The sequence below is a fragment of the Canis lupus genome, chromosome 16, assembly GCF_048164855.1.
Source record: "Canis lupus baileyi chromosome 16, mCanLup2.hap1, whole genome shotgun sequence".
Taxonomy (NCBI): Eukaryota; Metazoa; Chordata; class Mammalia; order Carnivora; family Canidae; genus Canis; species Canis lupus.
In genome coordinates, this window is record NC_132853.1 from 27297368 (window position 1) to 28365916 (window position 1068549).

Consider the following 1068549-nt stretch of genomic DNA (forward strand, 5'->3'; position numbering starts at 1 on the left):
CATGCAACATAGGGCTCAGACTTACAACTCTGAGATCAAGAATTACATGCTCTACTGAATGAGCCAGCCAAGTGCCCCTAATTAGGTTCATTTTACCACACTCTTCCTATGGTCATATTTAAGAAATTCAGTGACTTATGGTTAGGGAGAAAGAGCCAGCCTCTGAAGAGCTTTGAACCTCGTCTCTTAAGAACTAGGTTTGCATATCAGATTTGTTCTTTCACTTCACTAGCTGTGCAATCTTATGTGAGCCACTCAACCCATCAGAGGTTCAATTTCCTCATTTATAAATCAAAAATGGTATCACTTACTTCACAGGACTGTGGTAAAGAATAAATAAGATGATAGGTGTGAAATATACTGGATAAATGTTCACTTCATTCCTTTTTCCAAAGGGGGGTCAGAGGTGTCTAGCTATGTTGTATAACTTAAAGGGTGCCATACCTGGGCTTTGGATAGTGTTTTTCAAAGTCATTTACTTTTTACTTCAAAAAGTCACAGAACTTTTCATATTCCCTCCAGAAATATGTTTCTTTCCCATTTTAGTAAACAGCTCTGCCATCCAACTATTCCAGTTATATAAGCAAAGCTTACCAATCAACCTAGAGTTTTTCCCTTTTCTCCGCTATTGGTTCTACCTCCAAAATAGATCTGAAATCCAGCCACATCTCACCATCTCCACTCCCACTGCTGTATTTCTGCTTCTTTTCCAGTATATTTCTACTCAGAAGTAAGAATAATCTTTACAAATGTACTACATCACTCCTCTGCTTAAAATCCTTCAGTGGCTCCTGATTGCATTTAGAATAAAATGCAAATTTTTTTACCAGGACCTATGGGGAAAGCCCTACACATCTCATTCCTACCTAGGTCTCTAGTCTTACACTGCATCCCCAGCTCACTTTGCTCTGGTTTCCCTTCCGCTCCTTGAAAACATCAAGCACTTTCCCACTGATTGCACTTCTTCTGCCTTAATCACTCTTCCCTCATGTTTTATCTCATACTTTAGGCTGAAATATCACCTCAGAGAGGCCTTCCCTGGCCACTTAATCTAAAATTGCTGCTGCCCCCTTAACCCTCTATTATATCATAACTAGCCATATGTAAGTTGCTTTTTTATTGTAAGTCTTCTTCCAAACACAGGAACTGTATCTATCTTTTTCTTTTTCTTTTTCTTTCTTTCTTTCTTTCTTTCTTTCTTTCTTTCTTTCTTTCTTTCTTTCAGAGAGAGAGAGAGAGAGAAAGCATGAGTGTGCAGAGGGAGAGAGAGAGAATCTCAAGCAGGCTCCCTGCTGAGCACAGATCCCAACACAGGGCTTGATCCCAGGACCCTGAGATCATGACCTCAGCAGAAATCAAGAGTCAGTCACTCAACTGACTTAGCCACCATAGCACCTTGCCCAGTGCCTGGCACTTGGGGCATTCAAATACTTATGGGGTTTTTTTGAAATATTTGTTAAATGAATGAATGAATAATTAAGTGAATTAATTTGGGGAAAAAAAGGTTTAAAAATTTGTATTTTGATAAATTAAAAAAAAAAAAAGGGATCCCTGGGTGGCGCAGCGGTTTAGCGCCTGTCTTTGGCCCAGGGCACGATCCTGAAGACCCGGGATCTAATCCCACGTCGGGCTCCTGGTACATGGAGCCTGCTTCTCCCTCTGCCTGTGTCTCTGCCTCTCTCTCTTTCTCTCTCTGTGACTATCATAAATAAATAAAAATTAAAAAAAAATAAAAATTTGTATTTTGGCTAGCTTCCTATGTGAATCGGTCAAGGAACAAGCAGGAAACAGATGCACACTCAAATTAGAATAATTTGAATATTGCTTAATAAGAGATTATTTATAAAGGTATGAGGAAACAAGGATAGTAAAATGGCCAAGACTCTTCAACTCTTCAACTCACAAAATGTAGAAAGACTGGGAGCTGTTACTGGAACCTAAAAGAGAGTCCTGGAAATACAGCCAACTTGAAATAAGCTTGCCTTTCAATCAAGGAACTTAGTTGGAACTAAGTTGGAACTTAGTTTTATAGAGAGAATCAATACCAATCTCGCTCTTCTCCCTCTTTCTGATCTCATACTAGGGTCCCCATTAGCCAAACTGGAAGGAGAATAGGACTGGTGATAGGACTTAGATAACATTTGTCTGTAGGATTTTAGTTTTTTCCATTAGAGAAAACAAAGGCTCAGGGTGCCTGGCTGGTTTCATTGGTGGAATATGTGACTCTTGATCTTAGGGTTATAAGTTGGAGCCCCAGGCTGGGTGTAGAGATTACTTAAATAAAATCTTGGGGCACCTGGGTGGCTCAGTCAGTTGAGTGTCTGCCTTGGGTTCAGGTCATGATCCCAGGGTCCTGGAATCAAGCCCCATATCAGGCTCCCTGCTCGGCAGGGAGTCTACCTCTTTCTCTCCCATTACCCCTCCCCCCCAAGTTCATGCTCTCTCTCTCACTCTCTCTAATAATAAATAAAAGCTTTTTTTTAATTTAAAAAGTAAAAATAAAATCTTAAAGAGAAAAAAACCAAGGATCATATAATAATATATTAATAGTTGTCAGTTCTGGATGGTAGACTTAGAAATGTTTAATTTACTTTTCATTTTTATCTGAGATTCCTTCATTCCCAACAAAGCAGTGTTATGTTTTCCACCTGTTCTCACTGTCGATAGTTTTAGTTACTGATGGGAATATCAACCATTAATTTCCATCTCCATGGTGCTACCGATATTGTTGAAGCCATGTCAGAGAATAGTAATGCATTTGACATGTGGAGATTTTCTCCTTTGTAGCTTTTATTTAGAAAGTTCATTTTTCATAGTATTGAATGGTGAGTTGAAGACAAATTAGAAATAACAGAGTGAGTGGGAAGGTAAGAAGACCCAGCCATACCAGTTCTAGCCAGGTGACCATGTCAATTCCCTAATCTCAGTTTCATCTAAAAAATTAGAATGTTGTTATCAACCTACTCTACAGGTCGTTGTAAAAAATACATGAGAACATATGTAAAAATGAACAAAATCTAAATTCTTATATAAATGTAATTTATTGCTATTATTCAGCAATACCCAAACTTTCAAACTTAGGGGAAAGAAAGAAGGAGAAAGAAGAAAGAAAGAAAGAAAGAAAGAAAGAAAGAAAGAAAGAAAGAAAGAAAGAAAGAAAGAAAGAAAGGAAGGAAGGAAGGAAGGAAGGAAGGAAGGAAGGAAGGAAGGAAGGAAGGAAGGAAGGAAGGAAGAAAAGAAAAAGAAAGAAAGAGAAAGAAAGAAAGAAAGAAAGAAAGAAAGAAAGAAAGAAGCAAGCTGATGTTTATTTCTTAGTTTTCTAGGATAACTAGTTGGAGATTTACAAACAGCTGATACCAAACAAGCCCATAGACTGCTAGAGAAAACAATAACACCATTTTTTTTTAAAATGTCAGCTTCTAAAAAAAATTTAAAAAAAATAAATAAATGTCAGCTTCTTTTTTTTTTTTAATTTTATTTATTTATTCATGAGAGACACAGAGAGAGGCAGAGATGTAGGCAGAGGGAGAAGCAGGCTCCACGAAGAGAGCTCAATGTGGGACTCCCATCTCAGGACCACAGGATCACACCCTGAGCCAAAGCAGACGCTCAACTGCTGAGCCACCCAGGTGTCCTAACGTCAGCTTCTTTCTGATAATTCCGGGCCATACTAGATTTTCTGTCTAACCTAGCCCCACCATGGGTGGCCATAGTGTTTCCTTCTCTAAACCTCTCAGATTTCCTCCATTTATCCTTCTCATCTCTACTTTGTCCCACACATAATCAATCTCCAGCTCTTTCACTTTTCCCCATCCCCACGTTATGGACTCCTCTGAATTTTAGGGGGACTGAAATGTACCTCCAATATTCATATGTTGAAGCCCTAATCCTCAGTGTGACTATACTTGGCAGTAGAGCCTGTAAGGAAATAATTAAGGTTAAATGGGGCCCTAAAGTTAGGGCCCTACTCTGATAGGACTGATGTCCTTTTAATAAGAGACCTTTCTTAGGGCACCTGGGGGGCTCACTCAGTTAAGCATCTGACTCTTGATCCTCTTGATCTCAGGGTCGAGAGTTCAAACCCTGTGTTGGGTGTGGAGCCTACTTATAAAAACAAAACAAAACAAAACCCTCTCTGTGCATGCCTACAGAGAAAAGGCCATGTGAGGATACAGTAAGTGTGAGGATACAGCAAGAAGGTGCCATCTGCAAGCCAGGAAGAGAGATCTCATCAGACACCCATCCTGCTGACATCTTGATCTCAGACTTCCAGCATCCAGAACTTAGAAAATAAATCCCTGCTATTAAACCACGCAGTCTCTGGTATTTTTGTCATGGAAGCCTGAGAAGACTAATATACCACTATACCACCTTTAGCTCTTCTGTCCTTTTTTTTTTTTTTTTTACTTCCTCCTTTCATGGCTATTTGTGGAGGCAGCTCTACTATGTTACTGCTCTTCCTTATTTATAGAACTATCCTTCTACTGAAATCATTATAAAGTTTTTAAAAACAGAAATCAGAAATGAGGGGAGCAGTGGGTAGAGCATGACTCTTGATCTCAGGGTCATGAGGTCAAGCCCCATGTTGAGTGCAGAGTTTACTTTTTAAAAAAAAGACAGAAATGAAAACTTTCCATCTCTTGTGCTTATCCCATGACTGACACAAAATAGGTGCACTCTAAATATCATTCAAATGAATTTTTAAAAACAATTTTATATATTTATTTGACACACAGAGAGAGCACAGCAGGAGGAGTGGCAGGCAGAGGGATAGGGAGAAGCAGGCTCCTCATTGAACAGGAAGTCTGATGCAGGGCTCCATCCCAGGAATCTAGGGTCATGACCTGAGCTAAAGGCAGATGAAGGCAGACCCATAAGCCCTGCTTTTATTTGTACCTTGATTCTTTTCATTTACAATAGAGGAAAAGTCCTTCTTCCATGGAAAGCAAATATCTCCACTTGTGTTCTCTCTCTCCTCTTTGTTTTAGTCTTAGTATCTTCCAAGCTCTTTCCTGCCTTAGGGCCTTTGCACAAGCTCTTCCAGAGGCTTAAAGCACGTTTCCTCATTTTCTTTGCATGTTTCTTTCCTCTTGCTTTAGATCTGTGTAAATGCCACCTCCTCAAACAGGCCTACCTTGACTATTTACCTGAAATAAGCTTAACTTTATTATTTTTTCTCTCAATCCCCTATTTATGTCCTTCAGAATATTTGCTTCAACTTGAAGTTATCATATTTGTCAATTCTTTTTGTTTGTATTCTCAAATGGAATGTAAGATCCAAGAGCTTATATACCATGTCTCTCTTGCTTACCATTATACCATACCTCCAGATCTAATAAGTGACTAATTTACAGGAGGTGCTCAATAAATATTGACTGAATAAATGAATGATAACATCGATTTCCTATTTCCTCCAGAGAGGGAATTCAGTGATTGGAGGATAGAAAGAAAGAAAGATGTCACTGTCTACCCTTTTTGTACTCTATGAACCAGTAACTATATTACTTTTTCAAAAATAAATTACATTAAAATTAGAAAGAAGAAAGCAGTTGTACTGTTTCAGTCTAGAGATGATGGTGGCTTGTACTAGGATGGTAGGAGTGGGGTTGGAAAGAAGTAAATATATTCAATATCTAGGATTTCATGATTTGGTGTGAGGGAATAAGGTGTACCTAAGAATGTCCATCACAGCATTATTTATACTAATAAACAATTAGAAACAACTTAAATTTTTAATGACAGGGTAATAAGTAAATCATGGCACATCTACTTGATTAAATAGTATTCCATATTTTTTAAAAGATTTATTCATTTTACAGAGAGAGCATGCACTCTTGTGCCTGAGGCACAGTGTGTGGGGAAGGGCAGAGGAAGAGAATCTTCAAACAGACTCCCCACTGAGCTCAGAGCCCAACTAGACTGAAGGCTCCATCCCACGACCCATGAGATCACGACCTGAGCCTAAATCAAGAGTCAGCTATCAGGGACACCTGGGTGGCTCAGTGGCTGAGCATCTACCTTTGACTCAGGTCGTGATCCTGGGTTCCTGGGATCTAGTCCTGCGTCTGGTTCCCTGCAGGGAGCTTGCTTCTCTCTCTGCCTATGTCTCTGCCTTTCTCTCTCGGTCTCTCATAAATAAATAAATAAAATATTAAAAAAAAAAAAAGTCAGATGCCCAACCAGCTGAGCCACTCAGACAGCATTCCATATTTTTAAAAGAATATAAGATGGGAGACGCCTGGGTGGCTCAGCGGTTGAGCGTCTGCCTTTGGCCCAGGGTGTGATCCCAGGATCCGGGATTGAGTCCCGCGTCAGGATCCCCAGAAGGAGCCTGCTTCTCACTCTGCCTATGTCTCTGCCTCTCTCTGTATGTCTCTCAAAAATAAATAAATAAAATCTTTTTTAAAAATGGGAAACTGTTCATGTTAAATGGGAAAAAACATGATGTGAAAGTATTTATATAATGTCATAACCATGTTAAAACCTCAAAAACCATATACTATGAAAAATAATGGAATAGAGCAAAAAATTAATAACAAGTAAATCTCTTTGAGTTGTGGAATTATGAATTTCCAATCTCTGGATCACATCCAAAGAAAAGCCATAATTCCTCTTTCCTGCTTTGCTGACTAAACAGGAAACCTGGATTCTTCGATTAACTCCAAGTTGGCAGTTAAAGGCTAGTTTCTTTTTTTTTTTTTCCAAAGGAGATAGAAGTTTATTGAATTTATCATGAGGGAGTGGTGGGCAGGGCAGTAGACAGGCTGTCTGCTCAAAGGTTTCTTTCCTTAAGAAAGAACCCCAGATTTGGAGAAGAGTCACCTGCTAAGACCCTGGACACACACAATTCTATAGTAGCTGGACAGGTGTTTATTTATTTATTTATTTATTTATTTATTTATTTAATTTGTTTATTTATTTTTAAAGACTTATTTATTTATCCATGAGAGACACACAGAGAGAGAGGAAGAGACACAGGCAGAAGGAGAAGTAGATTCTCCACAGGGAGCCCGATGTGGGACACGATACTGGATCCTGAGATCACACCTTAAGCTGAAGGCAGACACCCAACCATTGAGCCACCCAGGTGTCCCCAGGTGTTTATTTTTAAGTGATTTTTCATTAATTTTGATTAATTAAAATTGATGTCTATTCATTGTAGACAAGTAAAAATAAGTCACTCATAATCCAATCATCATAAAAACCACAACTGAAAACTTGATATCATTTGTTTTAAAATGAATGTATATATTTTTGTGCACATAGTATATAGCTTTATGACTTAGTCTTTTCACTTAATATCTTTTATTAATATCTCATATTACTGTAATGAAAGTAATATGAGATCATTGTATGCATCTATAATTTAACTAGTTCCTTAATGTTGCATATTTAGATTGTTTCCAGTTTTTTACTCTGCATAGTTACCTTTGGAGCATTTATCTTATTATTTTCTTTTTTTAAATATTTTATTTATTTATTCATGAGAGACACAGATAGAGAGAGGCAGAGACACAGGCAGAGTGAGAAGCAGGCTCCACGCAGGAAGCCCGATTAGGGACTCGATCCCGGGACTCCAGGATCACGCCCTGGGCCAAAGGCAAGCGCTTCACCGCTGAGCCACCCAGGCATCCCTATCCTATTATTTTCTTAGGATGTTAATCCTAGCACTGGAATTTCTGAATGAAAGGATGTATTTAATGATAGTGTCAAGTCAATCAAAGTGTTCTGTCAATTTATATTCCCACCAACAACTCATGAGTGCCTGTTTCTCCATGCCTTTCACTCTTGCCCATCTAAGAGTTGGGAATTGGTATTTCACTCAATGTTGTTTTAATTGATAGTTCTTGACGACTAGGGAGATTAGACATTTTTTGTTTGTTGACTGTTTACATTTGTGGGTTACCTGTTCATGCCCTGTGCTTCTCCCCCACCCATTGATTTTCCTTGAGAAGTTTTTGACCAGGAAGAAGGACCATTGCAGCACCTGGGTGGCTCGGTCCATTAAGCGTCTGCCTTCGGCTCAGGTCATGATCTCAGGTCCTGAAATTGAGCCCCAAGTAGGGCTCCCTGCTCAGTGGGGAGTCTGCTTCTCCCTTTCCTTCTGCCCTTCCCCTCCCACCTTCACCCCTAACCCCTTGCTCCTGTGCCCATATTCACATTCTCTCAAATAAAATCTTAAAAAAAAACAAACAAACAGATTTCGGCTTAGTGTGGAGCCTACTTGAAGATTCTCTCCCTCTGCCCTGCTTCCCCTGCCCCCCCACCCTGTCCTTACACATATTCTCTCTTTCTCAAATAAAATCTTTTTTTTTTTTTGAGATTTTATTTATTTATTCATGAGAGACAGAGAGAGGGAGGGAGGGAGGGAGAGAGAGAGAGAGAGAGAGATAGAGAGGCAGAGAGAGAAGCAGGCTCCGTGCAGGGAGCCCGACGTGGGACTCGACCCCGGGTCTCCAGGATCACGCCCTGGGCTGAAGGCGGCGCTAAACCGCTGAGCCACCCGGGCTGCCCTAAAATCCTTTTTTAAAAAAGAGTTTTTAAAAATTTACTCATTCATGAGAGACAGAGAAAGAGAGGCAGAGATATAGGCAGAGGGAGAAGCAGGTTCCTCACAGGGAGCCTGATGTGGGACTCAATCCCTAGACCTGGAATCACACCCTGAGCCCAAGGCAGACATCTGCTCAACTGCTGAGCCAACCAGGTGACCCTCAAATAAATATTATATATATATATAAATATATATAATATATATATAAAAATATATATAATATATATATAAATATATATATTTATATATATATAAAATTTTTTTTCAATGAAAAAGACTTAGAGTGATTTAGGAAGTAAGGGAGGGAGGGAAGAAGGAAAGAGGTTCTACTCAAGCCTGAAAGGGAAAAAGATCTTAGATCAAAGATTATAAAGGCCAATTTTGTTTTCGCAGGAAACTCCTATTTTAAATCAAATCTTATGTGGAATTCCCATGTGAAATAAAAAAGTAAAGCCGTTCTGGTCAAATTGGGAATGGGTAATACAAAGCTATACCTGCTCAGCTTCCTCTTAGCATAATCATCCCCATTCACCCAGCGGAAGCTGTCCAGGCCCCATCCTGTTATCTTATAATAAAATCTAAATTTTTTAAAACTACTGGACAAGCAAGACCAACGTATGGCTACTCATAGGCACTTGGTGGCAGAGCAACCTATTCAAATTGCAAGCAGAATACTGAGAAGGAACTAACACCGCCTCTAAAGTACTAGCTTTGCAAAATCATACCTATTAAGCATATAAAACTCCTAAATCTATTTCTCCAACTATCCTTTCCTCCAAGGGCTAGTAACATACTTAAAGCACAGCCACTCAAATATCTGTTATTTCAAATCTTCTGTCATTTTAAAGAGCACAACACAGTCATCATTTTTATCACCAAACGGTTTCCCCTCTTCAAGTTCCCCATTTCTTGCAGCTTTGAGATGAGTGCCGACTTTCCCTTCTCCTTTTAAGCTCTAGTCGCTGGCTGAGCCTGATATGGGGCTCAATCCCAGGACTCTGGGATCATGACCTGAGCCAAAGGCAGATGCTTTAACTGACTAAGCCACCCAGGTGCCCTCAATTGGAGCTTTTATCTACAGCAAATTCACTATATATTTTTAAATGCACCTTTTTAGCACAACTCTAAGCAGAATCATTTGTTATGAATCATTCTAAGTTAATGGTTTCCCATACTACAACCTACCACAATTTAAGTTTTATGTTTTCCCCCAACCCATTGTAGCCACTTTCTTCACAGCTGTGGCTTCTGAATGCTCACCTGTTGTCAGGACCCCACTTCCATTTCTAGAACTAGTTCTGGCCAGAAATGAGAGGGTTAATAGTTCTGAAACTCAGTGCCAACTTACTCCTATAATTAATTAGTCCAGTGTTATCACTCCGCTCTTCAGTTCTATTACATGTCCAGGACTTTAGTCCAACAGGGAAGCTCTCACTTCCCTTTCAATATTAAAACTCCTTCAGGAATGCCTGGGCGGCCCTACTGTTGAGTGCCTGCCTTCGGCCCAGGGCATGATCCTGGAGTCCTGGGATTGAGTCCCACATCCCACATCAGGTTCCCCATGAGGAGCCTGCTTCTCTCTCTGCCTGTGTCTCTGCTCCTCTCTGTGTCTCTCACGAATAATAAAAAAAAAAAAAACCTCCCTCATGCCAATTGCTTACTAAAATGCCTGGCAACTGTTGCCTGTTGCCATACACTTGGGCCACTATTGGCATGCTGGATTAGACTTATAGCTGGGCCTGTCACATTTAGCGCCAGCCTCACCCAGTAGAAGGGTCTAATCACATCTTGTGACCACTTCTCTACCTTTCCCACCATGCTGTTCACTATGCCTAGCAATAGCTATCTCAAAATGAAAAAGTATTTAAGCTCTTTTAAATGTGATGCTCCAGGGGTGCCTGGATGGCTCAGTCAGTTAAACATCTGCCTTTGTCCCAGGTCATGATCCCAGGGTCCTGGGATTAAGTCCCACATTGGGCTCCCTGCTCAGCAGGGAGTCAGCTTCTCCCTCCTGCTCTGCCCTGTCCCGCTCCTGTGTGCACGTGCACACTCTCTTTCATAAATAAAATCTTTAAAAAAAATGATGTTCTGGCGGCACCTGGCTGACTCGGTAGAGTATGTGACTCTTGATCTTGGGATCTTGGAGTTGGAGCCCCACATTGGGCATAGAGATTACTTTAAATAAATAGAAAAAATGTGATGCTCCAATCAGAAAACCAGTATTGAGATGTTATCTGATCATGAATATCAACTCTCCTATTGAAAATACTATATATTTATATTAAGTGAATTAAAGTTACTTTGACTATATAAAATTGACAAATCTTTTTTTTTTTTTTTTTTAAGTAAACTATTCCCAGCATGGGGCTCAAATTAATGACCCTGACATCAGGAATTCTATGCTTTTCCAACTAAGCCAGCTAGGCACCCCAAAATTAGCAAACTTTTAAAACATGACTTTCTAAACATCTTTACCATATTGGTCACTTTATCTTCTACTGACTGACAGAAAAAATATGCTGACCCTGTAATATGAGCTGCTCTGAATAATAACAAAATAAAAGTCAAAAAGAAAAAATAAAAGAGTCATATCAAAGTGATCAAAATAATCCATAGCAACGGTATAATAAATTTTAGTAAGTGAAATTAAAAATGACTGATTTAATGGGTTACCTGCCCAAGTTATTTGTTCAAATGCCAAGAAGCAACTTCTGTTACCATAAGAGTGTTTCACATTTTTTTGTTTTCCTTACTCGAGAGAAAAATCTCAGGTGTGCTTACTCCTGTTATCAATTTATCACCTCATTAAATTCTTCACCCCCCAAAATCTATAAAGCATTTCTGGAATTACAATTGCAAAAAAGCAATGAAGAACACTTATTTTGTTCTTGTAAAACTTTATTTCAATTGAAACAAAAAAGCAAATGTTATTTATGTCGTCAAGGGACAGGTGGGAGTATGATCATCCTTCATAGTTGCTAGCTGGCAAATTCCAAGTGAGAGATGTAATCTAGGTAAGAGAGCCTTGTTCCAGAGTAGATTGACTTCCCAAAGAGATAATGAAAATTAGTGAAAAAGATTAGAAACAGATTTACAGGGAGTCACATCAGAAAAGCTGAGAAAGTGATACCTAATGCTTTGAGCAATTCTGCTTCCACTTAATATTCAGAAGAATTAATCCTTACAGGTCAGGAACAGGCGGTTTATAGTGTGAGTATTAGAAACAATGATATGTACTTTCGTCAGTTTCATATGATTACTAGGATTCAAGACGTTATTTAAAATCTAGTTATAGGCCCAGTTATTCATTGCCAAAAGTGGAAAATTTACATGTCTTTAGAGGAAACAAATATATGACTATTTGGATCTTGTCTTAATTCACATTTAATAAGTCCAATTTTAATGTTTATGAAAAAGAAAGGACATGGTAACACTGTTACACCTGAAGAAGATTCCAAATAGAATGTCCCCATTAACAACAGCAACCAAGAAATCTAAATGTCTACAGTTTTAATTTCTGATCAAGTAATAAAGTTTCAGTTTTTTTGAGTCTTCCCTTCTGTTAACAAGGTATAGCTTGTCAGATAACTATATCACTGATTTCTAAGATCTCCTCTCACTGTATTTTATTTCCTTTTAAACTAACATGTACTGAAATAACAAGGCAACTCAGAATAGCTGTAGTGGCCTTCAACAATTTTGCTTTACTAATTAGTTGATCTTATTCTAGTGAAGGCAAATGTCAAATTTATCCAAGAGTCTTTGATTTTACAATTACTTAGAATACTGCATCATATACAGAACTCTTGATCAATAATCTACTTCTCATAACCAGTTATCTTTCTAAACAAACTATTTAGAAATGTAAAATATGCAATATTGTTTAAAATAAATATACAATATATAGTCTCTACATTCTCAGACAAGCTTAAAAATGAGGTAATAAAAACTTAAATGATTAAACCTTTACCATTCTGGAAATGGCTTAGGAAAATGATGGCAAACTTGTTGTGGTTTTTTTTTTTCCTTAGGTCTTTTCATGTTTTCTTTGAGTGCTTCTGAGTATCTCCTTTTCTATGCTGAAAAATTATGTAAAAAATCCTTAAGCTTTGTTGGATAGTCTGTCATCACCCCAGTTGCTCCCAAATCAAAAGCTCGTTTGTATTCTTGTTCTTCATTCAATACCCAAATATACACCTGAAAATTAGAAGCATTAGAAATATAAGAAGAAATGTTAAAATAGAAAATAATTTTTTAAAATACTTTATTTATTTATTCATAGAGACACACAGAGAGAGAGGGAGGCAGAGACACAGGCAGAGGGAGAAACAGGCATCATGCAGAGAGCCTGATGTGGGACTTGATCCAGGGTCTCCAGGATCACGCCCTGGGCTGCAGATGGCGCTAAACCGCTGTGCCACCCGGGCTGGCGAAAATAATTTTTATAATAGCGTTTATATACTACAATCTCAGCATACCTAGAAACAGCCTTTTAAACCTGTAATGTTAAGAAATCACTGAACCCTTTAAAGAGATTTTAGTTTATTCATTAAATATACACTGTCCCACCCTCTGGCTTTAGGTACTCTCACCTACACAAGTGGACTCCAGTTACTAAAATGCCAATGCTTTCTTGTTAAATGTAAGGCAAAACTTAATATCTTCATTTGTGAACCAGTAAAGCAGCAGCATCAGAACTGGGACCAAATTAAGTTCCTGCCCTTTATACTAGTGTTAAACTGGTGAGCTATACTGTTCCCAAAATGCATCATTCCAGAAACTTACCTGAATGCCTCTGGCAGTGAGGTGGTCAAACAAGGCTTTTCTCATTAGTAAGCTAGAAAAAGAGAAGAACAAATTTAGATACTTCTTGGCTCTAACGAGGGACTAAAGTTAGTCCTTAGTCCTAATTTAGCCCATTTAGAGTTTATTATTCCTAGTTGAATTTAATCCTAATGCCTTAGCAATAAAACAATGACTTCAAGGAATGACTGCTATGGATGCATTGATGTTCTGAGTGCTGGGTTCTCCTTTCACTGCTGGCTGCTTGCTGGAAGACCAGCACCTCTTTTCTATTCCTTCTGTAACGAGGTCCTCAAGAGACCCATTCTTACTGAAGCCACTTGATGGATGACAAGAGGCTTCCTCACTTTCCCTGTTGACACTCTGACAAGTGAGAGAGAGCTGAGAAGCCTGTCTCTAACTTTCCAAGTTAAAATAAGGTAGTGGACTTGGGTCAAGTTCTATAATATCATAGTTCATTTACCTAATGTGTTAGTCTTTCATGTGCTGTCTTAGAAACCTAATGTCCTTTAACTACACTATAAATAGGAAAACTGCATTTTTAAAAGTTCTAAATAATTGACCTAAAAGTGAACTCTTAGAATACAAATCATTTGAGCACGATGGGAATGAACTGTACTGGAAAGTTATACATATTATTTCTATTTTGTTTATGTCTATTAAAATGATTAATAGAAACTAAAAATCATATGCATGTAACACCAAAAAAAAAGTGTCCCTGGAAACTAGAAATTAAATCAGGAATAAAACAAAAAAGAATAAACCCTGTGGCACAGAGAAAAGATAAAACTAGTTTTCCAACTCTTTGAAAGAGGAGCTAAGTAACTTAAAAGGTTGTGATTAAGACTATCATGTAAGCATTCCGGGTTCCATTTTAAAGCAAAATATAGCACAGTAACATTGTAGTATTTACCTAAAATTAAACTCAAATTAAAGTATTTTCTTTAAAGTAGATGCCCATCCTAAAGGTGGGGCTTCCTGTCTGCTATTAAGTCTTGGTGCAGATTTTTTTTTTTTTTTTTTTTTTTTGGTGCAGATTTTTCAGAGAAATGTGCTGCTAGTCAATACACACTTTTACATATGCTATATGCCATACACACTTCTTTCCATCATGAAAACAGCAAATAGGTAGAAGGGAATGGTTTTATATACCACCTCAGCTATTAACTAGCTAGATAACCCTAAGTCAATCATTTACCTTTAGGTAGGAGGGCACTCAGTTTTATCCTGAAGCTGGATGAGATTATCTCTCAAGATTCCTCTTCAGGTTTGTGACTAGTAATTAAAGTAGTTCTAAATGATTCATATACAACTACCAACATAGTAGGTGCTCAACATGTCCTTGTTACAAATCACATATAGGAAGCTTGCTTTAAATTATAAACATAGTACTTAATAGATACAGGTAAAACAATAACTCATATATAAAAAAAAACTAAAATTCTTACGTATCAGAAAGCCAGATGAGAAACTTTTGGCTTCTGGACATAGTGTGTGGTTCTTTTAGCCTGAGGCAAAATAAAATTTGAATCATAAATTAGAAACACAGGAAATTATCAGTGTGATAAAATAAAATGAACCTCAAACCAAAAACAGTTTCTTTGCACTTAGTATGTGCTCAAAATATTTGTAAAAAAACACAAAAGCAAATTAAAATAAAGCCCATTTGGGTTCTCTGTTTCTATTGATTTTGAGCTAACCTTTTGCTACCACTACTGAAAGGTAAAAAAAAAAATAATGAAAGTTATCTTTCCAGACCCTGGGTGACTGGGGCTCATGTCTCTTTTTCTGGGGGGAAGCCTCTTTCTCTTGCTTTGTCTGCTATAACTTAGTATATAGTAGACTTAGTATATGTGCTGCTGAAGTGAACACTGGTATACAGTACATTTAAACACAACCAAATTTTACTACAAATTAAAAGATATATGGGGTAAAAATGTGACTTAAAAAACCCTTAAAAAAAAAAAAAGCTAAAAGCATGTGTTTTTTCTTCCCCTTTCCATATTTCAAGATGTGGACCCTATTCTTTCTTCTTCTTCTTTTTTTTTTTTAGTTTTTATTTAAATTCCAGTTAGTTAATATACAGTGTAATATTAGTTTCAGGTGTACAATATAGTGATTCAACACTTCCATACATTACCCAGTGCTCATCAAGCAAGTGTACTCCTTAATCCCCATCTCCTCTCTCTCCCATCCCCCCTACCTTCTTCCTCCCTGGTAATCAACAGTTTGCTCTCTATAGTTGAGTGTGTTTCTTGGTTTGCCTCTCCTTTTTGTCCTTTGCTCATTTGTTTTCTTTCTGGAATTCCACATATGAGTGAAATCATGCAGTATGTCTTTCTTTGGCTTATTTTGCTTAGCATAGTACTCTCTAGCTCCATCCATGTCATTGCAAATGGCAAAACATCACGTTTTTATGTGAAAAAAAGATTATTCATGTTGGGGGTATTGAGTTTTATAGGTTCTTTATATTTTTTGGATATTAATCCTTTAACAGATATGTATGTCATTTGCAACTATCATCTCCCATTTTACAGGTTGCCTTTTAGTTTTGCTGATTGTTTCCTTTACTGTGAGGAAGTTTTGTTGTTGTTGTTGTGTGTTTTTTTTTTAAGATTTTATTTATTTATTCCTGAGAGATACAGAGAGAGACAGTGGCAGACTCCATGCAGGGAGCCTGACATGGGACTGGATCCCGGGTCTCCAGGATCAGGCCCTGGGGTGAAGGCAGCGCTAAACCGCTGAGCCACCCAGGCTGCCCTGTGAGGAAGTTTTTATTTTGATGTAGTCCCAATAGTTTATTTTGTATTTTGTTCCCCTTGCCTCAGAAGACATATCTAGAAAGAAGTTGCTAAGGCTGATGTCAAAGAAGTTATTGCTTGTGTTCTCTTTAAGCATTTTTATGGTTTCAGGTCTCACATTTAGGTCCTTAATCCATTTTTTAAAAAAATATTTTATTTATTTATTCATGAGACACAGAGAGAGAGAGAGAGAGAGAGAGAGGCAGAGACACAGGCAGAGGGAGAAGCAGGCTCCATGCGGGAAGCCCGCCATGGGACTCAATCCCTGGTCCCCAGGATCACGCCCTGGACTGAAGGTGGCGCTAAACCACTGAGCCACCAGGGCTGCCCCTTAATCCATTTTGAATCTATTTCTGTGTATGGTGTAAGAAAGTGGTCCAATTTCATTCTTTTGCATGTTGCTGTCCAATTCTTCCAACACCATTTGTTGAAGAGACATTCTTTTTCTCATTGGATATTCTTTCCTACTTTGTCAAAGATTAGTTGACTATATAGCTGTTGGTTCACTTCTGGATTTTCTATTCTGTGCCATTAATCTCTGTGTCTATTTTTGTGCCAGTACCACGCTGTTTTGATGACTACAGATTTATAATATAACTTGAACTTGAAGTCCAGAATTGTGATGCCTCCAGCTGTGGGTTTTTCTTTCTTTCTTTTTTTTTTTTTTTTTCAAGATTGCTTTGGCTATTTGGGGTCTTTGTGGTTCCACACAAAATTTAAGATTGTTTGTTCTAGCTCTGTGAAAAATGCTATTAGTGGGCAGCCTGGGTGGCTCAGCAGTTTAGCGCCGCCTTCAGCCCAGGGCGTGATCCTGGAGACCTGGGATCAAGTCCCACTTCAGGCTCCCTGCATGGAGCCTGCTTCTCCCTCTGCCTGTGTCTCTGCCCCTTCCCCCCTCCCCGCTCTCTGTCTCTCATGAATAAATAGTTTCTTCATAGGCAAGAAGTAATTTCTGTTTTGTCTAAGAAATAGCTACAAAGACTATCCATAAATATAATTGGGAATAGTTAAAATAAACATGTTCATCACAAAGAAACTCAAATTGGAAAACAAGCATGAAACATAAATGCTGAATACTAGGGTACCGACCAAATTGTTTTTCTTACCAATATTTCCTAATTACTTCTAATGTTCAGCTTGATCTTTTAAAGTTCTGTTTTGGGGGATCCCTGGGTGGCGCAGCGGTTCAGCACCTGCCTTTGGCCCAGGGCGCGATCCTGGAGACCCGGGATCGAATCCCACGTCGGGCTCCCTGCATGGAGCCTGCTTCTCCCTCTGCCTGTGTCTCTGCCTCTTTCTCTCTGTGTGACTATCATGAATAAATAAAATCTTTAAAAAAAAATAAAGTTCTGTTTTGGGATGAAAAAAGTTTCTATGTAGGTGAGATCCCATTTAATTTTTTTAACATAATCTCTACAATCTCTACACCCAATGTAGGGCTCGAAATCGCAACCCTGAGATCAAGAATTGCATGCTCTACCAACTGAGCTAGCCAGGTGCCCCTAGGTGAAATCACATTTAAATGATCTCCCTTGGGCAGCCCAAGTGGCTGAGCGGTTTAGCGCCGCCTTCAGCCCAGGGTGTGATCCTGGAGATCTGGGATAGAGTCCCACATCGGGATCCCTGCATGGAGCCTGCTTCTCCCTCTGCCTGTGTCTCTTCCTCTCTCTCTCTGTCTCTGTCTCTGTCTCTCTCTCTCTCATTAATAAATAAAATCTTTTAAATAAAGGAAAATAATAAATGATCTCCCTTGGAGTTCCAAATTCCTTTGTCATGACCGATTATTAGAAGTTCACAGCTAGAAATCACATTCTAAGAGTGCAGGATTGTGAGATGAAACTTTTTCTAATAATGATGATAAAGATAATTGAACAATAAAAGCTCTCATTTATTAACTGCCTATTATCTGCCAGGCAGTGGTAAGTGTTTTATATTTTTATGTTTGTAGTAAAGTAGTGTGTGAAAAGCAAGGCTTTGTACTCCGGAGAGAAGTTACATCAATATAGAAGTATCTTATTTAAATAAACTAACAATATCCCTTTCTTTTTCCTATTCTCCCAAAGCTTTTTTCTGGTTGTTGTTATGGTGGTAGTAGTTGTTTTTCTTCCTCAATGTATTACTACTTTTGGTGAATTTGGAGGTGGTTTTTTGTTGTTGTTGTTGTTTTGTTTTGTTCTGTTTTAAGTAATCTCTATACCCAACATGGGGCTCAAACTCAAAATAGCCCCCCTACCCAGATCAAGTCATATGCTTTTCTGACTGAGCCAGCCAGGTGCTCCATGAATTTGGAGTTTAATGGAATTTCAGCTGCATATTGTGATTGAAGTATAAATAAGTTAAGGAAGTTGGAAAGCAATTGCTATTACATGTTAGAATAAAAGAATTATTAAGCTTCAACAGTAAGCTCAATTCTTTGTACCTGACTTCTGAGTACACGGGCACAGAAAGTCACTGTTACCTGAAATGGGTCAAGATGAAATATTTATAATCCTATATTATTCATTTTAGAAAAATATGTCTTAATTATATCAAAAAGCATTATTAATATAGGTAGTTAATCCAACATGTAAATAACTTCAACAGTCTATTTTTTTTTAAGATTTTTTTTTAAGTAATCTCTATACCCAATGTGGGGCTCAAACTTACAACCCTGAGATCAAGAGTCACATGCTCTACCAACCAAGCCAGCCAGCCGCCTCTATAGCAATCTATTCTTTATTATTGGTATTGATATTAAGGAGCCTTGATCTTGGTCCCCCTATAATGATAACTGATGAAAACAGAGCAACCACTTACTTCAATATGATAGAAGGCATTGGGATTTCAAAAAACTGTTCTCGAATAGGCACAAAGGGCAAGAGGCCAGTGAAGAAAAGGCCAAGAATGAGCAGAACACGTTGCAGACTGAAGAGTATAGGAATATCTGAATTCTAAAAGACACAAGCAATATTATATTACTTTACAACTGGTCAAATAATGAGGATTATTTCACATCCTCAAAATTTCCAAGACTGTATGTGGACATTTGTTAAAAGTACTGAATTATCAATATCTATCCCCAAACACACCACACTTAAAAATGGCTAGTCCTTGCCAAATGGGTCAGGTTCCATCATGGAGCCCTAAGCTGTTAATTGATGATATTTAACTTTCTCTATTTCTTACTCTCTGCTTTTACAATATCATTTCTGTCTGTTGGTAATAGTGTTTATCACTAGAGATTAAAAATACTAAACCTGATGGAACAAGATAAAAAAATAAAGATATGAAATATTCAGTAACCTTATACCCACTTAAAAATATATAACTAAAGATCAATATATATTCATATATATCCATATATAGATATATGTGTTCCTATCTATATATAGTTACACAGAATGTAATATTGATACAACTATAGATGAAATATAAACACTGTTGCAAATATGTCACCTGTCAGATATGTTATGCATCAAATATAAATAGGATTTCATAAGCTAGTCGAAGGATCTAGCCACCATTTTGGGTTTCTATTGGAAAATGTGTTCAAGATCCCAAAACCCTTAAAATGCAAGCTTCATATATATATATGAAACTCTTTTCATTTTGTAAAAGTGAAATTCTATGCTCAGTAAACAGCCCCTCATATCCCCATCTCCCTAGTTCCTCCTATATTTGTCTTTAAAATAAACAGAAATTACAGTAAATTTGATTTTTTCCATACAAAATATTAAAAATATATAATATAATTAAAGAAGTATATTATATATTTAAAATAATATATTAAAAATTATAATATATTTAAAAATTAATGGGATCCCTGGGTGCTCAGCAGTTCAGCACCTGTCTTTGGCCCAGGGTGTGATCCTGGAGTCCCAGGATCGAGTCCTACATCGGGTTCCCTGCATGGACCCTGCTTCTCCCTCTGCCTATGTCTCTGCCTCTCTTTCTCTCTCTGTGTCTCTCATGAATAAATAAATAAAATCTTTAAAAAATAATAAAATAAAGATAAAAATTTCATGCCAAAAAGTAATTTATTTTAAATAGCATGTCTAAATTACCCACTTCTTTATCTAAAAAAAATTGAGTAAATAAGTTTGAGGATTTCTCTTGACCCTATGTTCACATGCCACTTTGTAATATTTTAGGCTTATTCATATACAAGTGTTTCAGCTATAACACAGTGTACAAGCCCCTGAAAAATTTAATTTCTGCAAATTCATACACTAAGAATAATAGAGCTTATGGGAAAAATAGGCTTGGGACTGAACCTCAAAACTCACACAACTTTAGACCCAGAGAACTAAAAACAATAACTGGTTCTTCTGGAAAACCATGCAAGGCTGCCCCTGGTGGGAGGGCAAAGTTTGGTATATTGGCACACCACTGACCTACAGACTGGCTGGTGCCACTCTGTATCTTCTAAATTAGAACATCTGGAAATCTTGCCATCTGCAACATGGTTGGACTGAGAGGGTGTTATGCTAAGGAAATAAGTCAGACAGAGAAAGACAAAGACCATATGATTTCTCTTATATGTGGAATTTAAAAACAAAATGAATAAACAAAAAGCAGAAACAGACCCATAAATACAAAGAATGATGGTTACCAGAGAGGAGGGGAGGGAGAGACACAGGCTTCCAGTTATGGAATGAATAGGTCATGGGGATAAAAGGCACAGCATAGGGAATATAGTCAATAGTATTGTAATGCTGTTGTATGGTTGACAGACGGTAGCTACACTTGTGCTGAGCATAGCACAATGTACAGATTTGTGGAGTCACTAATATAACATTGTGTTCAAGGGATCCCTGGGTGGCGCAGCGGTTTAGCGCCTGCCTTTGGCCCAGGGAGCGATCCTGGAGACCCGGGATCGAATCCCATATCGGGCTCCTGGTGCATGGAGCCTGCTTCTCTCTCTGCCTATGTCTCCGCCTCTCTCTCTCTCTCTGTGTGACTATCATAAATAAATAAAAATTAAAAAAAAAAAACATTGTGTTCAATTATACTTGAGTAAAATAAATAGAATTTATGGAATGGGATCCAGGCATTAGTGTTTTTTTGAGACTTTTCAGGTAATTTCAACATACAGCCAAGTTTAAGAACCACTGCAGTAAGAATGAATTAAAAGTCATTCAGTGGGAATAAGTGCCATGTTTGCCCCTCTACACTGTGTGCCCCATTTTTCTTTTATATTCTTAGTTTCTAGCATTTGAGAATTAAAGGGCTAATGTAGAATTCTCATAAATCATATTTGAAGAATAAAAGATACTTGACTTAATTATATGACATGTTCATTATATGACCAACAATTATTTTTTTAAAATATTTTATTTATTTATTCATAGACACAGAGAGAGAGAGGCAGAGACACAGGCAGAGGGAGAGGGAGAAGCAGGCTCCAGGTCTCCAGGATCACACCCCAGGCTGCAGGCGGTGCCAAACCGCTCCACCACCGGGGTTGCCCTATGACCAACAATTATTATTGAGACATTTTTACTATGATGCTTGAAAATGACTGCTGGAAGTTTTGGACCTTTTAAGTTCTAAAATAACAGAAAGCCAGAGGCTTCTAGAAAAATATGTGAATCAAGGGAAAAGTTCTGCAATTCTGGGTCAAAAGTGGACCTTTTATTTTGAAACAATTAGATTCACAAAAAGTTGTAAAAACAGAGTCCCATGTACCCTTAATTTAGCTTCCCCAAATAGTAATATTTTATGTAACTCTAGAACAATATAAAAACCAAGACTTGATACTGGTATATTCCTTCCTTCCTTCCTTCCTTCCTTCCTTCCTTCCTTCCTTCCTTCCTTCCCTCCCTCCCTCCCTCCCTCTCTCCCTCCCTCCCTCCCTCCCTCCCTCCTTCCCTCCCTCCCTCCCTCCCTTCCTCCTTCCCTCCCTCCCTCCCTCCCTTCCTCCTTCCCTCCCTCCCTCCCTCCCTCCCTCCTGGGCCGGTATATCACTGTTATCACCTTATTCAGTTGTCATCACTTTTAAAATCTGTATTCATTTGTGCATGTGTTTGGTTTAGTGCAGTTTTAACAATGTATCAGTTCATGTAACCTCCACCACCATCAAGCTACAGGACAGTTCCAGCACACATAACTCTTTCCTGTTAAATCTTTGTATTTTCCTGCACTCTACCCCACCCCCCTCTCTGTCCCCTGGCAGCCACTTATCTACTCTTCATGTCTATAGAAGAATAGAATTTGAGAACATTACATAAATGGAATCATACAGTATGTAATCTATTTGTTTTGTTTTATTTTTGGTTCCTTTAAGTTTCTTTTAAATTCAGTTAATTAACATACAGTATTATATTAGTTTCAGGGATACAATATAGTGATTCCAGGATGTAACCTTTTGAGGTTAATTTTTTTCACTAAGCAAAATGTCTTTGAGGATGAGGACAGTATCAGTAGTTCATTTCCTTTCATGGCTGAATAGTATTATATCATGTGGATGTATCAGTTTATTCAGTCATCTACCCACTGAAGGGCATTTTGGTTGGTTTCCAGTATTTTGCTATTATAAATAAAGCTGCTATAAATATTAATACACAGGTTTTTATGAGCATAAGTTCGTTTCATTTTATGAACATAATTCATTTTTCTAAGATAAATGCCCAAGAGCAAGATTGCTGGTTAATATGGTAAGTGTATGTTTAGCTTGATAAGAAACTAACCAACTAATGAAGAGAGTGGCTGTACTACTTTACATTCCCACCTGCTATATAGGAGAGATCTAGCTTCTCCAGTATTTACTGTTATCACTATTTTTTATTTTAGTTTAAAAAATATTTTATTTATTCATGAGAGACACACAGAGAGAGACAGAGACATAGGCAGAGGGAGAAGCAGGTTCTCTACAGGGAGCCTGATGAGGGACTCAATCCTAGGACCCTGGAGCCAAAGCAGATGCTCAACCACTGAGCCACCCAGGCGCCAGCTATTTTTTTTTTTTTTAACTCTTAAAAGTATTTGAATGATGTAAAAAAACAAAAACAAAAACAAAAACCCAAAACCGCTAGCAGGTTGTGAGGCATCCTATTACAGTCACTTTTAATGACATGTGAAAATACCATTAGACAACTATGATTAGTTTTAGAAAAGTCAGCCCTAAATTCTTAGCAATCTGAAGCCATTCATCCCAATGATTACTGTTTTCTCCTTTGGTACACAAGCTACCTTGGAATCTCAAAGAGCCTGTGGCATATAAATAAAACTTACTTGCTTTTTTTTTTTTTTAAGATTTTATTTATTTATTCATGACAGAGAGAGAGGCAGAGACACAGGCAGAGGGAAAAGCAGGCTCCATGCAGGGAGCCCGATGCGAGACCTGATCCCAGGACTCCAGGATCACGCCCTGGGCCAAAGGCAGGCGCCAAACCGCTAAGCCACCCAGGGATGCCCAAAACTTACTTGCTTTAAGGTACTTTGATGTACTAGTTAATGTACAACTCTACTTTTAATTATAATGGTGCCAATTCTAGATCTATGTTTTTGCCTTCTTTGATAGGAAAGGTAGACCTTCCCAAAAGAAATCTTTGTATTTTGAATTGCTACTTGTGTTGCAGTATTTATTCTGCACTATCACTTGTATTCTGAAAGAGTCTTCAATGCTTAAGGTTTTTTAACATTTTAAATTTCATATTCTCCTAGCTATATCTGCTATAGTATATAAGTATAGATGCTATATTTAGAATACCTATAGTATATAGCAAAACTTGCTTATAGAGGTATAGCATAGCATGTCAAAATATATCAAATTAACTTTTTATAGATATATTTTCTTCAAACAGAAAAATTTCAGATGGCCATACTTTTATATACCACCTGATAATTAGGATCCCGGATTAATTTGATTAGTTCTTCCTGGGAGGTAGGGAACCAAGAAGCTTCAACTAAAGAAGTGAAGGACTGAATACTTTCCTCAATTCAAAATTACACAAATAATTTCAATAACCTAACAAAAAGAACAGATATAAAAAGACAAGAATCATATTTTGTTTCATAATGTACATAATAAAATGTTGGCAAACAACTAACATTAGCATGTAAAAATAAGAATTCTATGAGCCAGCCCAAGTATATTATTTCTATTAAATCCATTACCTCTATCAGTAAACCTCTGGTTAGGTGCTTCTACCATCTGTCTTTGTATCAAGGCTTTGAAATAAGAATTTTTAAAAGTTATTACTGTGATAACATTTATAGATACACAACAGCAAGAAAGATCATTCTGTGTCATTTCTGAAGCTTACCTCTCTGTAGCACTTTTCTACAATTTCATAACTGGCATTACCCCAAACCGTTATGTGTTCTCGTCTGTACTGCTTCACCAACTCTGAAACCTACGTGTGAAAATGCAAAAGTTTATGTATGTGCACATTTGTAAATCCACTTACATTACTTCAGTTTAAAAATGGATTACCACTGACTTTCTGCCAGTAAATAGTATAAACTTTGGGAAGAACCAATATGTGAATTCAGATTAGTTATAAAACATAAGCAATTACTTATATTTTGCCATTCTATGATTTATCTAATAGAATATGACTGCCCAGTCACTTGATGTAAGCTAACTACAAATGAAACAAGTGAATTTGAAGAGGCTAATTGTATCGATGCCATAACAATTGGTTCACAGGAGCTCACTTTCTATCCACGATTGAGACAAGACAACTTACTCTGAAAATAGGCTTTTCTGTAAGTAGAGTGATCTCTTCTACCAGGGCATTATTTAAGACAATACTGATCCTTAGAGTATCACATTTCCTTGAACATTATCAATCTATGAAGTCACCTACTCTGGCCTTATTTAGTTTGTGAAATCTGACACAGCACACCCAGAAGAGGCACTGCCTGCCTACCTTCTTTATCAGCACGTTGTTGTTGACCTTGATATCGATGTTAATAGGAGTGTTAGGAAAGGCCTCGAAAACTTCCTTCAGTAATGGAATTCGGTTATCTTTTCCTTCACACTGGCATGCTGAGGAAGCAAGATTTTTGAAGGTATTTTTAAAAGATAACTTTTACTTTTTTGATGATCAGGGAGAAAAAAATTGATAAAGTTATTGTTTTCACAATAGTATGTATTCATATAGGACATTAGCAAAATTAAGAAAAGTATAAAGAAAAGGAAATTCATCTAAAATCCAACAACTTAGATTTAACCATTGTGACCATTTAGTATACTTGCTCTACTCTTTTCCTAGGCATAATTTAGTAGTTAGAATATAGTGTACCTACAGACCTTAACCTGATCTTTTTACATAAGTAAAAAATAAATGTTGCATGTTAAAACACTTAGAATTTAGAATTATGGGGATGCCTGGGTGGCTCAGTGGTTGAGCGTCTGCCTTTGGTGCAGGGCATGATCCCAGAGTCCTGGGATTGAGTCCCACTTCGAGCTTCCTGCATGGAGCCTGCTTCTCCCTCTGCCTAGGTCTCTGCCTCCCTCTCTCTCTCTCTCTCTCTCTCTGTGTGTGTGTGTGTCTCTCATGAATAAACAAATAAAATCTTTAAAAAAAAACTTATTATATAATTATTATTTTAAATGGTTTTAAAATGCTCCATTGAGTAGCTATGCAACAACTTCATTATTTTAATTTAACCATTCCCCCGAAAGGTAACAGAGTTTGCCATTCCACAGTATGCCACTTTGGCATAAGGATTATTTTGAACTGAAGGCAACTGAGATGAGGCAGATATAAGAAAAGTGTTCTGTCCTTTTCCATCTGCCTAGAAACAAGACTTAAATTCATACGAAACGTATCACTGACAATTTAGATCTACAGATAGTACCACAGAACTCTGCACAACAAAGTACTGACTAGCCTTTATTTTCCATTATTCACCCATCTACTTAAGTTCCCACAATTTGCCACCCTAGAAACTCAAAATCCTTTTTTTTGCCCCACCCCCTCAAAATCCTTTTTATTTGTCTTGTTACTTCTCTGAAAATGTATTGGATTTTCTTTGTTTGTTAAGATGCTAGATAAACTCAAGTTCTCACCAGCCTTTGAGTTACTCATCCTTGAGTTTCTCCAATGACACATATAAATTAATAAACTTCTGTTTGTTTTTCTCTTGGTAGTCTCTCTTTTGTTACAGATCCTTCCTGAGAACCAGGAGGTAGAAGGAAAAAAACAATAACCCTATACTCTACTAGTTGATACTGGTTGTTTGGAAAGTTTTGCTATGATATCACCATTGAAATTTTTGGAGATTGAGAATATATATGTTCAGGCAAGGGAAATACATGCTAATTCAGGAGTGTGTTAAAGAATTGTATCAATACAGCTACTCAAAGAAAACTTTTTTTATTCTTTTCCTAGGCAAAATTTAGTAGAAATTAGAGTCATAAAAAAATTAGATGAGGACTTTTCATCATTTTTTACCTTTCCTGAGGGTTAATTTTTTATTTTTCCTAATCTCTTTTGCCTTGAATCATTTACATAGTATGCTGTACACACTGCATAAGTATCATAAAATTCTCTCTCCCATCTGAAACTTCAATCCCACTACTATGTGAATAAAAAATAGTAAAAGATCCCTTATTTCATCTTTATTATACAAAGTGTATCAACACAGTAAATTAAAGCCATGTTAAAAAATATTTATAATACAGACTTATATGTAAAGACAGCATATAAATGAGAAAAGAAAAAAAAAAGGAAAAAAGTATTACTGTTTTGTCTGTTCTGTGTTCCATTCCTATTGCCTTTTTACTGCTTCTTGTAACTCGGATGGAGCTCTGGATCATTTTGACTGACTCTCAATCATTTGGCTCTGTCTCCTTGGCCACAGCACATGGACCATAACACTGTGAACATGAGGAGAGGTCTCCTGAAATCTTCAGCTGAATGGATGGTGTACTTTGATGTTGTCAGATGTTGTTTATGTGTAGAAGGTGTGTCTGAGAACAGAGCTAACATAAATGAAACTGGACCAAGAAAAAGAGATAGAGACTAATTACGGTGTAAGCAACTGAAATTAGTCATGTCTGAAGACCTAGAATCTCTAGACTTTTTTGTTAGAAGAACCAAATTCTTTTTTTTTTTTTAAGAACCAAAGTATCTAAAAAAATTTTTTTTAACTATCTTGAGATGGATTTCTAGCACTTATAACTGAGTTTAGACTTATTGTAGACTACTGAATTGAACAGTAAAAATTATGTAAATATCTAAAAATTTAACTTGTTTTTACCCATCCAGCACTCTTTCTTCCCTTGGAAGACTGCATCTCCCTTATTTTACATTGTTCTGACTGGGTTCTCAAAAACAGGACCCATTTCCCCTTTATTCTCATGGGGAGGTATATGCCCTAGGTCTGGCCCATTATAATAGCCCATCTCTTTGTCCACAGGGAATAGCTCAAGGATGGACACATGACCCATGCTGGGCCAATCAGTGTCTTTATCTAGAACTTTCCCTTGAAGCTTAAAGGGAAGATTGCTTTTTTTTTTTTTTTTTTTCTTTTTTTTTACCTTTGGGTCAATGTGCAGGCAGGATATGAATGAGTTGTCAGTGATCATGTTCCCTGCCATAAGGACAAAATCCATCTACACTGGAAGAGGGTAAGACCCAAAAGAAGCAGAACTATGGAATGAATAAAAAAGAGTCCCTTTTGTGCCCCTGGATCTAATAATGTTTAACCACAGATCCACCACTATTATAGACAGTTCATGATAAAATAAATCTGTTGTGGTTTTTTTTCCTCTTAAGCTAGTATAAACTAGTTTCTGTTACAATCTAAAAAGTCTGAACATGATATTCTAGTTCTGCACAGTTTAATATGGTAGCCACTAGCCACATAGAGCTATTAAAATTCAAATTAAATAAGACTAAAAATTCAGTCCCTGAGTTGGACGAGGCACATTTTCTAAGTGTTCAACAGTCACATGTGGTTATTGGCTATTGTAACTGACAGTGCAAATACAGAACATTTCTAGCACTACACTTCATTTAAACAGTGCTATTTTAGTTAAGTAAAAAAAATTGTTAGCTTGTTAAGTGTGGAAAAAATAATTTGGCAGTCAAAAGAATTGCTACAGACAAAGAATTACTCACACTCAGGTAAAATGTTTGCAAAAATCAACTTAGAAAAAAGTCAAACAGATAAAACTAACTTTGGAGCATTATACAATAAGGATAATACTGCATCTAATAGTGGGACAAACAAGGAAATTAAAGTTATACTAATAACTAAGAAAAAAAGCATGCTAAAGTAATGTGAAGATATTTACATTAGATGCCTCAGCCAGCATAGAATATAGAAAATCAGTTGAGGAAAGAAGTTTGTCCCCAGTATTGTTCTGGGCAGAAGTTAACCACCTGTGAAATACTACAAAAACGGAAATAGGAAAACAAGAGTGACAGGCAAGGAGTATGCCAGAGGATGTGTTAGGTAATAGAATGAGTGAAGTTACCTCTATAAATGTGCTAGAACTTGAAAACTGATCATTCTGATCAACTTTAGATTATCAGATTATGTATTTTCCATTTAAAGGCTACTTTTAAGTAAGCAGGATAGATAATAACCCTTTGGTTAATAAATTTTTATATTATTTCTTTATATTTATTTTTTAATGTAGCTTGTGGCACATCAAAGCACCTTAAAAAAAAACAATTATTTCAGTAAAATTATGAACCATAAAGCAAGAAGGGGCAGCCCCGGTGGCTCAGCGGTTTAGCGCAGCCTTCAGCCCAGGGTATGATCCTGGAGTCCTGGGACTGAGTCCCACATTGGGTTCCCAGCATGGAGCCTGCTTCTCCCTCTGCCTGTGTCTCTGCCTCTCTGTGTGTGTGTGTCTCTCATGAATAAATAAAAAGCAAGAGGGCTAAAATCTGTATTCCCCTGAAAGTTGGTAGTCTGTCTTTCTCTAGCATTTAAAGAAAAGTAAGCATGAGTTCTGAGCAGGGGAATTGGACACCCCCCCCCCCTATATATTAGCCTATAAACTTCACATTTAAGGTAAACTTCACATTTGAGGCAGAGTCTCAAGTTAATTGTGATATAAACTGAACACAGTGGCACCTAGGTGGCTCAGTGGTTGACCGTCTGCCTTTGGCTCTGGTTGTAATCTCGCTGTCCTGGTATGGAGTCCTGCATCAGGCTCCCTATAGAAGTCTGCTTCTCCCTCTGCCTATGTCTCTGCCTTTCCCTCTGTGTCTCTCCTGAATAAATAAATAAAATCTTAAAAAACAAACAAACAAACAAAAAACACCTATGGGCAGCCCCTGTGGTGCAGCGGTTTAGCGCCGCCTGCAGCCCAGGGTGCGATCCTGGAGACCCCGGATCAAGTCCCACATAAGGTTCCCTGCATGGAGCCTGCTTCTTCCTCTGCCTGTGTCTCTGCCTCTCTCTCTCTGTCTCTCATGAATAAATAAATAAAATATTAAAAAAAAAAACCTGAATGCAATATGAACAAAAATTATTTTTCTAGGTGTCTGAAACTTGAGAGTACATGGCATTGCTGTTAAGGCATTTGGAGAGGCTTGTTAGGGGTGCCTGGATAGCTCAGTCGGGAGAGCATGAGACTCTTGATCCCAGGGTCATGACTTCTAGTCCCATGTTGGGCATGGATCCTACTTAATTAAAAAAAAGAGAGAGAGACTCTTTAGATGGAGAGGCAGTAAGGTACAGCTGAACATTGGCCTGGTTAGAAGGAGACCTAGTTTCAAGTCCTAGCTCTGTCATTTATTTGTTGTATGACCTTAATCAAGTTAATTTACATCTGGGTGTAAAATGGGTGGTTCAGTGGGTTAGTGTCTGCCTTCAGCTTAGGTCACAATCTGAGGGTCTTGGGATCAAGCCCTGTGTTGGGCTCCCTGCACAGCAGGGAATCTGCTTCTTCCTTCCCTCTGCCCTTCCCCACTGCTTGTGCTCTGTCTTGTGTATACACTCTATTTCTCTCTCTCAAATAAATAAATAAAATCTTTTTAAAAGAAAGTTAATTTACATCCCTAGGCCTCAGTTTCCTTATCTAAAACACAAGGAGATATGGAATTACATGGCCTCAAAGGTCACTGCCTATTCAAAAGTTTTATGGCTTTATGACAAAGGTATATAAATAAAAACTTAAAAAAAAAAAAAAAAAGGGTGACCCCTGGGTGGCTCAGTGGTTGGGTGTCTGCCTTCGGCTCAGGTCTTGATCCCAGGATCTGGGATCAAGTCCCGCATCGAACTCCCTGTGAGGAGCCTGCTTCTCCCTCTGCCTATGTCTCTGCCTCTCTCTCAGTCTGTGTCTCTCATGAATAAATAAATAAAAATAAAAGAAATTAAATAAATTTTTAAAAAAGAAAGGAAGGTATAAACCTTAGAAAAAAATGAAAACATTTTATTCCTCCAAGGATCTTTTATTTTTTTGTGAGGCTTTGGCTTTGCTCTACAAGAGGAAAAATTAAACAAGAACAACAACAAAAAAATAAAACCCCCAAAGAACAACAACAACAAAAAACCCTTCACTTATGAAATGAAATATTTTTAATCTTCACAAATCTGCAATTGACACAAATATTATAATAGCTTGGCAAATATAATCCTGTTAATCATAAAAAATGAAAAAAATGTTTCTGCAAACCAATACAGCTTAATGATACTTACCTGGAAAGTAAAATCAAGAAAACTTCAGATCTAAACATCCTTTAGAAATAGCTAATTTAAACAATTTTCTGATTTTTATTTGGCTTTCTTAAGTCTTCCAGTCAAGGAGAAATTATATTGGCCGATTTTAAGTCTAGTTCACAGAGCAGTTACAGTTCTTTAGATCCTTGACATTTAACTAAGGTTTTAACTATATGCAAACCATACCACATCAAGGACCACACCATGTAGCATCTTGTAGTTCTACTGGGCTACGTTTGGATGATTCAAAACATGAGGCTGAATTGTGATTGTGGGACCCTATACTGGCTCAGCAACCTTTATCACCATGTTCCATTGTAACAAAGCTAACAAATGGGGCCAAGGAACACGTTCCTTTGTGAGAAATATTCCCTCAAAAGGGAGAAAACTGCTATGCTAGTGATTAAAAAGTGACAATGACCAGGAAATGGGTGGTTCATCTGAGTAACAGAATTCTCTCTAATAATTTAAGATAGGGAACAGTGAAATGATATAAACTCACGTGTTATAGAATCAGTAAGGATCTGAAAGGTGTCCTTCTAATGTCTTTTCATTTATTTTACTTATGATGGATTTTACTACAAGTTATAGTAATCTTCTAGAATTTGAAGCTTTAGAAATGCAAAGTAGCCCCAATAATGTCTAGGTTTCTTGTAATTAGTATTTAGGCTTAAATTAACTGTACATAAATTTAAATAGAATGAGCCAGTTAAATCTCTAGCCTTCATCTCAGGGTCAAGATTTCAGATTTGTAGGTCTGCGAGAGTAAGTATTGAGGGCAGTACTTTTAGCTGGAACTTCCTATCACATAAAAACACACATGTATATCTAATTCTCAGTGTAAATGAATACACTTTAATGTAAATGTATAAGCTGCAAATGGGAAATATTACCTCTTTGAAATGTGACATCCAGTTTGCCAAGGTAAGGTGGAAGTTCCTTTAAAAGATATGATTGAAAAAAGTTAACTCCCCAAAATTTAAAAGCATTTTAGTGTCTTACAGTAAGACAAAGATATGCTTCTTCAAAAAATAAAAGAATAAAAACATTAACTATGATTACCTATGTTTGCATAGGGCACTCTTTGGCAGAACATCCCAAACAGCAAATTAATTATATAACTACTTTCACATCTTACAAGAAAAAAAAATTTGCACTAATATGGACCTTTCTAATAATAATATATAAATACTTCCATAGACAAGCATCAAGAATAGACAATTTCTAAAAATGACTAACAATCATCCAGAAAAAAATCTTTAAACTCACAAATAATCAAATAAATGCTAACTAAAATTTAAATTTAGGGAATTTTTGTTTTAATACCCAATAATGGTAAGGGTATGGCAAAATGGGAATTCCTCAAATATCACATTTTAGAATTAAAAAAAATTTTACTATATTTTATTTTTTAATAATCTCTGTGAGCAACATGGGGCTTGAACTCATAACCCTGAGATCAAGAGTCACATGCTAAAAAAAATAAAATAAAATAAAATAAAAAAATAAAAAGAGTCACATGTTCTACCTACTGAGCCAGCCAGATGCCCCAGAGTTTTAGAACTCTTAAACACTTTTAGAAAGCAAGCTGGCAATTACAACTTTCAATGTATATTAAGATGCTATCATACTCCTAATCTTTTACCAAATAATTTCCCTGATGGGGGTTTACTTAGGGAAATAATTTTAAAAACAGAGATAACTTGCTTGCTTTGGTCACATATATATACTAAACTATGAGATAACTTTATTAGATACTTTTAATAAATATATTTATATGCGTGTCTTCATAAATATATGCTTATATCTTTTTTTTTATTTATGATAGGCACACAGTGAGAGAGAGAGGCACAGACACAGGCAGAGAGAGAAGCAGGCTCCATGCACCGGGAGCCCGATGTGGGATTCGATCCTGGGTCTCCAGGATCATGCCCTGGGCCAAAGGCAGGCGCCAAACCGCTGCGCCACCCAGGGATCCATATGCTTGTATCTTTTAAAAACTCTATATAAGGGATGCCCGGGGGTGGGGATGCCAGGGGGGCAATGCCTGGGGGGGATCCCTGGGTGGCTCCGCGGTTTAGCGCCTGCCTTTGGCCCAGGGCGTGATCCTGGAGTCCCGGGATCGAGTACCCCATCTGGCTTCCTGCATGGAGCCTGCTTCTCCCTCTGCCTGTGTCTCTGCCTCTGTCTCTGTCTCTCTCTCTCTGTGTCTCTCATGAATAAATTTCTTTTAAAACTATATATATATATATATATATATAAAAAAAAAAAAAAAGAATTTGGGGCAGCCCCGGTGGCCCAGCGGTTTAGCACCACCTTCAGCCCAGGGTGTGATCCTGGAGACACGGGATAGAGTCTCACACTGGGCTCCCTGCATGGAGCCTGCTTCTCCGTCTGCCTGTGTCTCTGCCTCTCTCTCTGTGTGTTTCTCGTGAATAAATAAATAAAATCTTTAAAAAAGAAAAGAAAAGAAAAATAAGCATGGAATCTGAAAAGGCTAAATCTCATACAATTCCAACTATAGACATTCTGGAAAAAGTAAAAGCGTGGAGAAAATAAAAAGATCAGTGGTTGCCAGGGGCTGGAGGGCAGCAAGGATGAAAAGGCAGAACACGGAGGGTTTTTAGGCAGTGAACCTATTATGCACAACACTATGACAGCTGATACCTCATTATACATTTTTTTTTCATCATTATACATTAAAAACAACATGCCATTATATGTTCAAGCCCATAGAATGTACAACATTAAGAATAAATTCTAATATCAGCTATGGATTTTGAGGTGATAATGATGTGTCAATATAGGTTCACAGATTTTATCAAATGCACCCCTCTGGTGCAGGATGTTGGTGGGGGAGGGGGCGGCTGTACCTGTGGAGGGTCAGAAGCTATGTGGAACTCTATACTTTCTGCTCAACTTTGCTATGACCTAGTAACCACTCTAAAAGTTGAAGTCTATTAAAAAAATTAAAAGCAGGGGCACCTGGGTGGCTCAGTTGGTCAAGGGTCTGATGCATGGTTTCAGCACAGGTCATGATCTCAGGGTCCTGGGATCAAGCCCCACATTGGGCTCTACAGGGAGTCTCCTTGAGGATTTTCTCTCTCTCTCCCTTTCTGCTCTCTCACTGTCTCTTGCATGCTCTCTCTCTTGTATGCTCTCTCTCACTGTCTCTCTCAAAAATAAATAAATCTTTAAAAAAAAAAAAAGCATGGAAAAATGTGTATCATGCCATAATGTTAAAGTGTTCAAAAACAATATATATATAATATCGAGTAGGATCACAACTATGCAAAAAACATACAGGGTACACATAAAGATAGAATTCTGTTAACATAGCTTTTCTTTAGGTGGTAAAGTAAAGCATTATTTTCCATCCATTTACCAGTCTTTACTATAATGGCAGTAAACCATTTAGTAAACTACTAAAATCAGGTTTCCTATACTTAAAGACTAAAATTAATTCATATATTTAATCTGAATCAAATAAATTGTAGCATACATCAAACAGGAAGCAAGTTGAACTCCAGTCATTTTATATTTGAAGACTTTGGTAATTTTGTTAAAATATTTATAAAAGTAAGTCTCCAAAGATGTATCCACAGATTTCTGTAGTGAGTATAAATCCTCACTGAAAGTTAGAATAGTTTTTAAAATTTTCTTTGGCATTCATTATTTTTAAAAATCTTATAGGCCCAAATATGTACTAGATATTAGTTTATTATACATTTTTACTTACACAGTACTTTAGATCAGAGATGTTTACATTGACCCCAGTTGATCTCTTTAGATTCTCATCATGTGACACTACAACTTGTTCATCTTTTGTGATATGGCAGTCCAGTTCCAGCATATCAGTTCCAATTGTAACTGCACTGAAGAAATGCAAGAAGAATAATGACATTCTGAAAGTTAAGTAAACTTAATTTACATTATATGCGTTAAATGTAAAAATCAGGAGTTACAAATAGCAAAAAATCTCATAACACTGATACTTCTCTATACTGTCATCTATTATAATATATTGATGTGAAAATATTCTAAACAGAATAAGAGAATCATGTTGCCCCTTTCCATAACCAGCTATCCATATTTCTGTCAACCCAATATAATAGAAAAAATACTGGATCAGAATTTAAAAAAGGTCTGGATACCAATTCCCACTTTGCTATGAACTTACTGTGTAACTATGGGCAAGTAAATGTCTTTCTCTAGGCCCACATTTTCACATCTAAAAAATGGTAGGATTAAAGAACAAGAAAATGGTGCCAATCTTTGTCACTTTAATTCAACATAGGATTAGAAATTCCAGCCAGAGCAGTTAAGCAAGAAAAAAAGGGAGCTGGGAATCCAAATTGGAAAAGAAGAAGTAAAATTCTCTCTGTTCACAGATGACATGATCTTGTATGTAGAAATCTTAAAGACTCTACCCACAAATAAAACTGCAAGAACTGGGATCCCTGGGTGGCTCAGCGGTTTGGCGCCTGCCTTTGGCTCAGGGCGCGATCCTGGAGACCCGGGATCAAGTCCCACGTCAGGCTCCCGGTGCATGGAGCCTGCTTCTCCCTCTGCCTGTGTCTCTGCCTCTCTCTCTCTGTGTGACTATCATAAATAAATAAAAAAAAAAAAAAAAAAAAAAACCTGGGATCCCTGGGTGGCGCAGCGGTTTAGCGCCTGCCTTTGGCCTGGGGCGCGATCCTGGAGACCCGGGATCGAATCCCACGTCAGGCTCCCGGTGCATGGAGCCTGCTTCTCCCTCTGCCTGTGTCTCTGCCTCTCTCCCTCTCTCACTGTGTGCCTATCATAAATAAATAAAAATTAAAAAAAAAAATAAAAAAAAAAACCTGCAAGAACTAATAAACTCACTAAAGCAGCAGAATATAAAAAATCAACACAGAAAAAAAAAAAATCAACACAGAGGGGCACCTGGATGGCTCAGTTGGCTGAGCTGGGTTCATGGTTTCGGGGTCCTGGGTTCAAGCCCTGCATTGGACTACCTGTTCAGTGGGGAGTCTGCTTCTCCCTGTCTCTCTACCCTGCTTGTGCTCTTTCTTTCTCAAATAAAATCTTAAAAAAGTCAACACACATAAATCAGTTACAATTCTATATATTACCAATGAATGATGTAAAAAGGGAAATAATAAAATCATAAAACAATCCACTTATAATAGCATCAAAAAGAATAAAAAATTGGGTGCCTGTATGGTTCAGTCAGTCAAGTGTCTGACTTTTGATTTTGGTTCAGGTCATGATCCCAGGGTGGTGAGATCAAGCTTCCTCTGCCCCTCCCCTCCCTAAAACAAAAACAAAAACAAAAACAAAATAACTTAGGAATTAACTTAGCCAAGGAAGTAACAAACTTGTACAATGAAAACTATAGAACATTGATGAAAGAAATTAAAGGAGACATACATAAATGGTCCCATGTTCATGGCTTACAACACTTAATATTATTAAGCTACACTGATCTACACATTCAATGCAATTCTTATCAAAATCCCAATGATTTTGCAAAATGTTTTTTACAAAAATAGAAAATTCCATCCTAGGAATGTCTGGGTGGCTCAGCGGTTGAGCATCTGCCTTTGGCTCAGGGTGTGATCCCAGGGTCCTGGGATCGAGTCCCACATTGGGCTCCCTGTGAGGAGCCTGCTTCTCCCTCTGCCTGTGTCTCTGCCTCTCTCTCTCTCCCTCTCTGTGTCTCTCATGAATAAATAAATAAAATCTTTAAAAATAAATAAATAACTAAATAAGAAAAGAAAAAGAAAATTCCATCCTAAAATGCCTGAAGGGCAGTTGGCTGGCTCATTCAGAAGACCATGTGACTTGAATTTGGGTTTGTGAGTTTGAGCCCCATATTGGGTATAGAGATTACTAAAAAAAAAAAAAAAAAAAAAAAAAAACTATAAAATGTATGTGAAATCTTAAGGAAACCCGAAGAGTCAAAACAATCTTGAAAAAGAACAACTAAGTAGGAAGATTCATACTTCCTAATTTCAATACTTACTATAAAGCTACCACAATCAAAAAAAAAAAAAAAAAAAAAAAAGCTACCACAATCAAAGAAATATGGTGTTGGCATAAAGACAGACATATAAATCAATGAAATAGAATATAAATCAATGAAATAGAATATAAATCAATGAAATAGAATAGAGAATCCAGAAATAAACCCTCTCATATACTATGTCAAATGATTTTCAACCATTCAATGGGGAAAGGACAATCTTTTCAACAAATGGTGCTGAGGAAACCAGATATCCAGATGTAGACGAATTAAGTTGGATTCTTACCTAACACCATATCAAAAAATAAACTAAAAATTGATCAAAGACCTAACCATAACATCTAAACTGAAAAAAAACTCTTAGAAGGCAACATATGAGAGAAGCTTCATCACACTGGATTTGGCAATTATTTCTTGGCTATGACACCAAAAACACAGGCAACAAAAGAAAAAAAAGACAAATTGTATTTCATCAAAATTAAAAGCTTTTGTGCATCAAGGGACATTAACAAAGTAAAAAGGCAATCCACAGAACGGGAGAAAATACATGCAAATCATCATGTGATAAAGGATTAATATCCACAGTATATAAAGAACCCCTAAAACTTAACAACAAAATAATCTGACAACAAAATAAGGAAACAAACAACAAAATAAGGAAAGGACTTGAATAGATGTTTCTCCGAAGAAGACATGACAAGAAGCACATGGAAAGATGATCAATATCACTAATCATTAGGGAAATCCAGTCAAACACAGTAAGAGGGGCACCTGACTGCTCAGCTGGAAGAGATGTGTGTGACTCTTGATCTTGGGGTTGTGAGTCTGAGCCCTACACTGGATATAGAGACTACAATAAATAAATAAATAAATAAATAAATAAATAAACAAACAAACAAACAAACAAACAAACAAATAAATAAATGGCAGCCTAGGTGGCTCAGTGGTTTGGCGCTGCCTTCAGCCCAGGGCCTGATCCTGGAGACCTGGGATCGAGTCTCACATCAGGCTCCCTGCATGGAGTCTACTTCTCCCTCTGCCTCTCTCTCTCTCTCTCTCTCTCTGTCTCTCATGAATAAATAAATAAAAATCTGGGCAGCCCTGGTGGCTCAGCGGTTTAGTGCCACCTTCGGTCCAGGGCATGATCCTGGAGACCCGGGATCAGGTCCCACGTTGGGCTCCCTGCATGGAGCCTGCTCCTCCCTCTGCCTGTGTGTCTGCCTCTCTCTCCCTCTGTATGTCTTTCATGAATGAATAAATAAAATCTTTATAAATAAATAAATATATACATCTTAAACAAATAAAAATAAATAAGTAAACAAACAAAGAAAACCACAGAAGACACTATTTCATACTCATTGGGGTGATTATTCTAAAAAAAACAAAAAGAAGAAGAAGAAGAAGGAAAGAAAAGAGAAAAAGAAAAAGTATTGGCCAGAATGTGGAGATACTGGAACCCTTGTGTATTGTTGGCAGGAATATAAAATGGCAGTTCCTCAAGAAAATTAAATATATGGGGCACCTGGGTGGCTCAGTGGTTGAGCATCTGCCTTTGGCTCAGGGTGTGATCCCAGGGGCCTGGGATGGAGTCCTATATCAGGCTCCCTGAGGAGTCTGCCTACGTCTCTGCCTATGTCTCTGCCTCTGTGTGTGTCTCTCATGAATAAATAAATATAATCTTAAAAAAAAAAAAAAAAAAAAAAAGAGGGCAGCCCGGGTGGCTCAGCGGTTTAGTGCCGCCTTCAGCTCAGGGTGTGTGATCCTGGAGACCCGGGATCAAGTCCCATGTCGGGCTCTCTGCGTGGAGCCTGTTTCTCCCTCTGCCTGTGTCTCTGCCTCTGTGTGTGTGTGTGTGTCTCTCTCTCATGAATAAATAAATAAAACCTTAAAAAAATAAAAATAAAATTAAACATAGATTTACCATATGACCCAGCAATTCCATTTCTGGGTACACACAGAAAAGATCCGAATGCAGAGACTTAAAGAAACATGTACACAAGAATGTTCATAGAAGCATTATTTATAACAGTCAAAAGTAGAAGCAACTTAATTGCCTATCAATTAATGAATGGATAAATAAAATGTGGCATATACCTACAAATATTATTCAGTCTTAAAAAGGAAGGGAATTCTGGGGAGCCTACATGGCTCAGTTGGTAAGAGTATGTGACTCTTGATCTCAGGGCTGTAAGTTCGAGGTCTACGTTCGGTGGAGAGATTACTTAAAAATAAAAAAATCTTGAGGCACCCCGGGGGCTCAGTCAGTTAAGTGTCTGCCTTCAGCTCAGGTCATGATCCCAGGATCCTGGTATCGGGCCCTGCATCGGGCTCCCTTGCTTTTTCCCTTTCCCATTTGTGCTCTGGCTCTCTGACTCTCTCTCTCAAATAAATAAATAAAATCTTTAAAAAAAAGGAAGGGAATTTTGATATATGCCATAACATAAATGAATGAATCTTTAAGATATTATGCAAGATGAAAAGAGGCGAAAACAAAAATACAAACATTTAATGATTCTACTTATATAAAGGTACCTAAAATAGTCAAATTAATAGAAATAGAAAGTAGAATGGTGGTCTGGGGAGAAGTGGTTAGGGAATAGATCCAGAGTTTTGGTACAGAAAGATGAAAAAGTTCTGGCGACGAATAGTGGTGATAGTTGCATAGCAATATGAATATATTTAATGACACTGAACTGCGCACTTAAAAATAGTTAAAGTGTAAAAAAAAAATAGTTAAAATGTTAACTTTAATGTTATGTGTATTTTACCATGATAAAATAAATGTTTTTAAATTAAAAAAAGGAAAAATTGAAAGGATTAGATCGATGAGACAATCTCTAAGGTTCCTTTCACATTCAAGAACCTATGACTTTTACAAAGGGAATATCACAGAGGTTAGGAGCACAAACACTGCTAAAAAAAAAAAGGTAAACATGAGGTGATGGATGTGTTAATTAACTTGATGGTAAGAATCCTTTCACAATGTATACATATATCAAATCATCACAGTGTAAAGTTGAAATATAATTTGCCAATTACACCTCAATAAAGTTGAGAGAAAAAGCATAGATTACTTACTTGGGCAAATTATTTAGCTTCTTTATGCTTCAGTTTCCTTATTTGCAAAGCAGTGATGATAATATTAGCTCTCTATACCTCCTCTCCACCTTGCACCTTACACTCCAAATAGCTCCACGGTCTTTCAATACTCTCTTAGCCTTAAATGTCTTTCGCAGAAAAACAATATACAATAAAATAATAAACACAAATTTGAACAGGCACATCACAGATGAAGAGTTCCTTTTTTTTTTTTTTTAGATGAAGAGTTCCAAAAGACCAGGGACGCCTGGGTAGCTGGTGGTTGAGCATCTGCCTTTGGCTCAGGGCGTGATCCTGTGGTCCCGGGATCGAGTCCCACATTGGGCTCTCTGAAATGGAGCCTGCTTCTCCTCCCTCTTCCTATGTCTCTGCCTCTCTCTGTTGTGTCTCTCATGAATAAATAAATAAAATATTAAAAAAAAAAGATTTCCAGAAGACCAATAAGTGTATGGATAGAGGGATCCCTGGGTGGCGCAGCAGTTTAACGCCTGCCTTTGGCCTGGGGCGTGATCCTGGAGTCCTGGGATCCAGTCCCACGTCAGTCTCCCTGCATGGAGCCTGCTTCTCCTTCTGCCTGTGTCTCTGCCTCTCTCTCTCTCTGTGTCTCTCATGAATAAATAAATAAAATCTTTAAAAAAAAGTGTATGGATAGATGTTTAACATAAAAATTCAACAGGGAAATGTAAGTTAAAACCATAATGAGATAGCACTACATATCCATTATACTGGCTAAATTAAAAGGACTGACAACAAATTAGCAAGACAGTGGAGCATTGGAACTCTACATTGCTGGTTTGAGTGTCAATTGGTATAATCACTTTGGAAGGTATAAATGTAGACCTACTCTATGATTCTGCAATTCCATTTCTGCTAAGTATCTATCAGAGAGGGATGAATGCATTTGGCTATTAAAAAACAGATAACGTTATTTCACACATCATGGATGAATCTTACAGATATAAACCGAAGAAAGAAAAGCCAAAAACAAAGTTTAAATACTGTACGATTACATTTATGTTATTGGGAATAAGCAAAATCAATTTATAATAGAAATTAGAATAATGGCTATCTAGGGACAAGTAGTGTGGACAGGGAAAGGTCTGGGCTGGGAAAGGTGGCAAGGACAGCTTCAAGGGTGCTAGAAATGTTCTATATCTTTAACTGGAGGTGGTTACAAAGGTATATATGTGTATATATATAAATACACACACACATATATATGTTAAAATTCACTGAGCTATACACTTTGTGCATTTTATGGAATGTATATTATATACATATTTTATTAAGTTTTTATTTTTCTCCTTATCTGCTAACTCTTAGTCACCCTTCAGTTCTGAGCTTAGAAACCACAATTTCGGGTGGTTTCTGAAGAAACCCAATCCCCACAGATTAGATTAGGTCACCAGTTTATATACTGTTAAATTGCCAGGATTTCCTGAAGCACCTCAGGTTTACTGTCATAGTATTTACTAACACTGTTTTGAATTTATCCATTTATCTCCTCCCTGCCCAAATGAGACAGTAGCTCTTTGAGTAAAAGTTTTGTGGACTATGTCTTGTTTATTGTTGTATTTCTAGTGCCTAGGCATAGGACCTTGAACAGCTGGTACTCCATTAAGTATTTGTTTTAAAAAAAACTCTGTATATGTAAAATGCCCACATAGCACTTTATGCACTAATCACCATGGTTACATTTCAAGATGAAGAAAAAGTAAACATGGATGAAGCAGGGAGAAAGTTTTACAAAGAAATATTTTTTCTTTTTAAAATTCAAGAATGGAAAGAGTAAGAGCTGTGTTGAGCCGAGTAGGATGAGACGATACAAAAGTAGATAAATTATGTTTGTGCAATATATTCCCATGCACTTAAATTGTTTACCAGTGGTTTTTTTTTTATCAAGTCAGGTCTCTATAACTAGATATTAAATTCCTAGAGAAGAAAGGCCTATGTCTGCTCCATGCTTTCTAATGTTCATAATGTTGGGCATATTGTAGGTATCAAACATTTCTAAATGACTGGAATGAAGCCATGTTTTACTTATCTATTAGATATCTATTCACATTTTATTTTTTTTCTATTCACATTTTAAATTTTAATTATTATCCAGCTAGCACCTAAATGATCATAAATGATGATCTACAGGCATAGTAAGTACTATACTTACAATAATAAAATAGTCACATGGAATGACATTTTTGAAGTATATCTAAATGAAAAAAGTAGGTGTGGTATGATCCCACTGATGTAAAATAAAGTTTAAATATAATTTTAATTTGGTGGGTGCCTGGGTGGCTCAGTTAGTTAAGTGGCCAGCTCTTAGTTTCAGCTCGGGTCATGATCTCAGGGTCCTGGGATCTGGCTATGTCTAGCTCCAATCTCAGTGGGGAGTCTGTTCTAGCATCCTCTCTCTCTCTTCTCTCTCACTTGCTCTCTCTCTCACATAAATAAAATCTTAAAAAACAAGAAGCAAATAAAAAGTTTTTAGGTTAGTAGAATTACTTTTCCATATTTCCATATTTTCCATATTTTTAAATTTCTGTAAATATTGTTGTTGAAAACAGTATTGTGTTCAATTTTTTAAAAAAGAAGAAATGTAGAAACTGTAAGCAATATATGTAGCCAGTAAACAGTCAGTTTTGAAATAAAATCCTAAAATCCTTCATATAGCTAAAAAAAAATTTGGTACTACTGATTTCTTTTCTTTTTTTTAAATGATTTTATTTATTTACTTGACAGAGTGAGGGAGTACAAGCAAGAAGAGCAGCAGAGGGAAAGGAAGAAGCAGACTTCTGGCTAAGCAGGGAACCTGATACAGGGCTCAGCCACCTAGGCACCCCAGTAATACTGATTTTTGGTCATGTGCATATTTTACTTTCTTTTTCTTTTGTTATTTTTTTTTACATAAGTATATGAATGGAAGGTAAGAGTAAGGGTTATCTATATTGTCCTGTATTAAAAAAAAACAAAAAAACCCACAACTCTGGGACACCTGGGTGGCTCAGCGGTTGAGGTCTACTTTTGGCTCAGGGCGTGATCCCAGAGTCTCAAGATCAAGTCCCGCATTGGGCTTCCTGCATGGAGCCTGCTTCTCCTCCCTCTTCCTATGTCTCTGCATCTCTCTGTGTATCTCTCATGAATAAATAAATAAAATCTTTAAAAAAATTCTGCTTTGGGTTCCACATTGGGCATGGAGCCTACCCAAAATAATAAACAAATAGGTCAGCCCAGGTGGCTCAGTGGTTTAGCGCTGCCTTCGGCCCAGGGTGTGATCCTGGAGACGCGGAATCGAGTCCCGCGTCGGGCTCCCTGCATGAAGCCTGCTTCTCCCTCTGCCTTGTGTCTCTGCCTCTCTTTCTGTGTGTGTCTCTCATGAATAAATAAAATCTTTTAAAAATTTTTTTAATCAATTTAAAAAAATAAAAAATTATACATTTTACCTAAGAAATCTAAGTTTGAAGTTTGCCTCAGCTGAAATGTTGGCTATTTTTAGAAATGTTTAGTAACTATATAAAAAATACTTTCTATTTATTGTGTATCTCTTATCAAGCTAATAAAAAATTAAAGCAAGGGTAAGTACATCCAGGACAATTTGTAAATTATCCCAGTAAAATTATCCCAAATTTGATACACAAATAGCTAGAAAAAGGGAATTTTTAAAATCACTTTGGCTTTCAAAATTTTCCATAAATAACAATATGCATCTAATTCAATTGAAGCACCAGATATTTTATAGCTGAATTTTTTTAATATAGCTGAATTTTTAAAGATTTTTTAAAAAGATTTTATTTATTTATTCATGAGAGACAGAGACACACAGGCAGAGGGAGAAGCAGCCTCCCCGCAGGGAGCCCCATGTGTGACTCAATCCCAGGACCCTGTGATCACGCCCTGAGCCGAAGGCAGATGCTTAACCGTTGAGCCACCCAGGTATCCCTATTTATTTATTTTAGAGAGAAGGAGCAAGCACAGTACATGTGGGGGGAGGTTAGAGGAGGGAAAGAGAGAGAGAGAGAGAATCTCAAGCAGATTGCTGAGTACAGAGCCTGCTGGCCTCTATCTCATAACCCTGAGATCATGACCTGAGTAGAAATCAAGAGTCTCAGCCTTAACCAACTGAGCCACTCACATGCCCCAATATAGCTGACTTTCTGACAAGTTGATTACAAACAGAAAAAAGGAACCAAAGCTTTGATATTACCAGAAGAAGAAATAAAAACTCTAGCTCTAAAAGATGTGAAATTACTTGAATTCCACAGAAACAATATATAATAATTTTAAAGAGACTCTATACACTATATGTTAACTAACTAGAATTTAAATAAAAATTTGGAAAAAATAAAATAAAAATAGTAAGTCCAAAAATAAATAAATATCATACCCTATATTAAGGAATTTATTTGAATCTCACTTATTCCTTGCATTACTTGGGTTTATTATTAGTCCCATTTCATAGATGAGAAATTAGTATTCTATTAATTAGATATTCTGAAAAATGTATCATGAGAACCAGGTCACTGATTAATTACTTTGACTGTCTGCCAACTTATACTTCCAGCTATTGCTAAAACAATTTGTTTCTTTTACCATTCATATTAATACCACGGGGATCAAATTGTCCTGTGGGTATTTACAAAGGCGGCCTGGTTTAATAACCTAGTTTTATTAGCTCTTAAGAGCCAGATTTTACATACTCAAGGGCTTAGGGACTCTGTGTGTGTGTGTGTGTGTGTGTGTGTGTGTGTGTGTAGTTCAATTCCTTAGTCTTTGGTTCTATGCTTTTTATGGATGGAGTTCGGTCTCCTCCATTTGTTTTCTGTTGATATTCTGATTTGTTCTTTTTTTTTAAAAAAAAGATTTTATTTATTTACTCATAGAGACACAGAGAGAGAGGCAGAGACACGGGCAGAGGGAGAAGCAGGCTCCCCACAAGGAGCTGGATATGGGACTCGATCCCAGGACCCCAGGATTATGCCCTGAGCCGAAGGCAGACGCTCAACCGCTGAGCCACCCAGGTGCCCCTGCTTTGTTCTTGAGTGCCCATTCCATTTCTCCTTCCATAAGTAACTAGTGAGAGTCTATTAGCATCAGAGCTAGGTATTAGGGATTGAGAGACCAATATGGAAGGATTCTTACTCTCAGAGGAATCACAGAAAGAAAGAAAGAAGAAAGAAGAGAGAGAATAAAAGGAAGAAATTGTGATATACAATTATTTTTTGTCACTCCTAATTAGTTCTTTAGCCCTGCCATAATGAATTAATTTTCCACACATTCCTAAAGTCCTTTCAGTTTCCTAGACATATCTCATCTACATACCCTTACATCTTAATCTCAGACATTTCATGTTCTTTTCCTTTTTTTTTTTTTTTTTAGTAATCTCTACACCCAACATAGTGATTGAACTCACAACCCCAAGATCAAGAATTGCATGCTATGCAGACTGAACCAGCCAGGCACCTCAAACATTTCACATTTTAAAAATAGTTTCTTGGTGTGCCTAGATGGCCCAGTCATTATGCATCAGCCTTTGGCTTGGGTCAGGATCTGGAGGCTCTGGGATATAGCCCTGCTGCAGGCTCCCTGCTCTGCCTATAGCGCTGCCTTCGGTCCAGGGTGTGATCCTGGAGACGCGGAATTGAGTCTGTTTCTCTCTTTCCCTCTACCTCTTCCCCCAACTTATGTTCACTCTTTCTTTTTCTCTCTCAAATAAATAAATGAAATCTTAAAATAATTTTTAAAATAAAAATAAAAATAGCTTCTTCCTCCATACCAAATGATAACTCTTCTAGTCCTGGTAGCTTTTCAATTTTCTGGTTAATCTTAACCAGGCTTCTGCCACCACCTATTTATGCATTTTCTAATATCCTCTTGTCTTCACCCCCATTTCATAATATGTATGCTTTGTGAAGTATATCTCTACACATGCACATAAATAAGATCTAAGTTTTAGCTGCTCATTATATTTTTACTATCTCTCCCTCATCTACTCTTCCTATCAAAGATACATCATACTTAAGCACAGTATCTGTCAGTTAAGCATCTGCCTTTGGCTCAGGTCATGATCCCAGAGTCCTGGGATAGAGCCCCACATTGAGCTCCCTGCTCAGTGGGGAGTCTGCTTCTCCATCTGTTCCTCCCCCTGCTCCTTCTCTCTCTTCCTCTCAAATAAATAAATGAAAACTTTATAAAGATAAAAATATTGGGATGCCTGGGTGGCTAAGCAGTTGAGTGTCTGCCTTCAGCTCAGGATGTGATCCTGGAGCTCCAGAATTGATTCCTGCATGAGGCTCCTGCAGGGATCCTGTTTCTCCCTCTGCCTGCATCTCTCTGCCTCTCTCTGTCTCTCATGAATAAATAAATAAATCTTTAAAGAAAAACAAGAGCTTTACAGGGCGACGTATATGCCATCTCTTAAAAAAAATAAAGATAAAAATATTTACATACCATCCTTAGAAATAATTTATTATACAAATGTACCATCCTTAGAAACAGTTTATTATATAATCGTGTATTTTAAATTCATAAATAAAGGTGGTTGATAAAAATTTAACAAAAAATATGGGGAAAAACTTACAAAATAATAGATCTTAAGTATAAAGAATGCTAAAATCAAAATTATAAGCATTTTTTCCCAGGTAATATATATCACTATATCCCAGGCAACAAATATTTGATAAATCTAGTATATGGCAGTGGTAGTAGGTGACATATGTGTATGTGTGTGTCTCAGTGTAAACTGTACAAATAAATTTTATATATATGCATTATGTATGTTATATATATCTAGTTATATTATCTAGGTTTATACTTTATGTAATATATAATATATATAGAGAGAGAAAGAAATGTTATATATATGATCTCAGAGAAGATTATTTATTTATTTATATATTTTTTAAAGATTTTATTTATTTATTCATGAGAGACACACACACACAGAGAGGCAGAGACACAGGCAGAGGGAGAAGCAGGCTCCATGCAGGGAGCCTGACGTGGGACTCGATCCTGGGTCTCCAGGATCAAGCCCTGGGCTGAAGGCGGTGCCAAACCACTGAGCCACCAGGGCTACCCAGAGAAGATAATTTAAAGTAACGTACTTTATCTTATTTTGACTTAATTTAAAATATTTTGTTTCAGAATCTGTAAAGTTCTTTCCACAGACAGGAAGAAAGTTTTGCATTTTTAGGGCTATAAGAGAATTTGGATATTATAGTCAAAGACATTTTTTTTTTAAAGATTTTATTTATTTATTTATTTGAGAAAGAGCACAAGCAGGGAGAGCAGGAGAGGGAGAAGCAGGCTCCCTGCTCAGTGGGGAGCCCCATGCAGGGCTTGATGCCAGGACCCTGGGATCATGACCTGATCCAAAGGCAGGCGTTTAACCGACTGAGCCATCCAGGCGCCTCAAAGGCATTGTATTATAGAACAGGAAGAGTGAGCAATGATGAGCACAGTAGAATAGGATTTAGATGAAACTAGAATATGGAGAAACAGTACATTTGGACCCGATAACAGGAAAAATAAACTCTCAGGTGTCTTTGTTATTTTTAAGTACTCTCCATGCCCAACATGGGGCTCGATCTTATAACCCCAAGATCAGGGATCCCTGGGTGGTGCAGCGGTTTGGCGCCTGCCTTTGGCCCAGGGTGCGATCCTGGAGACTCAGGATCGAATCCCACGTCGGGCTCCTGGTGCATGGAGCCTGCTTCTCCCTCTGCCTGTGTCTCTACCTCTCTCTCTCTCTGTGTGACTATCATAAATAAATAAAAATTAAAAAAAAAAAATAACCCCAAGATCAAGGGTCACATGCTCTACCAACTGAACCAGCCAGGTGCCCCCTAAATTTTAAGGTGTCTTTGAATGATGAGAAACAGAACAAAAACTCAAGCCAACTTCTGATTTCTCAGCCCCAATTGTATGCATAAAAATGGCTCAACAAATATATAAGAAAATACCTTTCTTACTAAATATGGAAAGGTAAGGTCTTCCATGGGGTTTAACTTTTCATATTCTCTGCTTTATTTTTCAGGGAAAAGAAAACAGTGTTCTCACCATTACCACAGACTAATGATGATCATTTACTCTAAGACAGAGAACAAAGTATCAGTCAGCTTTCATTTCTGTCTCTCCTGCTGCTTTTCTGTGAGGTATTCTAATAGAGATCTATATGAAATGTGAATAATTGAAACATTAGAGAAAATCTAATTTACCTTATTCAAAAAAAAAAAAAAGGATTAATACTCATAAGGCTTCAAACAAGAAAGACCAGATCACAGTTTCAGGTCTGTAGAAGAATTACAGGGCAGACACATAATCCTATTCATAAACAGCAACCAATGTTAACAGTTGTTTCATTTTCTCCTTTTCTCTTTCTCTCCAAGACTAATTAGCATTACACACAGTGTGTTCCTTGTTACAAATGCCTTCTTTCAGCTTTAGAACTATAGTATCTTTTGATTACCCACAACTCTGATCTAGTTTTTCAGTTATGCAGAAGCCAGTCTTTGTAACACTTCAGACTAGCTAAAAAATAAAAAATAAAAAAAGTGATTTTAATAAAATAGAAACAATTATCACAAGTGGATGTGACACGTATGCTATCCTCACTTTGTGAATCATCATCACATCATAGATAAACTATAAAGAATACCTTTTTGTATACTTACTGTTTAAAGGCTGCCATTGTATTCTCCAAATTTTCTCCAGCACCTGTGAAAACATTAAATTTAAACTTCATTTACTTGGCTAATTTGAACTTCTTAAATTTTTAATTTTGTTTAAATATTTTATTTATTTTAAGTACACTTGGGTGGCTTAGCAGTTTGGCACCTGCCTTGGGCCCAGGGCATGATCCTGGAGACCTGGGTTCCAGTCCCGAGTCAGGCTCCCTGCAGGGAGACTGTTTCTCCCTCTACCTGTGTCTCTGCCTCTCTCTGTGTCTCTCATGAATAAATAAATAAAATCTTAAAAAAAATTTTTTTAAATTTATTTTAAAGAGTGTGTAAGCACAAGCAGGGGGACGGGGGCAGAGGGAGAGGGAGAAGCAGGCTTCCCGCTGAGCAGGGCTCGATCTCAGGACCCCAGGGATCATGATCTGAGCCAAAGGCAGAGAAGCTTACCTGACTTAGCCACCCAGGCGCCCCTAATGTGAATTTTTTAATTTTTCCAGAAATTCACTTTAATAAGATACATCTAGTGGGAATCCCTGGGTGGCTCAGTGGTTTAGCACCTGCCTTCGGCCCAGGGCATGATCCTGGAGTCCCGGAATCGAATCCCACGTCGGGCTACCTGTATGGAGCTTGCTTCTCTGTCTGCCTGTGTCTCTGCCTCTCTCTCTCTGTCGCTGTGTCTCTCATGAATAAATAAATAAATCTTAAAAAAAAAAAAGATATATCTAGTGAATCTTGATGTTTATATGGCATGTAGACATTACAAGTGTTTTAAAGAATGTAATGGTATTTTGAATTGCTTTTTGGCTGCACCAGTAAGAATTAAAGATGACAACAAAGCCACAGCAACACAGAAAGGTTAGAACCTAAACATTTCTATAAAGCTACAATATTGGGACGCCTGGGTACCTCAGCAGTTGAATGTCTGCCTTCGGCTCAGGGCATGATCCCAGGCCCGAGATGGAGTCTCATATCGGGTTCCTCGCAGGGAGTCTGCTTCTCCCTCTGTGTCTCTACCTCTCTCTGTGTCTCTCATGAATAAATAAATAAAATCTTTAAAAATAAATAAATAAAGCTACAATAGCAGGGAGGTACCTAGGTGGCTCAATGGTTGAGCATCTGCCTTTGGTTCAGGTCGTGATCCTGGGGTCCTGGGATCCAGTCCCCAGTCGGGCTTACCACAGGGAGCTGCTTCTCCCTCTGCCTATGTCTCTGCCTCTCTGTGTCTCCCATGAATAAAGAAATAAAATCTTAAAAATAAAAAAAGAAAAGCTACAATATCAGCCTGTCATAGGAAAGAAAGAAGAGGACTTGGTACATATACACCTTCTCAGAAACTGTTAAACCATCTCCTCTACATCCCCATACTCTCTTATACATCTCTCTAATAAGGCATTTATCATATCATAAGTTATTAAACTGACTCCTCCTTTTCCTATAAATTACTAAAAAAAAAGTGAATCCTTTAATCACCTTGGCCGAAGGCAGTATAGTGTAGTAGTTGAAGGTGGAGTTAGGATCTTTGCTCTCAAATCTATCTGATACTTGCATGACCTTAAGGAAAGTTACATAACCTCTCTGGGACTGAGCTTCCTTATCTATAAGAATGAGAGATACCTGGCTGGCTCAGTCAATGGAGCGTGAGACTCTAGATCTCCGGGTTGTGAGTTCCAGGCCCACACTGGTGGTGGGGGAGGTGGGGGGGGGGCGGATTGGGGGGGAGATAGAGATTATTATTTTTTTAATTGGGGGGGGTGCCTGGGTGGCTCAGTGGTTGAGCGTCTGCCTTTGGCCCAGGGCATGATCTCAGAGTCCCAGGATTGAGTCCCACATCAGGCTTCCTGCATCGATCCTGCTTCTCCCTCTGCCTTATGTCTCTGCCTCTCTCTCTCTCTCTCTTTCTCTTTCATGAATAAATAAAATCTTTAAAAATTTTTTATTGTTGTTAAGTAAACTTTACCCCCAACGTGGGGCTCAAACTCATGACCCTGAGATCAAGAGCGACATGTTCTACTGACCGAGTCAGCCAGGTACTCCCCCACCCCCCAAATAAAATCTTTAAAAAGAAAAAAAAAGAATGAGGATGATGATAACACCTATCTCACAGGACTGATGTAATTAAATGGATTCACATGTCAGGTGCCTTATGTCATCAATTCAAAAAATGATAGTTTTTCCCTTTTTAACATCTTATAAGTTAGTGTGCATTTTACAACAGATGGTGTGTAATAGTTTATTTGGGCAAGATGTGCTCTCTCTTATCAGCATATTAAATATGTGCATTTTAGTGGTGCCTGGGTGGCTTAGTCAGTTAAACATCTAACTCTTTGCTTTTGGCCCTGATCATGATCTCAAGGTCATGAGATTGAGGCCCGAGATTGAGCCTTGCATTGGGTTCTACACTGAGCATGGAGTCTGCTTAAAATTCTCTCTCCTTCTATCCCTTCCCCACCGCAAAAAAGAAAAAAATGTGCATTTTATAACTACAGCATTAAATTCAATGAAATAATGAATATTCAGTAAAAGTAAAGGATTATTGCTATTATTATCATATTGCCACTATTATGGTAACTGGTGCTTGGTGACAGTCCACTGACTGATGAATGAGTAATAGAATAATACTGCAATGACAAAAATGACACAGATAAAAAGTATCTAATATTATATAGGGATGCCTATGTGGCTCAGCAGTGTAACGCCTGCCTTCAGCCCAGGGCGTGATCCTGGAGTCCCAGATTGAGTCCCAAGTCAGGCTCCTTCATGGAGCCTGCTTCTCCCTCTGCTTGTGCCTCTGCCTCTCTCTCTCTCTCTCTCTCTGTGTCTGTCATGAATAAATAAATAAAATCTTTTAAAAAATATTATATACACTGGTTGAATCAATTAACATAACATGCTAGCTATAAGTTTTAAAATATTTTAAAACTGAAAGATTTCAGTATTACAAAAATTAATGGAAGGCACAGGAAAAACACTCAGGAAATATTATTCCAAATACTTCAGAAAAATAGCCAATTTCTTTTAAGAAAAAGAAACACTTCAAGTTTGTGGTACTGTTCAAGTATTAGCATTAAAATGTTTCACATACAATACCATCTTGACATATTTGTGAGGGTATTAAAATTTTCTTCTTCTTTTATATTGTTAGATTGTGCTTTTATGGCAACTTAATAATCAATAGAAACACAAAACATGGGGATCCCTGGGTGGCTCAGTGGTTTAGTGCCTGCCTTCGGCCCATGGCGTGATCCTGGAGTCCTGGGATCAAGCCCCACAACAGGCTCCCTGCATGGAGCCTGCTTCTCCCTCTGCCTGTGTCTCTGCCTCTCTCTCTGTGTGTCTCTCACGAGTAAATAAATAAAATCTTAAAAAAAAAAAAAAACCACAAAGCATAAAGAAATGAATATATTAACTGAATGTTCTAGAGTTCCATAGTTTAGCAGAGAGAGTGGAATACCCATGTGAAAAAGGCTACTTTGATTTTAGGTTTACTTTAGTTACTAGAGTTGATGCCCAATAGAAATCAGATGAAGTAAATATGAAGACTATAGTTTTTGTCAAAAGTAAGTGCTCCTTTGAAGTTAAATAATTTTTTTATATGTTAAATGACTTTTAAAAAGCTAGTTGGTGTTGGGGCCCCTGGGAGGCTCAGTTGGTTAAACCTTTGACTTTGGCTCAGGTCATGATCTCAGGGTGGTGAGATCAAGTCCCATGTTGGGCTCCACCCTGGGCATGGAGCCTGCTTAAGAGTCTCTCTCCCTCTCCTTCTGCCCCTCCTCTCTCTTTCCTTCTCTCTCTCTTTCTCCCTCTCTAAATAATAATAATAATAATAAAAAATCTAGTTGGTATTTGTTTTAGTCAAAAACTATAGAAACGTGTTATATTCAAATAATCAATATTCAAGAACAAAACACTCTGGAATATGACCAAAAAAGACAAGAGTGCTACAAAAATGGTTATTAGCAGGTTAAATAAGTTAAGCTACTGACTGTTGTGCCAAAAAGCAAGGAAATCAAAAGGATACAGAAGCCATTTTAAATAAGCTCTCACTGGCCAAACCTGGGAAAATGTTAGCATCAAAATAATAACAGTAACGGATTGTTTTTTAGTTTGGCTTATCCACTGTTTTAAAAAAAAGATTTTATTTATTCATGAGAGACACACAGAGAGAAAGAGACAGAGACAGGCAGAGAGAGAAGCAGGCTCCCTGCAGGGAAGCCTGATGTAGGACTCATCCTGGGTCTCCAGGATCAAGCCCTGGGCTAAAGGTGGTGCTAAACCGCTGAGCCATCTGCGCTGCCTGGCTTATCCACTTAAAAAAAAAAAAAAGAAGATTTTATTTATTTATTTGAGAGAGAGAGAGCATGCACAAGTTCGGGGGGGGGGGGAAGGGGCAGAGGGAGAGGCATAAGCAGACTCCCCACTGAGCAGGGAGCCCAATGTGGCTAGATCCCAGGACCCCAAGATCATGACCTGAGCTGAAGGCAGACACTTAACTGAGTTACCCAGGCGCCCCAACAGTAATAGATTTTAAACCATTTTTCTTTTTTTTTTCTTTTTTTTTACCATTTTCAAATAAAACAGAAAATGTTGACTCCCCTGCTCCCAAAAAGAAAGAAAATATTGAGTCCATTTTAATAAATGGACTGAAAGATTGATGAGGAATGGGATATTTATGTAGTTTCAAAAAACCTCCCTACAGGGCACCTGGGTCCTGATCTCGGGGTCCTGGGATTGAGTCCCATATCAGGCTCTCCATGGGGAGCCTGCTTCTCCCTCTGCCTATGTCTCTGCCTCTCTGTGTCTCTCATGAATAAATAAATAAATCTTAAAAAAAAAAAAAGCCCCAAACACCTCCTTACAAAAGTAATTATTCAAAAAAAAAAAAGTAATTATTCATTACAAAGTAAAGAGTAGCTTCAGGGATGCCTGGGTGGCTCAGCGGTTGAGCATCTGCCTTTGGCTCAGGGCGTGATCCTGGAATCCGGGATCAAGGAGGAGGCTGCTTCTCCCTCTGACTGTGTCTCTGACTCTCTGTGTCTCTCATGAATAAATAAATCTTAAAAAAAAAAAAAAGTAGCTTCAAAATAAAAAAGCCTGGCAGATACTACCTTCCACCTTCACCAAGAGACCAAAGTCAATAAATATCATAGCTCCTTCAAGCTGACTTTTGTGTCTTTCCATTTTCTTTGCTTTTTTGACATAATAAAGCAGTCAGTAGTTTAACTTAATAAGTCAAATAAATAGCAGTTATCTCCAGGTGGCTGAAATACAAATTATTTCTAATACGCATTCTTCTATATCTTACAAACCCTCTACAATAAATATGCACTATTTTTAAGATAGAGAGGAGAATCAAAATCAAAACATGGCATATGCCTGCAACGTTCTCTTCACCACAGCCTCCCAATATTTTTTAATCTTAACACCAGAATGAATTCAATTCTCATCTCCTCCATGAAATACTTTCTTATCACTTTAGATTACAATTCTTTTCACAGTCAATGCTTTAAACTTTAGTTCCCAACTATTTTATTTAAAGATTTTATTTATTTGTTTGACAGAGTACAAGGAGGGGGAATGGCAGGCAGAGGGATGGGGAAAAGCAGGCTCCCGTTGAGCAAGGAAACTGATGCAGGGCTTGATCTCAAGACCTTGGGATCATGACCCAAGAGGAAGGCAGACACTTAACTGACTGAGCTACCCAGGTGCCCCAGTTCCCAGCCATTTTGGTCTCAGGATTCTTTTTCTGAGTACTCAAAGAGCTTTTGATGTGGGTTAAAGATTTATTTATTTATTTATTTATTTATTTATTTATTTATTTATTTGAGAGAGCACATGTGCATGAGCAGGGGGAGGAGCAGAGGGAGAAAGACAAGTGGACTCCACGATGAGCATGGAGCAGAAAGTGGGGCACACCCTGAGATTATGACCTGAGCTGAAATCAAGATGCTTAACTGACTGAGTCACCCAGGATCCCCTTGATTATGTGGGTTATATCATTAATAATTACATATTGAATATTGGGGAACCTGGGTGGCTCAGTGGTTCAGCATCTGTCTTTGGCTCAGATCATGATCCTGGGGTCCTGGGATTGAGTCCCTCATTGGGCTCCCCACAGGGAGCCTACTTCTCCCTCTGCCTATGTCTGTCTCTCTATGTCTCTCATGAATAAATAAAATCTTTTAAAAAATTCAATATTTAAAAAAAATTTTTTTTTAATTTTAAGTAATCTCTAGGCCCAACATGGAACTCAAATTCATAACCCTGAGAACAAGAGTTGTATGTTCCAGGGATCCCTGGGTGGCGCAGCGGTTTGGCGCCTGCCTTTGGCCCAGGGCGCGATCCTGGAGATCCGGGATCGAATCCCACGTCAGGCTCCCGGTGCATGGAGCCTGCTTCTCCCTCTGCCTGTGTCTCTGCCTCTCTCTCTCTCACTGTGTGCCTATCATGAATAAATAAAAATTAAAAAAAAAAAAAGAGTTGTATGTTCCACTGACTGAGCCAGCCAGGGACCCCCAATATTAAAAATGTTTGTTTGTTTACATATTTATTTATTTATAAAAGATTTTATATTTTATTCATGAGAGACAGAAACAGAGAGAGGCAGAGACATAGGCAGAGGGAGAAGCAGGTTCCCCTGCAAGGATCCCATGTGGGACTTGATCCCGGATTCTGGGATCAGGACCTGAGCCAAAGGCAGATACTCAACCACTGAGCCATCCAGGCATCCCCAAAATTTTTAATTTATTTATTTGAAATAGCAGTAATAAACCCATTACATGTTAACATAACTTTTTTTTGTTAACATATCATTTTATGAAAATAATTAACTATCTTCCCAAACTATTTAATAAAAAGTGGCATTATTTTACATTTTGCAAGTCACTTTACTGCTTTATAGAAGGTAGCTAGATTCTTATATCTGCTTCATACATGTATATCAACCCTCAGATAGGTAGTTGGAAAAGAAAGATTCTTTTTTGATACTGCACCAAATTTTAACAAGTAGTAGTTTCTTAAAAGTTAGTTTCGCTGTAGAATCTGAATCATACGAATGACTTTTTCATACTCTATTACATGAAAATCATCTTGAATGTAGTTTGTTTGTTTAAGCAGGCTCCATGCCCAACAGGACTTGAACTCACAACCCTGAAATCAAGAGTCCAGTTCTCAACCGACTGAGCCACCAAGGCACCCCTAAGTCCATCTTAAACTTTGAATGGATCTTTCAGTCATACATGGTTTTATACCACGCATTGTTCTTTTAGAAAATACTAATTCACTGAATCATGTGGATCTTCTAAATGTTGACACATTTCATTATAAAATATTTTTTATTTAATTTTTTAAAAAATATTTTATTTATTTATTCATGAAAGGCACAAAGAGAGAGGCAGAGACACAGGCAAAGGGAGAAGCAGGCTCCCTCCTCACAGGAAGCCTGATGCGGGATTTGATCCCAGGACCCTGGGACCACACCCTGAGCCAAAGGCGGACATTCAACCACTGAGCCACTCAGGTGTCCCTCATTATACAATATTTTTTAAAGTCATATATGGGAATGTCTGGGTGGCTCAGTGGTTGAACGTCTGTCTTTGGCTCAGGGCGTGATCCTGGAGTCCCGGGATTGAGTCCCACATCGGGCTTCCTGCATGGAGCCTGCTTCTCCCTCTGCCTGTGTCTCTGCCTCTCTCTCTCTGTATCTCTCATGAATAAATAAATAAAATCTTTACAAACAACAACAACAACAAAATAAAGTCACATTTGTTAATACCTTACCTCATCAGGAAAATCTTTAGAAAGCTATCAAGCTCACAGTGGAGGATATAAGTTTTCCAAATTTCTAATTTTTGCTTGAAAATTCAAATGTAACCATTGGTACTGCCTTAATAGAAGGCAGCTACCTTATTTTTCTTCTAATGACAGACATAATTTTCAAGAATATATCTGTTGAATAGTCTAGTTTTTTTTTTTTTTTTAAGTAAAAATGGCGTTCAGTGAGAAAAAAAAATAAAGGCTAATTCAGCTCACCATTCAAATGATTGCACAAGTGCTTTTCCTCAAGACAACCACCATTGTACTCTGATATGCAACAAAAATATTTTGTATGCACTTCCAATTTTGTCACACAAAATATTAAAAGGTATGTGTACTCAGGGTGCCTGGCTGGCTCAGTTTGTAGAGTATGTAACTCTTGATCTCAGGACCATGAGTTCAAGCCCCATGATGGGAATAAAGCTTATTTAAAATAAAAATTTTAAAAAGACATCTACTTAAAAAAAAAGTTATGTGTACTCAAGGGTTGAAATTAAATAATTTTTATTAATACATCAAATATATTCTTAAGTGAAACTGCCTTTTAAAAAAAAACTGTGAGTGCATGATGGTCAATGTTTGTATCCAGGTGATGGGTTCATGGAGTCTTAATACTTTTGCATATATTTGAATTGAAATGATCTTTTGGCTTGGGGAAATTGAGTTAGGCAAAAATAGGACAGAGATTCAGTACTCTGAAATAAACTCCCATAGTTAATACAATTTTCACTAATATTTACATTCCAAGTGTGCATATCTATTTTTTATGTCTGCTTTCCATATTGATTTTAATTATTATTCATTTAAACCTAACAGCTTGGGGCACCTGAGTGGCGCAGTCAGTTAAGCATCTGACTTGGTTTTTGCTCAAGTCATGATCTCAGGGTCCTGGGATCAAGCACCACATCAAGCTCCATGCTCAGCATGGAGTCTGCTTGACATTCTCTACTTCTCCCTTTGCCCCTCCCATTTGTGCTATCTCTCTCTCTCTCAAATAAATAAATAAATATATAAATAATCTTTAAGCCTAACAACTTAAGCATGAAAACATTATTACTTAAGATCTTTGATTTTATAAGTTTATGAAATTAATAGTATTAAATAAAACAATGAAAAGATAATTGAAATATTAAAAAATTAATAGAAGCTATACACTGTACTTAGTAATTTACATATCATTTTATTAAAACTCCCATAACCAGGGGCACCTGGGTGGCTCAGTGGTTGAGCATCTGCCTTTCACTCAGCTTGTGATCCTGGGGTCCTGAGATTGAGTCCCACATCAGGCTCCTCATGGGGAGCCTGCTTCTCCCTCCGCCTATGTCTCTGCCTCTTTCTCTGTGTCTCTCATGAACAAGAAAGAAAGAAAGAAAGAAAGAAAGAAAGAAAGAAAGAAAGAAAGAAAGAAAGAAAGAAAGAAAGAAGAAAGAAAGACTCACAATCAGAAAAAAAAAATGGGTACAGCCACATAGCTAACAAGGGGAACTATGATTCACGAATAAGCTATATGATTTCAGATCCCATCTTTTCCATCACTATGTAGCAGCTTTTATGCTGTCACTCATGGAATGCCTTTATTTCAGTTTTATATCTATACATATTGGTCCCTATTCCCATATTCTTCTATTTGTTTCTAAAGCTTGAAGATAAAGTCCATAATGATAATATAAATTACTTGTTAGATACATATGGTGAAAGCCTGGAGAGTAACTAAGGGACTAATTAAAAAGTATGCCATTCCTCTCCAAGGAATTATTTATTGGTATGTAGCTCTTGTCTCACGAAATTATTTGAATACCTTTTCTTTTTTTGTTTTTAAGATTACTTATTTATTTATTCATGAGAGACACAGAGAGGCAGAGACATAGGCCAAAGGAGGAGCAGGCTCCCCAAGGGGACTCAATTCCAGGACCCCAGGATCATGACCTATTGAATTCCTTTTTTTTCCAGTTATCATATCACTTATAGAAGCACACTTGCCACCAATTTTTCTTTTCCTTCAATAATCAGTTTAAAGAATGCCTGGCTTTGCAAATCACCATCTGATATATATAAACAAATGTTTAAATTTTAATTAGTTATTAAATTATGAAATGGGGAAGAGAATGAATGTCACAGATTTTACATGGTGCCCTAATATGTTTATAATTCTTCTGCTTACATCATACTGCCTCCCTCTACCAGTTCACATTTTTCACTTCATTGAGAAAATCTTCTCTGAAAAGTCCCAATTCACTTTATTCATAGCTTCACTATATACTTCCCGAGTTTTCTTTTTTTTTTTTTATGATAGTCACACAGAGAGAGAGAGAGAGAGAGAGAGGCAGAGACACAGGCAGAGGGAGAAGCAGGCTCCATGCAATGAGCCCAACATGGGACTCAATCCCAGGACTCCAGGATCACGCCCTGAGCCAAAAGCAGACGCTCACCATTGAGCCTCTTATATATAGTGCTTCATAATTACTTTGTGATCAGTTAATTCTTTCTTTTTTTAAGATTTATTTATTTATTTTAGAGAGAGAGCGGGGGGGGTGGCAAAGGGAGAGTTTCAAGCAGACACTGTGCTGAGCACAGAGCCTGACAGGGTGCTCAATCACACGACTCTGAGATCACAACCTGAGCTGAAACCAAGAACCAGATACTTAACCAACTGTGTCACCCAGGTACCCCGTGATCAGTTAATTTCTGATAGGACAGATAAAGTAAAGGAAACATTCTCTTCTGTATCTTTAATTAGATTTAGATGCTGTGAAGTAAAGAAATAACTGTTCAGTTTTCTTTTTACCTCTAAATGTTTTATAAACCAATAAACATTGTAGAGTTGTTTTAGTTATTTCCAACCACTATTATTAACATCTTTGTATACATTATATGTGTGTGTGATGTTTGCAAAAGCAATGACAAATATAACCATGTGCATCAGACACACATAAAAAACAACAAAAAGCCCTCCAAAATGAAATATTTTCTGATATTGGAAAAGATAGCTTAGTATAAATGAAACATATCCTAATGTTTGAGACATGATCCTATCTCAACTCAAAATGAAATTATTCAATAAGTCAAGCAAAAAAGTTAAGTTCCTTCTTCATTTTTTTCCTTTCCTTTCTTTCTTTTGTGTGAGAGTGGGAGCATGAAAGCGGGGGTTGGGGGGCACAGTGGGAGAGGGAGAGAGAATCTTAAGCAGGCTCCAAGCCAGCATGAGGCCCTACATGGGGCTTGATCTCATGACCCTGAGATAATGACCCGAGCTGAAATCAAGAGAGTCAGGCATTTAACCAACTGAGACACTCAAGTGCATCCCTTCTTCATTTCTAAATTCATTTGTTCGTTCAATATTTATAGCATGCCTTGGAAATAGTATATATGATTTACCTAAGAGAATAAAGAGCTTGTAAGGAGTAAAGATGGTGTATACTAAGAGCATTTCTCTTTTTTTAGTTTTTTAAATTATTTATTTATTTATTTATTTTTTTAAAGATTTTACTTATTTATTCATGAGAGACACAGAGAGAGGCAGAGACACAGGCAGAGGGAGAAGCAGGCTCCATGCAGGGAACCTGACTTGGGACTCGATCCCGAGTCTCCAGGATCACATCCTGGGCTGAAGGCAGCGCTAAACCGCTGAGCCACCCAGGCTGCTCTAAGAGCATTTCTCAATATGGGTTCCCTGGAACACTGCAGACTTGTTTCTGTATGTCAAGGGGAAAAAAACCAAAAAACTGGTGAAATCTGTATTTATAGGTATAAATAAACTAAACACATCAATAGTACAGAAGAATATGCAAACTGTATACTGATACTCAAACTTTATATTGATACACAGGCAGCATTTACCAACTACCACATGTATGCTCTCTTCAGTGATAAGTGGTTTTTGTTATGTATCCTGTAATTATTTCAATAATTTCTCTATAAAAATTGTCATTTCAGTATTTTCTATAATGATATTTTTATATTTAATTTTTCTAAATTTATATACAATTTAAGACATATATATTTCAGCCATTCCTGAAAATAAGTACATTTTAGTTTGCTTTCTTGAGCAGGAAATGATATTAACTTATCATTAAATAAATGATAAACAACTTCATTGCTAATAAGGTATCAGTAGGAGTGAGCCAGTTGAGGAAATGAATGAGGAAAAGTCCTTGTTGAAAGGGCACTTGGCTGGCTCAGCTGGAAGAGCATGCGACTCTTGATCTCAGGGTTGTGAGTTTGAGCCTCATGTTGGGTGCAGGGATTACTAAAAAATAAAAGGAAAAAAAAAAAAGTCCTCATTGAAAAGTGAGTAAGAGTTCCCTGAAAATAGAAATGAGGGAACAAGAAGAGAAAGAATTGATACCCTACATGGGATGTGTTTCAGGATGCAACTACAGAATACCACTTCCAGTGATACTTTTGAGACTCAAATTGATTTTTCAATTTCTTCCTTGGAAGTCCAATTAAAGTTTGGAACCCAGAAGCAGCCAGCGTCCAATAGTAAACTTACCCTCAAACGTATCACTGGCCAAATCATTCTGTGGCAGGATGCCCAGATTGTGACAATACTCTTTCTCAAGATCAAGGGTAAAAGATTAAGAGGGAAGGTGATTTTTTTTTTTTAATTCTTTGGCCACTGAACCCTTAATACATAGACTTAAAAAAAAAAAAAAGCCTGTTGCCGGACACCTGGCAGATGCCTGGTGGCTCACTGGTTGAGCCTCTGCCTTTGGCTCAGGGCGTGATCCCTGGATCGAGTCCCATATCGGGCTCCCTGCATGGAGCCTGCTTCTCCCTCTGCCTATATCTCTGCCTCTCTCTCTGTGTCTCTCATGAATAACTAAATAAAATCTTAAAAAAAAAAAAAGTCTGTTGCTTAATTCAACTGGCTTATAGAGATAGATAGAGGAATCTTAGACTAAGTTATTTCCCTATCTCCCTGCAATCATACCTCTAACCAGCTCAATTGGAATCTGAAAAAAAAAAGTATATACAGTATGATTACAAGTATCAGAAAATATGTATTTAAAGGATATACTTCAAAATGTTAATAGGGATTATATATGGATATACTTTCATAGAGAAATTAAGAAAATAGGCTTTGAGAGTATTGCTTGCTCTCCAGTTGATCCAAAAGGTGTATCTTTGATCTTATTGGTGTTTCATCAGTACACTGTAGTTATATAAGGTGTTCTTTGGTCAAATAAATTTAGGAGACACATAGGAGGGATCTAGCATGCAGTAGATAATTAGAAGACAATAATTTATTATTTTAAGGGCACCTGGGTGGCCCAGGTTAAGCATCTGCCTTTGGCTCAGGTCACGATCCCAGGGTCCTGGGATCAAGCCCCACATCGGACTCCATGCTCAATGGGGAACTTGCTTCTCCCTTTCCTATTCCCCTTGCTTGTGTGCTCCCTCTCTCTGTGTCAAATAAATAAAATCTAAAATAGTAGTAATAATAATTTATTATTTTAATTATATTAGGATCTGCACTAGAAGCTAGAGACAGAAGCATTAATAAAAGCTGAAACCTGCCCTTGAGGAACTCACAGTCTAGTGAGGGAGGCAGATGTATTAACATAGCCCATTACAATATAATGTAATACAATGTATATGCTCTAAAGAGGCAAGAACAAAATAAACCTACAGAATTTAATTTTTGAAACATTAGGATGCCTGGGTGGCTCAGAGGTTGAGCATCTGCCTTCAGCTCAGGGTGTGATCCTGGAGTTCTGGAATCAAGTTCCACATCGGGCTCTCTGCATGGAGCCTGCTTCTACCTCTGCCTATGTCTCTGCCTTCTCTCTGTGCCTCTCATGAATAAATAAATAGATAAAATCTTTAAAAATTAATAATAATAATTTTTTAAACATTAATTTCCTCTTTCAAGGATAATCTCAGTAAAAGGCAATATGTTCATTAAAATTTTGAAAACATAAGTATAGGTTGATCTTATTCTTTCTCATTCAATTCAAAGTTCTAATACATAATACATATATGGATCCCTATATCCATGCTTATATTTCAAAAACAATTTTACAGTCTTCAAAGTCCATTTTATATACCTAATCCTCTCAACCCAAAGAGAAACAAGGCAAAGAGTCCCCATTTACAAATAAGGAAACTAAGTCTTCTTCCCAAGGCTAACTAGTGGTCTAGAATCTGACCCGGGTGATAATACAGACACAATATAGTACACATTAAGGGTTTCGAGTTATAGCGATTCTGGTATATACTTTATAAGATATATTGATCAATGTTTCAGTCTTGGAACGGTCATAGATCTGAATTTACATGAAATAGCAGGTATTTGAAGTTTGGGCAATAGAGAATCAGCCCAAATGTTAGTAATAAGCACAGAGAGACTAGTGATTGTTGTTGGCAGTGTCCAAGACAAAAATAAAAAGTAGCAAGGAAGTGACTCCTTCCTCAACTATTATTTTCCAGAAACTTGGTATCTTGAGTTACAAAGTATTTTTTTTAGTAAATAGCTCCTCTATCACTCTGGATTCAATTGTATTATTTGGAGCACATACTCAACAAAAGCATATTAAGCACTAACAACATAGGGACTTACTACAGTGCATTAGGACCATCATATAAGTAAATAGATTCAAATCTGCAGATATTTAACAAGATTATCATGACAGTTTCAGTTATATATCTTTGAATATACAAATACTGATCCCATATTTGCAAATAATGAATGGAAATTTTTATGTAAGGGGTGAAACTGAAACAACTGAAAAGGACTTTATATCTAGGGAAAAATATTTTTAAAGTATTTCCAATAGTAAATAAGAATTGTAGATCTAGCTTATCCTGGTTTTAATACTGACTAAATTGATCTAGCACATATTTTTCTAACCTCTATGGAGTTCTGTTTTTTCACCTGTAGTGCATAGCAAAAATTCAAAAAATTAACATGCATTTTTTCTAAAATAAAATTTAGATTATCTACAATGACAGTTTAGATAGCTTTTTAGAGAATCTAGTTTTGTTTTGGTTTGGGTTTTTAGTAAGAACATTTTTCTTTTCTTTTTTTTTGTTTAATCATTAAACACAGAGCACCTGGCTGCTCAGTCAGAAGAATGTGCAACTCTTGATTTCAGGGTTGTGAGTTCAGACCCCACTGGGTGTAGAAGTTACTTACATAAACAACAACAACAACAACAAGTAAGTCTTTAAAAAAATAAAGTAGGTAAACACAACTGTAGTATGTATACTGCCTATCTCCAGAATAACAGGACTACTACCATCGAAAATTGCTTCTACAGCAACAATTTAAACACTAAAAGTTGGATTGGGGTTTTAATAGTTGAAGGCATATTAGCAGTCATGTCATCCTACGCTTTAACTATGTATCTAATTAAACCAAATAAGCAATAACAGGGCATTTAGCTGGTGACCCCTTGATGCTTTTCATGAGTAGAGGGACTAGCATAACTATTGAAGTCACTCTTCAGAACTATGCTTAACATAAAATTGTACAGGTTATACAGAAGAATGCCAAAGTATTTCTGTCATATTTAAAACTGTATTCCTGGCCAATTCTTGTTAGAAAATACAGTACTAAATCCATTTCAAGGATTGGCCTGTAAATTCCAAGCAGTTTTAACCTAATTTAACATTCACCTCTAAAGAACAGTTAAAATTGATCGACTAAATCAGATTTCACAACATTTTACACATCATACTTGAAATAAAGACTCATTATTTTGCGATATGAAGAGGCAAAGATTTGGTCTGCTGTTTGGGAAATTACAGGATGGACTATCTAGGCTCCTTTTAGTAAGATACTTTCCCAAGAAACACCTTCTTTGTTTTCTTTAAACAATATAGTCCTGTCATAAACTACATCATCTTTTTGTCTTTAGGAAACCCAGGTGTCATTGCTCAGGTGCTGGGTGGGGCTAAAAAAAAAAAAAAACCAAAGCAGGTGTAAGGTTTGCTCCCTTGGGAACGAGAACGCTCTAATTTCTGTCCCAGTCCCACCTAAGCTCTAATTGTGACCTTGGGAAGTGTCCCCAAGTCAGGGACTAGGTTTCCATCTCCTCTTAATCATCAGTGCTCAGAAGGGGAGGCTGGGGGTGGGGCGCCAGCCCCCAGGGACTGCAGACAACCAGGCTGCATCACGCTCCAGGTTCACGCAGTTCCTCAACCCTCGAAGCTCGTCGCCCCAGATCTTCCTACAAGCTCAGCCACCGGCTCCACTCCGGACAGTCGGTTCCGGTTCCCCGGCGGGGTACCCTGGCTCTGCTCGGCGCTCCCCCCCCACCCCCCTTGCAATCATCCTTCCATCTGCCGAGAAACGCTCCATCTACCCTTAATTCTCACACCCTCCTTCAGAGAACCTCTGACACCGCTGCACTTGAGAGATTCCCCCCACCATGGCTCGGTCTCAAGATCCCTTACCTCCTCCCTTCAAGAGACCTCCCCTTCACATCGCCTTCACCTCCAGGGAGCCCTCTTTCGCACACCCCATTCTTCCTCAAACTCTCAAGCATTTCCACCCGCCAGCCTTTTGCGGAGCTCTAAAGGGCGCTCAGCTCTAGTTGGAGGGGGAAGCCTCCCCCACCTCCGCCAACGAGATCTGGGGACCCCCCTCTCACCTCCGCGGTGAGAGATGTGTTTACTGAGGAATCGCTGCTTCTTTCTCGGGTGCAACAAGGTTGGGTATTTGAGCAACAAGAATGAAGTCACCAAGTACCCTCCCAGGGTGGAGAGAAGGTAAAAAGCCGCGGTGGACGACATCTCAGCCACCGTGTGGGAAGTCTCCCACCTCCGGGCCCTCTGAACTCCGCTGCGGCGGTCGCAACGGCTGCGGCGGCTGCGGCGGCGGCGGCGGCAGCTGCAGCTGCTCGAGGTCTGCTCGCCCCCAGCCGGTGCCAGCGGTGCAGCGCACTTGTAGGCGCCAGCCCTCCACGCAGGCGCAGCAGACCCCAGGCGTCTGAGCAACAAAGGAGCTGCGGTACGCAGGCGCGCTCTGGCTGCTGGGTAGGAACCTGCAGAGGTCCGGTAGTGAGCATTTGTCATCTAGCTCTGGGGTAGAACCCGCAGCTTCTCTGAAAATCTCCAAACAGGCGAAAGCTTGGAAACCTGCCAGTGTTTTCGCCATCACTCAGGCAGAAAAGGCTGCTCCAAGATAGCCTTCAGGGAAGGCCTGACAATTAGAAAATCCTCATCAAAAAAGGAGATTCCAGGGTCCCTGAGTGGCTCAGTGGTTGATGGTCTGCCTTTGGCTCAGGTCGGGATCCCAGGGCCCCTAGGATCCAGTCCGCATGAGGCTCCCTGCAGGGAGCCTGCCTCTCCCTCTGCCTTGGTCTCTGCCTCTCTTTCATGAATAAATAAAATCTTAAAAAAAAAGATTCCAGGGCACATCTTAGCCCTGACTCTAGCAAGTTGCAAAGAACTGTTACTAATGGAGTAGTTAAAGCTTGCTAAAACAAATAGTAAACTCATCCATTTGATGAAAATGGAGTTTTCCCTATCGTTACACATACCATAAGGGGTCCTAATTTATCAGCCAAAATTTGAGGCATTCTTCTCTCATTCCACTGTGATAATGCAATCCCCACGCTTTATACAGGATAGGCAGTCAAGATATATTTGTTGACTTGCAAGTCTACTTAAAATAAGAAAACATTCGCAAGGTTATAGGTTATTACTGAAAAGTCTTAGATAGGAAACTGAATCCCAGAAGACCCAACTAGTTTTCCTTTCATCCATACTTCCAGGTTTATAAAAAGAAAATATGGGACAAAGGTGGCTACATTTAGGAGGAGGGCAGTGAAAGTCAAGCTGATCACTATCTTAGAGTAAATCATGGGTGGGGCATTGCTGGCTCAGGGCAGTCCTTATTGCTTGAGGGAGTAGTTTCAGTTCCCATTGGGTTATGCTTTGCCTGCAGGATCTTTTGCCTGAGTTAAGAGATAAGCTGGAAGAAGGACTTAATTAGAAAGTTTGAGGTCAAAAATAGAGATAGTTGAAGTCCTTGCAAATTTAGAAGATTCTAGAAAACAGTGGCCTACATTAAAATTTAAAAAGTAGCTGTAAAAGGGGCTCCTGGGTCCACTGAATGTCAGACTCTTAGTTTTAGCTCAGGTCATGATCTCAGGGGAGTGGAACAGAGCCCAGCACTTGGGATTCTTTCCCCTCCTTGTCTCTCCTTCTGCTCCTCCCCCTGCTTGTGTGCTCTCTCTCTAAAATAAAAACAAATAAAATCTTTAAAATAAAAGGTAGCCGAAAAAGACTTTTGCATCAATTTACCACCATAGTAAGTCTATTTCTTGATCTAGTATCAAAATACCCAAAGAAATGGTAAATCCTTTATAGAAAAAAGCTCTAAGAATAAAAATTCCAAATATGACATTTATTAAACTAAAATATTTTTAAATTTTTATTTATTCATTAGAGACACAGAGAAAGAGGCAGAGGGAGAAGCAGGCTCCCTGTGAGGACCCTGATGGGGGACTTGATCCTAGGACCCTGGGTTCACGATGTGAGCCAAAGGCAGATGCTCAACCACTGCGCCATTCAGGCATCCCTTAACCAAAACATTTTTTAAAAGATTTTATTTATTTATTTATGAGAGAGAGAGAGAGAGAGAGGCAGAGACACAGGCAGAGGGAGAAGCAGGCTGCATGCAAGGAGCCTGATGTAGGACTCGATCCTGGATCTCCAGGATCACACCCTGGGATGAAGGTGGCACTAAACCGCTGAGCCACCCAGGCTGCCCTAATCAAAACATTTTAAAGCAACTCATAAGTTGAAGAATATTGCCTTATTAGGAATTAAGGAAAGTATCTGTTTAGGGCTGTCAGATCATATCCTATAGATCAGCTGATATGCATGATTCTGCTTCCCTTTACCAAAATCTAACCTGATAGCAACTTTTCTCTAAATTCAATGACTACTATTTATGATTGGAATACACACATGCATATGCTAAATATCACCTGGGGGGGCGGAATCTATGTAACTAAGAATATTTAACCCTCCTATATAGAGGTATCTGGTTTAGTAGATAGAGTTCTGAACTTCGAACCCATAGACATAGGCCATTTACAACCTAAGTGACTGGGCATATTATTTAGTTTAAGCCTCAGTTTCTACATTCTATAAAATGAAGATAATAGTAACTAATTTCATGGGGGCATTTTGAGGATCTAATGAAGTAAAATGAAAGCATTAAAAATATCCTATATAAGTAAAGCATTTTGTCAGAAGTTAAAATATTTTTCTTAGGCCACCTGGGTGGCTCAGTGGTTGAGCATTTGCCTTTGACTCAGGGTGTGATCCCAGAACTCTGGGATCCAGATCAAGTTCCACATTGGGCTCCCTACTCAGCAGGGAGCCTGTTTCTCCCTTGGCCTATGTCTCTGCCTCTCTCTCTTTGTGTCTCTCAATAAATAAATCTTTAAAAAAATTTTTTTCTCTAAAATATCAGCAACAAATTTGGGAAAAGTATACACAATTATGAATACAAATAACCAAGCAGGACCACATATACCTTATTGGAGGCCCAAGAAAATTAAAACTAATGAAAGAATAGGCAAGCAATGATAATAGAAAATCATTTTTTTTTTAAATTATACCAATATGACCAGAGATGTCTTCCAGGATGGAGTCAAATTTACAAGAGTCACCAAAGTTAATAAGACATTATTTAAACCAAGAATGGAACTTAGTACAATCAAGTATCATAGGGGAAAAATGTTAAAAAGAAAGTGTATCAGAAATCACTGGCTTGTTTCACTGTAAAGAAAAAAAACTGGGGATCCCTGGGTGGCACAGCGGTTTGGCGCCTGCCTTTGGCCCAGGGCGTGATCCCGGAGACCCGGGATCGAGTCCCACATCGGGCTCCCGGTGCATGGAGCCTGCTTCTCCCTCTGCCTGTGTCTCTGCCTCTCTCTCTCTCTCTCTCTGTGACTATCATAAATAAATAAAAAATTAAAAAAAATTAAAAAAAAAAAGAAAAAAAACTGATGTCTGTAGAAGTTAAGTAGTTTACCCAAGACCACTAAGCTAGTAGCTGATGTTATAACCAAGTCACCAATCTCAATTCAGTTCAAGGTGTTGGTTGGAGAAGATAGTATTGATCTTCTAAAAAATAAAAGATTAATGATTCCTTAGGCTGTCATTTAAATCCCATCCACAATTGCATTGCCCAAATCATAGGTGCTCTAATAACAGATGCAATTGCCTAGGAACATATATCATTGGGATCAGAAAATATTTACCCAAGAGTTCTGAAGGAACTCACAAATTAAATTGAGATACTATTCGAAATAAGAAAACTAGTGCTGATTGGATTGGACTGCCATCAGGATTCCCAACTATGATAATGGGAATCTGATACTAGGCTAGAGCATGGTTCAACTTTCTGTAGGGCAATTTAGCAATATGTATCAAAACACAAAATGCATATATCCCTTGTCCTGTCAATCCAAAGTCTAACAGTTTATCCTGCAAAGAAAACTTCACAAGTATTAATAAAAGACATATATGTATGTGCGGAACCTAGGTGTCTCAGTTGGCTAAACGTCTGACTTGGGCTCAGGTCATGATCTCAGGGTCATGGGATCAAGCCCCATATAGGGCTTCGCACTCAGTACGGAGTCTATCTGTCCCTTTCCCTTGGCCCCTACCCCTGCTTGTGTTCGCTGTCTCAGATAAATTTTTTAAATCTTTTAAAAAATTCTTAAAAAAAAAAAAGACATATGTATATATCATGGTGTTTCATCATTGTAGGAGCCCTAAATTGGAAAGAACCTAAATATCAAACAAAGACTGTGTAAATCATACGGGAAAATGATGCAGCCATTAATAACAGACTTCTGTTTACTGACAGGAAAAATGTCTACTACATGTTGAGGGAATAAAAAGTACAGTATAAAACAAGTGTATTTTCATATTCTTGTATTCTATGATTGCAATTATGTAAAATTGAGAACATATCTTCATGTGTATATATGCATAGAGATGTCTAGAAGGATATTCACTAAAATGTTGCAAGCAGAGTATTGGGAAAGCAGTGGATTATCAGGTAATTTATCTTAAAAAAGTTTTTAAGATTAATTTATTTGAGAAAGTGCTTGGATGCAAGTGAACAAGGGTAGGGTCAGAGGGAGGGGGAAAAGAGAGAAACCTAAGCACTCTGAGTGCAGAACACTACTCAGGGCTAGATCCCAGGACCCTGAAATCACAACCTGAACTGAAACCAAGTCAGCCGCTTGACAGACTGTACTACCAAGGCACCCCTCCACCAAAACAAATTCTTAATAACAGATATAGTGACTACACACTGGTTTTACAAAAACAACACAGGTATGTTCAAAAACAAAAACAATGGGATTTTAAGTGGGATTCTAAACTGGGTACTCATATTTATATTGAGAAAACACCTAGGATAAAATCAAAAATAAAAATCACTGGAAATTCAAGTACATATAACTCAGTAGGAGAAAGGAAGTAATAATCAACTGTTATAAGACAGTCCTCTAAGAAGAGTGTAATAAAAGGGAACCACAATATATAATTTATACTTTAGAAATTTGTCTTATTTCTATTCAAATAGAAAATGATTTCTAGGGGCACCTGGGTGGCTTAGTTGGTTGAGCTTCCAACTCTTGGTTTTGGCTCAAGTCATGATCTCATGGGTTGTGGAATCAAGTCCTGCATGGAGCCCAGAAATAGGCTCCGCACTCAGTGAAGAGTCTGCTTGAAGATTCTCTCCCTCTACCCCACCTGCCACACATGTACTCTCTCTCAAATAAATAAATAAATCTAAAGAAAGCAAGAAAGCAAGAAAGCAAGAAAGGAAGGAAGGAAGGAAGGAAGGAAGGAAGGAAGGAAGGGAGGGAGGGAGGGAGGGAGGAAGGAAAGAAAGAGAAGAAAGAAAGAAAGAAAGAAAGAAAGAAAGAAAGGAAGGAAGGAAGGAAGGAAGGAAGGAAGGAAGGAAGGAAGGAAGGAAGGAAGGAAGAAAGAAAGAAAGAAAGAAAGAAAGAAAGAAAGAAAGAAAGAAAGAAAGAAAGAAAGAAAGAAAATTATTTCTATTGCTATATCTACGGGCAGGACTATTTTTAGCATGGAAAGATTTGGGGAAAATAGTTACATTGTATTTAGAATATGATAGGATCTAAGTTCTGTTACAAACAGACAAAGAATAATAAGTATCCCTTCTATTTATAAGAGTTTGTAAAGGACTTCAATTAACAAGACTAAGAGTTTGAACCAAGGTTATCTTTTGAGGTAGATAAGAGAGTTATTATCCTCATTTTACAAGACCAATAAACTAAAGCTTTAGATGGTATCCAATATTTGGAAATGCAGTAAATTGGTTCCTTAAAACACTAAACCAGTGAGCTGCTGTGCCAACTTAGGCCAATAAAAATAATTCAGAGTATTGAAAATTAAACATAAACTACTAGCTGGCCTCTGTGCACAACTGTGCAGCATTCCAAAAACTGAGTACAATTCTGTTTGCTGCATCTTAGGACAGGCACAAACTTGTAGGAGACAGAAAGGAGACAGAAATGGCCAAAGGATTTAAGAGGCTATCATATCTGAAGCATAAACAAACTAACAAAAATTAAATCAGGTTTAAAAGACCCAAGATACAAGAGGAAAGGTACAAATTCAAGTCTATAAAACAGCTACATGTCATGGTGTTTTATTTACCACAGGATTTTGCATATACTAGGTACTGTTTACCTGATTATAAAAGATAGGACTAAAACCAAAATTTATTCACCATCTCCAAAACTATTAGACTTATGGGATACCTTAAAGGTAAAATAAATAAGAAAATTCAAGATAAATTGTAATTATTCTCAATAACTTATTTATGTGTCTGTTAGGAGCTTTATATATATACTTTTTAAAAAAGATTTTAATTATTTGATAGTGAGAGAGAGAGAGAGAGCACAAGCAGGAGGGAGCAGCAGGTTGGAGGGAGAGGGAAAAGCAGGCTCTCGGCTAAGCAGGGAGCCCAACATGGGGCTCCATCCTAGAACCCTGGGATCATGACCTGAGCCAAAGGCAAATGCTTAACTAACTGAGCCACCCAGGTGCCCCTATATATATACTCCTTTACTCCTTACAAACACCCTTTGTGATAAATAGCGATTATCATTACTATTTTATTAATTTATTCATTCATTTACTTAACCATTGCCATTTTAGAGAAAATAATATTCAAGAATTAAGTAAATTATCCAGGTTTCTTTTTCTTTTTTTAAAAGATTTATTTATTTGAGAGAGACAGTGAGTAGGAGAGGGTATGGACAGAGGAAAAATCCTCAAGCCAACTCTCCCTGACAACCACAGAGCCTGACCTGGGGCTGGATCCTAACAACCCATCAGTTCATGACCTGAGCCAAAACCAAGAGTTTGTATGCTCAATGGACTGAGCCACCTGACTTGCTGACTTGTCCAGGTTTCTTAAGCAAATAGAATCTTTTTTTTTTTTTTTTGGCTTCAATCTATGATAGTATTATTTTACACCGGAGAAAATCTGGAATGAGAGATGGTATAATATAAAGATTCAATACAGTTTGGAAACAATTAAGAAACTAAGACTTAAAAGAAACTAATACTTTTTGGGGTATCATGCCCAATTTTTCTGACATTAAAAACTCACCCATTCACATGTTTTAGATCAGAGTCAAATACGCAGTTGAAGGAACTGACATGCAATTTTCAATTTTATATTTTTTAAGAAGGCAGGACATAGGAAGAGTACAGCTTTAAAATCAGAGTACTAGGGGATCCCTGGGTGGCTCAGTGGTTTGGCGCCTGCCTTTGGCCCAGGACGTGATCCTGGAGTCCCGGGATCGAGTCCCCGGATTGAGTCCAGCGTCGGGCTCCCGGCATGGAGCTTGCTTCTCCCTCCCCCTGTGTCTCTGCCTCTCTCTCTCTCTATGTCTATCATAAATAAATAAATAAATCTTTAAAAAAATAAAATAAAATCAGAGTACTCAATTTAAATTACGACTTTGCTATTCCCTCTCTATGCAGCCTTGGACAAATAATTTAACCACTTGAAACTTTAATTTCTTGATCTACAAAATAGATTTATCTTGAAATGTTTTGAAGATTTGAGGCAATGTATCCAAAATGTTTAGTAAAGTACATAACAAGTGGACATTCATGAAATAGCTATTATTATCCTATGCTATTCAATAAAGGGTAGCTATTATTTTTGTGAATCAGTATTTCCCAGCCCCATTTTCCTACTTTCTTTGTTTAACTGTTTCTTGGAAGATTTTGTTTGTTTGTTTTTCTACTAAGATACAGATTCCCTGTTTAAGTAGTATAGGGCAACATGACTTTAAACCAACATGTGAAGCCATTTTAAAAAATCAGAATAATGTAATTTACATGACAGAAAGATTTATCATATTAGTCCTTTAAATAATAAGCACTCCTTGAATAAGATATAATTCACTTCCTAAAATTCTATACAACTTTTCATAGTTACAACAGACTTACCAACAGACTAAAGGATATCCTGTGAAGTCCCTTCTGACCTAGTGATTCTTTAAAAAAAATCATTTTGAATCATCTGCCTATATCTCAACAAAAAGAGAAGCATTTGCTAAGCAAAGGCAATGCAAGTGCTGCTACAGAACAAATATAACTTCTTTAATAAAATCACTTTTGAAATTGGCTGAATAAGGTTTATATTACTGATGTGAAAGGCAGTAAGCAATACAAATTGTATAGTCCATATTTCTCCAATGCAACACTCTATAAACCAATTTATGAATAAAAACATGAAGTTCTGCAATTGTCTTTTAAGCAGGCTATAAATACAAATAGCGTAAAACTTTGTATTTGAAAACTACAGAAGTTCAAATTAGGATGGCTTCTGTCAATAAAAGTAATGAAGGAAAATCACTTTCTCATTTTAGCAGGAATGTAAAATTGTTCCATGTAAGAATGACATCAAAAAAGAAACAAAAAAAAGTCACAAGTTTTCTCTTTCAACACCTTATCTGTTCTTACAAACTACTTTGTTACAGTTCCTTTAACTTGTAACAAGGGTTGTAATAAGGGTTTACCCAACCCTTATTCAAGTCTTATAGGCTATTAACAAAGCAAAACAAGGGTACCTAAGTATCTCAGCCAGTTAAGTGGCCAGTGGTCGGCTCTTAGTTTCAGCTCAGAACACAATCTCAGGGTCATAAGATCAAGCCCCAAATCAAGCTCTGGGCTCAGCAAGGAGTCAGCTTGTCTTCCTCTCTGACTCCCTCTGCCCCTTCCTCCTCTCCCTAAAATAAATAAATAAATCTTTTTTAAAAACCCTAAACAGTCTGCTCTCCTTCTCAGGCTCCCTCTGCCCCTACCACCTCCCTAAAATAAATAAGTTAGTCTTTATTTTATTTTTTTTATTATTTTTTTAATTTTTTATTTATTTATGATAGTCACGGAGAGAGAGAGAGAGAGAGGCAGAGACATAGGCAGAGGGAGAAGCAGGCTCCATGCACCAGGAGCCTGATGTGGGATTCGATCCCAGGTCTCCAGGATCGCGCCCTGGGCCAAAGGCAGGCGCCAAACCGCTGCGCCACCCAGGGATCCCAATAAGTTAGTCTTTAAAAGGAAAAAAACAATCAACTATTAATATATGTCCTACAGAGCAATCTAGTTGTATTTTCCAAATGCAGTGCAATACTTGATAAAACAAACTAAGAACCATGCTTAGTACAAAAAGTTAACAGTGATTGTTAAAAAATGATATACAAGGAATGAAAAATTAAAAAGGATGAAAAATAAGGATGGGATGCAAGAACATAGGTTAATTTCCAGAATTGGAGTCCCACGTTGGGTATAGAGATTACTTAAAAATAGGGGCACCCAGGTGGCTCAGGGGTTGAGCATCTGCCTATGGCTCAGGTCATGATCCCAGGGTCCTGGGATCGAGTCCCACATCAGGCTCCCTGTAGGGAACCTGCTTCTCCCTCTGCCTATGTCTCTGCCTCTCTCTCTGTGTCTCTCATGAATCAATAAATAAAATCTTAAAAAAAAAAAATCTTTAAAAAATTTTTTTAAAAAAGTTTTAGTTCAGATAGCATTCATTCAAAATATGGTATCTCTCAAATTTAAAAAATGAAATAAAATTAAATTAAAAAAATAAAACATGATATCTCATCAGTCCAGGAATAAAATAGTAAGAACAAAACAGTCTAACTTAGGTACCAGAATTGTGAGCCAAACAATAGGGTTTTTTTTGCAATTACATCCTCATACCATTACCAGATAATCCACTGGATGATCTTATTTTGAAGATAATTTCAGAAGTGGCATCTTAAGGAAAATCCCAGCTAAAATATCATTTTAACCAAAACAAAGTTTTGGCTCAACATGATTATGGAACATTCAGTTATGATAGAAACATGTTTTATCATGGACAGTGAAACAGAAACAAAATACAGGTATCAACCAGGCATTTTATGCCCTTTTCTAGAAGAACCAATGTTTATTAGCAAACTGTAGGCCCATTTACAATAAATATCAATAATATCATGAAATAATGGAACAACTACTGTCCTAATACTGAACTCCTGTAACCAAAACACATTTTGGATTCAAGAAAACACAGCATACATATACCAAAACAAAAACAAACCCATACACACCAAAACCAAACACCAGCTTTAAGATTGAACTGGCTGTAAAACACTCATTGGGTTACTGCTTTAAGAACTCCACGGAGCACCTTGTAACTCATTAACTGCACATTTTCCTTAGGAGGGAAACAAGGTCCTCTCTCAGTTACATATGCATAAGGAAATCTCAAAACCCAGAGGCCATCTGGTGGAAGAGTGATTTCTTGTTTTTCTGGGTAGAATACTGGACAAGGTGGTGGGCCTGGTTGAACCTGAAAAATAAAGATAATGTACTTATTTTGTTGAACCTGAAAAATAAAGATAATGTACTTATTTTTACATTTTTCAGTAAGAAACACCTAAAAGATAAATGCCTAAACAAGCAATAGGTTCAAAGACCATATAAGATTAAGAAGGTAATGTATACTCTTAACTCTAATGAATACTCAGTATTACATTATGTAGCCTCAAACAGTATCCTGCTTTTCTACAGATTTTTAACTTCAAATTCTGCCTTTGAACTAAACAACGTAAATTGATGGTGTAAACTAGTAAACACGTGATTTATTTTCAAAGAACTAGAATATTAGACATACAAGATATTTAAATTTTAGGCCTGTTTAATGAAATAATTATTTTGATATTATATTGTACTTTTAAAAAACAATCAAAACAAGCATCAACATTTTTGTTTAAGGATGGAAAAGGCTGTATTTCTTACCTGAGGCATTAGTATTATCTGCAAAGGAGCATCGGGAACTACAACAAAAAGCCTCATAAGTTGAGCATAATGTGGTTTTAGCCCTCTACCCTGAGATGATGACAGAATATATAAGGGCATATCACTATTCAGGGCTTTCAAAGCAGACTCCTTTGGCCCACTTCCCATTACTTTCATTACTTTGTCAGGCCCTGAGCACATAAACCTTCGACCTCTAGAGTCCTCATATTCAAAGCCCACAAATGCTCGAGCTATGTCATCTCTCCGTCTTCCTCTTCCTGTTACAACTGCACTTCTCTTTCCAGGAATAGCTTTATTTGGAGCAGGCCAAGAATTTGTGTCTAAGTCTCCTTCATCTTCGGCTCTAGTCCTGATGACAATGTCCCAAGGCATAAGATAATTTGTTCCTGGAATGAAGCCCTGTTGGTCTAAACCTGTATGAAAGTTATAAGACTTAGCAGGGCCTAATTTAACCAATGACCAGCTGGAGAATTTGGGTAGGAGACCTTTAGGGCAATTTGAATGCAGCATGCCTGGGAGATACTCAACTGTAGATGCCTGTCTATCAACCAAATTTGGTCTCTTCTCAGTTTTTACTTCTCCTTGACCATGAACTTCTGGATTATCTCCTCCTGCTTGTGGATCAGCTGGATAGGTACCTAAACTATCTGTGGATTGGCCTAAACTCAAAGCTAAACTCAGACTTGTGCTCTCTCCTTGGGTTTGAGGTTCTTTTTCTTTAAGTTTATCAGCATCTGCATCTGGAGGGGCAGGAGAAGATTCATTTTTGGCAGGAGCAGGATCTGGAGTACTTGGTTCAAATACTGGGAAATTGATATGATCCAATTTTCCACAACATTTTTCTTCCAGAAGCTATACAGGAAAAAAAACAAAGTAAACAAACTTGTGAACTTTTCATTTAAAATAACACATTCTTCACTCTAAAAAGCAAGGTTAACAATGAATGGGTAAGTAAATATATATAAAGAACCTTCCCTTATCTATATATCACATTCCAGTCTCATTTACTTTTCTACATATTTTGCATCTGAAAATATGTATTTTTACTTAAATTGTAGTTAACAAAAAAAAAGGGGGGGGTGGGAGGAGGAAAAAGAGGAAGAAAAAAATGTAGAGACTACCTGATAGAAGTCATAGTTAGCTGCCTTGATATCAAAGGGATCATCTCGAGGTGCTTGTTTCCTTCCACAGTTACAGGCACCAGTAGATCGAGCTCGGCTATTGTGATACAACACCGGAGGATTTCTATCGGCCTCTGGTTTTTCTCCTGGAAAATACAATTTCATACACACAACACAGAGTCAAATTTATTTTACATTCTATACATCTAACCCCCCAAATTTTCCAAACAGTTCTTTGGAAGGGAAAAGGGAAAAAAAACCCATCAAAAACACAAAACCTTGCCTAAATACACACACACAAGAAGCAACTGAAAATACATAAAATGATATATATTTTCAACCTAAAGTCTTAGGCTTTCTAAGTAAATTTTATTTTCATTATGGTGACCTTGCATTTCATTGTATTTTCTTTTTAGTTCAACAAAAACTCCAAGGTAAAAATGTGAATATGTAATTTCTGAACTTTATGTTAACAGTTTTCATTTACCAATTTCCTATGGTTCATCCTTCAAATACAAGAAAATAATTAGTAGTCATAGCTGTTATTTTCTTTTTACAGCAAGAGAGAAAACTTAAATTTGATGCAACTGAATTTCTGTAGGGCTCTTTAAAAAATATCAATACATAGTGAACAGCCTCTCTTAAAACAAAAATAAAGGGTTGCCTGGCTGGCTCAACCAGTGATGTATGCAACTCTTGATCTCAGGGTTATGAGTTTGAGTGCCTTTTTGGGCAAAGAGATTACTCAAAAATAATAATTTAAAAACCCCACAAGAATAGAAACACAGCTTAATTCTGATTTCAAAATGCTGAGAAAATTTTAGCTACCTGATTTAGGTAAGGAGTGAAATTTATGTACACAGTGCTGATCAGTTAAACTCCTCTCCTCACAGAGCTGATGGCCATTGCTCCAAAACTTGTAGCAGTCCTCATGTAACTGCATGGCATATTTGTGAAAGGCTGGACCCCTAGCATGTTGACTGTACACTCGAAGAGCCTGAGCAAGCTGATTCTTATGGACAGTCATTGTGTAATTATGAGGCAAATTTGACTGATAGGCACTATGGGCCATGGGTAAAGCTTTTTGGCACCGGTTTTCTGAGAATTTGGTGTCAATATCCAAAAACCCTTCCAAGACTTTAATACTGCTTAAAATCTTAGATGTTAGCTCCCCAGTGGGAGACCCTGGGTCTTCCTCTTTCCCATCAATAGCTACTTCATACAGTTTTGAAGCTGCTGAGATCCACTTCTGATAAGTGGGAAGTTCAAAATGGGAAGGCTGTGGGTTCCTGCCCACACTGTCATCAAAACCTTTCTTGCTTAGGACTAGCTCCACATGCTGCCACAGAAATTCCCGAAGAGTGAAATCCACTAGCTGCCCGGAAGAACTGGAACTGCTGCTGTCAATGTGGAAAGAAAGCTGTTGTCGGCTATGTTGCCTCATCACCTGGTATCGCCTGGGCCCAGAAAGGGGTGCAGGCACCAGCAAAGATTCTGGGTCCTTGACAGTACAATGACTCCTAAGTTGGTCCAGCAACATGCCTACTGGGTCCTCCTCTTGGCTTCCCGGAACTATGTACACAAAAGCCTGGTTGGCAGGCACAGTAAAGAGGCAATTGATACTCTGATTAGTCAAGACACGACTCTTCCTAAAGATTCTATAGATCTGGTCCTCCAGGGCATGCTGCAGTCTCCTTTTAGGAGAATGCTTCTTGGGCTTGTCTGGATGAGCTGGGTCTTGGCTCCGAGGGGGTTCCACCTTGAGGGCTCCATTGAGTTGAAAAAGGAAAAGGAGTCTAGGTGGGCAAGGTCGGCAATTTAGCTTCCAGTCTTTGCCAACTGGGCAATCCTTAATGGCCGTTTTCAGGAGGGGCAGTACTTTCTGTCTCAGTCCATCCAGGGCTCTGAATACTCGATCATAAGTGATGTCAAAGGAACAAGTGGGATGGACCAGAAGCAGGATGTGGCAGACGGAGAAAAGGTAAAGGAGACTGAGACACTGCAGTTTTTCCTGATGCTTCCAGAACTCGTGGGCTTCTGCATGAGGTAACGAGAGGCCACCTCCAGCTTCCCCGCTCTGAAGGGCACGACAAGCCCGCAGAAGCTGCGAATTGTCACAGATGGAAGTGAGAAGAAGATAAAGAACTTTGCTTTCCTGATTGTAATAGGCCTGCAGAAGGCTGTAGTCCTGGGAGCCCGGCTCAGTTCGGTTACCTTCAGCGCCCGCTACAGCTCCCCGAACCGACTCCCCGGTCCCCGCCCCAGCGTCTCCGGCTCCACCAGCCTCCCCCACGGCTCCAGCCTCGGTCTTGATTCCAGGCCCTGTGTCCCCAGGATCTTGGTGGCGAAAGAGGGGAAAGACCTGTCGGTCGCAAACCGTGTTCACTAGTGAGAACTTCTCGGAATTCAGGCGCAGGGCGGTCTTGCCGAAGATTCCCACCACGCAGATCTCATCCTCTCGCCAAGGAGGCTCCGGTCCGCCAGCCACGCTCCCTCCGCCCTCTGTAGGGGTTCCCTCCGGACTTTCAGAGCCGGTCCAGGATGAAGCTCCCATTAGAAGCTCTCGCAAGCTGACAGGACCCGCCATGGTGCAGAGACTTCTCTAGACTCTTTCCGGTCCGCCCAGAAAACCCAACCGGCTTTCGTCCAATTTCGAAATCCCTCCTCCGCTTCTTCAGTTCCTGGTTGCTTTCACTTTAGGTTCCGCCTCCCGCTCCTCCTAATTTTCCGCGGGTTCCCTACGGCGATACCGCCCCTTGTTTAGGTTTCTCCTTAGCCGGTGACTGTAGGAATTGAGAGATCAAAGAGACAATTGGAAACAGCTAGTTTGCAGTTCAAGGAATGCAAAAACACTGCCAAGGAAGCTGGTCAAACTCTTGGAAAAACAGAATAGTGGTTCAGTTTAAACTCTGGAACCTCGCTACAGAATGTGTAGTCTGCAGGTCCACGTGGGAGCTACTTAGAAATGCAGGATCTCGGGCCCTAACCTACACCTACTGAATCACTGCCTGCATTTCAACTAAATCCTAATGTACACAGTTCACAGTTTGAGAAACACAGCTCAAGAGATAATCTGGCAAAGCAAGGTAGGCGAACGGATTTCCTTTCTTGTGTACTTTCCATAAAAGATTTCATTCACTCACATCAGTGGGAAAGCAAGCCAGTGGTTTTGGAAAGTTTATGGAGTACAAGCTTTAAAAACATAATTTCTCAGTCTCGGAAGACTATATACCAAAATGTTAAAATATATATTACAATGTTTAAAACGTTTTAGAATTTATTCACTTTTATTTCTTTTTCCTCTTTTTTTTTTTTTTTTTTCGTTTTCTATTTCAGTAGACTTTTATTTTTAAAGTTTTAGGTTTATTTTAGGTTAAAAAGTTTTAGGTTTAGTTGTGCAGAAAGTTCCACGGTAACCTCTGCTCCACACACGAGCACATTCTCCCCGCCCCCCATCGCTATATCCTGTAGTAGAATGGTATATTTGTTGCAATCTATGAACCTACATTAATACATCATTATCTCCAACCTCCTGCAACCACCCATCTTTTTACTATCTCCATATTTTTGCCTTTTCCACACTATCCTATGGTTGGACTCATACAGTACATAGCTTTTTCAGGTTGGCTTCTTCACTTAGTAATATGCATTTAAGTTTTATCTATCTTTTCATGCTTTGATAGCTCATTTCTTTTTAGTGTTGAAGAATATTCTGTTATCTAGATGCACCATGGTTTATTTACCCATTTGCCTACTAGAATACATCTTAGTTGCTTTCAAGTATTGGAAATTATTAATAAAGCTGCTACAAACATCTGTATGCAGGTTTTGTGGTAGATGTCCTCTTTTTTATTATTATTTTTAAAGATTTTATTTATTCATGACAGAGAGAGAGAGGCAGAGACACAGGCAGTGGGAGAAGCAGGCTTCACGCATGGAGCCCAATGTGGGACTCTATCCAGGGCCCCGGGATCACACCCTGAGCTGAAGGCGGACCCTCAACCGCTGAGCCACCCAGACATCCCTCTTTATTATTTTTTAAAATTTATTTTATTGAAATAGAGTTGACATACAACATTACATTAGTTTCAGGTGTCCACCATAGTGATTAAAAAATTGTATACTTTATGAAATGCTCACCATAATAACTAGTTACCATCTGTCACCATAGTTATTACATTATTTTTAAATTTTATTTTATTTATTTATTCATGGGAGACACAGATAGAGAGGCAGAGACACAGACAGAGGAGAAGCAGGCTCCATGCAGGGAGCCTGATGTGGGACTTGATCCTCGGCCGAAGGCAGGTGCCAAACCGCTGAGCCACCCAGGGATCCCCAACATTATTATTTTTTTAAAGATTATATTTATTTATTCATGAGAGACACAGAGAGACAGAGATACAGGAAGAGAGAGAGGCAGGCTCTCCTCCAGGAGCCCGATGTGAGACTCTATCTTAGGACCTCGGGATCACTACTTCAACCACTGAGCCACTCAGGTGTCCCTATTACAACATTATTGACTGTCTTTCCTATGCTGTACTTTTCAATATCTTTTATTTTCATCTATTTTCTAATTTTTCTGCAATGAACACTTTCTCCAATTTCTAATATTGAACAATTCTTTCTTGAAATGTGGAAAGCCTTAACTCAATATTTGGTTTAGTTGATTGGAGTTTTGAATGGTTAGATTTTATTTTTAAATACTTTTGGCTTTAAGATAGAAATGGAGTAGGGGTGCCTGGGTGGCTCAGTGGTTGAGCGTCTGCTTTTGGTTCAGGTCACGATCCTGGGGTCCTGGGATCGAGTCCCACATTGGGCTCCTGGCAAGGAGGCTGCTTCTCTGTCTGCCTATGTCTGCCTCTCTCTCTGTTTCTCAGGAATAAATAAATAAAATCTTTTTTTTTTCCGGGGATCCCTGGGTGGCGCAGCGGTTTAGCGCCTGCCTTTGGCCCAGGGAGCGATCCTGGAGACCCGGGATCGAATCCCACGTTGGGCTCCCGGTGCATGGAGCCTGCTTCTCCCTCTGCCTACGTCTCTGCCTCTCTCTCTCTCTCTGTGTGTGTGACTATCATAAATAAATAAAAATTTAAAAAAATCTTTTTTTTTAAGATAGAAATGGAATTAGATAATTTATTTTTAATGAGTTCTTACTTGGGATATCAAATAATGACAAAATAATAATAAATACAGATAATTTACTTTGTAAGTTTGGCTCTGTGTTAAATCCGTATCAAGAATTGTCTCATTTAGGTATGATCTTACTTATATGTGGTATCTAAAAGAACCTAGGTCATAGAAATGGAGAAAAGCCTGGTGGTGGTTGCTGGGCCAGGGGGTAGAGGTACAGATATGGGTGAAGGTGGTCAAAAGGTCCATATTTCCAGTATTAAGTTCCAGTATTCAGGTATAGCATGGTGACTATACATATTAATACTGTCTTGTATATTTCAAAGTTGCTAAGAGAGGCGCCTGGGTGGCTCAGTTGAGTGATGGACTCTTGATTTTGGCTTAGGTCATGATCTCAGGGTTGTGAGACTGAGCCCCACATTGGGCTCTTTGCTGGGCATGGAGCCTGCTTAAGTCTCTCTCTGCCCCTCCTCAGAAAAAATAGTTGCTAAGAGAATACATCTTAAAAGTTCTCATCGGGGCACGTGGCTGGCTCAGATGGTAGAGCATGGCACTCTTGATCTCAGGATGGTGAGTTTGAGGAACACGTAGGAGGCCCAGTGGTTGTCTGCCTTTGGCTCAGGTTGTGATCCTGGGGTCCTGGGATCAAGTCCTGCATCAGGCTACCTGTGGGGAGCCTGCTTCTCTGTCTGCCTATGTCTCTGCCTCTCTCTCTGTCTCTCATGAATAAATAAAATCTTAAAAAAAAAAAAAAAAGGATGGTGAATTTGAGCACCACATTTGGGGTAGAGTTTACTTAAAAAAAAGTTCTCATCACAAAAAATTATAACTATACACGATAATGGATATTAACTAAATTTATTGTAGAAATAGTTTTTCAGCATATACATTTATCAAATCATTATGTTTGCCTTAAACCAATACAATGTTATATGTTAATTATGTCTCAATAAAAATGTAGGGGGGAAAGAGTCATTTCATATAATTCTCAAAGGAAGGATGGAGCCCTAAGTCATGGTGGTGATATTTTTAATAAATTAAGCTATATTTGGCTTCTCAACCAACTCTTAGTTACTAACAAGAATTCAGAAAGGAGTTGCAATAGGTTTTTAAACATATTTTAAAAAATTTTGTCTATTTGCTTTTTACTTGTTCCCTTCTCTGCTTTATGTGTTCAGATCCTAGTTTTTTTTTGAAAATCCAACTTAAATGAGGAATTCTTGGGATGCCTAGGTGGCTCAGCAGTTGAGCGCCTGCCTTCAGCTCAGGTCGTAATCCCAGAATCCGAAATCCAGTCCCGTATTGGGCTCCCTGCAAGGAGCCTGCTTCTCCCTCTGCCCATGTCTCTGCCTCTCTCAGCCTGTGTCTCTCATGAATAAATAAATTAAATATTAAAAAAAATAAAATGAGAAATTCTACATGTTTATCAATATAAATTATATTGTGATCCTCACCATGTATACTATTTGATATGTTTATTTTTATTTTTAATTTTTTAAAAAGATTTTTTTATTTATTCATGAGAGACACAGAGAGAGGCAGAGACATAGGCAAAAGGAGAAGTAGGCTCCCTGTGGGAAGCCCAATGCAGGACTCGATCCTGGACACCAGGATCACGCCCTGAGCTGAAGGCAGATGCTCAACCCCTGAACCACCCAGGTGCCCCAATTTGCTATGTTTAGTATGTGACTTTGCCGATATAAAATCATCTTAACAATTCTTTGATTTATAAATCCAGGCAAAAAAGTGTATATTAACGATAAACATTGTACAGATTTCCCAAATAAAATGTTGAAAAATCAAATAGAAAAGACTCTCTTGAAGAAAACAGGAGCAACAAGAACTCTCATACTTTGTTGAAGGGACTACGGATTGGTATAACTACTTGGAAAACCAGTTTGACAGTTTCTAGAAAATAGTATCTAGAGTGTTCATAATGGCATGCATGATTTATAAAAGCCAAAAACTATAAACAACCCTAAGTTCCATTAACAATGGAATGAATGGTAACTATATTCATCCAATAAAAAGTAAGTGATCTGTGGCGCTACACAATAACATGGTTAAATCTTAAAAATAAATGTTGATTGAAAGAAGGCAGAAGTAAGGTATATAATATATGATTCTATTTATATAGGTCAAAAGCAAGCAAAATAAGCCATAGCATTTAGGGATGTATACTTAGAGAATAAAAGCAAGGAAATATTTACTATAACAAGCAAATCAGTAGTTACTCGTGTTAGATAGTTAGGGAGATAGGGCTTCTAAAGACATTTATAATGTCTCTTTCTTTCTTGGTGGTTACATAAGCATTTGCTTTATGATTTATTAATTTATGTATTATGTACTTTTCTGTGTTACGTTTCTAGAAAAAAATTAAATGAGGAAAAATCAAAGGTTTTTTATTGCTTTATTTAAAAACATAACCAGATGTACTTTGGTGTTTATATTGCCTGGTTGTTATTCAGTCTGAAAATAAACATTGGAAGTTTATAATTAACAACAGTTAAATGAAGCCATAACATTTACAGGATTCTCAAATGGGTACAGTATAAAACCTGTCATAAAAATTAGTAAAAGACACAAGATAAAAAACATTTTAATACTGGTACAATGGCAATAGCAGCTTTATAAATGTTTATATATAGGATTTCTAGAGCATTTTTTAATGAACTTTTCAATGATCAAATCATCAAATCATTTAAATTGAGACAATACATGGTGATTTATTAATATAATAAGCATTATAAATGTCCCATAAAACATTGTTACAAATACTAAAATGTTTTATTTTCAGTGATCATTCCCTTTATTCTTTTTTTTTTTTCTTCTTTATCCTTATATAATATAAATGTAGCTAGGAAGGTGTTTTTTTTTTTTTTTTTTAACTAGAAGCAGGTATGTTTCTTAACTTTATTACCTATAATTTGCATGCATAAATGTGTCTATAAATATAAATGTGGGTCTCATAAAACAAAACATGGTCCCCAGGTCTGCTTTCCAGTCTGCTCACTTTCCACAACACTCTATTTGGCATCTCAAAGCAATATGTATCTGTGGAGATATAGGCACTTCTGGGAAATTACTAAAATATCTTTTTTAGCTTATGCTAAAATGATGCTATTTCAAGGATGTCATCTGTGTAGCTGCTTCCTATCAGGCTAGGAAGTTCAGTGACAATCTGAAACACCTTATTTCCTATCTATGTGCATCTGTGATCCTTATTCTTGGAACTGCAGGGAATCAAAGCTAATACTGCACCTCCAGTTACAGGAACTCACCCTAATCAGAGTTCCCCTTCCTCTATGATACTTAACACATTAGTAATGGAGATCCTGACTGAAGCTATAATTGTGTCTACCACTAAGTAGACATGTCTGACAAGCTGGGAGTTCCCATAAATACTTGGCAACTTTGTAGAGGACTGACTGATAGGGTAACCAGCCAAAATATAGGATGTCCTGTTAAATTTGAATTTTAGATAAATAATTTTTTAGTATAAATATATAACTCCCATGCAATATTTGGGACATACTTATACTAAAAAAACCCTATCTGTTTTTTTTTTTATCTGTTGTTTAATAGGACATATTTATATTTAAAAGTTATTTGTTTTTTATCTGAAATTCAAATTTGATCGTCATATGTTTATAATTGCTAAATCTGGCAAGTCTGGACTGGCAGGAAAGAACAAAGAACAAAAATTCAGTGAGGTATGCATTATTACAGTGATTGAAGCTACAGGCTGTTGAGGATAGGAATTAGGTCTCATAGAGGATTTGCTATGGACTTCAGAATTATCTGAATACCTGGCAGACCACTGTGGGAATTCAAGCTTCATGTTGAGATTCTCATAAAATTCATAGTTAGCTGCACAAATGTGGACAGCAAATATCAAAGAAAAAAATATATCAGACTTCAGAGAGCCAGATATGACTACCTGGATATCATTTCTAGCTGCTAGACATGATACATTCTAATTTTTATGGTTAAATTGGATATTTTACTTCAAATCCATCTGGAAAATAATTGGGTTGGGATGGGGGAGGGTCTTATCTTTTAACTGTTTACAGTAAACAAATCAAATCTAGAGGACCATTTTTACTGATCAAATCTACAGTACTTTTTTTTTTTTGTAAGATTTCATTTATTTATTCATGATAGACATAGAGAGGCAGAGACATAGGCAGAGGGAGAAGCAGGCTATCTATGAGGAGCCCACTGAGGGACTTGATCCCCGCACCGGGGATCACGCCCTGAGCCAAAGGCAGATGCTCAACCGCTAAGTCACCCAGGCATCCCAAGTCTACAGTACTTAGTGAATGTATTAGCTTGACAGGCTGAAATACTTTTCTTTTTAATTACCTGAGAATATGCAAGAATGGAAATCAGGTTATTTTATTTTATTTTACTTTTAAGGAAATCAGGTTATTTTCTTAATATCTTAAGTGTACCTATTGAATACAAATTTGTTATCTAGTTAAATTTGAACAAGCTTTCGAACCTAAATTGGGTAATTCCAGGATAAACATCACTCTGGGGATTGCATTTTCCCATCTGTTTTCTTATTGATCATGCCAACTAAAAAATACCCAATACCCACTTTATATCACAGTATGTATGGGGGGTTGCAATACTTTAATTCTTCAAATGAAATTATATATATTAGCATAATTATTTATACATACCCTACTATATTAAAAAAGGGTTGGGGTGGTTTTATCTGTATATTTTATGGATCATCACATGGAGTCAGGCAAGCTTGGCATCAGTTTTGTTCATCAAAGCTACTTGTAGAAAGTGGCAGAGTTTGAGTTGGGCTTCTAGGGTGAGCCATCTATGAAAAAAAAAAAGGGTCCCAGTTATAATATGAATTATGTTCCTATGGCCAACACAGATCTCCTTCCTCACTAACAGAATCCATATTTTGTGTAGGGCAGTAATGCAGCCAGACCACTAAAAACCACTTTCCCAGTTTCTCTGATATAATCAGAAGTTCCTAGATAGTACCTGTTTTAAGAGATGAGGGGTAGCTTAGCTATGATATCCTTTTGCACTTTGCCTTTTTCCTTATCTTGCCTAGAATGTGGACACCAGGCTTTAGGAGGTGTAGGCATTCTTTACCAGGAAGATAAAAGCCACACATTAAGGATGAAAGAACACTGAGGACTTGATGAAGCTGCTATACCAGTTATGGCCTACCTACTTCCCAAGGGAATATGCAGGTAAGAAAAGTAAGCCCCTACTTGGTTAAGCCATGGTGGTCAGATTTTTATTACCTAATGCAAAACCAAATTTTGTTACCAAATGCAAAACCTAACTAATACAATTGTTTCAGACTTAAAGGAAAAAGGAAACCTAAGGGCTAAGTAGGAAGGGTCATTCTATGTCTAACGACAGTTTTTTTTTTTTTTTTAAATTTTTGTTTATTAATTCATGAAAGACACAGAGAAACTGGCAGAGACATAGGCAGAGGGAGAAGCAGGCTCCCCGCAGGGAGCCTGATGTGGGATTCGATCCCAATCCCGGGGGACTCCAGGATCACAACCTGAGCTGAAGGCGTGCAAAACTGCTGAGCCACCCAGGCTATCCTAACAACAGTTTTTAAAAAACTTCCTCAGGCAGCCCAGGTGGCGCAGCGGTTTTGCGCCACCTACAGCTCAGGGTGTGATCCTGGAGACCCTGGATCGAGTCCCACATCGGGCTCCTTGCATGGAGCCTGCTTCTCCCTCTGCCTGTGTCTCTGCCTCTCTTTTTCTCTGTGTGTCTCTCATGAATAAATAAATAAAATCTTAAAAAAATAAATAAATAAAAATAAAAAACTTCCTCCTACTAAGTGGATTTTGGCAAATACCTCATATGACAGAGATCTTTTCTGTGATTTTTGATGTTGTAGCTCAATATGTCTGCTTATTATTGATCATATTTTCATTTATTTCCATGTTACTCAACTCATTACAGTAATTATGGGGTAGGACAGGAACAAAAAAGAATCCCAGAGCTGAGCAAAGAAAGGAAGGGGCTTAGTCCTTTAGTGAGGCCTCGGCCTTCTGTCCTTGACCTTCATAATTTGTGATATGACCAAAGAATGTGATCTAGGGGTAGACTCCTACTGGATGTTCCAAAAGGAGGAAAGAGGAATGTGGCCATACTTCCAAAGAAGGTGGTATAATGTCCAGGAGGACCAAGTTGATTGGCAAGAGGGATACCAAGCTGTCTGTAAAAGGTACTGATTCTTAATGAGCAAACAAATGGAGGACCGTGTTGGGGTGGCAAAGTGTCAGCAGTGAAGTCTCTGGTGTGTCTCTACTGCCAGAGGGAGATGGAGAAGAGTCCAGGAGCCTTGCGTCCCAGCACTCTAGTAGGAGTGGCAGAAGGATCGCTACTCCCCACAGATTCAGTAATAGAGGTGAATAGGGAGATGATGACAGAGTTTGGAAGAAATCACATCAGGCCCCACTGATAAACAAGATTTTGGTGTATGGATCCTACATGCAGGTGACAAAGAAGAAAGCTGCCAGGACCTTTTCCTATCAAGTGTGCATGATCTGATCCCTACATCACAAGACCCTTGCATATGCTCTTTTTTTTTTTTTTTGCCTGGAGCTCTTTCTGCCCTGACAGCCATGGTGGGTCCACCCCCTTATCCCACAGGTATGCTTCCCAGTTAATGCCTATTCATTCTTCAAGTCTCACTTCATTACTTCCTAAGGGAATCCTTCCTAAATCACCCAGGCTAGATGAAGTTCCTCTGTGGGTTCCCACAGACTCTGTCCCTTTCCTTTATAGTACTTACCTCAGTGTAGAATACCAATATGTGATTATTTGACTAATGTCTATTTTTCCCACTAGGCTGAAAGCTCTATGACAATAAAGCTAGGTCTGTTTTTGCTTACCACCATATCCCTGGTACTCCAGCACAGTGCCTGGCATTTAGGAAATGCTTAATAAATACTTACTAAAGGAATTAATAAAACTAGACATTCATAGTTAGAGATGATAATGCTAGCTATGTCACAGAATTTTATAAAGCCTAAATATGAAAGTGTTTTATAAAGCATAAGGTACCATTTATTATAAGAGGGTGGCTTAGGCAGTTAAGCATCTGCCTTCAGCTCAGATCATGATCTCCAGGTCCTGGGATCAAGCCCTGGGTTAGACTCCCTGCTGAGCAGGGAGTCTGCTTCTCCCTCTCCCTTTCCTTCTGTCCCTCAACCTCCTTCTGTCCCTGCTTGTACACTCTCTCTAAAATAAGTAAGTAAGTAAATAAATAAATAAATAAATAAATAAAATCTTAAAAAAAAAAATCATCTAAATAAATGATTTTGAAGAAAAAGAACCTACCTCTCCCCTCCCCCTCCCAAGCTTACCTGAAACTTTCTTCTCAAGGCCCGGGTCATTACTGGAGTCAGCCCAGTTCCTGTTTCCATATTTTCTTTATTGGTGAGGGGGGTTCCACCTGGGCTCCTACAAAGGTATTGGCAATATCAGAAGCTGTGTTTTATGCCAACTTTTCAAATGGATTTAGAAAGCATAGAGATAAAGTGTATTACCTCTCTACATCAACTTTTCTAAGTAGTTTCCGCAGATCTATCTGGCTTTTACCAGGGGTACTGATGAAATAAAGATATAAAAGTTAGAACTTGCCAGATTTTATCATTTTTCCCCAAGCAAAGTAGTCATTTCTAAAGGCAATGCCCTTGAAATTAGTTCTATTTGTTACATTAAAAAATAGCAGCAGAGGGGTGCCTGGCTGGCTCAGTCAGTAGAGATATGACTCTTGATCTCAGGATCATGAGTTCAAGCCCCACTTTTGTGTGGAGCGTACTTAAAATTAAAAAAAAAAGCAGTAGATCCGGATAGGAGCATAAGGTGATATAATCATCCTAATAAGTAATACTTCTTGACTCAGTAATTATCCATATAAGAATTCATCTTATGCACAAAAACTCAGTATGCACATAGATGATGGACAAGGGTGTGCACTGAAGAGTTAGAAATAAAAGATCATAAACAACCTAAATGTCTCAAAACAGGAGTTTATGAAGTTTACGTGTAATGAACTGTATATACTGAAGAAGTCAAAATGATGCTTTACACTGATTTTTGATAAGATGGGGAAAGGTCTTGACACATTAAATTGGAAAAGCCTTAACTATGTATGTGTACAATATGATCATATACAGGTACACAAACATGTATACATGCACACACATGCTATACACACACAAATTTCATCAATTCCAAGATATGTTAGGTTTTAAAAAAAAAATTTTTTTTAATATTTTATTTTATTTATTCACGAGAAACACCGAGAGGAGGGACAGAGGGACAAGCAGACTCCCTGCTGAGTGAGGAGCCAGACATGGGGCTCAATCCCAGGACCCCAAGATCATGACCTGAGCCAAGTCAGATGCTTAACTGACTGTGCCACCCACGTGCCCCTGTTTTCTTTAAATTTTTCTGTGGATTTCCAGTTTTCTACAATGAGCATATATAACTTTCAAAGTTAGAGATAAGCAAAAAAAAAATTCTTTTAAGTAACAGTAGAGCATAATACGGTGCAGTCCCTTACATTAAGACATTTGTAACTCGAGTTGATAGCATTTTGGAGTTGGGCTTCAGGGTGACGCGCTGGAGGTCAGAGACAGTAACTAGTGGATTCCGTGCTTTTGGTGATGGCGCAAACTTTAATCACAAAATGAGAAAGTATCAAAAGACACACTTAAAAATATCACTCAAAATGTAAACATGCTGAAACAATGAGTATTTTAAAGTATAAGATATATCCACTACTCAAGTTTTATTCCAGAGCTTCAAAGTATGTCTCTACCTCTTTAGACTAATGGTTGGTGGATACAATTGCCTAATTAAATAATTTTGGGATCTACATATTTTGTTGAGGAGATCTAAAACTACACAAATAAAACATCAAATACTTCAGTATGGCTTCTGTACATAAGACTCATGCTTGTTTTCCAGGAAGGGACGACCAGGTTAAAAGCTGAAAGACCATGTGTAGGGTCGGTAACATCTTACCTTCTTCTTTTCGTCAAAACACTGTGTCTTCTTTAATTTCACAGTGAGTAGATCTTCAACTGTTATCTGCATGGGTCCATCTTTTTTTAATGATCCAGCCTTAAAATACATGGAGAGGTTAGAATTCAAATTGTAACCAGGATATCTAGTCAAATGCAAATCCAGATATAGTTTTTAAAGACTCACTTAAAAACTAACTCTTATTTACCCTGGGAACCTGTCAAATCCTTTTCATTTAACCAAGAATGATTCTGTTTTCAGTACCCATGGATGCTAATGCTATTGCAAAGTATTCATCAAAATGTAAGGCTTTGAAAGTAAATGTGAGATAGGCTAGTTCCCTGCAACTATGCATTTTCCTAAGGAGTCATTATAATAAGACAAAAGTTGAAGGAGTTCCTCAAATCAAGGTGAACTTTTGCTTCAATTAACCTAAAAATTGCCTCAGTTCCCGTACAACAAGAATGTATAGCCAGAGAAGTATGCATTATGGCAAACATAATAGATTCTGGAATTAATTCAGTCATTTTAAACCAAATGTATCTGGAGTGAAAATTCAGCAGATTTTTAAAGAGAGTCATGCTTACCTTAGTGATTCACAAACATTCTGATCTCCTTGGTAGATAAGGAATTAATAGAGAGTGGTCCTCTAGCTTAATGACATTATACTTTAGTATCCACCAACTCTTTTTTTCTTTTTTTTTTTTTTTAAAGATTTTATTTATTTATTCATGATTGACAGAGAGAGAGAGGCAGAGACATAGGCAGAGAGAGAAGCAGGCTCCCTGCAGGGAGCCCAATGTGGGACTCTGATCCTGGGACTCCAGGATCACATCCTGGGTCAAAGGCAGGAGCTCAACTGCTAAGCCACCCAGGCATCCCAACTCTTTTTATTTTGACTTTACTCACTAAGCCATCTTCTGTTCTTAATTTGGTTTCCCAGGGAGGCTTTTCTTTTGGTAAAAGATATACTGGGAAGCCATTAAGAATATTCCAATCTACTGGCTTTCATTCATTTATCCTTTTAAAAAATCACTTTTATTTCTTTTTTTAAAGTATTTTTAAAAAGATTTTATTTATTCATAGAGACACAGAGAGAGAGGCAGAGACACAGGCAGAGGTAGAAGCAGGCTCCATGCAGAGAGCCTGACGTGGGACTCGATCCACGGTCTCCAGGTTCACGCCCTGGGCTGCAGGCGGCGCTAAACCGCTGCGCCACAGGGCTGCCCATAAAAAAAAAAAAAAAAAAAAAAAAAAACAAAACAAAAAAAATCACTTTTATTTCTAAATCCAGTTTTTGTGAGTTCCTAAAAGCTTGAGTTTTAAAAACATAAAAATTGACATAATTAAGATATGGAATCAGAAAAAAATGCAGCTTTCCTCTCAAAGCCCTTAGCCTAGTCTTAAAAGGCCACCTTACTTTACTATGCCATTATACACTGACCAAAACACATCATTACTAGATTTTTTTCCTACCTGAAGTGCTTTAGTGTGATCGAATTTTCTGAGCAGCAAAGGTGCCCTAGGTAGTGGAGGTGGAGGCAGAGGAGGAGGTGGAGGGGGTGGAGGCGGAGGTGGAAGAGGAGGAAGATGGGTGGCTGACTGTGGCAGCGAGGGAGGAAGTACAGCTTGAGATTCTCCCGGGGTGGTCAGAACACAGGCAGGCACATTTGTAAGTTTACCACTTATGTGACACATTTGACCACAGCTTGGGCAGGAAGAATTTTCTAAGACAGCCTGTAAGAAAACATTACATTTAGCAAATGAATAACAGATTAATTTGGTTCTTGTGGCTCAGAGTCATCAAGATAATAGCTACCATGTATTGAATGCTTTCTCAGTATACAATGCATTTTATAATATTTTCTCATTTATCACAAGTTAGTTCATTCATTCATATATTTGTTTTGTGTGTGCAATATGCCAGCACTATAGGTACAATGTGAACCTTGTCTATTACATCAGTCTGGTAAGGAAGGCAGACAGACATTAAACACACACACATACACACACATGCAGAACAAAACAAAAAAATGCTTCAGTGAAAATGATAAAGTGTGCTGTGAGCATGAATAGTGAGAAAACTGGAGGGTGATATTTATTTATTTATTAAAGATTTTATTTGTTTATTTGAGAGAGAGAGAGAAAATGAGTGGTGGGGAGGGCAGCAGGAGAAAGAGAGAGAGAAGCAGATTCCTTGCTGAGCAGGGAGCCCGATGTGGGGCTTGTTCCCAGAATCTGGAGATCATGACCTAAGCTGAAGCCAGACTCTTAACTGCCTGAGCTGTCCAGATGCCCTGGGGAGTGATACTTAGCCATAATCTCAAAGATGAATTGCAACTGATCAGATCTCAAGAGAGAAAGGGAGATAAGGTATAGGGAAAGAAAGTTCCTGACAGAGGAAAAAAACTTAATGCAGCCAAGAATGTAGTAGTATATTCAAGTACTGATAAAAAGGAATAAGAAATGTTATGGGTTTAATTGTGTCCCCCCTCAAACCCTCCCCCACAATTCCTATAAAAAGAAGGAATTTGAACCTACAGGAGGAACATCAGGGATGTGTATGCACAGAGAAAAGACCGTTTGAGAACACAGTGAGAAGACAAGCCAAAGGAGATAGGCCTAAGAAGAAACTAATTCTGCCAACACCTTGATCTTAGTCTTCTAGTCTCTAGAACTGTGGGAAATAAATTTCTGTTATATAAACCATCCAGTCCATGCTACTTCATGATGGCAGCCCTAGGAAATGAAAAATAACCCTATGAAGTAAGGTAGTGTATTCGTTTCCTATGGCTGCAGTCTCGAATTATCACAAATTTGATGGTTTAAAACAATTGAAATTCATTTTTTCACAGTGCTGGAGGCTAGAAGTCTAAAATCACGTTGACAGTTACCTTCCAATGCTCTAACCCTTGCCTTTTCCTTTTTGATAGCTAGGGCATTCCTAGGTTTGAGGCTCCGTCACTCCAGTCTCTGCCTGTAGTTCCACTGCTCCTCTTTTCCTCTGTTCATGTTCTGCTCTGTATCTCTCTTTTTCTCTCTCTCTTTTTTTTTTAAAGATTATTTATGAGAGAGAGAATGTATGCATAAGCAGGGGGGAGGGGCAGAGGGAGAAGCAGACTGAGCAGGGAGCCCAATGGGGGACTCGATCCCAGGACCCTGGGATTGTTACCCAAGCCTAAGGCAGATGCTTAACCACTGAGTCATCCAGGCGCTCTGCTCTGTATCTCTTTTATTTTTTTATTTTATTTTATTTTATTTTATTTTATTTTATTTTATTTTATTTATGTATTTTATTTTTTTCTGCATTGTTTTTTTCTCATAGATCTGACATTTTTTTTTTTTAAGATTTTATTTATTCATAGAGACACAGAGAGAGAGGCAGAGACACAGGCAGAGGGAGAAGCAGGCTCCATACAGGAAGCCTGACTTGGGACTTGATCCCCGGTCTCCAGGATCACACCCCAGGCTACAGGTGGCGCTAAACCGCTGTGCCACCGAGGCTGCCCTATTTTTATTTTATTTTATTTTATTTTATTTATTTTATTTTATTTATTTTATTTTATTTATTTTATTTTTTATTATTCATGAGAGACACACAGAGAGAGGCAGAGACATAGGCAGAGAGAGAAGCAGGCTCCATGCAGGGAGCCCAATGTGGGACTCAATCCCAGGATTTCAGGATCACGCCCTGGCTAAAGGCAGGAGCTCAACTGCTGAGCCACCCAGGCATCCCTCTGTATCTCTTTTATAAGGACATTTGTCATTGGATTTAGGGTTCACCCAGATAATAGAGTATTATCTCCTCATCTTAAAATCCTTAACTTAAGGGGGGCCTGGCTGGCTCAGTTAGTAGAGTATACAATACTTGATCTTGGGGTAGTAAGTTTAAGCCCCATTTTGGGTGTAGAGATTACTTTAATAATAACATATTTTTAAAAATTTTTTATTTATTTATGATGGTCACACACACAGAGAGAGAGGCAGAGACACAGGCAGAGGGAGAAGCAGGCTCCATGCACCGGGAGCCCGACGTGGGATTCAATCCCGGGTCTCCAGGATCGTGCCCTGGGCCAAAGGCAGGCGCCAAACCGCTGCGCCACCCAGGGATCCCCACTTTAATAATAATATTAAATAATATTTACAGGTTCTAGGGATTAGGACTTGGAGATATCTTTTGGAGGCAACTGATTCAGCTCACCACAGATGGTATCATCCTCATTTTTAGATGTGGAAACTCAGACCTAACGAATTAGGTGATTTGCCTTTCTTCCCATCTAATTCACCTTGAGGTACAAATTCTGGGAAAAGGGTTGTAATACCAAAAGCTTCACTACAATGTTTATTTTTTGAGATTTATTTATTTATTAAAAGATTTTATTTATTTATTCATGAGAGACACAGAGAGAGAGGCAGAGACACAGGCAGAGGGAGAAGGAGGCTCCCTGGGAGAAGCCCAATGTGGGACTCGAAGCCAGATCCTGGGATCACACCCAGAGCTGAAGGCAGATGCTCACCTGCTGAGCCACCCAGGCATCCCGCTTATGGGAGTTTAGAAAGAGTTGATATTTATAGCTTTTTTCTCCCTCTATCAGGCCAAAAAAATAGAAATCATCTTGAGTATTTAAAAGAGGTGGAATGTAACGTAGGGAGTTGGTTACTTTAATGATGAAAGAGCTGAAAAGGACACAGGGGACATTGAAGGAGCCCAGAGATTAGCAACTGCAGAAAGCCATGAATACCTTGAGGCTGGAAGGAAAAGGGAAGAGCAGTAAACCAGATCTCTAGAGGTGGGTTAACTCAGAGAATCAAGAAAAATGGTAGATTTACTTGGAGGGAGCTGGAGTGAGGGAGACAACAACCATCCTGGAGAAATTGCTCAATGGAGAGAACAAAGAGGAAAAATACACTCCCTCCACACCCCTGACAGTCTCTCATCAGCAACTCCCATTAACCAAGTACAACCAGAACCAGGTGATATGGAGCTTGGGACATACAGCCTTCATGGGTTAGCCCCAGTACAGTACAGAGCAGAGCCTTGAAGCCAAAGGAACAGATCTGAGGGCAAACAGGCCCCAGACTAGCACTTGGCCTGTACCTCTCCTTCCCTAATTCTGGATTTCTTTTTTTATTTAACAATACTAACCTTCATTGTTTCTTGGAGCTTGTGTAATTCACTTTCCAAAATGCAAAACTGTTGTCTTAGATTGTGAAGTTCTCGGTGGCAGAAATGGGATGGAAAGATGGTATCTTTCAATACTTCTAAACTCTGAAATTCAAAAATAAACAAGCCTTAATTCTATAAGCAACACAATAAGGACAAGGAAAAAAGAGAGAAGAAAGTGATTTGATGTATGTTTTACAGAAGCAAAGGCATACATAACTCCATAATTTCTTCTTACCTGAGCTTAGCCTGAGTGTTCTGCTGACCTGAGCACACACACGTGAACATACATACCAAGTATGTAGATAAACCATATTGCTGAAAACAAGTATGTCAAACACATACCAGTATGTAAAACACATACCTGGGCCATACAGTTCTGGCACCACTTGTATATAGACCACACTCTATTTGTCCAAAGTTTTACTGTATCTTTGATATTGGGAAATCTGAAATTCCAGGATGATCTAAGCAAGCTTCTGCTAAGGGCTGTATCTGCTGAAAGAATAATCACTCTGTAGGAAAAACAAAACCAAACAAATAAAAAACTCCTGAGTTGGAATAATAGCCTGTATTTAAAAACAAGCTAGTTGTGGGGTGCCTGGGTTGCTCAGTTGGTTGAGCATCAACTCATGATCTCAGGGTCATGAGAATGAGTACTGAGTCAGGCTCCATGCTCGGCAGCAGTCTGCTTTGGATTCTTTTTCTCCCTCTGCCCCTCTCCTCGCTCTGTCTCTCTCTCAAATAAATAAATCTTAAAAAAAAAAAAAAAAAACAAGCTAGTTTTATAGTATGACTCAGGAGCAGAGACTACATAATGCCAAATTCTTCATTAAATTCTAGAGTTCCGTGATGTACTTATGCAACAGTTTATTTTTTTTAGAGTAAGTAAATTGGAATATAAAGAGGCATCAGGGATTCAGTAATGAACAAAATACAGAAAAACCCTGCCCTCATTGAACTTACATGTCTTGGGAGAAAGGTAAAAGTAAGCAAATAAGTAACATATATGGATTGTTAGATAGTGAATAAATACTATGAGGAAAAGGATACAGCAGGAAAGAAATGTTGGGTGGAGGTGAAATTTTAGGTAGAGTAGCTAGGGAAGTCTCACTGAGAAGGCAACTTTTGAGAAAAGAAACCGAAACAAAGTAAAGAAGCTAGCAATACAGGGATGCCTGGCTGGCTCAGTCAGTAGAACATGTGACTCTTGATCAACAGTCATGAATTCAAGCCCCTGGTTGGGTGTGGAACCTACTTAAAAAAAAAAAAGATAAAAAGTGAAGAAGCCAGCAATACAAATATCTGGGAGAAGAGCATTTCAGGCAACAGTAATAGTAAGTGCAAAGGCCCTGAGATAGCAGCTTGTCTGAAGTGTCTAGGGAATAGCAAGGGGGCCAGGATGATTAGGGTGGAGAAACTGAAGGATAGAGGATTATGAGATAATGTCAAGTCAGACTGTGGGGTTGTACAAAGGATTTTAATTTTGACTCTGAGAGAGGATGCCATGGAGAGTTTTTATTTATTTTTATATAATCTCTTCACCCAACATGGAGTTCAAACTCACGACCCTGAGATCAAGAGTCACACACTCTTCCAGCTGAGCCAGTCAGGTACCCTAGAAAAGACATTGGAAAGTTTTAAACAGAGGGGCAATATGACATGATTTTTAGCTGGCTCACTCTGACTATTGCACTGAAATACACTGCAGAGGTTGGCAAAAGCAGAAGAAGGAAGACCAGTCAGGGGCCATTTCCAATATTCAAGACAGAGAAGCATTAAGGATAATATCATGGTTAATGCTTTTTGAGGCCCTGTTTATTTTAAATTTTTTTTCTGTAAAGAGAGCTATAATTACAAAAAGTATAAAGTATGTCATCGTGAACCAGTATCCTAGGGTTCCTATAACTTAGAGTCTCTTTCAGTAACTTGTTTAAACCTGCATCCCAGAGAATAACTGACCAAACTTACCAAAACTAAAACTGAAATTCCAATCCTATGCCCTTCTTTCATCACTTAGTTCCCAGATTTATACAATTAAATTGACTAGGGAAGGAGAAAATAATTACTGTGCATCTCCAGTACAATTTCTTGTGATTTTTACTTCATTTAAACTCTTGAACTATGGTCACTACATAAAATTTAGAATGCCCAGTCAAAATTTAATTTCTGATGAAGGATGAATAATTTTTAGTATATTATAAATGTTACAATTAAAAAAATGTTCATTTTTTAAATCTGAAATTTAAATTTAATTGGGCATTCTGTATTTTTATTTGCGAAATCTGGTAACCCTATCCTTAATGGATCAGATTTTCAATATTTTGTCTTTCCACACTTTCACCTTACCTTTCTGGTGAGGGTGGTGGAGGAGGAGGTATAATTAGCTTGGGCTGAGAGTTAGAGGCTTCTTTTTTTTTGAATAATCTTTTTGCTTTGGCTTTTAGCTTTCTTCTCCGTTGCTTGAACTTGGGCATGATTTCTGTAGAAAAAACTTTTTTTTACATTTTTATTTTAGAATAATATGTACATATAGAAAATGCAAAAATCTTAACTATACAGTTCAATGAATCATCACAAAGTGAGCACACCCTTATACCTACTGCTTTGGTTAGGAAATAGGTTGCTGCCAGCATCCCAGAAGTACCCTTAAGTAAAGAAAAATTTAAACCCAGATTTTTATTTATTTATTTATTTATTTAATGATAGTCACACACAGAGTGAGAAAGAGAGAGGCAGAGGGAGAAGCAGGCTCCATGCACCGGGAGCCCGACGTGGGATTCGATCCGGGGTCTCCAGGATCGCGCCCTGGGCCAAAGGCAGGCGCTAACCCGCTGCGCCACCCAGGGATCCCTAAACCCAGATTTATTTTTTATTTTTATTTTTATTATTTTTTTAAAGATTTATTTATTTATTCATGACAGACATAGAGAAAGAGAGAGAGGCAGAGACGCAGGCAGAGGGAGAAGCAGGCTCCATGCCGGGAGCCTGACGTGGGACTCGATCCCAGGACTCCATAATTGCGCCCTGGGCCAAAGGCAGGCGCCAAACTGCTGCGCCACCCAGTGATTCCCCCTAAACCCAGATTTAAAGTATCTTTAGAGAGACTTGCTTTGGCATTACATTATCTCTAATTTTGTTTTGCTTTTTGTCTTGCTTTTCTTCATTAAGTCAAGTGTATTTCCCTTTTTTCTAACAGAAAAAATGGCTATAGTTGGGTTATGGTTAGTTATTAAAAGAAATTAAAAAAAAAAAGAATTTTTTTTTCAGTAACATTTACTGGGCACCCACTGTGATAGGTGGAGTCGGTAGTGGAAGAAACAAATTTAACCACTAAATGTCCATTTGCTTTTAGGCAATTTCAAATACATTTTCTCAGTGAATCCTCACCACCTTGCAAGATTTTATCCCTGAAGAAGAGGATTTTTATTTCCATTTTTACATAAGCATAAACTGGGACATAGAAAGAGTATGGTTTGCCCAATGTAATTCAGTAAATAAATAAGTCTTCAAAGACCAGTTCTTTCTAACACTCTGTGGTGCAACAGTTAATTAAATAGGTGATATACAAGGTAATAACAGTTACCCCAAATCTAAGACATGGATGTTTCAAAACATTAGTTTTAAAGCTTTTAAAAACCCTGTCTAGTGTATTTAGAGTTTAGTGTAGATCTTTTTCTGAAGAAAATTAAGTCAGAGCTAGTTTGATATACAGAAGGGCTTTGCTGGTCTCAGCTGTTGCTACCTGAGCAACAAAGATGTTATTCAAGTAGCAGAACTAAAAATGGTCTCAAGGGCTGGGCCTCCTTCACTTCAAACTTTGATTTGAATAGGAACAATTGGCCTTTAAAATTCACACTCATTCCATTTTTGTTCACCCAGTAACCTTTCAATACTTGGTATGCAGCTCTATGCTTGCTCAGCTCTCAGATGGTACTGGCTGAAGAACCTCCTTTTACTCACTGTGGTTGTAAAAATTCAGAAGTGCCTGTGGTTCCAAGACTTTTGGTCTTGCAGAGGGCACCCCTAATGGCAATGGGTGACAGTGCATATATTAACAGCCCTTCTAGAAGGAGAGGTTCTTGATAGCATCTTATTGAACTGATGCCAAGTCTCAAACTAACAATGTTTTTCTTAATTGTTCTTAGAGACTTGGAGCAGACTTCACTTTTATTATATCACTTGTCTTTCCTGATGAAATAATGAAAGAAGGCTAAGCAGGGATTATTAAATACAAAGGATGTCTAAAGGATTGATTTTTTTTTTTTTTTTTTTTTAAACAAACTTAACACAAAACAATAATACTCTTGGGAAGCCTGGGTGGCTCAGTGGTTGAGCGCCTCCCTTCCACCCAGGGTGAGATCCTGGAGTCCTGGGGATCTAGTCCTACACATCAGGCTCCCTGCATGGAGTCTGCTTCTCTCTCTGCTTGTGTCTCCGCCTCTCTCTGTGTCTCTCATGAATAAATAAATAAAATCTTAAAAAAAAAAAAAAGACATTTCTTTAAAAAAAAACTCTGAATGAAGATGTTTAGGAAAACCTCAGAGGAAGACAGCAATCCTGTCATTGCCTAAAACATGATTAAACCTCACCACATCCATGCCAATGACTTTCTCTGGAGAAATATCATTAAGAACCTCTATCCAGGGTCCAGAGTTCACTGGCTGAAATCCCTAGAATTTGAGACTTCCATGGTAACCTCCTTTTCCTTGTCTTCCATCTGCCCCTCTGCAGCCCTCCCCACTTCTGTTCCCTCTTTCCCTTTTGATATCTTTTGTTAGACATCAAACTGACACAGAGAACTGGCCTCCTGCTTTTTTCTTTATATTCACCAACCCTTCAGTTATAAAAATAGATTTTAGAAAAGAGCTGGACATTCCAGTTTAAACTTGGTAGATTGGCTATACTTTTGTCTCTACTCCAATGGTGTATTGGGGTTGGCACTTGGTAGTTTGGCTATACCTTTGTCTCTACTCCAATGGTGTATTGGGGTTGGCACCAACTGTTACATTTTCAGGAAGTCTGTGAGTTAAGTTGTTAAACACATCCACCATTAAATTATGTAAACTTATAATTAGATAATTTATATTTAAAATGGTAATAAATATGATACAAAACTCATCACTTCCTAATTATTTTACTATTATCTATGCTCTTGAGGTTATCTTATTGTATCTATATAGTGAAAATGCTATAAAATGCTCATTTTTTTCCAATTCCACATTCAGTGACTTCACATTAAAAACTTGAAATTGTCTATGATGGGAGTATTTACACCTTGGATATTACAACACACTACAAATCAGAGCTTGATTCATTACATTGTTGATTGTTGAGTGACTGATAAAAAAAATGTTAATGATGCAGATTAAAAAGCATATTTTGGGTGGCCCAGTCAGTTAAGCATCAGCCTTCGGCTCAGGTCTTGATCCTAGGGTACTGGGATCAATCCCCAAGACCTGCTCCCTGCTAAGGAGGGAGTATGCTTCTCCCTCTCCCTCTGCCCCTCCCCCTTGCTTGTGCACAGGATCTCTCTCAAACAAATAAATAAAATCTTTTAAAAAAGTATCTTGTTTGTAGTTGTTACATTGTGAAAGCATAAAAAAATTGAGAACTATTCCAGTATTTTTTTTTTAAGATTTATTTATTTACTCATGAGAGACACAGAGAGAGAGGGGCAGAGACATAGGTAGAGGGAGCAGTCTCCTCACAGGGAGTCCGATGTGGGATTCCATCCCAGCTTCTGAGCTGAAGGCAGACGCTCAATCACTGAGCCACCCAGGTGTCCCACTATTCCAGTATTTGAAAACAATTGTTTTATTCACCAAAGAAGTTGCTTATTCTTACATAACTGAAGTTCCAATAAAAATCTTTATTGGAATTTTTCACTTTATCTTATTCCATAGAGTAAATGAAAAGATCAACTGACATTCCTATTAGAACTATACTTATTTATAAATTGGAACCATAGCAGGGCATCTGGGTGGTTCAGTCGATTAAGCGTCCAATTCTTGGTTTCAGCTTAGGTCATTATCTCTGGGTTCTGAGATCAAGCCCCAAGTGGGTTCCATGCCCAGCTCTGAGTTTGCTTGAGATTCTCTCCCTTTTTCTCTGCTCCTCCCCTTACTTGCTCTCTTTCTTTAAAATAAATAAATAGAATCTTAGAAAAAAAAAAAAATGGAACCGTAGCTTGGCTACAGATATGAGAAGTCTGTAAAAATCAACAATAGTACTCTTTAAGAATCAACTGTTTATGAAATTTATAAGAAAGAACATTATAGGAGTGCCTGGCTGGCTCAGTCGGTAGAGCATGTGATGCTTGATCTCAGGATTGTGAGTTCAAATCCCACGTTGGGTATAGAACTTACTTAATAAAAAAGAACAGTATAGGGGATCCCTGGGTGGTTCAGTGGTTTAGCTCCTGCCTTTGGCCCAAGGCGTGATCCTGGAGTCCCAGGATCGAGTCCCCGTCAGGCTCCCTGCATGGAACCTGCTTCTCCCTCTCCCTGTGTCTCTGCCGCCCCCCCATCGCACCCCCCCCACCACCCCGTGTCTCTCATGAATAAAGTCTTAAAAAAAAAACAGTATATATTTTATTATTGTTTATAATAAATGTATCATTACTAGATAGCAGTTAATTTATAATAAAATTATGCATATATATCTACTAAACATTTATTAGCACATATTAGTCCAATCCCTTCTGGAACATCACAAAAAAAGACAGTCAACAGTGTGATAGGCACTGAGGGGGGCACTTGGTGGGATGAGCACTGGGTGTTATGTTATATGTTGGCAAATTGAACTCCAATTTAAAAAAATAAAAATCTTAAAAAAAAAAAAAGACAGTCAAGGAGTGGTGAGTATATTTTTCTTTATTTTTAAAACAGTTTTACTTTTTTTTTTGTTAAGATTTTATTTATTTATTCATGAGAGACACACAGAGAGAGAGAGGCAGAGACACATGCAGAGGGAGAAGCAGGCTCCATGCAGGGAGCCCGACTTGGGACTCGATTCCGGGTCTCCAGGATCCCGGGCCGAAGGCGGCGCTAAACCGCCGAGCCACCCGGGCTGCCCAGTTTTTACTTTTTTTTTTTTTAAGATTTTATTTATTTATTTATTCATGAAAGACTGAGAGACAGAGAGAGCCAGAAACAAAGGCAGAGGGAGAAGCAGGCTCCATGCACCGGGAGCCTGATGTGGGATTCGATACCGGGTCTCCAGGATCGCGCCCTGGGCCAAAGGCAGGCGCTAAACCGCTGCGCCACCCAGGGATCCCCAGTTTTTACTTTTTTTAAAGTAATCTCTACACCCAAGTTGGGCCTGAATTTATAACCCCAAGATCAAGTGTCATACACTCTACTGACTGAGCCAGCCAGGTGTCCCAAGGAGTGGTGAATATAGCATAATGTATAGAGTTGTTGAATCACTATGTAGTATACCTGAAGCTAAGGTAACTTTGTGTGTCAGCTCCACTTCAATTAAATTTAAAAAGGTGGGGGTGCCTGTGTGGCTCAGTTGGTTAAGTATCTAACTCTTAACCCCAGGTTCAATTCAAGCCCTGCACTGGACTCCTTGCTGAACATGGAGCCTACAAAAGAAGGAAGGAAGAAAGAAAGAAAGAGAGAAAGAAGTAAAGGAAGGAAGGAAGGAAAAAAAGGAAGAAAGAAGAAAGGAAGGAAGAAGGGAAGGCAGAAAGAAGGAAAGAAAGGTAGGTCAGTAAAGGAATAAAAAAATCATAAACCCATAAAACAAAGAACGGGAGTAGACATAGGAGATGATGAATTTAGAATAAGTTATGGAAAATGGAACGTGGATGAGTAGTAAATGACTTGGCAGAGAAGAAGAAAGCAGAGGTTTGACTGCCTATAGGCAATCAACTGGAAGCAAGACAATTTTTAGAATCTTAAGATTCTGGACTTGAAAGCACTTAGTACCTTTCAAAGTTTGGGGTGGGGTAAAAATAGGATTAATTAAATCTTATTTTAAGATTTTATTTATTTATTCATGAGACACACACACACACAGAGGCAGAGACACAGGCAGAGGGAGAAGCAGGCTCCATGCAGGGAGCCCGAGGCGGGACTCAATCTCAGGTCTCCAGCATCGCCCTGGACTGAAGGCGGTGCTAAACCGCTGAGCCACCCGGGCTGCCCCTAATTAAATCGTTATAAGGATTAGATAGGCCTCTTGAGTCTGTCTTCCAGTCCTTAGCCAGGCAGCTCCTGGCAATCATGTCTTCTCCAGTAAAGATGGATAAGTCAAACCATAGAGGTGCTGAATTGTAGGCCATCAGGCATAGCAATAGCAGGGTCATATTTGTATCATCATTCGGAAGATAGGGGATGATCCTGAACTGAAAAGTAAGACTTCTCAATCCCTTTCCTCAGCTCAGTCCCAGAACACAGGCCACCAATTATATATATATATATTTTTTTCTTTATATATATATATTTATATATATATTTTTCTTTATATATATATATATATAAACTCTGGTATATATTATTAGCTAGAAAAACAGAATACTGTCATTCTGAAACTGGGCCTTCTCTTTCTATCCCTTTCCTGGACATGCCCATGCATTCGAATTTCTAAAGAGTCCTACACACAAGTTGATGTATGTCATTTTGGAGATTATTTTTCAATGAAAAAAAAGAACTAAATCATATTTTTTCATTTCTCTTCTCTCCGTGTGTAAATGTGTGTGTGTGTCCTTGACTCTGGGTCATTGTTACTCTACTAAACTTCTAATTAAATACAGTAATTGGCACAGGCAGAGAATTGATAGAACATGTCAAATCTATAAGGGTAAAAAGGTGCAACCTGAGATAATTCTTAGATTAGTGTTCCACTCAACAAGCTAAAGTCTGTTTTATTATCACTGTTGGGTTTTATTTTAAGATTTTATTTATTTATTCATGAGAGACACAGAGAGAGAGAGAGGCAGAAACACAGGCAGAGGGAGAAGCAGGCTCCATGCAGGGAGCCTGACGCGGGACTTGGTCCTGGGTCTCCAGCATCAGGCTGAAGGCAGTGCTAAACCGCTGAGCCACCCGGGCTGCCCTATTATCACTGTTTTATTAAAATCATTAAATATTACACAGAGGATGATTCTCTGAAAGGATATATAGCAGTCTTCCTCAAGGTTAAAACACATATCCTTGTCCCCTTTCCGTAAGAGTAATGAGACATACACATTCTTTTTGCTGGGCTAGGTGGGATTCCTACTATTAGCACTAGATAGAAGCTCTTTTTTTCATGTTTTCTTTTTTTAATTTAAAGATTAATTAATTTATTTGAAAAAGAGAGAGAGAGAGAAGGCACGAGAGGGGTCAGGGCAGAAGGAGAGAATATCCAAGCAGACTCCAGCTGAGCACTGAGCCAGATGCGGGGCTCCATCCCATAAGCCATGAGATCAGAACCTGAATCAAATACAAGAGTCAATGCTCAACCAACTGAGCCACGTAGGTGCCCCTTTTCTTTCATGATTACTCAAAGCATTTTTCCTTTTTTTTTAATTGAAAAGTACTTTTCCTTCCTTTGTACCTGCCTTGTTTTGAAAGGAATTTAAAGCCAATTAAAAACGATCTGTACTACCACACCCAAAAAAAGGTAGGTGAGGAAATTAGGATACTCCATTATAGAATATAAAATATATATTATATATATTCCACTTATATATATATATATTCATATACATGAATTAGAAATATTTATCTGATTAATTCACCCTATCTCTTCTCACCATCCCTCCCCTTTCTCTCCTAAATTCAGTTGCCTTTGCCATCTTTCCCCCTTTTTAGTTTTGCTATAGTCTATTTATCCCATTGTTTTTTGTTTTTTTTTTAAAGATTTATTTATTTATTCATGAGAGACAGAGAAAGAGAGAGGCAGAGACATAGGCAGAGGGAGAAGCAGGCTCCCTGCAGAGAGCCTGATGTGGGAACTCAATCTGGGGATCAGACCCTGAACCACCCAGGCGTCCCAATTTTTAAAAATTTCAAACTTTGAGAAAATTTATATTAGTATAATTAACACTCATATATCAGCATCTGAAACAAATGTAGCATTGTGTGCCAACTATACTTCAAGAAAAAACAAATAGGGGGCCTGGTGGCTCAGTGATTGAGCATCTGCCTTTGGCTCAGGTTGTGATCGCAGAGTCCTAGGATTGAGTCCCGCATCAGGCTCCTCCCAGGGAGGAGTGTATATGTATTATACACTATATGTTATCTGTATAAGTATATGTAATATATAAACTAATATTTTATATAATTTTATATATTATACATATATTATATATTACACACGCATACACACCCCTGAATAGAAAGACAGCAATTGATGAATCTAGGTAAATAATAGGAGTATCAGTTACACTATTTTTGTAAATTTTCACAAAGTTTGAAATTCTTCAGAATAAAAAAATATGATAGATATACATGCATTTATATATATAACATACATATATACACATACATGATAATAGTTTTTAGTTTTTGTCTGAGCAGAGTTAGTTGCAGACATCATACTTCACGTCTAGATACTTAAGTTTCCTAAGATGGATATGGACATGGACATTCTCCTACAAAGCCACAATCACAGTCAGGAAATTTAACCTTGATATTGTCTAATAAGCAGTCCATAATTACCTCAATAATCTCAATAATATCTTTTACAGCTACTCCCTTTCCCTTTCCACACAGCATTTAACTGTTGTGTCTTTTTGTTCTCCTTTAATTCACAACAGTTCCCTAGTCTCTTCATGTAAGTATCTGCCTTCCTTCCTATTTATATTTTTGAAAACTCCAGACCAGTTGTTTTGGAAAATGTTCCTTAGTTTGTGTTTTTCTGAATATTCCTCTAATGATCCTCTTGCCTTCAGTCTTTCTCCTTGCCAGTCATTTTCTACACAGCTGTTAGTTAAAAAAAAGAAAAAGATCCTGATATTCCCTTGCTTAATAATATTTGAAGATTCCTTTTTATGCCCTGGATAAACTAAATTCCTTACCATACATTTCATAGATTGTCACAATTTAGTCTGATGGCTCTTTGCAGTTTCATCCTTTCTAGCGATTGCGGTTTATACTTGAGATATACCAAACACCAAATTAATTATTTCTTTCTCTTTCTGTCTTTCAGATTTTATTTATTTCTTTGACAGAGAGAGCACAAGCAGAGAGGGAGAAGCCAGCTCCCTGCTGAGCAGGGAGCCCAATGTGGAGCTTGATATACCCCAGCCAAAGGCAGACACCTACCTGGCTAAGCCACCCAGGCGCCCCCACCAAAAACATTCTCTTGTATAGTTATCTATCAGCCTTTCCCTCTGCTTGGGGTATCCTCGTTCAGGTCAACTTATATAGCTCCAAGATGCTGTTACTTTTTCTCACAGGTATTTGTTGAGGGCTGATCATCCACCATGATAGGTAGAGGTGATAGGTTTTGGAATACAATTCTAAACAAGGCCAACATAGTCTCTGTTCTTATGGAATTTATACTGGTTGAAAATGTCATTCCTTTTGTGCCTCTATAGCACTTTATACATACTCTAATTATAACATTTATTGCATTGCATTGCAATTTTTTGCATGTTTGTCACCCAGCTGGACTGGGGGCTTTTCAAGATTAGGCCTCTATAGCACTTTATACATACTCTAATTATAACATTTATTGCATTGCATTGCAATTTTTTTTGCATGTTTGTCACCCAGCTGGACTGGGGGCTTTTCAAGATTAGGATAAATTTTATTCATCTTTGTTTCCTTGGGGCCAAGAGTGTAGCAGGCACTAAATAAATTTCTTTCAATAAATTAATGAAAAAATCATTCTTGCTAAGTGTTAGCTAGCAAGTGGTCTCCTAAGGAATATGCTTTACTACAAGTACATTTTGGAAAAATCTCTTAGTGAGGGAGGTTTTTAGTTCTTCAAATCATACTGCACCTTCACATGGTTAAAGGATGGCTCCAAAACTATGTCCTCTAGGAAAATGCAATAAATAATAGAGTAATAATAATTACAGTCTTCTGCAGGAGTTGGCACTGCTGCTTCTATTAAAACTCCTCTCTGTGATAAAAGTGCTTTTGGTCAGGGAATATTTTCAAAACCGTGACAGCAATGAAAATGACAATTGCATTTCATTACCCTCTTGTAAAACACATTTTTATGTAGGTTTCTTACACTTTCCCATAAACAGCTTCCAGTCAATTAATCAATTTCCATTACTAGTTCAATTCATTACTCTTGAACATTCATAGACTATTTCTGGAAATTGATTATATTTGCTTTTGTTCTACGCTGTGCAACATTGCTTTTTTAGTTCCTGTCTTATTCTCTAAATAGATTGCAGCTCCCTAAAACGTAGTCCAGCACAGTATTAGGCATAAGTAAACAGGGCACACTATTTGACACTCTTGTAAAACGTCAGCCGATATTAAAAGCATATCAAGGAATATAATAATATTGCATGTCAAGAAACGTATATTCGCAAACTTTAGCGTGCATAAGAATTATGGGGGTGGGGGCTCTTGTTAAAATTTATATTATGATTCAGTGGGTCTGGGTGGAGCCCGATAATTTGCATCGTTAATAAGTGCCCAAGTGATGCAGATGCTGCTGGTCCCCGGACAACGCCGAATAGCAAAGATAAAAAGGAATGTGCAAAAGAAGTTAGATGCTTCACTCCAGAACATATTTTGCAGAGTGTTAATTAAATACAAGTATGGTTAGGGTGGAGGCAGGCCGAGCACTTCTTACCCAACCTCAAGCCTCCTCTTCCCAATTCTATCTTGCCGAGTCCAGCCAAAGCCCCCACCTCCGTTAAATGTTAAGAACACAAGCAGCAACAGGCCGAGCTACTGAAGATGCGAGTCCAGATAACAAAGGGAGATCTCCCTGCACTTACAAGTCTAAGAGCCCGGGATTAGATGGAGTCCGGGTAGTGGCCTCTCCTTCGCCGTAAAGAAAGATTCAAAATTAAAACCTTATCACGGAGGGACCAATGGTAGCAGACGTCTCTCCACGATTCGCTCTCTGGGTAGAGTAGGGGCACAGCCTGGTTTGTGATTGGCTAAGAGGTCACCGGGCACTGGCCAATGAAAGCTGAGGCGCTTCTTGTATGAATAAGTGGAAGGCGGGAGCGAAGGGGAGGGGAAGTAGGAGACCTAAGAAGGTGTGTCACGTCCCCTATGCTGCCTGTGGAAGCTTCTGTGTCATTGGTTGGCTCTTCTTCCGGTTGTACCAATCGGAAGCTCTTCTCTGCGGAGCCCTAACTATGAAATTGAAAGTGGAGATGAGGGTGCAGCCAATGGAAAAGAAAAAGTATACAGCAGCCAATCCTCCTGCAGCGTTTTGTGTCTCTGCCCAACTGGAGAAGGTGTTTCATGTGGAGGGGCGTTACCCAGTCGCCAATGGGCGGGCGCCAGTGAAGCAGAGGAACCAATGAGTGCGAGACGTTGAGTGACAGCTGTCCAATAGGGACCCTCAGTGCTAGTACGGTTTGCGGCTTAAGCACCGCCGCGGTCTGAGGAATGTCAACTATTCAACATGGAGGCGGAGGTCGATAAGCTGGAACTGATGGTGAGTGGAAAGTGAAGGAGATCTACTGGGTAGTTTATTTCTCCCGATGGCCTCCAAGGTGGGAGGCAATTTTGCGTCGCCGGAAACCGTGGGCTGCAGAAGCTGGACCATATTCAAGTTCTTTCCTCCTGTATCAAAGGGAGTCACCGTTGCTCGGTCTCTTTTAACCGCCGCGGGGGAAGGGGTTACATCCGGGAAACTCGTGAGGGAAATGGCGGGAGATGCTGAGGTAGCCGGGCCTTTGGAATTCCTTGTTCCTTGTTCTTACCTTTCCGCGCGTCAAGGAGCTGTGGCTCGTGCAGGCAGTGTTCTATGCATTCCCCCCTCCCCCCAAAAAAAGACGTGACTGGAATGATCCCCGTGCGCTCCTAGAAGGGGAGAGGTTCACACTCCGAGGAAGGGGGATGGAGGGTGGGGTGGGGAATCAACGGAGGGGGGCGGAGAGAAATCCCATTAGGGCAGAGCGGTTCACGTTCTCCAAGGCGGGCTGAGAAAGTCTGAGAAAGGTTCTAGACTTGAGTGCATAACTTCCTAGCGGCCAAAGAAGCCCCAAGACCAATTTCTGTTCGGCTTGAAGGTGGCATTCCTTGGGTGGGGGAGAGATGTGAGCGACGGGGACCTGAATGAACCTCAGGCTCCTTTCTTGAAGCATGGGAGGAATTGGGACATGGAAGGCATCCTACCTTTGAGTTGTCGAATTTCATTCATTTATGAAAGTAGGGGGCGGAGGCGAATAATTGGAAAGGACTCCCGCTGCTTCTAGGCCTGCTTGGGGGCGCCAAGCTGAAGGCTGTCCTAGTTTTCTTCTATGGATCCTTCCGTTACTTGTCCTCTTTATTCCCTTCCTCCCATTCTTAGACTACCAGCTTGATCGCCCGCGCTTTTTTTCTTCTTAGTTCCCCTTGTTCTATCTTCAGCCCTTTGCCCCTTGCATTACGTTTGGATTGGGCTGGCTTTCTTTAAAATGTGGAATTTGGAGGACGCGCCCATCATTGAACACCTGTCGGGGTTTTTTTGTTTTGTTTTGTTTTGTTTTGTTGTTGTTAAAAATAACAAAGTTAAGTAAAAAAAGCCCAAATCTTTCTCCTCCATCGTAATCCGCTACCCCCCTACCTACCCCCTGGCATTACAGCTTAGGTATCATTTGTGGCCAGTGCTGTTCTCTCCAGGCTGAACCTTGGGTCACTTTAACCTCCACACTTGTGATCCTGGAAGAAATTGAGTATCACACTCACCCCCATTCCCACCTCTAGAAAATGTGAGAGCTTGATATATATGTTATTTTCTTCTGATGTATTCATGAATTGTAGTGCCTATCATATATAAATTTGATTTGAAGGCTTTCGGTTGATTATAACAATTTTGAGTTTTAATTTTCTTTGTGAGAGTCTGTGGGGGATGGCATGGAGGTGGGGATGGCAGTGAAGAAGGAAGAATTTTTTGCCCTTTTCCAAACCTGTAATAATGAACTTTTAGCTTAAAGTTTTGTTATTATTATTATTATTTTTTATAATTAACTGTCTTTAAACAAAGAAACAAAAGAACCAAAAACATGTCAAGTATCCTAGTTTGATTCTGTCAACAGGCATAAATGTTTAAGTGTCTTGCTCCTTTCCCCATTCTGAATTCCTCCCTTTGGATGGATATTTCTGCCTAATTGTAAGATGGTAAATGGTAGTAATTCAGTTACAGTTTTTCGCCCCCCTTCAAGTTGGCTGTTTATTTTTGAGGTACCAATTAAGAGTTTTTTGGACTTTGCATGAAAGTCAGTATTCTCACGGTACTTTTTTTTTTTTTTTTTAGATTGAACACATTTTAATTTAAGAAGAAAATGATTGAGTGTACATCCTGAAAAAAAGTTCTAGAAAATTATAAGATAGCCAGATTCTTAAGCTTTTAGGTGTTTGAATAATGGGGTAGTTTTAAAAATTCTTTTTAAGAGATGAGAAGAAAGCAAGTCTTAAATTATTTGCAGGTAACCTAATGGTAGCCTTCCCCCCCCCCTTAAAGTTATTAGTTTGTTTCCATAATCATCGGAGTTTAAAAAATGTATTTGAACTATTATAGTTTGTTGTTACTGCTTTCTCTTGACTGGATAGTAAAAGATGGTATGTCTCATCTTCAGATTTGCCATGTGCTTTAAAATGTCTTATCTATGAACTGGTTTATGGTTTAGTTTGTAAGATTGGAAAGAAATGATTTACTATACACTTCACTGAGTTTTGGTTCTACATTACTCGAATAAAGGATTTGTTGAAGAACTAATGTTAAAAGTTTAATAAATGAAAGAGAGTGGATACTATTTAACTTTGAAAAGAAAGTACTTATTCTAATTTTGTAGTCAGCCTGGTTCTCATTTTTAAAATATTTCATATTTTTCTTGTTTGAATTAACTTCTAGTCCAGAAAATTAAACATTTGTCTCTGAAGCACTTGTCTTTAAAACCTGATCCTTGGCTAGTAGAATTGAACTATTCTAATACCTGAGTTATGTGGCCTAGGATTTGAGGTCAAGTCACTTACTCATGTTCCAGCTATCCTTAATTTGAGTTTATTTTTTAGGGGGTTGAATCTAAGTAGCTGAACTAGACTATTTAGTTTAGTGAAAGTAATGGAGAGTATTTTTGCATCAATCAACATTATTAAGGGAGGAATAAGCTCATTTTAGTGTAATCTTTGTTGTCTTTTTTTCCGTTCACTTACTGGTTCAAGTGGTATTTGCCTAGTGTTCTTTTAAGGTACCACTAGTGATAGTGCACAAAAGTACAGTGGGATACTGTGATACTATTTCTATTTCTGGGTTTATATCTGACATTTAAATGGTTTCTTACCAGTTAAAAGGTTAGGATAATGATAGTTGGCTTGAATCCAAGAAAACCTTATTCATAAATCTCAGAACCTCCCTCTGTACCATTATTATTTCTTCCGTGATTTTTGTACATATGAGGAAATAGAGATGATTTCTTCCTATATTTCAGATCTTTAGGGGTTAATTGAAATCTTAAAATCCCCTTCCATAGTATTCCCTTAGGTAGCGTCTTATTTAGGACATTAATTTCCTGGGAGTCTGTAAACTTTTGAGGTAAGAAGCCATAAGATGGTTAAGAGCTTTTTAGTTTATTGTAGTTTAGATTCCAGAAAGATAGATTATTTAGAGATTGAGGAAACTTATTTTGCTTTTCATTTGTTTTCTCTGATATGCTTACTTAATCAGTCAGTTTCAATGGGGGAGCTGAACAACACATTTCAGCAAAACGTAGTTTTCACGACTTTGCCTTAGTAGTAATTATAACCGGTTTTGTTAATACTAGTCTTAAGGTAGTAACAATACCCATGTTAATAACTTCCAAAGCTTAGGACGTATTTACAAAATTCCTTTCTCTATGTTTCTGTTGAATATTAATCATAAGTTAGTCATCAGAAAACTATTATTTTGATATTTAAGTTCAGTTCTTTCTTTTTAACATTGATATACATGTTCTTAGGTTTTGGATGTCTTCTGTCCAAAATGGCAACCCTTCTTTAAATTCTTTTCACATTGAAGCTTCAACTGATGCAAGATGCTTTTGTGTTCCTTTCCTACCAATTTCTGCTAACGAATGCTCTGACTTTATTGCACTACTGTACTTTACAGCTAGCAGTGCAATAGTATCGTCAAAGCATCTGAAAGCAGAATGCACACCAGAATTTTGATTCTTGCTTTACATCTTTCTTCAGTATCTGTGAGTAATTTATGATAATCCTTGTTGCTGAAAAGTATATAATTTTATTACCCAAAGTATATGTTTTAGGAAGTCCTAATTTAAAAACAAAAACAAAAACAAAACCTTTTTTTTTCTTTTAACTAGTTAAAAACTCACTATCGTAATTAATGCTGAAATGCATTAAAATAACAATTTTTATAGTTGAAGTTGTTATGCCTTGTTTAAATGAGTAGTTGTATTTTTCTTCTTTCTGTAATAGATCTGGATAGATTCTGGCAAATCTTGAGTTTTTTTTGAGTTTTAAGATGAATTAGTAAGTAATGAAAACAATCTCTGCTGTATATTTCATAAGATAAATTGCTCCAAATCCTAATTGGTGTTAATTTTGTGTACAATATAGTTCATCCTTGAATTTCAAACTAAGAATGTTTGTTTTAAAGTTCTTTTTTTGTAATAATGAAACAGAATAAAATGTGAATCCGTTACTTTTTTTGTAATCAGTTTTGAGATATAATTTACATACAATAAACTTACAATTACTTAAAATAAAATTACAACAATTTTAGTTGCACGATTTGATGAATTTTGACAAATGTGGGCAGTGATGTAACCACCAATGATAGAACATTTCTATCACCTAAAGTCCCCTGTACCCCTTTGTAGTCAACCTCCTTTTCCCAAACTCCCTAACAGTCATTGATCTCTAGTTTTGCCATTTCTAGAAGTTAAGGTAAATGGGTTCATTTATGGCTTACAGTTTTTTATGCCTGGCTTCCTGCACTTAGTACAGGGCTTCTGAGATTCACCCACATTGTTGTGCATATTACTAGTTGGACCATTTGTATTGCTGAGTGGTATTTCATTGGTATAGACTATTACAAACTATCTATTTACCAGATTATGGACTTTGGGTTGTTTCCAGGTTTTACCTAGTATGAATAAAGTTGTTATAAACATTGTATTCTGTTTGTTTGGACATAATGTTTTTGTTTCTCTTGGTTAGTGTGATAAAAATACGTGTTTCATCTCATAAAAAATCACTAAAATCTTTACCAAAGCTATGATTTAGAGTTCCAGTTTCTCCACATTCTTACCAACATTCTGTATCTTAGTATTGTCAGTCTTTTTTTTTTTTTTTTTTAAGATTTTGTCTATTTATTCATGAGAGACATAAAGAGAGAGAGAGAGAGGCAGAGACACAGGCAGAGGGAGAAGCACGCCCCATACAGGAAGCTAGATGTGGGACTTGATCCCAGGACTCCAGGATCACGCCCTGGGCTGAAGGCAGGCGCCAAACTGTTGAGCAACCCAGGCATCCCTTTTTTTTTTTTTTTTTTAATTAATTTATCTTAGGGAGATTGAGCACCAGTGGGATGGGCAGAGGGAGAGGGAGAGAGAGAGAATCCCAAGCAGACTCCACAGCAAGTATAAAGCCCAATGTGGGATTCGATCCCATGACTCATGAGATCATGACTTGAGCCAAAATCAAGAGTCACTCAGTCACGTCAGACTTCATTTTAGCTATTCTAATAGTTGTATAGTGATATCTCCTTATAGTTTGAATTTGCATTTCTTTAGTGGTTAATGATATTGAATATCTTTTCATGTGCTTATTTGCTGTTGGAATATCTTCTTTAGTAAAATATCTGTTGAAATCTTTTGCCTATTTTTAAATTGAAATGTTTGTCTTTTTAACTATTACAAGAGTCTTTTAATTTTTTCTGTTATTTGCCCTCTCACATAAAAAATTTGGATGAAGTCTAATTTATACATCTATTCTGCTATGGATTATGCTTTTTGTGTTTTATCTCAGAAATCTTTGCCTAACTCAAGGTCCACAAATGTTTTCTTCTAGAAGGTTTATAGTTTTAGTTTTTACATTTATTATAAAAAATTATTTATTTATTTTAGAGAGAGATTGGATGAGCAGTGTGAGGGAGAGGGACAGGAGAAGAAGACTCCCTGCTGAGTGTGGAACCTAACATGGAGCTTAATCCCAGGACCCCAAGATTCTGGCCTGAGCTGACTCCAAGAGTTGGGCATCTAACCAACTCAGCCACCACACACCCTATTTTTTACATTTATATCTCTATTTATTTATTTAAAGATTTTATTTATTCATGAGAGACACAGAGAGAGAGGCAGAGACATAGGCAGTGGCTCCCTATGAGGATCTCAGTGTGGAACTGGACCCTGGGATCATGACCCGAGTCTGAAGGCAGACGCTCAAGCACTGAGCCTCCCCAGATGCCCGATCTCTGTCCATTTAGAGGTAATTTTTGTATGTGGTATAAGTGAGGGTAGAAAGTCTTTTTATTTATTTATTTGTTTTGCATATGGATATTCCTTTTTTCTGGTACCATTTGTTGAAAAGACTATCATTTTCCTGTTGAATTACCCTTAACTCCTTTTTTTCTTTTTTTAAGATTTTATTTATATATTCATGAGAGACCGAGAGAGAGGCAGAGACACAGGCAGAGAAGCAGGCTCCATGCAGGGAGCCAGATGTGGGACTTAATCCTGGGACTCCAGGATCATGCCCTTGGGCGGAAGGCAGGCACTCAGCTGCTGAGCCACCCAGGCATACCCCCTTAGTTCCTTTGTAACAAATCATTTGAACATGTATGTATGGGGTGGTTTGTTTGTTTAAAGATTTTATTTATTTGAAAAAGAGAGAAAGAGGGAGCATGAAAATGTGTGTGGGGGGAGGGGTAGGTAGAGAAAGAGGGAGAAAGAACCTCAAGCAGACTGTGCTGACAACCCTGAGATTGTGATCTGACCTGAAATCAAGAACCAGCCGAGCCACCCAGACACCCTTCCTTCTCCTCACCATCTGATACATTTTTTTATTCTTATTCTACTAATACATAATCTTTTACCCAGAAAACTTAATGGTTGTAAAGCTCTGGATTGAAAGAAAACTCAATGATATATCTAAAAAGAAATGCAGCCCTGCCGCCACCAACATGGAGATCTTGTACCGCGTTGCGTTCCTAGTGCTCGAATGCCCGAACCTGAAGCTGAAGAAGCCGCCCTGGGTGCACATGCGGTCGGCCATGACGGTGTATGCTGTGGTGGTGGTGTCTTACTTCCTCATCACCGGAGGAATAATTTATGATGTTATTGTTGAACCTCCAAGTGTTGGTACTATGACTGATGAACATGGACATCAGAGACCAGTAGCTTTCTTGGCCTCCAGAGTAAATGGACAATATATTATGGAAGGACTTGCATCCAGCTTCCTGTTTACAATGGGAGGTTTAGGTTTCATAATCCTGGACCGATCGAATGCACCAAATATTCCAAAACTCAATAGATTTCTTCTTCTATTCATTGGATTCGTCTGTGTCCTATTGAGTTTTTTCATGGCTAGAGTATTCATGAGAATGAAACTGCCGGGCTACCTGATGGGTTAAAAAATGCCTTTTGACAAGAAATCTGTGGATATTGGATTTGCTCCTGTTAATGAAGTTTTAAAGGCTGTACCAATCCTCTGATGTGAAATATGGAAAAAGAGTGAAGCAGCAGAAAAGAAGCATCTCGTGAGAAATAGGAATCATATTAAAGCTTGAACTAGAATGTCTTCTTGGTATCAAAGAGACAAACTTCTCACAGTATTTCTCCTGCTGGCCTGTACTGACACACCAATGATGTTTAGTGGCATTTTCTTCTTAGTTTTTCATTTCTTAAAGAAAATATACTCCCATTTCCACAACTATAATATTGAATAAAGTGATTATTTCTTACAGCCCCCTTAAAAAAATAAAATAAATAAAAATAAATAAGAAGAAATGCATTACATTGTTAACAATTAACCCTTTTTTTAAGTGACTCCATGCCCCATGTGGGGCTTGAATCAGGACCCTGAGATCAAAAGTCGCATGCTCTACTGAGTTTTGAGCTCAGTTTTATTTTATTTTTTTATTTTTTTAAATTTTTATTTATTTATGATAGTCACACAGAGAGAGAGAGGGAGGCAGAGACACAGGCAGAGGGAGAAGCAGGCTCCATGCACCGGGAGCCTGATGTGGGATTCGATCCCGGGTCTCCAGGATCGCGCCCTGGGCCAAAGGCAGGCGCCAAACCGCTGCGCCACCCAGGGATCCCTGAGCTCAGTTTTATTCCATTATGTCATATACACTGTCATGGTTGCTGTTGCTTTAGAGTAAGTCTTTTTTTTTTTTTTTTTTTTAATTATTGGCTTCAGAGGTAGAACTGATTCATCAGTTGCATATAACACTCAGTGTTCATTTTACTAAGTGCCCTTCTTAATGCCCATCATCCAATTACGGATGATAACTGGATATCCATCCCCTCCAGCAACCCTGAATCTGTTTACTAAAGTTAAGAGTCTCTTATGGTTTGTCTTTGTATGGTAAGTCTTGAAATCATCTAGTGTAAGGCCTCAAACTTTGCCCTTGTTTTCTGAAACTTTTAAATTATTTTGCATTTCCTTTTTAAATTTTTTTTAATTTTTTAATTTTATTTATTTTTTATTATTTTATTATTTTTATTTTTATTTTTTTTTAACATTTTGCATTTCCAAATAAGGTTTTGGTTTTGGTTTTGGTCAATTTCTACCAAAAAAAAAAAAAAAAAAAAAAGCCTTTTGAGATTTTGGGTGGGATTGATGTTGAATCTAGAGAATAATTTGGGGAATTGATAGTTTAATAATAATGAGTTTTCTAATGCTTGAACGTTATCTCTCCATTTGTTAGGTCTTTTTTTTTTTTTTTTTTTTTTATGATAGGCACACAGTGAGAGAGAGAGAGGCAGAGACACAGGCAGAGGGAGAAGCAGGCTCCATACACCGGGAGCCCGACGTGGGATTCGATCCCGGGTCTCCAGGATCGCGCCCTGGGCCAAAGGCAGGCGTCAAACCGCTGCACCACCCAGGGATCCCGATTTGTTAGGTCTTTTAAAGTTCCTTTCAATAGTGTTTTGTAGTTTTTAGTGTATAGGTCTTGTTTATAAATTTTTCATAACCTGCTTAGTGTGATTTCTATTTCTGCTCTATATCTTAACAGTAGAGCAAGAACTGTTATAACATATTCTAAATAAATTACAGAAATTTAAAAAAAAGTAAGCTATTTGTTAAGCAAATGTCCTTAAAAGCCAGGAGAATGGATACCAGAAGGAAAAAAGGATCTGAGATATTAGGCATGGACTCAAGGACATCATTTGGTAGGGAATGAAGAACATGACTGCTTGGGAGAAAACCATTTTGTTCCCAAATTTTATATATAAAGACATTCTGAGTTATCTCTCTTAGCTTAAATGTGGCTGTTTTCCTCTTTGACTTTTAATTTCCTACCATTCTCTCTTGGGCTATTTAAGCACTTGGGTAGAATTTTGTGTTTTTTAATAATATAGGATATTACATGGTGAGGGACTGAGGGAAGAAAACTGCTTAATTTGAGGACCTCATTTCTTTAAAGAAGTGAATTGAGGGGCACCTGGCTGGCTTAGTCAGTATAGCATGCAACTTTTTTTTTTTTTTTTTTTTTTAAGATTTATTTATTTATTCGTGAGAGACCCATATAGAGAGGCAGAGACACAGGCAGAGGGAGAAGCAGGCCCCATGCAGGGAGTGGGTGGGTCTCCAGGATCAGGCCCAGGCTGCCCCAGCATGAGACTTTTGATCTTAGGTCCTGAGTTCAAGCCCCACATTGGGCATGGAGTCACTTAAAAAAAAAAAAAGGTGAATTGTTAACAATGTAATGCATTTCTTTTTAGATGTATCACTTGAGTCTTCTTTCTTTTTTTTAATTTTTTTACTTATTTATGATAGTCATACAGAGAGAGAGAGAGAGGCAGAGACAGAGGCAGAGGGAGAAGCAGGCTCCATGCACAGGGAGCCCGACGTGGGATTTGATCCCGGGTCTCCAGGATCACGCCTTGGGCCAAAGGCAGGCGCCAAACTGCTGCGCCACCCAGGGATCCCCTTGAGTCTTCTTTCTATCCAGAGCTTTACAACCATTAAGTTTTCTGGGTAAAAGATTATATATTAGTAGAATAAGAATAAAAAAAAAAATGTACCAGATGGTGAGGAGAAGGAAGGTTTCTTCTGCCTTGAACTGTATTTTGATATGAACACATCTTCAATTTCAATAATAGTACATGAAAGACCATACATTTGAATTCATTTAAAGTCAATTGGGAAATTTTAGGTTTTGAAACAAAAAATATCTTACCTTTGTTACGCAAATATAGTACAAAGTAGGGACACCCAGGTAGGTGGCTCACTGGCTTAGCACCTGCCTTCAGCCGAGGGTGTGATCCTGGAGTCCCCAGATTGAGTCCCCGCATCAGGCTCCCCGCATGGAGCCTGCTTTTCCCTCTGCCTGTGTCTCTGCCTCTCTCTGTGTCTCTCATGAATAAATAAAATCTTTAAAAAATATATAAATATATAGTACAAAGTTTCAATATTAAGAATCCCTCTTATTTTTAAAATATTTTATTTATTTATTTGAGAGAGAGAGAGAGAGAGAAAGAGCACAAAAGCATGAGTAGGGGAGAGGGGCAGGGAGAGAGGCAGAAGCCCACTCAGGGACCTTGGGATCATGACCCCAGCTGAAGGCAGATGCTTAACTGACTGAGCCACTAAGGGGCCCCAGGAATATCTCTGATAAAATCTATTCTCAGACTTTAACAGGTTTTACTTCTATTTTATCTCAATATATAACATTTTAAAAGTTTGAGAAAGTCCATCCTTGATTCTTTGATTCAGTGTTTTTGTTCTCATTTTATAATTGAGGAAATCTAAGTTTTGACTAAGATTTTCATGTAGTGACAGTGATTGTAAAATACATTTAACTTTATAGAACAATTTATTTTTCTTAGGAAATGTGTAACTTTATAAATTCTTCCTTTCCCCATTCAATCTGCCTAATTGTAAATGACAGCACTTCAAACTTTCAGTGTTACTAGAGCAGGCTGGCACTAGAGGATAAATAAATAAATAAAAATAAATAAATAAATAAATAAATAAATAAATAAATAAATAAATAAATAAATAAATAACAGTGTCTGCCTTTTTTGTACCTAGCGATATGCTTAGCATTTGGGTTTCAAATCAATCACACTTTTTTTTTTGGATGACAAAAAAATCAGACTGTCTCTTGGTACTTATTGTACTTTCCATTTTTTTCCCCCTGCTCCATCTAGGAGTACAGACATTCATTTCATTTGCCAATGTTCATTAGCTTGTCATTGACACTAAGACAGAAGCTACATTTCTCTTAAAGTGATGGTTTTTAATCTTTTTTTTTTTTTTTCCTTTGTGCCATAGATCTTTAGTGGACCTCCACCTCACCAGAAAAATTTACAGAGATACATTAGCTTGCTAACTAGTAAGCAGGGATTTGTATACCTTTGCCCCCATGGGATCAGAGGCCCCTTAAGACTATGCTATCCAGGGGCACCTGGGTCACACAGTTGGTTAAGCATTCAACTGTTGGTTCCATCTCAGGGTCCTACGCTTGAACCCTGTGTTGGGGTCCCTACTTGGCCTGAAGCTTGCTTGAGTTTTCTCTCCCTCTGCTCCTTCCACTCGTGCTCTCTCTCTCTCTAAAATAAATCTTAAAAAGAAAAAAGAAAGAATATTCGCTATTTAGAGGTTGAAAGTATTTGAAATTAATACTTTTTCAGTATATATACATAAGTAAGAATTGCTGCCAAACATGTACTCCCTCAAGTTTATACTAAGTTTTTGTTTCAAGTATGTCCACTATTTGTGTTCTATAGTTTGGGAATGTACCTGTGTTGTCATATTGATGACATATTCTAACTTTATAATTTTAAGATGATTTATCATGAGTATTTTATACACACATTATAAATATTATCGATTTCACAATATTCTCTGTATTACACAATATAGTATTTGAACTGTGCTGTTTGCTAGGCACTATCAGAGATCAGTGATTTTAAAAATTAGCCTCGCATATTTGGAACAGTGAAATTCACTGGCTGAGGTATAAAATGTGAAGCTTGGTGGGGAGTATGTTAATGTCATCTTGTGAAGAATTATACTAAGAGTTGGAATTAATTCTATAGGTATTGGGGAACCCCAGTGATCTTTAAAAAATTTTTTTTAATAAAGATTTTATTTTTAAGTACGCTATAACCAGCATGAGTCCTGAAACTATAGCCCGGAGATCAAAAGACACATATCCCGCTGACTGAGCCAGCCAGGTGCCCAAACCTCAATGATCTTTAAGAGTGACTTAGTATATAGAATGTACTTATGCTTAAAAAATGTACTTTAAATAGTTATACATGTAATGCATATTCATTGTAATTTAATTAGAAGACAGGCAAAATGAAATAAAACCCTACAATTTTATGAGTATTAAGCCTATGTTGTAGATTTTTTATTTTTTTGCAGGTATGTATTTAACTTTTTTTTTAAAGATTTATTTACTAGGGCAGCCCCGGTGGCGCAGCAGTTTAGCGCCGCCTGCAGCCCAGGGTGTGATCCTGGAGACTCTGGATCGAGTTCCATGTCGGGCTCTCTGCATGGAGCCTGCTTCTCCCTCTGCCTATGTCTCTGCCTCTCATTCTCTCTCTGTGTTTCTATGAATAAATCTTAAAAAAAAAAAAGATTTATTTACTTATTTTAGAGAAAGAGATAAAGGTGTTTTAAAATCTGCACTGGAGAGAGGGGAATGAAAAGAAAGGAGTGTGTTTATTAAATACTAGTTTCTTTGTTTGATACTACTGCTAACCTAGATCTGGAAGTATTAAAATGCCTAATTCTCTCTTAGAATGATGTTTCTATGGAAAATGTATTTCTAAGCCTAATTACTGAGTCTAGAATGTACCTCTACCAACTTCTCTCATCTCATGTTTTAAATTGGTCTGGAGTTCTTTTCTCCTTGCTGCCAAATAGTTGAGTGGAGTTTATTATTTTTTTATAAACTTTTTAATTTTAAAAAATTTTTTAAAAGATTTTATTTATTTATTAATGAGAGCCACAGAGGGAGGCAGAGACATAGGCAGAGAAGCAGGCTCTATGCGAGAAGCCTGATGCCAGACTCAATCCCTGGACTCCAGGATCACGCCCTGAGCCAAACAAAGGCAGATGTTCAACCACTGAGTCACCTAGGTGCCCCTTGAATGGAGTTTAATATCTTTTGCCATTTACTTAAAGTGTTAAGCTAATTATATAATTCTAGTATATGTTTTGAAAATATGTAGCATATTCTAAAACTCAAAATTATTACCTAAACTATTCCTTTTCCTGTTTTTTTTTTTAATTTATTTATTTATTTATGATAGTCACAGAGAGAGAGAGAGAGGCAGAGACTCAGGCAGAGGGAGAAGCAGGCTCCATGCACCGGGAGCCTGATGTGGGATTCGATCCCGGGTCTTCAGGATCGCGCCCTGGGCCAAAGGCAGGCGCCAAACCACTGCACCACCCAGGGATCCCCCTTTTCCTGTTTATATAGTATCTTCCTTACAGTCCCAGTCTGTTTCCAGTGATGTCCAATTGGCGGGCACCTGGGTTGCTAAGTCAGTTAAGCATCTGCTTTAGGCTCAGGTCATGTTCCCAGGGTCCTGGGATTGAGACTTGCATTGGGCTCCCTGCTCAGTGGGGAGTCTGCTTCTCCCTCTGCCTCTCCCCTGGCTTGTGCTCTCTCACTTTCTTTCTCTGTCAAATAAATAAATAAAATCCTTAAAAAGGAGGGGGAGTGTTCAATTGGCAGAATGTAATTTGGCTGTTTTGGGGGCTTTAATGTTGATTTCAATGGACTTCACCCAGCTAAATTGCATATTTAATTTATCACTCATAAGATGGGTATAAAAGTTTCCATTTATTTTTATTACTGATTTAGAAGAAAACTGGTTTCTGAAATATGAATGTCTTGGGTTTTAAAAAATTCACCAATTTTGGGGGTGCCTGGGTGACTCAGCTGGTTAAGCATTTGATTCTTAATGTTGGCTCAGATCTTGATCTCAGAGTTGTGAGATCAAGAGCCATGTTGGGTTCCACACTGTGCGTGGAACCTGCTTAAGATTCTTTCTCTCCCTCTCCCTCAGCATTTCTGCCCCCCAATTTCACTAATTTTAAGTATTCTAATACTAAAAATAAGATAGGTAGCTAAAGTTAATTAAAGAGCAACCTCACTGTTAACAAGGCGTAAAGAGGCTAATTTATAACTGAGGAGGGCTGTGAATAATGTTTATCAGCATTAGTTTGTTCCCTTAGACCACTAATGAATTTTGGAGACTAATAATATTTGGTCAGCAAATTTCCTACCATGTGACTAAAAAATTTTCTGTTTATGACCAGATCCTAGAACCCTATCGATATTGTCTCTGCTGTGTAAATAGCTCTGAGTAGTGCAATATTGCTTATAGGGTTTTGGTGTTTGGGAAGAACGATGGGCAGGTTGCAGAAATTATATAGTTGAAACTGAAATGACAGTCAACTTTGTTTTGGAAGAAAACAGATAGTAGAAGCTAAATCTTAACTATAAACATTAAAATCTGAAACTCAAATGTCAAGTTTTAATATCTTAGAAGAAGGAAATTCGTCTTTTCTAAATTCTAATATTTTGATAAATTAAACTTGGATTTATTTTTAGTATTATGAAATAAAAGAATATTAGTGTTGGAAGGGACCTTAGATTTCCAACTCTTTTATTTAATAGAAGAGACCCAGAGAGATGGAAGACTAACCTAAGGCCACATAGCTTGTTAGTGATACCAGGGCTAGAACTTCTACCATATATTATATCTCAGTTCTTTTACTTTCTTTTTTCTGGACTATATTACCAGGTTATGCTCAGAGGGAATTTTTTAAAGGACTAACTTGTGATATTAGGTTTGAAACTTAAAAACAAAAAAACCTTTGGTAAAGTCTTAACACTGCCCCCCTTCCCCATCTCTGAGACTCTTACTGGCTTTAATGTCATGTATATTGTGTATAGACTTTGGTCTAACTGCATAAAAAACATAGTAATGAAAATAGAACTAGAGGCAAATCACTTAGTTTCTTTGTTTATATGAAAATGAAGGGTTCAAAGCAGAAAATCTTGTTTTTCTAATTTTCAGCATCACATTTGTATCCTTTTATCTTTTTCCCCCCTGCTTATTCCCTAGCCCATTGACTTCACTAATAAGTAAAAACTTCCCTTTGTATTTATCATGAAATGTTCTGTTCAGTTCTTCACAGGATTACATTCTACTTCCAAGCTGTTTTTCTCACATTGTTTTTTAAAATTTTTAATTGTGGTAAAATATACTTAACAAAATTTACCATTTTAAGTTTATAGTTTAGTGGTATTAAGTACATTCACATTGTTGTACAACTACAACCACCACCCATTTCCAGAACTTCTTCATCTTTCCAAACTCAAACTCTGGACCCATTAAATTAAATCCCTATAATTTAATTTTTAGTTATGCCTGTGTTTAACAACTGGTTTACAAACGTTTTTGAAAATTTAGCTGACTCCATCATATCATTGATTGAGAGCACACTCTTTGGTATCTTATTATAATAGAAGTTACTTAAAAAATTATGCTTAGGGGATCCCTGGGTGGCGCAGCGGTTTAGTGCCTGCCTTTGGCCCGGGGCGTGATCCTGGAGACCCGGGATCGAATCCCACGTTGGGCTCCCAGTGCATGGAGCCTGCTTCTCCCTCTGCCTATGTCTCTGCCTCTCTCTCTCTCTCTCTCTCTGTGTGACTATCATAAGTAAATAAAAAATTAAAAAAAAAGTTATGCTTAGATTGTTAAGTAATATCATCAATTATATATAAAGCTGTGGAACTGTAGTCTTTTTCAATAATTAAACAAATTAGGTCTTGAATGTGTAGTCTTTGTTTAATTTGTTTAATTTGGTTTGCCCTCTCCCTTGTCCCTTTCCTCATACTCTCCATCCAAATGTTATATAGGTTAGTACGTTTTTTTTAATGTAAAAGAAATGTTGTCCCTGAGCATATTCCAATATGGGAAATTAAGCCAATAGGAATTTTTTCTTTCTTTTTTTTTAATTAAAAAAAATTTTTTTTTAATTCGTGCCCAATGTGGCATGAATCCTGAGATCAAGAGTGGCATGCTCTATTGACTGAGCCAGCCAGGTACCCCAGGAATTTTCTTTATATACGTACATATACATGTGTAGTAATTATTAGTCTGCTTAACAAAGTCTGATTATTGGATAATTTAATCATAGCATTTAATCTAACAATTATATAAGTAAATATAAAGACTTCATTTTTGAAAAACATTTTTTTAAAAAGATTTTATTTATTTATTTTATTGGGAAGGAGAGGAGCAGAGGGAGAGGGAGAAAATAAATGCCAAATTCGGAGAGCCCCATGCAGGGCTGGATTCCCTGAGATCATGATCTGTGCCAAAACCAGGAGTCAAATGCTCAACTAACTGAGCCACTCAGGTGCCCCTTTCTGAAAGACATTTTAAGTGCCATTTTTTGTTTTATTTTGTTTTTAAGTACTTTTTTTAAAAAAGGATTTTATTTATTTATTCATGAGAGACACACAGAGAGAGAGGCAGAGACACAGGCAGAGGTAGAAGCAGGCTCCATGCAGGGAACCAGATGGGGGGATTCCAGGATCACACCCTGGGTGAAAGGCAGGCGCTAAACTGCTGAGCCACCCAGGCATCCCACAAAGTAGAACTCTTAATTTTGGCTCTAAATCTAAGAGAGATGTATAGAGAAACAACTTTTAAAATGTTAACTAGTTTTTAAATTTTTAATAGAGCATGGGTATTATAGATGATGGAGGTTTTATATGCTTTTCTATTTCCATATTTCCAAAATTTGTGTACTTCATGTGATCAAAATACTAAAAAATATAAGGAGAAAAGAAAGAATAATTAACAGTACATCATGTTTATTAATATATCTTTTGTTCACAAAATGTTATTTGTGCTGATCTTTAGTTCCAGAAAGCTGACTCTGATCTGGATTACATTCAATACAGGCTGGAATATGAAATCAAGACTAATCATCCTGATACAGCAAGCAAGGTAATCTGCAAAAGAAATATATTTTTAACAAATTATTTTATTAAAAGATTTTCTGATAGTATTTCTAATAGTATATTATGAGTTAAATTATTAAGTACTAAATTATGGAATCTTAAAATCTTTTTGTTTGGAAGCTTGGTCACAGCATGCTAGAGAGATTATACCCATAGTCAAGGAAATTTGTGACCACCTTTTTTTTTAACACTTAATCAGGAATTATTGAACCCAAAGGTACAAATCACTGGAAAACTCTGAAATTCTGAATGAGAATATAGATAACTGTAGAGCAGTTGTTAAATAAGGAGGGAGAAACCATGGCAGTCATGATACTCTCTGAGGAAGATGATGATATACTATAAATTTGTTATATGAACTGTGATTTTTGTATAAAATTATATACTTAGTTTTTCTAACTTTAGATTGATTAGAAATATTAACTCCATTTATATTCCATAAAATTATAACTATATGTACAGATGCCCATGGAGGTAAAGACAATTTTTTTTTTTACCGATTTCTTTGTTTATTTGAGAGAGAGAGAGAGAGCTGGGGAAGGGGGAGAGGGAGAGGGAGAGGAGAGAGAACCATATGCAGACTCCTTGCTGAGCACAGAGTCCCACATGGGGCTTGATCTCATGACCCCAAGAACATGACTAACCAAAATCAAGAGTCAGGTGCTTAACTGACTGAGCCACCCAGGCTCCCCAACAATTTTTTTAAGCAAACAATTTTTAAGCATTGTCTGTTAACATTAATTGACTACTTAATGTCATTAATGTTTATTTTTGACAGCATTTGCTAGCAGATAAGAAATACCATATAGTTTGAAAAAATTTTCATATAATTAAGAATTATTTTGGATTGGTAGAAGTACAAATTAAAATAATGTTCCCCCCCCCCACATCCCCATCCTCTTTTAATTGAAGAGAACATCCTCTTTTAATTGAAGTATAGTTGATACACACTGTTATATTAGTTTCAGGTATACAACATAGTGATTGGACAACTCTATACATTATGCTATGCTCACTACAGCAATAGCTACTACCATCTCTCACCCTAAAACACTATAACAATACAATTGACTGTATTCCCTATGCTGTACATTTCATCCCATGATATTTTCATTCCATAAATAGAAGCCTATACCATGTACCCCCTCATCCATTTTGCTCATCCCCTCATACCCCTGCCCTCTGGCAACTACCAGTTTGTTCTCATTCTGTTTCTGCTTTGTTTGTTCATTTGTTTTGTTTTTTAGGTTCTACGTCTGAGCAAAACCATGTGTCTGACTTTGTCTTTGTGTGTCTGACTTAGTTACTCTCTAGGTCTATCCATGTTGTTCCAAATGACAAGATTTCATTCTTTTTTTTGATTGAGTAACATTCCATTGTACATATATATCACATTTTCTTTATCCATTCATTTATCAATGGACATTTAGTTTGCTTCTATATCATGGCTATAATAATGTAAGTAATGCTGTAATAAGCATAGGTATGCATATACCTTTTCAAAGAGTGTTTTCTTTTGTATGTGTATGTGTTTGTTTTCTTTGGGTCAATGCACAGTAGTAGTGAAATTATTGGATCATAATGGCATTTCTATTTTCAGTTTTTTTTAGACTTTATTTATTAATTCATGAGACACACACAGAGAGAGGGAGATTGAGAGAGAGAGGCAGAGACACTGGCAGAGGGAGAAGCAGGCCCCATGCAGGGAGCCCGACATGGGACTCCATCTTGGGACTCTAGGATCACGCCTCGGGCCAAGGCAGCACTAAACCACTGAGCCATGCGGGCTGCCCTCTATTTTCAATTTTTTGAGGAATCTCCATACTGTTTTCCATAGTGGCCGCACCAATTTACATTTCTACCAATAATGCATGAAGGTTCCTTTTTCTCTACTTCCTCACCAATACTTGTTACCTGTCTGGGTTTTTTTTTCCTTTTTTTTAAGATCTTATTTATTTATTAGAGAGAGAGTGAGCACAGGTGGGAGGAGGGGCAGGAGAGGAAGAAGCAGGCTCCCCACTGAGCAGGGAGTCTGATGTGCGGCTCAATCCTAGGACTCTGGGATCATGACTTGAGCTAAAACCAGACACTTAACCAACTGAGCCACCCAGTGCCCCTCTTGTCTTTTTGATACTAGCCAATTTGACAGGTATAAGGTGTTGTCTTGTTGCAGTTTTGATTTGCATTTCCCTGATGATTAGTGATATTGAGCATCTTTTCATGTGTCTATTGGCCATTTGTATGTCTTCTTTGGAAAACTGTCTATTTAGGTTCATTGCCCATTTTAAAATTGGATTATTTGTGGGGGTTTTTTGGTGTGGAGTTGTATGAGTTCTTTTTATATTTTGGGTATTAACCCCTTATTGGATGTATCCTATGCAAATATCTTCTCCCATTGAGTAGATTGCCTTTTCATTTTGTTGACAGTTTCCTTCACCATGCAATTGGGTGTAGTCCCAGTAGTTTATTTTTACTTTAGCTTCCCTGTCTGAGGAGACATCACAAGAAAAATATTTCTACAGTCAGTGTCAAAGAAATTACAGCCTATACTTTCTTCTAGGAGTTTTATGGTTTTGGGGTTCACATTTAGGTCTTTAACCCATTTTGAGTTCATTTTTGTCTATGGTATAAAAAAGTGGTCCACTTTCATTCGTTTGTATGTGGCTGTTCAGTTTTCCTGGCACCATTTATTGAAGACACTGTCTTTTCCCCATTGTATATTCTTGAGTCCTCTGTCTTGGATTAACTGACCATATAAGTATGGATTTATTTCTGGGCTATTTTTTAAAAAGATTATTTATTTATTTATTCACGAGAGACACACAGAGAGAGAGAGAGTCAGAGACACAGGCAGAGGGAGAAGCAGGCTCCATGCAGGGAGCCTGATGTGGGACTCGATCCCGGGTCTCCAGGATCAGGCCCTGGGCTGAAGGCAGTGCCAAACCACTGAGCCACCTGGGCTTCCCTATTTTTTTACTATTTATCTGTATGTTTATTTTTGTGCCAGTACCATACTGTTTTACTAAAGCTTTGTAGTATATCTTGAAATCTGGAGTCATGATTCCTTCAGCTTTGTTCTTTCTCAAGATTGCTTTGGCTATTTGGAGTCTTTGTGGTTCCATACAAATTTTAGGATTATTTTGTTCTAGTTCTGTGAAAATGGCATTTTGATAGGGATTGCATTGAATCTATAGATTGCTTTGGGTAGTATGGACATTTTAACAATATTAATTCTTCCAATCCATGAGCATGGAATATATTCACATTTCTTTGTGTTATCTTCCATTTCTTTCATTAATGTTTTTTTTTTTTTTTAAGATTTTACTTATTTATTCAGAGAGAGAGAGAGAGAGAGAGAGAGAGGCAGGCAGAGACACAGGCAGAGAGAGAAGCAGGCTCCATGCAGGGAGCCTGATGTGGGACTCGATCCCAGTCTCCAGGATCACACCTTGGGCTGCAGGCAGCGCTTAACCGTGCTGCGCCACCGGGGCTACCCTCATTAATATTTTCTTAAAAAGCTGCTTTCTTGAGCTATAATTCACATACCATAAAATTCACCCTTTAAAAATGTACAGTTCAGTGGTTTTTAGATTCAGAGTTTTGCAGCTATAATGATAATCTACTTTCTGTCTGTATAGTCTCAATGGATTGGCTGTCTGAACGTGTCATATAAATGGAATCACAATATGTGGCCTTTTATGTCTTGGTTTTTTCACTTAGAATGTTTTATTTATTTATTTATTTATTTATTTATTTACTTACTTACTTACTTACTTAGAATGTTTTAAAGGTTTACTCATGTTCTAGCATGAATCAGTACTTCATTCCTTTTTTTTTTTTTTTTTTAGAGTAGATACATGCCCAGTGTGGAGCCCAACACGGGGCCTGAATTCATGACCCTCAGATCAACACCTGAGCTGAGATCAAGAGTCAGACACTTAACTAACTGAGCCACTCAGGCACCCTACTTCATTCCTTTGTAGAGCTGAAAAATATTGTATGGCTGTATCACATTTTCTTATTCATTCATCAGTTAATAGTTTGGTTGTTTTTTCCTTTGGCTATTTTGATAATGCTACTATAAACATTCATGTACAAGTTTCTGTGTGGACATTTCCTTTCATTTCTCTTGGGTTTATACCTAAGAGCGGAATTGGTGGCCATATAGTAACTCTATGTTTAATATTTTAAGAAACTGCCTAATTGTTTTCCAAAGCAGTTGTACCATTTTACATTCTTTTTTTTTTCCATATTACATTCTTAGTTTTTTTTTCATTGTGGTAAAATACATGTAACATAAAATTTATCATTGTAACCATTTTTGAGTGTACAGTTCAGTTCAATTAATTACATTTGCATTGTTATGCAACCATCATCACCATCTCCAGAACTGAAGATGTCATCATCTGTCCAAACTGAAATTCTGTACCTATTAAACAATAGCCTTCCATTCCCAACTTCTTTCAATCCCTGGCAACCATCATTCTACTCTCTTTTCTATGAATTTAAGTCTAGGTAGGTACTTCATGTAAGTGGAGCCATATATCTATGCTTTCGTGGCTAGGTTATTTATTATCTCACTTAGTGTAATGTCAGTGTTCATCCACAGTGTAGCATGTATAATATTTTCCTTTTTAAGGCTGACTAATATTCCATAATATATATATATATATACACACACATATATATATATATATACACCTCATATTTATTTATTTATTTTTAAAGATTTTATTATTTATTTATTCATGAGAGACACAGAGAGAGAGAGAGAGAGGCAGAGACATAGGCAGAGGGAGAAGCAGGGTCCATCCATGCAGGGAGCCAGATGCGGGACTTGGTCCCGGGACTCCAGGATCACGGCACAAGCTGAAGGCAGACACTAACCACAGAGCCACTCAGGTGTTCCTATATACGTCATTTAAAAAATCCATTTATTTGTCATTGAACACTGGATTGCTTTCATCTTTTGGGTATTATGCTGCTATGTATCTGGGTATACATATATCTTTTTGAGTCCTTGTTTTTAACTCTTTTGTCCACACACACGCGCACACACCCCCCTAACGGTGGAATTGCTGATCATATGGTAATTCTCTGCCAAGTTTTGAGGAACTATAACTTCAAACACTTATCATATTTATCCAGTAACTCCACCTCCCCCTTTTTTTTAAAAAAGATTTTATTTATTTATTTGAGAGAGTGACAGAGCAAGCATGAACAAGGTGGTGGGGGGGATGGGCAGAGGGAGAGGGAGAAGCAGACTCCCCTCTGAGCAGGGAGCTGATGCGGGGCTTGATCCCAGGACCCTGGGATCATGACCTGAGCCGAAGGCAGATGCTTAACCACCTGAGCCACCCAGGCGCCCCTAACTCACCCTTTTTTGTGTTACATTTGGGAAGAAAACTATGATCTTAATGTTCATAGATTTCACTGACATTAGTTCTAATGATTATATATATACCAAGGAACAGGAAAATAAAGAACCAGTTACACTAACTTCTAATAGCTCTACATTGTGATAGAGGCAATACATTTTCATTGAACATTACTATGTACCAACCACTATGATGTGTCTGTTTGTGTATGTTCATACTCACATACATACATAAAATTTTGTTTAGATGCTTTATCTTTATTCTATTCTACTATGATTTGGAGTCTTAATAATTCTGCATAAAAGTCAACATATTTATTTAAAAGATTTTATTTATTTATTTATTTATTCATGAGAGACACAGAGAGAGAAGCAGAGACATAGACAGAGGGAGAAGCAGGCTCCCTGCATGGAGCCTGATGTGGGACTTAATCCCAGGACTCTGGGATCATGACCTGAGCTGGAGACGCTCAACAGCTGAGCCCCCCAGGTGTCCCAAAGTCAACATTTTTTTTTTTTTAAAGTCAACATTTTTAAACAGAATCTACTTAGATATAAAGATACAATAAACTACAAGCTTCTATTATAATGTTTTTAACCTGTATTTGTTCAAGAAAGGTAATTTTGTTTTCTTTTATGAGCATTTTACCTGTAAGTCTTTTAAATTTGTAATACAACTAATGGCGTATTTCCTTTCGATTCTTTTAAAAGACTTAATGTGTTGAGCTTTTTGCTTATTGGATTTTCTTTTCCCTCGTCACTAGCAGGATCATTACCTAGCACATCTTGTTTTTGGTTTTTTTGTTTTTTAAGGATTTATTTGAGAGAGAGAGAGAGCAAGAGAGAGCTAGAGCAGGGGGCTGGGAGAGGGAAAAGCAGGCTCCTCGCTGAGCAGAGATCTGAATGTGGGGCTTGATCCCAGTACCCTGGGACTATGACTTGAGCCAAAGGCAGACACTTAACCGACTGAGCCATCTAGGTACCCCTGAGCACATCTTGTATACTTCTATGACCTGTCATAAATGATCACCCACTTAAAATAAACAAGAGCCCAAAGGAGTTGAAGTGTTACAGGCACAAAATTAAATAAAGTGCAACTAGTTTATAAACACTAATAAAAGAACACAGTGGCTCCCAAGAAGCTAATCACTCCAACAAAATAGGCTATGTGCACAATACTTTTTTTCCTCTGTTGTATGGTGCTAAGTTTTAAAAATCTACGTATCTTGATGCCTTGTTCACCAATTCTTTACCTGGATTGGTGGGTCATCAAGGATTAGTATACTGGCCACATTTTTCCCTCTATGAGTTTAGTTCTTGTCACATTTCTTTTTTCTGTGAATTTATGTTTGGAGAATTTATCATTCTTCTGATTTATATGAACAGGTCTCTGGGAAATTCACAACTGAGCTCCATTTCTAGTTACCTAAAGATCATTCATATTTATATAATCCACTATCATCTCACATTTGATCTCCTCTACCCTCATACCAATTTTTCTCCTAACTTTAAACTTTTATTCTTATCAAATTAGGTTTTGTAAATAATTTGAAAAGTCACAGAAGCACAAAGCATATAAGTACAAACAGTAATTCCTTGTTTCATACTTTACCACCCTCAAGCATGTCACCACTTTATTTCAGCATCTTCTTGTATTTACCTTTTTCTTTCTCTCTTTTTTTTAATTTTATTTATTTATTCATAAGAAACACACAGAGAGAAGCAGAGACATAGGCAGAGGGAGGAGAAGCAGGCTCAATGCAGGGAATCCAATATAGGACTCGATCCTGGTACTCCAGGATCACACCCTGAGCCAAAGGCAGATAGACGCTCAACCCCTGAGCCACCCAGGTGTCCCTACCTCCTTATTTCTAAATAATATGTTTGTGTTGCCATTTTTTTCCCCCAATCTGAAATTGATTTCCTGGATATAGGCTATTCTTGTTAAAATCCAAGATCTGTACTGTGATTTATGCAAATCAGTTAACTTCTGTGAACTTACTTACCTTGTCTATAAAATGGGGATATTACTATCTGCTCATAGGTTGAGAGAGGATAAAATAAGTAATATATATAATGTATTTAGAACAGTTTAGTCCAGAGTATGCACTATATCTTAGCTGCTGTTATTAATAATAACTTCTTGTTATGGAAGATAAAGATTAAATACTTTATAATTTCTTGCTCTATCCATATTCACTTCCACTTGGGCTGCTGCAACAAAATACCACAGACTTAGGACCTTATATACAACAGAAAGTTAGTTTCACAGTTCTGGAGGTGGAAGTCTGTGATCAAGGTGCCAGCATAGATAAGTTAGGGCCCTCTTTTGGGTCACAGACTTTTGGTTGTATGCTCAGAGCAGAGGGGATGATCTCTTGGGGCCTCTTCCATCAGAGTACTAATCTCATTTATGGTGGCTCTCCTCTCATGAAGTTATCACCTCCCAAATAACTCACCTCCAAATTACATCACCTTGGGGGTTAGGTACTTGAATGAATTTTGAGGGGTACTTGGTTGGCTCAGTCAGAAGAGCATATGACTCTTGATCTCAATGTCTTGAATTTAAGCCCCATGTTGGGTATAGAGATTACTAAAAAACAAACAACCAACCACAAAAAAAAACCCTAAAACAAAAGAAATAAACAAGTGAATTTTGGAGAGACATTCGGACCATAGCCATTAGGACTCTGCAAATACTGCTTTTATCAGTCATGTAATATACTATGTCTGCTTTTCCTGGAGCTTTTTTTAGTTTTTTTTTTTTTTTTTTCTGGAGCTAATAATTTTCTTTTTTCCCTTCAATTTACCTAATTTTTCTATGCATGTATCATTATTTCAGTCAGACTTTTTAAAGATTTATTTATTTATTTATTTAAAAGATTTTATTTATTCATGAGGCACACACAGAGAGAGAGGTAGAGACATAGACAGAGGGAGAAGCAGGCTCCTCATAGAGAGCCTGATGCAGTACTCGATCCCTGGACCCAGGATCATGCCCTGAGCTGAGCCACTCAGTCATCCCAGATTTATTTATTGAAGAAAGAGCGAGCTAGCCAGGGGTGGGGCAGAGGGAGAAAGGGAGAATCTCAAGCAGGCTCTGTGAGCCTGCCTCGGGGCTTAATCTCATGACCTTGAGATCATTACCTGAGCCAAAGTCAAAAGAGTTGGACACTCAACTGACTGAGCCATCCAGGCACCCTAGCCTCAGATGGTTCTATCAGAACGGTAAAACTCTTGTTGACATTGTCAGACACATCACATGATTCCTAAGTTTCATTTTTTTCCACATCCCTCCCAGTGCTATCTATCCTCCTGCTGTATAGACCTCCTGTGTACCTGTTTCTGGGACTTCTTTTATTTATTTTTTTAAAAAATTTTTAAAAAGATTTTATTTCTATTTATTTATTCATGAGAGATACAAAGAGAGAGGCAGAGACACAGGCAGAGGGAGAAGCAGGCTCCATGCAGGGAGCCCAATGTGGGACTTGATCCCAGGGCTCCGGGATCATGCCCCTAGCCAAAGGCAGGCACCCAATCACTGAGCCACCCAGGCATCCCTGTTTCTGGGATTTCTTTACCATCATTTCAGTAATTCTTTTTGCTTTATTTCTGGTTTGAATTATACATCTCATTCTTTCTTGGTTCATTTCCTTGATCAGGTGAAGCATATCCTTTAGAAGTTTCCTGAGGAAGAGTACATAAAAGGCCAACTTTCCGAGAAGTTGACTGTTTGGAAATGTCTTTATTTAATCTTTATTTAATCCTTTAGATGATGGATAGTTGGTTGAATAGGAAATACTAGACTGGAGATTATTTTCTCTTAACATAATTGTGTTATTTTAGCTTCCAGTGTTCTTGCTGAGAAACTCATGCCATACTAATTGTGTCTTCCTCCTTTTTTTTACCCTCCCCCTTCCTTAACCCTTTTCTCTTGGAACTTTCAGAATATTTTATCCATACTCTAAAAATTTTTTTGGTCATTTTATGGTTATGGATAGGCCTTCTCATTAATTGTGCTATCATTTGGTGGGGCCCTTTACATGTAAAAACACATGCATTTGAAATCTCATAACTTTACTTAGCTATTGTATTCATAAGAAAAGACTTCACAGAAAAACCTCTTTTATGCTTTATCCCATCAGTGATTTACTGAACATCCTGGATCTATTCTCCATTTTTCTAATTGTTTCTTTCCTATCTTTTAGTAGTTTTTTGAACTGTATTTTCCAGTTTTTCTACTGTATTTCTTTGATCCACTGCAGTCTCTACCATCTAGAAACATGATGGGAAATAATACCTCTGAGGGTCAGAGGACAGATCTCAATATTATTGGGGTATACACTGAGTAGATTCCCAAAAAGGCATCTTAATATACACATTCCTTTATATACCAGATGATGCATTTGATGTCATCTATTATTCCTTTGTTCCTAACAAACATACCACTAAGATCTCTTAAATGTTTTCATGAGGTCTCTATGTTGTCCGTTTCCTATTTCTATTTCTTATACCATAGGTCTTGATCACTCCTTGCAGAAATATTTTATTTTAAAATCTTTTAAAAATATTTTATTTATTTATTTATGAGAGACACATAGAGGCAGAGACATAGGCAGAGGGAGAAGCAGGCTCTCCTCAAAGAGCCCCATGTGGGACTTGATCCCGGATCCCGGGATCACGCCCTGAGCAGAAGGCAGACGCTCAACCACTGAGCCACCAGGCGTCCTTGCAGAAATATTTTAATAGTCTTTAAGTTAGATTTTCTCTTCTTTTCCCTTCCTATGAGAATCATCTTTATTTACTATTTCCATCATTAAAAACAGAAACATCTCTAAGGAAATAGAGAATACAGGGCCATAAAATGAGTCTCTGCCATAGCCATGAGATAGGGTCCCTGAAGGAAATATCTGTAGAGTAGGAAACTAACAAAGGTAGTATAGTTTTATAAAAATCAAGACTTCATTTTAAGGTAGGAACAAGAAGGAAATAAGGCCTAAGAAAGGGTATCAAAATTATATGATATTGGGCAAACCTAACTTTTGATTGTTTACAATAATTTGGCAAAGGATACTAGTCTATGGGATGTTAAATTGGGGAAGTGTATTAGACCTACAAGATTGGTGGAAACGGAATGAGAAGAATCAGATTAGTTTTTTTTTTAAATATTATATTTATTTATTCATGAGAGACACAGAGACAGAGAGAGGCAGAGAGAGAAGCCGGCTCCATGCAAGTAGCCCAATGTGGGACTTGATCCTGGGACCCCAAGATAATGCCTTGGGCCTAAGGCAGACACTCAACTGCTGAACCACCCAGGCGTCTCTGAAACTGGTTTTGAAGCAACAATAGAGTCAAGAGAAGGAGTGAATTTTGTTTTATTTACTTATTTTTTAATTTTATTTATTCATAGAGACACAGAGAGAGAGAGAGAGAGGCAAAGACACACGCAGAAGGAGAAGCAGGTCCCCTACAGGAAACCTGAGGTGGGACTCGATCCCGGGTCACCAGGATCACACCCCAGGCTGCAGGTGGCGCTAAACCGCCGCGCCACCGGGGCTGCCCTGAATTTCGTTTTAGAATAGGGAAGATCTATACATACTTGGAGTGTGTACAAAGGGAGATAATGCGGGGCACCTGGCTGGCTCAGTCAGAGGAGCACATGAGTCAGTTGTGAGTTTGAGCCCCACATTGAATGTAGGGATTTTTTTTTTTCTTTCAAAGATTTTATTTATTTATTCATGAGACACAGAGAGAGGCAGAGACATAGACAGAGGGAGAAGCAGGCTCCTTGCAGGAAGCCCGATGTGAGACTTGATCCCGGGACCGGGATCATACTCTGAGCCAAAGGCAGATGCTCAGCTGCTGAGCCACCCAGACATCCCAGATGTAGGGATTACTAAAAAAATAAATAAATAAACAAAAACTTCAAAACAAAACAAAAAGTAGAGAGATATTGATAAGTCATAGAAATATAGGAAATTAAAGGCTCTGGAGGATTTGGGTAGCAAACAACAGTAATACTGGCAGTGTGACAGGCTGAGCAGGGATGAGAATGTCCATAGATGTTTTCCTTTTTTTTTAAAGATTTCATTTATTTATTCATGAGCGACACACACAGAGAGAGAGGCAGAGACACAAGCAGAGGGAGAAGCCAGCTCCATGCAGGAGCCTGATACGGGACTCGATCCCGGGATGCCAGGATCACGCCCTGGGCCGAAGGCAGGCGCTAAACCACTGAGCCACCCAGGGATTCCCCTTATGTTTTCCTTTTTGGATGAAAAGGCAGGAAGATGGAACTTCTTTTTTTTTTTTGGAAGATGGAACTTCTACTAATGTTTTCTGTTTTCTTGGTGTAGTAGTTGGTGAGGTCATGTGCCAAGAAGGGAGTGCATGGGAATTGGAGGAAGTGGAGAAAGTTTAGAATAGTGAATATTATAGGGCTTGCTAAGGAACCATCAGGGAATGAAAATTACCAAGTGGTGGAAAGGACCTTTTACAAAGGTCTTTTATGGAATGGTGTTTACATTCTAAAATGAATTTGAAAAACCAATGTAACCTATAAATATAATTGCTTGAGTTGGCATGATTTTGTATGGTGAGGTCAGTTGTCACTTAATACATACTTTAACCCCATGATAGATGTTTAAGAATTTTATAAGTGGTTTTATTTTTAAATTCTCTTATTGTTTAAGAACAAATCAAAATAGTTCCTTTAGTCACCTTCTGAATAGTATTTATTATTGTATTGTTAAAATACCATGTAATTATCGTGAAATATGTATTAAATGTTATATATCTTATGGGAGTTTTTTTTTAATGTCACTTATTTGCTTATTTTAATATTCCTATTTTGTGTGCATGTGTAGGTTATTTCTGTACCTAAGCTTTAATTTCCTTGAGAATAGGATCTAGGTCTTATGCTTTTTTTTTCCCCTCCTCCCATCCTTTGTTACATAGTTACATAATTAATTATATACTGTTCAATTAAATTGATGGTAGAATTAAATGGATGGTGTTGTATATATTTTAATCCTTAAAAGAAGCTTAATTTTTCCTTTTCATGATTTAATATATATATTACTTTCTTCCTGATGTAGAAAAATCCAGTTACACTCTTAAAGGAATTGTCAGCAGTAAAGTCTCGATATCAAACTTTGCATGCACGCTTTAAACCAATAGCTGCAGAGCAGAAAGAAACTAAGAACCGCATTTGTGCTACTGTCAATAAGACTATGATCATGATACAAGAACTACAAAAGCAAACAGACCTGGAGGTAATGCTTTCAATTGACAAGTTGGATTTGTAGACTTTTAATTCTGAGTGTCTTTTTGAAAGATAAATCCCTGTTAACTTTCATTTTGAGATTCTGGAGTCTTAGTTTAACTGTTGATAAAAATGAGATTTTTTTGATTCCTGAAGTATAAAATAGCTCTTTTGTTTTAAAATAAGCATGTCTGGGCACCTGAGTGGCTTAGTCTGTTAAGCATCTGCTCAGGTCATGATCTCAGGGTCCTGGGATCGAACCCTGTAGAGAGCCCTGCTGAGCAGGGAGCCTGCTCGTGCTCTCTTTAATAAATAAATAAAATCTTTTTTAAAAGATTTAAAAAAAATAAGCAGGGATGACTGGCTGGCTCAGTGGTTGAGTGTCTGCCTTTGACTCAGGGCGTGATCCCAGGGTCCGGGCTTGAGTCCTGCATCAGGCTCTGTGCAGGGAGCCTGCTTCTCCCTCTGCCTATGTCTCTGCCTCTCTCTCTCTATCTCTCATGAATAAATAAATAAAATCTTAAAAAATAAAAAAATAAGCACATGGACTTGACGTGGTTAATAAAGAAGTGTGCTATCTTGAATTATATAGCCATGTTAGAAGAGAAAACTTGCTAATACTTATTAAATCTACCAATTTTGTAGTTCCTGTAAGAACTAGTGAAACTGAGAAATGTGGAAAGCATCTATACCAGTGACTTTTCAAATTCTCCTTTTCTTAAATTGGGTTGGTGAGCTTAGTAAGATGGACCTTCATTCTCTCCCTTCATTCCCTATACTCTTCTGATTTCATGTGAATATCCTTGAAATTATCAACTTCTATCACTGATTGTGTAAAACTCTTCAGATATAATGGAGTAAAAAAAAAAACAATATGAGCTGCTGACATAGGCACTATATCTCAAATAGCTGACTGAAGGATTTGTAAAATTTTCATTTATTATTAAGGCAAAGTTGAGGGCTTTCAAAAGAAAAGATAGCCTGTATGTAGTTGGAATCATAAAGCAGAACTTAATGATATGGACAAAAGATGGCCAACAGATTTTTATATCTGGTGTCAACTGTAATCATTTTTTTTAAAGATTTTATTTATTTATTCATGAGAGACACAGAGAGAGAGAGAGAGAGGCATAGACACAGCCCTAGGGAGAAGCAGGCTCCATGCAGAGAGCCCGACATGGGACTCGATCCTCCATCTCCAGGATCGCACCCTGGGCTGAAGGCGGCGCTAAAGCGCTGAGCCACCCAGGCTGCCCTCAACTGTAATCATTAACTGGTAATAGCTATTTAGAGGGCTGAATTGAGGAACTGTGTCTGGGCATTGCACAAAAGCTATCTGCTGTGGGCATGCAGCTAGGGGCAGCATACATGTTTGTTTGTTTGTTTTGCCAACCATGAGCTATATTTGGTTTAAGATATTTGAATTATGGGCTTGTAGTGAGAGAAATCTCAAAGGTTGATTACCGAGGTTAATTTGGTCAATAATTCTTTAATATTACAAATGGCAGAAAAGAGAACAATACTTGATTAAAATTATAAAATGATCTTAGATGTATCTCAGATGTTATATGCTTCATATATTACATCATTGGGAGATGAATAGTAGAGGAGGAAAGAGCAATTAAAAAGGGCACAGGGAATAGGAAGTAGGAAACTTAAAACATTAAAGGTGGTGACATATACTAATAATGCAAAAAAATATGTATATAACTGTTATAAATATGACTCAAGTTGCATACTCTTCATAGTATGCAATCAGAACTTGAAAATAGGGCAGCGCAGATGGCTCAGCGGTTTAGTGCCGCCTTCAGCCCAGGGTGTGATCCTGGAGACCTGGGATCGAGTCCCATGTCAGGCTCCCTGCATGGAGCCTGCTTCTCCTTCTGCCTGTTTCTCTGCCTCTCTCTCTCTCTTTCTGTTTCTCTCATGAATGAATAAATAAATAAGATCTTTATTAGAAAAAAATAAAAAAGGACTTGAAAATAGAGGCACATAAACTTGTTCTAAGGAAACAAATCTTGAGAAGAGATTAGGTATATATAGTTCTGGATGTACGTATCAACATATAAGTATAGAAATCCATAAATTTATTGAAGCACAGGATAAATTTAGGTGAGTGAAAAAAAAAGTGATATTTTGTTTTGTTTTTTAAAAGATTTTATTTATTCATGAGAGACACAGAGAGAGGCAGAGCCATAGGCAGAGAGAAGCAGACTCCATGCAGGGAGCCCAATGTGGGACTCGATCCCAGGACTCCAGGATCATGCCCTGAGCTGAAGGCAGACACCTAACTGCTGAGCCACCCAGGCGTCCCAGAAAAGTGATATTTTGGATATTAACTAAAAATTTTCCCCATTGGATACAATAAATAGTTGCTATATTTCTGACTGAGATTTAAAAATGGTGCAGAAAATAGTTATAATGATTTTTAATCATCTAAACATCTATAACGGTCTTCATTCAGTTAAAAGTAGTATCTGCAATGAACAATAATTATATTGAAGGTAGATAGCTTTCTACCTTAGCATAGGGAGCTTTTACTTTGAATCATATAATTACAAATAAGGAGAAATGACTGAAAGGTTGGTTATAAACCTTGAAAAAAAGAGATCATATTTTAGATTCAATGATGGCCATATTGCAATATGTTGGATATAGTGGATCTTGTATCTACTACTTTAAAAATGAGATAGTAGAAAGTTTAGAGAAAATTTTCATGATCAAAATGTGGAAGAAAAGGATGACATCTGTAGAGAGTTATAAAACCAGAAATAGTTCTATGAGCCCAGCGTTTAAAGGACATGTAAGGTAGACCTCATAAAGGAAATATTAAAAGAGGTATATCAGGGGTGCCTGGGTGGCTCAGTCAGTTAAGTATCTGCCTTTGGCTTAGTTCATTATCTTCGGGTCCTGGGATCAAGCCCTGCATCGCTGAGCAGGGAGCCTGCTTCTCCCTCTCTCTTTGACACCACCCTACTTGTGTGTCCATGCATGAGCATGCACTCTCTCTGTGTCTCAAAGAAATAAAATATTTAAAAGGGGGGGAGCATATCACTCATAGGGACAGTACTGTGAGGATACTTAAGAAAGTCAAATTAAGTCCAGGCTTCTGAAATATTCTAAAATCACCGAAAGGGCCTTTAAAATTATTTTGGGAACATGAAAAACAAGAAAGGGATAAGCCTACTTAGGGCAAATAGTGCTCTGTTTATGTATAGACAACAGAAAACAGATAGTAAAACTGTTCATATATTATTTTGCTATAATCTATCAAGATGCATAGTTTTTCATTTGCAAGGACAGAAAATATATTTGAATTGATAATACTAAAAAAAAAAGCACATGGATTGATAATACTAAAAAACAAATAGGGAAGTGAGGACAGAAAATGAGGTGAAAGGAAGGGAATATATAAATTTCTTCATCTGTTTAGTTAATATGAAGATGTTAAAGGTTTTTTTTTTTTTTTAAAAGATTATTTATTTTAGAAAGAAAGTAGGTGAGCAGGGAGAGAAGCAGAGAGAAAGCCGATTCCCTGCTGAGTGGGGAGACCCAAGTAGGGCCCTGTCTTCCCACCTACAGATCATGACCTGAGTCAAAACCAAGAGTTGGATGCTTAACTGACTGAGCCAAGCAGGTGCCCCAAGATATTAAGATTTAAATACACTTAATTATAAAGGTGACCACCAAAAGATCCAAAAAAAAAAAAAAAAGACTAGATTTATTCCAAAATAAAAATTAGCAAAACAAACCCCCAAAACAAATATAATTCAAAAGGTATTAAAAATAGAATGGAGCACCTGGGTGGTGTAGTCAGTTTAGTGTCCAGCTCTTAGCTTAGGCTCAGGTTGTAATCTCGGGGTCATGAGATCGAGCCCCCTCCCTCACATTGGGCTCTGCATTAGGCCTGGGGCCTGCTTAAGATTCTCTCTCTCTCTCTCCTGCCCACCTTGCTCTTTTGTACACACTCTCTAAAAAAAAAAAAAAAAAAGAAAAACACAAAACCTAAAAACCCAGAGTGTGTGGTATTTTACTGAAACATTTGTGTTAAGGAACAAAATTGTCTACGAGTTTTGGATTGGTTAATTCCTGGACAAATTATTTGAAAGTTTATGAAATAGGTGGTCTGAAATCTCTTGAATAGTTATCACAAAGAGAAACATGGACTCACAGAGAAAAGTCTCTCCAGAACCATTTCTATTTTTGAGATAGAAGAAGAAAATTCTGTAATTATTTGGATTGAACTAAGGCATATGATTGTTTTTCTTTTTAGCCATGTGAATATTTTTGGTAAATGTTGATCAGCCAAACCAACTAGGTAGCCCAATCCCCACATGTGGCTATGTAAATTAAAATGTAAAGAAATTAAATTTAAAAATTCAGTTTTTCATCTACTGATTGATTGGATAGCACAGATATAGGATATTTTCAGCACCACAGAAAGTTCTATCAGACAGCACTGCCCTAGAGATTATTCTGTAGGTATGGTGTTTTCCAGATTTGGTAGTCTCTAGAGATGACCTATATAGTTAGAACTATTTGATTCTTCATGCTGTACCTCCTATAATTTCCCCATTAATCCTTTGTTTTAGCTAGCCTGTTGGTTAGTACTCTGTGGAAGTCCTTTATAAACTTCCCTTTGTCTTTTCTTCATCCCTTTGCTTTTGTTCCTACCTGCTCTTGGTGGATACTGTTTGCTGGGTGGTTTTCTCAGCTTCTGTTCTCTCCCTTGCTGCCTAATAGAATACTGATTTTCTTGAGACATGTTCCATCCCTCACTTGTGCCTGAGGCAAAGTTGGTGCTTTCCTCAGCTTACTGGGGTTGTATCTGATTGGCAAGTGGAATGGATTTTCCTTTAACTAACATTAGTTCAGGAATGGGTTTGTAACCCATATGACATGTGAGGAGGAAACGTTTGGAAGTAGGAAATTGAGTTTTTTCACTGCTGAGAGACTCCTGGGAAGAGAAAACTTCTCCTAAACATTGTGTATAGATGTGATGCCTAGTACTGCTCAGGCCATTTTTTCCTATCATTCTGAGGATAAAGCCACCAGCAGGGTTATTAGAGAAGGTGAAAGAAACCAAATCTTACGTTGAGCTGAATAAACCAGACCTGAAGTCTGTCTGCCCTTTTTTTGTATTTAATGTGCAATGATAATGTTTTGTTATTTATCCATTTTGAAATGTGTTCCTGTTACTTGCAGCTAAAAACATCTCAATTATCCTTCAAAATTTAGTCACATCTCTACTTCTGAGGAATCTTCCAGACTATTTTGTTCATATTTTTTTCAAAATGCTTTTAGAATATGGCATTCAAACGTGACTTCTTTAGTTTTGTTAAATTACAGTCCTTAAACTGTTTGATTTATTGGTCGTGTTTCTTCAACTTAATTCCAAGTTCTTTGAAAGCTCAAACGTTAAAAATACCCAGTATGTATAGACAGCCAAAAATTTATCTTTTTCCTGCCTTCCTAAATTTGTGATCGTAGGCATAGTATGAGTTTATGGAAACCTAAAAAAGAAGTTAATTAAATGAAACAGATTTTAGAGATTTTGAAATAAAGATTTTTGTCATTTGTTTTCTAGCTGTCACCACTGACTAAAGAAGAAAAAACTGCAACAGAGCAATTAAAATCTTTCATGTCAGACTTATGAAGAAATTGACTTCAAATGGGAATTCCAATGGAGAAGAGATTAATTCCAGAAAGATTTAAGAAGATGTCTTGTTAGCACTTGATTGGGGGATGGTGAAGAAGATTTGTCTGGGGTGATTGGATAATGATGCCTTTCGTAAGAGAGGGACTATCACAAGGGCAGATAATATATGAATAAAGTTCAGCCAAAAGGATGGAATAGGAATAAAGGGATTTAAAAATATATATGCACACAAACTTAGTCTTATAATTTCAGGCAAGGAAGTCACATAACACTGTTTTGCATCTGTTTTTGTGTAATTGGGATAACACTGATGTCCTGGCCTATCATGAAAGGATATTTATGTACCATCAGTCAGTCAGATGTGAATTAGCATGCTTTGGAAATTAAAGGATAGAAAAAATATTTGTATTACATTATGTGTATGATTTTATATTTGAAAATTCTGATTATAGATAATAGTCACTTTATTGATGAGACTGCTAATATGTGATCTCTAGACCTCCACAAAAGCTAACTTTAGTAATAATAAATTGGATTTTCTGTGACATCCTCACTTTTTTTTTCCCTATTCCTTCTGCCTGCTAATGTTAAGCAATGTGAACTCTGCTTTCAAATGTTGTTTGAGATTGTCCCTGTTGTGTATCAAAGTACCTTTGTTCTCCTTCAGCCTGTATTAACTGTAATTGTTCATTCTGTATGAAAGCTAAGAAACTGAAATCAGAGGATCACTGGCAACTACTACTTGCCAGTTTGTGTATATATGTGTTTGTGTGTGAATTTCTCTATTTTTTTTTTTAATTTATTTATGATAGTCACACAGAGAGAGAGAGAGAGAGAGAGGCAGAGACATAGGCAGAGGGAGAAGCAGGCTCCATGCACCGGGAGCCTGACGTGGGATTCGATCCCGGGTCTCCAGGATCGCTCCCTGGGCCAAAGGCAGGCGCTAAACTGCTGCGCCACCCAGGGATCCCAAATTTCTCTATTTTTTTTTTGTTTGTTTTTTGTTTTTTGTTTTTAAATTTCTCTATTTTTAAATAACTATTGGTATTAAGGTCATCATAGGGATAGATCTGGATACAAAGATGTCAATCACAGGATTATTTATACTAGCAATACACACACATACCTGGCTAATGGCAGGTAAACAGGAAAATAAATCATGGTGTATCCATATATTAAGAAGTCAAGCTGCCCCAGTAACTTATTACTATTAATGTTCTGGGAAATGCTGAAGCTATATTAAATGGGGGAGGGGAAAGCAGAGATTGCAGTTTTATAATTAAGATTGTGCTAGTGGCTCAGCAGTGAGTGTCTGCCTTTGGCTCAGGGCATGATCCTAAGGTTTGGGATCGAGTCACACATTGGGCTCCTAGTGGTGAGCCTGCTTCTCCCTTTACCTATGTCTCTGCCTCTTTCTCTGTGTCTCTCATGAATAAATAAATACAATCTTAAAAAAAAAAAAAAAAGATTGGGCTTTGGAGTCTGAGATGTAAATAGCAGTTTTTAAATTCTAGCTATGTGATCCTGAGCAAATCACTTAACTTCTGGGTGTCACGATGGCTGGAAGCACAATGAGATGGTAAAGTGTTTGAGTTTGATAATTAGTTATCCTTCAGTGAATATTTCTGTGTATAGTAAAAATGAAGCATTGAAAAGACTAGGAAAAATGCATCAAATATTAGTTCTGCAGGTTATAGAATTATATTTTCATATAATTAAAAATTTGTTATGAACATCTTACTTTCCATTAACAAATTTGTAATACATGACAAGTGGCTGGGAGAGTAGCTTCAGTTAAAATTGTGCGGTGTAGTTTGAATATTTGAAGAACAGAAAACCCTCTTTTTAAAATTAGAAATAAGTCATACTTCAATAACATTTTCTTCAGTACTCAGTTAATATTAAGGGGAAGTTTTTGTCATGGAATGGCTCTGGGATGTGATATTGATTGGTAGAATTGAAAAATGTAGCATCATAAAGAAGTCACAACCAGTTTCTGGAATTTTTCCTCTGTAACTTCCTATACAGGTATCTTCTAAATGTTGGTTCTTTCCCTCAGCCCCTTTAAAATTGTTATCTGTGCACTTCTCTATATATTCTTTTGTTTCCCAAGCTTCGTTTATTGATTCTGTCAAATTCCCAAATATAACTTCTTCCATTAGATTTAGAATATTCACACTGATCATGTCCAGAGTACTTACTGATATATTTTGTCAATGACCACTGTTCTGTTACTGGAATTAAAAGTTTGCATCCACAATAGCCAAACTGTGGAAGGAGCCTCGGTGTCCATCGAAAGATGAATGGATAGAGAAGATGTGGTTTATGTATACAATGGAATATTACTCAGCCATTAGAAACGACAAATACCCACAATTTGCTTCAACGTGGATGGAACTGGAGGGTATTATGCTGAGTGAAGTAAGTCAATCGGAGAAGGACAAACAGTGTATGTTCTCATTCATTTGGGGAATATAAATAATAGTGAAAGGGAATATAAGAGAAGGGAGAAGAAATGTGTGGGAAATATCAGAAAGGGAGACAGAACATAGACTCCTCACTCTGGGAAACGAACTAGGGGTGGTGGAAGGAGAGGAGAGGGTGGGGGTGAATGGGTGACGGGCACTGAGGGGGACACTTGACAGGATGAGCACTGGGTGTTATTCTGTATGTTGGTAAATTGAACACCAATAAAAAATTAATTTATTAAAAAAAAAGTTTGCATCCCTAGATCTTTAGCTAATAAAATCTTTCTGAAATATTCATAGTATCCAACCTCCACTTTATCTTCACTCTTACTACCCTTAGATCCTTTACTTCTCATCGTAATTATTTTCTATGGGACTATAGTGTTTTTACGTCTTAAGTTATAAGTAATACAAATTAATTTTAATTTATACCTTAATACAAATTTAATGTTAGGTAGTTAAAAATATAAGTACTCCTACTCTCCAGAATTGATCTGCAATCTCTTCAGATGTTTCTACATATATGAAAATTAAAAATAATTTTTTTACAAAAATAAGATGATACTATACCTACTCTAGCTGCAGTTTTTTTTTCATTGTAAATATATTGTGGATATTTTCATGCCACGCATCTATTCTTTTGAACAGCTGTAATATATGGATATATCAGGATTCTTCCAGTTCCTTATTGATGCGCATTGATAAGACTATAATAGAGAGGTTAGATTTGCGGGGTTGGGGAAAGGCAGCCAAGTTCTGCCCTGAAGGAATTTTTTTTTTTTTTTTTTTTTTTTTAAGATTTTAGTTATTCGTTTGAGAGAAAGAGCTCAAGCAGGGGGAAAGAGGCAGATGGGGAGGCACACTGTTGCTGAGCAGGGAGCCCCAGGCTGGACTCAATCCCAGGACCCAGGGATCAGGGCCTGAGCCAAAGGCAGACCCTTAATCACTCAGTCACCCAGGCATCCTGGCCTTTAAGAGGGATTCGAAGGAGGCATATCACAGATTTCCCAACTCCCATGCCGTAGCTTAGCATCTTGCCAACTACTTTTTTGCTTAAGTTAGCCAGAATCTGACTTTGTGGTTGCAACTAATGACCCCTAACTAATTGTATAGGTTTTCCAATTTTTCACTATTAACGAACTACTCCAATAAATCTTTAAACATTTTTGGATTCTTGGGCAAATATATCTGTTAGTACAAGAATTTAATATTTATCATATGTAGTAATTTGTCTTATTTTTTTCACTTCTCATTACTCTTTGAATCCCAAGTACAATACTGTGTTCCACAAATAATTTAATTGAGGTGAAGTTCACGTACCAAAATTAAGTAAAACCATTATTAAAGTGTACAATTGAGGGTATTTTAGTACAAATGGTGACGTGCAAACACCACAACCATAAAAAATTTCTAAAGAACTTTTCAGTCACAAATTAATCCTACTAAATTATATCCCTGTCCATGGCTTACCTAGTAAAAAGGAAATCGTTGGGGATCCCTGGGTGGCTCAGTGGTTTGGCCCTGCCTTTGGCCCAGGGCGTGATCCTGGAGTCCCCAGATGGAGTCCCGCATCGCTCCCTGCATGGAGCCTGCTTCTCCCTCTGCCTGTGTCTCTGCCTCTCTCTCTCTCTGTGTCTCTCATGAATAAATAAATAAAATCTTTTTAAAAAAAATTGTTGCCCATTACAAGATCGTCCAAATCTCTTGATACTTAAGAACTTCTTTCAAGAATATTGCTGATTCTTTACATGTGCACTCTAGATTGGGATAAGTGTAAATAGTTCGCAGTATTTCAGAGGAAAATTTAAATTCAAATTAAGAATTTGATGTAAGCCCTTTGTCTCACACCTTCAATTCCTGCAATCTTAGACCTACATTGGCAGAAAATTGCATGAAGAAACATAGGAAAGCTGAACAGAGGCGACACTTGCATTTTCCGTAGTCCCAGTGCGACAGCTCACCTCAGGCGGCAAGAGATGCAGTGTGGAGTGGTGTGGATCTGATCTCTACAGTCTGGTCCCATTCTCCTAACCCTGAAATGAGAAACTACACCGCCCTAGGCTTCAAAATCTGGAGCTTTGCTGGAGTAGCCGGGGCGGAAGTCTCAATACCCGAGACTCTGGCCTTCTTTCCGGGGCAAGAACTACTAGCCACGAATCCTATACATCATGGTTTCTCAAAGGTGCGGGCCACACAGGCCACCTGCAGCCAAATCAGCGACCGCGGCTGTCGAGGACGTTGATTTCGTGGAGCCGCACCCGAGAATCACAGTCTGAATACCTAGGGGTGTGGCTTCGGAGTAAGTTTCCCACAGCACTCCAGGTGGTTCCGGTCTTTGGCGCGCTAACGTTTGAGACCGGTGGAGCGCCGCTCTTCCCGGGCAGCGGGGCTGAAGAGGCTGCGCAGAAACAAGCGCCAAGTTCTCAGCCGCCTGCGTTAGGCCGGCGCCAAAGGCACGCAGCGCTGCGCTCGCTAGCAGCCAAATCTCGTGTGCGCCCCCGCACCGCGGGAACTTAGTCGCCCGCCTCTCCACTCCGCTCCCCTAACGCAGCGTCCTGCGCGCATGCGCAGCGCGCCTTCCCTCACCGCCGCGCCTTCGGCTGCCCTGGTTACCGTTAGTGTTTGCGAATTCCCTGCGGCACCTTCTGAGCTGGAGACCGGCGCCGCCGGGCTCTAGCAGCAGTTCCGTACGCGCGCGCTCGCATCACGTGGCGCGTGGCTGCCTCGCGGTTGCTGGCGGGCGGCTGAGCCGTGAGGAAGGAGCTGCGGTCACCGCTCGCCCTCCCACTGCGCTCTAGGGCGGGTGCGCGGATAAATATGGCGAAGTGGGGGTAGCTGGCGCCGAACCCGACGCGATGGGGCGCGCAGGTGGGGCGGCCGTCAGAGCTCCCTGACTTGGACGCCGGGCTGTTCTCGTCGGCGACTTGACCTGGCGACCTCGGGCCGGCGCCCAGTAGGTCAGACCACGGACTCCGCGGGTCGCCGAGGGCCCCGCCGAGAACCGGAGGCAATGGATGAACAGAGCGTGGAGGTGAGGGGGTTGAGCAGGGTGGTGGTTAGTTTCCCCCCGCCACCCGCTGAGCGTTCTTTATTTGGGGCGCCCTGCTCCAGTCCTCCCTCTTAGTAGGGCACCCCCACCCGGACGCTGCCGCTGTGGTGAAGGCTGGCCCGATGCGAAGCACGTCGTGCTCGGTCTGCAGCCCTCCAGGTGCCTTGTGTTCTGACCGTTCCCGAAGTCAGGTGGTGCGTATCCTGGCGTTTTCTGGATGTGTTGGCACCGGTACTTATTTCCCAGAGGGTTTTTGCAAACTGGGTAGAGCAAAACTGCAAATTCATTAGACATGCCGTGCACTCGCTACCAGTTCTTGCGAGTTCATGCGCGGATCCCAAACTCCCTCCAAATGGAATCATTCCCTCCCACCGGTACGTTTTGAAGACTTCTGCCCTTACTAAATAGAAGGAAGATAGGCTTTTATGATTTTATTTGTGATTTTCCAGAACAACCTATTATTTTACATCTGCTCTTGTGAGTTCTGATTTCAGATGTTTGGGATATTTACGTAAAGGCCAGGAAAAAAAAAGATGGCTTATTGAACATAATTATTTAGTAGTTGTCAAATTTTGAATCTTAATACTAAATTCTTCTTAGTAAGCGGCAACTCTATTACTGGGCGCTTCACTTGAAAGTAGTTCACCCAGTGGTCTTAATGTCCATTCCCGGCCGGCGTCTGCATGTCACAGGTTCGTTCTTGTTCTGCAGAGTCATGATTAGACTCCAGAACAATTTTCTCCTTAATTCCCCATGCGAAAGTGTTACAAGGTTTTGTAACGTTTTCTTGGTTTAGGAGCGTTTAATTCTCTTGGGAGGCAGTATAAATAAATGTGAGTACTGTAAAAATAAACTTGAAATATACAACAACCTGCGTTTAATTCTGTTTTCTTGTCAGTTATTTCCTAAATCGATTCACCTGGGGCTTGCAAAGAACACTGTTTTTTGTATTTATCTAATTTTTTCTTTTTTTGCAAAGCCTTCATGGAGCTAACATTAAAATTCTCAGGAGCAGCTCAGGCTCAAGCTAATTGGTTGGAGCATCAGGGCAGAAACTTGGATCTCTGGAATCTGTTTTAGTTTCTTTTTTGGTCAGAGTATACTGCCATTAGGATATATATCTTTTCTAATTTTTTTTTTTTTTATTGTAAAGCAATCCAACTACCCCCGCCCCCGTTGTGGAAATAGCAGGAAAAGTTTTTATTCTCTGTCATACAGTCTGCGTTTTTTTCTTAATGTTATACATCATAAGCATTTTTCAATTTCATAATTCAAGAAGTATTTCTAGGGACTCATAATCTGTGTCGTCATAATTTTTTTTGTCAGCTGTTACAACTTTTATAATTGAAACATTCTTGCCATTATAATTTATGTTTTAGTAAAAATATTCATGCATAAGTCTGTGTTTGCATTTCGTGTCCTTTCCTTAGAATAGAACCATTGTGAAGCTTAGAAAAAATGCACTTTTTCCAGATGTTCTGAGGCACACTGGACCTTGACCAACCAGTACTGATGTGAAATTTATTAAAACAGATATCATTTCAAAATAAATGTAAATGTTGAGTGAATTACTTTAAATATGCTTTTTACTTTTGATTCAGTAGTCTAATCCTGGTGGACCTTACAAGATCTTTTATTTTTCAGAGCATTGCCGAAGTTTTCCGATGTTTCATTTGTATGGAGAAATTGCGGGATGCACGCCTGTGTCCTCATTGCTCTAAGCTTTGTTGTTTCAGCTGTATCAGAGTAAGTTGTATTTCTTTTTACATGCTCTTAGTGGATATAGGAGATGTTGTAAAAATTAACTATTTTTTATTTTTATTTTTATTTTTTTTAAGATTTTATTTATTTATTCATGAGAGAGACAGAGAGATGCAGGCAGAGACCTAGGCAGAGGGAGAAGCAGGCCCCATGCGGGGAGCCTGAGGTGGGACTCGATCCCAGGACTCCAGGATCACGCCCTGGGCCGAAGGCAGACACTCAACCGCTGAGCCACCCAGGCATCCCTAAAATTAACTATTTTTTAAAAAATTCTATATTTTGTGTAAAACGTTCCTTAATAGACCATTCATCAGTATACTGCTTAGTACTATGGAGGTGAATAGTCCAGTGATAACTGCCAGGAGATGTCTAGAAATCAAAACCCGCTATAATTTTAGTTTATTTATGTTATTAAATCATTTAACTAATACTTATAAAGTGGCTGCCTGCATAGTGTTTAGGCTTGAGGAATTCTAAGATAAATGGTGAAGTGCTTGCCCTGAAGGAGTGCATGCTGAGAGAATGGACTCTGTTTATATAGAAGAATGTATAGTGTCATGAAGAGGCAGTAACAGTGCTGTGAGACTCGAGGGAGAGCTTATTACTGTTGGATGAGAAAAAGCTAGTAATAGGTTCAGAGGCTAAGATTATTATTATTATTTTAAGATTCATTTATTCATGAAAGAGAGGCGGAGACATAGGCAGAGGGAGAGGCAGGCTCCCCATGGGGGAGCCCTATATGGGACTGGATCCCAGGACCTTGGGGCTATGACCTGAGCCAAAGGCAGATGCTAAACCCCTGAACCACCCAGGTGCCCCCAGAGGCTAAGATTAAAATCATATAATCTTACATGTACAAGAGATTTGAGAGAGTAATATGATCCATTGGCTTTAAAACTTGAATGTAGGTGAGCCCCTCAAAGTTGTGAGGAAGCCTAAGATGTGAAACAGAAGAATTTATTTTGGTGTGTGTGTGGTGATTCAGTAGCACATCTGCCAGATCATAGTTGAAAATTGCCCTGCTCACATTAGTCCTAGTAGATTATATCCTTTACAAGAAAATCAAAGCCATCCAACATGATTTTCACCTAAAAATTTTTCTGTGGTTCTTCATTCCTGCCTAAGGAAAATAAATATCCCTTTTTGGGAGTAATATCTGGAACACTTAAATCATTTGCTTCTAATCACACAGCTAGCAAATAATAGAGCTGGATTTGAATCCAGGAAGTCTGGCTTTGAAGCTTGTCTTTGACACTACACATGTGCAGACGACCTAGGTTTACATATCATCCTAGTTCTTCCACTCATAAACTGAGAAACTCAAAGACTGAGTTTCTAGTTTTGTTTCTCCAGCCATAGAATGAGATAGCAAGATTTGCCTTACAGGATAGGATGATGGTGGCTTTAAGTGAGATAAGTTAAAAGGTGATTTAGAAACTGCAGAGTACTATCCACTTGTATTAATATTTTACTGTTAAAATAGCAGCTAATTAACTATGTTTCATAGACCGGGAAACTGAAGCTAGAGAAATTAGGTAATTGTCTTCTATCACTGTAGTTAATTAAGTGGTAGAGTCTGTGTCTGAACTCAGTGGTGAAGGTCCAGCATACAGATGACCTGTGGGATTTCTTTAAATCTTGTTGAGCCTTTATTTCTCCACTGTTACTTCCTCCTGCTCCTTAAAGCAATACATTTAAAATATATTGCTGCTAGCATCCTATAGTTAGAAATGTTTGGGAAAATTTCATCTACTTTGGGAAATTTGGTTTACTCTTGCAGATTTAACTATGATCTCTGTGTATATGGCTTTTAAATCTATTCTTTCAGCATTGACTTAGCATCTTGAATGTTGTTCCAGATCAGATTTTAGTTTTTCAAATGGGCTTTTTGACTTCTTTTTCTTCTGTTTTGCCAAACTTGAATGAAACCTTTTACACCAATGATTTTTAAGTGTTTTCAGTTACTGTCTCCTGCTGTCACTTCTGTCTGTCCTACCTATTTCTGTAATTGCCATCTTAGGAGAGAAATATAGACATCTATTATCTCATGCTTAGATAATTAGTTATCTTTTAACTGATCTATGTTGAGTCTTTTCTTTGCTTCATTTTATATCCTGCTGCCATATTGGTGTTTTTCAGTAATTTTTTTTTTTTTCCTTCTCAGAAGCCTCAGATTCATTGCCTTAATCCCTTAGAATATTAGCTTTATGCTAATAAATTGGACAATCTGGTTCTAATCTTTCTTTCTAAAGCTGTCTTGGTTCCTGAATGTTCACTCACGTGTTTGTTCATTCAACAGATACTAAGTACATGCCTACTTGGAGTTAAGTGTTGACTTCCCAGGGAGTTGACTTATTTAATAATTGGTTTATAGACAAAAAAGGTAAATAGACATATGTTAGATACCAGTAAGTGCTGTGAAGAAAAATGCAACTGAGTAAGGTATAGCCTGGGGACTTGGAGGAGGGTACGGGCAGGTTGTTAGTTATTTTAGATGAATGGTCTTGGAAAGATCTCTGAAGAGATGACATTTGAGCAGAGACCAGAATAAAATGTGGGGATGATGTGAATATCTAGGGGAAGAAAGTCCCAGGCAGAGAAATCAGAAGGGGCAAAGTCCCTGTGAGAAATAGCAAAGAAGCCAACGTGGCTGGAGCAGAGTGGACAAAGGGAGAGAGGGAAAGGAGATAAGTTTGGAGATATAATGTGGAGCCTTGGTAAAGACTTTGAATTTTAACTGTGATGGTAACCATTGAAAGCTTTGGAATGATATGAAGTAATTAATGTTTAAAAACTATCACTTGGGGTGCCTGGGTGATCCATTTGGTTAAACATCTGCCTTCAGCTCAGGTCGCGATCCCTGAGTTCTGGGATTGAGTACTGCATCTGACTCCCTGCTCTGGGGAGTCTGCTTCTTCTGCCTGTCTCTCTCTGTCTCTCTCATAAATAAAGAGGTTCCTTTTTTTTTTTTTTTTTTTTTTTTAAGATTTTGTTTATTACTTTGCTATGTAGAAACTGGACTGTAGGCAGGTGGGAGAGGAAGTGAGGAGACCAGTTGGGATGTGAATGGTGGTTTAGACTAGAGTGTAACAGTGGAGGTGGTGAAAAATAGAGCTATTCTGGATATGTTTTGAAGGTAGAGGCAGTGGATTTGCTTATTGAAGGGATGTGAGGAAAGTTTTATATGGCATTTTTGTTTGTTTTTGTTTTTGTTTTAATTATAGGCTTTAGGACTTTTTTTTTTTTTTTTAAGATTTATTTATTTATTTATGATAGACAGAGAGAGAGAGAGAGAAAGAGGCAGAGACACAGGAGGAGGGAGAAGCAGGCTCCATGCCGGGAGCCCGACGTGGGACTTGATCCCGGGACTCCAGGATCGTGCCCTGGGCCAAAGGCAGGTGCTAAACCGCTGAGCCACCCAGGGATCCCCTTTATACGGCATTTGGATGAATTAATGGTTTTCTAATATTCTGAGATAGAAGAAATTTGGGGAAGAACAAGTTGGGTAGGCTATAGATGTACAATTTTTTTTTTTTTTTTTAAGATTTTATTTGAAGGAGAAGAAAGTATGTGCAGAGGGGAAGGGCAGAGGGAGAAGAAGCAGACTCCCTGCTCAGCAGGAAGCCTGACATGGGGCTGGATCACAGGACCCTAGGATCATGACCTGAGCTGAAGGTTACATACTTAACAACTGAACCACCAGTCACTCCCAAGTTATGTCAGGTTTGAGGGTTGTTTTTTGTTTTTGTGTTTTTAGATTTTTATTATACATCTAACTGGAGATGTAGGCAGTTGGAAATATGAATCTGGAGTGGAGAAAGGGGATTTAGAGACAATTACTAGTATGTAGATAGTTTTTTTTTTTTTTTAAGATTGTATTTATTCATGGGAGACACACACAGAGGCAGAGACATAGGCAGAGGGAGAGGCAGGGTCCCCACAGGGAGCCTGATGTGGGACTCGATCCTAGGATCCTGGGATCACACCCTGAGCCAAAGGCAGACACTCACCCACTGTGCCACCCAGGTACCCAGCATGTAGATAGTATTTAAGACACTTTTTTTTTTAAAAGACTATTTATTTATTTATTCATGAGAGAGAGAGAGAGAGAGAGAGGCAGAGACACAAGCAGGCTCCATGCAGGGAGCCCAATTTGGGACTTGATCCCAGGTCTCCAGGATCAGGCCCTGGGCTGAAGGTGGTGCTAAACCGCTGAGCCACCTGGGCTGCCCGTATTTAAGGCACTTGATGAGATCACCAGATTACCTCATGGGTGAAGATTTTTTAGGTCTGAACTCTGGGGCAGTCAACATTTAGAGATCAGGAGGAGGAGGAGGATTCAGCAATGAATAACAAAAAGGAGCCACAAGAGAGGCATCGTAGAGTTCAAGCGAAAATCATGTTTCAGAGAGGAGTAGGTTAACTGTATCTTGTGGTTCTGGCCTGGGAATTGACTCTTGTATTTGAGAATGTGTAGGTCATTGGTAATCTTGAGTAGTTTCAGTGGAACAATGCAGACAAAAACTTGATGGTAGTGAATGGAGGCAAATGAGACAGCAAGTATAAAAATTCTCAGAATTTTGTTGTAAAGGGAAAAAAAAGGCGGTGGGTTGAGAAGGTTTATGTCTCATTGGGATTGAACCAGTAAAGAGAAAACAAGGATGCTGGAGAGATGAGTGGGGAGAGGGGGGTGGTAATAAACAGGAGCAAAGTTCTTGTGATTGGGCACTCCCCCAACCAAATGGTAATATTGTTTATTGTATGCCTTTTCTTTCTCTTCCATCCCATTTCTGTTGACTATGGAAATTTAACTGTCTGTGACAGGCCAGATACTTGTGTCATTGGATAAAACAAAGTGGTGTAAACCCATGAATAGACTTGTCCAAAGTCCCATGGTAGCTGTTGACATACCAAGACTGGACTCACTCCCAGGCCATTGCTCTACCCATGACTGTCTAGTGCCTCCGTACACAATGATGGGAACCAAATGATGGGAACATTGGCTGTATTTTCAGGCTAGGTCTCCTTCATTCTTGCAGCTACTCTCAGTTGATTCTGTCATTATTTGTTCTTATTTTTGTATTTTCTCCCATTTTTTTGCTTCCATTTTTCTTACCCAGTATTTGTTGTTGTTGTTGTTTTGACTCTTGATTTTCAGCATCGGTAGCATTTTATGATTGCCTATAATTACTGATTCTTGTTTTTTTTTTTAACTTTGCAGTTTTTAAAAATTAGGTAAAATTAACATGTAGTAAACTGCACATATTTAAAGTGTACAGTTTGGTAAATGTTGACAAATGTATATACTTGAGAAACCATCACTACAATCAAGGTGGTGAACATATCTACAATCCCCCAATGTTTCTTTGTGCCTCTTGGTATTCATTCCCTCCCTCCACTTGTCTTGTTCCCAGGAAACCACTAAACTGCTGTCACTGTAGATAAGTTTGCATTTTTTTGGACTCTTATACAAATGGAATGTTACGTTCTCTCATGTCTGGCTTTTTTCACTCAGCAAAATTATTTAGAAATATATGTATGTTGTGTGGATCAATAGTATTCCTTCTTGTTGCTGAGTAGTAGTATCCCATTGTATGTGTATGCCATAATTTGTTTATCCAGTCACCTGTTGGTGGATATAGGGGTTGCTGATAATTTTTGTTATTTATATAGAAAAGTGCTATGAACTTTTTTTTAAATTGACTTTTAATAGAGGGTGTGTGAGTGAGTGGGGTGAAAGGGAGAAGGAGAAACAGAATCTCAAACATACTTCCTGCTGAGCATGGAGTGTGATGTGGGGTTGGATCTCATGACCCAAAATCATGATCTGGGAAGAGTCAGATGCTCAATTGACTGAGCCACTCAAGCACCCCAGTAACAAACTATTTTGATTACTGTAGCTTTGTAATAAATTTTCAAAGTAGGAAATGAGTCCTTTTTTTAAATTGAGATATAACTGACATAAAACATGTTTTAAGTGTACATGATCTTTTTTGGGATAGTTTTGGCTATTTGGGGGTCCCTTAAGTTTCTTTTTGAATTTTAGAATGGGTTTCTCTTCTTCTGTAAAAAGCACCATTTTTTTTTTTAATTTTTATTTATTTATGATAGTCACAGAGAGAGAGAGAGAGAGAGAGAGAGAGAGAGGCAGAGACACAGGCAGAGGGAGAAACAGGCTCCATGCACCGGGAGCCCGACGTGGGATTCAATCCCGGGTCTCCAGGATCACGCCCTGGGCCAAAGGCAGGCGCCAAATCACTGCGCCACCCAGGGATCCCCACCATTGGGATTTTGATAAGACATCTATTGATTCTGTAAATTGCTTTTTTTCTTTTTAAGATTTTATTTATTCATGAAAGACACACAAAGGCAGAGACATAGGCAGAGGGAGAAGCAGGCTCCCTGTGGGGAGCCTGATGCAGGACTCGATCCCAGGACCCCAGGATCGTGACCTGAGGCAAAGGCAGATGCTCAACGATTAAGCTACCCAGATGCCCTTATAGTTTGCTTTGGATGATATTGTCATTTTAGTAATAGTAAATCTTCAATCCATGAACATGGGATGTCTTTCCATTTATTTAGGGCTGCTTTCATTTCTTTTGTTGGTGTTTTCCATATATAAATTTTCCAGCTCTTTGGTTAAATTTGTTCCTAGGTATTTTACCTTTTTTTTTTTTTTTTTTAATGTTACAGATGTATTTTCTTAATTATTTGAATTCTTCATTGCTAACATATAGAAATGTAAGTGTTTTTAAGAATTGTGTTCTGCAGTTTTAGAGAATCTGCTTATTAGGTTTAACAGTTTTTGGTGGAATCTTTAGAGTTTTCTACTGACAAGATTATGTCATTCATTGCAAGCAAAGACTTACTTTTCTAGTTGGGATGCTTTCCATTTCTTCTAATGGCTTAATCGCACTTGTGAAATTTTCAGTACTATGTTAGAAAGAAGTGGTGAAATGGGCATCCTTGTCTTTTTCCTGATCTTAAGAAAAAAGTTATTATTCACCACTGAGTATGATATTCACTCTGGATTTTTTTTTATGTATGGACTTAAGTGAGGAAATTCTCTTTTTCATGTTTTGAGTGTTTTTATCATGAAAGGATATTGGATTTTGTCAGGTCTTTTTTTGTATCAGTTGAGATGATCGTGTGGGTTTCTTCCCTCATTTTAAGAATGTGGTGTATTGTATTGAATGATTTTTTATGTTAACTTTCCTTGTATTCCAGAAGTAACTCTCACTTGGTCATGCTGTCTAGTCCTTTTTTTTTTTTTTTTTTTTTTAAAGATTTTATTTCTTTATTCGTGAGAGAGACAGAGGGGCAGGGACATAGGCAGAGGGAGAAGCAGGCTCTCCATGAGGAGCCCAATGTGGGACTTGATCCCGGGACTCTGGGATCATGTGCCCTGAGTCCAAGAGAGATGCTGAACTGCTGTGCCACCCTGGCGTCCCTGCCTAGTCTTTTTTTTTCTTAAGATTTTATTTATTCATTCATGAGAGATAGAGGCAGAGACATAGGCAGAGAGAGAGGCTCAGAGAGAGAAGCAGGCTCCATGCAGGGAACCTGATGTGGGATTCGATCCTGGGTCTCCAGGATCATGCTGTGGGCTGAAGGCAGGTGCCAAACCGCTGAGCCACCTAGGCGTCCCTAGTCTTTTTAATATACTCTTGAATTCAGTGATGCCAGGGTGGCTTTGCAGTTCAGTATCTGCCATTGTCTCTTTTTTTTTTTTTTTTTTTGTAAGGTTTTTATTTATTTTAGAGAGTTCACAAATAAGCAAGGAGGAGGGATGAGGAGGGCAGAAACTCAAGCAGACTCCATGCTGAGCGCAGAACCTGACATGGGGCTCCATTTCACAACCTTGAGATCATAACCTGAGCTGAAATCAAGAGTTGGATCCCTAACCTGCAGCCACCCATGTGTCTTGTTTCCAACTTTATAGTGCTTATAGTCTAGCAGGGCAGAGAACACCAACAACTAAGTCAGTGAAATAAAGTATTACAGGCACAATGAAGTAGAAGTACAGGTTCCTATGGTAGTCTGTAGAGAATCAGGGTAAGCTTTCAGGAGGAAGTGACATATAAACAAATCTAAAGGATGAGTAGGAATAATATAGTTGAAGAATATCCTGGGTTTGGGGTACCTTGGGTGACTCAGTGGGTTAAGCTTCAGGTCATGATCTAGAGTCTTGAAAGCAAGACCCAAATTGATCAAGACTCACTGCTCAGTGGGGAGTCTGTTGCTCCCTCTCTCTTGCCCCCCCCCCCCCACTTGTTTCTCTCTCTCTCTCTCTCTAAAAGAATATCCTGGGCAAAGAGGAAATATGCCTAAAGATTTAACCTTGTTGGGTTCCTTAGAGTGACATAGAAAATGAGACTAGAGAGATGTGGGCTAAAGGCAGCCCTACAAGAGTGCTATGAATTTAGCAGAGCATTGTTGGAGAGGAAGAATACTGACCCAAATCTTACATTTGCAGAGGGACCAAAGAAATGATCTTCAAGGTTATTAAGAACAGAGGAATCCTTTTGTGTCTCTTTTTTCTTCCAGATTTATATTTTTTGCTGTGAGGTACCCTTTTCCTTATTTTATCTTTTGTTAATCTTTAAGGTTTCCTTGGAAGTTTCATTTCTGAGTCAATTATTTGACTTTTAAAGCTTATCTTCTTTTGTAGAAATAGAAATAACAGCTATAGGGAGTACATAGGTATGGGATTATAGTTACTTGCCTTGAAACGTTTACTGCTCAATTAAAACATTTAATATTTAACTGTGAAGCTATTGTTTTTGGAAGGGTATTCAGAAAACCTTAGCATCTCCTTTTTATATGATCTACAGCTGTTCCCTATCTAGTAATAAAGGGATTAAATTAATAAAATTTGAAGTTTTGTAGAAATATTGTTCTTTAAAAGCATTTTATAATTGTAAAGAAACCAAACAATGCAAATATTCCATTACTGAACTATAAAACTTTTAAGATATAAAGCTTTGTATTCTTATTCATATTTTAGGTCTAATTTATATATCCATATTATATTCTTCAAAATAAGTTCACTTTTCAGAAAGGAATTTAATAGTACCTTAGACTTTTTCAGATATTTTATGAGAGGTTAGTATATCATCACTGGTTTGTTTTTAGAAAACCGGTTTTACAGTGATGGTCACTGTATCATTGTTTTTGTCAAGATTATCAACATCTTCCTTGTGAGATCCAGATAGCCTTAGAATCACTTCTTTCCTATGGAGAATAGCTTCTTAACTTTGGAATGAGTTCTGTCCCTTTGAAAATTTGTCCCCGTCATGATGATAATGAGAAGGAGATAGTAGATTGATTGCCTGCTATTTCTATAAGTTCCTTATAATTAATACAGGCACTAGAGAGTTACACTCATTAAATTTGGTATGTAAGTATTCAGTATGTACAAATTAAAGTAATGATGTTTCTAAAATCAAAATCTAATTTTTTGCCTCCTTAGCGCTGGCTGACGGAGCAGAGAGCTCAATGTCCTCATTGCCGGTAAGGGTTTTGCTATGATTATTTGTGACTGGAAAATAGTAAAGCGATAGGGTTAGAGTATGCCCTAATAATCAGTTTTTCTGCAAACTGGTACATTTCTTCTCTTTGTGAATACAGTAAGCAATCTGTCCAGATAAAGAAATGCAAACTAATTTATCTGACTCAGAATTTTATAAGATACTTTGTTTACCTTCTTTTAGAGACTCATTCTGTAACTTTTTAGAGTTTAAAATGGTTTTTTTTTTTTTTTTTTGATTTGGTTTTTGTTTTTTTAAGAGAGAGGGAAGAGGATGAGCAAGAGGAGAGGGAGAGAGAATCTTTTTTTTTTTTTTAAAGATTTATTTGAAAGAGCCTGAACCTGCGTGGGTGGGGAGGGGCACAGGGAGAGGCAGAGAGAATCTTAAGCAGGCTTCAAGCCCAGTGTGAGCCCAACATGGGGCTCAAACCATGATCCTGATATCATGACCTTAACCAACATCAAGAGTTGGACGCTTAACCAACTGAGCCACCCAGTCACCCCTAAAATTGAAAAGTTTTCTAATTAATACAGATAAAATGAAAAGACCTTCTATTTCAGATACTTCATGTCTGATCTTTTCATTAAATAACACTTTCAAAAGAAATGTTTAGATTTCATATCTATTTTTCTAGACATTTTTCTAGGAGTATACTGATACATACAGTTTTTTTCTAGAAATATAACCAATGATATACTATTTTGGTTTTTTTAATATAAAATATGGTAGGACCTTCCTTGATAATGTGAACATATATGTCATTTTTAAAGAGTATGAATAATAATCCATTGTGTGACTATATGTTGATTTATTTATGCTTATATTCAGACATTTAGGTTGTTTCCAGTTTTGGTTTTTTCATAGAATGATGCCAGATTACATTGAAAGAAAGATTTTTACCATTTTACCTTCCTAATAATAGATCCAAAAGTCTTGCCAATACTGATTATTACCAATCTATTGTTTGTCATTCCATTAAATGAAAAACATCTTGTTTTTAATACACTTTTTTTTTTTAAGATTTTATTCATTCATGAGAGACACACAGAAGAGAGAGAGAGAGAGAGAGAGAGAGAGGCAGACACAGGCAAAGAGAGAAGCAGGCTTCATGCACGGAGCCCGATGTGGGACTCGATCCCTGGACTCCAAAATCACGCCCAGGGCCAAAGGCAAGCGCTTAACGGCTGAGCCACCCAGGCATCCCTTTAATACACTTTTGAAAAAATGATTGAGGGCAGCCTCTGTGGCTCAGCGGTTTGGCGCCGCCTGCAGCCCGGGGTGTGATCCTGGAGACCTGGGATCGAGTCCCGCATCGGGCTTTCTGCATGGAGCCTGCTTCTCCCTCTGCCTGTGTCTCTGCCTCTCTCTTGCTCTCTCTGAATGAATGAATGAATGAATGAATGAATGAATGAATAAATAAATAAATAAATAAATAAATAAATAAATGAAACTGAGCATCTTTTGAAACATATTTAGCTACTTATATTTCACTTTTGTTCACACTACCTCTTCATCTTATTTGATTGTCCATTTTCACTTTGTATTATTTTTTTTAATTAATTTTTAAGAAAACCACTATCACATAGAACTTTCTGTATTGATGAGATATTCCATAGCTTTGCTATCTAGTTCCACTAGGTATGTGGCAGTTGAGCACTTGAAATTTGTCTAGTGACTATGTAATGAAATTTTCTTATTTAATTTTAATTCGAATTTTACATAGTCACATGTGACTGGTGGCTATCATTTTGGACAGTGTAACTTTAGACTGAGGAATTGAGAATTCAGTCTATAATGTGAATTCTTTTTGTAATGACATTAAGGTAGGAATAAATTGCAAACCATACTTTTCATTGACTTATTATTTTAATAGTAATATGATATGAATATGATTGTGAGCTCGGTTTTGAGGAATGTGTTTATTTGATAATTTCTTTTTTTTTTGCAACTATCTTCCTTCACTCTATAGTGTCCTCAAGTTTTATGCATGTTGTAGCATATGTCAGAGTTTAATTCCTTCTTAAAGCTGATTTATATTCCATCACGTATATGTATCACATTTTGTTTATTTGTACATCTGTTGATGGACATTTGGATTGCTTCCACTTTGGGGCTTACTATGCATAATGTTTCTATGATCATGGGTGTGCATCTCTTCTAGACCTGCCTTCAGTTTTTTTGAATATATACCTTGGAAATGATATTGTTGGATTATATGGTAATTGTGTTTTTAATATTTTGGGGTATAGTTGGCAAATAAAATTGTAAGATACTTGAAGTGTACAGTGTGATGATAGACATATGTATGTATTGTGAAAAGATTCCATTGAGTTAATTAACACATTCATCATCTCACATGATTACCTTTGGAATATGTTTATGTTAAAAAATAGTCTTAAATTTCTGAATTAGAATATATATACATATTTTTTCTCCAGTGCTCCACTCCAGCTAAGAGAACTAGTGAACTGTCGTTGGGCAGAAGAAGTAACACAGCAACTTGATACTCTTCAACTCTGCAGTCTCACCAAACATGAAGAAAATGAAAAGGACAAGTATGCCCTCAGTTTTTTTGTTCAAATATTTCATAGATATTGCCATATGTTACTTTAATGATACTATTGAAAGTTTCTTTTTCAGTTTATAGATGAACATTTAAGTATTTTTCTTCTGGCATGGTATGGGTATCACTGTTTTGAAAGAAGCTTCTAATTCTTGATTGGCTGCTTTTATGAGAGCCTCTCATAAAAGGAGTGAAACTGCTAATGTTTGCTAATCTCTCTTTGCTCTTTTTTTTTTTTTTTAAGAATTTTATTATTCATAAGAGACATAGGCAGGGACATAGGCAGAGGGAGAAGCAGGCTCCCAGTAGGGAGCCCGATGTGGGACTTGATCCTAGTAGAAGCTCAACTGCTGAGCCACCCAGGCGTCCCTCTCTTTGTCTTGTTACCTCTTGGTCCCTTTTTCCTTGGTTTGCTGAAGGTGCATATATGCCATTGATAAAGAATTGTTCCGATAAATTTCCTATATTATAAAAGGAGTGTTCTAAATTTGGTAGTGTGGAATCATGCTAATTGAGCTTCCAGATAGTATCTAACATGCTGATTTTTTTTACACTTTTATTTCCATTTGGTATTCAGATTACTTGCAAATGAAAAATATAAAATGTAGACCTATTGATGCATTTAAGTTCAGGGTACTTTATTAGTGAGAAGCTTTTGTTTTATGATTTATTTGGGATAGAGGGAGCATGCAGGAGGAACAGCAGAGGGAGAGGGAAAAACAGAGAAGCAGACTCCCTGATAAGTGTGGAGCCTGACATGGGGCTCAATCTCTCACCCCTGAGATCATGACCTGAGCCAAAATCAAGAGTCAGATGCTCAACCAACTGAGCCAGAGGTGCCCCTAGTGAAAAGCTTTTTAGGAAATGCAACTATGGGGAAGCCTGCGTGGCTCAGTGGTTTAGTGTCTGCCTTTGGCTCAGGGCGTGATCCCGGGATCAAGTCCCACATCAGGCTCCCTAGGGAGCCTGCTTCACCCTTTGCTTGTGTCTCTGTCTCTCTCTGTGTCTCTCATGAGTAAGTAAATCAAATATATATTTTTTAAAGAAATGCAACAGTGTGTCTCTTTAATAGGCAACCAAAAACTTAAAAAATTTTTAACTATAGTAAAATACACTTTATATAAAATTTACTTCTTAACCATTTTTAAGGATACACTTTAGTAGTGTTAAATATATTCATATTGTATACCAATCTCCAGAACTTTTTCATCTTGCAAATCTGAAACTCTCTACCCATTAAACAATAATTACCCATTTCTCGGGATCCCTGGGTGGCGCAGCGGTTTGGCGCCTGCCTTTGGCGCAGGGCGCGATCCTGAAGACCCGGGATCGAATCCCACGTCGGGCTCCCGGTGCATGGAGCCTGCTTCTCCCTCTGCCTGTGTCTCTGCCTCTCTCTCTCTCTCTGTGACTATCATAAATAAATAAAAATTAAAAAAAAAAATAATTACCCATTTCTCCTTCTACCAACCTTGGCAGCCACCATTTTATTTCCTGCTTCTTCTATAAGTTTGACTGCTCTAGATTACTCATACAAGTGAAATCGTACAGTGTTTGTCTTTTTGCTACTATTCCTTGATTTTGCATAATGTAGTTTATATTAGAATTTTATTCCTTTTAAAGGATAATTAATTAATATTCCATTGTGTATGTGTATCACATTTTGTTTATCTGTTCATCTATTCATGGACATTTGGATTGCTTCCACTTTTGGGCTATTGTAAATAATGCTACTATGACCATAGGTATTCATCTTTTCTAGACCTTGCCTTCAATTTTTTCTTTTTAAGATTTTTAAGTGATCTCTACACCACAACATGGGGCTCAAGATCAAGACTTGTACGCTCTGCTCTATTGGTTAAGCCAGCCAGGCATCCATTTTTTTGGAAATACAACCAGCAGTGATATTGCTGAATTATATGGAATTCTGTTTTTAATATTTTGAAGAACTTCCATACTGTTTTCCATGGCAACTGCATCATGTTACATTCCCACCAACAGTGTACAGGATTCCAATTTCTCCATCTTTGCCCTAGGTAGCCATCCTAATGAGTATGAGGAAATATCTTGTGGTTTTGATTTACATTTATCTGATGATTAGGATGTTGAACATCTCTTTGTAATGCTTATTGATTATATGCACATCTTTGGGGAAAAATGTTAAGTCATTTGCCCATATATTTTTTTAAAAGATTTTATTTACTTATTCATGAGAGACACAGATAAGCAGAGACATAGAGGGAGAAGTAGGTTCCTCGCAGGGAGCCCAATGCAAGACTCTATCCCCAGACTGGGATCGCGCCCTGAGCTGAAGCCCACGCTCAACCACTGAGCCATCCAGGCATCCCAATTTGCCTGTATTTTAATCAAGTTTTTTTTTCTTTTGTTGAGTTGTAAGAGTTCTTTATTTTGGATATTAACTCTTTATCGATACATGCTTTGCAAATACAGTCTTTTTTTTTTTTTTTTTTTGCAAATACAGTCTTATTCCATAGATTGCCCTTCCAATCTGTTTATTGTGTCCTTTGATGTACAGAAGTTTTAATTTTTTTTTAAGATTTTATTTATTTATTCATGAGAGACACACAGAAAGGCAGAGACAGGCAGAAGGGGAAGCAGGCTCCATGCAGGGAGCCTGATGCAGGACTCGATCCCAGGACTCCAGGATCATGCCCTGGGCCAAAGGCAGGCGCTAAACCGCTGAGCCACCCAGGGATCCCCTCAGAAGTTTTAATTTTGTAAAAACTGTATTTTAGAGAGAGTGCACAAGTGAGGGGAGGCAGATGAGACAGACAGACAGACTCACTCTTATACAGACTTCACACTCCAGCATTGTGCTGGATCTCATGACAATGAGATCCCAAACTGAGCTGAAACCAAGAGTTGGATGCTTAACTGACCGTGCCACCCAGGCACCCTCAGTTTTAAATTTTGATGTAGTTCACTTTATTTATTTTTGTCTCTCTTGCAGGTGCTTTTGGTGTCAGTAAGAAGTAATTTTGAAATTCAGTATCATAAAGCTTTTCCTCTATGTTTTCTTCTAAGAGCTACATAGTTTTAGGTCTTTTATCTATTTTAAGTTAAATATTGCATGTTAAAAGCTAATGGTTTTTGTCTGCTAGGGCTGCCATAACAATATCACAGACTGGGTGGCTTACAGAATACATTTATTTTCTCATAATATTGGGCCTGGAAGTTTAAGGTCAAGGTATTAACGACTTGGTTTCTGGTGAGGCCTTTTTCTTTGACATTGTGGGGTTCCTCCTTGCTGTGTCTTCACAGGGCCTCTTCTCTGTGTGTGAAACTTCTGGTATCTTCCTCTTCTCGGACTGATACCAGTTTTGTTCGGTTAGGATTCCACCTTTAGGACCTCATTTAACCTTCTTTACCTCCTTAAAGACCCTATCTCCAAGTACATTTTTTTTTTTTTTTCTCCAAGTACATTTATATTGGGCTTCAACATAGGAATTTGGAGAGGATGCAATTCAGTTTATAACCAGGTCCAAATTAATGTTTTACACGTGGATATCCATTTTAAGGGGAAATTCATTTTTTAAAATTGAAGTGCTCATTTCTCATGGGAGTATGATATTATGTGTGTGTCTTGATTGTTAGCATTGGCCACATGTGGGACAAATATTTTTATATGTATATGTGTTCATGTAGGTATGGACTCGTGATTTGTTTATAAGATAGAACTTACAGTGATGCTAGGAAATGATGCTATATTTACACTTTATTTAGAAATTAATCTGGGCAGCCCCAGTGGCCCAGCGGTTTAGCACCGCCTTTGGCCCGAGGTGTGATCCTGGAGACCTGGGATCGAGTCCCACGTTGGCCTCCCTGCATGGAACCTGCTTCTCCCTCTGCCTGTGTCTCTGCCTCTCTCTCTCTCTCTCTGTATCTGTCATGAATAAATATTTTAAAAAATAAAAAAAATTAATCTGCATTTGTCACAATTGTATAGAGTCTTTATAAATTAATGAAAACAATAGTTTAAAAGATTTTGTGTTCACATATGATTTTTTTTAGCTTATAGAAGCATGGAATGCATTTTATATTGTTTCCTGAGTTATAATCTGTTTAAAATTAACTTGTTTTCTAAACTTAGGAATTTATTCAGTAATTATCATATAATTTTAATTAATTTAAGCTATATTTTCTTTTCATAATATATAGATGTGAAAATCACCATGAAAAGCTTAGTGTATTTTGCTGGACTTGTAAGAAGTGTATCTGCCATCAGTGTGCACTTTGGGGAGGAATGGTGAGCAGAAAAAATTTAGCATATTACTTTTAGCTAGAGACTGGAAAGCACCAAAATACTTGTTAGATTTAGATAGAAAATATTATTTTACTCTGCTTATAGATTGAAATTTAAATGCATCTGATTTGTAGCAGAAGGTATCACATACACCATAAACTTCTTTTGTGGGAGATATAGATTTGGAATGTGCATTGCTTACATAAATACATTATTTTAGTTGGAAAAATAGAAAATGTATATTTGTAAATCTTTTATTGTAGGATCAAAGTCTTATTTCTGATTAAAGGACAGTTGATCTGATGTCCTGGCCACAATTTCCAGATTCAGTTTCAAATGAAACAATTTTAGATATTTGTGAAACAATATGAACGCAAACATCTTGATCTTATGGGTTTTTTTTTTCTTTTTTCCAGTTTAATTCAAAAGTAGTTTTTAAGGCATTGTACCTTTTATCAAGTCTAAAACACTCAAGTCAGTTTTCCTGTAAACAGCCTTTGTTTCACAGTTTCACTGTTTAATTAATATTTAAATTGTATACCTATGTACTAGGTGCAATTCATGTAAATAGGCTTGAGAACAAACCCAATAGGTTTTTGGTGGGGAGAGTTAGTTGTAGTGGGAGCAGAAGTTGCTAGACAACTAGACATAGCTGTTAGCAATAAGAATTGATCATTCTTGGGGTACCTGGGTGGCTCAGTTGGTTAAGTGTCAGATTTCTGATCTTAGCTCAGGTCATGAGTTCAGACTGAGTTGGAACCTACTTAAAAAAAGAAAAGAATTGATCATTTTTTGGGTATCAGCATATTTCAGGGAGAGAATGACAGGCAACATGGTTCAGTAGAGCTCATTTTAGAGAGTTTTCTGCTAGGATTTGAGTACTAATGTTCTGAGTAGAAAAAACTGAATTCTTACAATTTAGTACTTAATTAAATATGTGGATTTAGTAAGAAGCAATGGGAACATTCTTTTCTATATGTTAAGTGGACATACAAAAATCTACATCTTTTTTATTTTAGAGACCATGGTTGGGTGCTTTTGTTAAACAAGACAATGCTAAGAACTTACCTGTTAATAGTAAGGTGTTGTGGGTTTTTTTGTTTTAGGCTTTATTCATTTTAGAGAGAGTGGGCACAAGTGGGAAGGGCAGAGGGAGTGGGAGAGACAATCCCAGGCAGACCCCACGCTGAGCACAGAACCCAGTGTGGGGCTCAATCTCGTGACCCCAAGATCATGATCTGTGCAGAAATCAAGAGTTGGACACTCAAACAACTGAGCTACCTAGACAGAAGGAGTTAATTTTGCAAAGGCCTAGTGAAAAGAAATTTGAAAACATGAAAAAGGGTAGTTAGTGCTGACCAAGAAGAGAGTGGCAAATAAAGTTGTGTCAGATGGTTTGAGCCATGGTTAAAGATTTTGGTTCTTTCTAAGGAATACAGATTTCTAGATGAGTGTAAATGTTTTCCTGAAATTCTTTATCTGTAATCATTAAGGATTTCCTATATGGGCCAAGTGATCTTGAGAAAGCTCTTGTGGATTTTAACAAAGTAGACAGCCAAAAAAAAATTCATTTGAAAATATTTACTAGTTTCTTAGTATCCACGAAGTGTTAATAAAGAAGTATGAGTGGTTGAGGTAAAAAAAAATGTTCTAAAACTATTCTTAATTTAAATAGCATGGTGGACATACCTTTAAACCTTTGGCAGAAATTTATGAACAGCATGTTACTAAAGTGAATGAAGAAGTGGCTAAACTTCGTCGGCGTCTCATGGAACTGATCAGCTTAGTTCAAGAAGTGGTAAGACTACGACTGAAAGATCATTATCCATTGTATAGTCTATCTTATGTAATATATGTATTTTTACAATACAAATTATGTTGAAATCGAGATTTAAAAATTTGAGAAGATATATTTATAGTCAGTTTCACCAACTTCAAACTAGCTGAGGAATTTGCATCCAAACCCCTGGCCTGTTCCACATTTGGAACCAGATAATTGCCTTTTCTTATGCAGAAACAGAAAATCTGTGAATGAGTTAAATAAGCCTGTTTGATATAGTCCGTAATCGACTTGTAAATAGTATTGACTTTTACAAAGTCATTGAGTCATTCTTTGGACCCTCAGCTTTTGGGAGAGTTTCTGCTACCAATGAATGAACTATTTCTGATGTCTTGAATTAGAACTCTACAGAATTGCAAGAGTGATATTTAACACTACTCTTCAGATACTTTATAGGTCAAACAGATTTGGTTGAGTTATTTACCACTTATTATTTATATGGGGAAATGTGACACAAGTTTCAAACATTTAAGTACTGAATATACTTTTTTTTTTTCTTTCTTTTAAGATTTTATTCATTTATTCATGAGAGACAGAGAGGCAGAGACATAGGCAAAGGGCGTAGCAGGTTCCCTACATGGAGCCCAAGGCAGGACTAGATCGCTGGATGGGGGATCATGCCCTGAGTCGAAGGCAGATGCTCAGCCACTGAGCCACCCAGGCGTCCCCTGAATATACTTTTGGAATTGCTGGAATGCCAGTTGTAGCTAGTGAGGTTTGGGGCCTTTTCTGATTTAAGATATCTTTACTTAACCCTTTCAGGAATCAAGATTCAAAGCATTATTTTATAACATTTTTTTTTATACAAAAAGTTTCTGAGTTGCATATATGCTACCTACAAAGTAATCTTGGAATATAAATAACTTGAATGTCTTCTCTTTGGACTTCATCTAACTCCTCTTTTTTTACTGTTATTTTCTCTTGGCAACTTAATTTGATCTTTAGGGAGCATGTCCTAACTTTGAAATTCTCACTGCTTATATTTCTAATAAGCATAGGAAAGATTACTTTTTATTTTTAGTGGTATGCTTTAAGAGTCTGCAATGTGTTCTGTAATCTTTGAAAATCCTGGTTTTTTTTTTTTTTTCTTTCTCTGTTCTAAAAAATGTTTTAAACTTTGTAAACTAGAGTACATACAGTGTTTGAAATTTTTCATTTGTTTTAGTTTTACATGATGTGAACCTGGCATCAGTATACTTTTTTCTTTTTGAATAGTGGTTTTTTTATCAGATATGATTGGGGCTTTGAGTATTTGTTTTGTATATGGTATTTGAACCAGAATTTTGTAATTACATATCTTTCACTGTTAAAAGAGCCTGTACTTTATTGTTTTGTTTACTTTTAAGAATTTTGTTCCTGCTTCATTTCAGTGCACGATTTTTTAAAGCAGTGAGTTGCCTATGATATATAAACAATTTAAAAGTATGATTGTATTACAATTTTTAAAGAGGAAATCAGCTTACTTTAAGAATAATTGCAGTGATTGTGTTATGTCTGCTTCTGTTTTAAAAATTCAATTTTTTTTTTACCTGTTTATCTTCTAGGAACGAAATGTAGAAGCTGTTAGAAATGCAAAAGATGAGCGTGTTCGGGAAATTAGGAATGCAGTGGAGATGATGATTGCACGATTAGACACACAGCTAAAGAATAAGCTCATAACACTAATGGGTGAGTGTTTTTCTATGCTGTTGTAATATGTGGTGCTTTGAGCCTCCTTGAAGTTCCATCTTGAAAGGGTAAAGGTTGGTGAGTTGTTATAGGCTAGGAAAAGATGGCCTTTGAAAGTAAAAGTTCCACCTGTTAAATGTCCCTCTGAATCAAATAACGTTACACATAATTAATATAACTCCCATTAACCCCATGGATATGTATGCTTCTAGTTCTTTAGGCTAGTGATTTACAATGAAAATGGCCTGGTTCAGCAGCCATGGCTTCCTTGTCATCATCTTTTTTTTTTTTTTTTTTCTCCCAACATCTAAAGCAGTTTCTTCCTTCTCTATAGTAATTCTGTACAGTAATACAGAATTACTAGTAATACAGAATTCTCTATAGTAATAATAAATTATTATTATGTTCTTTATTCTTGTGTGTTTCTAGTTTCTTGAGACTATTCCTGTTTGGGCTTTTTGTTTTGTTTTTGTCTTTGCCTTTTTTTTTTTTATACAGATTCTTATGTTTAAAGAACATACCATTTGTTGACATGTAGTGTAACATTTGGCCAACTTACTGTATTTCTTTTTAAGCCACATTTAAATTCTGGGAAAGAAGTACTTCAGAAGAGTTGATTTGAGTAAAAAATGTACTCTTTTATATATGTTTGTATTCTTTTAGAAAAAGCAGTAACAGTTTCCTTAGAGAATATATTGTCATTGTGTATTCCTAGATGAACTTAATAGATCTGAATTGCAATTTGTCTAAAACTGTAGTTAAGGTTGATTCTGAAATCCCCTTGTCAAAGCTACTGCAATATTAGATTAGGCCTTTTAAAGCTCTGGGGAAATTTTTTAGGGTAGCTTTAGTGACCTTTTATTTACTTGAAATCAATTCCTTGTTATTGACTATGTTCAGTGAAAGTTAATTTCATTTTTAAACCAGTAATGAGGCTGAGTGTTGGTGTTTTGCTGTCTTTTAAATAGGTCAGAAGACATCTCTAACACAGGAAACAGAGCTCTTGGAATCCTTACTTCAGGAGGTAGAGCACCAGGTAATGAAATAATAAATGTAATGAAATAAAAGTTTATCAACAGGCTTAAAAAAATTTGGGGAGGGGCAGGATTGTGTGAGACCAAAAGATTGGGAGATCTATGTTCTATATTAGGCATTTTTATGAATTAGGAATCAGCAGATTCTTCTCAAGTTTCTCCATCGTGTTTGGGATTTATTTATTTATTATTATATTTTATAATATATATAATATATGTAACATAAACTATATTATAAATTATATTATGTTATTTATTTAATAAACTTAATAAATTTTATTTAATAAGATTTATTCTGTTTTGTAAGAACGCTATTATTTTTGTAGGGAATAGCCTGTAGAAATCTGTGAATCTATAAAAGATGAAAATCTTCTGACATTGTGACTTTAAGTGGTGATTTTGAGATAAAATGTTGCCAATTATATGTAGTAATTCTTATGGTAAAATTAACATTTTTATTTATTAACGAAATTTTTTTAAAAGATTTTATTTATTTATTCATGAGAGATAGAAAGGCAGAGACATAAGCAAAGGGACAAGCAGGCTCCCCTAATGCAGAACTCAATCCCAGAACCCCTGGATCACAACCTGAGCCAAAGGCAGATGTTCAACCACTAAGCCACCCAGGCCTCCCTGTTAAGGAAATTTTTATTAAGTATCAAATAGGTAACAGGCATTTTTTAAAGATGTTCAGAACATAGCAGTGGACAAAATGGCAAAAATGTTGAAGATGAATGAATAAAGTGCATAGTGTTACATATTTGATATATTAGTCTGTGTTATATTCGGTTTTGGAATTCTTGAATTCCTCTGAGTGCCTGATACATAGATGTTTCCTCAGATTATTCTCTTAATTATCATCCTGGGGATTCCATTTACTACTTTGCATTTTTTAAAAAAGATTTTATTTCTTTATTAGCATGATATGGGGAGGAGGAGGGAGCAGAGGGAGAAGCAGACTCCCCACTGAGCAGGGAGCCTGACCGAGGGCCAATTCCAGGACCCTGAGATCATGACCCGAGCCAAAGGTAGATGCTTAACTGGCTAAGCCACCTGGACACCCCTTTTTACTTCTTTCTTGGGTTAAAGTCCATATTTCCTGATTTCCATGGCTTCTACTCTCTTGCTTTACTTGTTTTAGTATCACATATCATCCTTAGCTTTCCTGAAAGGTTAATTAGGATTGATCAATCTTTGCCTTTGCCACTCCCTCTCCCTTTCCCTTTCCTTTTTTTTTCTTTTTTTTTTTTTTTAAGATTTTATTTATTCATGAGAGGCAGAGAGAGAGAAAGTCAGAGACAGAGGCAGAGGGAGAAGCAGGCTGCATGCACGGAGCCTGATATCGGACTCGATCCCGGGTCTCCAGGACCAGGCCCTGGACCGAAGGCAGTGCTAAACCACTGAGCCACTCGACAGAGAGACAGCACAAATGAGGAGCATGGGGAGGAGGGAGCAGAGGGAACAAGACAATCCTAAGCAGGCTCCTGCCTAACAGTGATTCTGATGCTGGGCTCAGACTCACAACCCTGAGTTCCTGACCTGAGCCGAAATCAAGAGTCAGATGTTTCACTGATGGAGCCACCCAGGTGGCCCTTCAGAATAAATTTTTTAAGACTGGATGTCTGAAAGTATTTTTATTCAGTTTTTTTTTATTCAGTTTTTATACTTGATTGACAGTTTAATAAAATTTGGTACATAAATATTTATTGAAAGACTCTTGTTTTTCTCTTTAGTATTCCCATTCTTAATTGTGCGTGTGTCTCTAGTCCAGAGACTATTTTTTTCCCCTCCAGAGAATAAACTAGCACGTTTCTGCTAAGTGTTGGAACAAATTTAAATCATCTGTGGTAGAGTGGGGGCAGAGATCTGGGGATCTATGTGCTTTTATTTTAACAGCTTTATGGAAGAATAATTGACAAAAATAATTGGCATGTATTTAAAATATATAACTTGACAAATTTTGATAAAGTATATAGCTATAAAACTGTCACTGTAATCAAGATAGTAAGCATATTCATCATCCCTCGAAATTTCTTTGTGCCTCTTTGTAAGTTTTTCTCCTGCTTTTCCCCACAGTTCCTTCCCCAGGCAACCCCCTCATCTGCTTTCTATCATAGATAAATTTGCATTTTCTAGAATTGTATTTAATTGGAATTATATATATTATGTACTTAATTTATGTTGGGCTTCTTCCAGCAAAAATTTTTTGCAACTCCTTCATATATCAATTGTTTTACTTGTGGGTAGTATTCTTTTGTTGTATTTATTTATTATTTATTTATTTATTTATTATTTATTTATTTATTTATTATTTTAATTTTTATTTATTTATGATAGAGAGAGAGTGAGGCAGAGACATAGGCAGAGGGAGAAGCAGGCTCCCTGCAGGGAGCTGGATGTGGGACTTACTTCCCAGACCTGTGATCACAACCTGAGTCAAAGGCAGATGCTCAAGCACTGAGCTACCAGGTGCTCCTATAATTAATTTTTGTATTTTGATCTTGTATCCTTCAATCTTGCTAAATTTATTAGTTCTAGTAGCTATTTTGTAGATTTCTGGAATTGCCTGCAGATAGTCATGCTATCTTTGAATACAGACAGTTTTCTTTTTGCTTTTTATTTAGTTTCCTGTCAGGTTTTGCTGACCAGAACTTCTAGTATAATGTCAATTTATGATGATAGCAGTGGGTTTATTGTAGATATTCTCTCTCTCTCTCTCTCTCTCTTTCTTTTTTTTTAAGTAGGCTCCATGCCCAGCATGGAGCCTGTGGTGGGGCTCAAAGCCACTACTGTGAGATTGAGACCTGAGCTGAGATCAAGAGTTGTTCAACTGACTGAGCAACCCAGGCCGGCTCTCTTATAGATATTCTTCATCAGGTTTAGAAATTTTATTCCCATATAATGGGATTTTTCATCAGGAAGAAGTGTTGGATATTGTCATTTTTTTTTCTGCAAGTTTTGAGATTATCGTATGGCTTTCTTTTTTCATTCTTTAAATGAATTAACTTTTTTTAAAAATATTATACCAACTTTGTACTTCTGGGATAAAAACAGTGGTTTGGTCAATGTATTGTCCTTTTAACGCATTATTGGATTTGATTAAATCAGATTTTGTTTAGACTTTTTGCATTTTTGTACCTGAGGTATATTAGATGGTAGTTTATTTTTCTCGAAGTATCTTTGTCTGGCTTTGTTATTAGAATAATGATGGCCTCAAAGAATTGTAAAGTATGCCCTCTTCAGTTTTCTGGAAGAAGTTGAGTAGGATTGATATTATTTCTTTAGATGTTTGATAGAATTTACCAGTGAAGACATTGGGGCCTTGTTTTCTTTGTGGAATGATTTTCAACTACAAATTCAATTTCTTTAATTGATATATTCTTTTTTTTTTTTTTTTTTTTTTTTTTTAAGATTTATTTGTTTGTTTACGATAGACACAGAGAGAGAGCGAGGCAGAGACACAGGAGGAGGGAAAAGCAGGCTCCATGCCAGGAGCCGGACGCGAGACTCGATCTTGGGACTCCAGGATCGCGCCCTGGGCCAAAGGCAGGCGCCAAACCGCTGAGCCACCCAGGGATCCCCTAATTGATATATTCTTATTTTTTATTTCATTTAATTTTTTTAGAGTGAGCAAGTGCCATGGGTAGGGGCATAGGGAGAGGAAGAGAGAATCCTAAACAGGTTCCATATCTGGTGTGGAGCCCAATGCAGGGCTCAGTCTCACAACTCTGAGATCATGACCTGAGCCAAAAATCAAGGGTTGATTGCTTAACTGGGTGAGCTTTGGTAGTTGGTGTCTTCCAGGGAATTTTTTCATTTCATTTGAATTTGACAAAAATATTGGTGCAAAATTTATGATATTCTCTTCCTACTCTTTCAAAATTTGTAGAATGCAGTGTTATCATCTCTTTCTTTCCTTTTTTTTTTTTTTTTAATTTTTATTTATTTATGATAGTCACAGAGAGAGAGAGAGAGAGAGAGAGGCAGAGACATAGGCAGAGGGAGAAGCAGGCTCCATGCACCAGGAGCCCGATGTGGGATTTGATCCTGGGTCTCCAGGATCGCGCCCTGGGCCAAAGGCAGGCGCTAAACCGCTGCGCCACCCAGGGATCCCATCTCTTTCTTTCCTATATTGATAATTTGTGTCTTTTTCTCCTGATCAGTTGGCTAGAGGATATCTATTTTTGTTGATGTTTTCAAAGACTTAGCTTTTGGCTTTTCTCAGTTGTTTTTGTTTTTTTATTTCATTGATTTTTGTTTCGATCTCATTGTTTTGCTTAAGTTTGAATTTATTTTGCTCTTCTTTTTCTAAAATCTTAACACAGAAGCTGGCATTATTGATTTGAGAAATTGTGTTCAAAGTGCTTTTTTTCCTTTGTGATATCCTTTCAACATGAGTCCTTCAGAAATGTTACCTAGTTTCTGCATGATAGGAAGTTTTTCTAATAATATGTAATATGAAGTCCAGTTTTGTGGTAATGCTGTATAGGTCTACTACGTTGTAAATTTTCTGTCTACCTGTTTTATTATTGAGAGAGGGCTGTTGACATTTTCAACATAATTGTCTTTTCTTTTGTCAGTTCTATCAGTTTTTGCTTCATGTATTTTGAAGTCATACTGTTTGGGTCCTAAACATCTAGAATTGTGTTCTCTTGATTTACTGTTCACTGTGAAAAGACCTTTTTATCCTTATAACATTTTTTGCTTTGAAATTTATTTGGTTTCACAGAGCCACTTCATCTTTAACTAGTGTTACTGTGACATATCTTATTTTGTTATTTTATTTTTAATGCATTTGTTTCTAAATATTCAAAATCTGTGTCTTGTAGATAGCATATAATTGGATCTGGTCTTTCAAATCTGGTTGGACAATATTTTACTTGTAAATGCGTTGTATTTACTGATATAGTGAAGTTTGAGTCTAACATCTTGCTGTTTGTATTCTCTTTGTCCCATCAGTTTCTTGTTACTGTTCTGGTTATTTTTGAATTGAGTATTTTTTTTTAATTTTGAGTATTATTGTCAATGAATGACACTGCTATCAATAATAAGCAGATTAATTTGAACTTATAAAGATACCCCACAGTGATCTACTTGATAATACATAGATCTAGAGAATGATGAGGAATTTAAAGTGGGGGGAAAAACATTACTAGTGATGAAAAGGAACACTGACAAAAAGGGAACAGTCTACCTTAAGATTAAGAAGATAGGACAGGGGCAGCCCCGGTGGCGCAGCAGTTTAGCGCCACCTGCAGCCCAGGGCGTGATCTGGAGACCCTGGATCAAGTCCCATGTCAGGCTCTCTGCATGGAGCCTGCTTCTCCCTCTGCCTGTGTCTCTGCCTCTCTCTTTCTCTGCATCTCTATGAATAAATAAATAAAATCTTTAAAAAAAAAAAAAGAAGATAGGACAGTTATGATTTTCTATTCTAGGATAAAATCAGAATACCAAAAGCAGATGCTGACAGAATTATAAGGTTCTGATAAAATCACTCTAGTGATTAAATATTTAACAAAATGATCGCACCAACTAACAAGATGTAAGAATAGAGGATATTTGAAAAAAAATTAAGATGTTTTATCTAAAAGTTATGTGTGGAACTCTGAAACCTGGAATGGAGAATACATATTCTTTTTCAGTTCATATGAAACCATTTCAACACTTGATTGTGTACTAAGGTATTTAGAAATCTGAAGAAATTGGGATCCCTGGGTGGCTCAGCGGTTTGGCGCCTGCCTTTGGCCCAGGGCGCGATCCTGGAGTCCCGGGATCGAGTCCCACGTCGGGCTCCTGGCATGGAGCCTGCTTGTTCCTCTGCCTGTGTCTCTGCCTCTCTCTCTCTCTCTCTCTCTTTCTCTATCATAAATAAATAAATAAATCTTAAAAAAAAAAAGAAATCTGAAGAAATTTCACAAATTTGTATAAAGAACATGTTCTGTGACCACAATATAGTTAAGGTAGACATCAAAAATGAAAACATTATTTAAAAAATTTTATGTGGGGAAAAAAAACAAAAAAAAAATTTATGTAAGTATGCACTCAGTTAAATATACACATAGTTACCGAACTAAGGAGGACATTGCAATTGAAATGATAAATTATAAAAATACCAGTCATAGCTAAGGGATATTTAGGAGGAGAATTTTAGACTAAAATTCAGTTTAAGAAAATTATGAATAAATGAGGTTAAGTATTCAACTAAAGAAGCCTTTATAAAAGAACAATAGTGTAGAGGCATAAAATGGAAAAGAAATTGTGAAGATACTGATGAAATTCACAAAAGAGAGTGCCATGAAATAGTTGGAAGTATCAGTATACCCAATATTGGATCTTTGAAAAACATAAATAGATGATATTCTAGCAAGGTTATCAAGAAAAATGAAGTAAGTGTCTAATATTGGGAGGAAGAATTGGAGTATAAATACAGAAGAAATTTATTTTTCTTATTTTTATTTTTTATTTTTAAAAAGATTTTTATTTATTCATGAGAGAGACAGAGACAGAGACACAGGCAGAGAGAGAAGTAGGCTCCATGCAGGGAGCCCAATGTGGGACTTGATCCGGGGACTCTAGGATCACATCCTGGGCTGAAGGGAGGCACTCAACTGTTGAGCCACCCAGGTGTCCAATATAGTAGAAATTTAAATTTTTTTTGAAATTTAATTTTTAAAAGTAAATGTTTACATTGTGTTTATATATATATGTAAAACACAAATATGAGCAACTTTATTGAAGTAGAATCTATATGAAGAGGATAATTTTAAGGAAAAAATATTTATTTATTTATTTGGCTCCATGCCCTGTGTGAAGCCTAATACAGGACTTGAACTAATGGCCCTGATGTCAAAACCTGAGCTGAGATTGAGAGACACTTAACTGAATGAGCTACACAGGCACCCATAGAAAGTATATAATTTAAACAAGAAACATGAAGTAAATTTTATTGGTAATAAGTCTTCTTCAAAAGGCATTAAATTCAGACTAAGGTAAAATTTTTTTATCAGATCTTTAAATATCAGTCTCCTGCCTTAAGTAATTTTTTTTTTTTTAGCAAACACAGAAGTACTACCTATCATTCTTTGAGATGATGTAACATTAATAATCAGTTGTTATGGGCAGCCTGGGTGGCTCAGCAGTTTAGCGCTGCCTTCAGCCCAGGATGTGATCCTGGAGACCCAGGATCGAGTCCCACGTCAGGCTCCTTTCAGGGAGCCTGCTTCTCCCTCTGCCTGTGTCTCTGCCTCTCTCTCTCTCTCTCTCTCTCTCTCTGTGTCTTCCATGAATAAATAAATAAAATCTTTAAAAAAAAATCAGTTGTTATAAGAACAATATAAGGAAATTGAAGCTCAATTTTATTGTAAACATAAATGCCAAAATCTTAAATATATACTATCAGACAAATCAGTAGACTATTTATGAAAACAAGCAAGAACAGGGTGCCTGGCTGGTTCAGTTGGTGAAGTGACTCTTAATCTTAGGGTTGTGAGTTCAAGTCCTATGTTAGGTATAAAGATTACTTAAAAATAAAATCTTAAAAAAAAAAAAAAAAAAAAAAAGCAAGACCAGGCAGGGTTAATCAAAGGAATGTTTCATTATCAGAAAAATCTTCCTGATTATAACTTGAGATTAAAGGGAAAAACCAGGGGATCCCTGGGTGGCACAGCGGTTTAGCGCCTGCCTTTGGCCCAGGGCGCGATCCTGGAGACCCAGGATCAAGTCCCGCGTCAGGCTCCCGGTGCATGGAGCCTGCTTCTCCCTCTGCCTGTGTCTCTGCCTCTCTCTCTCTCTCTGTGTGACTATCATAAATAAATAAAAATTTAAAGGGTAAAACCGGGGCAGCCCGGGTGGCTCAGTGGCTTAGCGCCACCTTAGCCCAGGGCCTGACCTGGAGGCTCGAGATCAAGTCCCATGTCAGGGTCCCTGCATGGAGCCTGCTTCTCCCTCTGCCCCCCCCCATAAATAAATAAAATCTTAAAAAAAAAAAATAAATAAAGGGCAAAACCTTTATATATATATATATATGAGTATATGGGTAGAAATGAATAGGGTAATATTAAATTTTGGGGGGATAATATTAATTTTTAAAGCAACATTATTATATTTGACCCTCATTCATGGCCAAATTACTTAGCAAACTAGGAATAAAAGGGAACTACATTAACTTTATTTTAAAGGTCTATAGGAAATAATCTAAATGGTGTAAAATATGAGAAGCTCTCTGATATAGAATCCAGGTTTGTCTCCTTTTCGTTGCTTCACTTCTGAGTGTGCTGGTCCTGTGTATTTTTTTTTTTTTTTTTTTAAGATTTATTTACTTACTTTAGAGAGAGAATCTCAAGCAGACTACTCACTGAGCTCGGAGCCTGACATGGGCTCAATCCCATGACCCTGAGATCATGACCTGAGCCCAAACAATGAGTCGGACGTTTAACTGACTGAGCCACCCAGGCTCTGGTCCTCTGTATTAAGTATAAATGTAGTGTAAGTGGAGTATAAATATATTGAAAGGAAGAGATAAAATTTGTTATTTGCAGAGGATGTGGTTATCTATGTAGAAAGTATATAACTTACACCTTTTTAGTGAGTTTATCTTGGTTGCTGGATGTATATTTAAGACATAAAAATCAGTAGTGTTTTTGTATATCAGGAATAATCAGAAAATTGAAAAAAATCTTTCAAAAAAAAAATCTCTCTCATAGTAACAAAAACTAAGAATTTTGAATAAGTTTAATAAAAGATGTTGAAGACCTTTGTAGACACTATTATAAAACAAGAAAGAATTGAGTGAAGAAATATTCTATATTTCATTGGTTCTCAGTTGTATGTTATACTATCTCTGAAATGAGATGTGTTTTAACAGTAGATACAGCACAGCCATAATTGACTTTTTTTTTCCTTAATGGCAGGCATATCAAACAGTTATGTTTAATGATCTATGGTCTGTTATATTTTATGGACTACAATATATTCATCTAGAGGAAAATTCAGTATTACAAATGTACTAGACTCTTGAATCTTATAAGTGCAGTTCAGTCTTTATTTCAACATGAATTTTCTCAGAATTTGGTAAAATTCCCATATTAAAATGAAAAGAGCAGGGATCCCTGGGTGGCACAGCGGTTTGGCGCCTGCCTTTGGCCCAGGGCGCGATCCTGGAGACCCGGGATCGAGTCCCACGTCGGGCTCCCGGTGCATGGAGCCTGCTTCTCCCTCTGCCTGTGTCTCTGCCTTTCTCTCTCTCTCTCTCTCTCTGTGTGACTATCATAAATAGATAAAAACTAAAAAAAATAAATAAATAAAATAAAATGAAAAGAGCAAAGGGCCCCCAAATAGCCAACATACTCCTGAATTAAAAAAAAAAAAAAAGTTGTGTTTCTTGTCCTATATCAAGACATAATGTGAGAAAGTTGCATATGTGTACAAGGAACTATGCACAAGGGTCTTCGCTCCAGAGTTACATACATATATATATACCCATACATACATATATTTATTTATTATTAAATATTTTATTTATTTATTCATGAGAGACAGAGAGGCAGAGACATAAGCAGAGAGAGAAGCAGGCTCCATGCAGGGAGCCCAATATGAGACTCAGTCCTGGGATTTCAGGATTACGCCCTGGGCCGAAGGCAGGTGCTCAACTGCTGACCCACCCAGGTGTCCCCAGAGTTACTTTTAATAGTGAAGAATGGGAAGCAACCCATATGTCCGTTGATAGAGAAAAATAACTTATACTATATTCATGCAATGATGTTCTTTAAAACTGCTGAAATGAGTTAAAACTGCTTAAATATCAATAAACAAATCCCAGAAACACTAGTAAATAGAAGATGTAGGCTACGTACTAACATATCTTGATAGTATTTATGTAAAGTTTAGAAACATTCAGAACATCGCTAAACAATACATGTGGAAACACGTGAATAGCAATAATTAACTTCAGTTGAATGAATTACCTTTGGAGAAAGTGGGATCAAGGAAGGATATTCATAATATGCATTCAATAAATATTTGAACAAAAGCTATAAGTTTTGATATTTTTAATATACTGGTCATATCATTCTTCATGAGCTATATGCAACTATCATTTTAAAGATATAAGCCTAGTTATAGTGTCGTGGGATGAATATCATCTATATGAGATTTGATAGTGTATTAATTTGGTAGGGCATCCATAACAAAATACCACAGACTAGGAGGCTTAAACAACAGATTTATTTTCTTACGGTTCTGGAGGCTGGAAGTCCAAGATCAGTGACATCAGGTTTGCTTTACCCTGCGATGTCTCTTGCAGATGGCTATTTTCTCTGTCCTTCTCTGAAGACTTTATCTCCAAAAATAGTTACACTCTGAGCTATTAGGGGTTAGGACCTAACATAGGAGTTTGATGGAGACACAGTTTAATCTTTAACAGTTCATAAAGCTTTCTCACAAATGTCTTTGTGATTGTTATAACAATCCCAGTGAAGCAAGCAGCAGTAGATACTATTCCAGTTTTACAGATAAACAGACTCTGAAAGTCGTATAATGAGTGCTTGGCAGAATTAGGACTTCAAATTGATTGTCTTGAATTGAAAGTCTTTTTAGCGACCATGTTTATTTTACTAAAATTGAATTTCTCAGTTTTTATGTTTGGCACTAGATAAAGTAGTGTTTTCCAAATTGATATGGGTTAAGACTTCTTTGTGTCTGTTACTTTAAAAAAAAAAATTATTTATTCATGAGACACACAGAGAGAGAGGCAGAGATACAGGCAGAGGGAGAAGCAGGCTCCCTGTAAGGAGCCCAATGTGGGACTTGATCCTGGAACTCCAGGATCACGACCTTAGCCAAAGTCAGATGCTTAACCGCTGAGCCACCTGGGCGTCCCACATCTGTGGGACATCTTAACATCTCTTTCTCTCCTGGAATGCAGTTTGAGAAATCCTTGTTTGAGGGCTCTTGACTTATAGAGGTTTTCTCATTAATATATATAATAGCTTTACTATGCCAGGCTAAAATATATTTGTGGTTGCTGAAAGTTGGATTTATGCTAATATGTAAGGAGAAAAAAATGCATTAAAATCAAATATGCTTGTTCAATGACTTTATTATTAGAATGGAAATAACCTAGATTCTGTGTAGATTCTTAACTCTCAAAACCACTTTGAAAGTCATTCTGTTTTTCTTTATCTCATTTTTTCAATATATAGACCAAATAATTTTTTAAGATTTATTATTTTTAAAGATTTTATTTATTTATTTATGAGAGAGACACGGAGAGAGAGGCAGAGACGCAGGCAGAGGGAGAAGCAGGCTCCACGCAGGGAACCTGATGTGGGACTCGATCCCAGGACTCCAGGATCCTGGAGCAAGTGCTGGGCTGAAGGCAGGCATTAAACCGCTGAGCCACCCAGGCATCCCAAGATTCATTTTATTTTAGAGAGAGAAAGAGCACATGTGAGCAGGAGGAGAGACAGAGGGAGAGGGGGAGAGAGTCCTCAAGCAGACTCTCTGCTGAGCACAAAGCACTCTCTGCTGACTGATTCAAGGCTCCATCCCAAGACCTTGAGATTATGACCTGAGTCAAAATCGAGAGTCAGCTGCCTAACCAGCAGAGCCACTCAGTCCCTACTAACCAAAATAATTTGTTTTTATTCTTTATTAAGGATTTGAGATGCCATTAAATATTAATTTTGTTTATTCAGTTTTTTTTCTCACACAGCTGCGGTCTTGTAGTAAGAGTGAGTTGATATCTAAGAGCTCAGAGATCCTCATGATGTTTCAGCAAGTTCATCGAAAGCCCATGGCTTCCTTTGTTACCACTCCTGTTCCACCAGACTTTACCAGGTATGACAGTTATTTCATTTGAAGTTCATGTGCAAATACATATACTTGTTTCAAAACAATATTATTTTTCTTAACTCCATGGTTTTCAGGGTGTTACTTAAAATGATGTCATCTGGTGAACTTTAGTTATGCATGTAAATCTGGTTAAAAATAATTCTGGTGGACTTAGCTTTTGATTACAAAGAGCAGATCTTGAATTAGGAGTTCGTTCTTCCCAGAGTGTCACCTTCTATAGAAAAAGTAATTGATCCCAATTCAGTTTTATCAGTATCTGTTCATTCTTTTAAATTGAGATAAAATTGGCAGTAACCTCATACTAGTTCCAAGTGTACAACATAATGATTTGATCTTTGTAAATATTGCAAAATGATCACGACATTAAGTCTAGATAACATCTCTCACTATAAACAGTTATAAAATTTTTTTTTGGAATGAGAACTTTTAAGATGTACTCTCTTAGCAACCTTTGTGGGGTTTTTTTTTTTTTTTTTCTTAGCAACTTTTGGATATGCAGTACAGTGTTATTTACTATAGTCACCATGCTGTACACTGTGTTCCTGTGATTTATAGAATAACTGGAAGTTTATACCTCCTGTCCCCTTTTTTAGATAACACATATAAGTGAGATCATATGGTATTTGTCTTTCTCTTACTTATTTTACTTAGCATAGTACTCTCAAGGCCCGTCCGTGATGTAGTATGTTCATTCTTTTATTTACCTCTTGAGATTACTTCTGTCTCTGTAACACCTTGTTTTACATGTATGTTGCCAGAAACAAAACTCAGAAAATGGATGAAATGCCAAAAGATTCTGAAGGGGACATGATGTTACCTTCAGATCATAAAAGGTAGTGGGAGGAAATACTTGGTTGCATCCTATGCATAGTTTTAGTTTTTATTTTGAGCAGTCTTAGAATTCTCTTGAACAGCACATTCTTTCAAGCATGTGGTGTTAGAGCAGTTGTTCCTCACATTAGATGTAGTATGTTAGATTAAGTTGGATTCTTTTGAAAATTTTAAGTGCTAGCTCATACCTCTCAGGTTGCTTGAAATAAAATCCCTGGATGGATTAATCTGTTTGGACTGCCATAACAAAAATACCACAGACTGGATGGTTTCTACTGCATAAGTTTATTCTCTCACAATTCTGGAGGCAAGAAGTCCCAAGATGAAGGTGCTCAGAAATTAGATTTCTGATGAGGCCTCTTGCTGGCTTGCAGACAGCCACCTTCTCCCTGCATCCTCATAAGACCTTTTCTTTCAAGCACAGAGATTAGTGTCTGGTGTCTTTTCCTCTTCTAAGGACATGAACTTTATTGAGTTAGGCTCCCTCCCACCCTTATAACTTCCGTTAACTTTAATTGCCGCCCTAAAAGTCCTGTCTCCAAATATGTTGGGGGTTAGAGCCTTAATACACAAATTTTGGGGGACAAAATTCAGTCCATAACATTTGGTACAGTAAGGCATTTGTATTTTGTTCTTTTTAAAATCTCCATATTTCCTAAGATGAAAGGTTAATAAACCACTGTCTCAGAAGAAATCAGTACAACAGATTTTAGTCCATCTTAGACTTTAAAGATGGTTTATGGAATATTGCCATGTCTTTCTAGCATGTTGAGAGCTGTGTTACCTTTAGGAAATAGCCTTTGTTTTAAAAAGGTATATGTGTTTAACTGCTTTTTCTTTTTTCTTTAATATGTGATCTCCTCCGATGGGCATTGATGTTACTAGACGGTATAGTGCAAACCAGGGTTCTTCAACCTTGGCATTGTTGATCAGGATAATTCTTTGTGGGGTTGAGGAAACTTTGTTGTTTCTTGTAGGGTGTTTATCAGTATCCCAGTAGCACCTTTTCCTTTACAGTTGTGACAAAAATAGTTCCAGACATTGCCAAATGCTTCCTAGGAGCAAAACTGCCCCTGGTTTAGAATCACTGATGTAACTGGACCACCCACAGTCCTATAAGCAGAAGGGAAATTTCTTTTGACAACCAGAACTCAGGTAGTTCTCACTGACCAGTAAGTCTTCATTTCTCTCTGAATTAACAAACCAGGTATAATACTCCTATTTTAATCAAGTACTAAATGTTATTAAAAGGACTTGGTATTTACTATTGTTAAGTAGATTTGGGTGAACTAAGGATGTTCACCAGTATCTCAAGGCTGCCTCTTTGATAACACGGTCAGTCATTTCAGTTTTAAAAAATACCTTTTCTCAACCATTCCATCACTAGTGGAATGAAATATAAGTTTTGACATAAATACCATACATAAAGATAAATGTTTTTCATATCAAAGTATGGTGCATAGATCACTTATTTCAGAACCACCCGTGGTGTTTGTCGAAATACAAATTCGTAGGCCTCTTCCTTGATCATCTTTGATGATGATGTCTGAAAAATGAATCTTGGGCATCCTGAGTAATTCTGTTCTAAAGTTCGGGAACTGTAGATAGAGATAAACTCCTATGCTGATGCTGCTTGCAGCAGCTCATTAGGCAGGCACTTCTGCATTAGACTTCTTGTCAATCACTCTTATATCCTCTAATTGTTTTGCTTTCTGTTCCTAACTGCCCAAGTGGCTCAGAACCCCAGCAAGTCCCTTCCTTTTCATTACCTTCTTTTTTGGGTGTAGATGGAATGGACTGAAATTGGGGAGGCAGGGAGCAAGGGAGGAAAGTAGGAGGAACATCAATAAAGAGGAAACCACCAAAAATTTAAATTTTTTTTTTTAATTTTTATTTATTTATGATAGTCACAGAGAGAGAGAGAGAGAGAGAGAGGCAGAGACACAGGCAGAGGGAGAAGCAGGCTCCATGCACCGGGAGCCTGACGTGGGATTCGATCCCGGGTCTCCAGGATCGCGCCCTGGGCCAAAGGCAGGCGCTAAACCAGTGCGCCACCCAGGGATCCCCCACCAAAAATTTAAAAAACAAAAATGTATGACAATTAAGGAGCTTTTCATGGATAAAGTTCACCTTAAGACTCTCTCTCTCCCCAGTAATGCTTATTACTGCCTTACTGGAGAGTTTGGCTTGTAACTTAACTGTAGTTGTTAAAGAAACTCAGTTTATGGATTGCAAAATACAGGAAGCAGGTGTTCATCTGTTGATGCCTTGTATCAGCATAGTAGAGATCCAAATAAGAAAGGCCAACATTTATTGACATTAATTTACGGATCAAATATTAGTTGTGCAAAGGCAGTGGTGAATGTTCCTAAGGTTTGTGGTCCTGGATTCCCTTAAGTTCCATTATGGAGAATAAAAGTCACTGAACAAGTACACTGTTATTTACTTAAGACCATCTACATGTTCAGCACTGTTGTAGGTGCTACACAGGGGACACAGAGGAAGAACTAATAATCTTACTGCATATACATTACATATTAATATGTAATTAAATTCATAACATATTAAATAGTGGAGAGTTGTATTTAAAAATCCAATATTTGTTAATCGATTACAGTTGACCTTTGAACAATGTAGGAATGCTGGTTCCTGAGCATACAAAAATCCACATACAACTTTTTTTTTTAACGATTTTATTTATTTATTCGCAAGAGAGAAACAGGCAGAGACATAGGCAGAAGGCGGAAAAGCAGGCTCCATGTAGGGAGCCCGATGTGGGACGTGATCCCAGGACTCCAGAATCACGCCCTGAACTGAAGGCATATGCCCAACAACTGAGCCACCCAGGCATCCCAACACATACTTTTGATTCTCCAAAAAATTAACTGCTGATAGCTTACTGCTGACCAGAAGCCTTATCGATAACATAAAGTTGATTAAGACATATTTTGCATGGTGTATGTATTATATACTATATTCTTACTATAAAGTAAGCTAGAGAAAAGAAAATCATAAGAGAAAATACATTTGCTGTACCATGTTATATTGAAAAATATCTGATTATGAGTGAGCCTATACAATTCAAACTTACGTTGTTCAAGGGTCAGCTGTATAATGCATCCTGTTTAATGCTCCTGGGACTGGATCCTGGAACTCCAGGATCATGCCCTGGGCTGAAGGCAGGTGCTAAACCGCTGAGCCACCCAGGGATCCCCAAGAGGTGCTTGACAGTAGGATAGTAGCTATATAGTTAACTCTTGCAGGATAAACTTCATCTACTTACTATGAAAAAGATACAAGCTATTTATCTGTACATACTTACCATGAAATAAACATTATGTATTTTTAAAAATTTTATTTCTTTGTGAGAGAGAGAGAAGCACGCTTATAGGACCAGGACCAGGGGTAGGGACAAAGGGAGAGAGAGACAACTTCACATGGCCTTGAGATCATGACTTGGGCTGAAAATAAGAGGTGGACGCTCAACCGACTGAGCCACTTAGGCAGTGCCCTCCCTCCCCCACAAGTAATATATTTTTAAATCTGTGCTGTGTTTTTCTGGCAAATCACTGATTTTTTTTTTAGGCACTGTCACAGTATGAAAATGCTATAGATGTTATATCTTATTTTGGTAATAAATTTTCATGAATTAAACTTTAGAAGATATATCTGAAGATGTAGTGAGATGGCTTACAGTAGATCTTTTTGGTAAATTTATAATTCTATTTACTAAATATATAATACTATGTATATTATCTACAATAGTGTTTTTATCATAAATGTTTTACTGACTCTAACTTTTGAGGTGTTCAAATGACAATTTGAGAAAAAACTATTCACATGATCTAAGGGTATATCCTGTGGTTTTGTGTAGCTCAGTTCTCTTCGGAGAAGACTGTATGGAGCTTAAAGTTGCCTGCGGTAATCTTGCCGTGTCAAGAAACTGTTAATGTGCTTATCCACTCTGTTTGCCCCCATGTGATTATGTATTCTTACTCTACAAAATCGTATAGATTTATTTGCTAGTAAATATTTTTAATATAGTAAGGACTTAAAATATTTAAGAATGTCAATATTCCTCATAATTTGTTCTAGAGAAGGAAGTTTTCAGATTTATTGTGTTTCTTTTGACTTTTTTTAAACCTGTTTATATCTGTTTCATATTTTAGGTTTCCAGCCTAGGCACTCATTTTTTCCTTTCCCTGTTTCCTTGAATACTTTTGAAAGCTTCATATGCTTTTTTAATATTTAGTCATATATTGTTTCTAAAAAAAACCAACTATTTTATAAAGTATTTGTTGAGTCTCTAATTGTGAACTTTTGATGTCAGCTTTTGATGGTTTATGAATTCCACTGATTTAATGGTTTAAGGATTTAACACTGTTTCTTAGGGACTTAGTTTAACACCATTATAAAGATCTTACCAAGGGACTTAACTTTGGTTTTTAACTAAGTAAAACTTTAAACTTAATAAGCCAAATAATTTTTTTCCTTTTTGCTTTTTAGTGAATTAGTACCATCTTATGATTCAGCAACTTTTGTTCTAGAAAATTTCAGGTAAGAGTTTTTTTGACAACTCAAGTTTTATACAGGAAGGGTATCATTCCCGGGTAGGATGCAAACCTAATGAACTGTGTCACTCCATATGTAATCTTAGAAGAAAAAGTTTCATGTTAGAAACATATAGGTCATTTGTCTGAATTGTATTATACCTTCAGGACATATTGCTTCTCTGGTCTGGGAAAAGGAACCATTTCTTTAAAGCTGAGGATCCACTTAGCCTTTGCTAAGGTGGGGCAAAAGGGATTATTAAAGTCGTTGAGCCCTACCACCCATCCTCAGAAATAAGAGGGGTGGGAAGGAGCCCATTTATCTTAGCTGAAAGTGAGATATTATGGATGAGAGGACATTGTTGTAAGAAATTTGTAGGCATTGTAACTTGCAAGTTATTTTGTTAGCGTTTACTGCATTTTCTCTAAGATTAGAAGCAAGGATCTTAGAACACAAAGATCTTAAGGGACCTATCTTCAAAGACCGCTTTGAGTCCCACCTTGGGCTCCTTGCATGGAAATGGAGAACCAAGAAATAAAACACTTTTCCTTGGGGAGAGAAATTCCAGATGATGATAACCATCAATATAAGGCCAAACTGTGAGACTATTACCACTTCCCATTTGTCTTATGGGATAATTTTGTGACTAAAATATATAAACTTTCTGAGGATATCTCCACATATATTAAGAGTTAGCACATTTCTTAAGTTTTTCCATATAAGAAAAGGATAATTGTACTATAGGGATATGAAGAAGAGACATGTTTTTTTCTTTTCTTTAATGGTGAAAGATTGCTTGTTGAGGTGGTAATTAAATTCAGGACACTTGGTTTTATTTTTATATTCTCCTTTTCCTTTGAATGCCGCAGTTTTATTTATTTATTTTTTTTAAGGATTTTGTTAGAGAGTGCACACAAACTGGAAGGTGCAAAGGGAGAGGGAAAGGGACAAGCACACTCCCTGCTGAGCATGAAGCCCAAAGTGGGACTCGATCTCAAAGAGAGAGAGAGAGAGAAGCAAATTTCTCCACAGAGCAGGGAACCTGACACAAGTCTTTATCCAGAACCCTGAGATCATGACCTGAGCTGAAGTCAGACACTTAACTAACTGAGCCACCTAGGTGCCCCTTGAATGTTACAGTTTTGAGAATTTTTTTTAAACCTGAAACTGAAGATACTGCTGAATATTTCAGTATCATTACATTTTCTTTTGTTTCAGAATGTAAGTATATATAAATTTATACGGCAGAATCTCGATTTGTTCATTGACCTTCATTTACTTGTTTAAGGCTACAAATAAGTTAAAAAATGTGCTTGGAGTTTGGTTTTGCCTGCTGTTTTTTCACAACCGTTTTGATCTTGGGATTTGGTTGGTTTTCTTTTACTTCAGCACTTTGCGTCAGAGAGCAGACCCTGTTTACAGTCCACCTCTTCAAGTTTCAGGACTTTGTTGGAGGTTAAAAGTTTACCCAGTAAGTTTTTCATATTTCTAATAAATTTTGAAACCAAGGTCTTTCAGAGTTCTGTAGCATGCTGGTTCCCCCCCCCCCCTTTTTTTTTTTTTTGAGAGAGAGAGCAAGCAAGGGTTGAGGGGCAGAGGGAGAGAAAGAATCTCAAGCAGGCTCCACACCCACCTCAGAGCCCAACGTAGGGCTTGGTCTCATGACCTGAGCCAAAATCAAGAGTTGAATGCTTAACTGAATGAGCCACGCTGGAGCCCCCACTTTTTTTTTTTTAATTTGAACATCTATGTGGTTTTTTTTAAGCAATTCATGAATTAGGCAGTATTCCATATAGCAGAAGAGAGATGCTTCTTGGTTCACTTTTTTAGTGGAGTAACGGAAGTTAATGACATTATTTTTTTTTTAAGACATATTTATTAATTACTAAGGGTAACCAAAAAAATGAGTTAAATGTGAACAGTATGAATCTTGAACTTACTGAGTTCTATTTCTTGCTTCTAGGAAGATACTTCTCTTTAGAAGATGTTTAAAATACTTATTTTAAAAATCTTTTTTTAAAATAAAAATATAGATACAGAAAGCTATGAAAAAATACATGTTGTGCATTGCATACTTACGGTGCATTTCATTATGTTTCTTTGACCTAGGTATTTTCTGTAAAGTAGGAGCTAGATGCAGTGGCATGATGAGATGTATAATTGATTCTGATGACAAGAGTATTTTTAACCCATCATGTCTAGTTCCTTCTCTTTTTTTGTGATACTGGCCATTATCAATGCTCATTGCCTACATGTGTTGTAAAATAGAGATATTCCCATTTTATTGTTTTTCATTTATTGTAATACTTTTATAAAGATATTTTTCTTTTTTTTTTTAATTTTTATTTATTAATGATAGAGAGAGAGAAAGAGAGGCAGAGACATAGGCAGAGGGAGAAGCAGGCTCCATGCACCGGGAGCCCGATGTGGGACTCGATCCCGGGTCTCCAGAATCGCACCCTGGGCCAAAGGCAGGCGCCAAACCGCTGCGCCACCCAGGGATCCCTAAAGATATTTTTCTAGGAGAAGCTTCCCATTATCTATTATTTGGTTACCTACTATTATAGTTCATAAAGAAGAAACAGGATTTGTTCCTGTTATTTACCAATTTTCCTTATTATTTTCTGGAAGTGATCAACTGGGTTTTTTTTAAAAATGTCATTATGAACTCAGAGATTTATACATATATAAGCTCTTTAAGTTGACTACTTTGTTACTTTGCTCTGACCCTTAAAGTCCCTAATGGTGACTCTAGTAGTTTCCTTTTACTCTAACATGGCAAGATGCTCTAGGCTCATCTCATACATTTCCTACTCCATATCTGGAATTGGCCATTTTATTCAAAGAGTCCTGATTCCTTTCAGTGGGGAAATGGTATTTCAAAACCAAACTACGAGGGATGCTTATTTATACCAAGTTGGTGACAGTTTCTAGGCCTCCTTAGTGGACAGAGGTAGGAAATACATAGATAAATATATGTGAGTATTTGTAAACAGGGATATCTGCATTTATTTATCTTAAATTTATTTAATATACTTTTATTTCTTAGAGCAGTTTTAAGTTAAACATCAAATTGAGTGATAAAGGCAGCCCCCGTGGCTCAGCAGTTTAACGCCACCTTCAGCCCAGGGCGTGGTCCTGGAGACCCAGGATTGAGTCCCACCTTGGGCTCCTTGCATGGAGCCTGCTTCTCCTTCTGCCTATGTCTCTGCCTCTCCCTCTCTCTCTCTCAATCTCTGTCTCTCATGAATAAATAAATAAAATCTTTAAAAAAACAAAAACAAAAAAAAAATTCAGGATTATAGTTTTTTGGTTTTTTTTTACCTAATCTCCTATTACACCTGTGTTTCCTTCCACTCTAGAAATCCTACTTCTTTAATCTTTTGGAAGTTACAGAATTAGAATATCTCATATCCGCTCATATCAGTTACTCATTTGCTTTATTTTACCTGACAGACACAAATATCTCAGGATAGGAACTCTTAATTCTACTGTCAGTTTGATCATATACTACACTTTGTTTATCCCTTCATCTGTTGATTGACACTTGTGTTGCTTCTACCTCTTAGCCATAGTGAATAGTGCTGCTGTGAACAGACAGTGAGAGAAGCAGGCTCCATGCAGGGAGCCTGATGTGGGATTCGATCCTGGGACTCCGGGATCACGCCCTGAGCCAAAGGCAGACCTCAACTGCTGAGCTTCCCAGGCGTTCCTGTTCTCTGTTTCTTTGATAGTAGTCATTCTGATGGGCATGAGATGATAATTTGGTTTTGATTTATGCTTCCCTATTGATTAGTAATATTGAGCATGTTTTCATATGCTTGTTGACCATTTGTATATCCTGTTTGGAGAAATGTATACTCCAGTCCTTTGCCCATTTGAAAATTTAGTTGTTGTTGAGTTGTGGAAGTTCTTTATATATTCTGAATATTGACCCCTTATTAGATACATGAGTTACATATATTTTCTCCCATTTCGTAGGTTCCTTTTGACATTTGATGCACAGAAGTTTTAAATTTTGATGTAGTTCAATTTGTCTGGTTTTGGCTTCATAGCCAGGAAATCCTTATCTAATTAAGATTTTTTTTATTCATATGAGACATAGAAAGAGAGGCAGAGACACGGGCAGAGGGAGGAGAAGCAGGATCCCGATGCAAGGAGCCCGATGCGGGACTCAATCCCAAGAATCTGGGATCACACCCTGAGCCAAAGGCAGACGCTCAACTGCTGAGCCACCCAGGCATCCCCTCCTTATCAAATTTAATGTCCTAAAGTTTCTGTTTTCTTTTAAAAGCTTTATAGTTTTAGGACTTACATTTAGATCTTTGATCCATTTTGAGTTAATTTTGTACATGAACTAGGGACCCAATTTCGTTTGCATGGAGCTATCTATCCAGTGTGATAAGGCAATCAAAAATAACTACTGTGCCTTATTTTCTGAGAGATGTCCTAGCTTTGCCCTTCTTTGCTTTTATTATTTCTCTGCTATTTACTTTTTATTTCACTTTTAGCACTTTATTCATAATTTGAGACCTGTCTTTAAAGGTGCTTGTGTATTCATTTACAAGAGTTTAGAGTGACCTGACTGCATTTAATTCTCAGAGTTTTTAATGTAAGGCCTCCTTGTACTCCCATCGGTAATCCATTGAGCAGCCCATTCCATTTTCAGCTATTGTATTTGGTTTGGGAGGCTTTTCGGTGGCTAACTGCCATTTTGTGGTTTTCCTGTTATCTGGTTCATTAAATGCACCGTAGCATTAAGAAAGGAGAGGTCCTTTCTCCCATGCAGATGTTTATATCATACTAGTCTTAATGATTGTAATTGATGTATCTTTATCTGCTTGTATTTTGGGAATTGTAGAGATAATCTGTCATCTGGTTTGTTATAAATGTTCTTGGTGAGCTTTTGGGTTTTCTGTCCAATTACTTTTGTTTTTGTGTTTTCTGTTTGGATTTAGAGAGTTATGTAAACTATGTTGCCATTGCTGCAATATTTTTTAAATCCTCTGCCTTATGAAAAATCTTAAAGCTAGTTTTTTGTTGTTGGAGCTGGCATGTACATAAGATAGTAAAACATTTTCCTTAAAATTATGATCAATAAAAAAGAAATTTCTAATATGAGCTGATAAAGATAAGGAGTAAAAATGTTTATTCCTTTTTCTTTATTCCAGGGGAATTGTTCTAGTAATATAATTTAGAAGAAAAAAGTTCAGTCATTAGAACAAGGATATCAATTTTTTATTATTTATTTATTTATTTATTTATTTATTTATTTATTTATTTATTAGTAGGCTCCACACCCAGCATGGACTTGAACTTACAAATCTGAACTTCAGATGCTGAACTAACTGAGCCACCCAGGCACCCCAAATTATAACAACTTTTTTTTTACTGATTTTTAAAATGAGCATAATTTGTGATATAAATTATATTCCATAAAATTTACTAATTTTAGCAAGTTTTGACAAACAGTCATATGATGATTACCACAGTCAGGTTTTTATTACTCCCAAATGTTATCTGATTTGTCTTTTAAACTAATCCCTTCTTTCTCTCTTCCTAGCCCCTCTGTCAGTATAGTTTTGCTTTTCCAGAACATATAATGGGGTCATTGTGTGCAGTGTGTAATTTTTTATGTCATTTGATGATTCATTTATTTTTTAGTATTGAAGAATTACCTTGTCTAACCCTGAAAGCTTCCTCAAGACTTTTTGGAGCAAAGTAGCCTAGAAATGAAGGGGTTAATAAGTCATATCCCAAGAGATACTGGAGATAAATAATAAGAATCCTTTCCTCAGTCCTTACAGTCTGGTTGGTGAAACAAATGTTTATATATGTAGTTACAATGATGATAGTCATTAAAAAAGGTAGAAGTGGGCAAAGTACTGGAGAAACAGAGAAGGGAGTTAGTGTCTTTCTAAACATCTCTGTAATATAAATTTACACAGCTTAATCTTCATACAGACTTTTTATATGGAATCCTAACATAGAGACGTTATGTAGAAATTAGATTACTTTCAACATCAAGTGTTACCTTTTTTCTGTTTTACTCATTTTTTATCTTAAATATTGTTTTTTGTCTCCTACCTCGTAGGGGTTTTTTTTTCCGTATTTTTCTTTGGTGTTTCACTTTTCTTGGAGGCTGTATTGAAGAGTTTTGTATATGTTAGAACTCTTTTTTTTTTTTTTAAGATTTTATTTATTTATTCATGAGAGACACACAGAGAGAGAGGCAGAGACACAGGCAGAGGGAGAAGCAGGCTCCATGCAGGGAGCCTGATGTGGGACTTGATCCTGGGTCTCCAGGCTCAGGCCCTGGGCTGAAGGTGGCGCTAAACTGCTGAGCCACCAGGGCTGCCCGTATGTTAGAACTCTTAACTCTTATCATAGTTGTTGACAGTTTCCTTTGAAATGCCCTAATATTTTTGTGGGTTTTTTAATGTTGAAAATATTTAAATTGTTATAGACTCAAATCTGTTTTGTTTTTTTATTATCTCTGTCACTGCTTTTAAGCTTAGAAGTATTTCCCAGTCCAAATATGAGATATTAATCTGTGTTTGTTTCATTGTGGCTTAGTTTTTTACGTTTAAGTTGATCTAGAATTTGTATCTGTGTAACATCTCTCTCTTTTTTTATTTATTGAAGTATAGTTGACTCTTTCCTTTTTTTAAGGATGGAAATGGAGTTGTTCGTGGTTACTACTTGTCTGTGTTTCTGGAACTGTCAGCTGGCTTACCTGAAACTTCCAAGTAAGACATGTAATAAATAACAGTCTTAAGTGTGTCTTTACATACATTCCTCTTAGGATTTTTTATTAACTATTGTTAATTATTGTATGTCTGTTAAGATGTGTACTGATATTGAACCCCTGGCAGTTCTCAAACTCTATGCCTTTAAGGACTCTTGATACTCTTAAATTTTAATGTAAACCCCAAAGAGGGGTGTGTGTGTGTGTGTGTGTGTGCGCGCGCGCGCGTGCATGTGTGCATGTTTTAACAGATTCTATCTGTTGATATTTTCTGAGTTAGAGATTCAAACTGAGAAAACTTAAAAATTTTTTTGACTTTAAAAAATTTTATATGTTCACTTAAAAATAATAACCTATTGCATACTAACATAAATAACATTCTTGTGAAAGATACCTATTTTTCTAAAGCAAAATAATACTTGGCAAGAAAATGTATGGCATTAAGAAAGACAACTGGATCCTCACATTGGCTTCTATTCATTTTTGTTGCAATAAGTTATTTTGGTTGCAGCAAATGTTTAAAATCTAGCCTCACAGATTTTGAATATCATGGGTAGTTAGTTGGGAAAAGCGGTTTTTTGATGAGGTACAATTCATATACTATAATATTAACCTTACAAATAAGTGCATAGAGCAGCCCTGGTGGCGCAGCAGTTTAGCGCCACCTGCAGCCAAGGGCGTGATCCTGGAGACCCTGGATCGGGTCCCACGTCGGGCTCTCTGCGTGGAGCCTGCTTCTCCCTCTGCCTGTGTCTCTGTCCCTCTCTCTCTCTCTCTCTCTCTCTGCATCTCTATGAATAAATAAATAAAATCTTTAAAGAAAAAAAACAAAAAAGTGCATAATTCAGTAGATTTTAGTATATCCAGTGAGTGCTATAACTAACACTGATACTTAATTTCAGAACATTTTCATCACTCCATGAAGAGACCCATTAGCCGTCACATCCCATTTCCCCTTCTCCCCAGTTCTTGGAAACCTTTATAATCTACTTTTTGCTAAAGGAACATTTAGAAAAGCAGTTTTAGATAATTGTGAATTATTTTTGATATTACACAGAAGTTGAACAAATTGTATTCATTAAGTGTAATTTGTAATGTGGAATCTAGAGTCATGTCAGTGAATTTTATTTTACTCTATTGCACTAAAATGTGTTGGTTTGGTATGAGATGTCTGTTTCTAGCTATAATAGAGTGTAATGAAAGATAACCCTTTCTGCTGCAACAACCAAATAAAGAAGAAAAGCAACATTTTCTAGATAATGGACGTTAGGCAACAAATGAAAGTTACTTAGCGATAAGAAATAGACAAATAAGCTGTGTGATTGCCTCAGCTTACCACCTTGAAAGAGTTTTTATTAGGCCATAACATAGGGAGGGAGAACTGAGGTAGATTCCGACAGATTCCCTGAGTTTGAGGAGGTAGTGCTGAGTGTCCAGGAATACTAGTGCAACTAGAATGTATTGGATAGAATTCCAGAAAGAGATCTGCACAGAGAACTCCAGAGATGTGTGGAGGATTCCCTTAAGTATTCACAGAGTACTGATCAGAGCATATGTGTGAGGAAACTCCCTGAGGTTGGGGAAAGAACCATCTGAAAGATTAAAGGGAGTGGTGCCTGGTGCTCATAAAGGGCAATAACTATGTTGTTCTCACTACTGTAGTGGAGAAACTTATAATTCATGGGGCACTAAGTAAAGTATTCAGGAAATTTTTGCTTCAGTAGTGGAGAACAATTAGTCCTAGACTGAGCAGTGCTCCCAACCCATTAACAGATAAAAGAATAAAAGAAGGACCTGAAAGGATCAGATTGTTTCCAGGCAACGAATCTGCATCCCAGAGCAAAGCTCAAGAAAATTTATAAGGTCAAAATTTATCCTGCATCCATCAAAATCAGATTTACAATACCTTTTCAGTCAAGGATTAATTGACATGTAAAGAGACAGGAAAACATAATAATAATGGGGAGAATAATTATTCAAAATTGAGCAAGAACTATTTTTCTTCATTTGGGTTATTTCTATTGATGTTTTATGAATTAGAAATTAAAGCAAATTAATTTTTATTAGTTCCCTTAAAAATAAACCTTTTAATATATTTTATTCTAAAGCAAAATAATTGATGAGAAAACTTGTATTGTTTTGCTTTTTTTTTTTTTTTTTTTTTTTTATGATAGTCACAGAGAGAGAGAGAGAGGCAGAGACAGGCAGAGGGAGAAGCAGGCTCCATGCACCGGGAGCCCAACGTGGGATTCGATCCCGGCTCTCCAGAATCGCGCCCTGGGCCAAAGGCAGGCGCTAAACCACTGTGCCACCCAGGGATCCCTGTTTTGCATTTTTTGAAGTCTGTAGGTCTTAAAAAAGACAATTATATTCTTAGGAGAAAAACCATTTAAGACAATTTTTATAATTTTTCCATTTTTTCAAAAGTTGAGTAGAGATATGAAAGATGTAAAAGAGGGCAGCCCCAGTGGCTCAGCGGTTTAGCACCGCCTTCAGCCCAGGGCCTAATCCTGGAGACCCAGGATCGAGTTCCACGTCGGGCTCCCTGCATGGAGCCTGCTTCTCCCTCTGCCTGTGTCTCTACCTCTCGCGCTCTCTTTCTCTCTCTCTCTCTCTCTCTGAATAAATAAATAAATCTTAAAAAAAAGAAAGATGTAAAAGATTCAGATTGAACTTCTTGAAAATATCTGAGATAAAAAGAACACTGGGTAACATGAACCATAAATTACGTATTGCAAAAGAAAAGATTAATGAGCTTGAAGGCACAGCAGTAGAAACTGTCCGAAATGAATTTTAAAACAATAGAACATCTTAAAGCAGCTTAATGTGTAGATAATGAAAAGTCCTCAAACAAGGGGATGGGAAGAAAACAATGGTGAAAGTTTCCCAAACTTTTATTCTTTTTTAAGATTTATTTATTCATGAGACACAGAGGCAGGCAGAGGGAGAAGCAAGCTCCCCACGGGGAGCCCGATGTGGGACTCAATCCCAGATCCTGGGATCATGCCTTGAGCCAAAGGCAGACTAACTGCTGAGCCACCCAGGCATCCTAGTTTCCCAAACTTCATGAATACTTGAACATGCTCAGGAAGCTCAGTCAACTACAAGTACATGAAACATGAAGAAAACACCAAAGCACATCATATTCAAACTGCTCAAAACCAAAGATAAACAAAGAATCTTAAACTGATAGTGAAAAAAATATATAGAGGTACAAAGATAAGGATGAAATTCGATTTGTCACTGGAAAGAATACAAGTGAAATGATAGAGCAACATCTTGAAAGAGTTAAAGGAAAAATCTCAACCTAGAATTCTGTATTCAGCAAAAATATCTTTTTAAAAATAAAGGTGAAATAAAGGCATTTTCATGCCTAGACTATATGAAATATTTTTTGTATATATTTTTTATTCATGAGCGACAGAAAGAGAGAGAGGCAGAGACACAGGCAGAGGGAGAAGTAGGCTCCATGCAGGGAGCCCGACGCGGAACTCAATCCCAGGTCTCCAGGATCAGGCCCTGGGCCAAAGGTGGCGCTAAACCGCTGGGCCACCCAGGCTACCCTAGACTATATGAAATATTAAAGCACATGCTTTAGATAGAAGTAAAAATAATACCAGTTGGGACTTCTGAATCTAAACAAAGGAATAAAGACTACCAGAATTGGAAATTGCATGGGTAAATTAAAATATGTCCATTATGAAAATAACTTTAAATGACAATTGGCTGTTTAAACATGGATAACATTGTATTTTGAAATCTATAACATATGTAGAAGTACATAACAGAAGTATAAAGGCCAAAAGAATAGAGAATGGAAATAGAAGTTTCTGACATTCTATGTGAAGTGATACAGTAACAAATCTAGATTCTGATTATTTTAAAGATATATACTATTTTTTTTTAAGATTTTATTTATTTATGAGAGAGGCAGAGATACAGGCAGAGGATGAAGCAGGCTCCCCATGGAGAGCCCAGTTCAGGACTTGATCCCAGGTCTCTGAGATCACGACAACCAAAGGCAAATGCTCAACTACTGAGCCACCCAGGTGTCCCAAAGATATATACTGTTGTGCAATAAATTAGCACAAACATGGCAACTTAAAATAATAGACATTGTTTTCCATCATTCTTCTGGAGGCCAGAAATCTAAAACCTATTGTTAGCTCCAAATCAGGTTTTCAGTACTGTTGTAGTAGTTCCAGAGACATGAGGGGAAAATCCATTCCTTGACTTAGTTTCTGGGGTTGCCAGCATTCTTTGGCTTGTGACCATATCACTTCCATTTTTGCATTTGATCACAATGCCTTCTCTCTCTCCCTCTCTCCCTCTCTTTCTCTCTCCCTTCTCCCTCTCTTTCTCCTTTCTTTTTTTTTTTTTTTTTCTCTCTGTCAGGTCTTTCTCTGCTTTCCTTTTAAGATGACACTCATGATTACATATAGAGTCCATATGGATTATCTAGAGTAGTTCCGTTACCTGCAGATCCTTAGCTTAATCACAGCTTCATGCTCCCCTTTTTTTTTTTTTGTTATAAAAGGTAACAACAGCACATTCCAATGATTAGGATGTGACTGTCTTGGGGTGGAGGTTAATATTCAGCCTACCACAACTATAAACTGTAAAGTCACTACTAAAATGCAAAGACATATAACTAATAAAGCAACAAAGAGGATAAAATGGAATTATAAACAAATACTTAAAGAAGACAGAAAAAGTTAATAGGTAATAAAAGAACAGATGGGGCGAATACCAAAATGTATTCATGTAAATGGTCTAAACACCCAGTTAAAAGGTAGAGATTCTCCTATAGGCTAAAAAAGCAAAACTCAAGTTTATGTTACCCACAAGAAACACACTTTAAATATAAAGATATATCGTATTAGTACTAGTCAAACATAGATTAGATTTCAAAGCAAATATTACCAGAGATAAGGAGGTTTATTTCATAGTGATATAAAGTTCAGTTAATGAAGAAGACATATAAAAATTCTTAACATTTACTTATGTAATTATGCCCCAGAAACAGATCTTCAAAATACATGGAGCAAAACCTAATAGAAATACAAGGGGAGGGATCCCTGGGTGGGATAATAAATTTTAAAATAAATTAATATTTAAAATAAAATAAATAAATTTTAAAAAAATTAAAAAAATACAAGGGGAAATAGACAAAAGCTTTTCTCTTATTCAGTATTATAAGTGGGCAGAAAATCATCAGGAATGTGCATGTGAACAGTATCACCCACCCTGTCCTGTTTGACAATTATAGACTGTCCAAACAGTAGCAGAAGTGCACACAGATTATTTATCAAGATAGACCATATTCTGAGATATAAAACGTATCTCTGTAAATTCAAAAGGATTCAACACATTCAAATTATGTTCTCTTGCCATTGTGGAATCAATTTAGATATTAACATATTTTGAAAATCTGAAATATGTGGAAGTTAAGTAAAACATTTCTAAATAACTAGATCAAAGAGGCAATCAACAAGGGATGCCTGGATGGCTTACGGGTTGAGCATCTGCCTTTGGCTCAGGGCATGATCCCAGGGTCCTGGGATTGAGCCCCTCATCAGGCTCCCTGCAGGGAGCCTGCTTCTCCCTCTGCCTGTGTCTCTGCCTCTCTCTGTGTCTCTCATGAATAGATAAATAAACTCTTTTAAAAAAAAAAGAAAAATCATGAGGGATTTTTAAAAGATATTTTGAACTGAATGAAAATGAAAACATTAGAATATGTAGTATGCTGCTAAAGCAATAAGTAGAGGGAAACTTATAGCAATATATGCCAATATACTGTGACCCTTGCACAACATGGATTTGAAGTGCAGGTTCATTTATATGCAGATTTTTTTTATAAATACAGTATATTACTATAAATGTATTTTCTTTTCCTTATGATTTTACCATTTTTTTCTCTATTTATTGTAAGACTATAGTAGTTAACATACCAAATACATGTAAATCAACTTAATGTTATTGGTAAGACCTCTCATCGACGATGGTCTATTACGTTTTCAGGGAATCAGAAGTCATAGTTCACCTACTATTGCTGCATTAAACAGTTTTGACTATGTGGGGAACAGTGTCCCTAACCCCTGTACTGTTCGAGGATCAGCTGTTAAATGAGAAACAGAAAGGTCTCAAATCAGTGATCTACCTTAAAAAATTAAAGAAAAGAGGTGCTTGGGTGCCTCAGTCAGTTAGGTGTCCAACTTGATTTAAGCTCAGGTCATAATTTCAGGGTTGTAAGATCAAGGCTCACTTCGGGCTTGTGCTCTGGGTATGGAGTCTGCTTAAGATTTTCTACCTTCCTCTTAAAAAAAAAAAAAAAACTAGAGAAAACAAGTTAAATGGAAAGTAAGCTGGAAAAAAGAAATAATAAAGAACAAAGCAATGAAATAAAAATTGAAAGAGCAATAGAGAAAATCACTGAAATCAAAACAAAAGGGCAGTCTGGGTGGTTCAGTGGTTTAGCGCTACCTTCAGCCCACGGCATAATCCTGGAGACCTGGGATCGAGTCTCACGACGGGCTCCCTACAGGGAACCTGCTTCTCCCTCTGCATGTGTTTCTGCCCCCACCCCCTGCTTGCTCACTCTCTCTCTGCCTATCATGAATAAATAAATAAAATCTTAAAAAAAAAATCTAAATTTGATGACTAAACTTATATCATTGTAAGACTTATAATAAAGCTACATTACTAACTTAATATAGCATAGTATCAGCATAAGGATAGAAAAATTAATCAGTGGAATATACTTCGAGTCCAGAAATAAACCTACATTCATAAGAGCAGGTTTTTGATAAAGATGCAAAGGCTATGCTCTGGAGGGTGCATAATCTGATGCTTGGATATCTCTATGCAAAAAACATAAACTTGTATCCATACCTCATACTACATACATAAACTAACTGAAAATTGACTACAATCCTAGATTTAAATTCTAAAACAATAAAACTTATAGGAGAACATCTGTGACTTTGGGTTAGGCAATGATATTTTAGTTATAAACCAAAAGCACAATCTATAAAAGAACACATTTATTAGACTTCATGAAAACCATGAAGTTCTCTTCAAATTGCACAGACTTTTAGCCAGAATATATAAGGAACTCTCAAAACTCAACAATAAAAATAAACAAGCTCCCTTCCTCATGTGGTCAAAACATTTGTTATATACCTCACTAAGTAAGATATATTGATAGCAAAATAAGCCTATTTAGGATGATTAATAGCATTAGTCATTAGGGAAATGGAAATTTACAAGCAATCTGATATCAGTATATCCTCTTGCATTTTTTATTAGGGAACTGGAAACATAATATAGATACCTCTATATCCCATTGGAATGGCTAAAATTAAAAGCTCCTACCAAGTTTTGATAAGAATATATACAAATTTGAGTTCTTGTGCATTCCTCCTGGAAATGTAAAATGATAAAAACCACTTTTGTAAAATTTAGTGATTTGTTAACAAGTTAAACATAAGCTTACTATATGACTCAGCTAAACTACTCCTAGACATTTACCCAAGAGAAAAGGAACTATATGTCCATACAAAGACTTTTACACAAATATTCATAGCATCTTTGTTTGTAATAGCCAAATAGAATCAACCTAATTTCATCAACAGGTGAATGAATAAATACATTTTGGTGTGTCCATATAGTGGAATACGACTCAGCAATAAAAACCAATGGACTGTTGATACCTGCAGCAACATGAATGCCTTTTAAATTGATTATTCATGAAAGAATAGACAGAAAAAGAGCCATGTATATGAGTCCACCTAGGTAAAACTCTAGAAAAATGCAGACTAATCTGTAGTAACAATGCAGATATACTACCATTTTCATCAAGAGAGTCTTGAAGTATCAGAAAGCTTTTTTTTTTTTTTTAAGATTTTATTTATTTATTCATAGAGATGCAGAGAGAGAGAGAGGCAGAGACACAGGCAGAGGGAGAAGCAGGCTCCATGCAGAGAGCCCGACGTGGGACTCGATCCGGGGTCTCCAGGATCAAGCCCTGGGCTGCAGGCAGCGCTAAACTGCTGCGCCACCGGGGCTGCCCTATCAGAAAGCTTTTAAGCTCACATAGCACATACAGATTTTCCAGAACTTTATTATTATTATTTTAAAAGATTTTATTTATTCATGAGAGACACAGAGAAGCAGAGACAGGCAGAGGGAAAAGCAGACTCCCTGCAGGGAGCCTGATGTGGTAGTCAATCTGAGGACTCCGAGATCCTGAGCCAAAGGCAGATGCTTCTACCACCTGAACCACCCTGGCATCCCTTACTTACTTACTTACTTACTTATTTTTTATTTGAATCCTTGTGTTTTGTCATTGGCAACCAATCCTGGCAATTTTTTCCTTAGTTGACTTGGTTCAGAAAATGTCTGCCGGGTATCTACAACTGATTAATCATTGTTTGTTGTTTTTTCATTTGATGTTTGACCGAAAAATGTGGCTAATGAACTTGCAACTCAGTTAAAGTTATTTTTCCAAGACAACTATTGTACATCACTTTGCAGCACAAGTACATTATGTATGTGTTTCCCATATTGTGTTAACAAGAGTTAAGGTTTAATAACAGTTAACAATTTTACTACTTCATCAGAGTTCCTAAGAGATACTGGTATTTTTTTTTCCCTGTCTGAAAGTGTGTGGCACCAAGTAATATAATGACTACTGGTATATTTTTAACTACCATTCTTCTGTACCATTAGTGCATGTGTCCACTTGAAAGAGGCAAACAATATTATGATAATAGTTTTGACATTTTGGATCCCTAAAAGAATCATATGGGGACTGACCCCCAGGGACACACAGACTATACTTTAACAAGGACGACACAGACTGACCTTAATGCAGAATATTCTTGTTACTACTGGTGAGTTAAACTATGAATAATGTTAGTAATATGGAAAGGATTCTGGTCTTTGAATTGTAAGTATGTTTTAGTTACAGCTCAGCTCCAAATGTCCTGTGTGATCTGAAACCATGGACTCACCTGTATTGTTACTAGAACAGCTAACTCCTAAATATATACTTTGCGCCAAGCACTGTGCTTTACATAACCCATTTGCTTTACTACCATCTTATGAACTGTAGGTTATATTATTAGTCCTATTTCGCAGTTGGTAATACAGTGATGGCTTAGGTAAATTATTCACTCAAGATCAGCATTGTTTAACAGCAATCTGTTTTAAAACAGACTTTTATTCGGGGGGGGGGGTTGTCTCTGGTTTGTTCTTAACTACCAGGTTCTGTTTGATTCTCTGAAATCAGCCATTTTGGTTGGAACGTGGTTAATTGTGGGCAGAATCATAAGCAGCTCATACCATGAAATCTTGGGCCTCTCTTTGTCTCTTGAGTAAGGTATTTCTTGATCTACCTCTGTTTCTTGACTTGAGAAGTTTCTCCTTTTTCTCTCACTGATAGGTAGATTTTGTGACATTTCTATTGCCTGTGGTACTGATTTCATCTCTGTGCTTTTATTGTTGACCATATACACTTAAGGAATTTAAAGTTCACATTATGTTACAAACAGCATAATGTTATCAGTGAAAATGAAATATTACTCTGGATACTAAGGTTGAAAAAAGATTAGGATTTCTATAGCTGTTAGAGATTATCTAAATACTTCAGTGAGACCTTTCTATTCTGATAAAATGATATCTTATTACCTGTTGATTCTCTTAACACTTCAGTAAGCCTAGACAAGTGTTTTGAATACTTATCATTAATATTAAAATATCATTCAATTATGGAATTCAGAGTTGAACAGTAGTTTAACTGCCAAAATACAGACTAAGATCTTAAATCATTGTATCATTATCTAGTAGATTTTAGTATCACCTGGGACACTGCAGAGATACTTTCATAATTTCATTATGTTTAAGAATCTCTCTACAGATGTGTGTTAAACATACACAAGTATAGGCTTTTGGAGAGATTTGCATATGAATGACATCCTGGAATTGACTTTTAATATAGTGCCTTGTTTTAGAGAAAGGAATTTCTTTGAGTTGCTTAAGAAAAGAGTTGAATTTTCCCTGGGAGAGTAAATGTAGTAATACTAAAATTTTTAAGTTAGCAGCTGTCATACTTATTTGGATCTTCAGTTTGATAGAAGGAAAGAATTTGTTAAAATATTCAAATTTAAGGTTGAGATGCTTTGTAAGTAATTTAACTTGGATTAATTCCCACATTTATTAAAAACACAGATCTGTATCCCATGATTCTAAAAAAGTCATGCTAGTAAAAGAATGATTTTTTTTCAAACATATGGTTTTTCATACAGAGTTTTCACTTTTTTATATTGATTTTAAACTTTAATCTATTTTGATCCTGGATACATTTGACCATCTGCATTAATGTTCCCCTGCCACTCCCAGATTTTCAATATCCTTGATTGTTTCTCTGTGTGTTTCACTAATTTTAAAAATAGAAGTAGAAATTTCATTTTTTTAGAGGTGAAATTCATGTAATACATAGCTAACCATTTTAAAACATAACAGTTCAGGGGCACCTGTGTGGCTCAGTCAATTAAGTGTTCTGCCTTGGGCTCAGGTCATGATCCCAGGGTCCTGGGATCGAACCCTCCATCAGGCTACTTATTCAGTGGAGAGCCTGCTCCCTCTGCCCTCCCTCCAAACCCGCTTGTGTTTTGTGTGTGTGTGTGTGTGTGTGTACACACATATATAAGTATATATGTATATATACATAATATATATACACACACACGTGTATGTCTCAAAATCTTTTTAAAAATAAAATATATAGTTCAGTGGAATTTAGTACATTTTCATTACATGCACAGCCATCACCACCTCTAATTTCAGAATGTTTTCATCACCCCAGAACACACCATACCCATTAAGTAAATGCTCCCTATTCCTTTCTTCCTCTGTTTGTGGATAACTACAACTCTTCTTTTTCTCTGTGTATTTGCCTGTTCTAGATTTTTCATATAAAAGATCCTTAATGGGACTTTTATGTTTGGCTTCTATACTTTTGTGTTTGGTGTTTTCAAGGTTCTCCCATGTTGAAGCATATCAGAACTTCATTCCTTTATATGACTAAATATTATCCCATTTTATTTATTTATCCCATTTTATTTACACACACACACACACACACACACACACTTCAATATGTTTACCCATTCATCTGTAGATGGACATTTATTTGGGTTGTATCCAACTTTTGGTTATTATGAATAATCCTGTTGAGATATTCGTGTACAGGTTTCATATGGGACATAATATTGTTACTTTTGAATAGATACCTATTTGTGGAATTGCTGAGGTAAATGGTAATTCTGTGTTTATAATATTTTTGGGGAATTGCCAAGCTCTTCCATAGTGGCTGCACGAGAGTTCATATATCTTCACATCCTCATCAACTCTTAATAATTTTCCATTTTTTAAAAGATTTATTTATTTATTTATGAGAGGCACAGAGAGAGAGAGGCAGAGACATAGGCAGAGGGAGAAGCAGGCTCCCTGTAGGGAGCCCCATGTGGGACTTGATCCTGGATCCTGGGATCACACCCTCAGCCAAAGGCAGATATGCCCAACTGCGAGCCACCCAAGCGTCCCAAATAATTTTCCATTTTTAATTATGTTTTAGAGACATCCCAGTGAGTATGAAGTACTATCTCATTGTGATTTTGATTTGCATTTCCTTAATGACCAGTGAAGTTGAACATCTTTTCATGTGCTTGTTGACCATTATGTATGTCTGGAGAAATGTCTATTCAAGTCCATTGCCTATTTTTATTTTTTTAAAGATTTTATTTATTTATTTATTTGAAAGAGCGAGTGAGCACATGCCATAAGTGGGACGGAGGGACAGAGAGAAGCAGACTATCCTGAGACCCCTGGGATCATGACCCAGCTTGAAGGCAGACACTGAACCAACTGAGCCACCCAGGCGCCCCTCCACCTTGCCTATTATTAAATGGGGTGCTTGCTTTTTGTTGTTGAGTTATAGGAATTCTTTATATATTTTGAATGCCCCTTATCAGATTATTTGCATGATTTGACAGCAGTTTCTCCCGTTCTGTAGGTTTGTCCTTTTGTTACATGATTGGTGTGCCCTTGGCCCTTGGCTCTTGGTCCTGCCTTTTCGAAGAATGAAGAGGTAGGCCAGATGAAGAGTGATGGGCAGCAAAGCAAGTTTATTGAGTGATAGTACAAAGTTCCCAGAGAGGAAGGAAACCCAAGAGGGTTGCCATTTTGGCATTCAAATTTAGGGGTTTTTATAAGCTCTTTTGAGGAACACTTTTGAGTGTGGGCCCCTGTAGATTGGCCACTAAGGGGTGCCAGTCAGGGCTTGCATCATGCACCTGTCTACCTATCAGGTTACTGTTCATGTGTAGTGGTTGGGTATTTGGGCTGACATCTGAAGACTAACTGCCTCAACTTGTGATGGAGACCAGTGTTTTATGGTTAATTGTTTTTGTTTCAGGATGTTTTGCAAAAATCACTTCTACAGAGGCTGCAAGACAGGATTCTATTATGGCCTTGTCTAAGCCATAAAACAGGATGCTAGTGCGGTTTTCTCTTAGCAGTCCTGGCTTCCTGTTTTTGTTTGTTTGTTTGTTTTGGTTTTTGAGGACCCTAGCCCTGACTACCTAAGTGTCCAATTGATCTCTAACACTTCTGCTTTCTTGATGATGTCTTTTGATGTACAACATTTTAAATTTTGTGAAGTTCAAGTTAACTGTTTTTCCTTTTGTTGCTCATACTTTTAAAATCAAATCTAAGAATGTATTGCTAAATTTAGTCGATTCATGAAGATTTATCCCTGTGTTTTCTTTTAAGAGTTTTATAGTTTTAAGCCCTTATATTTAGGTCATTGCTCCATTTTGAGTTAATTTTTATATATGGAATTAGTTAAAGGTCCAGCTTCACTCTTTTGCAGGTATCTATTCACTTTTCTCAGCACCATTTTTGTTGAAGAGACTTTGTCTTCCCCATTGAATGATCTTGGGACCCTTGTTAGAAAAATGTGCATGGATATTTGGGTTTATTTCTGGACATTTAATGGTATCTTTTATACTATACAGCTTGGCTTCATTACTTAAAATCGAAGTGGACAAAATATCACAGCTTACATATTGATTAGTTCTTTGTACCACCAATATTCATAATGTATTTTGAATGATACGAATATAAAAACCATTTAACAATTCTTAAATTTTTACATCTGATATTTGTAGGTAAAGAGCTACAATCTTTTCCCCTTGCTTTTGCCAGCAAAAATAGCAGGTTGTAAGCAATTCTGTTTTTCTTTTTAAAATGTATCTCCACCAGGAAGGGAAACTTTATGGCTACTGTTGAGTGTTCCTTCTGGTTATCTTTATTTTTTCACTTTTCTCTCTTTAAAACACAGTATTTTTCTAGTAAAAATGAGTTTGAAGACTTTGGCGTTTAGTATAAGTTATGGAAGTCTGAGTGTATTAGATTTTTTAATGTATACTTATTTTCAGAAAATTTTGTAGGCTTGAATTTCTGAATACACAATTTATTCAAACTTGAATTGGAAAAATACAGTATTTAAAAATTTATTATTTATAATTTAATGGTTATGAACCTCAGTGGAAATGGCAGAATCTTTATATGTGAAGAAATATAAGTAATGAGTATATGGAAAAATATATAGCTTTGCTAAAACAAAAGTAACTTTGAAAGTACTGTTTTATGCAGAATTTGTTTTCTGATGCTATTTTATACCTGCTATATTGGTAAACATTTTTAAGAGGTAAAAAGAACATAGTGCCAATCATGTTGTGGTAGCCCATTCCCAAAACTAGGGCCTTTATAAATGATGCAGTCATTTCTGAAAGAAATGTAACTATACATGCCAGTTTCTTCACAGGTAATAACTTCATGACCTACTTAATGTTTTGATATGTCTGTCTTCTCTTCTTGTTTATTAACTCTGTATTAATAGTTTGCTCTTCAATTTTAGATATGAGTATCGTGTAGAGATGGTTCATCAGTCCTGCAATGATCCTACCAAGAATATCATTCGAGAATTTGCATCTGACTTTGAAGTTGGAGAATGCTGGGGTTATAATAGATTTTTCCGTTTGGATTTACTTGCAAATGAAGGATACTTGAATCGACAAAATGATACAGTGATTTTAAGGTAATAGGAAACATTTTAATATTGTTTTTATCATGAGGGAATAATGTTATCAAAACTTTATTTTAGAGTTCATTTATTTGGGGTGCCTTTATTTTAGAGTTCATTTACTTAGGGCTCGGTTAAGCGTCCAACTCTTGATTTTTGGCTCAGGTCATAATCTCAGGGTCGTGAGATCAAGCTTGCACAACGTGGAGCCTGTTTAGGATTTTCTCCCTCTTCTGCCCCTCCCCCACCACTTGCATATGTGTCCACAATCTTTCAAAAAAAAAAGTTTATTCATTTAACAAAGATGAATATTGAAATTCATACTATGATCTTATGTTTTTAACTGTTTTATTCCAAAAGTCCTGTGTAGTGAGTAATGTAACTTAGAAATGTGTTTGAGGGACGACTGGGTGGCTCAGCAGTTGAGCGTCTGCCTTTGGCTCGGGTCGTGATCCTGGAGTTCCAGGCATCAGGCTCCCGCATGGAGCCTGCTTCTCCCTCTTCCTGTGTCTCTGCCTCTCTCATGAATAAGTAAATCTTAAAAAAAAAAAAATGTTTTGAGATCTAGTTAGCAATTCCCTAAAAAGAAAACTACTACTTCCAATAAATAATGAAACATTTATTTACCTAGGGAACTTTTTGCAACCTCACCATTTGGAAATACAAAAATAGGGACCCCTGGGTGGCTCAATGGTTGAGGGTCTGCCTTTGGCTCAAGGCATGATCCTGGGAGTTCGGGATCGGGTCCTGTGTCGGGCTCCCTGCAGGGAGACTGCTTCTCCCTCTGCCTCTCTATGTCTTTCATGAATAAATAAATAAAATTTTTTTTTAAATTTATAAAAAAAAAAGAAAAATACAAAAATAGTGACAGATCAACTGCTTATTTTGTTCACTTACATTTGGGTGACTGATTTTACAAGCTTAAATTCACAAAATAATTTTCAGTTTCTTCTTGACAATAGCAAATTAAAAGTAAGGGAATAGAGATGAAAATTGATGAAAACTAAGTAATTGGTGTGTTATTTGCAAGAAAGGACAGTGTAAACACTATAAAACCACAGTGGTGGCCTTATTTAATGTTGGGGTATGCTTTACAAGTCAACATTTTGGAGCGTCATTACATGATGTTTTAATTTGATGATGAAAATTAGAACTTGAGTATTAAAAAAGTAGATTCAATTAATGGTTTGAACAGTGTCTAACAGTTTAAGAAGGTTCCATTAAAACAATTTTCAAAGCTATTCTTGGAAGTGATTTGGTAGACTCTTAAATTTCTCTTACTCTGAGCTTTTTGTTCTAGAGGATGCTATGTGATTTGATGTTCTATTAACCTTTACTAGTATGTGTTCTTCATAACGTTCTTGGGAGAATGAAGTAGTGAAAAGGGGTTATTGGATTTTCAGCATAGGAAAAAAGATTACTGTTTTTGTCATCTTTTGGGGAAATTATTTTAACTCCATTTTATAACCTTTCAGGGGTTTTGTATTTTTAAAAATTATTTGCCAAAAGAAATAATTTGTTGTTATTCCACACTTTAGCCATACAGAGGATTGCAAAATTACTCAACCATCAATTTGACCAACCTACAAAAGCCTTTTTCCTCTCCTTATTAGAGTCATAGTAATGTTGAATCTTCTGGTGGTAATCTGTGTGATAGAGTTTCCTTTTTTTAATGTATTGTAGCCCAACTTTTAGTCTTTATTTAAGCCATTCATGTAAACTTTTTCTCAGATTTCTGTTTTGATATTTTGTATCATTTATTCAGCAACATTTACTGAGTCTGTGCCTGGTTAATAATATTAAGAAGAATAAGACATGGATTTTGTTCTTGAAATTCAAGGTGAAATGGACAGATAAAAGCAGTTTATTCTATAAGATAGTGCTATAATAGCAGTATAAAACAGATTGCCGTAGGAATTGTGGGGAGTAGGCTTTGAATTATCTTATTACTCATAATATTTACTTAATGAGAGATTGCTGAAAATGTAAGCCTCAGTTCAAGATTCTGATGGAATTTTATATGTACTCATTAGAAAGTTAGTTAAGGGGCACCTTGGTGTCTCAGTCAGTTAAGTGTCAGATTCTTGATTTCAGCTCAAGTCTCCATCCTAAGATCAGAAGTTCAACCCTTGAGTTGGGCTCCACACTGGGTGTGGAGCCTACTTTAAAAAAAGTTATTTAAAGTTTTTCTATAACTACATATGAATAAGTATGTATTTTATTCTCCTTTTGTTAATTGAGAAACTTAAAGAATTTTACCTGCTGCTTAATGACATACCACCTGATAACATTCAGGATTGAGTATAGTTTATTAGTACTTCAAAGATGATAGTACCCTTTTGAAAGTCTTACCAAGGTATACTGACTGGGCAGTGTCCATTTAGGATAATGATTGAGTGAATAAATCTCTATCCTCTAAAGCATGAGCATGCTGCCTGAAAACCATTACCTGCTGCAGATAACTCTTAGATGGTCAGTGGATTCCTATACTAGCTGTAAAATCCTACGAAAAATGGAATAGTATTTAACATAAGGGTATCAAGACTGGAAGGGTGATTTAAAGGCTCCCAAGTTAGTCTTGCCTCTTGGGACTCTTCCACTCTTTACATATTGCTATAGGTTTTTTTTCACCATAAATAGGTTCAGGTTCACTTATTTGGTATAGTAGAGGTTTTTTGCATTAGTAAGTATTAGCGTTTTAAAAGTATAGTTAACTGAGTAGATTGAGATCCTGTAATTTATCCATTAAAATCCTTTAATATACTTGTTTTTTTTCCTAACCTTACCTGAAATATGCCATATTGTGATATATGGAGTTGGTTTTAAGCAGCTCTCTGGAGGAGTTAGGAATATTGGTTACTTAGAGCATGCAGTTCTTTGGGGACAGTAAAGCAGTCCCAAGTAGTTGACCCTTTAAGGGAATTTTTTACTGAGGAGTAAGAAATACAAGAACATGAGATGAAAAGGAGAAAGAAAAAGGGCAGTGTCTAAAACAAGCTTTGCTTGTTTTTATAAGGTCTGACCTAAGCAAGAAAGGGAAGAGAAGAAAGCATTAGCTTCCGCTTTTCCTGCATTGCATGGTCTTCTTCCCAACTCGTGATCAGCATTGTATTTGATCTAGATTATTATAATAAATATACTTTAGTAGTTTGGGAGCTTAACCTTGATGCATAATGTAATTGCTTTAGAAAAGTATAGTTTGAGTTTAGACAACTGACGTGAAGATAAATTTTCAGAATGTTATGTCATTATAATTTGTAAACTACACATATAAATGGTTAATGCCAGCACCTCTTGAATTCATTTTGAATTTTACCTAGAAATGTAATCAAATAATCTTAAATTATAGAATTTATAGTTACAAATTCAAGGCTTGGTTGATAATATTTTACTATTTGGATCCTGTTTCATGAGCAGCTCTTCTTTTAAGGTTTCAGGTTCGTTCACCAACTTTCTTTCAAAAATGCCGGGACCAGCATTGGTATATTACTCAATTGGAAGCTGCACAAACTAGCTATATCCAACAAATAAATAACCTTAAAGAGGTAAGAAAAAAACATATTTTGGGTTTAGTGTTTCATATTCATAGTTTTACTGGCCTGTTACATTTGCAATTAGATTTTGTATATTGCTCTTTTGTAATTTTATAGAAAAGTCCAATATTCTTATCCTCCATCTACTTAACACCTTTGAGTCTCAAATTTTGCCTCTTAGTTCGTTAGCCACTAGCAACATACGGCTGTGTGAACTTCATTAAAATTAAAAATTTAGTTCTTCATTTGCATTAGCCATATTTCAAGTACTTGTATTGGACATTGCTGATATAGAACATTTTTATTATATAAAACTGTATTGGACAGTGCTGCTCTCATTTGAGGTAAACTTTTTGAGTTTCTCTTAGTGAGTTCTTTTTCTTTTCCGTGCTATCTTGAATTTAAGTATTCAAGCTATAGAGTAGCTATAGAATAATTGAAAATTGCCCATCTTGAATTTTCACTATTGCTGAGTACTCTCAGTATACTAAGTACTAAGCTATAGAATTCTAAGTATTCTAAGCTATAGAATAATTGAAAATTGCCCCATCTTGAATTTTCACTATTTCTGAATTGAGCCGTGGGAAGGATCATTTAAGGAATTTTTATTTTATAGTGGTATAAACTAAATTGTATGAGGAATGTTTCTTTCAGCCAGTGGAAGTTGAGATGGGGTGAAAGGATTGAAGTGCTGAGAATGGTTAATAGATGAGGGAGGAAAGTATGAATGAATACATATGTGGAGAGACTTTCATGTTAAGTGTACTATTTAAAACCACTTGTATTGGGGATCCCTGGGTGGCTTAGCGGTTTAGCGCCTGCCTTTGGCCCAGGGAGTGATCCTGGAGTCCCGGGATCGAGTCCCGCGTTGGGCTCCCGGCATGGAGCCTGCTTCTCCCACTGCCTGTGTCTCTGCCCCTCTCTCTCTCTCTCTCTCTCTCTCTCTCTCTCTCTCGGTCTATCATAAATAAATAAATCTTTAAAAAAAAAAAAAAAACCCACTTGTATTGGGATGCCTGGGTAGCTCAGCGGTTGAGCGCCTGCTTTTGGCTCAGCTTGTGATCCTGGGATCCGGGATCAAGTCCCACATTGGCTCCCTGTGAGGAGCCTGCTTCTCCCTTTGCCTGTGTCTCTGTCTCTCTGTGTGTGTTTCTCATGAATAAATAAATAAATCTTTAAAAAATAAAAATAATTTTAAAAAACCATTTGTATTTACTATACAGTTTGCTAATTATTTATGTAACTTGGGTTGGATATGAGAAGAATGAGACTAAAGAGGGCAGAAGGGGTTTTTTTGCCATGGATTTTTCTATAAGCAAAAACAGGGGAGAGAGAGAGGGAGAGAGAGAGAGAGAGATGGTTCAAAAAAATGGTTTTAGAACATTTGGATAAATTTTTTTTTGCTGTACCAGTGAAGTACTGGTTGTGACTCACGTTTATTTGTGCTATTATTGTTTTAAAAGAGACTTACTATTGAGTTATCTCGAACTCAGAAATCAAGAGATTTGTCACCACCAGATAATCATCTTAGCCCCCAAAATGATGACACTTCTGAGATACGTGCTAAGAAGTCTGTATCATGCACCGATATGCTTCTCCAGGATGGTTCTACTACGGCTTCAGTAAGAGAGGTCAAAGAGGATGAAGAAGAAGAGGAGAAGATTCAGAATGAAGATTATCATGTAAGGGGCACCTGGATGTCTCAGTTGGCTAAGTGTCTAACTCTTGATTTGGGCTCAGGTCATGATCTCAGGGCATGAGGTAGAGCCCCATGGCCAGGTCTGTGCTCAGCAGGGAGTCTGCTTGATATTTATTACACACACACCCCCCCCATGCTCTCTGTCTCTCTGTAAAAATAGATAAACTCTTAAGTTTTAAAAAAGATTATCATGTAAGAATTAGACTTGTTTTAGATTCATTTTGTGTTTTATAAGAGAAATAAGATTATGGTTTCCAATATAGAGAATCTATATAAAAGTCTTGTCTATTTATTTTCATTACTAGTGTATGCCCATCTGTAAATATTAATAAGTCAGAAGTTGTTGAATCAAAATGTTGCAAAGTTCTAAAATTTATTGTAGAAAACTGTACATTTTACAAAACAAACTAATGCACTAGAAACTATAAATTGTGGAAATAAAAAATGCATTCTATTTTCACTCACTAAAACTAGTAAAGTACCTTATTTTTGCATATGTAGGTAGAATGATTTATGTTTTGGGAGATAGCCAGGTTTTATCCCAGCTAAACCACAATCAGAATAAGAATTTAAATAGTAATTGTTACTGTTTAAAGTGAGACAGTGATGCAGAGACAAGGTTTTTTGGGGTTTTTTTGTAACTGTTATTTTTAAGATGGGAGACTTCAAATATGTGTTAAAATGAAGGAGCCAGTGGTAAAAGAGGTAAGGTTAAGGTACTGACAAGACAAACTATTTAAGGACATAAGAGTGGAGTGTAGCACTCAAATGAAGCAGTTAACTTTTGATAGGATGAGGTTAAGGAAATGGTGGGATTTGCAGGTTGGGCAGTTTAAATTTGGGGATATTTACACTTAATGACCAGTGTATTTTTTGGTGCAGATAGGTGATGGTTTTATGAAGTCCTTGATATCAGAGGTTAGGTAAAACTAGAGAAGTGATGATTTGAAATGTTACCCTGTAAAGAGCTTTACTGGCAGTTGACATGAAGTATATGAAGCATTTCCAGAGGCATTGAAGGTCTAGCTGAAAATGGTGGCAATAAGTTATTAGTGGAACCAGATAATGTGGTTGTGCAGTTTTTCTATAAAGGGCTCAGCTGCCTCTGCACAGAAGCAGAGAATTCTGATGATGCATTCTTCTTTGGTGCTTGGTCAGTTGGCTGGATCAGATGATCAACTGAGTAAAAACATTTGAAATAGAAGTCTTATTTCTTTGTCTTGACCTAGCATGAACTTTCTGATGGAGATCTGGATCTGGATCTTGTTGGGGAAGATGAAGTGAATCACCTTGATGGCAGCAGTTCCTCTGCCAGTTCCACAGCAACAAGTAACACAGAAGAAAATGATATTGATGAAGAAACTATGTGAGTCTCTCACATTAACTACCAATAAAGCATCTAAGTGGTAACTCTTAGAAACATGTTAACTAATTTAGGCCTAAAAGTGGGAATATACAACATTTTTACATACTATAGAGTATCTTAGATAAAGAAGGAGCTTGAAGGAAAGATAATCAGTTTCCTCCCTCTCATCTCTGGGTTCCAAAATGAGATTTAATTTTTCATTTTATTTTTGATTTTGTAACTTTTTCATATTTAAGAAAAGTCACAAAAATATTAAATGACAGTTCCCTTGTTCCCTTTTCCCAAATTAATTCCCCAATGTTAATATTTTGCTGTGTTCCTCTATTCTGTTGTTTTTTCTTTTTTTTTTTTTTTGGTGTGATTTTCAAGATTAGGTGAATATATTTTTCATTATGCTTCCTAAAAACAACTGGGTTTCTTATGTAACTGCAGTAATCCAAAATCAGGATTAACATTGATGTAATACTATAATCTGTGACCATTTAAACATCTGCCATTGATGTCCTTTGTCTAGTCTAGGATCCAATCTGGTATCGTATGTTGCTTTTAGTTAAGTTTCTTTAGTCTTTAATCTGGGCCACTTAATCTTTCTTTAATTTTTTGTTTATGACTTTTACATTTCTTTTTTGAAGATTTTTATTTATTTTTTCATGAGAGACCGAGAGAGAGAGAGAGTGGCAGAGACACAGAGGGAGAAGTAGGCTTCCTGCAAGGAGCCCAGTATGGGACTTGGTCCTGGATCCCAGGATCACGCCCTGAGCTGAAGGCAGACACTCAACCCAGGTGTCCCATATGACTTTGACATTTCTGAGAAAGAGCAGTTAATGTTGTAGCAAGTCCCTCAATTTGGGAGTCCTCTGTATGTTTCCTCACAATGAAACTGAATTATGCACTTTAGGCAGGAGTAGTAGAGAAGTGATGTTAGAGCCTTTTTAGAGTATCATAGAGGAAATGGTGGAAAGACACGTCTTTTATCTGTCCCATTATAATTAAGCTGATATCTACCAGGTTTTTTCCACTCTAAAATTACTAATTTTTGCCTTTGTAATTAACAAATATCTTGTGGGAACTTATTTTGAGACTGTAAATATCTCCCTCCCATCACCTATTTCACCCATCCCCCAATTCCCCCCACCTGAACCCTTTCTGGTAACCATCAGTTCTTTGTCGTTAAGAGTCTGTTTCTTGGGTTGTCTTTTTCACTTTTTCCCTTTGCTCATTTGTTTTGTTTCTTAAATTCAATATATGAGTGAAATCATATATTTGTCTTTCTGACGGACTTAGCATTGTTCTCTCTACCTCCAACCATGTTGTTCAAAATTACAAAATTTCATTATTTTTTAATGACTTAATAATATCCATTGTATATGTAATATATACATACACACACACCACATCATCTTTATCTGTTCATCAATCAGTGGGCACTTGGGCTGCTTCCATATCTTGGCTATTATAAATAATGCTGCTATAAACATAGGGATGCATGTATCCTTTCGAATTTTTGTATTCTTTGGGTAAATACCCAGTAGCGCAGTTGCTGCTGGATCATAGGGTAGTTCTACTAATAACTTTTTGAAGAACCTCCATACTGTTTTCCACAGTGGCTGCACCAGTTTGCATTCCTACCAACAATGTATGAGGATTCCCCTTTCCTTACATCCTCACCAGTATCTGCTGTTTCTTGGGTTTTGATTTTAGCCATTCTGACAGGTGTGAAGTGATGTGATGTCTCATTGTGGTTTTGATTTCCATTTCCCTGATGAGTGATGTTGAGTATCTTTCCATGTGTCTCTTGGCCATGTGTATGTCTTCTTGGAGAAATATGTGTTCATGTCTTCTGCTTGTTTTTTTAATGGGATTATTTATCTTTTGGGTGTTAATTTTGATGAGTTCTCTATGGATTCTGGGTACTAGCCCTTTATCAGATATATCATTTGCAAATATCTTCTCCCATTCCATCAGTTATCTTTTAGTTTTGTTGTTTGCTTTGCTGTTTCTTCCAGAAGCTTTTTATTTTGCAATAGTCCCAGTAGTTTATCTTTGCTTTTGTTTCTCTTGCCTCAGGAGATATATCTAGAAAAAAGTTGCTATGGCTGATGTCAAAGAAGTTACTGTGTTCTCTTCTAGGATTCTCATGGTTTCAGGTCTCACATTTAGGGCTTTAATCCATTTTGAATTTGTTTTTTGTGTATGGTATAAGAAAGTGGTCCAATTTCATTCTTTTGAATGTTGCTATCCAGTTTTCCTAACAGCACCATTTGTTGAATAGACTTTTTCCTGTTGGGATATTCTTTCCTGCTTTGTTGAAGATTAATTGACCATATAATTGTGGGTTTATTTCTGGATTTTCTATTCTATTACATTGATCTGTGTGTCTATTTTTATGCAAGTACCATACTCTTTATTACTATAGCTTTGTAATATAACTTGAACTTTGAATATAACTTGAGGGATTTTTTTACCATGTTGTACTTGTCCAGTGTTTTTTTCTGTCTGTTGAAATGATTGTGTTTTTATCCTTTTTCTTATTGATATGATGTATCATGTTGATTGACTTGGGAATATTGAAACACCCTAACAGCCCAGTGGGGGGAAAAATCCCACGTGATTGTGGTAAATGATTTTTTAATGTATTGTTGGATTCAGTTTGCTAGTATTTTGTTGAGGATTTTTACATCTATGTTCATTATAAATACTAGCCTGTGGTTCTCTCTCTCTCTCTTTAAGATTTATTTCTTTTATTTTAGAGAGAGTGCAGTGGGGGAAGAGGGACAGAGGGAGAGAATTTTTAAGCAGACTTCCTGAGTGCAGAGCCCAACAAGGAGCTCCATCGTAGGACCCCTGAGATCATGGTTGGAGTTGAAACCATTACAGTTACACGCTTAACTGAATGAGCCACCCAGACAGCCCATGTGGTTCTTTTTTTTTTTTTTTTTTTTTTTTTTTTGTGGTGTCTTCATCTGGTTTTGATATCAGGGTAATCATAGCTTCCTAATGAATTTGGAAGTTTTCTTCCTTTCTGTTTTTGGAATAGTTTGAGAAGAATAGATGTATTAACTCTTTCTTAAGTGTTTAGTATTAAAAAAAGGTGGTATAATTCAGTTGTGAAGCCATTTGGTCCTGCACTTTTGTTTGTTGGGAGTTTTGTGTTTTTGGTTTTATAAAAATATTTATTTATTTATTCATGAGAGACAGAGAGGCAGAGACACAGGCAGAGGGAGAAGCAGGCTCCATGCAGGAAGCCCAATGTAGGACTCGATCCCAGGAATTTGAGATCATACCCTGAGCCAAAGGCAGACGCTTAACTGTTGAGCCACCCAGGCATCCTGGTTAGGAGTTTTTTGATTATGGATTCAATTTCTTTGCCCGGTAATCAGTCTGTTCAAATTTTCTGTTTCTTCTTGTTTCAATTTTGGAAGGTTATATGTTTCTAGGAATTTATCCATTTCTTCTTGGTTGCTCAATTTGTTGACATGTGATTTTTTTTATAATACTCTCCAAAAATTGTATTTATGTCACCTTTATTGTTATTTCTCTTCTCTCATTTCTGATTTTATTTTATGTATGTATTTATTTTAAGTTGGTTCTACACCCAAGCTGGGACTTGAACTCACAACCCTTGCATGGGCTCAATAGTCGCATTCACTACTGACTCAGCCAGCCAGGTGGCCTTTGTGATTTTATTTGGGATATTTTCTCTTATTTTCTTGATAAATCTGACTATAGGTTTATCAGTTTTACTGATTTTTTTTTTTCAGAGAATCCGCTCCTCATTTCATTGCTCTGTTCTATTCATTTTTAGTTTCTACATAATTTATTTCTGCTCTTATTTTTTATTATTTCCTTTCCTCTGCTGGTTTAAGTTTTGTTTGTTGTTCTTTTTCTGACCCCTTTAGGTGTAAGGTTAGGTTGTTCATTTAAGATTTTCCTTGCTTTTGGGATCCCTGGGTGGCGCAGCGGTTTGGCGCCTGCCTTTGGCCCAGGGCGCGATCCTGGAGACCCGGGATCGAATCCCACATAGGGCTCCCGGTGCATGGAGCCTGCTTCTCCCTCTGCCTATGTCTCTGCCTCTCTTTCTCTCTCTGTGTGACTATCATAAATAAATAAAAAAATTAAAAAAAAAAAAAGATTTTCCTTGCTTTTGAGGTAGATCTGAAGTGCTATAAACTTCCTTCTTAGAACTGCTTTTGCTATGTCCCAGAAGTTTTGAACTATTGTGTTTTCATGTTCATTTGTTTCTATAATTTCTTCTCTTATTTCCTGGTTGATCCATTCATTGTTTAGTAGCATGTTATTTAACCTCCATGTATTTGTGCTCTTTCCAGATTTTTTGGGGGGGTTGACTTCAAGTTTCATAGTGTTTTGGTCAGAAAAGATGCTTGCTGTGACTGATCTTTTGGAATTTGTTGAGGCTTGTTTTGTAGTCTAGTATGTGATCTATTCTGGAGAATGTGGACTTAAAAAGAATGTGTATTCTGTTTTAGGATGGAATGTTCTGAATATATCTGTTAAATTCCTCTCATCCAATGTGTCATTCAAGGCCATTGTTTCCTTGTTGATATTCTGTTTGGATGATTTTTCCATTGATGTAAGTGGGATGTTAAAGTCCTCTACTGTTCTGGTATTATTATCGATTAGTTCCTTTATTTCTGTTTATTAACTGTTTCATATGTTTAGGTGCTCTTATGTTGGGTGCACAAATATTCATTAATAGTTCTTTGCTCGTTGGCTTGTCCCTTTTATTACTATAACTGTTCTTCTTTGTCTTTTTGACAGTCTTTGTTTTGTTTTAAGAAAGAGCGAGACAGGGTGAGGGAGCAGAGAGAGAGAATCTTAAGCAAGCTGTACACCCATCATGGAGCCAGATATAGGACTCAATGAGTCAACCTGGAGCTCTGTCTCTTGATTCTGTTTCCTATGATCAGAGAGATCATGACCTGAGCTGAAATGAAGATTCGGATGCTTAACGAACTGAGCCATTAAGCACCCCTTACTGGGTGCTTTATATATCTTGTCTAAGTTCACTGGCTGGAGTGTCCAATAGAATGTTGAATAGAACTAGTGAGAGTGGACATCCTTATCTTATTCCTGATCTTAGAGGGAAACTACACCATTAAGTATGCTGTTAGATGTGAGTTTTTTATAGATGCTCTTCATCTGGTTGAGGAAGTTCCCTTCTATTCCTTGTTTGTTGAATGCTTTTATGGTGATGATTTGTTAGATTTTGTCAAATTCTTTTTGTGTTATCTATTCAGATGATTATAATTTTTTTTTATTCTGTTAGTATGATATTTAACTGATTTTTGGATTTTAATCCAACTTTGCATTCCTGAAGTAAATCCCATTCTGCAATGATGTGTAATTCTTTTTATCTTTTTTCTGGATTTTGTTTGAAAGTATTTTTTTTTTTATGCTGTATATTTCTCTGTGGCTATTTTTCAGCCTTTTTCCTCCCCCAGGGAAATATCTCAGAGCTCTAAACCTAGAGTGAGGACAAAAGTGTGATGATTTCTCCTGTTTTAGTAGAGAACCAGTAGGGGTGGACGAGTTAGGGATATACCCTGAGATCTTTTTAGCTTGTCTTCTCATACCTAGAACCTCTGTTTATGAATGACTTGGGACATAATGATTCAGGCCCCACTATTCTTATTATGCTGCGCTCAAGGTGGGGCCTTGGATCTGATTGGAAGAAAAGTATCCCCATACTTGACCACATTTATCCACTTTAGTCTCAGCAACTGTTAGCGAGGGGGAGGATGAGAAATGCTTGTGTTTTACCCCTCCTGGGAATGTAGCCTTCTATTGGAAGGCCTGTGTTCTTGGCTGCACTAGTCTGGAGTAGAATTTCTATATCCAGAAATTGGATACAGAATTGAGAGGGGAAGGAGCAAGTGGTCCTTTTGTTAAGTACCTCAAACTCAACTTTTTTTTTTTTACCAGATTTTAACACATTTTCTTGATGAGTTTTTTCATTTTCTATGTGCTCTTAGAACCATTTCCAGAGTCTGTAGATGATTGTTGTAAAAATAACTTTTACCAATGTCAGTGGAGCAGGTCTGCAGAGCTCATTAAGCTGGGAGTTGATCTTGTGACTTCTTTATATACCCCAAACTAGCACTCATTAGAGCTCTTCCATAATAGTACTTTGTCATTACAATAAGGTAATAGTGGATGTCTGACTGGGTCAGTTGGTAGAGCATGTGACTCTTGATCTTGGGGTTGTGAGTTCAAGCTCCACAATGGGCGTAGAACTTACTTTAAAAAAATAAGTAAATAAAAACTTTTTAAATTAAAAATTAAAGAAGGTAATAGTGTTTTTTGATAGGAGAGACTTTGTGAAGACTTTGGTAGGAAGCAACACCCTCTTTCTGAAATAACATTTTAAGATAATAGTAGGGTCTTTTTTTTTAAGGTTTTATTTATTCATTTGCAATAAAGTGAGTGCAAGCAGGGGTGGTCAGAGAGAGAGGAAGAAGACTCCCTGCTGGGCAGCGATCCTAACTTGCTCCATCCTGGGACCCTGAGATCATGACTTGAGTCCAAGGCAGACACTTAACTGACTGAGCTTCCCAGGTGCCCCAAGAAAATAGTATTTAATCGTATATAATAATTTGATCATCTTTTCTTTTTGAACCTTAAAATGTCATTTAAAGCCCAATTTCTTACGACTTAGATTTGTATTAATAGTTTGAAGCTATAGTTCTTTGAAGCTATAGTTTCTTCTGCTAACAATGATTCTCAGATTTTCTATTTTAAAAATTAAATGTTGCCAACGCGTCTTGGTATTTTTAAAAAGTAGTCTGAACATTAACACTACCAATACGTATGATAATGACAAAAGCCTCTTTCCTCATTTTTGTATTGAGAATTATATCCTAGTTTACAGGAGAAAGAAAGCTATGCACTACTGTTATGACATTCGTTCAGGTGTGACAAATAATGTTAATTGTCCCTACTCTGTAGGAATAATGAATTTTGTATATTCTTAGGTCTGGAGAAAATGATGTGGAATACAACAACATGGAATTAGAAGAGGGAGAACTTATGGAAGATGCAGCTGCTGCAGGACCATCAGGTACAGAGGCCAAGGAAGATGCACAAGCTGTTCTGTCTTCTCTTTTTTCTTCTCTGATTGTCTCATATTTTAATATATGTCAGCCACTGGTCTACATGGCTAGTGGTATTGGAAGTGCTATATTATAAATATATATATGTTAGAGTATATTTGAAACCTTTAATAACAGCAAACATTTGGTAAGTGTTCTTATGTACCAGGCATTGTGCAAGAACACTTCATGTATACCTTATCTCATTAACTTAAAACATTCTGTGAGATAGATTTTAATATTTTCTGCTTTTTATAGCTATACAAACTGATATGTAGAGAAATTTAAGCAATTTGCTGTCATTCACAATTTAGTAAATCAAAAAGAGGTATTAGTGTTTTGGGTTTGTCTGAATCCAAGGCTCATGGTTTTCTCTACAATGATATACTATCCCTTTTATGATGTATAAGTCCTGTTTGTATATCTAATTTGACTGTAGAATAATATGAATAGATTCATGGAATGTGGCTTACAAAGGACCTTTTTTTTTTTTTTAAGATTTATTTATTTATTTGACAGAGAGTGTGTGCACACACACACACACGGGGGAAGGGGTAGTTAGAGGGAGAGAATCCCAAGCGGACTCTCCACCAAGCACCGAGACTGACATAGGGCTCGATACCATGATCCTGAGATCATGATCCTAAGCCTAAACCATGTTTCAGACACTTAACTAAATCACCCAGGCACCTCACAAAGGACCTTTTGAGAGCTCATCTTATTCATGGAAAAACTTGGGGTTTAATTGCCTAGATCATATAAATAGTTGTTGGTAGAACCAGACTAGAACTTCACATCATCTTTTTCTTGGACTCCATTTTTTGCTAGTCCACACTGCTCCTCTTGGGATGAAGTGACTCAAATACTGCTTGTTTTTTTTGTGTGTGTTCTTAGACCTGTTTAATTAAGCGTGCAAATCTTGAGTAGAAGAATATAAGATGCTTTGTACTGCTTTATTGATGTTGCCCTTGGTACAAACACTGGCATATTTATAACATGTTTGGATCACTGAAGGCCTCAGCATTTCAACTTCCACCCATGCTTTTTATTCTTCCTACTTCTCACTTTATTCTAGGTGATCTCACTTATACCTGTATTTCAGTTCTGTCTATATACTGATTACTCTTCAAGTTCTATCTCTAGCCTTTATTTTTCACATGACTTCCAGACCCATGTACCAGTCTGGTTTTGATGTTACCAGACTCAGCATCTTGCAAACAGAAATCATTATCTTTTTATCTGTCTGCCTGCCTGTCAGTAATAGCTCATCATCTTAGTGATTGATCATGTTAATTATTCTTCATATTTTCCTCTAGCTCAAACTCTGCCTTTAATACATTACCCAGATCTGTTGATCCTGCCTCCTCAACAGTACATGAATTCGTTTATTACTTCCCATTCCTTTGCTGTTCCTACTCTAGGCCACTTTCTTTCAAAACAGCCTCCCCTCTGGGTTCCTTGTATTGTTCCTTTCCATTCTGTTTTCCCATAGCATGAGTTCAGAATGAGTTGTTTTTTCCCTTCAAATTTATATCTGATCATGTCACTTCTCTACTTTAAAACCCTTTATTGGATTCCATTAACTTACAGGATAAAGCCAAGTTTGCTAATGGTACAGAAGGCCTTTCATATGATGGCTCCTACTCACTTCTTTAGCCTTACCTCTCTCATACTTTCCTGTATCACTTTTCAGCCCAAAGGAACTTCTTTAATCTTCTCAAATGTGCTTCCCAACATGTTCCTTCTATCTTCTCATACCAGGCATAGTCAACTCCTATTCCTTTTTCATTTTAGCTTGCATTTATTCCTGGAAGCCCTCCTCAGCTGTGTGTCCTTGCTCTCTTTTTCTGCTCTCTCAAATTAACCTATTAGAATAAATATTAAACAATATTATAATTGCTTATTTAGCTACCTATTTTCCCCTTTATCTCTGAGCTTCATGAAGCTCTGGGCCAAGAAATAATGTACATCTTAATTTTGTATCCTGACATTTAACACAATATGGTAACGGATCATTTAATATTTTTCAGATAAATATTGAGTGAATACACTTTGTTTTACTAAGTGCTAAGTGTAATTTTCAAAGTTTGAAATGTATAGAAAAATTCAGAAGTTCTCTTGGTATAAAATGAAGATGGGTGGACTGAGTCAAGGTTACTGAATATTTTTCAACCTTGCAGGGTGTTTTTTCTTAGTTAAATCTATCATTTCCTCTCAAACCATATTATAGGGAAATTTGAAACATTTTTACACATACTGGGTAATGGGTAAATAAAAGATTATATTTTAATTTATTCATTCATCCACCAGACATTTATTGGATACTTACCTGGAACTGTGTCCTGTTTTACTATCTGGAAGACATCTCTGTTACACTTATGTTCTGCAATTCTGAAATTATTAATCCAATAAATAGTTTTAAAGACCTGTTATAATCCAGATGCTAAGTTGTGGGTGCTGAGGATATAATAGTGAAATATACCCAGTTAATTTTTATTTTGTGCTTTTGGGAATTTTAAATATTTGGTAGACATTTCTTAAATGCCTTCCCTATATCAAGATTTCTGGAAAATACAATGAAAAAGACTTAAGTAATTTATAATCTACCCGTGAATAAATACACGAACACATTGCTAAAAGGTGTAAGACAGTACACATACAAAAGAATTGCAAATTTCTTTAGATACTGCCTCTTCAGGAGGTGGAACATAACTCCCTACCCTTAAATGTGGGCTGTGCTTAGTGACTTGCTTTCATGATAATAGTCCAGAAAGGGAAAAAGTAACTTTATACCAGAGAAATCTGGCAAACTTTATTTTAGCCATTGTTGTCATATTTAACATCATCCATGTTGTCATGTTGATAGCATGTACCCTTGTTATGATTTGTTGAGGATGGTACTTTACACCTGTGATGTTGTCCTCCCCAAAACCCATAAACACAGTCTAACCATGAGAAAAACACCACGTGAACCCTAGTTGTAGGACATTTTACAAAATATGTCACTAATACTTTTTAAAACTGTCAGTATCATTACAAGCAAGAGAATTCTGAGGAACTGCCCCAGACCAGACGAACCTAAAGAGAAATGATCATCTAGATATAATTTGATGTTCTGGATGCCACCCTGGGACATAAGAAATACATTAGGGAAAGATGAATGAAATCTGAATTAAGTACAGAATTTATTAGTTAATATATCAGTATTAGTTCATTAGTTATGATAAATGTACCATAGTGATGAAAGCTGTTGACTGTGCAGAAAGTGTGTCGTGGAATTTACAGGCATGCTCTGGATTATCTTTGCACCTTTTGTAGAAACCTAAAACTACTATAAAATGAAAAGTTTTAATATATAAAAAAGATGATAAAAGCTAAATTAAGGGTGAAGTTGGGCTGAGTGTGGAATGAATTATTACATGTAAATTAGAGAGGGTCCATTTCAAGCCTGTTGTGGTTTATATTTCACAACCACACTATCATCTAAAGAATTATGTCAATGAAGATATTTAGTTGTCCATTATGTAGAAAATTTCTCTTATACAGAAGCTAGGTATGAAGTAAAATAATACATATATTTTTAAGATTTTATTTATTCATGAGAGAGAGAGACAGAGACATAGGCGGAGGGAAAAGCAGGTTCCCTGCAGGGAGCCTGATGTGGGACTCGATCCCAGGACCCCAGGATCACGACCTAGCCGAAGTGAAGGCAGATGCTCAACCACTGACTACCCAGGTGTCCCTGCAGTAAAGTAATATTTATTTAATTTCAATATATAGGTTATATTAAATAAGGCTATATAGCTTGAAGTAATTATTTAATGACTCAGGTGCCTCTTCAAGAATTGCTTTTAGTTTATTGAGTTATTTTCATTTAGTTACAAGAGAACACTTAAAATCATGTGTTGAAAAAGTATCATTCTGAATAAAAAGTATTCTAAAAATATCATTCTTAATCTATAACATTAGCTAGTATTCAAACAACACTAACTGATTAACTTTTCCTTTAAGTATAATTAAATTTGTGCAAATTTATAGGATGCATTTTTCTACATTTCGATTTCTTTTGCAGGTAGTAACCATGGGTATGTGGGTGCCAGTAGCAGAACGTCAAAGATATTAAATAGTAGAATTTGTAGGACTTAGGAGTCTGACTGGATGGGATGGATTTGGTGGGTGTGTGGGGATGATTCCTTAAGGCTTCTGGGTTAGGCTGGGCTCTTACAGAAGATAGTCCAGGAACAGAACATAATTTATTCAATTTGATCTGTGTTGATTGCAAGAAACCTGTAGGACTAATTAGAAGATCTCAGGTATGTAGTCTGGTCTAGAAAGATACATTGATTTTTTTTTTTCCAAACAACATGTCTTATTAATCAGAATAAATAAAAAATTCACAAAAGACTTTCTGTAGTATATAAAGAACTTCTGTAAATCAACAGGAAAAAGATAAGACTACCTTCTAGGAAAAAAAGGACAAAAGACTGGAATAAACACTTCATTGAGGAGGCTGTCCACATGGCCAGTGCACATTTTAAAAAGTACTTAGCCTCTTTCATCAGAGAAATACAAATTGATGATGTGTCCCACTGTGGACCTCTCAAGTTTATTTATCTTAAATAGAGTTTGTTGAGCTAAGCTTCTTGGATGTGTTAGATTAATATTTTTCTCATCATATGGTGGAAATTTTCAATCATTTTTCTTTCATTCATGTTCTTTCTCTTTGCTCTTCTGTGACTCCCATTATATATATGTTGGTACATTTGATGAGATCCCACAGATCTCGGAGACTCTTCATTTTTCTTTATTTTTTTTGGTAAGTGCCAAATAAAAGCCCAATAAGATACCATTGCACACACACTGTAGCAGCTAATATATAAAAATATTTTTTAAACTGGCAATACTAAATGTTGAAAACATGTAGAGAGACGAAAACTCTCATATCTTGCCAGTAGGAATGAAAATTGATACCACAACTTTGGAAAACTGTTGGGCAATATGTGTTTAAGATGAACATACACATACCTTTGTGTGAGCCAAGGCTAGTGAGTAGATTTTTTATAAGAGTATTTAGGGCAGCATCATTCTTTTTTAGGTATTGTCATTGTGTCTCTATGTGTATGTTTTTTAACTTAAGAAAAATAAATATAGGGATGCCTGGGTAGCTCAGCGGTTGAGTGTCTGCCTTTGGCTCCAGGTATGATCCTGGGGTCTGGGATTGGGTCCTGCATTGGGCTTCTTGTGGGGAGCCTTCTCACTCTGCCTGTGTCTCTGCCTCTGTCTCTCATGAATAAATAAATAAAATCTTTAAAAAAGAAAAAGAAATGCAGTTTATAACCAAGTAAAGGATGTGAGAAAGCTGGTTTAGAACTAGACTGTGTAGGACCTTGAATGTCATGCTCCTGCATACAGGCACTATGATAAAATGAGGAACTTCAGTAGATCAGTGTGACATTTTAGCAAGGGCATAGCTCAAGAGGTGGGGGACCTGTCATTGATACATTTACTTTTTTATGAGTTTTATATTTTTTTCATGTGACCTTCAAGAGCAGTTTATCTACTGAGAAATTCAGTAGCTTTATTCTTAGCAGCCAAAGACTGGAAGCAACCCAGATTCTTCACATATAGAATAAAGAAGGAAATTGGGATATATTAATATATGGGATGCCACCCAGCAATAATGTAAATGAATAAACTGCTACATACAGCAGTATAGATGAATCTCATGAATATAATGTTGAACAAACAAGCAGGATATTAGAGTACATACTATCATTTCATTTATATAAAGTTCAAAACCAGGCAAAATTTTTCTATGGTATTTAATTCAGGATGGTTACCTTTGGAGAGGAAAGTTAGCAATTTTAGGAGACATGGGATTTGGGGGTCACTGGTACTTTGTGAACATTTATTAGGCTGTATACTTTGTATTGAGACAGACCTATATATACAACATCCAGAACGATGGCAGTATCAGCTCTGAGAAAGGGAAACTGAAATAGATGCTCAAGTCTTTGATGCCTGTGGATAGTGAGTAGAAAGGATGGGAAGATGGGATGGAGGGAATAGCCAAAGGGCATAAACCACGAAAGAAAGGAGTTTTTGATCATTGATGAAGGCCTTGGAAGAGTATTGAGAAACAGGAATGTGCTAGTGTTAAATGGGTCCATGTAATGTGGAAAAATGAGCAACTTTTATTTTTAAAGAAGAACCAGATACCAGGGCAGTAGCTACAATACACAGGGCCACTGAATAACTATTATCCAGTCGGAACCGCCTGGGCAGCTTTTTAGAAAAAAATTCTCAATCCCACTCCAGCATATTTCTCAGACATTTGTGGTGGAGCTAGCAATCTGTAATTTTAAAAACTCCTCCCAAATGCAGTTTGATTTGGAAACTTCCTAGTAAAGGAAAAAGGGTTAAGATACAGTTTCAAGGTGGAGAGGGGATAGTGTTTTTTTTTTTTTTTTTTTTAAAGAGTTCAGCTTTTTCTTGAGCACATTACAAAGGTAATCAAAAAAGACCAAAGCGCATGTCATCATCAGATTCATCTGATTCTTCTTTCTTTGCTTCCACTTTCTTTTTTCGCCTTCTGTCCACAATTATATTTTATTCCTGTTGTGAATAGGGGTGTGTGTGTGTGTATGTGTGTGTGTGCGCGCGCGCGTGCGCGCTTGTTCCAGTTCCTTGCTTCCACTTTCTTTTCCTCAGCCAGGGCAGCAGTAATAGAGGGGCCACGACCTCCTGGTGTCCTAGTATCCACCAGCCTCTGCATTTCAAAAGAGGCTCCTGATGTTGACATAGGCCAGGGCCTTTGCAAACAACACTGGCCAGAAAGGTTCAACGTTTATACCAGATCCTTTATTTTTTGTATTTATTTATTTTAAAGATTTTATTTATTTATTCATGAGAGAGAGAGAGAGAGAAAGAGAGAGAGTGGCAGAGGGAGAAGCGGGCTCCATGCAGGGAGCCCGACATGGGACTCGATCCCAGGAATCCAGGATCACGCCCTGGGCCGAAGCAGGCGCTAAACCGCTGAGCCACACAGGGATTCCCATACCAGATCCTTTAATGAGGACATTGATCTTATCCTCCATGGATGTCACTTCATCATTGTTGCAGAATGAGGGCCAAGGTGCTGGTGAGCTCCTGGGTTGGAGGCTGTGGTGCAGGTGAATGCTGAGTGGCACTGTCAGACGTGGTGCTAGTCCCCAGATTAAGTGAGAGCCTCACTCCAGTGTGGCCTTTCTTGGATGCACTGAGCACCTTTGTAGAAGTTGAGGGAAAGAGGAGTTTTCTGCTATATTTTAATAGGACTTTCAGGGGGTACCAAGTCTGGGAAGAAAAATTTGCAGTGGGATGATATCCTCAGAAGAGGAAGTTGGAAAAGGTGAGGATGTGAATATCGATGAAACACATAGAAATAAATAATTGGCTTGAAGCTTCGGAATGATTGGAATTTTTCTTCTGAGTTACTTCGTTCCAGATCTCTCGGAGAAATACTCATGAATAGTTAGGACCTGATTATTTTGTGTTATTTTTATATTACTTATTTTAAGACGTTACATGTAATATTTTAAAATTTTGAGTTTCTTTAGAATACATTTAAATAGTTTTCTTGAAGGAGGTCAGTTTAACCACCATTTCCATACCTAATATTTGCTAGTTATTGTATTAGGCACTAGAGAAAAATCAAGTGGCTTCTTTAGCTTAAGGAGCTTAGTGCAATATAGGTGATGGAGATAGGACACTGCTCACAGGTGTCAATACTGTGCATCAGTCTGAAAACTTGAGAAGATTACTGTTTTGGTGTCTAGTTCCTTGGAATCTGTGATACTGTGGAGATATATGTCTTTTAAGACCACCGGATTATAGGACATACTCTCTTTCCTTCACCCTCATCCCCCTGATTATACATATTGTATATGCTACCACCTTTCTATTTCTAGGGCTGAGGATGGGATTGAAGGTTCTTCCTAAATTCTGGATAGTAATGAGTCCAGTGCTTAGTCACTGTGCTTATGTTCACCTCTCTGGCAATCTGGCTTCTCCTTTCTGCATCTCATCATGTTGTTACACCAACTCCTAAAAGATAGGTCCATAGACAAGTATTCAAACAACACTAATTGATTTACTTTTCCCTTAAGTATAACTAAATTTGTGCAAATTCATTGCATGCATTTTTCTACATCTCTGTTTCTTTTGCAGGTAGTAATCATGGCTATGTGGGTGCCAGTAGCAGAATGTCAAGAAGAGCACATTTATGTTCTGCTGCTACCAGTAGTTTATTAGACATTGATCCATTAATTTTAATACATTTGTTGGACCTTAAGGACCGAAGTAGTATGGAGAATTTGTGGGGCTTACAGCGTCGCCCACCTGCTTCACTTTTGCAGCCCACAGGTAAAGTATTAACAATAATTTCTCCTTTTTCTGTGATTCTTGAAAAAAACTCTTGATTTTAATCCAAGTGTCTCATTTAAGTCTTGGAACACAGTATCTTTCTATAGTAAAATGATTTTTCATTATATGTCATAAAAATGATATATCAATCAAATTAATTTTTTGGTTGCTATTGTTAAATGACGTTTGGTACAATAATGTCATAATGCCTGTTAGAATGTTTGTATATGATTTGGCATTGAGATTGTACCTGATTGACAGTTTGATTTATATAAAGTACTGTTGCTCTCTTTGTGAAGTTTTGCAGGACTCATGAATACCCTGACTTCTAAGTGGAACTGTGTCTAAACTGAATATAAAAAAATATGATTTCATGCTTTGATGTTCCATAGCCTAAAAATGTATACCAGTTAGCATCAGTGTTGTATCTGCAAAGGTTATTAAAGAGAAATTACATCTGTGTCACTGTAATGTGATGCACACACACAGACGATGTTTAGTCAAACCTGGACTTTTTTGAAACTCTTAGGCATAGTCATTTTGAACAGCTAAGAATTTATCTTTAAATGCCACATTTTAAAAACCATTTTTTAAGCTTTCTAAAATATACTCCATATTTTCCTACCCTCTTAAACAATAGTGTTACACAAATCAGATATCAGTGATTTAATACAGTGATCTTGATGCTGCTTTAAAGCAGCAAAACTCAAAAAAAAAAAAAAAACCCAGCAAAACTCAGTTTTCAAAGTCTGAGACAGAGCTTCAGTGTAGAAAACAGAGCTGCTCTAGTTGGGGTTGGGGGTTATCTTAGAGCCTGAACTATTTAGGCTTCTTTCTAACGTATACTTCCTGGAAGTCTGAGTCTTTAATTTGAAAGACTGTCTTCAATCATGTTATGAAATACTTGCCTTTTCTCTGTGATCCAAGTACATTTTATATTGTGCTTTTGTAAAAATTTATCACACTGTATATAATTTTATATTATTTTTCTGTGGTATTTTTATTATAAAAATTTGGAAAATAAAGAAAATTACAAAGAAAATAAAAATCAGGGCAGCCCAGGTGGCTCAGCGGTTTAGCGCTTCAGCCCAGGGCCTGATCCTGGAGACCCGGGATCGAGTCCCACGTCAGGCTCCCTGCATGGAACCTGCTTCTCCCTCTGCTTGTGTCTCTGCCTGTCTCTCTCTCTCTCTCTCTCTCTCTCTTTCTTTCTCAATGTGTCTCTCATGAATAAATAAATAAAATCTTTCAAAAAAAAAAAAGTCAACACTTAACCAACGGAGCTACTGAAGCGCCCCAAAGGAAATTTTTGCATTAGGTTTAAAACATCTCTATCCTTTAATCCTATAACTTCACTTCTAGGACTGTATCCCAAAGAGAAAACAGAGTTGTTTGAAAATATCCAACAATACGCTTAAGTTTGAAAAATTCTAGTTTAGCCATGTATATTTTTGTAGACAGGCAAAATCATGTTTTTGAAAAATATTCAATGTCATTAGAAAAATAAATGCAAACTGTTTACAGAATAAGATCTCAGTTATCTAAAAATTAGTTTTCTGTGTAAAATTAATATAAATGAAGTGACCTGAGTTTCAAATCCAAGTGTTCAGAATGCTGAACACAAGGAAGAGGGTAGTAGAGAGGAAGAGCAAGACTTTATAAACATCTTGAGTTTGACATGCCAGTGGGATATCAAAGAAGAGATGCTTAATAGACAGCTAAAAATTAAAAACTGGAATATAGGCAATTATTTGCCTAGGGAGTGAGGCAAAAGAGAGTTTTAAGAAAATTTTAACAAGAAAAGGGCTAGGGATATGATTTTGGTGAACATCTTTTTATTGTGTGTGTAGAAGATGAACAAGATCAAAGACCCTTTGGAAGGGAGAGAAACCAAGGAAATGGAGTCATGAAAACCAGTTGAAGATAACCAGAGGATATTAGAAGCTAATGTTGCAGAAAGATCCAGCCTTTTTATTAAAATATTTACTTGGATTTCAATGTTCATTTTGGTTCTTTGCTTATTCTTCTCAATCTGTATTGAGAAAGAAATTCTCTTTTTTTCTTTCTTACTGCATGCTCTTTTTCTTATCTTACTGCATTAGCTAAGACTTCCAGTACAGTGTTGAGAAGGATTGGTGAAAGGGGACATATTTGCCTTTTCTGATCTTGGTGGGAAAGTTTCAGGCTTTTCACCATTAAGTATGATGTTACCTGTAGGTTTTTCAAAGCTATTCTCGATCAAGTTGAGGATGTTTTCCTCTATTCCTAGTTTACTAAGAGCTGTTTGTTTTGTTTGTTTTTTAATTCATGAATAGATATTGGATTTTGTCAAATGCTTTTTCTGCATCTGTTGATACCATGTGAGGATTATATTTATTGATTTTCAAATGTCAAACCAGCCTTGCATACCTGGGATAAATCCCACTTAGTCGTGGTTTATAATTCTTTTTATACACTGTTACATTCAATTTGCTAATATTTTGTGGGAGGTTCTTGTATTTCTGTTCAGGAGAGATAGTGGTCTGTAGTTTTCTTGTGTTGTCTTTGGTTTTGATATGACAGCAGTATCTCATAGATTGAGTTTGAAGTATTCCTTCTACTTCTGTTCTTGGTGATAATGGAAAGTAGATATAGACCTCTTCATATTGTCTATTTCTTCGATTTTTGGCAGATTGACTTCTTATTTTTTTAATTTTTTAAAATTTATATTCAGTTAATTAACATATGATATATTTTTGGCTTCAGAGGTAGAGGTCAGTGATTCATCAGTCTTTCATAATACCCAAGTGCTCATTATGTCACATGCCCTCCTTAATGTTCATTACCCAATGACCTCATCACTCCTTGCCCTCCAGCAACCCTCAGTTTGTTTCCTATGATTAAGAGTCTCTTATGGTTTGTCTCCCCCTCTTATTTCATCTTGTTTTATTTTTCCCTCCTTTCCACTCTGCTCCTCTGTTTTGTTTCTTAAATTCCACATATGGGTGAAATCATACGATAATTGTCTTTCTCTGATTGGCTTAGTTCACTTAGCATAGTACCCTCTAGTTCCATCTACGTCATTGCAAATAGCAAGATTTCCAATGTGTGTATACACACACACACACACACACCCCACATCTTCTCTATCCATTCATCTGTCACTGGACATCTGGGCTCTTTCCATAGTTTGACTATTGTAGGAATTGCTGCTATAAACATTGGGATGCAGATGTCCCTTTGGACCACTACTGTTGTATCTTTGGGGTAAATCCCTGGTAGTTCAGTTGCTGAGTCATAGGATAGCTCTGTTTTCAACTTTTTGAGGAACCTCCATACTGTTTTCCAGAGTGGCTGTACCAGCTTGCATTCCCACTAAATATACAAAGGTTCCCCCTTTCTCTGCATCCCTGCCAACATTTGTTGTTTCCTAACTTGTTAATTTTAACCATTCTGATGGTGTGAGGTGGTGTGAGGGTCCAATATTAAATCATTGTGGTTTTGATATATATTTCTCTGATGCTGAGTGATGTTGAGTATTTTTTCATGTGTCGGCCATTTGTATATCATCTTTGGAGAAACGTCTGTTCATGTCATCTGCCCATTTCTTGACTGGATTTTTTTTCTTTGGGTGTTGAGTTTGATAAGTTCTTTGATAAGTATAGATTTTAGATACTAGTCCTTTATCTTCTCCCATTCTGTATGTTGTCTTTTGCTTTTGTTGACTGTTTCCTTTGCTGTGCTAAAGCTTTCTATCTTGAAGAAGTCCCAGTAGTTCATTTTTGCCTTTGTTACTATTGCCTTTGGAGATGTGTGTAGCAAGAAGTTGCTGCAGTCGGGGTCACAGAGGTTGCTGCCCCGGGTTCTCTAGGATTTTGATGGATTCCTGTCTGATAGTTAGGTCTTTCATCCATTTTGAGTCTATTTTTGTATATGGAGTGAAGAAATTGTCCCGTTTCATTCTTCTCTACGTGGTTGTCCAATTTTCCCATTGGTTGAAGAGACTGTCTTTTTTTCCATTGGATATTCTTCCTGTTTTGTCAAAAATTAGTTCACCATTGAGTTGAGGGTCCATTTCTGGGTTTTCTGTTCTTTCCAGGTAGATTGTCTTTCAAGGTATTGGTCCATTACATCTAGGTTGTCAAAAATTTGTTGGCCTAGAGTTGTTCATAGTTCCCTTTATTTTCTTATTCTTTCTTTTAGTACGTATTGAGTGAACCTATTATGTATCAGACTCACTGCAAGTTCATGTTCTTAACCACTATACTATAAAAGGAGCATTTTAAGAGGCATTGGGGTATGAATGATAGATAATATAATTGAATCAAGTTTTATGGTACATGTAATGGTAAATAGAAAGTTAGGTGGGGTTATTTTGTGAAAGGTGTTGCATGCTAGCCTAAGAAATGATGCATAGTGGGCATTGGGGAATCATTGTTGCAGTTTAGGAGTAGTTTGATTCAGGATGCTTTTAGAATGCTGCCAGTGCCCAGAAAACTATCAGAAATGGAAGTTAAATAAGGGTAGTACTATTGTAGAAATTTATTTCAGTGGTTCCTACTATGAGAGGGCAAATTAATACATTTCTGGCTATTTTCTCAATCATTATATGCTCTAAAAATATATGGATTTTGAGGTAAGGTCTTCAGAATCATCTGACATTATACGATTTATTTATTTATTCATGATAGACATAGAGAGAGAGAGAGAGAGGCAGAGACACAGGCAGAGGGAGAAGCAGGCTCCATGCCGGGAGCCCGACGCGGGACTCGATCCTGAGACTCCAGGATCGCGCCCTGGGCCAAAGGCCGGCGCCAAACTGCCGAGCCACCCAGGGATCCCCTCATCTGACATTATAAAAGTTCTACTTAACCTCTAAGGTATACACTAATCTGCTTTATATATAATTAAGATTTTAATTGTAGCATGGCAATAGTAATATGTGGAATCTCGTGAAGTTGGAGTTATAGGGTTTGGCAACCAGGTAGAATATGGTATAGAGGACTCTGAAGAAGTTTAGGTGACCAGGATGGTAGTAGCATTGATAGATATTGAAGTCTAGAGGAGAAGTTTTAGAGAATTGTCAATCTTGAAGGCTATAACTGAATGACAGGAAAGAATTATTACAGATGAAACTCACTCCTTTTTTTTCTTTTGAGAGAGAGGGAGAGAGCAAGAGAGTGAGCATTAGGGGCAGAGGGAGAAGCAATCTCCCTGCTGAGCAGGGAGCCTGATGCAGAGCTCAATCCTAGGACCCTGGGACCATGACCTGAGCCAAAGGCAGATGCTCAACCAACTGAGCCACCCAGGCAATTCTAATTAACTTCATAACCTGTCACATTCAGGAAGGTTTTGTATTTTCAGTTTCTTTAAATTGTCAAGTTCCTGTGGTAGAAGATCCCATTACGCTTTCCTGTCTTGGCAGTTATCGTATGGTACTGAAATTATTTTTCATTTTTCCAGTTGGATTGTGAGCTTTGTGAGGACAAAGACTGAGGTTTCATCTTGTTCACTGTCGTATTCCCTGACCAGCACAGTGCCTAACATTTGAAACAGGCTTGGTTGTCTGATTATCAAATGAAGGAGGTTTGTCTAAAAAATTTTTTTTTTTTTGTATTTTCCCATTTGGGATTTTCACTTTTTAAAATCCTTGTCAGTTTCTAGTAATAAACTGAACCATGTGACTTAATACAGATTTAAGTCCATGTAGATGTGGGGTGCAAGATTTAATCAGTAAAGACTATTTAGCGAAACATTTTGAATATTTTATGCCATAGGTTAGCCTGGAATACAAAGATCACTAAGATGTAATCGGCACCCTTAAGTTGTTCACAGTCTGTATGTTTGTCTTTCTTACTGTAAGGTGACAAGTGCTGCAATGGAAGTATATTCCAAGTACTATAGAAAATTAGGTAAGAATTGATTTGAAAGAAGAGAAGGCAGTTGGTGGTTTAAGTGCCTAAAGGAGTAGACATTTCAGATGTCCTCTGATGAGTGTGGGTTAACAGAGAAAGCAAAGGAAATAAGACATGTGTAAAGTATAGAAGTGGGATATAGCATTGCCTGTGGATTACAGAGTTTCAAGTAATATCAAAACATTGGGATATGTTTGGGGTAGAGGCAGAAGATAAAGCCACTAAAAATGAGATAATGGGCCTCAGATGCGAGGCTGGTGCTCTCACGAATGATTGTAAGCAGGAAAGTAATATCTGATTAGTGTTTTAGAAAACAATTTCTGACATCTTGGTGGAAAGAGTTTGGATGGGGACTATACCACAGAATGCTTTTTTTTTAATTTTTTTTTTAATTCATGAGAGACAGAGAGAGGCAGGGAGCCCAATGTGGGACTTGATCCTGGGACTCCAGGATCACACCCTGGCCAAAGGGAGGCACTCAGCTGCTGAGGCACCTAGGCGTCCCAGAATGCTTTTCATAAACATTGAGTCTTCTCAATGTTTATGAGCCTCATGACAGCCCTGTTAGGTATATATTATTATCTCCATTTTCCAAATAAATAATGGACTCAGAAGTTGGCAGGTTTCTATAAAGTTACAGCAACAAAATGGTAGATCTGAGACCAAATCCTGGGTTTCTAAAATCTCTCCTTACTTCATTTATAAAAATTCTTTCTAGGGGTGTCTGGGTGCATGGCTGTTTAAGCATCCAACTCTTAATTTTGGCTCAGGTCATGATCTCAGGGTTGTGGGATCAGGCCCCATGTTGGGCTGCGTGCTGAGTGTGGAGCCTCCTTAAGATTCTCCCTCTGCCTCTCCCCTACCACAGAATAAATAAAATGAAATGAAGATAAAAATAGAATTTAGTTATCTCAGAGAACTAATATGAGAGAATTAAATGAGATAATCTGACATTCAGTAAGTTCTGGATGTTTCTTAAATAAACAAAGGCAGTAAAATCTTCCTATCAAGATAGAAGAATCTTGCCCAGAAGACTTTTGGCTGAAAGTGAGTCATGAATCCACTTTAAACACTGTCAGACCCGGTGGCGCAGTGGTTTAGCGCTGCCCACAGCCCAGGTCGTGATCCTGGAGACCCTAGATCAAGTCCCACGTCAGGCTCCCTGCATGGTGCCTGCTGCTCCCTCTGCCCCCTCTGCCTGTGTCTCTGCCTCTCTTTTTCTGTGTGTCTCTATGAATAAATAAAGTCTTTAAAAAAAAAAATTAAACACTGTCAGAGGAATGAACTTACTAAACCATTCCTGAACCCATATGCCCTGGGGCCAAAGGAGGGAGCTCACCTACTTGAGCACCTGACCGCCTGATACCCAAACACAGTCTGAGTCCTTTTGAAAAGGCAGAAGTTGGGAGATGGCTGTAGACAAGGTCTACTTTTTCCTCTACTTCCTCTTCTGTGGTAGAAGGTTGCTGCAATGTGTAGGCAGGTTTAGGTGTCATTCCTGCTAATGAGGACTTGTTCTTTGTCTAATTAATGCGTATTAGTTCCCCGTTTTTTGTTTTTTGGGGGATAGTGCTTGGTTTCTTTTTGCTTTGAGTCCATCATAACGTTCTTTGATTTTCAAAATCTGCCTCTCCTTTTAATGTTTGCAGGGTGGGTGGGTGAGTTGAAAAATCTTTCTCTGGGAAGAGACTACAGAGACTCAGTGACAAGGAACTATTCCTTCATGATGTTCCATGGCACTTAATAGTAACTACATTTCACAACTTTTTAAAGTTAGTTGGAATGTATGTATTTGTATATACTATGTATAGCAGATTTGACTGTTTGGCTTCTAGGGTTTTTTTTTTTCTTCATTTTTTCAATTATGAAGATGAAAGCTCAGTGTAGGAATTTGAGAAAAATGGAGAAGTATAAAGAAGAAAGCACAGGCAGTAGGGCAGCTTTTTTAGACTTTTATAATTAAATAACTCAGATTTGAGTGGTTATAATGTGACCCAGATTCTGACTTTGAAGATCTGAATAGTTAGGATACTTAAATCTTTATTTTCATTAATGGAATTTAATGTATGCTTTTATTATTAATACCTTAGGTTTTTTTTTTTTTTAAAGATTTATTTATTCAGAGAGAGAGAGAGAGAGAGGCAGAGACACAGGCAGAGGGAGAAGCAGGCTCCGTGCAGGGAGCCCGACGTGGGACTCGATCCCGGGTCTCCAGGATCACAGCCCGGGCTGCAGGCGGCGCTAAACTGCTGCGCCACCGGGGCTGCCCAATACCTTAGTTTTTTTTACACATCATTTGTATATATTGACAGTATAGAATGATTTCATGAATGTTAAAGGCTGTATTTTTAAAAAAAATTTTTTTTAAGCCTGTATTAACATAGCTTGTAACTTTGTCTCTAAAGCATCATATTCTCGAAAAGATAAAGACCAAAGGAAACAGCAGGCAATGTGGAGAGTTCCCTCTGATTTAAAGATGCTGAAAAGACTCAAAACTCAAATGGCTGAAGTTCGATGTGTGAAAACTGATGTAAAGAATACACTTTCAGAAATCAAAAGCAATGCTGCTTCTGGAGACATGCAAGCAGGCCTTTTTTCTGCTGACCAGGCAGCTCTAGCTGCATGTGGAACCGAAAACTCCAGCAGATTACAGGATTTGGGAATGGAGCTCTTGGCAAAGTCATCAGTTGCTGGTTGTTACTTACGAAACTGTAAGTGGTAAAGATCCTATTATTAGTGTCATTTTCCCTGTGTCATTTAGGAAGCTAGAGAATGGGTTATTTTTGGAATAATATTATTTGTCTTTCATACAACAAATTAAGACTACAAATATATACAGCCTTTTCTCCCACTCAAAACTGACTGAATCACAGAGGGGAGACTGCTAGGAGATAAGTCATAGAGGAGACAGAGTCTCTATCAGGTATGGACTTGTAAGACCTAGATAAGGAGTTTGAGTTTTATTCTGATTTTAGGATGAAGTCTCTAGAGAATGAAAATGAGGGTAGGGGGCATTTATGATTTGATTTACCGTTTACAAAGATTACTTGTTATATGGAGAAGGGTCTGAAAGGGGTTGAGGAGGAGTTGTAAAACAGCCTATAACAATAGCGTGTGTGAAATATGGTGCCCTATTCTAGAGTTACTACAGTGAGTAGATAGACTTGCTCATAGTCTAGCAGCCCTTCTTGACTGAGGTTCCCATCTTTGTTAATTCCCTCAAGGATGGTATATAACTATTACTATTTTAGATACATGGGAGAGAAGTTGGTTCATTACTCAAAACCAATATTTTAGACCAAGAGGGTTCAGTTCTTTCCCACAACCCTGGCAAGAAAGGCTAGATAGTGTTGTGTAGGGCAAGAAAAAAAATAAGACTGATGTTTAAGTTTTTGTTCCAGCAACTTAGTGACTGGTACTACCATTAATTTGGATGCAAATCAAATAAGGAAAAGGCTAGTGTGGGGTTTGGGAGGGGTGGGGGCAAGAAATTAGGATTTCTTGTTGAAATATCTTAGGTTATTAGGTTTAAGATGTCTCCTAGTTATTCTGGTAAAAATATCTTCTAGGCAGGTGAATGGTACATAAATCTGAACCTTAGGAGGTCACAGCTGGATATAAATAGTGGGGGCAGCCTGGGTGGCTCAGCGGTTTAGCGCTGCCTTCAGCCCAGGGTATGATCCTAGAGACTGGGATCAAGTCCCATGTCGGGCTCCCTGCATGGACCCTGCTTCTCCCTCTGCCTGTGTCTCTGCCTCTCTCTCTCTCGAATAAATAAAATCTTGATTGATAGATAGATAGATAGATAGATGGATGGATGGATGGAAATCAACAGTATCAGATGCTGTTTAAAATCAGGGACTGGGGCAGCCCGGGTGGCTCAGCGGTTTAGTGCCACCTTCAACCCAGGGCCTGATCCTGGAGACCTGGGATCGAGTCCCGCGTTGGGCTCCCCTGCATGGAGCCTGCTATTCCTTCTGCTGTGTCTCTGCCTCTCTTTCTCTGTGTTTCTCATGAATAAATAAGTAAAATCTTAAAAAAAAAAAAACCACTAATTAATTAGAAAAAACTATAAGGGACAATATCTCCAGAAAGGAACAGTGGTCATGCCATTGAGAGGTGTCAAGTTGAAGTGTAGGTGGCTCCTTTAAGAATTTTAGATATTTTTAAATTCAGTAGCCACTGTCCATTCACAGAACTTTTTTCATCTTGTAAAACTGATATTCTGTACGCTTTAAGTAATAATTCCACCCCCACCCCTGTCAACCACTGTTCCACATTCTGTTTCTATGAACTTGACTTCTAGATATCTCACATAAGTGGAACCATACAGTATTTGTCTTTTAGTGTCTGGCTTATTTTTTTTTTCACATAATGTTTTCAAGGTTTATCCATATTGTATTATGTGTCAGAAATTCATTTCTTTTTAAGGCTCCATTGCATGTATATACCACATTTCATCTATCCATTCATACATTGATGGACATTTGGGTTGGTTCCATCTTTTGGCTATTGTGACTAATGCTGTTATGAATACCTGTGAGAGTCTCTACTTTCAGTTCTTTTGGGTATATACCCAAAATGGTATTGCTGAATCATAGGATAATTCTATCCTCAATTTTTTTTTTAAGATTTTATTGATTTATCTGACACAGAAGGAGAGTGGAAGGGAGAGGGAGAAGCTTGGCAGGGAGCCTGACATGGGGCTCAATCCCAGGACCCCAAAGTCAGACACTTAACTGACTGAGACACCCAGGCACCACTCTGTGTTCAATTTTTAAAAGAAAATTTACCACAATCTGTTAAACAAAATCTACTGTCTTAACCTCTTTAAGTAGTACTGTTCAATGGCATTGAGTATATATGCACATTGTGCTGCCATCACTACCATCTGCTGAACTCTTTTTATCTTGCACAACTGACTCTCTGTATCTGTTAAACAATAACTCTCTACTGTTCCTCCTTCCAGGCCTGGGAGCCACTATTTACTTCTTGTCTCTAAATTTTATTACTCTAGGTACCCTGTATAAGTGGAAACACACTTTTGTGTCTGGCTTATTTCACTTACTGTAATGTCCTCAGGGTTCATCCATGTTGTAGCATGTGTCAGAATTCTCTTCCTTTTTGTGGCTAGATAGTACTCCGTAGTGTGTTGGTATATATACCACTTTCTGTTTATCCATTCATCCTTTGATGGACACTAGATTGTCACCACTTTTTGGCTGTTGTGAATAATGCAGCTGTGAAGATGGGTGTTCATCTCTTCAAGACCTTGCTTTCCATTTTTCTGGACATACGTAAAAGAGTTGCTGGATCATATGTTAATTCATTTTTTAAGTTTTTTAGGAACTGCCATACTGTTTTCTATAGAGATTGCACCATTTTACATTCCTACCTAATAGTGCACAAGGGTTCCAGTTTGTCCACATCTTCCTTATCACTTACAATTTTACGGTTTGGTTTTGTTTTTGATAAAAGCCATACCAACGAGTGTGAAGTGGTATCTTAACTATCTTATTGTGCTTTTGATTCACATTTATCAGTGATGTTGAACATTTTATAGTGTTCATCAGACATTCGTATATATTTCCATTTCATTGGAGAAATGTCTATTCAGATCCTTTGCCCATTTTTGAAATGGGGTGCCCCCCCCCGAGATTTTATTTTTTTAAATGTGGGGCTTTAACTTACAACCCTGAAATCAAACAGAAACTTTTACCATCAAAAGATAGCATCAACAGAGTGAAAAGGCAACCCACAGAATAGGAAAAAGTATTTGCAAATCATATATTTGATAAGGGATTTTTTTTAAGGATATATTTATTTGAAGGAGAGAGAGTGCGCACACATACATGTGGTGGAAGGGGCAAAAGGGAGAAGGAGAGAAAGAGAATCTCAAGCAGTCTCCCCACTGAGCCAAGAGCCCTATACAGGGCTCAATCTCACAGTGCAGGGCTTGATCTCATGACCATGAGATCATGACCTGAGCCAAAATCAAGAGTCTGATGCTTAACCAACTTCACCACCCAGGCGTCCCAAGAGTTTTATAGCTTTAGATTCATGTATTTATAAATGTCCTGGATCTGTTTTTAGTTAATTTTGTATATTGTGTTAGGCCCAACTTCATTTCTTTGTGGATATCAGCTTTCCTGGCACCATTTGTTGAGAAGATTTTTCCTCTCATCATTGAATGAACTTGATACCCTTGTTAAAAATCATTAAAGGGATTCCTGGCTGGCTCAGTCAGTAGAGTGTGTGACTCTTCAATCTGAGGGTTGTGAATTCGAGCCCCTGTTGGAGATAGAGATTACTTTAAAAAAAAAAAAAAGAAATAATTTGAACATATAGGTAAACATTTATTTCTGAACCATGTGTGTTTATTAGCATTGGATATATTAATGCTTGATACTGGTGTAGTAATCCAGTAGAGATGAATGGAGGAGGGGATGATTGCCAAATACATAGAGTTCTAAAATAAGCCTGACAGTTCAGTAGAAAATGGAGTAAAGGTTATGATTAGGTAATTAATGTAAGAGGAAATACAAATGAACAGTATACATCTCAAAGGTTACTCAACTTCATCTAGTTATCAAGGAAATGACAATCTAAAACAAAAAAAATATTGCTCTTTGGATGGACTTTTGCAAAAAGCTTTTGTTACCTATTTTTGCAGGTACCTCCCTTCTGTTGTCACTTGCTTTTTTTTTTTTTTCCTGCTCCTCTCATTTATACTTCACAGTTTTAGTTATCTTCATAAAAGTTCTGTATATGTCTTGTTATATTCATTTCTGGATAGATTATAACTTAGGTTGCTATTGTGAATGGGATTTCTTCCCCCACCCCCATAATATTTTCTAATTATTTGTCACTAGTGGAAGACTGTTGGTTTTTACATGTTTGTCTTGTGTTCAGCCCATTCGGTGAAATTTCTAAATTCTATTTTTCAGTTAATTATCTTGAATTTTTAAGTAGATGATCAATCAGCAAATAATCATGGTTTGTTGTTTCCTTTCTTATTTACTTTTCATTTTTCATTGTTTAGGGGTTCTTTCAGTTTTTTTTCTCAAGTACAAAATTTGCTATATATTTTTTCAAGATTTATTTATTTATTTTAGAGAGAGAGAAGGGAGTGTGAGCTTATGAGCAGGAGGTGCAGAAGGAGGAAACAGAGAAAGAATCTCAAACCAGACATTGTGCAGAGCGCAAAAGCCTGAGGTGGGGCTCCATCTCATGATCCTGAAATCTCGACTTGAGCCGAAACCGAGTTGGACACACAACCAACTGTACCACCTAGGCGCCCCTGCTATATGTAGATAGTTTTTGCCAAGTTAAAAGATATATCCTTCTATTGCTAATAATTACTGTGTGCAACAATTGCTACTGTTTACTTTGTGTGGGATATCTTTCTAAGTCACAGTGCATTAACTCACTTACTCCCAGCAACTCTGAGACAAGTTTTTATCCCCAGTTTATAGATAGGTAAATGGAGGCACAGAGCATTAAACAGCATTCTCAGAGTTTCACCGTGGTAGTTGACAGAGCCAAGAACTTGAACCACAGAGCCTGTGGCTTTCACCATCATACCAAACTACCTCTTTCTACTTACTAAGAGGTTGTTGTTTGTTTTTTGAAGAAGTTGTGCAGAATTGGGGCACCTGGGTGGCTCAGTTGGTTTAAGCATCTGCCTTTAGCTCAGGTCATGATTCCAGGGTCCTGGGATCGAGCCCCATGTTGGGCTTCCTGCTCAGCAGAGAGCCTGTTTCTTCTCCCTCTCCCTCTCCCTTTGCTGCTCTCCCTGCTTGTGTGCTGTCAAATAAATAAATAAAATCTTCAGAAAAAAAAAGTACAGAATTGTGCTTTTTGGCATCTATCAAAATGATCATTATTTTGTCTGATTATTTTAACTTAGAGAAATATATATGTGTATATATATATATATATATATATATATATATATATATTAAATTTATTTATTCGAGAGAGGCAGAGACACAGGCAGAGGGAGAAGCAGGCTGCATCCTGGGAATCTGACATGGAACTTAATCCCAGGTCTCCAGGATCACACCCTGGGCTGAAGGCAGCGCTAAACTGCTGAGCCACCCAGGCTGCCCAAGAATTATATTTTTTAATGTTGACCATTTTCAAAATAGAATGAATTCTATTTGGTTTTGGTAATTTGTAATTTAAAAAAATTTTTTTTTCATTTATTTGTTTGAGGGCTGGGGAGAGTAAACAGGAGAGAACAACCAAGCACCAGCAGAGAGAGAGGCCCAGGGAGAGGAACAAGCAGGACTCCCCACTGAGCAGGGAGCCCAGTACAGGGCTTGATCCCAGGACCCTAGGATCATAACATGAGCCAAAGTCAGGCACTTAACTGACTGAGCCACCCAGCACCCCCCTTTAAAAATTTTTAAAAATTTATTTATTTGAGAGTAGAAGTGTAATTTTTTTTAATATATTGCCATATTCGGGTTGCTAACATTTTACTTAGTATTCTTGACTGTTGTAGTCATAAGTAAAATTGAAACATATTTTTGTTACGTTATCCTTAATCTATTTGAATTCCAATTTTATGCCAGCCTTATGGAATAAATTCAGAAGCTTTTATCCTATTCTGTGATGTGAAATTATTTAAAATCTTATCTGTTCCTTTATTTATGTGTATATATATATATATATATATATATATATTAAAATGTTTATTTATTCATGAGAGACAGAGAGAAAGAGAGGCAGAGACAGAGACACAGGCGAGGGAGAAGCAGGCTCCATGCAGGGAACCTGACATGGGACTCAATCTCAGGACTCCAGGATCACGCCCTGGGCCGAAGACAGGTGCTAAACCTCTGAGCCACCCAGGGATTCCATCTGTTCCTTTAAAGTTTAATGAAACTCGGGGATCCCTGGGTGGCGCAGCAGTTTGGCGCCTGCCTTTGGCCCAGGGCGCGATCCTGGAGACCCGGGATCGAATCCCACGTCGGGCTCCCGGTGCATGGAGCATGCTTCTCCCTCTGCCTATGTCTCTGCCTCTCTCTCTCTCTCTCTCTCTCTCTCTCTCTCTGTGTGACTATCATACATAAATAAAAATTTAAAAAAAAATTTAAAGTTTAATGAAACTCATTCATAAAGCCATTTAGTAGTTCTTTCAGGGACAGAACTTTAACAAACTGTTTAATTTCTTTGTGTTTCTTGGTCTCAGATTTCCCCTTAAACCAATTGCCATAATTAATTTTCCTTGAAAATTACTCGTTTTATTAGATATTTAAATGTATTGATATAAAGCCATTTATTCTGGTTTCTTAAATTTTAAAAAGTCCTCTGAGGAGCACCTGGGTGGTTCACTGGTTGGTTGAGCATCTGCCTTTGGCTCAGTTCGTGATCCCAGGTTCTGAGATCAAGTCCTACATCAGGCTGTCCATAGGGAGCCTGCTTCTCCCTCTGCCTATGTCTCTACTTCTCTCTCTGTCTCTTACGAATAAATAAATAAAATCTTAAAATTAAAAAAAAAGGCCTCTGAATATGGGCTATTAATTTTTCTCTTATTTTGCTTATAAGTGGTTTCTTGTTTTGTCCTTTAATTTGACTTGGAGACTTGTCCATTTAATTCATCTCTTCAAAGACCTATTTCTTGGATTTATTTTATCTACTCTCTTCTTTTTATTACATTAAATTCTGCCTTTGTTTCTATTTTAATTTAATGATATATTAGCAGAATGTATTATTGGTGAATGACCATATTATTTATATATATGTTGCAGTGGAAAAATTGCTCTTAATTTTTTCTCATATCTTTTTTTTTCAAGTGTACAGTTCAGCAGTTATTAATATGTTCACAAAGTAGTGTGATGATCACCATTATCTAGAATAGAACACTGTCTAGAACATTTTCATCATCTTCTATCCAAAAACTCCATACCCATGAACAGTCACTCTCCATTTTTCCCTCCTCCCTAGCTCCTGGTCACCTCTAGTCTATTTTCTCTGTATGGTTTTACTACTTCTGCATGTCTCATGTAAGTAGAATCATGCACTATGAGGCCTTTATGTCTGGCTTCTTTCATTTAGCATAACATTTTCAAGGGTCATTCAGGTTGTAGCATGTATTATTTCATTCCTTTTTATGGCTGAATCATTACTTCATTGTATATGTGTACCACGTTCTGTTGACCTACACATCATTTGGTAGGCATTATGTAGTGTTTTTTTTTGCTTTTTGGCTATTATGGACAATGCTGCTATGAACATTCATGTACATGTTTCTGTATTTATCTTGGGCATATGCTTAGAAGAAGAGTTGCGAGGTTATAGGAGAACTTCTTGAGGTATGGCCATCCATAACTATTTCCAGTAGAGCTGTAACATTTTGCTTTCCCATCCAATTCCTAATTAGAACCCAGTTGAGGGTTCCAGTTTCTCCATATCTTTGCCAACACTTGTCCATCTTTTTTTTTTCCTTTGTCCTTTGAATTGTCTTGGCCTCCTTGTCAAAAATGAATTGACCATAAATGTAAGGGTTTGTTTCTGGACTCTCACTCAATTCTGTTCCATTGATCTATATTTTTGTCTTTACACTAGTATGCCATACAATCTTGGCTAATAGTTTTACAGCAAGTTTTTAAAATCAGAAGTGTGAGTCTTCCATTGGAAGATGTTTTTGGGTATCTGGATCTTTTCATATGAATTTTAGAATCAGCATATCACTTTCTGCAATTACAAAGACCATTGGGGTTTTGGGTGGTTCAGTCAGTAAAGCATCTGACTTCTTGATTTTGGTTCAGGGTCATGATCTCAGGGTCATGGAGATGAGCCCCACACTGGGCTCCTCACTCACTCATCTGGGAGTCTCCTGGAAGAGTCTCTTTCCTTCTCCCTCTGCCCTGCCTCTCTTGCTTTCTTTATCTCTTTAAAAAAGTTAATAAAATTTAAAAGATAGTTGGACTTTTTATATGGATTGTTTTGAACTTGTAGATAAATTTTGGGAGTATCGCCATGTTAACAATATCAGGCCTTCTGATCAGTGAACACAGTATTTTTCTCATTTATTTTTTATTAAGCATTTATTGGAAGGATTAAAAAATTTCTTTATTTCAGCAGTGTGTGATAGTTTTCAATGTTAAGTCTTAAATTTTTCTTAAGTATTTTATTCTATTTGATGCTTTTGTAAATGGCATTTTTTACTTAATTTCATTTTTTGATTGTGCTTTGCTGGTCTATAAAAAGATAATCAGTAGACGGATGGGTGGCTCAGTCATTGAGCCTCTACCTTTGGCTCAGTTCATGATCCCAGGGTCCTGGGATTGAGTGCCACATCAGGCTCCCCGCAGAAAGCCTGCTTCTCCCTCTGCCTCTCTCTCATGAATAAATAAATAAAAATTAAAAGAAAAAATATATATATATATGTATATATGTATGTATATAAAATCAGTTCTTGGTCTAGTGTCCTACCTCCTAATCCTGTTTGTTATATTTAAATGCATGTCTTCTGCTTTCTCTTTATTCTTTTTCTAGCTCCTTAAGTCTGTGCATGCATTAGCCCACTTCATATTTTTTCTAATTCATTATAAGGCTATACATCTTTTTCCCAATTATTGTTTTAGCTCTAAATATCTTGAAGCATTATATTTGTGATTTGTTTCTAATTCAGTGATTTTCTTGATAATCCAATAATTTATCATTTTCAAGTGTTTGTTAATACTTTGGCATTGAAATTGGAGTTCATATCTGGTAGGATTTTTCTTTTGGAGTTTACTGATATTTTTCAGGTTAAGACTGTTCCACAAGTAGCAAAGTAGGAATACTTTTCACATAAAACCCCAAATAAACCATTTGGGACCAGAGTGTCTTGGGTTTTTTGGATGCAATAGATAGAAAACATTCTGTAAGATTAGCCTCCTTCTGACTACCTATGTGTAGTGAGTTTTATGCTATTTTATCTTATTCAGAAATATTTTTAAATGTCTTTGCAGCCACAAATAAGAAGAGTAATTCACCTAAGCCTCCTCGGTCCAGTATAGCAGGTAGTCTCTCACTTCGAAGAGCAATAGACTCTGGGGAAAATAGCCGTTCAAAGGGAGACTGTCAAACTCCATCTGAAGGTAAATTTGGAGAGTTTAGAATTTAATTTTGGTGGGTAGATGTCTGTTATTTAAAATTGATCTTAGGGTGCACATAGATTTAGATCTTTAAAGACACCAAAATGCTGAAACTTGATTTGAAAGTTCCTTGATCTCACAAGAGAAGAGGCCCATCAGTAAGAAAATGCAGCCATTAGACTGCATATTCTGGATTCGTATTTGGCATGAAAAAACTTAGTATATATTTTTAAATTGGTTCTGAGTTTTCCTGCAGTTTAAAAATGTGTATGTAGGAGATACTCTAAAGTGGAGACTAGAGAGCTTTTGTTTGCCTTCTTTCTGAATATCCCCCCTTTCTTTTCTATAGGCTCCTCAGGAAGCTCCCAGTCTGGGAGCAGGCACAGTTCTCCCAGAGCCTTATCACATGGAAGTATCAGTGATATTCTGCCAAAATCCGAAGACCGGCAGTGTCAAGCTTTGGATTCAGATGCTGTTGTCGTTGCTGTTTTCAGTGGTTTACCTGCTGTTGAGAAAAGGAGGAAAATGGTCACCTTGGGGTAAGTTCTTTTGTTTATATAATGGAATAATAGCTAATAGCTTTGTTTGAATTTTTTTTTTTTTTTTTTTTAGATTTTATTTATTTACTGATGAGAGACAGAGAGAGAGAGAGAGAGAGAGAGAGGCAGAGACCCAGGCAGAGGGAGAAGCAGGCTCCATGCAGGGAGCCTGACGTGAGACTCGATCCCAGGTCTCCAGGATCACGCCCTGGGCTGAAGGCGGCACTAAACCGCTGAGCCACCAGGGCTGCCCTTGTTTGAGCTTTTTAAATTCTACATCGTAATGAATAAATTTCCACATTGTTCGTTTTTTAGCAAAGTATTTGTTGTATTAAAATTTAACTAAAGTATCAGAGACCTTTTTTTTCTTAATGAAATGAAATGAGAGAAGTTATTATGTTAGAGATCATTTTTACTGAAGTGTGTGTAACCTTGTGTGAATTCTGCCTTGTGAGTTTTTGATGTATGTGTCAACTTTTTTTTTTTTTTTAATTTCCTCCACATTTTTTCAGAGACCTTTGTGCTGGGCTATATTATGTCATATCATAGGTCTTTTACACATATTTTGTATGGAACAAAGCACTTCTGGCCATTTTAACACTGCTGTTGTACTTTTATCTCACTTTTTTCCTCCATATGCAAATGTCTTCAAAACTCAATTTCTCAAAAGACTTCTACTATATGGTAGTCAATGCCTCTATCTTTCGCCCAGGAAACAAAAACTCAGATACCGTCAAAGTCCATTAAACTGCCATTCATTAAAAAGAATGATTATGGAATATGTTGTCTGTGAATGTGCTGATCTATTTTATGGATATTAGATACATTTCTAAATTTCAACAACGGCATAGTTCTACCTTGGAGACTTTGGAAAGAACTTTGAATTAAATTTAGAGATTAACATCCCTTAAGTTTACCTAATTTAATACAATTTTATACAATTTTTAAGCTGGTATGGCTTAGTTTTCTGTTTTAGCTCTAGTTTAAGCGGTGGAAAGGTGTTAGAATCATTAGAAATTGTCTTATCCTTCCCATAACCAACCCTAATTTTATACATATTCCTCTTAGGTTGAAACTACAACTAGCTTTTACATTTTCTTTATGGATATATTTATATCTGTCTTCAGTCATAACAATTAAATGTATATGAACAGACTATTTTTTCTAGACTGTAAAATCCTCTGTAAAAATCTGCAGCTCTTAGCGATAACCTTCATTTTACAGTTAATTGTATTGCCAGCCTGGCTTATGTGGTGTTTTCTAACTTGTGTCTTTTTTTCCTTGCCTGATTTAAAGTAGTTTGTAAGCAAAAACTTTAAGTACTAATAATAAGAGGCTCAAAAATGGAAGTAAAAAAAGAATATTAAGTAAAATTTCCCCAGTTTTGTCTCCCATCTGCTTAATTTTCCAACTTCCTGCCACACACATTTCTGCTGTGTTTAATTTTTTATATATGTTATGTCATCTCAGTTTTTATGCATATTTAGGCAACTGACTATATAGCTTTTTTAATACAAAAAGTACACCCTGTTTTCTCAGTAATATCCCTGAAGTCTTTCCATATTAATGAGAACATTAATTATTTAGGACTTCTATTTTTGTCTTTTAATCAGAATTTTTATTGAAATAATTACATGTTCACGTGCAGTTCTAAGAAATAATACAGAGAGATCTTTTGCACCTTATCCAGTTTCTCCTAATGATGACATTTTGCAAAACTGATAACAATATTGTAGCCAGGATATTGACATTGATACAGTCCATCATTTTCTAACCTTTTATTGTTAGTCTCTTGTAGTGAACTTAAAAAAAAGTACTTGAAATTTAGTATTAAACATCAATGCCATATACCCTACTTGGTTTCAGCCTCAGTTTCAGGACAAGAAGAAAATATGGATTATTGTATCACTGACTAGTTATACAAAAATATCAGGTGTTTTCTCCCTTCTTTGAGGGCTAATGCTAAAGGAGGCCGTCTGGAAGGAATGCAAAGGACTGATTTGGAAAATAATTCTGAAACTGGGGAATTACAGCCTGTGCTACCTGAAGGAGCTTCAGCTGCTCCTGAGGAAGGTATGGAATGATAAAGTCATAATTTGGTGGGAAGTGGGAATAATGATCTTTTTGTGTTGGTGTTGGGAGTAGTTAAAAAAGTAATTGAGACATTACTGTCCAACATTCTTGATCAGAATATAGCATTTATTGTGCCACTGGAGTTACTTAAGACATTGAGCACAAAGGAAAGCAAAATGGATAATTGACTACATAAAAGGACATGTCTTGCTTAGAAGGGAGGTTTACAGGGGTTGGGAGTAATCCACAGATAGTTCATCTACTCATTCAGTAAATGTGTTGTCACCTGTATGATAGGTATTGAATTTTGTTAGGTATGCAAAGATAAGATTAGATACGTTCATAGACTTTTAAGTGTTTAGTACTGTGTCTTTTAAAGTCAGTTGCCTTTTTTTAAAGATTTATTTATTTATTTATTTGAGAGAGAGAGAGCATGGGGGGGACAGAGGGAGAGGGACAAGTAGACTCCCCACTGAGCTCGATCCTAGCACCCTGAGATCATGATCTGAGCCGAAGTCAGATGTTTTACTGACTGAACCACCCAGGCACCCTAAAGTCAGTCTTGATTAATGTTTGTAAATTGCTTCATTCATATGGAAGTATTCCAAACTTTAATCATTTAAAAAAAATCCCTTATGGGATGCCTGGGTGGCTCAGGTCATGGTCCGAGGGTCCTAGGATCCAGTCCTACGTTGGGCTCTTTGCCTTTCTCTCCCTCCCTCTCTCTCTCTCTCTCTCTCTCAGGCAAATAAGTAAAATCTTAAAAAATAAATTAAAAAGCCTTTATGGTAACTGACTTCAACTCTACCAGTTCATTCTCCATTACATTTCCAGTATTCGTCCATGTGTTCTTCCAGAAGACATTTTGTAATTTTGAGTAACAGAAGATGTTGGTTGTTTTGTTGTTGTTGTTGTTTTTTGAGAGAGCGCATGTTTGTGAGAGCGGGGAGCAAGAGGGAACAGAGGGAAGAGAGACAAGCCAACTCAGTGCTGAGTGCAGGGCCTTAACACAGGGCTCAATCTCAATCTCAGGACCCTGAGATCATGACCTGAGCCGAAATCAAGAGTCAGATGCTTAACCAACTGAGCCACTCAGGTGTCCCAGAAGGTGTTTTGAAATAAGGCTATGTGTTTTGCCACTGTTGTGTCATTTATATGTTAGCAGAAAAGGAAGTCAACTTTGTTAATGATATTTGGCATTGAAATTTTTTCCCCATTTCTCTGAAACTGCAGCCTTCCACCTCTGCACTCATTTGAATTTCAGTGATTGATGAATTGTAGTTCAAAGCAAATATGCAGGTGCCACCATCTACCTCTGGCTGCCCTGTAAGAGAGTATGTGGGTGGTAGCATTTTCAGGTTTTTCAGTTAAAGAATACTAAACACTCCCTCTATGTAGGTGTGCCTGTGGCAGCTAGCATTACTTCAGTAGAAGAGATTAAATGAAAAGGATTTTTAAAGTGAAGTGTCAATTGTTAAAACACTAATATTTTTTATTAAAAATTAAATATTTTGATTAAGAATCTTTAAAGAAAAAAAATCTCTAAGGAAATGACCTGTAGGGATTGATTAGCTAGTTTTGATTTATTTGTATATATTGATTATAAATTGTAGTGGCTTAAATTTTATAGCATATAAAAAATTCACGCATTTAGGAAATGCTTCTAATTTCCCTGTCATTGTACTTGATGCTGGTTAAAAAGTAATTCCTGAGCTTATTGTTTACTTCAGGATTTCTTTAACTAGCACCATTGACATTTTGGGCCAGATGATTTCTTTGTGGTAGAGGGCTGCCCTGTGCATTGTAAGATGTTTAGCAGCATCCTTGGCTTTTAACCACTAGGTGCCAACAGTACTTCCTCTGAGTTACGGTAACCAAAAATGTCCCCTGGGAGGCAAAATCATCCCCAATTGAGAACCACTGGTTGAGATGAATGACTCAACCAGGGATGAGCATTCTCTAAGAATCACTTTCCAGGGTAGATCACAGTTTCACATGGGTACAAGGTGTAGTTCTCAGGGATGCTAGTGGATGTATGTGTCTGTCTCTCTCCCTCCTCCAAAAAAAAGAAAGATTTTAATGTAAGTTACAAAAACTGAAATCAGCTGGCTTAACCAAAAAAGATAATTTACACTCTTGTATTAACATGAAGTCTCACATAACTCTTATAGGGTACTTTCGGGGTTGGAAAACAGCTGCTTAATGTCCTCAAGAACTCCTCCTTCCCCCCCATCTTTCACACTGCCATTCTCAGTGAACTGGCAAGATGGTTGCTGCAATTTCAAACTTCATATAGAGTCAAAATAAAATTCTAGGAATACAAGAGGATTATTTTATTCTATATATCTTCTGTCAACAAGGAAAACCATTTTATCAGAGCACCTTAACAACTTCTAACATCCTCTTAGTATCTCATTAATCACTGGCAAAAAAAAAAAAAAAAAGGAAACTTGGCAGTCTAAACTTTTGGTTCCACTCCTTGACCCATTTCACATGGCCACATGGAAAAGGGGACATAGTTGAAGAGTATTGAGTTTCCATATTATAAAGGAGTAATGCAGGTGAAATAGTAGTGTCTGCTGCACCAGTGGTTCATGTATTTCCCAAGCATCTGAAATCTGAGCACTTGTGAATAAGGGAATTAGAAATAAGTACAGTATTAACAGTACCTAGCATATAGTGGATGCTCAAAAAATGTGGTAGATGATTGATGTAGAAATACCCTAGTTCAACTTTTGCTGTATGGTGCAGATTTGTTTTCCACATTAACATCTCTGTGGAATCTTATATTTAATAATATCTTATAATTTTTATCAATGATAGCCAGTTATATGAAAACCTACTGACACCCTCTGGTGAGATTAAGATCCTATATTCAGGCTTCTTGGAGTTGGTAAAATATCACTAGTTTGTTTTAGGTATCAGTTAATGTAGTGAGGAGACATTGCAATATATGGAGTAAGGCACAGCAAATTACTGTGGTCTGTTGATTTACATCGACTAGTTTCATTTCAGATACTTATGCTGTATTTGCTTCCTCTCACTTAATGAAGGCAGTGGGTTGTGCAGAACCTGTTGACTCAGTAGGCCAACTAATAGTTGGTATTAAGGTAGAGCTGAGGAGACTAATTTTTCTTTCTCATTACATTCACAATGCTAGGGAACTTCTCTAAATATGTGTTCATGGCCCTTTCTGCTACTGTGTAAATCAGTTTATAGTATATGAGTGGCATTCTAAGAAATAGGTTTGGGAAGCAAAATAATTCCGAAATTGACATTTTCTTTTCTTTCTTTTTTTTTTTTTAAGATTTTATTTATTCATGAGAGACACACACACACACACAGAGAGGCAGAGACACAGCCAGAGGGAGAAGCAGGCTCCATGCAGGGAGCCGGATGTGGGACTCGATCCCAGGTCTCCAGGATCACGCCCTGGGCTGAAGGCAGCGCTAAACCGCTGAGCCACCCGGGCTGCCCCTAAATTGACATTTTCAACATGTGATTGTATGTAGTGCTATAAACCTTGCTAAGAGTTCTTAATACTACGTTATTTGAATACCACCCAGTAATGTTCACAGCATTTTCTAGTGTTTGAATATTCACTGCAGGCTGCAGTTCTTTTAAATACTAGAAATTAAATAAGTTTTTAAAGACCTATAATGAGTAAAGAGTTTGTAAGTGAATTTAAAGAATAACTTAAGATTTTGGGAGTTTTTGAGCATCCAGAGAATTCCATTTCTTTGTTTGTGAATGTGTCAGGAATTCAGAAGCACTGCAGCCTGTTCCTAGAAATTTCAGTTCAAGTGGATTTTTGTATTTTTAGCAACAGTTCCATGACAGACCACAAGGTGGAGATGGTGCTTCACAGAAGTAGCTGGTGTACTCTAAACTAGAAGTACCACATTTAGCTTTTGACAGCAGGAAAGTGGGGGGAGTTTGGTTGGTGGTTGGGTGCGTGGGTGAACAAACAAGGAGGTTTCAGCCTCTATTAAATATTTAAGGGAGAATTAGTACTACACAAACACTTCTTGAAAACAGAAGAGGAAGAATTCGTCCAAAAAACCATCTGGGGCTACAGTTTTCTTTGTTAGAAGTTCTTTTAACTACAGGTTCTACTTCTTTAGTAGTTAAAATACCTATTCACATCTATTTTTACCTGAGTGACCTTTAGTTGTTTGTATCTATCAGAGAACTTGTTCATCTCATCTATGTTCTTGATTTTATGAGCATAAAGTTGTTTATACTGTTCCCTTATCATTTAAATGTCTGTAGAATCTGTTATGATGTCCCCTCTTTCATTCATGATATTAGTAATTTTGATCTCTTTTTCCTTAGTCTCCCTAGAAGTTTTTCAATTTTGTTTATCTTTTTAAAGAACTACCTTCTTGTGTCCGTGATTCTTTTTGTGTTGTTTTCCTGCTGACTTTATTTGTTCTTTATTCCTTTTATTTGCTTTGAGTTTACTTGCCCTTTTCTAGTTTCTTAAAGTAGATGCTTAGATCATTGAGACTTATTTTTCTAATGTAAGCATTTAATAAATTTATTTTTAAGAACTATATAGTCACATCTTCCAAATTTTGATGTTATATTTTTATTCAATTCAGAGTATGTTTCATAAATTCTGGAAAATTCTCAACCATTTTCTCTTAATGTATTGTCTCGTCTTTGTTATTTTTACTGTCTCTGTGGCAGTCTGTTGACACAATTGGAACTATTACCATTTATCCCTTTATATTTTCACTGCTTTCTTAGGATTTTCATCTCCTATTTCTTTAATATTCTGTTTAATATCCTTGGTTCTGTATTTAAATTTGTTAGCTTCTTTTTCAACTGTGCTTAAATCCATCTATTAATACTATAATTTTAATGACTATGTCTTTCATTTCTAAAAAGTCTGTGGTAATTTTTAAAAATTTTATCCTTCCCTTTTTCACATTAAACAAGTTACTCAATTTGTGAAAAATTCATGATGTTATACTTCTATTTGTGTATCTGTTTGACTCTTATTTCAGGTAGATTATCCACCTTGTTTGTTTTTTGTAAATTTTGATTGGAACACACCTTTCTGAGATTTTTTTTTCTGTCCCACCTACCCCCACCCCTAAAAAAATCCTCCCCCCGCCCCCGGTGATAATTCTTATGAGTTACCATAAGGATTGTGGAAGCTTCCTTCCAGAGAGGAGGTGTTTGGTTTTTTTAATATGCTTCAAGAGTGTTCACCGGTTGACATTTGTTGATTGTCTTTTCCTGGGTCTTCATATGCTGAAGTAATTTGGGATTGTATCCTGAATATTTTTAATATGATATTATGAGACTCTGGGTTTTATTTAAATCTGTCAGTTTGGTGGTACTTCAAGTTCTGGTCTACACCAAATATTCCTGTTCCTGTTTACTTTTCAGAGTCCTTAAATAACTGCTTCATGGAGTACCTGGGTGGCTTGGTTGGTTAAGCATCTGAGTCTTAATTTCAGCTTAGGTCATATCTTGAGGTCATGCAATCAAGCCTCTGTGTGGGGCTCTGTACTGGGCGTGAAGCCTGCTTGAGGAGTCTCTTCCTCTGCCTCTCCCCCTACTTGATGTTTGAGTGTGCACGTGCTTGCTCTCTCAAACCTTAAAAAAAAAAGACATTAAAATTAAATAGCTACTTCATGCATTCTATCCAGGTTTCATAGCTTTGTTCAGTGGGAAAGATGGGATGGAATGTGCTTATTCCATCTTGCCCAGAATGTTCCCTCCAGGGGATTTTACATTTGCTTTATTTAAATAATGCTAGCTCCTGACTAATTTTTATGATCATTTCCTGAGATTTGAACCTCAACTTTGAAGCCTAAATCTAAATTAGGCTCAGAGGCCTTAGTTTGAATTCTGAGATGAGCTGAGCCCAGCAGAAACAGACAAGAGACTATACTCAGCAGGCAAACTCTTTCTAGTATGGTTTTTCTTTTCTTTTCTTTTCTTTTCTTTTCTTTTCTTTTCTTTTCTTTTCTTTTCTTTTCTTTTCTTTTCTTTTCTTTTTTTTTGAAGATTTATTTATTTATCTATGATAGACATAGAGAGAGAGAGAGAGGCAGAGACACAGGCAGAGGGAGAAGCACGCTCCATGCCGGGAGCCCGACACGGGACTCGATCCCGGGACTCCAGGATCACGCCCCGGACCCAAGGCAGGCGCGAAACCGCTGAGCCACCCAGGGATCCCCTAGTATGGTTTTTCAATAAAAATTTTATCTTTATGCAGGGGGTAAAGATTTAGTCACTCAACTCCCTTTCTGTGAGGGTCCAAGGGAATATTAAAGATACATCAAATTCTCCAGGGCTACTGTAGCATCTGATTCATTGGTTTTCCTTATCTTTGTTTTGGCACCTGTGTTTTTTCTTGTTTTCTTTAAATGTGTCTCTTCGTTAAATTAATATTTTAAGTTAATACTTTCTCTAGCATTTAAAAGGGTTTGTAGCAAAAAGATTTTCAGAATTTCTTGATCACTGTCTTGTTGAAACAGAAGTACTTCTATAGATTTTTTTCTTTTAAAAATCAACTGATAGACATGAGAACAAAATTGGTGGCCCAAATGGGATAGTACCTCATTTATTGCTAGAATTACTGGAATTTTTTATACACACACATACATGTAAGTGTGTATTTATGTGACTTGTTTATATATGTTTTAGGCTAGGAACAATTACATTTATATTGAATCAGGATTAAAAGTCTCTAGAAAAAAACTGTATGCTTTGGAAAAAATATTCTCTGTATAATGAAATTAATACTGGTCTCTCAAATTACTACTTGTAGATATTTTGGAAAGGGCAGTTTTAATCTTTGAGAACAAAAATAAAACCACTGCTCTAAATAACTAAAGAGAACTGAGGTTTGTGTGGTTATTTCTTTGTTTGGTGTCTTATATTGTCCTGAGATCCAGTGTAAAATTCACTAGGAATCTCAGGTTAGTACATGAGATTTCTTTTTCCTATCACTTGCAATGGTTTCTTGTCAAAAACATGTTCTCCCCTTCTTTCCTGCCAGGAATGAGTAGTGACAGTGATATTGAATGTGACACTGAGAATGAGGAGCAGGAAGAGCACACCAGCATGGGAGGATTTGATGACTCTTTCATGGCGCAGCCCCCAGACGAAGGTGCAGCACATGGTGCTCTTTTACAGAGATTCATAAAATTAGCTCTGCTGCTGCTGCTGCTGTTGCTGCTACTGCTTCTTTTGCTTCTGCTTCTGCTTCTTCTCTGCTGTTTCTGCTTCTTTTTCTTTTTTAATTCCTATCATTTGTGAGACAACATTCTATGGGGTAAACTAAATGGTGAGTACTGAAAGAATTTGCTGAGTACTCTTTGGCTGGTCAGACACCTGCTGGATGCTACTTGGTGGAGCAGAGGTTAGCAACCTGCTTTAGTACAGCCTGTGACTGGAGAATAGCTTTTAGGTTGTACAGTTGTTTAGAACAAAAACAAAACTGAGAAGGCTTTTCGGCAGAGGCAATTTGTGGCCTATAATGCCTAAATATTTACTGTGTGCCCTTGTATAGAAAATGGTTGCCAACCCCTGGGGAGGGTTTAGATGTTATTAGCCTAGCTGATAAGGTAACTTTTAAAAAGATTATTCCTGATTTCTTAGAAATACATTTAGTTTATGGAAGCATTGTTTTTTTAAGTTTCTTTTTCCTCCCAAAATAGTTTTAGGAATAAAACTCACTGAAAGAAAGTCATTGTTAATAGTTTTGCTTTGTTTTTGGAGTACAACATGATGATTTGATATTATGTATACATTGTGAAATGATTAGCACAAGAAGTTTAGCTAACTTCCATCACCCATTATCAGTATTTTATCCAGAGACTTTAATGATCAGTCTAAGCATTCCTCTGCAAGATTTTCTGGAATGATAACATTGTCAGGCTTATGCTAGTTGTCAGCTATATAATTTACAGATTTCCCTGATGCTTTAGTGTCTTTTTCAAAATAGAGCTAAGCATTGGACGATTTTTAAGTATATGACACTTTTAGTAATTTTCTCTCTGTTAGAAGCAGCCAAATTTGGGGCAAGTTATTTTGAGTGCTGATGGGTTTGTAGTGATATTTGCATGTGCAGTTTAATTTGCTTTAAAACACATTTTATGTTTATAGAGTTAGTCTTCACAGAGTATATACAGCCTCATTTCCTCTTCCCTTCTTCAGCTGCTCCCACAGTGTCCCCAGGAGGACAAAGTTAGGCAGTGTCTTTCCTCTTCTAATTGTGGATATTTCACATTTTACTTTTTCTCATTTTTCCTTTGTGCTTGCTTATACTTGAATCAGATCACAAATTCCGTGAAGACAGGTTTTTCTATAACCTAGTACATCTTTACCAGTTAAGTAATATGCTTGGTAAGATCATTTACAGACAAAGAAAAGAAAATACTGGTCTTTAAAAACTGTTATCTGCTTTTAAATTTTTGTCTTAGATACGCATTCCAGTTTTCCTGATGGTGAACAAATAGACCCTGAAGACCTCAGCTTTAATACTGATGGAAACAGCGGAAGGTAATTTTCAAATCAAGAGAACTGACTTGCAAGCTACCTTGACTCTGACCCTGAGATTTGCTGTAGTTGGTGCTCAAATTTGTCATCAGTCAGATAATCAGATTTGTTTTTTTTTTTTTTTTTAATCATCTCTACCCAAAATAGAAATTCTGAAACTTTAGAAAGCACAACTGTAGTATATGACATTAGTATACAGGAAAAAACAGCATGGGAAGAATTCTGTGTAATGTAATGAATTAACAATGTAGTCCTCAATTCAGCAAATTAGTATATTTATAAAAGGCAGTTTGTCTACTACAATAAAAAGGTGATTAACTGCCACACAGTTCATTAGAGACCATGCATGCACTTGGCAACCTACTCAGCCTCGGTGTTGGTGTCCTTCTGTCTGTGGCTAGACGCTCAGTTGTGTTTATATGACCAACTTTATATTTCAGGTTTTGGTCATAGTTTATAGCTTCATTAATGCCTGTAAATTAAGAGAACAGAAAAATTACTTATGTTTAGATTCTGCCCTGTAGATACTTTATATGAAAAACTAAAGCAAAACTAGACTGAATCTCTCTGGAGTATGTTGGCTGACTAAAGTTCATTTATTTACCTTTTCTTGTTTGTTCAAGTGCAGGCACACTGGTTAATAGCACATAATCTCTCTGATGTAATGACTTTTACAAATAGAATTTTAAACGAATGACATTCATGTGAATTGGTTATGTTCCCAGTCATATGAACACATGGAAGATAATTTAAAGTTATTTTTTTCCCTGCCTTTTACTAAACATCTGTAGTGCAACAAGTGTTTTAAAGCCCTCTTTTCTCCTTTATTTTCATTAGTTGGACATTGGTTTCAGTGTCTGTACATTTAAAGATTCATACATATTGCACAGTGGTTAACATGAAACTGTGGTATATTTACTTTCATACTCAATTGGCCCAAAATAATTGCCAGACTTTCCACTGTGCTCCTGCATTTGTGTTTGAGCTGCTATACTCTTCTGAAAATTACACTGAAAGTTGATAAAACTATTGAAGAAGCAAGAATATAATACATGAGAGGCGCCTCATCTACTTCTATTTTACTTATTTTCCATGTCTGATGTCTTGCCAAATGCTATGATTCATGGTTTCCTTTTGTTCAAAACAGTTCGCACTCTTTGTTAATAAAATGAACTTGAGAAAATATTATGCCTCTGCAATTTATTAAAAGTGGGACAGGAAGCCCCAAGGGTTTTTTTTTTTCTATTCACATTTCCTGTGTATGATAGAGGCTGTTAAGGTATGTATACTATTAGTAATGCATGGGGAAATTAAGAGACTTACTTATAGTCTTGGTATCTATGGTTACTTTTTCTCCTTAAAAGTTAGTTGGAAATACTTAAGCCATGTAATCACATGAGAAGTAAAAATTTAGCATTCGCTTACTAACATGGTAAGTGTTGGCATGCTTTTGTGTAGTTACAGGTCGTTTATCATGCAGTACTCTAAGGCATTACTAATATGTTCTTTAACACATTTCCATGTCTGTTAGATGGAAATGTATTTATTTCTGTTCATTGTGTTTTGTTGAGATCATGTTTTTTTAGTCCCACTTTCTCTTACCTCTATACTCCGTTGTTAATAGATGAAGATACAACATAAGAATTTTACACCTTTAGTGTTGAGGGCAAACCATTTTAAGGATTGGTTGGTAGTTTGTCTTGTTTTTTGTTTTTTTAATAAGACTCCTCATTTGGAATCCACAAACACAAATATGATTGACTACTTTGAATCTCTCACTATTGCCAGCTCTTTAACTTGTATTTGATATAGAACTTGTTAGGTTTTTTCCAAAGTGAACGGGGAGAAATGAAAAAAAAACAAAAACAAAAAAAAAAAAAACAGAGCCAGGCAGTAGGTTCGAGAGTGCTTTTAATGGGGAGCACTCCCAGGCGAGATTCCGTGACTCGGAGAGGTGGCCCGAGTCAGGGAAGTCACGCCAGGGGCGCCAGGGAAGTCGCGCCGGGGTTGGGGAGTGTGGGGGTTTTTAAGCCTTATTGGATCTGGGTGGGTCCCGTGTCCCTAGGTGATTGGCTGGGGGTGGGGATAGTACAGACGATGGGGGTGGTCCCTGGATGGAAAGTTTCGGTTTCCTGTCTAGGCTTTGATTTACTGGAGATGATGTGGTGGTCATGGCTGCTTTGGCGGGAAGATCAGCCATTTTGACCCAATTTGAGATGTCCGCCATTTTGGGTGCCCCTGTCTCTTAGCCCAACAGAACTCACTGGTTCCCTGTGTATCTTTATAATTGTTTATCTTTAAAGTATGGAAAACTAAGAAAAGCCTGAGAAAAGACTATTCATTTGGGGAAATTTACTTGTAAAGGCTTTTAGCATGGGTGATTTAATCATGAGTCTCTTGGGTCATTAATCTACATACATAGTAGCATTTTGAGGTATCCCTTTGCCCTTTTTTAGGAGGAGGTATACTTTCTAAAAGCACGAATGTTCTTAACCTTTGCTCTTAATTTTTATGATCTTGAGGTTTTTTTAGTCAGTGGATTCCCTAGAATGGCATGGTGATACTTAGATTGTGGTACATTTGGATCTTGAGTGTTTTTCTGGCTTTTCTTATGCTTTCAGGTTATATATAAAAACAATCAGTGTGCTCCCCTTATTTTTAGATGAATTGAGAACTGGTTGAGACTCTTTTAATTTGGTAGAATTTGAATTCACTATGTCAGCAAGACTATTTTTGGTTGTTACAGCTATAGGAAAATTTGAAGGGATTTAGTTCTTTATACTTGCACAAAAACTTTGGAGGGAAAATAATTTGAGCTTAATTGGTATATTCTTGTGTATTAGAAATGTAACCTGTCTACCATATTCTCATTCCAGATTTAAGAATAAAGTCTATCTCTTGAAAAGCAAAAAAATGCAAGGTTCTAAAGAAATGATAGTGAACCTGCCCTACTGGTATAAAATCCTCTATTTTGTAATTAAAAGTGACAACAGATTTTACCAAAAATCAAAAACTGGTAGGTAGCTAAAGGGACAGAATGAATACTCAGAAACAGTTCTACTCTGTGAAGAAAATCGTATCTATTTTGCTGGGCACCAGCTCACTGCAAGTAAGGTTTGAAAATTATAAAATAGTAAGAAATATAAATTGTGGGATGCCTGGGTGGCTCAGCAGTTAAAGCATCTGCCTTCGGCCCAGGATGTGATCCTGGAATCCCGGGATCAAGTCCCACATCGTTCTTCCTGCATGGAGCCTACTTCTCCCTCTGCCTGTGTCTCTGTCCCTCTCTGTGTCTCTCATGTGTGTCTCTGTCCCTCTCTGTGTCTCTCATGAATAAATAAAATTTTTAAAAAAAGAAATATAAATTCTCACAATCCATTGAGGAAGACCTTTGGGATTCAATTAACAAGTGCCTGGCATTCTCACTAGGAAGACAAACTACTGTCCTTGAGCCAAATCCCTGCGGCTCTTATAGTTTTGTAAACAAAGTAGTTTTGTTTTGTTTTGTTTTTAAATCTACTCATTCATGAGAGACACAGAGAGAGGGAGAGGGAGAGATACAGTCAGAGGGAGAAGCAGGCTCCATGCAGGGAGCCTGATGTGGGACTGGATCTGGGGACTCCAGGACCACACCCTGGGCCGAAGGCAGGCGCCAAACCGCCGAGCCACCCAGGGATCCCAAACAAAGTAGTATTGAAGCACAGTTAACATCCATTCTCTTGTTGCTTGTGCCCTACAAATAGGGCTAAGGAAATCTATTGGCCCCAGAGCCTGAAATATTTCTCTCACACTCTTTACAGATAAAATTTTGCTGGCTTCTTCCCTATTGATATTAATGGAAACTTTGTGTGTTTTTAGTGTAGAAAGTTTAGGCTTTAAAAAGCATGATTTTTAACAAAAAGATAAAACATTTGATTAGTTCTTTTGTGCTTAGTTTTATTGTATGGGGTGATGAGCAGCTGCTGTCCCGTTATAGAATCATAAGAAGCCTGAAAGACCAAAAGTTTTCTTCAAAAATAAAGGATCTGTTAGGTTTTAGGAGCGGGATCTTTGAAAAATAGAATTCCTTTCCCAGTTTCTAGCCATGTTAAATATAAAGTCTGTACCAAATTCCTCATTTGGTGCCAGGAAGCCTCATGTTTTCCTCTTTCTTGATTTGGTGTGCCTGCTTTGGCTATGCTAGATTTTCGGCAGCTATGAGTGAGGGAACAAGGCATAAGAGAAGGTACCAATTCCTTTTTCCTCTCCCCATTGCTGGTTCATGATCTGGTCTACAAGAGATTTCGATCCCCCTCACCCTCCCGGTTCTGTCATCACCTGCAGTCTCTGCAAGTCATGAGTTCCTCTATTCTGCTTGTCCTACTTTCTAGCACTTTGTGTACAGTCCCCATCTTTTTTTTTTCTTTCCCCCTTTTTGCTGAAGAGCATAGTAGTTGTCAGTCTTTTCTTCCACCATTACCTTGTTTCAGTATTCAGTTTTTGTTTCTTTAAATAAACTCAGCCACCAACATAGGTTTGAACTCATGACCTTGAGATCAGGAGTCACATGACCTACTGACTGAGCCAGCCAGGTGCCCCCAGTATTAGTAGTTTTATCTCACATTTGTTCCTGGAAAATTTCTTTTTTAAGATTTTATTTCAGAGAGAGCAAGGCAGAGCACAAGGGGTGGGGAGGGGCAGACTCCCCACTGAGCAGAGAGCCCAGTGTGGGACTCTGGGGCTCCATTCCAGGACCCAGAGATCATGACCTGAGTTAAAGATAGACGCTTAACTGACTGAGCCACTCAGGCACCCCTGGAAAATTTCTTCTTAAGGTATTCTCTTAGACCTAAGGATATAGTAGTTAATGCTTATATTGTGCACAAACATTGTTTCTGGACATCTTTGTCATTGAATCCGTAAGTAAATTTTGAGGTCTATGATGTGTTGTACCCATTCGGCAGAGAAACATGCAGTTCAAGGAGGGTAGGTGATTTTCTCAAGGTTTAACACCACTGGAAAGGATGGGATGAATTGCTGGTTTAGTACTTCTTTCAATTCATCACATTTGAACCAGACCCAGCATTTTTAATACCTAATAATTAAAAAGCTAAAGATTGTCCTATTTTTTTTAACTTTAATTTTGAGATAATTTTAGAGTTACGAGAGAGACAAAAATCTTGAGATCCTGTATACCCATTACCCAGCTTACTCAGCTTCTGCTTTTGTTAATGCTTTGTGTAACTGTAGAACAGTAATCAAAACGAGGAAATTACTCTTGTTTACAGATTTTACCAGCTATTTCATTAATGTCCTTTTTCTGATCCAGGGTCTAGTCTAGCATCCCACAATGCATTTGGTTGTCACGTTTCCCTAGTATCCTCCCATCAGTTACAGTTCCTCAAGTCTTTCCTTGTCTTTCATGACCTTGACGTTTTTGCTTTTATTTTTATTTTTTTGTTTATTTAAGATTGTAATTATTCATTTGAGAGAGAGAGCATGCATGTGTGACAGCATCAGCAGGGAGGGAGGGGAGAGGAAGAAGCTGACTCCCTGCTGAGCAGAGAGCCCCATGTGGGGCTCAATCCCAGGACCCTGAGATCATGATCTGAACCAAAGGCAGGTGGTTGAGTTGAGCCCCCTGGGTGCCCAACCTTAACATTTTTAAAGAGGACTAATTTTATAGAATGTTGCCCTATTTGGATTTGATATTTTCTCATATTTAACTAAGATTAAGCATTATTGGAGAGGCCACCACAGAGATAGATATGCCCTTCTCAGTGCATTTAATTTTATCAGGGGCTATATAATGCAGATATTTATTATTGATAATGTTAATCTTGATTAGTTGGTCAAGGTGATATCTGCCAGGGTTCCCACTATTTATGATTTTTCCCTTTGTAGTTACTAAATATTCTGAGCTAATACTTTGAGATTATGCAAATACTCTGTTCCTCCTTTATCTCTTACTAACTTTAGCACCCACTCGTGGATCTCGCCCATGACAGTTATTACTGCAGTGTTCTTAAGGTTTTCTATTTCCCTAGTTTCTTTTACATGTTATTAGAATTCTATAAGGAAAAGTCCCTTCTTCCCCCACTTAGTTCTTTATTCAACTAATTTATATCAGTGTGGACTTGTAGATATTTATTTTTTATTCTTTATGATCCAGTATTATTTTACATTCAGTTTGTTCGAGTGTTGGCTATAGGAAATTTTTTCAGGTCAGCTTTTGTTTCTTTCTGGTATGTTCCATTCTTCTCTCTACTCTCCCTCCTTCTTTCCTTCCTATCCCCTCATCAGGTATTCCAGGCTTACCTTGTCTTTTCTCTCACCCTTTTTTGGGGACAGTGGTATTTAGAAAGGATTGGAGTGTAAAGGTGGGCATATTGTTGCTAGAGTGTCACTGCTTCTTAGCCCCTCTCCATGGATAGAATCGAAAACCACATACTTACTCATGCAAACACTTCTCTGTATATCTTTGTATGTATGTATATGTAAATATGTTTAAAGGAGACAAACCATGAATCTATATATTGATGCCTACAATACCAGTCCCAACTCCACAGCATTCATTTTTTTTAATAATAAATTTTTTATTGGTGTTCAATTTGCCAACATACAGAATAACACCCAGTGCTCATCCCGTCAAGTGCCCCCACTCAATGCCTGCCACCCAGTCACCCCCACCCCCCGCCCTCCTCCCCTTCCACCACCTCTAGTTCGTTTCCCAGAGTTAGGAGTCTTCCATGTTCTGTCTCCCTTTCTGATATTTCCTACCAATTTCTTCTCCCTTCCCCTCTATTCCCTTTCACTATTTATATTCCCCAAATGAATGAGGCCATATAATGTTTGTCCTTCTCTGATTGACTTATTTCACTCAGCAGAATACCCTCCAGTTCCATCCACGTCGAAGCAAATGGTGGGTATTTGTCGATTCTAGTGGCTGAGTAATATTCCGTTGTATACATAGACCACATCTTCTTTATCCACTCATCTTTCGATGGACACCGAGGCTCCTTCCACAGTTTGGCTATTGTGGACATCGCTGCTATAAACATCGGGGTGCAGGTGTCCCGGCGTTTCATTGCATCTGTATCTTTGGGGTAAATCCCCAGCAGTGCAATTGCTGGGTCATAAGGCAGATCTATTTTTAACTCTTTGAGGAACCTCCACACGGTTTTCCAGAGTGGCTGCACCAGTTCACATTCCCACCAACAGTGCAAGAGGGTTCCCCTTTCTCCGCATCCTCTCCAACATTTGTGGTTTCCTGCCTTGTTAATTTTCCCCATTCTCACTGGTGTGAGGTGGTATCTCATTGTGGTTTTGATTTGTATTTCCCTGATGGCAAGTGATGTGCAGCATTTTCTCATGTGCGTGTTGGCCATGTCTATGTCTTCCTCTGTGAGATTTCTCTTCATGTCTTTTGCCCATTTCATGATTGGATTGTTTGTTTCTTTGGTGTTGAGTTTAATAAGTTCTTTATAGATCTTGGAAACTAGCCCTTTATCTGATAACGTCATTTGCAAATATCTTCTCCCATTCTGTAGGTTGTCTTTTAGTTTTGTTGACTGTATCCTTTGCTGTGCAAAAGCTTCTTATCTTGATAAAGTCCCAGTAGTTCATTTTCACAGCATTCATTTTAAGCCTTCCCCTTTATTATATCTTAATCTAACAGCCTGGCTCGTAGGCTCTCTTACTTGTTCAACTGTAATATACAAACCAAGGAGTTTCAGAACTGTTGACCTATATACCCTTGTAAGGAACAAATCTACCAACTACAACACAGTGTTGGTATAGTTTTTTGGGGTTTGGTTTTGGGGGTTTTTTTGTCTTTTTTTTTTTTTTTTTTTTTTTTGCCTTCAGTATCATGTCAAATACTTCCCTAAAGTTAGCTAGGTCCTAGGATTCAGAATTCCATTAGTTCTTTCTGCACCATCCTCTTCAGTGTCATTGTATGATTCATTTGTAAAAAAGTAAGATTCATCTGTTACAATCTGCATTTTGTCCTCCCCACATATCCTGGTTGATCTTTAAATTTACATACATTAAAATTCAGTCTTTGAAGTATAATGCAGTTTCTGTGGGTTTTGCCAAATAGAGTCGTGTATCTACCACCACAATACTACATAGAATAATTCAGTCACCCTCAAAATTACCTCATGCTAGGTGAATACCTTCCAGTGTCCCCCATAACTGCTGGCAACCAAGATCTGTTCTCTGTCCTTTTAGTTTTCCTTTTTCCAGAGTGTCCTGTGAATAGAATCTGTACGTAACCTTTCACTTAACATGCAAATTTCATCCATCTTGTGTGAATCAGTACTTCACTATTTTATTGCTGAGGATTATTTTACTCTATGGGTGTACCACAGTATACCCTTTGAAAGACATTTGGGTTATTTCTAGTTTAGGGTGATTATGAATCTTCTAAGCATTTGTGTCTAGATTTTTGTGTGAACATGAGTTTTCATTCTCTAGAGGAATGTATGCCTTGGAATGAGATTGCTGGGTGTGTAATAAAGAATCTGGCCAGCCTTTGTCTCTGGTTCCTGGGATATAGCCTCTTAGTCCTTGGAATTTCTGGAATGATAGAAGTGTCTTTGTTATTATGGTGGGTCCTGAAAGTTTATGCTAATGAGATATAACTCAGGCCTATGGCCAGGGCTGGCATGCTAGAAAGAGTAATCATGCGATTAGAGGATTGGGGCTACAGTCACTTCACATCAGCCTGAATAGTTCAGCCTCATTGCCAGGGAGTCAGTCACGCTTACCTTGTGAAACTCCACTAAAGCCTCTAGATAATGAAGCCCAGATGAGCTTCCCTGGTAGGCAGTATCCTGTATTACCATCCATTGAGGTTTCCGGAGAATAAAATGCTCTGATCACAAGGAACCTTTGCACGGGTACTCTCCTAGACCACACTCTGTTTTATCTTTTGCATGGTTTTGATGTGTGTCCTTTTGTATAATAAAACTGTAATTGTAAGTAAAGTATTTTCCTGAGTTCTGTGAGTTGTTTCAGCAAATTTTCAAACCAATGGAGGGATGGTGAGAACCTCCAAACTTGGCAGCTGGTGTTTGAAGCGAGATGATGACTTTACCCTTTAACCGAAATGTGGCCTTAACTCCAGGTAGTTGATGTTAGAACACATCTCAGTGAGTTGTGTGGTAAGTACTGCTTAACTGTATAAGAAACTGCTGAACTTTTCAGAAGTGGCACTGTCATTTTATGTTACCAAGAGCAACATATGAGGGTTCTAGTTGCATCCTATAGACTTGGTACTGTCAACACTTCTATTTTAGTCATTCTAATAAGCGATACTGGTTTTGCCAATATTTTGCTGAGGATTTCTTCATCTGTATTCATGAGGGTTATTGATCTGTAGTTTTTCTAACTTCACCTGATTTAGTATCAGAGTAATGCTGACCTTACAAAATCTTTTCTGAAGAGAATGTATAGAATCGGTGTTATTTATTCTTTAAATATTTGGTAGCATTTACTGGAGAAACCTTCTGGAAGAGATTTCTTTTTTCCTAAGTGTGTGTTTTTGGTACTTCTGCTTGGTATTATCTGAGGTTCCTAGATCTGTAGTAATCATTAAATTTTCAGAAATTCTCAGCCATTCAGATATGTCACCTGCCTGTTACCTTTCTCTTCTGCTTCTAGGATTCCAATTATGCATATATTAGACTGATACTGTCCCACAGCTCTTACATGTTCTGTTCTGAGTTGATTATGTTTTCGTTTTCCTTTCACTCCATGCGTCTGTGTGCGCGCGCATACATGCGCGCATACCCGTGTTTTTCATTTAGGGTAATTTCTGTTGATTTATGTCTAAGTTTACCAGTTCTCTCCTCAGCGATGTGCAGTTCAGTGATTAGCGAATCCAAAGCATTCATCATCTGTTACTTTTCATTTCTGGCATTCCTATTTATAGTTTCTGTCACTTTACTGAAGTCACCCATAAGATCTTGCATATGTTGTCCACCATTTCCATAACATATTAACCATAGTTATTTTAAATTTTTGGTCCTCAGATCTTTGTTGTAACAGAGTCTGGTTCTTTTGTTGTTTTTTCCAGAGTTGTGTACTTTTTTATTTATAGTTGCTATACAACATAGTGATTCAACATCTGTATACATTATGCTGTGCTCACAAATGACAGCTACTGTCTATCACCATAAAACACTATTACAATCTGATTGTATTCCTTATGCTGTACCTTTTATCCCTGTGACTTACTCCTTAACTAGAAGCTGGTATCTCCCATTCCCCTTCATCCATGCCCACTACTTCTCCTCTGGCAACAGTTCTCTGTATTTTGGGTTTCTTTTTGTTTAGATTCCATATATAATTTTTGGTTTCAGGTCTCACATTTGGGTATTTCATCCACTTTGAGTATATTTCTGTGTATCATGTAAAGATTGTGATCCAACTTTTCTTTTCCTACCACCATTTATTGAAGAGACTGACTTCTCCCTCTTGTGTATTTATACCTCCTTTACCCTAGATTGACCTTGGGTTTCTGGGCTCTCTCTGTTCTGTTCCACTGGATCACTAGGTCTGCTTTTGTGCCAGTACCATATTGTTTTGATTACTACAGCTTTAGAGAATATTTTGAAATTTGGGATCATGATACTTCCAGCCTTGTTCTTTCTTAAGATTGCTTTGGTTATTAAGGGTCGGAGTCTGGTTCTGATGATTTCTTCACTCCAGAACACATTGTTTGTTTTCATATGGCTCTGTATATTTTGTTGAAAGTGACACATCTTATGTAGAGCAGTGGATCATTTGGTGAATTGTTTTTACACCTGAAAATGGGCAGGCTTTTTCTCCTTGTTTCCTTTTTCTTAATTCAGACTTGTATTGCAGAGTCTGAATTAATCTCAGGTGTTGTGCTTGGTTTGAGGTTCATCATTGCTATGATTAACCTTAGCACCAAATTCTCTTTCCTTTGAATAAAAAGACAAATGACTAGTGGTTTTAAATTGCTGGATTTTATTAAGGTATTGGCAAAATTTCAACATACATCTTACCTGAATGAACAGTTTTAATAAATAAAATATGAAGGATCACTCATGATTACAACTGAACTCAAAAGTGAGCTGTAGAGCAGGTTTGTAAATTGATACATTTACTTAGTAAGAAATGATTCACTTCATTCGCTTTACTCCATAGAGAATTCTTTGCAAAGAAATGTCATGAACAAGGGAACAAAGCCTTCTCTCACCAAAGAGCACCTAGAGTTAGAGTTAACAATGATGTATCTGTGGATTATCTAATACATCAGAGTTTATTAGAGTATTTCCTTTTCCAGAACAACTGCTGTGTCACTCTGGAGTTCCCTGTGTTATTTCCTTTTTTCTAATTAGTACAATAAATAGTTTTCAAAATAGAAGATAAAATGCTGTTAGATGAAATAACAATTATTTTTCAACACAGTACCATTTGTCTGGAAAATAGTCATGTGATAATACTGGTGGTATCTTACTTTGAAGAAAAACATTTAAGCTATTCACAGGTTAGAACAGAAGAGTGGGTAATTTGTCCTTTAATATGACATGATTTTAAAAGGTGAAAAAAGTGTTCTTTTTGCTAATTTGTGACTCAAAGAAAAACTGTCCAAAATTATGTGACCAAAGCTATAGTATCCCCCTTTATGGCCTTACATAGGCGAGAATGGTCATCAAGTGAATAAATTATGTTTAAACACTTAAGTAATTTACAAACCACTTTCTCACAGCCTTGGCAAGCCTTTGATGGGGGAAGGAAATACTTGAACTACAGTGGTTTTATCTGTAAACACTGAATTTCTTTATGCATCATTTTTATCTGCCCATTGGATGTTGCACTTCTTACTGGCACAGTGTTCCAACAATGGAGTATGGTTGTCATAAAGATGTGGCGTGACACTATATACCACTGTAAATGTGGTCAGAATCAGACTCAGTGTTGACATTGACATTGTTGACACTGTCCTTGGAAAAGGTGTTACTTTCAAGGATCCTCCTAGTTAAATGCAACAGAAACTTTATAATCTTACTAATTCAAGGACAGCGGATGGCACTTCTAGGTAAAGAAAAGGTATATATATACATATATGTTTCCACCATCTTTAGCACAGATTTAAGTGGGATTAATGGCCCCAGAGTTTGGTGCTGTAATGTTGCTAAACCTCAGATAACCCTCAAAAGTACACATCTAGAAAGTGAACAAAGGAAACCGTTAAGTTAGGGACTGATTCCCTTTGAAACTCACAGTGAATGTACAAGGAGTTTGTAATGACTTCATTTGGTAACTTGAAGTCTGTTTCCCTAAGGAGTACTACACTTTCTTGTTTATATTTGTTTTACTATTTCCTATTCTAACACTTTAGCAGGCAAACAAATTGATGCAGATCATGTTAAATTGGAAAAGGGATACCGTCACTCTTAAGGATTGAGTGTAGAATTTTCACCACCACTAAATTACACAGTTAGTAAAAGTACAAAACACATAATTCACAGACTATTACCTCAGCATTAACAGTTAATATATATAATATATACTTTTATACTGTCTAATATTTTTACAATCACCAGATACACCATCATTAAATACAAGTTACAGAATGTGTAGATACCATTAGTTAGAGGGGTACTTATTGCTTACATTAGCAAGCAGCAAATAAGGGCACAGGATTTGAACTGAGGGGGAACTACTTTCTATCACCAGTGGCATTAAGATATAACACTGTATTTCACAAAGCACTGCTTTTTACCTAGTTTATAGAACCAAGAGCAGCATATATCATACCAATAACCACTACTTTAATATTACAGAATTGTAAAGGACTTACCTTACAAATGGTACCTAACTACTCTAAATATGCATGTTGTGAACAAATGAATAGTTGCTATTTTTCACAATATTGGTTTATAACTTGACCACACTAGAACTACTTTATTTTCTAGAGGGCTACTGGTATGAAAAATGGAATTAACACTGCTTATATAGTTAGATCTACAAAATTCAGACCCTTAAGGATGTGGTCTGTGTTCATCTGAGTTTCATCCAACCATTTTTCCCCACTAAAAAAAACCTTTCATTTATATCTTCTTTCCTTTCACCTTCTTAATTTTGATCCAAAATAGTAGCAATGGACAACTATAGAAAATCTTAGAAAATTTTAATTTAGGTAAGTGCTTTGGATTATAATGTGTACCAATATTCTGCTGCCTCTTTTCTTGTTTCCTTAGATAATTTGATTTGAAACTGATACTGACCTGATGGGTTGTTAACAAGATCTAGGCTTCAGAAAATGACAGATGTGAGTGAGGTCCGTGTAATGGGGTCAAACATCAGGTTGGTGAAAAGATTCTGGTACTATAGCTGGAGCCATGTTTACTCCCTCCTTCTCAGCCATGTGTCACAAGACGAGAAAAAATAAATTTCTTCAAAATGAAGAGAAATACTGATAATCTCTACTGCATCCAAATTCTTAAAAAATAAAATCTATAGATGAACAATCTGATCATTGCTAAAGTGAAGTTTCTATGTATTTGATACAGCTATACTGGCACCCAAAATATGCTACAGTCCTTTGTTTTTAAAATCTACGAATTTGAGTTTTCACTATGGGTCTGGGGAACATAATTGTATTATGTAAAAACATAAGCTGTGGACATTTTTTAGCAAGAGCTTTTGGTGCCTCCCGGTGGGATGAGTGGGCAGCTCCTAGTTCTTGGCATGGCTGGTCCACAGTTGACTAGGGGATGGTAAAAAGGTCATGTGGTGATATTCATGATTCTTAAGAGAATCAGAGGCTGCTTCATTGAATGAATCTGATTATTAGTTTATTTGCTGTCTTTAGTTGAAGATACGTTTCTAGCTTAAAACTACAGAAATGGCAAAAAGCAGACAATTTCAAATTATAAGTCTTAAAATGAGAAAGATGTCCTCTTTGCAGTCTGAAGTTACATGTAGCAGGACTCAGGAGTGTTCTCCATTCATAATTAAATAGACCTCACTCTCCCTTTACCTGCCTTCTCCTTTGCACTTGGCCTCTGGGCTCGCTTTAGGCAGTACTTTCAATCTCTTTCACACTGGTTCATTCCCTTAGGGGAAACAATTTTAGGGAAGTTTAAACCAGTATTTTTCATTCTCATTCTCCAAAGCCACTTTTTATTTTGTAGTAGTATATGCCTTTGCTGTGAACTTACAGAAAAAAAGGCAGAAAAAATAGAAATATTCTTTTTTAAATGGCAACTTGATTCTAGTATATTTGTACCTAACATCATCTCCATTAAACCAGTTTATTCCTGAGATGAAGGTACACTGAAAAATATCATAGCATCATAGGTTAAAACCAGTTGACAGCGGTCTTCTAAAATGACAAATAATAAAAAATCCCGCTAAAAGCACCATAACAGGTTATGAAACTCCCAAATAGCTACACAGCCCTAGGAAGTACTTTTTAATTCAGAAAATTTTCATAATCGTTTTTGTTACAGGAAAAAAAATCCGTAAATCTTTTTGACTATGTACCACCTCACAAGTCAGAAAATAATGACACGCTTATTATACTAGTTTTCCACTTTCATCATAACTAATTAAAACCCATATGGCTTTTAGTCTTATCAACCAAAAAAAGAGGGGAGGGTTTCCCACATATTCCCCCAGGCTTTTGGGGAACATCCCCCAACTAAATCTGATTCTGTATTAAGTTTTCCATAGATACAGTAGGCACATCGAACCAGATTTCACCTGCATTGAGATTTCAACACTAGATATCCTGACTAAAACAACTAATTCACAAACTTCCACTAGTGATGTGAAGGGATAATAAACTGGGGGTCATATGTAGGTGTGGAGACACATCACAGGGACCAGTTGTATAATTTCGCTAGTGAAACCGCCAATACTTTTTTTTTTTTTGATTGAAAACACTACTTTGAGTTTTCTAGAGATCTATTTACATTTAAGAATTGAGCCACCCATGGTTTCATAATGAAGCACGTATGTTTCAGAAACATCTACCTTGTTCCTACTCTGATAGTGGTATCTTTATTGGGGAGAGCTAGCTAGCCTACTTTAAAGAGGAAGTATTATATTTTATAGCTCCAGGGGAGACCTGGGTCTGGAATGTCATTACTCTTTCTGAGCTTCCTCATCATGTTTGTACTGTATCCTTTCCAAATATTTTGCCTCCATGGCAGAAAACTTCTGAACATTCTGTTTCTCTTCCCACTCCGAATAAGTGAGGACAGACTAGTGCCTATTTTGTGGGAAGGCTCTTGACCAGACATAAATGAATACAGCTTTGGATTAAACCTGAATCCATGCCATCTCTTTGAATAATGATAGCGTAAATGAGACAATCTGGAAACTCTCTTTCCCAGGAATTTGAACTGTTCATCTTCCAACCTAGGACAGACAGGAGACAAGCTCTCCATTCTGTACATCTGCTGCCCTGTTGAACCCAAATTAAAAGAGGGAAACTCTCCAGCACCACCACTCTGTTCAGGCAATGATGATTGAACTGATTTTTTCTCCATTATTAGCTCATTAATAGGATTTGCTTTCTTTGGTGCACCAGGACCAAACATCTCAATTGGTGACAAAAACTGGGCACTGTGAGGTTTGCTTGCTTCTATTTGTGTGAGATCTAGGTAGCCCGGGTCTTCCAGCACGTTGATTTGGGACCCTGGGCTCAGGCTAGTTCTATCAGTGAATGAATCCACGCGCCCATCATAGCCTAGATCGGCTGGTGCTGAGCACTGGTGCTGAGGCCAAGGGCGTTTGCACTCTCCATGATTCTCCTTATCATCCCCACCATCTTCTTGCCCTCCTTGAAAAGAGTTCTCTGTCCAATCTGATTCCTCACTAACATTTACAGCTTTGTTCATGTCCCTCAGGAATACCACAATAACAGTGATGTTATCACTTGACCCAGCATCACGAGCTGATGCAACTAATTTGTGGGCAACCATGCTACTGTCTCCATTATTCTCCTTCAGATGGTCAGACACAACTTTCACTGCCTCATCAGGGTTCACGGTGTCATAGAAGCCATCACAGGCCAGAATGAGGTAGTCTTCAGTTCCATCCAAAACAGTAGAGGCAGAATCTGCATCCCCACAGATATATGGCTTATGTTCAGCGTCTCCTGTGGGAATTAGAAAGTAGGTCAGATTTTGGTTTACCTTGCACGAAAGAATGTTTATGGCCAGTGCTTTGATCACAATTTACTGGGTTGTGATCTGAATTTATCGAAAGAATTTATAAACTAGTGTCAGGTAAAATACTTGAATTCTTTGTTATTCACCTGCTGCTCACGCCTTACTCTCAACTAAGTAATTGCTTACACTCTGAATCTTGTGCCTCTAGCTATGATTTAGGTTTAGCTAAGCATGGCAACAAATGTCGAATCTAAATTTTTTGCTGCATTGAAAAATTCAGTGTTATATGGGAAATGTCTGATTAACAGGTATACTTTTTTATTAGTAGTTAAGTTTGATTTAATTGAGATTTGAGAACAAGTCCACATTGAAAAAAAAAACCCAAGTTGTGGTCATTCTTTTCATTAAATACTTACTTTTCTGTCCTTGTTTTCAAATTAGTAGCTTTATGCTGCTAGCACAGAGAAAGGTTTGAGTTACAAGGGATTTTAAAAAATCAAGTCCAACAAAAGTCATCCCAAGATTCAAACGAGAACTAGAATGTAAGTCTCTTGGTTCCCAGTCCAGTTTGCTTTCTACTTTTTAATGCTGCTTTACTTGTAACTTCTAGAGAACAACTGGAAAATGTATGACCACATTTCTCTCACCTTCAGGGACTACCATATTCTTGCCTTCTTCATTTGTCTCTGATCCAACCTCTGCTTCCCCCGCCGTCTTTATTGCTGTTGTTCATTCTTCACTTACGAACAATGGTGAGAACCCCCAAAGCCCTACTGGGGCATTGTTTCTCTTCTGTTTATTTTTATTTTTTATTTTTTTAATGATAGTCACAGAGAGAGAGAGAGGCAGAGACACAGGCAGAGGGAGAAGCAGGCTCCATGCACCGGGAGCCCGATGTGGGATTCGATCCCGGGTCTCCAGGATCGCGCCCTGGGCCAAAGGCAGGCGCCAAACCGCTGCGCCACCCAGGGATCCCTCTTCTGTTTATTTCATCCACTTACAGAATGACATTTGAGCTGGGCCTTGAAGGTTAAGTTAGTTATCACCAGGTAGAGAAGGGCTCTCAGTTGAAGGAATAGCATAAGCAAAGACACAGAGGCAACTGTTTACATATGGGGTGCTTGGGAGTGGAGACAGAAACCTAGCCTAATGTAGGCCCAAGGTCTCCAGGGTATCTATCACCAGACTACCGAGGAAATCATATGCAGTCCATTCTGGATCTTTCAGATCTAGAACACTTCCAGATCCATTCATTCTACATTCATTGTTTTCCTCTGTGTATTTGTAGAGAGCCTTGCCAGAGGGTACTTAACCTATTAAGTCACCATAGTTTATTAGTACAACTCGTTTATTACTTCTTTACATAGAAAATAGTGTATTTAGCAATAATTCCTAGATTAGGATCTCATACTTGGGAAACAGTAGTTATTATTATTATTATTTTTTTTTTTTTTTGGAAACAGTAGTTAAAATGTATAAAATGTTTTGTCATTTGTAAAGTAACAGCATGTAGCTTAGTGGTTAAGGATGCCAGCCCTGGAGTCAGATACCTGAATCCAGATCCTAGCATTTGTTACTTGCACACCCACATCAGTTACTGTCCTTTCTATGGAACTAAAAAATGAAGATAATTACATATAAGTTATCTGGCCATATAATCACTGTTTCTGGTATCTGTTCTAGGTTCTCTCCTATCCAAATAAGATTCTCTCCAACATTTCACATCCCTGTTTAATCCTCAAATAGGCCCAGAAAGCTCAATAGGAACCCTAGAGATAACTGCTAGAACCAGTATGGGCCACGTTCCCTATCCAGCAGGTTTAATGATTGGGGCACCCTGAACAACAGATACTACTAGATAAGAAACTAGTCTTTTTCATACAGTTGCCAGAACTATCTTCCCTCAAACATGGTTTTGACTCCATCAATTTCACTTTTATACTATATGATGTCTCCCTGTAGCCTGTGAGAGCTAATCAAAACTTCCAATCATGGGATTTAGTGTTCTTCACCAATCAATCCACTTTACTAAATTTCCCTGTCCCCTACTCCACCTGATTATTATTATCATCATTATTATTTTCTGAATTCCAGCTCTAAAAATAAATGTGATCTGAGTCATACTGTTCCCAAAAATCTTGTTTTAGTGCTTCAATTAAAAGGCTACTGCAACTGTTAGTTTGGAACAGAACATACAAAGATTTGCACAGGGAAGATGCTGCCAAAATTCTGGCTTTTCACCTGCTCTACTGTTGGATGTCAAATTCATGACATTTTGCCCCCAAATTTGGTAGGAGGGCATGATTATTATCCATTTCATGGTAGAAATGGCAACATCCTTTTATCTTCAACCTCCTCTCTCCATATGCTAGGAGAAACATATCATGCCTCTGTCAACTCTGGATCATAAATCTGAAGGGTTCACGAAGAGAAACAGTTGAAAAGCTTTTCTTTTTTTTCTTTTTTTTTTTTTTTTTAAGCTTTTCATTTTTAAAGCTTTAAGTGTCACTTATTTTCTAAGTAGAGTTGAACTCTGCTTAGGAGTCCTTTTTCTTGTCCCTGCTTAGCCCCTGATTTTATTCTCACATTCTTCACCTCTCTCTTCCAGTTAAGCTACTGGATTTTTGGTAGATGGCCTAGTTTCCTACTTCAAAGAAAATTAAGTTTATCAAGCCTGAATTCCCTCAATTCCTACCCTCCGCCCTTTTGTTTTAATCTAGAGAGACTCACCGACTGCACCAGCTACACCATTGTGCCAGGAGAAGAGGGCTCCACTTCCTTCTCAAAGCTAACCTATGCTCTGGGATCTAACTCTCTTAAGACTCTGGCTTCTCTCACTCTCATTTTCAATTTCTCTTCTACTTGCTTTCATCTTTTAACCTACAAACATACTCTGATCTAAACTCCTTTTCCTAAAAACAAAAACAATAAAAGCAACTCTTTCCCAGATCAGTTTTCCCTCAAGCCACCACACTATTTCCTTTATCACTAAATTGCCCAAGAAACTAAATCTACACATGTTCTTTTTGTTATTGCTCATTTTCCCCTCACCTGATTTTCTAGTTTTTTTTCCATCTACTAATCCAAAACATTGCTCTCATATGGTAGCAATTAGTTCCTATTTTCAAAATTCCATGTTTGGTTTTTTTTTTAAGATTTTATTTATTCATGAGAGAGACAGAGAGAGGGGCAAAGACATAGGCAGAGGGAGAAGTAGGCTCCCCATGGGGAGCCTGATAATGGGACTCGATCCCAGGACCCCAGGATCACAACCTGAGCCAAAGGCAATAACTCAACCACTAAGCCAACCAGGAGCCCCATGTTTTTTTTAATCCACATTCTCATTTGACTTCTGTAGCACTTGACCCTGTGACTACTTATTCCTAGAAATCCCCTTCTAGTATCTGTCATAGCTAGCTCACTTGTATATCCCTGATCCCTTCTTGATTTTCTTCAGCAGCTCCTTAATAATAGCACTAATCATTTGGTGCTAAAACTGTGCCAGGCAGGGCTCTATGTATGGTGCATTTATTATATCATTTAATACAAAAACTCCGTGAGCCATTTACTGTTACTATTCCTACTTTTACCCAGGAATAAATAAACACAAAAGTTAACTTCCCAAGGCCCACAGTTTGTAAAGTGACAGAGTGAAGATACAAGCCTAGAGAGCATGACTTCATTGTGTTAGTCTACCTTAAGTAAGAAGTCTTTATCCTTGGTCTCTCATCTCTACCAGTTCTTCCTGGGCAGGCAATGCCATCCATGCCTATAGTTTCAACTAACATAAAAAATATTACTTAACAGATTGCTAATATTATTTCCAAAATGAGATGAGTTCCTGCATCTCTATCTGGAACTCAGCTCCAGATCTGCATTTCTGACTATCAATTCTTTCTCCTAAAATATCACATAGGTATCTAGAATATAGAATATGTCCAAAATGAACTAATTATCTGCCCTCCTCCCCACCCCACAAACTGCTGCTGCTTTGTTTTTTTCTTTTTTCTTTTACAAATGCTTTATCATCTCAGTCACACAAGTCAAAAACCTGGAAGTTAGCTTTCCTCCACCCCCACAAGCTGTCACTTATGTCCAATTTCTACCTCCTGTTACCCCTTTTGAGCTGCCCTCATCTCTGTAACAAACTGAACCAACAGCCCCTGAATGATCTCATCTAGGCGCTCTAGTCTGTCTTCCATACCGTCATCACAAATACCTTATAAGCCTGATCATGTGGCCTCTCTGCTTATTCACCTGGTAAGAGTCTAGATTACTTAGCCTGGCATATACGCCCGCCCCTTCACAATCTGGCACCAACACTTATTTTTATCGTCATTCCTACCCTCTGTCTTAGCCTCTTGTACATACTGCTGTTCCTAAAACATGGCAGGCTCTTTCAGATGCTCCTGTATTTCTTACTCCCCTCCCCCTGGAATTTCCTTCCCTACACACTGTCCTCCACATCTAACTTAAAAGTCACTTCCTCTAATGGAGTCTGCCTTCTTCTCTCAGACCGTCTCTTATTCAAGGACATTCTTCCTTTGCTTTTAGTTTCCCCTTCTATTATATTTTTAGTAGCAAGAGAAGACAGGTATTCTCTAGTAAAGTTGGTTCTATGACAAGCATTAAAGATACCTTTCAATACTCTGACAAAGACCATAAGATCAAGGGGAATTGTCAGAAATAATTCTACATGGGGATGTGTTTCAGAAATGAGAAATTTCCCCTCTGGGGTCTTATTTCAGAGTTCCTAATAACTCTCTCAATCTGAGATAAAAACTAACCCTCATTTTTTCAGAAGTACTTGCAGGATCTTTCAGCTTTTGCTTTCTCTCTCAGCCTTCTGCTGCTCACATTTAGGCCACTTCACAGCTTGCCAGCACCTTCCCAAAGAGTGGGAGGAACTCATATATCACTGGTGAAACTGAATCAGTCCTTTGAGATTTTGTCAATGTTCTGGAATGTTTTGGTAATGATAAGCAAAATTGGCGGATTACATGTGAATTCCATTTATCCATATTATCCCTATGTTAAACTACCTCATTTAATTTCTTTAGGAGGCAGGAATGAAGAACTGCAGTATCCATGCCTATCACCCATAAAGACACACAGATACTGATGTATTCTTCTTAAAAAGCTACACCATGAAGCCTAAAATATAATAAACCCAGGCGCCAAAATGAAACAAAAATAGCAACAGGACTGTCTTTGAACTTACATCCTTGCATTTTGTCCAATCAGTTTTAGCTGTTTACTCTCTAAGTTTTAGACCGTTTCAGTGACTTTCCTTCTCTTGAAGAATTAAGGTTCCCAGGGAGACAGATTCTTTGAAGCCCTAGGGTTATCTGGCAAATCACTATATTCCACACACAAAAAAATTGTTTTCATCTAAAAAGTACAATGTTTATGTCCTTTTATAATTCAGTGAAAATAAGATATAAGCAAGGTAAAAATATAGGGAGGGAAGCCATCCATTCTCTTGGAGATACTGAGTTAAGCTAAATATGACCCAAATTGTAATGAAATGAGGATCACTGTAGTTTTAAGCAGATTTCTGTCCCAAAGACCAAAGGCTTCCATCAAAAAAACAAACAAACAAACAAACAAAAAACTATACTAAGTTCTACATTTCTTAATATAGTTCCCTTTCAGTAATGGAATTTAAGTATATAAATGAATAGGATAATTAATTAAAAGGCATTATCTAATTGTTACTTTAAACAATAATAATCACTCTGATAATATAAATCACCGTTTCAGGTTCCCTTATTGTAGCAGAATTAATATGAGACAATGAGCTAGAAGAGGACAGTTTGGAGAAACAAAAAGGAATCGGTTTTTCCTACCAATAGCTCTGGAGACCGACAGACTTCCATTCACCCTCCAGGCACCAAACCAGACTACACAACCTCCAAGAGCCTCAATTCGCTGCTTTTCATCCTAAAGAGCAATGCAATAGAAAGAAGCAAATATTGGATTCAGGATGTACTTATCTACCTTAACAGTAAACAACAGATATAATACTCATCAGCTTCCTGGAAAGGTTCTCTTTATTACTCCTATGTAAGATGGGCATGGTTGCTCCGATAATGGTGGTAGTCATAATAAGCAAGTAAATCTTAATTAAGCTAGAAACCTGCCTCTGGCATGTGCCCTCCCAGAACAGAGCACACTTACCTCCCTGTCCGGTTTGTGCGGCTTCATTAGCTCAACAGCTTGACCTTTTCTCACAAGCATGACCTGGGAATCCCCAACCCAGGCCACATGAAGCATGTTCCCTCTGATGAAAGTCACCACTCCTGTAGTCCCACATCTTAAACTCTGAAAGTAATTTAAATAAAACTAGAGTCAGTAAAAATAAATAGACTTCAGATTCTCATTGAGAAGCAATTTATAGTTAACACAAACTTTTAGTTGGGGGCTAGACTATTAATAACTTGATTTCACAATAAACAGCAATTCCTGTTTCTCAGTGCATTTTTATAGGCATGAATGTATGTGCACACATTGATTTTATCTACGATATGCAAGGCAGGATGATTTTTCATTTCATTTTATGTACAGGTACGAAAACTATGGCAGGTTATGTGACCTTTTCAAGAGTGGGTAACTCATTAGTACACAAAACAACTGAAATTCTTCTTCCTCCCAGTCCAGGGCTCAATCCACTACAGCAACCCTTAAAGGTTTCCATATGCTGGTTTCTGTTTTGTTATTGACCTATACAGTATGTGCAGGGGGAGGGTCCCAACAAAGTATCTGATTGGTACAAATGCTCCCATACTCTAAATATTAAGATAGGAACCAAGAGATAACATATATTCCCTGGCATGCTAAGTTGCTTATACTTTAAAAAAACAACAAACAAACCTGCAATCATTTTAGGGGCCTCTGCTTTTGGAACACTGCATAAAGAAGAGCTTGAAATTTCACTGCAATAGCTCAGTACCATTGTACTTAATGCTCCTGATACTACTACATGAAAATGACATCTCCATTTGACATGAGTCACCACTAAATAAGCATGACTTTCTGTTACCAAGGACTTGGCCTAAATTAGAACCAATGCGTCAAGGGTGGTAAAAGGCCCCTTGTATCCAATGAGAAAAACAACTTCTCATTTTCCCTATATAGGGAAAGTTTGTTACAAATCCTCACCCACCAATAAAATGTCTTCCCACACAGAATGTTCAAAGACTCAGCCCCCTGGAACACATGATAAAGACACTTCAGTGCATATGCCCTGGAGAGAACAGGAGGTAGGGCTGCTTCAGCAACAGGAATAGCTACTTTCTTTCCAGCAGTTAGCAGCACATGGAAGGAAGCAGGAGAAGGAGAAAAGTAACTGCTGAGACAAACCTAAATTATTCAAAAGAACTACTGGCAAGACTGAGAGACACTAGGATCACTGGCAAAGCAAATGAGGTGAACAGGGTCAGAAGGAAAAAAAAAACAATTTTGAGGACACAGAGGAAAAAGGACAGAACAGAAAAAGAGAACAAAGTGATTCTCTTAGTTTCACCTTGGCGATTACAGATCACCTCTCAGGGGCCAGGTCTTGTCCTCAGCCAAGGTGATGACAGCCAGTAGCTCCAAGGTAGGCAGACCTGAGCAGTGCCAGCCTTTGAGACTCTGGGATGTTCTGATGTTGACAACTGTATTTTGTTTTCTAGCCCCACCTCTATATGTAGACCCTAGTGGTCACTGTTGTTGGATTCACATAGTAATCTAAACTTGGGGTATAGGTTGGGAAATACAGAACGTTTTCCTTGTTTAATACCAAATAGTTCTGAATTATTGTTTCATTGATCCAAATACCACTATTGATGTGTAGCGTAACAGTGAGATCAAAGAAATGGAGTAAATGATGACCCTACTCTTTCCAAGTCCTTTTCTAAAAACAGTTAATGTTTCATTCATAGGGCAGGAGTCTTATTTTTTATATGTATAGTAATTCTGTAATTACTTTTAAAAATTAAAAACTATTATCTTACTGTTGGCCCCCAGTTAGAAATGAATATAGAGTACTGTATTCATATACCAATACCCAGAATGATAATTAGATTAAAATTTTTACATTTATTTTTTAATTTTAACTTTTAGATCTTAATATAGAGCCCCTATCATTCATTTGGAGGAAAAACCTTAGGTCTGTTTAACCTTAAGAAATTAGGACATGAGCTCTGATTTTTTTTCCTGTAAGAGAAAATCCGTTCAAGAATCATCTAAGGATTTGCTCTCTCCAAGTAAATTTTCCCTCAAGCATTACACAGTAAAGCACTGCCAACCCATTTAGAACCAAATGTATGGGAGTAATCCAGCTTCTGTTTCCTTTTTCGTCCATTGTTTTAATTACGGTATCCAGATCTTGTCAGCAAAAGTCTGCTTGGTCCTAGTGTGAAGCTGACAGGCACTGGTAAATAACAGATGAAACTCACCTGCTAAATCCAGCTTTCTAGAAAATTATAGCTTAGGAGTTTCTCTATAGTACATCATATCACCCTATTACAACCCCGATGAGAGAATTAGAACTACAGCAGAATCCAATAATGTGGGTCAAAAATACAGGTGGAAAGAACTTTAATGCCTGCCCCAAAAGAAAAAACCCAAAATAGCCCTTGAACTGCAGGCCTAGTTGAGCTCAGCTAGTGCATTCAAGGCTGGAATTAAGAGAAAATGGCATACCTCCCTGGCTGCTTTCTGCACAAACCGTTCATCAGTGACCCGAAAAGCTCGGCACAGAGCCTCAGCAGGATCATGGGGGAACATCTCCTGGCGTACTAAATTAACATGCAGGTGAATGGAGGCATAAATAGCAGCATCCACTCCCCCATGGCCATCAAACACTGCAAAGTAAGCTTGTTCTTCTTGGTCCTGTCAGTAGAAGAACAGACACAGGGAAGTTAGGTACAGCATGACTCAAATCAACAAACCCATTCTCCTCTGCAGCATTTGTCACCTAGACAGTAAGACTAAATGTTTCTCTTTTTGATATGCCTGATCGACTGCTAAAATACCTGCACTATTAGGGCATCTGTATTTACACACAGAACGCTGGAACACATGCTGGCCAATAAGCTCAGGCTGAAATGCCCTCTCAGTGAAAGTTGTTGTCTTATACCATGGAAACCGCCCACATGCAGTTGCTTCAAAACTGCTGTTACAAGTTGTGGGAAGGAGGAGGAAAGAGAAAGTATAAGGAGGAACTGAGCAAAAGCTGTTCTGGATTGAGTTTTTTTTTTTTTTTTTTTTTTTTTTCAGAATGAAAGTATCCTAATATAATTGGAAATTGAGAACAATAGGAAATAATTGGCTTTCAGCAAGCACAAGGCCAATTAGGTTGTTTAAAATACAGAGATAATGAAAGCATACATATACTTCTATAATATCAGGGGATCCCTGGGTGGCTCAGCGGTTTGACGCCTGCCTTCGGCCCAGGGTGTGATCCTGGAGTCCCAGGTTTGAGTCCCACATCAGGCTCCCTGCATGGAGCCTGCTTCTCCTTCTGGGTGTGTCTCTACCTCTCTCTCTCTCTCTCTCTCTCTCGAATAAGTAAAATATTAAAAAAATAAACTACAACATCTTCATAAATCATAGTCCTATTGAATACTTCCCATAAATAACAAGAGTCTCTAAGACTGGTTAGCCAGACTTAAACCACATCAGATGTCCAAATGCCCTGTAACCATTTTTGCCTTGTCCCCTAACCAAGATTTAGCTTCACCCTTCCTGGCCCATCCACTGCTTGAGGCACTAAGGCAACTGCCAGAGGAACTTCATCTAAACCAATGCTTTTTCTTAACAAAGGAAACCTATAATCATAATACTACATTTAAGCCAATAAGTAGTTTGCTTCTTTATCTTCAACTCCAGTGTTTACATCTCAGATCTAGCTCTCTTAGTAGAGAGCTGAACTGACTGAACTCTCACTTGAGTCCTCTTTGGCTCCGCTTAGACAGTAATAATCATTTTCATGTGCAAGCTTTGACTTAATCTTTTAGGCTCTAGGAACTCAGATGAGTCCAACCCCCTTCATTTAAAGGAAATCTAACATACAAAGTAAATCATATCATTTTCTCGTGCTTATTTTCTCATCTGTTAGGTAGAGATGAGTTGCTATTTCATGGGGATTTGGAAGAACTATTAAAACCACAGGTATATCACAGGTGTTTTGAAAAAATTCTTTTTAGGGGAACCTGGGTGGCTCAGTTGGTTAAGTGTCTGACTATTGATTCAGCTCAGGTCATGATCTCAGGGTCTTGAGATTGAGTTCTGTGTTAGGCTCTGCACTCCGCACAGTGTCTGCTTGTCCTTCTTCCTCTATTCCTCTCTCTCTCAAATAAAATGTTTAAAAGAAAGAAGAAAATTATTTTTAAAGGGCATACTACATTTACAAAAGTACCAAACTTAAATGTCCATAGAGTAAAAACACACAAATATTATGAAATCAATACCTAATACAGACATTACAACTAGTTAATTTAATAATACCATCTATAATGCCACTGAAAATTAACTGATTAAACAGAACTATCTTGAAAAAAAATGTCCAGACTATAGACTTTCTACCCATACTAAAGCAGTACTCATTTTTAAACAACTCAGTTGGGAAGATAAGAGTAAAATTGAAGAAATAGCATATCCAAGCAGTCGTTAAATGATGAGTGAGCTGATGTGGGATCATCATCACAAAGAGGGAGGGGACAATAGCCTTTTTGAGGCCATTAGAGTATATCTTTAAACAATGTGAGATTGGCAGGAGATTCTTAAACAATATAGCATCTAAAGAAATAGAAGAGACCCAACTGGATCTCTTAAAATTAGTATACCATTTTAAATTTAAAAACTATTTTTCAAAAAATATTTTTTCCCTGTTATAAAGATGATGTAGTATTTATTTGGACTAATAAAGAAGTATAAAGAAAGAAATCTATATTATCCCACCATTCACAGATAACCAGTCTTTCTTCTATATAAATTTTTTGGATACAATTAGGATACTATACATAAAATTTTATATCCTGCTTTTTGTCATTTATCATATGACAATAAGATTAGTATTTCCCCTGTCATTAAGTATTAATGAAAGACACTTGAAATGGATATGTGCTATACATCTCATGAGCATATCATAGTTACTCCCTATATATGACCTTGATCATTTCTAGTTTATTACTGAAAATGTTATGTGTAAGACATTTATGTCAAACAAAACATTAATGTAAGAATTTCCTGTATTTGTGTCCTTATAAAATTAAAAGTGAAATTACCAGATCAAAGATAGTGAAAATATACAAGGTTCTAAGCATGTGTTGCCAAACTGCCTTCAAAAACATTTCTCTAGGGGGTCCCTGGATGGCTCAGCGGTTGAGCATCTGCCTTTGGCCCAGGACGTGGTCCTGGAGTCCTGGGATCAAGTCCCACATCAGCTCCCTGCATGGAGCCTGCTGCTCTCTCTGCCTGGTCTCTGCCCCTCTCTCTCTGTGTCTCTCATGAATAAATAAAATCTTTATTAAAAAAAAAAAAACATTTCTCTATAGCAAAGTGTTCCTTTCTGAGGTAGGCTTTTGGGCTGATTTTGAGGCAAAATTGAAAACCAACCAGGTCAACAAATAGCAACAATGCCGTCAGACCTGGGTATAATCTTCAAGTGGGTGTAATGATAGAAGGATCATTTATCACATTAAAGTTAATATTTAAGGAACCCCTGGGTGGCTCAGTGGTTGGGTGTCTGCCTTCAGCTCAGGGCGTGATCCCAGGGTCCTCGGATCTAGTCCTGCATCAGGTTCCCCACAGGGAGCCTGCTTCTCTCTCTGCCTGTGTCTCTGCCTCTCTCTCTGGGTGTCTCATGAATAAATAAATAAAATCTTTTTAAAAAGTAAATATTTAAGGTTACATTTGCATGGGCATGGTAACATTTGGAAACAAGGATATTCAAATATTCTAAAGATATCTGGAAACAAAGCTGATCTATCTTTGTAACATAAGCACCAATTACCAACCTACTATCACTGCTCATCAGACCTTGACAGTCAGCTAAAATTTAAATTTAGCGGCTAAATAAAGGAAATATTGTGCTTTGTATAAATTACTACATGGTAATTTTTAAGTTACGAACTTGAGTGAAGAAAAGAGGCAAGTGACAGGCAGAGGAAACTTACCTCTATTGGCACTAACATATTTAATAGGAAAAGAAGAGGAAGATAACAAGAAAATGGTTATTAAGCTGACAAAGCTCATATGATCCAATTTGTCAGTCACAGAGATTCATGAAATGTAATTCCCATCTACTTTCCCATCTCAGAAACCAAGATTTAGAAAAGGAAATCACAGGAAATCAGAAAACAGTCTCGGTTTCAAATTCACCCTTTTATGTTGCTTCATCAACATAGTAATGTGGGAACTTAATAAACATCATCTGATTTTACTGTAGTTTCCTTTTAAACAGCTTTATTGAGATATGGCAGTTTTCTTTCACATTTGTATGTTTATAGAATAGCTCTGGAAGTTTATCCCACCAAAAAATTGGTAACTTCCCTTGCCTTCATGGAGGGGAATTGAGCATCTGAGAGACAAGAGAGAGATTTTTGTTTTTGAATTCTGAACCATGTGAATGCATTACCTATTCAAATAATATAAAATTGGGTGCCTCGCTGGCTCAGTTGGTAGAGCATGTGACTCTTCATTTTGGGGTATGAGTTCAAGCCCCACATTGAACATAAAGCTTACTTAAAAATAAACCAAAATAACATAAAACAGTTTTGTTTCTGCTGTCTAATACAAGCAAATTTGTGCCATTCTGCCTTTCATCCTACTCCGACCCATCAGAGATACTATCAGTATATTAGCAGTTCTCCTTTTAGAAAAATAGGACCATGAAGGTGTTTGTTTTGTTTTTAAAATTTCATTGATTGTTGAGAAGGGCCCTTTACCTCAAGATTGAAGAGCATATTAAAGTCAGGAATGCAGACATGTTTGTCTTCCATTTTCCTGCGCATGTTTTTGATGGCATGGATTGATGTCTCATAATAAAGCTGGGGTCTCCTGCGGAGAGGGAAGTCTTTCACCCAGCTGCAGCAAATCTCGTGTAGTTTGCTGAAGACCGAACGGGCCAATTTCATTGTCTCAATCTCTGAAAGAAACACAGACACTCCCAATGAAGAGCCTTGTAAAGCTGCTTTTCACTTGCCCACTTGGTACAGACAGAAGTAGGTCACCTTCGTCAGGCTCTTCCTTAATAGAAGAAATTCCTCAAGAAAAATGAAATGTTGCTTCTGAAGAGAAAAAATGACAACCAATCTAGTAGAAAATCATCAGCCAGCAGCTGCCACTATGAAATTCTTATGAGAAAACCTCTGATCAAGATTGGATCTATTCCTAGACTGGATTTCTTCCAACCCTCAAAGTGCTCTGGCCACTGCTATCAAGTTCAGAGCACTGGTTCGTTCCCTTTTGGTTGGTTGCCACAGTTATTATCTGGAGAGCCAAGCTCCCCATGCTTAGAAGAATGACTGAAATATGAACAGTAGTTATCCAGCTGATTGGAATATGAAATGCCCATGAAAACATCATCTATTTACCAACCACAGGAATGAGAGTTTACTTTGATTACCATTTATTTGTCTTTGTCTTTTTTTCCTGACCTCTTCCTTTTACCTCCCTCCAGTTCCTTAACTTCTCTCCTATAACTGATCATAATTTGGAACTAAATTACACATTTTTCTTATCTGATGAATTTTTTAATTAAAGTTTTTGGCAATAGCTTAAATAGTTTAGCTAAAAAATTAAATGAGGTAGAAGTTTTAAAAGTCTATAAGGAGGGGGATCCCCGAGTGATTCAGCGGTTTAGCGCCTGCCTTCCGCCCAGAGCCTGATCCTGGACTCCCAGGATGGAGTCCCACATCAGATTCCCTGCATGGAGCCTGCTTCTCCCTCTGCCTGTGTCTCTGCCTCAATCTCTCTCTCTGTGTCTCATGAATAAATAAATAAATTCTTTAAAAAAAGTCTATAAGGAAAAAAGTTTTTAAACTCCGTGTATATAACCCATAGCAGAGATAGCAACCTGAGGATTCTTCACACTAGACTGTTAAGTCTATTACTTGACCTGTCAAGTGGAGTAGATAACCTCACTTTGGAGGCTGATTTGCATCCCTCAATGGACAGATAGATGTGTAAACATTTTAGGCAATATAGAATAGTACTGAAGAGATTGTATCTCACATCATCCCAGCTCCAGTTGTCCTCTATTCATGCTGCAGTTATTAAATAACTAAGGGGAAATTAAGTTTCCTCAAGCCAGTATTTTAGAGATTCCTACATCTTAGGTAAAAACATTTAGAATTCTCCAAAAATTATTTTTTACTTTACTAAATCAGATATAGCTTGACAGCCTGAGAAAATGTGTACCAGATGGGCAATGGTTGCACGTGACTCCTCTGATCTAGAACACAGATCCCACAGGAGAGAGACTGTGTTCTAGCATGGCCTAGGAACTCAGGCTCCATTTTTCCATTCCTTTCCCTGCCTTACTTTAATCTGCAAGTACATTTACCTGTTTTTCTTATTCAAAATCCTTTCAACAATGACTATATTCAGAAAGCTTATCTCAAGATTTGCATTGCCTTTTTCCCCCTCATTAACATAGTACAGGGTGGTAAACAATGTTTTTTGACTATGTCGCCCCTTGATGTTTTTATATAACTGAAAATAAGGGTATGTTTGAAAGAGAAAGGAAATTCAGAGAACAAGTACAGCCTGATATGGCTGTATGGCTTAGAGAGGAACTGAAGCTGATAGACTAGCCAGTGTTTTGACAAACTCCAATTTTTTTTTTTAAGTACCAGTTGCCAGAGACTATCTCTTTCTGCCAGCAATTACCTATTTGTATCACTCCAACACATCTGGTCTTTGCAGCAGCATAGGTGTGAGTTTGACTCACAACAGTGGATTGCAAAACAGTAAGTGAATTTGGAAACATGGAGTGGGATGAAACAAATAACATACTATCAGGATAGTTCCCAGGTTCCCAAATAATAGAAACCATTATATCATTCTTTGGCTTGTATATTATTCTTATTATATAGATTTGCACCATCCAGTAAGGCTGCTTACTAATTAAATATGGCCATTTAACTAAAAGTCAGTTTTTGGGTCACATTGGCTATATTTCAAATGCCCAGTAAGTACATTTGGCCACTGGCTACTACACTGGACAATGCAATTAAAAAACATTTCCATCATCATGCTATTGGGCAGCACTGGTTAGATTACATTGTTTAGGGGAGGTGGGCAATACCAGCTTCCTCTAATTAGTAAACCAGTAGATCTGTTCCTATCCTCTCCCAGTTCCTTCTTCCCTGATGTTCCCATTACACCATTTACTATAGCTCTTGCTACATTTTGTAACAATATTCTTAAGTGTTGGTTATATCCTCTGTTTCTGGAACATTACACAAACAAGTAAAACCATTTTCTATCACAGGTCTATCTGACTCTGACATCCATGATCTACATTTCCCAAATAATACTGCAGATGCAGATTGTGTCTTATTTGTACTTGATTAGTCATAGTACAGTACCTAGCAGATAACAGGGACTCATTAGATGTTTATTAAATAAATGAATATGCAAGGTTATATTAAGTTACTAAAAAATTATGTTTTTTGAATGTCTATTCTGCTTTACTGATCTCTCCATCTATTTCTACAGTGGTGCCATTATTTTAGAATTACTATAACTTTATAACATGTTTTTGTATCAGGAGGATTAGTTATCCTACCTAATATAACTTTTAAAAGATGTCATTTGGTAGTTTGACATGTTTATTATTCTCAATGAATTTTCTAATTATTTTGCCAAGTTTGAGGGGAGAAATCTGTTGCCACTGCGTTTGGGGTCACCCTGAATTTATAGGGTAATTTGCAAAAAAAATTGATGTCTTTTGCATAGCAAGTCTTATCCGGGAATAGGCTGTATTGTTTTTTTGTTTTTTTTTTTTTTTGGCTGTATTGTTTCATTAATTGAAATCCTCTTTATGTTACTCAACAAGGTTTTAATATGGGATCTACAATCTTTTCTTTTTTTTAAGTAATCTCTACTCCCAATGTGGGGCTGGCTCTAAATCACAACCCAGAGATAAAGAGTTACAGGCTCCTACAACTGAGTCAGCCAGGTGCCCCAAGATCTTCATATTTCTTAAAAAATTTATTTCAGTTATTTTACTTTATTTCCTATTTTGAGTCAGAACTTTGTTTTACTGTGTTATTGGCTACTTCACAAACATTCCTCTTTCTCCCAGAGACATTTCCTTCTCTGCTCTTAGTTCATTTGCATCCAGGTTTCACCCCTAGATGCACATGAACTGAGAGTAGAGAAACATTCATTTCCAGCTGATTAGATACACATTCTTCTGGCCATAGTGATTGGCTCAGGAATTGGAAATAACCCAAGTTGGGCTGGTTAGAGTGAATCCTGTAATTTATGTAAGAGCAACTGAGTAAAGTTACTGCTACTTTCCTGCTTGATTTGAATGAACCTGGGCAGATGAAAGACCTTGTGCTTCTAGCAATCATCTTGCCACCACATGGAGCCTGAGAATAAAATAAAAATTAAAGTGGGGTGCCTGGCTGGCTCAGTTGGTAGAGCATCATGGGTCCAAGCCCCATATTGGATGTGGAGCCTATGAAAGAAAGAAGAGAAAGAAAAAGAAAAAAGGAAAGGAAAGGGAAAAAAAGGGAAAGGAGGAAGGAAGGAGGGAGGGAAGGAAGGAAGGAAAGAAGGAAAGAAAAAAGAGAAAAGAAAAGAAGAAGAATACAGCTGAGATTTGGAGAAATGCCAGGTTGGGAAGAATCATATGAAGCCTTGAATCTAGCTGTGTAGCTCATATGTTGAAGCGTAGCCAATCTATTCTGTTTTGCTGAAGCAGTTTGAGTTGTGTTCGTGGTCACTTGTAACCAAAAAAAATTCTTAAGTATATATTATGCGTAAATGCTAGATTTTGGTCTGAGCCAAATTTTGTCCTACAAAGTCCATGATGTATCATACAGTTCTACTTTATTAAGTTTATTTTTAAATTATGAATGGAGGGGTGCCTGGGTGGCTCAGTCAGTTAAGCGTCTACCTTAAGCTCATATCATGATCTCAGGGTCCTAGAATTGAGCCCTACATCTCAGAAGGGAGCCTGCTTCTCCCTCTCCCCTCTGCCTGTCACTCCCTCTGCTTGTGCGTGCTCTCTAATAGATAGATGAAATCTTTAAAAAAAAATTTCTTAAATAAAGTTAGGAATGGATAATTGAATTTTATCAGATGCTTCTTTGGGCATCTTTTGAGATTCTGGTGTTTTTCTTTTGACCTATTAATATATAAAATATGCTAATAGACTTCCTATAATTTTTGTTTGTTCATAAATGAACTGAATGAATGAATGAACTGTTGTACTCAATATACAAATATTTTACTTAAGATTTTTTTACATTGAATGAATGAATGAATGAACTGTTGTACTCAATATACAAATATTTTACTTAAGATTTTTTTTACATTGACTACTAAAACTGATATCTCATTTCCTTTTTTACTTTTGTTTCAGGCAGGTTTTGGTATCAGTGTTATGCTTTGCAAATGTCCTTCCTTATGCTATTGGAGATTTCATTTTACAAAACATTGGAATTGTCTGTCTTTGCTCATTTGAAAATGTCCCCCTGTAGAATCACCTATTTTTTGTTCTTTTTAGAAAATAGCTCCTTGACAATCTTAATCTCTTCTTCTTAGGTAAAGCTTATTAATTTGTATTTTGCTAGAAAACACCCAGGTTTTCAGATTCATTTGTATACACAAAGCTTTCATAATTTCTTCAGTGTTAGTGTTAATTTTCCCCTTCTTTTTAATTTTTACACTGGGATATTTCAAATTTATTTTAGGTTGTCTGGACAGGAGTTATATCTGCCAAACTAAATGTGTAACAACAGATACACAAGGTCGTTTAGCAAACATTCTGGTAGAGATGACAGAAACATGGAAAGAGCTTTAGGTTAATGATTTTTTTTTTTTTAGTCTGTTTTTGGAAACAACTAAGAGGAGACACAAAGGCATTTCAGTGGGGATCTAAGTGCCTTTAAGCCAGTGACAGCAGGCCTTATTCTGTAAGCTCATTTTACACTCTGATGTATGGATAAACACAATATACCCTGTAGAGATTCTCCTCACGGCAATTCATACTGAGTGACTTGGGTTAAATAGATTAAGGACTTGCAAATAGTTAGAATTACAATAGATCTTTCTGAATCACAGCCTTAGCAAGGAGACACTACTAGGTAATCTCTTGAAAAAATACAAAATCAGAATGACCAGTGATACCACCAAAAGACAAAGACCCCTTCATTTCAGTCTGCTATCTTATGGGGGTTCAGAAAATGCTTCCAAAACAGGCATGCAGGGCAACACTTCAGTCTTGCTACGTTAAGTATTCTCCTTCTGCAGGGAGTGTAGAACATCAGTATATAAATAATTGCTGCTTGAAATGGAAAAATAAAATAAAAACGGTGTGAAAAAGAGAAAATTGTCCCAAGTAGCAATCCGCCCCCTCGCAGCTGTAAATTACTCATTAGTCGTTAATGTCACTGTACTGAGCTGGAGCTGAGTCAGCCGCCACCCAGGCTGCAATGAAGCAGAATTCAATATCCCTCATCTTTTCGTTACAAGGCTTTGACTTCATGCATCAGTACCAGAGGAAAGACCAGTGCTGTGTAGCAGGAATTCCATCCAAGTTGACTCTGGAACAATTTGGTTCCAAGTGAATCAATTACTCTCAGTAAAAACAAAAGGAGGAATTCCTTTCTTGCCAATTTTCTGTCAGAAATGATCTAGAGAGATAAAGGAATAACAGAAATGTTTACTTTTATATCTGCTTCAAGTTCTCTGGGATCTAGCTACTCTGATTCATTAATATAGGCTTTGTTCTTTATGCACTGTGTTTAAAGGCAAATGCTTAAAATAGAACAAAGTGAAATATTAAAATTCCTTAATAATTTTGAATTGTAATTCCTAATTTTTACAAAAATTGGTATTTCTTCAGAGCCTGTCAAATATGTATAAGCCTAATATGTTTTTATAAGCCTAATATGTTAATCAATATGCCTTCATTAATAAATAATTTGCCTAGAAAAAAGATACACAGTGATCATGCAATTAAATCACATTTACATAGTTGTTATGGAGAACTCTACTTATATATTGGTAGAATAAAATTTAATATAATTAATGAGAAGTTTTGTTACAACTGATTTCTTGAATTTTTATATCATTTTTTACTTGGATTCTTTTTTTTTTTTACTTGGATTCTTATAGGTAAGCTAAATATTTTAAATAGGCCTTGCTCAAACTCTTCCCTCACTCATCTTTTCTGTTGTGTCTCCACACTTCTCACTTTACTCTTTCCACTTATCTAGGCATTATCTATGGTAATATTCTGTTATGATAATCTCTTGCTCCAGTTATTATCACGTTTTTAAAATATACCTGTATTTTTTCCTTTATCCCTCCTTTTATTGATAGTTTGAAATATACATATATATACTTTTTTTTTTTTTGCATTTTTTCTCTTACCACTACAAAATCAGTAAGTGGGTAAACATAATTAGGCTTTATATTGCGTATACACTTTCTGTGGATTACTACACATGAGAAGATTTTAATATTTTTAAACAAATAATGTAGAAAGGTACTCACCCACAGTCCCTTCTGTGCCATCTGTTTCCTTTGGGATATAATGTGCAGAAAGATCACTCTGAAGGACTTCATCTGATGTGGCTCTGGCTAAAGCAGCAGCCAGAAAGGAAGGGCAATTACTGAAAGAAAAAGGGCTACTTCAGTAAGAATTAGGAAGTGATAAATTTAACATTACTAATTATTAACATATCTGTCTCCAAAAAAAAAGTTTTTAAACACTATTCAACACATATTTATTGAGTGCATAGTATATGCTATGCACTCTGCCTTGTGACTGGGTTCACACTGAGGAATAACACAAACATGGCTTCTGACCCAATAAGGCTTATAATCTAGCTAAGGAGAAAGACAATAAATAAGTAAACAGGATACTATTTAAAATTGGGATAAGTTTTATAAAAGAAACAAACAGGATAAAATGAAAGAATAACAGAGGGGGGTACCTACTTAGAAGGGTCAGGAATCCATATCTTGAAGGATAAGAAGATTTGGTTCTGTGGGGGTGGGAAGTTGGGAGACAATATTCCAGACAGAGAAAACAGCATGTGTAAAGATCCTTTCTGAGAGCTTGGTATGTGTGAGGAACTGAAAAAAGCTCAGAAAAGATGAAGTATAGTGGATAACGAAGAAAGATGGCAGAGAATAAGGTCAGAGGGACAGGCAATAGTCAGTTATATGTACCTTTTAGATCACAGAAGGGAATTTGGATCTAACACAAAGTGCAGTGGGAAGTCATTGACGATTCTGAGCAAGAGGGGCGCATGGGTGGCTCAGGTCATGATCCCAGGGCCCTGGGATGGAGCCCTGTGTCGGGCTCTCTTCTCAGTGGGGAGTCTGCTTCTCCCTCTCCTTCTGCCCCTCCTCCCACTCATGTTCCCTCTTTCTAGCTCTACCTCAAATATATAAATATATATATGTATGTATATGTATATATATTATATATATTATATATATGTGTATATATATATATTCTGAGCAAGAGCATGCCATAACCAGACATATGAATTAAAATATGACTTTGCTGTGCCAAAGGAAATCAGAAAAGAGCAAGAATGAAGGAGGGTGGTCAATAAAGAGTTTGTTGTAAACCAGGTGAGACTGAAGAAAAAGTAAGAATGTTCTAGAGAAAGAAAATACAGAACTTACTGATTATTATTATATAGAGATGAGAGAAGCGAGTTAAGGCTGAGTTTTGCTTTGAGCAACTAGGTGAATGGTGGCATCATTCACCTAGATTGAGAAACCAAGAAAAGAACAAGTTTGTGGAAGCAAAGGGTAAAAAAGAAAACAAGAATTAATTTTAGCATATTAAATTGGAAGTATCTGTGAGATATCCTAGTGAAGGTATCAAATGAAGTGAAAGTTATTAGATACTCTACTGTGGAGCTCAGAGAGGTTAGAAAATTTGGAAGTCATTAATGTATGGATGATATTTAAAACTATGGAAAAAAGAATACATAGGAAGAAATTATAAAAAGAGAATTGCCTCATATTTTCCAAACCCTTTCAAAATAGGAAAGTTATCTCATGCCTCACCATTGCATGTTGAGGAGTTATGGGAAAGGTGTAGATAGTTTGCTTCTTTAGTCACCATGTTTTACATCAAGCAGCTTTCATCAAGAAATTGTACCCAAGGAATCTCACCTGCACCTGACCTCACTGAGTTCCTAAAGCTATGACCTGAGCCTGATGCCATTAAGGGATGGAACTTTGGGAAACTTTATGGGGTGGGGTGGGGGAGTGAGTATATTTTGCACGTGTGAAGGATGTGACCTGTGGGGCCAGAACAGACATGGCAGGTTGTTTTTCTAAAACAGACCACAACAATATTTCTGGTAGCTGGTATAGCTGCTTTGGCAGTTCCGTAAAATGGTGAAGTTATTCTATAGCCCAGCAATTCCACTTATAGGTATATATCCAAGAGAAATTAAAAGCATACATCGACGCAAAAATGTGTACATGAATGTTCATAGAAGCATTATTCATAATAGCCAAAAAGTAGAAACAACCAACTGTCCATAAACTGATTATGGATAAATAAAAGGCAATGTATTCATGCAATGGAATATTATTCAGCCATAAAAGGAGTAAAGTATTGATATATGCTACAATATGGATAAATCTTGAAAACATTATGGTGATATAGAAGTCAGTTACAAAAGACCACATACTTTTTGATTCCATTTATATAAAAGTCCAGAATAGGCAAATCTCAGAAACCGAGAGTACAGCAGCAGTAGCCTAGGCAGAGGGGTGAGGTGAATAGAGAGTAACTGTTGATGGGTAGGAGGCTGCTTTTTGGAGTGATGAAAACCTAAATCTTGGATTGCAGTGATGGTTAAACAATTATAAATGTACTAAAAGCAACAAATTGTACACTTTTAAAGGAGTAACTTTTATGCTATGTGAATTATATCTCAATAAAGATGTTTAAACCATTGAATAGAGGAGATGAAAGTAAGATTAGAATGGGTAAGTGGGAGGCAAGAGGGTGTGGCAGACACAGAAATGGGCAGTAACTGAAAGGGCATTTGAGGACAGGGACAGTTCTTATTTTAGAATGGTGTAGAATCTGACTGTATATTAAATGAAATAATCTAGTAGAGAAAGATTGATAGATAATGCAGGAGACGGGATGACCAAAGGAGAAAAGTTCCTGAGAAGGCAAGAGATGAGATCCAATCCATATGTGGAAACTGCTGACCTTTGATAGCATGAGGCACATTTCACCAGTTGGGAAAGGAAGAAAATAGGTACAGATGCAAATAGATTTCTAGATTTCCTAGTAGGAAAGTAAGAGAGTTCCCATCTAAAGTTTTGAGTCAACAATAACCTATTGAGTTACAGTGTTCCAGGCCTTGTTCTGGTACTTAGGATATAAATGACCAAAAAAGACAAAAACTCCTGCCTTTGGAACCCTCATACACTGTTGATGAGAATGTAAATTGGTGCAGCCACTACAGAATACAGCATGGAGGTTCCTCAAAAAATTAAAATAGAGATAGCATACAACCTAGTAATTTCACCTCTGGGTATTTACCCAAAGAAAACAAAAACACTAATTCAAAAGGATATGTGCACCTTTATGTTTGTTGCAGCACTGTTTATGACAGCCAAGATAAGGAAACAATCTAATGTCCATCCACAGATGAATGGATAAAGATGTGGTTTATATACAATGGAATATTAGCTTTAAAAAAGAATGAAATCTTGCCATTCATGATAACTTGGATGGACCTATGTCAAGTAAGTCAGAAAAAGGACCACATGATTTCACTTATACGTGGAATCCAAAAACAAATGAACAAACAACAGAAATAGACTCATAAATACAAAGAAACTAGTAGTTGCCAGTGGAGAGGGAGGTGGGGAAAATAGGTGAAGGTGATTAAGAGGTACAAACTCCCAGTTATAAAATAAGCCATGGGAATGAAAAAGTACAGCATAGGGAATACAATCAATAATACTGTAATAAATTTGTAAAGTGACAGATGGTTACTATATATATATATAGTGAGCATTTCATAATGTATAATTGTTGACTCACTGTGTGATTTATCTGAAACTAACATGGTATGTCAACTATACTTAAAGCAAAAACAAAAATAACCTCTGTCTCTGGAGCTTACATTCTAGAGAATGGCTTCTCAGTGAAGTATGGGGTTAGATCAGTAGTTTTTTTTTTTTTTTTAATTTATTCATGAGAGACAGAGAGAGAGGCAGAGACACAGGCAGAGGGAGAAGCAGGCTCCATGCAGGGAGCCTGATGCAGGACTCTATCCCGGAACCCCAGGATCATGCCCTAGGCTGAAGGCAGGCACCAAACTGCTGAGCCACCCCCGGCATCCCTAGATCAGTAGTTCTTAAACTTTTGCAGGCATCAGAATCGCTTTTCAAGGCTTATTAAAACACACATTGCTGGGTTCCATCTCCAGAGTTTTTGACTCAGTAGGTCTGAAGTAGGACTTGAGAATTTTCATTTCTAACAAGTTCCCAGATGAGGTTCATGCTGCTGATCTAGGGACCACACTTTGAAAGCCATTGGGTTAGGTTATCAACTGGGTGTTGAGGGTAGAAAGTATGTTGGGCAGGAGGGATGAAGAGAAAGTAAGTATGAAATAGTCATATCAGAGAGTAGGACTGTCAGTCCTAAGAGATTGTTGGAAATTTGAGAAAATTTTTAAATAAAACCAGTCTTTCTGGTTGTACGATTTTCTCCATCTGTGTTCATGTGCATCCATGCATCTATGTTCATCTGTAGTAAAAAGAATTGTCTAGTTCATCAAGATTTGGGATTTTACAAGGTGAACATTAAGTGAAGAAGAGACATCTAAATTTAATATCTTTTTAAGAATCTGATTACAATGTTAGACCATGGACTTTACATTGGCTAAGAAAGAATAGGCATGAATGGTAAATCAGTGTGGTCTAAATGTAATTAAAGAACTGTAGTAGGAGTACTTGGTCACATAAACTAGGACAAAATATTGTAGTCTGAGAACAGGATGCTTGTATATAAGATTTTAGAGCCAGTGCAGTATCTGTGATAAGGTTTAGGTGAGACCAAGAAAGTGAGTAGTTTAGTGGTTTAGAAACATAAAATAGCAATGTTTACATTCGAGGTCCTCAAGAGAAAAAAAAAGAAAATTATCTTTATTATCATTCATCAGTATTTGTAGGTTATGATCCATTATAGTTTAATGAATATATGAATTGTGACCAGCATTCTTTTTTAGAGATTTACTTACTTGAGAAAGTGAGCCCAAGTGAGGAGGGAGAGGGGTAAAAAGAGAGGGAGAAGCTGGCTCCCCACTGAGCAGGGAGCCCGATGCAGGGCTCGATCCCAGGACCCCAGAATCATGACCTGACCTGAAGGCAGATGCTTAATCAGCTGAGCCACCAGAGAGTCCCTGACCAGCATTTTTTAAAAAAGGAAATAAGGGGCAGCCTGGGTGGCTCAGCGGTTTAGCCCCGCCTTCAGCCCAGGGTGTGATCCTAGAGACCTGGGATCAGTCCCACGTTAGGCTCCCTGCATGGAGCCTGCTTCCCCTTCTGCCTGTGTCTCTGCCTCCCTCTCGCTCTCTCTCTCTCTGTGTCTCTCCTGAATAAATAAAATATTTAAAAAAATAAAAATAAAAAATAACTAAAAAGGAAATAAGGTACATGTAGTAAGGCTAAGTATTCTGTTGGATGGACCCTTAAATTATTATATAGTGTCCTTCCTCAGCTCTTATTAGTGTCTTTGGTCTAAAATTTAATTTGTCGGGACACTTGGGTGGCTCAGAGGGACTCCTGGGTGGCTCAGTGGTTGAGTGTCTGCCTTCAGCTCAGGTTGTGATCCCTGGGTCCTAGGATTGAGTCCCGCATCAGGCTCTCTGCATGGAGCCTGCTTTTCCCTCTCCCTCTCCCTCTGCTTCTCCTTCTCTGTGTCTCTCATGAATAAATAAATAAAATCTTTAAAAAATAAATAAAATCGAATTTGTTGAATATAAGGATCTCCACCCCCAGCTTTCTTTTGATGTCCATTAGCATGATAAATGGTTTTCCACCCCATCACTTAAAAAAATTTTTTTTTAAAGATTTTATTTTTTTATTCATCAGAAACACAGAGGGAGAGACAGAGACATAGGCAGAGGGAGAAGCAGCCTCCCTCTGGGGAGCCCAATGAGGGACTTGATCCCAGGACCCCAGGATCATGCCCTGAGCTGAAGGCAGATGCTCAACCACGAAGCCACCCAGGCATCCCACCCCAGCTTTCTTTTGATGTCCATTAGCACGATACTTTTCCACCACCTCACTTTAAATCTAGAGGTGCCTTTAGGTCTGAAATGAGGCTCTTGCAGACAGCATATTGATGGGTCTTACTTTTTTATCCAATCTGACACCCTGTGTCTTCTGATTGGGGCAGTTAGCCCATTTACATTCAGAGTAACTACTGAAAGATATGAATTCAGTGCCGTCGTATTACCTGTAAAGTCTCTGTTTCTGTATATTGTCTCTGTTCCTTTTGGTCTATGTTACTTTTGGGCTCTCTCTTCACTTAAAGGATCCCTTTTAATATTTCTTGTAGGGCTGGTGTGGTTATCACAAATTCTTTTAGTTTCTATTTCTCCTGAAGGCTAAGTATTCTGAATACACACATAAGTATATATATACTGAATCCTGATTGTGATAGAAAAAATTTTGAAAGCCACTGCCATTTAACAATTTTGAAATAAACTGACAGCATCCCTTGAAATCCAAATGCTTTATAAGCAATATTACCATTTCTCTTTTCATGCTAAGTTAACGGAGTTTTTCCTGAAAAGTCAAAATTTTTCATCATATACCTAAATAAACTCTTTGTCAACATTGCTTGTCTTTACCTTTCTATCATGTTTTACTTTGGCTAGCAGGACATATCCAAATATTTTGCATAAGTGGACTTTTAGTATATAATTACAAAATTTACTTGGTTCTTTGTTTCAAAATTTATTATTTTTTTAAAGATTTTATTTATCCATTCATGAGAGACACAGAGAGAGAGAGGCAGAGACACAGGCAGAGGGAGAAGCAGGCTCCATGCAGGGAGCCCGACATGGGACTCGATCCCGGGTCTCCAGGATCATGCCCCAGGCCAAAGGCAGGCGCTAAACCACTGGGCCACCTGGGCTGCCCCTGTTTCAAAATTTATATTAAAATTACCTAAACCCTTTATTGTAAGCTTATTCCCTAGAATTCCTCTACCCACCAAGAAAAAAGATATCTTTAGTGTGATTATTAAAATATCTAGGATCTAATGGCTCACGAAAGGTAAGAACATGAAAACTTCAGAGAATAAGGCAAGAACCATTAATCTAATTAGTGTGTCATCTGTGATACATTTTTAGTCACAGTTAATGTAATTTTTTACTTTTTGTCAGACAGAATGAAAATATTTTCAGTGAAGTAGGGAGGAGGATTAGCTGACTAATAGCTAGATATAAAACATCAAGCTAGACGTTTCACCCACATGAGCTATCTCTACCTGTCAGAAAGCTACAACACTTAGCATGAATTAGTTCTTATAATTTTGACTCTGAAAGTAAAATGATCATTTCTGAAAAATCAGAATTGCAAATATATTTTAAAACATAGTCACATCAGAGAATATTTGATACAAGTCAAATAAAAGCTTATCATTAGAGCTTGTCATTTTTAAGAGAATTACCAGGGATGATTAACATGATAACAACATACCAAACTGCTTTCCGTCATCATTTCTCATACAACCCTGGACAGAAGTATTTACAGTGCTGATATAGAAAGTCCAGAAGTTTGGCAGATGTACTGCAGAGCAAATAACAGAGGATGGCCAAAAACTCATGGCAGTTTGGAGATCGAGGTTACAAATGTTATTATCTTGAGAACACTGCTGAAGTAGAGTGGGATTCCGAATTTTTAAACTTTTGCAGAGTGTATCATTTTGGGAGACTGGATCTTTTAAAGTCAAATTAATCCCAATCATGAAATGGGCAAAAGACATGAAAAGAAATTTCACAGAAGACATAGACATGGCCAAAAAGCACATGAGAAAATGCTCCACATCACTTGCCATCAGGGAAATACAAATCAAAACCACAGTGAGATACCACCTCACACCAGTGAGAATGGGGAAAATTAACAATATAGGAAACAACAAATGTTGGAGAGAATGTGGAGAAAGGGGAACCCTCTTACACTGTTGGTGGGAATGTGAACTGGTGCAGCCACTCTGGAAAACTGTGTGGAGGTTCCTCAGAGAGTTAAAAATAGATCTGCCCTACGACCGAGCAATTGCACTGCTGGGGATTTACCCCAATGATACAGATGAGGTGAAACGCCGAGACACCTGTACCCCAATGTTTATAGCAGCAATGTCCACAATAGCCAAACTGTGGAAGGAGTCTCAGTGTCCACCAAAAGATGAATGGATAAAGATGTGGTATATGTATAAATGGAATATTACTCAGCCATAAGAAACGACAAATACCCACTATTTGCTTTGACATGGAGGGACCTGGAGGGTATTATGCTGAGTGAAATAAGTCAATCTGAAAAGGACAAACATTATATGGTCTCATTCATTTGGGGAATATAAAAATTAGTGAAAGGGAATAAAAGGAAAGGAGAGAAAAGGAGTGAAAATATCAGTGAGGGTGACAACGTGAGAGACACCTAACTCTGGGAAATGAACAAGGGGTAGTGGAAGGGGAAGTGGGTGGGGGGTTGGGGTGACTGGGTGATGGGCACTGAGGGGGGCACTTGGTGGGATGAGCACTGGGTGTTATGCTATATGTTGGCAAATTGAACTCCAATTAAAAAAAATTAAAAATAAATAAATAAAGTCAAATTAATCATGTCAGGGCCCTCAGATATAGTCCAAGAAAGATCCTTTGCTATTTATATATATTAACAGATATTTCTGAAGTGCTTACCATTCCTATCTTCAAGCAATTCACATCCTGAGAACAAAAGGAAATGTATTTTCATACATGCCAATTTATTACTTTCTTGTTTGTTTAGGCATCAAAGTACAGACTTTATATATTCATAGATAAAAATAAATCTTTGTCTAGTTTGTATCTAAGCCATATATAAACTATATGCATAGCCTTTATACAATGTTGAACTATCGTTAATTAGGGAGCCATTTAGTTTTAATTTTAAGTTTAGTCACATAATTGAATCATGCCACTTCATTAAAGTTATTTGTTAATGGATGCATACTTGAACTTCTGTGTATACGGACTTTCTCAATGTTATATATTGTAGAGCAGAAATCTGTACTCAATCAAGCTTCATAAATTGAATCCTTGTAGTGAATCCACTAGCTAGGAAAGAATCCTTCAGATTTGGTATAGCTTGTTTTCTTAGAGAGATACACCTATACCATAAACATAACATTGTCACCAACTGGTTATGAAGCTTAATATTTCATTTTTTAGAATTTTTATTTATTTATTCATGAGAGAAACAGAGAGAGAGAGAGGCACAGACAGAGGCAGAGGGAGAAGCAGGCTCCATGCGGAGCCTGATGTGGGACTCGATCCCAGGTCCCCAGGATCACGCCCTGGGCTGAAGGTGGTGCTAAACCGCTGAGCCACCCGGGTTGCCCCAAAGCTTAATATTTCAAACAAGAGAACACTATCTCCTACCTCTTAAAAAGTATTTACAAGAGGTTATTATTATAACTCCATTCTATAGGTTGATAAGAGTCCAGTCTACAGTTTCCAATAGAGAAAAGGAGTCAGATTGGAATTGAATCTGAAAGGCAGCTTTCTTCTAGTACTGTAGATTGCCATCTTGATATAGAACAGAAACCACAATAAATTATTCTGGCATAAAAACATTTACTTTGCATTCATTTTCAAATGTCATAAATATCAGGTAAGTCCTGTTAGATGGACATAATACTTTAGATAGTCATCTTTTTCTAAGCTGACCTGTTAGTATCTTCCACATGCATATTAAGACAATATACATTTTAAGGCGGCAAACTGAATTCTCATTATAAACCAGGCTAGGAAGCATTTTCATCACAATGCCAAACCTACACAAATCACTAAAGACATTATTAGATAAATTAGAGGTTTAAAAGTACATCCTTCCTGACACTGGCAATGTGGGCGTTGGCAAAGCATCCACAGCTGTGTTTCAGCAGTCTTGGCAGAGCACTGCTGAGGTAATAAAAATTTTTAAAGGTGGGAAGTTTCTATCAATTAACTTTGAGAGATTCGTCTATAGCAACCTCATCTCAGCCCACGTTATGATGATTCTGTCTACTTAGTACACCCTTGCTAGGGTGACAGCCACTTAAGTGTTGAATTTCTGATCACCAATCCCCCCACAAGAAGTTAATCATATGTATTTTAAACCTAGAATAACACATTAAACTAAAAATGAAAAAGGCAAAGTCTCCACCTGACTTGATATACTTTTTCTCAGTAGACTAAACAGAGTTAAAATCAGAGCTAGAGGGCGCCTCGGTGGCTCAGTTGGTGGAGTATCTGCCTTGGTTCAGGTCATGATCCCAGGGTTCTGGAATCAAGCCCCACATGGAGCTCCTCACCCTCTCCCTCTGCTGCTCCCCCTACTTGTGCTCTCTGGAGCATGATCTCTCTCTCTCTCAAGTAAATAAAACCTTTTTTAAAAAATCAGGGCTACATATTTTCTGCTTTAAGCTATTTTCTTTCTATAGCAACCTCTAGGGATGCCACCTGGAGTCATCAGATTTTAATGCCCACACATCACAGATTTTGTTAGTTAGCTCTTCTGAATCTGAATAATGTTACCTATCAAATGACTAGTTCCTACAGTACTGAGTTTGTGGTTCTGACAACAGAAATCTCATTCCCTATCACCGCTCTCAGTGTAATCTTCATAACCAGTTGGTTCACACCATTGGTTAACATTCAAGCAAAAACAATAGTATCCTAAGTTTTCTGTGACTAGCAGTCTAGAGGCAACACACTTACCTAAGGTCAAAATACTACTAGGGCCACAAGACCACAAAAAGAAGAGAGTTTAGCATAACTATCTTTCTTGTCATCCTTCCTGCATGACCAAAAGGAATTAAGCAGCACAAATTTACTAAAATTTGTATCTCCAATGTGACCTTCCTGTTGCTAAAACCTAGTCTCCTCTTGGATCTGACTCATTTAGGACCTAAGTGACTGCTGCTGACCATTCATCATTCTCCACTTTAACACACATTCTTCTCTAGGCTTCTAGATCATTACACTCTCTTCCTCTCCTTCCTGCACTTGTAATTCCTCTCACTATTGTAAATATTTTCCTTTTTGCATAGACTTTATACTTTTCTAGTACACTACATGTTCGTGTCTCCATTCCTTTTCCCATGGTGATTGATGTCTCATGCCCAGAACAGTGCCTGGCACACAGTGATCAATATTTGCTGAATGAATAAATTTCTGTTTTTCTGATGTCTATATCTTTAAACCATTCCCTAACTCCTTAAAATGAATGTTCCTTGGGACACCTGGGTGGCTCAGTGGTTGAGCATCTGCCTTCAGCTCAGGGTGTGATCACGGGATCCAGGATCCAGTCCTGTATCAGGCTCCTTGCAGGGAGCCTGCTTCTCCTTCTGCCTCTATCTCTGCCTCTGTCTGTGTCTCTCGTGAACAAATAAATGAAATCTTAAAAAAAAAAAAAAGAATGTTCCTTAATAGTAAAAAGTCAATAGATTTATGAAAGAGTATTCCACATAACAATGTTGAGGTCTGGGGATCCCTGGGTGGCTCAGTGGTTTGGCGCCTGCCTCCGGCCCAGGGCGTGATCCTGGAGTCCAGGGATCGAGTCCCACGTCGGACTCCCTGCATGGAGCCTGCTTCTCCCTCTGCCTTTGTCTCTGCCTCTCTCTCCCTCTCTGTGTATCTCGTGAATAAATAAATAAAATTAAAAAAAAAATAAAAAAACAATGAGGTCTTACATGTAGACTATAAAATGGCCTAGTATCAGTAAACAGGTGATAACCATTGGCAAAAGAAATCACGGTTATGTTTACACTTTTGTTGTCAACTCAAATGGTTTATGCGGACACCTCACTTACATTAGACTTTTGTCCCTCTCACTAAGAGATAATGTATTTAAATTTCAAAAGTTCTTCTCCCTCTGTGTATGTCTCTGCCTATGTCTCTCATGAATAAATAAAATCTTTAAAAACAAAAGAAAATTATATATGGCTTTTTTTTTTTTCTTAAGATTTTACTTATTTATGAGAGACACAGAGAAAGAGGCAGAGGGAGTAGTAGGCCCTTGCAGGGAGCCTGATGTGGGACTCGATCCCCTGACTGGGGTCAGGCCCTGAGCCAAAGGCAGATGCTCAATGGCTGAGCCACCCAGGCATCCCTCAGAAGTATGTATGGCTTTTTAATAGGAATTTAATAGTTTGAAACTGACCAGTCTTAGGAAAGCTGGGAATACCAGGGGGACTCTGGGCTTGCCTTGTCCCTCAAACACAGATCAACATCAAGTCATTCTGAACTGGGAAATTGATCTGAGGATTAAGAAAACAACCTGCATATTTGGAGGAAAAGAATGTGGTAGATGTGAGGTTGGGAGGCATAAATTGGGGGAGAGAAAAGACATGGTGCCAGTGCTGCAGAGAGGAGGAAGCCCTTTTCCTAGAGAGAAGTCAGGGAGAGAGTGGGAGATAATAGTGCATAAAACGCTGTGGTGGGGGGAATGTCCTGGGTCGCACTGGGAGAGAATGCACTCCTTCCTGCAGTACATTTGGAAGAGGGTATTTTGCCTCTCCATGGACAAAAGGCACACTGGGCATCACTGAACAGCTGTTCAACAGCAAGAGATAGAGGTGAGCACACAGGGCAAGTAACAGCTTTCTCTGCGCTTCATCATAGACTCCAGCCACCATGCACGTGCCATCCAATTTTCTGGGACAAAACAGAGCCAGGTGCAGCACTGCAGGGGTCTCGCCTGGGGGATGGGGGCAGGTACACACCTTGCCAGGCCCTTTAATAAGATTTAGAGGGTTTTTTTGTTTGTTTGTTTTTTAGATTTTTTTTAAAAAATTTAAATTTATTCATGCGAGAGAGAGAAGCAGAGCACAGGCAGAGGGAGAAGCAGGCCCCATGCAGGGAGCCCGATGTGGGACTCAATCCCCGGTCTCCAGGATCACACCCTGAGCTGCAGGCGGTACCAAACCGCTATGCCACCAGGGCTGTCCGGATTTAGAGTTTTGAATCCCAGCCCACAGCCAGAGATAAAACACAGAACTGTGGTGCCGGGCATGCCCATGGCTGAGCACAGACAGGTTGGGGGCAGGATCTGATGGAAGCCTGGGCCAGAGGAGGGGAGACTGTTTGCTTTTCTTGAGGGCCCCAAGTTCCCCTGACCAGGACGAGAAGGCAAGGTGACACCACCTTCCACTTCCCTGCCCCCTCAGTATGGATCAGACTTCAGAGAGAAACACAGCGCCTTCAGTAAATGCTGGAGTCATTTACACCAAACACCACCCGCCCCCAGTGCGAAGCAAGGCCGCTTTACTAGTGCAGTTCTGACTGTGAGCCACCATAGCAGGCCTTTCCCTCAGAAAACCAACACAGGCCCCTGAATGTACCAAGTCTACTGATCATAGAGTGCTCCAAAAGTGTCAGCTCCAGTTCTGGTGGAAATAAGACCAGGCTTTCTTTTTTTATTTTTTATTTTTATTTTTTTACTTTGTGTGTGTGTGTGTGTGTGTGTGTGTGTGTGTGTGTGTGTATTTGTATTTTTTTCCCTTTAATTTGGAATCAGGCTTATAGTTTTTTGTTCATTTTTTGGTTTGTTCCTTTTCTCATTTTTTGGATCAGGCTTCTTTTTTTCCTTCTTCTTTTCTTTTTTCCTTCTTTCTTTTTCTTTGGAATTAGGCTTATAGTTTTTTGTTTGTTTGCTTTTTTGTTCCTTTTTCTTTTTTACTGGATCAGGCTTTGTTTCTTTTCTGCTTTTTTTCTTTTTTTTAAATCAGGCTTAACAAATCCATCAAAGTGCACCTGGTAAAAGGTCCAAACCCTCCCACTGCAAGCAAGGAAGAACTCTGTAGAGGACTGACCTGTGGTAAAGGGCAACCAAAACACAACAGCAGAGTGCAGAGAGCATACACCAGAAACACTTCCAGAAGTGCCAGGCCCGGGGATCCCTGGGTGGCTCAGCGGTTTAGTACCTGCCTTTGGCCCAGCTTGCGATCCTGGGATCCCGGGACCGAGTCCCGTGTCGGGCTCCTGGCTTGGAGCCTGCTTCTCCCTCCTCCTGTGTCTCTGCCTCTCTTTCTCTCTAGGTCTATCATAAATAAATAAATCTAAAAAAAAAAAAAAAAAAGTGCCAGGCCCTGGAGAGTGTATGACCCCTCCCTAATATAGTATTACTCTCAGGAGCAGGAAACATAACAAGCTTTCATAAAAGCAAAAGACAGAAACCTAGACATAATGGCAAGATGGAGGAATTTTCCCCAAAAGAAGATCAAATAGAAATCAAACCCAGAGATTTGCTCAAAACAGATAAAAACAATATATCTGAACAAGATTTTAGAACAACAGTCATAAAAATATTAGTTGGGTTTGAAGGAAGCAAAGAAGACACCAGAGAAACTCTGGCTGCAGAGATAAAAGACCTAAAAACTAGTCAGGCCAAAATAAAAAATGATATTAAATTGAAATGCAAAGCCAAATGGATATAATCACAAGGGTGGAAGAAGCAGAGAATCAAATAGGTGATAATAGAAGATAAAATTATGGAAAATAATGAAGCTGAAAAGAAGACACAAAAAAAAACCTCTTAGATCGTGGATATAGACTTAGGGAACTCAGCAATTCTACAAAGTGCAATAAAACCCATATCACAGGAGTCCTAGAAGAAGAGCAGGAACAAGAAGGAGAAGGTTTATTTGAACAAATTTTGGCTGAGAACTTCCCTTATCTGGGGAAGGAAACAGGCATTCAAGTCCAACAGGCACAGAGAACTCCCCCTTAAAATCAACACAAAACACATTAACACCCAGACATACCACAGTGAAACTTGCAAAATACAAAGGTAAAGAGAGAATTCTCAAAGTAGCTAGGGACAAAAGATCCTTAACCTACAAGGGCAGACACATACAGTCAGCAGCAGATCTGTCCACAGAAACTTGGCAGGCCAGAAGAGAATGGCATGATACATTCAACATGCAAAAATATGCAGCCAAGAATACTCTACCCAGCAAGGCTGTCATTCAGAATAGAAAGAGAGATAGAGTTTCCAAGACAAGCCAAAACTAAAGGAGTTTGTGAACACTAAACCACCTCTACAAGAAATGTTAAAGAGGACCCTTTTAGTGGGTGAGAATCCAAAAGTAACAAAGACTAGAAAGGAACAGAGACAATCTGCAGGAACAGCAACTTTACAGATAATACAATGGCACTAAATTCATATTTATCAAATAATTGCTCTGAATGTAAATGGACTAAATGTTCCAATCAAAAGGCATCAGGTAACAGGATGGATTAAAAAACAAAACAAAACAAACCCACTGATATGCTGCTTACAAGAGACTCATTTTAGGGGCACCCGGGTGGCTGGGTCGGTTAAGCATCTGCCTTCAGCTCAGGTCACAATCCCAGCTTGGAATCCAGCCCCATGTTGGGTTCTCTGCTCAGCAGGGAGGCTGCTTCTCCTTCTCCCTCTGCCATTCCACTCCACCTACCCATGCTCTCTGTCAAATAAATAAATAAAATCTTAAAAAACAAAAACAAGAAACTCATTTTAGACCTAAAGACATTTCCAGATTAAAAATGAGGGGTGGAGAACTATCTATTATGCTAGTGAACATCAAAAGCAAGCTGAAGTAGCCATACTTATACCAGACAAACTAGATTTTATTTATTTTAAGGATTTTATTTATTTGTTTGAGAGAGAATGCATATGAGAAAGAGAGAGAGAGAGAGAGAATGAGCAGGGGGAGGGACAGAAGGAGAAGGAGAAGCAGACTCCCCACTGAGCAGGGAGCCTGACACCAAACTCGATCCCAGGACCCCAGGATCACAGCCTGAGCCAAAAGTAGATGCTTAACCAACTGAGCCACTCAAGTACCCCAAGACAAACTAGATTTTAAACCAAAGACCATAATAAGAGATGAAGAAGGGCACTGTATCATAATAAAGGAGTCTATCTAACAAGATCTAACAGTTATAAATATTTATGTGCTCAACTTGGGAGCAGCCAAATATATAAATCAATTAATAACAAACTTAAAAAACTCACTGATCATAATCCACTTCATCCTAAAGCAGAGTGTATATTCTGAGTGCACCCAGAACATTCTCCAGAATAGATTACATACTGTGTCATAAATCAGGTCTCAATCACTACAGAAAGATCATATTCCATGCATATTTTCAGACCACAACATTATGAAACTTGAAGTCAACCACAAAAAAAAAAAATTTGGAAAGACCATAAATACATGGAGGTTACAGAACATCCTACTAAAGAATGAATGGGTTAACCAGGAAATTAAAGAAGAAATTAAAACATACATGGGAGCAAATGAAAATGAAAACATGACAGTCTAAAACCTTTGGCATACAGCAAAGGTGGTCACAAGAGGGAAGTCATAGCAATATAGGCCTAACTTAAGAAGCAAGAAAAGTCGCAAATACACAACCTACCCTTACACCTAAACAAGCTGAAAAAAGAAAGGAAGTAAAGCCTACAACCAGCAGAAGAAGGAAAATAATTAAGATTAGAGCAGAAATAAATCATATAGAAATCAAAAAACAGTAGAAAAGATCAATGAAACTAGGAGCTGGTTCTTTGAAAGAATTAACAAAACTGATAAATCTCTGATAAGTCAGACTTATGAAAGAAGAAAGATCACAACCAACACAGCAGAAATACAAACAATTAAAAGAATACTATGAGCAATTATATGCTTAAAAACTGGGCAATTTGGAAGAAATAGATACATTTCTAGAAACATATAAACTACTGAAACTGAAACAGGAAGAAATAGAAAATCTGAACAGACAGATAACCAGCAAAGAAATTGAATCAGTAATCAAAAATCTCCCAACAAACAAGAGTCCAGGGCTGGATGGCTTCCCAGGATAATTCAACCAAATATTTAAATCTCTTTTTTTTTTTAAGATTTTATTTATTGATTGATGAAAGACAGAAAGAGAGGCAGAGACACAGGCTGAGGGAGAAGCAGGCTCCGTGCAGGAAACCCAATGTGGGACTTGATCCCAGTACTGAGCCAAAGGCAGACGCTCAACCACTGAGCCACCCAGGCATCCCTCTACCAAACATTTAAATAATGAATACCTATTCTTCTGAAGCTGTTCCAAAAAATAGAAATGGAAGAAAAACTTCCAAACTCATTCTATGATTCCAAAACCAGACAAAGACCCCACTAAAAAGGAGAATTATAGACCAATATTCCTGGTGAACATCAATGCAAAAATTTGCCACAAAATACTAGCTAACCGAATCCAACAGTACATTAAAGGATTATTCAGTATTAACAGTAGGATTTATTCCTGGACTGCAGGGGTGGGTGATTCATTATTTGCCAATCAACCACGTTAATAATTTTTTAAAAAGGATAAGAACCGTATGATCTTCTCAATAGATGCAGAAAAAGCATGTGACAAATACAACATCCTTTCTTGATTAAAAAAAAAAAAAAAACAACCCTCAAGGAAGTAGGGCTAGAAGGAACATACCTCAACATCATAAAGGCCATATATGAAAGACCCACAGCTAATATTGTCCTCAATGAGGAAAAACTGAGAGCTTTTCTTCTAAGTCAGGAACATGACAGGGATGTCCACTGTCACCACTGTTTTTCAACACAGTACTGGAAGTCCTAGCCTCAGCAAACAACAAAAAGAAATAAAAGGCATCCAAATCAGCAAGGAAGAAGTCAAACATTAACTCTTCACAGACAACATGATACTCTGTGTAGAAAACACAAAAGCTCCACCAAAAAATGCTAGAACTGATTCATGAATTCAGCAAAGTGACAGGATATAAAATCAATATACAGAAATCGGTTGCATTTCTATATACCAATAATGAAGCAACAAAAAGAGAAATTAAGGCATCTATCCCATTTACAATTGAACCAAAAACCTAAGATACTTTGGAATGAACCTAATCAAAGAGGTGAAAGATCTGTACTCTGACAACTGTAGAACACTTATGTAAGAAATTGAAGAAGACACAAAGAAATGGAAAAACATTCCATGCTCATGGATTGGAAGAATAAATATTGTTAAAATATCTATACTACCCAAAGCAAACTACACATTCAATACGATCCCTATCAAAATACCACCAGCATTTTTCACAGAGCTAGAACAAACAATACTAAAATTTGGAACCACAAAAGACCCCGAATAGCCAGAGCAATCTTGAAAAACAAAAGCAAAGCTGGAAGCATCACAATTCCAGATCGGATCTTACTATGTTTTCCAGAAGTGTATATTCTACTTTTTGCTGTTTCCAGTATACTGTGGGTAAAATGCTATTAAACAGTATCACATGCTATAAAGAAGTCATTTGTGAAAGGAAGAGTCAACTAATATGGCAAACTTCATTGTTGTCTTATTTTAAGAAATTTCCACAGCCACTCCAACCCTCAACAACCACACCCTAATCAGTCAACAGACATCAACATCAAGGCAAGACCTTCCACCAGCAAAAAGATGACAACTTGCTGAAAATTCAGATGATGGTTAGTATTTTTAGCAATAAAGTATTTTTATTAGGGTATATACCTAGGTGGTCTTTTAGACATAATGCTATTACACACTTAACAGAGTACAGTATATTTATTGTAAACATAATTTTATATGCACTGGGAATCAAAAAAATTTTTACTTTATTGTGATTCATGCTTTATTGTGGTGGTGTGGATCCAAACCCACAATTTCTCTATGGTATGCCTGTATTTTATTCTTAACGTCTTCCCCCAGCCAACAGATTCGCAACCACAAGTTGCTAATAATGCAGGGTCTCTTTCCTCACATTGCTTTTTCTTCACATTTAAAAAAACAGTATATTTCCAATTCCTCACTCAGTTTCTCCTCTCCTCTTTTTGTGGTACCAAACTAGGTATTGAGAACTTCCTGCTGGCAGCCTATGAATTTTTCCAAAATTGTTTATTTTTGCTCCTTAGGGCACACTACTTTCTTTGGAACATATATTCTTTTGGCTTTTATGGAGATCTGCAAATAAATTTAGGCAACCTATTTCATCATTTTCTCAAACTCATTTGGCCTTTGTCACATTTGACAGCTCTTACTCAGTTTTATGATTTGGTGTTAGAAATATTTCCTACTCTTACTAAGATGGAGTTTGCATTATTCTATCTTCATCCTCCTTTTTTCCCCTGGTGATTTTTGAGAGAAGTAGACAATGTCATTATTCTACTATTTAAAACTCTTTAGTGAGCCCTTATTTTTTTTTAATAGGGATTGCACTGCTTTTCAGAAAGCATGACAATTACTCTCCTAATACAGAGACACATGCATTAACCCTCTCTTAATTCTTGAGTAAACAAGATAAAATGATACTTTGTTGAAGGAGTGCATATTCAATGAGCTGAATCAAATACATTCAACTATGAAGCATAATAAATTAAGGAAAAAAGTGATTCCAGCAGAAAAACTGATGTGTGAGAAATCCATTCTAAACTCAGATTCTATGCTATTTATACTATGACCCTGTATTAGGCATTTTGCCCTCAGATTGTTCTCTGTAAACTTAAAATCTTTGTAGCATTGTATTTTGGGTAGAATTTAGAAATCCTATTTACATTTATAACAACTAAGTAATTTTGAGTTAATATCAATTCAACCAAAAATTTATGAAGTGTGTATAGTTCACCTCCCCAGCCTCCAAATTATTCCAATAAGCCTAAGGAAAATTTAAGCCATGCAAAATATACAGCAGGTTGTAGAGCCCTTTCTAGTCTATAAACGTAACGTATGTGCAAAACCAACTGCATTTGCCAAAATGTAAATAAGTTGCTGAGAAGAAAAATTTGTGATTTATTTTCCTACTTTATTATTTTTTTAATGTAATCTATACACCCAAAGTGGGGTGGGTACTCATGACCCCAAGATTAAGAGCTGAGCGCTCTACCAACTGAACCAGCCAGGCACCCCTCTCCTACTTTAATCATACGTGATGATTATATAGAAATTCTGACAAATGATACTTGTTTTTTATAAACTGTGATAAAACCTCAAGTAAATTCTCAGGACACAAATAGAAGGAAAAATGATATTGAAAATAATGACAGGGATGCCTGGGTGGCTCAGCAATTAAGCATCTGCCTTCAGCTCAGGGTGGGATCCTGGAGTCCTGGGATCTAGTCCCACATCAGGCTCCCTGCATGGAGCCTGCTTCTCCCTCTGCCTGTGTCTCTGCCTCTCTCTCTCTCTCTCTCTCTGTGTCTCTCATGAATAAAATCTTAAAAAAATAATAATAAAATAAAGCAACATACAGATATCAGTATACTTCCCTTTAAACACTTCAGGGATCCCTGGGTGGCACAGCGGTTTGGCGCCTGCCTTTGGCCCAGGGCGCGATCCTGGAGGCCCGGGATCGAATCCCACATCGGGCTCCCGGTGCATGGAGCCTGCTTCTCCCTCTGCCTATGTCTCTGCCTCTCTCTCTCTCTGTGACTATCATAAATAAATAAAAATTAAAAAAAAATAAACACTTCAGTATGCATATAATTAACTAGAATTCAATATTTACAAGTTTTAGTAAAATTCACATGTAATAACATATACAAATCTTATATGTACTTTCACTGAATTTCTTTTTTTAAAGATTTTAATTATTTATTCATGAGAGACACAGAGAGAAGGCAGAGACATAGGCAGAGGGAGAAGCAGGCTTCTTGCAGGGAGCCGGATGTGGGACTCAATCCCGGAACTCCAAAGGAAGATGCTCAACCACTGAGCCACCCAGGCGTCCCACTTGCACTGAATTTTGACAAGACCCTATCAAGATAAAGGATACCATCCTTTATCACCAAGATAGTTCCTTCATTCCTTTCTAGTCAATTAGCACTCCTAGCCTTCCACTGTTCTTACCTTTTTTTTTTTTTTGTTCTTACCTTTTTCTACCATAGATTAGTTGTACTTCTTCTTGAACATCATATAAACAGATTCATATAGCATATGCTCTTCTAAGGCTTTTAAAAAATTATTTACTTATTCATGAGAGACACATAGAGAGAGGCAGAGACATAGGCAGAGGGAGAAGCAGGCTCCCCATGGGACTTGATCCCAGGACCCCGGTAACACGACCTGAACCAAAGGCTGACAATCACTAAGCCACCCAGGCACCCCTCTTCAAAGGCTCTTTCACTCAGCAAAATGTTTTTGCAATTCAGCCATATTCCTGTACATCAAGAATCCATTCCTTTTTTATTACTGAGTGCTTTCCATTGTGTTAATATACTACAGTTTATTTATTCTCCTGTTGCTGGACATATGGGCTGTATCCAGTTTTGGGCTATGATGAATAAAGCTGCTATAAACATTCTTGTGTGAGTCATTTTGTAGACATATGTTTTCACTTCTCTTGGTAAACACCTAAAAAGAAGTGGAATTGCTAGGTCATAGGGTAGGTGTATGTTTAGTTTTATAAGAACTATAGACCTTTTCCCAAAGTGATTGTACCATTTTTATATGCCCACTGACAATGTATAGAGTTCTAGTTGTTCCACATCTTCATCAACATTTAGTGTTGTCAGTTCTTTTAATTTTAGTAATTCTGATGCCTATGTAGTGGTATCTTTAGATTTTACTTTGCAATCAAATCCTTTTTTAAGACTTAATATAATAAATAATAATACATAATCAGCATTCTGATACTCTTATCAGGACTTTGTGACATTTGAGAGAAATTATATTTATTATTATTATGTTTGTTTTTGCCAAGCAAAGCAATTCTATCTTACCTTTTTTTTTAAGATTTATTTATTTATTTTTATTTATGATAGACACAGAGAGAAAGAGAGAGGCAGAGACACAGGAGGAGGGAGAAGCAGGCTCCATGCCGGGAGCCCGACATGGGACTCGATCCCGGGACTCCAGGATTGCGCCCTGGGCCAAAGGCAGGCTCCAAACCGCTGAGCCACCCAGGGATCCCCTATCTTACTTTTTTTCTTAAGGATTTTATTTATTTGAGAGAGAGAGCACACAAGCTAGGGGGTGGGGGCAGGAGGGAGAAACAGACTCCCCACTGAGCAGGGAGCCCAACACGGGGCTCCATCCCAGGACCCTGGGCTCATGACCTGAGCCGAAGGCAACGCTTAACCAATCAAGCCACCCAGGCACCCTAAAGCTGTTCTACTTTATTTATTTTTAAAAGATTTTATTTATTTATTCATGAGAGACACACACATAGAGAGGCAGAGACACAGGCAGAGGGAGAAGCAGGCTCCATGCAGAGAGCCCAATGTGGGACTCGATCCCGGGGCTTCAGGATCACGCCCTGGCCTGAAGGCAGGCGCCTAAACCACTGAGCCACCCAGGGATCCCTGCAATTCTACTTTAAAAAGCAAAAACATAGTTAATGGACAATCTTTTATTACACCTATATTAATGGACATGGTCCTACAAATTTAATATTTCCAAGTAAGCAGAAAAACAAATGTCACACATTAAGTAATTAATATCTGATAACCCTGATAATACATTGACACTCAATACCCTAATAATCTCAGGATTAAACAGTCATTTAAGTCATGAATAGATGCTAAGGATAGAAAACAGAAAAGAGAATAGAGGATATCATTTCATGAAAACAAAATGCTTGAGGTGGTCATATGAGGGGAAAATATGACATAAACAAGGAAAGTGTTTGATCATGGAACTTAGCAACAGCAGTATGTGTCAAGAAATGTTATAGAATTGCAATCTATATAAACTACTGAATTAGTAAATTCATTATCAGACTAAAGATGTAGTAAAGGAAAAGTTATAAAGGTAAGTGAACTTAAAAAGTATAAATACCTAAAACTGTTTCCACCAAAAAGATGTAATATTTTTATCACCATAGCTTTACAAAGACAGCATACTTTATATGACCTTCTAGTAAAAGATAATCTTTTTTATTTTTAACAAACACAGGCTATTCTTTAAAACATTTTCTACAAGGTTGTATTCATGGTAAATCAATGCAAACAGCCCCAATACACCCTTAGAAATTTACACTTTTAGTTCCCTGAGCACAGCAAGGACTACATAATAGCTTAAAAATAAAACAAAGAAAAATGTGGGTCTCCAAATTTTACCTAATTAAAGAATTAGTATCGGGCAACCCAGGTGGCTCAGCGGTTTAGCACCTGCCTTCGGAACGGGGCATGATCCGGGAGACCCGGGTCGAGCCCCACATCAGGCTCCCTGCATGGAGCCTGCTTCTCCCTCTGCCTGTGACTCTGCCTCTCTCTCTGTGTCTTTCATGAATGGATGAATAAAATCTTTAAAAAAAAAAAAATTAGTATCAGTAGTAGTACATGTTATGGCCTGAACTGCGTTGCCCCAAAATTTGTATATTAAAATCCTAACTGCCAGTAGCTTATAATGTGACTGTATTTGGCAATAGGGTCTTTAAGGAGGTAATGACTTAGGGCACCTGAGTGGTTCAGTATTTGAACATCTGCCTTTAGCTCAGGTTGTGATCCTGGGGTCATGGGATAGAGTCCCCATGGGGAGCCTACTTCTCTCTCTGCCTAAGTCTCGGACTCTCTCTGTGTGTCTCTCATGAATAAATAAAATCTTTAAGAAAAAAAAAAAAAAGGTAATGACTTCCCTTTAACTTAAAGTGGACCTGATCCATTATGGCTTGTGTCCTTATAAGAAAGGACATTTGGATACATACAGGTACAGAGAGAACACAATGAGAAGACACAGAGAGATGATGGCCACCTATACAAACCAAGGAGGAAGGTCTCATAAAAACCAATTCTGCTGACATCTTGGACTTCTAGCCTACAGAACTATGAGAAAATAAATTTCCATTAATTGACCCACCAAATCTGTGATACTTGGTTATAGTAGCCTTGGAAAACTAAATACAGTAAAACACTAATGGTGTAAATATTTTCATATTAAAATCTGTATTTATCGCACTTTTTTCTTTTAGTTTCAGATTAATTTAAGATCCTGGCCTTTGCTAATTTAAATGGCAGCTCTAGCAAGAAAGCAATATGAAAGTAGGAATTATTCAGATTAGAAAGAATAGTGACCTATGACTCAAGAGAACAGGTCTTTTAATCATACTGTACTTCACTTATACATCCAATGAAGTATGGAATTATGGTACCCTTACCATTCCTTTCTAGCATCTATATATCTCTGTTCTATACTTTTAGCCTTAGCTATTTATCATCCACCTATAAAATGATCCTTCAAAATATAACTTTGATAAATGAGATACATGAAAGACTTCTAAAGATAGAGAAAAAAGTATTATTCAATGTTAAGCCAAGAAGTAAATGAATTTACTTGAGGTGGCAATGTTATAGTAACAAAGGCACTTGATTTATCTATTCTGGGAAACTAAGAACAGTGAAGAAACCGCAATTCAAAAACTTCACCGTAGACTCCATTACTTAACTATTTTTGTAAAGTAGCTACAGGAGGCCAAAAGACTGAAAATACTGTATAGCTGGTTTAAAAGCAAGTAAAACATCTCTATAGTATAAAAATAAATATATTTGAAAGCAAAGCTATTTATTACAAGTCCATAAATTCTGACAAATCTAGATCAGGTTAAAAAAACTAAATTGTGGGGACGCCTAGGTGGCTCAGGGGTTTGGCACCTGCCTTCAGCCCAGGGCGTGATCCTGAAGTCCCAGGACCAAGTCCCACGTTGGGCTCCCTGCATGGAGCCTGCTTCTCCCTCTGCCTGTGTGTCTCTGCCTCTCTCTCTCTCTCTCTCATGAATAAATAAAATCTTTAAAAAACAAACAACAAAGAAAACTAAATTGTGACTTAAGACCTCAAAAAGAAAGCACAAAAATCGAATTCAATGTTAATCAACATTTTTATTTTTTTTATTTTTTATTTTTTAATTTTTATTTATTTATGATAGTCACAGAGAGAGAGAGAGGCAGAGACACAGGCAGAGGGAGAAGCAGGCTCCATGCACCGGGAGCCCGACGTGGGATTCGATCCCGGGTCTCCAGGATCGCGCCCTGGGCCAAAGGCAGGCGCCAAACCGCTGCGCCACCCAGGGATCCCTTAATCAACATTTTTAAAATCAAGAGTTTCTTATTCATGTTATAAGTAAAATAACTTGCTTTTAAATATATACATTTTAGGGCAGCCCCAGTGGTGCAGTGGTTTAGCGCCGCCTGCAGCCCAGGGCGTGATCCTGGAGACCCTGGATCAAGTCCCACGTCAGGCTCTGCATGGTACCTGTTTCTCCCTCTGCCTGTGTCTCTGTCTCTCTGTCTCTCTCTCTCTCTCTCTGTGGGTCTCTATGAATAAATAAATAAAGTCTTTTAAAAAAAAGTATGTACATTTTATACATTTGAGTTGATAACATTTATATATTATAAAGTCAATTGTACTAGAAAATGAGGTTGTTTTAATTAAGGGTAAACACTTTAGATCTGAAGTTGTAGGTAGTATTGCAGTCTTTATCAGCCTTAACATCTAGTTGTTTTTCTCTATTTTGTTTGTGTCATGTTGTATTGAAGACAATCCAATTTCCAAATGATATGTAAACAGTAACAGACCCTAGGATCACAACCTGAGCCAAAGGCAAACGCTCAACCTCTGAGCCACCCAGGCGCCCCTGGTATTAGAATTTTTTTTTTTTTAAAGATTTTATTTATTTATTCATGAGAGACAGAGACAGAGAGAGAGAGAGAGGGAGGGAGGGAGACAGGCAGAGACAGGCAGAGGGAGAAGCAGGCTCCATGCAGGGAGCCCGATGTGGGACTCAATCCCAGGTCTCCAGGATCACACCCTGGGCCGAAGGTGGCGCTAAACTGCTGAGCCACCCAGGCTGCCCCTGGTATTAGAATTTTAAAAAGGGATCTAGATGTTAACACACACACACACACACACACACACACACACGGTTCTTTTTTTTTTTTTTTTTTTTTCCACACATAGTTCTAAGTAAGTGGACCATTACTTTTGGTTAGCAGGAATGAAAATTTAGGGGACTTTACACTTTTCACGTTCTCTATAGTTTGATTTTTAATTATAACATAGTATTACTTTTATAAATAAAATCAATCAATGGCATAACCCGGAAACCTGACAGCTTTTATTATAGGAGCTATTTAGAAATTCTAGATAACCATGTGGCTAGGGTTAAGAATCATCTGCTTTAAGAATCAATCCAATCAGGGCACCTGAGTGGCTCAGCTGGTTGAACGTATTTTGGATTTCAGATCAGGTTGTGGTCTTGGGTGGTGAGATCAAGTGCCACTTCAGGCTCCTCACTCAGCATGGAGTCTAGATGAGATTCTCTCTCTCCCTCTGCTTCTGCTCCTCCCGCTGGTTGCGCCCACAAAAGTGTACTCTCTCTCTCTCTCAAAATAAATATAAAATAAAAATAAAATCTTGAAAAAAAAGAATCAATCCAATCATATCCTATAGCTCAGTCACCACAAGCCAACATTTCTCATATAATCCCTTGTATCACAATCTCTCATCTCCATTAAACTCTAGAGTCCCTTAAAATGAACCAGACTCACATCCCTCCCTCTTCAATTTCCCCAGCCTTCCACTGTACTCTTTGGAACTCAAGGTATGTCATCAACAAATGTCCTATCTTCAGTCTCTTCCCTGAGCATTCTGTTCTTTTCACCTTTTTACACTAACCCAAACCTGACTCCCTTGAAGATATTGTTTTCCCTGGAGCCCTCTTAGGCAGTGCCAGTTTTTTCTTCAATCCCTCAAATAATCTGGCCTTGAAATAGGTTAAGGGACACCTGGGTGGCTCAGTGGTTGAGCATCTGCCTTCGGCTCAGGTCATGATCCCAGGGTCCTGGGATCGAATCCTGCATCAGGTTCTCTCCGCAGGGAGCCTACTTCTCCTTCTGCCTGTGTCTCTCCCTCTTTGTGTCTCTCATGAATAAATAAATAAAATCTTAAAAAAAAAAAAAAAAGAAACAGGTTGTCTTCTTTGTTCCTTATTGCCACCTACCTTCTCCCTAAAAACCCTTTATTATTTACGTTATCAGGCTATTTCATTCACTAGCCACTACCATTAGTTTTCAGTAGACCTCTCCATCACATGGCCTCATTATTTGAATATTTTAGCACATATCTTACTGTCACTCTTTCCGCCACAATGCTTATACATTTTTAGTGATTTCAATATAAACACAGATGATCCTTCCAACACTTAGACATCACAGTTTCTTGACCTCCTCACCACCAATGATCTTGTCCTTGTCTTCAACTCAGTCCCATGACCATCTCCTAGGCCATGTCATTACTAATAACTAAACCTTTATAATATCCATTTCAATCATCTTACTCTCTACCTACCACTTCCTATCTTTCCAAATCACTCCATATAGGACATGGACTTCAACAATCTTAACTCCACCAGGACCTTCAATCCATTTTCCCTACACTCTCCACTACTTTCCCCTGGCCCATCATTATAATCAAACTCTCAAATCTCTTATTCTTCTGCCAAACTTACTTTGTAAAATCCTGGTTAACTCCAATACTCTCATTACTGCAGCCATCATCCAAACAGCTGAACATGACCAAAATATAATTCAAACGTACTGACTTGTCTGCCTTTAATTCATGACCACTAACTTTAAGAGGGCCTTAGTGTTAACAACTTACTATTTATATATATATATAAATATATATATAGCATATTTATATATAAATATACTATATTTATGTTAGTATATATAAATATATATTAGTACTTATATTTATAAATATACTATATATTTATATATAAATATAAATAAATATATATATATGATTGTATTTATTTATTCATGAGAGACACAGAGAGAGAATGGCAGACATGGACAGAGAGAGAAGCAGGCTCCATGCAGGGAGCTCGATGTGGAACTCAATCCTGGGACTCCAGGATCACGCCCTGGGCTGAAGGCAGATGCTCAACCACTGAGCCACCCAGACATCCTACCATATTTTTTTTCTTAATCAATCCCTCTTTCCTCCTTCCCTCTCATTTTTGAGAAAACAAATGATTAGAACTCAAATAAGCTCCCACCACCAAATATGCTAAACCATGTGTACCTGTAGCCATAAACTCTTCCATTACAATGGTAAAAACTGTCCATGCTCCTAAGCCCATTTCTTCCACTTACCTAGTTAGATTGTACCCCCTATTAACAACCAAGGATATTACTCTTGAAATTGTCTTCTCTCTCACATTATCAACTTTCCCACTTTGAGTCATTCCCAACAGTATAAAATTATCCAATGTTAAAATATAAGTTTCTTGACCAACATCTCACCTCCCCAGCCAACATCCCATTTCTCTGCTGTTGATTACAACCAAACTTAAAGAGCAATGTTCTTGGAGCCTCTATTTTCACTACTCCCACTGTCTCTTTAAAAAATATTTTTTTTATCATGGTAAAAACACACAACATAAAATTTACCATCTTACTCATTTAAGTAAACCAGTGGTGTTAAATACATCACCACCATCCATCTCCAGGATTCTCCTCACCTTGTAAAACTGAAACTCTGTACTCATTAAACATTAAACAATAACTTCCTTCTCCCCTAGTCCTTGGCAACCACCATTCTACTTCCTGTCTTCTCATATAAGAGAAGTCATACAGTATTTGTCTCTTTGCAACTAGCTTATTTCACTTAGCATGATTTCCTCAAGGTTCACAAATGTTGTAGCATGTGTCAGAATTTCATTCATTTTTTTTTTCATTCATTTTTAAGGTTGAGCAATGTTCCAGTGTATGAATATACCACATTTTGCTTATCCATTCATTTGTCAATGGACACTTGGGTTACTTCCACATGAAAAATGGAACATAGGTGTACAAATATCTCTTTTGAGATTTTGCTTTTAATTATTTTGGGTATATACCCAGAGGTGGAATTGCTGGTTCATATTGGTAATTCTATTTTTAATTCTTTTGAGGAAATGCTACACTGTTTTTTGTTTGTTTGTTTGTTTGTTTGTTTTTTTGCTACACTGTTTTCAACAAGCGTACCATATTGCATTCCCATAAACAAGGCATAGGTTTCCAATTTCTCTATATCCTCAACCAATACTTGTTATTTTCTGTTTCTTTTTTGGCAGTAGAATGAATGTGAAGTGGTATCTTATGTAGTTATTATTTACATTTCCCTAATGACTAATGATGCTGAATATTTTAAATTTTTTAATTTAAATTCAATCTAGTTAATATATTCTGTGTTATACGTTTCAGGGAAAGAATTCAGTGATTCATCATTGATATAATACCCAGTGTTAACAAGTGCCCTCCTTAATGCCCATCACCTAATTAAACCATTCCCCCACCTACCTCCCCTCCAGCAACCTTCAGTTTGTTTCCTAGAGTTGTCTCTTATACTTTGCCTTCCTCTCTGTTTTCATCTTATTTTATTTCTCCTTCCCTTTCCCTATGTTCACCTATGTTTCTTAAATTCCAGATATGAGCAAAATCATGTTATCTGTCATTATCTGATTGACTTATTTCACTTAGCATAATACCTTCTAGTTCCATTCATGTTGTTGCAAATGGTAAGATTTGATGGCTGAGTAACATTCCATTGCATATATATACCATGCCCTCTTTATCCATTCATCTGTTGATGGACATTTGGACTCTTTTCATAGTTTGGCTAATTGTGGACATTGCTGCTATAAACACTGGGGTGCATGTGCCCCTTTGAATCACTATGTTTGTATGCTTTGGATAAATAAATTGCTAGTTGTAGGGTAGTTCTATATTTATTTATTTTAAGATTTTATTTATTTATTCATAAGAAACACACAGAGAGACAGAGAGAGGCAGAGACATAGGCAGAGGGAGAAGCAGGCTCCATGCAGGGAGCCTGATGCGGGACTCAATCCCAGGACTCCAGGATCACACCCTGAACTGAAGGCAGATACTCAACTGCTGAGCCACCCAGGCAACCCAGTAGTTCTATATTTAACTTTTTGAGGAACCTCCATATGATTTTTCAGAGTGTCTGCACTCTATTCCAGTTTACATTCCTACCAACAGCGTAAGGGGTTCTCCATATCCTCACCAACATCTGTTGTTTCCTGAATTAATTTTAGCTATTTTGACCAGTGTGAGGTAGTATCTCATTGTGGTTTTGATTTGTATTTCCCTGATGATGTTGAGCATCTTTTCATGTGCTCATTCACCATTTGTAATATCTTCTTTGAAGAAACACTTATTCAAGTCTTTGCCTATTTTTGAACTGTATGATTTTTGTTGAATTTTAGGGGTTCTCAAATATATTCTAGATATTAATCCCTTATGAGATATAGGATTTACAAATCCTTCCATTCTGTGGGTTAGGTTTTAATCTGTTACTAGTATATATATTTTTTTAAGATTTTATTTATTTATTCATGAGAGGCACAGAGAGAGGCAGAGACACAGGCAGAGGGAGAAGCAGGCCCCCTGCAGGGAGCCCAATGCAGGACTCGATCCCAGGACCCCAGGATCACACCCTGAGCCAAAGGTAGACACTCAACTAGTGAGCCACCCAGGCGTCCCTACTAGTGTATTTTGATGCACAAAGTTTTTCATTGTCACGAAGTCCAATTTGTCTATTTTTCCTTTTCTTGCCTATGTTGTTGGTGTCATACCTAAGAAATCACTGTAAAACCCAATGTCATGACGCTTTTGCCCTAGGTTTTTTGTTTTTTGGGTTTTTTTTTTTTTTTTTAGAACTTTTACTGTCGTAGGTCTTACATTTAGGTCTTTGATCCACTTTGAATGAACTTTTATATATGCTGTTAGGTATGGGTCCAACTTCATTCTTTTGTATATGGATATCCAGTTTTCCCAGCAGACTGTCCTTTGCCTATTGAATGGTCTTGGCAACCTTGTAAAAAATAATTTGACCATACATACAAGGGTTTACTTCTGAGCTCTCTATTCCCTAGTCTATATATCTTTTTTTTTTTTTTAAGGATTTATTTATTTATTTGTAAGAGGGAGAGAGAACACACAAGCAGGGGGGTGTGGCAGGCAGAGGGAGAGGGAAAACCAGGCTTCCCACTGAGTCCCACTGACTAGGGAACCCAATGCAGGGCTCCATCCCAGGACCCCAGAGACCTGAGCTAAAGGCAGATGCTTAATCAACTGAGACACCCAGGCACCCCTATATATCTGTCTTTATGCCAGTAACACACTGTTTTGATTACTGTAGCACTATGGTAAGCTTTTAAATCAGGAAGTGCAAGTCTTCTACTTTTGTTCTTCTTTTTTGAGATTGTTTTGGCTATTTGGGGTCCCTGAAATTCCTTATTGATTTTATGATAGGTTTTTCTTTTTTTTTAAGATTTTATTTATTTATTCGTGAGAGACATACAGAGAGAGAGAGAGAGAGAGAGAGAGAGAGAGGCAGAGACACAGGGAGAGGGAGAAGCAGGCTCCATGCAGGAAGCCCGATGCGGGACTCGATCCCGGGTCTCCAGGATCAGGCCCTGGGCTGGAGGTGGCACTAAACCGCTGAGCCATCCAGGCTGCCCTATGATAGATTTTTCTATTTCTTTTTTTTATTTATTTATTTTTTTTAATTTTTATTTATTTATGATAGTCACAGGGAGAGAGAGAGAGAGGCAGAGACACAGGCAGAGGGAGAAGCAGGCTCCATGCACCGGGAGCCCGACGTGGGATTCGATCCCGGGTCCCCAGGATCGTGCCCCGGGCCAAAGGCAGGCGCCAAACCGCTGCGCCACCCAGGGATCCCGATTTTTCTATTTCTGCAAAAACATCATCGGGATTCTGATAGGGATTGCACTGAATATGTACTTCACCTTAGGTAGTATTGATATCTTGACCATATTATGTATTCCAATCCATGAACATGGGATGTCTTCCCATTTAATGTCTTTAATTTAATATCTTTAATTTCTTTCATTATACAAGTCTTTCACCTCTTGGTTAATTCCTAAATATTTTATTCCTTTTGATGTTATTACAAGTAGAATAATTTTTGTAATTTCCCTTTCATATTGTTCAATGTTTGTATATAATAATGCAACTGATTTTTGTGTGTTCACTTTGTATCCCGCTACTTTGTGGAACTCATGTATTAGTTCTAACAGTTTTTTTGTGGGATCTTTAGGGTTTTCTAAATATAAACTCATTTCATCTGTTCAGTTAACTGTTGTGACTAGAATGTCAGTATTATGTTGACTAGAAGTGGTTATAGCTCTGCTGTCTCTCCTTTATGGTTCAGTTAGAAGGCTTAGGTCTTAGAGATAACAATATCCCAGTTTACTTAGATAAATTTTAGACATCATAACTATAGCTCATAAAAACAATGTCTTTTTTATATTTTATCTAGATTTAGATTTGGGGTTCAAGAAGCAAAGATCATGGTTGAATCTGAATATTTAAAAATATCTGAATAAATATTTCTTCATTTTTTTTAGAAGCCTGTATTTTTTTAAAGTATGTATTTTTTAGGGAATAAAAAAAACACTCCACTAAAAAAAAAACATGAATTTAATATTGTAATTCAGAATGAGATAATATAATATTAATTCTAGCCTTACATAAAAAAGGGTTTTCTTTTACTTGATACAAATCCCAGTCATCTAAGGAATCTCTATCAGATAAAGGAATATGCCCTCAGGAATTCTACTGGTTAAATAGTTCAATTTCTGAAGAAACTATTTTTAAATAAGCCTTAAAAATGCACTAAACCCCCAATACAGTTGGCAGCTCCAGAAAAACTTAATTATCCTCTCATTCTTTTAACTAACATCCAAAGAAACCAATCCAGTGACTACCATAGTACTTATTACCTGCTGTGTGCACAGTCAAATGGATTCCCCACTGTTATATTCAGGAAATAAACTAGGGAAAAAGGAAAAAAAGAAAGAAAAGAAAGAGGATTGCTTGTCAGGGTAACTAACAAAATACAGCAACCAGGGACAAAATGAGACTCTCAGCCTGGCTTTTGATACTGGGAAAGAGCTGAGAAACTATTTTTAGGAGTTATATGAAAAATATCCAGGAAAATGCTTTGTTCATAGTGGTAAAATGAAACTCAGATTATGGATAGAGTAATTTGCTGCAATTTTCTTTAAATGCTACCCCTTAGGGAACCAGAAAATAAAATTACAATTTGACTTTGAAATGATCTGGTAGGGATCAGTAAATGAAACTGAAAAAAATGTAAAGCAAACAAAACAAAAAGATGAGTGTTAAAACATTTTTGCAGCAGAATAGTATAAAGAATGTATTATTCTCATAATGAGAAAAAATAATTGACAGTAGACACTATAGCAGGTTTCAAAATAATTTTACTTTCCAGCTCTAGCTTCTCTTTTAAAGTCACCATAAAATTGGTTCTGCTGCTGAAGTTAAACCAAGAGTAGTAGCATCAAGCTGAGTGAATCTGATTGCAGAGAGCTACTGTCTATTTTTAAATGGTTTTTGGAAAGGCATCTCCTTCATGGAACTGCTGAATTATATCCTTAACCATAGCAAAATCTCTGGGCATCGCCTTAGGAAAAACTGTCAAGAAGTAAATGGACTGAAAGAAATAGGAGAAGGGATGCTAAATAAAAAAGTACTATAATTGTCCAGCTAGGAAAACAAACAAACAAATAGATGCAACAATAGTAATAATTATAATAATAGTAAACTCTAGGTGTCTTATCAGCAAAAAAATTTCAACACATCAGGTGTACCTTTTAATTTCCAGTGAATAAAAAAAGAATAAATAAAATAAATAATAATTTCCAGTGAATACAGTTCTTATAGTTACTGAATGAATCTCTGTTAACTAGCTAATTAGTAGCATATAAATATTACGTATTTGTACAGTACTTTATGTTTACAGAGGGTTTTCACATATTTTATTTTGGTTACCCTTATCAAACCCTGTGAGATAAGTATAATAGATTTTAAAACATAAAATCATAGGGGCACCTGGCTGGCTCAGTTGGTAGAGCATTCAACTCCTGATCTCAGGGTTATGAGTTTGAGCCCCCCATTAGGCACAGAGATTAATTAAAAAGAAATCATAGAATTGAAAGGAACTACAGAATTCACCTAGTCAACACTTCAGTTTGCAGGTAGGGATTCTCTCTATAGTATCCCTGACATCTGATTAGTTAGCTTCTGTTATAATTTCTTTAGCAATAGAAAATTATCAAAGGCTTATGAAGAATAAACAAAATTGAGTGTTTTCTTAAATAAGATCAGGAAAATGGAGCAATAGAAAATTTTACCTCTATCAGCTATTTTGTTTATTGAGAATTTATTTTTTTTAAGATTTCTTTACTTATTCACAAGAAGGTTGGGGTTAGAGAGAAAAAGAGAAAGAGAGAGAGAGAGAGAGAGAGAGGCAGAGATACAAGCAGAGGGAGAAGCAGGCTCCATGCAGGGAACTCGACGTGGGACTCGATCCTGGGTCTCCAGGATCAGGCCCTGGGCTGAAGGCGGCGCTAAACTGCTGAGCCATCCAGGCTGCCCTGTTTATTGAGAATTTAATATGTGTCAGGTACTGTCTTTATGTACATGATCTCATTTAATCCTTAAAACAATGTTAAACTAAGTTGCGCCAGATGCTTAATTGGAATATTTTACTTAAAACTTTTCTCAAATTATTTAATGACCTTTAAATTTTATTTATATGAAGCACCTCTGAGAGTCCATGTTAAGTAGAAGACATGGCTAAAGATATGATTATTCTCATTCTATAAATGTGAAAAATGAGTTAAATCAACTAGTCCTACTTGGGAAGTAATGGGGCAGGACTAAGAACACACACCTTCAGTCTTTTCATCCAAAATTAATTCCATTCCAGTTAGAACAAATTATTTTAAGATTTGTGTGGAATCAGAAAAGACCCCGAATAGCCAGGGGAATTTTAAAAAAGAAAACCATAGCTGGGGGCATCACAATGCCAGATTTTAGGTTGTACTACACAAAGCTGTGGTCATCAAGACAGTGTGGTACCGGCAGGCACAAAAATAGACACATAAATCAATGGAACAGAATAGAGAATCCAGAAGTGGACCCTCAACTTTATGGTCAACTAATATTTGATAAAGGAGGAAAGACTATCCACTGGAAGAAAGACAGTCTCTTCAGTAAATGGTGCTGGGAAAATTGGACATCCACATGCAGAAGAATGAAACTAGTCCACTCTCTTTCACCATACACAAAGATAAACTCAAAATGGATGAAAGATCTAAATGTGAGACAAGATTCCATCAAAATCCTAGAGAACACAGGCAACACCCTTTTTGAACTCGGCCACAGTAACTTCTTGCAAGATACATCCACAAAGGCAAAAGAAACAAAAGCAAAAATGAACTATTGGGACTTCATCAAGATAAGAAGTTTTTGCACAGCAAAGGATACAGTCAACAAAACTAAAAGACAACCTACAGAATGGGAGAAGATATTTGCAAGTGACGTATCAGACAAAGGGCTAGTTTCCAAGATCTATAAGGAACTTATTAAACTCAACACCAAAGAAACAAACAATCCAATCATGAAATGGGCAAAAGACATGAACAGAAATCTCACAGAGGAAGACATAGACATGGCCAACATGCATATGAGAAAATGCTCTGCATCACTTGCCATCAGGGAAATACAAATCAAAACCACAATGAGATACTACCTCACACTAGTGAGAATGGGGAAAATTAACAAGGCAGGAAACCACAAATGTTGGAGAGGATGCGGAGAAAAGGGAACCCTCTTACACTGTTGGTGGGAATGTGAACTGGTGCAGCCACTCTGGAAAACTGTGTGGAGGTTCCTCAAAGAGTTAAAAATAGACCTGCCCTATGACCCAGCAATTGCACTGTTGGGGATTTACCCCAAAGATGCAGATGCAATGAAACGCCGGGACACCTGCACCCAGATGTTTATAGCAGCAATGTCCACAATAGCCAAACTGTGGAAGGAGCCTCGGTGTCCATCGAAAGATGAATGGATAAAGAGGATGTGGTTTATGTATACAATGGAATATTACTCAGCCATTAGAGATGACAAATACCCATAAGTCAATTGAAATAAGTCAATTGGAGAAGGACAAACATTATATGGTCTCATTCATTTGGGCAATATAAATAATAGTGAAAGGGAATAGAAGGGAAGGGAGAAGAAATGTGTGGGAAATATCAGAAAGGGAGACAGAACATGGAAGACTCCTAAGTCTGGGAAACGAACTAGGGGTGGTGGAAGGGGAGGAGGGTGGGAGGGGGGTTGAATGGGTGATGGGCACTGAGGGGGGCACTTGACGGGATGAGCACTGGGTGTTATGCTGTATGTTGGCAAATTGAATACCAATAAAAAATAAATTTATTATTAAAAAAATTAAAAAATAAAGTCCAACATTTATTTTTTGGGGTTTACCACACCTAAATAAAGGAGTGAAAATTATTTATTCAAAGAAAAAATAATAATTCCATTCCACAATGCAAAGTAGGTAAGCTACAATGCATTTTAAAAGAAATATTTTTAAAGTCCCTTAAATTTGCAACAAAAATAAAACTATTTGGGATATAATAATAGTGTTTAATACAGCCAACTCTGAGTTGAATGAGAGTTTAAAAAAATATGGAATTCAGAACTTTTACAAATAAACAAACTACTGACCTACATGAATCTATGTAGTGTTTGGTCATTCCAACTACTGACATACTTAAGGGTTTCTACAAAAACAGGCATAAGCAGACAAATCTTTGACGCCAGTGAATAACTGTGGAAGATAAGGAAAAATGTGAAAAATCTAAATTTAAATGAACTTTACCACAGATTATGTATACTTATTAGTAAGTATAGTCTATGGAAAATCATAGTGGACAAAGCTTTTACAAAAATCACATCTTGCTCACATATCTCTATATCAAAATCTGCTCAACTCATCACATCATATCAACATAGCTTACCACTGGTAATATTAATCTTAACACCGGGTTAAAACAACATTTGCCAGGTTTCTCTATACTCTTTAATTTGGAAGTGAGTCAGCCTTCAAGACAAAGATGGAGTTCACTTCATCTCCTGGAAGAGAGCACTGAACTTCAGGGTATTTTAAAAACTTATAGGCCCAGTGTAGTCATTTGGAGAACATTCTATAAAACACCTAACCAGAGCTCCTTAAGGCCGTCAAAGTCATAGGAAACAATGAAAGAGTAAGCAACTGTCACAAACCAAAAATAGACTAAGGAGACATATCATTAAATATAGTATGCCATCCTGCAACAGGAAAAAGACATCAGTGAGAAAACTATGAAATCCAAATTAAGTCTGAAGTTTAATTAACAGTAATTTAATAAACAGTAATTAAAGCTGGTTTCTTAGTTTTTATCATGGTGATGTTAATATTAGGGGAAACTGGGAAAGAGGTAGATGGGAACATTATCTTAGCAGCTTCCTGTGTATCAAAAATTATTCAAAACAAAGGAATATATATTTTTTAAAAATCTGCTCAAGGCTATTCATTACCTTACTGACCAGCTGCTACAATTCTACATTTCTTCAATCCACTCCAGCCATACTGGCCTCCTTGTTAAGTCCTCAAACACACCAATCATGCCATCACATCAGACCCTTTGGCTCATACCCACTTCTTTCAAGTCTCTGCCAAATGTATTATTAGAATTTTCTTACCCACTCTGTATAAAAATAGCTGCTCATCATCTTTCTTATAACTTATTTGTGAATATACTGTGTATCTCCCTCTTGTCCTCCACAGAGGTACAATTTTGTTCACTGCTTTATCTCCACACCTAGAACAGCACCTGGTATACAGCAGGCACTCAGTAAGTATTTGTTAAATGAATGGATGACTTCATATTAAAAACAGATTTTTAAAATCCTTCAGGGGCACCTAGGTGGCTCAGTCAGTTAAGTGTGTGCCTTTGGCTCAGGTCCTGGGTCCTGCGGGATGGAGCTCCATGTTTGGCTCCCTGCTCAGTGGGGAGTCTGCTTCTCTCACTCCTTCTTCCCCTACCCCTCCCTGCTCATGCTCTCATTCTCTCTCTCAAATAAAATAAAATAAAATAAAATAAAATAAAATAAAACAAAAACTAAGATAAAATAAAATAAAATCCTTCAGGGATGTCTGCAGCTTAACAAGAACAAAACCTTAGGGCAGCCCAGGTGGCTCAGCGGTTTAGCGCCGCCTTCAGCACAGGGCCTGATCCTGGAGACCCGGGATCAAGTCCCATGTCAGGCTCCCTGTATGGCGCCCGCTTCTCCCTCTGCCTGTGTTTCTGCCTCTCTCTCTCTCTCTGTCTCTCATGAATAAATAAATAAAATCTTAAAAAAAAAAAAAAAAAAGAACAAAACTTTAAACCAAAAGAATGAACCTCTGGGGTTGTAATTTTAAATAGCATTATTAACTAATAGAAGTACTTAAAAATACAACAGAACAGCCCTCAAACCACCCCTTGAAATCATGTGTGGATTATTATTCCATCTGGTCCTAATGCCCACTCCATTCTTTAGTAAGGCCTACACTATTCTATAGTACCCAGGAAGGTAGTTAAAGATTATCCCCTAATTCCTGTGTTTCAATGAAAATAGAGGGAAGAAATGTAGAAAAAGTTTATATGATCAGGGCCAAAGCAGGATAGTAAAGCTTCTTTTTTAGATATGTGAATTATAGAGATGACACTCTCAAACAAACAACTTTAAAACAGTGATATTTTTAAATATGGAGAGTTCTATATCTAAAACTAATTTCTCAGGTTCAGTAGCATATGTTACTCAAACAATAATGGTGCCAAAACATATTCTTTAATTTTAGATTTTAACTTGGAAGACCAAAGCCTAAAAGCTAGTTTTTAATTCTGATGGTCATACTAAAATCTAGGAATTCTAAGAAATACTGTACAGCATCTGGCATGGTATCTCATCTTTACCTACAGCTAAGCATCACAAACTCAAAGTATTCTTGCTTCAGCAAGCCAAATGCTTCCAATATATCACATTCCCACTCACTATCAAACTCTTTTAAGCACCAGACAAGTTGCTAAAAATGAAATAAAATGGGTTCTCAGAAGCAAAAAATGATTTTATTACAACTGAAATCCAAGATACACAGTACAGCTCAGGTGAACTAAAAACTATCAAGATAACTGGAATTACTAACAGAGCTGTGCCAATTTATATGTTCTTGCGGCAGGTTTTTTTTTTTTTTTAAGTTTTATTCATTCATTCATTCATTCATGAAAGACACAGAGAGGGAGGCAGAAAGAAGCAGGCCTTCTGCAGGGGGCCCGATGTGGGACTCAATTCCAGGACCCCAGGATCACGCTCAGAGCCAAAGGCAGATGCTCAACCACTGAGCCACCCAGGCATTCCCTGCTGCAGGTCATTATAATAGCTAAAAAGCCTGATAAATGTCATTCATTTACTCAACTAATATTTACTAAGGGCCTGCAAACACACACCACAGGATGATCCCTTTTTGTATTGTGGGGCACAGAAAGATATATAACCCAGTGGCCACCCTCAAGTAGTATGTCCATTAAATAATTAAAACACTACTCCGGGGATCCCTGGGTGGCGCAGCGGTTTGGCGCCTGCCTTTGGCCCAGGGCGCGATCCTGGAGACCCGGGGTCGAATCCCACATCGGGCTCCCGGTGCATGGAGCCTGCTTCTCCCTCTGCCTGTGTCTCTGCCTCTCACTCTCTGTGTGACTATCATAAATAAATGAAAAAAAAATTAAAAAAAAAAAAACACTACTCCGATTTTCAAGTTATATATAGTATTTTGCTTGATCAGGTTTGGCAGGTGTTACTATCTCTATTTACTAGATAAGAAATTTTTAGTTGAGGGACTCCTGGGTGGCTCAGTGGTTGAGTGTGTCTGCCTTTGGCTCAGGGCATGATCCTGGTCCAGGGATCAAGTCCCACATCAGGCTTCCTGCATGGAGCCTGCTTTTCCCTCTGCCTATGTCTCTCTGCCTCTCTCTCTGTCTCTCATGAATAAATAAATAAAATCTTTTTTTTTAAAGAAATTTTTAGTTGAAAGAGGCTGAGAATCTTGCTCAATTATACAGAGCAAGTGGCAGAACAGTAGAGTTCTAATCTATAGGAAATTGGAGGAGGGAGAAATTACTCCTAGCAAGACCAGTAACTTTTGTCTCCACTGGCTCGTATTTTTGCACTTTGAATTTGCTTTATAGGCTTAATCTTCAACAGACTTAGTTCTGCCCCAAATCCAAAAGATTTCTCTCATAGCCATACTACCAACTTTCTCCCAAATCAGCTGCTTGTCTAGGAGAATTTACCAGCTCTTATATCATGATTAAAAGCATTGGCTTCTGGGATGTCTGGGTGGCTCAGTGGTTGAGAGTCTGCCTTTGGCTTGGGTCGTGATCCCAGAGTCCTGAGATCAAATCCCACACTGGGCTCCCTGCAGGGAGCCTGCTTCTCCCTCTGCCCATGTCTTTGCCTCTCTATGTGTCTTACACAAATAAATAAAATCTTTAAAAAAATAAAAAATAAAAATGTAAAAGCATTGGCTTCTAGTTATAAAAAAAGTCACAAAGATGAAAAGTTCAGCATAAGGAATATAGTTGATAATATTATAATAATGCTGTATGGTGACAGATGGCAACTACGCTATTTGTGGTGAGTACTGAGTAATGTACAGAACCGTTGAGTCAATATGTTATACATCTGACACTAATATAATATTGTATGGGGCACCTAGGTGGCTCTGTTGATTAAGCATCTGCCTTCAGCCAGGCTGTGATCCCCAGATCCTGGGATCAAGCCTTATGACAGGCTCCCTACACATCATATAATAATATATATATACTATATATAAATAAGGTTTCACCTCTTGAGAATGTTAGTCTCTTGAGGAGGATACACTAGTTAAACAGATAAAATGTAAGATAGACATATGCTGGGTATAATAGAAATACCAAAGATAGCTAAGAAAGTTTCCTCTAAAAAAAAAAAAAAAAAGAAAGAAAGAAAGTTTCCTCTAAGAGGTGATATCTATTAGCTCTTTAAAATATGTTTTGCTTTGCTTCTTCAGTTCAGCTTTCTCTTTCCCTTCAGGGCAAAAAAAAAAAAAGCCAACTAACATTCATTAAACTTTTACAATATTCTAGTAAATGTTCAACTAACAGTTGACACCATTTTTAGTGCTTCACATTTTATGACTCATATAATCTTCAAAACAATTCTATGAGATAGATACTACTACAGTTGAGGAAACTGAAGCACAGAAAATATAAGTAACTTGCCAAAAGATCACATGATTTAAAATTGGGCATTTGAAAAAATCCTAAAAGAGTGCACTGGCAGTAATTTCTCTGACAGCAGCAGCAACATTTTTCTAGATCTGCCTCCTAAAGCAAGGGAAACAAAAGCAAAAATAAACTACTGGGACTACATCAAAATAAAATAAATTTTAAAAAGACAACTTACTCTGAATGGGAAAAGATATTTGCAAATGATATATCCAATAAGAGGTTAGTATCCAAAATATATAAAGAACTTATACAACTCAACATATAACAAAAAACAAATAATCTAATTAAAAATAGGCAGAAGACATGAACACACATTTTTTCAAAGACGATATCTAGATGGCCAACAACAGACACATTGAAGAGATGCTCAATATCATCATCAGGGAAATACAAATCAAAAGCCACAATGAAAAAAAAAAAAAGCCACAATGAGCTATCACCTCAAACCTGTCAGAATGGTTAATATCAAAAACACAAGAAACATGTGCTGGTGAGGATGTGGAGAAAAAGGAACCCTTGGGCACTGCTCATGTGAAGACCCTGGTGCAGTCACTGTGGAAAAACAGTATGAAGGTTCCTCAAAATATTAAAAGTAGAATTACCATATGAACCAGTAATTCCACTACTGGGTGTTTACCCAATGGATACAAAAACACTAATTCTAAAAGATACACACACTCTTATTTCTTTTTAAAAATATGTATTTGAGAGTGAGCAAGTGAGCATTAGGGAAGGAACAGAAGGAGAGGGAACGAAAGAATCTCACGTAGACTCCATGCTGAGTGTGGAACGCAATGCAGGCTTTGATCCCATGACTCTGAGGCCATGACATGAGCCAAAATAAGAGTTGGTCACTCAACGAACTAAAGCACTTAGGTGTCCTGTACCCTAATATATTTCTAATATGTGTCATGTTAAATTTCAAAAAATAAAAATCCCACTGTGGATTCATAATCTCAATGTGGCTTATACAATGGATTGCAATTCATATCATCTGTAGTCTGAAAAACTTTATGCTAAGAGTTTAACTGAGGAGCGCCTGGATGGCTCAGTTGGTTAAGCATCTGCCTTTGGCTCAGGTCTCGGTCCTAAAGTCTTGGGATCAAGCCCTGCATGGGGCTCCTTGCTTGGCAGGGAGCCTGCTTCTCCCTCTCCCTCTGATTGCCACTCTCCCTGCTTGTGCTCTCTTTCTCTAATAAATAAATAAAATAATTGGAAAAAAAAAGAATTTAGTTGAAAGTTGTCCTAGACTGGTAATATCACTAGAATACCCAATAGAAGCAAACTCAAAATCTTTAAAAAATATAAAAATAAATAAAAAGATTTTATTTATTTATTCATGAGAGGCAGAGAGAGAGACTCCTCCCTGCAAGGAGCCTGATGTGAGACTTGATCCCAGGACCCAGGGATTATTACCTGAGCCAAAGGCAGACACTCAGCCATTGAGCCACTCAGGTACCCCTGTATTTCTTTAGATATAGAAAACTATGTGTTCACACTGATATCTCTCATCCCAGTAACTAGAAAGCCATTCTAGGTTTCTTCCTTTCCTTATCTTTTATTCCAAAAGTTAAGAAGCCTGGCTCCTGTTATCCTTAATATTTACCTATTTGAACAATCCTCCTATACATAATGAATACCCCAAAACCATCATCCCACCCCACTCTGCACCAGTACTCTTCTCACCCTGATTAGACCCTAATATACCTCACTTGACCAGTACAGCTTCCACCCTCTATAATACTCTCCCTACCCTAGTTTAGCCTCTAACATCTATAATGTGACAATACTACCACCTTCCCACATGGATTCCCTCCTCACCACACTCAGGTTCCCCACCAGACCCTGCCACCTTTAGACACCCTCCTTACTCTACTCAGGCTCTGACAATCAATGACAGAATGCCCTCCCTCACAACCTATGCCAAGATGTTCCCCATGTGGACACCTCTCTCCCTGTTGGGGCTCTGACATCCCACAACAAAATAGAGCTATTGCTTCTATGATCTTACACAAGTATCTTTCCCCCATGCCAGGCTACTCTTCTTTTCCATTTTTTTTAAGATTTTATTTATTAATTTGAGCGACTGAGAGCATGAGAAAATATAAGCAGGGGGAGCAGAGTACAAGCAGGGGGAGAAGTAGAGGAAGACGGAGAAACAGACTCCCTGCTGAGCAGGGAGCCCAAATTGGGGCTCCAGCCCAGGACCCTGGGATCATGACCTGGGCCAAAGGCAGACGCTTAACCAACTGAGCCACCCAGGTGCCCCTCAGGCTACCGTTCTACACAGATGTTCTCCTTACTCTATTTGGGTCACCTTTCTACATGGATACTTGTCAATGCAGATACCCTCAATACCCGGCATCAAACTGCCCCTCATATGGATATTCTTACCTCAATCATGCTTCAACTGTTGGAAATCACACAGAGTATGTTCTCATACCACAGTATGAACTTATGCCAAAAATCAATATTTAGGAGATAACTAGAAAATCACCATTTGTTTGAAAATTATATAATTTGCTTCCAAATGACCCATGGCTCAAAATGTAATTATAGCAGAAAATAGAAAATAGTTTTGACTAATGATAACTAAAACAGTACATACTGGGCACCTGGTGGTCTCAGCCCATAGAGCAGCAACTCCTGATCCCAGTGCTGTAAAACTGAGCCCCCATGTTGGATGTAGAGATTATTTAAGAAAAAAAAAAAAGCTATATTAATTAACATACTAAAAGAAATACATAGTTCTAAATATATTGGAAAAGAAGAAAGGCTAAAAAAAAATCAATGTTCTAAGCATTTATCTCAAGAAGATAAAGAATAAGGGTGCCTGGGTAGCTCAGTCGGTTAAGCATCTGCTTTTGGCTCAGGTTGTGATCCCAGGGTCCTGGGATCGAGTCCCGCATAGGGCTCCCTGCTCAGCGGGGAGCCTACTTCTCCCTCTCCCTCTGCCTACTGCTCCTCCTGCTTGTGGTCTCTCTCACTCTCCCTCTGTCATACAAATAGATAAAATTTTTAAAAAAGAAGATAAAGAACAGAAAATTAAACCTAAAAAGGTAGAAGGAAATAATAAAGAAAAATTTAAAAAACTAAATATACAACAAAAAAGATCAACAGACTATGAATAGACTAATAAAGACTAATAAGTTTTACGAACTCTGGTGTGGAAAAAAGAGAAAGCATAAATCATCAATATCAGGAATAAAAAATGGTACAGCATTACAAATCATATCGATTCAAAAATATCCAACAGGATTCTAAGAAAAACCTTTGCCAATAACTTTAAAAATTGATAACAGGGGATCCCTGGGTGGCTCAACGGTTTAGTGCCTGCCTTCAGCCCAGGGCATGATCCTGGGGTCCCGGGATCGAGTCCCACATCGGGCTCCTTGCATGGAGCCTGCTTCTTCCTCTGCCTGTGTCTCTCCTCCTCTTTCTCTGTGTCTCTCATGAATAAAAAAATAAAAATCTTTTTAAAAAAATAAAAATTGATAACATACTGTTAGAAAAATATATCAAATTGTCTATAAGAAGATATAGAATAGAAATTCTGAGTAATGGACGCCTGGGTGCTCAGTGGTTGAGCGTCTGCCTTTGGCTCAGGGTGTGATCCCAGGATCCAGGATCGAGTCCAATGTCAGGCTCCCTGCAAGGAGACTGCTTTTCCCTCTGCCTGTGTCTCTGCTTCTCTCTCTCTGTGTCTCTCATGAATAAATAAATAAATCTTAAAAAAAAAAAAAAAGAAATTCTGAGTAAGACCTTATTTGTTAAAGAAATAGAATCCATAGGGTGCCTGACTGGCTCAGTCCATAGAGCATGTCTTGATCTTGAAGTCATAAGGTCAGGCCCCATGTTGGTGGTAGAGTACGAATGTATGTATTTATTTATTTAAAGATTTTATTTATTCATGAGAGACACAGAGAGAGAGAGAGAGAGAGAGAGAGGCAGAGACAGAGGCAGAGGGAGAAGCAGACTCCATGCAGGAAGCCCAATGTGGCACTCGATTCCAGGACTCTGGGATCACACCCTGAGCCAAAGGCAGACATTCAACCGCTGAGCCCCCCAGGCATCCCTAGAGTTCACTTTTAAAATAAGTAAATAAAATTTTTAAAAAGATAGAAAAATAGGGACGCCTGGGTAGCTCAGCAGTTGAGCATCTGCCTTCTGCTCAGGGCATGATCCCGGGGTCCTGGGATCAAGTTCTGCATCAGGTTCCCCACAGGGAGCCTGCTTCTCCCTCTGCCTCTGTCTCTGCCTGCCTCTCTCTCTCTCTCTCTTTCTCCCTCTCTCTCTCATGAGTAAATAAAATCTTTAAAAAAAATAGAAAAATAGAAATTGAATCCATAACTAAATGTCTTCCTACAAAAAAAAGGCCAGGCCAGGTGGCTTTAACAATTAAGTAATATTTAAGAAAAAAAGAACACCAATCTTATACAAACTTTTTAGAGAATAGAAAAAAGAGGAAATAGGTCTCAATTCCCTTTATAAAGCATAACTTAGAAACCAAAATGCAACAAAATTAAGACATTAAAAGAAAATACAAGCTTTCCTCACTAATTAACATAGATATAAAAACCCAAAAGACAATATTAGCAAACTAAATAATACACCACAACTAAGTTAAAATTATTCCAAGACACAATTATTAATTTAAATTTGGAAAATCAGAGTGCTTGGGTAGCTCAGCTGGTTAAGTGTCTGACTCTTGGTTTTGGATCAGGTCATGATATCAGGGTCATGAGATCCGGCTTGGTGTTGGACTCCATGCTCAGCCCAGAGTCGGCTTCCCCTTTCATCTCCCTCTGGTCCTCCCCCACACTTGAGTACTCTTTACCTCTCTCTCTAAAATAAATAAATCTTTTTTAAAAATAAAAAAAAATTAAATTAGAAAATCAATTTTCATGACCCTGGAGTAGCAAAATTTTCCTAAACAGGACGCAAAACTCTAACCTTCGGGCAGGCCGGTTTATCACCGACTTTAGCCCAGGGCCTGATCCTGGAGACCCAGGATCGAGTCCCATGTCAGGCTCGCTGCATAGAGCCTGCTTCTCCCTCTGCCTGTGTCTCTGCCTCTCTCTCTCCCTCTGTGTGTCTCTCCTGAATAAATACAATCTTAAAAAAAAAAAAAAAAAAACCTCTAACCTTCAAGGAAACTATTGACACATTTGACTCTATCAAAGCTAAAAATTTTTGTTCATCAAAATAAAACTTTTTTTAAAAAAAGATTTTATTTATTTATTTGAGAGAGAGTGTGCATGAGCACTGGTGGGGGTGGTGCAGAGAGGGAGAGGGAGAGAATCTCAAGCAGACTACTTGCTGAGAGTGGAACCTGACTCTTGGGGCTGGATATCATGACCCTGAGATTATGACCTGAGCTGAAACCAAGAGTTGGATACTCAACCAACTGCGATACCCAAGCACCCCCAAGATAAAACTCTCAAAATTATTTTTTAAAAATTAAAGAGACAGAAATGAAGATTTGGAGACACATCTTTGTTAAATATTTTAGAAGTTTGCCTATAAAGGAGAATAATGTGTGATGGATACTATTTGGGAGAGATGGGAGACACTAGAGAGATAGTATTTTTAAGATGGGAGACACTAGAGAGATACTTTTAATGCTGACAGTAAAGATTCAGTAAAAAAAAAAAAAAAAAAGATGAAGAAAAAGTAAAGATGCGGAAGAGACACTAACCAAAAGAATTAGTTCTCTAAGAAAGCAGAAAATGAAAAAAAAAAAAAGAAAGAAAGAAAGAAAAAAGAAAAAAAAAAAGAAAGCAGAAAATGTTGAAATTTAGGTCATATGTAGGGGGGCCAGTCTTTGAGAGAACAGTAGAAGATGGATGCAGATCAGGTGAGCTTATAAAAGAAGAAATTTTCATTTGATAGCTCCTTATATTCTCTATGAACTATAAAGCAAGCTGCAGTAAGGAAGGAGGAGAGAACATCAGAAGGTCTGAGCAAATAAAGTTGAAATCATGGAATGAAGGAGAGTGAACTTACTAAAGAAAATGTTAGTGACTACTCATTTGAGGTTGTTTATCATGATTTTATAGTGATTCTACAAACCTGTTATGGGATTTTTTTTAGTGATGCTCAATTGTTTGTATGTGGTCCCTGAGAAAGTGAGGGGCCTAGGGTTTTGCTAAGCAGATGGTATAGAGAGAAGGGCAAATGACCTGATGGTATTTACAAGAGCATGACTGTAAGGAAGAATGGTAAAATCTAGGTTGCATAAATTTGTAAGTAAAAGTAAAAGAAAATCAACAGAATGCAGGTATTAATGAAATCAAAGAATGACTGCAATAGTGTACCTGAACAAATGTATTTGGAGAATGGAAGGGTGTGGCTAATGAATGAGATGTATGAATTAGTAATTTTGGAGGCAGGACAATTACTGGTAATGACAAGATTTGGGGGCAGAGGTAATACTCTGACAGCTGAGAGATGGAAAATGGTAAGAACTGAAGCTAAGATGATCTTTGCTCAATAACAGCTAAACTGCTATTTTTCATGCGAGTAATAGAAGGCAAATTCATATGTTAAGGATTGTTAAGGAATTACCTTCCAACAGAAGCAAATTCAAATTGATCTATAAATATATATCAGACCAGTTAATACCATGCAAATGATATAATAGTAGATGATGCAAAAAGGGGAAAGAGTGGAGCCTGGCTGGCTCAGTCAGTGGAGCATGTGACTCTTGATCTCAAGGTTGTGATTTTGAGCCCCACATAGGGTATAGAGATTATTTAGAAATAAAATCTTTTAGGGCAGCCCAGGTGGCTCAGCGGTTTAGCGCCGCCTTCGACCCAGGGCCTGGTCCTGGAGACCCGGGATCGAATCCCACGTCGGGCTCCCTGCATGGAGCTCTGCCTGTGTCTGCCCCTCCCTCTCACTCCCTCCCTCTCTCTCTCATGAATAAATAAATAAAATCTTAAAAAAAATAAAATATTTTAAAAAGGGGGGTAGGAATAAAGTCATCCCATTATATAAGAACTAAAGTTACCTGCATAACATTTTTCCTCAGAGTATAATAATTAAAAGTTGATAATCATCCCTTCCAGTTTGATATATGTAATAATAAAAACAAACTAAGTTATACTTGATGTACCACAAGCACTGTAAAAGTTTAAGTGATCATTACTATTTGCTCCTTAACATGTGGCAAAAGGTGTTTGCTGGCTAACAATTCATCACAACCAGTACCATTTCAAAGAAGAGGCGCTAGGATTTTTGGCAGTGCAAATTTTATATCTACTTGCTGAACAAGTGAGAAATGTCTCAATCTCAAATTATCTTACTGTACTTCAACAATTTTAAAGTTTTGGTTTATATATGGAACTGAAAAGAAGAAAAAGGTTTTATGTCAGTTTTAAACTGCCATCTTCATTGTTTTGGTTATAACAGCATTAATATGCTCATTATAAAAATCATAAGTGTAAGAATAAAACTCTAGCTGTTGTTCTAACATAAAATCACATAGATAAGACATACAAAATGTAAAATCAACATAATTTTTTTGAAATTTAGTTGAGCTATCAATTTTTACTCTGTTCCTAGTGATTTTAATAGTTTCTCACTGTATCTGAATTGTTTATCATTTTATCTAGTTTAAGCATCATAGCTATGGTCTCCCTGACCTTCCCACTAACTACAGTGAGAAGAGTAGGCACACTATTTGTTAGTTAACTAAGGTAAAGACATTAACCCTGCTTGTTTTGGACAAGAACAAAGGCTAATTATCAGCCTTCTTGGTAGACAAAATTATACCAGCTTTTCCAGTGGCTTAAGTTCTAAAGTACTTCCTAGTTGTAACTGACTTTTATCATATGACATTTGACTGTACCTGGATGCTAGGGTGGCTATCTTTAAAATAATCAAGTCTGGGGGAAATGTGCATAATATTTAGAAGAAAACAAAAGAGCAGACATCAGCAGGAGGTAGGATAGAAGCATGTGCAGTTTCAAAACATTAGAGATATATTATCTACACAATTTCTTTTTTCTTTCTTTTTTTTTACACACAATTTCTCCTAACTCACTGAGATAGATGGTAAAGGATTCCCTTTGTGTTCATTTTCCTCTGTTTAAGGTTTTCTGTGCTACTGCTATTTTTGCTGGAGTGGAAAGCAAAAGGTATATTCTACTATTCTTATAATAAGCTTCTCTGTTGATTAACAACTATCTGAAAGCACTTCAAGAAAGTCAAGAGAACATTATTGATTTCTCTCTGCTTGGTACTCAATCTGGAAAGCTAAAATAATCTGATATCTTTTTATTAACACCATCGACTATGAAAAAAGTCTATTTTTCAGTTCTCACAGAAACTTACTGAAAAAATCTAATATAAAATCATTTCTGCTATCTTGAGATTTTGTTTAAAAAATTGCTCCTGAGTATCAAGAAATCATCTCTATATATATATTTACATGTTGTTTCAAATATTCTACAGCACCCAAGTTATTTTTGGCATTTGTTTAGTTGTAGAATGCTACATTATCTAACATATGAATGGTGAACAAATGCTTAAGTAGAAAGATTGATTATTCAAAATAACTTTCAAGTATTCACATAAATTTTGTAGTGTAGTCTCATAGTATAGTTTATAAATGATCTATTTAATAAAAAAAATCATCCTTTTAACTGCTTTTCTTCACTTTTTTCCTCTCAATGTATTCCATTTATTGACTAACAACACCATGACTTTACTTTATAACACACTTGTCAGTAGTTTGATAAAATTATGTATAATAAAAAGTAATAGTTAAATTAGCAACAAGGAAATAAAATATCAAGGTGGCTCTTGAGTCACTATGGTGCTAAGAAATAATTCCACCATGTGATAACACTATAAGGAACCTACAATTAGCTATTTAAGAGTCAAGGTAAATTTAACAAAATAGTAAAGGAAGGCATTATAATAAATTTCTCCCAGCTTTTATTTCTCTAAGGAGGTCTTTGGTGGTAAAATTATTGGAGCAGAAGGCAAAAGGCCCCAATTACCTTAAGTTAGCATATCTGGCCCATGCTGTCTTTCTGCCTTCAACCAATTCCTCTCATGCACCCATTGCTCCAGCCATATGGAACCACTTACATAGTAGAGGTATACACATAATGATGTGTTCTATTGTTTTAGACTAACACTAATTCACAGATGGCCATTTCCTCACCTTGAATTACTCTTCTTTTCTTCTTTATTTAGTCAACAACCCTTTGTGGGCTCTAAAATCTCATTTAAAATTTCATTACCTTCAAGAAGACTTCTTTGACTTCTTTCCTTCCATTTGCATACTTTCATAGCATCTTTTTCATTTATTATACCATAATTATTGATTTACTCATATATTTTCCATTACTCTTCAAGATTCTTGAGGGTAAAGATATAGCATATTCAATTTTATTCTCTATCTCAGCTCTCAGAGTAGTATGGATCTCAATAATGATTATTGTTATATGTACTTGAAATGATTTAAATTCAAGTAAAAATCATCCTAATACTATCAGATCTGGTTCTTAGGAGTCATTATAGGTCTTTAGTACTTTGCTATTCCTTAATGTCTCTTGAAAATACATAATAATGATATATTTTATTTGGGAGATATGATTACCTTTAAGTAATTGAGGGGAAAAAGCATCTATGCAACAGGATGCTTTATTCTGATTTTTAGCAAATAAGAGATAAATATCCAAGTTGCTCATTTTATTAGTCATATTTTCATATTTCAATTATTCATAAATATAGATCCATCTATTATAATCTTGAGCCTCTTCCTACTAGTGCTCAATAAAACTGAACAACTTACAGGTAGCCCTAGGCATAAATATGGAGTAGCATGTGTATGTCTATGGATATACATGGAAGAGTTGCAGGGTGATTTATTAAGATTTTAATTTGCATTTTATTCTCCACTCTTTTTTCCCTTCCCCCATTCTAAAGAGGTAACCTAGTCTTTGGGCTCCATTATTTATGGAAGATCTGAGCTACTGAGTGGAAAGCAAAAGTTACTCATGAATAATCTGCCTTCTAAATTTTTTTTTTTGAAGTTTGAGTTAAAGGCAAAGTCTTTAAGGGCTGTCAGAGAGTGGGAAAGAGATTCCTAAACTCAAAGGACAGAAAAAATTCAGCAGTATTAGGAACAGCAGAGATCTGAATTCTATATCTGGGTTGTGCTTCAAGGAAATGATAAGACCACAGAGAAAAATGGCTACATGGAGTACCTTGGGAGGTTATATGCTAGCTAGGTTCTGGGGCTCAAAGTCTCAAAGACTCTTGTGAACAAGCTTGGCCAAAAATAAGTTACATCATCTTATTATAAGGAACACGTGGGCTTATTTATTTTATTTATTTATTTAAAATATTTCATTTATTTATTTCATGAGAGACACAGAGAGAGAGGCAGAGACACAGGCAGAGGGAGAAGCAGGTTCCATGCAGGGAGCCCAACACAGGACTCCATCCCGGGTCCCCAGGATCACACCCTGGGCTGAAGGTGGCGCTAAACCACTGAGCCTCCCGGGCTGCCCACATGGGTTTATTTAATACAGATATTAGTCATGACCATGATAAACTGCAGAGAAGTAGGCCCACCCCACACTTTGTTTTTCTTTTGACAGACTCAAATTCTTGAATTGGGCAGGAGAAATAAAGGAAAGAAACATCATTCTTCTCTATGTGCTCTCAAAATGACTGATATGAATCTCCATCCTACCAGTTTGGGCAATTCAAAGTCAAATTTAATTTATGAGAAATAAAATCATTATATATTCCTTGCATATATGAATTTATAGTATGTTATTCAACTAAATACAATATGGATCTGTATGTTTCTAATATATTTCAATATATATTTTTCATTGTTCATTATTCTTTGTACTTCATAACCCCTATAGCAGAATGATTGAATTGGTTACATTTTGAAATATAAAGTTTTTCTTTGGAAGCAAAACAATGATGGCTTTACGGGCAGAACTGACTGTGGTTGTCAATTAGAAGTTCATCATCATAAGAAGTAAAATATTGAAAGATATTGAAATATTGAAAGATAAATGTACAATTTGGATTCAGGGACTGCAAACAAAACATCTGAAGGAGTGGGAGAGAAAAAGCAATCTTATTAAGTGTTCCCTAGAAAGACCTAGACATAGACAGAGACTGATGACTCCTTTCAGAAACACTTCACATCCCACATGCTAAGCTAAATGAATGGTATTTTATTAAAACAAACAAACCACTGAAGGATTCCCAGCATCCTTAAATCCGCCCATATTTAAGGCTTATCTGGGAAAGATAAATACCAAATTCAGGGAAGTGGCTACAATGGAAGGGAACAGGTAGACACAAGATTAACGAAAGGTATGTGAGGGGAGGGGCTTCAGCTTGGATCAAGAATGCTGTTTTGCTTTTTTTAATCTTTAAATAAATTTGGCCAAACATTAAATATGACAAATAGGGTCATGGATATTTGAGTGTTTGCTTTGTTATTTCTTCAATACCAGTCTATATTTTTGGAATATTTCAAAATCAAAATCTAGTATAAACATGTATCCTAATTTTTACCTGAATATAAATTTTTTCCTCTGCAGTTTAGAATCAGGATAACTTGATACAGAGTCTAGTGCACTACTGTGCTCAGTAAGTCTTTGCATAGGAAATTTTAAAGGTAATGGAAAAATTATCTGGTTCTTCATTCATTCCTTTCCATATAAAGCAGCTTCATCCAAATGAAAAAAGAATCAACAAAAATAGAGATAGCAAGAGATGTTCACTGGTATAAAATGTGTACTATTTCCACTTCATATAGCCTCACAATTTTTATTTATTTTTTTAAAGATTCATTAGAGAGCACGAGCAGGGCGCGTGGGGGGCAGAAGAGAAGGAACAAGCAGGCTCCTTGCTGAGCAGCCCTGCAGGAAAGGGGAGACTCTATCCCAGGACCCTGGGATCATGACCTGAGCCGAAGGCAGATGCTTAACTGACTAAGCCACCCAGGCGCCCCTACAATTTTTAATTAAGACAGATTCATTAAGATAATACACATAAATCCATTTGCAGGGAGGCTAATTGATTCATTCATTTAAAATTTATTTAAATTTAACTATGTGGGATGCCTGGGTGTCTCAGTCAATGACGGACCATGTGTTAAGTATTAAGGATACAGAAATGGATGAAAAAAGGACCTTGTTCTTAAAAAGCTCACAGTCTAAAGAATCCCAACAAAGAACTGACATAAAATGTGATACATGCTATAAAAAAGGAATATACAAAGTGATATGAGATCACTCAGTGAGTACTGGAGAGAATGCTAATTCTGTTTAAGATTGCTGGGAAAGATTTCAGAGATACGGTAACATTTGAGGTCAATAGATAGAAGAAAATGTGTTTCAGGCAGGAATTAAAAAATATGTAGACAGTTGGTCTCCTCATTATTCACTGAGTCTGTATGGGTAAACCACCTACTCACTAAAATTTACTTGTTAACCCTAAAGTCAGTCTTTTAGCAGTCATTCATGGACATACACAGAATGATGAACAATTTAAGTTACCTGAAGCATGGGCAGCCCTGGTGGCGCAGCGGTTTAGTGCTGCCTGCAGCCCAGGGCGTGATCCTGGAGACCCTGGATTGAGTCCCATGTTAGGCTTTCTATATGATGCCTGCTTCTCCCTCTGCCTGTGTCTCTGCCTGTCTCTCTGTCTCTATGAATAAGTAAAATAAAAATCTTTAAAAAAAAAAAAAAAAGTTACCTGAAGCACATGTTCCCAGCTGAGGTCAAATAAGGTAACACTCACTCTGCCTTCTTGTTTGAGCTTTCATAATGTAAACATTATGAAATGTTTGCAATCTATTTAGTGCCATCTATTTAGCACTTTTCAGTCTATTTAGTGCTACATTTTTCTCATTTTTTTGTGCTTTTTGTGGCTGATTTTGCTGTTTAAAATGGTCCCTAAAAATAGTGCTATCTAGTGTTCCTAAGCACATGAAGGCTGTGGTGTACCTTATGGAGAAAATACATGCATTTAATACCCTTCATTCAGGCATGAGTTATATAGTGTTGTGCATTCAATGTTAATGAATTAGCTACAAGGACGCCTGGGTGGCTCAGCAGTTGAGCGTCTGTCTGCCTTTGCCTCAGGGCGTGATCCTGGAGTCCCAGAATCAAGTCCCACATCAGGCTCCTTGCTTCTCCCTCTGCCTGTGTCTCTGCCTCTCTCTCTCTATGTGTCTCCCATGAATAAATAAATAAAATCTTTTTAAAAAATGAATTAACTATATATCAAATAAGGACCTTTAAGCAGAAACACATATAAATAACAAGGTTGTACTCACTGATTAACAAAAATTTTGTAACCAAAGACTCACAGGAATCTAACTCTGTATTTCCCCTAGGAAAAATAGTTCAGTACTCATTAATTCAAAGTTTATGATGACTTTATGGAACATAACCACTGTGAATGAGAATCAACTGTGTTTGATTCAACTGTGTGTGCATATGTGTGTGTATTCACTAGTTAACAAAATGTTCCTTTGAATAAGATTTATTTATAGGAACCACGAGTATTTTGATTATATACAGCATAGTACCTTGTCTTGAATAAGTAATGAATAATCAACTGTAATGAAGATAACTGATAGCTTATTATGCATACTTACAGTCTTTAAAGACTTTAAATAGCATGGTATTATGAAGTATTTTGAGGTTTCTAGTAAGGCAAAAAAGACCTCACTTCAGATAGCTAATATACTTGTAACCACTTAAGAGATGGAGTAGAGATTTACAGAAGCAGATGTGGCATAATTTTACTGATGTAGTTATTTCTACAAGGCATTATTATGGATAATCGCAAAAGCAGTATGATGGAAAGTGTGCAGAAGAAAAAACTCAAAAATAATTTTTAAAGGTTTTCTCAGTTAATAGAATTGAACTGTTAATCTCCCAAATTAACATGATTCCAATGAGCAAAAAACATGGAAGATTGTGCACACAGATTAGCTCATTTTAGTGAGCCAGGGGCAGGGATTGGGGGAAGCAAGTAATATCCCTAAGCAGTCATGTTGCTATAAAGTTAATCTTAAGCAAAGTATAGTACTTAGTAGTTTATAAAGACTTTTTAGAAAAGATTTATTTGAAAGGGAAAGAGAGTGAGGCAGAGGGCGAGGGAGAGAATCTCCAGCAAACTCCCCTCTGAGTGAGGAACCCTACATGTGGCTCAATCCCACGACCCTGAGATCATGACCTGAGCCAAAATCAAGAGTCAGACACCAAACTGACTGAGCCACCCAGGCATCCCAAGATTTTTTTAAGATTATAATTTCCTTTAATAATGATTCCAATAACTTTTGAAGAATATAACTCCAAAATTTTACATTTCCTTTCACTAGAATAGAGAAAATGAAAAACTAAAAAGTACCTAAAAGAACATAAAGATACTAAAGTCATGACTAAGAATGATACCATAAATCCTTATCTGTCTAAAATGTTATGCTTTAAGTTCATAATGTCACCTTTTCCATCTTCACTGAATGGCCTGCACCTCTTAAATTATACTTAGTGGTCTAACAAAAGAGTTACATATTGCGCATCTTAAATATCCATTTGTAGTTTGGGAAGATAGTTTTCAGAAGCTGTTGAGACTGACAATGCTAATAGATAAAAGTCTTCTTATCATTTCAAATTCTAATAAAAAACAGAGGAAAGGAATGAGGATGAAAATCATTGTTTAAGTTTTCATTGCATATACAGATAGTATATAATTACAAAGCCAATTCCATTGATGTCATTTATTTATAGGTAATGTTGAAATTTGTATCTTCAGTCATACCACGCTTCCAAACTTCAGATTATTTTCTAAATATTTATTTATTTATTTAAGAGAAAGGGAAAGTTTGTGTTGGGTGGGGGGAGTGAGGGAGGCAGAAAGAGAGAGAGAGAAACTCAAGCAGACTCCTACTGAGCTTGGAACCTGACACAGAGCTCAATCTCAGGACTGTAAGATCATGACCTGAGATGAAACCAAAGTTGGTCACTTAACTGACTGTACCACCCAGGCACCCCCTGAGCTGAGCTAGCTTCAGGTTCTTATATCCAACCACATATACTCAGTATTTCCACTTCAATAAGTGCCATCATCTTAATTTGTCCAAAACCAACTTCTTGATTTTCCCTTTAAGCTTCCCCAAGCCTTCTCCACTTAGTCAATGACAATTCCATTCTTCTAACTGCTTAAGCCACAAATCTTGGATTTATCCTTGACTCTTTTTCTTTCTCATAAACCACATTTTAAAAATCCTATTGTTTCTTCCTTTGAAGTATATCTGGAACCTAACCACTTCTTACTGCTTCCAAGATTACCTCCTTGGTCTAAGCCAGCATTATTTCTCACTTGGACAATCGCATTAGTCTATTAACTGCTTTCCTTTTTTCTACATACTCTAGTTTCTACATAGCACCTGGAGTGATCTGTTAAAAATGTGAATCAGATCAGGTCCTTCCTCTGTTCATAACCCTCTGTTACATTCCCCTCTCATTCAGGGACAAAGTCAAAATCCTGACCATCACTTATAAATCCCTATTTGATTTAATTCTCTGCCACCTCTCTGACTCTGTCTTCTTATACTTTCCTTCTTTCACCTTACTCTATGTCACACAAATCTCTCTATTTCTCTCACCTCACCATCTTTATTTATTTATTTATTTTTTAACTAGGCCCCACGTGTGGAGCCAACATGGGCCTTGAACTCATGACTCTAAGATCAAGACCTGATCTAAGATCAAGAGTCAGATGCTCAACTGATTAAGCCACCCAAATGCCCCCATCTCTGTACTTTTTAATTCCTCTGGCTAGAAATAGAAAGCTTTTTACCCAGGTATATCATTCACTCCTTTACTTATTTCAGATTTCTATTTAACCTTATCAGAGATGCCTTCCCTGATCACCTCATAAAAAACAGCAAACTCCTTTTGCATTCTTACCTCATCATTTTCTAGTCCCTTATTCTGCTTTATTTTTTTTCACAACAGTTATCAAAGCCACTGACTAATAGATTTAGTGTTTATTTTCTGTCTTCACCTGTAAGAATGAACTTAATTTCCAGGGCGCCTGGGTGGATCAGTTGGTTAAGCGTCCAATTCTTGATTTTGGCTCAGGTCATGATCTCAGAGTTGGGGGATGAAGGCCTGTGCTGGGCTTCATGCTCAGCAGGGAGTCTGCTTCTCTCCCTCTGCCTCTCCCCATGCTCCCATGTGCTCTCTCTTGCTCTCTCTAAAATTTAAAAAAAAAAATGAATTTAATTTATTTGAAAGAAGAGGTCTTCTTTTTGTTTACTACTGTATCCTTAGGATTTAGAATAGTTACCTGGCACAGAAAAGGTACTCAGTAAACATTTGATGAATTAATGAGTGAGTGAAATGAATCCAAATAATTATTTTAAAAGGTCTCACTTAAAGGTCAATCAATAAATCTGAAACCCTGCATGTTAATCTAAAAACTGATAATTTAATGCTGTAATAATTATACCTAAATTTGCTACCTAGTATGGCAGCCACTTTGGCACTAGCACAAAAACAGACACATAAGTCAACAGAATAGAAGAAAGTCCATATATAAACCCAGACTTATATGGACAATTATTCCATAAGAAAGAAGGCAAGAATATACAATGGAAAAGAGACAGTTTCTTCAACAAATGGGTGATGGGAAAACTGAACAGCTACATGCAAAAGAATGAAACTGGACCACTTTCTTACACCATACACAAAAATAAACTAAAATGGATTAAAGACCTAAATGTGAGACCTGAAACCATAAAATTCCTAGAAGAAAACATAGGCAGTAATTTCTTTGACATCAGTTGTAGAAACATTTTTCTAGATATATCTCTGCAGACATGGGAAACAAAAGCAAAAATAAATTATTTGGCCTATACCAAAATAAAAAGCTTTTTTTTTTTAAAGATTTTATTTATTTATTCATGAGAGACACAGAGAAAGGCAGAGACTTAGGCAGAGGGAGAAGCAGGCTCCTCGCAGGGAGCCCAATTTGGGATTCGATCCCAGGACCTAGGGATCACAACCTGAACCAAAGGCAGATGCTCAACCACTGAGCTACCAACGTGCCCAAAATAAAAAGCTTTTGCACAATGAAGGAAACCATCAGCAAAATGAAAAGGCAACCTACTGAATGAGAGAAGATATTTGTAAATTATATAGCCAATAAGGGGTTAATATCCAAGCTATATAAAGAACTTCTACACTCAACACTGAAAAAAAAAAAAAAAAGTAATAACCCAACTAACAAATGGACCTAAGACCAAATAGACAATTCACCAAAGAAGATATACAGATGGCTAAAACACACTTAAAAAGATGTTCAGGGATCCCTGGGTGGCGCAGCGGTTTGGTGCCTGCCTTTGGCCCAGGGTGTGATCCTGGAGACCCGAGATCGAATCCCACATCGGGCTCCCAGTGCATGAAGCCTGCTTCTCCCTCTGCCTGTGTCTCTGCCTCTCTCTCTCTCTCTCTCTCTCTCTCTCTGTGACTATCATAAATAAATAAAAATTCTAAAAAAAGATGTCCAATATCACTCTTCATCAGGGAAATGCAAATCAAACCACAATGAGATATCACCTCATACCTGTCAGAATGGCTAAAATAAAAAACCCAAGAAATAACAAGCATTAGCAAGGTTGTGGAAAAAAGGAAACCACTGTTGGTGGGAATGCAAATTGGTACAGCCCCTGTAGAAAATAGTATGGAGGTTCCCCCAAGAAATTAAAACTAGATTTACCATATGATCCAGTAATCCACTACTGGGTATTTACCCAAAGAAAATGAAAACACTAATTGAGAAGGATATATGCACCCCTATGTTTATTGTAGCAAATATTTACAATAGCCAACATATGGAAGCAACAAAGTGTCCATCAATAGACAAATAAATAAGGAAAGGATAAGTAAGATAAATGTACACACACACACACACACACACACAAACACACACAGGAATATTACCACAGCCATAAAAAAGGATGAATTTGTACCATTTGTGATAACATGGATGGACATGGAGGGTATTATGCTAAGTGAAATAAGTCAGAGAAAGACAAATACCATATGATTTCACTCATATATGAAATTTAAGAAACAAAAAAAACAGGAAAAAATAGACAAACTGGAGTTTTTCAGAGGTGAGCTATATAGGAGGATGGGTGAAACAGATAAAAGAGATAAACAGTACACTCATCTTGACAAGCACTGAAGAATGTATAGAGTTAGTCATTATATTGTACACCTGAAACTAATATAACACTGTACTTTATACTTGAATAAAAAAAATTTTGCTCACTAGTATACAAAGAGCTTTACATATGATGGTTATATTTCTATGATTTAAAGAGTAATTCCTCTTTTAAGGCCTTTTTTATTTACATTTTTAATAGACAAATTTTTTTAAGAGATTCTTTTTTTTTTTAGATTTTATTTATTTATTTATGAGAGACACAGAGAGAGAGGCAGAGACACAGAGAGAGAAACAGGCTCCATGCAGGGAGCCTGATGTGGGACTTGATCCCGGGACTCCAGGATCACGCCTTGGGCTGAAGGCAGATGCCCAACCGCTGAGCCACCCAGGCATCCCATTAACAGATAACTTTTTAGAGCACTTTTAGGTTCACAGCAAAACTGAGTGGCAAGTGGGCACCTGAGTGGCTCAATTGGTTAACCACTGGACTCTTAGTTTGGCTCAGGGTCCTGGGATGGGAACCCACATTGGGCTGCCTGCTCAGTGAAAGCCTGCTTCTCCCTCTCCCTGTACCCCTTCCCCTGCTAGTTCTCTCTCTCTCCAGTCAATCAATCCATCAATCAGTCAATCTTGAACAAAAGATAACAACAAAAACTGAGTGGAGGGACGCCTGGGTGGCTCAGCGGTTGGGCATCTGCCTTCGGCCCAGGGCGTGATCCTGGAGACCTGGGATGGAGTCCCACATCGGGCTCCCTGTGTGGAGCCTGCTTCTCCCTCTGTCTGTCTCTGCCTCTCTCTCTCTCTCTCTCTCTCTCTCTCTCTCAATCTCTCTCTCTCTCTCTCTCTGTGTCTCACATGAATAAATAAATAAAATCTTAAAAAAAAAAAACTGAATGGAAAGTATAAAAGCTCCCTATACCCTTTGCTACTATGTATGCACAGCCTCCCCCACTATCAGCCATTCTCAACCCAGAAAATGACTAACTTTCCTTATAGATTTGCCTTTTCTGGATATTAAATATAAATAGAATCACAACTATATAACTAACCTTTTGCATCCAGCTTCTTTCACCTGGTATAATGTTTTTGAAGATGTTCCATGTTTGAAGCATGTATAAATAGTTTGTTCCTTTTTTATCACTGGATAGTATTCTATTGTACGAACATACCATTTTCTATATTACGGCAAAACAGTATTCCATTACATGGATATACCACCTATTTTTTAGAGTGTACCCAGGTAAGACCCTGGCTTTCTTGCATCAGAAGAGAGTCCTCAATAAATGTCAGTAATTAGAGCTGGTAAGAGGAAGAGGAGAATAAAAGGAAAAAGAATTGTAGTTCAGTAAAATCTTTCCTAACAGAAATGGAAAAGTCAAGCACCAGTGAATTATCATAGGTAAAAAAAAAACTTGCCCTGGCTGTGGGAATTCAAACTCTTTCCACTAGATCCTATAGCCTGAGTTTGTTCACTACCACTTGCTTATAAAGAAGAGAGTATGGTCTATAGCAGCCTACATTTAAGGAAAACTGGTCTTCTTGTTCCCAAGATGGGTTAGAGGTTATTGATACATTATATAATTAAGCTAAAAGCAACTATAAAATATTTTAAAAATAACATTCATCTGATTATTTCTAATTTAAAAAATGCAGATTAGATATAAGCATTTACTTCTTCCTTTATGAAATGACAGCAAAATAAAAGGTTTAAATCTACAAGGAAAAAGCAAACAGAAGAGAAGGCAACAATGGATAAAATATTTTAACACATTTATAGAAAAGGGAGAGCAAATAGAGGAGTGGTGCTTGATTTATCAGGGTGAAAGAAGCTATAACCTCGGTGGGATACTGAGACAAGAGTCAATTTTACCCACAGAGAACCTGGGAAAGGCTCACATTTTGGAAGTACTAAATGAGTGGAGGGGAAGCACAAAGTGAAACAATAGGATGAAAAGTCTATGTATGTGAACTGTTGATTGCCCTTCCCAGTCCTGCACATAGAATGCCAGTTGCTAAGTGCACAGACTCCAGCCCTGGTGGGAAAATGGAGATTTATCCTCTAGAGACCTTGAAAAAACAAATTCTAAAGACTTGGAGACACTAGGCAGCACAGAAATTAGAAGTGATATGAACTGAAAAGAAAGGCATTTATTGAAACACCAAAGGACAGGATTTTAATTCCTCTAACCATTACTCTACTCAAATACCACCTGAGAACACTTGCATTTAACTGCCCAGGAAAACATTGGAAAGGTCTTTTTTGGAGGAAATTAACAATCCCAGAGAGAAGTCCTCCTCGTAGTGACACCTAACCATGTCTCTATCCTAACATCCAAAAGCAAGCCTTACCTAAAATAAGCCTTCTTATTTCTAAAGAGCTTTTAATCAGTTTAAAATCTACATAGACCACCAAGGGCCATTGACATCTGAGGAAATCATGAAAGATTAAAGGCAGATTTTTTAAAAAGATTTTATTTATTCATTCATGAGAGACACACAGAGAAAGGCAGAGACATAGGCAGAGGGAAAAGCAGGCTCCCTGCAGGGAGCCTGATGTGGGACTCCATCCCAGGAACCCAGGATCACACCCTGAGCTGAAGGTAGATGCTCAACCACTAAGCCACCAAGGTGTCCCAAAAGCACATATTAAAAGAGCTATTTGGTATTTAAAATGATGGCTGATGGGATCCCTGGGTGGCGCAGCGGTTTAGCGCCTGCCTTTGGCCCAGGGCGCGATCCTGGAGACCCAGGATCGAATCCCACGTCGGGCTCCCGGTGCATGGAGCCTGCTTCTCCCTCTGCCTGTGTCTCTGCCTCTCTCTCTCTCTCTCTCTCTGTGTGCCTATCATAAATAAAAAATAAAAAAATAAATTAAAATAAAATAAAATAAAATAAAATGATGGCTGAGGGCAGCCCCGGTGGCGCAGCGGTTTAGCGCCACCTGCAGCCTGGGGTGTGATCCTGGAGACCCGGGATGGAGTCCCACGTTGGGCTCTCTGCATGGAGCCTGCTTCTCCCTCTGCCTGTGTCTCTGCCTCTCTCTCTCTCTCTGAATAAATAAAATCTTTAAAAAAATAAATAAAAATAAATAAATAAATAAATAAAATGATGGCTGAAAAAAATCCCCAGGAAACATGAAATGGAAAATATGAAAGAAAAGGTAAGATAGTTCAAGTATCAGTCAAGTGAGATTAACTTTTGACCAACAGGAGTTGCAGGAAAAGAGGCCAGAAAAAAGGAAAGAAAATAGTAACAGCAAATACTTTTTAAGGGCATGCTATTTGTGGTAGGCACTGCTTTAAGTGCTTTAAATAATTTTAATTAACTATCTAGTCATTGTATGGCATAGGTATTATTATTATTATCTCTATATTAGAGATGCCTGGATGGCTCAGCGGTTGAGCGCCTGAGCCACCCAGGTATGGATCCTGGGATCCAGAATCAAGTCCCACATCAGGCTTCTTGCAGGAAGTCTGCTTCTCCCTCAGACTATGTCTCTGCCTCTCTCTCTATCATAAATAAATAAATAAATAAATAAATAAATAAATAAATAAATAAATAAATAAATAAATATTAAATTTTTTATCTCTATTCTAAAGATGAGGAAAATTAGGAATATAGATCATTTAATAAGTGGCAGTCCCAAAGTTCAAACCCAAACAGTCTGGTGGCATAACTCATATACCTAACTACATACTACTGCCTAAGAAAAAAATATGAAATAAGAAATAAATTGAACACAATCTGCTCCTTCTAGAAACCCCACTAACAATGGTAAAGGGAATTTAAAAAAATACATAACTGAAAGACAGGAAGAAAAACAGCAACCAAAATAGATGATGGAGTGGCAAGTGACTTAGCAGGACAGAGAAAGCCAAGTCCTAAACTGACAGTGAGGAAACCTGAGAACAAATCCAATATATACCAAAAAAATTTTTAAATGAACAAAAACTTGCAACACTAGTTAGTACCTGTAGAACTGGGGGTGAATAGCAGATGAGATGGATGAGATAAGAAAAACTGGGTGAAAGCTATTTAAGAAGCTGATGGATCCCTAGATCCCCTCCCTCCATTTCACATCCTGAGGCGGCTACCTTTCCCTAACTTCCCAATTATGGCAGAAGCCTACACTTTATTCCCTAGAGAGGTTAAAACAGGGGTCTCTTGATTAGAAGACACCAGGCACTGTTGAAGGCATAAATACCACGGTAAAAAAAACAAGGGGATTATGTGATTTTATGCATAGGTGAATGCTGAATTCAAATATTAGCAAGTCTTGGGTACCTGTGTGACTCAGTTGGTTAAACGACTGACTTGATCTCGACTCCGGTTGTGATCTCAGGGTCATGAGATTGATCAGCAGAGTCGGCTGGAGATTCTCTCTCTTCCTCTGTGCCTCCCCCTACTCGCACTATATATCTATATAAAAGCAGGTCTCTTCCCCCATTTTGTTGAACCAGACAGATTAGAAAACTCTTCATTTATGAATCAGAAGTTTCCCTAACAAATGGCCCAACCAGAGGAGAGTCCAAGATGGAGGAGGAGTAGGAGACCTTAGTTTCGTGTGGTCCCAGGAATGCAGCTGAGATCTAAGAAAATAGCAGCTGCAACTCTACAAATAGAAATCGACCACTTTCTACAAGGTAGGAAGTGCGAAGAAGTAAATCCCAGTTGATGTATGGGAAAATAAACCTTGGGGGGATGGGATCCTCTGTAAGCCCGCACCAGAGTGATGTAGCAGCAGAGTGCAGAATCCAAACTTTTTTTATTTTTTAAAGATTTTTTATTTATTCATAGAGACAGAGACAGAGAGAGAGAGAGAGAGAGAGAGAGGCAGGCAGAGACATAGGCAGAGGGAGAAGCAGGCTCCATGCTGGGAGCCCGACGTGGGACTCGATACAGGGTCTCCAGGATCACGCCCTAGGCTGCAGGTGGCGCTAAACCGCTGCACCACTAGGGCTGCCCAGAATCAGAACTTTTAGAAGTCTGCTCCGGTGAGAGATATCCTTGCCTGAAAAGCACCAAGGCAGCGAAGCAGGGGTGGAATTCTAGGTGAGACAGTGTGGTCTGTCTCAAGGTCACAGGAAGACTGAGTGCCTGAGTATACAGCAGAGTTCCCACGCATTGGAGCAGGGAAGCCAGCTACAATCAGCAAGCCCAGGAGTGGGCTCTCAGCTCCAGGTTCCCCAAACCACAAACTGCGCCAGGTCAGCATGACTGCTCTCCGAGCAGGGGTCCAACAAACGGCAGAACTGGCAAAACTTCCCTTCCTCCCCCAGGAGGAGCCGTGGAGGAGTCTGCAGGGTTATGAGACACAGTTGCAGGCCTGAAATAGAAATGCTCAGTCATAGGCTGGGTGAGCACGGAGTGCGGAGGGAGACCAGGGAGACCAGAGTGATTGACTGCTTTTCCCTGAGGGTACCTTCAGGAAACAAAAGCCATCTAGAGCAATGAAGCAGATTACTTAGCCTGGTCACCTGGTAAGGGCAGTGCAATTCTGCCAGAGGCAGAGACATTGAGAATCAATGCAATGAGCCCCTCCCCCAGAAAAACAGCAAGAACATCCAGCCAAAGCCAAGTTTACCCATCACTGAGATCTACAAAACTCCAGCGCTAGGGGAATATAGCATATAGAATTCATGGGATACCCCCCCTCCATGATTCTTTAGTCTTGCCATTTTAATTTTTTTCTTTCCCTTTTCAACCAATTTATTATTTTATCAACTCTTTTTTAAAAATATTTTTTATTTTATTTTCAAAGATTTTATTTCTTTATTCATGACAGACACACACACACACAGAGGCAGAGACATGGAGAAGCAGGCTTCCTGCGGTAAGCCAGATGCGGACTCGATCCCAGGACTCCAGGATCACGCCCTGAGCCAAAGGCAGACGTTCAACCACTGAGCCACCCAGGCGTCCCATTAAAAATCTTTAATTTTCATTTTTATGGTTACTTGTTATCCTTTCATTGTATTTAATTTTATTTTTGTATATATATGATATATATAATATATATAGTTTTTACTTCTTTTTACACTTTTAGGATGCAGTTTCTTCTACCAGACCAAAATACACTCAGGCTCTAGTGTATGGGGATGCCTGAGTGAGTGCTCAGCGGTTAAGCATTTGCCGTCCACTCAGAGTGTGATCTGGAGGTTCTGAGATCCAGTTCCACACTGGGCTCCCTCCAGGGAACCTGCTTCTCCCTTTGCCTATGTCTCTGCATCTCTATGTCTCTCATGAATAAGTAAATAAATAATCTAAAAAAAAATAATCTAGTGTATGGCTCTGTTCTCTTTACCTGTCTGATCATATTGGCTTTTTTTCTTTTTTCTTTTTCTTTCTTTTATTTTTGTTTCTTTGGTTTTGTTGGTCTTTTTAGAATTTTCATCTTTACAACTACATTCTGTCCTGTCAATATATTTAATTTTATTTTTGTGTATATACATTTTTCTTTCTTTATAATTTTTAAATTTAGTTTCTTCTAACAAACTGGCCAAAATACACTCAGGATATAGTGTATTGTTCTGTTTGTTCACCTGTTTATATTCCTTCTTTTTTGGGGGGAGGGTGTCTTTTAATTTTCATTTTTATAGTTATATTTTGTCCTTTCATTTAATTTTTTGTACATATATAAATCTTTCTTTTGTTACAATTTTGGGATCTAGTTTTCTACCAAAAGGACCAAAATACACATAGGATCCAGTGTATACCTCTATTCTGTTCAACTGTCTTATTCTTTTTTTTGTTGGGGGGAGGGAGCTCTTCTGATTTGTTTAGTGTATATTTCTTAGGCCATTTTGCCATTTTATTTTATTTTATTTTTAAGATTTTATTTATTCATGAGAGACAGAGAGAGAGAGAGAGAGAGAGGCAGAGACACAGGCAGAGGGAGAAGCAGGCTCCATGAAGGAAGCCGGATATGGGACTCAATCCCAGGACTCCAGGATCACGCCCTGGGCCAAAGGCAGGTGCCAAACTGCTGAGCCACCCAGGGATCCCCATTTTGCCATTTTAGTATTTTGTTCTCTCATTCATCTGTTCTTATCTGGACAGAATGACAAGATGGAAAAACTCACCTCAAAAAAGAGAACAAGAGGCAGTACTGACTGCCAGGGACCTATTCAGTACAGACATAAAGACCTTGGAACTAGAGTTCAGAATAACAATTATAATGATACTAGCTGGGCTTGAAAAAACCGTAAAAGGCACTAAAGAATTCCTTTCAGGAGAAATAAAAGAATTAAAATCTAATCAACTCAAAATAAAAAAAGGCTATTACTGAGATGCAAAAAAGAAAAAAAAGAAAAAAAAAAAAAGGAAGCTCTAATTGCTAGGATAAATAAAGCAGGAAAGAATTAGTGATATAGAAGACAAAATGGGGATCCCTAAGTGGCTCAGCAGTTTATCACCTGCCTTCGACCCAGGGCATGATCCTGGAGTCCCAGGATGGAGTCCCACATCAGGCTCCCTGCATGAAGCCTGCTTCACCCTCTGCCTGTCTTTGCCCCCCCCCCCCCGAATAGATAAATAAAAATTTTTAAAAAAGGGAAATTAAAAAAAAGAAGACAAAATGATGGAGAATAGAGAAAAAGAGAAACAACTACTGTTCACAGGAGAGAATTCAAGAGATAAGTGATACCATAAAGCAAAACAATGTTAGAATATTCTAACAATGTTAGAATAATTGGGATCCCAGAATAAGAAGAGAAAGAGGTGGGGGCAGAAGGTATATTGGAGCAAATTATAGTGGAGAACTGCCCTAATCCAGGGAAGCAAATGGGCATTTAAATTCAGGATGTATAGAGAACATTCCTCAAAAATCAATAAAAATAGGTCAACATCCTGACATATAATAGTGAGACTTGCAAATTTTAGACACAAAGAGAAAATGCCGAAAGCAGCTCAGGACAAGAAGTCTGTAACCTACAAGGGTAGAAACATTAGATTAGCAGCCAACCTATTAGACTAGCAGAGACCTGCAAGAAAGGACTGGCATGATACATTCAGGGTGCTAAATGAGAAAAATATGCAGCCAAGAATACTTCATCCAGCTAGAATGTCATTCAAAATAGAAGTACAGACAAAGAGTTTCCAGGACAAACAAACTAAAAGAACTTATGATCACCAAACCAGCCCTACAAAAAAATATTAAAAGGGATCCTTTAAGCAAAGAAAGAGCCCAAAAATAACATAGACCAGAAAGGAACAGAGACAACATACAGAAACAGTGACTTTACAGGTAATACAATGGCACTAAATTCATATCTTTCAATAGTTACTCTGAATGTAAATGGGCTAACTACCCCAATCAAAAGACATAGGGTATCAGATAGGATAAAAAAGCAAAACTCATTCTCTTCATAAGAGACTTATGTTAGATCCAGACACCTCCAGATTTAAAGTGAGGTGGTGGAAAACTATCATGCTAATGGACATCAAAAGAAAGCTGGGGTGGCAATCCTTATATCAGACAAATTAGATTTTAAACCTAAGACCGTAATAAAAGTTGAGGAAGGACAGTATATCATAATTAAAGGGTCTATCCAACAAGATCTAACAATTGTAAATATGTACACCCCTAACATGGGAGTAGTCAATTATATAAGCCAATTAATAACAAAATTAAAGAAACACATTGATAATACAGTATATCAGGGGACTTTAACACCCCACTCATACAATGGACAGACCATCTAAGCAGATCAACAAGGAAACTAGGGCTTTGAGTGACACACTGGACCAGATGGACTTCACAGATATATTTAGAACATTCCATCCTAAAGGAATAGAATACACATTCTTCTCAAGTGCACATGGAACATTCTCCAGAATACATCACATACTGGGTCACAAATCAGGTCTCAATTGGTACCAAAAGACTGGGATCATTCCCCATATTTTTGGACCACAATGCTTTGAAACTGGAATTGAATCATAAGAAGAAATTTAGAAAGAACTCAAATACATGGAGGCTAAAGAGCAACCTACTAAGAATGAATGGGTCAACAGGAAACTAAAGAATTAGAAAAAATGGGATGGCTGGATGGCTTAGCGGTTAAGTACCTGCCTGCGGCCCAGGGCATGATCCTAGAGTCCTAGGATCGAGTCCCACATCAGGCTCCCTTGCATGGAGTCTGCTTCTCTCTCTGCCTATGTCTCTGCCTCTCTCTCTCTCTCTTATGAGTAAATAAATATAATCTTAAAATTTTTTTTTAAATTTATGGAAATAAATGAAAATTAAAACAGAGCTGTTCAAAATCTTCAGGATGCAGCAAAGGTGGTCCTAAGAGAGAAGTGTATAGCAGTACAAACCTTTCTCAAGAAACAAGAAAGGTCTCAAATAAACAACCTACCTTTCTGCAGGTGCTGGAGAAAGAACAGCAAATAAAGCCTAAACCCAGCAGAAGAAGAGAATTAATAAGGATTGGAGCAGAAATCAATGAAATAGAACCAAAAAGAATAGAACTGATTAATGAAACTAAGAGCTGGTTCTTTGAAATTAATAAAATTGGCAAACTCCTGGTCAGACTTATCAAAAACAAAAGAGAAAGGACCCAAATAAATGAAATCACGAATGAAAAAGGAGAGATCACAACTAACACCAAAGAAATACAATTCTAAGAAGATATTATGAGCAAACTATATGCCAACAAATTAGGCAATCTGGAAGAAATGGATGCATTCCTAGAGATGTATAAACTACCAAAACTGAAACAGGAAGAAAGAGAAAACCTGAACAGAAACACAGCCACCAAGGAAACTGAAGCAGTAATAAAAAAATCTCCCAACAAATAGGAGCCCAGGTCCAATGGCTTCCCAGGGGCAATTCTACCAAACATTTAAAGAAGAATTAATACCTATTCTTCTGAAACTATTCCAAAAAATAGAAATGGAAGGAAAACTACCAAACTAATTCAATGAAGCCAGCATTACCTTGATCCCAAAATCAGACAAAGACCCCACCAAAAAGGAGAATCACAGATCAATATCCCTGATGAACACGAATGCAAAAATTCTCACCAAAATACTAGCCAATAGGATCCAACAGTACATTAAAAGGATTATTCATTCACCACAATTAAACTGGATTTATTTCTGGGCTGCAAGGGTGGCTCAACATCCACAAATCAGGCAATGTGGTACACTGCATTAATAAAAGAAAGAACAAGAATCATATAATCCTCTCAATAGATGGAGAAAAAGCATTTGACAAAGTACAGCCTTCTTTCTTGATTAAAACTCCTCACAGTGTAGGGATAGAGGGAATATACCTCAATATCATAAAAGCCATATATGAAAAGCCAATAGTGAATATCCTTCTCAATGGGGGAAAAACTGAGAGTTTTTCCTCTAAGTTCAGGAACATGACAGGGATGTCCACTATGACCACTGCTCTTTAGCATACTACTAGAAGTCCCAGCCTCAGCAATCAGAGAAGAAAAAGAAATAAAAGACATCTGAAATGGCAAAGAAGTCGTCAAACTCTCTCTCTTTGCAAATGACATAATACTCTATATGGAAAACCCAAAAGACTCCACCAAAAGATTTCTAGAACTCATACAGGAATTCAGCAAAGTGGCAAGATATAAAATCAATGCACAGAAATCAGCTGCATTTCTATACACTAACAGTGACACAGAAGAAAGAAAAATTAAGGAGTCAATCTCATTTACAGTTGCACCCAAACTGTAAGATACCTAGGAATAAGCCTAAACAAAGAGGCAAAGGATCTGTACTCAGAAAACTATAGAACACTCATGAAACAAATTGAGGAAGACACAAAGAAATGGAAATATGTTTCATTCTCATGGATTGGAAGAACAAATATTATTAAAATGTCTATGCTACCTAGAGCAATCTATACATTCATTGCAATCCCTATCAACATACCATCAACTTATTTCATAGAGTTGAAACAAATAATCCTAACATTTGTATGGAACAAAAAAAGACCCCAAACAGCCAAAGAAATGTTAAAAAATAAAACCAAAACTGGCAGCATCTCAATCCTGGACTTTAAGCTCTATTACAGAGCAGTAATCATCAAGACAGTATGGTACTGGCACAAAAAACAGACACAGAGAACAGTAGAACAAAATACAGAACCCATAAATGAACCCTCAATTCAGTAGCTAATTCAGTCAGCTAAGCATTCAACTCCTGTTCTCAGCTCAGGTCTTGGTCTCAGGGTTATGAGTTCAAGTCCTATGATGGACTCCATGCTGGGTGTGAAGCTTGCTTAAGGAAGAAAAAAAAAAGACTGTCTTTTGGGATGCTTGGTAGCTCAGTTGGTTAAGTATTCAACTCTTGATCTTAGCTCAAGTCATGATCCCAGGGCCTGAGATCAAGCCCTGCATCAGGCTCCCTGCTCACTAGGGAGTCTGCTTCTCCCGCTTCCTCTGCCCCTCCCCTGCTTGTGCTCACTCTTTCTCAGAAATAAATAAAATCCTTAAAATAAAATAAAAAAGTAAAAATGAGTAGAGGATCTGAACAGACATATTTCCAAAGAAGACATAGATGGCCAACAGGTACATCAAACCTTGTGCCAAGATATCACTTCACATTTGCTAGAAAGGCTATTAACAAAAAGACAATTAACAATTATCATAACAGTATGGTACTGGCACAAAAACAGACACACAGAGCAGTAGAACAGAATAGAGAACCCATAAATGGACCCTCAATTCTATGGTCAACTAATCTTCAACAAAGCAGGAAAGAATATCCAAAGGGAAAAAGACAGTCTCTTCAACAAATGGTGTCGGGAAAATTGGGACAGCCACAAGCAGAAGAATGAAAATGAACTTCCTCACACCATACACAAAAATAGACTCAAAATGGATGAAAGACCTAACTGTGAGACAGGAATCCATCAAAATGCTAGGAGGAGAACACAGGCAGCAACCTCAACCTCTTTGACCTTGGCCACAGCAACTTCTTGCTAGACACACCTCCAAAGACAAGGGAAAACAAAGGCAAAAATGAACTGTTGGGACTTCATCAAGATAAAAAGCATCTGCACAGCAAAGGAAACAGTCAACAAAACCAAAAGGCAGGGGATCCCTGGGTGGCTCAGCGGTTTGGACCTGCCTTTGGCCTGGGGCACGAGCCTGGAGTCCCGGGATCGCTTCTCCCTCCTCCTGTGTCTCTGCCTCTCTCTATATATACATATGTCTATCATAAATAAATAAATGAATTAATTAATTAATTAATTAATTAATTTTAAATAAATAAATAAATCTTTTTAAAAATATTTTTAAAAAAAGGCAACCTACAGAATGGGAGAAGATATTTGCAATGACACATCAGATAAAGGGCCAGTATCCAAAATCTATAAAGAACTTATCAAACTCAACACCCAAAGAATAAATAATCCAATCAAGAAATGGGCAGAAGACATGAACAGATATTTCTCCAAAGTAGACATACAAATGGCCAACAGACACATGAAAAAATGCTCAACATCCCTCAGCATCAGGGAAATACATATGAAAACCACAATGATATACAACCTCATACCAGTCAGAATGGCAAAAATTAACAAGTCGGGAAACGACAAATGTGGATGAGGATGCAGAGAAAGGGGAACCCTTGTACATTCCCTGTTGGTGGGAATGCAAGTTGGTGCAGCCACTCTGGAAAACAGTATGGAGGTTCCTCAAAAAGTTAAAAAGAGAGCTACCCTATGACTCAACAACTGCACTACTGGGTATTTACTCCAAAGATACAAAGGTAGTGATCTGAAGGGGCACCTGCACCCCAATGTTTATAGCAGCAATGTCCACAATAGCCAAACTATGGAAAGAACCCAGATGTCCATTGACAGATGAATGGATAAAGATGTGGTATATACAAACACACACACACACATACACACACACACAAATGGAATACTATTCAGCTGTCAAAAAGAACAAAATCTTGCCATTTGCAATGACATGAATGGAACTACAGGGTATTATGCTAAGTAAAATAAGCCAGACAGAGAAAGACAATTATCATATGATCTCACTCATATGTGGAATTTAAGAAACAAAACAGAGGATCATAGGGGAAGAGAGGAAAAAATAAGATGAAATCAGAGAGGGAGACAAACTATAATAGATTCTTAACCATAGAAAACAAACTGAGGGTCACTGGATGGAGAAAGGGTGGTAACTGGGTGGTGAACATTGAAGAGGGAATGTAATATAATGAGCACTTGGGTATTATGTAAGACTGATGAATCAAAAAAAAAAAAATAAAAAAGACTGATGAATCACTGACCTCTATCTCTGAAACCAGTAATACATTATATGTTAATCAATTGAATTTAAATTTTAAAAAGCCATAAACATAAATTAAAGTTTTTAATTGAAAATAAATGGAATCATCAGAGCGCCTAGATGGCTCAGTGGTTGAGCATCTGCCTTCAGCTGAGGTCATGATACTGGGTCCTGGGATTGAGTACTGCATCATGCTCCCTGCGGTAAGTCTGCTTCCCCCTCTGCCTATGTCTCTGCCTCTCTCTCTCTGTCTCTCTCATGAATAATAAATAAAATCTTTAAAAAATTAAAATTAAAAAAAATTTTAAATGGCCCAACCAAATTATCCTACAATAAAACTCAGATTTGACAAGTCCTATTTATGTGCTTAGGCTTTGCAGTCAGCTTTTAGACACCTCAAAACAAACAGCTAAAACGATCAGATACCAAAAAGAAACATGTATGTGGAAGACAGAGACCAAAAGAATACAAAGCAGTCTGGTAGAAAGAAACCATGTAAAGAAAACTTAAAGAAAAAAATATTTCCAAGAGATACTTAAATAAAATTTTAAGAGAAACATAAAAAAACGGACGCCTGGGTGGCTCAGTGGTTGAGCATCTGCCGATGGTTTGGGTCGTGATCCCAGGGTCCTGGGATTGAGTCCCGCATGAGGCTCCCCAAAGGAAGCCTGCTTCTCCCTCTGCCTATGTCTCTACCTTTGTGTGTCTCTTCTGAATAAACAGAATCTTTTAAAAATAAAAAAAAAAGGAAACATAAAAAGAGAAAGGAACACTTCTAAACTCATTTTACAAGGTTAGTGTTATCTTGATACCAAAACCAGACAATGAAACCACAAGAAAAGAAAACTACAGGCCAATATCCCTGAAGAACATAGATGCAAAAGTCCTCAACACAATATTGGCAAAAAAAAAAAAAAAAAAAAAGGATGGCTGGGTGGCTCACTGGTTGAGTGTCTGCCTTCAGCTCGGGTCATGGTCTCTCAGTTCCGGGCGGAGTTCCACAGTGGGCTCCCTGCATAAAGCCTGCTTCTCCCTCTGCCTCTGTCTCTGCCTCTCTCTGTGTGTCTTTCATGAATGAGTAAATAAAATAAAAAAAAAAAAATTTTAAACACAGTATTGGCAAACCAAATTCAACAATACATTAAAGATTCATACACCATGATCAAGTGGGATTTATTCCAGGGATGGAGGGATGATTCAACATTTGCAAATCAATCAATATGATACACCATATTAACAAAATAAAGGATAAAAATTATATGATCAGGGCAGCCCCGGTGGCGCAGCAGTTTAGCGCCACCTGCAGCCCAGGGTGTGATCCTGGAGACCTGGGATGGAGTCCCACGTCGGGCTTCCTGCATGGAGCCTGCTTCTTCTTCTGCCTATGTCTCTGCCTCTCTCTCTCTCTCTCTCTCTCTGAAAAAATAAATAAATCTTTTAAAAAAATTATATGATCATCTCAATAGATGCAGAAAAAGCATCTGACAAAATTCAACATCCATTTATGATAAAACTTCTCAATAAAGTGGATATAGAAGGAACATACTAAACATAATGAAGGCCATATATGACAAGCCCACAATTAACATTATACTCAGCAGTGAAAGACTAGTGCAAACTTTTCTGTTAAGATCAGGAAGAAAAGTATGCCAGCTTTCACAAGTGAGGGGTTACCTGCAGGCTCTAATAACATAAAGTAGGCAAAAGTACTATGCATGATATGGTATAAAGGTTGACTAAGTGCACCATCTTCCTACCTGACCCTGGTAGAGGTCATGTACATCAAGGGCTTTGCAATCCTTATAAGGGGCCCTTTAGTAGCATGCAGTAGCAGAAACAGCATGGGACTTAGGGTCAACCAACCTCATTTAGGATCCTGGTCCTGATGCATTAATTTAACTCACTAATTCTTTCCAGGCCTCAGTCTCTTCACCATTTTTTTTAAGGATTTTTTTAAAAGTAATTGCTACACCAACATGGGCCTTGAACCCACAACGCTGAGATCAAGAGTTGTACCCTCCACCAACTGAGCCAGTCAGGTGCCCTGTTTTTTATTCATCATAATACTGAGTTTGAGTCAGAGCAGTTAAGAAAAAAAGAAAAAGAAAAAGTACCCAAATTAAAAAAAAATAATTTGTTTGCAGATGATATGATCTTATATGTAGGAAACCTTAAAGATTCCATTAAAAAAAAAACAAAAACGGGGGATCCCTGGGTGGCGCAGCAGTTTGGCGCCTGCCTTTGGCCCAGGGCGTGATCCTGGAGACCTGGGATCGAATCCCACGTCGGGCTCCCGGTGCACGGAGCCTGCTTCTCCCTCTGCCTATGTCTCTGCCTCTCTCTCTCTCACTGTGTGCCTATCATAAAAACAAACAAACAAACAAAAAAACAAAAACAAAAACAAAAAAACGTTAGACCTAATAATGAATTCAGTAAAGTTGCAAAGTACAAAATCAATACACAAAAATCTATTGATTTTTTATATACTAACAATGAACTATCAGAGAAACCTTTTACACGAGGATCAAAAAGAATAAAATACACAGAAATAAATTTAACCAAGGAGATGAAAAACCTGTACACTAAAAACTATAAGATACTGATGAAAGATGTTAAAGAAAACACAAATAAGTGGAAAAATTTCCACCCTCATGGACTGGATTAATATTGTTAAAATGTCCATACTACTCAAAGCAATCTATAGATTCAATGCAATCCTTATCAAAATTCCAATGACATTTTTCACAGAAATAGAATAATTACAACATTTGTATGGAACCATGAAAGAGCCCAAATAGCCACAGCAAGCTTGATAAAGAAGAACAAAGCTGAAGGCATCATGTGCTCTGATATCAAACTATAACACAGCATTATCGTAATCAAAACAGTATGGTACTGACATAAAAACAGACAGAGATCAATAAAACCAGATAGACCAGAAATAAGCCCACACGTATTGGCCAATTAATTTACAACAAAGAAGCCAAGAATATACAATAGAGAAAGAACTGTCTCTTCAATAAATGGTGTTGAGACAATTGGACAGCCACATGCAAAAGAATGAAACTGGATACCATCTTACACCATACATAAAACTAACTAAAAATGGATTAAAGACTTGAATGTAAGACCTAAAACCATAAAATTCCTAGAAGAAAATATAGGCAGTAAGTTCTTTGACATCAGTCTTAGTGATAATTTTTTGGATTTGATACCAAAAACAAAGGCAACAAAAGCAAAAACAAACAAGTTGGACTACATCAAACTAAAAAGCTTCTGCACTATAAGGAGTTCCTTATAAGGGAAATCATCAACAAAAAGAAAAGGCAACCTATTGAATAGAAGAAAATATTTGCAAATCATATATCTGATAAGGGGTTGATACCCAATATAAAGAATTCGTATAGGGGTGTCTGGGTGGCTCAGCGGTTGGGCACCCGCCTTTGGCTCAGGACGTGATCCTGGAGTCCCAGGATCAAGTCCCACATTGGGCTCCCTGCATGGAGCCTTCTTCTCTCTCAGCCTGTGTCTCTGCCTCTCTCTGTGTGTCTCATGAATGGATAAATAAAATCTTAAAAAAAAAAAAAAGAACTCATATATACAACAGCAAAAAAATAAATAAAAATAAATCCAATTTTAAGAATGAGACAAGGTTTTGAATAGATATTTTTCCAAGGAACACATACAGATGTCAAATAGGTAAACAAAAAGGTGCTCAACATCACTAATCATCAGGGAAATGCAAATTAAAACCACAATGAAATATAATCTCACAGCTGTCAGAATGACTATTATTAAAACGACAAGAAATAACAAATATTCACAAGGATGTTGAGAAAAGGGAACCTTTGTGCATTATTGGTGGGAATGAAAATTGGTGCAATCACTACAGAAAACAGTATGGAGGTTCTCCAAAATATTAAAAATAGAACTACCATATTATCCAGCAATTACACTTCTGGGTATTTATCCAAAGGAAACAAAAACACTAACTCAAAAAAGATATGTGCACCCCCATATGCATTGCAGCATTATTTATAATAGTCAAGACATCGAAGCAACTTAAGTGTGCACTGATGGATCAATGAATAAAGATGTGATACACACAGATACACATACACAGAGTGAAATATTATTCAACCAAAAAAAAAAAAACCCAAGGAAATCTTTATTGCAACAACACAGATGGACTTTCAGGGTATTGTGCATAAGTCACATAAGTTAGAGAAAAACAAATACCATATAATCTCACTTATATGTGGTATCTAGCTACCCCTGTACTCCCCAAAAATCCTAACTCAAAGATACAGAGAACAGATCAGTGGTTGCCAGAGGCAGGGGGTGAGCATAATGAATGAAGATGGTCAGAAGGTACAAACATCTAGTTATAAAACAAGTAAGTTGTGGCAATGTAATGTATAGTATGGTGACTATAGTTAATAATACTGTATTACATATTTAAAAGTTGCCAGGAGAATAAATCTTAATTAAAAGTTCTCATCACTGAGGATCCCTGGGTGGCTCAGCGGTTTGGCGCCTGCCTTCAGCCCAGGGCATGATCCTGGAGACCTGGGATCGAGTCCCATGTCAGGCTCCCTGCATGGAGCCTGCTTCTCCCTCTGCCTGTGTCTCTACCCCTCTCTCTCTGTGTCTCCCACGAATAAATAAATAAAATCTTAAAAAAAAAAGGTTCTCATCACAAGAAAAGAAATTTGTAACTATGTATGGTAATGGATATTAGCTAGGTTTATTGTGGTGATCATTTTGAAAATATACAAATACCAAATTATTATGTTCTACACTTAAAACTAATATGATATTTTGTTTTTTTTTCAAATTTTTATTTAAATTCTAGTTAGTTAACATATAATGTAATATTGGTTTCAGAGTAGAATTTAATGATCTTCACTTACATAATAACACCCAGTGCTCATCATAATAAGTGCCCAACTTAATACCCATCACTCATTTAGCCCATCCCTTACCCACTTTCCTTCATCAACACTCAGTTTGTTCTCTATCACTAAGAGTCTCTTATGGATTGTTTCCCTCTCTCCTTTCCACTCCTTCCTGTATGTTCACCTGTTTTGTTTCTTAACTAATATAATGCCATATGTCAATTGAATCTCAATAATAAAAAAGAAATACAAAAAACACTCTTATAAATTAAAAATGTTAGAGCAAAATTTAGAATCTAATAGGGGGGTAAAGTTGAAGAAATTCTCAACCTTAGCTGAGAGAAAAGAAGAGAAAGAAAATAGACGGAAATAAAAATCTGAAAATTTGGGACACCTGGGTGGCTCAGCAGTTGAGTGTCTGCCTTCAGCTCAGGGTGTGATCCTGGTTCAGGGATCAAGTTCTGCATTGAGCTCCCTTCTGGGGGCCTGCTTCTCCTTCTCTGTATGTCTCTGCCTCCTTCTCTGTGTCTCTCATAAATAAATAAATAAATAAATAAATAAATAAATAAATAGATAGATAGATAGATAGATAAAATCTTTTTAAAAATCTGAAAATTTTGTTGACAAACAAAATCCCTGAATGTCCAATCAATATAGTATTGTTAAACCTCTAAGGAACAATATGAAATGGTTATGGTAGTACTACTCTGGAAAGAGCTCCATAATGAATCATTAATTGAAAAATAATGTAAGCTGCTAAAAACCAGTCAGTAAAAAAAAAAAAAAAAAAAAAAAAAAAAACCAGTCAGTATGACCCCATTTATATAAAATGGGGGGGGGGGGCGGAATACATACCTACCATAAGCTTCTATATATAAAACAGTACGTAGGACATCTGGCTGGCTCAGTTGGTGGAGCATGTGACTCTTAATCTTTGGGTTGTGGGATTTGAATTCCACAGTAGGTATAGAGATTACTTAAAAATATAATCTTAAAATCCTCCATATCTATATCTATATCTATATCTATCTATCTATCTATCTATCTATCTATCTATCTATCTATCATCTATCTATCTATCTAAAAGGTTTGGAATGAAACATACCAAAATGGTGATTTCTAGGTAGGGGAGTGAGTTCAGGGGAAAAAGGAAAGGGAACATTGTGCTTTTTATTGGATATATTTCCATTAAAAATTTTTTTTAAAGATTTTATTTATTTGAGAGACAGAGATAGAGTACAAGTGGGGAGGAGAGGGAAATGTAGGCTTCCCACTGAGCAGGGAGCCTGATGTGGGGCTTGATCCCAGGACCCTGGGATCATGATCTGATCCAAAGGCAAAAGCTTAACTGACTGAGCCACCCAGGCACCCCTAAAATTCTTTTTTCCTAAAATTCTTTTTACAATGAAAATGTCTTCATATATTACATTTGTACACTTGAAACTAATATAAACTTCCCCCTGCTCACGTGTGCACACTTTCTCTCTTATAAACCAGTGACTAGAGGTAGATGATAGATAGATAGATAGATAGATAGATAGATAGATAGATAGATAGATAGATAATCTTAAAAAAAAGATTATCACAGACTCTCATTCTGGCAAAGTTCTTATGTTTACATTTCTTTGGTCTAATATTCTGCAGGAACCTTCATATTCCTGATCCTGTTAATTAAGAAAACAGTAACCTTCCATTTAAGTCCAAGAGTATAGAAAATGTGTGAAGGGATAAAGTTGAAGCCCACATCTTTTAAAAAGTTTATTTTAGTACTTAACCTTGTTTTCCTAAATAATTTTCCTAATTTTGGATTTTAACCAAATGGTCAAAAATTAGAGGTAACAGCAAAGCATTACAAGTAGCATTTTTTTCAAAGATTAAAAATAAGTACATTTAAAATATTTTAAAAGTGTGGGGGCACCTGGGCAGCTCTTGGCAGTTTGCTTGAGATTCTTTCTCTCCCTCTTCCTCTGCCCTGCCCCCAACTTGTGACCCCTTATCCTAAATAAATAAAATCTTAAAAAATATATTTTCAAAGTGTGTTTCTAATTCTGTGAGCAAATCCTTGGATGCACATTTTGCATATAAATAGAATACTCAATTTAAGATATCCCACTAAAAAATCTATTAGTACAAAGAGTAATCAAAAGGCATTTTAGGGGATCCCTGGGTGGCTCAGCGGTTTAGCGCCTGCCTTTGGCCCAGGGCGTGATCCTGGAGCCCCGGGATCGAGTCCTGCGTCAGGCTCCTGGCATGGAGCCTGCTTCTCCCTCCTCCTGTGTCTCTGCCTCTCTCTCCTTCTCTATGTCTATCATAAATAAATAAATCTTTAAAAAAAAAAAAGGCATTTTAGCACTTAGCTGCCAAATTCCAGAGTCTGGATTATTGCAGGAACATTCTGCTGTCACTCTAGCAAGAGTCTTAAAGGAAAAAAGATGTTGAAAGATTAAGAAAGTAAAATCATTCTACTTTGGCACCTTTTTTTGGACAACTGATTCTTAATATCTAGTAAAAATATTCAACTGAATTACTAAAAAGAAGAAATGAATCAAATATTGTCTATTACTTTGTTCCCCAAATTTGAATAGCAAAAGTCAGTTTTCATAAATATTTTCTAAGCTATACTTTATGACTCTCTAAACTAATCTTTAAACTCACAGGGGCACCTGGGTGGCTCAGTGGTTGAGCGTCTGCCTTTGGCTCAGGTTGTGATCCCAGGGTCCTTGGATTGAGTCTTGCATCAGGCTTCCTGCAGGAAGCCTGCTTCTCCCTCTGCATCTGTCTCTGCTTCTGTGTCTCTCATGAATAAATAAGTAAAGTCTTTAAAAAAATAAACTCATAAAATATTCTTAGCTTCTAAATAATTGCCTATTGGGATCCGTGGGTGGCGCAGCAGTTTGGCACCTGCCTTTGGCCCAGGGCACGATCCTGGAGACCCGGGATCGAATCCCACGTCGGGCTCCCAGTGCATGGAGCCTGCTTCTCCCTCTGCCTATGTCTCTGTCTCTCTCTCTCTCTCTGTGACTATCATAAATAAATTTAAAAAAAAAATAAAAAAAAAATAAATAAATAATTGCCTATTCTGTATTTGCCATTTGGGTCTTTTTTTCCCTAAGTAGCAGATTAAGGTCTTTTACTGAATTTTAGTAAATTGATGGTTTGCTTGGCATATCTATCATAACAAGTAGAAACCACTAAGTAATCATTCTTTCCTTATTTAGAAATTGGCCACAAGAAGTGATTCCCCTTTCAAACTTTGATTTCTTATTTTACTTTTTTTGATAACAGCTTCACAGGGGCACCTGGCTGGCTCAGCCAGTAGAGTGCACAACTCTTGATCTCAGAGTTGTGTGTTCGAGCCCCACATTGAGTGTAAAGTTACTAGTAACAGCTTCACTAAGATATAATTCACATATCTCATTTTATGGATCTACTTACCATAATCTTTCAACTATCACCTAACTCCTAAAAACGAAATCTCCCTCCACTGTTCTGTTTGTAAACCTTTATCCCTAAGAATAGAACTTGTATTAGCAAAGAAAATTGGGAGTTTTGACAAAAAAATTAGAAATAATGAGTTTCTAAAGTTCTTTTCACTGTATCCAGAAATGCTACTACTTACACTTTCTAGGAAAAAGTGCATTGAAAATCCTAAAATAAATTTCAAAACAAACTTTTAAAATATAATTTGTTCAAAATTGAAGTTTTCCTATAATGTAGATGAGAGACTCCTAGTAGTCTATAAAGCATTGTGAAGATATATTTATCTCTTTGGTGGGGAAGTGATAAGTTTAGAAATGTAATGTATGAACTAGATATTCTTTGTAAAAACATAAATTAAACAAGAGAATTTAAAAGCAATATCTTGATTTTCTATTTTTCTTTTTCTTTAGGAAAATCTCATCTTTTTCATTAACAATGAGCAAAAAGGGAGGCATGTGAGTGGCTCAGACAGTTTAACAATCAACTCTTGCTTTTGGCTCAGCTCATGATCTCAGGGTCATGGGACTGATTCCTGTATCAGATTCCACTCAAAGTAAGCTTGAGATTCTTCCCTGCCCCCCTCTTCCTCCCCTTCAGCCCCTAAATAAATAAAATCTTAAAAAAAAAAATTGTTCCATTTTGAAGTGGAGGTTTGTGCCACCTAAGTGGGTTCCTGCTGAAAGGAATTTGAGAATATTTTCCTTCACTTGCAGGACATCAAAGGCGCCAAACATTGTGAAAGCTTCCCTTGAAGTCATGCATAGAACCCAGAACAACACTATGTGGACTCCTCTCTGGGTAGTGCAGAAAGGCGTAACACATTTAAGTCACAAACTATGGTGCTCATTATGCAGTCAGTTTAACAAGATATAACATCTCAACAACTGAAAAATATCAATTCTTTTCACTCTTTGAAGAGATGTAAAGTCCTGGGTACTCCATGGAGTCACTCTCTTCAGATAAGGCCTTTGTACAACAGCTCTCATTAATGACAGTGCAGATGTCTGACATCCTTGGAATTTTCATTAGGATTCATCTAGCTGTATCTTATCTCATGGGTCTCTTCTTTGATGAGCCGCATTTTCCTTCCTCCTTGTACTATCCATGGTGTTAGTAATGATTAGAACTAAAAAAGACTTAATTACAGTAACTTTCAAATAAGGTCCTAAATATAGTTCTTGTTCAGTCAACTGTGATCGTCCATGAAAATCACAAGAGTGTTTAAAACAAGATGCAGAGGATTCTATTAAATTACATTCTAGGACCTAAGCTTTTATATATATATATTTGTATTTATAAGACAATTTATATTTAGAAAATTGATTATAATTTTAGCAAAATGAACTCTCTTCTTCCACCTGGGTCTCAAAATGGCAATACCTGAAACACTGTGATTAACAAGTATAGTTACACAGTACCTGTTCCTTTTGAAACAATGAAAAATAACTGCTTCTATTAGAAGGGAAGAAAGCAAGATCAAAGTAAACTTGTGAGATGTAACTATAGGTTCAGCCAAGAGTAGGAGAGGAAAACCCTCTCAATGTGTATTTAGCTATTGAGATATTGCTCTTTAGTTACTGGGCTACTTGGTCAACTTAAAGCTTATTTTCTTTTTTAAATTTTAATTCCATTAGAGTCAAAATACAGTGTTAACATTAGTTTCAGGCATATAATATAGTGATTCAACAATTCCATGTATCACCCAGTGCTTATCAAAATGTGTTCCTTAATTCCCATCACCTATTTCACCCATTCCCCCACTTATCTCCATTCTAGTAACCATCAGTTTGTTCTCCATAGTTGTGAGTTTCTTGGTTTACCTCTCTGTTTTTTCCCTTTGTTTTCTTAAATTCCACATTTGAGTGAAATCATATGGTATTTGTCTTTCACTGAGTGACTTCAGTTAGCATTATACTCTAGCTCCATCCATGTCACTGCAAATGACAAGATTTCATTGTATATATACACCACATCTTCTTTATCAATTCATGTATCAATGGACATATGGGCTGCTTCCATAATTTGGCTATTGTAAATAATGCTGCTATAAGCACTGAGCTGCATGTATCCCTTTGAATTGGTGTTTTTGTATTTTGAGAGGTAAATACCCAGTAATGTGATTACTGGATCATATGGTAATTCTATTTTTAACTTTCTGAGGAAAGTCCAGACTGTTTTCCAGAGTGGCTGTACCAGTTTGCATTCCCACCAACAATACAAGAGGGCTTTTTTTCTCCACATCCTTGCCAACACTTGTTTCTTATGTTTTTGATTTATGAGGTGATATCTTATTGTGTGTTTTTTTTTTCCTCACTGTGTTTTTGATCTGCATTTCCCTGATGATGAGTAATGTTGAGGATCCTTTCATGTGTTTATTGTCCATCTGGATATCTTCTTTGGAGAAATGTGTGTTCATGTCTTATGCTCATTTTTTAATTGGATGATTTGGTTTTTTGGGCATTGAGTATTATAAATTCTTTATATATTGGGATACTAAATCTTTATCAGATATGTCATTTGCAAATATCTTGTGTTTTGTAGGCTGCCTTTTAGTTTTGTTGATTGTTTCCTTTGCTGTGTAGAACTAAAGCCTACTTTCTTACATAGGTTCTTTTCCCCAACTTTTTAAAGTTGCCTGCTGCTAATTAGACAAATTAATATTGATACAAAGAGCATATATTATTTTTCAAGATTCATTTATTTATTTTAGAGGAAGAGGGGGAGAGAGAGAGAGAGAGAGAATCTCAAGCAGACTCCCTGATGAGCAAAGAGCCCAATGTGGGGCTCAATTTCATAACCCTAAGATCATGACCTGAGCCAAAATCAAAAGTAGGACACTTAACCAACTGAGCTATCGAGGTGCCCCAAGAACATATGTCATTTAACACAATAAGGCTATGCAGTTATTGAGCTACTTGGTGAAAAATGTTGTTTCTCAAATTCATCTCGCTATGTTAATTTACTAATCTAAAAAAATCTACAGAGCAGTCTTTCCTGGTGCCCCATAAAAAACTTAAAATCTGAAATGTCCCAAAATAAAAATTTAATTTAAAAAGATGTTGGGGGTGTGTGCCTGGGTGGCTCAGTCGGTTAAGCATCCAACTCTTGATTTTGGCTCAGGTCATGATCTCAGGATTGTGAGATCAAGCCCAGTGTTGGGCTCTGCACTCAGTGAGGAGTCTGCTTGAGATTCTCTCCTGGCTTCTTCCTTTGTCCCTCCCCACCATGCAGGCTCTCTCTTTCTCTTTTTCTCTCTAAAATAAATAAATCTGGGCAGCCCCAGTGGCGCAGCGGTTTAGTGCTGCCTCCAGCCCAGGGTGTGATCCTGGAGACCTGGAATCAAGTCCCACGTCAGGCTCCCTACATGGAGCCTACTTCTCCCTCTGCCTGTGTCTCTGTCTCTCTCTCTGTGTGTGTGTCTCTTATGAATAAATAAATAAAATCTTTAAAAAAAATAATAAAATAAATATTTTTTTAAAAAGTAGGAACTCAAAATATATTCCTTATCATAGCCATCTAATCTCCTCTACGTAGACTGTATAAAAAATCACAATGTACAGAGTTTCCAATAGTGAAAGGCCAGTTATTTTTTCCTCTACATTTTTAAAAATCCCAATTATGCAGTAAGTCACTAAGAAAATGTCCCAAGATTCTTTCAGGTAGTACAAATCAGGTTCTAATTTTTCAAAAGATATATTATTGTAACTGGTATCTCTGAGGTCCAGAATCCACTTCTACCTATATAATGACATCTTCATATAAATGTCTTCCAGATGAACACTTTGGCATAATTCATCTTAAACTCTCAGACATTATTATTTTTATCTGGGAAGATTTCTAGAACTATTAGAATCTTAATAGAACTCTCAAAGCTATATATTCAGCCATAAAATTATAAAACATAAATTTGTTCTTCAGTAATGAGAGACTAAGTATACAAATGGACAATGAGGGATCCCTGGGTGGCGCAGCAGTTTAGCACCTGCCTTTGGCCCAGGGCGCGATCCCGGAGACCCAGGATCGAATCCCTCGTCGGGCTCCCGGTGCATGGAGCCTGCTTCTCCCTCTGCCTGTGTCGCTGCCTCTCTCTCTCTCTCTCTCTGTGTGACTATCATAAATAAAAAAATAAAAAAATAAAATTCTTTAAAAAAACAAACAAAAAACAAATGGACAATGACCAGACCATATATAATCACGGAACTCTGTCCCACAATCTTTTCAACAACCAGGCTGAAAAACCAATCACAACTTCTGCGGTAATCAGCCTAGAACAGTTAGGATTTTGTTAAGGACTGCCAGCAACCCTTACCCCACTCTTTTTTTTCTTTTTCTTTCTTTCTTTTTTCTCTTTCTTTTTGTCTTCAGCCCACACATCAACCCCACATGATTTCAACTTGGGGACCAACCAGTGAAAGACAAATATGTTCCCCAAACCAATCATGTAAGATGCCTGGCTTCTACTTAGTCCATGCTATTTAACTTTCTCTGCCTACAATCTCCAATCAGTCTCCCTTTTTCACCATAAAACTTTCCCAATCCCCTCTGAATCTGCCAAATACAATGAATAACAGCAACTGACTTTCTTGTTTTTGCAAACTCTGAATACATAGCCTGTCTGTTCTCATTTTGGGTGATTTTTATTTCCATGGTAGTGTAAAAATTGTGCAAAAACAAACAAAAAACTAACACTATGAGCATTTTATTCTAAGCCAAACAAGTCACACCTCAGTCTAGCTGTTTCTACCTTAGTTATTGTTCTGTTTGTCAGTCAGTATACCAATACCAATTTACTGCTTTTGATAGATAAATGTTTTCCATCATCTGGAAGACAATTTTTGTATTCTCCTTTAATGTTTAATATTTATTTCTATCCTCAAATTGGGATAGTTTCTTTGGAACTGTGAAAACAACAACCAAAGAAAAGACTATACTATATTTTAGAAAAAGAGTGATACTAATGATATAAATTAGAACTAAATAGTGCAGTAAAATATCTGTGCTCAATCTACAAATATATCTGCAGAAAATGCAGAAAGTGATTGTTAAATTTTGTTGATACTGAAGAGAAAGCAGACCAACCTATAAAGAGTTATGGAAATGTATCTGTAACAAATTGCAATTGTTTTGGATAAAATGTGGGTTTACTTCTACAATGGCATAATTAATGTAAAAAAAAATAATGGTTTTATAAGAAAGGTTAAGAAGAGGAATTTAGAGCATAAAATTCCCAATCACATCTTTTGGATTTAGTAATAATGAAGGCTCTTAAGGACATTTTTTAAAATGACAAAATGTTCTCAATTTTTTTGTGTGACATTATCTATATACCTGAGGAAAGAATGAAAACAATTTCAAAATATTTGTTAGAGGTACAAAATATAATACGTAGAAAATAGCATTTATACTAAACACATCTGATGAAGTCTTACCATAAATTATTTGCTATGATAGTGGAGCTTCCAGAAATTATTAAAATAACTGAAGTTTTATAAATTGATTTTTAAACCACAAGTGGCCAGAGAATTGAATGATGTGCTGACATTATTTTAAATTTTTATTTATCTTTTTTTGAAAACATCTACTATGTACTATTTGAGGGAATTTTACTAAAGAGCTTCAGAGTAGAAGCCAGCTATTCACCTGTATAGTTTACAATTTGAATTTGAAGGTCCTAATTTATAAGCAGTTCTTATAACTTGTTGCTAGAATTATAGTTCTTTCTTCATATAGCAGCCAGAGTTGTCCTCTTATATTGTAAATCAGATCATGTTACTTCCTTGCTTTAAAAAAAATCTCAAATTCCTTATAGTAATCACAAAGGCCCTATGACGGTCTGACTTGACCCCTGCCTAACTTCTCCAGCTTTGTATCTGGTTCTCCTCTTCCTTACCTACAAAGCTTCAACCACTGTATCACTTCTCTATTACCTCAGAGCTTTTTACCCTTCTATCTGGACCCCACATTTCATGTGGCCAGATCCTTCTGAACTCCTTTAGGTCTAATCCTAAATATTTAATATACAGTTGTGTGAGAAGAATCAGTTCTTTGGTAGTCACAGTTATAGAAACTGATACTCAGAAAGAATATTATATCCTACCAATACTTAAATTTAAAAAGTGTTTAATGAAAAAACAAGATCCATCTATATGCTGCCTACAAAAGATGCATTTCAGACCTAAAGACATCTACAGATTAAAAGTGAGGGGATGGAGAAGCAGTTCTCACACAAATGAATATCAAATGAAAGCCAGGGTAGCAATACTTACATTGGACAAAATGGAGTTTAAAACAAAGACTGTAACAAGAGACGAAAAGGATACTATATAATAATAAAGGGGACGATTCAACAAGAAGATATAACAATTTTAAGTATATATGCACCCAATATGGGAGCACTCAAATACATAAAATAGTTAATAACAAACATAAAGTATCTAATCAATAGGCATACAGTAACAGTAGGGGATTTTAACACCCCACTTCATCAAGGGACAAATCATCCAAACAGGAAATCAAGCAGGAAACAGTGGCTTTGAATGACACTTTACCAGATGGATTTTAACAGATATATTCAGAACATTCCATCCTAAAATATCAGGACACACACTTTTCAAGTGCACATGGAATATTCTCCAGAATAGTTCACACATTGGGCCACAAAACAAATCTCAACAGATTCAAAAATATCAAAGTCATACCAAGCATCTTTTCTGGGCACAATGTTATGAGACTAGAAATCAGCTACATGAAAAAAATCTGGAAAAAACACAAATACATGGAAGTTAAATAACACACTACAAAACAATGAAGGATCAATCAAGAAATCAGAGAAGAAATAAAAAATTACATGGAAACAAATAAAAATGAAAACACAACATTCCAAAATCTTTGGGATATAATAAAAGCAGTTCTAAGAAGGAAATTTATAACAATACAGGCCTATCTCAAGAAGCAATGAAAATCTCAAACCACCTAACCTTACACCTAAAGGAGATAGAAAAGGAACAAACAAAACCTAAAACCAGTAATAGGAAGGAAATAATAAAAATTAGAGCAGAAATAAATGTATAGGGCGCCTCAGTGGCTCAGTGGTTGAGTGTCAGCATTTGGCTCAGGGTGTGATCCCAGGGTCTTAGGATCAAGTCTCATATCAGGTTCCCTGCAGGGAGCCTGCTTCTCCCTCTGTCTATGTCTCTGCCTCACTCTGTGTGTCTCCCATGAATATATAAAATCTTTTTTTTTTTTAAGAAGGAAATGTATAGAAAGTAAAAAAACAATAGAACAGATCAATGAAACTAGGAGCTGGTTCTTTGAAAAAGATAAAATTGATAAACCTTTAGCAGGACTCATCAAAACAGACAGGACACACACACAGAGATGACTCAAACAAAATCACAAATGAAAGAGAAGTAATAACAACCAACACCACAGGAATACAATTTTAAGAGAATATTATGAAAAATTATATACCAACAAATTGGGTAACCTGGAAGAAATGGATAAATTTCCAGAAACATATAACTTACTAAAACTGAAATAGGAAGAAACAGAAAATTTGAACAGACTGATTACCAGCAATAAAATAAAAAATATCCCAACAAAAAAAAGTCCAGGACCAGATGGCTTCACAGGCAAATTCTACAAAACATTTAAAAAAGAGTTAATACCTAGTCTTCTCAGACTATCCCAAAAAATGGAAGAGGAAAGAAAACTTTCAAATTTATTCTATGAAACCAGAATTACCCTAATACCAAAACAAGATAAAGACACCAGAAAGAAAGACTATAGGGCAATAATTCTGATGAACACAGACGCAAAAATCTTCAACAAAATACTAGCAAATTGAATCCAGCAATACATTAAGAAAATCACTTTACAATCATGATGAAGTGGGATTTTTTCCTGGGTTGTAAGAGTGATTCAGAATTTGCAAATCAATCAACATTGATATATCCATCAATAAGAAAAAGGATTAAAAAAAACATATAATCACTTCAATACATGCAGAAAAAGCACTTGACTAAGTACAGTATCTATTCATGATGAAGATCCTCAAAAACAGTAACCTATAACATACAACATAAACCATTCCCTCAGTATGTTTAGAGGGAACATACTGCCATGTGGCATGGTCCAATGAGAGACGAAATGATTATTCAGAGTCTGACATCTCGGAACAAGGAGAGGCCCAAAGGGGCTGCACTGCCAGGCACTGCCAAGAAGGGCAGGTACTGAGTCCCAAGTCCAAGCTGGCTCTCAATTTTATTATCGTAGAATGTAAAGTGTGTGAAAACAAGGAAAAACAACTCAAGAAACCAATCATGTGAGGGGCAGCCGGGAACTGCATACAAAACTTTGCACGGGTCTCAGAGGAGCATTAACTAAGGGGCTATGGGGGATAGGAGAACTGACTATCTTATCCAACACAGAAAGATATTATGGCCTGGCTATCTTATCCACCATCATTGCTATTTTCAGCATGTACTATTTTCAGTACAGACCAATGGCAGAATAATTGGCTTTTGCCACATGCATAGAGCTGTTGCCATTTATGTGTGTCCCTGTTGTTTCTTTTACCCACTGAGGTTCTGCTCTCCCACAACACACTTCAACATAATAAAGGCTTTATATGAAAAGTCGACAGTGAACATCATACTCAATGGGGGAAAACATAAGAGAGTTTTCCCTAAGGTCAGGAATAAGACAAGAATGTCCACTCTCACCACTTTATTCAACATAGTCCTAGCCCCAGCAATCAAACAATAAAGAGAAAGAAAAGGGTCCAAATCAGCAAGGAAGAAGTAAAACTTTCACTATTTGTGGATGACATGAAGCTATATATAGAAAATCCAAAAGAGCCCACCAAAAAACTACTAGAATATAAATGAATTCAGCAAAGTTGTAGGATATAAAATCAAGGTACAGAAATCTGTTGCACTTTTTTAAAAAAGGTGTTATTTATTCATGAGAGACACACAGAGAGAGGCAGAGACATAGGCAGAGGGAGAAGCAGGCCCTCCACAAGGGTAAGCAGGACTCAATCTCAGGACCTCAGGATCACGATCTGAGCCAAAGGCATCTGCCTTATGATTCTCTCTCTTCTCTTTCCCTCTCCCTGTGCCCCTCCCCTCCACATTCTCTCTCTCTCAAAAAAAAGAAGACAATTTTAGGGATCCCTGGGTGGCTCAGCGGTTTGGCGCCTGCCTTTGGCCCAGGGCGCGATCCTGGAGACCAGGGATCGAATCCCACGTCGGGCTCCCGGTGCATGGAGCCTGCTTCTCCCTCTGCCTATGTCTCTGCCTCTCTCTCTCTCTCTGTGACTATCATAAATAAATAAAAATTAAAAAAAAAAGAAGACAATTTTATTAACTAACACATGCTAAGAGGCATCAACATTATCTGGTTGCATTATAGGACAGCAAATTGGTTCTGGTTTTTCATTTATCATTTCAATAATGGGATTATAAATTGGCAGCGTGACTATCTTTGTTGAGAAAGTGGTCAGATTCTAGTTTTTCTAGTACCCTTTCAAGGTGTCTTGTTAGGTCTTATCTTTTAAAACTTGCTGCTTCCTTCATGGCATATACGATAATTTTTTTAAGATTTTATTTTTATTTATTCATGAGAGACACAGAGAGAGAGGCAGAGACACAGGCAGAGAGAGAAGCAGGCTCCATGCAGGGAGCCCAACATGGGACTCGATCCCGGGTCTCCAAGATCAGGCCCTGAGCCAAAGGCAGGCGCCAAACCGCTGAGCCACCCAGGGATCCCCTGTTTTTTATTTTTTAAAGATTTTATTTATTCTTGAGAGACACAGAAAGAAAGACGCAGAGACATAGGCAGAGGAAGAAGCAAGCTTCCTGCAGGGAGCCCAGTGTGGGGACTTGATCCCTGGACCCTGGGATCATGCCCTGAGCCAAAGGCAGACACTCAGCCACTGAGCCACCCAAGCATCCAATAGGATAATTTTTTCCCACAATCCGGGAGTCCTTGTACTCCTTCGAGCAATTTGATGACTCTTTCATATTTTTGTCCAAAATGTCAAATTTCTTTTCTTTTTTAAAAATTTTTTTGAAAGAGAGAAGGAGAATTTTAAGTAGGCTCCATGTCCCGGCACAGAGCGTATGGTGGGGCTGGATCTCACCACCCTGAGATCATGACCCAAGCCAAAATCAAGAGTTGGATGCCTACCCCACTTTGCCACCCAGGCAACCACTCAAATTTCCCTCTTTAATTGATGTTTTATTTCAGTGTTGATTGCATTGGTATTGGCAGTTTATCTGGTACTTCTCCCAACACACTGCTGTGACTCTGGGGTCATCATCTTCAAGGACATGGCTGAGCCCCAGGAATGCGTTCCTCCCTCTCCTTCCTGTTTCACTGACAGCAGTGCCGTGCTCTGCCTTCTCTTTAGATGGCAGAGGACTCAGGTTCTCCACAAAGTTTCATTTTGTTTTCTGCTTGACAGCAGACTCCTCTGCTTTATTATTAGTCATTTCTAGTCTGGTCTTGGGGGTCCCCACAATTAGGTCCACCTTACTTTAAGTTTTTTTTACTCCAATTAGTTAACATACATTGTAACATTTTAGGTGTACAATATAGAGATTCAATACTTCTATAAAACACTGGTGCTTATGTGAACAATGTTTTTAAAAAATTAATGTCAAAGGTCATCACATATATTAAGTTTCATAAAACTTTGGTTTTGGGGTTTTTTTTTAAAGATTTTATTTATTTATTCATGAGAGACATAGAGAGATAGGCAGAAGGAGAAGCAGGCTCCCTGAGTGGAGCCTGATGTAGGACTCGAACCTGGCACCCTGGAATCATGCCCTGAGCCAAAGGCAGACAGACGCTCAACCACTGGGCCACCCAGGTGTCCCAGGTTCATAAAACTTTGATTTCCATTGTATTTGTGTGTGTGCATGCATACATACATGTGTATGTACTAAGCCATACTATATCACTTACTGTGGATTAAAGTTCAAAAAATATATTAAAAGCCGTTGCTATATATGTCTACGTAAGCAATAATTAAATCATGTCACCCACACACCTAAAATCCTTGTGACTTCCGAATCCACTTAAAATCTAACCTGGCTCTCTGCTCCTCCCTGTTTCACAGACAGCCACATCCTCTGGTGCAGTGCCCCGAGACATGATGGTGAATGTCGGAGTGAATGTATTTGGCCATATCGGGCACCTGGTCACGAGGGCTGCTTTTAACTCTGGCAAAATGGATATTGTTGCCATCAATGATCCCTTCATTGACTTCAAATACATGGTGTACGTGTTCCAGTATAATTCTATCCATGGCAAATTCCATGGCATGGGCAAGGCTGAGAACGGGAAACTTGCCATCAATGGAAAGTCCATCTCCATCTTCCAGGAGTGAGATCCGCCAACATCAAATGGAGTGATGCTGGTGCTAAGTATGTTGTGGAGTCCACTGGGGTCTTCACCACCATGGAGAAGGCTGGGGCTCACTTGAAGGGTGGGGCCAAGAGGGGCATCATCTCTGCTCCTGCTAATGCCCCCATGTTTGTGATAGGTGTGAACCATGAAAAATATGACAACTCCCTCAAGATTGTCAGCAATGACTCCTGTATCACCAACTGCTTGGCTCCTCTGACCAAGGTCATCTACAACAACTTTGGCATCATGGAGGGACTCATGAGCACTGTCCATGCCATCACTGCCACCTAGAAGACTGTGGACAGCCACTCTGGGAAGCTGTGGCATGACAGTCTAGGGGCTGCCCAGAACATCATCCCTGCTTCCAGTCCCTGCTTCCACTGGCACCACCAAGGCTGTAGGCAAGGTCATTGCTGAGCTGAACAAGAAGCTCACCAGCATGGCCTCCTCCCAACATGTCAGTCTTGGATCTTATCTGCTGCCTGAAAAAAATTGCTAAATATGACAACGTCAAGAAGGTGGTGAAACAGGCATCAGAGAGCCCCCTCAATGGTATCTTGGGGTACACTGAAGACTCTTTTGTCTCCTGCAACTTTAACAGTGTCTCCTACTCTTTCACTTTTGATGCTGGGACTGGCATTGCTCTCAATGACCACTTTGTCAAGCCCATTTCCTGGTATGACAATGAATTTGGGTACAGCAACCGGGTGGTAGACCTTATGGTCCACATGGCCTCCAATAAGAGCCCCCTGAACCACCAGCCCCAGATAGAGCAAGAGGAAGAGAGAGGCAGCTGCTGGGGAGTCCCTGCCCCAACTTATCCCCTGAGAATCTCCCAACTTCCTATTTCCATCTCAGACCCCCTGAAGAAGGGGAGGGGCTTGGGGAGCCCTACCTTGTGATGTACCATTAATAAAGTATACTGTACCCAGCCCCCCAAATGATAATAATAGTAATAAAATAAAATCTAACCTTATCATGGGCAGAAAGGTCCTATATAGTCTGAACTCTCCCTCTCTCTTCAGTCTTACCACGTGTTACCTTCGTCTTAACCCGCTAATATCCTAGTCCTATCAGTCCCCTTTCAGGTCCTCAAACCTGACAAGTTATTTTGTTCTAAGGACCTTTACATATGTTCTTTTCCCCTTGTTTTACTGTCTATAATTTACTTTAAAATACTTTAGTGTGGGGACGCCTGGGTAGTTCAGCGGTTGAGTGTCTGCCTTCCGCCCAGGGTGTGATCCCAGAGTCCCTGGATCGAGTTCTGCGTCAGGCTCCCTGAATGGAGCCTGCTTCTCTCTCTGCCTGTGTCTCTGCCTCTCTGTATCTCATGAATAAATAAATAAAATCTTAAAAAATAAAATAAAACACTTTAGTGTGGGATGCCTGAGTGGCTCAGCAGCTGAGAATCTGCCTTTGGCTCAGGGCACAATCCTGGAGTTCCAGATCGAGTCCTACATCCGGCTCGTGCTTGGAGCCTGCTTCTCCTTCTGCCTAAGTCTCTGCCTCTCTCCTTCTGTGTCTCTCATGAATAAATAAGTTAAATATTAAAAAAAATACTTCAGTGTACAGTAAGATGGTTTATTTAAATCTGCTCTGTTGCTTTTCAATAAGGCTGGGTGTTAAACTGGATGGTAACAGGGGTGGTGGTATGCTCCCACAAGTGGCATTTGAAAATGTCTATGTGGAGGGGTACTTTTTGTTACTAAAATCCAGCTGGGGTGGGGGTGGGGTGTCACTGGTATTTATAGGCAGAATTCAGGGATGCTAAAATCCTATAACTTACAAGACAGTACTGCCTAATGAACTGTTCTATTCATATACCTATATAGCACATTCTCCTCATTCCCTATTATGAGAAACATGGATTCATGCTCTAAGGGCAGTTAATATTTAAAGGACTGTAATCCAGGAATACCTATTCCAGGGTATTTGAATGACTTTTATTTAAAAACAAAAACAAAAACAAAAAACATCTACCTTCTAAATTTCAGAGTTTGGTCTATTCACATTTAATGTAATTACTGAAATGGCTGGATTTACGTTTGCTATCTGTTTTCTAAATGTCTTACAGCTTTTTAATTCTGTCCCTCTGTTGCCACCTTCTCTTATGTTAGTTTAATATACCATTTTATCAGATTTTTAAACTATAATTTTGAGTATTTTCTTCTTCTTCTTTTCAAGATTTTATTTATTTATTTCAGAGAGAGAGAGAGAGAGAGAGAGAGAAAGAGAGAGAGAAGCAAATTTCCCCGCAGAGCAGGGAACCTGACACAAGGCTTTATTCAGAACCCTGAGATCATGACCTGAGCTGAAGGTAGACACTTAAACGACTGAGCCACCCAGGTGCCCCTTCTTTATGCCATTCTGACCTCTACCATTTCTGAGAAGTCAGCTATTATATATTTTGTTGTTCCTTTGTCTAGGAGTCATTTTTCTCGTGTTGCTTTCAAGATTTTGTCTTTGTCTCTTAGTAGTTTGACTATGAAGCATCTAGTTATGGATTTCTCTGTTTATCTTATCTGGGGCTTGGGGGTTTACTGAGTTCCTTAGATTTGCAGACTAATGTTTTTCCTCATATTTAAGAAGTGTTCAGCTATTATGTCTTTAAACACTTGTTCTTCTCTCCTTATGGGACTATTACACTTGTATGGGCATACACTTGATATTGTCTCACAGGTTGCTAAGACTGTTCATTGTTCTTCAGTCTTTTGTTCTCTGTTCAGTGGACTAGATAATTTGTCTTGATCTTTATTTCAATTCACCAATTCATTCTGCAATCTCAAATGCTCTCTTAGCCTATCTACTGAACTCATTTCAGTTACTGTAATCTTCAAATCCAGAATGTCCATTTGATTCTTTTAGTTACTTTCTATTTGTTTAATGATTTAATTATTTGGGTATATTTATAATAGTGGTTTTAAAATCTTTATCTACTAAAATACAACATCTGAGTTCATTTCTATTGATTGGTGACCTGAGCTGAAGGCAGACACTTAACCAACTGAGCCACCCAGATGCCCCCCAAACTAGACATTTTAAGTACTATTTTGTGACAATTATAAATTTTGAACTCTTATTTTTTCCTCCTGTGGTTATTACTGTTGTCTGGACTTCTGTAGAAACTGTCTTCCCATGATGTACAACTGTTAATTTATCTGCCCCTCTCCTACCACTCTCCCCTTCATTTGCTAAGCTCCAGTCATACAAATCTTATTTCTGCCTCTTGAATTCACCTAGCTTATTCCCTTTGCACTTTAGTTCCTTCAGCTTAGAATGCTCTTTCCCCCAATATTTACATAGCTGGCTCCTTCTTAAATGCCATCTCCTTCTTAAATGCCATCTCCATAGAAACACCTTTCCTGTTACTCAAGTTAAAGTAGCTCTACCCCCAGTGACTATTACTTTTGCTTTTGCTCAAAATACTTATCATCAGGGCGCACCTGGGTGGCTCAGTGGCTGAGCATCTGCCTTTAGCTCAGGTCTTGATCCCGGAGTCCTAAAATCGAGTCCCACATGAGGCCCCCTGCAGGGAGCCTGCTTCCCCCTCTGCCTAGGTCTCTGCCTCTTTCTGTGTCTTTCATGAATAAATAATAAAATCTTTGAAAAAATACTTATCATCAGCTATAATTATCTATTTTGTCTATTGTCTGCCTCTCCCACTAGAAGTTTTCTGAGGGTAGGGATTATGTCTGCCTTGTTTACTCTTCTATCACCAGTGCCTAACAAGACATGACATATATCAGGTATGTAAGGAATATTTTTAGAACAAATAAACTAAAGAAGTAAGGTGGAATTAAAGTAATGCCAAACAACAAGTCAAATGTTTTTTGAATGTCTAAGTTCTAGGCATTGGATTTTATGTCTTCACAAAAAAAAAAAAAAAATCCCGTATTTCAGGTGTGGTAAATCATCTGCAAGTCACTCTTTTAATAGAATTAAAGGATGCTACTACAGTCATCAGCAGGATATTAAGAGCAATTTAAATCCCACTGGAGCAACTTACTATAAAGATTATTTATTTATGTTTAGTGAAGTATTTGGAGACATTTTCTAAAATCTATACAGATATTATATAACAACCCAGGAAAAGAGCATTTTATATAAAAGTGCTTGCCTATCAACAGGATGTTAAAACAAGCTGTTCAAGTAAATATCAAAACATTTAAGAAATGATATGCCATTCCTTTATATTGCCTTTATGCAGTTGGTACCTGTTTTTGGATTCTGTGTGTTTAAAGCAAGAAAAAATAGTTCATTTCCCAGAAAGGTGGTTGAAGAGTTAGAGCTTAGAGCTACAGGTTGCCTAAATTTGAAGTAATTGCAACATTCATGAGGAGCTAGAGGGAAAAAAAAATCACTGAAATGTTTTTAATTTCTTTTGAGACTAAGTAGGGTCAGAATGTATGAGCATATTAGATGGGAAGTATGAGCTGAAAGCAAGTGATTGTGAGGGAATCTTGTGGCCACCAAGACTGGGTCTCCCTACTGTCTTTATCATGAGGAATGAGAATTATATGTTTTAGTTCAAACATGAGTTCAGATAAGGTCAGCACTTTCTCACAACTTTGCAATACTTTGGAAGCTATCTCTAACACTTCTACTTTTATTTATTTTTTTATTTTTTAAAGATTTCATTTATTCATGAGAGACACACAGAGAGAGAGAGAGAGAGAGAGGCAGAGACACAGGCAGAGGGAGAAGCAGGCTCCATGCAGGGAGCCCGACATGGGACTCGATCCCGAGTCTCCAGGATCACACCCTGGGCTGCAGGCGGCACTAAACCGCTGCGCCACTGGGGCTGCCCCACACTTCTACTTTTAAATTAAACAGATAAGCATACTACAAGATATACATATGACAATGTAGAGTGTTTGTTAAACTATATATTAAAATGTTAAAGATTTTTTAAAGAATATTTTGAGATACCACTATTATATGAGAGGGTTTTTTTAACGATTTTATTTATTCATGAGAGACAGAGACAGAGACACAGGCAGAGGGAGCAGCAGGCTCCATGCAGGGAGCCCGATGTGGGACTCCATCCTGGGTCTCCAGGATCGTGCCCCAGGCTGAAGGCGGCGTTAAACCGCTGAGCCCCCGGGCTGCCCTGTCCAGCTTCCTAATGCAAGAATACTCCAAGCTTCTTGTTTGGTTTATGCCGTGCACTAAATGCAGACACTATTCTAGAAACTGAATAATGGTCACACAACCCCTTATCCAAAGCTCTTGGGGTTATACTGGTAATGGAATTTCTAATCATTTGTCTAGTAACCTCCAAGACCAGTTTTTCCTAAAATGATAAATGTAAAAACCTAAAAGCCCCAGTGAATTATTGAGTACTCAGGCGACTAAGGGATATGATTGATTTGATGATATTTAAAGTAAAAAAATATATGGATTATGGTTCCATCACTATCAAATTCATCTAACTTTCACTAATTTATAATACAGACTAGCTAGTATATAGCTATTACACTTTAGTGATGAATATTTCAACTTAGGAACTGACTAAATTTGTTGATGAACAATAAAAAATAATGTTGAAAAATTTTAGAAAACAAAACATTATAGACAATGGAGGAATTGTGTAAGAAGTGCCTTCCACTGAAAGCATCTGTCTTTACCAGGGAGTAGTTTTCTTTTTCCTTTTTTTTTTTTTTTTAATCTTTTTTATTGGAGTTCAATTTGCCAACATATAGCATAATACCCAGTGCTCATCCCGCCAAGTGCCACCCTCAGTGCCTGTCACCCAACACCCCATCCCTCCACCCACCTCCCCTTCCATTACCCCTTGCTAGTTTCCCAGAGTTAGGTGTCTCCCATGTTCTGCCACCCTCACTGATATTTCCCATTCATTTTCTCTCCTTTCCCCTTTATTCTTTTTCACTATCTTTTATATTCCCCGAATGAATGAGACCATATAATGTTTGTCCTTCTCCAATTGACTTACTTCACTCAGCATAATACCCTCCAGTTCCATCCACATTGAAGCAAATGTTGGGTATTTGTCGTTTCTAATGGCTGAGTAATATTACATTGTATACATAGACCACATCTTCTTTATCCATTCATCTTTCGATGGACACCAAGGCTTCTTACACAGTTTGGCTATTGTGGACATTGCTGCTATAAACATTGGGGCATGGGTGTCCTGTCATTTCACTGCATCTGTATCTTTGGGGTAAATCCCCAGCAGTGCAATTGCTGGGTTGTAGGGCAGCTCTATTTTTAACTCTGAGGAACCTCCACACATTTTTCAAGAGTGGCTGTACGAGTTCACATTCCCACCAACAGTGCAAGAGGGTTGCCCTTTCTCCACATCCTCTCCAACAGTTGTTGTTTCCCGTCTTGTTAATTTTCCCCATTCTCACTGGTGTGAGGTGGTATCTCATTGTGGTTTTGATTTGTATTTCCCTGATGGCAAGTGATGCGGAGCATTTCCTCATGTGCTTGTTGGCCATGTCTATGTCTTCCTCTGTGAATTTTCTGTTCATGTCTTTTGCCCATTTCATGATTGGATTGCTTGTTGTTTTGCTGTTGAGTTTAATAGGTTCTTTATAGATCTTGGATACTAGCCCTTTATCTGATAGGTCATTTGCAACTATCTTCTCCCATTCTGCAGGTTGTCTTTTAGTTTTGTTGACTGTTTCTTTTGCTGTGCAGAAGTTTTTTATCCTGATTAAGTCCCAATAATTCATTTTTGCTTTTGTTTTCCTTGCCTTCATAGATGTATCTTGTAAAAAGTTGCTGTGGCCAAGTTCAAAAAGGGTGTTGCCTGTGTTCTTCTCTAGGATTTATGATGGATTCTTGTCTCACATTTAGATTTTTCATCCAGTGCTCGCTTCGGCAGCACATATACTAAAATTAGATCTTTCATCCATTTTGAGTTTATCTTTGTGTATGGTGTAGGAGAATGGTCTAGTTTCATTTTTCTGCACGTGGCTGTCCAATTTTCCCAACACCATTTATTGAAGACTGCCCTTTTTCCAGTGGATAGTCTTTCCTGCTTTGTCGAATATTAGTTGACCATAGAGTTGAGGGCCAATTTCTGGATTCTCTATTCTGTTCCATTGATCTATGTGTCTGTTTTTGTGCCAGTACCACACTGTCTTGACGATCACAGCTTTGTAGTACAACCTGAAATCTGGCATTGTGATGCCCCCGGCTCTGGTTTTCTTTTTTAATATTCCCCTGGCTATTTGGGATCTTTTCTGATTCCACACAAATCTTAAGATGATTTGTTCCAACTCTCTGAAGAAAGTCTATGGTATTTTGATAGGGATTGCATTAAACGTGTAAATTGTCCTGGGTAGCATTGACATTTTCACAATATTATTTCTTCCAATCCATGAGCATGGAATATTTTTCCATCTCTTTGTGTCTTCCTCAATTTCTTTCAGAAGTATTCTGTAGTTTATAGGGTATAGATCCTTTACCTCTTTGGTTAGGTTTATTCCTAGGTATCTTATGCTTTTGGGTGCAATTGTAAATGAGATCGACTCCTTAATTTCTTTCTTCAGTCTCATTGTTAGTGTATAGAAATGCCACTGATTTCTGGGCATTGATTTTGTATCCTGCCACACTGCCGAATTGCTGTATGAGTTCTAGCAATCTTGAGGTGAAGTCTTTTGGGTTCTCTATGTACAGTATCATGTCATCTGCAAAGAGGGAGAGTTTGACTTCTTCTTTGCCAATATGAATGCCTTTTATTTCTTTTTGTTGCCTGATTGCTGTGGCTAGGACTCCTAGTACTATGTTAAATAGCAGTGGTGAGTGGACATCCCTGTCGTGTTCCTGATCTTAGGGGAAAGGCTCCCAGGGTTTCCCCATTGAGAATGATATTTGCTGTGGGCTTTTCGTAAATGGCTTTTAAGATGCTGAGGAATGTTCCCTCTATCCCTACACTCTGAAAAGTTTTGAACAGGAATGGATGCTGTATTTGTCAAATGCTTTCTCTGCATCTATTGAGAGGATCACATGGTTCTTGTTTTTTCTCTTGTTGATATGATCTATCATGTTGATTGCTTTATGAGTGTTGAACCAGCCTTGCATCCTGGGGATAAATCCCACTTGGTCATGATGAATAATCTTATTAATGTACTGTTGGATCCTATTGGCTAGTATCTTGTTGAGAATTTTTGCAACTGTGTTCATCTGGAATATTGGTCCATAATTCTCCTTTTTGGTGGTGTCTTTGTCTGGTTTTGGAATTAAGGTGATGCTGGCCTCATAGAACGAGTTTGGAAGTATTCCATCCCTTTCTATCTTTCGGAACAGCTTTAGAAGAACAGGTATTGTTTTTTCTTTAAACGTTTGATAGAATTCCCCTGGGAAGCCATCTGGCCCTGGACTTTTGTGTCGTGGGAGGTTTTTGATGACTGCTTCAATTTCCTTCCCTGGTTATCAGCCTGTTCAGGTTTTCTATTTCTTCCTGTTCCAGTTTTGGTAGTTTGTGGTTTTCCAGAAATGCATCCATTTCTTCTAGATTGCCTAATTTATTGGCGTATAGCTGCTCATATGTTTTTAAAATTGTTTGTATTTCCTTGGTATTGGTTGTGATCTCTCCTTTTTCATTCATGATTTTATTAATTAGAATTTTTCTCTTATTTTTAATAAGGCTGGCTAATGGTTTATCTATCTTATTAATTCTTTCAAAGAACCAACTCCTGATTTTGTTGATCTGTTCTACAGTTCTAGTCTCTATTTCATTGAGTTCTGGTCGAATCTTTATTAACTCTCTTCTTCTGCTGGGTGTAGGTTTTATATTTGCTGTTCTTTCTCCAGTTCCTTTAGGTTCAAGGTTAGCTTGTGTATTTGACTTTTTTCCAGTTTTTTGAGAGACGCTTGTATTGTGATGTATTTCCCTCTCAGGACTGCTTTTGCTGTATATCAAAGATTTTGAATGGTTGTATCTTCATTCTCATTAGTTTCCATGGAAGGGAGTAGTTTTCTAAAACAAATCTACTAGTGTAGTTCTTAACATACTTAACTGTAATTTCAAATTTGTGTATTTCCATGTGCTAAAAATTATACAAGAACCTGAAGTTGAGCAGCCCCGGTGGCCCAGTGGTTTAGCACTGCCCTCAGCCCGGGGTGTGATCCTGGAGACCTGGGATTGAGTCCCACGTCAGGCTCCCTGCATGGAGCCTGCTTCTCCCTCTGCCTGTGTGTCTGCCCACCCCCCCCCGTGTCTGTCATAAATAAATAAATAAAATATTTGTTAAAAAAAAGACTACATATATTAAATAATGGAAGACAATAGTATTGGAAGATAGATAGACATAGAAATCAATAAAACAGAATAAAGAATCCAGAAATAGACTCATTTTTGACGAAAGCATAAAGGCAACTGAATGAAGTATTCTGTAATGGTGTTAGGATAATTAGTCATTTACAGACAATAAACTGAACCTTGATCTAAAGCTCACAATTTATACAAAAATTAACTGAAAAAGGATCTTTGATCTAAACACTACGAAACTTCTAGAAGAAAATACAGGAGAAACTCTTCATGACCTAAGTTTAAGTAAGAAGTTCTTATACATGACACCAAAAGTAGAATCCATAAGAGAAAAAAAGGACTTCATGAAGATTAAACATTTTTGCTCTCTGAAAGATACCATGACAGGAGGAAATATTTGCAAATTACATGTTTGACAAAGTATTTACATTCACAACATTTAAGAACTCTATACATTCAACAGTAAATAAACAACCCAATTAGAAAATAGGCAAAAGCTATACCAACAATACATGCATGGCAAATAGGCACATGAAAAGATATTCAAGAACATTAGCTATCAAAGAAATGCAAATTTAAGCCACCATGAGATACCACTATATACCTATTAGAACAGCTAGAATAAAAAATGCAGACAATACTGTACTGGGTTCAGTTGTGTCCTCTGAAAATTCATGTCTATCTGGAACCTTAAAATGTGATCATATTTAGAGAATCTTTGCAGATGTAAATAATTAAGATGAGGCTATAGTGGATTACAGTGGGCCCTAAATACAATAATTGGTGTCCGTATAAGATCATATGAACACATAGAAACACAGAGCAGACACACACAAAGGAAGATGGGCATATGAAAACAGAGGCAGAGATTGGAGTTAGGCTACCACAACACAAGGAATACCAAGCATTTCCAACAACTACCAGAAGCTAGAACAAATCATGGGATGGTTTCTTCCTCAGAGCATGGCCTCATCAATCTCTTAAATTCTTATTTCTAGCCTACGTAACTATGGGGAAAAAAATTAGCACCCAGTTTGTAGTAATTTGTTATGGCAGCCCTATGAAACAAATACAAATACTAAATACCAGTTAGAAATATGGAACAAGGGGAGCTTGGGTGGCTCAGTCCCTTAAATGTCTGCCTTCAATGTAGGTCATGATCTCAGGATCCTTGGATTGAGCCCTGCATCATTCCCTGCTTCTCCCTTTCCCTCTGCCCCTCTCCTCCCCTCCCACTTATGCATTCTCTCTTTCTCTCTCAAATAAATAATAACATCTTTTTAAAAATTGATAAAAAATAAAGACATGGAGCAATAGGATCTTTCATGCATTACTTGTGGGAATTACTTGTGGGAATGTAAAATGGTACCATCACTCTTAAAAATTGTTTGGCAGTTTTTCATCAAGTTAAACAAATATGACACAACTCAGCAACTACACTTCTGGATATTTACCCTACAGAATTAAGAACTTATGCTCACACAGAAACCTGTACATGAATTTTCGTAGCAGCTTTATTTGTAATAGTCAAAAGTTGGAAACAACCCAAATAACCTTCAGAGGATGAATGGATTAACAAGCTATGGTAAATTCCTACAATGGAATACTATACAGCAATAAAAATAAATGAACTATTGGTACACATTAACAGTATAGCAGGACCTTAAGGGCTCATTCTTATTTTAAAAAAAAATCCTAAAACAAATACCATATGATTTCACTCATATGTGGAATTTAAGAAACAAAACAGATGAACATAGGGAGAGGGAAGGAAAAATGAAATAAGATGAAAGTGAGAGGCAAACCGTAAGAGATGCTGAACTCTAGGACAAACAGGGTTGCTGGAGGGGAGGTGGTTGGTGGGGGAGGCATAACTGGGTGATGGGCATTAAGAAGGGCACTAGATGTAATGAGCACTGGGTGTTATATGCAACTGATAAATCACTAACTTCTACCCCTGAAACTAAAACTAAACAAAACAAAACAACAATCCCAAAGGTCACATACTACATGATCCCATTTATACAACAGTCTTAAAATGATAGAAAACAGAGAAGAGTGGTTGTCAGGGGTTATAACTGGGATATGCCTATAAAGGGACAGAACGTGGAAGTTTCTTTGGGAATTTCTGTAAGCTAATTGTTATGTTGGTTATATGAATTTATACATATGATAAAATTTCATAGAACTATACAGCAGGAAAAAAATTTTTTAAAGGAGTATATGTAATGGAGCACCTGGGTGGCTCAGTTGGTTAAGTGTCCAACTCTTGGTTTCGGCTCAAATCATTATCTCAGGGTCATGAAATCAAGCCTGCATCAGGCTCTGCACTAGGCACACTCTCTCCTCCTCTCAAAAAAAAAAAAAAAGAGAATATGTGTAAAATTTAATGAAATCCAAATAAAGTCTATAGTTTAGTTAATAAGTTTAGTTCATAGCGTTGTGCCAATGTCTGTTTTCTGGGTTTTATACTGGTTTTTATTCTGGTAATTATACTATGGTTACAGTTTATTTAGCCCATAGTTTTCTCTTTCAGTATCTTAACAAAATGTATAAACACAGATGCAGGTAATAATAAATTTGCATCCATTTGCACTCCTATGAATTTGACTTTGGACTTTTTATTCCCTTATTTGCATTTCTTTGTTCAAATGTAGGCTTAGCAGAAAACTTGCCTTTTTTCCACACCTGTACTGATGACATCTAATCTGTTGTCATTAGAGGAAGGTAGATAAAGAGTACCTGTGAATTCTCTGTACTATTTTTACAAATTTTTATTTATTTATTTTAGAGAATGAGAGAGCACATGGGGGAGGGGCAAAGGGAGAGAGAGAGTCTTACGCAAACTCTGCACTAAGCATGGAGCCTGACGTGGGGCTAGATCCCACAACCTTTGAGATCATAACTCCAGCAGAAACCAAGAGTTGGATGCTCACCAAAATGTGCCATCCAGGTGCCCCTATTTTTGCAACTTCTATGTGAGTCTAAAATTATTTCAAAATAAAATGTTTTATTTTATTCTTTTCTTGAGAGAAAGAGCATACATACAGATGTGCACATGTAAAGGAGGGGCAGAGGGGGAGAGAAAATCTTAAGCATGCTCAATGCCCAGCACAGAGCCTTATATGAAACTGGATCTTACAATCCTGAGATCATGAGCTGAGCCAAAATCAAGAGTTGGATACTTAACCAACTAAGTGACCCAGGCACTTGAAAATAAAAGTTTTAAAGAATTGTATTTTCTTTATTTGCATAGTAGATTTAACCCTCAACCTATAACCTAAAGTTGTGGCACAATTGTATTGGGAATCAAGGGAGAGGAGGTAAGTGGTAACAGTAATTATATGAAGTTATTAAATCTTCACTTTCTAGAGTAGAAAACAGAGTTAATGCCTAAAACTGAAAAAAGCAAGAAACAGCAATAGAGCTATTCTTTAGACAGGGAAATTCCAGAAGCAATGACTAAAAATAATTGTTTCGAGGAGGATTTGGGTATAGAGAATAGGATAAGAGATGGTTCTTTTTATTATAAGCTTTATATATAAAATAGTATTCTACTTCACCTCACCCAAAACATGTTTGTCTATGTACTACACTGAACAAAAATAAACATTTTAAAAATCTACAGATTCTCATGTTCTACCCCAAGACTTACTGTGTAACAATCTCTGAAAAGATCTATTTATTTCAGTGGTCTTAAAAGATTTAAACTGGTTATTTCAGAGGAGAATAAAGCATTAATTTAAAATCATGGACTTGAAGCCCAATGCAGGCTTTGCTACATTCTGTGGACTCAAAAATGTACCCTCAAATCCTAGCCTGCAGGATTAAATAAACATTCAACTTATCAAAAGAGCACCAAGACAGAGAATTTAAATGGGTCAGCACAAACCGTCACTACTACAAGAGAATCTCCTTAAAAGTATATAAAATAGACAATAGTAACAGAATCTTTGTACATTAAAGAAAGTTACACTGACAAACTGAAACTAATTTCTCTCTTGTAATCTAAAACGATAGACAGTAAGCAATAATTTTTATCATATAATTGGATTAAATGTACCTTTAATGTATTCCCCTCCTTCAAAATAGCTATCTTTGAGGTTCTGCTGCATTTTAGTTGCCATAACAACCTGAGTAAACCCTTTATTGCTGCAGACATCTGTAGCTATTTATAAACGCAACAGCTGTATCTGTCCAGCTAAATTTATTTTATAAGACACTAAAGCAGTTTTCACTTGCTCTGAATAAACTTAAGAAAAATGTCAGGACCATTAAAAGTAAAACATTTTTATACTTTAAATATAGAAATTTACTATAAATTATATAGAGTAAGTCAAGAAGGAAAATTATTGCATTTCCATTCCATTCTTTCCTGAAGAATGTCAGGAAATGTCATACCAATGTCAACACAAAGCTTTCTAAACTGTCATTTTCTTTTTTTTTTGTCAACCATTTTCTAAATTAAAATATGCTTATTTTAAAATACATTTCTTCTCTCTATAATTAAAAATACAAACAATACACAAAAAAGTAAACACTAGCATTTATCAGCAGCTAAGAAAACCTAAATTCATTAAAAGTAGAACAATTATTTTACAACAGAATCCTTTCTTTTTTTAAGTTAATGTATTTGTTCTATTAAAATGACTAATAATAATTAGACTGGAGAAATGCCTGTCTTCACTGGTATGAGTTTTTGAGGATTTATTTTTTTCTAAAGATTTTATTTATTTATTTATGGGAGACACAGAGAGAGGGGCAGAGACACAGGAAGAGGGAGAAGCAGGCTCCCTGCAAGGAGCCCGACGTGGAACTTGACCCCAGACCCCAGGATCACATCCTGAGCTAAAGGCAGATGCTCAACTGCTGAGCCACCCAAGTGTCCCAAGTTTTTGAGGATTTAAAAATAAAAAGTTTATTCTGCAGCATGTAGCAGTTGACTAGAAGCCTCTTAGGTAGGATCTGTACCCATATTAGAGTCTCAGAAAGTGTTGGCTCAACAGATCACTCAAGATTAAGATTGCTATATTTAGAACAACCTATAGTTTTTATATACATGAAAGAAGTTTTAAATTATGTGTAAATAAATTTATTGAACTGTTACAAACATTTTCTTCCCTAGATTGAGATTTTTCATCTAGTTGCTCATCCTCTTTCAAACCTCTTTCCCCAACTATATTTCATATGTTTTAAAAGCATATATGTGTATCTTATGCACCAGTGCATTTTGGGATAGTCTATTAATTTGTATGAAAATTAAATTTCATATCTTGTCTTTATTTAGTCTAGTCTATGTTTAATTGTACAATAATTTGTTTCATAGTCATTTGAAACAACACGCAAAATCTAATTTCCTAAGGGGAAAAAAAATCAAGACCCGAACAACAGGCAATCCAAATAGTAGTGGCAATATTATTTCCAAATTTCAAAAGATAACTACGAACACATAAGAACCATTCTTCTGGGATCCCTGGGTGGCTTAGCAGTTTAGCACCTGCCTTCGGCCTGGGGTATGATCCTAGAATGGATGGAATCCCATATCGGGCTCCTGCAGGGAGCTTCTCCCCCTGCCTGTGTCTCTGTGTCTCTCATGAATAAATAAATAAAATCTTAAAAAAAAAAAAAAAGAATCATTCTCCTATATTCATTATGGTTGTATTTTGTTATAAGGTACATATAATTATTAAATGAGGTATTCTCCCTTTCATCTAAATCATTCAGAGAATAGCATAATCGCAGTCCTAAAAAACCATTCTTGTGCCTAGAACTTGTAAGACTGCCTTCTTTTGCAAGTACTCTCATGATTATTTTCTCATTACTTTCATAGTTCCTTTCCTGCTCATTCCATTTCTTGAACAATTTATCAGAAGTGCTTATGGGGCAGGAATATGCCCATTTCAGTTTGTCTTCCATCATAAATAATTCTCCTTGGGTAACAGAAATGAGGATGACTTTATTTTTATGTTTTGCCCTATAGTTTAAAAAATGCTGGGCAGCCCGGGTGGCTCAGCGGTTTAGCGCCGCCTTCAGCCCAAGGCCTGATCCTGGAGACCCGGAATCGAGTCCCATGTCGGGCTCCCTGCATGGAGCCTGCTTCTCCTTCTGCCTGTGTCTCTGCCACTCTCTCTCTGTCTCATGAATGAATAAATAAAATCTAAATAAATAAATAAATAAAGCTCACATACACATTATCTGATGCACAAATGTTTTAACATAGGTAAAAGAATCATTCTCAATTTGAAAATCAGAAAAAAATCGGCTAGAAGGGTTTGCCCTACGTCAGAAAGAAGAGCAAGAATAATCAGAACTCAGCTTTCCTAACATACCTTTTTCACAACACTCTGATGACTCAGCATTTTGTAAGTGACAAAGAGGAAACAGTAGGGCAACTGACTTTGACAGCCTGCAGTTGTTACAGACTCTGAACAACACAATCAATTACAATCTATATTTTCCAACAGCAAGTCCTGGTACTATGGCAGGTCTACCTAGTATAGTTTTGATTATCAACCAGAGGCTTAAACTTATGCTTGATAGAATTTCCCTACAGAAAAAAAGCACACTATACTCCAGAAAAGAACCAATTTATTGGGTTCGGGTTAGGGTTAGATCCAAATTATCATACTTTCTATTCATGACCAGTGCTAAAATATGAATTATCTTAATCAAAAATTAATTTTACAAATGGCTATGGGCTACATCTTTAGGAACATGAACACACAGTCTTTGGGGAATAGAAAACAGGCTCCAACTTTGATATTCTTCCTACCTGCTAACAATACAGCAAATACCTATAAGTTGTTCTTTTTTCTTTCTTTTTTTTTAAAGATTTTATTATTTATTCGAGAGAGAGGCAGAGATATAGCAGAGGAGAAGGAGGCTCCCTGTGGGGAACCCGATGTGGGACTCAATCCCAGGACTCTTGCTGGGATTCTGCTCTGAGCCAAAGGCAGATGAGCCGAAGGCAGATGAGCCGAAGGCAGATGCTCAACCACCGAACCACCCAGGCGTCCCACCTATAAGTTGTTCTAACCATAATTATCAGCTAAACCCATAACAAAATAAGAAGTAGGCTCATAGTCTCCCTTGCTTTGAAGAGAGAGAGAGACAGACAGATAGGTAGATTTGGGACTCTTTCCAAAAAAATCAGATTTAGAAATTATACTTCTAACTAAACAATCCACACCACTGCTCATGTTTTATAATGCTTGCTCATATTCACGTACTTATTTATCTTATTCAGTGCCATGTTTCAGTGTCTCCTTTCTTCGATCAGTTTTTCACTTTCTTTTGCTGTTGTTACTGATTCATTTCCATTATTATATTTTTCTTTCCATCTCTCTTTTTAGTAACCCTCATCTCTATTTGGGCTTTGTCTTCTGCCTGCCGGACTCTCCCTAACACTGCCAATTTCAACTCTCCCTTAAAGCCTTCCTTGCCTTCATCAACAACTTATGCTGTATTAAATGCTTTAAAATTCTTACTTTTCCCTTAACCTCCTTTCAAAATCTCATTACCTTGATGCATTTCAGGTAGTTATTAGAAATGCTAGTTCATAGTAAAAGGTACCTAAGTCTTGAATAGAGGTTTCAGAAGGGATTTTTTTAATTAATTATTTTTTATCGGAGTTCAATTTGCCAACATATAGCATATCACCCAGTGCTCATCCCATCAAGTCCCCCCCACCCTCTGCCTGTCACCCAGTCACTCCAACCCCCTGCCCACCTCCCTTTCCACTACCCCTTGTTTGTTTCCCAGAGTTAGGTGTGATTTAAATGTAGGAATTAGATACAGAAAGACAAATACTGTGTTCTTTCTTACTTAAATGTGAAATCTGAAAAAACAAACTAAACAAGATAGAAATAGATTCAAATGCAGAGAACTAATGTTTGTCAGAGGGGGAGTGGGGTAGGAAGATGGATAAAATAGGTGAAAAGTATTAAGAGGTGCAATCTTCCAGTTACAAAATAAATAAGACAGGGAGATATAACATACAGCATAGGGAATATAGTCAATAATACCGTAACAAGTTTGTGTGGTAACAGATAGTAACTAGACTCTTGTAGTGACCATTTTGAACATGGAATCACTACACTGTATACCCAAAACAAAAATAATATTGTATATCAATTATTCTTCAATTAAAAAAACATAAATTTAACAGCTTCTTGTTCTAATGAACTCCTTATTCCTGAGCATAAAAATACAAAATTTAGCTAAAGGACCCTAACATTAATTATATAATCTAATCATTTATATGAATTGCTTAACATTTATACTTTAAACATCATGCCTTACAATTAGAATTAAGCAATGTTAAATGTTTCAGAGTAAGTTATGCTTTATTTTATTATAACCAAATTTGGTATCTATTCAGTCTTCATAGCTTGTTGTTTGCACAGCACCATAATCTGTTTATCTAAAATTAGCAGAACATGGGAGCACCTGAATGGCTCAGGTGGTTAAGTGTGCAATTTTAATTTTGGCTTAGGTCATGATCTCAGGGTTATGAGTTCAGGCCCTGTGTTGGGCCCTCCTCCCATGGGCACATCTACAAATCTACAGCTATCTATGGGATAATTCTCTCTCAAAAAGAACTGAAAACTAGCCAAGCTGCTCTACCACAACAAAGGATAAAAGAATCACATCAAGACAAATACAAGAGGCAGGGCCATCTGGGTAACTCAGTCAGTTGAGCCTCTGACTCTAGATTTTGGCTTGGGTCCTGGGATCAAGCAGTGTGGGGATAGCAGACTCAGCAGGGAGTCTGCTTAAGATTCTTTCTCTCCCTCACCCCCTCCCCTTGCTCATGCTCACCCTCTCTCTCTCAAATAAATAAATCTTTAAAAAGAAGAAGACAACAGCGACGATGACAGGTAGGAGAGGCAGAGACACAATCTCACCAAAAATCCTACCAGATAACCTACAATAGGGTGGCATTTCAGAAGTCTGCAGCTTCTCCAAGAGGGGCAAGAAATGTGTACCTCACATCAGATACTCTAACTCTTGGGACCTGCAAGAGACAAGCCCCAAAAATGTCTAGCTTAGAAAATCAACTGGGCTTACATCTAAGGAACCCAAAGAGCTGTAGGGAACTGAGATTCTCTTTTTAAAGGGCTCCTTTGTGACTGTACTCACTCCAGCACCCAGCACAAAAGCAGCAGTTTGAAAAGCACCTACACTATATGTGAAGGAGATTAATTTGCTAATTTTTAAAATTCTTTTAAAAAGATTTTATTTATTTTATTCATGAGAGACACAAAGAGAGAGAGGCAGAGACATAGGCAGAGGGAGAAGCAGGCTTCATGTGGGAAGCCTGATATGGGACTCGAACCCAGGACACCGGGATCACGCCCTGAGCCAAAGGCAGATGCTCAACCGGTGAGCCACCCAGGCGTCCCTATTTATTTATTTATTCATGAGATTTTATTTTTAAGTAATCTTTACATCCAATGTGGGGCTCAAACTTACAACCCTGAGATCAAGATTCACATGCTCTACGGACTGAGCCAGCCAGGCATCCCTCATTTGCTAATCTTAACACATCTCCTAGAAGGGCAGGGGACAAATGGCACTCTCTTCAAAAACAGAGGCATTGGAGGAGGGGCAAGATGGCGGAAGAGTAGGGTCTCCAAATCACCTGTCTCCACCAAGTTACCTAGAAAACCTTCAAATTATCCTGAAAATCTATGAATTCGGCCTGAGAATTAAAGAGAGAACAGCTGGAATGCCACAGTGAGAAGAGTTCGCGCTTCTATCAAGGTAGGAAGACGGGGAAAAAGAAATAAAGAAACGAAAGGCCTCCAAGGGGGAGGGGCCCCGCGAGGAGCCGGGCTGAGGCCGGGGCGAGTGTCCCCAGGACAGGAGAGCCCCGTCCCGGAGAAGCAGGAGCTGCACCGACCTTCCCGGGGGAAAGGGGCTCGCAGGGAGTTGGAGCAGGACCCAGGAGGGCGGGGATGCCCTCGGGTTCCCTGGAACAGTAACAGACACCTGCGCCCCGGGAGAGTGCGCCGAGCTCCCTAAGGGCTGCAGCGCGCACGGCGGGACCCGGAGCAGCTCGGAGGGGCTCGGGCGGCGGCTCCGCGAAGGGGGCTGCATGGCCCCGGGAGCAGCTCAGAGGGGCTCGGGCAGAGGAAGAGGCTCCGTGCGGAGGGGGCTGCGCGGTTCCAGGAGCAGCTCGGGGGGGCTCCGGCGGCGGCTCCGCGGAGGGGGTTGCTTGGTCCGGGAGCGCGAATCCAACAGCGCAGGCTCCAGAGCACAGGGCGCCGGGACACAGCCCAGGATCCCGCCTCCCCCGGGACAGGCAGAGGCCGGGAGGGCCCAGGACAGCAAGGACACTCCTGCCCCGAGCTGAGCAGATCAGCGGCCCCGCCCCGGAGCCTCCAGGCCCTGCAGACGGAGAGCTCCGGAGGTACTGCGGGGGCTGAATCCAGGGCTCTAGAGCTGGCCCCGCCACTGGGGCTGTTGCTCCTGGGGCCTCATGGGGTAAACAACCCCCACTGAGCCATGCACCAGGCAGGGGCACAGCAGCTCCCCCAACTGCTAACACCTGAAAATCAGCACAGCAGGCCCCTCCCCCAGAAGACCAGCTAGACTGACTGACAACTTCCAGGGGGAGCCAAGGGAATTAAAGTACACAGAATCAGAAGATACTCCCCCGTGGTTCTTTTTTTGTTTTTTTGTTTTTTTGTTTTTGTTTTGTTTTGCTTTTTGATTTGTTTCCTTTCCCCACCCCCCTTTTTTCTCCTTTCTTTCTTTTTCTATTTTTCTTCTTTTTTTTTTTTTCGTTTTTTTTTTCTTCCTTTTTTTTCTTTCTCTTTTCTTTCCTTCTTTCTCTCCTCTCTTTTTCTCCTTTTCCCAATACAACTTGCTTTTGGCCACTCTGCACTGAGCAAAATGACTAGAAGGAAAACCTCACCTCAAAAGAAAGAATCAGAAACAGTCCTCTCTCCCACAGAGTTACAAAATCTGGATTACAATTCAATGTCAGAAAGCCAATTCAGAAGCACTATTATACAGCTACTGGTGGCTCTAGAAAAAAGCGTAAAGGACTCAAGAGACTTCATGACTGCAGAATTTAGAGCTAATCAGGCAGAAATTAAAAATCAATTGAATGAGATGCAATCCAAACTAGAAGTCCTAACGACGAGGGTTAACGAGGTGGAAGAACGAGTGAGTGACATAGAAGACAAGTTGATAGCAAAGAGGGAAACTGAGGAAAAAAGAGACAAACAATTAAAAGACCATGAAGATAGATTAAGGGAAATAAACGACAACCTGAGGAAGAAAAACCTACGTTTAATTGGTGTTCCCGAGGGTGCCGAAAGGGCCAGAGGGCCAGAATATGTATTTGAACAAATCATAGCTGAAAACTTTCCTAATCTGGGAAGGGAAACAGGCATTCAGATCCAGGAAATAGAGAAATCCCCCCCTAAAATCAATAAAAACAGTTCAACACCTCGACATTTAACAGTGAAGCTTGCAAATTCCAAAGATAAAGAGAAGATCCTTAAAGCAGCAAGAGACAAGAAATCCCTGACTTTTATGGGGAGGAGTATTAGGGTAACAGCAGACCTCTCCACAGAGACCTGGCAGGCCAGAAAGGGCTGGCAGGATATAGTCAGGGTCCTAAATGAGAAGAACATGCAACCAAGAATACTTTATCCAGCAAGGCTCTCATTCAAAATGGAAGGAGAGATAAAGAGCTTCCAAGACAGGCAGGAACTGAAAGAATATGTGACCTCCAAACCAGCTCTGCAAGAAATTTAAAGGGGGACTCTTAAAATTCCCCTTTAAGAAGAGGTTCAGTGGAACATTCCACAAAAACAAGGACTGAATAGTTATCATGATGACACTAAATTCATATCTCTCAATAGTAACTCTGAATGTGAACGGGCTTAATGACCCCATCAAAAGGCGCAGGGTTTCAGACTGGATAAAAAAGCAGGACCCATCTATTTGCTGTCTACAAGAGACTCATTTTAGACAGAAGGACACCTACAGCCTGAAAATAAAAGGTTGGAGAACCATTTACCATTCGAATGGTCCTCAAAAGAAAGCAGGGGTAGCCATCCTTATATCAGATAAACTAAAATTTACCCCAAAGACTGTAGTGAGAGATGAAAAGGGACACTATATCATACTTAAAGGATCTATTCAACAAGAGGACTTAACAATCCTCAATATATATGCCCCGAATGTGGGAGCTGCCAAATATATCAATCAATTATTAACCAAAGTGAAGAAATACTTAGATAATAATACACTTATACTTGGTGACTTCAATCTAGCTCTTTCTATACTCGATAGGTCTTCTAAGCACAACATCTCCAAAGAAACGAGAGCTTTAAATGATACACTGGACCAGATGGATTTCACAGATATCTACAGAACTTTACATCCAAACTCAACTGAATACACATTCTTCTCAAGTGCACATGGAACTTTCTCCAGAATAGACCACATATTGGGTCACAAATCGGGTCTGAACCGATACCAAAAGATTGGGATCGTCCCCTGCATATTCTCAGATCATAATGCCTTGAAATTAGAACTAAATCACAACAAGAAGTTTGGAAGGACCTCAAACACGTGGAGGTTAAGGACCATCCTGCTAAAAGATGAAAGGGTCAACCAGGAAATTAAGGAAGAATTAAAAAGATTCATGGAAACTAAATGAGAATGAAGATACAACCATCCAAAATCTTTGGGATGCAGCAAAAGCAGTCCTAAGGGGGAAATACATCGCAATACAAGCATCCATTCAAAAACTGGAAAGAACTCAAATACAAAAGCTAACCTTACACATAAAGGAGCTAGAGAAAAAACAGCAGATAGATCCTACACCCAAGAGAAGAAGGGAGTTAATAAAGATTCGAGCAGAACTCAACGAAATCGAGACCAGAAGAACTGTGGAACAGATCAACAGAACCAGGAGTTGGTTCTTTGAAAGAATTAATAAGATAGATAAACCATTAGCCAGCCTTATTAAAAAGAAGAGAGAGAAGACTCAAATTAATAAAATCATGAATGAGAAAGGAGAGATCACTACCAACACCAAGGAAATACAAACGATTTTAAAAACATATTATGAACAGCTATACGCCAATAAATTAGGCAATCTAGAAGAAATGGACACATTCCTGGAAAGCCACAAACTACCAAAACTGGAACAGGAAGAAATAGAAAACCTGAACAGGCCAACAACCAGGGAGGAAATTGAAGCAGTCATCAAAAACCTCCCAAGACACAAGAGTCCAGGGCCAGATGGCTTCCCAGGGGAATTTTATCAAACGTTTAAAGAAGAAACCATACCTATTCTCCTAAAGCTGTTTGGAAAGATAGAAAGAGATGGAGTACTTCCAAATTCGTTCTATGAGGCCAGCATCACCTTAATTCCAAAACCAGACAAAGACCCCACCAAAAAGGAGAATTACAGACCAATATCCCTGATGAACATGGATGCAAAAATTCTCAACAAGATACTGGCCAATAGGATCCAACAGTACATTAAGAAAATTATTCACCATGACCAAGTAGGATTTATCCCTGGGACACAAGGCTGGTTCAACACCCGTAAAACAATCAATGTGATTCATCATATCAGCAAAAGAAAAACCAAGAACCATATGATCCTCTCATTAGATGCAGAGAAAGCATTTGACAAAATACAGCATCCATTTCTGATCAAAACTCTTCAGAGTGTAGGGATAGAGGGAACATTCCTCGACATCTTAAAAGCCATCTATGAAAACCCCACAGCAAATATCATTCTCAATGGGAAAGCACTGGGAGCCTTTCTCCTAAGATCAGGAACAAGACAGGGATGTCCACTCTCACCACTGCTATTCAACATAGTACTGGAAGTCCTAGCCTCAGCAATCAGACAACAAAAAGACATTAAAGGCATTCAAATTGGCAAAGAAGAAGTCAAATTCTCCCTCTTCGCTGATGACATGATACTCTACATAGAAAACCCAAAAGTCTCCACCCCAAGATTGCTAGAACTCATACAGCAATTTGGTAGCGTGGCAGGATACAAAATCAATGCCCAGAAATCAGTGGCATTTCTATACACTAACAATGAGACTGAAGAAAGAGAAATTAAGGAGTCAATCCCATTTACAATTGCACCCAAAAGCATAAGATACCTAGGAATAAACCTAACCAAAGATGTAAAGGATCTATACCCTCAAAACTATAGAACACTTCTGAAAGAAATTGAGGAAGACACAAAGAGATGGAAAAATATTCCATGCTCATGGATTGGCAGAATTAATATTGTGAAAATGTCAATGTTACCCAGGGCAATATACACGTTTAATGCAATCCCTATCAAAATACCATGGACTTTCTTCAGAGTTAGAACAAATTATTTTAAGATTTGTGTGGAATCAGAAAAGACCCCGAATAGCCAGAGGAATTTTAAACAACTTTTTTTAAAATTTTTTTTAATTTTTATTTATTTATGATAGTCACAGAGAGAGAGAGAGAGAGGCAGAGACACAGGCAGAGGGAGAAGCAGGCTCCATGCACTGGGAGCCCGACGTGGGATTCGATCCTGGGTCTCCAGGATCGCGCCCTGGGCCAAAGGCAGGCGCCAAACTGCTGCGCCACCCAGGGATCCCAGCCAGAGGAATTTTAAAAAAGAAAACCATATCTGGGGGCATCACAATGCCAGATTTCAGGTTGTACTACAAAGCTGTGGTCATCAAGACAGTGTGGTACTGGCACGAAAACAGACACATAGATCAGTGGAACAGAATAGAGAACCCAGAAGTGGACCCTGAACTTTATGGTCAACTAATATTCGATAAAGGAGGAAAGACTATCCATTGGAAGAAAGACAGTCTCTTCAATAAATGGTGCTGGGAAAATTGGACATCCACATGCAGAAGAATGAAACTAGTCCACTCTCTTTCACCATACACAAAGATAAACTCAAAATGGATGAAAGATCTAAATGTGAGACAAGATTCCATCAAAATCCTAGAGAAGAACACAGGCAACACCCTTTTTGAACTCGGCCACAGTAACTTCTTGCAAGATACATCCATGAAGGCAAAAGAAACAAAAGCAAAAATGAACTATTGGGACTTCATCAAGATAAGAAGCTTTTGCACAGCAAAGGATACAGTCAACAAAACTAAAAGACAAAAAAAAAAAAAAACAACTAAAAGACAACCTACAGAATGGGAGAAGATATTTGCAAATGACATATCAGATAAAGGGCTAGTTTCCAAGATCTATAAGGAACTTATTAAACTCAACACCAAAGAAACAAACAATCCAATCATGAAATGGGCAAGAGACATGAACAGAAATCTCACAGAGGAAGACATAGACGTGGCCAACATGCATATGAGAAAATGCTCTGCATCACTTGCCATCAGGGAAATACAAATCAAAACCACAATGAGATACTACCTCACACCAGTGAGAATGGGGCAAATTAACAAGGCAGGAAACAACAAATGTTGGAGAGGATGTGGAGAAAAGGGAACCCTCTTACACTGTTGGTGGGAATGTGAACTGGTGCAGCCACTCTGGAAAACTGTGTGGAGGTTCCTCAAAGAGTTAAAAATAGACCTGCCCTACGACCCAGCAATTGCACTGTTGGGGATTTACCCCAAAGATGCAGATGCAATGAAATGCCGGGACACCTGCACCCCGATGTTTATAGCAGCAATGTCCACAATAGTCAAACTGTGGAAGGAGCCTCGGTGTCCATCGAAAGATGAATGGATAAAGAAGATGTGGTTTATGTATACAATGGAATATTACTCAGCCATTAGAAACGACAAATACCCACCATTTGCTTCAACGTGGATGGAACTGGAGGGTATTACGATGAGTAAAGTAAGTCAATGGGAGAAGGACAAACATTATATGTTCTCATTCATTTGGGGAATATAAATAATAGTGAAAGGGAATATAAGGGAAGGGAGAAGAAATGTGTGGGAAATATCAGAAAGGGAGACAGAACATAAAGACTCCTAACTCTGGGAAACGAACTAGGGGTGGTGGAAGGGGGGGAGGGTGGGGGGTGGGGGTGAATGGGTGACGGGCACTGAGGGGGGCACTTGGCGGGATGAGCACTGGGTGTTATTCTGTATGTTGGTAAATTGAACACCGATAAAAAATAAATTTATTATTAAAAAAAAAGAGAGACTTGCTTCAGACGTTAAGGACCCACAGACTGAAAGTGAGGGATGCAAAAAGATATTTCATGCAAATAGAAATGAAAAGAAAGTTGGTGTAACTATATTCCTATCAGACAAAATAAACTTTAAAACAAAGACTGTAGGTGGCAGTTGAGCATCTAACTCTTGGTTTTAGCTTGATCATGATCTCAGGGTTGTGAGATTGACCCTGCATCTGGCTCTGCCTTCAGTGGGGAGTCTGCTTGACAGAGTTTCTCTTTCCCTCTTCTTTCTGTGCTCCTCCCTGCTGGTCATGCTCTCTCTCTCAAACAAATAAATAAGATCTTTTAAAAAGAGACTGTAATAAAAGACAAAGAAGGGCATTACATAATTATAAAGAAGTCAACTCAACAAGATGTTATAATATTTGTAAATTTATACACAGCAAACATAGGAGTACCAAAATATATGAAGCAAATATTAGCAAACTTAAGGGAGAAATGGACAGCAATACAATAATAGTAAGGAAATTTTAACATCAATAGATAAGTTAACCAGACAGAAAATCAATAAGGAAATATTGGCCTTAAACAATACATTAGACCAAATGGATATATAGGTATATACAGAACATTCCACCCAAAAGTAGCAGGATGCACATTCTTCTCAAGTGCACATGGAATATTTTCCAGGACAGATCACATGTTAGGCCATAAAACAAGTCTGAATACATTTAAGACTGAATCTATATCAAACATCCTTCCTAATCACAACAGTATGAAAATAGAAATCAAGAAGTGGGGTGCCTGAGTGGCTCAGTTGGTTAAGCATTAGACTCTTGATTCCAGCTCAGGTCATGATCTCAGCATTGTGAGAGGCTCCACTGGGTGTGGAGCCTGCTTAATATTTTTCTCTTTCCCTCTTTCCCTCTCCTCCTCCTCAACCCCCCACCGCTAGCTCTCTCTTTCTCTCTAAAAAAAAAAAACAGAAAGAAAGATATCTTTCTTTCCAGAAGAAAACTGGACAAAAACTCCAAATATATGAAGATTAAACAACAGAACTGAACCACTGGGTCAACAACAAAAAGAAAATCAAAGGAGAAATAAAACACCCACAGACAAATAAAAATGTAAATATGACATATCAAAACCGACTGGATGCAACAAAACCAGTTCTAAGAGGGAGGTTCATAGCAATATAGGCCTACCTCAAGAAGTGAGAAAAACCTCAAATAAATTATCTAACTTTACACCTAAAGAAACTAGAAATAGAATAAAGGAAGCCCATAGTGAAAGAAAAAATAATAAAGATTAAAGAGGGAATAACTGAGTTAGAAACAAACAAAAAAAATCAATGAAAGTAAGAGCTGGTTCTTTGAAAAAATAAACAAGACTGACAACTTTTGGCTAGAATAACCAAAAAATAGAGGGGGGCTCAAATAAATAAAATCATAAATAAAAGAGAAGTTACAATTGGTATTACAGAAATACAAATGATCATAAGAGACATATCATATGAACAATTACATGCCAACAAGCTGGACAAACTAGAAGAGATGGATAAATTCTTAGAATCATATGGTCCTTCCAAGACTGAAACAGAAATAGAAAATCTAAGTAGATTACTAGTAAGGAAATTGAATCAATAATCAAAAACCTCCTAACGAACAAAGTCTCAATAATCAAAAACCTCCTAACGAACAAAGTTCAGGACCAAATAGCTTCACTAAGTGAATTCTACTAATATTCAAAGAATATATAAAATCAATCCTTCTCAAACTTTCCTGGAAAAAAAAAAATGGAAGAAGATGGAACACTTCCAACTCATTTTAAGAGGCCAGCACCAGGCTTGTATGAAAAATCGACAGGACCATAAAAAAAAAAAAAGAAAAAGAAAAAGAAAATTAAAGGCCAATATCCATGCCGAACCAAGAAGCAAAAATCCTCAACAAAATATTAGCAAACCAAATTCAACAACATATTAAAAAGATCATTCACCACAATCAAGTGGGATTTATTTCAGGGATGCAAGAATGGTTCACTATCTGTAAATCAATGTAATATACCATATTAAAAAATGAAGGATAAAAATCCTACGATCATCTCAATAGATACAGAAAAGGCATCTGACAAAATACATATCCATTCATGATAAAAACTCAACTAAGTGTGTATAGAGAGAACATACCTCAGCATAAGAAAGGCCATAAATGACAAGCCCATGGCTAACATCATATTCAATGGTAAAAAGCTGAACATTTCTTCTTTAAAATAAGGAACAAGACAAGGATTTCACTCTCATCACTTCTATTCAACGTTCATCCTGTTAAAGTAGTTATAGGTAGTAGTAGTAGAAGTCCTAACTGTAAGAAAAAGGTATGGGGATCCCTGGGTGGCTCAGTGGTTTAGCACCTGCCTTCGGCCCAGGGCATGATCCTGGAGTCCCAGGATCGAGTCCCACATTGGGCTCCGTGCATGAAGCCTGCTTCTCTCTCTGTGTCTCTGCCTCTCTGTCTGTCATGAGTGAATAAAATCTTTAAAAAAAATAAGAAAAAGGTATAAAAAGTTACCAAATTGGTAAGGAAAAAGTAAAACTATCACTAAGTGCATATGACATGATTCTATATACAGAAAACCCTAAGACTCGACCAAAAAATTTATTAGAGCTGATAAATGAATTCAGTAAAGTTGTAGGATACAAAGTCAACATACAGAAATCTGTTGTGTTTCTATACAGTAACAGTGAGCTAGCAGAAAGAAAAATTAAGAAAATAATCCCATTTACAATTGTAACAAAAAGTAAAATACATAGGAATAAATTTAATCAAGGTGGTAAAAGAGCTATACTATGAAAACTGTAAGACATTGATGAAATAAGTTGAATACAATACAAATAAATGGAAAGATATACAATACTCATGGATTGAAATAATTAATATTGCTAAAATGGCCATGTTACTCAAAGCAATCTACAGCTTTAATGCAGATCCCTATCAAAATACCAATAATATTTTTCACAAAACTAGAACAAATAATAATAAAATTTGTATGAAACAAAAGACCCTGAATAGCCAAAGCAATCTTGAGAAAGAACAAAACTGGAGGTATCACAATCCCAGATTTCAAACTATACTAAAAGTCATAGTAATCAAAATAGTGTGGTACTGACAAAAATACAGACACATAGATCAATGGAACAGAAATAAACCCACACATATACGGTCAATTAATCTACAAAAATGAAAAATATACAATGAGGAAAGGAAATCTCTTCAATAAATGGTGCTGAGAAAACTAGACGGCTACATGCAAAACAATGAAACTGGACCATTTTCTTATACTATGCACAAATATAAACTCAAAATGTATTAAAGACCTAAATGTAAGACCTGAAACCATAACATATCTTAAAGAAAACACAGGCAGGGATCCCTGGGTGGCGCAGCAGTTTGGCGCCTGCTTTTGGCCCAGGGCGCGATCCTGGAGACCCGGGATCGAATCCCACGTCAGGCTCCCGGTGCATGGAGCCTGCTTCTCCCTCTGCCTGTGTCTCTGCCTCTCTCTCTCTCTCTCACTGCGTGCCTATCATTAAGAAAAAAAAAAAAAAAGAAAGAAAACACAGGCAGTAATCTCTTAGACAATGGCCTTAGCAATATTTTTCTGGATCTGTTTCATCAGGCAAGGAAAACAGAAGCAAAATGAAATTACTGGGACTACATCAGACTACCAAGCTTTGCATAGTGAAAGAAACCATCAACAAAATGAAAAGGCAACCTAGTAAATAGGAGAAGATATTTGCAAATGATATATATGATAAGAGATAGATATCCAAAACATAAAGAACTCCTACAACTCAACACCACTCAAAAATAACAAAACCCAAATAATTTAATTAAAAACTGGGTAGACATCCTGAACAGGATCTGATTACTCAGTCCCCACTCCCAAAAAAGAAATCTTGCCATTCATGATAACATGAGACGAACCTAGAAGTTATAACACTAAGTGAAATTAAGTCAAAGAAAGACTAATATCAGGGCATCTGGGTGGTGCAGTTGGTTGAGCATCCTATTCTTGGTTTCAGCCCAGGCTCTAGATATCAGGGTCATGAGATCGAGACCGCAGCATGGAGTCTGGTTGGGATTCTCTCTCTCTCCCTCTGCCCCTCCCACTCGTGCTTTCTCTCTTAAATAAATAAAATCTTAAAAAAGAAAAAAAAGAATAATACCATATTTCACTTACATGTGGAATCTAAAAAACAAAACACACAAAAAACAAAAACAGACTAATACAGAAAACAAACTGGTATTTACCAGAGAGGAGGGGAGAGGAGATAGGTGAAGGAGATTAAGAGGTATAAACTTCCAGTTACAAAATACAATAAATCAAGAGGATTAAAAATACATATGGGGAGAGATACTGGGTGGCTCAGTGGTTGAGCATCTGCCTTTGGCCCAAGGCATGATCCTGGAATCCCGGAATTGAGTCCCACATCAGGCTTCCTGCATGGAGCCTGCCTCTCTCTCTGTGTGTCTCTCATGAATAAATAAAATTCATTTTTGGATCTGACTCCAAAAGCAAAGGCAGCAAAAGCAAAACAAAAAAAAGGGGGGACTAGGGGCATCTGGCTGGCTCAACCCATTAAACATCCAACTCTTGGTTTCAGCTCAGATCATGATCTCAGGCACAAGATATGGAACCCTGCAATGGGCTCCCTGTGCAGCAGGGAGTCTTCTTGAGATTCTCTCCCTTTCCTTCCCTCTCTACCCCCACCCCTTGCTCATACGTGCTTTCTCTCTAAAATGAATAAATAAATAAAGTCTTTTAAAATAAGAAAGAAGAAACAAGTGGGACTTTATCAAACTAAAAAGCTTTTGTATAGCAAAGGAAACTATCAACAAAATGAAAAGATAATACGTGGGAAACAATATTTGCAAATCATCTATCCAGTAAGGGCTTAATATCCAAAATATATTAATATTATATAACTCAACAGCAAAAAAACAAACAGTGCAATTAGAAAATGGGAGGAGGAGCTGGATGGCTCAGTGAGTTATGCGTCCACCTTTGGCTCGGGTCATGATCCCAGGGTCCTGGGACCAAGCCCTGCATCAGACTCCTTGCTCAGCAGGGAGTCTGTTTCTCCCTCTCCCTTTGCCTGTGTTCTGTCAAATAAATAAAATATTTTTTTAAATGGGCAGAGGATCTGAATAGACATTTTTCCAAAGAAAACAAATAGGTGATCGATAGGCACATGAAAAGATGTTCAACATCACTAATCATCAGAGAAATGTAAATCAAAACTACAATGAGATTACTGCCTCATACCAGTCAGAATGGCTTAGTATCAAAAAGACAAGAAAAACAAGTGCTGGCAAGGATGTAGAGAAAAGTAGACCACTATGCACTGTTGGTAGGATTGTAAATTGGTACAGCTGCTATGGAATACAATATGGAGGTTCCTCAAAATATTAAAAATGGAACTACCATATAATCTACCAATTCCACTTCTGGGTATTTACCTGAAGAAAATGAAAAGATATGCACCCTTATGTTCATCAAAGCATTATTCACAATAGCCAAGATATGGAAACAACCTAAGTGTCCAACAATGAATGAATAAAAGCATGGTGTACATATGCATGTGTATGGCTACTCAGCCATAAAAAAGAATAAAATCTTGCCATTTTGTAACAACATGGATAGATCTCAAGGGAATTATGCTAAGCAAAAAGTCATTCAGAAAAAAAAAAGTCATTCAGAGAAAGACAAATATCTATGATTTCACTTATATATGGAATCTAAAAAACAAATGAAGAAAACAAAAAATCATCGTTATAGAGAGCTGAATGATGGGGATGCCTGGGTGGCTCAGTGGTTGAGCATCTGCCTTCGGCTCAGACCATGATCCCAGCATTCTGGGATCGAGTCCCACATCAGGCTCCCTATTGGGAGCCTGCTTCTTCTTCTACCTATGTGTGCCTCTCTGTCTCTCTCACGAATAAATAAATAAATCTTAAATATATATATATATATATATATTAAAAATTAAATTGAAAAATTAAAAACAGAGAACAGAATGGTGGTTGCCAGAGGAGAAGAGGACTGGAAAGTGGGCAAAACAGGGGAAGGATGTCAAGGAGTACAAATTTCCAGCTATAAAATAAATCATAGGTATGTAAAGTACAGCTGGTGACTCTAGCCAATAATATTGTAAAGCATACTTGAAAGTTGCCAAGAAAGTAAATTCTAAAAGCTAACTTCGTATGATGACAGATGATAACCAGATTTATTCTTGTTATGCATATGAATATTGAATCACTACAACGGGGCAGCCCCGGTGGCGCAGCGGTTTAGCGCCGCCTGCAGCCCAGGGCATGATCCTGGAGTACCGGGATGGAGTCCCACGTCGGGCTCTCTGCATGGAGCCTGCTTCTCCCTCTGCCTGTGTCTCTGCCTCCCTCTCTCTCTCTCTCTCTCTCTCTCTCTGCATCTCTATGAATAAATAAATAAAATCTTTAAAAAAATTAAAAAATCACTACAATACATATGAATACTGAATCACTACACTGTCCACCTAAAACCAACATGTTATATGGCAATTATACCTCAATTTAAATTTTTTTTAAATTTAAAATAAAACTACCAGGGGCACCTGGGTGGCTCGCTCAGCTAAGTGTCTGACTCTTGATTTTGACTGAGGTCATGATCTCAGGATTGTGAGATCCCACATCAGACTCTGCACTGGGCATGGAGGCTGCTTAAGATATTCTCTCTCTTGGGGATCCCTGGGTGGCGCAGTGGTTTAGCGCCTGCCTTTGGCCCAGGGCGCGATCCTGGAGACCTGGGATCGAATCCCACATCGGGCTTCCGGTGCATGGAGCCTGCTTCTCCCTCTGCCTATGTCTCTGCCTCTCTCTCTTTCTCTCTCTGTGACTATCATAAATAAATAAAAATTTAAAAAAAAAAAAGATATTCTCTCTCTCTCTCTCTCTCTCTCTCTCTCTCCCCACCCCCAACCTCCCCAACAAAGAACTACCATATCATCCAGCAGTCTTACTTCTGGGGATACATCCAAAGGAAATAAAATCACTATCCTGAATAGTTATCTGCACTCCCATGCTCACTGTAGCATTATTCATGGCAGCAAAAATATTCAAACAATCTAAGCATCCATGGATAGATGAATGGATAAAGAAAATGTACACACACACGGAATATTATTCTGCCTCTAAAAAGCAGGAATTCTTGCCATTTGTAACAACATAGATGAACTTGGAGGAGATTACACTAAGTAAAATATAAGGAAAAAAAGTTGATGTCAGAGTAACAGAGAGTAGAATGGTAGTTACCAGAGGCTGGGGGTAGGGGCAAGGGGAAGACACTGATCAAAAGGTCCAAGCTTTCAGTTATAAGAAGAATAAATTCTGGAGACCTACTGTACAGCAGACTGACTACTGTTAATGATAATGTATTGTATGCCTGTAATTTGATGACAGTAAATCTCCAGTGTTCTCACTATACACAAAAGTCATAAATATGGGAGGTGATAGATTTGTTAACTAGCTTGATCATAGTAATTATTTTACAATGTATACATATATCAAAACATGATGTATACTTTAAATATATACAATTTTTATTTGTCAAAATAGTTTTTTTAAAGTCACGAATGTGTAGTCTCTATTTTACTCATTCTGACTTCAGGTATTTTGTCAGTATTTTAGAGTCATGTATATACATATTTCCTATTGTAGCCTAATAGGTACATTCCTTTAGGATACTGATCATGTCTTGTACTGTTGAATCCCAAGTAATAGGACACAGAAAAAGAACACTTAGCCTATGTTAAAACAGGTCCTGTGCTTAGTTTAGCACATCACATGTACTATCTTCTTTAACCCTCCCAGCAATCCTGTGGTGTAGGCACTATTATCTAAACCCCATTTTCCTGATGAGAAACTTGAGGTTTGAGAGGTTAAGGAATTTACTCAAGTTCACATAACTACTAAGTGGAGCCAGAATTAATTCCAAGTCTGATACCAAAATTCATGCCCTTTATCACTGTGTTATATTGTGTCTCACATATTCCAGAAAAAAACAGAAGTATGTAAGAATGGCTATGGAAAATTGGGGGGCAAAGATCAGTAACCATAACAATTGTTATAAGATTCTACCACCTTATTTGATAAGGATTTATAAAGAAAACAGATTTTTACATATTTATTTACCAAAGATTTAATGAACATTTATGTATAAGGCAATGCTCAAAGATTCCTGTCCTTACAGTGCTTAGTTAGATAAGAGGTCTTTCCAGGAAGAAAGAAAGTTTCAAGGGAAGTAGAAGAAAGCCACTACAAAATGACAAAGTGCAAAATGGAGATGGTAACCATCAGTATAAATTCTACCTAGGATCTAGGTGGCCTAATTATGAATTCATATGTGGGTTGCCAGTGCATGAAACAGCAAGAAAATAGTGAACTTGGGGACTATATTAAAAGCTTACACTAATTAAAGACTGTATATGGAAATAGGTAGCCTTTAAATTTCTGTAATTAAAATCCAATTATCTTTTTCCTCTGCATCCCTACTACGTTAAGTGGTTTGGGCTCATCGTTTTTAATAAACTCCGTAAGACAGAAATGAAGATGTATTTATTATCTTTCTCAGCACCAACAAGTAGTCATTAAAATATGCTTTTAGGGTTGTGTGGCCGCTTCTCGGAGACCGGTAGCGCTTGCAGCATGGCTGACCAACTGACTGAGGAGCAGATTGCAGAATTCAAAGAAGCCTTTTCACTATTTGACAAGGATGGTGATGGAACTATAACAACAAAGGAATTGGGAACTGTAATGAGGTCTCTTGGGCAGAATCCCACAGAAGCAAAGTTACAGGACATGATTAATGAAGTAGATGCTGATGGAAATGGCACAATTGACTTCCCGGAATTTCTGACAATGATGGCAAGAAAAATGAAAGACACAGACAGTGAAGAAGAAATTAGAGAAGCATTCCGTGTGTTTGATAAGGATGGCAATGGCTATATTAGTGCAGCAGAGCTTCGCCATGTGATGACAAACCTGGGAGAGAAGTTAACAGATGAAGAGGTTGATGAAATGATCAGGGAACCAGATATTGATGGTGATGGTCAAGTAAACTATGAAGAGTTTGTACAAATGATGACAGCAAAGTGAAGACATTGTACAGAATGTGTTAAATTTCTTGTACAAAATTGTTTATTTGCCTTTTCTTTGTTTGTAACTTATCTGTAAAAGGTTTCCCCCTGCTGTCAAAAAATATGCATGTATAGTAATTAGGACTTCATTCCTCCATGTTTTCTTCCCTTATCTTACTGTCATTGTCCTGAAACCTTATTTTAGAAAATTGATCAGGTAACATGTTGCATGTGGCTTACTCTGGATATATCTAAGCCCTTCTGCACATCTAAACTTAGATGGAGTTGGTCAAATGAGGGAACATCTGGGTTATGCCTTTTTTTTAAGTAGTTTTCTTTAGGAACTGTCAGCATGTTGTTGTTGAAGTGTGGAGTTGTAACTCTGCGTGGACTATGGACAGTCAACAATATGTACTTAAAAGTTGCACTACTGCAAAACGGGTGTATTATCCAGGTACTCGTACACTATTTTTTTGTACTGCTGGTCCTGTACCAGAAACATTTTCTTTTATTGTTACTTGCTTTTTAAACTTTGTTTTAGCCACTTAAAGAAAATCTGCTTATGGCACAATTTGCCTCAAATCCATTCCAAGTTGTATATTTGTTTTCCAATAAAAAAATTACAATTTAAAAAAAAAATAAAATAAAATATGCTTTTAGGGATCCCTGGGTGGCGCAGCGGTTTGGCGCTCTATCGAGTCCCACGTCGGGCTCCCGGTGCATGGAGCCTGCTTCTCCCTCTGCCTGTGTCTCTGCCTCTCTGTCTCTCTCTGTGTGACTATCATGAATAAATAAATAAAATCTTAAAAAATATATATGCTTTTAGGTAAAGATGTTCTGAATTAATTATGAATATAGTACTTGTTACCTGTGTGACTTTAGGCAATTTTTATAACCTCTCTATGTACCTCAAGCTTCTCATCTGAAAAATAAAAATAATAAGAATTCCTATACCCCATACAGTTGTTGTGAGGGTTAGAGAATGTGTTCAGGTTCTTAATAAAACTCAATGGGACGCCTGGGTGCCTCAGTGGTTGAGCGTCTGCCTTTGGCTTGGGCATGATCCCGGGGTCCCAGGATCGAGTTCCACATTGGGCTTCCTGCATGGAAGTCTCTCATGAATAAATAAAATCTTTAAAGAAAAATCTCAAGTGTTAAGGTTTTTTTTCCTGTTTAATATTATTTACTTTTTAAGTAAGGTACTGATAATAGACTAGATCCAGTACCAATTTAACTTTATTTTTTTAATTTTATTTATTTAGGGCAGCCCCGGTGGCGCAGCGGTTTGGCGCTGCCTGAAGCCCAGGGTGTGATCCTGGAGTCCCAGGATCGAGTCCCGCATCAGGCTTCCTGCATGGAGCCTGCTTCTCCCTCTGCCTGTGTCTCTGCCTCTCTCTCGCTCTCTCTGAATAAATAAATGAATAGATATTTTTAAAATTTATTTATTTATTTATTTATTCATGAGAGATACAGAGAGAGGCAGAGACACAGGCAGAGGGAGGAGAAGCAGACTCCATGTAGGAGCCTGATGCAGGACTCAATCCAGGAACTCCAGGATCATGTCCTGAGCCAAAGGCAGACGCTCAACTGCTGAGTCACCCAGGCGTCCCTATTTTAGAAAAAGAATAGAGCTTATTCTTCTTAGGAAACTCAAGTATTTTCTAAGAGATAAATAAAATAGAGTGTTTTATTATCATACAAGTTTTAGAGTGCTTGGGAATCCTTAGTGTTATTAACCAGTTTGAGATGTGGCATGATTTATTTATAGCATGTTTTGCTTGCTTGAATGTAAGAAACTTTCTAGCTTCTCAGTGAATGTAGGACAAAGAAATCAGTATTTAATACTTCAAATTTAGAAAAATAAAAAAGAGAAAAATACTAAATAGGAAAGTCTACAAATGTAATTGCCCCCAAATGATAATACACTTGTAAAATTCCAAGGAACTTTCATATGTTAAAATGAAAATAATAAGCATTTTCAAAATAAGGTAATAAAAAGCCTTCCAAAACTATCTGTTAAAGCAGAATACGTGGTATGTCACTGTGAAAAAGTCTGGTGGTTCCTCACAAAATTAAACACAGAATAACCATATGATCCAGCAATTCCAATCCTAGGTGTACATCCTGAAGGACTGAAAGCAGAGACTCAAAGAAATAATTTGTACACCAAGGTTCATAGCAGCAAAAGGTGGAAACAGTGCAAGTGTCCATTAACAGATGAATGGATAAATAAAATGTGACACATATATATACAATGGAGTATTTCAGCCATTAAAAAAGGAGAGTCCAGGGGTGCCTGGGTGGCTCAGTCGGTTAAGTGTCTGCCTTCTGCTCAGGTCATGATCCCAGGGTCCTGGATCAAGCCACACACCAGGCTCCTAGCTCAGCAGGGAGCCTGCTTTTCCCTCTCCCTCTGCCTGGTGTCCCCCTGCTTGTGAGTGCACACTCTCTGCCAAATAAATTAATTAAATCTTTTTTTTAAATGAGAGTGATACCCCAGAAGAGCATGAATAATTCAAAACATTAAGTGAAATAAAACAGACACAAAAACACATATTGTGTGATTCCACTTATATGAAGTTGGTACCCAGAACAGGCAAATTCAGAAACATGGAAAGCACAACAGAAGTTACAAGGGGCAGGGTGAAAGAGGGGAAATGGATAGTTATTGTTCAATGGGTATGGAGTTTCTGTTTCGGATGGTAAAGAAGTTCCAGAGATAGGTGATAGTTATACAACATTATAAATGTATTTCATGCCACTGAATTATACACTTAAAAATAATTAAAATGATAAATGTTATGTCATATAAAAAAGTTAAAAAATAATGCAGCTAGAATGTATATAATATTATTATAAAGAGTAAAGACGGGGATCCCTGGGTGGCTCAGCGGTTTTGCTCCTGCCTTTGGCCCAGGGCGCAATCCTGGAGTCCTGGGATCGAGTCCCACGTCAGGCTCCTGGCATGGAGCCTGCTTCTCCCTCTGCCTGTGTCTCTGCCTCTCTCTCTCTCTCTCTCTATGTCTATCATAAATAAATAAAAATAAATCTTTAAAAAAAAAAAAAGAGTAAAGAGAAGGAAATACTTTTTCTTTTTTTTTTGAGAAGGAAATATTTTCAAATGTAGAAATAGAAAATGGTTTATTCCGTAGTTAAAATAATAACTATAAGAAAGATCTTTTTTTTTTTTTTAAGATTTTATTTAGGGGCACCTGGGTGGCTCAGTGGTTGAGCATCTGCCCTTGGCTCAGGTTGTGATCCTGGGGTCTTGTGATCGAGTCCCAAATCAGGCTCCCCATGGGGAGCCTGCTTCTCCCTCTGTCTCTGCCACTCTCTCTGTGTCTCTCATGAATAAATAAAAATAAAAACAAATAATAAGTAAATAAAAGATTTCATTTATTTGAGGAGAGAGTGCGTGCACAAGCAGGGGGAGCAGCAGAGGGAGAGGGAGACACAGTCTCCCTGCCCAGCAGGGAGCTGGACTCAAGGCTTGATCCCAGGACCCCAGGAATCATGAACTGAACCAAAGGCAGACACTTAACTGACTGAGCCACCCTGGTGCCTCCCAAAAATGTTTTTTAACATTGAGAATGGGAGAACAAAGTTATGTATGGCAATTCAACATCATTATCTTCTTGCAACAATGATTAATATACAATACACTTGTTATCCTTAAACTGAGACCCAAATGCAATGTCAAAATCAGCCCTAGTAGATAATCAACATTTGATTTACATAATCTGATAAAAAAAAACTCTTCAAAGCACTAAGAAAAAAAAACCCTCAAAAAATACTTTGATAATAACATTAACAAAGCTACAATTAAGTAAGAGCAAGAGAAAACCCGTACTTTCCTGCTCCCAGGTATCTCTAGAAGAACATATGGTTGTTCTCAACTATTAACTTTACTTCAGGAATGATACACTGGCAGGGGCCCTGGGTGGCTCAGTCAGTTAAGCGTCTGACTTCAGCTCAGGTTATGATCTCAGGGTCCTGGGATCAAGCCCCTTGTTGGGTTCCCTGCTCAGAGGGGAGTCGTCTTCTCCTTCTGACCCTCCCTCCACTAATGTTTTCTCTCTCTCTCTCAAATAAAATCTTAAAGATAAAAAGGAATGATATACTGGCAGTCTGACAAAACCTATGTGATGAGGACCAAAATCAGGACAGTACTATTTCTATAAGTTAAAGCAGTATATATTCTCCAGGTAAAAATTCTAGTTTATAGAAAAGAACACAAATCACATAAGATGCTGAATCAGGACCATCAATTTAGGCTTCAAGCCCCCTATCTTTTTTTTTTTTTTCCAAGTTCTTATTTAAATTCCAGTTAGTTGACATATAGTATAATATCGGTTTCAGGAGTAGAATTTAGTGATTCATCACATACATATAACACCTCCTCAATACCCATTACCATTTAGCCCATTCCCATTCACCTCTTCTCCTATCAACTCTGTTCTCTATAGTTAAGTCTCTTATGGTTTGCCTCCCTCTTTTTTCCCCCTTCCCCTATGTTCATATGTTTTTTTTTTCTTAAATTCTACATGAGTGATATCAAATGGTATTTGTCTTTCTCTGACTTGTTTAGCTTAGCATAATACGTTCTAGCTCTATCCATATCATTGCAAATAACAAGAGTTAATTCTTTTGATGGCTGAGTAATATTCCAGTGTATATATCCCACATCTTCTTTATCCATTTATCAGTTGATAGACATTTGGGTTCTTTCCATAACTTGGCTATTGTTGATAATGCTGCTACAAATATTGGGGTACAAGTGTCTCTCCAAATCAGTATTTTTGTATTCTTTGGGTAAATACCTAGTAGTGCAATTGCTGGGTCATGGGGTAATTCTATTTTTAACATCTTGAGGAACCTCCACACTATTTTCCAGAGTCAAGCCCCTATGACATTGTGTTTAAGACCCCTGAATACAGTGATGCTCAGTTAAAACAATGTCTCAGCCATAATTTCGAGTTAATACTGATTTTAAAGAATTCAAAACAATATAGATTTTCACTCTAACTCACAGACCTAATTATAGATTTGGTAGAAGGGTTTTTATTTTCCTACTGAAAATTCTGAAGTTGAGGGCAAAGGTTTAAGTGGTTTATCCAATCAATCAATGGTAAGAACTTTAAAAGGGGAGAGCTGTCTCAGCTGGTAGAACATAGGACTGTTGTGAGTTCAAGGTCCATGCTCAGTGTAGAGATCTTTAAATAAATAAATAGATATATAGATAGGAAGAGAGGAAAAGGAATGGACTTTTATCATTGAGCATCCATATGCACTAAGCTAAAAATATTTCTGCACCTACCTACAAATAAATATTTCTTTTTTTTTTCAAATAAATATTTCTTATAGTTCATGTAATTTATTATTTAAAATACCTATGCCACATAATTACACAACTCAAGAGTATACCATTCACATCCCGGTCTATGTCAGAGGTAAGCAAATTTTGGTCTGTGGAATCAAGTCTGGTCCAACATTTTTTTTTTTTGTAAGTGAAATTTTATTTAAAAAAAAAAAAGAAAGAAATTTTATTAGAATATAGTCACACCCATTTGTTTACATATTGTCTATAGCTGTTTATTATAACAACAGGGTTGGGAGGTTATGACATACCTTATGACCTGCAAAGCCTAAAATTTTACCATCTGGCCCTCTACAAAAAAATATCACTAGGGGCTGCTGGGTGGGATCAGTTCGTTGAGCATCTGAGTCTTGATTTCAGTTCATGTCATAATCTAAGGGTTGGGAGATGGGAGTCCTCATTAGGCTCTGCGCTCAGCATCAAGTCAGCTTGTCCCCCACCCTCCTCCCGCTTGCTTTCATGCTTTCTCTAATAAATAAAATCTTTTTAAAAAAGTCCTTGGCCTGTACAAATGCCACCCCTGGAATAATGTAGTGCAGTTAGTGTAGTATAGTGTACAAATGCATGTAGTGTACAAATGCATAGCCAATGCAACAGCCCTGAAACAAGTTACTGAAGAAACTATTCATATTTGATAGATGAGAAAACTAATACTCAGTGACACCAAGTATATATCTAAGGTCATACAGCTCTTAAGTGACAAAGTCAACTTTCAGATCAAGGTCCTCCCAGTAAGTCACACAAGACCATATACACATGGGAATATTAGTAATACCTCCTACAGCTGTTATTGTTAAGTTTCAGAGAAGTGCATAAAAATATTAGTTGTTATTAATATTATTAGAGTCAAAATTAAACCCTCATTGAGTTTGGCCTTATATTCTCCTTTAACCTTCCACAAAACTAGGGTTTTAGCCATGCATGCCTCCATAATTACCAATCTCTCAAAATGTGATCCTCACATTCCTATTCTCAACATACTCCATCTGTCTAAATACTACTCTTTGTCTAGAATCAACTTAAATGTCACATTCTTAGGGACACTTTCTCTGAGTCTCTAATCAATCTTCACTGCTCTTTCCTACATTATCCTATCACATGTTACTTGCAAACACTTTAACATTTGTTTCATTCTACTTTCAATTACTCACTGATCTATTTCTCCTTCTGGATTTTACATGTTTTAAGAAATGATCTTGGGGCACCTGGACAGTGCAGTCGGTTAAGTGTTCTGACTCTTGGTTTCAGCTCAGGTCATGATCTCAAGGTCATGAAATTGAGCTCTGCATCAGGCTCGGCATCCAGCACGGAGACTCTCTCCCTCAACTCCTTCCCCCTGCTCTAAAATAAATAAATCTTTAAGACAATGATTATTTAGTCATTCTTATATCCACCTCGATCTCCCGTCCTACATAGAGTGTCTATCAAAGTTCTTTGTACATGGTGAATATACATTGGACTCCATGACCTTGTTCACCTAGTCTGATCTATGTTCCAATCTGTTGCTTATCACACCAAACTAGGTTGCCTCTAGTATATCTGTCCACTGCTCAAAAAAAGCAAGAGGAAAGCTAGAAAATTCTTGCAAATGAAATACAGTATTTTCAAATTGTTACAATGTTCAGTATGATATTCAATACTTTAAATGTGAATTCCTCCCTATAATTTATTAAGATTAATGATTTCATCAGGTTTGTCAACAGAATCATTCCCTCATTTAATCATTAGACCAAACTGCTCAAATCCTCTCACAAATAAACACAATGTTCCAACTCAGCTGCTGGCAGCAGAATGTGTTCACAATGAACAGTCCCTACTATGCTGGCAAGAATGATAGGATTAGCTAATTACAATATAGTCTATATCAGTTTTCATTGGAATAAGGAACAACATGGATTTATCAAAAAGTAAACAGTCCTGAAAGACATCTTAGGGTTTTTCCACAAATATGGAGGTTTCAATAAGTCAAGTTAAATTGACTTTTCTCAATCGTGTACACAATTTTTCTATGATAAAGAGAATGCCAAGGTATGAAGTCTTAATGAGAAATGGGCTAAAACGATCCCATTTACAAGCTTTTCTCTATCGTGTACACAATTTTTCTATGATAAAGAGAATGCCAAGGTATGAAGTCTTAATGAGAAATGGGCTAAAACGATCCCATTTACAAGCTAGCAAAGACAAAAGTATTTCAAATAAGCTGGAGATTTATATAGACCTGAAGTCTGACAAAAAGAGGACTGATGGATATAAACAAAATAGAAGACAGTCTCTGCTATAAAAAGCTTGAGTTTCCTTTGGGGAAGGAAAAAATAAACACAGGAAATAACAAGAATACTAATGAACATTGTAGCTTACAGGTAGTGATTCAAAGTATTTATTTCATCTCACTGCTACATCACAAATTATTATAACTACTACCCTAAAAAAAAAGGCAACATTATTTAGTCCTTAAGATTGAGCCACAGAAATTGAAGGGAATAAAGAGAGATTATTTTTTGTTTTTGGTGAATTGAGGAAACCTTCAGAGTAAAACAATATGTGCTATTTATCCCTCAAACACGGAGGAAAGAAAATAAATCACCTGAGATTAGCATATTACATGCAGACAAAAACAATGAAACTTCAATCTTCTACCATTTCTTACAACAAAATGTAAAACTAATACGGAATGTATCTTTTGCTAGGAATTCAGCATCATAAACACACTAAACAGACAATATTAGAAATTCTCATTCTTGGGGAATTTAGACATTAAAAAAATAAAATGGATTTCTGTAACATCTGTCCTGCCTTTTATCTTTAGTTCCTCAACTTTTAATGACAAAATAAGTTAATGTTAATTAGTAAGACCTTATTTTTCTTCTTTTCCAGCTAATGACATGAACCACAAAAACAAAATTATACCATAACAGAAACAGCATAAATCCATTCACCATATACTGGCTAATCAATAAAGTAATATCTTACAAACACACCTCATTTACAGAAGGGACACTTCACAGATGCCCATAGTTTAAAAAAAGTCTCCATTTTTTCCTATTAATTGTACTCTGATTGAACAATGTATAAAAAGCAATAACAGATTTTGAAGATGTAAAGCTATTTGATTGCCACGGAGATTCACTTTTGACATGACAATGCAAAGAATAAATTCTAAAATTTCTATTTCAAAAGGCAAAGTCCTAATTTATGTTGCTATAGATACATTATTTTTCCTATTTTTTTCCCCAATTGATTAGCTAATAAACTTCCAACCTTCCACTTCAGGCAAATAGAACACTACCCTGGAAAAAAAAAAAAAAAAACAGAGGTCAGCAGAAATGATAAATGTGATACTTGATACTCTAACCCACAAAGACAGTGGAATTACTGGTTACAGAGTAACATTTAATGAAACAAGAAAGGATATAAAAATATGACTAAGGAACAAGACCCTATTAAATGAGTAGATTTGAAAGGAAACAAAATAGAATTTCTAGAAATTAAACATATAATAATTAAAGTTAAGAAACCTGGCAGACAGGTTAAACAGCAGGGTAGCTGAACCTGAAGTAAGAATTTACAGTTTGAACTGGAAGAGAAATGTAAAGAATTTACTCAAATACAAAATGGAGACATAAACAAAAGTGAAATTAAGACACAAGGAAAAAAGAGTAATAATGCCTAACACATCTAATTAGAATTCCAGAAAAATAGGGATGCCTGGGTGGCTCAGTGGTTGAGCGTCTCCTCAGGGCATTTTCCGGGGTCCTGGGATTGAGTCCCACATCAGGCTCCCTAAGAGGAGCCTGCTTTTGCCTCAGCCTATGTCTCTGTGTGTCTCATGAATAAATAAATAAAATCTTTAAAAAAAAAAAAAAGAATTCCAGAAAAATAAAACAGAATGGAGCAGTATTTGAATAAATAATGGCTAAAATTTTTTCAAGATTGATGAAAACCATCGTTTCTCAGATGCAGGTACCCTAACAAATCAGAAGCATGACAAAAAAGACTACCCTATATAGATTACAGTGAAACTAGAAAACCCCAAAGACACAGAACATATTTTAGAGTTCGCAGATACCTGATAAAAAGACTGACAACTGATTCCTCAATAGCAACGATAAAACTCAGAAGACAGAAGAATAATTTTTAAAAAGCTAAAAATAATCAACCTAGAGTTGCAATACATAGGAAAATTATCTTAATATGTGCAAGAGCAAGTAATGACATGTTTAAACAAACAAAAACTTGGGATCCCTGGGTGGCGCAGCGGTTTGGCGCCTGCCTTTGGCTCAGGGCGCGATCCTGGAGACCCAGGATCAAATCCCACATCGGGCTCCCGCGGCTCCCGCTGCATGGAGCCTGTTTCTCCCTCTGCCTATGTCTCTACCTCTCTCTCTGTGTGTGTGTGTGTGTGTGTGTGACTGTCGTAAATTAATAAAAATAATAAACAAACAAAAACTGATATTAATTACTAAGAAAAGTCGTTTAAATATACTCCTGGAGGGGAACCCTGGGGTGGCTCAGCGGTTTAGCGCCTGTGGCCCAGGGCGCGATCCTGGAGTCCCGCATCCGGCTCCATGCTGGGAGCCTGCTTCTCCCTCCTCCTGTGTCTCTGCCTCTCTCTGTCTCTCATGAATAAATAAATAAAATATTAAAAAATAAATAGAAATAAATATACTTCTAAAGTATGTACTTCAGGGGCTCCTGGGTGGCTCAGTTGATTAAGCGTATGCCTCAGACTCAGGTCATGATCCCAGGGTCCTGGGATCCAGCCCTGCTTCAGGCCCCCTACTCCACAGGGAGCCTGCTTTTTCCTATCCCTCTGCCTGCTACTCCCCCTGCTTATTCTCTCTCTCTCTCCCTCTCTCTCCCTCTATCAAATAAATAAAATCTTTTAAAAAAATAAGTAAGTATGTACTTCAGGAAAGAAGGAAACTTAGAAGATCTATCTTGAGATGCTGGAATCCTTTTAAAAAAATATAAACATGGGAACCCTGGGTGGCGCAGCGGTTTAGCACCTGCCTTTGGCCCAGGGCGCGATCCTGGAGACCCTGGTTCGAATCCCACATCCAGCTCCCGGTGCATGGAGCCTGCTTCTCCCTCTGCCTCTCTCTCTCTCTCTCTCTGTGTGACTATCATAAAAAATATATATATATAAACATGAATAAACCTAAACAAACATTAGTCATATAAAATGATAACAATGATATCTAATTTGTGGAACTAAATTAAAAACAGAAGTAAAATATCAGACTACAAACACTCAACCTAAAAGAAGATCATCCAAGTTTAAACATTTAGAAGTCCTTCTCAGGGGCACCTGGCTGGCTCAGTCAGGAGAGCATGCAACTTTTGATCTCAGGATCAGGAGTTTGAGCCCTACACTGGATGTAGAGATCACTAAAAATAAATACATAAACTTAAAAAAAAGTCCTTACATAAATTAGTTGGATAAATATTATTAATTAACTTTGGATTTTAGGTTAAATATGCATGTTAACATTTTTAGAATAATCAATAAAAAAAAGCAGAGTGTGTAACTTCCAAAGGACAAGAAAAAGAAAATGAAGGAGGGAGGAAAAGGTAGAACAGGAAAAGAACCACAGAAAATACAAGTATAACAACAAGCAGAGTAAGTATGACAATGAAAAACGTAAAAGATAAAAATATACCTGCTATATCAGTAGTAACAAACTATAAATTATCTACAACTAAAAAGTTTATCAGTCCAGATGTTTTAAAACTAAAATCCAACTGTATGTGTTCCCAAAAGACTTATCTAAATTATAAGAAAAAAGATTGAGAACAAAAAGATGAGTAAATCTATACCAGACAGGGACACATGGCTAGCTCAGTTGGTAGAGCATGCAGCTCTTGATCTCAGGGTCATGAGTCTGAGTCCCACTATGGGTGTAGAGACTGCTTAAAGATAAAATTGAAGAAGGGAGGGAAGGAGGGAGAGAGAAAAGTTGTATCAGATAAAACTAACTAAAAGAACTAGTTAGAAATATTAACAAGATAAACTTTTATGTAAAAGTCTTACTAAGGTAAATACATAATGATGAAATACATAATGATCACTACATAATGATGAAAGGTTCAGTTCACCAGGAAGACATAAAAATTTTGAACTTGTATGTACCTAATAGCAGAACTCCAGAATAAAGCATATATCAATAGAATTAAGGGAATAAATCAATGAATCCACTATCATAATGGAAGAAATTAATTCCTCTTTCTCAGTAACTAATAGACATAGCAATAAAGAGATTAAAAATTTTAAACCTGAATATAATTTTTATTTTATGATCATTATTTAGAGCATGCACCCAACAACTGGTGTGCTGTTCAAGCACATGTGAAATGTTTTTGAAAGACAACCATATAGTAGGCCATAAAGCAAAATTCAACCTATTTTAAAAACTGTGTCGATACCTGGGTAGCTCAGTAGGTTAAGGGTCTGCCTTTGGCTCAGATCATGATCCCGGAGTCCTAGGAGTCAGGCTCCCTGCTCAGGAGGGAGTCTACTTCTTTGTTTCCCTCTGCTCTTCCCCCTGCTCACACTCTCTCATGCTCACTCTCTCTCTCAAATAAATGAATAAAAACCTTTTTTTAAAAAAGATAGGACTATAGAAAAAAATTTTTAAAGCTTTGCCATATACACATAAACAGACATTTCTCCAAAGACAACATGCACATGGCCAAAAGACGCTTGAAAATAATGCTCAACATCACTCAGCATCAGGGAAATTCAAATTAAAACTGAATGAGATACCATCTCACACCAGTTGGAATGGCTAAAATAAACAAGTCAGGAAATGACATATGTTGGTGAGGATGCAGAGAAAGGGGAATCCTCCTACACTGTTGATGGGAATGCAAGCTGGTACAGTCACTCTAGAAAACTGATCATCACTGATGAAAGAAATTCAAGATGACAAAAATGGAAAGATATTCCATGCTCATGGACTAGAAGAAGCAATATTATTAAATATCTATACTACCAAAAGCAATCTACAGATTTAATGCAATCCCCATAAAAACACCAAATACAGGGGCACCTGGGTGGTTCAGTCAATTAAGCATCCAACTCTTGATTTTGGCTCAGATCTCAAGGTTGTGAGACAAAGCCTTGCATTGGGCTCTGCAATGGGTATGGAGACTGCTTAAGATTCTCTCTCTCCCTCTGCCTCTCCTTCCCCTCACCCTACATTTTTTTTTTCACAGAACTAGGACACATAACTACTAAAATTTGTATGAAATCACAAAGGATCCTGAATAGCCAATGCAATCTTGAGGAAGAACAACAAAACTGGAGGTATCATAATCCCAGATGTCAAGATATACTACACAAAGCTACAGTAATCAAAATAGTATGATACTAGCACAAAAATAGACACATTGATTAATGGAACAGAATAGAAATATCATATGATCCAGTCATTCCACTAGTGGGTATTTAACCAAAGAAAACTGAAAACACTAATTTGAAGAAAAAAAAAGAAAAAAGAAAAAAACCCACTAATTTGAAAAGACATATGGACCCTTATGTTTCTTGCAGCATTATTTATAATAGCCAAGATATGGAAGCAACCCAACCGTCCATCCACAAATGAATGAAGAAATACATATAAAATTGTACATTTTGTATAGCTTTTTCTTTACATACCTGCCAGAAAAGGGGACTTAACACTAATAATGACATGTATTTTGCTCATATTATACTTTTATTTAGCATTTTCCTTCTTGAAACCATGATTTTGGTCCTGTTGTATTTTTCATAGATGGGAAGACAAGCTAGAATGAAATAAGTTAACAAAGAAAGAAATGTAAAAGTATAAGTACTAAGTATCTGAATTCAATTCATTCTTTGAAAATCATAGGTAATATATTTAAAGAATCAATTACCAGTTCCCATCCTAATAAACTGCAGTAGTTCCTCCCTTATTCTGAGGGATATATTACAAGCCCCCAAGTGGATACCTCAAACTGTGGATACTACTGAATCTTATATATGTTTTTCCTAATCATATATACCTATAATAAATTTTAATTTGTAAATCAGGCACAGTAAGTAACAATAATAAAGTAGAATAATATACTGTAACAAATTTATGTGAATGTAATCTCTCTCTAAATAATTTATTGTACCGTACTCACCCTAATTTACATGAGGATGTGAGATGAAAAATGCCTATGTGATAAGAGGTCATGAGGTGAATGACCACAGGCACTTTGATATATCATTAGGCTACAACCGACCTGACAATACATCAGGAGGAAGATCACCTGCTTCTGGACTGTGGTTGACTGCTGGTAACTGAAAGCATGGAAAGCAAAACTGCAAATAGGGGGGACTGCTGTATAAAATGACTCTTCATACCTATGCTTTTGCATTTGCAGAGTCCAAATCATGCATTATTATGTAGAAATCTAGGTACTATGATATTGAAAAGAAAAATCAATCTTTTTAATGTTTAGTCAGTCTCATAGCTGTGGCATACTTCTTTAATAAATGATATATGAGTTGCACACCTCTCATTTGACAATTTGAACTTGTTTTTACAAGATGACTATGGTCAAGATCAATATGTTAATTTATTTGAGAAGACAATTAAGGTGAATCTGAGTCTCATCCTAAAAAGTTACCTGAACTGGTTTGGACACATATTTAAATAAGTCATATTTCTTTAGGTTTCTATTTTTTTTTTTTTTTAGATTTTATTTAAGAGAGAGTGAGTCTGAGTTGGGGGGAAGAGCAGAGAGAGAGGGAGAAGCAGGCTTCCCACCAAGCAGGAAGCCTGACATCTTGGGACTCTGGGATCATGACCTGAGCCAAAGGCAGATGCTTAACTGACTGAGCCACCCAAGTGTCCCTAGGTTACCTATTCTTAAATATAAGTGCAATGATTTCACATAAACACAAGGATATTTGCTTTTTTTTTAAAGATTTACTTATTTATTCATGAGAGACACACAGAGAGACAGAGACATAGGCAGAGGAAGAAGCAGGCTCCCCACAGGGAGCCCAGGATGGGACTCAATCCCAGATCCCAGGATCACGCCCTGAGTCTAAGGCTCAACTGCTGAGCCACCCAGGCATCCTGAATATTTGCTTTCTTTATATTAAAAGAAAAAAATATTTCCAGATCCCCAAGGATCAGAAAACGTGACTGTACATTGTTTTCCATTATCTATAATGCTACTAGTAAATTAACTTTCCTTCCTTCCTTTCAGAGGTATTTTTGATAAAGTCACATATTATCACAAAATATCTGGAACAAAACTGTATTAATACAACTAGATCTGTGTATTTATGGATGGCACCATTCTAGAGCAATGACAAGAAGAATCCATAACAGAGTGTATTTTAATATTTTCTCAATGAATTTTTGAGTATCATAGAATTATTATCCCTGATATTTGTAAAATGTAAAATGTAGATAGGCTAGCTTCAAAAGATCAAATTAATTATAATACTAATGAAACTTAAGTGAATCACAACTTATAAAGTCAAAACTTACTTTTATGCACTTGAAATGCCCTCCTCCTTCTCTTACTATTGAGAAACTATACATATAATTCACTAAAACTTGTTTAGTTGACAATTAAACCTAGAGATAAAAGTTTTGGTAAGAAGAAAAATAAAACAGGAAGGCAGAGGGCATATCCTCTGTGACTGGTGGGCTAACAGCAAAAGGTATAAAACTACCTAATTAGTGAACCAAAAGGAGGAGCAGAAAGATGGGGCAAATAAATATTTAAAGAAATAATGTCTAAAAATTCCCCCAAATTGGTGATAGACATAATTTCAGATTCAAAAACTTTATAAATCCCAAGCAGGAGAAATAACATAGATAACCATATCTTGGCATATCATAGTCAAACTGATGAAAATCAAGTATAATGAGAAACTCTTAAAACCTTCCAGAAAAAAAAAAAATTACACAATCCAGGTGATCGATGACTTATCGAAAACAAAGGAAGTCAATGAAACGATATCTTTAAAGAGGAAAAAAAAACAACCCTATTAATCCATAATTAATATCCAGGGGAAATATCTCTCAAGAATGACAAAAGAACTAGAGAAATTTTAAATAAAAAGGGGCACCTGGGTGGCTCAGTGGTTGAGCATCTGCCTTTGGCTCAGGTCATGATCCCAGGGTCCTGGGAGGTAGTCCAATATCAGACTCCTCTCAGGAAGCCTGCTTTTCCCTCTGCCTATGTCTCTGCTTCTGTGTGTCTCTCATGAATAAATAAAATCTTTTTTAAAAAAAAAAGAAAATTTAAATAAATCAAAATTAAGAGAATTTGTTGCTGTAGCATTATAAGAACTGCGAAAGGTAGTCCTCCAGGCTAAAGGAAAAAGAAACTTTGGAACTTCTGGAAGAAATCATGAGCATTAGAATGATAACTATTGCTTAAATATAAAGTTTCTTTTTTTTAATAAAAATTTTATTTATTTATTCATGAGAGAGAAAGAGAGAGAGAGAGAGAGAGAGAGAGAGAGAGATAGGCAGAGACACAGGCAGAGGGAGAAGCAGGCTCCATGGAGGGAGCCTGATGTGGGACTTGATTCCGGGTCTCCAGGATCAAGCCCTGGGCCTAAGGCAGGTGCTAAACCGCTGAGCCACCCAGGGAGCCCAAGTATAAAGTTTCTTTAACAGGAAGAGGTGGGGTGAAAGCAATAGAAAAGCACAGGAAAAAAAGAAACAATATAGTAGGAAAAGATGCAAAAGTTGAACTTTTATTACAAGAAGGTATTCAACTTTATATCCTTTATCATGATGTGAATCTTCATTCTGTATATTAAACCTTTTTCCGGGATCCCTGGATGGCGCAGCGGTTTGGCGCCTGCCTTTGGCCCAGGGCGCGATCCTGGAGACCCGGGATCAAATCCCACGTCGGGCTCCCGGTGCATGGAGCCTGCTTCTCCCTCTGCCTGTGTCTCTGCCTCTCTCTCTCTCTGTGACTATCACAAATAAATAAATAAATACCTTAAAAAAAAAATTTAAACCTTTTTCCTTTGAAAAAAAAAAAAAAAAGTTTCTTTAGGGCACTCCTGGGTGGCTCAGTCAGTTAAGCGTCTGCCTTCAGCTCAGCTCATGATCCCCAGGTCCTGGGATAGAACCCCAGGAGCCTGCCTGCTGAGCAAGGAGCCTGCTTCTTTCTGTCCTCCCCACTCTTGCTATCTCTCTCTCTCTCTCTCTCTCTCAAATAATAATAATAAAAATTTTAATTTCTTTAGATACAAATCACTGCTGAAAGCAAATTTTACAGTAGTTCATAATATGCATGAAATATAATACACAGGACTAGATCATAAAGGACAATGAGGGAGGTGCCTGGCTGGCTCAGTCAGTAGAGCACGCTACTCTTGATTATCAGGGAGGTGAGTTCATGCCCCATGTTGGAGGTAGAGTTCACTTAAAAAAAAAAAAAAAAAAAAAAAAGATAGTAGGGGTAAATGGACCTTATATTGCTAAGTTCTTATATTTAACACAATGTAATAGAATATTAGCTTTAAGTAAACTATGAAAAATTAGGGATATAGTTGTAATCCACTGATCCAATACTAAATAAATAATGCAAATAGATACAGATTTAAAAGCTAATACATAAATTAAAATGGAATTCTAAAAATAAATATTCCATTAATACAAAGGAAGGCAGGAAATAAGGAACAATGAGCAGAGGAAACACGAAGAAGAAAAAGTAAAATAGAAGAACTAAACCCACCCATTTAAATAATTAAATGTAAGTTGACTACACCAAATAAAAAGGCCACCAATATCAGAATATATCTTTAAAAAGCAGAAGATAACCACATGCTGTCTATAAGAGACATAATTTAAAGACACAAACACAGATAAATGGATGGAAAATATTGTCAAGTATAAAAAAACAAGAGTGGCTATACTAACACTAAATAAAATAGTCCTGAAGCCAGAATATTACCAGAGATTTATTTTATTTTTTAAAAATATTTTATTTATTTGAGAGAGTGAGTGCCAAGCACAAGTAGGGGGAGAGGCAGAGGGAGAGAGAAACTCTCTGCAGGGAGCCTTATGAAAGGCTCAATCCCAGGCCCCTGGGATCATGACCTAAGCTGCAGACAGACACTTAACCAACTGAGCCACCCAGGCAACCACCCAGGCAACCTCTTACCAGAGATTTTTTTTTTAATGACATCTCAAAGATAAAATAAGCAATTCATAAGGAACAAGCAAAAATCATAAATGTGTAGGTATCTAATAAGGAGCTTCAAGATACATGAAGCAAATCTGCAGAATTAAAGGGAGAAATATACAAAAATCATGACAATAGGTGGCAATTTTAACACCTTTTTCTCACTTTGCAAAGTTTCAATAAAAACATATAAGATCAGAAAAACACTATCAACCACCTTGACCTGACATATATAGATCATTATATCCAAAGGTACAGAATACACATTCTTATCAAGTGTACATAGCATATTTATCAAGACATACCATACAATATGATATAAAATAGGGTTTTTTTTAATTGAAGCACAATTGACATACAATATTATATTAGTTTCAGGTATCAAACAGTGATTCAAAAATTCTAAACATTAAGCTATACTCACCAGAATAAGTGTAGCTACCATCTGTCACTATACAATAATATTATTTATTACAATATTGACTATATTTGCCATACTATACTTTTCACCCCCGTTGACTTACTTTATTTTTTAATTTTATTTATTTTTTAAAGATTTATTTATTTATTTGGGAGAGAGGGAGAGCATGTGAGCACAAGAGCAGGGAGAGCAGCAAAGAAAAAGGGAGAGAGAGAATCCCCAAATTCTCTGCTGAGCGTGGATCCCAAAGAAGTGCTCGATCCCAGGACCCTGAGATTATGACCTGAGCCAAAATCAAGAGCTAACCTTAACCAACTGAGCCACCCAGGCACCCCTATTTCTTTTATAACTGGAAGCTTCTACCTCTTTACTCCCTTCACCTTTTTTGCCCATCCCCCAACTATCTCTCCTCTGGCAACACTAGTTTGTTCTTTGTATTTATGATTCCGTTTCTATTGTGTGTCCATTTACTTTTTAGATTCTACATGTAAGTGAAATCATATGTTGTTTGTCTTTGACTTACTTCACTTAATACCCTCTAGGTCCATCCATATTGTTGCAAATGGCAAAATCTCATTCTTTCTTATGGCTAAGTAATATCACATTATATACACATCTTCTTTATCCATTCATCTATCAATGGATACTCAGGTTGCTTCTGTATGTTGGTTATTTTAAACAATGCTGCAATAAATATATGGGTTCAAAATATCCTTTCAAATTAGTGTTTTCATTGTCTTTAGGTAAATATCTAGTAGTGGAATTACCAGATCATATGGTACTTCTAATTTTAGAGGAACCTCTAAACAATTTTCTACAGTGATTTAAAATACAAGGATTAAAATCATACAGGGTATGCTTTCTGACCATGATGGAATTAAATTAGAAATCAGTAAGATAAACAAAAACAATTCTTAATTATTTGGAAACTAAACATTTTTTTAAATAACCCACAGGTAAAAAAAAAAAAAAAAAAGATGAAGAGAAATAATTATAAACTAAATGGTAATGAAAATACAACATATCAAAATTGATGTAGGTAAGGCAGTATTTAAGAAGACAATTTAGAGCTTTAAATGCCTATATTGGAAAATAAATAAATAAATAAATGCCTATATTGGGATTCCTGAGTGGCTCAGCAATTGAGCCTCTGCTTTTGGCTCAGGGCATGATCCCAGAGTCCTGGGATCAAGTCCCACATTAGGCTCCCCACATGGAGCCTGCTTCTCACTCTGCCTGTGTCTCTGCCTCTCTGTGTCTCTCGTGAATAAATAAATAAAATATTAAATAAAAATAAATGCCTATATTAAAAAACAATAAAATTAATAGCCTAAGGTTGAACCTTAAAAATCTAGAAAAAGAAAAGCAGAGTACATTCAGAATAAATACAAGCAAAGAAATAACTGCAATCAATCTAGTGGAAATTAGGTAAACAGAAAAAATAAAAATTGGTTCTTTGAAAAGATCGACAAAATCGATAAAAATCAACAAAATCTGTAAGATCCTAGATGGACCATCAAGAAAATAGAGAACACAAGTATGTAAAATAAAAGAGGATACCACCCTAAATCCTACAGACATTAAAAAAAAAAGGACACTAAAGGAATGTTATAATTTTATGCCAATAAATTTGACAATATAGATGAAATAGACAAATTCCTTGAAAAAAACCACTCATCAGAACTTACATAAGATGAAAAAGAAAATCTGATAGCCCTATATCTATTAAAGAAATTGGATTTTTTATCAAAAAAAACCTGGCTGTCTCAGTCAGTAGAGCATGTGACTCAACCTTAGGGATTACGAGTTCAGGCCCAAGCTGAGTGTGGAATCTACTTTAAAAGTTTAGGAGCACCTGGGTGGCTCAGTCATTTAAGGTCTGCCTTCTGCTCAGGTCATGATCCCAGGGTCCTGGGATGGAGCCTTGAATTGGGCTCTCTGCTCAGTGGAGAGTCTGCTTCTCCCTCTCCCTCTGCTGCTCCTCCTGCTTGTACTCTCTCTCACTCTCTGTCAAATAAATATTTTTTTAAAAAAAGAAAAAAGAAAACACAGGGAATATCATTGCAACATAGGGATAGGCAAAGATTTCTTATAGCAGGAAAGCAATAACAAGAAGCTGACATCAAATCTTTTAAATTCCGTTCATTCAGAATGCCATTTAAAAAAGACAATTCAGGGGATCCCTGGGTGGCTCAGCGGTTTAGCGCCTGCCTTTGGCCCAGGGCGCGATCCTGGAGTCCCGGGATTGAGTCCCACATCAGGCTCCCGGCATGGAGCCTGCTTCTCCCTCCTCCTGCCTCTCTCTCTCTCTCTCTCTCTATCATAAATAAATAAAAATAAATCTTAAAAAATAAATAAATAAAAAAGACAATTCAAACAACAGAAGAAAATATTTGCAAAACACATACCCAACAAATACTGGTCCATAATAAAGAATTCACACAACTCAATAACAAAAAAAACAGACAATACAATTTTAAAATAGGCAAACTAGTTGAATGGGTACTTCACAAAAGAAATATTAATGACTAATAAGCACATGAAAAGATCCTCAATATTGTAAGTCATCAGAAAAATGCAATTAAAACCACAAGATACTATTACACATGAATAAAATAGCCAAAATTAAAGACTGACAACATCAAATGTTTTTTTCAAGGAATTTGTCTATTTCATTTCAAACATAACTTCAAATGTTAGTGAAGAGATGGAGCAACTGGAACTCATATTTTTGGTGGCCATATAAAATTGTATGACAACTTGGGAAAACATCAGGCAGTTTCTTAAAAACTAAATGTAAACCTACCTAATGACTCAGCATTTCTATTCCTGGGGATTTACCGAAGAGAAATAAATGCTTTCTGTACCATATATCTCCAAAAAGTCTTCTACAAGAATGGTCATAGTAGCTTTATGCATAATAGCCAAAAACTGGAAATAGCTCAGATGTCGCATCAACAAGAGAATAAATGAAAAAATGTGGTACTTTCATGGAATGGAATACCACTCAGTAATAAAAAGAAACTATTATTACTTAACAAAATGGGTGAATCTCAGTAACATGCTGACTGAAAAAACATTACACAAAAGATTTTTTTTTTTTTTTAAGTAATCTCTCCCAATGTGGGGATCAAACTCACACCACCAAGATCAAGAGTTGCAACTGAGCCAGCCAGGTGCTCTCAAAAAAGTATGTATTGTATGGCTCCTTTTTTCTTTTTTAAAGATTTTATTTATTTATTCATGAGAGATACAGAGAGGGAGGCAGAGACACAGGCAGAGGGAGAAACAGGCTCCCATGGGAAGCCTGATGCAAAACTCAATCCTAGGAACCCAGGATCATGCCCCGAGCTGAAGGCAGAGACTCAACCGCTGAGCCACCCAGGCATCCCTGTATGGTTCCTTTTACATGATATTTTAGAACAGGCAAAATTAAATCTGTGCAGGAAAACACAGTGGTTCCTCTGAAAGATGTGGGTGGGGACTGACTGAGAAAAGACATGAGGAAATCTAGAATCAGTAATGTTCTAATCCTGATAGGGGTTTTGAGTCACCAAGTATACGAATTTGCAAAAATCATCAAATGGTACAATTAAGATTTACACATTACATTGTATGTAAATTTTACTTTACAAAAAATACTGAACTGTAGTAAATTATTTGCTTATATATTTAGGGTCAAGATCTGCAACTTACTTTAAAATGCAATCAAGAGATGCCTGGGTGGCTCAGTCAGTTAAGCATCTGACTTCAGCTCAGATCATGATCTCAGGGTCCTGGTATTGAGCCCCACTCAGATGTGAGTTTGCTTTTGCTTGTCCCCCCACCCCCCGTTCGTGCTTGCTCTAATACATAAAGTCTTTAAAAATGTATAAACAAAATGCAATCAAAATACAATGAATAGAAAGATCATAAATGGATAAAACATGTGAAAAAGCAAATACAGTAAAACATTAATTGTAGAAATCAGTTGTGAGTGTTCACTGTTCAATTCCTTTGACTCTTTTTGGAAAATTGTATATATGTTGTAGGAAAAAAAACAATATTGAATCAAAAGATAAAGTCAATGTCAAATTTACATACTACAAAAACTCAAAATGTAAGCTACTGAAAAATATTCAATCCTTGAACATTTTAAATATTCCAAACTTTAACACAGCTAAATGACTATATCTGCCCAATTTAAAACTGATCTAGACTTCAGCCTTCAGTGACATTTGTAAAAAGTATTTATACCATAAATATAGAATACCAAACTCAAGAATAACCATGTTGAAAAATAACATTTTGGGGGCCTCTGAGTTGCTCTGTCAGTTAAGCATCTGACTCTTGATTTCAGCTCAAGTCATGATCTTAGGGTCATGAGACTGAGCCCTGAGTTAGGGAGCATGGAATCTGATTAAGATTTTCTCTCACTCTCCCTCTGCCCCTCCCCAACTCACATGCTTGCTCGCTCTCTCTAAAAAAGAAAAAAAAAAAGAAAAAATAACATTTTATTATCAACCCAAGTGATAATAGTTCATATTTCAACTGTGATAATCCAAGGTATTATAACAAGACAAAAAACCTTGTTTACATTTAAAATGTAGTATATAGTTTATGTGGACAAAATGGATACTGAGACCTTGTAATTGTAGAACTGTACATATATAAGCAAATAATACTGTAATGTATTTGACATAAAATTTATACTCCAGATCTCAGGTGTAGTTTGCTTAACTTTATTATTCTAGAAAATTAAACACTGTATCTCACCAAAGTATTTAAAATACATTTTAAGGGACGTCTGGGTGGCTCAGTGGTTGAGAACCTGCCTTCGGCTCGGGGCATAATCCTGGAGTCCCGGAATCGAGTCCCACATTGGGCTTCCTGTATGGAGCTTGCTTCTCCCTCTGCCTATGTCTCTGCCTCTCTCTCTCTGTGTCTCTCATGAATGGATAGGTAACATTTTTTTAAATAAATTAAATAATAAAAAAATAAAATACATTTAAAAATGTGAGATGTTAAAAAAAATAAGAGATGTTAGTGTATTCTATGCAATGGTATACACATATGTACCTACTATATTTATATCTCTATCTACCTATTAAGAGAAATCAATCATAGGAATCAGCAAATAAGGAGAGAATAGTAAGAATAGGGAATTAAATCAGGAAAGTACAAGCAGAAGAAATAAGAGAACCAAGTTCAAATGGAATAATAAAAAAAAGAACAAAGAGTATCTGCAAAGCCACTATAATTAGTAAACAGCCACTAAAAAGGTAGTAAAATTCATGTACAGTAAAATGATCCCTGCTGAAGGTATTTATAACTCTAATACATACGAAAGGCTTGAAAAATTGTAAACAATCAATTGTGGTATAAAGTAGGATATAGTGTCATGTCCTCAAATGAAAAAAGCAAAATATAAGCTCAAGGAGAGAAAGATACATAAATTGGAATCTTCCAGAACATTTCAGAGAGGGATTGGTCTTAAGATGGCCCCCCCCCCCAAAAAAAACCCATGTAGAAAGGAGAGGGAAGGCTAACGTAAGGAAAAGGGAAAGGCACATGCAAAAAAATAGATAAAAATGATGTGTGGGGAAGAAGCAGGCAAAAAAAGAAAACTGTTAGGTATGACCAGAGTAGAGAATTATTTCCTGGACTACATTAAAATGAAAGTAGGCAGAAAATTCACGTGGGGAGTAAAGGAAAATAAAATGGGTAAGGATGACAAAGGATATTGACAACAGATTTCATATGAGCTGTAGTTTTCTTTCAGTGAATAGGCCCACCTCTGCGTTCCTTAGCATCAGTCCCTCTCATCACCTGCCTAACCTTTATGTATGTGATGTGGCCCATTATGATTAAGTTCCCAAACTCAAAGGCTTAGTGCTTACCTGTGACCTCTGGAAAGAAAATGCTGCCCCATTCACATAGGTACTGAGTGTACATATTACACCAACTCAGAAAATCTGGAATTTTGTGCTTAAACAGAATGAAATATTCCTATATAAGGTGGAATGTTTTTCTGCTACTAATTGTTAACCTTTATGAGTTAAAAACGTCTTCAAGAATCTAATAAAAATTATTCATCCTGACTGCAGCAGATACAAAGCACATACACCATGTACGGGAAATAAATAGCTAAGAACACGGCAGAGTCTCTGCCTTCATGAAATGTATAGTTGAGCAGGAAAGACAAAACATTATTAAACAATTATAAGCTGGCTTCTCTGATCACCTAAATTAGGTTTTCCCTTCATTCCTATTCATGTTCATAGCATTTATCATAATCTGATAATCTGTGATACTTTCTGTTCTGACTATCTACTAACCCACTCCTAAATGTAGCAGCTTAAACCAATTCATATTTTCTCTCTCTCTCTCCACCCCCACTTGGGTTGGCAATAGCCAGCTGTATAGTTCTTACTTTATCTTCTCACATGTGCTTGCAGTCAGATGGTACTGGAGGATGAAGTTATCAAAAGGCTCAACTGGCCTGGATGTTCAAAATGTCTCACTCACAAGGCCAGTTGATGCTATCAAAACTCAGCTGGGGCTATGCAGTACCTCAACAAGACATCTCCATATGGCTTAAGTTTCTCCAAATATAGTGGTTGGGTTTTGAGAGGGATCATTCCAAGAGTAAATATTCTAAGATACAAGTGAAAGCTGTAGAGCTTCTTAAGATTTGGCCTCGGGATCCCTGGGTGGCACAGCAGTTTGGCGCCTGCCTTTGGCCCGGGGTGCGATCCTGGAGACCCGGGATCGAATCCCACATCGGGCTCCCGGTACATGGAGCCTGCTTCTCCTTCTGCCTATGTCTCTGCCTCTCTCTCTGTGTGTGTGACTATCATAAATAAATAAAAATTTAAAAAAAAAAGATTTGGCCTCAAAAGTTCCAAAGCATCACTTCTGCCACATTCTTTTGGTCAAGGTATTAAGGACAGCACAGATTCAAAAAGAGAATTAGACTCTACCTTGGAAGGAATTGGTGGTGTCTACCATAGACTACCATAATTGACCGTTTAGTATCTGCCTTTCCGACCTCTTTTAAAGCAGGAAGCCTATCTGCCTTTTTCAACACTGTGTATGGCACATAGTAAACTCTCAGTAAGTGTTTGCTGAATATTTCATTTCTTCAATAAAAATTTACAAGTACCCAAGAACCACCATACATTATACTAGAATGAAAATTCTGTAGTGCCCACCATTAAGAAATTTACTTTCTGGTAGCAAAAACAAAACAAACAGGGATGCCTGGGTGGCTCAGCATCTGCCTTTGGCTCAGGGCGTGATCCTAGAGTCCCAGGATCCAGTTCCTCATCAGGGTCTCTGCATGGAGCCTGCTTCTACTCCCTTTTCCTATGTCTCTGCCTCTCTCTGTGTGTCTCTCATGAATAAATAAAATCTTAAAAACAAACAAACATGCAAAACTAGACCACTATCTTACCACAAACAAAAGTTAGCTTAAAACAGGTTGGACTTGAATGGAAGACCTGAAACCACAAAACGCCTAGAAGAAAACACAGGTGGTTAGCTCCTTGACATAGGTCTTGAAGATAATATTCTGGATTTGACGAAAGCAAGAAAAGCAAAAATAAACAAGTAAGGCTACATCAAACTAAAAAGCTTCTGCATTACAAAGGAAACCATCAACAAAAAGGCAACCTTCCAGAATAAGAGAAAATATTTGCAAATCATATATCTAGTAAGGGGTTAATACCCCAAGTATATAAAGAACTCTTACAACTAACCCAAAGTATATAAAGAACTCTTACAACCCATCAGCAAAAAAAAAAAAAAAAAAAAAAAAAAAAAAAATCCAAATAAAAAATGGGCAGAGAGGGATGCCTAGCTAATTCAGTCAGCTAAGCATTCAACTCCTGTTCTCAGCTCAGGTCTTGGTCTCAGAGTTATGAGTTCAAGTCCTATGATGGGCTCCATGCTGGGTGTGAAGCTTGCTTAAGGAAGAAAAAAAAAAAGACTGTCTTTGGGATGCTTGGTAGCTCAGTTGGTTAAGTATTCAACTCTTGGTCTTAGCTCAAGTCATGATCCCAGGGCCTGAGATCAAGCCCTGCATCAGGCTCCCTGCTCACTAGGGAGTCTGCTTCTCCCGCTTCCTCTGCCCCTCCCCTGCTTGTGCTCACACTTTCTCAGAAATAAATAAAATCCTTAAAATAAAATAAATAAAATAAAATAAATAAAATAAAATAAAATATAAAATAAAATAAAATAAAATAAATAAAATAAAAAATAAAATAAAATAAAATAGTAAAAATGAGTAGAGGATCTGAACAGACATATTTCCAAAGAAGACATAGATGGCCAACAGGTACATCAAACCTTGTGCCAAGATATCACTTCACATTTGCTAGAAAGGCTATTATCAAAAAGACAAGTAACAATTATCATAACAGTATGGTACTGGCACAAAAACAGACACACAGAGCAGTAGAACAGAATAGAGAACCCATAAATGGACCCTCAATTCTATGGTCAACTAATCTTCAACAAAGCAGGAAAGAATATCCAAAGGGAAAAAGACAGTCTCTTCAACAAATGGTGTCGGGAAAATTGGGACAGCCACAAGCAGAAGAATGAAAATGAACTTCCTCACACCATACACAAAAATAGACTCAAAATGGATGAAAGACCTAACTGTGAGACAGGAATCCATCAAAATGCTAGGAGGAGAACACAGGCAGCAACCTCAACCTCTTTGACCTTGGCCACAGCAACTTCTTGCTAGACACGCCTCCAAAGGCAAGGGAAAACAAAGGCAAAAATGAACTGTTGGGACTTCAAGATAAAAAGCATTTGCACAGCAAAGGAAACAGTCCACAAAACCAAAAGGCAACCTACAGAATGGGAGAAGATATTTGCAAATGACACATCAGATAAAGGGCCAGTAACCAAAAATCTATAAAGAACTCATCAAACTCAACACCCAAAGAATAATCCAATCAAGAAATGGGCAGAAGACATGAACAGATATTTCTCCAAAGTAGACATACAAATGGCCAACAGACACATGAAAAAAATGCTCTACATCACTCAGCATCAGGGAAATACGTATCAAAACCACAATGAGATACCACCTCACACCAGTCAGAATGGCAAAAATTAACAAGTTGGGAAATGACAGATGTAGATGAGGATGCAGAGAAAGGGGAACCCTTGTACACTGTAGGTGGGAATGCAAGTTGGTGCAGTCACTCTGGAAAACAGTATGGAGGTTCCTCAAAAAGTTAAAAAGAAAAAAAAAAGTTAAAAAGAGAGCTACTCTATGACTCAGCAATTGCACTACTGGGTATTTACCCCAAAGATACAAAGGTAGTGATCCGAAGGGACACCTGCACCCCAATGTTTATAGCAGCAATGTCCACAGTAGTCAAACTATGAAAAATAATAAAAATTTTAAAAATAGCCAAACTATGGAAAGAACCCAGATGTCCATTGACAAATGAACGGATAAAGAAGATGTGGTGTGTGTACACACACACACAGCGGAATACTATTCAGCCATTAAAAAGAACAAAATAAAAAAAAAGAACAAAATCTTGCCTTTTGCAATGACACAAATGGAACTACAGGGTATTATGCTAAGTGAAATAAGTCAATCAGAGAAAAACAATTATATGATCTCACTCATATGTAGAATTTAAGAAACAAAACAGGATTATAGGGGAAGAGAGGAAAAAAAATAAAACAAGATTAAATCAGAGAGGGAGACAAACTATAAGAAACAGGAAACAAACTGAGGGTCACTGGATGGGGAAAAGGTAACTGGGTGATGAACATTAAGGAGGGCATGTGATATAATGAGCACTTTGGTATCATGTAAAACTGATCAATCACTGACCTCTATCTCTGAAACCAGTAACACATTATATGTTAATTGAATTTAAATAAAAAAAATATTTGTTTAAAGATTTATTTATTTATTCATTCAGAGAGAGCGAGAGAGAGAGGCAGAGACACAGGCAGAGGGAGAAGCAGGCTCCATGCAGGGAGCCTGACATGGGACTTGATCCGGGTCTCAAGGATCACGCCCTGGGCTGGAGGTGGCGCTAAACCACTGAGCCATCTACCCATATTACTGCAAATGGCAAGATTTCTGTTTTATGGCTGAATAATATTCTGGTGTGTGTGTGTACACACACCATATTTTCTTTATCTGTTCATCTATCAGTGGGTACTTACGTTGCTGCAGTGTTCTGGCTATCATAATCAGTAAATCATGCTGCAAAGAACATGGGGGTGCAGATATCTTTTTAAGTTAGTGTTTTTGTTTCCTTAGGATAAATACCCAGAAGTGCAATTGCTGGGTCAGATGGTAGTTTTAATATTTTGAGGAAACTTCAACCTGTTTTTTGTAGTGGTTGCACCGATTTCCATTCCCACTGAGAATGTAAAGTGCACAAAAGTTACTTTTTTCTCCACATCCTTACCAACCCTTGTTACTTGTCTTTAAAATTTTTTTTATTTAGGGCAGCCCCAGTGGCACAGCGGTTTAGCGCCGCCTGCAGCCCAGGGTGTTATCCTGGAGACCCGGGATCGAGTCCACAAAGGTCACTGTGTTAAGTAAAATAAGCCAGATAAAGACAAATACTGTGTGATCTCACTTATATATATAATCTGAAAAAAATCAAAAAGACAGAGAACAGACTAGTGGTTTCCAGAGGTGAGGCTAGGGAGACACTATAGGATCATAGCTGATTCTTTTTTGATACATCATACAGTGAGACAGAGGTTAGCTAGAGAATTTTGCAGAGTTCCTAGGATTACCTCAGAGAAATACATGGTGAAAGCAGTGTAAATTTAAACTATTGAGAAGAATGTAAGAAAACAACCAGAAGGCAGAGTAAAGAACTGAACTAAGGTGGTTGCAATAAGAATGGAAAGAATCTATTTCAAAAAGTGACAGAATGAAAGTGGGGAATAATTGAATAGAAGTGAGGATGGAAAAGAATGAAAGAATTATGAGAAATTCTAAAGGGGTGCTATTTGATGAGGAAAGAGACAGAATCTTGATTTGGATAAACTGAAATGAAAAGCGAGTATGTCTCCTATATTCTTGTAGAAATAATAGGCTTGAGCTCTAGTGAGAATATGAGGTTAGAAATGTAAAAGTCTATAGTCATAAGAGATAGAAAGCCATTTAACTGCTTTTACCAGGCAATCTTTCAGCCCAAAACAGAGGTACATTTTATATGATAGGTTTGACAGTCCATTTTGTGGTCTGTTGTCAAGAAAATCCCAATGAGGATACAAAAGCAACATAACTAAAGCATCTGCCACCTCATTGTTAGGATTAATTCAACTAATCTGGCTGGTTGGGTGAGCTCTGGGTCATGGGGCATGAGTAAATTTACCAAAAATAATTTTATCTAAAGGTCAATTGGCTGAATTCACTTAACTCTTTAGTTGATAACATTTGCCTTCATAGTAGTATATAAAGGAATGTTCAATTTGCTTTCCCTAATTCCCCACTACTGTCACCAGATACTGAGAGGCAGAGAAGGGAAGAATCAGACTTAAGGTTTCAAAGTCTCCCTGATAATGCATTTGTTGCAGTTATATTCTTGAATATAAAAATATTCAACACTAGCAAAGAACTAGAGTAAAAACAAATTGAAGATTCTTTTAAATGTAATGAAGAACCTGAAAACTGATCAACTAACTCTAGTTAAGAAGATGCAATTAAGGGAATTGGTGTTTGGTGAAATGGACCGCTTCTGCTAAGTAAATGTACCATATTCCTTCACAATTACATATAAATTCCTCTTGAAGCTACACCTTGATGAAAGAATACTATTCTACCAGATTGAAGAGGCTCATTCTTCTGTCTAGGGCATACAAGTAGCTCTAGTTGCCTTGTTAATCTTGAGAAAATAATCTCTTTGGATGAAAATCAAGGAAAGAAAGACTTTATGCAGTGATGTGCTGAAAGACTGCAAAAATAGAAACCAGGAATGAGTTTGTATAAAGAACTGGCATTTTCATGCTTTAAAGAAAACCGCTATCTCTGAATGTGACAGAAGCCATTTTTTTTTCAGACTAGTAGCATTTCAAAATTACTGTTTCTTTTTAGGTATCATTTTATTCTTATAATTGTGATTTTCCTCTATATTTTAGGCTATAGCAATATTTAGGAGTTGTGGATAATTATTTCAAATACTAAACACATTTCATGATTCTACAAGTGAAATAACTGTAACAGCTAAACACTATTTAATATATATTATGCAGGACTTTGCTGTCTTGATCAGAAATGCTACTCCATATATTCTCCCCAAAATACTAAAATTTATCTTTATAATATCAAGAAACTTTGGTTTACATTTAAATATTAAAGATTTCTAATTCATTTTCCATTTTCTTTCTTATTAAAGCACTTGTTCATTGAGCATTTGTTCGACAATTTTTTTTTTAAAGATTTATATTTAGAGGGACGCCTGGGTGGTTCAGTGGTTGAGCATCTGCCTTTTGGCTCAGGATGTGATCCCGGTTGGGGGATCAAGTCCCACATAGGGCTTCCTGCATAGAGCCTCCCTCTGCCTATGTCTCTCATGAATAAATAAATAAAATCTTAAAAAAAAAAAAAGGATTTATATTGAGAGAGTGAGAGAGAACACGCGCGTGCACCCAAGTGGGGGCAGGGGCAGAGGGAGAGGGGTCTAGAGATAGAAGCAGACTCCCTGCCGAGCACAGACGGGGCTCAATCTCAGGACCCTGATGTCATGACCTGAGCCATAATCAAGAGCCGGATGATTAACCAACTAAGCCACCCAGGTGTCTGAGCGAAACAATTTCTGTATCGATTATGAATGCTCTCTAAATACTTAGGAATAGCAAAGCTACACAAAATAATATAAAATGATTAGTTCAAGGGTTCCAAGGATAATTATTAAATCTGCAGGGAAAACTCCAGTCTTTAGATTTCTGTTTTTTAAAAAACATATTTTGGGCCAAAAGTGCATTTGGACTTAACAACTCATGTATTCAGAGAACGTCTGCACAAAACACCTAACCTAATACAGTTTACTACTGAAGAAATTTTCCCATTATAATTGCTTATGCCTAATCTGGGAGCCACAACCGTATATGCCCTCTCTGTCATTTATTAGTTATATGACTTTAGGCAAGTTACCAAACTTTTTGGAGCCTTGAATCTCTTATGTAATAGAATTTGTAGAATTAAATACAACTATGCACACAAATTATTTGGCATATTTCCTGACCCACAGTCAGAGGTGTATTGTTATATTCAATGTGCCAACAGCAACACCCCCCCACACACACACCAGAATTCCCCAAATCAAAATTATATAACTAATCTCTAAAGTTGATTTTCAGTATATGAAGAACCTTTCCAGAAATTTATCTAAGGAGACTAGCCAACAAAAGGCTAATAGTTTTATGTACAAAGATTATAAATGTGGTGCTACTTAAATAGGGTAAACCAAAATATTCAAAATAAGGGACTGATTAAATACAGCCTATAGACAGAACATTAAGAAACATCAAAAAAATAATTTTGAAGGGGTACCTGGGGGTGCCGTCAGTTGAGTGTCCAATTCCTGGTTTTGGCTCAAGTCGTGATCTCAGGTTCATGAGATAGAGCCCTGTGTCAGGCACCACACTGGGCAAGGAATCTGCTTGAGATTCTCTCTCTTACTTGTGCTCTCTTGTGCACTCTCTCTCAAATAAATAAATCTTAAAAAAAAAATAATAATTTGAGCCTGGGTAACTCAGTTCAGTAAGCATCTGACTTGATTTTGGCTCAGGGCATGATCTCAGCCTCCTAGGATTGAGGCTGGGCTGGGCTCCACACTCAGCAAGAAGTCTACTTATCCCTTTCCCTCTGCTCCTCACTACACACCTCTTCTCTCCAAAATAAATAAAATCTTTAAAAAATAATAATTTGGAAATCTATAATCTACATAGCAATATGGAAAGTATATATCATATGCTCATATATTAAGTGAAAAAGATAAAATAATTAGTATACTATGAGTGTAATTCTACAAAATTTGCATTTTATGGAAGGGTGACTAAAAGGGAATATATAATTTAGTGAAGTTGTATAAGAATGGGAGAATTATGCATTACTTTCTCCATTTTCCATAGATTTTACATTTTTTCTTAAAAATATACATTATACTATCTTTTTCAATAAATGGTGCTAGGACAACCGAATAGCCACATGTGAAAGAATAAAGTTGGACCCTTGTCCCATCATACATGAAAATTAACTCAGAATGGACTATAGGACTACCTAAATACAAGGGCTAAAACTATAAAACCCTTAGGAGAAAACATAGGAGTAAATCCTCATGACCCTGAGTTAGACAATATCAAAACCACAAGTAAGAAAAGAAAAAAATATATCAATTGGACTATATAAACATTTAAAACTTTTATGCTGCAGTGATACCATGAATAAAGTGGAAACAACCCACAGAATAGGAGAAAATATTTGCAGGTCATCTGATTAAGAGATTTGTATCCAGGGGCACTCGGAAGAGCATGAGCCTTTATCTCAGAGTCATGTGTTTTAGCCCCATGTTGGGTGCAGAGATTACTGAAAAAAAAAATTATAAATAAACAAACTTAAAAAAAAAACATATTTGTGTCCAAAATAAAGATTTCTTACAACTCAATAATAAAAGACAACTGACCCAAGTAAAACATGATAAAGGATTTGAATAACTACTTCTCCAATGAAGATATATAAATGGCCAATAAATATATGGAAAGATGAAAAACCCAAAACATTCAGAACTGATTTGAACTAAAAACTCTCAGTAGTGGGGCAGCTGGGTGGCTCAGTCAGTTAAGTGTCCCATTCTTGATTTCAGCTCACATCAGGATCTCAAGGTCACAAGGCTGAGCCTGCATCAGGATCTATGTTCAGTGCCAATTCGGCTTGAGATTCTCTCTCTTCCTCTCCTTCTGCCCCTCTCCCTGCTCCTGTATTCTAAATATATAAATAAAATCTTAGGGATCCCTGGGTGGCGCAGCGGTTTAGCGCCTGTCTTTGGCCCAGGGCGCGATCCTGGAGACCCGGGATCGAATCCCACGTCGGGCTCCCGGTGCATTGAGCCTGCTTCTCCCTCTGCCTGTGTCTCTGCCTCTCTCTCTCTCTGTGTGTGACCGTCATAAATAAATAAAAATTTTAAAAAAATCTTAAAAAAAAAAAACAAACCTCTCTATAGCCTCCATACCAAGGCGGTAAATTAGCTTTGTTCGAATACTACACACACAAACTACTGCCTCTGGGGGCAGCCTGTTATTTGGTAGACACTAGAAAATTCATCCTTCCATCTATAATCTTTGGTCCCAGAGCTACTTTATGGCTCAGATTAAGTCTAATCCTTTTACTATGTGACAAAAAGCTGGTACCACTGTCATTCAGACATATGCCAATTTCCCCAATGGGGTACCTAAATCTGGATACAGGCCAGGCGTGCCCTAACAAACCTTTGCTGTTTTAAAAAAAACTGTGATAATCAAATTTTGGCAGGGAAATCATGCTTTTGATTCAGATTAAGTTTACCAACAGTAACATTCTCTCTGTCATAAATGTTCCCATTAGATTGTTTCATCAGTTTTTTCAACTGATTTTTCAACCCAAATGTAGGCTTATATATTTATACTAAATTTCTTATCTAAACCAATCTATTAAATCCTTGCTGCTACAGGTCTCAAATTATATCCAATGCTTGCATAAAACTCTATCAACCCAGATGCAGGATTATATATTTAGTTATGCTAAATTTCTTTTTTATTAAATATTTTATTTATTTATTCATGAGAGACATAGAGAGAGAGGAGGCAGAGATACAGGCAAAGGAAGAAGGCTCCATGCAAAGAGCTTGATGTGGGACTCAATCCTGGGACACCAGGATCACGCCCTGAGCTGAAGGCAGACGCTCAACCGCTAAGCCACCCAGGCATCCCAAGTTATACTAATTTTCTTATCTAAACCAATCTATTAAGTCCCTGCTGCTACAGACTTCCAGATTATATTCACTGCTTGCATAAAAATCAAGCTTTGTGTCATTTCTGAATTTGATTAATATGTTTTCAATGTCCTTACTGCCCACTTCCATTCTTTGTAATCTCAATAACTCCTCAAAGTTTAGCTTTCTCACCTACAAATTCTCACCAAATCCTCAGATATAATTAATTCAGGTTAAGAAACAAAGTCATATTGAACAATTAGATGCTTTCTTAATTTCATCTATGCGGAGTTCTCCTTTACAAAGTTATTTATTACAGCATAGTGTTCTCCTTGGCAGAAAATATGGAAACAAAGTGGGAGTTGTTAATATTAAGTAGGCATCTATCTTCCGTACTCTTGTTTCTGAATAGAATTGTAATACCTTGCGATTATCTTTATTCTTCATAGCTGTAAATTCTGAATTTTAGCTGTTCTGACACTTAAATGTTTATGTCACTTATGTATATCCATCTTCTATAAATATCCTTTAAAACCTGAATAAAGGGCAGCCCGGTGGCTCAGCGGTTTAGCGCCGCCTTTAGCCCAGGGCCTGATCCTGGAGACCCAGGATCAAGTCCCACGTCAGGCTCCCTGCATGGAACCTGCTTCTCCCTCTGCCTGTGTCTCTGCCTCTCTCTCTCTCTCTCTGTGTCTCTCATGAATAAATAAAATCTTTAAAAAAAAAAAAAAAAGCTTACATAAAAAAAAAAAAAACCTGAATAAAGATCCCTCCAAGTGGAGTCAAAGGAGTTTTAGTAGCTTTTGCCTTTTTAAAAATTCATTACTGGAACCCGTGGGTGGCTCAACAGTTGAACATCTGCCCTCAGCTCAGGATGTGATCCTGGGGTCTGGGATGGAGTCCCACATTGGGCTCCTTGCATGGAGCCTGCTTCCCCCTCTGCCTATGTCTCTGCCTCTCTGTGTGTCTCTCATGAATAAATAAAATCTTTTTTAAAAAATTCATTACTAAAATCTGTAATTGTATAACTTCACAATTGAGTGTTCCTCAGTGGTCTAGTCTTGGGTCATAACATCATGATTACTTTTTGTTCACCTTTTTTTTTTTGGTTAAGATTTGTTATTTATTCATGAGAGAGAGAGAGAAAGAAAGGCAGAGACATAAAGAGGGAGAAGCAGGCTCCTTGCAGGGAGCCTGATGCAGGACTCGATCCCCAAACTGGGATCACACCCTGAACCGAAGGCAGATGCTCAACTGCTGAGTCCCCAGGAATCCCTTGTTCACCTTTTAAAAAGTCTTCTTCCTACAATCTAGATTATGTAGATATGTGGCTAATTCTAGAATTCTCCACCCTACCTATAACAAACTCCATAATGATAGAGTCCCTTTGTCCCCAAAAGTTTCTTTCATTCCTACCCACCAAGCAATTCTTCCTCATAGGCTATAAATAGGTGCAGGGCAGCAGTATCCTTCATTGTATCCTTTACCTCCCCCTAAGTTATTTTTACTAAGCAAATATTTTTTTATTAAAAAGAAATTAAAACATTGGGCCCCTGGGTGGCTCAGTCAGTTAAGTGTCTGCTTTCAGCTGAGGTCATGACCCCAGGTCCTAGGATCAAATCCCACATTGGGCTCCCTACTCAGCAGGGAATCTGCTTCTCCCTCCCCACGGCTTGTGCTCTCTCTCTCCCTGCCTCTCAAATAAAATCTTTAAAAATAAAAATAAACTAAACACTATAAATAGAAAAAATTTTAAATCTATCTGAAATCTCAGCATCCAAAGAAAAGCACTGCTAGTAATTCAATGTATATTCTTCAAGATTTTTTCCTCAAACACATATATATTTCCCCCTTACATTCTAAAAGAGAAAATGTCAACAAGGCAAGAATTTGTCAAAACCTACTACTATGTTTCAAATGAAGTGGGTTGGCCATGAAGTCTTCTGAGAAATCTTCACTTTTGTTTAAATGTTTTCCCACCCAAAAAACATCTACCTTTACTCGAACTTATAGAATTTTATGGCCATGCTATAGCCAACTACATCTACCTTTACTCCAACTTATAGAATCTTATGGCCAGGCTATAGCCAACTATATTTACCATCAATGCAAGCATTTTAAAAATTAGAATCCCATCAGAAACCCACTAATCTTGCTAATTATGAGTTGCTTAGTTATCAGAAGTATGATTAAGTATATCAATTTTAAGTAGCAAATGGAATATATCCAATACAAAAATTCTCAAAGAATAAACATAAAAAGTTATATTCTGAGGAAAACCTAAGAAGATAGGTGGGCAAGGTTAATTATACCCTTTTAAACATGACTCAAATCCCAGATCCTATAAAGAAAAAAAAAAGGGTGATTTGATCAAGTACAAAACCGTAAACTTCTACGCAGAAAAGGATTCCATAAGCTGGTTAAGTGTCCAACTATTGGTTTCGGCTCAGGTCATCGAGATCTCTGGGTCATGAGATCAAGCCTCAGACTCTGCTCAGTGTAGAGGCTGGTTAAGACTCTCTCCCTATTCTTCTGCCCCTCCCCCCAGCACACATGTGCTCTCAAATTTTTTTTAAAAAATTAAGTTTCAGGGCACCTGGGTGGCTCAGCAGTTAAGTGTCTGTCTTCAGCTCAGGTCATGACCCCAAGATCCTGGGTTTGAACCAACAAGGGCTCCTTGATCAGCTCTTCTCTCTCGCTCTGCCTGCCACTCTCCCTGCTTGTGCTCTCTCTCTCTTTTCTGTCAAATAAAATCTTAAAAAATAAATAAAAATAAGAATAAAGCCTCAAAAGATAATTTATAGACTGGGAGAAGCCATTTGCAACACATAACACTCAAGAGACTAATATCCATTATACATAAAGATTTCCTACAAATCAATAATAAAGATAAATACAAAAATGCAAAAGGATATAAATAGCATTCATAGAAGAAATACAAATCACCAATAAGCATATGAAAAGATGCCAAACCCATACATTCAAATTGAACAGATATGTTTTCATCATCAGACTGGCAAGAACTGAGGTTGAAAATATCCATGTTACCAACAACAAAATTAATAGGCAACCTAGTGAATGGGAGGAGATATTTGTAAATGATGTTAGTAAGGGGTTAATATTCAAAATATATAAAGAACTCCTACAACTTAATACCAAAAAGTAAAAGGAAAAAAAAACATAAGCCAATTTAAAAATGGGCAGAGGAAATGAACTGACATTTTCCAAAGAAGACATACATATGGCCTACAGAAACATGAAAAGATGCTTAACATCACTAATCATCAGGGAAACGCAAATCAAAACCACGATGAGATATCACCTCCTATCTGTCAGAATGGCTAAAAGAGAAAAAAAATCACAAGTATTGACAAGGATATTGGAGAAAAGGGAACCCTCATACACTGTTAGTGAGAATGTAAACTGGTGCAGCAACTATAGAAAATAGGGGATCCTCAAAAAAGTAAAAATACAACTACCATATGATCCAGGAATTCCACCTGAGTATTTACCCCCCACACACACACAAAAACCACTATTTGAAAAGATATATGCATCCCTATGTTCACTGCAGAATTATTTACAATAGCCAAAAAAATGGAAGCAATCTAAGCGTCCATAGATAAATGAATGGATAAAGATACACACACATATATGTATGTATATACACAATGGAATATTATTCAGCCACAAAAAATGAAATCTTACCATTCATACCATGGATAGACCTAGAAGATACTATGCTAAGTAAAGTAAGTCAAAGAAAAAAAAATGTCAAATGATCTCACTTACATGTGAAATGAACAAAGAGAAAAGAGATTTGTAAATACAGAGAACAGGAGGATGCCAGAGGGAAGGGGTGGGACAATGGATGAAACAAGTGAAGGGGATTAAGAGGCAAAACTTTCAGTTATAAAATAAGTAAATCCTAGGGATATAGAGTATAGGAGGTATATCAATGATATTGTAATAACTATGCATGTGGCAAATGGTAACTAGACTTAATGTAGTAATCATTTTGCAATGTATATAAATGGCAAATCACTATGTTATACACCTGAAATGAATATAATATTGTATGTCAACTATGCTACTTAAATGAAAAAGAAAACATCCAGTGTTAACAGCATGGAGAAATCTTTTCCCTCATCTACTATTAGAGGTAGTACAAACTGAAATAAACTTTCTGAAGGGTAATTTGAAGAATTAAATGACGTTTTTAAATGTGCATACCCCATATTCCAACAATCTTAATTCCAGGAATTTATTCTACAATATATACAGATGTGCACAAAGATATAGGTAGAAGAATGGCCACTGCATGGATATGTTATGCACAGCATGGGGAATATAGTCAATAATATTGTACTGATTTTGTGTGGTACCAGAGGGTAACCAGACTTACTATGTGATCATGAATGAATGCACACATAAAAATTTTAAAGTCATTTTGCAACATATAAACGTACCAAATCAACATGTTGTACACCCAAAACTTATACAATATTGTGTCAGTTATATCTCAGTAAAGCTGGGGGAAATATTAACAAAAACACAAAATGTCCAGGACCAATGTAAGAAAAGTTATTAAACTTAGTAGTGTCCATAAAAATAACTGCAATAATTTAAAAATGTATCTCATCTTTGCATGGAGAAGAAAATCTGAAAGGATATATATCAAACCGATCAAGAAAACTTTTTAAGATTTTACCCATTTATTCATGAGAAAGACAGAGAAAGAGAGGCAGAGACATAGGCAGAGGGAGAAGTAGGCTCCATACAGGGAACCCAATGCAGGACTCAATCCCGGGACTCAGGGATCATGAACTGAGCCAAAGGCAGACGCTTTAATTGCTGAGCCACCCAGGCATCCCAATAAAGAAGACTTTTATATTGTATCACTTTAGTAATAATTTATCACAACCAGCGTGAATTACTTGGTAAATATGTTCTCACACACTTTTAAATACTTATACATAACTGGCCAAAAATTGGAGAAAACAAAATTTGTCAAAATAAAAGGGGCATTACTAAATTACAGAATATTCATATAAAAGAACAGTACTTTTCCAACTCCAGGCTGCACCTCATTACTGAAAGGCAAAAATCAGGAGGGAAGAATGTGGGAAGAATGTGACAAGTATATTTCAAAAAATAAAATACAAAAAATCAGAATGCATAGCATTAGTAACTGCTGCTTTACAATTTTAATACAATAAAATGTTTATGTACAGTCTTTTTTTGAGATTTTATGTATTTATTCATGAGAGACACAGAGAGGCAGAGACATAGGCACAGGGAGAAGCAGGCTACTCATGGGGAGCCTGATGTGGGACTCAGTCCCAGGACCATGACCTGAGCCAAAGGCAGACGCTCAACCATTGAGTCACCCATGCATCCCAGTATAGATTTAATCACAAGGCAAATGTATTTACTACTGTGGAGTTTTGAGCAAAACACTTAGACCCTCAGTAATCTTTTAAGATTGTTTTAAAGGAACATTTAATGAAAATGCTCACTTGAAAGTGTTAAAAGAAAAAAGGCACAAAACCATATATACCATGTACATATGATCTCAAGTTAGTTATAAATATATTTACATTAAAAAGGAATAGAGAAATATATTCTTAAAGAATGGCTATTTTAGGGCACCTAGGTGGCTCAGTGGGCTGAGTGTCTGACTTTGACTCAGGTCATGATCCCAGGGTCCTGGGATTGAGCCCTGCATCTGGCACCCTGCTTAGCAGTGAGTCTCTTTCTCCCTCTCCCTCTGCCCCTCCGCCTGCTTGTGCTCTTGCTCTCTTTCTCTCAAATAAATCTTTTTTTAAAAAATGGCTATTTTAGGCAGCCTGGGTGGCTCAGCGGTTTAGCACCGCCTTCAGCCCAGAGCATGATCCTGGAGACCCAGGATCGAGTCCCACATCAGGTTCCCTGCATGGAGCCTGCTTCTCCCTCTGCCTGTGTCTCTGCCTCTGTCTCTCTCTCTCTGTGTGCATCTCATGAATAAATAAAATATTTTTAAAAAATAGATGCCTATTTTAAGTGGCAAAATATAAGTAATTTTCTAGTTTTTTTATACCATTTCAAAAATTCTTACATAAGCATGTGTCTTATCTAACCAGAAAAAAACGCTTTTCAAAACATATTGTTATATGTTTTACCACAATACTTAAAATGTGTAAGCATACATTCATTTATTCATCAAGTACTTATGGAAAATCTACCATGTACTAAGAATTCAGTATTCTAGGTATTAAGGATAGGATAGTGAACAAAACAAAGTCTGTACCTCCATGGAGCTTATATACCAGTAGGGAACTCTATACAGAGTAAGTATATATAGAATTAACTTCCTTGTATATTAAAATTCTACTTGAGAAATAGGACATTATCATTCTTTCAACAGTTATTAAATCTCTTATGTATTCTTCTAAAAGTACTTATTAGGCACTCCTCTTAACTTGCTTAGCTCCTCCCTAGCCATCAAGTAAAATGGTACTCTAGTAGCACAATAAAATCTCTGATTTACTTTTTTTTTAAAAACTTAAATATTGGAGGACGCCTGGGTGGCCCAGTGGTTGAGTGTCTGCCTTCAGCTCAGGGTATGGTCCCTGGGCTCTGGGATCAAGTCCCAGATCGGGTTCCCCACAGGGTGCCTGCTTCTTCCTGTGCCTATAACTCTGCTTCTGTGTCTCTCATGAATAAATAAAATCTTTTTAAAAAGACTTAAATATTGGGGCACCAGGGTGGCTCAGTTACACATCGGTCATTATTAGCTCAGGTCATGATCCTGGGACCCTGGGATTAAGCCCTGCTTTGGGCTCCCTGCCAGGGGTGAGTCTGCCTGTCCTTCCTCCCCACCCCCAGCCTCTCCCTTCCTCCCCCAGTTCGTTGCTTGTGCTCTCGCCCAAATTAAAAAAAAAAAAAAAAACTATTAAAAATATATATATTTAGAATAAGCTTCATAATCGTGTAAGTTTCATAATCGTGTCAAATTGAGACAAGAAAAACATCTTGTTCATTAAAAAAAGTCCGTTCTTTCTCCACTAATAACAAAATATAGATCAAAAGATGAGAGTACATATTTTCCCATGTAAAATTAGTGACCCTTCCTTTAAGAGTTCCACAGATAATTCAAAGTTCGTACTGCTTTTCAACTAACTAGATTAAAATTTTACACTGGGGCAGCCCCGGTGGCTCAGCGGTTTAGCGCCGCCTGCAGCCCGGGGTGTGATCCTGGAGATCCGGGATTGGGTCCCACGTAGGGTTCTCTGCATGGAGCCTGCTTCTCCCTCTGCCTATGTTTCTGCCTCTCTCTCACTCTCTCTGTCTCAATAAATAAAGTCTTTAAAAAAATAAAAATAAAAACTTACACTGAAAAAATATCTTAATTATATTATTAAGAGCCATGTAATCGAGCATACCCCATGATCTTCTTATTCAAGATTCCTATAGCCCACCTCCTCTTTTTAGAAGCCTTTATTCTTAAGGGTAAAAAACATCTTTATTTTTCCATTCTGTGTTTCACTCTAATTTAGGTCTCCTCTTCTTTTGAGCTGTCCTGATTTTAACAGAGGTTGGTGGTATTCACTTTAACCTTCTATACAAGTTAGTGTTTTTTAAACACAAATTAACATGTTAAAACACAGCCTAATATATAGCATTCATAAGTTACTTTTATAAGTTGGTTAAATCACCCTCAGCATTTATTGAAACAAAGCAATTAAAGACACCTGAGATGACCAATTTATACAATTAAAAATAAGGAAATCACACAGATCAAGAATAAATATTTTATTCATGTGTACCACAGAAACATCAATAAAAGTGCACTTTTTGTAGAGAAAAACTTTATAGAAACCTTTATCAGAAAGTATATTAAACATCTTTCATATATAAATTTTAAATCATCACTACACAAATTTATCTAGCTTTTTTATTTCATAAAAATCTGTTAAGTGTTCCAATAGCTTCCAAAAATTAAGATTACTAGACTTTAATTTGGGTCAATCAGTGCTGAAATTAAGTATTCCCACACACTAATTTTTTTTTATATCTACAAATGATCTACTATAATCACAAACACCAAAATGACAAGCTAAAAGAAACTTTTGACATCCAACTAACTTTAAATAAAGAAACCTCAGTGCTACTACATTTAACCAAGTAAAAACAAGAATAGCATTAAGACAATTTTTAAAAGATAATGTTATATATAGGCTAAATTTGTTTAAAATTTTTGCTTGGAAATATTTGTCATCTTATTTCTATAAAATGCTCCTGATAATGACTAAGACAAAGTCAAATTAATTTGACTAGTTAGTTTAAAAAAATAACATTATTGTAAAAGTGGTTGGGTGTTAACTATGAAGCTACACCATATGGATTCATATTTTAGCCACTTACCAGATGTGTGAACTTGGACAAGTTTCTTACTCAGTGCCTCAGTTACCTTACCTGTAATGAATGTGTGGTTGATAACAGTGCCTACTTCCATTTGGTTGTTGTGAGAATTAAGTGAATTATTAAATACAAAATACCTGGACCAGTGTTCTACATTGCAAGCATTACTTAAGTATCTTTATCTTTACTACTATTATAGAAATGGCTTAAGTTTATAAAACTATTGTACATCACAATAGAAAGAAAATAACTACTTGGATAAAAATGTGTATTAAACTTCCATCCTACAACTTGTCCCAGACTTTATCAACTTCAACAATGCATATGCCAAGATAACTGGCATTCAATCAACAATTCCAGATTTTTAAAAACCACTGATAAAAACATTCACTGACAAGTAAATCTAAAACACAATGTGTTGTTAAAGAAAGAAAAGGTATATATTGTTAAAGTCTATCTAAACCACACTATTTCTTACAATAAAACTATTAGTCCCAAACTATATGAAGTCATACCCTACAAACTTCTATGTATACAGCAACACAAGAATGTGCAGATTACAAAATTCAATGCATCTTTTCTTAGTCTTTAGTTATAAAACCATGGTGCTTTACTTCAAATGTATTCACAAAACATGGTCATTATTATTCAAAATTATTCACATCTAAATATGCATTTTTAAAACAAAGTTCTAAAACAGAACACTGATCTTTACTGACACAGAAAAACTGAATTGAAAATATCTTCCTGTCCATTTTTTTTCTTCTTATATTTAATGCTCTGCTTTGTGTGAAATGTTTATTATTTTTAACATTTGGCATATTTGCATTTTAATGTAACCTCAATTTTATTCTATTCTTATTTATTTTTTAAGTAGGCTCCACACCCAATGTGGGGCTTGAACTCATGACCCTGAGATCAAGAGTCACATGCTCTACCAACTGAGCAAGCCAGGTGCCCCTCATGTAACCTTGATTTTAATTTGGATTTTTACATTCTCCCTAATGTAGTAGATTCTCAAACTTTGATGTACATCATAATTATCTAAGGTTTTTATTGAAAACAAGACTTCTAGAACCCAAAGAAATTTTCATTCAATGGGTGTGAGCAGGAGCACAAGACCTGCATCTTTAAAACATTCCAGATGATTCTGAAGTAGGTAATTCATGTCCAACACTATAAGAAACACTGCTCCAATAGTTTCATTTATGATATGGATGCTGTGCTTTAATCCATTAAATATTGGTTCAGTCCCTTATATGTACAAAGCTTAGTGCTATGGATCAAACATGAATCTTGCTTTAAGGAAGGTATATATAGTTTAACAAAGGAGATAAGACATGCATATAAATGACATATAAAAGGAAGGAATTATTGAATGTCTTCTAAAAAGATAACAGATAAAAAACTGGGGAATTCAGGGAAGGGAATAATTACTCCCACCTGACCTCTGGGAAATCCTAGTTGGAGATAACATTGAATTTGAAATCGGTGTTGAAGGCTAGCTATGTCTTTAGACTGTAAAGACAAAAATTGATAATTCTCTCACTGAATGATAAACACGTCTAATAATAAACATCATTCCTTCTGAATCAGAAAAACCATTCCCTACTTCCTAAATTTTATATTTCTAATCTGGGTTATGGTCTTGTGTTGTCCTGTATATCCATCCAGCAGCTTGATGTGTTTCTATCTCTCTAAACATGTCTCTGATAGGATCTGTTTGAGTACTTTTAGTATTTATTTATCCTCTGAACGATTAAGTTTACACAGTAGATACTGATACAGAGAAACATACTTATCCTTTCATAAATCTTTAGGAAGAAAATAGAGTTTAAGCATGGTTGAAATGAGAACACTTTAGGCAGTCTTCAGTTCTAAAATCTCCACACAGGTTGGCATCAGGTAGCATGACGAGAGGATATGATCAGAAACAAAAACAAAAACAAAAAAGAAAGAAAGAAAGAAAGAGAGAGAGAGATTTTACAATTTAGAAGCCATTGTTCTAAAAGCCAAATAAAACAAATTACAGGGCAGAAGAAAGAGCATAAGGCTCTTCTGTTACCTGATTATGGGACATTTCTTTAACATTAGTGGCATTTCTATGACTTGTAGTTTTAATAATTCCAGTATCTTCCCAAAGATGCAGTGATAGAGTCTACAGCGCCCAATATTGACTGAATAAATGAATGAGTGAATGACTTTTGGGTTATTTCTCTGCTCTTTCTTCAAGTTTACCTTTCTCGATTCACAGAAATAAGAGTCAGCCAGACAAGTCCCAAATGGGCTATGCTTTCTCATCTCCATGTCTTTGTACATGTAATCTCTCTGTTGGAATGCTTTTCAGCTCCCTCCTCCTCCTGGTTAATTCCTATTTAGTCTTCTAAATTCTAAAAATGTGAACATCCCCTTCCACAATCTAATGTCCTACATTAGCACACATGCCTCAGTGTCCCCATAAAATCCTCTGCATCATTGTGTCTTAACTCTTATCAGTATACAGAAGCAGCAAAATAACAAGCTTTGGAGTCAAACATACCTGACCTCGAATTCTTTTTTTTTTTTTTAATTTTTATTTATTTATGATAGTCACACAGAGAGAGAGAGAGAGGCAGAGACACAGGCAGAGGGAGAAGCAGGCTCCATGCACCAGGAGCCCGACGTGGGATTCGATCCCAGGTCTCCAGGATCGCGCCCTGGGCCAAAGGCAGGTGCCAAACCGCTGCGCCACCCAGGGATCCCCCTGACCTCGAATTCTGATTCTACCACTTACTATGTGATGTTGGAGGAGTTATCTAAACATTAATTTTTTGTTTTAAAAATAGAAAATAGCATATAATGTGCTATGTATATCACCTCATACATACAGAATTAACAATTTTTATGATACTTACATTGTATTGTACTTGCTTGACTTTCCTCTAAACCACACACTTCTTGCGGAAAGGAACATATATTTTATTTCTGTATAAGCAGCATTTAGCACAGTGCTTGGCATATGGTAGGTACTTAATGTTTTTGATGACTAAATAAATATTACTCTCATTTTAGTAAAATTAATTTGCCACTTGAAATCCCTTCTGTAATGAGGTGGAAAACAAGTGAATAAGAAAATAAACTCCATTAATATCAGTTTCAAAAAAGGATATTGTCTTTAATTCTAATCATATTGTTTTTAAGATTTACTGTTACTTATTTATATCATAAACTACCAAGTGATTCAATATCTTGCTTGAATATTGCTGGTCATATATGCCTCAGGAACTAAATACCTATACCTTTTTGGCATATATTAAGCACAAAATTACCAAGCCACACGTAAGGCTATCTTCATTCAGATAGTCACTTAAGTTATAGTAAAATAAATAGCTTTTTAAAACCAAGGAAATTCTTAACATAGCAAAGCTTAATTAAAATCTCCCTTAGGGAAATGAAAAGAAACTCAGTTTCATGGTTTGGTAATTTTAACCTATGTAAGGATATAAAAATATACTAATTAGTTAATGTAATATTAACTGGAGTTAAAAGATGGACTTTTCCATCTAATGTTTAATTAGTTGGTTTTAATAAGAGTATTTATGAGGCCTCCTTCTGAGAAAATTCTTTTATTTTTGATCTCTAATATATTTTAACTTCAATACATTTTTACAGAACTATACTAGAAGCTGGTATCACTTGTCCTACTTCCTTCTCCTTTCCTTGATGGTCAAGGATAATTTTACTTTAGTATTATATGAATATAAGCTGATATTTTAATATATAACATGGTGTTCTGATTCTGAAGGACGAGCTTTACTTTGAGCCATTTTTAAATGCATTATGCAAAAGAATAATGATTACAATGATAATGATTCTAAAACCATGTTACAGCATATGGATCCATGGAACTGTAATCCATGACACTTCTAGAATACAAGTGATCATTGCTGTTAGTTTATAATCCACTACTTATTAATGATTACTATATAGTTCACTGGCTGCCACAAGATCATGTACTGAATAAGACATTAATACAGTCTTCAAACTGACCAAAAGCATTTCTTCTTAATGAAAAAAAAACTTTTTTTAAAGATTTCTTTCCAAAAGAAATACTACATTGAGTGGATGACTCCTACATTAGGCATCAAAACTGTATAGAAAATAGGTGCCTTTAGCTACTTCAATAATTAATATTGAAGTTAAAAGATCTGAAAAGATTGCAGGATTAGTCAAGGACAAAATGGAAAAAAATAACTCTAGGCTTCTTAGTGAGTGAATAGTGATATGTCTGTTTGCCATTATTATACTATACACTAAGCTATATTTTTAATAAGCACCACTAATTGTTAGTCTTTTCTTTTTTTTTTAAATACTTTTTTTTTAATTTTTTTAAATTTATTTATGATAGTCACAGAGAGAGAGAGAGAGAGAGAGGCAGAGACACAGGCAGAGGGAGAAGCAGGCTCCATGCACCGGGAGCCTGATGTGGGATTCGATCCCGGGTCTCCAGGATCGCGCCCTGGGCCAAAGGCAGGCGCCAAACCGCTGCGCCACCCAGGGATCCCAGTCTTTTCTTTCATTAGAAGTAAGAGTTCAGGAAAATATTAAATGCAAAGATTTAGACAGCCCTCTATTTATAGGTAAAATCTTAGCAAGATGGACTTTTCAGGTATAATAAATAAAAATCTAACTACCCCCTCTCCTTCAAAAGGGAGGTTATAGTTAGCTAGGAAAGTAGATGTCCTGTGAAGGATAAACAGCACCTGCAACACAGACAGGCAAGAAATAACACGATATCTTTAGAGAAATGCAGTGAATTCACTTATGCTAGAAAACCCAGTAAGGCTAGAGGGAAGAGACGGGATGCCACTATAGTAATCAAGGCAAGAAGTGATAAGAGCCTGAACTAAGATGTGCCTAGGTGGCTCAATCACTTAAGCATTGGACTCCTGATTTCAGCTCAGGTCATGATCTTGAGGTTGTGAGATCAAGCCCACTTCAGGCTCTGCACTGAGCATGAGGCCTGCTTAAAATCCTCTCTTCACCCATCCTCCTCTCCATATCCCTAGGCTCTTGTTCTCTCTTTAAAAAAGGGCACTGGGTGTTATTCTGTATGTTAGTAAATTGAACACCAATAAAAAAAAAAAAAAAAAAAAAAAAAAAAGAAATGTATAGCACATGAGTAACCCACAAAAAAAAAAAAGGGGGAAGAAAAGAAAAAAAAAGAAAAGAAAAGAAAAGCCTGAACTAAGCAACAGCAGTGGTCAAAATTCAAGCAACTGTATTGTGTATCTTCATTAAAATTCTTCCCTATAGAATGAGCATGAAAATCATAAAATGAACTTCAAAGCTTTAACCTCTCATGTCAGTCTGATTCATGTCCTAGTGATAATCCTAATGGTGGAACAGAACCTAATATCAAATAAAACTGTTTGGACAAGCTCTCAATAAAATGTAGTAGCAACAAAATAAACAGGAGCAGCTTATAACTGCTACTAGTTTCACAATTATTTCAAGTGCAGGCAATGGTGATTCTCTGCAGTTTTACATTATTAGATAAGTCTTATAGAAAGATATTTAGATTTATCAACCCAAGATTAGAAAATATCCTGATAAAGAGCATTTAAATGCAAATTCACATTTATCTTTTTTAAAACACTGAAAATTGTTTCTAAATGCACAGTTAACTTTCCATGACCTTGAGAAGTTGGAAGATATTTTTATTCTTCTAATTGTATATATGAAGATTGTGAATATGACAAATGCAAGTAATAGATAAGACTATATTTATAAGCTGCCTTAACCAAAGGCTCTATGAACTGATAAATATTCACAATTGCCAGAAATCAAATCTAAAACCTTCAGAAGTCATTTCTATTGCAAAATCAGTAATAGCCTGATTGAACAACTGTCCCTCCATATTTATGTAATAACTTGCTAGGTTCAATAAGAATATGTTCACATGATTCTTGTCCTCTAGAAATTTGGCCTAAGAAATAATTTTATGTATTACATACTTCAAACACAATTTTATAAAAACTACATATATATATATATATATATATATATAATACACAAATACTTCAAATCCATACCAGACAAGAACTATAATATTTCTCTGGGAATTATGGGATCCCTGGGTGGCGCAGTGGTTTAGCGCCTGCCTTTGGCCCAGGGCGCGATCCTGGAGACCCAGGATCGAATCCCACGTCAGGCTCCCGGTGCATGGAGCCTGCTTCTCCCTCTGCCTGTGTCTCTGCCTCTCTCTCTCTCTCTCTCTGTGACTATCATAAATAAATAAAAAATTAAAAAAAAATATATTTCTCTGGGAATTTTATACATCATTATGGCATCAAGTCACCAGGAAAAAAATTATGTTTGATATTTTCTAACCAGCAGATTGGTCTTTCTTTTTCTTTGATGACTTAAATGAAGATAAGAAGTAATGGGCCTGGTCTTCCTCAGACCTATATACCAGAAGGTTAAGTCTTCAGTGAAGATACACACAAGGAATTAAGAATACTATCAATCTTTTAACTGGCTCATTACTCTCTATACAGTATTCTTCTTCAAACTTGTCATTGTTTAGAATATTCTCAAATAACTGATGTGAAAACTCCTTTAAATCCCTGAATTTTTTTAAAGATTTTATTTATCTGAGAGAGAGAGAGAGAGAGAGAGAGAGAGAGAAAGAACCTGAATGGGTGAGGGGCAGAGGGAAAAGCAGACGCCCTGCTGAGCAGGGAGCCCAATGTGGGGATAGATCCCAGGATTCCAGGATTATGACCTGAACCCAAGGCAGACACTTAACCAATTTAGCCACCCAGGTACCCCTAGTCCCTGAAAACACTCATTTACAAAGTTGTGGAATGTTAATGAGAACTGTAAATATATTTCTGCAGCTAGTTGAAAATGTTAACAAATATACCAAAAATAACAAATTATGAAGCCAAACTCTTCTGTAATTCAAAGGAGAGACAAAGAAAATAATAGCAAAGAGAAAGAAGGGAATGAGAATAGGACTATACAAATCTGGAAAGGAAATGATCTGGTAGATTAAGCAGAGAAAACGTTGACCATTCATTTATTTATTCAACAAATAACTGCCTACCATGGGCCAAGACTTGCACTAGATGCTGAATACACAAAGAGCAATAAAACATTCTTTATCTGTTGCCCTCAGTCTGGAGAAGACACATTAAATAACTAATGCATGCATACATATGGGATTAAATTGTAGTAGTAAACAGATATGAAGAAAAAGTAAAGGATGTTATGAAAACCAAAAGTAAGACTTAATTTAGACCACCGGTAAGGAAACAGCTCTATGAGGAAGAGATACTTTAAGCCTACTGGTTGAGTTGGATAGTTGGGAGAGAAGGAGAAAAGTTTCCTGGGCAAAAAACCAAAAGTACAAAGGTCCTTAAGACAGAGTATGGCAGATTCTGGAACTAAATTAAGACCACTGTGATTGAAACATAATAACTGAGTACAAGCAGATGTGAGTCAAGATGAGGCCAGACAATTGCTGTATGGAAAACTATCAGAGGGAGGAGGGAAATGTGGAAGGAGAAATAGCAGTTTAGAGTAATGCTCCAGCCAGCTAAGGAAGAGCTGATGAAAACTTAACCAGGCCTGTCCAAATGGAGACAAAAAGAAATTGGTCAAGTATTTTGCTTTCATTTAGAAGATTTAAAAGGCCATTAAATGAAATAATTAAAATGCAGTCCCCCATCTAAAACAGTCCCCCAAAGATACCCAAGATGCCCCACTCTAACTGTTAAAATCTGTGGATACTAATGAAATATCACTGCTGTGATTGTGTTATACGACAAGTTGATCTTAAAATAGGGAGACTGGGACGCCTGGGTGGATCAGCGGTTGAGTGTGGTCGACTTGGTGTGATCCCAGAGTCCCAGGATCAAGTCCCACATCAGGCTCCTTGCGGGGAGCCTGTTTCCTCCCTCTGCCTATGTCTCTGCCTCTCTCTCTGTCTCTCACGAATAAATAAATAAAATCTTATTTAAAAAAAAAGGGGGGAGATTATTTCAGTGGACCTGATCCTAAAAAGCAGAGAATTTTCTCTGGCTGGCAGCAAGAGAAGCCAGGGAAGTTTGAAGCATAAGAAGGACTTGATATGCCATTAGTGGTTTGAAGATGAAGAGGGCCATGTGAGAAGGAATATGGATGGCTTCTAAGAATAATAATCAGCCCTGACAGCTGATTATGTAATAATAGTAATAGTAATCACCTGACACCCAGCAAGGACATAAGAACCTCAGATGTTTTATGAGGATCTAGATTCTGTTAACAATCTATACAGTCTTGGGAAGTGGAGTCTCCCCTGAGCCTCCAGATAATTGCAGTCTGGCCAACACTTTGGTCTTGACTTGAGACCTTAAGCAGAGAACCTAGCTGAATATTCCTGGACTTATGATCTACAGAACTGTTAAGATAATAATAGGTGTTTTAAACCACTATAGTGGTTTTAAACCACTGAGTTTTGGTAACACATTACACAACAACAGAAAACTAATAGAAAACTATTACCCTGTATACTCTGTGACAACTTAACAATTTGATAATTTAAATCTAAACCAAATTATTCTCGTCATAGAAAGAAATGCAGGAAAAATAAGTTCAGCTTGTTATTCTTCCAAAGACTAAATAAAGATGTGTTTGATGATTAGAGAACCCATTTAAATATGACTTTGAAATTCAATGTCAGATACATGTAATAGAATTAGTTTTTGTTTTTTAAAGATTTTATTTATTTATTCATGAGAGACACAGAGAGAGAGAGGCAGAGACATAGGCAGAGGGAGAAGCAGGCTCCACGCAGGGAGCCTGAAGTGAGACTTGATCCCCAGACCTTGGGATCACACCCTGAGCCAAAGGCAGATGCTCAACCACTGAGCCACCTAGGCATCCCAAGAATTAGTTTTTGTTATTACATCCAAATGTGCACCATTCAATATAGTGGCCACGAGACTCACGTGGCCACTAAAGTATTTGAAGTGTGATATTCCATAGTGAGATGTACTATAAGTATAAAAGATACATAAGATTTTGAAAACTTGGTATAAAAAATTAAAATAACTCAATAATATTTTAATATTGATTACATGTTTAAATAGTAATATATTTCAATATATAATATTTGGATATATCGGGTTAAATAAATTACTCAAACTAAATTCACCTATCTCTTCAATTTTTAACATGTGTTTAACAGAAAATTTTCAATTATATATGTGGTTCAGTTATTACTGGAAAGCATTGGTCTAGACTTTTAGGCAGGTGTCCTCTTCCAAAATGCCCTATATCAAGATCCCAATCAACTATAAGTAGTATCTTTCTATCATACTTCAGTGACATTAATGGCACACAGATGACTAGTATGGCTGTTCAAAGAGTGAAAATACGGACAAACCAAACATCTCATACAAAGCAGTTGGACAAAGTAATTTGGCAATATCTAACAAAGTAAAAGTGTATGTAATTTCAATCTGACAATTCCCCTTTTAGGTATGTACCCAAGAATTCTATGAATTTGCACAAGGAGACATATCCAAATTATAGAATTATTTGAAGGGCAGACAATGCCAGCTTCTCCACCAAAGTTTTGTGTTCTTTTTTCCATAAGTATAGAGTTGTTCTCGGTCCTGTTTGCTGTGAAATGTGGACCTGAGATGGTGCCAACGTGAGTTACACTCTAGTGAATGGAAAGTGAAAAGAATTATATTTGCCCCTTCTCAAGACTGGCTCCTAAAAAACTCCAATACCATTCTCCACTCTTTTGCTGGATGGATGTTGATGCATAAAGCAACCTTGGAAACCACAGGTTGAAGGTGACATACCCTCTATTAGCCGGGGTCCCTTAATCACTCTAGAACGCAGTCCTTTCTTCTCCACTGAAAGTTACTCTGTGAGCAAGAAATTAACACCGTGTGAAGCTTTGAGATTTCAGGATTTACCCATTTGAGCAGCCAGCATTAAACTAATATAGTGTATAATACACAAATATTAGAAATAACCCACGTCTGTCAATAGATTGGATAAATAAGTCATAGTACAATCGGACAATGGAATGCTACATAGTACCTAAAATGAAAAAAAAGAAAAAAAAAACTAGATCTCTGTATCAACATGAAAATTTTCAAGATAGCTAGTTACAAAACCAAAAACAAGTTAAAAAGCCCACCATATATTCAGACATACAAATGCATGGAGCAAAAATACAAAAATACAGAACAGAGGATACATTCCAAGAATTCCCAGACGGAAGAAAAAGGGAATGGGTTCAGAGAAGAGAGCGAAAACAAAGTTTTCAATTCCATACAAAATTTTTTATTTCCTTAAAATATTCCTAATAACCATAATTTGTTGAAACTGGATAATGAAATAAATAAAATTTTAAAAATTAAAAAAAGAAACTGGATAATGAGTATATGGATATTTTGCTTTATTATTTTATTTTGTAAATGTTTAAATTATTTCATAATACCAAAAATCTTTTTTTTAAAGATTTTTATTTATTTATTCATGAGAGACAGAGAGAGAGAGAGAGAGAGAGAGAGAAAGATACAGGCAGAGGGAGAAGCAGGCTCCATGCAGGGAGCCCAACATGTGACTTGATCCCAAGTCTCCAGGATCACACCCTGGGCTGAAGGCGGCACTGAGCCACCCGGGCTGTCCCCAAAAATCTTTTTTATGTATACATCTGCTTAGAGGGTAAATTAACTTGTTAGAGGACATTTTAAAATTATGTATCAAAAGCCTTAAATACTTAAATATCTTTTAACATAGTCCCAACACCAGAAATACATACTCTAAGGAAAATAAAGGTATGCTCAAATTATCAACATCACACTATTCTTAGAGTAACCCAAAACTGGTAACACCTAGAATGTCCAACAGAATTGTGATTAAATTACTGAGTATTCATTTTTAAATTACATAGGATATAATGGGAGGTAGGGTGAGATGTCTGGAGGTAAGGATGAAACAAGATGGCCACACATTGATCATTGCTAAGGCTGGATGATAAGTGGACTATTTTATTTTTTTATATACTTTAACTTTTCTGTAATAGGGTGCCTGGGTGGTTCAGTGAGTTAAGCATCTCTGCCTTCAGCTCAGGTTATGATCCCAAAGTAGTGGGATCAAGCCTACTTCTCCCTCTCCCTCTGCCTACAGCTCCCCCCACCCACCTTGTGCACTCTCTGTGTCAAATAAATAAAATCTTTTTAAAAAGTTTTCTCTATAATAAAAAGTTTTAACATAGTAAAATTCACTAAGTTTAAAAAAAATTTTTGCTAACTTTTTAAAAGCAGTTTAAAATACTAAGAACTATATTTATATATGTATTTATTTTTAGAACCATCTTTTTTAAAATCTCAGCTCATTCATTGGATCAGCAAATACTCTTTGTGTCATATATGGTACCTCTCATTATCAACTTAGGAATATGATGGCAAACATGTAGCTAATAATCTAACATGTAGCTAATAACCCAACTGCCTCCAAACACTTGCTCAGGCACCCTACCAAAATATTTGGAGCACCAGGCATGCATATATACACACACATACACATGCATGTATGTATGTATATGCACACAGATAAATTACATACGTACACACTCATGCATACATATCTGCACATTTGCACACACTCAACTCTCAGAAGTAATCTTTCTTTTTTTTTCTATTTTCTTTTTTTAAAAAATAAGCTCCATGTCCAACATAGGACTTGAACTCATGACCCTGAGATTCATGACCCTGAGATTAAGAGTCGCATGCTCTACTGACTGAGCCAGCCAGGCACCCCTCATCAGTAATATTTTGGTATTTCTTTGAGTAATCTGCATTTCACTATTTCACATAGTCTACTTAATAAACCCATTTTTGTTGATTTCTAATCAGATAGAATTGTATTATCTTTTTTAAAAAGTCTAATGTAGGGGCAGCCCGGTGGCTCAGTGGTTTAGCGCCACCTTCAGCCTGGGGTGTGATGCTGGGGACCCGGGATCGAGTCCCGTGTGGGGCTCCCTGCATGGAGCCTGCTTCTCCCTCTGCCTGTGTCTCTGCCTCTCTCTCTGTGTCTCTCATGAATAAATAAATTTTTTTTAAGTCTAATGTAGAGGTGGGGAAAAAACAAAAAATAAAAAATAAAAAAATTTAATGTAACTAAGTATGGGACAAACATAGGCTCTCAAGTGTTGCTGTTTCTTATGCTTCTAAGTATTATAGTCAACCCAAGATTTCTTTGCAAGAATTTTTAAAGCCAAATACCCATCTTATTAAAACCAGGAAATATAATCAAGAAGTCCGTATAATCAGTGCAGGTAAACTGCAATACATCATAATGTTCTGAAAATTGGAGGGAGGGCACACTGTTGACTCTTCTAACCTGTGAAACTTATATTTCATCAGTATACCTCATTTACCATGCTTGACATGAAATCAGTTGTCACACAGAACTGCCAACCTCAATCAATACAACATACACTAATAACACTTAATTTCATAATCTGTATACAATTTCATATTATATATATTTTGTATGCAAATAGATTTAATATTTTATTCTTTCTCTCCAATGGATTATTTTGGGTATACCTCATTTTGAAGACCACTGCTCTAGTAAAAGACATGCTACAAAAAGAATAATCACTGGGTATTCTAGAGAGGCAAATGGAAGAAAGATTTAACTCATGACTGCGGGTATGGTGAACAAAGTGTTGTTAAATGAAGACCTAAAGAATGGGTAAGGGACTAGATCAAGCACACTAGGGTAAGGGAGCATGGTATTCTAAGCAGAAGGAATACTGTTGTCATATGCAAAGATGCAGAGGTAAAATCAAACAGCACATTCAAACTAGTATATTAGCAATCTAAAATAGCTAAAGTGTAGTTTCTAGAGCTATAGAGGTAGAATGAAATAGGTGCTCAGTAAAAAGGAAAGAAAGAAAAGAAACAAAAGAAAAGAAAAGAAAAGAAAAAAAAGAAAAGAAAAGAAAAAAGAAATAGGTACTCAGTGATTCAGAGATGATGGACGGGTAAGATTATAAAGCCTTCTTTGGATTTTATCTGAAGGGCAATGGAGAGTAAGAAATGAAGGTATATAATAAAGAATTTGGCCTTGCTCAAAGAAAAGTCTGGTCTTTGTTCTTGGCTTCTGGGAGGTAACCTCTAAACCCTGGAATTTCTGGAGTGATAGGTATGTCATTGTTATTTATAGTGAGCCCCTTGGACCACATGGTATCAGCCTGACCTCCAGTTCAGCCAATCAATCAATAAGTCTCAATAAAAACTCTGGACACTGAAGCTCAGGTGAGCTTCTTGCGCTGGAATACTCTATGTGTATTACCACACATCAATCCTGGGGAGGAGAGTATCATCTTCAATGCTGAAGACAATGAAAGCACATTTGAACTCCCTAAACTGTGCCCATGCAGGTCATCTTTTTGGCTGGTTCAAATTTGTATCTTTTCCCTATAATGAACAATATCCATTAGTAGAAGTCTTCAGGGATTTCTGTGAGTCTTTCTAGTGAATTATCAAATCTGAGGGTGGTTTTGAGATACTCCTAAACTTACAGTTGATGTCAGAAGTGAGGGTGGTCTTGTGTGGACTCTTCCCTCTTTGTAGTTGGACCCTAACTCCTTGCAGCTGGGATCAGAAGTCTTGGACAGACTTGGTAGTCTGCAGGACTGTGCCTTTAGCCTCGCAGTTTGGCTAACTTTGGGAAAAGAGTAAAAATGTTTAAGCAGTAGGTGACAATTAGACAATCCACATAATCTAGATTCTGGAGGAATCACTTTGGCTATACTGGGAAGAATATATTGGAGAAGAGTAAGACTGGCAAAAGATGACAATGACAGCAGGAATTGAGAGAGAGCTATCTATGAGATAATTACAAGGCAAAATTGATAGAACATGAGGGGTGAGACAAAGAGAAATCAGGAATGGATCCACCAGAAAAAGAATCAGGTTTTAGTTTTATTTTGGGGGAGACAGAGGATTGAATTAGGTATTGAACAGTTTGAGAAGCCTTTTAGATATTTAGGTAGAACTGTTCCACTAGCAGTCAAACCTGAGACAGAGACAGCAGTGGGAACCATTAGCATTATAACAAATAACCAAACTCATAGGAGAAATTGATATTGACTACAAGCAAGTCACCAGAGTTGAAAAGGCTAAGGACCAAACAACAATATTAAAGTATAGTCAGAACTCACAGAAAAGCAGCAGCCTGAGAGACAGGAATAAAACCTGAAAACTATGGTTAACAATGAATGCTTGAAATTTTTCTTTTTGCTCATGAAAACTTTCTCCACTTCTTATAGTGAACACTACTTCTTAACAAGAAAAAAGGTGTAGTTTTATATAAAACTTGCATCCATTTATTTTTCTATTTATATATGTAAAAATGAGATAAAGTTGTAATTCTTTTCTGGCCTATCTCAAATTTATGATTCACGTAATTCAATATAACTGAATTATTAGTGTCTAAAACTAAAGATTTTCTTTTCCAAGATATTTTAAAAGTGCCTCCCACCCCTCATTATTATCTGGAACTATTTAACTTCACCAGGCTGCTGGAATATCTGGCTCCCCATCAACAAGTCCAACCAAGGGACTCCAGGGTGGCTCAGCGGTTGGGTGCCTGCCTTCGGCTCAGGCTGTAATCCCAGGATCCAAGATCAAGTCCCGCATCAGGCTCCCTGAGAGGAGCCTCTTTCTCCCTCTGCCTGTCTCTGCCTCTCTCTCAGTCTGTCTCTCATGAATAAATAAATCTTAAAAAAAAAAAAGAAGTCCAACCAAGACTAAATGAATAACTGAGGAAACAATTATTCTAAAAATGTAATGACATATAGCTCTAGTAAAGACTAGTAAAGAAAAAGTATGTGTTTCTTCTGGATTAAAACAAGTAGATTTATCCCCAATATAGTGTAGACAAAATACACAGTATTGACCCATGTAACCTATGCCATGTAGCCTAAAAGTCACATCTGCTATAAGATCAGTTAGAAGCTTTTATTTGCAAATTATTTCAAAGCTATAAAATATCTCATTTCCACCTTTTCAAAGACATTCTCTTATTAACCTCAGAAATCCTAATACTATGTCACTAGAAAATATTTATTTTAATCTCTTGGGGGACATTTAAGCATAAAGTAAAACAGATACTTTTATACTAGCAGCTAAAGGTTCTAAACCATTGGACTTTTTAATTGACAACAGACCAGTAAAAACAGTTCTAAAATATTATATGTGTTTATTATTGATTCTTAGGGTTCGATAAACTGAAAAAAAAATTTTAATGATCCTTAAGAAGGTATTTATAACCCATAACTGAAGTCCTTCTCAACTAATGAGATTTTTGCTATTTTCAAATTGTTGTTCTTATTCTTTCAAAATGTTACATGTTGCTTTTATCTGGTAGAGAAATATCTAAGTATTCCCCATTTTGAAGGCAAAAATTTTATCCCAATTACTACTCTGAAAAATTGTTAAGTTGCTAATTATAACTATATTTTGTCTACTGAAACCTTGATCCTTTACTTAAGTAATTGCTTATCCCAAGTTAGTCTCAACTTTGAGTTTACCAAAATGAAGAATGTTAAATACATCTGCTGTTCCTATTCTAAAATTCTTGAGAAGCAACATATTGAGAAAACCATTCACTATGTTTTAATTTTCAGTGTATACATAAAACAATGAGAAGATAAGCACCTTTATTTCTTTACTTCAGAGAATCTCAGTCTGTTTAGCAGCTAAATATATTTCTAAAATCCTGACAGAAAACACACACTAGAGACTTATAAAACTGGTATTAAATGCAGTCTTATTTTCTTCTTATCCTAATCCCAACTACCAAATTGGTGAATATATAGTTCAGGTAGCTCTATTTAAGAATTTCAGCAACATTTGACAAGCATAACAGAGCTTTCAAAGTATATTACAAATTCCCAAAATAATGATTGGTATTTGAGAAAATATTTTGGGAAAAAAAAAATCACTTTCCCCAAACAAGCAATTTCAACATATATCTAATCAGAATTACTTCAAAATATTTCCTAAGAAATTTGAGGAACCACAATTTCAAATATATAGGGGTTTGCAGTTCAGAGATTATTTTGAGAAATGTCAGAATTACTTGTATAAAAATTGTCATTTCTAAATTTAGAACCACTTTTATCATCTGTAAAATAAAGTGCTTAGACAGAAAACTGATCTACCTCTACAGTGTCTTCCAATATGGACTGTGACTGATATGATTTTCTTTTATAAATAAAAAATAATTGTTAATTTAAAAGTATATCTTTTACACAATGAGGGGCTTTTTTTGCTTTTCTTAATCTGTAAAGGATCTTGAAGATACTTTATATAAACAAGCCAGCCATTTTATATCTGAATAAAAATAGGTTAATAGCTTTTTGCACAAAACACAGTAAAAATGATGAAATCTCTGATTTATGGTGAAATAATATTTTCTAACTTTGCTAGTTTTACTTCAAATCCAAACTTCTGTTCTCAAATGGCCATTTTATCATTTGAATAATTTTTCTAATTTTATGCATACTGAAATTAATCTTGCTTTCTTTCCATATGGAAAAACATATCTACTTACCATCTTATCATCTTCATATAGATTTAAAAAAAAAAAAACTGCTTGAATGGCAAATGACCGTTGCTGTTCTAATCTAATGACTCTCTTTTTGAGGGACCTTCTCTAATGTTTAAATGTATTTCTTTAATACTGACACTGCATTTGTAAAGGTAAGAACTGCCAAAATAGAATTAGTCTGAGGCTGAGATAAATTCCTCCACTTTGGCAAGTATTTCCAATTTATTTTAAGCAGGAAGTTTTAAGTGTCTTTATTTAGTGTTTAAAAATGACGTTTCATATGCCCTTTTCTCTGACAGTTTACAAACACCAGGAAGAAATAACTTGAAAATGTTAATACTGTTTATCCCTGGTGGTGGTATTACACGCCATTTTATTTATTTTGTATTTCCCAGAAAGCATTATTACTTTGGTAATCGGATAATATTTCAAAATTAAATTTTAAATAGCTTATAAAGTGTACAACATCAACACAATCCACCTCTCCAGCAGTTAGGTCAAATGCCTTTCCCCTATTGATAAGCTTCTGCTTTAACAGGAAGAATGATTTGATCAGGTGCCTGTTAGGTTGGATGAAGACCTGACATTTACTTTCTAGGCCCTTCTTTTAAGTTTTAGACTTTGAACTTAATTGCAGTGAGTCTTGCAGCAGTAAACTTTTGGGGTGCGAGGGGGCCAGAGTAACATCTTTCAATGCAACTACTAGCAAAATGTCAGGAGACTCAGGTTTACCAATGTTTTGAGAGACTTGTCAGTATTCTCCTGTCATTTCAGAACAATTCCATTTAGAAAGAAAAGCAATTGTAAACCGTTTCTATTTCAAGCCCATAAAAACCCGAACTGGAATGAAAGGCAAAGCCTTGACCTTTCTATTTTAGACTTTCATCTGTGTAGCTAAGCCATCTGCTTTCTCTCCCCTACCCCATCTACTTAATGGACTGAAAATACTGCACCTAATTGCAATTTTATCAAACCAGCCTGACTTTTCCACTTTAACGAATTAGGACTGTCTTTCACCTGAAGACTCGCTCGTAAAAAATGTGCTTATTACCCTTCCTTCTCAATTCCTTCCGACCTCCCTCAATTATGAGTTATCAAATGTCTTTAAGATACTCGGCTTCCGTGGATTAAGCCATCCATGGATAAGCTGAAGGAAAATCTACTCCTGTGTCTCCTCCTGTGGCTATTAGGCCGGTATTACCATCACTGTGGTTGCGGTTACGCAGGAGGCACCTCGCAGCTCAGCCTAGAAAGGAGCCGCGTCCCTCCGCCGCTAGACAACAGGGGACTCAGGCTGGGAAAAGACAGACCCGGGTGGGAGGAAAACCTCCAAGAGAAAGAAAGGAGCTGGCAAGAAGAGCGAGCCCGTAAGACTGGAAGAAAGGACCTTCCGAAGCACGAAGGGAAAAGGGTATTTGTCAAGTGAGGCAAGAAGTGGGTGACGGAGGTGCAGCGGCACGAAGGGGCCGGGCCGGCGGGAGGGCGCCGGGGGCGGCTCCCCGGTCAGGCAGGAGGCGCGGGGGCCGAGGCGGGCGTGGGCTGCTCGCAGCGACCGCCGGAGTCGGAGCAGCTGGGGCGCTTCCGAAGGCGCGAGGCGCGGGTGAGGGGGTGAAGAGAGGGAAAGAGAGCGGTTGAGGGGCCGAGAGAGCCGCGGGCCCACCCCCAGCCAAGCCCCGCTACTTAACTATTTGTAGAGCTGCTGCAGGCACAGGTCCAGGCTCTCGCCCTCCACCTCCTCACGGGTGATGCGCTCCGACAGCGGCCGCGGGAGCGGGGGCAGCGGCGGCAGCTGGGGCTGCGGCGGCGCCGGCGGCACGGCCGACTGACCCCGGGCTGCCGCCGCCTCCTCCTCCTCCTCGCCCTCCGCCGCCGCCGCCGCCTCTTCCTCCACCGCCTCCTCCTCGGGCTCGGGGTCTTGTTCGTGCTCTTGCTCCCCCTCCTCTGTCGCGGCTACGGTGGCCGCCTCCTCCCCGGGGTCCTCGACCGAAGCCTCGGCCGCCTCAGCCGCGACCAGTTCGGGCTCGGGCTCCGACTCGGGTTCGGGTTCCGGCTCGGGCTCGCCGCCACCGCACGGTCCGCGAAACTCGCCCAGAAATAGCTCCAGAAAGCGCCGGTAAGTTTTCTCCTCAGGGCTGCAGCCGGCCATCGTTGCTCATGCCCCAGGGCCGACCGGGAAGTGGGTGGGGGGGAAGTCCAGGAAGGGGAGGGGGCTGCTCTCGAGCCTCGAGCTCCCGCAAAGGCTGTGAACGGCCGCACCGGCACGAGCGATCAGCACTAGGTTGCCTGGAGAGGGCTCCCGCAGGCGTGCGCGCCGCCGAGCGCGGACGTGCGCGGCCCGGGGGCGGGGGCGGAGCGCGCCGCCCCCCTCTGGTCTGGAGGGAAAGTTGGTGGCGGGCGCGCGCGCAGGGTCCAGCGGCGGCCCACCCGCCAGCCCTCCGCAGAGCTCAGCCCACGCTGCCTAGAGACTGTCGCCATGGCAACCGGCTCTAATTAAGAATTTCAGGGTCCCTCCCGTCGAGCCCGCGGAGTCGAAAGGACACTCGACTCGCCCGCTCTCCAACTCTGCATATCTTTTTTGTATGGATACCCTAGCCTCAAGTGGGTAAGAGTGAACTAAGACATCTCCAAGTCTAGCTGTTGGTTCTCATTTGGATTGGATTTACCTCAGTTTTCCTTATCTATCCCTGCCTTGCCTTTGCGTAGGTATCTGTTCAAACACCTTTTGTTGTTGATGACTCTAATAAGTAGTTTGGGGGAAAGGGGACATCAAACACCTGTCAAGTAGTAGGTTCCTTTGCATATATTCTCTCATTTGATAAAATGAAGAAAGTGCTGTTATCCTTATTTTTCTTTTTTTTTTTAAGATTTTATTTATTTATTCATGAGAGATAGAGAGAGAGAGAGAGAGAGAGTCAGAGACACAGGCAGAGGGAGAAGCAGGTTCCATGCAGGGAGCCCCACGCGGGACTCGATCCCGGGGCCCCAGGATCACGCCCTGGGCAGAAGGCAGACACTCAACCGTTGAGCCACCCAGGCATCCCTATCCTCATTTTTCAAAAATAGGAAACAAAATTAATATTAAGTACTTTACCTACTTCAAGGTTTCAAAGCTACTAGCTGTGTCATGGTAATTAGAACCCAGATTGTCAGCCTTCAAAGCATTCTAGAACCTTTTTCCTTTACTCTTCGTTGTTTCTCGAGACTCAACACTGCAATATGTCTATAAAGACTTGTTTTTAGGGCTTTATAGTTTACAAGTTGTTTTTATACCTTTAATTCTTACAATAACACCTCAAGGTAGAAGACATCATTATCATTATGATTCCATTTTATAGATGTGAAAACTGTGCCATAAAGACATGGTGACTTTGCTCAAGGTCACACACAAATGATGCAACAAAGACTAAAATTCAAGTCTTTTTACTGCAAAGCCATTCGTTTTCTAGCATTCCAAGACACCCCTCCGTAGTCTCTGCATAATACATATTATACCTTATACATAATATGTCCTGTTTGTACATTTTCTTTGCTCTTCTTCCCCATCCCTCGAGCTTCTTTTCTTTCTTTCTTAGGTTGAAACTGAAACAACTTTAAATGATCCTAATTTTCTTACCAAACTACACACAAACCTATTATTTTCAAGCCTTACTGAGGGGGGTGGGAGAGGGAGAAGCTGTGTTGTTATACAGCTGTATAGATGATAGCATCATTACTGCATACTGCCATGTCCATGGCAACATATAATTCAGCAAAAACATAGTGATTCTTTCTCTACTTGGAAAAACATGTTCACAAATTATCCACCCCATCCTCTCCATTTATTGTTTCAGTTAGATGTAGGGTCTGAAATACTGTTTCTAGTTGGTTATTAATGGAAGAAGGAGTCTCTGTGCCAACTGTTTTCATATAATACTGTATTCTAAATCCCTGACCTGATACTGTTATTTTAAGATTAAGTGGGTTGAACTCACTAATGTACATTATGGCATCATGTAAAATAGACATCCATTCTTTCTCCTAGTTCGAGATTAAATAATACATGATAGAAAGTGTATAGTGAGTAATGCATGAGTCCTCTATAACTATTTATTTTTGTCTCAAAGGTAAATAGAAAGACCCAATAAATAAATCTGTTTCCAGACAAGCTAAATATATTTATACATATTTTGTTTAAAAAATCGCCAGTTTAGAACTTTTCTGAGATGCCAAGAAAGCCTTTAAACTTCTCATTTGTCTGTTTTCAATCCACCTGTTAATTTACATTTCAGTGTGTCTAGAAAAGATTGACAAAACTTTTAAGACTCAAACCTAAATGTCCACAGCTTTACCTTCCAACAACATAACTGTTTAAAATCTCAGAATTTGACATGTCATTTAGTTCAAGTGGCATAGCTGTCAACTATAACAATTTATACCAAACTACACCTTCCTACTTTGTAATGTAGTTACCTCCCTCATCTAGATGACATTTATTTGTGACATTAATTTATGACTCAACTCACATATCAAAGAGAAGTGTTATATGTTGGGAAACATTACTACTAAAAGTAAAAGAAAAGCCCGCACCTCTATATTGCTATAAATGAGAGGTGTGTTTGCTTATATTAATAAAGATATTTCTTCACAAATATGGATCCTATTGCATTCATTTGACAGAGTACCTTTGCCAGAAGGCTGCTGACAGCAGTGCTGGGATCTCAGAGCAGCTGTGTAGAATGATTTTGCCATTGTCAAGAAATCTTTTTAGTCATTATTTTCCATTGCTTTACTTTCCTTTTCAGTTCCTCTTCTCCTACACTTTCCTTTTTTTTTTTTTAAAGCAATTTTTTTAAATTTTTTTTAATTTATTTATGATAGAGAGAGGGGGGGGGCAGAGACACAGGCAGAGGGAGAAGCAGGCTCCATGCACCGGGAGCCCGATGTGGGATTCGATCCCAGGTCTCCAGGACCGCGACCTGGGCCAAAGGCAGGCGCCAAACCACTGCGCCACCCAGGGATCCCCCTCCTACACTTTCCTAATCCCCTTTCTTACTATCTAAAATATTGAGCTATAAAACCACGTGTATCGAGGGTATTTAAATTTTTTGAGGGTGTTTTGTTTTGTTTTGGTCTTCCTAAGATTTGCTCTCCTTCTAACCCTTAGCTCTTTAGAGGAAATGCACAATGTCCTTTCATGGACATTCAGAGTAATGATGATATCTATAAAATTAAAAAGAATTGTTGAGTTTGGCAGTTTCTTATCAGATAACCCAGCGATTCCTCTCCCAGATATTTACCCACAAGAAATGAAAACATGTTCACCAAATACACGTACACACCACATACACACACACACAAAAAAAAACTTGTAAAAAATGTTCACAATAGTTTTATTTAAATAGCTCAAACTTGGAAATAACCCAGATATTCATTAATAGGTGAGTGAATAAACAAATTGTGGTGTATTCATACAATAGTCTACTACTCAGTGGTAAAACGAAATTACTGAGAAACACAATGTAGATGAATCCCAAAAACATGCTGAGTGAAAAAAAAATCCAGGCACAAAAGAGTACATACTATCTGATTCCATTTACATGAAATTGTAGGAGCACCTGGGTGGCTCAGTCGGTTAAGCATCTGCCTTCAGCTCAGGTCGTGATTCTGAAGTGCTGGAATCGAGTCCCTGCGGTGCCCGGAACCTGCTTCTCCCTATCCCTCTGCTGTTCTCCCTGCTTGTGCTCTCTCTGTGAAAAAAACAGACAGGGATCCTTGGGTGGCTCAGCGGTTTAGCGCCTGCCTTCGGCCCAAGGCGTGATCCTGGAGTCCTGGGATCGAGTCCCACATCAGGCTCTCTGCATGGAGCCTGCTTCTCCCTCTGCCTGTGTCTCTGCCTCTCTCTCTCTGTGTCTCTCTCATATATAAATAAATAAAATATTTTTTAAAAAAAGAAAAAACAAAAAAGCCAAAAAAAAAAAAAACCTACATGAAATTCTAGAACAGGCACCATAGTAATCTATGGTGACAGAACGGGCAAAACTAATCTATGGTGGTTGCCTGCAACTGAGGTGGGGTGGGAGATTGATGAGAAAGGAGTAAGAAGATATTGGAGGGGGTGGGAGATTAAAATATTCTATATCTTTAAAAAAATAAATAAAAATAAAATAAAATATTCTATATCTTGACTGGTCACATATATATATTCATTTGTCAAAATAATTAAAGTGGGGCATCTGGGTGGCTCAGCATCTCTTTTTTAAAAAAATATTTTTTATTTATTTATTTATTTATTTATTTATTTATTTATGTATTTAAGAGAGAGAGCACTTGAGTTGAGGGGGTTGCAGAGGGAGAGAGAGAATCTTTAAGCAAACTCCCCACTGAGCACTGGAGCCTGATGCAGGGCTTGATCCCAGGGCCCTAAGATCATGACCTGAGCTGAAATCAAGAGTCAGAGGCTAAAAAAAAAAAAAAAAAAGAGTCAGAGGCTTAACTGATTTAGCCACCCCAAGTGTCTGACTCTTGATCTCAGTTCAAGTCTTAATCTCAGGGTCATGAGTTCAAGCCTAGCCTGGGGCCTACTTAATAAAAAAAATTTTTTAATAAAATAAAATAAATATACATTAAAATGTACATTTTTATGTAACAGTATTGTAAGTAAATTATACCTCAATAAAGTTGATTTTAGGGCAGCCCCGGTGGCTCAGCGGTTTGGTGCCACCTTCAATCCAGGGCATGATCCTGGAGACCTGGGGTTGAGTCCCGTGTCAGGTTCCCTGCATGCAGCCTGCTCTGCCCTCTGCCTCTGTTTCAGCCTCTCTCTCTCTCTCTCTCTCACTCCGTGTCTCTCATGAATAAATAAATAAAATATTTTTTAAAAAGTTGATTTTAAAAGTTAAACAGAATTGATTAATGTGTTAGTCCTTGTCCTTTTTGCTCTTATATCCATTCCTTCTCCCCCTTTGCTCTGTATTGTAGGGAGGCTGAAACTTTCAGGCTATAGTCACAAGGTTCCTTGACAGTTGACTTCCAGCTGAAATTTGCATTGGCAGGAAATTGGAAGGTGGCAGGAAAGGTGAAAACCAGGATATTTATTCCCTGTCCCCTATCTCAGTTCTAATGCCTGCTGCATCTCCTTGGTAACTTTGCTCCTCCTGAACATGTCTATTGAAATTCCAGCTTTTGCCTACGATACCAGTCTCTGAATTCCAGAAACATCTTCTTCCATTTGTCCATCAGCCTACAGATGATAGTGGCTTCTAGCTTCCTAATCTTGCCTGCTATGGACTCAATATTTGTGTTCTCCCAAAATTCTTATGTTGAAATCCTAACACCCAAGGTGACAGTATTAGTAGGTGGAGCCTTTGGAAGGTAATTAGGTCATGAAGGTTTGGTCATAGGATTAGTGTTCTTAAAAAAGAGGCTCAAGAAAGACCCTTCTCCCTTTCTACCACATGAAGACAGAGTAAAAAGATGGCTTTCTGTAACCAGACACTAAATCTGCCAGAACCCTGATCTTAGACCTTCCAGCCTCCAGAACCATGAGAAATACATGTTTGTTGATTATAAGCCACCCAGCTTATGATATTTTTGTTATAGCTGCCCAAACAAGACTGTCTCACCTTCCCTTTTGACTTTTCAGCTCTTCTATCACTTGTATAACAAATTTCCTGTATTCTATTCCTTGATTTCTTAACTGGATCTCAACTGATGCAATAACAAATACAACTTTAAAGAACCATAAAATGGATTATATATATATAAAATAAGTACAAAGGGATTAAGCAGACATTAAAGCAAGTTTAGATCTTCAAAGTTGCTTCTGAAACATTGAGCTTACTTGAAGTTAGCAGTAAATGATTTCCTAGAATTAAAACTTATGATAGGTTGCCAGTGGTTCAAGGGAAGTGGGAAAGGATGAATAGATAGCACACAGGATTTTCAGGGCAGCAAAAACTATTCTGTATGATACTATAATGGTGGACACATATCATTAGACATTTACGAAGGCCCACAGGATATATAACATAGTGAACCCAAATGTGAACTGTGTACTTTAGTTAATAATGAATTGATTCAATTATTGGCTCAATTATAACAAATGTACCTAACTAATGTAAGATGTTAAATAACTGGGGAAACTGGGAATGGGAGAGAAGACATATATATGAGAACTCTCCATCCTTTCTCCTCCTTTTTTGGTAAATCTAAAACTGCTCCAAAAAATAAAGTCTATTAATTTTAAAAAGGTAAAATATTTGACACGTGGTAAATAACTGGTACTTGTAACTAAGAAAAATCTATTTCTTAGTTTATCTTCACTCTTTTGTACACTATTCTAAAATATGCCTTATCTCTTTATAAAAAATAGAAATACTATTTCCAAAAAACCCTCAATTTTATTATTGCCAATTATAAAAAGCTATCAACTTGAAATTGATGCCATATCTCAAATGACAAAACAAATGTTTTTATATTTTTGAAAAAGTGTAGTAATAATAAAATATATAATCTTAGGTCTAGTGCCTAGGAAAATGTTTAAGGCCAGGCCTAATGATGAATGTTAAAATGTAAATATAAGGATGTGTAATTTTTCACTCATATTTTAAAAATTGAATGGAAGGATGACTAATGTGTAAGTACTTATTAAGATATTAAATCAGGGGACACCTGGGTGGCTCAGTGGCTGGGCATCTGCCTTTGGCTCAGGGCATGATACCCGGGGTCCTAGAATCAAGGCCCGCATCAGGCTCCCCACGTGAAGCCTGCTTCTCCCTCTGCCTGTGTCTCTGCCTGCCCCTCTCTCTCTCTCTCTGTCTCTCAAGAATACATAAATAAAAATCTTAAAAAAAAAAAAAAAATATTAAATCAGTTGTGTTGTCAAACTGACCAGTAGGGAGCAATAGAATACTTGACAACTGAAAAAACTGAGCACATAGAAGTGTTTTCAAATAAGAATTTCTTCCTCCTTTCTCCTCAATATACCCTAGCTACATATTTTCCATTCTAAATCAATAACTTTAAAATAATCTCCATTTGCTGCCAAAAATATGACTGCTATATTAATTTTTATTCCCTTTCTATTGCTAGCTAATTGGTCATATTGCAGCAACAGTCCAAAGCTGTCAAAATTAAAATTCATGTCAGGCAATAACAGGCCTACATGCACTATTTCATTGGTTTTAACAAGCAAAGAAGTCCCCCAAACAGCCTCTTTTTTCTTACTGTTTTAATCACTACTGATAACAATCTTTGTTTTTATCTAGCATAGTTCTTTGAGGAACCAAAATTGTGAACTTATTACAACATGCTTATGAAAGAGGAAGCGGGCAGGGGTCCGTGGTAATTTCTGATGAAGGCACTATAAACGGCTAATATGTGGTATATGCCTTCTGTAATTAATGGTTCTTCTAAAATGAATTGACTCTATTAAAAAATGTACTTCAATATTTTGCTACTGGTTTCCACTTTATAGAAACTAAAAAGTGCTTTATGGTGGTAAAAATCTATATAATCATTTCCCTGTATATATTTACTTACAGTAATTACACTGCAAGAATTGAGACTGATATTGGTCATGTTCTATTTTAATCACCAAATGCCCATTACCACTCTGGAGCATTCATCAAAAAATCCAACTGCTTTTTAAAATAAAAATGAAATAGGCAACTAAATATGAAAACTTCATAAAGGTGTCTTCTATGCTCTGAGAGTTCTTAACACCTTATTCTTTATTGAGTGTGAATCTAATGGAATTGAGCCACAATGACATTTGTGACTAGAAGGGAAGATGGAAATGATTCCATTAACCTAGAGTGCTGTAACATATGGTAATCATAGGAGGTAGAATAGCTGTGTTGGACAAGGGTAGATGTAAGCCATGTGGCACAGACATTATCAATTACCACACATGGCAACCATGCTGACACAATGTATCTTCTCCAAAAAGGAAATGATTTTGGGCATATGAAGCCGTTTGTTGCCTTATGAAAGAGTGATCTATAAATGACATATCTGGCACCAATGTAGCACACGTGGTTTCTAGTTAATCCTGCAAGTTGAGGACAATTAAGATTTGATAAACCTCCATATACCTAAATAACAGTACAATACATTGCAGTTATTTGAACAAAGGCAGCTAATCAAAATATTTAGCAAAATAAATTTGGGTCCTTCATGTATAAAATTATTTTTCAAATATCTTTTTAAATTATCATATAAAATTTTGGAATTTTGTATCTCTGGAAATATATGCCAATACATGAAATTATTGGTATAAAACCTATGGGATAGGCAAAAGGTCAACTAAGGTGTACTGGGAGATGGAATTACAGTAATTGTAATTGCTCCCAGGTTTGACAAAAATACTGAATTTGAAAGAAACATGATAAAAATTGTTCTAAGAAAATTTGATATATAAACATTCTTTCAGATGAGTGCAGGGTAGATTGAAGAAGAGACACTGAAGGCTGAAAGATCAGTTGGGCAGTGGGAGAGAATGAGAACACAGAAGAGAATGATTCATTGGGAATGAAAATGAAAATAAAGAGAAGCTAAAAGACACTGTACAGGAAAATCTGAAATTCTACGGTTTCACCTGAAGACATAACCTACCCAGGGAGGCTCTCAAGAAGCTGTTCTGGATGTCTGTTGCTGCATAACTACCTCAAAACTTAGTGGCTAAAACAAAAACCATTTTATAGTATTTCACAGTATTTGTAAGTTGACTGGGTCAGCCAGGTGGTTCTCATCTGTAGGTCTCATGAGGTTCCAATCAGATAGAAGTTAATAGGAGATAAAGTCATCTGAAGATTCAAATGAGCTAGATGTCCAAGAGAACTCGCTTAGATTTTACTTTTTTCATTATATTGAAAAAACTGAGTGAAAAATGGCTAATATGTACATTGTTTTCTAGATACTCATTTGACTGTGTTGCCAAACCAAGAGTTGAAGCTGGCTATAAACTGGGTCTTCAGCTGGGCCTATCAATTTTAATGCCTGCACATAACATCTCCAACATGATAGCCTTAGAGTAGTCAAATTTCTTACATGGTGGCTCAGTGTTCCAAGAGTGAGTATTCAGTAAACATGACAGAAAGTGCATAGACTTTTATAACCTGGTGTCATAAGTTAATAACATCACTTCAGTGGTACACTATTGGTCAAAGCAGTAATAGGCCCATTCAGATTCAAGACAAAGGGACAAAATATATCCCACCTCCTGATGAGAAGAGTATCAAAGAATATTCTAAAACTACCATAGTGACAATTACCTGCATGAATTTATGACAAAGTATAGCCACTTGAACTTGGAGGTTCAGAAGTGTGATTGTTCCAACCTTAATTACACAGAAGGATGTTAACTAACAAATCTCAAAAGAAACTGGGCAGCCTGGGTGGCTCAGCAGTTTAGCACCGCCTTTGGCCCAGGGCGTGATCCTGGAGACCTGGGACCAAGTCCCGTGTCAGGCTCCCTGCATGGAGCCTGCTTCTCCCTCTCCCTGTGTCTGTGTCTCTGCCTCTCTCTCTCTCTCTCTCTCTCTCTCTGTATGTCTCTCACAAATAAATAAATAAAATATTTTTTAAAAAAAGAAACTGATATATAAAAATCACAGTAACATACAAATTTACAATGAGAACCATTAACTTCCATTGAGACCGGACATTTGCATTGATATGGCTGAAACTAAAGTAACTGGGATCCAATTTATCAACAGGTTGATAATTGATGTACATGGAATCAGATAAGAGTTCACTATGACTCAAATATTTAATAGCATCAAACTGAGATAGCCTGATGCAATCATTTTTAAAATAAGGATCAGGTATCAAGACCAATCTCAGAAGGACCCTCAACCCTTTGAACAGGGCTTGGGTAGTTATGTAAAAGCTTGCTCCATTTCGACCCTCCCTTTTCTACCATATTGTATTTACCAAGCCACCTTTTGATTGACACATTTTTAAGAATATTCCCCCATGCCATATTTTCTCAACTTAGAGTTTCCAACCTCAGCATTATTGATGTTTTGGGCCAAATAATTCTTTGTTGGAAGACTATAATGTATATTTTATGATGTTTAGCAGCATACCTGACCTTTACCCACCAAATGCCAATGGCACCTATCCCTACAGTTGTGATGACCAGAATATCTCCACACTGCCAAATGTCCCCTGGGAGACAAAAATCATCCCACCTCGAGTACCACTTCATTAATATAATTAAGAGCAAGAAGTTAGACTTCTTTTGAATTTCTGATAGGCTATTTCCCAATGGTATGACCTTGAGCAAGTTATAATTTACAATGTACATTCCTTTTTTTGGTTACCCAGCAGCTATACCACTTTCCTAGCAGTATCTCACTCTCTTTGAGGGAGTTATCTCTCCTCCATTTTATGTAATTTGGATAGTATTCCTGGCCTCCTCTTACATAAACCAAAGATAATTCTAGTGATTTCTCCCAGATTCTATCACATTCTGGGGTCAGACACTGATCTAAGGTCAACAGAATACTCTCTCCCCAGACTTTGAATGTTGAGCAAGAAGTATAGATAGGGGATGCCTGGGTGGCTTAGCGGTTGGGCGCCTGCCTTCAGCTCAGGTTGAGATCCCAGGATCTGGAATCGAGTTCCGCATCGAGCTCCCTGTGAGAAACCTGCTTCTCCCTCTGCCTGTCTGCCTCTCTCTCTTCTGTGTCTCTCATAGATAAATAAATCTTTTTTAAAAAGAGAGAGAGATAAGAAGAAGGGTGATAGTTCATTCATCAGTGGGTTCCTACCATGAGACCAATCTCATGGTCCTTGTTGTCTAGTGCTCTGAAATTAACTAGGTCATGCATTTCTGAGCTGGTTTCTTCTGCCTTCCTATCATTTCTGTAAGTTTTTTTTATGTCTTTCCAATAAGTTCTTTTGCCTTAAATTTCCAGTAAGTTTCCATTATTTACAATTGAAGAATCCTAATAGATGCAACTTATCTGAGGATAAAAATACCTACCCTTAACAAAGTTACTGAATGGGCTATTTTACAATAATACATGTAAAGTACTTAGCATAGTCCCTGACGTGTGGCAATCAGACAATAAATGTTAGCTACTATTAGTAAGAGTCTTAAAGATTTCATAGTTTAATTCTGAGAGCAAAGTTATTTCTCTAAATTGTAAATTCTTAGAGTCTTAGTGGGACTTGCTGACACTTGAGTGTATAGAATTAATTATAGAATTAATAATTTGGCAGCAGATAAGACATGTAGTCATTATGAGAGTAAGTCTTGAGAAAGATTCCAATATTAAGAAAAGTGAAATACAGAACAAGCTGGTGGTTTCCAGAGGGGAGGTGGGTGATGGATGGGTGAAATAGGTGATGGGGATTAAGGAGTGCACTTGTCTGATGAGCACTGGATGATATATGCAATTGTTGAATCACCATATTATATATATGAAAGTAATATAACACTGTATATTAACTATACTAGAATTAAAATGAAATTTTAAAAATTTAAAGATTTTGTTTATTTGCTAGAGAGAGAGCAAGCACAAATGGGGAGAGGGGTGAAGGGAGAGGAACAGTCAGACACCCCACTGAGCACAGAGCCACTGTGGGTCTTGATCCCAGGACCCCAAGATTATGACCTAAGCCAAAGTTAGAAGCTTAACTAACTGAGCTACCCAGGCCCCCTAAAATGAGATGAAATTTTTTAAAAAGAGAAATGAAGTAGAAAAAAGAAAACCAGTTTGGGGATTGAAATAGCATTGTTGTTTTTTTCTAAGATTTTTTTTTTCAGTAACCTCTACACCCAGTGTGAGGCTCAAACTTACAACCCTGAGATCAAGAGTCGAATGCTCCACTGACTGAGTCGCCAGGCGCCCAGGGTTGGTTTTATATTCGTTAAATATTTGATAGAATTATGACATTGTTCACAGAAGATGGACTGCAAGGGTTTGGAGCATGGGTGATTAAGACTTGATTTGGGACACAAAAAAGGATTAACATGACAACTGAAATAAGAAACTAAGGTAATTCTTCCAAGGCTGGAGAGAAAGTGGACATCTTAAGGTATTCTTTCATTATAAACAGAAGCCAATTGGTGCTGATTTAACAAAGAAACCATTTATGGGAAAGAATAAAGTAGGAGAAATAGAGTCACTTCAACTATCTTATCCAGTCATTGCTGCTGAAATAAATATATTTCAATCACTTTTCTCCAGTCCTGGGTCTTCCACTCAAGTTTCAAGTGTAGGGGCAGGAGCATCATTGACTCTGCCTGAGCTCCTGGCCTACCCCTCACTAATGAGGGGGCAAGACACCAGAAATTACAGTCCCACTAAGACTTTATAAATTAAAGAATGGGAAACACAACTTACAAAAGGAAAACAGGGAGCTATTAAGAAGAGGACATGTGGGGCAGCCCAGGTGGCTCAGCGGTTTAGCGCCGCCTTCAGCCCAGGGCATGAACCTGGAGACTCGGGATCAACTCCCATGTCGGGCTCCCTGCATGGAGCCTGCTTCTCCCTCTGCCTGTGTCTCTGCCTCTCTTTCTCTCTGTGTCTCTCATGAATAAATAAATAAATATTTTTTAAAAAGAAAAAAGGAGATATGTGCTTGCTTCAGCAGCACATATATTAAGAAGGGGACATGTATGTTGATTATCAAAAAACACCCTATGCATGTACATTAAAGGGGTCTCCAATTCAGGCAAAAGAGCAAGATGGTCTTATATCAAAGTTCCCAAGGGGACAGAGTTTCAAAGTGCCAAATGTTGCTTCAAGGATGAGAATTCTAAGGGGAAGAGGCCTGCAACTCCATCAATTTTATTGAACTTTATGGGGCGCCTGCATGGCTGGATCAGTTAAGCATCTGCCTTCAGCTCAGGTCATGATCCCAGGGTCCTGCCTCTCCCCCTGCTTGTGCTTGCTTTCTATCTCTCCCTCTCAAATAACTAAAAACCTTAACATTTTTTTATTGAACTTTGGAGAATACAATTTTGGTAGAATAGTGAACAAGCGAATATAAAAGCCAAGTTAGAAAAAGAAAGGAATGATGAGAGGTCCAGTTTTTAGTAAGTTCATAAAGTGCTTCTTCCTCCATAGTATCAGTGTACTTTATCTAAATTGAGCAACTCAAGGCAGCCTTGAAAGCATAGCCAAGGGAACCTGGGTGGCTCAGCAGTTGGGCATCTGCCTTCAGCTCAAGGCATGATCCGGGATCTGGGATTGAATCCCACATCGGGCTCCTTGCAGAAAGCCTGCTTCTCCCTCTGCCTGTGTCTCTGCCTCTCTTTCTCTATGTCTCTCATGAATGAATAAATGAAAGAAAGAAAGAAAAGAAAGAAAGAAAGAAAGAAAGAAAGAAAGAAAGAAAGAAAGAAAGAAAGAAAAAAAGAAAAGAAAAGAAGAAAAGAAAAGAAAGAAAAGAAAAGAAAAGAAAAGAAAAGAAAGAAAAGAAAAGAAAAGAAAAGAAAGAAAAGAAAAGAAGAAAAGAAAAAAAGAAAAGAAAAGAAAAGAAAGAAAAGGAAAAAGAAAAAGACCTGCCAAATCTGTAAATGTTGGACTTCCATTTTCATTAAATATTTGAAAGCCAATTGGCTGCCCAAATAAACAAAATCTTAAAAAACAAAAAAAAAAAGCTAGTGCAAATATTACTTTAAAAAAATTAATTGGGGCAGCTGGAGTGGCTCAGCAGTTTAGTGACACTTTCAGCCCAGGGCCTGATCTTGGAGATCCAGGATCGAGTTCCATGTCAGGCTCCCTCCATGGAGCCTGCTTCTCCATCTCTCTGTGTCTCTGCCTTTCTCTCTCTCTCTCTCTCTCTCTCTCTCTGTGTCTCTCATGAATAAATAAAATCTTTAAAAAATAAATAAATAAAATTTAAAAAATAAAAAATTAATTGAAAAACAGGGGTGCCTGGGTGACTCAGTCGGTTAAGCATCTGCCTTCAGCTCAGGTCATGATCCCAGGGTTCTGGGATGGAGCCCCAGGAGCCCCACATTGGGTTCCCTGCTAAGCGTAGAGTCGTCAGCTCCTTCCTCTCCTTCTGCCCCTCCCCCCTCACTTGTGTTTTCTCTCGTTTGCTCTCTCTCAAATAAATGAATAAAATCTTTTTTAAAAATGCAATCAGAAAATTTTTTTAAAATTTTTTAAAAAGATTATTTATTCATGAGAGACACAGAGAGAGAGGCAGAGACACAGGCAGAGGGAGAAGCAGGCTCCATGCAGGGAGCCCAACATGGGACTCGATCCCGGGTCTCCATGATCATGCCCTGGACTGAAGGCAGAGCTTAAACCGCTGAGCCACCCGGGCTACCCAGAAAAAAAAAAATAAAAAAGACCAGAAAAATGTTTTTTCTCTTGAAAAACTGGTATACTTACCATTAGACCAAAAGTAACATAACCAATTATGCCTTCCTCCTCACCTTGGTTTATATGACTTTTTAAAAATAAAAACAAAAATTTTTTAAATTTATTTGAGAGAGAAAACGAGGGACAAAGCATGAGCAGAGGGGGGGAAGCAGACAGAGAAGGAGAAGCTGACTTCCAACTGAGCAGGAAGGCCAATGTGGGGCTCAATCCCAGGACCCTGAGATCATGACCTAAGCTGAAGTCAGATGCTTAGCCAACTGTGCCTGCCAGGTGCCCCGGTTTATATGACTTCTTTTTTTTCTTTAAAGATTTTATTTATTTATTCATGAGAGACACACAGACACAAAGGCAGAGATACAAGCAGAGGGAGAAGCAGGCTCCCTGCAAGGAGCCTGAGGCGGAACTCGATCCCAGACCCCAGGATCATGCCCTGAGCCAAAGGCAACGTTCAACCGCTGAGCCACCCAAGCATCCCTACATGACCTCTTAACATGAATTCTATATGCTGCTTTGCTTTTGTCTTTTTTTAAGATTTTATTTATTTACTCATGAGGGACAGAGACAGAGAGAGGCAAAGACACAGAGGGAAAAGCAGGCTCCATGCAGGGAGCCAGACATGGGACTCCATCCCAGGTCTCTAGGATCACTCCCTGGGCTGAAGGCGGCGCTAAACCGCTGAGCCACCCCGGCTGCCCTGCTTTGGTCTTTTATCTGTATTAATCTTTAAATTTTGAAATAGGTAAAACATGTTTTCATGAATTCTCAAGCCGGTCTGAGAACCCAACTTTTATGTTCTCATAAAACAGGCTACACATAAAATTATTCTCAGAGTAATGGTGTATTTAAAAATTCACACTTACTGCACATAAGGAAAGCCAAATGGGTAGTGAGATTCAAATGGATAGTTGAAGCACAGAAAGGCCAATGTCAATGATGAACTAAATCTGAAAACAGACAAAGGATTAACTGTGGTTGAATATACACGGAATCTTGTCAACATGTTTTATGCCAAAATCAGTTCTGAGGGAGCAAAATGTTCTGTAAATTTTTAACAGTAACAGTAAATTTAGGCACTGACGTTAACTAAAAATACATATTATGAACAGCCAGCCTCTCTTCTGTAACTCAATGGTTTTTTTAAAAGCAATAGAACATTTCGACATTATGTCTCAAAACTGAAATGTAATGTATTGGAATAAAACCACTAGTATTATTGATTTTGAAAATTAAAAAATGTAAATGTCACTTTTCCACATTTTTTAGTATTGCTCATTTAAACTGAATATTTAATAATGCCTTTACAGTAAGAGAAACCACAAAATATCCAACAGTGAATTTAGCAATCATTTAGTCCTATATTGTTTTATAAATAAGAAAAGGTCATGGGAAAATAAGGGTGCCAAAATTGACATGGCTTACTAATGTCTCAGCTGAAATTAGAATGCAGGTCTTCTGGCTCTAGTCGTATGTTTTTTCTACCACATTATAAGGTGATAACTAGATGTAAACTTTTTACTAGGAACATTATTAACAACATCAAAAAAAGTTTAGAAAATAAAAATAGCGGATATAAGAAATGAAAGTAAATTTATTAGGGTTAAAATTTAAGCTAGTAGGAATAGTTAGAAAATATTTCAAAGTCAAATCAACTGTCCCAAACTTGATAAGCAATAAAAGTCAATAAAAGTTTCAGAAACCAAACTGTTGCTCATATGAATTTATAAGCAAAATAATATTGGAAACAACCCAAAATGAGGGGCACCTGGGTGGCTCAGTTGAGCATCCAACTCTTAATTTCGGCTCAGGTCATGGAATTGAACTCAGTGGAGTATGCTTCTCTTCCTCTGCCCCTCCCCTTGCGTGCCCTCTTTCTCTCTCTTTTTCAAATAAATAAAAAAAAAAAAACCACCAAAACGCCAAATGTTCAAGAAGTTAAACATTTTAAGTGAATTTTTTAAATGTGGAATATACTTGTAATAGAATACTGTTCAGCCATAAAAAATGAAGTTCTTATACATGCTACACCATGGATGAACCTTGAAAGCATGCTAAGTAAAATAAACCAGGCACAAAAGGAAAAATATTGCATGATTCCACTTATATAAAATACATACAGTAGGCAATTTCATAGAGAGTAGATCAGAGATTACCAGGAGCTTGTGGGGGGAGCAATGCACAGAATGGAAAATTTTGCTTCAAGTGTACAGAATTTGTTTGGGTGATGAAAGTTTTAGAAACTGGTGATAAATATACAACACTGTGCATGTAGTTAATGCCACTGAATCGCACACTTAAAAAAGGTTAAAATAGCAAATTTTATATATATTTTATCACAATTTTAAAAAGTTAAAAAAATATTTTGGGGCACCTGGCTGGCTCAGTCAGCAGAGCACATGTCTCAGGGACATGAGTTCAAGCCTCACATTGGGCATAGGGCTTATTTTTTATTTATTCTTTTATTTTTATTTTTTTAAGATTTTATTTATTTATTCATAGAGATGCAGAGAGAGAGAGAGAGAGAGAGAGAGGCAGAGACACAGGCAGAGGGAGCAGGCTCCATGCAGAGAGCCTGACATGGGACTAGATCCAGGGTCTCCAGATCACGCCCTGGGCTGCAGGCGGCGCTAAACTGCTGCACCACCGGGGCTGCCCAGGGCTTATTTTAAAAAAAAATAATAATAGCAATAAAAAAGTCAAACAAAAATTTCAATACCACTATTAAGTTATATTCTTAAATAGGGATGCCTGGGTGGCTCAGCGGTTGAGTGCCTGCCTTCAGCACAGGGCATGATCCTGGAATCCCAGATCAAATCCCACATCGGGCTCCCTGCATGGAGCCTGTTTCTCTCTCTCTCTGCCTATGTCTCTGCTCCTCTCTCTCTCTCTGTGTCTCTCATGAATAAATAAATAAAAATAAATAAAAATTAAAATTAAAATTAAAAAATAAAAAATAAAAAAAAATAAAAAATCCTCAGAAACATTAACCTATGCATGACAAGTTGTATTCTTATCTGACCTTTGGAGAAACAGAATTTATTCTAAATCTTATTTGAAACATTCATTCAACAAGTAGTTATTAAATGTTTGTATGTTAGGCTTTAGATGGATAGATGGATAGAAGGAATGAATATAGACAGACCAGCCTATCCCATCTACCTTACAGAAGGATCAAATTAAATAATGTAAAAGTGTTTGAAAATCATAAGGCATTATATACTTTGTTACATATCCCCCCCCCCAAATTCAAGCTAAAGTTATAATGCTCTGGGAGGAAAAATACTTTTAAAAAGGGTAAATTGTTTGTAAAACCAGGAGAGAATTAGTTAATAAAGACTACCCATGTGTTTGAAAAATTATAGATTTATGCATTAAAGATAGTGGTGGAATTATCTCTAAGGTTTCCTCTAGCAATAAAAATCTATAATCATTGCTTTGAAGTATTAAGCTTCTATCCTGAAAAATAAAACAAAAAAACAAATTCCTGAGTTAAGTTGTCGGAGCTTTTAATTCTATACCTTATTATATTTTATACCTTTAATAACTTTTTTGAAATCAAACTTTCTTTTTAAGATTTTATTTATTTATTCATGAGAGACACAGAGAGAAAGAGAGGCAGAGACACAGGCAGAGGGAGAAGCAGGCTCCACGCATGGAGCCTGAAATGGGACTTGATCCCAGATCTTCAGCATCACGCCCTGGGCTGAAGGCGGTGCTACACCGCTGAGCCACGCGGGCTGCTCTCAAACTTTATTTTCCAAGTGCATTAATGTGGAAAAGGCTTCCCAAAGCAGAGCAATTCTGAATTGCTAGTTTTTGTTTACTCTTCCCAAAATGAGGGGTGCCTGGTTGGTTCAGTCGGTTAAGCATCCGCCTTAGGCTCAAGTCATGATCCCAGGGTCCTGGGTCCTGGGATCGAGCCCCACATCAGGCTCTCTGCTGGGTTGAGAGCCTGCTTCTCCCTCTTCCTCTGCTTGTTGCTCCCCTTGCTTGTGCTGTCAAATGAATAAAAAAATTTTTTTTAAGATTTTATTTATTCACAAGAGACTCAGAGACACAGGCAGAAGGAGAAGCAGGCTCCTCACAGGGAGCCAGATGCTGGTACTCGATCCGGGGACTCCAGGACCTCGCCCTGAGTGGAAGGCAGATGTTCAACTGCTGAGCTACCTAGGTGTCCCAAGAATGAGTAGTTTTTTTTTTTAATTTTTTTTATTTATTTATGATAGTCACAGAGAGAGAGAGAGAGAGAGAGGCAGAGACACAGGCAGAGGGAGAAGCAGGCTCCATGCACCGGGAGCCCGACGTGGGATTCGATCCCGGGTTTCCAGGATCGCGCCCTGGGCCAAAGGCAGGCGCCAAACCGCTGCGCCACCCAGGGATCCCGAGTAGTTTTTAAAGTAGACTATTAATGGCCTGTGCCTGTGTTGTACTAATTGTGGCCAGGGCATTGCAAAACATGGAATTGATATAATATGGTGGAAATAAATGGTTTTTTTGTGTGTGCAAATACATCTATGTGTATAAATGAATTACCAGAAAGGATGATAGCAGTGGCATGAAAAGGAGTAAAAGCCAATATACATCTTTTGGATTTACCACACTGCCCAACCACAAAATGAAAAATGGATGCAATCATTGGTTAACCAGGAGGTGAGGCCTTTAACTGACTTACTGGTTGTAGTAGGTGGCAAATGTATAAATCCTGTAATGATGGATATTCCATCACAGTGTAAGTTAAAACAGAAGAGACTGGGGAAAAATTTATACTTACATACATTTTATAATTAAGAAAGAATAATAGTCCTTGAAAAATAAAACTTTCAAAAAACTAAGGAACTATCATTTCTTTTTGTATCTTTTACCCTTTCACTCTCATAAATGGGAATGACCATCTATGAATACGGTTAAAAATGGCAACATGTCTGTCCCAGTGCTTTCCAAACTTTAATGTGTATATTTATCACCTAAGGATCATTATTTCTTAAATCATGTTACCATATAAATTGAAGGGGCTGAATTAGGGCTCCCCCAAAACATTTACAACCTAATTCTGGAATTTGTGAATGTTAATTTACACGCCAAAGGCACTTTGCAGATATGAATAAGGGCCTTGAGATAGAAATATTATCCTGGGTTATCTGAGCCCTAAGTGTAATCACAAGAGTCCTATAAAAGGAAGGTAGGAGACAGTTGGAAAATGGCAATTGAAAAAAACTGGAGAGAGAGATTGGAAGATGCTACACTGCTGTCTCTGAAGATGGGCTATGAGCCAAAGAATGCAGGCAGCCTCTAGAAGCTAGAAAAGGCCAGAAAATGGATTTTCCCTGCACTCTCCAAAAGGAATACAGGCTTGCTGACACCTTGTTTTTAGCCCTACAAAACTGATTTCAGACTCCAGAAATGTAAGATAATAAGTCTGTATTCTTTTAAGCTGCTAAATCTGTGGTAATTTTTTACAGCAATACAAATCATAATTTGAATTTCCTTAAAAAAAGAATTTGTATGCTTATTAGCAGCATTGTTTATAACACTAAAAATACAGTAATAACTAAAACTCCAAAAAAGTTTAAAATTATGCACAACCATTAAAAACTATCACAGAAAAATTATATGGAGCACAAGAGGATACAGTAGGCTCTTTAAACAGGTAACCATATAATTTTGAAATTTTTTATGTATTTTATTTTCTATGTTTTTTTATTTTTTTAAAGATTTTATTTATTCATGAGAGACAGAGAGAGAAGCAGAGACATGGGCAGAGGGAGAAGCAGGCCCATGCAGGGAGCCCGACGTGGGACTTGATCCCAGGTCTCCAGGATCACACCCTGGGCTGAAGGTGGGGCTAAACCACTGAGCCACCGGGGCTGCCCTGCTGTTATTTTAAATTTCCATATTTCTACAAACTGAATTCTTTCTAAAATTCATGTTGAAGCCCTAAACTCCAGTGTGTTTATATTTGGAGATAAAGTTTTTGGAGGGTAAATAATGCTAAATGAGGTAATAAAGGTGAAGTCCTAATCTGATAGGACTGGTGGCTTTGTAAGATGAAGAAAGATATATCTCTTCATGCATGTTCAAGGAAGGGCCTTGTGAGCACTCAGTTAAGTAGGTAGCTGTCTACAAATTTCACCAGAACTACACCATGCAGGCACACTGATCTTTGACTTCTAGTCTCTAATACTGTGAGAAAATTCTGTTAAGTTTATGGTATTTTGTTATTCCAGGCCAAGCAGATGAAGATTTAAGTGTATATTATAACTAGGAAAATAATTATCTTTTTAGCAATAGCAACAATTTTGAAAGGCTATTTTACATAAAGTTTATCTAAAGAGTTGCAAACAAAAAGAAATACACTTGGGACGTCTTGTGGCTCAGCAGTTGAGCATCTTCCTTCAGCTCGGCATGATCCTGGAGTCCTGGGATTGAGTCCCACATCAGGCTCCCTGCATGGAGCCTGCCTCTGTGTCTCTCATGAATAAATAAATAAAATCTTAAAAAAAAAAAAAAAAGAAATACACTTAGCTTTATCTATATTCCAGGTCCTATAGTTCTTTAAAGTATACTGTTATGATGCTTTTATAAGATTCCTACAGTTCTGATGCCTAGTAACACTGATATTTATCACATAACCCCCTCACTCTCTTGATCTTATGATTTGAGCAGAGAAAATACAAAATGGTTAATTTTTTTATGACTGCATTAATAAAAATATATGCCTAAGGACCTCAAAAATAATTACAATCAACCATCCTAGTCATTTAAAATTAGTCTCATATAATTGGATGGCCATATGCCTCATTTGCCTGGGATGGTCCTGATTTACATCCACTGTCGTGGTGTTAATTGTTAGCAGTGTCTACTTTTACTCTCAAAAAAGTCCTGGCGGGATCCCTGGGTGGCGCAGCGGTTTAGCACCTGCCTTTGGCCCAGGGCACGATCCTGGAGACCCGCGATCGAATCCTACGTCGGGCTCCCCGTGCATGGAGCCTGCTTCTCCCTCTGCCTATGTCTCTGCCTCTCTCTCTCTCTGTGTGACTATCATAAATAAATTAAAAAAAAAAAAAAAGTCCTGGCAATGGGCAGCCCCGGTGGCTCAGTGGTTTAGTGCCACCTTCAGCCCAGGGTGTGATCCTGGAGACCTGGGACCAAGTCCCACGTCGGGCTCCCTGCATGGAGCCTGCTTCTCCCTCTGCCTGTGTCTCTGCCTCTCTCTCTCTCTGTGGGTCTCTCACGAATGAATAAATAAAATCTTAAAAAAAAAAAAAAAAGTCCTGGCAAACTATGGTTATTCTATATATAACCAATTACAGAATAATTTTTTAAAGTTCTTTTTAAAGATTTTATTTATTTATTCGTGAGAGACACAGAGAGAGGAAGAGGCAGAGACACAGGCAGAGGGAGAAGAAGGCTCCATGCAGGGAGCCCGACGTGGGACTTGGTCCCAGGTCTCCAGGATCACACCCTGGGCTGAAGGCAGATGCTCAACCACTAAGCCACCCAGGTGTTTCTAAAGATTTCATTTATTTGAGATAGAGTAAGAGAGAGCAAGCATGAGCTTGGTGGTGGTGGGGGGAGGGTGTACAGAGAGAGAGAGAGAGGGAGAACCAGACTCCCTGCTGAGCAGAGAACCGGATGCAGGGCTCCATCCCAGGATCCCGGGATCATAACCTAAGCCAAAGGTAAATGCTTAACTGACCTGACTGAGCACCCAGGTGCCCAAGAATAATTGTATTTTTAAAATTTCATAAATTTAGTGTTCCATCTGGGACAGGAAATAACCAATTGTCACTAATATCTGGAGAATATGGTTGTCACAGTATATAACATTCAATTATTTAAATACTGGAAACCAAAGTAAATTTTGTGAATGAATTGAGAAGTACTAAGAAGAATCAGGTGCCAAAACATGTTTAGATGATTTTAAAAGCACTCAAGAATTCAAAATTTTAATTTATTCAAACAGTGTTAAGATTATTCAAAAGAAAATGTCAATACATCTAGAATTCTAGAATGGATCACACCATGTTTCAAAAATGTTGAAATAAATGTCAGTTTATCAACTTGACTATTCTGGAAGATGAATGTTCTAGACAATTTCCAGATAGGGTAACAGTTCCAAAGTCCTTCCTTTAAAGTAACATAAAAATTAAACAAATAACTTTGATTTTTAGACTGGAGTCACTAAAATCAGATTGGTCGGGCAGCCTCAGTGGCTCAGCGGTTTAGCGTTGCCTTCAGCCCAGGGCGTGATCCTGGAGACCCGGGATCGGGTCCCTGCGTCAGACTCCCTGCATGGAGCCTGCTTCTCCCTCTGCCTCTGTCTGTCTCTCATGAGTAAATAAATAAAATCTTAAAAAAAAAAATCAGATTGGTCATCTAAAATTTGTATCCTACCATTAAAAACGAATACAATATGCTGACTCACGTGCTGGCTTCTCTTTATAATAATAAAAACAAGCCTTTTTCTTTTTTTATAGTTTTATGGTTTTATTAACATAAATATGATGTGCACATAAGCTGTCTATTCATTTTCTTTGCTGTGCAGCCTGGCATTGGGATTGGTGACTGTGATAGCCAGCTGGTCTGCTCTTTCTACAGTGGCTGTGTGATTCTTGGAGATGTTGTGAGCAATCTCTGCACAGTAAGATATGTTGCACATCAGCAGCACTTCATTCCCTGACGTTTTGGACTAGGAACTTCCAAAATGCACTAGGCAGCATGTGTTCTATTCTTTTGCTGCTCCTGTAACCAATGCTGGGCATCAAGATCTGGCCCTTGAATCTTCTGTGCACTCTACTGTCAACGCCTCTGGGTTTCTGCCAGTTGTGCTTAATTTTGACATATTGGCCTGACCAATGCTGGATGAACTTCTTGGTCCTCTTTTTAAGGGTCTTGGCCTTCACCAGAGGTCTGCAGGGAGCCATGATACGAAGGAAGAGACAGCTCAAAAACAGGGCATTTTTAAGAATTATCAAAACTGGGATCCCTGGGTGGCGCAGCGGTTTGGCGCCTGCCTTTAGCCCAGGGCACGATCCTAGAGACCCGGGATCGAATCCCACGTCGGACTCCCGGTGCATGGAGCCTGCTTCTCCCTCTGCCTGTGTCTCTGTCTCTCTCTCTCTCTCTCTGTGTGACTGTCATAAAAAAAAAAAAAAAAAGAATTATCAAAACTGGGCAGCCCTGGTGGCAGAGGTTTAGCGCCACCTGCAGCCCAGGGCGTGATCCTGGAGACCTGGGATCGAGTCCCATGTCAGGCTCCCTGCATGAAGCCTGCTTCTCCCTCTGCCCGTGTCTCTGCCTCTCTCACTCTCTCTCTCTGTGTATCTCTCATGAATAAATAAATAAAATCTTTAAAAAAAAAAGAATTATCAAAACTATATTTAAGGAGGAGAACACATCAGGAATGTGAAAATAAATTTTTCTTTTTAGGATTTTCTAGGTAATTAACAGAGAAAAGAGGAAAAAACAGTCCTAATGATAACTTCAGATTGGTGACATGAGATCAGCTTTCCACATTTGCAAAAACACAATACCTGTATCATCTCTGCTGACTGCTACTAAAATGAAAACCAGGCAAAATATAATTGGAGAACTGCTTTAGAAAAATTTAGAAAATTATACTCATTGTTTTTCACACTCACTTCATATGCTCTTGATTCATATAAGCCATACTGTGTGTTTTTATTTCAAAGTAAAGAATCTACTACTTGTATATATTACATCTCACAGAATCAACACATATGTATACTTTAAGACTAGTCTTTGGATTCCTGTTCTTCCTCTGATTCTCGCGACCGTTTCCGGGAATTCAATGAACCTTCTGTTTGCAAAGAACATGCAGTAACAACAACAGCATCTCTAAATCCTTGAGGCTGGAAGATAAAAAAAAATATGTAAGTATGATTTAAGAACATCTAAAATAACAATTGGAAGACACCTGGGGGGCTCACTGGTTGAGTGTCTGCCTTCAGCTCAGGGTATGATACTGGGGTCCTGGGATGGAGTCCTGCATCAGGCTCCTCATAGGGAGCCTGCTTCTCCCTCTGCCTAGGTCTCTGCCTCTCTCTCTCTCTGTGTCTCTCATGAATAAATGAATAAAATCTTTAAAAATAAATAAATAACAATTGGTTTTCCAAATATTTTTAAGTAACTGATAAAAGAGCTACTTTATTTTTGAGACAGAAGTTATTAACTACTGTGAATGAACAGGTTAAACCTCAGAAATAGGTGTCCAAGCCAGCACTGTAACTAGTGTATTTTATATCTAGAGTATCTTGTATCTGTATATTTATTTACTTGTATATTTACTTACACATACACACAGAGAAATAACAGTGCATTATAAAAGTGTACTCTAAAAGAAAATAGTTTTTTAAGATTTTATTTATTTGAGAGAGGGAGAACCTATGCATGCATGGGGGGAGGGGCAATGGCTGGAGAAGCAGGCTCTCCGCCAAGCAGGGATCTCCGGCCCAATGTGGGACTCAAACCCAGGATCATGACTTGAGCCGAACGCAGACACTTAACCAACTGAGCCATGCACATGCCCCAAAAATCTTGACAAACTTTATGGTGGCTCTACTGAAGATGTAAAAAGAGGTAACATGTACTAATTACTTAGGTGCTTTACAACTTTATTTTCACAATTAAATACTCTAAAGCTTTCCCATTAGGATACTTTAAATGCACCTAAGCAGTACAAAGACTAAGTTGATAATTCAGTTTGAGAATCTTTCTATTTCTGTTTTTGTCCTTAAAAAATAAGATGCCAAGACTTATGACTTATGACTCAACACTACTGATAAATATGCATTTTTCAGCCAAAAGAGTGTGTTCTATGATTTTAAATTATAGGGAAATTAACATTTTATGGCAGGATATATTTGGTGGCTATGATAGATCTATAATATCTACAGACTAAAATTACTTAAGAGTAATGTTAGTATTTTTTTCTTGGAAAATCTTTAACAACGTTCACTTTAAAAATTTTTAATATCCTGACATTGCATATGGCATGGAACACACTAGCCTACAAATAAGTATTTCCTCTGTTCTTAAGAATAAATTTCAGTCCAGTTGTGACTAGAATATTCTGTATATATACTATTTTGGGGATAATGTTCTAAGCATCAAAAGCTGTCCTCAAATATGCTTGCTGCCTACAGAAGTTAACAGAAGCAATTTGTAAATACTCTCTTCAGATAATTACTGCCCACCAACACCAAAATCCCACTCTAATCAAATAATACTGACTGTGATTTGAAACAGTACTGTAGATTCCTTCTGGCTTGGTGATTTGTACAATGTTGCCAACCTGCTTAGAGAAAAAAAATAAATATACACAAACACATGATCTTAATTAGTTCAGATGACTGATTTAATAATTTAAATTTATAGTTTTTTTCACTACAATTCTATTGTTTTGTTCCCGAAGGACACAGAAAGCGAAGAAATATCTAAAAGACTCCTTTAATCAATAGCTGTAATGTGTGTGTATAAGTATTACATATAATAACAAAGTTGTTTACATAAGTGGAATTTTATTTTACTTTTTAAAAGATTTTATTTTTATTTTGAGAGAGAGAGCAAGCGCATACAGAGGGAAGGGAGAAGCAGACTCCCAGGTGAGCAGAGAGCCTGATGCAGGGATCAATCCTAGGACCTTGAGAAATTGAAAATGTGAGCCAAAGACAGTTTACTGACTGAGGTATCCAGGCATCCCTACATAAATGGAATTTTAAAGCAGCCAAAAAAACAAACAAAAAATAAAAAATAAATAAAGCAACCTAACTGTCCAATAACCAATTCAAATAAATTTCTATATTATATTTATATTAATATATTAAGTAAGTATATATTAATATATTTTAAGTAAAAGTTACGCTGTATGAGCCCACATTTATGAGTAAACATGTATAGAAAAAATACTACAAGACTACAATCAAGGGATGCCTGGGTGGCTCAGTGGTTGAGTGTCTGCTTTTGGCTTAGGTCGTGATCCTGGAGTTCCGGGATTGAGTCCCACATCAGGCTCCCAGTGGGAAGCCTGCCTCTCCCTCTGCCATGTCATAAAATCTTTAAATTAAACAAACGAAAAGACTACAATTAAAAAGTTAAGTTGTGGGATCCCTGGGTGGCGCAGCGGTTTGGCGCCTGCCTTTGGCCCAGGGCACAATCCTGGAGACGCGGGATCGAATCCCACGTCGGGCTCCAGGTGCATGGAGCCTGCTCCTCCCTCTGCCTGTGTCTCTGCCTCTCTCTCTCTCTCTCTGTGTGACTATCATAAATAAATTAAAAAAAAAAAAAGTTAAGTTGTTATTACAAGATAAAGGTTGCTTTTTTGTTTGTTTTTCCAACTTTCTGCAGTAACTGTGTACTTTTTGTGTGTTATGATACAAGTATTAAGACAATTCCTTGGGATATAAATGAAGAACACATACTCATATCATAATCAAGAAGATATATTCTTAAAAATTATTATGTCCAAAAGAATCACTGTCAGATTCTGTCATGACAGAACAAAGTCTGTTTAGGTATATTCTTATTATATAGTCCACAAAGTAATATAAAACTGAAAGCTGGAAAAAAAAATAAATAAATAAATAAATAAAACTGAAAGCTGAAAGTACTTAGATTTTAAATTCTTTTTTTTTTAATATTTTATTTATTTATTCATGAGAGACACAGAGAGAAAGAGAGAGGCAGAGACACAGGCAGAGGGAGAAGCAGGCTCCATGCAGGGAGCCTGACGTGGGACTCGATCCCGGGTCTCCAGGGTCATATCCTGGGCTGAAGGTGGTGCTAAACCACTGAGCCACCGGGCTTCCCAGATTTAAAATTCTAAACTCTGGGACGCCTAGATGGCCCAGCAGTTGAGCATCTGCCTTTGGCTCAAGGTGTGATCCTGGAGACCCGGGATTGAGTCCCACATCGGAGCCTCCTTCTCCCTCTGCCTGTATCTCTGCCTCTCTCTCTCATGAGTAAATAAATAAAATCTTTAAAAAAATAAAAATAAAATTCTGAGCTCTTATGAACTTTGCTCAAATATTGTAATAATAAATATAAGTGGGACGCCTGGGTGGCTCAGTGATTGGGTGCCTGCCTTTGGCTCAGATCGTTATCCTGGGATCCAGGATTGAGTCCTGCATCGAGCTCCCTGCGAAGAGCCTGCTTCTCCCTCTGCCTATGTCTCTGTTTCTCTATCTCAGTCTGTGTCTTTCATGAATAAATGAATGAATCTTTTAAAAATAAATAAATAAATAAAGCAAAAACTTTTATTAAATTATTAAAACAAATTTTTAATTGAGTAATCTCTATGCCCAATGTGGGGCTTGAACTTCTGACCCCAAGATCAAGAGGCACATACTCTACAGACTGAGCTAGCAAGGTGGCCTAAGCAAAAACGTTTTTTTAAAGATTTTATTTATTTATTTATTTGAGAAAGAAAGCAAGAAAGAGAGAGCAGGAGCGGAGTGATGGGCAGAGGGAGAGGCAGACTCCCCACTGAGCAGGGAGCCCAATGTGGGGCTTGATCCTGGGACTCCAGGATCATGACCTGAGCCAAAGGCAGATGTGACTGAGCCACCCAGATGTGACTGAGCCACTCCAAACTTTTTCTTTAATATTTTATTTATTAATATTATCTTATTATTAATATTATCTTATTTGAGAAAGAGAGAGTGGGGAGGAGGGTAGAAGGAGAAGGAGAGAATCTTAAGAAACTCCACACTAAGCACAGAGCCAGACATGGGGCTCAATCTCACAACCCTGAGATTAACCAAGAGTTGGATGCTTCATCAATTGAGCCATTCAGGTGCCTCCTAAACAAAAACTTTTAAACTATCTTTCAAAATAACTTTAAAACTGGGATGCCTGAGTGGCTCAGTGGTTTAGCGTCTGCTTTTGGCTCAGGGTATGATCCTGGAGTCCCAGGATCAAGCCCCATATCAGGCTCCCTGCATGAAGCCTGCTTCTCCCTCTGCCTATGTCTCTGCCTCTCTCTCTCTCTCTCTCTCATGAATAAATAAAACCTTTTAAAAAATTACTTTAAAACTGATATAATTTATTCATAATAGGCAAAGATAGAAGCAACCCAAGTGTCTGACAGATGGATCAATAAATTAAATGTAGTTTATAGGGCAGCCCCGGTGGCTTAGTGCCACCTTCAGCCTGGGGTGTGATGCTGGAGACCCAGGATCGAGTCCCACATCGGGCTCCCTGCATGGAGCCTGCTTCTCCATCTGCCTGTGTCTCTGCCTCTCTCTCTCTCTCTCATGAATAAATAAAATCTTTTTTAATAATGTAGTTTATACATATAATGGCATATTAATTAGTCTTGAAAAGGAAAGAAATTCTTGTCACATGTAACAATGAATATTGAAAACTATGCTAAGTGAAAAAAAGGCCAGACACAATAGGACAAATATTGTATCATTCCACTTAAATGAGGTGCCCACAGTAGTGAAATTCATAGACAGAAGGTAGAATACTGTTGCTACAGGCTGGGGGAGGGGAGAATAGGGAGCTCGTGTTACATGGGAACAGTTTCAGTTGGGGAAGATGAAAACGTTCTGGAGATGGATGGTGGTCATGACTGCACAATAATGTGAATGTACTTCATGCCACTAAACTGTACACTTAAACGATTAAACTGATACATTTTATGATATATACAATTTACCACAATTTAATTAAAAAAATAAATTTTTAAGTGGCCCACTACCCAACATGGGGCTTGAACTCACAACCCCAAGATCAAAAGTTGCATAATCTACCAACTGCGCCAGCCAGGTGCCCCACAATTTACCAGTTTTAAAAAACTGATATAACTGCACAAAATGCAGATTCTACCTTAGAGAAAAATCATAAACTCTCAGAGTTAAAAGGGTCATTTATTTACATATAATATTGACTTCCTTTTTTACTGGCTGCTTGGTGTTTAATTTTTACTTGGTTCAAGGCACTTGGTTATAGGCTACCAAGAAGGCTTGAGTGTGGCTTGGATAGTAAACAATTGGTTTCTCTCATCTGTCTTGCTGTTTTGTTTTGTTTTTTAAACATTTTTTTTAAGATTTTATTTATTTATTCATGAGAGACAGAGACAGAGAGGGGGTGGTGGCAGAGGGAGAAGCAGGCTCCATGCAGGGAGCCTGACATGGGACTCGATCCTGGGTCTCCAGGATCAGGCCCTGGGCCGAAGGCAGCGCTAAACCGCTGAGCCACCCGGGCTGCCCCAGTTTTGGGTTTTTTTTAAGATTTTATTTATTTATTTACGAGAGACACACAGAGAGAGGCAGAGACAGGCTCCTTGTGAGGAGCCTGCTACAGGACTCAATCCCAGGACCCCAGGATCATGACCTGAGCCAAGGGCAGACGCTCAACTTATGACCCACCCAGGTGCCCCTGGGTTGATAATTCTAACTTTAATACAAAATATAACAGAAAAATTAGGGTGCCTGGCTGGCTCAGTTGGTAGAGCATGTGACTCTTGACCTCCAAGTTGTAAGCTGCAACCCCAGTTTGGGCACAGAGATTACTTTAAAAAATTAAAAATAAATAAGTAAAAGTTATATATATATATATGCATATATATAAGAAAAACAGAGACATGGTGTATTTTAATATGCCTTATTTAAAAAATCATTTTGATTGAATAAAACAAAAATTAGCTAAACTTATTCTGAAAAATTAGTATCTAAATCACCTCATATTACCATATGTCCAAAAAAGATACAATACATTTGAATTTTCTTTTATCTGACAGAGAGAGAGAAAAAGCAGGAGCAGCAGTAGGCAGAGGGAGAGGGATAAGTAGGCTTCTTGCTGAGCGGAAAGCCCAATGTGGGGCTCAATCCCAGGACTCGGATATCATGACCTGAGCCAAAGGCAGACGCTTAACCAACTGAGCCACCCGGTGTCTCACATCTGAATTTTCTGAGAAAATTATTTAAAAAGTAAATAAGCTTTTAAGAAGCTTTTACATATTTATTAAAAATCCTAAAGTCAAGTGGGCACTAAATATTCAGGGTGAAAAACTTCCTCAAATTCCTAGGTAAAAATAAGATTTTATATTTCATATCTGCATTTCAAGAGATCTTTTTAAACAAATTGAACCAAAGAATCACTTGGCTCATGGCCTCAGCTGAGATGAAGCTTACTAACATATGGCTGAACTACAGTTTGGGTCAGGAAGAAATAAGACAGAAGCACAATTTGTGCTCTAAAGCTGAGCACACATATGAAACACTGTGTGGGGGTGTTGATATATTACTCCATTCTACCACCAGATCTTCTTGGCAAAAAGTGATATAATTTTGAACAATCTCAGTCTCATGTTATCATGAATATGCAAATTGGAGGAAAACCCCACACAATATACAGGACAGAGACAAAAGTACTTATTTGAATAACCGTTGGAGTGTCATTTCATTGTTAGTCAAAAGGTAAAACTCAGGTGTTTCCAGTGAAAGAGGGGGACTGGAACATAAATGGGACACTAAGGTTCAACTCTCAATATAAATTTGGCTACTTAAGGTTTTTAGTTTTCTGCTTAAACTGGAAGTGTTCATTTTTATAACTATTTTCCCAGTGTGAATTTCTATTTTTGTCCTTTCAAGATAAACTAAATTTTAAAATACATACAAGATTTCATGCAACTTTAATGACTTAATAATAACTGGTCTGTCTCTTTTTTTTAAGATGACTGGTTTCAAACAAGAACAAAACTATTTTAATTCTAATAAATGAGGTCAACTTATTTTAATTATAATAAAGTATGCACATTACTTATCATATATCCCCAGCCGGGGGGGGGGGGGGGGCGGGGGGCGGGAAACAGTTTGGAGAAAAGGGATTTTATCTAAAAATGAGAATAAGAGCTATACTTTCAGATTTGCTGGCAATCAACACAATACTTTAATTACATTGTAGAAACAGCAGTTTTAGGAAAAGAAACAGACTCTATTATATAGTCAGCTATAAAACGTGGATACTACTACTAATTTCATAGTTATTTGGAAAATAAAATGAAATACTATATATATATGCACACACACATATATAATGCTTTTTAGCACAATAAAGGACAGTTAATAAATATTCAAAACAATGGTGGTTATTAATTACTCTTAGTTAATCTGTCTGGGCAGCCTTGGTCTTCTCACCTCTATGTACATATAGATCCTTCAGAGTTATTGAAGGGAATTTATGAAATGTATATTAACTGCCCAGTTAAGTACCTAGCATAAGCAAGCAGTCACTAAAATCATAGTCTGGGATATAGAAAAAACTTATGGAACAGATTTCCCCTACATCTATATAATTCAATGTCAGTCTTCAACACCATTCTCCAATTTCTTGGAAAGGATGAGTGAGAAGCTGAAAGTCACAAAATGGCTAACTCTTAAAGAGTAAGCATAATTTTCTGATCTCATGGATACCCAACCAATGCTAACTTCTAGAATTTGACAAAGAAGGCAAACATCTTCTGATGAGTGCATTAAAAGATTAAACAATCTTGCTTTGCTTATATTATTTTTATTTTTTAGATGTATTCTATTAGTGAATATTTAATAGTAGAATAAGAGTAGACGACCACCACTATATACTAGTTCAAGGAGAATTCCTAAAAACATTTGAACAGTGGGATGCACTTTACAGAAAACCTCAATCTGGGGAGCCTGGTTGCTCAGTCAGTTAAACATCTGCCTTCAGCTCAGGTCATGATCCCAGGGCCTGGAATATAGTCCTGCACTGGACTCCCTGCTCAGTGGAGAATTTGCTTTTCCCTCTGTCCCTCCCCGTGCTCGTGAGTATATGTACACACACTCTTTTTTGCTCATGCACTCACTCTCTCTCTCAAAAATAAATAAAAAAATATTAAAAAAAAGAAAGAGGGGAACCCTGGGTGGCTCAGTGGTTGGGTGCCTGCCTTGGGCCCAGGGTCTGATCCTGGAGTCCCGAGATCAAGTCCCACATTGGGCTCCCTGCATGGAGCGTGCTTCTCCCTCTGCCTGTGTTTCTGCCTCTGTCTCTCACGAATAAACAAACAAACAAACAAACAAATGATTAAAAAAAAAAGAAAAGAAAAGAAAAGAAAGAAAACCTGAATCTGGGAAAGTATAAGCAGTATGTTCAATATGTTCTGGAGAACTGTTGCCAAATATTTACAATAGGGTTTGTTGTTGAGGAAAGAATTCCTTTTGTGATCCAGAATACAATGCCTTATTTACAGAACTGGGGGATAGAAGTCAATTGTAAAGCATTATGTTTTATGGGCGGGGGGGGGGGGGGGACGAGGTACCTGAGCTCTTTGGAAATGACATTTTTATTTTTTATTTTATTTATTTATTCATGAGAGACACAGAAAGAGACAGGCAGACTCCATGTAGGAAGCCCAATGTGGGACTTGATCCCGGGTCTCCAAGATCACGCCCTGGGTGTGAAGGCAGGCAGTAAACCACTGAGCCACCCAGGGAACCCCCAGGAAATGACATTTTTATTTTTATTTTTTTGGAAATGACATTTTTAAAAGAGACACAAACCACATGCATTAGTTTCAAAACATGTACGTAAGTGTAATATATTCTGCTATGAACTCAGAGTAAGTAAGACCTAATTTGGTCAGGCATGATTTTTTTTAGTTAGGAAAAGAACAAAGAAATATTGGTAAAGAACTAAGACAGTATCACTGACCAGACCTGATATATATTTAAGCAACCCTTTTTTCCATCTTTGTCCACATGCTTTCTCAATTTCTTCCTTTCATCAACAGTATTTCCAAACCAAGTTCTTTCAATTATACAAATTAACCTCAAAGCACAGGGGGTGGCATAAATCTAACATTTCTAGAAGTGTAGAATAAAAAAACTCCACAGCTTTCATTTGCCTATTTTAAAGAAAATGAAAGCTGGTTTGTTCACTTGCTCAGCAGCTTTAAAAACAAATACAAAGGTTTCATGCTGTCATAGTTTTATTTTAAAGAACAATACTTGTGAAAGGCAGGTAAGTAACTGGGTAACAGAAGTAGGATAGCAAAATACAAAAGAAAACAAAAATAGACACAATTTCATACAAGAAATATATTAAGCAACTAGGAAAAACCATCCTATTTTCCACATAAATTAGTCCAAAAGCTAACCTCAAAAGTTTTCCTTTTGTCCTGATTTTATTCTTTTTTCAATCCTTTCTAGGAACATAGAGTACCTACCTCCTTTTGCAAGGCTAATAAATGGTACTTGATTTCAAAGAGCTATAGAAGGTAGCATTCTTTGGCCACCTACTCATTTCAGGTGCGCCCCATCATTTAAATATTCCAAAGAACTTCCTGTTAGCTCAATGTGCAGTTTAACAACATGTTTCTATATTTTCTCTAGGTTATGAAGGACAAGGCAACAAAAACTCTCATTCATGAGGCACTATAGATGTCATCCACTGTTGTAGATCTAAGAAAATATAACTGTTCAGTGTAATTAACCCAATATTCAGAATTATTAACCTGTTTCTATACTGACCTTTGCTTTTGGTCCCAGTGAAAAATTAGCCGTATTGTAGCAGCATGTCCCCAACTTTCCCCTGGTGGGAACAAGAACAAAACAACTGTAAACTGCCTTACTGACAAGGCTGTAAGTCTCTCAGAATGCCTCTGACCAAAACAGTTTTACTTTACCTAATTTAACACAAGAATATACTTATACTTTTAAAACCCCTGTACACATGGGTAACATCCTGAGATTAATAAATTTTTACCTATCTTTAGAAATAGATCATTATCCTTTGTTTTTGCTTTCAGAAAACTTTATAGTTTGAGTCAACATTTTGTCAATCTTCCATTATCAGAACTACTAACAACATATTTCTGGCTACTGGAAGGAAAGCAAAACTCTGACAAAATATTCTTAAAGAATTTAGTAAAAGAAAAATCTCGAAGGACTGTATCCTAACAAAACCATGACTGAGGTTAGGAAGAGCCATAAGTCTATTCACTGTATGTGAATTTTAATGAATTCACCATTCCTCCTGTCTAAGACTTTCTAAAGGCAAGAGTCATCTTATGAATATTTATATGCTCAGTATCTAACACAATAGTTGCCAAACAGTAAATGCTCAATAAATGTTTATTAAATAACTAAAACAATGAGTCAATATCTAAAGGTATTGTGCTCCACACTAATACTTACTTTTTATTTTTTAGAAAGCATTTCTTTTTCTTTTAAGATTTTATTTATTCATGAGAGACATAAGCAGAGGGAGAAGCAGGCGCCATGCAGGGAACCTGATGTGGGACCTGATCCCAGGTCTCCAGGATCACACCCTGGGCTGAAGGCGGCACTAAACCGCTGAGCCACCCGGGCTTCCCCACACTGAGACTTATTAGTGAATAAGACTGATACATTCTCTGCTTTTGTGGAGCTGATAGTACTCAATAAGCATCACATGAAAGGGGGAGAAAAAAAATGTGTTAAATTTAAAATGCTTATCTGGGGGCACCTGGTTGGCTCTCAGAAGAACATGTGACCCTTAACCTTGAGGTTGTGAGTTCAAGCCCTATGATGGTTATAGAGATTACTTAAATAAATACAAAACTTTAAAAAAATGCTTATATGATTAATTACCCACCCAATGCAGGAACCAGCAAGGCCTGATTTCTATCAATCTTTGTTGTCATCTGATTTGTTAAAAGTACCTAAAAAAAAGTGAGAAAATTAGGTGAATCTCTCCTCAAAATTATCAAGGAAGTAGTTCTGTAATTTTAGTATTCTGAATACAATTTGAAGAAAAATATATTTCGGTAATGAGAACTTTTCTGATAAATTTTTAAAATTTGCCCATAAAAATTATCTGAAAACATGATTCTATTGAACATAAACATTTTAATAGATAAGAACAATTGTGAAAATGGAAGAATAAAAATATAACAGCTAATACATAAAAGTGTAAAGAGACTACATATAAAAAGTTCATAACTGGGACACCTGGGTGGTTCAGAGGTTGAGCATCTGCCTTCGGCTTAGAGTGTGATCCCAGAGGCCTGGGATCGAGTCACATGTCAGGCTCCCTGCAAGAAGCCTGCTTCTCCCTCTGCCTGTGTCTCTGCCTCTCTGTGTCTCTCATAAATAAATAAATAAAATCTTAAAAAAAAAAAGTTCATAACTGGGAGTTATCGGAAAAACCTCACTTTTAAAATTTAAGTTTTGGATAAGCCAATAGAAACCACCAGACCAATAGCAGCAATCTCAGTAGTGGTAATAAACATTTACTGAGTACTTAAAACATGCCAGAAACTATGCTAAGTGCTTTACCTTCATTACCTTATCTAGCCTTCACAACTACTCCATGAATGAGGTATTATTAGTTTTTGATATTATTTCAGTTTAACACACGAGAAATCAGAAGCTTAGAAAGATTGAGTCTAAAAAAAAAAAAAAAAAAAAGATTGAGTCTGGCTTTTTTTTTTGTTTTTTGTTTTTTGTTTTGTTATCACTGTTGCCTTTCCAGAATATATTTAATTAAAAGAGAGTGTGAGATACTTCATAAATAACTCACTGTTTATATCTTTACAAAAGAGACAAATACACTACTACCATTTCTGGTTTTACAGGGGGAAAAAAAGAAATTGAGGCAAAAATTATGAGAAAAGACTTAAAATCATAAAGAAAATATAGAAGAAGTGGCAAAAAATAGGTGTTCAGGTCAAATGACTCCAAATTATAACTATACTAGTCTGCTGATAATAGATATAGCTGTTGCTTTACTCATAAACGGCCCTCACAGCTAAAAATAATAATTCTTTTGGGCTAAATAATGACCTATAGAAAAGAGTCCATGTTTTAAAAACAGTATTTTTTTTTATTTTTAAATTTTAATTCCAGTTCAGTTAACAAAGTATTATATTAGTTTCAGGTATAACAATATAGTGACTCAAGATCTCTGTAAGCATTAACTGTACTCTCTAAAGATTTATTTTAGAGAAAGAGTGAACAAGGGCGGGGGGAGGGCAGAAAGTGAGGAGAATCCTTGAGCAGACTCCCCACTGAGCTCAGAACCTGATGTGCAGCTCCACCCGAAGACCCTGAGACCTGAGCTGAAACCAAGAGTTGGACACAGAACCTACTGAGCCACCCAGGTGCCCCAAGATAAGTGTACTCTTAATCCTTTTGCTTATTTCGCCCATTTCCCCACCCACCTCCTCTCTGGCAACCATCTGTTTGTTTTCTATAGTTAAGAATCTGGGGGTGCCTAGTGGCTTAGTTGGTTAAGTGAAAAACTCTTGTCTCAGATTAGGTCTTTTTTTCTTTTTTTAAAGATTGATTGATTGATTGATTGATTTATCATAGAGAGAGAGAGAGGCAGAGACACAGGCAGAGGGAGAAGCAGGCTCCATGCCGGGAGCCCAATGCGGGACTCGATCCCGGGACTCCAGGATCGCGCCCTGGGCCAAAGGCAGGCACCAAACCGCTGAGCCACCCAGGGATTCCCTCAGATTAGGTCTTTATATCAGGGTCATGAATTCAAGCCCGTGTTGGGCTCCATGCCCAGCAGTCTGATTTTTGGTTTGTCTCTGTTCTTTTTTTTTTTTTTTTTTTTAAGATTTATTTATTTGAGGGGGAGAGAGAATGCACAAGTGTGGGGTGAGGGGCAGAGGCAAAGCGAAAGAGAGAATCTCAAGCAGACTCCCCATTGAAGGTGGAAGCTGATATGGGACTCAATTCCAAGACCCTAAGATCATGACCCAAGCCAAAACCAAGAATTGGCTGCTCAACCTCCTGAACCAACCAGGAGCCCCTGGTTTGTCTCTTTATTCTTCCTTTATTCATTTTTCGTGAATTCCACATATGAACGAATCATACGGTATTTGTCTTTTTCTGACTGGCTTATTTTGCTTAGCACTGTACTCTCTAGATTCATCCATGTTGTTGCAAATGCCAAAATTTCATTTGTTTATGGCTCAATAATATTCCAGTGTGCATGTGTGTATATCACATCTTCTCCATCCATTCATCTGTCAATGGACACTTGGGCTGCTTCCATATCTTAGCTATTATAATCTGCCATAAACATGGGGGTACATATTTATTTTCTTTCTTTCTTTCTTTCTTTCTTTCTTTCTTTCTTTATTTATTTATTTATTTATTTATTTATATTTTTATTTATTTTTTAATTTTTTTCGTATATTCTTTTAAATTAGTGTTTTCTTATTCTTTGGGCAAACACCCAGTAGTGTGATTACTAGATCATATGCTATTTCTATTTTTAGTTTTTTTGAGGAACCTCTATACTGTTTTCCACACTGGCCACAACAGTTTGCATGCCCACCAACGGTGCATGAGGGTTCCTTTTTCTCCACATACTCACCACCATGTGTATTTCTTGTGTTTTATATTTTAGCCATTCTGACAGGTGTAAGGTGATATCTCACTGTGGTTTTGATTTGGTTTCCCTGATGATGAGTGATGCTGAGCATCTTTTCATGTGTCTGTTGGCCATATGCACATCTTCTTTGGAGAAATGTGTGTTCATGTCTTCTGGCTATTTTTAGTTAGATTATTTGTTTTTTGGGTACTGAGCTGTGTAAATTTGGGGTTTTTTTTTATACTGCTCTAAAGCCAAGACATTTATTCTGCCCTGTAAATACTGCGTTGTATAAATTCTTTTTTTTTTTTTTTATTTTTATTTATTTATGATAGTCACAGAGAGAGAGAGAGAGGCAGAGACATAGGCAGAGGGAGAAGCAGGCTCCATGCACCGAGAGCCCGACGTGGGATTCGATCCCGGGTCTCCAGGATCGCGCCCTGGGCCAAAGGCAGGCGCTAAACCGCTGCGCCACCCAGGGATCCCCGTATAAATTCTTTATACATTTTGGATACTAACCACTTATCTTATATCATCATTTACAAGTATCTTTCCCCATTCAGTAGGTTGTCTTTTAGTTTTGTTGACTGTTTCCTTTGTTATGCAGAAGCTTTTTATTTGGATGTAGTCCCAATAATTTATTTTTGCTTTTGTTTCTCTTGCCTCAAAATGAAGAACAGTAATTTTAAAGTAGAGAAAAAGGGTGTTTAAGACTGACTGAATACGGGCAGACCCATGGCTCAGAGATTTAGCGCAGCCTTCAGCCCAAGGCATGATCCTGGAGACCCGGGATTGAGTCCCACGTCAGGTTCCCTGCATGGAGCCTGCTTCTCCCTTTGCCTGTGTCTCTGCCTCTCTCTGTGTCTCTCATGAATGAATAAATAAAATCTTAAAAAAAAAAAAAAAGACTGACTGAATACAGTAAAAGATTGGCATCTCCCAGCTCCAACTTCTCCAGAAAGAGTTAAATATTCTTCCAATACAGATTTTCCCTCTAGAAATATGACAGATACTACTGAAAGCTGACAGTGTTAAGAACTTCTATGAAAAGCAATGAGAAAAGGTACCTACTTTGAAAAAGTCATCAGTTCCATAAGAAAACCGAGAAATAAAAGGCATTTGGCTATTCTCACTGTACTGGTTAACACCCTAAAATTTTTGTTTGTCTATAAGGGAGAAATCTGTGTTCCACTAGATTTCAATTAGGCACCACCTGGATAACACGACTTCTAGTTTCTCGTTCCTTAAGTGTCACAGAAGCTTCCTCATGTATTACCTCACATCAGGTGTCTTAGAAAAAGCTAAGCAGCAATTTAAATTGGTGACTGACATCTCCAACATGCAGAATAATTCCCTTTACAGACTACCAAGTGTTTAAGCTCTAGCAACTGGGATATTTATTTATACCAACACTTTTTGATTACAGGTGTACTATCCAATCCTGCAGCCATTAGGCACACATATAGCTCTTTAAAATTAAATTAAAATTAGACATTCAGTTAACCAGTAACACTAACCATTTTCAAGTGTTCAATAGCCATGCAACTGCTGTATTAGACTAAGCATTTTCATCTTCCCAAAAAGTCCTCTCAGACAGCACTGGTTTATAGAGTACAGGTATCCCCTGCTTTTCAAAAGCTCCTGTTATGCCACTTCACTTTTATGAAAGACCTATATTAGTACCTGTTTTTGCTAACCAAAAGAATCCAAAGAGGATTTTCACTTTTACAAAAAATAAAAGAAAAAAAAGTGAAAAGCAAATATAGTATTCAGCATTTGAAAAAAAAACTCTTATAAAAGCAGAGTGCACCCAGGCAGGGAAAGCACCATCACCAAGCTCCTTCCCCGAGGAATGATACTCAGCATCTTAGCATCAAGCTGCCATAGCTTTGAACTATGTGGGTGAGCATCTGTGCTTTATCTTGATTTACTTTGTGTATTCATTAGCAACATCTGTCCTAAGGTATCAGAAAAATTATTTTTTGAGTCTGGGAATGCTAAAACAATTTTCCATATAAATTACTGATTAACTAACTGCTTCTTTGCTTTATACCTTTTGGCTTACCAAAGGTTTTTATTAGAATGCTCTACTTTTGGATAGTGAGGGAAACCTGGATTTAATTTACCCACTACATCTCTTGAGGAAAATGTAAATAGATGCACTGGCTTGCCAACTGTTAAACAACCCAAAATCAGAATTTGCACCTTTAGCAATTACTTATAAAAGAATTACATAACCTCTGAAAAAAATGTTGGGTTTACCATGATACTAAAGAATGAATCTTTAAAATAGCGCAGCAGCAATCACTTTGAATTATGAAGTTCGCTGCTTTAAAAATACTTGTTACCCAAATGTCCTTCAATTGATGAATAAACAAAATGTGATATACTAAGAAAATGCAAAGTTAATCAGTCATTAAAAGGATACTGATGCATGCTACAACATGGATGAATCTTGCAAATATGCTAAGTGAAAGAAGCCAGAAATAAAAGTTCATATACTGAATTATTTTATTTATATAAAGTACCCAGAAAAGACAAGATACATACAAATAGAAAGCAGACTAATAGTTCTTAGGGACTGACAAGAGGGTGCAATGAGGAATGATGACTAATGGGTACATGATTTTTTTTTAAATTAATTAATTTATTTATTTATGATAGTCACAAAGAGAGAGAGAGAGAGAGAGAGAGAGGCAGAGACACAGGCAGAGGGAGAAGCAGGCTGCATGCACCGGGAGCCCGATGTGGGACTTGATCCCAGGACCCCGGGGTCATGCCCTGGGCTGAAGGCAGTGCTAAACCGCTGAGCCACCCAGGCTGCCATGTTGTTAAGTTTTTTAAAGATTTTATTTATTTATTTGACAGAGAGAGAGGGAGTGCACAGGTAGGTGAAGCAGCAAGCAGAGGGAGAGAGAGAAGCAGGTTCCCTGCTGAGCAGAGAGCCTGAAGTGGGGCTCAATTCCAAGACCTTGGATCATGACCTGAGCTGAAGGCAGATGCTTAACTGACTGAGCCACCCAAGTGCCCCACATAACATAAAGTCATGTGACTAATCTTTTCACTTAATTATATGTCTGGATACATCTTGCTGTGTGTTAGTATGTATATATTTACATTACTCTTCTTAAACACTGCATAGTATTCCATGTTACTGTTTATATTACTTTTTTAATTGGAAAAAATAAAGCTATTTCTTTTTTTTTTTTTTTAAGATTTTTATTTATTCTTGAGAGAGACACACACACACACAGAGAAAGAGAGAGAGAGAGAGAGAGGAGCAGAGACACAGGCAGAGGGAGAAGCAGGCTCCATGCAGGGAGCCTGATGTGGGACTCGATCCTGAGACTCCAGGATCACGCCCTGGGCCACCCAGGGATCCCCAATAAAGCTATTTCTGTTCAACAAACAAAACAAAACCTAAGGAACTATACAACCCATTAGTCTTGAGTGCCCCCTACTGGGGGATCTTCACTGATTAATAGAATGCTAAATTACAAATTAATACAAGAAATAATTCAAACACAGGATACCAGACTTTTCAGTATATGGCCAAAAAAAAAAAAAAAAAAAATCTAAAAACTCAAAAGAAAAGTGTGTTTTGAGGGCAGCCCATGTGGCTCAGTAGTTTGGCGCTGCCTTTAGCCCAAGGCATGGTCCTGGAGACCCGGGATCAAGTCCCAGGTCAGGCTTCCTGCGTGGAGCCTGCTTTTCCCTCTGCCTTTGTCTCTGCCTCTGTCTCTGTGTCTCTCATGAAAAAATAAAATCAAAAAGAAAGGAAGGAAGGAAGGAAGGAAGGAAGGAAGGAAGGAAGGAAGGAAGGAAGGAAGGAAGGTTGGTTTTGAAATGATTTTATCAAGAAGTTCTTTACCTACTTATGCTATATTATAGATATGTGCTAAAAAATCTCCAATCAGGGTAAATACAAGAATATCAAGTTAAGTGACTTGACCTTTTCCCATCTCCCTCCTGGACAAGTGTGTGTATTGGTGTGACAGGTGGCAGTATGGAAATTGATGGCAATTAGACAGTTAAAAAAAAAAGTTGTTACCTCACTCCTTTCTGTCTTGTCACTTCCGATCTTTATATCTAACTTCACATTTCAAATCTAGAAGAGTTAGCTCTACCTCCAAACATCTAGGTTGTCCACACTAAGTAATTTTCCTATCTGAATCTGTAATTATACAACATGTAATAATAAAAGACTCAGAGTAAAAGAAAAATGGGGATATTAGAAGAGTTTACCTGAAAAACATCAAGTATATTTAGACAAAAAAACCCCAAGGTTGCAATTACCAAAGGCAGCATTTCTTTATCAAACAAGTCCATTTTAAAATATGGCATCTTGATTATGCTTGTTATTTTCTAGGAAAACTGATATACAATGCAAGACTAGAATTAATTTTTTCTACAAATTAAACAAAAACTACATTTAAAACTGTGTCTCTATGTGTTTGAGTCAAATTCTATTTAGCTATTTCTAGACATTAATATTTTAGCTTGACTTTATGATAAAATTCTCTTGGCTAATAATACTTACAGCTAATCTGTGGTTATTTGCAAGGCTGATCATTTGCTGGGCTAGGCCATTTAGTAATCGAGTCCGAAGGGATAGATCATCTAGGTCATGACGAAAAGGAAAAGCAATACCATCCACTATCACTAATCGAACCTAAACACAGAAGAGATCATGATATTAGGTTTGGTATTAAAAATAAAATTTTAGGGGATCCCTGGGTGGCGCAGCAGTTTGGTGCCTGCCTTTGGCCCAGGGCACGATCCTAGAGACCCGGGATCGAATCCCACGTCAGGCTCCCGGTGCATGGAGCCTGCTTCTCCCTCTGCCTGTGTCTCTGCCTCTCTCTCTGTGTGACTATCATAAATAAATAAAAGTTAAAAAAAAATAATAATAAAAAAGTTTAAAAATAAAATTTTAGGGATCCCTGGGTGGCGCAGCAGTTTAGTGCCTGCATTTGGCCCAGGGCGTGATCCTGGAGACCCGAGATCGAATCCCACGTCGCGCTCCCGGTGCATGGAGTCTGCTTCTCCCTCTGCCTATGTCTCTGCCTCTCTCTCTCTCTCTCTCTGTGTGACAATCATAAATAAATAAAAATTTTAAAATTAAAATAAAATAAAATTTTAAAAATGGCATCCCAAAAGCATGTTCACTGCAGGTAAAAAAAATCCTTAAAATCCAGAGTTCTATTTCTAACTCTCCAAGATAAATCCATTCACCCAATGTTTTCAACAAAAATTAAAATATACTCTGGTTTGATAATTTATCAACTTGAAAAAGTAATTCAACATAAAAAAAGCAATTACAATTTTCGTATACTTTACACAATCTTTACAGAGGCATTTTACACTGATAAAAAAGCACTTCTGACATCTTAGTAAAATAAATTCTTCAATATTTCAAATTACCTTCAAGATTTTTTATGTTTAAAAAAAACTCTTCAATTAGTAAATTATTATACCTTCTTCAAAAACTTAATTCTTGGGGATCCCTGGGTGGCTCAGTGGTTTAGCGCCTGCCTTTGGCCCAGGGTACGATCCTGGAGTCCCAGGATCAAGTCCCACGTCAGGCTCCCTGCATGGAGCCTGTTTCTCCCTCTGCCTGTGTCTCTTCCTCTTTCTCCCCCTATGTCTATCATGAATAAATAAAAATAAAATCTTAAAAAAAATAAATAAAAATTAAAAACAAAAACTTAATTCTTGGTATACTTTTCCTCCTTAATTTTAAATATACTATAAGGCAGCTAATCATTGCAGTATCTGTTATAATGGAGAATTCAGCATGAGGCAGGTTTGTCTTGAATTCTAATGAAGAAGGCTCACTTATAGATGATAAACATTTTCATGACAATTGCATTTCTAATATAATCCAAATAATGCCTCCTTCAGTGAAGTCAGAGTAATATATGAACCTCATATCTAAGAACAAACAGAATCTGGAAATGAATCCAAATTTAAAAATCCCGTTAAGATTATATATTTTTCTTGTAAGGTTTAGACTAAAGAAGAGGATTTGATGACGCCATGTCTAAGTAATCCATTTGTGAATCTTCTAGAGTATTCATTCCTTCATTCAGCACCTACTATGTTAGTAACTGTTCCAGGCAGTACTTGTTCCAGGAACAAGAATTTATGGAGTTTATGTTCTAGTGGAGTAAAGGGCAATTAACATGCAAAAAAATACATGAGTAATTTCTGATAATGATGGAGTTATGAAAAAACTAAACTGGGTGAAATAATGATGAATAAGTAGGTGATAAAGTAGAGGGAGGCTAACTTAGACTAGATGTAAAGGAAGGTGTCAATGAAAAGGGAGGCAATAGATCTGAGTCCTCAATAAAAACCTATAGGAGGGAAAGACAGCCCACATAAAGGACATATACACATATTTTTGTGTATGGTGATACACTGTAACTGGACATATTGTGAGGTTTCATAATGTATAAAAATATCAAATCACTATGATGTACACCTGAAACTAACAGGATATAGTACATCAATTATAATTCAATTTAAAAAAATACCCGTTGTTTCACTTTCATCACACTTGTTGACATAAACAAAACTATCAACCAGCATTCATGTTAAAATGTACTTGTTCATCATGAGGTAAGCAACTTCTTTTGAATTGGACAGCAATTCAATTGCCTGCTCACCAATAAAGGCTGACCCATTAAAAAGAAAAAGCCAGAAACAGATACATAAATAGATATAAAATGCTCCACTCAAGAGCAGAATACATATTCTTCTCAAGTGCACAGAGAACATTCTCCTGGATAGATCTAGAGGTTGGGTCACAAAATAAGTCACAAAATAAATGTATAAAGATGGGATGGATCATATATAAAGTATCTTCTCTGACCAGAATGGAATGGAATTAGAAGCCAGCATCAGAAGGAAATTTGGAAAACTCACAAATTAAACAACACCTCTTTTTTTTTTTTTTTTTAAAGTAATCTCTATACCCAATATGGGGCTCAAACTCATGACCCCCATGGGTGCCTGGTGGCTCAGATGGAGATGCATGAAACTTTTGATCTCGGGGTCATGAGTTCAAGTACCATGTTGGATATAGAGATTATTTAAATAAACTTAAAAAAACAAACCCAAAACAACAATAACAAAAAACTCACAACCCTGAGATTAAGAGTCACATGTTCTATCAACTGAGTTAGTCAGGCAACCCTAAGCAATACACTCTTAAATAAGGAATGAGTTAAAGAAGGCATTAAAAGGGAAATACTTAAAGATGAATGAATATAAAAGCACAGTATACCAAGTTATTATTATTTTTTTAAAGATTTATTTATTCATGAGACACAGAGAGAGAGTCAGAGACACAGGCAGGGGGAGGAGAAGCAGGCTCCCGGCAAGGAGCCAGATGTGGGACTCGATCCCAGATCCTGGGATCATGCCCTGAGCCAAAGGCAGACAGATGCTCAACCACTGAGCCACCCTGGTGTTCCACAATATACCAAGTTAAAAGATACAGTGAAAGTAGTGCTCCATAGTAAATGTAGAGCTCTAAACAACTATCTTTTAAAAAAAATAAAGGAAGAAAAGATCTCAAATCAATAATCAAAACTTATACCTTAGGGAAAAAAAAAAAAAACTTATACCTTAGGAAACTAGAAAAAAGAACAAACTAAACCCAAAGAAGGCAAAACAAAAGAAGTAATAAAAATTAGATGAAGGGCACCTGGGTTGCTCAGTGGTTAAGTATCTACCTTTGTCTCAGGGCGTGATCCCAGAATCCTGGGATTGAGGCCCCCCCATCGGGCTCCCCACAGGGAGCCTGTTTCTCCCTCTGCCTATGTCTCTGCCTCTCTCTCTCTCTCCATCTCTCATGAATAAATAAATAAAATCTTTAAAAAAAAATTTTTTTTTTTTTTAAACTGACTTAAGAAGAAATAGAGGGCAGCCTGGGTGGCTCAGCGGTTTAGCGCAGCCTTCAGCCCAGGCCGTGATCCTGGAGACCCAGGATGGAGTACCCACATCAGGCTCCCTGCATGGAGCCTGCTTCTCCCTCTGCCTATGTCTCTGCTTCTCTCTCTCTCTGTCTCTCATGAATAAATAAATAAAATCTTTTAAAAAAAAAAAGAAGAAGAAGAAACAGAAAATCTGAAAGATTGAATCAGTGATCAAAAGCCTTCAATAACAAAAAAAGACCAGGACCAAAGAACTTCACTAGTGAATTTTTTTTTTAAGTAAACTATATCCCCAGTGTGGGGCCCAAACTCATGACCCTGAGATCAAGAGTCACATGCCATACTGACAGAGCCAGCCAGATGCTTCACTGGTGAATTTTATAAAATGGTTAAAGAATTTACACTGGGACGCCTGGATGGCAGTCGGTTATGCATCTGCCTTCAGCTCAGATCATGACCTTGGGATTCTGGGATTGAGCCCCCTTGCTCCACAGGGAGTCTGCTTCTCACTCTCACCCTCCACATACCTTGCTTGTGCTCTCTCTTGCTCAATCTCTCTCATATAAATAAAATCTTAAAAAAAAATAAATAATTTACACCAATCCTTCTCAAACTTTTCCCAAAAATAGAGGGAACACTTCCTCATTCATTCTACGAAGCCAGTATCATACTGATACCAAAGCCAGATAAAAACATCCCCAGTAGGGGGATCCCTGGGTGGCGCAGCGGTTTGGCGCCTGCCTTTGGCCCAGGGCGCGATCCTGGAGACCCGGGATCGAATCCCACATCAGGCTCCCGGTGCATGGAGCCTGCTTCTCCCTCTGCCTGTGTCTCTGCCTCTCTCCTCTCTCTCTGTGTGCCTATCATAAAATAAATAAATAAATAAATAAATAAATAAATAAATAAATAAATAAATAAATAAATAAATAAAACATCCCCAGTAAAGAAAACCACAGACATTACAGATGCAAAAATCCTCAGCAAAAACATGGCATTAAATAAACCATGAAGAGGATACTTGTTAACAATATGAAAGCTGAGGGGGATCCCTGGGTGGCGCAGCAGTTTAGTGCCTGCCTTTGGCCCAGGGCGCGATCCTGGAGACCCGGGATCGAATCCCACGTCGGGCTCCTGGTGCATGGAGCCTGCTTCTCCCTCTGTCTATGTCTCTGCCTCTCTCTCTCTCTCTCTCTCTCTGTGTGACTATCATAAATAAATAAAAAAAATTAAAAAAAAAAAAACAATATGAAAGCTGAAATAAGAAGGCAGAGAATACCTTGTTCAACCTCACCTGGGAACAAATGTGTTGGGAGACTCAAGTTTTTGGCCACTTACATTTGTCCACTATACTACTATGCCCTAACCGCCAATATAATTATATTTTGATATAGGGCCTCCAGGGAAGTAATAAAGATTAAATGAGATCATAATGGTGGGGCCCTGATCTGACAGGATTAGTGTCCTTAAAAGAAGAGTAATCAAAGAGCTCATTCTCTGTTGCTCTGCTATGTGAGGACACTATAAGAAGGCAGCCTTCTGTATGTCAGGAAGAGAGCACTTGCCAGACACAGAATCAACTGGAACCTTAATCTCAAGACTTCCAGCCTCTAGAATAGTGAAAAAATAAATTTCTTAAAGACAACCAGTTTATATTATTCAGCATAATATATTCACAAATGATTACAAAAGCATAGATTTTGGGATTACCAAAAATTTTAGCAAGTCGTAAATTTGCAGCTAGAGAACCTGCAAATAATGCGGATCAACTGTACTTACAGGTGATAGACTGAAAGCTTTCTCCCTGATCTTAGTAAGACAAAAATGCCCACTTTTATCAGTTATTCAACACTGTACCAAGAGTTCTACCAAGAACAATTACATAAGAAATAAAAGGCAGGCAAACTGGAAAGGAAGATATAAAATTTCCATTCGCAGAGCACCTGGGTGGCATAGTCAGTTGAGCAGCCAACTCTTGGTTTTGGCTCAGGTCATGATTTTGGGGTGGTGGGATAGAACATCAAAAAAGAATAAAAGATGAGGAATATTTGCACACTAAAACCTACAAAACATTGTTGAAGTTAAAAAAGACCTAAATAGGTAGAAAGATATACTGTGCTCGTGGATTAGAAGATTTAATACTGTTTAGATAACAATATACTTTGGGGTGCCTGGCTGGCTCAGTTGGTGGAGCATGAAATTCTTGATCTTAGAATAGCAAGTTTGAGCCCCACATTACAGGTAACATTTACTTAAAGAAAAAAAAAAAAGATGGCAATATATTCAATACACAGATTCAATATAATCTGTATTAAAATTCCAACTGCATTTCTGCAGAAATAAACAAGACTCTATTCACGTGGATCAAAATCATATGGAATTGCAAGGGCCCTGAATAGCCAAACAATCTTGAAAATAAAAAAGTGGAGGACTCACATGTCCCAATTTCAAAACATACTATGAAGCTACTAATCAAAACCATGTGGTACTGGTTTTGATTAGTACAAACAACACACACATCAATAAAATAGAGTCCAGAAAATTAACCCGTACATCTATGATCAACTGATTTTTTTTTTAAAGATTTTATTTATTTACTCATGAGAGACACAGAGAGAGAGAGAGAGAGAGAGAGAGAGAGAGAGAGAGAGGCAGACACACAGGCAGAGGGAGAAGCAGGCTCCATGCAGGGAGCCAGACATGGGATTCGATCCCGGGACCCCAGGATCACACCCTGGGCTGAAGGCAGCACTAAACCACTGAGCCACCGGGGCTGCCCTGGTGAACTGATTTTCAACAAGGATGCCAAGCCCGTTCAATGGGGAAAAAAGTCTTTTCAACAAATGGTGCTGCAATAACTAGATGTCTGCATACAAAATGAAGTTGGACACTTACTCCAGACTATGTATAAAAAAATTAACTCAAAATGGATAAAAGTCCCAAATAAAAAAACTAAAGCTATTAAACTGGGTGGAGTTCAGGACATGCTACTCCAAATCTGGCACCCTGGCATACTGAATATCTTTTTTAAAAAATATTTATTCCTGTGTCTCTGCCTCTCTCTCTCTCACTCTTTCTCTCTCTGCCTCTCATGAATAAATAAATAAATAATATGTATTTATTTGAGAGAGAAAAAAATCTATTTATTTTTTTGCATGGGGAAAGGAGCAGAGGAAGAGAGAGAAAAGCAGGCAGATTCCCCAATGAACATGGAGCCTGACAAGGGACTGGACACAGGGCTCCATCCTACAACCCTGAGACCATAACCCAAAATCAAGAGTTGGACGCCTAATCAACTGAGCCACCCAGATGCCTTTAGCATACCGTATATCTTAAGCAGAAGTCAGAAAACAACAGAAGCAGAGAAGCAACTTTCATCTCTTATTCTCTCTCTTCTTCCTGGAAAGAAGAGAAATCTCCTGGGTGAAAGGTACCCTCCCTGTATCAGGATAAAATGAGACACTCTTATCACCAGAGACAGGGAATTTAGGGCTGAGAAGGCATATAAACAAACCTTGTTAAACTAATTCTTATCTTCCAAATTACTTCGTAATTTTCCACCTCTAGCCCAAACCCCTTTGTCTCATCAATTCTTCACAAATTTACTGTTTTTGGCTAAAAGGCATAAAAGTTTCCTGTTCTGGGCCTTGTGGGTTTTATTGTCTTATAGAAGGCTTCCATGTACACATAAAAATGCAGTAAAATGTGTGTGCTTTTCTCCTGTTATTCTGCCTTTGTTAGTTTAATTTTCAGTCCCAGCTTGGGATCCTAATAGGGCTGAAGAAAACTTTTTCCTCTCCTACAAACTCTTAAAAATAAATTTTCATGATCTTGGATTTGGCAATGTGTGGTTTTTTTTGCTGTTGTTGTTTTTAAAGAGAGCACATGTGCAAGCAGGAGAGGGTCAGAGAGGGAAAGAGAGAATCTTTTTTTTTTTTCATGCAGTTTTATTTTATTTTATTATTTTATTTTATTTTTAAGGATTTTATTTATTTATTCATGAGAGACACAGGCAGAGGGAGAAGCAGGCTCCATGCAGGGAGCCCGATGCGGGACTCGATCCCAGGACTCCAGGATCACGCCCTGGGCAGAAGGCAGGTGCTAAACCACTGAGCCACCCAGGGATCCCCGGAAAGAGAGAATCTTAAGCAGGCTCCATGCCCAGTGCAGAACCAGACATGGGGCTCAATCTCACAACCCTGAGATTATGATCTGATTCAAAATCAAGAATCAGACACTCAACTAAATGAGCTACTTAGGTATAGTCTTTTTTTTTTTTAGGTGTAGTCTTTAAGTCTACTTAAGCCTAAGTCTTTAAGACTACTTTAAAGTAGTCTTAAAGACTACTTTAAAAAAATAAGATCTGAAAAAAAAAAAAGATCTTAAAAAAAAAAAAACCCACTTTAGATATATAGATACCTGTAGACTAAAAGTAAATGATTAGAGAAGTATCTACCATGCTATACCATGGTAACACTAACCAAAAGAAACCAAGAATAGCTATATTTATTTTAGAAAGCAGATGTCAGACTAAGGAAATTATCAGGGATAAAGAGGGACATTACATAATGATTAAAAGGTCAGTTCCCCAAAAAGACATAATAGTTCCTAACATGTATGTCCTGACAAAAGAGCATCTAACTATATGAGGCAAAACTGCAAGGAGAAATAGATGACTTCACTATATTTGGAGTCTTTAGCAGCTAATAAAAATGAACAGATCCAGTAGACAAAACCATTAAGAACAGAGATGAACTCAATAACACCATCAATCAACTAGATATAATGGGTATCTATAGACTACTTCATCCAAAAACAGCAGAATTACGTTCTGAGCACTGGCCGTGGAGCCTGTTTAAGATTTTCTTTCTCCCTTTGTCCCTTTGCACTCATGACGCTCACTCTCTCTTATATATATTTAAAAAAAGGACACCTGGGTGGCTCAGTTGATTAATCTTTGGCTCAGGTCATGATCCCAGGGACCTGGGATCAAGGCCCACACTGGGCTCCTTGCTGAGTGGGGAGCCTGCTTCTCCCATTCCCTCTGCCTGCCACTCTCCCTGCTTGTGCTCTCTGTTGAATGAATGAATGAATGAATGAATGAATGAATGAAAGAAATCTTTAAAAAAAAAGTTATTCTGACACCCGTTAAAATAGTAAGGAAGACTTTATTCAAGAAGATAGCAATAAGGGTTTTGCAATAGGGAAAGAGATTGGTCTTAACCCCAAATACAAGGACACATGGGGATTTATACCCAAGAAGCAGGGTGTCAGTGAATGAAAAATTATTAGGAGAAAAAATAAAGAAAGAAAAAGAAAAAAAAAGAAAAAAAGAAAAATTATTAGGAGAAGACATCAAGGGTAGGATTCTTGCTAACATGACCTAGCAGAATTCTTGCTACAGGCAGGTCAATGACATAACATTTAAAGTGGGGAATAAGGAACTTGAGATGTCAAGGGTGATCAGATTTTAAGGGTGGGAGATTCTTTCTAAACTAATTTACAGGATACTATTGTACCCCTGTGTTCACAGCAGCATTACTTACAGTATGAAAGGCCAAAGACTGGATGTGGGTGAAGGTTGAGGCCAATTCAAAAAGGCTCAGAGGAGGCTGAGTAAAGTTTGATCAAAGAGTCTCTGTCATGTGTAATATTTATCAAAATTTAAAATGTCCATATTTGGGGATCCGTGGGTGGCTCAGTGGTTTGGCGCCTGTCTTTGGCCCAGGGCGTGATCCTGGAGTCCTGGGATTGAGTCCCACATCGGGCTCCCTGCATGGAGCCTGCCTCTCCCTTTGCCTGTGTCTCTGCCTCTCTCTCTCTCTCTCTCTCTCCCTTTGTGTGTGTCTCTCATGAATGAATAAATAAAATCTTTAAAAAAAAATGTACATATTCTTTAACATAATTCTAATACTTAGAATTTATTCCATAAACAGGGGTACCTGGGTGGCTCAGCTGGTTAAGCATCTGACTAAGGTCATGATCTTAGGTCCTGGGGCTCTGAACTCAGTGGGGAGCCCACTTTTCCTTCTCCCTCTACCCCATCTCCAGCTCATGCTTTCTTTCTCTCTCTCTCAAATAAATAAATAAAATCTTAAAAAAAAAATTTACCCAGAAACATACTTGAAATTTACCCTAAGATGATATATGTAAGGATTATCCTCAAACCATTGTTAATAATACCATCTAAAAGACCACCAATAAGAGGATTGGTTAAATAAATTGAGGCAGTTTTCCCAATTTTTTTTTATGTAGTAGAATACGCAGAACATTCATCTTGTAAAATGAAATTCTATTCCCATTAAACAATAATTTCCCATTTTCCCCTTTCCCCACAAGCCCTCATAACCACTATTCTACTTTATGTCTCTGAGTCTGACTACTCTTCACATCTCATATAAGTGGAATCATACAGCATGTCTTTTTTTGACTGGTTTATTCCACTTAACATAATGTCCTCAAGATTCATCCAAGTTGTAGCATATGTCAGAATTTCTTTCCTTTCTAAGTATGAATAATATTACATTGTATGTGTATACCACATTTTGCTTATTTATTCATTCATCAATGAATGTTGCTTCCATGTTTTAGGTAATACAAATAATGCTGTTATGAACACAGGCTTACAAATATCTCTTCAAAATCCTGCTTTCAATTCTTCTGGTAATATACACAAAAGTGGAATTGCTGGGTCATATGATAATTCTATTTTCAATTTTTCGAGGAGCGCCATACTGTTTTCTGAGGCAACTGTACCATTTTACATTCATACCAACAGTAAAAACACCTTCTTAAAATGAAATAATATGCAGCTGAATAAAAAGGTTTATCCACATGTGGTGATATAGAAAGATACGCAAAACACCAAGCAAAAAAAAAAATCAGAATCATGTTACAGTATTACCCCACTAAAAATATTAAAAATGGGTAGACAGGACCACCTGGGTGGCTCAGTGGTTTAGTGTCTGCCTTTGGCTCAGCGTGTGATCCTGGGGGTCCTCAGATTGAGTCCGCATTGGGCTCTCCACCAGGGAGCCTACTTCTCCCTCTGCCTGTCTCTGCATCTTTCATGAATTAAAAAAAAAAGAAAAAAATGGGTAGACAGATATTGCAACATGCATAAAAATTTTTTTGAGAAGACACACAAGAAACAATAGTAGTCAACTTTAGGGAGAGGTACTAGGATGCAGTAGAACGGAAGTTTTATTTTTCACATATAACCTTCTATAGAATTTGTTTGTTAGAAGCTATTCCACTATTACTGGAGGAAGAACCTCTTCCTATATTATTTCAATTTCATACTTTGGGCATAAAATATATATGCATATATGTTAAATATCTGTAAGTATAAATAAATTGTAGGACAAGGAAGGAAGAGATTTTTGAACAGGCTTATGCCACTATACAATTTACTTATTTTTCATGCTAATCAAACACCTCCAAAGATATTCCAAAGGTTAGCTGTATTTCAATCGTTTGAGCCATACCTTTGAATGTTCCGAAAGAAAGTCTGGCAGGAGATAAACTTGTGCCAATAGTTCTGTGTAGTCACGACAACGAAAATAGTAAATATGGGAAAGAATATTTTCAAGAGTGAAATCCTCCAAAGCTTTTGAGTGCTCTAAAATAAACAAAACAATCTTAATTTAGTTTTACTTGTTTTGAGTATATATTATAGGAAGAAAATACCTTTTAATAATAAAATGCTTCACTGTGAATACAACTCTTCACTTTAATTGAAAGATAACAAAATTATAACAAATTTGCTATAAACTACCATTGCATAATTCCTGACCTCTTATTTTCACCTTTTCCACTAGTTCCTTAAACACTAAACTATCTAGAAATTCTTTATACACATATACAATTAGAGGTTTAATACCTGACTTTTCATATTTCTATTATTGGTTTCCACTGAATAGAAGTAACATAATGGAATTTCTCCTTTCTTGTTTTTTTTCATAGGATGCAAATTAGGTTAACAATAAAAAAAAGAGGGATCCCTGGGTGGCGCAGCGGTTTGGCGCCTGCCTTTGGCCCAGGGCGCGATCCTGGAGACCCGGGATCAAATCCCACGTCGGGCTCCCGGAGCATGGAGCCTGCTTCTCCCTCTGCCTGCGTCTCTGCCTCTCTCTCTCTCTCTCTCTCTCTCTCTCTGTGACTATCATAAATAAATAAAAATTAAAAAAAAAAAAAACAATAAAAAAAGAAGCATCTTTTTCCCTTTTGGTAACTTTTTTCCATTATTTCTTTAGCATACTTTTATATTTAAGTAGAAACAATATAAAATTCTTCTTAGATTATATATTTTTTTAAAAAAGCAGTTTTAGGGGGCAGCCCGGGTGGCTTAGCGGTTTAGTGCTGCCTTCAGCCCAGGGCCTGATCCTGGAGAACCAGGATCAAGTCCCATGTCAGGCTCCCTGCATGGAGCCTGCTTCTCCCTCTGCCTGTGTCTCTGCCTCTCTCTCTCTCTCTCTCTCTCTCTCTCTCTCATGAATAAATAAATAAAATCTTAAAAAAAATAAAAATAAAAAGCAGTTTTAGGAGGGTACCTGGGTGGCTCAGTTGGTTAAGCTCAGGTCTTGATCTCAGGATGGTAAGACTGAGTCCTGCATCCAGCTCTGCACTTAGCAGGACATCTGCTTGAGATTCTCTCCCACTGCCCCTCCCCCCTGCTTATGCACTTTCAAATAAATAAATCTTAAAAAAAAAAAACAAAAAACAGAGGCAGCCCAGGTGGCTCAGCGGTTTAGCACCACCTTCAGCCCAGGGCCTGATCCTGGCGATACGGGACCAAGTCCCACGTCAGGCTACCTGCATGGAGCCTGCTTCTCCCTCTGCCTGTGTCTCTGCCTCTCTTTCTCTCTCTGTGTGTCTCTCATGAAAAAATAAATAAAATCTTTAAAAACAAAATAAAACAAAAAACAAACAACGGTTTGGTTTTATACATATTTCTGAGATAAACCAGTTAAAAATTACTGTACTTTAAAACATACTTCACCTTTTTTTCATACTTGTTTTAACTTGTTTCATACTTGTTTTAACATTGAAAAAATACACATGAAATTAAATTTCAGAAAGCAGTGACTTTTGCAAATATAAAAGTTCACCTCTAACCAAAAAAAATAACAGCTTAATCACATAGCAATCATTAAAAACTTTATATCCCAATGCTATACCTATAATATCTACAGTAAGGTTGTGGTTTCTTTTTAAATAATTTATTTGACAGAGAGACAGCATGTCCGTAAGTGCAAGCAGGGGAGCGGTAGGCAGAGGGAGAGTGAGAAGCAGGCTCCTTACAGAGAAGGGAGCCTAATCCCAGGACCCTGGGATCTTGACCTGAGCCAAAGGCAGATGTTTAACTGAATGAGCCACCCAGGTGCCCCTACAATAAGATTTTAAGACACTATTTCAGGGGCACCTGGGTGGCTCAGTAGTTGAACGTCTGCCCGTAGTGATCCTGGGGTCCTGGGATTGAGCCTTGCATTGGACTCCCCACAAGGAGCCTGCTTCTCCCTCTCCCTATGTCTCTGTCTCTTTCTGTGTCTCTCATGAATAAATAAATAAAATCTTAAAGAAAAAAGGCACTATTACAAATACACATTGTGTCATGGGTAGCTTTAAGGACTTTCAGTAGACATATTGGTCATTAGTTAAAAAAGACACCTAGTACGCATATGAAAATTAAAATAGCCAGCTATTACACTCATTTAAAGGGAATACAAGAATCCTATGAAAAGTATTGTTTTTTAAAATTATTAAAGAATGAGGACTGCACATCCAAAAAATAAACTAGAACAGTCAAAGCAGAAACCAGTTAATTTCCTAAGTAATTAAAATGACAAGAACTTGAATACCTTTAAGTATTTAAATCATTTAAATTAAAATTACCCCCCAAAAAGAAAAAAATTACCCATATGTTTTCTTAAAAAAATCAAATAATATTTCTACATGACAAGATCAAAAAAACTTCCCAAACACTTTAATACAATTAACACAGTCATGAAGTCCATTACATTCTACTCAGAGTCCCATAAGGTCATTCAGTAATGTTCCAAACATTTCTAACATGGTTTTTCAGAGCTAACTTTGGTGGGGTGCCTGGGTGGCTCAGATGGTTAAGTGGCTGCTTTCAGCTCAGGTCATATTAGGGTCCTGGGATCGAGTCCCAAGTGGGGCTCCTTGCTCAGCGAGGATTCTGCTTTTCCCTTTGCCCCTTCCCTCTCTCTCAAATAAATACATAAAAAATACATAAAATCTTTAAAAAAAAAAAGCTACCTTTGGTTCTTTGAAAAACCAGTATGGAAGTCAATATAAACTAAATGCAATGAATCACTGAATGCATTGAAACAACATTTACTTACATTAAGTTGTCTAATATCAGTTTACACCTGGCAGGTCAGAGCATGATGATCTGAAGTGATACAGTGAAATATACACACAAGTTTTGGCCCAGAGCTTCTGCATTAAGAAGTGAGGGTAGGGCACCTAGGTGGCTCAGTCAGTTGGGCATCTGCCTTCAGCTCAGGTCATGATCCCAGGGTCCAGAGATCAAGGCCCCACACATCTAGGCTCCTGCTCAGCTAAGAGTCTGCTTCTCCCTCTCCCTTTGCCCCTCCCCCCACTCATGCTCACTCTCTCTCAGTTCTATCTCAAATAGATAAAATCTTTAAAAAAAAAAAAAAAAAAAAAGAACTGAGGACCATAAAAGAATAAAAGGCCAGTCTAGGCTGTGGCATTTCTAAGTCTATAACAATAGGACACTGTCAAGTCATTTAAGCTTCATGTTCCAAATGGTCTCTTGCTGAGGCTTGAGAGGTACAAATGCAAATTACTTTTATCATACAGAAAAAAAGAAAACAGATCACTTGATAACTTACCCTCTCCCATATGTCTTCCTGCAATAAGGTGAAGGTGTTGAATGCAGGCAGTAGCAAGGTCTACAACTCTATCAACCATAAAACTTCCTTCAGTATCAATAAAAACTGCTTCGCCCTCCACTCCTCCAAAACATTCTGGTATCTGCACATCTACTGCCAACTGCATACTGTCAAGAGAAAGTTGAATGACCAAATTCATTATCATAATCATCTAAGGCCGTGTTTTTCAAACTTTACATCACCACCCACTAGGTAACACCATTAGGCAACAGAGATGGCTAACTTTCTGCTCCAAATATATGTGAACCAACTGATATGTGGATTAGGGGAAGGCTTACCCATAAAGCCATGATTAAGGACTTCTTAGTGGTTTTTAGGCCTCAAGAGATAAAATCCCTTCTTATACTAAATCTATCTCTGAATATATTCCCAGGAATTAACTATATAATAAAATAGAAGACTACTGGTTTACCCTAAAATCACTTTACAATGTTGCAAAAGAAACATTTTTGGATACCAAAATAATTACATCAGTTTATCAAGATGGGGTACTGAAATAACACAAATGGTAAACTGATTTTTGTTTCATATGCACACATACACCCTACAAAAAAATCAAGAGCAGATACATGCCTTTTTTGGTCTCCTGAATGTAGACCCAGAGCACCATATTCTATTACTTACATAAAATGCTATTAAGCCTACCCTTAAGAGGGGAACATTTTACTTTACCATAACTGTGTTTTTCCAACACCCGGTACACCACAAATTTCTGTTGTTTTGGTTAAGGGTATTCCACCCCCAAGAATATTATCTAGTGCTGAACAGAAGGTAATTATGAAGCTCTGGGTATGCTCCTGCTCAAGAAGTTCCAGTGCTGTACACTTCTTGCCTGACTCAGCTGTAGCAGCATATCTTGGTTTATTTGTGAGACATTCTCTTCTTATAATTTGCAGAGTTTCTAAGGCTTCCTCTTTAGATATCCCAACTTCTGAAAGTAAAAGAAAAAAAGAAAAATCTAAACCCTGATTTTAGAAATTGAAGTCTTAACTATGGGGTTGTCTTCATTAATTTTAATTTTTAGATAGTAAGAGTGATGCCAAGAGTAAAGAAACATAAAAATGAAACATTCCATTAACTATTGAATTTATCAAGCTAATAAAGGCATTCATCTATATTTTCTTAGTCTCTACACACTTAAAAGATTTATTACCTCAAAAACAGAATTCAGAAACCTAAACCTCTAAAGCATTTGAGTACCTACAAGACTATCAATAAAAATGTACTGGCAGTCTGTCCTTTAATTATCCCCTTTGGAAAAAAAAAAAATTAATTATCCCTTTTGGGGCAGCCCAGGTGGCTCAGCAGTTTGGTACCGCCTTCAACCCAGGGCGTGATCCTGGAGACGCAGGATCAAGTCCCATGTCGGGCTCCGGCATGGAGCCTGCTTCTCCCTCAGCCTGTGTCTGTTCCTCTCTCTCTCTCTCTGTGTGTGTGTGTGTGTGTCTCATGAATAAATAAATAAAATCTTTAAAAATAATAATAATTATTATCCCTTTGGTCTTATGAAGTCACAGTTATCTTAATCTAATAAGGTATTTATTTTTCAGAAGAGAATGAAAATGGTCTCTAACTGCCTAAAACAAGATTTAACTTTAAGAAGTACATGTGCATGTATCATTCATAATAAAAACTTTTCATGGAAACATTGCCATGAAATATTCCCATACCAGTCCAACTTATTTAATGAGAACAATTATTTGATGAACAATACTTTAAACAATGCATTTATGCTTCCTCAACTATACAATTTCATTCCTATCAGACAATATGGCTTGAAAAAGAAAATGGCAGTTACAAAACAAACTGCTAATGAAAGAAATTATGGTTAAGATGACATCACTTATGAGTTTGATAGGTCAGTGCCTGATTTGGTTGGGATTTGAACATAAATTTGGTGCTAATAAAGGACAATAAAGGTGATACGGAAATGAAAAGCCTATCCAATTAAAATCCTCAATTCTGGGGGCAGCCTGGGTGGCTCCACGGTTCAGCTCCGCCTTTGGCCCAGGGCGTGATCCTGGAGACCTGGGACCAAGTCCGTGTCGGGCTCCCTGCATGGAGCCTGCTTCTCCCTCTGCCTGTGTCTCTGCCTGCCTCTCTCTCTCTCTCTGTATGTCTCTCACGAATAAATAAATAAAATATTTTTTTAAAAAAGAAACTGATATATAAAAATCACAATAACATACAAATTTACAATGAGAACCATTAACTTCCATTGAGACCGGACATTTGCATTGATATGGCTGAAACTAAAGTAACTGGGATCCAATTTATCAACTGGTTGATAATTGATGTACATGGAATCAGATAAGAGACCCGATCATGTCCCATGTCAGGCACCCTGCATGGAGCCTGCTTCTCTCTCTGCCTGTGTCTCTACCTCTCTCTCTCTCTCTCTGTGTGTGTCTCTCATGAATAAATAAATGAATTTAAAAATAATAATAATAAAATAAAATCCTCAACTCTGGAGTCAGTTTCTTGGGCTTGTAAACCCTGACTGAACGAACCACTTACTATGTAGGTACTTAGTATGGACAAGTTAACTTTTTTTGCCTCAGATTCTTTTCTACTGTAAAACTGAAGATAATACATGTTGAAAAGCTCAGTAGAGGGATCCCTGGGTGGCTCAGGGGTTGAGTGTCTGCCTTTTGGCTCAGGGCGTAATCCCGGGGTCCTGGGATGAAGTCCCACATCCGGCTCCCTGCAGGGAGCCTGCTTCTCTCTCTGCCTATTTCTCTGGCTCCCTCCCTCTTTGTCTCCCATGAATAAATAAATAAAATCTTTAAAAAAAAAAAAAAAAAAGAAAGAAAGAAAAGCTCGTTAGAATACCGAGGCCATCCAGAAAGCTCCATAATTGTTTGCTATCATTATCATGCAGATTCTTTTTTTTTTTTTCTGTATAACCAACTTTTTGGGAAAAAAAAGTGAAAGAGCCCATCAAACTTTGGGAAACTGTGCAGTATAAGCTTTAAAACAAATCGCTAACATTGAGTCTACAACATTGATTCTTGAGTAGCGAGTTAAAACCTCCGTATGTTCTATTAATAAGGGCAAGGGCTTAAAATTTTGTTCTATCTTAAGAGCAGTTCTGAGCACACCTTAGTGTAACATGTACAGTGAGAATGAGGGCAATACAGCGTCATTTTTGTTTACCTCATGATACGGTGGTTCCCTCCAATGTATAATCTACAGTGTTCTGGAATGAGAGGTTTGGGGTTTCTGGTTTTGTTTTTCTTTTTTTTTTTTTTAATTTTTTATTTATTTATGATAGTCACGGAGAGAGAGAGAGAGGCAGAGACACAGGCAGAGCGAGAAGCAGGCTCCATGCACCGGGAGCCCGACGTGGGATTCGATCCTCAGTCTCCAGGATCGCGCCCTGGGCCAAAGGCAGGCGCCAAACCGCTGCGCCACCCAGGGATCCCTGGTTTTGTTTTTCTAGTGAATTACAAGAGAAGCAATGTCTTTTTTCCATTGCTTTCTCCAGCTGCTGGGGATTCTGCTCCCTTTCTCGCTTAGTGTCTCCAGTCCTATCGCAAATCTTTCATTTCTTAAATATAATCCCTTGCCCCTCGGACTTTGGAACAGCTGAAACTAGACAAGCTGTCTGGGGACCAATTCTGGCCCGACAATTTCCTATCCTAGGCATCATGAAAAGTTACTTAACCTCCCCAAGCATCTGTTCCTTCATCAGTATATTGGACATAATAATCCACGTTAACAGGGTCCTTTGAGTAATCAATTAGATAATCCTCAGGATTCGGCAGGCACAGGTAGAGAAAACAATTAGTAAATGTTTTTAAGACCATATCTCTAACCCATTTACACCATGTTTAACTGGAGTCAAGGCGAGGTTTCACCTTGCAAACGCAGCCTTAGGAGGAGGAATCTGGCGGAGACTGGGCGGAAGCCTGAAGGCGGAAGAACCGCGATGGAGGCGACACCGACCGTGTCAGGGGCCGTGTGCCTGAGCTTGCCGTCGGAAGTCGTTACCTTTGCTGAGTTCACATGGTTTCACCTCTAGGAGTTCCTCAGCAGTTTGGAAACCTGCGGACACCAGCTTCACCCGCACCGCTGGGGACAGCGGGAAACTCACTAAATCCCGCTGCATTTCAAAACCCGGCGCCTACGCGCGCAATCCGCGCGCACCCACGGTTGCTAAACTGCAGCCTCCACTCCGCACGCCCGCGCGCGCGCCACGTGACGTCAGACGTAAGGCGGAAAGGGCGGGGTCTTGGGCCTGACTGCAGGCGGCCTTAGGCTTGTCCGCTCTGAGAAGAGTGCTGTATTTTCTCGTAGGCGCACTGTTTCTGTCGTGATTCTTACAAATCCCATTTACAGTTTCCCCATCAAACATACATCCTGACAGTAAAAAGATGGGTGGAGACCGCAAGATGGAGAACCAGGCCCTACACACCTCATTTCCAGCGCTCAGCCCCGGGCCGTTGGGTGGAACCTCAAGGTTATTAATAGGAATGATATGACCGAATGGGGATAACGCACACACTGGCCAGTTACCGGTTTGGGATGTGAAATGGCCACATAAGGATTAATCGGCGTCTCCATTACACGGTTCCAGTTTCATGTCTTCTCACGTCGGGTCTCCCCCTTGCCTTCCCCCTTCGCCGTTCCCGCCCTCGCCCTCGCCCTCGCCCGCGCGAGGGATTGTGGGCCAGCCCCCCACCGCCACGCCACGAGGAGCCCTAGGCGTCCAATCCCCGCACCCACTGACGCCTTCCCCGCGAGTCTGGTCTGAAGCATGGTGGTTTCTGAGACCGTTGGTTCACGGCCTGCCTAGCTTAAGAAGTAGCTGGAAAAGTAAGCAAGTAATGTCTCAGTAGCGGGGTGGGCATGGGCTCCTCTTTCCTGAGAGGGAGTAATTGGGCTACGCAGGAGCTCCTGCTCTGGTACAGAGTTGAGAAGGGATCCCCTTCTAAAATAGAGAACTTTGAGGGAATTGAGGCGGTTTGGAAGGTGGTTTACGAAGTCTCTCTTTGCGTAAGTGAATGTGATTTCTTTAGGGGAGTAAGTCGTTCACTACATATGTAAGATTGTTTTTTTAAAAATTTTTTCCCCAGCTTAAAGGAACTCCCTAAGTATTGCAAATCAGAGTCCTTTAAGTACGTAAGATCTAAGGAAGGAAACATATGTTGAGCACTTTAGCAAATCCCACACATTTCAAATGCTCACAACCGTAACCATGAGGAAAACAAGGACACAGAAGCTTAGAGCATAGTTTTCTTCAAGCCAAAATAAAAAACCTAGTACCCTTTCTTCTACCCTGACCTACCTCCAAATTGTGAGCTGCTTTAGGGTGGGGGCTTTGTGGGTAGAATTCGAGAAGTGTCTGTCCCCCATTTGGGAAGACAGGGAAAATCTGGTAGAACTGGTCAAAATGTGGATTGTCACTTGGTGCTGTGCTTAACTACTGGTATGAGTCCCACCTGCGCACACCGTGGACATTACGTAAATGTTCGCGAGGAGAATTCATGCATGTAAAGCTACCAGGGTCTTGGGTGAAGAGATGGTGTTAACCTATTTAAGGATAGTGCTTCAGTTAAGTTTGCGCAAACTGAGTGGAATCAGTCATGTTTAGGACTTTGTTTCACTGGCAGTGGCGAGTTAAAGTAGTCGACTCTATCTGTAGTCATATAGTTATGTGTTATTAATATCTTATTCTGAGCCTTGAGTTGCCAATAATTATTGTTTTCGCATCATTCTTCACAGTTCTTTAATGCATTTTGCTCTAGTAAGGCTTTCAAACTAGGATTCAGGTTTATGAGGCCAGGTACCGGGAACTAAACAAAGCTATGGGATTTTTATGGAAAATACTCCTGTGGTGTCAGATTCTCTCAATTTTTTTTTTAAGAGAGAGAAGAATTGAATTTTAACTGGTAAGCCCTTTAAAATATTTTATATTAAATAAATTTTAATGTATTGTAAAGTAAAATGTAAACATAAAATAAATTTTTGAATAAACATAAAACTTGGAAGATCCAGTTTAAACTGGATACCTGGGCAGCCCGGGTGGCCCAGCGGTTTAGTGCCGCCTTCAGCCCAGGGCGTGATCCTGGAGACCCGGGCTCCCTGCATGGGGTCTGCTTCTCTCCCTCTGTGTCTCTGCCTGTCTCTGCCTCTCTGTGTGTGTCTCTCATGAATAAATAAAATCTTAAAAAAAAAAAAAAAAAAAAAACTAGATACCTCAGTAGTCTCCCAAAGCCTCCTAGGAATATGTCATATGTCTTTTTTTCCATTGCAATTTGGCATTACTTGATGAGAAAGTTTGAGAGGCACTGCTGTGCACAAATGAGCATGAACCTTGGAGTCATACGAATTTGGATTTGTAACACATCTCTGAAATTACCAACTGTGAGCCTTGCAGCAAGTTATCAGTTTCCTCACATGCAAGTAAAAGGTAATAATTAGTGGGATTATTGGAAAGATCACATTAACAAATATAAAATGTTTAGCACAGAAAAGGTCCGTAATAAATTTTAGTTTCTTTCTCCATTTTAAAATACTGTACATCTTTCTTCAGTTGATTAAAGCTTTATTAAACACCAGCTTGGGGATCCCTGGGTGGCACAGCGGTTTAGCGCCTGCCTTTGGCCCAGGGCGTGATCCTGGAAACTAGGGATTGAATCCCACATCGGGCTCCCAGTGCATGGAGCCTGCTTCTCCCTCTGCCTGTGTCTCTGCCTCTCTCTCTCTCTCTCTCTCTCTGTGACTATCATAAATAAATAAATAAATAAATAAAATAAAATAAAATAAATAAATAAACACCTAGCTCAGCAGAGTGCTAATCCTGAGACATTTTTTAAGTGCCTATAGTTTTGTTTTTTTTTTTAATTTTTATTTATTTATGATAGTCACAGAGAGAGAGAGAGGCAGAGACACAGGCAGAGGGAGAAGCAGGCTCCATGCACCGGGAGCCCGACGTGGGATTCGATCCCGGGTCTCCAGGATCGCGCCCTGGGCCAAAGGCAGGCGCCAAACCGCTGCGCCACCCAGGGATCCCAAGTGCCTATAGTTATAAAGTACCAAAGAAAAGTTCTTTTACACATTTTATTTAACTTGATGCTTTCAATTATCTTGTGAACAGTTTACTTGGATTACTATTTAAAATTAGAAGATTGGCTCATTTAAGCAAGATTAAATATTTATAAAGTGCTAATATGTGCATGGAGATATGGCAAGTGACAATTTCTGCTCTTGAGCATATCATCAGTCAGGATCATTATTGAGTATTTCTGGCTTTCATTGTTATCTAGATAGGATACTAAGGGTGGGAATGACCTATTATTGCCAATATCTATAGTTAATCTAAGTATTCAGGTGAGATATTTTCATGCTAACTGGGCTATTTTCTAGACATATAGTAGAGGAGCAATCTGAATTTTTGTTTTATAGCTCAGGAGAGATTTATTTTCTTTAAAAATACAGAACTTCTAAAAATGGTGACCTTGAATGTTCAAGTGGATTTGGGAATGGAAAGAGAAATGAATGCTGTTCTGACCGAGAAAAACTTTGAATTAAGGCTTAGCTTTAAAGGTGGTTATGATAAAACTTAAAGCCTCAGACACATATATTTGGAGTATCAATATCAATTATACAAAGCCTTATACATAGTAGGAGCTCAATATTTGTTTGTTGTCCACAAACTCTTGAAACCTCATTTGTGATGCCACACTTCAGATTTTCTTCCTTATCTATCTGGCTTTTCTGTCTCCCTTGGAAGCTCATCTTCCATAATCTGGCCCTGAAATGTGACAGGTCTTTTAAGACCTATAGCAGACCTTTTGCTGACTATTCTGTTCTGCTCTCGCTCTCATTCGAATTCTCTATCTTATTCACATTGACAGTTCAATGACTATATGCCAATAATTCTTTTTTAAAGATTTTATTTATCTGGGATCCCTGGGTGGCTCAGCGGTTTAGCACCTGCCTTCAGCCCAGGGAGGGATCCTGGAGTCCCGGGATCAAGTCCCTTATTGGGCTCCCTGCATGGAGTCTGCTGCTTCTCCCTCTGCCTGTCTCTGCGCCTCTCTCTCCCTCCCTCTCTCTCTCTCTGTCTCTCATGAATAAATAAAATCTTTAAAAATAAATTTTAAAAAATATTTTATTTGTTTGTTTGTTTGTTTATTTATTTATTTATTTATTTATTTGAGAGAGAGAGAAAGCACGTGCCCCACTGGGGAGAGGGGCAGAAGGAGAGGGAGAGGGACAAGCAGATTCCTCACTTAGAGTAAAGCCCAATGCAGGGCAAGACCTCAATGCAGGGTATGATCCCAGGACCCTGAGATCATGAGAGATTATGACTTCAGCAGAAGTCATACATTTAACTCACTGAGCCACCTAGGCACCCCAATTCTTAAAAAATTTATATTTCTAGCCCTGCCCTGTTTTCTCACCTCCACATGCAAGTATCTGATTGCCTACTGGACAGTGCAAAGGTCTTCGACTCAGCTTTTTTTTTTTTTTTTAGATTTTATTAGCATGCATATGAGTGTGGGGTAATAGTAGAGGGGGAAACAGACTCCCCACAATTGCCAGACTTGCACTTGATTCCAGGACTCTAGCATCACAACCTGAGTTGAAAGCAAACTCTTAACCAACTGAGCCATTCACGTGCCCCTCTAACTCAGGCCGTCTTTTTTTTCTTTTTTTTTTTCTTTTTTTTTTTTTTATGATAGAGAGAGAGAGAGAGAGAGGCAGAGACACAGGCAGAAGCATAAGCAGACGCCATGCCAGGAGCCGGACGCGGGACTCGATCTGGGACTCCAGGATTGCGCCCTGGGCCAAAGGCAGGCGCCAAACCGCTGACCCACCCAGGGGTCCCAACTCAGGCCATCTTAAACCTATCTCATTATCTTCCTCAGCCCACTGCCAAAACCTGTCTCTTGCTGCATTCCCTACCTCCATGAATTGAATATCCATCCTTCCATGTGTACATACTAGAAACCTAGAAATATTCTCAACACCTCCTTCCCTTTCATTCCCCAGTTCAATGCATTATACAGATTCTATTAAGTTTCTCTTTAACATATCTTGATTCTGTTCATGCCTCTTCCTCCAGGCCAAGCTCCCATCATTTTGCTTATAGGTACTCAAGATCCTAGCTAGTCTCTGTACATCTTGTCATCTCCTCCCCCCGTCTGTTCTCTAATACTGCAACCAGAATGTTCTTTCTACAGTACAGTTCTACATTTCAGCTCATGTCACTTCCTATTTTGCTCCTAGGATACAGACCAAATTTCTTAGTAAGACTCAAATCTCCCTTTTAAGATTCTCACGGTACCAAGTGCCTCTGTGTCATCATTTACTTAACATGTCTGTCTCCCTAACTAGATTGAAAACTTAAGTAGAGTGAGACCATGTGGATTTTACTTCCTATTGTTTTCCTAGAGCCCCTAACCCAGTGTATGGTTTTAGTAGGTGCTAAGTAGATATGTGTTTAAAAAAAAAAAAAAAAAAAAAAAAGGATGGTTAGATGATTGATCTGTACCTTTCTCCATATATTTTTCTTTTTTAAAAAGATTTTATTTATTTATTCATAAGAGATCTGAGAAAGAGAGAGACAGGCAGAGGGAGAAGCAGACTTCCCGCAGGGAGCCCGATTCTGGACTCGATCCCAGGACTCCAGGATCATGACCTGAGCCAAAGGCAGATGCCCAACCACTGAGCCACTCAGGTGTCCCTCTCCCTATATTTTTCTATTTGTACTTTAAATATGGTGGTAGTGCCTGGTTGGGTTCCCTGCTCAGCAAGGAGTCTCTTCTCCCTCTGCTCCTGCCCCTGCTTGTGATATCTCTCTCTTATGTTCTCTCAGATAAATGGAAGAAATCTTAAAAAACATAAATATGGTGAAAAATATAAATTTGTAGTAAGCATATACTTGTAGAAGACAAGATCTAGAAAATATAAAGAAGAAACTAAAACTCACATTTTCTATTTAACTCATAGGTAATGTTAACATTTTGGGTTATTTTAATCTTTCTACAAGTTCATATAATGTATTTATTTTACATATTTATGGTCAAATTGTAAATAAACGTGTATATATTTTTTCACTTAGTATTTTGTCAGAAGCTTTCTCCCATGTAATTACAAATTATTTGAAAATTAAACTTAAGGGTTGCATACGTTCCTGAGGCCCATGTTTCTAATAAGTGGCCTATCACTATACAGTTTAATTATTACGTTTATTTGCTATGATAAAATAGCATAGTCTCTCTCTCTCTTTCTCTCTCTCTCAGTATTTTCTAGAAGTAGAATTCTTGGGTCAGAGAGTACGCACATTTTCATTTTGAATCATATTGCCAAATGTTTGTACCACTTACACTCCTACTAACAGCATTTGAGGGCTAATTTTCCTACCTCCACCCGAACACTGGCCTTTGAGTCTTTAAATATTTTTTCCTTTGGGAAATAAATAAATAAATAAATAAATAAATAAATAAATAAATAATTAATTAATTAATTTTTTCCTTTGTTATTGAGGTATAATTGATTTTAACTGGTTATTATCTTTTATTATTAAGTTAAAAATTTTATATGGTTTTATTGGGCAAATATATCTTATTATAACTCATTTATATCCCTTGCCCACTTTTAATTTGTAAAATGGTAAGATAACATAAAATTTATCATCTTAATCATTTTTAAATGTACAGTTCAATAGTGTTAATTATCTTCACAATGTTGTGAAACTGATCTCCAGAGCTTTTTTATCTTGCGGACTTGAAACTGTATACCCATTAAACAACAGCTTCTCATTCCCCCTTCCCTCAGCCACTGGCTACCACCATTCTACTTTGTTTCTATTAATTAATACTTATTAATTAATTAATACTCTTAATACTTTACAGAAGTGGAATCGTGTAGTATTTGTCTTTTTGTGACTGGTTTATTTCATAACCATAACATTAACATAATGTCCTGAAAGTTTATCCATATTGTAGCATATGTCAGAGTTTCCTTCCCTTTGAAGTCTGAGTAATATATGATTTTACTTTTATATCACATTTTGTTTATCCATTCATCTGTGGATAGACATGGGGGTTTCTTGCACTCTTGGCTATTGTGAATAATGGTGCTATGAACATCAGTACATTCTTTCCCACTTTATAACTGACATATTTTAATTTAAAATATATATTTGTAACATGTCTATTTTTTTATTATCAGAAACAACTAATATTTATTGTGCTTACTATAGGCCACATATTCTGCTCAGCTTTGACATCAAAACCCATGCTTTTATTCCATATGCTGCTTATCCTCTCTGATACGCATATTATATAGGCTGTTTGCCTAATCTGTATATTGCAAATATCTTCCCACTTTGTCATTTGTATTTAAAATTGGATATTTTTTACTTTGTTGACTTTTGTTGTATGCAGATTTAGTTGAAGTTTGTATTTAATTCTGACTTTGGTAACATGCTTAGAAATTAGAAAGTCTTTTCCAACTGGCAGGCTCTCAATTAGAAGAGCATGTGACTCTTGATCCCAGGATCATGAGTTTGAGCCCCTTTTTGGGTGCAGAAATCACTTACTTAAATAAACAAGAAAAAACATTTTAAATACTTTTCTTCAAAATCATAAAAATACCTGTATTTTTCTACATGAGGTTTATGACTTAATTTGGACATTTTAACCTATTGATTTTTAAAATATAAAATAGAGGGGATCCCTGGGTGGTGCAGTGGTTTGGTGCCTGCCTTTGGCCCAGGGCGCGATCCTGGAGACCCAGGATCGAATCCCACGTCGGGCTCCCGGTGCATGGAGCCTGCTTCTCCCTCTGCCTGTGTCTCTGCCTCTCTCTCTCTCTCTCTGTGACTATCATAAATAAATAAAAATTTAAAAAAAAAATAAAATAAAATAAAATATAAAATAGAAAGTAATTTTTTTTCAGTGGTGAACCAATTTTCTAAGCACTCTTTAGGAGGTAATTAATTTTTGTCCTCACCTATAGGACATGCTATTTCTATCATATACTCTTATGTACTTAGGTCCTATATTCCTGTCATAAAACCTATTTAGTTATTGTGTATGTTATTTTAGTACCCTATTAGATCCAGTTCGTAAAGCTGTTATAGATTTAGCTAACAGGGCAGCCCTGGTGGTACAGCGGTTTAGCACTGCCTGCAGCCCAGGGCGTGATCCTGGAGACCCTGGATCGAGTCCCACGTCATGCTCTCTGTATGATGCCTGCTTCTCCCTCTGCCTGTGTCTCTGCCTCTCTCTCTATCTCTATGAATAAATAAATAAAATCTTAAAAAAAAAAAGATTTAGCTAACAGTTTGTCTTTTTGTTTGTGAGATTAATCTGTGAGATTATTACATCTACTTTGGCTTTGGCAATAGTTTTTCAAGCTTTGTAAAAGGAACTAAAAAACTTTACTTTTTTCTGTGTTAACTTGTTATTATTTAACAAACACATGTATGTCCGTGTATTTTTCCAATCAAAGAAATGTGGCTCTCCTCAAGGTACTAAGGTTTGCAGGGCTTCTGTGAGGATTATAGCTCTAATGTCTTTCTTAACCTGCTTGAGCTACAAGAAAGTGAGGGAAAGTCACCTTTTTGCCCTAAGGCATACTGTCTCAGATGAATGTTTTGATAAGTAAGGCAATAACAATGAAGTTCTTGTGAAATATTGAAACTAGCCTTGTGAAGAGTAGGGGCTGTTTAAGAGCTGTGTGTTACTTGTTTAAGAAAGCACTGCTGGGAGGTGTGGGTGGCTCAGTCAGCTCTGCCACAGAGCAAGCCCCACCTGGGGCTCCATGCTCAGCAGGAATTCTGCTTCTCCCTCTGTTCCAACCCCCCATTTGTGCTTTCTCACTTTGTCTCTCAAATAAATAAAATCTTTTTAAAAAAGAAGAAAAAAAGCACTGCTAGTCACACATCTAAAAATGGCAGTTTTTTGGGATCCCTGGGTGGCGCAGCGGTTTGGCGCCTGCCTTTGGCCCAGGGCGCGATCCTGGAGACCCGGGATGGAATCCCACATCAGGCTCCCGGTGCATGGAGCCTGCTTCTCCCTCTGCCTGTGTCTCTGCCTCTCTCTCTCTCTCTGTGACTATCATAAATAAATAAAAAATAAAAATAAATAAATAAAAAAAAATAAAAATGGCAGTTTTTTAAAAAAACTTTTTTTTCTTTTTTTTTTTTAAAGATGTTATTTATTAATTCGTGAGAGGCACAGAGAGAGAGGTAGAGACATAGGCAGAGGGAGAAGCAGGCTCCCTCAGGGAGTCCGATGGGACTTGATCCCAGGACCCCAGGATCATGACCTGAGCCAAAGGTAGACACTCAACCACTGAGCCACCTAGGCATCCCTGAAAATGGCAGTTTGAATTTAAGAGTTGTTTAGTGGTAACAGTAGTCTAGTTCATAGATACCACCTTTTTCCCTTACATGAGTGGTTCCTGCCAGATTTCAAGATCTCTTAACTTTAATTTCACAAAACATAGATATTTTATTTGTAGATTAGGTTGTATATGCATATATATATGTTTATGTATATGTGTCTATGGATATATATGCATATATATTATATAGTTCTTTGGGGGGAGAAAATCTATAAAAATCAAACTGGTGATTTTTTGAAATAAAGAGTCAAAAGGTCAGATTTGAGGAATAGTTGCAGCTCCCATCAGAGTCTCTGCCTCCACTCTGCCCCAATATTTATTCTCTCTCCATCTGTACTTTAATAAGATTGTTTAAAATCAGCGTTATTTCTTCCAGTTCTAAAGATGTAAAACTCTGAAAAAAAAATAAAAATTCATTTTGAGGGATCCCTGGGTGGCTCAGCGGTTTAGTGCCTGCCTTCAGCCCAGGGCGTGGTCCTGGACTCCCAGGATCAGGTCCCATGTGGGGCTCCCTGCATGGAGCCTCCTTCCCCCTCTGCCTGTGTCTCTGCCTATCTCTCTATGTGTGTCTCTAATGAATTAATAAATAAAATCTTTGAAAAAAAATTCATTTTGGCAGAGAACACCAGAGGAGTCCTGTAAAATTGATTCTGGTGTGATCATGGAGAGACAATTGAACAGTTGGAACTTGGAAACTCCAATTTTAATTTACAGTGAAGGAGGAAGGATAGGATTAAGACTAATAATATTTATATGTGGATATGGTATTGGAATTATTAACCATTACCTGAGATAGGATTTGCTCTTATTGAAGAGTCTAATATGAGTCAAGGAGGGCACCTGGGTGGCTCAGTGGTTGAGCATCTGCCTTTGGCTCAGGGCATGATTCTAGGGTCCTGGGATCGAGTTCCACATTGGGATCCTCACAGGGAGCCTGCTTCTCCCTCTGCCTGTATCTCTGCCTCTCTGTTTCTCTCATGAATAAATAAAATAAAATCTTAATAAGAATCAAGGAGGGCTGGGCAGTTTCTTCTGGGATGGAGTCTTCAGTAGTCTTGTTCTGGATTTCGGAGACACCCATGAAAAAGAAAATGATGACGGATGACAGCTTGTATAATAGAACACAGAGGAGTTGGCACCCGGCAGGGCTAAGGATACTTAGAAACACAATTTATTGATGCTTGGGAAGGGAGACATTCTGGTCAGACAGGGGGCTTCCAATGGTGTGGACCATCATCACAATCCATCATCACACTCCAGCTCTGCACACCCCTGGGACTTCCCCAAATGTGTGTATAGGAAGGGGGTGCTGTGAGCTTTTCCCTAGTTAGCTTGCCTCAGAATTAGAACTAGTGTTTATACAACTGCTTTTTCAAGTAAGGGTGATCATTTGCTGTGTATTTGAAAGAGAGCATATTTTGTGCTTGTGCTTGAAGCCTTGAACAACCTATTTTTAGCAATACACGAATTGGATTTTCTTTGTCTTTTTTAAAGTTTGTTTATTTGTTTATGATAGACACAGAGAGAGAGAGAGAGAGAGAGAGAGAGAGAGAGGCAGAGACACAGGATGGGGGAGAAGCAGGCTCCATGCCGGGAGCCCGACGCGGGACTCGATCGCGGGACTCGATCCCGGGACTCCAGGATCGCGCCCTGGGCCAAAGGCAGGCGCTAAACCGCTGAGCCACCCAGGGATCCCCGAATTGGATTTTCATATGTAGTTTTCCCAAATTTAATCTTTTTAGTCTTGGTCTTTCAATTACGTGGCTAGGGGCTTGCTGATCTGCGCCAGACATCAGTGACATCATTAGCTCCCAAACCTTGAAAGAAGGAACTAATTTATGTCATTTATCTTTAAATCTGTAGAGCATCTTTACCTTTGAGTTGTATTTGAACAGCACCAGTAGCTAGGAATATACGATACGCTAAATGAGATCAGCAAAAGGGGTGTGGAATATGTAGATAAGCGCAATGACTGCTGGTCATGCTTACACTGGGCTTATAGTTCCAAGATTTTTGGCAATATCCAGATATATAAAATATTGCTGCATAGTAACTATAGTTTGAAGACTCTTTATTTCAGAGCAATGGCGTCGATAGAATGCATGAGAAAAGTAATCCTATGTTTAGAGTGACTTCCATCTGAGCGTGAGGTGCCGGGCAAGTACAGCAACTCATACTTACCTGGCAGGGGAGATACCATGATCACGAAGGTGGTTTTCCCAGGGCGAGGCTTATCCATTGCACTCCGGATGTGCTGACCCCTGCGATTTCCCCAAATGTGGGAAACTCGACTGCATAATTTGTGGTAGTGGGGGACTGCGTTCGCGCTTTCCCCTGGTTTTGTCGTTCAAGAAAAGGATTGGCTTTTATGTGATTAGTGGCTTTGGAAGGCTAGAGGCAGGCTGTATTTTAAGTAAGTACAGCTTGCTTAATTTTCAAGTTATTTGTGGTTATGAGGAGCTACACGTTCCTCGGTGATAGCCAGTTTTTTTTTTTTTTTAAGATTTATTTATTCATTCAGAGAGCGAGAGAGAGGCAGGCTCCATGCAGGAAGCCCGACGCGGGACTCGATCCTAGGTTTCTAGGATCACACCCCGGGCTGCAGGCGGCGCTAAACAGCTGCGCCACCGGGGCTGCCCGATATCCACTTATAATAGGACTTCAAGGGTTTAAACTTCATGTATTTTTACTACTTTTTTTTTTTCTTTTTAGCTAAGGTTTTACTTATTCATGAGAGAGAAGCTGAGGGAGAAGAGAAGCAGGCTCCCTGAAGGGGACCTAGATGGTTGGACTTGAGACCTGAGCCAAAGGCAGATGCTCAACCACCGAGCTACCCAGGCGCCGCCCCTTTTCTACCTTCCTGATTTTCTGTAACCCTTTTGTTGTTAGGCATAAAAGGGACACCTGTGTCTGCCTCTCTGTATGTCTCTCATGAATAAATAAGATCTAATATATACATATTAGACATACAAGAATAATTGTAAGTTGTTTTTCCCATCCTAGAATCATTGGTCACACCTGTGTAATCATGCAAATTAAAGGCATACTTTCACAGGTTCTTGGGATTAAGGTGGACATTTTTGGTGGGCTATTATTTAGCCTCCCACATCAAGGAAACCAGTAGTAATAGAGCAGTGTCACCAAAAGGTGCTAAGGCTATGTAAATGAGCAGTATCTGCTGATCTGTTTACATTGTACATACATTTGTCTGTCATTGCACTTTGGGTGTGCTGACCGGTAATTTCCTCAAATATGGAAAACTGGAGGGCATGATTTTTGGTAGAGGGGGACTGCATCTGTACTCGCCACTAGTAACTTGCACTTTGAAAAAACATATGATTGGCTTGCTGCTTGGGTTTTAGTTCCTCAATGTGGCTGTTTGTAATTCTATTATCTACGTTAGTATACCGATGTGTGCGGCCATTATTGCTTGCGCGGCCGTTCGCTTGGTACCAGTTCCTTGCCGAATGGAGTGTACTCTTCTGCTAACCACTAGAGGGCTCACTTCTCACTACCTTAAGCTATCTGCAGCTGTTTTTCCACTTGGTTGTTCCTTAGCAGTGTACAATAAAAGAATAGAAGGAAGTGTCTGGGTGACTAAGCACCTAGAAATGCACCAAGGGAGGAGGATAAAGGGAGTAAATAAGGGATTGTCTTCACTTTGTTAATTAAGAGTGTGAAATGATAGATTACTTTGAAGAAGCCTGGGTGTTTATTTACCACTTAAATGAGTAGTTAAAATTGGGGGGGGGGGGGTTCACTCCTTTTTTTTTAAGGATTTTTATTTTTAAGATTTTTATTTATTTATTCATGAGAGACACACACAGAGAGAGAGGGGGGCGGGGGGAAGGCAGAGGCACAGGCAGAGGGAGCAGCAGGCTCCATGCAGGGAGCCCAACATGGGACTCCATCCTGGGTCTCCAGAATCACGCCCTGGGCTGAAGGCGGCGCTAAACCGCTGAGCCCCCCGGGCTGCCTAAGGGTTCACTCCTTTTCAGGTATGTCTCATGAGCTGTATTGTTAGATTTTCCCGAAAATGAAAAACTAGACTACAGTACAATCTCTGCTAGTGAAAGTGTTTTATTTTTTTTTTAATTTTTTTATTTATTTATGATAGTCACACAGAGAGAGAGAGAGGCAGAGACATAGGCAGAGGGAGAAGCAGGCTCCATGCACCTGGAGCCCGATGTGGGATTCGATCCCAGGTCTCCAGGATCGCGCCCTGGGCCAAAGGCAGGCGCCAAACCGCTGCGCCACCCAGGGATCCCGTGAAAGTGTTTTATATTTTCTCCTGGATCTTGATTTTTACCCCCAATTTTATTAAAATAACATTATGCATGTGAAAGCATCATACAGAAAGATTCAACCTGAGTAACACTCCCCTGATCCACCCTTTCTCACATCCATTCCTCCCCCAGAGCACTGCTTTTTCTTTTTCTTTTCTTTCTTTTTTTTAAAGTAAGCTCTAAGCCCAACATGGGGCTTGACCTCACAAGTCCAGATGAAGACTAGCATGCTTTACCTACTGAGCCAGCCAGGAGACCTACTACTTGTAAAACTTGTATAGCTGTTCCATCATGGTTACCTCAGTAAATAATGTTTGTGCTGCTGTTTATACTGAGGATTTGGCTGATATTCCCCCCCCCAAACAGTACCCTCCTTCCTCTGTCCTTTTATTTAGGGAACAATTTTCAGTTCTTCAGTCAGTTCCCTTGGTAATTTTATTTTATTTACAGATTTATTTATTTATTATAGAGATAGAAAAAGAGAGCGAGCATGAGTAGGGGCAGAGGGAAAGTAACTCGAGCAGACTCCCTGCTGATTGGGGAACTCAACACAGGGCTCAATCCCATGATCTCAAGCCAAGATCATGACCTGAACGGAAACCAAGAGTTGGATGTTTAACCAACTGAGCCATCCAGGTGCCCCCTTGGTAATTTTTTTTTTTTTTAAGATTTTACTTATTTATTCATGAGAGACACAGAGAGAGAGAGAGAGAGGCAGAGACACAGGCAGAGGGAGAAGCAGGCTCCATACAGGGAGCCTGATGTGAGACTCTGTCCTGGGTCTCCAGGATCAGGCCCTGGGCTGAAGGCGGCGCTAAACTGCTGAGCCACCAGGGCTGCCCCCCTTGGTAATTTTAAATCACATCTCTTTATTACTTGTTAACTCCTCACTTGGAAAGATAAGGATATTAGCAAGGGTTTGGGTTGAGGTTGTTTTTTTTAAAAAAAGATTTTAATTTATTCATGAGAGACACAGAGAGGCAGAGACATAGGCAGAGGGAGAAGCAGGCTTCCTGTGAGGAGCCCGATATGGGACTCGATCCCCGGATCCAGGATCACGCCCTGAGCCAAGGCAGATGCTCAACCATTGAGCCACCCAGGAGTCCTGGCTTTGGGGTTTTAAAAGAAAATGTTATGAGGACACTTGAGTGCCTCAGTCAGTTGAGCCTCTGCCTTCAGCTCAGGTCATGATCCCAGGGTTCAGGGGTTGATCGATCCCCATATGAGGCTCCCTGCTCAGTGCAGTTGTCTTCTCCCTCTGCCCCTCCCCCTGCTTATGATCTCTCTCTCTCTCACACACACAATAAATAAATAGTCTTTAAAAAAATAAATTAGGGATCCTGGGTGGCGCAGCGGTTTGGCGCCTGCCTTTGGCCCAGGGCGCGATCCTGGAGACCCGGGATCGAATCCCACATCGGGCTCCCGGTGCGTGGAGCCTGCTTCTCCCTCTGCCTGTGTCTCTGCCTCTCTCTCTCTCTCTCAATGTATGTGTGACTATCATAAATAAATAAAAATTTAAAAAAATAAATAAATAAATAAAATAAAATAAAATAAAAAAATAAATTAAAAAATGGGGCACCTGGGTGGCTCACGATCCCAGAACCCCGGCTCATGATGCCAGGGTTCTGGGATCAAGTTCTGCATCAGGTTCCCTGTGGGGAGCCTGCTTCTTCCTCTACCTATGTCTCTGCTCCTCTCTCTGTATCTCTCATGAATAAATAAATAAAATTTTTTTAAAAACCTAAAATAAAAAGGAAAATGTTATGATTTGCCTCTTCCAATCATAAAAAGAAATAATTTATTAATCATATTATTGTAGACTATGTAGAGTAATAGAAGAAAAGGCAGGAGGAAATGTAAGTGGTAGGAAAATATGAAGTATCTGGCACTGAAGAAAATTTCATTTTCTTTTTATTTTATTTATTCAGGTATAATTGACATACAATGTTATATTTCAGGTGTACAACATAGGGATTGGACATTTGTATACATTGTGAAAAAGTCACCAATAGGTCTAGTTACAATCTCTCGCTTTACAAAGTTAATACAATATTATTGGCCAAATTCCCCATACTGAACGTTACATCCCCATGACTTATTTATTTTATAGCTAGAAGTTTGTACTTCTTAATTTCCTTCATCCAGTATGCCCCCTACCCCCCGTACCCTCTGAAAATCAACCATCCATCTCTTTTCTCTATTGGTGAATCTAAGTTTTGTCTTGTAGATTCTACATATAAGTGAAGTCACACAGGATTTGTCTTTCTTTACCTAACTTAAAATTCTCGTTTTCTAAGTGTTCATTGCTGGTACATAGAAATACAATTGAAATGGCTTGTACCAAAGTGGTAGCACTAGAAATAGTGAGAAGGGATCAGATTCTTATTTCTTTTTTTAATTTAATTTTTATTTATTTATGATAGTCACACACTCAGAGAGAGAGAGGCAGAGACACAGGCAGAGGGAGAAGCAGGCTCCATGCACCGGGAGCCCGACGTGGGATTCGATCCCAGGTCTCCAGGATCGCGCCCTGGGCCAAAGGCAGGCACTAAACCGCTGCGCCACCCAGGGATCCCGATCAGATTCTTATTTCTTAAGAAAAATGATAAAGACTTACTGTGGATTGAATGTGTGATATAAGGGGAAAGAAAGGAGAAAAACATGACCTCTAGATCTGACCTGTACCTTCTTTTTTTTTTTTTTTTTACCTATTAAATGTAGAATCCAGGAGGCTGTACCTCCTCCTTTTCTCCATCCATTGTTATTCACAGATGGGAAGGCTAGGGTATTAACATCTCAAGGTACTCAAAATCATGAGGGAAAAGATGGTTTCCTTCTTTATATTATGAAAAATGTATTTTTTTTTATTATGAAAAACTTCTCATGTAAACTAAAAGAGATAAACATAGTATTCTCCCAGCTAGCCATACCATACTAGGCTTCAGCAATGATCGATGCAAGGCCAATCTTGATTCATCTATACCTTCACATCCTAAACCCCCAAACCTCTTTTGAAGTAAATCCCATATATCCTTGTATTTCAGCCATGATTATTTCAGTATGTATCTCTAAAGATAATGGCTCTTTTTCTTGACATTATTAGCCACTTTATTGAAGTGTAATATACAGATAACAGTCACTCATTACTTGGTTTAATGATTAGTATTTTATATAGTTGCCCATCCAATACCACAATCCAGTTTTAAAACATTTTTATGAAACCCCCCCAAATTCTCTTGTGCCCATTTGCAGTTATTCCTGGTTCCCATGCCTCAACCCTAGCCATAGGCAACAACTGATCTTTCTATCTCTTATAGATTTGCCCTGTCTAGAAATTTCATATAAAATGGAATCATATATGGGGCAGCCTGGGTGGCTCAGCGGTTTAGCGTTGCCTTCGAACCAGGGTGTGATCCTGGAGACCTGGGATCAAGTCCCACATCGGGCTCCCTGCATGGAGCCTGCTTCTCCCTCTGCCTGTGCCTCTGCCTCTCTGTGTGTGCGTCTTTCATGAATAAATAAATAAAATCCTTAAAAAAAAAAAGAAAGAAATCTTGAATTCCCAAAGCCTTACTCTGCAATATACCCTGTTAACACGTAGCCACATTTGCTCCTCCACGCTCTTCCTCCTCCACCTGCTGCAATAGGAGAAAATGGTGCCGGTTTGGTGTGGAGCATTGGTATTTCTGGAAAGCCTGAAGCTAAGCTGGCTTGCGGTTGGAAGCTATTCGTGTCCGTTTGCCAAAGAGTACTTCAGGCAGGGAGATCTGAAAACTTTCAGCTACGCCAAAAGTTGGGAGAGGGATGGATTTCCGTCAGGAAAATTAGGTTGGGGCAAAGGGAAGGAACTGGTCTGCGAAGGCAGCCTCAAAAAAGAGAGCAGCTGCCGGCTCTGCCGGGTCGAGCGCACGTGATGTAATGCCGGGAGGTGGAGTATGCAGATTTAAGACAAGGAGCCTTTGAGGTCGTGTTTACTGGAAAAATGTGTATGATTATCTGCTGTTACCAATAGTAAGATATATAGTACAAAAATCTCGTTTTTCATGTCAGTACTTGTAGATAAAGGCCAATTAAAGTCGTTTCGGGAGTGACCCCAACCTTAGAGTGGTGTGCGCAGGAGCGGGTATTGCTGTGTTCTTTCTCACCTCATACTTACCTGGCAGGGGAGATACCATGATCACGAAGGTGGTTTTCCCAGGGCGAGGCTCATCCATTGCACTCCGGATGTGCTGACCCCTGCGATTTCCCCAAATGTGGGAAACTCGACTGCATAATTTGTGGTAGTGGGGGACTGCGTTCGCGCTTTCCCCTGTTAATTGTGCTAAAAGGCAGAGCTGTCTCTTGTTCTTTTCTGCGGTAGTTTCTGTGGTTTTACTTTGTGTTCTTATATTCACCTTATCATACGTCTGTCTTTGATCCCAGGGTCGAGGGATTGTGTCCCACATCGGGCTTCCTATGCGGAGCTTGCTTCTCCCTTGCCTGTGTCTCTTTTTTCTGTCTCTCATGAATAAATAAATAACTTTTAATAAAGTAAAAGTAATTGAGTGATAATTGAGCTTTTAGTTTTTGGGGCACTAATGTTCTACTGAGGAGTAAAGGACTGCATGTAAGTTAGTGAAATGTGTTTGTATTTAGAATTTTCCAGAGAGGCTGCAAAGTCAAAGATTTTTTTAACGTTTTGTTTATTTATGAGGGAGGGAGGGAGGGAGGGAGGGAGGTCAGGTGGGGTGCAGAGAGAGAAGTAGGCTCCATGCAGGGAGCCAGATGTGGAACTCCTGGATCACGCCCTGGGCTGAAGGCAGGCACTAAACCGCTGAGCCACCCAGGGATCCTGCTCAAGGATTGTTTTAAATATTTTTACCTAAGGGCACCTGGGTGGCTCAGTAGTGTAGACTACTTTGGCTATGATCATAATCTCCTGGTCCTGGGATCTAGCTGCAACATCCAACCCCTCCACCCCACCCCACCCCCGTTCCTGGCTCACTGGAGTCCACTGGTCCTCCCTCTTCCTCTCCCCCTCCTTGTGCGCCCTCCTGTTCTCTCCTTCCCTCTCTCAAATAAATAAAATCTTAAAAACAAAACAAAACAAAAAACTGTTTTACCCTGCTCTGCAGTGTTGATTGTGAACCCTGGATAACATTTTGAGGCCCACTACTCCTTAAAGATTAGTTTCTTAGAATTGGGGCACCTGGATGGCTTAGTCCATTAAGCGATTATGTGTCTGCTTTCTGTTCAGGTCATGGTCTCCGGGTAGGGATGGAGCCCATCATTGGGCTCCCTGCTCAGCAGGGGAATCTGTTTCTCCCTCTCCCTCTCCTGCTCATGCTCTATCTCTCAAATGAATAAATAACATCTTAAACAAACAAAAAGAATTAAGTTCTGATGATTATTGAGAAAAAAGAAGGACAACTAGAAATACTAAGGGAGTGAATATTAATGTGTAAATAATGAACACAAGCTATGCTTCAATCCTCAAGAGATGTGTGTATTCTGGAGCTTTAGGAAAAAGTAATCATGTAAACACTAAGTGGGTCTCAGGGTTTTATTGGCTTTATTTGAACTTTTTTTTTTTTTTAAGATTTCATTCATTCATTCATTCATTTATTTATGAGAGACACACAGAGAGAAGCAGAGACATAGGCAGAGGGAGAAGCACACTCCTGGCGGGGAGCCTGATTCAGGACTTGATCCCAGGACCCCAGGATCACGACCTGAGCAGAAGGCAGATGCTCAATCACTGAGCCACCCAGGTCTCCCTGTGTAAATACAATTAAGTAAAAATAAAGAGATCAAGAATCATTAAGAAGGCTATATTATTAAGGGAAAAAACAGGGGTACCTGGGTGGTGCAGTTGGTTGAGTGTCCACTCTTGGTTTCAGCTCAGGTCATGATCTCAGGTCGCAGGATTGAGCCTTGAGATTCTCTCTCTCTCTCCCTCTACCCCTCCCACTGGTGCTCTCTCTCTCTCTCTCAAACAAATCTTAAAAACAAAACAAAACAAAAAAACACAGGAAATAATGAGTGTTGGTGAGGATCTGGAAAAACTGGAACTCTTGTGTACTTGTGGTGGGAATGCAAAATGGTATAGCCAGTACAGAAAACAGTATGGCAATTCCTCAAAAAATTAAACAGAATTATCATGTGAGGGGTGCCTGGGTAGCTCAGTTGGTTAAGCACCCAAACCTTGGTTTCAGCTCAGGTCATGATCTCAGGGTTGTGGGATCAAGTCCTGCATCAGGCTCCACAAAGAGAGTGGAGCCTGCTTGGGATTCTCCCTCCCTCTCTCCCTCTGCCCTTCCCTGTCAAAAACAGAAAGAAAAAAGAATTACCATGTGATCCAGGAATCCTGCTTCTTGGGTATATAGCCAAAAGAATTGAAAACAGGTATTTGAAGAGACTGTACACCAAAATGTCCATAGCAGCATTATTTACAACAGTCAAAGGTAGAATCCACCCAAGTGTCCATTGATGAATAGATAAGCAAAATGTATATACCTTAAATGAAATATTACTCATCCTTAAAAAGGAAAGAAATTCTGACATAAGCTTCCTGGCTGGTGAAGACTTACTAAATGTGTTAACCTTCTTGCCTTTTTCTTTTGCTTCACCCCTTTTCACACTCTTCTCTCCATGTAACAGTTATGTCCCTGATCTGTATGTTTGTTGATTCATGTGGATGGGGCTTCCCTCTCTTATCACCTGTCTGTGGAGCACTGGCATGGTACCTCTTGTCTGTCCTGCTAGACCAACCATTGTGATGGCGGGGATCCAATTTTAGGTGTCTTAAACAATACCTGTCACATTTGAGGACACATGGTAGGTATACCACAAACATTTGACTTGACTCTGTGATGGTCACGTATGAATGCCACATGTGAAAAGTTAAAATTTCTCTGCATGGATTTGATTGTGCATACTAACAGAGCTGGCTTGGTGCTGGGCACAGTTCTAAGCACTTTACACATACTAGCTCATTCAAGCCTCTCATTATTGGTTATTGTTATCTCCATTTACAGATGAAGAAATTGAGGCCTATCAAGGTTAAAAAATTTCTCCAAGGTCACAGTTACAGAGGTGATAGGGCCAGGACCAGAGTCTAAACTGAACCTCACCCATTATGCTATACTGTCTATATCACCATGTAGTAACTACATTTATGTACTAACCTTTCAAAACTAATAGGTACCTAGTTATCCTAATGATACAACTAATATGTATATTTCTAATTTTACTTCCCAGGAGCCATAACTTTTTAGTCCTGAGAATTAATGCTATTAGTTTTTCAATTTCACCAGTAATATTAAAAATAAACCAAAAATTAATCTTGTAGAGTTTCAGTAATTATTCCCCTAATCCTGTTCATTAGAAATAAAAGTGGACAGGAAGAGAAAGAAATATGAAAGAATCTAAGTTGCTTCATAGCATTTCTGATTGAGTTAAAATAAGAATGTTGCTTTCTTTTGAAACAGGATGTCTCGGGCTGTTCATCTTCCAGTCCCGTGTCCTGTTCAGCTTGGTTCCTTAAGAAATGACTCCTTGGAAGCTCAGCTTCATGAATATGTCAAACAAGGGAACTATGTGAAAGTGAAGAAGATTCTCAAGAAAGGTAAACACTTAAAAATTGCAGATGTGACTTGGTTTGCATTTCTGAATAGTGTTGGAAGGAAAATCAGGTACATCATAAAGGTATGAGTTCTTGGGGAAATTAAAAGTTAAATTTAGAGATGAGATGTTCCCTACCAATGCAGTCATTGCTCATTAAAGGCTTAAATTGTTGTTTGGAGACTGTTTTGTTTTGTGCTAGGGAACCATAAGGTCTTCCAACTGTTAGGCGCCTAAAATTTCTCCACAGGCCCCAGCCACCCACTTAATTCTGCCTGATTCCTGTTTCTCCTTTAATCTACACCATCTGCTGAGTCTTCTGAAGCCTGTGGTGGATTGAGGAGACCAGCTTTCATGGCTTTCCCCTTTGCTCCTCCCAGGGACTTGGTGCTTTTGTTTCCAGGGTTTTTTTTGCTGGATGTTACAGGCAGCTCAGCCTACAAGGCAGATGGAAATAGCAAATGTAGCTTAGGCAATCTTCAAAAGAACAAACACTAAACCATACATGGACAAAACCTCTGCTGGTATTTAACCCTTGATGTGCAGATCCATACCTGCTTTTTTTTTTTTTTTTTTTTTTTTTTTTTTTTAGAATAACTGGAAGTCCTGCTGAATTTCCCCTCTCCCTTCTTAGTATAGAGGGAGAGGTTTATGAAACTTTTCTCAGCTGTTTGTGAAACAGTCAGGGTGACCTAATTTATCTGCAGTGTTTCTCCATTTGCTTCAGAAAGGTAATTCCAATTTTGCAGGATCCAACTATCCCACAAAATAATTCATTCAGAAAGTTCTCAAGTGTTTCCATGTACTACTCCTAGAGTCTATAGATGAAGTAGTTGACAGTGAGTTCAATAGTTTATTTGAAAGATCCTGTTGGTTTTTTTCACCCTCAAAACTTTGCATTTTATTCCATAACACATTCATATGTGGGTTAACATAAAAATGGATGTTTACAGTAGGTATGCTACAACTTCTAGTGTCTGTCTATTCAAACTCTCCAGTGTGAAAAGCAGAGTATTCAAATATTTATTATATCTTAGAGATCTGAATGTTCTGCATCTTCAAATTCTGTCTACTAAGCTAGAGCAGGGAAGAGCTTGACAGGTGTAACTAGATCTCAAAGCAGGATTTTGTCCGTGTCTGGGAATTTCATCAAAAGCCTCAGAGTGGAGAACAAGGGGTGACAAGTTTCCCCACAGTCTAAAGCAGGGCTTAGTAGGAGATGGCTAAAATGGTCCTTGGACCTTCAAGTCCATCACCCACCTCAAGCCTATCTAGGAGAAGGCAGTGGAGTAGTGGTGAGGGTGTCAGTGGAAAGATTATTTTTTTAAAGATTTATTTATTTTAAAGATTTTATTTATTTATTCATGAGAGACATACAGAGACAGAGACACAGACAGAGGGAGAAGCAGGCTCCTTGCAGGGAGCCTAATGCAGGAATCGATCCCCAGACCTGAGGTCATGCTCTGAGCCAAAGGCAGACGCTCAACCACTGAGCCACCCAGACATCCCAAAGATTTATTTATTTGAGAGAGCACACAGAGGGAGAGGGAGAAGCAGACTCCCTCCTGAGCAGGAGGGACTTGATCCTAGGACCCTGGGATCACAACCTGAGCTGAGGGCACACTTAACCAACTGAGCCACCCAGGAGCCCTGGAAAAGATTCTTTAAAAGACATTCATAGGACATTCCCATCTTAAAGCCAAATAAGAGGCCCTTCAGGTGAACCCACGGAGATAATTGTAGCATTTGCAATCAGGATAGTTGGGAGCCTATGTCTCAGTCTGCCAAATAGTAGAAATGTCAGCCTACACCAGCTGCCACCAGTGTGGTGTGAAGATAACCTGGGATGTTACCTGGAATTTAGAGGTTGGAAAGAGTGCTGTCTGCCTCCTTCCTAGAGCAGCTCTTGATGACTTGGTAAATGTGAGAGACCAGCAGTTGGATTAGCTACACCCCCACCAGTTATTGGGGTAGGTAGAGTCTGTAGAAGGTAGCTGAGCCATCTAAAGGATCTCACCTATGAAGGCAGGAAGAATCCCAACAGAGAGGCTAGAGATACAGCAAGAGGTCAGAAGGAGAGGGCACTGGCCTGCATTAGAGTGCTGTGAAATGGAGTGGAGATACCTGAAGGACCCACTAACCTCTCCTACAGAAGAGCAGACATTAGGAAGAGGCCAAAAGCTACAAAGAGGATCAGCTAAGTTTGAAGGCCTTGCCCCTTGTTTATCTCATTGGTCCTTCCCCTCCAGCTCTGGAGTTGTCAGAAACAACCTTGAAGTCAGGGAACTGGAAGAGCAGAGAGAGGTTTTGATTTAACAGGACTGGACAATTTATTACCTGAAATGACTGTGCTTGAGGGCCTCAAAATGACTTAAATACTATGGAATCTGCCTGAGATGCCTCTCCAGGGAGGGAAAAGGTAAGGTAATCAAAAGAGTGTACTTGAGGGCAGTAAAAAGGGAAGAAATGTTTCTTGATTGTATCTACTTGGTTCAGCCCATTCAGAAGACCAGTTATATAAATTATATGAATTCTAAAACTAAAGGTGGGTTCCTGAGTTCCAGAGCCTCAACCCAGACTTTATTCATTTTTTTATTACATATATATTAATTGAGTCTTGGGGTTGGGACACCAAGAACAGATGTGTCCTTGCCTTCCAGGAGAGTAATCCAGCAGAAGCAGCAGACATGAGTTAGTAATTAAAGTACTGAGAAGGGTGGGAGGCAAAGAAGTACAGCAGGTACATCTCAGCCTCCTTGTCTGGGGAGTAATCAAGGGAAACCTGTTAGAGGAAGGTATATTTAGGTCAGGACCTTAACAAAGAAAAAGTTGAGTTGGGGGCGCCTGGCTGATTTACTCGGTGTAGCATGTGACTCAGGGTTGTGAGTTTGAGCCCCACATTGGGTGTAGAGATTACTTAATAAAATATTGAAAAAACAAAAACAGGATGTGCTGGAGTGATAGAATTACATGCATTTGGAGAGTCTGTCTACATGCACAGTATGGCATGGATATTGAGGAGTTCCTAGAAACGTTGGAGGAATGGAGAATGGAAAAGTGTTAAGAATCCAGACCACAGCCAGGCTCTTGGGTAAAAGTGATTGGAAGGCACTTTATTATTTTTTTTAATTTTTTAAAGATTTACTTATTTATTTATTCAGAGAGAGAGAGAGAGAGAGGCAGAGACACAGGCAGAGGGAGAAGCAGGCTCCATGCAGGGAGCCCAACGTTGGGACTGGATCCCGGGTCTCCAGGCGGCGCTAAACCGCTGTGCCACCGGGGCTGCCCTGGAAGGCACTTTATAACTTCAAGATATTAGGAGCTGCTCTGACACCAGGGGATGTGTCTCAGACCTGGGCAGATTGCCCAAACACTGTCTCTTTTTCTTTCTTCCTTTTTTTTTTTCCTCTTAAGATTTTATTTATTTCACAGAAAACACAAGCGGCGGGGGGAGGGGAGGGCAGGAGAGGGAGAAGCAGGCTCCTCGCTGAGCAGGTAGCCTGATGCAGGGCTGGATCCCAGTAACCTGGGTTAATGACCTGACCTGAATCCCAGGACCCTGCGTTAATGACATGAGCTGAAGGCAGACGCTTAACCAACTGAGCCACCAAAGCTCCCCAAACGCTGTCCCTTTCTGATGGAATTTAAGTACAGAACATTTGACTGTCTCTGAGGAGATTGCATTAGAAGTGGTTAGATGAGATGAACCTGATGGTTGTATTAACACTGAAAAATGTGTTTGATTCAGAAAACCACATGCATGTTTCTTTAAGGAGAAACCGGGATTAACTTTGCTACAGGTAAATAAATAGACTGCTTCTGAGATGTACAAGCCAGGAAGGTGAAACATTCAGGACTGAACTTTGAGTGATGATATATTTATTTAGTGCTTTATTAGAGAACTTAATTTGGAGACTAGACCTCCTGACACTTTGGCTTACCAAAAAGAATTTGGACTTGGGATGTCTGGGTGGCTCAGCAGTTGAGCATCTACCTTCTGCTCAGGGTGTGATCCCAGGGCCTGGGGGGATTGAGTCCCACATCGGGCTCCCTGCAGGGAGCCTGCTTCTCCCTCTGCCTGTGTCTCTGCCTCTCTGTGTGTCTCTCATGAATAAATAAATAAATAATCTTAAAAAAAAAAAAAGAATCTGGACTTGATTTAGTACCAGGCATACCTAGGTTCCAACAGTGGTTTCCCCAGCTGTGTGATGTTATAGCCTGCATCTGTGAGAATGAGGAAGTAATGATACCCTTCTTCAGTTGCTTAGAGGATTAAATGAAACGGAGTAAAATGCCTGCCATCAAGTGCATATTCAATAAATCATCACGGCTATGATGATTGTTATGTGGTATTAGAAGAATACCACTTGTTACCTATCTGTCTCTTCTCTGCCTCCACCTCCCGCCTCTCTTTTAAGACAAAGGAAACTTGGTCTCTTCAAGTCAGCGGACTTCTGTAGCAAGCCAGAAGCAGTCCAACGCTGACCAGTGGCGTGAACAGCGTTTTCTTAGCCTGTAGTGGGGCGGCGCAACCCCACCGGGACCCAAGTGTTGCCTGCTGCGGTGGGCGGGGCAATACAGGTCCCTTCGAGTTGGAGTCAGGCATGCAGCGTGTGATTGGCTGCTAGGAAGCCGCATGTTAATAATGCTTGTTCATGATTTATGTATCGCTGGAAGAGTTACAGGCGAAAAATGTTTTAAATTTTGCCATTTGACCGAATTGTTGTGAAATATAAAATAAAATGTATATGAATAGGCAGATGAATTGATAAAAATTTCGCCATGAGTACAAAGTGTATGGCTGCCCTAGACCTTTCAGAGGTATCAAGGACGAGATTAAGACTATACTTTCAGGGATCATTTCTATAGTTTGTTACTAGAGAAGTTTCTCTGAATGTGTAGGGTACCCGAAACCACGAGGAGGAGGTGTAGTATCCCTTCCTGAGCGTGAAACTGGCTTTGGGCATCACTTTGTTGTTGCCCATTGTTCTTGATGATCGTTCTTTTTTCTCCTTCGGGGGGAATTAGAGGGAAGGGATACCGTCTGAGTGGTTTCTTGAGTGATCTGAGTTAAGATTAGACGTGTTAGTTAGGCTCATGCGTCTCTTATTTCTTTCCCTGGGGAGGTAGTGTTTTCTCTTACACCTTTATTTTTGGAAGTTTCTCTAGTAGCTTTCACCTGCCATGAGGTAATTGGTTGAAATCTCTGGGTGGCTCGACATGAATGAATAAATAAATCTTCAAAAAGAAAAATTAGGGATCCCTGGGAGGTGTAGCGGTCGGCGCCTTTGGCCCAGGGCGTGATCCTGGAGATCCGGGATCGAATCCCACATCAGGCTCCCGTTGCATGGAGCCTGCTTCTCCCTCTGCCTGTGTCTCTGCCTCTCTCTCTCTCTCTCTCTCTCTCTCTCTGCCTAGCATAAATAAATAAATAAATCTTAAAAAAAAAAAAAGTACAATTAACATTCAGTCGGTTAAGCACAGGACTCTTGATTTTTTGCTGGGGTGTGAGACCAGAGTGCCATTGCTCCAGTCCTAAGCCGAGTTAGCCTCTCACTGTTTTGTGGATGCTGGCACAAGATTATAGATTCCTGGGTCAGAGATAAAGGACAGTTTATTATTCCCAGCAATAGCAGTAGCTAAAGTATTGTAATTTTTGCACTGGAGCCCCAGTTCCCAGATGGTGATGCAAAGAAAGCCGAGTGATGCCTGCATACAAGTGCGCTGCGTGACAGAAGAGGGGCTTCAGAAACCCAAGTGCAGGGAAACTGTGTCTTTTTTAATGGGCATACACCTGCCTGACATTTTCCCGAGAGGGAGACATATTCTTTATTATATTGAATAGAAAACAAACCTGCTCTTTGCTCTGGAGGGAGACACTGTCTCTAGCTCTCAAGTCTGTTTATGATACAAACATGCTTGAAAAGATGCTCTGGGCTGATGTGCAGAAATGTGAGATCTATGGAGAATTGCCTCTCAAAAATGACATGGATTGAATTATTTAAAGTTTGAAAGGGTGGAGGGTACCTAGCTGGCTCAGTCAGAAGAGCATATGACTTACAATCTCAGGGTCATGAGTTTGAGCCCCATGTTGGGTGTGGAAATTACTTTTAAAAAAATTACCAGGAAAGAACCCTTCCTGGGACACCTGGCTGGTCAGCTGGAGGAGTAGGCAACTCTTGATTGTGAGTTTGAGCCCCGTGTGAGTATAGAGATTACTTTTTTTTTTTTTTTTTTAGATTACTTAAATAAAATCTAAAAAAAAAAAAGTTTGAGAGGGAACCTGGCTACAGCTTGGGAAATGAATTGGAGAAGGGCATTGGTGAGTGAAGGCTAAGTTCTGTCCAGCTGAAAGATGATCACTTGACCAGCCAGGAAGATAGTAGAGGTGAAGGTGGAGGAATTTGAGAGGTGTGTGGGAGATAAATCATCAGACTTATGACAGGTTGGTGTGAAGGAAGGTGTCAGAGATGACCCTTGTTTTCTGGTTTGTGCTCCTGGACAGGTGGACAGTGGTACCATCACTGAGGTAGGAAACCGGGAGAAGCCTAGTTTTAGGGAGCAGGCAAGAGTAGCTTGGACATGTTGAGTTAAAGTGGTTTTGAGATATTCAATTCAAGATACCAGTCAACTAGGGGCAGCCTGTGTGGCTCAGCGGTTTAGCACCAGCCTTTGGCCCGGGGCGTGATCCTGGAGACCCCGGATCGAGTCCCATGTCGGGCTCCCTGCATGGATCCTGTTCCTTCCTCTGCCTGTGTCTCTGCCTCTCTCTCTCATAAATAAATAAATCTTAAAAAAAAAAAAAAAAAAAAAAGATACCAGTCAACTAGATGTAAGGTAGGCATATTTGTAGCTGAGGTCTGGCATCTGTTATGTGCTGCAAGCTAGCATCAGACATTGGATTGAAACCTGGTTTGGCATTGTCTCTGATCAAAGAAGTGTAAGTTCTCTATGCCTCCATTTCTTTGTAAAACAGGAATAATAATAACCTCCCTCATAGAAGTGTTATGAATATTGAATAAGGTCATTTGAGATATCCAAACTAGAAGGGACTTTTTTTAAAAAAAGATTTTATTTATTTATTCATGAGAGACACAGAGATTGAGAGGCAGAGACACAGGCAGAGGGAGAAGCAGGTTCCATGCCAGGAGCCAGATGTGGGATTCCATCCAGGACTCCAGGATCACGCCCTGGGCTGAAGGCAGATGCTTAACCGCTGAGCCACTCAGGCGTCCCTAGAAGGGACTTTCAAAGCAGATTATTTAGTCCAATTCCTTATTTCAGTATTTTATAATTAAGGATCATGTTTCTCTCCCCTCCCCCTTACCCCATTCTCTTTTTGCTGATCAGAAGTAGGGTGTTTCTATGTGTGTGTACATCACATGGGTGTGAGATATGCAGGGCGAAGTCTCAGGTTCCTTCAGGGAGGCCTAGCTTGTCACTTAATACCCAGTTGGTGACTTGCTCCTTTAGTAATCTTTTTTTTTTGTTTGTTTGTTTGTTTTTTTTTTCCTTTAGTAATCTTGAGGACAGGAGTTTTGATTTTCTTTTTGGTCTGCTGAATGCTGTTCATTGGGCAAATACATGGCTGTTGTCTGTCAAGAAATGGCCAGAGGGCTTTCCAGTCAGGATACAGGCTATATTCTTAGCCTTTTCCTCTTCATAGCACCTCTGATTGCTAAGCCGACTCAAAACAATAAGTAGTTCATCACCAGCCATCTTTTCTCAGGAATGGCAGCCCTATGATTTGACGCCTTAGCCTTTGTAAGAAATGCCTAAATGATGTCTCTTGGCTCCTCAGTCCATACACTTCAGATTCCCTTTTCTCCCTTTGCAACTTCTGCACCACTCTCCCTCCCCCCCACCAGCCGCCACCAGTACATCTACTGCCTATTTCTTTCCTTATGGGTTTACTTTAGTCAGGTCAGTTTATTAAGTTTTACCTAGTTCTAGACTTAGGCAAAACACAAAGAGCCTTTTCTGTAGGTTACATGGAAGGAGATAAGGACTTAGAAGATACAGAAAGGTGTAATGTCAGTGCTCAAGATGGCAGGACACAGCCTTGTGGCCTTGTGGCCTTGTGGCCTTGTGGAGTGAGCTACTTAACATTCTGAGTTTTCATTTCCTTAAACTCTTAGGGTTAGTTAGTTCCAAGATTAAATGGGATGATCTATGTAAAGGGTTTAGTAGAAGGCCTGGAACATATTAAAGTACTGGAGAAATAATAGGGATTTTGGTTTTATTTCTGTTTTTTTGTTTTGCCTCTCTTTTAATGAACAAGAGAAATCACATTTAAGTCCCGAGTATTTTGGGGGGTTAGGGTAGAAGTGCACAGCTGGTCAGACTCACCTGGCAAGTTATTAAAAAAAATAATAATATAAGACTTATTTAGATTGAATTTTATTTAATACAGAGCAGCACTGAGAAGAAAACTAAAAAAATCCTGATCTTTGTCTAGATAGGCCTCATGATATTTAAAATAAAGGTGATGGGCAGCCCCGGTGGTGTAGCGGTTTAATGCCACCTGCAGCCCAGGATGTGATCCTGGAGACCTGGGATCAGGTCCCACATCCGGCTCCTTGCATGGAGCCTGCTTCTCCCTCTGCCTGTGTCTCTGCCTCTGAGTGTGTGTGTGTTTCTCATGAATAAATAAATAAATCTTTAAAAAAATAATAATATAAAGGTGATACAATTTAAGATTTAAAAATTACAAACAATACGAAAATATACATGATTACCTATTAAAGCAGACCCCCCCAACCCTACAGTTGTTACTTTTTCCAATTAAAAAGAGTAAGTGGGGGTGCCTTAGTGGCTCAGTAGTTAAGCATCTGCCTTCAGGGGGAGTCATGATCTAAGGGTCTTGGGGTTCCCTGCTCAATGGGGAGTCTGCTTCTACCTCTCCCTCTGCTCCTCCCCCTGCTTGTGTGCACGCTTCAAATAAAATCCTTTTTAAAAAATGCAGGGGAAAATCGTTTTTCTTTTTTTTTTTTTTATCTTATTAATTTGGGAAAGCTGAGAGCATGAGTGGAGGACAGAGAGAAGCAGACGCCTGGTGGAGCAGGGAGCCAGATGTGGGACTGGATCCTGGAAGTGCGGGATCATGACCTAAGCCAAACACAGACCCCTAAACAACTGAGCCACCCAGGCGCCCCAAAAATCGTTTTTCAAAATAAAACGTCCACATTTCCCCGTTTAAGACTGGCCTGGATGGGATTCCTGGGTGGCTCAGAGGTTGAGCATCTGCCTTTGGCTCAGGGCCTGATTGAGGTTCTCGGGATCGAGTACGGCATCGGGCTCCCTGCGAAGAGCCTGCTTCTCCTTCTGCCGGTCTCTCTGCCTCTCTGTGTCTCTCAGGAGTAAATAAATAAAATCTTAAAAAAAAAAAAAAAAAGACTGGCCTGGATACATTGTTTTGAAAAGCCACCCAGGTGAATCCAATATGTGTCCCTTAGGTTCCCACACAAGTAAGTAACCAGCAGCCGGTCTCAAAGTAAGTGTTAAATTAGCTTTCGAAATTCAGAATCTTAGAGGTTTAAAAAAAAACCTCAAAAAAAAAACTAAAAAAAAAAAAAAAAAAAACCACCCTTAGATGGGGCGTATAATACAAGAGATGCGGGCACTAGTTGGCGCCCCTCTGCGCACCGTTACACCGTTACACTAGTCCGGAAGTGTTAGAACGACAAGAGCTTCTGATTGGCTGTCGGTCCTTAACAGGCTAATTAAGAACTAGAAGACTTAATTTCTAAAAGACAAAGACTCTTAAGAGTACCCATAATGTTTTAAAAGGTGGTGTATAAAATAGCACTTTGAAAATATGTTTATGTGACATTTCTGAAAGGGGAAGAACATGGGGGGGGGATGTCGCCACTAGCAAAAAGTGTGTGGCTGCTACAGGCCTAACGGAGGCTCGAAAATCGAGGTCAAGACTATACTTTCAGGGATCATTTCTATAGTTTGCTACTAGAGAAGTTTCTCTGAACGTGTAGGGTACCAGAAACCACGAGGACGAGGTGCAGCGTTCCTTCCTGAGCGTGAAACTGGCTTTGGGCGTCACTTTGGTGTCTGCCTTTTGTCCTTGATGATCGTTCTTTTTTCTCCTTTGGAGGAACAAGAAGGAAGGGATGCCATCTGAGTGGCTTCTATATGTCTACGTTCCTAAAGATAGATTGCTGTGGGGATTATTACTGTGTTGTGTGGGTCTTTATTTACTATGCTTTTTTAAAAAATATTTTTAAAGCTCTGTATTTACTTGTTGGTAGAGATAATACAGGTATAGGGAGGAACTGATTCCATGCGGAAAATCTGACATAGGGACTCAATCCTGGGCTGCAGGCGGCGCTAAACCACTGCCCCACAGGGCCTACCCTACTACACCTTTTTAAAAGAAGTTTTGGCTGCTATTTTAGTGCTCTTACTTTTTTTTTCTTTAACCTTTTTCTTTGCACCGGGAGCCCGACGCGGGATTCGATTCCCGGTCTCCAGGATCGCGCCCTGGGTCAAAGGCAGGCGCCAAACTGCTGCGCCACCCAGGGATCCCCAGTGTTCTTATTTTGTCGGGTCTTTGACGGTGTATAAAAGCAGATCTGTATCGGCGGTCTATTCATTTGGGTTGGGGAGAAATATTTCAGTTCAATGCGGAAGTGTTTGGTCTGTTTGGGCGCCTTTAAAGTTTTGTCATTTTTTTCCCCCAATACACGTAAGCCACTTTATTTTATAGATTTTCTTCTCTGTATTTAACTCAGGGAAGGGAATATAGCACACTTTACATTTAGTTTTATAGAATGTTAAATAACTGGAAGTCATAACACTCGGATAGAGAACTGGAGATAGGTGTTGTGTTTTGTTTTTGTTATTCTAAAGCTAATTACTAAAAGAATGGCTTGATGTGCTCTGTGGTGGCAATTAGATTGGGTCAGGGGTTGAAGTGTCAAAATGTGAGGCCTGGTTAGGCACCAACTGCTTTAATCTAGGTAGGAGGAAGGTGGTGGTGATGATGGAGAAAGAGAAGTTGATTAGATCTGAAAGATAATATTGGCAGGACTTGGGGGATTGATTCAATACAGGTATGAGTGAGAGCGGCTATCTGAAGGCTAATTGTCAGATTTTATGACTTGAGCAAATGGTTCCCTTTGTTAAAATGGGGAGAATGGAGGAGTAACTGAATTAGGTAGGGCAATAGGGTGGGAAGTGATGGTAGAGTTCAGTTTAGGGCAGATTTAGGAAAGATTTCAGAACTTTAATGGATGAATGGCAAAAGGAGTTGCAATTCCCAAAGCAGACTGAGAAGCAGCAGCCAGACAGGTACGAGGGAAACCAGAGGAATGTGCTTGATCAAAGCCAAGGAAGGAAAGTGGGACGGAGAGATGTATAAAAAGCATATGAGAGATTAAGATGCAGATAGGTATCCACAGCATTTAGTGATGACTTTATTGGTCTTTTTTTTTTTTTTTTAAATAATTCTCCTTTTTTTTTTTATTTATTTATGATAGTCACAGAGAGAGAGAGAGAGGCAGAGACACAGGCAGAGGGAGAAGCAGGCTCCATGCACCAGGAGCCTGATGTGGGATTCGATCCCGGGTCTCCAGGATCGCGCCCTGGGCCAAAGGCAGGCGCCAAACCACTGCGCCACCCAGGGATCCCTATTGGTCTTTTTAAAATTTTTATTTTATTTATTTATTTGAGAGAACGAGTGAGCACAAGAAGGGGGAGTTGCAGAGGGACAAGGAGAATCAGGCTCCCCACCGAGCAGGGAGCCCAATGTGGGGCCTCATCCCAGGCCCCCCGGGACCCTGGGACCACAACCCGAGCCAAAGGCAAACGCCCAACCGATGCAGCCACCCACGCAGCCCCAACTTTATTGGTCTTGTGGTAGAGACAGAAACTGGTTTGGGTTGGGCTGATCAATGAAAGGATATGAGGGCTTGCCACTGGGTGGAAAGAGCTCCCAGAAGATCAAGCTGTCATGAACAATAGAGTCAGATATTCATTTGAGGAGTTGGGGGAGGGAGTGAGGGTGTGGGATGTAGATAGGAAGATGGGAGAATTAAAGATAGGAGAACAAGTCTGAGTGCAGATGGAAGGACTGGGTAGAGCAGAGGAAATTGGGATTTAGCAGAGAGCAGCACCAGGGGCAGGTCTTTGAGTCTGCCAGAGTTGATGTAGAGTGCAGATGCAGACAGTTCATCCATGTAATGAGACCATAGTGAGGGTTTTTCAACTGATAGCTTCTAGTTCTGTGCCAAGTGTGAGGCAAAATCATTGCTGACGGAGGCTGGTGAGGAAAGGTAGGAGAGATGAGAATAAAGAAGGAAAGAGCGGTGCCACTATGGCTAAGTTGGTAGAGCATACGTCCGTCAATCTCAAGGTTGTGAGTCTAGAGATTATTTAAAAATAATTTTAAAAAGGGTGCCTGGCTGGCTCAGTCGGAAAAGCATGTGGCTCTTGATCTTGGGATTGTGAGTTGAATGCCCACAGTGGATGTAGAGATTGCTTAAATAAATAAAAGCTAAAAGAAAATAAATTGAGAAGGAAAGAAGAAAGTCACCCCTTGAAAGTGTGCCCTCTTTTCCTTTCCTGCTGTTGAAGCCTTGAGATTACTTCCTGGTCTTGGAAGTACCTCCCCAGATCACAGTTAATTTCTCTTTCTTCTACTCTAGCTACCACGTACCATGTATTTCTTCCTTGATTTTCTCCTTTTGGATCTACATTGCCCAGGTTTTCACTTTGAGACCTAAATTAGTTTTTGGTCATCTTTAAAGGTTGGGGGCTGTAAGGTAAGTGTATGCTCTGGAGTTGACTCATTGGTTTGCTATTTACTAGCTGTGGGTTCTGGGGACATTTCTTAACTAAGTCTGTCCCTCTAACATAGGTAGATGTAGTAAGAATAACATCAACAGGGATCCCTGGGTGGCTCAGCGGTTTAGCGCCTGCCTTTGGCCCAGGGCACAATCCTGGAGTCCCGGGATCGAGTCCCACCTCAGGCTCCCGGCATGGAGCCTGCTTCTCCCTCCTCCTGTCTCTGCCCCCCCTCCATGTCTATCATAAATAATAAATAAATCTTTAAAAAAAAAAAGAATAGCATCAACACATGGGATTATTGCAAGGGTTAAATTAGATAAAACAAGAAGAGTGGTTGAATGCTCCCTTTCCCTATTCTGAAAAAGCCCTTCCCTTAGATGTGAAATCCCTGTTTCTTCTTCAGTCTTCTGTTAGCAGCACTGTCCACCGAGTTGTTCCAGGCACAAACCAACTTAACACCTTTGAAACCTCTTTCCGTCACCCACCCTCAGCAAGTCCATCAGTGTGACCTATTGACTCGACTTCCAGAATAACCCAATTTCTCCTTCTTCCTTGCTACATATACCCAATGCAAGCCACCATAATCTCTCCCACAGACACCTAAGGCAGTGGCCTCAAAACTGGTTTCCATAGCTTTAAACCTCTCAGTGGCTTCCCTTCACACTTAAAATCCAGACTCCTTTGCCCTCATCCTTGCTTAGAAAACTCGCAGATATCTGGCCCCTGTCTATACCTCCCTTCTTCCTCAGACCCTTATACTCTCCAGCTATCTCCAAGTTGCCAGAACATACTACTTTGTTCCCTGCTTTAAGTATTTGCATTAGGTTTTTTTTTTTTTTTTTAGATTTTTAATTTATTCATAGAGACAGAGGCAGAGACACAGGCAGAGGGAGTAGCAGGCTCCAAGCAGGGAGCCGGACGTGGGACTCGATCCCGGGTCTCCAGGATCACACCCTGGGCTGCAGGCGGCGCTAAACCACTGCACCACTGGGGCTGCCCTTGCATTAGCTTTCTCTGTGTAAAATGTAATCTCAAAAGAGAGGCCTTCTTTGACCACCCAAATCTAAAGTAGCCATCAATCTCACTCTGTTTCAACATGTCCTTGGCATGCCTCATTATCTGGCTCTTAAGTATTTGTTGCTGTCATATTTCTCCCTCACTAGAATGTAAGCTCAGTGTGAGAGTGGGGACCTTTACTCACCTCATACCTCTGTATGCCCAGTACCTAGTACATAGCAAAGTGGGATAATAGCAAACATAGCAAAGTGGGATGAAGTAGGATAATGGTTAAGTAACCAACCAGCTCTGCTATCTAACTTTTTTTTTTTTTAAGATTTTATTTGTTTATTCATGAGAGACACACACAGAGAGAGGCAGAGACATAGGCAGAGGGAGAAGCAAGCTCCATGCAGGAAGCCTGATGTGGGACTCGATCCCAGGACTCTGGGATCATGCCCTGAGCCAAAGGCAGATGCCCAACCACTGAGCCACCCAGGCGTCCCAATCTAACAGCTTTATGACCTTTGGCAAGTTACCTAATCTTTCTGTCTCTTAGTTTCTCCATCCATAAAACTGGGATGATTAACAATTGCACTTATCTAATTTAGAATAACATTTAGAATAACACCTGGTACCTGGCAAGCCCTCAATAAATAGTAAATATTGTTGAGTTGGCACTCAAGTTGTAGTTAGTACACAGGGATATGAGGGGTGCAAGAACATCTGGCTGTGAGGGGTCCCAAACAGACCCTGGTTCAGCCACTTGTCACTGACAAAACCCAAAGGCAGAGAAACAAGTGGTAGTAGAACAAGAAAGGAATTTAAGTGAGGCCAACACTGGGAAGACAGCAAACTAGTGTCTAAGACTTGTCTAAGATCTCCAAAATGCCCCCAATACTTCCAGGTTTATATAAGGAAAATGGAGGGCAAAGGTGGGTGGGTACATGCAGGTAGGCAGTGAAGGTTAAATGGATTATTGTTGTGGAATCAATCCTGGGTGGGGTCTTACTGGCTCAGGGCAATCCTTGTTGCTTGAGGAAGTAGTTTTGATTCCCAACAGGGTATATGTTTTTCTGCAGGGTCTTTTGCCTGAGTTAAGAGATAAACCGAAACAAAAAACCTAATTAAAAAGTTTCAGGTCACGGTGCCTGGGTGGCTCAGTGGTTGAGCGTCTGCCTTTGGCTCTGGTTGTGATCCTGGGGTCCTGGGATCGAGTCTCGCCATCGGGCTCCTCACAGGGAGCCTGCTTTTTTCCCTTTGCCTGTGTCTCTGCCTCTCTCTCTGTCTCTCATGAATAAATAAATAAAATCTACAAAAAAAAAAAAAAAGAGGGATCCCTGGGTGGCGCAGCGGTTTGGCGCCTGCCTTTGGCCCAGGGCGTGATCCTGGAGACCCGGGATCGAATCCCACGTCGGGCTCCCGTGCATGGAGCCTGCTTCTCCCTCTGCCTGTGTCTCTGCCTCTCTCTCCCTCTCTATCATAAATAAATAAAAATTAAAAAAAAAAAAAAAAAAAGAACTTTGAGGTCATGGGTGCGTGGCTGGCTCAGTCAGAGCATGTGATTCTTGATCTCTAGGTTGTAAGTTTGAGCCTCATATTGGGTGGAGAGATTACTTAAAATCTTTAAAATCTTAGAAAAAAAAAGTTTGAGGTCAAAATGGAGGCAGGCAAAATCCTCTTTCAAAATAATGTCAACTTCACCGAACAACTAGTTTTATTTTAAAAACTTGAAAGATGGGCAGCCCCTGTGGCGCAGTGGTTTAGCGCCGCCTGCAGCCCGGGGCGTGATCCTGGAGACCCTGGATCGAGTCCCGCGTCGGGCTCTCTGCGTGGAGCCTGCTTCTCCCTCTGCCTGTGTCTCTGCTACTCTCTCTCTCTGCATCTCTATGAATGAATAAATAAATAAAGTCTTAAAAAAAAAAAAAAACTTGAAAGGTGAGGTACCTGGCTGGCTCAGTCTGTAAAGCATGCAACTCTTAATCTCAGGGTTGCAAGTTTCAAGCCCCACATTGGCCATAGAGCTTTCAAAAATACACACACACACACACACACACACACACATACATACCTACTCAAAAAAATGTGAACAGGTATTGCAAAAGTATGGTAAGAATCCCAAAGGCTTTGTTTTCAGGCATTGGTTCTCAGCCACCCAGATCCTCTCCCTGCCATAGTCATGATGCCCTGTCCCTACCAGCATTTGAAAGCCAAACTCTTAGGACAGCCATTTCACACAACTGCTAATGTTTATTAATCACTTGAATCAGCTTGCTTCTCACTAGCAAAGGCCAAGGCCTGTCACTTCCTTTTGCTTTCAGGGGTGAGGCTGCTTTACTAGAACTGTGGAGGGAATGTCTCCTAGACTTTAAAGATGTAGGCTGCTGAGTGAAGTAAGTCAGTCGGAGAAGGACAAACATTATATGTTCTCATTCATTTGGGGAATATAAATAATAGTGAAAGGGAATATAAGGGAAGGGAGAAGAAATGTGTGGGAAATATCAGAAAGGGAGACAGAACGTAAAGACTGCTAACTCTGGGAAACGAACTAGGGGTGGTGGAAGGGGAGGAGGGCGGGGGGTGGGGGTGAATGGGTGACGGGCACTGGGGGTTATTCTGTATGTTAGTAAATTGAACACCAATAAAAAATAAATTAAAAAAAAATAAATTACATTCAGTATTGTTTGAAAAAATAAATCTAATGAGATTAAAAAAAAATAAAGATGTAGGCTATGATTGGCTGTCATTCAGTATTATGTTAATTGAGCATGACTATAAATTTTTTTAAAATCTTGAATTTCCACTTAAAACACTATAATGTGTTTTTAAGTGATAGTATTTGAAAGATTGTATTATAAAACCTCTCTCTTTTTCCAGTAGAATCAGAAATAGGGCAACTATCTTGCCATTCATTAGTAAAGACTCTGGCTGCCAACGGAAGCTGCAAGTTCAAAGTAGACTATACTTTCAGGGATCATGTCTATATAGTTTATTACTAGAGAAGTATCTCTGAATGTGTTGAGTACCCAAAACCATGAGGAAGAGAAGCTAGCTGCTCATTTCCCCTTGATGAGAGTTCTTTTCCTCTTTGGGGGATTAAGGGACAAGAGAGACACACTGTCTGAGGGGCTTGTGTTTTCCCTTGGTTTAATTGAAGGCATTTTATTAACCTTGCTCTGTAAGTAGCTCTGCCTGCCTCTTTCTCTCTGTGTCTCTCATGAATAAATAACATCTTTTTAAAAATAGTTGTTCCTGGGCAGCCCCGGTGGTGCAGTGGTTTAGCGCTGCCTGCAGCCCAGGGCGTGATCCTGGAGACCCTGGATCGAGTCCCACATCAGGCTCTCTGTATGATGCCTGCTTCTCCTTCTGCCTGTGTCTCTGCCTCTCTCTCTGTCTCTATGAATAAATAAAAAATATTTTTAAAAAATAGTTGTTCCTTTTTTCTTTTGGCATGTGAAGCTTTTTCTTTTCTTTTTTCTTTTCTTTTCAAGATTTCATTTATTTATTCGTGAGACACACAGATAGAAAGAGGCAGAGACACAAGCAGGCTCCCTGTGGGGAGCTGGATGCCGGACACGATCCCGGAACCCCGGGATCACAACCTGAGCCAAAGGTGGATGCTCAACCACTGAGCCACCCAGGGTGTCCCTCTTCTTTTCTTCAAGGAACTCCCTGTGTCTTGTTTGGGCCTTTTTTTTTTTTTTTTTTTTAAGATTTTATTTATTTATTGGCACAGAGAGAGGGGCAGAGACACAGGCAGAGGGAAAAGGCGCCATGCAGAGAGCCTGATGTGGGACTCGATCCAGGGTCTCCAGGATCACACTCCAGGCTGCAGGTGGCACCAAACCGCCGTGCCACCGGGACTGCCCTTGTTTGGGCCTTCTTCAGTTTATCTTGAGCAATGGGATATAATCTTGAGTTGCTTTTTTTTTTTTTTTTTTTTTTTTTTTTAAAGGAGGGTAGGGAGAGAATCTTAAGTGGACTCCACATGAGGGGCTCTATCTCAAGACCTGAGCTGAAATCAAGGGTTGGTTTGCTTAACCAACTGGGCCTCAGGCACCCCAGAGTTTTGTTTTGTTTTTATTCATTTGAGAGAGCACAAGCAGGGGGAGAGAATGAGGGAGATGGAGAAGCAGTCTCCCTGCTAGGCTGGATCCCAGGACCTGGAGATCATCACCTGTGCAGAAGGCAGACCCTTAACCATATAAGCCACCCAGGTGCTCCCAGCATTGTTGTTTTTCTGTTATTGAATGAATGAAAGAAGGGAGGGATGAGAATTAAAGATGTCTTCCTCCTGACAGTATTTCCATTCCTTTTCCATCTTTATTTTTATACTTTCCACAGAATGCCCAGATGAATCTGAGTATAATCACATACCCACTTAAGTAATTTGGTTATTTCCAGGTAAAATGATTTACAACCAATCTCAGCATTATTGCACTGGACTTTGTCCACAGATCCAGGGTTCTCATGCTTACAGACCCTATGGGAGAGAGCTGAAAGCTTTGGTGCAGCACCTCCACTGTTAACAGCTATGAAAGGACCCAGGAGTACCTACTGCCTTTAGAGATGAAAAAGGTATCCACAGTCCCTGGGAGCTCAAAGTCTTGGGCTCAAAGTCTGAAAAATCTCTCCTTTAAGAAACAGACTTCTGGCAGGAGCTGCAAAGTTGGCAAATCTAGTTTCAGACTACCTGGAGTTAAAATGGACACCTTGGGCAGCCCAGGTGGCTCAGCGGTTTAGTGCCGCCTTCAGCCCAGGGTGTGATCCTGGAGACCTGGAATCGAGTCCCACGTGGGGCTTCCTGCATGGAGCCTGCTTCTCCCTCTGCCTGTGTCTCTGTCTCTCTCTCTCTGTGTCTCTAATGAATAAATAAATAAAATCTTAAAATAAATAAAATATCCTAAAAAAATAAAATGGACACTTTTTTAGTTTTATGTAAATCAATGAACTCTTGCCATTCTAATAATTCTTTAGAACACTTTCATTTTTTTAGTATCAAATTTATAATCTCTTTGTTTTGATATTTTATTGAAGCCATTTCTCTACTCTTCTGCTCCAAGCTGAACCTCTCTTTCCAAAACAACTTGAGCTCATGATTTTCTCTTAGCCACCATTTTGGGAATTCCCTTAGCTTGGGTTGCAACTCGTCTTTTCTAGATTCCACTCCTCTTAGTCCATTCTTACATTTTACTGAAACAAAGAAAAAGGGTGCACTGAAGGTAATTACTTTGAAATATGAAAAAAAAAATGAAAATCTGAAGTGTTTTCCCCCCCATCCTCATACCTGCTTGGTAATTTGGAAGGCACAAAATTCTAGGTTGAAATAAATTTTCCCGGGATCCCTGGGTGGCGCAGCGGTTTGGCGCCTGCCTTTGGCCCAGGGCGCGATCCTGAAGACCCAGGATCGAATCCCACGTCGGGCTCCCGTTGCATGGAGCCTGCTTCTCCCTCTGCCTGTGTCTCTGCGCCTCTCTCTCTCTCTCTCTGTGTGACTATCATAAATAAATAAAAATTAAAAAAAAAATGAAATAAATTTCCCCCAGGATTTGAAGCTATCCTATCATTGTTGTATTTTAGCTTTAATCTTGTTATTGAGAACCCTGATGCTATTAGGATTGTTGATTTTTCTATGTGAAGTGGTCTTCTTCTCACTCTGGAGAATTTAATGTTCTTCTCTTTATCCCTGGTCTTCTGAAATGTCACGGGATTACTTCAGCATAAATCTGTTTACCTCTATTGTGATGTGTACTAGTGGGGTCTTTGAACTTGGACACTCATGCTGTTTTTTTTAAAGATTTATCTATTCATGAGAGACATAGAGAGAGGCAGAGACATAGGCAGAGAGAGAAGCAGGCTCCCTGTGGGGACCCTGATGCAGGACTCAATCTCATGACCTGAGCCAAAGCCAGAAGACGCTCAACCACTGAGCCACCCAGGCATACCAGGACACTCATGTTTCTAAGTCCTTGAAAATTTCATAAAATTTTTTTTATTGCCAAAACTTTAGGCAGTGTATTCTATAGTTTAACTGATCATTTTATTGCTTATTGCTTTGCACCACTCTTTGTTTCATGGGAAAAAAAATTCTCATGTTACTACCTTGTAAGCTTCCTCACTTTAAGCACTGAATTAGGATATCTTTTTAAATGTATTTATTTTAATTCCAGTTAGCATACATTGTCATATTAGTTTCAGTAGTACAGTACAGTACTGATACGGAGAACTCCATTCACTCCTGTGCTCATCACAAGTGCACTCTTTAATCCCCATCTCCTATTTCACCATTCCCCCCTCCACCTCCCTTCTGGTGATCATCAGTGTGTTCTCTATAGTTAAGAGTCTGTTTCTTTGTCTCTTTTTTTTTCCCCTTTGTAGTTTTTTTATTTATTCATGAAAGAGAGAGAGGTAGAGACATAGAGGCAGAGGGAGAAGCAGGCTCCCTGTGGGGAATCTGATGCAGGACTCAATCCCAGGACCCCTGGATCACGACCTGAGCTGAAGGCAGACGCTCAACTACTGAGCCGCCCAGGGTCCCAACTTGTTTTGTTTCCTAGGACCTGCATGTGAGTGAAATCATAGGGTATTAGTATTTTTCTGACTGGCTTATTTAGCTTAACATTATACTCCAAGTTGTTGTAAATGGCAAGATTTCCTTTTTTTTTTAATTAAATATTTTATTTACTTATTTGAGAGAGACGTCACAACCAGGGGGGAGGGGCAAAGGGAAAAGCAGACTCCCCACTGAGCAGGGAGCCTGACTCCGGACTTGATCCTAGGACCCTGGGATTATGACCAGAGCCAAAGGCAGACACTTAATCGACAGCCACAGGCATTCTAGATTTCATTCTTCTTTATGAATGAATAATATTTCATATATATATATATGCACACACCCCACATCTTCTTTATCCATTCATCAATCATTGGATACCTGGGCTGCTTCCATGTCTTGGCTATTGTAACTAATGCTGCAATAAACAGGGGTGCATGTATCCCTTTTAATTAGTGTTTTTGTATTCTTTTTTTTTTAAGTATTTATTTATTCATTCATGAGCCACAGAGAGAGAGACAAGACACAGGCTGAGGGAGAAGCAGGCTCCATGCAGGGAGCCTGACATGGGACTCAATCCTCTGGGCTGAAGGCGGCGCTAAATCGCTGAGCCACCCAGGCTGCCCATGTTTTTGTATTCTTTAGGTAGATACCCAGTTGTGGGATTGCTGGGTTGTAGAGTAGCTCCTTTATAAACTTTTTGAGGAACTTCCGTACTATTTTCCAGAGTGGCTGCACCAGTTTGCATTAACACCAACAGTGCAGAAGGGTTCCTTCTCCACATCCTTTGCCAACACCTGTTGTTTCTTGTGTTGATTTTAGCCATTCTGACAGATGTGGCTAGTTTCATTATTAGTGTATAATGCTGCTGCTTCATTATATTCTGTACATCAGTTCTGATGCCAGCGAGTAAAACCACTGTTTTCTCTTTTCAGTTTCACTTGTCAGTAGCCCAGCTCTGTTCTTAAAATTTGCATTATAACCCTTTTTTTCTTAAGATTTTATTTATTTGAGGGACACCTGGGTGGCTCAGCGGTTGAGCGTCTGCCTTTGGCTCAGGGTGTGATCCTGAAGTTCCGGGATCGAGTCTCACATCGGGCTGCCTGCATGGAGCCTGTTTCTCCCTCTGCCTGTGTCTCTGTCTCTCTGTCTCATGAATAAATAAAATCTTTAAAAATCTATTTTATTTATTTGAGAGGGAGAGCAAGAGCACAAAACAGGGGAAGGGGCAGAGGGAAAGGGACAGATTCCCCACTGAGCAGGGAGCCCAACATAGGGCTCCATCCCAGGATCCTGGGATCATGACCTGAGCTGAAGCAGACACTTAGCTGAGCCATCCAGGTGCCCCGGATTATCACTTTTCTAGTCTCACTGTTCCACCTGAGTTCAGGACTTTTAGAAGACACTGGAAACTCCTTTTGTCTCAGGAAATGTGTAGAACATGCTTCCTTTGAGTGACCTTTAAAATATATTTTTTCCCTTAAAATTTTTTTATTTTTTAAATGTGTTTTTAAAAAAATATTTATTTTTAGAGAAGGGGAGGGGCGGAGAGAGAATCTTAAGCAAATTCCCTGCTGATCTCATGACCCTGAGACCACGACTTGAGCCAAAACCAAGAGTCATTGCTTAGCTGACTGCATCCCTCACTTAAAAATGTTTTATTACAAAAGTAATATGAGGTTATTTTAACCAGAGGAATCAAAGATAAATAGATGGATAGATACAACTAATCTATCTTTACAAAATCTGCTTTACTATATACATTCTTACTTTTCCTTTTTAACAGTGCATCCTATTCATCTCTAGTCCAATTCCCGATGAACAGGGAGCCCCATGCCGAGCTCGATCCCAGGAACCTGAGATCATGACCTGAGCTAGAGACAGATGCTTAACCAACTGAGCCACCCAGGTGCCCCTACATAATGGGTTTTTAATATTCAAAGTAGGGTTTCTGGGTCCAGCTTTTCATAGATATTGCCATATCGCTTTCCAAAAGCATTATAACACTTCACAGTCCTAACTGCATTTAGGAAAGTGTCTGTTTTTCCACCTCTTCTCCAGCTCTGAGTGTTTTCTCATTTTTTATTGTTTTTCAAGCTTCAAAGCAAGTTTATGTTTTTCCACAATTTCAACTTAGGCACTATTTTATGTTGGTTTATTGAATATTGCAGAGTAGGGTGAAATACCCATCCTTCCTAAACACACATTATTTGTTTTACCCTCTCATTCCCTTTACATCCCATCATTCCACTTCCACAGCTATCTAGGTTTCCTGCTCTCAGAAATTAATACTTTATCTCCCCTTTGTGTTTAATGCTGTGGACAGCATTATTTAATTACTAAAGCCTTCTGCAATTCTGAGCAGCAAGACTGAGGAATTAGTATTAGAGGGAGACAGTGACAGTCTGTTGTAGTGCAGGGACTCTGGAGCCAGATTGTTGTGTGATCTCTGGCAAATTGCTTATCCTCTCTACACCTTGGTTTTTCTATCCATAAAACAGTGATAATAGTATCTTCCTCCTATTGTACTATACTGTTGTGAGGATTAAGTTAGAACAGTGCCTGGCACACGTCATTATCGATACCAGGTCTTGCTTCCTAAGAGACCTAGAGATTAGGTGATTGACTCATCTGAAGGCTCCAGGCTAAAAAGGGTTATTATTAGGACTTCCACACTTGAACCCTGATCTCTTTACTTTTTTTTTTTTTTTTTAAGATTTTATTTATTCATGAGATAGGCAGAGACACAGGCAGAGGGAGAAGCAGGCTCCATGCAGGGAGCCCGATGTGAGACTTGATCCCAGGACTCCAGGACCACGCTCTGCATCAAAGTCAGGTGCTAAACCGCTGAGCCACCCAGGGATCCCCTCTTTATGTTTAAGTCAGTTTTTGTACTATGTCACTTCTTGGGGGACTTATATTGATAACCTTTATATCAGTCACAATATGACTACCATGGGCTGCCCTGAAATAAGTATTTTTTGAATGAGTAAATTAATGAATAAATGTTTTCTACTAGGAAATCACCGAAAGGCTGTTATGTAAATTGTGGGGACAGGGTTTTTCAACCAATTTCTCTGCAGCCATCTGTATCTTCTAAATTACTGCTTATTGCCCCCCTAAGTGTTTCCTTAAGCCTTGGGAAGTCCTTAATTTTTTACTTTGTGAGCCCCAGGGATTAACCAGTCAACTTCCCTAAATGGTGTTCATGTCAAGAATGAATAATCTGCGATTTTACAAATTAGCTTGCTTCAGGTGTATGGAGGCAGGCAGAAGACAGGAGATTCATTCATTTAGTACCACGTGTTTGGGATATTGTGGGTATACAAGGTAATTTCATAGTCTCTGCCCTTCCGAGATTTAGTCTCATGCAAAGAGCAGGCATTAATCAAATAATCACAGAGAAGAGTATCTGGTTAAGGTAAGAGAAGGGTTCTCTGAGACAATGACACTTGGACAAATGTCAAAATGATGAAGTGGAAGTTAAGTTGGAGAAGGGATTGAGAGAGAATTCCTGGCCAAGGGAACAGCTTGTGCAAAGGCTCTGAGACAGAAGGGAATGTGGTGAGTAAAAGGGCTGGAAGTTCAGTATGGCTGAAGTGAGAGGGAATTTGGTGCAAAAGAAGGCTGGAGAGCTATCAGGTGTGTGGGTCACACCATGGACGTCCCGGTAAGCTATGGGGAGTGTTAGGTTTTTTTCCCAAATGAACGGGGGAGAGATGATAAAAACGGCAGGGCCAGGCAGTAGGCCCGAGAGTGCTTTAATGGGGAGCGCTCCCGGGCGAGGTTACGTGACTCGTGACTCGGAGGTGACTCGGAGAGGTGGCCGAGACGATGGGGGTGGTCCCTGGCTGGAAAGTCCCAGATGGAAAGTTTCGGTTTCCCATCTAGGCTTCGATTTACTGGAGATGACGTGCTGGTCATGGCTGCTTTGGCGGGAAGGTCAGCCATCTTGACCCAATTTGAGACGTCCGCCATTTTGGGGGCCCCTGTCTCTCAGCCAGCCCAACAGGGAGTTTTGTCTTTATCCCAAGAGCTGAGGGCTCCTGAAGCTTTAAGCAGAATTATGTATTCTGCTTATTTAAACATACTTATTAAATAATTCTTTGATTTGTTAAAAAAATCTGGTATTTAGATCACGGGATTAAGTTTAAAAACCAGGAGTGCTTTGTGAATCTAAGTCTTTGGCTTTGGGTCATCGGTTTCATCATCCACTTACGTTTCTTCCGCGAAAGGACTCCTCACTTTCACCGTCGGTCTAAACTGAGGCTTGTGCTGAAGTTCCGGCGCGTTTTGTAGTCGTCAGGGTCTACGTAAACCTGAGGAGGCGGAACTACCCGGCAACAGGGTGGGAGGGGTGAGTGGGAAAATGCCCTGCGATTGGCGGCTTATCAGGAGTATGTTAATTAAAGTGATAACTTGAAATGTCTTTTGAAACGCAGCATATTAAAAAACGCTTTGTCCAACTTTGGTAACGGAACAATTTTTTTGGAAAACACTTGCTAATTTACATTTAGGGAAGTTAGTGATGTTAGGAAAAATCACCATTAGTATAATGTGTGTGAGTTTCTTCCACTTCGGAAAGTCGGGGCGTGTGTGGTTAAGACTATACTTTCAGGGATCATTTCTATAGTTTGTTACTAGAGAAGTTTCTCTGAACGTGTAGGGTACCCGAAACCACGAGGAGGAGGCGCAGTGTTCTCTTCTGAGCGTGAAGCCTGCTTTTGGTGTTGCTTATGCAACTGCCAATTGCAATTGATGATCGTTCTTCTCTTCCATTGGAGGAGTAAGAGGGAGAGAACGCAGTCTGAGTGGTTTCTTCTTTTTCTTCGTTCCCAAAAACAGTTTGAAGGGGAGAGGAGGTATTTTAAATTTCTCAGGACGTGCGGTGGGATTGTTGGTGGGTTAACGTACTCGCATTTTAAGATACTAAGGTTGGTTATTGTGTCCCGCTTGTACGGCAGCTTGTTTATGCTTTTGGGGGTTAACTAAGGTGTTCTTTAGGCCTTTAGGAAAAGCTTATAGTACTAAGCATGTAGGAATTTTAGTTTGTATTATGATATGAATTTATCTAGTTTTCAGTAAGTCTTTTGATATTCGTATTGATTCTTGCATTTGTTTTGCAGGAATCTATGTTGATGCGGTTAATTCCCTGGGCCAGACTGCACTTTTTGTTGCAGCATTATTAGGCCTTTCGAAATTAGTTGATGTTCTGGTGGATTATGGATCAGATCCAAATCAGTAAGTATAATATCGGTATCTAGAGAATGCTGCTTTTAAAATGAGTTGGGTCATTTGGAAAATAATTTGAGAAGATATTAAAAGAGCCTTTACTAACTTATTTTAATGAAATACTAGTTGCATAGCTATGTTGAAACGTACTTTTAACTGCTAATAAAGTTTTCTGAGGAGTTTTACTAGGCCCAGTGGTAATAAGTGGAGCTTAATTAATTGGTTACTTTTTAAATAGTACAGTTTGCATATTTCCACGCCAAGTTATGATTTGCATGTTCACTTAAGCAGTTTAACATAACCACCAACCAAGTTCATTAATATACTGGGCATCACTTTTTCAGGATGACTTTCTTTGGGGTCTGTGTGTGGCTCAATCCGTTAAATTAAGCCTTTGGCTCAGATCATAATCCTGAGATTGGGGGGAGGGCTCCCTGCTCAGTAGGGAGCTTGCTTCTCCCCTCCCCCTGCCACTCCCCCTGATTGTGCCCTCTCATTCTCTGTCTCACTCTCAAATAAATAAATAAAATCTTAAAAAAAAAAAAAAAAAGAGGATGACTTGCCTTGCTCTTGTAATTGTGGTCCAAAAGAATCTGTTTAACAGTTGGCCCAACTTTTAGTATGGAACACTGTAACACTTTTGCTTTTCCTAGGGCTTTTCCAGGCACCAGCTCACTTGATCCTCAAAAGCACCTCCTGGAGGAGGGGAGAGCAGATATTTTTACAGTTCCTATTGGACAGAGCCAGAAATAGGTTTTGAACATTTACATGATTCTAGCTGATTTTCACAGGAATTCCAGAATACAATCATAAAATAGCATTCTCATCTTACATGAGGAGGCCCTGTTAATGTACTTTAAAAAGAAAAGGTATTGGGGTGCCTGGGTGGCTCAGTTGGCTAAGCATCTGCCTTCAACAGGATCCTGGGATCCAGGGCTTTCTGCTCAGCAGGGAGCCTGCTTCTCCTCCCTTTGCCTGCCACTCTGCTTACTTGTGTACTCTCTCTCTCCCTGTCAAATAAATAAAAATTAAAAAAGAAAATTAAAAAAGAAAAAGTATTAATGTCAGAAGATTTTGGAGGTTTTTTTTTTTTTAAGGTTGTTTGCTTAGTGGAAGAAACATTTAAGCTCGCAAAAGTATAAAGAAAAAACACCAAATGGTATTAGAATTCTGTAACCCAGACATAAATTAATGCAGTGAACATTTTGCTGTTTTATTCTAGACTCACACTCTCCTGTCCTGTATTAATGTTTAATTTCAAAGCTCAGAAAGAAAGGGTTGTCTCACCCTTGTTTGTAGGTAACAGTGTTGTAGGAGGCCACATTGGGAATCCCTGGAATTCTCAGCAAAAATACAGTATTTTCGGGCAGCCCTGGTGGCGCAGCGGTTTAGCGCCACCTGCAGCCCGGGGTTTGATCCTGGGGACCCTGGATCGAGTCCCACATCGGGCTCCCTGCGTGGAGCCTGCTTCTGCCTCTGCCTGTGCCTCTGCCCCCCACCCCTCTCTCTCTCTGTGTCTCTATGAATAAATAAAATCTTAAAAAAATACAGTATTTTCTAGTCATTTGCAATTAGGTCTATTTTGTAGAGGCTTAGAGCTGGATTCTTTAAAGGTCAAATCATTCAAACATTTAATATTCCAGGTTAGGGAGCCGAGGCCCAGAAAATTTAAGTGACTGGTCTATAATGGTGCGTTACTGATTAGAGCTGAGACCAGGAGCCAGGCCTTAAGAACTCAGTTTGATTTACCTTTTTTTAGAAGTCCTAATGATGCCAGGGGGTGGTATGAAAGGATATTGTCAAAGGGAGGAAGGCAAACCCCTTGGTTTTGTATTTTGTGAAATGACCATTTTCATGTGACTTAAAAAATATCTTCTGATCAAGATGAAGGGAAATTTCTGGGGGGAGGTTGTATTACTAAGTGCTCAGAGGAGATTCTGTGACAGCAGGGACCTGTTGAACTCACAAAGTCAGATGCCTGCAGGACCAAGTGGAGTCAATGGGCACAGGCTCTAAGAAGGGTTAGGCTGTCGCTCTTGGGTAGGAAAGGGAGCCAGTAAGGCTAGGTCTTCTAAATTTCCAAGAGGCTGAAAATCCCAATTTTTAATGTGAAACCTTCCAAATGTTAAATATTATCCGTTATTAATTTATTGTTTATTTATTTTTAAGTAGGCTCCACATCTAGCATGGAACCCAACACAGGGCTTGAACTCACAACCCTGAGATCAAGATCTAAGCTGAGATCAAGAGTTGGACGCTTAACCTATTGAGCCATGCAGGTGCTTCATGTCCATTATTTTAAATTCCTTTTTAAAACACTGTGTAGACCAAATGAAACATGTCTCTGGGTTGCCAAAGCACTCTGCAGGCCTCTAGTTTTAACTTCTAGGAGGATATTTTGGCTCATATAGTGCAGTGTGTGATAGGAGACTGACCTAGCAATAGGACAGAGCTCACAATGAGATGTCAAGAGGGTGTAGGCCAGCCTTGTTGGCATTACCTGGAGAACTTGTAAAAAGCACGCATTCCTGGGCCTCATGCTTGCAATTCTATTTAGTCTGGGGTATACTCTTACAGTCTGTATTTTTGACAAATATTCCAGTGGCTCATTAGCTAAATTATGGTACATACATTTGAATACTATACAGCTGTTAAAAACAATGGCGATGGCTTATATGTTGTCTTGTGGAAATTTCTCCAAGATATACTAAGTGGAAAAATGTAAATGCAGAAAAATTTATATAGCATATTCTCTCTTTTTTTAAGAAGATTTTTATTTATTCATGAGAGATGGGATGTTGGGGCAGAGACATAGAGGGAGAAGCAGACTCCATGCAGGGAGCCTGATGTGGGACTCGATCCTGGGACTCTAGGATCACACCCTGAGCTGAAGGCAGACGCTCAACCGCTGAGCCACCCAGCTGTCCCTATATAGCATATTCTTATTCCTACACGTATACACAGAGAACATTTCTGAAAGCGTACAAAAATATGTAACAGTAGTTGCCTTTGACCAAGAGAACCGGGGGTCTGGAACTGGGAGACTTTTTAAAAAATCAATTAATTAATTAATTAATTTATGAGAGACAGAGGCAGAGAGACATAGGCAGAGGGAGACGCAGGCTTCATGCGGGGAGCCCAATGTATGGGACTCAATCCCAGGACTCCAGGATCACTCCCTGAGCCAAAGGCTCAACCACCGAGCCACCCAAGCATCCCTGGGAGACTTTTCTTAAAAGATTTTATTTTATTTATTTTTTTTTTAATTTTTATTTATTTATGATAGTCACACAGAGAGAGAGGCAGAGACATAGGCAGAGGGAGAAGCAGGCTCCAGGCACTGGGAGCCCGACGTGGGATTCGATCCCGGGTCTCCAGGATCGCGCCCTGGGCCAAAGGCAGGCACTAAACCACTGATCCACCCAGGGATCCCAAAGCTTTATTTTTTAAGTAATCTCTACATTTCAACTTGGGGCTCGGCTCACAACTTGGAGATCAAGAGTCACATGCTCTATTATCTGAGCCAGCCAGGCCTCCCTGAGTTGTAGATTCTTCTTTTTTCTCTTTTAAGATTTCATTTGTTTGTTTGTTTGTTTGTTTGTTTGTTTGTTTAAGAGTGAGAGAAAGAGAGAGAGTGAGTGAGCATGCATGAGCCGAGGAAGGGGCAGAGGGAGAACCTCTCGGCGGGGAGCCTGACTCAGGGCTCCATCTCAGGACCCTGGGATCATGACCTGAGCTGAAGGCAGCTGCTTAACTCTCTGAGCCCCTGACTTGTAGATGCTGATGCCAAGGTTTTGCAGGTCTCTATTGTAGGATTTGGGAGATAAAGATATTCTCACATGATAGAGATGGTCTCTAGTTAGGCTGTGCTTCACCACCCTGACCCCAGGACACTACAGACATGAAGAAATTATTTTAAAACAGCCACTATCCGGGGACAATGGGAAAAGGAGCAGAGATTTGGAACTAGACTCATACCTGGCTCTGAATCTCAGCTTTGCCCTTTTGTTTCCTCATCGATAAATTGAACATGATACCATCTTGAAGGGTGGGAAGTACAGGTGGAAAAAGAGGATGTGTATAAAGCTTCTGTTGGGGGACACCTGGGTGGCTCAGCAGTTGAGTGTCTGCCTTCGGCTCAGGGTGTGAACCTGCCATCCTGGGACTGAGTCCCGCCTCAGGCTCCCCGTGAAGAGCCTGCTTCTCCCTCTGCCTATGTTTCTCCCTCTCTCTATGTGTCTCTCATGAATAAGTAGATAAAATCTTAAAAAAAAAAAAAAAAAAAGGCTTCTGTTGGCACAGCCTCACAAATGGTATTATAATCCTCCTCTCAAAGGTTGCCTTTGTAGAAAGGGAGCCTTATGTCACCCATTGAATCCCCCCACCTCACTCTGTGGAAGGGAAGAGTGTTATGGACACTGATACTAACACCTCCCCCTCCAGCCGCTGCTTTGATGGAAGCACTCCTGTTCATGCAGCAGCATTTTCAGGCAATCAGTGGATTCTCAGCAAACTGCTGGATGCAGGGGGTGACCTTCGACTGCATGACGAGAGGGGTCGAAATCCGCAGACCTGGGCCCTGACAGCAGGGAAGGAACACAGCACTGCGGTAAGGTGGGCCCACTCTGTAGCCACAGCCAAAGCAAGAGCACTGAGCTGAAAGTCAGGAGCCAGGGGGTAGGGGCTGATCCTGGGCACAGCACAGGGCTTGCAGTGGCCTTGACATTGGCCCTGGACACACAGGCCTGAGTTGAAGCAAGTTAACCAGCTATTAAACTTGAGGCAAGTCTGGTGAACCTTTCTGATCATCTATTCAGTGAGGAGGGAGAACAGTTGCCACTTTGACCATTAACTAGCACTTACTATGCATCAGATGTTCTGAATTAAATTCATTAAATGTTAAGTTATGTAATCTTCACAACTCTATCATATAGGTACTGATAATTGTCCTCATTTTACAGATGCAGAAACTGAGGCCAATTGACATTTTATAACTTGCTGAGGCTGTACACTGGCAGATGTGACCTGTTTGAATGAGGTCTAAATAACATAACAAATATCATGCAGGCACAATACTGGGCACATGTAGGAAAAAGGGAAGTGGGCAGAGTGTTCTGTTCCCTCCCTCTGGTTCCCCACCTCTTTAGCTGTTGGTCTTGGACAACTAATTTTGCTCCTTCTGCCTTAATTTCCTCATCTGCTGAAGGAGAGAGTTGGAGGAAATTTTTTTTCTTTTTAAAAAAATTATTTGAATTCAATTAACATATAGTGTATTATTAGTTTCAGGGGTACAATTTAGTGATTCATCAGTTGTGTCCAATACTCAGTGCTCATTACATCACATGCCCTCCTTAATGCCCATTACCCAGTCACCTCATCCTGCTACCCCCTCCCTTTTAGCAATCCTCAGTTTGTATCCTGTGGTTATCCTATTGTCTCCCTCTCTGATTTTGTCTTGTTTTATTTTTCCCTCCCTTCCCCTATGATCCTTCTCTGTTTTGTTTCTTAAATTCCACATATGAGTGAAATCTTATGATAACTCTTTCTCTGATTGACTTATTTCGCTTAGCATAATACCCTCTAGTTCCATCTACATTGTTGCAAATGGCAAGATTTCATTATTTTTGATGGCTGAATAGTATTCCACTGTGTGTGTGTGTGTGTGTGTGTGTGTGTGTGTGTGTGTACTGCATTTTCTTCATCCATTCATCTGTCAGTGGACATCTGGACTCTTTCCATAGCTTGGCTATTGTGACATTGCTGCTATAAACATTGGGATGGAGGTGCCCCTTTGGATCACTACCTTTATGTCTTTGGGGTAAATACCCAGTAGTGCAATAGTTGGGTCGTAGCTCTATTTTCAACTTTCTGAGGAATCAGGAAGTTGGAGGAAATTATTGCCAAATCATCTCCCTAGAAACATTCCATACCTGTAAAAAATCACCTGGGCCCTACCCTTTCCAGAGATTTCCCTGTCAGGGCTTCCTGGCTCCTCAGATCATTCGTGTCAAGCTGTTGCAGTTGGGCTGGAGGCCAGCATAGCCCTTAGTTCACCCCAGCACTGAACGCTTCTTACCATGTGTTGCAGATGGTGGAGTTCATGCAGCGCTGTGCCTCACACATGCAGGCCATCATACAGGGTTTCTCGTATGACCTCCTGAAGAAGATTGATTCCCCTCAGCGGCTCATCTGCAGCCTACCCCGGTTTGGCGGTCTCATACAGGGGTGAGTGCTGCCTTGGGTAGAATGTGATATTTGGTGTCACTCCAGCCTTCCTTGTATGAGCCCTACAGTGTGGTCCACCAAGGTTCCCTCCACATTGGTCCTGTCCAGCATCTGGCCTACTCTAAGTTGGTGAATGCTGACAGGATGTGACTGCTGCAGAAGTGGCCAGAGGAGCACCTTTGGCCACCCTGCATACAGGAACACACAAGAGAAATAAGTTCCGGGCTCTAGTGGGAGCCACCCTGTGGTTGACAAAGAACGAACTTTTCAGGTCTGAGGAGCCCAGCAGAAAAGTCCTCAGCAGAACAGCTAGCTGGCTTTTTTTTTTTCATCTCCCAAACTATGGAAAGAATCTTCTTTTATTCCTAGGATTGCAAAAGAACACAAATGCTTAAGTTAACTTTCTCAAGCTGTTTTAACTTAGTGTGAGAGATCTGCTGCTAGCTAGGTGGGCAGCTCCCCCACCCCCACCTTCCGCAACCCCATCACAGCTGTGGGAGGTGGGCCTTAGGCTTCTTTTCATGCTCAACTACCTAGCTCTTAGGGCTTTATTGACTTAGGGTTTGTACGCAGAGAATCCTTTCTGCTGATGGTGATGGTGTCACTTTCTGTAATCAGGGTTGATAGACTTGTCACACTCTCATAGGCTCCCTCTTCCAGTCCTTCCCTGAGCAAGTCCTGGTTCTCTTCTGATAAGCTGGATACTACTAGCTTCTCAGGAAAGATGAGTTAATTCCCTTGAAGACTAGTTACTCCTAACTGCCACCCCCGCTGCTGCCACTCTTGCCAGTCAGCATCTAAAGCAACCTTTTATTTATTTTTTTAAAAGATTTTATATATTTATTTGACAGAGAAAGAGAGTGCACACAAGCAGGGAGAATGGCAGGCAGAGGGAGGGGAAGAAGCAGGCTCCTCGCTGAGCAGGGAGCCATAGACTCAGGGCTCCATCCCAGGACCCTGAGCTCATGACCAGAGCGGAAGGCAGATGCTTAACCAACTGAGGGCCCTTAGAACAATCTTTTAGGGCAGCCCGGGTGGCTCAGCGGTTTAGCGCCGCCTTCAGCCCAGGGCCTGATCCTGGAGACCAGGGATCAAGTCCCACATCAGACTCCCTGCATGGGGCCTGCTTCTGCCTGTGTCTCTGTCTCTCTGTCTGTCTCGCTCATGAATAATAAATAAAATATTAAAAAAAAAAGAACAACCATTTAAAAATGGAAATCAAGTTGTGCCACTCTCTGCTAAAAACCCTTTAGGGCATTTCCCATAGCTATCAGAACAAACTTCCAAATCCCTCATCTCATGTTGGAGGCCCTGCTGGGCTCAACTCCGCCACCTCCTTGCTTCCCCCTGCAGCTCCCCTTGTGTGGAGCTCCCTCATTCAGAGTTTGGAGAGACTTGCCCCAGTTTGTAGTGATTATATTTATATGTGTTCTTGCCTGTTTCTAATAAGACCAAACACTGCCAACTGAGAAAAGGAGGCAAAATTGAACAAGAGACAAAAAAGCCTTTTTTGAGGTCTCAGAATTGCAACTCAGAGAGCACAGAATCTGGTAGCAAGCAGAAAAGTGGAGAAAGTGAGCCTTTTTTTATGAGAAAGAAGGAGGAGGTAATTATATAACTTAGATAAAAAAGAAAAGAGGGAAAAAAACCTCTGCTAACTGGTGTTAACTGCTTGAGTTGTTTTGGTTACTCTCTATTACATTGGTGCTATCAAATGAAACTATTCTTGGTAGGCATTAGTTAACTTTTCTGTCTTAACGTTCCTACCAAGTTTTATGGTGTGAATGCCATGTGTTCTGTTGAATTTTATGGGCAACTACATGGAAAACTGTTGCTGCTTCAGGCCCAGTTCAGGAGTTTATTAGTTAGAAAGGAAGATGGAGCTTCAAAATGGAATCTCTCACATCCAGAAATTTTTTTAAAAAATTTTATTTATTCATGAGAGACACACAGAGAGAGAGAGGCAGAGACACAGGCAGAGGGAGAAGCAGGCTCCATTCAGGGAGCCCGATGTGGGACTCAATCCGGGGTGTCCAGGATCACACCCTGGGCTGAAGGCAGCTCCAAACCGCTGAGCCACCAGGGCTGCTCATGTCCAGAAATTTTATATAATTCCACAGTGCCAAGAGGGCAGGGCCTGTGACTGTCTCACTTATTGCCAGCCCTTCACAGTTTGTCGTGCAGTAGGGCTGAGTTCAAGGTGAGGAGCTACATGGGCCAGCCTCAAGGAAAATCAAAGTGAAGTGTTGAGAAACTTTAAAAAAGTCAGTTACTAATCTAGATGTAGCATTTATTTTATAGTTAGATGAAACATTATTTTTTTATGGGTTGGGCCACAGAGTGCTTAATGGGAAGTACAGTGGAAGTACACATATCCCCTTTTTTTAATAGAAAGAAACCACATGGACCCTTGAGATAAGAATTGGCTTCTCAGATCTGTGAATGGGGCCATGTTCAGATAAGATTCCTCATAGATACATATTTACACAGATCCTGGTTGGGGGGAAGAAAATAAAAGCACTGAATTGAGAAGAACATATGGCTTTATGGTTGTAGATAGCTGGAGTCCATTTTCTTCCTTCCACCCAGCTAAGTTTACTTACATAGACATGGCCTGAGAAATTGAGGTAAAAGAGCAAGAAGTGTTGGTCTTATTGCAATTGTTGCCCAGGTCCCTGCTGGAGAACCGCTAGTTCTGCTGCTGAAACAGCTCTATCCTCTGAAGAGCCACTCACACAGCCAGAAGGCCCCAGATGGGAAGGGGGAGCCTTATCAGTGGAGTCAGTGGGGAAGCCTGCCATTGCTGCCACTTCAAAATCTGTTCCCTTACCCAGGAAACAGTTGCTGTCCCCTGTTTAAAGCTTAAAGAGAGGAAGGGACGGCCTGGTCTGAGTTGCCAAGGAGATAGAGCCTAAAAGTACTTCCAGAAGCAGAAGTAAAGAATTTACCTCTGTTCATGAAAAGTGAGCATACAGAGACTCACAGAGCTGACATGAGGTGAGGATGAGTACATGCTGACACCTGCCACTCCTTTGCCACTTGCTAAGGAAGGGAACAGGGCTCCAGCAGTAGCAGAATGTTTTGTCTTTCAATTTGAGCCTAAACTACTCAATCAGAAAGCATTAACCGAGTACCTCCTGTATGCATGGCACTGTGTCAGCCTCTGGGACCGAAAGAAATATAAACCGCTCCTTTCAAGATACCTGCTGTTAATGAGGGTCTCAGTGTGCAGGTGGTGGTTTGGGTGGATATGTAGGGAAAGCAGTGGTGGAATGAGCAGCATCAGGGTCTGGTCCCTCCTGCTGCTCTATGACCCTAGGCCAGCAGGTTTCTCGTCTCTGGGCTTCATTTGTCCCATCTATAAAAATAAAAGTTGAATAAGATATGTTTTGATTCTTTCCAACTTTGACCCATTTGAATTCATTATTTATTGCTGCGTAATGAATCCACACCAACCCCCAGCCCCCCAACCTTAGCACTTTCAAATAGCAATAAACATTTGTGTCTCACACGATTTCTGTGGGTCAAGACTCAGGGAAAGGCTTAGCTGTATGGACCTGGTTCAGGGTTTCTTATGAAGGTGTAGTCAAGATGTCAGGTGGGGCTTTATCATCTGAAGGTTTGACTGGGACTGGAGGATCCAGTTCCAAGATGGCATACTCACATCTTGGAACAAGGTGTTAGGCCTCTCCGTAGGGCTACTAGAGTGTTCTCACAACATGGCAGCTGGCCTCCTTCAAAGCAAGTAATCAGAGCGTTATCAGAACGGAAGCCCTGGTGGATCTAGCCTTGGAATTCAGCCACTCCATTGCTTCAGTGTCCAGTTGGGCTAACAAGTCTGCCCTGTGACCTGTTAGGGGTTTCACAAAGGCAGGATTATTACCAGGAGGTAGAAATCATAGGGCCCTCTCATAGGCTGCCAATTATGTCATCTGTAGTTCTATGATAAGAAGTCAAGTAGTAATGACAAAATGAACTACACATTCTCATAGCTTGGCTCAGCATTGTTCCTTTGGATATGGGTGGTTAATTCTTACTTTTCTCCCTTTTAAAAATATTTCTAGAAACCCTAATGGCTCTCCTAACCGACTGCTTAAAGCTGGAGTCATTTCTGCACAAAATATCTACAGCTTTGGCTTTGGGAAGGTAAGAGGTTGTTGCTGACACCATGCATTTTTCAGGGCCAACTGGAGAGCCACCTGGCCCTGACTCTGGCCTCCTACCCCCAACTTTATCCAATTCTTCCTTGTCGTCTCCAGAGAAGTAGTTCTCTTCTTTTACTACTTCTGCCAGACAGAGACCCCTCAGTGCTCCTGTCCTTACTGAAAAATGGATAAAGCCCTGGAAGGTTTCCTTGAATGACCTTGGGCTACGTTTGGGGAGTTTAGAAAATGATCCTTTAATTAATTCCCTGTGAGGGTCCCAGACTTGTCTCCTTGAAGAGAAGCAGAGCTACACTGACCCCTGGAGTCGTGTGTGTGTGTGTGTGTGTGTGTGTGTGTGTGTGTGTGTGTGTGTTTGAAGTTTATTTATGTATTTATTTAAGTAGTCTCTACACCCAGGGGCTTGAATTCAGGATCCTGACATGAAGAGTCATAGGCTCCTCTGACTGAGCCTTCCAGGCCGCCCACACTTCCTTGGGTCTTACTTGCGATTGACTTGCCCTCTATAAATTTTTGTTGAAATGCCTTTAAGGAATTGAGATTTTGAAATGAGAAACATTTTGAGGTAAAATAGTATCTTTCGGGTTCTTGGTTCTGCCCATCAAAGAGGGACATTTGGGAATGTAGCTGGGTGTCTGGTTGCTGCTTGCTGATAGTTTAGACTCCAGGCCTGCAGTATGTTGGTTGTGCTGAGGCAGCCTTGTGGAGGAGGGGTGGTCAGGAATGTCAGCTCTGGCCACATGTGGGTCTGGGTTCTGTGGGTGCCATAAGAGGCCTCTGAGCCACAGCCTGGTACTTCAGGCAGGCATCTGACCTCTTTTCATGAGCTTTTCATGAGCTTGGAAGGGAAAGAGTATTACAACCTTGCAGGGTTTCTAGGCAGATTAAAAATCATACAAATTAAAAATGTCCAGAGCATAGGCAAGCTCAGCAAGTTAGTATAGCTATCGTTATTTTAGCTCGCTGACAGGATTCTTGGGGCATTTTACTTTTCCTCTTTTCTCCCCTTGATTTGAAGCTGTGCTCTCCTTTCAGTTTTATCTGATGGGGGGAGCGCAGCTGGCCTATCTAGGATCTCTCCCAGTAATTGGAGAAAAGGAAGTGATTCAAGCTGATGATGAGCCTACTTTCTCTTTCTTCAGTGGCCCCTACATGGTCATGACCAAGTAAGTAGAAGCTGGCCTGTGGGAGGTCTGATGTAGTCTTGCAGGAAGGGTGGGCTTCATGTGACTCCCTTATGTGTGGAGGCTTTCTCTTCAAACATAGGGAAACGCTGAAGAACATATGTCTAAATCAGTTTCTCAGCCTGGACACCATTGTTGATTTGGGCTGGTATCCTTTGTTGTTGGGGGCTGTCCTGTGTATTGTAGGATTTTAAGAACATCTCTGGTTACTACTCACTAGATTCCAGTAGAGTTTCTGTTCCCCTCCTTCCCCCACAGTTATGACTGTGACAACCAGAGTGTCTACAGACATTGCCAGATTCCAGCCCCTCCTCCCCCACCCCATTGAGAACAACTCCTCTAAAAGATTACTCATGATGGTGTTCTAACTTCTCTGTTTTCTGGAGAGTTTGAGGCAACTTACTGTCTGGCTTCTGAGAGAGTCCAGAGGGTATTGACTGGGGCCTCAGTGGAAACCAGAACAAGTATCAGCTACAGCTCTCAGCAGGGGTGGCAGTAACGGGATTTGGCTATGACAGAAGTCCCTGGGGTGTTCTCAGTCCCCAGGGACCTGACCCCTGCAGGGTCCTGAGAATTGTCCTGGCCACGGTCTCTTACTCTTCTTGAACCTGAATGCTTCTTCCCTGCCTAGAAACACCCTTCCAAAAAGGCCTCTACCAGCCTCCTGAGGCCTTCTGTCCCCTACAGATATACCCCCTGTTTCCTGCCTATGCCACAGATTTGTGGTCTTTATCCAAGTCATCAGTACCTTTCACCCAGCCTGGCCTCCTATCCGACCTCCCATTCTCTGACTATATTTTCCTGACACCCCCCTCCCTACCAGTGCCCACACTACTGATGCTGTTGCCTTTCTACTTTTTTTTTTTTAAAGATTTTATTAATTTATTCATGAGAGATAGAGAGAGAGAGAGAGGCAGAGACCTAGGCAGAAGGAGAAGCAGGCTCCATGCAGGGAGCCCGATGTGGGACTTGATCCTGGGACTCTGGAATCATGCCCTGAACCAAAGGCAGACGCTCAACCACTGAGCCACCCAGGCGTCCCTGCTGGGTGGCGATCAGTGCCTGATCGAGTCACTCCCTCCCTTGAATACTTCAGTGACTTCTTGCCACCTATAATAAGTTCCGTAGGGGAAAAAAAAGTTCCCTAGGGTGCTTTAGGATATGGGGATAGAGGGAGGAAGAGGAGGAAGGAGAAGGGAAGAAGAGGAAGAGGGAGGACTCAAGGGTGCAGGGTTGGGGGCTCTTTGTAGATTCTGTGTAATGTTACTTCTCTAGTCTTTGGCTGGGAGAGCTGCTCATTCCCTGCTGCTGACACTTTTTCCTGCCCTTGTAGCCTGGTGTGGAACGGGAGCAGGGTCACAGTGAAGGAGCTGAATCTCCCCACCCACCCTCACTGCAGCAGGCTTAGGCTGGCTGATTTGTTAATTGCAGAGCAGGAGCACAGCAGGTAAGAAGGAAGTCCAGTGGCCTGGTATCTTATAGTCCAGATCTCTTTATAGACCCAGGTTCAGAGCTAAACAGTGCTGTCTCTGGGGTGTGGAGACAAGCTCCCCTCAACCTCAGCATTTCCTGACTGTTGAAGTGGGTTCATTTGACTTCCAAGGGCTACCGAGAGAGAAGGAGGGATTAATGGATAGCCTGAGTGGTGGGAATGGTGGTGGTGAGGGGCTTAATTCTGTTAGCTGATTGACTTCCCATTACTCTTGTTTCTGGTGTTCCAGCCTCCAGTCCAGCCATTTCCCTGAAGCCTCCCCCTTTTTGGCCTTATGCCCATCAAGACAGCCATGCATAGTCCTATCTTCATGGCTGTGCATGAGATTCACACAACTGAGGAGCTGAGTCTCTGTGAGGACATGCCCATGAGTGTACCTTAATACCTTAGGTTTTCAGGGTTAGTCCTTCAGGTCTTGCTGAGACAGGATCTTAGTTCAGAATTTTACTCTAGGAGTGCTGAGTGAATGGATCAGGTTTCTACTCAGGCCACTCAACCCCTGCAAGAGTTATGTCAGAGGCCAGACTCTTCCTTCTGGGGAAGTCAGCCTAAGGGGATCCAAGGAGGCTGGAAGGATGCATATACACAGTGTGGACTTTGACATGAGACTGAGAGTGTGTGACCTTGGGCAGGTTCCTGACATCTCCCAGACCTTGGTTTCCTTATCTTGAAAATGAGTATAATGATATATTTCTTATAAGTGGTTGTTAGGATGTAGATGACTTATACAAAATGTCTTTATCAGTAGCTCTTGGTGACATTGTAATTGTTGTTACTAATGACTCTAAGCTCTCAGGCTTCAGTGAGAGGCCGTAGATTCCCATACTCCTATCTCTCCACCTATCCTGTTTTCTTAGAAAGACATTGTGTACAGATGGTATTTGTTTAGAGTATGTTCAAGGGGCCTAGAAGGAAGGAAAGCACCCAGTTTTTTCCTCACGTCTTCCTTCCTTCTTCCTCATTTGAAGCTTCTTTTGTTTTGTAGCAAGCTCCGGCACCCCCACCTGCTGCAGCTGATGGCTGTGTGCCTATCCCAGGACCTAGAGAAGACCCGTCTTGTGTATGAGCGCATCACTGTCGGTACACTGTTCAGTGTCCTCCATGAACGGGTAAATGGCTGTTTCTGTATATTTTGTCTTGCTGCCCTCCCCACTGCCCTCTTCTCCCTACCCCAGCAGTGAAGTTCCCATCTGTGTATGTGGGGAAGATAAACCTCCTAATTCTTTACTTTCTATAACTATATATGCACCATTTAAGGCTAATAACGCACCTGGTTGGAACTAGTGTGATTTTATTGCTGGTTGTCCTGTTTCTTCATCAGACCTCTAAGTTCAACAGACCCAGGAAACACACAGATGCATTTCTAGCTAACTATAATCAAACAGCCCTTGGCTTTAATTACCTGTATTTTCACTTGTGCCTTTCAGGGCCTTTGCTGTAGAAAGAGGTTTGTTTACATACAGACCTGTATCACCACTCCCTCTCACTTTGCAAATTTCCTTGTGGGAACATCTTCCAGGGCCCACAGACTCCCTAGAAAGTGTGCTTTGGGCTAAGATGTGGCTTTAGAGAGGTCCTGAAGCATTTGCTTTTCTTTCTCCATGACTTTGTTCTAAAGACCCTGGGCAGGAATGAGAAGAGACCCTCCAGGAAGGGCCCTTCCCCAAAATGGCTAGCCATTCCTCCTGCCTGAGGACTTCCTATTAGTGTTATTTCTCTTCCCCTCCCCTTTCCTCTTCTGTCATCTGATGAAGGCATTACCTTAAAATGCCATTTCTCTGGGGAACAGGATAGAGAGCCCAGAAATAAACCCACACTTATGTGGTTAGGTAACATGCAGCAAAGGAGGCAAGAACATATAATGGGGAAAAGACAATCTCTTTATCAAATGTTTTCAGGAAAACTGGGTAGCTACAAGCAGAATGAAACTGGACCACTTTGTTACACCATACACAAAAATAAAATGGATTACAGATCTAAATGTGAGCCCTCAAACAAACTGCTGAAACAAATCATAGTAATCTCTTGGAAATGGACCTTAAAGACATATTTAAGAATATGTTTCCTCAGGCAAGGGAAGCAAAAGCAAGAGTAAACAATTGGAACTACACCAAAATTAAAAGCTTTTGCACAAACAGCAAAAACCATCAACAAAACAAAAAGGCAAAAAAAAAAAAAACAAAAAAACAAAAAACAAAAAGGCATCCGACTAAATGGAAGATGATATCCAAAATACATAAAGAAGTTATTCAACTGACTACAACCACACACACACACACACACACACACACACACACACAAAGCCAAATAATCCCATTAAAATGGGCAGAGGACCTAGATAAACATTTTTCCAAAGAAGACCTGCAGATGGCAAACAGACATATGAGAAGATATTCAGCATCACTCATCATTAGGGAAATGCAAATCAAAACACCAGTCAGAATGGCTAGACTTAGAAAGACAAGAAAAAACAAATATTGGCGAGACTGTGGAGAAGGAACCCTTGTGCATTGTTGATGAGCATATAAATTGGTGCATCCATTGCAGAAAATAGTAGAGAGGTTTCTTTTTTCTCTTTTTTTTAAAGATTTCATTTATTTATTCATGAAAGACACAGAGGTGTCTGCCTCTCTCTCTCTCTGCCTGTGTCTCTGCCTCTCTCTCTCCCCGTGTCTCTCATGAATAAATAAATAAAATCTTAAAAAAAAGAGTTATATTAAAAAAATAATACTGTAATAAAGTGTGGTGACAGGTGATGACTACACTTATCGTGGTATTGTGTAATGTATAGAATTACTGAATTACTGTGTTGTATATCTGACACTAATACAACATTGTATGTCAATCATACTTCAATAATAATTTTTTTTTTTTTTAAAGAATGCCATTTCTCTGAGGAGAGACTTTAGTCAGCTAGGGACATTAGTGTGAATGAATTCCTTTCCTCTTAGGATCAGTCATCTGACTGGGGCAGGGGTGGGCCTGTCCTTTAAGCATCTGGGTTCTTCCAGCAATACAGGCTTAGGTGAGGGGATGCAGGACTGGCTCTGTTGGTAGTGGTGTGGTGGTGGTGAGCCCACCCCGAATACCAGGCTTTGAGAACATTTTGGTTTTTTTGTGGTGTGAAGCAGCTCCGTTTAGGGAAAAGTCAATCTTTGGAGCCAGGTGGATTGGAAGGGGGTACTAGGTCAGTGGGACTTTAGGCCAGTCACCTAATTTCCCTGAGCTTTAGGTTCCCCTTTTGTAAAATGGGGACTCTAGGTAGCTGTGAGGATCAATTGAAAAAACTTTAGAAACTGCAAAGCATTCTGCAGCATCTAGAGCCCAGTCCCTCTTGTTCCTGGCCATTTTATCCCTTAATTCCAGCGGTCCCAGTTCCCCGTGCTGCACATGGAGGTGATTGTGCACCTACTGCTCCAGATCTCTGATGCCCTGAGATACTTGCACTCCCGAGGCTTCATCCACCGCTCCCTCAGCTCCTACGCCATCCACATCATCTCCACAGGGGAAGCAAGGCTAACCAACCTGGAGTACATGATGGAAAGGTGGGTGCTGTAGAGAAAGAGCCTGATCTGGGTGGGCCTCTTCCTCGTTGGTGGGCCAAACTGTTCATCATTGGGGAAAGCGGTTTCCTAAATGCCTTGCCCTGTCTGCCAAGGTTAGTGGGACTTCAGGTTACTTACTTCTGTTCAGGACATTCTCATTTTAATAAACATTTAACAAACAAGGGCCCATATTAGCCAATATATGTAAATGCTCTAACTATCCACTTCAAAATTTTCAGTGGCTTAACACAATCGAGATGTGTACATTACAGCCTAGTGTGTATGTTGAAGGGGGAGCACCCACTGTGTTCCAAGTTCCTCCCATCTGTAGTTCTGCTGTCCCCAGGCCTCAATCTCCCACTTTGTTCTCTGCATTGCTGATCAGTGAAGAGAGGGCATAGAGGGGCAAATGGTATTTAGGGGGCAGCCTGAAGTGGCTGTGTCATTGCTTTCTGCTTCGTGGTTCCTTCCTTGCTGCAGGGAGGCTGGGAAGTGTCAGAGCTGTGAATCCTGGAAGGAGAGAGAAGGTGATGGGTGCTGATGAGCATCACAGTGGGTCACATGCACTACTTCTGGGCCAGGTGCTTGGCTAGGTGGGCACTAAGGGCATTCCCTGCCTCTGAGGGGCTCAGTGAAGTGAGGGGACAGAGACAAAAACAACCTCCTCATTCAAGGGATGGTGGGTGTGCTTTATTTCCCATTTGGCAGGAGTCAAAGTCCTGAGAGTTGGGGGATATGTGCCATCTCTTGTCCCTAGGCAGAGGATCCCTGCACTTCTTGCTGCCTTCCGTAGCTCTGAGCCTTCAGCCCATTGTTGGTTCTGCTCTGCTGTGAAGCTTCAGCCTTGCTCAGTCCTGCCTACCTTGGTTAAATCTTTGTCCCCACCTACTGTCCGGTTACTGAGGCTTTGTTTCAGAGTCTCTCTGGTCATTGCTTCTCACATACTCTGTAATAGGTTTTTCTCATGATGTGAAAAGCTCTGTGAGGGCAGGGATTTCTGTTTTATCCACTGCTGTATCTCAAATGCATAGAACAGGCCTTCACATGGTAGGTACTCAGCATATGTTTTCAAATGAATGAAACAGAAAGACTTACTTCCCAGACCATGGGTGCCCCTAGCCTTTCTTCCTGCAGAGGAGAGTCGGGGGCTTGGCTCATTTGGCTCCAAGGGCCTTCATGAAGAGTTTGAATTATTCTTATCCTAAGAACACCAGGGTGTAATGAAGGGCTTTTTCTCTTCTTTCTTTCTTTCTTTTTTAATAAGCAAAATGGTGTTGTGGATGATTGGTAGGCTAAAAAGGTCACTCTGGCTTCTACATGTGAAGAAGGGGATGAGAGGGGTAGAGGAGCAGTTAGGGTGTGACGGCAGCAGTTTTCCCTGTGAGTACTGGTAGAGGCCAGACAACTGTCTCCAGGCAAGCTGTTCAGCCTGGGATCTGGTCCATTCTCAGTTCCAGTTTGAACCTTCCAGTGTCTCCCCAGTACCTAGAAGACTAAGTCCAGACACCTGGCAGGGTGTGGAAGCCTTTAAGGTTGGGCCCCCCCTCCAGTGCCAGCCTCATTGCTTCCCGCTCCCTACCTGGCATCTGAAACTGCTTTCAGTCTAAGCTGTTTCTGGGTGCTGCTCCCCATACCTAGAATAGTTGGTACTCATCTGTTTATCCTCTTAAACTCAGGTACAGTCCCACCACACTCATGAAGCCTATAATGAAGCCCTGGTCCCTGAGCACTTTGTGTATTACATTCCTCCGCAGCCTAGTGTGTCTGCCCCACCAGATGGTGACCTCTGAGAGGGCAGGGTCCGTGCATGTTCATTTTCAGCTCAGGACCTGCCACATAGTAAGTGCTCGATTGAATGTGAGCAGATGAGGGAACAGAGTCTAGATGTTTGAATGTCGATTAAGTGAACAGACGAGTCCAGATGATGGGAAAACTTAAAATGGTTCAGAATGGGATTGACCACTTGGGCTGTGTGCAGAAGCAGGAGAAACTAAAGAATTTGGGCATTTTTGCCTTTGGTAACAGCAGACAGGCTTTTCAGGAAAACTGTGGCAGAGTCCAAGGTATTTGCTGGGTATAGAGTGCCATCTGTTGTTGACATGGAGGCATGACCGTTTCTTCTTCCTGAGCTCTCCAAGAGAAATATGAATCCTAGAGTGAAGAAGAACTTTGGAGATGGCTTAGCCCAGCCTTATCTTTTACAGGTGAGGAAACAGGCCCAGAGCGGGGAAAAGATGGTCTCAAGTTACCTGGCTGTGGCTAGAACCAAGTGGTAGGAGAATGTTCCCTGGCTCTGGGAGCAGAATGGATTGGAGGTTGAAGATAGGAAGCCCAGGCAGGAGGCCACAGTGTGGGGCCTGATGGTGACCAAGGAATTAGAATAGAAGTGAAAAATGTGAGATGCATTGAGGAACTGGGATCCACAGATTGGTCAAGTGAGGGGCTGGGAGGTAACTGAGTAGGAAGGTAAGGTGGTGTGTGTTTTCTTTTGGGTTTGTTGACCTCAGAATGGAACTTCAGGCAGAAATGTCAGTCAGCAAGCAATTACAGCCACAACAGCATACCTTCTGTGTGTGTGTGTGTGTGTGTGTGTGTGTGTGTGTGTGTGTGTGTGTTTAAAGGATTTTATTTATTTATTCATGAAAGACAGAGAGAGAGAGAGAGGCAGAGACACAGGCAGAGGGAGAAGCAGGCTCCATGCAGGGAGCCTGATGTAGGATTCGATCCCAGGTCTCCAGGATCACGCCCTGGGACAAAGGCAGACGTTAAACCACTGAGCCACCCTGGGATCCCCTAGCATACCTTCTTTGGAAACTGATAACATGAGCTGAGATCTAAGAATCCAGACTAACTTTCAATTCCACATTTATTTTTGGTAACACCCTATTTGAGCTAGTTTGTTTGTTGAATGTTATTGCCAAGGGTAACACTCCCATCTCGTGGTATAAAAATGATATAGCCATTTTTCTTATTCTTCAAATCCTTATTAATGGAATCTTTAGAACTGGAATTGACTTTGCAACTGGTATTGCATAGCTGTAGCCAAATGTAATTTTAATAATGTCAGAACTGAAGCCTAGAAAAATAACTGCCCCAGAATGACAGCCAGAAAAGAAGCTTCCCACAGCTAGTTTTAATAGAGAAGGAAGGGGGATTGTGAAAGAAGAAGGTGAGTGGAAGTAAATGCTATTTGTAGGTGACCTGTCCCTTACCAGGGCCTTAGATAAGCCTGAGAGGCCTGAGAAGGTAGGTGAGTGTTTCCCTTGAAGAATCACCCCATAAAGTGAAGAGCCAAGCATGCTAGGTCCTCAGAGTATATCGCTGATGGTAAAACACTCCATTGCTTTTCCTGTGATACTAATATGATTTTGGTATACCTCTATGCTGTTCATACTATACCAGACCACACCTAACTATTCAGCAATACAACCACAAAATCAATACTGACTTTTCTAACTTGATGGCTTCCTGAACTCATTGCCATCTTCCCAAAACTCTACTGGAAGAGGTATTATTTAGGGAAGTTTGCTCAAAGTCTGAAAAGCCCATCCCATCCTCAAATCTATGTTTTGCCAGATCAGCAAAGAATTTCTGGTTACTTGCTTTTTAAAAACTTAGTTATTGGTGTGCCAGGGTGGCTCAGTCGGTTAAGTGTCTGACATACGATTTCAGCTCAAGTTATGATCTCATGGTCATGAGATCGCACCCCATGTCAGGCTCCACACTTAGCAGGGAGTCTGCTTGGGATTCTCTCTCCCTTTCCCTCTGCACCCCCCCCCCTTCCCCGCCATGCATGTGCTTTCTCTCCAAAATAAATCTTTAAAAAATTAAAATTAATTATCTACTAGCATTCAGTCTTTATCAAATGTCTAACATAACATTCATATTAATAAGTTACTTGTATAGTGGGTTATAGCTCAGAGTGTTACCACACGCAAGTTTTCACTAAATGCTCATGACAGCTGTAGACAAAAGTCAGTGCTGACCTCACCCTGAGGATTCTTGTTAACTCGAGACATTTAAGATGCTTTGACTTCGTTCTCAAAGAGTCTAGTTGGGAAGTTGAGTTTTTTAAGCCAGTGAACCTTTGAGTGCTGAACTGAGAGGACTTGTTCCCAAGAGGCCAGAGTTCAGAAGAGAAGCAATCACAAGGAGTTGGAGGAGTACCACAAGGCTTTGATAAAGCAGATGGGGCTTGAGGGGGATCTTGAAGGAGTCTTAGATTCATGTATTCAAAAGTAGGCTTTGAGGCCCTTGTGTAAATTTAGATATATATGCTATAAAAAATAGGTGTCTCTTCTCATGGAGCAGACTCTAGAAGAGGGGAGAAGATAATAAGCAGTAAATAAGTGTTCTGAAGCCAATGAAATAATAATAAGCAGTTAATAAGTGCTCTGAAGCCAGTGAAATAGGGCTGTAGGTGGTCAGGAAAAGCCTCTCTGAGGAGGTAATTTTTGAGCTAATACCTTTGTTACAAAAAGCATCCAGTCACATTGGGATCTCTGGGTAGAGCATAGCAGGCAGAAGAAGCCAGTTTGCATTACAAAGACCTGAAGAGGTGATGTACTGGAGAAACTCAAAGAGAGCCACCCATGACTTGAGTGAATGAACAAGAGAGAACAGTCAGATGCAGTAGGAGGGTGGGCAGGGCACAGTCAGGTAGATGAGAACAGCAGGCAGAGAGGGTTAGCTCTCAGGATCTAGCTGGGTTTCTAGAAACTCAAGGAGTTGCCGATCTTTAGAGGCAGATGTTTCACAAATGTACCATATGACAGTCATGATGATCTTTTATTTTTTATTTTTTTAGATTTTATTTATTTATTCATGAGATACACAGAGAGAGGGAGGTAGAGGCAGAGACACAGCAGAGGGAGAAGCAGGCTTCATACAGGGAACCTGACATGGGACTCGATCCTGGGACTCCAAGATCACGCCCTGGGCCAAAGGCAGGCGCTAAACCGCTGAGCCACCCAGGGATCCCCTCATGATGATCTTTTAAGATATGAACCTGACCTTGTGTTTCCTTCTGTAGCCAGGATGGACGTATACACAGGGACCTGACTCGAGTGCCCCTCCCGATCCAGCTGTACAACTGGGCTGCCCCAGAGGTGATCTTACAGAAGGCAGCTACAGCGAAGTCAGACATTTACAGCTTTTCTATGATCATACAGGAGATTTTAACAGGTAGATCTAATAGCTCATTGTGACCAGAGTCTCTAATTGGATTTCTGCTCCCCCAGGAGTTGGTTTTATGAAAATGCAGGACATAGAAAAAGAAATTTCTTCAAGGAGACTTCTTTGTGCTTATGAAAGATATGAAATGATTTCCCAGAAATCTTTCTCTTTTGACCTGTTCTTTGAGACTCAGCAAAGCCCACCTATCATCCTATTAGTGGTAATGCATTTAACCTAAACAAAGTTTTTAAACTGAATATTGCTGTCAATGCTTAGGGGTCTCTATGAGATGCCCCTTAAGAACTTGTAAATTAAAAAAAAAAAAAAAGAACTTGTAAATGAGGGGTGCTTGGGTGGCTCAGTTGGTTCAGCTTAGGTCATGATCCTGGAGTCCTGGGATCAAGCCCTAAATCAACAGACTCCCTGTTCAGCGGGGCATCTGCTTCTACCTTTTCCTCTCTCGCTGCCCCACCCCCTGCTTGTGTGTGTGTGTGGGCGCACTCAAATAAAATCTCAAATTTTATAAAACTCACTCTCAAAATCTTCAAAAATTAAAAAAAAAAAAAAGAACTTGTAAATGAGGGGAAAAGGCTGGCTTTGGAGAAGTAAACTATGAAATCAAACACACCTAGGGTTCAGTGAAAGACATGGAAGCTTTTCCAAACTTGCAAGACCCTAATGTGAAAGAAGTGATCACATATCTGAAGACACAGGAATCTTTCAGGAGAGGGGAACACACATACAGTAAAACCACATTCAGTGGAGGGGTGAGAGTCCCCTCCTATTTAGCAGTGTTTACCTTCTAAGAGGCAAAACCACACCTTCCATGAGAGGAATGCATTGGGCTACCCATCCTGATGCCATGAAACATTCCCTGTGGTGTCTAGGCCTGCAAGCAGGGAGCCCACATGCACATGATTCCATCACTACTTTTTTCTGTCTCTGTAGCAGGAATTTCTCTGGTAAATGGGTAAAGCAGTGTTTTGTTTATGATTGGTAGTTTTTTCTATAAAGATAAATTAATGTTTATTTTTAAAGATTTTATTTATTTATTCATGAGAGACACACAGAGAGAAGCAGGGACATAGGCAGAGGGAGACGCAGGCTTCTTGGGGGGGAGCCTGATTGGGACTCCATCCCAGAACCTTGAGATCATGACCTGAGCCAAAAGTAGACACTCAGCCAACCACTGAACCACCCAAGCACCCCAGAAATGAATGTTTAAAGGGGATGAGTGACTTGACTAACATTACCCAATTTTACCTGATTTCTTTTTTTTTTTAGGATTTTATTTATGTGAGAGAGAGAGAGAGCGCGCACACAAACTAGGCAGAATGGTAGGCAGATGGAGATGGAGAAGTAGGCTCCCCCCTGAGCAGAGAGCCCAATGCAGAGCTTGATCCCAGAACCCCAGGATCACGTACCTGAACAGAAGCCAGACTCTTAACTAACTGAGCCACCTAGGTGCCCCTCCTCTTTTTTTTTTTTTTTAAACATGATTTTTATTTTTATTTTTATTTATTTTTTTTTTTTTTAAATTTTTATTTATTTATGATAGTCACAGAGAGAGAGAGAGAGGCAGAGACACAGGCAGAGGGAGAAGCAGGCTCCATGCACCGGGAACCCGACGTGGGATTCGATCCCGGGTCTCCAGGATCGCGCCCTGGGCCAAAGGCAGGCGCCAAACCGCTGCGCCACCCAGGGATCCCTAAACATGATTTTTAAATGCTACTCATTCCTATGGCTTTTTCCTTAACAGATAACATACCCTGGAATGGCTTAGATGGCTCAGTTATTAAAGAAGCCATAGTCTTGGGAAAATATTTAGAAGCCGATGTCAGGCTTCCAAAACCTTACTATGATATCGTTAAGTCAGGCATCCAGGTCAAGCAGAAAGACCGAACTATGAACCTTCAAGATATCCGGTACATTCTGAAGAATGACTTAAAGGTAAACTCTGAAGCTGTTAGTTTATTTCTGCTTACTAATTACAGCAGTGTAGGGGGTTAGAGACCAGGAAGAAGCTAGAGATCAAGTTGTAAGAAGCTTTGGATCTCATCACACCTTTTCTGGGCTCCCAAGAAAAGGAGCTACTGCTGCTTCACTTGGTGAGGGCAGCAGGGAATTGATGAGGGAGGCTGGGGAAGCTCGGCACATAATGCGATTCAGTGACTGGGAACTATTGTTATTATTTAAAAAATACTAGTAATAACAATGAATTAGCTAATTTGGATTATAGTCTGACAGGAGGTAGGGGAGTTTTTTTTTTGTTTTTTTTTTTTTGTTTTTTTTTTGAGGGAGTTTATTTGATACCTAGATCTGTTTCAGAACCACTAGTGAAGGAACGCCTGGCTGGCTCAGTTGGAAGAGTGTGAGGTTCTTGATCTCAGGATTGTGAGTTTGAGCACCACATTGAGTATAGAGATTACTTAAAGAAATAAAACTTAAAAAGAAACCGGTGACATTGAGATGATTATAGATGTGTCCTTGATGATATTTCTCTTGTTATAGGATTTTCTTGGAACACAAAGAACTCAGCCAACTGAGAGCCCCAAAGTGCAGAGATATGAACTCCATCCTGATGTCAATGTCTATCTAGGACTGACATCAGAACATCTGAAAGAGACCCCTAACTTGGAAATAAAAGAGCTGAAGGAAATGGGTATGGCCTTAACCCACATAAGTATTATTTGATACGAATGTATTATGAGAGTTGCTGGCTACAACTAATCAACTCCTCCAAACTGTACACTGGGAAAAGGTGATGCCTTAGGGAAAAATCAAGATGCTTGAAATTACTAAGCTAAATTTTTTTGGCTTCATAAACACTTTGGCTGGATCCAGCACTAAGCAGTAACAACCAGTTTATTTCTGGCATGATTATTCTTAGGAATTTATTTAATTCACAAATAAAAATGGTTTTTAAATTCAATACTATTATCTGTTCATTACAGAAAACTTGAAATCATACAGAGAAGAAAGTTACTTACCATTGTAATTCTGCTACTTAGAAATAATTTATTAATATTTTGATATTTTCCTCCATCCTTTTCCTGTAGCCTTACAGCTTTTTAGAACATTTAGAAATCTTAGAATTCAGAGCTGAAAAGGACCTTGCAATCTATCCAGCTTAGTATCCTTATATTCCAGATGAAAAAGCTAAGGGCTAGAGAAGTTGTGGCTTGCTTAGGACTCCAGGGCTTATAATAGAGCTGGAATCCAGGCCAAATGACCATTATCTCTGCCTCTCTTTGGACAGGGTTGGAAGCCTCCAGAATGACCCCCCAAGCTCATTACTTTAGCTCCTTCATCCTCTTCTCTGCAAGCTGTACACCATCAACCGGGGTGATGGGTGGTCAGTTCTGGTGTTATTTTTTGAATTGATCCTTCCCATGATGCAGGGTCTTCTCGGCAGTGTTTTGGTACTTTTATCAGATGCTCACCAAGAGCATAACTTTAACCGACATGAATATTCAGACTCCTGTGTGTATAAGAAAAAGCTATGAATTTAGTCCTTAGGATTCAGGGGTCTGTAATCTGCTAGTCCTGACAGTTATGTGTATTTTTTTTTTAGTTATGTGTATTTTAAATACACTATGATGTAAGCTTAGAACATTTTCCCCAGGGTTTGATCTCTCCCCAATTTTCTACTCAACTCACGTCTAAATGGAAATTTTCATTTGTTAGAAATACCCTCTCACCCTTTGTGAGGGTATCTGATAGTCTTCCACACCTATGAAGGGAATGGGAAAATAAAAAGCTGCTTTCTCTATTCTCACACCATTCGAGCTGCATGGCAAGGCCACTTAGCGGCATGTGATCACTTTAATTAGTTGCTTGTTGCCATTCTTTCCAACAGGCAGTCGGCTTCAGTCACCCAGGGGTCCTTCTTCTCCCACTGGGAAAGCAGCACCAGATCCTCGGGTCCTAGGTCCAAGTATGATGGCTAAGGAGACTCAGAACCAAGACACTGCTTCTCCTGCCTGCTCTGTGGTGGAAGAAGCTAGGAGCCCCAGCCCAGGGCAGACCAGCCTCTGTAGCTTTGAAATCAATGAAATCTACTCAGGCTGCCTGGACAGGGGGAATGACAAAGAGGAGGAACCCCCAGGAGATGGTTCATCTTTTGAGGATGCTGGACCAAGCCAGGCAGATGAACTGAAGTCCATGGAAGAAGAGTTGGAAAAGATGGAGAGAGAGGCATGCTGCTTCTGTGATGAGGATGAGAGCTCTTCAGAAGCTGGCACAGAGCTCTCCTTTGAGGACTGGGATTGGCAAAATGATTCCCTTAGCTCACCCAGCCTGCTTGAGGCAGCCACAGGCAGTGTGGGCAATAGGCGCTTGACTGAGGAGTACATCAGTAAGTGTGTGCTGAACCTAAAGATTTCACAAACAGTAATGCATCAGAATGCCCATTTGCTCAGGAATATCCAACAGAAAATCGATAAGCTTGAGATGATACAGAAGGAGCAGGAGGAGTGCAGGTCTTTGTGGGCTTCTTCAAGAGAGTTTGCAAACATCTATGACTTTCCTTCAGCTGTGGGCCCCCCAGCATCCAGCTATGTACCTCCTGTCATGCAGCTGTCAGGAGGCCAGTGGCTGGGCACCAGTGGCAATTGCCTAACACTGACAAGGCCTTCTATAGTGAGAGACTTCCAAGGGGGACATTTTGGCAAAAAGTCCAGGAAAAAAAGTGACTGTGGCTGGAAACCTGTCACCCAAGTCTCTGAAGAAAGCACTGGGGATCAGTCAGAGAAGAGCCATCAGGTACAGCTAAGAAGTGGGAGATAGGGCAGCATGTTCTATAGGTCAAAATATTCAAGTATTGACAATTTTACATGATTGAGTTACTAAATATGGTATCTTGGTCAGGTATTAATCCCCATTCTAAATTGTTTATTCATTCACTCATTCATTCAGTAAACATTTATAGAGCTAGAGGCTGTACATTAGACCCTGGGATATGATGATGATTGAACCACAGGCTCTGCTTAGGAGTAGTTCCAGTGTGGGACAGAGGGGCCTGGTCATCAAAGAAGACAGCTTAAAGGAGCTGAGAAAACACCATGGGGACTGGCCTAGGAGATGTATCTTGAGGCTTAGTGAGGTTGCCGAGTGGCTCCTCCATGAACTCCTTAAGGGCAGAGCCTGGGTCTTACTCATTCTGTGCCCTAGCAAGGGTACTTGGCATGTAGAAGGTACTTGATAGATGGTCATTGAGGGAATGAATAAATGAATTAATTTGAATAAGTTCACACATAGAAAGCTGTCTGCCTCTTGAATCACAATTTTATTTTATTAATTTTTGAAATATTTTATTTATCTGATACACACAGAGAGAGAGCAAGTACACAAGCAAGCAGAATGGCAAAGGGAGAGGGAGAAGCAGGCTCCCTGCTCAGCAGGGAGCCCGCAAGCTTGATCCTAGGACCTGAAATCATGACCTGAGCCAAAGACAGATGTTTAATCAACTGAGCCACCCAGGCACGCCTGGAATCAGAATTTTAGAGATGGGTTAGCCATATCATTTTAGAGAGTGTGAAGCTCAAGATCAGTGACTTAAACTTCATAAAGTCCAGGTGTTATAGAGATGGTGTTGGGGTAGGAGAAGTCATCCCCATTGGAAGAAGGATTTTATTACTAAAGTTTTTTATAATTGCTGGTCTATAGAGATAAAAGGCTGGTCAGCTTTTAGTGGGTTTTATTATACTTTGAAAATTCTCCACCTATAGTGCATCCCTTTATTCCCTGCACCAGGCAAATGGCCCCCACCCTCACCCCACCCTCCTACTGCACCACTGCCAAGGCCCACAGGGGATTAGGGGCTGGTTTCTTTACTCCTAGTCTGGTGTTCTTTCACTGTACCCTGCTGAATTTCAGTGAGACTCCAGTCCTCACTTAAAACGTTTGGAAAAGCATTGGCATTTGTTTTTTGTGTAAAGAGAAGGCAGAAAGAATTTACTTAGACTCTAATACTTCTATTTCTGTTGAAAATTCAGATTTGCTAGAAAATTGTTGGAAATAACTTTTCTTGTATATTATGTTTTGGTTATCTCTTGCTGTATAGTAACAACAACAACCAAAAACGAAACTTAGTGACTTAAAATAACTGATTTATTATTTTTCAGAATTCCATGTTGGGGCTAACCCAGGTGATTCTTTTACGCCATGTAGCTTGGGCTAGGATCACTCTCTTGACTGTATTCAGCTGGAGGCTGGGCTGGGCAAGAAGGTCCAAGGCCTCATTTATATGCCTAGTGTACTGGGCTCCTCCTAGTGGCATCTCTCTGCACTTGACTTTCTCATCATTCAATAAATAGTCTCACCCCATCTTCTCTATAGCATGACAGCTGGCTTCCCAAGTGAAAGCAGAAGCTGCCAAACCTCTTAAAAACTAGTCCCAGCCCTGGGGACAATATCACTTCTGCTTTTTTCCGTAGGTCAAAGTCACAAAGCTAACTCAGATTCAAGGGGAGGGAAGTCGATTCCAGCTATTTTGTGGCAGTGTGGACAAGAAGGGAAGGAATTGATGGCAGGTGTCATTGAAAACTATCTACTAGTACATCTGATTATATATAAAACAATTATACCACATTGAGTTTTTCTTTAAAAAGTCTGCCCTTTCTACTATAATAAAGGAATATGGCATTTCCAACTAAATGGATTTTTCAGATAATTGAAATTCATTCCTTTAATTTCTCAGTTATTAAATATTTAATCATGCCAAATGAAACATTACAAACTTCCTGTTATCCTAAATCCTATTCTGAATATATTCTCAATATTTTCTAATCTTTCTTTGGTGACTGACATTTTTTAGGACATGTGTTATTTGTTGCTCCATGATAAAGTTGTTGCCTTCAGCTCCTGCTAAGGAATCTTTGCCCCCATGCAAAATCCTCTGGAGCTCATACTTCAGGGAGCTTATGACCATTTTTATGCATCCTCTCACCTTTGGACATCATGCTGCTATCCCAGTGCACCACATTTGCTACCTTAACTTGCTTCAGGTTAGAAAATATGATGAACTAAGTTTGTGAAAATTGTAATAAGCAGATCCAGAATTTTCTCTTTGGGATAAAATATACAGGCTTTAATTTACTTCTATTTCCAAAGTATTGTAGCTTTTATTTTACTGTGTCCTATTTTCATAGCATCCCCAACTGGTGAATTCAGGTTACTACTTTCTGTATTATATTGATGACAAAGCTGAAGCAGAAGACTCTCTTAGATTATTCTGAGGAAGGATTAGACTAGAACCCAGGACCCAAAGCTCCTGCCACAAAGCTTGCTGACTTAGTAATAGTATAAGGGAAAGTTACTCGATTTTTGAAGTCTGTTTTATCTGCTCATTCTTCACTTGCTCCCAGTCTGGACTGGCTTCCTGGGGGCCAGCATTTCTGTATAAGGACCTCCAGCCAAAAGATGAGTTACTAGATATGAAACATGCAAAGGGAAATAATCTTCGTAAGTCTGGTTATTTTTGTATATTTAGCAAGAATGACTTGAAAAATAGAATGTGAGAGTGAAGAGGAATTTCTTTTATCAAAGTACTGAAACACATTTACTACTTTTTAAGCTGCCAACTTTTTGTGGACCTGGAAAACAGAGCCCTTGTGAACAATCACAGCCCACTCAAGGAGCCAAGCACAGTTTGGAAAGAAACAGGAGCCCAAATACCAGCAGGTGGGGTAACATTTTATTCTTTGTGTCACCAGGCCTTTAGACACCCATGTGGTCCCAAAACCACTAAATGATCTTCATGTGTCTTGTGACAAAGAGATTGGGTGATGAAGAATACTAACAGAAATAGATCTTGGCAGGTTTTCTATTTCAAGTGGGTAGGATGAGCCATATAATGGAAACCTGTAGGAGAAAACATCCAAGGTAAAGGAACTGGCAGGCTAATCAGGCAGAAATCATCATTTGTCAAAAAGCAAAGCACCTTTCCTTTCCAAAGCTTCCCAGATTATTTTTCTTATTAAAAGAAATGCCAAATATTCCAGCTGTCAGTGCCCCAGAGACCAAACTATTTGGAAACTGGGGTTGTTCAAAATAAGCATCCCTGACTCCAGAGGAGGGGTTGACCAGTATAACTGTTACCATGCAGCCTTTGATTTTCAGCCAAATCAATGAAATCAGTCAGCTTCAGTACAAATTCTAGGAAGGAGAGCATATGTGTACCCTGAGTTTTTCAGAATTTAGGTAAAACAAATTTTATTTTGCATAGGGGCAATTATTAAAGGGCCAGTAAATGTGTTTCAAGAAAGACTGTCTATCAATTTTAGTTTTCCTTTTTCTGTTGTTAAATGGTAGCTTTAATCCATGGCTTTGAAGTCAGTTCTCCTGGAAAAAAGTAACTTTTTGTTTCTCTCCCAGTGGTAACTGAGACTAATGACAAGAGTTTTCTGTTCCCTTCACATTGGTAAATGTGCCCACTAAAGGAGAATCAAGGAAAATGCCCAGAAATTTTAGTTCAATGTACTTTACCTTTACAAAGGGAATTACTGTAGAACCAACTAACTGGCCTCAAAGGGGTTAGAGCTCACATCATTGAGAGAAGCAGGTGTGGTGACAGTATGGCCATTAGATGACAAAGCAAAGCCATAGTTGTGGCCTCCCCTACCTCCATTCACCCTGTTCCCCCAAAAGAACAAAAAACAGACAAAAGAAAGTTTGACATTTTGCTACCAATTCACCTAGTTTTTTTGTATGCTTTTAAAAGTTTAATCTTTTTTTTTTTAAGATTTATTTATTTATTTATTCATAGAAACACAGAGAGAATGAGAGGCAGAGACACAGGCAGAGGGAGAAGCAGGCTCCATGCAGAGAGCCTGACGTGGGACTCGATCCAGGGTCTCCAGGATCACACCCTGGGCTTCAGGCAGCGCTAAACCGCTGCGCCACCAGGGCTGCCCTAAAAGTTTAAATTGTAATTATATACAGTTACATTTATTTATTTATTCACTCATTCATTCATTTTTAAGTAAGCTCCACACCCAGTGTGGAGCCCAATGCAGGGCTTGAACCACAACCCTGATATAAAGACCTGAGCTGAGATCAAGAGTCAGATGCTTAACCAATTGGGCCACCCAGATCCCCCCATATAGGTACTTTCATATCCTGATTTTTCATCTTAACATTAGAACATTAGAACAAGAGCATTATCCCACATTATTAAAAAACATGCTGGGGGTGCCTGACTGGCTCAGTTGGAAGAGTGTGCAACTCTTGATCTCTCTCATCAACCTAAATTCTGTGAATTTGAGCCCCATGTTGGATATAGGGTTTACTTAAGTAAATAAAGATTAAAAAAAGAAAACATCCTATAAATTCAAACTTGTTGGATCCCCCCCCCCATTGTTGAATTATAGCATGTTTCATGCTTTTATCCATTTTGAATAGGGCTGCAGTGACTTGTAGTGCAGCTTTTTCTACACTTTGGGTTATGTCCTTGATGGATTGATGGAAGTAGAGTTACTAGGTCAAAGGATTTAAACATTTTAAAGATTCTTGATAGCTGCTGCCAAATTGCTCTTTAAAGGAGCCAGCCAGATCTGCCCTTTCCAGTTCAGCAGTGTCTCTGTGTCTTCCCTGATCCAGCAGGGAAGTAGGGCATTCACGATGACAAGGAATTCATACATATGCCACAGGTCACATATTTTCAAGGAGTTACTTTGGTAGGCGATGAGATGTATATGTAATCATGGATATGTAGAGGAAGAAAGATTCCCTTAATTTTCAGATGAGGAAACCTTGGTCCTGAAAGGTTAAAGTATGCCACAGGCAGGCATCTGGTGAGTGGCAGGTAGTGTCTTGAACTTAGTGAGAGTAGGCTGAAGATCTCTGAATGTTCTTTAGACTCCTTGGTGCCTTGTGGCCATTTTTGCAAATGTTAATTATTGTGCTCTCACTGATACGCAGGTGGGCTTGTTACTGGAGATTCTGATGGAAGGGTAAGGAACAGTTAATTGTATCATCACCTGTGTTCTGTGGCATTGTTAGGGGGCTCTGCTAGGGCTCAGAAGTCTGTCTGGTGAAACTGGGTTTCAATTGTGGATTTCTTCTCCCTCTGAAAATTTCTCAGGAGTGCTTTTAGAATCATGAAATCTGAACTTGGAAACTGAAAAAAATCTTCAGAGATCTTCTAACCTAGTCCTTTCATTTCTTAGCCATGGAAGGCCTAAAGAGTCCAGTGCCCGAACCAGGCTGACTCAGTTTAATAGCGCACTTGTCACTGTGTCAAGCCACCCCAAGGGACCTCTCCTGTTGGCTATCCCTGACCAGGGCTCTATGAGGTAAGGAGTTTTGTGATCTGAACATTGAGTCTGGCGCTCTCTGGTGGTAGTCATTCAGCTTCAGGAATGGCTCTGAGAGTAGGGGGACTGTCCTCTGGGTGGGCTTGTGGGTTCAGGGTTGTGTCAGAAACTTGAGCAAACTGGCATATTTGTGTCCACCCTTCCCCCAATTTAGGATGAGTCTGGAATCTGTATCTTCTGAAATCTGTAATGTGAGGTTAAGAAATAATGAAGATGATGGAAATGTACACTTAAAATGGAAAAGTGAGTAAAAAGTCATAGATTTTGTTGGGCCAATGAAATTTAAAGTATATTTCTAATCTGGTTTTTATCTCTAAGTACACAGCTCGTATTGCACCAGCCTCCCACATTTCTTTTCTTCTATTGGATCATTTTAGTTTAAAAGCAAGGCCTTTTTGATTATAAATTGCAGAAAGGAAGTGCTTTTTTCTTGCTCCTCCTCCTCCTCCTCCTCCTCCTCCTTTTTTGTTTACCACCTAGTCAGGAAAAATAAGCTTTTATTAAGATGAGTTTTTTAAACATTGTTTAAATGAATACGTTTTGTGTTATTAGCCTAAAGAAAAGAGATTGTCAAGCCCACCACTATGTATACTGTTCTGTTTAGTGATTTATTTTTCTGGGAAAAACTTTTTTCATTTTTGGACTTTATAGGAAACATTTCCATTATATATGTGTTGATGCATATTATATAACAAGTGTAGCAAAACAATACACAGTATAGAAATTTAATGTGTAACATTCATTATGAAAGTAGAGAGCATGCAGTGTCACTTTTGCATATCCTGTGGGCATTTCCTTTTGTAACAGTTTTATCTTATAAGTTTAAAAGGATATGGTATCTGTGTTTTTTAATACTAATGTGTTAAATAACAATAACAAAAGTTTAGAACATTTGGAATGAAGATGTGCTCATGCAGACACACATTAAAAAAATACACACACACATATACACACATACACACACACACTCCCAAAATATGAGCTCTTTGTAGTCTAGAGAGGCTAGACAAACTCAGAGAGAATCCTTTCCACTAGTCTCTACAGACTGGGGGCTATAGATGTTATTTTATTATAAAATTTTCACAGCAAGAATGTCTATCTACAAGTTTTCTGCTACTTTCCATTACCAGAATTCAGAAATGAACTGAAATTCTTTCCTTCCCTCTGTTACCAATTCTCTTCTCCCCTTCAAGCCAAACAGGGCCAAGCTAAGGTTGATGCAATTCTAAAAAGGCAATTCTTTTTACAATATGAGCTATAAAATATAAAAGTATAAGGCAGCTCTTTAGGAAGCAAAAGCTTTTGTTTCCAGTGCTCACAGTTCTATGTTAAATGCTGCTTTCTCTTCTCTCCAGTGGAGGTGAAAGAAATGGCAGAGAGAGCAGCTACTGGGCAGCTGATGGTACCACCATGGCATCCTCAGAGTAGTATGACTCTAGAGGGTGAGGCTAAAAATGAGCCTGATTCCCTGCTACAGCTCCCGATGAGGGACCCTGAGAAATTGGGCTGGCAGTGCACTGTAGAGTATCCCAGGAAAAATGATGAGCCAGGAGGAAATGGCAAATGTGACAAAATGGACAACGGTGACTGTGACAGGGATCAGCATGGCAGACAGCCTGGGCCTCAAAGCTACATCAGTAAGTTCAGTTGGAGGCATTGGGATAGGTGAACTCTATCAAGTTGTTAGTAAGCCTCCTGGCATATTTCCTTTGCTTGGTCTTTTCTCCTTTTCTCTGGGAACCCTGAATTACCTGGGAAAGCAGCGTACCCTTTTGATTCTACTGTCCTTCCAGAAGGTAAAGAAATCCAAAGATTTGTGAGTTTTTCTGTTACTGGAGCAGATCTGTTTGCTCAAAGGAAGCAGAATAATCTCTATACAATGATCCTGTCCCTGGATCTGACCTGGCAGGGAAATGAATCTTTCTTACTTGAGTGCAGTGGTAGATAGATGGCCATTCCCTACTGCCCATTTCCTTGCATTGCATTTTAAGCCAGAAAAACTCCACTGGCTCCCAGAGATTCTATGCCAGAAGAACCTAGAGACAAAAGGCATTGACTGTCATCACTTTATAGAATTTATAGGTTTAAACTGAAAGCCATGTGGTTCCACCTGTTTATTTGTTTGAAAGTAGGGCATGGAATATTATTTCATAGTTGTTTACCAGTCAAAGAAAGATGCATCTAAAATTATCACTTAGGTAGACAATCTAGTGGCTTGGGCTCTTTCAGTATTTAGAATCTGTTCCTTATTAAGCATTGCTTTAGAATGTGTGGGCAAAAGGATTGATGATACAAGACTATGTATTGGGGCCAGGCCAAATCACTTTCTGGACTGAACTTGACAGATGGGACATGGCCACCCTTGGCAGAATATTCCCACATCTCTTCTCTCACACCACTCTTCTCTCCTTCCATGCCATCTAAATATCACTGAATGACTACGGCCCTGGTTGTGTTAAAATCATTAGGTAACAGGCACCTGTCTCTCAGAAAAAATGAGCAGCCAGAGCATAGTGAAGTCTTTCAAGCAAGTTCTGATGCGTCTGTGGTCATTGAGAAATCTTACAGTGTAAGTAATATGGCCTGCAGAGCCAGGTTGAATCTGACAAAGTAGAACTGAGTTGTTATATACTACGACAGTGAAATATTGTCTATAGTAGTTCTTTTTTGTTGGGAGTATGTGTTCTCACGTGTCTGACACAAATGAGGAAGTTTTTCTTCCCCGCCTAAATACTTTTTGAGTCAATTCAACTTAGAGCATTGTGTATCTTGGAGCTTGTGCAGAACACAGACAAGTGTCAGATTCAGGAAGCCCTTGAGCTTCCTGTCTGGTTGGATAGATGAGACCAACTCTGGAAGCCCAGTGTGAGGTCAAGTATCAAAGCTTGTAGCCCAACAGGTGACTGAGGTTTGATTGGAGTAGGAAGAACAAGGCCAGGGTTGTGATGAGAGTGCCTTTGCCTAGAATGTCCTCTAAGACCCAAATTCAGCTCTCAGCAGAAAGAATGTGTTCATGCCTGATGACTGCACCTCAGCAGGATCAGTGTATTGAGGTTCTAACCCTGTTTTAGGGTTTTTTTTTTTTTTAAGATTTTATTTATTTATTCATGAGAGACACACAGAGAGAGGCAGAGACACAGGCAGAGGGAGAAGAAGGCTCCATGAGGGGAGCCCGACTCAGGACTGGATCCTGGGTCCCCAGGATCACACCCTGGGCCGAAGGCAGCGCTAAACCACTGGGCCACCAGGGCTGCCCTGTTTTAGGGATTTAACATGTCCTTAAAGCATGCAGTTGGGCTACAGTCCAGCCAGGCTGAGGGACCAGAATTTTTCAATATTATGATATGAGGACACAGTCACTTAAAGAATATAAACAGCAACTGAAAATGAAATAATATAAAAATACAATTGTAGTAACATTTTTCTTTTTCTCACATGAGACCTGGAAGGATAGGCCATGTTAAGTATACTGGCTTGACTGGAGAAGCAAGTCTGTCAGGAGAGTGGGGAGAGTATGTGAGGCCAGGCTTACCTGAGAAGTTTCAATTTGATATGAGAGGTAAAAGGGAGCAGCTGCCAAGTGCATAGGAAGAGGAGGCTTGTTGCAAAAGCAGCATCCAAGGAAATAAATCACGAAACCTCTGCAAAGAGATGACTGAAGGTATAAAGAGGAGTTAGTTGCCTGCCCATGTGGTAATCAGTGCCTGCATGTGGAAAAATCAGCAGAAAAGGAAGAGGTGGAACAGAGATGTTGAAGAAATAATTGGTACTTTTGAATTTTCAAATTTTATTTTTATTATTGAGATTGCATTGTTATTTTTATTTTAAAGCTTTTTTTTAAATTTACTTGAGAGAGAGGGAGAGTGCAGACATGAGCTGGGGGGGAGAAGGAGAGAGAGAATCCTCTAGCAGATACCCACAGTGAGCTCAGATCCTGAAGAAGCAAGCTCCATCTCAGGGACTTGGGATCATGACCCAAGCTGAAGGCAGATACCTAACTGACTGAGCCACCCAGGCGCCTTGTGTTGCTATTTTTAACATCATGTTCCTTCGCTTGCTTTTAAACTATAGCACCCAGGGAACTCTTCAGTTGCTAGAGATCTCAGCTTCCTCATCTGGAGGACAAAGCATCTGTGGGTGTTCAAGCTCCATCCCAGCTTGAGTTGTCTAGGGCCTTTCTTAGTATTTCGGAACAGAAAGGTCACCCAACTCCCTCCCCCTCCACTGTGCAGATGAAGATGATGAGTCCCAGGACTGTCATTTGCCTCACTTGCTGCAGAGGTTTCACAGCTCACTGGGGAAGGAAGTCAGAGGCAAATGTTTGAGCAGGCAAGAAGGGCCAGCTCAGAGAGTATCACTCTTACTACTGGGTAATTTTAGATAACCCCATTATTAACACTGTATCCAACTATAAAGGGATTTGTTTACAATGAACACCAACCTAAAAGTGATTTCCTGCATTGTTAATAGGATCAGTCCATGCGATCAACTTGTTCACCAGAGTCTTCTGAGGACATAACAGATGAATTTTTAACTCCAGAACATGAATATTTTTATTCCTCGACTGCTGAAGAAAACTTAGCTCTAGAGGTAAAAACCACAGTGTAGGGTAAAGTATTTTTCAGCTTTCTCTATTGCCTTACTCCTTTTAAAATAGCTTAAGTGTATAATATTGACTTAGCAGTGTTTTCATGTGTTTTGAAAAGACATCTGAAAAATAAAGAGTTTTGAAAATGGAAGGTCATATGCAGTTTCTCCCAACACTGCGGTTCCTGCATTTGTACAGGACTTTGTACTTTTTTTCAAAACACTTTTCTTCATGCTACCTAATTCACATATCGTTCCTTTGGAGAAGAGAAGAAGGCCTGCTGTTATTCCTCTGTGTGAAGAAGTGGTAGGGAATTAGCCCTGGCCTGCCAAGCGTCAATAGCAGGAGAGCCAGCATCAGAGGCCAGGGCTCAGCATGATTGTGAGGTTGAGCAGTGCATGGGGCTTTCTCAGGAACTGGCCTAGCTTTGACAATCACCTATTTGTACAGAGTATTTTCAGTTATAAAATGAAGCTGCTTGGATTTCCTTATTTATAGAATTTCTACCTCACCTTCCTGCTAACCTGCCACCTTTTTTGGACCTTTTACCAATACGGAAGATGGGGTGGAGGAAAGGGAGGAGGGTTATATGTCTCAAACACAACATTTGACTGACAAGAATTCAGTGATACAACAGAAGCATCATTTCCACTATTCTGTACTTCTGATAACTCAGAGCAGTTTTTCATTATTAATCTTTCAACTATTCTTGATTTTACTGTGAGCAGACTGGAATGTTAAGAAAATCTTTAATAAAAAGATAAAAGTATATGTATATATATATATATACACACACACATACACACACATACTATGTACATATGTATATGTATATATATACATATATAAAATGTAACATAGAGAAAAGTACACAGCTCTTAAGTGTGCAGCTCATGGACTTGCACAGATTGAACATGTTCATGTAACTAGCACCAAGATCAAGAAGCAGAATGTCATCTGTCCTCCAGAAGACCTCCTAGGCCTCCTCCTCCCAGTCACTGCACCCTCTCAAATGAACCAGTGTTTTGAATTCTCACCCCAGAAAGTAACTTTGCAGTCTGGGCCATTTTTCCAAACTTCTTTGGCTTTTCTTTTTCTTTTTTTCCCCTTATTTAATTAATTAATTTATTTAATGATTTTATTCATTTATTTGAGCGAGAGGAAGGGAGAGCACAGAGGGGGAGGGGCAAAGGGAGAGGGAGAAGCAGACTCACCGCTGAGTAGGGAGCTCCATGTGGGGCTGGATTCTAGGACACTGAGACCATGACCTGAGCTGAAGGCAGATGTAAACAACTGAGCCATCAAAGTGCCCCCCAACCTTTTTTTGCTTTTCTGATGAAGGTCCTAGGAATCAAAACATCTTTGTTGGAAGGTTGGAGAGGAAGGGATAATGAAATAAAGGAGGGAAAAGTCACATAGTTCCTCCTCACAGTGGGAGGCAGGGGAAGCCATGTTGAGGAGGAACATAAAGTACAAATGAGTACTTAGTGTCTTTGAAACAGGTTTATTCTTTTTCTATAAAAGATGCAAGAACCTTACAAGGATTTTCAAGGTTTAAGAACATCAAGAGATTCTCCTTCTACCTTCTGATTATATGTCAGCCTCCAGTGACCCTGCTTTCTTTGCTCTTTTATTCTTATGTAGACCTCCAGTCCCATAGAAGAGGACTTTGAAGGAATACAAGATGTATTTGCCCAACCTCCAGGCTCTGGTAATAAGCTCTTTCTTTTTTTTTTTTTTAAGATAATTCAAGCTTTTTTCTTTTATTTATTCATGAGAGACACAGAGAGAGAGGGGCAGAGACACAGGCAGAGGGAGAAGCAGGCTCCATGCAGGGAGTCTGACATGGGACTCGATCCTGGGTCTCCAGGATCACGCCCTGGGCCGAAGCCGGCACTAAACCACCGAGCCACCCGGGCTGCCCTGGTAATAAACTCTTAAGGCAGATTCCTTTTTACTTGCTTTCACTTTCTATTGGATGACAGATCTTTAGAGCTGGAACAGTCCTTAGAGATAACCTCCTCCAGGGCTTTGATTTTTACAGATGAGGGCTCAGGGATTTCCCCTCATTAGAATGAATCTCCTGCCCCTCACCAGCCTCCTGACATCCACATATCATGTTATCTGTACTTGCCTTGCATTCTTTTTTTTTTTTTTTTAAGATTTTATTTATTTATTCATGAGACACACACACACACAGAGGCAGAGACAGAAACAGGCTCCATGCAGGGAGCCCGACGTGGGACTCGATCCCGGGTCTCCAAGATCACGCCCCAGGCTAAAAGCAGCGCAAAACCGCTGAACCACCCAGGCTGCCCTTGCCTTGCATTCTTAGAGCATATGTTTAGTGGTTGCTGCTGCTGCTCCTCCTCTCCCACTTCTTTCTCTCCTCCTCTTTTTTTTCCCCCCTCTAGTCTTTTTAAAAAATATTTTATTTATTTATTCATGAGAGACACACACAGAGAGAGGCAGAGACACAGGCAGAGGGAGAAGCAGGCTCCTTGCAGAGAGCCCGATGTGGGACTTGATCCCGGGTCTCCAGATCAGGCCCTGGGCTGAAGGTGGTGCTGAACCTCTGAGCCACCCAGGCTGCTCTTCCCTCTAGTCTTTCGTTAGATTTCTCACCCCTTTGTGGCACATAGCAGATGCTTGGTTATCTTCACTGAGCTGAATTGAAGGATTTGCTCAGGCCATACGACTGGTTATTGGCACAACAAAAACTGGAACTTGCTCTTCATGTCCTTTTCTACTCCAAAAGGCATTTTCCTTTGCTTGCTTAGCATCTTGTCAAAGAGTTAATAACAGCCGATAGAGCATAGTCAACATAACATCCTTCCCTTGGGAGGTCTTGGGTTCTATATAACACAGCAGCTGCTTTCTGTTACATGAGAAATTAACTTTTTTTAAAAATATTTTATTTATTTATTCATGAGAGACACACACACACACACACACACACACACACACACACACACACACAGAGAGAGAGGCAGAGACACAGGCAGAGGGAGAAGCAGGCTCCATGCAGGGAACCCGACGTGGGACTCGATCCCAGGTCTCCAGGATCACACCCCAGGCTGCAGGCAGCGCCAAACTGCTGCGCCACCAGGGCTGCCCAGAAATTAACTTTGGATCAATAGCCCGGGTGTGGCATAAGATAAGATAGAAGTGAACCACTGGTTCTGATATAGACATTTTAAAAATTGTACACTTTTACTCTTTTAAGGTATACAACCATCTATTTTAAAGCCAGAGTTACCCACTTATTGAGCCATGTAGCTGTCTGTTTTCATGTCTCAGCATTCTGAACCCAGGCATAGTGGGCTTGAGTTCTGAACTTTATTCCCTTCCTCCTGCTGGATGCTCTGTCTTCCACCTCTAACTTGATTCATGCCCCTGTCACAGTCAAGAGCATTTTAAGAAGCAATAAGCTTTTAGATGAACAGTTAAATTCTCAGGACAACATGTATTAAAAGTCCCCAGACCTGGGTCTTAGGTTATCCACTTCCTTCTGTGGAACCTCTGCCCATGATCATTTTCTGTGTGAACCTGGCCTATGTATAGCCATTTCACTTCTGTTTGGAAGAGGGTAGAGTAGGATAGAGAAGTTATGGGGCAGATAGGTAAAAAACCTAGGGCTAAGTTTGATACAGATATCCGAAATACATGAAGAAGCCTCTGATTTACTCATTTCCTGCTTTGAGCCTTTTTCCCCCTTTTCCATTAGGGCTCTAACATATACTCCTTCAATACCAGGTGTTGCCACAGGTACCAATTGGACCCATGCTGGGTTCAAACCCAGTTCTGCCACTGATTTCCCGCACCTCCCTTGCATTACCTTGGGCAAGTCATTTCACCCCAGAGCCCTGCTCTTCCTTTGTATAAAATAAAGGAGAGAGACTCTAAAATCTCTAAGTTTTCCTCCAGCTCTAATTGTGCTTATTAGGAATTCCTTTATGCTTTCTAGATATTTGAAAGAAAGTCATGAAAAGAAGAACCCCAATTTTTCTCTACTGTTGGGGTTTCAGATGTTCTTGGTACCTGCTAAAGATGACATTGCTTTGGTGGGCCTCCCCTTTGCCCACCAGACTATGTGTTCCTAAGGAATGGCAGAGGGATCATGTGCATTTGCCAAGAAGCCAGGCTGCTCTATCTGTCCCCTTCTCTATAAACCAGAGCAGTATAGTGGTGGGAAGGAAAATGGATAGTGGCTCTGTCTGCCCGAAGGTCTGCAAAGTATCTTACTGAGAACTGGTGGGGAATATCTTCAGACACTTGATGTCAGGGGAAACAGAGCATAGTTGAAATAGCCCCCCCCCCCGCCCCCCTTAAGTGGAGTCTGTTAGCCAAGAGGCACAGTTAACATCCTGGGAATGCCCAGCTAATGGTCTTTTCTATTTGGATCTTTAATGAACAAACAGTTCTTGGTTTCAACGCCCCCTGGTGTCTGTTGACAGGAACCAGGTCAGTTTGCCTTCCTGAAAAGACAAAACAACATTTGTCTCCAGAAATAACCGAGTGGTTATGACTGAAAAGCCAGTAAATGGCTTGATTGTATTCTGAGAGTCAGAATATAGTTACCCCTTCTGAGCAAGGAAAATAAACTTTCAGAGCAATCTCCTTCAGCACTCAATCCAAACCTAATTAGGAAGTACTTTGTTTATCTAGATTATTTCTTATTCTGGACCAGACCAAGGGAAATTCTAGGAAATGAAAGTAATAATCTGGGTTGGCAAAAATTCAGTTAAAAAATGTATTTACTTTATTGTTTAAGGTGAAGAAAATTTCCAAATGAGAAAAAACCTTGGAAGGAATGCTGAGATTTTGACTAGGTCTCAATTCCAACCTATACAAAGGTATGTGCTAGTATTTTATTTGTAGTTTCAGCCTCACAGAAGTAATGTTAAATGATGATAATATCCTATATTTATATATTGCTTGTCCTCAAATGTCTTAGCTACCATGTCATAAAAATGAGCTTTGGGCAGCATAGCTTTCTTAGGATTTGTTCAGCAAGATTGTGAAGGATTGTGAAAAGGAGTCATTATCTGTATTCAGATCTTGACTCTGCCTTTCCATCTCTGTAACCTTGGTCAGGTTTCTCAACCCCTCTCTTCTGTTTCTCCATTTGTAAGATTCCAGGAACAAGAATACTTACAGAGAGTGCTGACATAGAAATTGAAAGTAATAACATAACTCCTGGCATTTAATGCAGAGAAATGTTCATATAAACCACATATATAGGGGCACCTAGGTGGTGCAGTTGATTGAGCATCTGACTCTTGCTTTCCACTCAGGTTGTGAGGATCTTGAGATCGAGTCCCTGGTCAGGCTCCACGCTCAGCTTGGAGTCTGCTGGGAATTCTCTCTCCCTGTCCCTTTGCCTCTCCTGCTTGTGCTCAAGCTTTCTCTCACTCTCTCTCAAATAAATAAATAAATAAATCTTTAAAAAAAAAAAAAACCCAAATACATGAATGTTTATAGCAACTTTATTTATTTATTTTAGTTTTGCAACTTTATTTGTAATAACCAGAAATTGGAAACCCAAATGTCATCAAACGAGTCAGTGATTTAACAGACTGGTACATCCATACTGTGCAATACTTCTCAGCAATGAAAAAGAATGCACTATTATTGATACATGCAACAACCTGGATAAATCTCCAGAGAATTGTGCTGGGTGGAATGAGCAATCCCCCAGTTATTTACTATATGATTTCATTTATATAACATTCTTAAAATTATGAAATTATAGAAATTAAGAACAAATGAGTGATTTCCAGGGGATAAGGAAGAGGTACGCAGTAGGAGAGAAGTAGATATGCCTATAAAAGGGCAGCATGAGGGATCCCTGTGGTGGTGGAAATGTTTTGTATCTTGACTGTATCAATGTTGATATCTTGGTTGTGATATTGTTCTATAGATTTGCAAGATGTGGGACGCCTGGGTGATTTAGCGGTTGAGTGCCTGCCTTCAGCCCAGGGCGTGATCCTAGAGTCCCGGGATCAAGTCCCACATCAGGCTCCCCGCATGGAGCCTGCTTCTTTCTCTGCCTGTGTCTCTGCCTCTCTCTCTGTCTCTCAAGAATAAATAAATAAAATCTTAAAAAAAAAAAAAAGATTTGTAAGATGTTACCATTCAGAGAAACATGGGTAAAGTATGTTTCTTTAAACTTGATGTGAATATGCAGTGACTTCAAAATAAAAAGTCTGATTTAAAAAACTAGTAGTAGGGGTGCCTGGGTGGCTCACTTGGTTAAGAGTCTGCCTTCGGGTCAGGTCATGATCTCAGGGTCCTGGAATTGAGCCCTGCTTCTTTGGGCCCCAAGATCAGAGGGGAGTGTTTCTCCTTTTCCCTCTTCCTCTGTGTACTTGCTTGCACTCTCTCTCCCTTTCTCTCAAATCAATCAATCAATCTTTAAAAAAAACCCTATAATGTAAAGTGCCTGGTACAATAACATTCAATTTACTTTCCCTCTTTCTAGGCCTCAGCTTCTTTATCTATAATAATTATAGCTACTATTTCCTGAACAGCTACCATATACCAGGTACTCAGTTTTCTCAGATTTAATTCACGTAACAGTCCTCTGAGGTATATACTGTTATCTCCATCTTGCGAATAAGGCAAGTGAAGTTCAGACAGTTTAAGCATTTTTTTAAATAAATTTATTTTTTATTGGTGTTCAATTTACCAACATACAGAATAACACCCAGTGCTCATCCCGTCAAGTGCCCCCCTCAATGCCCGTCACCCATTCACCCCCACCCCCCCGCCCTCCTCCCCTTCTACCACCCCTAGTTCGTTTCCCAGAGTTAGGAGTCTTTATGTTCTGTCTCCCTTTCTGATATTTCCCACACATTTCTTCTCCCTTCCCTTATATTCCCTTTCACTATTATTTATATTCCCCAAATGAATGAGAACATATAATGTTTGTCCTTCTCCGATTGACTTACTTCATTCAGCATAATACCCTCCAGTTCCATCCACGTTGAAGCAAATGGTGGGTATTTGTCGTTTCTAATGGCTGAGTAATATTCCATTGTATACATAAACCACATCTTCTTTATCCATTCATCTTTCAATGGACACCAAGGCTCCTTCCACAGTTTGGCTATTGTGGACATTGCTGCTATAAACATTGGGGTGCAGGTGTCCTGGCGTTTCATTGCCTCTGTATCTTTGGGGTAAATCCCCAACAGTGCAATTGCTGGGTGGTAGGGCAGGTCTATTTTCAACTCTTTGAGGAACCTCCACACAGAGGTGGAGCCTCCAGAGTGGCTGCACCAGTTCACATTCCCACCAACAGTGTAAGAGGGTTCCCTTTTCTCTGCATCCTCTCCAACATTTGTGGTTTCCTGCCTTGTTAATTCTCCCCATTCTCACTGGTGTGAGGTGGTATCTCATTGTGGTTTTGATTTGTATTTCCCTGATGGCAAGTGATGCGCAGCATTTTTTCATGTGCGTGTTGGCCATGTCTATGTCTTCCTCTGTGAGATTTCTCTTCATGTCTTTTGCCCATTTCATGATTGGATTGTTTGTTTCTTTGGTGTTGAGGTTAATAAGTTCTTTATAGATCTTGGAAACTAGCCCTTTATCTGATACGTCATTTGCAAATATCTTCTCCCATTCTGTAGGTTGTCTTTTAGTTTTGTTGACTGTATCCTTTGCTGTGCAAAAGCTTCTTATCTTGATGAAGTCCCAATGGTTCATTTTTGCTTTTGTTTCTTTTGCCTTCGTGGATGTATCTTGCAAGAAGTTACTGTAGCCGAGTTCAAAAAGGGTGTTGCCTGTGTTCTCCTCTAGAATTTGATGGAATCTTGTCTCACATTTAGATCTTTCATCCATTTTGAGTTTATCTTTGTATATGGTGAAAGAGAGTGGTCTAGTTTCATTCTTCTGCATGTGGATGTCCAATTTTCCCAGCACCATTTATAGAAGAGACTGTCTTTCTTCCAGGGGATAGTCTTTCCTCCTTTATCGAATATTAGTTGACCATAAAGTTCAGGGTCCACTTCTGGGTTCTCTATTCTGTTCCATTGATCTATGTGTCTGTTTTTGTTAAGCATTTTTTTCTAAGGCTGCAGTTAGTAAGTGGCTGTGTCAGTCAGGATAGCCTAGGCTATGCTGTATAACAACTTCCAGATTTTAGTGGCTTAAAACAGCAAAAATTTATTATTTTTTTTGCTCAGACTCCATGTCCATCGTTGGTTCGCTAGAAGTGTTCTGTGCTATATTACCTTCTGTCCAAGAGCCAGGCTGAGGGAGACTCCATCCTTGTACTTGGTTGCTGAGGCAGGAAAAAGGGAGCATGAATTGTGGACTGTCCTTAAGGTTTCTGCCCAAAAGTGACTCACATCACTTTCATTTATATTTCACTAGTTAAAACAAGTCATGCAACCATTTATATAAACCAGGAGAGCCAAAAAAAAAATGCTCTCCTACTGTATGCTTAGAAGAGAAACAAATACTCTAGTGAACAGAATTAATAAAGTTACAACTCTATCTAAAATCCATGCTCTTCCTTTTGTACCGTTGGTCTCATAGGATTGTTGTAAAGCTTAAAAACATGAAAACATATGGAAGAATTTAGCATAGGATCTGGCTTGTAGTTTGTATTTAACAGATATTGAAATTGAATCCTAGATAGTGGTTAGAATATAAACAGGTCAAGTTTGTTTTCAGTATTCTTTTCTGCTCATTTTTTGGCATAAGTCTCTCTTGGCCTTGCCTGATTATCCATGCAGGAAGCTGTCTCACAGGTAGTAAAGCCCCATGGCTCTGCCCTTTGCCCCAGCCTCCATCTCCGGCAGATTTCCTGTGCTCTGTTGATTTCCTCAGGAACTTGCTCACTGTCATATAGTATCACCGGCTGATTTCAGATGGGCTGACCCTTAGAGGGTATTTATTCAATCTCTGGAAAAGAATCTGAGGCCCAGAGCCAGGCCCAGACATGCCTGAGAATACGTGGCTAGTCATTAGCAGAGCCAGGACCAGAACCTACTCTCCATTTTTTTTTTTTAATTTTTTTTTTCATTTATTTATGATAGTCACACAGAGAGAGAGAGAGGGGCAGAGACACAGGCAGAGGGAGAAGCAGGCTCCATGCACCGGGAGCCCGACGTGGGATTCGATCCCGGGTCTCCAGGATCGCGCCCTGGGCCAAAGGCAGGCGCCAAACCGCTGCGCCACCCAGGGATCCCTACTCTCCATTTTTTAAAAAAATTATTCATGAGAGGGCAGCCCTGGTGGCCCAGTGGTTTAGTGCTGCCTTCAGCCCAGGGTATGATCCTGGAGACCTGGGATCGAGTCCCACATCGGGCTTCCTGCATGGAGCCTGCTTCTCCCTCTGCCTGTGTCTCTGCCTCTCTCTCTGAGTCTCTCATGAATAAATAAAAATCTTAAAAAAAAATAAATTATTCATGAGAGACACAGAGAGCAAGGTAGAAACAGGCAGAGGGAGAAGCAGGCTCTCCGCAGGGAGCCCAATGTAGGACTGAATCCCAGGGATCATGATCTGAGCCAAAGGCAGATGCTTAGCCACTGAGCCACCCAAGCATCCCCTTACTTTACATTTCTGAGCTTCAGGAAGTACCCTTCCTGCTGCTTCTCACACTGGGCTGATTACCCGGTCTCTTGTACTAGATTAGTGCACTCTGCTAACAGGGGATTCATGTAATTTTTTCACTTTCTCTCTTACAGTACTGAAGGTGAACAAGAGGAGACATTAAAGGAATCACCAAAGGAGCTGAAAGACAAAGACATGTAGGGCCACCAAAGGGTTGCCTGAGGATGTTGTGTAAAGTCTTGGTTTTAGGAGAATAGTATTTCCTTATTTGTAAGAGAATAATTTCTTCCCATTTTTATGTATACATTTAAAGTGAGCCTGTTTCTTCTTTCACCAAAAAGCTGTTATGATGATGTGATCTAAATTAATAGCATCTTGTAATCAAGGAAATATAGTGGTAATGATGATGATATTAATAAGTGTAAACTTGAAGTAGATGAGATCTGTTTTCCACATAAATATACTTTCATCCATGGAAATAGTTATTTTTAGCTGCTGTGTTTCAAGTTAGTATCTCTTTTTTTAGGATATTCTCTAATATTCTCTTTAAGATACGTAAAATATTCTAAGATAGTCTTTAATTCTGGCCTACTGCCAAATAAAGATTGTTGTCAAGAACATCCTTTAAAAGCACCCATCAGGAATATATTGTTTGATTTTTCTAGACATCTCCTAATTACTTTGTGTTTTTAATTTCTTAGATCACTGACAGACATTCAAGACCTGTCTAGTATCTCCTGTGAACAAGATAGTTCTTTTAAGAAAGTCTCATGTAAAACACCCAAAGTAAACCATGCACCTACCAGTGTCAGCACTCCGCTCAGCCCAGGTAATCACTACAGGGAGGAGTGTTTGGAGAGAACAGTTCCTATCCCATTGACTTTTGGGAAATCAGACCGTGAGAACAGACTGGCAGGTGTTTCTTCATAGTACAGAGTTGTCTCTTTAGCACCAGAGCTGATGAAGATAATCCCATGAGGGGCCAAGTAGGGGTTGTTGGTGGTGGTGGTTATTAAGCAGCTATAGGTAGATTTTTGACTTTGGTGGTAGAGACACACAAATACAAACTACTTTATACTCTAGCGCTACTGAATTTAGTGCAAATATGTTGGATTTTCTAGTTTGTAACTTAAAACCTATTGTGCTTAAGGATACATAGTTTTCAGTCCTGCAACCCCAACAGCCAGCATCAAATAGCCTCTCTCTGGTGTCCTTAGTTCTCGTATATTTGTGGTTCAAATAATTTCCTTTTATTTTGATGGCCAAGTTTAGAGACTATCATTTTTTTTATATTGAGGAGCTATGTCTCATATCAGCGGTTATTTTGGTTATTAACAATTTGGAGAATTCTTGGTATAGACAGAGTTCTGTGTTTTTGTTTTTAAATAACGTAAAGAATTTGGACACTAATTGCCCTCTTTTCTGCAACAGGGTCAAGTTCTTCACCTGCCAGTGGGTATAAAGACTGCCTTGAAAATATCACATTTCAGATTAAAACAGGGTCTACCTCATGCTGGAACAGTCAGGAATCTGTTCAAACTTCGTCTGATAGATTTACAACTGTTCGAGAGAAAGCAAAGAGCCTAGATTCCTTTCTTACTTCCTCTGAAACTATCCCTTCAAAATTGACCAGTCTTGTAAGTATATCAACCCCGCTTTCCATACTATTGGAGTCAGCCCCAAAACCTTGGGGATCCCAAGTGCCAAGATTTCTCCAAATCCATTTTCTAAAGAAAGCAAAAAATAAGTTAGATCTTCCCTAGGCCTCCCTGGTGTGTCTCTATGAGTCTGTATATTGTAGGATAGATCTTGGGTTTTTATGCCTGCTCCCCCCCACCCAATCAATGTCTGGCAGTTTCTTTAAAGAGCCAAACTACCACAGCTTATAATGCTACCTTCGCCTGCACTGTACTTTTAGTCTACACATAATTTGCTTACTAGAGGAGGCTTGAGTTCTGCTTCCTTTTTGATGCCTCCTCTGCTTCAATCCATGAGAGTTTTGATGGATCTCCACCTTCTCTGAACTCCTGAACTAATAGTCTATGATAAAAACACATATTTGCATATTACCTTCTCCTCTCCTCTTTTTTCTCCCCCTGCTGTCCTCCTTTTTTTCTCTCCTCTCTCCCTCATATTTCATATAGTATAGTCTCTTCAAGAAAACTACAAATTGCTTACTTGACACTCCTCATTAAAAATCTGTTGACCTTTCAAAAAAAAAATATGTTGACCATTTTATAGGCAAATTGATTACTTGCTTTGGCCCTCACTTAAAAATCAACTGTCATCTTCCTTGGGCATATGACTTATAGAAGGTCTACTTGAAGTAGGGAGATAAAGATGCTTTATTCAACCATCTGTTAATTGGGCAGGTTCTAAGTGCCAGGTAGCCTGCTAGGCCCTCTTCCAGGCATCCAAATAGGAATAACATAGACCTAGACCCTGCCCCAGAGGATCTACCCATCTAGTGAGAGAGGCTGGTGTGATCCAACACAGAAGTAAGTACTGGGGACTGCAGAGGCAGAGGAGTGAGAAGGGATTGCAGAGGAGAGGACATTTGAATGAGTTTACCTCAATCAACAAAACAAGTGGCCTCTTCCATAAGTGAAATACAGGCTTACTCTTGGAAATGATTGAACTGCATGGGCTTTTTGAGCTCAAAACATGTGTTAATTACCATGTTTATGTATTACTTGTAGAAAAGATGGTCTGCATTTACTGGGGCCAGTTCCTCCAGCATTGCTAAGTTACCTGACACATCATCCCATGCCACCCAGAGGAGCTTGCCTAAAGGTACTCTGTGTCTAATATCAAAATACAACCAAAATACAAAATAATAGTAAGCTGGGGTGCCTGGGTGGCTCAGTCGGTTAAGTGTCTGCCTTTGACTCAGGTCATGATCTTGGAGTCCGGGATGGAGTTCTGCATAGGGTTTCCTGCTCAGCAGGTAGTCTGGTTCTCTCTCTGTCTCTTCCTTTGCCCACCACCCCCACCCCCTCATTCTCTCTCAAGTAAATAAATAAAATCTTAAAAAAAAATAATAGCCAAGTTTGATGCTACATTAGATTCAAACAAAAATGCTGTTTTCCCTCTAATTATAAAAGTGAAACATACTCATTAAACTTGGAAAATTAAAAAGAGCTTTTTAAAAAACTACCCTTTAATTCCACCACCAGTTTTTAACTTCTTGTACTATTTTGGTATGTATCTTTTTCATTTTTTTAAAGTAAACTCTGCCCAATGTGGAGCTCAGACTCATGACCCTGAGATTAAGAGTTGCATGCTCTACCGACTAAACCAGCCAGGCACCTCTCTCTTTCATATTTCTAGAAATATACAAAAATGTATATATTTTTAACATAGTTGAGATCATAACTGTGTGTCAGCTCTGGCCTTTTTTTTTTTTCTTTGATGCTATATTTTGAGGATTTCTTCTTAGTGGAAGTTATTGTAAATAGATGTAATGGCTTCATAATACTCCATTCTACATATGTTGCTTAACCATGTTGCTTATGTTGAAAATTTATATTGTTTTCTAATTTTTGCTCTTGGTATAAGAATTTTTTTTTTTTTTGGTATAAGAATCTTTATCTGTAGCTCTGATCCCTTTCTTAGGATAGATTCTTAGGAGATGGTTTTCAAATCAAAGGGTGTGAGAATATTAACAGCTCTTGAGGCATATTGCCTTTGCTATATTAATCTTAATGCCTTATGTTTTGGTGCAGTTCTTAGATTTTATGAATTATGCTGAGGGGTTTTGGTTGGTGTTATAACTGAGCACTTAGGGGAAGGTCCAAAGAATGGTTGCTTCTGGATTTCCCTGGCCTGAGAATCTATATAGAGAAAGACCTTCCACTTTATGGTTTGTTTGTTTTCATTTTGACTGGTTCGGAGCCTCTGTATCCCTCCAGGAGCCCGGGTCCAGATTGGGCTCCCAGCCTCTTAGTAAGAATTTGTACCTCACCTACCCCAATCTTCTTGGGGAGGGAGGGACACGGATCAAGCAGCACTGAGGTAAGGGGCAAAGTAGCAAAGGGTTCAGAGTAAAACGGGGAGTAAAACCATTCACATGTTAGGACGTCTCAACTAGGACTGCTAATGTGAGAGGCTGTCTCCCTGCCTTAGTTTGTTTTATTGTTGAGAAGTCCCAAGTCAAGTCCCATGTGGAAGCCGCAAAAATCCATTTCAGGGCCAGTAAGGTGTTAAGTCATTTCCCCCTTTATCTTTTTTAAGCACTAGTAGAAGCCATTTCACAGCGTCACATTGATGAGCTACCACCACCATCTCAGGAGCTGCTTGACGAGATTGGTAAGGGATGTTCAACACTGAATGCACTCCATGGCCTTGATAGTTATGGTTACTGACCACAGTATGGTTCTTTGTCTCAGGTGTAAGCGCTAGTACAGAAGGCCCTCAGAAGGTCTGAATGAATGTACATAATCAGGAAGGAGCAGCTTTCTAATAAAATGGGCCTCATGCTATTACTGAAACCTGGCCAGGATAATAAGCTTATGTCTGTTGTCTTTTTTTTTTTTTTTTAAGAATTTATTTATTCATGAGAGACACAGAGAGAGAGGCAGAGACACAGGCAGAGGGAGAAGCAGGCTCCATGCAGGGAGCCCAATGCGGGACTCAATCCCGGGTCTACAGGATCAGGCCCTGGGCTGAAGGCAGACGCTCAACCGCTGAGCCACCCGGGCTGCCCTGTTGTCGTTTTGTTACTTAAAGGGTCTATGGTAATGATTCTAAGATAAATAACAACATTTGAGTGGTTTATTATGATGAAATTTTTTTATTAAAGGAAAATTTCACTTCCTTTTTGAACCAAACCAGCCACATCTTGGGGGCCTAAAGTCTGGCTTCTGAGGTCAAGACATCCTGTAGTTTCACTTTAGCCATTAGCAGGACGTTTTAAAGGTGTTGGCGTCATGGACAAATCACTTTCCCAGGGGCAGAGATGTCAGTGGCACATGACCTAATGAGACCAGAATTTTCTATTTCAGGCAGAGACCCAGCTATACCAGCTCAGTTTTAGTTGTAGCTGCATTGGCTGGCCCTGCCCAGCAGAGCCAATGCTGGAAGTAAATGGAAGCATTGGGCCAGGTAGTTTCCCTTATCCAGGAAAGACCTGATTGTACTTCTTGTTCTCTTCTTCTCTGCTGACCAGTCCCTTACCCTGAGAGGACGCATCTTATCAGATCATTCCATCAGTTCTTGGTATGGGCCTCTAGAGAATTTCCTGAGACGCACCAACTGGTTTTCAGGGTCTCTGACGTTTAATGTCTCCTCAGGAAGAGGGAGGTAAATGAAGATTTATGTGATCTGACTCAATGGAGCTATTACAACCCTGAGCCCCTGTATGTTGGACTGAAGGACTAGGGTGGAGCCAGTCAGAGCTGCCAGAACCTTCCTAGTTTCTTTTTCTTTACTCATAGGTCCTTTTTACCTCATCACACCTCTCCCCCAGTGGCACAGGGTTGTTGGTTTAAACTCTTAGGGCTCCCATCCTGAAACTGGCTCTCCTTCTCTAAAACTCCCCAGGGAGTCTTTACAAATTCCTCCTCTCCAGTTGCACTTCTTAGTATCGGCAAGAGAACTGCTGCTTATGAGAGTAGAGGTCACCCACACATATCCAGCTCAGGTAAATTCTTAGGGTCATTTGTTCCTTGGTCATGATGTAAGGCAGTATTTGTAGGCTCCTTTGAAGTTTGACCTTAGTGATACACTTCCTCCAGATCCTGCTGTCTTGTCTCTCTGTCACCATATGGATCCCCCATTTGTTAGCAGTCTTCCTCCTGGGCTCCAGCCTCCTGGCACAGCTGTATCCCAGCACACTGCAGAAACCCTCCCTCATTTTACTTATGGGAATTATCTGGACCAAGTTTCTAGGTGATGTCTGTACTTTGACATGGGTCAGTAGTTTCCTAGAAAGACAAAAGTGAGATGGCACTTGGGTAGTTTCTCCTAATAATGGGCACTGCCACATAATTCCTGTATGTTGTCATTCTGTTGTTCTACCTCAAGAGAGTTTTAGGGAGTGACCTGGTGCTGACACCTACTGTTTTGGAGGGCCCACATCCAAAGGTCTAGGCTTCTGAAAAGGGCCTAAAGGGAAAGATTCTTTAGAACCCTAGGATATAGGTGATACTTTGAGATCAACAAGGGACTACTTTTAACAAGGATAAAAATGGATTTTTAAATTTCAAATTATTTGAAATATATAGGGCCTCATGATGCCCAGGAGCTACTAGGAAGGGCTTGCTTCCTGGCCTGCAGGAGGAGGGAGCCCTGTGCCTGTGCACAGCAGGACTGCACCAAGGAACCCTGGGTCCCTGTGTGCGTTGCCTTCCAGTTGTCTCCCTGCTCTGCTGTGGGGAGCACTTGAAGCATACTGTGCAGCTAACAAATGCAAAGCAGTATGCGGGTTTTAGCAGATGCTTGTCTTAGTCCCTTGGTCAATTCTTTAAGACCTGGAAATTATAGATATTCTTTGGCTTCTGCCTTTTTATAAACTAGGTAAAAAAATACGAAATATGGACCACAGAGATGGGGAAAATTGGAGGTTGTTTTGATGTTATTCCACACTTTTTGAGAGAGTATAAAATAAAGAGGAAGAGCATAGATCTTAGAGCTGGACCACCCGAGTTCAAATCCCAGTTCTGCATCTGACTCTGTGGGATTCCAGGCAAGGTCCTCAACCTTTCTTTACCTTCATTTCTTCATCTGCTAAACAGGAAAGGCAATCATATGATCAATCTTATAAGGTTGTTGTGAAGATTGCAAACATGAATCTTGAATGAATGTGTGTAAGTTAAAAACAGTACCTGCCACTTAGGGCTCTGCAAATGTGACCTATCATTGTTATCATTTTTATTTTTATTTTTAGAGTTGGAGGGGATTGAATTGGCGCCATAGGACCAAGGGTTCTCAAAACTTTATCAGCTGTCAGAGTCACCTGGAGAGCTTGTAAAATATGAGTGCTGGACCCTCCCCCCAGAGTTTCTGACTCAATAAGTCTGGGATGAGGCCTGAGAATTTGCATATCTGAGTATAACTGAGTATACTGAGGTTGCTGATCCAAGGGCTACTCTTTGAGAACCACTGCCCTAGAGAATGGTGTGACATGTAAAGGAAGAGTAAGTTGCCTTTTGCTTTTGTGTTATTGTGACAGAGCACTTGAAGCAGCAGGCCACATCCACAATGTTGGGGGAGAACACAGCAAGTCATCTGGGCATCACTGCAAATGGTAAGCCAACTACCCAGATCTTTTTCATCAGGTCCTTGCTGTAACACTGTCCTTGGCAGCACATTGGTATATTTAGGGGACTATGGACCTTAAAGTCAGGCCCAATTCCACCTCAGTTGCCACTTTTGTATTGTTTAATGTCTCTGAGCCTCAGTCATCCTCATCTGTAAAATGGGGATAATTCCTAACTCCTGATGTATGCAGTAGCTCTGTGTACAGTGCCTGGTACATTGTAAGATATTGAATAGACCTTCCCTTCATAGGACTGCTGGCAGGATGAAATGAGATAGCATTATGAAATGCCTGGTATACATTAAAGGGTACTACCCTTCCCCACCCAAATTCCTTCCTTGGGGCTCCAACCTAGAAATTCTAACAAGTGAGAACAGGGTAATCCCCCAAAGTAAACCTGTACAATTTGTTTCAAGGGTCTCCTGCTTTCTCTTTTATGTGCCCTTTCTTTCCTTTGCTTCCTCTGTCTCTCTTGAGTCTTGGCACAGGTCAGGTTTCCTGTCACCTGGCACCAGAGAGCTCCCAAGACCCCACAAGCAGCTGCTGTGAATGCAAGAACCCTGAGACTGCCACCTGATCCCTGGCTCTCCTGGGAAGAAGTAGTACAATGCATACTTCAGGGACTACTGATTAGTGTTAATTTTTGCACTCCATTTTAAGGCAGGCTTTCTCAATTGTTTTTTGATGTTGTTCTAATAAAGTTAAGGCTTTCAACTGTTTTTAGATGAAAGGCATTTAGAAGACCAAGAAGCTAACAGTAAAAAAGAAGATAGTAGTATGCTTTGGACCAGAGAAACTCAGGATCTAGGAGAGGACACAGAAAGGTAACATAAAAAAGCTAGACTTCAAAAAAAAAAAAAAAAAAAAAAAAAAAAGCTAGACTTCTAAAAGTATTTAATATACTGTATTAGTTTGTATTAGTTTCTCTTCTGATATTGACAAAATAGATGGGAAAAAGGTCTCTCTTCATATTATCCTAACAGCCCCTATTCCTAAAAGATTTTTTAATTGTAATTGTGATAAGATACATAATAACATAAAATTTTCCAGTGTACAGTTCCGTAGTGTTAAGTATATTCAATTATTGTACAATCAATCTCCTGACTTTTTCATCTTACAAAACTGAAGTTCTATATTCATTAAAAACCAACTGCCCATGGGCAGCCCAGGTGGCTCAGCGGTTTAGTGCTGCCTTCAGCCCAGGGCCTGATCCTGGAGACCCAAGATAAGAGTCTCACGTCAGGCTCCCTGCATGGAGCCTGCTTCTCCCTCTGCCACGCTCTCTCTCTCTCTCTCTCTCTCATTAATAAATAAATAAAATCTTTAAAAAAAATTAGAAAAACCCCAACTGCCCATTCCCCCCTTTCCTCAGTTCCTAGCAACCACTATTCTACTTTCTGTTTCTATGAGTTTGACTCCTCTTGTTACCTCATATAAGTGAAGTCATACAGTATTTTTCTTTTTGTAATTGGTTTATTTCACTTAGCATAATATCCTTGAGGTTCATCCATGGAACATGTCAGAATTTCCTTCTTTTTTAAGACTGAATTCCAGCTCATGCCTGTGTGTGTGACATTTTGTTTATCAATTCATTCATTTTGTGGTAGACACTAAGTTGACTCCACCTTTTTCCTATTGTGAATAATGCTTCTATACAAATATCTCTTCTGGACATCTTGCTTTAAATTATTTTGGATATGTACCCTGAAGTGGTATTGCTGGATCACATGGTAAATCTATTTTTAATTTTTTGAGGAAATACCATACTGTTTTCCACAGCAGCTGCACCATTTTACATTCCTACCAACAGTGCACACAGGCTCCAGTTTCTTTATATCCTTGCCAATACTTGGTATTTTCTGTTTTTTTTTTTTTTTTTTTTTTTATAGTAGCCACTCTAAAAGAATGAATATGAGGTAATATCTCATTGAGGTTTTAACTTGCATTTCCCCAGTGATAAGTGATGTTGAGCGCCTTTTCATATGTCTATGGCCGTTTGTATATTTTCTTTAGAGAAATAACTATTCAAGTCCTTTGCCCATTTTTAATAGGATATTTTTCCTAAGTTTTTTGTTTTTGTTTGTTTTTACTTCATTTTGTGAGGCAAACATAGGTTTCAGCTTCTTTTAAAAATGTTTCAATTAAAGGCCTTGGAAGAGAATTTTTAGATATTTGTAGCCAAATTTAAAAAAATGGGGGCAATCATCCAGACAGTTGAGTCTAAAAATGCAAGTTTGCCTCAAGAAACCCAATTCTCTTCCTGACTCAGAACTCTCCTTTGACTTGTGCTATAAGATAAACCACTTCAGCTCACCTCCTGTATCTTCTGACTTCTCTTGCCTTGTCCTAACTGTCATTCGGGGCCAGGACTGGTATGAGGTGAATGAGATGCACACACTCCTTGGGCACAAAATTGAAGGAGGCACCAAAAAACACAGGAGTCAAGATAAATTTTTTTGGTAAAGATTTTATTTATTTATTCATGAGAGAGACAGAGAGGCAGAGACATAGGCAGAAGGAGAAGCAGGCTCCATGCAGGAAGCCCGATGCAGGACTCGATCCCGGGACTCCGGGATCACACCCTGAGCCAAAGGCAGATGCTCAACCACTGAGCCACTCAGGCATCCTAAGATAAATTATTTTAATGCAATATTTTAAAAAATGAAAATTGATGCCAAAAAATCCACAATGAACAAAATCTCTAAATTTTGAGGAGAAAGAGGACCTGCATCTGCCCTTGTACCACTTACTTTATCCTAATCCCAGTCCTGTGGATCCTTAGGGTAGCCTGCAGAATTCTTTCAGCTGCATAACGATAGAAAACTCCCCTATTGTACTTAGATGAATTTGTCTCACACATCAAGAGGCAGTCCACTGGTTGGCAGGGCATGCCTGGTGTAGCAACTCAGTGATGCGACCAGGGACTTAGACTCTTTGGATATTCCTACTTTGCCACCTTATTTAATATGTTGGCCTTTATTTCCAGAATTATCAGCTCCTGGTTGCAAGATGGCTTGCTATCCACACACCAGGCAGAAATAAAAGGGTGGGGCAAAGGAGTATTCGGACTCTGCCCCTTTTTATCTGGAAAGCAGAAACTTTCCCAGAAATTTCCCCACCAATTCCCACTTATATCTCACTGGCCAAATGTGATGCATGACCACCCTCAGTTGCAAGGGAGACCAGAAGTTGAGTTTGTAGGTTTTTACCTGCTGTAGAAGAGGAGGGCAAGGGAGAAGAGTGCTATGCATAACTTTTAGGTAGTGAATCCACTTTCTGTCACACTCTTCAAGTGCTAAATTATTTTCTATGAAGAAGGAAAAGAAAGAGACCTGGAAAGGAAGGTTTGGGAAGGGGATGAGGAGACTGGGGCCCTGGGACCTGCAAGGAAGGTCCTGGGGAGACAGAAAAGACAAAGAGGCAAAGGGAGAGGAAGATAACTACTTTTTAAAGTTTTAGAAATCTTTTTTCTATAATGTATGATGTAACTCCAGCCCTTCCATTTCCCCAAAACACCTTCAGGAAAAATGTACACCATTATTCAAGCAAAAGAAGCTTAGCTCAAGGAGGCCAAGTTGAATTTGGGTGTATAAAGTACTTTGTTTGTGATCAAAAGTGAGCTATTATTACTGTTTTCCAAAAGGGCTGGCTGTGAGGGGCACAGATAGATGCCCACAGTGAGACTTTTCAGGCTTTCTAAAAACATTCTCTGCATCCCTTAGCCTCAGAGGCAGTTCTTCATCCAAAAAAGTTGAAGGAATGAGTGTATAGTTCTAGCCTCAGTTGGAAATTGACTTAATGACCTAGAATTGAGATGGAGTCTAGCATTGAATTTTGGGAGGTAGCTATTCTCATGGGTGCTGAGGCTTCTTGTCAAGGAGCTAAAGAAGAGTTTTGATGTGCATTTAAATCAGATCTAGGTGACCTCTGCTACTCTAGATATGATCTCACCGAGCTCTCATTTTCTCATGTGTATAGTGAAAGCACGAGTTTGAAGGGCCTTTCTGACTCCAAATACTGTGCCTTCTTGTCATGGGACAAAAATTGTCTCAATTCTCTTTGCTTGCCCTTGGACAGAGCTCACTCTACTCTCGATGAGGACCTAGAAAGATGGCTACAGCCACCTGAGGACAGCAAGGAGCTACAAGATCTCCCCACAGGCTCTACAAGGTTATTGTTCTCCCATCGGGGGATCATTTTCTTCTTTTTCAGGAGGGAGGGCTAGATTTCAGATTTAAAAAACACCTCAACTTCTTGAAGAATGAGTGTCTGGTGATGTCATTTAATTGCTGTTGTTAAGCCAGCCTTAACTTCTGTCTGCCTCTCTTCTCCAACCACCAACAGTGGTCAAGATATTGATTAGCAGATTGATATCAGTATACAGAGAGGCCTCTAAGATTGCTGTACCTTGGCCCTGTCACCTTCAACATTTTCATTAGCCATTAGAACTAAATCAGGAAAGGCATGCTTATCAAATTTTTAGATAACACAAATCTAAGAATGAATGCTAATGTGATAGGTGATAGACTGTGGATTCAAATGGTCTTGACAGGTAGAAATGTTAGAGTCCTCTAAAAGATGAAAGTAAACATTTAGATGTGTAGAATGGGAGGGATCTGACCTAATGGAGAATTTTTGATTGGAAGCTCCTCCTTACTGTAGTTTTGTTGAAGGGAGGAAGTATGTCTTATTCTTAGATGCTTAGCATTTAGTATGCATTTTGAGGCATGCTAAGAATTTAAGAAATTTTTCTTGAAGAGGGCATAAATAGCAACTCCATGAGGTCTCAGTCTGATGCAGTTGCTAATAAAAAGGTCAATGCAGCATTAATGCTGAACAGAGACGTATTGTTCAGGGCAAGGTGAGTCTCACACTAGAGAGAGGACTCCTAGGACAGTGTGAGGTGTCTTAATGGGTGCCATATTTTTAAAGAGGTGTTGACAAACAGAAGAGGGTGGCCATAGAACAATCAGAGGTCTGGAAACCCTGTCTTATGAGAACAGCTGAAAGAGCTGGAGAGGCTCAGCCCGAAAAGCACAGATGGGGTGGAGAATTTGATAGCTGCATTCAAATACCTGATATATTGTAAAGTGAAGAGAGTCTGCTTACTTTCTTCTGCCCCAAAGAACAAAGCGGGTAACTAGAAACCATAGAGCTAGGTATTTTTATTCAGTAAAGCACATGCTTTCTAAGAGCCATAGCTATCTGATAGAGAAAATAGCTGTCTTTATGCTTACTTGACTAATAATTCCTCCCACTCAAGCACAGGCTAGACATCACTGGGCCTGGGCATTTGGTTGGAGGTGGAAGAGACCCTGAAGGCTTCCTTTAATTCTAGAGCCTATGATTCTATTAATGATGAGAGGTTAGGAGGAAAAAAGTTGTTTTTGCTCTAGCTGGCTTTATTTTCTCTCTTGTTTTACATATTTTGTTTTGAATATTTAGCAAATGAAAACAAGAAAAATCTCTAAACAGTGTCAAATTGGTTGAGCCAGAATCTGTTGAGCGCTGACCGTGAGCCAAGTGCTATGCTGGAAAAACAAGGGATAGGATGTTTCTTCCCTTAAGGAGCTTACAGTTTAGTGGGGGAGATGCTTTCTGCTTACCAGTTTGGCAAACATGGTCTTAAATCATTAGATACTTCAATTAGAGGTACTTCAGAGAGAGTTTCAGGAAATAAAATAAGGTAATAAAATAAGTGGTGGTTATAAAAAGGACACCAATTAGAACATAAGTGAAATGCTTTGTTGGCAAGGGTGGATAATATAGCCTGAAGGTTGAGAGCAGAGTCTGAGACAGACTGCTTGGGTCAGATCCCAATTCTAGGATTTACAAGGCCTATAACTTAACCTCTCTGTGCTTCAGTTTCCTTATCACTTAGTGGGGATGGTAATGGTAAAGGTAACTACCTCATATGGTTGTAATAAGGATTAAATGAGTTAATGCACATTGTAGCACACAAGCCAATGCCTGGCTATTAGTGCTACCTATTATGATTCTTTTGGAGCAGTCCTGTTCTCCTGGCCATTGCGCATATGGTTTGATTTGCTCAAAATCATTTTCATTGAAGGGAGGCAAATATCAAGGATCAAGAAGCTGGTGAAAAGAAGAGAAAAGGGGAAGAAAAGATCAAATCAGAGAGAGGGAAGTCAGACAGCTTTTTAGGAACTTCTGAAGAAGGTATGAATGAATGATTGTTTATAATGTAGCCTGGAGTCCTTGGACTGTGATGAGCATCAGAGTTATTTAGAATTATTTCCCAGATACCATACATAATCCTTCTATGCTTTTCTCCTGTAGCTCAGTCCAGGTTTTCTGTTAATTGCCAATCATGTCTTCATCACAAAACTGTAAAAAGGGCAGCCTGGGTGGCTCAGCGGTTTAGCCCCTGCCTTCGGCCCAGGGCCTGATCCTGGAGACCTGGGATCAAGTCCCATGTCGGGCTCCCTGCATGGAGCCTGCTTCTCCCTCTGCCTGTGTCTCTGCTTCTCTCTCTCTCTCTCTCTCTCTCTCATGAATAAATAAATAAAATATTTAAAAAAAAAAAAAAAAAGGGACGCCTGAGTGGCTCAGCGGTTTAGCGCTGCCTTCAGCCCAGGGCCTGATCCTGGAGACCCAGGATCGAGTCCCACGTTGGGCTCCCTACATGGAGCCTGCTTCTCCCTCTGCCTCTCTCTCTGTGTCTCTCCTGAATAAATAAAATCTTAAAAAAAAACCCTGTAAAAACATCCAGTTCTATTTGCAAAGCAAGCCTTTGGCCAGCTTCATCATCTTGCACACTGTCTGGAAAGATATTTTGCTTCTAATTGTCTAGTGTCTTCAAAAGAGTTCCAAATTTAGCTCACACAGAGGCTGTAGAATCTGATAAGAAATCCTAAACTTTGGAATTTAAGTAGAGTCTACAAGTAATGTGAAAGGTGTAATCTTATTTCAAAACTATTTCGACAGAGCTTTAGGCATCATTCACAAAAGATACCCCCTATATTTAAATTCCCCCTACTTAGAAAGTTAGAAATATTAGCTCTTTCAGAATATCTGGTATCCCTTGCATTTCTTCCCTGGTTCATTCTCATTCTGCTATTTTCTTTGCCCTGTATTATGCTTTGTGGACTGTATCTCTTGGGCTTCCTGGCCGGCAGTCTTTCCATTTGTCAGTGAAAAGAAGGCAGAAGAGTAGTTGGAGTAATATTTCCCCTGCCTGCATGCTTCAACACCTCATCTCTGCATAGTAGTGGTATACCTCCAGAAGCACAGCTCTTACTGGGTTCCAGTAACTGTTCTACGCTACTGCCACCCCAGTCCCTTTAGACTTAGGAGTGATAATGGCTTCCCACTGCTGCTAGTCACTTGATGCCTTGCCATCCTTTGTTGGCTTCCTTAACTCCCTTAACTATACCTATGTAAGTAGCCACTGTGTTAAAGGGAAGTGCATTTGATTTCTTCTGGGACCCTGATTGGCACAGGGCCCAGAATGTGTGAACATTTAGCTAGTGTTGAATTCACTGAGAACATAATGCAGGGACTTTGTGAATTAGCATCATTAGTGTCCATTGCTGTGACTGGGAGCTGTAGAATGTTAGGAGGGGAAGCCTATTAAATGTGATTTTAGAAAGAGTCTCTCTCTGTATAAGAAAACTGTTGGTAAAACAGTCTATCCTAAACTAGAGAGAGATCACTAATGTGACTTCTAAATACTGGTACCCTTTTACCCAGAAAGTAATCCAGTTGTGTTTTCTTCTTTCTATATTTCATCAAGAGGAACTAAAACCCTGTTTTTGGAAGCGACTGGGTTGGTCTGAACCATCCAGGTAATGAGTTGGCGTATGCTTGTAGGTCAGAGTTCACTGTCAGTAGACCACATGAACAGGCTTTAAACATTTACCAGCATCTAAACAAACAGTAATGATAAAGTTATTGATAAAGTTATTGAAATGATGACTCAATTTTTTATGTTAATGTTTAAAGTTATTTAAAATATAAGGTGAAATTCATTCTAATTTTGATGAAGTAGTCAATAGAGTTAGCACAAGAGCAGTTTTAGACAGAGGGAGGACAAGATGCTCCTATCAATTTTTTTGCAGTCACTGTGCGTTTCTGTGATACACTATTATCTCCTTTGACTATAAAGATCAAAATCCCTTTCCCTTGAATTCAGTTGAATATAAAGAAACTGCTGTTTGTTATCTTTAAAAAACATGTACACCAACATGTACTCCTTTTTTTGTTGTTGTTTAAATATACACACACAGGATAATCGTGCTGGATCAGAGTGACTTGTCAGATTGATGGGAATTGGATCATAGGTGGACTCCTGGCCAGAGTTTGAGCATCCTGCTTGTGAGCTCCTGTCTCTCCTCATCTACTTCAGTCACCATCAGGGCAGTGATTCTGTAGCTCATGCTTTGTTCAGCTGCCACAATAGACAGAACCACTGGTCCTGTTTGTAGCACATTTAACAATTTGTTTTTAGTTCAGATTTCTGAAAAGTGAAAGGTAGCTTTTGTTGTAAACTTTCTCAATGTTTCCAGAATGGCTTTTGGTTTTGTTGATTCAGATTTTTGAAAACTTTAACTCTTGTTATATAATAAAATGTTTACTTTTAATACCATTTAGGTTTTAGCTGTGTAAGAGATATTTCTGTGTTTCAGTTATTGGGAAAGGAACTGCCACCTCTAGGGGCTTCAATTTCTGTTTAAAGTTTGACAAATAAGCAGCTGCTGCTACCACCTCTAATATAAACCGGCACCATTCATTTGTATTTTACAACAGAAATACTGACCTCCTCTGGACCAGGATTGCCATATTCCCATTCCAGCGAGAATTAACTTACATAATGATAATATAGGCAGGAATAAAAGCCCAAGATATTTTAAACTCTTTAGGGTGAACATCATTTCTGTATATTTCACGTTGTATATCTCACATCATTAGTGCGTTAGAGGAATGAAATTGTGATAAGATGAAGATCACAACCTTTTTTTCTAATTTAGCCTCTACTGACTACTGGCCAGATGCATACACCAGGTACAATGCATAGAACCAGGTGTCTAGCCTGGTTTTTAGAGGATTGATACCTTCATCGCTCTCAAATTTGAGCCTTCACATATGAATAAAAACCTATTCTTGGAAGCTGTGTGCTCTTGTGCAGTACGAGCCAGTTAACATTTTATTCTTAGCGAATAAATAATAGGTCTTTTGTTTGTGAAAACTGAATCATTCCTGTTGAGGATGGTCATATTCATACTATTCTTAATAGCACCACAGAATTTTACCCCATACAAATAAAGTAGGAAGGTACAAATCTATTTGACCATTTTGAAGCAAAAAACAGTTGCTTGTCACTGTAACCAGAGGAAAACCAAATTACTTTATAAATAAAACTTTAAGAAACTTGGAGAATACAGAGACTTATGATATATTTAGTCCCTCCTCTCAAAAACCTTTAATTGGTGAGACAAAGCCAATATACATAAAAATATAAGGACTGATAGCAGACATATCATGATAAATAGTGAGTTGTGATATTACAGCATTATCTGTTAGTATTCATAAAGGCTACAACCCTACATAAACTCCCACTGATATGATTTGTAATATTTTGTCTACAATGCTAGTAGAATAGACTCTAATAGCTGGCCAGTGACTGTAATACTGGCCAACATTAACAATAATAATGTTGGTAGATAATGTTTACAACTAGCAACGGTTAGGTGCCAGGGTTCCATGACCTACCCAAGATCATACTGGAGCAAACATATTTGTATACTTACAGTAAAACATAGCTTTCCCTGAGATTGTAGTTAAAGAGTGCCCTGAGCAAAGTATAAGGATTGTGGAGGTGAGCCAAGAGCTAACTTTATTTTTTAGATTTTTAAATATTTATTTATTCATGAGAGACAAAGAGAGGCAGAAACACAGGCAGAGGGAGAAGCAGGCTTCCTGTGGGGAGCCTGATGCGGGACTCGATCCAAGGACCCCAGGATCATGCCTCAAGCCAAAGGCAGATGCTCAACCACCGAGCCACCCAGGTGTCCCACCAAGAGCTAACTTTAGGTTAAAACTGATGGTCATATATCCTTTATGAACTTAGTTCCCATCCTCACATCTGTTCTTTGGGTTTGGTGCTGAGTTTTTGGAGTATACTGAGTCCTTTACTTTTCCTCAGTATGCAGAAGCAGAGAATAAATATGTAAACAGTTCCAGACACATAGTAGATGGTTAATGTTGGTTCACTATTGAGTGAAATGTTACCTTGGAAAATTGGATTATTAGAAATTTCTAGATCATATTTCAGTTTTTTTTCAAGTACACTACCTTTGGCCTTTTTATGAATGCTAATTGTACTGTTGTATGTGTTGCTATTAGAAGTGGGTTTCAGTGGCACCAGGCTGGATCAGTCAGAAGAGAACACAACTCTTGAACTCAGGGTCCTGAGTTTGAGCCCCACATTGGGTGCTGAGATTACTTACATAAATAAACTTTATTTTTTATTTTTTTTAATTTTTATTTATTTATTATAGTCACACACACACAGAGAGAGAGAGGCAGAGACACAGGCAGAGGGAGAAGCAGGCTCCATGCACCGGGAGCCCGACGTGAGATTCGATCCCGGGTCTCCAGGATCGCGCCCTGGGCCAAAGGCAGGCGCTAAACCGCTGCGCCACCCAGGGATCCCCATAAATAAACTTTAAAAGAAGAAGTGGGGGATGCTTGGGTGGCTCAGCGGTTTAGTGCCTGCCTTTGGGCCCAGGGTGTGATCTTAGAGTCCCGGGATTGAGTCCCGCGTCGGGCTCCCTGCATGGAGCCTGCTTCTCCCTCTGCCTATGTCTCTGCCTCTCTGTGTCTCTCATGAATAAATTAATAAAATCTTTAAAAAAATAAAAATAAATAAGAGAAGTGGATTTTAGTGAGGTGTCTCCCATGAGCTTAGAAATACGTTGGTCTTCTGGTAGTTATATAAGTAAAATTCACTCTCCTACTGAATATGATTAATTATATAGTGGAGTAAAATTAAAGGACCTTCTAAAAATGTGTGACCTAACAGATATGTGGAAATAACCTGAAAAAGTACAGTAAGGAGGAGGGTGTATCCTACCAGATACAAAGGCATAGTATAAAGCTGCAATAATTAACAGAATATGGTATTCACATCAAAATGGAAACCTGGGGGATCCCTGGGTGGCTCAGTGGTTTAGCGCCTGTCTTCGGCCTGGGGCGCGATCCTGGAGTCCCAGGATCGAGTCCCACATCAGGCTCCCTGCATGGAGCCTGCTTCTCCCTCTGCCTGTGTCTCCGCCTCTCTCTCTCTCTGTGTACTCTCATGAATAAATAAATAAAATCTTAAAAAAAAAAAAATGGAAACCTGTTCCTTTATAGCTCCATCCCCATCCCTTTTTGTTGCCAATATTATGAAATTGCATTGTTATAAAAATGTGACCCAAAACATAAACTAATAATTTTTTAAATGTATTAGTCTCTTAAATTATGTTAAAAAAACACCAAAATTTGGAGTTACAAACCAAAGTTACAGTAACACTAGCTTTTATACTAATAACTATTTGCTTTCTTTAAATGTATTCATCTCTTAAATCATATAGAAAGCAAAAAGTATAGTTAAAAACCATTGTAACTGTTGTAACCAAAATTGTCCATGTACCAAAATCTCTTTATTAAGATCCTTATTTTTCCATATAGCTTTGAGTTATTGTCTGGTGTCCTTTTATTTCAACTTGCAAGACTCTTGAGCATTTCTTTTTTTTTTTTTTTTCCCCCTTGAGCATTTCTTTCAGAGTAGATCCTAGGGGTCACAAACTCCTTCAGCTTTTGTTTATCTGGGACTCTCTTAACTTATTCCTCCCATTTGAAGGACAGCTTTGCTGGATATAGGATTCTTGGTTGATGAAGTTTTTCTCTTTTAGCACTTTGAATATATTGGCCCACTGTCTTCTGGCCTTCAAAGTTTCTGATGTTAAAGAATTATTATGTTTGTGGTGGGATGCCTGGGTGGCTCAGCAGTTGAGCGTCTGCCGTCGGTTCAGGGCATGATCCTGGATTTCTGGTATCGAGTCCCGCATCGGGCTCCCTGCATGGAGCCTGCTTCTCCCTCTGCCTGTGTCTCTGCCTCTCTCTCTCTCTCTCTCTCTCTGTGACTATCATAAATAAATAAAAATTAAAAAAAAAAAACCAAATAGGATAATGAAAGAAGGTAAGGCCTTCTTATCAGTAATTAGTTTAAGCATAAATGAATCAAATTCTCCAATCCAAAGACAGAGATTGGCAGAATGGATAAAAAGACATAATATAATTATATGCTGTCTATGAGAGACTCACTTGAGATCCAAAGGCACAGATTCAAAGTGAAAGGATGGACAAAGATATTCCATGCAACTAGTATCTAAAAGAGAGCAAGAGTGGCTATACTAGTATCAAAGTAGACTTTAAATCAAAAAAGGTTATAAGAGGTAAGGATTATATATTAATAAAAGGTTCAATAAGGAAAGAATATATAACAATTATATGTATGTACTTAATGACAGACCACTAAAATATAGGAAGCAAAAATGGGCAAATTTGAAGGGAGAAATAGGCAATTTTGTAATAACAATTGGAGACTTCAAAAATCCACTTAAAATAATTGGTAGAACAACCAGACAGAAGAGAATTAAGGAAATAGAGGAGTTAACACAAACCAACTAGATCTTACAGACATACACAAACTCTGTACTCAACAGCAACAGAATACATATTCTTCTCAAGGTATACATGGGATATTTTTTAGGATAGACTGTATCTTAGGCCATTTGAGTCTCAATAGATTTCAAAAAATAGATATCATAACAGGGTATCTTCTTTGACCACAACAGGATGAAGTTAGAAATTAACAATAAATGGAAAACTAGAAAAATTGTAAAATTATGGAAATTAACACACTTAAAAAGAAAGATTATTTTAGAGAGAGATGGAGTCAGTGAGTGCAGGAGGGGAAGAGCAGAAGAAGAGGGACAAGCAGACTCCATGCTAAGCACAGAGCCCAATATGAGGCTGGATGCCACGACCCTGAGATCATGACCTGAGTGAAAATCAAGAGTCAGATGCTTGATCTGAACCAACTGAACCACCCAGGCACTCCCATGCTTTTTAAAATATATATTTATTTATTCATGAGAGAGAGAGAGGCAGAGACACAGGCAAAGGGAGAAGCAGGCTCTATGCAGGGAGCCTGATGTGGGACTCGATCCAAGGTCTCCAGGATCAGGCCCTGGGCTGAAGGCAGTGCTAAACTGCTGAGCCACCCAGGCTGCCCTTTTTTTTTTTTTTTTTTTTAAAGGAAGATAATTATTTTACTCCAGGGTGCTTTAAAGATTTATCTATTTATTTGAGAGAGAACAAGAGAGAAAACGTTAGTAAGGGGAAGGTCAGAGGGAGAAAATCTTTAAGCACATTCCCTGCTGAATGTGGAGCCAGATGTGGGGCTCAATCCCAAGACCCATAGATCATGACCTGAACCAAAACCAAGAGTTGAACACTTAACCAACTGAGCCATGCATGTGCCCCTAAATGACACACTTTTAAAACAACCAAGGGCTAAGAAAAATCACAAGAAAATTAGAAAATACTTAGAGATGAATGAAGACAAAAACACAATGTACCAAAACTTAGGGATGCAGTTAAAGCTGTGCTAAGAGGGAAATTTATAAGTATAAACACATTAAAAAATAAAGATCTCAAATAACTTAACTTTACACCTTAGGGAACTAAAAAAAATAATAATAAATAAAAACCAAACTAAGCCCAAAGCTAGCAGAGGAAGGAAATAATAAAGATTAGAGCAGAGTTAAATGAAATAGAGTTTATAAAAATAGAGAAAATCAATGAAACAAAAAATTAATTCTTCAGAAAGATCACCAAAACTGACAAACCAGTAGCTAGATAGGCTAAAGAAAAGGGGAATACTCAAATTACTAAAATCAGAAAATAAAGTAGAGGGGGATGCCTGGGTGGCATAGTTGGTTAAGTGTCTAACTCTTGGTTTCAGCTCAGGTGTGATGATCTCAGGGTTGTGAGATTGAGCCCCACATTGGCTCCACGCTTAGCACAGAGTCTGCTTGAGATTCTCCTTCTTTTTCTGGCCCTCCCCACTACACACCTTCTCTCTAAAATCTTAAAAAAAAAAGAAAATGGAGATATTAATACTGATTCTGGGATGCCTGGGTGGCTCAGTGGTTGAACATCTGCCTTTAGCTCAGGTCGTGATCCCAGGGTCCTGGGATCGAGTCCCATATCAGGCTCCACAGGGAGCCTACTTCTGCCTCTGCCTGTGTGTGTGTTTGCCTATCTGTCTCTGATGAATAAATAAAATCTTTAAAAAAATTAAAAAGTATACTGATTCTACAGAAAAAGGATTGTAAGGGAGTGCTCTCAACAATTGTATGCTAATATATTGGATAACATTGGATGAAATGTACAAGTTCCTAGAAACACAAAACCTGCAAGACTTAACATGAAGAAAAAATCTGAATAGACCTTTAATTAGTAAGGAAATTGAATCAGTAATAAAAAATCTCTCAAGAAAGAAAAGCCTGGGCCTGATGGCTTCACTGCTGAGTTCTACCAAACATCTCAAGAGGAACTAATACCAATCCTTCTGAAACTTTTCCAAAAAATTGAAAAAGAAACACCTAAAATATTTAATTTGACAGGGAGAGAAAGAGAGTAAAAGCAGGGTGAGTGGGAGAGGGAGAAGCAGGCTCCTCACTGAACAGGGAGCCCAATGCAGGGCTTGATCTCAGGACCATGGGATCATGACCTGAGCCAAAGACAGACATTTAACTGACTGAGCCACCAAGGTGCCCCAAAGAAACACTTTTTTTTTTTTAAGATTTTATTTATTTATTCATAGGGACACACAGAGAGAGAGAGAGAGAGAAAGGCAGAGGCACAGGCAGAGGGAGAAGCAGGCTCCATGCAGGGAGCCGGACGTGGGACTCGATCCAGAGTCCCCAGGATCAAACCCCAGGCTGCAAGCGGCGCTAAACTGCTGCGCCACCGGGGCTGCCCAAAGAAACTTACTTTTCTTTCTTTCTTTCTTTTTCTTTCTTTCTTTCTTTCTTTCTTTCTTTCTTTCTTTCTTTCTTTCTTTCTTTCTTTCTTTCTATTTATTTATTTATTTATGATAGTCACAGAGAGAGAGAGAGAGAGAGAGAGGCAGAGACACAAGCAGAGGGAGAAGCAGGCTCCATGCACCGGGAGCCCGATGTGGGACTCGATCCCGGTTCTCCAGGATCGCGCCCTGGGCCAAAGGCAGGCGCCAAACCGCTGCGCCACCCAGGGATCCCAAGAAACACTTTCTAACTCATTCTGAGACTGGCATTACTCTGATACCAGACAAAGACAATCACAAGAAAACTACAGATCAGTTTCCCTTAGGAACATTGATACAGGGATCCCTGGGTGGCGCAGTGGTTTGGCGCCTGCCTTTGGCCCAGGGCGCGATCCTGGAGACCCGGGATCGAATCCCACGTCAGGCTCCCGGTGCATGGAGCCTGCTTCTCCCTCTGCCTGTGTCTCTGCCCCTCTCTCTCTCTCTCTCTCTCTCTCTCTCTCTCTGTGACTATCATAAATAAAAAAAAAAAAAAGGAACATTGATACAAAGATTCTCAACAAAATGCTAGCAAACAGAATTCAGCAGCATAGTGAAAAGAATATACATCATATCCAAGTGGGATTTTTTCTGGAATGGAAGGATGGCTCAAAGTATGAAAATCCTAATATGTCCTGTTTTGATATGCTACAATGTAATATGTGACATGCCACATCAATAGAATGAAGAGGGAGGAAAGTATCATCATTTTAATTTGATGCAGAAAAAACATGACAAAATCACCCTTTTGTGACAAAAACACTCTACAAACTAGGAAAGAAAAGGAAACAATCTCATGATTAAAGCCACGTGTAAAAAACCTATGGCAAATATACTCAGTGGTATTAAAAGCCTGAAAGTTTTTCCTCCAAAATCAGAAACTAGAGAGGATGCCTGCTTTCACCACTTCTACTTAACAGTACTGGGAAGTTCTAGCCAGAGCATTTAGGCAAGAAAAAGAAATAAAAAGTATCCTAATTGTAAAGAAAAAAGTAAATACAGTATGATGCAAATGCAGATGATATGAATTTATTATGTAGAAAACCTTAAAGATTTCACCAAAAAACTGTTAGAATAAATGAATTCAGCAAAGTGGCAGGATACCGAGGCAATGTACAAGATTCCATTGCATTTCCATACATGAACAAGGAAAAATCTGAAAGGGAAATACAAAAACATTTAATTTACAGTAGCATCAAAAACAGTAAAATACTTAGGAATTATTATTTTTTTAATACTTAGGAATTAACCAGGAGGTGAAACACTTGTACTATGAAAACTATAAAACATTGCTGAAAGAAATAAAAGAAGACATAAATAGAAACACACCCCATGTTCATGTCATGGAAGACTTTATATTGTTAAGATGTCAAAAATACCAAAAGCAATCTATAGATCCAGTGCAATCTCTTTTCAAAATCCCAATGACTTATTTTTTGCAGAAATAGGAAAACCCATCCTGAAATTCATATGAAATCTCAGTGGACCCTAAATAGCCAAAGCAATCCTGCAAAAGAACAACAAAATTAGAGGACTCGCACTTCCTGATTTAAAAACTTAGAAAGCTACAGTAACCAAAACACTGTGGTACTAGTGTAAAGACAAACATATAGATCAATGGACTAGAAGAGAGAGCCCATAAGTAAAACTTTGCACATATGGTCAAATGATTTTTGACAAGAATGCCAAGACCATGGAGAAAGGATAGTCTCTTTAAAGAAATGATGTTTGGGAAAATTGCATATATACATGCAAAAGAATGAGATTCTTATCTAACATTTATCTAACACCATATAAAGAATTTAACTTAAAATAGATCAAAGACCTAAACCTAAGGCCGAAAACAAAACTCTTAGAAGAAAATATAGGACAAAAATTTTATAGCATTTGATTTGGCAATGATTTCTTAGATATGACATCAAAGGTACAGGCAACAATATAAAAAGTAGACATGTTGGACTTAATGAAAATTTAAAATTTCACTATCCACAGAGTAAAAAGGCAACCCTTAGAATGGAAGAAGTAAATCACATATCTGATAAGAATTTATATCCAGAATATATAGATATAACTAAAATGCAACAACAAAAAATAATCCAATTCAAAATTGGACAAAGGACTTGATTAGACATTTCTCCAAAGAAGATATGTGAATAGTCAATAAACACCTGAAAAGATGCTCAACATCACTTATTATTAGGGAAACTACAATGAGATACCACCTCATGTTCTTTAAGATGGCTATTATGGAAAAAACAGAAAACAAGTATTGGCTGGAATGTTTTCAAATTAGAACCCCTGTGGCACTATTGATGGGAATGTAAGATGGTATAGTTATTGTGTAAAGCCGTATGGTGGTTCCTCAAAAAATTAAAAATAGAATTACCATATGATCCAGCAATATATTCCACTTCTGAGTATGTACCCAAAACAATTGAAAGAAGAGTCTCTCAGCAGATCTTCCTACACAAATGTTCAAAGCAGCATTATAGCTAAAATGTGGAACCAACAGGTTCCATAAAAGGATGAAGGGGTAAGCAAAATGTAAGTACAATGGAATATTGTTCAGCTTTAAAAAGGAAAGAAATTCTGTAATATGTATAACATAGGTGAACCTTGAGGACATTATGCTAAGTGAAATAAGCCAATCACAAAAAGAAAATACCATATGATTCCACTTATATGAGTTACTTAGTCCAAATGCTAAAGACAAAGTATAGTAGTGGTGGTTGTCAGGGCTAGGGTGAGGGGAGAATAGGGAGTTACTATTTAACAGGTATAGAGTATTTGGGATGATGAAAAGGTTCTGGAAATGGATAGTGGTGTTGGTTCCACAACATCGTTAATGTACTTAATGCCAATGCATTGTACATTTAAAAATGGCTAAAATGGTAAATTTACAAGATGAAAAGGGGGGATAGATGGTGATGATGTTTGCATAATGGTGTGAATGTATTTAATACCACTGAACTAACTATACACTTCAGAATAGTTAAGATGGTAAATGTTATGTAACATAACAATTTTTATAAATTATGGAACAAACTAAGTGGGCTAATTAGAAATTGTGTCATACAGTCTTACTGATACAGAAATGTGTCCATGACATATTATTGACTTATGCTAGTAGGTACATTACGACCCCATGAAAATTATATTAATAAATGTCTATATGTGATAAATGCATACATATCTAGAAAGATGCTTATGAAAGTAGTAAAATGGTCATTTCAGGTGATTTCAACTTTTTATAATTTAAGCTATTTTCAGTTTGGAGAATAGAAGGGTGTAGGAATACTTAAGTTAGTTGGAGGCAAGACTGTAATGTCTTTATACTTAAGTAATCATAAATGTAGTCAATTTTATTAGGACTTACTTGAAGAAAAACTGCTTAACAGAAAGGAGTGGTTAGTGTAAAGCATAGGAAAATGAAGTTTTAGAAGCCAGACACGGGTTGGATGCTCAGCTAAAGCATTGTGGGTGGCTGTATGAGGGGTGCACCAGGTATGTCTAGTGCTTGTGACAGGTGTTGCCCTCTTGTGGATCATAATACTAACTTCTTGATCCAATTCCATGTTCACTAAGCAACTTTTCCTCCTCTTGAAGTTGATCTGTCTATATATAGGGAGAGAATGACCTGGCTTTCCAATCAGCTCAACAGTTGATTGAGAGTCAACATTAGAAAGATTGATTCTACATAATCTATTGCTACATAAAAAGTCACCTCCAAAACTTAGTGACTTGAAAGAGCAGTAACTATTTTATTTTATTTATTGAATGAGAGTGAGAGGGAGCAAACATGAGCAGGAGTGGCAGAAGGAGAAGCAGACTCTCTGCTAAGCGGGGAGCCCTACTCAGGGCTCAATCCCAGAACCCCAGGATCACGACATGAACTGAAGGCAGATGCTTAACGACTGACCCACCCAGGTGCCTCAGCAATAACGAATTATTGCCTCTAACAGTTTATTTTTATTTTTATTACTTTTTAGAGATTTTATTTATTCATGAGAAACACAGAGAGAATGGCAGAGACATAGGCAGAGGGAGAAGCAGGCTTCCTGCGGGGAGCCCGATATGGCACTTGATCTGGGGATCACGCCCTAAGCCGAAGGCAGACGCTCAACCACTGAGCCACCCAGGCATCCCTTTAACGGTTTTCTATATGTCAGGAATTCAGAAGTGGCTCGACTGGGCAGTTGTTGCTGAGGGTCTCTTCTGAGGTTGCAGTTTGATGCATTTCCAATTTGGCTCACTCACATTACTGGCAAATTGGTCTTGGCTGTTGACTAAAGACCTCAGTTCCTTTCTACCTGGGTCTCCCATTGTGTGTCCTCACTACATGGCAGCTGGTTTTCTCCAGAGTGAGCAATTCAAGAGACCAAGGCAAAAGGTACAATGTCATTATGATCTAGCTTCAAAAGTCACATACCGTTGGGGCACTTGGGTGACACAGTCGGTTAAGTGTCCTACTCTTTGTTTGGGCTCAGGTTGTGATCTCAGTGTCTTGAGACCGAGCCCTGCATTGGGCTCAGCACTTGGTGCAGAGTTTGCTTGGGATTCTCCCTCCCTCTCCCTTTGTCCCTCCTGCTTGTGCTATTTGAGAGAGAGAGAGAGAGAGAGAGAGAGGAGTGCTAGCTGGCAGGGAGAGAATCCTCAAGCAGACTCCCTGCTGAGCACAGAGCCAATGCAGGGCTCAATCCCAGGACCCCCAAATCATGACCCTAGCTGAAGACAAAAGTCGGATGCTCAACTGGCTGAGCCACCCAGGCACCCCTAAATAGATAAATCTTTTAAAAAAAAATCACATACCATCATTTTTGCTATATTCTGTTGGTTACAGAGGGCAAGCCCTGACTCAGAAGGAGAGGGGACTACACAAAGATATGACTACTAGGAGGTGAGAATCATTGGGGGTCATCTTGGAGACAGACTACCACAGAGCCCATCAACCAAGGGACCATCTCTGGCAATCCTGTCCCTTGCTATATGCCTTCCATTCAAAATAAAACAGTTTCATATCGCTTTTACACCTGTCATCACATTTTGTCTTCATCATACACCTGCCTGTAGGAAAAGCAAGAGAATTGAGGGAAGATCATCCTCAAAGAACCCACCTGTGACTCAGGCATAGATTGTTTCAAGTTAGACTCAGGCATAGACTGTTTCAAGTTAGACTATTTATGATGAGGAAAATATCAAGATTGTGTTTTTTTTGCAAAAAATTATCCTTCTGTGCTTGCTTTTTCTGAAACTGAAGACTGAAAGGAAAATGTATATTTTCCCCAATATTAAGAGAATACAATTATTCAAACAACTAGGCTGATTTTAATAAGATCAAAAAAGTGATAAACAGACTTAATGTTACATATTAATGGGGAAATTAAAATTCGCTCTCCGAAATTTATAAAAAGAAATATAATCTTCCCAGACAAACAAATAAGCATTATAAGTCTCATGGTTAAAGATTATATATCAATAAGTTATTGTATTGAAAGTAGAAACTCAGAGGTGCCTGAATGGCTCAGTTGGTTAAATATCTCAGCTCCTGATTTTGGATCAGGTCATGATCTCAGGGTTGTGAAATCAAGCACTCCCATCAGGCTCTGTGTCAGGCTCCATCAGGCTCCACACTGGAATTGGAGCCTGCTTAAGCATCTCTCTGGCCCTCCCTCCCTGTCTAAAAAAACAAAAGAAAGTAGAATCTCATAGGAAAGCTTTATCCAAGTCAGCCAGTCTCAATTTTATAACAATAAGATATCAACTAAGTGTAAATAGGAAACCTCTTCACTTCAATCTGGTTTACCTTCAAGATGTTTGACATGTAATATTCTTCTACTTTTATCTTTTTCTGTAAAACAAGATACAACGGCTAGCCAAGTGTTTTACAATCTAAAACTTATGTCAGTAGCTTGAGGTTTCTCAGTCTATTAAGATTCTTGTTACCTAAAAATGTATTGGTTTTGGTTTAAACGTTGTCTTTTTAATCAAGATGAATTTAAAGATTCAGAAACAATGAATCTGACCATCATATAACCACGATGACCCTTCAGAGTCAATAGTGGGATGTGGATACGGTGGAGAGAAACCTGTGAAAGAGAGAGAAAGATGATAGTGTCTCTCATCCAAAATGGTCATCCAAGATGCAAAGGCACCTTCAAATCAAGAAAGAACCAGAGTCCATCTAATTAGAATAGCTGAGAGGAGAGGATTATGAGAAAGGACATTAACATTTGTTATACCTACCAGACTTGGTTTTCAGATGAAGAAACCAAAGCTCAGAAAAATCAAGTAACTTGTTTAAGGTGTACAACTAGTCATTTATGACCGAAACCAGTGACTAACTCCAAATCCTTCCTACAATCCTACACTCACTCGTGGGCCAAGAATGTAAAAATTTATTATTTGAGCAATCTGGATTTTTTTACCTCAGAGTCAACCAAACCACCTCTGAAACCTGGAAGTGTTTCCAGGTGCAGTTCCAAACTAACTTGGGGGCAACTTTGTACTTTTTATTAAAACTGGAACTAACAGAGTGATTGAGTTGAGTAGCCATGCCTTAGTAGGATATTCAGGCTGATTCCTCCTCTGGATGAATCTGGGAATTCCTAGAATCTGGGGAGAATAAGGGAAAGTCTGGAGCCTTCTCCATCTAGGAAAATCTGGTTTTGCTAAGAACTTGGTCCAAGACTTGGTGGTATCAACTCCAAAGACAAATCCTCAGTTTCCTTGCAGTTACTGCTTGAGTTTCTCTGAAGACTTGTGGCTGAAGGGGTGACTGGTAGGCTCAGTCAGTAGAGCATGCAACTCTTGATCTCAAGGTTGTGATTTTAAGCCCCACACTGGGCATGGAGCCTACTTAAAAAATTGTGACTGTATGCCAGGATATTTAGTAGGAAGCTCCTTCCTCTATGACATCACAAGGCAGGTAGCTAAGGGGACTATTTGAGACACTCTTAGATTAACAGTCACTTTCGTGGGAGTATAAGAACAGCAGCTTTTAAAACTGAGCGTAAATATTCAGACTTCATTAGGACTCTCAATATAGCCAGCCAGTAAATCATGGGATCTACCCAGAGAAGCTCAGTGTATCGGACGGTCAGGACTAATAAAACTGGGTCCAACATAGCAGTTTCAGCACCAAAAGGGTCTGAAGATACTAACACAACTCATCAGCAGGGACAAGAGTACTTTCTTGCCTCGAGCTCACGAAGTGCTGCAGCCCCGGTAAGCCCTCCACCACATCGAAGATCAGAAGCTGGGCATCTCACCACTTTCTATCCAACATCAGACTATCCTCGATCTGTCTCCCCCCAGTCAGGGCCTGGTCTTGCTGGAACATCCATCCCTCGAGGAAGTGAGACTCGATCAAAATTAGAAACATACCGCCATCCCTCTCCTCATCGAAAGACCCAGCAAACTCAGACATCAGCTTACCATACTGTCCAGATGCAAAGGAACATTAGTCCATGCAGAGAGGAATCAACACGAAAAGGGGGTGAGAGCAAGCCAGGGCGTGACATCAGTAATCGCTATTCATTGACCCCAGATGCCAAATCCTCTCGCCGGTTGAGTTTTGTAGACCAGAAGGATAACTTACAAATCTTACAAGAAGAAGACCCACCCTCCAAGGTCCAGTACCCACAAGGAGTCAGAGTTCCCCGTAGGACTTTGGCTTGCCCAAAGGATCAAGCAGTCCAAACTGAGCCCATCCGAAAGATTTTGACTGCTACCGAGATCAGATCTCCAAAGAGACCCTCTAGCCCAGAGCATAGCAGTGGCCGTGTCAGAGCAGACTCTCGGACAGCCCAGAGAAGGATCCCTGGCCAAGAGTATGAAATGAATCGTCTCAGCTCAATCTATACAGAACCCAAGGCTTTGCATAGGAATATGAACTTGGAATCATCCCTCAGACTCTCTGTCCTTAAGGATTTAGATGGTGGACACCGAGTTTCTCTGCATCCAGATCCTGAATCTATCCACAAGCATTCTGTCTACACTGACACCAAGCCCTCCCCAAAGATCTTAATATCATCAGAAGTAGAGTCCAACATGAAGTCCTCAACCCGAGGAGACAGCGAGGTTGGCCGTAGGGTCACCATCTCCCCAGAGGGACAGTTAATACACTCAGCTTCCCATGTGACATCTCGAACAGCGTCTGAGAGCCCCCAAAAATCTATATTTGTCACTCCAGAGCACAGCTATAAGCAGCACCCCCAAAAGCCTTCAGAATGTGTCTCCATGTCCCCAGGACCTGCACTCAGGTATCCAGAACCCTCCCAAAAGCCTTCTGTCCATGCAGAATTGGAACTGACCCCTCGGCCCTTACCCCCTCGGTCCTTACCTAGGTATGGGCCTGATTCCTCATGGTGGACCTTACTCAATCCTGAAGTTGAAACACCCCAAAGCCGGCCAACAACACCTGATTTTGAGTCTAAGTCTCCTCCTCCCTCAGATCCTTTATTGTCCTGTTTTGAAATGGACTTGAGTCCTTTCTGTGAGGAAATGATGTTCCAGAGAGAGAAAGCAAGTCCATCACCACCACTAGCACCAGCAACACCGCCACCACGGTCATCGCCAAAGGAGTCTCCAAACAGGGCCCCATTGAGGGAAGCACCACAGGCCCTCAAGTGCACCTCCAAACAACCCATTCAAAGGTTTAGTGCTTTCTTCTTGGGTATGTGAAGAAGCAGACTGCCCAGGTGCAGTCCCAATTTAAAGTGAGGTGGGACATTGGGGTGGGCAGAAAAGGCCCCTTCTTCATTCCGGGCCTCAGAGCTGCCCTCCTGCCAGTGCTAAAGCTAGTCCCATCCCTGAGCCCATTGGTCATTCCTTCCCTGCCAGCTTCTCTGAGCTCCAAGCTAATGACATCGGTGACGATGCTTGGGCCAGCATCAGGCATTGACTCTTCAGGCAACGCTGCTTAACCTTTCAATGGAAGGTAGTAGAGAGTGGTTTGCAGGGTGGGAAGTGCTTCCCAAGAATGGAGATGAAGAACTGAGCTGGGGTGAGGGCTGGTAAGGACAAGTAAAGAAAAGAAAATTTTCAAGTAAATATTTTGATGACAAAGTGGAGAGACGGTGGGCATAGATACGCTAGGATCCAGACTTTGAAGAGGGGAAATGCATTAATAGTGGCACAAAGAGGGTGGAGAAAAGGGAGGGAGGAGGTTAGTCCTAGACTGCAGGGGCTTCTTGGAGAGGGTCAGGGGCTGAGGGCACGTCCTGGGGGAGAAATGTGGAGCTAGAAAAGGAGAGGTTAAGTCATGGGGGGAGGGATATACATCCCACAGAGTGACAAAAAGGAACAATCTCTTACTTTCAGATGTCTCTGAGGAAATGTACAATCGTGTCATCTGGTGGCTAAAAGGTCTGTGCTCTTCCCTCCTATGGGTCCATTGTTTTGGGAGGCAGGAGGTTTTGGGAGGCAGGAGGACAGGTGGGAAGGTGACTTCTTTGTATCTATAGAGCTAGGACTATCAGGACCGTCTATACTGGGGGTTTGACTTGAAGGAGCAGAGGTACTTCTTACCTGGCCAATAATTCCACCATTAGAGTCATTCCTTTGGGATTTGGAACCTTCCTCATTTTCAAGAGTCTTCTTTCAATGGGAAGTAGTCACTTCTGGAATGGAGAACAATTTAAGCCCATGCCTTTCAGTTTAGTGAATCTTAGTATCAAAGAGTTCCTGCTTTGAATGTTGTAGCCCCAAATATGCTTTAGTCTATGAGCGTGAGAGGGGCCAGGGTTCTGGATTAGGAAGTTCCTGGGGAGGAGAGAGCCCTGAAAATGCAATCCAGTCCCAACCAGCATAAGCCCTTTTGAGTGACGGGCATCAAAGAGCAGAGAAGGGCATCCCTGCCCCTCAGAGGGAGCAAAGCTCTATAAAGTTGGGGTTTAATAGAATATGGACTCTGGAGTTAACGGTATTGGGTTTGAGCCCTGTACTATTTTCTCACAGTGACCTTGGTTAAGTTATTTTATCTTTCCAATAATTAGTTTCCCTGTTAATGAGATCAGTGGCTACCTCTTAGGGGTACTGAGTGAGCCCTCAGTAAATGATAGCTTTTGCTACCACTTGCACTAGGAAGGATGTTGGGCTAGGTTATGCCAAAGTCCACTGAACATCTTTAGTAAAATTCTCTTCCCCTCCTGTTGGTACTCTCTGAATTCCATTTGCTGCTCCCTGGGAATGCCTGACTACTACATCTCCATTATGACAGATGAAGAGGTAAGAACACCCCTGGGAATTTACTTCCATTATTCCCGTGCTCCAAGTCCCTTATCCAAGTCCCTCTCTTAAACTCTCATGGAAGTAGGAATGGAGGGAGACAGACAGAACTGCTTCCTATGGTTGGGCAAGTTGTTCACTGCACAAGGGACCTAACAGAGAGGGCACGTGGGGGCTAAAATCTAGCCTGTGTTCCTCTTGCCACACTATGCACCTGTGCAGCTGCATCTCCACAGAGCAAGATTTGCACGAAGGCACTATATTAGCTAGTTGCAGCCCTGGAGAGATGATAAATCCTGCCAAGTGCTCTGTGAGAAGGCTGTCTGGGAAGCCATACATTGGATCAGTCTCTACTTGGCTTTCCTCTCTCCACCCTAGGGCACTCCAGAAAAGGAACACTTTTCTGGGTTACACACTTTTTGAGTCCTCAACTTGGAAAGGCACAAGGTAAACTCTGCTTTCGGCAGCCCTGTGTCCTGAATTTGGCAGAGTGTCCTGATTTCACAGTGCATTGTTCCTATAAGTTCTTTCGTTCTTCTTGGCCCATGTTTCGTAAGATAGTCTGAGCTTTTCCTGACTCTATTCTTTCTTTCACCCTATCTCTTCCTTACCCAAAGCCTAGAATGGCTTCTAATGGGTCCCTTCCATGGGCTAGCCCAGGATGGACAGTTAATTACAGATAGAAAACAAAGAAGGGAGGTGGGGGCAGCACAGTCTGAGCTCAGATAACGAAACAGCTGAAGGAGAGGTGCCAGAAATGTGGCTGTCACCCCCTCTGCCTTGGGCTTCTAATTTAGTCCTGTGCCTTGAGCTCAACTGTGGGTGGGAACAACTACTTCTGGAGATTACCTCCATGCAAGACTGTAAACCTTTTCTCCCTCTTCCCTTCCTCCCTTCCTTCCTCCCTCTATCCCTTACTTCCATAAAAAATTTCATTCAGATGGCTAGCACTCTGCTAGGCACTACTGGGGAAAGCATTGAAACCTCAGAGCATACACATTCTTTGGCCATGAGAAACTTACCATCTGGTTGGGAAGATAAGACATGGACAGGAAACATTTAAACAACAACATGAAATAGTTTGTGCTCAAATGTCCAAATAAATACAGCATACTGAATATGTGCTCTTGCAGGATCTTAGGAGAGGGAGTCATCAGGGGATGTGTGTGTGGGGGGGTGGCCAAGTTACCCCCTCCTTCTCAAAGCCAGGAGTATCTTAACAGCTAGCCCCTTGCTCACTCCTTTGATACACATATATACCTTTGGGAAGGGGTTAGTGTGTTCCCTCATTCAGGATCTGATGATTTTGACTGAGTGAGTTGCTCCCTGTTCTCCCCCACCTTCACCCCCTTTCTTGGTGCATCTTGTTTTAGTTTAGGAAGTCAAAAGCCTTGGCAGCAGGACAGCTCCTTCCCCAAAATAGCTCTTATCCTGTCTCGATAATTGCAGCTCTCCAGCCCTGTTCAGCAGCAGGGCTGCTCCTCAGAAGCTGGGAAGAGGAACTGAGGAGGGACTAGCTGGGGCTGTTGGTCTTCTCTGGCTCTTTGGAAGTGGGATAGCATGGAGGAGAGCCAGGGACTCCTCACAAAGCATGATAGTGCTAGGCCTTCCCCAGCCTGTCTTCCAGGCTGCATGGCCCACAGCCATCCCACAATTGAGAATCTGTGGTGCTGGTGTTGAAGGCCTCTGGTTCCTCTGATCTGGGAATGGTTGACTGCAGAGTCTGTACCAGATTCCATTCCTGGCAGGAATTCTCTGGTGGCCAGCCACAGCTCCTGGCTCATGGATGGCAGCATGTTTCTTGTTGAGCTTCACAAGCCCCTTTGGGTCCACAGCTGGGGACAGAGCCTGATTCAACCATTTCTCTCTTAAGTGTCAGTCTCCTCCCAAGTGGCTCCTCAAGGCCCTTTTGTCTAAGGGACAGGGCTTACAGATGCTTCTCATCCTTGGATGGGTACATTAGGGGCTGGAATCTCCCCAGAGAAGGTTATGCTGGGCTGAGGGATGCATTCCTAATGGTTTTGTTTTTGATATCAGAACTAGCAGAAGCTCAACAGGAAAGTCCTGCCCTATGGTGTCAACTCGGGCTGTCTTCTCACACGGCCCTGGGGAATTCCTTGGAATAAAGCAGCTCTTGATGGGAAGGGCTACAACGCCCCTGATGGATGGGACTGCCTTGGCCCTGAGATCCTTGTCCTTAAGGCACCTGACCTACTTGCCCTTGAAAATGACTTCTTGGGCTGTCAGCAGACAAGGTGGTTTACTCCCTTCTATCTCTATCAATTATGCAAGAAACCAACTCTGAAAAACAGGCCAGGAACTAAGAGAGGTCAGCTCAGTGATACCTAAGGCAGACTTCGGTGTCTAAAGTGACATGTCATTTAGCCTCTGAGGATAGTATGGCCAGCTTCCTATTGGCTCTTGAGCCTTGGGGAAGTTGTGCTCCAGTAGACTTCCTTGACAGAGAAAAATCCAGAGTCTAGGAGCTATTCAGGAGTGCTCTGCATTCATGGGAATGTTAACAGAAAATGGGCTGTTTGAAAGGAATCCTAGAACCATCTTTCCCACTCCCCTCATTTTCTCTTGCTTTGTACAGAGGCTTATAATTGAAAAGAGAGGGGAATTGAAAGAATGCAGCAGAGCTGCTGAAAATGGGACAGGGCACCTCGGGAGGCTTTTCATAGCAGCCCGACCCCTGCCACCCAGCTTCTTTTCTTGTCAGATGGTGCCTTGTTCATTTTCAGCTACCATGGGCAGTGAAGTCCAGAGCTGGATGGGAGGCTGGTAACTTCTGACCCACAATTGCTATTTTGGGGACAGGCTAGGTTGACCAACTAACTCATCAGGGTTTGCCTGGGATGTTCCTGGTTTTAGCATCCTGTGTCCTGGGACCCCTACCAGATCTGGGGAAACTAGAACAAAGGGTGACCTGACCCTAGGACAGGCTATGGTGCAGACTACCTCAGCAAGAGCCACTGGAAGCATAGGGCAGGGGAATGATATCCTGCCTTCACTGTGAGCCCTGAGCAGATTGCTCTCTCTGCCTATGAAATGGGGACAAAAACTCCTATGTCTCTCCCTTGGGCTTGGTGGCAGAACAGAGGCCAGAATCCCTTGGTTTTTTGTTCTTCTCAGAATGATCCTACATATGGAAGAATCTGCCACATTTATTTTGGACTCGCGTGTATTTCCAGAAGCTCCTTGGTTTCCTGCCTGGAACCCATCTCCCACATTGTATCTTGCTGTCAGAGTAGTTTGGTGGTGTTTGAGATGGTGGGTTTTTCAAGTAAGAGAAGAAATAGTAGGTCTGGGTAGATTAGGGAGCTTGACTTCAGAGGGCAGGGAGCATACTTGGGTGAAGAAGAAAATCTAAAACAGAAGCCACCCTGACAGCTGCTCAGCCACAGGAAGGTTATCCTGAGTGACAGAAATGACCATGTCCCTTTACCCTTCTCTGCTCAGCTGCCTTTGGCCCAGCTGCCATGAGGGGAGAGGCAAGAGACAGCTGCATCTTAGGGGCTGAATGAACGGCTGAAGGAAGGGGACAGAATGTGAGGCGGTTCCTGAGAGAAGTTCAGGCTCTGACACTGAAGGTGGGAGGACAAGGCTGGCCAAAGTCACTTCCTTGACACATCCACTACAGGCAAAGTCATTTAACTTGAGTAATCTCCAAAATGGCTGTTTTTTTGGGAATTTGGCTCAGTAAATCTGAAATCAAGACCTGTTTTCTAGAGGTGGAGTGCTGTTTAGCTAGAGAAGGTGACTCTACAGTTGGTGGCAGCATGGTCGTTCCAGTGTCACTTTAGTCTAAGGCTCTTTTCCCATACCTCTACACCCATGCACATGCACATTCCTAATTTTTTTTTGGGGGGGGAGGGAAAGCATTTGAAATTATCACAGTTGACAATATTGATTTGGTGTTGATAATTTTCTCATTAGCCAAAATAATACCTGGCACTCATTTTAGTGGCTACACCATTGTAAGTATGTTACTGTAGTGAATCTTTATAGCAACCTTATATGAGGTGGATTTTTCCTCCCTATTTCACAGATGAAGAAACTGAGGCTCAGAACTGGCTTCTCAAAACTGAGAGCACTTTAGGGAGCATCCTGCCCCAGGGATTCACACATGGTGTAGAAACCCTTTTTCCATAGCCACATCTTCCTGGAAAGTAACTTCTAAATATTTGAGCAGTACCTTCGGATATCACAAATTATAAAGGGAAGGACATTTGTGTCTTTGCATGTGAACTATGAGGCTGGGGGGTGAGTATGAGCTGGTAAGCAGCCAGAATGAAGGGCAAATTATGGGTCAGTGAAGCCCAGAGCCTCAAGGCTTGTCTGTGCTCCAAAATCAGAATGGAAAACTAATCAATGAATCCTTTCAGTCAATTAATATTGATCAGACACCTCCTGGGGGCAAAGGCCTGGTCATCCAGGAGGACATTATGTCACATGTTCACTGAATTAAAACGAGTAGAAATTAAAATAGAAGACATACTCCCTGTCTTTGAGGGGCCTGTGGTTAGTTTGGGAGAGAAAAGTATACAGGCATGTCACTTGAAAGGGTGTGGACATCAAAGAACAAAATAAAGTCCAGTGAAATGAATTAGCAAAGCTTCTAGCATGGAAACACCTGGAGAGTGAAGTCCAGGGAGACACAAATTTTGACTCTGAATAATTAAGACCTTTGATAACTTACTACCCAAAGATTGAAGGGCAGTGGAGTTGAGTCAGTGAGTTTTTAGCCATGGGAAGTATTTAAGAAGAAGCGGGAGGTAAGGTGGGGGCTCTTGAAGGGGGAGTCATACTCCAGTGCATGTGTAAGTCCCTTCCATCTCTCCCACGCCCTGCCCTACTGCAGAAAAGGTGTTGGAAAGGCCCTCTGGCTGGCTTCTAGCACTTTGCTGCTGCCCCTCGCCACAGCCATATAGCAGGTGCAGGAAACACAGTGCTCTCTGGCCTTGCCGCCCATGTTTCATGCCTGCCCTAGGATTATGGGCAGGGGAGGGGCTTAGGATATTTTGGTTTCTTGCCACAGACCTTTCTGGACACTGGCTAAGTTTCCTTGACAAACACAACCCAGTGCTAGCCCTTTGACCCCACTAGGGCCCTCTGACTATATCATCAGTGACTTATCACCTCTGGAGGAAGGAGGTACAATTAGTTCTTGTACCACTTAAGAGAAAGTCTGCTACTGAGAGGCAAAAGTGGCCTTTGCTAGTCATACAGACTGAAATCCTGATTTCCTGTGGTAATCACTATTTATTCTTGGCTTTTGTACCTGGGCTTGGCTTGGCCCAAGTGCAGCATCCTGGTTTAGTTTGGTGCCACACAACCTTTACTCATGGCAGGAAAGATCCAATGGAGAGGACCAGGAGTTTTTTCACACAGACCATGTTGGCCTGACTTAAGCAGAGGGAGACTTGGGTAGCAGGCTGGAGGTGTGTGCTCATCTGAGTGTCTCAGAAGAGTCCTGTTTTGTGCCAAACCAAGTGTCTACTCCCCAGACTCTTGGCCTGAATACCCTACTCTCGGAGTGCCTGGGAAATTGTACTCTAGTCAAAGATGTCAATTTCCAGTGGGGTTGTGATTTCTAAGGAAGAGTCCAGAGTTCCAAGAGCTGCAGGGACACTCAGGAAAGGTTGGCCAGGCCACGTGCTAACTGGAGTTGGGGAGGAGCACTCAGTGGTCTGTGACTCACACAAGGGCTGCCATATCTTGCCCCTGCTTCTGAGTAGGTGTCAGACTCTCTTTGCACAGACACAGATCACAAGAACTGGAGTGGTGAGGAGTCCAGTCCTATCTTTCAATGGGGGAAGCAGAGACCCAGGGAGGGGAAGGGATATTCAGGAGTGAGATAATCACCAAAGCTGGCATGGGGTCCTAAGCGTAGGCCAAGTTCTCTCATAAATCCAGAGTGTGGCAGGGTTAGCATGGGAGGTTTGTGCAGGTGTAAAGACTCAAAGTCTGCCTTTTTTTTTTTTTTTAATTTTTTAAAATTTATTTATGATAGTCACAGAGAGAGAAAGAGGGAGAGGCAGAGACATAGGCAGAGGGAGAAGCAGGCTCCATGTACCGAGAGCCCGATGTGGGATTCGATCCCGGGTCTCCAGGATCGCGCCCTGGGCCAAAGGCAGGCGCCAAACCGCTGCGCCACCCAGGGATCCCTCAAAGTCTGCCTTTAGCTTTTATTTTGCCCAGCATGGCTTCTGCTGGGCCTGATGCAGTGATTACAAAGGTACTGTGAGCATCAAGACCCTAAGAGTCTGGGGTTTAGAGATAAGTTCCATGGTCCCGGGCCTCTCATAGGGGCTCACTTCCCTCAAATAAACTGGCACCAGCATGCCTCACGGCACACAGGGCTCACTGGGGCCTGGGCAGCAGGTGCCAGAGCAGAGCTGGGATTCCAACTGCAGCTGAGGATGAGCTAGCCGAGTTGCTTTCTGAGATGTGTCTGTGTCCACACTTGGACTACAGCCAGGACTAGGGGGGTAGGGAGAGGAGGTGGTTACAATTATGGAAAACAAGGCTTTGTGATGGGGCCTGTCTTCCTTGACAGGCTTTCTTCCCTTGGCCCAGCACCCCCAGCCCAAGCCATGTAGAATGCCAGTGGAAGCACCCAGGAGGCAGTCTTATGAGTGCATACATGAGTACTAGTAGCCTACAGCTAGTTCTCAACAGTGGGGCTTTGTTTGATGTTTGGATCTGATGGCAGCATCTGCTGCTACTTCTGCAGCCTTCCAGTGCCATTGGTTTTTCTCTTAAGAAACTCATGTCTTTCTTTTCCTGAGTATAGTTTCAGATCTCTTGGTCTAGCCCAGGCCTTTTCTAGGAACCTCTTTATACCTTCAGAGGTTTTCTCTTGTCTGAGCCAAGCTGCTGGCTCCTATCCTAGTTTAATCTGCTCATTTTCTGGTGTGGGAACTGAGGTTTAGAGTGGTAAAATGAGCTGTCCAAGCTCACCCAGCTAGGAGGGTTTCTCTTCAACGTGCTAGCTTATGAATTCCCTTGATTTCTTTAAGCAATTGTACCCCGCCTTCCATCCTTCAGTCCACCAGTGCCAGATATTCAAGAACATCTCCAATAGCCATGCCATGTTTTCTGAGCCTGTTTTCATCTGCATACCTAGGCCACTTTCCCTCCCTCTGCTAAGTTCTAACTTGATCCCAACCATAACCATTAGTCACAGATCAGACTGAAATAGGATAGGCAGCCTTCTGGCTCTTCTACCAAGAGGAGAGGGTTATGTTGTGGGCCTCAGTTTTGTCTAAAGTGCATTCAGCCCAGTCAGCCTGCCCTGGGGGAAGGCTCTTGGGAGTCAGGGAGAGGTATGCTTCTGGAAATGTCCGCAGAAACTTGACCAGCTCAGACCAGTATTAGCTCAGGAAATCCCTACCAACTCTCTAAGCATCTACTTCTCCCTCACTGCTGATGACACTCCTGAGCCTCTAATGCCTCTAAAGCTGCTGGAGCATCTGTCCCCACAGCATCTCACCTGCTTGTCCAGCATAGACTGGCTCAGGCTTGGGCTGGCCTCTCCAGAGGCCCCCCCCCCCCCCCCCCCACTTTTCTTAGCTCCATAAAGGCCACTAGGCCTCTTTCCTTCTACCCTTCCAGCTGATGATCCCTGGATAATTTATGCAGCAAATCCTCTTTAATCTTTAATCTAGGGTGCAGCAGGAAGGGAACCTCTTGTCTCATCTTCATAGCTTGGGTAAAGGTAGAGAACATCTGACGTTCTACCTTAGGAGGTGTGGAGTGGGGAGGGACAGTCCGTTAACTTGGACATCAGCTCGGGTCATTTCTGGAAAACCTTGGGTAACTAAGGGTTTCTCTCCCAACTCGTGGGGCAAACCCCCTCTCCTTCCAAAGACATTTTCTCCTAGGGATGCCAGGTGGGCCTTTCCTTTTTGGGAATTTGCTCAAACACCCACTGTGATGTACTGCCTGAAGAGACCACTCTTAGGGGCTGAGTAAGGAAGAGCCAGGTGACTGGCGCTGTCCTCAGCGCCTCTGCACACCCTGCGCTTCCCGGAGTCTCGGGCCGCTAGATCCACCCGGACCCGCCACCCACCACCCACCACCCACCGCGGGCCGCCCGCACCCCAGCAGGCGCCAGCGATCTGAGGGCAGGCCCCGCCCCAGGGCCGACTCGTCCCGCCCCCGCCGCCAGGCCCCGCCCCCGGCCGGTCCGCACTCTGGGCGGCGGGCGGGGGCCGGCGGTCCGGCGAGGTCGGCTCGCAGCTCCCGCCGCGGGTCGCTCGGGCGCTGTCCAGGAGGAGCTGGCCCGGCCCGGGCTGCAGCCATGGTAAGGCGCGGGGGCGCGGGGCGCGGGGCGCGGGGCGCGGGGCAGGGCCGGGGCGCGGGGCAGGGCCGGGGCGCGCAGGGCCCGCTGCTCCCGGCGGCTCCGCGGGGACCGGCGGCGCCGCGGCCCGGGCTGTGCGGGGCGGGAGGCGCTTTCTCCGGCTGCGGGTACAGGCGGGCACTGCTGACGGACGGCGCCGCGTCGCCGCTTCCAAGTTTCTCCCTCTGATCCGAGCAGCGACTAAGCGGGCCCGGGCCCCGGGGTGCTGCGGGTGTTCTTGGACGGAGGGGTGGGTTGGTGAGCGGAGGGGGGCCACCCCCCCGCCCCACCCCGGCCAGCAGAGACGCGCATGTTGGGCTGGGGAGGGCGCGTCAGCGACAGGCGGAGGTGAGGTTCCCCCACCCTTACCTGGGTCAGCTGTTACCTGGATGACCCCTCCTCACCCACCTACCCTGGGTTCAGGGGCCAGTATCAACTCCTTTGGAAAACGCAGAGAAGGCCTGCAAACACTGCCTTTTTCCCCAAGAGGGATGGTGAGACGCTTGGGCCCTCCTTCCTGCAGCCTGGCAAAGAGCAGTTCCTAGGCTCTTCCCACTGTGCCCTCTGCTTGGGGACCCCTGAGAGGGCAGCCCAGTTCACCATCCTACCCGTGGGATCAGGTATATCCCTCTGCCTCTGAGACAGGAACCATGGGGAAGCTTCCTTCTGCTGCATCCTACACTACCCTGCTCCCAAACCAGGTTCCTCTGCAGTAGTGGGGGGTGGGGGAACTCATCCCTGCCACCTGTCTGGAGGAGAAATAGTAACCCCAGCCAGCCTCCGGAGGCCCCCAGGTAGGAAGTTTTGATGTCTGACTGTAAGGGTTCCAGCTCTTCTCCTGCCATCCTTGCCAGAGCCTGCCACAAACACATTATGCTGGATGTCAGGGCCTCCAGGCGCCATGCCAGCCTCTCCTCCCAGTTTGGAAGCCCCCCAACCCTTGCCCTTCACATTGGGAGGCACAGGCTGTTTACAGAAGGAGAAAATCCATGACCATCCTGTGGGGCAGGATATTGGCTGTGGGCAGCCTCCAGAAGGAAACTCCCTGGGCCCACTGGAATCAGAAGCTTCCAGGTCTGGAAAGGCCAACCTTTTGGGCTTTTGTCTTTCAAGCTGTGTCCAGGATGAGGCCCAAGCCTTGGCTAGGAAGTCTTGGTGACCTTGTGACCTTCTCCAGAGGGGGGTTCCTGGGAGAGGCCAAGTGGTGCTTGTCTTTATCCCTGCCCTGCTTCTCCCCACATGGGTATGGATACACTGATTGTTCCAGTGATAGAAGCCTGAAGGAGCATAGTGCCAAGCCCAGCAGGGACCAAGAGGGGCTTTTTCTGCCACACACTAAGTTCAGTTCAGCTGAGGTCATGGTGCTTTCAACTTGGCTGAAGCCACCCTGTTCCCTTCTAATTAAAGACACCCCACTATTGCTAGAGTCCTTAGCTGTAGGCCCTTTAGGCCTAGTTCTTAGGCTGACTGGTTCATGTCCAGCCAGACTCCTCTAGAAGGGGTCTCTTTCTGAAAAGAGATCAGTGTCCCAGCTACTTTGGAGGTCGGTGGGTACAGTGGGGAGGGCTCCCCAGCCCAGGAGCACAGTGGGGTTTACATGGGAAAGGAATAACAGGTCAACATTAATAATAGTCCTGTGACTTGAAATGTACCTTCTCTCCTCAGGTTCAAAACAGCTTGAGGTATCTCTCCCCAGCCTTCCTGGGAGGCAAGGCAGGGCCATTCACAATTGGACATTGAGGCCCTAAAATTAAGACAATATTCAAAATCACAGAGGATGTTTCTCACCAAACCAGAAATACTGGCCTTCTGACTCCATGTGCATACTCCCAGCCAGATCCCTCAGCTTGTGCTTGTCTCCCACCTAATTGGCACTTCTGAAACCTCTGGGATGCCAGCCTCCCTTTGGCCGGAACTCCTGCCCCTCAGAGACCAAGTGCTAATAGCTCCTCCACTGATTCTCTGGAAGCAGTGGGGTGATGGAAGTGATATAGGTCCCCATGAGTCAGAGGTCAGGTATCCTATGGTGGGAGGAGTCCCTCTGTGGTTGGGACTGTGCAAGGGAATATAGGGGCAGATTTCTGAAGACAGTAAGGTTCTCTGCTGGGAAAACACAAAAGGACAAGGGAAGAAAAGCAGGGCTGTTCCCATGAGAACATATTTCCAGGGGATTATAAGACCTCCTACCCTACTTCAGCACTGCTTAACTTTAGTTAAGGTGAAAGAGATTGGATTCCTTTGGGTGTGGAGTCTCATGGGTGGGTGTTCCCAGGTACTGATGGGCCAGGTCACCTTGGGGACAGCTCATGACCCTCTGGCAGGCCTCGGTGTCCTTGGGGGTTCATAGGAGAGGCCAGGTTGATTAAGAGCCTGTGCTGCAGACAGACTTGGGAGGCTGGTGCTGTGCCCACCGGGGTAGGCAGCGGGCAGGCGTCATGGGATAGCCAATCAGAGTAGGAGGGGACTGCAGAGAAACAGAGTGATCCTGCTGCAGCTGAGCTGTCCTTGGAGGGTGGGAGCCAAGGGAAAGGGAGGAGGAGGGGGTGGGGAATGACATTCCACAGGCTTTTTTGGCCCCTGACAGAGAGGGGGGGGGGGGTCAAAGAGAAAGGGAAAGGAGCAAGCCGGGAAGCTGGATTACAAGAACATCGAGACCAGGCTGTTTCTGTGTGTGAGGAACTTTGCCTGGGAGATAAAATTAGACCTAGAGCTTGCCGCCAGGGTGTCCGAAGCGTGGGACATGGACCGTTCACTGGGATGGCAAGGCAGTTCTGTCCCTGAGGACAGGAATGAAGCTGGGGTAAGGTACTACTCTGGGAGATGGGGGGACCTGACCTGTCTTCCTCCTTCCTTGACTGGGATTGGGGCTCAAAGTCAAAAAATAATTTGGTCAGTGTCAGAGCTGAGGGTGGGGAGGGACAGATAGAAGGTGAAGACCCTAGTGTCCTGACTCCTTGTCTAGAGCCCCTGTGGGCTCCTTTCTGCTGATGAGCAGCCAGGACTGGCAGGGAACCCAGGAATGCTGGGTTCCTGGTGACTATTGGCAGACTGGGGATGGTAGGGTCCCCATCAATGCCTTCCTTCCTCCTTTAACTGTTGCCCCTGTGCTCAGTGCCCTTGGGGAAACCAGGTGGAGCACAGTCGTCTTCCCTCTTTCACCAAGACCAAGTGCTGGGTCACTGTGGGGTTATTCAGAGAGGCAGGATTTCCTGGAATTCCCCAGACTTTAGCTGCCAGAAAACAAGACCTGCGGCACCCCCCCCCCCCCCCCCCCCCCCCCCCCGCCCAGCCCCATCTCTTCTCTGTTGCCATACAGTTAATTGTCCAAGCTGGGACACTTTTGAGAGTGAAAAGGAAGGGGCACAACTAATCGTTATGCTAGGACAACAAACTAAGATGTATAGTTACTGTACTGGACCCCCCCCAAATATTATGGATGAGAAAAGCCTGTTAGGCTTGGTCCCTAAACTTCCACATGCTGGTTCTAGTTTCAGGCTAAAGGGCTTCTCTCCTTCCCTCTGTCCAGGTGGGCCCTGGAGACTATGGCTACAAGCAGGTGTGGGGACTTTGAGGTGACAGCCTGGAGGTAGTTCTTAAGAGACTTCCCCACAGCCTCTCTATCTCAGTCCCTTCCCTCTGGCATAAACCTGGCAATGGGCATGTCTGCCTCCCTCAATTCTTCCCTTTGTAAAATGGGGACCTGCAGAAGACTGTGGCCATCTTCTCTCTCCTGGCCCTCGCCGGGACTCCACAGTGGTCTGGGATAGCCCCCACTGGCTTGGCCAATCCCCAGAGAGTGAGTCAGCCTCTGAAGCCGGCCCTTGTCCATTGTCTGGAGGTGGCATGTGGGTATTGTGAGGCAGAGCTGAGCCCAGCAGTGCCAGGCACTCCACAAAGGAAGCTGGCTCCTAAAGGAGAGGGAAAGTTTTAGGGTCTAGAGTTGATGGCAGGAGTGAGGGGAAGCAGCCTCTCTTCCAAGTTGGAGATGGGGGAGCGGGGACAGGTGTCTACAGAGCAGCCAGCCATTCTTTGCCCACCAACCCCTGTGGTTCTCGGTTTAGTCCACATTCCCCCTGGCACTGCTGGCTGAAGCTTACTCCAGGCAGAGGTGGCAAGAGACAACTGATGGGTGCTTCCTCTTATCTCTCCCTCACAGTTAGGGGCTGCCAGCAGCCTAGTGTCCTCCTGTCCTCCCTCACTGGGTCCCTCCTGGCTCCCTTCCACCTTGCACTCAGCCTCCACTGTCAGGTTTGCCCTTCTGTCCTCAGGCCGCAGCACAGATTCTGATGTGGCACAGTGTCTGGAATAAGGGGGGTGTCAGATCAGCTGTACTGAGCTCTTTGCAGTGAGCCCTGGGAAGGGAGCACCTCCAGTAGAGTCTGTACCTTGGTCCTAGAGCTCACAGACCTGCAGTGACAGCGGGCACAGAGCCCCCTGCTGGCTTTTGATTTACCTGGGCTAGCAGCTCCCTTCAACCCTCCCTTCTTCCCTCCTGCCCCTGCCCCATTCTGACTTGACTGTCTGCACTCCCCTTGAATCCTGGACCACGTCCTCCTCTCAGCTCTAACGCCTCTATTGCTCCCCCTTATTTAGTCTGACTTCCTGGCCTTTTGAGCAGTCCCTGGCCCCTGACTTGGCCAGACCCCCAGGAAGGGCAGGGCGGTGAGCACCTTGTTGAGAGGGAGCATCAGGACTGGAGCTACTCAGATCCCAACAGCAGTTGCAAGGACTCTGGGGGCTGCCCAGGGCTGCTCCTGGATCCTGGGGTCTTTCCTGGCATCTCAGCTGGGGAGGCACAGGCGCAGGTGAGGGAGGGATGGTGAGCACTTCCTCAGGCTTGGCTGCTACTGCAGTTTCTTTCCCTTCTAACCACAAGTGCTTTCCTCTCTCTCCCTTTTGCCTTCTTTGGTCTTCCTCCTTCATTCTTCCCTTCATGGCACCTACCTACCTGCCCCACCCCACCCTCCGACCCTCAGATCAAGCGCTTTCTGGAGGACACGGATGATGCAGAACTGAACAAGTTTGTGAAGGATTTCCCAGGAAGCGAGAGCTGCCACCAACCAGAGGCCAAGACCTGGGTGTCCAGGCCCCAAGTCCTGGAGCCAAAGCCCCAGGCCTCGGACCTCTGCCAGGATGACCTGGAGTTCAGACCCCCCTCATGGCCCCAGCCCTCTGACAGCCAGCAGTACTTCTCTGCCTCGGCCCCTCTCAGCCCCTCAGCCCGGCCCCGCAGCCCGTGGGGCAAGCTTGATCCCTATGACTCCTCTGAGGTAGAGCCTCCAGCCCTGCCTTTGCCTTTCAGTGGGCTGGTGCAGGAAGACCCAGGGAGGGAGCAGAGAGATCCTGAGTGTATGTGCATGTATGTCCTGTGTGTGTGTATAGGTGAGTGTACACGCATGCATGCATGTTGAGCTGGAGCCTCTCTGTCTTGTGTCAGCCCCAGCTCTATGGTGTTGACCCCCATGTGCATTGGAAACTATTAGGATCAGGAGCCTAGCTGGTGGCCCCGGATGGGTCCTCTGAGGAGTCTGCCAACGTTCCTCTAGGGCTGGGGCAAAGACCTAGGAGGGAGACAGAAGGCTGGTGTTAGGTCCTGGGGCCCCTCCAGCCTCTCGCTAATGCACTCTGTCTTCCTGTCCATTAGGATGACAAGGAGTATGTGGGCTTTGCGACCCTCCCCAATCAAGTTCACCGAAAGTCCGTGAAGAAGGGCTTTGACTTTACCCTCATGGTGGCAGGTAGAGCAGGGGAAGGGCTGGGCTGGGGAGGTGGTGTCTCCAGTAGGGATGGTATATATATGGGGAGGGGTGGGGTGGGTTAGGAAGGGAAAAGCAGCCAGTGGCGGTATCTTTTTGCAAAATAGCCATGAACCATGAGTGGCCAAACGTGTATATGTAGGGGGTGGGGAGTGTTGAAATGGTATAAAGAACACTTAACCAACAGTTTTCTAATATTTGCCTTTTTCTATGTGACCTTGGGCAATCTCTTTCCCTCGCTGGGCCTCATTCAAATAAGAAGGCTGAACAAGCTGTTCTCTCTGCTTCCTTCCAGCTCTAGAATGCTGTGGTTCACTTGTCTCTTCCCAGTTAGATAAGAAAGCAGCTCCCACCACACCTTGTTCTAGTGGGGTTGCCTCTTGGCTAAAGCCCGTATCTTCTGCTCTCTCTCCCCCATCAGGAGAGTCTGGCCTGGGGAAATCCACTCTTGTCAATAGCCTCTTCCTCACTGATCTGTATCGGGACCGGAAACTTCTCAGTGCAGAAGGTGAGGAAAGAAGCAGGGCTTGAAGAGAGGCACTGGAAATCAAGACTCGTGCCAGAGCCTGGGGGCTGGGGCCTTCCCCAGCAGATGGGAAACCGTGGCTTTCTAGAGGGATTGGCGGCATCTCTCCATAGGCCTATCTAGCCTGGCAGCCCACCAGCCAGCTCCCTAAAGATTTGGGTGCTGGAGTAGGGCAGGGACCAGAATCCTCCTCTCTGAGTGAGTCTCTGACCCCCAAAGGATTCCAGGAATCCAAGAAAAGAGCCTGCAGCAGAGAAGAGGCTGGGGCCAGAGCCAACAGCCACCGGCATTTCCTGTGTTGGGAAATGTGCTCCTTGCTGGTTCCCAGAGAACAGGCCCCCAGGCAGCCTGGGGTGGGAAGGGGGGCAGTGTGGATGAGGCAGTCTGGGCAGCAGAGCTGGTTGGGGTGGGCTGTTTGTCCTGACTGGGCAGGTCCTTGCCCTTGCCCTGGCCTCAGTTTCCCCCTTCTCCAGAGCGGATCATGCAAACTGTGGAGATCACTAAACATGCAGTGGACATAGAAGAGAAGGGTGTGAGGCTGCGGCTCACCATTGTGGACACACCGGGTTTTGGGGATGCAGTCAACAACACAGAGTGGTATGTCTGACCAAGCACAGCCCCAGCTGCCCCCTTCCATTACACTCTCTCTCTCTCTCTCTCTCTCTCTCTCACACACACACACACACACACACACGAGTGGACACATAGGCACAGACATAACCAGAATTGTCAGGAAGAAAGTTTGTGCCCTTAGTGGGTAGCTGTCTCCTCTGGAAAGTGAGAGGGAAGGAGTTGGATTAGATGTTCTTTGATGTCCTTTCTGACTCTGACCCCAATTCTATAATGGGGTGAAGGTACAAGATAAGAAGAAAGTTTGTGCCCTTAGTGGGTAGCTGTCTCCTCTGGAAAGTGAGAGGGAAGGAGTTGGATTAGATGTTCTTTGATGTCCTTTCTGACTCTGACCCCAATTCTATAATGGGGTGAAGGTACAAGATAAGAAAGAAGAGCCTCAGAAAAACAAACACATGAAAACACGTAGCACAAGGCCTGACATCCAGTAGGTGCTCAATAAATATCACCTACCCTCCTTCCTTTTCTTTTACCAGCAACACTTTAGGTGCCACAAACTTTTTCTTTTTTTTTTTTTTTTTTAAAGGGATGAGAGTGCATTGAGGGAGGGCTGAGGAGGGGAAAGAAGAAGCAAAGGGGAAACAAATGGGTTGAGCTTGGTTTAAACTCCAGGCACCCTCTAGGCTAACTGCTAGAAAAGGCAGCTTTATCCGTACACCATCATTCTTGGCTTTTTTTTTTTTTTTTTTCAGGAACTGGAGGGATGCTTAGATAATTGTCAGACCTAAGTGAGTAGATGAGAAGGAGAATGAGTGATAAAGACAGGAGAAAAGGTGGTGCCTTTGATGAAGTTAGGCAAGGGGTGCTAAGACCACTAGACTGAATTCAGATCTTGATTCAGCATTTAGTAACTGTGTGGACTTGAGCAAATGACTGCATTACTGTTTCTTTAGCTGGAACATACCGGTCATATCACCTTGCCCAGGTGATCTGAAAATCACCCCAAATGGTGCATGAGAATGTGCATTAAAAATGAAAGTAAAGAGCTGTTTACGTTACACTAATGGGTTTTAAGATTATAATTGCAGCACCAGTGTGGGACCCCTTGTTGAAAGTTATGAATTTCAAGATGGCCACAGAAGAGAAGCAAACCAAGCATGGGCCCTTTTGAGATCAGGGCCCCATGCTGACTGCATGTGGCACGCCCAGAAAGCTGACCCTTGGGTAATTGCCTCACAGATGCATTAGACTCTTACAGACCTTTCTGTATGTGTGTTTGTTTGTTTTATTGGCCTAGCACATGGATTCATCTTCAACATCAGGGTCTTAGCCTTGAGTGGAGCGCCATTTCTTCTTATATTATTGCCCTGGCACTGTTCTGGCACATGGTGGTCTCCTTTTTTTTTTTTTTTTTTTGTATATTTTTTTATTGGAGTTTGATTTGCCAACATATAGCATTATACCCAGTGCTTATTCCATCAAGTGCCTCCCTCAGTGCCCGTCACCCAGTCACCCCCACCCCCCGCCCACCTCCCTTTCCACCACCCCTTGTTCGTTTCCCAGAGTTAGGTGTCTCTCATGTTCTGTCACCCTCACTGATATTTCCCACATGGTGGTCTCCTGATGGAAATATTCCTGGTGGATTGAGGTGGCCTCTGTGTCATCATTGCTAAGTATGTCTCAGCACCCTGGGCTTGCCATGAAACTCTACCCCAACCAACACCTGGTTTCTACTGTAGCAAGTATCATCCCCTCCTTCAGTCAATCTACTTACCTCCTCTTCCCTTCCCTAATAATAATATTTGCTTGGCATTTCACAGTACACAGTGCACCTCTACATATGCTTATTTAGTAACCAGTAGGAGTTTATTGAGCATATACTAGGTGTCCAGCCAGTGCTGGGCATTTTAAGGGACACAGAATAAGTATGAATCATCCTTGTCACTGAGAGGCTTATGGTCTAGTAGTAGGGGTAGGAGGAGTGGGGGCAGCAGTTCTCTTACATGTGGGTCAATCAACTTAAGTTAGTAAATAGGTCAGGTAATGTAGCAGCAAGCATGTTGAAGAGTCAGAGGCCAAGGGCTTGAGTGGGGAGAATTAGCTCGCTAAAATGATATGGATTGTCTCCTAGATGCTATAGATTTAGTTCCTTCGTGTATGAAGTGAAAGTGATGATGCTTATGTGTCCACCTATCAGGGCACCTATCAGTGAGGATGAAACTAAGTAACAGAAAAGCAAAAAGACTTGAAAATTGGGAGTTCTTGAATATATATGTACACGATTTGACTGTGTGGTGGAGAGAAGGGGAGAGCAGTCAGTGTATATTGATGTACACTGGAAGGAGTGAAGAGATAGTTCTTAGATATGGCCTTGAGGAGGATAGGGTGGTTCAGAGGGGTGGAGCAGAGGGTAGGACCCATGAACAAAGGTTCTGAGGCTGGACTATGAACCTGACTAAGGGCTGCCCTGGCTTCCAGTTGGTGTTCACTTGCAGGTACCTTATTCTTATTGGTTTGTTTGGTCACCTAGGCCTTTTCCTCTCATCAAACTAGTATTTATTGAACTTTGTGCTCAGTCTGATTTTCTAGTGGGGCAAGTGAGATACACCCGTCCCACCCAGGTACCACCCTGCAGATGTAGTAAAGCAAGCCAGGGAATAACAAAGTCTTGGGAACACTGCTTAGGGCGTGGGCTACTCTGTAGCCCCAGAGCTCATGAGGCAGCCCCCACTCCCACAGTTTCTCTGCTTTTCTGTCCCTGCCGCAGCTGGAAGCCTGTGGCAGAATACATCGACCAGCAGTTTGAGCAGTATTTCCGAGACGAGAGTGGCCTGAACCGCAAGAACATCCAAGACAACAGGGTGCACTGCTGCCTGTACTTCATCTCACCCTTCGGCCACGGGTATGGTCCGAGCCTGAGGCTCCTGACACCACCAGGTGCTGCAAAGGGAACAGGCTGAGAGCACCAGGGCAGGGCTGCCACCAGCAGGTGGTCACAGATTCCTGTTCCCCAGGCTCCGGCCACTGGATGTTGAATTCATGAAGGCCCTGCATCAGCGGGTTAACATCGTGCCTATCTTGGCTAAGGCGGACACACTGACACCTCCTGAAGTAGAGCGCAAGAAACGCAAAGTGAGGGAAGCTGGTGGGGGGAGGGGAGCAGGTGGGCTTCTGGAAAGGATGGGGTCGCCAAAACTGTGGGCCCCTCATGTGTTTGTCAGATCCGAGAGGAGATTGAGCGGTTTGGAATCAAGGTCTATCAGTTCCCCGACTGTGACTCTGATGAGGATGAGGACTTCAAATTACAGGACCAAGCCCTAAAGGTGGGGCCAGCCCAGGGCATCCCTTTTCCATTTTGTTTCTTCTGGGCAGAAGAGGGAAGTCGAATTCGATTTAAGGGGTGGGAGAGGAACCTGGTTTCCTAGAGTGAAGCAGAGAAAATAAAGATGGAAAGGAACAGGTAAGAATGGGGGGTACTGACAGGCCCTCCCCCCACTTCTTCCAGGAAAGCATCCCATTTGCTGTAATTGGCAGCAACACTGTGGTAGAGGCCAGAGGGCGGCGTGTTCGGGGCCGGCTCTACCCCTGGGGCATCGTGGAAGGTAAAGCACTGAGCTTGCGACCAGGGAGTCTCCTTGCCCTCAGTGGCTCTCCCCATGCTTCTGGCTGACCCCTAGCCTTGCCATGCAGTGGAAAACCCAGGACACTGCGACTTTGTGAAGCTGAGGACAATGCTGGTGCGTACTCATATGCAGGACCTGAAGGATGTGACGCGGGAGACACATTATGAGAACTATCGGGCACAGTGCATCCAGAGCATGACTCGCCTGGTGGTGAAAGAAAGGAATCGCAAGTATGGCTAGCAGCCAGGACAGAGCTGGCCGGGAGGGGGTCCCAAGCACAGCCTTGGATGAGAGAAAGCCCTTCCTTTGTTCTTCTACAGGCCCTGGACTCAATCCAAGCAGGTGCCAGGGTCCCCCTAGCCTTACCAAGCCCCCTTTCCCATTCCCTTTAGCAAACTGACTCGAGAGAGTGGTACTGACTTCCCCATCCCTGCTGTCCCACCAGGGACAGATCCAGAAACAGAGAGGCTGATCCGAGAGAAAGATGAGGAGGTGAGAGCAGTATGGGGTGGTAGGGATTGACAGTATGGAGGGTCCCTGCTTAATTATAAACGTTCAGTATTTCTTGGTTTGGGAATAGGAAGATCCCTGGCCCTGGTACCTTCCTGGGTCCTGGATTGGTGGATTGATTGTTCTACCTGGGTCTCCATCACATATCTGGACTACCATGCCCATGCCCAGGCTAAGGGATAAGAGTTTGGGGGCACTCCCCTAACACTGTAGGACTCTCTAAAAGGCCCCATTTTGCTATGTGTGCCTGTTCCAGCTGCGGCGGATGCAGGAGATGCTGCACAAAATCCAAAGACAGATGAAGGAGACCCATTAGTTTTCAATCCTGGATATTTAAATCTCCTCTTTGTCCTGCCCAATGCCGGCCCCTCCCAGCACCAGCTCTGCTCAGTCCCCTGCAGCTACTGCCACTTCGCCTTACATCCCTGCTGCCTCCCCAGAGACTCAGAGGAAATAAAGTTTAAGAAATCTATAGCTGCCTTCTGGTGTCACTGTATCTTTACCACCTCCTGGGGACCAAGAATATCCTAGGACCCACTTTTGAAAGGGTGCTGAAGGAGGGTGCTGGTGTCTGGCTTTTAAGTAGGAAAGGGGGAAAAGGGGAAACTTTTCCTCTTCTATGCCAGGGTTCAGTCTCTGCCTAGGATCCAACCTGGCCTCTCCATGGTACTGACCACATCTATCCTGCCCCTCTTATCTGGGGCCCGATCCTCTCTCCCATCTTTTCCATATACAGAATTTTCAATTCTATAGAAGCTTTGGATCTAATATCTGCTCTTGGTAAAACATGGTATTACTTACATGCAGCTTCCTGACTTCCTATTTCCCCTGATTTGGGGAAGGGTATATACAGAATTAAGCTCTGCATTCTAGGAAGCCTGTAATAGAGAGCCCTGAACAAATAGTGAAACCTTTGTGATCATCCAACACTATAGTAAGTGTTGGAAATGAGCAAAGTACAATCGCTGTCCTGGAAGAGCTCAATATTCCTGTAACAAATATAAAGCATCTGCGAGGTTGCTGGAGTCAAAGCTGTGAACACGGGCAAAGTTCCTGTTTTGCTGGAATTTCCCAGCTGTAGTAAAAGTTCCAATGTTCAGTAAACAGACACGTGAAGACATCCTGGCCCCGGGGCTTGGTATTCAAAGCCTTCAGGCCAGCTCCCCAAGTGAAGCTAGCTGTTCCACGCTAGCGATTCAACGGTTCTCCATTGCTGCCGCGTTGGTGGTATCGCAAGGCCACGGCGACCTCCAGCGGCCACCGTCCGCCATGCTGCCCGCTCTGGTTCCCCAGAGGGGAGAGAGGAAGGGAGGAGCGAAGAGCGGAGTCCTGTTCCCACTCTCTTTACCGACTAAGAGGTGGCAGCTGGCTAGTGGTAATCTGAGGCCCAGATTAGGGCTGACGGCACCACGCAGGTCCTGAAGGACAGCAGGGTCGGTTCGCTGATGCGAAGTAAGGGTTGGAAGAACCCGTCACGACGCAGAAGAGAGGACGCCCTCCCGCCTCCAGTCGAAGATCGAAGACCGAAGACACAGCCTCGCGCCCAGGCCTCCCTCCTTCTCAGCCTGCGGGGTCCTTTCTCTCCGGGTTTGGGACGAGATGGTCGCAGCGAAACCAAAACTGGAAATGGATAAACAGGTGCCACCGGGGACCTTTTTGAGAACTACACCCCAGGCGTGGTCGTCGCCGGAAGTGGCTGTGAGGCCTGTGCCCCTGCAAGGCCCCGCCTCTAACTGCGCTACCAGTAGGCGACAGCCACCCCCACTTCCGGCCCCTGGAACTTCATCCAGCAACCCCCCTTTTGCTGCTCTCTCATTGGCTGCCGCAGGGACGCGCTGTGATTTCCCATTGGTCGAGCCTCCTCTCCGGGCCGTGCCTCCTCCTTCCAGGTACTGTCTTGTCTTCCGTCACCCGATAGGCTAAAGGCTGGGAGGGCGTCTGCCCAACTGGACCAATGAGCGGAGTGAAGAGTGAGGGCGGCGGCTGCGTGGCGGGGGCAGGGAGGGACTTGGTGTGGCTATTGGCCAGGGCGGGCACAGACCAGAGATACGATTGGTTGGGGAAAGAGGCACTGTGGTGGGGTCGAAGCTGCGCGGCCTCGGCAGCTGGGGAGACGGAAGTGGTGAGAGCGCGGCCTCGGAGGGTCGGGCGGACGCCGCCTGGGTGAGTCACCGTGCCCCGTGCACTGCCAGTCTGGGAACCGCAACGACCGCATCTTGCCCCGCCCCTCCTCAGCCCCTCCGGCTTACATGGGCCCCGCCCTCTGTCATTCGGGGCCCCGCCTCCGAATCTTTAGGCTCCGCCTCTAGAACCTGGACACCTGGGCTCTCCTGCCAGCCTGGCCCGCCCCCCGGGACCAGATCCCCTTGGTCCGGGAGCCCTGGGCATCCCAGGCCTGGTCCTTGTCCCTCCTTCCCTCTTTCCATTTCCCTGAGGCTGCGTGCCAGTGGGCGGTGAGGTAGCACCTTTGGTCTGCTTTTTGCTGGCTCCCCCGCGAGGAAGGGTGGGCTGTGATCAGGAAGGCAGGAAGGCCGGCAGGACCACAGATGGAAGCTTTTATCCCCGCAGCCTTCTGCAGGGCGCTGCTGGACCGTTCCTGAGCTCGGATAGCGGGCATGAGGGAAAGTGTCAGTAAAACCTGGGCCTGGCTTCCTAAGTGGGCCAAGGAGGCCTATCCTGAATTTCTGTTGCTTGGGCCCAACTGACAGGTATTGTTCTGAGGCCTGGGCTGGCCTGATACTGTCACTGTAGTGTGGCCTCCTCCCACATACCTGCTTCCCACTTGGTGTCATATACGTTCAACAGGACCTATTCAGTCCTGCTGCCCAAAGGCATTCTGCTCACAGGTTGTGGTTCCCTCCCTCTTGTCCTCTGCTCTGGACTCTGCCCCCAGTAAACAGGTCAGGTGGGTGCTACTCCCAGACTTAGAGGCTGGCAGAGCATTCCTGTGGATTCATGTCCCTCCAAGGCCAGAAGTAAGTCCTGGTTGGGCAGCCTCTCTTTTCAGAGTTGGCAGTCTTGCTTTCCCCAAAAAAACAGTGTTTGGAGTGTTCTTCTCTTTCTGGTCTGGAAATCAGGACTCTTTGAGTTCTGAATAATCTTGGATGACACTCATTCCTGCCCCAGAACTTTGTGGCCGACTCCATGCCCTGCAGAATTACTTGTTGCCTTCTTCCCATGTAGCTCACATTGCCTCTGTCTGGCATGGGGACTTGTGGAGAGGCTGGATTCTCTGTGAAATTCTCTGTAGAGGTTAGGAGTAGATGTGTGTCCTTTGCTGATTCTAAGGTAATGTTAATGGTGCTCTTTAATCTTATGTTTCTCTGTTTTCTTATAGTAAGAAGCAGGCAGCCAGGACCCTCACCACAGTAGAATGGTGAGTATTCTCTTTCTTCAGACCCTTGTGATTTCTGTAATCTTTCTTTCTCTGTGAAGCTGCCCTGCCCCTCCTGGACCTTGAGCTCCATGCTACTCTGTTCAGCCTCTAAATAAGTTCATCTGTCCTGGAAATAAATTAGGGTTTCTTTAGATTGCAAAACACCAACCAGTATACAGCATTGGGACAGGAAGCCTCTGGAAGTCTTTTCTTGCACGTGCTATGTATGCCATACCTTCCTGATACTCCCACTGGCTCTCTTAACCTTTCATAATGGCCCTTCTCTTGCTTTTTTTGGGGGGTCCCTGGTGGAAGCTCTCTGCTCTGGTCTGGAAAACCAGGCCTCCTTTATCTCAAGATTTTCCTACTTCCCAGTGGGCTTCTTGAATGTTGTTGGTGCTGTATCAGGAGTGACTCCACCAAAACAGTGAGGCTTCTCCAGCTCTAAGATACCGCTTCTTTTAAGCTACTGCACTCAATACCTCACTGGATATATAGCAGGATAGCAGCCTCAAGGTGCCCAGAATATCAACTGGGTTGGTACAGGGGATGGGAATGAGGGGGATAATGATTCTGTCCACCTTCTGAAATACCATTCTGTCACCTCAGGTGAATTCAGGGAACTCCTTACTTAACCCCCGAGAACTAGGAGGAGGAAGCAGTGAGAGAAAAAGAGAGTGGAGAGTTGCAGGCCCTGGCCCATACCAGGCCCTTGCTCTGGCTGTATCTTTTCCGTTTCTTCATGTGTCGCTTGTGCAGGTTAAGGAATTCAGTTGGTGAGAGGACTCTCTCCTTCCTTCCATAGGCATGTGGGGATGTGGTTCTGGTCTTGTCCTAGAAAGCCTCCTGGTCTTGGTCCCCACCAACTGGTGGCCGCTTTCCTTTTTCTCCTCTGCGACACTCCAAAAAGACCATGGGCTTCCTTGTTAGCCTACTCTAATTTTGAATCCTCGCATCACCGCTTAAATAGCTTAGGTAAATTGTATATTTTCTTTCTGTGCCTGACCTTTCACCAGCAAAAAAGGATAAAGCTTAATTCTTGGGGAGTTGAAAGATTTTAGTGATGTAATGTTTGAAACATGTCTGGCTCATAGTAGATGCTTAATACAAAGTCAGGTTTTCTCCTATATCCCCTTGTCCCCCAAAGCCCTGGTTTCTGAAAGTTTCCAGGCATATGAAGCATGGGGTTCCAACCAGTTCCTTCTGTGACTCTTGGTGATACTTTGAGCCTCACTGCTCCTTATTCCTTGGCCCTCTACCGTACCCCCTCTATACCCTACTCTTGGGTTTCGGGTTTTGTTTTTGCATAGCTCCATAGTTTTAGTTTTCTCTTTCTCAGCCTAAAAAAATTATTCTCCAAGAAAGATGTTCTTACCCAGACATCAGAGGATGTGAAACAAGGGGAAGATGGAGCTGACGGAGTAGGGTTGGGTGGGGGCCTTGGAATAAAAACACTCAGAGAACTCCCCTTTCAGGAGTGTGGAGCGACCAAGCTGGCAAAGACCAGTGTCCGATCTACGGGGCAAAAAAAGGAGTGAATTTAGTGACGTCAAGGGGTTGGAGGATAAGGACACTGATGGACAGGGGTATGGTGGGTGGTGGTTTTGTAGGGAAGGGAGGAAGCCTTGAAACTGTAGGTGAGCTTTACCTTGGGAATTCGGAACAGGTACTGGGGGAACTCAGAGTGGGGAGGGCATGGGGACAGGGTGTGAAAAGGGAGTTGTGGGATGGCTCACCCGGGAAATATGGGAAATGAAAAGATGTAGGAGGTCTTGCCTTACCCTCTCACGCGGTCTGGGGGCAGTCCCACAGCGTCCCCGGAGGACGCCCTCGCACCGGGTGGAGGGGCCGCGAGGAGGGAGGAGTCTGGAGCCGTGGGCGGGGCCGCGAGATCCGCCCCACACCCCCGCCCTCCCCGTGCGGCCTGGGGCGCTCCCCTCGCCTGGCTCCCCTCCCTTCCGCGCTCGTGCCTGAGGGCGGAGCCGGGCTCGCTCCATTGTGGAGAGGAGGGGAGAGGCGCGCGGGAGTCGCGCCGAGGCCCCGCAGCCAGGGATCTCGACTCCTGGCCGCCGCGGCTGCACCTGGCGGGCCCCGCAGCCGGGATGCGGCGGGCGCCCGGCACTGGCGGGCAGCGCAGCGGCTCCGGGGACATGTGCGCTGGCCCAGACCGCCCGCGACCATGAGCCTGACCGCCCGCGTCTCCTGCTCCATGCTCAGCTGCTTCGTAAGTGTTGGCCTGGCCGGCGGGGGCCCCGGGGGGTCCCAGTGCTTGCTGCACCCGCAGCCCCGCCCAGGGCCAGCCCTTGCGATTCCGAATTTTAGCCCATCCCCCTTCCCATTGCCCCTGCCAGGCAGCCGAGGGGGAATTCCCTTTTCTTTCTTGAACTTGCTTTCATCTTCGGGTGCCGGGGATGATGGAAAGCCCGGGGTGGAAATTCTGTGACCCATCTTGGCCCCGCCGCCGCTGCCCTTGACTGCAGATCTCCAGGCCCCGCCCTGCAGGGGTACATCCCTTTCCCTCCGCCTCTCCATCTTGGTCCCACCCGCCGCATCCTTGCTGGGGGATGTGGGATGTGGCTGCTCAGGGATGTTAGGGGGCCAGCTGGCTAGCACGGGATGTCTGAGCTGTTTCCCTGGCTCCAGTCCCCTCCCCCTTCCAGCACTCCATACCTCACCTGACACGCCAGTCTTTTCTCCTTGACTGTCCCCCAGACAGCCTCTCTTCTCCATCTTCCCTGCCTCTGCAGGGCTCCGTACCTCTGCATCATTCCCAGCCCTCCCCTCCTCCCCCCTCTGGCTTCGTGCTCCTTCCCAGCTTCCCCCATCTGTCCTCTCCTGTTCCCACCCCTCCCTCCTTACCCCACCCTCACCACCCCCGTAGCTGGCTGCCAGGCCTCCTCTCTCTCCCCTGGCCTTCCTTGGGTCTCCTGGCTTCTCCCAGGCCCGTGGATCCCCTCTTCACCCCTTCCTGGTGGTTGGGAGAGGAGTTACTTCTGCTTGCTATGGGTATTCCTTAGGAATTCCCCTCTCATCAGCAGGCAGGGCAGGTTGCTTGGCAGGTGATAGGGGCTCTTTAGCAGTGTGAACCTAACTGGAGGATAAGCTCGGGTTCCAAAACACATCCTCCTTTTGAAAGCATCCATGAAGGCCCTCTAGAGGCATGGGACTGAATCCCCCAACCCACTCCTCTTTGTCTCCTTCACCTATCCGATTGGAGTGTCTGTGGCCTTCGGTGCCTGCTTTCCCTCCTGTCTATAAGCAACATCTATACCTGGTTCCTTTTTCTCAGGGCAGCACTTCCTATTCCCACTTCTGTCTTACCCTCACTTTTTTTTTTTTTTCTTTTTCTTAGTTTTCTCTCTTCCTCCATTTGGGAAATTTTGGGTCTATTTAGTTCTGCTGCTGTTTGACGAATACAGATTCCCAGTTCCTCTTTGGCTTAATAGGCTTCAGTACCCCCTCCACCTCACCCTCCTACCAAGCCTGGCCTCTTGTCCATCCTTTGGTGACCAAACCTTTATAAGTGTGTGTGGTGTGTATGTAGGTTTATTGAGGGGAGGGGAGCAGAATGAGGTCTAATGGGCCAAGTGGAGCCTGATGACTTAGGCCTGAAGCCTTCCCCACAGGGTGAGGAGGGGCCCCCCAGCCTGGAGTACATCCAAGCCAAGGATCTGTTCCCCCCCAAGGAACTAGTGAAAGAGGAGGAGAATCTGCAGGTAAGGAGGAGTTGGGGGCCCAGGGTGGGTGGAGCTCTCTGCTCAGTTAAAAACACCTTTCCCTCCCTCCCTTCAAACAACATCTCCAAGGGATCTAGTACTGGGGCTTTGGCTTCCTGTTTCCGGGTCTCTAGAGGGAGGGGAATCTGTGTATGTGCATTATGGAGCCTTTGGCCCCAGGGAAGGAAAGGCAGCTTTCCTGTACGGCTGTTGCCTGGTGCCGCTACCGTGGAGAGGACTCTTCTGTTTTTCCTTGGCCCAACTTTTCCAGTGGGCATCCCACAGGTCAAGGTTGGGGAGGGGGATGGAGGGGTGACTTACTTCTGGACTGAAGGTCCCTCTGCCCCTCGACAGGTGCCCTTTGCAGTGCTGCAGGGTGAGGGAGTGGAGTTCCTGGGCCGGGCAGCCGATGCCCTAATTGCCATCTCCAACTACCGGCTGCATATCAAGTTCAAAGATTCTGTCATCAACGTGAGTTCCCGTCTTGTTCTCCCACACCCAAGGCAGAATCCCTGCCTGGTTCACAAGTGTGAGTGCTCCAGTGCTGGACTTGATCATGTCTCCAAAAAGTTGGGGTGCCCTTCTTTTCAATAACTTTTCATTTTCCTGCTTCCTTCTCCTAGCTATAGGTCTTTCTGCCTCTCTTATTCTTCCTTCTCCTCTTCTCTCTTTCCCTCACTCTGTTGCTCACCCTTGTAAGGGGTATAGCGGCATTGTTGGAAGAGTGCCAGTTCCCAACTGTGTGACCTTGGTTCGGTCACCCAACTGAGGCTCTCTTTCCTCCCTCATAATTTGGTGTGAAAATATCTGCTCTGCAGGTTTCTCATGATTATTATTTAAGGTCGCATATGTAGAGGACCCAGCACAGTTATCAGGCACTTAACTGGCCCTCAGTAAATGTTGGTTTCCTTCCTCATATTGCTGCATCAGCATCTAGGCTGAGGTGGGCATGAGTGATGAGAGTGGGGATCTGAGCTTTAGTTTGCCTTTCCTCTGAAGGTCCCCCTCCGGATGATTGACAGCGTCGAGAGCCGTGATATGTTCCAGTTGCACATTGCCTGCAAGGACTCCAAAGTGGTGAGGTGAGAATAGTGTGGATGGACTCACATCCTCTGGCCCTAGTCTTACCCGGACCTCTCTGATAGAGGGTTTTTCTGGAGCAAGAAGAAAAAATACTGCTTCCCTTTCCCAATTTGGGAGAAAATATAGAAGCCCTGTCTAGGTTGGGAGGTCAATTTTACTAACCCACAGTATCTTGACCTGAGTAAATGCGGATAAAGCAGAGCTCGTGGAGTTATCATAGGGCTTAAATTGGATAATGAATGTGAATGCACCTAGGATTGGCATAGAGCACTCACATTATTGTTGGTTCATTTATTAATTCACTTAACATTTATTGAGCAGTCTACTCTATGGCAGACTGTTATAGGCACTGGGGATACAGCAAGAACTAATAGAAAAATTTCCTGTCTTCATGGAGCTTATATTCCAATGGGTAGATGGCAGCAGTAAATAATGAGTAAAATATGTTAAATGATAGTAAGTGTAAAGGTGAAAAATAAAGCAGGAAGGGGGATATGGAGTGCTATGGGGGTAAAGGTTGTAGCTCTAAACAATAGTATCAGAGAAGATTGCACTGACATTTGAGTCAAGACCTGAAGTGACCATGTGGTATTTGAGTGAAGAGGGTGCCAGACAGAAAGAATAGTGAGTGCAAAGGCCCTGAGGTAGGTGTTATGCCTAGTGTATTAGAAGAATAGCAAAGTGGCTAGTGTAGCTGGAGTGGAGTGCAGGTAGGTTATAAGATCTGAGAGGTAAGGGGGATGTCAGGGTGTCATAATGACAGGATTTTACTTTGAGGGAAATGAGAAACCACTGCAGGGTTTTCAGCAAAGGAGAGATATGATCTGATTAATGTTTTATAGAATCCCTCTGGCTGCTATATTGAGAATAGATACAAGGGGTTCAGGCGCAAAGACAAGGGCAAAAGCAGAAGGAATAGTTAAGAAGCTATTGTAGTTAGCCAAGTGAGAGAACACGGTGGCCTGGCTAGGGTTCAGATTGGTGGAAGTGTTTAGATTTTTGAAGGTAGAGATGACAGGATTTGCTGACAGATTGGATATGAGAGAAAGAAGAGTCTGGAATGACTCCAAAGAACATTAAAAGAGTGTCCAGCTTAGAGTCTGTCATGTACTTGGGTCTGTAGGGATTCAGAAGGAGAATCGCACTGGTCTTCCCTTCAAGGAGGTTGAGGTCTGGTTGCTAAAGGAAGATTCAACAGTGACAATTTGCTATGGAAAAACTTAGTTTAATGCTCTAAGCATATTAAGAATCAGGGAGGAAGGGGTCTGTAAAATGGAGTGGGCTGGGAAGGCTTCAAGGAAGAGGCGGTTCAGAGTATCAGTAGGATGTGGTTTGGCCCAGAGGAGGCGTTATCAAGTGGAGTGAAAAAATAGGGAGTCCGGAATGGTGTGAAAAGGACTTCCTGCCTGAAGCAGGAGTCATGAGAAAACATGGAGTAGCAGACATTCAGGGATGTGTAGCAGAGTTTAGATCTGATATAAGAAATGGTAGTGCCCCTTTAGAAGGGACAAGTATGTCCCAAGGACTAGAGTTCTTGGGAAAACAGTTGTCCAAAGGTAAGTTCTCTTGGGTGTTGGCCAGTGTCCCTGGCCCTCCCCAGGGACTCCATGCCTTACCTCCTGTTTTATTTATTTATTTTTTATTATTATTTTTTCTTACCTCCTGTTTTAAAGCAAGCCTCTCCCCGCAGCCTTCTTGTGGCCTTGTTTTTGACCCTCATGGCCCCAATGGAAACCTGCCTCTTGTCTCACTCTGTGGCTTCTTGCCTGGCAGGTGCCACTTCTCTACCTTCAAGCAGTGCCAAGAGTGGCTCTCACGGCTAAGCCGGGCCACGGCAAGACCTGCCAAGCCTGAAGACCTCTTTGCCTTCGCCTACCATGCCTGGTGCCTGGGCCTGACTGAGGAGGACCAGCATACCCACCTGTGTCAGCCAGGTAAGGCCAGGCTGTTTTATTTGGGAGACTTCATCTCTCTTGGTTCTTAACCCTCTTCCACCCATGGACATGGTGCACTTGGATGCTGACAGGCAGGCATGGGGACTGTGTTGCAGGAGAGCACATACGATGTCGGCAGGAGGCTGAGCTCACGAGGATGGGCTTTGATCTGCAGAATGTCTGGAGAGTCTCCCACATCAACAGCAACTACAAGTGAGAGGGCAGGGGGTGGAGAACCAAAATACCAATCCAGACTTAGACCTTGCGGGGCATAGGCCCTGGTTCTGTAAGATAGGATTCCTGGTCTCTCTTCCCACAAAGCCATCCCTGGGGATCTTGTTATTACAAGTCTTGGATCACACTTGGTGACCCCATCTGGTTTCTCCGCAGATTGTGCCCCAGTTACCCCCAGAAGCTGCTGGTTCCTGTGTGGATCACAGACAAAGAGCTGGAGAACGTAGCTACCTTCCGCTCCTGGAAGCGGATCCCTGTGGTTGTGTATAGGTGAGGGGTAGGGGATAGGAAGTAGGGAGGACACTTTTTATGCAATAATAGTCAGAAGTGGAGATTTTGCCTGGTTGACTGGGAATTGACATCCTGCAGGAAATGAAATAATTTCAAATCAAAAACTGCCACAGCTTTTTTCTTTTAAAGATGAGGCTTTGGGAGATTACTTTACTTTTTTTTGGAGAATGTGTGTGTGTGTGTGTGTGTGTAAAATGTTGCATTAACGTGTGTACAATGTTGTGTGTGTAAATTGTTGCATTAGAGCAAGGATTGGCAAACGATTGCCTGTGAACCAAATCCAGCCTGTTTTATGTACAGCGCCTAGTGCTATGAATGGTTTTTACATTTTAAAAAATTTAATTAATTTAATTAATTTTTTTTAAAGATTTTTATTTATTCATGAGAGAGAGAGAGAGGCAGAGATACAGGCAGAGAGGGAGAAGCAGGCGCCATGCAGGGAGCCTGACACGGGACTCGATCCTGGGTCTCCAGGATTAGGCCCTGGGCTGAAGGTGGCACTAAACCGCTGAGCCACCCGGGCTGCCTGGTTTTTACATTTTTAAAGGGTTAGTTTTTTGGTTTTTGTTTTTAAACCAAGAAGAAAGAAGAATGTGTGACAGTGACATGTGAAGCTGAACATTTATTGTTTGTTTCTTTACTGAAAAAGCTTGCCAATCCCCTGCACTAGAACATTGTAGCTAAAATAGTGTGAGACAGACAGTAGCTATGGGGTTTGGAGCTGTTCTGCCCTGGGCTAAGGCTTGTTCTCCTGCTGGGTGTCTGTACCTGGAGCAGGTGTTGTGCAGATTTAAGAAGTCAGGGTCACCTTGGCAACACAGAGATCATTTGAGAAATGTGTAAACTATAAACTTTGTAAACTTTGTTTACAAAGACAGAACTTTGTAAACTATAAAGCCCTCTAGATATGTCAAGGGCTTTTGGTTGTTATTATTGTGACCTGGGTGAGCTGGTAGCCCCTGTTGGCTCTGGAGATCTTGGTCTGGCCTCCTGAGGCCTTGGTAGTAGGCCTGGGGCGGGGGTGGGGTGGGGTGGAGGGGGCTGCAAATGGCGAGGGCATGATGGTTTCTTCCATTTTGTCAGACACCTACGCAATGGAGCTGCAATCGCCCGCTGCAGCCAACCTGAGATCAGCTGGTGGGGCTGGCGCAATGCTGATGATGAGTACCTGGTCACGTCCATCGCTAAAGCCTGTGCTCTGGACCCGGGGACAAGGGCCACTGGGGGCCCCCTCAGCACTGGGAATAGTGATGCCAGTGAGGCATGTGACACTGACTTCGGTAAGGTATTGAGGGTGGTGCGGGCCCCCTGGAGAGCAGGTTCCCTCCTTGGCCTCATTGGCTTTCAGAGAGCCCCCAGTGAGAGGATGGGAAGAAGATGACTTAGGGTGCCAGTGTCTCTGCCCTTTGGGAGGCTGTGGGGGGACGAGGATCTCCAGTTGTAAGTTCTTTTCTTTAGAGAGAGAATGTTCCAGGGCAGGGTGAGGCTGGGCTGGCTGACCCAGGGTCTATTCCCTGCTGTGTGTTTAGATTCCTCCTTGACTGCATGTTCTGGAGTGGAGAGCACAGCAGCCACCCAGAAGTTGCTGATCCTGGATGCTCGATCCTACACAGCGGCAGTGGCCAACCGGGCCAAGGGTGGAGGCTGTGAGTGCGAAGGTATCGCCATTAGCCCAGTGTCTGTAACCTGTCTGTGCTCTCGGTAGCTTGAGTGAGGAAGGGCCCGGGGGCAATTTGCATAGTGGAAAGAGCCAAACAAACTTGGCTTGGAATCAGGACTCTGCCACTTAACTATTGATGACTCCTTTGCTTGATCTGTCCAAATATTATTGTCTTATCTGTAGAATGGGGATGATAATAAAAATTATGGGCATAGCGCAGCTACTATATATTGAGAGCTTACTATATGTCCTCATTACTGGTAGTACCGTGACTATCATTTGTCAGTAATATCCTTATTATTGTTAGTGTATGGCACCTGAGCATCCAGAGCAAAGTGGTCTGCCCTGCTTGGGAAGCCTGGCTCACAGGGACCACTCTTGTCCTGGATGCTTGTTTCTAGGACATGTTCTTACGCTGTACCCTCCTCTGTATGTCTACAGAATACTACCCGAATTGTGAGGTCGTGTTCATGGGAATGGCCAACATCCATGCCATCCGGAACAGCTTCCAGTACCTCCGGGCTGTGTGTAGCCAGATGCCTGATCCCAGCAAGTAAGGTGGTCCCTACCTGCCCCCAGTTCCATCTTCACTCGTCTTGTCTTCACGTAGTTCTTCTAGTTCTTACAAGAGGAGATAGGGAGATGGGAAGTGTGGAGGTACAGGAGACCTGAGGGCCTGTTGCAGTGGGCCAGTTCTAAGAGCACTTCTTCTGCTTCTCAGCCAGCACTTTGGAATAGCCACAGTACACTGAGTTTCTTTGGTTTGTCCTACCTAAAGAACACAGAGAACTGGGGAAAGAAAGGATGGCTCAATGTACATGTGATGCTTCCCATTCCTCGCTCAGTCCTCAGTCTCTTGAGTGCCTCAGGTCTTGTCTTCTTTACCTTCCTGCCAGATATCTCCTGGCAGAAAGGCCATGGCTGGACCTCCTGGCTTCAGCCCTCACTAGGGACATCATTAGGAGAGGCTGGCTGTGGGTGGTAGAGAGACCATTGGAGCCTTAGCGCCCTTGGGGACAGACTCAATTTCTGCTCTCGTGTAGCTGGTTGTCGGCCCTGGAGAGCACCAAATGGCTGCAGCACTTGTCGGTGATGCTCAAGGCAGCTGTGCTTGTGGCTAATACCGTAGACCGGGAAGGCCGGCCTGTGCTCGTGCACTGCTCTGACGGCTGGGACCGGACGCCACAAATCGTTGCCCTGGCCAAAATATTGCTGGACCCATACTACAGGACGCTGGAGGTATTGAATGGAGTTGGGTGGGAAAGAACAGAGGGAAAGGAGGTGGGGAAGGTGTTGGGCCCTCAGAATCGGTCTTGGGGATCTTTCAGTAGGGGACATTGGTGGCTTTGAGTCTTCTAGCATCAGTTCTGCCCTCCTCTGAAGCTACCAGCTCTCTGCTTTGGGCATCCCCTAGGGAGTAGCACGCTAGCCTTTCCAGAAAGGCCCTATACTTATCCCCTTTTCTGCAGGGCTTCCAAGTTTTAGTAGAGTCTGACTGGCTGGATTTTGGTCACAAGTTTGGAGATCGCTGCGGCCACCAGGAGAATGCAGAGGACCAAAATGAGCAATGCCCTGTGTTCTTGCAGTGGCTTGATTCTGTTCATCAGTTGCTCAAGCAGTTTCCCTGCCTGTTTGAGTTTAATGAAGCATTCCTGGTGAGTTCTGAAGCCTGTGACCAGGGTCGGGGTGGGGGCGGAGGAAGGCGGCCCAGGCTCCCAGGTGCAAACTGGTAAAACTGGCCCTCTAGGTAAAACTGGTGCAGCACACGTACTCCTGCCTCTATGGCACATTCTTGGCCAACAACCCCTGTGAACGAGAGAAGCGCAACATCTATAAGCGGACCTGCTCTGTGTGGGCTCTCCTGCGAGCTGGCAATAAGAACTTTCATAACTTCCTCTACACACCAGGCTCAGACATGGTAAGTCTTGTCCTGTAGGTGCTGCTTGGAGACCTGCAGGGAGAATGGGCTGAATCAGTGGGAGAGAAGGCAGGCTTAGAGAAGGAAGAGGGACCTGGAACAGCTCACAAGACACTAGCACGGGGCTGCTTCCCTAGGTCCTGCATCCTGTGTGTCACGTCCGGGCCCTGCACCTCTGGACAGCTGTTTATTTGCCAGCATCATCTCCATGTACACTTGGGGAGGAGACCATGGATCTTTACCTTTCCCCGGTGGCTCAGAGCCAGGAGTTTTCTGGCCGCTCTCTGGACAGGTAAGAAGAGTCCTTCTTGCTCTCTCCTCCTCTCCACCAGGAAGGCAATGGTTGCTTTGTGCCTAACCTAATATTCTCCATCTTTTATGAGATATTTAAAGACTTTTTTTTTTTTTTTAGATTTTGTTTATTTATTCATGACAGATATATATATATATATAGAGAGAGAGAGAGGGAGAGAGGGAGAGAGAGAGAGGCAGAGACACAGGCAGAGGGAGAAGCAGGCTCCATGCCGGGAGCCCGACACGGGATTCGATCCCGGGACTCCAGGATCATGTCCTGAGCCAAAGGCAGCAGGTGCTGAACCGCTGAGCCACCCAGGGATCCCCTTTTATCAGATATTTAAAAGCAACTTCTTGCCTCAGTTGAAGGAGAAACTTGGCTCAGGACTTGTGCACTCTGTGTGTTTTCAAGGTCCTCTCTTAAGATAAGATTGGTTACCTTCTTTTCTGGAGCTGCTATCCTATGTGTCATAGCCAGCAGGGGAGAGGAGAACAAAATAGAAAGGACTATTTCAGGAAGGTTTGTGGGAAGGTTTGATTTAGGTATACTGATAGAAGACATTGGGGTACTTGACTGTCTTAGTAGTGACCTTTGCTATGTGCACCAATAGCTTCCAGAAGCATCTGATTCTCAGGGAAGTGGGTTCCCAGAAGGGGGTGGCCTTCATATTCTCCCTCAGAAAAACACCAGAATTGAAAGGCAGACATAAAAATTAATCTTCTGACTAATATTTGGGGGTATTAGAATGAGTATTGGTTAAAGAGTAATGCATGTTCCTATTTTTAAAAAGGCTGAACAATGTAAAAGTAGAAAATGAAAGTCTGGGGTGCTTGGGTGGCTGAGTGGTTGAGCATATGCCTTTGGCTCAGGTCCTGAGGTCCTGAGATTGAGTCCCATATCAGGCTCCCTGTAGGGAGCCTGCTGCTCCCTCTACCTATGTCTCTGCCTCTTTCTCTGTATCTCTCATGAATAAATAAATAAAATCTTAAAAAAAAAAAAAACCCACAAAACCAAAGAAAATGAAAGCCCTCCCTCTCAAATCCTTGTCCCCATAGGCATCCATTGCTAACATTTTGGTGCCTGTCCTTCTAGATGTTTATCGCTACATAGATATAGCCACACTGTCACACTCTCGTGTAGAAGCATTTTTGGGGCATCTGGGTGGCTCTGTTGGTTGAACTTCCGACTCTTGATTTCAGCTCAGGTCATAATCTCAGGGTCATGGGGTCGAGCCCTGCATTGGGCTCTGTATTCAGTAGGAAGTCTGCTTGAGATTCTCTTTCTCTCCCCTTCTGCCCCTTCCCTCCATGCTTGCTCATTCTCTCTCTCTCTCAAATAAATAGATAAATCTTAAAAAAAGAAACATTTGTAAGATACAAAAACAATCATATTTTGCATACTGTTCTGCAAGTTGTTTTTCCCATGTTGTAATAGGCTGTCACCCCCTAAAGCACATATAAACCTGTTTTATTGCTTTAGTGGCTGCATTTAACAGTCTAAAATCAGAGTGTAGCATAATTTATGTAACCAGTTTCCTATTGCTAATTTAGGTGATTTCTGGCTTTTTACAAATATCATTATTGGGAATGCTATAATTAACATCCTTAATTATATGTATGTTCTTAAAAACAATTGTGGTAAAATACATATAATATTTACTATCTGAACCATTTTTAAGTATATAGTTCACTAGTATTACCTTATATGTGTATCTTTGCATTTGTGTTAATACTTTTTTTTTTTTTTAATTTTTATTTACTTATGATAGTCACAGAGAGAGAGAGAGGCAGAAACACAGGCAGAGGGAGAAGCAGGCTCCATGCACCGGGAGCCAAACCGCTGCGCCACCCAGGGATCCCTGTGTTAATACTTTTGCCAGATAAATTCCTAGAAATGAAAGTTAAAGGGATAGGTACATTTCAAATTTCGATCTTTGTTTATTGGTGGAAGATTCTTAAAGTTAAAATATAACTTAAATTGTTAGTTAAGGGGATCCCTGGGTGGCTCAGTGGTTTAGTGCCTGCCTTTGGCCCAGAGTGCGATCCTGGAGTCCCGGGATCGAGTCCCGCATCGGGCTCCCGGCATGGAGCCTGCTTCTCCCTCCTCCTGTGTCTCTGCCTCTCTCTCTGTGTGTGTCTATGACGAATAAATAAATAAATAAATCTTAAACAAAATTTGTTGGTTAAATATTATAAAGGATAACAAAAACCCACCCCTCTAAATTATTGGTTTTAGAATGTTGAGTCCATGGTCAAGGGCTCACGGATAGGCTTCAGGAATTCTGTGATTTTCTTCTTTCCTAAACTATGCAGAATTTGGGTACAGGTTCGTAAGTTTAGTTTTCCAGGGAGAGGGTCCAGAACTTATCAAATTCTCAGTACATTCTATCACGTATTTAAAAATCACTCCCTTAAATTAGTATCTAATTTTTCCCATTTAAAAAAAATATTTTATTTATTTATTTAAGAGGGAGAGAGAGAGCATGAGCCAGGCAAGGGGCATTGGGAGAGGGAGAAGCACAGCACAGCAGGGAGTCCAATGTGGGACTTGATCCTAGGACCACAGTCAAGCTGAAGTCAGATACTTAACCGACTGAGCCACCCAGGTGCCCCTAATATCTAATATTTCAATTCAGTAAATGTTTCTTTAATACCTATTAGTTGCCTAATACTGTACAAGTTTGTGGGCGATACCAAAGAAATAGAAGATATTGATCCTATTTAGGATACTTTTTTTTTTTAAGATTTTATTTATTTATTCATGAGAGACACAGAGAGAGAGAGAGGTGGAGACACAGGCAGAGGGCTGTAGAGCCCGACGTGGGACTCTACCCCGGGTCTCCAGGGTCACACCCTGGGCCAAAGGCGGTGCTAAGCCGCAGAGCCACCCGGGCTGCCCTATATAGGATACTTTTAAAAAGCTGTAATAAGACAGATATAGGACAACTAGAGATCAGTTCTAAGCATCTAAGCAAATAAGAATATGTGTAGTTCAAAGCTATTGGGAGAAATGAGAATTTAGAAGGAGGTCATTTGGTGACTGTTTACTTAGAGAAGTTTTCTTTCTTTCTTTTTTTTTTTAAGATTTTATTTATTTATTCATGACACACACACACACAGAAAGAGAGGCAGAGACACAAGGCAGAGGGAGAAGGAGTCTCCATGCAGGGAACCTCATGTGGGACTCGATCCCAGGTCTCCAGGATCACACCTTGGGCTGAAGGTGGCGCTAAACCGCTGAGCCACCCGAGCTGCCCACTTAGAGAAGTTTTCATGGAAGACCTGGCAGGAGCCTTGGCTACTTGTGTCTTTAGCATCTGGCTCAGGGCCTGGCACATAATAGGTGCTTTAGTAAATAAATGCTTAAATGAACAAACGAATGGAATGAAGGGAGTTGTGAGCTTGGTAACAAGGTAGTGGAGAGGGGTCCAAAGGAATTTGATAGGGGCACCTGGTGGCTCAGTCAATTAACCATCTGCCTTCAGCTCAAGTCTTGATCCTGGGATGGAGCCCCACATCAGACTTCCTGCTCCGCGGGGAGTCTGCTTCTCCCTTTCCTTCTGCCCCCCACTCGTGCACTCTCTTTCTCTCTCAAAATAAATTAAAAAATCTTTAAAACAAAACAAAACAATTGGTTGCATGAAAGATAGTTTTTTTTTTTAAATTTTTACTTATTTATGATAGTCACAGAGAGAGAGAGAGAGAGACAGAGACACAGGCAGAGGGAGAAGCAGGCTCCATGCACTGGGAGCCCGCTGTGGGACTTGATCCCGGGCCTCCGGGATCGCGCCCTGGGCCAAAGGCAGGCGCCAAACCGCTGCGCCACCCGGGGATCCCGAAAGATAGTTTTAAGAGCAAAAGTACCTCTCCAGAGCTGGGAGGGACTAGAAAGGGGCCATTTTGAGGAATAGAAATGAATACAGGATAGTTCATTGAAGGCTTAAATATTACCCTGAGTTTATTTTGATTCACTTGTCAATAGTAATGCACTGTAGGAAGTCATTGTGACCTGGTGACAATGGGATTTCTGGAGAATGAGTCAGTGAGGTGGGTAGTTGGAAGCACAGAGATCAGCCAACACTGTTGTAATTTAGATAGAAGAGTTTGGAAAAGAGAAAGGATTAAAATCGGAGACTTTATAGAGAAGGCATTAGCAGATTATGGAGTGACTGAATGTGGGAGGAGTGTAGAAGTGTAGAGTAGAGGGTGCCTGTCAAAGACAGGTCCTAAGTCTCTGAGTTTAGAAACTAGGTGGATATTAGTACCAACTGAAAGACATTGGGAAGTTGAGAAGACAAGTCAGTTTGGGCAGGAGGAGAAGATACAGGCAGGTTGCGATTGATATATTATCAAAGGCTATAGGCCTTTGGAGAGTTGGATGGAGATAGATTTGGGGGACCAAGTAGTATGCAAAATAAAAAAAAGCTTTAACAGCTCACCTGACTTAACCTTTGGTTCTCTCTTTCCCTAGATCAAAAATGTCCTGCCCTTTTTAATTTTTCCATTGAAGTCCCAACACACACACACACACACACACACACACACACACACACACACAAAAAGAAGTCCCAACACAGTCTGCTATCCTCAGCTCAAATCCTACTCTCTCTATGTAGCCTTCCCTGACCATCCTAGCTGGATGGGTTGTCTTTGTTCTAATCTCCTCAGGCATTATTTTCTCTACCAGCATTATTATTATTATTATTATTTTAAAAGATTTTATTTATTTATTTTAGAGAGAGGGAGAGAGAACATATGTGAGCAGAGGGATGGGCAGAGGGAGAGAGAGAATCTCAGGCCGACTCTGCACTTATTGTGGAGCCCAACAGAGGGCTCCAACCCATGACCCTGGGATCGTGACCTAAACCTAAACCAAGAGTCAGTTGCTTAACCAACTGAGCCACCCAAGTGCCCCTCTGCCAGAATTATTGATTAATTTTTTTGTGCAGGTAGGAATCAGCTGTGGAGGATGGCAGGTTGTTGATATTGTTGAATTTGGGTCAAGAATACATGGGAAGTCTTTATATTTTTCTACTTTTGTATGTCTGAAAGTTTCCATAATAAAAAAGTAAAACAAAAACCCAAGTTAGCTGTGGGTACTTTTTAAATATACAGATATCTGGTTCTCACTCTTCACCATTCTTATTCACAGGTCTTAGATGGGCCTGATTGTTTGTAGATCTAGAAGACTTATAGGAGCCCCTAATGTATACCAAACATTGAACCCTACTGATCTGTTTCATTCAGTTGATACCTAGCAGTGGACACTTGATGTTAGATTTTAAGCTCGTTTATTCATTTCTCAAATTGTTTGGGGGGATCCCTGGGTGGCTCAGCAGTTTAGTGCCTGTCTTCGGCCCAGGGCATGATCCTGGAGTCCCAGGATCAAGTCCCACATTGGGCTCCCTGCATGGAGCCTGCTTCTCCCTCTGCCTGTGTCTCTCATGAATAAATAAATAAAATCTTTAAAAAAAATTGTTTGATTGGTGCTAGGGATTCAAATCAGAGACAGAGCTGCCCTCAAGGCACTTTCATAGCAGGAGATAAACAAGTAAACAGGAAGTACAACAATATGGGAAGTACTGAGCAATGTGCTTTGCAGTGGATTATTTTGTTTAATCTTCATGATGGCTTTAAGAGGTAGGTACCATTACCTGAGGGAACTAGGCTTAGAGAAGTTAAGGTTGCATAGTTAAAAATTTGCCAGGCTGGGATTTGAGCCCGGGCTATGGGACTCCAGAGACTATAATCAGCACCATTGCTATTGCCTTCCTGGAATTTCATACAAAACAAACAAACAAATAAATAATCAAAATTGATCCCAAAAGTAAAATCACACATAAAAATATTTAAAAAACATATTAAGTTTCAAAAGCCAAACACTTAAAAAATCAGCTGTATTTTAACTCAAACTTTGAGGGATTTTTCTGTATGGGTGGAACTGACCAAAGCATCTGGAAATAGGAGTCTAGTTAAGTCTCCACTGTTACCTGGCAAGTTTCCCTGAAGCATTCATTGTTCTAAGGACTTTTGAAATGTGTTAAAAATCAGACATTCTTGAAAATGTCTGTTACCCGTTTGGTGTGCATGAATGCCTCTAGAACGCCTGAGTGCTTTATCCTAGGGGAAGTTTCCATGGTGACTTAGGACTCCAAACATACACTGCTGCTAAGTTGGTTGTAAAAGGCTGTCTTGGTTACTACTGTGAGGAAGGGATCATTTATAATAAAGAAAGGAGTAAAAATGACAAGTTGTGAGTGTAGTCTTAGTAAGTTGGTTGTAGGCCGCCTGTAGTTTGAATCCTCATAGCATCTCTATAAGGTATAATTTATGATAATCATTTTATAGGGGAGGAAATCACGTCTAGAAGGTTAAATAATTTACCTGTAGCTGTACGGCTAATCAGTATCAGAACCAATATCATCTAGCTCCAAAACTTTTCCTTCCTACTGTGTGTGACAGAGGCAGTTGGTTGTGAGATTTATGATTCAGGTGTAGTCCTGGTTGGTATTGCAGATATAGAGGGCATTGAAATAATGGGAGTGGTTGAGATTGTCCAGGGAGATTGTGTAGGGTGAGGACTGATAAAAGCTGGGGATGGATCCTGGGTTCTGGAGGACAGAGCTCATGTCCTTCGCTTTTTGCACAGTAAACTTGTTGCAGTGAACATTGGTTCTTTGTAATCTAAAATGTGATTTCTTATGAACTCTGGCTTTGATGTTGCTTTGATGGTCTGATTCTATATATTGGAGATGGCTCCCATTTACTGACCTGGAGATGTTGTGTTTGTCATTCCAGATTACCTAAAACCAGATCTATGGATGATCTGCTTTCTGCCTGTGACACAAGCAGCCCCCTGACCCGCACGTCCAGTGACCCTAACCTCAATAACCACTGTCAGGAGACCAGAGTAGGCCTGGAGCCCTGGCATAGCAATCCTGAGGGATCAGAGACCTTTGTGGAATCTGGGATAGGAGGTCCTCAGCAGACCGTAGGAGAAATAGGTCTTCCTTCCTCTCTGCCCAGCAGCCAGAAAGACTACTTGAGCAATAAACCTTTCAAGAGTCATGGAAGCTGTTCTCCAAGTTACAAACTGCTTAGTACTGCAGTGCCCCAGGGAATGAAGAGTAACGTCTCTGATCCTGAGATCAAAGTCCTAGAAGAGACTAAGGAACCAGCTCCAGACCCTCCTGCCTCCAATGAGCTGAGTAGGACTTTAGATGGCACGGAGGAGCCACCTGAACATTGTCCTGAAAAAGAAGCTGTCAGTACACTCTCTGAAGTTGTTTCCAACAAATGTAATGGAGTTTGTGATTTTCCCGAGTCTTCCCAGGACTCCCTTACTGGTGCCCCCCAGCGGGCCTTGCTAGATTCCATGCTAGGTGTGCCCTTCAGATGCGTTCCAGATCACAGTCTGGGCACCCTTTGCAGCCCACTGAGTGCTACCTGCCAAACTCCTCCAGAGCCAAGCACTGACTTCCTCAGCCAGGATCCCCCAGGGTCTGTGGCAAGTATCTCCCACCAGGAACAGCCTAGTTCTGTGCCAGAGCTGATTCATAGGGAGGAATACACTGGCAAAAGAGGGAATAATAGGAATGGGCAGTTATTGGAAAATCCTCGCTTTGGCAAAGTGCCATTGGAATTGACCCGAAAGCCAATTTCTCAGAGCCAGATCAGTGAGTTCTCTTTTTTAGGATCCAACTGGGACAGCTTCCAAGGGATGGTGACTTCATTCCCAAGTGGGGAGACCACTCCTCGGCGGCTGCTTTCCTATGGCTGTTGTAGCAAGAGGTCAAACAACAAGCAAGTGCGGGCAACAGGGCCCTGCTTTGGGGGCCAGTGGGCTCAGAGAGAAGGGGTGAAGTCACCAGTCTGTTCTAGTCATTCCAATGGACACTGTACTGGTCCAGGAGGAAAAAACAACCGGATGTGGTTTTCCAGTCATCCAAAGCAGGTCTCCGGCACAAAGCCTGTTCCACTGAGCTGCCCTTCTCCAGTGCCTCCTCTTTACCTGGATGATGATGGACTCCCCTTTCCCACGGATGTGATCCAGCATAGATTACGGCAAATTGAAGCAGGGTACAAGCAAGAGGTGGAGCAGCTACGTCGACAAGTGCGTGAGCTTCAGATGAGGCTGGATATCCGTCACTGCTGTGCCCCTCCAGCAGAGCCCCCTATGGACTATGAGGATGATTTTGTAAGTATTCACTACTGCTGTCCATCCATTTGTTTATTTATCCAGCCTTCCATCCACTCAACATTTATTCATTGGGTACTTGCTATGTGGCACTGTGTTAGGTGGTCGGGCTATAGGATGAAGGACATAGTCTCTGCTTTCAAGGAGCTCACAGTGTATTGGGAGAGATAAGCAGACAACTAGAATGATGTTCTTAGGTGTTACCATGGAAGTAAGTATCAGGTATTGGGGGCTGGGGTGGAGTGAAGGCTTTCCTGAGAAGAAAAGTTTGAGTTGAGTGCTGAAGAATTTGTTATTTTTCACTAGGTAGACAGTGAAAAGGAAATATGATTCTCAAAAGCATGGAGGCAATAAGTACTCCAATGGGATGGCTTGGACGAAGGGGTAGGGGTTTGTGTGTGTGTGTGTGTGTGTGTGTGTGTGTGTGTGTACACGTGCATGTACAGATGTGCTGGGACCATTAGGGAGGGAGTTGGGTAGTGAGGCAGGAGCTTATATTGGAGAAGTAGACAGGGATTGGAAAGGTCAGCTTGAGATCCCTTCTTGTTCTACCCTCAAGGCAGCAGAATTTTTGGCCACTATCATGATCAGAATTGTATTTTAATAATACTCCCCTAGCAATAATGTGTCAAGTGGATAAGGCAGTTGAAACCTAGGTTGGGAGGCTGGTTAAAATGTTTTGGAATAATCCAAGTGAGAAATGATGAGGACTGTCTAGGCTTCACTGTGTTGGGAGCCCTACAGTTTGGGCACAGAATTCTTGGGGAGCTTCTAGGAGTCACCTTCTTGGCCACAATATCCTATCATCAACACAGATACTTCCCTTCCTCCTGTTAAGACATTCCCACTTGCCTGCCGCTCACTTGCTGGGATGAGATGGTCAGGGCTAACAACTTACTATTCAGGGGTAATGGTTTAAAACAGGAGTCAGTGAACTCTCTTTGATAAGGGGCCATATATTAAATACTTTAGACTTTGTTGGACATACAGTCTCTGTCCCACCTGTTTGACTCTGCTGTTACAGTATAAAAGTAGCCAAAAACATACATCAGTAAATAAGTGTGGTTGTCTTCCAATATACCTTGATTACAAAAAAGGCAGTGGGCTAGATTTGGCCTGTGGGCCATAGTTTGTGAACCCTGGTTTAGAATGTAATGAGAAATATCGCCACACTGTGATAAAGTATATTGGTTAAGAGCATGGATCTGAAGGCAAAGTTCAAGTTGACCCTTGAACAACTCAGGGGTTAAGGTGCTGACCTCTTGTGTAGTCAAAAATCCACATATAACTTTAACTTAACCACAGGTAGCCTACTGTTGACCAGAAGCATTACTGATAATACAGTCAATTAACATATATTTTGTATGTTAGATATATTGTATGCAGTATTCTTATAGTAAAGTAAGCTGGAAAAAAGAAAATGTTATTAAGAAAATTATAAGAAAGAAAAAAATCCATAGTAATGTACTGTATTTCTTGAAAAGTATCTGCACCCAAGTGGACCCATGCAATTCAAACCTGTGTTGTTCAAGGATCAACTGTACTAGGTTTAAATTTCAGGCTTATTACTATCTCTTGACTTTCTCAGGGCTTAGTTTCCTTATTTGTAAAATAGGGATGATAATAATAGTACACATCATAAGATTCTTGGGACGAATTAAAGTTCATGCATGTAATGTACTTAGAATAGTACCTGATGCACAGTAAACAGTAAATGTTAGTGATGGTGAAGATGGTGCTGAGATCTTTGCCTTTTCTTCAGACATGTTTGAAGGAGTCAGATGGCAGTGATATTGAAGATTTTGGCTCTGATCACAGTGAGGACTGCCTTTCTGAAGCAAGCTGGGAACCTGTTGATAAGAAAGAGACTGAGGTATGTGCAGGCGAATGCATACTTACATGAAGCATCGAGTCCTCATATTTCTCAGAGACGAGTGGCACGCTATAGATGAAGCTCTCTCCTAGATGAATGTCTTTTTAGACAAGTAGTGGCCAAGTAGAAAGACAGATCTTGTTGATGTCTCCTGGGATGCTTTCCTTGCTGCAGTGTTGCGCTTCCACTTGGTTGACAAGGACCTGGAATTTTTCCTTGTGCCTTCTGTTAGGTGACTCGCTGGGTTCCAGACCATATGGCATCACATTGCTATAACTGTGACTGTGAATTCTGGTTGGCCAAACGAAGACACCACTGCAGGTAAGATGTTCTGTATGATTCTGTATGGCTCATAAAGCAGTGACATACACGTATGTAAGCTAAACTGAGTTAATCTGAAAACGGATATATCTTTATCAGGATAATTTTTTTGTTTTCGTCCAACTTTTCTCTTTATTATTCATGTAAGGCCTTTGCAAGTGTTATTTCTTCTCAGTACACAGGCATTTCTGATGAACTCTTCTTTGTGCTTTGGCAGAAATTGTGGGAATGTGTTTTGTGCTGGCTGCTGCCACCTGAAGTTGCCCATTCCTGATCAACAACTCTATGACCCAGTTCTCGTCTGTAACTCATGTTACGAACACATCCAAGTATCTCGTGCCAGGGAACTCATGAGCCAACATCTGAAGAAACCCATTGCTACAGCTTCCAGCTGAATGCCAGAGGAGATGACCTGTCCAATTTTAGCAGGTTTGAAGGGAGGATCTGCTTCAGGTGTAGTTTTGAAGGTTCCTTGGTGTGGTGGCTCATGAAATCACAGAGCTCAAAGATACCGTCTTGAGAAATCCTCCTTGGTACCATGAGACTGGAGCAGAGGAATTCCAATTTGGCAGGAGGTCTTAACTGGTGAGACCCTCACCTTGGGGTAATGGTCCTGGATCCAGACCCAGAGTCTGGAAGCTTCATTTGAGTTGGTGACTCCCGCTTTTCTCCTGGGGGGGGATGGGGTGGGGGGTATGTGTGTCACAAGATGATGATTTCATAAATACTGCCTGATGATGTGTGCCCCAAACAGCAATAGAAAGGCATATGTATAACCAAACTCCAAGTGATAAACAGATCCATCTCTCTTCCACCTTGAAAAAAAGCAGATTCTAGTATATAAGATAGGAATTCCTATCCTATTTGAAATGAACTATATCCTGTTCCTCTGTGCTCTGTATCTGTGCATGAAGGCTCAGTCTTTAGAGGCACTCCCTCTAGTTGCAGTAGTTCTGTCTTTCTGTGGAGTTTGGGTTAAAGATTGGTTCAGTAAGTGGAGGTTTTGCTGTATTTTTCACTTGGCTCATTAGCCAGCATCAGTGAATATTCAGTTTAGAGGGACAGTTCCTAAGGAGTGAGACACTTTTGGGAGCAGAGGAAAACTCTGCTTATGTTCAGTCCGGGCAAAAATCAGTTATTTTGAGCTGTGAAGGCAGTAGTCGTGGTTACTCAGTGGCAGCTCTTGAGGTATGCACTGTGAGAAATGAGAAGGGAAAAGCAGAAATGATCCTTGTCAAATATTTTCTGATTGTGCCCTGCTCTTTGCGCCTGACTTTTCCTAGTTGTCCTGGTGCTAACACAGGAGTTACACCTTGATCCTCTCCTGGCATGAAAATAAAACAATGGTTTTTTTGTTGTTATTGTTCCACGGCCCACTTCCCTCATGTTGTCTTTCCCTTGGCTGCTGCCTCCTCTGGGTCACACTGCTTCTTATCCTGAACACTTGACACCTCAAGGGTAGAATTTAGCATTTGGTTTTTACCTCCTAGAATATGCTGTTTGGTATGTGAGGGTTTCAGTACAAATGCTGCTGTCTATTTCTGTGCACTTAACAATGGAACCCAAACAGAAGAGAATAAAGCCTTGATACCAAAATTGGGGGAGAAGATGTGTCCATTTGGACCAAACATTGTTTTTCTTTGTTTTGTTTCATCTTAATATGTACCAGTGGCACTTAACCAAAAGATACAGTGATATAGCCATGTACTGTGGTTGGGACAGATATAGTCTCCTTGACCTGTAATGAAACCACTAGTATTTCCTTTATACATTTTCCTTAATCCATTGGTGTATTAAAGGTAAATTACACTTAGGCTTATCCTGTTTTAAAACTATGGTAGCTGTCTGTCTAACTGCTACTTTAATGTTGCTTCCTAGAAAAAAAAAATTCATTTGAAAATAAAGAGGATCTGCATTTAGAACAAGAATTGTTACTTGTCCTGACCTTTCCTTCAGTCCTACAGAGAAGCATCTGTGCTTTTATACTTGTCATGGATGTAACCTAAAAAGTTTTGGCGTATTTAGGTCAGCCTAGCAGAACTTTTTTTTTTTTTTTTTTGTTTAAATGGAGTTGAATAATGGAGATTTGTGTCTGGGAAATTCCTGAGATCATTGAAAAAGTAACAAACTATTCCTTGTCTCTGATACATAAAATTCTCCTAAGCATTTTCTCAATCATTAAAATTTACTGCCAGTTTCGAGTGGCTTTTTAATTAACTTGACTTTCATTGCACCTCACTCTGCCCATTTTCAGGGGGAGTAGGATTGGTAACATTTGAGGAGACTGTATCTTGTCTACTTTGTGTGGCTGTTTTGAGGGACTGTCCCATCAGTAAACATACTGCATGGCCTTGGAGAGAGACTCTGGGCTCGTGGCTCAGAGGTATTCATCAAATACTCCTTTCAGAGCTCTTGTGGGTGTAAGTGACATGATGTGGCCAAAAATCCAAACTGTGCAGTTGCGTTGTGACAAACATGCAATGTGCTGTAAAAACTCAATACAATTTAAATAAAATCTCTATATTAGTGCTGCTTTGTTGGGTCTTTTTATTCATTTTAATTTCTAAGAAAACTTAATCATTTTTCTTTGATTAAAACGTACTCCTTCCTCCCAGCCCTTTCCATTTTAAAAAATTATTTTTTTATTTATGAGAGACAGAGAGTGAAGCAGAGACACAGGCAGAGGGAGAAGCAGGCTCCATGCAGGGAACCCGACGTGGGACTCGATCCCAGGTCTCCAGGATCAGGCCCTGGGCCAAAGGCAGCGTTAAACCGCTGAGCCACTGGGGCTGCCCCTCTTTCATTTTTAACAGCTCCTGCTACATTATTTATTGATCGGACAGGGGTTTATCCTTATGGATACTATAGAATTCTGTCCCATCTCATGTGAGGTTTGTTTCTGTTTAATGTCTAAGGTGGCACCAGCTGGTTGACCAGGCACACAGGATTGTATTCAGTCTTCGGATTCCCTCCTCATAGGCCTCTCCGTTCTCATCCTGCCTCGAGTAAACCTGTACTGAGCCAAATTATTGCCCTAAGAGGGTCTATTTAAAAACACATAAAATGTTACTATGTAAAAGGTGAATTTGTTTCCGGAGGATACCATAGCCCCATCGCCATTTTTATTTTGGAGAAACAAACAGTTTAACTGTTAGTTTACACTTAGTTTATAGCTACTCAGATTAGAGAGTTGGGCCCTTTGTTCTCCAGAATGGCCAACTTTGAATCGCGAAGTGCACACTTTGGGAATTCTAAATCCCCCACACGCTGGCTGAAGTGATAAACAGGAGTCTTGGTATTCCTGGCCGGATAATCGGGCTTATCTCTTCGCAGGACTGAACGCGACGTGGAGGGCAGCGGCTCCTCCCAAGCCCGGCGGTTTGGGGACGGCGGCGAGGGAAGGCGAGCGGCCGCGGCAGCGCCTCACGCTGCTGCACGCGGCGGGGCTCGACGCGGCGTCGGGCGTGCCCTGCGGCGCGGCGTCCAGGGGGCGGGCCGGCTCGTGCCGCGTCCGGCCGCGCGGCGAGAACTCGAGGCCCCATTGGCCGCGCTGCAAGGCGCGGCGGGGCGCTCGTGCGCCAACGGTCCCAGGGTCCGCGGCGGCCGGACACAGGCCGGAGGGGGCAGGGCGCAGCGAAGGCCTGGCGAAGGGGGAGGGGGGGATCGAGAACGGGGTGGGAGAGCCAGGCTTGGCGGGGCGAGGCCCAGAGCCCGGGTGGGGGCGATGGAGGAGGCGCTGCTCTCCACCCCCATCAATCCCAACAACTTCCCCGCCAAGCTGTGGCGGTTGGTGAACAGTCCCCGGTACCGCTCGATCCGCTGGGACGGTCGTGGCGAGGGGCTGCTCATCGACCAGCCGCTCTTCGAGGCCGAGCTGCTCAGCCCGCCCGGGGCAGGGGCGGGGGGCGGCGGCGGCGGGGGCGGCGGCGGCGGCGGGGGCGGCGTTGGGGGTTCCGGGGCCGGGGCCGAGCCCGAGCTCTTCAAGACCACCAACTTCACCAGCTTCATCCGCCAGCTCAACCTCTACGGCTTCCGCAAGGTGGTGCTGGGCGGGCCGGGCGCGGCGGGGCCCGGGCCGGGACCAGGGGGCGGTGGGCCGGCTGGCGACGGGCCGCTCCACCACTTCCACAGCCCGCACTTCCGCCGCGACCAGCCACAGCTGCTCGTACACCTCAAGAGGCTCACCAGCGCCAACAAGGCCAAGCTGGCGGCCGGCCTGGAGGTGCCCTGCCGGCCGCCCAACCGCTTCCAGAGGCTCCTCATCACGTCGGCCTCGGCCTCCGCCTCCGCCTCCGCCTCCACCTCCCCGCTGCAGCACCAGGAGCCACCGCCGCCCGCGGGGCCCCGGCCCGAGCCGCACGGTGAGTCCTCCTTACCTGTGGCAGGGGCACATGGGGCGTCAGGGAGCAACCGCCACCTCGGAGGGCATCTCGCACAGCCAGCCCCTTGCTGCCGTGCTTCCCGAGAGGTAGGCCACGGCACCTCCGCGGTTTCCAGCACCCCGCTTCCCGCCACTACCGCCCCGGGAAAGAGGCCGTGGGCTTCCGGCCCCTTCTGGTTACTTGTCCGCTGGTGGCCGAAGGGACCTCTGCTGAAGGCTTTCTGCTGTTCCCGGCCCCTCCTGAACTCCAAGCCTCCATAACCACTTACTTTCCCGAGACCCCGGCCTTACCTTGAACATCTAGAATGAATAAGTAGCCCTTTGTCGAAGCATTAGGTTGGGAAAAAGGGTCTCCTTTGCACTAATGGGAAATGAAGCAGAGTTACAGTAGAGGGTAAGAGTATGACGGCCAAGGTGGGAAGGAACCAAGTCACGGCCAGGAAAACTTAGGACGTGTCTACCAACCACCTTGAGTGGAAGCATGTCCTTGAAGAGACAGGCCATCCTCCTGACACATGACTCACTGACACATCCGAGAAATCTTATTAGAGATGTCCTTGACAGTACTGGTAGGTTCCAAGGAATGTATGGAAAGGCCGACATTGTTTACGTATCCTAAGAGTGAAAACATAGTAATATATTTAATTGTTTATAAGATATCGTTCGTGCTTACAATGAACTGGCTAAACGTTTCTTTCATTGTAACTAATTAGAGCCGATGTTTACCTAAGGTGTTATGGTTAGGCAAACACTAGGCAAAAATGGTTCTCATTACTGTCAAGTGTAGTTTAAGAGAATTGTAGAAAGTTCACATTTGCAGTCTTTGAATCTTTCACTCTACACTTTTCAGTATTGAAATAACTTTGTATGAATGCGTATTTACTAAAAGCTCAAAAATTCTCTGTGATAGAAAATTGTTTTACAAACTTGATTACTGATGCTCTTCCCCGAACTCTTCCAGGAAGGTGAGGGTGGCCACATTCCTTCCCTCTGTTTAGAGCCCATGATATGAGGCAGTATTCCAAGACAGCAACTGGATATAATAATGAGAATTCATTCTTTGCCTTCAGTAGAAACATTTTCACCATGTTAATTTGGATTTAACATAATATGTAAGGATTATTTTTCAGATATGGGAAACTTTAAAAATATACAAATAAAAGTAACGCTTTGTTCAGTTTAACCGAGGCCCAGGGTTATGAATGAGGAAGCATTTTGTTCATTTGGAATTTAGAAGATAAGAGATCATAAGCTTGTGTGTCTGTGGAGTTTAGAAGATAAGGGATTAGGTTAGAGTTCTAGCAACAACTTGGAAAAATAGCAGTGGCATAGGAATGTTCTAAAGGAATTCTAAAGGAATATTAAGCTACTTCCATGTGATGGCCATTGATTTTGGTGGGGAATTAAATGGGGAAAGGCAATGGAGATAATAACATGGCATCCATTTGGCAGAATCTCTGACATGGATATTTGTTTTTCAGGTTGTGTATCTGGTGGGCATAAGGAGAAAAGACTGGGAAGTGTGTTCTTGGGAGAAATAGGATAACCACTTCAGAGAAACATATATATGTGAATACATAAAAATAAGGTCTTGCTCACTTTTTTCATTTCTCCGACTTTCTTTCTCCTCACCTATGTTAAACCGAGTTGTATTCTAAGGATAGAGTCTATTTTATTTTTATTTATTTAAAAGATTTTTATTTATTTGAGAGAGAGCACAAGCAGGGGGAGTGGCAGAGGAAGAGGAAGAAGCAGATTCCCTGCTGAGCTGACAGCTGGCAGCTCCCAGGCCCCAGAGATCCTGGCCAGAGCTGAAGGCAGACTGAGCTACACAGGCACCTCCCATAGAGTCCATTTTAATTAAAGAAATACAGGGGCTGCCTATGGTCTGATTTTCTTCACTTATAGTTCATTTGGTCAGCATTTTAAAGATTATTTGTTGAATAACGTAAATTTAATTCATACTTTTGCAGTATTGGTAATACACCAATCCACATATAGCTAGATTATTGTAGTTTTCATGTATTTACTTTTTTCTTTTCTTTTCTGTTCTGTCAGTTAGTGCAGAAGGTATGTCATTTATGGATTGTCTACACCATAGGCTTGGTTCACTAGGGAATTGTCTTACTGGTGTGGGCAGGATATAATTCTATGTTCAAGAATACTGGGCCAGCTTTGCTTTAATTCTATGTTCTAAGCCCTTGGCTCTTTATTTCTCTTTATATAATTTTTATTCTACTTGAATCTTTCATTAGTTAAACCTGATTATACTGCTGCTTCTTAGTTTCCACTTGTGTTTACTGTGTTCTACTTCAGCTTATGGTTTGAATACTTTTTTTTTTTTAATAATAGAATCCTTTGTTTTAGTACCTACTTCTCTTATCTAGATCCATTGAACTAGCTGTCTTGTTCACCTTTCAGGAATGTACTTGATAAGAAATATGAAGATCACATGTTTTTCCCTTTTTTTTAAGTCCACTTTTGTTATTTTGTTCTTAAGTGGCAATTTATTTTACAATATTTGTTAAAACTTTCTAAACTAAGTAACAAGTCTGAGCAATAGTACATAATCTGTTTTAGCCTGGGGATAACAAGCTCTCAAGAGTCAAGTTTTGGGCAAGATGCAGGTTTTTTCCTGGGAATTGATTAGCTCAGATTCATTCATTCATTCATTCATTCTAAAGATTTTATTTCATGAGATACACAGAGAAAGCAGAGACATAGGGAGAAGTAGGCTCCCTTGGAAAACCTGATGGAGAAGCTGAGGGAGAAGTAGGCTCCCTTGGGAAGCTTGATGGGGAACTCGATCGATCCTAGGACCCTGGATCACAACCTGAGCCAAAGGCAGACGCTCAACCGCTGAGCCACCCAGGCGCCCCTCAGATTGATTTATATAGAAGGAATAGGATTTTTAAAAACAAATCCATTGTGCCTTGCAATTATGGATTTAAACTTTGCCAAATATATCCTAAAGATGTTGTGAAAACATATAGGTGATAGTCTGTGAAGTTGATCAGAATAGAGCCCTATGAGATAACCCTTAACAATAAGAGCTGAAAATGTTTTAGTTCTTTATTTTATTTTTTAAAAAGATTTTATTTATTAATTCATGAGAGACACAGAGAGAGGCAGAGACACAGGCAGAAGGAGAAGCAGGCTCCATGCAGGGAGCCCGATGCAGGACTTGATCCCGGGACTTCAGGATCATGCCCTGGGCCAAAGGCAGGTGCTAAACCGCTGAGCCACCCAGGGATCCCTAGTTCTTAATTTTAAAAAACAAATGTAAAGGAATACCCTTGTAATGCTATCAGTGTTCTTATGTTAGCAGCATCTAAAAATCTATAAATATTTGGCTGTCACTCAGAGATTGTGACAGAAGTTGAATTTATATTTTAATTTGAGAATTCAAAGAGAATTCTTTAAGTAGCTGCTTAAATTATTGACAGTCTGCAGATTCATTAATAGCTTAACTCTAAAGAAGGTAGAAGAAGGGTTAGCTATTACACAGTGTACCAGTATGTAGTTTTAACATGTGAAGGATCCAAGGAAGAATCAAGTGGTGGGTAGTTTTAGACTTCAGAAATATCTGTTTTAAAGAGCAGAAAATATTTCTTTAGGTCTTAAAAGATTGCACTGGTAGTTCAAAGTGTGTATATGTATGGAATTGCTAGTCAAATACTATAAAAACTATCTTTTGTACTTCAGAGGAAAAGAAGAAACGCAGTTTTTAGGGAGTATATATGATTTGAATACAGTCTTCTGAACTAAGATTGTTTTTCTCCATTAGATTTAGACCTCTTGATTTCCAGGGCTTTAGATTTGTTTGTATATATATATGTATTTGTCTTGTTTTTGACATTAATGCTTTATTCCTTTATTTTATTTTTTATTTTTAAAAAATATTTAATTTATTTATTCATGAGAGACACGGGGAGAGAGAGAGGCAGAGACACAGGCAGAGAGGGAAGCAGGCTCCATGCAGGGAGCCCGACATGGGACTCAATCCTGGGTCTCCAGGATCACACCCTGGGCTGAAGGCGGCGCTAAACCGCTGAGCCACCAGAGCTGCCCTGCTTTATTCCTTTAAAAAATTTTATCATTTCTAAGAGTGTGTTTTATGAAAATTGACTTGACTCAAACAGTGCCAAACCAGAATTTATTCCTTTAAAAAATTTTATCATTTCTAAGAGTGTGTTTTATGAAAATTGACTTGACTCAAACAGTGCCAAACCAGAAGTGGTTAAGAGTGCTCCTAATGCTTTATTTTTTTTTCTTGTTTCTTTTTCTTTTCTTTCCTTCTTCCTTTCCTTTCCTTTCCTTTCCTTTCCTTTCCTTTCCTTTCCTTTCCTTTCCTTTCCTTTCTTTTCGAGAAAGAGAGAGAGAGAGAGACAGAGAGCCTAAGGGGCAGAGGGAGAGAGAAGCTTAAGGAGGCTCCACACCCAGTGCAGAGCCCGAGGTGGGGCTTGATCTCATGACCTTGAGATCATGACCTGAGCCAGAATCAAGAGTCAAATGCTTAACCAACTGAGCCACACAGATACCACCTCTTGCGTTATTCTTTAGAGGAAATTAAACACCATAGAAATAGAATGAAAGATGCATAATACATTGAATGGGCTTACAATTTAAATATTTGGTAAAGTAGGTCTTTGAGTGTCATCTTTTACCATGTAGTTTAACAGATGAGCAGTACATAAATTAGACTTTCCCTGTTTTATAGATTGATTTAATGAAATAAATTGAAAGGAATTTGTGAACCACATAATTTAATACACAACACCCTTCCTGGGAATAAATTAGCTTAGCTTTATGTTCAAGAATTACAGTCTGAAAAATAAGTTCAGTTTGCCACGTGTATATTTTCTTTTTCCTCATTATATAGAATTGCCCTTTCTCTCTCTTCATCACCTTCACTTTTTAATTCCTTTCTACTTTACTAGGTGAGAGAAAGCAAGTATCAGAATCCCTAGGACTGGGTATGTGGATTTTTAACAAACTCTCCAGGTGATTTCAGATGTAAGTCCATCTTTGAGAGTCACTGATATATAGGAAGGGACTCTACTAGAGATACTCTGAAGAAAAAAAGACCATGGAAAATTTTGATTAGTTTAGGAAAGGAAGAAAAGAACTGAGTCAAAGTTTTCAAGCCTGACTTTTCGGCAAAGATTATCATAAAAAAAAAAATTCTAAAGGGAGTAAAGAACATTAACTTTCTTTTTGGTTTGCATTATAGTTCTTATTTGATCGATACTTATTTCTTGAATGTATATTGTTGAGTGTCTACTTTCGTGCCTATTATTAAGATTTCTAAATGATTTGAAAGATTGGAATATCTAAAACTTCTATGAAGTAGTTTACAGGTTGGAAAAATCTGGGTCAATCACTTGAGGTAAAAAGGTAATATGACTGAATCATCTATAAAAGGCTTTGAATATTGAATTTGACTTAACATTTGATTTAGTATTAGGGTTTGGCTACTTTGTCTCTTATGACAATAATACTGAGAAACAAGCCAAAGTTTATTTGATTACTTTTTAAAGCAGTATGTGTGCAATGTTGTATTCTGGATTCTCAGCTTGTTTTTACCAGAACTAAATTTCTGTTGTGTTAAAAATGGCTGAGAATTCAAAATATTCTTATTTTGTGACTTTTGGTTTACTAATTCAGTGGTCTAATGTAAAATTAGTAAATATGCTCTTCCTTTTTTTATGCAGGACCAGTGGCTGTTGGACAATTCCACCGGTCATTCCGGAGAGATAGTTTGTCTCCTTACTCCTATGTATCGACTTCATCCCACAACCACAGTACTTTCCCTCTGAAAGGTTTAGATCGGACTCCGATTCCTCCTAGAACATGGCAGAACTCCCTTGGAATGCACCCAGGACAAGTGGAAACGTCTCCCACTTTTTCAGATAAAGGGGTTCCATTTCCTGTACTGCAGAGGTTTCCAACTGAGGTTACCTATACCCTGCAGCCAAGTGCCACATCTGTACACGTTCAGCAAGGTCCTCAAACAATGGTCAGCTCCTCCCAAAAATATAATAACTACACACCCTCAGCGCAGTACTCCCAAGCTTACTATCCAACAGGTATGAAAAATTCAAGTTCAATAGCTTCTCTTAAAGTACTTTATTATAAACATTTATATTTTTAATGCATTTCTGCATGCTTAAAAATAGGAATACTCACCTAAGAAAGGTCAAAGAATTCTCATCAGGGCATATTTTTAAGCGATATATAAAATTTCATTGTGTTCTTAAGGATTATAAAAATTCTGTTGAGTACGTAAAAGTATATGGTTTCTAGTGAAACTTTGGTATCTTCGAAATGTGTCCTAGTAATGAAATTAGAACATAGTACTTTGGGACCTTGTTTTTAACTTTGCTGTTGGTGCAGCATTTTATTTCTTTTAACAAAAAATTATATATATGTTACAGTTGACCCTTGAACAATGTGGAATTGGGGAACTGACCCCCCATGCAGTTGCAAATCCGTGTATAACTTTTGACTTTCACCTAAACTTAACTACTAATTGCCTGTTCTTGACTGGAATCCTTACCTCCGATAACAAAGAGTTGACTAGCACATATTTTGTATGTTATATGTATTAAGTACTGTATTTTTACAATAAGCTAGAAAAAAGAAAATTTTTTTGATTTCTATTATGATTTTTAAGAAAATCATAATAGAAAATACATTTATGGGATGCCTGGGTGGCTCAGTGGTGGAGCACCTGCCTTTGGCTCAGGTCATGATCCCGGGGTCCTCAGATTGAGTCCCACATCAGGCTCCCAGGAGGGAGCGTGCTTCTCCCTCTGCCTATATCTCTGCCTCTCTCTGTGTCTCTCATGAATAAATAAATAAAATCTTAAAAAAAGAGAGAATACATTTATAATACTGTACTGTATCAAAACAACGTGGACCCACATAGTTCAAACTCATGTTGTTCCAAGGTCAACTGTATATACTGTATTTTTTAATGTTATAGGTGAGATTATATCATAATGAAATTTTAGTATCTCAGTAATGAAGTTTTTTTTTGTTTTGTTTTTTGTTTTTTAAAGATTTTATTTATTCATGAGAGACACACAGAGAGAAAGACAGAGAGGCAGAGACATAGGCAGGAGAAGCAGGCTCTTCACAGGGAGCCCGATGTAGGACTCAATTTCCGGGCCGGGGATTACGCCCTGAGCCAAAGGCAGACACTCAACCGCTGAGCTACTGAGGTGTTCCAGTAATGAAGTTTAATTAAAAAGCATAATATCTGTTAAAACTAAATTATATTCTTTGGGTAGCCCTGGTGGTGCAGCGGTTTAGCACTGCCTGCAGCCCGGGGTATGATCCTGGAGAACCAGAATCGAGTCCCGTGTTGGGCCTGCTTCTCCCTCTGCTTGTGTCTCTGCCTACCCCCCTCTATGAATAAATAAATAAAATCTTTAAAAAATTTATATTCTTTTAGTAAAAACTCGATGGTATGTTTTGACAGTGCAGTCCCTGCAGTGTTAATCCCAGCCAACAGAACTGCGGAGTAGCAGAGAGAACCTGACCATGACAATTGACCTAGACCTCAGCCAAGGGGCATTGGAGATATACTGTAAATCTCAAGCCACTGATCAGAAATCCTTATGATAGTGACCCTCTGTTTAGCTTCTTGGGGGAAGAGAGTGTCTTTTGGGAGGGGTGCAGTTTTGCAAGATAATAGCCTTAGCTTTCCATTCAAATGTTATTTTCAATTTTGCAGGAGCACCATATAGTCATGGTGTGTTTCATCATGCAGAGTGCTTTAATACTGAGTGACAAAATGGGGCAATGGAAATAAGACAAGGGTCAAGGCTTTCAGAAAAGACCAGAGAGAGAAGAAAGAGGGCATTCCTGTGTTAAGACCCTAGGAATAGGGGATCCCTGGGTGGCTCAGCGGTTTAGAGCCTGCCTTTGGCCCAGGGCATGATCCTGGAGACCAGGGGTTAAGTCCCACATCAGGCTCCCTGCATGGAACCTGTTTCTCCTTCTGCCTGTGTCTCTGCCTCTCTCTCTCTCTCTCTGTTTGTCTCTCAGGAATAAATAAATAAAATCTTAAAAAAAAGACGCTAGGAATATTAATTTTCTCAAATATGTAGATCTGGAAGCTATCTCTAATGGTATTTTGTTAGACCATTTCTCCCTGGCAGGAGGAAATTAAAAGCTAAAATAAGTGGAAGGAATGTAAATTCAATAAGGGAATAAAATAACGTGTTGACTTTTACAAGTTATAAATCTGGTAACTTGTTTGTAAAAGGACTCACTATTTTCTAGCTGTAATATCCAACTGTATTCTCTTATTGACTTACTGCATTCTACCTAAATATAGCAGTAAAAGGGATTGCTTTATTTTCCCAAAATATTTAATATTAAAATAATAAGAGTTTTTTTTTTTAAGATTTTTATTTATTTATTCTTGAGAGAGAGAGAGAAAGTCAGTCACAGACACAGGCAGAGGGAGAAGCAGGCTCCATCCTGGGAGCCCGACGTGGGACTCGATCGATCCCAGGTCTCCAGGATCATGCCCCGGGCCAAAGGCAGGCGCTAAACCGCTGAGCTACCCCGGGATCCCATGTTAGAAGTTTTAGATCTTGGGATGCCTGGGTGGCTCAGCGGTTAAGCCTCTGCCTTCAGCTCAGGGTGTGATTCTGGGGTCCCAGGATCAAGTCTCACATCGGGCTCCCTGCGTGGAGCCTGCTTCTCCCTCTGCCTGTGTCTGCCTTTCTCTTTCTGTGTCTCTCATGAATAAATAAATAAAATCTTTAAAAAGTTTTAGATCTTATGTATAGTGACAAATAAGGTCAGATTTTTATTAATGAATAGTTTAATTCAACATTATAATAAGCAGGTTAGACATTAATATCTAGATTATAATTTCAGCTATATTCTAGGTACGCATAGAATGTATATACACATATATAGAGAGAGTCTGTGTCTTCCTTATACTTGCTTTACATTCTGTAGCCCATCAAGATAATACCCCTATCTCCCTTCCTTTAACCAGTAAGTGTTTCTCTTTTCTAAACTTCCTCCAAAACCCCCTCCTCAAACAACTAGACTCAAGCTTCTGGGGAGTTTGTTTGTTTGTTTGTTTAGCTTCTGGGGAGTTTAAATTTGGAACGACTGCAGCAAGAGGGTTGTAGAAATGTGCTTGACCTTCTAGTTTGTAATTTTGGAGGCATTTTCCTACGGACATATTAAATATGGTGGTTAGGTTCTGTATTAGTATTAGTTGTACACTTATTGCTGTACAGGTAGCTGTAATCTGATTTAGGAGCCAAATTAACCTATATGATGTTTTTTTTTTTTTTTAAAGATTTATTTATTTATTTATTTATTTATTCATGAGAGACACGCACACACAGAGAGAGAGAGAGAGGCACAGACACAGGCAGAGGGAGAAGCAAGCTCCATGCAGGGAGCGCAGTGCAGGACTTGATCCTGGGTCTCCAGAACCACATCCTGGGCTGCTCTGTAATGTTGTTTCTATGGGAAAATGTATTTCAAGTCCCAGATAATCCTCTTAGAAACACTTGGTTCTAAATTTTATGAGAAGCACTTATGTATTACATACCAGAAAATACTACAAGTAGTATTTATAGAAATACTACTTGTTTAATTATTATGATTTAGGGTATGTTATTTTTAAAATATTTTATGTTAGCTTGGATGTAAAATTATAAATTAAAAAGTGTTTCCAAGAGTTCAAGGTAAGGACTAGCAAAGAGATATTCAAAGAACAAATAAGTACTGCTGATGTTTTGAAAGCTTACAGGGCATGTGATATAGAATCATGTTTATCTTTATTTTTGTTTTTTCGTCTTTAATAGAGATAATTGAAATGACTATAACACTTCTGAGGTTGTAAGAATAAGAAATGTCATGATCTCATGATGATTATCAAATACATAGAGTGGGTCTATGATATTCTGTAATAACCAAAACTTCTTTGAACATTCTGAAGTACTATATAAGTAAAAGGTTGTGTTGTTAAATACAAAAGACTTGCTTTGGAAAAGAAAGTGGCATAAAAATACTGTAGAAGTATTTGATTGTTCCAAATTTTAGGTGAAGGAAGCAAAAAATGAGCAATTTAACCAATATTTAGCAAGTATCTGTTTATGAAGCACATTACAAATGACTTTTCCAAAGCTAAATGGAGTATCACTCCCAGGGGCAGGATAATAATCACTCCCAAATCCAGCTTTTAAAGTAATATTGAAGTAACTAATTTTGGAATAATGGTCATCTAATCCTTTTGGAGAATTGGAGGTTTGGATCAAATTCTAGTAAACAGCAGCACTTGACTTCATTTAAAAATTATATTGATAGCAAATTTGGATCTGGTCTTCAGATAGTCTAACCAGTAAATTTTGAATGTTATGTAATATTTTATAAATTAATTTCTCTAGTAAAGCCAAAGATTGAGACTGGAAAATTGTTGTGAGATTGACTCATAAAATGACTCCTCTGAATCCTTGCTTACATTTGTCATTCCTCTCTTGAAGCGCATATTTTCTTTGCCTAGCACACTACGTGTTTTCCACTCTTACCACTCCTTTAAAGACAGCATGTTTTAGATCCAGTATTGATTGACTCTTTTTAGTCTTGCTTTATCTTGGGTTCATTTTTCCCCTCTCTGATGTTAATTATGTAGCAGTCATTATGGCCAAGCATTGTTCTGAGAATTCTCAAGTATCAATTCATTTAATTCTCACAACAACCTTCCAAGATTAGAAATGTAATTATCCTCATTTTATAGATTAGGGAATTGAAACATGACTAGTCAGAGGAAAGCTGAGGAATGAACCCAGGCAAATTGACTGAAGAGTCCATTCTTTTGGCCATTGTGCTCTGCTACCTGCCTGCCTCTTATAACAGAGAGGGCTCTTTGTTTTATCTTTTGAGGTACTCTTTCCTGGTATGTCTCTTCCTAGGGTAAGTTACTCCCAGATAGGATAGATAACAGAAAATGACTGCGAGACCCACCCTTCTACTGGTGGCAGTGGGATTACCCTGGATTGTTGACTCACCCTACCCAAGCAGTGAGAATGTACTCTCATGGCTAGAGTGGGAAGTCTGGTTTGGGCCTCTGAGGAGTGGGGCTGCCTCTATTTCTGTATAACCCTCTACCTAGTGTAGTGCTCAGCTGTAATGATTCCCTAGTAAGTGGTCTATTGAACGGAATGAAATAATTCTAGTCTCCACTTTGTAGTTAATCATTCAATGTGCTCTTCAGTGGATTATTTCATGACACTCCCCCCTCAATTTCCCTTCCTATAAAGTGGCAATAGTAGTTCAAGTCAGAGATTCAGTGAATTTAATGTTTGTGAATAGGCTTTATAAAATTGAAAACACTATTTACATGGAAAGGATAAAGTATTTTAAAAGCTGTCTTTAGGGGATCCCTGGGTGGCTCAGCGGTTTGGCGCCTGCCTTTGGCCCAGGGCGTGATCCTGGAGTCCCAGGATCAAGTCCCGGGATCAAGTCCCGCGTCGGGCTCCTGGCATGGAGCCTGCTTCTCCCTCTGCCTGTGTCCCTGCGTCTCTCTCTCTCTCTCTCTCTCTCTCTCTCTCTCTCGCTCTCCTAAATAAATAAATAAAACCTTAAAAAAAAAAAAAAAGCTGTCTTTAAATTGGACCTACATAGGGGAATCCCTGGGTGGCTCAGCGGGGAATTCCCCTACATAGGGGAATCCCTGGGTGGCTCAGCGCCTGCCTTCAGCCCAGGGTGTGATTCTGGAGTCCCAGGATCGAGTCCCACATTGGGCTCCCTGCATGGAGCCTGCTTCTTCCTCTGCCTGTGTCTTTGCCTCTCTCTCTCTCTCTCTCTCTCTGCCTCTCATGAATAAATAAATAAATCTTTTTTAAAAAATGTATTTATTTATGATAGTCACAGAGAGACAGAGAGAGAGAGAGAGAGGCAGAGACACAGGCAGAGGGAAAAGCAGGCTCCACGCACCGGGAGCCCGATGTGGGACTCGATCCCGGGTCTCCAGGATCGCGCCCTGGGCCAAAGACAGGCGCCAAACCGCTGCGCCACCCAGGTATCCCAAATAAATAAAATCTTAAAAAAAATAAATTGGACCTACATAGTAACATCTGAAAGTCTAAATACAGTGATTTGTAAGAATATACAACTTCTGTAAGATACATATGCATTTATTTTTTATTGAAAAGTATATATATCATTTTTAAAAATTATTCTTACTTGAATCTTGGGCAAAAAGAATTGCTTATTATTGTGGATTTTGTTGTTGTTGTTATTTTAAGTAGGTTCCATGCCCAGCGTGGAGCTCCATGTGGAGCTTGAACTCACAACCCTGGGATCAAGATCTGAGCTGAGATCAGGAGTCAGATGGTTAACTGACTGAGCAACCCAGGAGAGCCCCTTTACTGTTTTAAAGTACATTTGGATTCTAAAGATTCTATTTTAGGCTTTTAATTCTATATAGTGTTCATAAACAAATACAGAACCTGGAGTTATAAGAGCTCTCCAATGTTGCTGTTCTTGTGCTCAGATAGCCTCTATTGTTAGTTTCTTTGAAAAGGCCTGATTTTGTTCTTATGGAAGGAGGGACTTGGCATAAATACTCCAGGAGTTTTCTTTAGCTATCAGAAGAAACCAAGCAAAAGCACAATTATATTTGCCTTTCTTTTTATTGAGGTAAAATATAAGTAACAAAGTTTACCATTTTAACCATTTTTACGTCTACAGTTCTGTGGATTTAAATACATTTACATTATCGTACTAGCATTACCACCTTCCATCTCTAGAACTTTTTCATCTTCCCCAACTGAGACTCTATACCCATTGAACACCAGCTTCACATTCCCCTCTCCCCCTGGCTCCTGGCAACCACCATTTTGCTTTCTGTCTCTATGAATCGACAACTCTCTGAAACTCATATAAGAGGAGTCATAAAGTATTTGCCCTTTTGTGATTGGCTTAATTCATTAAGCATACTGTTTTTAAGGTTCATTGGAACTATAGCATGGGTCAAAATTTCCTTATTTTTTAATGCTGAATAATTTTCCATTTTATGTACCACATTTTGTTTATCCATTCATCTGTTGATAGAAACTGGGTTGCTTCCACCTTTTGGCTATTGCGAACAATGCTGCTGTGAACATGGATGCACAAATATATATATTTGAGTGCCTATTTTCACTTTTTTGGGGTATATTCCCAGAAGACCTTTACCTTACTACAAGTGAGAAAGTGTTGGGGTTCTAGATGTATAGTAATTTATCTTGAAGTTAAATATACTATTAGGATGTTTTTCCTGTTGAGCATTTATATTGGGCATTTTCTCACCGTTGACACTGTACTATTCCAGAGTAGATTCAAGTCAAAAACATTTTAATTCTATATTTGAATTACCTCCATAGGATAAAAGAGTATGTACTTGTTTCTTGTTTTCCTAACCCATAGTGGGAATGAAAATTTTTGCTGTTAAGATAATTTTTAGTACTCCTCGATTTTTTTAATTACCAGAATTGTTTACAAAAAATGTCATTAGCTCTTATATTTACATTTGAGATAGAATTCTGTCCATTATTACCAGTTTTTCATTCTACATGCAGTTTATGCCTTAAATGACTACTACCCTCAGGAAGACCATGGAAGATCTCTATGCAGATGAATGTGCCTTAGAATATAGTGATAAACTGAGTTTTATAAATGCCATTGCTTTCACAATGCTTTCATAATATACACTAGCTTAATTTGTCATGTATTAAAGCACAGAGTTGCATTTCTAGAGTTGTTTTTCATATTTAGCAAACTTACTAGTATCTTACTTTGTTCTATTTTGTTGACTATACAAAGTAGGGCTGCACTGGTGAGGAAATAGCCATTGAAGAATCTTTTTGGATTATCTATTCATGTCCCCCTTTGCAGGTAGCTTTCCACTTTCCATTTGTTACTGGACACTTAAAAGGATATTCACATTTTGCTATTTCTTTAGATACCAGTATGGTCAGCTATATTAATATACTCTCTGTTGCATATTTTACTTTATCCAAGAAATTTACTTTAAAGTACACTTTTACAGGTATTTAAAATGTGTAAGCAATGGAATCAGAACAATATTAAGAAAAATAAACCTAGCACTTTTTGTTGATTTATTTGTAATGAAATACTATTTCATGGTACCCTGAGGAGTGAAAACCTACACCTCCTGACTGAAATCTTTTCCTGCCACTAGGGGGCTAGGTTTTCCTTAGCTGTTAAAACTAGAAAAATGTCCTGTTTTTTTTCAGTTTGAGCATACACAGCAGACCCCTCCTTGATGTTTTCCTTTTTGGGTTTAAGTTCTTTCCGGGATATTTATGCTTTCAAATATTCTGGGAGATCAAATTCAAATCCAAAACACTGAAATTGTATATCTGAATAATCTCCAGAGGTTTTTTTTTAATAAATTTATTTTTTATTGGTGTTCAATTTACCAACATACAGAATAACACCCAGTGCTCATCCCGTCAAGTGCCCCCCTTAGTGCCCATCACCCATTCGCCCCCACCTCCCGCCCTCCTCCCCTTCCACCACCCCTAGTTCGTTTCCCAGAGTTAGGAGTCTTTATGTTCTGTCTTCCTTTCTGATATTTCCCACACATTTCTTCTTCCTTCCCTTCTATTCCCTTTCACTATTATTTATATTCCCCAAATGAATGAGAACGTATAATGTTTGTTCTTCTCCGATTGACTTACTTCACTCAGCATAATACCCTCCAGTTCCATCCACGTTGAAGCAAATGGTGGGTATTTGTCATTTCTAATGGCTGAGTAATATTCCATTGTATACATAAACCACGTCTTCTTTATCCATTCATCTTTCGATGGACACCGAGGCTCCTTCCACATCTGGGGCATCACAATGCCAGATTTCAGGTTGTACTACAAAGCTGTGGTCATCAAGACAGTGTGGTACTGGCACGAAAACAGACACATAGATCAATGGAACAGAATAGAGAACCCAGAAGTGGACCCTGAACTTTATGGTCAACTAATATTCGATAAAGGAGGAAAGACTATCCGTTAGAAGACAGTCTCTTCAATAAATGGTGCTGGGAAAATTGGACATCCACATGCAGAAGAATGAAACTAGACCACTCTCTTTCACCATACACAAAGATAAACTCAAAATGGATGAAATATCTAAATGTGAGACAAGATTCCATCAAAATCCTAGAGGAGAACACAGGCAACAAACACCCTTTTTGAACTCGGCCACAGTAACTTCTTGCAAGATACATCCATGAAGGCAAAAGAAACAAAAGCAAAAATGAACTATTGGGACTTCATCAAGATAAGAAGCTTTTGCACAGCAAAGGATACAGTCAACAAAACTAAAAGACAACCTACAGAATGGGAGAAGATATTTGCAAATGACGTATCAGATAAAGGGCTAGTTTCCAAGATCTATAAAGAACTTATTAACCTCAACACCAAAGAAACAATCCAATCATGAAATGGGCAAAAGACGTGAACAGAAATCTCACAGAGGAAGACATAGACATGGCCAACACGCACATGAAAAAATGCTGCGCATCACTTGCCATCAGGGAAATACAAATCAAAACCACAATGAGATACCACCTCACACCAGTGAGAATGGGGAGAATTAACAAGGCAGGAAACCACAAATGTTGGAGAGGATGCAGAGAAAAGGGAACCCTCTTACACTGTTGGTGGGAATGTGAACTGGTGCAGCCACTCTGGAAAATTTTAACTCAAAGAGTTAAAAATAGACCTGCCCTACGACCCAGCAATTGCACTGTTGGGGATTTACCCCAAAGATACAGATACAATGAAACACCGGGACACCTGCACCCCGATGTTTATAGCAGCAATGTCCACAATAGCCAAACTGTGGAAGGAGCCTCGGTGTCCATCGAAAGATGAATGGATAAATCTCCAGAGGCTAAAGTGTAAAAACTTGCTTATTACCCTAACCTATTTTGGAAGTTGTAAGAGCCTTTGTGGCCGTCTTAGTAATGTCTGGCTTTTTAAATCACTGGAATTGTTAAAATGATGTAAGTCAGAAAATATCAATCCTTACATGTGTATCTACAGTAGAATTCTGTCCATTATTTCAAATTTTTACTTCCATATGCAAAATTTAATGGCTTAAATTGCACATATTAGAAAAAATTATTTCTAGTATACCTTTGTGAACTGACATTTTAAAAATCAGTAGTCAATAGACAAACATTGCAATAAATTTTTACAGTTCTTAGGCTAATTTACTTTCAAAGATTACAGATTAAGATTGTTTAGTAATTTTATTAGCATACACAAAATATGAAAAATGTGGATATAGAAAGTTGTCACCTTATGATAAAGACAACTTAAAAATATTAATCAAGTGGTGTTCCAGTAAAATTAAAATGTTACATTTTAGGAAAAGGGATGGTTAGGGAAGTATTGTACATTAAAGAGCATGTGCTTTAAAGTTTGATTGCTGTCACTGTCACTATTAGCTTTTTGACTTTTAGCAAATTATTTAACATCTCTGAGCTTTAGTTTCCTTATTTTTGTAAAGTAATGTTAATACCTCATTCAATTGTTGTTTGGATTAAATGAAGCAATATATGTAAAGCACCTAGTACTGTGCCTGGTAGGTGCTCAATAAATGTCATCCTCTGTTTAATCCAAAGGTGTGATGTGTTATAACTGATTCTCATTCGTTCTGGAGAGTCTCTCTCTGGAAAAGAGGAGACTCAACCTATTATTAAGACTGCATCTGTAAGTATAACTATCCCAGTACAAAGAGTTAATCTTTTCATGGTATCCTAACTATAAAGAGAAAGCTTGGAAACTAACTTCTTTAGTTAAAATAATACCAGCATTAGCTATTCGTTTTTTGATTGCCTACTCTATGCCAGTACTATTCTAAGTGCTTTATGCATATTAACTCATTCATTCCTCACAACAAACATAGTAGGGCACGTACTATTATTACCCCTATTTTTTTAAGATGCAGAAACTGATGCCCAAAGAGATTAACCTTGCTCAAGTTTGTATGGCTATTAAAATTTTGGAGCTGGGCTCCAAAGCCAAACAGTCTGGCTCTTGGATTCAAATTCTTAACCATTTGTTTAGATAGTTAAAGCATTTTTGTCTGGATTTTTACTAGATGCATTGTATAATGGTAGGACTATTTGTAGAGTATTTCACTTATCCTTAAAACACACCCTCCTCCAAATGTTTATTATTAAATTAATTGAAACAGTTATTTTGGGATTCCAAATATGTTCTGATATTTTCAGTAAAAATGAAATTTCAATAAGAATAAATGGTTAGAAAAGGTAACAAAATGTTTAGTGCTAAGGAAATCATTTAGAAAAGTAGACATGACCCTTTAAAATGATTTTTATATTAGTTTATTACCATGTTGTTTTCAACAAATAATAGCACTAATTGTACTAAATATAATTTTGTTGCATCCACAAAGGAAAACTTTTGGAATTTTTCCAAGTTGAAAGAGGGGAGTGCCTTAAATGCTACTAGAGGTTAATTTTGATTGATGATTTTTCTCTGTTTGAATTTGTCCCAGCTGTGCTACAGTGCTGTTCTCCTTCTACCCACATGGATGCTCTAAGTAGTTGTGTCACTCCCACTGCCTCTTCCTATGCACACTGCAACTACTTCCAGGTAAGATTCTTGGAACAATGGACACATTCTCTGTACTTCACGTGGAATATTATCGACCTTGCACAGTTTTAAAGTGTAATTTTATCTTAATGAGTAGCCAGAGGTAAGCTGTGGATTATGGCTTCAGTTTTCTGAGTTCTAAAAAAAAAAAAAAAAATTTTGGCGGGGGGAGTTGTTATATCTGAATATTCTAGGCCTGCACTGTCCAAAACAGTAGGCACTAGCTACATGTGGCTATTTAAATTAGTTAAAATAAAATAAGATATAAAATTCATTTGAGTGCTCAAAGTCTCATCAGGCTAGTGGCTACCAATTTGTCCAGCACAGATAGCATTTTCATCATATCTGAAAGTTAGTTTGAGCATTGCTGGTCTAGGCTCTTCTATGGTAAAATGAATATCAGATAAACTTTAAAAGTATATAAGTTACCAAATGACAGTTTCTTCTAAGATGATACAGATAATTACTTTTTTTAATGAAAGGAAAAAATGAAATAAAAAATGAGACATTTAAGTGGTGATTCCTTTTTGCCCCCATATTGTAAATACTATACTTCAGTTATTTTCTCATTATTATTGGGAAGTGAGTGGGTTGATTTAAATGTTTTGGACTGCTACTTCTAGGATAAGATTAAATTCCATGCTTTGGGGGATCCCTGGGTGGCTCCCTGCATGGAGCCTGATGTGGGACTTGATCCCAGGACTCTAGGATCATGCCCTGGGCCAAAGGCAGGCACTAAACCGCTGAGCCACCCAGGTGTCCCAATAGCTTCTATTTCTAAGAGAATATCTTACTAGTGGCATTCCAGTACTGAAAGGAATATTCCTTTTTTTTTTTTTGAGAAAATTACATGGGAAGTCAAATTATAATCCAACTGGTGTTTGAAGAGTGTAGAATCAGATCAAAGGGACTTAGTTGGACATTTTTAATAGCAGGTGCCATCAAGCATGATAGTCCAATCTGTTCATCTTCACCATAGGGATGTATCTGTCCCACAAATTAGAAGCTCTTGTTTGGGGATCCAGATACTCTATTCCTTGGATCATACTGGAGATACTCTGACGGTGCTTATGTCTTGATTATGTTTTAAATAAATTATTTAACATATCTTTAAAGAACCTTTTCTTATTTAGGACAATACATGTTTCTTACAGGAAAATAGAGATAGGTAGACATAGCATTTTTAAAATGAAAAAAATAGAACATATTTTAGGTGTCATTCTGGAAATAAATGCAATTGGTTTAGTTGGATCATAGATACTGGTGAGAGTGTGCATGAATGATCATTATAGTGTAATGGTTAAGAGCAAGAGCTCTTCAATCAGGCAACCTGTGCTTAAAACCTGGGTCTGTCAGTTATTTCATTGTGACTTTGGTAAATTACAGAGTTTCTCTGAACTTCAATTTCATCATTTGGAAATGGAGATGATCACATTATAAACCTCTTGAGAGGATCAAATGGAATAATATATATAAAGTACTTTGCATGTACTTGGCATTTAGTAAGAACTCAATAAATGGTGCTATTGGCTATAGTAAAGTGGCTTGATGCTTAAACTATTTAAATTTACATTATTTGGCATAATGTGCTTCAAATAATTGACACATTCTTTGTAGTGTATTTGGCAGCATCAACCCATTACATGCTTTATTTAATTATTACTCTTCAGTATTTTATGTTCATTGCTTGAGATTATCACCAAACATGTAATTGAATGCCTACTCTGTGCAAAGAACTATGTATAATACATCTTAAAGATATAAAGAATACATCTAAAAGTGACAGCTTTTAAAAAATCTGTTGTTTTATTATTAAAAATAAACAATCTCAGGAACCAAAGGACATTCGATATTCCATCCATTTTTCCCCAGATCATTTGGAACAGAATATCAGTACCTCCCCCTGAATCTGTAGAAGCATTGGTGGACTTGTGAGCATCCTGTGTTTGAAATTTCCTTACTACATTCCTAAAATAGCATATGATAGATATAAGTGATGTTTTTGTTTGTCAACTTTTATGGGAGAATTAGGTATATAGACATCAGCAAATAGGCATTTCGGTACTATAGTGTTTTGATTTTGTATACTTTAAGCCTGAGAATTATTGGTCCTTTCCAGTATTAAATTTAGGATAGTAGTTGACATATATTAGTTGCTAAGTAAATGTTAACAATAGAATTGAAGCTACCATTGCTGAATAGTTGATTGGTGTTCAAGTTTTCTTAGCTGTAGTTAAAATTTAATCTATTTGTTTAACATTTGTCAGCCTAAACCTTGTTGCTTTCCTCCTTAATCTCATATTCAATTTTCTATCCAAACAGTCCTATTTTCTCTTTTCCCAGAATCCTCCAATGCAATCCTCCTATCCAGTTGAATTTCTGCCTTCTAATTGGCCTTGCAGTGCTACTGATGAAAATAAAAAGACAGAAGTAAACCTAGAGGCTGTTTTTCAGATAGTAGATGAATTGCATTCCTCCCCTAAATTGGAGATGGTGAAGGTGGAGCCTGTTGAGAATCAGTGCCCAACATCTCAGTCTAACAGAGGCCAACATATCCTAGCTAATTCAAACAACAGCAGTGCATCTTCCACAAGTCAGGCTAGCCAGCTGGAGCAACTTACTCCTGTAGGCTCAGATATTACATCTTTTGTAGTCGGAACAGAACAAGCAATTAACTGCTCTCTACCACAGTCACCTGAGTACATCTATACCATCCACACAGCTCAGCCTGTTGAAAATACTACAATGCAGGAATCTGCAGCCGTCCAACAAGCTCATGTCAAACTGAAGGAGCAGCTAAGTCATAATCCATCTCCATCTTCAGTAGTGTTTGTGCAGGAAGGGCTACCATTCAGCACACATCAGGTAAGTCAAAGAAAAAGTCCTAAAAGCTCAAAGTACCTACTGCTTCTTGCTAAAGACCATTTTAGTGAAGAGTTTGTCCACATTTTATTTGGATTTATTAACAGTTCATTATGCTTTTTTTTTTTAAGCTTTATTTACTTGAGAGAGAGCATGAGCACGAGGTGGGGGTGGGGTGGGGCGCAGAGGGACGCTGAGCATGGAGCTGACGTGGGGCTCGATTCCGGGACCCTGCCATCATGACCTTAAGCCAAAGTCAGATGCTTAACTGACTGAGCTACCCAGGTGCTCCCATTTTGCTTTCTAGAAGGATCATGTCCCAGTGATTCTGCACAAAAAATTCAGAAAGAGGTAACCGTAAGCCCCAGACATCTTCTTACTATGTTACAGTCTGAAGTCAACCTCTAGACAGGCAGTCTGAGCATTTTGATATAAAACTTATTCATGTTAAATGCATCCCTCGAGTTTTGTTTCCTTTCTCAATATGGATGGACTAGGTGTGCCTAGCTGATTAAAAATCCACTACTCAGGGCAGCCTGGGTGGCTCAGCGGTTTGGTGCCTGCCTTCGGCCCAGGGCATGATCCTGGAGACCTGGGATCGAGTCCCACGTCGGGCTCCCTGCGTGGAGCCTGCTTCTCCCTCTGCCTGAGTCTCTGCCTCTCTCTTTCTATGTCTCTCATGAATAAATAAATAAAATCTTAAAAAAAAATCCACTACTCAGAAAGGATGGTTTATCTGGCAAATAATATCAGGACTTTCCTAGCCATTTCTAGCTTGGAGGTAAGGAGATGGTTAGAGGTCTTTTTATACTTTCTTACAGCATTATTTGAATTCTCTTTTGACTTATGAGCATACTGTGTTTGAATTTCACTACTAATATCTACATTATTTTTGTTGTTCTCTACATTCTTAAAGCAGAATTCAGACTCTAGTTTGAGAGATATATTCTGAAGGTAGACGCAAATTCCTTTATTGCTGCTGGTTTATGACCAGAAAATGGATAAAGTTTGATTCTAAATAAAAAGTACATCTAAATTAAGATCACTTTTTGTGAATTAAGTTAGATTTTCCTATTTTTATTTTTTTCTTGATCTTAGGCTTCTATATGTATGTGTGTGTGTATATATATATATATTTTTTAATTTTGGGGTTTTTTACTCTAATGGAACTGAAAATATCACTGTTAGATTCCCAAGATAACTTTCTGACAGTTGTGTTTTTTTAATGCATTCTTTTTTAGCTCTAATTTTAGATCCAAGTGTCTTAAGGGTATCAATCAACCCATTATCCTTTTTCAAGACCAACTGTTAAGACCTAGTATATCATGATTAAAATAATATTATAAATACTATAAATTCAGACCAAAGATAGGCCCATTGTGTTTCAGATATGATTGTGAAAAGAACATAAAATTTGTCTTTGTTCCTTCATAGTCACATCCAAAATACTTGATTTCATACCTTAAAATTGCATTCACATAATTACTTTCAAGATCTTTAAAAAATATATTTGAACATCAGAGCTTTTATTTTTTAAGTCTTTTAAAAAGATTTTATTTGTTGGAAAGAGTGAGCAAGAGCGAGCAGGAGTGGAGGTGGGGGCTGTGGAGGGACTTAGAGGGAGAAACTGAGCAGGGAGCCCAATGTGGGGCTTAATCCCAGGACCCTGGGATCATGACCTGAGCTGAAGGCAGATGCTTAATCTACTGAGCCCCCTAGGTGCCCCTGAACATCAGAGCTTTTTATTTTATTTTATTTTATTTTATTTTATTAAGATTTTATTTATTTATTCATGAGACAAGGAGAGAGAAAGGCAGAGATACAGGCAGAGGAAGAAGCAGGCTCCATGCAAGGAGCCCAATGCGGGACTTGATCCCAGGACCCCAGGATCACGCCCTGGGCTGAAGGCAGGCACTAAACCGCTGAGCCACCCAGGCGTCCCAACATCAGAGCTTTTTAAAACCATGTTTTTAACTTTTAGCTTTATTTCATTATATAGTTTTATTTAAAATGAATTCAAAGAAATAAGAGTGTTTCAGAAGTTGGTCACCTTGATGAAGGGATTTGCATTCCAAAGAAAACTTAGGAACTCCAAGAAAGAAACTCCTATCTCATAAGCAGAACAGACCTAGATTTTATAGAGGCTGAAGCTTCTATAATTTTGAAGGCCTCTTTAAGACAAAGAATACAAAATGAGTAAAATTAAGTGTCCTGAGCTCCACTGACCTCACCCAACAGGATTATGCCAATGACCACTTCAATATTACCAACAAGTTGGAAATCTGATGGAAGGGATACCAGAGTGGAAAAAGATAGTGTTCTTAACCAATTGTGTGTGTGCATGTTACAAAAAATAATAATAAGCTTCATGGTTAATCTTCCTCTGGTCATAAGTAAATGTTTAACTCCATATACATTTTAATGGTTTATGCATGGGGAAATATATATTTTACTACTGAATATTCAGATTAGTTCAACAAAATCAAAGGTAGTATCACTCATAAGAATGAAAAGCCTTTTACAGGTATATTTGTTGGATCATGTTTCTGTACTAGATCTCCTCTGATAAAATATAACTTTTAGTAGATATTGGGGTAAATTCAGAATAATGAATGGGTTTAATATTTTAGGTGGATGCCAGTATAAAATGCCAGACCAATCCACCTGAGAATATCTTGCCTTCAGAACAGATGGGATTCCTTATTTCAGAAATGGGGCCTGCTAGCAAGCCTAGTAAAGAAGCAGGTTTATCCACTCCAGCCAGATACAGAGAGCGAAGAAGCAACTCACAGCAAGGAAAGTCCCCTGGTAAGGATTATTGTGCTCTAGAATACTAGAATTAGAACCATGGTGTAGAATTAATAAATGAATGACAGTTTTTTTCTGAGTCTTCATTTTTTATTCACAATTGTACTATACTTATCACATTGCTTTTTTACATAACTGTAATTTTAATTCTATATGTTTTCTTCGTTGTCTTTATAAGGTATATGAAAGTTATTTTCCTAACATTACACGTAAAAATTTGAGTTTTCAAAGAGACAAAACATATTAAGTAAACGCAAAGGAATTTGGGTTGTTTAACTTGGAGAAGGCAAGGATTAAGGGTGATTTAATAAGTGCTTCAGATGCCAAAGACTTTGTAATTATTGATGTACCTGTTCTCTTATTAACAGACTGTAGGGCAAGAGAGAATGTGCTTAAATTGTGGCAGAAAAGAATTAGATGGTCATTAATCACATTATCCTAAGCACATTATAAAGATAGTATAAAGTGTGACTTTGTATCAGTGGGATCATTTTTCTTGTGGTTTGTGGGAACCCAGAATTAATGATTGCTTTAAGCACATAGAGTTGGTTCTACTGTTTCATTCATTCATTTATTTTAATTTTTTTAGGCAGTAGAGGGAGTGTACTCAAATGGAGAGGAGAGGGACAAAGGAAGAAAAACATTTTTTTTAAAAGATTTATTTATTTGAGAGAGAGAGAGAGAGAGCACATGCACATGAGCAGGAGGGCCAGAGGGAGAAAGAATCTTAAACAGACTCCATGCTGAAAGCAGAACCCAATGCGGGGCTCTACCTCACCACCGCTAGATCACGACCTGAGCCAAATCCAGGAGTCGGACATTTAATAGACTATGCCAGAGGGAGAGAATCTTAAGTAAGCTCTATACTCAGCATGAACCCTGCTCAGGGCTTCAGTCTCATGATCCTGAGACCATGACCTGAGCTGAAAGCAAGAGTCAGATGCTTAACTCAGTCACTTGGGTGACTGAACTACCCAAGTGCCCCTGTACTACTGTTTCTAAGGCAATTGGACAAAACCATTTTCAAAGAAAATAGTAACATCTAATAAAACATGTTTCTTTATGTGATCCAAAAACAAGTCATCAAAGTCTACAGTGGCCAACTTTAATAATCTCAAATTATATATGTGTCAGAAGCATGCAATCCAGATAGAATTAATCAGGTCAGACAATCATTTTAGATTATAAAAAATGGAAAAATATTGAGAAATTCTGTGAGAATTTCTCCAAAAAGTAAACTAATAGTGATATCAAGATCTTGCTTAGACTCATAGGATTCTTGCTGCAAAACACCTTTTAGATGAACTATCTTGCTCACTCATTTATTAAACTTATCTTGTACTGTCACTTTTAGTTGAATAGATGGTCCAATCATGATGAAAGATTAAGATTTCTCACCACTGAAAATGTTTAAAACAATGGCATAGAATTTGAAGGTGGTTTATAAAAGGACAGTAACTAAATACTTAATGCATACCCATTTTTATGCCATAAACAAGGAAAGTGGTATTGTCATCACTTTAAAGATTGGGAAACTTAGGCTGGGAGAGGATAAGTAAGTTGTTCACAAATATAAGGTCACACGTTAATTAACGTACTTAGTATCCTACTCACAGTTATTCTGTTGATTGTATTATTGGATACACAAAACTTTTAAGTTTCACGTAGTCTTTCTTATTTATTTATTTATTTATTTATTTATTTATGTATTTATTTGTTTATTGGGTAGTTTTGTTTTTTGTTATTTCAGGTTTTTTTGTTTTGTTTTGTTTTGCTTTTGTTGCCTGTGCTTTTGGTGTACTCTCCAAGAAATCATTGCCAAGTCCAATGTCACAAAGTTTTTCTCTATGTTTTCTTCTAGGAGTTTTATAGTTTAGGTCTTACATCTAGGCCATTAGTCCCTTTTGAGTTAATTTTTGTATATGATGTAAGATAGGGTCCAACTTCATTTTTTTGCATGTGGATATACAGTTTTCCTAGTACCATTTGTTGAAGAGATTGTCTTTTCCCCATTGAGTGGCGTTAGCATCTTAGTGGAAGATCATCTGGACCATATAAGTGAGCATTTGCTTCTGGTCTCCCTGTTCTAGACCATTGGTCTATTTGTGTGTATGCTAGTACCATGTGATCTGTTTAACCTCTCAATTCTGGCCTTGTCGCACAAAACCAGCCTGGGTTGTGGAGCCTGGTCTGATGACCCATGAGATTGTGATCTGAGCCAAAACCAAGAGTTGGATGCACAGGTGTCCCTATAGTAGAACAGAGAATACATAGGTGAATGGTTGTGGTGATATTCCAGTAAAGCTCTATTTACAAAAATAGGTGCTAGGAAAAAAAAAATAGGTGCTGGGCCCAATTTAACCCAGAGGTCAGTTTACCACCACCTGAATTAAACTAACAGCTTTTTTTTCTGAACAGTAACAATGGAAACAAGAAAAGGGTAGAATCACATTTTTAATGTATTTTTTTTTAAACTTCTTTTTTTTACATTTTTATTTATTTATGATAGTCACAGAGAGAGAGAGGCAGAGACATAGGCAGAGGAAGAAGCAGGCTCCATACACCGGGAGCCCGACGTGGGATTCGATCCCGGGTCTCCAGGATCACAAAGGCAGGCGCCAACCTGGTCCAAAGGCAGGCGCCAACCCGCTGCACCACCCAGGGATCCCACATTTTTAATATATTGAAAGAAAACTGCAATCCTAGAAGTGTCTACCTAGCAAGAAGATCCTTCAAGAATGATGGGCAGCCCCAGTGGCGCAGTGGTTTAGCGCCGCCTGCAGCCCAGGGTGTGATCCTGGAGACCCGGGATCGAGTCCCACATCAGCTCCCTGCATGGTGCCTGCTTCTCCCTCTGCCTGTGTCTCTGCCTCTCTCTCTCTAGCTGTGTCTCTATGAATAAATAAATAAAATCTTAAAAAAAAAAAGAATGAAGGCAAGGTGATGAAAACACTTTTAGATAAACACAAAATTGAGAGATGTGCCACAGCAGGTCAGCACTAAAGGAAATTGCACAGGGTGTTCTTTGGGTAGAAGGAAACTATGGTAAAGGTATTGATTAATATGGGCTTTGATGAATCAAGAGTACATACTGTAGTTTCTAGGGAAATCACCAACACAATAGAAATAATCCAAAAGAAGGCAGGAAAGGAGGAAGAAAGATAGGAAAATAAAGAACACAAAGAGAAAACAAAAAATGGTGGATCCAGATTCAGCCAGTACAATGATTATATGTAAATGGTCTTAAAACTTTAATTCAAAGGCAGAAATTGCTAGAATGGATGAAAAAGCAAACTCCTATAATAGGCTGGCTATGTAGGTTGAAAGTAAATGGGTGGAAAAAGATACAACATGCAAACAGGAAGTATGAGAAGGCTGGTATGGTTGTTTTTAAATAGATAAAACAGATTTTAAGACAGTATTATTAAGAGGGTCTGTATCATAATGATGAACAGTTCATGACGGAAGCGTATCTATTATAGATGTGTTTTTGTGTAATAAAAGCTTCAAAATATATGAAGCAAGAATTGACAAAAGGAGAAACAGACAATTCCTCAATATAGTAGGATATTTTTTAAAAGATTTATTTATTTTGGATCTTGTGTATTTGGGGGGAGAGGCAAAAGCAGATAATCTTCCAGTTTTAGTGTATGTGCTGCCAAAGTGAGCACAAGGAGAGAATCTTCAAGCAGACTCCCCACTGAGTGTGGAGCCTGGTCTGATGACCCATGAGATTGTGACCTGAGCGAAAACCAAGCTCAACCAACTGAGCCACCCAGGTTTCCCTATAGTAGAATATTTTAACATACTATCTAAGTAATTGATAGAGTAACTACACAAAATATTAGTAAAGACATAGAAGATCTGAGCAACATAATCAGCCACCTTGATCTAATTGGCATTTATAGAACATTGTATCCAACAATTTGAGAATATGCATTATTTTCAAGTGCATGTAGTACATTCACCAAGATAGGTCATATACTGGGCCATAAAACGAGTATCAATAAATTCATAAGCATTAAAATTATACAAAGTGTATTCTCTGAATACAACAATTAAATTAGCAATCAGTAACAATTGAATGCCTGGGTGACATAGTCAGTTAAACATCTGATTCTTGGTTTTAGCTCAGGTTGTGATCTTTGGGTCATGAGATTGAGCCCTGTGTTGGGTTCTGTACTTAGCATGGAGTCTGTTTGAGATTCTGTCTCTCCTCTCCCTTTCTTGCTCATGCTCTCTTCCTCGCTCTAAGATGAATAAATAAATATTGAAAAAAAGATTTATAGTGGCAATAAAGTAGCTAGAAAAACCTCTAACATCTGGAAATATAGTGACAGACATACTTCTAAATAATTTGTAACTCAAAGACAAAATCTCAAGAAAAATTAGAAAATATTTGGAACTGAGTGACAATGAAAATACGTTAGTTTGTGAGATGCATCTAAAACAATGTTAGCATGAAATGTGTAACTTTATTTATTATTATTATTTTTAAAAGATCTTATTAATTTGAGAGAGAGCACAGGCATGGGCAAGGGACAAGCAGACTTCCTGCTGAGCAGGGAGCCTGATGCAGGACTGATCTTAGGCTCCAGGATTATGACCTGAGCTAAAGGCAGACACTTAACTAAGCCACCCAGGCATCCATATTTTTATTTTTTAAAGATTCATTTATTTTAGAAAGACAGAGCACACATGTATATGAGTGGGGGTAGGGGCAGAAGGAGAGAATCTTCAAGCAGACTCCCTACTGAGCATGGAGCCAGATGTGGGGCCTCAGTATCACGACCTATGAGATCATAACCCATGAGATCATGACCTGAGCCAAAACAAAGAGCCAGATGCTTAACTGACTGATCCACCCAGGTGCCCCAAAATGTATAGCTTTAAATGCTAGTATTATAAAAGAACTAAGACCTAAAATCAGTGACCTGAAGTTTCATTATAGGAAACTAGAAAAAGGAGCGCCTGGTGGCTTGGTTAAGTGTCTGCCTTCAGCCCAGGTTGTGGTCCTAGGGTCCTAAGGATCTAGTCCTTGCGTCAAGCTTCCTGATCTGCAGTGAGTCTACCTCTCCCATGCTCATGTTCTCTCTCTCAAATAAATAAAATCTTAAAAAAAAAAAAGAAACTAGAAAAAAAAGAGGAAAGTAAACCCAAAATAAACATGAGGGAGGAAATGATAAAAATAAGAGTAGAAATCAATTAAATAGAAAACAGTTGAGAAAATGAACAAATATAAAACTGGCTCTTTGAAAAGATCAACAAAATTGAGAAACCTCTAGCTAGACTGATCAAGAAAAGAAGAGAACCCAAATCATAACTATCAAGAATGAAAAAGGGATTACCACCTCAGAATTTATGGATATTAAAAGGATAACAATACTGGGGAATAGTCTTACATCAATGAACACGACTTAAATGGAATAAACATATATTTTGAAAAATACTACTTACTAAAATTCATACAATAGCCAGATGAATAATAGTCCTACATCTATTAAGGAAGTTGAATTGGTTATCAAAGACTTTCCTTAAAATTAAGAATCCTCATGATGACTTAAATAGATACAGAGAAGGCACTTGACAAAATTCAGCACTTATTCATAGTAAAAACTCCAAACAAAGTAGGAATAGTAGAAAATTTCTCAAACTGATAAATAGCACCTCTAAAATATATATAACAAAGATCATACTTAATGGTGAAAGACTATATGTGTCAGAGACTGGGAACAATGCAAGGATACCCACTTTTACCACTTGTATTCAGTATTATACTGGTGGGCTTTGTAATAGCAAGAAAAATAAAAGTCATAAAGATTGAAAAGGAAGAAGTAAAAGTATTTGTAGATGATATGATAACTTATGTAAAAAGATCTAGGGAATCTACAAAGCAACTGCTGGAACAAATAAATGAATTTAGCAAGGTTGTAGACATAAGATTGATATATGCAAAAATCAATTGTATTTTTCTAAACTAGCAGCACACAATTGGAAAATGAAATTAAGAAAAAAACAAACACAATAAGACCAAAATCATAAGTTACCTAAGAATAAGTTGAACAAAAGATATCTAAGACCTCTACATTGATAACTATAAATTTTGCTGAAAGAAATTAAAGAAGACATAAAAGGAAAGATATGCCATATTCATAGATAAAAAGATCCAATTTTTTAGAGTGACAGTTTTTCCAAATTGATCTATAAACTCAGTGCAATCTCAATCAGACTTCTAGTAGACTCTTTTTTTTTTTTTTAAATTACAAGCGGATTCTAAGATTTAAAAGAAAATGCAAAAGTCAGAGTTACCAAGGCAATTTTCAAAAACAGAAGGTTAGAAGAGATTTTATCTGATTTCAAGACTTACCATAAAGCTACAATAATTAAAATAGTTTGACATTGGTGAAAAGATAGACGTATAGATGAATGATACAAAATAGTCCAGAAATAGATCTGTACATATGAGGTCAACTGATTTTCAACTATGATGCCAAGGCAACACAGTGGAGAAAGAAAGTCTTTACAACAAAAATTAGCATTGATCCATACCTCCATAAATAAAAATTAACTTAAAATGAATTATAGACCTAAATATAAAACCCAAACATATAAAACTTTTTTTTATTGTTAAGATTTTATTTATTTATTCATGAGAGAAAGAGAGAGCCAGAGGCACAGGCAAAGAGAGAAGCAGGCTCCCTGCAGGAAGCCCGAAGTGAGACTCAATCCCAGGACTCCAGGATCACGCCTTGGGCCAAAGGCAGGCACTCAACTGCTAAGCCACCCAGGCATCCCAAAAAAACTTCTTGAAAAAAATAAGAAAAAAAGTTTTACTATTTTGGAGTGGACAAAGATGTCTTAGAACACAAAAAGCATGATTAATAAAGAAAAAATTGATAAATTGGATTTCATCAGAATATAAGACTTTTGCTCTTTGAAAGACACCATTAAGAAAATGAAAAGGCAAGCCATAGTCTAATAAAAAAGATTGATAACACATATGTCAAAACAAAGGACATATTTAGAGTGTAAAAAGAACTCTTATAAAGTAATTAAAAAATGGGAGGAATATATGAAAGACGTTTCACAAAAGATATACAAGTGGGCAATAAGCACATGAAGAAATATAACATATTTAATCATCAGGGAAGTTAGATTAAAACTATAACGAGGGGCAGCCCAGGTGGGAATTTAGGAATTCCACTCTTAGGAATGTCTCTTACGGAATTCACTATTGTGTCATTTACGATAGCAAAAATTTGGAAAAAGCATAAATGCCTGACAAGAGGAACCTAGATAAATTATGAAAAAATTAAATACTATGCAACCATTTAAGAGTATAAAGTAGCTTGATATATTGTTACCTGGAAATATAGTAAGTGTTCATAATATGTTAAGTTGATGAAACAAGTTGCAGCACAGTATGTCTGAGACAACTTCCTTTCTAGAAAGAAAAAAGTATATACTATGTAATTATAGAAAAAATATGGAAGTATATGATGAAACTGATTCATGTAACAGTGATTACCTCTGGGAAAGTAGAATTGGAGGTGTAGAGAGGAAGTATTTTGCCATACACATGGATATACACAATGGTGGGATAATGGGAAATTTTCACTCCTTTTTTTGTTTTTTCTAGATTTTTAAAATTGAAAAATAATTAAAAATATTTAAAATTGTTTAAATATTTTAAAGTGTTCCTGTAGTATAAGTATATAAGCATCAAAATAATAGGAATGGGAAATTTAAAGAATTTTTTTAAAGATTTTATTTATTCATGAGAGACACAGAAAGAGAGAGATTGGGGCAGAGACACAGGCAGAGGGAGAAGCGGGCTCCATGCAGGGAGCCTGATGTGGGACTTGATCTCGGGTCTCCAAGATCACGCCCTGGGCTGAAGGCAGGTGCTAAACTGCTGAGCCATCCAGGGATCCCCTTAAATAATATTTTGGAAAAATATTTATATCCCACTTATTTTTTAAAAAGATTTATTTATTTGAGAGAGAGTGAGAACATGCAGTGGGGAGGGGCAGAGGGAGAGAGAAACTTATACAAACTCTACACTGAGCATGGAGCTTGATGTAGGGCTCGATTTCATGACCTCGAGATCAGGACCTGAGCTGAAACCAAGAGTCGGATGCTACACTTACTGTACTACCACGTGTCCCTGTATCTCACTTATTAACTTGACTTTTGAGGTTTATATATGATTGACTCAAGCTGACCTTATTTCACACCTAAAATGCTTTTCCAAGATTTTATAGAATTTTTAGAGCTTATAGTGGCTTTTAGTTTTAAAGTTTCTGTTTAATTCCAAATTAACCCATTTCTCACCTTTTACAGCTCTTCTCTCTTGTCTGCTCCATCCTGTACCAGATGTAGAACTTAGCCCTCCTCCTTTGATTTCTACCCTCCCCTGAGCATTTACATTAGGCATTTGTATGTGTTCAGTACTTTTCTGAAGATTAGGAGAAGTAGGAAGGTTTGCATTTAGAATACTGCAAATAATTTTAAATGGAATGTTATCCATCTTTTTTTAAAAAAGATTTTATTTATTTGAGAGAGAGAGAGAGCACGCATGTGCATGCACAAGTCGGTAAAGAGCAGAGGGAGAAGGACAAGCAGACTCCACCCTGAGTTCAGAGTCCAACGTGGAGCTCAGTCTCATGACCCTGAGATCATGACGTGGGCTGAAATCAAGAGTCAGATGCTTAACTGACTGAGCCACCCAGTACCTCGCCATCTTTCTTTTTAAAAGGCCTTCAGTTACTTTACCACTTTCTCACCTTTCCGTGTCACTAATCACTATGGCCTTCACCATGTTGTCATCTTTCCTTGTACTAGCACTATACCCTCTCTTCTCTGGTCTTTTTTTTCTTACTTAAGGAGAGAAGTTAGGTATTTCTTCTCTTTACTAATGTCTTTGAGGCTTTATCTTCCCCAACCAAAACAACCTGTTAAGATACAGTATCTGGGAAAAAAAAAAAAAGGATATAGTATCTGCAAATACAGTTACCTTCTCAAGAGGAACTCTGGTACCTGCTGTTAAAATAATATTTTCATCTCTTTTACTATTATGGTTATAAGATGTAACTGATAAAATAATTAACATATTAATTATCTTTTTTGATTCTTTATGTTGTTGTTTTTTTCCCCTAAGTAAAATCTTATCCTTTGGTCAGTGGTGTTGATAGCTAAGTCTTAATTGACCTTGCCTTCCTGCTGTGAAATAGAAGAGTTGTGACATATTGACAGTATTAGAACATCTAATCACATTTCCATTTTATTAAGGGCAAGGAGGAAATGACTTATGCTTAAGCTAGAACCTCTTTGCTAAAAAGTTAGCTTTTGTAATGAGAATGTAAGCAGAAATACAATTCATGAAGTATACATTTATTCTACCTTGTTAGAACTTAACCTAACAGTCTGTGAAAACATGGCTGTATATAAGGTTCTGTGGGATTAGAAGACCTTAACCAAAGTCAGTGTTACGATTTTTATACTATCTACTATAGGCAATATGGCATAGTTGATAGGAAGAAAGCTTTTGGTAATAAAAAACCCGCTACATTAAAATTAAAACCTAAATTAAATAAAAGTTCTAAATTAAAATCTAGAAGCATTTACCATGGTAATTTTGGATATATTTGCTTTACTGGGCCTCAGTTTCTTCATCTATAAAATGAAGATAATGATGATATAAAACCTATAACCAGCCTAGTATAGTGCCTGGTACATAGTAATTAATCAGTACATGGTAACAATGGAATTTTAGCAATAATTATTTTCATAATACTTATTATGTTTATTACTGTTAAATGCTTTTCAGATGACTGGTATCACTTTAAATTCATGTGGGTTCCTGGTGTTACCAGCATCCTATATTTCCTTAGGATATTCCCCATTTTCCAAAGCCATTCTACCGTATCTTCTCTGCTCCTTCTAACACCCTGCTCTTTTCATTCTCAGCTGTGACCTTGTTTCTTATTGAGAACATAGAAGCAACTAGAAGAGAATTTTCATATTTTCCTACCAACAAATCTATCACTCTATCTCCAGTTATAACCTCACACTCTGCCTTTCCTCCTATTACAATGAAAAAAGGCCCATCCTTCCATTCGTGTACAGAATCCCATCTACTTCTGTGTACTTAATGGACTTAGCACTTACAGTTATCCCCCTTTACTCTTCAATAATCGCTTTTTACCTTTTATGTAAGATAATTCCCATCACCACACAAACATGCCGTCTTAGGTTCTATGATAAAAGAAATTTCTTTCGCCTTTCCTTCATTCATATCTCCATCCTGCTATTACTCCATTTTTTGTGTTTCTTTTAGAGGAAAGCTCCTTGAAAGCATATCCTTTCCTCATTCGACTTTTCATTCCTGTTACTCAGCTGATACTACTCATATCAAGGTTTCCACTGACTGCCACATTGCCAGGTTCTCAGTCCCCACTTTGCTGTACCTCAGTGGCATTTGAACAGACCACTTCACCTTTCCTGAACTACTTTCTTCACTTGGCTTCTGCAATATCACCCATTCCTGGTTTTCCTTCACTTTCACTGGCCACTCCATAGTTTCTTTTACTTAATCTTTTTTTTTTTTGTCTTTCCTGACTTCTAATTATTGATGAGTCCCAGAACTCCATTCTTGTACCTCTTTTCTTCTCTATCAGTTCCTAGGTAATCCCAACCAGTCTCATTGCTTTTATTATCATCTGCGTAGTGATGACTCCTAAATTTATATCTTAAATCTCAATTTTCTCTGAATTCCAGATTTGCATACCTTATTGCCTATACTACATCTTTGTTTAGATGTTCCATAGGACATGTCCCATATGTTCCAAACTTAGTATATTCCACCCTTTCCCTAATTTTACTTATTTTAGGAAATAGCACTTCTAGTCTCCAGTCAGCCAAAAATCTTGACTCTGTTCTCTCACATTCAACCCCCATCAACAAATTCTATCAGCTTAGAATCAGTATAGGTCTAGAATCTGACCATTTCTTAACACCCTTGGATTCTATCACCATGGTCTGAGCACTGCCATCTCTTACCTAGATGACTACAGTAGCTTCTTAACCAGTTTTCCTGCTCCACTGTTGGCCCCTAAAGCCTTTTCCTCTCACAGCAGTCATCCTTTTAAAACATTAATTATTTCCCTGTTTAAATTTTTCCAGTGGTTTTATATCTTATTTAGAATAAAATCTAAAAATCCTTATAGTGGTCTGCAAGATGCTCAATGATATGGCTCCTGGCAACTGCTCTGACCTCATCTACCACCTTGTGTCCTCCTCATCTATTCAAGCCCCAGAAGTCTCTTCACTAGTCTTTGAACACACCAAACACATTCTCGCCTTCACACTTGCTGTTCTCTGTGCCTGAAATATGCTTCACCCAGATATTTACATGGCTTGTTCCTTTATTTCATTCAGTTCTCTTCTCAGATGCCAGCTCAACATAGAAATCTTCCTGACCGTGCTATCTTGAATAGCACTATTCCCCATGTCCTACCCTCCTTCAATCTCTATTCTTTATCTCTTTTTGTTTTTCTTTTATAGTGCTTATCACTAGTTTGCATTTTCTATTTATTATTTTTCTTGTCTCTTGATGAGGGCAAGGACTAGCTCAACACCAAGAGGTTAGCTGTGGCCTTCAATGTTTGTTAAGTGAATGAATCACTTTTTCCCCACTTTTACTGATCTACTTTTTAAAAAAATCCTTGGAAAAAAGCAATTAAAAATTATGGTAAAATATACATAGCCCTTCAGTTTACCATCTTTACCATTTTTTAAGTGTATTGTTCCCTGGCATTCACATTGTGCTGCTCCCATCACCACCATTCATCTCCAAAACTCTTTTCATTTTGCAAAACTGAAACTCTGTACTCATTAAACAATAACTCCGTATCCCCCCATCCCACCACTAGAAACTACTATTTTACTTTCTGTCTCTCTGAGCAATCTTTTAATTAACCACCAAAAGATAAGTTTTGAACACATGAGGAGTCAAACCACACCTCAGGTTTCTTTTAACAAGTACTTATTTGAACAACTGCCATGGGCTTGGTACCATGCTGGGTACACTAGGGACATACAAATAGTGTCTTCTATAGTTCTTTTCTTCTGGAACCTAGAATTGTGTGTCTTGCTAAGATGCCATTTCATATCTTGTTATTATGCTCTGACATTTAAAATTGAGATATAGGGGCACCTGGGTGGCTCAGTGGTTGAGCATCTGCCTTCAGCTCAGGTTGTGATCCTGGGGTCCTGGGATTGAGTTCCATATCAGGCTCCCTGTAGGGAGCCTGCTTCTCCCTCTGCCTGTGTCTCTGCCTCTCTCTCTGTGTCTCTCATGAATAAATAAATACAATATTTTAATTCAATCAAACTGAGATATGTTTGATTATGAATTTTATTTTTTGTAGCCATTTTCTGCTTTCCCTGTCTTTTTGTCTGATTATTTTAAATTAATAGGAAAATATACATTTTTAGATAAAATTCACAAAACATAAAATTAACCATTTTAAAGCGCAAAGTTCAGTGGCTTTAGTATATTGACAGTGATGTGCAACCTCTACCTCTTTCTAGTTCCCAAACATTTTTCATCACTCTAAAAGAAAACCCCATATTCACTAAGCAGTTACTCCTATTGCTTCCTCCCCCAAGCCCTTGGCAGCCACCAATCTGTGTTCTATCTCTATGGATTTACCTCTTCTGGGATATTTCATAGAAATGAAATCATGCAGTATATCACCTTTTGTGTCTGGCTTATTTCACTTAGCATAATCTTTTCAAGGTTCATCCACATTGTAGAATTTGAATCAGTTTTCTTTTTATGGTGAAGTAATATTACATCATATATATATTTCACATTTCATTTATCCATTCATCAGCTGATGGACGTTTGGGCTGTTTCTACCTTTTGGTTATTGAGAATAGTGCTATGAACATATGTGTACATGTATTTGAGTATCTGTTTACAAGTCTTTTGGGTGTATACTTAGGAGTGGAGTTGCTGGGTCACATGGTAATTCTAACTATTGACCAAATTATTTTCCATAATAGCTGTAGCATTTTACATTCCCTACAGCAATGTATAGGGTTCCCATTTTTCCATATCCTCATTAGCACTTGTTGTTTTTCACTTTTTATTATTGTTAGAGCCATCCTAGTAGGTATGAAGTGGTATCTCATTTTTGTTTTGATTGCATTTCTCTAATGATTAGTGATGTTGAACATCTCTTCATATGCTTCTTGGCCATTTGTATATCTTCTTTGGAGAAAGATCATTTTTTTACAACTATTATAGCAGTATTCTATTTGATGAAATCTTCCAATTTAGTTAAATCTCTCTGGATTATAGCCCTAGTGAGTGCTACAACTTAGTAAACTATGGCCTGTGAACCAATCTAGCACACTCCTGTTTTTATATGGCCTGCAAGCTAAGCGTGGTTTTTACATTTTGAATGGCTGGGGGTAGGAGGTGGGGAATCAAAAGAAGAATAGTTCAGACACATAAAAATGATATGAAATTCCAATTTCAGTGTCTATAATAAATTTTAATTGGAACACACAGCCACACCCGTTCATTGACATATTGTCTGTGACTGCTTTCACACTATGACAGCAAAGTTGAGCAGTTAAGGCCATATGGACCACAAAGCCCAAGATATTTACTACCTGGCACTTTACAGAAAAATTTTGCCTACTGTGTATCTTATTCTGTTTAGGTTGCTATACCACAAATCCTATAGAGCAGCTAGCTTATTATAAACAACAGAAACTTATTTCTCAGTTCTGGAGGCTGGGAAGCCCAAGATTAAGGCATAATAAATTCAGTGTCTGGTGAGAGCCTGTGTTCTTGATCATAGGGGGCCATCTTCTTGCTGTCTCTCATATGGCAGATGGATGAGGGAGCCATCTGGGGTCTCTTTTACAAAGACATTAATATCATTCATAAAGTTCCACTCTCATGACCTAATGACCTCCCAAAGTTCCTGCTTTCTAACATTGTCACACTGGGGTTAGGTCTCAACATATGAACTTCGGGGAGATAAGCATTCAGTCTATTATTGCACCTGTGTTAGGAAGTCCTTGTTCTTTGCTTCTGATCCTTGATGACCAGAGAAACCTTTAAGAGAGTAAGGAGGTACTTGTGAGGAGGGCTCAAAATCAACTAGTGTTCAGTTTAGATGACCAAATGTTTTTTATTTTGATATTGAACTCCAAGATTGAAGTAGTAATGATAGGAACCAAATGTAAACTTCCTAAAGTATCCCTTACATTTCAAATGTCACTATCATTAGGATTATCTCCCCTCAATAAGGTTTCAACTCTTACAATACATTATTTATGATAGAAAATAAAGAAATTTCATGAAATCACCTCTGAAGACTCCTTTGGTTCCAAAATCTAAAACACTATGAATTCTAACGTTAACTGTTGGAATGTCATTATGTTGTTTAATATCCCGTTGAACAGAGGCATCCTGTATTCTAGAACTTCTCAGTGCCCTTCTATAACTGAATTATTTTGAAAATGTATCTGCCCCCCCCAAAAAAAAAGAAAAAAAAGAAAAAAAAAAGAAAATGTATCTGCCCTGTTTAAGTAGGAGCATCTTCTCACACTTTAACCTTTCTTTGAATTTTTTTCAAATAAGAGACTTCAAGTTAAGTATCCAGACTGTTTTGATTTCAATAGATTGTATTTAGTTAGAAGGAAATTGTCAATTACAGTCACTACCATGCTGTTCGTAGGCTTTTTGAGCACATGTTAACTTAAAGAAATATGGTTTAGATCAAAAATACCAAGAAGTAAAGAAAACTAGATTCACTTATGCTCCTCCAATTTCTGTAATACCACCCTAAACTGCATTTACTTAAGTATTAATCTTAGGGTGAATCTATATTCTTGTTTTGATGGGATATTTACTTTCTGGTTGAAGGAAATGGAATGTTTATAAGCAAAGTTGTTGTCATTCCTAAAGAACGATCTTCCCACTTTGTAGCTATTGGATTTTGGATGAGATTTCATTAAGATAATCACTCTGAAGCCCTAGAGGGTGCTCTCAATAGGAATGAACTTTCCCCAACAAGTAGATGCAATGCAAAGGGCCTCAAGGCCTTTCAGCTCTCAAACCAACTGAGCTACCGTCCGTCATCTGTCATCCGCAAATACTTACCTTCTCTGATGAGTATGCAAGCTTCTCTTCTAAAGGAAGTCATCTAAACCTCTAGTAGCACCAGGCTAGTTTATATTTTTGCATATTCTAATTGGTCTCTATGCCCCCACACTTTTAAAAAGATTTTGTTTATTTATTTGACAGAGCATAAGCAGGTTGAGCAGCAGGCAGAGGCAGAGGGAGAGGGAGAAGCAGGCCCCACCCCCCTCAGCAGAGAGCCTGACATGGGGCTTGATGGGGATCATGACCTGAGCCAAAGGCAGGTGCTTAACCAACTGAGCCACCCAGACACACCTAGTCACTATACTCTTCTCAACTGGCAACTTTGTTAATGAAGGAAGCTCATTTTAATAAAATTACTATGTTTAGATGCTCATTATTAGAAGCTGTGTGCCAAATGCTATTTAAAGCCCAGCTATTAAGGTTAAGAGGGTTTGTTGCTCACATTACTTTACATAGCTCATTCTGAGGGTGTTATAGAGCCATGCAGGGTATTGCTATTTTAAACATTCCTGTCTGTGATGTGTTCTTGTCCGTGATTTGAACATATCGATGTGATAAAGTCGTAATAAGCATGATGAATGACATTTATTCACCGAAAAAAGAGAGTTCATTGCTACTATTCTTCAGTCTGCCTCCCTTTGTGAAATTTGTAGTGGCTTTACTAGCCTTTACCTTTCACATGTTCCATTACCGTATGGCCTGTGCTTCCTTCTCATATGGAGCTGAGGTATTTGAAGAATGTTCATAATTAGGTGTTTCTCCTACATCTTTCGGTCAGCTTTTAGAGATCCTAATGCCTAGGTAGCACTTCACACCAATTAAATCAGAATGTTGGAGGGTAAGAGCCTTAGGCATCAGTATTTTTTAAAAGATCCCCAGTGATTCCAGTGTGCAACAAGGTTTAGAAACCACTGGCTTTACTTATTAACCATATAGCTTAGAGGAGAGCTTCTTGCTCCTGGTATCATTTTATCCCTAAGGATTAATTAAATGACTTTATAATAATACACTTTACTTGAAAAAAATGTTATATAAATATAAGACAGTACTGTATTTTGTTATTATATAGACTATAAAGTAGCACTTTTGTGGTAAAATATGCATAATAAAATTTACCACATTAACCATTTTGTACAGTTCAGTGGCATTAAATACATTCACATTGTTGCACTATTATCACCACCATCCATCTCCAGAACTTTTCTCATCTTCCTAAACTGAAACTGTGTCCATTATACAATAATTCCCATAATAGCCTGCAGCCTGTGGCAACCACTATGCCCACTTTCTGTCTCTATAAATCTGACTGCTCTAAGTACTTGTATAAGTGGAATTATACAGTATTTATTTTTTTGTGACTGACTCATTTCAATTAGCATATCTTCAAGGCTCAACCATGTTGTAGCATGTGTCAAAATTTTGTAATTTTTTTTAATTTTGTAATTTTTTAAGGCTAATATCTCAGTGTATGTATATACCACATTTTTAAATCCATTCATCTGCCCTTGGATACTTGGACTGCTTACATCTTTTGGCCATTGTGAATAATGCTGCCATGATCATGGATGTACAAGAAATGAATCTTAAGTGATAAATTGATGGTATGTTTTCCCTCTATAAGAGGCTCATCTGGATAAATTGTTTATTCTTTTTTAAGAAGATTTTATTTATTTATTCATTAGAGATACAGAGAGAGAAAAGCAGAGACATAGGCAGAGGGAGAAGCAGGCTCCATGCAGGGATTGGACTCAATCCCGGGACTCCAGGATCACGCCCTGGGCCAAAGGCAGGCACTAAACCACTGAACCACCCAGGGATCCCCTCTTTTTATTTTTATTTTTTTTTTTTAAATTCATGATAGTCACACAGAGAGAGAGAGAGAGAGAGAGGCAGAGACACAGGCAGAGGGAGAAGCAGGCTCCACGCACCGGGAGCCCGACGTGGGATTCGATCCCGGGTCTCCAGGATCACGCCCTGGGCCAAAGGCAGGCGCCAAACCGCTGCGCCACCCAGAGATCCCCCCTCTTTTTTTTTTTTAAGATTTTTTTTTTTTTAATTTGAGAGCAAGAGCATGAGCAGGAGGTGCGGGGGACAGGGAGAAGCATGCTCCCCTCTGAATAGGGAGCTCAATGTGGGGCTCAGTCCCAAGACCTTGGGATCATGACTTGAGCCAAAGGCAGATAAGCGCTTAACTGACTGAGCCACCCAGCCATCCAAATTGCTTGTTCTTTATGGATAGATTGTAGTGCAGTTCACCAGATGAGTTCACCTGCCCCTAATGACTGGTCTGCCTCTTACAAGTTATGCAAAAATTAGTTATTATTCTGTATGCTTTCTGGATTTTCTCAAATGTGGTGGTAGAATTATTTTATTGAATCAGCTCTCTTGCCCACTCTGTGGGTCAGTCCCACAGAAGCTGTGTTCTAGAAATGTAATGATAAATAAATAAATAAATGTAATGATTCTAGTCTTGTGACTAGAATTAAATAAAGGAGTCATGCTATATAGTTTAGTTTAATTCCCAAATGGTTCTACAGCAAAATTGTAAACTGCAAAACAAACTGAAAAGGGTTCCGTGGTCTAGAAGTTATAAACTAGAAGTACGTATGTTGCTCTAGAAGTTGAAAACTAATTAATTAGCTCGAGTCTAGAAGCCACATTAGGATCTTTTTACTTCTGCCAGTGTTACTAAGGCCCCGTAGCTCTACTTCTATACATGGTCTTAGTTTTTTGTATTGCAAAATCTAGTACCTGAGCTGAGAGTTCACTTTTTAGTTCTTTCCATTCTTTTCTTTTTTTCTAAGATTTATGGGTTTTTTTTTTTTTTTAAGATTTATGTTTTTATTTGGGGTGGGGAGGGGCAACGGGAGGGGGAGAGAGAAACCCAAGCAGACTGCACTGAGCTCAGAGCCTGAGGTAGAGCCCTGAGGTCATGATCCTGAGATCACAACCTGAGCTGAAACCAAGAGTCTGACACTTAATCAAGTACACCACCTAGGCATCCCTAGTTCTTTCCATTTTTAGTGAACCCTCTGTCTCTTGACTACAATGAAGGGTGTTTCTTTTCTACAGACAGTTCAGATAGGTGTTTCTACAAGAGATCAGCTGTGTTTTCAGTAAGTGGAAATTTTATGGAGTAAATCAACTTTGGAAAAATAGTGATTACTCATTTTAATGTTGTATTTCTTTTTTTTTTTTAAGATTTTATTTATTTATTCATGAGAGACACACAGAGAGAGGCAGAGACACAGGCAGAGAGAGAAGCAGGCTCCATGCAAGGAGCCCGATGTGGGACTCGATCCTGGGTCTCCAGACTCAGGTCCTGGGCTGAAGGCGGCGCTAAACCGTTGAGCCACCGGTCCTGCCCTAACATTGTATTTCTGAAGGCACCACTTTTTCAATTCCCACAAGCCACCCACCCACTCATCCTTATAGTATCAAAGGAATGAATTTTGATTTATGTGTGTATATTTCACTTTGATCCCTTTGACACTTCTTAATTTTTCATTTAAAATAAAAGGTAGTTGAAATGAAAAGAGGCTCAGACACATCACTGAAAAGAAAGAAACTGTATACTTTGTTGGTCTTACTCGGTTAACAATTGGCCTGCATCTGTGTGCTTTAGAGTTACAGGGATGACCGAAAACTGAGACTCTGATGAGATAATATAGTTTGAGAACCAATTCTACATTTAAACATGAGCAACTTGTTCTTCTTGTCTGAAGACTTATCTATTGAATTCTATAGTCCTAGAGGCTAAGAGTGAGTAAACAAACCTTCTTTCATTTTAGATCTCCATCTGCTGGTGGACGTGGCCTGCAAGCAGGAGCACTTTCCAAAGGAGGAAGAATTAAAAGAGTGAGGAATGGATGACAAATGTGACATTGTGCACTAGCTGTAGCTGGAAGCAGATTAGCCTTGCACATGACACACTGTTGGGATTTTTTCAGTTCTGTTAAGGAAAAGTATTTTTGTTTTGTTAATTGAGAATTTTGTTAATTGAGAATTGGGACTTTTTTATTTGCTGCAGCTGTTCAGTTCAGATTATTTACCTTGACAAACTACTAAACATCTAGCAGTCTTTTTTTTTTTTTTTTTTTTTTTTTTTGCTGCCCAGATCCCTTTCAAATGAAAAGTCCTGGCCTTCTGTTACAGTCAAGAAGCATCTAAAAAAACTGCTGCATCTATGGTACTGAAGAATAATCTGTATGTGTGTGCTGATTTGCCATTTTGCCACTCTCAAACTGTAATCAGCACAACTCCAGGGGGAGTTCAGTCTCTCTGGTTCAAGTCACAGTGTGATCCTTGTAGAGAAGATTGTGTGAGAAACAAAGGCATGTGAGGTCACCAAGATCACAGATCTAAATGGGTCAGGAATTCCAGGGAAGAAACTCTTCAGAAAGAGCTAATTTTCTAAGTGATTAACCAGGAAATGCTCTTACTTCCTAACCCAGCATTCTGTTTCAAAAGCAAGGCATCCAGACTTGGACCATCCATCACACTTAACAGCCCCTGATTCTTTTATATTAATGGGAGCATTCTTCTATTTTCGTATCTTTCTTTAATTTTAATGATACATTATCATAAATGGTAAGAAGGTTTTGTTATATATCACTTATTTAAATGTCTTCTAAAGAAAAGTATTTAATTTGTTCATTATATTTATAAATGCTGGTAGATTTAAAAGGTTTAAAACTTTATATTTTTATTAATACTGAAGGATAGAAGGATAAAGGATGCATGTGTAAAATACTTATTTTGAAGGGGAAAATGTGTGAACAAAAACATTTAGCGATTTAACACTGTTTTCTTACTTTAGATTTTTATATTCAATACATATAAATTCTCATCTATATGAGATATTGTGTGCAAATTTTGGGAAAAACTGATTAGTAGTCATTTACCAGAAGCTGTACCTCTGGCATTTTTAATAGTTTATGTCTGGTTTAAGCTTCTGAGAGAATTTTGGATAGTGGGATAGACCATAACATTTTAATTTTATCCCCTCTATAGGATTCTGAATTAAATAGTATTGTGGGACCGGTTTTTAGGAGAGGTATCTGGGGTGTCCACTTTATGTGGTTGATCCCTTACTTGCCCATCCAATGACAGCAAGAAACTTTATGATTTTAAAGTCTTTTAAACTGGCTAGAACTTTCTTATTGGATTCTGTTTCAATTATTCTAATAAGAATTGCAGAAACAAAAGGAAAGCCTAGGAATATGAAACTAAAAAGAAAAGGCACTTAGTGATATGACATAAATACTATGCTACTCTTTGTGAGTGTAACAATTCATTTCTTAAATTGCATTGTGCCTTCCCAATGATGTCAAACTGTAGAAGTTTTACAGAGATAGTAGTTTTTTGGAAAAGAATGAGTTCTGTATTGGTCTACAGTGACTCAGTTCAGATATGAAAATAGGTTCTGAAAAGTGACCTGTTTGGTCCATCTGATTAGACTAGTTGATGTCCATGTGATGGGCATTTATTCATCTTTATTAGCAAGGTTTAAAAGATAAACAAATTATTAAGACTCTTCCATCTTTTAGCCACACTATGTATTTTGACAGAGTATGTGAAGAGGAGACCCAATTTCCAAATGAAGGAATTGCGCCTTTTTTCTGTCATGTCGCAAAGCTGATAAACTGTGTAGGTGACATTCCTTCCCTTAATATGCCTTTTGGCTTTGTATATTTTGAAAGAGATAATATCTTTTGAGGAATGTGTGTCAAACAGAAACCTTGACATGGATTTGGTTTCAGTGGTTTTAAGGCTTAATGAATGAAATACCTTTATCAGCTTTCCAAACTTTTTTATATATGAACACAACAGACCAAGGAGCTGGATCTCCTGCTATACTCACATGCCTGCTACCTATCAACTAAAGCTATCATCACTGACTTGGGAAAAATGGCAAAAGATCGAATAAATTCTTTGTGTGAATTAGCCAGTAGGGTCTGACATCTACTAACAAGGTTTCTGACTAGCACCTCAGTATTTCAGCACCTTAAGTATGATAAATTTCAATCAGTCAACAATAAAGTGAGTGTTTCAACAACTTGTCTTGCTTGTTTTTACTGTTTTATTGGTGATCAATAGAAACCTCAGTCATCATGACTATTATTAATAATAGCAAAATTTATTTTTTAAAGATTTTATTTATTTATTCATGGTAGACATAGAGAGAGAGAGAGAGAGAGGCAGAGACACAGGCAGAGGGAGAAGCAGGCTCCATGCTGGGAGCCTGACGTGGGACTTGATCCCGACGTGGGACTTGATCCCGGGACTTGGGACTTGATCCCGGGACTACAGGATCACGCCCTGGGCCAAAGGCAGGCGCTAAACTGCTGAGCCACCCAGGGATCCCCAATAGCAAAATTTAAAAGAGAATGTATTGTTTTTCAAAGAATCTAACTTAAAAAAAGTTAGTCCTGGCTTTTTTTTTCCCATTGGCAATTGAATAGAGATTGAATCTTTAAAATGCTGTTAGGGATAAGGACAATTCTTGGACAATGTTTATAGAAACCTGTTTTTTTGTTTTGTTTTGTTTTTTTGTTTTTTAAGGAAAAGGATGAGTAGTCTTCAGTAACTTTAGTCAATCAGATGTGGAAATAGATCCTGAAGGATGATCTTTCTCATGGGTAAGATTAGATAGTAGATGTCAATGAGATGGGCATTTCATTACCATAGTAATGACATCTTTATGACACCTCTGTGGAAGCTGTGGTATATCAACTCCTGAGGGATAAGCCAGAGAATAATTTCTCTTGCTTGTCAATTCTGGTGACCTAGTAAGCACAGTATATCAATAAAATAAACCTCACAGGGCTGTTTGGTTTGATCTTGAGGATCTCACGGGATACCCAGGTTCATGATACATATTACCATCATTCCTAGATCTTGGGAGTTTCCTCAAGAAAGGGCAACCGCATCTGCATTTTCTTCCTTCTAACTGAATGTGTGTATTAACTCTTAGGTTTAGGTCTTTCAACTCCTTTGAAAGTTTCAAGCAGGAGTAGGTGAGGCAAAGTCCCTTAGTCACTTTTTGTTTAAAAATGTTTTTGCATATATCAAATATATGGCAATGTATATTTTGCATTATTTATGCTATACTATTATACAGTATACATACAATAAGAAATATAAAACCATAGAAGATTTAGAAAAATTCTTTTGAAAAGGGCTGTAAAAAAAAAGAAAAGAGCTGTAAATGTCTATACTTGTATCGTGTTCTTAAGGTCCAACCAGTAAAGAGAAAGTGCTAAATTAAGTGCTAAATTAAAGATTTGTTTTAGAGCATATTTTTCTGCTCTATATCAGTTATTAGGCCTAAAATGCCAAAACTATTGCCATATATCTTCTTATGCTCAAGGTGAAGAAAGCACTCATACTTTTTTGCTTTTGGAGGCATTATGTCAGTTAAGTTTTAGTTTCCAACCTACAATGCAATTATTGCTATCCACATTTTACAGATGATCAGTTTGTGTATTTTCACTTGTATAAATAAAACATTTTTTAATCTTACATGCTTCTTACCACAATTTTAAAAATTTAAGTGTAAAAACAGTTTAAGTATACAGTTCAGTAGTGTTAACCACATTCACACTGTCGTGCATTTGTACAGTTTGGAGAGATGTCAATAGGTCAGAAATGAAATGGACAGTCAAATATAATCTGGTAAATTTGAAAATTCAAATTTTAGAAACATATATTAGAAACTGTTGCATTCTAATGACAAAGTAACTAAAAGGGTTATAGTTCATGATTGTGGTAGTTAGCCAAAAATTGGTTTCCTTTTTGCCTACATGCTTCCCATTAAGCATATATATTTTATACCTTTGCTTGTATTAATGACATAGACTTACTTGCAATCTTACATTGAGGGCATAGGTGTGATCTATAGTATTATTTCACTTTCAGGCATGAGAAGAAAATAACAGGTTCTAGACCTCTGATATCAACCTGCTCTAAAAGCTCTAAAAGATCACACACATAGGTGTGATCTATAGTATTATTTCACTTTCCAAAGGCATGAGAAGAAAATAACAGGTTCTAGACCTCTGATATCAACCTGCTCTATACAGGCACAGTTTAGAAAAGAGCTCCTGAATTTAAATAAGTAAAAGCTGAAGAAAAACTATGTACAAAATGGACAGGGTTCTTGCCGGGGTAGCATACATGAGACAGCAATAAGTACTATAGCACTGGATCACTTTATTCTAGCTTTGTGCCATTCATAGACGCTAAAATCCAAAAAGAGCAGAAATCCCTCTGAACTCATATTTGCAAAATCTTGAGTCCACTCTTTCATGTTCTGGGTTTTTATTATTTCATTCCCTTTATTTCATTATACCACCGTTTATGTTCTCTTGGGTGTGTTCTACTGCCTAGATACCTGTTTGACATGTATCAAACAGCTTGCTTACCCAGAGAAAATGATTGAGCATTGAATTGGATGCAGTTTGACTGTGGCTCAATAGAGGGAGTAGGGGAGCTGAGAGAGCGGAGAGGAAAAGAACGTGTCTGGCTCTGTAAGTGTGCGTGCACTCAAGCCCTCGCCTTAGCCAGCCAGGAGGAGGGGCGGGCTGGGGAGAGGAGCGGGTGGTTGCCTCTAGCTGCTCCACCCTCACTTTGTGTCAGCAGGTAGAGAGCGTGATTGCAGTCCCAGGGGAGGGAGTCGAGCTAGAACACCAATTACAAACCACAGGCTTCCTCCTCTAGGGAGTTGATCCAGAATTGTCTTTCTGGAAGGGAAGCACTCGAATCTTTCCGAACTTTCCAAGCCCATCCATGATTCAGAGACACTGCTTTCTCCCTCTGGGATTTTCTGTGTTCCTGGTAGTGAATTGTTGCTGATGTATTTGCTACTTTGCTTCTTTTCTCTCTCAGGATTTGATCATTTTATATGCTGTTCGGGGAGAAAAAGAACTTTTGTTAGGAGATTTCAAAAATGATTTTGGATCCTTTATAAGTGCTTTTAGAGTTCTTGGGAACAGTAGCTCTAAGCCTGGAGTAAATGTTTGCCTTTGACCTGCATGGATTATTTTTTCAGGCTGCGGAATTTCTCGGCACCTACCTGCAGTGTGGGGCCCTTGATCTGGTTGCAGAGTAAGAAGGTGGAAGAATGAGCTGTACTTGGTTAAGCAGTTGAAACCTTTTTTGAGCAGGACCTATAAAAGCATAATTGAATTTGTTTCACCCCCGTGGATTCCGGTGGGCCCGACAGCACAACAGGTTTGCAGATTTCTTTTGAAATTCTTATTTTTCTCCCTCTGCCTCAGCAAAAGAGAAGGATCTATATAACAGGTTCATGTTCAATTGCTTGGCTTTTCACCACTTATTCCGAAGACTTTATAAGTTTTTTGTTTTTTTTTTAACTTGACCTCTGAACACAGTGGGCTTTGTGGTTGAAGTGCATTTTTATTTCCTGAAGGGTACACATTTTAATATCTTAGAACTAAGATTTTGTTTGTACAAAGACCTAAATTCTCAAGTGTGCCTAGAAATAGCACAGATCTGCTCTACTCAGGCTTATTTTTACTTTTTCAGGATGTTCTACTTAGAGCCTGTAGACTAATCACCTCCCTACTCCCCCTATCTTTTATTCCCCACCCCCTCAAAGAATTTGAAAACGTGTTAGGAATAGTCCTTTGTTTTACCTAAGAACGTAGAAAATTACAGATTACAAGATCTGGATAATAAAGTAGTTTCCAAAAGCATCTCATGGGAAATCAAAGTGCTTGGCATTCTCAAGCAGGAGAGTAAAAGCTGGAATCCCTAAGATAGAACGGAAAATAAAGATAGAAATATCAATTTTAACTGGAAAAATAATTGGAAAGCTAACTTTTTCAAATACTCTTATGATTTTGAAAGTTGGAAAAGGCAATGATACTCAGGATTATCCTGTAATATGTGAAGACATATAAATTGGCATCTAATTTATAGACAAATTTAGGTAGAACATTAAAATGATAGTATATTTAACTTCATGAAAAGTATAAATTCAATGGGCCTAGAACTCTGGCTACACTAAAAAAAGTTTAATGTGAAAACTTTTGAATACATGTCATAGCATCTTTGGACATCTCTCGAAGTGTGGCCTGAAGTATCGTACCCTCTCCTCCATTAAAAAAAAAAAAATCTCTCCTTTACCATTGACAATTTTGTGGCTTAGGAAGGACCATCTCTTCATTTTCCAAGCTGGCTTTTTTCATTCTCCTCTGCAATGCTTGGCTTTAGTTGTTTACTTTGCCTTGTTTTGTTCATTAACATTGGGTTTAGCGGTTCAGCAACTTGATGCATATGGAAGACCAGCACCAAGTGAATTGACATAATAATAATTCAGGATGTGACATTCAACTTCAAGCAAAGTTGGAAATTCCAAAGAGAAGTGGTGATATCTTTACAAATCATAGTGAAGATGGGAGAAAATGACATATCTGCAGCAGAAGTGGGCTGAAAACACCCTCTTCTTCCCTGACAGATCAGGAATGCCACCTGTTCTTGGGAATTTATTTTAGAAAAAGGAAGAGCCAAAACTACGACTTGGCTTTCAGAAACCAAAGCATAAATTGTCTTTTCCTCCCATTTGTCTGGATCTGAGAACCTGCATTTGGTATTAGCTAGTGGAAGCAGTATGTATGGCCGAAGTGCATTGCTGCAGCTGGTAGCATGAGTGGTAGCCACCAGCTGCAGCTGGCTGCCCTCTGGCCCTGGCTGCTGATGGCTACCCTGCAGGCAGGCTTTGGACGCACAGGACTGGTATTGGCAGCAGCGGTGGAGTCTGAAAGATCAGCAGAGCAGAAAGCTATTATCAGAGTGATCCCCTTGAAAATGGACCCCACAGGAAAACTGAATCTCACTTTGGAAGGTGTTTTTGCTGGTGTTGCTGAAATAACTCCCGCAGAAGGAAAATTAATGCAGGTAAGGATAATTTATTATATTTCACTTTCCATCTGTCCAAAATATGCCTTTCTTCTTTTTTGTCTCTCAAATCAAATACAAGAGCTTCTGCTGTTTAGTTTTGTTTATCTTTTAAGGGTATTGCCTTATTGGCCTTCTAAAACAAATTCTTAATTTATACTAAAGAAGAAACATATAAAATTCCATGTTTTAGAAGATCATCTGCTTATTTTTAATGCTGATATTACATTGTCTTTTTAGATTCATGTAATAAGGCCATTCTTTGCAAGTGATGTATTCTGGGGCCCATTTTTTGATAGATTAAATATATAGACTTATATTTAATTGACCCAAGGATCGGACTTCATATCCTGTTTAAATTTGAAGTGAACACTGAGGAGGTTGATTTTTTTTTATTGAGGTAAAATTGGTATATAACATTAATTTCAACTGTACAACATAATAATTTGATATTGTATACATTACAAAGTGATCACCACAATAAGTCTAGTTACCATCTGTTGCCATACAATTTTAAGGAGGTTACAATGGTCAGCAGCACCCTGAGATTCTAGAATGTCTTTGGAACATATTTGATCATCATATCACTTTTAAAATTCAATCAAGCTTGAATGTTACGGCTGGCTTTATACCACGTGTAGCACTCTATTGCTAACCCCAAAATGGAGAGGACTATGTTACAAAATGGACACAAGGTGTAAAATTGCCTCCTTTGGTCTTGTCTACACATAATTTTATTTTGAAAACTTTTTAATTCAACATTTGTTCTTTATTCACCCACCAAGCTTTTCAGACACAGTTTCTTAGGCTTTTACACTGTGAATTTTGCCTATAATTCATTCATAGCCTATTCTTTATGTATCAAATTTATGAACTGACTGGGGCCATAGATTTTCATAGGTTAATTGCTCATTCCCCATGGTGAAGAGAGAGCCTAAAGGGCTGTACTTTTTTACTGTGGCATTCTAGTGTCTTATTCCATAGAACTATGAAATATTATTGCTTAATATTCATTTTATAAAAGGGCGGCTCTTGCTATAGCTCTTGGACATAGGTTAAAATGTTATTAAATATGATTTATTTCAATATCCAGCCTCAGATTTTAATTTTGTGATATGAACAGAACCAAAGTATTGTTTGCATTTAAATTGTTGTCTACTTAAAGAAGGTGAGAAAATTTAACAAATTATAGAACTCTCTTTTCCAAACATGGGATTTTACATTATATGATTTTGTGGTTCTTTAAGATCACTTTTTAGGCAATATTTTGACACTGGGATAAATGAAGTGGAAGGATTAGATGAAATGGAAAAATAGAATAAAGAATGTATCTGGAAAAAATGGCAAAAGAATTTTTGGACAAGAGCCTATTTATTCATTTAAACTCTAGGATGGAATTAGGAATATTTATAGGTTGAGGGACGTCTGGGTACCTCAGCGGTTGGGCGGCTGCCTTCGGCTCAGGTCCTCAGAGCATGATCCTGGGGTCCTGGAATTGAGTCCCCTGTCTGGCTCCCTGTGGGGAGTCTGCTTCTCCCTCTGCTTATGTCTCTACCTCTCTGTCTCTCTCATGAATAAATAAATAAAATATTTTTTTAAAAAAGGAATACTTACAGATTGAAATTACAAATCATTTTGAATATAATTGGAAAGGAAATTTTCTTCCTGACTTTGTCTAGTTAATATCCTGAAGCATAACGTATGTGCCTCATTTTCATTTTTATCTCTAATTTTACTATAGAACCATATTTTGATATATCTGAGGTCTTTGGGAGCCATACTAAGCCATGTGTCTTATTAATGTCCTGTGGCGGCATGTTCATGGGTTAATTATATGATGCAGGGGATCCCTGGGTGGCTCAGCGGTTTAGCGCCTGCTTTTGGCCCAGGGCATGATCCTGGAGTCCCGGATCAGGTCCCACATCAGGCTTCCTGCGTGGAGCCTGTTTCCCCCTCTGCCCATGTCTCTGCCTCTCTCTCTTTCTGTGTCTCTCATGAATAAATAAATAAAATCTTTTAAAAATCTTAAAAAAAATTATGATACATAAAATAGTGTCTCTTTTATTTTAAATGTGTTGTCTTCTGTTATAAAGCTCTGTGTATTTATAAAGGAAAAGGTGTATAACAGAGACTAGCTGGGATTCTCTCTACCATTCATTATTTTACCAATCTTTATCACATCTTCTCCTATTCTACCTTTCTTCTCATTCTGGTAAATCCTGCTGATTTTTTCTTTTTTTTAGCTGTTAATTTTGAACATATCAGTATACTTTAAATGTTGTTTCTTTACTTAGTGAAGGGGGAATTTCATTGTATCTATTATTTAGCAAGGCCTTACATGCTTTATTAGAGGGTGGTTTTGCATAGTTGGCAATTTTTAGTCTTTCTTCACTTTTTCTGTTCACATAAACCTCTTTTTTAGGTCATTAATAAGTTTGTATACTAGGCTAATATTAATCACTGGATACTATCAATATTGGTCCTGGTTTATTGTCTCTGAGTCAATTTTTAATCCACAATAGTTACTAAGTTTTCCTAATAGCCTCTTTTGAGAGACTTTATTTTAAAAATACAAAAACCTTTTGAATGATATGCATCCGTTCTTCTTTACCTGCCATTTGATTAATTCTTTCAAAGAACTCTAGTGTGTTAGGGACACATGGTTTACACTTGTAGAATCCATGCTGTTTGTTCCTTATCAGATTACACTGCAGCTCAGGTTTACTCAACTGTGGTTAACCAAGCCTCCCATTTAACTGAAGTTTGCATCTCTCAGAGCTGTGCTTTGCTGCACTTCAGCTTGCTTGATAGATAGCTGTACCCTGTGTCACAAATCTGAAGGCAGTCTTCTCTGTTGGCTTTTATGAATTTTAGATAATTTTATGTATCCTCTGCCTATGAATTATTCTAGGTGCCTATTAAGGTTGATTGTCTCTAAAGATGTAGTCAGGCCTTGTTAAATTGGGGGTGCTATGCATTGGGAAATGTAAAGATACAAGAACTGTGATTTAAAAAAACAGTACCCTTGTTGTGGTTTCTGGAATTCCCAGAGAGTTTCAGAAAACCTGACATTTCTTTATATTTTGTTCAATTAATCCCTGTCAGGGAAACTTTCCAGATCTCCTAATTCCTTGTCTGTGTCTGATAAAAAGGACTAAATGATGGTGAGTATAACTTTTTACTGTTTTTATTTTTCATTTGAATATATATATATTTTTTCCTGGTTTATACCACTGTAGATGGAAAATGTGGTAGATCTTATGCATTGTCTAACTGTCCAGTTTTCTGGTTTATTTACTCTTGTCAAGATTTGTTTCTATATTTCTAGTAACATGGTTGCTACCACTTCTATAAATGATTATAGTCCTATTTTCTTTTTCGATTCTTACTCCTTACTTATAAATGTCACACAGAGGGACAACTCAAAATCGATCTTTTTCCTCGAAGCAAAAGAGCGAGATTCCTATTAGCATAGCATGAGAGGTCAACGTTCTTTGATTGTCATACTCTTCCTGCTCAGCGGGTTGTCCTGGATTTTCTTAGACTCAAGGATAAAGTTATGATCAAGATTAGAATGTACTGTCCTGAGGCTTCAGACTTACAGTGGGAACTGTGGTGGTTAGCTTTTGGCCACAAGCAGCGAACACCTCCTGGACAAATTCCCCCTTGTGCATTGTCTCTGCTTGCCCCTTAATTTACCTTTTAGTCAACATGTAGCTATCCTATCTTTGCATTTTTGCTTTATTTGTAGTCAGAACCTGAAATGAATAATTTGAGGAGGGAGAGAAATCTTTATGATTAAGGCTCTGGCCAAAGCCAGAGAGACAATGCTTTAGGTAACTATAGTTGACAAAATGACTACACTGTGACTCAAGGGACATGACTTTTAGCTCTGACTCTGTCACTAAGTAGTTGGGTGTTTTGGGACAAAATGGTTTTTACCTTTCTAGGCTATAGATTCCCCATCTGTAAAAATGAGAGACTCAAATATAATAGTGCATTGCAAACTTGTGGTAGTCATTTTACATGTATTATTAGCTCATTGCATCCTCATAATAACTTCGTGAGAGAAGTACAAAACTTTTATTCTTCACATTTGACAGATAAGGAAACTGAGACTCAAAGTGTTATTATCTGCCAAGGTCATGTGGCTAGTAGGTGGCATACTTGGGAGCGTGAACCCCAGAGCCCAAGGTTTTTCAGCTCTAAAATTCTGGGCATCAAAGAATGCTACAAATGAACAGAATACCAGTGTGGGCTATATATATAAATGATTCATTTATTTCCAGACTAGAAAGGAATGAAAATGATGAGTACTGGTTTCTGAGGTTGACCCAGAATACCCAATATCCTGCTAATTTCTAATAATCTCTGTTCCTTCCCTTTCTCTCATTTGTGTTTCATTTGCAAAGATATTTGTAAATCAGATTGTTTATTTAATCAGTATCTACCTTTTCATGTAACAGCTTTCATTAGCTTTCTCTTCATTTTATAACAGACCATGGTAAACCATCTAATACAGGAACCTGGCATCATAAATTTTAAAATAGCATATGCACTGAGTGCACAAGTTGGAGCCCCTTGGAAGTAGAGATTTCAAAGTTTTGGGATTTTGTTTTGAGACCAGCCTTTAAAAGAAGAGTAAATATTCAAGGCACAGTCAACTCTCAGTTATTTATATTAATGGAGGTACAGAAAAACCAATTAATTTATAATTGACTTTGGAACAGAGTCAGAAGTACACCCATCAGATACAGTTCCGCTGTGTGCACTACTAACAATCTTAGATACTTGCCTTCTACGGTCCTAGCTCAGAGCCTCTCTTGATTTGGCTTTGTTGTTAGAAGCCTGGCACCCAGAGGAGAGAAGAAAGCTACAGAATATTTTTAATGATAATTTTTCAAGTTAAGGTATCTCTTTTATAAGCACCCATAAAGCAGATTTGTATACATAATAGTTCTTTATTTCATGTGGAAATCCAGCAAATATTTTGTAAATTCAAATTCATAAGTCTCTGTGGTTAATAGGAATCAATAAATGAGCTGTACCTTTGGCTATTACACCTATCAGGCTATTTAGTGTTTAGCTGATTCTGGGGGTAGACATTTCCTTGTTTTTTGCAGTAAAGTGTTTGCATGTGTGCTGTAATTTTTTTCTTTATGTAAAAATTGGCCATAGTTTACTTAAAAAAAAAAAGATTATTTATTTATTTGAGAGAGAGTGTGGGGTAGGTAGAGTGGGAAAGGGAGAGTCCTAAGCAGACTCTGTGCTCAGCATGGAGCCTGATGTGGGGCTCTACGCAGGGCTTAATCTCACAACCCTGAGATTGTGAGCTGAGCTGAAACCAAGAGTGAGATGCTTAACCAAGTGTACCACGCAGGCACCCCAGCCATAGTTTACTTTTTATATAGTATTAAAGACGTTTCTGGGGCTCTTGGTTTTTGTTGTTTTTGTTGTTTTTTAAGTAGCTCCATGCTAGGAGCCCAACACAGGGCTTGAACTCAACAACTCTGAGATCAAGACCTGGGCAGATATCAAGAGTCAGATGCTTAACTGACTGAGCCACCCAAGCACCCCTGTTTTTGTTTTTGTTTTTAATAGATGGGCTTTTGCATTTTACTCACTGGAAAGTGTTGGAACTTTTTTGTGCCCTTTTTTTTCTCTTATTTCCTTCAAATTGCTAAGTACAGTTGAGGAAAAAAGTGTTATAAATGAACACTATACTATTATAAATGTCCTGTTAGGAACCAGAATTGGTAGTGCAGGGAGGGTATTGTTAGAGAAGAGTGTGGTAATGATGTTCCATTGATTTTCTATGTTTTCTTCCAAGAAGTTTAAAATGATTTACAAATACCTGCAAGCCAAATAGGAACAAGTGATATTTACTCCATTTTACAGAAAAGGAAACATAATGGGAGAGAGAAAGCAAATAAATTATCCAAGAACAAAGCTGCACAGGGATAGACCCAGTCTTCTTTGCAGGAGATAGATGAATAGTCCAATTTTTAAGGTATCCAAGGATGTGGGTTTCTCTGGGATCAGTTCTCTGGAATGGGAATTCTAAAAAGCTAAAATATTGTCAAAGTCTGAGATATCTACTCTATTTGGGCCTATGCTGTTCAGTGTGATAACTCAGTCAAAAAACTATGGGTGAAACGGTTTGCCAACTTTATGTCTCAAAAAAAAACAATGAGCCCATGCTCTGATCTGCATTCATTGTTTTTTTCAGCATTGCTGAAGTCTAGGAAGGCCTCATTCCTCCTGAGCTCATATTCTTCCCTGCTTTGTTTTTCTTTATAAGCTTTGGCCATGTGACATACTATAATATTTTACTTTTGTACTTGTCTCTGTCCCCTCATTGGAATATGAGTTCTATGGAAGTAGGGACTTTTGTCTCCTTAGTTCAGAGCTGTATTCTTGGAAAGTAGTGCCTTAATATACTTAGTGCCTTAGACATAATAGTTACTCAATAATTATTTATTGAATAAATATAAGGAACAAGATGGTGGTGCTGAGTAACTCTAGTAGCTGGGAGATAACTTTAGGATGAAGCAGACTTATTTATGTCATCACATTTCTAAGTATACTACGAGGCCAATTATTTTGAGTGCTTTGGGTTTGATATAACACGCTTTATTCCTTTACTCCTCTGACTTACAGACAGCTTAGTATCTCCTTGATTGCTGCTTCCAAATTGTAAACATAGCTATAATCAATATGTTTGAGGTGCTCCTTTCCACAGTGTTTTTACACAGCATTTATTTGGTTTAATAGACCAACTTCTGCTTTTTAGGAAATTCTAATTTTTTATTTTTTAATTTTTTTTCGATTTTTAAAATTTGTTTATTCATGAGAGACACAGGTAGAGGGAGAAGCAGGCTCCCTGCAGGGAGCCTGATGCAGGACTCGATCCCAGGACTCCAGATCATGACCTGAGCTGAAGGCAGTGGAACAACCACTGAGCCACCCAGGTGTCCCAGAAATTCTAATTTTCTAAGAAATATTTATTGGGGTGCTGACTTTAAATCTGTAATTATAAAATATTGGCATATATCCAAAGGATTTCACTTTCTTGGTCGTAAGCTTTTGGCTCCCAATTCTGGTTTTGAGATACCCTAACACAGTGATTTTTAATCCTTTTTTGGTGTCACAGACACCTTTGAGGATTTGAGAAAAGTTGCTGACCACATGTACTTAACATATAATTTTTCATAAAACCTCAGTGAATTGAAAGATATAGGGATCTAAGGATTCCAGATCAATGACTGTTATTCTAGACTAATCCCAATTATTTAAATAATACCAAATTCGCAAAACCGATTTACCCTCAGTTTACTTAATTTAAAAAGTATTTGTATAGGGGTACCTTGATGGCTCAGTCAGTTGCGTGGCCAACTCTTGATTTGATTTTAGATCATGGTCTTGGAGTTGTGGGACTGGGCCCCTGTCAGGCTCTGTGCTCAGCATAGAGTCTGCTTGTCCCTCTCCCTGCCCCTCCCCCCCATTTTCACATGCTCGCTCTCTCTCTAAAATAAACAAAATTTTAAAGCAAAAGTGAATATATTACTTGAAGTCAAACAGACAACTATATTATGATATAGTTATAAGATGAATGGCCTGACCTAAGATGACCTCAGATGTAAAAATTGATATGACAAGGATCTACTTATGTTTTCTTAGTAGAGGAATTGTGCTCTCCAAATGTTTGTGGATATATGTGTCTGTTTGATTACTAAATTCAAAAAACATAGGCTATAAAACTAACTTTAGTTACTTTCTATTTTTTTGGTTTCAATCCTTTGAGCTCTGTTGCTTTCCCTGGGATAGAATTCCTTGGGCACTTAAATTTCTGTTTGCTATAATGGAAAACTTTTTATCTTTTTAAAAAAGTTTATTGTTGCTTGCTCATTTATTTTTAAAAATAGCAGATAAGCTACTTTACCTACTCTAATTTTTATCTGGGTTCTAAACATTATAGTTCATGAATATATTTTGTTTTGTTTTGTTTGATACTTTTAATATATTAGAATTTGTGTTTAATATGCAAATTTGGAAACACCAAAATAAAGTGATTTAAGTTAGAGAGTTTTTTTGAGAATTATAAACACAGTCTCACATTTTTCTTGGAGATAGGAAATTAGATTATTTAGAAATTCTGGTCTCTGGAATCTGAGGCAGTAGTAATTGTTTAAGACGGCAATGTAATTATTTTCAAGACCACCATTCATTTTTTAAAAGTTTAGGATACTTCTGTTATGATGGAAAGCAGCCATAATACAACTGTAATTTAGGTAGCATATTTAGTTATCATGTGCCTACCAATTTTATGCATGCTTATATATCAAAAGGGTACTATTATGTATATATAATATATGATAATTGGGAAATACTATTGCTGTTGTTATTTCTGTAGAATAATCTGGATGAGACTGCAGGCTTTGTGTTTTATGCCTATTGATCTTGTTATTTCCTAAAAACAGATTATGGATTCCCATTCTTTTTTCTGTAAACCATTTTGTACAGTCTTGTTAATTACACACTCAAAAAAGAGAGAGAGAGAGAGAGAGAGAGAGAAAAGGAAAAAAGAAATCTTTTATGTGATTCAGGTTTCAGGTTCTTTCATTTTTGTATCTTCTGCTTAGAACCATATTGGTATCTGACTTTACAATTCTGTGGCCAAGTTTTTATAAAACTTTGTGGAGGACTTTATTGGTCTTATACTAGAATTAAATCCTATTCAGTTTTCCTTACCTAGGGTAAAATACAGGGCAGGCTATTCCATTTGTAAAACATAATCATCAAATTTTAAACTAGAAAAAACACCTAATCCAATCATTTCATTTTACAGATGAAGAAATAGGGAGATTAGTAGTTTGCCAAAGAGCTGCCAATCTATTGCCTTATCTTACTAGCCAGCATTTTTACCAAGCCTTATTTATTTATTTTAAACTTTTTTGGGGGGTCATTGCAGGGCGATTAAAAGCAGATATTGGCAGAGACTTTCCCCTGAGCATTCCATTAAGAAGATATTATTATAGACTGCCATAGGTTCTCTTTCCTCTTTGATCCTAGTCAACCAGAAGGCATACTTTATAATAAGTGAACAAATACCTTACCACAACTTAGCATTATTTTACATGATGGGTATGTCATTTATTCTGCTGTAGAATCACTGTACACCAGATGGCCTGACGACCTGTATTGTTTCCTCAAAGCAGTAGAGAATTTTTATGAAATCTGGCCAAGAACCTTACTGAGACTGGGGACTGCACTAGATTATCTCAATGTCTTATAAGATGGATCTCCTACACTGTGGCAGTCCTGTAGGAATATAAAGAACAGCACCCTACCCTAATCCTACTGAGGAAAACAACAGAAGACAGTATAAGATAAATGCCAAGGAGAAATGCAGGCATGGATGCTTTAGAATACCAATTTTTATTCTCTTGGGAGTCTTTCAAATGACTGTGGTAGTTCTGTTTCACAGTCCTCTAGGACTGAAGAAAAAACAAACAAAAAACATAAGATTTTAACCCAGGCACCTTCAAGTAGCTTAAAGCTGGAGGACAACTATAAGCCAAACAGTCATACCTTCTAATTTCCACTGTTATCAGTTAAATATAGGTTATAATATTGCCTATATAAATATTCCTGTATGTATAATATTCATCTGTAGTGTTTTCCTTAGAATTTCAAATAAACATTATGGTTTTCTTCTCAAATTACAAACTTTCTAAAATGTACGAGAAATTCCTGTTTAGTTGTGGTAAAATTAAAAGAAAATTTAACTTTAAACAGAATTCAACATATTAGTCGTTCTGTTTGAATTGAGAATCTCACTAGCTCAGTTTTAGTTTACAGACTGTATAAAAGAAGAAATAAATACTATGTAGAAGGAGAATAGTATTTGAAGATAACCTCTGTTTAGCAAAATTTATTTCTAATACTGAGGTTTTAAAAAATGTTTGTGGTCACCAGTATCTGTTATTTCAATTCTTTAAATTGTGTTGTGACTTTAATATGAGGCATATAAACACTAAATCTAGAAGAATGTATGTGTCTGCTATGACAACAACAGCTCTGAAGTTAGTAAACTGTATGGTTTTTCGCATCATGTATTTTATCACCATTAGAGATTATGTAGAATTTAGTTATCTCTTGTGGATATATGAAAAGTCCATAGGTGACTTATGACCATTTAAAAAGTAAGTCACGGGCAGCCTGGGTGGCTCACCGGTTTAGCGCTGCCTTCAGCCCAGGGTGTGATCCTGGAGACCTGGGATCGAGCCCACATCAGGCTCCCTGCATGGAGTCTGCTTCTCCCTCTGCCTGTGTCTCTGCCTTTTTTTCTTTCTCTCTCTCTGTGTCTCTCATGAATAAATAAATACAATCTTTAAAAAAAATAAAAATAAAAAGCAAGTCACATAACCTATTATCTGTTGGGGTATGGTTGATAAGGTAACCAAATAATCTTTAAGATCCTTTCTAACTCTAAACATTGGGAGTTTATGTTTACCCTAGAAATAGACTTATTATATTAGGGGGACATGTAACTTGCTTATTTATTTCTTTCCCCTGAGATAAAATTTATTTGGTGGGTGGTACAAAAAATCTGACTAAATTCCTTAAAGCCACACAATAAGTTGGCAGCAAAATGAAGCATCAGACTCAGGTGCACTCCCAGTCCTCTGGTCCTATCGTTATGGTTCATGAATATATATATATATATTTTTTTTAATTTTTATTTATTTATAATAGTCACAGAGAGAGAGAGAGGCAGAGACACAGTCAGAGGGAGAAGCAGGCTCCATGCACCGGGAGCCGGATGTGGGATTCGATCCCGGGTCTCCAGGATCGCGCCCTGGGCCAAAGGCAGGCGCCAAACCACTGCGCCACCCAGGGATCCCTCATGAATATATTTTGTTCACAAAATAAACTCATGCAAAAATGAGTTTTCCTCTGTAGATTTATATTTTAAAATATCTGTAGTGAATTGGGGACCCTTATTCTAAATTCTTCATCAAAGGATCACAGTGACCAAACCACACTGATTTCAATCGTGAGCCTCCATCTAAGTGAATCTGAACCTTTGAAAAGGCTTGGAAAAGCCACTGATAACCTAGAGCCAATCGGGGCCATAGTAGTAAAAGGATGATGTGTCTGATTCTAAAATACTTTGTGAAGTTGAATTATCAGGGATAAGCTGAATAATTATACTTTAGGATTTCAGAGCAACTGATAGGTGTTTGTGTATGGGGCTGGGTTATAGAACTCTAGTCTGTAAGCATCTGGAGGCATCTGGGAAGAGTGGAAATGGGGCCATCTGATTAATAACTATGCCTTGTTATTTAAACCGTGACTTTCTGCATTGAATATCCCCCAGAGCTGGAAAACTTCCGCTGGCAAAAAAAAAAGGGAGGGGGGGCTGCCATGCTGTTGCTGAGGGCCATACAGTAGACACAAAAGCTCCTTCTTACAGGCCTGCAGCAGAGGCAGCCTGTACAGGCAGGCCCCATCCTCTCAAAGACTGGGAATCTGATTCTTTCCCCAGGGGGTTTCCAACTAGTTTGCACTTCAGAAAAATCTTTTCTTTCTCCTGCTGTTCACGCCCTGCAAAGAATTTTCTTCCAACCAAAGAAATTGTTCTATAATCAAAGATCCTTGTCCTTGGTTGTTGGACATCAAAGAAAGTTTGGAGGAGACTGGGGGATTATGTGAGTGCCTAGAATTTATTCTGAATGCAAACTTGCAACATTAGCAAGTCCCCCAAAGAATATACTTATCTCAGAGAGAGCCTAATATAACTGAGTGTATACTCCTCCTTGATTGGTTGTACTCCAGTAAGATACAAATGAAATGAATAGCTCTATCTGGACTTAATTCCTGTATGTTTGGTTCTTGAGGTTCTTACTGGAATTTACCGTTACTCTACCTGCCCTTTTAAAACCTGGTATTGGGAAACATGAAGATCTATTGGTAAACTTGAAATGATAAAAAAAAAAAAAAATCTTTTTTAACCTTCAGTATTTCAACTTTTGGGAATTTGGGGTTTCTCCCAGGGTCGTTGATGATATCACCAATGTCAGGAGCCACATTCCCTGCATTCCCTGCTGTCTCTGAGGTGTTGATGATGTCATTTCTCTCACAAAGGAAAACCTCAGCACCCTGAGGGCCTGAACTCAGGTCTTGGCAGGTAAATGAAGGAGGAACTTACTTCTGGATTTAAACTGTTTGATTGACTCAGGCATAAAGACGCACAACCATGTTATGTACTAGCTTCACAGCCTCATCTCTGGAACCTGAATAGATCATTTATTGTTTAGGGAGAATTAACATTGTAACTTCAAGAAATTATTTTCTGGATCAGAACAATGATTAATTTAATATTTTGGTTCTTGCAGTCAGGACATTTAAAGGCTGTTGTTCTAAGAGATTATGCTCCTTTTTAAATATCTTCTGAATCCATGAATTTTTCCAGGCTTTTCTGGAATCCATTTATAGATTATCTGACTTTGCTTCCTAGAGTAGATTAACAACAACAAAAACAAGAATTAGAAAAAATAAAGTGACAGGACAGATTTAGGCAGAGTTGTATCCTGGGCAAAGTACATTCTTGTTATTTTAATCTTGGCTCTGTGGTTATGAACAGAAGAGAGTATTTGGTCTAGGAGACTTCCAATCTCTTCTGTCCCTTCATTGCAACCACAAAGTAGTGGTTGGAAATAGAATTCCAGGAACACCAAAAATGCTCACAGTTTCCAATAGTGGCAGCTCTAGTCCCGCCACAAGGATTCTTTGAGCACTCTTCCTCAGAGCCTTCTTATGTCTTTGTGGTTAGGAACCTACATCGTCAATCACAAAGGCTTGTCCTGAAGACAAACCTGGTAAAAATGTCAATTGTCTTTCTTTGACACGAAAAACAATCCTTTATATTTTTACTCTGTTCTAAACTAATATGCTCTAGGTTTTTAGAGAAAGACAGTGTATCATCCACTTCATTCTCACAAAATTTTAAGTGCATTAGTTTGTACTAGGAAGGTAAGTCAGGATGTATGGGATAGGCAAGATTTGCCAGAGGTTTTTATTCCACTCAGCAGTGTTAAACTAACTTGCCCGTGTTACTCCTGTGTAGGTATTCAATTACAGTTTGGGTTGTTGTTTTTTTTTTTACACTAAGAATGTATGGGTAAAATTCACTGAAATTTAAGAATCCCTTTTTAAACGTTTGTAAGGGGGAATAGGGAATTGAACTGTAAAGGGAAGAGCTGAACCTGCAACCTTTCATTACTGTAATCTTATTTCTCCTGAGTTGATGTGTACTTGAACCAAATTAATAACATTATATGAAATGCCCTAGTTTTTCCACCAATGTCAGTCTTAAAAGTATGGAACAGGATTTGGCATTTTGTTTCCATTTTTATTGTTTTGTTTTCTAAGGGGAAGTTTGAATTGGAGCCTGTCTGGCAGGATTCCATACTTCTACCAAACCACCTGTCCTGGCAGAGACAATGGAATCAAAAGTCAAGTTCTTTATGACTGCACCTGCCTTGTAAGTGCTGCCAGAAGATCTGATTTTCTCCTGTAGCCAAACTCTACCCAGAAATTATAGTATTTGGCACCTAAACAGTAGGTGCATACACCCAAAAACATGGATGTCCTAATTTCAGGAGGACTCATACTAGTTCTCTGTTGACTTCTGAGATAGTCTTTTACATCATATTCAATGATTATTTTACTATTTATCAAATGGAAGCAATGTAACTTTCTGGTTCACTGGTTTCGAGATTTTTGTCAGGATCTACCAATGATGATGGATCAGTTTGGTAATTTATTATTTAGAAATTGCCTTCTGCAATTATGCCTCTGCTAAGGATGAAGGAGAATATGATCTACTTAAAAGAGATCAGGAACATTATGTCCAAAGTCAGAACACCATGTAGTTTTCTAGGAGAAGCTAACCATTTGTCCTTGCTTCTTTTTCCATTTCCAGAAATGTAAGTTACCCTATGGGTCACCAGTTGAATGCTGTCTTGATGAGGCAATTGTTTTGGAGGCCAACTAACTTCCTGGATTAGGACATTTTCCTTTTGAATTATCAGAGTGTATCTTGGGTTCCCTTAAGGTAGTTACTTCACTGTGCTCTAACTTTATGTGTAACTGGAGGCCTTCTGGCCTAAGAACATAATTTCTGCCACCAATCAGATGAATGAAAATAATATGCCCACTGGGGCATCTGGGTGGCTCAGTGGTTGAGCATCTTGCCTTTGGCTCAGGGCATGATAGAGTCCCACATTAGGCTCCCTGCGAGGAGCCTGCTTCTCCCTCTGCCTGTGTCTCTGCCTTTCTCTGTCTCTCATGAATAAATAAATAAAATCTTAAAAAAAAAAGGAATATGCCCACAAAATAGTGCTTTTTGCACAGTATTCAAATATAATGATATAGTAATAAGACATAAAGGGTGCTCTAAAATGAGTGACAAAAAAAATAAAATAAAATAAAATGAGTGACAACATCCTACAGTGAACAGAGCTATCAGTAGACTCGTGTTTTGTTATGGTTTTTGTAAATATATATTTATTTATTTTAGGGAGGGCACAGAATGGGGTGCAGAGGGGGAGAGGGAGAGAGAAACTTAAGGAGGCTCCACACTGAGTGTGGAGCCCAATGTAGCTCCCAGTGTGGGCCTAGTGTGGGGCTCGATCTCATGACCCTGAGATTACCACCTGAGCTGAAAACCAAGAGTCCAGCTTGACCAACTAAGCCATCCAGGTACCCTAGTAGTCTTGTGTTTTAATCTCAGCTCTAATCCTTAAGGAAAATTGCTTAAGTTCTTTGAGTCTCTGTCCTCATGAATAAAATAGGGATAATACATGCCTGGGTGGCTCAGTTAAGTGTCCAACTCTTGGTTTCTGCTCAGGTCAAGATCTCAGGGTCTTGAGATTGACCATACTCAGTGTGGAGCTTACTTCTCTCCTTTTCTCTTTCCCTCCACACTCAGTGTGGAGCTTACTTGTGTCCTTTTCTTTTTCCTTCTCCTTCTGTCCCTCCCCCTACTCACACTTGCTCTCTCTCAAATAAATAAATAAATATTTTTTAAAATATTTTTTTAAATTTTTACTTATTTATGATAGTCACAGAAAGAGAAAGAGAGGCAGAGACACAGGCAGAGAGAAGCAGGCTCCATGCACCGGGAGCCCGATGTGGGAATCGATCCTGGGTCTCCAGGATCGCGCCCTAGGCCAAAGGCAGGCGCCAAACCGCTGCGCCACCCAGGGATCCCTGAACTGGACACTCTTAAGGCTCACCCTTCACTCCAGATACAAATAAATAAATATTAAAAAAATAAAAGTACTTAAAATTAAATAAGGATAATAGTAATTGTCTTCCAACCTGAAATGAAATGAGAATTGTCTTTGAAAATTGCAAATGTAAGGTATTAATAGTAATTGGACTTAAACTCTTTCTCATTCACCTAATTACTGTTAAGAAATATTATTAAGCGTTATTGATTTAAGTTCAGTTAGCCTATTTGAATTCAATTTGGCATTATCCTAAAATAACTAAGAATAAGACTATTTCTATTTTTTTATTTCTATTTTTTATGTAGCTAAAAATATAATGCTTTAGATTCAAACATTTGTGGGCCTAAAGGCTGATGAAATGTTACCATGATATAGTAACAGGTAGCCTTCATGGCTTAGAGAATGACTAATGGCATATGGGTCCTAGGTTAGGAACTTAAGTTCTATTGCTGCCCTGCTTCTGCCATGGTGAATCACTTGCCTGTCCTGGACCTTTGTACATGTAGCTGTTCTATATTGTTGAGCTTCCTTCTAGGATCAATGAGGTGATTACTGACACAACACAGAACAGCTACTTTCTAAGTTTTTACTTCTCAGATTAGAGGGATCCTAGAAGCATATTACATATCACTCTTACATTTTCCCTTTTTGAAATTTTTGAGTATTCTTTTAATTGCTGCTGCCCTGAAACATTTGCTCAGAATGCTGAAGCTCTTAGCTTCCTGTGTAGCTTTGCAGCTGTATTCTAAGGGACAGAAGGAGAGGCATTCAGGACTGTGAAGGGAACTAATTTACCCAGTTCATTATGCTTGTACTGTTCTGGTCTCAACATGTTGTTCTTTGAAGCTCAGCAGATAAGTTTCTGTAGGCTGCTTGGAAATTACCCCACAGGTCCACAAGACTCCCAGTTACCTATCTGAGAAGTATTAGATCAAAATGAGAATAAGCAGTTTCAGTTATAGCACCTATCCAATATTTGTGGCCCAGAAATAATTTTTAGGTAAAGATTACCTTTGAGGCATCTCAGAGACTCGTATTCTGCAGTTTGGAAAATCTGTATTTCATACTGTAACTTCACCAATTTGAAGTCTCTCCCCAAAACAGTAAATAATGGGATAAAGGTAATTATGGGTTTTCTCATCTTTCCTACTTATCTGTTCCTTGTTGTGATTAAACACACGTAGTTTATAACTCTCTTAGAAAAAAACTGAATTACCATTTTTACCCTTTCAACATTTGCATGGTCTTATAATCCATTTCAACCACAGTGTGACATAGTAGGAGTCAGGAGACAAGTATGTATGGGGAAGATGGAGGGGGCAAATGTTTTTCCTTGTATTGGTTTTGGGAAGCATCCTTCTTCTCTAAAGGTACTTCTTGGGGAAATCTGTTTTCTTCCCAAGGCCTAATGAAGATTAGTGAGAGATGTCTGCAAAGTATTTGAAGTTCTTTGAAATAAAGGCATGGATAAACACTCAATATCATTGTCACTATCATTAAAAAGGAAAGCCCAGCATGTGATGTTTTGGGTCACTTCCAGCGGCCTTTTTTATGTTCAGGATTTCTTTTTTGACCTTTACCTCTTGATATCTTTATACGTTTATTGACACTGTGGACAAAGTCTTGAGATCCTAAGTAATAGGGTGTTAAGAATGAATGACTGCTAATCTCCATTACTATGGGGGGTATGTCTGAAAATGTGTTTAAATAGTTTAGGGGCGCCTGTGTGGCTCAGTTGGTTAAATGTCTGCCTTTCCCTGGGGTCATGATTTCAGGGCTCTGGTCTGGAGCCCAGCATTGGGCTTCCGGCTTGGTGGAGAGTCTGCTTCTCCCTCTGCCCCTCCCCCCTCCTCCTGCTCATGCTCTCTCTCGCAGGCGCGCTCTCTCTCTCAAATAAATAAATAAAAATCTTTTAAAAATAAAGTGAATAGTTCAGGTTTCTGTCTTTGGATACCGTTGTTCAAGTTTGGTAATCTTGGTGGCAAACTTTTTTTTTTTTTTTAAAGACTTTATTTATTCATGAGACAGAGACAGAGAGAGAGAGAGAGAGAGAGAGAGAGGCAGAGAACAGGCAGAGGGAGAAGCAGGCTCCATGCAGGAAGCCTGAAGCGGACTTGATCCTGGGACTCCAGGATCACACCCAGAGCCAAAGGCAGATGCCTAACTGCTGAGCCACCCAGGCGCCCCTAAACAAACTTAATTTAATATCTGATCATTTGAATTTTTATTTTCAACTCTGTAGCTTCCAATAGAACTAGAGTTTCATACGAAAATTTTTACCAACTAGAATAAATACCAAATAAACTGGGATATCCATCTGTATTGTGTTTATGAATTAGAGGTAAATTAAAAGGAAGAAGCAGATATAAAGGATCTAAAAAACAAATAATATAAGAACTTCCTAGGGGCACCGTAATAAGTTCAGCCAACCTCCTATGCTTCAGAATGTAAATTATTTCATGCTAAAAATGATCATAATGATATCTTTATAGTGTTGGAAGATACCGAAGATACCAAATAAAGTCTAAATATGTTCAGTGTAATGTATTTTAGGCAGGGAAGTATACCAATACATTTTAGAAAGGGTTTCTATGGTACAGATTAAATTTTAAAAGACTTCCTTCTGGTCCTTAGCAAGCTAAATAAATCACAAACTTTTATTTTGTGCCTTCTGTATTCAAGGACTTGTGCTAATCAGAATATTCTCTTCCCTGACTGGCAGCTATATTTAAGAATCAAGTAGAATTAGTGCTCAATTTTGTTTTAATGCTGTTGGTCCATCATTTTGAGTTTGTGGGGTTGCTATATATTTCATTAAAAAAAAGAAAAGGTAACCCTAGGTAATGACTTGTTTATTTGTTCTGGATTTTAAATGGTTATTCTACAATAAAGTTTGCTTATATATACACACATATATTTTCCCCCACTAGCTTTTCAGTGGAGTTTATTTTTTTAATCTCTACATCAATTTCTGCATTTCTACGCACACAGATTTTTGTGCTTCTAAGCTTAGCTTTGACCAAAAAAATGTAAAGTAGAAAAATAAATTGAAAATATTCATCAGAACCAAAGGAAACTCCAAAGATTTTATAGGAAATTAGATAGGAGGATGGTATACATTATGTCAACCACTAATAGAAAATTATTTGAAATTAACATCATGTTTAGCTTTATGCAAAAGCAACCACCCTGAAACTACTGATAATGATAACATATGTGTTTGTGTGTATATACACAGGAAGGATTGAAAATGAGTGTTTAGGGATCCCTGGGTGGCGCAGTGGTTTAGCGCCTGCCTTTGGCCCAGGGCGCGATCCTGGAGACCCAGGATCGAATCCCACGTCGGGCTCCCAGTGCATGGAGCCTGCTTCTCCCTCTGCCTGTGTCTCTGCCTCTCTCTCTCTCTCTCTCACTGTGTGCCTATCACAAATAAAATAAAATAAAAAATTAAAAAAAAAAGAAAATGAGTGTTTAGATTAGAATGGATATGTATTAGCTATACTTATAAATAAATTTTATATATAACTCATATTCTACATATAGAAATATATGTGGAATATAGACTATATGTACATATTCTAAATACTTATTTTTCATCTTTAGGGGAAGCTACTTCCTCTATGCAAACCTTGGACCAGACTCTGAAAATAGTTGCCTTTGGCGAACCTAAAGCCAAATTACTTATTTAGCTTTTGAAATTTTGCCTATTGAGAGAAAGGATGGTCACAGGCAAAATGAATAACTTTGGTACATTCTCCCTGTGTTCTTTTCCCTGACACCTGCTCTTCCACCCATAATTTCAGTTAAACTTACTTAGCAGAAAGCGATCAATTCTAACCTCAAACTGTTGTCTTTTGCTCTGTTTCAGATTCACTGTGTTGGACCTGGCTTTCTTCTCTTTCTTGTTAATTTCTACTTTCTCATCTCTTCCTAGTTGTGTGGACTGATATCTCCGTAAGAATTTTTACCATGGCAGCTCAGTCAGTTAAGTGTCTGACTCTTGATTTTGGCTCAGGTTGTGATCTCGGGTTGTAGTTGCTTAAGATTCTCACTCTCTCCCTCTTCCTCTGCTCCTCCCCACCACTTAATTTTTTTTTTTAACCTACATAATGGTCCTTCTATTTCTTTTCTCTCATTTTCATTTTGGGGTCATTAAAAAAATATATGTGCCCGCTGTCAAATCAAATGTCTCCTCTCACTATGAAAATTTACTATCACTTTTGTATCCCTCCACATTATGTTGGTCTAATTTAGGTTGGGATTTGATGACCTGGCCTGTTCCTTGGTATGTCATAGTGCACCAGATTCATTGTATATGTTCACTCATAACTGTGTTGAATAAGTTGGTGTGTTGCTGCTATTTTCATCTGGAGACAGTATTCTGCAGGCTGCATGAACAGGCAACTGCACGTCAGGTTACATGCTGACAGCTGTATCTTCCCATCAGAAAAAAGATCCTTTTTTCCTCCCTATCAAATGAAAGCTTAGATTTTAGAGAAAATTGCAAAATATAGCAAATGAAAGAGATGAACTGAAATCACAGCATCTCTAGTTTTCTCTATCATTAATGGTAAAGCAGCTTCCTAGAGAATTTTATTATAATATGTTGATGAAATGTTTATAGTCATCCCTTTGCAGTTTGTTTAGAAAGTAGTTTCTAAGCAGCAGTTCCTGCATCATCTAGAAAACTTTTAGCTGGAGAAACCACATTTCTTTTCTTTCTCAAGCGGCAGAACCGGTCTAATTTTTTTTTTTTTTTAGTTTGTTTAATACTTGATCTTTATGGTGAGGGACTAAGTTACATGATCTTTCTTCCAAAAGAATGTTTCTCAGATTTTTGTGTTTTATGGCTTTCTGATTTCATTGCCATCATAGATGTAATTGTCAGGGAACTGAATACCTCTAGGAGTTTAAGTGTGTACAATAATAAACTGTTTTTCATAAAGAAGGAATAACTTTATGGTCTTGCTATGATAGTAGGTTTGGATGCATCTTACCATGGATCCAGGATTCTAATCAGAAATAATTGAGTCATGCGTATGTTTAAAATGAAGGAACTTACTAACACATTATGTCACCTCATATCGATAATATTCTTTCCATAATCTTTGGATGGGTTGATCATGCTATGACAGACCATTTGGCTGCCTTAAAGCCATTACCGTATATTTTTCCCCAATGGAATTTCAGATCCTGTTTAATATTTGCCAGTTTTACTAAGTAGTGAAGGCAGAGAGGCTGTAGTAGTAATCTTGTGAAGAAGGAAATCAGTATTTCTTATCTATTTTCCATATATTGTCAATCTGTCAGAGCAAACCTATTATGTGGAAAACTGATAAGGAACTTTGTTTTCTTCTTGATATACTTGCCTGCCCAGCACCATGCCCCACGTTGGAGAACCCTGTGGTAGAGTTTCAGCTCTCTAGATAAGGTGGAATATCTGTAAAATAGCTGAACCATTGTGCTTCCATAGATTTTCACAACCCTGAAGGTTAGAGGAGTTGGGAGGATGAAAGAGGACCATCCTTGCCCCCAAGACTCCTAAAGTTCAAAGACACTTCAAAGCTGGTGTTCCAGTGGAATCCATGCATCTGGAGCAGTCCAATTACTAGAGAGATAACACTATAGCCTTCTTGGTATCCTCTTACGTATTCATTTCGTGGCCCTTGCCCTTCCCTGGGAATCATCTCCTAAGTCCTTCTGTCCTTTTGTTGGCCTGCTTTGAACTTATTGTGTATTAATCTCTTTTACAAAGGAAGGGCTGTAAGCAGTGGATAGTAAGTACTGCAGGTGTACTCTCAACCCCCCAAGGTGAGGAGGATTGTTGAACTATCTTGTTTCTGCATAAAAAACAAAACAAAACAAAACAAAACAAGGGTGCTGGAGTGGTTCATTCAGTTAAGCATCTGACTCTTGATTTCAGCTCAAGTCCTGATCTCCGGGTCATGGGATCGAGCTCCAAGTTGGGCTCCCTGTGCAGTGAGGACTCTGCTTAAGGATTCTCGCTCTCTCCCCCTCTCCCTTTGCTCCTCCCCTCACTTGATTGTGCTCTAAATAAATATCTTTAAAAGAAAACAAAAAACTACAATAGCATCATCCTCTGAGTTCTTGTACACTTCTTGTTTCCCTAATGATTTTCTGAATTATTTTCATTTGTACAATATCCAATGCATTACTTTTTTCATTCTATCTGATATCAAGTCATTGATAACCACTTATATAGAGAAATTAGATGCACGTTCTCTTCCTTCTTTGAGGCTATTTTCTAGAAGAGTATAGGGCCAGATTCATGGGATTATCTAGAATTTCTTCATAAATTTCAACATCAACTGATAGGATTTACTTTTGTAATTTTACCTCTCAAGCTTACCACTGAGTCATATCCTTTCTACAATTTCAGTGCAAAGAAGATTTTGATTTGTATTATTTTTCTTTTTGTATTCTAAAAATCAAACTGAACTCTGTCTAATCTTACTCTAAGAGAGAAGAGTGTCACCATATAGAGAATAGATTAGAGAATGTTGGAAGTGCTTTTTTGAAGCAACTCAACAATATATAATTATTTCTATTCAAACCTTGTGCAAGTAAATACACATGGGTTATGGTCTGATGTAGAAAATATAAACAGTACAATGTGTCTCAAAAATCAGATTATACATTCCTAATCTATACTGCAATCAAAATGGTAATGTCAAGTTCACCTCCCCTTCAAGGTAGATAGAAGAATTATCTCCTAACATGATGGCCTATCCCCCACTACACAGGGTAGGTCACCAGCTGCTCCATAATGGCAACATTGCTCAGTAAGTTAGGACAGGAGAATAAAACAACCATATCCAGTTGCGGCTGTAAAGAAAATTCAAGGAAACAATGTAATAAGGATTATATTCATATATGGATAAAAGAATATGAGTTGCATGCATTGCCCCCAAATTTTCCTGTGAGAGCATTTAGTGATAAATTATATAATGTCTATTCATTCATCAGGACATGTATGGAAATAAAAAAGCCATATAACCCTTCTTTAGCCTTTGGAGACAGGTATTCACATTTGAGGGTAGTAATGATAATAGTTCTGGAATGAATGAACAGCTGTCTTATATATATATATTTTTTAATTTTTTATTGGTGTTCAATTTACTAACATACAGAATAACCCCCAGTGCCCGTCACCCATTCACTCCCACCCCCCCGCCCTCCTCCCCTTCTACCACCCCTAGTTCGTTTCCCAGAGTTAGCAGTCTTTACGTTCTGTCTCCCTTTCTGATATTTCCCACACATTTCTTCTCCCTTCCCTTATATTCCCTTTCACTATTATTTATATTCCCCAAATGAATGAGAACATATAATGTTTGTCCTTCTCCGACTGACTTACTTCACCCAGCATAATACCCTCCAGCTGTCTTATATATTGACTTTAGATTTATAAGGCTTAGTTGTGGGGGCTGCCATTTATTCCACTTTCAAATGTATTCAGGGGCCAATAGGTACTTAATAATGAAATAATAGAAATTCCCTACTATCTTCCTTTGGAGTCCACAAGTTAGCATATAGTTAAATAATAACTAGATGTGGTGTTCCTTGGCTTGAGTGCTCTTTAATATATGCTGCCCCCAGAACACATTTCTGGTATTCTTGGTATTAAGTCTATATTTTAGTTACAAGCTAGCCAGATTTCCATTATATCTCATGGTTAATAATTGCATGTATTTGTGTGAAAAATATTTTGATAATGCCCAAATAGATGTCATTTGGTCTCTTGAGACTCACCTCAATTAAGAGGTGTCTTCTTTGCTTCTCTTAACTTTATTTACTATCATTTTTGAAGTCTCTTATTCTTTCTTAGTCTTGAGATGATGTTCTTTTTCAACTTGTATATTGCTTTCAGAAAAAGCAATATACTTCCCTCCATCCTCTATATGCTGCCCCATAATAAATCCAGCCTTGCAGCTCTAATGTCTTCAGGGCTTCTGTTTCATGTGTAGTGCAGATTTCTGCTTCATTTCAAGGTTCTCGTTTCCCTACTCTCATAAACATCTCTAGCTGCCCACAGTGAAGACTCTTACTTACCTATATCTCCTAAACTGCTTAGAGAGGAATCTGGTTCCTCAGAATCTGGCCTCAGTGCTGACCTTGACCTTTTCCCTGAGCAGTCCTGGAAACTCTGTCCTCTCAGCACCTAATTCATGCCTGATACTCTAACTTTCTTGTCCGGGCCTCAGGAGAGAGAGCACATTCTGAACACTCCTCCTTTTGTGTCGGCATCTCTGTGAGGTGCTTTGGAAGGACTCCAGCCAGGCATGGAAGGGCTCTTTGATAATATCTGACGGGTGGGTAAGAATTTCGGGCACCTGGCCAAGATACACATAGCCTGTAATCGTTAACTCAGTCTGTAAACAGTTCAAACGGCACTGAGAGGCCGTCAGTTATTACATTAGAAGAAGCCTTTCATCTCTCTTGCTTAGAAGCCAGGCGTCCAGCACTGGCCCCCACTGTGGCGATTGGAACCACAGTGCTCTGTGCGGAGCCACCAAGGCCTGAGACATGCAGGGACACACAATGGAGCCGGCTCTGACTGACTGACTTCCAAACTTTCAGCATTGGAGCAATAACTAAATCATTAATTTCCTTTTGTTCTGCACCTGGCTGATGCTGGAAGGAAAAAAAAGAAGAAGAAGAAGAAGGAGAAGGAGAAGAAAGAAGAAAAGAAAGAAGAAAGAAGAAGAAGAAGAGAGAGAGAGAGAACCTTGACTAGGAATAAATAGTGGGGAAAGAATTATCATATGGGATTGGAAATTTCATTTTTCAGCTCAATTTTCCTACCCACATTTGTGTTCTGACACCTTTACAACCTTATTGTTGATGTTTTTATTTTGCTCTTTCGCTCCACGTTGAATCCAACTTTGGCCCTCAGTACACCCCATGTCCCTACTTAGCTTTAATATTACTGGGCTCTAAGTACAAGGCACGATGCTGGGCCCTGGAGAGGGCTCAGAGGAGCATAAGATAACAGACCTGCTGCCCTCAAGGTGCTTACTAATTGAGATCTTAAGATAATACTAGATATATACTAGAGATAACTACCACCATGAGAGTTCATAACAAGTGCCAACTGAGGCACACAGTGAGTTTCTGTGGGAGTTCACAGCTACATGGACAAGCGTGATTAGGGAAACTCCTTCTCAATTTTGTGAGAGATTTTTTTTCAGTACTTTTCTTTTTACAAGTTTCTTTTATATTTCCCATCAATTCTCAATTTTGTGAGAGATTTTTTTTTCAGTACTTTTCTTTTTACTAGTTTCTTTTATATTTCCCATCAATTCTCTCTTGCCTTTTTCATTAAATAGCTAATTCTGCTAGCCACATATTGAATGTTCCAAGCATATAGTAAATGGTATCATTAAGCCCCTTTTAGAATTTTTCTGATGAATAGAATTTTGCAGAAGTAGAGTTATGAGACCTGCCTTCCCGTGGGGTATTCTGGTACCAAAAGATGGTGCAGGAAAACCAAGCACAACTTATTCTAAGCATCTTAATTGCAGAAGACTCTTTCCTGATAAATATTTTTAAAGATGTTGAGATTGGTTTTAAGGCTGTCATTGCTGAAGCAATTTATTGTGCATAGCACAGGAGCAAAATTTAGATTAGGGCATAGGTTTGAGATGAACAAAAGAAATAAAATCCTATACTTATTGTATTCAAGGGGAGCATCAGAGCCCTAGGTTTTGCTCCTTACACCAGAATCCCAAGTGTGAAGCAGCTAGATTCTTTTTCTCTACAATACAATATCTTAACTCTTGCCTCATTTATTTCAAAGGAAAATGTTACAGCCATAAGACATTCTTCCTGAGTAAAGCCTGAGTGGTGGGGGAACTGCATCATATGGTCAACTTAACTGGAGCCCTCATGACTTAATTAGATAGAAAGCTCTGATCTCGTGCCTCTGATTTTCCTTGTTTCGTTTTCCATTTTGCTCAGCTTTCTGGATCACTTTTTCATTCCTTTTACATATTTGTGGGTCTGCTTCTGACTTAACTATCCAAGTTTTCTATGCTGATTCTAATGTAGCTTTAGGGGAGCATATGATAAAATAAAAGAGAAGGCATGGCTTGAGGATGTGCAACCTGTTCTCTATCCTGTATTCTGCTTCTGCTTTACCACTCTGGTGAGGATGAGTGCTTGTTTTCTAGGATGACTAATACTTTCCCCTAAATCATAGAGGGAAAAAAAAACTCAATCTCAAAAAAAGAAATCAAGTCTTTTAGGAGAAAACAAGCACTAAAGAAAAAAAAAACATTTCTTTACCATTTTCTCAGCATTATTATTTATTTGTTCATGGTAAACAAGAGAGTGGTTATTTGAAAAGACATGTTAAATCACATTTATACACTAGAATTGTAGAAATACAAAATTTATAAGGTACTTTATACAAGGAAGCTTTGTGGCTTGCTACCTGATCCACCCAATTTAATGCCCTGGTTAATTCTGAGGTCATTTACAGGTTTAATAGGAGGAAATAATGGAGAAAGTCCATGCTCTTCCACCTGAATATAATGTTTATTTTTTGGGGGGAAGTGATTATTCTTGAATTTGGGCTTCTCATCTTCATTGTTTTCCTTATGTGTATAGTAGGGCGACTGCCTAGAATTGTTTTGGGCCCTCTAGATCAGTGCTTCATAGATTTTAAGGTATATCAGAATCAGTTTTAGAAGGTTCATTAAAAAAAAAAAAAAGAAGAAGAAGGTTCATTAAGCCACAGATTGCTGGGACCTATCCCCAGAGTTTCTGATTCCATATGCCTGAAGTGCAGCCTGAAAATTTGCATATCTAACAAATTCCTAGGTGTTACTGATGCTTCTAGGTCTTGGGGACTAAATTTTGAAGCCCACTGCTCTAGGTTACTGCCTCCTTTATAACCGTGAGGACATTAACAGATATCCACAGCATCCAGCTTGCATTGAAGTGACTGTGACCTTAATACCTGAAAGTGAACACTTAGTTATGAGAGAATTTGTCCTACTTGCAGAGACTAAGTGGCCTGAAGGCTAGATCATTTATCAGCACCTGGCAAATAGCTTTACTGACTCTTTCAAGCAGCAGGTAGCTTGTCAGAGCTTAACTTTTAGAAAAAACTACTATCTGGCCTACAGAACTAGCAAGAGGACATAAGGAGAATGAAACCAACACTTTTGAGTAGCTTCTGTATCTTTCCTCAAAGAGAAGATTCCAAGGTTGCCTTGCCTTTAGGCAAATGAGAACTCCATTTTTCTTCTCTCCACTTCCCTGAGACACAGAATCTTTTAGGTTGTACATGAGATGCTTTTAGAACCTATAGGTAAGTGGAATTTCACTCTCACGAGGCAGGCTACACAGCACCATCCCTTCTGGATTTATTGAAGTGGGACTAATTAGAGTGAACCAACAACCACAAGCTCTGCTTTTAATTGGATTCACTTATGTAGCCATTTCAGCCTTTTCTAACTTAATATTTAAAATGTTATAGCAGCAGTACTATATCTAAAGACATAAATAGTATTTGGCAAATTTGTATCTCCAGTCCTGTCCTTTAACTCAAACTCTGATTCTTATTTCAGATTGCCTATAGGATTTAAATATTTGTCTCTAATTCTGCATTCCCAAGAATGAATTAATTTTCCCTGTTCAAAATTAACTTTTTTCCCCATATTCTTTGGGTTGATGCAACTCCTGCCCTCTCCCCCGCTAATTCTCCAGGTGTAGAACTTTTAACTCCTTTATTCTTATAGTTCAGTCTGTCAGCAAGTACTTTCAACACTTCCTTCATATTTCTGTGATTCATCCTTTTACCTTTTAACTGTTATGACCAGAGTTCAAGCTTTCATGATGCCATGCTAGATTTTGAAACAGCTCTCTAACTGGTTTTCCTACCACCAGTTTCTTTTTATTCCACTATAGTTTTTACTCTGATACTCAATTGTGCTTAACATACTGTTTTGATCATGAGATCCCCTTGCTTAAGAATTTAGAGTGATTCCTCTTTATTCTATGCCAGCAAGGTCTAGCTCTTATCTCAGCATTCCGTGGCTTTCACAACTTGACCCTACCTCAGCTATCTAAACTATCTTTTCAGGTCTATTTTCCAGCCACATAAGTCTTCTGGTACTTTGAAGACTTGAGAGAAACTGGTCAAGAACCTTCCTTTTCCCTCTCACTTTGACCCCATGTTTTTTCTCAAGGCTGTAGCTGGGAAGTTCCCAAATCCATTTGACAAATCCAGTGGATCAGTATGCCCTTCTTTTACATATGTGGTTATTCTTCTCTTATTTAATTCAGTCTTCTTTAGGGGATAGCTTAAAATTTGTCTCCTCCACAAAGCCCACAGGATCTATTGGCTGTGACACAATGTGGCACTTGATAGTATACCATTTTATGTCACCATTTAGTTGTGTTCATATGTTATCTCCCTAGTAAAACTACAGCTCCTGGGCTGGGTCTAACATAATTTTGGGAAGAAGATAGATGTTCATCAAACATTTGCCAACTAAGAGGCCACATTTCAGGCCTATTCTGATATGCCCATGGGGTATATCTTCATGTGGACCCATTCAGCATCCTTCTAATAGCAACATCACGTGATTCCCTGTATCTTGACAAAGTGCATTTGGGAGCTATTGATCTTCCCGGTGACAAAGAATTTGGGAAGAAATTGTTGCAACTGCTCTTTTAGGGAGAAAGATGGCTCCAGAAATAGGCCTGATAGTGTCCAGGCTAAGAATCAAACTTAGTGACAGCAACTCTGCTAGTTAGGTATTTGGCTAGAAAGGAAGTTCAGCCTCTGCAGTATTTCAGGTAGGTGTGAACTGAGTAGTTAGATTTGTTGCTACTTTCTGAAGTAAGCCTACCTAAAGGCAAAAGCATGGCCTCATGACTGGGTGATTATTCCTGTGCTGTGAATACTTGTTTATAGGCTACATGGAAGTACCCACCCAGGCAAACACTATGAAGAAGCAAAGGAAAGTGCCCAGAACCTAAATGTAGTCACTGTGTCAACAGCAATATCAGATAAGGTCATTTTTATGGAGTGGGAGTGTGGTGGTGGTGGGGAATAGTCGATGCACCTGTGGTTGGTGATTCAGAAATTTGGTGCCACATTATATGGCACCATGAAGCCACCTTGTGTTCTAGCCATCTCATGGTGGCTGATGTCATATAATTACCCATTTGCTAACTGGGCCAAGAGGAAATGGATTGGATGAAAGCCAGAGTAAGGTATAGTTACCTTGTAGCTGAGCCACAGTCAGAGCCTATGGAACCAGATGGCTTTTGGGGACTTCTTCCTATACCAGTGAAGCCATTCTCATTGTCAGCCTCTTGGTTGATTTTTTTGTAGGTATCATGCATTTTTGCTTGCCTATTCCTAAAACAGTTACGTTCTCATCTGAATTTCTTCAAATGAGCTCCATGGCTAACATCTCAATCAGGAACAGGGTCCAGACAATTCCTGGTGACGGAACTAGGACTAAACTTAATCCTACACTGACTCAGCTTCTCTGCTAAAGTTGTTTGAAATTCTGATATCTCGCCAGAGATTGTTTCTAAAGAGTTCTCAGTGTGAAGTATGAATCACAAACAAATGGATTCTCAGGAGACCAAAAGCACAAGCTTTCAGTATTAATTCAGCATGCATTTATCGGTTGCCTGTTATATTAAGGCATTGTGCTCTGTGGGATATAAAGAAAACCCTGCCCTCAATTTGGTATATGAGAATATAAAGCAGAAGGTGAAAAGTGCCACACCATAAATACAAACAAGTTGATTTGGGACATTTCAGATGAAGAAGATATTCTTTATGAAAGAGATAGTATATAAATATGCCCTTGAATGATAAGTAGCATTTTAAAAAGTGACAGAATAGGAGTAAAGGCATTCCAAGAGGATATGAGAGAAGAGTAAGACAGTTTGAGTTGGACAAGTATAATACCTTTAGGAGAGAAATGGGAATAAAGCTGAAAAAGCAGAAAGGAAGAGAAAGGAATTAATACTTCTTTAAAAAATATTTATTTATTTATTCATTCATTCATTCATTCATTCAGAGAGATTGAGAGAGAGGCAGAGACACAGGCAGAGGGAGAAGCAGGCTCCACGCAGGAAGCCTGACGTGGGACTTGATCCTGGATCTCCAGGATCACAACCCAGGCTTCAGGCGGCGCTAAACCACTGCGCCACCAGGGCTGCCCGAATTGATACTTTTTAAGTGCCTACTGTGTGCAGGAAATGCTGGTACTTTAAATATGTTATTTAGTCTCTGCAATAATCTTCTTGGGTGGCTACTGGTACCTGCACTTTTTTACCCATAAACCAAGACTCAAGGTTAGGGTTCCCAAAGTCTGTCTCTCTCTCTCTCTCTCTCTCTCTCTCTCTCTCTCTCTCACACACACACACACACACACACACCTTTCAAGTGACCGATCTGAAATGTGAAACCAGGTTGTCTCATTCCAAAGCCAGTTCAGAGAGTACTGAAGCCTTGATCTGATAGGCTAAGGAGTTTGAATTTAATTCAGAAGGCAGTAGAGAGTCATTGATGGTATTTGAACAGGACAATGATATGATTGGTGCTATATTTAGGAATATTGCTCTTGCAGATATAGAGAGAGCTTTAGAATGTGAGAGACTGGAGACTAGATAGAGGCCTATTTTAATGGTTCAGACTCCAGGGACATAAGGTAGGTTTCCAAAGAGGAGTTTGAGTGATTGGATGCAGGAAGAGAGGGATCATAATGACTCTGAGAGGCTCAGCCCAGGTCTCGAATGACAGTGCCAATAACAAAAACAGATGAGTTAAGAGGAGTTATTGGTTTAGAGTGAAATACAGGAAGAAGATGATTTGTACATTTGGTATATTTGAGTTTGAGGTACCAGAAAGACTTCAAAGAAATAATGTGTAACAGGCATTTTGTACTGCAGGATAATTTGAGTTAGGAGACAAATTTTGGAATTTGTATTGAAGATATTAGAGTAAGAACCTTAAAAGAAAGGTAATCTTATATTTAAGTGAGAGGCAGAAGAAGAGAAGAGGAAGGCAAAGGCAACAGATGAGGGACACAGAAATGGGAAAACTAGGGGGTCCCTGGGTAGTTTGGCGGTTTGGTGCCTGCCTTCGGCCCGGGGGCATGATTCTGGAGTCCTGGGATCGGGTCCCATGTCGGGCTCCTTGCATGAGACCTGCCTTCTGCCTGTGTGTCTCTGTCTCTGTCTGTCTGTCTGTCTCTGTCTCTCGTGAATAAATGAATAAAATCTTAAAAAACAATGGGAAAACTAGAACAGCAAGTAGGGAGAGTGTTAAGAGATATTCAGTAAGTCAGAAGTAGGTTCGAGATGTTTGTTTTGCTTTAGCATCAGTCCGTTTTCTTAGGCAACAACTGGTACCATACATCCTTTGTCCCTTCTGCGTTCAACTCTGTTATGTAGGAAATTAGTCAACCAGGAGAACTGTTTTCCTACTACAGATGTGTTTGGTGATCACATTTTAAATTTAAGCTAGTGAGAACTCTCAATCTTGCTGCTGGCAAAATAAAGTAAAAATTTCAGGTCTTGCCCTAAATCATTGGAGGTATTAGTTCCCAAGAAGGCTTTTAGAATTTTGGCACCTTTATTCTTTTACTCTGTGACTCCTCCTATGGTCGGTCACATCTCCTCTCCGTATATTTAATACATGAAGCCCATGCTCAGATTTCAGGATTCCTGGTTGCAAGCCCAATATGCATTGTGCTGTCTCTTCAACCTAATTTGTAAAATGGGTGGTACTAATTAAGGGAGAATAAATAGCTAATGAAGGATTGTAAAGTACTTTGCTAATATAAAACACAACATCAAAGCCAAGTAATAGTCTTAATTCAGGGTGAAGGGTTCCATTAGCAGGATAGAAATAAAAAGGACAAAGGGTAGTGTTGCTTTGTACCTTGATAACAGTGTGCAAATCAGAAGTGCTGCTATTGATCCTCATTGCCCTGTGAACTCTCAACCCAGAAATTTGGCTCTGCTCTTTCCTAACTCTCCAAGTACTTCCCTGACCTACTATGTCTGGCAATGGCACCTCTCTGAATGTCCTAACATATGCAAATGGGAACTTCTGTTCAGCAGAGCCAACTTGATAACCAAAAAGATTCCTCTTCTATTTATCAGCACTTTGATTATCTTTTTATATCTCTTACTATCTGTGCTTAGCAAGAAAAATAAAGAGGTTTGAGCAATTAGGAAATAACAACTCATAGTTCACAAAGAGTGAGTCAAGGAATGCTTGGAACATTTGAAAATACAACCACCTCTGGCATGAAATGGCCTGCTTACATCCTCAGGCCCAGAGTGGGATGGAGGGCTAAGCAGACTGCAAGGAAGCTGAAATAGGAAAGGCAATGATACCAAGTAGCTCCTCAACTGAAGTCTTTAAAACTTGGGCTTTAGACACATCAGCTTTTCAGAGTAGAAGGATGGAAAAAAGAAGTATAATTCATCTCTCATTCCGCTTAAGGTAAGAAAAATGATATTTAAATAAGTTATTTCATTTAATGTTAATCTGACCCACTCAGAAAAAATATAGAGTGCTGTTGGGAGTAAATCAACTCTGAGTTTTTCCCAACCTTTTCCATGCTGATCACTGGTCTGAGTCCTCATAAAGTCATTGTAGGAACTAAAGTGCAGCAGAGACCCTCAGCCAACACTATGACCTGTGGCCAGTGGGGGAGCAAGAGTTTGAGTCAATGCTGTAGGGATAAAAAAATAAATAAAATTGTTTTTAATTGTCTCTAATTGGTTCCTATCCTGAAGGATCTGGGAGATTAGGCAAAAGGGCCCAAAAGGACAAGAGACCATTTCCAAAATAATATCACAAGAATAAGTTAGTCTGCCCATGCATTCTTCATTGTCTCAGTGTGGATGTGCTGTGATCTATGAATTTGCATTCCCTGTGTATTGCTGGACAAATGGCCTTGCGCCCCTTGTGTGTGTGCTTGTGTGTATGCATGGCCATAGATTTATAGTTAGGCCTTAGTCTTTTGAAAGCAGGAGCCCATACCCTTTTTTGGCAGGAAGATGGTTTCTCTCCCATAGGGATTTTGTTCAACTCAGCACATTAATACTGAGGGAAGACAATAAAAGAGTAACTGGGGATGGATTATTAAGCAGGAAGATTTTCCTGAAAGAAGTGAATTTTGTTTAGTTTTGGAGGAGATTTAGGCATGATATAAAAAGGAAGGAAGCAAACTCTCCCTTGCTAAGAGGTCAAAATACCATAAAGCTGACTTTAAAACCTAAACTTACAGGGAGTATACAGAAGGTTTTTAAAGAGAAAGCAGAAATCTGTAAATAAGCATCTACTGATGAAATGACAAAGAAACCACAAATGTATTTGATCTCACATCTGTTTATTAAAACAGATAACTCTGCATGCATGCATTTTTTTTCTTCACATCTACTATGTGCCTGGCATTACACTAAGTGATGAATAAGGCCAAGTTCCTGACTTGAAATAGCTCAGGATCTACTTTAGAGAAAGGAGGAAAGGTCTAATATTTTATTGAAATCTAAGAACTAGGCACTGTATGGATAAACTGTAAGAGCTAAGTGTCATTTAAGAATTCTGAATCTATCGCTTTAGGGATTAATGGTAGAAAATGTTTAATTCTGAGGACTGAAGGCTGATCAGAAGATTATAGAAGGACTGGGCTAAGAGATTGAGGGCAAAAAGAGGCAGAAAGCTGCAGGACTTAGACCTTGGAGTCTTTGGCTCAGAGGGGAACGGGAGGTGCCTTTTTTTTTCCCCCCTCTGTAGAGCCAAGGAGATAGGGAAAGGCCCATGAGAAGAAAGTAAAAGGAATTTAGCAGAGAACAAAGCTACTTTCCCAGCTCATATATTTTTTTGGTAAAAGATTACTTAAGAGCCAAGACAGTGTTTTTCTGGTTTCATTCTCTTTAATGCCTAGAATCCTGCCAGAAGAGGCCACATATAGATCTTAGTCTTTAGTTCCTAGGAACCCAAGAGATGCTGTTATTAGAAATTACTAAAATATTCAGAGGAAGTAAATACCAACTGGCACCAATGCCAAGATATCCAGGCACTATCCACAGAGACCCAGTGAGGTGCTGATCCCAAATGGCAATCCCTTCCAGGCTCTCAAAACACCATCTTTCACTTTTTCTTTTATCTCCTGCCTGGAAGGCTACACCGTGGGTGGGAATAAAAGTCTACTCTCCTGTTGCATCCAGGCAGCTGCCAGCAGGCTGTTTGCCTTGTTCTTTACTGGCAAATCATTAAACAGTCCCCCCAAAGCAGGCCTCTTCCCCAGGGCCACCCCATGGACAGGGATTCAGAGTTGTGGTCAAAGGGCTGTCAGCAGGCAGGCTGGAGCCTTTGGGTTGTCTCCAACACAAGCCTCTTCTGACTGTTGCCTCTTTGGAACAGAAGCCTCCTTGGCCTGTTCTCAACCCCCAGTGGCTTCTGAGGAGAGGCTCTGGGCATCTGAGTTGGCTGGTGGCTTGAATAATTTTGTCCTTCTCCTAACGTAATTTCTTAGTGCAACTACCTTATATCCCTTCGATTGTTTCTTTACCAAAGCACAGGCCCGTGCTCCATTTTCTCCCCCCACTTTCCAATGTAAATGCAATCTTGTGTGTTATTGCCCAGGAACTGGGGACTGGGGTCAGCCAAGCAAATCCCATAGCTTCCCATCCCCACTTACAATGTGACAATTAAAACTTGAACATAGACTTAGTTGAGCTGGCCCATCTGGATATAATATCTGCCCTCAAAGGACTTATAAGCACTGCCACAAGCAGATCGTGGAAGACTGGCACAGAGTCTGCAGGACAACTTGAAATCCCTACAACCTCTGAGCAGGAGACTAGGCCTGAAAGAGATGGAATGTGTGGAATAACCAGATTAATTTAGCTATTTCACACCCTTGTGTTAAACTCACCAAACTTAGCAATGCTTGAGTAGCTCTGCTGGTAGTCCTGATGTGCATCTGGCATATTGAAGTGAATAATCTGATTTCCTCAAGTTTCATTTCTTTGGTCTTTTTTCACAAAGCCTGTCTGGTTTTAGTCTTTGGCCTTTTCAGCATTAAAATCTTAACTAACATAAATAATTGCTTAAACCTACAACAGGTCCCAGCAGGTTTCCAAATTCCTACCATCTCGGGCATGAGTTTGGCTGCAACAAGAAGAGCAAAATCGTAAAGCAGACTGTGTCAGGGCTGTCTGCAAGTCAACATTGGATCAGGTTGGAGGACTTGTAGGAGTGCCGTTAACTACCTTATTGCAGTAAGAGTTAAGGCCATCCCCTGGAGGGGCCCTGACCAAAGCCTCCTTAGACCCTTATCTTGAAAGTGGGAGGGTAGGTATTGCCCTAGCAATACCTGTGCCAAGACCTCATCTCTTCTGCAGATGACCTCTCTTAACAAGACATAGGTAAATGAGGGTCCTCACGTGGTGCTTCTTGAAGGATAGAGATCAGTGAAGGCGGTAGGGTCTCTCTGGGACAGTGGTCATTGAGTGACAGAACTCAACTGACATTTCAGGACATCTTAATGTAGGATTCTTGGAGGTCTGATCCCCGAGATCCTCGCCTGGTGGAGGAAAGCAGTTCAAACTGCGTGACTGGGGGTGTCTTCTAAGGTCTTGACCTTTGCAGGCCCCAGAACCTTGGCATCCTATTTCATAGCTTTCCTTCTAAAGAACATTGATGTAACTAAAATGTTATTTGGTGGGCTCTCTCTCCTTTGCTCCTAACTTCAGGAGCAGCTTCCTGGTGCCTCTGTAACCAGAAGTTGTTCTGGGCTGAGTCAGGACAAACCCTTTTATGTGTGGGAATAGAATGGACAGAAGCTCTACCTCTTGGGTGGCTGAGATTTTCCTCCTTCTCTCTGTCTGATTATTGCCAAATAAGCTTCTTCTCTGATAACCGTTATTTCAAAAGCAACTTAGCTCTTCTTCTTTCCCCTCCCTTTCTTCTTCCTTCTCATGACTCTGCTTATGACCCTGTAAACCACCCATACATAGATGCCAAGCAGAGTATGGGGTCAGGGAAACCCCAGCATGAGGGACATTTTAGGGTCATGGGGTCCATTTACATCATGGAGCTTGGACATGATCTGAGACTAGGATAGATAAATTTTAAAATGAAGTCTTTAATGTGGAGCAAGACAGTGAGGGAAACTGTAGTCTGGCTGAATGACCATTATCTGGGTCTGAGCTTCTGTGACCTCTAATTTCAGGACACACCTTTCTCATCCTAAACAAACATGCTTTCACTGGGAAAGCATCTCTGAGCAGTGTCTGGATCTGGCTGCCTTTGTTGTGGCTAGAAGAAGAGATGAGATAAGCCCTAGAAGAGAGAAAGGAAGCTGGGGCTGCTAGGCAGCAAGAGCCTAGGCCAGAGGGAAGATGAGCAAACAGACCCTGCCTTTATATTGTTGCTAATATTCAAGTTTGAACATTCTACAAATGGAGGTCCTGCCTTCCACCCATGCATTGCAATACTTGGCTAAAGTTTGTTGTACCGCACAGAATACCTCTGGGAGCCTATGCTGGAGGTGGCATGGCAGGATAGAAAGGGTACTAGGATTGAATTCTGAAGACCTCCATCTCCTTTAATTAGCTGTGTAACTATGGGCAGTCTGTGACTTGAGTCTCATATTCCTCATTTGTAAAAAGGAAGTTTTGAAGAGCCCTTTAGAGACATGAACCAGGCTCAGCTATTAGCAATTCAGATCTCCTTATAAACTGTATGGCAGCTGGATTCAAATGAAATTTTATTCTTTCAGCAAATACTAAGGACCTCCAAAATGCAAAGCCCCAGACTGGACTTCTGATGAGCTCATTTCTTCCCTCAGACTTTGTCTCCTTGCTTTTTATTGGAAGCCAGCACATCATTTCCGTTCTCTTGTCAGCATTCTTACTTACCAACACACCTGTCCACCAGGAGGTTTTCTGGATCAAGTGAGAAACACTGGAGGCCTCTATCACCCATCCTCTCCCTGCCAGTCCACTCTTGCTAGGGAGCCCAAGGTTGTGCTTCTCTAGCCCCACCAATATTATTTTCTTTTTTACCTTAAAAAATTATACAATTAAGCAGGAATACATTTCCTTATTTAAAAAAAATGTTTAACAGGATAAAGGGAAACTCCTTTTGACAATCTCCCAGTCTCTCAACTTAATTCAGTAGGAAACTCAGCCATTCCAAAGATAGTGGCAGGCTAAGGTAAGGAAGAGAATGAGGTCTAGTGGTTTCCAAATCCAAGCCTAATCAATTACCATTAGGATCTAATCTGTGGATATGAGCATTCACCTCTTTCACTAAAGGACAAGATGACCAAACTGGGCTTCAGAGGCTATTCTGGTGTTGCAGGCAGGAAGAAGCAACTTCAGGCCAATTTGTTTTTCCCAACTCCTGAGCTACAGGAGCCTGACTTTATGATGCTGGTGTGTCCTACTGCTGGAGATAAGAGTCAGGTAGTTCTAAGTACAGGTAATGGAGGTTGCACAGGAGAGATTGATTATAAAATCTGAAAAGAGGAAATGGGGAGAAAAGTGCCTTTGATGCCTGGCCAATGTTCCTGATTACAAAGGCAAAATTGTAGCAGGCAGTAAAGTTACCTGTCCAAGGCCTGGGTAAAGGTCTGTATGTGGAATTAGAGAACTAAGAAATTATTGCAGCAGAGGTAGGGGGAGGGAGGTGGCTGGAAACAAGAGACAGTAAAGAATTGCTTGCAAAAGCACACACCCCAAGATGAGGAGATGCCGTGGATAAAGAAAGACCAGCATTAAGTTTGGGGCTTGGTTGAGCCCTGGAATGCCCTTTGTGAGGAGGTAATGAGATCACATGGCCTCCTTCATGGGAAGGAGGCGGGCTGAGAACTGGAAGAGCTTGTTCAGTGGGGTTTAGAGGAGAGAAGTGACCATGGATAATGAGCTGTCCCAGACTGCGCCTTGTAGAACACTGACATTCAGAGGCACTGTTGACAATCACCAAGGCAGTAGCACTCAGAGAGGTCTTTGTCCCTTCCAGCAATGAGGAGGGATTTTATTGTTGCAAATGCAATAATAAAACAACTACCATTTAATGAGCACCTACTAAGTGTCAGGCTCTGTGCTAGGCACTTATATCCATTATCTCCAGTCTTCATGATAATCATCCCATTCTGTAGGTGAAGAATGTGAGGCTCAGAAAGGCTAAGTCGCACTGTCAGAATTGGAGCATTAGGTTTATTTTGGAAGGAAGGGGGAAAGTCAGAACAAATAGAGGAAGAAGACAGATCCAAGAATAGGAAATATACAACACATACCACTAAAGGACAGTATTCACATCTCTACATACGCATATAAAATATAGGTGCAAAGCTGAGATCTCGGCCAGAGTGGTCTGGACCCTTAGAGCAGGTTCAGGCTCCTCTTAATTTGCCCCTCATGGCAGCATCTGGGACAAGGTTGTCCCCGTGTCTGACCTTTTAGGAAGACACAGCCAATCCTTAAATCCATCAAGTGTTTGGGGGCCCTCCCCAGCCATACCCTTCCTGAATCCTACAAGTCTATTTCTCTTGGCTCTCTCCTGGTGTCACTGAGAGGACAGGTGACACCTCCTTATTAGGAGACCTTGTATCCTAAGGAGACAGGTATATTTGGATCTATTTTCTTCTCAGGGGCCCTCTTCCCAGCTGAAAATTCCCTGGAGGAGGGAGCAAAGACAACCCCTGTTATACCCAAGGAAGACTAAAACTGCTTTGCTAGGTAATGAACAGTGTCCTGGTTGAATGACTTTCTTTTTCTTTTTTTCTTTTTCTTTTTCTCCTTTTCCTCTTTCTTTCTTTCTTTCTTTCTTTCTTTCTTTCTTTCTTTCTTTCTTTCTTTCTTTCTCTCTCCCTCTCTCTCTCTCTCTTTCTTTTTTGGTTTTATTTTAAATTTGAGAATACGTGAAAACGTCTTACTGTAGAAGAATCAAACCACACAAAAGTGTAGTGAGCATGGTTTTCATACCACAAATATGACGATACAAGAAATATGTTTTCTTGAGAGCTTCCCCTCACAGAGCAGCTAAAACAGTCTCATATCTAAGAGACCCCTCTGATGATATGTGTCCACGCTGGTCACCACAAATATGCCCATTGTTCAAGCACAAGTGTTCACTTGAAATCCATGTAGGCACATCATCTTTGCCAGGGTCCAGCCTTCTGGGATCTACCTCTTCTAGGCCACAGTCTGCAGATTCCCTCAACTTGGCATCTCCCAGGCTCCTCCTCCCATTCCCTAGGATTCCAGGGATTCTAATGCCTCCCCCCACCCCCATACACACTCCTTTCTGCCTTTAGGAGACTCACATTTTCCTCAAGGAGTTCAATCTTTCATAGAAGCCAGGAAGATAGGTCTTTAGCAACAGTTGTTTTGGGCAAGTGCCCCTGAGGCAGGGAAATAGGAGAGGCTCTCTTCTTGGAATGGCAGGAGAGAAAAGACAGAGAACAAAATATAAAGAGTTCTCATTCTTTTCTGTTCTTTCACAGCAGCAAAATAGTAAAATTCAAATTAATATCTCAGTAAATCATCCTATGATTGAAATGTTCGAAGCAAAACACAGTCTGTTTTCACGGTCTCCTCTCTAAATCCTCTCCCAAAGCCACTATTATCAGAATTTTGGTGTGCATTGCATTGCCTTTATGTTTGACTGTCAGTGATCTGACTGTAGACCTTTAATATTTGATTTAAAAAATATTGATCAAGTATCTTTTGTGTGGCAAGCACTGAAGGGGATGTGGAGGTCAGTGATAGCTTGAGGGGAGGGGTAAGTGAGCCGACAACTGAAATACCACTGCATGAGTCTGTGATGGAGGAATTCAGGGAGCTAAGAGGGCCCGAATGAGAGGCTTCTGACCTCTCCTGACAGAGCAGCAAATGCCAAAAGTGTTTGGAGACATGAAACACGTTATTTCTGGACCACGAGTTGCCAGGGGGAAAGAAATATGGGAAGGGAATGGTAAGCCCAGAGCAGACAGAGCTTTGAAGCTGTGTTTATAAATACAGACTTTATTCCAAGAGCTATGAGAAGCCTTTTTTTAAAAAGGTTTTATGTTTTATATTAATGAAAGACACAAGGAGAGAGGCAGAGGGAGAAGCAGGCGTCATGCGGGGAAGCCCGATGTGGGACTCGATCCCCGAACCCTGTGAGAAGCCTTTTAAGAGCTTAAAGTGGGGGGCACCTGGATGACTCAGTGATTGAATGCCTTTGGCTCAGGTCTTGATCCTGGGGACCTGGGATCGGAGGCCCACATCAGGCTCCCCAGAGGGAGTCTGCTTCTCTCTCAGCCTATATCTCTGTGTCTCTCATGAATAAATAAATCTTAAAAAAAAAAAAAAGAGAGAGCTTAAAGTGGAAGAGCAACACACTCAAGTTAGCATTTTAGATCACTCTGGCTTCAGTGAGAGGGGTAAGATGACCCCAGTTAAGAGGATATTTCAGTAAATTGGAACAGCAGTGATGGTGGCCTGCATTAGAGTAGCCAGAGTGGGAATGGAGGGAAGAGGATAAATTAGAGACATGTTTGAAAGATAGAATTGTTAGAATCTGGTGATTGGTGGCTGTTGCTGGTGGGGTTAGGGGGGCAGGAGAGAGAGGAGGTTAGGAGGACAACATCTGGCTTGGGTAGTAGGTGGATAGTGGTTCCAATCCCTAAAATAGGGAACACTGGAGGAAAAGTTTTGAGGGATAAAATGATTAGTTCAATTTTGAACATGCTGAGTTTGAGATGTCTCACTTAAGGTTCTTCAGGCAGAAACATCCAAGCCCTACGTATTGGACATTTTGGGTCTGGAACTCAAGAGAGGTCTGGGCTACACATATGTAATCAATGATCTCTGTGTGGGAACCAAAGCCGAACACTGGCTGGAGTTACCCAGGGGTGCATGGAGAGTAAAAAGAGAGGAGGCCTAAGACAGGATCCTAGAAGTCACCACCAATATTTCAGGGACTCTTTAGGAATGTAAAATTTGAATGGCCATGAGTTGGGGGAAGGCTCGGGTTTTCAAAGTTAAATGGAAATTATTCTTAATTTACTATTATTTTACATTATCCTACTTTTCTTCTGATCTCAGCTATGTAATTCTGAGCATGTAACTTAATCTTTTTTTTTAAGTTTTTAAAAAAATTCTAGTTAACATACAGTGTGATATTAACTTCAGGTGTAGAATTTAGTAATTCAACACCTCCATACAACACCTCATGCTCATTACAACAGGTGCCCTCCTTTATCCCCATCACCTATTTAACTCATCCACCCACCCACCTTCCGCCTGGGTACCATCACATCTCTATAGTTAAGAGTCTCTCTCTCTCCTTTTTCCCCCTTTGATCATTTGTTTTGTTTCTTAAATTCCACATATGGGTGAAATCATATAGTATTTGTCTTTCTCTGACCTATTTCATTTAGTATATAATACTCTCTAGCTCCACCCACATTATTGCAAATGGCAAGATTTCATCCTTTTTTATGAGTGATACTCATTTTATTCATATACCACATCTTTATCCATTCATCAATCAATGGACACTTGGGCTGTTTCTTTAACTATTATAGATTATGCTGCTGTAAACATCAGGGTGCATATATGTATCCTTTTGAATTAATATTTTTGTATTCTTTGGGTAAATACAATAGTGCGATTGCTGATTGTAGGGTAGTTCTATTTTTAACTTTCTGAGGAAATTCCATACTGTTTTCCACAGTGCTTGTACCAATTTGCATTCTCACCAACAGTGTAAGAAGTTTCCTCTTTCCTCACATCTTCACCAACACCTGTTGTTTCTCGTGTTGTTCATTTCAGCCATTCTGACAGGTATGAGGTGGTATCTCATTATAGTTTTGATTTGCATTTCTCCAATGATGAGAGATGACAAGCAGCTTTTCATTTGTCTATTGGCCATCTGTATGTCTTCTTTGGAAAAATGTCTATTCATGTCTTCTGTTTTTTAATTGGATTATTCATTTTTTTGGTGTTGAGTTGTATAAATTCTTTTTTTCCTTCAAATTTTTATTTAAATTCTAGTTTGTTAACACACGGTGCAATATTGGGTTCAGGAGTAGAATTCTGTCAGTGATTCATTACTTACACACAACACCCAGCGCTCATCGTAACAAGTGCTCTCCTTAATGCCCATCACACATCTAGCCCAACCCCCATCCACCTCTCTCCATCAACCTTCAGTTCTCTAAGAGTCTCTTATGGTTTTTCTCTCTCTCATATAAATTCTTCATATATTTTGGATACTAGCTCTTTATCATCTTTGTCATTTGCAATTACCTTCTCCTATCCTGTAAGTTCCCTTTTACTTTTTCCTTTTTTTACTTTTGTTGATTGTTTCCTTCACTGTGGAATTTTTTTTTTTTATGTGGTCCCAATAGTTTATTTTTTATTTTGTTTCCCTTACCTCAGGAGACATATCTAGAAAGAAGCTGTTATGGCTGATGTCAAAGAAGTTACTGTCTGTGCTCTCTTCTAGAATTTTTATAATTTCAGGTCTCACATTTAGGTCTGTAGTCCATTTTGAATGTATTTTTGTGTATGGTGTAAGAAAGTGGTCCAGTTTCACTCTTTTGCATGTTGCTGTCCAGTTTTCCTGACACTGTTTATTGGAGAGCCATTCTTTCACATTGGATATTCTTTCCTGCTTTGTCAAAGATTAATTGACCATATAGTTATGGGCTTATTTCTGGGTTTCCTATTCTGATCCATTGATCTATGTGTCTGTTTTTGTGCCAGTACTATACTATCTTGATGACTACAGCTTTGTAATACAACTTGAAGTCCAGAATTGTGATGCATCCAGCTTTGTTTTGCTTTTTCAAGGTTGCTCTGGCTATTCAGGGTCTCCTGTGGTTCCACACAAATTTTAGGATTGTTTGTTCTAGCTCTGTGAGAAATGCTGGTGGTATTTTGATAGGGATTGCATTAAATCTGTAGATTTCTTTGGGTAGTAATAGACATTGTAGCAATATTTGTTCTTCCAGTTCATGAGCAAATGTCTCTCCATCTCTTTGCATCATCTTCAATTCCCTTAATTAGCATTTTATAGTTTTCAGAGTACAAGTCTTCACTCTTTAGTTAGGTTTATTCTTAGGTATCTTATTGTTTTTGGTGCAATTGTAAATGGGATTGATTTCTATTTTTATTTTTAAAGATTTATTTATTTGAGAGAGAGAAAGAGAGTGAGCATGAGTAGAGACAGAAAGAGAAGCAGACTCCTTGTGAAGAGGGAGCTCAACATGGGGCTCCATCCCAGGACCCTGGGATCATGACCTGAGACAAAGGCAGACACCCAAATGACTGAGCCACCTAGGCACCCCAGATGGGATTGATTTCTTAATTTTTTTTCCTGCTGCTTCATTATTGGTGTATAGAAATGGAATAGATTTCTGTATATTGATTTTGTTTCCATGACTTTACTGAATTCATATATCAGTTCTAGCAGCTTTTTGGTGATCTTTCAAGTTTTCTATATATAGTATCATGTCATATGCAAATAATGAAAGTTTGACTTCTTCCTTGCTGGTTACTTAACCGCTTAATGCCTCAGTTTCCTCATCTTCAAAGTGGAGACAGGGATCCCTGGGTGGCGCAGCGGTTTAGTGCCTGCCTTTGGCCCAGGGCACGGTCCTGGAGACCCGGGATCGAATCCCGCGTCGGGCTCCCTGCATGGAGCCTGCTTCTCCCTCTGCCTGTGTCTCTGCCTCTCCCTGTGTGTGTATGACTATCATGAATAAATAAATAAAATCTTTTTTAAAAAGATAAATAAAGTGGAGACAAATAGGGGCACCTGGGTGGCTCAGTTGGTTAGGCACCTGTCTTCAGCTCGGGTTGTGATCTCGGGGTCCTGGGATCAAGCTCTGCATCGTCTGGCTCTCTGCTCAGCGGGGGTCTGCTTCTCCCTCTGCCTCTGCCCCTCCCCCTGCTTGTGTTCTCTCCTCTCTTTCAAGTAAATATTTTTTTTTTAAAAACCCACACACTAAAGAATGTGATTGAAAAAATAAAAATAAAATAAAATGGAGACAATAGTTTCTAGCATTATCGTCATCATCATTAGTGTGGACAATGGAGGGTTGACTATGTGTCCATTTAGAGTTACATGACTCCAGAGGCTGGAGTCAGATAGAGCTGAGTTCTAATCTTGTGTGACTTTAACTTCCCTGTGCCTCAAGCTTCATTCTCTTCTTTAGATGGGGATGATCACACATACCTTATACTGAGATGACATCTAGAGGGCCTGGCATACAAGAGGCATTTACTAATAGTTAATTTCCTCCCCTTCCCTCTTCCATAGTTTTTCATTCAGACAGGGGAAGTCTTATGAATCTGACATACTGAGTTTTTTCTCCTGAATCTCATCAGAGTTATCCTACAATATAGCACTGCTTTGTATATGCTGGTTCCCTCATGGAGGTTTGAGGACAGAACAGTGGTTAAATATTTGTAAATCTTTCTCTAAAGACAGCTCTTCTTTGAGGTGACTTTTCCCCTCAGTTGACCCTCTGGTCAGTAAGGGGCATGTTGGAGTTATATGAAGAAAGCTGACCATGGGTCATGGTAGGGGAACAAGCAAAGCAGTAGACTCCTATGGCTGCAATTTGTTATTCCTGAAGGAGGATCTCCCATCTCTTGTTCTGTTGGAACAGCTGACTTCTGACTCCTTACCATACCAGACAGTCTTCTGTCATCACCAGGAAGATCTTTCTCAAACGCAAATCTGTGGTCTCTGGTCCTTGGTCTGATGCTTGTTGACTTTTCCAGTCTCATCACCCCTCTACACCAGACCTAACTGCCTGCAATCCCTTCCAGACACATGCCAATGCCTCCATGCCTGGGCATAGAGGTGCCCAAAGATTTGATAGAATTGATAGAAAGGATAGAATTCAAAGCAAAGTGGTCCCTATGTTTAAGGGACTACAGTGACACAGTGAGAAGAAATAATAATGTGAAAATGCTTTCAAGGGGATCCCTGGGTGGTTTAGCGGTTTAGCGCCTGCCTTTGGCCTAGGACGCAATCCTGGAGTCCTGTGATTGAGTCCCACGTCGGGCTCCCGGCATGGAGCCTGCTTCTCCCTCCTCCTGTGTCTCTGCCTCTCTCTCTCTCTCTCTCTCTCTCTCTCTCTCTCTGTCTCTCTCTATGTCTATGATAAATAAATAAATAAATCTTAAAAAAAAAAAAAAGAAAATGCTTTCAAGAAGTAACTGTGCTCTTAAATCCATCATCAGCATTGTCATCTTTGGAAGCATCTTCATAAATTCAGAATGCTGTCTGGTTTCTCTGATGGTTCTTTCTCAAAGTCCTTTTGCCTTCAGCAGCAGTAGGGAGGGAAGTATGGGCACCTCCCTCATACAAAATCCCCTGTCTTACGGGATACACTGCGTTTCTACCACGTAGGAACTTCTAGCCCATAGGATTATCTAGGGTCAAATAAATCATACTTTGTTCTCACAGCACTCCGGGAAAATTAGATTCAAGTGGGCATTTGATTCCCCTTGAGTGACAAGTGAGTATATATCTGCTGAGGGGATCCTCTGGTGTGATAGCACACATTGGGCCCATTTACCCCTGAGGCACTGCTCTGCACCCACTGGGCTAGGGGCCTAGGGTCTTGGCCTGGCCCTGCCATACCCTCAGAGCAGATGGGCTGGACTGGCTCATCTCCACTGCATACTTCCTGGGACCAGGACGAGCTCCTAGGAAGTGTGAGGTTCAAGGCTATTAGTTAAGCCTCCTTCCCAAGTGTCTTCTTCCTGCCAGTGCCCTGCTTCATCTCAGGATGGGTGCAAGGCAGGGGCAAAGGGGGATATCAGGAGGAACAAGGCAGCACCAAGCAAGAAGACGTGAGAGATGGGGACCTCAGGGGACATACCGAGGAGGCAGCAGGTACTGGTTGTACCCAGCACCACCCTGGGAGAGCATGGAGGGAAAGGCAAGATCCTGCAGATGCTGATATGGCTCTCAGCCGGGTGTTTGTAGCAGGTGGAAGAAGTAGGAGGTAAAAGAGGCTGGGGCAGTTTGAGGGTTGTCGGAGTGGCTTTGCTACAGACTCTTCATTGACGTCCCCCTTTAGGACACCTCTCATGCCTACCTACCCCTCACCTCCACATATTCTTGGCCCTGGCACCCCTGAAATTACAAACTTCTTCTGAGGTAATGTATAAGGAAGACCCACTCTTTAACAGCACAGGGAAACTTGCCTGTCCCTGCCTGGAACAGTGGGGAAGTGCTTCGCTCCTACAGCTTACTCCTATTCCCTAGAGCCTCCTTAAACTCTCTCTCTCTCTCTCCCCTTTTCTCTCTCCCCCTCTCTCTCTGCAGTCCCACCCCCTGTATCTGTGCAATGCCAGTGACGACGACAATCTGGAGCCTGGATTCATCAGCATCGTCAAGCTGGAGAGTCCCCAACGGGCCCCCCGCCCCTGCTTGTCACTGGCCAGCAAGGTAGGTTCACACTTGACCCCACACACACTCTGAACTTCACCCGGCCCCTTTGTTCTCTGTTCCCTTGTTGCCTAGGAGTGATGTCCCAACTCACTCAGGTTTTCCTAACTCATGACTGGTCTGAGAGGGGTGGAAATTGAGGCCTCCTTTCCCCACCAAACATCATCTACCAGCAGAACCTCTGGCTGTCATCCAGGGCATGCACCCCACCCATATCCTCCTACATCACCTGGAAGTACCTAAACCCCTTGCCCTGCCCAGCATCAGAGCAAGGAGGAGCCAGTTGAAGGACTTTCCATCTCTCAGAAATATTAACCGAACATATGCAAGAATAGCAGAAACAGAAGCCATCGCCCTATCCATAAAAAGTTCACATTCTTCCTCCAAGATTGCAAACCAGTGACTCCACGTTTCTATGGAGCACCATTGGCTGGAGCTGGTGGGAGTCACCACCTTTCCAGCTTCCTGGGCTCTCTGGTTTGCCATGCTCCTCACTGGCCTGCTACTGCAAAGGCCCTGTGAACATTTGCATTTGTGATCTCTGCTCTAATGTTTGTGACTGTTTTCCATGTGCTGACCATGTGCCAGGTGGGACAGATTCTTTATATATTATCTCATTTACTTTGCACAGCAATCAGGAAAGCTAGACACTTTTATTCTCCATTTGACATATGAGGAAGTGAGGACCAGAAAACTTAAGTAACTGGGGCACCCAAATGGCTCAGTTGGAGCAACATGTGACTCTTGATCTCAGGGTTGTGAGTTCAAGCCCCACATTGGGTGTAGAGATTACTAAAAAAAAAAAATAATAATAATAAAGGAACTTAAAAAAAGAAAAGAAAACTAAGGACCTTGCCAGGGTTACATAGCTAGAAAGGGGTGGAGCTACAATTTGAACTGAGCCTTGTCTAGTTCTCAAACCTGAGCTGTTACTCTCTTCTCTGTTGCCTCCCATTCTTGCTGGGAACCCTGGATGTATATGGAGATTCTCATGGTGACATAAGCCAGAGTGTAGTCAGATTCTGTGTGGCATACTCAAATCAACTTGGGGGGAGGGGTCCAGCTCCCCACATGGTGGAAGAAGCGGACAGTCCCAACCAGTGCATTTGCTCTTTGTACCTAGGTCCCCCTAGGGATTTCCTGATCCTCCTGAGGTCTGTTTCCTGAGCCAGGAGTCTCAAGGAAACAACCTGGGTTCTTACCTGACCCCTGGAGGGGGCAGGAATGTGGGCAGGATTGTGAATGTGGCACCCACAGGTGGGTGAAGATATTCTCCCCAGCCTGGCCATAACTGATGCAGAAGGGAGCTACGGGAAGATGTGGGAAATAGGGGCCAGGACACACTTGGAAGAGCCGGAGAGTGTGGTTTCTAGACAAGACTGGGTGGGTCTTGGGCACCTGGGTGACTCAGTTGGTTAAGTGGCCGATTCTTGATTTTGGCTCAGGTCATGATCTCAGGGTGGTGAGATCAAGCCCCGTGTGGAGCCCTGCATGGAGCCCCATATCAGACTCTATGCTCAGTGGGGAGTCTGGGTCAAGATTCTCTCTCTCTGCCTCCCCCCCCTCCAAATAAATGAATCTTTAAAAAAAGAAAAGGAAAAAAGACTGTGTGGGTCCTTAATGGCAACAGAATTTTGTTAGGTTGAAGCTACCCTGCTTTTGGCTATTAGATTTCCCTTGCCTTACAGAATAGGGGCAAATGCCATTCATTTATTCATTTGGTAGATGAGTGCCTAGTGCTTGGTAGTATGAATGTGAGTGCAGAGTGTGTGTGTGTGTGTGTGTGTGTGTGTGTATGAGTGTGTAAGATGCAGAGGTTGGGGGGGAGAGGGAGATGGGGGAGGAGGGGCTCAGAGAAGCTCCACTGTTCTTCTAAAGCAGTGTAATGTATGATGTCACATACGTGTGAACACTGGGCCACCTGTGAGGTCGCCATCCACCCGGGAGGTTTTCTTCTCTTCCCTGGAGAATCACACTCCTGGGGGATAAATGAGGCATGTGCACAAACGCTAGGAAGCAAGGAGCACGTGGTTGGTGCTCTTTGAGGTACTTAACCTTATTGTGCCTTTGTTTCCTCCACCATAAAATGGGACTTTTATTTTCTACCCCAGTGATCACTGCGAGGATAAAAATGATGTATGTCAAGTACCAATAGTGCCTGAGCTAAAACAAACACAGAAACAAAAAAACCCTTAGGGGTTTAGAAGAAGCACCTTGGCTGCTGCCTGGGGACCTGTTTTTCTTCCACAGCCTTTGCGGTCACTGCTCATGCTTCCTCCCCGCCACCCCCCACTCACTCCTCAGCTTCTTCAAACCAGGCTTCTCCCTCATCTCTGTGGGAGTGCCCTAGCCCCATGGTCTCCAGCTGGTGGGGTCCAAGGCTTCCCTCAAGTCTCATCCTTAGACCTCACCAAGCAGCTCCTACCTGGGATCCCCAGCCCAAAGGAGGTCTGTGAACTACCAATATTTCCTAAGTCCCGCAGCTTAACTAGATATTTATTTGTTGCTTTTAATTACAAGTTTTCTCATAGGAAAATGAATTGTACATAATACATGCAGTTAGTTTGGTAAAAACATAAAAAAAAATATATGGCTTGGGGCACCCAGGTGGCTCTGTCAGTTAAACATCTGCCTTTGGCTCAGGTCATGATCCTGGGATGCTTCTCCCTCTCTCTCTGCCCCTCTCCCATGCTCATGCTCACCTTCTCTCTCTCTCTCTCTCTCTCTCTCTCTCTCAAATAAATAAAATCTTTTTAAAAGCTTAAAAAATAAAAAATACATATATTTTGGTAGGGGAATACATACTTCCCCCTCAGGGGAAGCGATAGGGGAAAGGTGGGTTTTAATGATAAGTTTGAAAACTGCTAACTTGAATCAGCTCTGCTCTGGTATATCGATTAGCATTAGTGGTGTCATTACCATCAACAGAGCTGGGGCTCTTGAGTTAGACAGCCCTGGGTCTGAAGCCTGGCATCTCCACTGCCCCTCAGTGTGACCTGGACATTTGAGCTCACCTCTCTGGGCCTCTTGTTTCCTCATCTGTAAAAGGGGAATAATAATGGGACTTACACCATAAAGTAGTTATAAGTATTTAATGAAATAGTACAGATGGAAGCTCTTAGCCCCATGCTAAGCACATAGGAATCACTCAATAAATGATTACAGTTATCACCGTTGTCATCATTGGCATCATCATCTTATGCTTTTATAGTTAACAAGATTGGGGTTTTTTTCTTTCATTGTCACTTCTCTCTATCTTCTCTAAGACCTTCACCATAATTTTTTCTGGACTCTTCTGTTCTTGTCACCACCACCAACCTCCTCCTGCTATCTAGTCATCCAAATTGGTTTCTTTCTTTCTTTCTTTTTTTTTTTTTTTAGATTTTATTTATTTATTTGAGAAAGAGAGGGTATAAGCAGGGGGAGCAGCAGAGGGAGAGGGAGAAGCAGACTCCCTGATGAGCAGGGAGCCCGACATGGGCATCATGACCTGAACCAAAGGCAGCCCCTAACTGACTGAGCCACCCAGTTTCTGTTTCTCTATTAGCAACTCCACAGCCATCCTTGTGATTATCCATGTCCTGATTGCCTCATGCCTGGACTAAAGCAGTAGCCTTCTACTGGGTGAAATAAACTGGCTCTGGAGATGAGCCCCTGTCTCTCTTACCATAGAGACCACTACCTAGAAACCATGCACTTGGAAAACTGAAATCCTGAGTGGGAATCCTGCCTCCATTGCTTATTAGCTGTGTGACACTGGGCAAGTTGTTCCGTCTCTCTGAGCCTCAGTTTCCTCAACTTAAAACTGGATGACTCTTATAGAGTTGTGAGGAGTAAATGAAATTAGGTACCCAAAGCATGTAGTAATAGCTGATATGACAATAAATAATGCTTAAGGGACACTGAGTATGTATGTACTAGGTACTATTAGAGGGCTTTACATGGATTAACTTATACAGTCCACGAAACAACCCTGTGAAGTAGATCCTATTATTATCCCCAGTTTACAGAAAAGAAAGCAATTACATGACATGCTCAAAGTCTCACAGCTAATATTCGGTAGCAAGTCCAGGACTCAAACCTGAGCAATGTGAGCTGAGTAGGTCTCAATAAAGGCTATATCTCTTCTACTTCCTCCAACCCTTGCTTTCAAGCCCAAATGAATTCCACCTCTTCTATTGAATCTTTCCTGACTGGTTCAGTCCAGCTAGTCTATTAGGGGCAGGAATCCAGCTCTTCTGGGATGCTTTCAAGGTCTCTATCCATGCTGTACACACCAGGTTTATGGAGGTGCTTTGTGGGAAGGGGGAAACCAAGGCTTGCTCTTAACTTCAGCTCAAACTCAGCGCACTTTTCTCTGTTTTGTGATTGAAGATTTGTGTTAGATTGTATGTGTGTGTGTGTGTGTGTGTGTGTGAATGTGTGTAGTGGGGAGAGTGGAGGCAAGGGCTTTCCACAGTGAAAAAAGAAAAAAAGATTTGGGAACTACTGGTCTATTTTATTAATTTGTAATCTAGAATGTTATCAGCATTATCTTTTGTACATACTTTGTCTCTATAACTAGATGATGAGTCGTTCTAGAGGCCCTGGCCTTCCCTGGCTTGGTGCCCTGGGCACAGTAAGTACTCAATCAGTCTTTGATGAGGAAGAGGTTACAGAGACTGTTACTATGTCTAGAGAGGAAACCTATAGTCCAGAGAAGTGTAGAGGGTAGTGTACAAATCCTACATGGTACTGGTTCTGGTTGCTGAAGGCCATGAGCAGCAAGCAAAGGGGCTGACTGGCTCTGGCTGGCTCTTTGCAGCTCCCAAAGAGATCTCTGGGTTGTTTTTCTAGAGCCCAGTCTTCCCAGGCAGAGGGCCTACCCACCCGCTCTGCCTTTCAGATTCCAGTCTCCCAAGAAGTGCTTCTTTTTCTCCCTCTTTCCCACTTTCTTGGGTGCAGGTGGACTGGAAGGAAGCATGGACAGCCTCAGAATGGGCTGCCATCTGGCCCCAAGTCTTGCTTTTTTGATTCCTAGAACTCTGGACACAGGTACCCACTGCCTGAAAGTCCTGTTTGTTTCCCCTGTTGGCCAGTACTCTTTCTTTGATCTCTTTTACAACTTTGTAATTATGGGCTGTAATGGGCTGGGGTGTTTGAACATCAGGGTAATTACTTTCCACTGTTCCTATCCCAATCCTTCAAAGGGGGGGCGGGTAAGAAAATCTCTGGAGAAGGAAGACTGTGCCCTTCCCTCATGCTCTTCCAAGCTGGGCTGGGTGTAGGGTCTCAATCTGGGCATGAAAAAACTGAGGCATTGGCAGCATGCAGGATCCAGCAGTCTTAATTCTTTGACTACTGGGGTGACCTCCCCATGCCCTGACCGAGTCCTAAACTGTGACGCTAGCAGTAGGAGCCGCTCTCCTCGTCCTCTGGGGCTGCTCCCATGCCCTGGCTTGGGGGATTCTGAAAGTTGGAGAGCTTCTTTTTGCCTGGGGTCACCTAATTGGGGTGGACTTCCTGGCAGTAAATGGGCAGGAGGACAAGGAAGCCTGTGATCTCTCAATTTCTTCAGCAATTCCATTCTGGAGTCCTGTGAATTTCCAGCCAATTGGGCTGGGGAGCCTGGGCCTGGGCTGGGCCTGGGTGCTGGTAGAGAGCCCAATCCACTCCTCAGTAACTCAGAGAGGGAGGGAGGGAAGGAGGAAGGGGGAGAAGTTACCCTCCTGACAAAACAGGGCCCCACTTGAGTGTCTCCACCACCTTCCAGGGCTCCCCAGGCAATAGGCTGACTGTTGGTGAGGGGCCCCCTGGCCCCTGCTGCCTCCTGGGGAGTGAGGAGCTGGAGCAAGGAGCCGCTCCCCTGGCCTGCTTGGCAGGAGACCTGCCCAGACAGGCTTTCCCCGTGAAGGAAAGCAGAGATCAAAGCACTAAGAGTGTGAGTAAGCTCCAGCACTGACTCCTCTTCCTGCCACCACTGCTAGCAGAGGGGTTAACTCCTTCATTGCCTGCAGCAAAGCCCCAAAGACTCAGCAGGCCCACAGAGGCATGAAGTCCCAGCCTGATACCAGGACAATTGAGCCTTTGCTTTGGGGAGAAAGGCTGGAGAGTGGCTACACTGGGCAGGGAGGCCTGACACAAGGCAGGACAGTATCTATCTTGCTCCTTTGCCCTTGCACCTCCACCCCACCCCCTGCTCCTATCTCCCTTCTCTCACCCCACACCCAGGGCTTCCAGATTCCTGCTTTTTTTTTTCTCTCTCTCTCTTTTTGGCTCTGCTCTGCTCTGCCTGCTTGGCTAGATTCTGCTACCCCAAGTCTGCTCTTGGAGCCTTGGCAAGCACGCATGCGCACACATGCGCAATTGCACCCTGTGCGAACAGCCCCTCAGGTCCAGGTCTATCCCCATGGAGTCTCCAGTGCCACCCTCAGGGAGGGGATGCAGGGATGAAACACTGGTCAGGGACTCCATTAAGGCCTTGAATTGGAGCCAGGAAGTGTTGGCAAACTAGAGTGTGTCAGGGAGAGAGAGACACCAAGAGGTTGGCTGAGTCTGGGGCTCTGCCATGGAGAAACCCTGGTGGGCAGCAGGGTCCCCGGCCTCTGGGGGATGCCCTGCAGGTTTCTCTCGTCAGGCAGGGTTGAACCTTGGAAAGCCCAGCTCTATTCTGAAGGAGCTCCCCACCTGTCTTTTCTCCCCTTCTCCCTCTCTCTACTGGGGACTGGTCACCCTTCTCTGCTCCCCGGGGGTGCTGGTCATTCCCTGCTTTCTGTTCTCACACTCCTTAGTGAAGGTAGACTTGTGGTACTTTGAGGGTAGGGAGAGGTCTTATTTGTCCTTAGCTCTAGAGCCTAGTCCACTAGCTGGCACCTACTAAATACTTGTTAAGGGTTTATTCTATTATAAAAGGAAGGATTAGATGCTGTCCTTGAAGGCAGTGGGAGCTGGGCGAGTCAGGGCAGGACAGGGATCCTAGTCCCACTGCCCCCTTGCATGTGTTGCATATGAATGTGCTGGGATACCATGTGTGCATGGTCCTAGGAGGGGATGAACATGTGAGGGTGAGGCCAGTGCATGAATGGGCTGTGTCCTCCTCTGACCCCCGTGGACCTTGGCTGTGTGTCCCTGCAGGCCCGGATGGCAGGGGAGCGAGGAGCTAGTGCTGTCCTTTTTGACATCACTGAGGATCGAGCAGCTGCTGAGCAGGTACCCAGGGACGTTGGGATGTTTGAAGAGGTTGCTGGATGGAGGGAGATAAAGTTACCTGGGGAAAGACGAGTCAGGACACAACAGCCCTTGTGGTCACTTTGCTTCCCACAGCTGCAGCAGCCCCTGGGGCTGACTTGGCCAGTGGTATTGATCTGGGGTAACGATGCCGAGAAGTTGATGGAGTTTGTGTACAAGAACCGAAAGGCTCATGTTAGGATTGAACTGAAGGAATCCCCAACCTGGGTAAGCATGCCAGATCTCCAGACCCTGCCCTAGCACCCATTCTCACTACCTCCTTGTTCCATGGCAACTCCCATCGGAAGTCCTTGGACTCCTAGAGCTAAAGAGAATTTAGAAACCCTATAGTTCAACTTCATCCCCAGCTGTGTACTTCTGGATGAGTTTCTTCTCCCTCTGGGCTTCAGCTGCAGAACAAATAGGTTAGGCCAGCTGAGTTCTAAAGTTGTTTTCAGCTCTGTGGTTTCGTGGCACAGGGTAGCAGAGCCAGAAAGAAGTCCTGCCCCCAGTGTCTGATAACCTGGCTGGTGTTTCTCCACTGGCGAGAAATTTCACCCAGCTTGTCACTGGGAGGCTCTCACTAAGCAGAGGGGTCCCTTTCCTCTTTCCCCCAAGCATACAGGTCTTCACATAGTACCTCTCACAGCTGACATCTGGAGGACCCTCTCCCAGGAGTGCCCATGGACAGAGAGGGACCACCTAACCCCACCTACAGGCTCCTCCCCACCTCATCCCCTCTGCTGGAAGACTTGAGGGGACCTCTAGCTGTCTGTCTCCTGGATACCTGAGTTTCTCCCAAATTGGCTCCTTCCAGAAGCATGATTCTTTCCATCTCTGCTCACTCCCCTAGCCAGATTATGATGTGTGGATCCTCCTGACAGTGGTGGGCACCATCTTTGTGGTCATCCTGGCTTCAGTGCTGCGTATCCGGTGCCGCCCTCAACACAGCAGGCCGGTGAGCAGGGAGGGTTCCCTGGTGGAAGTGGGCATGTTCATGTGTGAGGGAGGATAAAGAGCAGGAAGGGGAAAGGGAAGAAAGAAGGTACCTTATGCTCTTGAAACAGTTTATGTCTAAACACCCTGGCATCCAACTTGTTGATCTCCAGCAGCTTCTTCACATAGGCTGACCTATTCATTTATTTATTCGGCAAATATAGACAGTTCCTCGTATGGGTCAGGCACTGTTCCAGGTGTTGGAACAGTGAACAAAAAGACAGAAAATCCCTTCCCTCAGGGACCTTTAATTCTATTGGGAAAAGACAAGCAATAAACAAAATAAATAAAATATGTAGTATTTTGGATGGTGGTATGTGCCAGGGAGAAAAATAAAATAGAAGAGGGAAGAGGGAATATAAAGGGACAGGGTTATTTTTTAAAAGCAAAGCCAGAGAAGGCTTCACTGAGAGAATGACATTTACAGGAAAGACCCTAAGTGGGTGAAGGGGGTGGTATGTGCAGAAATCTGGGGAGAGTGTGATCAGATAGGAAGCACAGTAGAGGCAGAGGCCTTGAGGCAGAAGTGTGCCCAGTATGTCTGAGGAACAGCTAGGGGGCCTGTGGCCAGAAGAGAGTGAGTGAGAGGGCAGAGAAGAAGGTGAGGACAGGAGTTGACTGGACTTTTGAGGCCATGGGCAGGACTGTGTTTTTCACTCTGGGTGAAAGAGAAGCTACTGGAGGGTTTTGAGCAGAAGTAGTAAGTTTTAAGTGAAGAGGATGGGTGTGGTGTTGGGAAGTTAATGGGATTAGGAATTAAGTTTAATGGGCCTATTAGATATCTAAGTTAAGATGTCAAGCAGACAGTTGGATGAAAAATTTCTCTCCTGGGTCATCGAGGAAAAGAAAGCTTGATAGTAGAATGAGGGAGTGGGGTGGGAGGGCTTGGCCTACTTGGCAGAGCCATGTATGAGCTTGAAGGGGACAGACTCCTAGGGGTTGTCAATTGACGATGTGATCTAACTGTGTGACTGGGAACCAAGTATACACCAAAGTCCCGAGATCCCATGGTGAGGGAAAAGGAGCCCTTACCTCTTCTGAACCCCACCCATCTTCCCAGGATCCCCTTCAACAGCGAACAGCCTGGGCCATCAGCCAGCTGGCCACCAGGAGGTACCGGGCCAGCTGCAAGAGGGCTCGGGCTGAGTGGCCAGACTCGAGTAGCAGCTGTAACTCTGCCCCCGTGTGTGCCATTTGCCTGGAGGAGTTCTCTGAGGGCCAGGTAAGGCAGGGCTTGTGGTTGACCTCTATGACCAGGCTGGGGAGAGAAGCAGTAGCACAGGAGGCTGGAGGAGGCACTTAAGGCTGATGTGGGTGCTCTGGTTGCATCTGTGTCCTATATATCTTGCATGAAGTAGAGATAGGGGATAGCCTTGAAGTCCGGTTATTTTTCTGGTCTTCCAGGGAAAGAGAACTTTGTGTGTTGAGTGTGTACCATGTGTGCCAGGCTCTGCAGTGGGCACTTTAGATGCATTACCTCATTTTAGCCTCATGACAATGCAGGGTGGGGGTAGATTAGGTTTTTTAATCTTCCTTTTAGAGCAGAAAATTATCTGTTAAGGAACTTGCCCAAGGTCATTCAGCTAAGTGGCAAAATCCAGGTTTACCTGATACCAAAGCCCTTACTGTTTCTATTCTGTTATGTGGTATTTTACAAGAAGGAGAAGCCAGAGGGAGTCAGGGGAATCCTGGTTGCTGCTGTTGACAGATAACTTTGGTTTGGACCCCCTTGTGTTCTGCAGGAGCTACGGATCATTTCCTGCCTCCATGAGTTCCATCGTGTGTGTGTGGACCCCTGGCTACATCAGCATCGGACATGCCCTCTCTGCATGTTCAACATCATAGGTAGGAGGGGGGCCAAACACTCCCGTATGTTCAGCCAAATGGTTCTAGGACAAGGCAGCCCTTTGACGAGAGGTTCTGCCTTGAGGCTGGGAAGAAAACAGGTCTGCCCTTATCATTCTTTAAGCTGTGCACTGCTCAAGAGTACCTAAGATGAAGGGCGGGGGGGGGGGGGGGGGGGGACACCATTCACCTTGTAAACTTACTACTTTCAAAATTGTATTTTTATGACAACCTTGTTGATTCTAAATCTGGGTAGTTTGTATATTTATAATTTTGATTTTCTGGCAATAAAGTATCTTATTCTAACTAAACCAGGATATTATGAAAATTTCCTAAAAGATGAAAGTAAAGTATCTTGAGGAGAGAGAGCCTTTTTCTAATTTACCCAAAGGTACACCAGGGGCTAGTGGGGGCCCTGAGTGAAAGAGCCCCACATGGACTGGTGGGAAGAGTAGGGAAGGACATGCACAGGGGAGCTCCCCAGGAGGGATGTCTGGAAGGAGCCCAGGGTGCCTCGGGCCACAGGCAGATTAGGAAAGTGCTTGGTTCCCCAACTCTGACTGAACACACAGGCTATGTGGGCTCCAATAGGTGTGCTACAGCCATACTTTTCTGAATACACCCTCCATAGGTTTGTGGAGGCAAACACCTATGCTCTTGGTTCTTTTTCTTCCAGAGGGAGATTCGTTTTCTCAGTCCCTGGGACCCTCTCGATCTTACCAGGAACCAGGCCGCAGACTCCACCTCATTCGGCAGCATCCTGGCCATGCCCACTACCACCTACCTGCTGCCTACCTCTTGGGCCCTTCCCGGAGTACAGTGTCTCGGCCCCCACGACCTGGTCCCTTCCTAACATCACAGGAGCCAGGCACGGCCCCCCGGCACCATCGCCTCCCCAGAGCTGCACATCCCAGGGCTCTGGGTGAGCAGCAGCGCCTGGCAGTGGCCCAGCACCCCTATGCACCAGGCTGGGGGCTGAACCACCTCCGATGTACCTCACAGCATCCCTCTGCTTGCCCAGCACCCCCACGCCGGGCCAGGCCTCATGACAGCAGCGGCTCTGGAGAAAGCTACCGCACAGAACGCAGTGGCTACCTGGCAGATGGGCCAGCCAGTGACTCCAGTTCAGGGCCCTGCCATGGCTCTTCAAGTGACTCAGTGGTAAACTGCACGGACATCAGTCTTCAGGGCATCCATGGCAGCAGTTCTACCTTCCGCAGCTCCCTGAGCAGTGACTTTGACCCCTTGGTATACTGCAGCCCGGAGGGGGAGCTGCGGGAGGAGGAGACTCAGCCTAGTGTGACCTGTCGGCCCCGTTCTTTGGACTCAGTGGTGCCCACAGGGGAAGCCCAGGCTCCCAGCCATGTCCACTACCACCGCCACCGGCATCACCACTACAAAAAACGCTTCCAATGGCATGGCCGGAAGCCTGGCCCAGAGACTGGGGCCCCCCAGGCCAGGCCTCCCGTTCCTCAGACACAGCCCCAGCCAGAGCCACCTTCCCCTGATCAGCAAGCTGCCAGATCCCACCCAACTGCCCCTTCAGGGCAGCTCTCCAACCCACAAAGGTCCAGGGCCCACATGGAGGCAGCCCCAGGCCCAGCTGATGCCCCCAACTCGAGTCCCAGCAGCCTCTTACATTTGCAGAAATCCAGCCTCCCTGTTCGACACCCACAGAGGAAAAGGCGGGGGGGCCTCTCAGAGCCCCCACCAGCCTCTCAGCCCCAGGACTTGACTGCACACCCAGGTTGCCAGATTTTTCCCCATTACAGTACCAACCTGGCATACCCTTGGTCCCCAGAGGCCCACCCACTGATCTTTGGACCTCCAGGCCTCGACAGGAGGCTGCTACCAGATTCTTCAGGCCCTTGTTACTCAAGTTCACAGCCAGTGTGGTTGTGTCTGACTCCACGCCAGTCCCTGGGTCCACACCCACCAGGAGAGGGGCCTTCTGAACGGAGTTCTGGCACCCCAGAGGGCAGGCCATGCCCTTACCCACACTGCCAGGTGCCGCCAGCCCAGCCTGGTGAGTTTTCAGGGGAAGAGGGTGTGGTGGGGAGAGGATAACTGGAGGTTATTGTAGAATGGGTGAAGTCAGCCAATAACAGGTTGACAGAAGCTGAGAAGGGTACAAATGGGGTAACATTAAAAATACTGAACAACAAGCATAGTGTAGGATACTGGCTGAAGTACTCTGACTCTGCCAGGTGTTACTCCTGTGGTTGCCAGACCATAGGGAGGTCTCAGGGGGAAGTGCCAGTATAGATGAAATATCAGAAAGCACTTGGGGGGGTTTGGGGCAACAGCTCAAATGTAAGTGTTTCAATATTTTAATAATTAGTAAAGCTGTACCAATGCACACACTTCAACGATCAGCTTTAAAGATTGATTGATTTATTGATTTATGAGAGAGTAGGGAGGGGCAGAGAGAAAGAATCTTCAAGCAGACTCCCTGCTAATAATAGAGTCCAACTGGGGGCTCCACGCCATGACCCTGAGATCATGACCTAAGTCGAAACCAAGAGTCAGATGCATAACTGACTGAGCCACCAATTTTCTGGCTTTAACTACAAAGAAGGCCAAGAAGTGTTCCTTGCTCTTGAGTACAGCATGGAGAAATAATTACTGATAGCCATAATCCTAGGCAATATGAAGTCTTGTAGGAGAAATAACTGCAGATATCCATAACAGTAGGCCATATGAGAAGAGCTATGTAATTAAGGGAAAGAAAGAAAGAAAGAAAGAAAGAAAGAAAGAAAGAAAGAAAGAGAGAAAGAGAAAGAGAGAGAAAGAAAAGAAAGAAAGAAAGAAAGAAAGAAAGAAAGAAAGAAAGAGAAAGAAAGAAAGAAAGAAAGAAAGAAAGAAAGAAAGAAAGAAAGAAAGAAAGAAAGAAAGGAAAGGAAAGGAAAGGAAAGGAAAGGAAAGGAAAGGAAAGGAAAGGAAAGGAAAAAAAGAAAAGAAAAGAAAAGAAAAGAAAAGAAAAGAAAAGAAAAGAAAAGAAAAGAAAGATAGATCATGGATGGCTCCCAGCAACCCTGTGGGTCTTTAGGTTTTCTCTTCTTCCCCTGGGGTAAAGGACAACTAAGGCTTCCCTTCTAAGCACCCTTGTTAATAAGACCAGCCTCATTTTCCTGGGTCCTCAAGTGCATCCCTGATACTGTATTATGACCAATGGTGATAATGTAAATCCTCAGTTTTCTCTTGCTCAAATCCTCCTCTTCCTCCTCCAGAGCAGCCCCTCCACTTTCCCATTTTCCCCATCATCTCCCATGGTGTAGATGACACAGCTCTTTGCCTACAGCTATCACTGGGCACCCCAAAAGGGAACCCAGAGGTCCTGAAATATAAGGCGTCACAATCTAAGAATCCTACAGTCAAGACCAACAGCTGTTATCATTCATTCATTCACTACTTCCCTCCTTTTTCCTTCCTATATTGTATGCTTGCTATGTGCTAGGTTCCAGGCTAGGCTCTGAGGACATGGAACTTGTCAACCAGGAGATACAGGTCTGTGGGGTCACGGGCATGTACACAGTCACAGCAGAGAAAATAATTACTTCCTTAGAGCCATGTAGAGCAAGCTTTGGCCATGTGTGGGTGATCCATTTGGACCCTATCATGTGTGTGCTTTGAGGGCTGCTGGTGCCTGACCACTGCCTCCTCTCTCTCCCATACTTAGAACTGGTTTCAATGCCTCCCTCTTCCGTGTTCCTCAAATCCAGTCAGTGCCAGTTTCTGTTAACTCTATCCCTGATAGTTTTTTTTACCTTCTCCTTCAGAATTCATGGCCCCTGCCCATGTCTTAGATGCAGCCTAAAGATCAAGGCAGGAGCTCTTAGCTCCTCCCTCCCCTCTTACAGGGCCATGAAGGCTAGGCACTGCACATACAGCATTGTGTCCCGTAGAGTCATGCAGCACAGCTACCCTGCTCACCTACTGCTGCCAGTCTCATCTTCCTCAAATAAACTGTCCAGAAATTTCCAAATGTTCTATTTTGTCCACAGTAAAGAAAAACTGAGCCTGTTTAGCCTTCAAGACTCTAGCACCAGCTAGCCCGTCTTCCTTCCCCAACCTTTTCACTCTTCCCCAGCCCCATGCTTTAGCCAAACCTAGTAAGTACTTCTTGTAGTCCCTATAACCCAGAATGTTCTGCTGCCTCTCTATTCCCATAAATCCAATTCTTTTTGTTTTTGTTTTTAAATTCATGAGAGACACAGAGAGAAAGGCAGAGACATAGGCAGAGGGAGAAGCTGGCTCCCTGCGGGGAGCCCCTTGTGGGACTCAATCCCAGGACCCCTGGATCATGACCTGAGCCAAAGGCAGATGCTCAACCACTGGGCCACCCAGGTACCCCCCATAAATCCAATTCTTATCTATTTCTGCAGGACCAGCCCATTTATTTTCACTTTCAGGAAGCCCTTCCTGATTGCTCCACTTGAACATGATCTGTCCCCTTCCCAGGAAAGGTCTTATGATCCAGTCCTGTCACACTGCATAATTTCCCTTTGCATACACATCTTCTCTTCTACAAGATCATCAAGTCCCTGCTTATTCTTCAGTGTGGCACATGGTAACAGGTCAGATTCACAAGTGCTTAATAAGTATTTATTGGATTAATGAGCAAATAGTAAGTATTTGCAACACGTTGGTTGCTATATATGTTTCTCTTTCTTTAGCTTCCCTCCCTCCCCTGTATCCCAACTGGGGCCCCTCCCAGCTTTCAATCTAATTACCCCTTCTGGACACATTCCTTGCTCCTCCCTCTCTATGGTTCTCTCCCAGCCATACTCACTTGCAGGTGGAACAGGAAAGAGGCTGCCTGACCCTCACTTACCATTTTCCTCCCCTCTCTCTAAATGCAGGCTCAGAGGAGGAGATTGAAGAGCTAGCTGTGTGAACAGGCTGTGTGAGATGCTCAGACCTAGCTTGAACCAAGAGTATGCTCCGGATGACTCAGGCCCTACCTGGCACAGAGTCCTGCTCCTGAGAGAAGAAAGGACCTCAGAAAACACCCCCTCTTTTTTTTTTTTTTTTTGCCATACTTCCTGGAACCTCTGGAAGAGGAGTGGTGATGGTGGGTGGCAGGAGGCATGCCCTGCTCCCAGCTCTGGACCTTGTGTGCAGAATACATCTGCCTTGCAGCAAGTCTGTGTCCAGCCAGGCAACCAGCTACTGTCTATGTGGGCTGGCTCCCTTAAAGGCTGTTTTGTAGGAGCAGGAAGCTAGGTATGGGTAGATAGGTGTTATAAAGGTGCTGCTCCTTTCCCCAGGCCCAGCAGGTCTTCCTCATCCCAAGTTTCATGTGTATACCTGCCACTGGGTCCTTCTTACCTCCTTTCTTGGGTGAGTCCTGCACACCAGTGTTGACTCCTCAGTAAAGCTGCTGCATCAGCAGCAACCGTGGCTTTTATCATTTTCCTTCTTTGCAAAAGGATTAGGAACATAGGTGAGCCCTGAGCCTAAAACGAGAGGCTCTGAAGCTTCTCCAGGCAATGCCTGTCCTGGTGCATCAGGGAGAATGGTTTCCCCTTCTTGTCTTTGTCAGATCCCCTATATTAAGTCTGAGGGGAGGCTCTGGGAAGCTGGGTGTGGAGTCCTGTCCCTGAAATGGTGCAGCACCTTGAAGAACCAGGGATGAAAAACCTCTGACTCTCAAACTCCCTTGTCACTCCAGCAGCTCCAGCTCCTCTGGGGGCTGGGAGTAGAGGTAGTGGGGAGGGAATAATTCCTTCCTGGAGATTGCCTATCTCAAAGTCCCAAAGTAGGTGGAAAGAATAGGACTTCTGCTGGATTTCATCCAGAAGAGGGAGGGAGGACAGAATGAAGGTAGAAAAGACAGAATTACAGCTGAACAAGGACAACAACAGATTCTTCTCTGGGAGTTTTCTGTCAGAGCTGGGATGAGGAACAGGGGGAAACAAAGAAAAAGCAAACTGGGACATTTGGGTTTAGATGGCTCCAAGGCCCAGCTTCCCATTATAAGCCATAGAGGCCAGGGACACCCAGCAAGGTGTGCATGCAAGAGGTTGTACATGCAAGACCTCTGGTGTGGGTAGCTGGTACCCTGTGGACAAGGGCTGAGGGGCCTCCTGAGGGTGATATTCACCCCAGGGCAGCTGGACCATTGCTGGCTCCTCAGGCATTATCCCATTTGGAATGTGAATGTGGGAGCAAAGTGGGCACAGGACCCTACCTGGGAATCTTCTTCCCTCAAAGTCAGTGGGGGAAGTAGCACCTAGGCACCCACATGGGTATTTATATCTGAACCAGACAGAAAGACGCTTGAATCAGGCACTATGTTGAGAAATGTATTTATTTGCTAATATATTTATCCATAAATGTGGTCTGGTCTTGTGGTTTTGTTGTCATGACTATCACTTAGGGTAACAATTTCAATCGTTTACATTGACAGAAATACGTGATTTCTGGTATCTGAGGCCAGGCTCTGATTTTATGACAGGACAGAACAGAGTGGTGGGTTAGGTAACAAGAATTGGCTTGTAAGCCCCTAAAAGCATGGGTTAGGGAGATCAAGGAAGGGTGGAGGGAAGCATGACTAGATTCTGTGGTCCAGTCATTATCGGTATTATTATTGTACCTCTTACTTCACACTCCTGTGACTTTGTGACCTTGGGCAAATACCCTCGCTTTTCCCACCCATAAAATTGGCCTGCTTCACAGAGGTGTTGCAGGGCTCCCCTGAGACCAGCCTGAAAGCAAGTTTGGAGGTGGGAAGTAAGTATCCAGGGCTGGAGGACATCCTAACCCATCACAGAGCCCATCTGAACACAGCACGGCCCGGGCACGAACAGCAGCAGGCCCCCTTGAAAAAGCCAGTTTCGGTTGGGAGGCCTGGTTGGGAGGATAGAGTAGCAGGGTCTGAAACCATCTATTTATATCCCGGAGCTCCAACTCTGATAAACACCACTGTGCTCCGCCTTCTCGTGGGGCGACTGTGAGGATCCAGGGCTGGTGCTGAATTGCCACGAATTCCACACAGCCTGGGCGGCCCTAGCTCCCGGCCGGCCTCACAAAGCACGTTTCCCCTTCTTCTGGAAAGGTTTCACAGCGCCGGTCCTTGTCCGTAGCCCAGCTTTGAACCAGAGAGCAAAGAAGTATCTTGCTTTCTAAAGGATGAAAAAAAAAAAAAAAAAAAGACACAAGATCTGCTATCCCCCACAGATGTTCTCAAGTGAAGGAACTGTCTCAATGCTAAAAGCTGCACAAAGCCTAAATCATCAGCCGGAACAAGGAAAATACATTAAAAAAAATTAAACGAAAAAAAATTAAACGATAATTAATTAAATACGCCTGTTGCGCGCCCTGGGCTCCCAGGCCAGCATTCCCGCCGACGGCAAGCGGAAACCCTGCACTGCTCCCAGGAAGCAGAGGGGCTGTCCCCGATTTCTTTCCCGCTCCGCAGAGAGAACCCAGAGGGAGACAGCGGACTCTCCGGTCCTACGCTTTTAAAACGGGAAGACAAAAAGGAATCTCGGCTGGCATCCGGGAACCTCCGAAGGGGAGCGGCGGCCGGCCGCCAGCCGCCAGGATCAAACGGCCCGCGCCGCCGGCTTCCGGCTCGCGCCGCGGCACGCTCCCGCGCAGGCGCCAGCCGCGCCGCCCCTCCCCCACGGCCCTGCCCACGGGCCCAACGGCCGCGCGGGCCTCGCCCTCGCGCCGGCCCAGGTGGCGGGTGCGCGCGCCGGCCCAGGTGACTGCCGGCTGGCTCCGCCTCCAGGCGGGAGAAACCATCTCCTTAGGCGGGGGGGAGGGCTGGGCCTTGCGGCTTCCCACGCCGGAAGAGGAAGTCCGATGTACCGGAAGTGGAAGGCATTCTGGGTAGTTCGATGTTTACTTCCGGCGGCTGAGGAATCCGAGGCCCAGTCCTTTGCGGTTGTTTTGTCGGAGAGGATGGCGCTGGAGACGGTGCCGAAGGACCTGCGGCATCTGCGGGCTTGTTTGCTGTGTTCGCTGGTCAAGGTGTCCTTCGGGGAGCTGGTTGTAGGGGCGATGGGGGATCCAGGTTGGGGGAAAAGGTGCAAGGGGGATGGGGGTTAGCGAAAAGTAAGGTCCAGGACCCCGGGTTTGGCAGGGGGTGTGGGAAGCTGCTGGAGGCCATCGTTTAAGTCTGTAGGAACACAGGGAGTCTTACATGCCTTTGAATCCTCAGCACAGGTCTGATCCTTAACAGACGTTCGGTGAACATCTGTTGAAACCGAAGGCCACTGGGAGTCAGATGAGGGTGGGGATCTGCAGCTGAGGAGAGTAATCAGAGAGGATGCCTGACCCTGAGGGGACTAGGGAAAGGAATAGGTAAAACGCAGTTAGGAACAAGAGAGGGAAGACTTGAGGGTGGAACTTTAGGAATGGGGCTGTGGGAGTGGTAGGTGGGGAACCTGATGAGACAGAGCCAACCAACATAGGGAGCCTTCTACTTGACCAGGTAAAAGTATGGAGAAAGCTACTTCTTCTTTTGGCCTTGTTTATGTTCATCCCTACCCCGTTTTATCTCCCTCCCAGACTATAGACCAGTTTGAATATGACGGTTGTGACAATTGTGATGCATACCTTCAGATGAAGGGTAACCGGGAGATGGTATATGACTGCACCAGCTCTTCCTTTGATGGGTAAGCTTCTTTAAATTCCTTCATTCGCTTCTTTGTTACTCCTATACCCACCCCACCAAGTAAATGTGAAGCAGACTACTGAGACTATAATCCTGGTTGTTCTCAAAGCTATTTTGAGGATGTGGCTAGTCCAAACAAGTATGCTCTAACGGTAAAATATATACTAGATTGACAAGATGTAGAACAAGGGGAAAGAGTATAAAATAATTTCTTTTTTATTATTATTGTTTTTAAAAATATTTTTATTTATTCATGAGAGACACAGAGAGAGAGGTAGAGACACAGGCAGAGGGAAAAGCAGGCTCCCTGTGGGGAACCTGATGCGGGGCTTGATCCCAGGATCCTGGGATCACAACCTGAGCCAAAGGCAGATGCTCAAGCATTGAGCCACCCAGGCAACCCACAAATAAAATCTTTTTAAAAAGAAATGGGGGATCCCTGGGTGGCTCAGCGGTTTAGCGCCTGCACTGGGCTCCCTGTGTGGAGCCTGCTTCTTCCTTTGCCTGTGTCTCTGCCTCTTTCTCTCTCTCTCTCTCTCTCTCTCTCTCTGCGTGTGTGTCTTTCATGAGTAAATAAATAAAATCTTTATATATATATACATGTTTAGATATATTTTATGTATATAAACTAAAATATATGTATATAAGTTAAAAAAATTTAAAAAATGATCTGGCACAGGGCCTGGAAGGTGGCAGAGGGCTAATAAATGTTTGTTGAATGCATGATGACACTACCTGAAAATGAAGGTAAGCTAAGGTACAGTAATGGTAAATTATTACCTGAAAGCTGATGCTTTTAGATGTATCTAAGAGACCCCCATAAGAAGTTTTCCTTGGTGAGATTGTCCAATGGGGAAAAGGGGAAATGAGTCTAACATAAGTGGCCAGGTCGCAGGTTATTTTACCCCTAAGGTAGGAGCCAGAAGGCAGTATTCTTTGGGGGTTAAGAAGATATTATAAAGTGTCTTTTGGCCTCTAGGCCAATTAAGGATTTACACATAGGGATGCCTGAGTGGCTCAGTCAGTTAAGCGTCCATTTCTGGATTTCAGTTCAGGTCATGATCTCAGGGTAATGAGATTGAGCCCCACATTGGGCTACGTGCTCCGTGAGGAGGGAGTCTGCTTGAGATTCTCCCTTCCCCTCTGTCCCTCCACTGCCTGCATGCTCTCTCCTCTCTAAATCTTTTTTTAAGAAAATGATTTACACAAACTGGGCTCAAACACGGTACTTACTAAACTTCCTTCAAGGTGAGGCCAACTCCACCCATTCCTTCTTTGACTTCCTCTAAGGAAGAATGAAAGATTGGGCAAAAACGCTGTTGTCATGGAACCTTACTTCCTACACATGTATATGCACAGTTAGACACTCCAGTCCCTTCATTGATTTGTTAGCACTGTAACAAAATTGCTAACAAATGAATAAAGAGAGGCTCCTCAGAGGTTCAGTCAGTTAAGCATCTGCCTTCAGCTCAGGTCATGATCCCAGGGTCCTGGAATTGAGCCCCTTGTTCAACTCCATTTTTAAGTGTAGAATTCAGTGGTATTAAATATCTTCACATTGTGCACCTGTCACTACCATCTGTCTCCAGAACTTTTTTCATCTAATTTTCCCTGCTCCACAGTCCTTGCCAACTACCATTCTACTTTCTCTCTGTATGAATTTTTTTTTTTTTAAGATTTTATTTATTTGACAGAGGTGAGAGACCACAAGCAGGGGGAGCAGCACAGAGAGAGGGAGAAGCAGGCTCTCCACTGAGCAGGGAGCCCAACACGGGACTGGATCCCAGGACCCCAGAATCATGACCCAAGTCAAAGACAGATGATTAACCAACTGAGCCACCCAGATGCCCCTCCTTCTGTATGAATTTGAAGTATATTGTAGATAATTCATGTAAGTCGAATCATACAATATTTGTCCTTTTGTACTTGACTTATTTCATTTAGCATCACATCTTTAAGGTTTATCCATATCCTAGCATGCATCCGACTTTTCTTTTTAAGCTGAGTGATCCCATTATATGTATATAGCATATTTTATTCATTCATCTGTTGTTACACACTTGGGTTGCTTCTGTCTTGTAGCTGTCATGAATAATGCTGCTATGAACATGGGTTTACAAATATCTGATCAAGTCCCTGCTTTCACTTCTTTAGGGTATATATCCAGAAGTGGAATTGCTGAGTTGTTCTATGTTTAACATTTAGAGGAACTGCCATAGTGTTTTTCACAGCAGCAGCACCACTTTATGTTCCCACCAGCAGTGTGCAGGGGTTCCAGCTTTTCCACACCCTTGCCAACATTTATTACTTATGTTTTGTGTTTTGTTTAGGATTTGATAGTAGCTACCCTATTGGATTTGAGTGGTATTATTGAGGTTTTGATTGCCTTCCCCTGATGATTAGTGATGTTAAGCATCTTTTTTATGTGCTTATTGGCCATTTGTATATCTTCAGAAAAATATCTGTTCAAATGCTTTTCCCACTTTGGAAGTAGGTTATTTGGCTTTTTTATTGTTGAGTTGTAGGAGTTATTTGAGTTATTTGTGTATTCTGACACAAGTTAGATTTTGGAAAATGGGTATATCAGGGGCTAAAGGAGATCAGAGGAGGGCCAGATGAACTCAGCTAGAAGCAGAGGAGATACCAGGTGAATCAGGCTCTTTTAAGAAGTACAGGAGCTCTGAGGAGATTGCGGTAAGAGAACATTTTAGAAAAAGCATACTAAAGAAGGGAATGACTTGAGCAAAATCATGGGGTGGGAGAATCAGGGTATGTTTGGAGAATGGTGGGGGTGCTATTGAGGTTAAATCATAAGGTTGAGTGACAGGCACTATAAGGCTAGACAAGTTGCTTATGAAGATCAGAAGAAAACATACTGTTGGTCCAGAGAGCAGCCTGTATATGTGCTTTAAATCTTTTTTTAAAAAAGGATTTACACACAAACTGGGCTTAAACACACTACTTACTAAACTGCCAGCCCAGGGTAGGTGTTACCCTACTTCACCACCCTGGAGAGTGGGATCAGTTCCACTCACAGCAGATGGCTGAGTATGTAGGATTTGGATGGGGAGGGAGGCTCCCCAAATAAGAATCCAAGATTGTTGCCAAGAGAGGAGAGAATGGTTATCGAGAAGGTAAATGTTGGCAGGTATCAGTGTCCTAGAGCATACCTGTCACAGAAGGCAGTCAGCAAGCATTTGATTGAATGAATGAATGACAGAAATGACCTCTGTAGCTTCTGAAAGTGCCTGATGCTTACCTGTCAAGCTCCAGTGTCAGCCTTCTAGCCCTTAAGTGGCTTTTCTGTTGCTTGTGCACTAGGATCAGAGCTATCCTGGGAAGAACAATTAGGATAGTAAGGAGAGCTAATGCTAATTTAGCACCTACTCTGTGCTAGCTGTTTTTCCTGTATTAGCTCAGTCTTTGAGTTTCATCCCATGAAATTCTGAGAGTGGTCTCCATATGTGTGTTAGGCTCTACAGCTCATCAGAGGCAGAGCTTGGCCAAGTCTAACTTACTTCTGGTAGGAGGACCCATGGTTTTCTTTTACCCGCCGTTTGCATTGGGGCCCAGCCCCCTAGTGGTCCTGTTGGCTGTAGTTAGTCACGTATTTTTAAAGCTGTCCTGTTTCCCAGAGAATCTGGGCTGGGGCTCCCGATGTTTTTTGAGCCTGGTGAGCTAGTCCTTTGGGAATGGTGACTGATCTATGCTTCGCAGGCAAAGAACCTTCATCAGTACTAACTTTAGATCAGCCCCTTCCCAGCATTTAGTAGTCTGTTTCCCCTGCTTTCTAGTAGAGACTCACTACTTGGCTTTTTCCTGCATTTCCTCTCCTAGAACTATTTTGCTGGCTGGAAGAGTAAAGTGGGCATTTTCCTCCATCTCTCTCTTCTCCAGTAGGGGAGGCTCAGCTGACTGTGCTTCTTTTCCCTTCCCAGAATCATTGCGATGATGAGTCCAGAGGACAGCTGGGTCTCCAAGTGGCAGCGAGTCAGTAAGTGTCTCCCTTTCTCCTTATCCTGGCCTAGCTGTGTTGTTGCTGTCTCTCGGGTCTAGTGGGGCAGTCTTAAATCAGCGGGTAAGTGGCCTCCAAATGAAACAGATGGGTTGTAGGAAACATGAAGAAAATATCCTGTGCCCTGTCATTTAACACTGTAGCCCAAAGACGTGATTGCTCCTCTCTTAAGAGTTGCAGCATTCCTTTCGTTTTTTAGCTTAAACCTCCATTTGGTTTTTAGACTTAATTCTCTCTCACTGCCATCTCTTTTCTTCTCTCCTAGGTAACTTTAAGCCGGGTGTATATGCAGTGTCAGTCACTGGCCGCCTTCCCCAAGGTAATTATCAGAACAGCAAGCCGATGTTCGCGTACTGCGCCAAGCTCCCTGGAAGTCCTTTATGTGACTGCACACTAGTCCTCCCAACTCTGTGAGAGAACTGAGGCACAGAGGTTAAATAGCTTGCCCAGGGTCACCCTGCTAGTAAGAGAGGAGCTAGAATTTGAACCCAGGCATTTTGGGTCTAGGACCCTTGGTTTCAGTGACTACAACGGGGCTCCCTTTTCCTTTTCATTCTTACCAAGTCATGGCCAAACGTGTGCCTGAGTCATCAGTTGATGAGCTGTCTAGGACTCCAGTTTGCTGAGGAGCACCTTCCTTCCTTCCTCCCTTCCCCCACCCAAAGTGATAGTAGAAGGACCTTTCTTAGCCCTTTGGAATCTTCCCCCCTCACAGAGCTGTTTCTTTTCCTGCTGCAGGAATTGTGCGAGAGCTGAAAAGTCGAGGAGTGGCCTACAAATCCAGAGACACAGCTATAAAGACCTAGCAAGATGTGTGGCCGCCAGCATCTTTGCTCCTCACCTCTTGCATCTGCTTATTTTTTGTTCTGGAACTAAAGGAGCAGAACTTCAGATACTCCCCACCCTCCAGTTCTGAGACTCAGCAGACTGTTGAGAGAGCACAGCGTGTCCCTGGGTCATTTTACCTTTGGATTTCTGATGGGGGTGGGGTGGTTTGGGCTTGTGTACTGACAGAGACCGAAATGAATGGGGGGGTAGGAGACCAGGTCTGTGCCCTGACCCATGGGTAGGACTCTGGGTCAAATGCCAATAAACGTGAACGTTCTTAAGGAAAGTTCTTAAGCCCATGACAGATGCCTTGTGTCCCTCTTCTTTTACATGGGCCCAGGAAGAACTCACTTAACCCTGTAAGCACTTTGCCGGAGCAGTAGAGGCAGTCCTGCTTCCCATTACCCGTCTTTTAGCCTTCTGGGATTGCAGCCTTTCTAGTGTGCTTCCTTGGGTCTTGTTGGAAGGTCTGCTGTCCTGGGTCTAGGCAAGCTGGTAGTCCTGGTGTGTGAGGGTTGCCGACTTTTGCTCTTTAGACCTGGTGCAAGTGTCCCTTGAAAGAAAGCCTGAGGTTTCTCAGTATTCTTTGCCTGTTGACCATGTTTAATGCCCTCACCTGCCCCCCCCCCTTTTTTTTTCTTAACTGCTTTTGCTATACCTTAGGCCTCTCAGTGGTACCCATGACCCTCCTCTGCCACACATATTCTGATGTATTCCTCTAATTGGAGCCCCTCGGGTGGCTGCTGGGCCTTGGTCTGGTTTATGCCTCTGGAGATGTTGGGCCCCTCCCTTTCCCTTCTGGCTTAGTAGGAGGTTTTGATATCAGGATATTGGCCAAGGTGAGTTACCTGTTTTGGAATGATAAATATCATACATTCTTATTAAATTTCCACAGGGAATCCTTTTCATATCCCCATTTTGATTCTCTAGGTTTCTTCATCTGTAGAACAGTGATAACACTCTGCCTGTTTACCTTAGTATTATGATTATAAAAATGAAGCAAAGTGAACATTCTAGAACTTAGGTTTTATAAAAGGTAAAATTCATTTACTCTTTTTATTAGCTATTTTTAAATATGTGCAGTATGTGCATAGTCAGCCAAATAGTGGGAGAAATGTCTAGAATCACGGCTGCAGAATGAGCTCTTGACTTGTGAACAGAGGCTGTGTGTCTCTAGCCACCTGGTGTTGCTAGTGAGTCAGTGTCTCTTGTTACCTGTGGCCCTGAAGTGTGTGGAAAAGAGGGAGAGGTGCTGATTGTCCAGTGAACCTCCTCCCACCCCTGTCCTTGTCCTCTCATAGGCCCATGGGAAGGAAGCTGGGAGTGGCTCAGGCGGCTCCTGTCACTCATGGGTCTTCCTCAGACCAGAACTGTTTTCTGCTGATGCCTTCAAGCTCTGAGGGAATTGTCCATTAACCCCCATTTCAACTGGATTTTTAAAGGATTTCTCCAGCCCAGCAAACTGAAAGAGCTCAAGGGTGGTGGTTTCTGTTCAATTCCCATCTAAAAGGATCCTTGGGAAGTAGCCCCACCAGGCCAGCCTTATGTTCTGGAGGGAAGAAGTGGGTTTCAGCAAGAGTGCCTAGGCTGTGCAGCCAACACCCAACTTTCACTGGCTTCTCTCAAAAAAGTCCCTTGGAAATCCCCAGCTGCTGTCCTGCGTGTCTGACCCGGACGTGGCTGCTCGGTGAGAATGGAAACAGTTGTGGGGAGGGGAGGCAAGAGGAGCTGTGCACAAATAACCACACTCAGCCTGCCTGCCTCAGCCCTACAGCGGGCTGAGGCCCTAACTGTTAGCCTTGCAGGAAGCGAAAGACACAGGCCTGATGGTTGTGGGGGAGGGGTGGCCAGTCGTGGGGACCGGATTTCACAGACCTAGTGTCAAATGGGCTCTGCCTGGAAGCTGCTGCTCAATTCGCTTTCTTGCTTTTTGTGATCCTGGAAGCTGCTCAACAGCCCGACAGGCAAGAAGGTGCTAGAGTCTATCCACTGCCGGGAGCCCAAAGAAACTGAAAGAGGGACTGCTGGTTCTTCACAGCTCCCTCGGAGGGGACAGGGCTATGTGGAAGAGGAGGTCTCGGCTACTCCCGCTGCTGCCGGTGCCACTGCTGCCCTCAATGAGGGCTGCGCTCTTCTCACTGTGCCTGTCAGAGCTTCAGCCCCGTTCTGACCACTGAGGTCCCGTATCCATCCAGGGTCTTGGTCTTTTGCTCAGTCATTTGGTTTCTCTGCTTCAGAAAGGCGAGGCTCCTCCCTAGTTCAGCAATGACAGACATGAGTCAGTGTAGTGATGGGGCTGCCTTCCCCTTATCTACTTATTCCTCATTCTCTACTTCCTACCCACTACTGCCTGAGGGGTTAAAGAACATACTCAGTGGCAGTTCATTGCTGAATGCAGACTACAGCCCTGGGCAGCAATTGATGGCTGATGGAACGAAGGGAGGAATGTTCTTGTCTTGGAGGGAAGCTGTTTCCGAGAAATAATGGGGATGAGCTGGGGAGGATTAAGCTCAGGCTGAGCTCTAGGTTTGGCCTAATTTTTGGGCATGGCCATTTCTGGGCATGGCCACTACTTTCTTACTCCAAGCCTGTCCATAGCCCGCTATTCAATTCTCATGTTCCCTCCCTGACACCTGATCCTGTGAGCATGTGTAAAAGAGGTAGGCAATGTTGAAGAACAGATTAGTATCTTACTTTGGAAGTCTGGTTCATGTTTATCAGTAAAGCCTTTCATTTAAGTGGCATTTTCAGTTGACAAAAGGGCTTTCATGTCCCTTTATCTTACCTGATCCTCACAAAACCCCTGTGTCATCGTTAACATCTTTATATAGTGATGAAGAGACTAAAGGTCAAAGTTAAAGTGACTTGGCCATGATCAAGAAGTAGAGCCTTAACTCAAATTTAGGGCTGTTAACTTCTTCTCATATAGGTTGCCCTGGATGCCGTGGGCTTGTTCCCTTCATGAGTATTCCACAGAACCAGCATGAGGCATTGGTTTATCATAGAAAGTTATATGTCTGTATACATTGAGTCCCCCGAACACCCTACGCCTACCACTTACGTCTCTAGTCTCCCAGTCTAAAATGACCTCAGGAGGAGGCAATGTGGGGAAATGGTCCAGGGAGGTGATCCTTGGGATTTACTCAAGGATCCCTAGGCAGGACATTGGGAAACAGGTCTAGCCCTCCTCCAATTCCCACCTGCCTGCATCTTCTCTTCTACTCTAGCAGCTCTTAGGTATCTGCTGATCTGTGCTCCATACCCCCAACTTCTGCTTTTTTCCTACTTACCACCTCCATCTGCAGCCCCATTATGGCACCTTCACACTCCACTGGAACACTGAGACTTGTGATGAAAATACACACACATAACCAATTAGAGGTATTGCTTCTGCCTCCAGTCCCTTGACTGCTCTAAAAGTTTCCTCTCTATACGATGCAGCTGACAAAACTCTGCTTTAAGCAGTGGGATAGTGGTTACCCATGACAAGTGGGGGTGTGAGAGGAGTTATGAGGGGATCTTGAGTCTTTCTTGATCTGGATGCTAGTTGTATAGATTAGGTCACTTTCTGAAAATGTATTGAGCCATATACTCATGATTAATTCACTTTTCTGTTTGTACGCTAACTTCAAATTAAAAATACACTTAAAGACACAGTAGTCCTATCTTAGGATAGTTGTGAGATATACATTAATTTATGTAAAAGCAATCTGAGAGCTGTAAACTGTTAAGTGTATCTAAGGAATCATCTTTATCCAAAGTTGTCCAGCTCTAGATAAGTTCTAGGTAAGTGTGGCAAGAATGTCCTCCCTGTAGTACTGTTGGACAATGGATGTTCCAATACATCCATCATACATAAATATATCACAACCAACACATTTTCCTTTTAAGTACCATGGCTTTTTATTTTAATCTCTCTGTTCTCTTGTTTTCATATATTTCCTTGCTCTTTGGATACAAAATTCTGGGTATGATTTAACCTTTACTTGGCTCAAAGTCATTGTTATACACCTCCATTTTTGTATCATGTGAAATGGTTCTGGGACTGATTATTTTTCTACCTCTTGGATTCATGTTAGCCTGCCACTTCTCCCCATGTGTGGCTGTCCCCCTTCCAGTCTTGTTTGAGCCAGGAGAACAGATAGCCAGTAGCATAGGGTGAGCTATAAGGGTGCTATAGGGTGGGCCAATAAGGTGTAGACTGAGGAAGAAAGCACATGGCTGCCTGCCTGGGTCTTTGGGGTGCAGAGTCCTTCACCAGAGCATTGGGGCTCTAGAGTGACAGCAGATCATACAGAGAATGTGAAGCCTGGGAGAGTCATGACCTAGGCCAACCTCCCCACTTTATGGGTGAGAAGACAGCACCAGAGGCAGTGGTCAGCCTGACCCCAAAGGGGCCACTGCTACTTTATACGTCCTACCCTACCTAGCCTGGTGCCTTCTGCTAGAGATGCTTGTGACTCTCTTTGCCTTAAGACCCTAAGAAAGTAGGAACTGAGGGCAGAGAAAACTGTGCTGCTGGTGCCAACATGCCAGATCCTCTATGAAATGTGACAGAGGACCTCTGGCACTCTGATTCTCAACACTCCCCCCAGAGTGGAAGGCAGGCATTATGGGGTCATGGACAGAGGACTTGAACCCTGGGCTTTCCTTGAAAGTCCATTCCACAGATGGAAGCCTGAGTCTGTAAGAAGTCAGAGGCCTGGCAGGCCCATTTTAAGAGCTCCTATGTGCTGCTTCCTGCCTGTGCATTCTCCTTCCTCCACACTGAGTTCTTGTGCTACAGAGAGAACTTGAGGGACGGTAAGCAACGGCTTCAGACACTAGAGTGTAGGGACCCCAGCTTCTCTCATTCTTCCCCACAACCAGCCACTGCCACTGTATGAACCCCTCCCCCCATCCTGAAAAATACCTGGTAGGAAGTGAGTGCTCTGGGGCCACTAGTCAGAGGAAGGGGTTTAACTGTCACCCTTGTCCCTGGGGGCTTGGGTAGCAGAGGGCAGGGGGGAAATGCAAATCCGTGCTTGGGACAGAGAAGGACTGGAGAGGAAGAGACTGGCAGCCATTTCACCTGGGCTATGGTCCCAGCAGGGGCTGGGAAGGCCTGAGGCAAGGGAGTGATCAGAGGTCCCCTAGGAGAAGCCAGCTGCTGCCCCCACCCTGTGCTGGCAGCTGAGACACTGGCACTGTCTCTGGGTAGCTGAATAGACTCACTTCTTCAGCCCTGCACTCCAGGGGAGCAGGGAGGTGGAGGCAGAGTGTGGAGCTCAGAAGGACCGGTGGGAAGATGAGGTGGAGGTGATCAGGGTGGCCACGTCACATCTCTGGTGACTGAGACTGAGGAAAGTGTGTCTATTCTGTGGTAGGAGGGACTAGGCTTCGATTAGAAGGACCCCTCAGACCTCCACACCTCTCCCCCCGTGCTACAGGCACAGGGCCCACCACTGAGAGCCACATGGTGTCCTTGCAAAGGGATCTTTCACAACAATTGGGAGGCAAGAATATGAGTGAGAAGCAGTCCTTGGGCTTCTAATAATTTACTGTATCAGTATGACAATTACCAGGTTCAAAACCGGCCCCTTTCAATCACTGAATCTCATCCTCAGTACCATCTGTGAGGTACTGTTCACCTTTCACAGATGAGAAAACTGAGTCTCAGTTATACCACTTACCCAAAGTCAGTAGCCAGACAAAACTACACTGGTGCATCAGCTTATGGCTTCCCTCAATTTCTGTCACGGCAGATGGGGATCTGGGGCCCATAAGTGGGACGGGGTGAGGGGGCCCTCCTTCTCTTCCTTTTGCCCCCTTGAGCCCCAGCCTGTAGGTGGGGCTTTCAGGGGCACGGGTCTATTGCCTTCAGTACCAAGGTCTTTGGGGACGAGGGCCTCAACACCTCGTGCTGCTCACTCACCCTTGGACCCTTCCCGGAGAGCCTGGGCCCCCCGCCCCAGTCCCCAGCTCCCATTTGGCCCCAGGCCTCTCCCCTGCCCCCCAGCCACAGCCCCATGACGTGGCTGCCTGGGCGCCATTGGTCAGCCTGGGAGCATTTGCCCTTATTTGGCCAGGCCGGCTCCAGCCCGGGCCTCCGCCCCCAGCCCGGCCCCGCAGCCTCCTCTCTCTCACTTCGTCTTTTTGAGGTTTGGCTCTGGGGCCCTGGCAAGCGTCGCTTCAAACGCACTTTCTGGTTGAGTCATTTTTTAACGGCTCCAGTACCCGTGAGCTGCTGCTGCGGCCGCTGGGGGCCCTCAGACCTCGCGGCCGGCTCCCTCCTCTGACTGCGGCCAGGCTCGGAGGGAAGGGGCGGGAGGGCCAGGGAGTAGGTATCGCTGCTGGAGAGATTCCGCAGACCCCTCGGCTATCCTTTAGGGCTCTCTGCCTCCCCCACACGCCTGGGGAGTGGGGCCCACTCGAGTTCCTCCCACTGCCTTTTCCAATCCCCTTTCCCAGCTGGGTACGCCAGCAGACACAGGCCGCCACTCCCCCCTCCGGTGGGTCACCTCTCGGAGGGCTGGTTCTTCTCGGGGGCACTTTGAACTGAGTTCCTTAGTGAGGCAGAACCAGGAGGCAGACTGTTGGCTTGTTTTCAGGAAGGTGAAATTGAACTTCGTGGAGTTCCAGTTCTTCATCTCTGAAATGGGGATCCCGTCATTTACATCAGTGGCTCAGCATGCTGATCAAATGAGATTCGGATTGAATGTGTTTTATAAAGTTCTCTAGTGGCCTCAGCTGCCGCTCTTCCCCCCAGCTAGGTGTGCTCAACATGGGGGTGAATGAGGCAACAGAGCCCAGAGCAGTTCATGGGGCAGACCTCACCCTCTGCCCCTTCCAGCAGCCCCTGGGATGTGAGGAATCCAGTGGGGGACAGGATGCGGCAGGAGGGGAGAGATAGACCAAGGAGTGCCCCCAGCCTTTCGCCCCGTTTTCCCAGACAAAATAAGGGGAGGATTCTGCTCTAGATCCTTTCCCAGCCACCTGCCTTCTCTGAGTAATGGGAGCCCTGCCCTTGAGCCTGCTGGGGAAATCCATCAGCTACCTACTGGCTGGGCAGGTCTTGGAAAACAGACCTTGCTGCTTCCTCTTCCAAGGTTCCTGGGCCCTCTTGCTCTTGGGAACTTCCGAGAGAACAAACGGGTCCTTGGTCAACCTCCTCCTCAGTTTTATAGGTGAAGAAACAAAAGCTGCGGGTTGGGGATCAGATTCTCTGAACGGTCTGAAGTTATACTGTAAAAAGCCACAGTGTGGGGGCTGGGCCCCTAGTCTCCTGTCTCCCTGTTTTGCCTTCTGTTTGGTGGTCCTGATGTTGGGGAAGGGAGTTAGACTGATGAGAGGCATAGCGGGTTCCAGGCAGGGACGCCTTGCCTGGTCCCAGCTCTTGGGACACACACATACAATAAACACAGAGTTCATTCATAGCCGTTAAAGCTAGAGCAGAAGCAGCAAGTTAATACAAGCACTTCTGTTGGAGAGAGCCAGGGACGGGAGGCCTTTTCTGCTTGTGTTCCTGGGAGATCCCAGTGGCCTTCTGGTTTCATGGTCACTCCCACAATAGTCGTCAGGGTGACTTTCTTCCTCACACCCACACCCCATTTCCTAGCCAGACAATCCTGCCTCTTCCCAGATGCTATGGACAAAACTCCGAAGTTGGCCTTCACTTGCATTGTGCCTCTCTCTGGGCTCGCAGGCCAGTTTCCCAACTCAGGCCAGGTTACTACACCCTGATCTTGCTGCTTAAAAGGCCTTGAATACTGTGGTCTGGAGAGCTGAACCAGACCAGCAGAGCTGGCATCTGAGCCCAGGAGAGCAGGAGACAGTGAAGTTGAACCTGTGGGATGCCTGGGCAGTGCAGACGGGGCAGAGGGGAGAAGGTGCCAACTCCGCTCCTCGGGAGGCCTCTCAGCACCACTGGTGCTCCCCGAGGCTCTGAAAGGAGCCAGGGCACCTGCTTAGGTGCCCGGTTCAGGTCTGCAAGGGCCATGCACTGTCTTAGGTTCTTGAGGCACTTCCTTTTCTCAGACCCTGCTTCCTTTAGTAGCCCTTCCAGGGAGGGTGACCAAAGGTTCCAGCATTTGAGACTCTTGACTTCAGTTGTCCTTAGCCCCATACTGCGATGCTAGGGGTTCAGTTTCCCTCCTCTGTAGTCACACAGAGGGGGGGCCTGGGGGCTCCCCAGGCCTTGCTCCCCCGAGGGCGGGCCTCCTCTGCCTTCTGACTTCCTGTTTGTGAGTGGTTAGGTCCTGTGGCTTCTGTCTTGTTGTCTCCTCACGAGGCAGGTTATCTGGGCTGCCATCTCTGTCTGTTGCCTAGCAAAGGCCCCAGACCCGTGCAGCTGCAGGGAGGGCCTGTGCCTCCGTGTGCAGACAGCACCCTTGCCCTTCCTTCACCCTCTGCGCCCACTCCCCTTTGCAAATGTTAGGCCTCTTCTCCCTGTTTCTCCCCCTTGCCAGCCAGCTCCTGCCCTGTTCTCTCTCTTTCCAAACCCCCTTCCATCCATGCTTGCCTTCTCCAGGAAGCCTTATCTGCTGGGGGCCCCCTGTACCTCTGAGGTGGCCACTGTAGCACCTGTCACTCCAGGCCTGTGGGGCCCTCCACCCCACCCAGGACTCATTTGCCCTCATCGCTGTCATTTTGTAGGATGTAGGAATGTGTGGAGGTCCTTATGTGGGCTCTACTTTACCTCTCAGATTCAGTGTTTGCTCAAGTAGGATCCAGGAGTCCACATCAGACCTGAAGCTCTGTGCCCACTTTGGTACAAACTGTTCTCACACCGACACACAAAAGTTTCACACCCTGTGTGGAGATCTGTCTTGTCTATCAGAGTGGGAGTCCCTGAAGACAGGTCTTGTGTCCTTTTCTCCTCAGGCCCACCTTTACCGACCCACAGTCTCAGCTTGGCACCCAAAGATAGCTGTCAGGTTGGGGCAGAGGTGTGCGATTGAGAACCTGGAGCCCTCCAGGATCCCAGACCCCAGCGGCCTCAGCCCTGTCACCTGGCGAAGGGCTCTTCCCACTTTCTTTCTGATGCCAGCTTCTCTGCCTCTACTACTTCTTATCCTGGTCCCTAGTCCTCCTCCCTTTTTGCTACCTCTAAGCAGAAATATGATCCCTGGACAAAGAGTGTCAGAACTAGAAGGACCATGGAGGACACTTCCTAGCAGAGTCCAAGTGAGCAAGGCTTCCCAGTCAGTGTCTGATGGAGCCCTGACCTATTGCCAAGGGGTGGAGTTTGAGGAGTCAACTTGAACTCCTCTCTCCTCCACAAAGAGAAGCATCCTTCCTCAACCGCCTCCATTCTCAGCCACTAGCCATCATTTCTCCTGGGGAACTGAGGCAACAGAGGGCTTTGGGGGCAGGAGTGGGAGTCACGCCTCTTGTACAGAGGTGCTTGTGTTCTGAAGCCGTCCCTGGTTCCCTGGTTCCCTCCCAGGGCTGGCTCCAAATTCCCAAGTGAACCTTCCCAGGTGTTTCCAGGAAGGAGGCAGATGTGTCCAGGGTGTGCAGCAGGTCTTCCTTAAGGTGTGTCTATAGGCCTGAGCTGGGCTGTTACCCACCACCTGTCTGCATGGCTCTGGGCATGTCTGCTGTCTCTCTGGAAAGATTGTGAATCTTTTGGGCCCTTTGGGCCATGTGTGTCCTTGTGTGTGTTTATGTGCGTGCATGTGTGCGTGTGTGTGTATGTACATGCACCCATCGGCATCCACTGATCCTCCCTCAGGTACCTGTTGGTCCGTTATACAGGACACACATGTGGATCATGCCAGCCTGGAGTGGGGCTTCCAGTCCAGTGCACCTGTTGCACTTTTATTATCTCTATGTCCTTATTTCAGACCATGCCCCTTGTCCTTGATTTTGTCTTTGGCCCTGTCCTGTTTCTCCTGGTTTGAGGCCATTGGAGCTGGGAGCCATTGCTGGGTGGGGGGAGAAGTTCAGGCTCCAGGGACACTGGGCCTCACCTCTGCTCCATCCCTCTTCAACCCTAGCCTGAGAGTGGCAACCAGTATAAGCCTCAGCCCCTCCAGAAACCTCCTGACTCCAAAAGTTCTGGGGTGGAGAGACTGGGCCTTAGTCTCTCTCTTAAAACAAACAAACAACCAAACATCACTGGTGGTCTTTGGCCATGGGCACTGGGGACACATGAAAGGAAAGCAGCCTCTGTGGTCACAAGGGAGCAGTATCGGAGACACCTCTACCTGGCCCAGGACGGGAAAGGGGCTGAGTTGGATACTACACTTGATCTTAGCCAAAAGGCCGAGAAGCGATGGGGCTGAGTTGGAGACTGTTGAGGGACCTGTGGGTCCCTGGGAGGGACACTCAGTTCTGTCTTGCCACAGGTCACATGTGGAGAGAGTCTATAGTAGAGCTGGGCCCTGAAGCCAGGCCCCTGACTCCCAGTCTGTGACTCTTGTTTGCTGGGACAAAATATCTCTGAGGTGATAGCTACAAGAGCACTCTAGGCCGAGGCTGGTGGTGGGATGGCAAGATGCTCCAGGAGGAGGGGCCCCGAAGGGTGGGGGTCCAGGAACTCAGGTTACTGCACAACTTTGATATTCTTATCCTCTTATCGTGGAGGGCAGCCACTTCCCCTCCACCCAGGGTCTGGAGAGCGGTGGTCTGTTAAAGGAGCACTGTCCCATTTCTGGCCAGCTTGCCCTCCTCACTGCTGTCTCTTCAGACCCTAGTGGATGAAGGGCCTTGTTCTCCTTTTCTCCATCCTATTTATGGACCCGGCCTGGACAATAATTCTCAGGTTGAGGATCGCCTTTCCTGAAGGAAAGAACATGTGATGATCTCCCTCCCCACTGGCCCCTACTGCATGCCAACCCTCTTTGGGACCTTGAATCCGAGAGTCCCCTGAACTTTGTGAGGGCCTGACTCTGAATGGGGGACCCAGAGAAGAGGCCCATGGCCTTCTGGGAAGGAGTCCCAGTGGGTGATGCTGGTCCATGCATACCACCCTCCCATCCCCCTGAACTATTCCTCTTGGTTCCAGAAATGAGCCCGCTGAGAGGCTTGGAGAACTTTTGGGAAAATGTGTGGCCCAGACCTAGCCCATCCCCGCCCCCACCCAGCCCCACACCGTGCTCCCCTCCCCCAGCACGGGGCCCTGGGATGGGCAGCTTCCTGCCTTCCCCATGGGGAAAGCGGGGGTGGCACGCAGGTGGGCGGGCCCCGTGCCCACATCCGGTGGCTGCCAGAACCTCCCCTTGGAGTCTTTTCCCCTTCACTCCTCCAAGCCTAATGGCACCACTGTCCTTCCCTAGACCCTGGTCCCCCCACTGCTCTGCCCTGCCCTCCTAGCCCTCCAGGCCTCACAGGAAGCATAAGCATAAGCATCCAGTCTAGTGCTAACAGGCCCACCTGGCCCGAGCGTGACCTCCGTACTGTGCTGCGGGCACAGGCCGGTCTTCCACAGGCTGGGTGGGGGGCCGGGATGGCTTTGTGGGGTGCTGAGGCCTCCAACTATGTGAAGGGTACCATGATATGCCGGCCTGGACCTCCCTTCGTGCATCTGTACATGTGTGGTCTCTCTAGGTAACACATGGCTTGGTCTGAATGTCACTGCTGTCCCAAAAGGAAGAGAGTTTTCTCGGGGGTGGGGCTTTCCTTGTGCTGCATCGGGGACCCTGTGTTCTGGGCACTCACTGAAGGCCCTGACAGGGAGCTCTTATCTCCTAGGGTCACCCTCAGGGCCCGAGTCAGTCCCCCCAACTTGGTGCCATGGGGGAAGGGCAAGCCTGGGGTCCCGGAAGCCACCTGCCCAGGGCGTGTGAGATGGTCTCTTCAGCACCCCTCCCGCCAATACCCAGCCTTGTCTCTGGTTTCCTGTCAGTCTGTCCTCCCCAGGGAGGGGAGGGGCGCGCTAATCTCCACTGCGGTGTGGGGGCGGGCTCCACGACCGTTGGGCGCCCTGAGATCTGGCCCACGTGGCCTCGGGGTTATAAGCCCTGCCCGCCCTGAAGGGAACCCCACTTGGAAGCCTGGAGCACGGGGCTTGCTCCTCTGGGCCTTGCAGCATCAGGTAAGGATCTGGACCTTCACTTCAGCCCCAACCAGGGCTCTTCAACTCTTGGCTTTGGGTTTGACTTGTAGGCATGGGTGGAGATATTTTGGGGAGGAACTTTGAGAGTCTGGATGCCAAGGCTTACTAGCAAAGCTCTAGGCAAAGAGGTGCCATAACCCTCAGATCTATCGACTTTCGGCTTTTGTGGCGGAACAGCTACTCAAAATCCTGGGCCTTGACGTCCCTCTAGACAAGGAAGGTAAAATGGTTCCTGGCCCCGATGAAGAAAGCGGGGGTCTTGGATTTCAAGGGACAAAGGCCAGAAAGTAGGGTGGGGATGGCAGGGAGTGGGTGGTGGCTGAAAAGTGGGACTCAGTGTCATCGAGATGCACTAAACGGCCCCTCCACCCAACACGGCCACCATCTCTGTTGTGATGGCCTTGGGCTTCTGCCGGGGGAGCTGCTGGGTGGTGAGGGAGTCAGGGCCGTGGGTGGTGAGGCTGCGGATGGAGGCCTGGGTGGGAGGAAGCTGTGGCTGCCTCAGTTGGACTCTGGAGGGCAGGCAGTGTGGTTGGAAGGGGTCACCCAGGGGGTCAGCACCCGGTTCAGAACCAGAGTGGCGATGGTCTCTACCTGAGTGTTTCCAAAGGTGGGGGGATGGGGTGGAGCCGCAGGGGGAAGGGAAGAGGGAACCAAAGAGGAAGTGGGGGGAGGAAGGAAGGGGAGGCAAAGACTGGCGCCATGCTGAGTCACCGCCCACAAGGCCCAGTGCAGGCCCTCTGGGGACCATGGGGCAGCTCGGCAGGGTCTTAGGGAGCCCCCGGGAGGGCTGGGGGGGCTCTCAAAGCAGGAGTCAGGAAGAGGAGCAGGCGGCCTCAAGAATACTCACAGACGGACAGACAGACAGTGCAGTCACCCATAAAGTAGAAAGCACTACTAACAGCACTGGAGGGTGTAGTGTTTCCTACTTTATGGATGAGTGTACTGTGGGCTTCGGAGACCACACCGCCGCGCCGCCGCCGCCATCTTCCTCCACGCTCAGGACCGTGTGTGACAGGTGAGCCCCTCAGGCACCCTCCCCACCCCGCCCGGACCCTTGAAAGGCCTCCACTGTCCCTCGAGGCGTCGTCCCTCCTGGTTCTGGCCAGCCCGGGAAAGGCCGCACGAGCTCCTCTGCCGCCCAGAGGCCTGGGAGGGCTGTACAGCTGGACTTGCCCCAGCCTTGGAGAGGCCCCAGAGGCCCCAGCGTGCGGCCTGGCCACAAGCGGACAGATGCCAGGACGAGGAAGAGGCTGAAAAGGAGGGTAGATGGAGGGGGATGGGGGGCGCCAGGGGTCCCAACACTAATAAAGAATGGACTCTGCTTCTGTTTCGTCTGAGACTCTGTTGCTGGGGTGGGGGTGCTGAATGGGCTTAGCGGGCACACGGGTGGGGTGGGCACACCAAGGGGTCGGGAGGGAGAATCACTCTCTTGAGAGAACTGGGTTTGACTCTGCCTGTGAGACCTGCAGAGAGCTTTGGGCCTGGCCAGCCTGGGAAGGAAGGAGGGGATGGGTGGTGGGGGGTGGGGTAGGGTGCTGAGACCTCCCTGAAAAGCCAGGAAAAGGGGCGGGACGTGGAGGGGCAGGGCTAGGAGGGGTCCTCCTACCCTCTTCCCCAGCTGTGGCCCTGCCCTGACCTCCACTTGCTTTCCACACCCCTAAACTGAAAGTGGCCAATCTCCAGTTCTATCTAAGGAAGTCCCATGGGTCCTTGGTAGTATAAGAATCGGGTATAAATACACTATGGCACACACATGAAGCATCTCATACATAAATAAGAGCACAAATACTAATATATAATATACATACACACCATTATGCATGTGCATTTCCACTCAAGGACCCCCCCAGCACATATGCTATCAACAGACGTGTACAGCGACATATACATGTGACATGCTTGGCATGTCAAATAATGACACACAGATATACACACACTCAGGACACATACATATGCAATATACACACATGTAACACCATAAACACATCCGATGTGTGCTACACGTAGAAGAGCATACAAATACACACATAGTGATATTCACATAATAAACACATTGGTTCCATACACACATAGGCTGACACATTCATACATGATTATAGATATACAGTAGATACATGGTGGCATATATTATCTAGATACATAGATCCAAATAAAATCATGTCATTGTCATTACACCAATTTACATGAGTGCATGAGAGTGTGTCATTACATATTGTGAAATGAGAATGTGTCATTACATATTGTGAAATGTCAGAGAACGGCATGCATACACACGTACTGTGACATACATGTAATTTAAACGCTTCTAGTCTTAGCCTCACATACACATAATAGCATGCAATGCTGTGGCAAGGAGATATGTAAGCAATGGCGCACACGTAGAAACACGCATACATGTATACCCAATGAGACTCAGACACATAATAGCACACACACGTTTCTGTGTACACATGCAAACGAATACAATGGCCGCCTCTCACGTATACAGAGACAAATACATGCCTATTCTAGACATGCATACCATACACACGCATGCAAATAATGGCATGATCTACACACTACTTTAGGGAAGCGAGGCTGCCACCTCCTCCCTGAGCACTCCCCGGCAGTTCCATCAGCTTGGGCCTGGGTGGAGCCCGCAGTCAGGGGCTCCGTGGCTGCTATTCCCCAGGGTGCCACACGAGGGCCCCCAACCTTGGCGGACGCTGGCTTGGGTGCAGATGGACTTCGTTCCAGGTTCAGAGGGAGCGGGCGCTGCCTCCCTTAGGCCCCTCCCAACACCCCAGTCTCTGGGGACTTCATCTAGGCCCCTACCCTCACAGGTCGACTTGTGTGGGTACGGGAATTCCCATGTCCTTGTCCCCAAAAGCCATCTTCCCATAAGCACAAAGGCCTAAGGTTAGACAGAGGATGAACTTCCTTGCAGTTTAGGGCAAAGCCAGCCCAGCAGGCCATATGGTCTCCCTGGCTGGTCAGGTTACCCCCGAAATGAAGTCTGCCCGGAGAAAGCTGAATCAATTCCCTCAGCCAATTTCTACCTCTGTCTCTGTTTCTGTCTTCCTGTTTTCATTTTTTTGATTTCTCGGTCTCTCTTTTTCTTTGTTTCATCTTGAATCCCATGTTTTCTATACCTATCCTTTTCCATGGCTGGCTCTGTCTATCCGTCATACCACCTCCTGTCTCCGTCTCTACTGGTCTCGGGCGGGGGCCGATGTGGGGAGGACCGTCTGCAGCCCCCTCGCTTCTGTACAAGGAAGGTATAGGGGCATGTGGGGTCGAGGGCCGAGAGGCCACATGTCAGGAGTACTGGGCTGGGATCCCGTGAGGAAGCAGCTTTTCCCTCTGTCCCGACCCTGCCTGCCAGTCCAGCCCACCAGTCCAGCGCCATCACCATAGAAACCAGCAGCCGACTTCCTATTGGTGGGTGGAGAAGACGGCAAGGGGGAGGGGAGGGCTGGCTCTTCTCTGCTCCCCCCCCCCATTCTGAGGCTCAGCCCTCCTCTGCGCCCATCTCGGGGCTCCTGGACTGTAGGGGACCCCTGCAGTCCCCAGAGCTGAGGCCGGCAGGGACAGAGACTATGAGGCAAGCAGCCCACCGACCCAGGCCTCCTTAGGACCTGCCGACCGCCCAGCAAGCACGAGAGAAGCAGCAGAGAGGAGGGCAGGAGATAAAGGACCACCGCCGACAGCTGAGGATGACCCCCAGCAGCTCCTGCACACCCTAACCAGGCTGAGGGTCGAGATGGATGGCCAGACTCGCAGATGCTGACGGACATACAATGACACTGATGCACACAGCCGCACAACACTGAGCTGCTTGGATACAACCAGTGACAGCATCACACACTGCCACAGCCCTGCAACACAGACACCCACACACAGAGAGAAACAACTGGCAACTCTGAAACAGGCACAGACAGGGACACGCAGAACCACTACCCCCAACACACACAAGTGGGGGCATCCCTCCTCCAAACACACACCAGGCAGCGCTGCCCCGAACAGACAGAGCTAGAGACACACGCAGACCTTCACCCAGGCGCTGCTGTTGGTGGCCTCTGCACATCCTCCCTGCCCCCACGGGGACACCCTCGCTCCTCCACACACTTGCGCGCACACACACAGCCACGAGCAGACATAGCTCGCATACCCTTAGCTTCGGCTCTGGCAGCTCTGACTCCTGCAGCCTCCTTTGTGGGTGAGGAAGATCGGCCAACCTTGGATGGAGCCTCGGTGAAGCCAAGAGCTCAGAGAGGAGAGGGTCTGGCCTGGCATGACCCTCGCCAGCCCCTCCACTTGTCTGGGTGATGTCCCCTGGCCCGGGTCCTGTGGCCCCTTGGCAGTATCATGGAGCAACTGACACCCCTCCCACGGCTGGGGGACCCCAGAGCCATGGAGCCATGGGCCCTGCCTGCTTGGCAGAGCTGGACTCCAGGCCAGGGGAGGGGACCTGGAGGCGCGACCCCAAGCTTTGCTGATACTCAGGCAGCTCTGCAGGTTGGAGAGCCGAGGCCCGAAGGGAGCTCCGAGCCAGAGGGAGCCCAGAGCCTCGCGACTATGGGGGGCGTTGAGCCCGAAGGAACCAAAACTGGGCTGCCCAACCTGAGGCATCAAGCAGCGAGCTCCAGACCCAGCTGCCCGAGGCTGGAGGATGAGGAGGTGGAGGCTCTCCCTAAGGTAAGGGAGCTGGGAGGGCTGGGGTCTACGTGGTGGGGCCTGTCATGATACCCTCCAGCCTGGGCACAATATGCAACCCCACTACCAGCCTCTCCTCTCCTGGCCTCTGTCTGGGGGTCCTTCTCTGTGACTGTGTGCCATGCCTTCTCGGGGCAGGAATCTCAGTGGCTCCATTTTTTGCCATATGTCTGTCCTGACTCTGCCTGTCTGCTACATCTGGCCCTGCCCCTACCCCTTCCCTTGGTGATTTTCTCTCTGATGGTCTGTCTGTGTCTCCTCCTCCAAGAGTCTCTGTCCTTGAGGGCTGGAGGATCCTGGGGGTGGTGGGGATTGTGGAGGTGTATGGTGGAATCAGAATTCAGAGGAAGGGGATTCAGGGGAGGGGGCTCAGTGCTGGGCTGAGACAGGTAGGACAAGGTTGGGGTAGGTGTGAGTGGCCACCTATGGAAGATGGAGGGACCAGGGCTTTGGGGAAGGAAGGGGGACACAGGGAACATAAGGAACCGGGAGGGGTGGGGCTGGGACCTGGAGCTTGCATTTCCCAGGAAGAGATGGGCAGAGACGGAAAGAATTGGGTACTAGCAGAGAGGGTCCCAAGGCTGGGAGAGGCCAGTGTGGGCCCCTTCTGGGCCTCCTATGCTCGTTCGTCTCTGAAGGCCTGGGACACGGGGGAGAACCCTCTCGTCTCCATGTCTCCTTAGACCACTGGTGGGCAGGATGTTTCCATATGGAGGGCTTTGGCCAGGGAGGGTGTATTCCTGAGGTGCTGTGCCCCATCCTTTCTCACGCCAGGGCCAGCTGAACATGGGCTTTGGGGACAGGCCCAATCTGGAGCTGCTGAGGGCCCTGGGGGAGCTGCAGCAGCGCTGTGACATCCTTAAGGAGGAAAATCAGATGCTGGTGAGGCTTGGAAAGCAAGTCCCGAGTCCTGGTTGGAACTGGGGGAAGGCAGACTCAGATGCCCCAGGCCTGTGCCTCAGCGTCCTCCTCGTCCCATATATGATCCCTCCAAGTGGGGGCTACCTGGAAGTGATATGATCCCAAGACCCAGAGAAGGTGAACCCCTATCTAGGGTGGCCAAGGACCCCACTGCGAGCCCCGGGCTCTAACCTCTAACCCAAAACCCAGCCAGTTAGGATTGGGTCTGTGGGGTGCTCCCCACATGCCCCAATTCTGGCTGACCCCTTGTCAGAGGAAGAGCAGCTTCCCTGAGACAGAGGAGAAGGTGCGGAGGCTGAAGCGGAAGAATGCCGAGTTGGCGGTCATTGCCAAACGCCTGGAGGAGAGGGCCCGCAAGCTGCAGGAGACTAACCTGAAGGTGGTGAGGACAGGAGGCTGCTGGATGGAGGCTGGGTGACCAGGGACAAGGGAGCCAGGCCAGGTGTGAGGGAGTGGGGCTTAGGAGTCATGGACTCCTAACACCCAGGAAAGCAGGAGCCCAAGGCCCAGGGTGTAGGAAGGGCAAGTGCCGTCTGGGCCAGGAGGCTGAGGGTTTCTGGGGTTACAGGAGGGAGGGAAGGGCTGGGCGGGGAGTTCCTGAACAGGCAGGGAGCAGGTTTCTGGATTACCACGTGCTGGTGCTGGCTGCAGCCTCCCGCTGAGCTCATCTCTGGGTGCAGAGCTGGTGGGGGCAGGGATGAAGACCCATGACAGTGGCAGCCCTGAATTTGCTGCATCCTAAACTAGGATATGGAGTTAACCCTCTCAGTTCTGCCTGAGAATTGCTGGGGTGGGGTCGAGTAAGTCTAGTGGTCACCTAGAACCCCCAATACAGGGTAGAAACAGGAGGCGGGTTTTCATCCTACCCCCTCCATTGAGAGGAGCTGAGGAGTGGGAGACGTGCCCCAGCCCTCAGATGACCCTTGGCCTTGCCCCTCCTCTGGCCAGGTGAGTGCCCCTGTGCCCCGTCCTGGGGCCAGCCTGGAGTTGTGCCGGAAGGCCCTGGCCCATCAGCGAGCCCGGGACCTCAGTGAGACAGCCAGCGCCCTGCTGGCTAAGGACAAGGAGATCGCTGCCTTGCAGCGGGAGTGCAGGGAGCTGCAGGCCAGGCTCACGCTGGTTGGCAAGGTGCGAGGTCCGGACACCCCTTCCTGAGCAGCCCTGTACGGGGCCGCCTGCCTGGCTTGTGGGATGCAGACGAGATGTTGATGAGATGCAAATGAAGCGGGAAGGTAGAAGCTGCTGGGGAGTAGGTTCCCCTGGCAACGGCCCAGGTGGGAGCGGGGAGAAGGAGCCTGAACCGAAGGGGGTGGAGCCCCGAGTCCCAGGCCTGGGAATTTCTGTGCTCAGGCCTTCGGGCTGTATGCCAGCGGGTCTGGCTGTATGAAGCCACACATATCTCGCAATTGTGTGAAGCGATGGTCGCAAGGCATTTAGCACGGTGCCGGGCACACCGTGAGTGCCCAGTAGATGAGTTAGCTGTGACCGTCTGCACACGGGCTCGCGGAAGCATGTGGCTGCATCCGCATGCACCTATGACCAGGCATGGATGCAGGCGAGGGGGGCGCGTTCCCGCGCGTCCGAGCCCCTCCTGCAAGGTGCAGGGCGGGCTCGGCCGGGGATGGCGCGGGGCGAACGGAGGCTCGGCCTGACGCCCCTCCCTGGCCCCCAACCCCAGGAGGGCCCCCAGTGGCTCCACGTGCGGGACTTCGACCGGCTGCTACGCGAGTCCCAGCGGGAGGTGCTGCGGCTGCAGAGGCAGATCGCCCTGCGCAACCAGCAGGAGCCGCCCCCGCCGCCCCGGCCCCCGGGCCCCGCTGCCCCGGCCCGAGCAGGGGCGCCCGCCCCCGGGGCCCCGGGAGAGGTGAGCTGGGGCGCGAGGGCGCGCGTCCGGGCGCGTGCGGGGGGGCGGGGCGCTCCGGGATCGTCCCCCGCACGGCGCTCGGAGCCCCGCGGCCCGGCTGCTGGCGGCGCGCTCCGAGCGCGGAGGGGAGGGTCGCCGGGACCTGCGCCACGTCGACCCCGGCCGCTGGGGTCCGCCCTCCGCGGGCCGCGCCCCGCCGCCCCCGCCGCGCTGCCAGTGGTACCGCCCGGCCGCAAATCCCCGGTTGCCCTGGCAGCCGCCCGGGGCCCAGCCCGCGCCGCCGCCTCCCGCCGCCGCCCGAGCGCGGGGACGCCCCCTTCAGCGCCCACCGGGTCCGCCAGGCCCGGCCGCGGCCCCCACCCGCCCCGGGGGCGGCGGTGCCTCCGCCTCGGCTCCAGGTACGGGCGACCCTCGCTGGGCGCTGGGCTCAGGCAGCTTCTGTCGCGGGGGCTGTCGTGGGGGAACCCCACTCCGGGCCGCCAGGACTTAGAGGTCCGGCTCCTCTCCATCCTCTCTACTTGGGCGGCACCTCGGTTCGCCTCCTTCTGGCAAGAGGGGTGGGAGAAGGGACCCCCTAGCGACCTAGGCCTCCGGGCGGGCGTGGGGCGCTTCTGGCTCAGATTTTGCCCCTCTGCCAGGCCCAGGGAGGGAGATGCACTCCCATCAAGGGCTGCCCCCCTCCGCAGTTTGCACGGAGAAGTCTGAAGTGCGACGGGGTGGGCCCGGGGGAAGCTAGGAGGAGAGTGGCCGGGCTTGCACTGCTCTAGGCAATGCCCGGGTTTGGATGATCCAGAATTCCTAGCTCTGGGAGCACCACAGCCCGAGGGGCCCCGGCAGTCTCCTCGTTCTCTGCCAGTCACTGAAGGACACCCAGGACGGTTATTGAGTGCAGAGCAGGGCTGCTGTTGGGAGCTAAAAACGGAAAGCTTTGGCCTGGATAAGGGACCCAACTCCCAGGGCACACATGGGTCTCAGGATCTCCAAGCAGTATGTCTGGAGGACACAGGGGAGCAGCCTCTGCACTTCCACATCAGTTGGAGATGTGGGCAGGCTGCACCACCACCCCCTTCTTAGGCAGGGATTGCTTTGCTGACTGAGAGGGGGTGGGAGACTGAGACACACAGGCTGGGCTGGGGGTGTGGTGGGGGCAGGCTGCCCTGGGGCCCTGCTCTCCGGTGCCAGCCCCCATCCCTGGGCATTTCCAGGCCACACCCCAGGAGGATGTGGAAAACCCACCTGCTGGCCTAGGGGAGCCAGAGAAACAGCAGAGGGTGCAGCAGCTGGTAAGTTCCAGGGTGAGGGTTTCAGGCCACCAGTTGTGGAAAGGTTCGCCTTCCCACATGAGGAGCCCTTGGTTCTGACCCCACAGGAGTCGGAGCTCAGCAAGAAGCGAAAGAAATGCGAGAGCCTGGAACAGGAAGCCCGGAAAAAGCAGAGGCGATGTGAGGAGCTGGTGAGCTCCCCCCCAGGGCCTCCCCAAGGCCAGCCATGTGGTGGGCTCCCTCTCAGCTCTGCCCTCACCTCACCTTTCCTTCAGGGCTCTCCTGCCCTGCCTGGCGCAGGGTCCAGGTTGGGGGAGGAAGGCCTTGTCTGAGAGGGCCAGGTCCTCGTGTGGGAAGAAGAGGAGTGTGGGTGCTGGGTCCCCTCTCCAGAGCTCCCCTGGTCTCTCAGGAACTGCAGCTGAGAGAAGCCCAGAATGAGAATGCCCGCCTCGTGGAGGAGAACTCTCGGCTCAGTGGGAGGGCCACAGAAAAGCAGCAGGTAGCAGCGCTGCCCATGTGCCGTGGGGCCTGGGCTTCTGCTGGGGCCCTGGTTCCTGGGCGAGGGGCTAACTCTACCCCCTGAACGGGCTAGGGTATGAAGGGTACTGTCCCCCTGGTGAGGGAGCTGCTGGGACAAGGCTGACACACCTAGCTCCCTGCGGCTCCCGCTCTCCAGGTGGAGTGGGAGAATGCAGAGCTGAGGGGCCAGCTCCTGGGGGTGACACAGGAGAGGGACTCGGCCCTTCGCAAGAGCCAGGGCCTGCAGAGCAAGCTGGAGAGCCTGGAGCAGGTGCTGAAGGTGAGGAGACTGTGGAGGTGGGGGGAGGGCCTCTGTCCCTGGCACAAGGAGAAAGTGAGTCTGTAGAATGTGCTCTATGTGGGGCACTGGGGTCTGAGGTCCAGTCCTGGCGCCGCCAACCCCTGCCCTTCTTTGGCCTCAGTCTCCTTTTTAACAGAGGGTATCTGGAACACATGGGGTCTGAGGCCCCCCCCATATTAGATCCACAGAAACGGAAGAGCGGGGCCCTGGCCTTGACTCAGGGTCTTGTGTTTTAGCATATGCGGGAGGTGGCCCAGCGGAGGCAGCAGCTGGAGGTGGAGCATGAGCAGGCTCGGCTCAGCCTGCAGGAGAAGCAGGAGGAGGTCCGGAGGCTGCAGCAGGTGGGCGCAGGGGTGAGGGAAGGGTGGTGGGCCACGGGAGCCTCAGTCATCCACTCATCCGATGAGCATTTACTGAGCACCCACTGAATGCCAGATTCTGTGCCAGGCACTGGGGGACAGTGGTGCGGAAAGATCAGGTCCCAGACCAATCAGCAAATAAGCAGATGTTCGAGTGAGAGGACCCCAGCCACTTAGGGGCCCAGTGGGGGAAGTGGCAGGGTGATGTGACCGAGTGAGTGGGATGGGGCAAGGGGCCACTTTAGAGAGGTTGGCAAGGAAGGCCTCTAGCACCTTAAGAGTGAGAAGGAGACAGCTGAAGAGTACGCCAAGTGGGAAACTCAAGTGCAAATGCCCTGTGGCAGTGAGGTCTAGACCAGCGTGGCTAGAATACAGCAGGCTGTACAGAACAGCAGGAACGGGCGAGAGCCAGATCTTGTTGGGCTTAAAGAAGTTTGGATATTCTGTTCTCTGAGCAGCTGGAAGCTGTTGGACGGTCCCAAGCGGGGGGGGGGGGGGGGGGGGGGAGGGGGGGGGGGAGCGGGGGGGAAGCATGATCTGATTCATTCTTTCAGAAGGTGACTGGAGCAGCAAGGCCGCAGGGGTGGGGTGGGGGGAGGGGTAAGGGAGACAGGGGGTCAGGTGTTAATGCTGCTGTGTTGGGGGTGGTGCAGATGATGTCCGTCTGGATGGGATGCAGGCAGTGCAGGTGGAAACCAAGGCAAAGATTTGAAATACATTTTGGAGATAGCACTCAGAAGACTTCATAGGATTCAAGTAGAGTTCCTGCTCCTTTTGGCCATTTGCTGAGTAAACCTGAGGGACAGCGGGGCTCTCCACTCTCCGAGAGGTGAAGGATGAAGGGGCAACGGATATGAGAATTAGGGAGCCCTGGGTCCTGAGTTCGATTCTGGCTACGTTTGGATTGTGTGTTAACCATACAAGTGGACATGTCCATAGATAGTTGGATCTACAGGTCTGGAGTCGTGGGGAAGTTGGTCAGAGAGAGAGGGATGTTTCAGAGTGTGACTAGATGTGTTCAGTTGTGTGACTAGATGGGACCCCTTGGGAGAGAGCGAAGAGTGTAAAGCGGGCCCAGCCCTGTGCCCTGCAGCACATTCAGAAAGAGCAGAGGGCAGGGAGCAGGTGAGGGAGGCTGAGAAGGAGCCTCCCAGGAGGTGGGAGGGAAGCCCAGAGGGTAGATGTCTCAGAATGAGAGAAGCAGTGTCACACCTGCCTCTCCTTGACACGGTTACCTTCTGACCTAAGGTATGGTTCTGGGGCGAGAGTTTGGTGGGAGGGGAGAGCCCTCAGCCTCCCCCTTCTCAGCTGCCCTTCCTTCTTTGTCTCCCTGACCCTTCCCTTCCCTCTGCCCTTCCTTCCTCCCTCTTGCCCCTCCTCTTGTCCATCTCCCTCCACCCCCTCCCTGTTCCTCATCCTTTGCCTCTGACATTTTGCCTCCTTCTCCCTGTAGGCCCAAGCAGAAGCCAAGAGGGAACATGAAGGGGCTGTGCAGCTGCTGGAGGTAGGGTCCTGGGAGGGAGACCGGTCTTGGGGGGAAGGCAGGGAAGTTCAGAGAGAGCTGGAATGGACTTGGTGGCTGTGGGGGGTGTGGGGTTGCAGGAAGGGCCCTAAAATGCTCCAGAGCCTAGGGAATCCCCTCCACCATTGGCCTCCTTGGGCAAGGGCACAGCTGGGCAGGGGCTCCTGGGTCTGGTGGCAGCAGTCTCCCACTGCCACCCACCCCCAGAGGCTGCCTTCACCCTGAAATATCCTTCCATTTAGGAACTGCCCAGTCAGTCCAGGGAGCCGACCAGGTAGTGTCCACTTGGGCCCTCTCTCCCTCCCTCCCTCCCTCCCTCTCTGCACAATGACCCCACAGGGTGAATGGTTCTAACCTGTCCTCTGTGCTTTCCTTTCCTGCCACAGTCGACTCTGGATTCCATGCAGGTACAGCCTCCTGTCCCCCTACCCCCCACCTCCCTGGGCCATCCCCTCCCCTCCACCTCTCCAGGCTGGCTGAGCTGTGTCTCCCTCCTTGGGTCCAAGTGGCCCCAGTCCTCATGGCCGACAGAGGAGGGTATGACCGGTAGCAGACCCGAGAATGCGTAGATGGGCTGGGATTCTTAAAGGACCTGTGGGCCACCTCCTCAACCCAGTCATGCATGGCAGACACAGGGCCATCCCTCCTCTAAATCCTTGCCGCTCAGACCATGAGGAAGTTCATTAGTGGCCTAACGGATGATCCTCTTGATATTGGCCAGGGGAGAGGCCCCAAATGTTGGTTCTCTCCTGATACCTGAGAAGAATTCTTTGAGAATTGGCTCCTTCCTGCCACAAAGATGTCCCTAGTTCCTGTGTGGGATCTCTGTTGAGGGTAGGGATTTGGGTCACTGACTGTGGGAGGGTGACAAGCAGCAGAGCCAAGGAAACTCCTGAGGAGGTCCTGGCAGTGGAGCTAGGAGTGGGCGCCATTCCTTTTGGCCTAGAAGCTGCTGGAAGCAGGAAGTGCCACTGCCTGGAGTGTGGGGGTGTGCTGAGTGGGAGGTGGGGCCCCCACAGGGCTGGTACTTCACCTCCAGCTCAGACACTATTAAGGCAGTGGGGCAGCTAGGCTGAGAGCTGGTGCCCAGGCCTAGGGCTGGGCAGATAACGAGCTGAAGCCCAGTGTGGCCTCCTCCTATGTGGACGTGGCACCGAATGGGACTGGGCAGCTTTGCTGGGCCTGGTGGCTTATGGGAAGTCTTGGCCCAGGTCCGGGTTCGAGAGCTGGAGGAACAATGCCGCAGCCAAACAGAGCGCTTCAGCCTCCTGGCACAGGAGCTCCAGGCCTTCCGCCTGCACCCTGGCCCCTTGGATCTACTCACCTCTGCTCTGGGCTACAGTACCCTTGGAGACCACCCCCCACCCCCCTGCTGCTGCTCCACTCCCCAGCCCTGCCGGGGGTCTGGCCCCAAAGGTAAGGTGGACCCCAGTGATATTAGTCTGGGGCTTTTGTATAGAGCGGAGCATTCAGAATCAGAGAAGGCTAGCAACTCATCCAAAGTCACACAGCAAGTTAGAGCCAGGCCTGGCTAGAACCAAGACTCCACTGGGGGAGAAATGAGCTCACAGGAGTGGCTCTCCTGGAGTCTGACCAGGCATCTTGGCCACTGGTGGCCAAGTCTTACCTCCAGCAAGACTCTGTGGTCATGGCTAAGAAGCTGGGCACTAGGAATCAGCAGCTGGTAGTATGGGCTTATGAAGAGCTGGGCCAGGCATCAGGCAGTTCTGGGAGCCCCAGCCCCTCTCACATAACAGTCCAGGTGATTCTGAGCATGCTGCTAAACCTCTGCGGGCTCTGGTTTCCTAAGCTGTAAGACGAGAATAATTCAGTGCACTTTATCGAGCTGCTCTGAGAATTGTGTGATATAATATATGTAAATCACTTCCACCTCTACTTAGTAAGTTCCCTCAAATGTTTCCTCTAAGAAGGAAACGTGCCTATGGAGGGCCTGACCCTCATATCTGAGCAGCCCCACCCTTGCTCCCTCGTCCCTTCTCAGGCCACAGACCCCACGTGCCATCTTCTCTTTAGATCTCGACGTCCCTCCGGGCTCCCCAGGGCGCTGCACTCCAAAGTCTTCTGAGCCTACCCACGCCACTGTTACTGGAGTCCCTCGAAGGACAGCCAAGAAAGCAGAGTCCCTCTCCAACTCCTCTCGCTCTGAATCCATCCACAACAGCCCCAAGTCATGCCCCACGCCGGAGGTCAGTGGTGGGGCGGGGGCCTGGGGAAGGTGTGGAGTGGCCCTATCCTCCTCTGGGGTCCCCAGGAGTTGGGTGGCTGCTGGTCCATGTGGGTCCCAAGTTGGGAAGTGGAACCAGGCCCTGGGAGAGAAGGCCTGTGGATTCCTTTATGGGTGAGGAGCTCAGGTGGAGCCTGTCCCACCCTCCAGGGCTTCCCTGCAGATCCTACTTTGGGGCTGCCCAGCCCCACCCCTTGGGGGCTCAGAGAGGCCCCAGAGTCTGAGCTGGATGGAGGGAGACACTTCGGCACTAGGATCCCTATAAAAAGACTGTTCGTGCTAGTGTCTGTAGCCGAAGCAGATGGTTGTGTGAGAAGGAACACAGGTTCTAGGATTCAGATCCCAGCTCTGTCTTAGGCGAGTCTCTGACCTTATCTGGGCTTTGGTTTCCTTGTCTGGATTTGGAGCTAATAAAACCTGCCTTGTAATGTCGTGAGGATTACGTGAAAAAATAGAAGGAAGAGGACTACTGCAGGGCACATGGTAGATGCTTAACATGTGGCAGCTATTTTCGTTACCATTGCTTGATCACCTTGTCCCTGTCTCCACCTCCCATACCCCTTTGTGGAAGCGACAGGTCAGGCGCAGCCCTGCTGTCCAAGGTTTTGGAAAGCAATAGAACCCAGCCCCGGCCTCTACTGCCCCCTTGTGGGCTAGAATGACGGTGCTGGGTTTGGCGGTGTGGACGGGCTGCCCTGTCCCCCCCAGCCCCAGAGCCTTCTTCTGGGGACTTCCCCGCACCTCCTTCTCCTTGCTTCCAGCTCTTCCCATCTGGAGTGCTTTTCTGTGTTTCCCCCTTAAGGAGACAAACTGCCCCTGGTCGCCCACTGCACACGAGTGTGGTTGGCTGCTTCTCTGATGAGGAGAGCGGTTTTTTTACTGGGCTGGTGCAGTAGAGGCCAGGGCTCAGGAGAGATGCAGGTTATTCTCACTCCCCTTTGCCAGAGCAGCCGGGCTCTGCCGGGACCCGCGGGCTTGGGTACTGATGTAGAAATCATCAGGGGTCATTGCTGCTGGCGCTGTCTGGCATGTGCTCTCTCTAGTCTCAAAGCAGTGCATCCTCTGGCTCATCCTGGAAACCTGCCTGCTTTGCCATTGGCCCTGGGTCCTGAACTTCTGTTTGCCCACAGGTGGACACGGCCAGTGAGGTGGAGGAGCTGGAGGCGGACAGTGTCTCCCTGCTCCCAGCAGCACCAGAGGGCGCCCGGGGAGGAGCCAGGATCCAGGTCTTCTTAGCGCGCTATAGGTGGGCCCCTTCCCCCGCTTCCCATTTCCCTAATGTTTCAGGTATATGGGAGGAAGGGACCAGGTGAAGAAGAGGTAGTGGGAATGGCAGGGATCCCAGTTGGACACGTCGTCTCAGCCTTATTGGGCCAGGTGGGTGCAGTGAGTGCTCTACTTGGCTATTGAGGATGAGCAAGTATCCGTAAGGGCCTAGTACAGTGGGAGAGAGGAGACGGGACACGGAGGTAGGATATAGGTCACTGTACTCTTCCTCCTCTGCACCTCTTTCAACAGCTACAACCCGTTTGAGGGCCCCAATGAGAATCCAGAGGCAGAGCTTCCTCTTACTGCGGGCGAGTACATCTACATCTATGGCAACATGGATGAGGATGGGTTTTTTGAAGGTAGGAAGGTAGCAGAGTTATTCTGTCCATCCCTCTGCTTTCAAGCTCATCTTCCCAAAGACCTCCAACTACCCATACCCTCCCTCAACTAGCTCAGCCCACCAGAACTTTTCAGACTTAGCTAAAGGGCAGGCAGAGACCTGGCAGCCCATGTAGGAGAGGGGGAAGCTGGTCTGACCACAGATCTGCCCCAAGAAATTTGCTTTTGTGCTGCCAGATGGAGCATGATGGTGCTTAACACTTAGTGACATGGAAGTTGGGCATGCAGCTTGGGTCTGATGCTGGGCTTCAGTCAGGTGTGGCGAAATGAGGGCCCGGAGCCCAGGAAAGGGTGTTAGTAGATAGTCAGCAGGTGCCAGGGCCCAGGAAGGGCAGAGGCTTCAGGGCAGCCCTCCAGTGTCCATGGGGAGCTCAGGCAACTGAGTAGTGCCCCGTTCCTGAGACTGGGCAACAGGGCAGGGCCTGCAGCAGAAACAGTCTTGGAAGACTCCTTAGGGGGTCCTGGCCAGACAGCAGGGGGAGTGATGTGGTGCCGAGACAGGGTTGGAGTGTAGGCAAGGCAGGGTGAGACTATAACCACGGGCGGGGATTTAGGAAAGAGGTTAGATCTGAATCTATAACATCCAAAGCTTTGGGCTTGTAAGGCTGGGTCTTCAGAGCCCGCTCAGTGTGCCCTCCACAGGCCCTGTGCCTGGTCTTTGAGTAGCTGCTATGAATGAGGGTGAACTCATGAACTTGAGGGAGGCTCAAGTCCCCAGAGGTCTGGATAACAGAAGTGAGGTTAAGTATTTCCCAGAAAAATGACTTTAAATGAAACAAACAAACCAAAAACCCAGAGCCAACACCTTTTCTTGGGGTGGGGAGAGGACAGCCAAACCACAAATATTAACCTCAGATTATTAGAATTTGAACTGCCCCATCTGGGATAGATTTAAAGGCCTGGAGACAACAGGGTCCATGATGCCATGTCCCTCATCACATTTAGCTAAGTGGCTGCTTCATATATGTCTGGTCCCAGATGGGGGACTGCAGTCTGTGGCTCCAACTTGGGAAACGTGGCCCTGGCTGTGGCCAGAGCTCCAGCGCCAGCTGTTACAGGTGGTGTGGGTCTGCGACGGCTCCTCTCTTTCCCGTCACATACCTTAGCGTCAGTCTTATATTGATGTGCTCAGGCTGCCGGACCAAATTACTTTCCTTTCCCCTGACCGGGCGGTGCTTTCCTCTCCCGCCGAGGATGTCGGTTTTCCACTAAGGGAGGTTGAAGGGTGCCCCTGTCCCCTACTCCTCAGGCCTTCGCAGTATGAAAGTTTTCGAATGTGCAGAAACACGAAAGCGTAGTAACAGTTAACACTCCTATCCTCACCACCTAGATTCAGAGGTTGTTAACTTTTTGTCGTATTTGCTTTTTCCGTCTGTAGGTTAAAAAAGAAAAATGAGGTAAAAGTGAGTTGTAGACATCATAACATTTTGCCTAGCCACGCTTCGGCACTCATCTCCTCAGAACATGGACGTTCTCTGGCAGCCTGGCAGAGCTTAGCCTCACCTAGGAACTTGTTAGAAATGCAGACTTGCAGCCCCACCCAGACCTCACTAAGTTAGAATCTGCATTTTAACGAATCTCCAGGCGATTCATAGGCACACTAAGATTTAAGAAGCGCTGGCCTCTATCACCGCAGTGTTGTTATCGTCCCAGTGAATATTAGCAATAACTCCCTCCTGCAACACATCGACTGCTCTTGCGTTTTAAAACTACTCACAGATAAATGTTGATTTGCATCAAATGCTTAAGATCATGCTCTAACCTTGGCTCAAATGCATTTATTGGACCGGTTTTTCTCTACCTCCTCTCTGTCTCCCCCTCCCCCGCCCTCCCTCTGCCAGGGGAGCTCATGGATGGCCGAAGGGGCCTGGTCCCTTCCAACTTTGTAGAGCGTGTGTCCGACGATGACCTCCTTACCTCCCTCCCTCCGGAGCTGGCCGATCTGTCCCACAGCTCGGGCCCTGAACTCAGTCTCCTGAGCGGAGGTGGGGGTGGCAGCAGTAGCGGAGGCCAGAGCAGCGGGGGCCGCAGCCAGCCCAGACCTGAGGACGAGGCCGAGGGGGCCGAGCTCAGTCTGAGCCCCCAGCCTGAGGGCCTGGGCGGGCCCCCTGCCGTGCCTCACCCCCGTGGTCTGGTGGTCCTCAGGCAGCTGGCCCACAGTGTGGTCCTGGCCTGGGAGCCGCCTCCCGAGCGTGTGGAACTATGTGGCTACCATATCTGCGTGAATGGGGAGCTGCGTCAGGCCCTGGGGCCAGGGGTGCCCCCCAAGGCTGTGCTTGAGAACCTGGACCTGCGGGCCGGGCCCCTCCGTGTTTCTGTGCAGGCCCTGACCAGCCAGGGCAGCTCCGACCCTCTGCGCTGTTGCTTGGTGCTGGGTACCCGAGCCGGGGTGGTACCTAGCCAGCTGCGGGTCCATCGACTGACGGCCACATCTGCCGAGATCACCTGGGTGCCCGGCAATAGCAACTTGGCCCATGCCGTCTACCTCAATGGGGAAGAGTGCCCCCCTGCCCGCCCCAGCACCTACTGGGCCACCTTCTGCCACCTGCGGCCTGGGACTCTCTATCAGGCCCGAGTAGAGGCTCAGCTCCCACCTCGAGAGTCCTGGGAACCAGGCTGGGAGAGGCCAGAGCAGCGGGCTGCCACTCTGCAGTTCACCACACTCCCGGCAGGTATGCAGGCTTGGGCTTTGTGCATAACACCCAGAAGGCCAGGCCACGGGAGTTACGGGGGAACCGCAAACTAGACTGCCATCTCGAGGTGAGCGTCCTGCATCCCCTGGTCTTGTGCCCTTCTCCCCTCAGGCCCGCCTGATGCCCCCCTGGATGTGCAGATTGAGCCGGGACCCTCCCCTGGAATCCTGATCATCAGCTGGCTACCAGTAACAATCGACGCTGCTGGCACCTCCAACGGCGTCCGGGTCACAGGCTATGCCATCTATGCTGATGGGCAGAAGGTATGGCCTGGGGACTCTGCCTCCCGTACCCCAGGAACAGGATGGGGGCTCTCCTTGCCATGCTCAGAGGCCTAGTCTCCCCAGTCCCTGGCATTTGGGCACCACGGAGCCAGCAGACTGGTTGAGGGCATGGGCTTTGGTAGCAATGAGTGCAGTTCAGATCGCATGTAAGAGGGGGATTAAGTGAGAGGAGATACGCCAAGGCCTTAACGCAATGCCTGGCAGATGCTGACCACCTTTGTCACCCTCGTGTCCTGACATGTGGCCCCTGCAGCCTCCCTTCCCCAGCCTGCGTTCCCTCCACCCTGCAGATCATGGAGGTGGCCTCGCCCACGGCAGGCAGCGTGCTGGTGGAGTTGTCCCAGCTACAGCAGCTGCAGGCGTGCAGCGAGGTGGCTGTGCGCACCATGTCGCCCCACGGCGAGTCAGCCGACTCCATTCCGGCGCCTGTCCCCCCGGCCCTGGTGGCAGCCAGCCTGCCAGCCACCGTCCCCTGCGCCTCACCGCGACCAGGCTCCGAGGCCAGGCCACCCCTCGCTCCAGCTTCCCCAGGGCCTGGAGACCCCACTTCTCCCCTCCGGCGCCCTGACCCCCGGGGAGCTCGAGAGCCCCTTGGGGGTCCACCTCCCGGAGAGATGTCGAGAGGATCCCATGAGGAACCCCTGGCACCTTGCTCTCAGGTATCTGCCAGGGGGAGGGGGAACAGGTGGAGGCTGGGAGAAAGGCCTAGGGCTTTGGCCGTTCCTCAGTGCCTACCATTCCAGAAGGAGGCTGGGGCAGCTATGCTGGGTGCCTCAGAGGATGGGAAGGCCAGCGAGCCAGCCATGGGCGAGAGAGCTCCTGACCCTGCAGTTTCGCCCCTGGCCAAGGAGGAGACTCTCCCAGCACCCTCCTCTGCCCAGGGAGCACTGGCCCAGCGGGTGCCCTGTGCTGAGGCCTGCCGTGGAGGAGACCCAGGGTCTGGGCTGAGGCCCAGGGCTGAGGTATGTGTTTGGGATGTTATAGAATTGGGGCCTCTGCCAGCCAAAATCCGGATGTCCTCTCCATTTATTTTCTGCTCTGGTCTGTGCTCTGTGTCTGCTTCTTTGTCACTTTGTCTTCCTGGATTTCTCTTTTCCTTTTGGCTGCTATCCTCCCCCCACCCCCCACTTCTCTGCTCCCACCTGTGCACACTTCCCATTTGGGACATGACCCTCCCTCCCTCTGCCAAGGGACCTCGGTCATTCCGATTGGGGCTGACCCTCCCAGACCCCCCAGTGCCTCCTGCGACCCTTTCCTCTCCTCCTTTGTCTCACCTCTTGCAGAGGGAGGACACATCAGAACTTGGGGGCCGTCTGATGAACTCCCTTGTGGACCATGGCCGCAACTCTGATCTCTCAGACATTCAAGAAGAAGAGGAGGAGGAGGAGGAAGAGGAGCTGGGTTCCAGGACTTGTTCTTTCCAGAAGCAGGTTGTTGGCCACAGCACCAGGGAGAACGGGGCCAAGGTAATGGGGGGAGGGGAGGCCGGTGGGCCCTAGATCTCGGGTTTCAGGGGCCTCTACCCCACGTGCCAGCAGCTGCTCCAGTCACCACTGAGTGCCAGCAACATTCTAGGTGTGTGGCCTGGGCCCTGTCCCAAGCAATTGATAGGAAGTTGCTCAGGACTGGCCTCTGCCCTCCTGGGAAGAAAGGAGAAAATGAAGAACTCTCTTCTGCTCCTTCTCCTGCTCTAGCCCACCATGTGCAGAGCCCCGGCCATCTGAGATCCTTGCTGGGAGCTTCTAGGGAGGGGTGGGAAGGCCTCTCCACTGTACAGGCGTGGTCTGCTCCCTGTCACTCCTGTCCCCCGAAACCCAACATCTGTGCAGCCTGTTCCTTGGGCGTGTTCCGTAATTCCTCCTCTGGCTGTGCTCCAGACATGCTATGGGACTTTGGGCCAGCCCCCTTTCTGGTCTTTCCTCTTGGAGGAAGCTGAGGGAGGGCTGTGGGGTTGCCTGCAACCCCTGCCCTCGTTTGAGGACAAAGGTCACAGCTCTATCCTCTTCCCATGGACCTTTCTTCCCTGCTGCCCCCCTTCCCTCCCAGCCCCAGCCCCAGCCCGACCCCTTCTGTGAGACTGACAGTGACGAGGAGATCTTGGAGCAGATCCTGGAGCTGCCCCTCCAGCAGTTTTGCGGCAAGAAGCTTTTTAGCATCCCCGAGGAGGAGGAAGAGGAGGACGAGGAAGACGAGGAGGAGGACGAGGAGGATGAGGAGAGGCCAGGAGCAGGCTGTTCTTCCCAAGACCCTGGCCCACCTGCACCGGCAGTGCCAGGGCTCGGCTGTGACAGTGGTCAGCCTCGAGGACCTGGCCCGTGTCCCTTGTCTCCAGAGCCCTGCAGGGCTGGGGACCGCCTGGAGGATGTGCCTGGACTTGCTGGTGGAAGTGGCCGGAGGAGAGGAAGTGGCTCCCCTGAGAAGCCCCCAAACCGCCGGCGGTCCCCAGACCCCCGTGAACACTGCAGCCGACTTCTCAGCAACGGCGGGCCTCAGGCCTCTGGACGACCGGGCCCCACACGGGAGAGGGGTAGCCCCCCCATGGGCGAGGGGACCAAGGGCTTGCCAGAGGCTGGTGGGAGAGGGCGGCCGCCCCCTTCCCGGAAATGCTCCCGTGGCCGGGCCCCAGAATCTAACCTGGCCAGCTGCCTCTCCCCCAAGTGCTTGGAAATCAGCATCGAATATGATTCTGAGGACGAGCCGGAGGCAGGCAGCGGGGGCATCGGCATCACCAGCTCCTGCTACCTCGGAGATGGGGAGGCCTGGGGCACAGCCCCCATAGGGAGGTCCAGGGGGCCTCTGAAGGCTCATTCAGGCCCCAACCCCTCCCCACGCCTTTCGGCCTGGGAGAAGGGGGAGCCAGAGCGGAGAGGCCGCAGTGCAACTGGTAGAGCCAAGGAGCCACCCTCGCGGGTCCGTGCCTACCCCCTACCCTGGCAGCCCCCTGCCTGCTGCCGCCTGGTGGCTCTGCTTGCTGCCCACCAGCCGCTCCCATTCCACGCTGCTGCCGCCTCCATCCGCAGAGGTGGGGCTGGGCCTCTGGGCTCCCTCTCCTACCTCCTCCCACCCACATTCCACTGCTTTGCTGCTTCTGCTGATCGGAACTGGGATGGATGCACAATATTCTGTGATCGCTAGTCGCCAATTGCTGCCAGCCAGCCCCCTGCCTTTGGGCGGGGTGGCCCTTTCCTCTGCCTAGCTAGTTACGTCTTCGGGACACGGACCCTGAGAAGAGGTCCCCTCTCCCACGCTCCTCGGCCAGCTCTGGGAGCTAACCTTAGTCCCCTCTACTGCACTCATCTGCTAGGGTGGCCAGAGCCGGGTCTCCCACCTTCCTCCCGCCATGGGGGTGTCCGATGTCTCCGTGAGTTTGGGTCAAGGCTCCAGGAGAGGAATGTTGTGCCTCTGCTCTGCTGTGCTGCTTACGCTAACGGGGCAGAGCTGGGGAGTGTGCGTGGGGTCCTGCCCCTGCCCAGGTGCCCACCTGTGGGATGGTGTGTCACTTCTGCTGTCTGTTGCCCTCTCTTTGCAGGCAACAGAGACTGGGGAGCCCAGAGGGCAGGATGGCTCTGGGCGGAGGGGCCCCCCGCGGAGAGGGGCCCAGGCCTCCAGGGCGAGCACCACTGACTTGGGTGAGCACCCGAAGGGACCCAGGCTAGGCTGAGGGGCCTCTCCTCACCTGATGCTTTGGCCAGAGCTTACCATCATTGCTCTCTGCAGCCCCTCTGAGGAGCCCCCCAGAAGAAGCGCTGCTTTACCAGGACCTGCCTGTCAGGGTCTTTGTGGCTCTGTTCGACTATGACCCTGTGTCAATGTCACCCAACCCTGATGCTGGGGAAGAGGAGCTCCCCTTCCGGGAGGGCCAGATTCTAAAGGTGACTACCTACTGCTAGGTCCCTCGTCCTCTCTCCTTTGCTGTACTGGAGGTATCCTAGCCTGCCTGGGTGCGAACACAGCTTCTAGAGCCAAATGATGTGGAGTCAAATCCTGGCTCTGCCACTGGGAGCTGTGCAACCTTGGGAGAGGAACTAACTGCTCTGGGCCTCAGTTTCCTCATTGATAAAATGGGGATAACGTTCATGTCTGTCTCACGGAATGGCTGAGGATTAGGTTCAGGATACACAGAGTACTTCAACTGCCTGGCACAGGGCTCAGCATGATAACAACCCTTGCTGTTAACATTACAGTTTGTACTCAAGTCTGAGTATTTGTTGAAGCTTTTTTGCTGTTGCTCTGAGGATCTAGTCTGGGGTGGACTGGGGGAATGGGTGTGCAGTGAGTGACGATAATATGAAAAGGGCTATCTCCTCTCCTCCCTCTGATCCTTATCCTTGGCTGTGTCCCCCTATTTCCCATTTCACGGCCTGTAAACTGTAGAGTTTTCTTCTGCAATCCTGAGTGTGGTGCTGCGGGGCTCAGGGCCTGGGACCCAGGGCACGAGCTGCACTGGTCTCCTGAGACAACTGGTCTTTGCCTTTAGGTGTTTGGGGACAAAGATGCTGATGGCTTCTACCAGGGTGAAGGTGAGGGCCGGATGGGCTACATCCCCTGCAACATGGTGGTCGAGGTGGCTGTGGACAGCCCCAAGGAGAGACAGCAGCTGCTCCAGCGTGGTTATCTGCCTCCAGATGTTCTCATTGAAGGCTCAGGTATGAGCCACTGCTGTCCCTTACCTTCCTTCCACCACCCCACCTCCAACTCAGCCCCTCCTGAGCGATTCATATGTCCAGGGTGGCTGGGGAGCCTCATTTGTCTGGAGTTCAGCAGAGCCTGTGGCCTCACAGAGACTTAGGCCAGTGTGGCCACAGCAGTGAGCTTGCCGTGTGGAATGGGGGTCTGCGGCAGAGGGGAGGGACCATGTGGTTTAGATCCTGGAGGTTGGGGCTGGAAGAGGAATGCCCTTTAGAAACCTGAGCAGAAGAACCCAGGCACAGCCCAAAGAGGAGACTCCAGAGTCACTATCCTATTCCCCTCCCCTGCCTCAGTTCCTCTCTTACGTATACTTGCCTTTCTGGATCAGGGAATGGTCCCTTTGTGTACTCTACAGCCCGCACAGCTGGGCCTCCCCCCAAGCCCCGTCGTTCCAAGAAAGGTGGGTGAGACCCCCTTCTCCCTTGGGGCCTGAGAGGATGAGTGGGGGTGGGGGGCACCGCTTGGCTCTCTGGGGAGACACAAGTGGGATTTTGAGCAGGTAAAGGGAATTAGGGCAGGCCTTCATCCACTTGCATTCTTTCCACTGGGGAGCCTCCTTTTAATGGGGACGGGGAGTGGTTTGCCAAGATCTCTGCTCCAGAAAGCACCTGACTAAATTCTGTGCAGCCTGGAGCAAGTCCTTTACCTTTTCTGGGTCTTAGTTCACTACCACATGCAAAGGGCTGGGCTCCTCTCTCTGAACATCTTTCTCCTGCCTCCCTTGTGTGAGACTGAGCATCCTGCCTGCCCCACATGGCCCCCAGCCTGGGATGAGGAGGGGAGTGAGGGGCCGGGCTCACTTGCACCTTCTCTCCACAGCTGAGGTGGAAAGCCCTGCCCAGCCCTGTTCAGGTGAGGGGCCATTCTTGTGCTGGGGATATTGGGAAAGAGGTGGGCCTGGGTGGCCCCCTGGGTTCCCCCCTGGGGCTGCCACTAGTGGAGGGGTAGTGAATAGGTGGTCAGCAGGCCTCCAGTGTGGAGGACAGTAGGGCGTGGGGGGTCCAGAGAGAGCCCCTGGCCCTCTCCCCCTTCCCCTGCAGGCCACACCCAGCACACCTCCTCTGCCAGCCTGAAATCTCCCCGTACCATGGTGGCTGCATTTGATTACAACCCCCGGGAGAGCTCCCCCAACATGGACGTGGAGGTGAGGACCCACAAATAGAGCTCACCCAATGGGGTGCTGGCAGCACCTCCCCAGGGCTGACACCTGCCTCTTGGGCTCTCCACAGGCGGAGCTGCCCTTCCGGGCGGGGGACGTCATTACTGTGTTCGGAGACATGGACGATGACGGTTTCTACTATGTGAGAACATGGGGGCAGGGGTGTGCCATATATGCCCCCCTCACCAGCCCTCTCAGGGAGGGCCTTACTAGAGCCAGGGACGGGGATGAGTGAGGGTTCCTGAAGTAAGCCTGAAGGATGGACCAAGTCACTGCTGTGGCAGTAGTACTGACCTCAGGCTGTTTCCCTCGGGGGGCTGCAGGGTTGAGGGGGCGGGGCTGAGGCCTCTTTCCTGGTCCCAGTCTCACCAGCATCTCCTCCCCAGGGGGAGCTCAATGGACGGAGGGGCCTGGTTCCATCCAACTTCCTGGAGGGCCCTGGGCCTGAGGCAGGTGGCCAGGACAGGGAGCCCGGGACACCCCAGGCTGAGAGTCAGGTCAGTAAGCTGGGGCTGTACCCTGCCGGGGTGGTGGCGGTGGTGGTGGTGGTGGTGGTAGCAGTGGTGGTAGTGGTGGTGGTGGCGGTGGTGGTGGCGGCGGCGGTGACTGGGGCAGTGTTGTGGGAAGGAAGCAGCCGGGCTATGATCCAGGTGAGCACTGTGCCCAGGCAGGAACTGCCAGGGAGGACCCAGCCGGTCCTCCCGGTATGTGCCCCTCTCTGCAGAGCAGTGATGGCTGGGACCCTGATCCCTGACCCACCTGACCCAGCTGCCCCCACCCCGGGGATGACGTAGATAAGGGGACCTTGTGCAAAAGCCCCCTGTACCCTCCACATCTCTAGCTAGTCATAGCCTGGGTTTCAGGGAACCTCCTGCCCTGTTGGGTCTCTCTGTCTCCCAGGTGCCCAGCAAGGCTCTGCTTCCTCAGGTCCTTGTTTTTAGAACCTGCTTCTCCTGGGGCGGGTGGAATACAGTGGAGTTCCAGCCCCCCAGGGCAGGGAGAGGAGGAAGAGGCCAGGCCCCAGTGGGAAACCGTGGGCTTCCATCTGCAGTGTTTCCAAAGGCAAAGGCTGTGCAAAGTTTCAGTTCCTGTGAGCTGGGCGACCTGGTGACTGAGCAGGGAGCATGTGAGTCAGTCCATAACCCATCTCCTCTCTTTGTTCCCTGTTCTTCAGAGAACGAGGAGGAGACGAGTCCAGTGCTAGATGGAGATAGATATATATAGAGAGCAACGTGTAAGTGGGGGGGACTGGCCCCCTCTGTTCATGTGACTCCCCGCTCCTTACATCACCATCATCAGACAGTGTTCCTTTGTCTTCAGTGCTGGAGCTGACCTGGCTTTTCTTCCTCCCCAGAATGGGGGAGGGAGTTCTTTCTGTGAGCCAGATCTGGGTGTACGATCATCACCTCCCCTTGCCTTTACTCTGGGCAGTGCCAGCTGTTATAGGAATACATGTCATTTTAGCACATAATGCCCCATATTAGCTGACTCCCCATATTCTATAGCTCCTGCAGCTTATAGAATATTGGGTGACATCCATAGCATGACTCATCAGTATATTATGATACTATTTGACTATGGTATTATAATATTGTGATTATTATTGGTGGTAAAAGGATGATACCGCAGTGCCACCAGTAATAATAGTCTCCCCACCCTTGTTCTCTGCACTGTAACCTGTGAGGGAATCAGATACATGGTTTTACTTCTAATACTCAATTTTCTCTGCTGGAGGGAATAAAAGGTGGGCGGGATGGGGGGGTACTTAAACAACTGGAATCTGCAGATAACCACCAACCTTCATCCCTGGGGTTCAGAAACTTCCTTCATTTGTTCCCGCAGCAACCCCTCCCTCCTGGGATATTATAGAAGGAGCCCTGGGAAGGAGTGGGAAGAACCGGGGACTCCCTGGTTGGCCACCAGCCCTGACTGGTTAGCAGTAGATGCCTAGACCTCTGGGTGCTGACAGACCCCCCTGGAGGAAGGCCTTGCCACATCATCATGGCCTTGCCACATCATCAGGGCCTTGGGTGTTGTGGCCCCAGGCTGGGCACCCGGCTCCCCTGCCTCTGGTCCAGGCTCCATGGCTGGCTTTGGCCAGGAGATGGCCAGGCTCTGGTGGTGAAGAGGGGGAGGGGCTTGAGGAAGGGGTATGGAGCAGTGGTGGCGAACCAAGACCTGTAGGCTTGCCAAGGCCTGACTGGGCTGTGCCAGGCATAGGAGGTTACGGTGAGGATGTGGGAAAGCGAAATAGGGGCAGGGAGGCTTCCTGGTGGCTCTCCTGTGCACCCAACCACTGTCCTTTAGGCCACCAACAGCATTGTGTGGGTGGGCCTGGGGCAAGGGGAGCCACTCACGGTTGCTAGTGAAGCTAGGAGGAGACTCACAAGGAAGAAATGCTAGCAGGGGTGGCAGGGCAGCCTCCAGAGCTTGTGGTGGGAGCTAAGTGATGCCCTTGTGGCCCAGGCCCCCTGCAGCCCTCTCAGAGGCCATTTAAGGAAGAGTCCCAGTCTCCTTCTCACAGAGTGGGCACTGCCTCCATTCCCTGAAGGGGCTGGGGCACTGCATTTGTGGGGCAGGACGAGCATGTGAGGTGGTGCAACAACTGCCTTTCCTTGGGGGGATGGCTGTCTCTCTATGTGGTCCTGGCCCTTGCTCTTCCTTTGCTGTGAGGGGGTGACATGGGGGGAATTTGGGGCATCCATCCCAAGGGGGAGGTCCAAGGACTCCAGAGCTCTGTCAGCCCAGTTCCCTATAGAGAGACCCAGAGAAGGGGAGGGGCTTGCCCAGGTTCTGGAAGCAGAACTGGACTCTGTGGCTGTCCCCAGCGCTCCCACAGCATCATCACATGCATTCGCCCCTCTGAGCTCTGTTGTGGGGCGGGGGCAGTGGTGGGGTGGTGGGGCTCTGGTTCTTGACCATGGGTCTGTTATGCCGAGGATTACAAGAACCTGAGGTCGGAGGGTGGAGGAATCAGGTGGGGGCAGGGAGTCAGGCTCTGACGTTGCCCCTTTACTCTCATATTCTAGGACTGGGCCAGCGTAACACAAGGGCCCCCGGTGCCCCAAGGTCGGCCCCGTGCCCCTGGCCTTGGCCGCTTCCCCGTGATTCAACTGGGGGGGTCACAGGGCACGAGAGACAAGGTGTGGGGTCTCCTCTCCAAGGGAAAGCAACTCCTAAGGAAACTGGGCTCTGGGAAAAAGGAGTGATGCTGTGGCGCGTCCCACAGACAGAAGCAGTGCCCCCCCCTTCACTCCGAGGCTCCCAGATCACCGGGTGGGAAAGGCCCTGGATGCTCTTCTTCCGAGTTACTGTGGCACCTGGATGGGAATCAGAGACTCGTGAAGGTCAGAGCTAGATGCATTCCCAAGGATGGCTCCTCTGGATGGGCACCTTCCTCCAACGGGAGGGGAAACGGAGCCGCGAACGAGGACATACCTTGGTCAAGGTTGCTGAGCAGCCCAGTCACCGTGCCAGGACCCTAGGAGCCGGGACTCCTGGTCCAGCCACCCACGCCTGGTTTCCCACCACACTCTGCTGGCCCCTTCCTGGGTCCTTCCTGCCCTGACGGCCCTGGCTATCCCCATAGTCTTCCTTCCCCTGAAGGCAGGTTTGCACTGGATCCCCTGGAGCCCCAGCTCCCCGTGGGGCAGGCGGGGCAGACCCCTGTATATATGTACATACTCAGTGCCTCAGCCCAGCCTCCCCAGTCGCTTCCACCACACCGGCCCAGGGAGAAAGGCCATGCCAAAGCGGGCCAATCGGGCTCCACAGTGCTCCGCCCCTCCCTGCCGGCCTGGCTTCCTGGCCCCCGTGTGTCCCCACTCCCAAAGGCCCTGGGGCCAGCGGGCAGAAAGCCAGAGTGGGGTTTGCCTTATTTTGCTCATCGGATTCAACTTCTCTTTTGCATCATTTTCCTCTGGTCCCCATCAGAGTCTGGGGGCTGGGGAAGAGGGCGGATTTATGCAGCTATTTTCATACATTCTCTGTTCTGAGTGGGGTGGAGAGCTTTCCACCCTTACCCTCACCACCCCCTGTAACCCTGTGGCTGGGTGAGTGTCTCTGCATGTTTCCTTCACCATGGTGGGAGATCGTTTGGCTGAACCCCCCACTCCCTCCTTGGTCTCCAGGGGTGTGGAACGGTGGGGGCATTTGTTTAAAAAGACAATTTTATTATAATAAAGTCTATTTTTACAAAACCCATGCTGGGCTCTAACCTGGGGCAAAGGACACCCGGAGGGGTGGGTCATGCTTGAGCTTTGGACTTGACTTTAGAACCCAGAAGTTACATCCGAGGGCGACCAGGGCAAAACCAATGAACACCAGGAAGACGAGCAGCTCCTGAGTTTCTTCTCTCGGGAAGGCAGTTTGGTAGCTTCCCTAGTCCCCTGGTTGTGGAGCCAGGTGTTTGGAGTTGGGGCAGGGTCTTGGTGGGAGAGAGAGACCTGGGGAGAGGGGCGGGGAAACTCAAGAAAAGGCACCAGGTTCAGGTCAGTGGACTGAACACACCTTGCAATGTTGACTTTTCCTGTCCCAAGTTCATAGAAACAATGGATTTAAGAATGACCAAAGGTATAAGCAAGCAAACCATATAGTTCCATTCCGAAAGGCGGAGAGGGGACTCTTAGTAGATTAGAATAGCAGGACTCCAGAGAGAACAGAAAACAGTTGGGAGAAATCTCAAGGCAGAGTGTGTGTGGGAGTCCTGCCCCCCCCCCCCGCCCCCGCTGCTCCATGCCCCGAGGTGGTGTGGACAGAGCAGAAGAAGCCCCAGGCGCTATGGACAGCTCCATTAGTCCAGATTCCACGTGGGGAGCAACAAGGTTCTGTGGACTGCTGCATATTCTCGCCAGGGGCCAAGGGGCAAAAATGAGGATGTCTGCCTTTACATAGAACGGTGGGAGGGGCAGCATGGGTCAGACACCGGGTGGTACTCCAGGTGGTTGGCAACACCTGGCAGAAACAAGAAGTATCACTGCCCAGGTGAGGAGCCACCCAAGTGTAGCACCCTGTGTCCACTTCCTCTCTTGCCAAAACCCTCCAGCTCACCACCAGCCTCATCTACTAAGGCCAGGGCACAAGTGAGACTTAATATCAATTGGGACAATGTGAATGATGTTGAGTCTTCTGACCTAAGAACAAAACACACCTCTCCATTTCTTCAGATCTTTCATTTCTCTCCGTAATGTTTTGTTTGTAGGTCTTGTACCTCTTCTGCCTGATTTATCCCTAATCATTTAATGTTTTTGATGCTATTGTAAGTAGTAGTATTATTTAAATTTTTATTTCAGATTCTTCATCTTTAGGATATAGAAACATGACTGAATTTTATATTTTGGCCTTGTATGCTGCAACCTTATCAAACTCACTTCTGAGTAGCTTTTTTTTTTTTTTTTGTAGGTTCTTTAGAATTTTCTACATATGTGATCACACCATATAAAAACAAAGGCAGTTTTACTTCATCCTTTCAAATTTTGATGCCTTTCATTTCTTTTTTCTTTTTTTGCCCTACTGCATTGGATAGAACCTCTAGTACAGTGCTAAATAGAATCTGCAGGAGTGGACGTGCTTGCCTTGTTCTTGGTCTTAGGGGAAAACATTCAGTCTATCACCATGAATAATGATGTTAGTGACATATTTTTTTTGTAGATACCCTTTATCAGGCTTGAGGAAATTCTCTTCTACTCCTAGTTTGCAGAAAGTTGGCGGTTTTGTTTTTTGTTTTAAATAATCAAAAATGGGATCCCTGGGTGGCGCAGCGGTTTGGCGCCTGCCTTTGGCCCGGGGCGTGATCCTGGAGACCCGGGATCGAATCCCACGTCGGGCTCCCAGTGCATGGAGCCTGCTTCTCCCTCTGCCTGTGTCTCTGCCTCTCTCTCTCTCTCTGTGACTATCATGAATAAATAAATAAAATCTTTAAAAATAAATAAATAAATAATCAAAAATGGATGTTGGATTTTTATCAAATGATCTTTCTGCATCTAATGGGTGATCATGAGGTTTTTTTTGTTTTTTTGTTTTGTTTTGTTTTTTTTCCTTAGTTATGGCAAATCTTGTTGATTTTTCCTGGGATAAATTTCACTTGGTCATGATGTAGGAGGAGGATGGAGGATGAAAGCCTGTGCCCATCTTGTTGAGTTTGAGGAATGTGTTCAAGGCACAGATAAGGGTGTTGGGTGGGGGGGATGATTGGAGATTTACAGCCTAGAGTAGAGACTCTGGGGTTATAATCTGGGCTCCTCTACTCTGTTTCCTCTCTGTCTTAACCCCAGGGACTTTACTCATTAGGGAATCTCCATATACTTCTGCCAAAACAAGAACTTCCCCTTGGGTCATAATAGCCTAGTCCTCAGGGCAAAGGAGAGGAGCTGTTGTTTCCATTCTCCAACCCAGCCAGGGCCCAGCATCGCCATGTAACTCCCTTTCCACAAACTTTTGCTGGCCTTGAAGGCTGTTTTGCTGCCTTACTGTTGCTACAGGGTAGGCACTGAGCCAAGGAGGGCTAGACTGGCAGAGGAGGAGGACCCAGAAGCTCTGCTCAGCCCACCCTCTGCTGGAGATGCCTGGTTCTGCTACCCCACCCGCACCCCATATATGGTGCCCTCACCAGCTCTTGCTATTTTCTGCTGTCCAACAATTTCACTTGTGGGTCTCATTTCAGTGACATCTCCACTGTCTGGTGAGGCTGATAGATCCGGCTATTAATTCTGCTTTGCCTAAAATAGGGGCCAATATCCATATTTCAGGAATTGGGTCTACAACAGAACTTAACTGTAGTACTAGATGCATAAAGATAATGGAGCAATATCTTTCAGGTGCTGAAGAGAAAGGAATCTGAACTTGAATTCTATACTTGGCCAAATTATGGGTCACACTTCTGAAGCCTCCCACAAGGGAAATGCTTAGCCCCTAATGCCTTGTATGTCAATGCTATCGTTTCAATCTTTGGTAGTGTCTGACTTCACATTAAGAAACCAAACCAAAAAGTAATTCAAAACCACTGATTACATAAAACAAATCAAAATTCGATACTTTGAGAAGTTAAAATGGAGGGAGAGATTATTAGTTCTTTTGTAATTAAATTACTGTTTCTTTGTGAAGCTGTCAAATAGAGGAGTATTGGTTTTAAACTAAACACCACCCCAAGCCCTTTCTGTTAATAGGCTTCTGTGTCTGCTTCCAGGATTTTCATGCACATTTAAATGTGTATATACATGCCCATGGCATGTATGTGTGTCTGTGTGTTTTACATGAATTGTATCATGTGGTATATGTTTTGTAACCAGCTCTTTTCTTTTAGCAACATATCTTTCTATATGGCTACATATAAACCTCCCTCATTAGTTTTTTTTTAAAAGGTTTTATTTATTTATTCATTCATGAGAGAGAGACAGAGAGAGGGGGGGGGTGCAGAGACACAGGCAGAGGGAGAAGCAGGCTCCATGGAGGGAGCCCCACGCGGGACTCAATCCCGGGTCTTCAGGATCAGACCTGGGCTGAAGGCGGCGCTAAACCGCTGGGCTGCTGGGGCTGCACCTCCCTCATTAGTTTTAAAGGCTGCATAAAACACCATCATGTGCACCTACCACAGTGTGGCAAATTTTTTTTTTTGGCTTGTTTCTAGTCTTTTGGTTGTGGCAAAGGAGGCTGAAATGAACACTCCTGGGCAGGCATCTTTGTGCTTTCCTAAGAATGCATGCCAACGACACATTTCTTCTTGGCAGTAGAATTGCTGAGTCAGAGCAAATGTACATTTTGGATTTTGACTGACATTGCCAAATTACCATCCCATGGCATGGGGCCAACCTGCACTTATTTTTTCCCACGTTGACTGGTGCTGGCTTTATCAGCCTTTTAAAATTTTAACTAATCCGATTGGTAAAGATGCTGTTGAATTCTTTAGTTTGATGCTTCATAGTTTTAGTGTTTTTTTGTAGAATTTTGTCTCATGGACACCTATTCCCCACCCCCACCCCCACCACCAATAACTACAGGTATAAAGGGGGGTTAATTGAAAAACCATTAAACACTTGTATACTCATATAATTTGACTTGTCTTTACCTTTGCAATACTACCCTAAACAAATTTGGGAACTATTTGAAACAAACAAAAGCTTGAATTTTTATTTTATTTAATTTTCAAAAATATTTTATTTATTTATGAGAGACCCAGAGAAAGAGGCAGAGACATAGGCAGAGGGAGAAGCAGACTCCCTGCAGTAAGCCTGATGTGGCACTCGATCCCAGGACTCTGGGATCGTGACCTGAGCCAAAAGACACTCAACTACTGAGCCACCTGAGCTCCCCTAATTTTTTTTTAAACCTTGTTCATTAGAGAGTGCAACATTTCTAGAATGGTGGGTTAAGAATGTCCAGTGTTTATCAGACCTATGAATCTGCCTTCTAAGTATGCTTCCAAAAGGAGCATACTAAAATTTGTTATCATAAGGAAAGAGAATACTTAGATATTACAAGTTCTGTGGAGAAAATTAATGACAAAATTTACACACTTACTTCAAAAAGGAAGTACTCAGGAACAAGCCTAACAAGGAGGTAAAACAGTAACACTTCAATGAAGAATATAAATATAAAAGTAGACTTAAGTAAAATGATATACTGTTTTATTCAAGGATGTAAACCCTCAGAGTAATTTGTGAATTTCTTTGCATCCCCACTACCCAGAACAGTGCTGGCACATAAGTGCTCAGTAAATACATGTTGAACAAATGAATGTACATGAATAGGAGACAAATATATATTTTTTAGATTTTATTTATTTATTTATTTATTTATTTATTATTTATTTATTTATTTATTTTAATGAGAGAGAGTGTGTGTGAGCACAGAGGGAGAGTCAGAGAATCTCAAGCAGACTCTATGTTTAGTGTGGAGCCCTACACAGGGCTAGATCTCCTGACCCCAAGATCATGACCTGAGCCAAAATCAAGAGTCTGATACTTAACCAACTGAGCCACCTAGGTGCTCCAGGATGACAATACCTTAAAGATGTCAATTGTTGTCAGATTTGTGTATAAATTAAATATAATAACAATAAAAATCTCAATAGCATTTCACATGGAACTAGACAGTCAAAAATTCATAAGAAAGAGTAAATACATTAGAATGTTAACAGTTCTTTTTTTTTTTTTAAGATTATTTATTTCTTTGAGAGAGACAGAGATAGGGACAGCACAAGCAGGAAGGAGAGGGGGAAGCATGCCCCCTGCAGAGCAGGAAACCCAATGCAGGACTATCCCAGAACCCTGGGATCCTGACCTGAGCCGAAAGCAGCTTCTTAACCGACTGACCTACCCAGGTGCCCCAGAATGTTGTAGATTCTTTCAAAAAAGAATGAGGAAGGAAATTTATCTTAATGAAAATCAAAACATGTCAAAAAGTTATGGTAATTGCAATGAAAGGCACTGACACAGGAATCAATAGTAGATCAGTAGAATAGAGTACTCTAGAAAAGACACACATTTATGGTAACTGAGTAAAGGTAGTATCTTATTTCAGTGAAGAAACAACAGATTATTCAACCAAAGGCATTGGGACAATTGGTTATCCATTTGGAAATGAATGAAAGTAGCTCACTATTGCACTGTACACTTACGCTATTCACACACACAAAAATCCAGATGCTTTCGTGATCTAAATGTGAAAAATCAAAATACCCAGGAATGGCACTGCTGGGGATTTACCCCAAAGATACAGATGCAGTGAAACGCTGGGACACCTGCACCCCAATGTTTATAGCAGCAATGTCCACAATAGCCAAACTGTGGAAAGAGCCTCGGTGTCCATCGAAAGATGAATGGATAAAGAAGATGTGGTTTATGTATACAATGGGATATTACTCAGCCATTAGAAATGACAAATACCCACCATTTGCTTCGACGTGGATGGAACTGGAGGGTATTATGCTGAGTGAAGTAAGTCAGTTGGAGAAGGACAAACATTATATGGTCTCATTCATTTGGGGAATATAAAAAATAGTGAAAGGGAATAAAGGGGAAAGGAGAGAAAATGAGTGGGAAATATCAGTGAGGATGACAGAATATGAGAGACTCCTAACTCTGGGAAACGAACAAGGGGTGGTGGAAGGGGAGGTGGGTGGGGGTTGGGGTGACTGGGTAACGGGCACTGAAGAGGGCACTTGACGGGATAAGCACTGGGTTATGCTGTATGTTGGCAAATCGAACTCCAATAAAAAATATATACAAAAAAAGAAAAATCAAAATATAAGAATATACAGAATATGTTTATGATCTTGAAAAAGGGAGATCATTTTAAACAAGTCTGAAAAGGAAAATCCATAAAGGGAAAGACTGATAAATTTGGCCACCTCAAAATTAAGACCCTCTATCAGGGTGCCTGAGTGGCTCAGTGGGTTGTCTGGCTCTTGATTTTAGCTCAGATCATGATCTCAGGGTTGTTAGATGGAGCCCTGTGTTGGGCTCCTCATTGGGCGTGGAGCCTGCTTAAGACTCTTCCTTTCCTTCTCTCCCTCCCTCCCTCCTCACCCGCTCCCTCTCTAAAAAAAATAATAAAAAAAACTAAGACCCTGTAAAAAACATAAGTGAAAAAGGACAGACTGGAAAAATATTAACAAAATGCATAACAGCTAACAGATTAATTTCACTTCAGAATATATGGTAAATTTTACAAATCAATAAAAAGGATGACAATCCGATAGAAAAATGGACACTAAGCATAGGAAATTTACGGAAGAACTAATACAAATAAAAATATGCTGGCTATTAATTAAAGAAATAAAAATTGAGGGATCCCTGGGTGGCGCAGCGGTTTAGCGCCTGCCTTTGGCCCAGGGTGCGATCCTGGAGACCCGGGATCGAATCCCACATCGGGCTCCTGGTGCATGGAGCCTGCTTCTCCTTCTGCCTATGTCTCTGCCTCTCTCTCTCTCTCTCTCTCTCTGTGTGTGACTATCATAAATAAATAAAAATTAAAAAAAAAGAAATAAAAATTGAATTGATGTGATTCCAATCTTTGCCCTGGAGAATTTTGAGAAGTCTGGAGGACAGTTTGGTAATATCTATTTATTAGAAATTCTAAATGCACAAAACCTGTGGCTTTATTCTCAGCCTTTACGCCCTGGAGAATAGTGTGTGTGTGCGTGTGTACAAAGGCCTCTTGCTACACTGTTTTTAATAGTGAAAAAATGTAAATGTCAGCTTCCATCCAGAGCAGAATGGTCACAGAATGGAGGTATAGCTCAACTAAAGAATATACGTAAAAGTTAAAAAAAAAAAAAAAGTGAGACTGTTTTCTAAGTAGTACACATAGGTCTGCAAGGCGTAGTTGAGCGAGAAAAGCATATTGCGCGGCAAAATGTATAATGTGGTATCATTTATGGAAAAATGAAGGAGAATGTTTCCTACAGATCCATACCATGAATGAATGTAAAGTAAAAGGTCGGGAAGGACAAACACAAAAATGACCGCGGTGTGTACGTCTGAGGAGTGGAAGAACGAGACTGGAATGAGGCATCGCGCAATAACCCTCATCTACAGGGAGCGTCCGCAGGATTTGTGAGATTTTTATTTTATTTAAAATATGTCCGAGTATTACCTGTACAATTCAAAACTAATTCTTTAACATGCAAAGAGCAAGAAAAGGTCTCTGGGCCGAGGGCAATTGCTGCACCTGAGGACTCATGGCCCCCCGCCCCCCACACCGCCTCCGCAGCTCCCGAAGCCTCTTTCCCTCCAACCACGCACACACAGGAAATCTGGCAGCAATCCCAACTGAACCGTTTCCTAAATAGTATTAAGAAAGAACAAGCTGTTTTGCAAGCAGTAGCAGAGAGCCCGTTATCCCACAGGCAGTTGGACTTCACCCTAGGGGTGGGGATGTTTGGGGAAGGTAAGTGGGGAGAAGGCAGGGCAGCAGGTTGTGGGGGCGGGATGCTCCCTCAAAGACTGTAGTCTGGAGACGTAGCAGTTGCCGCAGTGCCCCCTAGAGAACACCCCCAGCACGGTGACCAGGGGGACCTGGCGGAGGCAAGGCTTGTCTGCAATATTTCCTCCAGCAGATATGTTCTCCCTCTGGCTGCCCTGCATGTGAGAAGCCCTCTGAGCCTCAGATACACCCGGGCCACACCAACAAGGCCTACCCAGGGGACCCCACATGGGCGGCCTTGCAGTAATGCCTGTTGTCATTATTAGTTGACTGGTCACATGGTAAAGTCCCGGAGCATCTCAAGCCTCTGCACTGAAATGCAAGCCCACAGCCCCAGCCCTGAGCCAAAGGCAGGTGGTTTGGGGACTGTTGAGGATTCTTGAAAATTTTCCCACCTCCACATTGGTAGTGAGTAAAGGGCATTTGGACATCATTCTTTGAAAAGGTTTTATCTTAAAAAAAAAAAAAAAAAAAAAAGGCAGCCCGGGTGGTTCAGTGGTTTAGCGCCACCTTCCGCCCAGGACGCGATCCTGAGACCCGGGATCTAGTCCCACGTGGGGCTCCCTGCGTGGAGCCTGCTTCTCCCTCTGCCTATGTCTCTGCCTCTCTCTCTCTCTCTCTCTCTCCTCTCTGTGTTTCTCATGAATAAATAAATAAAATCTTAAAAAGAAAAGGCTTTAGCTTTTTATTTATTTAGTAAATTTTATTTATTTATCCATGAGATACACATAGAGAGAGACAGAGACACAGGCAGAGGAGCCCAATGCAGGACTTGATCCCAGGACCCCAGGAGCTAAGGTAGACGCTCAACCACTGAGCCACCCAGGCTCCCAGATTTAGCTTTTTAAACATTCATTGCCTCATCGTCACCTGTGAGAAAGCAAGGCCGACCTGTCAACCCCTGCCTCTGAATCACAGCCCAGCTTTCAGCCTCTTGACCTGCCACCCCACTGTGCAGTGCCACCTCACTGACAGAGGCCACCCTCTACTCTGCTGAGGGAATGTTCTAAAATGTACCTCTGTACCCTTCACAGCCTTCATGGCTCCTTGCAGCCTTCAGGACAAGAACTTCTCAATAAATCAGCAAGAGTGTTAGGTTCCAGGCCCTGTCTCCCTGACCAACCTCGCCCTGCTTAATCCTTGCCCCCAAGTTAGAACTGTCTAAATGGAGCCCACTTGTGTCAAGGCTGTTGCCATGTCATTTTCTGGGCCCAGAATACTCCTCCTCCCTGTGTCAACTTCTAAACATTCTTAAAAATTGTCTCAAGCACCAACTCCTCAAGAAAGCCTTCCTAGGTACCAGTTGGTCCAAGTGCTGTTCTTTGATGCTTCCAAAGAACCCTACTCAAGGCTCTTACGGCCCATTAATTTGCCTTTCTGTCTTCTCCTATGCATTGCTTGAGGACGAGGCCTGCTGGTCGCTTGCAGGGGATGCCCAGTGACTAGCACAGTGCAAGAGCCATGTGCAAGGGCTCAGTAAATACTTGTTGAATAAATGCCCGAAAGAAAGGTCATAAATAGGAGGCAGAGGCCACTGGGGAATGAGTGCTGGTGTGGGAGGCAGATAAACCATAAGAGACTCTGAACTCTAGGAAACAGACCAAGGTGTGCTGGAGGGGAGGTGGGGTAAGGGGATGGGGTAACTGGGTGGTGGGCATTGGGGAGGGCACATGATGTGATGAGCACTGGATGTTAGATGCAACTGATGAATCACTAAATTCTATCCCTGAAACTATTACACTATATGTTAACTGAATTTTTTAAAAAACTGAGTTTAAATAAAGAATTTTTTTTAAGTATGCTGGTGTGGAAGTCAGGAGACCTAACAGATTATTCTGAACTCTGCCACACTGTAGTCTTTGGCACAGACACTTCCTTCCCTGGCTCTTTCTCATCTGTGCTGCAAGGGGCTTGTATTAAATGTCTCCTCCTGAGCTTTGACAATCCCCCTAAAAGAGTAGAAGGATGGTAATTGTCAGGGTTGATGAGGGCAATGGGGAAAAGGTGCTCTCATGCATGGCTAACGGGAGGGTGAGATACAATCGTCATAGGCCATTTGACAATTTTTTTTAAAGCCTTAAAAATGTTGATACCTGGGAGTGCCTGGGTGGCTCAGTCAGTTAGATGTCTGCCTTTGGCTTGGGTAGTAACCCCGGGGCCCTGGGATGGAGCCCTGCATAAGGATCCCTGCTTGGCGGGGAACCTGCTTCTCCCTCTGCCTCTGCCTGCCACTCTCCCTGCTTGTGCTCTCTCTCTCTTTCTGTCAAATAAATAAAAATCTTTTAAAAAATGATACTTAAATATGCAGCAATTTTACTTCCAGGACTTCTTGCCTAAGGAAATAAATGAAGATGTGACAGATTTAACCCCACAGACATTGATCCTAGCACTGCTTATAACACTGAAAATAGGAAATACCCAAGTATCTAACAAGAGGGGATTAGTGGTTAAATCCTAGTGCTTCGTGCAAAATATTATGCAGATATAGATATGAACTAAGTATATATTTGTTGACAGAGACATTCAGGCTAAACTGTTAAGTACTAAAACTAGGTTGTAAAGCAATATTTAAAGGATGTTTTTAATCACCATTTAAAATACATAGTATATCTACATTGTTATTATTGCATCAAATTATTAAATGGGGTTATAATATGAGTAGTGGGGTCATGAGAAATTATTTTCTTCCTGCTTCTTATTTGTATGAGAAATGACAAGCCTGGAAAGGAAAAAATTTACCTGTATCCTCACTTAATCATGAGAAATTTTGGTTTATTTTTATTTTTTCTTGTGTTCTCTAACTTTTCATTATAGAAATAAATTACTTGTAGGATTAAACAAGTATTTTCTTTTTTAAAAAATTATCTATTTATTTGAGAGAGAGAGAGAGAGCACAAGTGGGGGCAGGGTATCAGAGGCAGAGGGAGAAGCAGTCTCCCCACTGAGCAAGGAGCCTGATGTGGACTCCATCCCTGGACCCTGAGATCATGACCTGAGCTGAAGGCAGACACTAAACCAACTGATCCACCCAGGTGCCTCTAAAAAAATATTTTCAAAGGTACAAAATTCTGGAAGCTGATTCACCAGGAGCCACTTGTCCACGTTCACACAGAGCAAGTCACTGACAGAGCAAGGCTGAAATAATGGCCTCCTCTCTCATGGGCTCCACTTGGCTCCATTTCCTGCAGATGACAGGATCTGCGGGCATACCCGGAAGGTGTTCTGGATGTGTTGTTGTTCCTTGTTCTTCATCCAAGATGTGGTCTGAGCATAGAAGACAAGAGTGAGGGCAGGATGGTGGTTGGAATGGGAAACATGGCTAGACCAAACCTCATGGGAGCCTGACAAGGACCAGGGAGGTGGACAAGCATCGTCATTAGTCATGGGGTACTGGTCCTGCCCAAGAATGGCAGCTGCTTTGCCAGCATTCTTTAGGGGCGACACCTCCCCCTCTTGCCTCTCAGACCAATCCTAAAGGTTAACCCCAGTCCTCCTAACTGCACCCATTTTGTCCCGGAGAGGCTGTGGGCTGTGTCACCTAACTGACCACTAACCACATCCAGCTCTGCTCTTTCCTGGTTTCTGAAATTCAGGAACGGATGGCAGGAGTGCTGAAGACAGTCTGCTACCCAAAGCTGAGAAGGGAGGAGGAAAGGGAGAGAGGAAGTTACCTTGGTCCCGAGCCTGTAGCCCCCAGGCTTTCCTATGAAACCCAACGGTCTCCAGCCAGATTTCCTGTGCCTTTAGCCTTTGCCAAGAATAGAGGGCTGCTAGGGGCCAGCATACTGTTGGTGGTGGGGGACAGCCTCCTGAGGCTGATGGATTATTACTCCAGATGTTCCCTACAGCTTCCCTCCTCCTCTGGGGTCACTCCATGTCCCATACTTCCTTAGGCTGTTGGTTCCTGACTTTTGTCCCTTTCGAAGGATCTCCAGATACTCAGTTTAACCAGAATTTTGGAGGGGGGTTATTTTGTCTATACCTCCTGGGGACAGCAGTGGTCTAAGCACATAATGGCAGCTAAGAAGCTCTGGGGTGGGATGCTAAGTTCAAAGTCTGGGCACAGCTCTAGTTTCTCTTCTTCTGTCCCTCTCTCCCATATGAGGGACTACCTTTTGGGCACCCCAACCCCAGTGGGGGAGGAGAGAGCATTTAGTATGGGAGGGGCTAGTTCCATCTGCCCCACCCCTCCCCACGCCCAGAGGACATAAAGGCCTAGAGTTGGCTGAGCCCCGTGGCCAATACCAGGTGAACTTCCAGGTAAGGCCCTGGAGGGCTCAGGGACTAAAGTAAAAGAGAGGTGCCTTGACTCCTCCTCTGAGGAGGTAGGTAGGACCCATTGAGGCTGGACTGGAGTATGAAGGTGGGATTGAGGGGCCAGGAGAGAGGGATGGGGGGGCTCTCTGCTCCCAAATGCACTGTGCGCTCAGGACTTACTGGGCTTGGGGTCTTGTTGCAGAGATGCTGCTGTTGCTGGCCCTCGCAGGGCTCCTGGCCATTCTGGCTGTGCCCCAGCACTCTGAGAGTGCCAATCCAGGTAACAGTGCAGAAAGAAGGGAAAAGGTGGTGTATTGGGGTGGTTCTGAGTCCCAAGGATCCCTTTCTTCAGCATAGACTGCCCTGGGCTCTGGGACCCATTCCTGACCTTGTGACCCCTGTTCTGGGCAGCTGTCCTGGAGGTGGAAACCACAGTGGTAATGACCTGCATGGAAGAAGCCAAGCGACTAGTGGACACAGCCTACAAGGAGCGGCGGGAGAGGTGGGGGCCCCACAGCTTTCAGAGATCCAACTCACAGGGGGCCTTGAGGGTGGGGAAGGAGCCCTCTGTCTGTCAGTCTTTGCGTCTCTGGGTTTGAGAGCATCTTCAAAACCATCCCTCCCCCCGGCCTTGCCTCTGTCTGGACACCCAGGTCCATACTCTGCTTATAAAGAGAAACCTTCTCCTGTCTGTGGGTCTCTGTCCGGCGCTCACCTGGGGCTGGGGCTGGGGCTGGGGCTCTGCGGAGTGTCTCTGGCCTCACTCCTCCCTTCTCCAAGCAGCATCAAGCAGCGGCTTCACAGTGGCCTGGCCAGCCCCATGGAACTCCTGTCCTACTTCAAGCAGCCGGTAGCAGCCACCAGGACAGCTGTGAGGGCTGCTGACTATCTGCACGTGGCCCTGAGCCTGCTGGAGGGGAAGCTGCGGCCTCTGTGGCCGCGGCCCTTCAATGTCACTGGTACAGTCGCCCCTACAACCCCAGTGTCCTGCTCCTCTAGTGACCTTGGTCATGTCCCAGTGAGCCTCCCCCCCTTTCCAGGGAGTCTTGGGTGCACGGGAGTCTGCTCTCCGTGTTCTCAGCCTGGGCCCCCAACCGACGCTCCCCAGCTTAGGATAGGAAATGGGGAGACTCGGCAACCACACAAGTCCCTCCTTCCTCGGCCCCAGATGTGCTGACCCCCGCCCAGCTGAATCTGCTGTCCAAGTCGAGCGGCTGCGCCTACCAGGACGTGGGGCTGAAGTGCCCGGAAAACGACAAGTACCGCAGCATCACCGGGCACTGCAACAACAGGTGCGGCTGGCCGCGGGCGGCCCTCGGCGGGCGGGCGACTGGGCGCGGGGTCTGCGGGGTCCCCCACAGCCCGCGGCGCCGCCGGGTGTCAGCGCCCGGTCCCCGCTCTGCAGACGCAGCCCCACGCTGGGAGCCTCCAACCGCGCCTTTGCGCGCTGGCTGCCGGCGGAGTACGAGGACGGCTTCTCGCTGCCCTACGGCTGGACGCCCGGGGTGAAGCGCAGCGGCTTCCCGGTGCCCCTGGTGAGCGCCGGCGGGGGGCGGGGGGCGGGGCGGGGGCCCGGGGGCGCGCGGGGCCGCCCCTGACGCCCGGTGTTCCGCAGGCGCGCGCCGTCTCCAACGCCATCGTGCGCTTCCCCACGGAGCAGCTGACCCCGGACCAGGAGCGCTCGCTCCTGTTCATGCAGTGGGGCCAGCTGCTCGACCACGACCTCGACCTGAGCCCGGAGCCGGCCGCCCGCGTCTCCTTCGTCACGAGTGTCAACTGCGAGATCAGCTGCGAGCAGCAGCCGCCCTGCTTCCCGCTCAAGGTGCTCCCTTCTTCCCGCTGCCTGCCCGGTGGGGACCGGGGGCAGCCTTCCTGGAAGCGGCCACCTCCCTCGGTGCCCAGAGTTCCTTCCCCAGCTCCTAGGAAAGGCTGGCCCTGCCCACCCCGCGTCCTCGCCTCCCTCCGACCCCGGCGAGTGGGTGCAGCTGCCCAGTCTCCGTCCTCCGCCCAGAGGGCCGCCTCCCCGCCCCTGCCCCGGCGCGCGCTGCCTGGGGCTCAGAGCCTGGGCTGTCGGGTGCGGGAGGGCTGGAGGGGACTGGCTGGTTGGGGCACATACCCAGTAGGGAGAGGATGAGAGAAAGGAAACAGAATGGCGGGGGGGGGGGGGGAAGGAGAGGAGAGGAGAGGAGAGGAGCGGAGACGAGAGGGGAGGGGAGGGGAGGGGAGGGGAGGGGAGGGGAGAAGAGAGGAGAAGAGGCAGGAGCCAGAATGAAAGACAGGAAAGGAACCGGAAGAGGCGGCCAACTGAGAGTTAGAGACCACATCCAAAGAACAGAAGAGGGAAGGGCAGACGGGAGGGAGAGAAAGGCAGTTTAGGCTAGGACTAGCCCGCCCTCCTCCAGGGGGCCTCACATCCTGCTTTCTGGAGTTCTGGCATTCTGCTGGTGCAAATTCAGGCAGTGATCCTCTGTAGCCTTGAGAGGCCTCCCTGCAGGCGAAGGGGGCCAGAAGTCCTGAAGAACCCTCCTTTTGGTGTCTGGGTCGCCCCCTCTGGGCCTGGGTTCTAGGCTGCTTTGGAGGTGGGATCAGGCCTTGGGGTGGGGGGTGGACAGGAGAAAAGTTATTCCTGCCCACTGCCCCTGCCCTTGGTGAATCGGCCCCATCTATGTGTCACAGATCCCACCAAATGACCCCCGCATCAAGAACCAACGTGACTGCATCCCCTTCTTCCGCTCCTCCCCAGCCTGCACAGACAACAACATCACCATCCGCAACCAAATCAATGCGCTCACCTCCTTCGTGGACGCCAGCATGGTGTACGGCAGCGAGGACCCTCTGGCCACTAGGCTTCGAAACCTGACCAACCAGCTGGGGCTGCTGGCTGTCAACACCCGCTTCAGCGACAATGGCCGGGCCCTGCTGCCCTTTGACAACCTGCATGACGACCCCTGCCTCCTCACCAACCGCTCTGCAGGCATCCCCTGCTTCCTGGCAGGTCAGCCCTATGGGGGAACCTGGGGTGGTGTGGGGTGCTCCGTGCTGGAGCAACAGGGGGCCTGTTTGTGAGCAGCCTGTGAGTTTGCATTTAGAGAGACTGTCCTCACCAACTTTCTGATATTAATCCAGTTGCCTTGGTGACAAGTTGGATGCAGGCAGAAAGCAAACAAACCAAAAACAACAACAACAACAACAACAAAACCCCCAAAACAAACAAAAACCCAATATCCAAACCCAAACCAAAATAAACAGAAAACAAAAACCCAAACCTAAGAAGGAGACTCAGGGATGGCTGAGGAGTCTCTGTCCATCTGTCCATCTCTTTCTCCAACTCTCCTTTTCCCTCTGGACTCTGGCAGAGAGTTGAGTCCCCAGGGATGGGTAATGAAAGGGACAGAGAGCAACATGGCATCCTCACTCTGTAGAACTACATCATCTGGTATGGTAGCCACTAGCCACACATGACTATTTTCATTTAAGTTTAAGTTGATTAAAATTAAATTTAAAATTCAGTTCCTCTGCTGCACTAGCCACATTTTAAGAGTTCAATAGCCTCATAGGCTAGTGGTTCCCTTATAGAGCAGCACAGATGCAGAACATTTTCAACAATTCAGAAAGTTCTATGGGACAGTGCTGCTCCAGAATACCACCTCCTGCCATCTTGATTCCCTGTAATAAGAAAGAGTGGGGTTTTAAATTTAAACACCTGGCAGTCCTGGGGATATGGTGGGGCAGTAATGGTGCCAGTGCCCCAAAATTTTCTGATGTTTTTTCTTCTTTATTTAAAAGATTTTATTTTATTTTTTAAAGATTTATTTATTTTAGAGACAACATGAGCAAGGGGAGGGGCAGAGGGAGAGAGAGAAGCAGACTCCCCACTGAGCGTGGAGCCCCATGCAGGGCTTGATCTCAGGACCCTGAGATCATGACCTGAGCTGAAATCAGGAGTTGGACACTTGACTGACTGAGCCACCAGGTGCCCCAGGGGTTTATTTTTAAGTAATCTATACACCCAACATGGGGCTCAAACTTACAACCCCCAAATCAAGCGTCACATACCCCACTAACTGAGCCAGCCAGGGACCCCTCCAATATTCTTTAATGTAAATCCAGTAGTAGTCCTGAGGCCCTTCTATTCACCTCTGGCCTCCCAACGTCTCCTCCTGATGGCTCCTGGTAGTGTCTACCCTGGTTGGGCCCTGGGGAGGAGAATCCAGGTCAGCTCTAGTCCCTGCCAGAGCCTGTGCTTTTCTGGGCTAGTGAGGGAAGAGCACCGCTTCTCAGACAGTTATGGCTGCCCCTATCATGGCATCAAGCTGCATGTCCTGGGCCTGGAACATCATGATCTCTGGCAGCTCATGGAATAGTAAACCTGCTCTCAAAGAATTTCTTTCCCACCAGCATCTGGAGCTGACAAAGACTGGACCCAGTGTCCTGTTAAAAGGGCCTGGTCCTAACTCTCTGGCCCTTCCAGAGAAGGGTTGGGGAGGACTAGGGAGCAGATATCTCACCTGGTTTTTTTGAACAGTCTCAGATGTAGACTATAAGCTTCCTGTGCCCTAGGCCCCTTTCCCCCCTACTCTCTGGATCCTGAGCAGGCTGCAAATTAGCATGTAGTAAGGATGGGGATGGCAACTCTGATCAGATGGTAATGGATTTCTAGAGTCCTGTGTTGAGAAGGATTCTGAGTTTGCATCCAATTTTAGCAGGAGAGAGTGCTGTCTGTATCATTAGCTGTCTGATATGATCATGGAAGTAGGGAGTGTCAACCTGCATGCTATTTTTTTTTTTTTTTGCCTTCTCTGAATCAAGAGAATAAGTCAACCAGGCAGTGTTCATGGATCACCTACTTTGTAACAGGCACTGTGTTAAACTCCATGTACCTATGTGTGAGTTGGGTGGAGGGTCAGGTACTAAAAGGCACAAGCCCTTTAGTGGTCCTCATCCTCAAGGAGCTCCCAGTCTCAGGTACTGGAATATGGCAAGTCATGTGTTGGATCTGATGCCTACTGAATGAGCAACTTCAACCAGCAGTGCCCCTAAATGGAGGAAGAATTTATTTGTTTATTCATGGCAAACCAAGGCATCAAGAGAAGATGTCCTAGAGGAGGTGTAAACTGAGCATGGTGTGGGAAGATGGATGGAGAGGAAGTCTGGGTTTCAGACCTTGGCTGGGGAGGGAGTCTTGGTAGAGCCAGTCCTTTCTGATGGGATCTTAGGACTGACAGTAGCTTTTGCTTTCCCAAGGGGATACCCGCTCAAGTGAGATGCCTGAGCTCGCTTCCATGCACACGCTCTTTCTGCGGGAGCACAACCGGCTGGCCACAGAGCTCAGGCGCCTGAACCCCCGCTGGGATGGAGAGAGGCTCTACCAGGAAGCCCGCAAGATTGTGGGGGCCATGGTCCAGGTAGGTAGGCAGTCCTGAGCATTGGTGATGCCGGAGATCGTGCAGGCTTGGGATCCTAACTTGGCTTCACCATACCCTAGCTATGTCGCCTGGGGCAAATGAACCCCATGAGCCTCCACATGCACATCCATGACATGGTAAAAATTAAATGATATATGTGAAAACACCTGGCAGATACTAAGTGCCTGACAAAGGTTACCTGCCTTCCATCCCCTCCTTCCTAGACTGGTTCTCCTTTCTCCTTTCCTATCAGCAGTTTCAGGAAGGTTAAGGGGGTGGATCCAAAGTGCTTGGTGCATAGTAGCTGGTCAGTAAATGCCTTTCCTTTCCTCACCTCCTCGAGGCACCTGGCCCACTCACCTCTTCTGTTGGCTCTATCATAGCTCACCCAATCTCCTCTCTCCCAACATCTTCCTCTTCTCTTTCTCCTTCCTTCTCCTTCTCCGTCTTCTTCCTTTTAAGATTTTATTTGTTTATTCATGAGACAGACAGACAGAGAGGCAGAGACACAGGCAGAGCAGGCTCCCTGCAGGGAGCCCAAAGTGGGACTTGATCCCAGGACCCCGGGATCATGACCTGAGCCGAAAGCAGACACTCAACCACTGAGCCACCCAGGCACCCCCTCTCTCCCAACTTCTGATGCTTCAGCACCCCCATCCTCTCCCCAAGACACACACACACACACACACACACACACACACACACCTTTTTCATGCTCTTAGACTCCAGAGGGGGAGAGAGTTGCAGGTCCTGAGGGTAAGTTTTGGCTTTGCACTAGGTACTTAAGTGAGATTCATTTAAGCCTCAAGAACATTCCAGACTCTAGAATCCTTATCTTTTCTTTTCCCTTGGAAAGCATCCAGAGTGGCCCTTTCCCTTTTTTATCTCCCCTCCTCCACAAACACATCCTGAACCCCACCATGAGCAAGTACTTGCTGGGCACCGAGTAATTTCAAGAGGAAGGAGATACAACCCTTGCCCTCAGTAGCTTATAAATTAGGAGAAAAAAGACCAGTAACTCGAGGGCAAAGGAGCTATTGATTAACAAAGCCCTTTGTTATTTCATCTTTTAAAGACAGACGGTGGCATAATTATCCTTAATTTACATTTGAGTGACAGGGCTCACAGAGGTTAATAACTGGCCCAAGGTCACACAGCAGGCAAGCGGTAGAGGTCTATTTATGCCACTTGGTGCCACTCTGTTAGACTGAGATCCAGTGCTGTGGGAGGTAACTCCCTGGCCGTAGGCAGTGGAGGGACACCCCCAAGCGGGCAGAGACTCTGCACAGAGGGTGAGTAGAAAGGCCCCTCTGAGCACGACTTTTCTCTAGATCATCACTTATCGGGACTACCTGCCCCTGGTGCTGGGACCACTGGCCATGAGGAAGTACCTGCCGAGGTACCGCTCCTACAATGACTCGGTAGACCCTCGCATCTCCAACGTCTTTACCAATGCCTTCCGCTATGGCCACACCCTCATCCAACCTTTCATGTTCCGCCTGGATAACCGGTACCAGCCCATGGGGCCCAACCCCCGCGTTCCACTCAGCAGGGTCTTCTTCGCTACCTGGAGGGTAGTGCTGGAAGGTGAGCTGGACCTAGGCCAGGAGACAGTGGGCTGGCAGCGGAGGATGTAGTGGGGGTGGCCTTGGCAACAGGGAGCGAGCGCAGGAGAAATCCTCTTCCTTCCATCTTTGGGATCCTACCTGATTTTCCAGCCTCAGTTCACTGCTTCTCTATGTAATAATAAAGGGTGAGTGGAGATGGCTCTTAGGGAGCTGCCTCCTTCCTGTGTGTCATGACTCTCAGTGACCCAGGAGCCCAGGGGCTGGGTGCACCCCAGCTTGCAAGTCTGAATGGCATTATCCCCCAAGACTTCGATTCTCCCAGTGAAGACCTGCCCACTGGGGCCACCTTGGCACCAGGAATTGCATGTGCCCAGCCCTTTCTGCAATCCTCTGTCTGCATCTGTTTTTTCCCCGAACTCCAGTCCGAGCCCTGATACTGAGCCAGAGCCTTCCCCACGTCTTGCTCCTCTCATCCCAGGTGGCATTGACCCCATCCTGCGGGGCCTCATGGCCACCCCTGCCAAGCTGAATCGCCAGAACCAGATTGTGGTGGACGAGATCCGGGAGCGGCTGTTTGAGCAGGTCATGAGGATTGGGCTGGACCTGCCTGCCCTGAACATGCAGCGCAGCCGGGACCACGGCCTCCCAGGTGAGGGGCTGCAGGAGCCCCCTGCCCCATCCCACCTCCCACTCTAGAGCCCTGCCCTCTGCAGTGCCCCCACCTGCCCAAGTGGGCTGGAAACCTGTCTCCCTCACATTTCATTTTCCTTCGTTTTACATGCACTTTGAGGGAAAGAGATTATTATCATTTCCATTTTACAGATGAGCAAACTGAGGCTTGAAGAGATTCAGAACCTGCCCAGGTTCTTCTCCAGCAAAGTCAGGGTTAGAGCTTGAATTTGAACCCAGATCAGCCTAACCCCAAAGTCTATGCCTACATTATGGGACAGCTGGTGTGGCTAAACCTTCCAACACACTTCACCCCTCATGGGTCTGTGAGCTTCAGAGGGGGAGCAATGAGATGTTCCTATTCTTGGATGCTGTAGGAGTTTTGGCAGTTGGGAGGGCAAAGGAAACAGAGAGGGTCTTGGCCCTTCATTTCAGGGTTCCCTGGTGGCTTACAGCCTGGGAGAAGCCCCTGTGTGTCCTCCTCTCTCTCCTGTCCCTCAGTATATGGTAGACAGCCATGGTGTGTTGGGGAGCTGGGCTTTCTGAGACCCACCCACAGCCACCGCCGCCTCTCCTTGGCAGGGTACAATGCCTGGAGGCGCTTCTGCGGCCTCCCTCAGCCCAGCACTGTGGGTGAGCTGGCCACGGTGCTCAGGAACCTGGACCTGGCACAGAAGCTGATGCAGCAGTATGGCACGCCCGACAACATTGACATCTGGATGGGTGGGGTGGCTGAGCCCCTGGAGCCCAGAGGCCGTGTGGGCCAGCTCCTCGCCTGCCTCATTGGGACCCAGTTCCGGAAGCTCCGAGATGGTGACCGGTGAGGGGTGGTGAGCCACTTAGGCCCACTGTGTGGTCACAGGCCTCTTCCCCCAACTTCTTGGGGCCCCTACTTCCTCCTGTGAAGTGAGGGGCAGCAAGGGATCTGTGATTTTCCAGTGTGTTCCTGGCCCTCGAGGTCATCCTTGACGTGCTCTGAACCCGTGGGGGGTGCAGCCAGGAGGGACCTGGACCGCTGGTTGTGAAGGAGGGAAGACAGAGAAAATGCAACTTTACTCCTCTGATTTCAAGATGCCACCGTGCAGCAGTCGCTCACTGTTGAACAGTCCCCAAGGCGCTCTTAGTGTCATTTCAATGTGGCCCTGACATCTATCAGGCCTGGTTCTTATCTAGTTCATATTGTGTCCATGGGAAAGTTAGAGAAAAGTGTCCCTCTCTGGGTGGACACATTATAAACAGATTGATTCTCTGTGCCCCCATGGACACAGCCCCGGGCCCGGGCACAGGGCTCTGTGAGTGAGTGCGGGCCCAGCTCCCTGCGCAGCGTTGCCCGGGCCTTGGGGCCGCTGGGCTGACATAGGCAGAGCTGAGGCCAGCGGGCAGTGGCGTGAAAGCCCCTGGGCAGTCTGAGGGCCTGGAGCCCTCGCAGGCTGGGGAGTGGGTGTCTGGGGTGGTCCTTCTTACATCGAGGGTGTAGCTTGAGCCAGCAAACGCCCTTCTGCTGAGGACAGCATCAGTGCCACATCCTCGGGTATCCCCATGCAGGTTTTGGTGGGAGAACAGAGGTGTGTTCAGCAGCCAGCAGCAGCAGGCGCTGGCCAGGATCTCCCTGCCCCGAATCATCTGCGACAACACGGGCATCACCACTGTGTCCAAAAACAACATCTTCATGTCCAACATGTTCCCTCGGGACTTTGTCAACTGTAGCACACTCCCAGCATTGGACCTGACTTCCTGGAGGGACAGTAACTAGAGGCTGGGTAAGCGGGGGATGGGGTGGTGAGGTGAAGCATGGGCTGGCCACCTGGGGCCCCAAGGCTTTCCTTTTCTGAAGTGAGCCCATCCCTGTTCTGGCCAAGAAAATGAGTGACTAGACATCCATTCATTTGTGTGTGTGTGGTATGTGTGTGCGTGTGCAACATATATAAATTGCATTTCCTATATGTGTGTTTTCTGTGAACAGGGGTGGTGCTTTGGGCACTGTGTATACGCGTCGTTTATATGAGTATTACTTGCTGTTTATGTATGAAGCATACGGAAGATAGTAGAGCACACTGGTGGGGAGCACAAGCTCAGGAGTCAGGTTGCTGGGTTCAAATCCTGAGTCTGCAGCTCTCTAGCTGTGTGATCTCCAACAAATGACTCAAGCTCACTGAGAAGCCTGACTTTTCTTCTTTGCGAATAAAAGCTGTCATGGCTCCTTAGAGTCTCCATTTATACCCTGTCTGCCCTTGGGGAGCTCACACTTGACAGCATCCAGGTTAGTAGGGTTGAGCCAGTGACCCCTGGAGGAATGATCATTGGCAGTGAGACCGTGTATGGTGGTTGAATTGTGGGTTCAGGTGAGCAGGCCTGAGCCAGTGGCTCCCCTCTTCCTTCTTTTTTTTTTTTTTTAAAGATTTTATTTATTTATTAATGAGAGAGAGAGAGAGAGAGAGGAAGCAGAGACACAGGCAGGGGGAGAAGCAGGCTCCTGGCAGGGACATGGGACTTGATCCCGGGTCTCCAGGATCATGCCCTGGGCTGAAAGCAGGCGCTAAACCGCTGAACCACCCAGGGATCCCCACCCCCCTTCCTTCCTTATGATGTTTTCTTGCTTATTCACAGGAACCCACCTGGAGAGGAAGTGGGGCCTGTTGGCCCTTTTGTACTGTTTGTTTGTACCTGATGTCTATGATAATAAAGTTCCACTGATGGGGCTCTTCACTCTGTCTGTGTCTGCTCTGTGGCTGGAGCCTTAGCATGAGGCTTGCTCTGGGTTCTGAATTTGATTTTTTTTTTTTAAGATTTTATTTATTTATGAGAGACACAGAGAGAGAGGCAGAGACAGGCAGGGGGAGAAGCAGGCTTCCCATAGGGAGCCCGATGCTGGACTCGATCCTAGGATCCTGGGCTCATGCCCTAAGCCGAAGGCAGATGCTCAACCACTGAGCCACCCAGATGTCCCTGTGTTCTGGATGTGAACCAGCGTAGTCTGTGCCTCCAAACTGGGAGTGGGAGTGTCCAGGAGTCATCCTTTGCTGAGCCACACGTGGAAGATAGTTCTTAGAAGCCTCTGGGCCAGCTCAAACCAAGCAGACCATCCTGACTCACCTTCCACCCATACAACTCCTGGTGGAACAGAAATTGTGGTCACCAAGCCCTTATATTCATTCATTGCTCTGGCAGAGGTTTGCGACCTGCTCACCCTGTGTCAGGGCTGTGTCGGGTGCTGGGAGATGGGACAAAATGCTGCCCTGCAGGAGAGACAGAACAGAGGTGTGATGGGAAGGTGGGCCCTTCCCAGATGACAGGGCATCTCTCCCTGCATCCTTGCAGCCTGGCAGGTGGTTTGGAGGCCCTCAAGACAGTAGACTTCTTCTCAATCTTGGCTTCAAATAGCCAGTTCCCGAGAGCAGGGACAACAGATGGCTGGGCCCAGGAGGACAGGGCCAGAGCTGAGGGAATGGAAGGAGGCTATTTCCCAAATAATCTTGCCTGAAGCCTGACTCCTGTATCTGAGACTGCCTATTTTGCTTCCCCCGCCCCCCTCATTCTGGGAGCCTGAAAGTGTGCAGGATGTGGAGGCTAATGTGCACATAGGAGCCCCAGGGCCACATGAAGACCTCCTATAACAGGATAAATACTCCTCTCCATTTCACTGATGATGAGCAGGGAGGTGAAGGGACTCATCTGAGGCCTTGAAGAAGTAGGTGCCAGAGCCAGGACTACAGCCCAGGTCTTTGGACTCCTGGCCTATTCCCACAGGATGGCCGACTGCCTCCCTCCCACCCTCACTCCACTGGTCAGGGTACCTGGAGGTGCTGGCTGGGCTGATCTTACCCTGAGGGTCATTTTAAAAGAACACTTGAATATGTATTGGGCAGCAGTACAAGGAATATTTTGGAGATGGCCCTTCAGAAGTCTCAGACCCCAAGGTCTGCCTTAGAAGAAGAGAATATTTCCCAGAAAGGTTTCTGGAAGGGAGATCAACTTTAGCTGTAGGGGAATCCAGGCTCAGAAGTCCTCCCTGTTTGATCCCTTATAGCACCCCACACCCTCTCCTTTGCCTCTCTATGGCCATCACTTCTTTCCCCAGGAGCTCTTTGCCTCCTCCTTTTCTTTGAGAACTCCAAAATCTCACCAAACCATGCCTTCTCAACCCACAGACCCATGCGCACAACATTTTAGTGGTAAGACATGTCTATATAAACATCTAGTGATTAGTTGGCAGTGGTCCCAAGGTCTGCCTTCTGGAAAGGAATGGTGTCATGGCCACCATTCTGAGTCAATCATTAGATGTTTATTGAGCACCTGCTGTGTATGTCATGCTGGTTGGCAAGGATACTCCAAAGCAGACTGAAGTTCCTGGCTCAGGGAGCTTACAATTTAGTTTGAAAGAAGAGGAGGAAAGATAAGAGTGCAAAGATCATGATGGCTTCAGCCAAGACTTGTTGCAGGGAGAGGATGGGTGACATCTGCAGACAGAGGGGATGGTATGGGAGCAGCAGGATTTGGGTGGAAGAGCTGGAAAGGCTGAGGCGCTGGCCTTGGGCTCAAGCGAGGTACGCATCTGGAGAGTATAAAGAAACTCGGCTGAAAAGAAGGGCCAGTGTGGGGAGTGGAGCTCTAAGGCACTGAGTCACTGAGCTTGCTCTTGCTTGAAATGACATCAAGGACCAAAGGGAGCACTACTGCACAGTGTGGGAGGTTGGGAAACCTGGGCCCCTAATCCTCCACCGAGGCCCAGGGTGAAAGGTCCAGCTTGTCAATGGCTGAGCAATCCACAAAGCCTTCGGGGTAGTTGTTGGCCTGGAATGGGTCCCGTGGGACCTTGGTGATGTGAGTGTTGTCGCAGACAAGGCGCGAGAAGGATATTTTCCGTAGAGCGTCCCGCTGCTTCTCCGTGAAGACCCCAGGGTTCTCCCACCAGAATCTGCAGAGACAGAAGCAGGGTCTGTCCACACAGCCCAGCTGGACCACCCCCATCCCCTTACTGTGCCACAGGGGAAGGAAGGAGGTCACTGGGAACACTCTGAGGTCTGGACTGGTTCTCACATGAGACTTTGGGACACCCATGGAGAAGGGTCAGCTCTTCCTGGCCCTCCTCATGACGTCTCACTTGCCTGTCTCCATCACGAATCTGCTGGAACTGCTTTCCCAGGAGGCAGGCCAGGAGAGATCCCACCCGGCCCCTCTCTACCTGGGGCTCAGCAACACCCCCAACCCAGATGTCGATGTTGTCAGGGGTCCCATAGAGATCCAGTAACTTCTCAGCCAGCCTCCTGTTCTTCAGTACAGCATCCAGCTCCTTCAGGGTCTGGGGCTGTGGGAGGTCACAGAAGCCTCTCCAGGAGTTGTACCCTAGGGCAGAGAGGTGGAAGCTGCCTCATTTCGGGGGCTTCTCATCCACAACCCCCCTAGTGGACATACTGCTCCAGCTCCATCAGTCCCAGAAAGTCTGGACTCGGGGCACCTGGGTGGCTCAGTGATTGAACATCTGCCTTTGCCTCAGGGCGTGATCCCAGGGTCCTGGAATCGAGTCCTGCATGGGGCTCCCCTCCGGAAGCCTGCTTCTCCTTCTGCCTACGTCTCTCCTCTCTCCGTGTCTCTCATGAATAAATAAATAAAATCTCAAAAAAAAAAGAAAGTCTGGACTCATACCCTGGGACAGGGTAGGCAGGGCTCCATTGTTTTATACTTGTGGGACTTAAGGCTTGAGAGGGCTAGCAGGCTCTATGGTGTTTTCTATGGGTCCAGGCACTATTCTGAGCACTGTACAAATATGTAAACTGAAGAATAGAGATGTTAAGTAACTTGCCTAAGGTTACATAATTAGAAATGGCACAGCTGGGATTTGAACTCAGGCAGTATGGCTCTTAATTGTTACATTAAATTGCCTTTCGTGGGTATAAAAGGAAGGTCCAATAGTCATTGGTTTCTCTTTCTCTTCTCCTTTCTTAATGTTTATCTGGGCTTTTAAACTGGTTTTACAAGTCAGTTGTTGGCCCCCCATTCCTTTGAGGAGTTCCAAGATGGTTCTAGATATGTACTACTCTTATCCCTGCATTAGAGAGAATGGAAGAATTCCATTTCACAGACCAACAGAATGAATTTTTAAAAATTGGCATCTCTGTTTTCTGTTTTAGAATTGGTCAGATCCCCGGGGTTATCGAAGAGAGTCCCCAGGAACCCCAGAAAGTAACTAAAAGTTCCCTGAGCCAGGCAGGCCTGCAGGCCCTCTCACCAGGCATCCCGTGGTCCCGGCAACGCTGGATGTTGATGGCGGCCAGGTCAAAGCCATGAATCTTGTGAGTTGGCTGGAAAAGTTTGTTGCGCAGCTCTCTTGTCATCATTTTATTCTGACTAATCAGCTTGGAATTCTTGGCTAGCAGGCCCCTGATCAGAGGGTCAATTCCACCTGCAAGGGAGACCCAGAGACCATCCTGGGGAGGTGGGTAGGGGGAGGCCATCTTCCACTGCTGGCTCCTTCCCCCACTAGAGGATTCCTCTCAAGCTGGGAGCCAAGAGAGAAGAGCCAGGGGCAGCCTGCAGGGAGCGCTGAGGTCGAGGGCAGTCTAGACTGCTGCGGAGTGGGGACGGGAAGAAAGGGGCATTCCTGGGACCTTGGCAGGAATAGAAGTAAGCTTCAGGAGTTTTTTTGAGCTCTAGCTCAGAGAGTCGGCTCCTTCTCTTTCCATATGTTCCCCTGAAGAACTCTGAAGCATGGGAAGAGGTAGCAGAAGTCTACAGAGAATGCCTGTGACTCATCAGGCCTTAAGTAAAGCCAGTTTCAACACAGCCTGGCCCAGGAAAAAGGGGGGCCCGGCCCAACCTCTGGCACTTGATGGAGGTGGAAGGACTTAGAGGAGGCAATTGCAAAAAAAAAACCCAATTTATTTACCAAACCCATGAATTCTTTCTGCAAGGGTCAGAGAAGCCTGTGGCGGGGAACACCCAGGTACCTTGGAGGTCAGAAGAGAAGAGAAAGAATAATAACTAAAATTTATTGACCACCTCCTGTGAGTTAGAAACCATTGTAGGGTGCTTTCCACATATACACCACTAGTGTGTATGGTATCATTGTACGCCCTAGTGTGATAGGTATCATTGTTGTCCCTGTTTTACAAATGAGGAAACTAAGGCTCAGTGAGGTGAATTCACTTGCCCCTAGTGTGATAGGTATCATACGCCCTAGTGTGATAGGTATCATTGTTGTCCCTGTTTTACAAATGAGGAAACTAAGGCTCAGTGAGGTGAATTCACTTGCCCCAGGTCACACGGGAAGTTCCTGGGGTCTGATTTCTATGGCAGGCTTCCCTAGAAGCAGGCCGCAGAGTGAGACACTAGGTGACAGTGCTTCCCTAAAAGCACGTACCGTCTTTGACTATCCTCCAGGTGTTAAAGAAGAGGGTGTGCAGGGGAAGCTCTGATTCTGGACCCCATGGTTGATAGTTCTCATCCAGGCGGGACAGAGTGGAGGGGACCTCCAAGTGGCCAAAGCGGAAGGCAAAGGTGAAGACATTGGAAATTCGGGGGTCAGCAGATTTGTTATAGCCTTGGTAAGGAGGGATCCACTTCTGCATCTCATCACCGAGCACCATGGGTAGGTAGTCCCTAAAGGTGGTAATCTGAGGGCAGAAACATGTCATGAGCAAAAGGTGTAAGAAACACTTAAATCTCTGCAGAGTGAGGTTGGAGGAAGCTTCAGTCAAGAGGGATGAGTAGCCAAAAATCTAGAAGGGCAAATGGATAGCATATGTGCCCATTTCCCTTCCTGTGACCATGGCAGACATTGGCTAATTGATCATGACATTCTTTCGGCTGGTTGGTCATCATTCATCTCAACACAGGCTTTACTGATCAGTCATTTGAATTGGCACTAGATTGTCATCTCTGCTCTAGGTTTATGACTTTGAAGCTAAAGTGACAGTCCTTGTATGTCACTTTAACATAACGATGTCACATCATTCAACTTCTCCTTGAGGTCCAGGGCAAAAGAAATGACAAACTACAGGAATGATTCACAGGGTAAATTCACCTAATCTCCAATTTTGAAACAAATGGTGCACCATGGAGAGAGCAGTTTGGGAGTCTGTTTTACTCAAAGAGATGAACTAACACACATAGAAAAAATTTTGAAAAAAATAATGGCACCACGTAACGCAGTAATTATATTAATTTTTTATTCTTTCTAATCTTTGTCTATACAATACATATCTTTACACACTTCTAATCCTAGAGAATATATACTTTTGTATTCTGCTTTTTCACTTAAAGTTTCTCATGTCTCTACCTAGCTCACAATTATTATGTAGTTAAACGTGCATAATATTTGATTGCATTCATGGATCCTTCTCTTACTGTTTTACTTTTAGGTTGCTTCCAATTTGTTCAGCAGCATAGACTGTGGAGATTTCCTCTGAGTTTCCTCAGAGACAGAAACTTGCCTCTGGCCATAGTGGACTGGCCCAGCTGCAGCACCAGACCAAGCTGGTTAGTCAGATCTCATGCTCAGGAATTCAGATTTTGGATGCAGCTATTCTAGACTGTGTCTGATGGTGCTTGGTCTGAAGGGACAGGTGGGGCCATATGGGTGATCGTTCGCTACCATTTGTAGAAAAGCAGAGAAAATCTGTCTGAAGACAGAGACAGAGAAACACAGAAAGAAGGAGAGAGAAAGAGAGAGAGAGAGAGAGAGAGAGAGAGAGAGAGAGAGAGAGAGAGAGGAACAACAGAGAGTGGAGAAAGGCATGGAGAAAGAGAGACAGAACTGCCCTAATTCCAGATGGTTTCCAGTCTCTGGCTCTACCCCTTACTTAGACCCAGCTATACTGCCTGCCCTGTGGTTCCAGGAGAAACCTGTATCTATTTGACATATGTATAGGATTGAACCAACACTAAACATCTGAACTAGCCTGAATGGGCATTTTTTTCTTATAGTCCAATAAGCCCTGTTATGGATGGAAGTGTGTCCCCTTCTAAAGTCATATGTTGAAGTCCTAACCCCCATTGTGATTGTATTTGGACATAGGACCTATAAAGAGGTATTTGAGGTTGAATGAGGTCATAAGGCTGGGGCCCTCATCCAATAGGCCTGGTGTCCTTATAAGACGAGAGAGAGACACCAGGGAGCTGCACACACAAAGGAAAGACCATGTGAGGACACAGAGGAAAGGCGGCAGCCATCTGCAAACCAAGGGGAGAGGCCTCAGGAGAAACCAAAACTGCTGACACCCTGGTCTTGGACTTCTAGCCTCCAGGAGAAAATAAATTTCTGTTGTTTAAGCCACCCAGTATATGATATTTTATTGCGGCAGCCCAAGCAAACTAATATAAACCTTAATTCATATTATCTTTACTTTTCATACTTTTCATTCTTTGGATGATTTCCTACAAATATCTCCAGCAGCATGATTTCTAGGTTCAATTAAAAATAATTATTGAATTATGGAGATTTGGAGAAGAAATAGATGGAGATCTATCTCTTTGATGATTAAAACTATGTCCATGGGGCTTCTGGTTCTAGAACAAGATGGAGGAGACTCATTTTTCCCTAATCTTCTATGCTAAATATAAATACCCCCCCCCAGGAAATTATTTGATAGACAACATAAATAGACTTCCAAAGCTAGAAAGAAGGTGGATTTACTGGTGACCTCAGGGCATGAGGAATGATTGAGCTACCAAAACATTGAGCTTCTATTTGTCCCCAGACTGGGTACAGGAGAGGCTGGCAACCTGGAACCTTCAGTAGGAACAGACAAAAAGAGCCAAAGAAAGCCTATTCTTTCTCCCCAAAGGACTGGGACAGGAGGAGCCCAGCAGAGCCTCCGTGGAGAGCCCCCCAAATGACTCCACAACCCAAGCCCTTAGCCATTCCAGCCCTCGATCCACACCTCAAGCTGGCAGGTGGTCCAACATGACTACAACGGTGGTAGCAGTGAAACTCCATGTCTCTCTGTTCTTCAATCAACAGCATATAGAGACAAGTGCAATGGCCTCTGCTCCCCTAGAAGTTTGCCCAACAACAGAAGGCAGCCAGGAAAATGCCTTCCTGCCTTGTAGACAACATTAGTAGGCACTGAATGGGAACCCTAGAGGTACCAGAAAGAATGAAGCAGACCAGAATAGAATTGCAAGGACTCAGGAAACTAAACTGTCATTGGAACTAAAGCCCACAAAGGTAATTACTAAAATGTCTAGGATGTAATTGAAAATCACTCACCACCAAGAACCAGGAAAGCCACAGTTTGAATGAGAAAAGATAATTAACTAATGCCAATACCTACATGAATCAGGCACTGAGGTTATCTGATAAAGATTTTAATGCAGTTTCATAAAAATTCTTCAATAAATATGTCACCTTGAAACAAAAAACAGACCATGTCAGCAAAAAAGTAGAATTTATAAAAAAGAAATGCTGAAGTTATAGAACTGAAAAATACAAACTAAAATTAAAAACTTATTAGGAACACCCAGCAGTAGCATGGAGATAACAGGGTAGAATTGAAGATGGATCAATAAAATTTACTCAACCAAAGCAACTAGAGAAAATAAACAAAACAAACACTTCAAACAAACCAGAACCTCGGGGGTCTGTGAGACAATAACAAAAAGTCTAAAATTCCTATTAATGGAATCCCAGAAATAGAGGGGAAAGGAGTAGGGCTGAAAAAGTATTTGAAGAAATAATGCCTGGAAACATCCCCAAATTGGTGAAAGACATACACTTAGAGATTCAAGAGGATGAATGAATACCAAATATAATAAACCCAAAGAAATCTACTCCAAAATGCATTATAATTTCATTTCTCAAAACTAAACACAAGAGTCTTAAATACTGCCAAAAAGAAATGACACATTATCTATAAGTGAACACAATGTGAATAACGGGGAGCTTCTCATCTGAAACCATGGACACCAGAAGAAAGAGGCACAGCATTTTCCAAGTGCTGAAAGAAACCAGAAGGAAGAGCAAAGTAAACCCAAAGCAAGCAGAATAGGCTAAAGAAGAAAAGTCATATTAATGAAGACAGACCATTTGACAGAATTCAACATCTATTCATGATGAAAACTCTCCATACACTAGGAACAGAGCGGAATCTCCTCAACCTCATAAAGAGCATCCACACATCCACAGAAGATTTACAATGAACATTACACTTAATGGTGAAAGATTGAATGTCTTCCCTCTAAGATTAGAAAGATGAGGATGTCTGTTCTCACCACTCTTATTCAACACTATACTGGGAATTATAGCCACTGAAACAGGGCAAGAGAAAGGAATTTTTAAAACATGTAGATTACAAAAGGAGAAATACACCTGTCTTTATTTATGGATGACATGATTGTTTGTGTAGAAAACTCTAAGGAATCCACAGAAGAACTCTTAGAACTGAGTGAGTTCAGCAAGGTCAGGACACAGGATCAGCATACAAAAATCAATTACATTTTTATACACTGATGAACAAGTAGAAACTAAGTAAAAAATGTAATACCATTTATCACTCCTCCAAGGAAAATGAAATGCTCAGGTGTAAACCTAACAAAAGATGTACAAGGTCTGTATGATAAAAATTGCCAAATGCTGATGAAATACAGCAAAGAAAACCTGAACACCTAGACATACTGCATTTATAAATTGGAACACTCAACATTGTAAAGATGTCAGGTCTCCCTAAATTTTAATGCAATTCCTATCAAAATTTCAGCAAAGTTTTTTTTTTTTTGGTAGATGTAGATAAGCTTATTTTTAAAATATATAGGAAAAGGAAAAGACCTGGAATAGTCAAAACAATTTGGAAAAAGGATAAAGTGGGAAGAACCATGGCTCCCAGGATAAGTCTTACTGTGTAGCCATAGTAAATACTGGGGCTAGTATAGGAATAGACATATAGATTAATAGAACAGAATAGATAATTCAGAAATAAATTCATATAAAAATGCCTAAACACTTTATGATAAGGGAGCAAAAGCAATTCAATAGAGGAGGGATAGCCTTTTCAAAAAATGGTGCTGGAGCAGTTGGATATCCATAGGCCAAAGAAAAGGAGCCTCACCTTAAACCTTACACTTTATACAAAAATTAATCCCCAATGGATCATGGACTTAATTGGAAAACCTAAAACTATGAAGCCTCTAGGAAAAACTAGAGAAAAGATCTAGGACTAGAAAAAGAGTTCTGAGACTTGACACCGAAAGCACAACCCATGAAAGAATACCAAACACAATAAATCCAAAGAAGTCTACTCCAAGATGCATTATAATTAAATTTCTGAAAACTAAACACAGAAGTCTTAAGTACTGCCAGAGAGAACTGATGCATTATCTATAAATGAACACTAAAAAAGAAAAAAAGGTATTAATTAGACCTCATCACCATTAAAAACTCTTATCCTACAACAGATTCTGTTAAGAGGATGAGAGATTGGGGACAGATATTTACAAGTCACATATGTGACAGAGGACTTGTAACTTGTATCTAGAGTATATAAAGAACCCTAAAAACTTAACATTAAAGGATAATACATTTGAAAAACATGAAAATACTGAAAATATATGAACAGATATTTTACTGAAGAAGATATACAGATGACTAATAAGCACAGGAAAATATGTTCGACGTGATTAGCCATCAGAGAAATGCAAATTAATACCACAATGAAGGGGTGCCCGGTGGCTCAGTCGGTTAAGTGTCTGCCTTCTGTTCAGCTCATGATCTCAGGGTCCTGGGATGGAGCCCGTGTCAGGCTCCCTGCTCAGTGGGGAGCCTGCTTCTCCCTTTACCCCTCTGCCCCTACTCTTACTCACTCTCTCCCTCTCTCTCTCTCTCCTCTCTCTCAAATAAAGAAATATTTTTAAAAACCCACAATGAATGTTGTTACTACATACCTATCAGTAAGAGTAAAAGAAAAACCAATATGAGGGGATGTCAGGGTGGCTCAGCAGTTGAGTGTCTGTCTTTGGCTCAGGTCGTGATCCCAAGGTCCTGGGATCAAGTTCCACATCTGGCTCCCCACAGGGAGCCTGGTTCTACCTCTGCCTGGGTCTCTGCCTCTTTCTCTCTGTGTCTCTCATGAATATATAAACAAAATCTTTAAAACAAACAAACACAATGATGACAACAAACAATGGCCAGGTTGCAGAGACAACTGGGTCACTCATACACTGCTGGTGAGGACATAAAATGGTACAGATACTCAGGAAAATAGATTGGCAGTTCCTTTTATTTTTTTTATTTTTTTTTAAATTTTTATTTATTTATGATAGTCACACATAGAGAGAGAGAGAGAGAGAGAGGCAGAGACACAAGCAGATTCCATGCACCGGGAGCCCGATGTGGGACTCGATCCCGGGTCTCCAGGATCGTGCCCTGGGCCAAAGGCAGGCGCCAAACCACTGCACCACCCAGGGATCCCTGGCAGTTCCTTTTAAAACTAAAAATGGACTCTCGATATGACCCAGCAATTGCATTTGTGGGCACATATCCCAGAGAAAGAACAGCTTATTTTCATGTAGAAATGAATACACAAATGTCCACAGCAGCTTCATTCCTAATGGCCCCAAACTGGAAACAATTCAAATTTCCTTTAATGGGTGATGGTTAAATAAACTACAGAATACTACTCAGCAACAAAAAGGAAGGGACTTTACACCTGCAACAGCCTGGATGGACCTTGGGCAATTATGCCAAATATAAGGAGCCAATCTCAAAAAGATACATATTGCATGGTTTCATCTACCTAACATTCGTGAAATAACATAACTGTGCAGATGTAGAGTAGATCAGTGATTGCCAAGGGATAGGGACCTGGAAGGGGAAGTGTGGATGTGGCTATAAGAAGGTAGAAGGAGAGAGTCTTGTGGTGATGGTGGAGTGAAGTATCTTTATTGTGGTGGTGGTGGTTACATGAAACTACCCAAGTGATGACACACACACATACACACAGACACACACTCACCCCCATACACACATACACATACACACGCATGTGCGCGATTGCATTTCTAACTGGTGAAATGCAAATAAGACCTATGGTCTGTGTCATTGTTAATGTCCTGCTTTTGATGTTGTACCAAAGTCATGCAAAACATTAGCACTGGGGGAGGCTGGGTGCATGTACTGTTTGTTTGCTTACAACTTCCTAAGAATCTGTACTTATTTCAAAATAAAATGCTTAAAGAATATGTGCATGGTTAATTTTAGTTAGTCAATCAGGCAATCTACTATAGCAATGGACTATGCCTGTGACATGGGGCTTAGGTGTAGAGAATTTATAAAGAAGCTAATCCAACCGAAATAACTCACCTAGCTGCTATGCAACATTCCCAGGAGTGATGGAGACTGATCAATATACAAATAATTCTCCAACACTCTGAATCCAGGGATTCATTTTGGGGCAGAGAAAAGCATGAGACAGTGGAGGAGGAGAAGGGGAAGTGGAGGTATGGAGAATAGAGAAGATAGCTAGAGGTGTGATGACAGGCAGAGCCAGGGGCGGCAGCCAGGTGGGCATGGGAGGCAGTGCTCCTGGGCTTCCATACCTGCACAAAGGCCCCCAGGATCTTCCGGGCTTCCTGATAGAGCTTCTCTCCATCCCACTGAGGATTGAGTCTCTTTAGTTCTATTACCAGCCGGTTGTGCTCCCGGAGAAAGAGAGTGTGGGAAGAGGCCAGCAAGATCTGCTCCGAGGCTCGGGAATCTCCTGAAAGCCCAGAAGGCAGGAAAGTTGGTTCCCCAGGAGCAGCCTCAGAACCCAGTAAGCTGCACAAAAAAATAGATGACAGTGTCCCCGAGGGGCCCTCCCCTAAGGCCTCCTTCCAGTTTACCTAAGGTGAATCAAGTGGAAAGGGATCGGGGTTGGGATTCATAGGTTTTAATCTCAGCTCCACACACACTATATTTTCAGCTGTGTCACTTTGGACAAGTTCCTTGGCACTTCTAAGCCTCAGTCTCTGTATCTGTGAGAATGGGGATAATAAGGCTGACCACACAAGATTGCACTAAAAACTAGAGATGACATTAAAAAGTAAAATTTTGCTAATTACAATCCCAACTGCCCTCTAAAGTGGGGCAGTAAAAAGAAAGAGGGCCTTTTTGTGTGGAGCAACTTTGAAAGTTTTAGGAATGCAAGTTTGAGGACAGGATCCTGGGTAGGGTCGAATTTCTCTGTGTAATAATGGAAGAAGAATCTAGAGACGGGGAGGGGGCCAATGTGAGAGAGAGGAAAAAGGGGAAGAACAGGGTCAGTTAACTGGCAGAAGAGCAGATATTTCACAAGGAGACATCTTGTGTCTTCTAATCTTCAGGAAAAGTCTATTATATTCACAAATGCTCGGCCTTAGTGGATACTTTTGTGGAAAACAGGAAAGGGTTCATTTTTGTATCTGGATTGATATGAGATATATGTGAACACAGAATCCAAGAGATCTACCCAAGAGATCTGAGCCTATGAACTGGCTTCCTGCCATGTCTGGGCTGGGCAAGGGGTTTGTCCTGCAGAGGAGATTTTTGGAAGAGGAAAGGTCTCCAGAAGCCGAAGGCATGAGGGCAGACCAGAAGGGCAAGGATATAGGCCCCCAGAATGAACAAAATTGGGGAGCTTTGGTTGTGCACAGGTTGTACGGAGTAGGGGCTTTGTGCTGAGTTTATGAAAAGCCTTAAAAATATGCATTCCTCTTAATCCAGAACTTCCTTCTCTAGCAAGTTATCTTAATAAAATCATTAAAAATGAGTGGAAAGATTCATCAAGAAGGATGTTCATTACCGAAAAAACCACAATAAATTACAGAAAAACTAGGAATGATTTAAATGCTTCCAAGTAGGGTTGATAAAATAAATTATGATAATATATGTCATGGAATACCAGGCAGCCAGTAAACATCATATTGTAGAAGAATAATTAACGATGTGATATATTAAGTGACATCAGGTTATAGAACATAACTGATAGCATAACCCCCCCCATTACATAAAACAGTATAGAACTATAGCTATGATTTTTAAAAAATCCTGGAAAGATGGGCATTAAAAATGTTAAGAATGATTATCTGTGGGTGGTGGGGTTTTGCGGATTTTCTTATTTGTGTATCTCTGGACTTAATCCTTTTTTTTTTTTTATAGGAACACATGTACTTAGATTTTGTATTCATCTGGGCCCTTCTGACAGTCCTGGACCAGTGTCAGAGGCAGTGGGGGCTTGGTGTGCGTTTTTTTCCGGAAGACAAATGAGAAGAAGCAGTGGTAAAGCCTCCCTGGAAGCTGCCTAGTAGCCTCCTGAAGTTTTTCTGGTCTCTCTCTGCTCCTGTGGTCCCAGCCTAGACTCACCTGCCAGGAAGCAGGGCACTCGGGCAGTGGTGTTGATGAACTCACAGGGGCTTGGCTTCTTGACGTCAAAAGGCAGGTAAGCCAGCCCATGGTCATGGACCTCCTGATTCACAGCCATAAGGCCCAGGGGGCTGCTGAGGTTTCGAAGGCGGTTGGCCAGGCTGGGCTCAGGACCGTACACAAGGCTGGCATCCAGGAAGGAGGTCAGAGCGTTAATCTGATCTCGAGCCAGGGACTGGTAAGGTGGAGTGGGGCAGACGAACCCAGCTCGGAAGAAAGGCATGCACTTGCCTTGAGTCCTCAACTTGGGGTCATTGGGAGGGAACTGCGGAGAGATCAGGGGGTAGGTGACTGGGTGGAGGTGGCACAGTTGGAACCTGGCAACCTCCCCCTAGGGTGGGTCTGGATACAGCGGCAAAGATGCTGATGGAGCCCTCCTGGGACCCTGGGACCAGACACTGACTCCAGATGCCTCCTGCTGATGCTGTATATCCTGGACCACAATGCCCTGAAATTCATTACATCCTATTATGTAAAAGGGTTGAGGGGAATCATTCAGTCTTTCATAGCAAAAGTTCCACATTTTTGGTGAGGAGGGAGGCCTGAGATCCCTATTCAGGGAAGCAGGACGTGAGATAGGAAAGGCTTTGTTAGTAATTATTAACAGGGATCCCTGGGTGGCGCAGCGGTTTGGCGCCTGCCTTTGGCCCAGGGCGCGATCCTGGAGACCCACGTCGGGCTCCCAGTGCATGGAGCCTGCTTTTCCCTCTGCCTGTGTCTCTGCCTCTCTCTCTCTCTCTGTGACTATCATAAATAAATAAAAATTAAAAAAAAAACAGCTACCATTCACTTATTTTGGATCTAACATGTGCTGTGTGTTATCCATACCTTCTCTCTCTTTGGTCCTCAAAAATTGTGAGTTAGATAATTCAGTCCCATTCTACATGTGAGAAAATTGAGGCCTGGAAAGGTTAAGTAATTTTTCTAAGAACTTAGAAACTGGAAGGAAGATCTATGGGATTCAGATCTCGATGGACCTCAGTCCACAGCTCATGTTCTTTATACCACAGCACATAGCCCTGATTTGTTTCAGTGAATAAATCACTAATTGTAAAATCCACAAATAAGAAGAAAACAGGGCACCGTTGCATGTTCTCTCTATTCCTGCTGGAAATCCCCACAAACCTCTGTTCTCACTCGGATTCATCCATCAAATTGCAGCTCTTTCTGGGAGTAGCCTTCCCAGACTTCAGGGTGACTTCCCAGACAGCAGTGTTTTACAAATTTCACTGTGTATAATACTAATCTCCTGGGGATCTTGATATAACATAGATTTTGTTTCCCAGTGTCAGGGATGAGGCTTGAGGTTTTACATTCCTAATAAGCCCCTAGGTGATGCCAATACTGCTGGGCCAGGCACATAGAGGATCCTCCCCAGAGTTTCCCAACTTTGCCATTAGTGATTACTTGTCCATTTCCTACACAGGCTCTTTGTCTTTGAGGAAAGGAATGGTGTCTTTGCCACCTTTGAAACCCCAGTGTTTAGTGCACTGCCTGGCATGAAGTAGATAATTAATGTCCATTTATGGAATAAATGGATGGGTGAATGAATGGATGGATGAGGTTCAGGAAGCTGTCAACTCAGCATTGGAGATCTATCACGAGACCTTGGCTGCCCAGCTGGGAATGTCTGCTCCTTCGGGGAGGCATGGAGTTTGTCACTCACCACGGCAGGGGCCTACCATGATGGGGAAGCAGTTGTCTCCTTGGACACAGTACTTGTCACACTGTGCTTTGGAGTACTCGCTGCTCCCCAGCTCCGTGTCGGGGGCAAAGTCCAGGTCATGGTCCACAATTTGACCCCACTGCATGAAGAGCAAGGACCTGTTTTGGTCCAGAACACCCCTGTCATTCAGGGAGTCTATAATCTTGTTGGATACCTCACGGGCCTAAAGACGGAGAGAGAAGGGGAGGAAGGATTGGAGGAAAAAGTGCTTTGAGGAGTCATACTCGCCTGCGGTTTATTGTGTACCGAGGGTATAACAGGTACATTTAATCCTCATGACAAGTTTGTGAGGTGGGTGGCATTACCCGTATTCTGTAGGTGAGGACACCAAGTCCTTGAGAGGCCAAGCCAATTCCCAACAGTCGTGCAGCTACGAAAGGGGTAGGGATGGGCCTGAACGCGGGTCTCTGTGACTCGATGGCTTGCAAGGCCAGTGCCCTTTCCACCATGGATCCTTCTCAAGTGTCACCGTGTGCCAGGTGTCTGGCATTGGAGAGGGGCTCCGGGGAGGGGCTGCCAACTCAGATGAGGCCAACAGATAGGACCTCCGGGCAAACAGCAGCTGAAGCACCCCAGGGGCTGGGGCGGGGTAGGCGCGGGCCGGATGGGGCAGGGAGGCCATCTGCCCGGGAGACCCCAGGGTGTCTGGCCGCGACCGCCACGTGGCCGGCCTCGGGGCTCCGGGCTCCGGGCTCTGCTGCCCTCTAGTGGCACTTGGGGGAAATGTCCAAATCTCGCTCTCGCACCCCCGGGCCTCGCACCTACTTCGGCTCCGCTCCGAGAGCGCCCCCGCCCCTTCTGCTCGCGGCTCGCGCCCACCCCGGGCCGCGCGCGCTCACCAGCGGGAGGGGGAAGCCGTTCCGCGTCCTCCCCGGCGTCCACCCGAAGGGCAGGGACAGCCCGTCCTCGTACTCCGCGGGCAGCCAGCGCGCCAGCGCCCTGTTGGCGGCGCCCAGCGCGGGCTTCCTCCTGAAACCCAGCAAGACCCGCGCTCAGCCTGGGCCGGCGCCGCGGGCTACGCTTCTCGGCCGAGCGGGTCCCGGCGGGGCGGGGGGTCCGGGGGGGACCGGGGGGAGGAGCGGAGGCCTCCGCCCGCGGGAAGGGGCGCGCAGGGGGCGCCTCTCAAATGTGGGGTTTCTGAACTGCGCGCGCTGTGAAGGCGCCGGGCCGCGCTGCGGGTGGGATCGGGGCCCTGCAGGGGATGCGGCAGTTGGCGCGCCGGGGGCCGCTCGGTTACCGGCTGCCTGTGGTTCGGCTGTGGTCCTGGATCCGGGGATCCAGTCCCGCATCGGGCTCCCTGCTCAGTGGGGCGTGTGCTCCTCTCCCTCTCCTCCTCCCCCACTCATGCTCAAGTGCTCTGTCCCTCTCTCAAATAAATAAATAAAATCTTGGAGGAGGAGGAGGAGGAGGAGGAGGAGGAGGAGGAAGTTCCGGGAGGGTTCCAACAGAACGGTTTCGGTGGGCCCCAAGCCCGGGAGGGTAAGGCAGTGGCAGTTCTGCCGGGAAGCCCCGGGAAGCACCCCCCCCGCCCCCAGCCCCCACCCCCCCACCCCCACCTCGGTTGGGTTGGACAGGGCTGGGTGAGCGGGTGGCTGCCCGCCGCACCTACTCATGCCCACTCACCTGTTATTACAATCTCCTGTGATGGTTCGGTAAGGACTGTCCTTGTCACATTGCACCACAGCAACAGGGGCACCACAGCCCACCTCCCAAGACAGTGCAGTCAAGTCCAGGTTGGGGTCTGAAACAGAAGGGACGCCAAAGGGGTTGAGTTCTTTCTCCATTCTGGGGCACTGGCGGGAGGCAGGAAACGGAAACCAGAGGTGAACTTAAATTTCTTGGAATACATGTCTCTGTTCTAGTTTAGCCAATTCTCAGGTGACGTCTTGTTCGATCCTGACGACTCATTAAGGTAAGAATTTTAATCCCCGTTTTACAGATGAGAAACTGAGACCACAGTGCTGGAGAGACTTGCCCAGGGCCATACAGATAGTAATTGTGAAAGTCCTCAGAATTGTAAATGATTCTTTGTTTATCAGGTCATTCAATTCATGAGATCTTTCTTTTAGAATGAAAATACCCCCTGAAAGGTTAAGCACCTGTTAGTATGAATTAGTTTGATAAGACAGATTTTCTTCTAAAGCTTCACTGGCATCTAAACTATCAAGCAAACAGGAATCTAAGGAAGATGTTGGGAAGGAACAGAGAATTTGCCCACGCAGGAATTTGCCCAAATCCTAGGGAGTTATCTTTCCCGACTTGATGTTTTCTCAGGGAGAACCTGCAGCCTCTTCCTCTGGTCTAGACCAAACCCCTTCCTTTCTGACCCTCCAGGAGCTGTGACATTTGGTAGGGGTGGGAGTGGAGGGGTTGGAGGAGGTCATGATCAATCCATTAGTTCATTGTTTCAGCTCCACATTACCCCAAACAAGATGGAAATCTCATCTCCTGTGACCTAATCCCAGTAAATCCCCCTGATACAGGTGGCTTAAATGTCTCCTTTATAGGCGGTAGTGGTGGCACTGTGGTTTGGGACAGGGAGCCCGTGTTTATTGACTTTAGTACTTCCTCTGGACAGAGGCCTTACAGATGGCATTATACAAAGAGCATGAATATCTCCTCATTTGGATTTGGCAATGTGACCATGCTGGGCCTGCGTTCATTTCTCTGCAAAAAAAAAAAAAAAAAAAAGTCCCATGCTGGCACAGCTGTCCTCTCTGCCCTCCTTGCTCTACAGGTCTGCGATTCTGAGAAGGGAGAGCTGAGAGTGCCCATCCCAGGAGGTGCTCCTAATAGGGAATGCAGTTTTTGGAGGCCTCCATTCTCTCCTGCAGGGAGATGGCCCTTTCCTGCTGTCAGAGGGTCAGTGGGTTTTCTGTACCTGTGGCATTGGTCAAGGCCACAATCTGCCTTAGCCTCTTTAAGGACTCCTCCCACACCTGCCCGTTGCGGATGGCTGTACGTGCCCGGCCTTTGGCATGTTTGAGGTACTCCGAGAGCTGTCGAGTGGTGGGCCCTTTGGAGCTCATGGCAGTCTTCAGCCTGCAGTGGAGAGCAATGGGAGAGTCAGGACCAAGCCCTCCAGCTCCAACCCTGTGGAAGAGGTGTGAAGTGACAGGTGTCTGGGGAGGAGCCGCAGGTGTGTGTGTGGGGGGGGGCGGGGGGCAGCACGCAGGAGACAAGCACGCCCTGTGCTCTTTTCTCACTCTTCCCCCTAATGCCTCTGGAAAATCTCTTCTGGGAGGAGGAAACATCTTTATGTGTCTGGTTCTCAGAAAGGGCAGGCAGATGAAGGTGAGCACTTCCTGAATTAGAATCAGAGGCTTGGGGCTCCTGGATGGCTCAGCAGTTGAGCGTCTGCCTTTGGCTCAGGACGTGATCCAGGGGTCCTGGGATTAAGTTCTGCATCACACTCCCCACAGGGAGCCTGCTTTTCCCCCTGCCTATGTCTCTGCCTCTTTTGGTTTGTCTCTCATGAATAAATAAATAAAGTCTTAAAAAAAATTGGAGGCTTGTAGCTGTGCTGGCCAGGTCAGAGTCAACTGGGGAAACTTAAAAACACCCAAGCCCTGGATATACTGATACAGACTAAGGAACTTCTAGAAATAACAGGCATAGTGGGCCTGTAGTTCTTCCATTGGAAACATCCTTAATTTCATCTGGCCCTAGAATTAGCGTGAAGTTTGCTTAGATGTGGGCTGTAGCATCATGCCTCTTGCTGGCCATTTTTGGGGCAAGATGTTCAGCCTTTTTACTCTTAATTTCCAATGTGTAAAATGAGAAGCCCAAATCCCTGCTCCTAAGAAGTTTGTGACAACACAGAGTGCTTATTGCAAGTTGGTATCAGAAAAGTCCCCCCATGAGAATCCCCCACCCCATCCCTGTGCCTCAGTCTCCTTGGGTGGAAGAAGAAGGGTTCTGTGAGATTATGTCTATGGCTCTAGACTCTGAAATGTTGGAAGTGGCTCAAATTCTCACAAAATACAGCTCTATTTTGAGGGTACCATTCACTGGCTGCAATACCTGGCCTGTCACTATGGATCAGGTTCTTAGCTGTTCCAAGAGTGAGATGCATGATGTCTCAGCTAAGGGACTTCCTGGGCAAACGGGACAGGCATAAGGACGACTGTGATGATTGTGCTCCAATCAGCAGGCCTACCCCCAATCAGCCTCCCCCAACCACAATAAAAAAGAACCCAAGAAAAGAAACCAGACTGTCTTTTGGCTGCTGTTGCAAGAGACAGTATGGCCCAGTGGCCCAGAGCACTGTGCTGTCCAATATGATGACCGCTAACCAAGCATGGCTATTTAAATGGAACTTCATTAAAATGAAATTAAATTTAGTTCCTTATTGGAACGAGCCACATTTTAAGTGCTCAGTAACCATAGTTAGTGGTTCCTGTATCGGATGGCACAGATATAGAAAATTTCAGCATCACACAAAGTTCTATCAGCTAGCAGTGGCCTAGAGTTTGAGCTTAGTAAGCAAGACCGTACCCTGGCTGTTTTGACTCCTGCCACTTACTAGTTGTGTGCCTCTGCGCAAGTTACTCAACTTCTCTGTACTCAGTTTCCCTATCCATAAAATGAGGATAAGGACAGTAACCTTAGGTTGAACCAGGCTATTTGATCATTTCCCCTCAACAACAAGCTATTTCATGTAGTTGGAGTCAGCACTTCATAGGATTTGGGGGAGGAAGAAATGTAAAGCAGCTAGAGCTGCATCTGGCATAGTATAAGCACTCAGGGTGTGTTAGCATCAGCACCACCATCCTCATGAGCCAGCACCCAAAGGGTTCCCCACCCCATAAACAAGGTGAGTTGTTGGGCCTTGTAGGGCTCCATCTGGAAGGTCCCATGCAAGGTTTCTCATGCTGCCTTCTGTCCTTCTCTGCCCTGAGCTCTGTGTGGCTCTCCTCCCGGAATGCTGATTCCCTGGAGACTTACCTCCTACTTTGCTCAGGGCTCGGCTCCATGGGGGCAGTCAGGGTTTGGGAAGAGGTCTTTATCCATCTCCCTACCTACACCCTCACCCTAGCCACCATCACCTCTCATTTAGACAGCTGCCACAGCCTCCTGACTGGGCCCTTGCCCTTATTCCCATTCCTTTCCCCATCTCCTGACCATGCCCCACACAGCTGCTGCGGTGAACTTTTTAGGAGAGGCAAACCATGCCACTCTGATTAAAACACTTCATCGACTCACCCTGGGACCTGGATGAATCCATCAGTTTACTGCACACATGCTCCTATGTGCCTTCACTGACTCTGTCTAGTTCCAAAACATTTTCATCACCCCCAAAGGAGACCGCATACCCATTAAGTAGTCATTTCCAATTTCTCCCCTGCCTCCCACCTCCCCACACCCATCAACCACTAATCTGCTTTCTGACTCTATGGCCCTCAGGATCCACCTCTCTCTTTCACCTCTATGTGCTGCCCCTCACCTACCACTTCCACCAGCATTGGCCTTCTTTCTGTTTCCCGAGCCCCCTAAGCTCTTTCCTGCCTTTGCACCTTTGCCTTTGCCCCTCCCAGACCCTGGGATGCTATCCCCCTGGCTCTCCACATGGCTAGCTGCTTCTCATCCTCCACCAGGCTTCCTTGATCCCTGACCTAGAGTTAACTGTTTGCTCTGTTTATTCTCTTCACTATCCTGTTCACAAATCATGACTCTTTGGATTGTTTGTGTCATGTAATGAGATGTTAATGTGTGATTCTTTATGTCTTTGTGAGGCCCCTAAGTCCAAGAACTAACCAGTGGGGATGAATTCCAAAGTGGGGCTGGTCATCCTGTACACAACCTGCAAAGGAGGTGATGAACACTAATTTTGTGGCTTTTACTGTATCCCCACCTTGAGGCTAGAAAAGGATTGAAGTTAAGGAGGGAAAGAGATTTTTCATTTGGAGATGGTTCCTGAAATGCCAGGCACTTCACTACTGCCACCATGGGGCTTCTTCTGTGCTTTAATTCTGTGACAAGGATCTCAAAAGGAGGGCTTGATTGTGTGTCCTAGAGTCCTGGCCAGTGGTTGATATCTGCCCAAAGAGCCTAAAGAAGTGCTGTCTGGCACTATGCACCTGATAGAATTTGCCAGACAGGGCAGCCCTGGGCAAAATCCACATATCCTCTGGCAGCAGGGCCAAGCTTTTAGTCTTCTGAAGCCTGCTTAAAAGAGACCTGGCTCAAGAGGGTATAGGGAGGTGAGAGAGTAAGCCAGATACTTCTAGGCTAAGGGTTGGCAGTGTAAGCTACTGGCCAGAGACTTCTCTGGGTCAGGGAGCTGGCAGCAGAATCTCTGAGAGAGCTGACAAGTGCCCAAGGTGGGGAAGAGCTTCTGATTCCCACAAAGCACTAAGTTATGAGGTGACTTAGACCTTGCTCTCTGGTATCTCTCCTCCCTTCCCCAGCCTAACCCCTAAAGAATCAGAAGCCTGTGCTGAGGGAAAGGGAGCAGCCCAGGAAAGAAGGATGAGCCGACTGTGCTCCCTTTTCTCACTGAAGCCTAACATAGCTTTGAGCTGAGGGAGGCAAGAAACTCTGGGCTTTGCCTTCTTATGCTGACATTTGAATTCCTGAAAGGACACTGTTCTTGGGACTAGAAGTGACCAGAGCACATATTGTCATCTAAAAGTCAGGATAAACAGTTTTGGGACTGCTTAAGAGTTCATTCAAAGGCCAAGGAGGAAGGAAGCCTCCATTCTAGTGCAAAGGGACAGCAAGAGGAAGGAATAAGGCTGCCTTCTGCTCAACACAATGGTTATTCTTGTTTGTCTGGCTTTAGCTGGATGGGCTTCCTGAGGGCAGGGATGCAGTCTGCATTGCTTATTTTGGAGATCCCAACCCCTATATGTGATTGGACGGTGGCTCACTCTGCTGGTGACCCCTGTGGGGGTCACCAAGCACCCTTGGATCTTTTTATGGGGTTGGGGTGCTGTGTCCCTAGCTGCCCTGGATGCAGCTGCTGAGGACTCACACCTGAACCCTACTTGTGTGATTACTAGCCAATCCTTGCTTAACTTCCTCCTTCGACCTCTGCAACTCGCCCCCTCACTTCATTTACAGCTTTCCTGAGAGCACTTCTTAATAAGTCACCTGCACATGAATCTACGTCTCAGTTTCTACTTCTAGGGAATTGGACCTAAGTCAGTCCATATGAGTTGAATGAATGGAGAAATTCTACCTACAAGCTTTTTGAGACTGAAACGCATGACCCCGGGAAACATTCGGCCACATGGAAGAAAGTGCTTATAGGATTAGATCAGACATCTTCTTCGAGGTGATTTACAGGCTACGGATTTTAGGACTTGTGGGATATTACTCTGAGGTGGGGTGGTGGTAGCACAGCTTGTATAACTGCTTTGCTCACTGGCTTGTCAAGGCTGGCCTAGATGTGCTTGTCATTAGCAGGAAGCCTAGGAAGGGAGGTATGCTCTGTGTGTGTGTGTGTGTGTGTGTGTGTGTGTGTGTGTGTCACATACCTGGTCCGGGATTCCAGGAAGGCCTTGTTGACTTCGACCTTGACCTGACTCACAGCATCAGAGATGGCAGCAATCTTGGTGGTCTGTGCTTGGAGGGGGAGGGACAAGGAGCAGAGTATCTGACACCCTTCCTTCGAGGTACTCTCTGCTTCTGTCTCCCTCTTTCTCAGCCATTCCCTCCACCTCTCAAATCTAAGCAGGCAGAAGATTGAGATTAGGACACATTCACAAAAATCTTCAAGGAGAAAAAGCACAGAATGGGAAGAATGCTCTCCGATCCTCCTTAAGATGTCAACATTGCTCCTCAGGAGTCCACTAGAATACCCAGGGATAGGATTAAGCTGTGTGACCATTCAGGTTGATTCGGGCTACTGGGCTGCAGGGATCTTTCTGGTTCTTGATGAGGTAGTTGCTTAAGCGAGTCCATCAAAGGGCTTAGCTGATCAGGGCCCTGAAGTAGAGAAGGGGATGGTATAGGGTGGAGGCAGGATTTCTTGCTTTCACTTGCATTGGAGTCTGGAGCATGGGGGAGAGGCAGGATGCATTCTCTGAACAAAGGAAGTCTACTGGGTTAAATGGTGTCCCATCAAAATACATGTCCAGCCAGGACCTCAGAATGTGACCCTATTTGGAAATAGGGTCTTTGCAGATGTAATTAATTCATAGGAGGTCATAAAGGCACAGGATCAGCGTGAGCAAGAGGAGAGGACACACAGGATACACACAGAGAAGTGTGTAAAGACAGGCAGAGATTGGACTGATGCAGCCATAAGCCAAGGAGTGTCAAGAATTGCTGGGGCCACCAGAAGCTAAGAAGAGGCAAGGAAGGATTCTCCTCTAGAGCCTTCAGAAGAACAGGACCCTGCTGACACTTTGATTTTGAACTTCTAACCTCCCAAACAGTGGGAAAATAAATTTTTGTTGTCTTTCTTTTTGTTTTGTTTTTTAAGATTTGTTTATTCCAAAGAGGGTAGGGGGAGGGCCAGAGAGAGAGGGAGGAAAAAATCCTGAAGCAAAATTCCCACTGAGCATTGAGATCAACGCGGACTCTATCCCAGGACCTTAAGATCATGACCTGAGCCGAAATTGAGAGTCGGCCACTTAACCAACTGAGCCACCCTGGTGCCCCTAAATTTCTGTTGTCTTAAGCCACCCAGTTTGTTATAGTAGTCCCAGGAAACCTATACAGGGGGACACTTACCATTTGTGACCAGTGCTGCAGCCTGGAGCCAGGTCAGGGAAGCTAAAAGAGCTGGGAGATGGAGAAGGACCCGCATTGCTGAAATGAGACCCAGGATCATGTGTAAGCCTTGTAGAGCTCCAATGGGAGCTCTACAGAAAGGGATAGTAAAGCAGAGAAGGCCCAGGGAACAGCAGATGTCCTCATATTGGAGCAGAGAAGGGGAAACTACAATAACCAAGTCAGCATCTACCATCTGTGCAGACCCATGCTAGCTACTGGCAGATGTGTAAAGAGGCAGTGCTGGAAGGGAAAGAACTCAGGCTTCGGGGTCAAGAGGTCCTGAGGTGTAGTTCTGCATTTGCTATAATAATTAGCTCTGTGGCATCAGGCAGGTTACTTAACATCTCTTGTCCCCTGGCCTGTCAAGTGAGGGGGTCAGACCAAGTGATTCAGGATGTCTGATTCTGCCCTGACAGCCTGTGACCTGAAATCCTGCACCCATCTTGTCCCAGGTGTGAGAAATGCTGTTACCAGACCTGGAGCATGTCTTTGGAGTTCTCCTTCCTCCTTCCCCTGAGGATGTGTTGCATCAGACACTCATCTCCTCCCTTCAGAAACCAGCAGGAGCTTCCCACTTCCTCAAAGAGCCAATATGGGAGCACAGGAATGAAAGTTACAACAAAGCTCAGGGTTCCCCCGAGCCCACAGCTGTGTCCCAGTCTGCCAGGAGAGATTCCAGCACTTAGATTAACCACTTCATTGTGTGTTTTAACCCTGGGCCTAAATCATCAGACTAAAATTCGTGCAGCTTTTTTTGCTGATAAGAGGCTTTGGGGCTTAGAGTGTTCATGAGGTTTGGTGGAATAGAACCAAAATATCTTTTGAGGAGCTTCTACCTCCAACCCAGGGGAGCACCCATGGCATGCAGATGGAATGATCCTGTCTGTGCTTAGTCTGTGCTCTTGACAGACATAGGCTCTTGACACTTGTGAATCTCTTAGATTTCACAAGTGAGTACAGATTCTCCCTTCCGTATGCATTCACTGGTTGGATTCCAGAAACACCCCAAGAAGAACATCTCAGACTGGCTGTCCCCTCTGTATCTATTAGAAGCTTCCTAAGAGAAATTATGGTTCTGGATCTTTGCCTGAGAGGCCACCCAGGTGGTCTTCTGGACACCCTCCGGATACTCTCCCCTTGAATTAGGCCAGCCCAGAAGAGAACTGTGTATCTAGAGGTAATTTCAGTCCACACTCCCCCAGTCTTTCCCTCTGTCCTTTTATGATTCCCTTACCAACTTTTATCTTGTATGAATATATAGTTTGTAAGCTAACTTAGAAAAAAAAGGCAAAGTATAAATATATACCTTTCTGGCCAAGATTCTTCCTGGCACTTTTATTTTTTTTCCAGGAGGAGTTCTCAAATAATTGGCCCTCAGTGAGATCCTGTCTTACACTTCTATGACCCCAAGTAGAACCATAATCCTCCTCTTTGTGACTTGAGGAGACCATTGAGCCAGCAGAAATCTGCCCTTTCAGGAACACAAAGATGATGGCTTTGGAGTAAAAGGTATTTTTAAAAATTCTGGTAAAAGCTTCTAACATAAAATTTACTATCTTAACCATTTTTAACCATCCAGTACAGTAGGGACAAGTATATTCACATTGTTGTACAACAGATTTCTAGAACTATTTCATCTTGCAAAACTGAAACTTTATACCCACTGAAGACCAACTCCCTTTTCCCTCTTCTCCTAGCCCCTGGCAACCACCATATCATTGATTTTTAAAGAGGGCTGATGGCCGCACAAGTATTCATTATACTACTCTTTCAATGACTAATAATAGATTAAAAACAAAAAGTAAAACGTTAGTCTATGGAAAAAAGGCATCATCTGAGATAGATTGAGGAAGAAAAATATAGCTGAAGACATGACAGTTGAGAAATCTGAACAGGAGAAACAACTTTGATGTTCATTTGTCTTCTTTCCTTGGAATCCCCTTTATACTCCCCTCAGTGGGAAGTAGGAGAGGGACCTCAAGGCCAAAGCCAAATTATTTTCCATGTCTTGGCCAACTTCCCTGGTACATGTGAAGGAAGGATGTAGGACAGAAAGCAGAGCCAGGCAAGCAAGTTCATGCCACTGCCCTGGAAAAAAGGTGTGCTAAAAGATCCTGGAGGATCTTTGGACCTTGTGGGGACACTGTAGCTGGAGCCAAGCAGAGCAGAGAGTGGAGGACATAGGGCTTCAGAGTGTTAAGAGGCCAGCAAAAGGCTTCTTTGATGTTTGGATATTTATCAACATTCTTATCATCATGCTAAATGAAGAAATCATTTTCCAAGCCCTTTGGAAGCCTGGAAACTTCCTTGTGGCATGAAGCATTATCTGGAGACAGAGTCACAGTCTCTGCCTCTCTGATGGCAGGCTGGTCCATAATTCCTTGCCTCCACTCACACTGTCTTATGCAGAGCCCTCCCTGCTTGATGTACTATTACTATTCATTCTTCAACAACCAGGCCAAATGCCACCTTCTCTATGAAGTATAGCAGATTTCTCCAAGCAAAGTTAAGTCATTCATTTTCCTGTCCTGCCATAGTACTCTAGTCATATCACATATCACTGTTTTCATGTTCTATTCCCCTATCAGACCCTGAGCTCCCCAACAGCTATTTACTTTTGTTTTTTCCCATGCCCAAGCCTATTGTTGGTACATAATAGGTGTTGGGTATATGCTGAATGAATGAAACTCCAAAGGCAGAGAAGTTCAGCATCTGGAGGATGCAGAGGGTGAGGGTTGTGATAGTCCCTTAGCCCACACCTTAATGTGCCTGCTATTCACCTGGGACTTTGTTAAATGCACATTCTAACTCAGAAGGTCATAGAAGGGGCTGGAGAGCCTGTACTTCCAACAGGCTCCCAGGAGATGCTGATGCTGCTGGTCTGTAGACCACACTCTGAGTGCAAAGGCCTACCAGAGACGGCTTTCAGATTTGCTGAGAAGTCACCAAGACAGGCTGCAGGAACACCTGAGAAGGAAAGGAATCAGTAGGATTCTTTTCCATAAGTGACAAGAGCTCTTTGAGGGTGGTGGGTGAGCCAGCAGGAAAACCAACAAACACACCATCATCCCTTGAGCAGCTCCAGGATCAAGAGGAAAATAGTGAACAGAAAATACTTATCAAGATCTTTTCAGAAGAAACAATCCCCCACCTCAGCCACAGGGTTTGGGACACCCAATCACATAAAACACAGTATGATTCAATCTTCATTCTTCCAATGTGAAACCCATCTAATATTGCTCCAATTCATATGTCTTATGGAGATTCAAGTGTCTGCAAGGGCACTGAAAGGGCACTGGGACTAGACATTCAGGGCTAACTAGATGTTCAGATATGCTATAAATAGCAGACATTCGATGCTGGAAACAAGATAAAAATCTGAGAGCCCTGGCTCAGCAAACCCTTAAAACACTGCAAAGTTTTCACTGTAGTTTAGAATAACATGATAGCACATTGGTCTCAAGAATGCCATATGGAGCATGTGGCATTCTTGAGATGTTACTATTCTGTTACTATTTATCTGTTACTATTTATCTGTTACTGTTACTATTTATCCCCAACTCTGTGTGTTATCTCTTAGGCTTCAGTTTCTAAATGGACGGATGAGAGGTCCATGGTACTTTCTAGCCCTAAGAGTTTATGATTCTGTGCCTGTTTTCAGACTCAGAAAAGCTGCCTTGCCCCTCAATGGATTTAATCACATTCTCTCTTATGCCAAACAGGGATGAATTGCCATAGTGGCAGCCAAATCTGGCACCAGAAAATAGCCAATGAAGACAAATCTAAATGCAGTAGCAAGATTCTGAGAAGCCTTTAGGAAATTTCATCATCAACTTTGCAGAAGTCAGGAAAGATTAAAGTTAATGAATCTTACCTGCCAAGTGCCTTGGCCTCTGGTGGCAGCCAGCAGAGTTGTTCTGCTTGGAGGAGCTGGTGTTTTATAGCTTCCACCAAGAATTTATTTCTGGGAAAGGCCCAGAAGGAAAGATTTTGAGGGGCTAATGTGGCTAGGAGGAGACATTCAGGTTCAGCAGGAAACACCCTATGACTCCAGGCAAATGCACAAGGAAACTGCGGTGATTGGTTGACGCAATATCACTGACTGAGTAAAGTAGAACCCCTTCTTCCCATTTTCAAGGTTAAATACATGGTCTGCTGTAGTCATGGAAGGCAAAACTCCAAACTCTGAGCATGCTTGTTCCTCTTAAGCCCTTTGTGGGATCTGAATAGCTCTTAAAATTAGGAACAATTGAATGGCTCTCTTCCCCATTCATTTATTCACTGCCCTTTGATCATTCCCTTACTTTTCATCCTACTTTGTAGGAGCAGATAGATTTGTCTTTTTGGATTTAAAGCAATTTTAAAATGCTGACTTTTTTTTTTTTTTTTTTTTTTTTGTCAAAATTTCAAACTAGTGTCCCCTTTTTGGCCACCAAAGAGGTGAGAACTCTGGACTTGTTGCCAGAGTGGTAGATTAAGTCCCTGCTTCTGTCATTATATGGTTCTGGGCAAGTCATTCCATCTTCTGGTATGTCACATTCTCTAGTTACAAAATTTATAGTTGGTTTAGATGATTATTATGAGTCTATGACTTCATGTCTTCTATAGTGTGGCCCATTAAAAAATACCAATTATCTGAGATTCAAAGCCCAAATATGATATTATATACTACCCCTATCCCCAATGAGTTTGAAATTTCAAGTTCATTAGATCCACACAGGAAGGAAACAGGAAGGTTCGGAGAAAATAAAATTTCATCCCATTGTAGTTTACAGACAGACAATTTAAAACATAAGCTCTTTATGAAATTATACCTGGGGTTGAAACTACTTTGGGATACTGTCAGAAATTCAACAACCAAACATCAAATCCCTGGGTTTACCTTCCAAAAACTGATATCCCTTTTCTCCAGCTGATGGAGTATAGTCAAAAGCTGCTCCTCTTGTGATTTGCCCAGGCAAATGAACTGGGAATCTCAGAAAAAGGCAGCTGTCCAGGAAACATGAGTGTGGGACGTCAGCCTCCTCTTGTTTTCTTTGAAAGACATTTCTGCTTCTCAGCCAAGCATTGCTTTCTTTTTCTTTTTCTTTTTCTTTTTCTTTTTCTTTTTCTTTTTCTTTTTCTTTTTCTTTTTCTTTTTTTTGACCATTCTCTGAACTTTGGAACATGCTTCTTAAGGCTCTTGCTTCTGAGTTTTATGCTTTATGGGTTAACAAAGCTGTGTCTTTGGATGAATCCTGACCTAGTTGATTTTAATTGATTCGAGATGGAACTTTCTTCTAGAAAACCTGTGGGATAACACCACTTTCCTATGTGCAATGTACAGTGAACTTCTGGAGTCAGGGTAATAGCACAAGTCAGATTTGACTATCTCTGGGCCTTTTTTTTTTTTTAAGCTTTTATTTATTTATTCATGAAAGACACACAGAAAGAGGCAGAGACACAGGCAGAGGGAGAAGCAGGATCCCTGCATAGAGCCTAATGCAGGACTTGATCCCAGGACCCCAAGATCACAACCAAAGCCAAAGGCAGACACTCACCACCGAGCCACCTAGGCACCCCTCTCCCTAGGTCTTGATCATCTTATGACAAGATATGATATGTCCTAGGCCTGACCTTTTTTGTAATGGGCAAGTATGGGGCAGTGTCAGCTACAGACCACTATGGTCCTTCCTTTGTTTTTGGCACAAAGTATACCTGGAGGCAGTCACAGTGGACATATAACTGGCTTGTGGCTAATTTGTGTTTTTAGAACTTAGCTGACATGTGATGACATATTTTCATGGACTTATCTCAATCTAGGTAAATCTGTTTAGCAGAGTTAGTTATCTCCCTATTAGGGAATGGCAAGCTGGACTGAGAAATGGAGACAGGAAGACAGGAAGTTTGGTAGAAAGCTAAAAAGGCCAACAGATTCTCTTATATAAGCACAGAGATTCCAGGGTATTTTAGTAATAGAGCAGTAGCAGTTGGGAAATGAAGATAAAGTCCATCTGACCTCAGACATAGTTGGCTCTCCTTTATCACCTTCCAGAATTAGAATTCTGTTTTGTTTTTTTCTTTTTAAAGATTTTATTTATTTATTTATAAGAGACATAGAGAGAAGGCAGAGACACAGGCATAGGGAAAAGCAGGCTCCCTGCAGGGAGCCCAATGTGGGACTCGATGCTGGAACTCCAGGATCACATCCTGAGCTGAAGGCAGATGCTCAACTGCTGAGCCACCCAGGCATCCCCAGAATTAGAATTCTGAAGGCTGCACACAAAATCTTTGGCTGACCAAAGGAACACTCATGGTCAGTGACAAAGTGGCCACTCTGTTTCTATGAGGTGATCATGGCCCTCACCCTGTCCCATGGCCTCCCCACATCCCTATGATTTCAGATACCACCTTCCTTGGAAGCCTAGCCAGTCCCTTCCTCAGCTGTCTGTTTGCACCCATCTCCCAGTGTCTTGGCTGTCATTCAGACCTGAGCAGGTTATTTTTTTTCTTTCTTGGCTAAAATGCATTTCCTTTTGTTATTTCTCAGAACACCAAACAGACTTCTTGTCCCCAGCATGGCTCTGTATGCGAATGTAAGTTTTTTTTTTTTTTAAGATTTATTTATTCATTTGAGAGAGAGAGAACACAGAGAGGAGGGGTAGAAGGAGAGGGAGAGAGAGGATCTCAAGCAGACTCCCTGCTGAGTATAGAGCATGATGCAGGGCTCTATCTCATGACCCCACGATTATGACTTGAGCTGAAATCAAATCTTAACCGACTGAGCCACCTAGGCACCCCTCCATATGCCAATGTTTACCCTGTCTGTGCCTCATCCATTTGTTCTGCCTTAGAGAAGGAGGAACCCAGGTACTCTGGTTTAAGCTACCCTGGCTTCTAGAGTGGGGTAGAGATGATTAAGCTTCTCTGAATGCTGTATCTGGGCAGCATGGGCCCTTGGGAGGGATGGCACATTGTCAGGCAGCCCCCTTCAGAGCAAGGAGGGATTTGTGGAAGATAAAAATGTCTGGGATAATTTGTGTGCGTCCCTTAGCAGGCTTCATTGTCTCTCTAAGTATTTTGTAGTGGAGGATTCATTGGATTTTTGGTGGTTCCTGAGATTGACATAATATAACCCTGAATGGCAAACTTAGTATCAATGAGTTTTTCTAACTAGTCACAGCACAGCTGAGAACTAAAGGGCTGGGTCTTGTTCAGGGCCTTCCCAGGAATCTGGTGGAGTGGGAAGAATATTATCCCTTCTTTCTCTTCATCAAATGAAAATCCTTTTTTTTCTTTTTCTGTCAAGGCCATTCTCCTATTTCCCACTAGTGTTCTATCTCTCCTTCCTTCCTCTTAATCTCTTGTCTTCTTGGATATTCATTGAGCACCTGGCCTTATGAATGTCTCAGTATTTTTTTTTCCTCTTCTTACTCTCAATCTTCTCTCTTCTTAGCTTGCAAATTATGAATTTTGGTAGGTTTGCTTCAGATGAAAAAGGCATCAGATCTGTTCCCTGCCTTGGCAGTGTAATGTAGGGATAAGGCTAGGAGAAACCATAGATCTAAGAGTTCAGCCAACTCAGTATGCCCCCAAATAAATCCAGTATGGTTGGGGTAGAGATGGGGAGATAAGCTAACTGTCATATATGTCATGAATAAACTCAGGATCAGGGCAGCCTTGGTGGCTCAGTGTTTTAGCACCACCTTCAGCCCAGGGCATGATCCTGGAGACTCGGGATCGAGTCCCACATTGGGATCCCAGCATGGAGCCTGCTTCTCCCTCTGCCTGTGTCTCTGCCTCTCTCTCTCTCTGTGTGTGTGTGTGTTCTCTCATGAATAAATAAATAAAATCTTAAAAAAAATAAACTCAGGATTTTCAACAAAAGCAACCTTAAATTATTATCACTGTTATGTGAGGAGTCTGTTGAGGTATGCTTTGTGGTAAATCCACAGAGAAAATATCACTCAATAAGTGCTCCCTGTTGCTCAAGCAAACATGCGTATGAACATGCACACACACCGGGATCCCTGGGTGGCGCAGCGGTTTAGAGCCTGTCTTTGGCCCAGGGCGCGATCCTGTAGACCCGGGATCGAATCCCACATCGGGCTCCCGGTGCATGGAGCCTGCTTCTCCCTCTGCCTGTGTCTCTGCCTCTCTCTCTCTCTCTCTCTCTCTCTCTGTGTGACAATCATAAATAAATAAAAATTAAAAAAATTAAAAAAAAAAAAGAACATGCACACACATACACGAAACATGAAGGAACAAGTGGAAAAGTAAGGAGCACTGGAGTAAGACTCAGCAAGCCAGGTTCTAGTCTTAGCTTGTTGACCTTGGGGAAGTCACTCTTCATTTGCAGGCCTCAGTTTACTTATCTGAAAAGAGAGGTGGATCCACTCAATAACTGGTGCTTTCTGATGGCTCTGATGTTTAGCATTCCGTCATCAGATCCAGTAGGTCTTGGTACCAGTTTGCTTCTGCCCCTTTGTACAATCCTGTACAAATCCCAGATCCTCAGGTTCTCTTTGCACAAATAGGGGACCAGAATCCTATATTATTTACTTTCAGGGTCAGCTGGGAGGGGGTTTTCTTTAGTTCTGAGGAACAACTGAAATTAAAGAATGAGAGGAATCTTGTTGAGAAAGGGTAAGAAAATTTCTGCTGGGAATGTGGTCATTCTCTCAGTCACCCAAGTTAGAAACCAGAGAGTCCTAGGTGTTTTTACTCTTCTCCTCCTCCTCTTTCGGTTCTCCTCTCCCTCCTCCTCCTTTCCCTACTTCTCCTTCTCCTCCTCCTCCTTTTCTTTCTTTTTCTTTTCCTTCTGTCTCACATCTTGGTCACCAACTCTTATCCATTTGTCCTTCATAAATTTCTTGCATCTGTCACTTCCTTGCCTTCCTCACATTCTGGTTCTGCACTGAATTACCTGTTTTGCTCCAGTGTCACACCTTCTCACTGGTCTCCGCGCCACCCCTTCTCTCCATCCCCGCCCTCCTCTACACTAGAGTTTTCACCACAGAACTCCCACTACACAAAGGACAAAGTCTCAGGTTTTAGCCAAGTTTCTATCCTGCCTCCCCTTCTATCTTTCTCAGCCCATCACACATCACTCCTCTACCTAGGTTCTCCATTCCAACCAAACTCACCTACTCCTTTTCTCCAACATGCTATGCACATTCCTGCTCCTGTGCTTTTCCTTCGGCTGTCCTCCATGTCTCTTTTGTTCTCTCCCTTCTTGTCCAAGTCCAATGTTTAGCTCAAGCCCTATCTTTTCTATGAAGCCTTTCCTACCCGCCAAGCTCCCGAAAGCACTGCCAATTGGTTCTTTCCCCTTTGCTTTTCCTACTTATGATCTCTTTATGCATTTTTCTGTTGCCAAAATTAGATTATCAATATCTTACGAGCTCTAAATTATATTGGGAAATCATTAATATTTGTTTTGATTAGAAAGATGATGACAGTGATATGTAACTGTAAGTGGCTTACATTAGTCATTCAAGTTCAAGTTCTTGACTGTCAATCCTAAAGTTGGTGTCTGGAAACCATTTCCTGGCCTGATTCAAAGACTGTGACTATTTAAGGTGTAGCTTGAGGAAATCAATTCTGGGTTTTTCTCTTTTCTCCTTCACTTCCCCCAACTTAGAGCCCCACTGCCCATCCTAAGCTACACAGAAATAGAGCCAAATGATCATAAGGAACATCTGAGTCTTGGTCCTTTTATAGTTGGGAGAAAACAGCAGCTTGAATCCGTTTCTCAACTTTAAGGCGGAACTTCAACGCCTATTTCCCAGATGGCTGAAGAAACTTTCAGAAACAGCAGGACCCACGTGCCCCCAATCTTGCAGAGTTGCATCCGTAGGTGTCTGTGCTGGATGGAGGACATCTCTGAGAAGGCGCCGTGCTCCCCTGCTGACTAGCCCACCACTCGTGGGTGGTGCCTGCTGGGTGCCAAGGTGTGTACTTCCCAGACTAACTGTAAGTGGATGAGTTCTCACTACTTCTTGCTGGGGCCCCACCCAGATGATTTGGGGGTGTGCAAGGATACCATGCCCTGGAAGATTGTTGTAGAGGCTAGAATAGGGTGAGGTGCTTAAGCCAACTCTGTAATAGCATCCTTCCCACTCTGGTGGGAACCTGGGGTGGTGCCTGTCATTCTTCTTACAGTGTTAAAAGGGGACAGAGGTCTGGAGAGGGCAGTGAAAGAATCTTTACTGTTCTATCTTCTTGTTTTTCTCTCAAGAAATACAGACTTTTTGGGATGCTGTAGGATGTTCTTCTACTCTGCAAACAACAGGGCATGGGCAAGGCTTTTTATTTTTATCTTTTTATTTTTTTAAAGATTGTATTTATTTATTCATGAGAGACACACATAGAGAGAGAGAGAGAGAAGGAGAGAGGCAGGGACACAGGCAGAGGGAGAAGCAGGCTCCATGTAGGGAGTCCAATGTGGGACTCAATCCCGGGTCTCCAAGGACCACATCCTGGGCTGAAGGCAGCCCTAAACCGCCGAGCCACTGGGGCTGCCCGGGCAAGGCTTTTTAAACATCACCTCTGTGTACCTCAAACAAAATAGGACTTTGAGCAGGTACCCCTGGAAAAACCCGAGATCCTACAATTTCTTTAATAGTATCCCATTTTTAAATGGAATTTTTTAAGTTCTATTTTTTAAAAGATTTTTTAAAAAATTATTCATGAAAGACACACACACAGAGGCAGAGACACAGGCAGAGGGAGAAGCAGGCTCCTTGCAGGGAGCCCAATGCAGGACTCGATCCCTGGATCCCGGGATCATGACCCCAGCCAAAGGCAGATGCTCAATCACTGAGCCACCCAGGTGCTCCTTTAATAGAATTTTTATTTCAGAACAGTTTTGGATTTACAGTATTACTGCAAAGATAGTACAAATTTCCATATACCCATCCTTATCCCCATACCCATACCCAGGATCCAGGATGTTACATCTTATGTCACTGTGGTACGTTTGTCACAATTAATCAACCCACATGGTTACATTATTATGAACCAGAAGTTTGAGATCTTGCATTTTAACTTTAAAAAGCTTTCCTTTTGTGTCCTATTCCAGAAGTTAACTGTGTTGGTTTTTATATAAAAATTTTAAATTTACTTAACATCAAGCTGAAACAGACACCCCAATATGAGCCACATTAGCCTGTGCCCTATGTTCTCTGGGCTACTCTTGCTCCCCTGGAGAAGTGTCCAACTAGTTTGGGCAGTTGGAGTCACAGAGGTTGAGCTTGGAGTGGGATCAGAAGATCTCACTGAGTGGGTCCTAACAATCCAGGTCAGTAGCTGTCACTTGGTCACTTGGTCACTTGGCCTCTGAGCCTGGGCTACCTCCACTGGCAAAAGGGAGTGAAAGCAGCAGCCTGTATCATCGGGTGCTGCGAGGGACACCTGAGGTCATGTGTGCAGACACATAAAGCATGAGTCACATGTACGAGATGGTTATCAAGATGAGTTCTTAGCCATGGTGGGTGAGCAGCCACTGCAGCGTGAGCTTGTCCTTGAGACATCACATTTTGTGCTCCCTTGGCATCTTCTAAATCTCCACTTATAATCCCTGGGTGGCGCAGCAGTTTAGTGCCTGCCTTTGGCCCAGGGGGCGATCCTGGAGACCCGGGATCGAGTCCCACATCGGGCTCCCGGTGCATGGAGCCTGCTTCTCCCTCTGCCTGTGTCTCTGCCTCTCTCTCTCTCTCTCTGTGTGACTATCATAAATGAATAAAAATTTAAAAAAATAATAATAAATAAATCTCCACTTATAGTCCCAAGGAGGGTCCAAAGCTGAAACTAAGAAAGGAAGCTGCTTAAATCCTGTGTCCTCATTGCTGAGTTGCATGTCACAGAGGTGAAAGAGGGAAATGGCAAAAAAATTTTTTTTTGGCTTTTACTGTTGGACTTCCTGTACGTCTTAGTGACTGTGGGGACACCCCCTCCCCAAATGGCCTGCCTACTGTCTGATGAGAAAGAGAGAGGTAAAGGGAACCAGAAGGACCATCCTGTCCCCCAAGAAGCCAGCTCTTGGTTTTGGGAGATGTGGATGTTCATGGCCTAGGGACAGCAGCTGGCCCAGATAGCTGCCCTTGAACCCAGCAACCTGGGCTAATGGCTCCCACCTCTCAGAAGTCCCTGTGGGCCTGGCTTCTGCAAAGCTGGTGATGCCTGTCTCCTGGAAAATAGCTTTGCAGGGTTTCCTAGCCTTACATCTTAAAACCAGCCTGCAATGCCAATAGCAACCTATGTTTTCTCTCTTCTCTTTTGACTGCAGACCCTATGAGGCCCACCTAAATCAAAATACCTGGGCCCCTGAGTTGATGGCCTCACCATTACCCTCTCCTGTTCAAACCCTGGAATTTCCCCCCTGGACTCTAGCCCACTCCCTGGGGCACTGCTACTCCTGATAATTTAATTCAGTTCAGTACAATTCAAATAATTATGCATTGAGCAATTGTTTGGGTTACCTGAGGATACAAAGATAAATTGAGTCTGGGTTCTTCCTCTTAGGAAGTTCACTGGTTAGTGGAGCAGAAAAACATATAAAAAGATAATTGTTCATTTATTGAGCAAGTGCCTACCATGTGCTGGGCTCTTAAGTTCTGGGGATGCTTTGTGACTCAAGATTGATAGGATTTCTACCTTCATGGAACTTGACAGTGATTTTTAAAAATTACAAGTTAAAAAAAAAGATTTTATTTATCTATTTGAGGGTAAGAGAGAGCACAAATGGGGGGCCAAGGGGGAGGGAGGAGCAGGCTCCTCACTGAGCAGAGAGCCCAATGTGGGGCTCAATCCCAGGACCCCAGGACCATGACGTGAGCTGAAGGCAGATGCCCAACTGAGTGAGCAACTCAGGCACCTTTGTATCACACTTTTAATTGTGTAACTACAACTGTGAAAATGGCAGACAATAAGGGAACATATGCTCTGAAGGCATGTGGCAGGGGCCTAACATAGATGAGGGTAAAGGAAGCTGCCCTGAGCAAGGGGATATTTGAGGCAAGTATGAAGGGAAGTGGGCTTAAGTAGGGACATAGAGGAGTAGAAGGAAGATGTCAGACAGAGGTGGCACACACTGAGAACAGCCTTGTGCATTAGGAAGACAGTGGAGGGACATATGACCCAGACTGATGGGACTGTGGGCAGATCACCCAGAAACAGCCGTCAATCTGCCTACTTTCTTCCTTTAGGCCTGTGCCCACCTGCCAAGACACCTGCCAGGGCCAATCTCACAGGCCTCCCCTAACACTGGCATCTTTCCAGGCTCTCATCAGTAGCGCATCATGGTCCTCACTAGATTTTGCTTCCTTCCTATTCACGGGCCCTTCTCTGATCCCCTGAAGTGCCATGAATGTCCAGGCTCTCTCCAGCCCCAAGGTCTAGGACCAAGTCTCTGCCATCTCCACAAACCCTTCCCTATGTGACTCTGTCACAAGAGAGGATATTGGTGATGAGCAGGTAAGAAAAACAGGAATCACTGTCTCTGATTCTATCCTCCTGGAATTTATTAAATCTACAAAATAAAACTCTATAGCCTCAGATTAGGGCTCTGCAACTCTTGCTCACAGCTGCATCCGGAGCAAGAGATCATGGCTCTAACAAGCCCAGTTTGGATTATTCATGTTTGTGGGATATTTTCAATGTGTCACACAAGCCTAGATTTCCTTGCTATTTTTGTCTTTTGGAAAATTCTCCAAGAAACCCATGGTGGAAGTTCCTCTTTTCAACATAATTATGTTGTAGCACAGTAGGTTGATGGAGCTCAAGAAATCAATAATGTAGCTATTTTTAGAGCACAATGGAAGTCACTCTGCAAAAGGATGGAAAGAAAATGCCAACTCCCTAGGAAAGGGAGTGAGTGTAAATGTAGACTCTTAAAACAGGGAAATGTTTTGACCTTGTGTTGTTTACCATGTAAACACAGTGGGAGAATCACTGTCAACCTGGCTTTGTCCCATCCTGATTTATATTTGTTGGACTCTTGAAAAAAAGGAAGCTTAGAGTTTGAAATACATTTAGGAAGCTTCTGTTCTGGTTCAGTAGTTCCCAAAGACTGTCTGATTTAGTGGGAAGCTTGTTAAAAATACACATGTCCAGGCCTTGCTTGCTTCTGATCTACAGAATTTGAATCTCTGGCATTGGAGCTAAAGAAGCCTTATTTCTAATAAATCTCCTGGGTGAGTCTGACATGCACCAGGTTTGGAAACGAATAACCTAGTTGAACTTTCTACCTATCATTGGATTTCCCACTGCATTCCGTATACTCAGAGTGTGGTCCAAGGACCTGCAGCACTGTAATCTTCTAGGAGCTGTTTATCAATACAGAATCCCAAGCCCTATCCCAAACTTACCAACTCAGAATCTTCATTTTTCACAAGATCATCAGGTAATACCTATTTACATCAAAGCTGGAGAAGCACCACTCTTCCTCATCCTTGACCATCCTTGATCATCCTTGATGGCCACCAAGTCACAGCTTAAAACCCCTGGGTTGGGGACCTCATTGCTTTACATAGCAACCTGCTTCTTTGCTGGGTGCTTCTCTCTTTTCCTTTTTTTTCAATTAAAGTTTAGTCGACAGATCAGCTGGTTCTAATTATTGAGCAGCTTTTTTTAAAATAGTGAGTTCTCATTCACCATTCACTTGTATTTTCTATAAATATGGATATGGGCACATTCTAAATATGGATATAAATATGGGCACATTCTAAAAAGGTGACCAAGATAGACACAATCACATTATTACAATTTCAGCTATTTCTTTATTGCAGTTCACAGAGTGAGAACCTTTCTTAACAGAAATGTATTTTCTTCTTTCTCTGTTTTCACACAGGCCAGTGTGAGGCTAAGAATGTCTTTCATATGGGACGCCTGGGTGGCCCAACAGTTGAGCGTCTGTGTTTGGCATGATCTTGGGTTCAGGGATCAAGTCCCACATCGGGGTCCCTGTGATGAGCCTGCTTCTCCCTCTGCCTTTGTCTCTGCCTCTGTCTCTGTGTCTCTCATGAATAAATTAAAAAACCCTTAAAAAAAAAAAAAAGAATGTCCCTCATAAAACCCTACCCAGGGCTGTAAGTTGCTAACACAGTCCAACATCCTGAATTTTCTCCACCATCCTCCTGATGCAACAGCCTGCATGGTATATGGTCCCTCCTCAAGGGTATATTGGTTTAACTCCTTGCTGTTCAAAGTGTGGTCCATGGATCAGCAACACTGGCATCATCTGGGAGTTTGTTAAAACTGTAGACTCTTGGTCCCCCACCCTAGACCTACTGAATTGGAATCCTCATTTGAACAAGATCCCTAGATTTTTTAATTTCCCATTAAATTTCAAGAGGCAGATAAACCAAGTATATCACAACCACCCAAAAAGGATTGCTGACTTTCCAGCCCATGACCAAGCCCATCTCTTCAGATCAGCCAATTCCATCAGTTTAAGATCTGTTCATTGCAACAGTCATACTTATTGCCACCAAATTCTGCATTACCTAGCATGTATTTGCTGGGTCCAAGTCACCAAAAATCCAACTCAAGTTAGCCTAATTAATAGGGAAATTTTCAAGTTGGATGCTAGATACACAAGTAGCCATTATACTATTTGTTCCATATTTCTATTGTAACTTTTTTCATTGAAGTAAAATACACTCAACATAAAATTTAACATTTTAATCTTTTAAGTGCACATTTCAGTATTATGTGCGTTTACATTATTTTGCAACCAATGTCTGTTCCGTACTTTTGATCATCTGAAATATATATATAAAAGAAAAAACTCTAACAGGAAGTCTAGAGATAAGACAGTCTTCAGGGTTGACTTAACTCAATGACTCTGACTTCCTTTACCCTTCCTTTGGAGGTAAGATGGCACACAACCACATTCAGAGAAAGGCAGAGAATCTCACAGAAGAAAAAGAAGAGCTTTCCCAGAAATCTTGGCAAGACTCTTTTCACATGTCATTGATCTGAATTGGATCACATGCCAGTCTCTTAACTGGCAAAGAGATTTTAAACCTCATCAGATTATTGTCTTAGAAAGGTCACTCTAGTTTCAGTATGGAGAAGAATCGAGTGGGGACCAGAGACAGAGAGGTCGGGTGGTATCCAGTAGGCAAGAGCTACTGGATAGTGACCAGTGATCCTGGCAGTGGAGAGCCAGAACAAGATTCCAGAGATACTTATATGGCAGATTAACCTGACTGAGACCTTAACTCTATTTTCTTCTGTTGAAAGAATAAAAGTATTTTCCCCTCCACCCTCCCTCAAGAAAGCAATTAAAGCTTGTGTCTTGGTGGATTGAATTTTTCTTGCCTCCTGGGAAATTAACAACCCTTTGTTTTACACAAGAAAGCAAATAAGCCAACCATTCACCCACCCACCCACCAGGAGCAGCATTACCACCACCACCACTATACCCAACAAACCTAGCTCACAAAGGTTAGGGAACTCCATTGAGGTACTCAGTGCAGAAGGGACAGTAGAGAGGAAATGGCTTGGATTCTTGAAGCCTGAAGGGCTGGAGGGATTGCTAGTCACCTGGGAGATGCAGGGCCCAGAAACAGGGAACTGTAACTCCCACTCAGCTTTCCCAGATGGCACAGGACTTCTGATGAGTTGGTACATGGATACCTGGGACTAATCCCAAAGGCTGGCCATCCTGGGGACCAAGTTAGTCATGAGGAAGATGGGCTTGATGAGCACAAAGTAGCCCACTCCTGTGAGAGAGAAGGCCATGACTATCCCAGTAATGACGACAATGGAGTGGATGTCCTTCCAAGGCCCAGGGACATGACTCCAAGTCCAGCAAGCAGGAAGGGCTGCCAGTACCAGCTGACACTGGATTTCTCATCAGCTTTGCTGAGTGGAAACTTGGAGTGATCCAATTTAACCATGCACACTATTGTAATAATTCACATAATACAATTGAGAATAAATACGATGTATACCATGCTCTACCACCCAGCTTCACACTGTTTCCTCTGCCTGGATGCTCATTCTCCAGATATCCACATTGCTTGCTCCATCACCATCTTCAGGTAGTTACCTAAATATCACAGTTTCAGTGAGTGTTTTTATGCTTTCCCTTAAAAAACATTTCAAACTCTTCTCTTGGCATTCTTACCATCTTTCCTTGCTTTAATTTTCTTCATGGAGCTGACCACTCTATATTGTACCATGTTTTACTTTTTTCTTTACTATCTACCTGGACCATAATGTAAATTCCATGAAGTCAGAGACTGTATGTCCCTGGGGCTTAACACAGTGCCCCACACGTAGAAGACCAGCAATAAATATTTGTTAAGTTAATGAATGAATGAATTGATGAATTGTGGAATAAACTCATACCTACCACATTTTAGGGGCTTGGACAGCATTGCTAAGAATCCTTACTCAAAGCAAGTTGCATCACCCCCTAGTTTCAACCCCAGTAGCTGTGGCCAAATGATTTTTTTGAGAGAATAGCCAAAAACTCAACTCAAAATTATTATGTAGCTATGAATATAGACTTTCAAAAATTCATTGCTGATTCAAGGAAAGTCAGTGGGCTTTAATATGATTAAACTTGAAAGAAGCCTGCAGGTGGCAGAAAGTTCTGCTGCTTATTAGAATTTTTTGAAGACATTAATTTCTTTACATTTCTAGGAGGATACCAAGAAAGAAAGGAGCATGGAAGGCGAAGTTTAAAATCTCTATATTTCTAAAAATGGAAACTTCTTGGAGGGGGAGGGGCTGTAGAAGCTGATGTCATCAAGACTCCTACAATTCAGAACACTCCTATTGCTCCAAGCCTTGACACAACACTGAAGACCTGGGCTAACTTGTAGGGACTGTAGGGAAAATGGGGCTGCCCAAGATAAAAAGCAGTTAATAATCAAAAACTGAGTATATTTCTTGGGAAAAGGCATTTGAGATCTGACTAGGGCATATGAATGAACTGCTTCAGAAGCTGAGTACTGGGTACTGCTGACTTATCTTATTCTCTTACCAAGTCTGGTAATGTCAGTGTGCAAATAACCATGTGGTACCGCCTATTCCACCCGTGGGTACACTGCCTGGAAGAGACTAGGGAAAGATAGGGATGGCCTGAGTAAGTTGGCCTAGGTTTAGCTCCACTCCCATACCAGTGTTTCTTAGGATCACCTCCCTCAAACTTAATTATAACGGATGCTGTTGGTGCCCTGCCCCGGTCCCCTTGACCAGCTGCTGAGCATATTGACTGCCAACTGCTTACATGCACACCTATCTCAGGATTGCTCTTGGCTGATGGGTGTTCCCTAGCCCAGAGGTGCCTAAGAAGTTCCATTTTGCTTCTTTCAGGGAGTCAATTCTTTAATGATCCCTGATTGCTTTGTAATACAGAATGGTATGGTAGTTAGAAACCAGGGTCTGGGTATGGGAATAACTAATTGGCCTATCTTCAAGTCTGTTGATTCCTTCTTCTGCTAGTGCTAATGTCCTACTGAGGCTCTCCAGTGAATTTTTCACTTCCTTTATTGTTCTCTCTGACCCCACCAACCCCAGAATTTATATTCTTTTAAAAAATAAGTTATATTTCTTTTTTTTTAAGATTTTATTTATTTATTCATGATAGTCACACAGAGAGAGACAGAGAGGCAGAGACACAGGCAGAGGGAGAAGCAGGCTCCATGCAGGGAGCTCAACGTGGGATTCGATCCCGGGTCTCCAGGATCGCGCCCCAGGCCAAAGGCAGGCGCCAAACCGCTGCGCCACCCAGGGATCCCAATAAGTTATATTTCTTTATTGATAGTCTCTGTTTGGTGAGACATCATTCTCATACATGCCTTTAGTTCTTCAGACAGTTTAGTTCTTTGAACATATTTATATAAAAATTATTTTCATATAAACATTATACATATATGTCTATCTGTCTATCTGTCTATCATCTTATATACATATATATAGATGAGAGATTCAGGAATCATGTCTTTCCTGGATATACACACCACCCTGCACATGTGTGTTGCCTTCTAGAATTCCAAGATCATACCACAGCTTTTGAAAAGTTTCATGAACATTTATCAGTCTCCAGTTTTTCCTTTCAAGTTTTTTAGTTAGTTTCTTGTTTGTTTCAGGTATTATCATCACCTCAAATGGCTGCAGTATTCAACAAGTGCAATACTGAACAAAAGCAATGTTGGTGCTTTTGACATTCCCCCTCAGGGAAAAGGCTGTTCACTGTAAGCTTGAGCTGAGGAGAGGAAAGAAGGAACAGGACAATTAAGATGCCACACATCTCATTGTTCCTACTGAAATTTGGCTGTTTTGCTTGAATAAATGCTCTTTGGATTATTGCATGCTTTTGGTTAATTTCCAGATTTCTAAAAAAGTTGATTTGGATAAATGTTGCCATTTACTGCTTTTATGAAGAAGTCGGTTTTTGAGATTCTTCCTCCACCATTCCAGAAGTAGTTTTTTTTTTTAAACTGTCTTTGTTTTCTATTTAACTGATTAATGCTCTTATATTTATTATTCTTTCCCTGCTTCTTACTTTGGTTTTAATTTTCTTCCTAGTAATTATTATTTCAATCTAAATTGAAATTTAGATTACTGATTTGAAAGGTTTTTGCTTATAGAAGCATTTTGTTTTACATTTTAAAAAGACTGATTGATTGATTTGAGAGAGAGAGCACAAGCTGGCAGAGCAGCAGGCAGAGGGAAGGGAGAAGCAGGCTCCCCGCTGAGCTGGGAACCTGATGTGGGGCTCAATCTCAGGACTCTGGGATCATGACCTGAGCTGAAGGCAGACACTTAACTGACTAAGCCACTCATGAACCCCAGAAGCATTTTATGCTAAATTTCCCTTGAAGCATACCCAACATTTTGATGCATTGTATTTTCATTTTTATTCAATCCAAGATATTTCCTAATTTCCATTATGGCTTCTTCCTTGAAAAATGGATTGTTTAGATGTTAAATACTAAATACTTAGAGTTTCCCAGATAACTTTGTTTTTGATTTCTAGTTTAATTCTGTTTTGGTATTGGAATGTATTTTATATGATTTTGATCCTTTAAAATTTATTAGACTTGTTTCATAGCCCAGAAATGGTCTTATTAGTCAATGTTTCATGTGCACTTGAAGAGAATATGCTTTCTGTTGCAGACTGAAATATTCTACAAATGTTGATTAGGTCAAATTGACTGATGATGTTGTTCAAGCCTTCTATAAACTTACTGGTTTTCTCCCCACATATTTTATTTACTAAGAAAAAAGTATTATATCTCTAACTATAATTGTGGATTTTCCTATTGCTCCTTTCATTTCTATCAATTTTTTGCTTCATGTACTTTGAAGCTCTGTTATTAAGTAGTACATAAACATTTAGATTTCCTATGTCTTCTTGATAAATTGCATTTATTAGTATATATTTACAAAATATATCTCTATCTCTGCTAATATTCCTCATTTTGAGGCCTATTTTGTCTGGTTTTTAAAAAATATTTTATTTATTTATTCATGAGAGACACACACACAGAGGCAGAGACACAGGCAGGGAGAGAAGCAGGCTCCATGCAGGGAGCCCGATGTGGGACTCGATCCCGGGTCTCCAGGATCACAACCTGAACTGAAGGTGGCGCTAGACCATTGAGCCACTCAGGTGCCCCTATTTTGTCTGTTATGAATATAGCCACAACAGCTTTCTTTTGATTAATTTGTATTGTAGATCTTTTTCCATCCTTTCAGTTTTTTTATTTTTAGATTTTTTTTTAAAAATTATTTATTCATGAGAGACAGAGAGAGAGAGAGAGAGAGAGAGAGACAGGCAGAGAGAGAAGCAGGCTCCATGCAGGGAGCCCGACATGGGACTCAATCCCGGGACTCCAGGATCATGCCCTGGGCTGAAGGCAGCGTTAAACCGCTGAGCCACCTGGGCTGCCCTCCTCTCAGTTTTAAACTATCTTTATATTCAAAGTGGGCTCCTTGTAGGCGGCATATAGTTGGATTTATTAAAATACTAATCTGACAGGGATCCCTGGGTGGCGCAGCGGTTTGGCGCCTGCCTTTGGCCCAGGGCACGATCCTGGAGACCCGGAATCGAATCCCACGTCGGGCTCCCTGTGCATGGAGCCTGCTTCTCCCTCTGCCTGTGTCTCTGCCTCTCTCTCTCTCTGTGTGTGACTATCATAAATAAATTAAAAAAGAAAAAAAAACTAATCTGACAATCTCTGATTTATAACGGAGTGTTTATACTTCACGACCCCTTCCTCCATTTTCAAAATTGGAGAGAGAAAGACTAAAGCAGAAGTTGGTCCTATTTTTCCTCATAAGATTGTTTCATTCAGGAGGATTTCTTCCTGGGACCAAGGTAAGTTCAAGGGATATTTTTTAGGCACAAAGTATGGACACTGTGGGACCCAGAAAAGTTATTGAAGAACTATAGAGATGTTCTTCTTCTTAATGTTTTCCTGAGGTCTTATAGTGAGGACAGCCCGAGTGAGCTATAAAGTACTAACTGGGGAAGGGAAAGGAAGAATGATGGGCTATTCTGATGTGGCTCAGAACTGCTCTGGTTTAGGAACGGAAAAATTAGGGAAGTGGTTGGGGCGGGAGAAGAGATCTAAGGAAGCTGCACAATTCGAAGGAGAGGCCATAGATTTGAGTCAGAACATCTACATAAAGTCCGGGCTCTCTGCTTCCTGGTCTTAAGACTGTGAGAAATTTGATTAACATCTTGGTTTATAAATGCATGAAATGGAGACGATAATACCCTTCATGATGGCTTCTACAAGTGCTTTCTAAATCAATTTCTCCAAATGATGATGTTATTTTAGGGAGAACACTGATGTCAGCTCTGAACCACCCTGGTTGGCAATGAGGGTGGTAGGGTTGCTGGTGACGGTTCAAAGGATATTGCCCTTTATACTGTATAATACAAACTTATGACTCTTAGAAAGATGTCAGTATATAAGTGTGGTGGGGAGCACATCATTCTTGATATGACAGTATGAACTCCTTCAAGAATCAGATAAAAGCCATGAATTTGTTCCAGAAAATGCACCCCATGAAATTCTAGGGAAAGAATTAATAGATCCCTTGAACCTCACTCATGGACCACATTTTAAGAACCCTGATATACAGATACCAGTAAATAAAGAGAAAAGAAAAAACTTAGTTTATTAGTATAAAAATAATTCAGTTGGAACACCTGGGTAGCTCAGTTGGTTAAGTATCTGCCTTTTGCTCAGGTCATGATCCCATGGTCCTGGGACGGAGCCCCATAGCAGTCCTGCTCAGTGGGAAGTCTGCTTCTCCCTCTGTCCCTCCTCCAGTTTGTCCTTTCTCTCTCTCTCAAATAAATAAATTTCTTTTAAAAAGTAATTTGATCATGGTTACTTTAATAATTTACATTTCCATACTATGTGGTATAGTACCTATTTTGCTTATAATTATGTCAGATTGACACTATAAGTTTGATTTGGCTATAAACTAAACTTTTTTAAAAAAAAGATTTATTTATTTATGATAGACATAATTTGAAGGTTATCTAGGTAATTTGGTGGGGACAGGTTTGGAGACCCTACTCTTCCGCCATCTTGCCCCTCCTCCTCTATTTATGATAGACATAGAGAGAGAGAGAGGCAGAGACACAGGCAGAGGGAGAAGCAGGCTCCATGCCACGAGCCAGACGCGGGACTCAATCCCGGGACTCCAGGATCGCGCCCTGGGCCAAAGGCAGGCACTAAACCGCTGAGCCACCCAGGGATCCCTAAACAAAACTTTTGATTTCATGCTCTGCCTTTATCATTTGTTGTTCATGTGGCATAGTGTTGTCTATTTACAACTTTAAAAGGAAAAATTAGAGATATTTCTTTTTTTAAAAGATTTTATTTGTGGGGCACCTGGGTGGCTCAGTGGTTGAGCGTCTCCCTTTGGCTCGGGTCATGATCCTGGGATCGAGTCCCTTGTTGGGCTCCCCATGGGGAGCCTGCTTCTCCCTCTGCCTATGTCTCTGCCTCTGTCTCTCATGAATGAATAAATAAATAAAATCTTTGGGGCAGCCCGGGTGGCTCAGCAGTTTAGCACTGTCTTCAGCCCAGGGCGTGATCCTGGAGACCTGGGATCGAGTCCCACGTTGGGCTCCCTGCATGGAGCCTGCTTCTCCCTCTGCCTGTGTCTCTGCCTCTCTCTGTCTCTCTCTCTCCTCTTTGTGTATTCTCATGAATAAATAAATACAATCTTTTTAAAAAGAAATAAAATATTTAAAAAATATTTGACAGAGAGAGAGAAAAAAAAAAAAGCAGGGGGAACAGCAGGCAAAGGGAGAAGCTGAAGCATACTCCCCACTAGGCAGGGAGCCTGACGTGGGGCTTGATCCCAGAACCCTGAGATCAGGACCCTAGCCAAGGGCAGACATGTAACCAATTGAGCCACCTAGGCGCCCCTAAAGAGACCATTTCTTAAGAGCTAGTATTCTGTCTTCATAGCTTCATCTGTTGAAATAATTATTTCCCACGTTGGAAATTGTGTGCTCTTATGGAATAAACTGGTGGTGAGAGGCTGCAGGGCAGAGTGGAAGGTGTCAGGCTTCAAACACCAACCTGGGCTGGAATCCCAGCTCCTTCACCATTCAGAAGAGTTCAACCTTAGTAAGCCCTTTAAACCCTGGCCTTCAGGGACTTCATCCATTCAGAGGGAGTAACAATGCCTACTTAAGGGATTTTTATGAGAATCAGGCCAATGCAAACAGAGCGAGCAGGCTGAATTAGATTCTACATAAATGGCGCTATTATGGTGAGTCCTTGGTGTTGGACAACAGCGGCTACCCTGCCCAGGGCGCCCAATGCCAGGTAATCAAACTGGCATGAGATTCTGGAGTTCAGGGGACAACTGCTTACTCTCTCGGGAGGGGGGCAAACGTCCAACACTGGTGACTGTTGACGTACCCCACGGTGCCGCACTCCAGCTCATGGTGCGTCTTCGCTTTGATAGTCCAACGAAGCATGATTTCTGAATAGCACTTTGCTGCCTTTTCAGGGGGCCGGTACAGTATCCTAAGGCGGCTTAAAAATCCGGAACTAACACATACAGGGGGGAAAACCAGTTCAATAATAACACATTTCCCTTCCTTACTGTTAGCTTCCTTGTTTCTTCTTTCTCTGGCTCAGTGAATACCAACACCAGGACTAACGACACTTCTGACACTTTTTTGTTTTCTTCCAAAAATACATTTTTCACGTCTGAGGAAGGGCCAACACCGTCCCCGCCTCCTCTGGGAAGAACGGGTGCCTTCTGTGAGGCACGTCCACCGATTTTCAGGAGAGAGTTCCCCCGCATTCAACGGAAGGCAGTGTGGTGTGGTGTGGTGTGGTGAGACAAGTCGAAGTCGAGGGCTCAGGTCGCCTGGGTCTGGTCCCCATCGCCATTTCTGGATCTTTATGAAAGTGGCCAACGGCGCTGCTCTAGTGTCCTCACTGGTAAAGCGCGTCGATCCGACCTTGGGTGTGGGCGAGCCCTGTGGCCCACGTGGCTGGCGGTGACCCCGCACGTACCTCTACCCGACGGCGCCCAGGCCTTCCGCCCCGGCCGGGCCCGCTTCGCGCAGCGCCTCGCCGGGCACCGTAGGTTGCGCGCGCAGCACCCCAGCCGCCTCCTGAGCTCCGCGTCCCCGTTGCCAGGGGCGCTGGGGGCGGTGCGCTTTCCGGCGCTGTCGCGGCGAGTCGCAGCTGTCATGGCGGAGACGGTCTGGAACCCTGACACCGGGGAGGCTGTGTATCGCTCCCGGGACCCCGTGCTCAACTTGCGCCTCCGGTAGTCGCGTCGTCCCAGAGCCCTGTGCTTTTAATGCTCTCCGATAATTGGAGCCTGAACCTCACTTCTTGTTTGCTGAGTCCCCACTTGCGCTTTCAATCCTGATCTCTGTCTCCCTGGTCTCTCCGCGTCTCCCTCGCTACCCTCGGCCCCCTCCACTCACAGCCTCCGGGCCTACCCAAGCCCTTTCAAGGCTGCCCTCCTCAGATTCCATCCGCACTCTTCCCTTAAGACTCCCGGCCGCGCTCATGTGCACCTAGCCCACCTTGCTAGCCCCACCCTCTTTCTTTTGTCCCCCTACCCCCCCACCCCCATCTTTGCTCTGTGTTCACATCACGTTATGTGTCTTGTAATGAGTATTCCGGGCTTTTCTTTTCCTCACAGAGTCCACCTGCAAAGAATCACATCCAGCAACTTCCTCCGTTACCAGCCCGTTGCCCAGCTTGGGAAGGACCTCATAGACTTGGCCACTTTTAGGCCTCACCCAACTGCCAGTGGGTGTATGGTGTTGATGCGGCTTCTGGGGGATCTGGGGAAGGGTCTGGGGCAGTAGTTAACTTTTAAGATAGAATAGGCCCAGATCTGTAATCTGAGAAAAGGCATAGAGAAGTTGGGTTCCTTGCCCAAGGTCACATGGCTGGTACATGTTGAAGCAAGGATTTGATCGCAAGCATTTTTAACTACTCCATTATGTTGTGTAAGAAAATCGGGTAAGACATGGTTCTTGCCATCAAGAGCTGATCCGAATTGTGGTCAAATGTAGTTTTCCTTACCTCAGAAGCCAGAAGAGTGAGGGAGGGCGGTGTGTTTGTGTTAAATCACTAGTCTCTCTGCATTTGTTGTTATCTGTTCAGATATACTCCTGGGCAGGAGTATGAGTTGGTGGGTTATGAAGCATGTGTCTCAAAAAGGCATACTCAGCTAGCAGTGTATTCGATGTGGTTCTTTAAATAATAATTTATTTGCCTTTCCTCTTCTATTCTGGTACTTGGTCTCCTAAGGCTGCAGTGCTTGTGGTTCTAGACATATGGCCTCAAGAACAGCAAAGACAAGAACACCAGAGCTCCTTTCTAGCAAATGTTGACATTTGGAATTGAAGAAGAGCTAGCTAGCTTATATTCTGAATTTAATTCCTGACACTGAATTAGATTAAGTAATTCCTGGGAGCCATGACTTCCTTTTATTCAAATTAGAGTAGTAATTAAGACTCTTTGGGTTCTAATCCTGGCTTCTACATATATTCACAGCCTCTCTAACCTTTGTTTACAGTGAGTGCTTAATAAATCCCCAAACTCCAGCTGGTTTTGTGGTAAATATTAGGGCAAGGACCTGGGTTATAACTACTCACAGAGCAAGAAGTAGTGCTGATTTGACTCAAACATTTGATTCACTCTGTGATCTTTGGAGGTGGACATCGCTCAGAGGAAGAGGAAGAGGAAGAGGTCGTGATTGGGTGGCAGGAGAAGCTCTTTAGCCAGGTGAGCCAGTGCCACTTATCCACTCAGTTTACCTCCACCTAGCTGGTCTTGGGGAAAGATTCTTGATATATATTACCTAACTGATTTCCAGAAAGTTATAGCAGCTTATACTTTCCCCCACTGTGTGTGTGTGTGTGTGGGGGGGGGGTGTTTAAAACTTTATCCATTTGAGAGACAAGAGAGGGAGAGAGCACGAACACAAGCAGGGGGATAGTCAGAGAGAGGGAGAAGCAGACCCCCCGCAGAGCAGGGAGCCCAACATGCGGCTCAATCCCAGGACCCCGAGATCATGACCTGAGCTGAAAGCAGACTGAACCAACCAGGTACCCCACTCCCCTGTTGTGTTTAAAGGGCAATATAACATAGTGAATGACTACTCAGTTTTATAATCCTGGGTAAAGTACTTTTCACCTCTGGGTGAAAGAAATCTGCCATCTATAATAGCAGAGTTGGATTAGACCATCACTCTGGCTCCTTTTAGCTTTAACATTCTTTGGATCTGCTACCCTCTGTTAGTTCAGATAAATGGAAGTTGGCTATGGAAACATGTCAAATTGCGTCGGCTCTATAGAACTGATATGACTAAACAGTTACAGGAACAAAAGTTTGACATATTCTGAGTAGATCTCTGTGTCCCTGTGACCTTAGTTTGAAGTAGATCTGTACCGAAATGAAGCAGCCTGTCAGAGCCCTTTGGATCATCAATACCGTCAAGAGATCCTGAAGCTGGAGGATTCTGGTGGCAGGAAGAACCGAAGGATTTTTACCTACACGGACTCTGATAGATACACCAACGTGGAGGAGGTATTGTTTTTTCTGGGGTCCCATAGCTTCCTTCTTTTCCTCCCCTCGCTTTCTGGCCTCACTGGGTCCTGTGCATTAAACCAGAAGCCTGTTAAGATAGACAGCCTAACTAGGAACTACCTTGTACTGCTGGCAGCCAGTCTGGAGTAGAGTGGACACAGTCTTCAAGTGGTGTGGCTGCTGCTCCTTGCCCACCTGCTGGAGGGCCTAGGGGAGCTGGCGCTGTATCTAATGATAGGCTTGCAGACTAGAGACCAGGAGAAGCAGCCCCGGGCTTGAGTTTTTCCATGCATCATGAGATGAGACAGGTGGGTGAAGTCTCGAACCATCTAGATAAAAGTCATCAGAGAATGCAGCCACAACTCTGTGTCTATGGGTCTGACGAGACAATCAGTACAGTTGTGGGTAGTGGCTTAGTGCAGTTTGCCTGTGCTCACACACCCTTACATTTGCCTTAGTCCCCGAATGACATGTTCTTTCTTCTCAGGGAGTTTTTAAACTCCTTGAGAATAGAGCCCATATTTTCTGATTTTTGTCTATGACCTTGTAGCTCTGCATGAAGCAGGTATTAAATGAGTATTTTTGAAAGATTAATGCTTAATGTTAAGAAAGCTCTGGGTTGGTAGCATGTAAAATTTGGGTTTTCTGTTTTAGAAAAGTAAATGAAATTACAGTTAGCGCTGAATTACCGATGGGAGGACTTTTCACACTATGCTTTGTATCCTATTTGGCATCTTCCAAGTACCTGGTAACATCAACATCTACCGGGCACACTCACCCAACTTTTTTTGTTTTTGTTTTTACCCAACTTTTGGTTGGTATGTACTCAGAAATTGGAGACTCATTTTAAAGATTTATTTATTTATTTGAGAGAGAGTGAGCGAGAACAGGGGGAGGGGGCTCAGAGAGAGGGAGAAATTCCAGGAGACTCCATGCTGAGTCACCCAGGTGCCCCTACACACTCATTTAATGTTAGCATAAATAAACCCATTTCTGAAGGATAACATGCTGCTAAAATCTTGGAACAAACCAAGGCGTGGTAGGAATCTTCTTTGGCTTGTTTGTACCACTGCTCCCCTCCCCAACACATATAATTGTGAGATGGCTTTACCTCTTAGATTCAGGTCCCAGATGAGGTTTCAGAAGGAAGACTTGCCTTCAGTACCTGATCCCATGTGGCCCTGACCAGTTGGGTCACAGGGCACTGCTCTCTTTTCCTAGCACTGTCAGAAAATGACCACTGCAGCCCGGGAGGTACCATCATTTTTGGTTGAACGAATGGCCAATGTCAGGCGACGACGGCAGGACAGGCGAGGGATGTAAGTGCAAATGAGCACGGGGGCTGGGTGGAGGGGCCTTTGTAGTCCTTCTAGGCCAGTGTCTGGGTATGTCTACCAACTCGAGCTCCCCGTCCTGCATAGGCCTCGCCCCTGGCATGCTCTCCCAAGTGCGGGCTTCAGGCTCTTCAGGGGGTGCCTGGGAATTGACACTTCCTGTGGTGCCTTTCAGGGAAGGCGGCATCCTCAAGTCACGAATTGTCACCTGGGAACCCTCAGAAGAGTTTGTCAGGAACAACCATGTCATCAACACCCCTCTTCAGACAATGTACATCATGGCAGACCTTGGGCCGTATGGAAAGTGAGAGAAGTCCCTCACCACCCAGCTCAGATCCTCCTCTTTTCTCTCTATCCATCACCTATCCTGTTATAGTCACCTTGGGGTATGTAGGAGGGGGGGACTTTTTCTTTTTCTTCTTGATTGTGCTTAGAAGAAGGTATTTGACTATGATAATTCTCACTACAGCCTCTGTCCTCTCCCCTGGCATGGGCCGACTACCTCCTCCTCTCTGGTTGATGGGACCAGCGGTCCTGAACCTAGGTGTTGATTTCCTGGTTTCTAGACTTGGCTATAAGAAGTATGAACATGTCCTCTGTACTCTGAAGGTGGACAGCAATGGTGTGATCACAGTAAAACCTGATTTCACTGGCCTCAAAGGACCCTACAGGTGAGGAGAAGAAAAAACCGGGAGTGGGGACTGGCATTCATTCCTTCCCTTGGCTTCACTCCCCCTAGTTAAGGGGATTCTGAGAAAATCCTTCATCTGCCCTGATTTCTAAATTCCCAGCCAATAGTTCATATTCTGTCTTATAATAAATCCTTAAGATCCTGGGGACTCTGTTCTAGGAAAGTGTGCAGCTATACCAGTTTGAAAGGGCTGACTTCAATGGTGTAATTAAGTGAAAATAATTTTCTGTGCTGCTGCCTGTAGGACCAGCCAGAACAGGATGGGGTGAGCTCAGACAGATCGCTTCCTCTGGGCCTGACTATTCCTACCTCTATGTCTTACAATAAGAGAACTATACGTTAGAAATGATCAAGGTGAGAGAACTGGGTACCAGGATGTTGTGCTTTAGGGTTTCCCCATGACTTTGAGGCAGAAATGGGCCCCAAACCTATGCTGTGTGTCCACTTTAATGCCCCTTCTGCTTTTCCGCTTTGTTTCCCTCGCCTGCTCATCATTCTGGCCACTTTCATCCTCGTTTGCTTCAAGTGAGGCGTATGGCCAATGATGGGTCATCCCTGAGCTAGGTCTGGAGAGACACATTTCTTCTTACCATAGTTGGTCTTTTTGTGTGACTTTGACCCTACAGAATTGAGACTGAGGGGGAGAAGCAGGAGGTGTGGAAGTATACAGTGGACAATGCATCCTCCCTCGCACAGCCAGAGGAGGAAGAGCGGGAACAGCGTGTGTTCAAGGATGTAAGAGCGAGTTCATTCCAAGTGCAGGGATGAGCCTTGGTGCCTGAGAGCTGAAATCATGTTCGGGGTCAATGTTCATAGTTGCAGGGTCTTTCTTACTGGTCCTCTCCTGACATAGGAAGCATTGCTGACATATCAAGAACTTTTGATCATACTATAACATAATAATAATAACAATGACCATTTGTTTGAGTACTTACCGTGCTCTGCGAGGCCCTTCACATACTTTTTCATTGAGACTATACAACAACCCTCTGAGGCGAATGCTTTTATTATTACCATTTTTATAAACGAGGAAACTGAGATTGAAAAGCTAAGAAATCTGCCCAAGGTCATGGGGCTTGTAAGTGCAAGAGCCAAGGCTGGGTCCCAGACCAGCAGACTCCAGAGGCTCTGTACTTCACTTTAAAATGTCAGTGGCTTAGATGCTTCAGCTTCCAGTTGTCTGTGGCATTTCCCATTACAGCTTCTTTTCTCCCTCTCATTCAGAACTGACCCTGGTCTGGTTAGGGTTGCATTTTGAGTTTGAATATGGTTTGTTTCCTCAGCTTTATGGCCGGCACAAGGAGTATCTCAGCAGCCTTGTGGGCACGGACTTTGAGATGGTGAGTGGCCTGGCATCCCGCAGCACCATGAGCTGGGATTAGCCAGAGCATTTAGAATGTGGCTGAGTAATAGCATCTCTTTTAAAGGACATATTCTCTATGCCAGAAGGAAATCAGAGAATAACATATAGAACAGAGTTCTTGTTATGTGTTACAAAATAAAGCAGAGGTGCCTGGGTGACTCAGTCAGTTAAGCATCTGATTCTTGATTTTGGGTCAGGTTATGATCTCAGGGTCATAAGATCAAGCCCCATGTCAGGCTCTGTGCTCAACATAGAGTCTGCTTGAGATCCTTTCCCTCAACCCCTTCCTCCCACCCCCCTTCAGAGAGCTTTCGCGGGCTCTCTCTCTCTAAAAAAGTAAAATAAAATAAAATATGGTATATTAAAAAAGAACTGTTAATGAAAAAGAAGATGTCAGTGAAAAAAGTCTAGAAGGGTACACACATGCTATGGGTGGCTTTCTCTGGGGTGGGGATAGGGGTGGGAAGGTAGATGGGTGTTGGGTAGTGAGAGGGATATGTCAGGGATGTTTACTTTTTATTCCCTAAACTTAGTGGTTTTAAAATTTTACCATTGGTAATGCATTCACATATTACTTTATAATTAATTTTTAAGATTAATAGAGGGGATCCCTGGGTGGCTCAGCGGTTTAGCACCTGCCTTTGGCCCAGGGCGCAATCCTGGAGTCCCGGGATCGAGTCCCGCGTCGGGCTCTCGGCATGGAGCCTGCTTCTCCCTCCTCCTGTGTCTCTGCCCCTCTCTCTCTCTCTCTCTCTCTCTCTCTCTCTCTCTCTCTCTCTCTCCTATGTCTATAATAAATAAATAAATAAATCTTTAAATAAAATTAAATTAAATTAAATTAAATTAAATTAATAGAAAGGGATCCCTGGGTGGCGCAGCGGTTTAGCGCCTGCCTTTGGCTCAGGGCATGATCCTGGAGAACCGGGATCGAATCCCACGTCGGGCTCCCAGTGCATGGAGCCTGCTTCTCCCTCTGGCTATGTCTCTGCCTCTCTCTAGCTCTCTCTCTGTGTAACTATCGTAAATAAATAAAAATTTAAAAAATAAAAAAATAAAATTAATAGAAAGATGAACAATGTCTTCCTCACTCTTCATGTGGATATTTTTCCTAAGTGCCCCATAGAGAAGGAATGGGCACCCTTTCTGTTTATCAAGTAGTTTAGCTTTTTTTTTTTTTTTTTAGATCCTATTTATTTATTTGAGAGAGAGTGAGAGTGAAAGAGATCACAGAGAGAGAGAGAGGGAGAGGAAGACGCAGTCTCCCTACTCAACAGGGAGCTTGAAGAAGCTGGGCTTAATCCCAGGACCCTGAGATCATGACCTGAGCCAAAGGCGGATGTTTGACCCACTGAGCCACCCAGGTGCTCCTAAATAGTTTAGCTCTTAAACAAACCAAACAAAGTAGTTTATGTCAGTTATTCTGTGGTCCTGCTTTCTTATTCCACGAATTCCATTCCTAGATCAGGAAACAAGCGTAGGATTACCCAGCGGTTTCCCTCTCTGATTCTCTTTCTCCCTCTCCCTAAAAAAAATCGTTATTTTTATATTGCATCAGCAGCAGATGTTCAGTGTCCAAAAGTCAGATAAGAAATCACAAGTAATTAAAAAAGCAAACTCCCTAGTTCCTTGATCTCAGGCATCTAAAGGGAACAGGGGCCACCAGCTTCCCACTGTAAAGTGGCTATTCTTATAAGCTCTCCATGCTTCATTGCCCTCCTCACCCTTTAAATTATGTACTTTCTTTATTGTCACAAACTTTTAGAAATGAAGGAAAGAGAGCAGCGGAAAGGTGGCAGAGCGGGGAGGAAGCGCAGTAGTGGTGCACTCAGATCTGGCAGCCCGTGTCAGGTCTCGGGGATTTGTGGATGCCCTGGAGGCGGAGTGCTGATTCCCCCAGACCTCTTATTTGTCCCTCTCCTCTCTCCCTTAGACTGCCCCAGGTGCCCTCCGGCTCTTTGTAAACGGAGAGGTAGGTAAGTGTCCTTCCAGACAGACATTCCCCTGCTGCTGTGCAAGTGCCCTGACAGCTGCAAGGTAACCCGCCCCACTGCAGGGGAGGCCCTGGGTTGTCTACGCTACTTGGGAAACTGAGTCATGAGTCTTTCCTGGAAGCACAGAGAGGTCCTGGCCCTCAAGGGACTTGCCTCCTGAAGTGTGCAGGCCCTTCAGGACTGTTGGGTGTTAAGGGAGATAAGAGAATAAGCTGAAATTGTATCTTGTTCTCTTAGTTTCAGCCCAAGGCTATGAGTATGACAATCTCTACGTCCACTTCTTTGTGGAATTGCCAACCACTAGTAAGTAATATTCATGTCTCTTTTATACCCATTCTGACCATTTTCTAGAGGCATTCAGTCCGGCTTCCCCACTTTTTTCAAAGAAGTTGTTACTGTCCTTTTTAAGGTCATAAATCACTTCCAAGTTGTCAAATCTTCTGGTGACATCTCTGTATGCACCTTGCATGGCCTCTCAGAAGCATGTGGCACAGTTCACTGTTCCTCACTGAAACTCTGCTCTTGGCTTCTGGCTCCACATGCCTCTCTTCTCTCTTGGTGGTGGTTCGTCAGTCCCTTGGCTGTTTGCTCATCTGTTGGTCTCCAAGCTTTAGAGTGGCCAAGTCTGGGGCTGGGCCTTCTGTTACTGTCTCTCTAGAGTCTTTCTAGGTGGTCCCATCCATCCCATGGCTTGAATACTATATATATGTCTCTGACCCCTAGATTTCTCTCTAGCCTTGGCCTTTTGCCTGAATCCAGGCTCATATCCCATTGTCTGTTTGTCATTCCTGCTTAACAGGATCCAGAGAACTCTTGATTCTCCCTCCTGCCTCAAATGTGCCCTCATGGTCTTCCTTAAGGGACTTGGCAATGTCATTTACTTAGTTGCTGATGCCCAAAACCCAGGGATACCCTTGATTGCTCACTTTCTCTAGCTCCCTACAGCCGGTCATTCCATCACTGGGTCCGGTCGGCTTTGTCTTCAAATGATGTCCTGAACATCTCTCTTCTACCTACATCTGCCTGATGAATTAAATTTCTAACTTACCCTTTTGCTTCCTTTACAGTTCATTTGCACAGACACCATGGCCAAATTGAACCTTTGAAAATGTAAATTAGTTGTGTCTCTCTTGAGCTTTAAACCCCAACAGCTTCCCCTCCCACTTAGAGTAAAATCCCAGCTCCAACGCCTGAAATAGCTGGCCCCTGCCTATCTCCCTTACAGTATTCCCATCAGATTTTCTGTTCTTGAACATACCAAGTTCATTTCCACCTTAGGGCCTTTTGGGGATCATTTCCTTTGTCTGAAAACCTTTCGGTCATATCTTTGCATGACTGGTTCTTCTGAGTTTAGGTCTTGCCTAAGGGTCACTTCTGAGAGGTCCTCCCTCACCACCCGATCTAAGAGAGCCTGCTTGGGCAACCTGGGTGGCTCAGCGGTTTAGCGCCACCTTCAGCCCAGGGCGTGATCCTGGAGACCTGGGATCAGGTCCTATGTCGAGCTCCCTGCATGGAGCCTGCTTCTCCTTGTGCCTGTGTCTGTGCCTCTCTCTCTCTGTGTCTCTCATGAATAAATAAAATATTTTTAAAAAAATAAATAAAAGAGCCTGCTTTATTTTTAGAAAATAAATCTATCACTACCTAATAGCCTCTTGTTGGTTGATTTGTTGTCTGTCTCCCCTTCCAACTGGAATATTAGCTCTGTGAGAAACGGATCTCTCCTGTTTGCTCACCAATATATCGCCAATGACTGGTCCTAGCACATAGGAGACACTCAGTAAATGTTAAGTGGATGAGTGAGTGTGTGAGTGAATGAATGGATAAAGGAACTTTGTCTTTTTCTCAACTACTTACCTTCCTCCCAGGTCATCTTACTATATATGGTCTTTGGCTTTCAGATTGGTCAAGCCCAACATTCCAGCAGCTCTCAGGAATAACACAGACCTGTGCCACCAAATCCCTGGGAATGGTATGGAAAACAAGAGGGGTATCTGGAGAGGAAATTATGGGGCTGCCACCCTGGGAAGGATTCGGAGTTGGGTCTGGCCCTTCTCTGCAGGCTCTATAGGGCTTCCTGGTCCAGAGGTTCCCTCTCTGTTTTTCTGAGAATGGTAGTAGCTTGTATGTGGGTGCCCCTTCTTCTCTCAGCCTCTTATTTCCCACATGGGGTGATAGTTTTTCATTTTCCTTGCGAAGGTGTCAATGGCTTCAGGAAGAACAGATTCTCAGTGAGGCCTTGCCTACCCCATGACACTGAGTATAAAATAATACTTCTCTTCTTTAGGAGAAGGTGGCTTACTTCTCCTACCCATTCACATTTGAGGCCTCTTTCCTCCATGAAGACGAATCTACTGGTGAGTAGGTCCTAGGCTCGGGGTCTCCTCTGGTGGTGCCCTCTCTTCAGGAAGGCCTCCTGTGACCTGGCTGACTTCTCTCCCTTCTCCCAGATGCTCTCCCAGAGTGGCCTGTGCTCTACTGTGAGGTCCTCTCACTGGACTTCTGGCAGAGGTATCGTGTGGAAGGCTACGGGGCCATGGTGCTGCCTGCTACCCCAGGTGACGTCTGGTCCCCACCCTCCACTGGCCCACATGCCCTAGCTCCTAGGAACAAGACTAACACTTCTAAAAGATTTGGCCTCTTCCATGAGAAGGAGGGATACTTAGGAATTAGAAGCATTTAACTTGCAAGATTCCTTGCTCCTTTTGAGGAATTCTCCCCCCTGCATTAGGGACAACTGAATGAAGTTGCAACTAACTTTGAAGTGGTGCAGCCCGAGCATCTGTGGCATCTGCTTCATGCTCCTCTGTTTTGACATGCAGCCTTGACAGAGAAGCTCAGGCAGGGTGGGCACTTGGCATACATGTATTGAATGGATCATTCTTTGTTTTGAAACAATAGCCATTGTCTTCTGTTGGGTGCCAAGCGTTATACTAAGTGCTTCCCGTTTAATTCCACCAGCCACTCTGAGGCATAGGCCTTACCGCTGCCACTTTCCTAGTAGGCAGAATGGGGCTCAGAGGGGTTAATAAACCTGTCTCAGGGACACAGGTCATAATTGGCAGGGCTAAAATTTGAATTTCTAGCTGATTGGTTTCCAAACAGGTGCCTCAGACCACCATGATCACCTCACTGGTGGTCAGGTTATCACCGGACAAGGTGTTTTAGTGGAGGCTAGGGCCTATGTCATTGCTGGGAGTCAGAGACCATGTGTCCTTTCTGGCTGCGGCCCCTCTCCCCTCTCTGGCACAGGCTCGCACACCCTGACCGTCTCCACGTGGAGGCCCATGGAGCTCGGCACGGTGGCTGAGCTGAGGAGGTTTTTCATTGGCGGCTCTCTGGAACTGGAGGACCTCACCTACGTGCGGATACCAGGAACCTTCAAGGTGACTTTTGTCTCTGGAGAGACTTTGTGCTGGGAGCTTAGGTTCCTGTCTCTTCTGGAGAAGGTGGGATTTCGGTTAAGGCCCCTTAATTGTTTCATTATTACTTAATCCCTTCCTTCCTGTACCTTAAGCTGGAGGTCATGGCCACATCTTGAACCAGGTGCAGACATCTACACTTCTATCCTAGGAGATCTCAGGAAATGAGTATACTTAGAGATTCCCTGGGTGCCGTCAGAGTTACTGGCCCCTCCTTCCAACCCATCACTGAGGCTTCAGTAATCAGAGGTGGGGAGGATTGGCAGGACACTTGTAAGACTGCTTAATCTCAAATGAGGTTGCGGCATCCCCTGATTTACAGTTGGGAGCCCAATGTTAGCCTTGAGGTGATGGAGTCTGTGGGAATGAGGTTTCCCCAGCAGATCTGTTCTGCGAAAATGGGAGTAAGAACGGGGGTGAGGTTAGCATGGTGCCCAGAAGCCTAACACTGAACTGCACTCCATAGGGGGAGCGTCTGAGCCGCTTTGGGTTCCGCACCGAGACCACAGGCAGTGTCACATTCCGCTTGCACTGTCTGCAGCAGTCCAGGTGAGTGACCCCGGCCCTCAGCCATACCCCTGAGGGCTGAAGAGCAACTGTGGCCACATGGTGGGCTTCTGTGCAGGGCCTTCATGGAGTCAAGCTTCCTCCGGAAAAGGATGCGGAGTGTGCTGGACCGTCTGGAAGGTTTCAGCCAGCAGAGTTCAGTTCACAGTGTGCTGGGTAGGTTTCCCTCCTCTTCGCAGCCAATCCCCCCTACCTCCCCCCACACCAGCCTGAGCCACGCTCCTGCCTGCGCCACAGTGGCTCACTGCTGTATCACTCTTCTCCCAGAGGCCTTCCGTCGTGCCCGGCGCCGCATGCAGGAGGCCCGAGAGAGCCTTCCCCAGGACCTGGTGAGCCCCTCGGGAACCATGGTTTCCTAGCTCACTGTGGCCCCGGTCCCCTGTGCAAGAGGACAAGACGGGTACCATCTGAGGCCAGTGCCCTCCCGCGTCTTCATCTTTCTCACAAGTGATCCCATTGGACTGCCGAGAACCAGAAGAGCTGAGCAAGTCCCAGGCCAGCCCCTCTGCCTAATCTTCAGCAGGGCCTCCCCACTGCTGGGTAGCAATAACGCTGGAGACCCTATGGTGCCCCTCTTCATATTTCCTTTCCTGCAAGTGGCTGTCACAACAAGGCAGGCCTATTGGGTTAGCCCAGTGTGGGGTTCTCTTTTCTGGCTTGTCTCACTGTCTCAAGAGCAGGGAGCTGCAGGTGCCTCCTGCTTCTCAGCCTGCCTTACATATGGAGGCTCAAGTAAGGGAAGAAGGAGAGATCTTGAATTCCTGCCTGAAAGCCTCAGCCTCCTTTCTAGGGTAGCCTTGTCCTGCTGCCTGGGGTTTGTTGGGTTTGAGATATGAGTAAGTGAAGGCTGAAGGCAGTGCCCTCTCTGCTAGCCAGGTAGTATCTTTTATTGTGCTTTTTGTACATAAGAACTTTTTATACTGACTGACATGTCGGCTGTTTTTGTATTCAGGTTGCTGGTGTGGCCAAAGTATTCTCCTGAACCTTCTCCCTTTCTGCCCTTTCCTACTCCAGAGTGTCTCTTTGGGTTAAGTCAGCCCGCAGGAGAAATTTAGGGGTTAGTGCTGGTGGTGTCCTGGCAGTGCTCCTCTTAAATATTTGGAGCAAAGCATGGGACTGTAGTTATGCCCTCCCCAGCCCAACGCAGAAACCAGCTCTTGGCCTCAGCAGTCCTTTATTGGTACAACCAGAGCACGCTGCCCAGCCTGCAGGCTCCAGCAGAGGATTGTGGGGCGGCTGGGGCTGGGTGTGGTGTGGGCTGCAGTCATGGGTGGGGGATGGGGATAGGCTGGGAAATAGGAAAAAGAGACTGGAAACCATCCAGATAACTCTTCTTGCCTGAGCCTCAAGACCTCCTTACACTGGGAGCCAGCTGATGCCTGACCAAATACCTAGGAGGCTCCCAAGGTGGGAGGGTTCATTGCTGCCAAGAGCGCCAGCTGTCAGCCACGGAACCAGCTCTGAGCCATAGCCAGCAGAAGCGTCAGCAGATGTGGTTGCTCCAGGGTAAAAGGCAGCCTTGTGGTCTTCCTCAGGTTCCCTTGTGTATAAGGCTGGAGGCTTGGGATGGGCTCCTGTGGAAGAAGCACAAGTGGACAAGGAAGGAACTTGCTTGTATCCAGACAGAGCTCTTTTAGGGTCCCAAAGACTAAGCTGAAGCTAATTGGACACTTCCTAACTGCCCCCCAAAGTCCTAGGCTTTGGATTAACTATCCATCCTGAAGCTAGCATACCAGAAGCCACTAGGAAAGATTACCCTGCCTGTAGTGACAAGTATTGTCTCTGTTAGAGGTCTTAAGGGACTCAGCCACCTGGCCCAGGGGAAGATGCAAAGGCCTGGCCCCGCCCAGAGCCATTGGAGGAGGGCCTTCCCTTACCTGCAGAGGCCTCATCTGCCTCGCCAGGCTGACAGGTTCAACCTGGGGATGCGGCTGCAGCTCACAAAGCCCCGTGGGAAAACGTTGGCCCTGAAGATGTCCCTCGAAACGGTGGTGATGCCCGTATTGTCACACACAATTCGAGACAAGGAAATCTGGCGCAGGGCCTTGCGCTGTCTCTTGGTGAAAACACCCTTTTTTTCCCACCAGAACCTACCGAGATAAGTGGAGGGATGTGGGTGAAGGTTAGGGAAGAATTAACATAATAGGCATCTGCTGTATGCCAGGTACTTGACATCATTTCATTGAATTCTCCAGAATTCCTGCAAAATAGGTATTCCACTTTTATAAATGAAGAAACAGGTTCAGAGGTCAAGTAAATTGCTCAATATTAAACACAGTAATTTTAGTGGCCTGGGTTGGATTTGAACCCAAGTAAATGCCAAATCCAAATAAGGAGTCAGGTCTTAAGCCATAAGCTTTGTTGGAAGTAAATCAGATTTAGCCCTTCCTGCTCATGTTTTCTGGGATCCATTAGCGAGGAACAGCGAGGAACAAGTCTGCTTTGTGGGCTAAAGGTGCATGTAGCTCAGATGCCATCAGCCTTGCCTGGCCCATGGTCTCTCTTGCTCTGACTGACCTCTCCACAGAGAAATCTCCTGATCTCAGACCCTGTGAATTTGGAAGAAATGAATCTAAAAAGGGCACTATCCCCCTTACCGAGTCTTGACATGCTAGTGCTTTTCTGCCCTGCCTCTGGGGCTGGTCTTTTTAGGGGAGAGTCACTTACCTGTCACCACTTCGGGCTCTGTTAAACTGTTTTTCAAAAAGACAAGCCAGAAGAGGCCCCACTCGGGCCCCCGGCAAAAGAGGCTCTGCGATGGCCCCAATCCAGATGTCAATGTTGTCAGGTGTCCCATACAGATTTAGGAACTTCCTTGCCAAATCCTGGTTTCGTAGCACCCGGCTAAGCTGTGCCAGATTCCGGGGCTGGGAGAGGCTACAGAAGCGCCTCCAGGCATTGTACCCTGTAGGGAGAGGGGGCAGAGGCGGTTCAGTCTTACCCTGCTGCCTTCCCCTTAGCTTCTGCTTCTCCACAGCTTCTCCTGAGAGAGCTCTGTGGTCAGGAAATGTCAGGCAGAACAAGATCTCTGCTGACAGAAGAGGGCCAAAACTTGCAAAGATCAAACCACTGCCCTCTAATTTTCAAAGTGAGTGGACAACCATGCATCAACCAAGGAGTGTGTCCTAACATAAGAAGCTGCTGTAACTCAACAATCATAACCATAAAGACATTACTGGGCACCAATGCATCAGTTAGGTACAAATAAGATGGACCCAGAACATAAAAGACTCTTAATCAGGTTTTGAGAAGGCATGAATAAACACATAGGTGAACAAACCAAGAATTGAGTGTGGTTAAAGTTTACTCAGAAAAGGACCACATGTTATATGATTCCATTTACATGAAAGGTCCAGAATAGGCAATTATGTAGAGGTAGGTGCAAAGATCAGTGATTGTCAGGGGCTGGGGTGGGGACCAGGAGTGATGGTTGCTGTAAGGTTTCTTTGTTGTAAGGTAGTGATAAAAATTAGTAATGGTGACCAATGGGCCAAAGACCTTAACAGCCAAAAAGAAAAAAGTGATCAATCTACAACTCTAAATATACTAAAGTCATTGAATTGTATACTTCATATGGGTAAATTTTATGGTATGCTAATTATATTCCAGTAAAGCTGTTTGGAATTTCTTTTTTCACCTACTCAGAAACTTCCAAAGGCCGACCTTCTGACTTCTTGGCTGTTAGAGGATCCCACACCAAGACTAAGCCAGATGATGAGGTGGGGTCCATCGAGATAGGAGACAGGTTTGCCCTAACCTTGAAGAAACACCTGCACACGATTGTCCATTGAACTACAACTCACAAACACCCAACTTCCAGCTGAGCAAAGGAAAACATTCTAATGCTTTACCTCACTCAGCACTGGTGTGTGATAATCTCTTAGGATCCTCACAACACCTTTGTGAGGCACTTTGTAGTCTCCAGTGTATCCATGGATGTTTGCTGAGCTTGAGCAAGTGTGACTTTCTTAAGGTCACTCCATTAAGTGGAGTCCAAACAAGCTCTTCCAATTCCAAATTTGGTCGTTGAACTTGGGAAGGGATTGTAGAAGACTGTCAGAGCTAGTATCAGGACAATATTTCTGGGACAGGGCAGAAGGAAAGGTATGGGGGCAGGGCGGCACAGAAACTGTGGCACTTGGTTGGCTGGCAATCTCGGTTCTCCAGCAGGGGGCGCCCACGGCTCTAGTTGTCTGGAGCCCCCAAGTGTAAGGAGGAAAGAAACAGGTTCTTGAGCCCCTGCTGTGTGCCTGCCAGGTGCTGTATCAGGCGGGGTGGAGATTGCCCCCACCCTGTTCTACACAGCCACAGATTAGCCGAGGCAGATGGCGCTTCGGGTTGTCTTTAGACAGGAAAGTAATAGGTCGGGAGGAGAGGGGAGCAAGGCAGTGACCAAAGCCTTCCCCTAACACTGTAGCTTGCACAGGGGGAAAGAAAGAAGAAATTTGAACTGGATTCAAATTTTACTATTTCCTAGTTCTGTGGCCTTGAGAAAATGACCTAGATGTCTCTGAGCTTATTTCCTCAGCTTCTCAAGGTCATTGGCAGAAAGAAATGATTAATAGCCATGAAAATTCCTGGCAAAATGCCAAAGTTTTCTTTCCTGGGATAAATTTTTCTTCTTTGCTGGGATTTTTGTATCTTCATGAAACAGCCAAGGCTGTCTTAAGTTCACTCCACCTGTTCCTGCCTCTCCGGCTCTTTGCCTTTCCATACTTAGAGGCAGGAGCTAGTTTCTATGTCCCCAGTACTTGCGTCTGCCTCCTTGGAACTCGCCAGGGTAGAGGAGAATGGAGCGGTTCTTCCTTGCCCTTTGAACCTACTATTTTCTCCATCTGGAAAGTCCTGATCTGCTTTGTCCACTCCTGTGCCCAAGTCCCAGCCATAGTGTGAACCTACAGGTAAAGGCCCTGTAGTGGCTGGAGGAGATGTGGCAGGATGGCAAAAGGATGGTCCCGGGGCCGCTTTACTGCATCAAGCTCAGCCTTGCCTGCTCCTGAACCACAGCACATGGGGTTTAGTTCCAGCCAGAGAGGATGCACGGAAGATCTTCTCTGACCAGCCCCCTCCCACACTGCCAGCAGAAGCAGCCCCGGGCCAAGCAAAGCCCCCTCACCTGGGAGGCCGTGGTCCCGGCTGCGTTGCATGTTGAGAGCTGCCAGGTCCAGCCCGATCCTTCTCACTTGCTGAAACAGCCGGTCCCTCAGCTCGTCCACTAACATGGAATCCTGACGGTTCAGCTTGGCAGGGGTGGCCATGAGGCCTCGGATGATGGGGTCGATGCCACCTGGTGGCAGGGAATGTGAGCAGCACAGATTGGGTCAGCCTCTGGGGAGCCCATGGGTCATCACTTGATGCCAAGCTAGCTCAGAGCTGGACAAGCCAGTGGCTTATATTCTGTAATAGTTGTATCAGGACACAAAGGCCTGCATAGACTTGAAGGGAGCTGGGGCCGGCAGGGAAAGAAGTCACCCTCACTTGTTAAAGAAGGAGAAGGCAAGCTCTTACTCGGCCCACAAGCCCCCCCCCCAGTCTGACAGGAGTCTCCTCCCCTTTTGGAAATCCTCTATCCCCGAGGGGATGGGATGCCCAGGCCTGAGGGTCTTGGCCACCTGCTTTGTTTTCAGTGCCCTGGGAAGATGATTAGCAGTGGCCTGAGCAGCAGCCTGGCCTCCTGGCACTAAGCTTGGCCCCAGCCCCACTCCCATCTTCTGGGGCACCTGGTGGCTCAGCGGTTGAGCATCTGCCTTCAGCTCAGGTCGTGATATGGGGTCCTGGGATCAAGTCCCGCATCAGACTCCCTGCGGGGAACCTGCGTCTCCCTCTGCCTATGTCTCTGCCTCTCTCTATGTGTTTCTCATGGATAAATAAATACAATCTTTGAATAATAAAAAAATTAAATAAAACCTAGTCACCTTCATACACGACTCGCCAGCTGGCAAAGAAGCTAGTGCTAAGCGGGACACGAGAATTGGGTGCTGAGGCCCGGTACCGGCTGTCCAAGCGGAACATGAAGGGCTGGAGCATGGTGTGGCCAAAGCGGAAGGCCAGGGTGAAGACATTGGCAACACGAGGGTCCACATTGGAGGAATACCCCCGGTAGCACCCCAGGGTTCTCCTGGCTCGGGCCTCGCCCAGAACCAAGGGCAGAAAGTCTCGGTAGGTGATGATCTTCAAGAGAAGACAGGAGGAACATTACCTTAGCGGCCACCCACCCCATTCCCTTGCCTTTGCTTCCTGAAGGGCTGCTCAGACATCCTAATTCTTTACTGCCATCATGTCAACTGTGGAAATCTTAAGTTTCCCATTGGCTGAAGAGGATTTCAAAGCTCAGAGAGTGAGGTGACAAGGACAGGGTCACACAGTGAGCAGCAGAGTTTGGGGTACAGGTGAGATCTCAGGTAGACTCCCAGTCACCCAGACCTAGCTAATCTGAAGCATATCCCCAAAGGATGTATTAAGGAAAATGGCAGCCACTCTTTCAAATGGTGTCTCATGCCATATTATCTCCTAGGGGATACTTGGGCCTAGGGCTCCCTACCTGGACCATGGCCCCCACAATCTTTCGGGCCTCCTGGTACAGCTTCTCTCCACTCCACCGAGGATTCAGGCGTCTCAGCTCCGTAGCCAGCCGGTTATGCTCTCGCATAAAGAGGGTATGCATAGCTGCCAGTTTGGGGGTTTCCGATGATCGGGAGTCACCTTGAAAACCCCAAGTTCAGAGTCACCACAGCACGTCCCAGAGAAATGTCTTTCTGCCAAGATAGAGCTCTGGGGACTAGGAAGAGGTGGTAGCACTTTGTGACCTGGGCCAAGCTGCAGGCCCTTGCTGGACCTCCATCCCACAGCTCTGCTACAAGGCTCCTCACTGATTGCCACCCTCTGCCCCACACAGGAGGGGATCAGGAGGGGGACGACGGTGGGGTCTCAGACCCCAAATTACTGAAACAGGTTCAGGCAAGGTGGGAAAGCACAGAGCAGCTGCTGAACTTGGGCCTAATGATTCTATTCTACAAGTGACCAGGTCCATGGATCCCTGGTGGAGGGACCTGGCTGACTCCAGGAACCTTGACTTTGGGACTGTGAACCCATCTGTCGCACGACCTGCATCCATCAGCATTCTCCACTAAGGGCTAGACCTTTCCCCAGCTATGGAATTGGGGATCAGGCTGCTCTCCCCAGGGAGCCCAGGGGAAAGAGAGAGAGGATTGGGCAGAGCCAGTTCCTGTAGAGAGCTTCTCCTCAAGGCCAGGGAGGAAAGCAAATTCCTGAAGGGGGGCCTTACACACCGTCATTTGCTGGCTTTGAACTAAACTCTTTTGTACCAGGTCTTATTTACTCTTCTTTCACCGACCTGCCAGGAAGCAGGGGATACGTGCAGAGCGGTTGGTGAGGAGGCAGGGGTCGTCCCGCAGGTTGTCGAAGGGCAGCAGGGCCCGGCCGTTGTCCCTGAAGCGGGTGTTGACAGCCAGCAGCCCCAGCTGGTTGGTCAGGTTTCGAAGCCTAGTGGCCAGAGGGTCCTCGCTGCCGTACACCATGCTGGCGTCCACGAAGGAGGTGAGCGCGTTGAGCTGGTTTCGGACTTTGTTCCTGTTCTGGGGGCATGCGGGTGCCGAGCGGAAGAAGGGGATGCAGTCCCTCTGGTTCCTGATGCGGGGATCATTGGGCGGGATCTGAAGTGGAAGAGGAGCCAGTGACAAGGGGCCCCCCCAGGAACAAGCTCACTCTTCTGGATCATCCCTCACTTGCTTCAAAACCTTGCTTGAAACTCCTCTTCTCTAGGAAGCCCTCCTCCACTCACCCAGACTCGTGCTGCCCACCAGGTGGATCTGAGCATCCTTAGCACTTTGTATCAGAGTTATGAAAGGTGAGAAATGGATGAGGCCTTTGATCCTCACTTTACAGATGGGGAAACTGAGGCTCAGAGACAGGAAGTGACAACTAGATAGCAGGAGAAGAAGGATTAAGACCTAGTTCTCCTGACATTTGGGCCGGTGCCCCTCTCATTCCATTTAATCCTACAGACATTTCCTGAGCACCCTTCTATGCCAAGTGCTTTGGAGACCAACAAAAGTCAACAAAATCCAGCACAGGTTTCAGGAAGCTGGCATTCAGTGAAAACAGGTGCACACATAGAGAGTATAACTCTAAATTGAGGCGCTATTTGCTATGCTTGATCTAAAAGCCAAAAGTGAAAGGTATGCTAGGAAAATATGGGAAGATTCCCACGAGGAGCTACCCTTGAACCGGTGCTCAAGGAACGGGTAAGGTTGCACCAGGGAGGAGTCAGCTACGAGCCCTCACGTGTCGTGCCCCACGAATGTCGCCCTACCTGTTAGGGGTGAATGGATGTGGGAGTGTATGCACATGTGTCCCCCTCTATATCCCCAGAAAGGCTCTCCTTTCTGGAGTCTGTCTTTCTTCCCTAGTGCTCCACTCCATCCTTGCCTCTCAGCCTGAAGGATAGCACCCTGCTCACAACGCCATCCCAGGAATTGGGAATTGGTGAAAGCTGCAGGACCCTTGGACTGCTTCAGGAAGGAGAGGAAGACAAGAGCTAAGAGACCCTAAAGGCTCTCAAGAGCAGCAGCCCAGAGGCTTCTCCTGTTGGGATCCAACCCATGTGTCAAGGGTAGTCAGTGAAGCCAGCCCGAAACCTGCCTGCAGACTGCCCCACCCCCAGCCCCACCCCCAGCCCCACCCCGAGGACATGCACAGAACCGGGGCGTCTGTGCAGGGGCCGTGCTCCTCTCCTTTGTCTGATACTCCAGCATCACAGACAGCTCTTTAAGGAGGGCGCTTCAGTCTTACAGACCCCCACCCCCAGCTCTTGGCCTGGAGCGGAGGCCATAGCTGGGACCTGGGGGACCGGTGGGGATACCTTGATGGGGAAGCAGGGAGGCAGCTGGGCACAGGTCTTCTCACAGTCCACACCTGCAGTGAAGGCCACTCTGGCTGGGGACTCGGGGGCAAAGTCCAAGTCATGGTCAATGAACTGGCCCCACTGCATGAACATAAGGGCCCTGCCCCGGTCGGAGGTCAGCCTCTCATTGGGGAAGCGCACAATCTGGTTGGAGACGGCCCGGACCTGGTGGAGAGATGGTCAACATGGGGCATGGGGCCGCAGACCAGCCATGCTGGAGTGAACACAGTCTCTCCTCCTCTCCTGCCCTCCCCTCCCTACTCCTACCTTGTCCCACCCACTGCATGGCTGTCATGTGTAGGAGGATGGCCCCCCCGTGTGGCTCCTGAGGATTCCAGGAGTAGAGAAGGGGAAAGGCCAGGTTGGCTGGCTGGAATCCTACAGCTCTTCCAAAGAGGTAAATAGATCAAACCAATAGATCAATCCATATATAGACTAACGGGTACCTAGATGACAGAAGTGACTTGTATACATGAACCAGTTGGTACATTATAATAAATACAGAGAGAACTGGATAGATAGATGGAGGAAGAATTAATAAATAGATGTCAGTGGATAAACAGGTGGCTGTTATATTGACATATGAATAGAAGAATGATAAACCAATACACATGAAATCACTTAGATCAATAGACATAAAATAAGACATACAGCTCTTTATATTAGCTAAGATACTTTTTGACACTAATTCTTTCAGAAAAAGCAATACTATAATGGCTAAGGTTACTAGATCACATCCTACATAGATGTTTATACTAAAACCCTTATTTAATATACACACAAGCAATATGAGGTGGCTTTTACTGCCATTTTACAGCTGGGGAAACTGAGTCTCAGCTGTATGACTTGCTCAGAGTCACCTAGCTGGCAAGCGGAGAGCCCGGACCCCAGCTGGCTCTGGGCTGTGCTCTTACTCCCCATGATGAGAAGTAGTGGAACCTCCTCCCGAACCTTCAGCCCCCACTCACAAGAGGGAGGAGGAAACCATGACGCCTCTTGTTGGGTGTCCAACCGAAGGGAAGTGACAGCCCGTCCTCATACTCAGCTGCTAGCCAGCGGGCCAGGGGCTGGTTGGAGGCCCCCAGGAAGGGTCTTCTCCTGCAACAGTGGGTAGGCTTTGGTCAGCAAGGGTTCTGGACCCAGAGACCACTCAGCATGGGGTGAGGGCGTGGGGGAGGGAAAGGAGGGACCCTTGGGTCAGGAGTGGCCTCTGGCACACACCTGTTGTTGCATTTCCCAGTGATGGTCCGATACTTGTTGCTGCACTTCTCCTTCTGGTCTTGGGGAGCACAGCCACTGGCCTGGGACAGCAGCCGAAGCTGGGATTCTGTCAGCACATCTGGGGTTGGGGCAGAGGGCAGAGTCCTGGGTCCAGGGTCCTAGCTCCTTCCCAACTGGATCTGTTCCATACCTCCCATGCCTTTACCCCTTCCCTCCTGACAGCCCAGGCTGTGTACCCCACCTTCCCAGGCCAGAGAAGACCCTGGGGCTCAGTGGGGAGCACAGTACCAGTGACATTGAAGGAACTTGACCCCTGGAGTTGTAGCTTCTCCTCCAGCAGATCCAAGGCCAGATGCATATAATCGGCGGCCCGAACCACTGTTCTGGTGCCTCCTAATGGTTGCTTGAAGTAGGACAGGAGGTCCAAGGGGCTGGCCAGGCCACTACGGAGGCGCTCCTTGATGCTGCACAAGGAGAGCAAGGACTGGAGAAAGGAAGCAGAGCCCCCCAGCAGAAGCCCCCAGCAGAGCCCCAGCCTGGGGGTGGACAGTCAGGGCAGTATGAGAAGGCAGGATGGATGGAAGGGAGGCTCTCTGCTGACATGGCACTGCCCCAAGGTGCCCGGGGGCAGGGTGATGGCAGACATGACCGTGGCTGGAGCCCACCCACCTCGTTGACCCTCCCAGACCCACCTCCTCTGAGTCTGATTGTAGGCAGCATCCACCAGTAACTTGGCCTCTGTTATGCAGCCCCGAAGGACCGAGGTCTCCACTGTCCTAGGGGAGGCTGTTCAAAAGGAGGGGGCTCAGAGTCCAGAGGAGCCACGGGCTTCCCCAGACCCAAACACCTCCCCCTCGACTGCCCTCCTCCTTGGCTGTCCAAAGGGATGTTACCTGCGCCAGTGCCCTCACACAGTGGGGCCAGAATGAGTGTGGCTAGGACCCCTGCCAGGGCCAGGAACAGCTTCATCTTGGCAATGAGGCACCCAGCCATACCGGGGCAAGGGATCGACACCCACATCCTGCACACAGGTGGGTCCCCTGCTCTCTTCTCACCCGGAGGTCTCTAAGCTGACCTCTCACCTCCTCCTCTTTTCTGGAAGTGTCTGGAAAGGGACTTTTATATCTTGTCCCAGGGTGGGGGAGGGGAAGCCCAGCCTCTTGAGGTGGAGCCCTGGAACTTCCCTCTCATTTTCAGGGGAGTTGTGAAACTGAAGCACCCCACTCCCACCCTCTTCGCTACTGAGTGCACTGGTATTTCCCTCCACGTGCAGGGCAGTGCCTGGAACACAGGCATTGCTCAATGAATAGTTGCTGGAAGATTAAGGAGCCACGTGCCTCAGAAGGCTGGGCCTGGGCCTGCCACTAACCAAGTTGTATGGTCTTGGGCAAGTGTCTTGCCCTCTCCAGAACTGACTTTCCATGACCCTAAAGTAGGACTTGGACCAGACTGTTGGAAAGGCTCCTCTCCTCCCCCAACTGGGCAGAAACTGGGGCGGCCTTACTCTTGTATCTCCCCAGACACCTCAGCGCAAGGCTGGGCGTTCAGTAGGGCCTCAGTAAGTGTTCATGGAGCGCAGGAATGATGTCAGGTCAGTGATTCGGACCCCTCTCCCTTACTGCTTGTCCCTGCCAGCTCCTTGCAAGATGCCAAGGAGACGGTGAGGGGATGGCTGAGGCAGAGCTGGGCGGTGAAAATAAGGGGCTGCGTCGGGGGCCCCCCTGGGTGTCACAGGGAAAGCACCTGCAGAGGGGCGGTAGCACGCGGAGAGTCCTCCCCCCAAGCGGACTCCGGGTTTCCTCCGGTGCCTCAGTGGTTAGCGCTGAGCAGTGGGCCTGGGTCTGGACTGGCTCAGTCACTCCCTGTGCGACCCTGTCCGGGCCTCCATTTCCACATCAGAAGGGTAGAAGCCCCCCAAGGGCCGCGCCTCCTCCTACCCCTGCTTTTCCTCCCAGGGCGTCCCCAGCCGCTGGTCCTTGGCTGGTCCCCATCATATTCCGCCCCCGGAGTAGGGTGCCAGCTGCTGCTGCGCTCCAGATTCCTCACCCCATTCCATCCCATCCCACCCCCGGCGCCCCACAGCCTGCCTGTCCTTGCTCCTGCTCCAGGGTCATCCCTTCCCCGGTGCCACTAGCACCTGCTCCGAGCCCCATTCTCCCCATCATCTGCAGCCCCGCCTCCCACCCCAATGCCCCCAGCCCTGGCGGCGGTTGCCCTTGAGACACCCCTTAAGCAACGTCTTTCACAAGCTCCAGTTGAAGGCAGGAGCCCTGCGGATCTTATCTCCCTTTCTTAACCAGGTGCCAGTCTCCTGTGACAAGGCAGCCTGGATGGAAAGTCACTGTGTAGTGGCTAAAAGCACACCGAGTTCCTCCTTGCTGTCCCCCTGTGTGACCTGGGGTAAATCACATGGCTTCTTGGGCCTCAGCTTTCATACCTGTGAGATGGGGACAGTGAGCCTCAGGAAGCAGAGATTTTTAAAATTGTAGAGTGCTCCTCAAATGCACCTCACCTCTTCTGCCCACAGGGAGCCAGCTGCCTCAGAAGACTGGCAACCAAGGTGGGGTATCCGTACCCTGGGTTGCCCTCTTCCCAGGATGCCTCCTAAAGAGGACTTGGCATGAGTTTTGCTCTCCCCTCAGAGAGGACTCTAATTCTTCAGCAGGGGTGAGTTGTTCAGGGGGGTTGCCATAGCTGCGGGCTGCTGTCTCTAGCCTCAGCCCTGCCACGTTGGCTGGTCTCAGGGAGAGGGGGGGGTTGGCCCATTGACTGTTGGAGGTGGGGATGAGAGGCAAGCAGATAGAAAGGGACCACCGAGGGGCCCTGAACAAGCCATCTATGGAGGGCCCGCTCCCAGGGGACGTGGCCAGGGATGGGCTGGGAGGCAAAGGTTCAGGCAAGGAGACCCAAGGAAAAGCTAGGTCTGCCCTGTGGTTCTGCTGCCCCTTTGGCCTGCTCTCTGCCACCCTGCCACAGACCCTGCCTCTAAGCTCCAGAGGCCCAACCCTCCATGGATGACTCCCCCATACCCCTGCTTCCAGGTCTGAGTCTCCAGGAAACCTCCCTCCAAGAATCACAGTCCTGAGCCTTTAGGAGCTCATTGACTGTCATCCACTCAGGCAAGCTGCTCCGCCCCTGAGCCCACTCCATCACTGTCAAATGGAGGTCATTACTATGTCTACCTTACAGGAATCCATGTAAAATGGCACCACAGTGCCTGGCACACAGCGCTACTCAGTAATGCTGTATAGGCCTTGTTGTTTGGCCTCCACGTGCTTCCTTTATTGAGCTCACTCCAGGCTCTCCCACAAGGGGAGCAACTATCATCAGGGTGAAGGCAGGAGGCAGTGTAGACCATCCAGGCCCTGGCACCTGGAAGAAAGCAAGAAAGGCCAGGGAGGGAGGCTGGCCTCTAAAGTTAGGGTTGTTCTGGATCTGGCTCTCTGAGCCCTCCTCCTCATGTCAGAGAGGCCATTGCAGGTGCCAGTTTCTGGGCCACTGGAAACCGAGTGGGCTGACAGTGATGGAGGGAGAAGCCCTCTAGGGCCTCCCCAGTTTGGGTACCTGCACCCTTCTGCAGCTGTGACCTTTACTGGGAGGCAGGTCAGGCCACGTGGGGTCCTTGGCAGGTCTCACAGTGGTTTGCTTTGACCCGTGCTTTTTTCTGCAGTCAGGGCAAAAACACACAGAGACCAGAAGAGGGGCCACAAGCCTCACATACTCCCCCCATGGGCCTTTCATGACGCCCACTGGAACCTCACTGGAGGGATTTTAGACTTTCCTTGGGGCTAAGTGTTGCCCAGTGGCAACCCAAGAGTACCTGATACCGGGAGCAGATTGTTTTTTGATATCCTCTCCTTTACATAACAAAATTATTTCCAATAATACTCATTCAATGAAACAAGTAATGATAATGGTTCAAAAGTAATGTGTGGATGTTCCCGTGACATCATACCAATGAAGAAATAAAGACAAAATATTAAAACATAAAAAGGAAAAGAGTATCAGATTAAAACTTTTTAATTATGTGACTGTGTTTTATTTATTTTTAAGATTTTATTTATTTATTCATGAGAGACACACGAGGGAGAGGCAGAGACACAGGCAGAGGGAGAAGTAGGCTCCATGCAGGGAGCCTGATGTGGGATTTGATCCCAGGACTCCAGGATCACACCCTGGGCCAAAGGCAGGCGCCAAACTGCTGAGCCACACAGGAATCCCCTGCGACTGTGTTTTAAATAAAGGGGGAAAGCTACCTACATATTGGTGGTTTTATTATAATAGTTAATATATTATCACAGTTCCTATTTTCCCAATTTGTTTTTTAGTCTTAAAACAAATAACTTGAAATTTTATTTTTTTATTTATTTATTTTTTTTTTTGTTTTTGTTTTTTGTATAACTTGAAATTTTAAAAGAAGAATTGATCTCAGTGGTAAAGATATCCACATTCAGTAAACTCTTCACGTTATGAAGTAAAATTTGCACTTTAAACCCACTGTACTTTGCAGTTCACCCTGTTTCACTGTTTCAAAATTTTTTTTAAAGAATTTATTTATTTATTCATGAGAGAGACACACACACAGAAAGAGAGGTGGAGACAGAGGCAGAGGGAGAAGCAGGCTCCATGCAGGGAGCCCGACGTGGGACTTGATCCCAGACCTCCAGGATTAGGCCCAGGCTGAAGGCAGTGCTAAACCGCTGAGCCACCCGGGCTGCCCTGTTTCAAATGTTTAATGCAAATTATGACTCCAAATGGTCACAGAAAGTGACGGAATTGAAGGAAATCGAGTTCTATCTCTTCATCTTTGCAGTCACCATGTCCCTGCTGTCGCCTCAAACCCATTGTCTAAAAATAAGAGGCTGCTTCCACAGTCTGGCTATTGTGGACGTTGCTGCTATAGACATTGGGATGCAGGTGTCCTGGCATTTCACCGCATCTGTATCTTTGGGGTATGTCCCCAGCAGTGCAATTGCTGGGTCGTAGGGCAGGTCTATTTTTGTTTTTTTTATTTTTTATTTTTTTAATTATTTTTTTTTATCGGAGTTCGATTTGCCAACATATAGCATAACACCCAGTGCTCATCCCGTCCAGTGCCCCCCCCAGTGCCCGTCACCCAGTCTCCCCAACCCCCCACCCACCTCCCTTTCCACCACCCCTTGTTTGTTTCCCAGAGTTAGGAGTCTCTCATGTTCTGTTTCCCTCTCTGATATTTTCCACTCATTTTCTCTCCTTTCCCCTTTATTCCCTTTCACTAATTTTTATATTCCCCAAATGAATGAGACCATACAATGTTTGTCCTTCTCCAACTGACTTACTTCACTCAGCATAATACCCTCCAGTTCCATCCACGTCGAAGCAAATGGTGGGTATTTGTCGTTTCTAATGGCTGAGTAATATCCCATTGTATACATAGACCACATCTTCTTTATCCATTCATCTTTCGATGGACTCCGAGGCTCCTTTGGAGAAGGACAAACATTATATGGTCTCATTCATTTGGGGAATATAAAAAATGGTGAAAGGGAGTAAAGGGGAAAGGAGAGAAAATGAGTGGGAAGTATCAGAGAAGGAGACAGAACATGAGAGACTCTTAACTCTGGGAAATGAACTAGGGGTGGTGGAAGGGGAGGTGGGCGGGGGGTTGGGGTGACTGGGTGACGGGCATTGAGGGGGGCACTTGACAGGATGAGCACTGGGTGATATGCTATATGTTGACAAATTGAACTCCAATAAAAAAAATATACAAAAAAGGGCAGCCCCAGTGGCCCAGTGGTTTAGCACTGCCTTCAGCTGGGGTGTGATCCTGGAGTCCCGGGATTGAGTCCCACGTCGGGCTCCCTGCATGGAGCCTGCTTTTCCCTCTGCCTGTGCCTCTGCCTCTCTCTCTCTCTCTCTCTCTCTGTGTCTCTCATGAATAAATAAATGAAATCTCTAAAAAATATATATGAATAAAAAAATATGTATATTAAAAAACCCCAAATTTTTAACAATGATGCTGGAGGAAAGATGATCTTTCTTTCCTCTCCTTAGAAAATAAAATGATACCAAAAATTGTTGTCACATAAGGAGACAAAGTATTTGTAGCCAGAAAAATGTAAGAAAAAGTATTATAGTTGTGTTAAGCAGTTAATTCACAGAAATAGGATACTCTATTTTTCTGAATTTGATATTTGTAATATTTGTCAACTTTTGTAAACATGAAATTTTGTGGTTGCTTCTCAGATTCAAAATAAATATTTTCAAAAATAAATAAAAATAAATAAAAATAAAAGCAAGAGTATGCAGCACTAGCAGGGGACGGAAGGAGCCAAGCGCAGCCGCAGCCCTTGCCCTGACTGAACCGTCCGGATGGATGCACGCAGGCAGCCAGGGAAGCCACGCAGAGCGAGAACCCTCCCACATGAGCTCCAGGGAGAACGCGGTGCTCATTAAAGGATAAGCAATAAGGACACATTCATTTGAAGCTTATGCATGTTATTAAAGCAACAATAATTGCAACAGTTGTGTAGCATCGAGACCGGCAGAAGATGTCTTTGGGGACAGGTCTTCGTCACTGACAGTGATGCACGGTGGTGGGTCATCAGGAGCAGCCCACCCTTCTGTGTTATTAGAATTTCCCACATTTCCTACAGACGGTGCACCCCTTCTTGCCTGCATGGAGGTGACTGCATCCTCTGCCCTGTCCTTGGTGCTGGTGCTTTGCCCTTCCACTTGCCCTTGACAAAAGACAAGTCAAGAGGCTTTCATTTGCAAGTCCCTCCTCACACACCCCAAGTTTGGGTGCCTGGAGGAGGGCAGAGGGGGAGCATGGGGCTCTGAGCACTGAGGAGTGGGGAAGAGGCTGCTTATGTGCTGTACTGGGGATGCACCTGGCCCGGGGTCATGGTCTCTGGGAGTCTGCACAGCAGCCCAGGGAAGCCCAAATCCCTCCACACTTCCAGGCCCTGCAGGACCTCTCCAGCCTCCACTCACCCCTCTCCACCTGCTCACCACACTCCAACTTTGGTCTCCATGGTGCGTTCTGAAAGCGCTATGTGCTCCCTCATGTCTCGGTCCTTGTAATGGTCCCTTTGCCTGACTAACTTCTCCTCAACCGCACAACCTAGCTAAGAAGTCACCTCCTCCAGGGAGCTTTCCTTCATCCCTTTCCTATTCACCCTCCAACACAGTCCGGGTTATATCAGCAGAGCACTGATGCTTTTCTCAGCACATATCAGGCTGTGAACCGAAGGCCACACTCTCACCATGTCCACCTCCTGGGCTGGCCCCTGAGTCCTTTGGGGGCCCCACACCTGATCTCATTTACAGCTGTGTACCTAGCACCTTGCACTGGCCGGGCCCGTGGCCAGTGTTCAGAAATGTTCGTGGAACACGAGTGAACTGTGTTGTGTCCCAGCTTAACTCCATACCCTCTTCCACCCTGGAAAGGAGGACATGTCCCCTCCCCCACCCAGTGGGGGTCTCTCCTTCCTGCTCCAGGTGGCAGTCTGGCACTCCCAGGACCTTGAGCCTGATAGGCCAGTTAGTTGGGGTGTGGCAGGGGTTAGGGAACCACACTGGCAGTGATATAGAGCCTTAGGTGGGTGCTAGGTGGGCCCCATGACTATTCCCAGTATGAGCCTGGGAGGGCAGGAACCTGTGCTGGGGGCAGTTGGAGTGGGAACATCAAAGGACATGAGGATGGACAGCCAACTAAGCATGGAGGCCACTTGCAGAGGATGTCACAGTGGGATGCCCCACCCACCTACACCCAGGGTTGGGTGTTTGGGAAGCTTGGCTCCCTCCAAGGCATGGGTGAGTTCTTCCCTCCGTATGTGGAGTCCAGAACTCGCTGCTGAGGATGGGTAAGGCTCTTTACAGGCTGCGGCCTGCTTGGACCTAGAGACTGGGGACTTATGCAGGAGAGCTCTTCCTCTGAAAATGAAATGGGCAACATGAGAGCCTAAGACTGAGCCACACAGGAGGGAGGGATTTGTTTGAGACTTACCAAAGAGACATCCTGGGGGTGACGGGAGGAGAGGCTGGTGGGGACTGGGAAGAAGGGGGCCAGAGCAAGGGTAAGGGTATCCTGTGGGTCAGCCCTTCACCTGCTCCCCCTCCCTCCCTGACGGCCATGGGAGTATGAGGCTCCTGGGGGACTTGGCACCACTGGTCCCGTAAGCATTCTGTCCCCTTTGCTGACTTGTCTTGGACCTCCATATGCCGTCCCCTAAGGAAAGGAGCCCCCGGGCTCACACGGTCAGGCTCCTGCCACCTCCCCCCACCCCCGGAGCCCCATCTCCTCTATTCTTTACCCTCTAAACCCACTGGCTTCCTGCTCCTACAGCAGGCCTGTGTCTACCTGCTGTGGGTTTCAACCATGAAGGCCCTTCTTTTGTGTCTGGTGATTCCTACTGACCCTCAGGTCCCACCTATAGGGAGCCTTGCCTGCCATGGCCCCACCGGCCAGGACTCAGGTGGCTGGGCTGTCCTGTTTCCTGCTCTTACAGTTCCTTTCATAGAACGTGACATCATTGTAACTACACGTGTATTTTTGTGGTTGGATCTGATTAAGCTCCAACTCCCTAAAGGTCTGTGTGTGCCTGTTCTGTTGCTCACTGTAGCCACAGCACCTAACACAATGCCTGGTATAAAGCCTTAATAAGTGTTTGTGGAATGGAGGGATCAGCTGTGACCTTGCCCGTCATAGCTCTTGGGCCAGGGAATGGATCTGCTCCTCTTCATCTTTTAGGACCTGGTACCCCTGGTCAGTGGCATTGGTCTCCCTGGGCTGGGCCAGCTCTGGGTTACTGGGTGCTGTTGTGGCCCAGACCCTGGACCAGAAAGGAGCCTTCCCTCTCTGGCACCTTTTAGCTACAATAATACCCAAGAACCTTCCCGCCCACCCTCCCCTGGCCATCTCAAAACCTCAAGATTCTGCAAGCACTTTCATAAGAACCGTCCACCAGCTATGGTGGAGCTGCTGGCCACAGGTCTGATTGGATCTCTTTATCTGCTCAGCCCCAACGGCCCCCATGGAAACAGCTGCTGTGGAACAGGGCTTGGGGCCTGCTGGGCCTGCTCCTGTTCCCAGGGGTTTCTGGGAATGGGGTCTTTGGTCCTATTCTCATGATAAGAACACAGGTCTGCAGGGTGCAGGGCTTGACTCAAACTGTAGTGGCTCCACACTGCGCCAGAGGCCAGGTCAGGCCAGGAGTATGTGCACGTGCATATACGTGTGCTCCAGAGCTGAAGACTGTCCTGGACAAGGCTGGAGAAAACTCACTGTGGGGCCTTGGAGAGCTAGCCTGGAGGCCTGCTTCACACTGGCTCTGTGACCTTGAGTGAGGGCTTGATCTCTCTGATCTTCTAGTAAAGTCAGCAATAAGGGGGAATTTCAGAAGACAGGAGCAATCTCTGGTGAGCGCTTGGGAGATGCTTGGGTCCAGATTAGGGGGCGGGGGTCAGCCGAGGGCCAGCGCTCTTCCTTTCTCTTTCCTGCCTTGGCATTATGTGTGTGGGAGCTGTACCTCACCTCCTCCATTGGACTGAAAACTCCCAGGGGCAAGGGCTGCGGGCAGGGAAGAAGGATTGTGGACTTTCAGACAAAGCAGACCCTGCTTTGAATCAGCAATATAGTGAGTGAGAGGGCTCAGTGGGGCATATGACCCGCAGAGCTCTGCCACTTGTGCAGTCACTGAGGCTAGGAAGTACCAGTTCCAGAGGGAGGACTACAGCTGGCGTAGTATGGTTTATTGTCCTTGTCATTTGCCAGCCTGGGCTCTGTGCTTTACTATGCTCACTTGAGTCTTCGCTATAGCCCTATGAGGCAGGTGCTGCCTCTAAGAACTCAGTTTTATTGTTGAAGTAGAGAGAAAACTTGTCATGGTCTTGGAGCCAGGGAGGGGATCTCAATCTGGGTCTTACTCTACCAGCTGCTTCCTTCTTTCCCGAGCTTCTAAGGGCACAGGTGTGACAGACTGGGAAGGTGACCTGCGCCTGAGCACACAGGCAGGCCTGGTGGCCCCTGAGTAGGACTTGAGGACAGTCTGACAGGCCAGGCTGGCTGCCCACCTGTACTGACCAGGCTCCCTGCTGGGTGAAGCTGCTGTGGTGGCTGCCCCAATGTGTGGGAGGAATGGAAGCCACTCTGGAGTAAGGGGGGGCAGGGAGGAGCACAGAAAGAGGTAGGGGCTGGCTCCCAGAGCCTAAGAGGGAGGGCTGCACACTCCCTCAGCCCCCCTGGCCTCACACTGTAAATAAAAACCCAAAACAGTCTCTCCACAAAAAAGGGCCCACACTGATCCATTTTTGCATCTTGGCATCTCAATACCTCTAGAAAGAATAAATGCCTGAAAGTTGTAGAAATTTAGACACCCTGTTGAATGCAATAGTCTCTTGCTTGGGACATTTATAATTTAGAAGTTTTAAAAATGCAAACAATGACTTGGGTGGCACCTGGCTGGCTCCGTGGTAGAGCATCTGATTCTTGATCTCCAGGTTGTGGGTTTGAGTCCCATGCTGGGTGTTGAGATTACTTAAAAAAAAAAATTTTTTTTTTAAACGCGAACAACAACTTGTAAGACTGTGCAGATTTTACCCCTACCCTCCCCATCACAGCCTTCCCAGCATCTTTGGTGGGGGTGATGAGCCTGGGGGTGGTTCCAGTCCTTGGCAGCACTGGAAGTGGCTAGAACCAGCACCCAATGTCCAGGGCAGGAAGCCTACTAGCCAAACCCTTTCTTCTTTTTTTTTTTAAAAATAAGATAATAGTTTTATTTTAAATATTGAAAGCACCTATTTGTTTGTTTTGCCAGATGGTAATGAGTACATGACTATTAATAGGGGCAACCAGAAGCCCTGTTCTGGTCTTTCCTTGGCTGTTTCTTATTTTTCCATTTTTGAAATTGAAGTTCGATTTGCCAACATATATACAACACCAAGTGCTCATGCCATCAAGTGCCCTCCTCAGTGCCTGTCACCCAGCTACCCCATAACCTGCCCACCTCCCCTTCCACTATCCTTGTTCATTTCCCAGAGTTGAGAGTCTCTCATGTTTTGTCATCCTAATTTTTCCCACTCATTTTCCCTCCTTTCCCTTGTAATCCCTTTCACTATTTCTTATATTCCCCGTATGAGTGAATCATCAGATTGTCCCTCTCTGATTGACTTACTTCACTCAGCGTAATACCTTCCAGTTCCATCCCTGTTGAAGCAAATGGTGGGTATTCGTCCTTTCTAATTAGCCAGAAGAGATGGAGTCAGATGTTCTCCCAGTGTTCCTCCCTGACACAGCTCTATTGCTGAGGGGGTATTGGGTTGGTGGATAAACTCCAGAACCAGAAGGTCAGAGAGATCTGCTGCCAAGGACCAATATTTACGATATTATTTGCTCATTTATTCTTTCAACAAATATTTGTGGCGAGCCTTCCCATGCTAGGTCCTGTGCGAGGCCCTAGGGTTATATGGTGGGGAGCAAAAACAGGAGAGACATGAAACAAACATTGCCCCCTGCAGGTCTGAGGAAGGAAAAGCCCTAGCTAGGTACACCCTCATGTAAATGTGAAAGGGTACTCCTAAGTCCTTTGTTAGACTTTCCTAAGGAAACAGCTAGTTAGTGCAGAACTTGAACTTGAATTGGTCTCTTTTCTACACATTGAATTTTTAACCTCCTCTACCAGGTCTGACCTCTATAACTCATTCTCTGCCTGGCAGCCAACATGACCTTTTTTTTTTTTTTTTTTTTTTTTTTAACATGACCTTTTTTTTAAAAAAAAAAAAAATTTATTTATTCATGAGGGGCACAGAGAGAGGCAGAGACATAAGCAGAGGGAGAAGCAGACTCTCCACAGGTAGCTTGACACAGGACTGGATCCCAGGACCATGGGATCATGACCTGAGCCAAAGGCAGATGCTCAACCACTGAGCCACCCAGGTGCTCCTCAACATGACCTTTTAAAATATAAATTAGATCATGCTACCACCCCAACCTCCATTCAAACCTTCCAAAGACTTACTGCATTTAGAATACAATTCAGGCTCTCTCCTTATCTGGCTCTTATCTACGCATCCATAGTAACTTAAAAATATATCTACAAATTCTTTGACACTCCTCATTCAAAAGATAGAATTTAATTCCCTCCTTGGAACGTGGACTGCCCTGGGTGGCTTACTTCTGTCTAAGAGAATGTGGTAGAGATGCTCTGTGACTTCTGAGACTACATGGTAGAAAGGCTACCACTTCCACCTGGCTGTCTGTCCCAGGACACATGTCCTTGGAACCTAGCTACCATGTTGTGAGAGAGCCCAGGTTACATGGGTAGGCCAGTCAACTGCCCCACCCAGGTACCCAACTGACACCAACATCAACAGCCAGACATGGGAGAGAGTGAAACTCAAATGATTCTACCCTTCACCTTTTAGTCTTGCAGCCAAGGCCCAAGAAACAAAGTTAAGTTGCCTCTGCCATGGCTTGCCAGAACTCCTCGCCCCATGGAACTTGTGAGAGATAATACAGGACTACGAGTTTCAAGCTGCTGGGTTTGGGGTTGATTTGTTATGCAGCAGTAGATAATTAATACAACATCTTAGAGCTCCTCTCCTACCAAGATCCTCTGTTCATCACACTCCACTTACACTCTCTTTTATTTTCCCTTTGGCCACCAAGTTCATTTTTACCTCAGGACCTTTGCATTCACTGTTTCTTCTATCTAGAATGCTTGCCCATCACCTGGATCTGGCCTGACTGGCTCCTCACTATCCAGATCTTTGCTCAAATGTCCCCTTCTCAGAGATTCCTCCTCAACCACATCTTATAATATTGCCCCCCGCCCCCAACAGTCACAGTACTCCATGAATTTCCTTTATAGTCTCTATTCATAAGATTATTTGTCCATTTATTACTTATCTACCTCCTTACACTCCTTCCTTCCTCTTTCCAACACCTCCAGTGGAGAGGAGGAAATGACGTGTCTTTTCCTTATGAGAGTTCTCACTGCAAGGAAGTGGGTCTCCTGGTCTTTGTGGCTCCTCTGTCCATTCATACCATAGGACAAACCCAGGGGCCTGTGGGCCCCATATCCACATTCTTGGGAGGGCTGCAAGAGGCTTCCTGAGGCACATTCCCTGTCATGGGAGACAGGGTTACAGTTCGACCTCTTCTTCCCCCCCTGACCTTCATCTCAGAGGTCATCCCCACAGCCTTGCTGTTTTATTGACATCAGTACAGAATCAGAGAGAGCATGAGGTCCTCTCTTTTCACTGCTCACACTCTCCTCCATAAGGCCACTGATTTCTCACCTCTTTAGTTCTAATTCTTTCCCCACTTTTCAGGGTCCCCCCCATATCTCATGCACACACACACACCCCAGTTTCATGAAGGGCAGGGTGTTGGGAATAACCCACTTGGCAGGGAGAATTTTAGCTTTGATATTGTTTAAAGTTGCCCAGGCATGGTACTTACTGAAGCACCTTTAGTCAGTTTTATTGTTTTAACTTTTCCACTGAGAAAGAACGACGTATGGCCTGCATGGGCATGCTCTTCCCTTTCCTTGGTGTGGCCCAGCATCCAGGAGATGCAGGAGACATGGCTATAGGGAGCTCTATGGGAGGCATCATTGTCCTTCATGGCCCACCTGCTTCCTCTCCCACTTTTAGCTCTCCCTCAATCTCAGCTCCCTCAGCAACTAGTTGTTCCTGGTTCCTATTGCATTGGACACATGCAAAGACTATTGCATACTCTTCTGAGGACTCCCTGCATCCTCATGGTCCTGTCCTTTCTTCTCTTGGTTCAACCAAAACGAAGTCAGTTTTCCTAAGAACCTAGGGATACAGAGGGCAGGTGGGACAGAAAAACTAAATTGGAAACACTCAGTAAATACTTGTTTAATGGTTGTTTAATGGATGAACAAAAACATGAATGTCTAGACATAAATAATTACAAGTTCCTTGGATGGTGTCATTTAAGGAATACTCTGCTTGGGCCTTTTATGGCAAACATATCTGGGAGGGGAATCTGTCCACCCACGTGCTCCTTCTCTGGGAACAACTCTCAACCACAATATCTGCTGGAGGGATGGACCTCAATGCCCATGCTTATGTCACATGACCAGCACATCCTCTCAGCCACATGGGACATGTGACCCAACCTCAGCCCATCAGATTATTTTCATAGGGCTTTGGAATTTGAACCTGAGACACTGAGCTAGTTGACTGCAGAAGGCAGAATGGGAAGGTCTGGTTTTCAGGCTGAGGCTCTGAGTCATATACAAGGTGACTCTTAAGGACAAAAGGGGGCAGAAAAGAGGAGAGACCAGCTGTGTCTGTCTGACAGCTTCTTATTCCCACAATACACAACTTCAGGGAGGACTTTAAACCTCCTCTTTTTATTGAAAGTGGCAAAGGTCACAGCCCCTTGCAACTGTTACCATAACCTTTCTCATCAAGTCTCCTGAACAACCTGACCCCAAAGCCCCAGCATGAGAATGAAGGAAATACATGATAGATGTGTGGCAATGAGGTCCAGGAAGAGAGAAAGCAAGGAACACCAGTAAACTGGCCCACGTGGATGGAAAGACTGAACTGGCAGAAATCAACGTAGGGAGGGAGAGAGGGAAAAAGAGGTGGGGATAAAGAGAAATAGCACACTGCTAGAGAGCACGGTCTACACACAAAGTACTACAGCAGGCCTCAAATGTATGTTTACAAAAATGAATAAATGAGTAAATGATCAGATCTTCCCCACTCAATTTGCAAGAAGTGTGCAGTCTGAAAATCGGGTTAGGAGGTAGAGATTGCAGTAAGCTATTAGGGCCTTACAAACATGCCCCTGAATCTATGTTCACTCTCTGTTCTCCGTTTTACTCTTGGGCATGTTACATGGCCCTCACACCCTCCCCAGGCCTCCCTCACTGACTGAGGAATTGCCACCAAACACTCTCCATCCGATGAGAGAAGAAATGTCAGGCAGAATGATAACGATGACAATAATCCTTACCTAGGTTCTATGTAAGGTTTATAAAATATTCGTACACATTTTTTTTGGAATCTTGTAACAAATCGGTGAGATTGTTGGGACAGATATTGCTTCATGCCAGTCCTGTGCAGAGGAATCCACGAGTTCAAGAGAGGCCAGGTGGCCTCTCCGAGGTCACCAGTCTGGTGACAAATGGGCCAGGGGCTCCCAGTTTAGGGCTAAGTCTTCAAAGGCCTGTGCTTTCTCTAACATGTTTGGACACAGACCAAAAGTGGCTGGGAAAACACGTAAACTAGAACTGCTCTCACTGGGGATATACCTTTCTTGTAAGGGGAAACCATCCACCAAGGAGAAAAGAAGGGTGGCTTTCTGGAGCCATGAGAACTTCTCACTGTAGCAGGAGTTTTAGAACTCCAGCATAAACCTTAGCCACCAAACAGGACTTGTTCCTTTTTCCGAAGAATCAGAGTAAGGTGCTTAGTTTCAGAACTCAGTCACTTCTGTGATGACCTCCACAACGTATCCACAAGCTGTGAAGACAGCAGGAACAGTAGCTCTCCCTCCATTTCACAAATGGAAAAGCAAGCCAGGGAGAAGTGACCTACTCATTGTCCAAGATCCCTTTTACAAAGCAGCTGGCGCCTCCCTAGTCTCCTCACGGCTGCCTGCACCTCCTGGTTCCTCAGCGTGTAGATCATGGGGTTGAGCATGGGGGTCATGACCGTGTGGCTGATGGACACAGCCTTGTCCATGGAGAAGGGGGTGAAGGGCCGAGCATAGAGGTAAATGCTTGGAATGAAAACCATAGACACAACGACGATGTGGGTGGTACAGGTGGAAGCTGCCTTCCTCCTCGCCTGCCCAGAGTGGGACCTCAGCATCACCAGGATGACAGAGTAGGAGGTCAGGAGGAGAAAGAACCAGATGATATCCAACAGCCCACTGTTGGAGATCATGAGGAACTCCAGAAGGGACGTGTCAGTGCAGGCAAGTCTCAGCACTTGTGGGACATCGCAGTAGAAGTTATCCAGGATGTTGGGGCCACAGAAAGGCAGCGGGAGCATCAGAGCCAGTTGGGAAATGGAATGCACAAATCCCCCTACCCAAGCAGCAACCACCAGTCGGACACAGAGCTGAGTGTTCATGATGGTGACATAGTGGAGGGGCCGGGAGATGGCAACGAGGCGGTCATAGGCCATCACAGAGAGGAAGAAGACCATGGCACCTCCCAGAAAGTGAAAGAAGAAGATCTGGGCCATGCAGCCCTGGTAGGAGATGGTCTTCTTCTCAGAGAGGAAGTCCACCAGCATCTTTGGGGCAGTGACAGAGGAGAAACAGAGGTCCAGCACAGCCAGATTTCGGAGCAGAAAGTACATGGGTGTGTGGAGTCGGGTGTCTGAGGTCACCGTGACCATGATGAGGAGGTTTCCCACGACAGTGGTGGTGTAGACAAACAAGAACACCAGAAACAGGAAAAGCTGGAGCTCTCGAGTCTGGGAGAGTCCCAAGAAGACAAATTCTGATACCCACGTGAGGTTCTCTGGCTCCATGGTGGTATGGAGAAGTCCATACACCTAAAGAATCTGAACCACAGGCATTGATGCAAGAAGTCACTACTTGCCTTTTTTTAGTGCTCTGGAGCTCAGAACTGAGTTGTCCAGGTCTATATGATGGGCATCTTGTGTGTAGACCATATCACTATGTGCTGATTAAATGGCCTTGTCTGTAGAGAGCTTACAAGTTGGTGGCATAATATACATTCTTGAGATATCTTAAAGCCATCCAGAGACCTATCCAACCTGCTCTTCAAAGACTTGGTGTGACATAGTGGGTACGGGACACTCAGAGGCCAATAGAACATCAGTCAAATTTCAGGTCTTCCATTTCCTTAAGATTTGACCTTAAATTTACTTAATCTCTCTGGCCTGTGTCATTATCTGAGTTAGGACGAAAAATACATTATGGGACTTTGTGAGGGCTAAGTAGAATGATACCTACAAAGTTTCTAGAACAGTGTCTGGAAATAAATGATAATCACTTTCTGTGTCATCTCCTCCTCTAAAGACATCCTTCCTTCTTCCAGTCTCAAATTTTTCTACCGGTCCCTCTTCACACAATATTTAACACATCATATAATGTTAATGAACTTTTTATGTTGTCTGTTTTCCCTCCACAATACAGCCCTGTATGATCCTACGGACATACGGTCTCAATTTCACAACGTATCTGTGCCTCTCCATGGCCCTCCTTGCTCGCAGTCAGTGCTTAGTAAGTACCTGGTGTTGACTGCTGGGTTGGGTGAGTGGCTACAGGGTGGGCAGGGTGGTGCAGTGAGCCTCTGGGAGCCCCTGGGACATGGTTAGGTGCGGGGGATATCCAGTTTTCTCCACCCCTTAGTGTAGGTGTTCCCTTACTTGGTGAGGCTCCCCAGAACATAGGCGACCCAAGAAGCAGAGGAATACGGGACTCTCATTACATTGAGTAACAGATGATGAAGATATTGTTTGAAGAAGATGCAACTCTTCCAAAAGGAAGTACTGCAGTTTCAGAAGATGGTACTGAATCCACAGGCAGAGGAGAAAGGAAAATGTTGCAGAAATAGATGGGGAAATTGAGGAGGAACTAAAGGAAGAAGAGGGAGGGAGGGGGAGGAACAGAGCAGGTGAAGGAAGGGAAATGGGAGGGGGCGGGCAGGGGAGGGAGAGAAAGAGCCAAAGCTGGAGAAGGAGGTGATGGAGTAGGAGAAATGGAGGGGGACAGGGTTCGGGGGTCAGGGGGTGGGGGCAGCCTCTCCCATCCTCTCTCACCTGCCGCTGCTGCCCACTATCCAATAGAGGTCTCTCTCTTCTTATGTCTCACATCCATTTGCTCTCCCTCCAGTCGACCTTCTGCACGGCTGTCCCGGAGGCCTTCCTGGACCTGGTCAGGGGCCTCTCCCGTTCTCGCAGTGGGGCTCCGCGCGCTCGCTAGCGATCCTTAGGAGCCACTTTGTAGATCCCGTCATAGTGGAAACACCTGCTTGCATTTGTGCATACAGCATGCACTCAGCCTGTCCTGTGGGCCGTCAAAACAAAGCCTGTGCCTGCCTTTCTAATCAGGATCTCTGCCCCTGAGGACCACTGGCTCTTTAACGGACTGTAGTTTCTTAAACATGCCACCTATTCGCTTATTTCCATGTGCGGTTCGTCGAATTCTGTTTGCTACCTTCTCTGACTTAGAAAATACTTGGACCTCACCCTCTCTGGCGCTCATCTAGCCCATTCTGCCCTACAGAACTAATTCCCATTTCTTGGGCTTCTTGTAATATTTTAAAACACCTCGGTTATAGGTTTATCATCATTTATTTGTTCCATCTTCTCCCATCAACCGACATTATAATTTCCATATATTAGTAACCCCAGAACCAGATACAGCCACTCTGATACACATATCTCAATGACTGTTGTCAAAGTACCGTATCAAGAAGTAATTGATTACATGGAGAGTTTTCGAGTAACGTTACTCATCCCCAGCCCCTACCTCAGAAGGCTGGTTCTATGTCCAGTTGCTAAGATTACTGAGTCTTACATGTAACCTGAAGCTGCTGTTTTAACAGCAACTTCCCTCTGAATTACTTCCAGGGGGTCTCTTCACACTTTAGATTTACTACCTTCAAGTCTGTCACCTATTTATCCTGGCCACCACCCCCACCCTCCCCCTACCCGCCCCGCAGGTGTTTTCAAGAACCCAATTACTGCTGACCTATCAGCAGGTGAGGAGACCGTCAGTCTCCTCACATGCGTCCTCATCCTCATGGGCATGACCCTGGGGAAGAGGGCCTATCCTCAGGGAGAAACTATTGGATGGGCTCAGGAAGCAGAACTGGAATGATCCCCTCTGGGGGCAACGGAGCAATGGGAGTTGTTAAGAAGTCGCTAAGTCTTTCAAAACACTGTTTGAGAGACCTGCCTTGAGTGCAATACACAAACAGAAACCCTACCAAGGACACTGAAAATTGGAGAGATTCGTGACATATAGGATTAGGAGGCCAAGATGAGAAATGACAGAGTCCCTTCAAAAGAACTCAAATTTCTGGGATTTTTGGAAGGACCCATTTCATGGAACAGTGGTTCACATACTTGAGCATGCATTAGAACCACGTGCAGGGCATGTTGAAACTCAGAAGCCCCATACAGAAGGCTTGATTTAGTAGGTCTTGCGTGGCACCTGAGAATTGGCACTCCTAAGAAGGTTTCAGATGATGCTGATGTTGCTTCTCTGGGGCCAGTTTGAGAACCACTTCAAGTTTGTCAGCACAGCACATGGATGGTTCTCTCCCACAGCATCACCAACACCACTGGTTTGATATCTCAAAAAATAATTTTAATTGATCCTAACTTGGGCAAGTCATAGGTAGGAAAATGTATACTACCTTGGAAAGCGGAACCCTGTAAACTGTGTCTCTTATTTGCCAACCAGACCACAAAGTTGATTCCCCATTCATATCCAATTCTACTGGACCATCTATGAAATTCTAGTACTCCATATATATGAGTATTATTCAGTAAGATCTTTCCTCCTATACAAGGACTAGTATAGGGAGTACATATGTTTTCTTATTATGATGAACTGGTCAGAATTGGAATTACCTGGCTTTGTAACTTTGGTATACTATAAAAACTGATATCTTAGAGCTCTCTGTTCTACATGAGATTTCCAGATTGGTTTGAGTTCTCCAGTGCAAATATTTATACTTAACAAAATGAAGTCCCTCTGGCATATAAAAACACCACACGAAGCTTTGGTTGTTTTCCCCATATAAGAGCTATAGATTTCAAAAGCTCATTCTTTCCAATATTTAGCGTTTTAGTCCATTTTAAAATCCAGCCACTTGTAGAAATAGTCTGGGTTAATGCTGGGGAAGGCAATAGGTTTTACCAATCTCATTAACTATCAGACGTCACTAATTGTAACATTATTAACAGTAATTAAATTACCTAGATTGATTTCTTATGACTCTGATCTAGCTCTCAATAATAGAGCCCATGTACATTCTAGTTTATATAGTTCTCCTCTCAAGGAACATAAATGTCTGTAAAATGTCTACTAAACCACATCTCTACCCCAAAGTCGACTCCTCAGTGTGAGATTGTGGATAATTTATGTTTTAAAAATTGAGAAAATAAAAATAAAATTGATCACACTGTGGCTTATTGTTTTTGAGTTTTGTAGCTGGCCCATTGTGAAAACTCAGAAAGATTGTTAGCATGAGCGGAAGCTATCTTCTCTGAAGAGCAGGAGGGCACAGACAGCATGTTTGGGTGCGCAGGGCACCTCTATGCACAGTGCTGGTGATACCAAAATAAGACCTACATTTTGCTTTCAACAAACACACAGTCTAGTGGGGAAAACAGACCCAGAAACACATGAATGCACTCATTTCAAAGAGGAAACAGCTCTATCAGGAGAAAGCTCAAAGGCTAAAGGGCTGAGCAGCTAGCATTTCCTGGGAACGAGGGGAAAGCTTCCCAGAGGAGGTGACATTTGAACAAAGTGGCAGTTTACACATGTTGGCAGAAGTGTGTTCCTGGCAGGAAGAACAGCAGCCCAGAGTGAAATGGCACAGCATACGCTCCAGGAACCCTGAGCGCCTCAGCAAGGCCAGAGCACGGGGCAAGTGGTGGGGGTGAGGCTGGAGAGAAGGCAGGGATCAGACCCCAGAGAGCTTTGAGAACCCAGGTTAACAAATTTAGAGTTAATCTGACAGGACATGAGAAGCCAGTGGAGGACATGAGCAGGAGGGTGGCCTACAGATGAAGGCCTCCCTGGCCACAGGAGGAGGGGAGATGGGAGGTGGGGAGAACAGACAGAGGGGAAGCCATTCCTTTGTTTCTTTGCACCCCATCTTGCTTCATAAAAGACTTAATGAGGGTAGTTAAGGGCCTATAACTTCACCTGTGTTCTTGACTCATCCCATCCCAGCTTCAAAAACCCTTAAAGATGTGAAGAGGGTGAAGAGAAGAGAGGAGAAGGGAAAGGAGATGGAAGCCAAGAAAAGAAAGAGGAGGATATAAAGGTAATTCAAAAAAATCAGGGAGTCAAAGCCAGTGAGCCAGCTGGGATCCACGGCCCAATGATATCAAGATACTGCTTCAGTGACTCTGTGATGCTCTTGGCTTTTCCATCATGAGCCAAGATGGACTCCATGGCTTCATTCATCCTGTATGTCCTCATACACTCTCATTCAAAGGCTAGAGGTGAGGAAAGGGATGTGGGCAGTTTCTTTCTCCTTCTGCCTTTGATCTCTTGGCTTTAATCATAGAGGAAAAATGTTTTCCAGAAGCTCCCTGGCAAACACATTTTTTGTTGTATTTGTCCTTCCTGGATCATAAGAACATGTGGGCATTCCTAGCTTTTAAGTCTTCTGGCAAAGTGAACACCTCTGTTAGGGGACCATCACGGGGGAAGTGGTTGGGGATGACCGTTGGGTGGGCCCCCAAGAGCAATGCTATGTTCTTATAAAGCACCTGGGAACAGGAATGAATGTAATGGGCCAGAGGCAAGAGAATCTTGGCGAAGATGCAAAGTTTCTCTGACGGAAAATTCATAATAGCAAAGGTCACAAACTCAAATGCGAGTAATATAAATGAGAGAGGGAGGTCAGGTAGGAATCTCTCTATCCAAAGAGGTACTGAGGCTCATCACCCACCTCTGTGTAGTGCAGAATTCTTGCATCTGAGCCAGAGACAGGAAATCAAGATTTTTTTTCTCTAGAGAAAAATCTTCAGAAAAATAAATCTTTATGTGTTGACACTTGGGAGTCCTTCAGCAAATAGCGAGTTTCTACCTGAACCCTAAAGCGAAGTCTGAAAGCTTTACCTATACATGGAGGAAGCAATTAGCATTGTATTGCCTTACTCTTCCTGTAGATAAATGAAGGTCACCAGGAGTTTAAGAAAGACCACCAACACAAAGAGCAAACATGAAGTAAATAGAAAATGAATGAGAAGAAAACAGAAATGGCCTGGGAAGCAGAAAAAAACTTTTAAAAAATCTCCTGTTTCTATAATTAGCATCCTTTGAGAGAAGCAAGAATATATAAGAACCATAAAATAAGAACAGGACAAGAAAGAGCTCTCAAAAATCAAAATATATTGACAGACATGAAAACTATAATGGAGGAATTGGAAAATTGAGTTGAGAGAATCGCTTCTGATATAGACTGAAAACGTAGTTTGAATAGGGTTTCCACAGGATGGGGCTCAGTGTGGATTGTCAAAGCCTGGGTGTCCCCTCCTGGCAGCTCCCCTTTGTGGGCGTTCAAGCAAGGTGAGCACAATGTCTCCATGGGGAGACAGCTCAGTGCACGGAGCCAGTTTAAAGGGATAAGAAATATGTTTGTGTAGAGGTCTGACACAGGTGTTGGAGACCAAGCAGGGTGAGGATGGGGTCCACCTGGCGGGGATGGATGTTGGGATGTGAGGTTTGGGAGCATGAGTAGGATAAGAAAGCTGCCTGCCTTGGGGGCTGCCCTGCAGTGTGATACCAAAGCCCATATGGAGGGAGAAAATGGAACTGATATGGGAGATTGGTTGTATAGAGGGCAATGAATCGAATAGGTTAGTAAATTAAGAACAGAGTGATATCAGAGAAAATGGTGGAATGGAGAACTCCAAGGGTCCATCCCTCCATAGAAACACTTTGATATATATATATATATAATCAAAGAATAGAATTGAGAGTCCAGGCATAAATCCATAAATTTATGGTCAATTAATTTTCAAAAGAGTCTTAGATGGGGGGGGGGGGGAACTAGTCTCTTCAACAAATGGTGCTGGGGCAAGTGGATATCCCATGAAAAGAAAAAAGCCGGACTACTACCTCAGACCATATGTGAAAATTAACTCAAAATGGATCGGAGATCGAAAACGTAAAAGCTAAAGCTATAAAACTCTTAGAAAAAAAAATAGCAGTGAGCATGCCCAGCACCCAGTGAATGGCTCCTAAAAGCCATTCTTCAGCAAAAAGAATCAGGACTGTTTAGAGAAATACTTGATTCCAGAGCTGGAAGGGGAAACTGCAAGATAAGCGTGGGCATGTCACTGGGGCAGAGAAAGTAAGGATGTGCTCAAAGAAGAAAAAGAACACAGGAGCCAGCTAAGAGAGACTTCAACTAGCTACAATAGATTATAACTCAATTGATTTAAAAAAGGAAACTATAAGTCCACACAGATAGAAATAAACAAAAGAATAAATCAGAAATTTGCTAAGGAAGCAGATATTGCATAGTCTCAAAGTACCTCCCGACAAAATATTTGCTATTTTTAAAGATAGTTATAACGAACGTGAGAAGTCTAACAGGTAATCAAAGTGATGGGATGATTGTAATGGGACAAAGTGAAATCACTCGCACCTTATAAGATGCAATAAGAACACAGCATGACTCCTAGGAAGTCCCTGAAAAAGTCACGAAAGTGCATTGCCTGGATCTAATCACCATGAAACATCAGAAAAATCCAAATTAAGGCACATTATACAAAATCACTGGCCCGTTATCTTTGAAAGTGCTAAAAATCACCAAACTCAAGGAGAAGCTCTTCCAGACTCAAGGACCCTAAAAAGACACGAGAACGAAATGCAACATGCACTTTTGAATCAGATTCTTTTTCCATATGACTTGACTGGGACGTTTGACAAAGACTGGATTCTAGCAATGTGTTGTTATGGCATTAATGTTAATGACTGTATGGCAGTATCATAGGAAAATGTGTTTGTAGAAAATGCATGTTGGTGTATTAAGGAATGGTGGGCATCATATTGGATACTTACCCTCAAGCCGTCAGGAAATAGAGTCCTTTATACTATACTTGGAACTTTTCTGTAAGTTTGAAATTTTTCAAGAAATTTTTTAAAAATTTAAAATATTTATTTTCGAAAGAGAGTGCACTTGTGAGTAGGGGGAGGGGCAGAAGGAGAAGGAGAGGAGCAGACTTCCTGCTGAGTGAGCAGCCTGACAGGAGGCTCCAACTCAGGACCAAGATCATGACCTGAGCCTATATCAAGGGTCAATTGCTTAAAATCAATTTTAAGAGTCATCCAGGCACCCCCCAAAATTTTTAGGTTAAATAAATGTTTAAGTAAAAAAAAAAATACATAGGATATCTTTCTATCCTCTGGGTGAGAAACAATTTTTTTTAATTAGGTATCAGTAAGAGTTAATATTAAAATGAAAGGCTGATACATTGACTACGTTAAAATTAACATCACATATAGAGAAGATATTGCAATGATACAACTGACAACAGAGCAGTAATCAGGTGATAATGAGAATTCCTACATTCACTAGAAAAAAGTCAAAAGAAAAATTAACAAAAGGTATCCATGGGAGAAGTGAATGCAATAAAAACATAGAAAGAAACATCAGGGAGGAAAGAAATGCAAATTTCTATAGACTACAGAGAAATATTTTTTACCTACTAAACTGGCAAAAATTCTGGATGTTATACACAGCTGATAAATTACTGAACACTACATCTGAAACTAATGATGTACTAGATGTAGGCTAATTGGATTTATATAAAATTAAAATAAAATAAATTGGCAAAAATTAACAGCTCTGACAATATCAACTGTTAGAAGAATGTGAATCTATGGGAATACTTAAGACACCACTTAAGACCGTGTAATCTGGCACCAAAATTTTGGAAAACAACTTGGTACTATTCTGTAAAGTTATAGCTTTGGAAACCTCAAAACTTAGCAATCCCATTACAAAGTATATAACCCATAGCTCCTCAACATAGCAACTGAGGACAAATAGAGGAATATTCAAAATAGCACTGTTGGCAATAGAAAAATAAAAAAATAAAAAAATAAAAAAATAAAAAACAGCAACAAAAGAACCTCACAACAAACCAGAAACAACTCAAGTAAGATTAAAAATAGAATGTTGAGTGGAAAAAAAAAAAAAAACAATTCCCAGTTTATTATGTATACAGTAGGATATTTTCAGAGAGCTCAAAAAAAGCAAAACGAAACAATATACTAATAATTATGTAAAAATGTGATAAAAGTGTTTTATAAGCAGTAAGACGGCAAATGCAAAATTCAAGAAAATGGGGCAGCCCGGAGGGCTCAGCGGTTTAGTGCCAACTTCAGCTCAGGACATGATCCTGGAGTCCCAGGATCGAGACTTCCTGCATGGAGCCTGCTTCTCCCTCTGCTTGTGTCTCTGCCTCTCTCTCTCTCTCACTCACTCTGTGTGTGTGTGTGTGTGTGTGTGTGTGTGTGTGTCTCATGAATAAATAAATAAAATCTTTAAAAAAAATTCAAGAAAATGGTTTCATTGGGGAAGGAATGAATGAATGTGAGGAAGAGGACCCTGTGGGTAGGTATCAGTTACTGGTAACTTCTATTTCTTGAATCAAGTAGTCTTTATGGGAGCTTTCATAATGCTATAATGATTTATAACTCACATGCACTTTACACATAATCTTTTTTGTAACAATTATTACACTACACTGAAAATGGAAAGAGGAAATACTCTGAACGTTCATTAGATTTTCAAATTTGAAAATAAAAAGCCTCGAAAAAAGACTGAAAGAAAAAACTAGTTACATGGTTTGCCCGATGTTATATCACATGATTTTTATATTTGATTCTTACAATAAATGTGTGAGGTTTGGAGGTCAGATAATAATTTAAGCAAGTTCATTGAAGAAGTCATGAGGCCAAGTGCTTCATCCCAGGTCATCATCAATTTGGTAAGTGATGGGTTAGGGCTCTCATTTAAAGATTAACCTTGAAATCTTGTACTGTTTCCAACAATCCAGACTCACACCAAAACAAAGTATTGGAAAATAGATAGGCAGTAGATAGCTCTTATGGAGGAATGGTGTCATCATAACCGGGAACCGTCCACCAGGAAGGCAGAAATTAGAGTGTGGTTTTCCAGAAAGCTTCCATGAGATTACATCTTATTGTCATAGAAGAGCTCAAATCATCCATCATGAATAAAAATAAGAACATTTTCTTGCAGACATGCCCCTGAATCTATGTTCACTCTCTGTTCTCTGTTTCACTCTTGGGCATGTTGCATGGCCCTCCCACCCTCCCAGGCCCCCCTCACTGACTGAGGAATTGCCACCAAACACTCCCAAAACACTACCCATCCGATGAGAGAAGAAATGTCAGGCAGAATGATAACGATGACAATAATCCTTACCTAGGTTCTATGTAAGGTTTATAAAATATTCGTACACATTTTTTTGGAATCTTGTAACAAATCTGTGAGATTGTTGGGACAGATATTGCTTCATGCCAGTCCTGTGCAGAGGAATCCACGAGTTCAAGAGAGGCCAGGTGGCCTCTCCGAGGTCACCAGTCTGGTGACAAATGGGCCAGGGGCTCCCAGTTTAGGGCTAAGTCTTCAAAGGCCTGTGCTTTCTCTAACATGTTTGGACACAGACCAAAAGTGGCTGGGAAAACACGTAAACTAGAACTGCTCTCACTGGGGATATACCTTTCTTGTAAGGGGAAACCATCCACCAAGGAGAAAAGAAGGGTGGCTTTCTGGAGCCATGAGAACTTCTCACTGTAGCAGGAGTTTTAGAACTCCAGCATAAACCTTAGCCACCAAACAGGACTTGTTCCTTTTTCCGAAGAATCAGAGTAAGGTGCTTAGTTTCAGAACTCAGTCACTTCTGTGATGACCTCCACAACGTATCCACAAGCTGTGAAGACAGCAGGAACAGTAGCTCTCCCTCCATTTCACAAATGGAAAAGCAAGCCAGGGAGAAGTGACCTACTCATTGTCCAAGATCCCTTTTACAAAGCAGCCGGCGCCTCCCTAGTCTCCTCACTGCTGCCTGCACCTCCTGGTTCCTCAGCGTGTAGATCATGGGGTTGAGCATGGGGGTCATGACCGTTTGGCTGATGGACACAGCCTTGTCCATGGAGAAGGGGTTGAAGGGCCGAGCATAGAGGTAAATGCTTGGAATGAAAACCATAGACACAACGACGATGTGGGTGGTACAGGTGGAAGCTGCCTTCCTCCTCGCCTGCCCAGAGTGGGACCTCAGCATCACCAGGATGACAGAGTAGGAGGTCAGGAGGAGAAAGAACCAGATGATATCCAACAGCCCACTGTTGGAGATCATGAGGAACTCCAGAAGGGACGTGTCAGTGCAGGCAAGTCTCAGCACTTGTGGGACATCGCAGTAGAAGTTATCCAGGATGTTGGGGCCACAGAAAGGCAGCGGGAGCATCAGAGCCAGTTGGGAAATGGAATGCACAAATCCCCCTACCCAAGCAGCAACCACCAGTCGGACACAGAGCTGAGTGTTCATGATGGTGACATAGTGGAGGGGCCGGGAGATGGCAACGAGGCGGTCATAGGCCATCACAGAGAGGAAGAAGACCATGGCACCTCCCAGAAAGTGAAAGAAGAAGATCTGGGCCATGCAGCCCTGGTAGGAGATGGTCTTCTTCTCAGAGAGGAAGTCCACCAGCATCTTTGGGGCAGTGACAGAGGAGAAACAGAGGTCCAGCACAGCCAGATTTCGGAGCAGAAAGTACATGGGTGTGTGGAGTCGGGTGTCTGAGGTCACCGTGACCATGATGAGGAGGTTTCCCACGACAGTGGTGGTGTAGACAAACAAGAACACCAGAAACAGGAAAAGCTGGAGCTCTCGAGTCTGGGAGAGTCCCAAGAAGACAAATTCTGATACCCACGTGAGGTTCTCTGGCTCCATGGTGGTATGGAGAAGTCCATACACCTAAAGAATCTGAACCACAGGCATTGATGCAAGAAGTCACTACTTGCCTTTTTTTAGTGCTCTGGAGCTCAGAACTGAGTTGTCCAGGTCTATATGATGGGCATCTTGTGTGTAGACCATATCACTATGTGCTGATTAAATGGCCTTGTCTGTAGAGAGCTTACAAGTTGGTGGCATAATATACATTCTTGAGATATCTTAAAGCCATCCAGAGACCTATCCAACCTGCTCTTCAAAGACTTGGTGTGACATAGTGGGTACGGGACACTCAGAGGCCAATAGAACATCAGTCAAATTTCAGGTCTTCCATTTCCTTAAGATTTGACCTTAAATTTACTTAATCTCTCTGGCCTGTGTCATTATCTGAGTTAGGACGAAAAATACATTATGGGACTTTGTGAGGGCTAAGTAGAATGATACCTACAAAGTTTCTAGAACAGTGTCTGGAAATAAATGATAATCACTTTCTGTGTCATCTCCTCCTCTAAAGACATCCTTCCTTCTTCCAGTCTCAAATTTTTCTACCGGTCCCTCTTCACACAATATTTAACACATCATATAATGTTAATGAACTTTTTATGTTGTCTGTTTTCCCTCCACAATACAGCCCTGTATGATCCTACGGACATACGGTCTCAATTTCACAACGTATCTGTGCCTCTCCATGGCCCTCCTTGCTCGCAGTCAGTGCTTAGTAAGTACCTGGTGTTGACTGCTGGGTTGGGTGAGTGGCTACAGGGTGGGCAGAGTGGTGCAGTGAGCCTCTGGGAGCCCCTGGGACATGGTTAGGTGCGGGGGATATCCAGTTTTCTCCACCCCTTAGTGTAGGTGTTCCCTTACTTGGTGAGGCTCCCCAGAACATAGGCGACCCAAGAAGCAGAGGAATACGGGACTCTCATTACATTGAGTAACAGATGATGAAGATATTGTTTGAAGAAGATGCAACTCTTCCAAAAGGAAGTACTGCAATTTCAGAAGATGGTACTGAATCCACAGGCAGAGGAGAAAGGAAAATGTTGCAGAAATAGATGGGGAAATTGAGGAGGAACTAAAGGAAGAAGAGGGAGGGAGGGGGAGGAACAGAGCAGGTGAAGGAAGGGAAATGGGAGGGGGCGGGCAGGGGAGGGAGAGAAAGAGCCAAAGCTGGAGAAGGAGGTGATGGAGTAGGAGAAATGGAGGGGGACAGGGTTCGGGGGTCAGGGGGTGGGGGCAGCCTCTCCCATCCTCTCTCACCTGCCGCTGCTGCCCACTATCCAATAGAGGTCTCTCTCTTCTTATGTCTCACATCCATTTGCTCTCCCTCCAGTCGACCTTCTGCACGGCTGTCCCGGAGGCCTTCCTGGACCTGGTCAGGGGCCTCTCCCGTTCTCGCAGTGGGGCTCCGCGCGCTCGCTAGCGATCCTTAGGAGCCACTTTGTAGATCCCGTCATAGTGGAAACACCTGCTTGCATTTGTGCATACAGCATGCACTCAGCCTGTCCTGTGGGCCGTCAAAACAAAGCCTGTGCCTGCCTTTCTAATCAGGATCTCTGCCCCTGAGGACCACTGGCTCTTTAACGGACTGTAGTTTCTTAAACATGCCACCTATTCGCTTATTTCCATGTGCGGTTCGTCGAATTCTGTTTGCTACCTTCTCTGACTTAGAAAATACTTGGACCTCACCCTCTCTGGCGCTCATCTAGCCCATTCTGCCCTACAGAACTAATTCCCATTTCTTGGGCTTCTTGTAATATTTTAAAACACCTTGGTTATAGGTTTATCATCATTTATTTGTTCCATCTTCTCCCATCAACCGACATTATAATTTCCATATATTAGTAACCCCAGAACCAGATACAGCCACTCTGATACACATATCTCAATGACTGTTGTCAAAGTACCGTATCAAGAAGTAATTGATTACATGGAGAGTTTTCGAGTAACGTTACTCATCCCCAGCCCCTACCTCAGAAGGCTGGTTCTATGTCCAGTTGCTAAAATTACTGAGTCTTACATGTAACCGGAAGCTGCTGTTTTAACAGCAACTTCCCCCTGAATTACTTCCAGGGGGTCTCCTCACACTTTAGATTTACTACCTTCAAGTCTGTCACCTATTTATCCTGGCCACCACCCCCACCCTCCCCCTACCCGCCCCGCAGGTGTTTTCAAGAACCCAATTACTGCTGACCTATCAGCAGGTGAGGAGACCATCAGTCTCCTCACATGCGTCCTCATCCTCATGGGCATGACCCTGGGGAAGAGGGCCTATCCTCAGGGAGAAACTATTGGATGGGCTCAGGAAGCAGAACTGGAATGATCCCCTCTGGGGGCAACGGAGCAATGGGAGTTGTTAAGAAGTCGCTAAGTCTTTCAAAACACTGTTTGAGAGATCTGTCTTGGGTGCAATACACAAACAGAAACCCTACCAAGGACACTGAAAATTGGAGAGATTCGTGACATATAGGATTAGGAGGCCAAGATGAGAAATGACAGAGTCCCTTCAAAAGAACTCAAATTTCTGGGATTTTTGGAAGGACCCATTTCATGGAACAGTGGTTCACATACTTGAGCATGCATTAGAACCACGTGCAGGGCATGTTGAAACTCAGAAGCCCCATACAGAAGGCTTGATTTAGTAGGTCTTGCGTGGCACCTGAGAATTGGCACTTCTAAGAAGGTTTCAGATGATGCTGATGTTGCTTCTCTGGGGCCAGTTTGAGAACCACTTCAAGTTTGTCAGCACAGCACATGGATGGTTCTCTCCCACAGCATCACCAACACCACTGGTTTGATATCTCAAAAAATAATTTTAATTGATCCTAACTTGGGCAAGTCATAGGTAGGAAAATGTATACTACCTTGGAAAGCGGAACCCTGTAAACTGTGTCTCTTATTTGCCAACCAGACCACAAAGTTGATTCCCCATTCATATCCAATTCTACTGGACCATCTATGAAATTCTAGTACTCCATATATATGAGTATTATTCAGTAAGATCTTTCCTCCTATACAAGGACTAGTATAGGGAGTACATATGTTTTCTTATTATGATGAACTGGTCAGAATTGGAATTACCTGGCTTTGTAACTTTGGTATACTATAAAAACTGATATCTTAGAGCTCTCTGTTCTACATGAGATTTCCAGATTGGTTTGAGTTCTCCAGTGCAAATATTTATACTTAACAAAATGAAGTCCCTCTGGCATATAAAAACACCACACGAAGCTTTGGTTGTTTTCCCCATATAAGAGCTATAGATTTCAAAAGCTCATTCTTTCCAATATTTAGCGTTTTAGTCCATTTTAAAATCCAGCCACTTGTAGAAATAGTCTGGGTTAATGCTGGGGAAGGCAATAGGTTTTACCAATCTCATTAACTATCAGACGTCACTAATTGTAACATTATTAACAGTAATTAAATTACCTAGATTGATTTCTTATGACTCTGATCTAGCTCTCAATAATAGAGCCCATGTACATTCTAGTTTATATAGTTCTCCTCTCAAGGAACATAAATGTCTGTAAAATGTCTACTAAACCACATCTCTACCCCAAAGTCGACTCCTCAGTGTGAGATTGTGGATAATTTATGTTTTAAAAATTGAGAAAATAAAAATAAAATTGATCACACTGTGGCTTATTGTTTTTGAGTTTTGTAGCTGGCCCATTGTGAAAACTCAGAAAGATTGTTAGCATGAGCGGAAGCTATCTTCTCTGAAGAGCAGGAGGGCACAGACAGCATGTTTGGGTGCGCAGGGCACCTCTATGCACAGTGCTGGTGATACCAAAATAAGACCTACATTTTGCTTTCAACAAACACACAGTCTAGTGGGGAAAACAGACCCAGAAACACATGAATGCACTCATTTCAAAGAGGAAACAGCTCTATCAGGAGAAAGCTCAAAGGCTAAAGGGCTGAGCAGCTAGCATTTCCTGGGAACGAGGGGAAAGCTTCCCAGAGGAGGTGACATTTGAACAAAGTGGCAGTTTACACATGTTGGCAGAAGTGTGTTCCTGGCAGGAAGAACAGCAGCCCAGAGTGAAATGGCACAGCATACGCTCCAGGAACCCTGAGTGCCTCAGCAAGGCCAGAGCACGGGGCAAGTGGTGGGGGTGAGGCTGGAGAGAAGGCAGGGATCAGACTCTGGAGAGCTTTGAGAACCCAGGTTAACAAATTTAGAGTTAATCTGACAGGACATGAGAAGCCAGTGGAGGACATGAGCAGGAGGGTGGCCTACAGATGAAGGCCTCCCTGGCCACAGGAGGAGGGGAGATGGGAGGTGGGGAGAACAGACAGAGGGGAAGCCATTCCTTTGTTTCTTTGCACCCCATCTTGCTTCATAAAAGACTTAATGAGGGTACTTAAGGGCCTGTAACTTCACCTGTGTTCTTGACTCATCCCATCCCAGCTTCAAAAACCCTTAAAGATGTGAAGAGGGTGAAGAGAAGAGAGGAGAAGGGAAAGGAGATGGAAGCCAAGAAAAGAAAGAGGAGGATATAAAGGTAATTCAAAAAAATCAGGGAGTCAAAGCCAATGAGCCAGCTGGGATCCACGGCCCAATGATATCAAGATACTGCTTCAGTGACTCTGTGATGCTCTTGGCTTTTCCGTCATGAGCCAAGATGGACTCCATGGCTTCATTCATCCTGTATGTCCTCATACACTCTCATTCAAAGGCTAGAGGTGAGGAAAGGGATGCGGGCAGTTTCTTTCTCCTTCTGCCTTTGATCTCTTGGCTTTAATCATAGAGGAAAAATGTTTTCCAGAAGCTCCCTGGCAAACACATTTTTTGTTGTATTTGTCCTTCCTGGATCATAAGAACATGTGGGCATTCCTAGCTTTTAAGTCTTCTGGCAAAGTGAACACCTCTGTTAGGGGACCATCACGGGGGAAGTGGTTGGGGATGACCGTTGGGTGGGCCCCCAAGAGCAATGCTATGTTCTTATAAAGCACCTGGGAACAGGAATGAATGTAATGGGCCAGAGGCAAGAGAATCTTGGCGAAGATGCAAAGTTTCTCTGACGGAAAATTCATAATAGCAAAGGTCACAAACTCAAATGCGAGTAATATAAATGAGAGAGGGAGGTCAGGTAGGAATCTCTCTATCCAAAGAGGTACTGAGGCTCATCACCCACCTCTGTGTAGTGCAGAATTCTTGCATCTGAGCCAGAGACAGGAAATCAAGATTTTTTTTCTCTAGAGAAAAATCTTCAGAAAAATAAATCTTTATGTGTTGACACTTGGGAGTCCTTCAGCAAATAGCGAGTTTCTACCTGAACCCTAAAGCGAAGTCTGAAAGCTTTACCTATACATGGAGGAAGCAATTAGCATTGTATTGCCTTACTCTTCCTGTAGATAAATGAAGGTCACCAGGAGTTTAAGAAAGACCACCAACACAAAGAGCAAACATGAAGTAAATAGAAAATGAATGAGAAGAAAACAGAAATGGCCTGGGAAGCAGAAAAAAACTTTTAAAAAATCTCCTGTTTCTATAATTAGCATCCTTTGAGAGAAGCAAGAATATATAAGAACCATAAAATAAGAACAGGACAAGAAAGAGCTCTCAAAAATCAAAATATATTGACAGACATGAAAACTATAATGGAGGAATTGGAAAATTGAGTTGAGAGAATCGCTTCTGATATAGACTGAAAACGTAGTTTGAATAGGGTTTCCACAGGATGGGGCTCAGTGTGGATTGTCAAAGCCTGGGTGTCCCCTCCTGGCAGCTCCCCTTTGTGGGCGTTCAAGCAAGGTGAGCACAATGTCTCCATGGGGAGACAGCTCAGTGCACGGAGCCAGTTTAAAGGGATAAGAAATATGTTTGTGTAGAGGTCTGACACAGGTGTTGGAGACCAAGCAGGGTGAGGATGGGGTCCACCTGGCGGGGATGGATGTTGGGATGTGAGGTTTGGGAGCATGAGTAGGATAAGAAAGCTGCCTGCCTTGGGGGCTGCCCTGCAGTGTGATACCAAAGCCCATATGGAGGGAGAAAATGGAACTGATATGGGAGATTGGTTGTATAGAGGGCAATGAATCGAATAGGTTAGTAAATTAAGAACAGAGTGATACAGAGAAAATGGTGGAATGGAGAACTCCAAGGGTCCATCCCTCCATAGAAACACTTTGATATATATATATATATATAATATATATATATTATATATATATATAATCAAAGAATAGAATTGAGAGTCCAGGCATAAATCCATAAATTTATGGTCAATTAATTTTCAAAAGACTGTTAGATGGGGGGGGGGGAACTAGTCTCTTCAACAAATGGTGCTGGGGCAAGTGGATATCCCATGAAAAGAAAAAAGCCGGACTACTACCTCAGACCATATGTGAAAATTAACTCAAAATGGATCGGAGATCGAAAACATAAAAGCTAAAGCTATAAAACTCTTAGAAAAAAAAATAGCAGTGAGCATGCCCAGCACCCAAACAGTGAATGGCTCCTAAAAGCCATTCTTCAGCAAAAAGAATCAGGACTGTTTAGAGAAATACTTGATTCCAGAGCTGGAAGGGGAAACTGCAAGATAAGCGTGGGCATGTCACTGGGGCAGAAAGTAAGGATGTGCTCAAAGAAGAAAAAGAACACAGGAGCCAGCTAAGAGAGACTTCAACTAGCTATAATAGATTATAACTCAATTGATTTAAAAAAGGAAACTATAAGTCCACACAGATAGAAATAAACAAAAGAATAAATCAGAAATTTGCTAAGGAAGCAGATATTGCATAGTCTCAAAGTACCTCCCGACAAAATATTTGCTATTTTTAAAGATAGTTATAACGAACGTGAGAAGTCTAACAAGTAATCAAAGTGATGGGATGATTGTAATGGGACAAAGTGAAATCACTCGCACCTTATAAGATGCAATAAGAACACAGCATGACTCCTAGGAAGTCCCTGAAAAAGTCACGAAAGTGCATTGCCTGGATCTAATCACCATGAAACATCAGAAAAATCCAAATTAAGGCACATTGTACAAAATCACTGGCCCGTTATCTTTGAAAGTGCTAAAATCACCAAATTCAAGGAGAAGCTCTTCCAGACTCAAGGACCCTAAAAAGACACGAGAACGAAATGCAACATGCACTTTTGAATCAGATTCTTTTTCCATATGACTTGACTGGGACGTTTGACAAAGACTGGATTCTAGCAATGTGTTGTTATGGCATTAATGTTAATGACTGTATGGCAGTATCATAGGAAAATGTGTTTGTAGAAAATGCATGTTGGTGTATTAAGGAATGGTGGGCATCATATTGGATACTTACCCTCAAGCCGTCAGGAAATAGTCCTTTATACTATACTTGGAACTTTTCTGTAAGTTTGAAATTTTTCAAGAAATTTTTAAAAAATTTTAAATATTTATTTATTTTCGAAAGAGAGTGCACTTGTGAGTAGGGGGAGGGGCAGAAGGAGAAGGAGAGGAGCAGACTTCCTGCTGAGTGAGCAGCCTGACAGGAGGCTCCAACTCAGGACCAAGATCATGACCTGAGCCTATATCAAGGGTCAGTTGCTTAACCGACAGTCATCCAGGCACCCCCCAAAATTTTTAGGTTAAATAAATGTTTAAGTTAAAGTAAAAAAAAAAATACAGAGGATATCTTTCTATCCTCTGGGTGAGAAACAATTTTTTTTAATTAGGTATCAATAAGAGTTAATATTAAAATGAAAGGCTGATACATTGACTACGTTAAAATTAACATCACATATAGAGAAGATATTGCAATGATACAACTGACAACAGAGCAGTAATCAGGTGATAATGAGAATTCCTACATTCACTAGAAAAAAGTCAAAAGAAAAATTAACAAAAGGTATCCATGGGAGAAGTGAATGCAATAAAAACATAGAAAGAAACATCAGGGAGGAAAGAAATGCAAATTTCTATAGACTACAGAGAAATATTTTTTACCTACTAAACTGGCAAAAATTCTGGATGTTATACACAGCTGATAAATTACTGAACACTACATCTGAAACTAATGATGTACTAGATGTAGGCTAATTGGATTTATATAAAATTAAAATAAAATAAATTGGCAAAAATTAACAGCTCTGACAATATCAACTGTTAGAAGAATGTGAATCTATGGGAATACTTAAGACACCACTTAAGACCGTGTAATCTGGCACCAAAATTTTGGAAAACAACTTGGTACTATTCTGTAAAGTTATAGCTTTGGAAACCTCAAAACTTAGCAATCCCATTACAAAGTATATAACCCATAGCTCCTCAACATAGCAACTGAGGACAAATAGAGGAATATTCAAAATAGCACTGTTGGCAATAGAAAAAAAACAAAAACAAAAACAAAAACAAAAAATAAAAAACAGCAACAAAAGAACCCCACAACAAACCAGAAACAACTCAAGTAAGATTAAAAATAGAATGTTGAGTGGAAAAAAAAAAAAACAATTCCCAGTTTATTATGTATACAGTAGGATATTTTCAGGGAGCTCAAAAAAAGCAAAACGAAACAATATACTAATTTTTATGTGAAAAAGTGATAAAAGTGTTTTATAAGCAGTAAGACGGCAAATGCAAAATTCAAGAAAATGGGGCAACCCGGGGGGCTCAGCGGTTTAGCGCCAACTTCAGCTCAGGGCATGATCCTGGAGTCCCAGGATCGAGTCCCACATCAGACTTCCTGCATGGAGCCTGCTTCTCCCTCTGCTTGTGTCTCTGCCTCTCTCTCTCTCTCTCTCTCTCTCTCACTCTGTGTGTGTGTATGTGTGTGTCTCATGAATAAATAAATAAAATATTTTTAAAAATTCAAGAAAATGGTTTCATTGCGGGAGGAATGAATGAATGTGAGGAAGAGGACCCTGTGGGTAGGTATCAGTTACTGGTAACTTCTATTTCTTGAATCAAGTAGTCTTTATGGGAGCTTTCATAATGCTATAATGATTTATAACTCACATGCACTTTACACATAATCTTTTTTGTAACAATTATTACACTACACTGAAAATGGAAAGAGGAAATACTCTGAACGTTCATTAGATTTTCAAATTTGAAAATAAAAAGCCTCGAAAAAAGACTGAAAGAAAAAAACTAGTTACATGGTTTGCCCGATGTTATATCACATGATTTTTATATTTGATTCTTATAATAAATGTGTGAGGTTTGGAGGTCAGATAATAATTTAAGCAAGTTCATTGAAGAAGAAGTCATGAGGCCAAGTGCTTCATCCCAGGTCATCATCAATTTGGTAAGTGATGGGTTAGGGCTCTCATTTAAAGATTAACCTTGAAATCTTGTACTGTTTCCAACAATCCAGACTCACACCAAAACAGAGTATTGGAAAATAGATAGGCAGTAGATAGCTCTTATGGAGGAATGGTGTCATCATAACCGGGAACCATCCACCAGGAAGGCAGAAATTAGAGTGTGGTTTTCCAGAAAGCTTCCATGAGATTACATCTTATTGTCATAGAAGAGCTCAAATCATCCATCATGAATAAAAATAAGAACATTTTCTTGCAGACATGCCCCTGAATCTATGTTCACTCTCTGTTCTCTGTTTCACTCTTGGGCATGTTGCATGGCCCTCCCACCCTCCCCAGGCCCCCCTCACTGACTGAGGAATTGCCACCAAACACTCCCAAAACACTACCTATCCGATGAGAGAAGAAATGTCAGGCAGAATGATAACAATGACAATAATCCTTACCTAGGTTCTATGTAAGGTTTATAAAATATTCGTACACATTTTTTTGGAATCTTGTAACAAATCTGTGAGATTGTTGGGACAGATATTGCTTCATGCCAGTCCTGTGCAGAGGAATCCACGAGTTCAAGAGAGGCCAGGTGGCCTCTCCGAGGTCACCAGTCTGGTGACAAATGGGCCAGGGGCTCCCAGTTTAGGGCTAAGTCTTCAAAGGCCTGTGCTTTCTCTAACATGTTTGGACACAGACCAAAAGTGGCTGGGAAAACACGTAAACTAGAACTGCTCTCACTGGGGATATACCTTTCTTGTAAGGGGAAACCATCCACCAAGGAGAAAAGAAGGGTGGCTTTCTGGAGCCATGAGAACTTCTCACTGTAGCAGGAGTTTTAGAACTCCAGCATAAACCTTAGCCACCAAACAGGACTTGTTCCTTTTTCCGAAGAATCAGAGTAAGGTGCTTAGTTTCAGAACTCAGTCACTTCTGTGATGACCTCCACAACGTATCCACAAGCTGTGAAGACAGCAGGAACAGTAGCTCTCCCTCCATTTCACAAATGGAAAAGCAAGCCAGGGAGAAGTGACCTACTCATTGTCCAAGATCCCTTTTACAAAGCAGCTGGCGCCTCCCTAGTCTCCTCACTGCTGCCTGCACCTCCTGGTTCCTCAGCGTGTAGATCATGGGGTTGAGCATGGGGGTCATGACCGTGTGGCTGATGGACACAGCCTTGTCCATGGAGAAGGGGGTGAAGGGCCGAGCATAGAGGTAAATGCTTGGAATGAAAACCATAGACACAACGACGATGTGGGTGGTACAGGTGGAAGCTGCCTTCCTCCTCGCCTGCCCAGAGTGGGACCTCAGCATCACCAGGATGACAGAGTAGGAGGTCAGGAGGAGAAAGAACCAGATGATATCCAACAGCCCACTGTTGGAGATCATGAGGAACTCCAGAAGGGACGTGTCAGTGCAGGCAAGTCTCAGCACTTGTGGGACATCGCAGTAGAAGTTATCCAGGATGTTGGGGCCACAGAAAGGCAGCGGGAGCATCAGAGCCAGTTGGGCAATGGAATGCACAAAACCTACCATCCAGGCTGTCACTACCAGCTGGACACAGAGCTGAGTGTTCATGATGGTGACATAGTGGAGGGGCCGGGAGATGGCAACGAGGCGGTCATAGGCCATCACAGAGAGGAAGAAGACCATGGCACCTCCCAGAAAGTGAAAGAAGAAGATCTGGGCCATGCAGCCCTGGTAGGAGATGGTCTTCTTCTCAGAGAGAAAGTCCACCAGCATCTTTGGGGCAGTGACAGAGGAGAAACAGAGGTCCAGCACAGCCAGATTTCGGAGCAGAAAGTACATGGGTGTGTGGAGCCGGGTGTCTGAGGTCACCGTGACCATGATGAGGAGGTTTCCCACGACAGTGGTGGTGTAGACAAACAAGAACACCAGAAACAGGAAAAGCTGGAGCTCTCGAGTCTGGGAGAACCCCAAGAAGACAAATTCTGATACCCACGTGAGGTTCTCTGGCTCCATGGCATCTTGTCCATACACCTAAAGAAACTGAACCATAGGCATTGATGCATGAAGTCGCTTTTAGTGCTAGGGACTCAAACCGAGTTTCCAGGCCTAGATGATGGATCCTCTTGTGCAGACCATATCACCAGGTGCTGATTAATTGGGCTTACCTTGGACAATTTACAAGTTGGTGCTGTAATATACATTCATGAGATATCTTAAAGCCATCCAGAGCCACATGCAACCTGTCTTTCAAAGATTACATGGGATATTTGGGTGGGGAGACAGTTGGAGTTCAACATACCAGCAGTCAAGTTCAGGGTTTCTACTTCCTTGAGATCTGACCTTGATTAAACTACTTAATTTCTCTGAGCCTCAGTTTCCACGTCTGTAAGATAGGAATAAAAACATTTCTTTATAGAACCATTTAGGAGATGAAATAAAATGACACATCAAGTTCCTAGAACAGCCTGGAAATAAATCATTCTGGCAATCACTTCTTCTGGATATTCCCCTCCTCTAAAGACATCCTCCCTTCTACTAGTCTCAAATAAATTTTTCTAATAACCAGTTTTCAATCAATATTTAATACGTCTTCCTGTTAATGAGCTTTTCCTGTGACTATGTTTTTCCTCCACAATTTAACTGAAAGCTCCCAGAGGCAGAGACATGGATCTTTATTTTGCCCCCTCCTCCTGCTCTGCCCTGTGCCCATCTTTGTGGATAGTCAACGTTCCAAAAGCAGGTAGTGTTCACTGCTGTGTGGAGGAGGAACTGTGGGGTGCAGCCCCTTACCTCCTGAGGCCTGAAATATATGGATGTGTGCTGAGACAAGAGAGTCTCTGGATTAAGAAATAGATGACGAATATTGCATGATGGGGACTCAGAGAGCTCTACTGAGAGGAAACAAGAAGTTTAGAAGATGTTACTGGTGTAAGGGGAGAAGATGAAGGAAGATGTTGAGATAGGAGCAATAGGAACAGACAAAGGAATCGAGGCAGGAGAGGAAGAGGATGGGAGAGGGAAGAAGAGAGCAGGTGAAGGAAGGGAAAATGGTTGCAGTGGGGAAGGAGAGGGAATGGGGCAAAACTGGAGAAGGAGGTGGAGGGGAAGAGGTAAGGGGTGTGGGGTTCGGGCTAGGGGCCTCTCCCACTCCTCCTGCCCTGTCTCAGTCCCATCCTCTCTCATGAGCTTTCTGCAGTCTAGATAGATTAAAGGTCATGTTAATCTCATTCTTTGGCTTCCATTTGCTTCCAATGACTGTTTAGTGCCCCTAGATTAAAACTCAAACTCTTCCATGCTGCTCAACATGCTTTGTGCATTTGTACAGAGTTGAAACACATGCTTACATATGTGCATGCAACTCCCTCTCAGCGAGTCACACAAGGCTATAAAATATAGCCTTCACCTACCTTTGTATCCCTGTCACCCAGGAACTGATTGCCATTTAAGAAATTCATAGCTTCTCATATGTGCCATAAACTCGTTTTTTTCTGTAGCCTTGGTAATGAGTTCTGTTTCCTGAAATGCCTTTTACTACCTTCTCACCCTACAAGGACTGGGATATCACCTGCTCTGTGACTCCTCCCCCATCTCTTGCATGCAGAATTAATCTCTTTCTCTGGGTGCCAACAAGGTTTTATAAATAGCTCCCTTAGAGCATTTTTCCCTTTCTTCTCTTGTCCCTCTCTCTTAACTAGAGTGTAAATTCGGTGACTCAATAGCTTCAGCACCTAGAACAGAAATGCTGATTTAGCAGTTGCTCCAAACATGTTTGCTAACCAATGGATTAGTAGTAGGTAATTCTGTGACCTTGTTTTCTGGGTCTAGGTGGGGATTTTGTGGTGTATTTCCTCACACTCTGCTCTCAGCACCCTCCGTTCCTGCTTGGTTGTTAAAAGCCTGGGTTTTCGGGGATCCCTGGGTGGCTCAGTGGTTTGGTGCTTGCCTTTGGCCCAGGGTGCGATCCTGGAGTCCCAGGATCGAGTCCCACATCGGGCTCCCGGCATGGAGCCTGCTTCTCTCTCCTCCTGTGTCTCTGCCTCTCTCTCTCTCTCTCTCTATGTCTATCATAAATAAATAAATAAACAAACAAACAAATAAATAAATCTTAAAAAAAAAAAAAGCCTGGATTTTCACATGCAACCTGAGGCATCTGTTTTCAATGTCACATTTCCCCTGAATTCCTTCCTGAGACTCTCTTCATAGTTCAGACTTACTACCATCCAGTCTATGTCACTTGTTTATGTTTATTCTCCCCTACGTTCCAGTAAGTGTTTTGGGTCCTTCTGACAGCTGATTTATCTACAAGGAAGAAAACCTTGGTGTCTTACCTTCCTCCAGCCCAGAACCAAAGAATGGCTTCAGGTCTCACATAATCTTGAAGAGCCTTTTCCTGCAGCATCAGTTCCCTGGCCACTGCCCACAGATCACCTATGACGGCAGGGGTGACCCTAGGGAAAGAGGGCATATCCTTGGGGACACACTATTGGACTGGGCTCACCTCTGGAAGCAGAGCTAGGGTGATTCCACACCCACCCCCCCACCATCACTGATTCCCCCTGGAGGCCAGGGAACAATGGGAGTTGTTAAAAGAGTTTCTAAATGTCTCAAAAACATATACTCTCTGAGAGGTCTTCCTTGGGGGCCAAAGTACCAAGGACATTGAAAACTTTAGAGATTTGCAGGATGTAGGATTCTAAGACCATGATCCGAAAGCACAAGAGTCTCTTCCAAGGAAACAGACTCTGAGAGTTTTAGACAAACCCATTTATTAGATCAGTGACTCTTACCCTTAAAAGAATCACCTGGAGAGCTTAAGACAGTGTCCCCAGCCCCAGACTTTCTCATTCAGTTGGGCGATAATAGGGCCAAAAATTTGCATTTGGAACAAGTTCTCAGATAATTCTGTTGCTCCTGTTCCTGGGCTACACATTTAGCACCACTGACTGTTTTTTCTCTCTCTCTCTCTCTCTCTCTCTCATGCGCATGTGCAGAATATTCAAGCTAACATTTCTTCCTTTTTTCTTCTCCTTTCCTCCTCCTTCTTCTCTTTCTTCCTCCTTCTGCTTTTAAACTTAATTGGTCTTTATTTAGGGAAAGTAGTATGTGGGAAAATGTTTCTATACTACAATGGAAACTCATGAAAAATCTTGTCCTTGGGGCAGCCTGGGGGCGGGGGAGGGGCTCAGTGGTTTAGCGCCACTTTCAGTCCAGGTGTGATCCTGGAGACCCAGGTTGGAGTCCCACGTCAGGGTCCCTGCATGGAGCCTGCTTCTCCCTCTGCCTGTGTCTCTGCCTCTCTCTTGTGTCTCTCATGAATAAATAAAATCTTTAAAAAAAAAAATCCTTTCTTTTATTTTACCAACCAGAACCACAGTGTTGATTTACCAACTGTATCCAGGTCTACTCATACTATTTATAAAATGGTAGAATTTTTTAAAATTGTAATTAAATTCAATTAATTATAACATAGTGTACTATAAATTTCTGAGGTAGAGTTTAGTGATTCATCAGGTGTGTATAACACCCAGTACTCATTACATCAAGTGCGCTCCTTAATGCCCATCACCCAGTTACCCCATCTTCCAACCCACCCCCCTTTAGCAACCCTCAGTTGGTTTCCTATAGTTAGGGGTCTCATATGGTTTGTCTCCCTTTCTGCTTTTATCTTATTTTATTTTTACCTCCCTTCTTCTATGATCCTCTGTTTTGTTTCTTAAACTCCACACATGAGTGAAATCATATAATTGTCTTTCTCTGATGGACTTATCTCCCTTGACATATTACCCTCTAGTTCCATCTATGTTGTTGCCAATGGTAAGATTTCAGTTTTTTGGTGGTTGAGTAATATGCCATTGCATATAAAATGCTAGCGTTTTATATGCGAACTATTACTGATTCTAGCACACTGATTGCTACAAGAAACTCTTAAAATGTCTCCTTATGAGAAAGCGATCAAAACCAAAATTCACTGCCACTGTAAGCTTGATGTGTTGTAAAATCTGATTTTTTAAGTCTCTCTGATCTACATAGCATTTCCAGGTTGGTCTATATTCTTGCATTGGACATGTTTACAGTTGGCCTAATAGGGTATCTCTGGCAGATAAGAATACAATGTGAAGATTTTCCACATACAGGAAATGTAGATTAAAAGAGAAACCAACCACTAACTCTTGTTTAGAGCTTCAGTCCAATTTAAAATTTAATCACTTGAAACCAAGTGGTCTGGATTGATTCTGGGGAAAGGGACAGGGCTTGTACATTTTGTTGATGATCATGTGGCTGATTTTTGAGTTCTGATTCTGACTTAGCTTTCACTAAGAGAAAACTGAGATATTTCAGTTAATGTATTTCCCCTGTCAAGACACTTATGGGTCTGTAGAATGTCCACCAAACCTCATCTGTTCACTGCATCCACTGGCCAACATAATGAATTCCCAACACCAGAATGGCAGGAAAGGAGTAATAATGCTAAAGACCCAGTCATGGAAAACTGAACTGAGAAAATGATTTCCCCATGTACCATATATCTAAGAAAATAAATATTTGTCAGGCTTAACTGTTGTTACCACCTCAAACTTGTATGGATGCAAGATAAATCTGGAAGGAACTTCATCTATATTCTCATTAAGGGTGCCCAGCATCACTGATAGTAATAATTCTCCTGTTATGATGGCTGGTTTCATATGTCAACTTGATGAGTCTATAGTTCCCAGTTATTCAACCAAACACTAATCTAAGTGTTGCCATGAAGGTACTTCACACTTGTGACTGCTACCTAATCAGTTGATTTTAAGTAAAAGAGAATTTCCTACATAACCTGGATGTGCGTGAGTCGGTGACTTAAAAAGCCTTGAGGGCAAGACTGAGGTTTCCTTGAAGAAGGTGACATTCTGGATTGTGGCTTCAGAGCCCCTGCCTGCCCTTCCTGATGCCTGTCCTATGCACTTCTACTGGCTCAGGGGTCAGTCTCACAATCATGTAGGCCAATTCCTTGTAATAAATCTCTTAATATATTCATATTATCTGGTTATGCAACTGGTTCTGTTGCTCTGGTGGAACTCTGACCGATACACCACCTTGTATGGATCAAATGTAAAACTAACTCCTAGGCAGGGCTAATTGAGGTCTTCTCCTCCTCATACCTCAGTCATCCCTGAACTTGATCATAAATGCAACTGGAATGGCAAGATTTGCAGATTAATGAGGCTAAGACATGGAGTATTCTCTGAGCCAGAATCAAACTATCACTGAGCATAACGTATAAAGAAGTTGAATTACTATGTTGTACACCTGAAAGTAATGTACCGTTGTGTGTCAGCTGAGTATAGTTACACTCAAACAAAATATCGTTTTAACCTGCTACTACTGAAATAACGTACAGCCTTCCATCAACAACTTCTGAGAGCGCTGTTTTCACTAATCCTATATAAATAAAATGACAAAAGACCATTACTTGACTAGACCTGATTGTTTAGACCCTAAAGAACCAGATGACTATCTCTTTTATTTAGATTATTTATTTACTTATTCATGAGAGACAGAATGAGAGAGAGAGAGAGAGAAAGAGGCAGAGACACAGGTAGAGGGAGAAGCAGGCTCCATGCAGGGAGCCCAACGTGGGACTCCATCTTGGGTCTCCAGGATCAGGCCCTGGGCTGAAGGTGGCGCTAAACCACTGAGCCACTCAGGCTGCCCTAACTATCTTGATTTAACTTAAAAGTGTTGTTGAGAAGATTTCAACTTATACTACGAAGCTCAAGTAATCAAAACAATATGGTACTGGCACAGAAATAGACACAAACACCAAAGGAATAGAATAGAAAACCCAGAAGTGAATCCACAATTATATGGCCAATTAATCTTTAACAAAGCAGGAAAGAATATCCAATGGGAAAAACAAGTGTCTTCAACAAATGGTCTTGGGAAAACTGGACAGCTACATGCAAAAGAATGAAGCTGGACCACTTTCTTACACTATACACAAAATTAACTGGAAGTGGATTAAAGACCTAAATGTGAGATCTGAAACCATAAAAATCCTAGAAGAGAGTATAGGCAGTAATGTCTCTCCAGCAGCCATAGAAACATTTTTTGTGGAAATGTCTCCTGAGGCAAGGGAAATAGAGCAAAAATGAAATATGGGACCACATCAAAATAAAAACCTTCTGCAGAGTAAAAGAAACAATCAACAACACAGATAACCTGCTGAAATGCAGAAGATATTTGCAAATGACATACCCAACAGAGTTAGTATTCAAAAGATATAAGGAACTTCTACATCTCAACAGCAGAAAACAAGAAATCCAATTTAAATCCAGGGGTGCCTGGGTGGCTCAGTCAGATAAGGGTCTGCCTTCAATTCAGATCACGATCTGGGGTCTTGGGATTGAACCCAACATCAGGCTCTCCACTTAGCAGAGTCTGCTTCTCTCTTTCTCTCTCTCTCCTTATGTTTGCTCTTTCTAAATTAATTAATTAATTAATTTTAAAAATCTTTTTTTAAAAAAAGGGAGTGAGGTGCTTAGGTGGCTCAGTCAGTTGAGCATCTGCCTTTGGCTCAAGTCATGATTTCAGCATCCTGGGGTTGACCCCAAGTCAGGCTCCCTGTCATCAGTGAGTTGCTTCTCCCTCTTCCTCTCCCTCTGTGATCTCCCTCTCTCTCTCAATTAAATTTTAAAAAAATTTTAATGGGCAGAAGACATGAACATACACTTCTCCAAAGAAGACATCCAGAAGGCCAAAAGACATGAGAAAACACTCAAATTACTCATCATCAGGAAAATGTAAATCAAAACCACAATGAGACATAACCTCACACCTGTCAGAAAGGTTAAACTCAAAAACACAGGAAATAACAAGTCCTGAAGAGGATGTGGAGAAAATGGAATCCTCAAGCACTTGGTGGGAATGCTAACTGATGAAGTCACTGTGGAAAACAGTATGGAGATACCTCAAAAAATTAAAAACAAAAGTACTCCATGATCCAGTATTGCACTACTCTATATTTACCCAAAGAATAGGAAAACATTAATTTGAAAGGATATATGCACCCATAGGTTTACTGAGTCATTATTTACAATAGCCCAATTATGGAAACAGTCCAAGAGTCCATTGATAGATGAATGGATAAAGAAAATGTGATATATGTACACAATGGAATATTAGTCATATAAAAGAATGAAATTTTGCCATTTGCAACAACATACTAGAGAGTATAATGCTAAGTGATATAAGTCAGAGAAAGACAAGTATCATATGATTTCACTCATATGTGGAATTTAGGAAACAAAACAAATAAAGGGAAAAAAGAGACAAACCAGATAATGAGCCAACATAGGGGAGGTAGTTGGGGGATAGGTGAACTAGGTAAAGGACTTTTTTAAAGATCTTATTTATTTATTTATTCATGAGAGACACACAGAGAGAGGCAGAGACATAGGCAGAGGCAGAAGCAGGTTCCCTGTGGGGAGCCCAATGTGGGACTCGATCCCAAGACCCCAGGATCACGACTTAAGCCAAAGGTAGACACTCAACCACTGAGCCATCCAGGCACCCCTAGGTGAAGGAAGTTAAGAGTACACTTACCTTGATGAGGACTGAGTAATACATGGAATTATTGAATCACTATATTTTACATGTGAAACCAATTTAACACTGTATATGAATGATACTGGAAATGAAATTTAAGAGAAAGTATTGATGGGAAGTAAAAAAATAATTATAAATGGGAATGGGTGGAGGAACTAACATTAATTGAATGCCTACTATATGCCAAGTCCTGTGCTGGATGTTTTCCATTTACCCCACTGACCCACACAACACTGTGAGCAATTATGTAAATTTTATAGCTAAAGAAGTAGAAATTCAATGATGTCCAAGAGGAACACAACTAACAAGAGCTGGAGCCCAGATTGAGAGAGCCTTGGCCACAAATCCTGTTAGTGTCTCACTATACAATTAAAGACAGCATCAGAACGTGGGGGATGTTTTTAATTTAAACTATTTTATGAACAACTTTTTTTTTTTTTTTTTTTTGAGATTCATTCATTTACTTTAGAGAGGGGGGCGGAGAGGGAGAGGGAAAGCCCATGAGTGGGTGGATCAGCTGAGGGAGAGAATCTTCAAGAAGACTCCCTGCTGAGCACGGAGCCTGACCTGAGGCTAATCCCAGGACTCCTGAGATTATGTCCCTGGCCAAAACCAAGAGTTGGATGTCCAATCAACTGAGCCACACATGTACCCCATGAACAACTTATTTTAAACTTTTTCTGTACAGCCTTTGTCATGAAAGACATTGCACCAACCCATTTAAGGTTAATAAATTTGGATCTGAGTCACATTTATATCATAAACATAGCATAGCCTCAGTAAGAGATGTCTTAAATTCTTAGGTCTACAGCTGTGTCCTTCTAAAGGAGGTATTTCTCAACAAATTCAGTTCAGAGGGCAGCCCTGGTGGCTCAGCGGTTTAGCGCCGCCTTCAGCCCAGGACCTGATCCTGGGGACCCCAGATCAATTCCCACATCAGGCTCCCTGCATGGGGTCTGCTTCTCCCTCTGCTTGTGTCTCTGCCTCTCTCTCTCTCTCTCTCTCTCTCTCCATGTCTCTCATGAATAAATAAATAAAGTCTTTAAAAAAAATTCATTTCAGAATTGAGTATCTCATGTTGTGAGACCACATATTAAGATACATCTGAGGAAATGTCTCCCATTTCTCTCCTTTAAGTCAATGTTATAGATTATAATTAGCATTTCTATGCTTCCTTCCATCCTTAGAATTAATATTCTGGATCACATAAGTAAAATTTTCATAAATTAAAAAAGGGACTCAAGATAATTTTTAAAAAAATTAAACCAGTAAGTGACTTCTGGTCATTCTGTCATTTACAAATGGAGTCAATAGATTTAAAGGGCACAAGAAAATTGACAACCACCAGTGAATGCAAAGACATAGCTGAGTAACGTTACAGAACTCCAAAGATAAAGAAAGAAGATTAAAAGCAGAAAGCAGAAAAGATTGTGATTGTTCCAGAGGTAAGATGAAATTATTCTCCAGTCACCACAGATATTCACCCATAGCTGAGGAACTCTCTAGGTTTTCCTTTGTGTTTGTGGGAGACCTTGAGTTTCACATCCCACCCATAGCCCTTGTCTCTAAACTTGAAGTCAGAGGATCCAAGTCCCAGCCAAGCTCTGCCACATACTTGCAGGTCACCATTAAGTAAGTCACTTCTCTCTGAGTTTTCTCATTTGTTAAAGTGTTTAACATAAAATAATATAACCACTGTCCATTTTATGAGGATGAGATAAAAGTGAGAAGCGCCTGACACAGTACCTGACACGGGAGTAGGTCCATAGAAATATCGATTTAATCTCAAATGTCACACTCTATAAAGACTTCTTTCCACTTTTCACATAGTAAAACAAAGGTTTAGAGGCAGGGCTTGTCATTTAAAGCCAAGATATTTTAAGTCCACTCTCTGTTACATACCATGAGGCGCTTGCCTAATCTCTTCATGGCTGCCTGCATCTCCTGATTCCTCAGGGTATAGATCATGGGGTTGAGCATGGGGGTCATAACTGTGTAGCTGATGGACACAGCCTTGTCCATGGGGAAAGGAGTGAAGGGCCGGGAGTAGATATAGATACAGGGAATGAAGATCATAGACACCACAATGATGTGAGTGGTACATGTGGAAGCTGCCTTCTTCTTGGCTTGCCCTGAGTGGGACCTCAGCATCACCAGGATGACCGTGTAAGATATCAGAAGGAGAAGGAACCAGATGAGAACTAACATCCCACTGTTGGAGATCATGAGGAACTCCAGAAGGGAGGTATCAGTACAGGCGAGTCTCAGCAGTTGTGGGACATCACAGTAGAAGTTATCCAGGATGTTGGGGCCACAAAAAGGTAACGGGAGCATCAGAGCAAGCTGGACAATGGAGTGAACAAATCCCCCTACCCAAGCAGCCACCACCAGCCCCACACACAATCGAGGGTTCATGATGGTGACATAGTGGAGGGGCCGGGAGATGGCTATGTAGCGGTCATAGGCCATTACTGAAAGGAAGAAGACAGTCCCACCACCCAAGAGGTGAAAGAAGAAGATCTGGGCCATGCAGCCCTGGTAGGAGATGGTCCGGACCTCATGAAAGAAGTCCACCAGCATCTTTGGAGAAGTGACTGTGGAATAGCAGAGATCTATGACAGCCAGATTTCGGAGCAGAAAATACATGGGCGTGTGGAGCCGAGAGTCAGAAGTCACTGTAACTATGATAAGGATGTTTCCCACAATGGTGGTGACATAGACAAATAAGAACACCAGGAACAGGAATTTCTGGAGCTCCTGGGTCTGTGAAAATCCTAAAAGGACAAACTGGAACACTTGTGTGATGTTCTGTGCTTCCATGTGATCTTCACCACATGCCTAAAGAATAATCATGCAAAGCAAAAAAAGTCATGAAAATTCCATCATTTTCCTTTGGAGAGTCAGGAATAAGTTAACCAAGGTCATTGTTAAATATATTCCAAGATGCAGCTTAGGAGAACCTTCCATGGAGATAAATACATTTTCAAGGCTCTCACAGACTTCTTTCCTTAACCACACCCTACATTGTATCACAGGCGTTTATTTATAAGTCTTTCCCCCTTTGTATCCCTCTGTCCTTGTCCACAGGTTTCATGTCTGATTCATACCTGAGGTGCCCAACATAGTGCCCTGTGAAATACAGGTTCCACAAATATGGTAGAATTAAAAAAAAAACAATTAATAAACATGTCATCAAGTACACGTGACCACAAATATCAGCATCATCTCAAAAATCTTGAGAGGATATAGAGACTAATGATTTTAGATAAACAAATAGATGCTTCTTCATGGCAAAGGTTTGACTAGCTGCATATGATTCATTGCTGAAGGAAGAGAGGTGTGGATGAGAAGAAATTGTCATGCCCTAATTTGGAACCAGATGTAAAGCCAACAAGCAGATGATCTTGGCTGAAGGTGGGATGATTAGTAGTTCTCAGACTTTTCTACATAAATACCTCTCTAATGGCATTGTTGCCATTGGGCCGTCTGCAAAGGTAACTCAAAACAGCGCAGGACAAATGCAAAATTTCCTTGAATTCTCAAGCTTTATATTTTAAAAACTATGTGAACTTTCTATTATACACCTATCTCTAGACAATCTTTGAGGGGCTTTTTAAAAAATAAGTATTGTGGCTCATAAACCTCAATTGCTTAGACCAAGGAGTTATAGAAAACATAAAATAGAGAAGAAACATTTCTTTAGTTCAGTAAGTGAAAGTTCTAAAAGACATTCACTTGAAAAATAAAGGGAGTTCTTTAATGTTAAAACTCATCCCCTTGTGTTACACCTTTCGAAAATTGTTTTCTCTAATCATTCAGGAAAATTTGCCCTGAGGCTTGACCCTGTGAAGATAATAGAACATAAAAAGATTTTTCTTCCCTGAGTCCCACCTGATATATGGGAAGAACAACAGCAATTGCACTAAAGTAGTTTTCATAGAGAATTGAAAAGTGTAAAAAGATTTATATCAACAAATATTAAACAGAATGATCTCTGAAATTATCTGTGAGGTGTTTCAGTACTTAAAACAGTATCATGTTTATCTTATCTAAAATTCACGTGTACCCCAATGTTTGTGTAAAAATGGTGTTCTGGGAAGATGCACTTTATTCTGTGGCTTCACCAACTTCTAGCATAAGACTATTTGAAAAGCATCCCTATGGACAATCGAGAACCTCTGTAAGCCTTTTGGTGGGAAATGACATGATGAAACAGTTAAAATAGGCTTATCCCAGCACACTAGGGTAGAAAGCCCCGAGACAGGCAGGAGTGGAGCAGATACTCCAAGCGCATTGTCGGAGCAACCCCAACAGAGGATAACACATCTTTGTCTCTAGCTCTGTGTCCTTGCTCTAGCACATGGTGCCAAGGTTAGACTGGGTGGGCAGCATCTTAAATGGCCTGGTTTGGCCTCTCTGTGAAAGCCCTTGATCCTTAGCACTTTATCCTCAATTCCAACCTTCCCACTTAATTACTGATTGCTAAAATGCAAATAGCATTATTTTCTTATCTCTATCCCTATAAAGATTTCAACTATCTCACACTTTTATATGCCTTTATCAGTCAGAGATGCACACTATGTAATGTCAACTTCCTAAAAGATATTTTTCCTCTAAATCAAAACTTTTGGGGCTCCTGGGTGGCTCAGTGGTTGAGTATCTCCCTTTAGCTCAGGTCATGATCCCAGGGTCCTGGGATCGAGTCCCACATCAGGCTCCCCGCAAGGAGCCTGCTTCTCCCTCTGCTTATGTCTCTGCTTCTCTCTGTGTATCTCTCATGAATAAATATATAAAAATTTAAAAATAAATAAATAAAAACTTTAAAAAATTCTTCATTGCCTGAAAGAAAGAATTCACACTTAGATGGTCTTTCAAGGGCTCCTACCTTTCTTTGCAGATCCACCTGCCACTTAGCAGTTATTGAAGTAGTAAACATTTCTTGTAGTTTTAGCAGTAATTGCTGTCATTGTAGGAGTAGACATTTATTGAGTGTTCACTATGTGCTAGGCACTATGCTAAGCAATTTATAAATATTAGCTTGTTTGATTCTCATATAGTATTTGCATGCTTATAAAATATAGTATTATTAGTTATCCCCACTTTACAGATAAATAAGCTGGGGCTTAAAGAAGTTAAATAATTTGTCCCAGGTCACACTGAGAGTGAGTAGCAGAACTGGGACTCTCACTCATGTCTGATTAGTCTCAGAATATGCACTCTTAACTACTATTCTCTTTTTACTTGCTTCTTGCTAAGAACCCTTGGCTTCAACCAAATGGATCCCCTGTTCAGTTCTTTATGCATCAGGAGCTTTCATCAGGCCAGCGCCCCACCTGGATTGCCTTCCCATCCTGTTCATCTATCTGAATCCTACCCCTCCTTCAAGGCCCGAGAGTAATGAGCTATTCCCTAACGTTAGCATGGACTGGTATTTTCCCACAAAGGTGGCTCTATCTCCTCACTTGTGTTTGTAATTTCAGTGCAAGTCTGATATGTTGAGTGCTACACAGTTCCTAGGACATGCATAGCCTTTCTCATAGATGGTTCCCAAGAGAGTGCTTGATGGCTTGATGGTGGGCAGAGTACTGGGATGGGCCAGACCACTGTGAGAGGTCAGAAGAGAGCAAGTCACCGCCAAATTCAAGGGAACCCCAAATCCTAATTCCCAGCATCATCAGGTTTACAAATCTAAAAGCATCATCTTAGCATGGTCAGCATGCTTTGCACAAACTTGTAAGAATCTTTAGAAATGATTCTTCCACCTACATGCAAAAAAGAATAGATTTAGATTGGAAAGCAAAATAAAGAGACATACTGAGAGGCATAGATATGAATAGGGAAAGAGAAGGATCCTAGACCCTTTCCTGTTATTGCTCAACCTTGTGTCCCATCCACTTTGCTTGTAGGAAATTTGTCCATGCAGGACCGAGAAAGGGGTGGGGAAGGGGGAACAAGTGGTTCCAAAAATAAGGGTAAATATAGTCTGTGGTCAGCTTGGAAGTATTAATGGATCTTATTAAGACAAGACATAGATGAAGAGAGGATGGAGGTACAGCTGTAGAGAAGGAATGGAGACTTGGAGTGGGAGAGCAGTGGGTAGGAGGAGGAAGAACAGAGGATTAAAAGGGAAACATTAGAGGGTGGGATGTGTGAGAGAAAGACCTGGTGTGTTTTCTTCTAGGTGTGGGAAGAAGCTGGAGTATGTGGGTGGGAGATGGGGGAGAAACCAGCTGTGTCTCTCTTCTGCTCTCCCTCCCACCCTCTGTCCTGAATTCCACACAACACATAAGCCAGTACAGACAAAAGTCTTAGTTCCAGATAAAATCAACTGTTCCCCCAATCCCCGTCCCCCAGCATTCTTGCCCAGTGACTTCTCCATACCCTCACTCTACCCCATGCTTGTCTTACAATAGGCTTTGCAGGAGCCTTCTCAGTGCTGGCTTGTCCATGGGAAGGACACTGTGGCCATCACTGACCTCCAGCCCAAAATGGCCACAGGGACTTAGAATCTTCACCCTCCAAGCTACCCTTCTCCTGCAGCTCCATTCTTCTCCTGGCCTCTGTCAGACCAAGAACACACAGAGGATTGGCCTTAAGGGAAAGGACACTCCTCAGGGAAAAAAAAAAAAAAAAACGGCTTAATGCACGCAATGAAGCTTGGCTGAGGCTGCCAGGGGCAGGAGCAATGGGAGTTATTAAAAAAAAGTCTGTGAGCTGTTGCATCAGATGTACATTATCATTGAAAAGCCGTCTTGGGTTCCAACACTCCAGGGGCACTGATCATAGGACCAAGATGAAGAAGAGGAAGAACCCTTATGGGAAATGAATTCCTGAGGAGGTTTAGAAGCACCAAATCCTTGGAGGTCAGCACCATGGGCAGTACAAGGCCTCCACCCTCTGCTTCCACCACTCTAGTTGAAAAAGTGAGTTCTATTCCAGGACATGGTCCAGGTCATGCCTTTGGTAGAGTCAACTCCAAAGCCTTTTTCACATGTCCATTTGTTAAAGCATATCTCACCCCAACCTCTGACCTGCTCTCCTCACAGCCAGCGTGACCATCTCACTACAAATTGGCTAAGTTTATTCTCCAGGTGTAACTCACATGCCATCAAATTCACGATTTTAAAGTGCACAGTTCAGTGGGTTTTCACGTATTCACAGGTTTGTGTAACCACCACCAGCCATGATCTAACTCCAGAGCACGTTCCTCACTCTATTTTTATATGTATATTTTTATTGGAGTTTGATTTGCCAACATACAGTATAACACCTAGTGCTCATCCCACCAAGTGCCTCCCTCAGTGCTCACACCCAGTCACCCCATTCCCCCCACCCACCTCCCCTTCCACTATCCCTTGTTCATTTCCCCGAGTTAGGTGTCTCTCATGTTTTGTCATGATTTTTCCCACTCATTTTCTCTCCTTTCCCCTGTAATCCCTTTCACTATTTTTTATATTCCCTGTATGAGTGAAACCATACAATGATTGTCCTTCTCGATTGACTCACTTCACTCAGCATAATACCCTTCAGTTCCATCCATGTCGAAGCAAATGGTGGGTATTTTTCGTTTCTAATGGCTGAGTAATATTCCATTGTATACATAGACCACATCTTCTTTATCCATTCATCTTTCAATGGACACCTAGTCTCCTTCCACAGTTTGGCTATTGTGGACATTGCTGCTATAAACATTGGGGTGCAGGTGTACTGCCATTTCACTGCACCTGTATTTTTGGGGTAAATCCCCAGTAGTGCAAATGCTGGGTCGTAGGTAGCTCTATTTTTAACTCTTTGAGGAATCTCCACAGTTTTCCAGAGTGGCTGTACAAGTTCACATTCCCACCGACAGTGCAAGAGGGCTCCCCTTTCTCCACATCCTCTCCAACATTTGTTGTTATTTCCTGTCTTATTAATTTTCCCCGTTCTCACTGGTGTGAGGTGGTATCTCATTGTGGTTTTGGTTTGTATTTCCCTGATGGCAAGTGATGTGGAGCATTTTCTCATGTGTTTGTTGGCCATGTGTATTTCTTCTTTGGTGAAATTTCTGTTCATGTCTTTTGCCCATTTCATGATTGGATTGTTGTTTTCTTTGCTGTTGAGTTTAATATAGATCTTTATAGATCTCCAGGATCTTTATAGATCTTGGATACTAGCCCTTTATCTGATACGTCATTTGCAAATATCTTCTTCCATTCTGTGATTGTCTTTTAGTTTTGTTGACTGTTTCTTTTGATGTCCAGAAGCTTTTTATCTTGATTATGTCCCAATAGTTCATTTTGGCTTTTGTTTCTCTTGCCCTCATAGATGTATCTTGCAAGAAGTTGCTGTGGCCAAGTTCAAAAAGGGTGTTGCCTGTGTTTTTCTGTCTTGATGGTCACAGCTTTGTAGTACAACTTGAAATCCAGCATTGTGATGCCCCCGGCTTTGGTTTTCAATATTCCCCTGGCTATTCGGGGTCTTTTCTGATTCTACACAAATCGTAAGATTATTTGTTCCAACTCTCTGAAGAAAATCCATAGAGCAACCTCCTATTCTCTAGCACGACTCCTCAGTCTAGTCTATCACCAGGCCCTGGGAACCACTAATCACTAATCTACTTTTTATCTCTGAGGATTTGCCCATTCTGGACATTTCCTGTAAATGGAGGCATATAACATGTTGTCTTCTTGCTTCTTTCTTCTTTCTCCAAGCATAATGTTTCCAAAGTTCCTCTCTTAGTTCTGCATTCCTCTTTACAACTGCATAATATTCTGGGGTCTCTGGATGGCTCAGTGGTTTAGTGCCTGCTTTCGGGCCAGGGCGTGGTCTTGGGGTCTCGGGATCGAGTCCCGCATTGGGCTCCCTGCATGGAGCCTGCTTCTCTCTCTGCCTGTGTCTCTGCCTCTCTCTCTCTCTCTCTCTCTCTCTCTGTCTCTCATGAGTAAATAAATAAAATATTTTTTAAAAACAACTGCATAATACTCCATTGTGTGGAAATACCATTTTTGTTTACCATAATCAGTTCTTGGATGTTTGGCTTGTTTCTATTTCTTGGCTATTATGAATAACATTGCTATAATGTAACATTTGCACACATGTTTTTGTGTGAACATACGTTTTCAATTAATATATAATTGAATATTTACATACCTTTAATATATACCTGGAAGTTGAAATACTGCGTCATATAAAATTCTATGTTTAATCTTTTAAGGAGCTGCCAGTCTGTTTTTCAGCAGCTGCATCATTTTGTATTCCCACCAGCAGTGTATGAGCAGTCACAGTTTCTCCACCAACATTTATCATCTGTCTTTTTTTTTAATAACCATCCTAGTGGGAGTGAAGTATTTTTGTGGTTTTGTTTTAATTTTAATTCCAGTATAGTTAACATACAGTGTTGTATTAGTTTCAAGTGTACAATACAGTGATGCAATAATTCCATACATCACCCAGTGCTTATTACAAGAGGTGCCCTCTTTAATCCCCATCACCTATTTTGCCCCCCACCCCCCCCCTTGTAACCATCAGTTTGTTCTCTATAGTTAAAGGTCTATTTCTTTCTCTCTCTCTCTTTTTAAGAATTTACTTTTAAGTAATCTCTACACCCACCATGGGGCTTGAATTTATAATCCCGAGATCAAGTTGCATGCTCTACTGACTGAGCCAGCCAGGTGCCCCAAGAATCTATTTCTTGGTTTGTCTCTCTCTCTCTTTTTCCCTTTGCCCATTTATTTTGTTTCTTAAATTCCGCATTTGAGTGAAATCATATGATATTTTTCTTTCTCTAACTGACTTATTTCACTTAGCATTACACTCTCTAGCTTCATTCATGTTGTTGCAAATGGTAAAATTTCATTCTTTTTATCGCTGAATAATATTCCATTGTATACATATACCACATCTTCTTTATCCATTCATCTATCAATGGGCACTTGGGCTGTTTCCACAATTTGGCTTTTGCAAATAATTTAAGAAACACATGGGTGCATATATCCTTTCGAATAAGTGTTTTCCTATTCTTTGGGTGAATATGGAATAGTGCAATACTAGTTCATGGAGTAGTTTTATGGAGGAATCTCCATACTGTTTTCCACAGTCGCTTCACCAGTTTGCATTCCCACCAAAGTGCATGAGGGTTCTTTTTTCCCCCAAACCCTCATCAGCACTTGCTGTTTCTTGTGTTTTTTATTTTAGCCATTCTGACAGGTGTGAGGTGATGTCTCATTGTGATTTTGGTTTATGTTTCCCTGATAATAAGTGATGTGAATGTCTTTTCATGTGTATTTTGGCCATCTGGATGTCTTCTTTGGAGAAATGTGTGTTCATGTCTTCTGCCCATTTTTAAATTGGATTGTTTGTTGTGTTGTAGAAGTTCCTTTTATCTTCTGGATACTAACCCTTTGTTGGATATGTCACTTGTAAATATCCTCACCTGTTCAGTAGGTTCTCTTGTGGTTTTGTTGATTGTTTCCTTCGCTGTACAGAAACTTTTTATTTTGATGTGGTCCCATATTTCATTTTTGCTTTTATTTATCTTGCTTCAAGAGACACATCTACAAAAATGTTGCTACCAACATTACTGCCTGTGCTCTCTTCAGGATTTTTATGGTTTCAGGTCTCACATTTAGGTCTTAATCCATTTCAAGTTTATTTTTGTGTATGAAGGAAGAAAGTGGTCTAGTTCCATTTTTTTTTTTTGCATGTAACTGTCCAGTTTTCTCAACATTTGTTGAAGAGACTGTCTTTTTCCCATTGGATATTCTTTCCTGCTTTGTCAATGATTAATTGATCATAAAATTGTGGGTCTATTTCTGGGTCTTCTATTGGGTTCCATTGATCTATGTGTCTATTTTTGTGCCAGGACCACCATATTGTTTTGATTACTTGAGCTTTGTGATATAACTTGAAGTCTGGAATTGTGATATCTCCAGTTTTGCTTTTCTTTTTCAAAATTGTTTTAGCTATTCAGAGTCTTTTGTGGTTCCATATAAATTTCAGTATTTTTGTTCTAATTCTGTGAAAAATGCTGTTGGTATTTTGATAGGGATTACATTATATTGGTAGATTGCTTTGGCTATAGACATTTTAACAATATTTGTTTGTCCAGTCCATGAGCATAGAATGTCTTTCCATTTCTTTGTGTCATCTTCAATTTTTTCATCAATGTTTTATAGTTTTCAGAGTACAAGTCTTTCATCTTTTTGGTTAGCTTTATCCCTTGGCATCTTATTACTTTTGGCATATCATAAATGGGATTGTTTTCTTAATTTCTCTTTCTGCTATTTCACTATTTATGTATAGAAATGCAACAGATTTCTGTACATTGATTTTGGTATCTTGTGACTTTACTGAGTTCATTCATCAGTTCTAGTAGCTTTTTCGTGGAGTCTTTAGGGGTTTTGATATATAGTATCATATCATCTGCAAGTAGTGAAAATTTTACTTTTTCCTTACCAATTTGGATGCCTTTTACTTATTTTGTTGTTTAATTGCTGTGGTTAGGACTTCTAGTACTATGTTGAATAAAAGTGGTGAGAGTGGACATCCTTGTCTTCCTCTCATTATGGTTTTGATTTACATTTCCTAATGATCGATGATGTTGAACATATTTTCATGGGCTAATTGGACATTTGTATATCTTCTTTGGAGAAATGTCTATTCAAATCCTTTGTCCTTTTTTATTTGAGTTATCATCTTTTTTGAGTTATTTTGATGCTTTGTATATTCTAGATATTAAACTCTTATAAGATGTGTGATACACAAATATCATCTCCCATTCTGTAGGTTATTTTGTCATATTTTTGATAATGTATTTGATGCCTAAAAGATTTTAGTTTTTATGAAGTCTAATGCATCTATTATTTCTTAAGTTGCTCGTGTTTTTAGTGTCAAATTTTAAAATCCATTGACAAATTTGAGGTCATAAACTTTACTCTTATGTTTTTGTTTAATGATTTTATGGTTTTAGCTCTTTTATGTAGTAGTTGATTCGTGTTAATTTTTATGTGTAGAATGAAGTAGGAGTCCAACTTCATCGTTTTGCATATAGTTATCCAGTTGTCCCAACACCATTTTTGAAAAGACTATCTTATCTCCACTGAACATCTTTGGCACTATTGGCCATAGATGGTATGGTTTATTTCTGGTCACTCACTTCTCTTCCGTTGGCCTAGATGTCTATCCTTGTACCTTAATGCTTCCATATCCTTAACGCTACCATAGCGTTTTGATTACTATAGCTTTGTAGTAAGTTTTGAAATTAAGAGCTGTGAATCCTCCTGTTTTGTTTTTCTTTTTCAATGTTGCTTAAGCTATAAACCTATATGTTTAATGCTTAAGCTTAAACCTATATGTTTAAGTTGCATATGAATTTGAAAAAAAAATTTCTGGCTTACTATTTATTTAAATGCCTCAGATGTGTTTCTTGTTCATTAAGCTTTTCCTAGTATAGGTTTCCAAAATGTTCAACAAAAACATTCCCCTAATGCTGAGAAAACATGTTTTTGAAAATAAGGAAATGCTCCACTGTTGTCTTCAAATGAATTTGAAAACTGTGTATTCTACTTCTGAAAAAAAAAAAGCCCATTGGAATTTTGATGGGAATTACATTGATTCTGTAGACCAATACCCCGGAGGGTATTGCCATTTTAATATTGAGCCTTCCAATTTATGAACATGGGATGTCTTTTAATTTATTTAAATCCTCATTAATTTTTTCCAGCAATGTTTTTCATTTTTCAGTGTACAAGTCTTTCACCTCCTGGGATAAATTTTTCCTAAGGATTTTATTCTTTTGAATGGTATTGTTAATGTTTTCTTAACCTCTTTTTCTGATTGGTTTTTACTAGTTTAGAGAAAAAAAACACAACTAGTTTTGATCTTGCACTCTGCAACTCTGCTGAATTTATTTCTTAGTTCTAATATTTTTTTGTGGATTCTATGGGTTTTTCCACATATGGAACCATGTCATCTGCAAACACAATTATTTTTACTTCTTCCTTCTTTTCTTCCTGCCTTTTATTTCCCTTCCTTGCCTATTTGCTCTGGGTAGAACTTCCAATACTGTATTGAATAGCAGTGGCGAAAGTGGGCATCTTTTTCTTGTTCCTGATCTTAGTGAGCAGAAAGTTTTCAGGTTTTCACCAGTGAGTTTGATATTAGCTATGAGTTTCATAAATGTCCCCCTTCTTGGGGCACCTGGGTGGCTCATTTGGTTAGGCATCCTGTTCTTGATTTCAGCTCAAGACATGATCTCAGGGTCATGGTGTTGAGCCCCCACATTGGGGTCTGTGCTCAATGCAGAGTCTGCTTGCTCTTCTCCGTCTGTGTCTCACCCCCAACTCTCTCTCTCAAATAAATAAATAAATAAATAAATAAATAAATAAATAAATATTTAAATTTTTAAATTTCTCCCTTCTATTCCTAATTTTGTGAGTGTTTTTATCATAAAAGGGTGTTTAATGCATCTATTGACATTATAATGTGGGGTATTACTTCATTTTATTAATGTGATGTCTTACATTGATTTATTTTCTTATGGTGAACTATATTTACATTCCTGGGATAAATCCCACATGGTTGTGGTGTAAATTCTTTTAACATACTGTTGGATTTGGTTTGCTAGTATTTTGTTGAGGATTTTTGCTTCTATATTTATAAAGAATATTGGCCTGAAGTTTTATTTTCTAGTGTTACCTTTGTTTGACTTTGTATCAGGGTAATGATCACTTTATACAATGCCCTAGAAAGCATTCCTTTTTCTTTTCTTTCTTTCTTTCTTTCTTTCTTTCTTTCTTTCTTTCTTTCTTCTTCTTTCTTCTTCTTCTTCTTCTTGGAAACATTTGAGTAGTTGTTAATTCTCCTTTAAATGTTTGATAGAATTCAGTGAAGCCATCTGCTCCTGGGCTTTTCTTTGTTAGGAAGTTTTTTATTTTTTAAAGATTTTATTTATTTATTCATGATAGACACACAGAGAGAGGCAGAGACATAGGCAGAGGGATAAGCAGGCTCCCCACTGGGAGCTCAATATGGGACTCAATCCCAGGACCCCAGGATCACAGCTTGAGCCAAAAGCAGATGCTCAACCACTGAGTCACCTAGGTGCCCCTGTTAGGAGGTTTTTAAATACTAATTCAATCTTCTTTACTTGTATAAGTCTGTTGAGATTTTTCTATTTCTTCTTGAGCAATACTTTTGTAATTTGTGTTTCCAAAAAATTGTCCATTTAATAAGGATCATCTAATTTGTTTGTATATAATTGCTCAGAGTATTCTATTTAATCCTTTTCATTTCTATAAGATTGGTAATATGTTTTATTGTAGCAAATTTTCATTCCATAAGCTTGATTTCTCTTTCTGATTTTATTTATATGCATCTTCTCTCTATTTTTCTTAGTTTAGAAAATGGTTTCTAAAGTTTGTTCATCTTTTCAAAGTATCAACTTTTGATTTTGTTGATTCTTTCTATTTTTTTATATCCACTATTTCATTTGTCTTGCTCTAATTTTTATTATTTCCTTCCTTCTGCTGGCTTTGGGTTTAGTTTACTTTTGTTTGTCTAGTTCTTTAAAGTATGAAGTTGGATTGCTGATTTTAGATTTTTCTTTTTTTCTTTTAGATTTTTAAAAAGTAATCTCTACATCCAATGCCAGGCTTGAACTCAACCCTGAGATCAAGAGTCACACATCCTACTGACTGAAGCAGTCCAGCACCCTTCTTCTTTTTAAATGGAGGCATGTAAGTTATAAACTTCCCTCTAAATACTGCTTTTACTGCATCTCATAAGTTTTAGTGTGTTGTGTTTTTGTTTCACTGACCTCTAATTTCCCTAGTGATTTCTTCTTCTATCCATTTGCTGTTTAAGAATGTTATTTAATTTCCAAATACTTGAAATTTTTCCAGCTTTCCTTTTATTAATTTCCAGCCTCTTTCTATTGTCAGAGAAGATACTTTGTACGATTTCAATCTTTTAAAACATCCAGCAATATCTTGGATGAGATCTTACACTATAATTTTTCAAAGCACTACCACTGGAAGAAATTGTGGAAAACGTATAAGAAATCTCTATTATTTCTTACAATTGTGTATCAATCTACAATATTTAGTTAACAACAACAAAACACTGGACCAGGATCCAGAAGACATATGCTATAGTATTAACTCCAGGACAAATTAACAGTATGTCCTTTGGAATATTACTTAAGCTTTCTCAACTTCTATTCTGTATCTCCAAAATAAAAGAATTAGGAAAATAACAGCAGAGTGATAGATAGCAAAGTAAATATCCATGGACAACATTTACAATAAAATTATATAACAAGACCCACTAACCCCAACAAGCAAGTGAGGAAAATCCCTGCACAAGAGCTGCATGGTCTTAGAATCTGTGAAAGAGGAAGCAGAGGGAAGCAACAAAATGCCTAATAGACCTGAAAGGAAGAAAATAAAAATAACCAGCAAGTATTCTATGGAAAGTATGGCAGGTCAATTCAATTACAGCAGCTAAAACAGTGTGGTTCTTCCAAATGGGGTAGAAAGTAAATGCAAGAAGTTTGGAGTCAAATCTCTGAGAACTGATAAACCAGAGAGCCTCTTTCCAGCACATACCCTACATGGAAGAGAAACTGCTGGAGATGAGCTCAAAACTGATCCAGAGGAGACAAAGAGACAAAAGAAATAGAAGGTACACATAACAATGGTGGTGTAGACAGAGCTAGTTCTAACAGAGCTAGTAGATCTCAGAAAGCAGGAAACCATATTTTCAGATACTACATAAAAACAACAGAAGAGAAGATGCATGAATCATGCCCTTTTCCAAAAGGGCATGTAAAACTACTGAGCAAAAGCTCAGCAAAACTACTTTCACATAAAAAATAAGCCACAGGAAAAAAAATTTAAGGGAAAATCCCATACAAAGTTGTTATAAGAAATAAAAGACTAAAGAGATAAAAACCTAAAGAGCAGAATAATAGCCCAAGGACAATATGATCACACCAGAAGGACATGTCCACTAAACAAATAAAAAATACAATGTAGAGATTCTAAAACACCATCCAACTTCTCTCATTTATTACAGATAAAAACTAAAATCTGTCACCAAACAGAAAACAACAGCAGGCAGCTTGGGAAGGAAAGTCAAACCTTGAATATCGATCAATATGGTAGCTGGTTCCCTGATTTGTTTTTTCCTTCCATAGCTATTGCCTTAGACTCTAGAGTCCCAGAAATGTACAGTGGATGTGTACCAAAAAACATCTAAGAAAAGCCCTCTCTTTATGGTCAGAGGACTGGGAAAAGGGCCACTACAGAACTGAGAATACATGGGGAAATCAACATTTTTCCTTTTTCTCTTTTTTTTTTTTTAAAATTTTTTTTATTTATTTATGATAGTCACACAGAGAGAGAGAGGCGCAGAGACACAGGCAGAGGGAGAAGCAGGCTCCATGCACCGGGAGCCCGATGTGGGATTCGATCCCGGGTCTACCAGGATCGCGCCCTGGGCCAAAGGCAGGCGCCAAACCGCTGCGCCACCCAGGGATCCCTCCTTTTTCTCTTTTTCTTCTCCTGGCCCTATCCTAAGGAGAGCCTGGTCATAGAAATACAATTTTGCAGCAACTGCACAGACACTTAAAACTCTGACCAAAAACCTTCTCTTGCAAGAGGACCTGAATAAACTGACTCACAATGTCCAAATAATGGGGCTGGGGGAAGGAATAGGGAAGCCTCATGATTTCTTCTCTCTCTCTCTCTCTCTCATTCTCTCTCTTTCTCTCTCTCTTCACCACTTTGTTCCAAGACAAATTTAGTCATAGGACTTTCAAGACAGCACAGGGATGTGAAAACCCTGGTTTTGTAATCCAAAGCACCAGGAAAAGGAGTCCCTAGGAGCCCGATGGCATAAATTATGGAGAGAAAGGGATCCTTACATCTGTGTATCAGCAGCACTGATGTGAAGTAGCATAGCAAAGGCTTTAGGAACTGAGGTATAGCGTGCACCACCAACGGGGTCCCAGCCTGGCTCCTAGGAGGCACATAGTACTGACCCAAAATAGCACTGCAAAGGCTTTGAGGTCCGCTGACATTGGAAGTACACCTCACACAAGACAGGTCAGGACTAAAGGGTTAACTGACAGCTAAACAAACAAAATTCTCCAGAGGGTGTTGACAGACTCAAGGTCTCACAATGTAATATTTCCAGGATACAATCCAAAATTATTCAACATTAAAAGAAAAAAAAATGGGCAACTCTCCACAACTTGCAAGGAAAAGACAACAAACACTGACTCTACCATGATGCTGATGTGAAATTATTAAACAGAGACTTTAAAGTAGCTATTATCACCATGTTCCCTGAGGTAAAAGTGAATATCCTTGAAACACATGGAAAGATAGCAGTTTTCAGCAAAGAAATGACCACTGTAGAAAAAGAACTAAATGGAAATTTTTGAACTGAAAAATACAGCAACAGAAATAAAATATTCACTGAAGGGACCCAACAGAGATGACAGAGGGAATTGATCTTAAAGGTAGAGCAATGGACATTATCCAATCTGAAAATAGAGAAAAAAAGATCACAAACAGGGCAGAGTTCACACATAGTGAGAGTTTGCCTGAGAGGTGAGATTGTCTGGGCCTGATGATATGGATTTACCATCTTTCCACCTTTGCAGGGTCTCATTTCCATGTGTATGCATGTGTGTTCTTGTTCTCTTTCTGCTTTAAAAATCACCCCGTTGCTAAAGTGAAAGGAAGTTAACAGGAGCTCGAGAGTTCTGTGGTGTCTCTGGTTTCCTGGGCAATTCTGGATTTGTTTTCCTTATCCAAAGTCTCAGCTCATTACTGCTTTAACCTTGAGGCTATTTTATAGATTCACAAAGCTTCCACATCTTCCCTTGGTTAGATGCTTCTCCCGTCTCTCCTGCCATACATTATCTTTCAGAGGTATCTCTGCTCATGGAATCAGACTTTTTTTTTTAAGTAAACACTGCCCCTGGTGTAGAGTTCAAACTCATGACCCTACGATCACGAGTTGCATGTTCTACTGACTGAGCCAGCTAGGTGCCCTAGAATCAGATTTATTTTTATCCCACTATTTTAAAAGCTGCCTTACTCAAGATTGAAGATATGTAACTGAGTTTCATTCCTTTCCTCCTCAAAATGCTTCAAAAATTGGCTTGACCACTGTCCCCCAAGATTTCCACTACTTATACCCTGGATTACTCTTCCTTATAGCCCAGATTTAAGTGCAAAGTGTTACATCTCTGTTCTTTCTTTACTTTATCTATGCTCTCAGCTCACCCAACCCCCTCCTTGTTTCTTCCCTCCTGCCAAATCTTTCTATATCAACAATGGATGGAGGCAGAGGATAGAAGCCACAGCATCCGCTCATTCTGGAGGAAATTCTCATGGAGGAACTCAGATTATTTTGTGGTTTGATTGGATAAGCACTGGACCAGAAGCCAAAAACCCTGGATTTTTGACATGGTTCTGCTACAAACAAGCCATGTAACTAAATTCAGGGAAGGAAAAAGTTTTTCTCTACCCTTCCAGGTCTTCCAGCAGGACTAAGAATTAAATTAATATGAGATTGATTAAGAGGAGAAAAAAATAACACATGGTTTTATTATGTGTGTACTGAGGCCCAACAATGAAACTGAAACTTAAAGAAATAACCAGGGCAAATAGTTTTTATAATTTTTATTTTTTTAAGGGTGATTCTTTTTTTTTAAGATTTTATTTATTTATTTGACAGAGAGAGAAAGTGAGCAGAAGCAGAGGGAACAGCAGGCAGAAGGAGAGAAAGAAGCAGACTCCCTGTTGAGCAGGGACTCCCGATGCAGGGCTCAATCCCAGGACCCCCAGATCATGACCTGAGCTGAAGGCAGACTCCCAGCTGACTGAGCCACCCAGGCACCCCTGACAATATATCTGTGAGGCATTGATGGGACAAAGAAAACAACTTTGTGAGCTTCAGTTAGTAAGGAATTCTAAACAGAATTTGGGCTGGGGGAGTAAATTAGTAAAAGTAACTTGATTATACTGCCTTTTTGGCTTTAAATTTCCTGCCTCTGGTGATAAGGGTGTCTTTTAACCTCCTGGTACAGGGAGGGTACATTTCATATGGGAGACTGATTTCCTGTTTTCAGGGGGACAGAGGAGGATCCAAGTGTCCTTCTTGCACAGGATACCTCTCAAGTAACTTTGATTAAAATAATCAATCAATTATTTAAAATAAACAAAGTGGCAAATTTTGAGGAAGCCTGCCCTTTGGCCCCTACATAACCTGGAATAGCACAAAAAGTCATGGAATTTTGAAGCTATGTGAAGCCTTGAGAAGTCATTTCACAAATGCAGAAACCGAGGCCTAGAGACATGATAAAACCTGATTGGCTAATGGCATAGTGGTTCTTTTTTTTTTTTTTTTTTTAAGATGTATTTATTTATTCATGATAGACATGGGGCGGGGCAGAGACACAGGAGGAGGGAGAAGCAGGCTCCATGCCGGGAGCCCGACGTGGGACTTGATCTCCGGACTCCAGGATCGCGCCCTGGGCCAAAGGCAGGCGCTAAACCGCTGAGCCACCCAGGGATCCCCCATAGTGGTTCTTATACATAGCACTATTATGCCAATGCTCTTTCCATCACCCCTTGCTGAGCACCTCTATTTCCTCATCTGCACAGTGGGCACAGTGAGGGTTATAGATGAGAGCAAATGAACTACCACTACTGTAGGACTATGAAAAATAGAAAGTATATTCAAATGATAGGTTATCAACCTCATTGACAATCCCCACTAGAAAATGACTCACTGATGGGCCCCAGTGGAAGGTCAGAACCCACGGGAGGGCTAAGCTGGCTCGTCCACCTCTCCTGAGGCCTGTAAACTTTTAATGGAAGCACCGGGAAGAGATCCACGGCCACTGCAGCTAATAAGGCTCACTGGAACCACTTTAAAAGTTGGTTTGTTCAAAAATACCTGCAGTAAATACCCAAATCCCAACAACAAATGTGTTAAGGGATGTAGGGCTATGGATGGTTAATCCTCTTCTTTTCTCTATTTTACAAATTAATTATAATGTGATTATTTTGGTATATCGTACCTGGTCTATTGTGAGCATTCAGCAAACTTTTGTTAAGTATGGTATTCATAATTTGAAATGAAATGTCTTGAAGTGTTAAAAAACAAGAGGCATGTCTGGTTAAACCTCCATGCTCAGTGCTGGGGATACCAAAATAAGACATATATTTTGCTTTCAACAAACTCACAGTCTAGTGGGGAAAACAGACCCAGAAACACATGAATGCACTTACTTCAAAGAGGAAACAGCTCTATCAGGAGAAAGCTCAAAGGCTAAAGGGCTAAGTGGCTAGCCATGCCTGGGAACGAGGGGAAAGCTTCCCAGAGGAGGTGACATTTGAACAAAGGGGCAGTTCATGCATGTGGGCAAAAGTGCGTTCCTGACAGGAAGAACAGAAGCCCAGAGATGAAATGGCACAGCATACGCTCCAGGAACCCTGAGTGCCTCAGCAAGGCCAGAGCACAGGGCAAGTGGTGGGGGATGAGGCTGGAGAGGAGGCAGGGATCAGACCCCAGAGAGCTTTGAGAAATCAGGTTAACAAATTTAGAGTTAATCTGACAGGACATGAGAAGCCAGTGGAGGACATGAGCAGGAGGGTGACCTACAGATGAAGGCCTCCTTGGCCACAGGAGGAGGGGAGATGGGGGAGAAAGACAGAGGGGAAGCCATTCCTTTGTTTCTTTGTACCCCATCTTGTTTCATAAAAGACTTAATGAGGGCAGCAGTTAAGGGTCTGTAGCTTTGCCTGAGTCCTTGACCCATCCCATCCCAGGTTCAAAAACCCTTAAAGATGTGAGGAGGGTGAAGAGAAGAGAGGAGGATGGAAAGGAGATGAGAGATAAGAGAAGAAAGAGGAGGATAAAAAGGTAATTCAGCAAAATCAGGGAGTCAAAACCAGTGAGCCAATTGGGATCCATAGCCCAATATCAAGACACTACTTCAGTGACTCTGTGATGCTCTTGGCCTTTCCATCATGAGCCAAGATGGACTCCATTGCTTCAATCCTCACACACTCTAATTCAAAGACTGGAAGTGAGGAAAATGATGTGGAACAGTTTCTTGCTCTTCCTATATCTCTTGCCTTTAATCATGTAGGAAAAAAAAAAATCCCCAAACTCCCCAGGGAGTAGCCCTACATCTTATTGGTCATTACTAGGTTAGTCACATGACTACTCCTGGCCACTAAGAAGTCTGGGAACATAAATACTTGGCTTTTTCAACTACTTTGGTAGGAGTCAGCAAAGAGAGCAGGCACTTGGAATGGCTGCTGAGTAGGCAACTTGCAGTCTCTGCCATGTTGTTGTAAAGTATCTAGCAATAAGAATGAACATGGTGGGCGAAAAACAAGAGAATTTTGAGAATGGCACTAAGCCTACCTTGTACAGAAAAATTCTTACAATGCTATGGTTCACAAACTAAAATGTAGGTAATATAAATGAAAGAATGTGGGTGGGAACTTCCCTGACTAACTGAAAACTTAGTTTCATCTCACTCCTTAACCCAGTGTAAGACTCTAGCATAGCATCTAACTAAAAGGTGAAAAAAAAAAAAAAAACAAGATTTTTCTTTGGAGAATCAATAACCCCAGAAATGTAAGCCTCAATATGCTGGTACTTGGAGGTCTTCTAGTGAATTACTGATTTCCCACTTGATCCCTTAAAGGCAACTCTATCAATATAAAAGCTCCCCCTATGCATAGAGGTCTCAGTCAACATTTCAGTGTCTTACTCCTAAGTGAATATAGACAATCAAGGATCAACAGGAAAAAAAAAGAAGGATCAACAGGCATTTTAAGGAAGGCTTTCAAGACAAAACAAATAGAAAAATGAATAAGAAGTAAACAAAATGGTGCAGGTAACATAAGATACCTTTAAGAAAAATCCCTAGTTCATATAATTAGCATCTTTAGAGAGAAGCAAGAAGATATAATACTTCTAAGAATAAGAAAGGGACACTGGGTGGCTCAGTTGGCTGAGCATCTGATTCTTAATTTTGGCTCAGATCATGATCTCTGGGTCATGAGATTGAGCCCCACATTGGACTCAGATGCTAAGCTCAGCGTCTGCTTGTCCCTCTCCCTTGTCCCTCTCCGTGCACTCACTCTCTCGTTCTCTCTCTCAAATAAATAAATAAATAGATATCTTTAAAAAATAAGAATAAAAAAAATAAAAAATAAAAAAATAAAAAATAAGAATAGAAAAAATAGAAAACAAGAAACAGCTCTTAAAAATTCAAATATATTTATAGACATAAAATCTTCAATAGAGGTCTTAGAAGATAAAGTTGAAATTACCTCTGAATATAGGATAAAAAACTAAGAGGTGGAAAAAAACTATTGAAGAAATAATACAAGAAATTTCCTAAATTGTAAAGGTCCACCAAATATCAGCAGAAGAAATAAAACCCACACTAAACACTTTCTTGTAAAATTTCAGGACACTAAAGACAAAAAGGAGGTTTTAAAAGGATAAGAATAAGAGGTAAGTAATGGGCTATCACAAGAGAACAAGCAGAACAGCTTCAGATTCCTCAGAGCAAGCTGGATGCTCTGCAATGGATTGAAAGTTTGAGTTACCCCCAAAATTCGTATGTTGAAGTCCTAGACCCAACATGGTGGTATCAGGAAGGAGGGCCTTTGGGAGATAATAAGGTCATGAGGGTAGAGCCCTCGAGAATGGGATTAAATCCTTATAAAAGGAACCCCAGAGAATTCTCTCACCCTCCTTCCATTATGTAAGGACATAGTGAAAAGACAGCCATCTACAAACCAAGAAGTGGACCTCACCAGACGCTAAGTCAGCTGGCATCTGGATCTTAGACTGTCCAGCCTCTAGAACTATGAGAAATAAATGTCTGTTGTTTATAAGCCATCGAGTCTATAGTATTCTGTTAAAACAGCTCAAACTGACTAAGAAAGACTTCTATTGCCCTTTTTCCTCAAATGTTTAATAATTCCTGCTTAGGCATTTATTAAGATGCTGTGAGAATTGAAAAAAAGCAAGAATGCTCATTTTCACTACTCCTATTCAACATCATACTGGAATTCCCTGCCAGCAAATTAAAGCAATAGAAAGGAATTTAAAAATCACACAGATTGTCCCTATTCTCAGGAAACGTCATTGTCTATACAGAAAATCCATAGAATGGGACACCTGGGTGGCTCAGCAGTTGCGTGTCTACCTTTGGCTCAGGGCAAGTGATTCTGGAGTCCCAGGATCGAGTCCCACATCAGGCTTCCTGCATAAAGCCTGCTTTCTCCCTCTGCCTGTGTCTCTGCCTCTCTCTCTGTGTCTCTCATGAATAAATAAATAAAATCTTTAAAAAGAAAAGAAAAGAAACCCTCACCTCAAAACACTTCCTCAAAAAAACAAAAACAAAAACAAAAAAACAAAGCAAAACAAAACAAAGAATCTACTAAGGTACTGAATGAGTTTAGCAGTATATTAGCAGTGAACAAAAACCAAAATGTAAAGAAGAGCATTTAAAATAGCTCTGAAAATGAAGAGCTTAGGTATAAATCTAATAAAATGTTGATCAAAAAAATCAAAGAAGATCTAAAAAAATGAAGAGACATACTGTGTTCATAGACCAAAAGTCTCAGTATTGTTAAGATGTTAATCATCCCCCAATTGATGTATAGAATCAATGTAAACACAATAAAAATCCCAGCAGGTTTTTTTAGTAGATATTGACAAAGTGATTGTAAAATACACATGGAGGGGCACCTGGGTGGCTCAGTGGTTGGGCGTCTGCCTTCGGCTCAGGTTGCGATCCCAGGGTTCTAGGATCGAGTCCCGCATCAGGCTCCCCACAGGGAGCCTGCTTCTCCCTCTGCCAATGTTTCTGCGCCTCTCTGTGTCTCTCATGAATAAATAAATAAAATATTTTTAAAAAATTTAAAACATTAAATATACACGGAAAGGCAAAAGATCTAGAATACCCAAAACAATTTTGAAAAGGATAAAGTTAGAGGAATCACACTACCTGATTTTAAGGCTTACTATAAAGTCAAGTAACCAAGATAGTGTGTATATTGATAAAAAGATAGACACAGAGATTAATGAAATAGAGTAGAGCCTAAAAATAGATCCACACAAATATGGCCAATTGATTCTTGACAAAGATGCAAAGACAATTCAGGGAGAAATGATATTCTTTCAACAAATGATATTGGAACAATTGGACATCCATATACAGGTAGATGAACTTAGTCCTAACCTTCACACCTTATACAAAAATATATTCAAAATGATCTATAAGTCTAAATGTAAAATTATAAATCTTTTAAAAGGAAACATAGAAGAAAATCTTTGTGACCTGGAATTAAACAAAGAGTTTTTAGACATGATAAAAAAAAAAAAATATATATATATATATAAAGGAAAGCTTGGGGGGAAAAAGAATTTTTAGACATGACACCAAAAGCATGATCCATATAAGAAAAAAATTGTAAGTTGACCTTTATCAAAACTAAAATTTTGCCCTGTGAAAAACACCAGTAAGAAAATGAAAAGACTAAAAAAAAAAAAAAAAAAAAAAAAGAAAATGAAAAGACTATCTCACACTGGAATATACTGCTTGTAAGTCACATGTCCAACAAAGGATTTATAATAAAACAAACGTACAAAACTCAACGGTAAGAAAACAATCCAAGTTTAAGATGATTAAAAGACATTTCACCAAAGAGGATTTACAGTTGGTCAATAAGCACATGAAAAAGGGCGCCTGGGTGGCTTAGTGGTTGACTGTCTGCCTTTGTCTCAGATGGTGATCTTGAGGTCCTGGGATCAAGTCCTGCATCAGGCTCTGCAAGAGGGAACCTGCTTCTCCCTCTGCCTGTTTCTCTGCCCCTCTCTCTCTCTCTCTCATGAATAAATAAATAAAATCTTTAAAATATATAAGCACATGAAAAGATGCTCAATATCATTAACCATTAAGGAAATGCAAAGTAAATCACAATGAGATTCTACTACCCACCTATTAGAAAGGCTAAAATAAATAAATAACCTGACAATACCAAATGTTGACAAGGATATCAAGCTCAAACATTGCTGATGGGAATATAAAATGACATTGTCACTCAGAATAACAGTTTGGCAGTCTTATAAAGTCAAGCATATACTTCCATATAACTTGGCAAATCCAATCCTAAGCATTGATCCTGGAGGGGGGAATCTGTTCATACAAAGTCTATGAATAAAGATTTGTAACAATTCTACCTGGAATAAAAAAGAGCTGGAAATGGGGTGCCTGAGTAGCTCAGTCAGTTGAACATCTGACTCTTGGTTTTGGCTCAGGTCTTGTTTTCAGGGTCCTGGGATCAAGCCTCACATCAGGCTCCCCACTAAGCAGGGGGTCTGCTTGTCTTCTTCCTATGCCCCTCCCCCTGCTCACTCATGCTCTCTCTCTCTCTTAAATGAATGAATAAATCCTTTTTTTAAAAAAAGAGCTGGAAACAATGCAAATATCCTTTATAGATGAATGGATAAACAAATGCATTACATCCATATAATAGAATACTGCTCAGTATTCAGAGTATGAACTACTGATATATGCAGCTACTTGAATGAATCTCAAAGGCACTATGCTGAGTGAAAGAAGCCAGTCTCAAAAGATTACATACTGTGTGATTTCATTTACATGAAACTCTGAAAAAAACAAAAAAAAACTATGGTGATAAAGAACATATCAGTGGTTGTCAGGGTTCAGGGGTTGGGGGAAAGTGTAACTACAAAGGGTAACAACATCAGGGAGTTTTTTTAGGTGATGAACCTGTTCTATAGCATGTGGATGCTCAATCTCTCTCTGTGTCTCTCATGAATAAATAAATAAAATCTTAAAAAAAAAAAAAAAGAAAGAATTACAAAACCAGAAGAACTAAGAATGGAAAAGCCAGTGTAAAAAGACTGGGCAGCCAGATTTAGATACATTTAATTATATAATCTGGAAATTGTAATTACAGAACAGAATATGAAATATAAACCCCGATGAAAGGAAAAGCAGCAGAAGTAACCAAATTGGGAGATTGGTAAAGAGAGGAATTATAAATGAGCTAACCACAGCACCTTTTATAGCAAAGAATCAATCCATACTGTCTCAAATTGAAATGTGAGGTTTGAAAAATCAATGACTCTAACCTCTTTCTGGTTTTTATGGTTTTCATAATCATTTTTTCTTAACCTTGGGGAGATCTTTTGGTAATTAATATCTCCTGTGGTGTACAAAAAAAAATATATCTCCTGTGGTGGAAAAAAATATTTAAAGTACAGCATTTCCTTCAGATCTATTTCAATTTATTTCTCTTCCATTGAATTTGATTAGAATTGAGTTTATATTTTGATAAAATGTAGAGTGGGATCAACTTTTACAAAATCATTTTTTTAAAAAAGATTTTATGTATTTATTCATGAGAGACACAGAGAGAGGCAGAGACCTAGGCAGAGGGAGAAGCAGGCTCCCTGCAGGAACCCGTTGTGGGACTCTGTCTTGGACTCTGGGATCAGGCCCTGAGTCAAAGGCGGACGCTCAACCACTGAGCCACCCAGGTGTCCCTACAAAATCATTTTGGTTTAACTTTATCTAAAACTTTCTTTCACTTATTCATTCTTCTTTTTTGTATATGAGCATAGAGAGCGATTTGAAATAATGTTTATCAGAATTTCTGTTTCATCCATTCTAAAATGCAGATTTCTTTTTTTCACATGTAAATAACTTTGAAATTTAGTGAGCTCAGGCAAAGGCTGTTGGCCAGGTGCCAATAGTGAAGTAGTTGTTTTTGCTGACACCTTCTGGTAAGATAAAGGAAGCCCAGCATCAAAATTCATAACAGGGTATCAGTTCTTTGAATGAAAAGTCCAGAGATGATAGCTGATCACTCTTTTAAGAAATGCAATACTCCATCACCTGTACTCTTAATGCACAAAGGGTTATATTGTATTTACACACACACACACACACACACACACACACACATACACATACACATACACACAGTGATTTAGAATCAAGAAGAGACTCAGAAGAGTTAAACTCTAAGTGTGAAATGGTTTTAGGGGTGCCTGGGTGGCTAGTTGGTTAAGTGTCAGCCTGTAGTGCAGGTCATGATCCCAGGATCCAGGGATGGAGCACCTGCATCAGGCTCCCTGCTCTGTGGGGAGCCTGCTTCTCCCTCTTCTCTGATACTCCCCATACTGGTGCTTGATGTTGCACTCTCTCTGTCTCTCTCTCTGTCAAATAAATAAATAAAGGGACACCTGGGTGGCTCAGTGGTTGAGCATCTGCCTTGGGCTCAGGGCGAGATCCCAGGGCCCCAGGATGGAGTCCCATATTGAGCTCCTTGCAGGAAGCCTACTTCTCCCTCTGCCTATGTCTCTGCCTCTCCCTCTCTGTGTCTCTTATGAATAAATAAATAAAATACTTTTTAAATAAATAAATAAATAAAATCTTTTAAAAAATAAATGTGAAAGGTTGAGGAATATGTTATCCAATTTCACTTCTATTTGCCTTTTTATGTTTGCATAAGAATGATATATCACAAAATACAAGTTTAAGTAAGTCTAAAAGAGTTCTTTCATAAACATTCTAAGTGATAAAAAATCATTATATCGTGGTTTAATTGGCAGCATTTTTTTAGTAATATAAGAAGATAATTTGTCTTAGAATCAAAACCTAGATTTAATGAAATATGCTATTTCTGAGTGATAGAACTGGATAGTTTATTGCTTTCTTCTTTAAAGTTTTCTATATGGCTCAATTTTATAATGAATATATGATTAAAGGGGTGCCTGGGTGGCTTAGTCGGTTAAGCAAGTGCCTCTTGGCTCTTGTCATGATCTCAGGGTTGTGAGATGGACCCCCACAAGGAGCTCTGAGCTCTGTGGGGAGCCTGCTTGAGATCTCTCCCTCTCTCTCTGCCCCTCCCCTCACTTGAGTGCACACTCTCTAGCTAAAATAAATAAATAAATATTTAACATAGATATACTTATATCTATATTAAATAAATAAATCTTTAATATATAATATTCAAGGGAATATTATCGATCTTCATGTAATATATAATTCTAAGCATATATCAAATATAATATTTTATGCACAATATATTATATAATACATGATATAGTGTGTATAAAACATATAACCTGATAGTTTTCAATATACATATTACATAATATGTAAACTTTTCATATGGCTTTATTTTCATCATGAAATAAAAGCTATGCGATTTTTTGTATAATAACTGGTATTATTTCACCTGAACCATCTGTTTTTTAAGATTCTATTTATTTATTTATTTATTTGAGAGAAAGCATTGCGGAGAGAGGGGTAGGGGGAGAGGGAAAAGCAGACTCCCTACAGAGCAGGAAGCCCAATGCAAGACTCGATTTCAAGGACCCTGAGATCATGACCTGAGCCAAAGGCAGATCTTTAACCAGCTGAGCCACCAGCTCACTTGAACCATTTTGATATTATTCTCCCAATCTTATCCATATTTACTTACATTTGCTTAGCTTGGTGTACAAAGTTTTCCATATTCTTCAGTTCTTCAGTATTTTGGCCATAGTCTAGGTCTAGGGTCGTTTCTCTCATGGTAGAAATAAATATTTCTAAACCAAAGAACCGTTTGATACTCTTTTGGGCTGGTGCCTTTCTAACAGCCTCTGTATATTCTTTCTCTCTCTCTTTGTGTCTCATTTTCTCCCTCTCTCCCTCATCTCTTATTTTTCCCCACTCTTCTATTTCCTATTTCTGGATCTTAGAGAGATGTTGCTAGGTTAGAAGAAAGTCATTTCTGGGGCACCTGGGTGGGTCAGTTGGTCAAGCATCTGACTCTTGATTTCAGCTCAGATAATGATCTCAGGGCCATGGGATTGAGTCCCATGTTGGGCTCTGTGCTCAGTATAGAGTCTGCTCTCTCCCTCTCCTCCTGCCCCTCCCCTTGCTTGCACTTACTATAAAAAAAAAAAAAGATAAATAAAGTCTTTAAAAAGAAGAAAAAGAAAGGGGATCCCTGGGTGGCTCAGCAGTTTGGCGCCTGCCTCTAGGGCGTGATCCTAGAGTCCCAGGATTGAGTCCCACATCAGACTCCCTGCATGGAGCCTGCTTCTCCCTCTGCCTGTGTCTCTGCCTCTTTCTCTCTGTGTGTCTTTCATGAATAAATAAATAAAATCTTAAAAGAGAAAAAGACTAACCTTTAAAATGGCTACATAGGGGCATTTGGGTGACTCAGTGGCTGATCATCTGCCTTCGGCTCAGGTTGTGATCCCAGGTCCTGCAGGTCCCCTGCAGGGAGTCTGCTTCTCCCTCTGCCTATGTCTCTGCCTCTGTCTCTGTGTCTCTCATGAATAAATAAACAAAATCTTTGAAAAAAATGGCTATACATTCTTGCCTTCCAGTATTTATGCCCTTGCAGGGTAACTCTGTACCTCCTCTCATCAAGAGACTGTCAACTCCTTGAATCTGAGTTTGTGACTTGCTTTGGCCAAAGGAACAGTAGCAAAGGTGTTGCTAGAATAGACTAGAATATTACTCATCACTAGTGCTTGCTCTCTTGTGTTTGAGACACATGGCCCAGGTGCCCCCATCACGCCAGCCAACAGCCAGCAAATGTCCAGGAAGGAGAACCATCAAGCTGACTCACAGCTGGCTGTAGACCCCAGGGCTCACCCAGCTAAGACCAGCAGAACTGCCTGGCCCTGACTGCCAACCTGCCAAAACATAAGCAAATAAATGGTTGTTTTAAGCCCATCACATTTTCGGGGATTTGTTATGCAGCAAAATCTAATTGATAGACTTAGGCTTCTGCTCAAGATGAAGTAACAGGGATCAGATTTATCCTCCTACCTGAAACAATGAAAATAACCCAGAAAGACTCTGGACTTTGGGTGGGTAATGTAGGACTGTGATCCCAAAAGACAGAAAAATAAATGATGTGAGCCCCAAGATTGCCCCAGCTTGTTGCCTAGAAAAAGTTTCCAGGTGGCAGTACAGATGGGGGGTGGGGACCCAGATGGAGTCTGGGGAATTCCTGAGTTGAGGAGATGTAACTGAGAGTCTGGGGAAACCAACGTGGATAAAGCTCTCAGGACAGAGTGTGGAGGAGAGAGACCTCTGGAGATTCCAGAGGGTCTCTCTCAGAAGGCTCATCAGTGCATGCAAGTAAGGAAGTTATGCGAGGCCAGGGAAATAATCCTGTGAAAGGAAAAAGAACAGTGCCCTGCATTCTCACAGAGCCGGAAATGGAGGCCACTGCCACCAGCTAGACTATAAAAACTCATAATCACAGGGCATTGAATATTCAGGAAGGTCATTCTTCCATATTGGGGAATACTTTGTCCTACATGGAACTCCAAGACTTGTCTAATAAGAGCAAGATCTAAACCAATCAGACTGTTTATAAGTAACTTTACTGCATCATAAAAAATCTAACTAAAGCTAAAACTTATGGAGCGTCTACTATATTCCATCAACTTTACATACATTAGTATTTTACATATATCACTACATTTATATTATTTATAATGATCCCTTCAAATAGCTGCAATTATCACCCCAATTGTGCAAGACGATGGAGTTTAAGATAATATATATTTAAGGGCCTGGCACATAACATGTTCAATAAATGATATTTCCCTCAACTCCCCACTCTTGCACCCCACCAACCAAATGACTTTTTCCAAATTGCACATCCACTTCAAAGAGACTATGGTTTAAAAAATAATAATAAAACCCAAAAATTTTGGCCTTCAGGAGAAAAGTGGTCTTTAGCTGGGGTCCTGGGAAAAGTCCTGAATGAAGAGTCAGGAGTGCTGGTTCCAGTCCTGCCACTGGCACTACCTTGCAGGGTGACCTTGAGCCAGCCTTTCATCTCTCTGAGCCTGTTCATCTGCAATGGGGTGGCAGGGGATAATTTAGATTAAATTTCCTCAGAGCAACCCTCTCATTCAAGAGGCCAGGATGCCTCAACCATTCTCAGGCTAAAATTCTAATGGTAGAGGATGGTAAATTTGGAAAAGCGAAGTGGTATCCAACAAACCCCCCCCCCACACACACACACACACACACACACACTCAGGGAGCCTCTTTTGGAGCTCTCTTCTGAGGTTTCTTGCATCTAGGAGAACTGCCTCTGTGCTCCCACAGTGGTGCAGCATTACCCATATATGCCAGAAGATGGTGCTGCTTCTCCGTGTCCATTCAACTGCATTTATTCTGTGCATCAAATGCTGCTCTGGGCAGAGTTCGCTTTACAACCCTACTTTTAAACACCAGGCACTCTAATTATGCTCAGAGATGGTAAAAGTATGAAGTAGGTGCTTGTTAAACGTTGATTTGATTTTCACTTTGTAGCTTTAACAGCATGGGGCACTTGGTTGGTGGTCAGTAACTTTGTATTGATTGATTGAGTTGTATCTGCAGGTTAGAGACCTAAGTGTAAGGCCAGGGTGGCAGGACCAAAGAGTATTCAGTCTGAACACTACAATTCCTAGATGTAGAATAAGTCTTGGAGAGAGATGGGAAGAAAAATGATGTACCTGGCACAAAGCAGCTTCTCCTCAAATATCTGCAGACTTAATACATAAAGTACTTTTGCTTACATTGTCACTTATTCCCCAATGCAACAGTTGTTATTCCCACTCTACAGATAAGAAAACGGAGGCTACCATAAGAGACCTGGCCAAATCACAAGGTGACTTCAAAGCATACTGTGCCCCCCCACCAAGATTAATAGCTGATATTTCTATTATTCTTGAGAATTTGTCAACCACTTTCATATACATGTTTTTAAGATTTTATTTATCCATGAGACACAGAGAGAGAGAGAGAGAGAGAGAGAGAGAGAGAGAGAGAGGCAGAGACACAGGCAGAGGGAGAAGCAGGCTCCATGCAGGGAGCCCAACATGGGACTTGATCCGGGGTCTCCAGGATCAGGTCCTGGGCTGAAGGTGGCGCTAAACCGCTGAGCCACCTGGGCTGCTCCCCCCCCCCCATACACTCTAATTTATTTAAACCTTCATAGGAGGGGCACCTGGGTGATTCAGTCAGTTGAGCATCTTACTGTTGATTTTAGTTTAGGGCATGATCTCAGAGTCATGAGATCTAGCCCACTGGGCTCCATGCTCAGTAGAGAGTCTGCTTGAGATTCTCTCTCTCCCTCCCTCCCTCTGCCCCTCCTCCTGCTTTCTAAAATAAATAAATAAATAAATAAATAAATAAATAAATAAATAAATAATATTTTTTTAAAAAATAAAAATAAATAAACCCTCACAGGAACTCTGAGGAGTAAGCTTTTACTATATTTATTTTGCAGATGAAGAAACTGAGGCTTTGCAAGATTGTCTGCCCAAGTACACATGACTGCTGAGGGGAAGATGAAGACCACAGCCTCTGAGTCTGCCCCACTTCCCCTATATCAGTTTAACTCAACTGTTCTTGGGGTTACAAGAATTCACTAGAATAATTTTTTACTTTATGTTTTCTTTTGATAACTTTTCTCAGTTTTATTGAGATGTAACTGACATAAAACATTGTGTAAGTAACTCAATGACATGTAACATATGGTGATTTGATCCACGTATTTAATGTGATATGTTTACCACCTTACATAGGTTAGTCCATACACCCTTCACCTCACACAACTACCATTTGCTGTAGTGGTGGTGACAATATTCAAGCTCCACTGCCATTGTAACTTTGGAGCACACAGTACTGTCAACTATGGTCACCATGCTCCACATTAGATCCCTGACACTGACTTATCCTAAAACTGTCACCCTGTACCCTCTTACCAAAACCCCCCATGTCCTCCATCCCTCAGCCCCTGACAACCCCCTCTACTCCCTGTTCTATGAGTTTGATGCTTTTAAATTCCACAGATAAGTGAGACCATACAGTATTTGTCTTTGACTTATTTCACTTAGAATAATACCCTTGGGGCACCTGGATGGCTCAATGATTGAGTGTCTGCCTTTGGCTCAGATCATGATCCTAGGGTCCTGGGATCAAGTCCCACATCAGGCTCCCCAGAGGGAGCCTGCTTCTCCCTCTGCCATGTCTCTGCCTCTCTCTGTGTGTCTCTCATGAATAAATAAATAAAATTTTTTAAAAAGCATAACATTTGGAAAAAAAGATGAATACCCTCAAGGCCCATCCATGTGACGATTATAATTTTCTTTTTTTTTTTAGTGAATGCTGGGTGTCCACTTTATTTTTTTTAAGATTTTATTTATTCATGAGAGACACAGAGAGGCAGAGACATGGGCAGAGGGAGAAGTAGGCTCCATGCAGGGAGCCCGATGTGGGACCCGATCCCGAGAGTCCAGGATCACACCGTGAGCCAAAGGCAGGCACTAAACCGCTGAGCCACCCAGGGATCCCTGGGTGTCCACTTTAAAACTAAGAGCTCCCTCCCCATTTTAATGTGCCTGTTTCTGTCCATGGTAGCTTTGGCTACTTTCATTATTCAGAGTCCATGAGAGGAAAATGTACTCATACCACGGAGAAACCAAATGACTCCCAGAAGCACCGTTAGAAGGGAGGATTCATAAGGGTTCACATCAAGCCAAGTGGTGGCAAGAGGTGAGCGGTCCTCCTGGCCCAGTCCAGTAGAGCATCCCAGGTATTAGAACCTGTGCTGTGGCTAGCAGGCATATATTCCTGGCAGCAAGTGTGACTTAGATGCAGAAAGAGAAAAAAATTGCATTCGCGCTGTTCATTTGAATTTTATAGGTTCTGTAATCTTGTTGGTATTTAATTTGCCAATTTGCTTTTGGTTTCAAAGTCACATAAGAGCTATAAGCATACATTTATACCTAGTTTTATGCTTATACATACTTAAGTAATATAATAAAATCAGTCAACACTGGGAGTGCTGGGAATTTTTTCCCTTTAAAAAGACTGTGCACACAGGTTAGAGAAACACTGGCCATATCCCCTTCGGTTGAGAAAGGGGCCATAACCACAGACTTTTTTTTCTCTGGATAGGAAGAACTCTCCCTAGAAAACAGGGAAGAATTCATTCTCAGGCCAGATGTGGGGAGAGAGAAAGGCAGTCCCTGCTCACATTAGTCTTTCCTGGCTAGCAGGGGCCAGAGGCTGTTGGCTTTGAGGCTAAAAAGGGGTTTCCTGTAGAAGATAGGAGACTCTCAAATGGTTTCACAAAAAACACAAGAGTGGGGTTGCCTGGGTGGCTCAGTGGTTGAGCGTCTGCCTTTGGCTCAGGGCGTGGTCTTGGAGTCACCGGAACAAGTACCACATCGGACTCCCTGCACGGACTCTGCTTCTCCCTCTGACTGTGTCTCTGTCTCTCTGTGTCTCTCATGAATAAATAAATAAAATCTTTAAAACACACACACAAGAGGGTAGTGGACCTCAAAATCAAGGGTGAAGTAGGTCCACCTTCCTCTCATTTGACTCCCTGATAAAAGATCCAGGATCCACCTCCAGGCAACTGAGAATAAGGACAATTAGACCCAAGGTTTCCATTGGTTTCCTTCAGAATTTTAACTCTTCAAAAATCATGGAAGTAACTCGTGTTTATTGCATCTAATGGGACAATCGTATACTTTAAAAAGTCACTAATCTCTTCCCAGCTCCCCTCAATACTAGCAGCTTGAACATAGCTCTATCCTCAACTCCATACTCATGTAGCCATGTCCAAACACACATACCCTATTTAGAGGATTCTTTGGTCACATTTGTTTGACAACTTAAGATCATGCCATATGCACATCTCTGCCATTTGTTCATCTCACCTAATATCAAGTCAGTGTACAGACACTCATTCTTTCTGAAAGGTTACATAACATTCCAGAGTATGGCTGTAACACAATTTATTCACCCACTCCCCTAAGAAGAGATTGTTGGTTGTTTCCAAGCTTTCCTTCTTAACTGTTAGAAGCAATGTTGCAATAACCATCCTTGGATATATGGCTTTCTCCTCTACACCCACTTTGTGACAGATTCCTAGAAGTGAGCTAGGTCAACATGTGGGTCATTCTTTTTTAGTTCAATAGCTCTTTCCTATGTTATTCTTCATTTGTTCTTTTTCCAAATATGCATTGGGTGTCTGCTGTGTGCAAGGCACTGTGTTGGATGTGCAGAAGAAGTAAACAAGACAAGGCTCTGCCGGCCAGGCACATAAACACTAAGGAGTACTTATATAATAAATATATATCACATAGGTAACTATTATATCCATACTAGTTACATATTGTATAACTGTATTTACATATCTCTACTCAACAGACAAAGTGATAGTACCCTGAAAAGGACTTAGGTGGAGATAAAGGATGAGGTCAAGTGGAGAATGAACACAGAGGGCTATGTCCAGCTGGGACAAGGGCTGAGGCCCTGGTCCCATACTTCTCTTCATCCCTGGTTGCCTACAAGAGATAATCTCTGAAACTGGAGGACATTTTTCCCACTCATGCTAGCCACCATTTATTATGGTGGCCTTATATATGTCAGACACTTCACATATATTCCTTTATTCATACTAATTCTTATAAACCCACCGCATTAGTTATCTATTGCTGTGTAACAAATTTTCTCCAGGACGTAGTGGCCCAAAACAATACGTATTTATTATTTTACAGGTTTTATTTGGTCTTTTATATCTGGCTTCTTTCACTTAGCATAACATTCACATTATAAGCATAATCAGTATTCCATTCCTTTTTATGGCCAAAAAATATTCCATTGTATGGATACCACACTTTTCTTTAGCTATACATAAGTTAATAGACATTCTTTTATTTTTACAAATTTTTTAATTTCAGTATAGTTGACACACAATGTTACATTAGTTTCAGGTATACTAGATAGTGATTTGACTTCCCTATACATTAGTCTACACTCCCCATGAGTGTAGCTTCCATCTGTCACCATACAATGCTATTACAACACTGACTAGATTCCCTATACTGTACCTTTTATTCCTGTGACTTATTCATTCCATATATGGGAGGCTGTATCTTCTGTTCCCTTTCACCCATCTCCTCCACCCCCCCTACCCTTTCCCTCTGGCAACCATCAATTTGTTCTCTGTATTTATATGTCTGATTCTGCTTTTTGTTTGTTCATTTATTCATTTGTTTTGGTTTTTAAATTCTACATATAAGTGGGATCATATGGTATTTGTCTTTCTCTGTCTGATTTATTTCATTTAGCAAAATAACACCCTCTAGGTCTATCCATGTTGTCACAAATGGCAAGATCCCTCCTTTTCATGGCTGCATAATATTCCATTGTAGATACATACATCTTTCTTATCCATTCACTTATCAATGGATACTTGGGTTGCTACCATATCTTACCTATTGTAAATAATATTGCAATAAACATAGAGGTGCATCTATATTTTCAAATTAGTGTTTTCCTTTTCTTTGGGTAAATATCCAGTAGTGGAATTACTAGATCATGTTATTTCTAATTTTAATTTTTTTAAGAACCTTCATACTTTCTTCCACAGTGCCTACACCAATTTACATTCCCAGCAGCAGTGCACAAGGATTCCTTTTCCTCCACATCCTTGCCTACACTTGTTATTTCTTAATGGACATTCTTTTTTTTTAAATTTTATTTATTTGAGAGAGAGAAAAAGAGAAAGAATGAGCAGGGAGAGAGAGGCAGAAGCAGAGAACCCAATGTGGACCTCAATCCCAGGATGCTGGGATATTGACCTGAAGCTGACCAACTGAGCCACCCAGGCGCCCCTTAATGGACATTATTTTAATTAATACTTACATAGCACATATTTTTTCCATCCTTCATTTCTCCTTATTAAAAATTATAGATAAGGAGTGCCTGGGTGGCTCAGTTGGTTAAGCTATGGCCTTTGGAGGCCCGCCCCCCCTCCACTCATGTTCTCTCTCATTCACTCACTCTCTCTCTCAAATAAATAAATAAATAAATAAATAAATAAATAAATTTTTTAAAAGGTTATAGGTAAAATTAAAGTTGCCTTACACTGCCACCACCCAAAGCCAACCCCCTCTCTGGAAGATTAAAGTTTATCCAAATTTTTCTCTGCACGTGTATTCAAATGTATATGTACTTATATTATCTATTGCTGTGTAACAAATTACTTCAAAACTTAGGGGCTTAAAACAATAATAAGAATTTACTATGTCACACAGTATCTAAGAATTAGGAATTCTAGAGTGGTTTAGCTAGTTGCTTCTGACTCAGGCTCTCTCATGGGATTGCAGTCAAGATATTGGCAAGGACTGTGGTCACCTGAAGACATGACTGGAGCTTCCCAAATGTCTCATTCACATAGATGAAGAGTCAGTGCTAGTTGTTGGCGGAAGGCTTCAGTTCTTCTCCATCCAGGGCTGCCATATTTAGCAAATAAAAATATGAATGCAAATAGATAAATAAGTTCCGTAGATCTAATTAATGCATAGCATAGTGACTATCACCAAAATACTGCATTATAAACTTTTAAGTTTCTAAGAGACTACATTTTAATTGTTTTCACCACAAAAAAGAAATGATAATGATACAACATCATAGAGGTGTTAGCTAAGCTACTGTGGTAATCATATTGTAATATATAAATATATCAAGTCAACATATTGTACATTTTAAACTTACACAGTGTTATATACAAATTATATCCCAATTTTTTAAAAAATGGAAAGTAAGACCCAACTATCTGCTACATACAAGAAACTCACTTAAATATAAAAACATAAATACATTAAAATTTTAAAATGGGGGAAAGATATACTATTTTACTTCTAATCAAAAGAAAGTTGAAGATGCAATAGATTTCAAAGCAAAGAATATTACTGGGGATAATAACTTCATAATGATAAATAAATCAATTCATCAAAAGGATAAACAATCCTAAATGTTTATGCGGAGCTTCAAAACACATGAAACAAAAAAAAAAATGCTAGAAATTTAAGGAAAAATAGAAAAGGTAATAATTATAGTTGGAATTCTCAACACTTCTCTATCAGTAATTTAGAAAACAAGTAGACAGACACCAATGAGGACACGGAAGACAATATTGATCAAATTGGCCCAATGCCCAATAGCAGAAGATGCATTATTTTTTAATGAATATTGAATATTTACCATGACAGACCAGATTCTGGACCATAAAACAAATCTAAATAAATGTTAAAGGATTCAAATCATAAAGGTATATTCTCTAACTACAATGAAATTAAATAAGCAGTAACATAAAAATAACTGAAAATCCCAAGTATTTGGAAACTAAATAATTTACTTTAAATAATCCATGGGTCAAAGAAAAAATTAAAAAAGAAATAAAAAGGGCAGCCTGGGTGGTTCAGCGGTTTAGCATCGCCTTCAGCCCAGGGCGTGATCCTGGAGACCCTGGATCAAGTCCCACGTCAGGCTCCCTGCATGGAGCCTGCTTGTCCCTCTGCCTGTGTCTCTGCCTCTGTGTGTGTGTGTGTGTCTTTCATGAATAAATAAATAAATTAATTAATTAATTAAATTTTAAAAAGAAATTAGAAATTAATTTGAACTGAATGAAAATCAAAATACAACCTATCAAAATCTGTATATGCAGCCCAAGCTTAGAGGAAAATGTATAGCACTAAATGCCTATATTAGAAAACGGGAAAGATCTTAAGCAATGACCTCAGTTTCCACAAAAATAAGAACAGCACATTGACCCCAAAGTAAGAAGAAAGAAGAAAGAAAGAAAGAAAGAAAGAAAGAAAGAAAGAAAGAAAGAAAGAAAGAAAGAAAGAAAGAAAAAAGTAAGAGAAAGAGAAAGACTAGAGTGGAAATAAACAAAATAGAAAACATAAAAATTGAGTAAATAAATGAAACCAAAATCTGGTTTCTTGAGAAGATCCATAATGTTGATAAACTTCCAGCAAAACTAATTAAAGGGGAGGAGGGAAGACAAAATCACCAATAGTAGATGATATTACTACGGGTCCCATGTAAATAAAATGATAAGGAAATATCATTAACTTTTGCTGATGAATTCTATAACTTGGATGGAATGGAGAAATAACTTTGCAATAGCAAAGATTACTCAAAAAAGAGGTAGATAATCTGAATAGCTCTAAATCTACTCAAGAAATTGAATTTGCAGTTAAAAATCTATGCACAAGAAAACTCAAGATATGGATGGACTCATAGATTAATTCTACTGAACATTTAAGAAAGAAATAATAACCATTCTGCACAAACACTTGCAGAAAATTAAAGAGGAGGAAATAATTCCTAACTCATTCTTGGAAGCTAACCTGAGTCTGATGACAAAACCAGATGAAATATAAAAAGGAAAGAAAACTACAGACCAACATCCCTCCTGAAAACATGTGCAAAACTTCTTCACAAAATTTTAGCAAATAAAATTCAACAACATATAAAAAGTATAATTGTTATGATCAAGTGGCATTTATTCTAGTAATGCAAGTTTGGCTTGACACTTAAAAATCAATCAATGTAATTTCCCATAGTAATAGATATAAAAGAAAAACCACATGATCATCTCAACAGGCATGGAAAAAGCATTTGGCAAATTTCAATGTCTATTTGAGACAAAAACTCTCAGAAACCAGGAGTAAAATGGAACTTCCTTAACCTGAAAAAAGATATTTTATAAAAATAAAGCAAAGACCCTACAATTAATACCATACTTTATGGTAAAAGCTTGAATGCTTTCTCCCTGAGATCTAGAAGCAGCCCAGATGTTCACTCTTTCCGCTCCTACTCAGTATATACTGGAAGTTGTAGCAAATGCAGAAAAAGAAAAGCTTACAGAAAGGAAAGGAAGAAATAAAATTGTTTCCATTTACAGATAGTAGAAAATGCCATGGAATCTTCAAAAATGTGCTAGAACTTAAAAATGAGTTAATAATTAGCAAAGCCACAGGATCCAAGTAAACACACAAAAATCAATCATGTTTCTGTATATTCTAATATTGAACAAGTGGAAACATAAATGTTTAAAAACATTACTATTGGGACGCCTGGGTGGCTCAGTGGTTGAGCGTCTGCCTTTGGCTTAGGGCATGACCCTAGGATCCAGGATCCAGTCCCACATTGCGCTCCTTGCAGGGAGCCTGATTCTCCCTCTGCTTAGGTCTCTGCCTCTCTCTCTCTATCTCCCTCTCTCTCTCTCTCTCTTTTTTTAATTTTATTTATTTATGAGAGACACAGAGAGAGGCAGAGACACAGTCAGAGGGAGAAGCAGGCCCCTTGCAGGGAGCCCCATGTGAGACTCGATCCCAAGACTCCAGGATCATGCCCTGTGCCAAAGGCAGGTGCTAAACTGATGAGCCACCCAAGCATCCCATCTCTCTCTTTCTGTGTGTCTCATGAATAAATAAATAAATAAAATCTTTTTAAAAAGTAAAAATAAAAACATTACTATTACAATAGCACAGATATACTTAGATATAAATCTAACAAATATGTGCAGAACAATCATAGAAAAAAGTCACAGAAAACAAAAAAGGCAGAAGGATCATGGATCAGCAAACTAATTTAAGCTGCCAATTGTCTCCAAATTGATTTATAAATTTGATGCAATCCAACCCAAAACCCCAGAAAGATATTCTGTAAATATTATAAAACAATTCTTAAATTTATATGCAAAGGCAAAGAAACTAGAACAGCCAAAATAATTTTGAAAAAAAAGAACAAATTTGGAGGATTCACATTACCCAAATTTAAGACTTACTATAAAGCTGCAGTAAGGTATTGGCAGAAAGATAGACACACTGATTGATGGAACAGAACAGAAAGTCCAGAAACACACAGATATGGCCAATTGAATTTTTACAAAGACACAAAGGAAATTGAACAAAAAAATGGAGTCTTCAAAAATGTCAAAACAATTGGAAGATATGGAAATATGCAAAAGGGACAGAGAGGGGAGGGAAAAAAGAGAAAAGAGAAGCAGCAAACCATGATCCATACTTCACATCATTTACAAGAATTAACTCCAAATGTATCATAGATCTAAACGTAAAACTTTTAGGGGCACCTGGGTGGCTCAGTCAGTTAAGTGTCTGCCTTTGACTCCAGTCATGATTGCAGGGCCTTGGGATAGAGCCCCAGAGCCCCACAAGGGGCTCCCTGCTCAGTGGGGAGTCTGTATGTCCCTCTCCCTCTGCGTCTCCCTGCTGCTTGTGCTCTCTCTCACACTCTCTCTCTCAAATAAATAAATAAAATCTAAACAAACAAACTTAACAACTTTTAGAAAAAAGTAGGAGGAACCTTTGTTACCTTAGGTTATAAAAGTGTTCTTAGATATACCAAAAGCACAATGCAAAAAAGAGATGTTAGACTGAATGTTTACTTTGTAAAAAGACAATTAAGAGAATGAAAAGTCAAGCCACAGACTGAAAAACAGTCTTTGCAAATCCCGTATTTGAGAATGGACTCAGATCCAGAGCACAGAAGAAATTCTTAAGGGGCATGTGGGTGGCTCAGTTGGTTGGGCAACAGACTTGTGGTTTTGGCTTAGGTCATGATCTCATGGATGGTGAGATCAAGTCCCAAGTCTGGCTCTACATTCAGTGGGGAGCCTGCTTGAGATTCTCTCCCTCTGCCCCTTTCCCACTCAGGCACTTGCATGTGCTCTCTCTCTAAAATTAATCAATAAATCTTTTTATTAAAAAAAAGGAATTATTAAAACTCAATGAGAAAATAACCCAATTAAAAAAAAAAAAAAGAAAATAACCCAATTAAACATGAGAAAGGATATATAGATAACAATCACTTGAGAAGATGCTCAACATCATTAGTCACTTAGGAAATGGAAATTAAAATCACAATGAGATACTGCTACACACCTTTTGAAAAGTTAAATTTAAAAAGAAAAATTGAAAAAATAAAGAAATAAAATGAAAAAGAAAAAGAAAAATTGACAATAAAAACTGAAAATCTCACACACTGTTGGTGGGAATATAAAATGGTGTGGCACCTCTGGAATATTATTTTGGCAGTTTCTTTGAAGGTTAAACATGTGTTTACCATAGAATGCAGCAAACCCATTCCTAGGTTACTTACCCAAATAAAATAAAAACCTGAACACAAAATCCTGAATACAATGTTTATAGCAGCTTTAGTCATAATTGTCAAAATGGAACCTCAAATGTTCCTGAATTGGGGAATGGATAAATACACTGTGGTATATCAGCATGACAGGACTACTCAACAATAAACTATGACACACAGAAGAACAGCATGGATAAATCTCAAACTAATTATGTTGAGTGACAGAAACCAAACCCCCAAAAAAGTACATACCACATGATGCCATTTTTACAAAATTCTAGAGAATGCAAATTCATCTACAGTGAGGTAAAGCAACTCAGTGATTGCCTGGGGCTGGAGGGTGGCAAGGAAGGCAGAGGGAGGGTCAGAGAGGGTCATGAGAAGATTTTGGGTGGATAGGAATGTTTGATACCTTGATTGTAGTTGATAGTTTTAGTGGCTTATACATATGTCAAAATGTATCAAATTGTGCACTTTATATTTTTTAAGATTTTATTTATTTACTTATTCACGTGAGACAGAAAGAGAGAGAGAGAGGCAGAGACATAGGCAGAGGGAGAAGCAGGCTCCCTATGGGGACCCTGATGCAGGACTCGATCCGAGGACCCCGGGATCATGACCTAAGCCGAAGGCAGACACTCAACCACTGAGCCACCCAGGTGCCCCAAATAGTACAATTTAAATATGTGCAATTTATTGTGTATCAATTACACTTCAATAAACTTGCTTTTAAAAATGGCTTGCCTCTCTGTACATGTTTGGATTCCTCTATGAGAAGGTGTAACAGAATCTCAGTTTGCAAACTATGATAGTCAATTTTATGTATCAACTATTTTTCAATCAAACGCTAATCCTGGTATTGCTGGAACGGGGTTTTCCAGGTAAGATTAACATCTACAATCAGTTGATTTTATGAAAAGGAGATTATCCTGGATAATATGGCAGGCCCAATCCAACCAGTTGAAAGGCATTAAGAATGGAACTGAAGTTTCCCTGAGGAAGAAGAAATTCTGCCAGCGGACTGCAGCTTTAGCTCCTGCCAGGGCCCCAACCTGCCAGCCTACGGACCTCAAACTTACCTACCCAGCCCTCAATCACATAAGCTAAGTGCTTACAATAAATCTCTTTATATATATAATATATTATATATATGATCTACTAGGATCTTATATTATCCTATTGATCCTATATTATCAATAATTATACATAGATTTATGTATCATATATATTATACATGATGCTGGTTCTGAATAGAAGATATATATATATATATATATATATATATAGAGAGAGAGAGAGAGAGAGAGAGAGAGAGATTGCCTTTTTTTTTTTTTTTGAGACTTTTTCTTTAAGAAAGGATTGAAATACACTCCTACTGTACCCCCTTCCTTCTCTTGCAACTCCTGCCTATGTTTGTGTGGATTCCCTAATCCCCAGAACCACACTGAGATGGACACATTGTCTGTAAACCCCTGGGTAACTGTCAAGTTATGATCCAGACTTCAGGTTGTTCTGTATAAAATGCAAAATAAATGTTTTTATTAACAATGGAAAAAAATTTTTGCAAGCACTTGGCATATATAAATATAAATATATATTTTTTCCCTATTTCTGGCTTAGTTCTTTTTTCCTGGTACAATAAAGTAGCCCTAAATGACCATAGTCACATTACCTTCCCAGTCTGCAATTATGGCCTCAGGGAGAGTTCCCTATGACCAGCTGACTGAGGAACAGTCCCTCAGGATGAGTTTATAGATGGTTCTACACAATATGCAGGCACCACCCAAAAGTGGACAGCTATAGCACTATAGCCCCTTTCTAGGACATCCCAGAAGAACAGTGGTGAAGAACTTTGAGCAGAGTACCTGCTCATTCATTTTGTCTGCAAAAGACATGGCCAGAGGCTTAAGTCTATACTGATTAACGAGCTGTGGCCAGTGGTTTGGCTGGATAGTTAGGGACTTGGAACATGATTGGAAAACTGGTGACAGGAAACCTAGTAGTATAGACCTCTCTGAATGGGCAAAGAATGTAAAGCTATTTGTATCTTACGTGAATGCTCACCAAAGGGTGACCTCTGCAGAAGAGGATTTTTAATAATCAAGTGGATAGGATGACCTCTTCTGTGGATACAAGTCAACCTCTTTCCCTAGCCACCCTTGTCATTGTCCATTGGCTTATGAACATAGCAGCCAGTAGCAGGGATGGAGGTTATATATGGGCTGAGTAACATGGACTTCTACCCACCACAGTCAATCTGGCTGCAGCCAATGCTGAGTGCCTGATCTGCCAGCAGTAGAGCCCAAAACTGAGAGCCAGCACCATTCCCTGGGGTGATAAGCCAGCTACCTCATGGCAGGTTGATTACATTGGATTACTTCCATCATGGAAGGGATAGTGCTTTGCTCTTCATGAAACAGACACTTATTCTGGATATGGATTTGCTTTCCTTGCATATAATGCTTCTGCCAAAACTACCATCTGTGGACTTCCAGATCCACCGTCATGGTATTCCAAGCAGCATTGCTTCTAATCAAAGAACTCACTTCACAGCAAATGAAGTACAGCAATGGATCCATGTCCATGGAATTTACCGGTCTTATCATGTTACCCCATTATCCTGAAATAGCCAGCTTGTTATAAAGGTTGAATAGCCTTTTGAAGATCTAGTAGACAATACTTTGCAGGACTGTAGCAATGTACTTCAGGATACTATATATGTTCTATATCAGCATTTCAGGTATGGTGCTGTTTCTCCCACAGCTAGGATTCATGCTTCCAGGAATTAAGGAGTGGAAATGGAATGTTACTATTCACTAGTAGTAACACCCAGTGACCCACTAGTACAATTTTTCTTCCCATCCTTGCGTTATGCTCTGCTGGTCTATAAGTCTTCATGCCAAAGGGAAGAGTACTTTTCCCAGAAGACATGATTCCATTGAATTGGAAGTTAGGACTGCCACCCCAGCTCCTCATGCCTCTGAATCAACAAACCAAGGAGGGAGTTACTGTACTAGCTGGGGTGGTTGATTCTGACCACCAAGGGGAAATTGGGATTCTACTACATAATGGAGGTAAGGAAAAGTATGTCTGGAATATAAGAGAGCCTTAAGGCATCTACTGGTACTATTATGTCCTGTGATTAAAACCAAAGGGAAACTGTAACAACCCAATTTAAGCCAAAACTTCTAATGGCACAGACCTTTCAAGAATGAAGGTTTGGGGGCATTCTGCTAGGAAAAGAACCACAACCAGCACTAAGGTGCTTGCTGAGGGCAAAGGAAATATGTAATTAGTAGAAGAAGGTAGTTATAAATACCACCTATGACCACCCAACCAACTGCAGAAAGGGGGACTATGAGTATTCATTCCTTATTTTATTATAAATATATTTATTTCTGTGTATTTTCCCTCTCTTATCCCCCTTGTATTCTAACATAAAAGATATTAATAGTTAACTTTACCTTAAATTATTGAAGTTACAGGATTATCAAGGAGAAGAGTGAACATCACCCAAAGACTTTGAATTCTCTTTGGGGAAAAGGTTAGCACATTTTCAGTTGTACTAGGGTAATTGCATCATGTTAGGTGGCAGTATGACTTTGTTATTGTTTTTACTTGGAAGTTAAGTATAGTTTAAGGAGATGCATATGGGTGCTGGGTTGACCAGATGTGGACTAAAATGATCAGTTTCATGTGTTAACTTGGCTAGGCTATATATAATACCTAGATATTCAACCAAATACTAATGTAGGTGTTACTGTGAAATTATTTTGTAGATGTGATTAATATCTATAATCAGTTAACATTATACAAAGGAGATTGTTTTAGATAATCTGAGTGGTCCAACTTCTAACCAGTTTAAAGGCTTGAGGTTTCCCTGAAGAATTCTACCTGTGTACTGCAGTGTCAGCTCCCACCTGAGCTTCCATCCTGACCTTTCTTACAGACTGCACTAATATTCCCAGACTTGCCAACCTGCCCCCACAACCGAGTAAGCCAACTCTGGTAATAAATTAGATAGATTAGATGGATGGATAGATAGATGATAGATTAGATTAGATTAGATAGATAGATAGATAGATAGATAGATAGATAGATAGATAGATAAACAGATATCCTTCCTACTGGTTATGTTTCTCCTGTGGAACTGTAACATAAACCACCTAAAAAAATGTATTGCATCTCCAAGAGTCAGAGCTTGTTTTTGACCCAAAAGGGATGAGGCATGATCCCCAGAACTCCTAGGCAAATCCCAGGAGTTCAAGAGAGTATTCTGATGAAGGAGTGAATTAGGCAGGTCAGGGCAACGCACCTAGATCATTGTTCTTTTAGGGCATGCGTTCAGATATCTTAGTCCTTCCATGGATGTTAAAGTATACACAATACATTGGAATATTGCATAGCCACTTAAAAATAGACTTTTTAGGAGCACCTGACTGGCTTAGTCAGTTAGGCTCGGTCTTCAGCTCACTTGATGCTCCCGGGGTCCTGGTATCCAGCCCCACATCAGGCTCCCTACTCAGCAGGAGGTCTGCTTCTCCCTCCGCCTCTTCCCCCTGCTTGTGCTCTCTGGCTCTGTCAAATAAATGGATTAAATCTTAAAAAAAAAAAAAAACTTTTTATCAACTTTCTCTGAAAGAGGAATATAAAATACATCATTGTTTCTAAGGAGGGAAACGCAGTTAGTGCTGGGAGACAGAAGTGGGAGAATTTTCACTTTTTCTACCTTTGAAATATTTTTTAAAGATGTATTTATTTGAGAGAGAAAGAGAGAGAGCAAGTAGAGGTGAAGGTGATGGGCTGAGGGAGAGAGAGAATCCCAAGCAGACTCCCTGCTGAGCATCCCCCCTGATGTGGGGCTCAATCTTTCCACTCTGGGACCATGACCGGAGCCAAAACCAAGAGTTGAACACCAATTAAGTGTTAATTAACACTCAATATACCAATGTTCAATTGAGTTAATTGAACACTCAATTAACCAATTGAGTCACCCAGGCACCCCTACCTTTGGAATATTGAATCATGTAAATGTATTATCTAGACTAGGGATTGGCAAACTATGGTTCACAGGTCAAATCTGGCCCACTGTCTGTTTAAAGTTCTATTGGAGGGGAACCTGAGTGCCTCAGTGGTTGAGTGTCTGCCTTTGGCTCAGGTCATGATCCCTGGGTTCTGGGATCGAGCCCCACATCAGGGTCCCCACAGGGAGCCTGCTTCTCCCTCTATGTCTCTGCCTCTGTCTCTCTGTGTCTCTCATGAATAAATAAAATTTTAAAAAATTAAAATTAAAAAATACAGTTTTATTGGAACACATCCATGCTCATTTGTTTATATATTGCCTATGGCAGCTTTTATTCTACAATGGCAGAGTTCAGCAGTTGCGACAACTATATACACGATGTCATATGGCTCATAAAGCCTAAAATAGTATCTGACCATTTACAAAAAAAAAATGCCCATTTCAATGGAGATTTTTTAAAAATAGAAAGGCAAATTGGCATTAAAAAAATAAAAGATGCCCCAAGAGAATTAAAAACATACACATGAATGTTCATAGAAGCACTGTTCACAATAGCCAACAAGCAGAAACAAGCCAAATGTCCCTCAATTGATGCATAAACAAAATGAGATATGTTCATATGATGGAACATTACTTGGCCAGAAAAAAACAATGCAGTGCTGATAAACGCTACAACACAGATGAGCCTTGAAAACATTATGCTAAGTGAAAGACACCAGACACAAAAAGCCACATTTGTAGGATTTCATTTACGTGGAAGTCCAGAATAGACAAATTAAGAAAGACAGGAAGTAGATGAGTGGTTTCCAGGGGCTAGGGGGAAAAAGGAATAAGGAGTGACCACAAATGGGTACAAAGTTTCTTTGGGGAGTGATAAAAATGTCCTGGAATTAGATAGTGGTGATGGTTACACAACTTTGAAAATGCTAAAAGCCACTGAATTGGAGGTGCTTAGGTGGCTCAGTGCCAAATCTGCTTCAGACTCTCCCTCTCCCTACTCATGCATACTCACACTCTCTCAAATATTTTTTTTTTTTAAGAAACCAAAACACTGAATTGTATGCCCATCACCAAATACAGGGTATTCCAGAGTTCATTAGGGGGCTCAGCACCTACTGATAAATTAGTTCTCTCCACCACCTCAAACTAGAATCAGAACTGGCTTGGGAGTCAGGAGATCAAGTTCTACACCCCAGTTGTCCCCAACATTTATGTGACTTTAGGGAAGTTTCTTTCTCTGTCTGGACCTTAATTTCCTTCTCTATAATATGGATGCATTTGGACAGAGAGGGGAGCATTTGAAGGGCCTGACTCTCCAGAATCCTTTCTTTCCCCAAGCTTTATTGTCAGACCTCGATAATACGTATCCTCCTCCTCATTGCTTTCCAATTTCAAAGCATTTTCACATATGTCATTTGATCCTCATAACCACCTTTAAGGTAGATAGGTATTATTCCCATTTTCAGATGAAGAAATTGAACCTGAGAGGACTTGCCCAAGTTCATACAGTGGGTAAGTGTTGGAGATGGGACTCAGCTCCAGGTCTTCAAATCCTAGATCCTGGGTTCTCTGCCCACACTATCACACTGTCTTTGCATGTTTAGCCTCTCTCTGGGAACTCAAGAGAGCAATGTCTAGCAGCCTTAGTGCAAACACTATATACCTTTGTTTGGACAAAGCAAGAGAGCAGAGGTGCAGGGATCTAGGGTCTTCTCTGATTGCTCATGAACCTGTCTATACTGGCACAGCAGCAGTCTATGCATAGAAGTACGCCTCTACATTGGTGTGGACACCAAGGCTATGACATCACAGATATACATAAAGGTACACTTGACCTCTTCAACAGGTGATATAGGGCACTCCTTGTTACCAGAATGGTAGAGAAGCTGTGGGAGGCCAGGACTCCGATTCTGTTCTCTAAGTCCACAAGACTTATTACCTCTCTAGTGAGACCTAAAGAAAAAAGGGGCAAGTCCTCAATCCTTAGTATATGGG

At 40.9% G+C, this 1068549-nt stretch overlaps 25 protein-coding genes, 13 long non-coding RNA genes, 5 other non-coding genes and 1 pseudogene across 132 annotated transcripts; 25 read left to right on the forward strand and 19 right to left on the reverse strand.

The window, feature by feature from the left end:
- Positions 1 to 11428: 11428 nt before the first annotated feature.
- On the reverse strand, positions 11429 to 65210 carry GDPD1 (glycerophosphodiester phosphodiesterase domain containing 1). 4 transcript variants are annotated; one of them, XR_012008729.1, is made up of 11 exons: positions 64956 to 65207; positions 48541 to 48583; positions 34508 to 34643; positions 31662 to 31707; positions 25011 to 25129; positions 24402 to 24491; positions 18952 to 19085; positions 14803 to 14862; positions 13337 to 13388; positions 12522 to 12748; positions 11429 to 11595 (listed from the first exon to the last, which is right to left on the reverse strand). XR_012008729.1 is itself a non-coding variant. In XM_072779749.1 (10 exons), the coding sequence occupies exons 1-10, from the start codon at positions 65095 to 65097 to the stop codon at positions 12626 to 12628; spliced, it is 945 nt and encodes a 314-aa protein (XP_072635850.1). In that variant the 5' UTR covers positions 65098 to 65207; the 3' UTR covers positions 11429 to 12625. The 4 variants fall into 4 exon arrangements, 3 of the variants coding, with proteins under 3 accessions (XP_072635850.1, XP_072635849.1, XP_072635851.1); XM_072779749.1 differs by having other exon boundaries at positions 11429 to 12748; XM_072779748.1 differs by lacking the exons at positions 11429 to 11595; positions 12522 to 12748 and adding an exon at positions 12813 to 12977 and having other exon boundaries at positions 64956 to 65210.
- Positions 65211 to 74794: 9584 nt separating this feature from the next.
- On the reverse strand, positions 74795 to 79457 carry SMG8 (SMG8 nonsense mediated mRNA decay factor). Its single transcript, XM_072779770.1, has 4 exons — positions 77646 to 79457; positions 76818 to 76963; positions 75676 to 76548; positions 74795 to 75226 (listed from the first exon to the last, which is right to left on the reverse strand). The coding sequence occupies exons 1-4, from the start codon at positions 79402 to 79404 to the stop codon at positions 75029 to 75031; spliced, it is 2976 nt and encodes a 991-aa protein (XP_072635871.1). The 5' UTR covers positions 79405 to 79457; the 3' UTR covers positions 74795 to 75028.
- Positions 78920 to 108765, forward strand: LOC140606417 (uncharacterized). Its single transcript, XR_012008731.1, has 4 exons — positions 78920 to 79903; positions 87031 to 87172; positions 103698 to 103861; positions 107296 to 108765. It is a non-coding gene; the product is annotated as an uncharacterized lncRNA (long non-coding RNA).
- On the reverse strand, positions 84341 to 109847 carry PRR11 (proline rich 11). 2 transcript variants are annotated; one of them, XM_072779773.1, is made up of 10 exons: positions 109055 to 109847; positions 98500 to 98644; positions 96515 to 96665; positions 96133 to 96255; positions 92463 to 92723; positions 90987 to 91085; positions 90523 to 90635; positions 89501 to 89560; positions 89318 to 89414; positions 84341 to 86784 (listed from the first exon to the last, which is right to left on the reverse strand). In XM_072779773.1, the coding sequence occupies exons 2-10, from the start codon at positions 98625 to 98627 to the stop codon at positions 86716 to 86718; spliced, it is 1101 nt and encodes a 366-aa protein (XP_072635874.1). In that variant the 5' UTR covers positions 98628 to 98644; positions 109055 to 109847; the 3' UTR covers positions 84341 to 86715. The 2 variants fall into 2 exon arrangements, with proteins under 2 accessions (XP_072635874.1, XP_072635875.1); XM_072779774.1 differs by having other exon boundaries at positions 98500 to 98632; positions 109055 to 109846.
- On the forward strand, positions 109573 to 145298 carry SKA2 (spindle and kinetochore associated complex subunit 2). Of its 3 annotated transcripts, XM_072779779.1 has the most exons (5): positions 109679 to 109728; positions 111532 to 111703; positions 126350 to 126436; positions 138928 to 139104; positions 144682 to 145298. In XM_072779779.1, the coding sequence occupies exons 2-5, from the start codon at positions 111671 to 111673 to the stop codon at positions 144748 to 144750; spliced, it is 366 nt and encodes a 121-aa protein (XP_072635880.1). In that variant the 5' UTR covers positions 109679 to 109728; positions 111532 to 111670; the 3' UTR covers positions 144751 to 145298. The 3 variants fall into 3 exon arrangements, with proteins under 3 accessions (XP_072635879.1, XP_072635880.1, XP_072635878.1); XM_072779778.1 differs by lacking the exon at positions 111532 to 111703 and having other exon boundaries at positions 109573 to 109728; XM_072779777.1 differs by lacking the exons at positions 109679 to 109728; positions 111532 to 111703 and adding an exon at positions 113387 to 113449.
- LOC140607472 (uncharacterized) lies at positions 110214 to 111279 on the forward strand. Its single transcript, XR_012009473.1, has 2 exons — positions 110214 to 110305; positions 110861 to 111279. It is a non-coding gene; the product is annotated as an uncharacterized lncRNA (long non-coding RNA).
- LOC140606414 (oligosaccharyltransferase complex subunit OSTC-like) lies at positions 115761 to 145298 on the forward strand. Its single transcript, XM_072779776.1, has 3 exons — positions 115761 to 118344; positions 126350 to 126436; positions 144682 to 145298. The coding sequence occupies exon 1, from the start codon at positions 116323 to 116325 to the stop codon at positions 116845 to 116847; it is 525 nt and encodes a 174-aa protein (XP_072635877.1). The 5' UTR covers positions 115761 to 116322; the 3' UTR covers positions 116848 to 118344; positions 126350 to 126436; positions 144682 to 145298.
- On the reverse strand, positions 126284 to 149865 carry LOC140606416 (uncharacterized). The gene is made up of 2 exons (XR_012008730.1): positions 149183 to 149865; positions 126284 to 126441 (listed from the first exon to the last, which is right to left on the reverse strand). It is a non-coding gene; the product is annotated as an uncharacterized lncRNA (long non-coding RNA).
- Positions 149794 to 390176, forward strand: TRIM37 (tripartite motif containing 37). Of its 17 annotated transcripts, none has more exons than XM_072779756.1 (26): positions 149795 to 150252; positions 151915 to 152016; positions 161504 to 161544; positions 164000 to 164116; positions 168304 to 168391; positions 170064 to 170186; positions 171773 to 171896; positions 172865 to 172932; positions 184641 to 184765; positions 190118 to 190168; positions 191552 to 191633; positions 196835 to 196911; positions 208987 to 209061; positions 210895 to 211074; positions 214490 to 214604; positions 216056 to 216274; positions 217521 to 217657; positions 224650 to 224735; positions 232975 to 233169; positions 241469 to 241774; positions 251030 to 251158; positions 251505 to 251694; positions 253628 to 253767; positions 260789 to 260899; positions 262215 to 262293; positions 390125 to 390176. In XM_072779756.1, the coding sequence occupies exons 1-26, from the start codon at positions 150232 to 150234 to the stop codon at positions 390159 to 390161; spliced, it is 3018 nt and encodes a 1005-aa protein (XP_072635857.1). In that variant the 5' UTR covers positions 149795 to 150231; the 3' UTR covers positions 390162 to 390176. The 17 variants fall into 17 exon arrangements, with proteins under 17 accessions (XP_072635869.1, XP_072635857.1, XP_072635852.1 ...); XM_072779751.1 differs by having other exon boundaries at positions 149796 to 150464; XM_072779754.1 differs by lacking the exon at positions 390125 to 390176 and adding an exon at positions 275508 to 275782 and having other exon boundaries at positions 149797 to 150464.
- Positions 273248 to 486260, reverse strand: PPM1E (protein phosphatase, Mg2+/Mn2+ dependent 1E). 2 transcript variants are annotated; one of them, XM_072779771.1, is made up of 7 exons: positions 485611 to 486260; positions 298158 to 298276; positions 291365 to 291564; positions 287118 to 287306; positions 284610 to 284753; positions 284279 to 284372; positions 273248 to 278416 (listed from the first exon to the last, which is right to left on the reverse strand). In XM_072779771.1, exons 1-7 carry the CDS (start codon positions 486069 to 486071, stop codon positions 277356 to 277358), a joined length of 2268 nt encoding a protein of 755 aa, XP_072635872.1. In that variant the 5' UTR covers positions 486072 to 486260; the 3' UTR covers positions 273248 to 277355. The 2 variants fall into 2 exon arrangements, with proteins under 2 accessions (XP_072635872.1, XP_072635873.1); XM_072779772.1 differs by lacking the exon at positions 485611 to 486260 and adding an exon at positions 297155 to 297292.
- Positions 353664 to 375529, reverse strand: LOC140606418 (uncharacterized). Of its 2 annotated transcripts, none has more exons than XR_012008732.1 (4): positions 372889 to 375529; positions 371950 to 372037; positions 371565 to 371686; positions 353664 to 355373 (listed from the first exon to the last, which is right to left on the reverse strand). It is a non-coding gene; the product is annotated as an uncharacterized lncRNA (long non-coding RNA). The 2 variants fall into 2 exon arrangements; XR_012008733.1 differs by lacking the exon at positions 372889 to 375529 and adding an exon at positions 372485 to 372838.
- LOC140606408 (calmodulin-1-like) lies at positions 424486 to 425626 on the forward strand. Its single transcript, XM_072779747.1, has one exon. It carries the CDS (start codon positions 424496 to 424498, stop codon positions 424994 to 424996), a length of 501 nt encoding a protein of 166 aa, XP_072635848.1. The 5' UTR covers positions 424486 to 424495; the 3' UTR covers positions 424997 to 425626.
- Positions 486261 to 489277: 3017 nt separating the features above from the next.
- RAD51C (RAD51 paralog C) lies at positions 489278 to 546687 on the reverse strand. Of its 6 annotated transcripts, XR_012008736.1 has the most exons (11): positions 546479 to 546685; positions 543158 to 543416; positions 542426 to 542592; positions 539030 to 539163; positions 528143 to 528274; positions 520870 to 520936; positions 519765 to 519825; positions 511507 to 511567; positions 510002 to 510125; positions 501117 to 501200; positions 489278 to 489651 (listed from the first exon to the last, which is right to left on the reverse strand). XR_012008736.1 is itself a non-coding variant. In XM_072779803.1 (10 exons), the coding sequence occupies exons 1-9, from the start codon at positions 546594 to 546596 to the stop codon at positions 510009 to 510011; spliced, it is 1116 nt and encodes a 371-aa protein (XP_072635904.1). In that variant the 5' UTR covers positions 546597 to 546685; the 3' UTR covers positions 489278 to 489651; positions 510002 to 510008. The 6 variants fall into 6 exon arrangements, 5 of the variants coding, with proteins under 5 accessions (XP_072635904.1, XP_072635905.1, XP_072635902.1 ...); XM_072779803.1 differs by lacking the exon at positions 501117 to 501200; XM_072779804.1 differs by lacking the exons at positions 489278 to 489651; positions 501117 to 501200 and adding an exon at positions 502180 to 504248.
- A 460-nt stretch (positions 546688 to 547147) lies between these two features.
- On the forward strand, positions 547148 to 655442 carry TEX14 (testis expressed 14, intercellular bridge forming factor). Of its 20 annotated transcripts, XM_072779782.1 has the most exons (33): positions 547148 to 547303; positions 567609 to 567745; positions 593218 to 593332; positions 597767 to 597932; positions 599412 to 599548; positions 603613 to 603694; positions 604747 to 604877; positions 606229 to 606342; positions 607373 to 607496; positions 609754 to 609932; positions 614965 to 615116; positions 616867 to 617057; positions 617619 to 617769; positions 618967 to 619871; positions 622684 to 622790; positions 625277 to 625402; positions 625578 to 625666; positions 626779 to 627060; positions 627892 to 627992; positions 629894 to 630013; positions 631656 to 631722; positions 634786 to 634867; positions 639711 to 639773; positions 640278 to 640405; positions 641008 to 641213; positions 642276 to 642369; positions 643810 to 643884; positions 646748 to 646822; positions 647559 to 647658; positions 650912 to 651004; positions 652905 to 653014; positions 654591 to 654642; positions 655084 to 655442. In XM_072779782.1, exons 2-33 carry the CDS (start codon positions 567610 to 567612, stop codon positions 655118 to 655120), a joined length of 4590 nt encoding a protein of 1529 aa, XP_072635883.1. In that variant the 5' UTR covers positions 547148 to 547303; position 567609; the 3' UTR covers positions 655121 to 655442. The 20 variants fall into 20 exon arrangements, 18 of the variants coding, with proteins under 18 accessions (XP_072635883.1, XP_072635889.1, XP_072635892.1 ...); XM_072779780.1 differs by lacking the exons at positions 547148 to 547303; positions 567609 to 567745 and adding an exon at positions 592669 to 592991; XM_072779783.1 differs by lacking the exons at positions 547148 to 547303; positions 567609 to 567745 and adding an exon at positions 592669 to 592979.
- Positions 558027 to 558190, forward strand: LOC140607642 (U1 spliceosomal RNA). The gene has a single exon (XR_012009601.1). It is a non-coding gene; the product is annotated as a U1 spliceosomal RNA (small nuclear RNA).
- Positions 564288 to 564451, forward strand: LOC140607631 (U1 spliceosomal RNA). Its single transcript, XR_012009591.1, has one exon. It is a non-coding gene; the product is annotated as a U1 spliceosomal RNA (small nuclear RNA).
- On the forward strand, positions 572580 to 572794 carry LOC140607687 (small nucleolar RNA U3). Its single transcript, XR_012009642.1, has one exon. It is a non-coding gene; the product is annotated as a small nucleolar RNA U3 (small nucleolar RNA).
- Positions 577667 to 577881, forward strand: LOC140607686 (small nucleolar RNA U3). Its single transcript, XR_012009641.1, has one exon. It is a non-coding gene; the product is annotated as a small nucleolar RNA U3 (small nucleolar RNA).
- On the reverse strand, positions 579241 to 592433 carry LOC140606422 (uncharacterized). The gene is made up of 3 exons (XR_012008738.1): positions 592311 to 592433; positions 582551 to 582630; positions 579241 to 580015 (listed from the first exon to the last, which is right to left on the reverse strand). It is a non-coding gene; the product is annotated as an uncharacterized lncRNA (long non-coding RNA).
- Positions 584494 to 584668, forward strand: LOC140607689 (small nucleolar RNA U3; annotated as a pseudogene).
- LOC140607685 (small nucleolar RNA U3) lies at positions 592694 to 592907 on the forward strand. Its single transcript, XR_012009639.1, has one exon. It is a non-coding gene; the product is annotated as a small nucleolar RNA U3 (small nucleolar RNA).
- Positions 622782 to 627440, reverse strand: LOC140606421 (uncharacterized). Its single transcript, XR_012008737.1, has 2 exons — positions 627175 to 627440; positions 622782 to 622970 (listed from the first exon to the last, which is right to left on the reverse strand). It is a non-coding gene; the product is annotated as an uncharacterized lncRNA (long non-coding RNA).
- Positions 655443 to 667970: 12528 nt separating the features above from the next.
- Positions 667971 to 672156, forward strand: LOC140606424 (uncharacterized). Of its 2 annotated transcripts, none has more exons than XM_072779811.1 (2): positions 667971 to 670647; positions 671295 to 672156. In XM_072779811.1, exons 1-2 carry the CDS (start codon positions 669033 to 669035, stop codon positions 671435 to 671437), a joined length of 1758 nt encoding a protein of 585 aa, XP_072635912.1. In that variant the 5' UTR covers positions 667971 to 669032; the 3' UTR covers positions 671438 to 672156. The 2 variants fall into 2 exon arrangements, with proteins under 2 accessions (XP_072635912.1, XP_072635913.1); XM_072779812.1 differs by having other exon boundaries at positions 667979 to 670627; positions 671295 to 671424.
- An 8106-nt stretch (positions 672157 to 680262) lies between these two features.
- Positions 680263 to 692004, forward strand: LOC140606425 (septin-4). 7 transcript variants are annotated; one of them, XM_072779817.1, is made up of 12 exons: positions 680263 to 680511; positions 685524 to 685817; positions 686192 to 686285; positions 686725 to 686811; positions 687303 to 687426; positions 690167 to 690301; positions 690414 to 690531; positions 690621 to 690722; positions 690905 to 691001; positions 691090 to 691252; positions 691415 to 691514; positions 691789 to 692004. In XM_072779817.1, the coding sequence occupies exons 1-12, from the start codon at positions 680509 to 680511 to the stop codon at positions 691846 to 691848; spliced, it is 1377 nt and encodes a 458-aa protein (XP_072635918.1). In that variant the 5' UTR covers positions 680263 to 680508; the 3' UTR covers positions 691849 to 692004. The 7 variants fall into 7 exon arrangements, with proteins under 7 accessions (XP_072635918.1, XP_072635915.1, XP_072635917.1 ...); XM_072779819.1 differs by lacking the exon at positions 680263 to 680511 and adding an exon at positions 683151 to 683347; XM_072779814.1 differs by lacking the exon at positions 691415 to 691514 and having other exon boundaries at positions 680356 to 680511.
- Positions 688797 to 716128, reverse strand: LOC140606426 (uncharacterized). Of its 3 annotated transcripts, none has more exons than XR_012008740.1 (8): positions 715929 to 716128; positions 714050 to 714219; positions 705669 to 705777; positions 704396 to 704615; positions 698946 to 701848; positions 696284 to 696423; positions 693998 to 694128; positions 688797 to 693152 (listed from the first exon to the last, which is right to left on the reverse strand). It is a non-coding gene; the product is annotated as an uncharacterized lncRNA (long non-coding RNA). The 3 variants fall into 3 exon arrangements; XR_012008741.1 differs by having other exon boundaries at positions 688797 to 690820; positions 692334 to 693152; positions 693998 to 696423; XR_012008739.1 differs by having other exon boundaries at positions 693998 to 696423.
- MTMR4 (myotubularin related protein 4) lies at positions 692507 to 718957 on the forward strand. 4 transcript variants are annotated; one of them, XM_072779808.1, is made up of 19 exons: positions 692507 to 693421; positions 694870 to 694908; positions 698535 to 698624; positions 698979 to 699095; positions 699624 to 699706; positions 701481 to 701641; positions 701758 to 701854; positions 702032 to 702145; positions 703250 to 703446; positions 703696 to 703824; positions 704268 to 704379; positions 704870 to 705065; positions 705296 to 705481; positions 705574 to 705744; positions 705882 to 706036; positions 712837 to 714235; positions 715998 to 716108; positions 716341 to 716429; positions 716647 to 718957. In XM_072779808.1, the coding sequence occupies exons 2-19, from the start codon at positions 694906 to 694908 to the stop codon at positions 716822 to 716824; spliced, it is 3588 nt and encodes a 1195-aa protein (XP_072635909.1). In that variant the 5' UTR covers positions 692507 to 693421; positions 694870 to 694905; the 3' UTR covers positions 716825 to 718957. The 4 variants fall into 4 exon arrangements, with proteins under 4 accessions (XP_072635909.1, XP_072635908.1, XP_072635910.1 ...); XM_072779807.1 differs by lacking the exon at positions 692507 to 693421 and adding an exon at positions 693577 to 693695; XM_072779809.1 differs by lacking the exon at positions 692507 to 693421 and adding an exon at positions 694489 to 694507.
- Positions 718958 to 720093: 1136 nt separating this feature from the next.
- Positions 720094 to 765403, forward strand: HSF5 (heat shock transcription factor 5). Its single transcript, XM_072779832.1, has 6 exons — positions 720094 to 720790; positions 726525 to 726899; positions 738388 to 738485; positions 740829 to 741350; positions 743978 to 744155; positions 763137 to 765403. The coding sequence occupies exons 1-6, from the start codon at positions 720154 to 720156 to the stop codon at positions 763205 to 763207; spliced, it is 1881 nt and encodes a 626-aa protein (XP_072635933.1). The 5' UTR covers positions 720094 to 720153; the 3' UTR covers positions 763208 to 765403.
- Positions 765404 to 765740: 337 nt separating this feature from the next.
- RNF43 (ring finger protein 43) lies at positions 765741 to 832921 on the forward strand. Of its 10 annotated transcripts, XM_072779827.1 has the most exons (11): positions 770129 to 770268; positions 782328 to 782461; positions 783706 to 783817; positions 815935 to 816057; positions 823171 to 823245; positions 823360 to 823491; positions 824117 to 824221; positions 825320 to 825481; positions 826002 to 826104; positions 826781 to 828130; positions 830967 to 832921. In XM_072779827.1, the coding sequence occupies exons 5-11, from the start codon at positions 823177 to 823179 to the stop codon at positions 830999 to 831001; spliced, it is 1956 nt and encodes a 651-aa protein (XP_072635928.1). In that variant the 5' UTR covers positions 770129 to 770268; positions 782328 to 782461; positions 783706 to 783817; positions 815935 to 816057; positions 823171 to 823176; the 3' UTR covers positions 831002 to 832921. The 10 variants fall into 10 exon arrangements, with proteins under 10 accessions (XP_072635923.1, XP_072635922.1, XP_072635925.1 ...); XM_072779822.1 differs by lacking the exons at positions 782328 to 782461; positions 783706 to 783817 and adding an exon at positions 765741 to 765986 and having other exon boundaries at positions 768398 to 770268; XM_072779821.1 differs by lacking the exons at positions 782328 to 782461; positions 783706 to 783817 and adding an exon at positions 767787 to 767876 and having other exon boundaries at positions 768398 to 770268.
- LOC140606431 (uncharacterized) lies at positions 767540 to 770813 on the reverse strand. Its single transcript, XR_012008744.1, has 4 exons — positions 770763 to 770813; positions 769005 to 769122; positions 768422 to 768515; positions 767540 to 768253 (listed from the first exon to the last, which is right to left on the reverse strand). It is a non-coding gene; the product is annotated as an uncharacterized lncRNA (long non-coding RNA).
- Positions 832004 to 834635, reverse strand: LOC140606430 (uncharacterized). Of its 2 annotated transcripts, none has more exons than XR_012008743.1 (3): positions 834257 to 834635; positions 833923 to 834099; positions 832004 to 833231 (listed from the first exon to the last, which is right to left on the reverse strand). It is a non-coding gene; the product is annotated as an uncharacterized lncRNA (long non-coding RNA). The 2 variants fall into 2 exon arrangements; XR_012008742.1 differs by having other exon boundaries at positions 834261 to 834629.
- On the forward strand, positions 833895 to 839875 carry SUPT4H1 (SPT4 homolog, DSIF elongation factor subunit). The gene is made up of 5 exons (XM_072779833.1): positions 833895 to 834084; positions 834625 to 834731; positions 838669 to 838724; positions 839011 to 839064; positions 839484 to 839875. Exons 1-5 carry the CDS (start codon positions 833917 to 833919, stop codon positions 839549 to 839551), a joined length of 453 nt encoding a protein of 150 aa, XP_072635934.1. The 5' UTR covers positions 833895 to 833916; the 3' UTR covers positions 839552 to 839875.
- A 1799-nt stretch (positions 839876 to 841674) lies between these two features.
- LOC140606432 (uncharacterized) lies at positions 841675 to 849396 on the reverse strand. The gene is made up of 3 exons (XR_012008745.1): positions 846641 to 849396; positions 846074 to 846204; positions 841675 to 841827 (listed from the first exon to the last, which is right to left on the reverse strand). It is a non-coding gene; the product is annotated as an uncharacterized lncRNA (long non-coding RNA).
- A 5706-nt stretch (positions 849397 to 855102) lies between these two features.
- TSPOAP1 (TSPO associated protein 1) lies at positions 855103 to 880000 on the forward strand. Of its 6 annotated transcripts, XM_072779838.1 has the most exons (32): positions 855103 to 856293; positions 857086 to 857193; positions 857486 to 857614; positions 858181 to 858360; positions 858911 to 859096; positions 860302 to 860379; positions 860466 to 860549; positions 860768 to 860857; positions 861035 to 861157; positions 861415 to 861519; positions 862991 to 863041; positions 863446 to 863466; positions 864271 to 864475; positions 865094 to 865266; positions 866435 to 866550; positions 866823 to 866932; positions 868814 to 869644; positions 869777 to 869928; positions 870240 to 870608; positions 870693 to 870911; positions 871233 to 871415; positions 871996 to 872859; positions 873479 to 873578; positions 873667 to 873821; positions 874427 to 874595; positions 874967 to 875038; positions 875458 to 875490; positions 875679 to 875782; positions 875868 to 875939; positions 876184 to 876294; positions 876972 to 877031; positions 878827 to 878968. In XM_072779838.1, the coding sequence occupies exons 1-31, from the start codon at positions 855964 to 855966 to the stop codon at positions 876999 to 877001; spliced, it is 5553 nt and encodes a 1850-aa protein (XP_072635939.1). In that variant the 5' UTR covers positions 855103 to 855963; the 3' UTR covers positions 877002 to 877031; positions 878827 to 878968. The 6 variants fall into 6 exon arrangements, with proteins under 6 accessions (XP_072635939.1, XP_072635935.1, XP_072635937.1 ...); XM_072779834.1 differs by lacking the exon at positions 876972 to 877031 and having other exon boundaries at positions 878827 to 880000; XM_072779836.1 differs by lacking the exon at positions 876972 to 877031 and having other exon boundaries at positions 870696 to 870911; positions 878827 to 880000.
- An 11902-nt stretch (positions 880001 to 891902) lies between these two features.
- MPO (myeloperoxidase) lies at positions 891903 to 902324 on the forward strand. 3 transcript variants are annotated; one of them, XM_072779846.1, is made up of 14 exons: positions 891903 to 891979; positions 892179 to 892256; positions 892388 to 892478; positions 892760 to 892935; positions 893145 to 893268; positions 893382 to 893511; positions 893592 to 893798; positions 894653 to 894971; positions 897221 to 897381; positions 898713 to 898968; positions 899428 to 899598; positions 900201 to 900438; positions 901164 to 901378; positions 902226 to 902324. In XM_072779846.1, the coding sequence occupies exons 2-13, from the start codon at positions 892181 to 892183 to the stop codon at positions 901369 to 901371; spliced, it is 2157 nt and encodes a 718-aa protein (XP_072635947.1). In that variant the 5' UTR covers positions 891903 to 891979; positions 892179 to 892180; the 3' UTR covers positions 901372 to 901378; positions 902226 to 902324. The 3 variants fall into 3 exon arrangements, with proteins under 3 accessions (XP_072635947.1, XP_072635948.1, XP_072635949.1); XM_072779847.1 differs by having other exon boundaries at positions 891952 to 892082; XM_072779848.1 differs by having other exon boundaries at positions 891971 to 892044.
- A 179-nt stretch (positions 902325 to 902503) lies between these two features.
- Positions 902504 to 916314, forward strand: LOC140606440 (uncharacterized). Of its 2 annotated transcripts, XR_012008752.1 has the most exons (4): positions 902504 to 905908; positions 906996 to 907203; positions 907976 to 908093; positions 915724 to 916314. It is a non-coding gene; the product is annotated as an uncharacterized lncRNA (long non-coding RNA). The 2 variants fall into 2 exon arrangements; XR_012008751.1 differs by lacking the exon at positions 915724 to 916314 and having other exon boundaries at positions 902509 to 905908; positions 907976 to 908885.
- Positions 903886 to 931393, reverse strand: LPO (lactoperoxidase). 5 transcript variants are annotated; one of them, XM_072779844.1, is made up of 13 exons: positions 931320 to 931393; positions 926396 to 926473; positions 925195 to 925282; positions 920595 to 920755; positions 919337 to 919454; positions 918553 to 918682; positions 917670 to 917876; positions 915928 to 916252; positions 914145 to 914305; positions 906976 to 907228; positions 905845 to 906018; positions 904724 to 904961; positions 903886 to 904533 (listed from the first exon to the last, which is right to left on the reverse strand). In XM_072779844.1, exons 2-13 carry the CDS (start codon positions 926469 to 926471, stop codon positions 904326 to 904328), a joined length of 2139 nt encoding a protein of 712 aa, XP_072635945.1. In that variant the 5' UTR covers positions 926472 to 926473; positions 931320 to 931393; the 3' UTR covers positions 903886 to 904325. The 5 variants fall into 5 exon arrangements, with proteins under 5 accessions (XP_072635945.1, XP_072635946.1, XP_072635944.1 ...); XM_072779845.1 differs by lacking the exon at positions 931320 to 931393 and adding an exon at positions 930312 to 930525 and having other exon boundaries at positions 925195 to 925277; XM_072779843.1 differs by lacking the exon at positions 931320 to 931393 and adding an exon at positions 930312 to 930524.
- LOC140606439 (uncharacterized) lies at positions 919203 to 946370 on the forward strand. Of its 5 annotated transcripts, none has more exons than XR_012008749.1 (6): positions 919203 to 919625; positions 920451 to 924992; positions 927788 to 927946; positions 932967 to 933012; positions 936140 to 936369; positions 945526 to 946370. It is a non-coding gene; the product is annotated as an uncharacterized lncRNA (long non-coding RNA). The 5 variants fall into 5 exon arrangements; XR_012008750.1 differs by lacking the exon at positions 932967 to 933012 and having other exon boundaries at positions 920451 to 920817; positions 920989 to 924992; XR_012008746.1 differs by lacking the exon at positions 932967 to 933012 and having other exon boundaries at positions 945526 to 946367.
- A 4679-nt stretch (positions 946371 to 951049) lies between these two features.
- Positions 951050 to 968755, forward strand: MKS1 (MKS transition zone complex subunit 1). 4 transcript variants are annotated; one of them, XM_072779851.1, is made up of 19 exons: positions 951050 to 951202; positions 951587 to 951696; positions 952607 to 952680; positions 953329 to 953484; positions 954706 to 954803; positions 954994 to 955122; positions 955385 to 955489; positions 956136 to 956244; positions 956793 to 956849; positions 958803 to 958845; positions 959101 to 959166; positions 960762 to 960832; positions 961148 to 961217; positions 961311 to 961418; positions 962113 to 962246; positions 962749 to 962831; positions 962908 to 963005; positions 963117 to 963178; positions 966495 to 968755. In XM_072779851.1, the coding sequence occupies exons 1-19, from the start codon at positions 951123 to 951125 to the stop codon at positions 966585 to 966587; spliced, it is 1746 nt and encodes a 581-aa protein (XP_072635952.1). In that variant the 5' UTR covers positions 951050 to 951122; the 3' UTR covers positions 966588 to 968755. The 4 variants fall into 4 exon arrangements, with proteins under 4 accessions (XP_072635952.1, XP_072635953.1, XP_072635954.1 ...); XM_072779852.1 differs by having other exon boundaries at positions 952610 to 952680; XM_072779853.1 differs by lacking the exon at positions 966495 to 968755 and having other exon boundaries at positions 963117 to 966466.
- Positions 964007 to 974102, reverse strand: EPX (eosinophil peroxidase). The gene is made up of 13 exons (XM_072779850.1): positions 973887 to 974102; positions 973686 to 973779; positions 973282 to 973457; positions 972994 to 973111; positions 972741 to 972870; positions 971731 to 971937; positions 970204 to 970522; positions 969391 to 969551; positions 968765 to 969020; positions 967966 to 968136; positions 965517 to 965754; positions 964727 to 964939; positions 964007 to 964423 (listed from the first exon to the last, which is right to left on the reverse strand). The coding sequence occupies exons 1-12, from the start codon at positions 974011 to 974013 to the stop codon at positions 964738 to 964740; spliced, it is 2199 nt and encodes a 732-aa protein (XP_072635951.1). The 5' UTR covers positions 974014 to 974102; the 3' UTR covers positions 964007 to 964423; positions 964727 to 964737.
- Positions 974103 to 980732: 6630 nt separating this feature from the next.
- LOC140607474 (uncharacterized) lies at positions 980733 to 991425 on the forward strand. The gene is made up of 3 exons (XR_012009474.1): positions 980733 to 980840; positions 990131 to 990217; positions 990830 to 991425. It is a non-coding gene; the product is annotated as an uncharacterized lncRNA (long non-coding RNA).
- On the reverse strand, positions 988007 to 989523 carry OR4D2 (olfactory receptor family 4 subfamily D member 2). The gene has a single exon (XM_072782192.1). It carries the CDS (start codon positions 989497 to 989499, stop codon positions 988555 to 988557), a length of 945 nt encoding a protein of 314 aa, XP_072638293.1. The 5' UTR covers positions 989500 to 989523; the 3' UTR covers positions 988007 to 988554.
- An 8310-nt stretch (positions 991426 to 999735) lies between the features above and the next one.
- On the reverse strand, positions 999736 to 1000704 carry LOC140605653 (olfactory receptor 4D2-like). The gene has a single exon (XM_072777737.1). The coding sequence runs from the start codon at positions 1000678 to 1000680 to the stop codon at positions 999736 to 999738; it is 945 nt and encodes a 314-aa protein (XP_072633838.1). The 5' UTR covers positions 1000681 to 1000704.
- Positions 1000705 to 1010953: 10249 nt separating this feature from the next.
- Positions 1010954 to 1011898, reverse strand: LOC140605654 (olfactory receptor 4D2-like). The gene has a single exon (XM_072777738.1). The coding sequence runs from the start codon at positions 1011896 to 1011898 to the stop codon at positions 1010954 to 1010956; it is 945 nt and encodes a 314-aa protein (XP_072633839.1).
- Positions 1011899 to 1021351: 9453 nt separating this feature from the next.
- On the reverse strand, positions 1021352 to 1022293 carry LOC140605656 (olfactory receptor 4D1). The gene has a single exon (XM_072777739.1). It carries the CDS (start codon positions 1022291 to 1022293, stop codon positions 1021352 to 1021354), a length of 942 nt encoding a protein of 313 aa, XP_072633840.1.
- Positions 1022294 to 1068549: the final 46256 nt, after the last annotated feature.

Coding starts and splice junctions, on each gene's coding strand:
- RNF43 (XM_072779822.1), top strand. CDS start 770,017: ATGAGTGGTAGCCACCAGCTGCAGCTGGCTGCCCTCTGGCCCTGGCTG. Junction 816,058..823,170: donor GCTTGTCACTGGCCAGCAAG/GTAGGTTCACAC, acceptor GTGTCCCTGCAG/GCCCGGATGGCAGGGGAGCG. Junction 823,246..823,359: donor ATCGAGCAGCTGCTGAGCAG/GTACCCAGGGAC, acceptor TGCTTCCCACAG/CTGCAGCAGCCCCTGGGGCT.
- LOC140606414 (XM_072779776.1), top strand. CDS start 116,323: ATGGTTGTAAAGCTCTGGATTGAAAGAAAACTCAATGATATATCTAAA.
- MKS1 (XM_072779851.1), top strand. CDS start 951,123: ATGGCGGAGACGGTCTGGAACCCTGACACCGGGGAGGCTGTGTATCGC. Junction 959,167..960,761: donor TGTGGAATTGCCAACCACTA/GTAAGTAATATT, acceptor TTTGGCTTTCAG/ATTGGTCAAGCCCAACATTC. Junction 960,833..961,147: donor CCACCAAATCCCTGGGAATG/GTATGGAAAACA, acceptor TCTCTTCTTTAG/GAGAAGGTGGCTTACTTCTC.
- LOC140605654 (XM_072777738.1), bottom strand. CDS start 1,011,898: ATGGAGCCAGAGAACCTCACGTGGGTATCAGAATTTGTCTTCTTGGGG.
- LOC140605653 (XM_072777737.1), bottom strand. CDS start 1,000,680: ATGGAGCCAGAGAACCTCACGTGGGTATCAGAATTTGTCTTCTTGGGA.
- SMG8 (XM_072779770.1), bottom strand. CDS start 79,404: ATGGCGGGTCCTGTCAGCTTGCGAGAGCTTCTAATGGGAGCTTCATCC. Junction 76,964..77,645: donor TCACTCCTTACCTAAATCAG/GTAGCTAAAATT, acceptor TGTATTTTCCAG/GAGAAAAACCAGAGGCCGAT. Junction 75,227..75,675: donor AGATAATACTAATGCCTCAG/GTAAGAAATACA, acceptor TTTATTTTTCAG/GTTCAACCAGGCCCACCACC.
- LOC140606424 (XM_072779811.1), top strand. CDS start 669,033: ATGGGATCTACCCAGAGAAGCTCAGTGTATCGGACGGTCAGGACTAAT. Junction 670,648..671,294: donor GTTTAGTGCTTTCTTCTTGG/GTATGTGAAGAA, acceptor TCTTACTTTCAG/ATGTCTCTGAGGAAATGTAC.
- LPO (XM_072779841.1), bottom strand. CDS start 925,547: ATGGTCACACAGCTTAATCCTATCCCTGGGTATTCTAGTGGACTCCTG. Junction 919,455..920,594: donor GGCCTTGACCAATGCCACAG/GTACAGAAAACC, acceptor CTTCTGTTTCAG/ACCCCAACCTGGACTTGACT. Junction 904,962..905,844: donor CCGGGACCACGGGATGCCTG/GTGAGAGGGCCT, acceptor TCTCTGCCCTAG/GGTACAACTCCTGGAGAGGC.
- LOC140606408 (XM_072779747.1), top strand. CDS start 424,496: ATGCTTTTAGGGTTGTGTGGCCGCTTCTCGGAGACCGGTAGCGCTTGC.
- OR4D2 (XM_072782192.1), bottom strand. CDS start 989,499: ATGGAGCCAGAGAACCTCACGTGGGTATCAGAATTTGTCTTCTTGGGA.
- EPX (XM_072779850.1), bottom strand. CDS start 974,013: ATGTGGGTGTCGATCCCTTGCCCCGGTATGGCTGGGTGCCTCATTGCC. Junction 969,021..969,390: donor TTGTGGGGGCCATGGTCCAG/GTAGGGAGCCCT, acceptor CTTCTCTTGAAG/ATCATCACCTACCGAGACTT. Junction 964,940..965,516: donor AGAGCCCGAAGTGGTGACAG/GTAAGTGACTCT, acceptor TTATCTCGGTAG/GTTCTGGTGGGAAAAAAAGG.
- PPM1E (XM_072779771.1), bottom strand. CDS start 486,071: ATGGCCGGCTGCAGCCCTGAGGAGAAAACTTACCGGCGCTTTCTGGAG. Junction 284,754..287,117: donor TGCAGAAAGCAGCCAGGGAG/GTATGCCATTTT, acceptor AATTACTTTCAG/AGTTTAAGATGTGGGACTAC. Junction 284,373..284,609: donor CGCACAAACCGGACAGGGAG/GTAAGTGTGCTC, acceptor ATTGCTCTTTAG/GATGAAAAGCAGCGAATTGA.
- SUPT4H1 (XM_072779833.1), top strand. CDS start 833,917: ATGTACCGGAAGTGGAAGGCATTCTGGGTAGTTCGATGTTTACTTCCG. Junction 834,085..834,624: donor TGCTGTGTTCGCTGGTCAAG/GTGTCCTTCGGG, acceptor TCTCCCTCCCAG/ACTATAGACCAGTTTGAATA. Junction 834,732..838,668: donor ACCAGCTCTTCCTTTGATGG/GTAAGCTTCTTT, acceptor TTCCCTTCCCAG/AATCATTGCGATGATGAGTC.
- MTMR4 (XM_072779806.1), top strand. CDS start 697,088: ATGAGCCTGACCGCCCGCGTCTCCTGCTCCATGCTCAGCTGCTTC. Junction 703,447..703,695: donor GGCATGTGACACTGACTTCG/GTAAGGTATTGA, acceptor CTGTGTGTTTAG/ATTCCTCCTTGACTGCATGT. Junction 705,482..705,573: donor AGTTTAATGAAGCATTCCTG/GTGAGTTCTGAA, acceptor CTGGCCCTCTAG/GTAAAACTGGTGCAGCACAC.
- PRR11 (XM_072779773.1), bottom strand. CDS start 98,627: ATGCCCAAGTTCAAGCAACGGAGAAGAAAGCTAAAAGCCAAAGCAAAA. Junction 96,666..98,499: donor CCACCACCCTCACCAGAAAG/GTAAGGTGAAAG, acceptor TTTTTCCTACAG/AGTGATTATTCTTTCAGCAG. Junction 89,415..89,500: donor AGAAAAGTTGATGTAGAGAG/GTAATACACTTT, acceptor ATACCTTTGTAG/GAGCCCAGGTGGAACCCCCC.
- MPO (XM_072779846.1), top strand. CDS start 892,181: ATGCTGCTGTTGCTGGCCCTCGCAGGGCTCCTGGCCATTCTGGCTGTG. Junction 892,479..892,759: donor TACAAGGAGCGGCGGGAGAG/GTGGGGGCCCCA, acceptor TTCTCCAAGCAG/CATCAAGCAGCGGCTTCACA. Junction 899,599..900,200: donor CCGGGACCACGGCCTCCCAG/GTGAGGGGCTGC, acceptor TCTCCTTGGCAG/GGTACAATGCCTGGAGGCGC.
- RAD51C (XM_072779803.1), bottom strand. CDS start 546,596: ATGCAGCGGGATTTAGTGAGTTTCCCGCTGTCCCCAGCGGTGCGGGTG. Junction 542,593..543,157: donor GTTGGAAAAACACAGTTATG/GTAAAGTAAAAT, acceptor TTCTCTTGACAG/TATGCAGTTGGCAGTAGATG. Junction 520,937..528,142: donor CAAATAACCACAGATTAGCT/GTAAGTATTATT, acceptor ACTTTTTTTTAG/GTACTTTTAACAAATCAGAT.
- HSF5 (XM_072779832.1), top strand. CDS start 720,154: ATGGAGGAGGCGCTGCTCTCCACCCCCATCAATCCCAACAACTTCCCC. Junction 726,900..738,387: donor CCAAGCTTACTATCCAACAG/GTATGAAAAATT, acceptor AATTTGTCCCAG/CTGTGCTACAGTGCTGTTCT. Junction 738,486..740,828: donor CACACTGCAACTACTTCCAG/GTAAGATTCTTG, acceptor CTCTTTTCCCAG/AATCCTCCAATGCAATCCTC.
- TRIM37 (XM_072779751.1), top strand. CDS start 150,393: ATGCGAAGCACGTCGTGCTCGGTCTGCAGCCCTCCAGGTGCCTTGTGT. Junction 191,634..196,834: donor GGAGGTTAAAAGTTTACCCA/GTAAGTTTTTCA, acceptor CCTTTTTTTAAG/GATGGAAATGGAGTTGTTCG. Junction 233,170..241,468: donor TTCACTTTTGCAGCCCACAG/GTAAAGTATTAA, acceptor TTGTCTCTAAAG/CATCATATTCTCGAAAAGAT.
- SKA2 (XM_072779777.1), top strand. CDS start 113,402: ATGCACACCAGAATTTTGATTCTTGCTTTACATCTTTCTTCAGTATCT. Junction 113,450..126,349: donor TACATCTTTCTTCAGTATCT/GTGAGTAATTTA, acceptor GCTGATCTTTAG/TTCCAGAAAGCTGACTCTGA. Junction 139,105..144,681: donor AAAAGCAAACAGACCTGGAG/GTAATGCTTTCA, acceptor TTTGTTTTCTAG/CTGTCACCACTGACTAAAGA.
- TSPOAP1 (XM_072779834.1), top strand. CDS start 855,964: ATGGAGCAACTGACACCCCTCCCACGGCTGGGGGACCCCAGAGCCATG. Junction 860,380..860,465: donor AGCAGAGGGTGCAGCAGCTG/GTAAGTTCCAGG, acceptor CTGACCCCACAG/GAGTCGGAGCTCAGCAAGAA. Junction 875,039..875,457: donor GCCCCGTCGTTCCAAGAAAG/GTGGGTGAGACC, acceptor TTCTCTCCACAG/CTGAGGTGGAAAGCCCTGCC.
- GDPD1 (XM_072779748.1), bottom strand. CDS start 65,097: ATGTCGTCCACCGCGGCTTTTTACCTTCTCTCCACCCTGGGAGGGTAC. Junction 48,584..64,955: donor ACACATCTCTCACCGCGGAG/GTGAGAGGGGGG, acceptor ATGTTTTCACAG/GTGCTGGAGAAAATTTGGAG. Junction 13,389..14,802: donor CTCATCTGGCTTTCTGATAC/GTAAGAATTTTA, acceptor CTCTTTTTCTAG/CTTACTAATGAGAAAAGCCT.
- LOC140605656 (XM_072777739.1), bottom strand. CDS start 1,022,293: ATGGAAGCACAGAACATCACACAAGTGTTCCAGTTTGTCCTTTTAGGA.
- LOC140606425 (XM_072779819.1), top strand. CDS start 683,288: ATGGACCGTTCACTGGGATGGCAAGGCAGTTCTGTCCCTGAGGACAGG. Junction 683,348..685,523: donor AGGACAGGAATGAAGCTGGG/GTAAGGTACTAC, acceptor TCCGACCCTCAG/ATCAAGCGCTTTCTGGAGGA. Junction 686,286..686,724: donor CTTTACCCTCATGGTGGCAG/GTAGAGCAGGGG, acceptor CTCCCCCATCAG/GAGAGTCTGGCCTGGGGAAA.
- TEX14 (XM_072779780.1), top strand. CDS start 592,850: ATGATCGTTCTTCTCTTCCATTGGAGGAGTAAGAGGGAGAGAACGCAG. Junction 603,695..604,746: donor ACAGCTTTGGCTTTGGGAAG/GTAAGAGGTTGT, acceptor CTCTCCTTTCAG/TTTTATCTGATGGGGGGAGC. Junction 627,061..627,891: donor TGGGCCTCAAAGCTACATCA/GTAAGTTCAGTT, acceptor TAAAATCATTAG/GTAACAGGCACCTGTCTCTC.